This window comes from Rhinatrema bivittatum, chromosome 3 (genome assembly GCF_901001135.1).
Source record: "Rhinatrema bivittatum chromosome 3, aRhiBiv1.1, whole genome shotgun sequence".
In the NCBI taxonomy this organism is placed as follows: Eukaryota; Metazoa; Chordata; class Amphibia; order Gymnophiona; family Rhinatrematidae; genus Rhinatrema; species Rhinatrema bivittatum.
Window position 1 is genome coordinate 181,424,226 of NC_042617.1, and position 1,153,433 is coordinate 182,577,658.

A 1,153,433-nucleotide genomic window follows, 5' to 3' on the forward strand; every position below is an offset into this window, starting at 1 on the left:
ATTTTTTGTTTTTTCTTTACATCAGCCACTGGACACCTGATACTATAACACCTGCCCTTTCTAGTGCCCTCTTCACCTCCTAGACTAGCATTAGGCTGTTGATGGGGTTTAGGTCAATCTGAAAAATATAAAAAAGAAACCACTATTTATTTTACAGCATACTAAATGTCATAACAAAGCAACCCTTATTGTTAATTCTCCCCCTCACAGCTCCCACTGGACTCATCAACAATATGTGACACTCTTCAACCTCGCTCATACACAGAGGTGGTGAAGAAAGGGATACTTACTGAAGCTCGCAGAAGGACAAAATAAGGGCAGTTCTCAGGTTTAAGTGCTGGTCACCAGTGGCATCTCTAGGCAAAAATAATTGATGGGGCTACAGGGAGGCAAGCCAAAGAGACATTTACACACACATCCATCTTCACAGCATGGCCCTCTGCCTTTAAATTGGCGGTAGAAGAAAAAGTCTCAAGAAGCTACTGTGCAACTAAAAATAAATACAGATGGTTACAGCCACCAATAAAATTATTTGATAGTATCATCTATGGATGTAGGCGTAAAGTATGGAATCTATACCTGATGGGACAGAATCTCAATATAAACCCTGCACCTTCAGTTCTGTGCCACTTCACATTCACAGGAATTCCCCCAACAAGGATCTTGGGATGTTTCCCTTACTGCTACAAAATAAAGAGATTCACTGAGTAGAACCAAAAATAAAATTAACAACCAAAATCTATTCACTTGCAAGCCAACACCAACTCACTGTTCTGAAACATTTTTGATGCTCATAAATATTCCATCACAAATTATTCAAATAATTTCACATAAGTGGATGCATGGCTGCATTGAGCATTCAATGCAACTGTACTTCCACTTATGTGAAATTTAATGTCCCCATTTAAGATACAAGTTTCATATTGGTTATGCAACTTATGGGCACTGCATGATGGTCACATTACTTTCATTTTTGGTGTCAGCTAGTAAGTGAATAGATTTTGCTTGCTTATTCCCCTTACTACTCATCATACAAATTCTGGTGTCACCTCAGGAACAGCAACACATACTTTTCACTGCTAGACACTTTATGAAGCAACAGAAACCCTGCAAAAAAAGACACTCAGAACCTTTGTAGCAACATACAAAAACAGCACTAACAGCCAGGATTCAAACAGTAACAACTCTCCTTATGAAGTATTATAGCATGCCCTAAAACACCAATATACCTCCTATTGGGAAAACAGAACAAGCCAGACTGCTACAGTTTCTACATAGATCCTACTTGATGGCAGAATCCCTCACCTCAGTCACACATACAGAACAAGGACAGTCCCTCACTCAATACAACATAAAGGCCCACAAATTAAGAGACAGAAACAGGCAGACCATTTCCTCAGTGTGAGTTACGGGGTGCAAGGACCTAGATGTTGTCAGGAATGACAGATATGAAGGCAGATCCCCTTGTTTGAGAGCATTATTACTGGGAATCTCTTGATTACTGATTAGAGTCCTGCAGGAGAGTTGGAGCCCTCCTCTGAGGAAGGTGAGGCTCTCTTGCCACCAGCCCTAACTTTACTGTCCTATCTAGATGTTTTATGAGCTGTGAGGTCATGAAAGCAGTACAGAGCTTGATTATTACATAGTCTGTGAAAGGGAAAGGTGTGTTTTATCTGGTGAAGTATCAGTTCTGTATCTTAATATGCAAGACAACTGTCACTTGCTGAAGAATAACAATTGCACAGATAGGAATAGGTTTTGACAGGTATTGACCTTCCATGCCAGCAGTTCCTAATGCTCTGTATCTTGCTAAGTGGTGGCAGTTTGGATTTTGGACTGTAACCAGACATTTTCTACACACGTCTGGTTACTGCCTTTTTCCTCATTATTTCCCAAGAAGTCATGTTTCAGAACTGATATAAATAAGGCAGCGTTAAGATTGAAACTTCAGGCAAATGTGTTTGGCTTCTTGCCCTTACACCATGCTGGTATGTTTATGAGCATGGTCAGCAGATTTGCTCTGTCTATTTTGTCTACGGAACCGATGTCATGAGAGTGAACTTTGCCTGTTCAAAAAGGGATAGCGAACGTTGTGCATAGGAAGATGAAAAAACTCCATGCACAGGGAGACTGATGGAACCAATCCTGAATTTATCCTTCTGAATGCAGAGAAATATAGTCCTGCTTTCTGAGAAAACTCAATAGGGAAATCAGACCCACAATGAGATGAAATCAGGATTGGCTTCACTAGTCCCCTTGGACATGGCATCGTTTGGTCATTATTTTTCAGTAACAAGTTGGATAAAACATATATGCATCAGAGACGGCTTTATATACAAATCCTTCATTATGTGTGTCAGTTTTGTGCCTATTAGAGATGTGAATCGGAACCAGTATCGGTTTGGATTCCGGTTCCGATTCACATCGTGAAATTTTTATCTTGCAGTCCGATCGGGATTTTTTTATCGGCTGCGCCTGAGCCGATTACCAAAAAATACAGCCGACTCTTTAAAATGAGTTTGTTAGTATCCCCCCACCCTCCGGACCCCCCCCAAAATTTTTTTTAAATACCTGGTGGTCCAGCGGGGGTCCCGGGAGCATTCTCCCGCGCTCGGGCCGTCGACTGCCAGTAAACGAAATGGCACCGATGGCCCTTTGCCCTTAGCATGTGACAGGGTATCCGTGCCATTGGCCGGTTCCTGTCACATGGTAGGAGCAATGGACGGCCGGCGCCATCTTTAAAAATGGCGCAGAGGAGACCTGTAAAGCTGGTTGTTCTTTTGGAAGGATCTTCTATAGGAGAAGCAGTCTCTAATTTTTCTACACAAATCTGTCCGCTGTTTACTTTCTTTTCTGATGAGTCATTCCTATTTCCCAAGCCTTTAAGTAGATCTGGCTGCATATGCTAATTCAGTGGTTCTCAAACCAGACCTACTGACCCTACAGTTGAGTTTTCAGGTTTCCTTAATGAATATACTTAAAATGAATTTGCATAATTGGAAACTCACTATGCAAAATGTACAAGTAAGTTCACCCTTAGTGATTGTTGTAAATTGCTTCAAGTTGTTTGTAGAGGAGGTGATTCATACATTTATTTTGAAACTTTTTATTCAACAGTCAGAAATAATAATTGTTATAACAATGAGTCAATAAGTAAACTAAGAAACATAAGAACATAAGAAATTGCCATGCTGGGACAGACCAAGGGTCCATCAAGCCCAGCATCCTGTTTCCAACAGAGGCCAAAAACCAGGCCACAAGAACCTGGCAATTACCCAAACACTAAGAAGAACCCATGCTACTGATGCAATTAATAGCAGTGGCTATTCCCTAAGTATAATTGATTAATAGCCATTAATGGACTTCTCCTCCAAGAACTTATCCAAACCTTTTTTGAACCCAGCTACACTAACTGCACTAACTACCTTCTCTGGCAACAAATTCCAGAGCTTTATTGTGCGTTGAGTGAAAAAGAATTTTCTCCAATTAGTCAGTACATCAACAAGGTGAAAACATCATTGAAACCATTCGAAGAACAATGAGTATCCCTTAGAAATCAAGCTACAGACCAATGTACAACCAGTATTGATCTCAGATTTTGTTATACAATGCATACTTATTCCGCAATGCAAATGTAAAAAATTCTATTAAAGCAATTTCATGCGTTTGAGAAGACCAGTGTTTCGTCAATGAAGCAGACTTCTAAATAAGTGGCAACTGTGAATTCTGGCTGCAAAGATTAATTGCCTGCACAATTTACATTAGTGAATATTCAGATTATCTTCCCACAGCCCAAGGAGGCACAAAGCTGGTAAGAGTCTTATTGTCATCACCAGAATATCCCCCAGTCTCTATTTGACCTTAATTTTGGGGCATGTCCACCCCACAAGTATGTATGACCCTCTCCTTTCCACAGTCTCTCCAGCATTGGCTACAGAAGAAAACTATGCAAAGAATAACGGCTTTTTGTATGTCCTAGGTAGCAATTTATACATTAATTTGACCCAGCAACTAAAAATGGAGACTTTGTTCGACACCCTCTAGATTTTCTTCCAGTCCCTCTCTTGAAGGTTGAGTCCCAGATCCGTAGTCCATTGAGTGATCAAGGGTGTGAAATGCTCCCTATCTTCATGAATTTGGGTGGTGGCCTTATACAGGGGAGATACAATTTTTCATCCCTCCTCTGCTAACATTAACACCATTTCCACTTTGGAAGGCATTTTCTATGCCAATTTGTCAGTTCAATTTTTAAGAGGGCCTCTTTCATACGTAACCCATAGCTCCATCTGCAGGCTAAATTCACTCTTTAAAGTATAAAATGAGATTCAGCCCTTTTCATCTCATAATTGCCACAAGAAGAACTTCAAACCAGCATTTCACCAATCATCCATCTGCACATTAAACGTGGAGAGAGAAACCCCAGGGTTGTCTTTTAAGAGCAATAAGGGGGAAAGATAGCCGTATGCTATGTTGATCCCATTTACACAGAGCCCACACTATCTTGATCGTATGAGCGACAGTGGAATCGGAATAAAGTGCTCTATTGATCTGCAGTAAGCAGGGAGATAACATCAAGAGTGAGGGCAGGTCAACTTCTTCAGCCATCCCAGGCACCAGCGACTACCAAGGCAATACATAATCTGTGTTTAATCAATTCTTTAAACACACCAGCCTGGATGCTCAATCATAGCTGAGCGAATGTTGCAAGCACGGGGCTGCGATCGCTTGCTCTAGAGGGATTGTGAGCCCTTGGGCCACAACGCGGCTCAGGAAGGAGCCCCAAGGCACACACCGTGGGAGGCGAGAGTGTTCAAGCACGGGCTGGAGATGGAGCAAGGCTGGACTAAAGGGGTGCACATTTACTCTAAAGGGGTCCCCTTCTAACACAGCAGAAACCATTCTACCTCAATCTCTAGATTCTCACTGATCACCCAGCCCTGTATTTTGGTCCCTTGGGTGGAGATTAAGGTGGGGTCATTGTGATCTTACTGGTCCTTTTTAGATGTCCTGAAAAGGGTGACTCCTTGGGTTGAAAGGTCTGTGGGGCAGAAGCCTGCTTTTCCAGCCTGGCTCCCAGTGAGGAGGGGTGGCTCAAAAAAGCTTCCTCACAAAACAAAAAGGAAAAATACTTCCCTGATCAAAAATCTTCCCAGACTGGTGTTGTGCTGTCACAGGTGCTTGTCACATTCATGGGGTGAATGGGCTCACTGGGCTTCAGTCCTGGAGTGGGAGTCCAACAGGGGTTCTAGCACAAAGAGGTCCTCACTGTAACTAAACCCCGAGAGGCGCTCTGGCAGGATGTGCACAGAGGAGACTCCACTCAAAAGCAAAAAAACCTGATGAGGCAGGGAGGGAAAAACAGACGTCCTTACTGCTTGGTATGTGCACTGAACTAAACCAAGCCACACCTTAACTTACAAAATGGCTGGTAATAAAGCCAAGAGCAACCAATCCTGGCTCTCCTAGGTGGGAGAGCCGAGATTGGTGGAGAGCTCAAGAGTGTTAAAGCTACAGGAATGGAACTAAGGGCTTTTTTTGTAGCAGACTGGGGCGTCCTGCCACATATAGATCAGAAACAATAACACTTTTTTTGGTGTAAAGAGGGATTTTATGTATTTTCCCATTAAATCGAAATCCTAGTATCACAGAATCCAACCTGACCATCTGAGCCAGTACTTTGCTGGCCAGGTCAAATAAAAGTGACAGCAGGCAGCTCTGTCTCGTGCCGTACCAAGCAGGGAAAGGATCAGAGACAAATCCTTAGCCACAGGATGAGAATACAAGGCCCTTATCCAATCAATAAAATTCTTGTCAACACCATAGGAATTTAGCACAGCAAACAGAAAAGACCACTGAAACCTATCAAAGGCTTTTTCTGCATCTAATGCTACTATCAGTCCAGAGAGTTTATGTTGCCTGGCTAAGACTATGATATTGAAAAACTCTACTTGTATTGGCCATAGAAATCCTGCCTGTTATAAAGGCTGCTGCTTAGTCCACTAGTGCACAACCCTAGTAAACGGTCTGGAGTCGAGGCAGGCAGTGGGCAGGCAGGATCCAGTCGGAGGTCCAAGGTCAAGGCCAAGAGAAAATAAGCAGAGAAGAATTCAAGGACAATGAGAAGTAAGCAACAGGAGGACAGGAATCAGGTGTGACACAGGCAAGAAGAGGAGGAGCACAGAGACAGAATCGGACAGGAGAGACCAGAAGCAGAGCAACACACGCTGAGGCAAACAACCCACAAGATCTGTTGCCGAGGCAGGGAATGCTGGCCTGTACCCCGTCATGAAGGGGATGATGAGTGATGTCATCAGGGCGGACCATCCGGGTTTTCCTCTGAAGGGTGCATAACCTGAGTGCACCTGCACACACATCACCAGTTCATGGAGCATGTACAAGGGCGTGTGATGGCTCCCTTTCAGATACTTGAAAAACTTTAACGATCCAAAGACAACGACAAACCTTTTCCGTCGGAAAAAAATCAGCAGAACCAGAGGTCACGAGCTGAGGCTCCAGGGAGGAAGACTAAGAACCAATGTCAGGAAGTATTTCTTCATGGAAAGGGTGGTGGATGCCTGGAATGCCCTTCCGGAGGAAGTGGTGGTCTAAAACTGTGAACGACTTCAAAAGGGCGTGGGATAAAAACTGTGGATCCATCCTGGATAAAGTGCGTAGCTTGCTGGGCAGACTGGATGGGCCGTTTGGTCTTCTTCTGCCATCATTTCTATGTTTCTATGAGTGGCAGGGATCTGATACTGCTAGGTCGGAGGAGCAGGTGGCGGTCTAACACTTTGCCAGCTGTAACCAGATCTATAAATATTCTGGTTCTATTTAAGAAAGCCATGAAATCCTGGTTGTTTAAGTAGGCCTTTGACGACTAAGGAGATTTAGCCAAGATCATGGTAGAAGTGGTATTAGTTGAGAGGGAGGTATTCTTGCTTCCTTTGATAAGTCATCTGAATCATATGGATCATTCTGTTTTGATTTTTGTTTTATTTTAGAGTTATATGTTTGGACCATGATATGGTAATTTTATTTTGGTTGGTATTTTATGATGCAGTTTTATTTTTTGCTAATGATGATTTGTAATTTGATTTTGTTGAATAAGTGCACTGCCCTTTGGGTTCTTTGATTGTCAAATGCATAACAAAACTTGTAAATTTGCATGCCTGTAAAGTACATTCACATTTGTATGGAAATCACCATGTCAACTTTTTGAGTGTCCAGAAAAGAGAATCGTAGGCAGATTAGTACACCTGATAGCATCCCTTTATTGTCTCCATCTTTGGTGGATAGTAGTTTATTTAATATGTACATATAGAAACATAGAAACATAGAAATGACGGCAGAAGAAGACCAAATGGCCCATCCAGTCTGCCCAGTAAGCTTCACACATTTTTTCTCTCATACTTATCTGTTTCTCTTAGCTCTTGGTTCTATTTCCCTTCCACCCCCACCTTTAATGTAGAGAGCAGTGATGGAGCTGCATCCAAGTGAAATATCTAGCTTGATTAGTTGATATAATTTTGATTTTAGTTATAAATATGGCTTCTATCGGCCCTGCTATCCTATGCTGTCACCAAGAGTATAGTGCATGGGTAGGCAATGCCAGTCATGGAGGATATTTGGAGGATTGTTGCTCCACTGGGCACAGAACTAATTTATATCTTCAGGAGCTGCTCCGGCTAACCATTCCATCCCTTGTTGACTCTTAATCCTTGGGGGGAGTCTTTTTATGGAAGCAAGCTCTCACTTATGGCCCAGACAATGAGAAAAAGTCAACAGTGTGTGTCAGAACTGTAGGTGCTTCTCATGGGATGAGAGGCTGAAATGATTTCAGGTGCATTTTAGCAAAATATTAGTAGCTGACAGATATAGTATTGTCAAAATGTACTAATCTGCCTACGATAGTGTTCAGTCATCCAATCAAGAGGGTCTGAGGAATATGGTTGGCTCCTTACTAGAGTGTTATGCTACAGGGACAATGACATGTGGTGGCCAGACGGGAAGGTCTACCACATTGGTTTTCAGGATATCCTCACAAGCAAATTTTCCAACAGCCACATGCGTAAATAACGTAGGTTATGTGTGTGGCTGGGGCTTGCGCGCGCTGCTCGCATATTCGGAAAGGCCCAACCATACGCATAACCCCTGTTATGTGCAGAAGTGCTGGGCCCTGAATAAGGGGCGGGCCAGAGGGCATGCTCTTGAGCGGGATGCGACGGAGGCCAGCCGGGACAGCAGCCATTAGCCGCTGTCCCGGGGAAGTGCACGCCAGCAGCTGGCCGGCGCATGGAAACTACTTGTGCTCTAGAGGAACAGGGAATACTAAAATAAAACAAATTGGCAATAGTTAGCTTAGGTTTAGGGGGTGGGGAGGAGACGAGAGGGGAAGAGGGAGGAAGGTTAGGTAGGGAGTAGGGAAGTTCCCTCCCAGTCCACTGCTTAATGGGAGCAGACTGGGAGGGAACTGGGGGAGGCCCGATTGTGTTGCCTTGCGTATTTAGCGAAAATCCCCCCCCCCCATGCACGTGTGGATTTTAAAATCAGGCATGCATGTGTGTGCGGCCATCAGATTTTATAACATGCGCGCACATGTTATAAAATCAGCGAGTCCATGTGCGCACGCTGGGAACCACACGCACATGGACGGCCGCACGCAGCTTTTAAAATCAACTCCTGAATGAATATGTTTGAGATATTGTTGCATGCACTGCCTCCTTTGTATGCAAATATATTTCATGCATATTCATTGTAGATATCCTGAAAACCAGGCTTGTTTGCGTCACTCCAGGACCAGTGTTGCCTATACCTGGTATAGTGCTGATTCTCAGTGGGAGAAATGTTTTTTTATACTGAGCCATATTTATCAATGGCCTGACTCACACTTTGCCTGTGGCCACATAGCTCCTGCAGCATAGAGAGGAGAGGCATGCCAGAAAAGATTGAATTAGTTAATCAGATTAATAGGTATGGTCTTTTCCAGAATGAATTTCCTTTCTGTGAAGAAGATGTGCTTCCATGACAACAATTAGATTAGGCCCAAAGAGTTTGCTACATCTTGTAGAAAGATAAATGTGATAATGTTGCTTTAAGGCCAGCGGTTGAACTGACATTGAATCTGATTCAAGTGGAATCAAAATTTTTATATCTTGGAAAGAGGAATGACTGAGTGTTTCATGCTCAGATTTGGACCTGTAAGCCATATGGAACAGCCTTCTGGGGGCGAAGGTTGAATCGAAGATAGTAATGGAAATCAAGAAAGTATGGGATAAGGGCAGGAAAGATATGTCCCTTTCCTTCTTTGCTTCCTTGTTTATACAGCAACAAATTAGCTGCAAAATATGCACAACCCAGATTAATGCGATAAAGAAGCTGAGCTATCACTGTCACCTGATGCAATACTGTTTCAGTTCAATGAAAGAGCAAATGAAAAAGGATTTTGCAGAAGCTAGGCCATGATTTATTTATTTACATTTATGTTTCCCTACTACAAAATCGCTCAGAGTGATGTACACCCATCACAGATGGTAATTATATATAATACATATCAAAACAATTACCATATTTATAACTAAAATCAAAATTATATGTACATATTAAATAAACTACTATCCACCAAAGATGGAGACAATAAATAAAATCATTCCATAATATCAAAACAGATTAATGATCCTATCTACTCACAGTCCAAACATCTCAATCTTAGGACTTCACTCCTTGCAGTTCCTAGGAATATAGTCATAACATACCATAAAGCAAATATCAACAATTCAAACCAGGCACCTCCTCGGTCATAATTTCTATACAAATCTTTCAGTAAGTCATGAAATAAAAGCTTGGCTGAAAGATTATGGTTTCACCACTTCTAAAGGGATGATATCAGGTGTGTTTTAGCAAAATATTAGTAGCTGACAGATTTAGTATTGTCAATATGTACTAATTTGCCTGCGATTCTCTTTCTTGGAAACTCAAAAAGCTGACATGGCGCTTTCCATACAAATGTGATTGCAACACACCTCATACCATTTATGTACATTACAGGCATACACATTTAAAAGTTTTGTCCTGCATCTGACAATCAAAGAATTCAAAGTGCAGTGCACTTATTCAACAAAATCAAATTACAAATCATCCTTAGCAAAAAATAAAACTGCATCATAAAATACCAACCAAAATAAAATTACCACATCATGATCCAAACATATAACTCTAAAATAAAACGAAAATCAAAACAGAATGATCCATATGATTCAGATGACTCATTAAATGGAGCAAGAATACCTCCCTCTCAACTAATACTCCAACAAGATCTTGGCTAAATCTCCTGAGTCATCAAAGACCTGCTTAAAGAACCCAGGCCTTATGCTACTCCCTCATCATCCTCATCTTTCTTCTGATGCTATCCCCTAGGGTTGTGCCAGCGTCGGGCCTGGGTTTGGCCGAGGTGTCGGCCTTGAGTTGGCCCACATGAGGTAGGTCACCATGACCTCAGCCTACACAAGGCCGAAGTTTCAGCCTGGGCCTAGGCCTCATCTATGGATCTTCTCCAGACATGGTAAGTGGGGGCCAGGGGATTCTGGCCCTGACATTTTTCCAGGCGGGTGAGCGGGAGCCCCTGTTTTCAATTTTTGGCCATTTTCTGTTTTGTTTTTTTCTCACGAATTAAATGAATCAAGCAATTCATGAACCGAAATTTGTGGGAGAAAAAACTCCCAAAAACAAAACGAAAATGAATATTTTTCCCCTACACATCCCTATCATTTACTGGATTCTCCTTACCTGCCACCTGCCTCGATCTCAGACCATTTACTAGATTCTGCTTGCCTACTGGCTGCCTCGACCCCGGACAGTCTACTGGATTCTGTTTGTGTCCAACCGTGCCTTGGGATCTTCCTAAGTACTGTTGGCCATCTGCACCGAGGGCTCAACCTGAGGAAATGATGGTTGGTATAGGTGAATTCTCCCCAGGTCCGTCACCCGTGGTACAGGCTCATTGGTGAGATCGGCCGGAGGGCTGGCTTCCTAACACAAAGTGTTCCAAAGAGCAGACAGATGATAAGAAAGAGGGCGTACTGTTGTACCCATATCAGGCAGGCCATCTTCAAAGAGGAAACTATTAATTAGGGATGTTCATTCATGAAAAACAAATGTTCATTCTGAAATGAATATGCCCCTTTTGTTTCATTAGAATATTGAAACTAATGAACAAATTTGGGTTCCAAAGAAACGAATGAATGAACCAAAACAATTTTTTTTTTCTTCTGTACATCCCTACTACTTATATTGCCATGTGTGAGGACCTAAGAGGATGTGAAGGAAACCAATTCTACAGATACAAAGATCCATTCATTTAAAGGGCCTTAAATGCTAAAATCAAGTATGTATAAGGAATCCACCAAGAAAGAGGAGCCAGTTTAAATTGGCCAGTATGGAACTAATATGCTCCCTTATACTGATGTCAGACAGAATCTTGGCAGCAAAACTTTGGATGAGCTGAAGATGCTAAATAGATTCAGCAGAGAGGCCAGCTAATAGTTTAATATAATAATCCAGGTAGATTGTAATAGCACCTGGATTACTGAAGCTAACTCATTAGGGCCTAAATAAAGAACTAACTATATATAAATATTAGCTACATATTATCAATTTTGAATCCTGCAATTACAAAAATGCCCAGACCTTGTGTGCATGGGATCACAGGGTAATAATGTAATCCCTCCTAAGGTTATTTACTATTTATTTAATCACAGACAGGCAGATACAGTACAGTGTGCTCCGATGGAGCTCACTGTTAGCCGGCATTTGGATGCGCGTTTTCAACGCGCTAGCTTTACCCCTTATTCAGTAAGGGGTAATAGTGCATCCAAAACGCGCGACCAACCCCCCCGAACCTAATAGTGCCCGCAACATGCAAATGCACGTTGATGGCCCTATTAGGTATTCCCGCGCAGTATTAACTGCTTTTCTGTGCACCCACCGACTTAATATCATGGCGATATTAAGTCGGAGGTCCCGAAAGTTTAAAAAAGTAAAAAAAAAAAAAAAAATTTAAAATAGGCCCGCGGCTCGTGGATTGAAAACCGGATGCTCAATTTTGCTGGCATCCGGTTTCCGAACCCGTGGCTGTCAGCGGGCTCGAGAACCGAAGCTGGCAAAATTGCGCGTCAGCTGTCAAACCCGCTGACAGCCACCACTCCTGTTTTTTTTACCGCCGGGCCTAATTTAAATACATTTATTTACTGATTCGCGTGCACAGGAGAGTGTCCTGTGCGTGCGCTGGGAGAGCGGGCGCTTGCCCACTCTCCCGCGATTTTACTGTATCAGCCCGAGAGTAATAAAGTAATCACCCCTAAGTTTATTATTTATTTATGAACATTTGATATTCTGCCTTTCTTCAAAGTTGGTCTCAAGGCAGATTACAATAAATTTAAATAAACAGAGACATTAGAACAGCTTACAGTCAAATTAGATTTTGCCATTAAGCTAGCATTGGGATCCAGCATAGGAATACTCATTTGTGAATAGTTTCAAGACTCAATTTTGTCTCTGTTGTGTATAACAGAGCCCTTCATTGGGGGTTCAGAAAACTGGGCCGAAACTGTGGATCTTAGGGGAAGGCCTGGCTGAAATAAAGTTTTCAAAGATTCATCATCAGGGGAAATGACCAATCCAAAGTCCTTCCATTTTATTCAAGTTTAAATGTATTTATTTATTTATTTGTTGAGTTTTATATACCATCATTCGGTAGAGCCATCATAACGGTTTACAAAAATATACATTTTTCTTAGCAGTTGTGTAACAGAAAAAACAATGTGAACGTTATACATTTTCTGGAATCGAGTTAACTTGGATACTAGGTGTCACCACTGGGCAATGGCCAAGACTCTCTCCCACCCTCCAGGGGCCGTGAATGCTGCCTCTGCAGCAACCCCAGCCAAGCAAAGCAGCAGGGTCCTGGCCTAGGAAGCAAATCTAAGTCTTCTGCATGGCACTTGTCACCAAGCCAGCCCTCGGTGGTAGTGGTAACTTACAAATTATAGAGCATTTCGAAAATGTAAATCTGATCCACTTCCTAAGGAGCACAATGTTACTCTCTGCACATTCCAGACAGCAGTTGGACCTCCGACCAGCAACAGACAAAACTCTTGTGGAGAGCGGCAAGAAAGGAAAAAATGTTCTCTCTGGAAATCTACATTTAGGAAGACTGGAACAATGTTTGCATATGTCAACTCCTCATCCCCCCCACCACCACCCAAACCAAAACCATTATGGATAGTCCATGGATTGATCCTGGCCAGGACACACAGACAAAAGGGGACTGTTTATGACTACTGACCTAGAGTCCTACGTTGCCTTCACTTTCAACACCACAGATTTCATCTCATTTATTTCTTATATGCTGCCAGATGCCACAGTATCCACGTAAAACGTTTAAACCTGACTGCACAGTCTCAGTGAGACAGATAGGATGGTATTAGTACGTTTAGAAGCCTTGAAAGAGGGACCATTATATGTAGCTCACACCTAATTGTGCAAGGGATTCTTGGGGGGAGGGGTGCATCACGCCTGAGCTGCACGCACGGGCCGATACGGTAAAAGTCGCGGGAGAGCGGGCGATTTAGTATCAGTCCGCATGCAAATGAGGGCCCACAGTAAAAAGAGGCGCTAGGGACACCAGCGCGTCCCTAGCGCCTCTTTTTTGACAGGAGATAATTCCTTGCAATCCAGCCCCAAATTTCATCCAAGTCCTCATTAACAGAAGGAATATTTATTTATTTTATTTATTTCAAAACTCTTCTATACCATCATTAAGTTAGGTAACCATCACAATGGTTTACATGGAGGCACGATAAAGTAAAATATGATTGGTATAGATTTACAAATTAACCATGTGCCATCAAAGTACGGTAACATTTTTATAATAATAAACTATGTGTATAAATTAAACCTATCTGTATTTTAAGAAATATTGGTGATTCAAATTTAATGTAATGATATATTTTAAGGTTAAAAACAAATTATTTGCTTTGTGCGACCTTTTTACTCAGCTGTATTTCTCCTTCTCTTTGTCTTTACAAAAAGCTTGTTTATAGAGCCTCTATGCATGGGATAACCAGCGGGATCTAATGAATGTATCAAAAACAATGAGATCTTATCTCAGCAAAGAAAGCTGTCAATGGGAATACATGTAAATTAAAGGTAATGGTGAAATCACAGCTACAGATATGCAGCTGACTCTGGGGTGAATGGTCTGAAAATGCATTCCTGGTATGTGGACTGTATGGAAGTCTCCAGAAAGGAGAGGAAAGAAGGAACAACATTATTATTACCCAGTTACAGTTGGGTAAATTAACATACAGAGATAATGTGATGTGTTCACCTGATCCAATACTGATATTGCATATTCTAGGCCACAAGGGAATCGGTGGCAGAGGAATGTCTTGACCTGTGAATTTCTACTGGCTCAAAATTAATACTCATTCCAGCAGATCGTATTTCTTCATAAAGTCATGGAAGCTAGCATTTTGGACTAATCACATCAGATCACCCAGCAGCGAAACATGCTGCCACGCAGAAGAGCCAAATTCAGTTCCCACTGAATTCCTTCCTCCTTGGGTAAGCAGGAGCTGCAGAGCTGCAGGGCCAGACAGCACAGCCTCTGGAAAGGGAGTCCCAGAATCTCAGCTATCGCACCACAGTGACAGCTGTTGCTCAGATTTATAGTGTACGTATGTTGGAAGGACCATGATCTGGGGGCCCCTACCAAGGCTTGATGCTGCAGGGTCCAGGGTGAGGAGTGTGTGTGAGTGTGTGTGTGTGTGAATGCACGTAAGGGAAAGAGGGCATTCCTAAAATATGATAGAAAGACCCTGGAAGAAAAACTATAGAAGAAACTATTTTATCATTGTTGTGTGACATGCACAGTAGCAGTGGCTTTGGTCACATTTTATTTTCATACTAGAAATATCACTTAAGCTTGAGTCAGCTGTGCATGAACTCAAAGATCAGGTTGGCTTGGTACTTTGTCTTGTTTCTGCATTACCATGAAAATACCAGGAAGAATAATTGTCACACTCCATTGTGTTCCACAATTATGTAAACAAAGACAAGGCTGCATTATAGTTTGCCATTTTCACAGAATTTTTACCAGAGAAAGGCTGCTTGGGAATTGTGATGAATCTGCCACTAATAATGTCTATCAGCTGCCAGAAATTAAGGTGTGTGTGTGTGTGGGGTGGGGGGGATTTCTAATCAAAATGGACTGTCAGCGTCACTTTAATATCTGACATTTTCTTATTTTCCAGAGCTAGTTAATTTTGTCTTTCAGACTTGTTTACATGCTGCAATAATATCTTAAATTGATTGATTGGTGTTCTGAGTACAGAGTACCATAGTAACAACAACTTTCATCGATGTCCTATTATCTCCTTGACTTGCAATGGTTCTCCTTAGAAAGCCAATCCTCCCTTTTAAACTCCTGGTCAACATGTTCTCGATCATTGCAAATACCACTGAGCATTATCCTCTTTCATATTAGTGCCTAAGGGGCTTCTGAAAGTTGGATGCCTACTGCTTCCAAAAAAAAATACCTAGGCCTGGTCTTTTACTTGCTCAGTGACTGCTTTTGAAGACATTGACAGATAGATATTGCCCAAGGTGATATAAGCAAAGGTCATTGCTTCACAACTGAGGTGGTTTTTGAATTCACAACTGCATATTGACTAAAAAACAGAAGTGTCCATCTGCTTTATTTGCCCACACCCTGATCTCCCTATACCTTGACACCCACCCTGCCAGTCTAATTTTCAGGATATCCAGCATGAAAATGCATGATACAAAGGATATAAACAGGATGGAGTCAATCCAGAGGGTGGCTACTAAAATAGTCAGTGGTCTTCATTCTAAACCATATGGAGATAAACTTAAAGACCTAAACATGTACACTCTAGAGGAAAGGTGAGATAGGGGAGATATGATAGAGACATCCAAATATTTCAAAGGTTTCCATGCACAGGAGGTGAGCTTTTTTTCAATGGAGCAGGCTCTAGAACGAAGAGTCATGAAATGAGGTTGAAAGGAGGTAGACTCAGGAATAATCTTAGGAAATATTTCTTTACAGAGAGGTGGTGGATGTGTGGACTAGCCAATCAGTGGAAGTGGTGGAGACAAAAACTGTATCTGAATTCAAGAAAACATGGGATAAATACAGGGGATCTCTAAGGAAATGTTGAGCATTATAATGCTAAATTAATTGAACAGAAGGGTAGATTGGATGGGCCATACAGTCTTTTTCTGCCATTATGTTTCAATGTCTATATTTTCTTACATTGCAGACCCCATATATGCATATAATCCTTATGCATATTCATTGTGACAGTTTAGATAATAGGTTTTGAGATAAGAACATAAGAAATTGCCATGCTGGGTCAGACCAAGGGTCCATCAAGCCCAGCATCCTGTTTCCAACAGAGGCCAAACCAGGCCACAAGAACCTGGCAAATACTAAAACACTAAGAAGATCCCATGCTACTGATGCTAGTAATAGCAGAGTCCATTTCCTAAGTAATCTTGATTAATAGCAGTTAAAGGATTTCTCCTCCACGAACTTATCCAAATCTTTTTTGAACCCAGCTACACTAACTGCACTAACCACATCCTTTGGCAACAAATTCCAGAGCTTAATTGAGTGAAAAATAATTTTCTCCGATTAGTCTTAGAAAATTCTTTTTCACTTTTTGGGATCTTATGTATTAGTCACTGTTAAGAACTGTGTGTGTTTAGAAATAGAACTTTGAGCTAATTTGTGAGCTTGTATTATTTAGTATATATCTGCCACTGCTAACAATTGTGAGAGTTTAGAGATAAGCATTGAGTTATGTTTTGTAAGCTTATATAAATAGTGATTAAGTGTGAGAATTATGAGTTTGCAAAGGTCACTTCAGGGCTTAATTTGTAGATAAAAAGGACGTGGAACGTGTTGGCGTCAGAACCAGAAGTAACACACACACATACTATCTCAAACACACACTTGAACTTACTCTTCTTCCTCCTTACTCTATTGATCCTCCATCCCCAGCTCCTACCAAGCAGTGCTCAACCCACCAACTGTTCTTTCCCCAAAGAACTGAGTTACACCAGCAGCTCTGCTCCACTTTCTCAGGACCTGGATAAAAGGCAGAAGAATATAATTCTAGATTGTTCTGTCAGAAATCAAATCTTGGGTAACAGATGCAAAAAGGCATCACATTTATTTATTTAAAAGTATTTATTACCTACCCCTCCTAAAAGTTCAGGGTGGGGGGTACAGTAAAACATACAGTAGTTTAAAAAAGAGTTATACACAAAATAAACAACTTTCTAATTACAAATTTTGTATACTGGAGGAACCATAATACAGAGGTAAACAGCAGCATAAATATACAACCAAATCCTTAAGGAGGTAATTTGTCAGGAAATGCTGGCTGAAAGAACTATGTCTTTAATAGCTGTTTAAACAACTTTTCATTTCTAGTTAGTCGTATGTTATTAGAGAGAGAATTCCATAATGCGGGACCATAGATGGAAAAAGAACATGGAAAATGAACGATGGAAATAACACAAGTTTGAAATTTGTAAGCAGTGATGTAGACACCGGGGTTGAAGCCTTGCTAATTGACATTACTGCTCACAAGTTGCAAGCTTTGTTCCTGTTCTTTAGGCTGCAGAATCTGCTGTAGGCTCGCACCCTCCCCTCCTGTTCTCTGCGCAGTAGGAGGGGAAGGGCTGAATTAGGGAGCAGAGTGGCTGTTTCTTTGCTCTGGCTGTTCCAGGCTCCCCTCCCACTTCCCTGCAGCCTGCCTGGAGGGGAGGAGCTGGAACTCTTAAGGAAGTGATGGAACTCGGATCCAGGCAGCTCCCCCGCAAATTAAGCCCTGGGTCACTTACTTGATCCGAAAAGGTGAGAGTACTGTTTTCTGGGCAACTATTCTCTAATTTGATTCCCACCCCATCTCCCACCCATCCTAGGCTCTTTTTCTGTTAAACAGATAATCCCCTTCCAGTTAGGAGGAAAAGCTTTAAAATAGAAGTTAATTAGCGATTTGGCATAACATACAATTAGCTCTGATTTTAGTGACTGATTAATTTTAGTCTTGTTGCTGGTCATTCTCAAACTAAAAGTCACCTAGTTATCAATTTAAAAACCTTAGATTTTAAAAGACACCAAATCATTTAATACCCCTTAAACTGAGAGACATACCTGTTCCGTATTCATCTTTAAAATGTTAGCAGCTTGGGGGGCGGAACCAAGATGGCCGCTCAGTAGCTGAACGCTACGTGTGAGCTCCAAAGGACAAAACTTTAAAAGTATTTCTTGCTAACCATTTCTTCTAAAATGGGACGGAAGTGAAAGCTGCGAGGTGAGCCTTACCCTGCAGCCCCTCCGACTCCTTTTGTCGCCGGTCCAATGGATGCACATGTGGTGCGCAAAGATTTGAAGACGGGATCTCAGCCGCTAGAGAGAGGGGGAGGGGAAGAAGAGCTACCCTCACTCCCAGGCTCTTTGTCACCATTTAGTCCTGTGGAAGGAACTCCCCCCCCCCCGGGAACCCGGCCGCAAGTTGGAATTCTCCCGAGTCGGGAGCCCTGCCGCTAGACTGAGGAGTTTCGCGGCGGAGCTCAGCAGGGCAAGACAAAGGAGGGACAGTGACCCAGGGCCCAAGATTGTCATTGGGGCAGACCGGGGAAGAAGAGGATTCGTTGCTGGAGCAAACTGGAGGGGAAGTAGGAGGAACTCCCGCAAGAACTGTGCCACTAGCGGAACGACCAGCTGTATTTACCTTAGAAACTATATGGGAGACAATAGTGGACATGAAAATCTCTATTCTGGCTCAAATGAAACCTTTAAGTGAATCAGTAAAAGACCTGGAAGGAGAAGTGAAAATAGTGGTTAATTCGAATGCTGACTTGGAGCAGCAGATTATAAACAATAGAGATCAAATGAGGAATATTCAACAATTACAGAATGCCACTATAAAGGAAGAGAAAGAGCATTTCGTTGAAGTTGGAATGCATGGAAAATGCAATTAGGAATAAAAATCTGAGATTTATCAATTTTCCTCAAATATCACTGATCCCCCCCCCCCCCCCCCCCCCGAGATACTTTTAAAAGATATCTCCGGGAAGTATTAAATATAGGAGAGATTGGCAGCATGGCAGGGTCACAGCTGATGTCACAGTAGGCTGGACATTCTCTCCCTACAGAACAGGAGGACTGTCCACCACACTCCTCCCCCACCCCCACACACAATCTAAAAGAAATTAAAAAAAAAAAGTTAAATTCTACACATTCATTTTTATCAGAGAACTAGGAAAAGCACTCACTCATCTTTTCATTCTTGATTATATAAAAAAAATGGATGCAATATTCCTATGCCTAGCCATCCTGTTCTTAACAGATCAAGAGAGCACTGCACAGCAATACCTTTTCACTTTTCTAGCTGTACAGCTTTTAAAGTTCTTTCTTAAATTAAATAAGCGAGCATTCATCTAATCTTTGTTTGGCTTTATTGACTCTTCTCTTTGATGGCCGACTCCTTTTTGTTTTGTATCATATCTGCCATTGATTTGCTTGGCTGGTACTATTTTGACACTCTGGCTTGGTAGGGAATTTAAATTCATGATTGAGATGACTGAGAGTCATTAATTCTGGATTAACTGACCTCATCTAGGAAGGTCGTTTTACTTCAGGACTGGTTAGGAGGGTAAGTAATACTGGACTGAATGTATGTGAATGGAAATTTTGAATTCAAATCCAGTATTATGTGTCAACACATTGAATACTGCAAATAAAAACAAAGGGCAAGTAACCATATTGACTAATCCAGAAGTGAATACTAGAAGAACTAGTTCAGAAGTAGACAGATAAATGTGCTAAAAAAAAAAGACCTCTCTTTTGAGTGCATTATTTCTCCCTGGCCTTTGCCTTGCTCCACACTCGCCCTATACTTCCATCTCGTCTGCCTCTTTTTTTCGGAACCGTTTTTTAATTGTTTGCCCTGTTAGCAACATCTTCTTTTCATATTCCATTACCTTTTCTTTTTCCTGGGCTTCCTTGCTTCCTCTCGTCCTCTTTTCCTTTCCCATTGTCCTGCTCTGCAGCTAGGGTTGCCAACTGGCTCCAGATTTTCAGGACAGGTTGATCCAGTCCTGGTTTTACTCCCCTGCATGCAGGTACTTATAGTCTTGCTTTTCTTAGGAAATGCAATAGGGAAATCAAGTCCCTGCATGCAATGGGGTAAAACCAGGACTGGATCATCCTGTCCTGTAAATCTGGAGCCAGTTGGTAACCCTATCTGCAGCACCTCTTCTTCCTTGATTTTCTTTCCATTTCCACCTTCTTTATCATTCTTCGCTCCGACTCTTTTCCTGTAACATCCGTTCAGCTCCTCTCTTCCATCCCACTTCTCACCTTTGTCTCTATTTCCAGGTACTACCGCCTGCTTATCCCCCACCTCCTCTTCTTGCACACTTCCTCTTTAGTTCCCGCCTTTCCCTCCAGTCCCGATATCACCCAGGTCCCCGCCCTCTCTTCCTTCAGATGTTTCCCTCAGGACCCTCGTCCTCCTTCCCCTTCCTTCAGTTCTTCTTTTCATGCTCTTCCCCTGCTTTTCTCACCCTCCAGGTAGCGATCAGTTCCAGGCTACTTCCCCTCCATCGAGGGGAACTGTAACTCTTTGGGGAGGGGAGGGGGTGGGGGGCGCAGTGGAATGGTAGAGGATGGAGTAGAACGTTTAGAAGACCCGCCCTTCACCAGCCCAAGCAAAATTATTATCACGCCTACCGCATCACCCTCACCAGTCCCTCCCCCAACTGTACCTAAAAATAGCCAGAGGCGGGGGAGCCCAGTCCGCTGATTGACGTCAAAAGAGGATCCTACTACGTCATGAATGCGGTGACGTCAGCTAGATGCAAGGCAGCCCCTCTTCCCCTCAAAAACTGCCGGTCTCTGGTGAGGGGTTGGGGTGGGGGGCAAGGGAGTGGGTCACCAGGGTAGTCCTTTCTGCACGTGGTGGAGGATCCCAGGGCGACATCGTTCGCTTTTCTTTTTATTTGGATTTATTTTGTCCAAGTCCAGGGTCACACATGGATGAACTATTTAAAGAAGGGATGCGCACTCCCCCTTTTAGCGTTGATAGGTTCGAGGAAAACTTAGAATTATTTAAGACTTTTCTTGATAAAATTATAGCTCAGAAGAAGGAAGAAAGGTCCGACTCGGCCGTGAAGCCGCAAGGTAAGCTTTGCTTTAGTCGATCTCTCATTGAAGAAGTGATAGGGTGGGGAAGAAGCTCTCAGATTGCAGCCTCCCACTTATATCCAGCTCTTATTGGCGGGAGAACTGCACAATGGACCTGATTTTATGTTTATGGATGTGCCTTATTCATGTACCTATAGAAACTGAACAAAAACCATGCCCTTATCTGCTTACAGTGGACAATTTGTGATATTTAGTTTTGTGGCATATAACGCACCAGATACTGATTTTTCTAAGCTATTTTCTATCTACATTATTTCGAATGAATGTCCCTCCAATCCTAGCATTATGGAAAATGGCTACGCATAACAATTCAACTACATTTCTTTGTTATATTTACTATAAAATATAAATACACTTATATTTATATAGTATAAATATATTTATATAGTATATATATATGTATGTTTATATTATATATAAACTAAGTATAGTTAAAGCCTTTGGAAGCCTGAAGGGAAGAGGGAAAAGTCTAGAGAATTGATTGACGAGGTAGGTTGAAATGTCATCCATGAGGATACTGTATATCAACACAAGGAGACAGTTTTTTGGTTATTTTTTTTACATTTAAATTGTGATTTCTTTCAGAAATGGAAGCAGCTGTACCTAGCCCCTGCAGAGCCCACCAGGAGGCAGCTGTTCTTTCAAATGCTTCTTTAGAGGCCCAACACAACAATACAAAATAGACATTATTAGAGAAGCTATCGTTTTATTGAGAAGTCTTTTTTTTTTTTTTTTTAACTTGTGCTGGCATATAGTTCTATGTGTAATAGCATTTGGACACCATGGATTTTTTTTTTTTGTCAGTTGATTTGTAATGGCTTTATGGACATGCTTGAATCCCAGCCATGGTCTCAGCAGGAGCATCATTGCTAGGATTACCAGACGACTCCAGATCAGACCTGACAGACGATCCAAGCCTTGTTTTGGCAGAGTCGTATAATTCTTTTCTTTGAGATATCGGAAAAGAACTGCAATTCCCTTTATTTAATTGCACTAAAAATTATATAAACATAACCTGTCCCTTGCATTCTGGAATCAAATAGTAATCCAGGCTGCTGTGGCAGCAGGATAGTGGTTCTCTAATGGGCAGAAAGGGGAAAAGAGGTAGCAAACTCAGGCACACAAACATTTATGATTAAGATTAAAATTTGTAACTGAGTTTGGTATATTTTTTTTCATATATATATATCTATATCTCAAAAGTCAATGAACAAAAATGTAGTTCACGCTTTTGCATTTTTGCTGTACATTTTTGCATGTCAAGTTCAATATTCAAATTTCCATAGGGTGGTGAATTTAGAACTGTGTAGTTGCCAAACTTGTGCTTTGCTGCAGCTGATGTGAGCAGTAGAGCTTATTGATACAGAAACTGGCTGTTCAGTATTTGTCTGGCATTGTACAGTTCTTTCATGTATTGCTTCTTTTTTTATTCCGAAGGGAAAGGAGGTTTGTGGGATCACTGTGAGTGTGTTTTCCCCTACTAACATTTGTGTTGGGTGTGTCCTTGCCACACCAAATTTTCAGGACATGTTGGGGGAGGGGAGAGGGACAGGTGGATTCTGACAGATATTTTTTCCAGATCCACACATATGTGGATCTGGAAAAGGTTCCACTCACATATGAGAGGAACTTGTTGTGAGTGGAACTTTTTGTTCTTTTTTTTTGCTGTCCTGTCTGTTTGACTTAATAAACTGGCTTTCTGTTTTGTGCCCTTGAAACTAATCCATTGACTTAAAAAGACGGTTAATAGGAAACATTACTATGTTCATATGTTTGCTACACAGGCTGCAGATATTTCCAGCAAAAATATACAGTGAGATATTGACGAGCTTAATGAGATATATATAACCAAAAAAACAAATAGCTCCAATGACTGTCCTGAGTCCACATAATTGTGGCTTTAGGAGTTGAGTAGCATACTTGCTAGAGGGGTAAATTTTAGAGATTGGAACATAAGAACCACCTTACTGGATCAGACCAGGTCACAAGTGCCTGGCAGGATCCCAAGGGGTAGATAGATTCCATGCTGCTTTTGGCCAGGGATAAGCAGTGACTTTCTCCAAGTCTTCCTGGAGAATAATGATTTATGAACTTTTCGTCCAGGAACTTGTTCAAACCTTTTTTAAACCCAGCTATGTTAACTGCCTTTACCACATCCTTCAGCAATGAATTCCAGAGTTTAATTGTGTGTTAAATGAAAAATATTTTCTATAGTTTGTTTTAAATGTGCTGCTTAGCAACTTCATTGCATGATCTCTAGTCTTTGTTTTTTTTTTGATAGCATGAACAACTGATTTGCATTTATCCATTCCACTCCACTCCTGATTTTATAGAACTCTATCATATCTCCCCTCAGCTGTCTCGTCTCCAAGCTGAAGAAACTGTTTAGCCTTTCCTCATAGGGGAACCATTCTCGGTATGTTTTCTAGTCCCGCTATATCTTTTTTGCAATGCGATGATCGGAATTGCACAAAGTACTCTGTGTGATCGCACCATGGCGCGATACAGAGGTATTATGACATTCTTTGTTTTATTCTCCATTCCTTTCCTAATAATTACTAACATTTTGTTTTTTGTTTTTTTTTACTCCCGCTGCACACTGAGCTGAGGATTTCAATGTATTGTCCATGGTGATGTCCCTTTCCTGGGTGGTGACTTCTAAAGTGAAACCTAATATCATATAACTACAGTTTGGATTATGTGCATCATTTTGTGCTTGTCCATATTAAATTTCACCTGCCATTTGGAGGCCCAAGAGAATTGTAAGAGGGCACAAGGGGGAGCTTGGTCTTAGTAATTTTATAAATCAAGATAACATATCTCTTTCCAATACATTTTTTTTTAAATGTTTTATTTATCAACTTTTACATATTACAAAATAAAGATCTCTTTGCTTAGAAACATAAGATTTGCATATAGGAAATATCTTAGACTAAATCATACCATTCACAATGCAATTTTACTCTCTCTTTATAAGCAGTAACTCAAGGGGGGGGGGGGGAAGGAAAATACAAAGAGGGAGTTATACAAGGTAAATACTTTCCATTTAAGCTATCCTGATAAACCATATTTATTACTTAATGCGCAAATATTATTTATTTATTTATTTAAAAGTTTTATATACCGCACAATGGGTAGGAAAACTATCCGTCTAGGCGGTGTACATGATTACTTACATACACAATAAGTTAAAACATATTAGCTGGTGGGGGTTTGCTCTTTCGAGCTCAAAAACAGCCTTTGTTGTTATAAAACACAAAAGTATTGTCAGAGTACTTAATGACACATTTTGCAGGGTAACACAACATAAAATTTTCACCCTTTGCAATTGCTTCTGGGCGCATTACAAGAAACACTTTTTATTTATTTATTTATTTATTTATTTGTTTGTTTGTTTGTTTGTTTGTTTGTTTATTTAGTGTACCGGCATTCATGACGGGTGTCACATCATGCCGGTTTACATTTAACAGAGTGTGAAAAACAAAGAGAAATACAAAAAATGCAAAAAACTTTAACAAGTGCATGGTTAGAATATTGCAGTTATAATAAAACAGGGAAGTGTACAACTGGGAACAGAAGAGAAAGTAGCAGAAGGAGTTTAATCAAGAGCAAATTATTTACAATGCTGTAGCATTAATGTAGTGAAGGAGATTGTTGACAGAGTGTTGGTGAGGTATGATAGTAAAATGGCCAGTAAGGTAAGGATCAGTTGAGGTCTGGATAGGCTTTCTTAAAAAGCCATGTTTTCAGCCTTTTCCTGAAGGTCTGTAGGCACGGTTCCTTTCGCAGGTCGGACGGGATGGAATTCCATAATGGAGGTCCTGCTGTTGAGAAGGCTCTGTCTTTGAGGGATTTGTGTTGAAAGGTTTTGGCGTGTGGAACATGAAGTGATTCTTTATAAGACTCTCTGATGGGTCTGGAGGAGGTATGTTTTTTGAAAGGAATTTGTAAGTTGAGCGGAGCGAGGTGATGTATGACTTTGTAAATAGTAGTGATGGACTTGTAAATGATTCTGTGGTGAATTGGCAACCAATGTAGGTCTTTGAGGATTGGGGAGATGTGGTCATTTCTCCTAGACGTGGTCAGAATTCTGGCTGCTGTATTCTGCACCATCTGTAGAGGTTTTGTATGAGATGCAGGGAGACCTAATAAGATAGAGTTACAATAATCTATCTTAGAGAAGATTATTGCTTGTAAAATTGTTCTGAAGTCCTGAACGTGGAAGAGTGGCTTAATTCTTTTGAGGACATGTAATTTGTGAAAGCAATCCTTGGTAGTTTGGTTGATGAATGCTTTTAGGTTAAGACGGTTGTCAATGATAGCTCCTAAGTCTCTTATGTGAGAGATTTGAAGGTTGGCTGGTGGGTTTGAGGTGATGTTATTGTTTTCTGGGTATATAAGCAGGAATTCAGTTTTTGAAGCATTGAGAATTAAATTTAGACTGGAGAGGAGGTGTTTGATCTCTAGCAGGCAGTTTCCCCAATATTCTAATGTTTTATTAATGGATTCTTTTACAGGGATCACGATCTGAACATTGTCTGCATATAGGAAGTGTTTCAGGTTCTGTTATGAAAGTGGACCCTTGTCTCGAGGTAGATGACTACCGTCGAAGGGTGAGGCCTCTTGGACTGCAGAGACTTGCTAGAAGTCTTCACCCTGGAAGCACGCGACCCCCCCAGGAGGAGCCTGTAGGGGTCCAGCCGCTGGGACTTAGGCGACTCCTCTGAAGACTGTAGAAGGTCTGGATGCAGGCGCCTCCTGCAGGTCGTGGGTTCCAGACGGCTGGCGCCTCCAGCAGGTTGAGACAGTCTGAGGACGGAGTCGAAGAAAAGTCCAAAACTGGTCCGAGAATCAATATACCAGCGGGGTCCGAGTCCAGGCCAGGATCAAGGCAGGAGAAAGGTCCAGAGCCGTACTGGGGTCAAGGCGGGAGAAGGGTCCAACGCCGTACCGAGGTCAAGCCAGGAGAAGGGTCCAAATCCGTACCGGGGTCAAGCCAGGAGAAGACACGTCCACCAGTCCAGAGGTCAGAAGCCAAGAATCAATCCACGGAGCAGGGGAGAAGAGCGGGACGAAGAACCAAGAACCAGGAGCCAGGAACACACTCAGACAGGAACCTCAATAGTAGTGTTTCGGTACTTAATGCTTTGCGAAATCCATATTGATTAGGAAACAGAATTTGGTGATCATCAATGTAATTCGATAATTGTGTGTTGACTAATTTTTCCATGACTTTAGCTATGAAAGGGAGGTTGGAGATTGGCCAGAAACTGTTGGGATCATTGGTGTTTAGGTTCGGTTTTTTTAGGAGTGGTTTAATGGAGGCCATTTTAAGGTCATCTGGGTAGATACCCTGGGATAAGGAACAATTTATAATGTCAGCCAGTGCTTGATGTAATTGGGTCACTCTGGACAAATCAGGAAAGATTCGGATTAAACCTCCAAGATATGTAGCATTAATATTTTTAAAGTACTCAGATAAATTATTAAAGTTACCCAAATCACCTATTGGAGATATCTGTATCTGAGACTGTCTTTGCTGGAGTATAGTATTTTCTTCACCGCTGGTATTTACTCTTCCGGGATCTTCAATATTTCCCTTAAATACCTTTTAAAGGTTATCAGCGGAATCTCTCCCACTATTCATAGGAAATTCAAAAGTCTCAAATTTAATTGTCTCAAATAATTTTCAACTGACTCCAGTCTACGCAATACTGATGTTTGTTCTCACATAGTTGCAACATTTTAATCAGTTACAGCCTTTAAATGATCTTTTACCTCTGTTAGGGCTTTATTTGTTCTTCTTGCCTTTTTTTTACATTCTTTCTTTCTTTATTTAGCATGTTTTGTATACCATATATTCGGTTTTGCCATCATAACGGTTTACAGGGCAGGAAATATTAGGAGAGTAACATTAGAGTTTTAACAATGAATTTCAAAGATAAAGTTGAGTAACATTGGGGAGGTAATAGTGTAAGTTTATATAGGTAAAAAGCTCTTAGATGTCTATTGTAGAGTTCGAGGTTTTATTGATCCATCATGGATTGATAAGGTGGTGTTTCTGATTTTTTTGGAGTTGTCTGGTGAGTTTGTTGGTGTTGGTGGTTAAGATCATCTGAGAAGGCTCTGGTAAAAAGCCATGTTTTTAAGTCTTTTTGAAAGTTTTGGTGTCAAACTGAGTTCTTAGATTGAGGGGTAAGGAGTTCCATAGAGATGGGCTGGCAATGGCTATAGCTCTCTCTCGGGTTGATACTAGATGCGTGATTTTTGCGTGAGCAGTTTTGAGGAGGCCTTTATTCATTGAGCGAAGGTTCCTTTTTGGAGCATGTATTTCATTCCATCTGGCATTCTATTTCTAAAGAGTCAGTTTTCTTGGAGGCTAAGTCCATACACTGAGCCTTTTCATTGTGCCCGACTGCAAGCCTCACAATCAAGTCCCAAATGGACTCCAGCGTTATAACAGCCGGTTTTCTAATTTCTAGGGGTTTCAATACCAGGCCTCTGTTTACCTCCGTTCCTTCCACTCTAGATGTTCCCTGCTGTGGTGCAATTTCTCCACTCACTGCACCTTCTCCTACCTCCTCCGAAGGGATGGTGGCTTCTAAAGACCTCTCCCGGTCCACAGCAGCATCGTTCAGCCCAGCTACTGGAGTTTGCTCGGTGGATTCACGTCCCTGCAACTCTGCCTGCTCTTCGCTGTTGGGAGGAAACATTTCCGGCTGCATCTGCGACTCTGGAGGACTAAGCGATATCTCCCCAGGCGGGGTCGGGGCTCCCCCCCCCCCCGTCCCGCCAGCGGGGCTCGGGGTCCTCATTTCAAATATGGGGGACACATATTGCGATATCATTCGCTGTCCAGCGGGGACCTGGGGTTCACCTGGGAATACCCTAATTCTCCCCTTTCTCTTATGAGGCAAAATAAAGATAAGTTAAAAAAACAGAAAATTCAACGAGAATGCTGGAGTGTTGCAACTTAGCGTCCGTTCAGGGAGCCATCTTGTTTTTTCCCCCCTTTCCAATACATTTTAATAATTGAACATTGCCACCATCTGTGGAAGAACATGCCAGACAAACCAGAAACCTTCCAACAGAGTTCTGAGATTTCAGGGTAGATTTCTGAATAGAATGATAGATGCGGTACCATCAATATCTGATCTTAAAACCATGTTCTTTCTTATATCTGGTAAACAACAATATGTATGCCCTCCAAAACCTAGAAAATACTGTCACAAATAATTGGAGGTAATTCAATGAACACTATACCATATCTGAATCGAATTGAATCTAATCCTTTATTATCCAATTATGGTGGACCTATACATATTATAAACATAATCATTAAAAATCACCCCATACATACCCTCAATAGCCCATAAAACCAATGGCTTTTAAATTCTAAGGTTTAGCAAAAATTATATCACCTTTTAACATACACTTGTTCCCATATATTAGGGATGTGAATCGTGTCCTCGATCGTCTTAACGATCGATTTCGGCTGGGAGGGGGAGGGAATCGTATTGTTGCCGTTTGGGGGGGTAAAATATCGTGAAAAATCGTGAAAAATCGTTAAAAATCGAAAAATCGAAAAATCGAAAAACCGGCACATTAAAACCCCCTAAAACCCACCCCCGACCCTTTAAATTAAATCCCCCACCCTCCCGAACCCCCCCCCAAATAACTTAAATAACCTGCGGGTCCAGCGGCGGTCCGGAACGGCAGCGGTCCGGAACGGGCTCCTGCTCCTGAATCTTGTCGTCTTCAGCCGGCGCCATTTTCCAAAATGGCGCCGAAAAATGGCGGCGGCCATAGACGAAAAAGATTGGACGGCAGGAGGTCCTTCCGGACCCCCGCTGGACTTTTGGCAAGTCTCGTGGGGGTCAGGAGGCCCCCCACAAGCTGGCCAAAAGTTCCTGGAGGTCCAGCGGGGGTCAGGGAGCGATTTCCCGCCGCGAATCGTTTTCGTACGGAAAATGGCGCCGGCCATACGCGTATGGCCGGCGCCATTTTCCGTACGGAAAATGGCGCCGGCAGGAGATCGACTGCAGGAGGTCGTTCAGCGAGGGTTCCGGCGCCTCGCTGAACGACCTCCTGCAGTCGATCTCCTGCCGGCGCCATTTTCCGTACGAAAACGATTCGCAGCGGGAAATCGCTCCCTGACCCCCGCTGGACCTCCAGGAACTTTTGGCCAGCTTGTGGGGGGCCTCCTGACCCCCACGAGACTTGCCAAAAGTCCAGCGGGGGTCCGGAAGGACCTCCTGCCGTCCAATCTTTTTCGTCTATGGCCGCCGCCATTTTTCGGCGCCATTTTGGAAAATGGCGCCGGCTGAAGACGACAAGATTCAGGAGCAGGAGCCCGTTCCGGACCGCTGCCGTTCCGGACCGCCGCTGGACCCGCAGGTTATTTAAGTTATTGGGGGGGGGGGGGTTCGGGAGGGTGGGGGATTTAATTTAAAGGGTCGGAGGTGGGTTTTAGGGGGTTTTAGTGTGCCGGCTCATGATTCTAACGATTTATAACGATAAATCGTTAGAATCTGTATTGTATTGTGTTCCATAACGGTTTAAGACGATATTAAAATTATCGGACGATAATTTTAATCGTCCTAAAACGATTCACATCCCTACCATATATATCTCTAAACAAATATAGTGAATCAGTATACTTTCCAAACAAATATTCCCTTATCTTGAGTCCAGTTTTTTCATTATTTTAAATGGATCTTCTAAACCCAATCCAATGCTTCTTTGGAGAAGATTTTTTCTTCATTTAAATACTCTCCAATGCGAAGCATGGAAGTTTATGGTATGGATGTGAGTGGTGTGAGAATTAAAAAAGAGTAGTATGTATGGGGTGATTTTTAATGATTATGTTTATAATATGTATAGGTCCACCATAATTGGATAATAAAGGATTAGATTCAATTCGATTCAGGATAGTATAGTGTTCATTGAATTACCTTTCTTATATCTGGGCATTTATAGAGATCCCCTCTCAATACTCACTCACTCTTAGTGTCTAACTCACAAAGAGATCTATATAACTAAATATATTAAATATGCACATTAATGCAAGATCTGAGTGCACATATTAGCAGCACAGCTAATGCAAGATTCCCTAAAGGGCTCTGCAAAGAGAATAACTAAGGAATAACTAAGGAATAACTGTCTTATTAATTTATAATTATTTTTGTGGGCTTCTGTAAATAATATATTGCTGTCTGTGCTTTCATTATTATCTCTCTCTTTTTCTAGATATTGGCATTGTATTATTAATTTGATGTGGGTTTGGGCTTCTATGAATAATATCTCACTGTCTGTGCTTTCACTATTATCTCTCTCTCTTTCTAGATATTGGCATTGTTTTATTAATCTGCTGTGGGGTTATTTAAGATTCAAGAAAAAAGAAAAAAACTTCTAGATCTCTCCTGTCCCCAAAGAATGATTGGATGGAACTGTCTGTGGAGATGCTAGAACCTCCTCTGAGCTCCTTGCATATCCCATGATGTATCCCATCTGGCCCCTTGCTTTGTTCACATTCAGTTTTGTTAGTTTCATGCAAACCCTGACTTCAGTAAATGGAGTGATTTCTACCCCTGCCAGGACTGGTGCTAACTTTTTTGCTACTCTGTGTGAATGATTCCTGTGCTGCCCCTTCCTAGTTCTCTTTTTTTATAATTCTTATTTGTTTATTGTTTTCCAGTAACCAACACAAAAGAGAAACAATCTCTCTGTCTCTGTCATGCTCTCTCAGTCTCTTTCTCTCTCACATTCACACTGGCTCTGTCTTTCTCACACTCTGTGTCTCAGTCTCTCTCTATCCCACACTCTCAGTTTAGTCTCTGTCCTGGGCTCCCCTTTCTAATCAAAAAGAGCCCAGCTCCCTCCAGCAATTCAAGCTTTAAAACTGATATACACCCCACCTGGACAGCGCCAGTTTTGCATGCTGGCAAGCAGAGCAGGAGTGCCTCAGGATATCTCCTGCCCCATTTAGACATTTTGGACAAGAAGAAGTTGGAATAAAATGGAGGGGGGGGGGGGGGGTGTTCAATATTAAAATTTTGAATCACTGGTGCTGGGTGACATCTTCTGGTTCTCTGACACCAACTACTCTTGCCGACTGTCAATCATGCTATTTATGCCAGTAGTGCCAGCTTGCTCCTTGCCAACTATCAATACTCCTCTAATCCCTTCTTTTATGAACACTAAACAAAACTATTTGCTTTTTTAGCCTCTGCTTTATCCAAAACGAGGCTTCTGTGATCACACCAATGTGTGTTGCAGTTTTATTGGCTGTGTATATCTTCCCCCCCCCCTTATAATTTGGGAATGGCTTCAGGTAGGGGGGGTATGAAACACTGGAATTGCTGAGGAATATAGAAAGGATGGGATCTTTGTGGTTTATAAGGTTGGAGCAAATTACTAACAGGCCGATACAGTACAGTGTGCTCCGGCGGAGCGCATTGTTAACCTGCGATTGGACGCGCATTTTCGATGCGCTACTATTACCCCTTATTCAGTAAGAGGTCGAAAACGCGCGTCCAACCCCCCCGAACCTAATAGCGCCTGCAACATGCAAATGCATGTTGATGGCCCTATTAGGTATTCCCGCACGATTCAGAAAGGAAAATGTGCAGCCAAGCCGCACATTTTACTTTCAGAAATTAGCGCCTACCCAAAGGTAGGCGCTAATTTCTCCGGGCACCGGGAAAGTGCACAGAAAAGCAGTAAAGACTGCTTTTCTGTGCATCCTCCGACTTAATATCATGGCGATATTAAGTCGGAGGTCCCGTAAGTTACAAAAAATTTAAAAAAAAAATAAATTTGAAGTCAGCCCGCGGCTCGCGGGTTGAAAACTGGACACGCAATTTTGCCAGCATCCGGTTTCTGAACCCGTGGCTGTCAGCAGGTTTGAGAACCGACACTGGCAAAATTGAGCGTCGGCTGTCAAACCTGCTGACAGCCACCGCTCCTGTCCAAAAAGAAGCGCTAGGGACCGCTAGTGTCCCTAGCGCCTCTTTTTACCTTTTTTTACCGCCAGCCCTAATTTGAATACTGAATCGTGCACACAGGAGAGTGGCCTGTGTGCGTGCGCCGGGACCCGCTCTCCCATGGACTTTACTGTAAGGGTGGTGTATGGTAAACAAATGCATGCAATGGAGACTGAATGGGACAGAGGCTCTTTAGAATTTGTTAGTTTGTTCTTGGTCATACTCCATACACTGCTCATTTTCACCTCTGTCTTAAGGGCTCACCTCTGTACTTCTTCCTTTAGTGACATATCTGAAAATGTTTCTTGTCACCTTGCTTTATTGCCTGAACTATATTTTTCTCCACTCGTGCTTTTACTCTCACACTACCTTCACTGATTCCCTCAGCTTTTCCAGATATTCTTCCCTATGTACCATTTGAATGCTATTTTTTTGCCCTTATGTTTTCAGCCACCTCTTTTGAAAAGCATACTAGTCTCTTTTACTTTCCCTACATAAAGGTTTATTGACCTTACTGTCACAAGGATCTTCTTCCCTGATGTTGCCTCCCCCATCTTAAATAGCCGGTATTCTTGAAGTCCAGGACCCTGAACTTTGTGTGATTCATCTCTGTCTTTGCTTGTATATTGAATCACACATGTGTCTGGTCACAGAAGCTCAGGCGATCACCTATTTTAGAAACACTTTCTCCATCTGTAATGGCTATTAATCAAGTTTACTTAAGGAATAGCCACTGCTATAAATTGCATCAGTAGCATGGGATCTTCTTAGTGTTTGGGTAATTGCCAGGTCCTTGTGGCCTGGTTTTGGCCTCTGTTGGAAACAGGATGCTGGGCTTGATGGACCCTTGGTCTGACCCAGCATGGCAATTTCTTATGTTCGTATGTTCTTATTGCCCCCTCCCTTGTGGGTTTTATTAGCATTTGCCTGAGGAGAATCCGACCAATGTAGCATCCCTCTGCACATTTTTTGCATTGGATCAAGCATGTTACATTAATCTAGGAGCATTAGTATCCTGCCTGAAGGATACTGCCTGAAGGATACTAATAAAACAGAAGAGTTAGGGCATCCCAATAGAGAGGTTCCAATAAAAGCAAACATAGTCCATGTGCCTATATGTATAAAATCACCTGAGCTAAAGATTTCCAAATTATCCCTATCAACTGAAAAGCAGGTTGTTAATACAAATAAAAAACACACTTTGAAATGTCTGTATGCCAATGCCAGAAGTCTAAGAAGTAAGATGGGAGAGTTAGTGTATAGCAGTAAATGATGAGATTGACATAATTAGCATCACCGAGACTTGGTGGTAGGAGGATAACCAATGGGACTGTGCTGTATCAGGGTACAAATTATATCGCAATGATAGGGAGGATCAACTTGGTGGGGGTGTGGCACTTTATGTCCGGGAGGGTATAGAGTCCAACAGGATAAAGATCATACAAGAGACTAAATGCTGAGTAGAATCTATATGGGAAGAAATCCCATGTGTGTTGAGTAAGAGTATAGTGATAGCAGTATACTACCATCCATCTGGACAAAATGGTCAGACAGATGATGAAATGCTAAGAGAAATCAGGGAAGCTAACCAATTTGACAGTGCTGTAATAATGGGAAATTTCAATTACCACAACAGTACCGAAGCAAAACCTTGCACATCAGCAAATACCCAACAACAATGGTGCAGGAACAAATCTTAAATTCCACAAGTTCTCAAAGCAAATTTTATATAATTTGCTTTGAGAACTTGTGGAATTTAAGATTTGTTCCTGCACCATTGTTGTTGGAAATTTCAATTACCCCAATATTGACTGGGTAAATGTATCATCAGGACTTGCTAGAGACATAAAGTTCCTAGATGTAATAAACAACTGCTTCATTGAGTAATTGGTTCAGGAACCAACGAGAGAGGGAGCTATTTTAGATTTAATTCTTAGTGTTACGCAGGATTTCGTGAGAGAGGTAACGGTGGTAGGGCTACTTGGCAATAGTGATCATAACATGATCAAATTGGAACTAATAACTGGAACAGGGACAATAAGTAAACTTATAGCTCTAACACTACATTTTCAAAAGGGAAACTGATAAAATGAGGAAAATAGTTAGAAAAAAACTGAACGGTGCAGCTACAAAGGTTAAAAGTATTCAACAGGCATGGACATTGTTTAAAAATATAATCCTGGATGTGCAGTTCAGATGTATTCCATGCATTAAGAAAAGTGGAAGGAAGGCAAAACAATTACTGAAATGGTTAAAAGGTTAGGTGAAAGAGGCTATTTTAGCCAAAAAAAATCCTTCAAAAATTGGAAGAAGGATCCATCTGAAGAAAATAGGAAAAAGCATAAGCATTGTCAAGGTTAAACATTGATTAGATAGGTGAAGAGAGAATTTAAAATGAAATTGGCCATAGAGGCAAAAACTCATAATAAAAACTTTTTAAACTATATCCAAAGCAAGAAACTTGAGGGAGTCGGTTGGACCGTTAGATGACGGAGGGGTTAAAGGGGCTCTTAGGGAAGGTAAGGCCATTGCAGAAAGACTAAATTAATTCTTTGCTTCTGTGTTTACTAATGATGATGTTGGGGAGATACCAGTTCTGGAGATGGTTTTCAAGGGTGATGAGTCAGATGAACTGAACCAAATCACTGTGAACCTGGAAGATGAGGTAGGCCAGATTGACAAATTAAAGAGTAGCAAATCACCTGGACCAGATGGTATTCATCCTAGGGTTCTGAAGGAACTAAAAAATGAAATTTCAGATCTATTATTTAAAATTTGTAACCTATCATTAAAATCATCCATTGTACCTGAAGACTGGAGGGTGGCCAATGTAACCCCAATATTTAAAAATGGCTACAGGGGCGATCCGGGAAACAATAGACTAGTGAGCCTGACTTCAGTGCTGGGAAAAATAGTAGAAACTATTCTAAAGATCAAAATCACAGAGCATATAGAAAGACATGGTTTAATGGAACTCAGTCAACATGGATTTACCCAAGGGAAGTTTTGCCTCACAAATCTGTTAATTTTTTTTGAAGGGGTTAATAAACATGTGGATAAAGGTGAACCGGTAGATGTAGTGTATTTGGATTTTCAGAAGGCATTTGACAAAGTCCCTCATGAGTGATTTCTAAGAAAACTAAATAGTCATGGGATAGGAGGCAGTACCCTTTCGTGGATTACAAACTGGTTAAAAGACAGGAAACAGAGAGTAGGATTAAATGGTCAATTTTCTCAGTGGAAAAGGGTAAACAGTGGAGTGCCTCAGGGATCTGAACTTGGACCAGTGCTTTTCAATATATTTATAAATGATCTGGAAAGGAATAGGACGAGTGAGGTTATCAAATTTGCGGATGATACAAAATTATTCAGAGTAGTTAAATCACAAGCAGTTTGTAATACATTGCAGGAAGTCCTTGCAAGACTGGAAGCTTGGGCATCCAAATGACAGATGAAATTTAATGTGGATAAGTGCAAGGTGTTGCATATAGCGAAAAACAACCCTTGCTGTAGTTACACGATGTTAGGTTCTATATTAGGAACTATTACCCAGGAAAAAGATCTAGGCATCATAGTGGATAATACTTTGAAAGCGTCAGCTCAGTGTGCTGCAGCAGTCAAAAAAGCAAACTGAATGTTAGGAATTATTAGGAAGGGAATGGTTAATAAAATGGAAAATGTCATAATGCCTCTGTATTGCTCCATGGTGAGACCACACCTTGAATACTGTGTACAATTCAGGTCGCCACATTTAAAAAAATATATAGGTGTAATGGAGAAGGTACAGAGAAGGGCGACCAAAATGATAAAGGGGATGGAACAGCTCCCTTATGAGGAAAGGCTGAAGAGGTTAGGGCTGTTTAGCTTGGAGAAGAAACGGCCGAGGGGAGATATGATAGAGGTCTTTAAGATCATGAGAGGTCTTGAACGAGTAGATGTGAATCAGTTATTTTCACTTTCGAATAATAGAAGGACTTGGGGTCACTCAATAAAGTTAGCAGATAGCACATTTAAGACTAATTGGAGAAAATTCTTTTTCACTCAGGGGCGGATTTTAAAAGGCGCGCGAATAGCCTACTTTTGTTTGCGCTCCAGGCGCAAACAAAAGTACGCTGGATTTTAGTAGATACGCGCGGAGCCGCGCGTATCCACTAAAATCCTGGATCGGCGCGCGCAAGGCTATGAATTTTGTATAGCCGGCGCGCGCCGAGCCGCGCAGCCTACCCCGTTCCCTCCAAGGCCGCTCCGAAATCGGAGCGGCCTCGGAGGGAACTTTCCTTTGCCCTCCCCTCACCTTCCCCTCCCTTCCCCTACCTAACCCACCCGCCCGGCCCTGTCTAAACCCCCCCCTTACCTCCGGGAGGCGTAAATCCCCGCGCGCCAGCGGGCCTCCTGCGCGCCGGGCCGCGACCTGGGGGCGGGTACGGAGGGCGCGGCCACGCCCCCGGGCCGTAGCCACGCCCCCGTACCCGCCCCCAAAACGCTGCCGCCACGCCCCCGAAACGCCGCGACGACCGGGCCCGCCCCCGACACGCCCCCCTCCGAGAACCCCGGGACTTACGCGAGTCCCGGGGCTCTGCGCGCGCCGGGAGGCCTATGTAAAATAGGCTTCCCGGCGCGCAGGGCCCTGCTCGCGTAAATCCGCCCGGTTTTGGGCGGATTTACGCGAGCAGGGCTCTGAAAATCCGCCCCTCATTGTACAATTAAGCTCTGGAATTTGTTGCCAGGGGATGTGGTTAATGAAGTTAGTATAGCTGGGTTTAAAAAAGGTTTGGATAATTTCTTGGAGGAGAAGTCCATTAACTGCTATTAATCAAGTTGACTTAGGAAAGGTACTTGCCAGGTTCTTGTGGCCTGGTTTGGCCTCTGTTGGAAACAGGATGCTGGGCTTGATGGACCCTTGGTCTGATCCAGCATGGCAATTTCTTATGTTCTTATGAATGTGACGTCTCTATTTTGAAGGTCCTTGGGAAAGCTAGGCACAGATGTATTGAGTTATTTCTGTGAAAAAAAGGTATCACTTTCAACTTGCTTGTTTGATACTATCTTCTTCAGAATGGGGCGGATTTTAAAACGAGCGCGAATAGCCTACTTTTGTTTGCGCTCCAGGCGCAAACAAAAGTACGCTGGATTTTAGTAGATACGCGCGTACCCGCTCGTATCTTCTAAAATCCTGGATCGGCGCGCGCAAGGCTGCCGATTTTGGGCAGTTGGCGCGCGCCAAGCCGCGCAGCCTGTCACCGTTTCTTTCGCCCTCCCCTCACCTTCCCCTTCCTTCCCCGGCCCTATCTAAACCCCCCCCCTACCTTTATCCAAGGATTTACGCCTCCCGGAGGGAGATGTAAATCCACGTGCGCCAGCGGGCTGCTGGCGCGCCGAGACTCGACCCGGGGGCAGTTCCGGAGGGCACGGCCACGCCCCCGGAACGCCCCGGCCCGAAACCACGCCCCCGGGCCCACCCCCGAAACGCCGCATCCCGCCCCCAAAACGCCGCGTCGTTCGGCCATGCCCCCGACACGCCCCTTCCGAAAACCCCGGGACCTACGCACGTCCCGGGGTTCTGCGCGCGCCGGCGGCCTATGGAAAATAGGCGCGCCGGCGCGCAAGGCCCCTGCTCGCGTAAATCCGGGCGGATTTATGCGAGCAGGGCTTTTAAAATCCGCCCGTTTGTGAATGTTTCTTTTCCAATTTGTTTGCCAAACCCCCAAAAAACATTAAACAAGAAAACATCCCAAAGCAAACAAAAAAATAACAAAATGGCCTCTGGCTGGGCCTTCGCTGGCCAAAAATCTGCCAGGGCTGGGGAGCTCCCACACTAGCTCCCTCTTATCCCTGTTCCATATCTGGTTTGTGAAAGGGCAGGAGTGATGCCCAGTCACTCTTCCTTCGATCCAAGCACTTAAAAATGGTGTCAGAGTGATGTCACTTCGATGCCATCCACTGGTGCTGCTGATGCCATTTTGATGTATGGCTGATATATTTTTACAGGTGTACAACACCATGATAATGGCACTGGCTACACTGGAAGAAGGCACCAAAGTAACATCACTTCGGTACCATCCTCCAGGTGGATGATGCAATTTTCAAAGCACTGGGACCTGGGCAGCTTTTGGCCGAGAAGGCCTAGGCAGGGCCTCCAGAGAACCGTATTCATATTCATAGCGTTTACAAAAAAATGCCTCTGAATTTTGTGGTATTGATGTTGGAAGTAATTTTCAATTCGTTCCATTCATAACAAACCAAAAATGGCCGCATGTGTTGCATTTTTGGCATTTGTTAGAAACAAATGCACGTCCATAATGCATGGAATATTTGCCTATATTTTGTCTGGAAACCTGGTTAATTAGCATTTTTTGGTTATCCTGAAAGACAGACCTATTTGGGGAAAAGGAGACCTTGAACGCTGGATTGAGAATTGCTGTTCTGGATACATACAAATTGATTAAAATGCTACTGTATTTCAAGTGTTCAAATCAGGTATATAGTTCCATTCTTCTTTTCCATCTTTGTAAAGGTAAACACCATGATTGCCCATTTCCCTTCTTCTGGGACCTCACCCATCCCCCATGAATTTTTAAAGAGAATTGCTAAGGGCTCTGTAATAACTTCAGCCAATTCTTTAAGTACCCTAAGTACCTTATAGTTGGTATAAGACATAATGCATTTTTTATTGCTACATCTATAGGGGGAAAACACAATTAATAGCAGCTGACCCTTATATAACCTCTTTGTGCATGAAGAAATAGCTGCCTCAGGTTTTGATGAGATCGTGAATGCATAGTTGTGACAAAGCTGAAAGCAGTGTCTTTCCCAAGTGCCATCTACTGTGCCGCTGCTTGTTTCTTACTTTAAACTAGACTTGCCTGGAGGCAATTCATCTGAATCTGCAGTTGTGAAATGATCACTGTGGCTAATTTGTATGCCCTGAAAGTTTTCCATAATTCACTGAATGGAATTTTTTCTTGTAACTTTTAATGGTTTTCTACTTTCCCCTAGAATAAGTTATATTGCAGTAACTATTTGTCATGCATTGTTCTCCTTGGAACATTATAGTAACACGGGTTTCTTAAAGTTACAAAATCTGCATTGTCATTAACTTTCTAGGTAATCATCTTTAGAAATGCATTGAACTTTAGTGCTTGGATTGTGTTATTTTATTATATCCTGTTCCAAATGATTCTAGGTACTAAATACATACAATTAAAGAGCTGATTCTATTGAATTAAAGGTAAAGGGGATATGACTATCCTGCTTCATTATTCTTTTTAATCATGAATTATTTTCTTCTACTTAGATACAATTGATTATGAACACTTCTATAAAGAAGTAGTTTCCTTGTTTGGAGATAACATGAATACCCAGGAGATTAAAACCTTTTTTAGGAAGATCAGCAGCAATCCTGAAGCCCCAATAGATTGGAGTGAAGTAAGTAGTGGTATATGCTCTATAAGATGCAAATGTACAATGTTACACATTTGGAATTGACATCTTGGCCAATTTGATTGACTGATTAGCTTTTTGCCTGGCAAGTTAAGCGGAAATGAGTGGCCATACAAAACGTTTCAATTACCCCCCACTGTCTGACCAAAGGAACATTTCCCATTACAGAGAATAGCTTATGAAGAAAATGCAGCAAGCCCCAGGCTTGTATGTTAAATATAAGCACTCTGTGAAAGCCTTCTTAATTATTAAATTTAACACAACTTAAACCCACAGGGCCCAGTTTAGACCTTTGCGTTTTGATTTTTCATTTTTCAAATTGTCTGTGTAGTATTTGCAAAGCCAAAGATGTCTTAGAACTTCAATAAGGAAAATGCTTACTTTCCTTTAAATAAACAATACTATTTATGTTTGATATGTTTATATGGTTAGCTAAGTATTTTTATATGCATATTTAAAAATTTTTTCTGGACTGGATAGATGATTACAAATCTGTGGCTCTGTCCCTGATGGCATTCACCACTTCTCTGATATCCCCCTTACAAATGTAACACATTTATTTTTCTTTTCTTTTTGTTGCATCGGAAGTGGGCCGAGGTGGGGTTGACCAACCCGTAAGTAAGGATCTACAGGTCACCACCATCAGCAGGTGGAGTGGGCTGAAGCTAGAGGCCGCTAGAGCTTCACCTATACCAGCCCTCGTTCCCCTCGGGTTGAGCCTTTGGGTAACAGGGCTGGCAGGTCTTAGGTGGGCCTCGAGGTTAGTTAGTAACAAGAAGTGGATAAGCCCAGAGAAAGCAGCCAGTAGATGGTGTAGTCCTACCCTGGACTGGATTCGGTACAGGAACTCAGGCGCCAAAGGAACAATAAGTAACTGGAGGCGCTCAAGCAAAGGAAGGCATAAGCCTTGTATGTCCACGTCCAGAGGATAGGCAAGAGGAGGCGTCACTGACAGGCTAGGATCAGAGTCGGCGGCAGGTGGAAGTCGTGGTAAGCGGCGTAGAACTCTGGACACAGAAAGGTCTATAGCAAGGTCGATCAAGGCAATGGTCAGGGCACGGAGAAGGCAGGCGTAGTCAAGCGTAGCTGAGGTCCGGAGTTGGAGATAGGCTGATGAGTAGTCAGGCATAGTGGAGGTCCGGGGTTGGAGTTAGGCTGAAGAGTAGTCAGACGTAGCGGAGGTCTGGGGTTGGAGTTAGGCTGAAGAGTAGTCAGGCGTAGCGGAGGTCCAGGGTTGGAGATAGGCTGAAGAGTAGTCAGGTGTAGTGGAAGTCCGGGGTTGGAGATAGGCTGAAGAGTAGTCGAAATCCAAAGAGTCAGTCCAACACATAGATGAGAAAGGAACGAGGAAGACAGGAACCGGGAACCATAGGAATCAGGAACATGAAATAGAGAGGATTCTCTATCAGCAACGAGTACGAGGAGTACAAGGAGACCTGTTGCAAAGGCAACACTATGGAGCGAGGCCTGAGCTTTTATACGCTGAAAAGTCTGATATCAGCATCCGGGCTTGCGGCCAAGTTCCCACCGTGGGCCCTTTAAAAGAACTAGTGATGCACACGCACATGCCTAGGGAGGGGTGTGGCGCCGATGGCGGTGTCTCTCTGCAGGCTACGTGGAGAGGCCCAACGAGCAAGGACATCTTGGCTGGCAACACTAGAGACCGTGCGGCCAGGTTCCCACCACTGGCCCTTTAAAAGAACTAGTGATGCACACGCATGTGCCTAGGGAGGGCTGCGGCGCTGATGGCGGTAACTCTCTGCGGGTTTTGCGGAGAGGTCCGACTAGCAAGGACATCTTGGCTGGCAACACTGGAGACCATGCCAGAGCTGGAGACACTGGAGGTGACCCAAGGTCAGAGCTGGCAGCCCACCGCCACCAGCGAAGAGGAACTAGGAGCTGGAGTCCGCACGAGAAGGTGATAGGGCTGTGCCATGGGTCTGCTGCGGGTGGAACGAGTAACAGTACCCCGCCTTTACACCCCTCTCTTGGAGGTCGGGGTTTGCCCGGATGGGCACGATGGTAATTTGAGAGGAGGGTCTTATCCAGGATGTTTCGAGCTGGTTCCCACGAATTCTCTTCGGGTCCATATCCCTCCCAGGAGAGGAGGTATTCTCACCGGCGGCCCCCTATGGCGGATGTCTAGGACTTCATGGACCTTGTATGTTGTATCAGTTTCTGTCACCAAAGGAGGTGACTCAGGGGCTTTCTGGGCAGGTCAGGATAAGATGCACAGTCTTTAAGAGTGATACATGGAATGTATTATGTATTCCCAGCGTAGGAGGCAGCTGAAGCTGGTATGTAACAGGACCGATGCGTTGGGTAACAGTGAAAGGACCGATATATCTAGGAGCAAATCTCTGAGACGGAATTCGAAGTCGGATGTATCGAGTACTTAACCAGACTAAAAAGGCAGACTTAAAAGACAGGAAACAGAGAGTAGGATTAAATGGACAATTTTCTCAGTGGAAGGGGATGGGCAGTGGAGTGCCTCAGGGATCTGTATTGGGACCTGTATTTTTCAATAAATTTATAAATGATCTGGAAAGAAATTCGACAAGTGAGGTAATCAAATTTGCAGATGATACAAAATTGTTCAGAGTAGTTAAATCACAAGCAGATTGTGATAAATTACAGGAAGACCTTCTGAGACTGGAAAATTTGGCATCCAAATGGCAGATGAAATTTAATGTGGATAAATGCAAGGTAATGCATATAGGGAAAAATAACCCATGCTATAGTTACAAAATGTTAGGTTCCATATTAGGAGCTACCACCCAAGAAAGAGATCTAGGCGTCAAAGTGGATAACACATTGAAATCATCAGTTCAGTGTGCTGCGGCAGTCAAAAAAGCAAACAGAATGTTGGGAACTATTAGAAAGGGAATGGTGAATAAAACGGAAAATGTCATAATGCCTCTGTATCGCTCTATGGTGAGACCGCACCTTGAATACTGTGTACAATTCTGGTCGCTGCATCTCAAAAAAGATATAGTTGCGATGGAGAAGGTACAGAGAAGGGCGACCAAAATGATAAAGGGAATGGAACAGCTCCCCTATGAGGAAAGACTAAATAGGTTAGGACTTTTCAGCTTGGAGAACAGACGGCTGAGGGGGGATATGATAGCAGTGTTTAAAATCATGAGAGGACTAGAATGGGTTAATGTGAATCAGTTATTTACTCTTTCGGTTAATAGAAAGACTAGGGGGCATGCCATGAAGTTAGCATGTGGCACATTTAAAACTAATCGGAGAAAGTTCTTTTTTCCTCAACACACAATTCTGGAATTTGTTGCCAGAGGATGTGGTTAGTGCAGTTAGTATAGCTGTGTTTAAAAAAGGATTGGATAAGTTCTTGGAGGAGAAGTCCATTACCTGCTATTAATTAAGTTGACTTAGAAAATAGCCACTGCTATTACTAGCAATAGTAGCATGGAATAGACTTAGTTTTTGGGTTCTTGTCAGGTTCTTATGGCTTGGATTGGCCACTGTTGGAAACAGGATGATGGACCCTTGGTCTTATCCAGTATGGCATGTTCTTATGTTCTTTATTTATTTATTTATTTATTTTTAATTTTTATATACCGATGTTCCTGTATAATATACATATCGCACCGGTTTACAAGGAACTGAAACTGTCGCCTCTGGGGCGGAATACATTGGAACAAGTTGAAAATAAAGAACTTACAGAGAGATCAAAAGGACTACATTCAAAGAGACTATTAGCTGAAATAAAGTACAACTCAAAAACATATGTACAGTGAGATAGATGGACCGGGGTCTATAAAGTCATCGACTTCATCGGGCCTTAGCTCTCCGGGAATGCTTGGGCGAAAAGCCAAGTCTTTAGCTTCTTTTTGAATGTCATTTGGGCAGAGTTCTTGGCGGAGATCCGGAGGGAGCGAATTCCAAAGTGGGGGACCTGCAGTGGAAAGGGTGCGTTTCCTCAGTGAGGTTTTTGCCAGCTGGGTGTGTAGCATGTTCTTGTACGCACTTTCTGGCCAGGGAGGAATTCAGGAGCTGAGCGACTTTGACTGTCAGCAGTTCTCTTGGCCCAGGAAGCGGCCTGACGCAAGCGGAGATTTATCTGTTCCCATAGCATTTTAAGGGCATCCGCAGTAGCCTGTGCCATAGGTATGGGTAATGGTGGTCGTGGTTGTTTCCCATAGACGACTGAAAATGGAGATGTTCAGTAGCAGTAGCGATGTGAGAGTTGTGTGAAAACTCTGCCCAGGACAAGAGGTTTGACCAATTATCTTATTGGTCGATATAAGCGCAGGAAGGCATTCAAGGAGCAATTCATCCGCTCAGCTTGCCCGTTGGCTTGGGGATGATAGGCGGTTGTGAGGCTGATGTTTATGCCGAACTTCCGACAGAAGGAGCGCCAGTACCTGGCAACAAACTGAGGACCTTGATCTGAAACAATGTTCATGGGTAAGCCATGTAGTCTGAAGATATGATGGAAAAATAATCGTGCTAATTCTGGAGCAGATGGTAGGCCCAATAGAGGTACAAAATAGGCCATTTTTGAGAAACGGTCTATGGTGACCCATATTACGGTGTGACACTTAGAAGGAGATCCACAATGAAATCCATAGACAAGTGAGTCCACGGTTCTTCGGGTGCTGGAAGAGGTTGTAAAAGACCCCAAGGTCACGTGACCGGTGGTTTTTGTTGTGTCATACGTTACAGGATTCGACAAATGCTTTCACGTCGGAGACCAAAGTAGGCCACCAGAAGAACTGCTGGAGCAGTGCCATGGTTCATGCTCGTCCTGGGTGACCAGAAAATTTAGAATCCTGCGCCCAGCGAAGAACTCTTTCTCGGAGCCATCGGTGCATGACTATCTTTCCAGCAGGAACTGGATGAGTGGCAGACAAACAAATACAAGCTATGTCGATTATATGTGTCGGCTCTTCCAGGGTACCTTCGGGTTTGAAGGATCGTGATAGGGCATCTGCCCGAAGGTTCTTGTCGGCTGGGTGATAGCAAAGTTCGAAATCGAATCTGGAAAAGAACAAGGCCCATTGAGCTTTACGGGCATTGAGACATTGTGCTTGACTCAAATGTTCCAGATTCTTATGGTCGGTGAACACAGTAAATTTGTGTTGTACGCCCTCTAGCCACGGGAGCCACTCTTCGAGAGCCAATTTTATGGCGAGCAGCTAACGATCCTCGATGCTGTAATTTTGCTCTGCAGATGAAAATTTATGGGAGTAAAAGGAACAAGGAACTACGGTAACAGAGGCGGTACGTTGACTCATGACAGCCCCAGCCCCAATGGCGGAGGCGTCAACTTCGACTAAGAATGGGCGAGTCAGGTCAGGATGGTGCAGACAGGACCCTTTCTGGAAGGCTTCCTTCAAACGATGAAAAGCGGCAATGGCCTCAGGCGGCCAATTTCGTGTGTCTTGGCCTTTACGGGTCAAGGCGGTCAGTGGAGCAGCCAGAGTAGAATAGTATGGAATGAAGTGACAATAGTAGTTGAGGAATCCTAAGAAGCGCTGCAGCGCTTTGAGGTCCACTGGCTGTGGCCAATCCAGGATTCCCTTTAATTTGGCTGGATCCATAGAGAAGCCTTGCCGAGAGATTATATAACCAAGGAAAGGTAAACTGGATCTCTTGAATAGGCATTTGTCCAACTTCGCAAACAGATGGTTTTCACGAAGGTGCTGGAGAACGGTTTGGACATCGGTATGATGAGTATCGAGGTCTTTGGAAAAGACGAGAATATCGTCCAGATAGGCTACAACTTTGGTGTACATTGGATCTCTGAAGATTTCGTTCATCATTCATTGGAATACTACGGGTGCGTTACAGAGGCCAAAGGGCATCACCAAATATTCGTGGTGCCCATCTCGGGTGTTAAAGGCAGTTTTCCAAATGTCATCAGGACGGATTCTCACCAAGTTATACACGCCGCGTAAATCCAGCTTCGTAAATTTGGAGGCACCCTGTAGATGATCAAATAATTCGGAAATCAATGGCAAGGGGTATTTATCCTTACGGATGATGGCGTTTAGGTAACAGTAGTCAATACACGGCCTAAGTGACCCGTCCTTCTTGGTCACAAAAAAGAATCCCGCTCCCATGGGAGACGTAGACGGGCGAATGATCCCCTTTGCAAGATTCTCCTGAATGTATTTCGTCATTGCCTTTGTCTCGGGCAACAACAGAGGATAGGTGCGTCCACGAGGAGACATGGTTCCTGGAAGGAGGTCGATTGGACAGTCAAACCTTCTGAGAGGTGGAAGGAGGTCGGCCTTTTGTGTAGAGAACATGTCCTCAAAGGCCGCATACAGTGCAGGTATGCCAGAGGACATAGTAGCCAGAGATACCACAGGAGATGGTATCACTTACTGGAGGCAAGACTGGTGGCAGGCGGGACCCCACTCCACCAGTTGTAAAGAAGCCCAGTTGAATTGAGGAGGGTGCTTCTGTGGCCAAGGAAGTCCAAGCACTACAGGATGGATGGATTTATCCAACACTAGTAGTTCAAGTTCCTTGATGTGTAAGGCCCCAGTGCATAACTGGACAGGTTCCGTAGTCAAGGGAATTTGGTCGGGTAACGGCTCTCCATAAATAGAAGCTATGCATAGTGACATATCAAGTGAGCGGGTCTTTATGCCCAAAAGCTGAACAAGGTCCTTAAGAATAAAATTACCTCCTGCTCCAGAATCTACCAGAGCAAGTACCGGGAAGGACCGGGAGTCCCAGATCAGAGTAAAAGAACAGATAACTGAGGGGCCGGAGAAGTTGCACCCAAGTTCAGGACCCCTACTGAACTCGGGCCAAGGAGTTTCCCGGACGGATAGGGCAAGTCTGTAGATGGTGGCCAGGTGCTCCGCAATACAGACACAGACCAGTTTGTCTCCACCGGAGGTGCTCTTCCAGTGTCAGCCACCCACAACACAACTGCATGGGTTCTTCCATCTTGACCACTCTAACTTCACTGCAGGAAGCAGGGTTGGTAATAGGTGGTGAACGGGAACGAATCCGTGAAGGCTTCTGGGCATCTGATTCTCCCGGTGATGCTCTTGAAGACGATGGTCGATTCGGCCTGCCAAGTCTATAAGGTCCTCCAAAGAGGAAGGGAGCTCCCGTGCAGCCAGATCATCTTTCAGCTGTGGGGAGAGTCCATCCAGGTAGATAGCTCGGAGGCAGTCTTCCTGCCAAGCAAGCTCAGTAGCCAAAGTCTGAAACTCAATGGTATAATGAAAAAGACTTCTTTGTCCTTGACGGAGGTGTAGTAAACTGGTGCTTGCCACGGCATGTCGCACTGGTTTATCAAAGATTTATCTGAATACAGCCACAAACTGAGCCCATTCCTTCAACAAGAAATCCGAGTGTTCCCACAAGGGAGAAGCCCAGGCCAGCGCCTTTCCTTCAAGGCGGGATAGGATGAACGTGACTTTAGTCAACTCGTCCTGGAAGACGGAGGGCCGCAGAGCGAATTGCATGTAGCATTGGTTAATGAACTCTCTGCAGAGTCTGGAGTCGCCGTTGAAGCGTGGGGGCGCTGGAAGTGCCAACAACGCTCGAGGCATCGATGGAGGTGGCTGTGGATAAGGAGGAGCTGGAAGAGGAACCGGATTATTTGTAAGGGCATCAAGCCGGGCATGTAGTCGATCCATGGAGGAGGCCAGTGCCTCAAGGAAATGCTGCTGTTTTTGTACCTTGGAGGCCAGGCCTAGAATGGCCTGGAAGGCACACGGCTCCACCGAGTCCATGGCCTTTGCAACTTTTTGTGTTGGAGGTGGACCCTTGGGCCGAGGTGGGGTTAACGCAACCTGTAGGTAAGGACCTAGGGGTCCCCACCATCAGCAGGTTAAGTGGGCTGAAGCTAGAGGCTGCTGGAGCTTCACCTGTACCAGCCCTCGTTCCTCTCGGGTTGAGCCTTTGGGTGCCGGGGCCGGCAGGACTTAGGTGGGCCTCGAGGTTAGTTATTAACAAGAAGTGGTTCAGCCCAAAGACAGCAGCTGGTAGATGGCGTAGTCCTACTCTGGACTGGATTCAGTACAGGAACTCACGTGCCAAAGGAACAACAAGTAACTGGAGGCGCTCAAGCTGTTGTGTCCGTCACTGTCAGACGTCTCTGCTCCGCCTACCTTACCTCGTTGGCAACTCCCTTTGGGGTTGATGGAAGGCTAGCTGCTGCGGTGTCTCCTGGCCATCCTCCTCCGACGTCCCCGGACCGACTCGACACTGCAATTTATTTATTAATTATTCTTGCTATACCGGCTTTCATGACATGAATCACATCAAACCGGTTTACATTTAACAAAGTGTGCAAGGTAAGAGAGAACTCAAACAACTGGAACAAGAGTATGTTAAGGAGAGTGACAGTTACAATAAAACAGGGAAATAAATAACTGGGAGCTGGAAGCGAGAAGAGGGGAAGTTAACTGACAGCAAATTATTTACAGGGTAGCAAGATTGATTCCAATATAATGAGATTTGTATAGTAAATGGCTTTGATAACAAGGTGATGGTGATGACAGCGAAGTGAGTGGTTTGTTATTTAAATCCATTTTTGATAATGTGATTGAGATGTCGGGTGTAGGTCTCAGTCAAGGACTGGAAAGGCTTTTTTAAAAAGCCAAGTTTTCAGCCTTTTCCTGAATGTTGGTAGGCAGGGTTCCTGTCTCAGGTCCGCTGGGATGGAATTCCATAAAGGTGGACCTGCTGTTGAGAACGCTCTGACACTGAGAGATTTATGTTGGAGGGTTTTTGCGTGTGGAACCTGAAGCGATTCTTTGTAAGATTCCCTGATGGGTCTGGCGGACGTGTGTTTTTTGAAAGGAATTTGTAAGTTGATCCGGGTGTGTTGGTGGATGACTTTGTAGATGGTGGTGATGGATTTGTAGATGATTCTGTAGTGAATCGGTAACCAGTGAAGGTCCTTGAGGATTGGGGAGATTTGATCAATTCTCCTGGAGTTCGTCAGGATTCTGGCTGCTGTATTCTGCACCATTTGTAAAGGTTTGGTATGGGACGCTGGGAGACCCAGTAGTAGGGAGTTACAATAATCTAGCTTGGAGAAGATTATTGCTTGTAGAATTGTTCTGAAGTCCTGGGAGTGGAATAGAGGTTTTATTCTTTTACGGATATGTAATTTGTGAAAGCAATCTTTGGTAGTTTGGTTGATGAATGATTTTAGGTTGAGACGGTTGTCCATGATGGCTCCTAGGTCTCTTACGTGAGAGGTTTGAAGGAGGGCTGGTGGCTTTGAAGAGGTATTGTTGTTTTCCGGGGATATAAGCAGAAATTCCGTTTTCGAGGCATTGAGTATTAGGTTTAGACTGGTGAGGAGGTGTTTGATTTCTATTAGACAGCTATCCCTGAATTCTAATGTTTTTGTAATGGATTCTTTTACAGGGATCACGATCTGGACATCGTCTACAAAAAGGAAGTGTTTCAGGTTTAGTTTCGTTAGCAGTTGGCAGAGTGGGAGCAGGTAAACATTAAAGAGCGTGGGTGAAAGGGAGGACCCCTGCGGAACCCCTAGAGAGGATGGAAAGTAATGGGATTCTTTATTATGAATTTTGACCTTGTATCCTCTGTTCTCCAGGAAAGTTTTGAACCAGGTCAGTGCTGTGCCTTTCACTCCTATGTTTGCCAGCTGTTTTAGAAGGAGGTGGTGGTTGACTGTATCAAAGGCAGCCAAAAGGTCGAGGAGGATTAATAGGTAAGCGTGACCTTTATCGATGCCGGAGAGGAGGAAGTCCGTGAGGGAGAGAAGTAGTGTTTCGGTGCTTGATGCTTTGCGAAATCCATATTGATTAGGGGACAGAATATTGTGATCCTCGATGTAATTTGATAATTGAGTGTTTACTAATTTTTCCATAACTTTAGCTATAAACGGAAGGTTGGAAATGGGGCGGAAATTGTTAGGATCGCTAGCATTTAGGTTCGGTTTTTTAGGAGTGGTTTGATTGAGGCCGTTTTAAGGTCGTCTGGGTAGATACCATGGGACAAGGAACAATTTATGATGTCGGCTAGAGTTTTCGATATAGTATCCGGGATTAATAGAAGCATTTTGGACGGGATTTGATCAAAAGGGTGTGATGACGGTTTCATTTTCTTCAGAACCGATTGTATCTCTGAAATGGTGATGGTTTCGAAGGCATTTAGATAAATGTCTTTGTTTGGGAGAAGATATGTGCTATCGGATGTGCCCATGTTTGGTGACAGCTGATTGAGGAGGTCAGAGATTTTTTTACTGAAATGAAGAGCCAGTTCGTCTCCTTTTGTCTGGGATAAGTCGGTTGGAATATCTGGAGTGATAGCTTTTGTGAGACTGGAAACGTAGGTGAAAAGAGCTTTAGAGTCGAAGATGAGGTGGTGGATCTTGCTGGCATAGTAGTCTCTTTTGGTTTTCAATGTAATGTTCTTGTATAAGTGGAGGGAACGTTTGTAATCAGATAGTGAGGACGGTGAGGGGGCTTTACGCCATTTTCTTTCTTTCTGACGAAGTAGATGTTTGAGTTTTCGCAGTTCGTCATTGAACCAGGGTTGTCTTTTGGACGCATTTTGTTTAAGCTTTTTAGTTGTCAGAGGACATAGTATATTTGCTACTGATTCTGTTATTTTGGACCAGGATTGGAGGGCTGCATTGGGCGTGGAGACGTCAATATGGGAGAGATCCGGGGCTAGGAGCTTGGTGAGGTGCTCCGAAGTGCAAGGTTTCCTGTAGAGAAATGATGGCCTGGAGTAGTGATTGGAGCCCGGTTGTAGCAGAGAGAAGGTAGTGGAGATTATTGAGTGGTCTGACCATGGGACTTGTTTACACACTGGTTGTTTGGATTGTGAAATGCCGGAGTTTGTAAAGAAAAGATCCAGCGTATGGCCCGCTTTGTGAGTAGGTTTATTGATTTGCTGTTTGAAACCCATTGCTGACATTGCCGTGAGGAAAGCTTCGCAGTTTGTTGAGAGGGGGACTTTGTCTACATGTAAGTTAAAGTCTCCCAAGATTATAGCAGGGGAGTCTAGGTTTAGGTGAGAGGCTATAATTTCGAGAATGGGGGAGGCATCAGAATCTAGCAGGCCTGGAGGGGCATAGACTAGGAGGATTTGAAGATGTTCAGATTTAAACAATCCTATTTCTAGTTTGGTAGCGGAGTGGATTGGGTAGTGTGTAAATCTCAGAGAATTTTTGACAGCTAAGAAGATACCCCCGCCTCTTTTTTTTTGCCTTGGGATAGAGAAAAAATCGTGGGTCTGTGTTGGTAATTGGTTTATGAGGGCGATGTCCGAAGATTTGAGCCATGTTTCGGTTATGGCGCAAAAGTCTGGGGTTGTGTCCTGCAGAAGGTCGTTGAGTATTAATGTTTTGTTAGTGAGTGATTGGGCGTTGAATAGAATGATGGTGACTAGAGAGAGTCCTAAAAACTGGGTGGTGGGGGAAATCATTATAGGGATGAGGGATTTGTAGGTGCGTGAGCGGTTAAGCATTTTTGATTTTGAGAGAGTTTGTTGTGGAGGCCGAGTAAAGGGCGGTGAAGAAGGGTAGAACACGCCTCGTGGAAGAACAGGGAGTGAAGGCCTTGCCCTGCAAGGTTTTTGTGGGTGTAGGATTCCAGGCGGGATCTTCTGTCTCTGTGGTGTTGTCCTTATAGGGAGAAGTAAGTTCTGCTGAGGTTGCGTGGTTTTAGAGCGATTTCCTGCTTGCGAAGGGTCGAAGGCTAGATCTTATTAATTTAGATTAGAGATGGCGCAGTAGGAGAGCTTAGGCTTTTTGGCTGCCTGGCGGGGCTGCCCGAAGGGCCCCTTTGTCGCGCGTGACGCCTGGAGGAGAGAAGAGCTTTAAAGCCCCTCAGCGACGCCGGATGATGATGTCACCGCTGCGCCGGTATTTTGGTTGGCTGGCTGCTGCACAGGAGGACGCGATGGTAAGTTGGGCCCGGAGAGGCGGAGGGCCAAAAGGAAAAGCCTCATGGTCGGCGTGGAGCCCGTTGGGGGAAGGGTGAGATCGAAAGGCCTTACCCCGACGGGCTTACAGCGCCGATCGCGCAGGCCCGAGCCACCAGATCCCCTCGATGTCTGCCGGAGAAGACTTACTTCCCTTCCTTGCGGAAGGGCAGTAGAAACTCCAGAAACAGGTTCAAACCCTACAAGAGCAGTGTAACTAGCAGCTGGGAATGTTGAACCAACAGCAGGAGGCACTGACACAGATGGCCCAAGCAATGTAAATGGCTATAACATGGACATCCTCAGTGCCTCCAGTGTTGTTTGAAATGAAGTCAGGGGGAAGACCCAAATGTTTTTATAAAGAACTTTGAAAGAACTGCCCATATAACTGGCTGGCTACAAGCTAGCTGGACCACATACATAGCAAATCTACTTACCGGCAAGAGCCAAGCCACCTTTCAAGTTGCCAATTCAGATAGAAGCGCCAGCTATTCAGATGTTAAAACTGCCATCCTGGAAAGGGCAGGCTACACAACGAAAACATACTGGCAATAGTACCCAGACAAGTCCTGGTGGATTCAGGATGTGGAAAGACGCTCATCCATGAAGACCAAGCCCAGAATGAATATATCAATTGCAGGAAGAAGGTGACACTCACCTGCTTACATAGTGTCCAGCAATAGTACCCAACCGGTCAGGTCTTGGTGGTACAAGCCTATTCAGAAGAGGGGACACTTCCTGAACTTCTATACCCTATGGTCCTGGGAAAAGATTATACCTAGTTTGAGCTAGTCAGGCCAGACCAGACTGCGTAGAAACATCTACTCTGCAAGTCTCTTCCTGGGATGCTGTGGAAGTATACTGTATGAAATCAAAGACATCTAAACCAAAAGATAACAGCCCCAAGGCAGCAGAAGACAATTCTCTTGGCTTCAGGACAGGAAGGCATTGAAGTTCACATGGTCATGCTAACTTCTTAGAGTCCAGATCAAGTTTCTGTGACAGTTCTTTGGGACACTTTGCAACATTTATTTATTTATTTATTTAACAGTTTTTTATACCGACCTTCATAGTAATAACCATATCGGATCGGTTTACATTTAACAGGGAATAACTGGAGTAACAATTCAAGTAAACGAGAGCTAAACAATAGGTGGGAATAAGTCAAAGTTACAATCAACAGGGAAAGAGAACTTGGAAGCTTGTGACAAGCTGGAAGGAAGATAAAGGCAGGAGAAATATAAAGTGTTACCGTAGAGTGTACGGTTATCATCATAAACCAAGAAAGAGCATTGTGGCTTAAAGGTATGAATTCAGTCACTAGAAGCAAGTCAGTGGACATAAGATGTCTGACTTCCTTGTGACTCTGAAAAACCTTTCATGACCTTGCATGCTTGGTGGCATGTTTCAGGAGCCCTTACTGGAGCAGCTAGTAGTGGCAGGGGTTGCAAGTGAAGAGCTAAAGGCAAAATTCTTCACCTGAACCAAAGAACAAAAGAAAATATAGCACATTCTTTTGTTGCTACACAAGCAAACGTGCAAGCATAAGCCCCTGTAAAAAGATCCAGGAAAGATGGGGTATTATATGAGTCCTGGGACTCTCTGGGCCAGAAGTGTGAAAATCTGCCACGATGGCTGATTCTGGGACATGCTGGTGCTATAAAGTCTTTCATCCAGCTGCTAACTGCAGGGCCCAGGAGTTATTGTGCTACCAATGTCACAAAAAAGGTCATGTCAGCAAGGCTTGCACCCAACTCTTGGCTACATCACAGAAGGCCTTGCTTGGAGCAACACCTGTGGTGAGACTTGGATGCTCCCAAATCCACCACTATACCAATGATGGCTCCAATGCTAAGACAGTACTACATACCTGCAAACACTATAGCTTGATTAGCAACTGCTAGAAGTTCATTCTTGCATCCTGGGGACTGGAGCTATGTGACATGAAATGGTTCAATGACGCCCTACTACGCCACACTGCTTCAAGACCGACCAGAAATCAATACCTGGCCACCATACGTAACCCCACTCCAAAACGCATTAACCTTGAAACCACAAAAGCTCATGCCCTATCCTTAGCCGGACCTGCTCTATGGAACACTATGCCAGTTGACCTACACCTAGAACTCTGCCCAAAGAAATTTAAGCAGAAACTAAAGACCTGGCTGTTTAAACAGGCATATACCTAAACTCTTGTTGCGAACGTCGGTCTTCGACGGCTTCGCACCGCCTACCTCTCACTATTTGCGGCTCCTCCTGCTCACCTTGGACTACTGGCTGCCACTGCGTCTGTTTGCCGTCCTCTCCGGCATTCCTGGACTGGCTTTGGTGCTGTCTCCCGCCATGCTCCTCCAAGGTACCTTAGGACGCGCACGCGCATGCCGCCCTCATCTTTATTTCCACGTTGGCGCGAACCTCAGGGGCGTCCCCCTGATATGACGTCATGCTGCCCGGATATTTAAGCCTACAGTATTTGCTAGCTCATCAAGTTAGCAACGGTAACTCTACGGATGGGATTCGCTCTCCGTACCGAAGCTGCTCTGCCACTCCAGCGCTATATGGAACTCTTACACCCTTCGGGGTTGCTAACGGGGGTACCAGCTCCTCGGGGGCCTTTTCTGCTTCTTTCAGGTGCTATCAGGAAACCAGTACTCGCTCCTCGAGGGCCCATGTTCCCTGAGTCGCTGTCTGCATCTTCAAAACTTTCTACTTGGAAGACTTCACTAACAGTTTCCATCTGTGAGTACAACTACCATCTATTCCACTGTACTGCTTCACTGGAACCAGGTACTCGCTCCTCGAGGGCCTGCCCTCTGTTCCGGTGCCAGACCTCTCATCTAGTGGAATCTCTGTTACTGCTACGTGAGTACAATACAACTGAGTCTAAGTCTAAGGGATCAGGTACTCGCTCCTCGAGGGCCTGCTCTCCCTGTCTCGGAGCTTCTCCTAATTCTACCTGGGACTCTGAATGCTTCTTATTGTTACTCATAACTCTCAGTCTCTTCCACTACAGCACTGCCTAGCAGAGGACTTGCTCTTCTAGCGTTCTGTGGGAGACCTGCCCAGCCGGGCTCAACATCCACTACTCACTGCTGCCACCTCTGATGGCTTCAAAAACTGTTTAATAAAAGATTCAAATCTGGGTTTGTGTGTCCAGAGTCTAGCCTGACACCGTGGTCCCTCACGGGACTGCCCCCCCTGGGCGTGGTCAGCTGCCACAGTTTCCAAGGATCCACCCAAACATCAATAACCATAACAGATTGCTAACTCCATGGATCCGGCTCAGCTCAATGCCTTGCAGGCCATACCAGGCCTGGCCCGGCCCTGCGTATTGCTGAACAACAAGACTCATTAGAAAAACTCACTACTGCATTTCATCAGCTGCATGCACAGAAGAATCAAGACTCTACTTCCAGTAATGAAGGTCAATTACCTGAAGTAACTGTAAAGACTACTGTGCCTCTTGCTGCTCCAGTACATTTCTCTGGGGAGATTCAGAGATCTAGAGGCTTCTTAAACCAGTGTTGTATGCATTTTGCATTACAACATTCCCACTTCCCTACAGCCTACGCCAAGACTACTTACATTTTATCTTCTTGATGGAAGGGCCTTGTCTTGGGCTTCCTCGCTGTGGGAACGCAAAGACCCTATACTTCAGGATATTGATGGATTTATGGACTTGTTCAAATCCGTTTTTGATGATCCAGCCCGACACACTGTTGCTGGTTCTGCTTTGGTGGACCTGAAGCAAGGCAACCGACCACTGGCTGATTTCGCTATAGAGTTCAAGACTCTTGCAACTAAGTTACTTTGAGACCCTAGATGTCTGAAAACTCTTCTTCAGAGGTTTGGATTCCCGCTTGAAGGACGAGCTGGCTGCTCGTGAGACACCTGACTCGCTGGATGAGCTAGTGGCCTTAGCCACTAGAATTGATCACCAGCTTCGTGATAAGGTGCAAGAACTCAAGCCTGGTAAAGGACCTGTACAGAAAGATGTTCATGCTAAGCCTGCACTCAGGATGGTTCCTGTAACGCCTGTTGCCAGTGATGAAGAACCGATGTAACTTGGTCGCAGTAACCTGACATCCAAAGAGAGAAGACTTCGGAAGAGGAATGCTTTGTGCATGTACTGTGGACAAGCTGTTCATGCAGTCCAAACATGCCTCATATGTCCGGGAAACGGACGGGCCTAAGTCCTGCGGGAGGACTTTTCTTAGTCCTTACTACCCCTCTCCTCTGCTCTCTCTCCCTGTCTCTGACCTGCGGACCTTTGGAATTCCAGACCCTTGCCTTGGACTCAGGGGCAGGAGGTAATTTTATTCTACGACGATTAGTGGAACATTTGAGGATTCCCCTCACCACTTTGAAGACTCCACTACTCTTATCGTCTATACATGGAGAGCTGTTACCGGATGATGTTACCTGTTGTATCGAACCGGTATTCTTCCGCACCGGAGCCCTCCATACAGAGTCAATTTCCTTCTTTGTGTTAGAGAAGGCCATACACCCTGTCGTTCTGGGGTTACCCTGGTTGCAGCTGCACATGCCACAATTCAACTGGGCTACGTTGGAACTCTCTTGTTGGGGCCCAGAATGTCATGGCAAATGCCTAAAGGAGGTCTCTCCTATTCTCTGCATGCCTACAACTCCAGTGATGCCAGGACTGCCGCCTCAGTATGCATCATTTCAAGATGTTTTCTCCAAAGAAGCTGCTGACATCCTTCCGCCACATAGATCTTATGACTGCGCAAAAAGACTGAAACCTAATGCTGAACCTCCTAAGGGATGTGTCTACCCGCTGTTAGTGGTAGAGAACAAGGCCATGTCCGAGTGCATTGAGAAAAACCTACAAAAAGGTTTCATTAGACCGTCTAAGTCTCCTACGGGCGCAGGCTTCTTCTTTGTGGGGAAGAAGGATGGCACTCTGCATCCTTGTATCGACTATCGAGGTCTGAACGAGATCACGATTAAAGACCGATACCCCTTACCTCTGATCTCAGAGCTGTTTGATCGACTTCAAGGAACCAAGATATTCTCAAAACTTGACCTAAAGGGAGCCTATAACTTGGTTCGCATCCGCGACGGCAATGAATGGAAAACAGCTTTCAACACTCGAGATGGCCATTTCGAATATATGGTAATGCCCTTCGGCCTGTGCAACGCTCCTGCTGTGTTTCAGAACATGATGATCGACATTCTGCGGGACCTTCTGTATAAAAGTGTCGTTGTTTACCTAGATGACATCTTGATATTCTCACAGGATATGTCTACTCATCTAGCAGATGTCAAACAAGTATTACTGAGACTTCGAGAACATTGCCTCTACGCCAAATTGTCAACGTGCGAATTTCACAAAGAGTCTGTGCCTTTTCTTGGCTATATCATCTCGAAACAAGGCTTCTGGATGGATCCCCAAAAATTAGAGAGTATCAAGAACTGGTCTCAACCTACCAGTCTGAAGGCCCTGAGACGATTTTTGGGGTTCAAGAATTACTATAGAAGCTTTATAAAGAAATATTCTTCTTTGACAGTGCCCTTAACTGCAATGACACGGAAAGGGGCCAATGCTTCTAAATGGTCTGCAGAGGGCATTTCCGCGTTCGAGACGTTAAAGACTGCCTTTTCCACTGAGCCATGTCTGCATCACCTGGACCCCAATAGACCCTTCATCGTGGAGGTTGACGCTTCAGATGTTGGAGTAGGCGCCGTGTTAAGCCAAACTGGAGATTCTAAAGCCTTACATCCCTGCTCCTTTTTCTCGCGACGCTTTTCTCCTGCAGAGAAGAACTATGGGATAGGAGATAAAGAGCTCCTGGCTATTAAACTGGCATTCGAGGAATGGTAGCCTTGGCTCGAAGGCGCCGAACATCAAATTACCGTATTCTCGGACCACAAGAATCTAGAGTATCTCTGTCATGCGCAACGTCTTAACCACAGACAAGCCAGATGGTCCTTGTTTTTTAATCGCTTTGACTTCATGCTCAAATATCTTCCCGGAGACAAGAATACCAGAGCTGATGCCCTGTCACACTCTTTCCTCTCTGAGGATTTTCCTGAAGAACCTCAGCACATCATCGACCCGAAGAAAGTCATCTTGGCAGCTGCCGGTAAAACAATTGTGCCTAAGAACCTCAGAAAGAAACTTCTATACGGTGGCCATCCTGGTCAACACCGTACCCTGCTGAAATTACAGAAGTACTATTGGTGGCCTACTATCAAGGAAGACACATACTCCTATGTAGCGTCATGCTCCAATTGTGCCAAACATAAGCCTACTTCTAGCCAGCCTTGGGGATTGCTACAGCCGCTGCCAGTTCCGGAACAGACATGGACTCACATCGCTACTGACTTTGTAGTTGATCTACCTCTTTCTGGAGGAATGAATACTATGTAGGTGACGATTGACCGTTTCAGCAAGATGGCTCATTTCGTGGTGTTGCCTGGCTTACCCTCACTCAGCCTTGGAGCTTGTGAAGCTCTTCATCGCACACATCTTTTGCCTTCATGGCCCACTGAAGCACATAGTCTCAGATAGAGGATCTCAGTTCACGGCAAAATTCTGGAAGGCTTTGTGCAAGCTATTTGACATCTCTCTGGATTATACATCTACCTATCATCCACAATCTAATGGCCAAACTGAAAGGATGAATAGGACCCTAAAACAGTTCATTCGGGCCTATGTGAGTTGCCATCAGAATAACTGGGCCGAGCTGTTACCATGGGCTGAATTTGCCATTAATTCACATCCAGCATCATCCACTGGATCAACACCATTTGAAGTGGTATATGGACGTTTACCTTCACCGCCACTTCCACTGAAGCTCTCAGTGTCGTCCCCAGCAGCTCAATCCACTGCTGATGATATCCATCAATTATGGACTCAGACTAAAGATATGCTAATCAAAGTGGGTGATTGAGCAAAGAAGTCCTACGACGCTCACCATTCTAAAGCACCTGTGTTTCAACCTGGTGACAAAGTCTGGCTATCAACTAAGCATCTGAGACTAAAGTTACCCTCCACTCGATTTGCTCCTCGCTAGGTTGGACCGTTTCCAATCCTCCGACGTCTTGGCAACATTACATACAGTCTGAAGCTACCGCCTGGATTGAAAGTCTACAACGCTTTCCACGTTTCACTTCTGAAACCACTCATTCTCAGTGAGTTCTCATCCAAGTCTCCTGAACCAACTTCTATCAACATAGAAGAAGACCTTGAATATAAGGTTGAAGCTATTCTAGATGTAAGAAGACGTGGCAAAACTTGGGAATTCCTTCTGTCTTGGGAAGGTTACAGCCCCGAAGAAACTTCTTGGGAGCCGATGGGTAATATACTGGATAAAGAGATGCTTCTTCAGTTTCACCAGATGCATCCTCAAAAACCAAGACCTGGTACAAGAGTTGGAGTCCGCCCTTTGAAGGGGGGTACTGTTGCGACCGTCGGTCTTTGACGGCTTCGCCCCACCTACCACTCACTACTTGCGGCTCCTCCCGCTCACCTTGGACTTCTGGCTGCTGCGGCATCTGTTTGCCGACCTCTCCGGAGTCCCCGGACTGGCTTTGGTGCTGCCACCCACCATGCTCCTTCAAGGTACCTTAGGGCGCACGCATGCACGCCACCCTCATCTTTATTTCCATGTTGGCGCGAACCTCAGGGGCGTCCCCCTGATATGACATCTCGCTGCCTGGATATTTAAGCCTACAGTATTTGCTAGCTCATCGACTTAGCAACGGTAGCTCTATGGATGGGATTCGCTCTCCGTACCGAAGCTGCTCTGCCACTCCAGTGCTATCTGGAACTCTTACACCCTTCGGGGTTGCTATCGGGGTACCCGCTCCTCGGGGGCCTCTTCTGCTTTCAGGTGCTATCAGGAAACTGATACTCGCTCTTCGAGGGCCCATGTTCCCTGAGTCACTGCCTGCATCTTCAAACCTTTCTACTTGGAAGACTTCACTAACAGTTTCCATCTGTGAGTACAACTACCATCTATTCCACTGTACTGCTTCACTGGAACCAGGTACTCGCTCCTCGAGGGCCTGCCCTCTGTTCCGGTGCCAGACCTCTCGTCTAGTGGAATCTCTGTTATTGCTACATGAGCAAAATACAACTGAGTCTCTCTGCTCTATGGGATCAGGTACTCGCTCCTCGAGGGCCTGCTCTCCCTGTCTCGGAACTTCTTCTAATTCTATCTGGGACTCTGAATGCTTCATAAGAACATAAGAACATAAGAAATTGCCATGCTGGGTCACCATCAAGCCCAGCATCCTGTTTCCAACAGAGGCCAAACCAGGCCACAAGAACCTGGCAATTATTGTGTACTTATAACTCTCAGTCTCTTCCACTATAGCACTGCCTAGCAGAGGACTCGCTGTTCCAGTGTTCTGTGGGAGACCTGCCCAGCCGGGCTCAACATCCACTACTCACTACTGCCACCTCTGGTGGCTTCCAAAACTGTTTAATAAAAGATTCAAATCTGTGTTTGTGTGTCCAGAGTCTAGCCTGACACTGTGGTCCCTCACGGGACTGCCCCCCGTGGGCGTGGTCAGCTGCCACAGTGCCCAAGGATCCACACAAACATCAATAACCATAACAACCCTGCCCTCCTCCTAGCGAATCTGCCCACCCTTTCCCCTTCCTATGAGCTTCGTGTTTCTCTACACCACCCTACCTACCTTGCATTTAGTGCACAAAGTCCACATTTCTTCCCACCTTTGTATAAGTGTGTGAGCCTTGTAAGATGGTTCAGGCTGCACCCCACCATCCTCATGAAGAACCTTGAATTGGATCCCCACAATTGTCCTTTTGGAAAGGAGCCATAAGGGTTTTGGGGAATGTAAAGGAACAAAATATCTGGTTGTGTGGCATGCATTCTCGTGCTGGCCAGGAATGGCAGTGGTACAGTTCTGACCACAGAAAGGGAATTGATGGTGTTAAAGGACTGATGGGCAGCTTAAGGATTTCCAAAAATGATTGTTTGTGACAATAGCCCTCAATTCCAGCTCACAGTCTGGGCTGAGACTTTGGTGCGACATGGTGTGACACACTGATGTCACTTCCTCCCCCCATCACCCAGCCTTGAATGGGGTATTTGCTGGTATGCACACTCAAAATGACCTTTGAAATGGCTGTCCAAAAGAGGCAGCACCCGTTGTCCATATATAAAAACATGCCACATTCAGCCACTGGCTGTACTCCCACAGAGATTTTGGGGCGAAAACCACATTTGCCATTGGCCCTGCTCACCATCGCAGCACACATAAACAAGAAGAGTTACCTGGTCTCACTGCTGGAAGGGCACTGTTTCTCCACTGGTGGGAATATTTGGGTGGGGTAGGCACCCAACCAGAAAACATGGAAACCAGCCTGGGTGAGGTCAAAGCTGAGAAAAATTGTATACAAAATTGTCTGTAATAGATCAGGCTTAGTTTAAACAGTTTATGTTAACCAAATAAGAGAAAGGAGGTTGTCTGAGGCTGGGGAAGAAATGACTTCATAGCCGGAGAACACATCTGTATTATTGGCACAGGAGCCCACTCATCACCCTCAGGTCCTGCCAAGAATAGAGGAGACTGATGGGCACAGGCTCAGTTCTGAAGGGGAACAGGAGAATTCCATGGGGACCAGGGTGTGCAAGATAGGGACTCTGTAATTGTAAATGGCCAGAATACTAGCAAATTGTTGCAGCGGCTGCCCTAGTCATAATCGGTATGAAAATTTTGAGACTGATCTGTTGAGCCTTAAAGGTAGATGGGGAGGAGTGATGTAATGTCTCTTTAAGAATGGGTGGAACTTGAAGTCCCAGAAAGCTAATGCAGTGAGGTCATCACTACATTACCTGAGAGCTGTGCTGTGTTTCCCAGTTCTTGTTATTAAATAAGTTCTTTATTTGTATTATCTTGACTCTGGACTTTTCTTCGAGCATGGGACAATCCCAAGAGACCTCACCTAAGCACATTAACAAGCATAACAGTGAGGAGCTGGTTAAGTATCAGAGCTCAGAGACTGGTACTTAGTGGACTCTATTTTGGTATAGCTCAGATGACCAGTGGGTACCTCAAGGTGCCTAGGGCCAATTCTTTTCAATATCTTTCTTAGCTATATTGCAGAGGGGCATGAAGAAAAGAATGCCTATTTACAGAAGGCACAAATTCTATAATAGGTTAGACACAGCAGTAGGAGTGGCGCAAATGAAAGAGGACTTGAAAAAACTAGAAGAGTGGTCAAGAATTTGGAAACTATTTCAGAGCAAAACAAAGTGTAAAAATATGTATCTGAGGTGTAAAAATCCATTGGTAAAACTCAATCAGTAAAGAAGATAAGAACTGACAACTTCCTAAGGGGAAAGAAATCTACAAGTTATCTTGGATGATGATAAGTTTGCCAGTTATTGTAAGAAAGCAGGGAAAACTATATGAGAAAATACTTCTTTATTGAGTAGAAGGCTATTCCAGGTATCTATCAGCAGATGTAGCAGTAACCAAAACTGTCAATATTTATTTATAAATATGCTTGGTCCAGATTAGAGTAGGGATGAGCAGGCCAAATCATGTCATTTTGATTCATTTTTTTGTTTTTTGGGGGCTTGTTTTTTGTTCATATAATGTTTTGTTTGGTTCATTTCCCAACCCAAAATAAAGATAACCCCACAAAAAAACAAAAATATTCCTGAAACCAGCCTCTACAAGACCCTCCAACCTACTTTCCACGTCTACCCCCCTCCAAGAAAGCCATGGGCCTCAGGCCTGCCAGCAGAGCTGAATCCAGCCCAGCTGGGGTCTCACCGGGCTCCTCTGTCTCCCCCCCCTTTGGAAAATTTCCCAGGGCCAGAATCCTTCTCGGGTCTCACGTTACCTTCTATGGGGTCAAAGGCAAAGAAAGGGGCAGGATTGCTGCTCACTTGTTACTGCCCAAACCTTTCCTTTTAAAAATGGTGTTGGCCACCCTAAGGCTGACACTGAAATAATGTCACATTGGGGTAAATGGGGGCTAGGGAGGTTCCTAGAGCCAGAATACTTTCTGGAGTGGGATTGGAGGGGTCAGGGAAGGTCTTGGCTGAATTGCCTCATTCCAACTATATGACCAGGCCTTAAGGTTTTCTTGAGGGGGTGGAATGGGGGGGGGGGGGGTGTTGGAGGGCCTCGGAAAGGCCATTTCCTTTTTTAAAACGAAAAGATATCTTTCTTTCATGCATCACAATTTACTACTGCATCTCACACAGACGTGCTCTAGTCATTTCAGAAATGGTGAATAATGCCTACCAAAAAAACTTTCTCCAACTTGTTGTTTGTAAAAGTGCTCCTCTACCTACAGCACAGTAAAAAAAAAAAAATGTTTTTGCTTTAATTGTATGCACTGTTTCATTTAGATTTTCACACTTTTGTGTGGCTTGCAGCAGTAAAGAATTATGATGATTTTATAAGTTCACATCTCCTGATTCTATCACACTAGATTTTGATTCTAATTAAAACTTAGTTCCAAAATGTATATACAGTTTGGGTAACATTTTAAAACAATGAATAACAAACTGTACATACACATGCATGAATTTGGAGTGACTTTTTCAATGTTACCCTCTTGAAAATGACTTCAAACGCATGAGGTTCAGGCAATTTAAAATAGGGTTATTTGCCAGATTATGGGTGACATTTCCCCCAAGTTTGAAGCCAGTCTGTGCAGTTGATGAACGGACGGACAGACAGATGGAATTAATCCACTATACGTTGAAAAATGCTAATCTCCCCTCCCCTCTCCATATTCTGTAAGCCAGCGAGTGGAGAAGTTATCTGGCTAAAGTTAGCTGGATAATTTGTCATAGATATTCAGCAGGATGAGTCTCCTGCTGAATGTACTTGCCTAAAGTTATCCAGGTACATATACCGGGATAACTTTTAAACCTAACTGGCTATGGGCCTGATTTACTAAGGCTTTTCTCCCATTCTGTGTCAATCAGAAAAATACTTAAAGGTGAATTTTAAAAGCCAGACGCATGCATCAATTAGGGGATGTGCGAATATATCGGGTTGGTGCGCACCCAGTGGATTTTAAAAGTTGTCCGGATACGCGTGTATCTCCCACAGCATGCACATCTGGAAACTTCTCAAAAAGGGGTGTGGGCATGGACTGGGCAGGGCATGGACGGTACATGGGCATTTTGGGACTAACCAGAAATTTGTGTGTAAATACTTACATGATCTGACGTGCGCCGAGGTCCACTACTGCATAACTTCACTTCTGCCTCGGTTGGTGTATAAGTTAAAAAAAAAAAAGAGGGATATAAAGGGTCTGGGATAACTGGGGGTGTGCAGGCTATCAAATCAGGGGGGTTTGGAGGATCTAGCTGGTAACTGGGTGAACTGGGAAGGAGCTGGTAAAACTGGCAATGGCATCGGCGCACGTCCCTTTTAAAATTTCCTCATGCGGTAGAAGCGGCTTTTGTGCACACAGGCGTGCGGCCACTTAAAATTGGGTGCATTTGTGCGTGTGGCCAGGCTATTTTATAATATGCACACATTCACGGGTAAGTTATAAAATAGCCACGTCCCTGGGCACGGGCCCACAAATGCAAGCACATGCACGCCTGAGCGCTGGTTTGAAAGTTAACATCCCTGTAAATCAAGCCCTATATTTTGAGTATAATTGGATAGGTTTAACGTATGTTTGGCTGAATAACTTGAATCTTAACCAGTTATATTCAAAACATGGCCAGTTAATCACCAATAAAAAGCACCCCAATCCCCCTACTTCCCAAAATCTGTAAAAATGTCAGGCATAGCACCTGATGACCCCCCCCTAACCTCCCAAGCAAATTAATATGAGTTGTAGGCCATAACGCTTGAGGAGCCTCTCCAATCCCGCCCCCTCCCACCCCGATTTGGGAAAATAACAGGTAGACTCCAGGTCCCATCCTAACCCTTTCCCTCCCCCCCCCCGCTCCTACAACCTCCCAAAACCCCAAGACCGCCAGCAGTTCGGTACATTTGTGGTGAGGTCCATACTCAGTGGCTCAGGGAATGAGAATTTACCAGGTAAGGGTACACAGGTAACTCTAGGCAAGAATTTCAACAGGACTTTATGCAGCTAAGTCTGCCACTGATTATACTTTACGAAAATGACCTGGATAAACGTTGCTGGGTAACTTTAGGGCGGTTTTTTTTTTCCAACCATACATATCCAGGTAAGTTTATCCAGGTAATGCTCAATCTTGGCTCTGCCTGGCTAAACAGAAGAACTCCCTCCAACCCCCCCCCCCCCCCCCCCCAATACCTACAGCCCTCCTTCACTGTGACCTTGATAAATTTAATAAGGTAGAAATTCAGTGCCGGGCCAAATGAGTGGGGACACTACCCAGGTATTCAGTAGTACGTCTCCACTGAATATACCTTGCTAAAATTATCACAGTGACTTTATCACAGGTATTTTTCAGACCAGTCTTAGAAGGGTAGCCCTGAATATCAACACTTACCACCTAAAATATAACCACACTCCCGAAATACCCCCATCACTGCCTCTTTTTATCCGACTGAATTCTGTCCTGGTAAGAGATACCAACCTGGGGTTGGGGGTGGAGGCTTGGAACTGTCAGTTCTCAGATTTTATCCAGGTAACTATTAGAGTTACCCAGACAAAGCCTATGAATATCAATGTCTCAGTAATGCAGTTCATTGTGATCCAGCATCATACTATAGCTTGCTGTATTCTCAGTCTAATCTAATATTTTAGATTAATCTGTTTATAGTGTGACATCTGTCTGGCTTCACTATATTCAGAATAGGGAATATTCTAGTATTGGGAGTTCCCCGAGAAGCAGTGTCTCCTTCATCCCCCAAAGGGTTGGTGTAAAGGAGGGGCCCTAAAACCCTTCCTTAACCTGTGCAAGACCAGGCATGTAACCTGGTCCACCTTAATTGCCAGAGAGAAAGAGAGAGAGCTCTGTAGGCAGGACCTTGCTGAGCAGGAATAAGGGTGTGGGCCCAGCTGGGAAGAGACAGGCCCCGTGTCTCCAGGAGAAGGCAGCTCCTGACATATCTCTGCCTTAATGTAAAGCCTTGAGTTATTTATTTAGTTTTATTTTATGTATATTCTGCTGGAGGTACGCAGATGACATATTGTGACGTTGTGTTCTAATAAAGTAGAACCTTTACAAAAGAAAGCTGGACTCAGTGTGGTACATGTCTCCAGCCTAGGAAGTCACTCTGCTATCCCACATATGTTGTTGCTTTGGGAATTTCTGCACTATGCAACTGCACAGGCAGAAACCCATCTCCAAGGGAGGAAGAGAGATGAGAGAAGAAAAAGAAAAGTTTGTTGTGTGTTGCCTGCCCAAAGAACTAGTTTGGGACAGAAGCAGTACTGCTAGTGGTGCACAGAGCACTGAGAAGTTTAAAAGACTATGACTCAGGGGGAACACAGAAGCCAAACAGCTTAAAAAATTTAGTTTAATACAAAGAGCTGAATTTTGGGGCCTGAAAAAAATAATCTTTAAAAGTATTATTGCAGGTAAGGAGAGAAGCTCTGCCTATCCAGACAGGATCTATAAAGAGAATCAGAGCTGGAGAAGCAGAGGGATTTTTTTTGCCTTTTCCTCAGAGAAAAAGAAAAGGAACCATTTGTGGAGTGTATGTTGGAACAGGGCATGGCCCTTCAGCAGCAAACTAGCTGCTGTGTACTAGAGCACCTGTAAGCCAAACATGGCTGAGCAAGAAATGCAAGATGTGATCCAAAGCCTCCTAGAAGCACAGAGGCAACTACAAGAGTGTGCCAGGTGTTAGGAATCTGATGTTAGTAGACTGTGGAGTTAGCAATCTGTTAGGAATCTGATGCCGGATGAGCGGAGCAATCAGATAGGAGTAGCAATCTGTAATGAATCTATATTGCGGGCTCCTGAAGAGGGAGGAGCTAGCAATCTTGTTAGGAAAGCTCTGTGTATAGCTGGGAGTAGCAATCTGTAATTCTGATATAGTAGTGGGTGGATCCCTGGGCCGGTGGTAGATGACCACTCTCCCGGGAGGATTTCCCGAGAGGGACCACCGGCTAGGCTTGAGTATGGAGACAGACACACAAAGTACTTTTATTAAACAGGTTTTTGAAACCACCAGAGGTGGCAGTAGTGAGCTGATATGTCCGGCAGGGCTGTAGTCCCTTAGGTACTGGAATAACGATCCCAGGATGGCTGAGCTGTTGAGAAACTGTAGAAAGTGAGTAGGCAGAGTAGGCAGAGTTCATGAACAGAACTAGATGACAAAACTCACGTAAGGTCTCAAGGAAGCTCAGGAGCTGGAAAGGTTTAGGCCCTCGAGGAACGAGTACCTGGTTCCAGGGAAAGCTCTGAGAGAGTGATGGTAACTCACAATTGTTTGTAGCAGCCATAGCTTCCAGGCAGTAGAGAATCTTCAGAGTTTCCAGGAACATGGGCCCTCGAGGAGCGAGTACCAGTTCCTATCTGTAATCTGAAAGTAAAGAAAAGAGCGAGGCCCCCGAGGAGCGGGAACCTCTGGTAAGTCTGAGGAGGCAGAGTAGCTTGGATAGCCGAAACGAGTCCTGTTCGTATCCTTGGCAAATCCTTGCTAACTCAGTTTGTTAGCAATATCAGAGACCTTTAAATATTGGAAGCGGATGATGTCATCTCAGGGGGACGCCCCTGAGGTTCGCGCTCTTGCTGGCACTTCAATCAGAGCACGCGCCCTAAGTCTTCAGGCAACATGGAGGATCTGCAACGTCGAGCCGGTCCGGGGGACGCCAGAGGGAGACAGCATGGAGACGCCGCGGCAGCCAGCCGTCCATCAGACCCGGAGGGAGTCGCCACAGAGGTAAAAGAGGACGGAGTGAAGGCGTCGAGCAGCGACGGTCGCAACACTAGGAAAAAAATAGATTGTCCAGGTGTGTGTTCTGAAAGAATGGGAAGTAAACTGTGTGCTCCTAACTGCCATCATGTCAGAAATAAGGCTAGGGAAGGGCTCAGTACACCTGGAAGCAGAGGAAGCACAGCCATATGAACCATCTGACTGGTGCTTTACCCTCCAGAGGGACAAACGTTTAGAAGATAATAGCAACAAATGTTCTAGGGCTAGAGAGGAGCTCTGGACAATGTTGCAGGAAAACCTGGCATGGAGCTCTTGAACACACCATTGGAATAGGTGATGGAAGAAAAGCCAGAGTTGCAAGAAGAGGCACAGCTGACTGCAAGGAAAGTAAATGAAAGCCAGGTGAATGAACCTTCAGTTAATGTGACTTGTATGCAAGAGAGCTCATGGTGGAGCTTTACAGCTTCGCCTGAAGGAGGCAACACATACTGCCCGGAAGGAGGTAATAAAGAGTAGCCCGATGGAAGCAGCACAGTCTGGCCTGAGGAAGGCAGCATGGAGGAGCTAGATGGAGGTGCTGTAGAGTGGCCAGATGAAGGCACTGGAGAATGGCCAGAGGGAGACACTATAGGTGCAGATAGTGCAGAGGAGTCAGAAGATGCTATGGTAAAAATTGGGAAAGAGATGAACCCTGTTATAGAGCATGTGGAAGAGAAACTACAACAGCAGCACCCAAGTGGAGTGAAGAGAGTCCTGATGGAGGAGGATTGGAAATCAGAACTTGAGATAGACTCATATAAAAGATTATGGGTGGACACTGGTTCAAGGGCACAGTGGATGTTTATGGTAATGAAGGATTGGTTAAAAGTATCTCTAATGAGAGGGGGAGAGCAAGACCCTGTAGCCTTACCTGGAGTTTAACTGGCAAGAGGCCATAGGGAGAAAAGTTACTTTCCTAGAAGGGATCCAGGGTAAGTAGGGGCGCTCTCCTCGACAGGTTCGAGTTGAGGGGGGGGGGGGGATATATAAAGGAGTAGACCTAAATCCCTCCTTAACTTGTACAGGACAAGGCATCTAGCCTGGTCCACCTTAATTGCTATAGAGAGAGAGAGCGCTCTGTGAGTGGGACCCTGCTGAACAAGAATAAGAGTGTGGCCAGCTGGGAAGAGACAGGCCCCACGACTCCAGGAGAAGGCAGCTGCTGACACATCTCTGTCCTAAGTTGAAGCTGTGAGTTATACTGCTGGAGGTAAGCAGATAACATATTGTGAAGTTGTTGTTTTAAGAAAGAAGTCTGGAGTCAGTGTAGTACATGTCTCCAGCCTAAGATGTAACTTGGCTGTCCCACAGTTGGTCAGTAGAGGAGTGCTATAAAGGGTAAACCCAGGAGTCACTGGAAAGAGACAAAAAAAAAAAGAGTACTTGAAGTGACATAGCGCTGTACTCTATGTACTCCTACTGATTCTCAAGAGAGGAATTCTTTCCTGTGTGGTCAAAGGACCAACCCAGGAAGATCCAATTGTAGGGGAACGGATGAGGATTTGTTCTGGAGAGATCTGCCATCTGTGAGTAATTGCTTGTACAAGAAGAAGATTGTTTTGATATTCTTTGGACGGTCTGAAGATTCGGGGGCCTTGTTCAGGAGTAATAAGGGAGTCTAATAGTGAAGCATGAAGAGACTCAAGCAGCCTAAGAACTGTCTGCGTAGTTATTTTTTTGGAAAACTTGAACTGTATTCTGTTTTGGATTTCTGCTCTGGAGTTGTTTTTGAATTTTACTTTTTTGTACCTACTGCGTTTGAATTCTAATTAAAATCTGTTTTCATTATGAAATGCAACACTCTGAATGTGGATTGTTTTATATGCTGGAGGGTGATCTCCTAGGCCTACAGATGTATCCTGTCCCTTTTATAGAATCCATGTTTCTCCACGCTACATACAGCGGGTCAGTGTTAGCTCGGCTGGGAAGTCCCCTTCACAGAAGGGGGTTAGGTTTCAATAGCATGCTTTTGATAACAATTATTGTGAAGTAAGATCTCTCGGTGAGAGAATGAGAATTTGTTCACAAGCAATGAAAAATGACATCTATCTGGGTCAAACATTTTCCTGAGGGAAAACTATGAAGGCGATTTTCAAAAGCTATTTACCCACCCTACAATGTACATGCAGAGATCACAACATATGCACTTTTTACCGATAGGAAAAGCAGGTGGGATTAGAGGCAGAGTTAGGTCACTCATAGTTCTTCATTTTCAAAGCTGTTCACTTTTGTTTTTCAGGGACAACGTATCCCTAGGAAAAGCAAGTGCAAATCTCTGAGGGTATCTATCTTTTCTCTCAGGCAATTTTCAAAGGGAAAGTGGACTATGCAAAAATTCACATAGTTTTGTAACTAACTCTCTCCCCCATATTTTCAAATATTATCATTAGCATAAGGATTTCCTCAGAATGTGACCTCTGTGGTAAGTATACGTTGCACTCCATCACAGGAGAACCTGAAACCGAGACACGTCCTCAGTGCTCCAGTTTTCAGTATAATCTACATTGCTCAGGCTGATTTAAGATGTGAAACATGCAACTTGTTTTTTCAAAGTTGATATGCCTAGAAACAGAATTATTTCCGCAGTTTTTATGCTAAACTGTAGTTTGCTGCTGTTAATTATCGTTGTCCATATAAGTAAAAATATATGCGTCTTCATTTAACATAACACTGTTTCTGCTTGGCTTCCCAGAACCTTCTGTTTTGGAAGAGTTTTATCTTGCTTGTGCAGGCAGCAAATTATCATAGTTAAAACTTTAAATTGGAAAAAAGTGAGAATATATGTAAAAACACAGGCAAACGAATTCCTATCAGTTTCCTACATGAAAATAGTTTTATTTTTTCTGAGGGGAGGTGATTGCAAATTGCTCAAGGTGCACCAACAGTTTCTGGAACTAATTTTGAGTTGTTATCACAGTATAAAGAAAACCTCTACAGCTCTTAGAGAAAGTGGCACATTTCCAGACTTGTTTGTTACTTATATTTTTTTTGATTGAAGAGCCTTACTGAAATAAGTTATGACCAGCTTTTGTGATTTTTGAAAACATTTTCTTCCAGTTGCTTGTTTCTGGGCTTCTTCTTGCTCTGGTGTCCCTTTAGAGCACAATGAGTTTTCGTGTTATGCCCGTTGGTCGCAGGCGGCTGCGACCTCTCATGCTCACCTCTTTTTTTTCCCTGCTCCATCAATCGTGGGAAGAATGGTGGCTTCCGCCAGCCAACGCCGACCTCCCTGGCGTCCTCCGGACAGGGTGGGCGCTGCCGACTGCCATCTTGATTCCGGAATCACCTAAGACGCGCGCGCGCAAGGGCCTCCTTTGTACACGTCATGGCAGGAACCTCGGGGGCGTCCCCTCCGGATGATGTCAACTCTCTGCTGTACTTAAGCTGACCGGCCCGTTGCTTCTACGAGTTAGCAAGGAGTTCCCTTGTTGCTGAATCCGCTCCATTCTTGAACTTCAGTTCCAGATTCTCTCTTGGCGTGTGGTCGCTCTGGGTACTCACTCCTCAGGGGCCCTTCCGTGTTCCTGGCTATCCGCTCCTCGGAGGGCCTTCCTGCCTTGAACTTCTTCCTGTCCCGCTTCTCGGGACATTCTCCTGAAACTCTTGTGAGTACATTCTACAGACTTCAATGTTAGCAGAACATAAGAACATAAAAACATAAGAAATTGCCATGCTGGGTCAGACCAAGGGTCCATCAAGCCCAGCATCCTGTTTCCAAAAGAGGCCAAAACCAGGCCACAAGAACCTGGCAATTACCCAAACACTAAGAAGAACCCATGCTACTGATGCAGTTAATAGCAGTGGCTATTGCCTAAGTGTAATTGATTTATAGCCATTAATGGACTTCTCCTCCAAGAACTTATCCAAAGCAGCTTACTGAAGCTTCTCTACGGTGTACTCCGGGCTCCGGGCCACTACCATCCTTCTTCAGTAGAAATTGTTCCTGTATACCCTGTGTTGCAGGGTAGTGCCGTTCCAGCTACGAGATTCACTTCCAGGTTCCTGCACCTTTGTCTACCTCACTAGTACCATCTTCTGTACAGACATCCTCGGCGTACCCCGCTCCGTGGGCCACTACCGGATCTGCACTTCTGAGGTAACCTCTACTCGTCTGAAGGGACTTCCTGGCGTACCCCACACTGCGGGCCACTACTGGACCTTCACTCCAGAGACATCACCCTGGGTGTACCCTGGGTATACCCCATTTACATCTCCTGCTCTGCGGTCTCTGTCTTCCTTCCTTAATAATAAATCTCTGCCTAACAGCTGTGTCCTGCGCCGATGAGACCACGCCTGCTGATGGTGAGGCCCACAGGGCTCCTCCCTGTGGGCGGAGACACCGCTCACCTCAGCCCAGGGTTCACATCCATACATAAACATAGCATTTCGTTTATACGTGGTGGCCTTTTTTAATGGTTGCTATGAAGGCAGGAGTCCTGCTCCATACCAGGGCTTAGTCCTTGCAAAGTCCCACCAAACCCTGGTGAGGATAGACCTCCAGGGTTCAAGGCATAGTGTAAATGTCTCTTTCTGTAGGTGCAAGTCGAAATTCTCAGTCTCTGTACTGAAGTTGGCCAATAATCAGGCTGAACATGTAAGTAAAGTCTTCCAAAATTAAAAGTTTACTGTTCAACTTGTGCAAGGGTAATTAATTGACACCAGGTACATCTTTGGAGACCCCTAGATCTCCACTATCCAATTGGTCCCTATTTTAAGCTCTAGGTGAGGATATCAGAAAGGGAGAGTAGTTTCAGACCCATCCCTTCAGACACCTCCACAGAGACTTATCTGGATTGGTCAGCGGTTTCCCATAAAAGCAGGCACTGCATGTGGAGAGATGTGGTATTTTGAATTGCAGGTTTGAGTAGCAGGAGTGTTCCCTATTTGTTGGGCCCCACAGCCTGCTACAAGGGAAGAGGCATTCTTGATGGAGTGATTTCCCATACTGGGCCCCCCCCTTGGGGAATGAGCATGTTCCTGGCACAGCACCCTATGGTCTGGCAGGAGGTATCTCTGAGAGTGGAAGAGGAATTTTGAGAGGAGCTGTTTTGTTTTTCTAGTGGGATATTCAACAAAATTTTATTGCAAACAAAAATACTTTTAAGTCCAATTCACAACACACATTCTCCATTGATCTCATAAAATTAAACAGTCCAGAGGTACCTCTTTCCTCATGTCTAGCAAATGAGTCAATGTCCTTTAGGATGACAAACATTAGGCAAAATCCCAACACTCCTGAATGATAGAGAGTGGGTTCCTAGTGGGGACTGGACTGAGATTTCCTATCTCCTTCGCTGATGGTAAAAGCTTGGACTTCTGGTGGTAGAAAATCCCAAAAAGTGTTCAAAATCCAAAATCTCTTCTTATCAGTGGGCAGGAACTGGTGGCAAAAGAATTCTTCCCCAAACACAAGAACAAATCTCTCTGCAAACATATTTCTCTTTTCTTTTTTAGGAGACTGCTCCTGCCTAAGGAGGATTTTCATCCCTACCTTGGGAGGTCAGGATAAGGAGCTGTGATTCCTTCCATCTGGCTAAGGAGGGACAGCAGTGACTTAACAAAGAAGAAAAGAAAAGTATTTTTTTTTGCAGAGAATTAATGTGGGGATAGGCTTACTGAAAGAGATGAGCCTTCAATGCTTTTCTGAATTTTAGGTAATCCCATTCAAGTCAGATATTAAGTGGCAGTGAGTTCCAAAAGTAGGGGATAAGAAAGAAAAGCATATTTCTATGCTTATATAGAATTCTTAGTGGAATGCAGGACTTTGTGAGAGAGGTAACTGTGGTGGGGCATTTGGCAATAGTGATCATAACATGATCCAATTTGAATTAATGACTTGAAGGGGGACAATAAGTAAAGCTACAGCTCTAGTACTAAACTTTCAAAGGGGAGTTGAGGATGAGGAAGACAGAAAAAACTGAATGGTGCAGGTACAAAGATTAAGAGTGTACAATAGGTGTGGACATTGTTTAAAAATACCATCTTAGAAGTTCAGTCCAGATGTATTCCACGCATTAAGAAGGGTGGAAGGAAAGCCAAATGCCTGCCAGCTTGGATAAAAGATGAAGTGAAAAAGGCTGTTTTAGCCAAAAAAAACCTCCTTCAAAAACTGGAAGAAGGATCCATCTGAAGAAAACAGGAAAAAATATAAGCATTGGCAAGTTAATGTAAAACACTGATAAGACAGGTGAAGAGAGAATTTGAAAAGAAGTTGGCCATAGAGGCGAAACTCATAAAAACATTTTAAAATGTATCTGAAGCAGGAGGCCTGCGAGGGAGTCAGTTGGACCGTTAGATGATCGAGGGGTTAAAGGGCCACTTAGGGAAGATAAGGTCATCATGGAAAGACTAAATGAATTCTTTGCTTCGGTATTTACTAAAGAAGATGTTGGGGAGATACCCAGTCCTCAAATGGTTTTCTTGGGTGATGATTGAAATGAACTGAACCAAATCAAAGAGAACCTGAAAGATGTATTAGGCCAGATTGACAAATCAGCCATACCAGATTGTATACACTCTAGGATTTTAAAATAACTCAAAAATGAAAATTCAGATCTATTACTAGTAATTTGTAATCTATCATTACAATCATCCATTGTACCTGAAAACTGAAAGTTGGCCAGTGTACTCCAATATTTAGAAAGGGCTCCGGAGGTGATCCAGGAAACTATAGACTGGTGAGCCTGACTTCAGCACCAGGAAAAATCATGGAAACTATTCTAAAAACCAGAATTACAGAACATATAGGTAGACATGCTTTAATGGGACCCAGTCAGCATAAATTTACCCAAGGGAAGTCTTGCCTCACAAATCTGCTACATTTTCTTGAAGGGGTTAATAAATGTGGATAAAGGTGAGCCAGTAGATATGGTATACTTGGATTTTCAGAAGTCATTTGACAAAGTTCCCCCTTGAGAGGCTTCTAAGAAAATTAAAAAGTCATAGGATAGGAGGCAATGTTATTTTGTGGATTGTAAATTGTTTAAATGACAGGAAACAGAGAGTAGGATTACTCAGTCAGTTTTCTCAGTGGAGAGAGGTAAACAGTGGAGTGCCTCAGGGATCTGTACTTGGACCAGTGCTTTTCAATATATATATAAATGATCTGGAAAAGGGAACGACAAGTGAGGTGATCAAATTTGCAGATGACACAAAATTACTCAGAGTAGTTAAATCACAAGTGGCTTGTGATAAATTGCAGGAGGACCTTGTGAGACTGGAAGATTGGGCATCCAAATGGTAGATGAAATTTAATGTGGACAAATGTAAGGTGATGACTATAGGGGGAAAAAAAACATGCTGTAGTTACATGATACTAGGTTTCATGTTAGGAGTTACCACCCAGGAAAAAGATTTAGGCGGCCTAGTGGACAATACAATGAAATTGTCGGCTCAGTGTGCCGATTGATTAAAAAAAAGCAAATAGAATGTTGGGAATTATTAGGAAGGGAATGGTAAATCAAACAGAGAATGTTATAATGCCTCTGCATCACTCCATGGTGAGACTGCACCTTGAGTACTGTGTTCAGTTCTGGTTGCCGGATCTCAAAAAAAGATATTGATGCCCTGGAGAAGATACAGAGAAGGGTGACCAAAATGATAAAGGGGATGAAACAGCTTCCCTATGAGGAAAGGCTAAAAAGCTTAGGGCTGTTCAGCTTGGTGAAGAGATGTCTGAAGGGGGGTAGGATAGAGGTCTATAAAATCATTAGAGGACTAGAACAGGTTAATGTAAATTGGCTGTTTTCTCTTTCAGATAATACAAGGACTAAGGGGCACGCCATGAAATTAGCAAGTAGCACATTTAAAACAAATCAAAGAAATTGTTTTTCACTCAACGCATAATTAAGCTCTGGAATTAATTGCCAGAGGATGTATTTACGGCAGTTAGCTTATCTGGATTTAAAAGAGGCTTGGACAAGTTCCTGGACGAGAAGTTCTTAAACTGCTAATAGTCAAGTTGACTTAGGGGCAGATTTTAAAAGCCCTACGCGCGCCAAGCCTATTTTGCATAGGCCCGGCGACACGCGCAAGCCCCAGGAAGCTCGTATGTCCCGGGGCTTTCTGAAAGGGGCGTGGTGGGGCAGGGGCGGGACCGAGGCCTCTGGCTCAGCGGCCGTGCCAGGGGATCGCGTGCCGGCATTTGGCCGGCGCACGCAACCTATGCCTGCCTGGAGGCAGGCGCAACTTCCAAAATAAAGTTGGGGGGGGGGGGGTTTTAAGTAGGGATGGGGGGGCAGGGAAGGGAGGGGAAGGTGGGGGAGGTGCAGAAGGAAAGTTCCCTCCGAGGCCGCTCCGATTTTGGAGCGGCCTCAGAGGGAACAGGGAAAACCATCGGGGCTCCCCTAGGGCTCGGTGCTCGCAAGGTACACAAGTGTGCACCCCCTTGCGCGCGCGCGCCGACCCCGGATTTTATAACATGCGTGCGGCAGCGCGCATATTATAAAATTGGGCATAGATTTGTGCGCGCTGGGTTGCACACATAAATCTACGCCCGCGTGTAGGTACTAAAATCTGGCCCTTAGAAAATAGCCGCTGCTAATTACTAGCATCAGTAGCATGGGATCTATTTAATGTTTGGGTACTTGCCAGGTACTTGTATCCTGGATTGGTTATTGTTGGAAACAGGATGCTGGGCTTGATGGATCCGTGGTCTGACCCAGTATGGCAACTTCTTATGTTCTTATGTTTAGTGGAAAAATATGGTATATGGAACATATATCTATATGATAAGGCAGTGTTTCTCAACCCCCTCATGTAGGCAAACTTAACTGTTTGCATTTTCAGGGTTCCACAATGAATATGCATGAGACAGAGTTGCATATACTTAGTGTACAATGCAAATCTTTCTCATCCATATTCATTATGGATATCCAGACTGGCTATGTGTGCCCTAGGAGAGGGTTGGGAAACACTATTGTATGGTCACAATTCTTCCATATAAATGGTCAAATGCTTAGAGATTCAGTCTCTGGCATTTTTCTTATGTTGCAGAAATAACTATTCAGGCTGGCTAGAGGGATATTTGCCCTCATCCCATGAAGATGAAGTCCTGAAAATATTTTGCATATTTTAACTTCATACACACAAATATACACACCGAGCTGTTGGTACAGGTAGGCATAATGGGCATCCACCCAGGGCACCAAGCCAGGAGGTGGGGAGGAAGATGGAAGCAAATGGGTCAAGCTGCATACCACCTGTCCACCTTCTATATACGTTCCCGGGCATGTATGCACACTCATAGGGACAATAGTAACCCAGTCTGCCCCAACGTAGGGGGCAATCACAGGAGCCCCCCAGCCAGGACCTCCTGTTTCCCAGTGATGATCCTATTACACACCTTATCATTTTAGAAACTTTTAGTCCCGCTCCAGTATTAGAATACCTGCTCATTACATATAGGTTTTTTTCCTGTTCATCTGGGCTCTCCATAATTTAATCACCACTTTAGGACCCATGAGATATAGAAGCAACTTACCTCTTATTCATGATTAATAAGAATAAAACCTTTTTCCAAAAGGCAACCAATATGTGTGGAAACAAAAATTTTAAAGTTATGTACTCAGTAGGTCAAAGTTTAGCAAGTGCCACGAAAGTCTTTGAACCATTGGAGTTGGCTTCTCTTGAATTTCTCTCATGGAAAGTATTGATCCTTTTTTCTGTCACCTCAACCAGAAGAGTCAGTGAGTTTCAAGCTTTGGTTCGCTATTTGCCTTATATGCAGTTCTTCAACAATAGAGTGGTGTTTCACACCCACTCAACGTTTCTGCCTTTGGTGGGCCTTTGCCACAAGAGAAAAACATTAAAGGCCCTGCATCCTGCAAGGTACCCATTGCATTCTGCAGCCCTCAATGCTTGGTCTTCCCAGATGATCACCCATCCAGAGGCTTTAGCTAGGCCTGACACAGCTTAGATTCCAAAAATGGATGAGTTCAGGCTTAGTCAGGGTGCTGTTGTGGAGAGAAGACAGCGCGCATCATTTATTTATTTATTTATTTGTTTGTTTGTTTGTTTGTTTTTCTATACCGACATTAGATTTGACATATCACATCGGTTTACATATAACATGATGTCTAAGGCCCGCCTTATAATGACATGGTACATTGTAACAGATTAAATGCATAAACTGGCTAGGTACATATAACTGATTTCCAAAATAGTATATAGGTATAAATTTGTTTAACAGAAAATCTATTTAACAGAGATAATTTCTGACTTGAAATTAACTATGCACAAGAAAGGGGGGGGGGGGGGGAGAGGAAGGGGGGGGGTGGAATTGGAAGGGCTAGGGGAAGAGGGTGAGCGTGGTGGAGGGGAGTGTTATTGGGGGAAAGGGTGGCACTGGTGGAATTATGTATCTGTCAGGAATGCTTTCCGGAAGAGCCAGGTTTTGAGGTTCTGGGTGTAGAGGGGTCGGTTCTGAGGGAGGGTGACAGGTTGTTCCAGAGGGGAGGGCCTGCTATGGAGGCGGCGCGTTTTCTTGTGGAGACTCGACATACTTCCTTGATGGAGGGAGTTGGGAGTAGGCCTGTATTGGTTGAGCGGAGATTTCTGGTTTCAGTGATGATGAGATGGAAAGCATACAAACTGAACAGAAGAAATTGTAGAGAGCCCAGGTTTTTAAGTCTAGGAGCAACCATAAACCCAAGTGAGTAGCATTTAATTTTTTATTATCTGTATTTAGCTCACACCTTTTCAGTGGTAGCGTAAGGAGAGTTATATTCAGCCGTGGTAGGTATTTCCCTGTCTCCAGAGGGCTTAAAATCTAAATTACATATTATAAAAGACTCACAGCCTGATTGAAAGGAAAGATGCACAAGATGCTAGCAAGACCAGCACTAGTCTATGGAGCACAGTGTTGGAATGAAACAAAGACAAGCAAAGAGAGCGAAGGAGATGAAGACACTACACCGGAGGCTTGGAGTGACAGAAAGTGACGAGGTCAGGATCAAAGACTTTAAGTAACAGCTGAAGGTGACAGAAACTGCAGAGTAGAAAAGGGAAGGAGGACTGGTGTGCCTTGGACATTCAGCCAGGAGATAAAAGACACATCAGCAGAAATGTACTGCAATGGAGGTGAAGGGGAAAAAGTCAAGAGGAAGACCCAAAAAAAAAAAAAGACGTGAATTGATATCATTCACCAGAATAGAGTCCCGTCCACCTCTTAACCATGAGAACTGCACTTGACCAGGTAGCAAGGCAGAAGATGGCTAGGATTGTGGACCCCAAATGAGTGGAGAAAAATAGGAGGAAAAGATGTATTTATTTATGCTTTTCAGATCTTACAATAAAATCTTCCAAAGTGATGTACAATAAAACAACATTACAAAAATAATAATGTAATAAAACAATTCTAAAATGGCAAAACACAGAATTCTACCACTGGTCTTATAGAAAACAATCGTAGCTTATACTTCACAAATCATCAAACAGGTCTTCAGCTTACGGCGAAACCGCATTAAGTTGGTATCTTCTCTAATTGACAAACGGAGATCGTTCCTCAACGTAAACATAGTCATGGAAAATGACCTGTTTTGCAACTTGACATGCCGAAAAATTCTCGGGGATGGAATTTGGAGTTGATGGCAATATTGTGAATGTGGATCCCTGGTTGATGATTTACAGTGGAGGCTTTTTGACATATGAAGGGCAGCCAGTGCCATGAAGGATCTTAAATGTGAGTTTGAGTAATTTAAATTTACATCACAAACTCACTTGTAACCAGTGCAATTTTGTTAAAAGAGGGATGGCAGATAACATGGGTAGCCAGAACCGACTCGTCTCTCTGCACCCATCCTCTCACAAGCAACAACAAATAAACACTTGAACAGTAAATGGGATCAAACAGGCCACAGCTTTATTTGTACAACAAATCAGGTGCCCGAGCTTAGGTAATCTATATGGGTCTTCTTCTGCACCCACCACCCGCCAGCAAGGTGCACAGATCTAGTTCAACCAGAGATATGTACTCAACCCACGACCCCTGCCTCTGTCCAGCGAGGAGTCGTGACCATGAGCTCCGCTCCCGCCGCTTTCAGCAAGGAGCTTCCCACAGGACAACTGCACCCAATTGTCCTGCCATAATCTGACCCGACACCTGTCGGGTCATTGCACCGTTTCTTATCAGCTCGGGCAACCCGCCACCAGCTACAACAAAGTTATCCAAATAAATCGCAATTATCATGATCAGGGTATATGAGGGTGGGTGGGAGGGAAGAGGTTGAGGCAAAGGAGCAAAAGGCAGGTCTGCCGGTGCTCCGGGGTAGCCAAAGGAGAGGGTCTCTCCTATTGGCTGCCCGGTCCCCCAAGGAACCTATGGGTTCCCGGCCCGCCCCGGAAGTGAGCTAATGGCTCGGGGCCGGCCAGCCAATCCGCGGGCGTGTCGTCGCCGCGTCACTGACGCGCGGCGACTCTCCCCCCTGCCCCCCTCTGCCGGGTGCTGGCGCGGCTCATGCTGGGCACCCACGTTACTCCAGGCAACCTGATACTTTATTGGGGTGTCCTTCTCTTCTCGTCTAGAGCACCCCATTACAGTCTTGCTGCCATATTCTGAACCACCTGGAGCCTTCTGGTCAAGGATTTTAGTTGCTCACTAACCTTAAACATCCACAGGCTGTTTACAAAAATGAGCTTATGTGATTTTCCATTGACCATTTAACCATCATCCTGCCACAAACTGCCATCCCACTGATATTATCCATATAATTTCTGGTATACTGGGAGGGCAGTTTTCCAAGGCATTTCCACAGGTGCTTTTATCCATGAAAATGGGATCCTTGAAAATAGCTCACCCTGGGCCGGATTTTAAAAGCCCTACGTGCGATGGGCCCATTTTATAAAGGCCCGGCAATGCGCGTAAAGCCCCGGGTCGCGTTTAAGTCCGGGGCTGAAGTAAGTTTGGAAATAAAAGAAAGGAAAAGGTAGGGGGAAAGAGTGGGGGAGGTAGGGGAAGGGAAGGGAAGGTGGAGTGGGGGGTAGGGAAGTTCCCTCCGAGGCCGCTCCGATTTCAGAGCGGCCTGGGAGGGAATGGGGGAAGGCAGCACAGCTCAGCGCACACAAGGTGCACTAGTGTGCACCCCTTTGCGCACGCCGACCCCTGATTTTATAAGTTGCGCGCGCCTGTGTACGCAAGTTATAAAATCGGGCATACATGTGTGCATGCCGGGTAGCGCGTGCCCATATACGCCCACACACTGTATTGAAAATCTATCCCCCTATGTGTGGATAAAATTTACAATAGTATTGCCACTATAGGCCTCCCCCCCCCCCCCCCCAATGCGAACTGCAAGATGCAGGCTAATTTTACCCAGGCAAGCATCAGTTTGGTATACTTCAGCTTGTTACTTTTGGTTACGCATGATCAGTTGTTTAAAACCCTGAACCGGAACAAATATGCAGAAGAATACAAACAAGATATCTTTTTTTTTAGCTGAAGGGTTTCATGAAAATATTCGTTTTGTTTGACTTGCAGTACAACCACTTTAAGTTTATTTATTTTTTTCTTAAGCCAATTGATGGATTTGTTTTGTTATCAGAATGCATTCTGACATGTGTCAATGTTGCTGGAAATAGTTATGGAGAAAGCCTACTTTAGTATCATATGATGATATAGAGCTATGCTAACAGAATGATTACTCGGTTGCCTACTAATTGATGGCCAGAGAAGAGACAATGAAGGCACAGTGCTTTTTAAATGCAGTAAGGTAACCAGCTGCAGCCTATTTCCCTAAATGTGCCCTGTCTATGCTTTACACATTGAGCTGTGCGAGCAGAACCCCAGGCATTGTGTTAGTAGCTCATTTACATAATGGTAGACACAGCAAATTCATTCTAAGGTAAACAGATACATCAAGTTATAGTACTTTATTTATATAGGCGTTTTTTTCTAGTCAAAGCACTATGCTGTCTTTCATGCATCAGAAAATGGACAATCGTGTTGGCTTCATTTGCCAAAGTAATTTAAAACTGATTCTAGTTCAAATGCTTATGCTTTTTAAAATTTTTGCTGGAATGGAATGCTTTTTTCTTTTTCTATAAAGGTTTGATTCACCCACAGTCCTTTTGGCATTTGGAAGGTGCATGGTGGGAAATAGCTAGGTTTTTGCCATTTAGCATCTTTCATAAAAGGAGATTATTCACCGAATGCTCTGCAAGAAAAGGAAATATTCATCATGGCCTATAAAATTGGATTTGGAGGTCAAAGGAGGAGTTGCTACAGTTGACACGTGGTTATCGTTCCACTGCTCCATCCACAGACCCACCTAAAAGCGCCAGTTCACCTAAATACATACCGTAAGCATCTCTTTATTCACCTCGGGCAATATTCACATCTGAATACATCCTCTGCTTCTCAAGGCTGTTAGAAGCCTGGGCTGAAGTATTGCTGCAGTCACAGTTCCCATTACTTCCTCTAGAGCAGCTGTAATCTGTTGAAACAATGATTATGCGTATGCAAAATACATGTGCTAACTTGAAGAAAGCCTAATTTTTTAAAGATTTTTTTTTAACAATCTTCATCAGTTCTCAAACAATTGCATACGTTTCTCATGCAAAAAACCCCCAAACCTCCTTTGAAGGACTAGTGACATTTTTCCTACCAGGGGATCATGACGCTCACTATTTAAAACCACTTTGATGTGTCCTAACCCTTACATTAACCTATTTTACATGCATATTACCTCTTGCATTCAGATCTTTATGTCCTTTCACACACACATTCAGTCATAGTGTCCATACACTTATAGTTGCATTGCATATATCTTTTACATGCATGCAAACCCTTTTACATACATTCACCTCTCATCTACTCGGATACCTAGCACACATCCAAAGGATTCTGGATCCCTGGGACTATAGAGATACTAAAAAGTATAGTACTGCTATTTTTCACTACCTCATTGACAAGAAGGACTTACTCATAGCATTAGCAAACATGCCAGGTTCTTGTGGCCTGGATTGGCCACTGTTGGAAATAGGATGCTGGGCTTGATGGACCCTTGGTCTGACCCAGTGTGGCATTTTCTTATGTTCTTATGTACTCTACCCACATTCATTTCTCTGTCATAGGAGTTAATATGTGCATATATAAGGGGAAAAGTTTCAAAACCACATGGGGAGGTGCAAAGGCTGCAGACACTCTTATCTGCAGGTTTTGAACCAGTTCTCAAAGGGAAAGTATGTTCATTCTTTCCCTTTCAAAACTGCCCAGGAAAAAGTACCCACAGATGTTTGCACCTGCTTTTTCTGCAGATAATTTTTTTTTCTGGCCAGAATAATGTGCACAGCTTTTGAAAATGCAAAACGATGAACGGTTTTGCCTCTCCGAGCCTAACCTGGCCCTGGGAACACCTCCATAAAAGTATGCGTATTGTGGAACAAAGGTGCACTTTTACCCTGGTATGGGCTAGACAGTTTTCAAATAGCCCATTTATCCATGCAGGTAGCCTCAGGTGGGTCACAGCTAGTTTGGCCTCCGTAGTTTAAGCTTATAGACGTCAATTTTTCAAAGCATTCTTGCAGGTAAATTTGCCTCCTCTGCCTAAGAATATGCACCATTTTCCATAGAGCGTATCCTTTTATTCAGGTTCAGAAGAGGTGATCCTGGGAACGTGTTTATATCAGGGGAGGAGAACAACATACGTACCTGGAATTTTCAGTTGTATGCCTGGGATTTTGCCCCTGCTTAGCCATCTGAACAAATAGATGCAGGCAGAGCTGGCCCTAAGAGGGTGAGGGGCCTGGGGAAAATATCCCTAAGCAAGTCTAGTCCTGGAGGTTGAAGAGGTGGGGGGCTGCCTTTGATCCTTAAACACTAGGGGGGAGCTGGAAGAGTGCAGTAGCTTCCCCCCTAGTGTGTAAGGATCAGAGGCAGCCCTCAAATTTGGTGGTCAATGCCTTAGACACTGCCACTTGAAGAGGCCTGGATCCACCACTAAACAGTCCGTGTCTTTAGTTTTTACCTGTTTTATTGGCAGTGGTGTCCCTTTAAGAGCCAGCAGCCATGGGAAAACAAAGCTCTGTTGGCCCCAAAGTTTATTTCTATCCAGGAGTGGGGGCGACCATGGAGCTGATAGCGGGCCACCAACCCAGAAATGTTGTTTGGATCGCAGGTACAAAGAACAGCCCTGTGGACGGAGGGGGATAGAAATAGGCAGCAGCACCAAGCAGTAATGGGAGCACGGTAGGCGGCTCCTGTTGTATCAGCTCCATTCCACTGGATCTCCAGATATAATGTTGGTGTGGGGCCCTCTAAAACATGGTGTCTGTAGCAATCACCTTGGTTTACCTTTCCTTTCCTCTCCTCTTCCCACCCCTTCTAAGGATGGCAGCCGCATGTGTTTTTAATGTGCATATTTGACTGCAGTGTACGTAGGCCTGCAGGTTTCCACAGACATTGCAAATAACGTGGGCTATTCAAAACTGCCCCATAGTATCTGAGTCAAATATACACATTGTGGTGAAGTTTCCAAGACTTACTCGAGAGCTACTTGGGTAAGATCGGGGGCTATATGGGGGGAATGGTTGAATCCAGGTAAGTGAGTACATTTGCACTTTTCCACCCATGTACTTTTTGCCATAGTAAAAAACATGTTCCCAGGGAAGTCATCTGATTGCAGGAGAAACCAATGCACACACACTTAGGGGCTAATTTGAAGCCTGTCCAAATAAGTTCAAAGTCTGTTGATAACTTTCACCTGCGGACTATGCACTGATTTTCACAGTGAAAGTAGGTGTATAATTGTACTTTGAAAATTACCCCAGGAAACTACCCACCCACACTTACAACCTAGTAACTTGTGTAGGTAGTTTTGTAGAGAAGAAAAAAATAACATGCATACTTTTGAAAAAGGAAACGTATGCATGAAGTTCTAAACATTTCCTATTCGGGAATCCCTCTGCTCACTGCAGGCTCTGCGCTCTTATGTGTTGCACCTGCACATGGGATGGAAAATTTTCAAAGAATCCATTTCTGTTGGCAAAGCACTGTTTTTTTTCCTGTGGAAATGGCTTTGAAAATTAGCCTCTTAAAAAACAAAAAATACTTTATGCTCCCATTGGAAATGACTTAAAAGAGTGAGTGCACTTTTTACCTGCATAGCTACCCAATCTTTAAACAAACCGAACGGCCATTTTGTGCATGACGATCAGGTTGGTTTGTGCAAGTTGGCAGATGCATGCATCATTTCTCAGCTGGGTAGCTTATTGATAACACACCTCATTATTTCTCAGATGCTTAGCTCTGTTTCTGAACCCTGTTTGCTGAGTCTGTTATTAAAATGTGAAAAAAATCGCAGAATGTGCAATTTAGATTCTTTGTTTGTTTTTAGATTTTTGGGTATTTCCAATCAGAAGAAAGCATCCTTGATTCCCAAATGGATGAAGAGAACTCCGTTTTCATGGTGTCCAAGCGAGAGAGAATTGAAAATGCAACTGGTACTGTTCATGTTTAATAGGAAATGGAAATGTGCAGTTAGTAACAAATCTCTTATCGGAATCTTTTGCAATTGTGTCCCTGCAACAGAAAAACAGCACTATACATCAGTGCCGGAAGTGAACCACAAAGTACCAGTAATGAGGGTAATAGTCAAATAGCCACCTTGATGCAAAATCTGTGGATGCTTTTTACCCATGGGCTTTGCACCAATAATTGAAGCAGAAGCGTTCACATACTTTTGCTTTGATTATTGCCTGGGAATAAGTACCTACAGAGATTACATCTGCTTTCTCTGGGGGTTACTCTGGCACTATGTGCAGTCAGAATGGCCAGAGAATAGATGCAGGATAAGCTCTGGCTGGATATTCATGAACTTTTATTAATTCACAATAAAAACAACTCTGCATATCTTCGCAGTTTTCAAAGAAGCAGTATAACAATTACAGTCTCTTGCCTGGGCCTTTCCTAAGGTTCCTCCTGTTTTCCTGAGGCCTCCTTTTCCCTTCTGGGCCTGGATAGATATCTACCTTCCCAGTGGACTCCTCCCGGACCAGGATTCCTTATTGACTGAGGCTTAAGGTAGACTGCTCCTTTAAGGTGTTCTGGGGTTTTCTTCTCAAATCTTCTCCCTCAGCTCAAACTTCTTAGAATAAGCGCTTGTCCTTACTAAGGGTATACTCCTAAAAAGACCCCTGTTTCTCTCTTCACTCCCCGCCCTTTGCCGGGGCTATTTAATCCATTTAAGTTTCCCTCTCCTCAAGTCATTTGGGAACCTGCTTCAGTGTTTGCGGGGTGCCCGCTGTTCTAGTCTGACTTGATTGCCCATAAGCTGACCCCACAGGGCTTTAAACTGGGGACAATTGCACTCTAAAACCACCGAATAAAGGAGCTCTGGAAGTATTCCCACTTCCATAACAGTTTGTCCTGCTGGTGTCAGCAGGATCTGACTGGTGCGGTACTACTGTCTGTCTCCATGCACACAGGTAAGTATCGCTTTCTTCTCATTGATATCCTCTCTCTTGATCAGGTCTTTATGAACAAGACTATTACTGCACCCTGAGTTTCATCCAGCTCCACCTGGATCACAGATGCTTTAAGTTCCCGATGTAGAATATCCACCAAGTTATAGCTTTGAGGTTTTGCAAGAGTGTATGCCCATTTGTGTTCCCACTTTTCATTCTTGTGCTGGGACCCATCCTCTGCAGCCTGCTCCTTCTTGCACTGTTCCACTACCTTGCACTCCCACTCTATGACTTCAAGCCATAAGCATTCTTTGTCCATGTGCTCTTCTGTCTTACAGTAGAAGCCTGCCCGTGGGGCTGGTTCTTGTTTAAATTTACCTGTTTCTACCAAGGACTCTTCATTTTTCTTCTTTTCCATATTGGCGGCGTTTTTCCTCATGTCCATTTCCTGCACAAAGGGAACAGAAGGAGAAAGTATCTGACCCATGTTACTGGATTTAGCCTTTTTCTTTCGATTTGAGGATCGACTTTGCTTTGGAGACTTTCATTTGGCCATGTGGACTTCAGTCTCTAGTGTCAATTGTATCACCATGTTGATGTCCATCACTTTTCTTCGATCATATCGACAGCCTCTGGCCAAGTGACCTCTCCTACCACAGTTGAAGCAAGCAGGAAAGGCTGTGGCCTGTGTCTACTTTAGAGGGCCATTTTTGAGTCCTCTTCTCTCATCACTGAGCTATGGAGCCTGTGTAGGCTGCCTTTCTAACCTCCGCACCACGTCAGGTATTAATTAGGCCTGATGGAAGGTGCCCACCACTTCTGGTACTTTTTACAAAGTGAGCCTGGGTTTCCAACAGAACCAATTCCTCATGATGCAGTCAAGTCCATCTAGGAACTGTTCCAGAAGCACCTGATTAGCTACCTCAAGGCCGGTTTTTACCTCTGGCTGCAGCCACTTCTATCCAGTGTCTTTCAGTCGGTGGAATAGAGTTCAGGAACTTTCCCCTGGCTGTAGAATGCTCCATCGGAACTGCTGACAGAAGGTTCCTGAAGTTTCTAGGATGGAGGCCTTCTCCCAGGACATTTATCATCCGCTCCATGTTCGCTTATTGTTCTTGATTGCACGGTGAATCTGTGAAAGGCTCTGCGCTGCTTCTGAGCATCTTCACAAGAAGCCTTCCACTTTCTTTTCTTTTTCTTGAAAACCAAATCCTGCCTGTTTGGCCCTGACTTGCTGTTAATTCCCTCTCTGTAGGTGGAGCTATTCTATTTAACCTGTTTAAATGCTGCTGTCTCTGAGCCCCAGGAAGCAGGTAATAGAAAAAAAATGTCTTCTGTTTGGTGTGAATTTCTGGCTGTGCATGTTTAGCTCAGAGATCCACGAACCAACACCATATGTGGCACTGTGTGCAGTCAGAATGGCAAGAAAATAGACAAAGATAGGCTCTGGCTGAATAACTTGTATTAATTCACAACAGAAAAGCAACTATGCATATCTTCACAGCTTACAATCAAAGAAGCGGTATAACATAGTCTCATGGTGTAGGCCTTTCTTAAGGTTCCTTCTGTTTCCTCGGGGCCTCCTGGTCCTTCCTGGGCCTGGCTAGAGATCTCTGGATCTGGTCCTTTAAGGTATTCTGGTTTTTCTTGTGTATACCCCTTTACGGTTATATTTTTTCCCTTGGAAATAATGAGCATAGTTTTGGAAATGTCAGCTGCACACAATATTTCCCTTCCTCAACCTAAACATGTAGAATAACGAGCGCAATTTTACCCTCGTTGAGGGTATGTCATTTTCAAACAGTCCCCTTCTGCTGGTAAAATACTATTTTACCTGTTGGAAATAGTTTTGAATATTGCCCTCCCATGTTTGTTATCTGTCTTATGTAAGATTTACAAACCAAGGGCCAGATTTACTAAGGCCTTTCTTCTATTCTGTGTCTATGGGGGAAAAAAACCTAAGTAAACCAGGCCTTCAGCTATCACAGAGCCGAAAGCAATACTTGTGAAAACGTCCTCATTGATGTCAGACCCCTGCATGGAGTTGATGGAATGACCAGTTCTTGGATACCCTGATCAGCTCTTGAATACCTGCTTCTAAGTCTTTTTAGCAGTTATTTACTCTATCAGGTTTTTGCTTTTCCTTTCTGAGCTTCATTGTTCATATTTCATTTTATACCCAATCTTATATCAGATCTTTCGGTGTCTTTGATTGGATATATGCATATTTTAAAATTGAGGTTAGTGATTGGTAGTGTTTCTGTTCAAGTGAGAAATTCAACTATGGGCTATTTTTATGCCTTAGAGGAGGGCTTTTTTTTTTTCCTTAGTGCTTCTGTGAACAGCATACTGTTAGGAGAATAACCAACTTCCTACCACAAGGTCAATAGTGTACAGCACATCTTGGAATAAAATATATGTTCTCATGTCTTTATAGCTGTTTGTTTGCATTACACAGTTTTCCAAGATATCCAAGATCTGAAACTGCTTGACCAGTTTTTGTTTTTCCAGATGTTTTTGCTATTTCTTAGGCTGGTTCATAGAGTTGTAAAGCTGTCCAGCTATTAGCAGAGTTTGGTCAATGGCTCTGACTGACAATGTCCTCTCCTTGATACTGTCCATGGAGTCACATGATAGTATGACAGTTGAGGAAGCAGGCAGGTCTAGTTTCCAGCAAGGACAGTTAATCCTAAAATAGAAATCTTCTGGTGTTAGTGTGGCTTCTTCTTCACCTAGGAACATAAGAAGAGTTATGGAAGTCTACCAATTTCCACCAACATGGATGTCGTCTCTGTGGGCAGTTTGTTGGGAAAAAGAGAAGAAAAGAGAGTAGAGGAGGAGAAAGAGAGACACACATCTGGGGAGAGCAAGAAAACAATCACATCTATAGATTTTCAGGCCAAGGGCACCCTTCTGGGCCTTCTTGAGACTGAAGTAATCTTGGGGGAACACATGAGCTCAGAGGCCATTATGGACTTGTATAAGGATTTAAAGGATGACCTGATTTTCTGTCAGTCCTACCTGGATTTATCAAGCTCCTGATCTCATTACATTTTCTTGCCTTTGGGTCTTTTCAAAGCAATATAGCTGTAGTGGCAGAATGTGGCAACTCAGTTTCTCCAGATATTTCCTCCAGATACTGCAAGCCATGAAAATCTGAGTTAGGAATTATATGAAATTGCTTTCTCAGTGGCCACAGCAGAGATACCTAATGTGATAGATGCTACTGACTGCACATATGTCATGCTGATCCAATAATATTAAAGGGGAGGTATCTTCTATAACAGGTAGCATATAATTCCCCAAATATGCAGGTGGTCTATGATACACTGCTAAATATTCTGAATATGGTGGTCAGCTACCCAGAGGCCTGCCATGATTTTGTTATCTTGTGTCTCTCAACCCTCTTCCAGCAGTTTTAAAAAAATTACTTGCCCTATATGTGGTAAATTGTGTGTTTGTCAAGTTCATGCATACATTTTCCTGGGCTGAATGGATGTGTTTCTGGGGATGGATCCGGATGGGGTTTGCATTTATGCACATACTTGTGGATTTAAAAAGCATTGCATAAACTTTCAAAAATGTATATAGATATTCTAGCAGATAGAGAAGGTTTGGTAGGAGTACTTTTCAAAGCAGACTTATCTAATGCCCATATTTCTTATTTTTCTGACTAACTGTAGACACGAGTTGAGCAAATTTTATATTGTTGGCAGGTGGAGGAAAAAAGCGAAGAGATACAATTCAGTGTATTGTAAAAGTTCCACAGATGGAAGCAATAATAACAGCTTCTGAGAAAGGAACATTATCATGGTATAACAACAAGGTAACTGACTATAGTTGACTATTCCTTCCTTTATTTGTTGACACTAAGATTCTTGCTGTAACCCTGATTAATATTGAGCATATGTAAAATGGTTCTTAGTGCCATGAATTGAGGGGCTGCAGCTCGCTAATCCAGACTGTCAGCAGCTGACATAAGTTTATAGCCAGGCCAAAGATTCAGGTGTTACAGTTAAGAGTTTAAATTGAGTAAATACTTTGCGGTTGAATCAATGCATATTTGTATTTTGGTTCTTTAATTCAAAGCTGTATTTAGAACTGCTTGGATGTTACTTGTTTTTTTTCCCCAAACATGTAAGCCCAAGCACATTGCACTAATCACTGTGACTGTGATGGAGTGTACCGACAATTCCCTCATTCTACCTTAAGGAGCCCTGTTCAAGATTTTAATCCAGTCCTCCTTAAGACAGAATGCCACAAGGGATTCTGGATGAAGGGAGGTTCTCTTCACCCTACCGTAAGAACCCAGGCCTTGAAAGGCTTGGGGAGGCCACTGAGATGAGGTAGGACCTCACAAATCACCCAGACGGTGGATGTTTACCTGTTGTGCCTGATGCAAGGAGAGCTACTATCTTGATTCTTGTATCTTTGAAGCACTGTAAATAAATATTTGCACCATAACTGAGTTGGTCCAATCTTATATTTCTGAACTATTCCGGCAGCACAGCAGGCCCGAATACGCTATATTGACTCATTTCTGTTGCATGGGTGACAGTAGTAAGGTTATCTCTTGAGAAACATGAACTAAGGTTAGGAACAAGCTGAAATTGGTAGAAAGTGGATCTTACAGAGTTATTAACATATAGAAACATAGAAATGACGGCAGAAGAAGACCAATAGGCCCACCCAGTCTGCCCAGCAAGCTTTCACATTTATTTTCTCATACTTATCTGTTACTCCGACCGCTGAGTTCAGGGCCCTTATTGGTAGCTTTTTTATTCTAATTTCCTTCCACCCCCGCCATTGATGCAGAGAGCAGTGTTGGAGCTGTATCAAAGTGAAGTATAAGGTAGTTTGAGGGTAGTATCCGTCGTATCGAGCAAGTTACCCCGATGTTTGTATACTCATACTGCTTAGATCAATGCCTCCTTGTTAGATGTTGGCTGGATGTAAATCCTATTTCTTCATTCCCCCCCCCCCCTGCTGTTGAAGCAGTGAGATGTGCTGGATATGCATTCAAAGTGAAGTAACAGGCTTAATTGGTTTGGGGTAGTAACCGCTGCAACAAGCAAGCTACTCCCTCGCTTATTTGTTTACCCAGACTGTGCAATTCAGTCCTTGTTGGTTGTTGCCTGAATGTAAATCCTGTTATCTTCATCCCCCCCTGCCATTGAAGCAGAGATAACGTTGAAGCAGAGATTTACACTGGATATGCGTTGAAAGTGAAGTATCAGGCTTAATTGGTTTGGGGTAGTAACCGCCTCAACAAGCAAGCTACTCCCACGCATATTTGTTTACCCAGACTGTGCTACCTTGTTGGTTGTTGCCTGAATGCAAATCCTCTTTTCCATATTTCCTCTTGCCGTTGAAGCATAGAGCAATGTTGGAGTGGAATTAACCGTGTGAACGTTTATTGAATAAGGGTATTAATCACCAGGTAGTAGCAGTCATTCCTGCAAGCCACCCCCATACCTCTTCTCTTCATTCCCATCCTCCAGGCTTTATGGATCCACAGTGTTTATTCCAAGTGCCTTTGAAATCCTTCTCAGTTTTGGTCTTCACCTCTTCCTCCGGAAGGGCGTCCAGGCATCCTCCATCCTCTCTGTGAAGAAATACTTCCTGACATTGGTTCTGAGTCTTCCTCCCTGGAGTTTTAAATTGTGATCCCTGGTTCTGCTGATTTTTTTGCAATGGAAAAGGTTTGTCGTTGACTTTGGATCATTAAAACCTTTCAAGTATCTGAACGTCTGTATCATATCACCCCTGCTCCTCCTTTCCTCTAGGATATACATATTTAAATTCTTCAATCTCTCATAAGTCAGTCGATGAAGACCATCCACCTTTTTGGTCACCCTTCTCTGGACCACCTCCATCCTATCTCTGTCCCTTCGGAGATATGGTTTCCAGAGCTGAGCACAGTACTCCAGGTGAAGCCTCACCAAGGACCTGTACAAGGGGATAATCACTTCCCTTTTCTTACTCGATATTCCTCTCTATGTAGCCAAGCATTCTTCTGGCTTTAACTATCGACTTGTCACATTGTTTCGCCAACTTCAGATCGTTAGACACTATCACCCCAAGGTCTCGCTCCTGCTCCGTGCACATCAGCCCTTCACCCCCATTGAATACATTTCTTTCGGATTTCCACAGCCCATATGGATGACTGCACTTCTTGGCATTGAATTTCAGCTGCCATAACTTCGACCAGTCTTCCAGCCTCCTTAAATCCCATCTCATTCTCTCCACACCTTCTGGCGTGTCCACTCTGTTGCAGATCTTAGTATCATCTGCAAATAGACAAACCTTATCTTCTAGCCCGTCCGCGCTGTTGCTCACAAAGATATTGAACAGGACCGGTCCCAACACTGACGCTTGCGGTACTCCGCTCATCACCGCTCTCTCTTTAGAGTAAGTTCCATTTACCATCACACATTGTCTTCTGTCCTTCAACCAGTTTGCTATCCAGGCCACCAATTTGGCACTCACACCCAAGCTTCTCGTTTTATTCAAAAGCCTCCTGTGCGGGACGTCATCACAGGGGGACGCCAAAGAGAGAATAAGAAGCAGGGCGGCGCGGCACGCACACCCTATGGTACCTGGACAACATGGCGGGATGCTGCACCCAAGCCGGACCAGGGATGCCGGAGAGGACAGCAGGCAGACACCGCGGCAGCCAGACGTCCATCAACCACGGGAGGAGTCGCAAAAAAGGTAAGGTGGGCGGAGTGAAGACGTCGGGCAGCGACAGTCGTAACAGAGACATGCTCTACAGTTGTGTCGTGGTCTATGTGGATGACATCCTGGTTTTTTCACAAGACCTTTAAAGCTACCGCTGGAACGTCCTAAACGTCCTACAACGCTTAAGGGAGAACCAGTTGTATGCCAAGCTGGAAAAATGCTCTTTTCACAAGGAGTCTGTCCCTTTTCTGGGCTTTGTGGTCTCTAGCCAGGAATTTCAAATGGATCCTCAGAAGACTAAAAGCATCCGAGACTGGCCCCAGCTACTGGGTCTCAAGGCACGCCGAAGATTTCTAGGCTTCTCTAATTACTATAGGTCATTTATCAATCACTATTCGAAACTAACCGCTCCACTCACAGCCATGACACGAAAGGGTGCTGACCCATCCCAATGGTCATCCGAAGCTGTATCAGCCTTCCAGAAACTTAAGGAAGCATTCCTGCAGGAGCCATGCCTGCGTCATCTGGATCCCCGATGACCCTTCATCGTTGAGAGACGCTTCAGATGTCGGTGTTGGTGTTGTGCTCAGCCAGCATTCTATTAACCATACCTTACACCCGTGTTCGTTCTTTTCCCGACGCTTCTCTCCAGCTGAGTGCAATTATAGGATCGGGGACAAAGAATTGCTGGCGATCAAATTAGCTTTTGAAGAGTGGTGCCCCTGGCTCGAGGAAGCACAGCATCAAATAACAGTGTACATGGATCACAAGAACCTCGAGTACCTACATATCGAGCAACGCCTGAACCTCAGACAGGCACCTAGGTCTCTTTTTTTCACCTGATTTAATTTCCTTCTTCAGTACCGACCAGCTGACAAGAACGTGCGAGCAGATGCTCTCTCTCGCTCATTTACTACTGATGATGTCCCAGATGTTCTCCGGCACATCATGAACCCTACTAAGGTAGTTCTCTCCGCTTCTCACTCCCTGACCTCTTCATAAGAAGATCCTCTGACGGGTGCATGATTCCCTGCTCTCTGGTCATCCCGGGCAAGCAAGAACGCTCGCTACACTCCAGAGGTTCTATTGGTGGCTGACCATGAAACAGGACGCTCAAGCCTATGTGGAATCGTGCTCCACTTGTGCTCATCAAAAGCCGCCGACAGGCCGTCCCTGGGGCCTCCTACAACCTCTCCCTGCACGTAGCGAGCCATGGACACATATTCACGGATTTTATTGTAGATCTACCTTCTTCCAGTGGCAACAATACCATTTGGGTCACTGTGGACCACTTTTCGAAGATGGCTCACTTCATGGCGTTACCTGGCCTGCCTTCAGCTCCAGAGCTAGCCAAACTATTCATCAGACACATCTTTCATCTCCATGGACTCCAGAGGCACATCCTCTCGGATAGGGGCGTCCAATTCATGGCCAGGTTCTGGAGGTTGCTGTGTAAAAAATTTGACATTGCCCTGGACCTCACATCGGCCTATCATCCACAGGCCCATGGACAGACAGAAAGGGCAAATTGTACCCTGAAGCAGTTCCTTCGAGCGTACGTGAATTCCCAGCAGAACGACTGTCCGATTTATTGCCATGGGCCGAGATCACCTTGAACTCCCATCAATCTACAGCCACAGGATCGTCCCCCTTCCAAGTTGTGTACGGATGTCAGCCTTTGCCTCCTCTTCCGATTCCTCTGTCTGTACCCTCACCAGCTGCACAAGCCTCTGCTCAAGAACTGCATCAACTCTGGGAGCATACTAAGCAATTGCTGCAACAAGCAGCACTAAAATCTAAGAGATTCTACGATGCCCATCATCGGGCAGCTCCTCAATTGAACCCTGGTGACAAGGTGTGGCTCAGAACCTGCTTTATTTGTCTAAAGTTGCCTTCAGCCCGCTTTGCTTCCAGATACATTGGACCCTTTCCTGTACTTCGCCGGCTGGGGCCGGTCACCTACAGCCTTCGTCTACCCACTTCGCTCAAAATCCATAACACTTTTCTCATCTCGCTGTTAAAACTACTCATATTATCTGAATTCTCCAAGAAACCTCCTGAACCTCAACCTCTAACTTCGGAGGATGACATCACCTATCAGGTTGAGGACATCTTGGATGTAAGGAAGCGCGGGAAGCATTGGGAATATCTGATCTCGTGGGAAGGATTGGGCTCCGAAGAGAACAGCTGGGAGCCTGCTACTAACATCCACTACTGCTCACCTCCTTCTTTGCTTATCTGACTCCACGGGGTAGATTGGCAGCCTCCGCTAGCTGCCGATGACCTGCCTACCACTCCCAGGCCTCCCGGGTCAGCACAGACACCGCCAACTGCCATCTTGCCATCAGGTCCCTCTAGGCGCGAGCACACGGGCCAGTCTTATCCACGTCATGGCGGGAACCTCGGGGGCGTCCCCTCCAGATGACGTCAATCCTCTCGGATATATAAACCAGCTGGCCCTGTCTAAGGACGATTTGGCAAAGAGTCTCATCCTTGCTAATTCCACCTCGTTTCCTGAGGATCCTGCATTCCAGTTCCTGTTCCAACGTGGACGTCACAGGTACCTGCTCCTCGGGGTCCTCTCTCTCTTCCTGGCTATCCATTCCTCGGAGGGCCTGATGCCTGGAACTCTGCCTGCCCCGTTTCCTAGGGCTTTCCTGGAACCAACTGTGCTCTTTTGTGAGTACTCCGCCCTGCGGATCACTTTCTGCACTACCAAGTGCTTCTGTGGTGTACCCCGCACTGCGGGCCATTACCATTTCTACAGAGGACTCCTTCAGAGGTACCCGCTCTACGACCCTTACCACTCTATCGAGGACCTCACAGGCACACCCCACCTTGCGGACCGCTACCAGCTCTACCGAGGACCCTTGCGGGCCATTACCATCTCTACAGAAGACCTCTTCGGTGTACCCGCTCCACGGTCCTCTACCAACGCTATGGAGGTATTCCCTCTGGGCAAGTCCTATTCCATTGACCCTGTGTCTCTGGGTTTGTGTGACCTCCTCTCTGGCTCCACGGGTAGTGCTTCTATCTCTTTAATAAAGACTCTGTATTGCTTCCGTGTCTATCCCCAGCTGACACCTAGCCTCCTGACAGTGAGGCTCACGGGGCTCCTCTGCTTCGGCCCAGGATTCACTTACCAACTGATATTTACAGAATCCTAACACATCACAGATCTGTTTTCCCACAATTCAACATCAGTTTATTTGACAATATTCAATTGCTAATCAGAACTAAAAATTCAGATAATTCCCTCAAAACCTTCTCATGGTCTTTGACGAGTTCAATAAAAATCTGAATGTCATAAGCATAGAATAAACAATTAAACCCTGCTGTGTAGCTGTGTTTAAAAAAGGATTGGATAAGTTCTTGGAGGAGAAGTCCATTACCTGCTATTAAGTTCACTTAGAGAATAGCCACTGCCATTAGCAATGGTTACATGGAATAGACTTAGTTTTTGGGTACTTGCCAGGTTCTTATGGCCTGGATTGGCCACTGTTGGAAACAGGATGCTGGGCTTGATGGACCCTTGGTCTGACCCAGTATGGCATTTTCTTATGTTCTTATGTTCTTATTCCTTATCAGCTGTCCCAGAGGTTGAATGTAAAATGTTAAAAAATGGGGAAAAACATCCCTATGACACTCCACATTTAAGAACTTGAGGTCTGAAATCTGAGTGCCATATTTTTAATTTGTTAAAAAGGAGTCAAACCATCACGCCATTGTTTCAGAGAGTCATGAGACATTCCAATAGAATCTCATGGTCTATAGTGTAAGGCAGTGGAGAGGTCCATCAGAATAACAAGTGAATTTTTTTCCCTTGTCCAGACTCCACAGAGAATCTATTAAAATAGTTAAGGCAGTTTCCATGCTATATAAGTCATGGAAAAGCATCTAGGTGTCATTGTGGATAATATGTTAGTCCTCTGCTCAGTGTGCAGTGGCAGCCAAGAAAGCAAATAGAAAGCTAGGGGTTATTAGGAAAGGAATGGAGAATAAAACAAAGAATATCATAATGCTTCTTTTCGCTTCATGGTGTGACCTCATCTTATGCATTGTGTTCAATTCTGGTCACCGTATCTCAAATAAGATATAGAAGAATTAGAAAAGGTATAGAGAAGGATGACCAAAATGATAAAAGGGATGGAACGATTCTCTTATGAGGAAAGGCTAAGGAGGCAAGGGCTGTTCAGCTCGGAGAAGAGACAGCTGAGGAGAGATATGATAGAGTTCTATAAAATAATGAACAGAAATGAATGGGTAAACGGAAATTGGTTGTTTACTTTTTCAAAAAGTACAAAGACTAAGGGACATGCAATGAAGTTACTAAGTAGTATATTTGAAACAAATAGAAGAAAGTATTTTTTACTCAGTGTGTTATTAAGCTTTGGAATTCATTCCCAGAGGATGTGATGAAAGCTGTTAGTGTATCTGGGTTTAAAAATGGTTTGGACAATTTCCTGGAAGAAAAGTCCATAAACCATTATTAAGGTGGACTTGGGGGAAAATCCAATGATTATCCCTGAGATAAGCATGAAATCTATTTACCTTTTCGCATCCTGGATGAGGAGATCACACTTAATATCGTGGTTGAGCCCCTGACTCACTCTTCCAGCACCCAATGTGGATTCTTCACGGGGGAAGGATATACCTTTATGACCCAAAGTGTTGGCTGATTCCTTAATCATCTTTGTGCCAATAAAGAGTCAGTACTCGGTGAATATGTTCCAACAAAACAACTTTACTTAGGTATTTCTTCTACAGAAATAATTTGACACAGTATATATTTCTTTCTTGTGGCATCCATAAAGCATCAATAACATTTTCAATAAATGAATCAGTGTTTCTCTAGATCACTCCCTGAGGTCCCCTCTGTTCCTTCTGGATTTTAGGGAAGCCTCTGGGTATGTTGTAAGGTTTCTTCTGTCTGACAAGGGTTCCACTCTGTACCTGGATTCCACTGCTTGATCTTTGCTGGTTTTCTTCTCTCCTCTCTTGACACTGCCTCTGCTGTCTCTGCTTTGTTAGCAACAGATAGATAGCTCTATTCTATTTTCATCCTAAGTGATACCAAATGGGCAATCACACCTCTAAACGGTTTCTTCCATTTTGATACTGAGTCCCTCAGGCTGAATGCCACAGGGTATTTTCTTACATAAGCAAAACAGGAGGTTTTAGTAGAAGCGGTGTTGTGTTTACGTCAGAGTCTTTCATGGCATCTGAGGGAGGTGTTTAAAACTGTAATGAACTGGTGTACCAGGGGGCATGAGTCTTAGATTTGACACGTACATGTTGTGCGTCCCGGCTGCGCTGGTGCCGCGACCTGGCCTGCTCACCTCGCGCTTCCCTCCACGAGCTCCAGGCACTCCTCTCGCGCTGCTGCAGCCAGCTCATGGCGTCCTCTGCTCCTTCTCCGCACACCTCCGTCGTTTCAGGTCTCACAGCGGAGCTCCTGTCGGGGCTCCATGTCCTCGGCATTCTTGGCCCCGCCCCTAGGCGTGCGCGTGGTCTGCGCTCCCTCCTTTAAAGGGCCCAGGGCGGAAACCTCGGGCCGGTCGCCTCCCGATGACATCACTTGAGCACCACTTAAAAGGTGAGGACTTTCCCACAGTTCCTCGCCTGTGTTCCTGCTTCCTTGTTCCAGTCCTTGTTCCAGTGTTCCTGCGCCCTTGTTCCAGTGTTCCTGCATTCTTGTTCCAGCCCTTGTTCCAGTGTTCCTGCGAACCTGTGTCTTCCAGTGCTCCTGCGTTCCTGTGGTCCTTCCTGTGTTCCAGCATCTACGTTCCGCTACCCAGGTTGTACCTTCTCGGACTGAAACTCTGCACTGACCTCGGCTTGCCTTTGACCACGTTTGGACCGCTGCCTGGATCTGATCTCTGCTTGCTACTGACCACGCTCGGACTGATACCCGGAACTTACCTTGGCTTGCTACTGACCACGCTCGGACTGATACCTGGAACTGACCCCTGCTTGCTACTGACCACGCTCGGACTGATACCTGGAACTGACCCCTGCTTGCTACTGACCACGCTCGGACTGATACCTGGAACTGACCCCTGCTTGCTAATGACCACGCTTGGACTGATACCTGGAACTGACTCTTGCTTGCTACTGGCAACGCTCGGACTGATACCTGGAACTTACCTCGGCTTGCTACTGACCACTCTCAGACTGATATCTGGAACTGACCCCTGCTTGCTACTGACAATGCTCGGACTGTTACCTGGAACTGACCCCTGCTTGCTACTGACCACACTCGGACTGATAACTGAACTGACTCTTGCTTTAGCTGACCACCTTTGGTCGAATACCCTGGCTTTAACCCTTGCGCTCCACTCGGACACTCTTTGCTTCTCCCGTGACCACCAGGCCTTCCTGTTCTGACGTTACCCATGGCCTTCTCCAAGCTGGACCACTAGGCGCTGCCTATCCTGACCGGAGGACCTTCAGTTCCTGTTCCGCTTCAGTGGTCTCCGGCACTCTCGGTTCTTTTCTTGCTTATCTGTTCTCCACTAGCCACGCACCTTTGCTCTTGGTGGGCACACCTCTCTGCTACCTCTCTGGGAGACTCTCTGAGGCCCACCTAAGTCCAGGCAGTCCGGGAATCCAAGGGCTCAACCCATGGAGCCCCTGGACTGTTATTGGTGAAGCTTCAGCTAGCCTCTGTCTCTTCGTGTGCTCCGCCTCCTGGCGGCAGGCACCCTCTGGGAACCCTCAGAGAGCCGTACCTATCCTGCGCCAGACCAAGGGTCCACCTCCAGCGCAACAGGTTGCCAAGGCCATGGACTCGGCGGAGGCCTCCGCCTTATAGGCTATTCCTGGTCTGGCTACATGTGTCCGGGAGCAGCAGCAATTCATCAAGGCATTGGCCACCTCAGTAGAGAGACTACGCTCACAACTCGAAGAGTCCACCATGGCCAACCCAGGAACTCTACCTAACCACGATTCCTCTGCCTCATCGCTCTCACGGGCACTGCTGGCCCTCCCAGCTCCTCCCTGTTTCAGTGGGGAATCTCGTCTTTGCCGGGGTTTTATCAACCAGTGTTACATGCAATTTGCATAACAGCCTTCTTTATTCCCAGAAGAAGTGATGAAGATCACTTTTATCTTATCTTGTTTGGAAGGGAAAGCCCTGGCATGGGCCTCTCCGCTTTAGGAGCGTGCTGACTCTGTACTTCAGCAGCTTCTCCAATTAATTTCCATGTTCTGACACACCTTTGATGACCCAGGCCGACAGGCGGTCACCGACCACCATCTCCTCCACCTCCACCAGGGATCCCATTCCCTTTCAGAATTCACCGTGGAGTTCCGAACCCTGGCTACGGAATTGGGATGGCAGGAAGACTACCTGCAGGCACTCTTATCTCGAGGGCTTGTCACCCGCTCTGAAAGACGAGTTGGCAGCCTGAGAGATTCTAACCTTACTGGAGGACCTCATCTTGTTAGTTGGGCGGATTGACCACCACCTCCGGGAACGGCACCGGGAAGTAAAAAACAGCTGACAACTAACCCTGGAACCACCTCGGTTCATTAGCCCCAGATCATGCATCATCGGCGGCTACTCCTTCAAAAGAAGAACCGATGCAAAATAAACTGCAGTCGTCTTACTCCCGAGGAACGCCTCCGAAGATGGAAGTCCGGTCTCTGCCTCTACTGTGGGGGTCCTGGCCACCTTATCCAGACCTGTCCGGTGCTTCCGGGAAACTCCAAAGCCTAAGCCCGGTGGGGGTCCCGAGCTTGGGCACTACAGTTACCAGCCCTCAACTTTTGCTGCCTGTCTCCCTCCTAAGGGAGGCACTTTCCTTCTCCACCACCGCCCTTGTGGATACTGGGGCCGGTGGGAATTTCAATCTAGAAGAACTAGTTACACTCCTCCAAATTCCTACTCAACCCCTTGAGGTGCCTTTGCGAATCGCCTCCATCCATGGAGAACCTTTACCTGATTGCATTACCCATCGCACCCTAGCCATCCAACTGACTGTAGGGACTCTCCATGAAGAAGAGATAACCCTTCTGATCCTAAAACGGTCAGTCAACCCCATTGTCCTTGGTCTACCATGGCTACAATTGCACTCGCCACATTTTGATTGGGAGTCGCTCCAGCTTACCCATTGGGGTCCTCGGTGCTAAACCCAGTGTCTACGGTGGGTATCCCCGTCCATTCCAGTGTTAATATCCACGCCCCTTCCCGGGCTACCTACACCCTACGCTGACTACCAAGATGTCTTCTCCAAACAACAAGCCGACATTCTACCCCCTCTCCGGAAGTTTAACTGCCCAATCGAACTACTACCTGGCAGCACACCTCCCAAGGGCAGAACTTACCGCTCTCGCTTCCAGAGACCCAGGCTATGTCTGCCTATATCAAAGAAAACCTAGCCAAAGGGTTCATTAGGCCCTCTACATCCCCTGCGGGCGTTGGGTTCTTTTTTGTGAAAAAAAAGGACGGTACCTTAAGGCCGTGTATTGACTACCGAGGTCTGAATGCCATTACCCACAAAGACCAGTACCCATTGCTGCTCATCAGTGAGCTGTTCGATCAGCTCCAGAGGGCTCGAATCTTTACCAAGTTGGACCTATGTGGGACCTATAATTTGGTCTGCATTCAACCCGAGGATATATGGAAAACCGCGTTTAATACGCTGGATGGACACTACGAATTCGTGGTAATGCCCTTTGGGCTATGCAATGCCCCTGCCATCTTCCAGAGTATGATGAATGAGATCTTCCGAGACCTCCTATACTCCTTTGTCGTGGTCTATTTGGATGAAATCTTGATCTTTTCTAAGGATCTGGAATCCCATCGCTCTCATGTTCAGACCGTTCTTCAGCGACTTAGGGACCACCATCTCTACGCCAAACTTGAAAAATGCCTTTTTGAGCAGTCTAGCCTTCCATTCCTGGGTTACATCATTTCCAGCCAAGGATTCACCATGGTCCCAGACAAGCTCCAAGGGATTCGTGATTGGCCTCAGCCAGTAGGCCTGCGGGCCGTGCAAAGATTATTGGGATTCATGAACTATTACCATCACTTTATCGCAGACTACTCCACACTGGCTGCTCCACTCACCACCATGACTAAGAAGGGATGTGATCTCCAGGAGTGGAGTCCTAAAGCCCAGTCCGCATTCCAGGCACTTAAAGGCCTTCTGCACCGGTCCATGTCTCCATCATCCAGACCCGAAACGCCCCTTCATCGTTGAGGTTGACGTGTCCGCCATTGGCGCCGGGGCCGTCCTCAGTCAATACTCCACCAAGGGAGCCCTTGTTCCGTGCTCTTTTTACTCCCACAAGTTTTCACCTGCAGAACATAACTACACAACTGGGGACCGTGAACTCCTGGCCGTGAAGTTGGCTCTCCAGGAGTGGCATCCCTGGCTCGAGGGGGCCCAGCACAAGTTCACCATATACACCGATCATAAGAATTTAGAGCATCTGAAAGAGGCTCAACTGCTGAACGCAAGACAGGCCCTCTGGGCTCTCTTCTTTGAACGATTCAATTTTGAACTACGCTACCACCCGGCAGATAAGAATCTCTGCGCCGATGCACACTCACACTATGTAGAGCCAGAAGATACCCCCGAAACTCCAGCTCATATCATAGATCTCGCTTGCATCTCCATCGCAGTTACCACCACCGTGCCTGCTGGTAAGACGGTGGTGCCTCGCCACCTCAGAGAACAAGTACTTCATTGGGCCCATGACTCCCGTCTCACTGGCCATCCTGGCCAGCCTGAACCCTTGAGATGATCTGCAGACACTACTGGTGGGCTACCATGATAAAGGACTCCCGAAACTACATAGACTCTTGTCCTGTCTGCGCTCAACAAAAACTGCCCACTGGACATCCGTGGGGTCTTCTTCAGCCCCTTCCAGCACCCACAGAACCCTGGGCCAGTCTTTCTACAGACTTCATTGTGGAATTGCCCCCTTCCAAGGGGCACACTGTAATCTGGGTCATAATAGACCGTTTCTCCAAAATGGCCCATTTTGTGCCTTTACCCGGCCTACCATTGGCTCCTGAACTCGCGCAACTCTTCCTGAATCATGTCTTCTGTCTCCATGGATTGCCGCAAGAAATCGTCTCGGACCGTGGCCCTCAGTTCGGGGCAAAGTATTGGAAATCTCTCTGCAAAGAATTTAATATTACTTTGAACCTAACCTCTGCCTACCATCCGCAGGCTAATGGTCAGGCCAAGAGAACCAACCACTCCCTGAAGGCCTTCCTCCGGTCCTATGTGAATGACCAACAAGACAACTGGGCCGATCTCCCATGGGCAGAGTTGTCACACAACACTCACGTCGCATCCGCCACTGGGACCTCTCCGATTGTGGTGGTTTTTGGTCGGCAGCCTGCTTCTTCCAGTTCCACTAAGTGTGCCATCTCCTGAAGCACAGTCCTCGGCCCAGACCATCCGCCGGCTATGGGACCAGGTCAAGGTGCGCCTCTGTCAAGTGGCCGATCATGCCAAATGGGTGACGGACACCCACCGTCGGGCCGCCCCAGTTATTTTGCTGGGACAGAAGGTCTGGCTCAGCACGCGGCACATCCGTCTTCGGCTGCCCTCTCAACGATTAGCCCCATAGTATGTGGTACCATTTCCCATTTTACGCCGTGTGGGGGCTGTAACGTACCAGCTGAAGCTGCCAGCAAACCTTGGAACTCACAATACATTCCATGTATCCCTGCTCAAGCCCCTAGTCTTGTCCTGGCCATCTCTGAGACCGCCACCACCCACTCAGCTCTCGGCTGAACCTGAGGCCACCCTCCAGGTCCAGGAGGTCCTGGATGTTTGCCGCTGAAGAGGCCGTTGGGAATACCTCCTGTCGTGGGAGAGCTTCAGACCAGAGGAGAAACGTGGGAGCCCTCCCACCACATCTTTGACAAGGACCTCCTGTGAGCTTTCCATGAACAGCATCCTGAGAAGCCTAAGCCGGTAAGGGGGAGGCCTAGAAGGAGGGGTACTGTTGCGCATCCCGGCCGCGCTGGTGCAGTGACAGGGCCTGCTCACCTTCTTCTTCCCTCTATGAGCTCCGGGCACTCCTCTCTCGCTGCTGCAGCCAGCTCACGGTGTCCTCTGCGCCTTCCCCGCATATCTTTGTCGTCGCAGGCCTCACAGCCCTGGGCGGGAACTAGGTTCCCGGCCCTAGGTTCCCAGGGCGGGAAGCTAGGGCCGGACGCCTCCCTATGACGTTACTTGAGCACCACTTAAAAGGCGAGGGCCTTCCCACAGTTCCTCGCCTTAGCAAACGGTTCATCATCTTGTGTGAAGCTAGATGCCATCCTGTGTTCCTGCGTTCCTTGTTCCTGTGTTCCTGCACCCTTGTTCCAGCCCTTGTTCCAGTGTTCCTGCGTCCTTGTTCCAGTCCTTGTTCCAGTGTTCCTGCACCCTTGTTCCAGCCCTTGTTCCAGTGTTCCTGCATCCTTGTTCCAGTCCTTGTTCCAGTGTTCCTGCATCCTTGTTCCAGTCCTTGTTCCAGTGTTCCTGCGTCCTTGTTCCAGCCCTTGTTCCAGTGTTCCTGCACCCTTGTTCCAGTCCTTGTTCCAGCCCTCCTGCGTCCTTGTTCCAGCCCTTGTTCCAGTGTTCCTGCACCCTTGTTCCAGTCCTTGTTCCAGTGTTCCTGCATCCTTGTTCCAGTCCTTGTTCCAGTGTTCCTGCATCCTTGTTCCAGCCCTTGTTCCAGTGTTCCTGCATCCTTGTTCCAGCCCTTGTTCCAGTGTTCCTGCACCCTTGTTCCAGTCCTTGTTCCAGTGTTCCTGCATCCTTGTTCCAGTCCTTGTTCCAGTGTTCCTGCATCCTTGTTCCAGCCCTTGTTCCAGTGTTCCTGTGTTCCTGTGTCTTCCAGTGCTCCTGCGTTCCTGTGTTTCTGTGGTCGTTCCTGTGTTCCAGCATCTATGTTCCGCTACCCAGGTTGTATCTTCTTGGACTGATACTCGGTACTGACCTCGGCTTGCCTTTGACCACGTCTGGACCACTGCCTGGAACTGACCCTTGCTTGCTACTGACTGTTTATTTTAACAGACAGAATACTTGAGGCCATACAAATGATTGCATGGTAAGATTAACATGCTTCCTAATTCACAGAATCCAACACTCAGAGATGTAGTGACCAAATCCAAACCCACCCATGCACACAGGGGACATTAAACCACCCCTCAGATTAACATAACCTCCCACCCCTCGACCACTTCTTTAACCATTATACTATTTTTGCAGATAATCCCAAAACTTTTTCCAGATACGTTCATATTATCCAATTTTTCCCTTAATGAATAAGTAATTTTCTCAATGATTCCAATCTTCCCCATTTGAGAATACCAGTGAGATATATTGGGAGCACCCTTCCAGTACAATGCAGTTGTATGCCTGCAACGTGAAGACACTGGTTAATAAGGAGTCTACCTGTGTGAAATATTTTCGGTGGTGTCCAATAATCCAGAAGCTCCACACAAGGAGTTAAAGAAAAGCAATTGTTGCATATTAATCTGCATTCTCTCCCTCCCAAAAAGAAATCACTTGTGGACATGCCACCACATATGAAAATAACTAGTCTTTATTTAAATTACTGTGTTTATTAAAGGGATCAAAAAAGTGCTGGTATCTATGAGTTGTTTATTTTCTCCCATCCCTCCCCACCCCATCTGCTCCTAGGATGTTTTCTTCTTAAATAGGTCTTCCAAAGACTTAAGTTAAGTGAATAATATAAGACTTAAATACCAATCTAACAACTTGTATATTAGTCACTATTAGCACAATGTCTTTTATTCAGTGTAATAATTGTGGTATATATGTCCTAAGGCCTACAATTTGGAGAATTAAGGATTGTCCAATTTGCCTTCAGCTTTCTGTATTGAAAAAGGAGCTGACTCAACTGAAAACAGAATTGTCCAGGTTTCAAAAAACCTTCCCTTCCTTGCAGCATCCGGAATATCTCCCCCAAATCCCACAGAGGATTCAGAAACCTAGGAATAAATAGTATATAGTAAGCTCTGGTAGAACAAGACCTTTGAGTCTGAGACACACAGACTCATAGACACCCCAACTGTGCAACATCCTATATATCTTCCCCCACTCCCACGGAGAAGTCAGACATCCAGAATTCAGAAACCCAGGAATAAATGGATTACTGTGGGCTCTGTCAGAATAAGGTCTGTGGGAGACACCCACTCTCCTGATTTTAGAACATAAGATATGCCATACTGGGTCAGACCAAGCATCCATTAAGCCCAGCATCCTGTTGCCAACAGTAGGCAATCCAAATCTCAAGTACATGCTAAATACCCAAACATTAAATAGATCTCAAGTTACTATTGCTTATTAATGAATAGCAGTTTATGAATTTTTCCTCTAGGAACTTATCCAAACCTTTTTTAAACCAAGTTACACTAACTATGTTTAAAAAAGGTTTGGCAATGAATTCCAGAGCGTAACTATGAGCTGCATGAAAAATAATTTTTGTCAATTTGTTTTAAATGAGCTACTTGCTAACTTCATAGAGTGCCCCTTAGTCTTCTAATATCTGAGAGAGTAAATAACCGATTTCCATTAGCCTGTTCAAATCCTTTCATGATTTTGTAGACCTCTATCATATCCCCCCTGAGTTTTCTTGTCTCCAAACTGAACAGCCCTAATGTCTTTAGCGTTTCCTCATAGGAGAGTCTCCTTTTGTGGATTGCAAACTGATTAAAAGACAGGAAACAGAGAGCAGGATTAAAAGGTCTGTTTTCACAGAGGAAAAAGGTAAACAGTGGAGTGCCTCAGGGATCTGTATTTGGACTGGTGCTTTTTAATTTATTTATAAATGATCTGGAAAGGGGTACCACGAGTGAAGTGATCAGATTTGCAGATGACACAAAATTATGCAGATTAGTTAAATCTCAAGTGGATTGTGATAAATTGCAGGAGGACCTTGTGAGACTGGAAGATTGGGCTTCCAAATTGCAGATGAAATTTAATGTGGACAAGTGCAAGGTGATGCATATAGGGAAAAATAACCCTTACATAATGCCTTTTCTGTTATCCTTGTATAATGCCTTTTCTGTACTGGAAAATGAAGAAGCTCCAACAATAGAAAATGAAATGATGTCTGAAATGGATGTAGTCACCCAATGTATCCAGAAGCCTTTAAACATTATCAAATGACATAAAAGAAAGCTTCTGCTGGGAGACAGAATCATCAGAGTAACCATTTTGGAAACTCATTTTGATGGAGACACAACAGTTAAATGCCTTCCAGGATCCTCAACTAGTAGAAATGCAAACCAGGTAGTCAATGAATTATAGAAGAAGGAAGGAACTCTGATAGCATTGATATCATCCATCTTGGGACCAATGACCTCACTGGAAATTGTATCCATGAAGTACAGAAAAAGTTTCAAAATCTAAGGAAGAAGATTAGACACATGGCAAAGACTATTGCCTTTTTGTAATTATTACCTGTTCCTGGAAAGGAAAAGGAAATACTATGATATATAGATAATTTCAATTCCTGGTTCAAAGCATGGTGCAAAGAATGCGGTTTTGAATACATTGGAAGCTGGGACTGTGTATGGATCAGTAAAAGATTATATGGTAAGGATGGCCTACGATTGTCTGTGGCAGGAAAGAGGATGCTACGCAGCAAATTCAAATCATACATTATCAGGTATTTAAACTAGAAAATAGGGGTGGCAGGAGATAGCCAATGAAATTGGCATGCCACCCCCAAGCAATACAGAAGTGGGAGGAGAAAATAAAATCAATCAGCTCAAAAAAGCAGAAAAGGTGACTAGGAAGAGCAGCAAACCAAGGAAGAAAAGTTGAAAAGCTACGACCACAAATGCCTGTAATCTGCGCAATAACATTCCAGACTTGCAGACCCTAATGGTGGAGGTGGACTTGAACATTTTTACTTTTACAGAGACATGGTTCACTGAGTTTCATGACTGGGATGTTGCCCAAAGAGAAAAAAGAAACCGATCTGGTTCTCAAAGGAGGTGGCTAAAAAATAAAGGCAAAAAGAAATAGTATTCAAGAAATGCAAACCATCCCAAAAAGAGGACCACAGGGAAGAATACCTGGCAAAATTGAAAGAGACAATGAAAGAAATCAGGAAAGCAAAAGGTTAAGCAGAAGAAAGGATTTCTAAAGGTGACAAAACATTTTTCAGACATATTAGAGAAACTAGCTGATGGGGGAAAGCTGACATTCACACTGCCACTGGGTTAGACCAAGGGTCCATCAAGCCCAACATCCTGTTTCCAACAGAGGCCAATCCAGGCTACAAGTGCTGGGCAAGAACCCAAACATTAAATAGAACTTATGCTACTGCTGCCAGTAATAGCAGTGGCTATTCTCTAAAAGCTAGATTATAAAAGGCCTGTGCATGTGGTTCCTTGCACACGCACATGGACGTGGCTACTTTAGAACATACGCGCATTGGCATGCGCATGTTATAAAATGTGATTCTTACGTGCACATGTGCACCAGATTTTAATGTCCTCGTGCATATGGGTGGGCGGCCTCCTCTGCACACGGGGGGGGGGGTTAAAAGAATCGCGTGGCGATGTGATCAGGCCTTTGCCTAGTTCCCTAACCCTAACCATATCCTTCCTCCCTCTTCCCCTCTCCTCCTCGACCCCTAAACTAGGGTTTGGTTTTTTTTTAACAACTTACACGCTCCTCCGAGCAGGAGTATTTTCCGCATGCTAGCCAGCTGTCTGCACACTTTTCCCTCGGACAGGCCCTAATGGCTGCTGTCCCGGCCGGCCCCTGCCCCTCCACACCCAGATCCTACCCTCTGGCCCGCCCCTTTCAGGCCCGGTATTTCAGCGCGTATTGGGAGATATGTGTGTGGTGGGGCATTTTTTTAAATGCGCTCGGTGTGTGCAAGGCCCGGACACAAACATCTCTCCCTGATTTTATGTGCACGGGCCTTTTAAAATCTACTTGAAAGTCAACCTGATTAATAGCAGTTAATGGAGTTCTCCTCCATGTACATATCCGCACCTTTTTTAAACTCAGCTACACTAACTGTACTAACCACATCCTCTGGCAACAAATTCCAGAGCTTAATTATGCATTGAGTGAAAACAAATTTTCTCCGATTAGTTTTAAATGTGCTACTTGCTAACTTCATGGAGTGCCCCCTAGACCTTCTATTATCCGAAAGAGCAAATAACCGATTCACATTTACCCGTTCTAGACATCTCATGATTTTAAAGACCTCTATCATATCCCTCTTCAGCTGTCCCTTCTCTAAGTTGAACAGCCCTAATCTCTTTAGCCTTTCCTCATAGGGGAGCTGTTCCATCCCCTTTATCATTTTGGTCGCCTTTCTCTTTACCTTCTCCATCGCAACTATATCTTTTTTGAGCTGTGGTAACCAGAATTGTACACAGTACTCAAGGTGTGATCTCACCATGGAGCGATACAGAGGCATTATGATATTTTCCATTTTATTCACCATTCCCTTCCTAATAATTCCTAACATTCTGTTTGCTTTTTTGACTGCCGCAGCACACTGAGCCGATGATTTAAATGTATTATCCACTATATCCTCTAGATCTCTTTCCTGGGTGGTAGTTCCTAATATGGAACCTAATATCGTGTAACTACAGCAAGGGTTATTTTTCCCTATATGCAACACCTTGCACTTGTCCACATTAAATTTCATCTGTTATTTGGATGCCCAATCTTCCAGTCTCGCAAGGTCCTCCTGCAATATATCATAATCCACTAGTGATTTAACTACTCTGAATAATTTTGTATCATCTGCAAATATGATTACCTCACTTGTCCTATTTCTTTCCAGATCATTTATAAATATATTGAAAAGCACTGGTCCAAGTACAGATCCCTGAGGCACTCCACTGTTTAACCTTTTCCACTGAGAAAATTGACCATTTAATCCTACCCTCTGTTTCCTGTCTTTTAACCAGTTTGTAATCTACAAATGGACACTGCCATCTATCCCATTACTTTTTACTTTTCTTAGATGCCTCTCATGAGAGACTTTGTCAGATGCCTTCTGAAAATCCAAACATACTACATATACTGGTTCACCTTTATCCACATGTATTTTAACCCCTTCAAAAAAAGAAGCAGATTTGTGAGGCAAGATTTTTAAATCCATGCTTACTGTGTTCCATTAAACCATGTCTTTATATATGCTTTGGGATTTTGATCTTTAGAATAGTTTCCACTATTTTTCCCAGCACTGAAGTCAGACTCACTAGTCTTTAGTTTCCTGGATTGCCGCTGGAGCCCTTTTTAAATATTGGGGTTACATTGGACACCCTCCAGTCTTCAGGTACAATGGATGATTTTAATGATAGGTTACAAATTTTAACTAATAGATCAGAAATTTCATTTTTGAGTTCCTTCAGAACCTTAGGATGAATACCATCCGGTCCAGGTGATTTGCTACTCTTTAGTTTGTCAATTTGGCCTACTATATCTTCCAGGTTCACAGTGATTTGGTTCAGTTCATCTGACTCAATACCCTTGAAAACCATCTCTGGAACCGATATCTCCGCAATATCCTCATTAGTAAACACAGAAGGAAAGAATTCATTTAGTCATTCTACAATGGCCTTATCTTTCCTAAGAGCCCCTTTCACCCCTCAGTCATCTAAAGGTCCAACCGACTCCCTTAGAGGTTTCTTGCTTCGGATATATTTTAAAAAGTTTTTATTATGAGTTTTTGCCTCTATGGCCAATTTTATTTCAAATTCTGTCTTAGCCTGCCTTATCAGTGTTTTACACTTAATAATGCTTATGCTTTTTCCTATTTTCTTCAGATGGATCCTTCTTCCAATTTTTGAAGGATGGTTTTTTTTTGGCTAAAATATCCTCTTTCATCTCACCTTTTAACCATGCTGGTAATTGTTTTGCTTTCCTTCTACCTTTCTTAATACATGGAATACATCTGGACTGTGATTGTAAGATTGCATTTTTAAACAATGTCCACACCTGTTGTACACTTTTAACCTTTGAAGCTGCACCTTTCAATTTGTTTTCTAACTATTTTCCTCATTTTATCAAAGTTTCCCTATTGAAAATTTAGTATTAGAGCTGTAGATTTTCATATTGTACTCCTTCCAGTCATTACTTGACATCTGATCATGTTGTGATCACTATTGCCAAATGGCTCCACCACCATTACCTCTCTCATCAAATCCTGCATTCCACTAAGAATTACATCTAAAATAGTTCCCTCTCTCGTTGATCAATGAAGCAGTCGTTTATTCCATCCAGGAATTTTATGTCTCTAGCATGCCCTGATGTTACATTTACCCAGTCAATATTGGGGTAATTGAAATCTCTCATTATTTCTGCACTGCCAAATTGGATGGTTTCCATCATTTCTCTTAGCATTTAATCATCTATCTGATCATTTGGCCAGGTGGACTGTAGTATACTCCTATCACTATACTCTTACCCAACACACATGGGATTTCTACCTATATAGATTCTACTGAGCATTTAGTCTCTTGTATGATCTTTATCCTGTTGGACTCTAAACCCTTCCGGACATAAAGTGCTACACCCCCACCAAGTTGATCTGCCCATTGGTTATCCTCCTTCCACCAGGTCTCTGAGATGTCAGTTATGTCAATCTCATCATTCACTGCTATACATTCTAACTCTTCTATCTTACTTCTTAGACTTCTGGCATTAGCATACAGACATTTCAAAGTGTGTTTTTTGTTTGTATTAACAACCTGCTTTTCAGTTGATATGGATAATTTGAAATGTTTTAGCTCAGGTGATTCTTTACTTATAGGCACATGGACTACTTTCGCTTTTATTGGAACCTCTCTGTTGGGATGCCCTAAATCTCCTGTTTCATTAGTATTATTAAAGATGCATTTCTCCGAACCGTGCACTGCTGAGTGACTGTCGGCTTTCCCCCTTGTTCTAGTTTAAAAACTGCTCTATCTCCTTTTTAAAAGTTAGCGCCAGCAGCCTGGTTCCATTCTGGTCAAGGTGGAGCCCATCCTTTCAGAAAAGTCTCCCCCTTTCCCAAAAGGTTGTGCAGTTCCTTACAAAACTGAATCTCTCTTCCCTGCACCAACGTCTCATCCTTGCATTGAGACTCCGGAGCTCTGTCTACCTCTGGGGACCTGCACGTGGAACAGGGAGCATTTCAGAGAATGCCACTCTGGAGGTTCTGGATTTGAAGGCATTGAAGCAAAGTGACAAGGTGATAGGTAAGCCAGAAGGATGCTAGACTGCATAGAAAGAGGAATAACCATTAAGATAAAGGAGGTAATGATGCTTTTGTCACAGGTCCTTGGTGAGGCCTCATCTGGAGTACTGTGTTCATTTCTGTAGCCCATCTCTCAAAAAGGATAGAGACAGGGTGGAGACTGTCCAAAGAAGGGAGATCAAAATGGTGTGGGGTTTGTATTGGAAGACTTATGAGGAGTGCTAAAGGATTGAAATATATATACACTGAAAGAGAAGAGATGCAGGAGAGATATGACAGATCCTCAGATATCTCAAAGGTTTTAATGATGCATGAATTTCAAACCTTTTCCAATGAAAAGGAAACTGTACAATACGGAGTCTCAGGCACGTCTGATTAACTAAGTGAGCAGAAAATAAAGTCAAAGAATTTCTCAACTCTCTGAATCCACAAGCAACATTTATCAGTCAGTTAAATTCAGTGCAAAAACTTAGCGAGAGATGATATTGTGAATCTTTAGTAAAGATCATCCAGGCTATTGGATGTCAGTTGGGGAATGGTAGGTGCTTCTCCTTGAAGATTTTCCCTTCAAATTTCCAGATTCAATCATTACTGAAGACTTTGGAACAAAAAAATAAAAAAATGAGGGTCTCTTCTCAAACTATGTCAGCTTGAGAGAACCTCTGTAGCACCTCGGGCCCCTGAACTCCAACTGACAACATCAGAAGGAGAGCCTCCCTAAAGGTTACTGCAAACTTTGCTAACTTCTTAAAGGGACCTCAGCATTTTTATTAATCTCTAAGTGCATGGAAAGCATAATAAGGGTTACATTAGCATGTTAAAATTTGGTGAGCTACTGACCGTTCTTAATTATAATTTGTTTTCCTTTCAAGTTTCTACAAATGAAAATGCAGGCAACAATAAACACAAATGTAAGTTTGTTTTTCTACTTTCAAGTGCAATTCACCTATTACAGTATTTTAACTGGCCTGGAAAGCCTATCATTTTAAGTAGCAATACCTCCTGCAGACACAATCCAAGGAAAAGCTGTTGAAATGTCTTTTTCCACCCACATATTTATCTGCTTTTATTTTTTGTTATAAGAAATTGTTATTTTCCTTGTCAGGCCAACTATGGAATGGCACTGCCATGCTTCTCTCAATGTTTCCACCTAATTCATCTGAAATATTTTCATATACTTCTCATCGTTCTTGCTGTGATGCCAATGCAAACTTGCATTTTTAACATAAAAGGAGAGACATGGGTACAAACTGAAAAAAAAATCTAAGAACTATATTGATAGCCATATTTAAATAACATTGCAAAATTACTTCTTAAGGGAGTAAGTTTGTAATAGCCTGTATAAATTAGATGACAAATATGCACAAGGAGGTCGATATTCAGTACCACTTAGCCAGATGTGCTTGGAATTATCTGGCTAAATGGCAGCTTCTGAATATCTAGCTGTGGTCAACGGCTGCTACTTAGCCAGATAACTAACCAGCTAAATGTTTATGCAGCTAAATAGTGGGCAGGACAAGAGCATAACAGGGAGGAACTACTCATCCAGTTAACTTACTGGGTACTTTATCAAGCCATGTTACGTTTCTAACACACATTATATCGCGTATATTGTGCAATATGGGGCAGATCTTAAAACATACGCGCGGGCATAGATTTGATCGCGCAACCTGGTGCAACCCAGCGTAACCCGGCGCGAACAAATCTACGCCCGATTTTATAAGCGCGCATGTTATAAAATCCGGAGTCGGCGTGCGCAAGGGGGTGCACACGTGCACTTTTCGCACGCTGAGCCCGAGGGGAGCACCGATGGCTTTCCCCGTTCCCTTCAAGGCCGCTCTGAAGGGAACTGTTTTTCCGGTCCCCTCCCTTCCCCTATCTAACCCACCCCCCACCCCTAACTAAATCCCCCCCTACATTTGTCGAAAAAGTTACGCCTGCACGAGGCAGGCGTAACTTCCGCGTGCCAGCTGGCTGCCGGCACGCCATTCCCCGGCCCAGGGGCTGCTTCAGAGGCCTCGGCCACACCCCCGGAATGCCCCCGAATGCCGTGCCCCCCTGACACGCCCCCCCAACACCCCCCCTCCCCGACACGCCCCCCAAGCAAAGCCCCGGAACTTAGCTCGTCCCTGGGCTTTGTGTGCGCCGGCGGCCTATGCAACATAGGCGCGCGTAAATCCGGCTGGATTTATGCGCACAGGGCTTTTAAAATTTACCCCTATATGAGGTACTTTGCATCTCCACGCCCAGATATCCTCCTTTATTACAATGACCTTTTTTGCATCCATGAATAATGCAAATGCATGCAAGGAAGTCCATTACTAGTCAATTTTATGCAAATATTTTATCGCTGCCTACCAAGAAAGTGGTCAGCCATGATAAAATACCTGTTTGAAATTCATTAGATGTGTGGCGTGAGGTCTGGGACCCAAACGCGGATCCAAAGGCTCCTGCCGCACACTTAAAGCAGAAGAACATTTTTTAAAAAGTTGCGGCCAAACGGGGAGTTTGAGTGGGGGGTCAGTGTTGACCCCCGTTTCAACCTGTGGCCACCAGCTGAGGTGGCCCCAACACCCTCAAAATGCGAAAAAGTTAAAAAAAAAAAGAACCACATGGCAACATCCCTGGTGCCCCCTTCCCTTTCCCCAAAGCACAATAAAATGTGGCTCTGGCCCCTGATACCAATACCACTCACCCCCCAAGTCGCAAATTCAAGGCCCATACCCCCAACAACCATAAATCAAACCCATTGCCCACAAAACTGATTACATAGAAAACACGGATTTATTTTTTACATGGGCCCACCCTATCCAGTAGGAGTGAATCCTGCTTAAAGAGTGCAGTATTCAAAGTTCTCTTCATGGGCAGAAGAGCATTGCGCCTGTGTAAATTGGGGCTTTAAAAATTGTCCAGCCTGTCTGCGGGTAAAGACCCGCATATGGTTTGACCACATGCTTACTTTTACCCACAGACTGCAGTTTGGGCACAAACCTACACACTTTGTCCTGGGCCTTGGCAGCGTTGTTGGAGGGGCTGTGAGATATCAAAGGGGTGTCCGAGCAGCCTGGGGAGGTCCTGGGTCTCGGCAACGTTTTGGGGATGTGGGTAATTGGAGAGGCCTGAGCTTTTATGGGGGTGTTGTGGGCTGCAAGAAAATGCTAAATAGCAGCAGCTAAAAGAGAAAACCTTTTTATTCAAAAAAAAGCAAAAATAATAAGATATGGAAAGGATGGCAGCCTACCATGCAGTGAAACAGGAACAGGTCTCTCAAATCGATTACTGAAACAGTGGGTTAAATAGGTCACCACCTCTAACCTACACATCAATGATCTAGCTACTTAGCAAAACATTTCTTTAAGTGGTTGATACAATTCAACAGTTTTCCAAGTGGTTACATGCCAATTCCCTTATCAATAATATGCAAATCTATACATGTAAAATGAGTTTGCAGTTAAATTGGAAGCACTGACATCTAACACTCTTCTATATATCTGAGTACTGTTTTTTCCAGTGTACTCACAGTACCAGTCTCTTCCAGAACATTCCTTTCCATACTGCTTTGATCTTGCAGTTCCTATATTCAATACTAAGCAAAAATTTAATATGATACTTCAGAATTATACTTGCTTCCATACTGCCTCTCTGCCCTTTTACCGATCTGAGGTGTATCCTTCACAGGTGCATTTATCATAATATTACTGCAGAGCACCCTCACAAGGAAGGCCCCAGGAAGCTCTGAGGCTTGGGCTGATGATGGAAGGGATTTTTACTTTTTTTTTTCATTGAGCAGCTTTTATTTTTAATAGGAAATAAAAATTGAGAAAATTCCAATGGTTTTTCTTTTGTTACATTTGAAAATATGTCCTATCTTGTTTCAAGTGAATGTACATCCATAGGGGTAGATTTTAAAAGGGTGCGCGCGGGCATACATGTGCACGCGGTATCCGGCGCGCATAATTGTACGCCTGATTTTATAACTTGCGCGTGTAAGTTATAAAATCGGTGGTCGGTGCATGCAAGGGGGTGCACAATTGTGCATCTTGCGCGTGCTGAGCCCGCACCAAGCTGAGCTGCCTTCCCCCATTCCCTTCCCCCCACCCCACCCCACCTTCCCTTTCCTTCCCCTACCTCCCCTGCCCTTCCCCCCCCCTACCTTTTTCTTGTTTTTATCTTGTTTCACAACTTACTTCAGCCCTGGGGCTGAAGTAAGTTGCGCACGCCGATCTCTGGCACAGCAGCAAATGGCCACTGTGCCTGCAGCCTCTGACCCCAGCCCCGCCCCTTCCTGCCCCTTTAGTAAAACCCTGGGACTTAAACGTGTCCTGGGGCTTTACACGCGTCGCCGGGCCTTTTGAAAATAGGCCCGGCACGCGTAAGCCCTTTGAAAATCCGGCCCATAGCAAACAGAGGACTCTAGACATCCTGAGGAAGATATTCAAAGTTGGCTGTGTAAGTAACTTAGCCAGTTTGAACTTATCCGTCTAAGTTACAATGTATATTCAACAGCATGGTGAAGCCGCTGAATATACGCATATATATATATACACTTAGCTGGATAAGTCTACCCAGCTAAGTTTAGACCTACTTTATGGGGCATCTAAACTTACACATATACTTGTGCCGTTAACTCTGAATATTGGTAGTTAGCCATATAAGTTATATAGCTAACTCATTCTGCCTTCGATCCACCCAGTACACACCTATTTTTTGTGCATGCAACTTTTAGCTTTGTGCATGTAACTTTTAAGGGACTTATACGGCTAAGTGGCGGCTGCTGAACTAGGCACATATTCAGTGGATGCTACTTAGCTGCATAAGTTCCACTTATCTGGCTAAATAGCGCTGAATGCACTTTGAATATCCAGCCCCCTTTGTACAGTCACACCATGGCAAAAAAATATGCCTGCACAGGAACTTCCTTCTGACAACAGAATTAATTAACATCATAGCATGAGGAGATTTAGTGAGCATGACTTGGAGAACTTGCTGCTGGGATTAACATGAGTATTAGTGTGACTGAGCAATTACTTATAGGAGTAGAGAAGGAATAGAGAACCTGGAAGGTCTTAAACTATATCTTCACCCAAGTCAGCAGGTCATGAGCTGCTAAGGGAAAATGGGGAAACTCTATCAGACCTGTGGCCTACGATTGTAGAGAGAGGCAGCCCATGCAACACCTTTTGGCTTGTCTTTTGCTCAAAGATGGCCCCTGCATAGTGCAGGATCTTGCTGAGGCCAACTCACAAGTGCTGAAATGTCCTTGTCAGTGGAAAGAAATCTGACTTTGATGGATGGATAGGAAAGATGAATGATCATGATCAAATATAATCCAAATGTCATATAGCAACCACAGAATAGCAACTGAAAGACTAGAGTAATTCCTATCACTCAAGATTCACTTTAAATTTGGAATCTAAACAACCTTTGTGTGACTAAATACCTAAATTTTGTATTTAACTTTTGTCAATTTTAGTGTAGGAATGCTGTGTGTTTGTGCTGTAAACAAACCATATAGCATATATTTTTATTGAAGAATACAGCATTTAGGCTTATCATAACATGAACAGAAACCATAGTTTAAAGGCACTTTTTTTCTCCTTTTTTAGGAAGGTAGTTGGATGACAGGCTGTGACTTTCTTCATCAACTAAGACGAATAGTTGCTGTAACTGAAAGGAGTATTGTTGTCTGGGACCATAAATGTTTAGGAAAAAATCAGGTACAGTACTATGAGTGCAAAATAACTTTAAAAGAAAATGTATTAAGCATCTTTACCTCTAGTCTTTAGTGGAAAAACGCAAACACTATAGATAGAATTTTCAAAAGGGTTTCATGCGTAAAATTAGCATATACGTACATAAGTAGCATATATGTTATTATATAGTGTAGGTGTATTTTTGGATTCTTGCATATATTTTACAGGGAATAAAGAGCAGTTTAGGAGCGATCCAGGGCGAGGTTCAGAAGAATGCAAAGTAGTTGCTATTTTGTAAGAGATCCACTAATATATAACCAACCTCGTTCCCTTATCTATTATACTTCAACAACCAACACCCATCCAGAAGGGAACTTCTCGTTATGTGGTTTCTTAACTATTCATAAAAAATAGAAATAAAAAAAAGTGATTTCCAAATAAAATAAAGAATAAAAACGCGGACGCTGGCATATAGAGTCAAGCCAAAATAAAGGCTGACGCTACGCTAGCTACCGCACAAAAGAAACCACATAACGAGAAGTTCCCTTCTGGATGGGTGTTGGTTGTTGAAGTATTTTGTAAGAGATAGCAAATGTTGCTTACCTGTAACATATGGGTGACATCATCAGGATGGAGCCCAATCACGGAAAACTTCTATCAAAGTTTCCAGAACTTTGACTGGCCCCTACTGGGCATGCCCAGCATGGCACTAACCTTGCAGCCAGCAGGGGTCCCCCGTCAGTCTTATTTGATAGCTACAGGCAGTGCCGAAAAAAATAAAACAACGAAACGTTACGAACCTAGCAGCGCGGGGCGGTGGGTGGGTTTCGTGAGGACTAACATCCTGCTGTCCTGTGAGAACACCTGTGACAGGTAAGCAACATTTGCTTTTTCACAGGACAAGCAAGATGGTAGTCCTCACATAAGGGTGAGTACCGAGCTGAGGATGTCCGAACATGCACCAAATGTACCCAACGGCGTGCAACAGGCACAACAACTGGGGTGGAATTTGGTCGAGGGCATCCTGAACCCCACCGGGCAGGCGGAAGGGTGTAGGTACGTCACGTTGGAAATAGATTACGCAGGACAGGCTGGCCGAAGATGGAATCTTGTCTTCCGGCTTTGTCCAAGCAATAGTGGGCTGCGAAAGTATGGAGAGAACTCCAGGTGGCAGCCCTGCAAATGTCAGGAAGCGGCATCGATCATAGGTGTGCTACTGAAGTCGCCATGGCCCTCACAGAGTGCGCTTTAACATGGTCTTGAAAAGGAATGCCTGCTTGCTGATAGCAAAAAGATATGCAGTCCGCCAACCAGGAGGAGAGAGTCTGCTTACCCACAGGTTGCCCTAAATGTTTGGGATGGAAAGAGACGAATAACTGAGTGCTCTTCCTGTGGGCAACTGTACGGTCTAGATAGAAAGCTAGAGCCCGTTTACAGTCAAGGGTATGCAGAGCCTGCTCTCCTGGATTGGAATGGGGCCTAGGATAAAAGGTAGGTAGTATGATGGATTGATTAATGTGAAACTCCAAAACTACCTTAGGTAAAAACTTAGGGTGAGTGAGGAGTACCGTGCGGTCCTGCAAGAGTTTAGTGTAAGGCGGATAGGTAACTAGGGCCTGTAACTCACTAACCCTGTGAGCTGAAGTGATAGCCAAAAGGAAAATCACTTTCCATGTGAGATATTTTAGGTCACAAGAATGAAGAGGCTCGAATGGTGGTTTCATGAGCCGACCGACAACCAGATTAAGGTCCCAAGAAGGGGCCGGAGGACGGAAAGGTGGCTTGATATGGAGCAAACCTTTCAAAAAGCGTGTTACAAGGGGTTGTACCGAGATAGGGACATCTCCGACACCTTTATGGAAGGCGGCTACCACACTGACATGCATTCTAATGGAAGATGTCTTAAGACCTGACTCTGACAAATGCCAGATGTAGTCCAAAAACCTTGGAACTGGGCAGGAAAAGGGATCAAGGGACTGAGAGGTGCACTATGATGTGAACCTTTTCATTTATAGGAATAAGATTTTCTCGTGGAAGGCTTCCGTGAAGCAATCAGGACACAAGAAACCAAATCTGAAAAGTTAAGTGGTTGAAGGATTAACCTTTCAACATCCATGCCGTCAGAGACAAGGCCTGTAGATTGGGATGGCGTAGGCATCCATCGTTTTGAGTGATCAGATGCGGGTCCATTCCCAAGAGAATGTGCCTGCGGATGGAAAGATCCTGAAGTATGGGAAACCACACTTGGCGTGACCAGTAAGGTGCTATCAGGATCATGGTTCCCTTGTCCTGATGTAGCTTCACGAGAGTCTTCGAGAGAAGAGGAAGTGGAGGGAATGCATAGAGCAGACCGGTTGCCCACGAGAGGGAGAATGCATCTCTGGGCTGAGAGCACTCGCTCCGAATGAGGGAGCAGTAGTTGTCCACTTTGTGGTTCTGAGGGGACGCACAGAGGTCTGTCTGGGGTATCCCCATTGTCGGAAGATTGAAGTCGCTACCGAGGGTTTGAGAGATCACTCGTGTGGGTGGAAGATGTGACTCAGATTGTCTGCCAAGACATTATCCATTCCCGGCAAGTAGGTGGCCTTGAGGTACATCGAGTGGGAGAGAGCTTCCGCCCAAATCTGTGCAGCTTCCTGACACAGAAGGAAGGAGCCTGTGCCTCCCTACTTGTTGATGTACCACATGGCCACCTGGTTGTCCATCTGAATCAGGATGACTTGGTTTGATAGGTAATCCTGAAAAGCCCTGAGAGCATATCGGATTGCTCGAAGTTCCAGGAAATTTATCTGATGTTTGGCTTCCTCTGGAGACCAAGACCCTTTTGTCTGTAGATTGTCCACATGGGCTCCCCACCCGAGGTTGGAAGCGTCGGTGGTGAGAATGAGTTGAGGATCTGGTACTTGAAAGGGAAGTCCCTGGAGGAGATTGTTCTGATCTTTCCACCTGGCGAGGGACAGATGGAGGGAGTTGGTGATGTGGACAATGGTCGACAGAGGCTGAATAGCTTGAACCCATTGTGACCTCAGAGTCCAATGCATGAGTCTCATGGCCAGGCGGGCCATTGGTGTAACATGGTCTGAGGACGCCATGTGTCCTAGAAGGATGAGGAATTGGCGAGCTGTTGCTGTATGCTGAGTCTGCAACTGGTGAGCGAGAGACACGAGGGTTAGCGCTCGTTGATGAGGTAGAAAGGCTTTTGCCTGCAAGGTGTCCAAGTCTGCCCCAATGAACGACAAGTTTTGAGATGGGATTAAATAGGATTTTTCATAATTGACGAGAAAACCTAGAGAAATTAGAGTGTGTAGGGTCAAATCGAGGGACGACCGAGCAGCTTGCTGGGTTGGAGCCCTGATTAACCAGTCGTCCAGATAGGGGTAGACGTGAACACCTTCTTTCCTGAGGAAAGCTGCGACAACTACGAGACATTTGGTAAAGATTTGTGGAGCCGATGCTAGGCCGAACGGAAGCACTCGGTATTGATAGTGCTTTGGGCCTACCAAAAACCTGAGATACTTGCGATGAGTTGGGGTTATCGCAATGGGTGTGTATGCATCCTGGAGGTCCAGAGAACAGAGTCAGTCTCCTCTTTGTAGAAGAGGTAGAAGCGATCCCAAAGTTACCATCTTGAACTTTTCCCTCTGGAGGTACTTGTTGAGAGCATGTAGGTCCAGAATTGGACGAACACTCCCCGATTTTTTGGGGATCAGAAAGTACTGGGAATAGAACCCTAGGCCTTGCTGCAATAGCGGGACGGGTTCTATTGCTCTGAGCTGGAAAAGTAGAGATACCTCCTGATCCAGAAGAATGGAGTGGTCGGACATTCCCCACGTCGGCAGAGGTGGGGAGTCCGGTGGCAGGACGAGAAAGTTTAGATAGTAACCCTGAGCAATGATTGCCAGTACCCATTGGTCGGTTGTGATTGACTGCCACATGCTGTGAAAGTGGCACAATCGACCTCCCACTGGTATGCTTGGTAGAGGAATCTGGCTGCTGCTCTCCAAGTGGAAGTCAAAAACCTGAAGCAGGCCCTGGCTGGGGAACTGCTTGTGGTTTCTGCTTTCGGGCTTGGCGAGGCTGAGACTTTTGATAAGGTCTTGTAATACAGGACCTTGCTGGTGGTGGATAGGCCTTCCTTGGGCAGTGGAACGACTTCTTAGTGTCCTTCCTGAAGGGCTGTCTTGAGGAGAAGTTGGAAGGCATTGAAGAGAGCTGTTTAAGGGTCTCATGGTGGTCTTTTAATTCAGCCACCATTCGTTGGCTCTGTTCACCAAACAGATTATCTTCTACACATGGTAGGATAGACAGCCAATCTTGTACTTCTGGGCGAGGGTCAGAAGATTTGAGCCAGGCCCATCGTCTTGCCGAAATAGCAGCTGCAGACACTCTGGTAGAGGTGACGAATATATCATAAGATGTTCGAATCTCATGTTTTCCCGCCTCAAATCCTTTGTTGACAAGGGTTTGTAGCTGGTCTTGGAATTGTTCAGGCAGGGACTCAGAAAAGTCCTGTATCTGTTTGAAGATGACCCTATTATATTGGGTCATATAAAGCTGGTAAGCAGCAATTCGGGAGATGAGCATGGCCCCTTGAAACACTCGTCGATCAGTGTTGTCTAGGAACTTTTGTTCCTTAGCAGGTGGGGTAGATGAGTGAGGTTTTGACCTTTTTGCCCTCTTTTGAGCCGACTCTACCACAACTGAGTGGTGGTCGAGCTAGGATTTTTGAAAACCTGGGGCTGATTGCACTAAGTAAGTAGTGTCAGCCTTTCTGTGTACTGGAGCAATTGATCCAGGGTGTTCCCAGTTCTTTTTAAGAAGATCCAGAAAAACTTGATGAATGGGGATAGAGGTGATCACTTTGGGGGCATCCAGGAATTGGAGTAACTCCATCATCTGGTGCCTGTCATCCTGTTCAGTCTGAAGTTGAAAGGGAACCAACTCAGACATTTCCTTCACAAAATTTATGAAAGAGAGGTCCTCTGGATGAGAACGCTTCTTACTTTCAGTGGGAGAAGGTGGTGAAGGCAAGTCATCGGTGTCTGTTGAAGTATCATCACCTCAAGTGTCATAAGGCTCAGCAGACTGACCTGTAGGACAAGAAGGGGGTTGGATACCTGAAGGCCCCGGGCGAGGCTCCAAGAAAATCGAAGGAATCACCAGGGGTACCGATGATGGCATGGAAGGCATCGGTGCTGTCATCGAAGGCATCGATGGCACCGATGGATGTATCAGCACTGATGGCTGAGGCACAACTCCTGATGGAGGAATGCGGAATGGTGTTTCTCCTCCTGATGAAGCTGTCAACAGGGAGGGCATCGGAGCCATCGGAGACCCGGGATCCATCGGTGGAAGGGCGGTCATCAGCGCCTCCATCCGGGATAGCAAAGGTGCCAGCGCTGCCGGAATCAGGTCGATGACTGGTTCCACAATCCGTGCCGGTGTCGGTGCCGGAGGAACCTGGAAACGTTGCATCGCCTTGTCGATGGCCTCCTGAACCAGCCGGTCCAGTTCTTCTCGGAGACCTGGAGCAAGCAGCCCCGGCTCCGGAATAGAAGAGGGAGGCAGAGGCACAGTCGGAGGGACCACCTTTACAGGCGGAATCGCGACTCCCAAACCCCAATCGGGTGAGGGAGGCCTCGATGACCCGGTCGCAGGAATTGTCGGTGCCTTTCCTGGGCGGGGCTTCTTCGACGGTGGCTCGGACAGTGGCTCAGTGATGGTTTCGCTCCCTTGACGTCCTGAGTCTTACGATGTCGATGGCGATGTTTTTCCCTGCGATCCCCTCGATCTTGAGGGGGAGTAGCAGGTGTTGATGACCGTGAAGACATCGATGGCAGATGGTCACCGGACGGTGGTCGATGCTGGCGCGAAGTCGACGGTGCCGGTTCCGATGACGTCGATGCGATGGACGGTGTCGAGGTCTGAGCACGGAAGAGGAGTTCCATCTTCTCCATTCTGGCTTAGCGACCTTTAGGCGTCATGAGGGCACATTTGGTGCAAGTCAGGACATTATGCTCACGGCCTAAACACATTACACAGACTCCGTGGGGGTCTGTGATAGACATGGTGCGAGTACAGTCCGGGCACCGACGGAACCCTGACGCCATGGCCATGGAAAAAAATCAAGCCGCGGTACGGTCGACGGCCAGTAGGCCGCAAGGGCCAAACTCGACAGTAATCGATGGAAAACGGTCAAAAAACTTACCGGAGTACCGCGGCTAGAGAAAAGTTAGAGGAGGGACCCCTGTGGGGCAATTAAAGTGTAGATAATTCCGTGAGGAAAATTTCTGTCAGGAATCTCTTCAGAGCTCCTAAACCGCGAGGCTACTGCTGCGCAGAAAAAAGAAGACTGAAAGGGGACCCCTGCTGGCTGCAGGGTTAGTGCCATGCTGGACATGCCCAGTAGGGGCCAGTCAAAGTTCTGGAAACTTTGATAGAAGTTTTCCGTGATTGGGCTCCATCCTGATGATGTCACCCATATGTGAGGACTACCATCCTGCTTGTCCGATGAGAAATATATATATGTGTTAATTACAAAACTTGCTCATACACATTTACACTTGCTAATTGACTAGCACAAATGAAATTGGACTTTTCGGTTGACTGCAATCTTTGGATGGGAGGTCTGGGAGAACTGGTGGGGCTTCAGAGTAAAGTGCTAGAGGGTCTAAGTCAACTGGAGAAGGACAGGATGAACTGGTGGAGTTAATGATGAACTAGTGATTCTTTGTGCTTACTTTATAAAATACCTGCCTTTGTTTAATTCTGGGTGCTTATTTGTACAGTGTCATAATGATGTTGCATATAAAATATCCACATACATGTTTATTAAATGGGTAGAGAAACTGTTTTCTTGCATTGGAAATATACGCACCTACTGAAATATAGGCACGTATTTTTGGAGCAGAAATACAGAGCTCTGCTGCACAGTTTATAGCAATAAATATCCACACATCCACTTAAATCGCAAATGTACCATAGATAGGCTTGAAAGTAGGGCTCCCTGGCTCCAAGTTAAACAATCATAGTACGTTTATATCTCCTGCACAGAGAAAAGATTGTTTACACAAAGGAACTGATATAAATCACCCATGATTTTTTGAATTGCATTCTAGAGCTGTTAAGATTTTGAGGTGTTTGGTGGATTCTTAGGTGCTGCAGTGATGGCCACTCGCACGGGGAAGAGCCCCGCGGGGAACTGCAGTACCGGGCTAGACTCAGATGCACAAACACAGAGAGAGTTTTTATTGTATAGCTTGTAGAGTTCACCAGAGGTGGCAGTAGGGAGTAGATTCCTGCAGCAGTCTTGGGTCCTTGGCTGAGGAGACCCGCCCCACAATGGTGGTATAGGGAGAGCCGATGCAGGTTTCCAATGAGGAGCTGTAGGTGAGACAGACTGGTAGATGTTAGATTACTCACACTCTTGTAGCTGTAATGATGGAGTTCCCAGCAGGGAGAAGAAATAATAGCAGGCACCACGATAGACAACTCAGGCCCTCGAGGAGCGAGTACCTAGATACTGGATAGGCACCTGGAAAGAAGCATAGGGCCCCCGAGTAGCGGGTACCCAAGTTAGTAGAACCCCGGAGGGTAGAGAGAGCTTCCAGCAGCAGCAAGAAGCAACAGAGCAGCTTAGACCGGACAAATCCAATCCTTGCTAACTCAAAGTCAGTCAGCAAATGGGCAACCTAAATACCCGGATGTGGTGACGTCACTCGAGGGGGACGGCCCCGAGGTTCGCTCCAATGTCGGAATAAAGGTGTGGGTAGCGCGCACATCCTAGGAGACCCTCAGGTGAATCATGGTGAAATGCCTTGCCATAGCCGTTCCGGGGACGCCGGGGAGTGCGGCAAGCACACGCGGCAGTCGCCATTTTCCCGAGGCTGGTGGAGAAAGCGAACATTGAGGTGAGGCATGTGGGACGAAGCCGTCTGAGTCCGACGGACAACACAGAGCAGTTTTCAAAAGCTATTTACCAGGGTAAATACGAACTTTGTGTGGGTAATTTTCGTGGGATAATTTTTGCAGCAAACATCTGCATATGTTAGCTTTGAAAATTGGTGCAACAGAGGCATGGGTGCTCAGTAAACCTGATACGCAGTTACTTTATGATAGGATACACTGTATAAATCGATGACTTAGATCTGCTAAATGTGTCTGGGGAGAGTAGAATGACTGGGAGGCACCCAAGTTTGGGAAGGAAATACATTTGCCAAGGTGTATTCCTTTTGGAAAAAGAAAGGAGGCCCAAATTCATTCTTTGGTGATGCTGTAGGTCCTCTTTTGCAGCCTGAATCCTGTATCGTGGCTTTCTCCAGCTGCAGGCATAAGGGCACACCTAAGTGTTTAAGCAAGATGGACTTGCAGGCACACTAAGTCCCTTGCACCGATGAACTTCTATATGGAGAGGCTGTTTCATGCAAGCACTGGGAGAGACAGACAGGGGGCGCCCTATATTCTTTCTCTTGGGGGTAGATTTTATAAAATTACACGCGCGCGTACTTTTGTTCTTGCACCAGGCGCGAACAAAAGTACGCTGGATTTTATAAGATACGTGCGTAGCAGCGCGTATCTTATAAAATCTGGGGTTGGCGCGCGCAAGGGGGTGCACATTTGTGCAACCTGCGCGCACCGAGCCCGGCGCGCGCTGCCTGTTCCCTCCGAGGCCGCTCCGAAATCGGAGCGACCTCGGAGGGAACTTTCCTTCGGCCTCCCCTCCCCTTCCCCTCCCTTCCCCTACCTAACCCCCCCCCCCCCCCCCCGGCCCTATCTAAACCCCCACCCTACCTTTGTTGGCAGATTTACGCCTGCCAGAAGCAGGCGTAAATCTGCACGCCATCACCCGACCCGGGGGCTGGTCCAGAGGCCTCGGTCACGCCCCCGGGCCGGCGCCACGCCCCCGGACCCGCCCCAAACCGCCCCCTGACCCCGGACCCGCCCCCCGGACACACCTCCTCCCCGCCCCTTTTACAAAGCCCTGGGACTTACGCGCGTCCCGGGGCTGTGCGCGTGCTGGCGGCCTATGCAAAATAGGCGTGCCGGTGTGCGAGTGCCCTGTGCACGTAAATCCGGCCGGATTTACGCGCGCAGGGCTTTTAAAATCCGGCCCTTTGTGTATTGCACAGTTTTATAAAAGGTGGGCTTTTGCCATTCTCTGAGTTAGAAAAAAATCTTATAGGTAAAGCAAATTAGTACATTTAAAGATGTTAGTAAACTATTTTGTTAAATCCCTTGAGTGCAGGTAAGATAAAGGCTATATAAGATTTTTCTGAAGGAATCATTAAATACAAAGAAAATTAAAATCATAGCGAGAAAAGAGAATGGCTTACTGCTTCTGAAGATTTCAGAGCAGGATTACAACAGCTACTGAACCAGTGCCTAGGAGTATATTTTGGTTGGCGGAGGGGGGAGAGAAAATAATATATGTAGATTGTATTTTCAACACTTTGCATGTTATTTTGAGTGAAAAAGATACACACACAAAAATCAGGTACAAATGTCCATAGGTTCTTTGCAAGTTTAAAAGCCAAAATATTGCGTACTTTTGCTTTGAAAGTTGGGGCACAGTTTGTAGCTAGATAGTGCCCAACAACTTTGTTGTAGAATGCACAGTTTGAACATTGCCCCATAATTTTCCACTCCCCAGCTTATTACATGTTGTTCATTGCCAGATCAAATATAACTAGACAAAGGTGAGTGCTTATGGGGGTGAGCAGGGTTTCTTTCCTGAGTCCCTTCTCGGAGTTGATATGTGGCCCCCTGGTGCACCAGCTGCAAGCAGTGAGGCAGCCTGGGCCCCTGGGTCATGAGGTGCAGCATGAGAACCTCATTTGTGATCACAAAGGCAGTACTGTAGAGAAGTTTGAAGAGGCCGCCTTTTTCAGTAGATGATACCAATAGGGGATTTCCATAAAGGGCTGCCAGTATCAGATTGGTAGAACGTGAGAAATGATTTTTTACATATGCACTTCGTATGAGTAACATGAGATTTTGTTGGATGTCTGAGTCAGTTGCCTTCTTGTTTTATAATTATTTTTCTTGCTATTTATTTATTTTTGAAAGTTTCTATACTGCCTTCTCAATCCAATGATGAATGCCCAGAATGATATACAACATTAAAAAAAAATAGTCAAATCAATCAATAATAAAGCAGTCTTTAAATAGAAAATTGTTTGGTGTCATAAGTGCATCAGGATAACTTGACTGAAGACTGTGACTTGTTAGTGGCTCCAATCAAAGGGTGATATATTGCACAATTGATATTAATATATTCCTTTATATCCAGATGTGCCAGCTTCTTTGTGGATGCCAGGGTTACCCACTGCCTACTATCAGTATATTGAGCATAGCTGTACTAAACATGATACACAGAAGCGTCATTGTCACTTCTTCTATGAGATGTAAGCATAAGGATGATTGTGATGTCCTATCCAGATTGTAATATTTTTCCAAGTCTCTTAAATCATCCTTTCCTTCCCCAGCTAGTTTAGTTTGCATTATGTAATATATATGTGCTATCCTACAAGGGCTGGAAGAGTGGTTCAGATTTGCACAGTGCTGTTATGTGGTGTTTGTGATGAGGATGGTGGTCAGTGCTGAGAAGAAAGTGAGGGCAAGGCAAAGAGTGGAATGTGCATGAGACATTTTTTTTCCCAACTTATGCATACACTTGAGCCTTCCCTAACCAGTTTGTATTCTCTGTAACTTCCTTATAAAATATATTTTTTTAACGCAGTGCTGTTATTTCTTTTAATGAAAGAAATAACGCCAGAAGGAGTGGAGAGAATGAGACGGGATTTAAGGAAACTGGAAGAGTGGTCGAAGATATGGCAGCTGAGATTCAATGCCAAGAAGTGCAGAGTCATGCATATGGGGTGTGGAAATCCGAATAACTGTATTCGATGGGGGGAGAAAGGCTGATGTGCACGGGGCAGGAGAGAGACCTTGGGGTGATAGTGTCTAATGATCTGAAGTCGGCGAAACAATGTGACAAAACGATAGCTAAAGCCAGAAGAATGCTGGGCTACATAGAGAGAGGAGTATCGAGTTAGAAAAGGGAAGTGATTATCCACTAGAGATGTGAATCGTGTGATCGATCGTCTTAACGATCGATTTCGGCTGGGGGGGGGAGGGAATCGGATCATCGCGGTTTTGTTTTTGTAAATATCGTGTAAATCGTAAATCGGGGGAGGGCGGGAAAACCGGCACACTAAAACATCCCTAAAACTCACCCCGACCCTTTAAAATAAATCCCCCACCCTCCCGAACCCCCCCAAAATGCCTTAAATTACCTGGGGTCCAGAGCGGGGGTCCCGGTGTGATCTTTTACTCTCGGGCCTGCGGTGCGTTGTAGAAATGGCGCCGGCGCTACCTTTGCCCTGTGACAGGACAAAGGTAGCGCCGGTGCCATTTTGTTTTTTGTCCCCCGACGTCAGGAGCGTAGGAGATCGCTCCCGGACCCCTGCTGGACCCCCAGGGACTTTTGGCCAGCTTGGGGGGGGGCCTCCTGACCCCCACAAGACTTGCCAAAAGTCCAGCGGGGGTCCGGGAGCGACCTCCTGCACTCGAATCGTTTTGCCGTACGGCCGGCGCCATTTTGCACCGCACCGCACCGCACGCCCGAGAGTAAAAGATCACACCGGGACCCCCGCTCTGGACCCCAGGTAATTTAAGGCATTTTGGGGGGGTTCGGGAGGGTGGGGGATTTATTTTAAAGGGTCGGGGTGGGTTTTAGGGTTTTTTTAGTGTGCCGGTTTTTCCGCACTCCCCCTTCCCCCGATTTACGATTTTTGACGATAAATCGGGGGAATTCCTATTGTATCGCGCTTCTAACGATTTTTGACGATTTAAAATATATCGGACGATATTTTAAATCATCAAAAAACGATTCACATCCCTATTATCCACTTGTACAGGTCCTTGGTAAGGCCTCACCTGGAGTACTGTGTTCAGTTCTGGAGACCATATCTCCGAAGGGACAGAGACAGGATGGAGGCGGTCCAGAGAAGGGTGACCAAAAAGGTGGAGGGTCTTCATCAAATGACTTATGAGGAGAGATTCAAGAATCTAAATATGTACACCCTGGAGGAAAGGAGGAGCAGGGGTGATATGATACAGACTTTCTCACAGGACAAGCAGGATGGTTGTCCTCACAAATGGGTGACATCGAGGATGGAGCCCAACCACGGAAAAACTTCTGTCAAAGTTTCTGGAACTTTGACTGGCCCCTACTGGGCATGCCCAGCACGGCACCAACCCTGCAGCCAGCAGGGGTCCCCCTTCAGTCTTCTTTTTTCCGCGCAGCAGCTGCCACACGGTGAAGGAGCTCTTACCACATTCCTGACAGGAAATTCTTCTCGAACTTCTTTGAAGTTAAATACGTCCCACAGGGGTCCCTCTTCTATCTACATTTAGTCCGCGGTGTTTCGGTAAGCTTTTTGCCATTTTTCGCCGGCTACCGTCGAGTTTTGCCTTCACGGCCTGCTGGCCGTCGACTGTCCCGCGGCTAAATTTTTGGTCAATGGCCATGGCGTCGGGGTTCCGTCGGTGCCTGGATTGTACGCGCACCATGTCTATCACAGACCCTCACAGAGTCTGCGTATTATGTTTAGGAAGTGAGCATGATGTCCTGACTTGCACCAAATGTGCCCTTATGACACCAAAAGGTCGCAAAGCCAGAATGGAGAAGATGGGACTCCTTTTCCATGCTCACACTCCGACGCCGTCCATCGCATCGACGTCCTCGGAACCGGCACTGTCAAAGTCCTTCCATCATCGGCAACCTCCCGGTGACCGCCTGCCATCGACGTCTCCACGGCCATCGACCCCCGTCCCTTCCCCCGAGGATCGTGGGGATCGGAGGGAGAAGCATCGTCTTCGACATCGCAAGTCTCGGACCATCGAGGAATCAAAGTCTTCGACCTCGGTACCGTCCAAGCCGCCACCGAAGAAGTCTCGATCAGAAGCGGCACCCTCCACTTCTGTTTCTGAGACATTGAGGCAACCCTCACCCCATCGGGGTTTGGGAGCCGCGATTCCACCGGTGACGGTGGTCCCTCCGGCTCAGCCTCAGCCTCCCTTTTCCGCGGAGCCGGGTATTGTTACCCCAGGTCTCCGGGAAGAACTGGACCGGCTGGTCCAGGAGGTCATCGACAAGGCAATGCAACGGTTCCAGACTCCTTCGCCACCGACTCCGCCACCGAGAGTGGAAACAGTCATTGACCCGATTCTAGCAGCGCTGGCACCGCTGCTCGCACGGATGGAAGCGCTCGTGACCGCCCTTCCACCGGTAATACCCGGGTCACCGACAGCACCGGTGCGCTCCCCGATGCCAACTTCATCGGGTATAGAAACACCGTATCGAATTCCTCCTTCGGGAGTAGTTCCATCGGTGCCATGTCGTCCCTCGCCACCGATACATTCCTCCGGGGCGATACGTACATCAGCTCCATCGATGCCTTCGATGCCGGCACCGATGCCTCCAAGGGTATTTTCGATGCCCCCGGTGATTTCTTCGGGTTTCTCGGAGCCTCAACCGGGTCCTTCAGTTATCCAACCCCCTCGGGGTCCTACAGGTCAACAACCTGATCCTTATGACACCTGGGGTGATAATTCTTCTACGGATACCGATGATTTACCTTCATCACCCTCTCCTGCTGAAAGCAGAAAGCGTTCTCCTCCCGAGGACCTCTCTTTCACAAATTTTGTGAAGGAAATATTGGAATTGGTCCCTTTTCAACTTCAATCGGAGCAAGATGACAGGCACTAAATGATGGAATTACTCCAATTTTTGGATGCCCCAAAAGTCATCACTTCCATTCCAATTCATCAGGTTTTTCTGGACCTTCTCAAAAAGAATTGGGAAACTCCTGGATCTGTTGCTCCAGTAAACAAAAAAGCGGACTCTACTTACCTCGTACAGTCAGCACCTGGCTTTCAAAAACCTCAGCTAGACCACCACTCTGTTGTGGTGGAGTCAGCACAAAAGAAAGCTAAAAGAATGAAGCCATACTCATCCATACCTCCTACTAAGGAGAGTAAGTTCCTAGATAGTATAGGCAGAAAAGTTTACCAAGGGGCCAAGCTTATTTCTAAAATAGCTTCTTATCAGCTATACATGACCCAATATAACAGGGTCATTTTTAAGCAGATACAAGAATTTTCAGATACCTTACCAGAACAATTCCAACAACAGCTTCAAACCCTCGTGCTTAAAGGGTTTGAAGCCGGAAAGCATGAGATACGAACATCTTATGACATCTTCAATGCTTCCACTAGACTGTCTGCTACAGCCATCTCGGCAAGGCGCTGGGCTTGGCTTAAGTCTTCTGACCTTCGCCCAGAGGTTCAGGACAGGCTCTCTGACCTGCCCTGTTTAGGGGATAATTTGTTTGGTGAGCAAATTCAACAAATAGTTGCTGAATTAAAGGATCATCATGAGACCCTTAAACAGCTCTCATTGATTCCTTCTGACGTCCCTCCTAAACAACCATTTAAGAAGGAACCTAAAAAGTCATTCTTCCGTCCACGGAAGTATTATCCCCCACACACCAAGTCCAGGTCAACGAGGCTGTATCAAAAGCCTCAGCCTCGCCAACCTTGAAAGCAAAAACCCACACCAGCTCCGCAACCAGTTCCTGCGTCGGGGTTTTGACTTTCAATTAGAGAGCAGATGCCTAATCCCTCTTCCAAACATACCAGTAGGAGGTCGACTAAGCCACTTTACAGAAAAATGGCATCACATCACCACAGATCATTGGGTGCTAGCGATAATTCCACAGGGTTACCATCTAAACTTTCTAACTCTTCCTGCGGACTCTCCGCCTCTACAAGCGTGGAGGCTTACCGACCACTCTGTTCTTCTAGAGCAGGAAGTATCTCTTCTCCTCCAGTCCAACGCCATAGAACCCGTTCCTCTTTCCCAACAAGGACTGGGGTTCTATTCCAGGTACTTTCTGATCCCAAAAAAGTCAGGAGGACTTCGACCAATCCTGGACTTGCGGGCCCTCAACAAGTACCTTCACAGAGAAAAGTTCAAGATGGTAACCCTGGGCTCGCTTCTCCCTCTGCTGCAAAGAGAGGACTGGCTCTGCTCTCTAGACCTCAAAGACGCTTATACCCACATTGCGATAACTCAGTCTCATCGCAAATACCTCCAATTTCTAGTAGACCAAAACCACTATCAATACCGAGTGCTCCCATTTGGTCTAGCATCCGCACTGCGAGTTTTCACCAAATGTCTCGTAGTGGTTGCAGCGTTCCTCAGGAAGAAAGGCGTCCATGTATACCCCTACTTGGACGACTGGTTGATCAGGGCCCCAACCCAGCAAATCGCTCGGTCCTCCCTGACCCTGACAATTCAAACTCTAATTTCTCTGGGATTTCTTGTCAACTACGAGAAATCCTACTTTCTCCCATCTCAAACCTTATCCTTCATTGGAGCAGACTTGGACACCTTACAGGCAAAAGCCTTCCTTCCTCATCAATGTGTCCAAACCCTTGTGTCCCTAGCTTGCCAATTGCAGTCTCAACCCACAGCAACAGCTCGCCAATTCCTCATTCTGTTGGGACACATGGCCTCTTCAGTTTATGTGACTCCAATGGCCTGTCTAGCCACGAGAGTCATGCAGTGGACTCTGAAATCACAATGGTTACAAGCCAAACAGCCTCTGTCGACCGTTGTTCGCATCACCCATGCACTCCGTCTGTCTCTTGCCTGGTGGACAAATCAATCCAACCTCCTCCAAGGCTTGCCCTTTCATCCACCAGATCCTCAAATAATTCTCACCACCGACGCTTCCAACGTCGGCTGGGGAGCCCATGTAAACAATTTACAAACTCAAGGATTCTGGTGTCTAGAGGAAGCCAAACACCAGATAAATTTCCTGGAGCTTCGGGCAATCCGATATGCTCTCCGGGCCTTTCAAGATTGCCTATCAAACCACATAATCTTGATTCAGACGGACAATCAGGTGGCCATGTGGTACATCAACAAGCAGGGAGGCACAGGCTCCTTCCTTCTCTGTCAGGAAACTGCACAGATTTGGGCAGAAGCCCTCTCCCGTTCGATGTACCTCAGGGCCACCTACTTGCCGGGGGTAGAAAATGTCTTGGCAGACCGGCTGAGCCGTGTCTTCCAACCACACGAGTGGTCACTCAATCCTTGGTAGCGACCTCTCTTTTCCAGCAATGGGGTTATCCACACATAGACCTCTTTGCGTCCCCTCAGAACCACAAAGTGGCCAATTACTGCTCTCTCATTCGGACTCAGCACTCTCGGCCCAGGGATGCATTCTCCCTCCCGTGGTCAACCGGTCTGCTTTATGCATTCCCTCCACTTCCTCTTCTGTCGAAGACTCTTGTGAAGCTACGTCAGGACAAGGGAACCATGATCCTGATCGCACCTCACTGGCCACGCCAAGTGTGGTTTCCCATACCCCAGGATCTCTCCATCCGCAGGCACATTACCTTGGGAAAGGACCCGCATCTGATCACTCAAAACGACGGATGCCTCCTCCATCCCAATCTCCAAGCCTTGTCCCTGACGGCATGGATGTTGAAAGGTTAGTCCTTCAACCACTTAACCTATCGGATTCAGTTTCTCGTGTCCTCATCGCTTCACGAAAGCCTTCCACAAGAAAATCTTACTCCTATAAATGGAAAAGGTACACATCATGGTGCACTTCTCAGTCCCTTGATCCCCTTTCCTGTCCAATTCCTAAATTTTTGGACTATCTTTGGCATTTGTCAGAATCTGGTCTAAAGACCTCTTCCATTAGAATGCATGTCAGTGCGGTAGCCGCCTTCCATAAAGGTATCGGGGGTGTCCCTATTTCAGTACAACCCCTTGTAACACACTTTCTCAAAGGCTTGCTCCATTTGAAGCCACCTTTACGTCCTCCGGCCCCATCGTGGGACCTTAATCTGGTTCTTGGTCGCCTTATGAAACCACCCTTCGAACCTCTTCACTCCTGTGACCTTAAATATCTCACATGGAAAGTGATTTTCCTTTTGGCTATCACTTCAGCTGGCAGGGTTTGTGAGTTACAGGCCCTAGTTACCTACCCGCCTTATTTATTTATTTATTTAGGTTTTTTATATACCGGCATTCATGACCAGGTCACATCATGCTGGTTTACATAGAAACAAGGGGTGCATCGAACAGTAGAACAAAACTGGTGCATGGGGGGAGCAGTTACAAAAAACAGGGGTATAAAAACAGTTACAAAAAACAGGGGTATAAAAACTGGGAGAGGAAGAAAGATGAACGGGGAGGAGTAAAAGAACTGTATGGGGATAAAATAAATAACTTATTTTATAAAATAAATAACTAAATTATTCACAGTACCAAATGGAAGCATTGTTATAGGAATTTGAGGCGGTTATGAGTTACACTAAACTCCTGCAGGACCGGGCGGTACTCCGCACTCACCCTAAATTCTTACCTAAGGTAGTTTCGGAGTTTCATATTAATCAATCCATCATACTACCTATTTTCTTTCCCAGGCCCTACTCCAACTCCAGGGAACAGACTCTGCATACCCTCGACTGTAAACGTGCTCTAGCTTTCTATCTAGACCGTACAGTTGCCCACAGAAAGAGCACTCAATTATTCGTCTCTTTCCATCCTAACAAGTTAGGGCAACCTGTGGGTAAGCAGGCTCTTTCCTCCTGGTTGGCGGACTGCATCTCTTTCTGCTATCAGCAAGCTGGCATTCCCTTTCAAGTCCGTGTTAAGGCACACTCTGTGAGGGCCATGGCGACTTCAGTAGCTCACCTTCGATCGGTGCCGCTTCCTGACATCTGCAGGGCTGCTACCTGGAGTTCTCTCCATACATTTGCAGCCCACTACTGTTTGGACAAAGCTGGAAGACAGGATTCCATCTTCGGCCAATCTGTCTTGCGTAACCTTTTTCTAACATGACGTACCAACACCCTTCTGCCCACCCGGTGGGGTGCGGATGTCCTCTACCAAATTCCACCCCAGTTGTTGTGCCTGTTGCACGCCGTTGGGTACTTTTGGTGCACCTTCGGACATCCTCAGCTCGGTACTCACCCATTTGTGAGGACAACCATCCTGCTTGTCCTGTGAGAAAGCAAATGTTGCTTACCTGATGTAACAGGTGTTCTCACAGGACAGCAGGATGTTAGTCCTCACGAAACCCGCCCGCCGCCCCGTGGTGTTGTGTTCGTTTTCTTATTTTATTTTTTTCGGCACTGCCTGTAGCTTTCAAACAAGACTGAAGGGGGACCCCTGCTGGCTGCAGGGTTGGTGCCGTGCTGGGCATGCCCAGTAGGGGCCAGTCAAAGTTCCAGAAACTTTGACAGAAGTTTTTCCGTGGTTGGGCTCCATCCTCGATGTCACCTATTTGTGAGGACTAACATCCTGCTGTCCTGTGAGAACACTTGTTACATCAGGTAAGCAACATTTGCTTTCAGATACTTGAAAGGTTTTAATGATCCAAAGACAACGACAAACCTTTTCCGTTGCAAAAAAATCAGCAGAACCAGGGGTCAGGATTTAAAACTCCAGGGAGGAAGACTCAGAACCAATGTCAGGAAGTATTTCTTCACAGAGAGGGTGGTGGATGCCTGGAACGCCCTTCTGGAGGAAGTGGTGAAGACCAAAACTGTGAAGGATTTCAAAGGGGCATGGGATAAATACTGTGGATCAATAAAGTCTAGAGGATGTGAATGAAGAGAAGAGGCATGGGGGTGGCTTGTGGGAATGACGGCTACTACCTGGAGATGAATATCCTTATTCAATAAAATACACATGGTTAATGCGACTCCAACATTGCTCTATGCTTCAACAGCAAGTGGAAATGTGGAAAAAAGGATTTGCATCCACATAAAAGCAGGGGTGTAGCTTGCTTGATACGGCGGTTACTACCCCAAACCAAAAATGCCTGATACTTCACTTTCAGTGCATATCCAGCATAGCTCTCTGCTTCAACGGCAGAGGGAATGAAGAAAAGACGTTTTATATTCAGACATCTACCAACAAGGACTGAATTACATAGTCTGGGTAAAACAAATAAGCATGGGTGTAGCTTGCTTGTTATGGCGGTTACTATCCCAAATCAAGCCTGATACTTCATTTAGAATACATATCTAGCGCAGCCCACTGCTTCAACGGCAGGGGGAATGAAAGGAGGATTTATATTCAAACAACCAACAAAAACTGAATTCACAGGCTGGATAAACAAGCGTGGGAGAAGCTGGCTTATTACAGCGGTTACTACCCCAAACCAATTAGCTGGATACTTCACTCAGATGCAGCTCCAGCACTGCTATCTACGATGGCGGGGGTGGAAGGGAAATAGAACCAAAAAAGTTATTTAAAGGGACAAGAGTAACAGAAAAGTATGAAAAAAAAATGTGTGAAAGCTTGCACTCTCCTGTGCGCGCGATACAGTATTTAAATTTATTAAAATTAGGGCCGGCGGTAAAAAGAGGCATTGACAGCCACGGGTTCGGAAACCGGACGCCGGCAAAATTGAGCGTCCGGTTTTCGAGCCGCGGGCCTATTTTAAATTTTTTTTTTCTATTTTTTTTTACTTTTTTTAACTTTCGGGACCTCCGACTTAATATCGCCATGATATTAAGTCGGAGGGTGCACAGAAAAGCAGTTTTTACTGCTTTTCTGTGCACTTTCCTGGTGCCCGGAGAAATTAGCGCCTACCTTTGGGTAGGCGCTAATTTCTGAAAGAAAAATGTGTGGCTTGGCCCTTTGGGAATACCTAATAGGGCCATCAACATGCATTTGCATGTTGCGGGCGCTATTAGGTTCGGGGGGGTTGGACGCGCGTTTTGGACGCGCTATTACCCCTTACTATTAACCTGCGATTGGACGCGCGTTTTGGACGTGCTAGCTTTACCCCTTATTCAGTAAGGGGTAATAGCGCGTCCAAAACGCGCGTCCAATCGCGGGTTAACAGTGTGCTCCGCCGGAGCGCACTGTACTGCATCGGTCTATAAGTTGGTAGCTGTATAGATGGAGATCCCAGCAGCCAGAAGTAGTTGAATACAGGCACCGAGGCAGGGAGAGCAGGCCCTTGAGGAGCGAGTACCTGATCCCTGATAAGCACCTGAAAGAAAGCAAAGGGCCCCCAAGGAGCGGGTACCCAGGTTAGAGAATTACCCCGAAGGGCAGAGAGAGCTTCCAGCGGCAGCAGGGAAGCGGCAGAGTAGCTTAGACCGGACAAGTCCAATCCTTGCTAACTCGATTTGTTAGCAAACGAATGGCAGGCTAAATACCCAGAGGGCGTGAGTCACTCGAGGGGGACGCCCCCAAGGTTCCCGCCATGACGTGGATAAAGACGTGGGTGGCATGCGCGTGCGCACCCTAGGAGGCCCTCAGGAGAAACATGGCGGATTAACTTGCCATGCAGTTCCGGGGACGCCGGAGAGAGTGGCATGCAGACGCGGTGGTAGCCATCTTCCCAAGGCTAGCGGGGAGAGCAGAGAGAACGGTGAGGCACAGTGGTCGAAGCCGTCTGAGACCGACGGACGCACCACTGGGCGACTAACTAATAGGCTCATTAACATGCATTTGCATGGAATGAGCGCTATTAGTTTTCGGGGGGGTTAGCCATGCGTTTGCGATGTGCTGTTACCCCTTACAGTATAAGGGGTAATAGATACACTTCAAAAAAGTGCGGCTAAACGAGTGCTAAATGGTGCGCTCGGCCGAGCACACCATACTATCAGCTCGATACAGTAACATTCAGTTGAAGTTTTCTCGTCTGTAACGAGCTCCCTGCGCACAATTCGGACGCGTAAGGCAAATCAGCGATACAGTTTCCAGTTTCGCGCGTCCGTAGCGCTTCTTAAAACAGACGCGTAACCCTTCCCGCACCCGGCATGTAAATGAACGAATTAGCTGTATAATGAAGGAATTAGCTATTCCCCTCCGATACCGTAACGGGCGCTCAAGTTATCTCATTAGTAACGCACTGTTTTGCCGCGGCCGTAACGTGTTAGTTTACCGCCTCCCCCTAGTAGGAGTTAGGACTGTGAGTCTAGTAACAAATCCATCGACACCGCTTAAGACACTCAAAAACAATAAAACACAATTAAAAAAAAAAGCGATACAGAGATGATCGAGAAAATGTAATGATGTGGGACACATAAAACCTGTCAGAAGAAAAAAAAAATTTTAAATACCTGTCTGAGGGCCGCGTCGGTCCAGGCTGCCGGCGGGATCCGGGGGGCCGGTGGTCGCGTGTTAAATCTAGGCCGCGGGCGGGTGGGCGCCTGTTCCAGGCGGCAGCGGCGGCGGGGGGACACGCGTTAGTTCGAGACGGCCGGCGGGCGGCGGGTGGTCGCGTGTTAAATCTAGGCCGGGTCGCACAGGCGCGCATTCATCCAGGCGGAGGAGCCGGCGGCGAAAAGCCGCCGGCTCCTCCGCCTGGATGAATGAATGCGCGCCTGTGCGACCCCTGCGTTTCGGCGCTCAAGGCAGTCACATGCCGTGACGTCACGCCTTGAGCGCCGAAACGCAGGGGTCGCACAGGCGCGCATTCATTCATTCACTGCCGGTGGGGGCTGCCGGAGAGGCAACCCCCACCGGCAGTGAATGAATTCATTCATCCAGGCGGAGGAGCCGGCTGCTTTCGCCACCGGCTCCTCCGCCTGGATGAATGAATGCGCGCCTGTGCGACCCCTGCGTTTCGGCGCTCAAGGCGTGACGTCACGGCATGTGACTGCCTTGAGCGCCGAAACGCAGGGGTCGCACAGGCGCGCATTCATTCATCCAGGCGGAGGAGCCGGTGGCGAAAGCAGCCGGCTCCTCCGCCTGGATGAATGAATTCATTCACTGCCGGTGGGGGTTGCCTCTCCGGCAGCCCCCACCGGCAGTGAATGAATGAATGTGCGCCTGTGCGGACCCGGCCTAGATTTAACACGCGACCACCCGCCGCCCGCCGGCCATCTCGAACAAACGCGTGTCCCCCCGCCGCCGCTGCCGCCGCGCCCACCCGCCCGCGGCCTAGATTTAACACGCGACCACCGGCCCCCCGGATCCCGCCGGCCGCCTGGACCCACGCGGCCCTCCGACAGGTATTTACAAATTTTGATTTTTACACTTCCTGGTACCTGTCATTTCAAATGTCATTTGAAATGACAGGTACCAGCGCACCCAGGTTACTGTATAGGCGCTGTATTAAGCGCCTATACAGTAAAATGGGTTACGCGGCCATAACCCTTCCCTACCGCTTTAAAGCCGCGGCATGCATTTGCATGCGATTAGAGGAGAGTATCGGGGAGTTAGTGAAGAGAACTGTGCGTGCGGGGAGGAAGGGTGCGCCTGACACTACCGCACTGTTTTTACCGCGGCCTTACTGGATCGAGCCGTATATTGTCCTGTGTGTTAGAGTAATTAGTACCTTGTGCAATTTCTAAGGGGAAGTATATACTGCTCAATCAATTCCCATGAGTCTCTAGGTTAGAAGTCCATCATTCAAACAATTTAAGATCTCTGAATTGGAGACTTTAATATTCCTTTCCAATCCATCCTCTGTATCCTAGCAAGATGTTGAAAGGAAAAACCACAGATAGTGGGAGAGGGTGTCATCCCATCCTGGACACTTCTTCCTGCAAATAAACCTTTAGTGATATAATACTCCCACAAAATAGAATACCATAGATAGAATTAAAGACAAAAGACAGATGTTTGGAATAATTTTTAAAGATTGTATGATTTTTTAATACATTTTATTTAATTTTTTTCATTTTCATATTTATTTTTTTTAACTCTTTATCTTTTTTAAATCTGGTTAACAAGTTAATACAACTTGACAAGAAATGGTACAATAGAGATCAAATTAAGTAAAATGAAGATAAATAACATAATAGGAAATATAGGGTCTTAATTAGTACACTGTCAGACTACAAAGAGGAGGAGATCCAATGAAAATAAGAGGAAAAATTTTTAAAGAAAAAAAATCCCAATGCTAATGGCAAGAATTTTTCAATATCCAAGGCACCATAAATCACAGGAATTACAGGCTGGAAATGAAGGGTGCAATATCCTATCTAATTTTATCATTGAGGAAAACATTTAGCTGGGAAGGATCAAAGAAGACATATTTAGCCCCCTAGAACTTAATGACACATTTGCAAGGACAATAAAGCCAAACAAAAGCCCCCATATACAAAACAGCTGGACACATCAGCAGAAATCATTTCCTCTTAGACTCAGTTGCTTTGGACACAACTGGGAACATGCAAATCTTAAGCCCTAAGAAGAAAATATCTCTCTTACGAAAAAACAGTTTCAAAATAAAGCCCTGGACAGAATCCAAGGCAAAGGTAACAAGTAGAGTAGAAGGCATGACATCTTCATCTATCAAACTTTCAAGAAACGAGGAAAGATGAGAGAATTCAACTAAACCAACCTCAGTAGGAGTATCCCTCGCTTGAGCAACTTTCGGATTCACAGGAAGATGATAGGTTTAAGAAATAGGAGGAAGTAGGCTTTCCTTAATAAATAAAATTTCCATAAAATATCTGTATAACATCTCCACTGGGGTGGTGAGCCTTTTTTGGGGGGAAATTAATAATCCTTATATTCCAGCGGCATACATTTTCCGTATTTTCCAGCTTATTCTGCAAGTGCAGATGACTGACTGAGATCGTTTCAACAGAATTCTGTAAAACGACCTCCTTGGTCTGCCAAGAGTCAGCTTGTGATTTAATTTCAAGCAATTGGGAATGGGAAGCTTGAAATGAATTAGATAACTCATGTTGATGTAAAACAAACTGAGAAACTTGGTTGGAAAGATTTGCTTTGGCTTCCCAGATTATGTTCAGAGTAATGTTGGAAGGCTAGACCATAGGAGTAAAAATATACCTCTTTGAAAACAGTCACAGCCAATGATGAAACAGGAAAGGAAGAAGCAGGCAGGAATTCAGCTCCCCTGAGAAGCCGACGATCAGCTCCATTGCTCATCTCCTCCATGCAGGCACCACCTGAAACCAAAGTAGTAGGCGGTATGATGTCATCCAAGTGAGATGGGAACAGAGCGATCACATCAGCGCTACCCTTGGGGGGACCAGGTTGTGGAGGGATTTGGTGCTGCTCCGAGTTAGAGATGATTCAAAGTCTGGGGTTACTGGCGACAGATCACGTCTCGACGAGCTGCCCAAAGACACTTAAACAGAGACAGAGAGAAGATCTTGGCTCCGGATTACTTGTTTATCCTTCAAGCTGATTGAAGACGGCGCTTCGGATGTATCCGGGTACGCTTTAGCCTTGCCCTTCCTCTTGCCCATATTGAAAAAGGTAAAGTTAAAAAAACAAACAAACAAAGGTATTAAAGGCAAGAGGGGAGTTGACGGAGTTACAACCCTTAGCGTGCGGCCATCTTGATCCCCCTTAAGGTCTCATATTTATTTTATAAACAGAGCATATAATATAAAGAAATAATTGAAATTACTTCACCCACAAATCTTGAATAGATTAATGATAAATTTCTTACTAGGAAAATAATGTCAAAAAGCTTTCAATGCCTATTTTCCCAGGAAGCTTCAAGCTTTCTTGAATGAGCAGGTCATTAGCTTCAGGGATCTGGTTCCAATAAAAGTCCCAAGATCATAAACTATAAGCCCAGACAATCAGTAATCTGGGGACATATTACAAATAACGCAAACAATACCACAATGTCACCCAGTATATGAAAATTTTGTATCATTAAAAATAATGACATTGTGGTATTGTTTGTCCAATAAAGGTCCAACACAATCCAAAGGAATACAATGTAGCATAAACTTTACACCCAGCTAGGTGATTCTTTCAGGATCTGGGAAATAAACACAAACATACTCTCTACAGCTGTTATGTCCATGTAGGCTGGTTGAAGGTAATCCCTAGGTAGGAGCAGTACAGGACTCAATAGCTGGGCAGTGGCAGGGTCTTCTGCTTCACTGGCCACCTCCCCCTTGGGTTGAGCCTGCAGGCTCTGGTAGCCAGCAGGACTTTCCTAGCAGGCCACTTGGAGCAGGAGTTCAGGCTGAGAGAAGTCATGACTGAAATCAGGGCAGACAGAGTTCAGGCAATGACAAAGGCAGGCTGTGGTCAGAACTGGTGGCGTTCAATCAGAATCAAAGGATAGGTTGGGTCAGCAATGGGAAGGCAGGGAAATGGCAGGGCAGGCAGGAACCATGGCAGACAAAGAGAAATAAGCACAAAGCAAGGGCAAAATTGGAACGGGTGCAAGGCAAGGCAGGGACCAGACAGATAAGACACGAAAGGGACAAAGATAGGAACAAGGCAAAGCCGGGGCAAGACAAGCGAGAAATCAAGGACAGGTAGGGACTGCGAGGCAGCCACAGGGCCAGGACAGATCAAGACAGCTGAATGCAGGGCCAGGCAGGAACCAGGACAGACAAGTCAGGAGGGCCACTGGGAGGCCCACACAGGAAGCAAGAACAAGGGATAAGGGGTGAAAGAATCAGATGGAGGAAGTGGAGTAATTATCTTCCACCAGGCCTTGCTGAATACCTTCATGTGGTGATCCTGTTGCATAATACTGAAACTAAGTCTCAGCTAGGCGACTACTGCTACTGAGGTATGATAAGATGCAAAACATAAAATTCATAATGGCCGCACATCGCGCTTAGTTTAAGCACTAGGGCTAATGATATTGGTAGTGATAGTTCTGAATCTTCAGGTGAAAATAAAATTCCTGGTGCAGCTATAGGCCATGGTGATGCTGTTCATGGACTCACTGCAGACGCCGATAAACCACAGAAGTAAATGAAACAATTAAGATGATTAACTACTACTAAGAAGACTCCTGAAGAGAGAAAGGAAATGATGTACTGCTATTTCTATGCCAGAAAAACGAATTTTACATCTGTGGGATATACAAAGAGAGCATGCATAAAAATGGAAGAAAGCGCAATTATATTGAAGGCAAAGTTACATAAAGCAATGGATAAAAATCTTAGATCTTTATTTGGCCAGATTATAATACAGAAATACTTATGTGACAGCATCTTAAAACAATTGAAGGATGAAGCTGAAAAAGAGAGAACAGAAAAAGAAGGAAATGTAGATAGGAACCCCAGGGAAAAAAGAACAGAACTATAAAGGTATCAAAGACCAGTACAAAACAGGCTGGGAAGAAGAAGAAAACATAAACAAAATGAGGAACTCCAACAAAGAAAGACCACCAGAGCAGGGATGCCCGAGCAGCCGGAGGGGGTGGAAAATAGAAGCATAGAAATATAGAAGTGATGGCAGAAAAGGACCTAACGGCCAATTCAGTCTGCCCAGCAAGCTTCCATGGTTATCATTTCCCATTCTTAACAGTCAGACTGCCAAGATCAGGGCTCTTGTTGGTTATTGTTTGAATCCAATTTCCTTTCACTCCCTGCTGTTGAAGCAGAGATGCACGCCTCCGGACTTGCACACCTCCCGGACCTGCACGCCTCGGAAGACCAGCAACGCAATGATGGTCTTATGAACAGTCCTCCGACCGTTCCAAGCCCTTTCGGACCTGCCGCAGGGTACGGCAAGAAGCGGCAGGCCGGATGGAGGCCAGGGCAGCGAAGACCGGAACATGGAGAATCAGACGAAGACTCAGGAACGAGGTACTTGGATGCACAGACGAGATTCAGGAACGAGATACTTGTGAGTGAGGCAGGCTTTTAAGACATTGAGCTGCTAGGATGATTAAAGAATAACACAGTAAAGATACCAAAGTCTAGTGGAAAACAATCCAGGAAGAAGAGCAAGAAGAAGAACAAAGCACCCAAAAAAGTAAGGACCATAGGAATAGGGATGCCCGAGCAGCTAGAGGGTAGATAATTGGGGGATGAGGTGCATTACAGGGGCAGCTGGATGGACCAAGACGGGTCAAGAGGTAGGATGAAGAAAGAACATTGGAAGGCCCTGCAGGAGCTAGGGAAACAGATAAGAAAGGAACTAGACAAGACTGAAGGCCTTTAACAGGCCACATTAAAAACAGGAACAAGGCAGGGCAAGATAAAGTATAGGGGTGGCCACATAAAAGGAGCAAGGAGGCTTGAGAAGGCACTAGGCAGTGAGTGAGGCAGGCTTTTAAGACACTGAGGCAAGTCTGCACAGTTCAGACTGCAGCACACTGAAGGCCCCTGCAGGCAAGAGAGGCACATAGCAGTCAGGATCATTGCATCAATAAAACAGAGAGAAGCAGAGTTGCAACTTGTATGCATTAGAGATGTGAATCGTGTCCTCGATCGTCTTAACGATCGATTTCGGCTGGGAGGGGGAGGGAATCGTATTGTTGCCGTTTGGGGGGGTAAAATATCGTGATATATCGTTAAAATCGTTAAAACCCGCTAAAACCCACCCCCGACCCTTTAAATTAAATCCCCCACCCTCCCGAACCCCCCCCAAATGACTTAAATTACCTGGTGGTCCAGCGGCGGTCCGGAACGGCAGCGGTCCGGAACGGGCTCCTGCTACTGAATCTTGTTGTCTTCGGCCGGCGCCATTTTCCAAAATGGCGCCGAAAAATGGCGGCGGCCATAGACCAACAGGATTCTATGGCAGGAGGTCCTTCCGGACCCCCGCTGGACTTTTGGCAAGTCTTGTGGGGGTCAGGAGGCCCCCCCAAGCTGGCCAAAAGTTCCTGGAGGTCCAGCGGGGGTCAGGGAGTGATTTCCCGCCGCGAATCGTTTTCCGTACGGAAAATGGCGCCGGCAGGAGATCGACTGCAGGAGGTCGTTCAGCGAGGGTTCCGGCGCCTCGCTGAATGACCTCCTGCAGTCGATCTCCTGCCGGCGCCATTTTCCGTACGGAAAACGATTCGCGGCGGGAAATCGTTCCCTGACCCCCGCTGGACCTCCAGGAACTTTTGGCCAGCTTGGGGGGGCCTCCTGACCCCCACAAGACTTGCCAAAAGTCCAGCGGGGGTCCGGAAGGACCTCCTGCCGTAGAATCCTGTTGGTCTATGGCTGCCGCCATTTTTCGGCGCCATTTTGGAAAATGGCGCCGGCCGAAGACAACAAGATTCAGTAGCAGGAGCCCGTTCCGGACCGCTGCCGTTCCGGACCCCCAGGTAATTTAAGTCATTTGGGGGGGGGGGGTTCGGGAGGGTGGGGGATTTAATTTAAAGGGTCGGGGGTGGGTTTTAGCGGGTTTTAGTGTGCCGGCTCACAATTCTAATGATTTATAACGATAAATCGTTAGAATCTCTATTGTATTGTGTTCCATAACGGTTTAAGACGATATTAAAATTATCGGACGATAATTTTAATCGTCCTAAAACGATTCACATCCCTAGTATGCATACTTTCGGGCCGATACAGTAAGGAGCGGTAGGAAGAGCTGCGTTAGTGCCGGGCGCACCCGCGTTTGCCGCACGCACAGTCCTGCTCACCTACCGCTCGATACTGTATTTAAATAGCTTGCAAATGCAAGCCACGTCCAAGAAGCGTCTGTGACGCGTTAGGCCCGCGCAACCCATTTTACTGTATAGGCGCTTAATTCAGCGCCTGGGTGCGCTGGTACCTGTCATTTCAAATGTCATTTCAAATGACATTTGAAATGACAGGCACCAGGAAGTGGATCCCAACTTTAACCCATGAAAACCTAAAAACCTAAAATCCCCTCCTCCCGAAGCGACTCGACATGTTACCAACTTACTTTTTGTTGCTTTCAGCCCCTTCCCTTCTCTGCCATCCTCCGGAGGGGGCAGCCGGCAGCGAAAGCGGCTTGCAGCGGTCCCCTCCCGCGCAAGTCCCGGTTCTCCTGGCTCAGCCTTCATCTGCTTAAGGAAGATTGTGAAATCAGGTAAGAGCCCACTGTTCTGTGCCCTCTCCAGTCACGGCTTTCATTGGCTTGAGCGCCAGTCATTTCAGGCGCTCCAGCCGATGAAAGCACATGGACGGGCAGGCGTGACGTCGTGACGTCACGCCCGCCCGTCCATGTGCTTTCATCGGCTGGAGCGCCCGTCAATTTGGGCGCTCAAGCCGATGAAAGCACATGGATGGGCAGGCATGAAAGTACGCTTCGCTTCGCTCCGCTCGCGCCGTGACTGGAGAGGGCACAGAACAGTGGGCTCTTACCTGACTTCACAATCTTCCTTAAGCAGATGAAGGCTGAGCCAGGAGAACCGGGACTTGCGCGGGGGGGACCGTCGAAGCCATCTGAGACCGACGGACGCAACTATTCCCATGTGTCCACCTCCACGGGTTCATCGCCTTTCTAGCTGCTTTACGGATGCCAGCCTTTGCCACCGCTTCCACTCCCGCTGTCCGTCGCCTCCCCGGCAGTGCAGGCAACTCCCAAGAGCTGCATCAACTGTGGCAAAATACCCAACAGCTGTTCGAAAAAGCTGCTCAAAGATCAAAAAGGGCTTTCGATACCCGTCACCGAGCTGCACCCCAATTTCAACCTGGAGATAAGGTATGGCTCAGCACTAAATTTATTCGCCTTAAGCTGCCCTCTGCCCGTTTTGCTCCAAGATACATTGGACCCTTTCTAATGTTAGTCATCTGGATCCTGTTACCTATCAGCTAAAATTGCCATCGTCACTCAAGTTTCACAATGCCTTTCACATTTCTCTACTCAAGCCTCTGATTCTCTCCGGATTCTCCAAGAGGCCACCAGACCTGTTCCGCTGTCTTCTGAGGCTGATGTCATGTACTGAGTTTGGTAGGTCTTGGACATCTGAAAGCATGGAAGGAAATGGGACTACCTTCTGTCATGGGAGGGTTTTGGTCCTGAGGAGAACAGCTGGGAACCTATGGCTAATATCCTAGTCAAGGATCTTCTTCGGCAATTCTATTCCAACCATCCCCACAAACCCAAACCCCCGGGGAGGGGCCTTAAGGGGGAGGGGGGGGTACTGTTATGCTAGTCGGTCGCAGACGGCTGCGACCTCGAGTACTCACTTCTTGCCCCCCTCTCCTGCCCTCCCCGGGTCTTCTCGCAGCGCGGGCCTGCCTACACCGCCGCATTCATCGGGAATCCTTGGGACTCCTCACGGCGGCATCTGCGCTGCTACTTCCTACTTTGATATCGGGCCTTCCCTGTACGTACCTGGATCAGTCCAGACAGTGGGTTATGTCCCCAATCCAGCAGATGGAGTCAGCACAAGCTTTGAGGGGGCGTATCCATATATACTACTACCCCCTCTGCAGGAGTTCAGTATCTTCTGACTCCAGCAGATGCGAGTAGGGAAATCAGGCTTCCCCTCCTTTTCCTTCACTTTCTTGCTTGATTATGGCTTGTTGCTGTTTATTTCTCGTTGCAGCCAGGGGTAAGTTTGTTTTTCCTTTGTAGTTTTTTTTTTTCCTTTACAGCTCAGCCCCCGGTGCCCGCGAAAGCCGGTGGAGCCGGCCTCTTCGCTCTTTACTCCCTCACCCGCGGCCATTTTACAGCTCCTCATGGGCTGCTGAGCCATTTAGGGAAAGATGTCTGGGGCGGGTCGTGTGGCCAGGAAGGCCCCCCCGCGGCACCCTCCTCTATTTTCAGACAGCGGGCAGTGCGGGCCGACCGGGCCCCCCCGCAGCGGCGCCTTTGTGCGCGTGGCCCCCCCCGTGGCTTTTTCTTTTCTCCTGCAGCGATCCCGATGCCGCGGCCGTCCCGCTGTGCGGCCTGCGGAGACCCGGGGTCCCGGATTTCCCGGGAGGGCATCTGTGCACGATGCCTTCCCGGGAGGGAAGGTACCTCACAGTCCCTGACTGATTTCTCTTTTTTGCCCGGGCGGTGCGGGCCGGCCACTCCGCCATTTTTGGCGGGAACGGCGGCCATTTTACATTCTGAGCGCCCTGAGGCGCAGGCCACGAGGGGGAACGGATCCCTGGAGGCCACGAGGGAGAACGGATCCCTGGAGGACTCTACCAGCGGGGGTGTTCCCCCGATTTTGGTGCAGGAACCAAGCACCCAGAGCCAGGGAGCAGGAACCACGCCGCCCCCGAAGCGCACCCGAGCAGGCCGGGGTTCTCTCCGGAGTTTATCCTGCTCATGCATACCGCTTATCTGCAGGGGCTGGAAGCACCTGTGGGACCCCCCCCCCCTCCTAAGATCCCTCGGATGTCGCCCTCGACGCCGGCCCCCCCCGACCCTCCGGGAGTGGGGGCCTCCCGCCTTCCTACCCGGGTCCGATCCACGCCCGCGGCAGTGGGGGCGGTGCCAGACCCAGCGGGACATGGACTTGACCTCCCGGACGGGGGACAAGGGGACGGCACACAGGAGGGGGATGATCCGCGTACCCTACGCCTCTTCCAGAGGGAAGAGCTGGACGACCTCATCCCGCAGATCATCCAAGAATTAGATTTGGATCCGCCACCAGACCCGCCTGCCCCAGTAGCTCCCGCTGTCATCACTTCTTCAAGGAAGGGAGATCCTGTCCTGGCGGCACTCCGGCCGAGGGCTCGGGCTTTTCCCATTCATGACTCGTTTTTACAACTTCTCACCAGGGAATGGGACACCCCGGAGGCCTCCCTGAAGAGCAGCCGGGCTATGGAAAAGCTGTACCCGCTCCCCGAAGATTTTCTGGACCTCATCAAGGTCCCAAAGGTGGACTCCGCAGTGTCGGCGGTCACGAAGAGGACGACTATCCCAGTGACGGGAGGTGCGGCGTTGCGGGACACACAGGATCGTAAGTTGGAAGTTTTCCTTAAGCGGGTTTTCGAGGTCTCCGCTCTGGGTATGCGGGCGGTGATGTGCAGTTCGCTTGCCCAGCGGGCTAGTCTCCTTTGGGTGCAACAACTCCTCACGTCTCAGAACCTGCCGTCCGATGAGGCTGCCCAGGCAGATCGGCTAGAAGCCGCAGTGGCGTATGGGGAGGACGCCTCGTACGACCTTTTTCGGGTCCTCACAAGATCCATGGTTTCGGTAGTGGCAGCACGACGACTACTGTGGCTACGCAATTGGGCGTCTGATACGTCCTCTAAGTCCAGTCTGGGCTCTCTTCCCTTCAGGGGCAAGTTCCTCTTCGGGGAGGATTTGGACCAGATCATCAAGTCCCTGGGGGAGAACGCTGTTCATCGGCTGCTGGAGGATAGGTTTCGACCATCCAGAGCGTTTTCTTCTTCTCGGACCAGAGCCAGAGCGCAACGGCGCTACAGGGGCTACAGACAGACGGGCTCCCGGCCATCCGCCCCCAGGTCTCAGCCCTGGTTGCGCGCCTTCCGCGGGCATCGGCCCGCACGCACTACTCCCGGAACCGGGAACCCCTATACCAAGTCTTCACAATGATGCCAGTCTCGTCCACTCCCCTGTCCCCAGGATTGGGGACCGACTAACGTATTTCTAAGCGGAGTGGGCACGGATCACCTCGGACCAGTGGGTCCTGGATACCATAAAACACGGCTACGCATTGGAATTTGTCCGCCCCCCGCAGGGAAGGTTCATCTTTTCCCCCTGTGGCTCGGACCTCAAGAGAGGAGCGGTGCAGCTGACTCTGGACAGACTCCGGGAGATAGGCGCTACTGCGCCCGTGCCCTTCGGAGAGGTGGGCTCGGGCCACTATTCCATCTATTTCGTCGTACCAAAGAAGGACGGTTCCTTCCGGCCTATCCTAGTCCTCAAGGAAGTCAACAAATCCCTTCGAGTCGTTCGGTTCCGCATGGAAACGCTCCGGTCAGTGATTGCGGCGGTGCATCGGGGGGAGTTCCTCGCCTCCCTGGACTTAACGGAGGCCTACCTGCACATTCCCATCCGCCCGGACCACCACAGTTTCCTTCGTTTCAAAATTCTGGACCAGCATTTTCAGTTCACGGCTCTCGCGTTTGGATTGGCGCCGGCGCTGCACACCTTCACCAAGATCATGGTAGTTGTGGCGGCAGCTCTCCGGAAGGAGGGCATCCTGGTTCATCCTTATCTGGACGATTGGCTCCTCCGGGCGAAGTCATTCGATCATGGACGCTCAGCGGTGACTCGAGTAGTACGGTTTCTACATTCCCTGGGATGGGTAGTGAACTTCTCCAAGAGCTCCCTCATGCCCTCGCAACGCTTGGGTTTTTTTTGGGGGCAACTTTCGACACCCTACTGGGCAAAGTTTTTCTGCGCCAGGACAAAGCTCAATCCTTGCGGGATCACACACGACGGTTCTCTGCGTTACCAGAGCCCACCTCCTGGGACTACCTGCAACTCCTGGGAGTGATGGGGTCCACCATCGACCTTGTACCTTGGGCTTTCGCGCACCTCAGGACCTTACAGTGGGCGCTCTTCTCCCGTTGGAAACCAGTATTGCAGGACTATCAGATGATTCTCCCGCTCCCACAGAATGCCAGGGACAGTCTGGGCTGGTGGTTGGATCCGCCGAACCTGGCCCGTGGCATGTCCCTCGATCTGCCAAATTGGGTGGTGGTGACCACCTATGCCAGTCTAGCAGGCTGGGGTGCAGTCTGCGATCGAAGCGCCACGCAGGGGACGTGGTCCACGGTGGAGGCGAAGTGGTCAATCAACCGTCTGGAAACCAGAGCGGTCCGGCTAGCTCTGCGACATTTCCTCCCGCTTCTTCGGAACCGAGAAGTCAGAATCCTATCGGACAACGCTACCACCGTGGTCTACATCAACCGACAAGGAGGCACGCGCAGCCCGCAGGTCGCGCTCGAGGCGGCGCTGCTGATGCAATGGGCGGAGCGTCATCTCGTCCGGCTAGCGGCCTCGCACGTCACCGGTGTGGACAACGTCCAGGCGGACTTCCTCAGTCGTCAACTGCTGGACCCGGAGAGTGGTCTCTCTCCGACAAAGCAATGCAACTTCTCGTCCATCGGTGGGGGGCCCCCCACTTGGATCTGATGGCGTCCGCTCTCAACGCCAAGGCTCCACGCTTCTTCAGTCGCCGGAGAGAGCGCGGAGGGAGTGGATGCCCTGGTCCTCCCGTGGCCGCCATATCTTTCTTTTCCACCATGGCCCCTGGTGGGCAGGATGCTCCGCAGAATAGAAAGCCATCAGGGGACCGTGGTTTTCGTCACCCCAGAATGGCCCAGGCGACCCTGGTTTGCGGACCTGCTACAGCTGGTGATCGACAGGCCAATCAGGCTGGGGCACCTCCCCCAGCTCCTACATCAGGGCCCGGTATTTTTCGAGCAGGCAGAATTCTTCTGTCTTGCAGCCTGGCTTTTGAGAGGCGCCGCCTCCGGCGTCGGGGCTACCTGGAGGCGGTAGTATCCACGCTATTGCGGGCACGAAAGACATCGGCCTATGTTCGAGTCTGGAAGGTGTTCAAGCTGTGGTGTACCAGCCAGGCCACGAGACCCGCTAAGGCTTCTGTACCTCAGATCCTTCAGTTTCTACAGGCGGGGGTGGAAAAAGGGCTCACCTATAATTCACTACGGGTTCAGGTGGCCGCCCTTGGTTCGCTGTTGAGCGATGGGGGCTCTCTTCTACAGCATCCTGACATTGCTCGTTTTCTCAAGGGTGTCAAGCATATGCGTCCTCCGTTACGGGACCCTTGTCCCTCCTGGAGTCTTAACCTTGTGCTTTGCTCCCTGTCGGGATGCCTTTGAAGCCTGTTTGGCGGAAACCTGAGAGGCGTCCCAGATTGATGATGTCATCGGACTCCTGTACTTAAGCTCCACCTTCGCCCTCAGCTAGCCGACTTGGCAACAAGTTCCGTACGAGTTCTCAACTCCTGCCTTGTGTTCCTGAGACATCACTACGTGCCTTGCTCCTGGACCCTGCCTGGCACCCACTTCTCGGGGGTCAGTTTGCACTCCTACGGGGACTTGCTCCCCTGGCCTACCCCACTCCTCGGGCTGGCTCTGCGCCTCTTGGGTCCTACTCAGCAATAAGCTCCTGCTACTCGGGTCTCCCTTGGAACACTGCGGCAACCTGTGAGTTCCTTGACTAGCCTTCCCCGCTCCTCAGGGTTGCGCCTGTGTTCTAGCAAGACTGTCTGCGCTCTCCTGCTCCTCGGGTCATGCTCTCTATTCAAGAGACTACCTAGAGCCTCCCCACTCCATGGGGCTTGCTCTGGTTCATTCATCGACTGTCAGCTGTCCTGCTCCTCAGGCCTGCTTCTCTACTAAACTATCAGCACTCCTTCGCTCTCCGGGTTTCTGCCTATGTCAGCAGCTGAGACCGGCCCCGGGCTTCCCTGCCTCATGGGTTGGCCTGTGCCTCCAAGTCTATGCCCACTATGCTGCAGCTCCGCCCCTCGGGGCTGTCCTCCTGGAGAACCTTCTGCTTGGCTAATCCTGCGCCTACCGCTCCGCAGTCTGTCTGGCGCCTCTCTTCAGGGTCTCACTCCAGGTACTACCAATGGTCTATCGCCCTATGGGGGTCACCTCCTGGTCCCTGGGGTTCTCTCCACTATTGTACCCAGAGCTCCCCATTGTGCCTGTACCTCGCCTCCTGATGGTGCGGACCTGTGGGGCTCCTCCCCGCGGGCTGTAACAACTCGCACCTCGGGCCAAGGGTCCACATACCCACAAACCATAACACAAGCTGCAGCAGTGGACCTCATATCCCTCTGCGGCTCTGTAGGGGATCCCCGAGTAAAGGGGAAATTACACATGCAACTGCTAATTCACAATTATTTTGGCATCCAGCTTTCAAAAATGTGTGGAGATTCTACCTGCATAATTTACATGCATTTACATCCCCCTTGAAGTATGTGACAATGAAATTACCAGTTTTACCAATTAGTCTATCAGTTTGCCCAGTCCATCTCCAGGTCAGAGACCCTCCTGGTTCTTCAGCTTGAACTCCCCCCAGTTTACCCACCCCCTCACCCAGGCCGTATTTGACAATAAAGGAGTTTTATTCTCACATCAGATAATTAGCAAGTGTAAATATAAGCATGTAACAGACTTAGGAGCATCACTGTGGGTGGTTCTAAAATAGCAATTTATATATGTAAATGTTAGCCCCACCCAGGACCACCCCTGGACTGCCTATTTTTAACATGCACAATTTTGATGAGGACGCCTACTTACATGTATATGTTTGGGCTTTTAAAATACATTGGGCCTGATTTTTAAAATCATTTACTTGAGTAAATGGGCTTTTGAAAATTGCTACAATAGTATGTTACTTTTTCGCATGCAAATCCTTTGAAAATTATCTCCTATGTGAGCAAGTACACACATTTTTATGCACGCAATGATTTGAAAATTCACCTGGAGCGCGTAAGTTACCCTGCACGAGCTACACCCTGCTAGGATCTGGTGTAATTGTGTGCATGGTAATTTGTGTGCATACTCTGCCAATTACCTGAAGATTTTGAAAGCCTACATGCAAGCTTGTTGTGAAAATAGTTGGTAAAGTCTGCGTGGGCAACGGTTTATAAAATTACCCTCCCTCTCTGCTCCTACTAGGATAAATCTCTGTGCATCCACATATTCTGTATGCACAACTGCTGTACTGAAGATAGGTTTGAAAGTTAGGCTCCCTGTGTAACATTTAGTTTTTGTAAAGAAGAATATGTAAAGCAAATAAAGTAATATTTAACTAATGAATTTTTTTTTTTACTATATTCAATAGGATAATTATTTATCCATCAAACCCATGGAGAACTGCCTGCTTTGTGTTTGTACAGTGGTAACAACAGAGTCACAGGCTAAAGATGATATTCTGATTGGTGATGATTCTGGTTTTGTGCACCTGTTCTCAATAGCAAGTGAAGAGCTCAACATCAAGGTTTCCAAAGTCAAACAGGTATTATGTCCTGCAGTCTTGGATGCCAAGAATTTTAAGAAGTAAGTTATGTCATAGAATTAGAAAAGTGTTGTTTGTTACAATACTGTTAGTTGTTTGCAGTAGCTAGAATAATTTTACACTTGGAAGATAAATCTCTGTTGTTATTTTGGCATGATGCTTAAAGGAGATAAAAATACAGCTGAATTCAAGAAATAAACAAGAATGCACATACATGGTCCAACTACTTGAGGAGCAGGCACATGATGAGACCATGGAATAGATGAGACTCATTGACCTGTCTGGAAAGCCACTGGATTAAGTGGGAGCCCTACAGAACTGGTATGGGTAGTAAGCATGGGAGAGGACAAAAGATAGGTAAGGAAAAATAAATTGGGATTGGGACAAGATTGGAAGAGGAAAGACAAAATGGTTACATAACATAGAAACATAGAAATGACGGCAGAAAAAGACCAAATGATCTATCCAGTCTCTTCAGCAAGCTTATGGTAATATCTGCTGTACCATACAGGTTATCCCTATGCTTATCAGTTTCCCAGACCGTAAATGCCAGGGCTCTCATTGGTTGCTGTTTGAATCCAATACCCCATTACCCCCATGCTTATTTGTTTCCTCAGACCGTAAAAGTTGGGGCCCTAGTTGGTTTCATCAACAGTATGAAGGCTTATTGGTTAATGGCCCAATTTTAAAAGGATCACACACTTAAAAACCGGGGGTTATGCACGTGGCCAGGCTTTGTGTGCGCCGCGCACATTTTAGAATGGGCCCAGCCATGCATGTAACCCCTGTCATACTTCTTATACAGACATAATTCACAAAACTTAAAACAATTTGTCTCAAATGGAGAGAATACCTCACATTTGTTTACCTTATGTTCGGATCAAAAATGGCTGGGCATTCAGGTGCTTAAAGATTTTGATTGAAAAGTTTAAATATTAATAGGGGAAAAGGTTTGTAGGTGGATGTGATTGCCTGGAGGTGAGTGTGGAGAGAGGATGCTGATAGAAAAACACACTGAACAAAGGAAAACAATATTTTAGAGACTTGATGTACCACATTGCAATAACTGATACTTGCTACAACTATGGTGGAGCTGCAGAGATTTGCAAATTCAAGCAACATAGAATTTTCCTCCCCCTGACCTGGCTATCTTTAGTTCTATTCTATGGCATGACCAGGGTTAGCCTGAAAAGTTATCCAGCTAATTCTGAATATCTGCTGTTCCATGCAGGTTACCTCATGCGTTCTGTTAAGGGTAGTAACTACCGTTTCATGCAGATTACCTCCATGCAGAAATCTCAAAGTAATTATGACTCAAGAACAAATTCTTTTGGGCAAGTCTAAAGTTATCCGGCCTTGTATGTCTGAATAACCTGCCGTTTAACCAGATATTCTTTCGGGAAGGAGAAAGAATGGGGGGAAGGGTCGATAGCATTATTACAGGTACTTTCATTTTGGAGGGAATTGGGGGTTTTGGCAGCAGTGATTTTAAGACTGATGATAGTGGGGGGTTGGATATCGGGACAGGAGACCCACATTTTCAAGGGGGGGGGTTATGTTGGAAAAGTGGATCCTTGAGCCGAGACGAGGTTATCGCCACCTCCAGGGGGTGGCTCATTGTCGGGCGGCGGTTCTGGGAGAGAGGGACCTTCACCTGTACCGGCCCTCGTTCCCTGCAGATTGAGCCCTTGGGTACCAGGGCCGGCAGGACTTAGGCGCAGGTCTTCCCAGGCGTGGAATCAGCAGGTGAGGAAGGAGGCAGCGACGGAGGAGTCCAGGGGTAGAGGCAGGCGGTGTTCAAGCAGAGTCGAGTACCAAGCAAGAAGTCAGGGCAGGTGGAGATCAAGCAGAGTCAAGTACCAGGCAAGGAGTCAAGGCAGGTGGAGATCAAGCAGAGTCGAGTACCAGGCAAGGAGTCAGAACTGAGAAACCAATCCAAGGAATGAGGAGCAAGGCGGGGAACCGGAGGCAAGGAACAGGAATGCTGGAACCAGGGATCAGGAGCAAGACAAGGCAGAGTCAGGAATGCTGGGAACAGGAACGCAGACAACTCTCACTCTCTGAAGAGCAGGACCTGTTGCTGAGGCAAAGTGAAAGCAGAGAGGCAGGGTTTAAATACCCGCCTAGCCTGACATCATCAGCCTGGGCCGCGGGGAACTTTCCCTGCTGTTAGCCCTTTAAATCCCGTGACTTGGTGCACGTGCGTACTGTTGATTATGCCCGGGTTCCAATCCCGGCCTTTCCATCATTACTGAACATACTGCTGGTATGGAAAAATACCAGCAAGTCTCTGAACACGAACCAGGGGACCTTGAATTCCAGATGCCAAGGAAGAAAGCCATAAAACTGTTTTTGCAGACACCAGAGAAGCAGTAAATAAGCCACAGGATGGAGCAAGAGAAGAGATAACACCGAGAGTACGAGCACATAGTCTGTGGGAAAGAGACAGAGAGATAAGGGGAGGACAAAATATATTAGACCATAAAACTTGCGGTGTGAAAACATGAAAGCAGACACCAGATGGCTTGCTGACTATGTTGGTTTTTAACCTATATAAGCAAGGGCTGGTTTCTAGTAGAGAGAGAGAAAAAAACAAGAAAGCCAGCGCTGTGCTATGTAGCTACGTATATTATGTAAGTATCTATTGTGCTTCCTTGTATACATTTTATTTGTTTGTACGCAGTATATGATAATGTAGAATGAAGATGAAATTGTAGAATAAAATTCAGAGTTGTTCTCCCAAACATACGTTTTTGTTTGGTCAATTATTTAACAAATTGGTGCCCCGTGTGAGGCATGAATACCAGTGTGAACCAGAGGCCCCTCTGGTTCAAGGGAGGATTTCTGATAGAAGATGAATAGAATCAAAATTAAGTAAACAAGAAACTCTACAATAAACATCAATAACTTCTCATATGCAATAATCCCTATATACACTAGAGAGGAGACCACAAGGAGCTGGAGTCGGCGGCATTTGGGGCGCCGCAAGAGCAGGCCGCCGGTGGAGTAAGCACCCAAGAGTGGCGACGGTGTGGATAGGGCCGGGCCTCCGGCTTGCAAAGGTGAGGGGGCCTGGTTGCAGTCCAGCGCAGCTGGGGTTCCTAATAGTACCCCCCTTTACGCCCCCTCTTAGAAGGTCCGGGTTTCTCAGGATGCAAGGTGTGAAACTGCGAAGAAGAGTCTTATCAAGTATGTTTGAGGCGGGCTCCTAAGTGTTTTCATCGGGCCCAAAACCCTCCCAAGCGATTAGGTACTCCCATCTTCTGTGATGGCTTCGTACGTCCAGTATCTTTTTTACTTGATAGATCTCTTCTTTGGCTGACAGGCCCTGGGGTTCTGGAATCTCCTGGCATGGCCAGGAGGACACCAGGGGTTTAAGGAGTGACACATGAAACATGTTGTTTATTTTCAAAGAGGAAGGCAATCTCAAGCGGTAGGTAACTGGCTCGATTTGTTCTGTGATGGAGAATGGACCGATGTACCGGGGGGCCAGTTTCATCTAGGGTACTCACAGTTGAATGTGTTGGGTACTAAGCCATATCTAGTCTCCTGGCTTGAAGAGAGGCGCAGGTCGCCGGTGCTTATTGGCTGTTCTCTCAGTTTCCTCGGCTGCCTGTTGAAGATGGTCCTGTGTGCTGGGCGGTGAGCTGTGCTGCTGGAGAAGGCACCGAAAGGGGTGTAGGCAGTGGTGGAGCGGGTTGCCTACCATAGACCACCAAGAAGGGCGAAAAGCTGGTTGCCGAATGGACGTGCCAATAGTGTGAAAACTCGGCTCAGGGAAATAGAGTGGACCAGTTGTTCTGTCTGCTGTTCACGAAGGTGCTTAAGAAAGTCTTTAAAGCCTGGTTGGTGCGTTTGGCTTGGCCGTTGCCCTGTGGGTGGTATGCTGTGGTATAATCAAGCTGAATCCAAAATTTCTTACACAAGGAGTGCCAAATGTTGGAGTGAACTGCACTCCGCGGTCCGATGCTGTATGCTGGGGGAGTCCATGTAGGTGGAAAATGTGTTGGGTGAATAGATGGGCCAGCTTCGGGGCTGAGGGCAGTTTGGGAAGGGCGGTGAGATGGACCATCTTAGAAAACCTATCTATGACCACCCAAATAATATGATGGCCATTGGAGGATGGCAGATCCACCACGAAGTCCATGGAAAGATGGGACCATGGCTCCTTGGGGACAGTTAGCAGTTGGAGTAGGCCCCATGGTCTTCCAGCCGAGGGGTTTCTGTCAGGTGCAAGTCGGGCAGGAGTCAACGTAGGCCTTGACATCCCGCTGTACTTGTGGCCATCAGTAATAGCGTTGCAGTAATTCAAGCATGCGGGGTTTTCCAGGATGTCCGGCTGTGAGAGAATTATGGGCCCAGGAAAGAACTTTCTTTTGAAGTTGCAGGGGCACCACTGTCTTCCCTGGAGGTGCGGTCTGAGTGGCAGCGAGAATCACTTTCGCCGGGTCAATGATGTATCATGGAACGGATGGAGAGTCTTCTATCTCAAAGGCTCTGGAGAGAGCATTCACCCGGGTATTCTTGGAGGCCGATCGGTAGCAGATGGAAAAGTTGAATCTGCTGAAGAATAGCGACCAACGGACCTGGCGGGGGTTTAATTGTTGGGCACGGCTGAGGTATTCAAGATTCTTATAGTCTATAAAGACTGTGATGGTGTACTAGGCCCCCTCAAGCCACTGCTGCCACTCCTCGAATACCATCTTGATGGCCAGGAATTCCTTGTCTCCAATGCTGTAATTCTTTTCAGCAGGCGTGAACTTCCAGGAGAAGTAAGAACAGGGCAGGAGGGCTCCTTTCTGAGAGTATTGGCTCAAAACAGCCCCATGGCTATGTCTGAGGCATCCACCTCCACCACAAACGGGCATGCGGGATCCGGGTGCCACAGGCAGGTGTCCTGGAGGAAGACACGCTTTAGATCTTGGAAGGCTGTTATCGCCTCGGGTGGCCATTGCTTAGGGTTGGCCCCCTTCTTAGAGAGGGCAATAAGGGGTGCTAACAATCGGGAGTATTGCGGGATGAAATGCCTCTAGAAGTTCGCAAACCCGAGAAAACGTTTGAGGGCCCGGAGTCCTGTAGGTTGGGGCCAGCTGTAAATGCTAGAAACCTTCTCCGGGTCCTTGAGAAACCCTGTGGATGAGACGATGAAGCCCAAAAAGGGGAGCGCCTCTTGTTCGAACAGGCATTTTTCTAGTTTGGCAAACAACTGGTGGTCCCGTAAGCGTTGGTAACCTGTCTGACCTCTTTGCAATGGGAAGCACGATCCTTGGAGAATATCAGTACATCATCAAGGTACACAATGACACAGGAGTGGAGCATGTCGCAAAGACCTCGTTCATAAGGTGTTGGAACACCGCTGGTGCATTACAGAGGCCAAAAGGCATCACTAAATATTCATAGTGGCTGTCTCTTGTATTAAACGCGGTCTTCCATTCATCGCCTGCCTTTATTTGCACAAGGTTATAGGTCCTTCGAGGGTCCAACTTCATGAATAGTTTGGCCCCTTATAAACGGTCCAGAAGTTCAGGGATGAGCAGTTACTACCATAAGCTCTGAATATCTGAGTTAGCCAGATAACTTAGCTGGCTAACTTAACTCTGCCCTGGAATGCCCTCATGTAATCCAGCTAAATTTTAGATGGATAATAAGTTATCTGACTATAGCCAGATAAGGGGGGAAAATACTGAAAAGTCAGCATTTAGCTGGATGACTTGTGCATTATCCAGCTAAATGCTGCTGAATATTGACCCCCATGTTTATTTATTTATTTTAAAATACTTATAAACCACCTTTTGGATAATGAAAATCAAAGTGGTACACAAATAAAAACTAATACAGTACAATCATATATAATAAAACAAAATTACAAAAACTTATCATACAGAGTAGTCTTTCAAAGGGACACATATTAATACCATCTTAACCTACTGAAACCTGTGTTATTGAGCATAGACTATTTCCCTCAGGAAATGTGGAAAAGAGGATTTACATTCAGGCAATTACCAACAAGGTAGCACAGTCTGGGTAAACAAATAAGCGTAGGAGAAGCTTGCTTGTTGCGGCGGTTACTACCCCAAACCAATTAAGCCTGATACTTCACTTTCAATGCATATCCAGCGTAGATCTCTGCTTCAACGGCAGGGAGAATGAAGAAAAGAGGATTTATATTCAGACAACAACCAACAAGGATTGAATTGCACAGTCTGGGTAAACAAATAAGTGTGGGAATAGCTTGCTTATTGCGGCAGTTACTACCCCTAACTAATTAAGCCTGATACTTCACTTTGAATGCATATCCAGTGCAGCTTACTGCTTCAACGCCAGGGGGGAATGAAGAGATAGGATTTACATCCAGACAACATCTAACAAGGCATTGATCTGAGCAGTATGAGTATACAAACATCGGGTAACTTGCTCGATACGACGGTTACTACCCTCAAACATTAAGCCTTATACTTCACTTTGATGCAGCTCCAACACTGCTCTCTGCATCAATGGCAGGGGTGAAAGGAAATTAGAATCAAAAAGTTACCAATAAAGGCCCTGAACTCAGCAGTCGGAGTACAGATAAGTATGAGAAAATAAGTGTGAAAGCTTGCTGGGCAGACTGGATGGGCCTATTGGTCTTCTTCTGCAGACATTTCTATGTTTCTATTAACAAAAAAAAAGGAAAAAGAAAAGAGACAGTTTGTGAATAACACAGCGGCCTCCTAGGATCTGCCAGACTAGCAAAGCTGTCTTTGTCTTGTTTGACTTTATTTTCAAGATTGCAGAGTCTGAAAAATGTATAAAAATGTGTTCTATTAAATTTTCATTACATTATGTGTAATTCTTAGAACAATGTGTTATTGACTAGGTAGTAAATATAGGGGCCGATATTCAGCCCCTATATCTGGCTGCAAAAGTTAGATAAATTTATCCAGCTAACATGGCTGAAATGTTCTGTGGCACAGCCTCACCACCGAATATACTCAGCTATCTTATATTTATCTGGATAAGTTTTATCTGGCTAACTTTAGGACAGTCAAATAGCAGTCAGACTTATCTGCTGAATATTGGCACAGATCTGAGTAAGGTAACTAGATAAGTGTCACTGCTCCAAACAACCGGCTAATTTTTTAGCCAGATAAATTACCCAGCTAAGTGGCACTGAATATTAGGCCCCTAGTTTTTTTGTCATAGAATGTTTTTATTGCATTTATTTTATATTACTTTTAACTTTATTACTGAATTAAGCAATATTGCAATTATATGCTGCATGTGCCATGTTCTCAACAAATGTTTCTTTAATTTAAGATTACTTAGATAAGATTGTGACTACAGAAGAAAGTCATAAATTTATTGTTAAGATGTATTGTACATTTTTATATTGTGAAACATCTATGCCCCTTCAGTTCGTTTTTGGGAGGTTTTTCCCCCACGAATTTTGGTTTATGGATTGTTTGATTTGTTTCATTCATGAGAAAAAAAGAATCAAACAATAAAAAAAAAGGCTGAAAAATGAAAATGAGGCCTCCCGCCCGTCTGCCCACCTGGAAACATGTCGGAAACAGGATCTTCCCCAGCCCCCACTTACCCAGTCCATTGGGGAAGACTTATGTGGCTGCGACCTTGGCCTACACAAAGCCAACGCCTCGGCCAAACCCAGATCCAAAGCCTGGCCCTCAGCGTCAGGACTTGGCCTCTGGGTCAGGTTGCGGTTTTGGGCCTGGGTCCTGGCTGAGGCCTTGGCGATGGGATCCAGCCTCAGGCTCAGCCTTGCCATTGACTACCTGACGGATCGGCAAGACCATTTATGAGTCTTGGCTGAGGCACCGGTGTCGGGCTAGGCCTGGGCTAAGATCCTGGTTTCGCACTTGGGCCTAGGCTATGGACCCTTATTTGGACCTCAGCCTATGTCCTAAGCGAGGCCCTGGTTTCGGGCCTAGGCTTAGGCTGAGGTGCCTGTGTTGCGCCAGGGCATAGGTTCTGGCCCCTGCTTGGGCCTCAGCCTATGCCTTAAGTGAGACCCTGCCCTCGGGCCTTGGCTTAGTTCTGATGCATTTTGTTTTCAAAGTAATTGAATAAGGTTTGTTTCATTCAGGGGGCTCCTGATTCATTTCGGGGGCCCCAAATGAAATAAATTTGCCTTATTTGTTGCGTTTTTGAAATTTGCTTGAAATGAATACACAACCCTATACTTTATCTCTTTAGGAGGTCAAAATTCAGGGAAACAGAGACTGGCAAATTTATCTGTTATGCATGTAACTTTTCATGGATGTTCTGTGGGGCTTACCCTGAGAAATCTGCCATTGAATATACAGTATGTGGCAAAAGATAGGAAAGTAATTTTTCCAATCAGACTTGTATAACTTTAGCTGGAACACATTGAATATATGCACTCACTGGCTAACATTTAACTCTGCCCTCGGAATGCCTCAATGAATTCTTTTCATGTGGATACATTTAGTGCACATAGAATTTATGCAGCCAATATGGTGAAATATTTAAATATCGGGTTTTGTGTGGATAACTCACCAAGTTACCCATAACATCTTTCAGTATCAACTTCTTTGTGATTGTGCATAAAAAAAAAAAGAGATGAATTGTGCTCTGTCTGATGCAGTTTGTTAGACTCCCCCTTTTACGGTTGGGCTTATTTTCCTTCAGGATCAGAAGAAAATTACACAATGATTGGGTCTTGAAAGTAAAGTTTTTCCCGGAACTGAAATGCTTTGCCTCTTGCTCTCTTGATAGTCAGCATTCATTTGTTCTGGATCATTTAAGGAGGCTGAAGGAGAGTGGGTGAGTAAAGTCATATTCACCTACGGCTTGATTCACACCTGACAGTTTTGGCCTATAGCAGGTGGCTGAATATAGAAGGGTACATATTCAAAAGCTAGCCAGTTATCTAAGTTAGCTGGATAGACATATCCAGCTAACTTAGATGGGATAATCAGCAGCATAGCTATGCTGCTGAATATCCTCATAGAAATCGCTGCTTAGATGGATAAGTCTTATCTGTCTAAGTTTAGACCTGCAGGTCCATCTAAGGCTGAATATCGCTACTTAGCCAGATAACTTATCCTGCTAAGTAGCACCGCCCTGATCCACCCATTGTCTGGCCACAACCTATCTGGCTAACCAAATAACTGGATAAGTGACTTATCCGGATATCTAGCGGCCGCTGAATAAAACTGGACAAGTCTTGCTTATTTGGCTGTCTGGTGGCTGAATATTGGCCTCAGAATTTTCCCATGTATCTACTATTGACTTCTATTTGCTGAAAAAGACATTAGATGTATGTAATAGAGCCTACCTGTATTCTCCACTTCCGCTCCCACCCACAAATGGTAATTCACCCACCTAGATATGTGACTTGTAATTACCTTCCCAAGACTTCTGCCCCCAAATAAATTCACTCCAGCCTCCTATTTGCCCTAAAATCTCCCATTATTTTCTATGGGAGGAAATAATAATTTTTAATTTTCTTTCACTCCTATGGAAAACCATGGGAGCCAGCCTGTGCTATTCTATTTCCTTTCATTTCATCCAATTTCATTACAGTGGAATCAGAAAAAACACTCAGGAAAAAAGTGTAAAAACAATGTCCCATTTGAAGTTTTCCTGTTTCTCTTGAGGACCAATGACCTAGTTAGAAACGGAGTCAGTGTAGTAAAGGGAGAGATCATAGTTCTAGGGGAGGAGTTTGGGTGCCTGGCAGTCCATGGCATTTTCTTAGGTATTACCTGTTCATGGTAAGGGAAAGATTATATTGTATCACTAACTTCTATCCATGGCTCAAAACCTGGTGCAAAGAAGTTTTTAGATATATTGGAGGTTGAGTCCTATAGGGATGACCTATAACTTTCTGTGAAATGATTCAGTAGGGAAAGCATGCAGCGCCATGACTTTGGAAATACTTTCTGACATAGATTTGCAGAAAGGTTGTTTAGGGGTTTGTGGTGAAGGGTTTTTTTGGGGGTATAGTTAGGGTATGTAGGAGAATGTGTGTGGGTGGATGGAGCTGTGTGTGGGGAATGTGTGAATGTAGTTGTGTGCCTGGTAGGTTTAGGAGTATGTGGTTTGTAGGGTTATGTGTGGAATGTGTATATATGTGTGGTGGGTGTGTAGGAATGTGTGTAGCTGTGTGTGGGGAGGATGAGGACAGGTGGGTTGAGGTAGGAGGGTGTGTGTGTGTCTCTGGGAGGCTGATGAGTGGGGTGTAAGGGTAGATATGTGGCTGTGTACGGGAGGGGGTGTGTGGCTGGAAGTGAGTGTAGGAATTTGTGGTTTGTTTGGATGTGGGGTGGTAGGTATTGGAATGTCTGGGAGGATGTGACTGTGTATGTGGTGTGATGTGTGTGTTTGCATGTGATTTTGGATGTCTGAGGGAGGTGGATTTGTAAACATCTTTTGGTATAATCTCTAGCCAGTTGATTCAGTTATTTTTTTCTGTTTCTGTTTGTATTGTTCTCTGCTAAAGTGCTGGAAGGATGAGGGGGGGGGGGGGGGAAGGTTTGGTATAGAGAAGTGGTCAATGTTCTAAAAGTTTCTAAAATTTCTATAGAAAGTTATAGGGAGATTTTTTTTTCCCAGGGAAAGCAATGGGGATGTTTTTTGAATGCTTGGTTCTTCGGAAATACTGACCCGATATTTCTGATTTTCAAATTCCTCTGAGATATTCACATTTTCTTTCTGCACGCCAAATTTCTGTTCCTTTTTGGAGCATTATTGTGCCTATGGATGATCCCTTTTATAAAATTCTTTCCAATATTCCATATGTTAAATAGCATAAAAAGGATCTTAGGTGAGAGAGTCAGAGGGGGTTGGGGGAGGTAAAGTGAAGCCAATTGATTTGGGCTATAACCCCTGACAAACAAATATAACTTGTAGTGAAAAGTAGACAAAGGAAGCAAGTATGAAGCTAATCAGAGAGTAGACAAAGTAAGGAGAAAAACCTGAAAGGCTATCAGCACAAATGCTCAAAGTCTAGGTAATAGAAAGTACAGATCTGAAAGACCTAATGGTAGAGACTGACCTGAATATTATTGCTATTATGGAGACGTGGTTCAATGAGTCCCATGAATGGGATTCGGCCATATGAAGGATAGGAACAGCATAAGAACATAAGAAAGAACATAAGAAAATGCCATACTGGGTCAGACCAAGGGTCCATCAAGCCCAGCATCCTGTTTCCAACAGTGGCCAATCCAGGCCATAAGAACCTGGCAAGTACCAGCAGAGAAGGTGCAGGAGTAGTTCATTATGTAAAAAATAATATGAAAACAACTAAAATGTAGAGAGCACAGGGAGAGGAGGAGACACTGTGGGCTATTTTTGAAAGAGGTGTTATGACTTTGTTGGAAATTGTGAACCCTGGGCCGAGATGAGAGATGTCTTCTCCCTCAGGGAGGAGCCCTGTGGGCCTCACTGTCTGTAGGTGTGGTCTCAGCAATGTAGGACACAGCTGTAGAGAGCTTTTATTAGGGAGAAAAAGGAAAAGCATAACCTGAGGAGTGAAAAGTTATCCGTCTAAATGGCCAAACTGCAATTTTGAAACTCTTACCCAGCTATATTCTAGCTAGATAATGAGTTAGAATATAGCCAGTTAAGTTGGGGGCATTTGGGGGGTGGGCAATAGACATTTCTGGGAGGAGCAGAATTACCCGGTTAGGTTACACTGGTAAACAAATTTCTGGGAACATTTTGTTTCCTCCACAACCTTCGGTGAAACAAGTAGATTTTAACAAGCTGAACACAAATATGCATTTTTTATGTCTGTATCACGTACCGTTTGCCAGAAAAGTGCAATATACATTAAGCATTGTTACGTGTCTGTAGCGGCATAAGCTATAATGGCAATGTTGGCACCAGAAAACAAACTAAAAATGTTTTGCTGCAGATTTTTGTTTGTAATCACTGTCCGATGCTTCGCGGATGAGAGTCCAACAATAGTCACCGAGCATGGCGGGGTTCCACTTGCCTTGATACCGTTTCTCCATTTTGACAATGTCTTGATGAAACCTTTCACCATGTTCGTCACTCACAGCGCCAAGGTTGTCTGGGAAGAAGTCCAAGTGGGAATGAAGAAAATGTATCTTCAATGACATGTTGCACTTCATCAGTTTGTATGCTTGAAGCAGATTTTCAACCTGTTTGAAATAGTCTGCTGCCTTATAGTTGCCTAGAAAGTTACAAACGGTAAATCTTTTATTCCTTCTATGGTTCATTTGGCTTTAATTTTATAATTTTTCTTTACTTGTCCTAATTTTAAGTTCAATTATTTGTGTATTTTTGGACCCCACATGGATTTTGCTGTCCTTCCCTTTTCAGTTTAATTTGACGTCTACCTTAACATAATACCTTCGTGCTTGTTTTCGGTAACGTTCGGTCTATAGCTTCTTTGGTTAATTACTGAATTTTTATGCCCAATTTTTGAAGTTACATGGCTATTATTTTATGCTGAAGTCGCAACACTTTGAACTGCTCATAGATTTGTTTAAAATTGCAATATTGTTTTTTGAATTTGAAGTTGCCATTTCCATCTTGTTTGTTGTCCACCATGTCTCTAAGGATGGTTTTTCCTAACATAGGCCTGAATTTATCAAAATGCGATACGTATTGCATGTGATAGCAAAAGGGGCATGTCTTATGTTAATATACAGTTTATTACAATTTGTGCTAATTACCTATGTGAAGAGCTAAGTTAGCACAAATTGCAATAACATTTTCAGACTTTGCGATAAGTGCCATACCTGTTGTATTTCCTGCATTCAACCAATGGGGGACCATTGTTAATGGTGAGAGAGAGAGAGAGAGAAGCTCCGGGAGCTTCAAACCTACTAAAACAGGCCTTTCAGGAGATATCACAAAATGCGCTAACAGCTTAACGCTACTGAAAAACGTGTAGTTACAATCAGCGTTAAGTCTGTGTGATAACACTTCGCAGACTGGCAAACCCAGCCCGCCCCTAACTCCTCCTCTTTTTCAGATTTGCATCGCACCATACGATATGGGGCTTTTCGCATGCGATAAGCCCTTAACGCATGTGAAAACGCCCTACCGCATTTTGATAAATGACCCCCTTAATTTGTTTTACTTTCTAGAACAACTAAAATTTTGTCTGTCCCTTCTGACGCAGTCTCGCGGCGAAACACGGGTCTGTGTCAGGGGACCCACTTTGCAGCTTTAAATGCTGTAATATATACACTGTGGAGTTGCCGTCTAAAATGAAAGCATTATATTACTGAATTTTGTGTGGACATTGAATCCTTTTCTGCACATTTCCTGTGGTTCGCTGAGATTATTTGCGTGCAGAAGTGCTCCTGTTTGCTGTCTAAATTAGCATCACATCATGTGTTATGGTGCTTTTCGCATGCATTATGTTACGCGTGCTGGCCGCGGCAGACCTGCAGCCCGGCCCCTTCACCTTTCTCAGACGAATCTAATGCCTGGTCCCTCATCCCTGGTGGCGGTGGGCCGCTGGCTCCATCTTCGGGCCACCTTCGGTGCCTCCGGCTCAGCTATAGATCCCTGTGCTCCGCATCGGGCCTCCCCGCATGGCCCACAGAGAGACACTGCTGCTCATCGCCGCGCCCCTCTCTAGGCACACACGCTTTATTCAGTCTTAAGTAGGGCCCGTGGCGGGAACCTAGCCGCGGCCCCGGATGATGACATCAGCAGAGCTCCGGTACTTAAGACCGGGCTCCGTTCCTAAGGATTGCCTTTGCAACATGTCTCCACACTGGTCGTGTACTCGTTGCCTCCTGGTGATTCTCCTTTGTTCCTGGTTCCTGATCCTTGCTGACTCCTATTCCTGGTTTCCTCGTTCCTGTGTTCCTGATTCCTACCTACCCTCGGATTGCTTCCTTGGATTATGACTTCTGCTTTGCCTGACCACGCTGTTGACTCTCTCCAAGCCCAGATCTCTGCTTTGCCTGACCACGCAGTTGACTCTCTCCAAGCCTGGACCTCTGCATTGCCTGACTACTCCATTGCCTCTCTCCACGCCCAGACCTCTGCATTGCCTGACTATGCTTTTGACTCTCTCCTCGCCCAGACCTCAGCCTTGCTTGCCACTGCTTCCAGATTGCCACCAGCCCTGACTCTAGCTTGCCGTATGACGCTTCTTCAGTCTACGTCCTGGACTTTGCCTATTCAGGTTTCGGCCTGATCTTGCTCGGGTGCCCCCTGTCTGACTTTGGTTCTATTGGCGCCCGGGTCTCAGGGACTCCGCCTTGTCCAGTACAGACTTCTTCTCTCCACTGTTGCTGCCTCTGGACTGACCTCTCGATCCTTCCATCGATGACTAATACCGAGGCCCAACTAAGTCCGGCCGGCCCTGGTACCCAAAGGCTCAACCCGCGGGGAACGAGGGCTGGTATTAGTGAAGCGCCAGCCGGCCTCCGTCCTTCAGCCCACTCTGCCTGCTGACGGTAGCGTCAACCTCACCTCGGCCCAAGGGTCTACCTCCAGCGCAACATGTTAAGATTTTTTCACATGCGAAAAGCCCATAATGCGGCTTGGAAAATAACCCCCTTAACTAGCTACTCAGCGGCTTAATATTGACCCTTTAAAGTCCAATTCATAACAAAGGTTCTCCAGATAATTTTTATATAACTTCATCTTTCATCATCCCAACTACTTTAGGTTTCCATGGACAATGCATCCGAATTACACATAAGGCTCATAACTTAGAATAATACTTGATGCAAATCTTTACATGCAAGATCACATATCTGATGTTGTTAAATCATCTTTTTATAAGTTGCATTTATTGAAATGGTTAAAACCATTCCTCGAAATTCAAGACTTTTGTACAGTTCTACAAGCACTAATTGTAACCAATTTAGACTACTGCAATTCTCTGTACCTAGGAATACCAGCATATTCAATTCGACTACTACAACTGATTCAAATTTCTGCAGCATGTATTATAACTGGTGCATGATTAAGAGATTCTATAACTCCTGTATTCTCTGCACTGGTTTCCTTTTGCAGTCTGTATACAGTATAAGATACTCTAATTTTCAATTTGTTACATAATAAGTCATGTTTGTAGTTCAGTACTTCCCTCCATATTTATAGACCTGCTAGGCACTTGCAATCGTCAAAAAGAATTAGCTAGAAATTCCTTCTATAAAAGTAGCCAGACTTGACATTACCAGAAACTGTGCCTTTTTAATTGCTGGTACCAGACTCTGGAAAAAGATTCCTAAGTTCCTGAGAGAAATTGTTACGATTCCTCCCATGGCCGGAGCCACGGGAGGCCTCTCACCTCTTTCTTCTCACGGCAGGAGCCGCCGCGCCGCCGTCATCTCTCTCGCGGCCCAGAGGCTGCAGAAGCTGGGGCCTTTCCCATGGCATGAAAGCCGCTTTGACCCGGTCCTTTTCCTGCGCTCACGAGGCCATCTCGGAGCACCTCTCTTCAGTGGCGGGGACGCCGCTAACGTCGGGGCCTGCCCTGAGGCCCAGCTTCCTTCCTGCTCCATCGGCGTCAGCATGGCTGCTGTCCATGGTCCTGCCCACTTCCCCTAAGGGGCAGGGCCGCGTCTTCTAGCTAGATTTAAAGGGCCTGCGGCCGGTTATGCCCTGGGCCCCACCTGGACTCCTTCCTGGGCATCTTCTGATCTTCAGCCCTATTTAAGGGCCCTGCTTCCACTCTGTCCTTGCCTTCGCAAGGGGTTAGTCCTCTCTAGGACTTCTCGTCTTTACTCCTGCTGGCATTCCTTGTTCTTCGTGGGATCCCTCGTTGTTCCGTTCCTGGTCTCTGCTGAAGTCTTGATGTTCCGTGCTCTGTGATCCAGTCCTGATGTTCCAGATGTTCCGTCATCCAGTCCTGATATCCTGAACCCCTGGTTCCTCATCCACCTTTCCTGGCATGCCACTGTCATGGTCCATGTCCAGCCCATGGGGGGCTGTGTAGGGCACTACGTGGTACAAGGCCTTCTTCTCATCTGCAGCACAAGCCTCCAGAGGGTCATCCTTCCCTGTAGCCGTCCCGTCTTGTTCCCTGAGGCTCGTTCCGGCCCTCGGATTCACTTGTGTCTGCTTCTGTCCATGACCAAGACTCTGCTAGAACCTGCTCCGCTCCAGCATGGTGGTGACCAGCCATGGGTGGCTGTGTAGGGCACGCACTGGTGCAGCCCTCTACGGAATCTTCGACATGTCCCAGTCTAAAGTCCACTTCTGCTCCTGGAGTCTGCTTCGTGTTCAAGTGTAGTCCGTGGGTGGGCTGTGTAGGGTGCGTTGTGTCGCAGGCCCAACCTAGTACTTGATCCTGAATCCTTGTTCCGAGTCCTTCCAAGTTCCAAGTCCTCATCTGAGTCTTCCTAGCACTCAGAGTCCATTCCAAGTTCCTCGTCTGAGTCGTCACGTTCCAGAGTCTTCATCTGCCCTTGCCTCCTGTCTGGCCTGCTGCCTTTGCCATTCCCAGCAGCAGGTCCGAAAGGGCTTGGAGTGGTCGGAGGACCACTCAGAGACCAACCTTGCGTGGTTGACCTCACTGAGGCTGTGCAGGTCGGCGGGGGCCTGGCTTCCTGGTCTCAGCCCAGGCTCGGACATGTCTCACCTGCCTCGGTACCGCCTTGAAGTTCTTTGAGGTCGTGCCGTGACCTAAGGGCACACAATCCCCTTGGAAATGGGATCGCTCTCCTAGCACTCCCTAACAGATTGCGAAGGCCTCCGAGCGTTCCTATGCTCAAGGCCTCTCGTTCCCTAACAGAAATCAGCAATTTAAAGGATTTCAAACATATTCTGAAGGCTCAACTGTTTAAACAAGCCTTTAATGCCCGAAAGAAAAATACTTTTGGTCAGTGTAGTATTTCTTATTCAATGCCTGGCATCATGATTAGCAAACAGTGGCAATGACTGGCTGATCAGCTTCTTTGCATGATTATATTATAAAAATATTGTATGTAACATTGTATGTCCTTTGCTTTTAATTGTGTATATTCCTTTTAATATGTAACCTGCATCGAACAAACCATATATAAAGTGGAGAAAGACCACCAATTCTTGGCAGGGATAATAAGATAGTGGGCTAGATGCCACACTAATTATGGACAAAATGGTCTGTGAGGAACTAGCAAAAAAGCAAGTGCAACTGATGTTAAGGGATCTCAGAGAGGTCCTGGCAGGTCCAGTGAAGGTTCTGTTTAATAGATCTTTGGAAATGGCTATAGTTCTCTGAAACTGGTGAAGGGCAGATGTTGTCCCTCATCATAAAGTGGTGACAGAGAAGCGGTTGAAAAATGTCCTTGATGTTGGGAAAATTAATTGAGACTCTGCTGAGGGAGTAGACAGGATGAGCAGACAGAATGAGAAGTGATCCGAAAAAGTTCAAGGAATGGTTATCACACTCAAGGTTGATACTGCCTGATCAGTGGATACACAGGTCAGGCCCCTGCAGGCAGTAGCAAATATACACCTAGGCAAGGTCAGATAGTCCAAGCTCTTTATCTGTCCTAGCCACTTCCCCTGCAGGTTTTGCCCTTGAGTTCTGGCGGCCGGCAGGATTTGGACAGCCCTGCTAATGGTCAAGATGTGAAGGGCAGAGAAATCAAAGTCCAGGCAGAAGTTTGGGCATGCAGCTAGAAGCAGAGACAAGATCCAGGCAATGGCCAGGGTAGGCGGCAGTCAAGCAGATTTTCAGGGCAATCTGAATTGGCAAAGAAGGAGACAGTCCAAGCAGGAGGTCAGAGAGGCTGGGCAGGAGACATGGGACACAGCAAGGCAAGGCAGGAAACACAGGAACACTATGAGACAAGTCAGGAGACACAGGAAATGGCACGGCAAGGCTAGATGAACAAGAACATGGCTGTGCAGGGCAGGAGACTCAAGGCAATGAGAACTAGTGCTGGAGACCTGTTGCTGAAATGTTGGTGAGAGGCAAGGGCGGCCCTAAAATACCAAGGCCCAATGACATCATCCAGACATATCACTGAATGAATCGTGTGCACCTACCTAGGGAGACAGGGTAGGTCAGGGGGCGGAGCCACAAGCTAGAAGGGTACACCCAGGAACCAGGGACCCCCAGGAGGAGCCCGTAGGGTCCCGGGTCCTAGGAGCTGTTTAGGAATGTCCAGAAGGCTGTGGTGAAGCGTAGGCCGGGACCAGGGCTGGCAGAGTGATAGAAAGTTCAAGGTACCCGGAGGACTGAGGACCGGCTGCACAGAGCCGAGGGCCGGCTGAAGGCAGGGCAGCGGGCGGCAGCGGAGTCTGTAGCAAACCGGAGATGGAGGCAGGCTGTGGGCTGAAGCAGAGTCAGAAGCAGGCTGCAGGCGGAAGCGGAGTCAGGGGCAGGCTGCAGGCTGAAGCGGAATCAGAAGCAAACCGGAGTCAGAGGCAGGCTGCAGGCTGAAGCGGAGTCAGAAGCAACCGAAGTCAGAGTCAGACTGAAGCGGAGTCAGAAGCAAACCGGAGTCAGAGGCAGGCAGCAGGCTGAAGCAGAGTCAGAAGCAAACCGGAGTCAGAGGCAGGCAGCAGGCTAAACCCGGAGTCAGAGGCAGGCAGCAGGCTGAAGCGGAGTCAGAAGCAAACCGGAGTCAGAAGCAGGCAGCGTGGAGATCAACAGGAACGCAACTGAAGCAACTAAGAAGTTGTGAACCTCGTTGCAAGGCGTTGAGAGAGAGTCTGAACGCCGGTTATATCGGGAATCGGCTGTGACGTCAGCCGCAAGGGCGGGGCCGGGCTTCCGGGAGCTGGGCGCTCAAGACGGACGTCCTCGCTTGGCGCGAGACCAGAGTAAAGCAGGCCCGTAATGGCGGCCGCCCACGTGGAGTGAGAGAGGCCTCCCCGGGTCCCGGAGCGGGCAGAATCTGGCGACTACTGAAGCGGAGGTAGGCAGGCCTGAACCCTATCAGGAGGGAAGCGTTTGGGACCGCAACAGTACCCCCCCCCCCCCCCCCCCCCTTTACGGCCCCTCTTGAGAGGACCGGGCTTTCTCCGGTTGGTCACGGTGGAACTGTTGCAACAGAGATTTGTCCAGGATGTTACGGCTGGGCTCCCAAGTGTTGTCCTCGTCGCCGCAACCTTCCCAGGCGAGGAGATATTCCCACCTTCGGTTGTAGAATCGAACATCTAGGACCTCGCGTACCTGATAAGTGGGATCATCATCGATGGACGTGGGTGATGGATCCGGAGGTCTTCGGTGGTAGCGAGGAAGAACCACGGGCTTTAGCAGGGATATGTGGAACACATTGTGGACTCGAAGAGAGGACGGCAATCTTAGCCTATACGAGACCAAGCCCACTCTCTCGGCGATCCGGAACGGCCCACAGAACCTGGATACAAATCTCCGTGAAGGGAGGCGGAGATGAATGTTTTTCGTGCTGAGCCAAACCCGATCTCCTGGCAGATAGGTAGGAGCCGGTCGTCGGTGGCGATCAGCCGTACGTTTGGCGGAAGAGGCTGCGCGAGTCAATTTGTTCTGGGTTTTCCGCCACAATGTCTGTAACTGTTGAGCTGTCAACTGGGCGGCGGGAGAAGCACTGGTCGTGGCGATGGGAAGTGGAGGCCTCAGTTGTTTCCCGTATACTAGCTAGAAAGGTGAGAGTCCGGTAGCGGCATGAGCTTGGTTGTTATAGGCAAACTCGGCCCATGGCAGAAGTTCAGACCAGTTGTCTTGCCTCTCGTTGGTGAAGGCTCGTAGGTAGGTTTTCAGAGACCGATTCATCCTTTCGGACTGCCCATTACTTTGCGGGTGGAAAGCTGTAGAAAAGCTGAGCTGTACCTTGAAGCACTTACAGAGAGCCCTCCAGTAGCACGCGACGAATTGCGGCCCACGGTCGGAAACTATGTCTTGAGGGAGACCGTGCAGCCGGAATATATGTTGGGCGAAGAGGAGAGCCAGTTCGGGTGCAGAGGGTAACTTAGGTAATGGAACAAGGTGCACCATTTTGGAGAAACGATCAACGGTGACCCAGATGAACGTCTGACCGCGGGATGGAGGCAGGTCAACCATAAAGTCCGTAGCGAGATGGGACCAGGGTTCTGTGGGAACTGGCAGAGGCTGTAGAAGACCACACGGGGTCCAGGACTGGGCTTTTGTCGAGCACAGGTGGGGCAAGAGCTTACATAGGCGCGGACATCTTGTCGGATGCTGGGCCACCAGTAATAACAATTGAGGAGCTCCAATGTTCTCTCTCGTCCTGCGTGCCCTCCAGTGAGGGAGTCATGGGCCCAGCGCAATGACTTTAGACGATCTCGTCGGGGAACCATGGTCCTACCCTGGGAGAGGACCGTCAGGGCGGACAGGCGGACTTTGCTAGGGTCTAGGATGTACTGTGGGGGTTCTTGGTCTTCTTCAGATAGAGAGATCCGTGAGAGAGCATCAGCTCGGAGATTCTTGGCCGCCGGTCGGTATTGTAGGGTAAAGTCAAAGCGGCTGAAAAACATGGCCCACCAGGCTTGGCGGGGGTTTAAGCGTTGGGCCTGGGACAGAAACTCTTTGTGGTCCGTGTATACGGTGGTTGTATGTCTTGCCCCCATCGAGCCACTGTCTCCATTCTTCAAACGCAAGCTTGATTGCTAGCAACTCCTTGTCGCCGATGGAGTAATTTGCCTCGGCAGGGGAAAACTTCCTGGAGAAGTAGGAGCAAGGCAATAACTGTCCAGAATCGGAGTGTTGACTGAGAACCGCCCCGACGGCTATGCTGGAGGCATCGACCTCGACGATGAAGGGTCTTGCCGGATCTGGGTGGCGAAGACAGGTGTCCGCCAGGAATGCCTCCTTCAAGTCAGTGAAGGTTGCGACCGCAGCGTCAGACCAGTTCTTGGCGTCAGCTCCCTTGCGAGTCAGGGCAGTAAGGGGAGCGACCCGATGCGAGTATCGTGGAATAAAATGTCTATAAAAATTAGCGAATCCCAGGAATCTTTGGAGCGCCTTGAGACCCCGGGGTTGGGGCCATCTAGTTATGGCTGAGACTTTTTCGGAGTCCATCCGGAAGCCTGTGGAAGAAATGATGTACCCCAGAAAGGGCAGGGCTTCAGCTTCAAAGACACATTTTTCTAGCTTGGCATAGAGATGATGGTCTCGGAGAGCCTGCAGAACTTGTGAGATGTGATTGCGGTGAGTCTCCAGATCCCTGGAAAAGATCAGCACGTCATCAAGATAGACAATAACATGAGTATGGAGCATCTCTCGTAGGACCTCGTTCATGAGATTCTGGAAGACGGCCAGGGCGTTGCAGAGTCCAAAGGGCATTACTAAGTACTCGTAATGCCCGTCCCTGGTATTAAAGGCCGTCTTCCATTCATCCCCTGGGCAAATACGGACGAGGTTATATGCCCCTCGGAGGTCTAGCTTTGTGAAGACGCGTGCCCCCTGAAGGCGATCCAAAAGCTCAGGAATCAGGGGGAGCGGATAACGATCTCGCTTGGTGATGGCATTCAAGCCACGGTAGTCTATACATGGACGGAGGGAGCCGTCCTTCTTGGCCACAAAGAAGAAGCCGGCTCCAGCGGGAGAACGAGAGGGGCGAATGAAGCCTTTGGCAAGGTTCTCAGTCACGTACTGAGACATGGCAGCAGTCCTCTGGCAAGGACAAAGGATACACCCGGCCACGGGGAGGTGTGGTGCCTGGTAGTAAATCAATCGGGCAATCAAAGGCCTGGTGTTGGAGAAGAATCTCAGCCTTCTCCTTGGAGAAGACGTCGGCGAACACCGATAATGGGCTCGGGCAACATGATAGAAGAGCAGAGATGCAAGGATTTCGGTGGACGTGGAAGCTGTAGACAATGCTCAAAACAGAAGGGACTCCATTTGGTTAGTTGAAAGGTGTCCCATTGAATAACGGGCGAATGCCGTTGTAACCACGGACGTCCAAGGACCAGAGGGTGCAACGGCTCGTTCCAAAACTAGTAGGGAGATCTCCTCCGAATAGCCCAGTCTGGAGAGTCAAGGGGGTCATGGAGCAGGTGATGGTTCCAGGGAGCAGCGTATCCCTGATGGAGGAAATTCGTAGTGGAGGAACCTTACGCTGCGTGGGGAGAGACAGCTGGTTCACCAGATCGGCAACAATGAAATTACCCTCAGCACCAGAGTCAATGAAAGCCCGGATCTGGATTTCCCCACCAGGGTATTTAAGAGTCACTGGTAAGGTGCATAGAGGAGCTGATCCTGCAGAGCCTAGGTGTAGCTCCTCGGTATAAACCTAGGCACGGTCGTTTCCCGGACGTTCCGGGCAATTGGCGAGGAAGTGCCCCTTGCCTCCTCAGTAGAGACAGAGGCCCTGCGAGCGGCGCCTCCTCCTTTCCTCGGGAGTTAGTGGAGATCTGCCCAGCTGCATAGGTTCTCCACTGTTGGCAAAGGCAGGAAGTCCCTTGGGTGCCGGGGTTCTGGTGGCAGAAGACGACAGTGGTGGTGTCTTACGATAGGAGCGGTTCTCCTTATCCTGCTGCTGAAGGCGGCGATCCACCCTGCCGGCGATGTCAATTAAGTCATTTAAGTCCTCCGGGAGGTCTCGGCCTGCTAACTCATCCTTGATGCGGCTGGCAAGCCCCTCCAGGAAGATCCCCCTAAGGCAATCATCCCGCCAGCCAACTTCCATGGCTAGTGTGCGAAAGTCTATAGTGTAATCTGCCACCAAGCGTGTCCCTTGCCTGAGATGCAAGAGTTCCGAGGCCGCGGTGCTCTGGCGTGCAGGATCATCAAAAGCAAGGCGAAAGTTGAGAACGAATTCCTGCAGGTTCTGTAATAAGGGATCCTGACGCTCCCACATGGGAGAAGCCCAGTCAAGTGCTTTACCATCCAGTAGCGAAAATATATATGCCACTTTAACTGCGTCCGAGGGGAATTGTGCAGGCAGAAGGGCAAAGCGCATGTAGCATTGATTCAAAAAGCCACGGCATGTCTTGATATCTCCGGCATAGCGGGTCGGCGTGGGTAACTGAGTCACTGATGCCGAACTGGGTACTGGAGCCGGAGGAGGAACCGAAGGCGGGTCCGGAGGAGCGGCCTCTAGACGGGAGACCAACTGTTCCACGGTAGCGGCAAGCATGTCGATACAGTGCTGTTGCTGCTGGAGGCGTTGTGTCATCCCCGGGATGGCCTGCAGGCTTGGGGCCCTCCGCCGAGTCCATGGCCTTGCAAACTGTTGCAGTTTGATGCTGCTGGAGAGAGTAGTGGACCCTTGGGCCGACCTTCCTAGGGAGACAGGGTAGGTTGTGGGGCGGAGCCACAAGCTAGAAGGGTACACCCAGGAACCAGGGGGACCCCCCCAGGAGGAGCCTGTAGGGTCCCGGGTCCTAGGGAGCTGTTTGGGAATGTCCAGAAGGCTGTGGTGAAGCGTAGGCCTGGACCAGGGCTGGCAGAGTGATAGAAAGTTCAAGGTACCCGGAGGACTGAGGACCGGCTGCGCAGAGCCGAGGGCCGGCTGAAGGCAGGGCAGCGGGCGGCAGCGGAGTCTGTAGCAAACCGGAGACGGAGGCAGGCTGTGGGCTGAAGCAGAGTCAGAAGCAGGCTGCAGGCGGAAGCGGAGTCAGGGGCAGGCTGCAGGCTGAAGCGGAGTCAGAAGCAAACTGGAGTCAGAGGCAGGCTGCAGGCTGAAGCGGAATCAGAAGCAAACCGGAGTCAGAGGCAGGCTGCAGGCTGAAGCGGAGTCAGAAGCAAACCGGAGTCAGAGGCAGGCTGCAGGCTGAAGCGGAGTCAGAAGCAAACCGGAGTCAGAGGCAGGCAGCAGGCTGAAGCGGAGTCAGAAGCAAACCGGAGTCAGAGGCAGGCAGCAGGCTGAAGCGGAGTCAGAAGCAAACCGGAGTCAGAGGCAGGCAGCAGGCTGAAGCGGAGTCAGAAGCAAAACCGGAGTCAGAAGCAGGCAGCGTGGAGATAAATAGGAACGCAACTGGAAGCAACTAAGAAGTTGTGAACCTTGTTGCAAGGCGTTGAGAGAGAGTCTGAACGCCGGTTATATCGGGAATCGGCCGTGACGTCAGCCGCAAGGGCAGGGCCGGGCTTCCGGGAGCAGGACGCTCAAGACGGACATCCTCGCACGCGCGAGACCGGAGTAAAGCAGGCCCGTAATGACGGCCGCCACGTGGAGTGAGAGAGGCCCCCGGGTCCCGGAGCGGGCGGAATCTGGCGACTACTGAAGCGGAGGTAGGCGGGCCTGAGCCCTATCAGGAGGGAAGCGGTCGGGACCGCAACACAGATAGTCAGAAAGGCAAGCAAAAACCAGGAGTTGTGTGTTTTGTATTAAATAGTCAGAAGGGAGGCAAAAAATAGAAGTTTGAGTGTTTGTATTAAAAGGTAGCCAGAAGGAAGAATAAGATAGGAGTAGTGTATACCTAAGTAAAAAGGTTGAAAAAGGTCAGTTATTCACCTTGGAAAAGTGCTAGGGTAGTGTGATTGATTTGATTAGGTACCAACATTGTTAATCAGAACAGCCTTGTGTCACTCAGGACAATTAACTGTAGTGTAAATCTCCAAAGGGATTGATTTTTACAAATTTAGCTTAGAAGCACAAGATATATTGCAAGGGAAGCGCTCAGTAACCCACAATCCAGGGGAAGCACTGAGAGGAGAGGATCACCTTGCTGGAGGCTGAAAAAAATCAGTAAGTACTGCTTGTGAAAATGTTTAAAACTTAAAAGTATGGGGAGAAGTAAACTATTGGGGTATATTATTTAGTGTGTTTGTGTGTCTGTATTGAATAGCTAGTCAGAGGGCAGGCAAAAACCAGGAGTTTGTGTGTTCTGTATTAAATAGGTCAGAAAGGCAGGCAAAAACCAGGAGTTTGTTGTGTGTTTTGTATTAAATAGATAAGCAGAAAGGCAGACAAAAAACAGAAGTTTGAGACTAAATGCACAATCAAATCTTTATGGGTAGAAATCCCATGTGTGTTGGGGAAGAGTATAGTGATAGGAGTATACTACCATCCACCTGGCCAAGATGGTGAGATGGAGAGTGAAATGCTAAGAGAAATTAGGGAACCTAACCAAATTGGTAGTGCAGTGATAAGGGGAGATTTCAATTACCCCAATATTGACTGGGTAAGTGAAATATCAGGATATGCTAGAGAGATAAAATTCCTGGATGGAATAAATGACAGTTTTATGGAGCAATTGGTTCAGGAACCAATGAGAGAGGGAGCAATTTTAGATTTAATTCTCAATGTGGCACAGGATTTGGTGAGAGAGGTAATGGTTGTGGGGCCATTTGGTAATAGTGATCATAATATGATCAAATTTGAATTAATAACTGGAATGGGAACAGTAAGTAAATACACGGCTCTAACACTAAAACTTTCAAAAGGAAACTTTGATAAAATGAGAAAAATAGTTTAAAAAAACCCTGAAAGGTGCACCTACAAAGGTGAAAAGTGTGCAACAGGTGTGGACATTGTTAAAAATTACCACCCTAGAAGCATAGTCCAGATGTATTCCATGCATTAAGAAAGGTGGAAGGAAGGTCAAATGATTGCCAGCATGGCTAAAAAGTGAGGTAAAAGAGGCTATTTTAGCAAAACCTCTTCATTCAAAAATTGGAAGAAGGATCTATCAGAAGAAAATAGGACAAAGTATAAGCATTGGCAAGTTAAATATAAGACATTGATAAGATAGGCTAAGAGAGAATTTGAAAAGAAGTTGGCCGTAGAGGCAAAAACTCACAATAAAAACTTTAAAAAATATATCTGAAGCAGAAAGAGTATGAGGAAGTCGGTTGGGGCAGTAGTTGATCGAGGGGTTAAAAGGGCACTTAGGGAAGATAAGACCATCACTGAAAGATTAAACAATTTCTTCGCTTCAGTGTTTACTTAAGAGGATGTTGGGGAGATACCCGTTCCAGAGACACTTTTCAAGGGGTGATGTTTCAGATGAACTGAACCAAATCATGGTGAACCTGGAAGAAATTGAAGAGTAGTAAATCACCTGGACCGGATGGTATACACCCCAGGGTTCTGAAAGAACTAAAAAATGAAATTTCAGACCTATTTCAATTAAATTTTAACCTATCATTAAAATCATCCGTTGTACCTGAAGACTGGAAGATGGCCAATGTAACCCTGACATTTAAAAAGAGCTCCAGGGGTGATCTGGGAAACTATAGACTGGTGAGCCTGACTTCAGTGCCAGGAAAAATCGTGGAAACTGTTATAAAGAATAGAATCACAAAACAATTAGATAGACATAGTTTAATGGGACACAAGCCTCACAGATCTCCTATATTTTTTGAAGGGGTGAATAAACATGTGGACAAAGGTAAACCAGTAGATGTGTGTGTATTTGGATTTTCAGAAGGCGTTCGACAAAGTCCTGCATAACAGGCTTCTAAGAAAACTAAAAAGTCATGGAATAGGAGGCGATGTCCTTTTGTGGATTTCAAGTTGGTTAAAAGACAGGAAACAGAAAGTAGGATTAAATGGTCTGTTTTCACAGTGGAAAAAGGTAAAACAGTGCAGTGTCTCAGGGATCTGTACTTGGACCGGAGCTTTTTAATATATTTATAAATGATCTGGAAAGGGGTACGACGAGTGATGTGATCCAATTTGTGGATGACACAAAATTATGCAGAGTAGTTAAATTTCAAGCGGATTGTGATCAATTGCAGGAGGATCTTAAGAAACTGGAAGATTCGGTTTTCCAAATGGCAGATGAAATTTAACGTGGACAAGTGCAAAGTGATACACTATCACAACGTAATGGAGTCAACAAATTCACCCATATAACCATAAACAAAACCAAAAAAGGGGGAAACCAAAATATCTTTAAAAATGAAGGCTAATCTATCATTGTGCAATTCTTGTTTTTATTTTTGTATTTTTATGTTCGTACCATCAGGATTGGGAAATTGGTCTTAAGTTTTTTTGATCTAGACATCATAATGGATAATGCATTGAAATTGTTGGTTCAGTGTGCTGTAGCAATCAAAAAAGCAAACAGAATTATTAGGAATTATTAGGAAGGGAATGGCAAATAAAATGATGGAGGTCATCATGCCTCTGTATAAGCTCTATGGTGAGACCGCATCTTGAATACTTTGTGCAATTCTGGTCACCGCATCTCAGAAAAGATATAGTTGCACTGGAGAAAGTGCAGAGAAGGGCAACCAAAATGATAAAGGGGATGGAACGACTGCCCTATGAGGAAAGGCTAAGGAAGTAAGGGCTGTTCAGTTTGAAGAAGAGATGACTGAGGGCGGGGGTGGGGGTGGGGGGGGGGATATGATAGAGGTCTACAAAATCATGAAAGGATTTGAACAAGTTAATGTAAATTGGTTATTTACTCTCTCGGATAATAGAAGTACTAGAGGGCACTCCATGAAATTAGCAAGTAGCTCATTTAAAACAAATCAAAGAAAATGTTTTTTCACTCAGTGCATAGTTAGGCTCTGGAATTCATTGCCAGAGGATGTGGTTACAGCAGTTAGTATAACTGGGTTTAAAAAAGGTTTGGATAAGTTCCTGGAGGAAAAATCCATAAACTGCTATTAATCAGTAAGGAATAGTAAATTGAGATTTATTTAATGTTTGGGTATTTGCCAGGTAATTGTTGCTTGGATAGGCCACTGTTGGAAACAGGATGTTGGGCTTCATAGACCCTTGGTCTGACTCAGTATGGCATATCTTATGTTTTTATGGATTGCCTAGTTGCATGGGTTCCTCGTCAGAAGGATTAGGAGGAGTACCCTTAACTGAGGCCAGCAGTTCTCTGGAAGTGGGTTACCAAACTGATGTTTTTGCTTGAGGTGGCTTCTCATATGCCTTTTCCTGAAACTGCACATCTATTCTGATGCATAAAGCGATAAAGTCATCCAGGCCAAAAGGAATTTCTTACCCCACCATCTCATCCTTGATGTGATCAGAGTCCCTGCCAGAAGACTGCAGGACCCACTAAGAGTCAATACAGGCGAAAGGCAGAGAAGTCAAAGTCAGGGCAGAGGTCTGGGCAGGCAGTTAGGAGCAGAGACGAGATCCAGGCAATTGTTAGGGCAGGTGACTAGGAGCAGACATGAGATCCAGGCAATGGTCAGGGCAGGCAACTAGGAGTGGAGACAAGCTCCAGGAAATGGTCAGGGCAGGTGGCAGTCAAGCAGAAGTCCAAGGCAATTTGGGTCAGCAGCAGAAGAGACAGTCCAAGGGGGAAATCAGAGAGGCTGGGCAAGAGACATGGGACACAGCAAGGCAAGTCATCAAGCACAGAAACATGGTGAGGCAAGGCAGGAGACAAAAAATAATGAGAACCGATGGCTAGTGCTGCAGACCTATTGCTGAGGCATTGGTGAGAGTCAAGGCTGGCCTTAAAATACTGAGTCTGGTGACATCATCAAAATGCACCGCTGAAGGTTTCCTGCCATGGGCCCTTTAAGGATAGGAAAGGTGCATGGGCGAAGCCTGGAGACTCCAGCAAGCAGCAGCAGGAGGGAGGGCCGTGCAGCCTGGACGTAAGGGGACATCAACCATGGCATGATTACTGCAGCTGGTGGGATGTTACAGTGATCGAGGCCTTGACAGTTAAGATTCAGTGCAAAAAAGTGTAGTCATACATTTGTGGTGCAGAAATCCAAGGGAGCAGTACAGAAGTGAGAAATTAATGTGCACCGAGGGAGATTGGGGTGGGTGAGTATCTCAAAGAGTTCTGAGACAGCAAAAAAAAAACTAGACACTGAGTTTTAGTTCTCCTCACCCTTAGACACAGGAGAAACAAAAACTAAAATCCACTGTTCTACAATTATCTCTTACTTAAGGGCCGCTGAGGTCAGGCAATGGCTGACCCTTGAAGCCCAGTATTTTATAATGCACTTCTGTGTACATATTGATGCAAAATTCTATTCAGGGTTTAGTGGGTGAAGCCTTTCTGTGGGAGACAGTTTGCAGCTCACCTGTGGGCACAGAGGTGCAGATTCCTTTCTGAGAATAGAAGTTCAGGGAGTATTACACTCCGGTGAAGGCAGATTCAAAGTTACCTCTCTGGGAACAGAAGTTAGGGAGTATTCCTTTTCTATGAATGCAGGTTTAAAGTTAGCTCTATCAGGACAGTCGGGTTCAGTTATTGCAGTAAAAAGCAGCTTTATTCCTTCTGCCAATGATCCAATTTTCCTTTCCTTCCTTGAGACACCAGGATTTCCCTAGGAAAAGCATTTGTGTAAATTGTAGGCCACCTTAAGTCTCCAGGGCTACCTGCTCTCCCACAAAACTTTTTGCAGATGCCATATCCCTAATGGACTGTCAGGGCACCTCTGTTCTTGAGTCTGGGCAAAAGCATTTCCTCTGACTCCCCACCTGGTTCTGCTGGAAGGCAGTATAACTTTCCTTAAAAGGCCACTGACTTCCTGCAGTAGCTTCTTTATTTAGCCTCCAGCTATGCTTCTCAGTCATTGGCACAGCTTTGGGAACAGAAATCAGGGGGTATTTCCCTCTCTGTAGAGGCATAACCAGGCAGCCGAACACCTGGGGTTCCAACCTGCCCCCACCCATCCTGGCTGGTAACCCAACAGTGTACACACACAAAAAATGTTACACATCCAATGCCCATCTCTAATCTAATTCATTGGTCATCCAGTCATCATGCTGCCTTTTAACCTGCTGTTGTTATTTATTCCAAGAATTACAGACTAGACCAGAGTATATATAAGAGACCCCTTACCCCGATCTTCACCGTGCCGCCGTCCAGCTCCCACCACCTCGAGGCTGCCGGAAACCCCGCCTACTCGGCTCGCCGGCCAATTGGAGGCCCCAAACCCCTGGAAGAGGCAGCCCTTTAAATTTAGGGCCTTCACCTCGGCGCCATCCTTCCAGGCCGCTCCCCCCCCCCCCTAACAAAGTGGCTTACTTGTCTTCTACCAGAGAACGGGCCTTCTCTACAGCGGGACCTTCCATCTGGAATGCCATACCACCGGACATCAGACAAGAATCCTGTCTTCTGCTTTCAAAAAAAAGCTTAAGACATGGTTATTCAGGCAGGCTTTCCCCTAATCTAGGCCAGCATCTTGCCATGCCACAGATCAGATGTAGGCTTTAGTACCTGCCATCTCTTTAGTTGTAATTAGTTATTGAGTTTTTCTTTCCCCCTCTGCTTATCACCTCCCAGTTACATACCCCTGTTTTATTGTAACTTTCCGCTCCTTCTGGTTATGGTTAACGTTATAATGCTTCTGTTCCTTGTAAACCGATTTGATTTCATTTGTATCATGAAAGTCGGTATAGAAAAGCTTTAAATAAATAAATAAATATTCCGGTTCATTTTGGATTTATGTAGATAGACATTTTGCACACCTGCAGTCCTGTATTGCAACAATATTTTCAAAATTAATGGAATTTTCATGTTTTTTGTTTTCATTGTACAGACCAGTCAGGGAACTTTCAGTTCCAAGAGGAGTTAATGCATTTGCTTATTGCAGAAAAGCAAATATCATTGCTACTGGAGGTAAGTACATTCTTCATTGTGAAGAAGAAAATCTGGAATGTGCTTAAAAGGGCCTATTTAACAAAGTGGCAGCAAAACGCATTAAATGACGAATTTGACGTTTTACATACGCTAAAAATGTTCATGTGTATTATTGATATGCTTGTGCAAGTATTACTGATAGTGCTATAAAATTCTGGCCAAGGAAACAATTATTTATTTAGTTATTTCCAACTTTTATATGTCGTACTCTCATCAAAAACTGATCGGAACACTGCACAAAACCATAATGTATACAAATCACAAATTCAATAAAATCATCATTAAAAACTAGGAAAAATACAACTGCTGCACTTTACCCAATTTAAAATCAAAGGACAGCCAAGATCTGCCTGCTATCACCTAAATTTTAACAAGCCCCCTCTGGGAATAACCAAGCTTTTACCCTTTTCCAAAAGGCCAAATAGTTCAGCTCCCCCCCCCCCCATTACAGATTGAAATAATGCCCCCAAAAACCAGATTGCCAGAGAAACCTATTTATTAACTAATGCATTAAAAGCTCTAGTTCAGTTCAGTGAATACCATTTTAGCATTAATATAGCCTAATCGAAGATTTTCATACTATAATACAAATAAGCTCATTAATAGGGAAAAGTATGTGAATGGAAAGGGGAAGGCTCATCAGCTGTTACCATTTTGAATTATAGCGCCAGTGGAGCTGGAGACTCCTTACAGTAACCCGGCGCGAACAAATTACGCCCGATTTTATAACATGCGCGCGCTGCAATGCGCATGTTATAAAATCCAGGGTCGACGCGTGCAAAGGGGTGCACAATTGTGCAACTTGCTCGCACCGAGCCGCGCAGCCTTCCTCCATGCCCTCCGAGGCTGCTCCGAAATCGGAGCGGCCTTGGAGGGAACTTTCCTTCTGCCCCCCCCCCCCCCCCCGCACCTTCCCCTATCTAACCCGCCCCCCAGCCCTATCTAAAACCCCCTCCTTACCTTTATCAGGAAAGTTACGCCTGCCTCTGGGCAAGTTACGCCTGCACTCTGGGCACAATTGTGCATCCTCTTGTGCGCGCCGACCCTGGATTTTAAAACATGTGCGCTGCAGCACGTGCATGTTATAAAATCGGGCGTAGATTTGTTTGGGCCAGGTTGTGCGAACAAATCTACGCCCGCGCGCAGGTTTAAAGATCTGCCCCATACTGTCATAAGTCATGGCCCAAACATTGCCCAACCCTGCTGACGGTTTCTGGAACACAAACTCACAGCTACCGGTAGTTCCTTGTGGTAAAAAGCAACTTTATTCCCTCTGCCAATGATCTGCATTTACAACTTTCCACTTCTTTCCCTTGAGACACCAGGATTTCTCTAGTTAAGACATTGGTGTAAACTGTAAGCCATCCTAAGTCTTCAGGGCTACCTACTCTCCCACACAACCTTTTGCAGATGCCTTACCCCTAATGGACAGTCAGGGAACTGCTGTTCTTGAGTCTGCATTTCCTCTGACTCCCCACCTGGTTCTGCTGGAAGGCAGTGTACCTTTCCTCAAAAGCCCACTGGCTTCCTGCAGCAGCTTCTTTAATTAGCCCCTGGCTATGCTTCCCAGGGCTATGCCTGTAACAGCTACCTTTACCCCCGGATTGGTTCCTTGTCAAAGCTTTCTAAACTACCTTTCCCTTCAGGCCTGGGCCTCTTGCTCTCTTCTGCCTTTATGATGCCCTAGGCAATCTGGTTTGCTTTTCTTCCATGCTGCTTCAGTGTGTATGAACCCCCTGGTTCATTACCTGTCCATATGAACTTTAGTACATAGGTTTCAAAGACCATAAGAATCTTTAGAACAGTTTACAGACTTGTATTTCATGGAAAATGGCACTGCAGGTTACCTTAAGTTCTGAAATGACAGGCAAGTCAATAAAAGAATCAAACTCACCCAGTCAAGAAAGCAAAGTTGTCCCCTTTTACTTCATGTACACCATGAGACAGTGAGCCAGCTAGGAAAGCATAAGAAATGGTGTTGTGAAGAGCATCACAATTGTTCAAAAAACAATCATCATTGCAACAGAAAGACGAGAATCATATCCAGACATTTTGAAGTTCTGTCTGCTTCGCAGTCAACAGTTTGTTTACTTGTAAGGGCTTTACAAGGAAACCTGCTAAACACTTTCTCTTATCAGAAGTGAAGAAAATAGTAGTGGTCATACACTACTACTTCACAAATAATATTATGCAGGTTTTAGTACGGTTGTGGCATATTTTTTGGTACACTAGAATTACTGAAGTAATACTGCTTTTAGTTCACAAAAAAGTACGCTAAACCCTGGTGCTGGGAACGTCATTAAGTCAGGGCACTCGCATGCATGAGTCAGCTAACAAACAACAAATAAATCTATAATATAAGGGGTGCTGAGTAAGCAATTTCTGATTACTTCAGTATTTGAGAGAGAAAAGGAAGCCCTTGTCTGGGTGCCTAACATAAATGCTCCACAGAAATAGTATTTGAAAAGGGATATGAAGGTGAGGAAAGAGGTAGGAACTTGGAAAAGGGGATGGAGCAAAGAGTTGCAAAATTTGTAAGGGAAAAGTCATGGAGGCAAGATATCCCAGTTCAAACAAAGGTAAGAAAGAGGCACAGACATAAAGAAGAAACAACAAAATAGGGAAGAAAGTGGAATGCACAGCTTTGAAAGGGTTTATGATGCATTTGCTTCTAACTGAGGATACAGCAAGTCACTGGAAAAAATGGGATAAACTTTTGGAGTTCTTATTGTTATGCTTGAAGGGTATTTTGTTTCAATATATATTAAGTTATTAATTTGGGGCTTTTAAATTTGAGTAAAACTGACCATTATGATCTCCCCAGTTATTCTGAAAGTTCATCACAAAAGCTTTTTGCAGCACTGATGATATTATATTCTGAGAGGCAGAAATACAGTTTAGTTCCATACACTGAGATCTCCTCTTCTTTAAAAAATGGTAAAAAACCTTAAATAAGTCATACAAAAACTGTCGTATAGGTTGCTAAGCATTTTGACCTTTTAGAAGTAAACTTTCTGAAAGTTAAAAAATTGTTATTTTGGCTTGATTTGATACAATAATTTTATTAAGGAGCGTATTTACCAAAATGCGAGAATGCATTAATCTCACTGGGGTCTTTCAAACAATTTATGTTAACGTGTGACAACGTTATAGCAATTTGGTAAATATGCCCCTAAGTTATTGGGCCTTCTTAGCCAATAATCAGTTCTCTTCCTTTGTTCTCTTCCATTTTGCAGGATTTGACAAAGTTATTCGACTATGGCACCCTAACATTTTCTCTAAGCCAGTGGGGAAGCTCGTTGGACACTTATACGCTATCACTGAAATTGTCATTAATGAAAAAGACCAGCATATTATTAGCCTTTCCACAGCAAGGGTAAAAGACCTTTCCTTAAAATGTTCTGAAGGAAACTGTTGTAAGCATTTAAATAATGTACTGTTCCCAAATCAGTCTCTTGGCCAGTTAAATTGTTATGCCGTATATGAATGAATTTACAGTGCACTAGCAATTTTATTGGTCAGTTCGGAGAACTGGAGTACCCTTTCTGATTTTTCCACCCTGGGATCCATTTTATTGGACATCTTATCTTATAGCATGCATTCAAAGAAAGAAAAAGCATTCTGGAGGCAAGAGAGGGCAGTCCCAGATAAAAGATTAATTTCATCTACTTCTGGGCCAGGAATTTATACATTTTGTTATTTGTATCATAGGAGCTTTTAGAGATATTGTGAGTGGCATATATTCTGCCCCCCTACAAAGTATGGACTTTAAAATAAATAGTTGAAACAGGCCTTATGGTATTTGAATGAGCAGAAGAGTGATTTATTGTGCAATGAGGTGTTATGGCTTGCTTTGTGATTGTATAATAAATTATTAACAACACTTTTTTTTTAAAAAAGATACACAACTTAAGTCACATGTATTTTGCATTTAACCTGTATAAAATAGGAAAGGGATATTTTCAAAGGTTTAAATTAATCCCTTTATGTTATATCTAAATCATTAGGAAAGTATTGGCATGTATACGATCAAAGTTATATGCTGTGATTAATTTTTCTAACTACTAAATTTCCACATTGAAGATTACAATTTATAAAAGATATTCTGTTTAATATAAGGGAATGCCCACTTTCTGTGCCTCATGCTACCCAGGGGTTACTGCCCTTGGTGGGAAAGGAGCCCCATCCATCCCACAGTGATAACATCTAATTCTCCAGTCTGCGGGTGCGTATGGATTGGTTTTTGGAGGGATCTGTCAGGGCCACATTTTGGAGTGCGAAGCTACATAGGACACCCTATGGTAGTGGGATCGTAGCCCTCCCTAAGCTCTGCAGTGTCACTGGTCTGTGGACAGTAATGTAGTGCTGCCGGCTGCTTCTTTTGTTTTGTTTTTTTTTTTAATTTATTTTTTATTGAATTTAACAAATTATTTTCAAGAGAATTTTACATCTTGATTTGAAATCAGAGATACAGAGTATCAAAACATTAAAGGATAAATACAAAGGAAATGTAAGACAGAGTCTAAAGCTGTTAGTATCTCATCCAAAGTCCACTATGTTGAATCCAAGAGTTAAGCTTGAGGAAAAAAAAAATTGTATCAAACAATTCACAGTAGGGAAAAGAAACTGTTGTACAGGGTACGATCACTTCACTAGCGAACCTATGCCATACTTATCACTCATTCGGTTGAGATTGGAGAGGAGCTAACAACCGGAAAGCAGATAACTGGTTTGGTTGGAAAAAAATATAAGGGAGACCATGATATTTTATAAGACACTTACAGGGCAACTTTAACAAAAACAGAGCACCTATCTCAATGACCCTAGGTCTTGACAAAAGAAACTGTTTTCTTCTTTTTTGAGTTATTCTGGACATATCTGGAAAAATATTGACTTTGTAACCCATAAAAATTTCTGTGCGGTGACGAAAGAACATTTTTAGAGTCCATTCCTTATCTGCCTCAAGCAGAAACGATACTACCAAAGTAGCAGGAACAATATAGTCCTTCTGAGAAGTTTCCAAAATTTTTGTTAAATGTAACTGTGGAGGAGTAATAGATGTTAAAACTTGATCTCCTTTCTGATCCAAAGACGCCTTATTCTTTAAGGGAGGAATATAGTAGATTCTTGAAGTCACAGGCATTACTTGCTCTGGAACTCTGAGAACTTCCAACATATACTTCTTCCACATTTCCTTTGATGAGGTAAATGGCTGCTTCTTTTGTGACATCCCCCAGACATGATCCTTCTAACCAGGATCTCATAACGATCTCACAAAATCACTGAACAATCATCTCCCCCAAGCAAAACAGTATAAATAGAAACAAAGTAAAAGTGATAATGTCTGGCCACTTCCCAGCTGTCCAGCATTTCAGGCTGTCCAGCATTCCCAGCTGTCCAGTATCTAGGCCAGGGCAAGGGACCAAGCAAAGATATGGCAGTTAAATAAAAAATTCACCTCTCAGCTTAGGGAAGGTGGTTCCACTCCTCTTTCCTAGACTCAGGAAGAATGAATAGATCGAGTTTACTAATGGCCTCTATTTCTTGGCATTCGGATAGGTGGATCCACGACCAGTGGGTTATGGAGACGGAGCAAAGCTGATGTTACGGTATATATACCAAAAAACACAAAAGGTATCGCCACATTTTCTTTACAAAAATGCTCTTCACCTTTAGTCAAATCAATATTGTAAAATAAAAATTTTTTTAGTGGAAAATGGGACTGCATCAGCAAGCCTGTGACGACGTGCTCAGTACCTTACCGAGCCGTCTGGTCTTTTCAATCATTTGCAGCCCGTCAAGGAAAGTTTTACCATGAGTGATACACCATCCGGTGCTTTTTAACAAAATAATGATATGAATATTTATATCAATATGTAAATCTGTACTTTCTGTAGATCACGTAGTATTAATGATGACTCTTAGAGTAATAATACAGAAGACTCAATAATATACCATCCGGTGTTCTTTATATGTATGTCTGCCCTTTAAATCTTATGTTGGTGACTCTTAGGATTTCAAAACAATTGACTCATAAATTCAATATAAAATTATATACCGACATCAGCCCGCCAGTATTCTCCGTCTTCAGTAGATGGTGGATGTGCAACTCTCTGCTGGGGATTGCATTAAAAGTTTTTTATAGAAGGAGAAAAGAAGAAAGAAGTTTATTGTCCCGCTCTCCTGTCGTGATACCTTATGGTCCCTCAGTCGAATTTCCTGAGGTGATTTCTTCAGATCCCTCCCTCAGATGAGTGCCTTGATCCAGTAGCTGGTTTTTGCCAGTGTAGACTTAGCTGTAAAAAAAAAAAAACAGCTGAAAGGCAAGCGGGTGCAGGAAGCTGAGCACGGTGGTGAAGATATATGCCTCTCCCCCTGCAGCCAGAGACCACTCTGTTCTGGCTGGGATGGGCTGAGCTCAGGTAAAGAGTATTTAAAAATATAAAATAAAAAAGAGGGGAGTTGTTTTGGGGGATTCCTCTCCCCTCCAGTCTCCATGCTTGGCGTGCTGATCCGACGTTCGTTCCCGCCTCTGAGGGGAGCTTTGGGGACTCGGGCAGCTTGGGGAGTTGAGCAGCATTCTGTGCTAGTCCCCATTCTCAGCTTAAATTTTTTTGTTACATGGTAGGCTGTGGCGGCGTTCGCGCGCCTTTGCTCATAAGGCTGCCCTCTTCAGGTATGTCTGTTCGTGTTTGCACACCTGGCTGTGTGTCTGGTTGTGCACCTAGCTGGATACTCAATTGGACGCATAGGGGTGCCTACCTGGGCATTCGGTTGTGTGCGTAGGGGCACCTAGTTGGATGCACAGTGGTGTGCTTCTGGGTGCCTAGACTGGCGCTCAACTTGGGCATCTACCTGAATAGTACATTAGGCCCCTAATTTTTGGGCGCCTATTTTTTGAGCGCTTATTTTTTACAAGTGCCTATTGCGAGCATAGCTGGGCACCCACTTCTCAGATTCCTGTTTAAGCGTGCTGTCAAATGACCATGGAGCCGGTAGCAAAGAATCCTAAGTGACTTATCCTTTGTGCTGCTTGCCATATTCACGCATCTCTCTACTACCTCTCCAGGAGACCCTGCGAGGCTCACCTAAGTCCAAGCGGCCCGGGTCCCTAAGGGCTCCACCCAGGGGGACCTCAGGCTTCCAGTGGTGAAGCTCATCCAAGCCTCTGTTTCCTCCTGGGGGCAGGTGCTTCCTGGTCCCTACCACTGCTCCAGGACAAGGGTCCACCTCCAAGCGCAACAATCATATAAGAAGACAGGCTTAATATGGATTAAATCAGCACAATACTAATGCCCTATTAAGTAGAAGATGTTTCAAGTCTTCTGGATTTTAAGAACTCTTTAACATGGTCAGGGAAAAAGAATATGAAATAATCTTCATTTAAATTAAAAACACATGTGCAAGGATAGCGAAGTTTAAAGGAACATCCTATAGCAATAGCTTCTTGCCGAAAGGTAAGAAAACCTCTATGTTGATCTTGTGTTATACAAGCTAAATCAGGGAAAATTCAGACTACCTGACCATAAAATAATTTAGAAATATTTCTAAAATACTTCTGCATTACATTACTTAAATTCTGAGAAGAGGGGAAAAGAAACTAATAATATTCTACATTCAATAACTTTAACAATGGAATTCTCTAGAAAATTAATTAAATCATGAAAGTAATATTAGAAACAGCAGAAATATTTTAGGAAGAAGCAACATTCGAGAAACGGAAAAAGTTTGGTCAGGGGAAAAACCGAAAACTTCCAAGAAATGTCTTCTGAAAGTCACTTCCAAAATTTCCCCCATGGGACCTCCCGTCTATGCGTAGGGATTCGCAACTGGGAGACTAAGTCGTGCAGGATGAAATTACTTCCAGCTCCAGAGTCCAGGAACGCCATCGTCTCAAAGGATCCTCCGGGGTATTCCAGAGTAACAGGAACAGTGCATTGAGGAGCTGTAGCACAGCCTAGGAGGAGCTCCTCCCGACCCTCCTAGGCTTTGGTGTTTTCCGCACGCTCCTGGCAGCGTGCCAAGAAGTGGCCCTTCTGGCCACAATATAAACACAACTTCAACGAACGGCGACATTGTCTTTCTTCAAGAGAAAGCGGGGCCCATCCCAGCTGCATGGGTTTGCTGGTGGGGATGTCTGGACGAAGGCTGTTAAGAGAGGGCGCAGGTCTCGGCCCATGAGCCTGACTATGGCGAGAAGAGCGCTGCTCCTTGGCCCGTTGTTGTAGGCGGCGGTCTATGCGAGCAGCCATCTCGTTCAAGGCATTGAGGTCTTCTGGCAAATCTCAAGCCGCAATCTCATCCTTAATGCGACCGGAAAGGCCTTCCAGGAAGATGGCCTTAAGACTACCGTCCTGCCAACCTACTTCCTGGGCTAAAGTCCAAAACTCCATTGCATAGTCTGCCAAGGAGCGAACCCCCTGACGAAGTTGCAGCAGATCAGAAGTAGCCATGGCTACTCGGGCGGGCTCATCAAAGGCCTGGCAAAAGTTCGTGATGAACAATTGTAAATCCGTTAGTGAAGAATCATTGTTTTTCCAAAGGGGAGAAGCCCATATCAAGGCTTTCCCATCGAGCAAGGACAGGATGTATGCCACTTTCAATGCATCCGAGGGAAACTGCCGAGGCAACAGGGAGAACCATACAAAACTTTGGTTCAGAAAGCCGTGGCAGGTCCTTAAATCGCCAGCGTAGCAGGAGGGTGCTGGTAACTGAGTCACAGAAGGGCCGTGACCCTTGGGGGCCCTGCTAGCTGAAGGCAAGGATTCCAGGCGCAAGGATAGCCATTCCACCGTGGCTGCCAAATTATCAATGCAGCTCTGGTGCTTAGGGAGCGGGTGCATCCGCCGAGTCCATGGCCTTGCAATCTGTTGTGGGAGTCTCAGTTTAGTGGACCCTTGGGCCGACCTGCTGGAGACTAGGAAAAGATGGACAATGTCTCTGATGAACAGCGGGCCGGGAGGCACATGTTCAGGCGGGACGTAGATGCTCTTCACCCTGGAAACTGGTGCTCCCCCAGGAGGAGCCCGTAGGAACCCAACCTCTGGGACTTAGGTGGCTTCACCCTTGGAAGCCGAAGTCCCCCCGGGAGGAGCCCATAGGGACCCAGCCGCTGGGACTTAGGTGGGTTGTGGATCAGGACAGGTAACTGGAACCAGACTAGGACAGTAGTAATACTGTAACTGTGTACGGGTTCTGGAACCAGGCAGGAACTGTAGCAGGACTCGGGTACTGGAACCAGGCAGGAACCAAGCAGGTACTGTAGCAAGCAGGCAGGAACCAAGCAGGTACTGTAGCAGGAACGGAGCGACGTAGCCAAGCAGGTCACTCCGGTGTGCAACGCAACAGGAAACCAGAATGCTAACCCATTGCAAGGCAAAGGTTGGATGGCCGCGGCCGGCTTATCAAGGCCGCGGCGTCTGACGTCAGGAATTGGGCGGAGTCGGCACTGGCGGGAAACTGGCTACAAAGGTGCCCAAGTGGCGCATGCGTGCGTGCCTAGGAACAGGGCGTCCACCGGAATCTTCACGGCGGCGCTGCCCCAGTGGGGACGCCGCCAAACAGGCCGCAGGCCAGGACTCCGGAGACGGGAGCAGGTCCGGGAATCAAGAGGTAAGGGCCTGGCCCCGGTGCTCGCGGCCAGGACCACAACAATTTCTTTTTATCCAACTAATATGGTTTCGCATGTTCAGGTCACTATCAATTATGATCCCAAGATCTCACGCATGGGTAACCATTTCAATTTCTGTTTTTTCTATTGTAAGGATTGAAGGATTATTTACTTGCAACTTTCTATTAGTAGTATAATTTCTGTTTTGTTCAGATTTAGTGATAGTTTCATATGAGACAATAATTGTTTAATAATAGTAATGTAAATGTTGACAAATTTTAATGTATCTTGATTTGAGTCTTTTATTGGAACCAGAAATTGGATATCATCTGCATACAGATAATGGGCCAGATTTTAAAACTTTGTGCGCGCAACCAGCAAGCACAAATCTACGCCTGATTTTATAACATGCGTGCGCAGCCGCACGCATTTTATAAAATCCGGGGTCGGCGCGTGCAAGGGGGTGCACACTTGTGCACCTTGCGCGTGCCAAGTACTAGGGGAGCCCCGATGGCTTTCCCTGTTCCCTCCTGAGGCCGCTCCGAAATCAGAGCGGCCTCAGAGGGAACTTTCTTTCCACCACCCCCTTACCTTTGTTTGCGAAGTTGCGCCTGCCTCTGGGCAGGCGTAGGTTACGCGCGCCGGCAACAGCCGGCCCGCGATCCAGGGCACAGCAGCAAATGGCTGCAAAGTTGGACCTACGGGTCCCTATTGTCGGCAGGCAGAGTGGGCTGATGAACAGAGGCCAGCTGGAGCTTCACCAATACTAGCCCTCGTTCTCCACTGGGTTGAGCCTTTGGGTGCCGGGTCCGTCTGGACTTAGGTGGGCATCTGTATGTCGTCGATGAGGAGATCATGATCAGCCCAGAGACAGCAGAAGGGAGATGGTACAGTCTTATACTGGACAAGGTAGTGTCCTGGAAACTCGGGCGCCAAAGGAACGTAGGCAGACAGGGGGCACCCGAGTAAGAGCAGGCCGAAACCTGAATAGACCAAGTTCAGGTAGTAAGCTGAAGAGGCGTTAAAGAACAGGCATGAGTCAGGGCTGGTGGCAATCTGGAAGCAGTGGCAAGCAAGGCTGAGGTGTGAACATGGAGGTGGTCAAGCGTATTCAAACAATGCTGAGGTCTGGGTCTATAGAGAAGCAACAGCATAGTCAGGCAATGCAGAGGTTTGGGTCTGGAGAGAAGCAATGACGTAGTCAGGCGAAGCGGAGGTATGGGCCTGGAGACAGGCAGTAGTGTAGTCAGGTGAAGCAGAGATCCGGGCTTGGAGAGAGTCTCGACGTGGTCAGGCAAAGAAAAATCAAAGTCCGTGTAGGCAATCCGAGGAAAGGTGAAGAGCAGGAACGTAGAGGCGAGGAATGGGAACACGGGAGTGAGACGAATCTCTGAAGAGGCAAGGAGGAGACCTATTGCAAAGGCAAAGGTAGGGAGCGGAGCCCTGGCTTAAGTACCGGTGCCCCGCTGATGTCATCATCCGGGGCTGCGGCTCGGTTCCCGCTGCGGGCCCTACTTAAGCATTGGTGATGCACGCGTCTAGGGAGGGGCGCGGCGCCGTGTAGCAGCTTCTCTCCGCAGGCCACGCGGAGAGGTCTGACATGAAGCTATGGTAGTGGTGGCTGAACCAGGGACGCCAGGTACTGTAGTTGAGCCGGAGGCACCAGGGGAGGCCTGAGGACGGAGCTGGCAGCCTACTGCCGCCAGAGACAAGGAACCAGGAGCTGGAGTTACTGCAGAGAGGTGAGAGGGCCGTGCCGCGGGTCTGCTGCGGATGGCACGCATAAGAAATGGTTTCAAACAAAGACCTGGTCGAATCAATTTTTGGATTTAAAGAGATTGTTTGGTCTTTAGCTGGTGGGATATTGATAAGTTTCTGGTTCTTTTCCTTAAAGTGAGCTATCTGATTACATTTATCAGTGGGTAGGGTTAAGGCATCTCCTGATGAATGTTTGGTCAAATTTTGAACTGTTGAAAAAAGTACCCTAGATTATGTTTGAAATTAAAATTTTTTTTTGCATAAAACTTTTTTTGTGGTAGCTAGGGAAGCTCTGTAGTTTCCCAAGTTTAATACAGATGGATTTTTCCTCGAAAGTCTTTCTTTTTGTTTGAGCAGTAGTTTGGCATCTCTGATTTTATTCAATACCAAGGTTTATTTCTTTTATTTTTCATTACATTTTTGGTAATAATTGGATTAGTTTTTTCTGCATAAGCGGTAATTTCATCAAACCAGGATGTAGTGGCATTATTTACATTAGAAAAATTAATGTTTTTTAAAATTTCAGGTAAGTTTTCCATTAGATCATCAGATTTGAATGGTTTATGAAATGTAAACATCATATCATTGTTGTAATTAGTTTGTGCATTGGTAGAAAAGGATATTGTCGTCTCAGTATGGTCTGATCATGGAACTGGTATTTAATTAACAGGAGAATAAGTAGTAATTTCTTTATTTATGAACAGTAAATCTAAGGAATGTCCAAGTTTATGGGTGGGTTGATTTACTATGTGTTCCCAGCCCATTGCTGACAAAGTTTCAAGAAAGGTTTCACAGACTGTTGAGCATGGAAAGGTGTCAGTATGCAAATTGAAGTCACCAAGTATTATTGAAGGAACATCTTTGTCTAAATTATTAGCTATTAGCTCTATGATAGGTGAGGCGTTATGGTCTAATAAACCTGGGGGGGGGGCAGTAGCACAGACATGTTTGGAGCTCTTTAGATTTAAATAGAGCAACTTCATAGGTATATCAATTGAAATGGGTATTTGTTTCAAATTCAAAGCTTTTTTTGCCAGCAGCATTAAGCCGCCTCCCCTTTGTTTCTTTCTGGCAATTGAAAAATATCATGATGTGCATTACCAATTTGATTGATTAATACTGTATCACCTTTTTTAAGCCATGTTTCAGTGATGACAAAAATACAAGGATTGAGTTCATATAAAATAACACTAATGACTGGGACTTTTTTTGTCATTGAGCATTAATAAAAAGCAGATATATTTCCAAACATGTAGGCATGAGTGGATCGGTGTTTTTTGAATTGGATAGAATGTTCTATGTCTCTGATTTTTTTTACCTTTTTTGGGAGCAGTTCTTTAGCAGTTAGGTTATGATAGCCATATTGATATTTTCCTCTATTTTGAACAATACTTATAGGGTTTGAAGAAAAACGTTGTCATCTTAACATTGGTTACCTTATTATGTCCATTAATGAGCGGTTTGCCAAAATCGGAGCGGCCTGGGAGGCCTGGAAGGGTACGGGGGAAGCCTGCGGGCGTTGGCGCACGTAAGGTGCACTAGTGTGCACCCCCTTGTTCGCGCCAACCCCTGATTTTATAACATGCGCGTGCATGTTATAAAATCAGGTGTACATGTGTACGCGCCGGGTAGCACGTGCACATGTATGCCCCCGTGCAGGTTTGAAAATCTACCCCTAATTATGCATGAGATAGATTTGCATACAATGGAGGCAATGCATTGTTCTAAACCCTGTGGGGTAGATTTACAAAAAATGCGCGTTTGCGTACTTTTGTTGGCGCACCAGTCGCAAACAAAAGTATGCTGGATTTTAGTAGATACGTGCGTAGCCGCGCGTATCTGCTAAAATCCAGGATCGGCGCGCGCAAGGCTGCCGATTTTGTGCAGCCGGCGTGCGCCGAGCTGCGCAGCCTGCCTCCGTTCCCTCCAAGGCCGCTCCGAAATCTGAGCGGCCTCGGAGGGAACTCGCTTTCGCCCTCCCCTCACCTTCCCCTCCCTTCCTCTATCTAACCCACCCCCCCGGCCCTATCTAAACCCCCCCTACCTTTGTCCGGGGATTTACGCCTCCCGGAGGGAGAAGTAAATCCCCGCGCGCCAGCGGGCCGCTAGCGCGCCGAGACGCAACCTGGGGGCGGTTCCGGAGGTCGTGGCCACGCCCCCGGACCGCCCCGGGCTGAAACCACGCCCCCGGGCCCGCCCCCGAACCGCCGCGTCCTGCCCCCAAAACGCCACGCCGATCGGCCCCGCCCCCGACACGCCCCCCCCCCTCGAAAAACCCCGGGACTTACGCGAGTCCCGGGGCTCTGCGCGTGCCGGCAGGCCTATGGAAAATAGGCGCGCTGGCGCGCAAGGCCCTGCTCACGTAAATCCGGGCGGATATACGCGAGCAGGGCTTTTAAAATCCGCCCCTGTGTATTGTTTTATGTCCCCAAAAGCTCTTACATCTCATGAAAACAGCATTGATGAGCACCCACTTACCAACAGGATTGATGAGCATTTAAATGGTATTAACATAAAAAATTACACTAGATGCCTTGATGATCTCCCACAATTCCTTTACTGAAACATATGTAGTAAATGGAATGTTCTTTGCAGCCTGATTGATCCTTGGTGATGATGTTACCTACATATCTCTCTATAGTATAAAAAATTAGGGGTTCCAAATAATTGATCTTTAGGTGGAACAACGGTATATAAAATGTTTAAATAAATAAATAAATCGCTGCTGTGTGTCTGCGCATGTGCATGCAGCAATGTTAGCTGGGAGTTGCTGGGAACAGGGCTGCAACTGCAGACATCAAGGAGTAAGGCAAAGTAATTTAGCCACACAATGGGCCAGCAAGGGAAGAGGCAAAACGAGAGGCGGCATCTTAGCAGTAGAAAAGTTAAAATGAGCAACAGGACTGAAAGATTTCTCTGTCCTCACTAACAGCAGAAAGCAGCCGAGGGGAGGAAAGAGAGAGGAGCAGAGCGGGATTGGCCGCGGGACAGGGCTGACCTTGGAAGGGCTAGAAGAAAGTGCTCAGAGGTGGAGGAGGGAGAAAGAAGAGAGCAGTTAGATTGGGAGGGAGGAAGGTGAGGGGAGGAACAAGACAGGAATGCTAAGAGAGGGGGAGGGGGGAAAATGCAAACAAAAACCCTTCTTCCATATTACCACACCCCCCCCTCCACTCATACCCATAACAACTGACACCCCCCCACACCACCATCACCACGTCCCACAATGCCCCATTACCACCAACACTCCTACCCTCACGCACACACTCCACACTCCACCATCCACTCAACATAGTGGTTAGAGCAGTGGGCTTTGAACTATGGAGACCTGGGTTCAAATCCCACTGCTGCTCCTTGTGACCTTGGGCAAGTCACTTTACCCACCATCCTCACCAAGACCCCACATTCACTGCCACCAACCCCCCACACGTCACCACCACTGCCAAACCGCTCCACAGGCACAACCTCTCACCACCACTGCCACCCCCTATACACACATTCCCACCACCACCACTGTCAAACTTCCCCACATACACTTCCAACACCAACCCCCCTACACACCACCACCAATCCCCCCCCCCCCCCACACACCACTACTGCCAAACCCTCCTCCCCTCACATACACATATCCTACACACACTGCTACCATGACTTTGTCCGAATCTCCACATGGGGTGAGGAGATAGAGACAAAGATGAGTGTGCAAAGGGAAAAGTGCCCCCAGTATTTCGTAGACACCCCCCCCCCCCACACACACACACCCTTTCCTCCACACCACATACGTATCACTCCTACACTGCATCTGCACACTCACCCACTGGTGGGGTTAGCAAACGAACTGAGCAGGGACACAGTCCCTAGTATTTTAATAAATTTGTGACTTCTTGAAGTCAGTTCGGTTTTACAGATGTTAAAGCCAGTTTCTCGGTCTTCATGTTCTTTATTCTTCCTTTTCCCCATGATTTAGGGCAAGGTTAAGCTTCCCTCCCATGCAGCTGGAATTTAATGACAGGCAATCTAATGTAGATGTGTAAAAAAAAAAAGCAAAAACCAAAAATAGTCACATATCTCATACCTCTCCAGTAGTTTCCTGACAACTCCTGCTTCTCCTCAGACTTCCTGAATGGCAAAAACAAATTCCTCTTCTCCCACTATCTTCTGGAGATGATATGAATACTGGTGGGGTCTTCTTTTCTGTTCTCCCCTGTCTCCCTTATTTGGAAAAACACAAGTCATCTCTCCTTCAGTATGACTTATGGTTCCTTCTAAGGGAAATAAACCTCTCCTTTAGAATTTAGTGAAATCAGAAAGGAAAAACTGAATTCCCATTGATGTGATATCGGTTGAATCAGAAACTCAAAAATAGAAAGGATTGGGAGGGTGAAAGAAACCTCCTATATCCAAAGCCTGAGCTATTAAAAATAAATGAATACACAGAGCACAGCCATGACATGCTCTCCCTAGGAAGGGTAACAAAAATTCCACAAGGTGAAATGCTGGTCAAAGCTTATATGTCAGAGGAACTCACCAGTTACTACTATCTCCCACATGGGAGAGGTAACAACCCACACTCTTATCCTGTGTCCTCCCACGCAGGAATTGATTTAGGCTGAAATGGCAGAGAACCAGGAGGACTCGACAATTGAACTGTGCTGAATATCATAGCAATGTTAATGAATGGACTGTATTTATGTTTATTATGTTGTATTTGGTTTTCTTAGGGTTTCAAAGTTTGGGATATACAGACCCTTACTTTGCTGCAGGTGTTCCTTGATACTGGTGAGGGTCCCGGAGACAGGGCAATTCGTTCAATGATATTTGATGCTAAGCACCTCCGACTAATTACAGGTATGTCAGAGTCTATGACTGCAAACTGTACTCTACTTTGTGTACTATATGTGGAACCTGTACTCTTTATTTTTCTTTGCTAAGTCATCTTTTGTTTGAATTCTTTGCTACTTGGTTTTTAATTTGAGCATTTTCTAGGTGAACCCAGAGTTGGGCATTCAGATAAGAACATAAGAAATTGCCATACTGGGTCAGACCAAGGGTCCATCAAGCCCAGCATCCTGTTTCCAACAGTGGCCAATCCAGGCTACAAGTACCTTTCAAGTACCTAAAAATTAAGTAGATCCCATGCTACTGATGCCAGTAATAGCAGTGGCTATGTCCTATGTCAACTTGATTAATAGCAGTTAATGGACTTCTCCAAGAATTTATCCAAACATTTTTTAAACCCAGTTACACTAATTGCACTAACCATATCCTCTGGCAACAAATTCCAGAGATTAATTGTGCATTGTGTGGAAAAAAATGTTCTCTGATTAATTTTAAATGTGCTACTTGCTAACTTCATAGAGTGCGCCCTAGTCCTTCTATTATATGAAAGAATAAATAACTGATTCAAATCTACCTGTTCCAAACCTCTCATGATTTTAAAGATCTCTATCATATCCCCCCTCAGCCGTCTCTTCTCCAAGCTGAACAGCTCTAACCTCTTAGCCTTTCATAGGGGAGTCGTTCCATCCCCTTTATCAGTTTGGTCGCCCTTCGCTGTACCTTCTCCAGTGCAACTATAACTTTTTTCAGTTGCGGTGACCAGAATTGTACACAGTACTCAAGGTGTGGTCTCACCATGGTGTGATACAAAGGTATTATGACATATTCCGTTTTATTCACCATTCCCTTCCTAATAATTCCTAACATTCTGTTTCCTTTTTTGACTGCCACAGCACACTGTGTCAAATATTTCAATGTATTATCCACTATGATGTCTTTATTTTTTATTTATTTAGATTTATATTCCACTTTTTGCACTTTTTTCAGGCATTTCAAAGTGGATTACATTCAGGTACTGTAGGTATTTCCCTATCCCCAGAGGGCTTACAATCTAAGGAGGTCATTTATTAAAGTGCTATATGGCGTTTTAGCATGCATTAAGCACCTTTTACGCATGCGAAAACGTCTTTAACGCATGCAAAAGCACCATAATGCATGGTGCGATACAAATCAGAAAAAGGGGAGGAGTTTGGGGCAGGATTTGTGGCCAAGTGGGCTGGCTTCACAGTTTTGCAAAACCCTATTGCACAACTGTAATGCTGATTTTAACTACACCTTTTTTATTTGCATTATGCCGTGTGATAGGACTTTAGTGTGCTTTGCGAAGTTTTTGCAAATAGCGTTTTAAGCTGTTGGAGAGCCAGCCTAGCTATCAGGGCCCTTGTAAGAGAGAGAGAGAGAGAGAGAGAGAGAGAGAGAGAGAGAGAGAGCACCTAGCCATAATGCTCTCATACTAGGTGGGTATTATACCTCTATATGAGGCCCACCTAGTCACTCAAGGTGAAGTTAAGGTATTAATGTAGGGGTTAGGGGCCACTTTGACATTCAAAGTGAGACGTATGAACAGAACAGTGCTCTCTTGTGAAGATTTGATGTTAATGGTTTATTAGATTTTATATACCGATACATCAGACAAGCCTTCACATCGGTTTACAAAAGATTAAAACAAAATCAGAAATACAATATTCATAAAATAGTAACAGCTAAAACTACACAAAGTAAAAATAATAAATTAGCTGTTAAGAAAAAGTAAAAAACTCATAAAAACATAAGTCAAATAAATAAGATAGACATTATTATAAAAAACTAAAGTTAAAACATATAGGGGTAGATTTTAAGAGGCGCGCGAACAGCCTACTTTTGCTTGCGCATCAGACTCAAGCAAAAGTACGCTGGATTTTAGTAGATACGCGCGGAGCCGCGCGTATCCACTAAAATCCTGGATCGGCGCGCGCAAGGCTATCGATTTTGTATAGCCTGCGCGCGCCGAGCCGCGCTGCCTCCCCCCGTTCCCTCCAAGGCCGCTCCGAAATCGGAGCGGCCCTCGGAGGGAACTTTCCTTTGCCCTCCCCTCACCTTACCCTCCCTTCCCCTACCTAACCCACCCACCCGGCCCTGTCTACACCCCCCCCTTACCGTTGTCGGGGGATTTACGCCTCCCGGAGGGAGACGTAAATCCCCGCGCGCCAGCGGGCCTGCTGCGCGCCGGGCCGCGACCTGGGGGCGGGTACGGAGGGCGCGGCCACGCCCCCGGGCCATAGCCACGCCCCCGTACCCGCCCCCAAAACGCGGCCGACACGCCCCCGCAACGCCGCGCGCTCCGGCCCCGCCCCCGACACGCCCCCGACACGCCCCCCTCCGAGAACCCCGGGACGTACGCGAGTCCCGGGGCTCTGCGCGCGCCGGGAGGCCTATGTAAAATAGGCTTCCCGGCGCGCAGGGCCCTGCTCGCGTAAATCCGCCCGGTTTTGGGCGGATTTACGCGAGCAGGGCTCTGAAAATCCGCCCCATAATAAGCTAAATGACATAAAATAGATAAAATAAAATAAAAGGTAGCTCATCAGGATGGTTAAAACAAAAGCGTGATTATTCTGTGCTGCTTATTTCTAACATTGCTGATTAATAATTTCATGCTCTGCAAAGGCTGTCAATCTAGCTTGATGGACTGTTACCCAGTCCATCAAGCTAGATTGAGAGAACATTGTACAAATCTCATCTTTGTGTGAGTTTCCTCATTCCGAAGGTCATAAAATCTTCACAAGAGAGCACAGTTCTGTTCGTACGACTCACTTTGAATGTTTAAAGTGGCCCCCTAAGCCCTACACTAATACCTTAACCTCACCTCGAGTGACAAGTTGGGCCTCACATAAAGGTATAAATACCTATCTAGTATAAGGGTATTACAGCTAGGTTCTCTCTCTCTCTCCCTCTCTCTCTCCCTCATATGAGGGCCCTGATAGGTAGGCTGGCTCTCCAGCAGCTTAACATGGTCCCCCCAGTTGTTGTATGTAGGAAATACAACAATTCTGGCACTTACCGCAAAGTGAAAAAAGTTTTCACAGTTTGCAGTACCTACACGAAGCACTAAGATAGCACACTTTGTGATAAACTGCCTGTTACCATAAAACACATCCCTTTTCCTATCGCATGTGGTATTTAGTGCATTTTGATAAATCTAGGCCTAAGTTTGTACCTGAGGCAATGGAGAGTAAAGTGACTTGCCCAAGGTCACAAGGAGCGGCAGTGGGACTCGAACGCTGGTCTCCTGGTTTGTAGCCCACTGCTCTAACCACTAGCTTTGTTTCCTGGGTGGTAACTCCTAATATGGAACCTAACATTGTGTAACTACAGCATGGAATATTTTTCTCTATATGCAACACCTTGCACTTGCCACATTAAATTTCATCTACCAGTTGGATGCCCAATCTTCCAGTCTCGCAAGGTCCTCCTGCAATTTATCGCAATCTGCTTGTGATTTAACTACTCTGAATAATTTTGTGTCATCTGCAAATTTCATTAAGTCTCCTGTTGTATTCCTTTCCAAATCATTTATAAATATATTGAAAAGCACCGGTCCAAGTACTGATCCCTGAAGCACTCCACTATTTACCCTCTTCCACTGAGAAAAATTGACCATTTAATCCTTCTTTCTGTTTCCTGTCTTTTAACCAGGTTTGTAATCCATGAAGGACATCGCATCCTATCCCATGGCTTTTTTTCTTAGGAAGCCTCTTATGAGAGATTTGTCAAACACCTTCTGAAAATCCAATACACTACATCTACTGGTTCAACTTTATCCACATATTTATTTACCCCTTCAAAAAAATGAAGCAGATTTGCGAGGCAAGACTTGCCTTAGGTAAATCCATGCTGACTGTGTTCCATTAAACAATGTCTTTCTATTTGTTCTGTGATTTTGATCTTTAGAACAGTTTCCACTATTTTTCCCGGCACTGAAGGCAGGCTCACTGGTCAATAAGTTTCCCGGATCGCCCCTGGAGCCCTTTTTAAATATGGGGTTACATTGGCTACCCTCCAGTCTTCAGGTTCAATGGATGATTTTAATGATAGGCTACAAATTTTAACTAATACATTTCATTTTTTTTAGTTCCCTCAGAACCCTGGGATGCATGCCATCCGATCCAGGTGATTTGCTACTCTTTAGTTTGTCAATCTGGCCTACTGCATTTTCCAGGTTCACAGTGATTTGGTTTCAGTTTATCTGATACCAGTTCCGGAAATGGTTTTCAAGGGTGATGAGTCAGATAAACTGAACCAAATCACTGTGAACCTGGAAATGCAGTAGGCCAGATCCGGTTTGATTTTCAGTCTTTTTGCTCCTTTGCCCGTTGTCGCTTCCCTTAGAGTCTGTCGCAAGCATGCGTGAATTCTTCTACTATTTTGGTTGCTGCCACTGCTAATCCAGCCTTTCACAGTTCTCTCAATAAAAAATAAAAGAAATAAATTCCTCACGTTTTCCATGAATCCGCCTTCCTTCTAATTTCTTAATGTGTCCCCTGTTCTTGAGCTAAGCTTATGAAAGCTCTTGCCAGTGTACTTGAATGCTTTTATTATACCTCTTTCCCTTCCATCTTCGAGATAGTTATATTTTGAGATTTTTTTTAAGCCTTTCTTGGGCCCTATACACTAACAACATATGAAAAATGTTATTGTAACATGTGCATGTTGAAAATTATTAGTGCTCAAGCTAAAACAGCTCTGCATTATAACGCAAAAAAGTCTCTAGCCACTAGTGTTTCAAATAACATCATGCGACTGTGTCAGATGGTAGATGGAACAACAACCATAACAGGGCAGATGAAAGGCTTTTCATCCATAGGGACCTAGGTCCAGAATGATAGTAATGATAACATCAGGATTCCCCTGCCCAAGATATAAAGAGGTATATTTAGGAGGGGGAAAACCAGCTAAAGAGGCACTAATGGGGTTGAATAAGAAACTAGAAAAGCAACTGGCTACTCCTATCTCCACTGTTCCTATGGTGCAGAAACAGAAGAGGTCAGTGAAATCAGCAGTGGGAGGTCAGTAGAGAAGCCAAAACCAGTACAGCGCTCCCCCCTTTTTCTTCCTGAACACTGTCTACAGGAGATCTTAAGAGAAACTACTAGTTCAGATGAATCATATCCAGGATTTCATAGGTAGAGGATATTGAAGGTCTAGTAGCGCCAGAGGATTTGAAGATTCTGGTTACTAGCATGCTATCCAAAAATGAGCAGATGCAGAAGATACTGCCAAGGCCAAGAGCACTCCCAAGGAAGAACAGGGAATGAGATGAGTGAAAAATGCACTCTACTACAGCCCCAGCAATAAACCCGCGGGTGAGAGAGGGACAGGGAATCCTGCAAGACATCAGAGGTTTAGAACAGGGCTTCCCAACCTTTTTGTTTCATGGCACACCTAACACAGGGTTCACTTTGTTGTTGTGGCACACCAACTACTTCTCTTCTTTCCCTTGCCCCTGTCCCACTGGCATCATCATCACATTCTCCCTCTTTCCCCATCCATCATAATCACCCTCTCTCCTGGCATCATCATCTTATTATTCCTCTCCACCACCCTGGCATCATCATCACTTTCTCTAGCCCTCATTCTCCTCCCCCTCCCCCACCCCCGGCATCATCATTATCACCTTCCCTGTCCCACCATCTCTTCTCCTTCTCTCACATTATCAAAAACAAACATCATCCTCTCCCACCCATCCCCCACTCCCCTTCTCTCGCCACCTTCTCACCCCTGACATCATCATCATCACCATCTTCCCTTTCCTTGTACCTCTCTCTCCCATCCCTTGGCATCATCATCACATTCCCTCTCTCCCTCCATCTCTTCTCCTCACCTCGGCATCATCATTACCACCCTCCCTTTCCCTCCTCCCCTCTTTCTCACTCCCTGGAATCATCACCTTCTCCCTTCCTCCCTATCTTCTGCACCTCCCCTGCTATTATCATGATGCTTTCCCCTCTACTTCTCCACTCCCTGTCATCACATTCCTTCTCCTCCATCTCTCTCCCCCACCCCCAGGAATCATTATCACCTTCACTCTCCCACTTCCTCTTCCCTGCTGACCCTTGCATCACCATCACCTTCCCTCTGCATCCCTCTCCCTCACCTCCTGGTATCAACACCATCTCTCTCCATCTCCTCACCTCCGTAATCATCACCACCTTTCCATTCCTTCTACCCCATCCCCCTCTCTCCTACCTCCTGGCATCATTACTTTCCCTCTCCCTCCATCCCTCCATCCCTCTCCCCCACTCCCAGACATCATCATTACCTTCTACCACCTCTTCCCCCCACCCACTCACATCATCATGACCTTCCCTAACCCTTCACTCCCCAGTATCCTAACCTGTCATCTTCCTCCATCTGGCATCATGTCCTTCCCTCTGCCTCCACCCCTCTCTCTCAACCCCTGGCTTCATCTTCAACTTCCCTCTGCCTCCACCCCCTGTCATCATCACCATCCCTCTCCCTCCACCTATGTTCTTAATCCCTGGCATCATCATTAACTTCCCTCTTTCTTCACCCCCCCCCCCCCATGCCAATCACCTTCTCTTCTCTTTCCCTTCACCTCCTGGAATCACCTGCCCTCTCCCTCACTTCCTGACATCATCATCATCTTTCCTCTTCCTCACCCCCTGGCATCATCGTCTTCCCTCTCTCCCCCACCAACATCATAATCTTCCATCTCCCCCACCCCTTGTCATCACCTTCTCTTCCCTTTCTTTCCACCCCCTGGCATCACCTTCCCTGATCTTCACTCCATGGCATCATCATCTTTCCTTCTCCCGCTTCCTCGCCTCTTTGAAGCATCATCATCTTCCCTTCTCTCTCCCTGTGATACCCTTGGAGCGGTCTAAGACAGGAGAAGGTTGGAGAACAGACCAGGCTGGAGTCTGATCTGCTTTTCAACAGTTTAATTAGAAAACATTCAGCAAGACAAAATCAAAATGGCTGCTTACCTCAGCAGACTGACAATGCAAGAACAGTTTTCAACAAGAGCACAGCACTCCATTACAGCTTCCTTCTTCTCCCTGGGGCCTATCTAACTCTCTCAGGGCCTCACCTTTGTATCCCTTACCTCAGGGAAATGCCCCCACCCGAGGATCCCTTTCCTGTCTGTCTTAAGGTGGATCGGGCCAGATAGCTGGAACCAGTCCGTTAAGGCAGTCTGAGGCTCTCTGTCATATACTCTATCACATTCCCTCCCCCTCAGCTCAATCTTCCTTAGTTGAGCGCCTGCCTGTACAAGGGAGACATCTCTAGAAAGGAAGTCTGCATTTATATTCGCCTTCCCTTCTCTGTGTTGGACTTTAAAGTTAAGTGGTTGGAGTGCCAGAAACCACCTCATTACTCGTCCATTGGACTCTTTATTCTGAGCGACCCAGACAAGGGGTTGGTGATCTGTTACCAGCGTGAACTGGCGGCCCAGTAGGTAATAACGAAAAGCCTCCAAGGCCCATTTGACAGCTAAGGTCTCTTTCTCTATCGTTGAGTAGCGTCTCTCTCGGGGTAGTAGCTTCTTGCTAATGAAGGCTACTGGGTGTACTTCGTCTCCACATGTTATAAGATCGGGGTCAGCGCATGCATGGGGGGTGCACCTTGTGCGCGCCGAGCCCTAGGGGAGCCCTGATGGCTTTCCCCATTCCCTCCCGCTCCCCCCCCACCTTCCCCTCCCTTCCCCTATGTAACCCGCTCCCCAGCCCTACCTAAATCCCCCCCTACCTTTGTTGTCCTTTTTACGCCTGCCTCTGGCAGACGTAACTTGCGCGCGCCAGCCGGCTGCTGGTGAGCGATCCCTCGGCACGGCCACCGTGCCGAAGGCCTCGGTCCCGCCCCCGAACCGGTGCCCCGCCCACGCCCCTGCCCCCATCCTGCCCCTTTTTCAAAGCCCCGGGACATACGCGCATCCCGGGGCTTGCGCGCGTCGCCGAGCCTATGTAAAATAGGCTCGGCACACGCAGGGGCACTTTCTCGGGGTTATGCGCGTAAGTCTTTGAAAATCTGCCCCATAATGTTCAGTGTATAATATTCAATTAAAAGCTTTACTTATAAAGTTGTTAGCAAAGGTCATGGGGCACCAGGGGGTGTACTGAGAAATAAAGACATTACTGTTCTTGTTAAGACTATGGAGGTAATTTTCAAAAGGATTTATGCACATAAAACTGTGTTTTGTGCATGTAAATGGGCTTTTATTATTTATTTATTTACTTATGTGAATATTTACAACATAGCTGTGCTAAATGGAAAACAAAAAACATAAACAATCCAGCATATTAAAATAAAGTAAAAAAATTTACAATAAACAGAAATGGATAAACAAAATAAAACTGTAACAAAAGAAAAAACATAATTAAAATATTAATATAAACAATTAAATTAATTAATTAAAAGCTTCCTGAAAAAGAAAAGTCTTGAGCTGCTTTCTAAATATAACTAAATCATCAATCTCTCCTGGTGGCAGGTATGACATTTCAGCATACAGGCCCAAAAACAAAGAACACCTGATGACAGGTACTGACCAAATGAGAAATTTTAGGGGAGGGAATTTGCAATAGATTTTTCCCACTGAAACAATGAAAGCGACTGGGAATATAGAGAATCAATAAGGACTTTAAATATTCAAGTTCATTATGTTTTAAAACTTTAAAAAGAAAACTAAAACTTTAAATTTGATTCATTGCAGAACTAGCAATCAATGAAGATGTTTCAATACGGGTGTGATATGATTGTTTCTCTGCCTATCTGTAATGAGAGGGGCAGCAGAATTCTGTAAATCTGCAATACTTTTAACCCGAAATATAATGAATTACTATAATCAATTCAAGATAAAATATATGCCTGTAAAATAGTACGAAAGTCTTTTGGATCCAGGATGAGCTTAACGTGTCAATAGCTTCAGTTTAAAATACCCCCCCTCTAGGAAGCTGTTGTAGATGAGATTTAAAAGATAAAGCGCAATCAAAAAGAAGCCCTAAATTTCACATTCTTTAAATGAAATAGGATTACCCAATATGGGAAAAGTGGAGAGATTATGTTCAGTCTTAACTGGAATTCAATTTTAAGTGATTACTTCACATCCAAAAATGAATCTTATTTAAAACCTCTTTGGTAAAGGCAAAGATGGACAAGACATCATCCTTGACATGGAAAAATAGGTTTTTATCAGCAGCATACATTCGAAATTGAACTCACAAAGATCCTAGCAGGAAACGTAATGGGCACATGTAAATGTTAAAAAATACAGCGGATAAAACCGACCCCTGGGATACACCAGAAGGCATTATCAACCAATCAGACATTACCATTAATACAAATAGTATCAAATGACAAAGGTACATCTAGAAAGATGACAAAACAGTGGTCCTGGAATTAAATTGCTGTAACAAGTAATTGGTTACTGAGAGAAGTAATATCCCAGTACTATGCTGAAAATAATGGAAAACATGATTATCATCTAAGAAGTCTGTCAATTGCTAATATACAACCTTTTCCAGTAACTTACCGGGTCATTGATCAAAATGCATTAAGAACACTAGCATGTAAATGCTTAAGGTCAGGAAAATATCACATCAACATTTTGAGAGAGAGAGAAAGACTAAGACTATCTATAAAGACATCATATTAGTCAAGTATTTATATCTCAATAGGAGGGTCGTCTAATAGCTCGAGGTGAGGTGTTGGTGGTGGTATAGGGTTTACGGGCCAGTTTCTCATGTAGAGTGAGACGTACGAACAGCACAGTACACCTTGGTAAAGATTTGACATCATATGGAGTGAAGAAAGTCTCACAAACATGAAATTTTGTACTATGTTATCTCTCCCTAGCTTGATGGTACCCTGTTAAGAGTCCATCAAGCTAGGGTGAAAGAACATAGTAGAAATGGCATTTTTGTGAGACTTTCCTCACTCCAAATGATGTCAGATCTTCACCAAGTTTATATACTGTGCTGTTCGTATGTCTCACTCTACATGAGAAAATGGTCCCTAAACCCTAAACCACCACCAACACCTCACCTCGAGCTATTAGCTGGCTCTCCTATTGAGATATAAATACTTGACCAATATGCAGGCTTTATAGATAGTTTTTCTTTGTCTCTCTCTCTCTCTCTCAGCAGTGTGGTAATTCAAATTTCCCTATTATCAATACATTTTGATGAATCTAGGGTTAAATTTGAAATAGGCCAAAAATTAGCAGGGTTCTGCAAAGACAAGTTAACCTTCTTAAGGACTGGACAAACAACCGTGAACTATGGCTTCTAAAAGGGACACATTAACAAGAGAAGTAATTACATTAAAAAAATCAGCACATAAGAAGTAAAGAAGTTAAAATGAACAAGGATTCAATATTAATGGGAATTTTTTAACTGGCAAAGGAGACTCCCTAACTAAAGTAAACTCAGACCGTAACACAGAAGAGTGGGAGCAAACTATGTCCAATGAAAATTCCTACTTTTATATGCATCAGTGCTTTGAAAATTCACTCCATAGGGCTGAATTGTCAAAAAGTTTTACATGTGGAAATGCATTTTTGAAAATTGCTATAATTTATGTTACTTTTGCATGCGTAACTCCTTTGTAAATTACCTCCTATGTGATCAAGTCTCTCTAGGATGGGGCCTAGCTATATCTAAATAATCAGTACATAACCATCTATAATGTGATACTGTATTATTATGAATGATGTATATTCTGTGAAAGAGGTGAAACATATGGCTACCTGAAAGAGGGTTTACTTCTGTGTGGGCCCTGTCCTATGGAATTCCTTGCCTAAATATTTGTGAGAAACATGTTAGACCTGGTTAGATCCTAAGGGTTAGATGATATTGAGATTCTGAATTCAGGACTCAGAATCTTTTAGTACGTAATTTTATTCTAATGCTGCTTTTATTTTTATTTTCTTTTGCTATTGTTTTTTTTTTATTGTTAGCATATTTTATTAATTTATTGTTGCATGCTATGTAATTTTGGTCTTTAGGGAGTAGTGAATAAGAAATATGAGTAAATAAATAAATTTTCAAAATTTAGAATCTGCCTTTTGAGGAAAGCAAAGCACAACAAAGTAAAACCAACAACAAAATTAATCAATACAAGCAATTCAAAGCAGAGTGAAAAACTAAAATTACAAGCATTAAACAATAATAGAAATTAATCAAATTATAACATTATAAGTTCCAGTCCCTTCAAGCAAATAGTAAAAATAAAAAATTTACAACCTTATTATGGGTACCTAGACCTGTTGTAAAAAAATGAAAAAAAAAAAAAATACAAGGTTCTAACTGCCAACAGAAAATAGTATAATTAGAAATCTCAAGAAGGCATTCCACACTGAGGGGGCAACTCCTGAAAACAACCTTTCCTTAGTTTTCACATGTGCTGAATGAATTACTAGTCTCCTGGTCTTACTAGATTGCAATGATCGAGGGGGCAAATAAAGTTGCATCTTCTTGCTCAGATAACTTGTTTCCATTTGGTTAACAGCATGGACATCATACAGATTAACTTGAATTTAATGCAAAGGTTTAAAGGCAACCAATGTGGTGCAACAAGCTGAGGCCCAGCACTTTCCCGCCACAATATGGGCAGCAAGATTTTCAATGGCTCACAGGCGATAAATGAATTACTTTGCAATGTCCATATAGACTGCCTTGCTGTAGTCAAGGTGGCTTAAAACCACTGCTTGCATCTCCAGTCTGAGATCACTCTCCCTAAACAAGGGTTTCAATTGCTTCATGAGTCTCAGCTACCACAAACTTTTCTGAAGTTACCTGATCTTCAAATGTCAAGGTGGAATCCAAGATAATATCAGACCTTTGAACTTCAGCCTGAAATTTAAACTTACAGGAATCCATATTCAGCCGTGGAGCAGCTAGTTAAGGCCAGGATTCATCATTCCGTGCGGAATGATGAAGCCTGTGCTAAAGGGGGCGGGGGCACGAAGGAGGGGGCGGGCGATAGCCCACAGCCGATCGCACCACGACAGTGCGATTTCGCCAGCCTCGGTGCGGCTGGCTGCAGGCTATTGCGGGCATAGCGCCACCGTAAAAGGTGGTGCTATTCCCTGCGCTACTGCCGACGATAATGTTCGAAACATTATCGCCGGCAGTAGTGCCTCCACCAACTCTTCCCTAACTCCGCCCTGACTCCTCCCCTCCCCCTAATTTTAATGTTAACGCTTCGAAAAGGCCCTTTTCATGTGCGATAAGGGCCTTTTCGCGTGCAATAGGGCCTTATCACGTGCGTTAGGCCCTAATGCATGCGTTAAGTACTTAGAAAATAGCCCCTTAAGTTAGCCAGAGATACCTATCTGGCTAGCTTAACCAGGATATTCAGTGGTGTGGCTGTGCCATTGAATGTACTTGACTGTCTTAAAGTTAGCCAGATAAGTATATCCGGCTAACTTTAGGACAGCCCTACAGCACGACCAGAGTTAGCCACATAGGTTAAGCGGTTAGTGCTAACCGCTGCAGCTAACTCTGGCCTGCCCTGAAACACCTCCTGCTGACTCCTGGACTGCCCCTGAATTATGTGACTAAATTCTAGCTGCAGAACTCGTTATGCAGCTAGAATTTAGCCGTATATGGCTTCAAATATTGCCGCTTTTCCATTTAGATGGATAACTTTACAGTTATCCGTCCAAATGGCTTTTGAATATCGGCCTCACAGTTATCAAATGCAGATCTAAAAAAATCTGGGGAGGATCAGATTTAACAACCCACAATATCTCCATTTATATTCATTTGTTTTAGTCCAAAGTGCTACAGAAGTCAGACATTATCTAAAAAGACACAAAGATAAGGCCAGGTATTTTCCAAATGGTAGCAATATCTGTATATCATCAGCAAAAATATACACCTTCAGATCCAGGTTTCATATAATGGCCCCTAAGGGCTGATAGTATACATTGAACAGCATCAAATATTGATTTTTATTTTTTCCCCCATGGATATAATGGGATATATTTTTGAAGACCACTTTCTTTTAATCTTAGAATGTCTTTTTCTCTTTTCCTGTTCTCTCTGTACAGGCTCATGTGTCATGGATCTGTGGCCTTTAACACGAATGATACAAGATACAAGACAAGCTCCACACACTCATGACAGATCCATAAATGTAATGGTTTATATCAGGGCTTTACACCAGGTACTCACCATTTGCTCTGAGTCCATTGTAAAGGTGAGTATCACATACAGTAAATTGGCACCCTCTCATAATTACTGCAAATATGTTATGAATCAGTTGGGCAAGTGGAAATGCTGTTGATAATATTTCTCACTAATATACCAGCTCTAAAGATACGAAAAGAAGTTGTCAGCAGTCCCCAAAGGTAGGAGATGAGAACTACTGCTTAAAAAAAAAAAGCAGCTTTTTCTTCCTGCTACACTTGGGATTGCCTCTCTCCTCAGCTGATGAAGAGAGAGGGCACATCTCTTTCTTGGCCATAAAGGGGGGAGTGGTCACAGGCACTTTCCGGTAGTCTTTCTCTTGCAGCAGCGGACAAGTTTAGACTGACTGTCTCCCAGAGCCATGGGGTGGTCCTGGCCTCATAGAGCTTTAAAGCTCCTGGAGTAACGGCTTTTCGGGACTGCCTTTCCCTTTGGAGCAACATCCCGGTAGTATCCTGGTCAGAGGCACTTAGGTGTGAATATCTGATCCCTAGGCACTGCGGATCCCCCTAGGAAGACCTCCACTCCTTAGGAAGTGGAGATTCCCAGAGGGCCTGAACCTATCAAGAGCTTTGATTTGTGGGAACTTGAGGTCTCTCTCTCCTTTGATTTCCCCCCTCCTTTCTGCTACCTTGTCTCTCTGTCCTGGCCAATGCTCCTCCCAGGCTCTGTGTGGGAGTACCAAAGTTTTTATTAAAAAAAAAAAAACCACAGAGGAAGCCAGCGAAGCAGTGCCTATGATACCAAAGCAAGGGATCTGTGGAGTAATGTGGGCGTGATCGGATGCTGCAGCGGTGCCTTGAAGGCAGTGAGTAGCTGGTGTGCTGGCTTGCGGCTTTTGGAGAGGAACCATAGTGCTGATGGCGTGCCATGCTTGATGACAAGGCTCTTTGAGCCACTTGAGTGCGGTGGGCTTAATTTGGAAAAAAAAAATGTGGAGAGCAAGCAAAGGACTGCTTCGGGGTCACAGATGCTTGGCGTATGGTTCAAAACGAGTCCCTAGTGTTGCTGGGTTGTTCTGCCTGGCATACAATGGTGGACCCAGCCTGGCTCCCTCAGATAGGTCCAATGAAGAGCGTCTCCGCGTGGGGGATGGGCTGCAGGAGGGGACTGGGTCGGCAGTGAACTTATTCCCCACGACTATGGGGAGGAGCTGGTGCCTCCAGAGCAACCGGGCCTGGTTCCCCAGGCAGAGGGAGAGGCTGGGGATGGATCTGGAGGCAGGCCAGTGTTGCCAGCACAGAACATGGAGTTCTGCAAGGGGCCTAGCGGGAGCTCACTCTATGCGGTTCTCCCTGGATTTTGTGATGGTAATGAAACAGGCTTTCTGTGCTATGCAGGAGCCTGGATTCATTGCTGCATCGAGATCTCCTGATGAATGACTGACAGAGGGCAGGTGCAGGGCCCCCAAACACTTGTAGGACTTCCTCAGTCTCAGAGCATCATTAGTTCTCACAGCCAGATTCCAGGGAGGAGGACTGGGCAATGGATGTGTCAGACCCTAGTGCATCCCCAAGCTCCCAGGAGGAGGGGCAGTGCTCATCAGAAGAGTACACTTCCTCTATAGTTAGGCTGTTTTGGACAAAGGAGTTATTGGCCCTCATTACTAGTGTGCAGGTAGCCTTGAAAATCTCAGGCTTTAGGGAGGAAGTCCCAACTGAAGGTGATCCCATACTTCAGGGGACGAGGAAACCTTCAAGGACTTTTCCTCTGCATGAAGTCCTAAGACAGATGGTGCTGATAGAATGGGACTCCTCACAAGAGAGGCTCAGAGGAACAGGGTGATGGGGAGGCTGTACTCCTCTCCCTGTGGGAGAAAAGAATAAGCTGTTACAGATTCCAAGGGTGGTTGCGCTGGTGTCAGCGATAGCCCTAAAGGAACCTCAGGACAGAAAGATCGAGGTGATCTTAAAACAGGCCTCCTCCACGGGGGGCCATGGCTATTCAGACCTTGATCTGTGGAGGCTTTGTAGCTTGAGCAGCATTATGCTGGTTCAGCAGTAACTCAAGAGCCAGGAAACAGCACACTTGGAGTTGGCAATGGCCTCTTTTGGCAGACTCAATATACATCTTGTTACGCTCCTGCCCACAAGAAGCGTGGGCAGGCTCTTACCTTGTTACAGCCACAGCCAGTCGGGCTGCTTCTTCCTCCCTGAATCAGCTGGGGCCGTTCCCACAGCTGTTGCCATGCGGTCTGCTCCTCGGCTGCTGTCTCTGCCTTTCCCCGATGTGCTGCTGCGATCCTGGGACCTTCAGCGAGCAGGCCGTCTCTCCCAGTGCCTGTTTCAGTCCGGGTCCTTGCCTGACTGGGAAGCCGTCCCTGCCAGTGCCTGCAGCCTGCTTCAGCTCTCTGCTCTGCCTGCTGTCTTCACGGCATGGAGCCGTTCCTGCAGTCAGCCCTTCCCCCGCTTCCTCTGCAGCCAGCCTTACCTCTCTCTGCTTCCTCCTGCTTCTGTCCTTGCAGCTGGGAGCTGCTCCAGTGACCTGCCTTCACCCAGCTCCAGTCCAGGGCTGCTCCGCGGCTTCCTTGGGCCCTCCACGTGGCTGAGGATGCCACCAGCTTCCAGATCTTCTCTCCAGCTTCCTAGGGCGCGGGCGCGCGCCTCTCTGCTCCTCTTAAAGGGCCAGCCAGGTGTGGCCCCCTGCTGACCCCTCCCTGGGCGTTGTCCACCTCAGCCCTACTAAAGGGCTCAGCTTTCAGTCTGTCTTTGCCTTCGCAAGGAGTTGGTCACTCCTGAGATCCTTCGCTCCAGGAAGTCGTCCGTGTTCCAGCACTTCTGCAAGGTCCTGTGTTTCTTGTTTCCTGTCGGAGCTCCTCGTCCAGTCCTGATGTCTGCCTGCCGTTCCAGTCCCAAGGTCTGTCTCTTGATCCAGCCCTGATGTGTTCCTGTTCCAGTATCTGTGTCCTGATGTCATGTTCCAGCCCTGAGGTGTGTCTCCTGTTCCAGTATCTGTGTTCCAGTCCTGATGTTCCTGCTGTTCCAGATATCCTTGTTCCTGATCTGTCTTTAATCCTGTTCCTGATCCTGAGCTTTACCTGCCTTGTGCTGCCAGGAGAGCAGCGTATCCTTGCCTGTGCTGCCAGGAGTGCAGCGAACCTGCTTCCTCTTTCCTGTGCTCTCCCGCTCTCTGCGTGGTCCGCGACCAGCCTTCCAGGGCTGAGTAGGGCGCGCATGGGCAGGGTGGTCCGCGACTCAGTCCCGCGGGTGGTCTGAGTAGGGCGCCCTGAGGGACGGTGCCCATGTCTTCCTTCAGCCCTCGTTCCTGATTCCACCTCTGTGCATCCAGTCCTGAGTCCACGCCTGTGCCTGTCCACGTCTATGCATCCTACACCTCATTCCTGAGTCCACGTCTTTGCCTGAGTCCATGTCTAAGGATCCTGCATCTATGCCTGAGTCCACGTCTATGGATCCTGCACCTCGTTCCTGAGTCTACGTCGTTCCTGAGTCTCGTCTGAATCCATGTTCCAGTCATCGCTGTCCTGGCCTCCATCCGGCCTGCCGCTTCGTGTCGTACCCTGCGGCAGGTCCGAAAGGGCTGGGAACGGTCGGAGGACTATTCACAAGACCAACATTGCGTTGTTGGGTCTTCCGAAGCGTGCAGGTCCGGAGGAGGGCCTGTCTTCCATGTCACTCCAGCCCTGCTCCCGTCCAGCCCATGCTCGGGCATGCCACGCCTCCCGCGGCACCTCTTCAGAGCCCTCTGGGGTCGAGCCGTGGCCCAAGGACACACATCACCCAGGAGTGGGATCGCTCTCCTAGCGCTCCACAACACATCTTGATCCGAATATCCTTTAGATCGGTCACCTCTGGAGTCACGACCAGGAGACTTCTCTGGCTCCTCAACTGGGCAGCAGACTCAGCGTCAAAGTCAGACCTATGCAAGCTCCCCTTCAAAAGGGCAATTATTGGGAAAGGATTTGACAAAATTAGTAAAGGATTTGGGGAACCTCTGCCCCCATAACTCCCAAAGGATAGAAGCTGGCCGAGCATGTGAGGCCTATGGTGACAGCATTTAAATTATCCACATATGGGTAAGAGGTCATGGCTGGCAACCTCGCATATGGTGCAATAGAAATCTCAGTCCTTTTGAGGAGCCAAAAGACTGAAAGGAGATCTGCATTTGCAGGAAGCAGTCACCCTGCACAATGATATCCAGCAGGGTCCCTCAGATGATAATTCTGGTACCTGTCACAATTTTACACGGAGTGCACCCAGATTACCCAGGAGCAGTAGGTCCTGGATATAATTTTAAAAGGTTATGCACCTGAGTGAGTTTCTCTAGTACCAAATGCCATTATAATTTCTACCTGCACATCACAAACCAAAAGAGAAGCAGTAGAATCAACTCTGCAGAGATTACAAGACTTTGGAAGCTATAGCTTGGTCCCTTCCCAGAAAAGGGGACAGGGAACATATTCAATTTATTTTGAGGTCCCAAAGAAGGTTGGGACTTTTCACCCAGTGTTAGATTTAAAAAGGGGTCAACAAAATGTTTAAGGTACCCCACTTCAAAATGGAGATCTTCAGCATAGTTATGGGAGCAATAAGAAAAGGAGAGTTTCTGTCATCATTGGATCTGGCAGAAGCCTATCTCCATATACTCATCAGACCGGGTTCCAAAAGCATCTGCAGTATTGTGTTCTTAGCCAGCAATTTTCAGTTTCAGGCCCTGCGTTTTGGTTTACAAACTGTGCCATTGACCTTTACCAAGGTCATAGTAGTGGAGGCAGCAGCAATGCATAAGCAGGGTATAATGGTGCATCCATATTTGGACGATTGGCTTATCAGAGCAAAAATTACCCAGGAGAGCTAGTGTACATCTGCTATGGTAGAACAGCTCTTAGAGAGTCTTGGATGAGTAGTGAACTATGTGATGAGCAGTTTAGAGCTCTTGCAGTCACTGCAATTTTTAGGCTGGTATCTAGACATGGTAGAAGGACTAGTGACCCTCACTCCCAAGTAGATCACCAAAATAGTAGCCCAAGTAGGTACCTTTCACATCCTAAATTGTCCTAGGGTTTGGGATTGCCTGCAGTTATTGAGGCTAATGATGACCACCATAGATATTAGAGATGTGAATCGTGTCATCGATCGTCTTAACGATCGATTTTGGCTGGGGGGGGGAGGGAATCGGATCGTTGCGTTTTAGGTTTGTAAATATCGTTTAAATCATGTTTAGTGTGCCGGGAAAACCGGCACACTAAAACAAACCCTAAAACCCACCCCGACCCTTTAAAATAAATCCCCCACCCTCCCGAACCCCCCCAAAATGCCTTAAATTACCTGGGGTCCAGAGGGGGGGGGGGCCCCGGTGTGATCTTTTACTCTCGGGCCTCCGGTACGTTGTAGAAATGGCGCCGGCGCTACCTTTGCCCTGTCCGACAGGGCAAAGGTAGATAGGCCTGGGCAACAAAGCTGCCTTTGCCAGTCAGAGGAGCTCAGGCAGTGTGCTTGGCAGGGATCGGCTTGGGTCCTGAGTCTTTGTTGAAAGGCAGGAGTGGGGGGGGGGGGGGGGAAGGCCTGGGGGAGGCCTGTTCCAATTTATATTTTTTGTCTTGGGGGTTTTGAGAAGTATTCATGGGGTGGGGGGGGGGGTTCGGTTTGGGAAATGAATCGAACAAAAAACAAAACAAAACATTAAACAAAATGAAAAATGCACCTCCTGCACCCCCCCTACCCTTCGCCGCTGAAATGAAAAAAATGAACCAAAACAAAATGAATGGTCTTGCACATTCCTAATAATCTCATTCAGGCGACTCCTGTTGTCACACAGCTCTGTATTGTGACATGGGTTCTCTGAGACGGGGCAGGCAGAGGATCAGTGTGCCTCTCAGCTTATGTGCTTAGATTCGGAGGGAAGGAGGATAATTGCTCCCATAGACTCTTAATGGTGAATGACTAGCTTAATAAGGGGAATGGAACAGCTCCCTTATGAGGAAAGACTAAAGAGGTTAGGACTTTTAGGCTTGGAGAAGAGAACGGCTGAGGGGGGATATGATAGAGGTGTTTAAAATCATGAGAGGGTCTAGAACAGGTAATTGTGAATCGGTTATTTACGCTTTCGGGATAGTAGAAAGACTAGGGGGGCACTCCATGAAGTTAGCATGTGGCACATTTAAAACTAATCGGAGAAAGTTCTTCTTCACTCAACGCACAATTAAAACTCTGGAATTTGTTGCCAGAGGGATGTGGGTTAGTGCAGTTAGTATAACTGTGTTTAAAAAAGGATTGGATAAGTTCTTGGAGGAGAAGTCCATTATCTGCTATTAATTAAGTTGACTTAGAAAATAGCCAGTGCTATTACTAGCAACGGTAACATGGAATAGACTTAGATTTTTGGGTACTTGCCAGGATTCTTATGGCCTGGATTGGCCACTATTGGAAACAGGATGCCGGGCTTAATGGACCCTTGGTCTGACCAGTATAGCATGTTCTTAACGTGTTCAGTTTCAGAGAAGGCGTCTCTTCCAGCCGTGACAGGTATAAAAATGTGATGCTAAAACCAACAAAATTACTCCCTTTCATTTTTGTACCCTTCCTTTTGTTTTTACAGAGCAGTCGTCACTGGTAATGGTAATGAAAAGTTGTTTGTTTCAAAAGAAAGCTCAAAACGGTTATTCTGTATTTCTCTCCTTTAATTTTTTTTTCATGGCAAAGTAGGTTTTGAACCATGGTATGGTAGTAAATAGGATGTATTATAACAGTTTGGCATCAGTAATTTAATTAAACAATATTTTTATAGATCATTGGCCCTCAATTCCCTGTCCTGGTAAACCAGCAACAGTTTGGTTTAGGATATTTTACATGTACAAATTAATCGTACATACAAGTGCAAGTTATGCAGATATCTTATTTATTTATTTATTTATGTGTTAATTTCTTTAACCCATTAAACAAGACAAGTCTGGCCAAAGCGGTGTATAAAAATTATAAAAACGAAGCAATAAAACCAAAATGTTATATCTCTTCCATCAACTCCTTACTCACTAATTTCCACTTCGCTCTAAATTCATCAAAAACCGAACTACTCCTCATTCACAACCATCAAACGCACAAGCTCTCACCTACTGACTACCTAGCCAACAGCTCCTTCACCTCTCAGCCCCCAGTAAGAAACTTGGGTGTATTAATTGATCAACACCTAAACCTGAAAAAACACATCAACTCTGTCTTAAAAGAAGGATTCTACAAGCTCCGGCGTAAGTTCCTGTTCATTGTACACCGACGTGATATCTTTGATGAGCGGCGGTATATAAAAAACTTTAAATAAATAAATAAATAAATAAATAAGCTAAATATTATAAAAAAACTGAAACCCTTACTCCACACCCACGATCTCAGAATGGTTATACAAGCCACTCTCTCATCCAAACTAGACTACTGCAACTCCTTGTATTTAGGCCTCCCCTACTCCACAATCAAACCTATACAAATGCTACAAAACGCCACCGCTAGAATCATCATGAAGGCATGTAAATCCGACCATATCACACCTCTACTAAAAGACCTCCATTGGCTCCCATCCCATCACGTATCCTTTTCAAGACCCTCACCATTATCCATAAATCCATATTCAAAAACAACTCCTCCTGGCTCAACGAACCCCTACGACTCACACAGTCATCCTGCCCAACCATAGCAAACCTCAAAGGCACTCTGCACATCCCACCACTCAAAAGCGCCCACCTCACCTCAAGTAGGGACCGCGCCCTATCAATTGCTGGACCCACTCGATGGAATGCCCTACCCACCAACCTCCGCCTAGAACCCTGCCCCTTCAAATTAAAAAAAAATGCTCAAGACCTGGCTCTTCCACCAGGCTTACCCTGACTAGACTCTCGCATGCCCCCCACATGGCCGCCAATTGTTGACCTCCGTATCGACCAGTTACCTATCTGTTATTCATCAGTTACCAGTTATCTTACTAAATTGTTAATTATTTATTTCAGTTATCTATATGTTACCTATCAGTTACCAGTTATATTACTAAATTGTTAATTATCTAGTTTTATTTTCAGGCTTCCTTTATAGCCTACCTGAACTGTAACAATCTCTGTTGCACAAGTTTCCACTAGTTGTCCCTTCTCCCCCGCTCCCTGTTCTTTGTACCTTTCCAATCTAGACTTTCAATGTAAACCGACATGATGTGCCTACTAATGTCGGTATAGAAAAACTGTCAAATAAATAAATAAATAAATAAATAAAACATTACAAATTACTAAAATCCAATTCAAACAGCTTTCCTCGTGATTAGCAAAGATCCTTAATCTTAATAGACATCTGAAAAGAACGATGGCTTATGAATAGTAGAGCTGGAGACCAGTGTTACAGACTGCATATATTCTACCTGCATCAGTTCACTATCTTCAAAAAAAAAATGCAATAACCTACCTACAATATCATATCGCTATCCCCATGACTCCATGAAAGCTTCACCCAATATTGGTCAAGAAATACAGATGCAAATGTAAAAAATATTCTCAACCAAAATAGAAAAGGCATTTCCCGCTGTATTTGGAAACTATATGCATATATAGATTTATCTGTTATTATTTGGATTCATTATTGACCTTTTTATAAAATAAGAAATTCACCTAAGGCGGGGTACAACATATTAGAATAGCAGTGTGTAGTCAGAGGTCAGTTGTAGCTTAACAGTTCCAAGATGCACTGTAAGGAGTAGACTTGAAATAAAAAAAAAAGTAATGGCAAAACTTATTTATTTATTTATTTATTTATTTATTTATTTATTTATTTATTTATTTAACATTTTTCTATACCGACCTTCAAGGATGAATACCATATCAGGTCGGTTTACATCGAACAGGGGATAGATACATATAACAAGAGGAACAACTTTTTATAATCAGAGGAAGCAAAAAAGTAAGGAAGTAGAAAAGTAAAAAAGTAAAAAGTTACATTAAAACAAGGATCATGAACTTGGAAGCTGATTCAGCTGGAAGAAGAAAGGTCTTAAGAGAGTATTAAATTAAATTAAATACAGTGAATCATGTCTGAGTCTGGTCTAGAGTCTGGTCTAGAGCCAGTTAACTTATTAGATTAGATAAATAGTAAAAACTTAAACAATATTTCAACAAAACAGTAGTAACTAAACTTAAAATAAATAAACAACATCTCAGCAAAACAATAAGTTGTAGCAACATGTTCAAGCTACTCAGGATGGTGTCAGTTTATCGTGTCAATTTAATTCTAATGTATGTGTGGGTGCAGGTTTATTATGCAAGATAATTAGCAGGTATAAAATTACACAAGTAAGTTAGCAAATCTATGCTCATGTGTAATTTAAAATAGTAACTTACGTGCATAAATATTTTCCTTGCCACAGAATGCTCCTAGGCTGGTTCCTTTATACACTTGTATACGTGCATGCGAAAGCAAAAATACACACATGTGTTTGATATTTATAAAATAACATGTGTTGCGGTCCCTGTCGCTGGGCTAGCGACCGGGTCCTTACCTTGCCTCCGGTGCCCCCATGCCCGCCGCGATTCGCCGCTCCAGGGCCCTTCCCGACCGCGTGGCAGCGGCTCTCTCCACGTGGAGACGCCGCTGAGACCCGTGCCTGACTCCTCCCCCTGCCGGGGAACGCGCGTGCGCGAGGAGGCGCTATTTGTATATGTATATGTAGACTATTTGTATATGTAGACTATTTGTATATGTATATGTAGACTATTGTAATGCTCTCTTCCTAGGATTGTCAGACTCTTCACTATACCCCCCTTCAACTGATCCAAAACTCTGCAGCCCGGATACTAACCAGAACATCTTACGTCATCATATCACCCCTATTCTACAATCATTACACTGGTTACCCATAAAGTTCAGAATAAAATACAAAATTCTCTCTATTATCCATAGTTTAATTCATAACCATAATCATACTTCTACCTGGCTTTGTTCAATACTGCGCATATACAAACCAACGCGACACTTAAGATCACTTAACCAAAATTTACTAGATATCCCTTCTCCTAAACAAGCCAGATTAGACCTCACTAGAAAAAGAGCCTTTTCAATAGCCGGTCCAACACTTTGGAACACTTTACCAAACCATCTTCGCTCGATATCCAACCCTGCACATTTCAAAAAATCTCTCAAAACATATCTTTTTCAACTTGCATTCAACACGTCTTCTAATTAAACTTAATCATCAATACCGAAATTACCCTCTTAAACATAGTTACACCCATTACAATCCCATTTATACTACACATAACTACAACATACCTGCTCATTCACACGTTTCCAACTATCATACCCTTCTCCCTTCTTCCCTTTATCTCATATAATTTTTACGCTCTATTTCTCCCCCCTTCCCCTTCCTCCTCCCGTTCCCCTTCCCCCCCTTTTTCCCCTTTTCCCCCAAAACAATAAGCCCATGGTTCCAAACTTTTTATATTTTTAATAACCTTATATACTAGCATTCTGTCTAGTTATTACCAATTTTTATGTAAAGTTTAAAAATTCCATTTTATTTTGATTATTTTATTTTTGGTTTTAAATCTGTGAACCGTTTTTGATAAAATTTCTTTTTTAAAAAACGGTATATAAATACTTTTAAATAAATAAATAAAAAAAAAAATTTGAAGGTCCAGCACCCGGAAGTGCTGAACCGCCCCGTTTCTGACGTCAGATGCCGGCTCCCTATTTAAACCGGCGTCTGTCACCCTTACTTTGCCTTTGCAACGAGGTCGCTCTCTGAGTACTTAGTTGCTTCCAGCTCTGGTTCCTGCTTGTTCCAGCCGTGCCTTGCTTCCAGCTCTGGTTCCTGCTTGTTCCAGCATTGCCTTGCTTCCAGCTCTGGTTCCTGCTTGTTCCAGCCGTGCCTTGCTTCCAGCTCTGGTTCCTGCTTGTTCCAGCATTGCCTTGCTTCCAGCTCTGGTTCCTGCTTGTTCCAGCCGTGCCTTGCTTCCAGCTCTGGTTCCTGCTTGTTCCAGCCGTGCCTTGCTTTCAGCTCCGGTTCTTGCTTGTTCCAGCCGTGCCTTGCTACCAGCTCCGGTTCCCGCTTGCTCCAGCTGTGCCTTGCTTCCAGCTCAGGTTCCGGCTTGGTCCAGCCGTGCTCCGCCTCCAGCTTCGGTTCCGGCAAGCTCACCTGCAGCCAGCCACGACCCTCGGACTTCTTCACGAATCTCCTGTCTTCAGCCAGCCACGACCTTCGGACTTCTTAACGATTCTCCTGTCTTCAGCCAGCCATGACTTTTGGACTTCTTCACGCTTCTCCTGTCTTCAGGCAGCCACGACCCTCGGACTTCACCGGATCTCCTAAGTCCCAGCGACCCGGACCCCTACGGGCTTCTCCTGGGGGGGTCTCGGGTTTCTAGGGTGAAGTCTTCGCCAGTTCGCTCCAGCTTAACTCCGCCTCCCGGCTCATTACCATCTACTGGGGCCTGTCCCCAATCAGCCGGCCCAAGGGTCCACTTATTGACTCAGTTCATAACAACATGTTCGCGAATAGGTGCTACTTTTGCACATATAAGCTCATTTTACATGTTTGACTGAAAATTCCCTGCTTTAGTTTTTTATTTTCAAAACTATGGAGGTAATTTTCAAAGGAGTTACATGTGAAAGGTAACATGCTATCATTGCAATTTTCAAAATCCATTTACTTGGGTAAACAATTTTCAAAATCCATTTACGTGGGTAAACTACATTTACTTGAGTAAAACCTAATTTAAATGTGTAAATGCTTTTTAAAATCAGGCCCTAAGTGCATTGTTTTAGTTGTATAAATTACAGAAAAAGCAGATATTGTAGCAATTTCCAAAAGCCCACTTACACGGGTAAGGTGCATACACACGTGAAACACCCAGTTTTAAGCGTGTAAATACGTTTGAAAAACAGTCCCATAGGAGGTAATTTTCGAAGGAGTTACATGTGTAAAATTAGCATATATACTTGTAAGTACATTGTACTTGCGTACATGCTATTTTATAAACATCAAGGGGGTAGATATTCAAACACTACTTAGCTGGATAAATAGTATTTCTCTGTCTAAGTGGCCCCCGGTGAATATCCAGCTATACTACTTAACTAGATAAGGGACTTAACCTGGTTAAATAGTTAGCCATACAGTCAGTGGGTGGTGGGTGTAGCTGGGTGGCGCTACCTAGCCAGGTAACTTAGCCGGATAAATAGTGATATTGAGCCTTATCCAGTTAAGTTAACGAGATAAGTTAGACGTGGCCCATAGCATGGCTAAAGTTATCTGGATAAGTCTTATCCAGCTAACTTACATAGTTGGATATATTTTAATATTGGCCCCCAAAAGTATACACACATTTTTGGTTTCACGCACACATTAATCTATGCAAAAAAGGAGCGGTCTAGGGTTATTCTTGGGTAGGGCCAAAAGGAACACATGTAAGTTCCTATTTTATAAGAGATTTACATGAATACATTAGGCAACTTATTTATGCAATTTTACGCCTGCTAATTAAAGCTATTGATATCTGACTGGTCTGCTGTCTGCTATTGGTTGGGTGGGAAGTCTGGATGAAGAACTAGGAGGGTCTGAATGACCTGGAGAAGAACTGGGTGAGCAGAAGGTATCTGCAAACTGGTGATTGTTGCGCTTGGCGGTCCGTGCCAACTTCACCTTGGTCCAAGGGTCCACGCCCTTAACAGTGATTTCAATTATGTGTACATGTTTTAAAATATACCGACTTTCATGCATAAATCAGGGTTTTACACCAGCAAGTTATATTTTTTTTCACATGGAAAATGTACGCATTATGTTGATAAAATAGGTAGGAAAGTTATGCGTGGATATATCGGGCTGCACGGAGTTGATTGAAAGTTATCCTTATACTTTTGAAAATGCAAAACGTATGTTTGCAAGTGCCGACCCCTCTCCAACCATGACTCTGTGAGTGCCTCTGTTCACTATGGATAAACTTCCACGCTTACAGGCCAAACGCAGATAAGTTTACCCAGCTATCAGGTGGGCGATTTTGTAAAAGGCCATTTCTGCAAGTTAAGCACTGTTTTGTTCACAGGAAAGGCTTTGAAAATTACCCTTTACATCCACATTGTCCCTTTGAAAATTGGTCTGTGTGTGCATAATTGCGTTCAGATTCATGCGAGCTGTTGCAAAATTATCATCGTAAAGTAAATGATGTGCATAAAAGACCAACTGCTATAAGTAATCCAATTGCAAGGCTTTTAAACCTTTTGCCATGGCGTGCCAAAAAAGTCCATTGCTGTACAAAATTCCAAACTTATTTAAATAAATTGCAGAAAAGCTTCTAGTATTGTGCTAAGAAAAGTTTTATATAAAACTGGCTTTATCAAAGTCCATCACAAGATGGCAGCCAGAGACAGTAAAAGAAAAGAGGGTGGCATGGGTAAGCTCCCATGATTTTCTACAAGAGGAAAAGAAAAGAAAAAAAGTGTTTTCTCCTGTAGGAAATCAAGGGAGCTATGCAGACAAAAAAAAAAGGAAGCTGCTCAGAACCTGAATAAATCCATTATAGTATGTTGTGGCTAAGATTCTATCCAACACAAATAATTGCCAACCTAACAGTCTGGTCTTAAAGAATATAAGAAATTGCCATACTGAGTCAGACCAAGGGTCTATAAAGTCCAGCATCCTGTTTCCAACAGTGGCCATACCAGCCCACAAGTACCTGGCAAGTACCCAAACACTAAGTAGATCCCATGCTACTGATGCCAGTAATAGCAGTGGCTATTCCCTAAGTCAACTTGATTAATAGCACTTAATGGACTTCTCCTCCAAGAACTTATCCAAACCTTTTTTAAACCCAGCTACACTAACTGCACTAACCCACATCCTCTGGCAACAAATTCCAGAGCTTAATTGTTTTTGACTGAAAAAGACTTTTCTCTGATTAGTTTTAAATGTGCTACTTGCTAACTTAATGGAGTGCCCCCTAGTCCTTCTATTATCCGAAAGAGTAAATAAACGATTCACATTTACCTGTTCTAGACCTCTCATGATTTTAAAGACATTTATCATATCCCCCCTTGGCCGTCTCTTCTCCAAGCTGAACAGTCCTAACCTCTTTAGTCTTTTCTCATAGGGAAGCTGTTTCATCCCCTTTATCATTTTGTTCGCCTTTCTCTGTACCTTTTCCAGTGCAACTATATCTTTTTTGAGATGCAGCGACCAGAATTGTACACAGTACTCAAGGTGCAGTCTCACCAGGGAGAGTTACAGAGACATTATAACATTTTCTGTTTTATTCATCATTCCTTTCCTAATAATTCCTAACATTCTGTTTACTTCTTTGTTAACATTTTATGTAAACAAAGCCAGAATATAGACATGGCCTCTTTGTCATACACAAGTCTCCATCAGCTGCAAACAAGATACAACACCAAAAGATTGTCCATCTCAAGTTACATAGAATGATAGAATTTCCAGTAGGGGTCCCAAATCTTGTTACATAACAACTCTTTATCGTTCAACATAGATACTAACTTTACAAGTAAGGCAACTAAATGGACCTGAGTCCTCCAGTGTTCCAAAGTAGGCTCAGATTTTATTTCACGCTATGGATAAGTCCACGCATGCAACAACTGCTGTATCAACAGTTTCTGAAATTTGCTAAGTCTTTGGTTACCCCATAGCCCCAGAAAGATACAGCCCAGGGGACAAACCATCGAACCTTCCACTATTTGATCGATTCTACATCCCACTCTCTGCGAAAAGGCAGATATATATGGGCAACCCTATCAAACATGCATATATGAACCATTTTGCCTGCAACCATACCAACACAAAGGTGAGGCTGAGGCATTAAACTTACAAAAGAGCATGGGATATATATAACTGCATTATTAATTTGACCAGCAATTCAGCCCTTTTGGCACACAAAGAAGACTTATGCACTTTATACCAAATAAGCCTTCATGTCTTGGATTTCATCTGGAGCCTCAGATCTTCTGCCCACTGCTCTTCAACCTTCAGAATGGGGTTACGATTCAGATAGGCCTTCATAATTTTCCTATACAGTATGGAGCACACTTTCTGCCTAGCAAGTCCCCCAGCAAAGGCTAACTCTACTGGTGAAGGCATGGTCCACTGCCAACCCTCTCTGTTTTCTGTTCAACGTTTCAAGCAAGTGTGTATAGTAGGAATGAGACTGGGCAGAAATTTCAAACTCTTTTTGAAGCTCCTGAAAGGACCTTACCCTGTCCTCTTCATACAAATCATTTAAACATTGCAGTTCTGCCTCCCACCATTGTTTTGCCTCATGGCTATATATATGGAATGACAATGCTGGATTCTTCCACAGAGGTGAGAATGCCAGAGGGCCCTTTCCACTAATATCCAACTCTCTTCATAGCACTCTCCAAGATTTAGCTGTACAGGCAATGGTAGGGCAAATTCCACAGGCCCTCCTTCCCCCAGAGAACAATGAACTAGACATGAGCAATGAGAGAAGTTCAGTCTCCCCTGTCATATTCCTTTCAATGGCTAACCATGGAGACAGTCTATCTCTATATAACCATGAAAAGATTCCCCAAAAGCGGGTGGCCCAAAAATAGGCTTGTAGATCTGGAAAAGCCTTACCTCCCCATTCCTTAGGCCTACATAAAGGGGTAGATTTTTAAAAATAGCGCGATCGCGTACTTTTGTTGGCGCACCAGGCGCCAACAAAAGTACGCTGGATTTTATAAGATACGCGCGTAGCCGCGCATATCTTATAAAATCCGGGATCGGCGCGCGCAAGGCTGCCGATTTTGGGCAGCCTGCACGCGCCGAGCCGTGCAGCCTGCCTCCGTTCCCTCCGAGGCCGCTCCGAGCCCTCCCCTCACCTTCCCCTCCCTTCCCCTACCTAACCCACCCCCCCGGCCCTATCTAAACCCCCCCTACCTTTATCCATGGATTTACGCCTGCCGGAGGCCCTCTCCAAGACCCGACCCGGGGACTGTTCCGGAGGGCGCGGTCACGCCCCCGGAACGCCCCCGAGCCGAAACCATGCCCCCGGGCCTGCCCCCGAAACGCCACGTCATTTTGCGATGCCCCCGACACGCCCTCTTAAAAAAGTTGCGCGCCGGCGCGAGGGCCCTGCTTGCATAAATCCAGCCGGATTTACGCGAGCAGGGCATTTAAAATCCGCCCGAAAGTGCGCAGCTCAACCCTCATGGGTTTACCATCCCACAAAAGCTCCAGAAGCATGTTATTCACTGTTACAAAAAATTTTTTTGGGAACAAAAGCAAGACACATTGATTCTACCCCCTCCCCCAAGAAATATAATAGCCCCGCCAGTCCTGCAGATCTTGCTGAATCTTAGTAAAAATTGGTATGAATTGAGCCAATAAAGATCCCCCAAATTACTGGGCACAAAAACACCCAAATATTTAATATGAGACAATGCTTTTTTGAAGTGAGCAAAACAATCAGGGATATCTTCCACCTTGCAAACACCAATAGGAAAGATCTCTGATTTATAATAATTAACTTTATATCAAGTAACTTCCCCGAAAGCCGCCAATACTGCTAACAGCCTCTGCCCTGACCTTTTGTGAAGAGACAGAAATAATAACTCATCATCCGCATATAGGGATATAAGGTATGATTTCTCTCCCACTGATATGCCATGCATATCCCTATCAGCTCCCATTGATATACCAGCAAGGGCGCGAACCTCAGGGGCATCCCCCGAGATGACGTCATCCACTTCCAATATAAAATGTATCAGTATTCGCTAACAATTTGAGTTAGCAAGGATTGCGGGGATTCATCTGGACCCGCTTCTCTCTACGCTACTCTGCCTCCTCGGACTTACCAGGGGTACCCGCTCCTCGGGGGGCAAACAGGAACCGGTACTCGCTCCTCGAGGGCCCATGTTCGTAAACACACTGAAGATTCTCTATTGCCTGGAAGCGATCCATCTTTCCCTGGAACCAGGTACTCGCTCCTCGAGGGCCTAACCCTTTCCAGCTATTGAGCTTCCTCAAGACCTTATGTGAGTTATCATCTAAGTATTGGCTATGTATACAGCATACCCTGTCTACTCACTATCTATAGTTTCTCTACAGCTCAGCAACCCTGGGATCATGGTTCCAGCACCTGAGGGACTTCAGCCCTCCCGGGCATATCAGCTCACTACTGCCACCTCTGGTGGTTCTGCTAACTTGTCTAATAAAAGAATTATCTGTCTGTCTCCATACTCAAGCCTAGCCGGTGGTCCCTCTCAGAATATCCTCCTGGGGGCACTGTCATCTGCCATCGGCCCAAGGATCCACCTATCTATATTCCTCCTCAGCTGAGTGCCCTCTCCAAGCACTCCGCTGGTAACAGATTGCTACTCCTTCCCCATCAGGAGTCTTCAGCAGCAGATTCATAACAGATTGCTAACTCCGCAGTCTAAACCCTAACAGATTGTTATCTATTCCCTCTACAGGAGCTGAGCATATCAGATTGCTAACTCCTCCCATCTTGAAGAGTAGATCATAACAGATTGCTAACTCCTCTTTCCACAGGAGCAGATTCATAACAGATTGCTAACTCCTCCTCCAACAGGAGTATCCAGCAACCGATTCCTAACATATGCAAGAATATATGTGGTCATTGAAACCATGTATATTGAATGTGTGTACTTTTCCTACCTATTTTTAAAATATACATGCATGTATTTTATGCACAACAGTAAAGCAGAACGTATTTGCATAAATTTTGATTTGCACGTGTACAGCAGCTCACCCAGTTCTTCTCCAGGTCATCAAGACCTTCTTGGTTCTTCAGCCTAAAGTCCCCCAGTTCACCAAGACCTCTCATCCTGTCAGTACTACACAATAAACACTTTTAATATCACACCAGATTATTAGCAGATGTAAAAATGCATGAGTACGATGGAAAATGTACACATTTTTCTTTTAAAATAGCAAGTTATGCACGGAATTGTTGTCCCCGCCTCAGAACATACCTGGACTGTCTCTTTTTTACCTGTATATAAGTGCACATGAAAATGGAAATACATGTTTACTTTTGACTTTTCTAAAATACAGAATATGCGAGTAGATGCTACTTCCGTGTGTATATGCTCATTTTTATGTGCATAACATTTGAAAATTCACCCCATAGTTTTTATAATCCAAAAAGTATGCTTGTAAGCCCAAATCTCTTTTCAACTCCATCCCTGAGTACACCTCGGTTCTGTCTGGGTAAACTTACACGTTAACTGGATATGATCACATATGTTAACCCACATATCAGGTGGCAATTTTTGAAAAGCCCATATCTGTGAGTAAAGCACTGTTTTGTTCACAGAAATGTTTTTGAAAATTACCCTCCTTGTAAAGGAAAATAGAATAAAAAATTTAGTTTTAGTTTATTTAGTTGAAAAGAAGTTTTAGTTTGTTTATTTTATATTTATGTAATATTGTCAAAGTGTAGGGTTACTACAATTACACTCCCAACACGGCTTCCAAATCCAAGTTAGCTTGACAGGAACAGCTAGAGTCTGACGACTTCTTTGAGTTTAAATGTCTTTCCCCCTGACCCCACTGTAGCAATTCCCGCATGTTTGAAGCAAAATTCTGTGTTGCTGCACAGCCTCTCTTGCAGCTGACCTTCTCCCTCGCTGTAGCAGTTCTAGTAAATTCCCAACACAGTCTTAGATAGCTGCATAGCATCCCCTTTTACTTATTCCCCCTGCCCCCCCCCCCCCCCACTGAAGCAATCCCAGCACATTGAAAGCAAAGTTTTGTGTTGCTGTGCAGCCTTTTTTGCAGCTGTTCTCCCTCGCTGCAGCAGTCCTAGTAACCTTTAAACACAGTCTTAGATAGCTGCACAGCATCCCTATAACTTATTCCCTTTCTCCGCTGTCACAGTGTTTGGCCCTTAAACATTTGCAAAGTTTAGTCACTGTCCATTTTTCAATACAGTTACCTTCAACTCTGTCAACCCGACTTCTAGTATGCTTCTTTGGGAAGTCTTCTTTCTGCTGGTGGGAGAAAGCCCCCCCCCCCCCCGGTCTCTCCCTCATTCATCTAAAAAATGGCCCCTTATGTTTCCACCCACCCTACTCTTGGTTACCCTTCCTCTGCATCCAGTAATTTCCCTGACTTCCTTCGCACTCTGAGATTTGTAGTTTTTTGTTTATAACTTGCTCTGGGATCATCTTGTCTTCATTGTGGGTGTGGACCCTTAGGCCGAGGGGGAATTGGTGCAAACCACAGGGAGGAGCCCTGCAGGTCCCCACCGTTAGCAGGTGGAGCTGGATGAAGCAGAAGCCCAAGTGGATCTTTGCCAATATCAGCCCACGTTCCCCTTAAGTTGAGCCCTTGGGTGCCGCAGCTGGCTGGTCTTAGGTGCGGGCCTCTGTGGAGGTGAAGATCCATAGAAATGAAGTCGTTACAGGCCAGGACGAAAAAGGAAGCAAAGTCAGACAAGCAGCGGTCGGGGCAGGCAGCAATCGCCAGGATCAGGTTTAGGCTGTGGTCAGAGGCAAGCAGTGTTCCAGCAGTGTTGTGGTTCAGGTAATAGTATTGCCAGGCGGAGGTCAAGCATCATCGAGGTCCAAACTGAAGTAAAAGCTAGGAGCCCAATCTGAATGAGACGAAGAAGGGGAGATGAGCAATCGCAGAAGCAGGACGAGACACTGAAGACAGGTAAAGAGGAGACTGAACTCCAAGACAAGAAGACCAAAGACAAACCAGACTGCCAGGTTCCAAAACCAGGAAACAGGAGCACAGGAAGACATATAGCAGAGACAGGAACCAGGAAGCAAGGATCCGGAACCAGGAATCAGGAACGCAGAGGCAAAGCACTACTCCAAATAGAGTCGACCTATTTCTAGGCATTAAGGAGGTGTCCTGGCTGGCTTTAAATAGTGGAGTCCCTGTGATGTCATCAGGCAGTGCCAGCCATGGTTTCCTGCCACTGGCGCTTTATAGGGGACAGGATCAGCACGTGCACATGCCTAGGAGGGTCCGGGACAGAGGAGGCATCGGAGGTTGGCTGAGTGCGGCAGTCTGCTGCACCAACGAGAAGCAACTTCAGAGGTCCCTAGAGCAGGGAAGGCCAGTAGCTCGCAGCAGGCTGTTGGGAGTTGAGAGGTCTCCCCTGATGTCTGCAGAAACTGGCTCGGGTCTGGGGCTGGAGGAAAGAGTGGTGATCCACAGGACGAGCCCATGCACCACCGAAAGCAACAGTCTTTTACCACTCCAGTTTCTCCTATACCAGGGGTCACACTCCCCCCTCCCTCAGCAGACATGATGGGATGTATATCCCATCACAGATAGTTTTAGTCTAAAATTTTTATTTTGTGTTTTGTTATATTTTTTCTATTGTTTTATGTGTATGGTTTTTAATGGTTTATTTTATTGTGATTTATAAGATGTGATATATTATGCATGTGATATGAATTGTTTGCCCTGAGTTACCTAGAAAAGTGAATTAAAATATGTTAAATAAAATAAAATACATAAAAGATGGATGCTTGAGGGAGGGAAATAAAATTCACATTTTCTATCAGAAAATAACCTTTGGAGGCGGGGTTGAACACAGAATAGAGCTTGATAATGGAGAGTTTAGCAGCCTCCCTTTCTCTTGCACTCCCTAAATATTATTTTTTGTGCCCTTCCAAATACCCTTTTGAGTATTTGAAAATAGCATGAATAGTAGCCAAACGTCTCATGTTATGACAGTAGATATATGAAAAAAGCTGATATTCTGTTCCGGTTGGGCTCGGGGGCTGATCGATGGGCTACAACACAACCCCAGGGCAAGGCTCAAGGTTCACATCGTGGATTGGTGAGCGCATCTGGGCATGGGCTGGGCTGAAGCTTAGAAGCACTTGGAGACTCGGAACACTTGGAGACACAGAACACTCAAGCCTCCGCTGAGTCTGCACACTCAGGAATGAGACCCAGCAACTCAATGCTGGTCTCTGGGGTAGCCCTCCAGCCTATCTGAAAGCCCTTTTGGACTTGCCACTTGGGAATGGCTTGAACATCAGTACAAACGGAGGTCGAGGACAGAAGATGACTCTGGAGACATGGACAAGACGAAGCACTGAAGACTTGGAACTAGACTTGAGAGGGATATCCAGGCTTGACAAGGGATCCACACAAACTGAAGACAGGAATCCAGGCAAGGAACAAAGCTAGGAACAAGGAGATCCGTTGACTGGGCAAGCTCCTTGAGACCAGAACTAAGAACAGGACTGGGAACTTGGAACTTAGATTTGAGACCTGGAACTAGGAAAACAAGGATGGACTCTGAGGACTTGAACCAGCGGAAATGACTTGAAGACTTGGATTCATGATTGTGCTGAGATGTGCCCTACACAGCTGCCACGGCTGGTCATGGACCACGAGCTTGCACACAAGGAAACTCAGAGACTTGGCGAGGATGAGGAACAGGAACCCTGGAACAGTGGAGATGAGGACTTGAACTCAGGAACTGAAGATTAGAACTTGAAGTGGAGACAAAGATTTGAGGTTGAACAGAAGACGGAGACCTGGACTGGAACTCAGGAAAAAAAGACACAGACTTTGGAGGTGAGGCATAGAACTCCATAGACTAGAAGACTTCGCCCCAAGACTAGGGTAGTGGCATGACCTACACAGCCCATCGTGGGCTGGTGTAAGTCATGCCAAATGCAGAACTTGGGTCAGGGCTTTGAAGACTTAGAAGGCTCTGGACTCGGGAGTAAGACAAAGACTCAGAAACCAGGAACAAAACATGGAACTTGGATTCAGGAACATGGCGAAGACTTGGACACAGGAACAAGACCCTGAAGACATGAACCTGGAACATGGTACATGGTAGAGCTCCAAACAAAGAACATGAAGACCTTGAAGAAGCGAAAATCAAGAACATGAACTCCAATGACTCTTGGAGCGAAGAGCTGAACCAGGAACTCCAGGGGTGAAGCAACTCCTTTTAAAGGCAACGAGGCACTGGCAGAAAAGCCCTTTTATAGGGCTGCAGGCATGACATCATCAGGGAGGGCCATGGGGATTTTCCCAAGATCCCTTTAAATTACAAGCAGAGGCACTTGCGCGCGCCTAGAGGGTGCCAGCAGGAGTGGGATGGAAGTCAGTGGCCCTCAGGCCACGAGGATCACAGTAGCACTGGCAGCATTCCTCTGCCGCATGGATGGTGGAGGCAGCATACAGCTGGCATCAGGAGCCGGTGGAGGTGACTCAGTGCCACATGGGAATGGCAGCATGGCTCAGCAGCATCGGCGGCTTCTCCAGGCCGTGCCCAGGAGTTGAGTGGAGCAAGCACAACCGTCGCCTAGTGCAGGCACAGGCCTCTGGGGATGAACTGAGCCTAATGGTTTGTTTTTTTTTAATTAGCATTAGTAAAGCAAAATCTGACAAGGCCAAATTGTGCCAGGGTAGAAAAATAACTCTTTTATGGTGGAGGAATAGATGCACCACTTCATTGTAGGTTTCATGGTGAAATGGCTATCATGGTAAAGAAGGGGATGAAGAATAACAAAAATATTTGAGTGGCATAGAAAGAATGAGTATAACCTGAGTTCAGTGAAGTAAGGAATTAATGGATTTCCCTCCCCCCCCCCCTTATTAAAGAATATGTACAAACTAATAAGAATGCATATGAGTAATTTTGAATGTTCTTTCAGGTATGGGAGCTAGAGACAGGTTATCAAATATATGAGATCGCAAATGCCCATGGGCGTAATATTGAAGTGACTGCAGCAGATATTGATGGACATGGATTTCATCTTGTCACTGGGGCAATTAATGGTAAGAAGATTAGATAAGCACAAGAAATACCTATGAGCTGAAATGCTGCAAATGTACATGCATTGCATCTGAATGGCTACTGTTAGCCTTTCCCCCTCTTCTTCCTTTCTTCCCTAATAACATTTTCAAAGAGCAACCATTTTCCATATAGATACATATAAAATAAAAAAGGAAACCTATTAACGTTTAGAATAACAGGACCTCTATATGTTCTACAGGAGGGTTTTAAGCTTGCCACTTGGGAATGGCAAGCTTAAAACCCTCCTGTAGAACATATAGAGGTCCTGTTATTCTAAAAGTTAATAGGTTTCCTTTTTTATTTTATATGTATCTATATGGAAAATGGTTCTCCTCCTGCTTGCAACAGAGAAATGACCACAGATTCTGTTTTGTTCCCCAAAGGAAATAAATCTAAAATAAGGCTAGGAGGCTAGAACAAGGACACTCGAACACCATTTCTTTTTGGACTAGGAATGGATTTTCCCCAGTCTGGTTTATTTACATCTTTTTATTATACCGACGTTCAAGACGAAAATTCTTATCACGCCGGTTTACATCGAACCAAAATTGGAAAAGTTACAAATAACAAGTATCTTCAAATCAATAAATTGATCAAATCTTGCACATTTCTCTCTAAAGGGATTGTAGCTGCAGAGGTAGCAAGTGAAGCTTGTTGGGTTAAGTAATTCCAGAAATAAGATACACAGATAAGGTCCGGATAGTAAAGAAAAGTAACTGCGGCTTGAAAGTAGTTTAAAAACCTAAAGGAAAAGTTCAAAAATCTAAAGGAATGAAAGTTTTGGACAAAACTAAGGCCAGAATATTACAGAACACCGGAAAGTCTTTTGTTTGCATGTTTCAATACAATAATTTAAATTTCTACAACTTTAGAATCGGGGGAGGGGGGGAATCAACAACAAAAATTGTGCAAGTGACAAGGCCTGTGAGTCCCTTGCCCCACAGTGCAGATGTTAAGAATCCAGCAAACTGTTCTTCAGCGCTTTTTACACACATGTTTACTAGCACTTGTTTTTGTCTTTTTCTAAAATTGCAGGAACGTCTATCTTTTGGCAAAAGGTGTACACTCTCAAAATTGTTTTAAAAAATGATTTGCAGGTACTTTTGCACTTGTATTGTCTGAGGCTTAATTCTGGCTGTAAGGATCAAATAATAGGAATGTGCATTTGTTTGAAATGAAATAGCAAATGACAAAGATATTTCCTATTTCGTTTCACTAAGTTTTCAAAACAAAATAATAGAAAATCCAACAAAATTCCATTGATCTTCTCGTTTTGTTTTGAAAAATAAAAAACCCATCAGACCTAGGCTCAGGCCCAAGGCCTTGGCCCCGCTAGGCATAGACTGATGCCTAAAGCAGAATCTGTGTGTCATATGCCTGGGCACAAAACTGGCCTAGGCGTAGGCCCAGGCTCAACATAGGGGCTGCCGTCTGCAGCCTGGGTCCCAATGCTAGGACTTCAGCCTAGGCCCAGGTCTAGAGGCCAGAAACCAGGCCAACGAGCTCCTCTTCATTCTCAAAATGACTACCTTCCTCTTCAGCGGAGAGTGCCATTTTGATGTACGGCTAATCATTTAAATAGCCGTACATCAAAATGGTGCCTTCTGCTGAGGAGGAACATAAGAACATAAGAAAATGCCATACTGGGTCAGACCGAGGGTCCATCAAGCCCAGCATCCTGCTTCCAACAGTGGCCAATCCAGGCCATAAGAACCTGGCAAGTACCCAAAAACTAAGTCCATTCCATGTAGTGGCTATTCTCTAAGGGGTAGATTTTTAAAAAATACGCAAGCGCGTATCTTATAAAATCCAGGGTCGGCACGTGCAAGGGGGTGCACATTTGTGCGACCTGCACGCGCCGAGCCCAGCGCGGCCTGCCTGTTCCCTCAGAGGCCGCTCCGATTTCGGAGCGGCCTCTGAGGGAACTTTTCTTCGTCCTCCCCCCACCTTCCCCTCCCTTCTCCTACCTAACCCACCCCCCCCCCCGGCCCTATCTAAACCCCCCCCCCCCTTACCTTTGTCGGCAAAGTTACGCCTGCTGAAAGCAGGCGTAACTTTGCGCGCGTCGCCGGCAGCCCCGCTCCGTCCTCTGGTCCCAGGGGCGTGGTCCGGAGGCCTCAACCACGCCCCGGGCCGGCGCCACGCCTCCGGGCCCGCCCCCGAAACGCCGCGTCGTTTCGGGGACGCCCCCAGACACGCCCCCTCCCTCCCCTTTTCGAAAGCCCTGGGACTTACGCACGTCCCGGGGCTTTACGCGCGCCGGCGGCCTATTCAAAATAGGCGCGCCGGTGCGCGAGGGCCCTGCGCGCGTAAATCCGGAAGGATTTACGCGGGCGGTCCTTTTAAAATCCGCCCCTAAGTGAACTTAATAGCAGGTAATGGACTTCTCCTCCAAGAACTTATCCAATCCTTTTTTAAACACAGCTATACTAACTGCACTGACCACATCCTCTGGCAACAAATTCCAGAGTTTAATTGTGCGTTGAGTAAAAAAGAACTTTCTCCGATTAGTTTTAAATGTGCCCCATGCTAACTTCATGGAGTGCCCCCTAGTCTTTCTACTATCCGAAAGAGTAAATAACCGATTCACATCTACCCGTTCTAGACCTCTCATGATTTTAAACATCTCTATCATATCCCCCCTCAGTCGTCTCTTCTCCAAGCTGAAAAGTCCTAACCTCTTTAGTCTTTCCTCATAGGGGAGTTGTTCCATTCCCCTTATCATTTTGGTAGCCCTTCTCTGTACCTTCTCCATCGCAATTATATCTTTTTTGAGATGCCTAAGTAAAATCATTCTGGCATATCCTCAAGTGGAGGATGTCAATTTATGAAAACAGAAGAGGAGCTCTGTGGCCTAGTCTCTGGCCTCTGGACCTTGGCCTGGGCCTGGGCCTGGGCCTAGGCATAGGCCGAGGCTCTGGAATCAAAACCCAGCTTCTGGGCTGGGCCCCAGCATCAGTCCTTAGCATGAGGACCAGGCCTCCAAACGAGGTCTCAACATTGGGCCCTGGCCTAGGCCTTGATCGTGGCGTCCTCCCAGGGCCTAGGCTTACGCAAGCCGAGGATTCGGCCTGAGGCTAGGCCTCTTCATCAGATCCCTTCTGTACTGGGTAAGTTGGGTCTGGGGAGGATCCTGGCTCTGGCAGTTTTGGGAGGGTGAGAGGGATGGGCTGCAAGGGGCCTCAAATGGCCCCATTTCTTTTTTTTTAATCTGTTTTTTGGGGGAGTAGAAAAATATTTATTTCATTTTTGTAAACTTTAGAAAATGAAATAAACATTATATAAAACTAAATTAGTGGAAAAAAACACAAAAAACAAAATAAAAAAATGAAACATTTTTTTCCCAACACATCCCTATCAAATAATATATTATGGGCCAGCTTTTTAGATTGTATAAAGGACATTCTAGGAATTTAGAAAAGATTTCACTTGTGCTGATTATGTTTAGTCTGCATGGGAAAAGTAAGCCTTGGGTTAAGAACATAAGAAGAACATAAGAACATAATAAACATGCACAATTTTAAAATAAGAGTAACAAACTGAGGCCTAGATTCATTAAATTGCTATAAAAAGGGCAGAATTAGCACCTGCGATAAAAAAGGGATTGCAAAGGCAGTTTACATGTGGTGAGTTGCGCATTGCGTCAGCGGGTCGTGCATCATTTTACGCGGCGTGCATAGATTAGTGCATGGCATGTTATTTTTATAGTTTATATATACTGGCTTCCTGCAGCTGCCTCTTTGAGTGGGTGTTAGGCGTTTGGAGAGAGGAGAGTAGGTGAGTTGATGGCAGTTAGTAGTTGGTTGGAGGTAGTTAGCAATTTCTGAGTGTGGTATCCTGTGGCTTGTTTCTCATCTGTTTCCGTTTCCCTTGGTATATTGTCTTGATCTGTGTTGTGTTTGTGGCATTGTGGACCCTTGGTCGCAATGGAGATAACTCCTCCCATGGGGAAGGGCCCCGTGGGGAACCACTGCGATAGGCTGAACTCACATAGCAGACACAGTATGGATAGAGGCTTTATTGTACTGCTGTAGTAGATAGATGGTGAAAGCAGGAAGGTAAGGCACTGATCCATGAAGTGCCAGTACATTCAACAGGCTCAGACGTATAGTCTCACCCAGATGTTCACGATAGGCGGGAGCCCACAGTGTAGGTAATGCCACGGCTGGTGGGTGGAGCTGGAGCACCGGATCGTAAAGGTACTGACAGGAATGAAGGCGTCTTCCTGGTGGTGGAATGGTGGGACCGAAGGTCCGTGGTGAGGATATAATGGCAGATAGGCACTCGAGGAGCAAGTACCTGATAGTCCGATATCCTGAAATGTAGAAGAGAAAGAAAGACCCTCGAGGAGCGGTTGTCTTAGTTAGTGAGGACCCCGAAGGATAGTTGGAAGCGAGAGACCCCTGAGGAGCAGGTGTCTAGAGCTTCTACAGGAGCAGAGCCTTGGAATGAAAGCGGCATCTAAGCATGCAGCTTAGAGCGGTCAGAGTAGCTAAACTGAAGTCTTTGCTAACTCAAGGTGGTAGTGGAAGCGGAGGCTAGATATACTGGAGGTACTGACATCATGCAGTGGGGCCGCCCCCGAGGTTCCCGCCATGACGTGTATTTGAGTGTAGGAGATGTGTGCGCTCGCGCCCTAGGAGGCCACGGGAGTGAGCATAGCAGACTGGGACGCCCATGCTAGTTTGGAAACGCCGAAACCCTCGGCACTTGGCACCGGAGGCAGCCATCTTGCCCAAGGAGAGTGAAAAAGGAGAAAAAAAAGGTAAGGCAGAGCGGTTGCAGCTGTCTGCGACCGACGGATGCAACAATCTGTGAGTATGAAAGTTTTTGTTAATTTGTCCTGTTTATCTGTCTTTGTGTTTGGGTAAGGCGGAGGAGAAGTGGTGAGGAGTGGTGGTGAGAAGCAGGAGTGGTGAGGAATGATGGTGAGGAGGAGGAGTGGTGAGCCGTGATAGTGAGGCAGAGGAGGAGTGGTGAGTGGAGGTGAGGCAGACGAGGAGTGGTGAGGCGTGGTGGTATTGAGGAGTGGAGAGGATGGAGTGTGAGAGGCAGGGGAGAGGAGAGGAGATGCATGAGGAGAGGGGGAAGGAAGGAAGAGAGGTGGAGGGAGGACGAGGACAGGCGTGCTAGGAGAAGGAGTAGAAATAGGGACAGGGACAGGTGTAAAAATAGGGAGGGGGCAAAAGATAGGAGGAGGTGGGAGGGGGAAAGGGATAGGCAGGCGAGCCCAGTGGGAGGAAGATGACAGGTTAGGGATAAACAGAGAGGGCAGGGGGGAGGGGAGTTAGTAGGGCAGGTGCTGGGGGGAGGGAGGAAGGGAGGAATGAGAGGAGTGGTAACGAGTGTGAGGAAAGAGAAAACACCTCTCCGGAAGCAGAAGTGGCACCCCCTTCAGGCAGCAGGCACATTCATCTTAGAACGTTGAATTCAGCCCAGAGGACAATGAAATGATCATTGCTGGGATCCTGGAAAATTATGCCATGTTGTTCGGCAACCATGCAGTCAAGAACTCGAGGGCAGCCAAGGGCCAGAATTGGTGCACCATCACCCAGGCAATCTCAAGGTGCAGTGGTGTGAGACATAATGGAGAGCAGGTGGCACAAGATATCAAGTTATCGTAAAGGTATAGTTAAGGACTAAACTGGCGAACCACAAAAGGTACATCTAGTAGACCGGTGGAGGAACCCCTTGTCTGATTGTGCTGATGAGGAGCGCCTCGTGCTACGGCTGGGACTGGATGTGTTCGAGGGCATGGCTGAACAGCTGGTCACCACGCAAGCTAGAGCTGGTAAGTTCACCTCACCTGTAAATGCCAACGCTTCTACAGTTGTGCACATCATTTGGCATAAGATGCTCACATTTATTGACATACAAAGTACACATCTCATGCCAAACGGTCTATGTGTGTACTTCTTGGCTTTGGTACTTATGTTTTCTTTGTTTCTTGCTCAGGACTCTGCCGGTCCCAGCCTTGCAGCCCCAGGGACCAGCAGTGAAGAGCCAGGGACCAGTCGTGCAGCAGCACTTTTCTGTGCCTCCTTGCTTATGGACACTCAGACACAGTTCAGTGAGGAGGAGGAGGAGGAGGAATAGCAGCAGCAGCAGCTTCCTGAGCACAGCCAGATCCTGCAAGCCCACTCAATGTGAACCTAAATCTTTCCAGCTTCATGGAGGAACCCAACCTGTAGTGGCACACAATAGAGGCAGCGCAACCTTGCTCCTGCACACTACATGGCCAGCACAAGGCAGCACACACTGAGACAAAACAGCCCACCAGCCTCTTCATGCCACTTCTAGCAGCTCAAACCTCTACTCCGCCCACGACCAACTTCGGCAGCACCACAGGCACCAAGTGAGGCCTCAATGCATGAGCAGCTGGATCAGCTGGAAAGGAACCATGGTATCCACCTGCACCACATTCGGACAGAGCTAGTATATCACAGGAGGGCTATCAATGGGCAAACCCAAACCATGCGTGACAGCAGCCCACACACAAGCGCTCACCACAGTGGCAACCTCCCCAACATCCTCACCAAGATTCTACAAAGAATGCCAGAGCTTCCACCAGTGCTTTCCTCAGCATCCCAAGACTCTATGCCGCATTGCAGTCCCGAGAGACAACCCAGGGGTAAGCCCCCCAAAAGACATGCCACCCCCAAGTGGCAAGCCACAGCGTGGCAAAGTGCCGTGAATGTTCACAATTGATGCCCTGTAACGCGTAGAAACAAGACTTGTTTAATAGGCCTGGCCGGGCTTCTGGAAAGAGTTTCTGTGCCGCTGTGCTGGGTAGATGGAAGAAGGCTGCTGGGCCCATCCTCACTACAGAGTTCCTGTGCCAGCTAGATGGAAGAAGACTGCTGGGCCCATCCTCAATACAGAGTTCCTGTGCTGGCTTGCTGAAGGGGATAGTCTACGGTCTGCCACTGTTATCCTGCTGCCTAGTTCTAAAGCCCTTCTCGATGCTCCACCTGTACTCTAGCCGCCTTGATGAAGTCTCCAGTCACAATCCAGCTGCTACTTCTTCGCATAATGTCTCATCTCCTACTCCTGATGCTGGTGTCTGTCTTGTCTTATTTCATCTCATCTCAACCTGCTGCTGCCTCCATGTTGGTGTCTCATTTCATCTCAACTCATCATGCTGCTGCCTCCATGCTGGTGTCTCATCTCAGCTCAGCTCATCCTGCTGCCTCCTCCATGTTGCTTTGTCTGATCTCATCTCATGCTGCTGCTACCTCCATGCTGCTGTGTCTGATCTCATCTCATGCTGCTGCTACCTCCATGCTGCTGTGTCTGATCTCATCTCATGCTGCTGCTACCTCCATGTTGCTGTGTTTTCTCCTGGGGCTGCTACCTCCGTGCTGCTGTGTCTCTTTTCATCTCAGCTCATTATGATACTACCTCTATGTTGCTGTGTTTCATCTCATCTCACGCTGCTGCTGCCTCTATGCTGCTGTGTCTTCTCCTGGGGCTGCTACTTCCATGCTGCTGTGTCTCATCTCATCTCATTCTGCTGCTACCTCTATGCTGCGATGTCTTCACCTGAGGCTCCTGCCTCCATGCTGCGATGTCTTCACCTGAGGCTCCTGCCTCCAAGCTGCGGTGTCTTCGCTTGGTCCTTGGCCTCCATGCTGGGCTCTCCAGTCCTGCTCCTGTTGCCTGCTCCTTAACCTTTGCTGCCTTGGCCCTTAGGCTGTCCCCCATTTGAGTGTGCTCTTTTAACATGGACTGTCTGTTGCCTTCACTTGAGCTCTGCTGCCTTGGCCGTTAGCCTGTTTCCCCTTGAGTATGCCCTTTCAACATGAACTGTCTGGGGCCTTCACTTGAACTCTGCTGCCTTGGCCCTTAGGCTGTCCCCCCATTGAGTGTACTCTTTTAACATGGTATGTCTGGAGGCCTTTTGGTTTACATCACATAGTTGTGCTGCTATCAGCTCTAACATTAGAGTTTTACTGTAGCTATTTGGGGGCCACTTTCACTTCCTTTGTTCTTTGGGATAGGTGGCGATTTCCTTTCGTGGATTGCAAACTGGCTAAAAGACAGGAAATAGAGAGTAGGATTAAATGGACAATTTTCTCAGTGGAAGGGAGTGGACAGTGGAGTGCCTCAGGGATCTGTATTGGGACCCTTACTTTTCAATATATTTATAAATGATCTGGAAAGAAATATAACGAGTGAGATAATCAAATTTGCAGATGACACAAAATTGTTCAGAGTGGTTAAATCACAAGCAGATTGTGATAAATTGCAGGAAGACCTTGTGAGACTGGAAAATTGGGCATCCAAATGGCAGATGAAATTTAATGTGGATAAGTGCAAGGTGATGCATATAGGGAAAAATAACCCATGCTATAATTACACAATGTTGGGTTCCATATTAGGTGCTACAACCCAAGAAAGAGATCTAGGTGTCATAGTGGATAACACATTGAAATCGTCGGTACAGTGTGCTGCGGCAGTCAAAAAAGCAAACAGAATGTTGGGAATTATTAGAAAGGGAATGGTGAATAAAACGGAAAATGTCATAATGCCTCTGTATCGCTCCATGGTGAGACCGCACCTTGAATACTGTGTACAGTTCTGGTCGCCGCATCTCAAAAAAGATATAGTTGCGATGGAGAAGGTACAGAGAAGGGTGACCAAAATGATAAAGGGGATGGAACAGCTCCCCTATGAGTTAAGACTAAAGAGGTTGGAGCTTGGAGAAGAGACGGCTGAGGGAGGATATGATAGAGGTGTTTAAAATTATGAGAGGTCTAGAATGGGTAAATGTGAATCAGTTATTTACTCTTTCGGCTAATAGAAGGACTATGGGGCCCTCCATGAAATTAGCATGGGGCACATTTAAAACTAATCGGAGAACATTCTTTTTTACTCAACGCACAATTAAACTCTGGAATTTGTTGCCAGAGGATATTGTTAGTGCAGTTAGTGTAGCTGGGTTTAAAAAAGGTTTGGATAAGTTCTTGGAGGGGAAGTCCATTACATGCTATTAACATAAAAACGTGCCATACTGGATCAGACCAAGGGTCCATCAAGCCCAACATCCTGTTTCCAACAGTGGCCAATCCAGGCCATAAGAAACTGGTAAGTACCAAAAAACTAAATTTATACCATGTTACTGTTGCTAGTAATAGCAGTGGCTATTTTCTAAGTCAACTTAATTAATAGCAGATAATGGACTTCTCCTCCAAGAACTTATCCAATCCTTTTTTAAATGTCCCATATGCTAACTTCTTGGAGTGCCCGCTAGTCCTTTTGTTATCCGAAAGAATAAATAACCGATTCATATTTACCAGTTCTAGACCTCTCATGATTTTAAACACTTCTATCATATCCTCCCTCAGCCGTCTCTTCTCCAAGCTGAAAAGTCCTAACCACTTTAGTCTTTCCTCATAGGGGAGCTGTTCCATCCCTTTATCATTTTGGTTGCCCTTCTCTGTACCTTCTCCATCACAATTATATCTTTTTTGAGATGCGGCGACCACAATTGTACACAGTATTCAAGGTGTGGTCTCACCATGGAGCAATACAGAGGGATTATGACATTTTCCGTTTTATTCACCATTCCTTTTCTAATAATTCCCAACATTCTGTTTGCTTTTTTGACTGCCGCAGCACACTGAACTGACGATTTCAATGTGTTATCCACTATGACGCCTAGATCTCTTTCTTGGGAGGTAGCTCCTAATATGGAACCTAACATTGTGTAACTATAGCATGGGTTATTTTTCCCTATATGCATCACCTTGCACTTATCCATATTAAATTTCATCTGCCATTTGCCAGTCTCACAAGGTCTTCCTGCAATTTATCACAATCTGCTTGTGATTTATCTACTCTGAATAATTTTGTATCATCTGCAAATTTGATTACCTCACTCGTCGTATTTCTTTCCAGATCATTTATAAATATATTGAAAAGTAAGGGTCCCAATACAGATCCCTGAGGCACTCCACTGTCCACTCCCTTCCACTGAGAAAATTGTCCATTTAATCCTACTCTCTGTTTCCTGTCTTTTAGCCAGTTTGTAATCCACAAAAGGGTATCGGCACCTATCCCATGACTTTTTTCTTTTCCTAGAAGCCTCTCATGAGGAACTTTGTCAAATGATTTCTGAAAATCCAAATACACTACATCTACCGGTTCACCTATGTTTATTAACTCCTTCAAAAAAGAGAAGCAGAGTTGTGAGGCAAGACTTGCTTTGGGTAAAGTCATTCCGACTTTGTTCCATTAAACCATGTCTTTCTATATGTTCTGTGATTTTGATATTTAGAACACTTTCCACTATTTTTCCTGGCATTGAAGTCAGGCTAACTGATCTGTAGTTTCTCGGATCACCCCTGGAGCCCTTTTTAAATATTGGAGTTACATTAGCCACCCTCCATTCTTCAGGTACAATGAATGATTTTAATGATAGGTTACAAATTTTTACTAATAGGTCTGAAATTTCATTTTTTAGATCCTTCATAACCCTGCGGTGTATACCATCCAGTCCAGGTGATTTACTACTCTTCAGTTTGTCAATCTGGCCTACCACATCTTCTAGGTTCACCATGATCTGGTTCAGCCAATCTGAATCATTACCCATGAAAATCTTCTCCGGTACGGGTATCTCCCCAACATCCTCTTCAGTAAACACCGAAGCAAAGAAATTGTTTAATCTTTCCATGATGGCCTTATCTTCTCTAAGTGCCCCTTTAATCCCTCAATCATCTAACGGTCCAGCTGACTCCCTCACTGGCTTTCTGCTTCAGATATATTTTTAAAAGTTTTTACTGTGAGTTTTTGCCTCTACGGCCAACTTCTTTTCAAATTATCTCTTCGCCTGTCTTATCAATATCTTTCATTTAATTTGTCAATGCTTATGCATTATCCAATTTTCTTCTGTTGGATCCTTCTTCCAATTTTTGAATGAAGATCTTTTGGCTAAAATAGCTTCTTTCACCTAACCTTTTAACCATGCCCATAATCGTTTTGCCTTCCTTCCACCTTTCTTAATGTGTGGAATTCATCTGGACTGTGTTTCTAGGATGGTATTTTTTTTAACAGTGACTACGCCTCTTGCACACTTTTTACCTTTAGCTGCTCCTTTCAGTTTTTTTCTATTTTTCTCATTTTATCAAAGTTTCGCTTTTGAAAGTTTAGCACAAGAGCCGTTGATTTGTTTACTGTCCCCCTTCTAGTCATTAATTCAAATTTGATCATATTATGATCACCATTGCCAAGGGGCCCTACCACCGTTACCGCTCTCACCAAATCCTGTGCTCCACTGAGAATTAGGTCTAAAATTGCTCCCTCTCTCATCAGTTCCTGAACCAATTGCTCCATAAAACTGTCATTTATTCCATCCAGGAACTTTCTCTGTAGCATGTCCCGATGATACATTTACCCAGTCAATATTGAGGTAATTGAAATCTCCCATTATTACCACACTACCAATTTGGTTAGCTTCTCTAATTTCTCTTAGAATTTCACTGTCTATCTCACCATCTTGGCCAGGTGGACGGTAGTATACTCCTATCACTATGCTCTTCCCCAATACACAAGGGATTTCAACCCATAAAGATTCAATTGTGCATTTAGTCTCATGCAGGATCTTATCCTGTTGGACTCTATGCCATCCTGGACATAAAGTGCTACACCGCCTCCTGGGTGCTCCTCTCTGTCATTGTGATATAATTTGTACCCCTGTATAGCACTGTCCCAGTGGTTATCCTCCTTCCACCATGTCTCTGAGATGCCAATTAACTTTATGTCATCATTCACTGCTATACATTCTAATTCTCCCATCTTACTTCTTAGACTTCTGGCATTAGCATACAAACATTTCAAAGTTTGTTTTTTGTTGGTATTTTTATTCTGCTTTTTAATTGATAGGGATGAGTTAGAATTTTTTAGCTCAGGTGAGTTTTTAGTTACAGGCACTTGGACTACTTTTCTTATTATTGGAACCTCACTGTCGGGAAGTCCTAATTCTGATGCATCATTAGTATCCATTGTAGATAACTCCCTCTGAACCATGAGCTGCTGAGCGACTGTCTGCTTTCCCCTTTGTTCTAGTTTAAAAGCTGCTCTATCTCCTTTTTAAAGGTTAGTGCCAGCAGTCTGGTTCCACCCTGGTTAAGGTGGAGTCCATCCCTTCGGAAGAGACTCCCCCTTCCCCAAAAGGTTCCCCATTTCCTTACAAAACGGAATCCCTCTTCCTTGCACGATCGTCTCATCCATGTATTGAGAGTCTGGAGCTCTGCCTGCCTCTGGGGACCTGCGCGTGGAACAGGGAGCATTTCAGAGAATGCTACCCTGGAAGGTCTGGATTTAAGCTTTCTACCTAAGAGCCTAAATTTGGCTTTCAGAACCTCCCTCCCACATTTTCCTATGTCGTTTTTGCCCACATGTACCATGACAGCCGGCTCCTCCCCAGCACTGTCTAAAATCCTATCTAGGTGATGCGTGAGGTCCGCCACTTTTGCACCAGTTAGGCATGTTACCAGGCGATCCTCATGCCCACCAGCCACCTGGCTGTCTACATTCCTAATAATCAAATCACCAACTATGACGGCTGACCTAACCCTTCCCTTCTGGGCAGTAGGCCTTGGAGACACATCTTCGATGCGAAAGGACAATGCACCACCTGGAGAACAAGTCCTTGCTACAGGATCCTTTCCTGCTGCACCAGGTTGATGCTCTCCGATCATGAGACCTTCTTCCTCCAAGGCAGCACCAGGGCTGCTAGTCTGAAGTTGGGACTTGGCTACTATGTCCCTGAAGGTCTCATCTATATACCTCTCTGTCTGCCTTAGCTCCTCCAGGTCTGCCACTCTAGCTTCCAGAGATTGGACTCGTTCTCTGAGAGACAGGAGCTCTTTGCATCACATGACCATGTACAATTTCTCACCGGCAGGTAAAAAAATCATACATGTGATACTCTATGCAAAAGACTGGGAAGCCCCCCTCTTGCTGCTGGACTGCTGCCTTCATCTCAATTTTAATCAGTACCTAGTTAAGTTTTAGGTTGCTATGGGAGTAGGAATGTGTCTAATTAATGTCCTTTAAATGTATTAGTGAATTCACTATGGTCCAAGAAAACAAAGAGGTAGGCGATCTATGATACCGTCAGGTAAACACAAAAGAATAGATGCCTGGATCTTTTCCAACACTTTATTGATGCAGAGACGTGTCAAATAAAATCGCCCGACTCAGGCCGAGTTTCGCAGCTTTTCAGCTGCTGCCTCAGGGGCTTCACTATTCAAATCAATGAGCTGTTTCATCCAATCAATTCTAATAGTATACCAGCAGTACCAGACCAGCTTGTGCACGATGGTTCAAAACGCTAGCCAGCATAATAGACAGCAGTCTCCGATAGACTGCTGTCTATTATGCTGGCTAGCTTTCGCACCCAATAGTACCATCGAAAATGGTGGTGCTATTGGGCGTGAAACTGGTGGCGAAAAGGGTCCTTACCTTTTCGCTGTCAGCGGTGTCTTCACAACGTCTGCCTCGGTGCCACCCCAACTCCTCCCCTTCCAGTGCAGATGCCACCCAGAACTCGCCCCGATTTAGCTATCACACACGAAAAGGGACTTTTTTCATGCGAAAAGTCCCTTTTCGCTTGCGATCCGTATAGAAAATGACCTCCTTAGTTTTTGGGTACTTGCCAGGTACTTATAGCCTGGATTGGCCACTGTTGGAAACAGGATGCTGGGCTTGATGGACCCTTGGTCTGGTCCAGTATGGCATGTTCTTATGGTAGGGAGTGGGAGCAGTGTATTAGTGTGTAATTTTTTGTATCAGTTTTCTGTCTTTTTGAGAGAAAATACTGTCATTGTTTTTTTTTTTTTTAATTGATTGCATATAGTTTTTTGTCACTGTGAGGCAGTTCTTGCTTTGTGCTGTGAGTCTCCTTTGGCCCCCACTTTTTTCCATCTTGTTGTTACAGAAATACAATTTAGACTCCATTGCTGTTCACCATGCAAGCACATAGCTAGTATGGAGTACTGCATAACGAAAAATAACACATAAGCTTGTGGGCTCTTTTCTTTCTCCCTCCCTTATTTCCCTTTGCTAGAAGTAGCTTGGACACATAATTCCTCCTCCTTATTTACCCACAGATTCTCTACCCTTTCTCTGATCTAGTTAAGATCACCTCTGGCAACTACCCAGGGCAGACAATATGGCAATCAGAAAGGTACATATGCAGTAAAATTTCCTAGCTTGGCAATTTTTCAGAAAAAGGGAACAAAGAGATCCCTTTCGAGCAGGTGTAGTCCCAAGAGGTATAAAACCTCAGCCCATCATACCCCAGGAAGATTCCCTGCTAAGAACCGAGGTTGGGGAGTCTCCAGCTCTAACAGGTCTCTGAAACAAGAACTTGCTTTGCTGATTCACCCATTTGGGGTTAAGGAGAACCCTTCAGGTAAAGGTGACACTTTCCCCTAGGCTTTATATAAATCATACCCTATTAGTTGGGGAAATTACTTTTGTATATTGTGCTGATACATTGTATATATTTGGGTAGATTTTAAAAAGGCGCGCATGGGTGACATGTGCGCGCGCTACCCGGCATGCGCACATGTACACCTGATTTTATAACTTGCACGCGCAAGTTATAAAATCAAGGGTCGGCGCATGCACATTGTGCGCCTTGTGCGCATCGAGCCACGCTGCCTTCCCCCATTCCCTTCCCCCTAACCTGACCTTCCCAACCCTTCCCCTAACCTTTCCTCCCCCTAGCCCTACTCTAACCCCCCCCCCCAAAAATTTTTATTTTACCTTTTGCGCGCTCCAGCAGGCTGCCGGCACGTGATCCCTTGACACAGCGGCAATGGCCGCTGTGTTGCAGACCTCTGGCCCAGCCCCCACCCCAGCCCTTTTGTAAAGTCCCCAGGACTTACATGGTTTTATCATTTTCTTTCAGGTGTTTTCATAAACGTCTGTTGTTTATATATATATATATATGAAATAATTTGTTTGCTGTATTTTCACTAGTCTTCTCATAAGCGCTAGTTTATACAGAAAAATATAGCTTTTTATTTTTCTTAGTCAGTTCAGTAATACAGACTACAGGGCAAATACAAATGATAGCAGATCCTGAACAAACCCACAACAAACAGGAGAGTAGGACCAGCCATAGCTAGCAACCTCGAGTCCCTACAGATGTAGAATTCTCTGTTCTGTGTTCAAACCAAATGGCATAAACATCTGACACATCTCAAATGCATAAGAATATAGATTTATTTTTGGTCTTGGTTATGGATTTTACTTTGTCAGCTATCAATTCAGTTAAATGTCTCCTTTGAGAGTCTGAGAGCAGATGCTTATCTTTCTGTTTAGGGTCTGTGAAAATTTGGGATTTTGGAAAAGGGCAAGAAATGAAAGTTATATCTCCACATGACATACGTAAAATGGGAGAGCGGAAGATATGTCAATTAATTTATCTCATGGCTACCCATCAACAGCACATCATCCTTGCTTTGGAACAGAGTGGAAGGATCAAAATGATTCAGGTTTTTGGCATCATTTATTTTATTTGTTGTATAGATCTTAATCTTGTGAAAAGCAAACAGACATCATCTGCTATGTAAGTTGTTTTTCTGAGTGTTGTGAAAACAGTTTCTCCCTTGAAAAAAAGGCCGAATTAGCCATGACTTGTGGGTGATGTCATCTGATGGTGCTGAAAGGACCATTCTCTGTAACTCAGTAAGAGGATAACTTACAAAACTACTTCTGTGCACCCATATATGTGTGTATATGGGCGCCCAGTAATTTACTATTTATTTTATAACCTGCGTGCAAATGATATATGCAGGTTATATACGCAGATTATATACGCAGGTTATAAAAAAGAAATACATGTGCACATACATGCTCGCCTATGTAAAAACCGCAAGCTGCGCAAGTTCAGATTTATCTGGAAAGTAGTGGCTCTTATCTGAATAAGCTCTAATTTATGCAGGTAAGTAGCGGCACTTAGTCGGAAAAGTCTGAAAAGCACTATTTGTCTGTCTAATTAGTACTTTTCAGACTTATTCAGGTATGTAAGATAACCGTAAAAGTTTTTTTTAAAGTGTTCTTTATCCAGATAAATTGAAATTTGTCTATCCAAGTAGTGGCAAAGGTTCTTTTTAGCCAGATAAGTCAGAATTTAGCCAGATAAGTATGTGCAAATGATATACCCACATATTTCTTCTTCAAATTTTAAAGGGATATGCGAGTAGATTTTATTCGCGTTACTTAGATGCATTTATCCCCGTAAGTCGACTTTTACACATGTAAGTCAAGGGATTTTATAACATGCGTGCAGCAATGAAATAATCTGTTTTACCAGTTAGTCTACCAGTTCTCCCAGTCCATCTGCAGCTCGTTAAGACCCTCTGACTCTTCAGTCTGAAGTCCCTCTATTTCTCCCCCACCCAAACATTTTTTCACCTTCAAGATTTTTATGATCACTTATACCAGATATTGAGCAGGAGTAAATTTACCCAAGTAGAAGACTTACGCGCATCACTTTGACAGGTGGTAAAATAGCAACATACGCATGTAAAAGATGGCCCATCCCTGGAATGCAGCTGGCCCACCCTTTTTTTTCACAATCTTTTTATTAGCATGTAGTCATATACAAGAAGAAAAAGAGACAAATTCAATATCAATGGATCCTTCAGAAAACATTGACCAAATACAAAGGAAAATATCTTAACATTTCAATATAACTCAAGTCCCCATCTACTAGGGGGAATTAAAATAAAGTAAATAAAATCACAAATAGAAGAAATTGTACTATCTAAGCTGAGAATAAGCCAGTTTTAAACTCAGATACCACATCTAAGTTTTATCTAGTCTTATCATTAAGAAATGTTTCCCAGTGTGATGGGTCTAGGAAAATAAACTTACCATGATAAACAATGCATTTACATGGGAATTTTAGAAAAAAAGACAATTCCAGTGAGCGAACACTGTTGTGTTTGTGGCATTGTGGACCCTTGGTCGCTGTGGAGATGACTCCTTCCACGGGGAAAGGCCCTGTGGGGAATCACAGCGATAGGCTAACCTCAGACAGCAGACAATGAAGGAAAGCTTTATTATACTGCAAGTAGAAGATGGTATGATGCAGGAAGGAAAGACACTGAAGCCTATACATTCATACACTCTCAGTTGTAGCAGTCTCACCCAGATGTCCAAGATAGCTAGCAATCCGCAGAGCGGGCAAGGCCGAGCCTGGTGGGTGGAGTTGGAGCACTGGATCATAGAGGCGTAGTGCGGCGTAGTGCGGCGTCTTCCTGGTGATGAAGATGGTGGGACGAAGGTCTGAGAGGCAGGACACACAGACAGGTAGGCCCTCGAGGAGCAAGTACCTAAAGTCCCAAATCCTGAAGAAAGGAAAGAGAGATAGACCCCCGAGGAGCGGTTGTCTAGTTACTAGAAACCCCGAAGGGTGATTGGAAGCGAGAGACCCCTGAGGAGCAAGTGTCTAGAGCTTCGTAAGGATCGAGATCCCCGGAGGGTAGCGAGGCATCTAAGCGGACAGCTTAGAGTGGTCAGAGAAGCTTGAACCGAAGTCCTTGCTAACTCAAAGGTGGTAGCGTAGTGGAGGCTTTAAATACCCAGAGCTATCGACGTCATGCGGTGGGGATGCCCCCGAGGTTCCCACCATGTTGTGTACTTGAGCATAGGCAACGTGCGCACGCGCACCCTAGGAGGCCAGGGGAAGGAGCATGGCTGACTGGAACACCCATGCTGAGTTGGAGACGCCGAGGGTTTCGGCACTTGGCACCAGAGGCAGCCATCTTGCCCAAGGAGGAGGAAAAGGGTAGAAAAGAAGTAAGGCAGAGCGGTCACAGCTGTCTGCGACCGACGGATGCAACAAACACTCTGCTTGAGTTGTAAAAAAGCTCTTTCCCTCAACTGGATTTCCCTGGTAATATCAGGAAATATCAATACCTTTTAACCACATAACATCTGGTGCTTAAATTTAAAATATTGCTTTAAGATTAATTCTGTCTGATTGAAGAGCACAGGTAATAATTAAAGTAGCTTTTGAGGAAATAATCTCCTGTGAATCTTAAAGAAAAACGATAAGGTCAAGAATTTCAGATGGGGCTAAAATATCTAAAGCACCTTCTTCAACAGCAATATTTGTCTTCAATTCAGGCATATAAAAAAATTGCGAAAGCTGTTATTTCCTTTTTAGCATCAAGTTGCAATAACTTGTGGAAGTATTTTTCAAGTACCTCCACAGCACTTATCAATCTCAATCTTGGAAAATTTAACAACCTTAATGTTTTTTTGCTCTTAAGCATTTTTCCATTTGTTCCAATTTGTAATGCAAAGGTAAGCTATCTTTCACATCCACTGTTGCAGCAGTTTGTAGATTTACAACCTTACTGGTGTATTTTAAAAGCTCCATGCGCACCAAAGCCGGGAGATACGTGCGTGTCTCAGCCTGGGGTGCCCCATGCGTATTGTAAGAAGGGCCTCTGTATGCGTGTATCTCCCGGTATGCACACAAATCCAAAACTTCAAAAAAGAGAAGGGGAGTGGGCCTGTGGGCGGGGCTTGGGCATATCAGGGAAAGACCAAGAGATGTGCACGTAAATAATTATGTGCACAAGCATGCACCGGGGGTCCCCACTGGGTAACTTTACTTCTGCTATTGCTGGCGTGTAAGTCAAAAAATTAAAAAATCTGGGCTAGTCAGCGGGGTTTTAAGGATCGGGTCTAACAGGGGGAAAGGAACCTTTAAAACTAGTGGGGTTAGAAAGTCCTATCCCTGCACTGGGCGAACTGGGAATGAACTGGGAAAAGAGTAAGTTGCCTTGGTACGCACCCCTTATTAAATTCCCCCCACTTATGCGATAGATGCGGCATTTGTATACACATGCATGTGACTATATAAACTTGAGAGCACATGTACACGCATACAGCCAGTTTTATAACATATGCGCATATATGCACGTATGTAATAAAATCACCACGTCCATGTGTGCGAGTCGGCATACGTGTGCATGTGCGCGGGTCTTAAAATTCACCTGTTACCCAGTAAAGAGGAAACGAGATTCAACTAACTCTTATCTGTGCTCCAAATCAGTTAACTTCGTCAAAGTTGTAGCAGAAAATTCATGTAGCTGTGTGACCATATTCATTAAGGACGTCTCAGTTCTCATAACAACCCACCAGATATCCCTAAGTGTGACGTCAGTTAGTTCAACATTCTCACCAACTTCCAACACGCCTACATCACATGGAGGAGATACTCCCACCGGGACCAATGTTCTGAATTCCACAGAACCATTCCCTTTATCAGGTTGAGATTGTCTCGCTTGTTGGCCATTCCTTAAGGGAAAAGGGGAAGAGCTAGAAACTGCAGTCCTGCATAGGCACTTGTGGGACCCACACTTGATTCTCCAGGGTCTATACCAGTCAAAACATTCCTCACACTACTCCCATTAGGAAAAGGTATAACTGGGGGGTTATGCTACACAGGGCTGAGAGACCTCCGAAATGTCCCCGCTCAAACTACTCACCGCAGGGATATTCAAATGTTGAAGGTGATTGTCCATAGGCCCTCTAACCAATTATGGGGTAGCCAGGGAAGGAACAACCTTCCCTTTCCTCTTTCTTCCTTTATATCTGATGATTGAATTCAGTACCAAGGGGCATGCTCTTGCCTACCTCTTTTTTACATGTGCAGATTTACTCGCGCTCCCTGATGTACACGTGTATGTTGTGATTTTTAAAATATTTTATATTCATTTATATGTCATTTTACATGTGCATGTGCTTTTTTTTATGAGCACATCTTTTGAAAATTCACCTTTAAGGTTTTTACTACTGAACATGTGCACTGCCTTGTGAACCCTGAAGTCTTTTTGTGTACCCTCTCTCTCTTAAATTTTTGTCTCTGCAGGCATAAAAAGTTATTCTAGTTATTTTTCCATTGTATTATAAACATTTCTAACACTACTTGTTTTATCTCTGTGTCAGCAGTTCTATTGTATTATTTTTTTCCTAATTTATCTTCATGCTTGTATACTCAATTTTCAGAACAATGAAGAAAATAAATCTGTAAAAATGCCAAGAAGCTAAGCATGTTATACAAGCTGGCAAAAAAAAAATAGAGTGTGTTAGACTGAGAGTAATTATAGGAGCAAAGTAACAGCAAGGGAGATGGGAGGAGAGGTTTCAGCACTCACCACAACAGTGCAGACATTTGTATGAGGACAATGTGCACCCTAGTGATAATTTGGTTCAAATACTCAAACCTGGGAACATTTGATGTCCAGTCACAAGGAGATTGTCGTGGATTGATGAGATATGGTATGCACATAAACTTTCTTCGCTCACATGTTTATCTTTACAATTGTTTTCATGCACATACAATACATGCTCATTTTCACACGCATGCTCACCCACATGCCTCTCAATCTCCCACATACACACGCTCTCACACACGTGCTCACTTAGAGGTGAACCTTAAGACCTGTGCATGGGCATACATGTGCACATGGTGATTTTATAACATACACGCATTTTATAAAATCGGTTATACGCGCATACATGTGCGCACGATTTTATATTGATATGCTCATGTGAGCGCAAATAGCACCTTGAGCACGTAAGTGGGGGGAATTTTAGTAGCTACATGCACTGACGCAATAGCCCTTTGTCCCAGTCAGCTCCCAGTTCTCCCCAGTAAAGGAGAGGAGTTACTAATCCCCCTAGCAAACTTGCTTCCCTTTTACCCTATTAGTCCTGACCCTTAAAACCCTGCTGACTAGCCTGTTTTTTTTGTTACATGACTTACACACTGTCCATAGCAGAAGTAAAGTTACACAGTAGGGGACCCTGGCGCATGCTTGTGCGTGTAAATACTTTTGGTAGACTTCATGGTATAGACTCGGCTTGCCCATGTCCCACCCATGCCCCGCCCAGACCCTGCGCACACCATGCCCACTCCCCTCCTCTTTTTGAACTTTATTTTGTGCGCATACCAGGAAATACATGCGTACTCGTGGCTTTTAAAATCCACGCAGCACGCACTAGGCCAAGTCACTTGCATATCTCCCAGTTTTGGCAAGCATAGTGCTTTTAAAATCTTTTTTATTTTTATTTATTTTTATTTTCTATTTATTCTTTTACATAAATTGCAAATAATTACTTGAAAAGAAACATGCATATTTTAACTTTTACACAATCAAATAATTACCTTTACAGGTCAGAAAATAAGTCCTCAATAAACATAACATAATTTATAAATTACAACTATAATGCACATATCAAGCCCACAAATAGGATCCAAAATTACCACATCCTCAACGAAATAAAATTATCTAATATCATGGTTTGCGGAGAACATAATTTTTTATGAAAAGATCTATACTCGCATTTTAAGGAGTTGCTAAGCCAATCAGCAGGTGAGGAACTAACAATCACATTTTTTTATTAGACAGAAAAGCAATCAATTGAGACAGTTGATAGAATAAGTATGAAACACCATGGTGCTTTATCAAGCATTTACATGGATGTTTAAAAAAAAATAAACATCCTATTTCTAACACTTGTGGTTTTAAAATAAGAAATTGTTATCTCCTTCTTATCATTTGCTTCGAAAGATCCGTGAAAATTTGAACTCTGTGTTTGAGAAACAAATCAGACCTATGTGCGAAATACTTTTTAAAAAATCACTATTAAAGTTGATGGTGTTGCTAAGTTTTCCTCCGACTGTTCTGGAATTGTTATGGTTTAAAGGTGTTTGAGTGGATTCTCGGGGTACTGTGGAGATGACCACACCCACAGGGAGGAGCCCTGTGAGGAACCACAGTACCAGGCTAGACTCAGGATGCACAAACACAGAGATTTGTCTTTTATTAAACAGCTGATGAGTTCCACCAGCGGTGGCAGTAGTGAGGCAATCCAGAGATAGCAGTCCAGGGATCCTCGGCAGAGGAGACCCGTCTCACAGAGGTGGTTAGGGTGGTCAGTTGCAGGTTCCCAGTGCAGCAGAGCTGTAGAGAGACAGACTGACAAGTTAGATTACTCACTAACAGGTCGATACAGTAACGTTGAGTTAAAGATTCCCGGTCTGTAACGTGCTGGGAGCGCACAATACAGACGAGTAAGGCCATCCAGCGATACAGTCTCCAGTTTCACGCGTCCTTAGCGCTTCCTAAACCCTTTCCTAAACCCTTTCCGCACCCAGCATGTAAATGAACGAAAAAGCTGTATAATGAATGAATTAGCTATTCCCCTGCGATACTGTAACGGGCGCTGATATTATCTCCTCCATAACCCGCTGTTCTGCCGCGGCCTTAACCAGCTAGTTTACCGCCTCCCCCTAGTAGGAGTTAGTGTAGTGTAGTGTAAAAAAACATTGCTTACCCGCCCTGGTCCCGTCCGGTCTCCTGCAGCCCCGTCCGGTCCCCTCCTCCCGAAGCAAAAAAAAAAACAAACGAAAAAGTAGCAAGGCTCGGGCCTGCTATGGTAAGTGTAAAAAGTGTTAAAAACAAAAAACCTGTGTGTTATATAAAAAAATAAAACAATTTTAAATACCTGTCGGAGGGCCGTGGGTCCAGGCGGCCGGTGGGCGGCGGGCAGCCATCAGCGGCATCCGGTAGTCCCTTCTCCCTTCCTCCCCTGCCTGGATGAGCGCCAAAATCGCACGGGCGGGTCGGCGGGGGGGGGCGGCAGCAGGATTCGGGAGCGGCGGGTAGGCAGCAGCGGGGTCCGGGGGGGGGCAGCGGCAGCAGGATCCAGGGGTGGCAGCGAGATCTGGGGAGCGAGTAGCGGCAGCGTGTTCGATCGGGCAGGCAGGTAGGTGCAAAATAAAGATGGCCGCCTGCACGGGAAAATCGTGCAATTGGCCGCTGAAGACGTGACGTCACGACTTTTGGCGTCACGGGGTGTGACGTCACGTCTTCAGCGGCCAATTGCACGATTTTCCCGTGCAGGCGGCCATCTTTATTTTGCCACCTACCTGCCTGCCCGATCGAACACGCTGCCGCTACTCGCTCCCCGGATCTCGTTGCCACCCCTGGATCCTGCTGCCGCTGCCTCCCCGGACCCCGCTGCCGCTGCCCCCCCGGACCCCGCTGCTGCCTACCCGCCGCTCCCGGATCCTGCTGCCGCCCCCCCACTGCCGACCCGCCCGTGCGATTTTGGCGCTCATCCAGGCAGGGGAGGGAGGGAGGAAGGGAGAAGGGACTACCGGATTTCGCTGATGGCTGCCCGCCGCCCACCGGCCGCCTGGACCCACGGCCCTCCGACAGGTATTTAAAATTGTTTTATTTTTTTATATAACACACAGGTTTTTTGTTTTTTACACTTTTTACACTTCCTGGTGCCTGTCATTTCAAATGTCATTTGAAATGACAGGTACCAGCGCACCCAGGTTACTGTATAGGCGCTGTTACAGCGCCTATACAGTAAAATGGGTTGCGTGGGCATAACCCTTCCCTAACGCTTCACAGCCGCGGCATGCATTTGCATGCGATTAGAGGAGAGTATCGGGGACTTAGTGAAGAGAACTGTGGGTGCGGGGAGGAAGGGTGCGCCTGACACTGCCGCACTGTTTTTACCGCGGCCTTACTGTATCGAGCCATAAGATGGTAGCTATGTGGTAGCGATTCCAGTAGGCAGAAGTATATGGTTACAGGCACTGAGACAGGGAGAGCAGGCCCTCGAGGAGAGAGTACCTGATCCCAGTAAGGCACCTGAAAGAGAGCAAAGGTCCCCCGAGAAGCGGGTACCCAGGTTAGAGAATACCCCAAAGGGCAGAAAGAGCTTCCAGTGGCAACAAGGAAGTGGCAGAGTAGCACAAACCGGAGGCTTTCCATCCAACACAATCATAAGAACATAAGAACATAAGAAAATGCCATACTGGGTCAGACCAAGGGTCCATCAAGCCCAGCATCCTGTTTCCAACAGTGGCCAATCCAGGTCATAAGAACCTGGCAAGTACCCAAAAACTAAGTCTATTCCATGTTACTGTTGCTAATGGCAGTGGCTATTCTCTAAGTGAACTTAATAGCAGGTAATGGACTTCTCCTCCAAGAACTTATCCAATCCTTTTTTAAACACAGCTATACTAACTGCACTGACCACATCCCATGGTAACAAATTCCAGAGTTTAATTGTGCGTTGAGTAAAAAAGAACTTTCTCCGATTAGTTTTAAATGTGCCCCATGCTAACTTCATGGAGTGCCCCCTAGTCTTTCTACTATCCGAAAGAGTAAATAACCGATTCACATCTACCCGTTCTAGACCTCTCATGATTTTAAACACCTCTATCATATCCCCCCTCAGTCGTCTCTTCTCCAAGCTGAAAAGTTCTAACCTGTTTAGTCTTTCCTCGTAGGGAAGCTGTTCCATTCCCCTTATCATTTTGGTAGCCCTTCTCTGTACCTTCTCCATCGCAATTATATCTTTTTTGAGATGCGGTGACCAGAACTGTACACAGTATTCAAGGTGTGGTCTCACCATGGAGCGATACAGAGGCATTATGACATTTTCCGTTTTATTCACCATTCCCTTTCTAATAATTCCCAACATTCTGTTTGCTTTTTTGACTGCCGCAGCACACTGAACCGACGATTTCAATGTGTTATCCACTATGACACCTAGATCTCTTTCTTGGGTTGTAGCACCTAATATGGAACCTAACATTGTGTAATTATAGCATGGGTTATTTTTCCCTATATGCATTACCTTGCACTTATCCACATTAAATTTCATCTGCCATTTGGATGCCCAATTTTCCAGCCTCACAAGGTCTTCCTGCAATTTATCACAATCTGCTTGTGCTTTAACTACTCTGAACAATTTTGTGTCATCTGCAAATTTGATTATCTCACTCGTCGTATTTCTTTCCAGATCATTTATAAATATATTGAAAATTAAGGGTCCCAATACAGATCCCTGAGGCACTCCACTGTCCACTCCCTTCCACTGAGAAAATTGTCCATTTAATCCTACTCTCTGTTTCCTGTCTTTTAGCCAGTTTGCAATCCACGAAAGGACATCGCCACCTATCCCATGACCTTTTACTTTTCCTAGAAGCCTCTCATGAGGAACTTTGTCAAACGCCTTCTGAAAATCCAAGTATACTATATCTACCGGTTCACCTTTATCCACATGTTTATTAACTCCTTCAAAAAAGTGAAGCAGATTTGTGAGGCAAGACTTGCCTTGGGTAAAGCCTTGCTAACTGGATGAGCTAGCAAACAAGGGCAGGCTAAATACCTCCAGGAAGGGGCGGAGACCAGTGGTGATAGGCTGGTCTTCCTGTGCTGATCTTCCTTAAAAGAAGGGCTGACTTTGCCGTGCTCGTCTAGAGGATGTCGGGGGTGGGGCTCCCGCTGCGACGGCGTCCCAAGCGCAGGGGTAGGCCCTTCGATGTTGCGGTAGCACCCGGGGGTCTGGAGCACATCAGACCGAAGCTGGAAGGAATAAGCTTGGTTTGCCTCCTCGGCTGACCGGCATAACAAGAATATCTGAGATATCCAACTTCAAAGGTTCCCTAGGAGTTAAAACTTGAGAGTTCTTAACATCCATTTGTTCTTTCTTGGGTGGAATGAAATAAGCTTTGGAGATAATTGGTAGTGTTTCTTCTGTAATTTTCAGAATTTCTGCCATGTACCTTCTCCATATTTCCTTAGGTGCCGTATATGGTAACTTAGGGAAATTTATGCACCTTAGATTCTTTGCCCGGATTTGATTATCTAGGCTTTGAATCTTTAAATGCAAGAACTGATTTTCTTTTATTAGATCATGCTGAATGTTTAAAGCACTTTCAGTTTTCACGTCCAATGATTGTAATTTTTTCTCATTTTCCACCATAGCCTTTTCAGTTACTTTCAATCGATTGTCCAGTTGTTTAACTTTTTTTAACATTATTTAGCATTTGCTTTTAAATATTTATGTTAATTACTTGGATAGCATCCCATAAAGTTTCAAAGGAAAAGGTTTGAGGTCTTACCAACTTCTGATATTGTCCAGAAAACTCAGAGATTTCCACGGGTAGCTCCAACGTGTTTCTCTCCTGCGTTGGCTGTTCCTCTCCATCTGCTAGTTCTCCTTTGTCCGGGTCAGAGTAGAATTGCAGCAAGACTTCATCTCCCAGCAGCCCGGGCTCCGGAAGAGATTTACTCGGGGCACTCGATTCCAGTGCCTCGGTTTCCCCTCGCAGCTGACTGGCGTGTCTCAAGGCCGGGTTTGTAGGAGGAGATCTTTCCTCCGGGATAAAAGATGTAGCAAGTTCAGGGCTTAACTCAGGCTCCTCTTCCCCCTGAGTTTCAGCCAGCAAACTCTCACCCGGAATAGCTTCTCCACGTTGGATGTGAGTGTTCATAGGGCCCACAATTATTTGGGTCGAGGGTAGCTCCGAAGCTAAGCGTTCCCTCGCCCTTCTCTTGCGGGCTGAATGCAGCATGAGAAATCCAACAACCAAGAATAACGGAGAGATGCTCACACACGTCTCACCATGCCGTCATCTTGGATCCCTCAGTGCTTTTAAAATCTGCCAGTTACAGTCTCACACCTCGCATTCTCATAGACACATACACACTCACACACCCACTCACACTCAATTTTTTCCCTCTTCTATGCACTCATATGCCCCACTCATATGCACTCATATGCTCATATGCCCATTCATACTCACTTCTTTCCTCATATCCATGCTCTCACTTCTCTTGCTTTCGCTATCCCTCTCCCACTCACTCATACACAATATCTCACACATACTCATTCATTATCTCTGGCTAACTCTGAATATCACAGTTAACTGATTAACTTAGCCGGCTAACTTAATTCTTCCCAGTTATGCACTCGAAATACCCCTATCTTAGCCAGCTGAATTCTAGCCCCCTAACTTATTAGCTAGCTAGAATTTAGCTGAATATCTACCCATATATTCACTTAGCTGGCTAACTTCTGAGTTACCTGGCTAAATGCTTTTGAATATGGACCTCTCTTTCTTGAGGCCTATCTTAAAAAAGAATCTCTCTCTTTAGATCGTACTTATTTCTTTCAAAGTAATCAAAGAGGCAGTCATGATTCAACTGGAGGCTTATTTAGAGAAGAACGATTGTCTGGATCTTTATCAATCACAAGTTCTCTAAAGTCTATAGAGAGACTTGGTTGTATTTATTTATTTAAGATTTTGAGAAATTGTGACCAAAAGCACCTAGGTGCAATGGGATGAAACCAGACTAACTCATCTGTTGTGACAAAGCATGGAGCTAGTATCTGGTCACATTGCATTAAATTGTACTTATTTTTGTATTGAATTAAAAACAAAGAAGGCACTCATGTTCTGAGCAGAATTGATTGTAGTTTTATAGATTGCACTCTTATGTACTACCCGGATGTTTTTTCAAGGCCAAAGAAGAGGATCATTATCTTACCGTACTCCTGGAATTCCCTGAGACTGCATATCCAAGACCAATCACATCTTTATTGCAGCCTTCCATGGAAAGGAGCAGAAGTATTATAGAAGACCAACTGCTGCTCGAGAGAAGTAGCTCTGACTTTAGAGCACAGGTAAAAAAAAAATATATAGGAGACCTTTGAAACTCTCTGAGGTCAATATTTAAAACTAAACATTTAAATGGCTAACTTGGAATTAAATGGAAAACTTGCTATTTAGATGGATAACTTGTGAGTTATCCATCTAAATGGCTTTGAATATTTACCTCACTTATTTAATACTATAAATGTATGTTATGTCCTCTTTGATTTTGATAGTTTGTAAATTTCTGAAACTTATTAATATGTTGCGCTCGGGGGTGGACCCTTGTCCTGGGAGAGTGAAGGAACTTCTCCTGAAAGGGAACAGGAGGTAACTGCCCCCAGGGGGTGGAGCACTGGAGGAGACAGAGGCTGTATAGAGCTTCACCACTGAAAGCCCAAGGTCCCCCGGGGAGGAGCCCATAGGGACCCAGGCCGCTTGGACTTAGGTGGGCCTCGCAGGGTCTCCTGAGAGAATGGAAGTCCGGCATGCCCACGGACATAGGGGAAGCGTGATCGGGTTCAAAGTTGGAGGCTGGTTGGAACACGGAGAACCAAAACAGAGTTGGTGATGACAAGGCGAGGAACAGAGCCAGAATCTGGAGACGAGGTCAGGCAGGCAAAGGTCAAGATCCAGAGGTCAGTCCGAGGAATGGTCAGTAAAGCAGGGGTCAGGTACCAGAGATCAGACGAGATCAAAGGCAGGCTGAGGTCTTGAGGCAGGCGGCAGGCAGGTCAGGAACAAGCTGAGGTCTTTGAGGCAGGTGGCAGGCAGGCAGGTCAGGAACAAGCTGAGGTCTTTGAGGCAGGCGGCAGGCAGACAGGCAGGTCAGGAACAAGCTGAGGTCTTTGAGGCAGGCGGCAGGCAGACAGGCAGGTCAGGAATGAGCTGAGGTCAGTGCCGGTAAGAAGTCCAAGGGTGCTACCTGGGTAGACAGACAGATGGACACAGGAACAAGCAGGATGCAGGAAGCAGGATGCAGGAACAAGTCAGGAACAGAACTCGAACAGAAGGATCCTGAAACGAGACTAGGAACAGGCAAGAGCAGGAACAAACACAGAGCCAATCTTAAAACAAACCAACCCGATTGCCAAGGCAAGGAAGCATAGCCAGGAACTTCCTTATATCGAGGGATTAATCAGGGCACGCCGCGGAACCAGGATGCGCCCTCGGCCCTACATGAGTCCGGGCAGTCTGCGCGCGCAGGGGCGTGGCTAACATGACAGAGGACACCGAGCCTCGGCGTGAGGCCTGGTGCGCAGTGGAAGGCCCGGCGACCGCCGCAGCAGGACGCTGGGGCCTTCCACGGGGAGGTCGTCTTGGGACCCGCTGTGGAACCATGAAGGTGAGCAGGCCCATGTGCGGGACAGCCACGGGCGGGGCGTGTAACAAAATATTTACATAATGCCACATATAAGTGTCTGCATGAGTGAATCGTAGGTTAATGCTACAGATGTTAAGATGAGAAACTGATAACAGACATGCCCTGACATTTCTTGATCATCTTACAGCGTGGGAATGAGAGTGTTAACGAGTTGAGGCTCCCAGCAGGATCAGGTGGCATTGCTTTGTGATACCTCAGGATAAGTGGCTGTTCAACTTTTGAACATGCACTGCATTAAGATGAAGGAGATCATCTGGCAGAGGTTTTGGGGTACCATTCCTTCATGAGGAACTCTTCTGCCTCCTGAGGATTGCATTTTAGCCAGCTTACTATTGGCTGTATCAGATGCTTCCCTGTCCTGATTGTCCCAGCCGGAACCAGCCCAAATGGGCCAGGGTATTTCTTCCCTGCCTCTGGCTGTGTTCCCTGCTGGTTCATTGTTTGTGATTTTGTTGTGGACCTCCAAGTTTCTAGTTCCCGATTAGCTGTGTTACTTCTGTTTCCTTGGCGCTGACTCATGTAATGTTTGTGATTTTTTTGGTCGCTATTAATAGTTGCTCTGCTGTGCTACTTGCCTCTCAGGTTCCAGGTTTCCTGTGATTAATTTTGTAACTTTTACTTCTTGGGCTATGTGTTTTCAGACCATTGCCGTTCCTAGCCTGTTTTATTCCTTGAACTCTCTGTTCCCTGTCAGGTACATTGAATAAAATAGCCTTGATCAGCTCCTTGAACTGACTTCCAGCCTCTTTGTGGCAGGCTTGTGCTAGCAGTAAGCCCCAGGATTCCCAATCAATGGTGATCTGCCCACATCTGAGCTCTAGGCCTCTAGCTCTGACAGAAATACAGAATGCTGGAAAAGTGTATCACTTGTTTCATCCATGAGCCTGCAATGACTCTTCAGCCTCAGTCTTGTGGCTCAGCATGCTGGGCCATTCTGTGACAGGGTTATCAGCAGGTATGGCAGAACAGAGATTATGCAGGACTAGGGAAGTGGGAGTAAGGCCAATGTTGTGTGCCAGGAAAGAAACAGATCAAAAAGGAGAAAAGTGACTGTACATCTAACTTCCTATCACTGAATTACCCATCCTAACACTTCTGTTTTTTGTAATAATTTATTTTGCATCCTTTCTTTGTATCCCTGCCTTCTGACACTCCCTTGTACTCTTTTTCTCCTCTTTTAATCTATTCCTTAAAACCACTAATAATCATAGTCGTTTCCTTTTTGTCCCTTTTGCATGTTTCCTCTTAAAACTCCATCTTAAAGTCTAAAATCTCACCAACCTTCTCGACAAGATGTGGTAACATTGTGCCAGCATATGATGCTGCTTTTCAGTTTTTTTCTGATCACATAGTTTCAGGGGCCTATTTACTAAAGTGTGTTCAAAATCGGGCGGATTTTAAAAGCCCTGCTCGCGTAAATCCGCCTGGATTTACGCGAGCAGGGCCTTGCACACCGGCGCGCCTATTTTCCATAGGCCGCCGGCGCGCGCAGAACCCCGGGACTCGCGTAAGTCCCGGGGTTTCTGAAAAGGGGCGTGTCGGGGCGTCGCCGAGTGATGCCGCATTTGGGGGCGTGGCACGGCGTTTGGGGGGCGGGCCTGGGGCGTGGCGCCGGCCCGGGGGCGTTCCGGGGGCGTGGTCGCACCCTCCGGAACCGCCCCGGGTCGGGTCTCGGCGCGCCAGCAGCCCGCTGGCGCATGTGGATTTACGCCTCCCTCTGGGAGGCGTAAATCCATGGATAAAGGTAGGGGGGGGTTTAGATAGGGCCGGGGGGGGGTGGGTTAGGTAGAGGAAGGGAGGGGAAGGTGAGGGGAGGGCGAAAGAGAGTTCCCTCCGAGGCCGCTCCGATTTCGGAGCGGCCTCGGAGGGAATGGAGGCTGGCTGCGCGGCTCGGCGCGCGCCGGCTGCCCAAAATCGGCAGCCTTGCGCGCGCCGATCCAGGATTTTAGAAGATATGCGCAGCTACGCGCATATCTTATAAAATCCAGCGTACTTTTGTTTGCGCCCGCTGCGCAAACAAAAGTACGCGATCGCGCAGTTTTTAAAAATCTACCCCCATGTGTATTAGTAAGCCATGATGAATGGAGAGTTTAGTAAAGGATGTTAAGCCTTTAGTAAATACCCTGTTTGCAGCTCATGCAACATTAATGCACCTACGGTACTAGCGATGGTGAAGTAGGTGCGTTATTGGCTGGTGATCGATGATTGCGCAAGTAGCCTTCGGTGTTCCTCCCAGCAGATCCCCACTCCCTTTTCCAGAAACACTTTCCCAACCCAAATGGTTAAAAAGAAGCCTCCTCTCGCCCCCCCCCCCCCCCCCCCGCAATCTCTACTTTCCCCAAAGTCCGAGAACAGGAAGTGTTCCACAATATCTCCTACCCTCCTAGCATCAAAATTTAAAACGGCACTGATGGGACTCCAGGTTCTTCTTTGCCTCACACGTGTGTAACAGTGTGGAGCCTTCAGTCAGTTGGCATCATTTAACATTTTGGTGTTGGCAGGGCACGGGACACTTCAAATTGCTCCTGGCCTTGGGGCCCTCATTCTTGACCTTTGGCAAGGGGTGGTAGTGCAGGTAGGGCAATCTATAGGTGAAGGAAAGAATGAGGGAGGTTTGGTTTTTTTGCCATTTAAGTGGAGGCAGAGTTTTTGGTAAAGGGGACAGGATTTGCTGTGGTGGTAGTGGTGGTGAGGAAATCTGTTATGGGGGAGGAGGTAATGTTCTTTTTGCTGGAGAGGACTAGAGCTACTTGTCCCTTTGTTAGCTAAGAGATAATGGGCAGGGTGCATGGGCAGGCATGTTAAACTGTCAGTGCTCTTAATGTTAACTACACCTATTAATGTGTAATTAACTTTCTGAGGCATAACAGATTGCATGGTTTAATGTGATCTGCTTAAGCAGATGCCTTTTTAATGCTCATTAAATAATGAATTTGGCATGTAACCCCTCAGTTTCTTGGTACCTACACATTTTAAAATAGTGATTTTTATCAAAACCTTTTTAAAATACTGATGTAAAAAAAGAATTGATATTATTAATAGTGTTATCACTTTAATCTTGAAAACATAATACTTGTTTTACTGATCCAATAGGAATAATAAAAAAAACAGTAATAAATATGCAGACAATCAAGACAATAAACAGGGCCATTGTAAAGGGCAAGCCAGATGGGTGATTGCTCCCCTTCCCTAGCTTTGCACCTCGAGCACAAAAACAAACATACGTGGCATGCTAGGAAGAAGGCAAGAAGGGAGAGCCATGTGCTATCTGGCCTGTGTTAGGATTTGTGGGTTTCGTGGACCCTTGGCCCGAGGTGAAGGTTGATACCACCTGTGGGGAGGAGCCCCACAGGTCTTCACCGTTGGGAGGCGAGGCCAGTTGTAGCAGGAGATCAGTGAGTAGTAGCAGAGAGATGGAACATCCTGCGTCATAGCCATGTGATCCCAGGAGCTAGTAGAAAGGATACTGTGAGGAAGCCTGAGGAGCGGGGTGGAGACACAGTTCAGAGGGAATCCACAGTATTCAGGCTGGGCAGGATATGTGAGTGCCAGAGCAAGAGCCCCCGACAGAGGAGCACTGGGCAGGCCCCGAGGAGCGGGGAGCATGAGGCAGGCACTGTAGGTGAAATGCTGCAGAGACTGTCCCGTGGGGCGGGACAGTGGAGCGAGCAGGGCTCTGGTGTGATGACGTAGGCAAACCCGAGGAGCAGGGAAGCCTGAGTCGAATCTCCGAAGCAGTGATGTAAGCCACCCCGAGGAGCAGGGCTGCACACAAGGTATCGCAGATAGAGAATCAAGGGACCGCCCCGAGGAGCGGAGAAGCCCAGAACACTGTCTCTATGAAGAACGTAGGCACTACCACGAGAAGCGGGGAAGCACGGAGCACAGTCTCTTATAGAATGCAGGTACTGCCCCGAGGAGCAGGGAAGCACAGAGAGTAGTCTTTAAGTAGAATGTAGGCACTACCCCGAGGAGCAGGGACGCATGGAGCACAGTCTCTAGTAGAATGCAGGCACTGCCCTGAGGAGCAGGGGAGCGCAGTGTGCTGATTCCTAGGCAGGAAGGTGGTCCGAGAGGGAACCCTGAGAAGCAGGGAAGCCGGCAGGCAGGAATTCTGAAAGTGCAGGGAAGGGGAAGCCTGGAGACGAAGTCCCCAACTGGACTGTGAGCAGGCCCCCGAGGAGCAGGTACCCAGGTTAGAGTCCAGAGCCAAGGCAGGTCCGAAGCAGGAACCACGTTTCGAGAAGACAGGAGCAAACACCAGCGAAGGAAATCGTTGCCAAGTCAGTTAGCAAGGGGCAAAGGAGGTCCTTAAGAATCCCAACCTCGTGATGTCATCAGTCGGGGATGCCCCCGAGGTTCCCGCCATTGGACCTTTAAAGAGAGGCCTGGTGATGCGTGCGCCTAGGAAGGCCTGGAGTCAGTGTGGGTGGTGGCGTCGTCCCGGCCGCCATGAGGAGCCTTGTACAGTCGGAGATGTGTGGCGGTGGCAGCTAGCCCCGGCCGCGAGCTGCTCCGCAGAGGAGAGCAGACCTACACATGTCGTGAGTTGGATTGGTCACATCCGACGGTCATAAGATTACCCCTCCTCTTAAGGCCCCCCCCCCTCCGGGGTTTGGGTTTTCGAGGGTGTGTGGTGTGGAATTGCTTGATATGGTCTTTATCCAGGATATTGGTGGCAGGTTCCCAACTGTTCTCTTCGGGCCCAAAGCCCTCCCAAGATAGGAGATATTCTAACCTCTTTCCACGTTTCCTTACATCCAGAATATCTTGGACTTGATAGGTGACATCCACTTCAGAAGATAAAGGCTGAGGCTCCGGTGGCTTCTTGGAGAAGTCGGACAGTACCAGGGATTTTAGTAGTGATATGTGGAAAGCATCTTGGCTTTTCAGCAAGGAAGGTAGCTGGAGTCTGTAGGTGGCTGGGCCCAAAGGGCGGACCACAGGAAAGGGACCGATATACCTGGGAGCGAAGCGAGCCGAAGGTAGCTTAAATCATATAAACTGGGTGCTGAGCCACACCTTGTCGCCCGGTTTAAATTGGGGTGCTTCACTGTGGTATGCATCAAAAAACCTTTTAGATCTTTGGGCTGCTTGTTGAAGCAGCTGCTTTGTGCTGTTCCAAAGTTGATGCAATTCCTGGGCGGTAGACTGGGCCGCAGGAGAGGGCACGGATAGTGGAAGTGGGAGTGGAGGCAGCGGCTGATGTCCATAAACCAGCTGGAAGAGCGATGAACCAGTGGATGCAGACTGGTGTGAATTCAGGGCAAACTCTACCCATGGGAGGAGGTCGGCCCAATCATTCTGCCTCAAATTGAATTAGGCCCGCAGAAATTGTTTTAAGGTCCTGTTTGTCCTTTCTGTTTGCCTTTTGGCTTGGGGATGGTAAGCTGAGGTGAAGTCTAATGAGTTGTTGAATTTCTTGCAGGGAGATCTCCAAAAGCAAGCAGTGAATTGGACTCCGCGGTCTGAGAGGTTATGTTTAGATAGACCATGGAGCCGGAATACGTGGTGAATGAATATATTAGCCAGTTCCCTGTACGTACCAGGATCAGTCCAGACACCTGGGTTGTGTCTCCGCACCAGCAGATGGAGACAGAGTAAAACTTGTCGGGCCCCCTACATATAGTAAGGCGCCACCCACAGCCCGTCAGTCTTTCTCTGTCTCCAGCAGATGGGGCAGGTCCACCCACAGTCTCGATTGATCCTGGCTTAGGGAGTTTAGATAGTCAGGGGAATTTGAAAAAAAAAAAAAAAAAAGGGTAAAAGAAGAAGAATTCTTCAAGCAAGAAAAGCAGCGGAAGCCCGAGTCCTGTAAGCCTCCCAGGGGGGTTTGTAAGGTCCTGAGGGGACTATCCCCCCCTGGTTGAGGCCGCTGCTGGGGTTGAGGACCCGGCCTGGGTCCTGGGCAGGCAGCAGCGTCGGGGGTGACACCGGGGAGCCCGGTTCACTCACCCCCGCTGGAAGGGAGCATTCAGGACCTGGGCCAGCGACAAGTAAAGTAAAAAAAAAACAAAAAAACAAAAAGTTGTTTTTGTTTTCGGCTGTGCGGCTTCTCCTCTCGCTCCGGTATTTTGTTCATCGCGGGGGAGGGGGGTCGTTGTCCGTCCGGCCGACTCGCTCAATTTTATTTTTTGTTTTTGCTTCGGCCCTCCCAACCGCGGGCAGATCGCGACATGCCCAGAGGGGCCTCGTGCCGCGCGTGTGGCTCGGCGCGCTCGCGCGTCTCCAGGGAGGGGCTGTGCACAAAGTGCGTTTCGGGCGGCGAGGGGGTCGTTCGAGGTCGGGCGGGGGCCCCGACCGAGGAGCCCGATGATGGGGGCAGGGCTGATCCGTTCCCGCTGAGCGCGGGAACGGCGGCCATCTTGGCTTCAGTCAGAGAAGCCACGAGGAAGGCCGTGGGGGATCCCGGATTGCCCCCAGCGCTTTCCCCGCAGCAGCGACCCTCCGGGGGGCCCCCCGGGGGACGGGGAGTCGCCGGAGGAACGTAGTCTGGAGGAGGCCTCTTCGGATTCGGAGGCCTCCTTTTCCTCGGATTTTGCAAGCTTGCTCCACAAGCTTGTTAAATATAAGAAATTGAAGCGGAAGAGGAGTAAAAGGGGTTCGGGCAGACAGCCAGAGCCCCGGAAGAGAAGGTCGGGGGATGCTCCGCGGCGGCCCGCGGATCCGCCCAAGGGACGCCGGCCCTTACGGGGGGTCCCTCAGGAATCTGAGTCCGAGTCGAGTTCGGCTGCGGAAGACATCGTGGATGTCGAGGCTCCAGGGGACTCAGGAACCCACGCCGGGACGGAGGCGGTGCAGGCCGGGAACGCTAAAGGGCCAGCGGTGGAAGGTGATGACCCGAAGGTCATGCGCTTGTTTCGAAAAGAAGAGCTGGCGCCGCTGATCCCGGCTATCCTTCTGGAAGTTGGAGTGGATGCCCCCCGGTGGGGGCTCGTACAGATGCGAAGATGGATCCGGTGCTGCTGGGTCTTCAGGGGCCAGCGGTGGCATTCCCGTTCCACTTTTCGGCTACGGATATCCTGTTCCGGGAGTGGGATACGCCGGACTTGGGCCTGAAGGTCAGTAAGGCTATAGATAAGATGTATCCATTGCCGGAGGATGCGCTGGAGATGCTGCGTTTTCCCAGAGTGGATGCCGCAGTGTCGGCAGTGACGAAACGCTCCACAATTCCGGTCACCGGAGCCACGGCCCTTAAGGACATTCAGGACCGGAAACTTGAGGGTCAGCTGAAGAAAGTGTTCGAGGCGTCGGCCTTGGGAGTCCGGGCGGCCATTTGCAGTAACTTTGCGCTGCGGGCAGGTTTGCGCTGGGCGCAGGTACTTCAGGCCAATGCAGGTCTCTCGGGAGAAGAGGAGGCACAGGCGAACCAGCTGGAAGCGGTGATAGCGTATAGCGCGGATGCCATGCATGACCTCCTACGGACGTCGGCCAGGGCCATGGTTTCGGCAGTTTCAGTGCGCCGGTTGCTGTGGCTCAGAAATTGGGCTGCGGATGGGTCCTCTAAGGCTCATCTCGGATCTCTTCCGTTCAAAGGGAAGCTGCTGTTCGGTAAGGAGCTGGACGACCTGATGCAGTCGCTAGGAGAGAACAGGGCTTTCAAGCTGCCTGAGGATAGGCACCGGAGCCGGTCATCTTTCTCCGGTAGGGCCCATTTTCGGGGACCACGGAAGTCGCGGCCGCAGAGACCATCCGGGCCCCTCCTACCGGCCGGGGTCTGGATCCTCGAGAACATTGTCGTGGTCTCAGTCCTTTCGTGGCAGAAAGTTTGGGAGGCGTGACGGTCCCGCATCCGGGTCGGGTCCGAAAGCCTCACAATGAAGTTCGGTCGGTCCGTTCCCTGCAGCCGGCTCCTCCGGCCGTGCCAAACGTAGGGGCCAGGTTGGAGCGGTTCTACGGGGAATGGACCAGTATCACGACGGATCAGTGGGTCCTCACGGTGATAAGACACGGTTACGCTTTAGATTTTGCACGGATTCCGGCGGACAAGTTTTTGGTCTCCCCTTGCCAGGGGCGCGGCAAGCAGGCGGCCGTCTGGGATACGCTCTGCCGGCTACGAGACCTGGGCGCAATTATGCCCGTTCCACCGGGGCAGCGCCGTCGGGGGCGGTACTCCATCTACTTCATTGTGCCAAAGAAGGAAGGGACCTTCAGACCCATCTTAGACCTGAAAGGGGTCAACAGATGTCTTCGCGTACCACGCTTCAAGATGGAGACGATTCAGTCAGTGATCGCCTCAGTACGGCCAGGCGAGTTCCTGGCGTCCTTGGACCTCACGGAGGCTTACCTTCATATAGGCATTCAGCCGGAACATCAGCGGTTTCTGCGCTTCTGCATCCTAGGCAGGCATTATCAGTTCAAGGCTCTCCCCTTCGGCCTTGCCACCGCTCCACGGACGTTTACAAAAGTAATGGTGGTGGTGGCAGCCGAGCTTCGCAAGGAGGGATTCCTGGTACATCCCTACTTGGACGACTGGCTCATCCGGGCCAAAACGGAGAGCCAATGCCGACATGCAGTCAAAAGAGTACTACAACTTTTGCGCTCCCTCGGCTGGGTGGTCAATCTCGCCAAAAGTCGTCTCGTCCCCACCCAGACGCTACATTACCTGGGAGCGCTGTTCGACACGAAGCAGGGCAGAGTGTCTCTGTCCCAGGAGCGGGTGTCCAAGCTGCAGGGCCAGGTGCGCAGGTTGATGTCCCTGCGGTGTCCGCTGGTCTGCGATCATCTCATGGTGTTGGGATCGATGGTGTCAACGCTGGCATTGGTTCCCTGGGCTTTTGCTCATCTACGGCCGTTGCAATCCGCATTGCTCTCCCGATGGCGACCGGTGTCGGAGGATTTTCACATGCCACTTCCACTATCGGATCGGGCAAGGTCCAGCCTACAGTGGTGGCTCAGCTCCGACAACTTGACACGTGGAGTGTCCCTGGTTATGCCCGCCTGGACGGTGGTCACCACGGATGCCAGTCTCTCCGGATGGGGGGCGGTGTGCATGGGACACTCGGTGCAAGGACAGTGGTCCAAAGCTCAGTCACAGTGATCCATCAATTGCCTGGAGACCAGAGCGGTCTTGCTGGCGCTGCAGGCTTTTCTACCGTTGATCCGCGGAAAGGCGGTCAGGGTCTTGTCGGACAACGCGACCACAGTGGCGTACATCAATCGCCAAGGAGGGACAAGGAGCCGAGCCGTCGCGGAGCAGACGCGACAATTAATGACCTGGGCGGAAAGGAATCTCGGCAACATCGCGGCGTCACATATAGCCGGAGTAGACAATGTCCAAGCGGATTTTCTCAGCCGACATCGCCTGGACCCGGGGGAATGGGAGCTGCCGGAGGGAGCTTACCACCTCCTCTGCGAGCGGTGGGGAACGCCACACATGGATCTAATGGCCACCGCTCAGAACGCCAAAGCCCCGAGGTTCTTCAGTCGGTGGAGAGAGTGGGGGGCCGAAGGGGTGGACGCCCTGGTCCTCCCCTGGCCCACAGACGTTCTGCTGTATGTGTTCCCTCCTTGGCCCCTGATAGGCAAAGTTCTTCGACGCATAGAGATGCATCCCGCAGAGGTGATCCTGGTGGCGCCCGAGTGGCCCCGGCGTCCTTGGTTCGCGGACCTTCTACACTTGGCACGGGAGCCTCCTCTCCGATTCCGAGGGGAGGCGGCGCTCCTACGTCAAGGACCCATCTGTTTGGAGGACGCGGATCACTTCTGTCTCGCGGCCTGGCTTTTGAGAGGAAACGCTTGAAGAATAAAGGATATTCGGATGCGGTGGTAGCCACATTGCTGAGTTCTAGAAAGCGTTCTACGTCCTTCGCCTACGTTCGGGTTTGGACGGTGTTTGAGGATTGGTGTAGAATGCGTGAGGTAAATCCTGTGCTGCCCTCCGTACCGGATGTCCTTGCTTTTCTTCAGGCGGGCCTTGCGAAGGGGCTGTCTTGCAGTACTCTAAAAGTCCAGGTGGCGGCCCTTGGGTGCCTCAGGGGTAGGGTGCATGGTAGGTCATTAGCGCAACATCCGGATGTGGCGCGTTTTCTTCGGGGAGCCAAGCATTTGCGGCCACCGTTACGTCAGCCTTGTCCGTCTTGGAATCTCAATTGGGTTCTTTCCGCTCTGTGTACGTCCCCTTTTGAGCCTCTTAAGCGTGCAACGCTCAAGGACCTTACTCTCAAGGCGGTGTTTCTTGTGGCAATCGCGTCGGCGAGACGAGTTTCCGAATTGCAGGCGTTATCTTGCAGGGAGCCCTTCTTACGCTTCTCTGACGCAGGGGTCTCGTTACGGACGGTTCCCTCCTTCCTCCCGAAGGTGGTGTCAGCTTTTCATTTGAACCAGTCGGTTGAGCTGCCCGCTTTTCCGGAGGGGGAGCGTTCTGATCCTGATACAAGAATGTTGAAGAAACTTGATGTCCGCAGAGTCCTGCTCCGTTATCTGGAGGTTACGAATCCTTTCCGGGTTTCGGACCATCTCTTTGTTTTGTGCTCGGGGCCCAAACGAGGGGGGGCGGCTTCCCGTACCACGATTGCGTGCTGGCTCAAGGAAGCCATCGCTTCCGCGTATATCCTGAAGGGGAAGCCTGTTCCTGCGGGTCTTCGGGCGCACTCGACGCGAGCACAAGCCGCCTCTTGGGCGGAGTCGTCGCAGGTGTCCCCTCAAGAGATTTGCAGAGCGGCGACTTGGAAGTCCCTGCATACTTTTGCTAGACACTACCGGTTGGATGTTCATGGCCTGGATTCGGGGGGTTTCGGAGGGAGAGTTCTGCGAGCGGGACTCTCTGGCTCCCACCCTCGGTAATTCAGCTCTGGTACATCCCAGGTGTCTGGACTGATCCTGGTACGTACAGGGAAAGGAAAATTAGTTTCTTACCTGATAATTTTCGTTCCTGTAGTACCAAGGATCAGTCCAGGATCCCGCCCGCGTAGTCTGTTTGTTTTGAGTTACGTAGAGGAGAGTCCGCTCGGTTGACACTCTATGTTTTTGTTTACTTGTATGTTGTTGGGGCCTCTGGTTCTGGGAGTTCTGATCCAGCTGGGGGTTCGTTGACTGGGCCCTGATTTCGGGCGGTATAGCTAGTTAGTTGGAGTTTTTTCCATTTGCTTTGACATTACGTAAGACTGACGGGCTGTGGGTGGCGCCTTACTATATGTAGAGGGCCCGACAAGTTTTACTCTGTCTCCATCTGCTGGTGCGGAGACACAACCCAGGTGTCTGGACTGATCCTTGGTACTACAGGAACGAAAATTATCAGGTAAGAAACTAATTTTCCTTTGTGGTGCCGAGGGAAGACCAGATAGGGCCACGAAGTGGGCCATTTTTGAAAACCGGTCAACGGTGACCCAAATGGTATTGTTGCCACTGGAAGGAGAAAGGTCCACGATGAAATCCGTTGCGATGTGGGTTCAAGGCTCGTTTGGAATGGGAAGCGGTTGCAAGAGTCCCCATGGCCTTCCCATAGGAGGCTTATGGCAGGCACAAGTGGGGCAGGACTCCACGTAGGCCTGGGTGTCTTTTTTCATGGTAGGCCACCAATAAAACCACTGGAGCATGGAGAAAGTTTTAGACTGTCCCAGGTGGCCTGGAGTCAAAAGAGTCGTGAGTCCACCGAAGGACCCTCCGGCATATCTGGCGAGGTACCACTGTCTTCCCTGCTGGTACCGGAAACGTGGCGGACAGGATGACCTTAGCAGGGTCAATAATATGCCGTGGGGTGTCGGGGACATCTTCTGCGATGAAGGACCTGGAAAGGGCATTGGCACGGCAATTTTTGTTGGCAGGTCAGTAGCGCAGCAAGAAATTGAAGTGGGTAAAAAAGAGGGCCTATCAGGTCTAACGGTGGTTCAAACGCTGAGCATGATGTAAATACTCAAGGTTTTTAAGGTCAGTATATACCGTGACCAGATGTTGAGCTCCCTCAAGCTAGGGACGCCATTCCTCAAAAGCTAGCTTGATGGCTAGTAGCTCCTTATCAACGATCGCGTAATTCCGATCTGCTGGAGAGAAGTGTTGGGGGGAAAAAAAAGCACAGGTGTAAGGTATTGCACCAAGCCAAACTTTCGTTATTTCCAATTAAACACATCAAACATGCGGCCACTAGAGAACGCTCATTCACGATAGCCGGCATTAACATTTGGAACAAAATGCCCACTGATCTACGCCTAGAACCCTGCCACAGGAAATTTAAGCAGAACCTCAAAACCTGGCTGTTTGAGCAAGCTTACACTCACTGACCATGTCTACTCCTGATTTTCCGATTTATCTATCCTGTATAACCCTTCTCCTACGATCCTCCACTGCTGACCCGTATAGATGTTCCTCGCTGCTATAAATTGACTTTACTGTCTCTGATCACATGGTTAACACTCGACTTACTATTTAACATTGAACTGTTCTTTGCATTCGTTCATTGGTTTATTGTACTTGTTTTAAATACTTGTTAATAATTGAACCATTTTGTACACTGTATTTCCTGTTGAATGTAAAGCTTATTGCTGTGTTATTGTTTATTGTAAACCGAGGTGATGTTTTTAACGTGCCGCGGTATATAAAAAAAAATCACTAAATAAATAAATAAATAAATATTGTTAGGTGAATACTGGCTCAGAACTGCTGCTACTCCCACATTGAATGCGTCGACCTCTACGATGAGTGGACGTCTGGGGGGTCTAGATGGAGGAGACACGGTTCTTGGAGGAAGGCGGTCTTAAGATCCTGGAAATGCCATCATGGATTCAGGTGACCACTAAGAGGCATTGGCTCCCTTGCGAGTCATGGCAGTGAGAGGTGCGGTCAAAGTGGAATAATGGTGAATAAAAGACCAATATTAATTGGCGAAGCCCAGGAACCTTTGTAGAGACTTGAGGTCTCTCGCGAATACTCTTCAGTTTCTGTGGATCCATGCGGAAAACTTGACTGGAAACCACTTAGCCAAGGAAGGGAACCGAATCTTGTTCGAAAGAACATTTTTCGAGCTTGGCATATAGTTGGTTTTCCTGTAGACGCTGAAGAACCCGAGAGACATCCTTATGGTGGCTCTGTAGGTCTTGGGAAAAAAACAAGATGTTGTCAAGGTACACCACCACACATTGGTACAGCATATCTCTAAAGACCTCGTTCATCAGATTCTGAAAGATTGCAGAAGTGTTGCAAAGGCCAAAGGGCATTACAAGGTATTCATTGTGGCTGTCATGTGTATTAAATGCGGTCTTCCATTCGTCATCTTTGCCAAGGTGGACCAGATTGTAAGCTCCCCTGAGGTCCAATTTGGAGAAAAGTTTTGCTCCTTGAAGTCTATCGAAAAGCTCCGAGATTAAAGGCAGTCTTTGACTGTAATCTCGTTTAGCCCTCGGTAATCGATGCAGGGGCGGAGAGAACTGTCCTTCTTCCCTTCGAAGAAGAATCCTGCTCCTGCAGGTGAGTTGGAGGGCCGAATGAAGCCTTTGTCCAGATTCTCATGGATGTATTCCGACATAGCCTGAGTCTCGGTTAGTGATAAAGGGTAAATCCTACCACGAGGAAGCTCTATGTTGGGCAACAAGTTGATTGCACAATCGCAGGAATGATGTGGGGGTAAGGTATCCGTGGTCTTCTTTGAAAACACATCAGTGTAAGAAGAGTATTGCGGAGGAAGGCCGGGAAGAGAGAGAGAAGTGTTCAGGTATGGAAGAGGCGAGATGGACTCCAGACAGTTATCATAGCAGGAGGAGTCCCAGTAGGAGAGTTGTAGCATGGCCCAGTCAAACTGTGGAGTGTGTTGCTGTGGCCATGGCAGTCCCAGGCCCATGGGATGTATGGCCTTATCCAAAATATGGAAGGAAATGGTCTCCATGTGCAGGGACTATGTGCGGAGTTGGATAGGAGCTGTGGTGTGAGTGATTTCTTCAGGTAATGGTTCTCCATGGATGGATGAGAGAAGTAAAGGAACTAGGGAGCGGATGGTGGGGATCCAGAGATGCTCAGTAAATTGACGCAGGATAAAACTGCCTCTGGCCCCGGAGTCAACCAAAGCCAGAGTGTGGAATTCTTGATTGTCCATTTTTATGGAGACGGGTACTGTCAACGGAGGAGAAGGTGACGTCAGGCCTAGGAGCAGTCCTTTTGCTGAACCTAGGCCTAGGAGTTTCCCAGACAGATGGGCACTTGGCAATAGAATGGCCAGGTTGACTGCAGTACAGAGGCCGGATTGTTGACGATGGCGTCGTTCCTTGGGGGAAAGTCTGCTCTGATCCATCTGCAAGGGCTCATCCTCAACTTTGTTAGGAGCTGCGGCCAGTCTTGGAGAGGGCGACCTTGAATGCGAGCCGAGTTTGGCGTAGGTTTCCTGGAGGCTTTGGACTCCAGGGAGTGCTCTTGCAAGCAGCGATCGATACGGCCAGCTAGGTCTATTAATGAGTCCAAGGATGCAGGTAGTTCATGAACCGCCAACTCATCTTTAATACAGGAGCTCAGCCCTTCCAGGAAAATGGACCGTAGGGGTCGAAAGGGTCCTAAATTCAATGCCAAAATCAGTTAACAGCCTGGAGCCTTGTTGAAGATGGAGGAGAGAAGACCCGGATACTGCTCTTCTGCCAGGGTCATCGAAGACTGAGCAAAACAAGGCAAGAAATCCGGGCAGGTCACGAAGAACCGTATAAGCACGCTCCCAGAGAGGTGACACCTAGGCCAGGGCCTTACCATCCAGAAGGGAAAGGATATAGGTAGTCTTGGTGATCACATCTGGGAAGTAAGCCGGTTGCAGACAGAAGTGCATATTGCATTGATTCAGGAAACCCCTGCACATAAGAGGGTTCCCCGAGAAGCGAGGGGGTGCCGGCAAGGGCACAGTAGGCCGTGGAACTGGCATGGTGATGGAAGGATTGAGCTTGGAAGACGTCATGGCAGTAGACACAGTAGACACAGTAGCGTCTAAATGAGAGCTCAAATTATCAATGGCTGCTGCCAGAGTTTCTAAGAATTTTTGCAGTTTACTGATCCTTTGCGCCAGGCCAGGGATAGCCTGGAGGGCTGAAACCTCTGCCGGGTCCATGGACTTGGCAATCTGTTAGGATTCTTGGGTTTCATGGACCCTTGGCTCGAGGTGAAGGTTGATACCACCTGTTCGGAGGAGCCCCACAGGTCTTCACTGTTGAGAGGCGAGGCCAGTTGTAGCAGGAGATCAGTGAGTAGTAGCAGAGAGATGGAACGTCCTGCGTCATAGCCACGTGATCCCAGGAGCTAGTAAAGAGGATACTGTGAGGAGCCCCGAGGAGCAGGGTGGAGACACAGTTCAGAGGGAACCCGCAGTATTCAGGCTGGGCAGGATATGTGAGTGCCAGAGCAAGAGCCCCGGATAGAGGAGCGCTGGGAGGGCCCCGAGGAGCAGGCAGCGCAAGGCAAGCAATGTAGGTGAAATGCTGCAGAGATTGTCCTGAGGAGCGGGATAGCATAGCGAGCGGGGCTATGGTGTGATGATGTAGGCAAACCCGAGGAGCGGGGAATCTCCTAAGCAGTGATATAAGCCACCCCGAGGAGCGGGGCTGCATACAAGGTATTGCAGATTGAGAATCAAGGGATCGCCTTGAGGAGTTGAGAAGCCTATAACACAGTCTCTATGAAGAACGTAGGCACTACCCCGAGGAGCAGGGAAGCACGGAGAGTAGTCTTAAGTAGAATGTAGGCACTACCCCTAGGAGCGGGGAAGCACAAGCTCTAGTAGAATGCAGGCACTGCCCCGAGGAGCAGGGGAGCACGGTGTGCTGACTCCTAGGCAGGAAGGTGGTCCGAGAGGCAACCCTGAGAAGCAGGAACTCTGAAAGTGCAGGGCTAACCCCAGGAGCGGGGAAGCCTGGAGATGGAGTCCCCAACTGGAGCACAAGCAGGCCCCCAAGGAGCGGGTACCCAGGTTAGAGTCCAGAGCCAAGGCAGGTCCAAAGCAGGAACCACAATCCGAGGAGACAGGAGCAAACACCAGCGAAGGAACTCGTTGCCAAGTCAGTTAGCAAGGGGCGAAGGATGTCCTTAAGAATCCCAACCTCGTGATGTCATCAGTCGGGGATGCCCCCGAGGTTCCCACCATTGGGCCTTTAAAGAGAGGACTGATGACGCGCGTGCCTAGGAAGGCCCCGAGTCAGCGTGGGTGGTGGTGGCGTCCCAGCCGCCATGAGGAGCCTTGTACAGTCGGAGATGTGTGACAGTGGCAGCTAGTCCCAACCTCAAGCTGACCTGCAGAGAAGAGCAGACCTACACATGTTGTGAGTTGGATTGGTCGCAGCCGTCTGCGACTGACGGTCATAATAGCCTCTTTTTTATACTCCTCTATCACCTCCCCTTCTCCCTACAAATGTGCCCAGGATCCCCCCAAAAACAGCTCCTCTGATCTGGGAGCTCTGGATCTAAGAACTCTGAACCCAGGACCTGTAAGCCAGATAATCTCTGGTTGAGGCATTCTGGGTCAGAGACTATCTGACCCGAACCCTCAAGTCTAACATTAGTTGTTGTTATGGGATCGCTGGAGGCGATCCCATTTCTGGGAGATTGTGTACCCTTCGGCCACGACACGACCCCAGAGGAGCCCCGGGAAGCACCGAGGCAGGAGAGGAGGGGATAGAAAGGATAGAAGGGATAGAAGGTAAGGGATAGAAGGTAAGGTATGTCTTTTTGCGGATGACACTAAGATCTGCAACAGAGTGGACTCGCCGGAAGGAGTGGAGAGAATGAGACGGGATTTAAGGAAGATGGAAGAGTGGTCGAAGACATGGCAGCTGACATTCAATGCCAAGAAGTGCAAAGTCATGCATATGGGGAATGGAAATCCGAATGAACTGTATTCGATGGGGGGAGAAAGGCTGATGTGCACGGAGCAGGAGAGAGACCTTGGGGTGATGGTGTCTATTGATCTGAAGTCAGCGAAACAATGTGACAAGGCGATAGCTAAAGCCAGAAGAATGCTGGGCTGCATAGAGAGAGGAATATCGAGTAAGAAATGGGAAGTGATTATCCCCTTGTACAGGTCCTTGGTGAGACCTCACCTGGAGTATTGTGTTCAGTTCTGGAGACCGTATCTCCGAAGAGACAGAGACAAGATGGAGGCGGTCCAGAGAAGGGTGACCAAAAAGGTGGAAGGTCTTCATCAAATGACTTATGAGGAGAGATTGAAGAATCTAAATATGTACACCCTGGAGGAAAGGAGGAGCAGAGGTGATATGATACAGACTTTCAGATACTTGAAAGGTTTTAATGATCCAAAGACAACGACAAACCTTTTCCATAGGAAAAAAATCAGCAGAACCAGGGGTCACGATTTGAAGCTCCAGGGAGGAAGATTCAGAACCAATGTCAGGAAGTATTTCTTCACGGAGAGGGTGGTGGATGCCTGGCATGCCCTTCCGGAGGAAGTGGTGAAGACCAGAACTGTGAAGGACTTCAAAGGGGCGTGGGATAAACACTGTGGATCCATAAAATCAAGAGGCCGTCAATAAAGAGTGGGTGGCTAGCCAGAATGACGGCTACTGCCTGGAGACAATACCCTTATTCAATAAACATACACATGGTTACTGTGACTCCAACATCGCTCTAAGCTACAACAGCAAGAGGAAATGTGGAAAAAAGGATTTGCACTCACAAAGTGGGGAGTAGCTGGCTTGTTACGGCGGTTACTACCCCAACCAAATAAGCCTGATACTTCACTTTCAATGCATATCCAGCATAGCTCTCTGCTTCAACGGCAGGGGAGAAGAAAAACTGATACTTCACGCATATCCAGCATAGCTCCCTGCTTCAACGGCAGGGGAGAAGAAAACCTGATACTTCACGCATATCCAGCATAGCTCTCTGCTTCAACGGCAGGGGAGAAGAAAAACTGATACTTCACGCATATCCAGCATAGCTCTCTGCTCAACGGCAGGGGAGAAGAAAAACTGATACTTCACGCATATCCAGCATAGCTCTCTGCTTCAACGGCAGGGGAGAAGAAAAACTGATACTTCACGCATATCCAGCATAGCTCTCTGCTTCAACAGCAGGGAGAAGAAAAAAGGATTCGCACTCACAAAGCGGGGAGTAGCTGGCTTGTTACGGCGGTTACTACCCCAAACCAAATAAGCCTGATACTTCACTTCAATGCATATCCTGCTTCAACGGCAGGGGAGAAGAAAAAACTGATACTTCACGGCATATCCAGCATAGCTCTCTGCTTCAACGGCAGGGGAGAAGAAAACTGATACTACAAGCATATCCAGCATAGCTCCCTGCTTCAAACAGGCAGGGGAGAAGAAAAACAACCAATAAGGGCTATGAACAACACAGTCTGGGTAAAACAAATAAGCATGGGTGTAGCTTGCTTATTGCGGCGGTTACTCCCCTACTACCCATAACTAATCAAGCTTGATATTTCACTTGGTTGCAGCTCCATCACTGCTCTCTACATTAATGGTGGGGGTGGAAGGGAAATAGAACCAAAGAGCTAAGAGAAACAGATAAGTATGAGAAAAAATGTGAAGCTTGCTGGGCAGACTGGATGGGCCGTTTGGTCTTCTTCTGCCGTCATTTCTATAGGAGTGTCCAAGCACAGGCTGAAGATATAGAACCCTGGCCTCTGCCGACCCTGATAGCATTAAAGAGACCCAGCAATGCAATGTTAGTCTCTGGGGTAGCCCTCCGGCCACTCTATAACCCTTTCTGACCTGCCGTACGAAACAACAAATGCGACAGGACGGACAGAGGCTGAAGGGCGAAGACATCAGACGAAGACAAAGACTCAGGATACGTGAGGGCTTCACACGAAGAGTCAGGCAAACGCAAGAGGTTCCGAAGACCCAGACAGGATACAGGAAAAGGAGAAGAACCTCAGGATCCCAGGAACTCGGAGTAAAAGGCTTGGCGCAGAACTCGAGCAAACCCGGAGTGTAGAACCCGAAGCTCAGCGGATTAAAAGCCGGAATCTTCTGGAGGCTTATGCTGCCGAGGCAAAGGACATCTGAATAAAAGAAGAACAGGACATGAAGACATCCAGAGAGTAGGACATCAGGACATCAGGGACTCTGAAGGACGAACATCTGGAACATCAGGATCTGGACGGACAAGACTCAGGATCCGACAAGAGACCTTGATGAGAACGAAGACAAAGATGAAAGCATGGAATTCCAACATGGAACAGAGTGCCAACGAGAAGCAAGATGATGAGAAGTCCTAAGGAGGACTGGCTCCTTGCAAAGGCAACAAAGCAATGAAGCCTTCTCAGATACCCATGACACACAATAGTCGACAGAACTTCCTTCAGGAGCAATGGATCTCCATATTACCCATGTCCAGAATAAGAGCCCCCTGACTCTGCTTTGTTTATACTAATAATTCCTCCGTTATCTCAAGCCTTTCCTTCCTTCCAGCAGCCTATGCTTCCAAGTTTAATTTCCCTGTTAAATGTAACTTTGTTTTTTCATGCTCAACCTATTGTTTTTGGTTACTGTTCTTGGTTCAGTTCCCCAATTCGATGTAAACCGATCTGATATGGTCTCTACCATGAAGGTCGGTATAGAAAAGTGTTAAATAAATAAATAAATAAATAAATAAATAAGACAGGCCCTTTTTATAGGGCTGAAGAAAGACTCTCACGATGACATCAGCTGGAGCACCACTCCCTCGCTGACCCTTTAATTACTGAAGAGAGGTGCGTCCTCGCGCCTAAGGAAGATGTGGGCAGGACGTTGGAGAGCGGCGTCCCTGCTGCTGAGTGCAGGAGCGGCGTCCCTGCCGCTGAGTGCAGGAGCAGAGTTAGGCCGCAGGATGGGCCTCTACATAAGCGGCGGTGTCCAGGCCCAGGAAGGCAAGCGAGGGCGGCTCCATGCCGCAGGCAAGACCAGGGATGGAGGCCCCTCCCACAGAGGGAATAAGGTAAGGTCAGCAACCCCCTGGCCGCGAAGCAATGCACCTGGACGGCTCCCTGCCACCGGGTAGTAGCTGGAATGTCGGTCTCCGGACCGCGTGGGAACGCCGTCGGCGGCCTCCTGGCTGCAGCGCAGCCCTGAAGTGGCTCCAGCTGCTCTGTGAAGGCATCGGCAGCCTCTGGCCGCGGGAGAAAAGAGGAAAAAAAGAGGTGAGAGTCTGCCATGGCAGAATCATAACCGTTGTGACCTTAACTGCAGTGACATGGCTATCTCAGGTTTCCAAGAAGCAAAGGATAATCTGCATGGAATGACTTTTATTAAAACCCAAAATCCAGTGAGCATGGGGAGACTGAGTGTTTTAGCGTACTTATGATGAATGGGAAATACCATACTTTTGTTGAAAAAGCAGGCTATAAAATATTTTAAATAAATACATTTTTTGTATGCTAAAACACGATATTAAATCCAAAAGTATTTAGCACTCAAAAAAGTGCACTGAACTGTCACCAAACTGTCTATGATATAGATTGTATAATTTAAATCATTGGCACATCTGTACAGAAGATTTGGGGCTCTATCCTACTGTTGCCATGGCAACAGATGGAACTGTTCATCACAGATTGTGAACATGTTTATCTGCCAGAGAGGGAGCAAGCAACCTTCCACAGCATCTGAGGAGATCGTTACAACTCATCATACTACTACAGTTCTAACATAGAGAAAACTATTTGTGTGAATTTTTAAAATAATCTATCATATGCAAATAAAAAAAACATACAATGACACACAAGAATGCAAAAAAATATAGAGGTAGATATTAAAAACATACGCGCGCGTGTACTTTTGTTCGCGCCACCGGCGCAAACAAAAGTACACCGGATTTTATAAGAATCGTGCGTAGTCACGCGTATCTTATAAAATCTGGGGTCGGCGCTCGCAAGGCTGCGCAAAATCGGCAGCCTGTGCGCCGAGCCGCGCAGCCTGCCTCCATTCCCTCCCGCATCCCCCCACCTTCCCCTCCCCTTCCCCTATCTACCCCAACCCCCAGCCCTACCTAAATACCCCCCTCTACCTTTGTTGGGCAAGTTACGCCTGCTTGAAGCAGGCGTAACTTGTGCGATCCGCCTCGCCATCCCCTGGCACAGGCCGCAGTGCCGGGGGACTTGGGACCGCCCTCCCGGCCCGCCCCCCGAACCCGTCGCCACGCCCCCGGACCCGCCCCAGACTGCCCCCTGACCCCAGACACGCCCCCAGACACGCCTCCTCCTGCCCCTTTTATGAAGCCCCGGGACTTATGCGCGTCCCGGGGCTTTGCGTGCGCCAGCGGCCTATGCAAAATAGGTGCACCAGCGCGCGAGTGCCCTGTGCGCGTAAATCCGGCAGGATTTACGCACACAGGGCTTTTAAAATCTAGCCCATATTGTAGGCTTTATCTCCATAAGGATATTCAGCAGAAGCAGTTCAGAGGAGGGCTGCTAAAATAGTGGAGGGGTTGCACCATAAAATTTATGAGAAGTGCTTTAATAACATAAATATTAGGGATGATCAAATCTTTTTTTAAAAAAGTGGTTTGACAGAAATTGGATGGATTGAGTTTTTTATTAGTTCATTTAATTTGATAGTGGAATTGGTCCTTGCTGAAGGTATGAAATGTGAAGTTAGCAGATAATTTGCAGGAAAATTTTTAATAGACTACCTGTAAAAGAGTTATGTTCAGTGGCCCTCATAGGGCTGAAGTCTGCAGATAACAATTATATGCAGAATTTAGAGAGAATATTCAAAGACAAATTAACACCCATAAGTCTGCCTGAGGACACATGTGCGGAAGTTACATCCTGCTTGGGAGCAGGGTGTAACTCACCCTGCATACGTTTTACATACATAAGTTCAAAAATCGAAATCCTACCCCAAAATCTGGATTCCTGAAACGGCTTCCCAAACCTGATCCTGCCCCAGTTGTTTGATATGTACATAACAATACACATGAAATCATGTTCCATGTGCATGTTTATGCACATATCTTCTGAGGCTATGTTCAAAGATCCACTTGTATGCATAAAACTAGGGTTTACACACTTACAGGTGAATTTTACAAGCCCTACATGTGCTAAAGCTGAGGGATATGCGCAGAAGAGAGGCCAGTACCTGCCATGCGGATTTTTAAAGGCACCCACACGTACACGCGTATTTCCTGGTATGCACACACAAAACTTTTTGGGAAGAAAGGATGGGGTGTGAGCCTGGTCTGGGCAGGGCATGGGCATTCCTGGATTTACGAATGACACCAGGGCGCAAATACTTATGCGCACAAGCACGCCCTGTGGTACCTACCGCACAACTTTACTTCTGCTATGGATAGCGTATAAGTCTTAAAACAAAAAAAAAGTAAAGATGTGAGCGTAGTTTCAAGGGTTGGGGCTAACGGGGTAAAAAGGGAGCTATTCAACGAGGGGGGTTAGGAAGTCCTATCCCTTACCTGGGCAAACTGGGAATGAACTAGGAAAATGGCCTATTGCATTGGCGCATGTGGCTTTTAAAATGCCCCCACTTACACGGTAGAGGCGGCATTTGGGCACACATGTATGCATCCATATGAAATTGTGTGCATATGTACGTGCGTACAGCCTGTTTTATACCATGAGTGCATATACGTGCGTATGTTATAAAATGGACACATCTCTGGGCGCAAGCCGGCATATGTGTATGCCTGTGCACCCGCGCAGTTGTTTCAAAGTTACCTTCCATAGAAACATAGAAACATAGAAATGACGGCAGAAGAAGACCAAACGGCCCATCCAGTCTGCCCAGCAAGCTTCACACATATTTTTCTCATACTTATCTGTTTCTCTTAGCTCTTTGGTTCTATTTCCCTTCCACCCCCACCATTAATGTAGAGAGCAGTGATGGAGCTGCATCCAAGTGAAATATCAAGCTTGATTAGTTTGGGGTAGTATGGGTAGTAACCGCCGCAATAAGCAAGCTACACCCATGCTTATTTGTTTTACCCAGACTATGTTATTCAGCCCTTATTGGTTGTTTTTCTTCTCCCCTGCCGTTGAAGCAGAGAGCTATGCTGGATATGCGTGAAGTATCGGTTTTTCTTCTCCCCTGCCGTTGAAGCAGAGAGCTATGCTGGATATGCGTGAAGTATCGGTTTTTCTTCTCCCCTGCCGTTGAAGCAGAGAGCTATGCTGGATATGCGTGAAGTATCGGTTTTTCTTCACCCCTGCCGTTGAAGCAGAGAGCTATGCTGGATATGTATTGAAAGTGAAGTATCAGGCTTATTTGGTTTGGGGTAGTAATCGCCGTTACAAGCCAGCTACTCCCCGCTTTGTGAGTGCAAATGCTTTTTTCCACATTTCCTCTTGCTGTTGAAGCTTAGAGCGATGTTGGAGTCACAGGAACCATGTGTATGTTTATTGAATAAGGGTATTATCTCCAGGCAGTAGCCGTCATTCTGGCGAGCCACCCACTCTTCATTGACGGCCTCTTGACTTTATGGATCCACAGTGTTTATCCCACGCCCCTTTGAAGTCCTTCACAGTTCTGGTCTTCACCACTTCCTCCGGAAGGGCATTCCAGGCATCCACCACCCTCTCCGTGAAGAAATACTTCCTGACATTGGTTCTGAATCTTCCTCCCTGGAGCTTCAAATCGTGACCCCTGGTTCTGCTGATTTTTTTCCTACGGAAAAGGTTTGTCATTGTCTTTGGATCATTAAAACCTTTCAAGTATCTGAAAGTCTGTATCACATCACCTCTGCTCCTCCTTTCCTCCAGGGTGTACATATTTAGATTCTTCAATCTCTCCTCATAAGTCATTTGATGAAGACCTTCCACCTTTTTGGTGGCCCTTCTCTGGACCACCTCCATCTTGTCTCTGTCTCTTCGGAGATACGGTCTCCAGAACTGAACACAATACTCCAGGTGAGGTCTCACCAAGGACCTGTACAAGAGGATAATCACTTCCCTTTTCTTACTCGATATTCCTCTCTCTATACAGCCCAGCATTCTTCTGGCTTTAGCTATCGCCTTGTCACATTGTTTCGCCGACTTCAGATCATTAGACACCATCATCCCAAGGTCTCTCTCCTGCTCCGTGCACATCAGCCTTTCTCCCCCCATCGAATACAGTTCATTCGGATTTCCACTCCCCATATGCATGACTCTGCACTTCTTGGCATTGAATCTCAGCTGCCATATCTTCGACCACTCTTCCATCTTCCTTAAATCCCGTCTCATTCTCTCCACTCCTTCCGGCGTGTCCACTCTGTTGCAGATCTTAGTGTCATCCGCAAAAAGACATACCTTCTATCCCTTCCGCAATGTCGCTCACAAAGATATTGAAAAGGACCGGTCCCAACACCGATCCCTGCGGTACACCGCTTAAAACCGCTCTCTCTTCAGAGAGTTCCATTTACCATCACACATTGTCTTCTGTCCGTCAACCAGTTTGCAATCCAGGCCACCACCTCGGTACTCACTGCTAACCTCATTTTATTCACCAGTCTCCTGTGCGGGACAGTGTCAAAAGCTTTGCTGAAATCCAAGTAGATGACATCGAGTGCTCTTCCTCGATCCAATTCCTTGGTTACCCAGTCAAAAAAGTCAATCAGGTTTGTCTGACAGGATCTTCCAATGGTGAATCCATGCTGCCTCTGGTCCAGCAATTCTCCCGACTGTAGATAGTTCACTATTCTCTCTTTCAACAGTGACTCCATTACTTTTCCCACCACCGAAGTGAGGCTAACCGGTCTGTAGTTACCAGCCTCTTCTCTGTTCCCACTCTTGTGAAGCAGGACCACCACCGCTCTCCTCCAATCATTCGGCACCACTCCCGTTTCTAGGAATCTATTGAACAGGTCACACAGTGGACCCGCCAGCACATCTCTGAGCTCCCTCAGTATTCTGGGATGAACTTCATCAGGCCCCATGGCTTTGTCCACTTTCAGTTTCACCAGCTCTTCCCATACATTTTCTACTGTAAATTGAGTTACATCTACTCCATTCCCCTCCAGTTTCTTGTTAACTAGCGATGGTCCTTCTCCAGGGTCCTCTTTAGTGAACACAGAACTGAAGTATTCATTTAATGTTTCTGCCATTTCTTCGTCTCTCTCCACACATTGATCCTTTCCACCTTTCAATTTCAATATACCACCTTGAACTTTTCTCTTTTCACTGATGTATCTGAAAAATGTTTTGTTACCACTCTTTACCTCTTTGGCAGTCCTCTCTTCCGCTTGACTTTTTGCCATCTTGATTAATTTCTTTGTCTCCCTCAGTTCTACCAGATATTCTTCTTTGTGCTCCTCCTTTTGGGATCTTTTATATTTCTTGAACGCTGTTCTTTTAGCCTTTATTTTGTCAGCCACCTCCTTTGAGAACCAGATAGGTTTCATTTTTCTTTTGCTTTTCTTTACTTTTCTAACATATAGATTAGTTGCCTTGGTAATTGCTCCTTTTAGATTGGTCCACTGTTGATCCACATCTCTCTCGTTCTCCCAGCCTTTTAGTTCTTCCTCCAGGTACTTCCCCATTTGATCAAAGTCTGTGTTTTTGAACATCAAAACTTGGGTTTTTGTGCTTCTTTGCCGTGTCCTTTTTGTGATATTAAACCATACCGTTTGATGATCACTGGTGCTGAGGTGGGCACCCACCTGGATGTCTGAGACATTATCTCCATTAGTGAGCACTAAGTCGAGTATAGCCCCTTCTCTCGTGGGTTCCATTACCATTTGTTTGAACAAAGCTACTTGCAGGGCATCTACTATTTCTCTACTATTATTAGATTCTGCAGATGGGATTCTCCAGTCTACATCTGGCATATTAAAGTCTCCAACGATCACCACTTCTCCTTTCTTTGCTATCCTGTGGATGTCATCAACCAGATCTCTGTCCAGCTCTTCCTTTTGGTTTGGAGGCCTGTAAACCATTCCAATAAAAATGGATGCCCCATCTTTTTTTAAGTCCCTGGTGCTTATGGAAATTACCCCCTAATTGTTTGTAAATTATACATATATATATATATATATTGTTTGTAAATTATATATATTCCATTGCCTCCCCTAAATTTTGGAACTCCCTACCTAAAGATCTGAGAACCCAACCCAACCTCAAAACGTTCAAAAAAGACCTAAAAACATTGCTGTTTCGCAAATTCTACACTGACCTTCATACTTCTGAACATCCTAACTCCCAATCGAACTTTCATCCAAAAACCTCAAAATAACTTCTCTCCAACCGGAACAAACAATCCCTCCTCCTCCCACATAATGATACTTTCTGGACTTGAAATGTTTAACCTCTGTTTAATATGCACATTGTTATACTTTTTCCACAATTGTTAAGAGAGTTACAATTTAAATTTTGTAAACCGTTATGATGGCTTTACCGAATGACGGTATATAAAACTCAACAAATAAATAAATAAATAAATTGAAAAGTAAACTCTTGTCATCGGTAAATGACCCAGAAGTCACCCAGAAATAGTTGCTCTTGCCTGTTGAAAGAGAGACAGTAGCTTGGTAAAGTTAATCAAAATACTTGTTTTAGGCCAATCCAATAGCACGTATGATATGAAGCTGTTTGTATGCTATGTTTTCTTCTTTTTAAGTTTATATACCCAATCATGTGTATTTTCTCATTAAAAAGTAAAATCTGTCATAAAAATGTCATGTTTAGGTTGTTTTCTTATTTAGGTTGTATGAATTATTAGCTATGAAACTAGAGGGGAGCGGTCCAGTGGTTAGAGTATTAGCCTGCAATCAGGTGGACTCAAGTTCTAGATTCATCTCTGCTGTTGACTGAGTGTGACCTGGGGCAAGTTGCTTCAGTTCTCTGTGCCTCTGGCATTCAGTTGAAAACAAAGCATCTGGCTTTCCCAGTTATACGAATATCTTGGTGAAACATAAGAAAACTTGTAATTTCATTTCCTGCTTCATTTCCTGTAGAATTCTAAACTAGGACGATATGTGATCTGCTTTGACATGCTAAATCAGGAAGGCTATTACTTGTTAGCTACTGGCAGTACCAATGGTTTGCTTACCCTATGGAATCTTCATTCAACCACAGTCCAGCATGAGTAAGTACTGAATCTGGGAAAATACTGTTTTACTAACTAGGGGTGCGCACTGTTTTTGTTTCATGTCCTTTTCGTTTCGGATCATTATCTGTTAGATTTTGTTTTTTAAATGGTTCAGGAGGTATTTATTTTGTGTTTTCCTACTTTCGGAGTTAGTGCTCTCTAACTGAAAATGTTACTAATCAGTTAAAAAGCGTCAATTTGGGAGGAATTCATTAGTTGGAGGTTTGATTCCGCATTCCATTGGCTGCCTCCTTAGTTACCAGTACTTGTTTGTGTTGCTATGATTGCAAGGTTGTATTTGTAGGGGTAACAAGTGTAAACAAACAAGTGATGTAATTCAATAGCATCGAGTTCTAGTCAAGTTCATGTAACACAAATGCTTATTTGAATTCACCAATAATTTTGTATTTTAGGAAAGGGGCTCTGTCATTTTGGGATATGCATACTTTGAATTCGCCTGGTGAGAGTCTGTGTGTGTGAGTGTTTGGGGGGGAGTGGTGACTGGTGAGGGGAAGTGACTTGGGTGAATGTATGGGGTGAGAGGTAGGAGACAGTCTGGTTGGGGTGGTGAATGGAGAGAGAGAGGCAGCCTGGTGTGTATGGGGGTAACCTGTTACCCCATACAATTACCCCAGTTACCCCCCCCCCCACACACACACACACACAAACACACACACACACACACCCACTAGGCTACCTCTTTCCCACGTCACCCCATACAGTCACCCCAGTCACTTCTCCTCTCACTAGTCCCACTCCATACACAGATATTGAACAGGACCGGTGTTGGGACCGGTCCTGTTCAATATCTTTGTGAGCGACGTTGCGGATGGGATAGAAGGTAAGGTTTGTCTTTTTGCGGATTACACTAAGATTTGCAACAGAGTGGACACGCCGGAAGGAGTGGAGAGAATGAGACGGGATTTAAGGAAGCTGGAAGAATGGTCGAAGATATGGCAGCTGAGATTCAATGCCAAGAAGTGCAGAGTCATGCACATGGGGTGTGGAAATCCGAAAGAACTGTATTCGATGGGGGGAGTAGGGCTGATATGTATGGAGCAGGAGAGAGACCTCGGGGTGATAGTCTCTAATGATCTGAAGTCTGCGAAACAATGTGACAAGGCAATAGCTAAAGCCAGAAGAATGCTGGGCTGCATAGAGAGAGGAATATCGAGTAAGAAAAGGGAAGTGATAATCCCCTTGTACAGGTCCTTGGTGAGGCCTCACCTGGAGTACTGTGTTCAGTTCTGGAGACCGTATCTCCGAAGGGACAGAGACAGGATGGAGGCGGTCCAGAGAAGGGCGACCAAAAAGGTGGAAGGTCTTCATAGAATGACTTATGAGGAGAGATTGAAGAATCTAAATATGTACACCCTGGAGGAAAGGAGGAGCAGGGGTGATATTATTCAAACTTTCAGATACTTGAAAGGTTTTAATGATCCAAAGACAATGACAAACCTTTTCCGTTGCAAAAAAATCAGCAGAACCAGGGGTCACGATTTAAAACTCCAGGGAGGAAGACTCAGAACCAATGTCAGGAAGTATTTCTTCACGGAGAGGGTGGTGGATGCCTGGAATGCCCTTCCGAAGGAAGTGGTGAAGACCAAAACTGTGAAGGATTTCAAAGGCGCGTGGGATAAACACTTTGGATCCATAAAGTCTAGAGGATGTGAATGAAGAGAAGAGGCAAGGGGTGGCTTGCTTGCGGGAATGACGGCTACTACCTGGAGATTAATATCCTTATTCAATAAACATACCCACAGTTAATGCAACTCCAATATTGCTCTATGCTTCAATGGCAAGAGGAAATGTGGAACAAAGGATTTGCATCCACAAAAAAGCAGGGGAGTAGCTTGCTTGTTATAGCGGTTACTACCCCAAATCAAATAAGCCTGATACTTCACTTTCAATGCACATCCAATATAGCTCTCTCCTTCAACGGCAGGGAAAATGAAGAAAAGATGATTTATGTTCAGCATCAACCAACAAGGAATGAATTACATAGTCTGGGTAAACAAATAAGCATGGGAGTAGCTGGCTTGTTACGGCGGTTACTACCCCAAATCAAATAAGCCTGATAATTCACTTTCAATGCACATCCAGCATAGCTCTCTCCTTCAACAGCAGGGAAAATGAAGAAAAGATGATTTATATTCAGCATTAACCAACATGGAATGAATTACATAGTCTGGGTAAACAGATAAGCATAGGAGTAGCTAGTTTGTTACGGCGCTTACTACCCCCAAATCAATTAAGCCTGATACTTCACTTGCAATGCACATCCAACATAGCTCTGTGCTTCAACAGCAGAGAGAATGAAGAAAAGATGATTTATATCAGCATCAACCAACAAGGAATGAATTACATACAGGTCGATACAGTAACGTGCAGTTAAAGATTGCCCGTCTGTAACGTGCTGGGAGCGCACAATACAGACGAGTAAGGCGATCCAGCGATACAGTCTCCAGTTTCACGCGTCCTTAGCGCTTCCTAAAATAGACTCATAACCCTTTCCGCACCCAGCATGTAAATGAACGAAAAAGCTGTATAATGAAGGAATTAGCTATTCCCCTCCGATACTGTAACGGGCGCTGATACTATCTCCTCAGTAACCCGCTGTTTTGCCGCGGCCTTAATGTGTTAGTTTACCGCCTCCCCCTAGTAGGAGTTAGTGTAGTGTAGTGTAAAAAACATTGCTTACCCGCCCTGGTCCCGTCTGGTCTCCGGTCCAGCCCGTCCGGTCTCCGGTGTAGCCCCAGTCCGGTCTCCTGCAGCCCGTCCGGTCCCCTCCTCCCGAAGCAAAAAAAAACAAAAAATGAAAAAGTAGCAAGGCTCGGGCCTGCTACGGCAGTCCCTTCTCCCTTCCTCCTGATTTCGCACGGCCATTCATCCAGGCAGAGGGAACCGGTGGCGAAAACGGCCCACGGTTCCCTCTGCCTGGATGAATGCACGGCCACCGGCAGTGAAGGAATGGCCGTGCGATTTCAGCGCTGAAGGCAGTCACATGCCGTGACCACGGCATGTGACTGCCTTCAGCGCTGAAATCGCACGGCCATTCATCCAGGCAGAGGGAACCGGTGGCGAAAACGGCCCACGGTTCCCTCTGCCTGGATGAATGCACGACCACCCGGCTCCCTCCGCCTGAATTAATGCGCGCCTGTGAGACCCGGCCGGGTCGCACAGGCGCGCATTAATTCAGGCGGAGGGAGCCGGCGCCGAAAGCGGCCTCCGGCAACCCCCACCGGCAGTGAATGCGCACCTGCCGGTGGGGGTTGCCGGAGGCCGCTTTCGCCACCGGCTCCCTCCGCCTGAATTAATGCGCGCCTGTGCGACCCGGCCTCGTTTGAACACGCGCCCACCCGCCCCCCGGATCCCGCTGCCGCGCCCGCCCAATCGAACACGCGCCTACCCTCCCGCGGCCTCGATCGAACACCCGGCTCCCGCCGCCGCCCACCGGCTGCCTGGACCCACGCCGCTGCCTGGATGACCGCATGAAAGTGACAGGTATTTAAAAAAATTTTTTTTTAACACTCGGGTTTTTACATATTTTTGGTTTGTTTTTTTTTACACTTCCTGGTGCCTGTCATTTCAAATGTAATTTGAAATGACATTTGAAATGACAGGTACCAGCGCACCCAGGTTACTGTATAGGCGCTGTATTAAGCGCCTATACAGTAAAATGGGTTACGTGGGCATAACCCTTCCCTAAAGCTTTAAAGCCGCGGCATGCATTTGCATGCACTTAGAAGAGAGTGTCGGGGACTAAGTGAAGAGAACTGTGCGTGCGGGGAGGAAGGGTGCGCCTGACACTGCCGCACTGTTTCTACCGCGGCCTTACTGTATCGACCTGATAGTCTGGGTAAACAAATAAGCATGGATGTAGCTTGCTTATTACGGTGGCTACTACCCCGAATCAATTAAGCATGATACTTGACTTGGAATAAGTATCCAGCGCAGCTCACTGCTTCAGCAACAGAGGGAATTAAGTAAAGAGGATTTTATTCAGACAACCAACAATGGCTGAATTGCACATGCAGGGTAAACAAACGGGAGTAGCTTGCTTATTACGGCGGTTACTACCCCAAACCAATTAGCTAGATACTTCACTTAGATGCAGCTCCAGCACTGCTGTCTACATCGATGGTGGGGGTGGAAGGGAATTGGAACAAAAAGTTACCAATAAGGGCCCTGACCTCAGCGGTCAGAGTAACAGATTATGAAAACAAATAGGTGTGAAAGCTTGCTGGGCAGACTGGATGGGCCGTTTGGTCTTCTTCTGCCGTCACTTCTATGTTTCTATAACAGGCTATATTTCTTTCACCAGTCACTTCCCCAAGAAGTCTATCACCTGTCACCCCATATAGTCACCCCAGTTACTCCCTCTCTTCCTAGTCACCCCCCACATACCAGGCTGAATCTCTCTCAACAGTCACCATCTCAACTAGTTTCTCTCCCTCACCCATCACCCCAAACAGTCACGCCAGTCACTCCCCCTCTCAAAAGTCACCCCCACATACCAGGCTGCCTCTCTTTCACCAGTCACTACCTCAACCAGTCTCTCTCCCCCACCTGACACACCATACAGTCATCCCAGTCACTCTCCCTCTCACCAGTCACCCCATTCACTCCCTCTCACCATTCACCACTCCAATCAGTCTCTCTCCCACCTATCACCCCATATAGCCATCCCAGTCACTCCCTCTCTCACCAGTCATCTCCACAAACACCAGGCTGCCTGTCTCACCAGTCTCCACCCCAACCATTCTCTCTCATATCTTTCACCCCATAGACACCATATTCACCCCCACTCACCACTCCAATCAGTCTCTCTCCCACGTATCACCCCATATAGCCACCCTGTGACGGGGTCACTATGCCAGTTCGGGTAGGTAGAAGAAAGCCAGGAATAAAAACTCCCTGGAACCAAAGTTCTAGAAGGAGGGGGAAGAAAACCGAGGTGACACAGAGTCAAGGATATACACTGGTGGCTTCCCTGGTAACCATAGAGACAAACACACAGGTGTGGGAGGTTAAGGGTGGGACCTCCCCAAAGCCAATCAGCTGGCAGAGGAGGAGGAGTTTGCAGAGTATAAAATGGACTCCCTAACCCAGCAGTTTCAGTCTCCTGCTGGGGATTGAAGAAGAAGGACCATGCTACCTGCAAGACTGGAATGTTGGTGCTCATGCTTAGATGGATGACTGGTGTGACTTCCAGGAGGGTGAGCTGAGAGATACAGGCTGTGTGACTATCTGGATGTACCCACTTAAGGATATTGTTTGAGAGACTACCAGTGGGTGGTTGTACCTTTGGGGAAGAGTTGATATCCCAGAGGTACGGAGGGAGGTGGCATTTAGGCCCATGGGGCCAGACTTTGGACTTTGTGAGATGAACTTCTGAAGCCAGCCTTTGGAAATGGAGTTGCTGGCTCAGTGGGGAGGGCTTCTGCCTTCCATCCAGGCTGGGAGGGTTCAAACCCTGCCTGGGGAGTTGTGAGGATAAACTACAAAGAACTTCTATTTGAGTTTTCAAGGGATCAGGAAAGCTTGTTCAGTGATTGGACCCTGGAACTGATGCAATTGACGGTGTATGGACCAGTGAAAGTGTCACACACCCCAATCACTCCCCCTTTCACCAGTCACCCCCACATACTAGGCTGCCTCTCTCTCACCAGTCACCACCCCAACCATACTCTCTCCCTCTCACCTCCCCATATATTCATCCAGTCACTTCCCCTCTTACCAGTCATTCCCCCACACACCAGGCTGCCTCTCATTTTCCAGTCACCACCACAACCAATCTTGCTCCTATCTGTCACCCCATTCACTCCTTCTCACCACTCCAATCAGTCTCTCTCCCACCTGTCACCCCAGTCACCCCCACACACACCAGGCTGCCTCTCTCACCAGTCTCCACCCAACCATTCTCTCTTATATCTGTTGCCTCATAGTTGCCAAATTCACCCCCTTTCACCTCTCACCACTCCAATCAGTCTCTCTTCTACCTGTCACCCCATATTGCCACCCCAGTCACTTCCCCTCTCACCAGGCTGCCTCTCATCAGTCACCACCCCAACCAGACTCTCTCCTACCCACCACCCTAGACATTCACCCCAGTCATTTCCCCCCTTACCAGTTACCCCCCCCCCCCCAACCCAAATACACAGAGACACCAGGGGAATTAAAAGCATGAATGTACCAAATGCCAGGGCCCCTTTCCTAAAATACAAAGGGATTGGCAAATTCAAAATATGCATTTGCAATACATGCTTTTGCATTTGCTGACTAGAAACTTGATGGTATTAAATATGTATTATATCAATTGTTTGCTTATGTTTGTTACTAGGCACTGGCCATCCCCCAACCAATATCACCTTGCAACCTTGGCAACACAACAAGTAACTATGGGATAGATATTAGTTTGTAAAATCACAGCAAAATAAATTCTTAACAAAAAAATACTGTTTAGTATTTTTAATGATACTGTCTCTTCCAGTAAAAGGTGGTGTCAGTCTCAAAGATGGCCATGCCCAGTTGTGGCAACTATGGCCCATCACATTCATATCAGGAATTGCCAAGGCACCAGTAGAGAACCATTATGATAAAAATGGTGAAATCTGAAACAAAACCAGAAAGGGCTTGATTTTATCCTAAATCATTTCCACCTCTGGAAGCAGAGCAGGAGAAAATATATGGAGTCCTGTTGAATAGCATAAAAAGAGACATTCACCACATATTTGGCATAAAAAAGATGATCCTTTTGTTCTGAAAAAAGATAATTGGAGTATGTAGAAAGGGTCACCACTATTGCGACCATATACTTGCTCACAAACACTGATTTACCCAAATACGTATTCACCTCTGGCAACCCTCAGACTGGAAAATATTTACTCCTGCTTAAGGTATGCATAGTTCCTTCAGTCACGCATGTCCCATCACTTCCAGTGGGAGCAATTTTGACAATTGTTAAAACTTTTTTTATACTTGGGAGAAAAAGGGGGAAAGTAGCTGCAGCAAACCACTAATTTTTGATGTATTGCATAACACAAACACTTTTTGTAGCAAAAAGTGAGGAATCTCCCATTGGTACTGCAGAGTGCCTAGTCAATCATCTCCCCTTCCCCTCATCTCTCTCACCTTGCTTCTGCAGCCACCCCTCTTTCTTTAGCATTGTTTTTATAAGGTAAAATATTTTATTTTTCTTTTCCATATTTGCTTGAGCTGATTAATATTTTGTAGCTGTACATTTTTTCAATGATGGAATTTGGATGAATTGAGTATGAAATTCAGATATCAGTAGAATCTCATACTACCATCTATTACCTAGAAGACATCATTGTAATCCCTAATGTCTAACATTTGGAGAAGCCATGTGAAAATATGTTCATTATATACAGATTTCAAGTTGAGAAATCAGAGGATCAAGGAGAACAGCCGACATTTGGATCAGTTCTGAAATTGCGTAGAGTCAATGCTGTGAAGTTCCTTTTCCCTCTACCTAAATTGAAGGCTGTCATTGATAAAAGGTAGATTTGTGAGATTCTTATGTTAAAACATCTATAGATAGATAGACAGATAGAACTGGTGCTCTTTGATTAATCCCTTTGATTTTAAAGAACCCTTTATGCATGAAATGTTTTCCAAATAAAATATTCCATTTGTACTTAAGGAACAGCATAACGCTCAACAAACATTGGCTATTTAAATCTTCTTTCCATGTCTTAAATGGCAAATTTGGTCCATATATACTAAACATTTTCCCCATTGGCATGCAATAGGCGAAAACCCCTTAGTGGATTTTGTCCCTTAATGTTCTTGTGAAGTAACTCACATTGTCCTCTACTTCATTTATAGAAATCCATAAAGTGAAAAGCAAATAAGAATGTGGCATGGCCCAGTAGGTGCATGGTAGTGCTGTGTACTGCTATGTGGAGGTCCTAAGTTGAATTCCCAGGCCTGGGAATTCAACTTAGACAGTACATCAAGCAAGGTAGAATGAAAATGGTAGAAATCTACTCTTCTTTCACCTTTCATCACAGTAAATCTTCACTGATGGTAACTGTGCTGTTTGTATGTATGACTGTGCATGTAAAACTGCCCCAAAGCATAACTCACTCCCCAAACCTCACCCCAAGTTCATAATGCCCCCTCTTACATTTTCTACCATAACACACAGCTAATGCAGGCACAAGAAAAAGGTGTAGTTATTTCCAGCGTTAAAACCTGCGTTATTCTATTGCACGCCACACTAACTGACCCTCCTTTCCATTTACTCCTTCCAAACCCTCCCACTTCAATACAAATAAACTTTGCATACACAATTTGCGATGCAGTAGTTATCGTGGGTGTTAGGGCCCTAATGCATTTTGATAAATAACTCCCTAAGTGAGCTGGGAAGTGAAATAAAATAAGGGGAATCCCCCTCCCTCCAGGTAGTTGCAAATAAAGGCTTGTGGCCCTAGATCCCAACTCTGGTTCTGATGGAACTGCAGGGCGCAAAGAAACTGGAGGAAGCTGCTGGTTGTTCCCACCTCCCAAAATGAATAAATCTATTAATTACATAAAAGTACTTTTAGCAAGTGTCAGCTATACATAGATATGTGGTTCGAAAATTGTAGTATCCCAAGCTGAGCATGCAGTAAAACCAATAGAACAATCTCACTTTCTAATAAAAAAATGTAGGGATATAAATAATTTTTAAAAGCAATAAAGGGTTAGTGGACAATTTGAAAAAAAGGGGTGAAAAAAATAAAAAAAATTGAGGTCCATATTCAGTCTGTGTGGCTTGGCTAGTTGTATAAACTTATTCAGCTAACTTAGCCTATATAGTGTGCCGCTGAATATATCTGACTAATTTTAAGTTCGCCGCATACATTTATCGGGCTAACTTTAGAGCAGGTGTATGGGCCGACCACAGTTATTCAGGTAACTCAGCTCCTCCCAGTTATTCCACTGGAACATTCTTGGCTTATCTGGCCAAATTTTAGCCAGATAAAAAATTATCCAGCTAGAATTTAGCCAGATAAATTTCCAAATATTCATTTAGCCACATAACTTCTGAGTGAACCAGGTAAATCACCCACTAGATTCAATCCCAATAGTAGTGTTGAAACCAATAATGAATATTATTGCTCCCACCATTACATCTATAATTAATAAATCCCTACTCGAAGGCATTTTACCTGATTCATTGAAACAGGCCATTATCAAGTCGATTCTCAAAAAAAAGAACTTTGACCCTAACGTTTTAAATTAACTATAGACCAATTTCTAATCTATCATTTCTCGCTAACTTAATCAAAAAAGTGGTTAAGAAACAAATCACTGTTGCGACCGTCGCTGCCCGACATCTCCACTACGCCCATCATACCTCTTTGGCGACTCCCTCTTTGCTTGATGGAAGTTTGGCTGCCGTGGCGTCATCTTGCTGACCTCCGGCATCCCCAGACCGGCTAGACGCTGCACTCCGCCATGTTTCCCAGAAGCCTAAGGGTGTGTGCGGCCCCGACTGAAGTACCAACAGTGGTGTGAACCTCAGGTGCGTCCCCCTGAGATGTCATTCTCACCGGATAATTAAGGTCTCTGAATTTGCTAACTAATTGAGTTAGGAAAGGTTACCTAGCTTCCTCCAGGTATCACTGCGGATGGGATTCGCTCTCCACATACCTTGCTACTCTGCCTCCTCGGACTTTACCAGAGGTACCCACTCCTCGGGGCCTCGCTCTCTCTTGTTTTTCAGATCGCAGTCTGGAACCGGTACTCGCTCCTCGAGGGCCCATGTTCCCGGACTTGGTACTGAATACCACTTCTGCCAGGAGGTCTTCGCTGCCTACCACACCAGTGAGTTACCATCTCTCTCTCAGAGCCTTCCCTGGAACCAGGTACTCGCTCTCAAGGGCCTAATTCATTTCCAGCTCCTGGGCTGCTTCTAAGAGACTATTGTGTGAGTGTTACCATCAAGGTTCTGTTCCTGAACTCTGCATACCCTGCCTACTCACTATATTCAGTTTCTCTACAGCTCAGTTATCCAGGATCGCTGTTCCAGTGCCTGAGGGACTACAGCCCAGCCGGGCACTTCCAGCTCACCACTGCCACCTCTGGTGGTACAATATACTGTTTAATAAAAGAATTAGTGTGTGTCTGTCTCCAAACTCTGAGCCTGACCGGTGGTCCCTCTCGGGATCTTCCCCCGGGGCTGTGGTCATCTGCCACCAGCCCAAGCATCCACCCACAACTATCTCAAACATTAATACTCACTGAACATCTAGAAACCAATGATATTTTATATCCAACACAATGCGGGTTTAGAAGACACTTTAGTATCGAAACACTACTTCTATCCCTGTCCAATACTGTAATGATTGGATTTGATAGTGGACATAAATATCTCCTGATACTGTTAGATCTTTCAGTGGCATTCGACACTGTAAACCACACAAGTCTTCTGCAAAGACTTTCCAAGATAAAACTTTACAATGGTTTACATCTTACTTGAGCAACAGGTCATATAAAGTTAACATAAAAGCAGACTACACTGCCCTTGATGACATCATACATATCCACTGTTCTCTTCGCACAATAAGAACAACTAGTGATTCCTTCACTTCCACATGCCAAACTCTCTTCCACCAGAAACAGAGCCATCTCCATCATCGGCCTAAAGTTATGGAATTCATTACCTCAGTACCTAACTGTTCAAGAAAACCTAAAATCTTTTAAAAAAGAATTAAAAGCCTGGCTACTCAGCCAATCTCTTAATGACAGCACGCACAATGATCTTAAAACATAATACCATAGCCTTCTAACATTCAATCTCCCCCTATGACAATCTCTCCTGCTTCCAAACTACAAATGTCTCTTTTATGTTTTGAACTCAGATATTTCAGTGTACCTATCCTTTGGTATATCTTGTTTTGTTTATACCAATATTATATGCCAGTTCTCAGTTTGTTAAAATTTAAATTTTTAATATAACAGGTTGTTATAAATGTAAACCGGAGTGAAGGCAACTCTGCTATACCTCGGTATATAAAAAATAAATAAATAAACATGAACAACAATTACTCCCATACAATTACTCTTGAAACAGGAGTACATCAGGGCTTCTCTCTTTCAGCCATTCTTTTTAACATATACATGCTGCCACTCTGCCATCTTCTCTCTGGACTAGGCCTAAACTATTGTTTACACAGACGATATTCAAATTATCATTCCTGTTAATGATACACTGGAAAAATGAAATCACTGCTATGTACTTGAACATTATTAAACAGCTAATAACACAAATGAAACTTAGTTTAAATATTGACAAATCAGAAATTATTCTTCTAGAAAGGAAAGTTTCAATTTTAGATCAGAAACTAATAGTGCCACATGACAATCTCTCGATTGTCCTTGGAGATAAAGTACAAGACCTAGGAGTCTTGATTGACCCAGAGCTCAATTTTAAAAAACACATTTCTAATAAAATCAAGGAGGGATATAGCAAATTTTTAATGCTTAGAAGTTTAAAGCCATTATTAAATCCAAATGATTTCAGAACAGTTTTGCAATCCTTAATATTTACCTGTACAGACTATTGCAACTCATTATTTCTTGGCCTGCCACAATCCACTATTTGCCCTCTCCAGTTTCTGCAAAATGCAGCTGCTAGAGTGCTCACAGGTTGTAGAAAAAAATACCATATCACCCCTATCTTAAAATCTCTGTATTGGCTGCCCATTAAATACCATATGCATAAAGTAATCTGTGGCAAGCGAGTAGATTGGATGAATGCTGTTATTCGTTTACACACTACGCAGTGCAACTTAAGATCTGCTAATAAATGTTTACTTTCAATCCCTTCAGTTACCACAACACGACTCACCCAGGTTAGAGAGAGAGTGATTTCAATTGCGGGACCTAAATTATGGAATGCTTTACTAGTGGATTTAAGACTGCAAGCAGAATTCAAGTCATTTAAAAAAGCACTAAAGACTTGGCTATTTGAGCAGGCTTACAAGACAGGCATTGGTTAATTTTTAGCTTCCAAACATATTTTATCTTACTTCAGTTTTTTTTTACAGAGTACTTTTATATTTTTACAATTTTTATATTTTTGTTGATTTATTAACTGTATTTATGTGTTGTGGAGCGCCAGGAGAGCGGTCCCACTTACCAAGAGGTGTGTGTTCTTGGGCCATGGCTCGACCCCAGAGGAACTCCGAAGAGGAGCCGCGGTAGGCGAGGCATGCCCAAGCATGGGCTGGACAGGAGTGAGGCTGGACTGGAGACACTGACCCTCCTCCGGACCTGCACACTTCGGAAGACCAACAACGCAATGATGGTCTTATGAACAGTCCTCCGACCGTTCCAAGCCCTTTCGGACCTGCTGCAGGGTACGGCAAGAAGTGGCAGGCCATATGGAATTCAGGGCAGCGGAGACTGGAACATGGAGATTCAGACGAGACTCAGGGATGAGGTACTTGGATGCACAGACGAAGACTCAGGAACGAGGTTCTGGGATGCACAGAGGAAGACTCAGGAACGAGGTACTAGACTTTCAGAAGACTCAGGAACAAGGTACAAGGCTTGCATCATGAAGCGCCCTACTCAGCCCGCCCCTGGGGCTGGTTGCGGACCACGACATGGCTTGCCACGAGGTACCAAGCGTACAGAAGACTCAGGAACAAGGTACTTGGCTTTCACAAGACTCAGGAACAAGGTACTTGGCTTTCAGAGATTCAAGAACGAGGTACTTGGCTTTCAGAAGACTCAGGAACAAGGTACAAGGCTTGCATCATGAAGCGCCCTACTCAGCCCGCCCGTGGGGCTGGTCACGGACCACGACATGGCTTGCCGCGAGGTACCAAGCGTACAGAAGACTCGGGGACGAGGAACCAGGGTTCAGAAGAGCAAGACAGACTCACGGACTTCAGGATCAGGAGAAGCAACATCAGGCTGGATCACGGATATAAGGAACAAACATCTGGACTGGGGTGTGGTTTGTCTCTCCCAGTCCATCCAGGGAACCTGGTCGCTGACTCAGTCTCGCTGGCACATCAATCGGTTGGAGACCCTGGCAGTGCGCCTGGCCCTTAAGGAGTTCCTCCCCCTGCTCCGAGGCAAGGCGGTAAGAGTCCTGTCCAACAACTCTATCACAGTGGCTTACATCAATCGCCAAGGGGGCACTCGCAGTCCCCTGGTGGCCCTGGAAGCCAGCCATCTCTTCACGTGGGTGGAACGGCATCTGCAGTGCCTGGCAGCCTCCCACATCACGGGCAAGGAAAATGTCCAAGCCGATTTCCTCAGCCGTCAATCGCTCGATCCGGGGGAGTGGGAACTCTCGGATGCGGCCATGGCTCTGATAGTGGACAGGTGGGGTTTCCCCCACCTAGACCTCATGGCGACCCTGCGCAACTCCAAGGCCAATCGGTTCTTCAGCCGCTGGAGGGAGCATGGCTCAGAGGGCGTGGATGCTCTGGCTCTTCCTTGGCCAGTGGACATCCTCCTGTACGTATTCCTCCCTTGGCCGCAGGTGGGAAAAGTTCTCAGAAGAATCAAACTCCACCGGGGACCTGTGGTTCTGGTAGCACCCGAGTGGCCGCGAAGACCGTGGTTCGCAGATCTCATCAACCTGGCGACGGACGGACCTCTCCGACTCTGTCATTTACCTCGTCTACTTCGACAGGGGCCTGTATTTTTTGACCAGGCCAATCGCTTCTGTCTAGCGGCTTGGCTTTTGAGCGGTGACGCCTGAGGCATAAAGGCTATAAGGAGGAGGTCCTCTCCACCTTGCTACGGGCCCGGTAACAGTCGACTTCCCTGGTCTACATGCATATCTGGAAGGTTTTTGAGTCTGTTTGCGCGGAATCGGGTATCCCAGCGCGCTCCGCCTCAGTCTCTGTGGTTCTTTCTTTTCTTCAGAAGGGTCTCTCCAAGGGCCTCTCCTTCAGTTCTCTGCGCATACAAGTCTCCGCGCTCGGCTCTTCTGGGTCGGGTGGAAGGTCATTCCCTAGCGGGGCCACCCGGATGTGATTCGGTTTCTGAAGGGCGTTAAGCATCTCCACTTCCCCCTTCTCGTGCCACTTGCCCGTCATGGAGTCTCAATCTGGTCCTTCGGGCTCTCTGTGCGGCTTCGTTCGAACCTCTCCGCCATGCTACGCTAAAAGACCTTACGCTAAAAGACTGTCTTTCTGGTCACTATCTCCTCTGCTCGGCGGATCTCCGAGATTCAAATATTGTCCTGTTGGGAGCCCTTCTAGCGTTTTTCCGATTCAGGGGTTTCTCTCAATACGGTCCCTTCTTTCTTGCCAAAAGTTGTTTCCGCCTTTCATGTCAACCAGTCGGTAGAACTCCCTGCGTTTTTTCCCCAGAGGAGAGTGCGACTGGGGGCGATCTCCGTCAACTAGATGTCAAACGGGTCCTGCTTCGCTATCTCCAGGTTACCAACGACTTTCGGGTTTCGGACCATCTTTGGCCTTTGGAGTGGTCCCAACCGGGGTAAGCCGGCTTCTAAGACCACTATTGCGCGGTGGTTGAAAGAAGCGATCTCCTCGGCCTACCTTTGCCAAGGTCGACCGGTCCCCGAGGGCCTGAAGGCTCATTCACTGCGCTCTCAAGCTACTTCTTGGGCGGAGCGTCAATCTGTTTCTCCGCAGGAGATTTGCAGGACCGCCACTTGGACGTCCTTGCATACTTTTGCTCGTCACTACCATCTGGATGTGCACGCTCTGGTTTTTGGTTCCTTTGGGCGGCAAGTGCTTCGAGCGGGACTGTCTCAGTCCCACCCGGTTTAGGAAAGCTTTGGTACATCCCACAGTCTGGACTGATCCAGGTACGTACAGGGAAAGGAAAATTTAGTTCTTACCTGTTAATTTTCGTTCCTGTAGTACCACGGATCAGTCCAGACGCCCTTCCCTGTCTGTCTTTATTATGTCCTCTCGAAGCTTGTTTCTTGCAGGTTTGCAGATTCTAATACTTCTTTTTTGTGCAGGAATACTGAGCAATTACACCAGAAGCCTTGGTCGTTTAAACACCAAGTATATGCAAGAGCGTATAGCTATAACATGTTTATTACACTGTTCTACAGTTGCTCCTTTGAGCTTTATGGTTACTTGCTTGATCCTGTTCTGGTTTTATTGTTTTCTGCTTTGACATGTTTAAAATTATGAGAGGTCTAGAACGGGTAGATGTGAATCGGTTATTTACTCTTTCCAATAGTAGAAAGACTAGGGGGCACTCCAAGAAGTTAGCATGGGGCACATTTAAAACTAATCGGAGAAAGTTCTTTTTTACTCAACGCACAATTAAACTCTGGAATTTGTTGCCAGAGGATGTGGTTAGTGCAGTTAGTATAGCGGTGTTTAAAAAAGGATTGGATAAGTTCTTGGAGAAGTCCATTACCTGCTATTAAGTTCACTTAGAGAATAGCCACTGCCATTAGCAATGGTAACATGGAATAGACTTAGTTTTTGGGTACTTGCCAGGTTCTTATGGCCTGGATTGGCCACTGTTGGAAACAGGATGCTGGGCTTGATGGACCCTTGGTCTGACCCAGTATGGCATTTTCTTATGTTCTTATGTTCTTAACACAGGTACTGGATCAGGAGACAGACCTTAGGGCTGGCACACAGACATCTGGAACAGCAGGTGAACATCAGGACTGGAACGTAGACAAAAAGACAAGACGAGTAGCTCCAACGAAGAACAGGAAACACGGGACCTTGAAGAAGTGCTGGAACAAGGACGACTCCTGGAGCGAAGGACAGCAGGATCCCAGGAGTGACCAACTCCTTGTGAAGGCAAAGCTGGAATGGACGCTGAGCCCTTTTGTAGGGCTGAAGAGGACAACGCCCAGGGAGGGGTCAGCAGAGGGCCACACCTGGCTGGCCCTTGCAAAACAGATGAGAGGCACGCGCCCGCACCTAAGGAAGCTGGAGAGAGAAGCAGGATCCGCAGGTAGCACCCTCAGCCACGTGGAAGGCCTGAGGAAGCCAGGCAGGCAGCGGAGCAGCCCTGCCCTGAGGCTGAAGAGGTGGCAGGCTGCAGGAGCAGCTCCCAGCCACGAAGACAGAAGCAGGAAGGCAGGAAGAGAAGAAGGGCTGGCTGCAGGCAGAGCAGAGAGCTGCAGGGACGGCCTCCCTGCCGGCTGAAGAACCCGGCATCGGCTGCAGCACGTTGGAGAGAAGCAGGAGCAGCAACACAGGACCCGGCCGCATGGAGGAGCTCTCGGCGGCCCGACTCTGCCCTGCAGGGCTAGAGGCAGCCGGGGAGGAGCCCGGCAATGGCGGCACTCCTGCAGCGAAGGAAAACATGTCAGCGGCCCGACTGGCCGCGGAGGTAAGAGCCTGCCTGCGTTCCTCGCGGGCAGGATCGCAACATTTATGACTATTAATTTTGTATTATTCTATTTTATGTTTCGTTAGCTTGTTTTATGATTACATTTCATTTTATTGTTTGATATATTTTACTGGATGATATTTATTTTTGAAATGTTGTAAATCGTTGTGATGGCTAGTCCAAACGACGGTATATAAAAATCAATAAAATTAAATAAATGCTTCTGAATATGGATCTCACAATACCCAGAAAGGTATCATCATGAGTTTTCTAGAACACATCTACTTCCAGCTCCCAAATGTAACTATTTACCCTTCTAATAAAGTGTTTTAGAAAAATTTGAAAATGTATAGTTATTAATAAATCCAACAAAGCACTGGAGTAGTACTTGCACTTCAATATATTCACATCCACACAAGTGCAAGAAACAATGTAAGTTCCTGGTGAGGTTTAAAGATTCATGTATATTATTTTATTGCGGCAACTCCTGAGTTCAGAACATAGACTTTAAATACGATACCCCCAACACGGTCCCGTGTTTCGCCACCCGGCTGCTTCGGGGGGGAGTTATTTTTAACAATGATCTGTATCAATCTGACAGCGTATTTGACAGGAGCCCTGTCAAATACGCTGTCAGATTGATACTGTCAAATACGCTGTCAGATTGATACAGATCATTGTTAAAAATAACTCCCCCCCCCCGAAGCAGCCGGGTGGCGAAACACGGGACCGTGTTGTGGGTATCGTATTTAAAGTCCATGTTCTGAACTCAGGAGTTGCCGCAATAAAATGATATACATGAATCTTTAAACCTCACCAGGAACTTACATTGTTTCTTGCACTTGTGTGGATGTAGTTATTAATAAATACATTTTAATATTCAAATCCTATAACAACTACTCTTATCTGAATGTCCAAAGCCCAGCCACAGTCATTTCAGGATTTTTTTATATCCTTGACCAGTTGGTCTCAAATAATTAAAGAATCAGAACCATCGGGTTCACCTGGGGGCTCAGTAACAGTATTGTGCATTAGCATGTAGAGAGACCCGAATTCAATTCCTGGCTAAGGGGCCGATGCAATAAAGGCGCTTAGAAAGCGGACGCTGAACAGTCAGCGACCCTTAGCATATCCTTGGTAACGCGAACCCAGACGGTTTTCATTACCGCTGTACGGCAGCCAGGGAAACCGATGCCGATAAACCCAGAAACAATTCAAACAGAAGAATCGGAGAAAGAGCAAACGCTGACACGCCAAGGGGGAGCCAGGAGATAGGACCGGGAGCCGAAGTAAGTGAGCCTGGCCGGGAGCGGCTGCAGGTTGCGGTGGCCGCTCCCGAGCAGTGTCGCTGATTCTGGCCGTTTTACTTCAATGTGTAATGAGTGGCTCTCGCCCTCACCCAGTGGAGGTTTTGGACATGTCAGCAGTAGGTGGGTGAAGGGGTCATGCGGTTTATATTTAGGAGGGGGCAGGGGTTTTGTACCTTTTAAAAATAGGTTGCGGATATTTGCAGCTCTGTTTTTTGTCGGGGGAGGGTGTAATCCTGGTGTCTGCTGGGCAGGGAAGGGAAGAGAGAGTGAGCAAGGAAGGAGGAGATTGGACCCATCACAAAAACCAACGCCAAGTTTATCAGCATCGTTTTTTGTGGCTGTCCGCCGCTAAGGAAAATCGACATCGATAAACTCTGCATTAGATTTTAGTAGTCACGAAAACCAACCCCGGGTTTATCAGTGTCGGTTTTCCTTAGCTGCGGACAGCCACGAAAACCAACGCTGATAAACTCGGCGTCGGCTTTTGTGATGGGCCCGATCGTTAATTTTTTATTGTATTTCATTTATTTGTATTCTTTTTTTCGATGTGCACATCTATTAATGCCTGCTCCTGGTAGGCATTAATAGATGACAGTTAAATGTGCATCGGAGGCACATATTTTTCTTTATGCATTGGGAGTGAATGCCTAATAGCCTCATTCACATGCATTTGCATGTGAAGAGCGCTATTACATTCACTCCGCGTTAGACGCGCGTTAAATAGGTACTAATCCCCTTATTGTATTAGGGGATTGATTAGCGCCTATTTTACTCGTGTCTAACTGCATGTTAACAACGCACTGGGCATATTGCATTGGCCCCTAAGATCTTTCCCTCACTGGGTCAACTGGGGATGCTGCAGAAGCAATGCTCGAGGTCCATGGGGGGAGAAACTCATAACCATTGTGTAATTGTCTCACCTAGTGACCAGAGTTAGGGTCTCCTGAAAGAGGAGCTCTGTTGTATGGTCCTTGGCTGTGGACCGTCTATGCAATAACTGGATGAAAGGAAGTTGGGGAGGTATATAACATGACACCAAATTCCAGCCCTGTTTCTGATTAAGCTGGAAATATAAAGGTGTAAGAGGAAGCTGACAGATCACAAAAATAAATTTAAAGACATATGAGCTTTATCATAATTTGAATGTATTTATATAGTTTTATATACCAATGTTTGGTTGGAGTACCATCACCTCGGTTCACAACGTATACAAATTAAAATTCATTCTACATACATCAATAAAATCATATTTCATTACAAATTAACTACACACAAACTTATATCAACTCAAAATTCTGCATTATAGCTTCTAGGATATATCTCTTAACTTGGACTGATATTAAATGCCTGGGTGAAAAGCCACGTTTTCAAAGCTTTTTTAAATTGGATTCAAGTCTTAGTTGTTCAGGCATGGAATTCCAGAACTTAGACCCAGCTAATGAAAGGGCTCGGTCTCTAACGGATGTTAATTTGGCTGAGGTAAAAGACGGAATGGATAAGAGCCCCTTATTAGCATAGAAACCGTTGTCCCAACAAAGGAATTCACAAACAGTAGTTGGTAATAGAATATTATGAGATTTGCCTGACAGGTTCTGAAGGTCTGAGGGGGTAAGAGAGAATATTATAACCATAACCCATTTAAGGGCGAATTTTAAAAGCCGTATGCGTGACAAAGCCGGGAGATATGCACATGACTGAGACGCCTGCGGACTGCATGGATTTTAAGAGGCCCACTGCCATATCTCCTGGTACGCACATTGGAAAGGATTTTGCAAAATAGGATGGGGTCTGGGAGTGGGCAGGGCATGAGTGGACTGGGACAGTGCCATTTAGTCGAGACATGCACAAGTGCGTGCCAGAATCCGATGACCGATTAAGTTGCTGTTGCTATGGACTGTGGGTAAGTAGTAAAATTAAAACATTTAGGGTAGTCGGTGGGGTTTTAGGGGTTGGGGCTAGTAGGGTAAAAGGGGGGCAGGTTAGGTAGGGGGTTTAGGAAGTCCGCTCCTTTTCAGCAGTGAACTGGGAAGGAACAGAGAAATAGGCCCTAATGCGTCACCATGCGCATTTACTAAAATTCTGCCACTTACATGTGCAAGATGGCATTCGAGTCAATATAAAATAGTGTGTGCAGGTAGCGGATTTTATAACATGCGCACATATACGCGCGCATGCTATAAAATCAACGCGTCCATGTGTGTGCGCCGGCAAACGCCCGCATGTGACTTTTAAAATCTACCTTTTAGAGAAGAGTAAGTGGTTGAAAGCGGAGGTCAATTTCAAAATTCTTGAATCCAAACTTTTAGTTTCTACTGTGATCAAAAAATGGAAGAATTTTGGTAACTGTTCAGTAATAAGGAGTTTGCAGATTTCCACTTAATTTGATTTCCTGGAAATTCTATGAATTTGCTGAAGATCATGACAAAAAAAAACCACAATGTAAAGGTTTTTTGTTTTTTTTTTTAAATGGCAGAGCTCACAGCTAAATCTGTAGTGAATCAGCAGATTTGTGATACAGATCTGTTGTGGAAGTGGGCCCTTGAGCTGAGGTGGGGTTGACTCAACCTGCAGGGAAGAGCCCTGCAAGTCCCCACCATCGGCAGGCGGAGCTGGCTGATGCAGAGGCCCAGCAGAAGTTTCACCAATACCAACCCTCGTTCCCCTTAAGTTGAGCCCTTAGTTGCCAGGGCCAATTGGATTTAGACGCAGGTTTCTGTGGAGGTGAAGATCCATCCCTTGGAAGACATGGCAGGCCAGCACAGTGAATGAACACGAAGTCAGGTTGTGCAACAGTCAGGACAGACAGCAGGCAATGAAATCTGGTCAGAGGAAAGCAGAGTCAGAGGCAAGAAGAGTTCAGTCAGTGTCATGGTTCAGGCCATTGTTGGGGTAGACAGAGTTCAATCAGAGGTGATAAGCAGGTAGTGGTCAGCGGCAGGCAGAGGTCAAGCAGCGTTTTGGTTCAATCTGAAGTCAAGCCAGAAGTCCAATCCAAAGTCAAGCCAAAGGTCTGATTCGAGGTAAGCCAGAAGTCCAATCCAAGGAGGAGGAAATGAAGAGGAGGATAAAGGACTACAGGGGCAAGACGAGTTGCTGAAAGCAGATGAAAGGAAGACTGGCCATGAAGACAAGAGCTTGGGAAACAATCAGACTGCCAAGGAACCAGGAACAGGACACAAACTCAGGAAAAACACACAGCGGAACCAGGAGTCAAGGAGCAGGAATCAGGAACACAGTGGAAAATACACCTCTCGAATGAGACGACCTATGCCGAGGCACTGGAGGGGCATGTGGAGGAGCTCTGTATATGGTCCAAGCAGTGACGTCATCAAGAGACACCCTCAGGCTGTTCCCACCATTGGCCCTTTAAATATGAAGAGAGCAGGCACATGTGCAACTTAGGAGCACTCGGGAAGGCAGTGTTGCACAGACAGGCTCTGCTCAGCGTCTTGCCATGGCAGCATTGGGTTGCAGGGCATGGCGGATGGCTACATAGCGGAGAGAGAAACCAGGCCTGGTGTCAAGAGCACAGGTGAGTGTGTCAAGAGCACAGGTGAGTGTGGCAGTCTGCAGCGTAACAAGATCTGTATGGATTTTGCTGCATTGGTATATTTTCTACTGACTCGTGTCAGGTTTTGTCATGGAAACCGGCTCCTATTTTTGTTTCAGTAAATCAACTATCCAAATTTATTTGCAACCAAAAATTTAAAAATTCTTTTAATGGCTAGTTTGGACAGGACATGAACTCATAGGAGAAGCCCAATGAATCTTGCTCGCCATGCAATGGTTTAATTATAAGTTTGATTTTTCTTTAATTATTTAAAAGAATGGTCATTACAATTTTTTTTTGTAATCACACATTTTATAGTGATTCCAGGTTGAGCGACTAACTCCAAATATCAGAGTTATCCGCATAACTTATGTGGCTAACTCTGCTGTGCTTGGAAATACCTCCCGCCTGCCCCCAGAATGCTCCCAACGTATGTGGCTAAATTCTAGCCGCATAACTCATTATGCAACTAGAATTTAGCCTCATCTGGCAATGAATATCTTTGAGGTCACCATTTAGATGGATAACGTTTCAGTTATCCTTCTAAATGGCTTTTAAATATTGACCTCATTATTAATATTATTATCCCAGGACAAGCAGGATGCTAGTCCTCACATATGGGTGATGTCACTGGACGGAGCTCTATCACGGAAAACTTTCTGTCAAAGTTTCTAGAAACTTTTGACTGGCACACTGAGCATGCCCAGCATGCCATGATTCCTCAAGCCACAGGGGTCTCCCTTCAGTCTTCGTTTTTCCGCGCTGCAGTTAGCATCGCGGTGAAGGAGCCCTGTGTGTTTTCTCACACAAAATACTTAGAGAAAAAAAGTTTAAAATTTGTCTTTTCATCTCCTTCATAGGGGTCTCCCTGATATCACCGGCCAGTGAGTACTTGGGTTTCTCTGGTCAATTCCGGTTAAACAAAAGGCCGTCGACGGCTATCCAGCCTTCATAATGGCAATGGGTTTTAAAAAGTGCCTAAACTGCCCTCGCACTATATCCATCACCAACCCACATGTCGAGTGTGCGCTGTGCTTGGGTGAATCCCATAACTTTTCTACCTGTCCACAATGTGCCAAAATGATGGCCAAGGGCAGGCGAGCTCATCAGGAGAAGATGGAACATCTTTTCCATATTCAATTAATACCATCAAAGTTGACATAGACTCAGTTGTCTCCGGCTGGAGCGGCTACAAAGTTAGTAGTTCGAAAGCGTCACCCTGACGGCTCTGGTGACTGCTTATCACTGACTCCAACCTGGTCATCGGTAAAATCTACATCGGTGCTTGAAAAGAAAAGCACCGAGCATCGGGAAAAGCACCGCCATCATCATCGAAGGATGCCGACACCCGATGTCGCATCGATTCCATGAACCCCATCAATGCCAAAGGAACCATTACCTAAAAGAGCTCGAGTGGAATAGCCATCAATGCCTCTCACTCCAAGGTGTTCCCCACCGGTAATGGTGCCGGGTACCGAGCCACCACAGGGACCTGTGGAAGTGCCAGTTCCGCCTTCTCTGCCACCCCCTATAGCTGCTCTGTCCTCACCAGCTATATGGGAGGAACTGGATGGATTTATCCGCCAGGCAGTTAAAGATGCTCTCCGAGACCGTCAGTGCCGATGCCTGTGCCGTCGATGCCGACGCCGGACCTTTTGCTCTTCGCACCAATTCTTGCTCTACCGGTACAACCTCCAGCACCGCAAATATCGATCCCCGTGAGTGAAGACGATGCCTCCGAGGTTTCTCCCATGCCTGAACCCGTTCCAGGGCCATCTGAGATTTCTCGGCCAAAAATTCCGGTGACACCATTGATGCCTTTTTCTCCCCCATCGATGCCACCGCAAAAACCATCGATGCCATCAATGTCTTTCTTCAAACCTCACTCTACTCCCCCAAGACACCCTTCATCAGACACCTGGGAGGAAGGAGACACAGATTCTTCATCAGAAGATATGCTGTCTGAGCCATCCCCACCTGAAGAAAGGAGGAAGTCACCTCCAGAGGATCTTTCATTTTCAAATTTTGTCATGGAGATGGCTGATACTATACTTTTTCAACTAGTGACAGAAGAGGACACCACGCAGAAGACTCTGGAGGTTTTGCAGTTTGTGGACCGTCCTAAAGAAGTATTAGCAATTCCAGTCCATGAAGTCTTAGTCGACCTGCAACACAGACTGTGGGAGCACCCATGTTCAATCCCATTTGTGAACAAGAGGATGGATGCTACCTACCTAGTTCAGCACATTCCAGGTTACCAAAAGGCCCAACTCCCACACCAATCTGTGGTGGGTGAATCCGCCCAGAAGAAATCAAAGAGGATACGTCCTCACTCATCAACACCTCCTGGAAAAGAACAAAATTTATTTATTTTATTTAGCATTTTTATATACCGACTTTCCAATAACAGAATTACTGATCAATTCAGTTTACATTCTAAACAATAACAATGACAAGTACATGTCTTACAATGAACAGGTCGATAGAACTTGGATACAGATATATGGGGTTAACAACAAAAGTAACTGAAACGGTAACTGAAAAGTTCTTAGATACTCTCAGCAGAAAAGTCTTTCAAGGCTCAATGCTAGTTTCCAGGATAGCATCATATCAACTATATATGATGCAGTATTAGCGCAATCTCTGGAAACAGATGCAACAACTATCTGAGACTTTGCCTCAACAGTATCAGGACTTGATAAATGATCTCATACATAAGGGCCTAGAGGCATGCAAACACGAAGTCCATGCAGCCTATGATAGTTTTGAAACCACATCCAGGATGGCTGGAACTGGAATCAGTGCACGTTGGTGGGCCTGGCTAAAGGCCTCTGACCTTAGGCCTGAAGTTCAAGAAAAGCTGACAGATTTACCCTGTACTGGTGACAACCTTTTTGGAGGCAAGGTTCAGGATGCAGTGGCACAATTAAAAGAACACTCTGAAACTCTGCGTCAGCTCTCTGCTGTTCCAACAGAACCACCATCTTCTGCACATAGAACAGTACACAGACACCAAGAAACCCTATTACCGACCACGGAGGTATTATCCACCGGCACCCCGTGGTAGGGCATCTAGACCAGCACAGAGAAGTTAGCCTAGACAACCAAGGGCACCTAGGCCTCAACCTCTGCCTTAGACAGGCCCTGCATCAGGATTTTGAGAACCTGCCAGAGGACAGCAGCCACTCCACCAACCCGATCCCAAATCTACCTGTGGGAGGTCGGGTCTCTTTCTTTCAACCCAAGTGGTCAAATATCACAACAGATCAATGGGAACTATCTATTATAACACACAGTTACCAACTGGATTTTCTCACAGTACCAAAAGACTTGCCACCAAAGTCTCTTTGCGTACACAAGGATCATATCACTCTCCTGAACACAGAATTATCTATTCTTTTGAGAGCCAAGGCTGTGGAACCTGTTCCCCGACTTCAGCAGAGCAGAGGATTCTACTCCCGTTATTTCCTCATTCCAAAGAAAACAGGAGGCCTACATCCCATCTTAGACCTCCACAATCTCAACAGATGTTTACGGAGAGAAAAATTCAGGATGGTCTCCTCAGACACTATGCTTCCCCTTCTTCAGGCAGAAGACTGGATCTGCAAGACGCTTACGCTCACATTCCAATATTCCCTCCTCATCACAAGTTTCTGCGTTTCCTGGTGGGTCATGAGCACTTCCAATACCGGGTTTTGCCATTCGGACTTGCCTCAGCACCCCACGTATTCACAAAATGCCTAGCAGTAGCAGCAGCTCACTTACACAAGAAAAGTGTACACGTTTTTCCTTACCTAGACGACTGGCTCATCAAAAGCCAATCAAAGCAAGGAGTTCTCACATCTCTCAGGCTTACAATCAATTTGCTCCACTTGTTGGGATTCCTCATCAATTATCAGAAATCCCACCTAACTCCATCTCGCCTACTGTAATTCATTGGAGCAGAGTTGAACACCTTAATATCAAGAGCCTTCCTCCCAGAAGACCGGGCAGAGACACTCTCCTCCTTATCAAACTCTCTGCGCACAAGGAAACATGTGTCAGCCCATCAGTTTCTAATTCTACTCAGACACATGGCCTCCACAGTTCATGTCTCTCCTATGACCAGACTAGCCATGAGAATAACCCAATGGACATTTAAGATCACAGTGGATACAAGCCATTCAACCATTGTCATTTCCAATCCCACCAACTACGTTCATCTCTCCTCTGGTGGACAAACAAGAACAACTTGCGCACAGGCCTACCTTTCCAACAACCAGTTCCACAAGTAACTTTAACTACAGATGCATCCACCTTAGGGTGGGGAGCACACATAGGCAATCTCCAAACTCAAGGGACTTGGACAAAACTCAAAGCAACTTTTCAGATCAATTTTTTTGAACTTTGAGTTATACATTATGCTCTACATGCGTTCAAGAACTGCCTTTCACACAAGGCTGTTCTTATACAGACAGACAACACAGTAGCCATGTGGTACCTGAACAAGCAGGGAGGTACAGGCTCGTATCTCCTTTGTCAAGAAGCCGTACAAATTTGGGGCTGTGCCCTGACACATTCCATGTTTCTCCGGGCCACCTATCTAGCAGGCATACACAACGTAGTTGCAGATTGCCTCAGTCATCAGTTCCATCCCCACGAGTGGTCCCTGGATCCTTTGGGAGCGACCAGAATATTCCAACGCTGGGGCCAACCAACCATAGACCTCTTTGCATTCAAACTGAACCGCAAAATGGACAAATTCTGCTCCCTATACCAGCAGAAGAACAAGTTAGCCAGGGATACCTTTGCTCACCCCTGGAATTCAGGCCTTCTGTACGCGTATCCCCTGATACCGCTAATAACCAAAACTCTAGTAAAGCTACAACAGGACAAAGGGTTAATGATACTCATAGCCCCATAATGGCCTCGATAAGTGTGGTTTCCCATACTTCTCAACCTCTCGATCAGAGAGCCAATTCGCCTGGGTACAGCTTCCACTCTCATAACTCGGGATCAGGACAGGTTGCGCCATCCCAACTTTCAATCCCTATCTCTAACAGCCTGGATGTTGAAAGCTTGATCTTGCAACCACTCAATCTTTCAACTAATGTCTCTCAAGTGCTTGTGGCTTCACGTAAACCTTCCACATGAAAAACCTATTGTTCTAAGTGGAAAAGATTCACCATGTGGTGTGCACAGAAAGGTATTGACTCCTTTTCCTGTCCCACTGTTATGGATCTCCCCGCCAAGGGGACGGAGTTAGCAATCTGTTATAGATCTGGCCGCCAGGGAGGTGGAGTTAGCAATCTGTTGGTGTTTGCTCCCCCAGAGGGGAGAGGAGTTAGCAATCTGTTAAGGATCACTCCTCGAGATGGGAAGAGTTAGCAATCTGTTCAGTGCTGATCCCCCAAGGGGAGGAGCTAGCGATTTGTAATACTCCGTAGGTGGAGTTAATGATCTGTTGTGGGTTGGCTCCCACAGAGTGGCAGTATGTTATGATATCGCTCTAGTAGTGTAAGTGTTACAAGCACGAGGAGTGCAGTCGCCTCTAAAGCAAGTGTTGTGAGCCCTTGGGCCATGGCGCAACCCAGGAAGGAGCCCCAAGCCACACTGAGGGAGGTAAGCTGGTGCGAGTATGGGTAGCCAGGAGCAGGACAAGATAAAAGACAAGAACTGAAGGTCCGACCCTCAACCGAACCTGCCCGCCTCAGGATGACCAGCAACATAGTGTTGGTCAATGAACAGTCCTCTGACTGTTCCAAGCGCTTTCAGACCTGCCGCTGGGTAACGGCAATAGGCTGCAGGCCGGACAGAAGATGAGATCAGATGAAGGTTTTAAAACAAAGGAGGCTAGGGTCAGGACAAGGACTTGGGAGGATTAGACATTGGCACTGTCCCTCAGGGCGCCCTACACAGCCAGTACCACTGGTCTGGTCATGGACCATCCTGTCCTACACCTGCAGGAGCGGGACCAGCGCAGGAAGGAACCCAGCCTGACGAGAATCCAACGACAGGAACAGGAACCGACCTCGCGGATTTACCCTCAGGAAGTCATCTGGCAGACTCGCAGCGCTGGAGAATCAGAGGACTCGGAAAACTCAGGAGCAGGAACAACTGAAGCAGGATTGGAATCTTGAAACACCAGGAACAAGCAGACACAGGACATGGAGCCATCAATAAAAGAAACCAGTGGAAACCTGGATCAGCACAAGAGAACCTGGACGAGCATGACATTCGATCCGAAGGCAAAAAGGAACTGAAGTGAAGATCCTTTTATACTGCTGTATGCAGACAACTCCCTGGGAGGAGTCCAGATGGACTGCCCCTCACTAGCCCTATAAGACTGGAGAGAAGCCGTGGGCCCGCCCCTAGGGAGAAGGGCATGGCCCAAACCAGAATATCCAGGCTGCAGTGGAGCAGGCCTCGAGTAGGTCCCGAACACCACCGAAGGTTTCGGAGCGGCCTCCGGGGAAAGTTGAGAGGCCTCCTGTGGCACAGCTACAGGAGGAATCGTAACAGTAAGTAATAAACACTTAATGGAAATTGGTGAATCCTTGGGCCGATGGCAGATGACAGCACCCCCAGGAGGATATCCTGAGAGGGACCACCGGCTAGGCTGGAGTATGGAGACAAACACAGATAGTTCTTTATTAGACAGGAAGTAGAACCACCAGAGGTGGCAGTAGTGAGCTCATGTGCCCGGCAGGGCTGGAGTCCCTCCGATACTGTAATTGCGATCTCTGAGTTGCTGAGCTGTAGAGAGAGACTATAGATAGTGAGTAGACAGGGCATGCTGGATACATAACCAGTAGTAGATGATACACTCACAATTGTAGATATCTGTAATGGCTTCTATGCAACAGAGTGTTTTCAGTATATTCAGGAATAGGAGTCGTGGGCAAGTACTGGTTCCTGTATGCAATCTGGAATAAGAACTCATAGTATCTGTGTATGAGATGGCTTCTGGAATAGAAGAAAGTCTTTGGAGGGATTTAGGAACATAGGCCCTCGTGGAGCGAGTACCGGTTCCTATCTGTAATTCACAAGATATAGGTATGTGATAGCTTCTGAGATAGAAGACAGTCTGTGAAGGGTTTTAGGAACATGGGCCCTCTGCTGTCTGCAATAATAACTCACGATCTCCGTACCTGCGATAACATCTTAGACAGAAGGGAGTCTTCAGAGATTAGGAACATAGGCCCTCTTGGAGCAAGTACTGGTTCCTGTCTGTAATAGCACTCACAGTGTTCACATCTGCGATCGCTTCCAGGCAGTAAGGAGTCTTCTGAGCATTCAGGGACGTAGGCCCTCGAGGAGCGAGTACTGGATCCCGTCTTAGCAATCTGAAATCAAGAAGAGAGAGCAGGGCCCCCAAGGAGCATGTATCCCTTGGTAAGTTTGTGGAGACAAAGCAGCAGAGAGAGAATTCCCCTTGCTAACTCGATTCGTAGTTGCAAACGAAGTCCTTTTAAATTGGAAGTGGATGATGTCACTATGGGGGGACGCCCCCGAGGTTCGCGCCCTTAAGGGTACAAACTATGGAGCGCTGCCCTTACGTCATCAGAAACATAGTGGATCCGCAGCGTCAGGCCAGCCCAGGGATTCCAGGGAGAAGTGGCGAGGAGAAGCCGCAGCAGCATCTGTCCATCAGACTCGAAGGGAGTTGCCACAAAGGTAGAGAGGGTGGAGCGACGGTGAGAATAGGTACGAATGCAACAGTACCCCCCTTCAAAGGGTGGTCTCCTCTTCGGGTACCAGGTTAAGTACCAAAGATGCGCAAGGTGGAACTGATGAAGCATCTCTTTATCCAATAGATCTGAGGCTCCCAAAGATGATTTTGGGGCCGAAGCCCTTTCAGGCATACAAAACTCAGCCTCTTGTACAAACATCCAGGATCTCTAAATTCTTGAGTTCAAGTTCGTAATTCACGATGACAGATGGATGTTGAGATTTGAAGAAACTAACAGAGTATAATGAAGTCAGCAGCAATGAGAGGGCTGCCGTGGACATTACTGAGGTTTCAGTGGAAGTGGTGATGTAGAAACTGGACCAAAGTCCACTTCTGAGTAGCTCTTCCGCATGATGCTGGAAGAGAGATGATGGCAATACCAGCAAAATGAACAGGCTGATGAATGGAGATATCTTCTCCTTCGGAATCAACAGTGCCATAGGCTATTGGGCACGACTTCTGAATGAACAAAACGTAGGGTTGGTAGATAGAAATATCTTCTTCCTTGGCATCAACAGTGCCATAGGCTTCTGGGCACGATTTCCAAGTGAACCAATTGCGAAAGTTGGTAGCTAGAAATGTCTTCTTCTTCGGAACTGATGGTAGCACCAGCAGACAACCAGGCTGGTAATTAGAGATATCTTCTTCTTCGGAATCAACAGTGCTGTAATCCTTCAGCATGACTTTTGAGTGGATAGATCGTAGCAGATATCTTAAATTTGTAGTCCAGGAAGACATAAAAAATGTAGAGCGCCACCTAGCTATGGTACGCATTGCAACCGCTATGAATAACATCAGGTAATAGAAAAACTGCTGGTGATGTTGATAAGATTCTCAAGAGAAGTGGTTATGAAAAGAATCGTCCAAGGCCCACTTCAAATTGTGATACAATAGTGGATCTTCAAATTTTCTGAATGGACTCCTCTGGTTTTCCACAAAACATCTGAGATTAGAGTTGCCTCCTGCCCCTGAGTCCCTCAGGGCAGAGGTTCGAACCTTCACTGGTTCAGGGATCACAGCAATTGGACGAGAGAGTGGAGGAGATATTGCTGTGTAGCCCAAGAACAGTCCTCCCGCGGGACTCAGGCTTGTCTGTTTCCCGGACGAATAGGGCAAGCAGAAACATCATGGCCCGGCTGATCACAGAACATGCACAGGCCGTTCTTCCTCCTAAATCTTCTCTCTTTAGAGGTCAAGTGATCGTGACCAGGTTCCTTCGGTTCCTTCTTCTCAACAGCAGGAGGTGCTGTACCAACTCGTAGTGCAGGAGCACTGGTTGGCTTCAACCCAGGTAACACCTTAGGCCGGAGTTCCTTCACCTTGTCTTGGAGCCACCAGTTAATCCGAGTAGTTAAGGCTATTAATTCCTCCAGCAAGTCATGTGTCAGACGAGCAGCAAGCTCGTCCTTTAAGCGGGTGTCCAGGCCTCTGCAAAAGAGTGTCTTCAGACATCTGGGGTTCCAGCGAAGTTCCACTGCAAGAGTTTTAAATTCAATGGCAAATTCCGCCAGAGATCTGTTGCCTTGCTTCAGGTCCACCAAAGCAAATCCAGCAACAGACATACGAGCAGGGTCATCAAAAACGGGCTTAAACAAGTCCAAAAAACCTTCTATGTCCTGCAAGACAGGGACTTTGCGTTCCCACAAGGTAGATGCCCACGATAAGGCTCTCCCATCCAAGTAAGACAGAATGTAGCTGGTCTTCGAGAGTCCTGTAGGAAACAATGAAGGTTGTAAGGTGAAATGTAAGCTGCACTGGTTCAAGAAGCCCCGAGTCTTTTGTAGTTTTCTGGAGAATCGAATAGGCGCCGCCAGTGGAACAGCTGACTTTAAAGTTACCTCTGGTAACTGACCTTCTTGTATAGAGGCTGTGCCTTGTGCCTTCTGTGTGTGAAGCTGGTAAAAAGCTGCAGTAAATTACTCCAAGGTTTCTTGCTGTTCTGAGAGGCGATGAGCTAAGCCCGGAATGGCCTGCAAGGCAGAAAGATGAGCCGGGTCCATGGGCTACAGACATCAAATACCTTTAGCTGAATGCCCAGGAGTACTGCTTCTCCAAATGCTTTTTCTTGAAAGCTGAATTCAATGAAGTTAATTTCTCCAATTCTTCTCCAATACTTTTAGCCAGATTCACTGGAGTTAGTAATCTGTTATAGATCTGGCCGCCAGGGAGGCGGAGTTAGCAATCTGTTGGTGTTTACTCCCCCAGAGGGGAGAGGAGTTAGCAATCTGTTAAGGATCACTCCTCGAGATGGGAGGAGTTAGCAATCTGTTCAGTGCTGATCCCCCAAGGGGAGGAGCTAGCAATTTGTAATACTCCGTAGGTGGAGTTAATGATCTGATGTGGGTTGGCTCCCACAGAGTGGCAGTCTGTTATGATACCGCTCCCAAGGTATTTTTGATATTCCAATATCCATTGAAAGGAGAATTTTTACCATTGTTTATCGTTATGTCAGAGAGCTTCATAGCCAGTAAATCCAACTTATCCATGTTCATATTGTATCCCAATAAAAGTGCAAATGTAGTTATGAACTTCATTAAAACTGCTAATTACTTCATTGGGTTTTGAATATATAATAAAATAATGTCAGTGAAAAAAATCAATTTTGTACCATCACCTCACTTCTAATCCCTGTAATCAGAAGATAGGAACGTATCATGTTAGTGAGCAAGTCTAAGGAAAATGTAACTTTTCCTTATATAGAGCTCCTGAATTATATTTTCTAAGTTTAGGTTGTGGTCATTTTTATTCACTGAAGTTAACAAATATTTGGGAGATGAAATTTAATGTAGAAAAGTGCAAAGTGATGGACATGGGGAAAAATAATCCCAATTACAAGTGCATAATGCTGGGATCTGTGTTGGGATTCACCACCCAGGAAAGGATCTTAAGAGTCCTTATGGACACATTGAAATCCTTGGCTCAAGAGTGTGGCGCTGGTCAAAAAGCAAATAGAATGTTAAGAAAGATCTGAAAAGAATAAAATGCAAAATATCATATTGCCTTTTTATTGAGCCATGGTGCAACTGCACCTTGAGTACTGTGTGCAGTTCTGGTCACCCCATACAAAAGATGTAGCGGAACTAGAAAAAGTATAGAAGAGGGTGTCAAAAATGATAAATGGGATGGAACATCTCTTCTATGATGGGGGTCTATGAGACTAGGGCTCTTCAGCTTGGAAAAGAAATGGCTAAGAGGGGACATGATAGTAGTTTATAAAATCATGAGTAGGGTGGAATGGGTAAGTAAAGGATGGTCAGTTATACTTTCAAAAAATACTGTAACAACCAGCAGAGTTAAAAGAAATCATAGAAAGTTCTTTTTCGCTCAGTACACTATCAAGCTGTGGAATCTGTTGCCAGAGGATGTGGTCAAGGCAACTAGCATAGTGGGGTCTAAAAGAGTTTTAGACAAATTCCTGGAGGAATTGGCCCTAATGTTGTGAATGAAGTGTTTAGTGGACCCTTAGGCCGACCTGTGAGAGACTGGGGAGAGGTGTACTATAGTCTCTTGAGAGAAACAGGTCGGGAGGCAGATACCAGGCAGGAGCTGGAGGCGAGCTTCACCCTGGAAGCCGGTACTCCCCCGGGAGGAGACCGTAGGAGCCCAGCCGCTGGGACTTAGGTGATTCACCCTGGAAGCCGGTACTCCCCCCGGGAGGAGCCCGTAGGAGCCCGGCCGCTGGGACTTAGGAGATCACGGAAGCTGAGGCTGGAGCAGGCAATCAGGAGTCAGAAGACAGGTGGGAACTGAAGCAGGCTAGAACTGCAGCAAGCAGGGACTGGAGCAGAGCTGGCTACTGGAACCAGACAGGAGCTGAAGCAGGACTGGCTTCTGGAACCAGACAGGAGCTGAAGCGGAACTGGCTTCTGGAACCAGACAGGAGCTGAAGCGGAACTGGCTTCTGGAACCAGACAGGAGCTGAAGCGGAACTGGCTACTGGAACCAGACAGGAGCTGAAGCAGAACTGGCTACTGGAAGCAAGCTGGAACTGAAGCAGAACAGGTTAGCGCAAGTAGACCAGACAAATGCAGACTTGAGCACGGAAGAACACAAGTCTCAGGCAGGAACGGAGTCACTAATGCAATAGCGCACTCCGGAGCACGGAGCAATGGAGAACCGCAAGGAACCCCGTTGCAAGGCAAAGTCCTGGGCTCCGCGGCAGCCTTACATAGGCCGGGGCGTCTGACGTCACGGGTACGGCGGAGCCTTCGGTGGCGGGAAACGGCCTTCATAAGTGTGGCTTGTGCGCGCGCGCGCGCCTAGGGAGAAGGCGTCCAGGCAGGGCTTCAAGGCAGCGTCCCCCCCCACGGGGACACCGCGAAACAGGCCGCAGACCTTCGGAGAAGAGCCGGGACCAAGGAGGTAAGGGTCTAGTCGCAACTACCGCGACTGGGACCGCAACAGCACCCCCCCCTCTTACGCCCCTTCTTAGCAGGCCCGGGTTTACCTGGGTGGTCCTGATGGAAGGCTTTCAATAAGTCCTTATCAAGGATGTTGTGGGCTGGCTCCCAAGTGTTATCCTCGGCTCCACAACCTTCCCAGGCGATGAGGTACTCCCAGCGACGTTGATGGAATCTGACGTCTAGAACTTCCCGAACTTGGTAGGTTGTGTCTCCTGCCACTGAAGGATCTGCAGATTCAGGAGCTCGGGGATGGTACCTGGAAAGGATGAGAGGCTTCAAAAGCAACACATGGAAGACATTGTGACTATGCATCGAGGAGGGTAAGCGCAGGCGATAGGAGACGGCTCCTACGCGCTCAGCAATGCGGAATGGTCCACAGAACCTGGGGGCGAGTCTGCGGGAAGGAATCCGCAGTTGTAGATTCTTTGTACTCAGCCAAACACGGGCCCCTGGAAGGTAGACTGGTGCTGGCTGATGGTGGCGGTCTGCCCATCTTTTGGCAGCAAGGGCGGCTTTGTGCATCTTCTTTTGGATAGACGTCCAGAGGGCAAGTAGCTGCCGGGCAGAGAGTTGCACTGCTGGCAGTGTGCTGGGTTCAGGCGAGGGCAAAGGCGGCCGAAGTTGCTTCCCATAGACGGCTAAGAAGGGGGAACTCCTGTAGCAGAATGTGTATGATTGTTGTATGAGAATTCTGCCCATGGGAGAAGCTTGGCCCAATCATCTTGTCTTTCGTTTACAAATGAGCACAAGAAGGTCTTCAGAATCCGGTTCGTAAGTTCAGTCTGTATATTACTCTGAGGGTGGAAGGCGGATGAGAGACTCAACTGGACCTTGAAGCGTTTACATAGCGCCTTCCAGTAGTGGGCGGTGAACTGTGGTCCTCGGTATGATATGATGTCCTGGGGAAAACCATGAAGTTGGAACACATGTTGAACGAATAAGTTAGCCAGTTTGGGGGCTGAAGGTAACTTTGACAGGGGAACAAAATGTGCCATTTTAGAGAACCGGTCCACAACAACCCAGATGACCGTGTTCCCATCAGATGCTGGGAGATCCACCACAAAGTCTGTGGAGAGGTGCGTCCAGGGCTCCACCGGCTTAGGCAAGGGCTGTAACAAGCCTCTAGGTTTTCCGCCGAGCGGTGTTTGCAAGGCACAGGTGGGGCAGGAATCAACAAAGAGGCGGACATCTTGTTTTACTGTTGGCCAGCAATAGAACCGGTTGAGGAGGTCCAGGGTACCGGTCCGACCCGCATGTCCTCCAGTGAGGGACTCATGGGCCCATGCTAACATGGCCCTACGAGAGCGGCATGGGACTACCGTCGCTTCTACAGATGACACGGAGGTGGTGGCAGACATACTTTCTTGGGATCTAGAATGTACTGGGGCGTCTCGGGGGGTCTCCTTAACCTGGGTGGAGCGTGACAGCGTCAGCCTGCACACTTTTTGAGCCAGGGCGGGATCGTAGCGTGAAGTCGAATCTGTCAAAAAACAAAGACCACCGGGCCTGTCTCGGGTTCAGGCACTGGGCTTGGCGGAGAAACGAAAGGTTTTTATGGTCTGTGTAGATGGTGATGGGGTGATTGGAGGCAGTGGTTGGAGGGAGCCATTCTTCTAAGGCGAGTTTCACGGCGAGCAGTTCTTTGTCGCCGACTCCATAATTATTCTCAGCCGGGGAGAACCTTCTAGAGAAAAAGGAGCATGGGAGAAGCTGTCCGTTGTCGGAATGCTGGCTCAGCACCGCTCCCACTGCTACAATCAAGGCATCGACCTCGACCACAAAGGGTCGACTGGGATCAGAATGGCGGAGGCATGTGTCTCGCAAGAAGGCCTTTTTCAACTCCTCGAAGGCTTGGCAGGCTTGAATGGGCCAATCTACTGCATTGGCTCCCTTCCGGGTGAGTGCGGTCAGAGGAGCTACTATGCGAGAGTACCCGGGAATAAAATGCCGATAGAAATTAGCAAAGCCAAGAAATCGTTGCGGTGCCTTGAGACCCCTCGGCCGCGGCCAGTTCCTGATTGCGGCGACCTTCTCCGGATCAATCTGGAAGCCGTCAGCCGAAACGATATAGCCCAGGAATGGCAAGGAAGTCCTTTCAAAGCTGCATTTCTCAAGCTTAGCGTATAGGTTGTTTTCTCTGAGAATTTGGAGCACCTGGCTAACATGCTGGCGGTGCGTAGGCAAGTCGCGGGAGTAAATCAGGACATCGAGGTAGACGATCACACAGACGTTGAGCAAATCCCGTAGCACCTCGTTCATCAGGTGTTGGAAGACCGCTGGGGCATTACAAAGGCTGAAGGGCATTACAAGGTATTCGTAATGCCCATCTCTGGTTTTGAACGTGGTCTTCCATTCGTCCCCAGGGCGGATTCTAACTAAGTTGTAGACCCCGCGTAGATCAAACTTAGTAAAGATCCTTGCTCCTTGGAGGCGGTCAAGTAGTTCTGGAATCAACGGGAGAGGGTAGCGATCCCGTTTGGTAATCGCATTGAGCCCTCGGTAGTCGATACAGAGCCTCAAGGAGCCATCTTTTTTTGCTGACTAAAAAGAATCCCGCCCCGGCAGGTGACTTTGTCGGGCGAATGAATCCTTTCGCCAAATTCTCGACGATGTACTCAGACATGGCCCGTGTCTCGGGCAGGGACAAGGGGTACACCCTACCCCTAGGTGGCATAGTTCCGGGCAATAGGTCAATAGCGCAGTCATATGGACGATGCTGCGGAAGAATCTCTGCTTTAGTCTTCGAGAAGACATCCGTGAAGTCCTCGTATGGTGCTGGAGGTCCAAGGGCGGAATGCGAAAGCAGAAGTGCTGGAGGTTTGGGAACCTTCATGCAATGGGAGAGGCAATAGGGACTCCACTTAATGATTTGCAGAGTGTCCCACTGGATCACAGGCGAGTGCTTTTGAAGCCACGGCAGGCCTAGCACCACGGGACAGCCTTTTCGAGAATCAGGAAGGCTATCTCCTCCGAGTGGATCGCCCCGGTGCGGACTGTGACGGGAGCCGTGGCGGTCAATATGCAACCTGGAAGGAGTGTTCCCTGAATGGAGGTAATCCGGAGTGGAACTTCTCGTCTCTGCGTAGGGAGCTGTAGTTGAAAGACCAGGTCTTGCTGGATAAAATTACCTCTGGCACCAGAATCCAGGAAGGTGAGGGTTTCCAAGGACCCTCCGGGAAATTCCAAGATAATGGGTATCATAATCTGATGAGCTGTAGCACAACCTAGGAGGAGCTCCTCCCGACCTCCTAGGTTCTGGAGTTTTCCGCACGCTGTTGGCAGCATGCCAAGAAATGGCCCTTCTGACCACAATAAAGACATAAGCCCAATGAGTGGCGGCGTTGTCTCTCCTCCTGTGAGAGCGGGGCACGACCCAACTGCATGGGTTCAGAAGCAGAAGGATCAGGATGGGCTGGTCTGGATGCAGGCAGCGGGCGTGAGGAACTGTAAGCAGAGCTGTGCCTAGTGGTGCGTAACTCTCGTGCTCGCTATTGCAGGCGGCGATCGATGTGGGCAGCCATGGCAATAGGAGCATTGAGATCTTCTGGGAGATCCCGGGCAGCAATCTCGTCCTTAATGCGCCCTGACAACCCTTCCAAGAAGATGGCTTTGCGGCTATTGTCCTGCCAACCTACTTCCTGAGCGAGAGTTCTGAAATCCATTGCATAGTCCGCCAGGGAACGGGATCCTTGGCGAAGCTGTAGCAATTCTGACATGACTGAGGCCTGGCGGGCGGGTTCATCAAAGGCTTGGCGAAAGTTAGTGACGAACTGTTGTAAGTCGCCCAAGGAGGAGTCGTTACGTTCCCACAGAGGGGAGGCCCACACGAGGGCTTTCCCATCGAGCAGGGAGAGAATGTATGCTACTTTGACGGAGTCCGTGGGGGAACTGCCGGGGCAAGAGCGAGAAACGCACGAAACACTGATTCAAAAACCCATGGCAGATCTTTGCATCTCCAGCGTAGTGAGCAGGCGGCGGCAGCTGAGTCATGGGTGAGACTGCATCTTTGGGTCTCGAACCCACAGCAGGCACCGAACGGGTATCGTGGGCATCCATTCGGGCAGCCAGTTGCCCAACGGATCCGGCCAGGACATCCAGGTGGTGGTGGTGTTGTTGTTGTTGTTGTTGTAGCTGCAGAGCCAACCCAGGAAGATCCTGGGAACCTGGTACCTCAGCCGAGTCCATGGCCTTGCAATCTGTGAATGAAGTGTTTAGTGGACCCTTAGGCCGACCTGTGAGCGACTGGGGAGAGGTGTACTAAAGTCTCTTGAGAGAAACAGGTCTGGAGGCGCATACCAGGCAGGAGTTGGAGGCGAGCTTCACCTTGGAAGCCGGTACTCCCTCGGGAGGAGCCCGTAGGAGCCCGGCCGCTGGGACTTAGGAGATCATGGAAGCTGAGGCTGGAGCAGGCAAGCAGGAGTCAGAAGACAGGCGGGAACTGAAGCAGGCTAGAACTGCAGCAAGCAGGGACTGGAGCAGAGCTGGCTACTGGAACTGGATGCAGAACTGGCTACTGGAACCAGACAGGAGCTGAAGCAGGACTGGCTACTGGAACCAGCCAGGAGCTGAAGCGGAACTGGCTACTGGAACCAGCCAGGAGCTGAAGCGGAACTGGCTACTGGAACCTGGAAGCAAGCTGGGACTGAAGCAGAACAGGTTAGCGCAAGTAGACCAGACAATCGCAGACTTGAGCACGGAAGAACACAAGTCTCAGGCAGGAACGGAGTCGCTAACATAATAGCGCACTCCGAGGCATGGAGTAACTGAGAACCGCAAGGAACCCCGTTGCAAGGCAAAGTCCTGGGCTCCTCAGCGCCTTACATAGGCCGGGGCGTCTGACGTCACGGGTAGGGCAGAGCCTTCGGTGGCGGGAAACGGCCTTCATAAGCGCGGCTTGTGTGCGCGCTCACTTAGGGAGAAGGCGTCCAGGCAGGGCTTCACGGCGGCGTCCCCCCCGCGGGGACATAGCGAAAGAGGCCGCAGACCCTTGGAGACGAGCCGGGACCAAGGAGGTAAGGGCCTAGTCGCGACTACCGCAACACCTAACACATTATTAGCTAGGTAGACTAAGGAAAGCTCTTGCTATCCCTACTTCATGTGACTTGCAGATACTTGCAAACTGAATTGGCCACTGTCAGAGCAGGATGCTGGGCTTAATGGTACTTGGTCTGACCAGCATGACAATTCTTATGTTTTTATTCAGAAAATGTTTCTGACTTGAAAATTTGGATGAAAGCCTTCCAAGTGAAATAGCCAACTTTAAAACTGAAACTGACTTCTGCTTTTATGGTTTATAAACTCAGTGTCAAAGAGGCAGAGGCAGGCTTGAAAACAGTAATATTTTTTTACCTGAACATTTGTTTCTAACACCGCACTTTGTAAAGGACACCAGCTTTCAGAGGCCAAAAAAATACAAGTTGCTTTCTATGGTGCTTTAGATGCAACATAGAAGGAACCAGAAAAAAATGGGGAATGACTTGAGAGATCAGAACTAAAAATGATAGCAAGAAAGGATGTAAACATATATAAAGGTTGCAGTTCAAAATAATGTTCAAAAGTTTTTACAGGGTATTCTGTTAATTTTTTAAAACTTTATGATTGTGTGAATTTTAGTTCAATGTGTAAGTGATGATGGTAATGATGATTGATGCAAAGCATTAAAGATGACTGTTCTCCAAAAGCCTCCAGTATTTTTTAGTTTCATTTGTTTTCTCTGTGTTTTTGTTTTCTTCCCTGTTCAGGGCCTCTTCAGCCATGTCCTCATCCCTTCAACAAACGGAAAGTGAACACACAAACAAGGTATGCCTTTAATAGTGAATGATTTGGATTGTATTGAATCATTTAAAACGGAAATTGTCAAACTTAGAGAAAATGAGAGGTTGGAAATGTGTAAAAAAAAAATAATATAGAGTTTGCCTTTGAGGCCAGGTTCTTGTCCATGGGTACAATTTCTTGGGGATGGGGATCCAACTAAAAAGATAAAAGTATTTACAGCTCTGATGGACTGCATCTGTCTTAAAGGGTCCTATTGAACAGGTCAGATTGGACATTGACAGTTACACTAGATGAGGGGGTGGCAGAAGCAAACTGGTTTTGATCGTGTTGTCTCCCCTACCAAAACAAATGAGGTAAATTTTATTTATTTATTTAACATATTTCTATACCGGTCTTCATGAAGGGATTCATATCAGGCCGGTTTACATGGAACTTAGGGGATTAACTAATTAACCAAACAAGAGAGCCGAAGCAAAGTTACATAAAACAAGGGAATTGAACTTGGGGGCTAGAGTAGCCAGGAAGTAGAAAGACAAAAATTAACTAGAGGTAAAATACATATGAATAGTACTGAGACTCATGCGAACGTCCCATCAGTTGGGCTGAGTCTGGTTTGAACACTTTGGGGCGGATTTTAAAAGGAGCGCGAATAGCCTACTTTTGTTTGCGCTCCAGGCGCAAACAAAAGTACGCTGGATTTTAGTAGATACGCGCGGAGCCGCGCGTATCTGCTAAAAACCTGGATCGGCGCGCGCAAGGCTATGGATTTTGTATAGCCGGCGCGCGCCGAGCCGCGCAGCCTACCCCCGTTCCCTCCAAGGCCGCTCCGAAATCGGAGCGGCCTCGGAGGGAACTTTCCTTTGCCCTCCCCTCACCTTCCCCTCCCTTCCCCTACCTAACCCACCCGCCCGGCCCTGTCTAAACCCCCCCTTACCTTTGTCGGGGGATTTACGCCTCCCGGAGGGAGGCGTAAATCCCCGCGCGTCAGCGGGCCTCCTGCGCGCCGGGACGCGACCTGGGGGCGGGTCCGGAGGGCGCAGCCACGCCCCCGGGCCCGCCCCCGGAATGCTCCCGACACGCCCCGAAAACGCCGCGCGGTTCGGGCCCGCCCCCAACACGCCCCCGACACGCCCCCTCCGAAAACCCCGGGACTTACGCGAGTCCCGGGGCTCTGCGCGCGCCGGTAGGCCTATGTAAAATAGGCTTACCGGCGCGCAGGGCCCTGCTCGCGTAAATCCACCCGGTTTTGGGCGGATTTACGCGAGCAGGGCTCTGAAAATCCGCCCCTTTATAAATTAGGGGAAGGCTTGGAGGAAAAGCCAAGTCTTAAGTTTTGTCGGAAGGTAAGAAGGCAGGGTTCCAGTCTTAGGTCAGTCGGCAATTTGTTCCAAAGGACTGGGCCCGCTGTGGAGAATGCACGCTCTTTGGTGGAAGTTAGGCGGGCGGATTTATTTGGTGGGACTAGTAGAGTTCCTTTATATGCTTCTCTGATGGGTCTTGCGGATGAGTAGAGTTTGAAAGGGATTTGAAGGTCTAGTGTCAGGTGATTGTGGATAGTTTTGTGGATTATAGTGAGTGCTTTATGTAGGATTCTGTACTTTATTGGCAGCCAGTGCAGGTTTCGGAGAATAGGGGAGATATGAGCTCGCCGGTTGGTGTTGGTTAAGATTCTGGCTGCTGCATTCTGGAGCATCTGTAATGGTTTGGTGGCGGAGATGGGGAGCCCCAGGAGTAAAGCATTACAGTAGTCCGTTTTGGAGAATAATGTTGACTGAAGGACTGTTCTGTAGTCCTGGAAGTGAAGAAGGGGTTTGAGTCTTTTCAGAACTTGAAGCTTATAGAAACAGTCCTTTGTGATATTGTTGATCGATTTCTTTAAATTCAGATGGTTATCTAGGATAACTCCTAAATCTCTTGCTTGAGATATCTGTGTGTCAGGGACCGTTTGATCGGTGTTGGCAGAGTGGTCAGGGGAGATAAGGATTTCTGTCTTGGCTGCATTGAGAACCAGGTTCAGGCTGGTGAGGAGGCTGTTGATGGACTTAAGGCAATTTTCCCAGTAGGTAAGTGTTTTTGGAAGAGATTCTTTTATGGGGATCAAGATCTGCACGTCATCTGCATAGAGGTAGTGTATTAAATTTAGGTTTGTGAGTAGTTGACAGAGGGGCAGTAAGTAGATATTGAAGAGGGTGGGAGATAAAGAAGAGCCTTGGGGGACGCCTAGCGTTGACTTGAAACTTGGGGATTCTTTGTTATTAATTCTGACCTTGCAGCTTCTGTTGTTGAGGAAGGAGTCGAACCATCTATTGGTTCGAACCATATAAATGGACAAACATGTAAAAGTGTGTATCTCACAAAGCTCCCTGTCAACAGCATGGAGGATAATGAGAAATGCAGAGGGCAGGGGAAAAGGGCAGCAGAATTATCTGAAAAGCTATGAACACAAATGCATAGAGTCAAGGTAATAAAATCCCAGTCTTGCAAACCCTAACGACAGAAGCAGACTGAAGTATTAAAGCTCATATTCAAAAGGTTTATGCGGGTAACTTCGGGAGTTACCTAGAGAAATCTTTGGTTTAAAAACTTTCCCTCTGCTTTCAGTTTAAATTTTGGTCCTGATAATTCATTACCTGCCCAAAATTTAGGCCTAGATTTATCAAATTGCTGTAAATATCGCATGCGGTAGAAAAAGGGGTGTGTTTTTAAGGTAATTTCCTAATTATTGCAATTTGTGCTTTACAATGGTATTACTGCAAAGTGCATTAACTTTTCATACTTTGCAGTAATACCTCCATAATTATATTTTCTGAGTTACAAAGTGCTCATGTCACAGAGAGAGAGTGAGCCTATCTACAAGGCCTGTGTAGTAGTTAGCTATTCATATCTCTATAGGAAGCCCACCTAGTAACTCGAGGTAAGGTTTAGGTAGTAGTGTAGGGGTTAGGGGCCACTTTTACATGCAGAGTGAGATGTATGACAGAGCAGTACACTCTTGTGAAGATTTGATGTCCTTCAGAGTGAGGAAACTCATACAAAGATGAGATTTGTACCATGTTCTCTCAACCTAGCTTGATGGACGCTCTACCTGGGTAACTAGGCGATATTCTTTTCAGGAACAACACGGGTGGCAGAAAATGGGGAGCAATAGCACTTATTATTAAAATAATAGTAAAGCAACTGAAACACAGAGGATATGGGGAAAGGAGATGATGCTGTGGGATCTTTTGGAAAGGGGAGATGGAGATTCCATTTGCAGCACTGTAATCTTCAGACCTCCGAAATCAACAGAAGGGTCAGGTAGATATGTAAGGGGTCATACTCATGGGCAGAAATAATATTCTGCCAGATGTAGATAGTGGTATCCTATCTGCAGATAGTTAGAAAACAAAAGATCCAACTCCCTTCTAGGGGTACTCCTGAGGCAAATGATATCAGAACCAACAAGGGAGAGGGTAATCCTGCACCAGATTCAAATGGAATAAGTGTTTCTAATGTTCAAACAGGTGGTCACCTAAGCTCCAGTAATCATCAGACTGACATTTGATGTAATATAATAGCAGAGGAAGAAATGGTCACACAAATGTCAGGGTCCTTAATTTCAAGATAGGGAAGTACCATGAGGAGGCACTGGCGAATGGAAAGATTGTGGTAAAATAGAAGAGCAGAGGGTCAAACTAAAAAAGGAGCCATTGTAAGAGCAACAAATCTTTATGGCACAAAAGTAATAGGAAAAAAAAAAGAGAGACCAGTATAGTTTTCAAAATTAGATGGCTGAAAAGGTAAAGGCAAAAAGATTATCATTAACAAGATGCAAGGGATCTCAGAAAGAGGAGAGGGAAGCATATCTGGAAAAGCTCTGGGAAATAGGAAGGGAAGTCAGATAACCCACTTTGAGGTTTCTTTGGAAAGGATTAGCAGGTAATCAAGTATACATAAGTAAACTCCAAATTGAGCCTGACACAACTCCTAATCTAAACCATATGATTTTAACCTAAAAAATCAGTCTCTAGCTATGCCCAGCCACTCCTGTTGCTCCCCAAGGAGAATCACCTGTAGGTCACTCCTTTGGAGGATGCCTGCCAGAGATGCCCCCACCCCTGCCGGAGGGCTACATTTTCCGTCTGCTTGTGATAATATCTGCAGGAAAGGGTGGAGTCAGGCAATTCTGAGGCCGGACAGGGTAGCAGCTAATGGAAAAGGCTGGGGCATCACTTCAGCGTTGGGGAGAGAATGTCACAGAAGCCCCCCAAGTGGCTCCTGCCCTTGTCTGCTCCCTGGGTGTCTTCTCCCCTCCCATTGTGGGCTACCTTTCAGGTTGGCTCGCAGTGATATGAACCGGGGGGGGGCAGGCACAGGCAATCCTGAGGCTTGGCAGGGTAATGGCCAATGGAGAAGAACAAGACATCATTTCAGTGCTGGGAGAGAATGACACAGAATTCCTCTCAGTGGCTCCCTGGCTCCTGTCTTCTTCCTGTTGGGCATTTTCTCCTGTCGTGAGGCCTCACTATAGATGAGATATCTCTAATGGCCTGGAGAACAGCATAATCACCTCCTCGTTTCTACCAGTTACTTATTCCCTTCTTTATGCACCTTAGCATCCCTACAGTTCTGGGAAGCACGTAAAAATGTGTATCACACACCAACCATGGAATCAGCAGATATAATCACCTCACAGTTTCTTTCCTGCTTCGTGGATATCAGCGACTTACCCCTTATTGTATACCACACCCTTAGATTTCTGTACCCAAAATGCATGACTGCATTTTTCTGTATTGAAACATAGCAGCCCGCTCTTCTTGCTTCCTTAAATCACTTCTCATTCTATCTTCTCCCCCAGGTGAGCACACTGCATTTCAGATCTTAGCATCATCTGCAAAAAAAAAAAAGCTATTTTTTCTACCTAATCCTCTGAAATATTGCTCAGCAAGATACTGAAACAGGACCAGCCCCAAAACCAATCCTTGATGCATGCCACTAATCACCTTTCTTTCATCAGAGTGAATTCCAGTTACCACTATCTGTTAGAGATGTGAATCGGAACTGAAATCCGAACCGATTCTGGTTCCGATTCACATCTCTACTATCTGTCATCAGCCTCTCAGCTAGTTTCTAAGCCAGCTCAGCAACAACTCACTGTTTATTTATGAAACTCCTATGCAGGATATCAGACACATCCAGAACATACCCTTGATCTAATATTCTAGACAACCAATTAAAGAAATTGTTATGCTCAGGCTTGTGAACCCTTGGCCGACAGGAGGATGGTATACCTTTTTGGAGGATCCGTAGGTTCTCTCGTCGGGTGGCGAGGCAGCGCAGAAGACGGGACCAGCTGACCCTTGGCACTGGAGACTGAGGCGACTGCGGAGGCAGATGAAGAGACGAGAAGAGTTGCTGTGTCTTCACCACTGGAAGTCTGTGGTCCCTCCAGGAGGAACCCGTAGGGACCCAGACCGCTGGGGCTTAGGCGGACCTTTGAGAGGTCAGGGTGTCGGTGCAAGGGCTGACTGGAGCTTCGCCCTGGAAGCCCGCGGTCCCCCCGGGAGGAGCCCGTAGGGACCCGGGCCGCTGGGACTTAGGCGGGCCCTTGGAGACGGTAGTCTAGAAGGAGTCCTAGGTCGAGTGCCAGAGGGTCGTCGCTCACCAGTCCGAGGCCACACACCGAAGGATCACCACTTGCCAGTCCGAAGTCACACACCAGAGAATCACCGCTTGCCAATCTGAAGTCGTACACCAGAGAATCAGCGTAAGCCAATCCGAAGTCAGGAACCGGGAACACCAAGATGAAACAGGAACAGGATCCAAAGCTCAAGGAACTCACCGAAGCAAGCAGACTATACAGCGCTGGAGGACGTTGCCAAGTCACTGGATGAGCAGAGGAAGCTTCCTTTTATACTTCCCCTGCCTAGGCTAATCAGGAACAGGTGAAGCCAGTTAAAGGGATTAGGTCCCTTTAAACCTATAGAGGAGGCGCGGCCTCACGCCTAAGGATGGCGGTGGCCATCTTGGATTTTCCCCCGCAGAGGAGAGATGCCGCTGGACGCCACGTAGAGGGAGCAAGCGGCTCCCCCTGCAGCGAGCAGCACCAGAGGCTGCGCGGGAGCAACGGCCTGATTCAGAGTCCTCCCCCGGGGCTCCCGCGCTGAGGGAACGCCGCGGTCGTGGGGTGCCACGGTCGCGGAACACAACAGTATCCCCCTCTTTAGGGCATCTCCCCAGAGGCCTGGGTTTAGCTGAATGGTCCTTGTGGAACTGCTCCAGCAAATTCTGGTCCAGGATATTAGCCAGTGGTTCCCAGGAATTTTCCTCGGGGCCGAAGCCTTCCCACGCTATCAGGTACTCCCATTTCTTCCTGGGTTTCCTCACATCTAGGACCTCTCAGACTTGATAGGTGAGGTCATCCTCAGAGGCAACAGGTTGCGGGGTCGGAGGCGTGCTGGAAGGCCATGATAATACCAGAGGCTTCAGTAGGGAGACGTGGAACGTGTTGTGAATCTTGAGAGACGGAGGGAGACGAAGTTGATACGAGACAGCACCTACCCGCCGGATGATGGAAAACGGTCTGATGAATCGCGGGGCCAGTCGCGATGATGGCAGCTACAAGCGGATGAACTGCCTGCTCAACCAAACCTTCTGGCCCGGCTTGAGAGGCGGGTACAGCCTTCTGTGCTGGTCAGCATATCTCTTAGCTGCCTGGCCGGCCCTGATCAGGGCGCATTGCGTGGATATCCACAGACGATGCAACTTATCGGCAGAGAGTTGAGCTGTCGGAGACGCAACCGTGATGGGAACAGGCAGTGGCGGGCTTGGCTGTTTCCCATACACTATCTGAAACGGGGAGGATCCCATAGCTGAGGAGATATGGGAATTTAGCACAAATTTGGCCCAGGGTAGCAGGCTAGCCCAGTCATCTTGTTTCTCATTAACATACAGATGAAGGAATTGCTTCCAGCTCTGGTTTGTTCTCTCTGCGAGACCGTTGGTTTGTGGATGGTAAGCGGACGTGTAATCTAGGGTGACGTCGAACTTCTGGCAAAGAGCCCTCCAGAATTTGGTGGTAAATTGAGGGCCCTGATCAGACAGGATGCCTTTAGGTAGGCCATGAAGCCTGAAGATGTGCTGGACGAACAGCTGGGCCAGCTGAGGTGCAGACAGCAATCCTGGCAAAGGCACGAAGTGCGCCATCTTGCTAAAGCGATCAACTACCACCCATATTACCGTGTTGCCATTGGATAGTGGCAGGTCCACCACAAAGTCAGTTGCCACATAGGTCCACGGTTCAGAGGGCGCAGGTAATGGTTGAAGTAACCCTGGGATCGAACCGGCGATCTTCTTGTGGTGAGCACAGGTCTGGCAGGACTCCACATATGCCCGGACATCCTTATGTACCTTTCGCCACCAGTAGTACCGGCACAGGGTCTGCAACGTGCGGGATTGCCCTGGGTGGCCGGAACAGCGGGAATCGTGAGCCCATGCTAGTACTTGTTTCTGCAAGCGTGGCGGGACCAGAGTTTTCCCAGGCGGAATGGTTGTGGTAGCCAACAGAAGGATACGGGATGGCTCAATGATGTACTGTGGTTCCTCAGAATCTTCCATTGAATCAAATACCCGTGAGAGGGCGTCGGCCTTAATATTCTTCCCAGCCGGTCTGTATTGGAGAATAAAATTGAAACGGGTGAAGAACAGAGCCCACCGGGCTTGTCGTGGGTTGAGCCGTTGTGCCCGATGCAAGTATTCTAAATTCTTATGGTCTGTGAAGACCGTAAACTGGTGTTGTGCCCCTTCCAGCCATGGGTGCCACTCTTCTAAGGCCACCTTGATGGCCAAGAGCTCCTTGTTGCCGATGGCATAGTTCCGCCCTGCAGGCGAGAACTGGCGGGAGAGGAAAGCACACGGACGTAGCTTATGGCCCTCGGAGGCCTGGCTCAGGACGGCCCCTACTCCCTCTGAAGATGCGTCCACCTCGATAAAGAAGGGACGTTGCGGATCCGGATGCCGAAGGCATGGTTGCTGCATGAATGCTTCCTTGAGGCGACGAAAGGCGGCCTCTGCTGCCGGAGGCCATTTTTTGGGATCCGCACCTTTCCGGGTCAGGGCTGTCATCGGGGCAACAATGGACACAAAGTGAGGGATAAAAGAGAGGTAATAGTTTGCAAAGCCCAGAAACCTTTGGAGTGCCTTGAGCCCAGATGACTGTAGCCATTCCCTAATGGCACTTAGCTTTTGTGGATCCATGCGGAATCCCTGACTGGAGACTATATATCCCAGGAAGGGAAGAGACTCCTGCTCAAACAGGCACTTTTCGAGCTTCGCATACAGCTTATGTTCCTTGAGGCGTTGTAAGACTTGGACGACGTGCCGCCGGTGAGCGGCCAAGGTATCAGAGAAAATAAAGATGTCGTCCAGATTTACCACCACACATTGGTACAGAAGATTGCGGAGTATCTCATTCATAGTATTATGGAATTCTGCTGGGGCATTACAAAGCCCGAACGGCATCACTAAGTACTCATAGTGGCCGTCACGGGTATTGAAGGCCATCTATCCATTCATCTCCTTCCTTAATTCGAATGAGATTGTAAGCCCCTCGGAGGTCCAACTAAGAAAAGATCCTCGCACCCTGTAGCCGGTCAAAGAGTTCAGAGATGAGAGGCAAGGGATAACGGTCATTGATCGTTATAGCATTCAAGCCCCGGTGGTCAATGCAGGGGAGAAGTGTTCCATCCTTCTTCCCGACGAAGAAGAATCCAGCCCCTGCGGGGGATTTTGACTTCTGAATGAAGCCCCTCTCCAGGTTTTCTCTGATATACTCATTCATAGTCTGCGTCTCTGCAGGAGAGAGGGCATAGGTGCATCCTCGAGGAGGCTCAGTGCCAGGGAGAAGATTGATTCCCGAAATAGATAAGAGGTGGGTAGTTCATCGGGGCCTCATATATTAAATGCCCAGTCGCTAGGCTAATGAAAGCTTATTGTAGCGCAAGCTTTACTTTATTTATAATCATAGGTCCCGATGAGCTAATTTTATAAAGGACACTATAAATATAGCTGTCCCGATGCACCTGAAATCTCAAGTTGTATTGTAAAGTTGTACTTAACTTGCAACTTTCAATTCAATGTCCGGCATCAGAATCGCAGTGCTGATGGTATGAGTGGTAAAAGTGGTGAAGTCCGACTTTGTTCCGACACGTCGTGTTTCGGAGGAAACCTCCTTCCTCAGGGGGTCGGGTGCCGCTGTTACCTTCTTCTATTGCTGCCTGAAGATGCTTGACTTTATGTATGTAACATACTGACTTGAATAGCTGCGCTGAAAAGCGTCTCTGTGTGATCCTTCTTGAAGCATAGTCTATCGCTGGCCGTGAGTAAACTATCGGCAGTTTACTCACGGCCAGCGATAGACTATGCTTCAAGAAGGATCACACAGAGACGCTTTTCAGCGCAGCTATTCAAGTCAGTATGTTACATACATAAAGTCAAGCATCTTCAGGCAGCAATAGAAGAAGGTAACAGCGGCACCCGACCCCCTGAGGAAGGAGGTTTCCTCCGAAACACGACGTGTCGGAACAAAGTCGGACTTCACCACTTTTACCACTCATACCATCAGCACTGCGATTCTGATGCCGGACATTGAATTGAAAGTTGCAAGTTAAGTACAACTTTACAATACAACTTGAGATTTCAGGTGCATCGGGACAGCTATATTTATAGTGTCCTTTATAAAATTAGCTCATCGGGACCTATGATTATAAATAAAGTAAAGCTTGCGCTACAATAAGCTTTCATTAGCCTAGCGACTGGGCATTTAATATATGAGGCCCCGATGAACTACCCACCTCTTATCTATTTCGGGAATGATTTATTAATAGTTGATTTCATTTTTTCCTGATTATTGAGGATTCATTTGTTTGTGTATTGAGGGAGAAGATTGAGGCAGGAGAATCTCGGCCTTTTGTTTTGAGAACACATACACGTATAAGGCATAAGGGGCCGGCAGGCCTGGAAGACTGGTGGATGCCACGGAGCAGGAGACTGGGCCTACGGATTGAAGACATTTATCATGACAGCTTGGGCCCCAACGGGTCAGCTGTAAAGTCTTCCAGTCAAACTGGGGACCGTGTTCTTGGAGCCACGGAAGGCCCAGGACTACCGGGTGTATCGAGTGCTCCAGGACGTGGAACGTCATCTCTTCGTGATGGAGGAGCCCGACCCTTAACGGGGTGGATTCTGTAATGTGGGTCACATGACCCGGGAGGGGTCTCCCTTGAATGGAAGAGATGACCAGAGGAGCTGGGATATGGCCAGTGGAATTTTCAGCTGCTCCACCAATTTCTGCATTATAAAATTGCCGCCGGCGCCTGAGTCGACCAGGGCTAACGTATGAAACTCACCCACGGGTGACGTTAGCGCCACTGGAACAGTTAATGGAGGTGCCGATGAAGTTGAGCCTAGGAAGAGGCCCCCTCCTGGTCCTAGGCACGGAAGTTTTCCGATCGCGCAGGGCATGCGGTTATCCGGTGGCCCGCTGTGCCGCAGTAAAAACAGAGGTCCTTCTTTATTTGCCGATGGCGTTCATGGGAGGACAACTTCCCATGTCCCACTTCCATGGGTTCATCGGGTAGCAACCGGGGGGTTGGTGACCAACCCTTGGGTGAAGGCGAATGTCGAGGACGTCTGGACGGAGAGTAGCAGCTTTAGACGTCGTTTGGGCCTCTTGGCAGCGCTCCTGATGGTGCCGATCTATGCGGCCTGCCAAGTCGATCAAGGCATTTAAGGACCTTGGTATCTCTCGTCCCGTGAGCTCGTCCTTAATTCGGGGACTCAGCCCCTGATAGAAAATGGTGTGGAGGCATTCGGAGCCCCAGCCGAGTTCCGAGGAGAGGGCCCGAAAATCGATGGCGTATTCCGCCAATGTCCTCGAGCCTTGACGTAACTGCAGTAGTCTCAGGCTTGCCGAAACTTCTTGAGTCGGATCCCCGAAGTTTATCCGGAACAACTCCCAAAACTCCCTAAGGTTCCTTAGGACGGGATCGTCCCGTTCCCACAGAGGGGAAGCCCATTCTAGGGCCTTCCCCTCAAGAAGAGCCAGGATAGAGGTGGTCTTGGTGGCATCATCTGGAAAGACAGCGGCCTGCAGGCGGAAGTGCATGTTGCACTGGTTCATCAAACCCCTGCAGGCCCGAGGTTCCCCAGAGAACCGTGGTGGTGTGGGCAGGCGGATTACCGGCCGACCCCCAGAAGCCATAGGCGGGGAAGGCAGCGTAGGATTCATGGGACCCAACGCTTCAAAACGCTGGTTTAAGCTCTGCACGGAGGAAACCAGGGCGTCCAGGGTTTTCTGCTGGTCCACCAGGCACCGGGCCATTCCCGGAATGGCCTGGTGGGTGGATGCCTCTGCCGGGTCCATGGACTTGGCAATCTGTTATGCTCAGGCTTGTGAACCCTTGGCCGACGGGAGGATGGTATCCCTTTCGGAGGATCCGTAGGTTCTCTCGTCGGGTGGCGAGACAGCGCAGAAGACGGGACTAGCTGACCCTTGGCACTGGAGACTGAGGCAACTGCGGAGGCGGATAAAGAGATGAGAAGCGATGCTGTGTCTTCACCACTGGAAGTCCGTGGTCCCCCCAGGAGGAGCCCGTAGGGACGCAGACCTCTGGGGCTTAGGCGGACCTTTGAGAGGTCAGGGTGTCGGTGCAAGGGCTGACTGGAGCTTCGCCCTGGAAGCCCGCGGTCCCCCCGGGAGTAGCCCGTAGGGACCCGGGCCGCTGGGACTTAGGCGGGCTGTTGGAGACGGTAGTCTAGAAGGAGTCCTAGGTCGAGTGCCAGAGGGTCGTCACTCACCAGTCCGAGGCCACACACCGAAGGATCACCGCTTGCCAATCTGAAGTCGTACACCAGAGAATCACCGTAAGCCAATCCGAAGTCAGGAACCGGGAACACCAAGACGAAACAAGAACAGGATCCAAAGCTCAAGGAACTCACCGAAGCAAGCAGACTAGACAGCGCTGGAGGATGTTGCCAAGTCACTGGATGAGCAGAGGAAGCTTCCTTTTATACTTCCCCTGCCTAGGCTGATCAGGAACAGGTGAAGCCAGTTAAAGGGATTAGGTCCCTTTAAAACTGTAGAGGAGGCGCGGCCTCGCGCCTAAGGATGGCGGTGGCCATCTTGGATTTTCCCCTGCGGAGGAGAGATCCCGCTGGATGCCGCGAGGGGGGAGCAGGACGGCTCCCCCTGCAGCAAGCAGCACCGGAGGCCTCGCGGGAGCGAAGGCCCGAATCAGAGCCCTCCCCCGGGGCTCCCGTGGTGAGGGAACGCCGCGGACAAGGTAGGGGGCCGCGGACGTGGGGCGCCACGGCCGCGGAACACAACAGAAATCAGTCTGATTTGTCAGATATGATCTCCCTTTAGTAAATCCATGCTGCCTCACATCCTGCAACCCACCAGATTCAAGATGCTTCACTATTCTTTCTGTCAAAAGTCTCTCTATTCATTTCCCCCCCATCAAATAAAGATTAATGAGCTTGTAATTTCCAACGTTCTTCCTATTACCATTTTTATATAGAGGTCTGTGGATGGCCAGAGAATAGACTCATGCTAGACTCTGGTGGGTCTTTTATAATCTTTTATTAATTAGAAAACAAACAAAAAGCAGCTAGCATTTCTCAAAACAAAAAACAGCAATGCAGGTCATAGGTCATCAGTATTGGCCTTCCCTAGGCTCCTTTTCTTTCCTAGGGTACTCTCTTCCTTTCTGGGTCTGGCTAGTTATTCCCTTCCCTAGGGAAATGTCCCAGGACCAGGATTGTTGGGGAGCGCTAGGGAGCAGTCCCGATTCAGGAGAGAGAGTGTGCCCTTGGACCACTGCACGGCCCCAGAGGAGGACTCCGGGAAGGCGCCAAGGCAGGCGAGATGCATCCACGCACGGGCGGACAGGCTGAAGACTCGGGGCCCTGACCTCTGCTGAACCCGAATGCACCAGAAGAGACCCAGTAATGCAATGCTGGTCTCTCGGGTAGCCCTCCGTTCACTCGATAGCCCTTTTGGACCCACCGTCTGGGAATGGCAGGTGCGACAGGATGGACAGCGGTCGAGGAAAGGTGATGACTTTGGAACAAGGATAAGACAGAGACACTAGGAAACTTGGACAAGCGAGGCACTTGGAGACTTGGATGAGATGAGGCACTTGGGGACTTAGGCAGGCACTGCACCTCAGGGCTCCCTACACAGCCCCCCATGGGCTGGTCACGGACCACCCTGTCCCACTGCACGCCCTACACAACCTAAAGAGGCTGCTTGTGGACCATGAGGAGAGCAGGACAAGTGCAGTACTGAAGATCAGATGAAGAAGGAATCTGGGCAGCACTTGAAGAAGGATCCAACTGGAACAGGGCTCCAATGACCGGGTACAGGACACTGGATCAGATATGGATTTACTCACAGTATGGTCATTTGGAGGTGGAATCTGACAGGCGAGACTAGGCTGGGAAACCCGGAGCCAGGAACTAGTGGATCAGGGACAACTGGAGACAGGAACATCTGGAGAAAGGAATGTCAAGGCACAGGACCGACAAGGATGCAGGATCCGACGAGAGACCAGGAACCATAGACGAAGACAAGGGAGCTCCCACGATGAACATAGGACCTTGAAGGAGAGATGATGGACTTAGGAGCCTCCTGGATAAAGAAACAGGAACAGGGCATCCAGGAGCAAGCAAGCTCCTTGCGAAGGCAACGAGGGACTGGTGAGGAGCCCTTTTATAGGGCTGAAGATAAGACGCCGGGATGACATCATCAGGCAGGGCCACAGGACTTTTCCCGCCGCAGGCTCTTTAAATACAGAGAAGAGGCGCAGCCATGCACCTAGGGGAAGCAAGACTGGGGACAGCAGTGGTGGTGTTCATGGCATGAGGCAAGGCCAAAGGCGGCGCCTGGGCCACGGGAACAGCAGTGTCGGCGGCCTCTGGGCCGCAAGGGAAAGAGCTCGGCAGCGCTCCCGCCGCATGGAGAATGGTGGCAATGGCGGAGGCACTTAGGCCGCGGGAAGCAATGTCATCGGGGCTGGGGCCCGCGAGCAGCATCATAACAAAGATTCCCTTCAGTAGGGACCACATCTGCTTTCCTCGCGTCCAATGGAAGCATGCTGATTTCCAAAGATTTATCGAACAGGTCCACTTTCAGTTTTTCTAATTCCATGTAAACGCTCTCTTCCATGAACGGTGTGGCCACTACCCCACTACCGTGCATACTCTTTCCAATCAACAGCAGTCCTGTTCCAAAATTTCTTCAGCAGAAGTACTTGTTTAGCATTTCTGCTTTTGGCTTGAGTCCCTCTACACGTTTCTCCTTTTAATATTACAATCCCATTTGTGATTTTCCTCCTGTCGCTGACGCGCACAAAAAAAAGTTGTCGCCTTGCTTAACCTCTTTAGCCATCTTTTCTTCCACTCATGCCTTTGCCTTGGTGAATATTCTCTCTACTTCTTTCAGTGTGACTGAAACCGGTCTCTTTATTTATTTTTTTAATGTACTTTCTAAGCATAGACACTTGTTCCTTTTTCTATATCTACATATAGCATATCCCATTATTCTTCCATTTCACTTATTTCCTCCCACTGTGCCAGTGCCTCCTTTTAGGTGTTTTCCCATTTTATTAACATCAATATTTTTGAAATCCAGCTCTTTGATTTTTGAGTGAACTCTTGCCACTTTGTCTGCTATATCATACCAGGCCACCTGGTGATCAATGGTGCTCAAGTTAGCACCTACCTGGGCATTAAAAATTCTTTCTCCAATCGTATGAATCGGGCAGGGCTGGCGGAAGCACTAGGAGAACTAGGCGATGGCCTAGGGTGCCAGGCTCCCAGGGGCAGCAGCCATGGCAGCAAGAGCCACACAGACCTGCTGCTGTGCTGCCTTTCCGCTTACCCCGTGCCACCTCCGACACAACCTGGCTCCTGCCTCCCCTGTTTCGGTGCCTCCCTCGCGCCTTTTACGATGCCTGAACCCTGTCCAAATCGCACCTGCCTGCAATCGCCGCTCTCCCTTCGGCTGGTTCAGATGACTGAGCCTTATCCGCTGCTCTCCATCCCACCTGTGACTGAGGCCCCTCTGCTCTTCTCCCTCTCCTTTCACTACCTGGGGTCATTCTCGTTCTCCCTCCTGCCGGCTCCAATGCCTGAATCTTACCTGCTTCCCTCCCTCTCCCTCCCACCGATGACTGAGGCTGTTCTGCTCTTTTTCCATCCCGGGGGAGGCAACAAGCCGGCGGCAACCAGAGAGGCCACAAGGCCGCCGGCAACCGAAGGAAAGAGGTGCAAGCTGCTGTTTGCATGTGCATGTGTGCCCAGCTTCTTCTCTTCCCCCCCCCCCTCCAATAAGGAAGGCTCACGAGAGAAAGACGGGAGGAGGAGAAGGATAAGGGCGCTCGGCACGATGGCTTGCCTAGGGGCGGCTGAGACCCTCGCACCGGCCCTGGAATCGGGTCCAATATCACCTCTTTCTAATGGATTCCATTATCATTTGTCTGAGGGGAATACCTTGAAGATGCCTTTTGGATGTCCTCGATTAAATCCAGTTCATTCACTCATGTTGGGGATTTGTGAACCACACTGGGGTAGATGGAAGTAACATCACCTTTTTGTAGGAATAATTTTCAAAGTGCACTTATGCACATTAGTACACTTTGAAACTGGTGTAAAGTATGCATGTAGGCAATGCATAACTTATGCAAATTGTTATAATATTAACCTTCCTATATATAATGGACTAGTGGGAAGCCCTGCTGCGTTGCAGCAGGTATAATTCCCCCACCCTCGTTCCCTCTAACTCATCTATCCCTTACCTCTCTTCTCTTTCCCTCTTTCCATCTCTCCCTCACCCATCTCACCCTTCCCCATCTTCTCTGTCTTCCTCTCCTCTCCAAAGCTCATCCTCCTTCCCTAGCCTTCTCCTTCACTTTGCTCCTCATTCTGAGCCCAGCTCTTTCTCCCTCTCTCCTCTCCAGCTATAGCCTTCTCTCCCTTCTCCACAACCTATCCCCCGCACTCCTTTCTGCCTCAGACCAGCCATTCTACTATCCTTCTTTCCCCCATCCTACCTGTCAGGGTGCTATCTAGATCCTGTCACAATCTGTGTGAGAAGCTTCACCCATCTCAACAGTCTCCTCCATCACCTGGAGGTTCACATGAGCTAGTGTGAATGTGTCTTTCTGGCCTAGAGGACTGCATTGCAGGGCCTCCAACATCATGCGTTCTAATGATGTGGTTCAACTGATGGGTCATGATCCCATATCTTTGCTGGGCATGAATAATGGAGCAGACTAGATGTGCATCATTATTTTTATACTGTATATAGAAGATGCAGACCTTTTGGTTATGTTTCATTGGGATTACAGATTCCACAGTGATAGAAAATGGGCAATTTACAGTCCATTAAGATAGTTTTACTAAAATGTGTGGAAAGGTTTTAGATGAGTTATCAAACAGTTATTAAATAATGCTAATCCTCACTGCAACTGATATCAGCAGGGAAGAGCCTGCTGATCTTCACCTTGGTTTAGTAATTCATAAAGCATGTTCCTACTGGAAAATATCAGTACTTCCTTCTGCTACTGTAGATAAGATTGTTTTATTTGACCTTACTGATTAATCGGAAGGAATAAACTAGCTCATTTCTTCCTCTCTACCACAAGCAAAGATAAAAATAATTTTCCAAAACTTGTGAATATAGGTATCTTAAGTTTTCTGGTCATCTTTCACATTATTTTCTCTGTTTTTAGAGTGATGAAAGTATTGACAGGCACCTTTCAGGTGGGTATAGCTTATCTTATATTTCTGGTGAATTATTTTTCATAAAGTCTAGAGAATAAAATTTCTTCATCAGAATGGTACCTTAGTTTTAAGAGTAATGCAGTAGATCTGTGTAGAATGCTTAAAGTTGCTTCCTTGCTAGTACTCATTTATTAACCAAATCAAATGTGTCAATCAATCAGATTGTTAATCGCAGAGACTTATTTACTGCTAAAAGTAAAACAATTGTAGCCCTAGAACAAGCTGAAAAGGCAAGGAGCTAAGCCCTCACACAGTCCTTCATAGCCTCAGGGGGAGGTCGGTAGGATAGACCTCCAGGGTGCAGGGTGTAAACCTTTCAGAGGGTTGATATCTCAATAGGAGGAAGCTGGGTAGATACAGGTACCAAAAAAACAGACTAGACACTCTGGATGGTGTTCCAAACTTGCTATGATATTTCCCTGGAGGGGAAAATACCATGTTTTTCACCAAGCTTCAGTATTTGGTACCACAGCTTATTTTCCCTAATGGTAAAACACCATGGAGAAAAATACCACAGCTTAGGTGCCCCAAGCATAGATCACATGACAGCGGTTCCATAGCCTAGAGTCACTGACGTTTAAAGGGCTAGATTAGCCTATTTATAATGCCCACCCCTTGATATCTGTTATGCTCAGGCTTGTGGACCCTTGGGCCGACGAGGGGTGTACACCTTGCGGAGGGATCCGTAGGTTCTCTCGTCGGGTCGCGAGGCAGGACAGAGGATGAGAGCAGCTGACCCTTGGCACTGAAGACAGAAGCTACTGTGGAGACGGACAAGGAGATGAGCGGATGAGCAATCTTCACCACTGGTGGTCTGCGGTCCCCCCTGGAGGAGCCCGTAGGGACCCGACCGCTGGGACTTAGGTGGACCTAGAGAGGTCAGGGTATCGGTGCAAAGGCCAACTGGAGCTTCGCCCTGGAAGCCCGCGGTCCCCCCAGGAGGAGCCCATAGGGACCCGGGCCGCTGGGACTTAGGTGGGCCCTTGGAGACGGTGGTCTTGAAGGAGTCCTAGGTCAAGTGCCAGAGGGTCGACGCTCACCAGTCCGAAGTCAGGAACCAGAGAATCACCGTAAGCCAATCCGAAGTCAGGAACCAGGAACACCAAGACGAAACAGGAACCAGAGTCTGAGCACAAGGAACTCACCAAAGCAAGCAAACTAGACAGCGTGGGAGGATGTTGCCAAGTCGAGGAATGAGCAGAGGAAGCCTCCTTAAATACTTCCTCTGCTCTGGATCATTGGAAGCAGGTGAGTATCATTAAAGGGATCAGGTCCCTTTAAATCCAGCAGGGGGGCGCGGCCTCGTGCCTAAAGATGGTGGCGGCCATCTTGGATTTCCTCCGAGGAGGAAAGCCAGCAGAACTCCGCGAGGGACGAGCAGGGATGGCTCCCCAGCGGGCGGCCAGACCGCGGACCATCCCCGGGATGATGGGCACCGGCCCCGGGGAGCATTTCAGGAGTTGCCACGGCAGGTCGCCGCCATGGTGGAGGTAGGTGGCCGCGCCCTTGGACGGCCACGGGCGCGGAACACAACAATATCAGTAAAACCCTGGTGGTCTCGAGAGACCCCCCTCTCCCACCTGCCTGCCACACCTTCAGATGGCCTCAGGAGTAGAAAAATGAAAAAATAGTGTGTTGAATCCTGACCCCTCCCCCACCCCGATCCATTTTAACAAAAAAAATTATTTCACACTCCCCCAGACCTCCTGCCACCTCACCCATCCCCCACCCTAACCCATTCCACAAACACCTCTGGGCCACTACCTTTGTTTCTATGGTGGTCAAGTGGAGCCCGGAGTGCGCCCTACTTCTCCGGGCTCTTGTCAGCCATTTGTAAAATGCTGGGGTTGAATGCCTAGGGACTTTTGTCCCTATTGCATAAATGCTGGAAGAGATCTAGTTAGATTTCAGTAAATTCTTGGACACTGGTCCACATGGGAGATTCATATATGAACTGAACAGATTAAGAGTTGGTTCTAGGATAGTAAATAGGGATATGCTATTTTTCTGAAATTAGTCTGGATTTGAATTGACAAAATACATGTTTTTTTCTGAATTCTACTGGGAAAATCCATCTGTTTTTCTGTTCTCAACTCCCCTCCCCAGTTCTCATGGAAATCTATACAGGTCAAGGTAAATCCATACTAGCCTTATTCAGATTCAGGTCAGATTTCTGTGCATCTGCATGTGTTTTACTTGCAGTTGATGCATGCAGATCAGCTCATTACCATACTCAGGGTAAGGCTCATGATTAATCAAACAAAATATGTACCCAAAAACAATATATTTTATTCACACAAAACATAAAATACACTCACGTAATACAAATATTTTCATATTATCCCAATAAAATTCTACACAATTGTTCCCTAAAATTCACAGATATTCCAAGATATTTCCTATTCCAAAGAATATTTATATTATGAGAGTGTATTTGATGTTTTAATTGTGTGAATAAAATATATTGTTATTGGGTACATTTTTTCTTTGTATAATTGTATTTGGTATCTGGTTTATACCTTCTGTGTTTGTATGACCGCCAAGGCTCATGATTTACAGCTTGGGTGGGGCTGTAATTCGGTCACTAGGCCCACAAGATTTTTTTTTTTAGCTCAATAGCGCCACTGAAATGACTATATTCTTTAGAATACAGTTAGTTAAAGCTAAAGTTATGCAGTTACACAAGGCCAGATAACTTTAAATCTAACCAGCAATATTAAAAAGATAGAGAGGTTTAAAGTTATTGGGCCAGCTAGATAACTTTAATCGGAGATATTCAGCAGGATGCTTATCTCGCTGAATAACTAGGATAATGTATCTGGAAAAGCTATCCATTCTACTTCCTTTAAATAACGGCTTCACAGTGGACAGTTTTGAAACCACCTGCATGGATGCAAAGTCTTGCACAACTTTTAACCTATGATCTTTGCACCAATTTTCAAATGGTAAGCATGCAATGGATTTCACTTTGAAAACTGTCACGTGTACAAAATATGTGCTAACTGTACCTGCTGTATGTGCAGGTAGAGCAGTGCATGCTAGATGTTAAAATGTAATCTACATGTGTGCTTTTCCTCCCCTGACCTAAACGCCCACCTAATAATGCCTCTTCCACCTCCATGTGGCTGAACATCCTCAATGCATAGACATATTGAGGGAAGGCAATTTTCAGACAGTCGATTTATGCAAGGAAAATGGGTTTTTTTACTCGCAGAAATTGCTTCGAAAATTACCCTATTAGTGGAAATATGAGCCTGGTAATAAATATCTGCAATCATTGGGAAGAACTCATTTAAACTATTGCCTAAATCTGGAGACTATAGGCCAGATTTTCAAAGACCTACACGCGTAAATGTGTTACGCGCGCCGGACCTATTTTCAAAAGGCCCGGCAGCGTGTGTAAAGCCCCGGGACGCGTGTAAGTTCTTGGGCTTGAAAAGGGCGGGGCGGAGAGGGGGTGGGGTCAGCGGCTCCTGGCACAGCGGCCATTTGCCTGGAGGCAGGCGCAAAAGGTAAAATAAAGATTGGGGGGGGGGGGTTAGAGTAGGGTTAGGGTGGAAAGGTCGGGCTAGGGGGAAGGGAACGGAGGAAGCCAGTGCGGCTCGGCGCACGCAAGGTGCAGAATTGTGCACTCCCTTGTGCGTGCCGACCCCAGATTTTATAACATGTGCGTGCATGTTATAAAATCGGGCGTATAGGTGTGTGCGCCGGTTTGCATGCGCACATATAGGCCGCGCGCGCTTCTTTTAAAATCTACCCCTATGTTTTCAGAAGTTAATAGACAAAGTAGAGGCAATTCAAAGGAGCGCTAATAAAATGGCAACATTTGCACCATAAACTTTATAAAATGAAACCCAGGAATTTTCTTATGTGTGCCTTGGAGAACAGGAGGGAAAGAAGGATATGACAGAGACATCTAAATATTTAAAAAATGTAAACAGAGAGCTCTTTTTCATGGAAAGAACAAGAAGGCATGGGAAGAGGTGGACTCAGGAATGAATGAAGAAGTATTTCTTTTATCATCTCAAAAATTTTAATTGACCATCATTATTTCCAATATTCAAAGACTGAACAAACCAACACTCATTCAATTCACAATGGGCCGGATTTTAAAAGGGTTACGCATGCCGGGCCTATTTTAAAAAGGCCCAGCGATGCGCATAAAGCCCCGGGATGCATTTAAATCCTGGGGCTTGCAAAAAGGGGCGGGGTGGTCCGAGGGCGGGGTCAGGCTCCCGGCACAGCGGCCATATTTGCCGCTGTGACAGGAATCGCGCGCCAGCAGTCGGCCAGCTGAAGTAAATTTTGAAACAACAATGAAAAAAAGGAAAAGGTAGGGGGGAAAGGGCGGGAGAGGTAAGGGAAGGTGGGGTGGGAGGGTAGGGAACAGGGGAAGGCAGCGCGGCTCAGAGTGGGCTCGGCGCTCGCAAGTTATAAAATCGGGTGTACACGTGTGCGCACCGGGTAGCGTGCGCACATGTACCCCAATATATATACATAAAGAAAATCTCATCAAAACTAGGACAAAAATGTATTATACCTAGGAAAGGGTTAGAGGTTAGGGAGGAGAGGGGAAAAGGTAAGAAGATTAGGTAAGGTTATAGGGAATTTCCCTCCCAGTCTGCTCCTTAATTGAAGTGGACTGGGAGGGAACTGGGGAAGCCCTACTTGTGGTGCCGCATGTATTTTTCTAAAATTCCCCCCCCCCCACATGGAGCAGGCCACCTCTCGCACATGTGGATATGAAAATCCGGCATGCGTGTGCGCGCGGAACCCATATTTTATAACATGTGTGCACTGATGCGCTTGTTATAAAATAGGTACGTCCATGTGCACATGCAGATGGACGCGTGTGCGCAGGTCTTAAAAGCGACCCCATATTGTCCAAAAGGAACCCATGAATCTCAGATGAAATTTAATGTGGATAAGTGCAAGGTGATGCCTATAGGGAAAAATAACCCATGCTATAGTTACGCAATGTTAGGTTCCATATTAGGTGCTACCACCCAAGAAAGAGATCTAGGCGTCATAGTGGATAACACATTGAAATCGTCGGTTCAGTGTGCTGCGGCGGTCAAAAAAGCAAACAGAATATTGGGAATTATTAGGAAGGGAATGGTTAATAAAACGGAAAATGTCATAATGCCTCTGTATCGCTCCATGGTGAGACCCCACCTTGAAAGCTGTGTACAATTCTGGTCGCCCCATCTCAAAAAAGATATAATTGCGATGGAGAAGGTACAGAGAAGGGCGACCAAAATGATAAGGGGAATGGAACAGCTCCCCTGTGAGGAAAGACTAAAGAGGTTAGGACTTTTCAGCTTGGAGAAGAGACAGCTGAGGGGGGATATGATAGAGGTGTTAAAATCATGAGAGGTCTAGAACGGGTAGATGTGAATCGGTTATTTAGTCTTTCAGATAATAGAAAGACTAGGGGGCACTCCATGAAGTTAGGATGTGGCAGATTTAAAACTAATCGGAGAAAGTTCTTCTTCACTCAACGCACAATTAAACTCTGGAATTTGTTGCCAGAAGATGTAGTTAGTTTAGTTAGTATAACTGTGTTTAAAAAAGGATTGGATAAGTTCTTGCAGGAGAAGCCCATTACCTGCTATTAATTAAGTTGACTTAGAAAATAGCCACTGCTATTACTAGCAACGGTAACATGAAATAGACTTAGTTTTTTGGTACTTGCCAGGTTCTTATGGCCTGGATTGGCCACTGTTGGAAACAGGATGATGGGCTTGATGGACCCTTGGTCTGACCCAGTATGGCATGTTCTAATGTTCTTATCAGTAAAGAATCATTTTATAAATCATAATTTAGGAAGGGAACCTGTATATCCAGAAACTTGCCTGGTTTGTCTTTCATTTATTTATGTAATTAAAATCTTGTTTTCTGCATCATGGTAACAATCATAAAAATATTCACAGTAAAACAGAAATATTAAAATATTAATATCTAAAGCCTATAGATATACAATAAAAAAATAAAGTCAGAACTGTCATCCAAATGCCTCCTGAAATAAAATGGTTTAGTCAAACTTTATAACCAGTGTTAAATCAGTTGCATCCCTGAGATGCATTGGTAGGGTGTTCCATAGTGTTGGGGCAGCATCTGAAAACATCTTATCTCAAGTTAGTTGATTACTGTATTCTTGACTTGAAGGTATCTGAAGTAAACATTGACCAGTGGAACACAATGTATGGGCCAAAGTGTACCAAATAAGTTTATTTTTAATGCACAAGGATATTCTGCATTTAGCATCTTATGTGCCACAACCAGTAATTTAAATTTTGATCAATATTTAACTGGGCGCCAATGTAGACCTTGCAGTGCAGGCATAATGTGATCACTTTTTGAAAGGCCAAAGAGCAAATGAGCAGCAGCATGTTGAACTACCTGTAATATATATATAATAACTAGCTGTGCCCGGCCACGCGTTGCAGTGGCAGTCAGGTTCTTTTCTCCCCCTCCCCCTTCCCCTTGCTCATATACCTCAGTCACACATCGTCCTCCCCCTTGGTCACTCACCCCCCCCCCTTTCCTCCCCTGTCCCCACTCCAGCTCTCTCCCCACACACTCACCCCTCCCCCTTCGGTCACTAACCCCCCCTTCACTCCCCTGTCCCCACTCCAACTCTCACCCCTCACACTCGCCTCTCCCCTCTGTGTCTCTCTACTGACACTCACTGCCCCCTTCATTCACCCTCCCCTCACTGTCACCTCTCCTCGCCTTCTCCCTACCCTTTTGTCAGTGACACCGCACCCTCTCTCAATCTCCTTCCCTGATTCTGATCCTCTCCGGCTCGCAATGCCCTCCCAGCTGCCCACCCCCCCCCCCCCCCGTCCCTCTCCCTCTTGTACGGTTCTGCGCGGCCCGCTCCCGAAGGCGCGAGGTCAGCGAGGATCCCTCCCTGTTGTGCACGTGAGCCGTACCAGATCGCCGCCGCAGCTCCTCCCAGGTGTCGAATTTCGGCCGGCCGACACCACCACGCCCGATATTGCCGCCGGTCCGCCGCTGCTGCTCCTCCCAGCGCCATGTTGGTCCCGCTGTGCGCGTCGTGCACCGCTGCTGCCCCTCCCAGCACCATGTTGGTTCCACTGTGCCCGACGTGCGCTCCCACCCGCGCATGCGCAGTACAGCAGCTTCATTTCCCAAGGTAGATAGCGTGTGTTGCATGTCTATCCAACAGATGTCGCTGTTTTCTCCACAGACATGTAAAAACATTTTTTTTCTGTAACCGTGATAGAGAAGAACCTTGCCGAAAGTGAAAGCAAGGTTGTGTCCAAATTTGAAAGCAATTGATGCAGTAGCTGAGCCTGGTTAAGTTGAAAAAACAGAACAGAGCAGTAAAGGTTACAGTTTGTGTTTTTGTTTTTTTTTTTACCCCAAATGAACAGCACCAGCAAAGAATAGTTTAAATATGCAAGCACGCCTTCCTGGCCCCCCCCCCCCGCCCAACCCGGCGAAATAGAGCAACCCACGCTACAGGCCCCCTCTCGGGAGATGTGGAGAATCATTGCCCCCCCCCCCCCCCCGTGAAAAACATGCGGCGGAAAATAAGAACGGTCCTCCACCGTGCTCCTCCCCGGCTACATGTGTAAACTGCCAGCCGGTGGCGAGAGTGTGTACTAGGGTTTGTTCCGCCGGCTGCCATGTCTCAAAACTTCACCGGTGAAAGTGGTGCGTCATGATTCCTGACCTAGTAAGGGCAAATGTCCGCTGAGGATATGGCGCCGACGGGCTGTTGCCCTTACTATGTCACATGGGTACCGACGTCATTGTTGTCTCCGTGTAGCATAGTAAGGGCAAGGTCCGCCTGCGCCATTTTGGTTGCTGGCATCCGATGGCCCTACTGAATGCGATGTGTCCCGGACCGTTCCTGTGGTGCCGGCGGAGAAGCACGGACTTGTATCAGGTGTAGTGTGTGATCGGAGTGCAGTGCGTGGGTGGGTGGAAGAGGGTACTTTAATTTAAATTCGGAGGGTGTGTGAAATGTGTGGCTTCCCAATGTAGCAGCCAGGAATTCGTGTTTTGGTGTGTTTTGGGAGGGTGGGTGAAGTAAGTGGCATTGGCAGGCGTGTGGGGGGGGGGGGGGGGTGGGGTGTGATGAGTGTGGATTTCTGTGTGTTATGAGGGAGTGTGAATGAAAGACAATAGCCCTGTGTGGGGGTGGGGTGTGGTGTGTGTGTGAAAGGTGTAAGAGGTTGCGCTTGTGCTGACAGCCACCAGATGTCGCTGTTTTGTGTAAGCAATTTTTAAACTTGTATTACCTGTCACAGGTGTGACCTATATGTAATGTAAGTGTATAAGATCCTTCCCATATGGGAAGTGAATGTTGTGTGCAAATTTGAACGCATTCGGTTAAGCGGTTGGCGAGATTAGCGACGACGTACAAACTATTTAACATTTTTATTTATATAGATGTATCCACTAGTCCTATCCACAGGCTGCTACAATAATCAAAATGATCTAAAACAAATGACACAGCCCTAAACTCATCTATCAGTAAAAAGAACTTTAATGCCTTCAACATTTCAATTTAGAAAAAGCTACTAGCCATAAAATCAATTGTGTATCCAATAACACACCTAAACGTCTTACTTCAGCCAATATAGGCAATGATATACTTTCAAAGCTGATGGGCCCTGAATTACTGGAGGGAGCATTCTTTCCCATCCCAAGTAATTTAATTTTAGAAATGTTCAAAAGCTGAAGGCCTTTCCGGGCAGAGCAGAGTTAGCTGTATAAGTTATGTGGCTAACTCTGGTCGGGCCATAGACCTGTCCTATAGTTAGCCAGTTAGAAATAACCTTGCTAGCAGGATAGGTATATTCGGCTAACTTAACTAGCCACTCTGCAGCGGAATATGAAGGCCTTCAAGTTTCTCCTCCCCTCCCATTACTTTCATTGTTTTACATCTTGCTGCCCAGGCCTGTCTAGACCTTTGTGCTGTTTGCGATTCATTGCACTTCTCACCATGGTGGTTTGGACACCTTTGTGCTGTTTGCAATCCATCGCACTTCTCCCCTTGCATAAAGAATGTCTGGTATTGGAGATGTACACCAGCTCTCTAGATTAAATGCATTTCTAAGATTTTGCTCTCATATTATACCCATGCAAAAACATTATTAAAAAGGCTCGGGATCAGAAATTACCTCAAATAAACTTAGAAGTCCCTAAGAAGGCTACCTTTTCTCCTGCAGAGGTATTTTCCAAATGCTACTTGAAACTGACTCAGCTACAGAGCTTTGTAGCCATTTATCGGCACTTATAAAGCAATGCTTGGTAAAGCCAGCTGTACTAAGGAAAGCTGGCGTGACAATATGTGTTCTGTTCAATGGAGCAGTGTGCAGAATATCTTACCATGTCTCTGTTTCCAATTTTAATAATCACCAAAGCCACTGCTGTCACTGCCACTCCAAGCCAGTTTTGGTAACTTAGAATACTTCCTCCTCTGCTCCAGCTGTCTATGAGGTTTCTTTCAAATTCCTTTTCCCCACAGTACGTGGAAACTCTTGCTTTTACCCTGGTCATCCATTGCGTGGCATACTTGCTGCACCACTCCTCAGGCTTTGGATGCCATGCTTCCTCCTCTTGCTGCAGTCTTGAGGTACACCTTAGAGCTTTTACGGCACACTTCTCGCTATGTTGCTCTACTCCTACTCCTACCCCAGTAGCCAGTATTGGTACCTTAGGGAGCTTCCTCCACTACTCTGGCTGTCTTCAAGGTTGTTTCCAACGCCAACATGGTCTCATTTTTTGTCAATAAACAGTTTGGGCTTAATTTACCAATTAGAGGTCACAAAGGAGGCCATGACAAATAGCTAATTGGAAAAGTTGGGCAAATAATTTAAATGCTGTTATCAGATTTTTAAGAATATGCTTTGGGAGGCCAAACAACAGTGGCTAAACCAATAATAACTGTATAATGATACTTTCTTCGAACCACAGAATGCATTATCAGTCTCAGTAAAATATGAATAAGGCTCATTGAGGCTTATATTCAGAAGCCGTTTAGATGGAAAAGCAGTGATATTATAAGCCATATGTGGCTAAATTCTAGAGAATTTAGCAGCATAAGTCAGGGGCATTCCAAGGGTGGTTGGGAGGTGTTTCTGGGTGGGGCAGAGTTAGCCACGTAAGTTATACAGCTATATCCGGCTTTATCCAGCTAACTTAACTAGCCGTTCCGCGACTGAATATCAACTCCAACATGCCTTTTTGGATATGCTAATTCAGGGCTGGATTTACTAAGGCCTTTGTCTATGGGAAAAATGCTTAGTAAATCAGGACCTCAGTCTGATTTTGTTCCTGTATCTAAAAATTTGGAGGAAATGAACGGATCAGGCTTAGGCTGTGACATTAGCATAAACTAAGGGCAAGAAGGCAAAAATGCTCATTGGCACTGAATTACAAGCTGACATCACTTGCATACTCCATTGAACATTTATTTAGCCCAATTCTGTTGGGCATAACAGGGAATATGACATTGATCAGATACACACATAAAATATCATTTTTACAGTAAGAAAACCAGCAGTGCAATATCAAAGTACAAGGCATCAGCAATAGGAAGTGTGCAAGATCAGCATGTGCGAAAATGAAAAAATAATTGTTTCTAATCGCAGCAATTTTTTCTCTTTTTGACTGAATGAAAAATGTTCTTCCTATGAGTATACAATATTTCTATACCCTGGTAAAACACAGCTTTCCTTTCCACACACCTTTCAATATTCAACCTATGCATTGCTATCATGGCCCCACACTTCACTACAAAAGTCATCAACAGGGATGGATTTCTGCTTTGGCTGCCTCTAGGAACTGTTGTTGCCTTCAACTCCTCCAACAATTACCTCTGATTCCCCCCTCTTTGGCCTCAATTTCCCCTCCCAGCAACTGTCCACATGCTTTTTGCCTCAGTTACCCCTCCCCATCCCAGCCCAGCAACTGCTACCACCTATGACCTCAATCTTTCTCATGCCATATCTTATACCACCACCACCACAGCCACCTCCCCACAAACCAGCAACCCCCTCCCCTTCGGCTTCATTCTGTATCTGATCTCTTTTTTCCTCACTCCCTTTCTTTGGCCTCAGTTTTTTCTTCCCTCCCTTCAGTCTTTGTCCTCCATTTCCAACATCTACCCGTCAGTTTCCAGCTCTGGTCCTGGCCCCTTCCTCTCTCCTTCCACTAGCAGGGTCTGGGAAACCCTGCTGGCTTTAGAGCTCCAGTCCCAGTTTCTCCAACCTTCTTCCACCAGTGGGGCCTGGAAAGCCCCACCAAACTCGCAGCTCCAGTCATAACCCCCTGGTGGGGCCAGGGGATCTCCAGTGAGTTTGCAACTCTGGCTCCAGCCTCTTCCTGTCTTATTCTACTGACAAGAGACTGAGAATCCTAGCCATCCTCCCACCTCTGATCCTGGCTCCTTTCTCTCTTCTTCCCTGGTGGCCTCACAGCTCTGTTCCCTGTCTACTTCTGTGTTGTGTTCGTGCCTATTCTCACCCTCGCTCCACCCTCTCTACCTTTGTGGCGACTCCCTTCGGCTCTGACGGACAGATGCTGCCGCGGCTTCTCTCTGCATCTGTCTCCCAGAGTCCCCAGGCTGGCTTGACGATACAGATCCGCCATGTTCCTGATGATGTAAGGGCATGCACGTGCGCTCCAGACTTGTACCAGCAAGGGAGCGAACCTCGGGGGCATCCCCCCATAGTGACGTCATCTGCTTCCAACATAAAAGGTCTTTGCTTGCAACTACGAATCGAGTTAGCAAGGAGGAATCTTTCTCCGCTGCTCTGCCTCTACAAACTTACCTAGGAGTACCCGCTCCTCGGGGGCCCCATTCTCTCTATTCTTGATTTCAGATACAGGACAGAATCCGGTACTTGCTCCACGAGAGCCTACGTTCCTGAAGACTCCTATTGCCTGGAAGCGATCGCAGATGTGAACACTGTGAGTTTATTCAGATAGGAACCGGTACTCGCTTCACGAGGGCCTACGCTCCTAATCCCAACGACTCCTTTCTGTCTAAGACGTTATCGCAGGTACAGAGATCGTGAGTTATTGCAGATAGGAACCGGTACTCGCTCCATGAGAGCCCATGTTCCTAAAACCCTTCACAAACTCTCTTCTTTCTCAGAAGATATCGCATACCTATATCTTATGGATTGCTATTACAGATTGCAGATAGGAACCGGTACTCACTCCACGAGGGCCTATGTTCCTCAACTCTCCTAAACTCTCTTCTATTCCAGAAGCCATCTCATACACAGTTATTGTGAGTTCCTATTTCAGACTGTTTACAGGAACCAGTACTCGCCTGTGGCTCCTGTTCCTGAATACTGAAGACTCTCTGTTGCATAAGAGGCCCTCACAAACATCTACCATTGTGAGTGTATCATCTACTGCTGGTTATGTATTCAGCATACCCTGTCTACTCATTACCTATAGTCTCTCTCTACAGCTCAGCAACTCAGAGATCGCTATTCCAGTATCTGAAGGACTTCAGCCCTGCCGAGCACATCAGCTAACTACTGCCACCTCTGGTGGTTCTACTTCCAGTCTAATAAAGAACTATCTGTGTTTGTCTCAATACTCCAGCCTAGCCGGTGGTTCCTTTCAGGATCTCCTCTTGGGAGCACTGTCATCTGCCATTGGCACAGTTATTTAAATAGGAAATCCTACAGAAGTTGATATTCAGCACTACTTACAGGCCGATTCAGTAAAAGTAGCGGGAGAGCCGGCAAGCACCCGCTCTCCCTATGCACGCACAGGCCACTCTCCTGTGTGCACGATTCAGGAGGGAACAACATGCAAATGAGGGCCCGTGGTAAAGGAGGCACTAGGGACACTAGCGCGTCCCTAGCGCCTCCTTTTTTACAGAAGCGGCGGCTGTCAGTGGGTTTGACAGCCGATGGTCAATTTTACCGGCAAAATTGAGCATCCGTCTTCCGATCCGCGGACTGCGGGCAGATTTAACAATTTTTTTTTAATTTTTACTTTTTTTTTTAACTTTTGGGGCCTCTGACTTAATATTGCTATGATATTAAGTTGGAGAGTGTACAGAAAAGCAGTTTTTACTGCTTTTCTGTACACTTTCCCGGTGCAGGCCAAAATTAACGCCAGCCTTTGGGCAGGCATTAATTTCTGAAAGTAAAATGTGCGGCTAACTTTTGGACTAATCTGCAGTACAACCAAAGTTAAATGGATAAGTTATCCATCTAAATCTGAATACCTGGCTAACGTAATTTTGCTCTGGAATGCCCTTTGTTATCCAGCTGGCAGTGAGTATATAGAACTAATTGAAACAGAAAAGTAATTAGAATAGGTTGAGGTAAGGGATGCTGTTCTAGAATTATAGTGACAAAATAAATAAATCCTACCTGGCTAACAGATGCTTCTCCGTGAAACTAGGCAACTCAGAGTCTTCTAAGCTCTCTCTCACACAAGGAGTACCCGAAGGCTCCTCCCTTTCCTCCACCCTCTTTAACATCTATCTCCTACCTCTCTGTCAGCTCCTCTCAGACCTTGGGCTTAAATTCTACATCTATGCTGATGACGTCCAGATTATCATTCCCCTCCATGAAACTATCTCCGCCACCCTTAGCTTCTGGGAGGAATGCCTATCATCCATCAACTCTCTACTCACCTCCCTTCAACTCGCACTCAATGCCTCAAAAACTGAGCTCCTCTTCATCCACAACCATCAAACCTTCAAGCTCCTCCCCCCCAACGACCCCAAGACCCTCTCCTTAACTTCACAGCCCGCTGTCCGAAACCTCGGTGTCCTCATCGACCCTCTCTTGAACCTAAAAAATCACATCAGCTCTGTCCTTAAAGGCGGTTTCTACAAACTTAACATCATCAGAAAACTCAAGCCCCTACTTCACACACACGATCTCAAAACAGTCATCCAAGCCACCCTCTCATCGAAGCTGGATTACTGCAACTCCCTCTATCTTGGACTCCCCTACTCCACTATCAAACCCCTCCAGATACTTCAAAACACCACGGCAAGACTCCTTAGCAACACACGTAAAACAGACCATATAACCCCAGTACTTAAGGAACTGCATTGGCTACCTATCTCTTTCCGTATCCTCTTCAAATCCCTCACCATTATACACAAATCTATTTACAAGAACAATTCCTCATGGCTCAGCGAACCTCTCCAACTCTCTCAATCCGCCCGCCCTACCAGAGCAAACCTTGCTTGCACCCTTCAGGTTCCACCCCTCAAGAGGGCCCGCCTCTCGGCAACCAGGGAACGTGCCCTATCTATTGCCGGTCCAACACAATGGAACACCATGCCATCCCACCTCCGACTGGAGCCCTGCCCCCTGAAATTCAGAAAGATACTCAAAACATGGCTCTTCCACCAGGCCTTCCCAGACTAGCTGTTCCCCCCACCCGCCCCTTGCCCACCCACCCCCTTGCCCCCCCCCCTTTTTGTAATTATGTAATTATGTTCACTCTCTTGACTACGAGCAATGTTTGTAAATATGTTCATCCCCTTATCCCCCTTCCTCTTGCTTGACCTTTCAGGCTTTCTAGAGCCCCTTCTCTCTTACGCATATCTCCTCCCAGTTCTCCCCTCCCCTGTTCCATGTAATTTCAACCTTTCGTTACAATGTAAACCGATATGATGTGTATTTTAATGTCGGTATAAAAAAGATGTTAAATAAATAAATAAATAAACTCCTGGGATAAAATCATCAATGAAATAGTGTATACCCTATGCCCAATCCAGAAAAAAGCAATCCAAAATGAAGGCAACACAACTAAACAAAAGAAACCTTGGTACAATGAAGAGCTAAGATATAATAAAAAAAACCCTGAGAAAATCTGAAAAACAATGGCGGTAATGTCAATTTACAGTTTCCTTAGAAAAATACATATCCCTATTAACAAAATACCTTGAACAAATCAATAAAGCAAAAAAAGAATGCTACACAAATCAAATTCACGGAGTAATATTTAACTCCAAATTACTCCTTGAAACAGTTAAAAACCTAATCAAGGACCCATCCTCCTCATGCAATGAATATGCTAAACAGTGATTTAGCATATTCATTGCATGAGGAGGATGGGTCCTTGATTAGGTTTTTAACTGTTTCAAGGAGTAATTTGGAGTTAAATATTACTCCGTGATTTACAATTAAATTTTCCCCCATCTCAGCAACAACAGAGCCTGAAAAATATCTGGTCAAGTGAAATGGAAATCATTTGACCTAGTATCGAAATTTGAAATAAACCAAATCATCACAACAATGAAGCCTGCTACCCATCCATTGGACCCTGTCTCTGCAAGTGCCCTGAAAACAGTAAACAGTGTAATAACTCCGATATTCGCAATCATAATTAACCACTCCCTAGCAGAAAGCATGGTCCCCGATAAAGCAAAACAAACTGTAATCAAACCAATACTAAAAAATAAAACTGGCAGAATAGACAATTACTGACCGATATCCAACCTGCCTTTCTTCACTAAAGTCCTAGAAAAAACAGTGTTAACACAATTAGAGAATCACCTAGAAGACAATAATATACCATACCCGAACCAGTTCAGATTCAGAAAAAATCACTCAACTGAAACTCTACTCATTTCCTTAGCCGACCCTGTACTACAGGGGTTTCACAACAATGAATCATATATCTTGGTACTAATTGATCTTACAGCAGTATTCAACACAGTTGACCACATCCTGCTATGCCACCAATGAGAGAAATTGGAATTGACGGAACATCCTAAAAGATAGGACATTTCAAGTCAAAGTGAACAAACAAATATCTGACACCTTCCCAAATGATACAGGTATTCACCAAGGTTCAGCACTCTCGGCCACATTATTCAACATTTATTTGCTGCCAATATGTGCATTACTAGCAAACCTAAGAATCAAATTCTTCCTATATGCAGATGACATTCAATTCTGTATCTCTTTCAACAAAACATTTGAAAAAACGGCTTCGTCTCTGTCAACATACATGAAGGAAATACAACAAAAACTATCACAACTGAGACTAACTCTAAACCCCAAAAACCTGAATTATGTGATTAAAAAGAGATACAATGAAAATCAAACCGCCAACACTAGTCCTAGAAATTATTAACATCGCTCCCTCAGATCAAGTATAAGACCTAGGAATACAGATTGATGTGACCTTCACTATGAAAAAGCATATAAGCAAATTAATAAAAACAGGATACACCAAGCTGAGAATACTACACCGGCTGAAACCTCTACCAACAATACAGCACTAATTTTTTCAAACTTAGATTACTGCAACTCCCTATTACTAGGCCTACCACTACAGTTACTCTAAAATGCCTCTACTAAACTATTACTAGGGACAAGAAAATTTGACCACATCACCCCCTTGCTGATGGCACTGCACTGGCTTCCTGTATAATCCAGAATTCATTATAAAATATTAATCCTAATTTTCAGTATTGTCAACAATACTGGCCAGTGCTTAAAAGGAGTATCACTTCAACACTACTCAAGACAGAGAACCCTGAAATCACAAAACAAAGGACATCTAATGGTACCTTCTACCTGGAACACACACCTAATGCAAAAAAGGGACCAAATATTTTCCATAGCAGGCCCCAAGTTGTAGAACTCACTGCCAGAGTCATTACACCAGATAACAGATAGAAAGAATTTCAAATGTGAACGGAAAACATGGCTCTTTAAAACATAAAACACCAATATACTGATAACTTCAATATCAGTACAAGAGACAAAGGTAGTGAAATAAGCAATAAATAATGAATGATGTAAAGTGTATAGGTAATAGAACTAGAATCTGCATTTGCTGTAATGCCGACTTTAAAAATGTACAGATATGAAGTGTATAAATCTGCTGCCATGTTGACCAAGAATATGTATGAATATGAACAAGAACATATAACTATTGTGATGTTGATCAAAATTATTAATGCTAGCATAGAATGTGATTGTCAACCAAGAATATGAACGCTGATTTTGTAAACCGTTGTGATCTTATTCTGGAATGACGATATATAAAACACCTAAATAAATAAATAAAATAAATGCCTGGCTTCATTCATATTGGGGCGGATTTTAAGAGCCCTGCTCGCCTAAATCCGCCTAAATCCGGGCGGATTTAGGCGAGCAGGGCCCTGCGCGCCTGTGCGCCTATTTTACATAGGCCTACCGGCGCGCGCAGAGCCCCGGGACTCGCGTAAGTCCCGGGGTTTTCTGAGGGGGGCGTGTCGGGGGCGGGCCTGGTCAGCGTGGCGTTTTGGGGGCGTGTCGGCAGCGTTTTGGGGGCGGGCCCGGGGGCGTGGTTACGGCCCGGGGCGGTCCGGGGGCGTGGCCGCGCCCTCCGTACCCGCCCCCAGGTCGCGTCCCGGTGCGCAAGCGGCCCGCTGGCGCGCGGGGATTTACATCTCCCTCCGGGAGGTGTAAATCCCCTGACAAAGGTAAGGGGGGGGTTTAGACAGGGCCGGGCGGGTGGGTTAGGGAGGGGAAGGGAGGGGAAGGTGAGGGGAGGGGAAAAGAAAGTTCCCTCCGAGGCCGCTCCGATTTCGGAGCGGCCTCGGAGCGGCCTCGGAGGGAACGGGGGTAGGCTGCGCGGCTCGGCGCGCACCAGCTATACGGAATCGATAGCCTTGTGCGCGCCGATCCAGGATTTTAGTGGATACGCGTGGCTACGCGCGTATCTACTAAAATCCCGCGTACTTTTGCTGGCGCCTGATGCGCCAGCAAAAGTACGCCAAATCGCGCGGTTTGAAAATCTACCCCATTGTTTAATAGTTATTCTTATTAGTTAGTTATTTGTATGTTTTTTTACTTTGTGTGTTCTTAATGTACCCTGCCCTGATTGTAAAAAAGGCGGACAATAAATGTTTTTAAATAAATAAATAAATAAATAGCTAGCACCCTGGAATTTAACTATACACTTTCATGGAAATTTCAGTAAAAAAAGAAGCGCTCAAATCCAAAACTTGCTTCTTTTTCTTCAAGAAAGATTTATGTTGAATTTGGGTCTCTCTGACAACATCAGTAAAAATTGTAGTTCTCTGACCCTGAAATTGAGTCTCCCTAGGGTGAAAAAAAAGATCTTTAAAGTCATAGAAACATAGAAATGACGGCAGAAGAAGACCAAACAGCCAATCCAGTCTGCCCAGCAAGCTTGGCAAATTTTTTTTCTCATACTTATCTGTTACTCTTGGCTCTTAGTAACCTTTTGGTTCTGTTTCCCTTCCACCCCCACCATTAATGCAGAGAGCAGTGTTGGAGCTGCATCTATGTGAAATATTTAGCTTAATTGGTTAGGGGTAGTAACCGCCGCAATAAGCAAGCTACACCCATGCTTATTTGTTTTCCCAGACTATGTAATTCAGTCCTTTTTGGTTGTTGTCTGTATATAGATCCTCTTTTCTTCATTCCCCCTGCCGTTGAAGCAGAGAGTTATGCGTAAAGTATCAGTCTTTCTCCCCTGCCGTTGATGCAGAGGGCTATGCTGGATGTGTGTGAAGTATCAGTCTTTCTCCCTTGCCTTTGAAGCAGAGAGCTATGCTGGATACGCGTAAAGTATCAGTCTTTCTCCCCTGCCATTGAAGCAGAGAGCTATGCTGGATATGCGTAAAGTATCAGTCTTTCTCCCCTGCCGTTGAAGCAGAGAGCTATGCTGGATGTGTGTGAAGTATCAGCCTTTCTCCCTTGCCGTTGAAGCAGAGAGCTATGCTGGATATGCATTGAACGTGAAGTATCAGGCTTATTTGGTTTGGGGTGGTAACCGCCATAACAAGCAAGCTACTCCCTGCTTTTTTGTGAATACAAATCCTTTTTTCCACATTCATTCACGTCCTCTAGACTTTATGGATCCACAGTGTTTATCCCACGCCCCTTTAAAGTCCTTCACAGTTCTGGTCTTCACTACTTCCTCCGGAAGGGCATTCCAAGCATCCATCACCCTCTCCGTGAAGAAATACTTCCTGACATTGGTTCTGAGTCTTCCTCCCTGGAGCTTCAAATCGTAACCTGATTTTTTTCCGACGGAAAAGGTTTGTCGTTGTCTTTGGATCATTAAAACTTTCAAGTATCTGAAAGTCTGTATCATATCACCTCTGCTCCTCCTTTCCTCCAGGGTGTACATGTTTAGATTCTTCAATCTCTCCTCATAAGTCATTTGATGAAGACCTTCTACCTTTTTGGTCGCCCTTCTCTGGACCGCCTCCATCTTGTCTCTGTCTTCGGAGATACGGTCTCCAGAACTGAACACAGTACTCCAGGTGAGGCCTTACCAAGGACCTGTACAAGGGGATAATCACTTCCCTTTTCCTACTCGATATTCCTCTCTCTATACAGCCCAGCATTCTTCTGGCTTTAGCTATCGCCTTGTCACATTGTTTTGCCGACTTCAGATCGTTAGACATTATCACCCCAAGGTCTCTCTCCTGCTCAGTACACATCAGCCTTTCTCCCCCCATCGAATGCAGTTCATTCGGATTTCCACTCCCCATATGCATGACTCTGCACTTCTTGGCATTGAATCTCAGCTGCCATATCTTCGACCACTTTTCCAGCTTCCTTAAATCCCGTCTCATTCTCTCCACTCCTTCCGGCGTGTCCACTCTGTTGCAGATCTTAGTGTCGTCCGTAAAAAGACAAACCTTACCTTCTATCCCGTCCGCAATGTCGCTCACAAAGATATTGAACAGGACCGGTCCCAATACCGATCCTTGTGGTACCCCGCTTAACACCGCTCTCTCTTCAGAGAGAGTTCCATTTACCAACACACATTGTTTTCTGTCCTTCAACCAGTTTGCAATCCAGGCCACCACCTCGACACTCACTCCTAAGCTTCTCATTTTATTCACCAGTCTCCTGTGTGGGACTGTATCAAAAGCTTTGCTGAAATCCAAGTAGATGACATCGAGTGCCCTTCCTTGATGCAATTCCTTGGTTACCCAGTCAAAAAAGTCAATCAGATTTGTCTGACAGGATCTTCCCCTGGTGAATCCATGCTGCCTCTGGTCCAGCAATTCTCCTGACTGTAGATAGTTCACTATTCTCTCTTTCAACAGTGATTCCATTACTTTTCCCACCACCGAAGTGAGGCTAACCGGTCTGTAGTTACCAACCTCTTCTCTGTTCCCACTCTTGTGAAGCGGGACCACCACCGCTCTTCTCCAATCACTCGGCACCACTCCCGTTTCCAGGTATCTGTTGAACAGGTCACACAGCGGACCCGCCAGCACATCTCTGAGCTCCCTCAGTATCTTGGGATGAACCTCATCAGGCCCCATGGCTTTGTCCACTTTCAGTTTCTCCAGCTCTTCCCATACATTTTGTACTGTAAATGGAGTTACATCTACTCCACTCCCCTCCAGTTTCTTGTTAACTAGTGACGGTCCTTCTCCAGGGTCCTCTTTAGTGAACACAGAACTGAAGTATTCATTTAATATTTCTGCCATTTCTTCATCTCTCTCCACACATTGATCCTTTCCACCTTTCAATTTCACTATACCACTATGAACTTTTCTCTTTTCACTGATATATCTGAAAAATGTTTTGTCACCTCTCTTTACCTCCTTGGCAATCCTCTCTTCCGCTTGACTTTTTGCCGTCTTGATTAATTTCTTCATCTCCCTCAGTTCTACCAGATATTCTTCTTTGTGCTCTTCCCTTTGGGATCTTTTATATTTCTTGAATGCTGTTCTTTTAGCCTTTATTTTGTCAGCCACCTCCTTTGAGAACAGATAGGTTTCATTTTTCTTTTGCTTTTCTTTACTTTTCTAACATATAGATTAGTTGCCTTGGTAATTGCTCCTTTTAGATTGGTCCACTATTGATCCACATCTCTCTCGTTCTCCCAGCCTTTTAGTTCTTCCTCCAGGTAATTCCCCATTTCATCAAAGTCCGTGTTTTTGAACTGCAAAACTTGGGTCTTTGTGCTTCTTTTCTGTATCTTTTTTTGTGATATTAAACCATATCGTTTGATGATCACTGGTGCTGAGGTGGTCGCCCACCTGGACATCAGATACATTATCTCCATTAGTGAGCACTAAGTCCAGTATAGCTCCTTCTCAAGTGGTTTACATAAACATTTGTTTGAACAAAGCTACTTGCAGGGCATCCACTATTTCTTTACTATTATTAGATTCTGCAGATGGGATTCTCCAGTCTACATCTGGCATATTAAAGTCTCCAACAATCACCACTTCTCCCTTCTTTCCTATCTTTTGGATGTCTTCAACCAGATCTCTATCCATCTCTTCCTTTTGGTTTGGAGGCCTGTAAACCACTCCAATAAAAATGGATGTCCCATCTTTTTTTAGGTTGGCCCATAGTGCTTCTTCATTGCCCCATCTTCCTTGCAGCTCACATGCTTGGATATTATTTCTGACATAAAGAGCCACTCCTCCCCCTTTCCTATCCTCTCTATCCTTCCTTATCCTTTCTTAACAAGTTATAGCCCGGTATTGCCGTATCCCAGTCATGAGATTCCGTAAACCACGTTTCCGTGACAGCAAGAACGTCCAAGTTCGCCTCCACCGTTAGGGCTTGCAGATCTGGGATTTTATTGCCCAAACTACAAGCATTTGTGCTCATAGCTTTCCAGCTTTCTTTGTACAGGTTACTGCTGTTCCTGGACTCCTTTTGTGACCTCTTTAGTTGAGTTTTGTTATCCACTTTTCCTTTTGTATTAGTGCCTTTGATTGTAGAGTCATCTTTCACAGTGAGCTTTTTTCTTTGGTTTCTGATCTGGAAATTCTGTATACAATGGGTTTCTTCTCTCTTTTCAGATAACACTTCAATCTTTTTCTCAAGAACTTCTTCAGTATTTAATACAGAGAAGGCATTTTGTACTTGTTGCACTTGATACACTGTGGGCCGGATTTTAAATGCCCTGCGCACGCCAGCGTGCCTATTTTGCACAGGCTGCCGGCGCGCGCACGTCCCGGGGCTTCGTAAAAGGGGCGGGGGAGGGGGCATGTCCGGGGCGTGTCAAGGGGCGGTTCGGGGCAGGACCGGGGGTGTGGTGCCAGCCTGGAGGCGTGGTCGAGGCCTCCGGACCAGCCCCCGGGTCGGGTGATAGCGCGTTAGCAGCCCACTGGCGCGTGCAGATTTACGTCTGCTTTCAGCAGGCGTAAATCTGCCAACAAAAGGTAGGGGGGGTTTAGATAGGGCCGGGGGGTGGGTTAGGTAGGGGAAGGGAGGGGAAGGTGCGGGGGGGGGGGGGGTGTGTGGAAAGAAAGTGCCCTCCGAGGCCGCTCCGATTTCGGAGCGACTTTGGAGGGAACAGGCAGTGCGCGCCGGGCTCGGCGCGTGCAAGTTGCACAAATGTGTACCCCCTTGCGCGCGCCAACCCCGGATTTTATAAGATACGCGCAAAATTATAAAATCTACCCCTGTGTGTCTCCGGATCACAGGTCTAATTCTACCAGAGCCCACTGTAATACTGTTTTTTATGTTCCTTAATGCCCTGTGTGAGTGGGGGGGGGGGGGGGGGGGGGTAGAGTTGTGGGGTACACAGCTGTCAATAATGGGTGTCTGTGGGGCACAGGACTTATCCTACCTGAGCCCACAGTAAATCTCTTTTTCCTTGACTGTTGGTTATTCTGTGGTAATGGGAAATTAATTCTTGAATAATGTAAAGTGGCTGAGACTTTCTTTATTGAAGCTAATTCAGATTTAACTTCAGGCAGATCCTTTTCCAAGGTAGAGAGTTCTGAACAAATGGGGCAAGCCTTAAGTTTCCATATGATTACCCTCAATATAAAGGCTCCACAACAGTTGCATTGGATAGTCCTCATTTTGGTAATTTGTTTAATGGATAGAAATTTGGGAAATACTAATTTACCTTGCTGCCAATTATGAATTTAGGTAGACTATATTAGAACACAAACCTAGGGGTGGGTGGGTAGAGGGGTAGGGTGGGAGGGTGCTAAACAGTTAAACCTTGGTCAAGCTAGTTACAACTGGACCTGTCTGGAATTTAGTTGGTCCTTTGTTTTATATTGATATAGCCAGCTCTTATTGCTCCAATGTTCTTATCTAACCAGAGATTATATGTGACACTAAATCTAACTAAGAGATAGATTCTAACAGAGAAAAAAAAGCTGTATGTTTTCTTTTGTTTAAATCTTAAACACAGCAGAGATACCCAAAAAACAGCTTAATATATACTTTTACTTAACTTATATGACTAACATATACCACAAGAAAAGAAGCTCTCTCCTTGATAACAGAGTTTTAATTTTCTAGGTCACATGCAATTAGTTGAGAAGAAACATTTAATTAGTTGAGAAGAAACATCTCTGGAACTAGGAAAATAATATATTTTTGAAACAGATGGAATTTCTTCTTTGGAAACCCTCAGCAAGTCTACTTAAAACCTCCTGAGCATTTCCAATACATAAATCTTAGAGCATTTTGGAAAATTCAAAAACCTTAAATTACATCTTTTAAAATAATTACCAATATTTTCCAATTTTCTGCGCAGAATCTGATTATCCTTTATAAAAGCAAAATTATTCTCAGACAGACCTGATCATTTATCTCTAGTTACAATCAACTGATCAGCTTGTTCCTTTATTTTTTGGGAGTGTTCATTAACTTGGATGGACAAATTTTGTACAGAACTCAGCATAGAATCTATCCTAGAGGAAAAAGCAAGTTCCAATTTGGTGACAGCTATCCATAGATATTCCAAAGTTATTACATTACAACAGATTTCTACAGATGGCTAAGTGTAGTAGTTGACACAACTTCCTCAGATCTGAGGGACCTCCACATCTTGATCTGGGGAGGAGGAATATACAGTTCCAAAATCCCCAGCCTACGGTTGCCAACTGCCCAGTTTTGAATGGGACAGCCAGGTTTTCAGACCTGCAGTTCAGCATCCAGTCAGAAGTACTGACCAGATGCTAAACGTCCGGTTTTGCAGGTGGCTCCTCCTCCCACACATAATCCTAGTTACAGGGAGAGAAAGGCAGGGCTGGAGCATCTCAGAGGAGAGTTGCATTGTATTCCTGCCCCCACCTCATTTTATATGCTGTGATTGGACAGCATAGGGAGAGGAGGTGGGGCTCAACAGAGCCCTCAGCAACCAGTGGCTCCACAGATTTCTGTAGCAATGACCCTCTTGGTGCCATCCACTCCTCCTCTTTCACAGCATGCAGGGCCAAGACTTGAGAACGGGAATGCAGTGAGCCAGCCAAGACAGATACAGGCACAGAGGAGAAGATGGAGAAATAGACAGGTGGAGATACAGGGTGAGGAGAAGGAGGAGACAGATACATGGGGAACATGGTAGGGTTGAGAAATAGACGGGGGGGGGGGGGGTGGTTATTGAGGGAGGGAATGAGTCACAGAGTCTCTTTCTCAGTCCAGCTGACAGATGCAGCTGTCTGGGAAATTGCTCTATAGGCTGTACCTTCCTCCCTCAGGTCTCATTCTGGACCCATGCCTTGACTCTTAGCAACTTGGAATTTACCTGATGTTAAACAAAAATATATAGTGTACAAGCAGTGACCCCCCCCCCTTCCCCTCTCTACCCATGCCTGTACCCTTTTTCTGACCCTTTCCCTGCCCAGTATCCCCTGTCCTGAACCCCCTGCTTATTATCTCATGGCTCCCCTCAGAATTATTGCTGGTCTATCCAGTGCCCGGGCAATGTAGGTAATATGGCTGGTGACTGGAGGGGGGCAGGCAATGCCTCCTTGGATGACATAACTGGCCAGCTGAGCCAGAAGCCAGATAGGGGTAAAGGAATGCTTGATCCATTACAATGGTGGCATGCAGTACTACTGGCCAGCCCCCTGATGAGGTGCCTGGCACCCTGAGCAGTTGCTTGCCTCTTCTGACAGCCCTGGTTCTCCTCGCTTTCCCCCTTCCCTGCCCAGCATGCTTCTGACCTTCTGAGATCATGTGTGAAAGAGAGAAGAAGCATGTATGAGTGAGTATGTTTGTGTGTGACAGAATGAATGTGTGTGTTATAAGAGAGGGACACGGGAAAAGGTTTGTGCCATCTACCTCCACCCACTAATAATCCATGAGATAAGAAATGGGGAGCAGCTGAGTGGCAGGGGGCCCCCTTCATTGTTCTGAGAGGCTGGAAGAGAAATTTCTGCCTGTCTACAGCCAGTCAGTTTATTATTACCCTTTAATGCATACATAGATACAGTGTTTAGGCAGTTCATTGGCAGGATCTGAAATTTATACAAATGAGGGAAAACATTTCTCTTCTCCCCTCCTCCCCAGTCCCCAAGTGTCCAATTCTGGTCTGTGGAAATGATGGCAACCCTACCCCAGCCAGAAATTCCATCGATGTCTGATTCACAACCTGTGGAGGTATCAATCTGTCAGGACTTAGGGAGATCGAAATCTCCTGTTGAATGGAGCATGTGGCACCTGGTTCACCAGAGCCCAATGCAACTTGTCTGAGAAGGAAGAAAGGCAACAGTTGATCCAGATAGGAAAGTCCTAATACTGCCTTTTCTCTTCTTCTTCTCCAGAAATTTATAAGGCTTACCAGAATCGTGTAGTTGCCTCACTTCACAGTGCTATCCGGTCAAAAATTGCTCCGTGTCCAACTAAATCTGATAGCTGCATAAGCAGAAGCTGTTAGACTTATCTTATTATTTGACTTCGGGCCCAATTACTAAGGCTTTTCTCCCATTTTGTGTCTATAAAAAAATGCTTAGTAAATGAGGCCCACGGCTGGATGGAGTCGTGTTTTAAGACTTATCCAGCTAAGTAGCATTTTTTAAAACATATATCCAGCTTTCTTACATACCCAGATAAATCCGAAAAGTGCTACTTGGACAAGTAGCGCTTTACAGACTTATCAGGCTAAGTAGCGTCTTCTGCTACTTAACTGGTTAAATCAAAATATAGCCGGATAATATCTTCTACTTATCCGGATAAGTCTATCTAAGTAACAGCAAAAGTGCTACTTAGCCGGGTAAGTTGGAATTTAGCCAGATAAGTATGCACAAACTATATACCCGTGTATTTGTATGTCAAACTTTAAAGGGAGACCAATAATCCTACTGTTGGGGCTTTATTTCCTCACAATGTATACCTATACTCAATATTCAAAACAAATGAAGACTATCAAATTTCTCACTCAATTTTTCAAAATTTCTCCATAACTCAGGAAATTAGTATCAGAATATTTGTGCTCAATCGTTTAGGCTCTTGCCCTTACAGGGCTGCACCATATTCATGGCAACAACAGCACTTGATTGTTAACCTCATTTACCAATTCCCATTAAGACACAATTTTTATTTATTATTATTTTAAAACTGCACATTAATTTACTATTATCACTTATCTTTTTTAAAATTGCTCCGTGAAACCTCCGATTACTTCCATCACCTCCTCTTGTGGCTCAAAACCTGATGTGCTCACTACCACCCATTCAGTGTATCTATTTTTGTGGCTGTTAAAAACTTTTCAACCTCCCAAGGGGGTGTTGAAAAGTTTTTAACAGCCACGGGAGGTTGAAGTTCTTAAACGTATCTTTGAGGTATCCGCCTTAGGAGTACGGGCGGCGGTGTGCAATAGTCTAATGCAGAGGGCCACCCTTCGGTGGGTCCAACAGTTACTTACCTCTCAGGACTTACCATTGGCAGAACTTGAGCAAGCCAATCATTTGGAATCAGCGGTAGCATATACGGCTGATGCTTTATATGACCTATTACGTACATCTTCTCGTACAATGGCTTCTGCAGTTTCGGCTAGAAGACTTCTTTGGCTCCGACATTGGGCGGCTGATGCAACTTCCAAATCTCGCTTGGGTTCTTTTCCTTTTAAATGATCCTTGCTCTTCGGGAAAGAGTTGGAGCAGCTCATTAAGGATTTGGGAGATAATAACGTTTATAATTTACCAGAGGATAAACCTCGTTCCTATCATTCTTTCAGTACCTTTAGAGGACGTTTTCGAGGCCAGAGACGATCCCGAACTGGTAGGACTCCATCTTTTTCAACACGCCAACAGCCTTCCAGGGCACAGGTATGGGCCCATTCCTTTCGTGGGAGACGGCCTCTCCGTACTAACAGCTCCCAATCTTTTTCATCCTCCAAATCTCTGCAATGAAGGTGCACCGGCCCATTCCATGGTGCCAGAGATAGGAGGAAGTCTCTCTCGTTTTTACAAGGAATGGGTCAAAATTACCTCAGACCATTGGGTCCTCAATATTGTAAAACAAGGCTACGTTTTGGATTTTGCCCGCCCGTTACAGGATCTTTTCCTAGTATCTCCGAGCAGTTCTCTTCTAAAGCAGCAAATTGTTTGTCAAACCTTACATCGTTTGCTGGATCTAGGAGCTATTGTTCCGGTCCCTCATTCCCAATATCAGACCGGTCGTTACGCCATTTATTTCATTGTTCCCAAAAAGGAAGGAACATTTCATCCAATCTTGGACTTGAAGGCAGTAAACAAGTCACTTCGGGTTCCTCGTTTCCGTATGGAGACCTTGAGATCAGTCATTGCGGCCGTCCACAAGAAAGAATTTTTGGCCTCTTTAGATCTGTCTGAAGCTTATCTTCATATTCCGATTCAGGAATCCCACTAGAGATATCTCCGTTTCATGGTGTTGGGCGAACACTATCAGTTTCAAGCCCTCCCTTTCGGTCTAGCAACTGCACCTCGAGTATTTACCAAGGTGATGGTGGTAGTTGCAGCAGCACTCAGACGGGAAGGGATTTTAATTCATCCCTATCTCGACGATTGGCTCATCCGAGCGAAGTCACAAACTCTTTGCAGACTAGCGATCCAGAAGGTTCTGCATCTTCTTCATATCCTTGGTTGGATAGTCAACTTCAAGAAAAGTCATCTAATCCCGACACAAGTCTTACAGTTTCTGGGAGCTCGATTCGATACGGCTGTGGGAAAGGTTTTTCTTCCACAGGACTGGATGCTCAAATTGATGCCGCAAGTTCGTTGCCTTTTGGATCTAAATTTACCCACGGTATGGGATTATTTACAGGTTCTTGGTTCTATGGCATCTACTCTGGATATGGTCTCCCTGGGCTTTTGCACATCTAAGACCTTTGCAAAGGGCGTTGCTTTCCAGGTGGGACCCCAAGTCAGAGGAGTTTCATCTTCCTCTACCACTTCTGGAGCCGGCTCGGTCCAGTCTAAATTGGTGGTTGGTACCACGTCATCTGCAGGAGGGGATGGACCTGGAGCCTCCTCAGTGGATATTAGTGGCAACGGACGCCAGTCTTTTCGGTTGGGGAGCTGTATGCCAGTCGCAATCGACACAAGGTCAGTGGACGGCTTTGCAAGCCAAGTGGTTCATCAATCGTTTGGAAACCAGAGGGGTACGACTAGCACTCCACAGATTTCTACCACTTATTAAACATCAGTCAGTGAGGGTTCTCTCCGACAATGCCACGACGGTAGCGTACATCAACAGGCAAGGCGGCACGAAAAGTCACTCAATCGCCATAGAAGCAGACATGCTAATGACCTGGGCAGAATCTCATCTACGCTGTCTAGCGGCATCGCACATAGCAGGTGTAGACAATGTTCAGGCGGACTTTCTCAGTCGCCAGTATCTAGATCCCGGAGAGTGGGAACTTTCCTGGGAGCAATGAGCATACTCACCCGAAGGTGGGGGACACCCAGGCTAGATCTGATGGCTACCCGTGTCAATGCGAAAGCGGCTCGGTTCTACAGTCGAAGGAGAGAGCATGGAGCGGAAGGGGTGGATGCCCTGGTTCTCCCTTGGCCAAAAGACATCCTTCTCTGTGTTTCCACCATGGCCACTAATAGGGAAAGTGGTGAGACGCTTAGAATCTCACGAAGGTCCGGTGATTCTTGTCGCTCCGGAATGGCCTCGCAGGCCATGGTATGCGGATCTCATCAATTTAGCGGTCGACGGTCCCGTCCACTAGGTCACCTTCGCACCCTCCTTCGACAGGGTCCGGTATATTTCGACCAGGCGGTTCACTTTTGTCTAGCAGCCTGGCTTATGAAAGGAGGCAATTAAAAAAGAGAGGCTACCCAGACTCCGTCATCACCACCAGTTTTGGAAAACCTTCTACTTCTCTTACCTATGTTAGAGTATGGAAGGTATTTGATACTTGGTGTAATAGGTCAGGCTTGTCTCCACGCAAAGCTACAGTCGTGGACATTTAGCTTTCTTACAAGACAGTTTAAAAAAGGGTCTGGCTTATAATTCGCTCCACGTCCAAGTTGCTGCAATAGGCTGTTTACGAGGTAAGAAAAATGGTGTGTCTGTCGCTTTGCATCCAGATGTTGTCCGTTTTCTCAAAGGAGCCAAACATTTAAAACTACCAATCTGGGCCCTCTGTCCATCGTGGAATCTGAATTTGGTTCTTCGTAGTCTTTGTGCTCCTCCTTTTGAACCCCTTAAGCGAATAACTTTGAAGGACTTAACGCTCAAGACAGTGTTTCTCGTATCAATTTGTTCTACTAGACGCATTTCAGAGATTCAGGCGTTGTCTTGCCGTGAGCCTTTCTTGAGAATTTCAGATACAGGTATATCATTGTGTACAGTACCGTCCTTTTTACCCAAAGTGGTTTCCTCTTTTCATCTCAATCAGTCTGTTGAATTTCCAGCCTTTCCAGATTTGGATAAATCTTCTCCTCAATCACGAGACTTAAAAGGCTTGATGTCCACCGAGTGCTCTTACGTTACTTAGAAATCACTAATGTTTTTTGTCTTTCGGACCATCTTTTTGTTCTATGGAGCGGCCCTAAGAAGGGCTGTCAGGCTTCAAAAGCTACCATTGCACGGTGGTTGAAGGAAGCCATTGCTTCGGCATACATTTGTAACGGTCACCCAGTTCCTGATGGTCTTAAGGCGCATTCGATATGCTCTCAGGCGGCTTCTTGGGCCGAGAGTCATTGTGTTTCACCTCAGGAAATTTGTAGAGCGGGCACTTGGAAATCTTTGCACACTTTTGCCAAACATTATCGTTTGGACATTCGCGCTCCAGACGTCGACTCTTTCGGAAGTAGTGTGCTGAGGGCAGGACTCTCCGGATCCCACCCCATTTAGGGCAGCTTTGGTACATCCCTACAGTCTGGACTGATCCTGATACGTACAGGGAAAGGAAAATTAGTTCTTACCTGATAATTTTCATTCCTGTAGTACCAAGGATCAGTCCAGACGCCCGCCCAGTATTTTTCCGGAGAGTCCGCTATTGACTACTATTTATTTCTTATCTTGATTTCCTTTTTAACTTTTTCCTATGCAATGATTTAAGAAGCTCTGAAGATTGTTACGTATTATTGTTATTGTTATGTATTTGTTCTATTTATATATATAGTTGATCTAGTCATTGATTATCCTTCTTCATGAGTCTCTGCTTTGTTATTCAAAATACTGGAGGATCGCAGGAGGCACCCTGGGATAGGGGAGGTGCTTAGAACTTTGACCTCTGACTCCACCTGCTGGAAGGGAGACATAACCCTACAGTCTGGACTGATCCTTGGTACTACAGGAACGAAAATTATCAGGTAAGAACTAATTTTCCTATACTAATTCCCTGAGTTATGGAGAAATTTTGAAAAATTGAGTGAGAAATTTGGTAGTCCTCATTTGTTTTAAACTTTAAAGGGATACATGAGTAGATTTTACTTGCGTTATTTAGACACAAGAAATTTTCTGACAATGAAATAACCAGTTTTACCATTTAGTCTACCAATTCATCCAGTTCATCTGCAGCTCACGAAGACCCTCCTGGCTCTTAAGCTTGAAGTCCTTCCACTTCACCCAGACCAACACTTAGGCCTGGATTTTCTAAGGTCACAGACCTTAGAAAATCTGGTGATAACGGGGGGGGGGGGGGGGGGTGCAAAAGCCGGTAGCGATCACACCTCCGCAGTGCTATCGCTGCCGGCTTTCGCACCCAATAGTGCCATCATAAAAGGTGGTGTTACTGGGTGCGAAACTGGCGGTGAAAAGAGCCCTTACCTTTTCGCCGTCAGCGATATCTTCACAGCGTCCGCCCCGGTGCTGCCCCGACTCCTCCCCTTCCAGTGTGGACACTGCCCAGAACCTGCCCCGATCTCTTTTGAAAATGACCCCCTTAGTCATTTTTTCACGTTTAAGATGTTTGAACACAGCTATTAATGTAGCTGTGTTTAAAAAAGGATTGGACAAGTTCCTGGAGGAAAAGTCCATTAATCATTATTAAGGTAGCGTTGCAAAAATTCACTGCTTATTCTTGGGATAAGCAGCTTGGAATTTATCTACCCCTTGAGATCTTGCCAAGTACTTGTGACCTGGCTTGGCCACTGTTGGAAACGGGATACTGAGCTTGATGGACCTTTGGTCTGACCCAGTATGGCAAGTCTTATGTTCTTATGTTCTTATATTAAATGGACTTTTTAGAATATTGTCCTAGGAATTGTGTACGTGAAAGTATGTGAGGAAGTTATTTCATGTGCACTTTTAAAAAGAGGGTTTATCAGGGCCGGAACTAGGCAGGGAAACCATTCATGCACCTGTGTATAAATGTACGCATATACATGTATACCTGCTTCCAAACTGGCGTAAATGTGTATGCATATGCCACACAGGGTTTCATGTACACTGTTAATTTTCAATGTAGTCCTATGTGCATAACCCCACTTTGAACTTTGAGGTGAAATCTGCATGTTCTTTCTGTATGCGGACTTCAGCCTGATGCTGGTTGTAAAATTAACCTCAAAAGATATATTCTAATTTACATTCTGCTGTATTTTTGTTAGAAAACTGCCTATTTTTATGTGACAAATCTTGTCAATGATTGATTCACCCCTAATAAATATTTACCAGCTTAATCCTAGTTACTTTTCCTAATCTGTTAAATATTAAGGACTTAGAAAGGAACACTCAGACATGAAAAAACTCTGAAACTTAGTGACAGAGAAAACAATCAATTTAATCATAGTCCCATTAAATTTTTAGACATTTTTCTTTGCTAATTTGGCTTAAAATACAGTTTTGCATTGATTTAAAAAATCCTTAAAACCACTTCCCTTATACTGAAAATCCAACAGGTCAGCACCTAACGCTGTCCCATGTTTTGTATGTCTGCTTCAGGGGTGCAATCAATATTTTTCAACACTGTTCCTCTTTCATCAGTGTGCATTTTCTCTAACACTTCCAGTGACAAATGAAGGGGGACTACACAGGTTTTAAAAATGGAAATTCTGCATTGCAAGGGGAGCCTATCAGTTCCCCGATTTCTTGGTCAACCGATCCCTATGCATATCCACTTTTTCAGTCTTTTTAAGTGCGGTTCTGAGAAAGTGACAGAACAGCCAATGTCCAACTGGAGTCTATGGCACTGCAGTAGGAATAGAGTTGGGTAGACTTTAGATGGACCTTGAAGTCCTTATGTGCTGCATTTTCCACATTTTCCACATCAATCTTTTCATTGTGTTTCTTCTGCCCCTATATCAAATGCATGCGATTGCACTAAAATGAGCAGTAAAACTAAAGGCGGACTGATGTTTAATGGCTTTTGTTGCTATTCTTTGCATCTGTAGGCCCTTTTTGAGGTCTTGATTATTTTGTGTACTACTGCAAATGAGATTTTTCACATTTTGTGCCAAGATTATGCATGAAAATTAAGTTTGTGATGAGCAGAATAAGATATCGCGAATATGATGTATCCCTAAACAGAATCACAAGTTAAAGATGAAGGTGAAAAGGAACAATGGGAGTTACAAACAGCTTTTTCAAATACATCAGAACTGGTGATTAGACATGAAAATGTACCAGTTCTGGCTTCTGGTCATGAAGATGGAAACATTTACTTATGGAATATTCAGGTAATGTCTCTTTATATTACAACTTCATAAAATACAAAATTGAATGCATAAGATACCCAAGTTTGTAGGCATCCCTGCACATCCTGAATTTTGGGATCTAGAGAGAAAATATCTGGAGACATAAACCATTGCCAGGGAAAACAGTGTCCATGAATCTCTAGCCCCCATTGATGGCTGCATGGGATGGGGGAAGGATACAGAAGGGAACCGAGTAGTGTGCAGCTTTCCTCTTTGGCCTCTGTCCCTAAGCTTGATGTCCAGGTAATGCCCAGCTTGCTCAGTCCTATAAATGGCTGTGTCTGGAGGTATTCAGATCATTTCAAATAGCAGGTCTCTCTAATGGACTCCCTGCAGATTAATCTGGAAAGGGAAGGGTTTTTTTGTGATTTGTTTGACTATTTCATAAGCATTTGATATACTAAACCCTTCTATAATGTTGGATTGCTTAAGGGCCCTTGGGTTGGGATCTCAAATTGTGCAAAGGTTTCAGTTGTTTTCCTCTGATCCCTCTGAAGAAGCTCTAATGGGGAAATTGTGTTTTCATGGAAAGACATTAATATGGGGGTTCCTCAGAGTTTAGCCCTTTTGACTGTTCTGTATAATTTTTTTTTTTTTTTTTTGCAGCCTACTGGTGATTTGTTAACATCTTTATGGTTGGGATACAGAATATCTGCTGATCACATCCAGCTTTTCTCTGTGTAAAGCATGAGGATCTGCATACACCAACTATAGCTACTGACTGTCTTGCAGCAGTACATAGGAAGATGGCATGGAACAGTTTAGCTTTAAATCTTAGAAAGTGGGGGAATTTCAAGAAGGCGCCATGATCGGTTGCATTTTCTGCTGCTCTGCCTCGATTTCCTTACAGCTGTTTTTCTTCTAAGAATATGCTGCATAATTAGAACATAAGAACATAAGAAATTGCCATGCTGGGACAGACCAAAGGTCCATCAAGCCCAGCATCCTGTTTCCAACAGATGCCAAAAACCAGGCCACAAGAACCTGGCAATTACCCAAACACTAAGAAGAACCCATGCTACTGATGCAATTAATAGCAGTTGTATATCTGCTAAGGAGTTAGCAATCTGTTAATGCTCACCCCGCCAAGGGGGGCAGAATTAGTAATCTATTATTGATCAGCTCCCCCAGATGGGAGGAGCTGGCAATCTGCTGTAGATCACCCTGCCGGGGAGGCGGAGTTAGCAGTCTGATATGGATCTGCTTCCCCAGAGGGGAGTAGTCAGCAGAGTGATGTACTCCTTAGATAGAGTTAATGATCTGTTGTGGGTTGGCTCCCACAGAGTGGCAGTCTGTATGATAACACTCTAGTAGTGTAAGAAATAAACACTGAATGGAAATTGGTGAATCCTTGGGCCGATGGCAGATGACAGCGCCCCCAGGAGGATATCCTGAGAGGGACCACCGGCTAGGCTGGAGTATGGAGACAAAGACAGATAGTTCTTTATTAGACATAAAGTAGAACCACCAGAGGTGGCAGTAGTGAGTTGATGTGCCCAGCAGGGCTGAAGTCCTTCAGATACTGGAACTGTGATCTCTGGGTTGCTGAGCTGTAGAGAGAGACTATAGACAGTGAGTAGACAGGGTATGCTGGATACATAACCAGTAGTAGATGATACACTCACAATTGTAGATATCTTGTAATGGCTTCAGTGCAACAGAGAGTCTTCAGTATATTCAGGAACAGGAGCCGAGGCAAGTACTGATTCCTATATGCAGTCTGGAATAAGAACTCACAATATCTGTGTATGAGGTGGCTTCTGTAATAGAAGAGAGTGTTTGGAAGGTTTCAGGAACATAGGCCCTCATGGAGCGAGTGCCGGTTCTTATCTGCAATCTGTAATAGTACTTCACAAGATATAGGTATGTGATAGCTTCTGAGATAGAAGAGAGTCTGTGAAGGGTTTCAGGAACATGGGCCCTCGTGGAGTGAGTACCGGTTCCTATCTGCAAGCTGCAATGACAACTCACGATCTCCGTACCTGCGATTATGTCTTAGACAGAAGGGAGTCTTCAGAGATTAGGAACATAGACCTCGTGGAGCGATTACCAATTCCTATCTGTAATAGAACTCACAGTGTTCATGTCTGCGATTGCTTCCAGGCATTAAGGAGTCTTCTGAGCATTCAGGGACGTAGGCCTTCGAGGAGCGAGTACTGGATCCCTGCGAGCTGAGAGACTCATTGGCAAAGTACTCACACAGCAGTTCCACGTAGGAGATGGCACTGGTGCTAGAATGGAGGCAGGCCCTTGAGGAGCGAGTACCTAGTTCCAGGGAGACAGCTCTGAGGAATGGATGATAGTATTACTCACTGATGGTGTCTGTAGCGAATTCTTCCAAGTAGAAGAGGAGATGGATGGAGGCAGCGGGTCAGGGAACATGGCCCCTTGAGGAGCGAGGACCAGTTACCTGATAGTGACCTGAAAGAAGCAAAAGAAGCCCCTGAGGAGCAGGTACCCCGTTAGCCGAAAGAGTCCAATGAAAGTTGGAAAGGTAGAGTAGCTGGGTACGGAGAGCGAATCCCATCCATAAGAATCCCCTTGCTAACTCAACGGCTAGCAATAAACTGTAGGCTTAAATATCCGGGCAGTGTGACGTCATCACACAGGGAAGCCCTTGAGGAACCCGCCAATGAGGAAATAAGAATGAAGGCTGCGCGGCGCGCGCGCCCTAAGGTACCTATAGAACAAGGCAGGAGGCAGCACCCAAGCCGGTCTGGGGACGCCAGAGAGGGCGGCAGGTGGATGCCATGGCAGCCAGGCATCCGTGAAGAGCAGGAGGAGCCACAAAAAAGGAAAGGTAGGCAGAATGAAGCCGTCGGGAAGTGACGATCGCAACATTACCCCCCTTCAAAGGGCGGTCTCCTCTGTGGGTAACAGGTCTTGGTTTCCAAGAATACGAGAGATGAAACTGATTGAGCATTTCTTTGTCAAGGATATTAGCCAGAGGCTCCCAAGAATTTTCTTCAGGGCCAAAACCTTCCCATGAAAGAAGGTATTCCCAAGTCTTGCCTTGTCTTCGGACGTTCCTTTTTATGCCAGCAATCCCCTCCTTCTGTCATTCGTCCTGTCTCGCAGAAACCTTTTTCTCATTAACGGTTTCAACCGTCAACTTCAAGTGTTGCATACACTCATATCTATTGTTCAATGTATTTATTGACTTTTATTAAGTTAATGTTCTGATTCAATCTCTGTCACACTGTTATGAATTTAAATGTAACTGGTTTGTTATAATGTAAACCGGAGTGAGGGCTATGTCAGCTGTACCTCGGTATATAAACAAATGCTAAATAAATAAAAATAAATAAATCAAGAATGGCTTTGACCTTGTATTCTAGGTCATCTTCTGCATTGATGGGAGATGGTTCCCAAGACTTGGAAGAGAACTCACTGAGAATGAATGGTTTCAAAAGTGAAACATGGAAAACGTTGTGGATGTTTAATCCAAGTGGTAGCTTCAGACTGTAACTGATGTTGCCAAGACGTCAGAGGATTGGAAATGGTCCAACGTAGCGAGGAGCAAATCGAGTGGAGGGTAACTTCAGTGTAAGGTGCTTAGTGGATAGCCAGACTTCGTCACCAGGTTGAAAGACAGGCGCTTTGGAATGGTGAGCGTCATAAAACCTTTTGGCTCGATCACTCGCATTGAGTAGCATTTCTTTCGTCTGAGTCCATAATTGATGGATATTATCAGCAGTGGATTGAGCTGCTGGGGATGTCACTGAGAGCTTCAGTGGAAGTGGTGGTGATGGTGAACGTCCATATACCACTTCAAAAGGTGATCCAGTGGATGATGCTGGATGAGAATTAATGGCGAATTCAGCCCATGGTAACAGTTCGGCCCAGTTATTCTGATGGCAACTCACATAGGCCCGAATGAACTGTTTCAGGGTCCTATTCATCCGTTCTGTTTGTCCATTTGATTAAGGATGATAGGCTGATGTGTAATCTAGAGAAATGTCGAAAAATTTGCACAAAGCCTTCCGGAATCTTGCCGTGAACTGTGATCCTCGATCCGAGACTATGTGCTTCGGTAGGCCGTGAAGGCGAAAGATGTGGGTTATGAAGAGCTTCGCAAGCTCCAAGGCTGAAGGTAAGCCAGGCAGCGCCACGATTTGGGCCATCTTGCTGAAACAGTCGACTGTGACCCAAATGGTATTCATACCTCCAGAGAGGGGTAGATCGACCACAAAGTCAGTAGCCATATGCATCCAGGGCTGTTTCGGAGCTGGAAGCGATTGCAGCAATCCCCACGGTAGGCCAGAAGTAGATTTGTGCTTGGCACAGTTGGCACAAGATGCTACGTAGGAGAGTGTGTCTTCCTTGATAGTTGACCACCAATAATACTTCTGTAGCTTCAGCAGGGTACAGCGTTGACCAGGATGGCCAGCCAGCTTGGAATCATGCGCCCAATAGAGCACTTTCTTCCTGAGGTGTTTAGGCACGATGGTTTTACCAGCGGGCACAGTATGAATAGCTTCCAAGATGACTTTCTTCGGGTCGATAATATGCTGAGGTTCTTCTGGAATATCCTCCAAGAGAAAGGAGCGTGATAGGGCATCAGCTCTGGTATTCTTGTCTCCGGGGCGATATTTGAGCATGAAGTCAAAACGGTTAAAAAATAAGGACCATCTGGCTTGTCTATGGTTAAGACGTTGCGCATGGCAGAGATACTCTAGATTCTTATGGTCTGTGAACACGGTAATTTGATGTTGAGCGCCTTCGAGCCAAGGCTGCCATTCCTCAAATGCCAACTTAATAGCCAGGAGCTCTTTATCTCCGATCCCATAGTTCTTCTCTGCTGGAGAGAAATGTTGCGAGAAGAAGGAGCAGGGACGTAAGGATTTGGAGTCTCCAATTTGGCTCAATACAGCCCCCACACCGACATCAGAAGCTTCGACCGCCACGATGAATGGCTTGTCGGGGTCTGGATGACACAGGCATGGTTCAGTGGAAAAGGCAGTCTTTAAATCCTTGAATGCGGAAATGGCCTCCGCAGACCATTTAGAAGTGTTGGTCCCTTTCTGGGTCATTGCAGTTAAGGGCACAGTTAAAGAAGAATAATTCTTTATAAAGCTTCTATAGTAATTAGTAAACCCCAAAAATTGTCTCAGGGCCTTCAGGCTGGTAGGTTGGGACCAATTTTTAATACTCTCTAATTTTTGGGGATCCATCTGGAAGCCATCTTTAGACACAATATAGCCAAGAAAAGGCACAGAGTCCTTATGGAATTCGCACTTGGATAGCTTGGCCTAGAGCCGATGTTCTCGAAGTCAGAACTCCTTACTTCTAGGCCTTCCCTACTCTACTATTAGACCCCTGCAAATGTTACAGAATGCTATGGCAAGAATCCTTACAAATACACGTAAAGCAGACCACATTACCCCTATTCTCAAGGAACTCCATTGGCTTCCCATCTCCTCCGGCATCAGATACAAAACCCTCACCATTATTCACAATTCCCTGCACAACCACAATCACTCCTGGCTTGAGGATGCTCTTTGATTCCACTCCTCCAATCATCCTACTAGAACTGCACTCTCAGGAACCCTCCATACCCCTTCCCTTAAATGTACTCACCACACTTCCACCAGAGAAAGAGCCCTATCACTATGCCACTTGAGCTCTAACTAGAACCATGCATTCGGAAATTCAAAACAGGGGTTAAAACATGGCTCTTTAAAATGGCCTACCCTGATCTTAATCCCACGTAGTCCCCCTGCTCCCTCTACTCCTTCAGAGAAAGAGCCCTTGTCATTAACATACTTATAGCCTTCTCCTTTATTCCTTTTAATTATCCTCTGTTTTGTCTCCCATTTGCTGCACCTCCTTATATATCCTTATTTCCCTTACCCCTTTCCCCTGTCCTCAAACCCTTCTTTTTTTCCTATAGCAACCATTTATACCCCTTTTTATTTACCCTCATCCGCTTTCCTTTTAACCCTTACTTTTCCCTTTAGCAATCCTGCTAGTCTATACATAGTTGCCTTCTGAACGTATAATTTATAATGTCATATATAGTGTCTCCTGTATGTACTAGTTAAAGATAATGTATATCAGGGCCACCTTGTATACATATATACAATAGTATATAGTACTTTTTGTTATTATTGTATATAATACTGTTTGGAGTGTATAATTTATTTAAGGTTATCCACAGTGGATAAGTTTACAATTGAGTATATAATTTGCAGTGCTTCTTATTATGTTTCCTCTGTTGTTTTCCATTAGGTACTGTTCCTTTTCTCTTCTTCCTGTTTTCCCTCTCTTCTCTCGTCCCTTCTCTCTTCCTATCTGCTACCTCTTCCCCCCCACCCTGGTTTTTTTGTAATTTCCTCCTTCAGTTATATTGTAAACCGGCATGATGTACCCACGAATGTCGAAATATAAAAGCTAATAAATAAATAAAATAAATAAGTCTTCGTAGTATTTGTTTGATGTCCTCTAGATGAGTAGACAAATCCTAAGAAAATATCAGGATGTAATGTACGTACACTACGACATTCTTGTACAACAGGTCCCGCAAGATGTCGTTCATCATGTCCTGCAACATGGCGGGTGCGTTGCACAGGCCGAAGGGCATTACTAAGTACTCAAAATGACCATCTCGAGTGTTGAAGGCTGTTTTCCATTTGTCGCCATTGTGAATGCGAACTAAGTTGTAGGCTCCCTTCAGGTCAAGTTTCGAGAATATCTTGGCACCTTGGAGACGATCGAACAGCTCTGAGATTAAAGGCAGGGGATATCGGTCTTTGATTGTGATCTCGTTCAGACCTCGATAGTCGATACAAGTACGTAAGGTACCGTCCTTCTTCCCCACAAAGAAGAAGCCTGCGCCAGCTGGAGACTTTGATGGTCTAATGAATCCTTTCTGTAAATTCTCCTCGATGTACTCATACATAGCCTTATTCTCTATTACAGAGGTTCATTGTTTTGACACGTCCCTTAGGAGGTTCAGCCTTATGGCACAGTCATAAGATCTATATGGAGGAAGGATGTCAGCAGTTTCTTTGGAGAACACATCACAGAATGATGCGTATTGAGGCGGCAGTCCTGATATCACTGGAGTTGTAGGCATGCAGAGGACAGGAGAAACCTCCTTAAGGCAATTGCTATGACAACCTGGGCCCCAGCGGGAGAGTTCCAATGTGGTCCAGTTGAATTGAGGCTGATGCAATGGCAACCAGGGTAACCCCAGAATGATAGGGTGCCTAGCCTTCTCTAACACAAAGAAGGGAATTGACTCAGTATGGAGGGCTCCGGTGCGGAGGGTTACTGGTTCAGTGCGACAGGTCATGTCACCCAGCAAAGGCTCTCCATGGATAGATGATAGGAGCAGTGGAACCTTCAAAGTGACGAAGAGGATCCTCAAATGTTCCACTAGGCATTGAAGTATAAAGTTGCCTCCTGCTCCTGAATCCACCAGGGCAAGAGTTTGAAATTCGGACGGTTCGCAGTTCAGGGAGACTGGGAGAGACAGCAGAGGAGAGGTCGTAGTGAGGCCTAAGAACAGTCCTCCTGCAGGACTTAGGCCCATCCGTTTTCCAGACGAATTGGGCATGTTGGGACATCGTGACCAGCTTGTCTACAGTACATACACAGGCCATGCCTCTTCCGAAGTCTTCTCTCTTTTGAAGTCAGGTGACTGCGACCAAGTTGCATCAGTTCCTCTCCACTGGCGACAGGTATTGCTGGAACCATCCGAATTGCAGGTTTAGCACGAACCTCCTTCTGAACCGGTCCTTTACTAGGCTTGAGTTCTTTCACCTTATCACGAAGCCAGTGGTCAATTCTAGTAGCCAAAGCCACTAGTTCATCCAGCGAGTCAGGTGTCTCTCAAGCGGCCAGCTTCTCTTTCAAGTGAGTATCCATACTTCTGAAGAAGAGAGTTTTCAGACATTTGGGATCCCAGCATAATTCTGTAGCAAGAGTCTTGAACTCTATTGCAAAATCAGCCAGTGGTCGGTTGCCTTGCTTCAGATCCACCAGAGCAGAACCAGCAACAGTCACTCGAGCAGGATCATCAAAAACGGATTTAAACAAATCCAAAAATCCGTCAATATCCTGCAGAATTGGATCCTTCCGTTCCCACAGCGTTGAGGCCCAAGACAAGGCCCTTCCATCAAGATAAGATAGAATATAAGTAGTTTTGCCGTAGGCTGTGGGGAAGTGAGAAGGCTGTAATGCAAAATGCATGCAGCACTGATTTAGGAAACCTCTAGTTCTTTGAATCTCTCCAGAGAAACGAATTGGAGCAGCCAGAGGTACCGTAGTCTTTAAAGTTACTTAAGGTAACTGACCTTCATTACTGGAAGCAGCACTTTGATTCTTCTGTGCGTGCAGCTGATGGAACGCAGAAGTGAGTTTCTCCAATGCGTCTTGTTGTTCAGCTATGCGCAGGGCCAGGCCCGGAATGGTCTGCAGGGCATTGAGCTTTGCCGGATCCATGGAGTTAGCAATTTGTTATAATTAGTGAAGTTTGGGTGGACCCTTGGACACTGTGGCAGCTGACCACGCCCAAGGGGGGAAGTCCCATGAGGGGCCACAGGTCAGGCTCAGCTCTGGACACACAAACACAGATATTTCTTTATTTAGACAGTTTGAGAAGCCACCAGAGGTGGCAGTAGTGAGTAGAAGATGTAGCCCGGCTGGGCTAGTATTCCCCAGGGCGCTGGAACAGCGGTTCCTCTGGTAGGAGTGTTGTAGTGGAGACAACTGGTGCTAGAACGGAGGCAGGCCCTCGAGGAGCGAATATCTGGTTCCAGGGAGACAGCTCTGAGGAGTAGATGATAGTATTACTCGCTGATGGTGTCTGTAGTGAATTCTTCCAAGTAGAAGAGGAGATGGATGCAGGCAGCGGGTCAGGGAACATGGGCCTCGAGGAGGGAGTACCGGTTACCTGATAGCGACCTGAAAGAAGCAAAAGAGGCCCCTGAGGAGCGGGTACCCCGTTAGCAGAAAGAGTCCAATGGAAGTTGGAACGCGCCAATGAGGAAATAAGAATGAGGGCTGTGTGGCGCGCGTACCCTAAGGTACCTGTAGAACATGGCGGGAGGCAGCACCCAAGCCGGTCTGGGGACGCCAGAGAGGGCATCAGGCGTACGCCACGGCAGCCAGGCATCCGTGAAGAGCAGGAGGAGCCGCAAAAAAGGAAAGGTAGGCAGAGTGAAGCAGTCGGGAAGTGAAGGTCGCAACACTGGAGATCCATGGCCTGGCTGAATTACCATCGAGCACTGCATCAGGTCATGATTGTATTGTGTGCTAGATTGTCACTGCGTTCTAATCCTCATTCCAGCCTTGTTCCAGGATCCTACTGTTCCAGCCTTGTTCCTGCATCCTATGGGTCCAGCGTCCCTCTGTTCCTGCGTCTGTCTATTCGTTTTTCAGGTAGTACCCTCGAACTGTCTGTCTGGTACTCACCTTGGCCTGTTTCTTGACCTTCCTGCCTGCTGCCTGCTTTGTGACCTCGTCTGACCTTCGGAATCTGACCTGTGCCTTGTTGACTACTCCTTGGATTCTGACCTCTGCTTGATTGACCACGTCTCCTGTTTCTGGCTCTGTCCCTTGCCTTGTCATCGCCTACTCGGTTCTGGTCCTCCTTGCTCCATCTGACCTACAGCCTCGAGTCCGACTGCACTCCCTTGCTATCCGTGGGCACTCCTGTCTACTACCTCTCCAGGAGACCCTGCGAGGCCCACAGAAATCCAAGCGGCCCAGGTCCCTATGGGCTCCACCTGGGGGACCGTGGGCTTCCAGTGGTGAAGCTCCTTCAAGCTTCTGTCTCCTCCAGTGCTTCCTGGTCCCTACCAGGGAGCCGTTCTCCACGGCTCCAGGACAAGGGTCCACCCCCGAGTACAACAGGTTGCCAAGACCATGGACTTGGCGAAGTCTCCCGCCTCCAGGGCCCTACTGGGTTTGGCCGCCACAGTCCAAGAATATCGCAGGGTTTTGGAATCGCTAGCCTTTTCAGTGGAAGAACTTCGTTCACAGCTGCGAGATACAGCTCTGGCCAATCCAGTGGCCCTATCAGCCTCTATGCTACCCAAAGCATCGTTGGCACTCCCTGCACCTCCTTGATACAACAGGACCCACGCTCCCACCGTGGCTTCCTCAATCAGTGCTTCATGCAATTTGCACAGCAACCCTCCTTGTTCTTGAAGGAAATCACTAAAGTGACCTTCATCCTCTCCCGTCTGGAAGGGAAGGCTCTTGCATGGGCTTCTCCGTTATGGGAAAGTTTTGATCCCATACTTTCCAAGTTATTCAAGTTTATTGCTCTCTTCAAGCAGACCTTCAGAATCCCAGGCTGCCAAGCTGTAGCCAGCCATAATCTACTCCACCTCCGTCAAGGGTCGCGGACCTTCTCTGAGTATACGATGGAGTTCAGGACTCTGGCTACTGAACTCGATGCTGCGTTTGTGCCTCTTCTCGCCCCTCGCTCCACCCTCTCTCTACCTTGGGAGCGACTCCCTTCGGCTCTGACGGACTGATGCAGTCGCGGCTTCTCCCTGCTTCTTGGTCCCGGCGTCCCCGGACTGGCTTGACGCTACGGATCCTCCATGTTCTTGATGACGTAAGGGCGCGCGCGCTCCAGACTTTGTACCAGCAAGGGCGCGAACCTCGGGGGCATGCCCCCCATAGTGACATCATCCATTTCCACTTTAAAAGGTCTTTGTTTGCTATCCTCTAACGAGTTAGCAAGGAACTCCAACAGGACTTGCTTCGGCAGTCCACAGTACTTGCAAAAATGATCCGAGTCAGCTAGGGGAATCCTTCTCCACTGCTCAGCCTTTTCAAACTTACCAGGAGTACCGCTCCACGGGGGCTCCACTCTCTCTTCTTGATTTCAGATTTCCAAGACGGGATCCAGTACTCGCTCCTCGAGGGCCTACGTCCCTGAATACTTGGAAGACTCTCATTGCCTGGAAGCGATCGCAGACGTGAACACAGTGAGTTCTATTGTAGATAGGAATCAGTACTCACTCCACAAGGGCCTACATTCCTATAGCTCTGAAGACTCCCTTCCGTCCAAGACGTTATCGTAGGTTTGGAGATCGAGAGTTATATTGGCAAGATTGCAGATAGGAACTGATACTCGCTCCACGAGGGCCCATGTTCCTAGAATCCTTTAAGACTCTCTTCTACTCTAGAAGCCATTTCATATACAGCTATTGCGAGTTCTTATTACAGACTGTTGATAGGAACCAGTGCTCACCTATGGCTCCTGTTCCTGAATATACTGAAGACTATCTGTGGCATAGAGACCATTGCAGACATCTACTATTGTGAATGTACCATCTTGTATCCAGTATACCCTGTCTACTCACTACTTCTAGTCTCTCTCTACAGCTCAGCGACCCAGAGATTATATTCCAATATTAGAAGGACTTCAGTCTTGCTGGACACATCGACTCACTACTGCCACCACTGGTGGACCAGCTTCCAGTCTAATAAAGAACTATTTGTGTTTATTTCATATTCTAGCCTAGCCGGTGGTTCCTCTCAGGATCTCCTCCTGGGGGTGCTGTCATCTGCCATCGGCCCAGGGATTCACCATTTCCTCCAAGTGGTCATTCCTTACACTACTATCACTCTGTGGGAACCAACCACTACCGACCACTAACACCGCTTACGAAAGTATTATATTGATAGCTACCATCTCATTCTATGGGACTTGCCAGCAGCCTATATATAACAGATTGCTACTCCGTAGCGGAGGCATGATAGATTGCTATCTCAGTAGCGTAGTACAATATACCTATTGTTAGCTCCTCTCCTCAGAAGAGTATCATTGAACAGTTTTCCAACTCCTCTTCCCTGGAGAGTTGCTACCTCCTTCCTTACAGGAGCATCTAACAGTTCGCTAACAGATTACTAACTCCGCCCTCCTGGCGGGTAAGCACTACAGATAGCTAACTCCTCCCCTCTGGAGGAGCAGATCGTGACAGATTGCTATCTCCTCCCCCCTTTCAGGAGAAAAGCAGAACAGATTGCTAACTCCGCCCTCCTGGCGGGGTGAGCGATAACAGATTGCTAACTCCTCCCCTCTTGAGGAGTAGAGCGTAACACTCAGGTGGCAAGAAGATTGTCTGCAAGCCATCTTCCTAGATGGACTCTCCAGCGCTCTCAAAGATGAACTCTCCGTCCGTGAGACTCCCACATCTCTAGAGGACGGACTCTCCAGCGCTCTCAAAGATGAACTCTCCGTCCGTGAGACTCCCACGTCTCTAGAGGACCTGATTTCCCTCACCGAGAAGATCGACCATCATCTCCGGCAAAGGTGCCTAGAAGTAAAGGCTTCCCGCTCTCCTACACCGCATCCCACACGTGTCCAGAGTCCTCCAGCCAAGACTCCCTCACCACTGCCCTCTTCCGTGGTGGAACCTATGGAGGTGAACCGTGGGCAACTATCTCCGACCGAACATCTCCATCGGAGGAAGGAGGGTCTTTGCCTTTACTTTGGCACTTCCAGACATCTTCGGCAGTCTTGTCTGGTCCATCCGGAAAACTGCAATGCCTGAGCCTGGCGGGGGTCCCAAGCTTAGGCGCTACTGTCACCGGCCCCCAACTCCTGCTTCCCGTCTTTCTTGGCATCGAGGCCTACTCCTTTACCACCACTGCTCTTGTCAATACCGGAGCAAGTGGCAGCTTCATTATGGATGACATTGTCAAGCTTCTGAACATTCCTCTTCAGCCATTAGATGTGAGTCTCCATATCGCCTCCATTCAAGGAGAACCTCTTCCAGGACTCATCACCCATTGAACAGTGACTGTCCGTCTTACCATGGGCACTCTCCATGAAGAGGAGATATCCTTCTATGTGTTAAAATGTTTAACACATCCAGTTATCCTGGGGCTGCCCTGGCTCCAGGTCCACGAACCCTAGTTCGATTGGCATTCCCTGCAGTTGGTGCAGTGGGGCTCCAAATGCCAGAAGACAAGTCTACGTCAAGAATCTCCAGTAGTCCTTGTTCTGAAGTCTACCACTCTATCTGGCTTGCCTACTCAGTATGTTGACTTCAAAGATGTCTTCTCGAAGCAGAAGGTGAATATCTTCCCTCCGTTACGCAAGTTCAATTGTCCCATAAAACCTCTGCTGGGCACTACGCCTCCCAAGGGCAGAACATATCCACTGTCTCGCCCAGAGACCCTAGCCATGTCTGAGTATATCAAAGAGAACCTAGAAAAGGGGTTCATTTGTCCCTCTGATTCTCCTGTTGGAGTGGGATTTTTCTTCGTTAAGAAAAAGGATGGTGGTTTACTCCCTTGTATTGACTACAGAGGGCTCAACGCCATAAACCGCAAAGATACCTCCTGCCCCTTATCAGCGAGCTGTTTGACCGCCTTCAAGGGGCATGGATCTTCACCAAGTTGGATCTAAGGGATGCGTACAATCTGGTATGCATCTGACCTGAAGATATCTGGAAATCTGCATTCAACACGAGGGATGGTCACTATGAATACACCGTGATGCCCTTTGGGCTATGCAATACGCCTTATGAACGAAATACTCCGAGACCTCCTGTACTCATTTGTAGTCGTGTATCTTGACGACATCCTGATTTTTTCCAAAGACCTTGAATCCCATCAAGATCATGTTCAGATTGTCCTCCAATATCTAAGAGAAAACCATCTTTATGCCAAGTTAGAAAAATACCTCTTCGAGCACAATCGCTTACCCTTCTTAGGGTACATTATATCTGATCGAGGTTTCTCCATGGATACAGATAAAGTCCAGGGGATCTGAGACTGGCCCCAGCCAGTAGGCCTATAGGCCTTACAACGTTTCCTTGGCTTTACTAATTATTATCGGAGCTTCATTGCCAATTATTCTACCCTAGCTGCTCCGCTCACCGCCATGACCAAGAAAGGGGCTAACACTTGTCTGTGGACTCCCAAAGCACAAGCCGCCTTTCAGATGCTCAAAGAAGCTTTCTGTTCCAGTCCTTGTCTTCAGCATCCAGACCCAAGATGTCCATTCATCGTCGAAGTCGACGTCTCTGCAATTGGAGCAGGGAGCCGTCTTAAGCCAGTTTTCTCCCAAGGGTAAATTGATACCTTGTTCATTTGACGGTTACTACCCCTACTACCCCTAACTAATCAAGCTAGATATTTCACTTGGATGCAGCTCCATCACTGCTTTCTACATTAACGGTGGGGGTGGAAGGGAAATAGAACCAAGAGCTAAGAGAAACAGATAAGTATGAGAGAAAAAAATGTGTGAAGCTTGCTGGGCAGACTGGATGGGCCGTTTGGTCTTCTTCTGCCGTCATTTCTATGTTTCTATGTTTCTATTCTACTCACACAAGTTCTCTCCTACAGAGTAATGCTACACTGTTGGTGACCGAGAACTTCTGACCGTCAAGTTGGCTCTCCAGGAATGGCCCCCTGGTTGGAAGGGGCAGAACACAAGTTTACCATTTTCACCGCCCATAAGAATCTTGAGCACCTTAAAGAAGCTCAACTCTTGAATCCTCGACAAGCCTGATGGACGCTCTTCTTTGAACGGTTCAACTTCGTTCTATGTTATCGCTCAGCTTCCAAGAACCTATGTGCTGTTGCACTATCAAGATCCTTTGAACCTGAGGATGTCTCTGACTTTCCTAGATACATCATAGACCCTGCCTGCGTATCCCTTGCCGACTACAGTTCCAGCTGGGAAAACTTGTTTCATATAGATTACATGACTGAGTTCTGAAATGGGCTCATGATTCCAAGCTGGCAGGACAGCCAGGTCGTGCCAGGACCCTGGAAATGTTACAAAGATATTATTATTGGTCCAATATGGTGCAAGACTCTCGTAACTATGTGGACTCATGCCCCGTCTGTGCCCAACAGAAGCCACCTACCAGATGACCTTGGGGCCTACTCCAACCACTTCCAGTACCTACTGAGCCATGGTCCAGCATTTCATTGGACTTTATTACAGACCTGCCTCTGTCCCAGAACAATACCGTAATCTGGGTCATCATCAACCGTTTTTCAAAAATGGGTCACTTTATTCCCTTGTCAGGCCTCCCAATGGCCCCAGAATTAGCCAAGTTGTTTCTGAAACACATTTTCCGTCTCCATGGACTCCCAAAGGAAATTATATCCAACTGAGGACCACAGTTTGCTGCCAGGTACTGGCGCTCTCTATGTAAGAAGTTTAATATTGCCTTGAGTTTCATGTTGGCCTATCACCCACAGGCCAATGGTCAAGCTGAAAGGACCAACTGAACCTTAAAAACATTCCTCCATTCCTACGTGAATGATCAGCAGGACAATTGGTCTGATCTCCTACCCTGAGCCGACTGTCGCACAATACCCACGTCGCTGCTGCCAACAATATATCTCCATTCTCCGTGGTATTCGGACGACAACCTCGGCTGATACTTCCAGTTCCTCTGACTGTTCCTTCTCCAGCTGGGCAATCCATGGCCCACACCATTCGGCAGGTGTGGGGTCAAGTCAAAGAACGCCTTACCCAGGCCGCTGAACATTCCAAGCGTACTTCTGATGCCCATAGACATCCCGCTCCACTCTTTCATCCTGGCCAGAAGGTGTGGCTTAGTGTCCGACACATCAGATTGAGACTTCCCTCTCATTGCTTGGCTCCCAAATATATTGGCCCGTTTCCGGTGATTCGAAGAGTGGGAGCAGTATCGTATCAGCTCCAGCTGCTGTGTGCTATGGGCATCCATAACACGCTTCATGTTCTGCTGCTGAAGCCCTTGTTCCTCTCCTGGCCCTCATGTAGACTTCCCTCTCCTCCACGGGTCTCTACCGAACCAGACACATCTCTTCAGGTAAGAGAGCTCCTTGATGTCCGTCGGCGTCGAGGGAAATGGGAGGATCTCCTAGCCTGGGAGGGTTATGGGGCTGAGGAGAATTTGTGGGAACCTTCCCACAACATCCTTGACAAAGATCTCCTGAAGACCTTCCATAGGACTTACCCTGACAAGCCACGGCCGCGTAGAGGGAGGCCTAGAAGGAGAGGTACAGTTGCGCACACAGTCCTGCTCACCTCTCTGGCTCCTCCGCAGGTCCCGGTTCGGCATCCCCAGTGGCAGCTGCGAGCTCCTCCAGGCCTCGACATCCCATGGTGGTAGTCGCCGGGCCTTCCACTGCGCACCAGGCCTCATGTCTGAGTTTGGCGTCTCCCGTGGCATTGGCCACGCCCCTACGCGTACGCGGACCGCCCAGCCTCTTGTAGGGCATGGGGTAGGTCCTAGTCCCGCGGTGCGCCCTGATTGAAGGAACTACTTAAGGAAGTCCCTGCCCACACTTCCTCGCCTTGGCATGTGGCGCAGTGCCTATGGTGAAGAGATTTCGGTCCTAAGGTCGTGGCTTCAAGCCCCCAAGCTTCCAAGAATTGATTGTAAGTCATGGGTTCAAGCCCCCACATCCATGAAACCAAGAACACTTGATTCCAAGTCTGTGGGTTCAAGGTCCCACTTCAAGAATTCCAAGAACATCCACGCTAATTGGAACAGCACTGTCCTTTTCAGTCACTCACCCCGGACCTCGCTCCTGTTGACCAACTCCGAGTGTACTGCTCCGTCCAGTTTCCAAGTTCCACGGTGACTGGAGATCCATGGCCTGGCTGGATTACCATCGAGCACTGCATCGGGTCGACATTATATTGTGTGCTAGATTGTCACTGTGTTCTAAGCCTTGTTCCAGGAATTTACTGTTCCAGCATCTGTCTGTTCATCTCTCAGGTAGTACCTTCTTACTGTCTCTCTGGTACTGACCTTGGCCTGTTCCTTGACCTTCCTGACTGCTGCTTGCCTTGTGACCTCGTCTGACCTCTGGAACCTAACCTCTGCCTTGTTGACTACTTCTTGGACTGACCGGATTCTGACCTCTGCCCGATTGACCATGTCTCCTGTTTCTGGCTCTATCCTTTGCCTTGTCATTGCCTATGCTGTTCTGGTCCTCCTTGCTCCATCTGACCTACAGTCTCGAGACCGACCACACTCCCCTGCTGTCCATGGGCAAGCCTGTCTACTATCACTCCAGGAGACCCTGCGAGGTCCACATAAGTCCAAGCGGCCCGGGTCCCAATGGGCTGCACCCGGGGGGACCGCGGGCTTCCAGTAGTGAAGTTCATCCAAGCCTCTGTCTCCTCCAGTGCTCCACCCCCCTGGGAGCAGGTGCTTCCTGGTCCCTACCAGGGAGCCGTTCTCCACTTCTCCAGGACAAGGGTCCACCCCTGAGCGCAACACAGTCCAGATGTATTCCACACATTAAGAAAGGTGGAAGTTAGAGAAACTGTTGCGACCATCGCTGCCCGACGTCTCCACTCCGCCCACCTTACCACATTGGCGACTCCCTCCAGAGTTGATGGAAGGCTGGCTGCCGCGGAGTCATTCGGCCATCCTCGTCCGTCGTCCCCGGACCAGCCCGATGCTGCAAACCGCCATTTTGACCTGATGCCTAGGGGCGCGCGCGGCACAACCCCGCCTCATTTGACGTGGGCTATGGACGTTCCCCAACACCGCCACTTCCACAGAAGCTCAGTGACGTCCCAGCAGCTCAATCCATTGCTGCTGATGTTCATTAAGCTTTCCACGTTTCACTTCTGAAACCACTCATACTCAGCAAATTTTCTTCCAAACCTCAAGATCCACCTGTCATCAATGCAGAAGATGACTTAGAATTCAAAGTTGAAGAGGTCCTGGATGTTCGTAAAAGAGGCAATACTTTTCGGTCCCCGAAGAAAACTCTTGGGAGCCTCAGACCAATATTCTGGACAGAGATGCTTCGTCAGTTCCACCTCGCGCATCCTTCAAAACCCAAGCCTGGTACCCGAAGAGGAAATCGCTCTTTGAAGGGGGGCACTGTTGCGACTGTCGCTGCCCAACGTCTCCACTACGCCCACCTTACCTCTTTGGCGACTCCCTCTTTGCCTGTTGGAAGTTTGGCTGACGCGGCATCATCTTGCCGTTCCCCTCCGGCGTCCCCGGACCGACTAGATGCTGCAATCCGCTATGCTTCCCAGCAGCCTAAGGGTGCGCATGTGGCGCGGCCCCGACTCAAGTACCAGCAGTGGCGCAAACCTCAGGGGCATCCCCCTGAGGTGACGTCATCTTCACCGGATATTTAAGGTCTCTGAAATCGCTAATGAATCCAGTTAGCAAGGGCTTTCCTCCAGATATTGGCAGATGGGATTCGCTCTCCACATACCTTATTACTCTGCCTCCTCGGACTTACCAGGGGTACCCGCTCCTCGGGAGCCTCGCTTTCTCTTTTGCTTTTCAGATCGCAATCTGGAACCAGTACTTGCTCCTCGAGGGCCCACGTTCCCTGACATGCTACTGAATACCACTTCTGCCAGGAAGTCATCGCTGCCTATAACACCGGTGAGTTGCCATCTCTATCTCAGAGTGTTTCCTGGAACCAGGTACTCGCTCCTCGAGGGCCTACTTCATTCCAGCTCCTTGGCTGCTTCTAAGAGACTATTGTGTGAGTGTTTCCATCAAGGTTCTGTTCCTGAACTCTGCATACCCTGCCTACTCACTATATTCAGTTTTTCTACAGCTCAGTTATCCAGGATCGCTGTTCCAGTATCTGAGGGACTACAGCCCAGCCAGGCACCTCCAGCTTACTACTGCCACCTCTGGTAGTTCAATATACTGTTTAATAAAAGAACTAGTGTGTATCTGTCTCCATACTCTGAGCCTGACCGGTGGTCCCTCTCGGGATCTTCCCCCAGAGGCATGGTCAACTGCCACCGGACCAAGGATCCACCCACAACTACCATGAACACTAACAGAGTGTTCTTGTAAAATTCTCTGATGATCTTGAGCAACTTTCCATTCTCTGGGAAACAACCTCTTAACATTGAGAGTAATCGCCAAAAGATTGGGAAAAGTTCACAATCAAATCCCAGAGCGAATCTATTATGACCACTGCCAGTTTGACAAACGGGGGAACACAAGAAACAGTATGTTCACCATCTGGAGCGACAACCTCTGCCAGCAAATTCCCCTCTGATGGCAATTCTGGGTCAAAGTCGCCTTCATCATTTTTCACCTCCAAAGTAGAATCCCACTGTGGTGATGGCACGACATTCATTTCCCCATCAGACAAAAAGTCGGTAACTCCCTGCTCTTGGGTAGCAGCTGTGAGATCATCAACATGTGCCTAGGCAAAGTTGGCATTCCTCTGAACACTGGCGGGCAGCCGTGGCTGAATATCTGGTGGGCTGAAGAAAACCTCCCCAGGCAGAGACAAGACTCCTCTCCCCATCCCGCCAACAGGGCTCAATGCCCAAGCTTCTGGAGTACAGGAGGCATATTCTAGGATGGATCATTATCCAGTGGGAACAAAGACTCAGAAGAGAAAACCCTTATAAAAAATTGCCATACTGGATCAGAACAAGGGTCCATCAAGCCCAGCATCCTGTTTCCAAGAGTGGCCAATCCAGGCTACAAGTACCTGGCAAGTATCAAAAACTAAGTATATTCCATGCACCTGATGCTAGTAATAGCAGTGACTATTTTCTAAGTCATCTTGATTAAAAGCAGGTAATGGACTTCTCCTCCAAAACTTATCCAAACCTTTTTTAAACACAGCTATACTAACTGCACTAACCACATCCTCTGGCAACAAATTCCAGAGTTTAATTGTGCGCTGAGTGAAAAAGAACTTTCTCCGATTAGTTTTAAATGTGCCACATGCTAACTTTATGGAGTGCCCCTAGTCTGTCTTTTATCCGAAAGAGTAAAAAACCGATTCACATCTACCCATTCTAGACCTCTCATAATTTTAAACACTTCTATCATATCACCACTCAGCCAACTCTTCTCAAAGCTGAAAAGCCCTAACCTTTTTAGTCTTTCCTCATGGGGGAGCTGTTCCATCTCCTTTATCATTTTGGTTGCCCTTCTCTGTACCTTCTCCATCGCAAATATATCTTTTTTTAGATGCAGCAACTAGAATTGTATACAGTATTCAAGGTGTGGTCTCACCATGGAGCGATACAAAGGCATTATGACATTTTCCGTTTTATTCACCATTCCCTTTCTAATAATTCCCAACATTCTGTTTGCTTTTTTGACTGCCGCAGCACACTGAACCGACGATTTCAATGTGTTATCCACTATGATGCCTAGATCTCTTTCTTGGGTTGTAGCACCTAACATGGAACCTAACATTGTGTAACTATAGCATGGGTTATTTTTCCCTATATGCATCACCTTGCACTTATCCACATTAAATTTCATCTGCCATTTTGATGCCCAATTTTCCAGTCTCACAAGGTCTTCCTGCAATTTATCACAATCTGCATGTGATTTAACTACTCTGAACAATTTTGTATCATCTGCAAATTTGATTATCTCACTCGTCATATTTCTTTCCAGATCATTTATAAATATATTGAAAAGTAAGGGTCCTAATACAGATCCCTGAGGCACTCCACTGTCCACTCCCTTCCACTGAGAAAATTGCCCATTTAATCCTACTCTCTGTTTCCTGTCTTTTAGCCAGTTTGCAATCCACGAAAGGACATCTCCACCTATCCCATGACTTTTTACTTTTCCTAGAAGTCTCTCATGAGGAACTTTGTCAAACGCCTTCTGAAAATCCAAGTATACTACATCTACATTAATGGCGGGGGTGGAAGGGAAATAGAATAAAAAAGGTCACTAAGAGCCAAGAGAAACATAAGTATGTGAGAGAAAAAAAAAGTGCGAAAGTTTGCTGGGCAGACTGGATTGGCCGTTTGGTCTTCTTCTGCCGTCATTTCTATGTTTCTATGTTTAAAGCAACAGTAAAAGCCAGAAAGATGCTTGGCTGCATACGGAGAGGAATGGTAAGCAAAAAAAGGGAGGTAATGTTGCCACTGTTAGGGCCCTAGTGAGACCTCACTTGGAATACTGTGTATCATTCTGGAGATCGCACCTTCAAAGGATATAAACAGGATAGGGTTAGTCCAAAGAGTACCTACTAAAATGGTCAGTGGTTTTCATTCTAAAGCATATGAAGATAGACTTAAAGATCTAAACTTGTATAATCTATGTTGCGGGAGCGCTTGGGAGCGAACCCGATTCCGGGGAGAGTTGTGTGCCCTTGGACCACGACTTGACTGCAGAAAGCTCCATAGAAGGACCGAGGCAGGTGAGATGTGTCCAAGTACAGGCGGACAGGCTGAAGACCAAGGATTGTGACCTCCGCCAAACCTGACGCATCAGAAGAGACCCAACAACGCAATGCTGGTCTCTGGGGTTGCTCTTTGGCCACTCGATAGCCCTTTCGGACTTGCCGTACGGAATGGCAAATGTGTCAGGACAGACAGAGGTTGAGGACAGGCGATGGTACTGGAACTAAATGAAGACTCAAGACATGATCAGACGAGAACACTTGAAGACATGGTCAGATGAGAATGCTCGAAGACATGATCAGATGATACTTGAAGACATGGTTGGGCAAGGTACTTGGAAACATGGGCGAAATATGAGACAAGAAGGCAAGGCTGGGGCACGGTTACATCAAGGTTCAGGCATGGCTATATCAAGGTTCAGGCATGGTTACATCAAGGTTCAGGCATGGTTAAGGCGAGACGAGGACTCTTGATGGATGGATAGACGACAGCAAGGTAAAACTCAGGATGGAGTGGAATCCGGATAGCACGCTAACTCACACAGCCAGAAAGGAGGCTTCAGTGGCCAGGATGGCACTCAGGCTATCCACTGACAGCACTATCCGCTGTCTTGGGCTAGGCGAAGCTGGAGCCCAAGACATCAGAGGACAAGGCTTCAAAGAGAGGAGCTGGAAATAATGGATGCCGAAAGGTGGAACATCTGGAGACTAGACGGCAAGGTCATCTGGAGATAAGGACAAAGGAGACATCAGAGACAGAACATCTGAAGGCAGATTCATCTGGGGCATCCAAGACAGGATATCAGGACTTCAGACCCCCAAGGCACTCAATCAAGAGCAACAAGGAGGCACTGGAAGACAGAACATCTGATCGCCAGGCCTTCCAGAGAACGGACCTGCCGGGCACTCACTCAAGAGTATCACGGAGACCTTCCGGACTTCAAACCTGCCGAGCACTCAATCAAGAGCATCACGGAAACACCAAAGGACAGGACAACTGGATGTCTACTGATGAGGACTACTTCAGAGGAAAACATCTACGAACAGGGGCATCTGAGACAGATTTGTCAGGGGAGACAGGACATCCAGAAGCAAGGTTATCTGAAGGCGGAGACATCTGTGGACAAAGACATCAGACGGAGACATCGGTGGACAGGAACACGAGATCCGACGAGAGACCAGGACATGGAATGAAGATGAAGATGAAGGATCAGGAAGCACAAATGAAGACAAGGGAATTCCCACGAAGAACAGAGTGCCTTGAAGAAGCGGAGGAGGAAATCAGAGACTCAGGACCGAAGAGCTGGAACGGAGGATCCAAGAGCAGTCCAGCTCCATGATTGACTCCTTGCGAAGGCAACGAAGAACTGAAAGCAGGGCCCTTTTGTAGGGCTGAAGAGGAAACACCCAAGATGACATCACTAGGAGGAGCCAGGAGGACTGCCTACAGCTGGCCCTTTAAATCCAGGGAAGAGGCACGGCCTCTCGCCTAAGGAGATAGAAGGCAGGACCCTGGAGAACGGTGTCCCTGACACAAGTCAGAGCAGGAGTGGTACCAGGCCGCAAAACCAGGCTCAGCATCGGAGGTGGTTTCCTGCCACAGGAGGAAGGCTGGGGACGGATACAGCCGCATGGAAACAATGTCAGCGGCGTCCTAGCAGCAAGGTAGAAAGCAGGACGTTGGCGGCTCCTGCCGCGATAGAAGGACAATGGCGGTGGCTCCAGGCTGCGAAGAAACAGTGTCGGCGGCCTCCTGGCCACACGGGAGAAAGAAGGACGTCGGCAGCTCCTGCCGCAAAGGCAGGACGATGGCGGCTGCTCCCCGACTGCTTGGAAGGAAGTTGAGGGGCGACTCCATGCCACACAGACACCGACCAGATAGCGGGGAAGCAGGTAGCAGGAAGTGAGAGGCTGCTCATGGCCTAGCCATGAGCAGAAGCATAACAATCTAGAGGAAAGGGGAGATATAATTAGAGACATTCAAATATCTCAAAGGTTTCCATGCACAGTAGGTAAGCTGTTTTCAATGGAAAGGAGGCTCTAGAACGAGGGGTCATGAGATGAGGTTGAAAGGGAGTAGACTCAGGAGTAATCTTTGGAAATATTTCTTTACAGAGAGGGTGGTAGATGTGTGGAACAGTCTCCCAGGGGAAGTGGTAAACAAAAACAGTATCTGCATTCAAGAAAGCATGGGATAAATACAGGGGATCTCTAAGGAAGTGTTAAGAATTATAATAGTAAATAAATTGGATGGAAGGGCAGGCTGGATGGGCCATATGGTCTTTTTCTGCTGACATATTTCTTTGTTTCTAAGCAAGGTCATGAAGTTAAAGATTTTACTTAATTTTTACTTTATCTTGTTGTATCTTATTTTATACCTTGCTTTGTGAATTGTTTCTTGTATTGTTGCTATGTTTATCTATTTAGGGCTTTTTTTCTGATGGTACTTTGTACGAGCTCCTTTTTTCCCCCTCTGCATCAGCCCTTGAGAAATGGCAGGAGGGGAGAGGCTTGATTAGGAAGTAGAGTAGTTCATTTCTGCTCTATGCTGTCTGCTCCAGTCTCACGTTATCTACTCCTAATCTCTGCAAACTGCTCTCTGTAAGGGCTGAGCCTGGACATATGAGGAGGCAGAAGACTGTTCTTTTCAGGGCACTGGCCAAGAGTTGGGGCAGTGCCATTGTATATCATGGCCTAGCATGGCACAAGAACCTGTAATTGTGCATACTATTAATTATTCCATACCCTGTAATTTTAAATACTGTTCTTTAAAGTATTGTGTAATTTTTCTTTTTTCTTATTGAGGTCAATACTGAAAGCCATTTGTCTGGCTAAATGGCGAGTTTTCAATATCTCCCATATTTATCCAGTTAACTTTAGACTAGATAAGTTGTTATCTTGCAAAGATTTAGCCAAATAAGAAAGGGGCGTGAAGGAGGATTCTGGGGTGAGGATGAGTTAGCTGAATAACTTATCCAGCTAATTCTGATATTTGGAGTTAGCTGAATAAGTTATTTGGCTATTTCCAGAAGTGCCTGAGGGCAACATTACCCTGGTAAACTTCATCTTAACAATTATTTTCAAAAGAATACAGCTAGTTAACAATGGCCTGATTAAAAAAAAGATTGGTGCATGGGCCTGTTAGTCTGAATCCATGCCTCATACTCAGTGGTGCAAAGTGCCTGCCAACCTGAGTCCCCCTCCCTCACCCCCACCCTCAAACCACTCCAGGTATTTAAAAAAAATGATAGTTTTAGCTATAGAGCCACCTTCCCCCTCTCCTTCCTTCCACCCCCTTCCCACTTCCAATTTGTCTCTAAAAGTGGCCCCTACCCCATCCCCAACCCTAACCCACCCTGCTAGTACCTTAAAAGTGTAAGATCTTCAGTCCAGATCATGGTAGCAGCCTACCAAACCCATGCCTGATACTGCCAGATGCACCAAGTGTGCAAAGAATGGATTTTCTCATAGCTCCCATCTTCTGCTACTTGTTTCATGTTAGCGCCACTGTCTATAGCAAAAACAAAACAAAACAGGAACAATAGTCCTGCCACTCTGGCCTAGCTGCCAACTCTCCTTCACTAATATATGAACCAATGTATAACTGTCATTCATCATCTGGATATGCGGCAGAGCCCACTTATGCCTTGCTGGCTGCCCCCTCTAGAGCAGCTACCTACCCCATCCAGCTGTCACCAGTGTGCATTCAAGAGAGAGGCTGATCCAGATGTCACTGATGAAATGAATCCTACTGCCCTCCACTTTGGCCAGCTGAGCCTACATGTATCATGTACAGCGTGGGTATAACCTGCCTTCTGAATGTTATTCTGAGGACTAAGGGGTGTAGAAGCCTCTTAAATCACGTTTTTTATAGACTGTATGGGCTATCATCCAGGTCAATCCAGGTTGCTGTTGGCCCTAGCAGTATCACTTTCTGCCTCCTGTGGCTGCTCACTGGATAGCACACTAGTAACTAGATTCATCAAGCCTTCATCATCTACAAGCCGTTGAATATTCTCTTATTTAAAAATTCCATGACATGATTCATCTGACTCATCAGTTTCTGCATTAAAGATAACCTGCAGACACTGCTCAGCAGGAAGCATGAGAGAACACTACTTTTTTTTTTATGCAGCTCCACTAGTGACCCTAGGCCTCCACTGTGTTGGAGGGGAGCGCTGGGGAGTGCTCCCGATTCTGGGGAGATGTGTGCCTATGCACCATGACGCGACTGCAGAGAGGAGCTCCGTGGAAGTGCCGCGGCAGGCAAGATGTGTCCAAGCATGGTAGGAGCAGACTGGCCACCAAGCCCTAACCTCTGCCATTATGCACCATTAGAGACCCAACAATGCAACGCTGGTCTCTGTAGTAGCCCTCCGGCCACTCGATAGCCCTTTTGGACCTGCCACTGGAGAGTGGCAGATGCGGACAGAGGTCGAGGACAGGCGATGGTACTGGAACTTGGAACAAGATAGGACCTTGACCTTGGACTAGGCTGATGACTCAAACAAGGCGAGGAAGCTCGGGGCTCAGATGAGATGAAGACGTGGAGCTTGGGACTCAGACGAGACAAGGACACTTGAAGACTCAGACGAGACGAAGACGCTTGGTACTTGGGAGCGAGGACAAGGCGAGGACAAGAGGTAGCTTGGAACTCAGATGAGACGAGGACAAGAGGTAGCTTGGAACTCAGACGCGAGATGCTCAGACGAGGATGAAGATCAGAGGTGGATTCTGGAGAGTCAGGTGAGGCTTCCAGATACTCTGACAAGGACTGGAACTGGGGAAGACTCATTCGAGGATAATTACTCAGACGAAGACAAGGCTCAGGATCTGGGTTGAGGATAGAAGCAAGCATCTGGGGAGTGCTCGAAGAAGGATCCAACTGAAAGAGGGCTCCAGCCACCGAAAATAGACACCAGATAGAAACAGATTTACTCCCAGGGAAGGTCAGCTGGAGACGAGGACAGGGTTGCGGCAATGCTGGATCCAGAGCAAGGAACAGACGGTACTTCAGGATCTGGATGTTATGAATCGTCTCCTGAGGAAGGGAGGAGTTAGCAATCTGTTATGCTTTGGCTCCTGTGGAAGGGAGGAGTTATTAATCTAATATGCTCACCTCCTGTAGAGGGAGTAGTAAACAATCTTTTAGGGTTTAGACTGCGGAGTAGCAATCTGTTATGAATCTGTTGCTGAAGACTCCTGATGGAGGAGTAGCAATCTGTTACCAGTGGAGTGCTTGGAGAGGGCACTCAGCTGTAGAGGAATGTAGATAGGTGGATCCTTGGGTTGATGGCAGATGACTGCGCCCCCAGGAGTATATCTGAGAGGGACCACCAGCTAGGCTTGAGTACGGAGACAGATACAGATAATTATTTTATTAGACAGGTTAGTAGAACCACCAGAGGTGGCAGTAGTGAGCTGATATGCCGGGCAGGGCTGAAGTCCCTCAGGTACTGGAACAGCGATCCCAGGGTTGCTGAGCTGTAGAGAAAATATAGATAGTGAGTAGATAGGGTCTGCTGTGTTCATAGCCAGAACTAGATGACAAAACTCACATAAGGTCTTTAGGAAGCTCAGTAGCTGGAAAGGGTTAGGCCCTCGAGCAGCGAGTACCTGGTTCCAGGGAAAGCTCTGAGAGAGCGATGGTAACTCACAAATGTCTGTATCTGCGATAGCTTCCAGGCAGTAGAGAATCTTCAGAGTGTTCAGGAACATGGGCCCTCAAGGAGCGAGTACCGGTTCCTATCTGCAATCTGAAATAAAGAAAAGACAGCGAGGCTCCCGAGGAGCGGGTACCCTTGGTAAGTCCGAGGAGGCAGAGTAGCTTGGGAGTAAAGCCGAAGCAATCCCCGGATGCTAACTCGATTCGTTAGCAAATACTAGGACCTTTTATATTGGAAGCGGATGACGTCATCTCAGGGGGATGCCCCCATGGTTCGCGCCCTTGCTGGTACATCAATCGGAGTGCACACGCCCTATGTCATCAGCAACATGGCGGATCCGCAGCATTGTGCCAGTCCGGGGATACTGGAGGGAGACGGCAAGAAGACGCCATGGCAGCTAACCATCCATCAGACCCGGAGGGAGTCGCCACAGAGGTAAAGAGGGCGGAGTGAGGGCGTCGAGCAGCGACGGACGCAACACTGGATAGGACGAAGGACATCAGGATCGAGGCTTGGAACATTGGGGTTGGAACGTAGGACATTGGATACAAAAGGACACCGGTACCTCGGGACATCAGGACATCTAGGCGTCGGGACATCTATAGCATCTGGACATCAGGAACCTCTAGAGTGGAGGACCTCAATGGCATCTGGAACATAACGGACGAAGGCATTTGAAGACAGAGACGTCTGGAAATCTGAAGACAAGGGAACATCAGGACATCCAGAGATAAGGAGACGTCAGAACATCTGAAGATGGGAAGACATCTGGACATCTGGAGACATGAAAACATTGGAACATCTGAAGACACAAAGACATCAGGACATCTGAAGACACGGAGACATCGGGATCAGTCGAGAGATCAGGACATGGAACAAAGACAACAACGAAGGTTCAGGAACCATGGATGAAGTCAAGGAGGACCAATGAAGAACAGAGTGCCTTGAAGAAGTGAAGAAGGATCACAGAGGACTCCTGGAAGGAAGAGCTGGAACTGAAGATCCAGAAGAGGTCCGACTCCATGACCAACTCCTTGCGAAGGCGAAGAGGAACTGAAGGCTGAGCCCTTTTGTAGGGCTGAAGAGGAACATCCCCGATGACATCATTAGGAGGAGCCAAGAGGACTGGCCCTTTAAATCCTGAGAAGTGGTGCAGCCCCGCGCCTAAGGAGGCAGGACCAGGGACAGCAGCCATGCTGAGAAGAGGAAAGAGCAGGCCTGAGACGTTGGGGGCAGCTCCTGTTGCGAAGAGAAGCTGATGACTGCTCCAGACTGCATGAAGGGAGAACTGAAGACTGAGACTCCCCGCGCAGAGGAGGAGAAGGCATTGGCAGCCTCCAGGCCGCGAAGAGGAGCTCCAGGGCAGCCTCCCGGTCGCAGAAGAGGAAGCTGAGGGCAGCTCCATGCTGCACAAGAAGACGAAGAATGTCGGCGGCCTCCAGGCCACGTGGCAGCACAGCAGCAAGGCCTGCCATGCAGGAGCGGAATGAGGGTGGTCTCCGTACCGCGGGAAGCACCAGCAGCAGCCTCCTGGCCACGAAGGCTGAAGGGCAGCAGCTTCGGCCGCACAGGGATGGCATCTGCGGCTCCAGCTGCAAGAAAAGTAAGATTAGCAGCCTCCAGGCCATGAGGGAACGGCATCAGGATGGCTGGCAATAAAGGTAAGAGGCTGCTCATGGCTAAGTCCGCGGGCAGCATCGCTGCACACTGCTGATGCTACCCTCCACTGACACTGCCTTAATCTGCCCCTCCACCGTAAGAACAGTGCAGATGGAAGCAGGCACGGGAAGATGCTGTTCCAGCTACTTACTGGACCTTGCCTTTGTAACTGTTTCCCCCCATTCTATAAAATCTCTCGTTATCTTGGGCACAGGACTCCTGATGAAATCACTGTCAGTGCTGCTCATTCTGGCCTAGATGCCTGAAGAGGAACAGACTTTCCTCTTCCTCTCATAATCTTTCCCTATCTGCCTTTCATTTGATGCCAATGACATGATAGAATTTTAAAGAGATCACTAGTGGCACTGGCTAAGGCTAGAGGGGTTTTAGTGTAATAATACACCTTGCACATAGATGAAACTACAGCCATAGTCACTTTAGAAGAAAGCATACACACAGTGCTATGTGCTTCATCACTAACGGAGTCAAAATGATACATACTAATATGCAAAGGTTGGGACAACTAGTGTGGACACACACTGATGATAGTGAGGGTACTTTTAAAAGAAAGCACACAGACAATGCTGTCTGCTTCTTCACTGAGTCAAGTGACATACAGTACACAAAGGCTGAGACAGAATAGATTGCTGCTGTGTTTCTATCAGAATGGAGTCATGATGAAGCACAGAATCTCAAGTATGCTGCAGTGCAGACAGAAACACACTGTATCTAGTTTGCAACACTCTAAGCCCTATTACTGTAACCCTGACACACAGTAACAAGAAGAGGCAACAGTCAGCCTACCTTTTTTCTCCTATCTAAATGTATCCATAAACTTTTTCTTTCACTCTCAGTAAGAGCTTAAAAAAAGATCTCCTCTTTCTCTGAAATACAAGAGAGAAATGACTAGAAAATGGTGATTGCTCTCTTAAGTCCAGCTTACCTTTCAATTTAAGGAAAGTGGGATAGGCTGGTTCAAAAAAGTGGTTTTCTTTGATTGGTCATGTTCCTTGTTATGGCCGTCGGCCGCAGTGGGCTGCGACCAGGGACAACTGTCATGGCCACTGGCCGCAGCGGTCCGCGGCCGGGACCAAGTACTCACCCGCGGCGACGGGTTTGCTCCGAGGCTCCTGCTGGAGCAGGTAGCCTTCTCGGGCGCTCTCCTCATGGCCATAGCCGCTGCTAGGCCGGCCGCATGGCCCTACATGGCCTGGCTGTCTCCTCCCCCTTCTGGCTGTCTTAGAGCCGCACGTGTGGCTGAAGATAAGATTTAAAGGAGTCACGATAGGAAGTTGTCGTGGCTCCTTCCTGGGACTCCTCCCTTACTTTGGGTATTTAAGGTAAGGTCTGCTCCTCAGACCTTGCCTTGGTATTGAGGCTCTTGAGGGAATTGCCTGTGCTCCGTGTTCCTGGTTCCGTTCCTCATCCTGTTCCTGCTTCCTGTTGGACTGTTTCCTTGGCTTTTGACCTTTGGACCAGCTGCAGTGTTTCATTGGCTTGACTCTGTACTGGCTTCAGACCTTTCTCCTGATTCGCTCCTGGACTGGCTTCGGACCTTTCTCCTGATTCGCTCCTGGACTGGCTTCAGACCACTCTCCTGACTTGCTTCTGGACCGGCTTACGACCCTTCTCTGGACTTCAACCCTTGGACCAGCTCTTGACTATTCTTTGACTCCCACTCCGGGACTGTCTACGACCTGCTGGAGGTGCCAGCCGTCTGGAATCCATGACCTGCAGGAGGCGCCTGTATCCAGACCTACATTCAGTCTTCGGTGAATCTCCTAAATCCCAGTGGCCGGGTTCCTATGGGCTCTTCCTGGGGGAATCATGAGCTTCCAGGGTGAAGTCTTCATTTCAACATCTGCATCTTCAGGCCTTGCCCTCCGACGGTAGAGACCTAAAAGGGTCAAACCCCTTTTGGGGTAGCGCTAACTCTACCTCGAAACAGGGGTCCACCTTCTGAATCAGAACAGAATACCAAGGCCATGGACTCGGAAGAGGCTTCAGCGCACCAGGCCATTCCTGGACTGGCCCAGAAAGTCAAGGTGCAGTAGCAGATATTAGAATCCATGGCATCTTCTTTGGAGCAACTCAATGCCCGTCTCGATTCTATGGCGGCGGCTCAGGCAGCCCCTCCACCAGTACCATTATCGTCCATGATGCCGGGAAATCACCGCTCCACAATTCCATTACCTATTCCTCCACGTTACTCGGGCGACCCTCACTTGTGTCAGGGCTTCCTGGACCAGTGCAGCATGAACTTCCATCTGCAAGCCTCCCTCCTTCCAGATGATCTTACGAAAACTACTTATATCCTGTCTCTGTTAGAGGGTAAGGCCCTGGCCTGGGCCTCTCACTTCTGGCGAAGGTCTGATCCAATCCTGTAAAACCTTCCTAAATTCTTGGAACTGTTTCAAACTGTATTCGATGACCCAGGGAAACAAGTAGTCGCAGGTTCTAAGCTTTTACAACTTCGACAAGGAAGTCAGCTACTGGCTGATTACGCAATTGAATTTACAACTCTTGCTTCTGAACTCCATTGGGAGGAGAGCTGTCTACGGTCCATATTTTTGGAGGGCCTGTCTCCCAGAATTAAGGATGAAATGGCAGCCTGGGAGTTACCTCACTCTTTGGACTCTATTATTAACTTAGTACCAGGATTGACCATAGTCTCCAGGAGAGAGCTCGCAAGGGATCGAGAACAAGAAGGCACTTGGTGATGACCAATCCTTCTCATTCTTTGGCTTCCATCTCTAGATCTGCATCTACCACAGAAGGGACAGTCAATGCAATTAAGCCATGGTCCTCTCTCTCCTGAAGATCGGCAAAGATGCCGTAAGGCATGTCTTTGCCTATATTGTGGAGGATCAGGCCATCTCATTGCCCGCTGTCCAACCCATCCGGGAAACTCCCAAGCCTAGGCTCCATCCTAGGAATAACCTAGGCATCACATCACCAGCTCCCCCACTAACATTGCAAGTCACCTAGTGTCTGGGAGACCATCAGTTCTCCACTCTGGCTTCAGTAGATTCTCGAGCCGGAGGAAATTTCATTTTACAAGATGTTGTAGAACAACTACACATTTCTACTCATCTATGTCTGAAGCCGTTAATTGTATCTTCCATTCACTGCCAGGGAGGATAACTCATCACATGGTTCCGATGGAGTGCCACATTGCACCAAATCACACTGAAAAGATTTCTTTTTATGTCATCCAGAAAGCTATTCATTCAATAGTTCTTGGCATTCCATGATTGCAACAGCATAATCCACAGTTTGACTGGACATCTTTAACCCTTTCCCAATGGGGTCAAGCATGCCATAAGACCTGCATTAAAAGAACTAACGCTTCATGCAGTATTATTTGCACCTCCCATCTTGAAGGATTACCGCCACAATACAGTCAGTTTTAGGACTTTTTTCCAAAAAGGCCGCTGACACTTTGCCTCCACACCGAGAATTTGATTGCAGTATAAATTTGATTCCTGGAGCTACTCTGCCTCGCGGTAGGGTCTATCCATTATCCGCCTTGGAGACCCATGCCATGACGGAATATATTCAAGAAAATTTACAGAAGGGATTTATTAGATGTTCTAAATCCCCAGCCGGAGCTGGCTTCTTTTTTGTTGGAAAGAAAGATGGGACTCTGCGTCCATGTATTGACTTCTGTGGGCTAAATGCCATTACTATCAAAGATCAGTATCCATTGCCACTCATAGCTGAACTATTTGATCATTTACAGGGGGCCAAGGTGTTCTCTAAATTGGACCTTCGAGGAGCATACAGTCTCATCAGGATACGAGAGGGAGACGAGTGGAAAACGGCTTTAACACCAGAGGTGGACATTACGAATATCTTGTCATGCCATTTGGATTAACTAATGCTCCGGCAGTATTTCAGAATCTCATCAATGAGATATTTCGAGACCTGCTTTATGTCTGCGTTGTCATCCATTTAGATGACATTTTGATTTTCTCTTCCGATTTACAGTCTCATCGTGAACACGTTAAGATGGTTCTTCAACAGTTAAGAGAAAATCATCTCTATGCTAAAATCGAAAAATGCATTTTCGAACAAGAGTCACTACCATTTCTGGGGTATATCATCTCCAAACAAGGCTTTCAGATGGATCCTTCTAAATTGAAATGTATTCAAGAATGGCTTCAACCTAACGGGTTATGGGCACTCCAGTGTTTCCTTGGTTTCGCTAACTATTATCATAGTTTTATTCAGAATTTCTCCAAGTTGACTACACCTCTTTCAGCCCTTACTCTCAAAGGGGCTAGCATTAAGTCCTGGCCTGAAGAGGCTGAAGAAGCGTTCTTTGCACTCAAGAATTATTTTCTCAAAAAACCCTGTTTCGACACCCTAACCCCAGACGTCCATTTGTGGTAGAAGTGGATGCCTCAGCTGAAGGGGTTGGAGCTGTCTTAAACCAGAATGACTCTACAGGAGTTTCTCATCCTTGCTCCTATTTTTCTAAGAAATTTTCATCTGCCAAACGTAATTATTCCATTGGCGATAGAACTCCTTGCCATTAAACTGGTATTTGAAAAATGGCAGCAGTGGCTGGAGGGAGCTCAACATCGTATAACAGTTTTCACTGACCATAAGAACTGGTATATCTCCAACAAGCACAACTTTTGAACCCACGTCAAGCATGGTGGGCACTCTTTTTCACTCGGTTCGACTTTGAATTGTGATATCAACCGGCGATCAAGAATATTAAGGCAGATGCCTTATCCTGATCCTTTTCTGCAGAAGACATCGATGAGCCTATTCAACATTTTATAGATCCGGCTTGCATTACCCTCTCAGCGACTTTTACTGTTCCTCCTGGTAAAACAGTGGTGCCTAAGAGACTGCGTAACAAAGTACTAGCCTGGGGGCACGATTCGCAGTTAGCTGGTCATCCAGGACGAGCTCGGATGCAAACGTTCCTTCAGCAATATTATTGGTGGCCGGAGATGCGCAAGGACATTTGAGCATATGTGGATTCTTGCCCGACCTGTGCGCAACACAAAATTCCCACGGGAAAAACTTGGGGACTTTTACAGCCGTTACCTACCCCCAGGAAGCCTTGGACACACATTTCTACAGACTTTATTATGGATCTTCTGCCTTCAGAAGGCAACACAGTAATTTGGGTACTAGTGGATCGATTTTCTAAAATGACCCACTTTATCCTACTACCCTCCCTCCCATCCGCTCCTCGCTTGGCCCAACTATTCATGCTCCTTATCTTCCGCCTCCATGGTCTGCCACAACAAATTGCATCTGATCGTGGACCTCAGTTCACGGCCTGCTTTTGGCTCAATTTCTGTAAGAAGTTTCACATTTCTCTCGACTATACCACGGCGTTCCATCCACAAGCTAACGGTCAGGCAGAACGTACTAATCATAAGAACATAAGAAATTGCCATGCTGGGTCAGACCAAGGGTCCATTGAGCCTAGCATCCTATTTCCAACAGAGGCCAAAACCAGGCCACAAGAACCTGGCAATTAACCAAACACTAAGAAGATTCCATGCTACTGATGCAATTAATAGCAGTGGCTATTCCCTAAGTAAAATTGATTAATAGCCATTAATGGACTTCTCCTCCAAGAATTTATCCAAACCTTTTTTGAACCCAGCTACACTAACTGCACTAACCACCTCCTCTGGCAACAAATTCCAGAGCTTTATTGTGCGTTGAGTGAAAAAGAATTTTCTCCGATTAGTCTTAAATGTATTACTTGCTACTTCATGGAATGCCCCCTAGTCCTTCTATTATTCGAAAGTGTAAATAACCGAGTCATATCTACTCGTTCAAGACCTCTCATGATCTTAAAGACCTCTATCATATCGCCCCTCAGCCGTCTCTTCTCCAAGCTGAACAGCCCTAACCTCTTCAGCCTTTCCTCATAGGGGAGCTGTTCCATCCCCTTTTATCATTTTGGTTGCCCTTCTCTGTACCTTCTCCATCGCAACTATATCTTTTTTGAAATGCAGTGACCAGAATTGTACACAGTATTCAAGGTGCGGTCTCACCATAGAGCGATACAGAGGCATTATGACATTTTCCGTTCTATTAACCATTCCCTTCCTAATAATTCTTAACATTCTATTTGCTTTTTTGACTGCTGCAGCACACTGAGCCGATGATTTTAAAGTATTATCCACTATGATGCCTAGATCTTTTTCCTGGGTAGTAGCTCCGAATATGGAACCTAACATCGTGTAACTACAGCAAGGGTTATTTTTTCCTATATGCAACACCTTGCACTTGTCCACATTAAATTTCATCTGCAATTTGGATGCCCAATCTTCCAGTCTTGCAAGGTCCTCCTGTAATCTATCACAGTCTGCTTGTGATTTAACTACTCTGAATAATTTTGTATCATCCGCAAATTTGATAACCTCACTCGTCGTATTCCTTTCCAGATCATTTATATATATATTGAAAAGCACCGGTCCAAGTACAGATCCCTCAGGCACTCCATTGTTTACCCTTTTCCACTGAGAAAATTGACCATTTAATCCTACTTTCCGTTTCCTGTCTTTTAACCAGTTTGTAATCCACGAAAGGACATCGCCTCCTATCCCATGACTTTTTAGTTTTTGTATAAGCCTCTCATGAGGGACTTTGTCAAACGCCTTCTGAAAATCCAAATACACTTCATCTACCGGTTCACCTTTATCCACATGTTTATTAACCCCTTCAAAAAAATGAAGCAGATTTGTTAGGCAAGACTTCCCTTGGGTAAATCCATGTTGACTGCATCCCATTAAATCATGTCTTTCTATATGCTCTACGATTTTCATCTTGAGAATAGTTTCCACTATTTTTCCCGGCACTGAAGTCAGGCTCACTGGTCTATAGTTACCTGGATCGCCCCTGGATCCTTTTTTAAATATTGGGGTTACATTGGCCACCCTCCAGTCTTCAGGTACAATGGATGATTTTAATGATAGGTTACAAATTTTAACTAATAGATCAGAAATTTCATTTTTGAGTTCCTTCAGAACCCTAGAATGCATACCATCTGGTCCAAGTGATTTGCTACTCTTTAGTTTGTCAATCTGGCCTACTACATCTTCCAGGTTCACAGTGATTTCGTTCAGTTCATCTGACTCATCACCCCTGAAAACCATCTCATCACCATCGTACTTTAAAGCAATTTCTTCGGATGTATGTCAACTCCCATCAGGATGATTGGGCGACACTTTTCTCATGGGCCGCGTTTTCGCACAACCCACATGCTTGTATCTCTATGGGGGCCTCCCCGTTCCAGATTGTATTCGGCAGACAACCCAGGCCGCCATTGCCTTTGCCCTTACTGGTACCATCACCCGCAGCCCAACTTACTGCTGTACAGTTGCGGCAGCTCTGGATTCATACTCAACACATGCTCCGTAAAGCAGCTCAAACCGCCAAAAGGTTTGCTGACAAACATCTGTGGCCAGCACCACAATTTCGTCCAGGAGAAAAAGTTAGAGATGTGAATCGTGTGCCGGATCGTCTTAACAATCAGATTCGGCGGGGGGGGGGGGGGGGGGGGAAATCTGATCGTTAAGATATGTGAATTGGAATCGTTTCCGATTCCAATTCACATCGCTAATTTTTTTTTTTAGGGAGGCCCGCGCCGCTAAAAAAAAAAAAAACCACCCGACCCTTTAAATCGATCCCCCCCCTCCTGACCCCTCCAAAACCTTTTAAAATTACCTGGTGGTCCAGGGGGGCCTCGGGGGGGCTCGGGGCGAGATCCAGGGGGGCCTCGGGGAGAGGAGAGATCCAGGGGGGCCTCCGGGAAAGATTTCTCATTTCCAGGCATCAGCTGTTCTAAAAACAAATGGCGCCGATGCCCCTTTGCCCTTACCATGTGACAGGGTATCTGTGCCATTGGCCGGCCCCTGTCACATGGTAGGAGCACTGGATGGCTGGCGCCATCTTTAAAGATGGTGCCAGCCAATGTTACTCATCAGCCCCTATTATAGAGTATAGTATAATAGGGGCTGATGAGTAAAGATGGCCGGCACCATCTTTAAAGATGGCGCCGGCCATCCAGTGCTCCTACCATGTGACAGGGGCCGGCCAATGGCACGGATACCCTGTCACATGGTAAGGGCAAAGGGGCATCGGCGCCATTTTTTTTTTAGAACAGCTGATGCCTGAAACGAGAAATCTTTCCCCGAGGCCCCCCTGGATCTCTCCTCTCCCCGAGGCACCCCTGGATCTCTCCCCGAGGCCCCCCTGGACCACCAGGTAATTTTAAAAGGTTTTGGGGGGGTCGGGAGGGGGGGTCAATTTAAAGGGTCGGGTGGGTTGTTTTTTTTTAGCGGCGCGGGCCTCCCTAAAAAAAAAGGGTCGGGAGGGTGGGGGAGGCTAAGGGGGGTCGATTTAAAGGGTCAGGTGGGTTTTTTTTTATCGGGCCATCGGCGCCATTTTAATTAGTGGCAGCCAAAATGGCGCCGATGGCCCGAGAGTGGGAGATCGCGCCGGGACACCCCCCCCCCTCCCCCACTGGACCACCAGGTAACTTAACATTTTGGGGAGGTTCAGGAGGGTGGGGGAGGGTAAGGAATTGGTTTTAAAGGGTCGGGGTGGGTTTAGGGGTTGTTTTGGTGTGCAGGTTTTCCCTCCCTCCCCCAAATAATTCCCGTGCCCTATTTAACGATACAATACAAATGCCCCTGACGATAAATTGGGGGCATTTGTATTGTATCGTGCACTCTAACGATTTAGAACGATTTTAAAATTATTTTATTTATTTATTTTATTTATTTCTTTTGTATACCGACATTCGATCGAGATATCACATCGGTTTCCAGAAAACAGGTTGAATAGAGCCGGAACTGCCCTATTTTACATTGTAACAAGAGAACAGTTGATTAAACAATAAATATAAGGAACATTGTAACATATGAATAAAATTAAAATTAAATATTAGATGTGGGTATATAGAAATGGCATATAGCCTATATACAATATGTACAATATGACTTGGTTATGAGTAGGGTGGGGGACAGGGAAGAGGGAGGTTACGAGAAGGGTGGGGGACAGGGAAAAGGGAGGATAGAGAAGGGGGGAGGGGTTATGCGTTCATGCAGAGTAGAAGTTATGCGGTAAGGCTTTCAAGAGCGTTTATTATAGGATGTTGGGGTTCAGGAGGGAATGCTTTCAAGAACAGCCATGTTTTGAGCTGTTTTTAAAGACTTGCGGTGGGGGTTCGTTTCTGAGCTGTGGGGGGAGGGAGTTCCAGAGGGTAGGGCCAGCTATTGTAATGGCTCGTTTGCGTGTTGTATTGAGGTGAGCATTTTTAAGAGTTGGGATGGAGAGGAGACCTGAGTTGGTGGATCTGAGATTTCTTTGTGTGAAATATGGTTGGATGTTGTTGTTTAGCCAGACCATTCTGTTGTTGTTTATTTTTTTGTGAAGAAGGGTGAGGGTTTTATACTGGATTCTTTGTGTGATGGGCAGCCAGTGGAGGTCTTTGAGAGTGGGTGTGATGTGGGAGGATTTTCTGTGATTGGTGATAATTCTGGCGGCGGCGTTTTGTAGAACTTGGAGGGGCTTGATGTGGATTTCAGGAAGTCCAAGGAGGAGGGAGTTGCAGTAGTCGAGTTTTGAGAAAATAATTGATTGTAGTACTGTTCGGAAATCATGCGGTTGGAGGAGAGGTTTGAGTTTTTTAAGTGTTTGAAGTTTGAAAAATCCATCTTTGATTATATTGGAGATGTGTCGTTTAAAGTTGAGTTGGCTGTCGATGGTTACTCCTAGGTTTTTTGTGGATGGTGTGAGTGAGGTTCTTGATAAGTTTGGCATCCCAGTGTTGTTTGCGCTTCCTGTGTTGTTTGAGGGGGTGCTCTCGAGGGGGGAAGCGGGACGGTCGTCCTGGATGTGAATGATTTCTGTTTTGGCTTGGTTGAGGCAGAGAGATAGTTGTGATAGCAGTTGAGATAAATTTGAACTGAGTTTGTTCCATCTTTCCATGGTGAGTTCAATGGATTTGGTGATGGGGAGGAGAATTTGAATGTCGTCTGCATAAACGAAGTAGGTGAGGTTGGCATCAGAGAGGTATTTGCATAGTGGGAGGAGGTAGATGTTGAAGAGGGTCGAGGATAGTGAAGAACCTTGAGGGACGCCATGGGTGAGGGGCACTTGGGAGGATTCAGAAGAGTTTGTCTTGACAATGAAGGATCTGTTAGAGAGGTATGATTTGAACCAGTTGAGTGTAGTGTCTTGCAGACCGATCTCTTTAAGTCTGGTGAGGAGAGTTCTGTGGTTGATGGTGTCAAATGCGGCTGATATATCGAGGAGGATCAGTAGAAATGTCTTGCCACTGTCTCGGCCTCTGAGGATGGTGTTGGTGAGGGAGAGGAGGAGAGTTTCTGTGCTGTAGAGTTTTCTGAAGCCGTGCTGTGTTGGATGGAGAAGATTGTGGGCGTCGAGGTGGTCTGTGAGTTGATTGTTGACAGTTTTCTCGATGATTTTTGCTAGGAATGGGAGGTTGGAGACTGGTCTGTAGTTTGCAGGATCAGATTTGTCGAGTTGCGGTTTTTTTTATGATTGGTTTGATGATGGCGTTTTTGAGTTTGTCTGGGAAGATTCCTTGTTCGAGGGATAGGTTGATGATTTGGGTTATAGGTTTGGCAATAATCTCTCTGATGAGTTTTAGGGTTTTGATGGGGATGGAGTCTACGGGGTGGGATGCTGGTTTGGTTTTTTTGATGAAGGGTTCAATTTCTGTAGATGCAACAGGAGTGAATTGGGTCCAAATGTGGATGGGAGGAGGGATATTTGTTGAGTCGTTGTGGGAATGGGGAATCTTGGCAATGATGTTGTCGACTTTGTCCTTGAAGAATTGAGCTAGTTTGTCACTGGAGATGTTGTTGGAGTTTGGCATTGTGTCATTCTGGATTGGGTTGGTGAGTTCTTTGACGTATGAGAAGAGGGTCCTCGGGTTGAATTGGTATTCATGAATTCTGGATGTGTAGAAATTGCGCTTTGCTGTGTTGAGGTCAGCTGTATATTTGTGTAGAAGTGTTCTATATTTGTCTTTCAGGTTTGGTGTAGGTGTTCGTCTCCATTGTTTTTCGGTTTGTCTGAGCGTTCGTTTGGATGTTTTCAGTTCGGGGGTGTACCAAGGAGCATTTTGTTTAGTAGATGATCTGATTTCCTTTTTTATTGTGGGGCATAATGTGTTGGCTATGTCAGCGTTGATGGAGATCCAGGAGTCTGTAGCTGAGTTGGCATCATGTAGGTTGATTGTTTTTAGTGCTTCCGGGAGTAGCTCTGCTAGGTCTTCACTGGAGCAAGGTTTGGTGTATTCAATGAAGCAGGAGTCTGTTTTTGCTGTGTTCGATTGATGTTGGAGCTTGGCTTGAATGAGGTAGTGGTCGGACCATGGAGTTGGAGTAGTAGTGGGTGATTCAGTTGCAGATATTTTATTGTTAATGAAAATTAAATCAAGGGTGTGCCCAGATTTCTGAGTGGGGGTGGTAATGATTTGGGAGAATCCGAGAGCTGTCATGGAAGATAGGAGGAGTTCGCAGGTGGGAGTTGTTGGTTGGGTGTCAATATGGAGATTGAAGTCTCCTAGTATGATGGCTGGTTCTTGTAGGTTGATGTGTGATGTGATGGCTTCGATCAGGGGGGAGAGGTTGTGTTGTAGGCAGCCGGGAGGAGCATAGAGGAGGAGTATTTGTAGATGTTTTGATTTAAATAGGTTAGTCTCGAAAGGAGGGGGTAGGTTTAGGGGGAAAGAGGAGAATTTAAGTTTTTTGTGGGCTAGGAATAGTAGTCCACCTCCCTTTCTTTTGCTCCTAGGTATGGAGAATATGTTGTATGTGTTTCTGGGCAGTTGATTGAGTAGGACTGTGTCAGTGTGTTTGAGCCATGATTCAGTTATGCAGAATATGTCTGGGTGGTAGTCTGAGAGCAGGTCATGAATGATTGGGATTTTTTTGGTGATAGACTGTGCATTGATGAGTAGTAGAGTGATGAGTGTGAGGGTATTAAAGTATATTTTAGGGTTAGTTTGGATTTTGGTGAGACGTCTAGTGGATGGAGTGAATTTGGGAGGGTGGTATTGGTTGTAGTGGTGAGGAAGTTTGGGAATGCATTGTGTTAGATCCATAATTGTGACGATAATTTTAATCGTTCAAAAACGATTCACATCCCTAGAAAAAGTATGGCTTAGCACCAGGCACATCCAGTTGAGAGTTCTTCCATGCGCTTGTCCCTCGTTATATTGGGCCCTTTCTGGTGCTGCTCAGCTTGGTCCTGTGACTTACCAGCTTCGTTTGCCGGCCACATTGCGTATCCATAACTCCTTCCACACGTCACTCCTGAAGTAGTTGATCCGCTCTTGGCCTTCTCGGAAGATCCCCAACGTTCCCCAACCCAGGGCAGAACAGGAGACTATATATCAAGTGCTTGAAGTACTAGATGTCCGGAAACGAGGCAACATATGGGAATATCTCCTAGCGTGGGAAGGATTCGGACCTGAGGAGAATTCTTGGGAGCCTGCTAAGAACATCCTGGATAACACCCTTCTCAAGAACTTTCACAATGAACATCCAGGTAAACCCAAGCCTTCTAGAGGGAGGCCTAAAGGAGGGGGTACTGTTATGGCCGTCGGCCACGGCGGGCCGGGACCGGGGCCGACTGTCATGGCCGCCGGCTGCGGCGGTCAGCAGCCGGGACCAAGCACTCACCCGCGGTGAGGGGTTTGCTCCGAGGCTCCTGCTGGAGCAGGTAGCCTTCTCCGGCGCTCTCCTCGTGGCCATGGCCACTGCTAGGCCGGCCGCAGGGCCCTGCATGGCCGGGATGACTCCTCCCCCTTCTGGCTGTCTTAGAGCCGCGCGCATGACTGAAGATAAGATTTAAAGGAGCCACGACAGGAAGTTGTCGTGGCTCCTTCCTGGGACTCCTCCCTCACTTTGGGTATTTAAGGTAAGGTCTGCTCTTCAGACCTTGCCTTGGTATTCAGGCTCTCGAGGGAGTTGCCTGTGCTCCGTGTTCCTGGTTCCGTTCCTCATCCTGTTCCTGCTTCCTGTTGGACTGTTTCCTTGGCTTTTGACCTTCGGACCGGCTGCGGTGTTTCCTTGGCTTGACCCTGGACTAGCTTCGGACCTTTCTCCTGATTCGCTCCTAGACTGGCTTCGGACCACTCTCCTGACTTGCTTCTGGATCGGCTTACGATCCTTCTCTGGACTTCAACCCTTGGACCGGCTCTTGACTATTCTTCGACTCCCACTCCGGGACTGTCTACGACCTGCTGGAGGCGCCAGCTATCTGGAATCCACGATCTGCAGGATCCAGACCTACATTCAGTCTTAGGTGAGTCTCCTAAGTCCCAGCGGCCGGGTTCCTTCGGGCTTCTCCTGGGGGAATCATGAGCTTCCAGGGTGAAGTCTTCATTTCAACATCTGCATCTTCAGGCCTTGCCCTCCGACGGTAGAGACCTAAAAGGGTCAAACCCCTTTTGGGGTAGCGCTAACTCTACCTCGGAACAGGGTCCACCTTCCGAATCAGAACACCTTCCTTGTCCCTTCCCATCCTGGCTCCACTCTGATTAGCTTCAAGAAAAACAAGTTTTACTTGGCCCATAGACTTTAATGTATCCCAAAACAAATGCAAACAAAACTTTTTCTTATTTTCAGAGGTTCCTTCCGTTTGTTTCATTTGAAATGAACCAAACCATATTTTACTTGTTCATTTTAAATGAATGTACATACCTATGCACTACTTCTTCTGGATCTTGGATTAGGAGGGAATATGTTAATACACAAACAGGTTTAATTAATAAATCTGGAAGGAAAACAGCCAAAACAGACCAGGCATACATACTTGAAGTAACATTAGACACAAAAGGCATATTACAAGCATTGATTACATATAATAATAAATATAATGGAAATATCTTTTAAACATGGTCACTTTCCTTCTGGTACAAGGGAAATGCATTTTGGCCTGCTGTAGTTGGAACCTTTCCTTTGACCTACTGCTGAACTGCTGCCTGGGGACTTGGGGGGGCCTAGCTTTTTTCTCCAACTCTTCCTCTTCCTTTAGCAGGCACAGGAGGGTGTTTATGTTACTGAATTAGAAGACACTGCTCTGAAAAGTACAATCCTTTGTCAAAATATCAATCGTACCACACAAACACAAGGAAAATCTAATATTCAAGGGAATCACCCATACAGCACAGACACATACCAGGGCTCTTAAAGCTCTTATGACGGATCACAATTTATTAGACTCCTGGAGATCTACCTTTCCACACTCAAGGTCCTATTCGTTCTATTCTAAACCACATGATTCATATACCCGTATTGATTATTTATTGGTAGACAAAAATTTATTCCATATGGTTCGTGGACCCGAGGTGGGCATTGTGACGTGGTCCGATCATGCTCCTGTCTCACTGCACCTCTGCATACCTCATGGGGATCACGGCCATAGGTTCTGGCGCCTTAATGATTCCTTATTACAGGACCAGCAGTTTGTACAGTCCTCTACTGAGGTGATTCGCGATTACTTTACTATTAATGTGGGTTCCGTTTCCTCTCCAGTTATGATCTGGGACTGCTTTAAATCCTATATCAGAGGGCATTTTATCTCCTTTGCCTCACATACCAAGAAAAAGAGGGAGGCAGCCTGCTCTAGGCTACGGGAACGCATAGCGGATCTTACCAACCAACATTGTCATTCACGCTCTAAGAACACTCTGTCTCAGCTTACCAAATGTAGAGAGGAGTTGCGTAGACTGGAATTAAACCACGTTGCGCATGCCCTGAACCTTACTAGACAAACTCATTTCGAGGGAGGAAATAAGGCTGGAAAGATATTGGCACACCAGCTGAAAAAACAGTCTTTTCAAAACCACATACTTAAGATAAAAAATGAAAAGGGACAGATTGAGACAGCCAATTCGGCCATCACACAGCAATTCCTTAAGTTTTACAGAGATCTCTACTCAGCAGAAACTCATATATTACCCGCAGATATACTCCATTATCTTCACAAACTTCCCTTGCCTCGTCTCACCCAAGAAATGCGAGACAGTCTAAATGCGACTATCACGACCCCGGAGATTTTAGAGGTTATAAAGACTCTTAAGGTGGGAAAGGCCCCTGGTCCCGATGGCTTAACAGCCAAGTTCTATAAATCTTTTAAGCATGTATTAGTCCCACATCTCCAGAGTCATTTCAATTACCTTCAGGAGGGTAATACTGCCGGCATAACCCCGGAGATTTTAGAGGTTATAAAGACTCTTAAGGTGGGAAAGGCCCCTGGTCCCGATGGCTTAACAGCCAAGTTCTATAAATCTTTTAAGCATGTATTAGTCCCACATCTCCAGAGTCATTTCAATTACCTTCGGGAGGGTAATACTGCCGGCATAACCATTATAGCTAAGCCTGGGAGGGATCCGGCTTTATGTGCCTCCTATCGGCCGATCTCCCTGATCAACTTGGACCTTAAAATTTTAGCCAAAATACTGGCCGATAGATTAAATTGCTTTGTAGCACGTATTATCCATCCTGACCAGGCTGGCTTTATACCCGGCCGCATGGCCAGCGATAATGTACGTAAAATTATTAACATTATCTGGGGTGCCTCTCAAAGCCAAGTGGATCATCTACTCCTGGCCATCGATGCGGAGAAGGCATTTGACATGGTCCACTGGCCTTTTTTGTTTCAGGCTTTGCAGGTAATGGAGTTTGGCCCTTCCTTCCATAACTGGATCCATGCCCTATATTCCAATCCTTTAGCTTGTATCAAAATTAATGGCAAGTACACTGATACATTCCCGGTGCAAAGAGGGACGAGGCAGGGTTGCCCCCTGTCCCCCCTATTATTCGCCATATTCCTTGAACCCCTGGCGATCTCTATTAGAATTAATAGAGAGGTACACGGATTTACTACTCCCACATGTGAATCTAAACTGTCGTTGTTTGCTGATGATATCATCTTTACGGTGGGTAGCCCCCTCCTGACTCTTCCAATTCTGGAGGCGGAGCTGGCGCGGTTCAGCGCTGTCTCTGGCTTTAAGATAAATTGGGACAAGTCAGAAATTTTGAACATCACCTGTTCCCCTGCTACGGTGGGTATATTGACAGAAAGACATGCTTTTCGGTGGGCCAAACATAAGCTTAAGTATCTTGGGGTATATCTTAGTAATAATATATCAGAGTTGTTTCAACTTAATTATGTACCCTTACTTAAAAAAATGGATATGGATCTCGAACAATGGTCTACACTCCCTCTCTCTTGGATAGGACGTATGGCTACTATCAAGATGAACGTCCTCCCGAGGTTTCTTTATCTTTTCCAGACATTACCAATCCTGGTGGGACGCTCCATTTTGCTTCAATGGCAACGTAAGCTTCTGCGCTTCCTCTGGAGACACCGTCCGCCCCGTGTGGCACAAAAAATCCTTTATCAACCCAAGTCAATGGGTGGTATGGGCCTTCCTAATCTGTCTCGCTACTACGCGGCGGCACAGCTTCGCCCTATAATTGACTGGCACAGCTCGACCTCAGCTAAACCGTGGGTCACGTTAGAGCAAGCATGGATATCTCCGGTACCACTAGCCTCTCTTCTTTGGCAGCCGGCTTCCACATGGCGCGCAAATCTTAAGCTCTCGCCGTGCACACGACAGACCTACAATGTGTGGAAACAGTGGAAATCTAAGCTTGTGGGCGATTATGCCTATCATTCTCTCACTTCCTTGTTCCACAACAACTTATTTCCTGCAGGCCTTCCTACCAAAGGATATGCGCTGTGGAAGGCTAAGGGCATCTCCTGTGTTCACCATGTTCTCCAAAGGAATACTCTTCTATCTTTCTCAACGCTACAGGAGACCTATCAGCTTACCTCTGTGGAGTTTTTGCCTTACATGCAGCTACGTCACTTCTTATTCAAGGCGCAGCAAAAGGGATTGCTGGCTCCCACACGTTCTATGTTTGAAGGATATTGTGAAAACCACAAAAATACTGGGGGCCTCATCTCCAAAATCTATCAATTATTGGCTGTGCAACCGTTCAGTAAACATACTCATATGGCTGCTTGGGAGGCTGACCTCCAGACTTCTTTTTCCGAGGAGGACTGGACAACTATATTCTCCACTATTTCCAGGGGGAATATCTCTGCCGGGATTATAGAAGCTAATTACAAGATATTGTATAGGTGGCACCTGACACCCGCCAGGCTTCATCGATATTACCCCAGAGTGGATCCTCTTTGCTGGCGTAATTGCCGTCAAGTTGGGACCTATTTACATGCATGGTGGGACTGTGAACTTATTAAACCCTTATGGTCCTTTGTCTCCCAGTTATTGTCCGAACTACTTCAATTACCTTGCCTTCTATCTGCGGCAAAGGCGCTCTTATTCCTCCCGGACCCTTCCCTTACCACGGCGGCCCAAACATTGCTGCATCAAGTTTGCACGGCCACCAAAATGGAGATTGCTTATCACTGGAAGCGAGCTCATCCGCCCACGTCGGCCGAACTTTTACAACGCTTGGATAAGGCCTGTACTCTGTATCGATTAACGGCTTTGAAATATCATCGTCTTGCCAAATTTAATCAAGTTTGGGAACCATATATCTGCTGGAGACCATTGACTTTTACAGTATAGTTCTTGGAAGATACCTATTAGTTCATTCTGGATATTAACATCCTGACTGAGATAGTTGGAGCTTCGCTCAGAAACGTGTTGATAGTACATACATAGCATGCGGGAGGGGGGGGGGAGGGGGGTACTAAAGAAGCTTATTCATCTGATGTTGTATTGCATTTTATTGTTTATCAGATAACTTGCTGTTGTGTTTGAAATTGCTTTGCTGCTTGTACTATTTCTTACAGCAATAAAAGCGTTAATAAAAAAAAAAAAAATCTAATATTCATAAATCCTGCACTAATATTAGCATATAATTTGGTTTATCAGCAAGCTGATAAAGACGAATAGTCCTCAATGAATACCACTGGCCTTTTCTATTATTTACCTCCATAGCTGTTATATGACATCTTATGTCATATTTTTATAGTGTAATTTAATGCAATTAAAACATTGAATCAGTCACAAATAATATGTCCATGAGAATCAAACCAATGCCCGACATCAGCCAATGTTTCGTACCCAAAACTGCATCAGGGGATAACATAAGAGTTCACTTGTTTGAACATGGTGCTTTAATGCAAACGATGGCATCTCATTTTCATATATATCAACCAGCTCAATCAATTATCATTTAACCAACGAGTCCAATATGAAATAAATCTAGATATGTTAGGTTATTAAGATTTTTTCAATATATGTGAATAGTACCGATTCTTAAATATATTTACGGGTAAGTGACTCTCATACCATCCCGCTAGCTTTTTGGCATGTGTGCTCTCAAGCCGCATTAGGGATCATCTTTAATCATTGGTCACTATTTTACCCATATATTTTCAATTTATATTTCCCTTTTTTTTTGCTTTTTTTTGTTCTTTTTGTCTTTTAAATAAAAGAGATACTTCCCTTATGAAGCTCAATGTCCATGGAGGGTGATACCCTTCCACTTATTTTAAATGCAGTCCAGAGTACAGTTCGACGTGCACGTTTCGCGTCCTGTGCTGCTTTAGGAACCTGTCTGGCTGTATTCGCGTGTGCCTAGTTTCTTTCGGTTACACTTCAATATCTGAAAGAATAAACATTTGTTACCAAGAATCAGCTGAATACAAACGAAGCGCATGCGTTTAAAAGCAGCACTTCTAGAGCCGCCGCTTTACAGGAGAACTTTCTCCCGGACCGTGACGAAGTAATGCTCACGTTTGCGAGGCAGTAAGTGCGGATGGAAACTCAAGAAAGGAAAGTATATTCTCAACAGAATGGTTGGTAACAAATGTTTATTCTTTCAGATATTGAAGTGTAACCGAAAGAAACTAGGCACACGCGAATACAGCCAGACAGGTTCCTGAAGCAGCACAGGACGCGAAACGTGCACGTCGAACTGTACTCTGGACTGCATTTAAAATAAGAACTGTACTCTGGACTGCATTTAAAATAAGTGGAAGGGTATCACCCTCCATGGACATTGAGCTTCATAAGGGAAGTATCTCTTTTATTTAAAAGACAAAAAGAACAAAAAAAAGCAAAAAAAAAGGGAAATATAAATTGAAAATATATGGGTAAAATAGTGACCAATGATTAAAGATGATCCCTAATGTGGCTTGAGAGCACACATGCCAAAAAGCTAGCGGGATGGTATGAGAGTCACTTACCCGTAAATATATTTAAGAATCGGTACTATTCACATATATTGAAAAAATCTTAATAACCTAACGTATCTAGATTTATCTCATTTTCATGCCATTGTCTGAATTAGAACACCATGTTCAGACAAGTGAACTCTTATGTTATCTGCTGATGCTGTTTTGGGTACGAAACATCGGCTGATGTCAGGTCTGAGGCTGCAGCAATTGAACTGTAAGTTCCTCACAGAAGGTACTGAATATGAACTAGGAGAGATGGTCAGAAGGCAGCCTTTTCCCAACCAGGGTTGGATGACTTTGTTCGGCCTTTCACCTTTGGTCTGTAGCCCTATGAAACATGCTGTGGATGGAATGGATACTGAAGAAAGCATAGAAGTAGCTTCAGAGGATGCTGCACACAGTGGTGGTCTCAGTATGGACTTGTTTTGCTGATATATTATGATGACCATTGTTGTCATTGATGTGGTTAGTTTGTCCAAAGATCACTACAAGCATTCTGAGTCTTTTGCTTGAACAGCTGTATTGTGCTGTTGCTGCCCAACAATACAAGGTGCTCATAGAAGGGGGAATTGTTATATTCCAGCATTCTTTTGATGCCGGGCTTGCATATATCCTTCCTTGCGTCAGTGGGATAGATGGATTGGGACATGATGAGGCTTCTTCTGATGCCAGCCCTTCTCCTAGGCAGACATCTGGGGCACATGCTTTTGGTCTGGTTCTCATGTCCTGGATGTCTCTTCTCTACTTTTACCTCCTTTCCTGGGATCCAGATGCACTCCCACCTCTGCTTTCAGCACTGACAAGCAGAACAATGTGCCAAGCTTACTTTTAGACAGATTTACAGCAAGGGAAAAGAGGACTGCATGTTCACATTAGTGTATGCATGCTATTTTTGCTGTGGTTTCACACTGTTTCGTGCACAGATGCTATTCACAAATAGATGCTACAACTGTATAAGTTAGCATAGACACTAATAATATAATCTTCACACACTATTAAGACTATTTTTATTGCAAGTGCTAAAATGTTTTGTGTATTATACACTAAAAGGTAGATTTTAAAAACCTTGCGTGTGCAAAAATGGCCATTTTTGTGCGTAAGTGGCGCAAGTGGGAGCTACACAAATTTTAAGTAGCCAGGAAGGGCATGCGTACATCAATGTAAGCATGCCCATAAAACGTGGGCAGAAAAGGCATGAACGTAGAGCCAGCACTGACACACGTAGCTTCTAATTTTCCTCAGCCGGTGCACGTAACATACCCATGCCACTTTGTTACTGCTTCTTGTTAGGCCCAGGGGGGTGAGAGAGAGACTCTTTATAGGGCTCAGTCTGATGCTGTATATATGGACCATTGGAAGAGAATGACTGCATTGTACAAATCAACTCCTTTTCATCACTTATAAGGTCAAAAATTCTTTAATGAGGTCAGTTTTACAATGAATAACTCTGAATGTGTCTGTGTCTGTGACAACAACCCCCGTAACCTCAACCCACCTCCCGTAAACTCACCCCGAATCAAAGTACCCCTTTACAATGGTCCATAGAGTATCAGGCTGAGCCCAATAAAGAGGTGCACGCTCTTTGGGGCGGATTTTAAGAGCCCTGCGCGCCGGTGCGCCTATGTTCAATAGGCCTACTGGCGCGCGCAGAGCCCCGGGACTTGCATAAGTCCCGGGGTTTTCCGAGGGGGGCTTGTCGGGGGCGGGGCCGAGCGGCACGCCGTTTTCGGGGCGGGACGCGGCGTTTCGGGGGCGGGCCCGGGGGCGTGGCCGTGCACCTCCGGAACCGCCCCCGGGTTGCGTCTAGGCGCGCGGGGATTTACTTCTCCCTCTGGGAGGCGTAAATCCCCCAACAAAGGTAGGGGGGAGGTTTAGACAGGGCCGGGGGGTGGGTTAGGTAGAGGAAGGGAGGGGAAGGTGAGGGGAGGGCGTTAGCGAATTCCCTCCGAGGCCGCTCCGATTTCGGAGCGGCCTCGGAGGGAACGGAGGCAGGCTGCGCGGCTTGGCGCACGCCGGCTACATGAAATCGGTAGCCTTGTGCGCGCCGATCCAGGATTTTAGCGGATACGTGCGTCTACACGCGTATCTACTAAAATCCCGCGTACTTTTGTTGGTGCCTGGAGCGCCAACAAAAGTACGCCAACGCGCCGTTTTTGAAAATCTACCCCTGTGGGGCGGATTTTAAGAGCCCTGCTCGCGTAAATCCGGGCGGATTTACGCGAGCAGGGCCTTGCGAGCCGGTGCGCCTAAGATCCATAGGCCTACCGGCGCGCGCAGAGCCCCGGGACTCGCGTAAGTCCTGGGGTTTTTCGAGGGGGGCGTGTCGGGGGCGGGGCCGATCGGCACGGCGTTTTCGGGGCGGGACGCAGCGTTTTGGGGGCGGGCCCGGGGCGTGGTTTCGGCACGGGGCGGTCCGGGGGCGTGGCCGCGCCCTCCGGAACCGCCCCCAGGTCCCGTCTCGGCGCTGGGATTTACTTCTCCCTCCGGGAGGCGTAAATCCCCCAACAAAGGTAAGGGGGGGGTCTAGATAGGGCCGGGGGGGGTGGGTTAGATAGAGGAAGGGAGGGGAAGGTGAGGGGAGGGCGAAAGCAAGTTCCCTCCGAGGCCGCTCCGATTTCGGAGCGGCCTCGGAGGGAACAGCGGCAGGCTGCGCGGCTCGGCGCGCACCGGCTACACGAAATCGGCAGCTTTGCGCGCGCCGATCCAGGATTTTAGCGGATACTCGCGGCTACGCGCGTATCTACTGAAATCCAGCGTACTTTTGTTTGCGCCTGATGCGCCAACAAAAGTACGCTAAGGCGCGCTTTGTGAAAATCTACCCCTTTCTTTCTCTCTCTCTCTCCTTCCCTCCCCCCTGCAATGTTCTCCTGACTCCTGTACCTAACAAGGAGGAGTAGCAAAGTGGCACATGTGCATACAGCTCCAGACATGCATGCATGGAGAGTATTTTATAACCTACACACATAGGGGTAGATTTTCAAAAACGGCGCGTTGGCGTACTTTTGTTGGCGCTCCAGGCGCCAACAAAAGTACGTGGGATTTTAGTAGATACGTGCGTAGCCGCGTGTATCCGCTAAAATCCTGGATCGGCGCGCGCAAGGCTACTGATTTCGTGTAGCCGGCGCGAGCTGAACCGCGCAGCCTACCTCCATTCCCTGCAAGGCCGCTCCATTTCGGAGCGGCCTCGGAGGGAATTCGCTAACGCTCTCCCCTCACCTTCCCCTCCCTTCCTCTACCTAACCCACCCCCCCCGGCCCTGTCTAAACCCCCCCCCTACCTTTGTTGGGGGATTTACGCCTCCCAGAGGGAGAAGTAAATCCCCGCGCGCCAGCAGGCCGCTGGCGCGCCTAGACGCAACCCAGGGGCGGTTCCGGAGGGCGCGGCCACGCCCCCGAACCGCCCCGGGCCGAAACCACGCCCCCGGGCCCGCCCCTGAAATGCTGCGTCCCGCCCCGAAAACGGCGCGCCGCTCAGCCCCGCCCCCAACACGCCCCCCCCCCTCTCGGAAAACCCCGGGACTTACGCGAGTCCCGGGGCTCTGCGCGCGCCGGTAGGCCTATTGAACATAGGCGCACTGGCGCACAGGGCCCTGCTCGCGTAAATCCGGGTGGATTTACGTGAGCAGGGCTCTTAAAATCCGCCCCATAGGTTATAAAATAGCATGTATTTTTGTGAGCAGCGAGATACGCACGGCCCTTTTAAAATTTACCTGTAAGTTTAGCATACGCGTAAAATATTTTAGTATATACCTGCTAAACATTTTAGTGGAAATGTAGTGCACAGACCCCTTTATTAACAATATACATTTATTTTTGCGATTAGTGCATCATGGATGGATGTGACCCAGCCTGGATTCTCTGGTCACATCAAGATGAAAGTTCAGTTCTTCGTGAAACTGGCTTAATTGTTTGATCTGTTTCTTCAGAGTAAAATGTCCAAACATGAGCTGGATAACTATGGATTTATGATGTGGGAAGTCCACAAAAGTCATTGTAAAATATAGCTCAGTAGGCTGAAGAGAATACTGTTCATGTCCATCTTGATCCACCAGGAATCCCATAAAGGGGAAAATAATGGCTGCCAGAAAGTCAAGCTCAAATGAGTCATGCTTGCAGCCACTACAACCCTTAAGTGCTATAGCACTGACAGGATGTCACATCCCATGTGGCAGCCCATTACAATGCCCTACAGCTGCATTGCAGTTTCGGCAGTGGTATCGCTGAGAATGGACATTCTGTATATTGCATGAACTATGATGCCATATCAAATAGTATGAAGCTGATTTTCCTGAGATTTCTTGTTTTCTTGTGTTTGTTCAGGGGGAATTATTGAAAACTGTTTTTCCTGCCATAAAATACCATTCCGTTCCCCTGACAGCGCTTTGTACTGATACACGTGCTAGGGTGCTTTTGGCTGGTAACAAAGGTAGGAAGACTTTTTTTTTGTTTATTGATCATGAATAGCATAATGCCACACTCGTACCTGCTTGCAGAACATATTTTTAAAGTTGAATTCATACATTAGAAGTCAATGTATTAAAATCAATCAATAATGCCTTTTATTGGATGATTTTCGCACGCACTTTATCTTCTGCAGAAACCCTCATTATACACCTAAAGGTGAATTTTAAAAGCCTGCCGCTTGCCAGAATCGGGAGATACACACGCACGTAGGGCTTACACGTGCCTGCCATATTTTTAAAGCTGCCTGCGTGCGTGTGCATCTTCCGCAGCATGCACATCTCATTGGGTTTAAAAAAGGGGCATGGTTTGGGCCTGGTCTGGGTGTTCTGGGGCGGGGTCAAGAGACGTGTGCATAAATACTTGTGCGCCTGGACATGCGCCCAGGTCCAGTGTCACATAAGTTTACTTCTGCTATGGAGGAGTAACTTTAAAAAAAAAAAAAAAAAAAGCTGTTTCTGACGGGTTTAAAGGGTCTGGAGGAGTGCAGACTATTAAACCAGGGGGGTTTCGAGAATCTAACTCTAGACTGGGTAAACTGATGGATGAACTGGTGAAACTGGTCATGGTACGCGCGCCAGTTATAAAATACCCTGACTAACGTGGTAGAAACCAAATTTATACGGCTAGGCACATGCACATTTAAAATTGTGCATACGTGTGCATAGCCAGGCTATTTTATAACATGCGCACAGGTATGCGCAAGTTATAAAATGGTTGCGTCCTTGGCACTGATATATTTTGAAAGTTTCTGTCCCTGTGTCCTAAGGAGCATTAAATCTGGAGTTTTTCAAGAGCAAGAATGAGAAGCCCTGCACCCTATGAAATCCCCCTATTTGGTTCATCCCATCTGAAGTCATGCTACAGTGGATGAAAACAGGAAGGATTCCTCTGTGCTCCTGCCCTGACCAGTTCCAAAATCCAAATGGCACTGACTGACCTTCTACAATCTTTTTAACACACATACACAGGTAAAGGGAAAAAGATCACTTATGGTCAACTAGGAACGTGTTAGATTTTGGAGCTGGTGTTGCCAGAGTGTGGATGATTCCCTCCTGCACCATTCTTCTTGACATGACTTCAGGTAGGGTAAGCCAGGCAGGGGGACCTGATAGGGGTGGTGAGAGCACAGAGGAGACTGCTGATTTATGGTGGAGGGGGCAATGAGTACATGAAAGGGGAAACATCATGGTCCAAATTAGATCCTTCATTAGCCCCCACAAAACTTAACTACACATTGCAAAAGCATAGTTAAGTTTTTATCTTACTAGTGGAGTAACGGAAACTGCATTACCTATGTGCAATTTGTATTAACCTATTTTATATGTTAATAAACTGCTTTTTATTCATTGGCTTGTGACAGAATGCATTAATATTGTGTTAGTTCATGTTAAGGTTAAGTTAGACTAACACACAATGCAGAAAGGATAATGCGGTGTTAACCTGTACCACATTGGGTCTCTTTATGGTTCCTATCTGCCAGGAATTATAAAAAGTCCTAAGCATCATCTAGCTTTTGTGTTTATAGCTTAGTTTAGTGATGAAACTATTAAATAGGGAATAATTTCTCATTGGGTTTCATAGCTTTGCAAGGATATACTAATTACAAAGTAATTGTACTAAATGTTTTCCTCCTTTTTGATTACTTTTAGATCTACACTAGGGATGGGCAAACTGGTTTGAAATAAATCAGATTCACATCTGAACTGGATAATCAAAATCAAATCAGAGCATGCTGTGAATCAGTGCAGATAAATCTGGGCCATTCGTAATTTGACTCTTATTCTTGTGCACTGGCTTATCTATATTTTTGAGACATTTGTCCATATTCTTGAAACATGTGCAATAATCCCTGTTTCCTAACTTTTCTTACCTAATCTCTAAGCTCTACTTTGTACCATACCACCCCCTTTTCTGTAACTCTTAACTTCAATATAGATTCTCTTCTGTAACTAATAGGTAACTTTCCCCTTAGTATTTTGTAAGCAACCTTGTAAGTAATTTTAGTACTGTGTATATAGGTCCCTGTATATTTACTCTCCTAGTTGATATCCTCATATATATACATATATATTGTTCATGGCATTGTATGTATTTGTTTTCATGTTACCTGTCAAGCGCCACTTAAGCGTAGTTTCTCGTTTATTGTAAACCTATGTGATATCCCTGATGAATGTCAGTATATAAAACCATTAAATAAATAAATATACCTTGGATCTTTAGGCTCAGTTCAGATGCAGATAAGTGCACATTTGTAGGCAGCATAAATATCTTGAGCATACATATTCAATTGTTTACGGTATTTATTTTTTACTCTCTCTTTATTGATTAATATTCAGCTATATGTATGAACATACACAAGAAGTTCTTCCCCTCCAAAAAGGAGCCCATGTTCCAGGATGTATGTGTATTTGGTCCACGGATATATAGTAACATAGTACTGACAGCAGAAAAAGACCAAATGGTCCATCCAGTCTGCCCACCAAGTTTCTTATGGTAGTAACTGCCACTCTGTGCAGGTTACCCTCATGTTTCTATTAAGGGCAATAACTGCTGCTCCGTACAGATTACCCCCCATGCCTTTTATATTAACATATAGAAACATAGAAACATAGAAATGATGGCAGAAGAAGACCAATAGGCCCATCCAGTCTGCCCAGCAAGTTTTCACACTTATTTTCTCATACTTATCTGTTACTCCAACCACTGAGTTCAGGGTCCTTATGGATAACTTTTTTATTCTAATTTCCTTTCAGCCCTGCCATTGTGCAGAGAGCAGTGTTGGAGCTGCATCAAAGTGAAGTATAAGGCTTAATCTTTGAAGGTAGTAACTGTCGTATCGAACAAGTTACCCCGATGTTTGTATACTCATGCTGCTCAGATCAATGCCTTGTTAGATGTTGCCTGGATATAAATCATATTTCTTCATTCCCCCTGCCGTTGAAGCAGTGAACTGCGCTGAATATGCATTCAAAGTGAAGTATCAGGCTTAATTTGTTAGGAGTAGTAACTGCCATAATAAGCAAGCTACTCCCACACTTATTTGTTTACCTAGACTGTGCAATTCAGTCCTTGTTGGTTGTTGTCTGAATGTAAATCCTCTTTTCTTCATCCCCCTGCCATTGAAGCAGAGATCTGTGCTGGATATGCATTGAAAGTGAAGTATCAGGCTTAATTGGTTTGGGGCAGTAACCACCGCAACAAGCAAGCTACTCCCACGCTTATTTGTTTACCCAGACTGTGCTACTTTGTTGGTTGTTGCCTGTATGCAAATCCTCTTTTCCACATTTCATCTTGCCGTTGAAGCATAGAGCAATGTTGGAGTCGCATTAACTGTATCAACATACATTGAATAAGGGTATTAATCACAAGGTAGTAGCTGTCATTCCTGCAAGCCACCCCCATACCTCTTCTCTTCATTCCCATCCTCCAGGCTTTATGGATCAACAGTGTTTATCCCACGCCCCTTTGAAATCCTTCACAGTTTTTGGTCTTCACCACTTCCTCCGGAAGGGCGTTCCAGGCATCCACCACCCTCTCCGTGAAGAAATACTTCCTGACATTGGTTCTGAGTCTTCCTCCCTGGAGTTTTAAATCGTGACCCCTGGTTCTGATGATTTTTTTCCAACGGAAAAGGTTTGTCGTTGACTTTGGATCATTAAAACCTTTCAAGTATCTGAACGTCTGTATCATATCACCCCTGCTCCTCCTTTCCTCCAGGGTATACATATTTAGATTCTTTAATCTTTCCTCATAAGTCATTCGATGAAGACCATCCACCTTTTTGGTCGCCCTTCTCTGGACCACCTCCATCCTGTCTGCCCCTTCGGAGATATGGTCTCCAGAACTGAGCACAGTACTCCAGGTGAGACCTCACCAAGGACCTGTATAAGGGGATAATTACTTCCCTTTTCTTACTCGATATTCCTCTCTCTATGCAGCCCAGCATTCTTCTGGCTTTAGCTATCGCCTTGTTACATTGTTTCACTGACTTCGGATCGTTAGACACTATCACCCCAAGGTCTCTCTCCTGCTCTGTGCACATCAGCCCTTCACCCCCCCATCAAATACAATTCTTTCGGATTTCCACAGCCCATATTTATTTATTTAAGGGTTTTTTTATATACCGAGGCACGTTTGCAAAACATCACCTCGGTTCACAATGTAACATAACTTAGCAACAAGCTTTACAATGATATCATTTTTAACAGGAAGTGGGATTAACAAAATTGGAGGAGATAATACGAAACTTATATACATATGTACATATATATTTAACAAGGGAGTTAATCATAGACAGTCATGTTATTAGCAAGGGGAAGGCAATAAGAGTAGTGGGGAAGGAGGGGAATGAAACCCACAAAGGGTGGGGAGTAGAGAGAATAAAATATATTGTGCGTGAGTCGGTAGGATGGTCATGTCATAGCTTTGGGGGGGAGTCTGTTCGTTAGTCAGGGTATGCTAGTTTGAATAGCCAAGTTTTTAGATTGTGCTTGAATTTTTTGTGGCAGGGTTCCTGGCATAATTGGGAGGGCATTTTATTCCAGTGGGAGGTTCCTGCAATAATGAATGACCGCTCTCTAAATGAGGTGTGCTTCATGAGTTTAGGAGAGGGAGTCTGGAATTTAGCCTGGTGTTGCATTCTTGTTGGTCTAGTCGGATTGTGAAGCAAGAGATGTTCTGTGAACCATTGCATGTTTTGGTTGTGAATGGCTTTGTGTATAAGAGTGAGTGTTTTATATATTATCCTGGAGGTTACGGGGAGCCAATGAAGAGACTGAAGGACAGGAGTAATATGGTCATGACGGTGAGTATTGGTAAGGATGCGGGCAGCAGCGTTTTGTAATAACTGTAGTGGTTGTAAAGTACTTTTTGGTAAGCCTAGAAGGATAGCATTGCAGTAATCGAGTTTGGACAAAATCATGGCTTGCAGAACAGTGCGGAAGTCAGAGGTGTGAAGAAGAGGTTTGATTCTCTTCAGCGTGTGGAGCTTAAAGAATCCGCTTTTTATAGTGGCAGAAATGAATTTTTTGAGGTTAAATTGGTTATCTATCATAATGCCAAGGTTGCGGACTAGTTGGGTATGAGGGCAGCCGGATAGTGAGGGGGTGGGGGAGAGGGTACGCAAGGGGTTGTTAGGAGGAGAGAGAATGAGTAGCTCTGTTTTGTTGGTATTGAGTGCTAGGAAATTTTCAGAGAGTAATTTATTTATCTCAGATAGAGCAGAGTTCCAGATCTTTATTGCATTTGTAATGGAGTCAGTTATAGGGATGAGTATCTGCACGTCGTCAGCATATATAAAGTGCTGGATACCCAGTTTAGAGAGAAGTTGGCAGAGGGGGAAGAGGTATATATTAAAGAGTGTTGAAGAGAGGGATGAACCTTGTGGTACTCCTTGAGCTAGTTTGACAGGTTTGGATTTGTTACAACCAATTTTTACACTGTAGCTTCTGTCACTAAGGTATGATTGGAACCATAGAAGAGCTGTGCCAGCAATGCCAATATCCATGAGGCGTTTGATAAGTGTGAGGTGGTTGACAGTGTCGAATGCCGCAGAGATATCTAGTAGTGCAAGTATGTGGGATTGTCCGTTGTCCATAGCTTTTAGTATAGTTTCTGAGAGGGTGATGAGTAGCGTTTCTGTGCTGTGGTGTTTGCGAAAACCATATTGGGATGAGGAGAGTATATTGTGTTCATCAATGTATTCAGTGAGTTGTTTGTTGATAATCTTTTGCAGTATTTTGGAGAGGAATGGGAGGTTTGATACTGGGCGATAGTTGGCTAGTTCATTGGGATCTAAATTCGGTTTTTTTATGGTAGGTTTGATAATGGCTTGTTTGAGTTGTTGTGGGACTTGGCCTAGAGTAATAGATTTGTTCAGGATGTTTGAGATGTGTTTGGCTATAGTGGCGGGGCTTGTGAGTAGTATTTTGGTGGGCAGGTTGTCTGAGGGATGAAAGGCGGGTTTGATTTTTTTGAGTGTGGTTTCAATTTCTAGTGCAGATGTGTTTTCGAAGTTCAAGAGAGAGGCGTTTGAGCTTTGTGTAGGTGGGTATATTTGTGTGCTCTGGGTGGTGTAGTCTATTGGGGTGTTTTTGGGTGCTGATAGGTTTGATGAGCCAGTATGAGCTGAGAAGCATGCCATAATGGTTTCCACTTTAGAGAGGAAGTAAGATGCTAGTTTCTCACATTTTGATTCGTCATCGTTGTCGGGGTTGCCTCTGTCTGGTGATGTGATAAGGCTGGTTACATATTGGAAGAGCACTTGTGGGTTGAACTGGAACTGATGGATTCTTATGGCATAGAAATCTTTCTTTGCTTTCTCTGTGGCCTTTCGGTAGGTGTGTAATTGGGTGCAAAACTGGGACAGGGTGGCTGGGAGACGGTTCCTTCGCCAGGCTTTTTCTAGTTTACAAAGTTTCAATTTCATGGTTTTAAGTTCATTTATATACCATGGTTTTTTGTTATTCTTGTCTAAGTTGATTTTTTTGGTTTGGGAGGGGCAGAGTCTATCTGCAATTTTGGTAGTGATTAGAACCATGATGAGGTGGCTGAGTTAGCATCAGTAAGGTCTAGGTTAGGTAATTCCTCTGAAAGGGCCTCTATGATATCTTCGGTTTTAGCCTGTTTGCGAAATCGAATTGTTTTTGAAGGTTGTGAGGATGGGGGGGTGTCTTTTATAGTGCATCGCGTATCAATACGGTAGTGATCTGACCAGGGAATGGGTGTGCAACAGGGATGGTCAGCTTGGACTAAGGTATTGGTAAAAATGAGGTCAAGTGTATGCCCAGCCTTGTGTGTAGGGTTAGTGACAATCTGTTTGAATCCAAGGGCATTCATAGCTGTCATTATGGCGTCGCATGATGGGGAGGGTGGGTCACAGTCTACATGGAGATTGAGGTCTCCGAGAATGATGGCTGGGTTGGCAATGTTTATGTGTTTAGTGATGTATTCTATGAGAGGGGAGGGGTTCTTTTCTAGAATGCCTGGTGGGGCGTAAATTAAGCAGATTTGGAGAGAGCTAGATGTAAAGATGCTGATCTCCAATTTGGGTGGGAGAGAGTAGCTTGGAATGTGAAGTTGAATCTCTTTTTGGCGGCAAGGAGTAGACCACCACCTTTCTTTTTGGGTCTAGGAATGGAGAAGATGCTATATAGGTCTGTGGGGAGTTGGTTAATTAATGCAGTGTCGGTATCCTTTAGCCAGGATTCTGTATTGGCACATATGTCAGGAGATTCGTCAATGAGTATGTCATATAGTAGAGTGGTTTTCTTAAAGATGGATTGAGCATTTAGAAGTAGGATAGAAAAGGTCAATATGCCTAGAAGTTGTGTAAGGGGAGAGGCCATGATGGGTATAAGTGATATGTATTGTAAGGTTCGGTAGGTGTCTCGGAGCGCTTTGTATGGGGTGTAGAAGTGTGTAATGGTGGGAATGTGTTGAATGTGTTAAGAGCCCATTTTGCTAGTTAATGTAAGGGGTTACAGAATGGTAGATAGATGGTAGGTGTGAACAGGGAAGGTTGTTCACTGCTGGGAGCCGAAATGTGAGGAAAACATTGACATGGGAAACTTTAACAATGAAACATTAATATGGAAACATTAGTATGGGTGAATGTGGTAGGAGGTCGTACTGGGGTAGAGGAGTAGTGAAATAGGGGGAAGTATGATATTATGTTTCAAGTGGTATTATTGTCCAGAAACACATTCATTAGACAGTCCAATGTCCAGGTACACATTCATTAGATAGTCCAATGGGTAGCGATCCTAGTGAAACAGGTGCATGAGTCAAATAGCTAGTTGTGAACCAGTTGAGGGAGGTGATAGTGTGCAAAAAAGGACTCACCATTGGTCTCGGTGTTTTTTGGAGCAGTCAGTGGGTCCTCCTGGAGCCTAGGCGTCAGTGAAGAGGTTGTAGGATAGATGAGTCTCAGGTGGCTGTAGTTGTCCCCAAGTAGATGGTGCCGCCCATATGAACCGCAATGGAGGGTGATGAGATGTGGGTTGGGATTAGGACAGGCGGAGAGTAGCAAACACAGCTGCGAAAACCTTTGAGTTGTAAAACCTTTTGCTGTTTGGTATTGTGCTTATGTAGTGGTTTATCTGTGTGCACTCAAAGGGTGGTGGTCGGAGCTCCTCGAGGCTGCAACAAAGGGGCGAGACAAAGGGGCAGGCCCCTTTGTTGCGCGACGCTCGGCGTGCGGCGCCTGGAGAGACTAAGAATTTAAAGATATTGCTGGATTACGAGTGATTGGCTGCCTTGCAGCGGTCGGCTGATTGGCCGGTTCTCGGTGGGGGGCGGGCTTCGGCCGCGAGAGTAGCGGGCCTGGAGCACTGCTCGGTGTGGTCGCGCTGTCAGCGGTGGCCCCATCCGGGTAAGAGGTGTTAAAGAAGGCCTTACCCCGATGGGTTGCCGGCGCCGATTGCGCAGGCCTTGGAGCTGGAGCAGCCGCGTCTCTTAGCAGGTAAGCCGGATAAAGAGGGCGATTCGCGGGCTTCGTTAAAGATTTAAAGGACCGTCCGATCCAGGCTGATTGGCTGCCTTGCAGCCGTCGGCTGATTGGCCGGTTCTCGGTGGGGGGCGGGCTTCGGCCGCGAGAGTAGCGGGCCTGGAGCACTGCTCGGTCTGGTCGCGCTGTCGGCGGTGGCCCCCTCCGGGTAAGAGGTGTTAAAGAAGGCCTTACCCTGATGGGTCGCTGGCGCCGATTGCGCAGGCGACCCATATGCATGACTCTGCACTTTTTGGCATTGAATCTCAGCTGCCATAACTTCGACCAGTCTTCAAGCTTCCTTAAATCCCATCTCATTCTCTCCATTCCTTCTGGCATATCCACTCTGTTGCAGATGTTAGTATCATCCGTAAATAGATAAGCCTTACCTTCTATCCGGTCCGTGATGTCGCTCACAAAGATATTGAACAGGACTGGTCCCAACACCTACCCTTGTGGCACTCTGCTCATCACCGCTCTCTTTAGAGTAAGTTCCATTTACCATCACACATTGTGTTCTGTCCTTCAACCAGTTTGCTATCCAGGCCACCACCTTGGCACTCACACCCAAGCTTCTCGTTTTATTCACAAGCCTCCTGTGCAGGACCGTATCAAAAGCTTTGCTAAAATCCAAGTAGATGACATCGAGCGCTCTTCCTCGATCCAATTCCTTAGTCACCCAATCAAAAAAGTCAATCAGATTTGTCTGACATTATCTTCTCTTGGTGAAACCATGCTGCCTCTGGTCCATCAATTCTGCTGTTTGTAGATAGTTCACTATTCTTTCCTTCAGCAGGACTCCAATACTTTTCCCACCACCAAGGTGAGGCTAACCGGCCTGTAGTTTCCAACCTCCTCTCTGCTTCCACTCTTGTGAAGCGGGACCACCGTCGCTCTTCTCCATCACTTGGCACCACTCCCATTTCCAGGGATCTATTGAACAGGTCACACAGCGGAGCTGCCAGCACATCTCTCAGTTCCCTCAGTATCCTGGGATGAACCTCATCAGGGCCCATGGCTTTGTCCACCTTCAGTTTTCCTAGCTCCTTAACAAAGCAACATTTTAATTGGGTGAGGAGCCTTCTTAGTTTACAATATCTTTATTCAAAAAACAGGCAACACTGCATTTGTCAGTGTGCTCTGCTTTTGAACTTGGTGGGAGAAGCAGTCCTGTGCTTTTTCCCTTATGTCTGCATATCTGTACCCAAAATCATAAAAGTCGGGGCACTTATTGGTTGTCCTCTGAATCCAATTCCCCTTTTCCCCCCACGCTGTCAAAGCAGAAAGTGATGTCAAAAAAGGACTCACTAGTACTGACTTTTTATTTTTCATTAATCTCTCAAATGGTTAATAAGACCAATGCTCTCAGGATTCAAACCAGAAACCACAAATCTCAGAAGTAGCAATTTTACCACAATGCATGGATCTAAACCAGTGGTCCCCAAACCTGTCCTGGAGAGCCACTAGCCAGTCGGGTTTTTGGGATATCCACAATGAATATGCATGAGAGAAAATTTGCATGTTATGGAGGCAGTGCATGCAAATTTTCTCTCATGCATATTCATTGAGGATATCCCAAACACCCGACTGGCTGGTGGCCCTCCAGGACAGGTTTGGGGACCCCTGATCTAAACAAACCCCACTCTTATTAGAGTTCTCATGTCTGCCCTGATGTGTCCTGAAAATTTGGTATGCAGAGGACACCAAATACAAAAATTATTAAGAAAACACACTTATATATATATATATCTATATATAGATATAGATATATATAGATAGATAGATATATAACCATACTCACTTTGTTCACCACCCCGGTTGTGGGGGAATTGTACAGAAAGAGTGTGGGGATAGTGTATATTGGTGTAGGAGATAAGTGGGAGGTATGTGTGTGTGTATATGATTATGCAGCTGCCGCTGCGAAGCTCCTGGGGAGAAAGGCCTGCGCGATCGGCGCCCAGACCCATCGGGGTAAGGCCTTCATATTCCCCTTGCCCCCGGCGAGCCCAGCCTCCGATCGCACTGCCTGCCTGCCAGCCGTGCCGCCCATCAGCGCGACTCCGTCTCCTGGACCCTCCCACCAACAGCTAGCAGCCAATTAAAAGCAGAGAGGGAGATTTAAATTTCTGAATCTTACTTAAATTGCCTGAACTGCTGGCGCCGTGTCCCTTTAAACTCCTGGCTGCCAAAAAGAAATTTAACCTTACAGTTCAAACTACTTCCCCTTCCTCCAAAATGGAGACTGGCCTTTTCAAATCTAAGGATCTTCAAATTTGCCTAATCTACTCCCCCCCCCAGCATACTTGAGAACAACCCATCTCTTCTAACAGAATTTATTATCAAAAACCTTGATATTCACCTCCCAACAATTATTCTGGGGGATTTGAACCTACACTTTGATCGCATCCCTCTAACCCTAGCCTGTGAAACTTTACTGACCTCTCTTAATGCTCTAGGCCAGAGCTTTCCAAAGTGTGTGTCGCGACACTTTACTGTGTCGCCTGAGGTGTGCCGGTGTGTCGCGCAAGCCCGGTGCACATGACACACCGGCAAGTGGGAACCAATGCAGCCGCCGGTGGACCTCATCCCACTGGCGACTGAGCAGTGAAGTTTCGCTGGGCTGTGTGCCGGAGACACACAGCATGAAGATCGGTGAGCAGTGGTGGAACTTACCGTATTTTTCGCTCCATAAGACGCACTTTTTTCCCCCAAAAGTGGGGGGAAAATGTATGTGCGTCTTATGGAGCGAATATAAAAAAAAACCAAACAAAAATCTAACAACCCCCCCCCCCCTGCTGACTCCCCCAAGACCTGCCGACTTAATTTACTGCAACCCCCCCCCCCCCCCAAGACCTGCCGACTTAATTTACTGCAACCCCCCACCCTCCTGACCCCCCAAGACCTGCCAAACGTCCCTGGTGGTCCAGCGGGGGTCCGGGAACGATCTCCTGGGCTTCGGCCGTCGGCTGCCAGTAAACAAAATGGCGCCGACGGCCCTTTGCCCTCACTATGTCACTGAGACCGACCAATAGCAGCGGTCGGTCCCAGTGACATAGTGAGGGCAAAGGGCCGTTGGCGCCATTTTGATTACAGGCAGCCGACGGCCCACGCCCAGGAGATCGTTCCCGGACCGCTCCTGGACCCCCGCTGGACCACCAGGGACGTTTGGCAGGTCTTGGGGGGTCAGGAGGGTGGGGGGTTGCAGTAAATTAAGTCGGCAGGTCTTGGGGGGGTCAGGAGGGTGGGGGGTTGCAGTAAATTAAGTCGGCAGGTCTTGGGGGAGTCAGGAGGGTGGGGGGTTGTAGTAAATTAAGTCGGCAGGTCTTGGGGGGGTCAGGAGGGTGGGGGGTTGTTAATTTAAAGGGTTGGGATGGGGGGTTTTTTTTTGGGGGGGAGGGGTTCCCAGAGAAAGATAAGTTTTCTGATCTGGGGAGTGGACCAAAATGGCCCTCCCCAGACCCGAAAACAAAATGGGGAGAAAAAAAAAAAGCTATACACTCCCCTAATTTGCTCCATAAGACGCCCAGACGCAGAGCCGGTTTAGAACAATTTTTTTTTTTTTTATTTTCCCCCTCTGAATCCTAGGTGCGTCTTATGGTCAGGTGAATTTCAGTGGATGCACAGAGTTACAGAACTGGAGGTGCAGGATTTATATTGACATTCTGTCCCTTCCTATAAATTCCAGTCTTGAAACTGGCCAGCTTTTTAAAATTACGCAGAAGACCCTTTGGACTTTCTTATTAACACCAAATATTCAAAATCTGTGTTCATCCCATCAAGCTCATATATCTCATTAAAGAGGTAAATTGAATAACACAATAACTTTGTTTTATTATTGTTATTCATAAATTAGAACAATAACATTAAGCTTGGAATATTATATATTTTTAATATAAATGCTAGGTTTTCACAAGATAGGTTGTGTCGTGAAACATTTTATTATGTATATATTTAAGGAAACATACATAAATTGTCGAAATAGATTTAGTTCGTTTAACCTTTAACCTCTGGTTTGCTAGTAAATTGAATTACTGTGTCCCGAAATTATGTTTGTCTAAAAAGTGTGTCACCAACATGAAAAGTTTGGAAAGCTCTGCTCTAGGCTTTCAACAAGCTGTGACTAACCCGACTCATAAAGCTGGTCATACCCTTGATGTCATTTTTACTAACTCCCATATTGATACAAAACCTCCCCTCTGCACTCCTATTCCTTGGTCGGACCACTTTCGGATTGACACCTGCTGTACAATAAAACAATTACCATCTAATGTTCACAGCAAAAAAACCATCTACTTCCGAAAACAAGGTCAAACAGATGAAATTAATAATATGATATCAGAAGATCTAAAAAATTTAGATCTCACAGATGCTGAAACAGCTACCTCTTCTTGGTTTAAAATTACTAGTAACATAGCAGAGAAACTCTGTCCTATTCAATCCAAGGAAATCAATTCCAAAAAAATAATAAGGAAAAAACCTTGGTATACTCCCGAGCTTAAAGCTATGAAAATGGAGCTACGTAAGACAGAAAAAGAATGGCGCAGAAACCAAAATTCTACGACTTTATTAAAATTCAAATCATTACTACACAAATATCGCCAAGCCACCGACAAAACAAAAAAAGATTTCTATGCTTCCAGAATTCACCAATATCAATTCAACCCTCAAGCACTTTTCCAATATGTCAAAAGCCTTGTTACTGCTCCAACTCACAACAATCTAAACAATGATGATTCAAAATGTGAGGAACTAGCTACGTTCTTTTATAACAAAATACATTCTATTTTAACGCGATTTAATTCATTTCCTGCTCCTTTACACACCAACCAAGCTACATCAGCCGCTCAAGATAAATTTGAAACAAAGCTATCTAATCTTGAGATTACTACTGGTATTGAAGTTGAGTCAATTCTAAAGAAAATGAAACCAGCTTTCCACCCCACAGACATCTTACCTACTAAGACTCTTCTTACAATAAGTTCTACAATAGCAAAACCTATTGCAAAGATTCTTAACAAATCCATCACCACAGGCATAGTTCCTTCTATACTTAAACATGCTATCATTACTCCAATGATAAAAAAAAATCTAACCTAGATTCATCTGATCCAGCAAACTTTCGACCAGTATCAAACCTACCCTTCCTTTCAAAGATTATGGAAAGAGTCATCAACAAACAACTAACTGATTATTTAGATGATCATCAAATACTCTTCCCATCCCAATATGGGTTCAGAAAGTACCACAGCACGGAAACGCTTTTGATATCACTTTCTGAGGTGCTACTAAAAGCTTTAGATGCTGGCAAATCATACCTCATCGCCCTTCTTGATATATCAGCTGCTTTCAACACGGTAAACCACAACACCCTTATTACCCGTCTATCTGAAATAGGTATCTCGGGATCGGCTTTACTATGGTTTCAGTCATTCCTGAGCAATAGAACATACAGCGTTAGATGTGGACGAAGTGAATCCAAGCCAAGAAACCTCTCTCAAGGAGTCCCCCAAGGATCTTCTCTCTCCTCCACATTGTTCAATGTTTACCTTACATCGCTATGCCGGTTACTCTCTAAATTGGGTCTTCAACACTTCATCTACGCAGATGATGTTCAAATACTCATACCTATAACCAGCACAATCACAAATGCACTGAGTACCTGGAAGGTAGCTTTATTAGAAATTAAAACAATCCTCACAGACAACCAATTGGCTATAAATACCAATAAAACTGAACTTATCATAATTTCACCTCCAAAAAATACAATACTGATCAACTCTGATATTTCTCAAAACAACTCCACTATTTCACAACAAGTACGCAGCCTTGGTATCATCATTGACAGCAATCTCACGTTTAAAAAATTCATCGCGGATACGGTAAAAAACGGTTTCTTTAAGCTATACACGCTTAAACGTATTAAATCTCTATTATACCAATATGATTTCCGCACAGTCTTACAAGCAACTATTTTATCAAAGATTGATTTCTGCAATGCTCTGTTACTGGGTCTACCTAAAGCCACCATTCAACCTTTGCAAATGCTGCAAAATGCAGCGGCCTGCATTATCACCGACACAAGCCGCCATGATCACATCACTCCAGCTCTTCAGTCTTTGCACTGGCTACCCGTGGCTTACAGGATAATTTATAAATCTATGTCGCTGATACACAAAGCCATTCAAAACAGAGAAATGCACTGGTTCACAGATCAACTACAATTCAAAACGTCTTCCCGCCCAACGAGATTCCAGAATTTAGCCAAACTAAATATCCCAGCACCCAATCTGACTAAACTCTCTAGTACAAAAGAACGATCTTTCATCAATGCTGGATCAACAATATGGAACACCATGCCCTCTGAATTATGCCAGGAACTCTGTCACAAAAAATTTAAACAAAACCTTAAAACCTGACTATTTAAAAAAGCCTACTATCAATGATCTGAATCCTCAACTACTCTTCCTAACTGCCACAATCTCTCATATATTGCTTATATTCTATTAATACAAAGTTATATACTGTATTGTATTCGTTCAGTTACCATGTTATATTGTAAAGCGCAATGCTGAATTACTGTTTGAATGTAAACCGAGGTGATGTTATTTACGTACCCCGGTATAGAAAAATCTATAAATAAATAAATAATAAATAAATAAATGTATGGCTAGAAGCACTCTTCTTCTCTTGCAATCTCTACTTTGTCTCCATCTCCTCACCTCTGTATGTATGTACATAGGGGGAGTGGAGGTGATAATGATGCAGGTGAGTGTGTATGTGTGATAAAGGCAGTAGTGGTGGTGGGTGTATGTGAGGGTGTGGCAGGGATAGTGTGTGGTGGTATGTGGGTAACAGGGGTGGGTTGTATATGGGGATTGGTGGCAGTGGCGTGGTGGGGAAGGGTGGTGGTGTGTGGGACCGTTGGGGTTGTGTGTAGGTTTTTTGTATGTGGTGGTAGTGGTGATGGTGGGTTTGTATGTGTGGAATGATGGTGTGTGGGATTGTGTGTTGATATAGTGCAGTATGGGATGCATGGAATGTGTGTGGAGGGGTGCTGGTATGAATGAGATGTGTGTGTGTGGGAGTAGTGGTGGTGGCTGTGTATGTGTGGGTTTGGGCTTGGGGCACGTTTTTGCTCTTGTACTCTTCACTTTGTCCCACTGTCCTTCTCCAGTCCACCCTCCCATCGGGTTTGGGAAGTGAGTGGTGTGGGTTGGGGACCAGTCATTTGCCCTTCCATGTATTTGCCCTTCCACTCTCCATTTTCTTCCCTTCCCTATGTTCCCTCTGTCTCACTCACCCTCCTCTTCCACTTTCCTCATTCACCTCCTCCCTCATCCCATTCCCTGTGTTGCCTTCCATCTCCCTCTGTTCATCCCCCCATCCTCCTCTCCCCCGACTTCTGCACTTTCTTCCCCTCTCTCTCTTCTCCCCCATGCTGTATGTGGGTGGGAATGAGTGAGTACGTGTGTATTGGGGGCATTCTTTCCTCCTCACACTATTCATTAGTGTGTGTGGAAGGTTAGGTGCAAGTGTGTGTTTATGTGGAAGGGGAGGTAAGAGTGAAGGAAAAGAGGGTGAGTAGAATGAGAGAAACCTCTCACAGTTCTCTCCTTCCACGCATTAATGGATTTTAATTGTATAAAAAATTCTACTAAAAAGTTAATTGAAGAATTCTAATCACTATAGAACTTACATTGGTACATGTGCCAGCTGGGAGCATGGACTGGGTTTAAATACCCAGCCGGGAGTGATGTCAGCGCTGTGTGCCACTGCTGGTTTCATATCGTGGGCTTTTAAATGCTGTCAAGGTGTTCGCATAAGTGCCTAAGGCAGCCCGGGGTGGAGCTGATGGCAGCGTCAAGGAGGGAGCATCGGTGGTGTGCAACAGACTTGGTGGCATTGGGGTGAGTGATGCTGGCTGTGGGGCATCCCATGAATGGCCAAACGTTACAATTTGTTTCACTTCCTCTGAATTATCACCTTTAAATATCATTTCTAGCATGGGTATCTGCCTTACATCTTCCTCGGTAAAGTCTGAAGCAAAGATTCATTTAATCTCTCTATTATTTTATTTATTTATTTATTAACTTTTATTTACCGACATTCGTGAAGCACATCATGCCGGTTTACAAAGAACTCAGGCGGGAAATACAATGAAACAATGTAACAATATAACAATATAACAATATAACATTAATAACAGAACCAAAAATCAGAATACAAAAAGAACCAAAAGGGGCAAGGATGGCGGGGGGAGGAAGGGGGAGGGAGCGGTGGGGGAGGGGGTATGGGAAAGAGGGGATGGGGAGCGGGTGGAAAGGCGTATCTAGATGAAGTATATGACAACAGAAACAAAAATGAAATAAAAAATAGAAGAGGGAGACTATGTACAGTTGAAATATGTACAGGTACATACTAGCTATATTAATTAGGCGACAGTATTCACTAGGATATAGTTTATTTAAAGGGAATCTGGAGGTGTAAAGGCGAGAGAGGTGTACTCGGGGAGGTGGTAGCGGCCTGGAGGCCCAAGGATCAAGGGATGGCTAAGAGGAGGGAGAGGGGGTGGGGATGGGTCGGGCTAAGGATCGGGCCAAGGATCGGGCCAAGGATCAAGGGATGGCTAAGAGGAGGGAGAGGGGGTGGGGATGGGTCGGGCTAAGGGGGGATAGGGTAAGTGACAGGGCAGGGGGGGGCTGGGAGGTGTGGGAGCGGGTGGAGAAAAGGTCGGGCAGGTGGATCTAGGGGAGAAATTAAGTTTGGTTAGATTCGGGGTAGGCCTGTCGGAAAAGCCACGTCTTGACTCCTTTCTTGAAAATGTGGAGGGATGTCTCTTGGCGTAGGAAGGTGGGGAGGGAGTTCCAGAGGGTGGGGCCGGCGACGGAGAAAGCTCTTCCTCTGGTATAAGTTGAATGTGCTGATTTGATTTGAGGGACGGGATGTAGAGAGTGCCTGTCTGGGATGTTCTTGTAGGGCGGTCAGAAGTGCGGAAACGTGGCCTTGTCCTCCCTTAAAAGTGAATTTTAAAAACCCAACGTGCGCTGAAATTAGGGGATGCATAAATTTGTTGGGCTGGCGCACACTGAGCGGATTTTAAAAGCCTCCTGGATACATGCGAACTTGCTGCTACATGCACAAATGAAAAGTTCTAAAAAGGGGCGAAGCATGGGCATGGTATGGGTGGGGCATGGGTGTTCCTAGATTTAAACTTGAAATTTGAACGTAAATATTTACGCGCACTGACGTGCACCAGAATTCCCTGCCACATAACTTTACTTCTGCTATAGATGACATGTAAGTTATAAAACCAAAAAAATCTAGACCGAACAGTGGGATTTTAATGGTAGGGTCTAACGGGGGGAAGGAAAGGTATTAAACTAGGGGGGTTTGGAAGTCTTTAAAATCAAGAGAGATCTAGAACGGGTAAATGTGAATTGGTTATTTACTCTTTCAGATAATAGACTAAGGGGCACTCCATGAAGTTAGCAAGTAGCACATTTAAAACTAATTGGAGAAAATTCTTTTTCACTTAACGCACAATTAAACTCTAGAATTTGTTGCCTGGGGATGTGGTTAGTGCAGGTAGTGTAGCTGGGTTTAAAAAAGGTATCAGTAGGAGGAGGAGAGGGAGACATTACCTGGACTTTGCGGAGGCGAGGAAGGGTGAGGACAACCCACCCTCTTTGAGATCTGCCGCTGATTTCCTCTGCTGTTTCCCGCGCCGACGTCATCCAGGGGCGACTGGCTCCAGCATAAAAGCCAGCCCCCTGCGGCATATACCCCGAGGAGGAGAGGGAGACATTACCTGGGCTTTGCTGAGGCGAGGAAGGGTGAGGACAACCTACCCTCTTTGAGATCTGCTGCCGATTTCCTCTGCTGTTTCCCGCGCCGACGTCATCTAGGGGCGACTGGCTCCAGCATAAAAGCCAGCCCCCTGCGGCACATCGACGCCGCCGGCGCGTCGCCGAAGCCGCGCGCGCCAAGGGGCGTGCGGCTTTGACCGATTTTAAGGGAAGACCGTTGATTTCATCTTAAAACTCGTGTTTGAAGATTCAGAAACATGAGTAAAAAACTTTTACTTGTTGGATCTCCCTCTCCAAACCTCCAGTTTACTTACCAAGGAGAAATTAATCGGCTGTTTAAGGTTAGAAGAGATTTGAAGGAATTTGGGTCGTGAATATAAACCTAATCGTAGAACTATGCCTCATACTAAAAGGAAGGCTAGGATTAGGGAGGTAACGGCCTCATCTCCCACTCCTGTGCCTTCCCAATCACAGATCCCTGCCTTCTTCTCTCCAGCACCTGAGAAAAATCCGGAGGATAAGGCCGCTGAGGAATCAGCTATAGAGTGGATAGTAGATCCTTTGGCCGAGACATCTCTGACCCCCGGAGCCCCTAAGACCCCTCCTCCTCCACAGACATTGACCTTTGATCATTTATTGAACAACTCTCTAAATGAGATGGAAGAAGGGGACCAAGCTAAAGGGGCACAAAGTGAATCTCTAAATCTTGAAATAAATGTTCTTCCAACAATAAAACCAGGAGAAATCACAATGGATTCTATTTGGACAGCGATAAAATCATTGGAAGCTGCAATTGTTAATTTAACAAAAATTACTGTATCATCCAATCACCGTTTTAATAGATCAATCTCAAAGATGGATGAAAAACAACATTTTATGGATCAGAGAATAGATAATCTTCAAGCAAGCTATCAAAAGTTTACAAAAATGGAAATATTCTATGATAAAAGGCTGTAGAATATAGAGAACTCATTGAAATATCTGAATTTAAGGATCTTAAATTTCCCTAAACATGAACTTGTTGCACCAATTGATATGTTTAAAGAATATCTAAGTGTGGTTTTACAAATGCCTCAAAAATCCATCCCCCCTATTTCAAAATTTTATTACGTAATAACAAAGGGGAATGGAGTAAATTTAGAGGAGAAAACACTAGAACCACAGTTAAATTTATCTGAAATTATAGAAGCCTCCGTAGAAACTAATATTTCATCTAGGGCTATATTACATGTATCATTCATATTTGCAACAGATAGGGATGCAGTATTCCGTATTTATATGAGGAAAAGAACGGAAAAATTCCATGGGGCACCAATATGGATGTACCCAGATTTATCACGACAGACACAGATAAGGAGGAAGAAATTTCTCCTACTTAAAACCGAAGTGGAAAAGATTGGAGGGAAAATGTTGATAAGGTTTCCCTGTAAATGTGATAGTTTTGCAAAATCAGAAATATGTTTTCTATGATACATCACAATTAAAAAATTTTTTAGATTCACAGGCCCATAATCCTTAGTCTTGGGTAAGGAGGCAAAATAGTTGGAAAGATGCTACCTGTTATTTCAATGGTACAATGAGTAATTCTCAGATTTCCTTTCAACTGCTTGTATTCTCTTAAAAATCTCCTTGTTGATTACTAATCCATTTTTCAATGAATACAGAAAAGTATATATATTCATCAATGGATATTGATTGTGATATGATATTTTCTTTCTGATTTCTGTATTTAAAGAATTTCTTTTCCTATGTATATTGAAATGCGTAAATAAAAAATTTTAAAAAAAAAGGTATCAGCATGGGATATACTTAGTTTTTGGGTACTTGCCAGGTACTTATAGCCTAGATTGGCCACTGTTGGAAACAGGATGCTGGGCTTGATGGACCTTTGGTCTGACCCAGTATGGTAATTTCTTATGTTCTTATCCCTTACCTGGGTGAACTGGGAATGAACTGGGAAAGTGGCAATGGCATTGGCTCAAGTCTTTTAAAATCCTCCCTCTTACATGGAAGAAGCGACGTTTACATGCACAGGTGTGCGTCCACTTAAAATTATGTGCACATATGCACGCAGTCAGGCTGTTTTATAACATGCGTGCATATACACGTGTATGTTATAAAATGGGTTTGTCCCTGGGCACGGGCTGATGAATGTGTGCACATATGCACCCACATGCCACTATAAAAGTTAACTTTCCTGTGCCTCTTTTACCCCACAATCATCTAATGGTCCAACTGAATCCTTTGCAGGCATTTTGCTATGAATGTACTTGAAAAAGTTTTTATTATGAGCTTTTGCTTCCATAAAAAGCATCTTTTCAAATTCTGTCTTTGCCTTCCTTATCAATGCTTTGATCTAACTTGCTAGTGCTTATGCTGTTTCCTGTTTTCTTCATTCAGAACCCTTTTTCGTTCTTTGAAAGTTTTTTTTTTCTTTTAGGTAGGATAGCCTTGTTCACCTCACCTTTTAACCATACCGGCCATCATTTGGCCTTCCTTCCACCTTTTTTAATGTATGGAATACATCTGGTCTGGGCTTCTAGACTCAACCTTTGCAGTTACTTCTTTCAGTTTTTTCCTATTTTCTTCATTTTATCATAGTTTCCCTTTTGAAAGTTAAATGCTATTGTAATAGATTTCCTTAGTGTCCTCCCTCTAGTTATCAAGTAAAATTTGATCATTTGCGCGCGCCGATCCAGGATTTTAGAGGATACGTGCGGCTATGCGCGTATCTTATAAAATCCGGCGTACTTTTGTTTGCGCCTGCTGCGATCGCGTACTTTTGTTTGCGCAGCAAACAAAAGTACGCGATCGCGCAGTTTTTAAAAATCTACCCCATTATGATCATTATTGTCAAGTGGCCCCCAACACTGTTACCTCTCACACTAAATCTTGTATTCCACTAAGGACTAGGTCTAAAATAGCTCCCCCTGTTGTTGGCTATAGTACCAGCTGTTCCATGAAGCAGTCATTTATTTCATCTAGAAACTTTACCTCTTTAGCATGTCCTGATGTGACATTTACCCAGTCAGTACTGGAGAAATTGAAATCACTCATTACTGTGTTGCAAATTTTTTTAGCTATCTTAATTTCTGTCAGCATTTTGTCTGTCTGTTCATTCTGGCCAGGTGGATGGTAGTATGCCCCCACTGCTATTCTATTTCCTTCTCGCAAGGAATTTCTATCTGTAAAGATTCTACAGTGCATTTTGTCTCCTGTAAGGACTCATGAAAGGACTTGAACATGTCAATGTAAATCAGTTATTTACGCTCTCAGATAATAGAAGGACTAGGGGACACTCTATGAAGTCGGTAAGTAGCTCATTTTAAAAAATTTAAGAAAATTATTTTTCACTCAGCTCATAATTAAGCTCTGGAATTCATTGCCTGAGGGTGTGGTTACAGCAGTTAGTGTAACTGGGTTTAAAAACACTTTGGCTAAGTTCTTAGAGGATAAATACATAAACTGCTATGACAGTAATTAATAAGCAAGATTAGCTTGTGATCTATCTAATGTTTGGGTACTTGCCAAGTACTTGTGACTTGGATTGGCCACTGTTGGAAACAGGATACTGGGCTTGATGGACCCTTGGTCTGACCCAGTATGGCATATCTTATGTTCTTATGTAGAACTTTATCCTGATTGACTCTATGCCCTCTTTAACATATAGTGTAACCCCTCCACCAATTTGATCCATCCTATTATTGCAATATAATTTGTATCCTGTTATCACATAGTCCGATTGGTTAACCTCCTTTCACCAGGACTCTGTGATACCAATTATATCTTACCTCTTAATTCAGTGATACATATTTCAACTTTCTCATCTTATTTTTTAGACCTAGCATTTGTATACAGACATTTAAAACTCTGCTTTTTGTATTGAAAATCTGCTTAACTGTTGACAGGAGTAATTTGGAATCTTTCTGCTCTATCCACTCTTTACTTAAAGGCACCTGAGCTAGTTTGGCATTTATTGCAACTTATCTATTCAGATACCCTGACTTCCCTGTTTTGTTCATATCTTTCAAAGATTTATTTATTTAAAAGGCTTGCACAACATAAGTCAGTACAATAAAAGCAGTTTACAGTAGTTTGCATACGTAATTAAAATAAAATGAAAATACAAATCTATAAAACAATACATAAATCAACATAAAAAATACCATAAAAATAAAAGAAAAAAGTAGAGAAACAAACTAAAACAAAAAACATCAGAGAGCAAAAATTAAAAAGAAGAAAAAGCCTGCTGCACGTATCCCCCTCATCAATTCTCCCAACAATCACTTCTTTTTTTTTTTTAATTCTTTATTTATAAATTATTACAGATTATAATAGAGAATATATCATACTGAAATATTTATCATTGTATCCTGTTAAGTAATAGTACATTTACTCTAATTACTTTTCCAATCAGTATATAGAAAACAACTTCATAAGAAATTATAAGACTTTGAATTCATTGTTGAACGAGTTTTAAAAAAGAAAGTAGAATTTCATACTCTTAAAGAAATACATGCAACAGTTTATACTAGTAAATCTCCCACATTAACTGCCTTTTACAGGATGTGATTTCAGGAATGCCTGCAACGCTGTGACTTCATAGAAAAGAAATTTTTTGTCTTCATACCATATTTCACATTTACATGGATATCGAAGATAATACTTTGTCCCCCTTAACAAACACTCACTTTTTAAGGCAAGAAATTCTTTCCACCTCAATTGTGTTGCTCTTGATAAATCGGGGTAAACCCAAATTTGTTGACCATGAAATTTCTGATCTCTATTGCGTAAAAATAATCGTAATATTGTATCCCTTTCTGGAGGAAATATAAAAGAGACAAATAAAGTTTCCCTCTCTAATATCTCTGTCTCAGATGACATTTCTATAATACCCTACAAATTCACGGATTGTTCTGGCTGCCTATCCCTCTTAGATGTTTTACTGGGGATATAATAAATTTTCCCAATGGCAGGCATAGCCTGTTCTGGTATAAGAACATAAGAACATAAGAAAATGCCATACTGGGTCAGACCAAGGGTCCATCAAGCCCAGCATCCTGTTTCCAACAGTGGCCAATCCAGGCCATAAGAACCTGGCAAGTACCCAAAAACTAAGTCTATTCCATGTAACCATTGCTAATGGCAGTGGCTATTCTCTAAGTGAACTTAATAGCAGGTAATGGACTTCTCCTCCAAGAACTTATCCAATCCTTTTTTAAACACAGCTATACTAACTGCACGAACCACATTCTCTGGCAACAAATTCCAGAGTTTAATTGTGCGTTGAGTAAAAAAGAACTTTCTCCGATTAGTTTTAAATGTGCCCCATGCTAACTTCATGGAGTGTCCCCTAGTCCTTCTACTATCCGAAAGAGTAAATAACCGATTCACATCTACCCGTTCTAGACCTCTCATGATTTTAAACACCTCTATCATATCCCCCCTCAGTCGTCTCTTCTCCAAGCTGAAAAGTCCTAACCTCTTTAGTCTTTCCTCATAGGGGAGTTGTTCCATTCCCCTTATCATTTTGGTAGCCCTTCTCTGTACCTTCTCCATCGCAATTATATCTTTTTTGAGATGTGGCGACCAGAATTGTACACAGTATTCAAGGTGCGGTCTCACCATGGAGCGATACAGAGGCATTATGACATTTTCCGTTTTATTCATCATTCCTTTTCTAATAATTCCCAACATTCTGTTTGCTTTTTTGACTGCCGCAGCACACTGAACCGACGATTTCAATGTGTTATCCACTATGACACCTAGATCTCTTTCTTGGGTTGTAGCACCTAGTATGGAACCCAACATCGTGTAATTATAGCATGGGTTATTTTTCCCTATATGCATCACCTTGCACTTATCCACATTAAATTTCATCTGCCATTTGGATGCCCAATTTTCCAGTCTCACAAGGTCTTCCTGCAATTTATCACAATCTGCTTGTGATTTAACTACTCTGCACAATTTTGTGTCATCTGCAAATTTGATTATCTTGCTTTAAATATTCCTTAAACATTTCTTTAGGGGCTATAACACTTTGAAAAGGAAAATTTAGTATTCTCAAATTTGAATACCTTAAGTTATTTTCCATATATTCATACCTTTTTTCGTTCAAACTCTCAGATTTAACTAAATTTTTTTTTAACTTCTTCAATCTTAGATATTCTTCCTTCTTGTTTTTCAACTTTTTCTTTATTAATATTCACTAATTTTCCCATCTCCAGAGCTTTTTGCTGACTATCCTCATATGTTGCTGTTAATTTTATTATCGCTTTCTCTAAAGATTTAATAGCAGACCAGATAACATCCATTGTTACTTCAGAGACAGAGGAAGATATATTCACATCTGTTTTTGGTTTAACCTCCTCACCACCCTTTGCAGTTATGTTTTTTATCTCCACTCCCGGGTTGATAATGTCACTTGGCTCAAAGGCCAACAAGACATCCTTCCCTTTAGATGATACAGGTGGAGTGGGTATACTGGGAGCCCCGGGGCTCAACGAGATGGCTTCGGCCAGAGAGACTGACTCTCGCTCCAAGTCTGTCTCTCCAATGGCCCGGTCCTCCAGGTTCAGTCCTGTTGCTGACATAAAAAACGTGGATATTTGAGGTTGGGATTGACCCTGCATGGGAGACGAGGCTATCGCCTCCCTTATGCGGGCTTTCCGCTTTGTATGGGGCATAAAGTCACAAGATGCTTGCCAGTTCTTTATGTCACAGTTAGTGAATTCAATGCCTTAATTGGAGGTTGAAAGAGAAAAGTTACATTTTTACTTACAATTAAATTTACTAGGAGTCACAGGGAAAAATCACAGGAATTCAAAACTTCTTTTTCTGACAAAGCCGCGCGCCCCTTTGGCACGCGCGGCTTCGGCAGCGCGCAGATGTCAGCTACGCGCCGTAGGGGGTTCCGGTTTTTACCCTTACCGGCCCCTCCTCCAATGACGTCAGCGGCAGGTAGGAAAAAATCACTGGTAAAGTTTTCACAGTGAGGCTCCAGGAGGTAAATTCACAAAGGAAATGTTCGCAGGGCAAATAATTCTCACCCGTGTCTCTTTCTCTTTCAAAACCTCCACAACAACCACTTCTACTATCTCTCATGAAATATCACAAGCCTCCTCCAAATCTATATCTTCTCACTCACCACCAACTATTAATAAAAAGGGAACAAAGTATAAGACTTGACCAATTTCTGAAATTTCAAGTAGTTACACTTGTTTCTTATCATCACAGGCAAATTATTCCATACTGGAGAAGCAATAGCAGTAAAAACCCATTTTTTAGCCTTGACTAGAGCTAAATTTAAATCCATTTGACCGTTCTAACTGCATAGTCTATGAGGCACGAATAGGCTGGCTAGAATTGCTATGATAGTATGTTACATATACATGTGCAACACCTTTGAAAATTATTTCCTAGCAGGTAAATTTTCAATTTTCAATTTTCAAAGGAGTTATGCATGTAAATCTAACATACTGTTGTAGCAATTTTCAAAAGCCATTTACTCCCATTTAGTGCACTTAATGTGGGTAAATCCTATGAACAATTCAATGGCATGTATTGTAGCAATATTCATAAGCCTCAAAAACCATCAATCCTGCCCACATCAACAAAAAACCTTGGTACTCCCCGGAACTCAAGTCACAGAAAAATCTCCTCAGAAATCTAGAAAGACAATGGCAAAAGCATCCCACACCAGCCACGAGAGCATCCTACTACCTCTCTATGCACAACTACAGACTAATATGCCCAAAAAATACATAACCTCCAATATAACGCCAAGGCGTTATTCACCATTGTCACCAACCTCACCAAATCCCCCTCCACACACACTCCGAACTCCGGATCCATAAATCAATGCAATGACCTAGCCCTCTTCTTCCAAAATAAAATCACTGCCCTTACTGCCCACTTTCCCCATGTCACCAACATCATCAACTTTCATCTCTCAAAACCGACCACATCACTCTCATCACTCAAAGCCACTTCCTCCTTGGAAATTGAAAACATCCTAAAGAAGATGAAACCCTCCTCGCACCCAGCAGAAACTATTCCACCCAAACTCCTCCTCTCCATCCCCAATGTAATCGCCAAACCACTATCAGACATAATCAACTGCTCCCTAGAACAAGGCACCGTCCCAACTATTCTAAAACAGGCAATAGTCAAACCTATTCTCAAAAAACCTAACCTTGACCCCTCAATTCTATCCAACTTTAGACCCATCTCAAACCTTCCGTTCCTCTCTAAGGTCCTAGAAAGAATAGTCAACACCTGCCTAACTGAATACCTCGACCAACAGAAAATCCTCTCCCCTTCCCAATTTGGTTTCCGCAAACACCTTAGCACAGAAACCCTCCTCTTATCACTCTCTGACAACCTGCTCAAAGGGCTCGATAGCAGCAGCTCCTATCTTATAGCCATGCTAGATATTTCAGCTGCTTTCGATACTGTCAACCATGACATCTTACTCAATCTCCTCAGAAACATCGGTATCACTGGAACTGCACTACTTTGGATACAATCTTATTTACAAAACAGGCACTACACGGTCACCCTAGGTCAGTGATGGCCAACCTTTTGCGCTCAGTGTGTCAAAATTCATAAAAAAAACGAGAATAACTCGGGTGGTGTGTCACTTCGAGAAAAATCCATAATTTTGTGATATTTGTAGCTCTAATATTAATAACAAAAAGTTGTAATTTTAATATATGTTCTGTATTTATTAATAAAGCAAAAACAAATAATTCTTTACCTTACCTGCTTAGTGACTTTTTTGTTGCTGAATTTCATTGGCTAAATCTTCAATTAAAACACTCTCTCCCCCTCCACCTCCCCCACCCCCCCCCACAAACTCTTACTCCCCTGGATTTTCTCATACACACTCATGCTCTCACACTCACTGGCTCCCTCACATATACACATACACACACACACACACACACACTGAACCCCAGGCAGGCTCCCATTCATTTTCACACCACTCCCGCTCCATCCTCCAGGCAGGCACCAATTCATTCTCACGCAGGCACCCATGCATTCACACACATACACCCCCATGCAGAGTCCCATTCATTCACATGCACACACTAAAGGCAGACCCCTCTCTCTTTTGCCAGCAACCTCAGAACCTCTCATTCCTCTGCTGCCACTGTCATTGCTGCCGCATGGCTATTGGGGAGATGCCGATTGCTGCTACTGACACTGAAGCCCATTCTGCTGCCTCCTCTGTGCAGGCCCCGTGGGCTTCCATTTTCTCCATGCTGATCTCGTACATTGTGAGATCCGCATAGAGAAAGTGCTATTCTTGCACATTCCCAAAGATTACATGTGCCAGTCACTAAAAAGTAATTTATTTTGTTTTTTACCTTTGCTGTCTGATCTTCATTTTCTAATTGGTCGGTCACAGGCTTTTTTTCCCACCTTCCCTTTCTTATTTTTTTTGCTAATTCCTTTTATATTGTCTTTTTTTCTGTTTCATTTCTCTCCATCTTCTTCCCTCAAACACACAGATTCTCATTCTCACATGCATTTCTCTCTCTCTCACACATACAGGCTCTCACTGTCACATGCTCTCTCTCATACAATCATTCATACACACAGTCTCTCACTGGCACATGCTGTCTGACTCTCACACACACAGGCTCTCTCTCACTCTCACATGCTGTCTTGCTCAAGCACAGGCTCTCACTCCCACATGCTGTCTTGCTCAAGCACATGCTGTCTCTGCAAACATTCAGATCCTCACTCTCACACAGAATCTCTCAACTCATCTCATACACGCACACACACACACACACACCCTCTACAGACCCTCAGCCTCTTTCTCACCTCTGGGCCTCCTCTTCGCGGGTCGTCGCAGGATGGGCTCTGCGGCAGCCCTGCTACCAGGCCTCTTCCTCTTCTCGGGCCGCTGCGACTTGGGATTCGCGGCTGCCCGTAAACGCAAGCGCTGCTCCTCTTCTGCACGCGCCGATGCTTCACCTCCTTCCAGCCCACGTGGCTCTGGCAACGTTTACTTCCAGGGCCGCACAGGCAGGAAGGAGGAGGAGCATCAGCGCGTTTAAACGTGATCTTTTTCTTCAGGCCGCGGCCCTGCCTATCTGCCTGTCGCTGCGCCCGGGGGCATTGGGGGGGTGGAGGGGTCCGGAGGGTGGGGGGATACTAAAAAACTAGTTTTAAAGGGTCGGCGCAGCCGATAAAAAAAAATTCCCGATAGTCCACGAAACACTGCACGTGTCAGCAAAAAGTCTCGGCGTGTCACCTCTGACACGCGTGTCATAGGTTAGCCATCACTGCCCTAGGTAATCACGAACCTGACCCCATCAGTCTCAACCGTGGTGTCCTCCAAGGCTCCTCTTTATCCTCCACCCTGTTCAACATCTATATGCTTGCCCTAGCCAAACTCCTCACAAACCTTAGAATCACCCACTATATTTATGCGGATGATGTTCAAATTCTCATCCCCTTCACAGACTCCATACCGAAAGCTCTTCAATCTTGGGATTCCTGCCTTTCCTCCATCAATCATCTCCTCACTAATATGAACCTCGCCCTTAGCCCTCACAAAACTGAACTACTCATTATTTCAACCAACCCCACCCTCCTCGCTAACCCATCACTCCCCATCCCATTCTCCGCACACACCAGAAACCTCGGAATCACCATAGACGACCAACTCTCTCTAAAACCATTCATCAAAGCCACCCTAAAAGAATGCTACTATAAATTACACACGATTAAGAAACTAAGACCTTTACTACACTTCTCTGATTTCCACACAGTGCTTCAATCCATTATCTTCTCCAAAATCGATTACTGTAATTCACTGCTCCTCAGCCTCCCCTCCACCACCATCAAGCCCCTACAACTCCTGCAGAACCCTACAGCCCAAGTCTTAACCAATACCTGTAAAAGAGACCACATTACACCTATACTGAAAGACTTACACTGGCTACCCATCAACTCAAGAATACAATACAAATCCTTATCCATCATACACAAATCTATAATTAATGAAAACACGCACTGGCTTACACAGCCTCTCCTAATCCACACCTCCAACAGATCAACACGCACCATCCACCAAGGTACCTTACACCTCCCCCCTCATAGACTCACAAAACTTGCCTCCACAATGAAAAGGGCCTTTTCCCTAGCTGGTCCAATCTTATGGAACTCCGTGCCCCACGACCTACGTACAGAAACTTTCACACCTAAATTTAAAAAAAACTAAAAACATGGTTGTTTCAACAGGCCTTTACCTAGACAGTCCCCCTCTGTACAATCCACTCACTATATTATTTCTGCCCCCCCTGCTGATCTCCACCAAACTTCCCTAAGACTTAACTAAGCCCAGTAGTCCGCCCTAGTCTGTACAGAAGTTTATTTTCCCTCACCCTCCTCCCCTCCCCCTACTTCTCATAATACCCTCTCTAAATATCTTTCCTCTTCCCATCCTTAGGTCTATATGATTCTTATAGAATCTGTCCCCCATAATTGAAATCTTATCGCTTATTTCGTAGTACCACAAGACCAAGTTAACTACATTGTTTTAATTTACCAATGTTTTGCTCATTTGTTGTCAGTTATCTTCCTATATACCTCTAAATGCGTTCAAATATTATTCATATGCGTTCTACTAAATGCGTTCTACTAAATGCCTACTATACGCCTCTACTAAATGCGTTCAAATGTTATTCTCATGCGTTCTATGTAACGGTCGTACCTTGTTTCTGGCTTTCCTCCTGTTCCTTGTAAACCGGTACGATGTGCATACGGCTATCGGTATATAAAAATGCTAAAATAAACAAATAAATAAATAAAAAGCTCACTTGGGGCTTTATTTTTCCAAACGTATCGCACGCGGTAAGGGACATTTCGCACGCGATACCAAAATGGGGGCGGAGTCGGCCCCGGAAGAGGAGGAGTCGGGGCATCACCGGGGCCGACTCCACGACGACGGTGTGCACAGCGAAAAGGTAAGTGCCTTTTCGCTGCCTATTTCGCTCCCAATAGCTACACCTCCTATGGTAGCGCTATTGGGTGCGAAGCCGGCAGCGATCGCACCGCGACGGTGCGATCGCTGCCGGCTAGCGCAGGCCTGATCCCGTTTCAGCCCCCCGCCCCTCATATTCTAAAGTATAGCAGGCCTGCGATACTTTAGAAAATGAGGCCCTTATACATGTAAAGTACATTTACATGTGTAAAACCCAGTTTTAAACTTTTAAATGCTTTTGAAAATTGGACCCTATGTTTTTTAAATTGATAACAAACAGGGTCATTTATCAAAATGCATTAGGGCCCTAACATGCATTAAATGGGGTCTAACGCAAGTTGTGCATGCGCTAAATATTGCAACAGAAGCTAGCAAGCAAAATTTAATTTGAATATCCAAGTGGGAGGAATTAATGCAAATTAAGGCCTCCTACCGCACAATAATATGGGATTTAATGTCAGAAATAACTACACCTTTTTTTTGTGTGTTAGAAGGGAAAAAATGTTATTGTGCAACTACAGCTGTTATCATGGATTGTGGCTATTATTGCAGCTTTTATTGCACGTGATAAAATGAGGCCTTCTATTGGGATAGATTTTAAATACTTGCGCGATCACGTACTTTTGTTCGCGCACCAGGCGCGAACAAAAGTACGCTGGATTTTATAAGATACGTGCGTAGCCGCACGTATCTTATAAAATCCGGGGTCGGCGCGCGCAAGGGGGTGCACATTTGTGCAACCTGTGTGCGCCGAGCCCAGCGCGCGCTGCATGTTCCCTCCAAGGCCGCTCCGATTTCGGAGCGGCCTCGGAGGGAACTTTTCTTCGCCCTCCCCCCCACCTTCCCCTCCCTTCTCCTACCTAACTCCCCCCCCCCCCCCGGCCCTAACTAAACCCCCCCTTACCTTTGCGCGCGTCGCCGGCAGCCCCGCTCCGTCCTCCGGTCCCGGGGGCTGGTCCGGAGGCCTCGACCACACCCCCGGACACGCCCCCTCCCTCCCCTTTTCGAAAGCCCCGGGACTTACGTGCGCTGGCGGCCTATGCAAAATAGGTGCGTCGGCGCACGCGGGCCTTTTAAAATCCGCCCCCTTTGCTTTTGTCATGCAGATGTGACAAATGGCTTGTACAGTTAGGTCTATACGGCATTGTGCCAGGGCCTGGATTTCTCTCCCCATGCTCAAGAGGTCTGCTAATATTGTGAGACCAAACAATGCATTTGCCATAAAGTGCCAAAAAGAGCAGCCACTACACACTTTCTACAGGTTCACTTTAAACATTAACTATTTCTGATCAGGTGTTCCTTGTTAGTGATGGGTCTGTCCAGATGTCAAGCACAGGTCAAGCCATGGTGTGGTTTGCCACTTGGAGGAGGCATGTCTTTGGGAGATCTACCCCTGGGTTATCTGTCAGGCCAGGGACTGCTGCAGGACGTGGAGTCCTGGGATGCTGGGGAAGGCATGGGTGGAGGCTGAGGCATGTGTTGTAAGATTTGAGTCAACATGATGGTCATGTTGTTGAATGATGTTGCCACCATTGTTAGAGCTTGTGAGTGTGCTGCCATCTGATCATGCAGGGCCTGGGTTTGATTGTTGACAGCACTCCTCAGGCGCATTAGCTCTGCCCGTATGTAGTGGAGGCGTATGTGTCCTTTCCAGCCGGTCCAGCTGCTCATGCATTAAAGTCTCTGTTGGTGCTGGGGCCAATGCTGGTAGTGGCACGAACTGATGTTTCAGCCTCCAAAAGTGGCATGAGGGGGCTAGTGGGCTGTTCCTGATGAGTGCTTGCTGCCTCATGCTGGCAAAATGGTGTGCTCGAGAGAGGTTGCACTGGCTCAACTGGCTCCCATTGCAGGCTGGGTTCCTCCATGAAGACTGATATATTTAATCTCACATTGAATGGGTTTGCTGAGCCGAGGAGTTCCAGCATCTGCCTGTGCTCAGGAGGCTGGTGCTGCTGCTGATCCTCTTCCTCCTCCTCGCCAAACTGTGTCTATGTGTCCATCATCAAGGGTGCCCAGAAACGTGCTGCTGCACTGCTAATCCCTGGGGCTTGATTTCTGTCCCTGGGGCTTGACAGCCGGGACTGGTAGAGTCCTGGGCGAGACCTTTGGAAACAAAGAAGAAGACATAAGTATCAAAGCCAAGAAGTACACATGTACCATTTAGCATGAGATGCACACTTTACATCTCAGTCAATGTGAGCATCTTATGCCAAATAATGTGGACAACTGTGAGGTGAACTTACCGGCTCCAGCTCGTGTGGTGTCCAGCCACTCACCCATATCCTCAAACACATCCGGTCCCAGCCATTGGACAAGGCACTCCTCCATCAGTGTTAGCACTATTAGACAAGGGGCTCCTTCTCCAGTCTGCTGTATATACTTGTTGCTGTTCAACATCTTTGTTTTCAATTGGGCCTTTGTATCATGGTATCTGCCAGCCACTTGCTCCCACTCCGCTTCATGTCACTGCACCTGGATATAGCCTGAGCAATAGTATTTCAGATCTGGTGCTTGATGCCCTCGATGTCCTGGCCACATGGTTAGCGAAGAGCATTGCTTAATGTTTAAGGACCCCTACAATAATCATTTCATTGCCTTCCATGCTGAACTTCAAAGCCCTCAGAAGAGACGGCTGAAGGGAAATATGTTAGAGGTCTTTAAAATATTGAGAGGAATGGAACAAGTAAACATTAATCAATAGTTTACTCTTTCAAAAGGTACAAAGACTAGGGGACACACAATGAAGTTACTAGGTAATGCATTTAAAACTAATAAGAGAAAATATTTTTTTACTCAACATATAATTAAGCTCTGGATTTCGTTGCCAGGGAATGTGGTGAAAGCTATTAGTATAGCTGCATTTCAGTATGGTTTGGACAAGTTCCTGGAGGAAAAGTCCATAAACCATTATTAAGGTGGAGTTGCAGATATCCACTGCTTATTCTTGGGATAAGCAGTGTATGGATAATGAAGCAATGAGAAACGTCAGAACAAGGAAAACGAAACTTAAACAAAGAAGAGAAACCAGCTTCCGCATATATCACAGGCAGCACGAAGAACAGTGCGAACACCCCTAGTCGCAGGACAAGTACATACAAAAATGTAATAATTGGACATGGGATCAGGGGCGGGAAAACACAGACACCTGGTGATTGGCTGAAGGTAAACCCTTAAAAAGCTGTGCACGAACGATAAATCACTGAGTAGGTTTGAGCTTACACTGCTTGCTTGTAATGCTTGCTACTCCTAAAGAAACCACGCCTTTCTTTATATTAAACTTCTCTGTTTGACTTTTAGAGCTGGTCTTTATTGGTCTTTCTTGTCTGAGGTTTCAAACATTCTGGTGCCGTGACTCGGATCCCCGGGAAGGCCCTGCGCAAGCCTCCACGGGAATTCCGTCTCCGGTATCTGGCATGTGGCAGCTGCCTACTGCTACCGACTAGTACCAGGTGCTTCGAGCGCGACTGGCGTTGGTAAACAGCATGCATGTGCGGTGCTTTGTCCGGGACCGTGATCCCTTCCGGTGCCTGATCCAGTTTTTGTTGGCCTCGTCCAAGATGTCGGATCAGGTAATGCCCCAGGTCCCTTTCTCATAAAAGGATCCCTGTTGTCATTGTTGTTATATATGTATATATATGAGTAGATTTCTCCGTACCTTAGCCCGCGCTTTTTCTGTCTCGTTTGGTGTTTTCTAAGATCATTATGTTTTCTAGATTTCGCTCGCATAAGGCTCCCACCCTTTCGGATGCAGGTCCCTGTGAAGCGCCGCTTGCTCGAGTGATTGCATTTTTCCGTCCGAATGAGAAACTGATTAGGTCTTGTCACCTTAAACAGGTCATGTGGGCAGCGGGAGATGATTTTCTTAATTGGCCCGTGCACGGCTCATTCGACACTGTTTTGCTGTCTTGCTTGAAAGAATTTATTGAGAATAAGTATGCTTCCAATGCTGATAAGCTGCGGGAACACCGACATGTTCATAGCTGGTTTGTTTTGATTAAATCAGTTATTGAAAATGGGACACCCCTCTTTGCCGAAGGATGAAGATGGCGGAGCCCGTCCACTTCCTACTCCTCTTCCGGTTCTTCCTGCTCCTTTTCTGGCGCCTGAAATGATGTCACCTGCCCCTCCCACCGTTGCTGCCGCTTCACTTGGTGCCCCACCCCCTTATGATATGTCATCAAGTTCACACCTATACGCTGACCTCCAAGCCCGCCTACAACAAATGGCGTTCCCTGCTGTTGCGACCGCCTCGGCCATGACCACACCTCTTAAGTGTTCCGCCCCTATGACGGCCATTGGTTACACCCCCTTGGTCCCAGACCGCATCCCGCCACCGTCTTCATCTGTACTGCAGCATGCGATTACCGTCAACACTAATGCTGCTACAGTGCCCGCCCCCATCCCCATAACATCGCCACTTTCAGACGATGAATGAGGCCTCATTTCCATTCATGGTACCCTGCATTGTACTCCGGTTTCCACAGACTACGGAGACCCCTTAGCCGCTCGCCCCAGTGGCTCCACCCCTTTTGATGACTCGCTTGATCAGCTGACGTTTGGGGATCCACCCACCTTGACACCTATACCACCCACTACAGCACAGGCTCGTATGGCCTCAGCCCTGCAGCAATACATCGCTGAGCATGCCGCCTTAAGGAAACTGATTTATGACATCCCCTCGGCATTCGTTGCTGCCTCTGACAAAGGACCAAACGTTACCCCTTTATCGTCTCCATTGATACTGACTCCCGGCAACTTCGTAGCTCGACAAGAGCGATCTTACTTTTTCGTTTCTACCTGGCTTGACTACTTGGCTGGCTGGACAGAGGCCCTGAGTCCACAAATGAGGCTCTATCCGCATGTCGGATCCCTTTCCACTGCAGACATGAATACAGCCCGTAGCGCCAATGGGGACAACCCAAACCCCTCCTGGTCCTCCAAAATACATGGAAAAAGGATTGAAAGTGTGGGAAAAATACGAAGGCCAGTACCCCGCTACCACGGAAGTCATGAAAGGAGCTCCTTCTCCGACCCCTGCTGCAGTTCTCCCCATTTTAACCAAGGCATGTACTGCGAGAGGCACCCCCATCCAGTCATACTTACCTTTGTCTTTTACCGATCTACACGCCATCCTTTCTAACCTTCCCTCTATTTCCCGAGGTGCCAATGCCTGGATTCTCAAATTTGAAAATCTGACCATGGGTATGCAGCTCGCTGTTGGTGATATGAAGGCCCTTTTTGCCCAAACCGCTGGCTTAGATCAATCTGCTATCTGGACCACGGCCCAGTGTTTGTCCATACTGTTAACCCACTGCTCTGCTACGTGGGACGCTCTTCATCATTTATTCCCACAACAATGGGACTTCTCTAAACTGACCTCTGCCCGATGGGACCCCAAGCTCACCCCGTTCGACGCCTACTTGCATAATTATCAAGACCTGTACAACCAGGAAATGGGTGGATCATACTGTGATGCCAACTCTCTACCCATGGTTTGTCACATGTTTGTCCAAACTTTACCTGATAAGGTTCGCCAAGCTTTGGGAAATGTCGTAGGTTTGCAAAACATGCTATGGGGGTCTTATGCATAGTAATATCCTGCATCATGTTCAGAAATTCCTAGACGCTAGAGATAAGTTCTAAGAGGATTTTGTTAAAATCCAAAGGCAAGGGCGCTCATTATTAAAGAACACAAAACCCCAAGCAAAGTTCAGCTGATACCACCGCTACCCCCACCCCTGATGAGGACTCCTGTTTCTTTCAAGCTTCTGTTTCTTGTGGTTCTTTTCATGAAACTAGGAGCAGATCAGTACAACGCCGTCCGACACAGACTTGGAATCTTGATCAAAGGCCTCGTGATTGGAAACATCAGGATTATGCCCCTGATTGGCCCACACCTCAGCGGAGGGGGCCTAGACAGCAATGTTATCAATGTGGACAGTTCGGCCATTACGCCAGAGATTGTCACTCCGCTCCGAATCTCGAGAGCCAATATCCTGACGATCGCCCTCGAGGACAATCCCAATACCCGACTTTCAACCCCTGCACATGGACAGGCCCGAGAAGCCAATATCCCCCCCAATGACGCCGAACAACTACCCTCCTTATTGCACCGATCACCATTCCTGCTGACTTCCACGAGCCTACCCTTGAGCTCACATTGAACGGTAGACATTCCGTGCGGTTCCTAGTAGACACGGGAGCTTCCGTTTCTGTTCTTCGCTGTTTACCCCCTTCCATTTCCCTATCACTCAATTCACAGCCTGTTACGGGTCTCTCCGGCACCCCTACCCTTTTGCAATATACCCAGATTTGTACCCTGCAGTGCGGAGACGAACAACATGATGGTTGTTTCATCTACGCCCCAAACTGCCCTGTCAATCTTTTAGTAAGAGACCTTCTTATGAAATTCCAGGTTCAGTTAAACTTCTCCCATGCTAACCCATCCTTAATCATGGCTATCATCGATCATTTTACTGACCATCATACTTCTGCGCTAGCTTCAATTCCCAAAGGCTTGTGGTCCATAGATGGTGAAAACGAATTTGGTTTCTCTCACTCAGCACGGCCCCACCATATTTGTCTCAAGGACAACAATATTGGCCCGCAACAAGACCAATACCCCCTGCCCTCTGAAGCTCTCCTCTCTATCGAAAAAGAGATCCAAGGTCTGTTCGCCGCAGGTGTCCTAGAACCCAGCGATTCCCCCTTTAATACCCCTCTGTTCCCAGTGAAGAAAAAGAACGGGAGATGGAGACTCGTCCAAGATTTGCGACTGCTGAATGATCTCACCATACCTATCTATCCTAATGTCCCCAATCTGATAACCCTTCTACATTGTACACTGGTCCATCAATTTAAGACATGCATTGACCTCTCTAATGCCTTCTTTTGCATCCCTCTTGATCCCTCTTGCCATCCGTTGACGTCCTTCCAGTTTGGACCCCTTAGCTTCCAATGGACACGTCTTCTGCAGGGCTTTTGGGACAGCCCAACAATTTTTAGCACCCAACTCCGTAAAGAATTGGAACTGTTTGAGGCAACCTTACCTGCCAATGCTAGCCTCTGCCAATACGTCGAGGACCTACTACTTATGGCTATGGACGAGGATCTCTGCATACAGCTTTCTGTTCAACTTTTGACAACTTTGTATCATCTGGGATATAAGGTCAACCGCCACAAATTTCTCTTGGCCCAAACTTCCATTTCTTTCTTAGGTATCCATCTGGGGAGCGGAGTGCGCTCCATCAATGATGACCTCGTGCGGTCCTTAGTGTCCCTTCCAGTTCCACCCCTCATGGTTACCCAGACCAGAGCAGTACTGGGTTTGCTCAATTTCTGTCGTTTATGGATTCCAGCCTTTAGTGAAAAGGCCCTTTTCCTGTATACTTACAAACAGGGACAAGGGAAAGGTTCCCAGCCCGTACATTTTACTGCCTGAGACACGTCCCACCTGAAAGCCCTTATCACTGAAGCTATGCAAGCCAGTACTTTACTCGCCTACCAGCATACCCAGTCCTTGCATCTCTGGGTTATCGCTGGCCACCACACTTGGTCTGCTGCTGGTACACAGGACCAAATGGAAGCTGTTATTTTCCTTTCTGGCAAATTCTCCCCCGTTGAACTAGGCATGACTACCTAAGAAAGGGGTGTAGTTGCTTGCGCCGCCACGTGAGAAAAATTGGATCACTATATCCCTTATGCCACGGTGATTCTCCATACTCGCCATGATGTCAGTTTCCTACTTACCCCTTCCCAAATGACTTTGATGGCTTCTCGCACTGGAAAATACAAAGCCATCTTGACCTCCTCTGCTACCTCTCTACAACCATGGGGCAAGATAGTCCCTGCTACCGCTGCTTCCCTGGATAAAATACTAATGGCTATGAGGAAAGGCTGAAGAGGTTAGGGCTGTTCAGCTTGGAGAAGAGACGGCTGAGGGGGGATATGATAGAGGTCTTTAAGATCATGAGAGGTCTTGAACGAGTAGATGTGACTCGGTTATTTACACGTTCGAATAATAGAAGGACTAGGGGGCATTCCATGAAGTTAGCAAGTAACACATTTAAGACTAATCGGAGAAAATTCTTTTTCATTCAACGCACAATAAAGCTCTGGAATTTGTTGCCAGAGAAGGTAGTTAGTGCAGTTAGTGTAGCTGGGTTCAAAAAAGGTTTGGATAAGTTCTTGGAGGAGAAGTCCATTAATGGCTATTAATCAATTATACTTAGGGAATAGCCACTGCTATTAATTGCATCAGTAGCATGGGTTCTTCTTAGTGTTTGGGTAATTGCCAGGTTCTTGTGGCCTGGTTTTTGGCCTCTGTTGGAAACAGGATGCTGGGCTTGATGGACCCTTGGTCTGTTCCAGCATGGCAATTTCTTATGTTCTTATGATCCTTTTGCTGCTCAGCCACATACTTGTACACAGCAAATCCCCAAGCCGGATGACCTTCACTTGTTTGCCACCCCCTTAGAAACCGGTGAATATTGGCTTACAAACACTGGAGGGACCCTCCTGACTTCTACTGGTTTTGCTGCTCTCCATCTTTTGCCACAATCTGACACGGTAGTGGAGAAACACGTGTTTTCCTTGCCCCCAGTCACAAGGGTACAAGAAGGAGAGTTAATTTCTGTAACTTGGGTCTTGGCCCATCTATTGGAACATCATTCTCCGTTAGTCCCTGTGACTATCTACACAGACTCACATTACGTCTTTTCCTCACTACACCAGCACCGCCACAAATGGAAAAAGAGAGGGATGTTAACGAGTACAGGCGCCTCCCTCAACAGTGGAAAATATAGCAAAAACTATTTACATCCTTAGAAGAATATAGCGACAGAGGAGAACACGTTGCTATAACCTGGGTCAAGGGTCACCAGAAGCCGACATTATCCTGGGAGGCCCTCGGTAATCATTTAGTTGACAGAGAACTCCAAGACCTCAGACAACAACAAAGAGAGAGTACGCCTAGCCCATACTGTATCATGGTCACCACCCGTTCCAGAGCAAAGGCAATAGCACAAGAAACCCACCCTCATGCCCCATTCCGATAAGATGAGGAAACGCCCTTGTGGTACCCAGAAGACGATGTTCCCTCCCCCATACGAACCGCTTATCAGTTGCAGCAAGAAGCAACTGGTGCTGAAATTGAAGAATGGTTACGTGCTGGGGCCACACCTATCACCCACCCCAGTGAGGACTGTTTTCTGTATACCCATCCATCAGGAAAGCCATGCTTACACCTGACAGCAATTAAGCATATCGCCTCCAGCTTACACCTACCTGCCCATAGGCCCACCACACAGCTTATAGAAGAACTACTGTCCGCATGGTGGAACCCGAAAATTCACACCATATGCCATGAAACTGTACAAATGTGCCACATTTGTACCTGTAACATCCCTCGAAGAGGGCCCCTTGTCAACCCTGGTCATATTCCACGACCACAAGGTCCAGGTATAGAATGGCACTGTGATTTCACCAATATGGGAACCAGAGAACAACGTCGTCGATACCTTTTGGTTTGTGTTGACAGATACTCGCACTGGATAGAAAACTTTCCTTGCAGAAATGAGACCAGTGATGCTATGGCAAAAGCGTTACGTCAAGAAATCATTCCACAGCATGGATTTCCACATTGCATCGTTACCGACAACGGCATCCACTTTGTCAACAAATTGGTGGACGCTATTACACAATTACTGGGATGCCACGAACGCAGAGTGGCGGTTTACAGGCCCCAGAGCAATGGTCTCGTAGAGAGATATAATGGGTTATTAAAAACTCCATTGCGGCTACTTATGGAACAGACCAAAAAGTACTTGGTTAGACTGTTTGCCTTGGGCATTACTATACTTGCGAAACACGCCCATTTCCAATTTGCATTTGTCACCATTCCAGTTACAAACAGGTAGGTTTAGGCCTTGGGTAACCCCCAGTATGGCTATGATGGATCGTCTACCCGCATATTGGAAGAATCTATGTGCTGCTCTAACCTACATCCATTCCTTTGCAGGTACTCCGGATGAGAAACGGTCCGACTCAGAACACCTCCCATCTATAAAGGTCGGAGATCTAGTGTGGAGAAAGAACTACACGCACAAGAGTTGGAAAGACTCCGTGTACGTGGGACCCTTTCCCATTTCTGCTGTTACCCCAACAACCGTTAAATTAGGACAAGACACAGTGTGGACTCATCTTAAAGGCTTCCACCCACAACCACAGCTAACAGATCCAGATTACGACGTGGACTCTCAAGGACAATTGCTCCCATTTGACAACCCGGACAGAAAGACTGAAATGTTTCACCAACCTCTGTTCCTTTCTTTAGATACCTAGATGAGTGTTATATTGATCCTTTTTGTTATTTTCACCACCCTTGGTCTACTCCTGTATTTCCAGTTTGGTATACGAGTTTTGCAATCAAGAATGATGTTCAATTGCTCTGCTTGGTTATCCCTCCTGGTGGGTATACTTGTGTCACCCATATGCATAAGCGCCGGTCCGACCTCATGTAATGCTTGTATCACAATAACCATAGATGGTTTGACTAAAACTTCCACATTGCTATATAAGACAAGGTACGAATGTCAAGGGACCGTCACACATTATACATATAATTCCACCCAGTACAGTGTGTGCACACATAAAGGAGAGACCACTTGTTTTGATCCCACTGAAAATCCCGCCCAACAATGGCTGCAAGTTCACAAAGGAGGCTCGTCCCAGGGACAGCTTTTAGCATCTGTCTTACTGCCCCCTATTGATAAGCCTGCTTCACTTATCTTTGAGGTATGTTCCCTGATCCCAGACTAGGATTTTATTCAGACCTGTGGTAGTTCCCTAGAATGTCACCACACTTACATGCATAACCATAAATACATATGTCCACAACAGTGGCCCCATACATAGAGAACCAAGAGACATTGTGCCTCCACAATAGCGCATTCCAATTGTGGATATTGGGATTGCATTGCCTTCGCCACTTGGCATACTACACATAAGTCAGCTTCCCTAACATTAGTACCAGGCCTGTCAAGCTGCACCCTGAACACTTGTAATAAGGTTAACTTTACCCTTTTTAAACCATCCGAATTCCTCCGCACATGGGGCAACATTTTTGGTATCCGAATCTATGCCACGGGAACCTACCCAGGAGGGCTCTTTTACATTCATAAGGTTACCACCCGTAAGAGTCCGTTGGATCATTCTGCCATTTTCAAGGAATTCTACCAGCATATCCAAGAACCTTTCCCCGTATCCCAGACCGCCCGAAACCTGTTTATTGATCTTGACAATGCTATAACGGCATCCCTAAATGTCTCTAATTGTTATGTTTGCGGAGGTACCAACACTGGAGATAATTGGCCTTGGGAAGCGAAAGAATGGGATTGGAAGACACCTTATAACGCCTCTAGTATTCAATTACCACACAGATACGGGAAAGCACAGTAGATATTGGCCCACTCCATTGTTGCAACATGGTGTATCCATAGGCTTTACACAACATTGCATACTATAGCTGTAGGTAATTCCTCTTGTTTGTCGCAATCCTTTCTCAACTATACCATGAAAGCTCAAATAGTAATTTCCCATTGGCCCAATTCTTCCATAACCCCGAACTTTACCGATTGGGAAAGCGAGCCCTTCCTTTCCCTGAAAGATGGATCACCTCCTACGAGCTGGCTCGCCCCACACGGATTATATTGGATATGTGGCGCCTATGCACACTCTTCCTTACCAATGGGATGGTTTGGAACCTGTCTTCAGAGGCAGAGACAACAATTCGTCCCTCATTTTTCCTAATCCCCCTACAGATGGGTCAACAGTCAGGAATGCCCCTGTACAGCACCTACTCTGGTTCAAGAAGGAAACGAGACCTTAAGATAGGCAATTGGAAGGATTATGAATGGCCTCCAGAACGCATCGTGGCCTATTACGATCCTGCCTCCTGGGCTCAGGATGGCTCCTGGGGTTACAGAACCCCAATATATATGCTAAACCGCATTATAAGATTACAAGCTGCTGTTGAGATAATTACTAATGAAACTGTAAAAACACTGCGAATACTAGCTACACAGGAAAAGGGTTTCCGGAATGCCATCTACCAGAACCGTCTAGCGTTAGATTACACACTAGCTTCCGAAGGAGGACTATGTGGAAAACTTAACCTCAGTAACTGTTGCCTGCAAATAGACGACAAAGGTGAAGTAATTGAAGAGATCACCCGAAACATGATGTCTGTTGCTCATGTGCCGGTGCAGATATGGAAAGGATTTGAAGTCAGCGATCCTTTTGGATCATGGTTCTCTGGATTAGGCTCAGGTTTGAAAATTCTGATTGGCTCCGTATGTACAATTGCTTTACTAGGACTTGGTGTCTGTCTATGTGTACCATGTTTCTGTAGCTGCCTACAAAGATGTCAAGATCAAGTGTCTGAAATGTTGGTAACCCAGACCAGTGCACGGATCATGTTAAATTAAGCGGAAACCCTGAACCTGATGCTCTTGGACTCTAATGATATCAACACACTGTTCCCTACCCCAAGAAATAGCCATCTGTGAAAAAAGAGCACATTGGTACGAAGATAGGTAAGTCTCTAGCCACTAAGGAATAGCCTTGGTCAGGTGGAACAACCTAAGACAGGCGAGGTGCGACGCAGATAGGTGTGAAGGGTTCCTAGGCGAAACCCTTCAAGGGGGGGATGTATGAATGATGAAGCAATGAGAAACGTCAGAACAAGGAAAATGAAACTTAAACAGACAAAGAAGAGAAACCTTCCGTGTACGTCACAGGCAGCACGAGGAGCAGTGCAAACACCCCTAGTCGCAGGACAAGTACATACAAAAATTTAATAATTGGACATGGGATAAGGGGCGGGGAAACCCAGACACCTGGTGATTGGCTGAAGGTAAATCCTTATAAAGCTGTGCCGAAAGATAAATCACTGAGTAGGTTTGAGCTTACACCGCTTGCTTGTAATGCTTGCTACTCCTAAAGAAACCACACCTTTCTTTATATTAAACTTCTTTGTTTGACTTTTAGAGCTGGTCTTTATTGGTCTTTCTTGTCCGAGGTTTCAAACAGCAGCTTGAACTCTATCTACTCCTTGAGATCCTGCCAGGTACTTGTGTCCTGGATTGGCCACTGTTGGAAACAGGATATTGGGCTTGATGAACCCTTGGTCTGGCCCAGTATGGCAAGACTCAGGTTCTTATGTGATGTTCTAACAATGTTGAAAGCTGCCAGGATCACGCTAGAAGCACCGCGATCCTGGTACAAGGAAGGGATATATGAAGGTACTCGGTGAGTAGAAAGTTTAAGGTTGTGGGAGGATGGAAAAGGAGAAGCAGGGAAAAGAAGAGCCTTCACTGATAATTTTTGCTGAACTGGGAAGGAGGGTGGGAAAACTGCCCAGTGAACCTCACCACATTTCTTGATTAAGGGCTTTTGAAAGTTGGGAAGTGTTTTTTTGTGGAATGACTTCATTTTAAACGATGCATAGAAATTTTGACATCTGTAGATATTATGATTGATGTTTGCCATCTGTTAGTGTATAATGTTGGGCATAAGTTTGTTAATGAAACATTTTGTATATTTTATTGCAGAAGGGTACATTATATTTTGGACGATTGGTTTATTTCTGGAAAATCCACCACTAGGAACTAAGGTGAGGATGCTTTTTCTTGTTTCTTAATTTGCTTATAATTCACAGTTCCTGAAAGAAGTTTGGTATCATCTTTTTTCCTTTAGTCATCATTTTCTTACCATCAAAGTACTTTCTGAGTAGGAGTTTAAAAACTTTTATCTCCTTCCTATCAAAACCTGAACATGTCACCATTATGATGTAGTTAATCTCTACTGATCCACTTGATTCGGAGGTATATGTGCCATCATATAGCTAAGGGGGTCATTTTCTATTGCTTATCGCGTGCGATAAGTGGCTATCGCATGCGAAAAGTCCCTTTTCACGTGCTCTAGCTTGCTAGGAGCAGAGTCGGGGCGGCGAGGGGAGAAGTTGGGGGGGCATCGGGGTGGACTCCGCGAGGTCTTCGCTAGCAGCGATAAGGTAAGACACGTTATTGCCGCCAGTAGTGCACCGAATAACTACACCTTTTATGGTGTCGCTATTCGGTGCGAAAGCTGGGAGCCGGCGCACCGCAGTTGTGCGATGGCTGCTGGCCTTCGCAGGCCCACCTCCCCCCTTCGCCCCGCGCCCCCGTTTTCGCTGGATTCACCATTCTGTGGTAGAATGGTGAATCCAGGCCTAAGTTAGATGGAATACAATTTTTAGAAATGTTTTACAGTTTTTACATTTGGCCTATGATTATTTTTGTAGTATATCTGGAAGAAAGAAACCAGGAAATGCCATTGTAATTTTTTTCTTTTAATTTCATTCATTCTTTATGTTTTGCTGACAGTCGATACAGCAGCAGATCTGTTGGAAGGCCCATTCATTAAAAGTGGTCAGCTTATTCTATGCAGAAGAGAGAAATATTGTTGTCTCTGCCTCTGAAGATAGTTCTGTAAGGTACTATGTAACTTTCCATGTTTGTATAACTGTAGCATAATGGTACTCAATAGTTGCACTTAAAGATTAATTGTAAAAGGCAAAAAAATGGTAGGAAATTTGTTACAAATAAAGCTATAAGAGCTTCATTCATCAAGGATATTTCCATAGGCACAGAAACAGATTTGGAAAAGTAGTCTATTGTGTTTGAGGCATTGTGGACCCTTGGTCGCAATGGAGATGACTCCGCCCATGGGGAGGAGCCCCGTGGGGAACCACTGTGATAGGCTGACACAGTTAGCGGATACAGAATGGATAGAGTCTTTATTGTACTGCTGTAAATAGATGGTAAAGCAGGAAGGTAAGGCACTGATTCACAAGGTGCCAATACACTCAACAGGCTCAGAAGTGTAATCTCACCCAGATGTTCATGATAGGCAGGAGCCCACAATGCGGGTAAATCCGTGGTTGGTGGGTGGAGTTGGAGCGCTGGTTCGTAGAGGTACTCACAGAGTGAAGGCATCTTCCTGATGGTAGAATGGTGGGACCGAAAGTCCATGGTGCAGGATATGAAGTAGATAGGCCCTCGAGGAATGAGTACCCAATGGTCCAATATCCTGGAAATGAATAAGAGAAAAGACCCCTGAGGATCGGTTGTCTAGGTTAGTGAGGACCCCGAAGGGAAGTTGGAAGCGAGAGACCTCGAGGAGCGGATGTCTAGAGCTTCTGCTGGAGCGAGGCCCTTAGCAAAAGGAGGCATCTAAGCTAGCAGCTTAGAGCAGGCAGAGTAGCGAAGCGAAGTCTTTGCTAACTCAAATTGGTAGCGAAAGCGGAGGCTAGTTATACCCAGAGGTACTGACGTCATGCGGTGGGGCGGCCCCCAAGGTTCCCACCATGACGTGTATATGAGCGTCAGAGATGTGCGTGCTCGCGCCTATGAGACCACGGGAGTGAGCATGGCGGATGGGGACGCCCATGCTGGTCTGAAAACACCGCAGCACTCGGCACCAGAGACAGCCATCTTGCCCAAAGAGAGGGAAAGGGGAGAAAAAGAGGTAAGGCAGAGCAGTCGCAGCCGACTGCGACCGATGGACGCAACAGAACCCCCCTTCAAAGGCCCCCCTCCAAGACCTCTTCCAGGTGGTCTGGGCTTGCGGGGGGTGTGCAAGGTGGAATTGGCGTAGCATCTCCTTGTCTGTAATATTGGCCAGTGGTTCCCAGGAGTTTTCCTCTGGGTCATAGTTCTCCCAAGAGATGAGGTACTCCCTTGTCTTGCCTCTTTTACGTACATCAAGGATGTCATCTTTGGCATATTCAATGTCATCTTCTGTGTCCAGGCTGGTGGGCTCTGGTTCTTTTCTGGAGAACTCGGAGAGTATCACTGGTTTTAGTAGAGATACATGAAATGCATTGTGTATCTTCATTGATGGATGCAGTTTGAGACTCTATGTTAAATTTCCTAATCACCGAAGGATGGCGAAAGGTCCCACAAAGCGAGGAGCAAATCTTGCCAGAAGGGAGCTTGAGTCGGAGGTATTTTGTGCTTAACCAGACCTTGTCACCTGGCTGGAACTGGGGTGCCTTTTGATAATGGGCATCATAGGTCCTCTTTGCCTTTTGTCCTGCTTTAAAAAGGAGCTCCTTCGTCTGTCTCCAAAGCTGGGATAATTCTACTGCGGTAGCCTGAGCAGCAGGAGAGGCTACTGTCAATGGAATAGGCAGCAGAGGTAAAGGTTGTCTCCCGTAGACAAGTTGGAAAGGGGAAGACCCCGTTGAAGAAGCAGGATGTGAATTGATGGCAAATTCTGCCCAAGGCAGTAGTTCAGCCCAGTCGTTCTGTCTAGAGTTGACATAGGATCGCAGAAATTGTTTCAGCGTCCTATTCATCCTCTCAGTCTGACCGATAGACTGAGGATGGTAGGCAGAGGTTAGATCTAAAGCGATGTCAAACTTCTGACATAATGCTCTCCAAAACTTTGCACTAAATTGCACTCCTCTGTCAGATAGGATATATTTGGGCATCCCATGAAGACAGAAGATGTGTTTAATAAAGAGTTTAGCTAATTGAGTAGCAGAGGGTAATCCTGGTAATGCTAAAAAGTGTCGACACACCACAAAGAGTGCTAGATAAAGGGTTACACAGTCCAAGATTCCAAGAATGTTCAAATCCAAGAGTGTTCTTTATTTTAATTCGGCAACTCCACTGTATAGAGCAAACATATTTCCAAGAAGAAGGGTCCCCCGACACGGACCCGTGTTTCGCGGAGGCCGCGTTGGGAGGGACACACAGTAAAACTCAACAAATCTATAAACAAAGACATTAAGAAAGGACCGTGTTAGGGGTGGCGGGCGGGTTTCGTGAAGACTAACATCCTGCTGTCCTGTGAGAATTCCTGTTACAGGTAAGCAACATTTGCTTTCCTCTCTATAAGTAATACTTTCCAAGACCATTTTATTTGCTGAGCAAGTAACCGGTTAATTTGCTTTCTCACAGGACAAGCAGGATGGTAGTCCTCACATATGGGTGAGTACCGAGCTGAGGATGTCCGAGAAATGCACCAAATGTACCCGAGATGTGCAATAGGCACAAGGACTGGGGTGGAATTTGGTAGAGGGCATCCACAACCCTAACGGGCAGGCAGAAGGGTGTTGGTAGGCCAAGTTGTAAAAAGGTTGCGCAAGACAGACTGGCCAAAGATGGAATCTTGTCTTCCTGCCGTGTCTAAGCAATAATGGGCTGTAAAGGTATGGAGAGAACTCCAGGTAGCAGCCCTGCAAATGTCAGGAAGCGGCACCGAGCGTAGGTGTGCTACTGAAGTCGCCATGGCCCTCACAGAGTGTGCTTTAACATGGTCTTGAAGTGGAATGCCTGCTTGCTGATAGCAAAAGGATATGCAGTCCGCTAACCAGGAGGAGAGAGTCTGCTTACCCACAGGCTGCCCCAATTTGATGGAATGGAAAGAGACAAATAATTGAGTGCTTTTCCTGTGGGCAGCTGTACGGTCTAGATAGAATGCTAGAGCCCGTTTACAGTCAAGTGTTTGCAGAGCCTGTTCTCCTGGGAAAGAAGGCCTGGGAAAGAAGGTAGGTAGTATAATGGATTGATTAATGTGAAACTCCGATACTACCTTAGGTAAGAACTTAGGGTGAGTGCGGAGTACTGCCCGGTCCTGCAGAAGTTTAGTGTAAGGCGGATAGGTAACTAGGGCCTGTAACTCACTAACTCTGTGAGCAGATGTGATTGCCAAAAGAAAAATCACTTTCCATGTGAGATAGCGAAGATCACAGGATTGGAGAGGCTCGAATGGTGGCTTCAAGAGCCAACCCAAAACCAAACTGATGTCCCAAGAAGGGGCTGGAGGGCGAGGTGGAGGCTTGAGGTGAATCAAGCCCTTCAGAAAACGTGTTACGAGGGGTTGTACTGAAATAGGAATATCCCCGACACCTCTATGGAAGGTGGCTACCGCACTGACATGCATTCTGATGGAGGAGGTTGTTAGACCTGATTCTAACAAGTGCCAGAGATAGTCTAGAAACTTCATGGTGGAACAGGTAAAGAGATCAAGGGATTGAGAAGAGCACCATGATTTAAACTGGTTCCATTTGTAAAGATAAGATTTTCTCGTGAAAGGCTTCCATGAAGCTATCAGGACATGGGAAACTGGCTCCCAAAGGTTAAGTGGCTTTAGAATTAACCTTTCAACATCCAGGCTGTCAGAGACAAGACCTGAAGATTGGGGTGGCGTAGACACCCGTCGTTCTGAGTGATCAGAAGCGGGTCCTTTCCCAAAGGAATGCGCCTGCGAATGGAGAGATCCTGAAGTATTGGAAACCACACTTGGCAAGGCCAGTGAGGCGCTATCAGGATCATGCATCCCTTGTCCTGATGTAACTTCACGAGAGCCTTCGAGAGAAGTGGAAGTGGAGGGAATGCTTATAGGAGACCTGTTGCCCATGAGAGGGAAAATGCATCTCTTGGCTGAGAGTGTTGGCTGCGAGTAAGAGAGCAAAAGTTCTCTACTTTGCAGTTCTGAGGTGACGCAAAGAGGTCTATGTGGGGGTAACCCCAACGTTGGAATATTGAGTCCGCTACAGTGGGGTTGAGGGACCACTCGTGTGGTGGAAAGGCGCAACTCAGCTTGTCTGCCAACACATTGTCCACTCCCGGCAAGTTGGTGGCCCTGAGGTACATCAAATGGGAGAGGGCCTCCGCCCATATCTGCGCAGCCTCCTGACACAGTAGGTAGGAGTCCGTCCTTCCATGTTTGTTGATGTACCACATGGATGACCTGGTTGGAAAGGTGATCCTGAAATACCTTGAGAGCATATCTGATTGCTCGCAGCTCCAGGAAATTGATTTGGTGTTTGGCTTCCTCTGGAGACCAAGTTCCTTGTGTCTGCAAATCAGTGACATGGGCTCCCCAGCCGAGGTTGGAAGCATCGGTGGTGAGAATTATTTGAGGGTCTGGAGCCTGGAAGGGCAGGCCTTGGAGGAGATTGATCTGATTTTGCCACCAGGCTAGAGACTGACGAAGTGAGTCGGTGATGTGGACAATGGTTGATAGAGGTTGGACGGACTGAGTCCATTGTGACCTTAGAGTACACTGCATGACTCTCATGGCCAAGCGGGCCATTGGGGTAATCTGTACTGAGGACGCCATGTGTCCTAGCAGGATGAGGAAGTAGCGTGCAGTCGTGCGGTGCTGAGACTGTAGCTGGTGCGCGAGAGAGATGAGAGTGAGAGCTCGCTGTTGAGGCAGAAATGTCTTTGCCTGCAAGGTGTCCAAGTCTGCCCCTATGAATGATAAAGTTTGAGATGGGACTAAGCAGGATTTCACGTAATTGACGAGAAATCCTAGCGAAATCAGAATGTGTAAAGTAAGACGTAGGGACGACAGAGCAGCTTGCTGAGTGGGAGCCCTGATCAACCAATTGTCTAGATAGGGGTAGACGTGAACACCTTGAGTCCTGAGGAAGGCTGCTACCATTACGAGGCACTTGGTGAAGGCTCGTGGTGCAGATGCCAGGCCGAACGGTAGCACTCGGTACTGATAGTGCTTGGGGCCTACCAGAAATCTCAGGAACCTGCGATGAGATGGAGTTATCGCAATGTGTGTGTACGCGTCTTGGAGATCAAGAGAGCAGAGCCAGTCTCCTTTTTGCAGAAGAGGAAGGAAGGAACCCAAGGTTACCATCTTGAACTTTTCTCGGTGGAGGGTACTTGTTGAGGGCACGTAGGTCCAGAATTGGATGAACGCCGCCTGATGTTTTGGGGATTAGAAAGTACCGGGAATAGAATCCTAGGCCTTGTTGGGAGTGGGGCACTGGCTCTATTGCTCTGGACTGGAGGAGGAGGGAGACCTCCTGCTCCAGGAGAAGTGAGTGGTCAGATGTTCTCCATGTCGGTAGAGGTGGGGAGTCCAGTGGGATGGAGAGAAAGTTCAGGTGATAACCTGGAGAGATTATGGCAAGAACCCACTGGTCTGAGGTGATTGTGTGCCACCTGTTGTTGTAATGGCACAATCGACCTCCCACTGGTATCTGAGGCAGTGGAAACTGGCTGCTGCTCTCTATGCAGGAGTCAAAAGCCGGAAGCAGGGCCCAGCTGAGGAGCTACCTGCGGCTTTTGTTTCCGCGGTTGACGAGACTGGGCCTTTTGGAAAGGTCTCGTGGAACGAGTTCTAGACAGTGGTGGATAGGACTTCTTTAGACAGAAGAATGACTTTTTAGTATACTTCCTGAAAGGCTGTTTGGAGGAATACTCAGAGGGCATCAGAGAGAGCTGGCGGTCTCATGATGGTCCTTGAGTTCTGGCACCGTCCGCTGAATCTGTTCGCCAAACAGATTGTCTCCTATGCAGGGCAGATCAGATAATCTGTCTTGTACTTCAGGGCGTAAGTCCGAAGACTTAAGCCAGGCCCATCTTCTTGCCGAAATAGCAGTTGCAGATACCCTGGAAGCGGTGTCGAAGATATCATAAGAGGATCTTATTTCATGCTTCCCTGCCTCGAAGCCCTTGTGTACCAGGGTTTGAAGCTGTTCCTGGAATTGCTGAGGCAGGGACTCTGCAAAGTCCTGTATCTGCTTGAATAAGACCCTGTTGTACTGGGTCATATACAGCTGGTAAGAGGCGATCCGAGAGATCATTGATCCCTGGAAGACATGCCGGCCAATGGCATCCAGGAATTTCTGTTCCTTACCTGGGGGAAAGGAAGAGTGGGGTTTTGATCTTTTTGCCGTCTTTTGGGCCGATTCTGCAACCACAGATTGGTGATCCAGCTGAGGTTTCTGGAATCCTGGGGCTGACTGCACCAAATAAGTGGTATCAGCTTTTCTGTTGACTGGAGCAACAGAACCAGGGTGTTCCCAGTTCTTTTTGAGGAGATCCAAAAGAACCTGGTGAATAGGGATCGAGGTTATTTCCTTGGGAGCATCCAGGAATTGTTACAGCTCCATCATTTGGTGCCGATTATCTTGCTCAGTCTGTAATTGGAAAGGAACCAATTCAGACATTTCCTTCACAAAATTTATGAAAGACAGGTCCTCTGGAGGAGAATGCTTCCTACTTTCAGTAGGAGAAGGTGGCGATGGTAAATCATCAGTGTCTTGAGAGGAATTGTCAGTCCAGGTGTCATAGGGATTAGCACCTGTCCCTGTGGGAGCCTGAGAAGAACAAGACAATGGTATTCCTGAAGGTCCTGGTCTAGGATCTGAAGGCATTGAGGGAAGTACTGGACGCACCGGTGCAGGCATCGAGGGCATCGATGGATGGATCGGTGGCGCTGATGGGCACATTAACATTGATGGTTGAGGCATCGGAAGGACTACCGATGGAGGAATGCGGAACAGTGTTTCCCCTCCCGATGACAGGGTAAGCGGGGAAGGCACCGGAGCCATTGGTGACCCAGGATCCATCGGTGGAAAAGCAGCTATGAGTGCTTCCTTCTTCGAGAGCAGCAGTGCCAATGCTGCCGGAATGGGATCGATGGTCGGTTCCGAGACCGGCACCAATTTCGGCGCCGGGGGACCTTGAAGTCTGTGCATCGCTGTTGCGACCGTTGCTGCTCGACGTCTCCACTCCGCCCTCCTTACCTCTTTGGCGACTCCCTCTTGCTCAAGTGGAAGGTTGGCTGCCGCAGCGTCCTTCGGCCGTCTTCCTCCGGTGTCCCCGGAGCGGCTCGACGCTGCAATCTGCCATGATTTACAGGAGCCTAGGTGCGCGCGCACAGCGCGGCTCAGACTGATGTACCAGCAGTGGCGCGAACCTCAGGGGCGTCCCCCTGAGATGACATCATCCATTCCGGATATATAAGGTCTCTGTAATCGCTAACTAATCGAGTTAGCAAGGAAAGGAGTTGGATACGTTCAAGGGTTCTCACCAAGCTACTCTGCCTCCTCGGACTTACCAGGGGTACCCGCTCCTTGGGGGACTCGCTCTCTCTTTGTTTTTCAGGTCAGTCAGGAACCGGTACTAGCTCCTTGAGGGCCCATGTTCCCTCGAGGAGCATGGTTACTGAATACCTATTCTGCCTGGAAGTCATCACTGCCTACTACACCAGTGAGTTACTCTCTCTCTCTCTCTAGAGCTTTCCCTGGAACAAGATACTCGCTCCTCAAGGGCCTAACTCATTCCAACACCTGGACTATTTCTAGAGACTATTGTGTGAGTGTTACCATCAAGGTTCTGTTCCTGAACTCTGCATACCCTGCCTGCTCACTATATTCAGTTTCTCTACAGCTCAGTTATCCAGTATCGCTGTTCTAGTACCTGAGGGACTACAGCCCTGCCGGGCACTTCCAGCTCACTACTGCCACCTCTGGTGGTTCAATATACAGTTTAATTAAAGAACTAGTGTGTGTCTGTCTCCATAATCTGAGCCTGACCAGTGGTCCCTCTCGGGATCTTCCCCTGGGGGCGTGGTCATCTGCCACCGGCCCAAGGATCCACCCACAACTACCTCATACACCAACAATCGCCTTATCGATGGCCTCCTGAACCATCCAGTCCAGTTCTTCACGGAGACCTGGAGCAAGCAGCCCCGTCTCCGGAAGGGAAGAAGGAGGCAGAGGCATAGCTGGAGGGACCACCGTTAAAGGCAGAGTCGTGGCTCCTGATACCCGTCCGGGTGAGGGTTGCCTCAGTGATCCAGTCACAGAAAGGGTCGGTGCCTTTTCTGGATGGGGTTTCTTCGATGGCGGCTCGGACAATGGCGAGGTTGATGATTTTCCTTCCTCGAAGGTCCGAGACTTCCGGTGTCGATGCTGATGTTTCTCTCTACGATCCCCTCAGTCCTGAGGGGGAGTAGAGGTAGTCAAAGGCCGAGAAGTCGATGCCGGACGGTCACCGGCTGGTGGCTGATACTGGCGTGAAGTGGCCGGTGCCGGTTCAGACGATGTCGATGCAATGGTCGGCGTCGGAGTTTGAGAACGGAAGAGAAGTTCCATTTTCTCCATTCTGGCCTTGCGATCTTTTGGTGAAATTAAGGCACATTTGGTGCAAGTCAGGACATCATGCTCACACCTGAGACATATTACACAGACTTTATGCGGGTCTGTAATGGACATGGTGCGAATACAGTCCGGGCACCGATGGAACCCCAACGCCATGGCTTTTGAAAAATTTAGCCGCGGTATGGTCGACAGCCAGTAGGCCGCGAGGGCCAAACTCAATGGGTAAAAACTTACCGGAGTACCGCAGAGTCAAAAATTCTAAGGAGGGACCCCTGTGAGGTATGAAAGTTTTTAGTAATTCCATGAGGAAAATTCCTGTCAGGAATCTCTGTGGAGCTCCTTAACCCGCGTGACTACTGCTGCACGGAAAAAAGAAGACTGAAGGGAGACCCCTGCTGGCTGCAGGTTTAGTGCCATGCTGGGCATGCCCAGTAGGTGCCAGTCAAACTTCTAGAAACTTTGACAAAAGTGTTCCGTGATTGGGCTCCCTCCTGTGATGTCACCCATATGTGAGGACTACCATCCTGCTTGTCCTGTGAGAAAGAAAAAAACATTTCTTCCATTTCCACTTTCTAAATAAGAAAAACCCAGCAGTGCATAAATGCATTTCTGGATTTTTCTACATTGCAGCAATCACTAGGGTTACTGAATCAGACAAAAGAAAGAAAATGAATTTGATATTATTCTTAATACCCAAGATATCTTTGAATTATTTTTTGTTGCGTCTGTCGGCCGCAGACGGCTGCAACCGCTCTGCCTTACCTCTTTTCTTCCCTTTTCCTCCTCCTCGGGCAGAATGGCAGCCTCCGGTGCTGAGTGCCGAGGGCCTCAGCGTTTCCAGCTTGGCATGGGAGTTCCAGTCCGCCATGCTCACTCCTGTGGCCTCCTAGGGCGCACGTGCGCGCACATCTCCTACGCTCAAATACACGTCATGGCAGGAACCTCGGTGGGTCCCCACTGCATGACGTCAATACCTCCGGGTATTTAAAGCCTCTGCTTCGCTACCACCTTTGAGTTAGCAAGGACTTCGGTTTAAGCTACTCTGACCGCTCTAAGCTGCTCGCTTAGACGCCTCTCTACACTCCAAAGGCCTCGCTCCTTCAGAAGCTCAAGACACCCGCTCCTCGGGGGTCTCTGTCTCTTATTCTTTTCAGGATCTCCGGACTATCAGGTACTCGCTCCTCGAGGGCCTACCAGTCTATGTATCCTGTACCATGGACCTTCGATCCCACCATCTCACTACCAGGAAGACGCCTACACTCCTGTGAGTACCTCTACGATCCGGTGCTCCAACTGCACCCACCAGGCTCGGCGTTGCCCGCACCGCAGGTTCCCACCTCTCTTGGACATCTGGGTGAGATTATACATCTGAGACTGTTGAACGTATTGGCACCTCGCAGTCCTCAATGCCCTACCTTCCTGCTTCATACCATCTATCTACAGCAGTATAATAAAGCCTTCCATTCATTCCGTGTCTGCTATCTGAGTTTAGCCTATCGCTGTGGTTCCCAATGGGGCCCCTCCCCGTGGGCCCCTCCCTGTGGGCCCCTCCCCATGGGCGGAGTCATCTCCACAGCAACCAAGGGTCCACAATGCCACAAGCACAACATTCTTATATTGATTAAATACAAAATATCACAATCTGCCAAAAATATTTATTTTTCTAGGAACAATCGGACTACTAGAACCCTGTGGTTGTCAGGAGTTTTAAGACACACTTGTACAGAGTATTAGCTTGCAAATTGTTGGTCATACTGCGAAATGGCACCACTACTTCTGTGAATTTATTAGCATTTTTTTCAACTGTGTAAATATACATTCCTGATAGGCCCTATTGTCTCTCTCCCTGTTGATATATGTAGGCTGTGGTATGCATCTACTGGACATTATATTGGATATTTTGGACAACGAAGAGTTTTCCAGCTCTCAGAACTTGGCGAGTTTGCTTTACCTTGTGATATAAATGAAATGCCAATAAAAGCAAAACCAGACGGAGATCCCAGGAGTATCCTGGATAAGAAACAGAAGTATGAATACCCTCTGATATTTGACAAGGATAGGTAAGATAAATAGTGAATCATTTACCACCCTGAAAAGTTGTTTTTATCATGCAGTCAATTTGAGTGTTACAGGAACGTACTGTTTCAGTAATGAGAAAAAAGTAGGACTCAGTGGGAGCTGGAACACAAAGTACTCAAGACATATAACAAATGAGCATAACCAGCAAAGGTTTGTTGTATAGTGACCTTGTGAACACAAGTGACTACATTTTATCTAAGATAACATAAAGGAAACAACTTTGAAAAGGCTGACCAATCATGAAAGGCAGAATATAAATCAGAAATTACATTATATTAAATATATTGTTTATTAAATACACAATTACATCCTTTAATTATAGCTTGAGGAAAGACAATCAAGTTAGTGTTTATCCAGATAAATGCCACTACTTTGCCAGATAAGTCTGAATTTATACAGCTCGCAATTTGTACTTATGCGTGCATATGTATTCCTACAGTATTTTATAATCTGTGCATATCATTTATACACAGATTGTAAAATACAGTAGTAAATTACCGTGCGCCCATATACATATGTAAATGGGCGCATACGAGAAGTTTTGAAAGTTACCCTTAGTTACCATTATGCGGCTAGGTAGTGACTCTTAGCCGGATAAATCTGAAAAGTGCTACTTGTCTGTCTAATTAGCACTTTACTGATTTATTTGTGTATGTAAGATAGGCAAATAAGTCCACATCTGTCCATCTAAATAGCAGCAAAGGTGCTATTTAGCTGAATAAGTATTAAAAAATGATAAATATTTGTACTTTGAATTTTAAGGGGCTGTGCAAACAGGTTTTATTCACATTACTTAGATGCGCAAGTCAGGCTTTTACAAGCGTAAAGCAGGAGATTTTATAACATGCACAGGGCAATGAAATTACCAGTTTTACCAATTAGTCTACCAGTTCACCCAGTCCAATTGCAGTTCGTGAAGACCCTCGTGGCTCTTCAGCCTGAAGTTCCTCCATTTCACCCATATCCCCACCCAGTCATTTTTTTTACTTTGCAGGTGTTTATGATCACTTACATCAAAAATCGAGCAAGAATAAATATACGCAAATAAAAGACTTATGCATATTAATTTGGCAGATTTTAAAATAGCTTATGTGCATAACTGTTGGCCCCCCTCCAGAACACTTCTAGCCCACCCCTTTTTAACATGTGTAAATTTACTTGTGGTCCTTGATATACGTGCGTAAATTGCAGTTTTTAAAATACCATGTACTATGCCATTTTATGCAAGCACATACCATTTTTTACGTGTGCATCTTTTGAAAATTTATCTCTTAAGATTTGAGAGCTTTGCTGGAGAATTTTTAATGTTTTAGCCGAAGATTTACATATATTAAATTTATTAATTCAAAAGTTGAAAATGCTGACAACTTGAAATGAAAAAGTGACCACAAAGGTAAAATATCTGAAATCCCAACAAAACTCTGAGAACTGCAGGTCATGCACATTGGAGTCAATTTTCATAGTATTCACATAGCTGCAAAGTCATAAGAACATAAGAAATGCCATATTGGTTCAGATAATAGGTCCATCAAGCCAACCATCTTGTCTCCGACAGGGGCCAATTCACGTCACAGGTTCCTGCCAGGATCCCAAAGAATAGATTTAGTCCTTCTTGCTCATAATCAAGGTGCGATGAAGTCACCCTATTTTCCCTCCATAACCTATGCGGGACCAGGCTAGATGCCTGGTCCACCTTCAGTCCTATAGAAAGAGAGAGAGAGAGTCCTGTGGGCGGGACCCAGCTAGGGAGGTTACGAGGCAGAGCCCAGCTGAAATCAGTAGATTAGGCCTAGGGCTCCAGGAGAAGACTGCTCCTGTGCAATATTGCTGTCCTAAAGGTAAAGACTGTATCTGAATGGTGATTGTATATGTGTTTACTGCTGAAGGTAAGCAGTTAAGCTGTATTTTGTTGTGCACTGTTAATAAAACCACTGAAAGAAGCCGTGACCACTCATTTACTATATAGCAGTAAAGATAGCGAAGATCGGTATATGAAAAAAGCCCTTTATTAAAATTTGCCCGACTCTGGCCAAGTTTCGCTCTTTGGTCCAGAGCTGCCTCAGGGGCAATAAATGTGAGTAGGACTTATTGCATGCCTGCTGGGCAGAGGCCACACAATGTGTACATACACTATTGTATACAATCTTGGTTCCTTGTCAAGCACAAATCTCTGCCTAGAACCGTGTAGTTATGCCATGTAGCACCAGATGTGAAGATTGCTTCATTCAATTTGTATCCTCAAAACACTGATAAGATATATAAGACTGCGATGTGTATCATTGAGGTTCAGCCTCTGCCCAGCAGGCATGCAATATGTCCTGCTCACATTTATTGCCCCTGAGGCAGCTCTCAACCAAAGAGCGAAACTCGGCCTGAATCGAGCAAATTTTAATAAAGGGCTTTTTTCATATACCGATCTTCACTATCTTTACTACTATACAGCTAACTGGATCGGCTTCCGATTTGTTTTCTGGGTCCACTCATTTACTACATTTGATAGTGCGCACAAATGTAGGCCGTGCGCGTACGTTTTAAAATCTGCCGCAATATGCAAATATCTTTGATGGTGTAAAAAGGTTGCAGATTTGGACTGGATCAGGGGCATTGCCAACATATACACACATAGGTTGCAATTTTATATCCTCGAACCCAGTGCACATATGGCTTGTACCTGCGCATATTTACTTCTGCTATTTATCAGTATAAGTTTCTATAAAACTATAGCGAAATGCGGACTGCATGAGGGGTATAGGTTTACTGGGAGGAGTGCATGCTAAAGAACCAGGGGGATTTAAGTTATCCATGTATTGGGCAAACTGGTGGACTAACTGGTAAAACTGGTCATTTCCTCATGCACATATGTTATAAAATGAACTCACTTTTGCATGTAAAAGCTGACAAGTCCTAAGGAAAATGTACGAATAGCAATTGCTTATGTAAATACTTAAAATTAGGAGCACACATATACATGCTAGGCATATTTTGAATAATATGCGCACACTAGCACGGATGATATAAGATTCATGCATATGTGTCATTGGGTACTCGGCTGGACTCAAGGTACACCACTCCAGGAGTAGTACAGGATTGCATGGCAAGACATTTATTTATTTAAAAACTTTTCTATACCGTCGTTTTGCCTAGCCTAGCCAGCTGTCTCCCCTGCAGGTTGAACCCTTGGTTTCTGAGGGCCAGTAGATATTAATCTGCAGCAGCAGTACATCATGGTAAGTGAGGCAAGGCTTGGATGAGCTGGACGAGACAGGGCTTGGACTATGGACAGGGGCAGGATGGAGCAGGGTTGGGCTGGATACTGGAGCTGGACATAGATCAAGGACTGGGACGGGGGTACAGACAGAGACAAAGCAAGGAGCTGAGCATGGACTGGGGGAGACACAGGCAAGGTAGGGATACTGGACAGGAACTGAAACTAAATATAGGCTGGAGCGCAAGGCAAGATACTGACAAGGGAGGAAGTGAATAGCAGGAACAGGACTTGAGTGGGCACGGCAAGACCAAACAGAGACAGGACTCGATATGATTGACTAAGACAGGACTGAACAAGAATTAGACAAGACAACACAGAACAAAGAACATAGAAGCCCAAAGACAGCAAGGCTGAAGGCCCATAGGCCACTAGGCTACAGACCAGAAGGCCCTAGATATAGAGAGGCCTGGAAAGGCAGGCCATAAGGCAGTTACAAGAGTAGAGCAGCCCCGGAGCCCACAAGGTAAGGTATGGCCTAAGGTAGACCACAGAATAAGAAGCAAAAGGTTTTCAAGGTTCGCATAGAAAGCATGCTTTTTTCACACATTTTTCAAACATTTTCACACATTTCTGTTTATATCTTTCGTTCATAAAACCTATGTGATAATCCCTTTGCTTGCTCTTTAAATACCTCTATGGTTGAACATACCCGGCGAAGTCTCAAACATTGACTGATAGGAATTGAGGTAGTATTGTGAAATTTGTAGGGTTAAATATTAATTAGGTTGTGAAAAATATTTTTTTGAAATAGATAATAATATTATGTGTAATTTAAATATATGTAAGTACAATATTAAATATGTAATATATAGATATTATTGAATTTGTTATATTTATAACATTTGTTTTTTACAGACATTATGAAGTAGTTTGTCATATAAAATATTTTGGTTATATATGTTTTTTATACTTTGTAAATGTAATGTGGGGGTTGATATGTATTGGGATGTTTTAATTGGGTGGGTGTCCCCTGAAGAAGACGATTTGTTTCGTCAAAACTAGGTTGGGTTTTGGTATTATTGTGGGGTTTTTTTTTAAAAGTATGTCATATATTTGTATGGATTTACAGTGGGATTTGTAAAGGAATATTAAAATTCTTAAATAAACACCATTTTCTGTTATTGTGGATATTGACATGTAAATGGTGTGATATTGATTATCCTTGTTGTTTGCTACCGTGAAAGTCACTTTACACTCCATTGTCTTAAGATACAAACTTACAGCCTCATTCACTAAGCTGTGGAATACTGCGGGATTCACCAAGCCACAGTAAATGATCCAGAAGGGAAAAATACCATGGCAGCAAAAGGCCTTCCCCTAAAAATAGCACGATGGCAGCCTTGAGAAGACCCCCACCCCATGAGCTGGAAAAAGCCCTGGGGGTCTGCTTGGACCACCTGTCCCACCCCTCCCTGCCCTTGCAGGTGGCCTGTAGTTGAGGAAAGTTTTTTTTAAAAAAAGCATTTTTAATGGAGGGCAGAAGCCCCGCCCCTCACCCCTAACTTCGCTCCTTTGCAGAAAAATTCCAGCTCCTGGAGACCAAGAGGCGGGACCCCCACCCTAGCTCACCCTCCCAGATCCTCCTTTTGTAGAAAACACAAGACCCGTGGTGCAATGGACTACCCATCCCCCCAAATCATCCCTTATAGAAAATAGCCTCCAGACCCCAGACCACCACTCCCCACCCTAACCCACTCTCAGACCCCTTATTTGATAAATGGTTGTCAGTGGTGCAGTGGGGGCCTGGAGTGCCTTCTAGGCTCTGGGCCCAGGTGGCGGCTATTTTCTAAAATGGCACTGCCTGGCCTTGGCCCCTATCACGTGAGTTATATTAATTAGTAGTTAATTTCTATTCAAATAACTCAGCTTGCAAATTTTTCAGCAATACAGCAGAAGGCGGCTTGAGCGGAATTGTATACCTCGATTAATATAAAAATAAAGAAAGTAAAGTGTCCTAGCAAGTCATTTCACTGTGAAAGTCTTATAAAGAAATCTATTTCTTATCTTTGGACCCAGAGGTATCATAGATGACCTGAATGAAGAAAATATCCAAACAGGTTTCTAGGATAAAAATCCCGACCCGAGCCATGTTTTGCCATAGGGCTGTCTCAAGGAAGGAGATCAAGCAATCATCTATCAATCAAAATAAAATAGAAAAACTGTGAAAATGAGGAAAAAAAGGATCCCATATGTAATATATAAATAATAGTAAAATGTAACAGGGCACTCAAATACATGTTAATCCATAGATTAAGATATTGAAAAGAGAATTACGTCATCTGAAAAGCAAAAAAGAATGATACATTGACAGAACATTAAGAAGAAGCAAAGCATATTTATTTATTTATTTGTTTGTTTGTTTTTATATACCGCCGTTCATCCTAGGATATCGCGTCAGTTTACAGGAAAACATAAACAAAACGTCAGAGCGTTGTACATAGAACAAGGTAGTAATAATTATGAACTAGGATATAAATAACTAAGGGAAGAAGTAATGTTGTACATATAACAAATTAATAGTTAAGAACTAATACATAAATAACTAACAGTGAGAATAGCTAAGTAATTTAAACGTCAAAAACATAGAGGGAAAGGAGGAATATGGAAATGCTCTGGTAAACATTAAATAGATCGCTGCATAGAAAAACTTAAAGCAGCACAGCTATAATAAACCACCTGAAAAACAAACCAAAAGGGGGCAAAAGCATAAGAACAAAGGTAGCAGAATCATTAGAAAACAAATAAAAGTGATCATAGAAATGCAGTAAAGCGGTTTGCAAAGACAGGAATATTAAAGTAGGTGCACCAGGAAAAGCCAGTTAAACAAGTCGTTATTCGAAAGAAACAGTAACAAAAATACCGTGAAAACTTAAATTTAAAAATAATGAATTATTATTAGAATATGACAGTCCCTCAGTTTCATGTTTGAAGCTGAATGGGTATGTGAACATGAAAAACGGGCAGAGTTCACAGGAAACAAGAAAAAACTATAATATGACATAATCGCCACAGCAGTGGCAAGGAAAACAAAATTTAAAGAAAATTATTAATCTGTGGAGAAAAGTTGTACAAAGAAACAGTGAGACAAAAATATAAAAACTTACATGAAAAAGAGCACCGAGCTTCAGCAAGATGGCTTACAAAAGCAGGAAAATAAGAGTGACAAGATGATTTAAAGGAATGTGCCAGGGAGTCATGTGAGCCTTAAGAACCAATTGCACGGTTCCATATAGTAGCCAATGAAAAATGAAGGGTAAAAAGGAGAGACCAATCAAAAAAAATTGCCAGGATAACAAAAGTATGCTGAACAATTAGTTCAAGAAATTTAAACACATGACAGCCACGCGATCTCATGATTGAGACCGGATGGGTGTACGGTGTTTAAGGAGAAAATATAGTGTTGTTCATGGGAAAGAAGTAATGCATTGTGAACACTTCTGCGATGGTGGGGAGGGTAAAGTGTTATGCTTTCCTCCTCCAGAGGGGAGGAGCTAGCTATCTGTTATCACTCACCCCGCCAGGAGGGCGGAGTTAGCAATCTATTCGGCTTTTCTCCTGAAAGGGGGAGGAGTTAGCAATGTGACATGATCTGCTCCTCCAGAGGTGAGGAGTTAGCTATCTGTAGTGCTTACCTCGCCAGGAGGGCAGAGTTAATAATCTGTTAGCGAACTGCTGTAGATGCTCCTGTAAGGAAGGAGGTAGTAATCTGTTATGGATCAACTCCCCAGGGAAGAGGAGTTGGCCGTCTGTTCAATGATACTCTTCTGAGAAGAGGAGCTAACAATAGGTATATTGTACTTCGCTACTGAGATAGCAATCTATCATGCCTCCGCCTCGGTGTAGCAATCTGTTATATATAGGCTGCTGGCAAGTCCCATAGAAAGAGATAGGGATGTGAATCGTTTTTTGACGATTTAAAATATCGTCCGATATATTTTAAATCGTCAAAAATCATTAGAGCCACGATACAATAACAATTCCCCCGATTTATCGTCAAAAAATCGTAAATCGGGGGAAGGGGGAGGGGAAGGGGGAGGGCGGGAAAACCGGCACACTAAAACAACCCTAAAACCCACCCCGACCCTTTAAAATAAATCCCCCACCCTCCCGAACCCCCCCAAAATGCCTTAAATTACCTGGGGTCCAGAGGAAGGGTCCCAGTGTGATCTTTTACTCTCGGACCTCTGGTGCTTGTAGAAATGGCGCCGGCGCTACCTTTGGTTTTTCCGTACAGAAAAACGATTCGCGGCAGGAGATCGCTCCCGGACCCCCAGGGACTTTTGGCCAGCTTGGGGGGCCTCCTGACCCCCATAAGACTTGCCAAAAGTCCAGCAGGGGTCCGGAACGACCTCCTGCAGTCAAATCGTGTTGTCTACGGCCGGCGCCATTTTGCGCAAAATGGCGGCGCAAAATGGCGCCGGCCGTAGACAACACGATTCGACTGCAGGAGGTCGTTCCGGACCCCCGCTGGACTTTTGGCAAGTCTTGTGGGGTCAGGAGGCCCCCCCAAGCTGGCCAAAAGTCCCTGGGGGTCCAGCGGGGGTCCGGGAGCGATCTCCTACGCTCCTGACCTCGGGGGACAAAAAACAAAATGGCGCCGGCGCTACTTCTACAAGCACCGGAGGTCCGAGAGTAAAAGATCACACCGGGACCCTTCCTCTGGACCCCAGGTAATTTAAGGCATTTTGGGGGGGTTCGGGAGGGTGGGGGATTTATTTTAAAGGGTCGGGGTGGGTTTTAGGGATGTTTTAGTGTGCCGGTTTTCGATTTTCACGATTTTCACGATATTTAAAAAACCCAAACGGCGACGATCCAATTCCCTCCCCCTCCCAGCCGAAATCGATCGTTAAGATGATCGATCACATGATTCACATCTCTAGTAGCTATCTATATAATACTTCCGTAAGCAGTGTTAGTAGTCTGTTGTGGTTGGCTCCCACAGAGTGACAGTAGTGTAAGGAATGACCACGGGGAGGAAATGGTGAATCCCTGGGCCAATGGCAGATGACAGCGCCCCCAGAAGGAGATCTTGAGAGGAACCACCAGCTAGGCTAGAATAAGAAATAAACACAAATAATTCTTTATTAGGCTGGAAGCTAGACCACCAGTGGTGGCAGTAGTGAGTCAAGGTGTTCTGCAGGGCTGAAGTCCTTCTGATACTGGAATATAATCTCTGGGTCGCTGAGCTGTAGAGAGAGACTAAAAGTAGTGAGTAGACAGGGTATACTGGATACAAGATGGTACACTCACAATAGTAGATATCTGCAATTGTCTCTATGCCACAGAGAGTCTTCAGTATATTCAGGAACTGGAGCCATAGGCGAGCACTGGTTCCTATAAACAGTCTGTAATAAGAACTCACAATAGCTGTATATGAAATGGCTTCTAGAGAGGAAGAGAGTCTGTAAAGGATTCTAGGAACATGGGCCCTCGTGGAGCAAGTACCGGTTCCTATCTGTACTCTTGCCAATATAACTCTTGATCTCCATACCTGCGATAACGTCTGGGACGGAAGGGAGTCTTCAGAGCTATAGGAATGTAGGCCCTCATGGAGCGAGTACCGATTCCTAGCTACAATAGAACTCACTGTGTTCACGTCTGCAATCACTTCCAGGCAATGAGCAGTCTTCTGAGTATTCATGGACGTAGGCCCTCGAGGAGCGAGTACCAGATCCTGTCTTGGCAATCTGAAATCAAGAAGAGAGAGCGGAGCCCCCGTGGAGCGGGTACTCCTGGTAAGTTTGAAAAGGCCGAGCAGTGGAGAAGGATTCCCCGCGCTGACTCGGATCGTTGTTGCAAGTATCGTGGACTGCCGAAGCAAGTCCTGTTGGAGTTCCTTGCTAACTCGTTAGAGGTTAGCAAACAAAGACCTTTTAAAGTGGAAATGGATGACGTCACTACGGGGGGACACCCCCAAGGTTCGCGCCCTTGCTGGTACAAAGTCTGGAGTGTGCGCGCACGCCCTTACGTCATCAGGAACATGGCGGATCCGTAGCGTCAAGCCAGCCCAGGGACGCCGGGACCAAGAGGCAAGGAGAAGCCACGGCTGCATCTGTCCGTCAGAGCCGAAGGGAGTCGCTCCCAAGGTAGAGAGGGTGGAGCGAGGGGCGAGAAGAGGCACGAACGCAACATAAAGCTATAGGCAAAAAAAATTTAGATCTGTAATGAAATGATTACAAGAAGCCAGTGAGACACCAGAGGTGCAGCAATGAGAGCTGAAAATGTTGCTTCAATGTTTGAAAATGCGTATTTTAATCTTACATGAGGTTTGGCTGACACAAAGGAGAGAACATGGGCAGGAAATGACATAGACTACCCCAGAGGAATTGCAATTAGTATTGTGCTTAAGATGATAGACATGACCTGAGGATGGATAAGAAAATTCGGAGATGGTCAAAGAATAGGTACAAGCGGCGCACGAGCCACATGATTTGTGACCAGTAACAGGAAAAGAATCACAAGGTAATAGAGGAGGCAGATCCAAGGAAACTAGAGAATCATAGAGATTATTTCCATGTTTGAAGGTGCAGTGATGGGAATTGTTGAAAAGCTACAAGGGAGATAATATTGACCAGTAACAGCGGTTAATATCGCAGACAGCACGAGAATTCAGAGAGAAAGGATTAACACAGGTGAGTCTATCTGTGGTAGTATTTTGGCGTGGTAAAAAGAGAAGATCACAATTAATAAACAGAGCTTGTTTAAAAGCTTTCTTAATAACACAAGGAGGATAATCACGTGAGAGGAAGTTGACAGATATCACTTGAGCTTTGGATATAAAATCGACATGGGAAGAACATAATTGGCGGAGTTGAAAAAACTGACTGACAGGGATGTTTTGTCTGAGGGAATGTGGATGATAGCTTTTGTAACGAAGAAGAGTGTTTTTGTCGGTGGGTTTCCTATGGATGGACATACGGAAACTATTATCAATGATAGAGATGGTAATATCTAAGAAAGAAATAGAGGACAAATGAAAATGATATGAAAAACTGAGTTTGTGGTTGCATATATTAAGCCAGTCAATGAAGAGGAAAAATTAAATAATTGATCTGGTCCAAATCAGAAAAAACATCATCTATATAGTAATACCAGGCCAGAATAAAGACCCAAAAGGAGAAACCATAAAGAAATCAAGATTCAAATGCTGAGACATATAAACAACAAGGTCGGGGGCCATAGTGGCCCCCATCGTGGTACCATGTATTTGTAGATATGATTGATCCTGAGACTAAAAAAGAGGTAGCCACATTAGGCTATTTAATGTGCAAAATAATGTGGGGATTTTTTTGTGCATTAAATAACCTAATGGGAATTATGGGCCAGATTTTAGTAGCTACGTGCGAGCGTAGATTTGTGCACGCTACCTGGCGCGCACAAATCTACGCCCGATTTTATAACATGTGCGCGCAGCCGCGCACATGTTATAAAATCCGGAGTCGGCGCGCAAGGGGGTGCATACTTGTGCACCTTGTGCGCTGAGCCTCCACTCCTGCCACCCCTAAGCCAAGCAGATCCTCCCCAATGCAGTTAGTAAGCCCTACCCCCATCTTTAATCCTGCACCCCACTTGATTTATTTAAAAAATCCCTTCCACTTTATGGGAAACCTTTGCACCTCTTTATCCAAGGGCTTCAGGTACACATGAGCAGGAATGTTATCCAGTCACTCCTATCTCACTAGTGCCAAAATGGTGCTGGCTGACTCAAAGCTCCCCTTTGTCCCTCAGGTGTGGGGCAAAGGACAGTCACAGGCCAGCTGGTGCCATTTTGGATTTTGGTGCTGGCTGGACAGGAGCAATTGAGTGTTTCTTTTGCCTATGGGGATCTGAGGCTGATCTCAGGTAAGAAGAGGTGATTGGGAGAGTGTTCATTTTGGAAACTGAGTGGAGGTCAGGTTTAAAGACATGAGACAGGGCTTTCCATCTGGGATGATTAGTTTTATTTTGGGGGGGGGGGGGGGGTGGTAGGATATGTACCAGAGGGGAGTGACTAGATGCCTCACTGGGGGATACCACCCTGCAGTGGGGGGGGGGGGAGGGCAGAGAGCATCAGCAGGTGCATTAATGCCTTATGATTCTCTTGGGGAACAGTAACTACTCTTCTTGAGGTATAGTTAACTTTTGCAAGTTTTACGTGGACCGCAAGATTTATCATGGCCCACATTAATAAGGAGCTGTTTTACATGCATTTGCATGTTGTCACCCATTGCCCCAAATGTTTCCGAGTTACTGGTAATGCAGAATTGGTCATTACCAATAACACATGTTAATATGCATTTAATGCATGTTGAGTGCCAAATTTGGCACTTAATAAGCATTAACACACCGAACTGGCCCCAAGATACAAAGCTTGCATTTGAGAAGACAATGGTCAGTTTGCTGTTTTTTCTCTCATGGGAGATGATGTATGAAAATGCTGGAAACAAATTGGACTGAAAGGCTAGTGTAAAGATTTATTGTTAAAAGTGACAAGGTGGTAGAGGAAAAAAATGGCAGAAAAATGAAGAGCAGGGAATAGAAAAAAGAGAAGATGGAAAGAAGAAAGGCTGAGATGAAGGCAGAGAGTAGTATAGACAAAGAAACAGGGTATGGCATGGAGCAATATGGAAAAGAGATGTAGAAGATATAGAAGACAAACCAAGAAATGCAAAAAGAGGAAAAATAGAACAGCTAGATGTTGATCAAAATTTGAGACCTTACAACTAAAGATTTCATGACATATATATAATTTTTTACTTAAAAGTCTTCCAAAGACTTGACTAAAATAAAATTAAGAGGGGATATAATGTTGCTCTTTAGGGTCCAAGAGGAAGGTGACCAGGCGAGTGAGGAAAGAGAAAGCCAGGCCGCACAGTTTTACCGCCATAGCGCCACGGGAAAAGGTGTTTATTTATTTATTTTATTTTAAATCTTTTCTATACCGTCATTAGTTATTTCCCGTTGTGCTGCCAGCCATAATGTAGAAAACATTATACTGGCATATCGCAGTTTGATGAATGACCCAGAAAGCTAGGAATAATTATATTGTCTAATAAAATATACATTCCTCCTGGCTATTGTTATTGTTATTTGTTTTGATTTTTTAATATGTTTATATCCTTTGTGTGTAGATGGGAGACAGTGGAAGAGACAAGCATTACTTTAAAAGAGGAGGAGGATCACAAGTATTTCAGATCTTTAGCTTCTCCCAAGGTATCCTATCCTATTTTCTGGTTATTTTCCCATTTAGACTTCAGCACTAAAATCTAGATTTAGTATCTCAAGAAACTGGCTAAAATTAGAACCCTTTAGAACAGTATGGGGCGGATTTTAAAAGGGTTACGCGCGTAATATACTCCCATAACCCTTTTAAAAGCCTCCTGCACATGCCAAGCCTATTTTGCATAGGCTCGGCGACGTGCGCAAGCCCCGGGACGCGCGTATGTCCTGGGGCTTGAAAAAATGGGTGAGAAGTGGGCGGGGCGGGGGCAGGGCCGGAGCCTCCAGGCACAGCGGCCATTTGCCGCTGTGCCCGGGATCGCGGGCCAGTCGTCACCGGCGCACGCAACCTACGCCTGCCCAGAGGCAGGTGCAACTTAAAAATTAAAGGTAAGGGGGGGTTTTTAGGTAGGGCTGGGGGGGGCGGGTTAGGTAGGGGAAGGTGGTGGGAGGGAACGGAGGAAGGCTGCGTGGCTCAGCGCGCGCAAGTTGCACAATTGTGCACCCCCCCTTGCGCACGCCAACCCTGGATTTTATAACATGCGGCTGCGCGCGCATGTTATAAAATCAGGCATAGATTTTAAAATCTGGCCCTATGCATTTGAGATTCCTAACAGAGCTAGATTTGGATTTTTAGGAACAGAGGGTTTTATGGAGGAAGATAAATCAGAGAGAGGTTAACTTTTGATATTGACTTGTGTTACAGGTAAAGAGAATCCATTTGGAAAGTTTCACGTCTGGAGATAGAGAGAGTGGTGCTGTTTTCAGGGCTCTTCCAATATACAAGGTAAATATAACTGTATCTGGGTTAATATCATTTCATATGCCAGGAAAATACAGCAAGTATTGAAGCTAAAACTGTAGGAACTGAAAGACGAAAAGATGGAGAGGCCAAAGCTGCTAAATTCATTGTTCTTTAAATCTTAATGTTACTAAGTCACTGAGGAGGGATAGCAAAGATTAGCACCCCCATGTCCACAGCGACATGGGCACATACATACAGAGCTCCAGTCAGTGGATGCACATGTACCCATCACCCCTGCTCAGTCAGCACAGCAGCAATGTGTGATCCATGTCCCTCACACAGCAGCATGCATTGTCTGCACCCCTATACTAGGGGTGTGCAACCCAAAATTTCTTTTTGGGTTTTTTTTTATTTAATGTTGTTTTGTTTTAGTGCACATTAAAAAAAAATTGTGCTCAGTAATCAAAATGAAACAAATAAAAGCACATCTCTGCCCTATGCTAGTAACACCTAACATAACACTACATCTAGACACACTCCTACTGGCAATACAACAAACCCAACCCCTCCTATACCAGCAACACCTCCTAGTGTCCCCAGCACATCCATTTACCCATTCCTTGCCTGCAGTCTTTTACCCTCACCAGTGCAAAAGAAAATTGGTTCTTACCTGATAATTTTCGTTCCTGTAGTACCACGAATCAGTCCAGACTCCTGGGTTTTGCCCCCCATCTAGCAGATAGAGACAGAAGTTTATCAAACAAAACTCCGCCTTATATAGGATGGTGCCACCTACAGTCTGGCAGTATTACTTAATGTCAAAGCAGCCCAAAATAGATAAACACCCCCCTGAACTATATAGAGTACTCTAACAACCGCAGACTGGCTCATCAATCCCCATACAGAACCTGTGCTCAATCAAGAAACAAACAAATCAACAGAGCTGACTAGAAAGAACACTAGCAGTGCGGACTCTCCTTTCCCTTCAAGGACAAATGGGTGGGACTCTGGACTGATCTGTGGTACTACAGGAACGAAAATTATCAGGTAAGAACCAATTTTCTTTTCCCTGTACGTACCCAGATCAGTCCAGACTCCTGGGATGTACCAGAGCTAACCTTACTTGGGATGGGATCCGGAGAGGCCCGCTCTGAGCACCCCTTCTCCAAATCCACCAGGCCCCGGAATCCTAATATCCAACCGATAATGCCTGGCGAAAGTATGCAAGGACTTCCACGTAGCCGCCCTGCAAATTTCTTCTGGGAAAATCTGCTGACATTCAGCCCAGGATGCGGCCTGTGAACGAGTCGAATGCGCCCGAATACCCAAAGGAAGGGACTTCCCTGTCAACAAATAGGCAGAATTTATGGTCTCCTTTAGCTACCGAGCTATAGTAGTCTTTGAAGCTAATTACCCTTCCTGGGACTATTCCAGAGAACAAACAAGTGATCGGAAACTCGGAATCCATTGGTAACCTCTAGGTATCGCAACAATGCCCTACGAACATCCAGCTTTTTCAATTCCTTATGAAAAGGGTCCGACCTATCCAGGTCTGAAAAAGCCAGCAATTCTACTGATTGATTCAAGTGGAAAGACGATACCACCTTAGGTAGGAAGGAGGGCACCGTGCGCAGAGACACCCCTGAATCCGAGATTCTTAGAAACGGCTCTCTACACGATAGAGCCTGAAGTTCCGATAGGTGGCTCGCTGACGCAATAGCCACCAAAAACACCACCTTCAAGGTAAGATCCTTCAACGTCGCTCTGTGTAATGGTTCAAAAGGTGCCCCGCACAAAACCTTCAGAACCAAATTCAGATTCCAGGAGGGACAAGGCTGTCTCACTGGCGGACGCAAATGCTTTGCCCCTCACAGAAAATGAGAGACATGAGGATGATTTGCCAAGGACACACCTTGAATGGTGCCATGTAAAGAATCGAGCGCTGCCATCTGCACACACAAAGAACTACACGATAAGCCCTTTGACAAACCATCCTGAAGAAAACTCAAGATTTCCAGTACGGATACCCGAGTGGGAACAACCTCCCTGTCGAGACACCAGGCCTCAAAGACCTTCCAAACGCACACGTACGAAATGGAAGTAGAAACCTTACGAGATTGCAAAAGGGTAGTTACCACAGCATCGGAGTAGACCTGGGAACTCAGCCATTTCCTCTCAAAAGCCATGGCGCTAGACAAAAGGGCTCAACCTGGTCGAAAAAGACGGGCGCCTGATGAAGCAGATTCGGCATGTCTGGGAACCGTAAAGGAGTCGCTATGGCTAGGTTCACCAGATCTGCAAACCAAGGACGTCACGGCCACTCGGGAGCTATCAGAACTACCTCCGACAGATGCAGCTCTATTCTGCGAAGAATTCGGCCGATGAGAGGCCAAGGCGGAAACACATAAAGCAGAACATCTGTCGGCCATGGAAGAACCAGCGCGTCCAAGCCCTCTGCTCCTGTGTTCCTGCGACGAGCAAAGAAGAGAGGAGCCTTCACATTCTGGAACGTTGCCATGAGATACATCGTGGGCGTGTCCCACTGGGCGCAAATGATCTGAAAGGCTTCGTCTGCTAACACCCATTTGCCCGGGTCTAGATGATGGCGACTGAGGAAGTCCGCCTGGACATTCTCTACTCCGGCAATGTGAGAAGCCGCTATGCAGGCCAACTGCTGTTCCGCCCATGAAATCAAGAGACGAGCTTCCATTGCCACTGGTTGACTCTTGGTTCCACCCTGACGATTGATATAGACCACCGTGGTTGCATTGTCGGATAACACTCTGACTGATTTGCCCCGGAGAAGCGGAAGGAACGCCTGCAAAGCCAATCTCACTGCTCTGGTCTCCAGATGATTGATGGACCAGCAAGCTTCCTCCTGGGACCACTGCCCCTGCACCGACTTCTGCAGACATACCGTCTCCCCAATCGGATAAGCTGGCATCCGTAGTGACTACCGTCCAGGTCGGGACCACCAAAGGAACTCCTGGTCACAGGTTGACCGGGGATAACCACCAATCCAGACTGCACCGAGCCGACTCCGGAAGGGGCAAAGGGAGATAAAACTGCTCCGAGACCGGATTCCATCGGGAAAGCAATGCGGACTGTAAGGGCCGCATATGAGCGAAAGCCCAGGGAACCAATTCCAACGTCGAAGTCATGGAACCTAGCACCTGCAGATAATCCCAAACCGTCGGGACTGGCTTGGATAACAAGGCTCGAACCTGACCTTGAAGCTTTAACATATGTTCCTCTGTGAGGGACACTGTCCTCTCTCAGGTATCGAACAAAGCTCCCAAAAACCTGGGAAGGTACCAGTCGGCTCTTGGATTCATTGACTATCCAACCCAGTGATCTAAACAACTGGAGAACTCGCTGTATCGCCTCCTGGCAGAGCAATGCCGGCTTTGTGCGAATCAGCCAATCGTCCAGGTACGGATGGACCAAAAATCCTTCCCAGTGTAACTGAGCTGCCACCACCACCATGATCTTGGTGAACGTCCTGGGAGTGGTGGCAAGCCCAAAGGGTAGAGCCTGAAACTGATAATGCCGACCCAGCACCACGAATCTGAGAAACTGCTGGTGATCGGGACGTATCCCGATGTGTAGATATGCTTCCATGAGATCCAGAGATGCCAGAAATTCCCCCTGATGCACCGACGCAATAACGGACCACAACATCTCCATGTGGAACCGAGGGATCCAGAGACATCTGTTGACTCTTTTCAAATCGAGAATGGGTCGGAAGGTTCCTTCTTTCTTTGGTACCACGAAATAAATGGATTACTGACCCCTCCGAAGCTCCCATTGAGGAACCGGAACAATGGCGCCGAGGTTGAGTAGCCGTTGCACTGTGTCCTTTATTGCTCGGCGTTTGGTCACAATACCGCAGGGCAAGACCAGAAACTGCTGGCGAAGTTGGTGTGCAAAATCTAACGCGTAGCCGTGTCTTATCACAGTAAGGACCCACTGATCCGAATTGATCTTGGCCCATTCTTCGTAAAATAGGGATAGCCTGCCTCCCACCATTGGCACCGAGGAATGGACCGGCTGTACATCATTGTGAGGAGTTTCCACCTGCGTAGTCTGGGTGACACCAGGTCTACCAAAACGTCGCCCACGAAAGGACTACGCTTGCTGCCTGCTGGCGTTATGCCGGAAGGAAGAGGCGGATCCTCTGGAAGTCTGAGGCCTCCGACCTCTACGGAAACGAGATCGAGAAGCAAAGGACCCCCTGGACCGCGGCCTATCCTCTGGTAAGCGATGCATCTTATTCTCGCCTAAAGACTGAATCAGGTCCTCCAGCTCTTTGCCAAAAAGCAGCTTGCCTTTAAAAGGTAAAGAACCCAGCTGAGATTTTGAAGAAACATCTGCTGCCCAGTGACGGAGCCACAACAAACGCCGTGCTGACACCATAGATCTGGTCGAGGTGCGAAGCAGATCATGAAAGCATCCACACTGTAGGCAATCACAGCCTCAAGCCTGCCCGCCTGAAGCGCTTCTTCCTGCAAAAGCGACTCGTTGGCTAGCAGTTGTTGCACTCAACGGAGACCCGCACCTAAGGAAAAATTACTGCAGATAGCCGCACGGACTCACAGTGCAGATACTTAAAAAATCTTCTTAAGTTGGACCTCCAATATGTGATCCTGCAAATCCTTAAGGGCTGTTCCCCCCGTAACCGGGATAGTAGTCTTTTTCGTGACTGCCGCTACTGCTGCATCCACCTTAGGAACTCTTAATAATTCCAAGGCGTCCTCCGGCAGGGGGTAAAGCTTGTCCATTGCATTCGCTACCTTAAGACCTAATTCCGGAGTATCCCATTCCTTGAAAACTAAGTCTGTAGCAGAAAAATGGAAAGGAAAAGCTGTAGGGGGACCCCTCAGGCCTAGGACTACCGGATCTGTAGCCCCTAACCTGGATTCTTCCTGGGGGAGCTGGATCCCCAGTTCCCCCAGGATAGCAGGAATCAGCGGACCCAGCTCGTCTTTCCTGAAAAAACAAACAACCTTCGGGTCATCGCCGTCCGCCCCATGGGATCCCTGGAGACCCCCCTGCTGGGGGTTTGACTCCCTCTCAACCCCCCTCGGAGGCTGAGAGTGCAAGTCTAGGTCGTCCTGGCCATCTGTGTCCAAAGAAGTAGATTCCGGATCCCTGATCAGAGGACGTAAGCCCAAAGGACGTGGTCCCCCCGGTGGACCCGGCTCCTGAGCTGGCTTGGCGCGCTTGCGGACCCCTGAGAGGGAGTCCTGAGTATGACCCCTCTTTTTACCAGCCCTCTGGGCTTTCAAGGCCTTCTGCATAAGCACACGAAGTCAGAAGAAAAAGAGGAATCTGAGGATAAATCATCCCCATCCACATTGGGGTCCTCATCAATAGGGAATTCAGACTCGGCAGGTTTGTCCCCCTCGGGGACCTTGCGCTGCGGTGACAAGTGAGGGGGGAGGGTCTTCCTTCCCCCTCGCAGGTTGCTCTGCTGAGACCGTCGGAACAATCGGCGGCAAAATGGTGCCCGCCGTCTGAGGCGCCGAGTCGAGTGTACCCAAAATGGCGCCCGTTCCCACACATCGAGGGAATGGGATGGAGGACGGAGGCTGTAGGTCCCCGAACGCACCGTCACCGTTTGGACCCAAAGGAAGACCCAACCTCGGGTCATGGAGGCTCCCTCTCCCCCCGGGAGGCAATCCGCGCAGACCCCGTCGTGCGGCGCCGCAGGCCCTACATGCGGCTCAGCGCGGCATGCTGCCACTCACTAACAGCCTGAGCCCTATGAAAACAGCGAAACACCACGAAAATGGAGTGCTGCGAGCCCCCCCAACCCAAACGAAGAGAAGGGAGAGTCAAGCCCCGCCAAGAAAAGGAATTTGAAATCAGAGTTGTTGGTTTTGTTTTTTGGTTTGTTTTTTTTTTTAAATACCTGAACAAACCTCCGGGTCCTGGATCAAACTGGGGGAGTGAGCCGGGCTCCCCGGTATCACCCCCAGTGACCTCCACAAGCTGGCAAACCGGTGTAATAACCCCCAGTACCTCAGCTGACTCTGAAACCAGGGGGGGAAATGGTCCCCTCAGAACCTCACCACCCCCTGGGAGGTGTAAATCGTGACCTGCAGGCACACTCTGCGGTCTGAAGAACTCCCTAAGTCTCTTATCTTCTTTTTTTTTTTTAAGTAACCTAACTACCCTGTCACCAAACAACCAGCTAGGCCCTAGCACAGACTGTAGGTTTTGCACCTCCTCCACCTACTGGAGACAGAAGAATACTGCCAGACTGTAGGTGGCACCATCTTATATAAGGCGGAGTTTTGTTTGATAAACTTCTGTCTCGATCTGCTAGAGGAGGGGGGGGGCAAAACCCAGGAGTCTGGACTGATCAGGGTACGTACAGGGAACATAACTTACTGCCCTCCAAGACCATTAAATCTTTCTCTGTCTCTCCTCTGAGCTGAACACCACTCTTCCCTTCCCCTAAGCACAATAACCCTTGTATTCTGACAGAAGCAACTCCTTTTTCATGCTCACCTTCTGACTTTTGTGGGACGGAAGCCCTGGAAGCAAGCTGATAGGGCAGGGAGTGTGGGGAGTCAGAACTCTTCCCTCCCACCTTCCATAGTATAGGAGGGGTATACTGCAACCTGGGAAGGAATCTGCCCAGCCCAACATAGTCAATTCTCTATGAGGAAAGAAGGCTTCCGCTGGGTCACGTTAGAGCTCTCTTCTACCAAGGCAAGAGCCCAGCCCAAGGGATTTTCTCCTTTTTTTCCTGGAGGGAGGGTGCACGTATTCCCTTTGAGAATCCTTCACTAGGCCAATGCATACATCTGTTCCTTAAAAGAGGTGGTGAAAAGAGTGCATTTGAGCTGAAAAATCCCTTCCTCACCAGACTTGATAAAGAAGTATTCCTTCCTGGCTAAGAGAAGAAAGGGATTTATTTTTATCAATCTGAAGAGATGCGATCCAGTCTACCAGAGTGATTTGCATTTCACATGCTTTGTGATCTTGAAGATCTTCATCACATTGGATCACAAACATCTGATCTCCCTCATCTTAAAGAGGTTTAGATGTTTTTTTAATCCTCATGCCAGTCTGTACTGCTTAACATCAACTATTAACATAAGAACATAAGATATGCCATACTGGGTCAGACCAAAAGTCCATCAAGCCCAATATCCTGTTTCCAACAGTGGCCAATCCAGGATGTACCTTGCAGTATGTCAAAAGGTTGATAGATTTAATGTTGCTTATCCCAGGGATAAGCAGTAGATTTCCCAAAGTCCACCTTAATTATGGGGCAAAGTACACCAGATTTCAGCATGCACTGTCTACCACCACACATCTCAATTATGCACATCCTACAATTCACACTATATCCCCTTCCTTGGACAGGTTTTTACTACTAGTAATAATAATATTTCCAATTTTAGATCACGGACGTTTACAACATGTTTTCAGTTAAATAAGTCCCTGCTTAAAGAGCTTACAACTAAAGTCTGCCATCATTACTACTTTCCTTTACTTTTAATTGAACTTACAGGCTGCTGCAAGGTTTCTAGGAGGCTTCACATTTTGCCAGCAAACCCTTCCTTCTCCCATGAGTCTCAGCCTCTTCGACTAGCATCACTTTCTTGCAGACAAGATTTCCACTTCCCATCAGTTTTCACATTCCCCTATCCCCCTTTTACTGGTAACTCCTCCTGCATGTGGTCATCTTCTCTGCCACATTTTACAGCCCTACATCAGTTTGTGTTTGGGTCTAACTGCGAGGACCGAGTGCCACCATGCTCACAGTCCTATTGGATCTATAGCCTCACCTCTTCTACCTCCTGAGTGAGCTTCCAAAAAAGAGTAATAGGAGATGAGGGCCATGATGCTTCAGGGAGTTAGTGTGGACAGTGGTGGCTTACAGTCTCCACAATTACACCCTTATACAGCCTGATGCAAAGGTCGCCCGCCACAGCTGGGAAAGACTGGGAGAGGGAATGCCAGCAAGGAGAGGGGAGCACAAAGCAGATAGCTCTGAAATTGGTGCTATTTTTCTGTGTGCATTTTTGTGAGCGCACATGACAAAACCGAGCGGCCTCACAGGATATAATAAAAGGAAGGGTATGCAAATGAGATATGCACAGAAAATTCATGCAAAGCAAATACATGTGCTCAAGGGCCTATATAGAGACCTGCGCAGAAACCCACCTTAAAATTATCGGAGTGCGGAGACCTGCAAGTGATTCTCGGGGCAAACGCCTTCCCCTTTCATAAAACAGTGAAGAAATTAGTGGTCTGGGGATAGGGATTGAAGGTGGATATAGCAATGTCTAACCCCTTCATGATCTTACTCCGACAACGTGGGAGCTATAAAGTCTGATGCTGGTGAGCACAGGAAATGCAGCTGAGATTCTTGGCTGCTTAAGTGACATGTGCTAAATGGCCAGGCTCCAAGAAGCTTGACCAGGCCCAGAATGGCACGTCTATGTTGCGCCCGTCGGTCGCAGATGGCTGTAACCTTTGCTGCTCAGCTCATTTTGCCCAGTAGCCTCGATTCTGGCTAGGATGGCCGTCTCTGCCTCTGCACGCCGGTTGCCATCTTGGACCCTGCCTCCTTGTGCATGTCATGGCGGGAACTTCAGGAGCATTCCCCCCATATGACATCACTGCCTACGTTACTTAAGCTAACCGGACTTTCCTACCTACGAGTTAGCAAGGATTCCATCTTGCTAATCCTTACTTGTGACGCTTCGCTTCGCTGTAACGGCATTCCTGGCTGAGTGACGCAGGTACCCACTCCTCGGGGCCTTGCTGCACTCAGAGCTATCCACACCTCGAAGAGCCTCTCCTATCTGTCTCTCCTCCAGCTAAATGAGTTTTTCTGCACCGGACCTCCACTGCTGCTACTACGTATTCTCTTCTGCATTGTGAGAACAAGAGCTACTCTTCGTTACCATGTCTATTCAGCTTTGTGGGATCCTCGGGTTACCCCGCTCTGCAGACCACTACTGGATCCATGCTGTCTTGTGCCAGTTGCCAACACCTACCTCTGGCCTACCCCACGCTGCGAACCACTACCGGAGTTACATCGCACAAGCTATCAGAAACAAATACTTTCCATATTACCCCGCTCTGCGGACCACTACCGGATTTACACTGACCTGAACCAGTTACTCACATCTGCCTCCGGCCTACCCCGCACTGCGGACCACTACCAGAGCTACCACGCACAAGGTTTCAAGAAGCACGGTTTCCCTGGGTTACCCCACTGTTATAATTAGTGAGGTTCGGGTGGACCCTTGGACACTGTGACAGCTGACCACGCCCACGGGGGGACGACAGTGAGGGGCCATAGGTCAGGCTCAGCTTAGGACACACAAACACAGAGATTGATCTTTTATTAGACAATGTGGTGAAGCCAGAGGTGGCAGTGGTGAGCAGTAGAATTAGCCTGGCTGGGCTAATATCTCTCAGGCGTTGGAACAGCGACTCCTCCGGTAGCAGTGCTGTAGTGGAGAGAACTGAGAATAACGAGTACAGTGGAATATGCACAAGCCTCAGTTTGGAGAACCTCAGGAGAGGGAGAGCAGGCCCTCGAGGAGCGAGTACCTGATCCCTGAGAGGTTGAAGGTAATGTACTCACAAAGCGGTTCCACGTAGGAGATGGCACCAGGGCTGGAACAGAGGCTGGCCCTCGAGGAGCAAGTACCTGGTTTCAGGGATCAGCTCTGAGGTAAAGATAGTAGTACTGACTGGTGTTGAAGATAGCGAATCCTTCCAGGCAGAAGAGAAGGTAGGAGCAGGCAGGGAGTCAGGGAACATGGGCCCTCGAGGAGTGAGTACCGGTTTCCTGATAGCGACCTGAAAAGCAAGTAAGGCCCCCGAGGAGAGGGTACCCCGTTAGCATTAAGAGTCCAAAAGAATATTGGAGGCAGAGTAGCTGGGTACGGAGAGCAAATCCCATCCGTAAGGAATTCCCTTGCTAACCCAAAGGTTAGCAAACATTGCAGGCTTTAAATATCCGGGCAGCGTGATGTCATCACAGGGGGACGCCCCTGAAGTTCGCGCCAAGTAGGAAAGAAGAGTGAGGGCCACGCAGCGCATGGCGGGAGGCAGCGCCCAAGCCGGTCCGGGGATGCCGGAGAGGACGGCATGCAGATGCCACGGCAGCCAGGCGTCCATCCACAGCAAGGGCAGGTGCAAAGAAAGAAAGGTAGGCGGAGTGAAGCTGTCGGGAAGGGACGGTTGCAACACCCGCCCTGCGGACCACTACCAGAGAATCCATCTCAGGTCTTCTAATTCTCGGGTTTCTCTTTGCTGTATAATAAATATTCTCTGACTCTGAGTCCATCACTGCTGAGACCCCGCCTGTCATGGAGAGTCCCCACTGGGCTCCTCCCAGTGGGTGGAGTCAGCTCTCTTCACGACCCAAGGGCCCAGAAACCAAGTTAAAACATAACAGATTGCTAACTCCATGGACCCGGCTCAGCTCTCAACCTTACAGGCCATTCCTGGCCTGGCCCAATGGATTTCGGAGCAACAGAGAACTTTGGAATCGTTGACTACTGCCTTTAATCAGCTGAATACCAGACTTGAATGCTTCTTCTACTCCTGATTTGAGTGCATCACCCCCGGTGGTTACCAGGCATACTACAGTTCCTTTACCTGCCCCTACTCGTTTCTCAGGAGATAACCTGTTGTGTAGGGGCTTTCTAAACCAGTGCTGTATGCACTTCTCCTTACAACCGCTGTACTTCCCTACAGCTATTACCAAGACAATGTATATCTTGTTCTTGTTGGATGGGAAAGCCCTGGCTTGGGCTTCACCATTATGGGAGCGCAATGATCCAGTCCTGAATGACTTGCCTGGCTTTCTGACTCTCTTCAAATCTGTATTTGATGATCCTGCACGCCAGTCTGTAGCTGGTTCAGCACCCCTACACATCCAACAAGGGACTAGACCACTCCCGGACTATGTAATCAAATTTAAAACCCTGTCTTCTGAATTCCTATGGGATTTGGGTTGTTTAACAGCTATCTTCTTAGAAGGCCTCAACTCTCGTATAAAAGATGAACTTGCCGCACAAGAGTTGCCTGAAACTCTTAAGGTCTCTTATGGACCTCGCTGGAAGGATTGACTATCGTATCCGAGAGCGATCCTCTGAGGTAAAGCCTCCCAAGAAACACCCTTCCAGAGGTAATCGCCCTCGCTCCTTCCTTCAGCTCCAGTTCAGACACTACCCAATCCTGAAGAAGCGGACGAGCCCATGCAATTAGGCCAGAGCCACTTAACCACCAAGGAGAGGCGCTTTCGCAAAAAGATGGGCCTCTGCATGTATTGCAGGAAGACTGGCCTTGCAGTCCAAACTTGTCCCATCTGTCCGGGAAACATGCAGACCTAGGATCTGCCAGAGGACTCTTCCTAGGTCTGACTGCACCATCTCCTCCATTGACTTTCCTGGTTTCTATTATCTCGAGTTTGCCACACAAGCACTAGTCTATTCTGGTGCAGGTGGGAATTTTATTCTGAAAAGATTGGTAGAACAGCTACGAATTCCTACCGAACCAGTACCCACAGCGCTGCTTCTATCATCCATACACTGTGGGCCGTTGGCAGGAGACACGTCGCTTACCACACAACCCGTTTACCTACTCGCTGGGTCCCTGCATACCGAGACCATCACGTTCCTGATCCTCGAGAAAGCTATCCAACCTATAGTACTGGGTATCCCATGGTTGCAAGACCATTCTCCCCAGTTCAACTGGTCTTCTATGGAGCTATCTCAATGGGGTCTGGCTTGCCATGACAGATGCTTAAAAAAGGTAACACCATTGCCATGCTTGGCTACTTCTACTGCTCTCCCTGGTCTACCACCGCAGTATGCATCATTCCAAGATGTATTTTCTAAACAAGCAGCTGATGTGCTTCCACCACACAGACCATTCAACTGTGCAATTAACCTGAAACCGGACCCAGAGCCACCCAGAGGAAGAGTTTATCCACTCTCACTATCTGAGACTAAGGCCATGTCGGCCTACATTCAAGAAAATCTACAGAAAGGGTTCATTAGACCATCTAAGTTGCCGGCAGGCCAGATTCTATTTTATCGGCAAGAAGGATGGATCCCTTCGCCCTTGCATTGACTATAGAGATCTGAACGAAATTATCATCAAGGATCGATATCCTCTACCACTAATTTCTGAGTTGTTTGATCGGCTCCAAGGAGCAAAGATCTTCATGAAGTTAGATTTAAAGGGCGCTTACAACCTGGTTCGCATTCATCAAGGGGACGAGTGGAAAACGGCCTTTAATATTCGCAATGGTCACTTTGAGTATTTAGTGATGCCATTTGGCCTGTGTGACGCCCCAGCCATTTTTCAAAATATGATGAACGACATCCTGCGAGACTTGCTATACCAGTGTGTGGTCGTATACTTGGACGACATCCTCATCTTTTCCAGTAATGTCCAGAGCCATCAAGCTGATGTTATCAAAGTCCTGCAGAGGGTGTGAGATCATTGTCTATACGCCAAGCTCGAGAAGTATGCATTTCATCAAGAGTCTGTTCCTTTCCTGGGATACATTGTGTCCAACAAAGGCTTTCAAATGGACCCCCAGAAGATCAAAGGCATACAAGACTGGCCTCAGCTTACCAGTATTAAAGCACTCTGCCATTTCCTAGGCTTCACTAACTATTATCGCACATTCATCAAGAATTACTCGACCTTAACGGCGCCACTTACAGCCATGACAAGAAAAGGAGCCAACCCATCACAGTGGTCTCCGGAAGCCATCTCTGCCTTCCAAGCTCTTAAAGAGGCATTCCTCAAGAAACCCTGCCTACATCATCCTGACCCTCATCGGCCATTCATCATGGAGGTCGATGCCTCTGATGTCGACGTAGGGGCCATGCTCAGTCAGCACAGTGATATGCATACGCTTCATCCCTATTCATTTTTTTCAAGACGCTTTTCGCCAGCCGAGAGAAATTATGGCATCGGCGACAAAGAGTTGCTCGCCATCAAGCTTGCATTCGAGGAATGGCATCCCTGGTTAGAAGGTGCTCAACACCAGATAACAGTGTTCACTGATCACAAGAACTTGGAATATTTACATCATGCACAGAGAATTAACCATCACCAAGCTTGGTGGTCTTTATTCTTCAACCGATTCGATTTCCTGCTGATAAAAACGTCCGGGCAGATGCCCTCTCACACTCCTTCACACCTGAAGATGTCCCTGACGCACCCTGTCACATCATCAACCTGGAGAAGATAGTTCTGGCTGCTACCCATTCTGTTCCAGCGGGTAAAACAGTGGTTCCTCAAAATCTTCGGAATTAGCCGGTCATCCTGGACAGGCCCGTACGCTTGCCACCCTTCAACGCTTTTTTTGGTGGCCATCAATAAAAAAGAACGTCCAAGCATACGTTGAATCCTGCGCTACTTGCGCCAGACAAAATCCTCCTGCTGGTCGCCCTTGGGGGTCTACTACAGCCGTTACCAGTTCCAGATGAACCATGGAAGCACATCGCGACTGACTTCATTGTAGATTTGCCACCTTCAAGCGGGAACAATACTATATGGGTCATAGTGGACTGCTTCTCAAAAATGGCGCACTTTGTGGCTTTACCCAGACTACCATCTGCTCCAGAACTCGCCAAACTGTACATTCGGCATATATTCCGCCTGCATGGGATGCCTAAGCACATCGTCTCCGACAGAGGTGTTCAATTCACTGCCAAGTTCTGGAGGGCACTGTGTCATAAATTTGACATTGCATTAGACCTGACTTCAGCGTATCACCCCCAGTCTAATTGGCAAACAGAAAGAATGAATCGCACTCTCAAACAGTTTATTCATGCCTATGTCAACACTAGGCAGAGTGATTGGGCAGAACTTTTACCTTGGGCTGAATTCGGCCTGAACTGTCATCCTGCTTCTGCCACTGAATCCACTCCATTCCAGATAGTATATGGTCGTTAACCATTACCACCACTTCCTATATCTCTGACAGGTACATCACCAGCGGCTCAGGCTACAGCTGAAGAGATTCACCAACTCTGGACTCAAACTAAGAAACTTCTACACAAAGCAGGACAACGGGCTAAAAAGCAATACGATGCTCATCACAGAGCAGCACCTCAGTTTGAGCCATGAGACAAGGTTTGGCTCAGTACCAAGTACCTTCGCCTCAAATTACCTTCTGTTAGATTCGCTCCACACTACATTGGACCCTTATCTGTCCTTCGCCGCCTAGGTCCTCTGACCTATAGTCTGAAGTTACCATCATCCATGAAGATACACAGTGCTTTCCATGTTTCACTGCTGAAGCCTCTCATCCTCTTTGGATTCTCTCGCAAGACTCCATATCCACAGCCTCTGGATGCTGAAGAGGACATCGCATACAAAGTAGATGACATCTTGGATGTATGTAAGAGAGGAAAACATTGGGAGTACTAAATTTCATGGGAAGGATACGGCCCTAAAGAAAACAGCTGGGAACCTGCTGTCAGCATCCTTAACAAGGACATGTTACATCGGTTCCATTTAACTCACCCAAGGAGGCCGAAACCCCCTGGGAGGGGCCCTAAGAAGGGGGGTCCTGTTGCGCCCATTGGTCACAGATGGCTGTGACCTTTGCTGCTCACCTCATTTTGCCCTGTAGCCTCAATTCTGGCTAGGATGGCTGTCTCTGCCTCTGCACGCCGACCTCCTTGGCATTCCCGGGACAGCGAGGGCGATCTCGGTCGCCATCTTGAACCCAGAGTGACCTAGGGCACACGCACGTGCCTGCCTCCTTCTTGTGCCCGTCATGGCGGGAACCTCAGGGGCTTCCCCTCCGCATGACGTCACTGCCTACGTGTACTTAAACTAACTGGACTTTCCTACCTATGAGTTAGCAAGGATTCCATCTTGCTATTCCTTACTCGAGACACTTCGCATTGCTGTACCCGCGTTCCTGGCTGAGTGACTCAGGTACCTGGCTGAGTGACTCAGGTACCAGCTCCTCGGGGGCCTTGCTGCACTCAGGGCTATCCGCACCTCGGAGAGCCTCTCCTGTCTGTCTCTCCTTCTCCAGCTAAGTGAGTTCTTCTGCACCGGACCTCCGCAGCTGCTACTACGTATTCCCTTCTGCTTTGTGAATACAAGACCTACTCTTCGTTACCACGTCTAGTCAGCTGGGTGGGATCCCAATGTGCGGACCACTACCGGATCCACGCTGTCTTGTGCCAATTGCCAACACCTATCTCTGGCCTACACCACGTTGTGGACCACTACCAGATTTACAACGCACAAGCTATCAGAAGCAAGTACTTTCCGGGTTACCCCGCTCTGTGGACCACTACCGAATTTATGCTGTCTTGTACAGTTACTCACATCTGCCTTTGGCCTACCCTGCACTGCGGACCACTAAGCTACCACGTACAAGGTTTCAAGAAGCAAGGATTCCCTGGGTTACCCCGCCCTGCGGACCACTACCAGAGAATCCATCTCAGGTCTTCTAATTCCAGAACTAAACCCGCTCCTCGGGTTTCTCTTTGCTGTATAATAAATATTCTCTGACTCTGAGTCCATCACTGCTGAGATCCCGCCTGACATGGAGAGTCCCCACTGGGCTCCTCCCAGTGGGTGGAGTCAGCTCTCTCCATGACCCAAGGGCCCACAAACCAAGTTAAAACATATCAGTCTTCAGTCTGTTAGAGGATTTCTTAGACTGAGAATAGCCCTGGAACTCAGTCTATAGGTACGTACCATTAGTCTCCGGCGTCCCTAGTAGCGTTGTCCTCAGGCGCAATATCCGCTACCTGCAAGCCCTTCTGCAAGTAGCTTGAGTCAGAACAGCCTACTTCTCTCGGGCCCTCCACTCTTCCTCAGTAAGAAACTGCCTTCTCTCAGCCTGTACCTTCTCCAACCTCTCTCTTCTGCCACACTATAAGGCTTCTGCTGCTGTTATTCTTTGTCCTGACCCAGGCACTAAAAAGCCCACATAAAAAACCCACATTATCCATTCTCCCTGCTAGCGTGGCTTCCTGTATTGCCCATTGATAGATAATTGCCTCCTTTACATTCCATTTGCATGCACTCATGCTAAACCTGCTGCGGGTTTCTGTGCGTTTTTCTGCGCTAAACGCGTTACATACACGTGTTAGATTAGCGCAGAAAATCTCACACAAATACGTGCACAAAAACCCACGGCAGGTTTACTGCGGCTTATTACATTGGCCCAGTGGTAGCAATGGAGACCAAGGCAGCTGAAGGTGGCAGCAGAGACTTGCTGGAGCATATTTGCTATCTTTTGCAGCTTATGCTGCCTCATGGGTCATGCTGGCTTTCATAATTAAATCTATTTTTCATAAGGTGTGGCTTATAGCATACACCAAAAGTATGAGACTTACTCTTCTTACTCCTAATTTCCGCCCATAAACCTTCCAACCTCTCATTTGAGTTTGCTTCAATGTCTTCCCTGGGAAGGTGCTATAGTTCAGACCTAATACAGAGGCAGACTACTACTTTTTGATTCAATTGATCTTCTGAATAGCATGTAACCAAAATTTACTGACTAGCATGTACCAATATTTACCAAAAGCATAACTGTATTTAATATCCAATCATTGGACTGCTCCCACCAAGCCTCAGGAATTTCAATAATGTCATAATGTTATTAATTCTGACTTTGGTTTATCTGTCATGCTTCTGGTGTTTGCATACAAAATGTTTATCATTTTATTAGAAATACACATTATTCATGTGTATTTAAGTCACAAATCAGCTGTAGGTGTTGCAACCGTCGCCCTCACTCCGCCCTCTTTACCTCTGTGGTGACTCCCTCCGGGTCTGATGGACTGCTGGCTGCCGCGGCGTCTCCATGCCGTCTCCATGCCATCTCCCTCCGGCATCCCCGGACCGGCTCGACGGTGCAGATCCGCCATGTTGCTTGATGACCTAGGGCACGTGCACGCTCTGATTGAAGTATCAGCAAGGGCGCGAACCTCAGGGGCGTCCCCCTGAGATGACATCATCCGCTTCCAATATTTAAAGGTCTCTAATTCATTTTCTAACTGAGTTAGCAAGGAGAGGATTCGGATCCGGTTAGGATTCCTCCAAGCTACTCTGCCTCCTTGGACTTACCAGAGGTACCTGCTCCTCGGGGGCCTCGCTCTTTTCTTTACTTTCAGATTACAGATAGGAACTGGTACTCGCTCCTCGAGGGCCCATGTTCCTGGACACTCTGAAGATTCTCTTCTGCCTGGAAGTTATCACTACTACAATCAATTGTGAGTTACCATCGTTCTCTCAGAGCTTTCCCTGGAACCAGGTACTCGCTCCTCGAAGGCCTAAACCTTTCCAGCTCCTGAGCTCCCTTGAGACCTTACGTGAGTTTTGTCATCTAGTTCTGTTCATGAACTCTGCCTACTCACTTTCTACAGTTTCTCAACAGCTCAGCTATTCTGAATCACGGTTCCAGTACCTGAGGGACTACAGCCCTGCCGGGCATATCAGCTCACTACTGCCACCTCTGGTGGTTTCAAAAACCTGTTTAATAAAAGAACTAATGTGTGTCTGTCTCCATACTCAAGCCTAGCCAGTGATCCCTCTCGGGATATCCTCCCGGGAGAATGGTCATCTGCCACCGGCCCAGGGATCCACCCACAACTATCTCAGATTCATTACAGATTCCTACTCCTTAGCAAGACGATATCTGAGACTCTACATGATTGCTACTTCCAGCTTTCTTATCAGATTACTAACAGATTGCTAACTCCTCCTTCTTTAGGAGTCATCGATAACAGATTGCTAACTCCTCCTTCTTAGGAGCCATTATCTGATTGCTCCTCCCATCAGGCATCAGATCTATAACAGTAGGTAATAGCAATTAGCCGATATCTAGCACAGGAAAAACTATGCCAAACCAATAAAGAGAAAAAAAGAAAACGTATAAAGCACAGGCAGTGTGGGACTGCAATAAACAAAACTTAGCAAAGTATGCAAACAACATTTGTGGCCTTTCTAGGTTTAGATTAAAGTAAAACAAACTGCACAGACAGATATATTTGCAAATAAGTGCAAAAAAAAGAAGAGCCAGGGAAAACAAAAGATGGGGAAGGTGAAAACAGGTAAAGGTAAACAGTAGTAATTACAGCATATGGTAGGCTAAAGGAGCTGTTGCATTCTCCACTGTGCCTCAGTCTCTATATTGACCTCCCATTCAGTGCAAAGTGTGCCACATTTCTATCTATTTGACAATAAAGAAAAAGGAACCTATTTATTAAAGCATATTAACATTCATTAAACAGCTGTGGTTAATATGCAGGAAATATTTTCATGAGTTTCATCACATGCAAAGCAGCTCGTTACTATGAATATGGTTTAATACATATCATATTAAGCCAGAAAATTATCAGTAGCCTGAGTTAACTACATCTCAAGATGTTTAGATAACTTTTGCCAAGATCATCAGCAGGCTAATGCACCTGCCAATATCCTGGGTTAGGGCCCCTCCCGAGTGCCCTATAAGGACCCTTGAAGCCAGAAGTCATTCCCCGTACCTGTCCATTCCCATAAAGTACTCTTCATGGCTTTATTCCCGCCTTCTTCCAGTGAATAAAGGGCCCACTGAGGGCAAGCAAACTCCCATCCCCCCAAGAGTTTCTAAGAGCCTTGCTGCCCTGAGGACTATCCTCCTCCCTCCAGATATGAAGTAAGGCGCTGGCTTGCACAAGATCCCCCATATCCCTTTCCCTTGCCCCCACCAAGTTTCTTCTCCTGTCTACCCTATCTGATGATGGCAAAAGTCAGTTGGGGGTCAGGAAATCTGCTCACTCCATCCTGCCCCGTTTGTTTTGCTGAGGAAAACTATGCTGGCCGACAAAGCTTTCCTTTACTGCTGCTTTAATGGTATAAATGGAACTAGATAATAATGCTCAACTTTTAAGTGTTCCTAGACTAACACAAAAATCATTGCATGGTAAGCAAATCAGGTAAATTGTTAACTCTCCCTTTTCTTTGTTCTTTATTAAGTTTCCAAATCTACAGATAAGCTACATACCACCATCTTGTGTAGATGCATATAAAGAGCACGAACCTAGTCCCTCGGCGTCTAAAACTAAGATGCATGGTTCAAGAAGGGTAAGTTCCATCTTATAGTATCTTGTGTAAATACCCCCTTAAGGAAACATCATCTTTGCTACCTTCCCCTTGTGAGGCTGCTTTCACTTTTGGATGCATACACACATTGCATTTATAAAATTATTTTTAAAAAATTGTTTTGTACATTTTGAGCATGGGGTAAATGATGGTTACTTGCTGGCTCAGCATTTTTTATGCTGTTGAGCATTTATGCATGTGGTATTTCATTGCTATTTTGCGTGACATTGCATTAGTAAGCAGGTCAGTTTCTTGGCTCTATTAACCGTTTAAAACTCAAGTTAGCCATAAACTACTGCAATCAAGGAGGACCATTTTGTTGGCTACTTGCCAGCCTTTAGCTGACATTTTCTTCAATTAGCAGATTATTGCTGTTTTAGAGCCACCTTTGTTTTAGTACTGGTTTTGGTATGCTGGTGTTCTCCCCCTTTTTCAATGATTTCATTATTGACAGTAGAACTGCTTATGCCTTTTCTTCTGTTTTCTCCAATATAACTTATTACAAAAATTGCAAAGAATTAAAAAAAATGTCTGTTATCCCCCTTTCATCTCAGACTGCTCCATTTTCTCCTAATTGCCCTGTTCCAACACACTTCTCTATATCCATTTTGTCAGATAATATATCATGTGACAATGGACTAAATATCTTTCCAAAGCAGTCCAACAATTTTAAGGATACTAAGCTAAGGCAGGGCAGCTGTAACATAGGGTGATCAGGAAGTAGGGAGGTGTATTCATATGAAACAAAATAGGATATGTCAACATTTCCTATGGCATTTCATGTCATTTTGAAAATGGAATGAAAGAAAAACCAACAAGATTTTGCTGGTTTTACATTTCTTTCATTTTGAGAGAAAAAATAAGGAAAAATCCAAGGTCTTGGCCGAATGCTGCCAACACCTAGGCCCGAAGATGACCTGAGCCCACTTCTGAAACCATGGCCTAGATCTAAGCTCAATGCCAGGGCCTGGTCTGAACCTCAGTCCCACTGCCAAGGCCCAGGCCTGATGTCAAAGGCCAGACCGAGATCTGGTCCTGGCAGCAAGGCCTAGGCCTAGATCTGACGCCAGTGCCCAGCCTGAGACCTGATTACAGTGCCGAGGCCTTGGCCCAAACTGAGGCCCTATCCCTAGACAGATCTCCGACGGCTTCTCACTCCTTCAATTCTACAAAAAATGATGTGTCTGCTTTAAGGATGTGCTGCAGTGACATCATTACAACAAGTCCTTAAAGTGAACACATTATATTTTGCAGAATCTAAGAAAAAGAAGACATCAGAGGCCTAGTCTAGGCCTCAGCGGTTGGAACAGGTCTTGGACCAGGCCCCCAACATTGGACCTAGGCCTTGGTGACAGAATTAGGCCTCAGCATTGGGCCTAGGTGTAGGCCTTAGTGCTGGGACCAGGTCTTGAGCCAGGTTCCAGCATTGGACTGAGACCTCAAGGATGGGACTAGGCCGTGGCAAATTCCCAAAGATCTTGTAAGTGGGGCCCAGGAGGTTCCTACTCCGGCACTTCGACAGTGGGTTGGATGAGGTTTAGGGGGACCTAGGGAGACCTCGTTTCATTTTTTTTCTTTTTTTTTTTTTGTGTTTATTTCATTTCTACAAACTGCAGAAACAAAATAAATGTTAAATAAAATGTTACCTGGGGGGTGGGGGGCTCCCAAAACTGAAAGAAACTGAACCAAAATTTTTTCCCTACATATTCCTACTGTGTCATAAAAGAGACCGCCAAGTCAGTCCTGGTTTTACCCCAGTTTCATAGAGAAAATGGAAATACAAGTGCCTGGATGCAATGAAATAAAACCAGCATTGGCTTCAGCTCATCCCTTATTGCTTAGAGCTCTGTGGTTACCTTGCATCAAAAATACCTAATGACATCACAATGTGCAGTGAGATTTCACTTATAACAGTTGAGCAAATGCTAAAATAAGGATTAAAGATGATATTTTATTTTAAATTATTTTGAAAGCAAAAGCTCTTTTTAACTCCCAGAACATTCATAAGACCAATAATAAACACAGTAGAATGTATTTTCATTGGGTTTGACACTCTTCTTGGGTACTTAAAGCACTTGACTCCATACCACACAAGATACCTAGTAGAAGTGTGTAAAATGTTATTTGGGCCATTTCATTCATTACATTACTTTATTTATTTATTTATTTTTTAGAAAATTTGTTTTCGTTTGTTTCATTACTTTATGTGCGTAACTTCGGTTTTACATGGAAAAAGGTTCCGTTTGTGTGTCTGGGTAGGGGCGCGCCTGAACACCAGTGATCATCAGACAGTATGGTTTGATATTGCAAATAAGATATAGAGAAGTTGCACAAAGATTGGGAGAAAATGGGTGAGGTGCAACAACAGTGGGCCAAATTAAAAGGAGCTATTACAAAAGCAACAAATCTATATGTTAGAAAAGTAAACAAAAGTAAAAGGAAAAAGAAACTGATCTGGTCTCAAAGGAGGTGGCTAAAAATTTCAAGGCAAAAAGAACAAGAAGTATAAAGAATCCCAAAAAGAGGAACACAGGGAAGAATACCTGGTGTAAGTGAGGGAGACTAAGAAAGAAATCAGGAAAGTGAAAGGTCAAGCAGAAGAAAGGATTGCCAAAGAGGTGAAGCAAGGTGACAAAACATTTTCAGATATATCAAAAAAAGAAGAAAGGCACAAAAGGATATAATAAAATTGAAAGGTGACAAGGAGCAATGTGTAGAGAGAGACAAAAAAATGGTAGAAATATTAAACAAATACTTCCGTTTTCACTAAAGAAGGCCATAGAAAAGGACTGTTCCTGGTTGCCAAGACAATAGATGGGGGTGGGGTAGACTCAACTCTGTTTGCAGAAGAGAATATATAGGAAGAGCTAAGAAAACTGAAAGTGGACAATGCCATGGGGCCGGATGAGGTACATCCCAGAAAACTAAGGGAGCTTAGAGATGTGCTGGCGATCTGCTGATAGACCTGTTCAATAGATCCCTAGAAACAGGAGTAGTACCGCAAGATTGAAGAAGAGTGTTTGTGGGCCCACTTCACAAAAGTGGAGCAGAGAGAAGGCTGGTTAGCCTCACTTTGATGGTGAGAAACTTAATGGAGACACTGCTGAAGGAAAGGATAGTGAACTATCTGCATTCCGGTGGGTTGCTGGACCCAAGATAGCATGGACTCACCAGGGGAAGGTCCTGTTAAGCAAATCTGATTTTTTTGATTGGGTAACTAGAAAACTGGATCAAGGAAGAGCACTAGATGTGATTTACTTGGATTTCAGCAAAGCTTTTGATACAGTCCTGCATAGGAGGTTTGTGAATAAAACTAGATGCTTGAGAGTAGGCGCCAAAGTGATGGAGTGGATTACAAACTGATTGTCTGATAGGAAACAAAGTGTAATTGTAAATGGAATCTACTCTGAAGAGAGAATAGTGTTAAGTGGAGTGCCACAGGTATCACTTTTGGAACCACTGCTATTCAATATCTTTGTGAGCAACATTGTGGAAAGAACAGAAGGTAAAGTTTGTCTTTGTGGATGATACTAAGATCTGCAACAGAGTGGACATGCCTGAAGGAGTAGAGAGAATGAAAGTGACTTAAGAAAGCTTGAAGAGAAGTAGAAAATTTGGCAGTTGGGATTCAGTGCTAAGAAGTGCAAAGTCAAACATCTGAGGTATGGTAATCCAAAAGAGCTGTATGTGATGGGGGGTGAAAGACTGATGTGCACAGACTGGGAACGGGATCTTGGGGTGATAGTGTCTGGCAATCTGAAGGTGGCAAAGCATTGTGAACGTGATAGCTAAAGCCAGACAAATGCTGGGCTGCACAGAGAGGAATAACCAGTAAGAAAAAGGAGGTGATAATGCCCTTGTACAGGTCCTTGGTGAGGCCTCACCTGGATTACTGTGGTCAATTCTGGAGCCCATATCTCAAAAAGGATATAGACAGGATGGAGATGGTCCAGAGAAGGGTGAAAAAAACAGTCTGGGCTCTGTATTGGAAGACTTATGAGGAGAAGGATCTGAATATGTATATCCTGGAAGAGAGGAGGTGCAGGAGAGATTATGATACAGACCTTCAGATACCTGAAAGGTTTTAATGATGCATGAACTTTGAACCTTTTCCATTGGAAACGAACCTATAGAACTAGGGGTCACTAAATGAAACTCCAGGGGGATGACTCACAACCAGCATCAGGAAATATTTCTTCTCGGAGAAGATGGTGTATGCATGCAATCCCTTCCCAAAGAGGAGGTGGGGACAAATACAGTAAACAAAACCAAAAGTCATGAGGTAAACACTGTGGATTCCTAAAGGCTAGAGGTTGGAAAAGAAGAAAAGAGTGCATGGGGGTTACCTGCACAGAGCAATAGTTACTACCCTTAACAGAAGGCATGGGGATTATTACTCTTAACCAATTAGCCTTGATGTTTTTGATGCAATTGCAACATTGCTTTCTGCTTCGGCAGGGGGTAAAAATGAAAATTGGATTCAGATGACAGCCAACGCTGGGCCCTGACTTTTACAGACCAGGGTACTGATATGCTGACATTAGGGAAGAAGCACAGACTGCATCTATGGCCAAATCCAAAAGCAAAGCACATTCAAGCAGCATTGTCTGAATTATCAAGAAGACTTCTCACCCCATAAAAATGTTGCTAGCAGTAATTTTATCATCAGATTTGACAGTTGCTTGGTTTTGATTGTAAATATTACTACCCTTAACAGAAACATAGGGGTAACCTACATGGAGCAGCTGTAACTACCATAACAGATTGCTAACTCCATGGATTCGGCTCACCACTTCAAGGCTTCAGATTTCCAGCCTGGTGACAAAGTCTGGCTAACCACTAAGCATTTAAGACTTAAAATACCTTCAGCTCGCTTCACTCCACGCTTCATTGGACCATTCCTTATTCTCCGACGATTAGGCAATCTCACCTATAGTCTGAAGCTACCACCTACATTGAAGATTCACAATGCGTTCCACGACTCACTATTGAAGCCATTGATACTTAATGAGTTCTCCAACAAGACACCTGAACCTAAACCTATAGATGCAGAAGATGACATCGAGTACAAGGTAGATGCTGTCCTTGACGTAAGAAAAAGAGGCAGAGTATGGGAATACCTCCTGTCATGGGAAGATTATGGACCTGAAGATCTCGTGAACACCTTTGGCTAATATACTGGATAAAGAGATGCTACAAGATTTCCATAAGATGCATCCTCAAAAACCAAGACCAGGTAAGAAGTCCGGAGGACGCCCTTTGAAGAGGGGTACTGTTGCGTCCGTTGGTGCTAGACAGCTTCGCCCCATGTGCCTCACCTTGTTCGCGGCTCCTCCCGCATCCCTGGGGAAGATGGCTGCCGCCGCATCTGCAGGCCGACTTCTCCGGCATCCCCGGAGTGGCTGTGGTGCTGCCTCCCGCCATGCTCCTCCCAAGGGCCCTTTACCAACGGGGTGAGAGGGGTCCCCTCTGCCAAGGGTCCTGAGACTGCTACACCCAGACTACCTCACTATTGTCACCTCTGGTGGCACACTACAAGCTATTTAATAAAAGAACTAAACTCGGTGTTTGTACGTCTGCGATGACCACGCCCACGGGCTCCTCCCCGTGGGCATGGTCATCAGCCTCAGTACACAGGAATCCACCCAAATACTACTTAACCATAACAGACTTGGGTTTATACTGCAAGCAACCTAAAGTGGCTAAGCCACGAAGGTACCTGTGATGGAAGAACTAAAACAAGCTGTCGTGTTTTGCCGCTCCCTTCGGCTACTCATGATGCTGGGCCAAAAGCATGGCAGGCCCCTGCGCTTAGCCTGCCTCCGACACCACTGTCTCCGTGTGGTCCCCTAAGCCGTCTGTATTCAGTCTGTTCTGAACCCTGGCCTGTGACTGAAGTACCTCCTTGGATCATCACCTCATCAAAAGAGGCCCATACCTAAGTCCTGCCAGCCTCGGCACTTGAGGGCTCAACCTAAGGGGAACAAGGGCTGGTATAGGTGAAGCTCCAGTTGGTCCTCTACCACAGCCATCTCAGTCAGCCGACAGTGGGGTCTTGCAGGGCTCCTCCCTTCAGGTTGCATCAACCCCATCTTGGTCGACGGGTCCACGCCTGCAACAGTTCTTTCTTTTGTCCCCCATGATTCTTCAGAGGGGGCTCTTCCAAAAAGTAGTTTTGTTAATATTCCCACCATGGAAAAAGGTTGCCTCCACTGGTTTCTGTATCAGGGAAAACAAAAAAAACCAGAACAGGGCAGAGGAAAGAACAGACCAAAAGACTGAGGGGCTGATGCAATAAGATGTGCATGGGTTTACTTGTGGTTGGGTGCTCAAGAAGAGTGTCCAGTGCAGTATGGAGATTAGCATGTCCAAAATGCATGCCCTAATAAATGCATATCCAATCGCACCCAACACATGTAAATTCCATGTTGGTGAAGACATTACCTATTACCATTTGATGCAGGAAAACATACCCAAAGTAAGGAGATCTGATGCACGTTTATTTAATGCGGGTAATTTAACTCCAGCTCCAGAGGTGGAGTAAAGTTAACTCACAGTCAAAGGTTCATGAGAAGCATTAAAAAATATGATCCTCTGTGTTGCGACAATTGTGTCTTTCTTAGTATCATCCTCACTCTTAAATTGACCACACAATTTAGACATCTGTAGCAATGAGCACCTTACATAATAAACTTCAGCACTGAAATCAGCACATCAGCAAAATAATATAAAAGAAGCGTGATCAAAATGGATGTTTGCATTACACGCCCATTGCAGATGTGGGCACCTTATGCAATAAACTTTTGAGCACCAGAGACCAAAATTCTGCCATAGCATACCCTTTTTACACTGCCCTGATTTTGCTCTCATTTAAATATTGCATCAGACGGGACGCACAGGGGATGGGCGTGCACGCTCATTAGGGCAATGGGTTCCCATTTTGATTGCTCTTCTCATTGCATCAACCCCAGAGAAAAAGGCTCATGCTCATTATAGGTCTTACTCTTTATTTCCACAAGATGTCACTGCTGACATCAAGCCTAATGCACAAATATATACACTCTCTGCTGCTGAAACAAATATAGGCTATTGTTGGACAGGATTGGACAGAACAGGCAAGAATAAACAGGGAAGCCCAACAGAGCATAAGGCCGGCTAAGAGAACATAGTAGGCCTGGAGGCTGTTAGGTAAGACAGAAAGGCCCAGGAGGCCACAAAGCAAGGCAAGAGGCCAAGAGAGGCCACAAGGCAAGGCAAGAGGCTAAGAGAAGCCATAAGGCAAGGCAGGAGGACCGGATAGGCCACAAGGCAAGGCAGAAGGCCCAGATAGGCCATAAGGCAAGACAGGATAACCAAGTAAGAGTGGCCAGGTCAGAGAGCCGAGGTGACTCAATGAAGAGGCACTGAGGCATTGAGCCGGCTGAGTTAAGTAGGACTGAGGCTTAGGCATAGGAGGATCAATGAGGAGGTAACTGGGAAGGTAGTGAGAAAGGCTCATTGAGGACCTCTGGTGGAAGGAATGCTGCACAGCAGGCAGAACCAGTATGACACGGGGAGATTGCATAGCAGGTGAAACTGTGACATAGACTACTTAAAAAGGACCTTTATTCTGCCAAGAAATCCAGCTGAAAAATTTAATGTAAAGCTTCTGTACATGAGTGATGCATCTCCCTAAAGAGGTTTTTAATCAGACCATCCTTTAAGAGCAACACACCTGAGGAAGTGACATCACGCTAGAGAATGAAGGCTTAAACCGATGCTCTGAGCCCGATCTGAAACATTCCTCCCATATCACAAGCATTTCAGCAGCACAGCTGATTTCAAGCATACCTTTTGCTGGCAGAAGACTCCAGGATGTCAATCCGGAAGAAAGTGCCCGATTTAAAGCACTTTTCTTTCAAGCATGCCGCGCTGAAAACTTCCAGCAGTCCCGATGAGAGCCCCCTAGCAGAAAATGGCACCGGGGCGGCAGGTACAACATTGGGAGAGGAGGAGGGAGCCGGCAGATTACAACATCCAGAACAGCCTCCCTCCCGGGAAGATTTTAAGCTTATTTGGGGAGATAAGAGCTGACATGGGGCTGCTGAAGCAAGAAATGCATTCCATAGTAGCTGAACTGCAAAATGATTGTTCTGAGATGGGTCATCGCTTAGAAGCAATGGAGCAGAAACAGGAAGAGCGGGAAACAGCAGCAGAGGATGTTCAGCAAGCTCTACAGGATCTATGGGACAAAAATGGCAAATTGAGAGATTGGATAGAAGATATGGAAAATCGTTCCAAGAGGAGCAACCTCAGATTTAGAGAAATTCCTGAGGAACCAGCTTATTTGGATTGCCAAAAAGTGATCATGGACAGAGGCAGCTCCATATTAAACCCCATGGAGGGAGAGGCTGAGTTGGTGAACATCAAACTGGCACAAGCACATAGGGCTTTGGCTAAGGCCCAGAATAATCGTCCACGAGATATAGTAGTCTGTTTTCATGAGTTCACGATCAAAGAACAAGGGATGGTGAAAGTGAGACAAATGAAAGATATCCAGTGGCACGGCCATAAAATAGAAGTTTTTCAAGACCTCTCCCCTCTGACAATAAAGAAAAGGAGAGACTTTAGGTTGTTTAGGTTCTTCGGGCAGGAGGTCATCGTTATAAATGGTTATTTCCATTTGGTCTGCAATTTACTATAAATGGAGTGTCATCGAAAGTCCATACAGTGGAAGAAGCTCTGCAGATCATGCAGGCAGCTGGGCTTCTAGCTGGTACGGTACCAGATCGTGACATATGGCAGCAACACCGGGGAAAGACTTCACTGCAAGATGGTAGAGTGCAGAATGGAGGGAAGAGGCTGCGGCGGCACTCTGGAGGTTTTATCTTAACACAGGACCCTACTACTTGATCAGCATATCTCTGAGGGATTTATTATTACTTCATACTACAGAGGCGCGATTCAACAATTGGGTTCTTTTTGGATCCTCTAAGATTTTGTTATTAACACAGAATTAACCATATGGAAGTGAATGGTGCTCAGACAGAGTGCTTATTATCATTCTCTCTTTTTGTTGTTCATGTTGTTCATGTTCTTAATCTATTACAGGGCGCGGGGGGCTTGGTGTGCTGCCATGAAGTTGTTGTGGTATCATTCCTCACTGCGGGAGGTATTACAGTTTTGAGGGGTGCAAGTGGGAAGGTATGGGAGCAGAGGGTGGAGGGAGGGAGGTAGGGGGGATGATAGGGGTATACTACCGTCCACCTGGTCAAGATGGTGAGATGGACAGTGAAATGCTAAGAGAAATTAGGGAAGCTAACCAAATTGGTAGTGCAGTAATAATGGGAGACTTCACTTACCCCAATATAGACTGGGTAAATGTATCATCGGGTCACACTAGAGAGATAACGTTCCTGGATGGAATAAATGATAGCTTTATGGAGCAATTGGTTCAGGAACCGACGAGAGAGGGAGCAATTTTAGATCTAATTCTCAGTGGAGCACAGGACTTGGTGAGAGAGGTAACGGTGGTGGGGCCGCTTGGTAATAGTGATCATAATATGATCAAATTTGATTTAATGACTGGAAAAGGAACAGTGTGCAAATCCAAGGCTCTCGTGCTAAACTTTCAAAAGGGAAACTTTGATAAAATGAGAAAAATTGTTAGAAAAAAACTGAAAGGAGCAGCTACAAAAGTAAAAAATGTCCAAGAGGCGTGGTCATTGTTAAAAAATACCATTCTAGAAGCACAGTCCAGATGTATTCCACACATTAAGAAAGGTGGAAAGAAGGCAAAACGATTACCGGCATGGTTAAAAGGGGAGGCGAAAGAAGCTATTTTAGCCAAAAGATCTTCATTCAAAAATTGGAAGAAGGATCCAACAGAAGAAAATAGGATAAAGCATAAACATTGGCAAGTTAAATGTAAGACATTGATAAGACAGGCTAAGAGAGAATTTGAAAAGAAGTTGGCTGTAGAGGCAAAAACTCACAGTAAAAACTTTTTTAAATATATCCAAAGCAGAAAGCCTGTGAGGGAGTCAGTTGGACCGTTAGATGATCGAGGGGTTAAAGGGGCACTTAGAGAAGATAAGGCCATCGCGGAAAGATTAAATGATTTCTTTGCTTCGGTGTTTACTGAAGAGGATGTTGGGGAGGGTACCCGTAATGGAGAAGGTTTTCATGGGTAATGATTCAGATGGACTGAATCAAATCACGGTGAACCTAGAAGATGTGGTAGGCCTGATTGACAAACTGAAGAGTAGTAAATCACCTGGACCAGATGGTATATACCCCAGAGTTCTGAAGGAACTAAAAAATGAAATTTCAGACCTATTAGTAAAATGTGTAACTTATCATTAAAATCATCCATTGTACCTGAAGACTGGAGGATAGCAAATGTAACCCCAATATTTAAAAAGGGCTCCAGGGGCGATCCGGGAAACTACAGACCAGTTAGCCTGACTTCAGTGCCAGGAAAAATAGTGGAAAGTGTTCTAAACATCAAAATCACAGAACATATAGAAAGACATGGTTTAATGGAACAAAGTCAGCATGGCTTTACCCAGGGCAAGTCTTGCCTCACAAATCTGCTTCACTTTTTTGAAGGAGTTAATAAACATGTGGATAAAGGTGAACCGGTAGATATAGTATACTTGGATTTTCAGAAGGCGTTTGACAAAGTTCCTCATGAGAGGCTTCTAGGAAAAGTAAAAAGTCATGGGATAGGTGGTGATGTCCTTTCGTGGATTGCAAACTGGCTAAAAGACAGGAAACAGAGAGTAGGATTAAATGGGCAATTTTCTCAGTGGAAGGGAGTGGACAGTGGAGTGCCTCAGGGATCTGTATTGGGACCCTTACTGTTCAATATATTTATAAATGAACTGGAAAGAAATACGACGAGTGAGATAATCAAATTTGCAGATGACACAAAATTGTTCAGAGTAGTTAAATCACAAGCAGATTGTGATAAATTGCAGGAAGACCTTGTGAGACTGGAAAATTGGGCATCCAAATGGCAGATGAAATTTAATGTGGATAAGTGCAAGGTGATGCATATAGGGAAAAATAACCCATGCTATAATTACACAATGTTGGGTTCCATATTAGGTGCTACAACCCAAGAAAGAGATCTAGGTGTCATAGTGGATAACACATTGAAATCTTCGGTGCAGTGTGCTGCGGCAGTCAAAAAAGCAAACAGAATGTTGGGAATTATTAGAAAAGGAATGATGAATAAAACGGAAAATGTCATAATGCCTCTGTATCGCTCCATGGTGAGACCGCACCTTGAATACTGTGTACAATTCTGGTTGCCGCATCTCAAAAAAAGATATAATTGCGATGGAGAAGGTACAGAGAAGGGCTACCAAAATGATAAGGGGAATGGAACAACTCCCGTATGAGGAAAGACTAAAGAAGTTAGGACTTTTCAGCTTGGAGAAGAGACGGCTGAGGGGGGATATGATAGAGGTGTTTAAAATCATGAGAGGTCTAGAACGGGTAGATGTGAATCGGTTATTTACTCTTTCGGATAGTAGAAAGACTAGGGGGCACTCCATGAAGTTAGCATGGGGCACATTTAAAACTAATCGGAGTTACCATCTCTATCTCTCAGAGCTCAACGCACAATTAAACTCTGGAATTTGTTGCCAGAGAATGTGGTTCGTGCAGTTAGTATAGCTGTGTTTAAAAAAGGATTGGATAAGTTCTTGGAGGAGAAGTCCATTACCTGCTATTAAGTTCACTTAGAGAATAGCCACTGCCATTAGCAATGGTTACATGGAATAGACTTAGTTTTTGGGTACTTGCCAGGTTCTTATGGCCTGGATTGGCCACTGTTGGAAACAGGATGCTGGGCTTGATGGACCCTTGGTCTGACCCAGTATGGCATTTTCTTATGTTCTTAAAATGGGGAAGGACAGGGAGACCTTTAAACCTGGATACTTTGGATAGGTATATGCAATGGAAGCCAAGAAAGGCCATAAGTGTAAATCTGTCATTGATTAGGGGAGTTTTATACAGCCCATGTGGGGGGATCTATAGTGTAGAGGGAGATTTGCTATTGTTGTGAACATGGGGGTCTTAAAATTTCTTTCTTGGAATGTGAAAGGCCTTAATACTTTTGCTAAGTGGAAAAAGCTACTACTAGATGCAGTACGTATGAAAGTTGACATTCTCTTGTGTCAAGAAACCCATTTACGTAAAAGACATGAATGTTTGTGCTCTGCAAGCACTTCCTACTGCAATTCTTTGCTTCAGCCACTTAACTTCTAAATATAGCAGGGTAAGCATTCTAATTTCACATAATGTGGTGGTAGATGTAATATCGGTATTGAATGAGGAAGTGAGATAATTATAAAATTCAAATTGGGAATGGATATATAAATACTGTTGCTAATATTTATGGTCCTAATGTAGGACAGGGGAGGTTTCTTTGGGACTTTTCAAAGATTTTGCAGCAATGGGCAGAGGGCCATTTAGTGAAGAGGGTGTTGCGGTCCCGGGCCATGCCCCAGTCCCTCCTCCTACCTCGGGGACGGTCTGGGCCGCTGCGGCGTTCCTCCGGCCTGTACAGGCCTCCCTGGCTCCTCTCCACGGCGCTCCCTGCTCGAGGGAGATGCCGCCGATGCTCCGGGGCTGGCCCCGCCCCTTAGGCGCACTCAGGGGCTCTACTTTTAAAGGGGCCAGTGCAGGAAAGTGTAGCACCGCCCCAGGATGACTCAGACATTTTCAGGGTATTTAAACCCTGCATCTAGCTCCACTCCTTGCCTTGCAATAAGGTTCACTCGCCTTAGTGAGTCTCTAAGTTGCAGTTCTGACTTTGGCTTGTTCCTGGCTTGTTCCTGGCTTCTGACTTCAGCTTGATCCTTGGTTCGGCTTGTTCCTGGCTTCTGACTTCAGCTTGATCCTTGGCTTCTGACTTTGGCCCGACCCTCTGTATCCTGCGCTTCCATCCAGGAGACCTCGCCTAAGTCCAAGCGGCTCGGGTCTTCACGGGCTCCTCCCGGGGGGGATCTCGGGCTTCCAGTGGTGAAGCTCCAGTCAGCCTCCTGGCACCAGCTTCTTCATCTTCACTCCAGGACATCTCTCAAGTTACTGCTCACAGGAGACCATTAGTAAGTCTTTACTTACTAATGATTTAAGAGATCCTCATGGGCTCCTCCTGGGGGGATCTCGAGCTTTCAGTGGAGAAGATCCATCAGGTCTCCTGCCTCGGGCCACCTCCCAGTTGCAACCTCCACTGTGGGCCTTCCCACAGTGCGTCACCATCTGTTTTGGCCGGCTCAAGGGGGAGGGATTTCAATATTACCTGATATCCATTTTTAGATAATATTGGGGGATCTGGAGGAGCTAATAAATCTGATAGGTGGGGTCTAATGGCTCTAATGGCAAAATGGGACTTAGTGGATGTATGGAGACTTTTCCATCCCTCTGAATGTAATTATACCTTTTTTTCTAAAGCACACAATGTATACTCTAGAATAAATTTTTTTTTAGTTGACAAAGCATTAGTGAACAAGGTGGGGGATTCTGGGATTTATTCCATTACGTGTTCAGATCATGCTGTGGTCTGGATTACCTTCACGGGACTGGGATGGTAGCCCAGGAAAAAGAATATGCATGCGGTTAAGGAAGGAAATGGGTGAATACTTGGTTGAAAATGAAAATAGGGAGGTTTCTGTAGGTAGTGTTTGGAATGTTTTAAAGTGGTGGCCCAGGGCAAACTTATAGCCAGAGCATCCTACTTAAAGAAGACACGAGCAGAGAAATGCTTGTGGCTATTGGAGAATTTAGCTAAATTAGAAATCAAACACAAGAGACAAGTCTACACAAAATTGGGGGCACAAATGGAAAAGTTAAGGGAGGAACTGAAAGTCCTAGATATGGCAGATATAGCATATCAGATGGATAGTGTCAAACAGAAAACCTTTGAAGGAGGAAATAAAGTTAGTAAATTATTAGCTAGGAAACTGAGGACCAAAATTTTGCAGAACCAAATTCTTAAAATTAAAAGTAAAGATGGGGAAATGCTAGCTACTATCTAGGTTCTCACAGTTCTATAGGGAGCTTTATGCCACCAGGGTAGACATTCAACAACAGGATATTCTCGATTATCTTAATAATCTCCATTTTCCCTCTTTAGACCCTAATCAACGGGACAAATTAAGTAAAGAAATTTCAGAATTTGAGGTGACCCAGGCAATTAAAGAATTGAAGTATGGCAAAGCACCGGGGCTCGATGGATTCTCGGCAGGTTTTATAAACATCTCAGTGACGTGATTGTCAGGCCATTGACACTAGCCTTTAACAGCCTGCTTTCCTTGAATCAGATTGCCAGTGACACTAACACGACGGGTATTATGGTTCTCCCAAAACCGGGGAGGGATGCCACCCTGTGTGGATCCTACAGACCTATCTCCTTAATAAGCATAGATTTAAAAATCTTGGCAAAAATGTTAGCTAATAGATTACAGGGTATGGTAGATGTATTAATCCATCCAGATCAAGCTGGGTTTATTCTAGGAAAGCTGGCTGCGGACAACATTCGCAGAGTTATTGATTTGATCTGCAGAGTCCAAACTACCTAAGTCCCAATGGCTCCGCTTACAGTAGCTGCCGAAAAGACATTTGATATGGTCCACTGGGAATATTTATTCACTCTGTTAGAGAAATTGGGGATGGGAGGAAACTTCTCCACCTGGATAAGCAAACTGTATAGCAATCCAAGTGCTTGTATAAAGGTTAATGGTGGTAGACTTCCGGCGATGATGTCAGACTGAGCGGAGGTCCCACTCCGGGCTCCTTTAGAGTCCGTGATGAAATTCATATTTTGCTGCTATTCTCACCTCTGGAAACGGCGTCTTTCCCGGATAAGTCAAGGCGCTATAGTCTGCTGATCGATTTGAACTTAAGTCGCGGTTGAAAAAATCCCCGGGATGACGAGTTGGCTACGAAAACCTCTGCCGGACAAGAACGCTGGGACTGAGGACAAGATGGCGGTGGAAACCATGTTTTCCCCTGAGGGGGTGTTGGACACACTGATTAGGGAAATCACCTGTGCGGTCTCTGCCACGCTGAACGACCAGCTGCAGAAATTACAGTCATCTTTAGATGAACTACATGATAAGTGGGCCAATGATCAGACTCGACTGGCAGCCATGGAAGCCCGGGTTACACATCAAGAAGAACGGCAAGAGGAGACCGAGAATAAGGTGGCGGCCCTGCATGCAAAAAATCAAGATCTGGAGGACAAAGTAGATGAACTCAAAAATCGAGCTCGGAGGAATAATGGTGGTGGGCCTTCCAGAGTCCTTACAGTTGGATGCCCTGCACCACTGGTTCGAAAGCTGGTTACCCACTGCGCTTCATGTCGAGGTGATGGGCAGGCCTATTCTGGTGGAAAGGGCAGAGCCAAATCGGAGAACACGCCAAGCCATAGCACGCTATCTACATTACATGGATAAACATAACATACTCCAAGCCTATAGGAAAAAGAAAGAGCTGCAATATGAAGGACATAAAATTTTGATCTTCCCAGATTTCTCCGCTAGGGTATTAGCGGCACGTAGGGAAATGACCCCCTACTCCATGCAATTGTTCCAGAAGGGGATTCGCTTTGCCCTACAGTTCCCTGCAAAACTGTGGGTGTTCCATCGGGGAGAAGCCAGGGTTTTCAACACTAAGGAGGAGGCACGCATTTTCGTGGACGGCCTGTAACTGGAGCAGCGGGATAAAAGTTTTCAGAGACATCAAAGGCCAGAATTTTCTAAGAGGTCATTGACTAGGAAAAGGCCTGCAGCAAGCTTTTCAATCAAGGGGAAACCATTTCTAGGTGACAGCCGCAGACTCTCTGGAGCCCCAGAGTTCTTGGTTCATCCCGATACCCGTGGTATTGTATTATGGGTGGCAGAAACTGTATAAGTGGGGTAGACCTGGGACTTTGGGTGTAGAGGTTGATCTGAATATGGGAAATGGGGTTTGTATGTTGGGGTGTGAGTGTGTGAGTGTATGTGTGTGTGTCTAACTTGTGGGAAGGATAGAGAGCTCTTGGACCCTTGACCTGCAGCATGATTGTTCTTTTTTGAATTTTTTTTTCATACGCAGTTGGTACAGCACTATGGGAGAGCCTCTGCTGGAGCCCTTCCTGCTGTAAGGGGAGATCAGAGCAGCATCGTTAACTGGTGGTCCTTTTTTTATGGCTAATATTGTCATGGGTACTTTAAATATAGCGGGGCTTAATTCCCCCATAAAGGGAAAAAAATGCTCCAAGAACTTAAATGAAAAGGGGTAAATGTTGCTTTTCTACAAGAGACTCATTTAACTGATGCCGAACATCAAAAGCTGAGAAGGGAATGGGTGGGCCAGGTCTTTTATTCGTCTTTTTCCACTAGCCAATGAGGGGTGGCGGTGTTAATTGCCAAATCCCTGTCCTTCCAAGTGGAGGGTACTCTGGCCGATCCAGAGGGCAGATATCTTATAGTGCGGGGAATGTTGAAGGATCTGAAGGTCTTATTGGTCAGTGTTTATGCCCCGAACCAATATTCTCATCGCTTCTTTACTTGTCTGGTCTCTAAGCTGATGGAGTGGGAGGAGTATAGTATCCTTATGGTGGGGAGACTTCTACATCACAGATAACCCCAGTATCGATTGTAAACCAGCAAAAACCCCTCGTAAAAACCAGGGTATTAGGGTATTAGTTTTCTATGTAAAGATTTGCAACTAATTAATCTGGAGGGCGATGCATTTAGATGAGGTGGGATTTACGCATTTCTCTCACCCTCACAATTTGTACACCCGCCTGGACTATTTGCTCCTCACAGAATTGCTTTATGCCAGGGCAGAGAAGAGTTCTATAGGACCCACCCCCTCTCCGACCATGATTTGGTGGTATGTCATCTGGGCCTGAGTTCAGAAGGTAGAATTCCCCAGATATGGAAAATGCCTCCCTGGCTGTATGAAGACCCTAAATTTTCCCCCTTTTTAAAAGCTAAGTTGGAAGAATATAGTACCCTAAATGGGGAGGGGGGGGGGGAATGTGAGGTGGAGGATATTGTCTTCTGGAATGCAGCCAAGGCAGTTTTGCGGGAGCATATTTTAGCATACCAGGTTAGTCAAAGGAAAAAGCTCAATTCCAAATTGCTGGCGCTAAACAAGAAGTTGATTGCCCTGAAGTTTTCCCATGCCCAAACCTTGGATGATATTACAAAAACAGAACTAATGTTAACCCGCAAGGCATTGAATGCTTTACTTACCCTTAAGGCCCAGCGTAATCTTTTATTTTATAAATTTAGACTCTACCAGTGGGGGAAAAAAACAGGGAAATTATTGGCCAAGCTGATCAAGGGTAATAGAAGCCCTCGGGCAGTCATTAAGCAGATATTTTACAGGCTTTCACCCAATACTATCGCCAAATGTACATGGCCCAACCTTTTTCTTTTGAGCGTAGAGAGGCTTTTTTTCAGGACATGGTAATCCCCCAAATTTCTGACAGCGCAAAACAAAAACTATAAGCGCCTATTCAACCTGAGGAGGTGATGCTGGTCATCAAAAAACTGACCCTCGCCATAACTCCCGGTCCGGATGGCTCCGAATTTTATCGTATCCTGGGACCACAAGTGGCGGCCCCAATGGTGGCAATGTATTGGGCCGCACGGAATAGGGGTTAGTTAGATAAGGACCAGAATATCGCCACTATAGTACTGCTCCCCAAGCCTGGCAAGGCTCATGTCAGCCCAGAAGGGTACAGGCCTATTTCTCTACTCAACCAAGACAATAAAATTTTAGCCACCATCTTGGCTGCCCGCTTGAACGGGGTGCTCCGTGATCTTGTGCATAGAGATCAGACAGGCTTTGTTAAGGGGCGCCTCCCTACCTCAAATCTCTTAAAGGCCATAATGGCGTTGCAATCCCCCCTCAGCTGGAATCCGGATGGGATGGATGCAGCCTGGATGCAGCCAAGACTTTTGACTGTGTGGAGTGGCCGAATTTACTGTGGTCCCTGGGGAAGTTCGGGTTGGGTGGGGACTTAGCCCAAGTAATGGTTAATGGGGTTCTTTCTCAGCCATTTTCCCTGGGGAGGGGGACCCGTCAGGGCTGCTCCTTGACCCCCTTACTTTTTGTACTGTCTATAGAACCATTGGCAATCAAGCTCCGCATGTTACCCAGGTACGAAGGTATACAAATCGGCAGTCAACAGGTTAAATTGGGTTTATATGCAGATGATATGATGCTATTTGTACGGAACCCGGGAGAGATTTTGGAAAGTATCCTGCAGTCCATAGACCATTTTGGCTCCTTTGCGGGCCTCCGTCTTAATTTGGAAAATTTGAGGTTTTACTGCTGGACACGGCTCTGCCACAGCGCTGGGTCAGTTCGTTCCTGCTACGTTGGGCGAATGTATCCATAATATATCTAGGGATTCATCTTGATGCGCGGAATAATAAAGTGTATGAAGCTAACCTCCTCCCAATCCTGGAAAAAACTAAACGTCAATTGGACCGGTGGCATGACCTTCCATTGTCTCTCCTGGGAAGGTGTGTCGCCGTTAAAATGGAAATTCTACCCAAACTTTTATATTGTCTTCAAATATTGCCTCTGTGGGTAAGAGAAAAATATCTATGTAGCTTTAAATCTATGATAGGGAGTTTTGTTTGGGGTGGGAGGCATGCCCGTATTAAATATGACACTGCATCTGGACAAGGGACAAGGGACTGGGAGGCACTGCCTTACCGGACCTGCGCCTCTACAATGTTTGTTTGTTTATTTATTTATTTAAAATCTTTTCTATACCGTCGCTAAGATATATACCATCGCAACGGTTTACATGTAGGCACATATTTAATGTAGGTAAAAGTGTACTATAGTACATTCTAACAGGTGCCGTCAAAGGTTCGGTTGCCTGCCTACTAAGCCATATACAGGATTGGGCTTCGTGCCATACAAAGTTCGACCCAGAGGAGTTGCTAGCAGAATGGACTGCGCCTCTTTCCCCGCTTAATCTTCTACATATGCCGAGCCTCAAAGTTGACACTTGGATCTCGTCCTCCTTCTGGATGAAGGCACACCGCAAAGCATGGAAGTGCTTTGCCTCGTAACTGTCATGTTTCCCCCTTTTATCTCTGGTGGGAAACAGCAACTTTCTCCCGGGCCAAGGAGGGAGTGTTTTTAAACAGTGGGCCTCCAGGGGCTTTCGTTTGCTTCAGCAATGGGTAGATGAGGACAGCTCCACTATTTAATCGTTTCAACAGTTGCAAACACGGTGGCGATCCCCTCAACACAATTTTTTGCCTTCTTCAAGCTCACCATTATTGTTTTCAAATATACAAGGGAGACTCGAGCCAACTAATATTATGTAATGAGGAAGATTCTTTCTTTGATACCTCTCTGCATTTCAACAAAATCAAGGTGTGGATGTTTCAGCTGAAAGCCGCTCTACCTAGCACCCACCTACCCCACTTGGCGTCTAAATGGCAGGAGGATCTGGGGGAGTCCATAACAGTGGACATTCTGAAAAGAGCCTTCTCCGGCGTAGGGAGGCAACTGCCCTCTGTGGCCCTCCGTGAGACTCAGTTCAAGCTCCTATACCACACATTTCTTTCAACAGCAAGGGGAGCCTCCAGACATCTATGGTCTTCTGATCTATGTCTGAAATGTGGCACACAGGTGGGAAATATTTGCCATATGTTCTCTGGATGTACAAAACTGGAACATTTCTGGTCACAAGTCAAGGGATTGATGGAGAGAGTCCTAGGGTGTGCGATTCCTTGGTCAGGGACATTGTTCTATCTACACCTGTTGAAGGAAAAAGAAATACTCCCCAGAGGGGGATTAAAATATGTAAGCATTGCCCTGGTACTGGCAAAAAAAACAAGTTTTATTGACATGGAATTCTGACCTGTCAACCATCCCACAAGCGTGGAAGAGTTCAATGCAACAAACGGCACAAATGGAACTCGTGCGGAAAAACTCTATTAAAAACATAAGAACATGCCATACTGGGTCAGACCAAGGGTCCATCAAGCCCAGCATCCTGTTTCCAACAGTGGCCAATCCAGGCCATAAGAATCTGGCAAGTACCCAAAAACCATGTCTATTTCATGTTACCGTTGCTAGTAATAGCAGTGGCTATTTTCTAAGTCAACTTAATTAATAGCAGGTAATGGACTTCTCCTCCAAGAACTTATCCAATCCTTTTTTAAACACAGCTATACTAACTGAACTAACCACATCCTCTGGCAACAAATTCCAGAGTTTAATTGTGCGTTGAGTGAAGAAGAAGTTTTTCCCGATTAGTTTTAAATGTGCCACATGCTAACTTCATGGAGTGCCCCCTAGTCTTTCTATTATCTGAAAGACTAAATAACCGATTCACATCTAACCATTCTAGACCTCTCATGATTTTAAACACCTCTATCTTATCCCCCCTCAACTGTCTCTTCTCCAAGCTGAAAAGTCCTAACCTCTTTAGTCTTTCCTCATAGGGGAGCTGTTCCATTCCCCTTATCATTTTGGTCACCCTTCTCTGAACCTTCTCCATCGCAATTATATCTTTTTTGAGATGCGGCAACCAGAATTGTAAACAGTATTCAAGGTGGGGTCTCACCATGGAGTGATACAGAGGTATTATGACATTTTCCATTTTATTTACCATTCCCTTTCTAATAATTCCCAACATTCTGTTTGCTTTTTTGACTGCCGCAGCAGTCAGTAGGCCTTCCTCTCGCCCTACCGACGCTGAGCCCCCGCGCCGACCACGTGGGAGCCCCAGCTCACCCGTCGATCCGCCCACCGCCTACCTGAGACCAATCCCAGTCGCCCAGCAGTAGTTTAAATCACAGGCGCGTTCCTTGGCGTCTCGCGCCGAGCGTCTCATGCCGAAGGAGCGTGACAAATGGGCCCGCCCCTTTGTGCGCCCCTTCGTGCAGACCCGAAGAGCAGAGCAAAACCTACAATCCAGGATCATTAAACGTCTCCATCTCTCACCCGTAACTTCTCCTGTGAATCCCGCTACCGGACACCGAACAACGCGCAGACGTCCAACCACCCCAGACATCAGATAATCTCGCACAGTGAGTAAAACGGCACCCATTACCTCTTCAGCAACTCACATACACAACGGACAGCCACTCCAGGACTCATAACGCTACACATAGTCTGAACCTCACCTCCCCCTCCCTATAACTCTTATTCCAGATCTCTACAGACAATTAATCCAACCACACTCCTTTAAACCAGCTGATCCTCCTCTTACCTACCCAGACAATCTAGCCAATCCCCATTTCTCTGCATTCCTAAGCTTGTCCATATACCTCCACTGTGATCAACAGCCATCCTCACAGCACTCATACAGTGTGATCATCAGCCATCCTCACAGCACTCATACAGTGTGATCAACAACCATCCTCACAGCACTCATACAGTGTGATCAACAACCATCCTCACAACACTCATATAGTGTGATCAACTATCATCCGCACAATATTCACACTGCGTGATCCAGCAGTAGTCAGCAGTAATCAGCAGTAGCCAGCATCCACCAAACTTCCATACTCAACCATCCAACGCACTCAAATTCTCAACTGAGCTTCTCACTCGAGCATCACTAACACCACAGTCAGTATGACACCAAGATTTCAGATTCCGATTCTTCAACATAACCTACTCACCACAGGAAAAACCACCTTGCTACAAAGATCTCGCAACTACACAGCCCTTATCCCTATTATGATTTCTCCTCTTACCCAATTACTAGGACTAACACTATTTTCCCTTTCGCTATTCAATGCTCAATCGCTCACCAAAAAATCTCTGATCCTCAATGACTATCTTTTAGACTCCAACCCAGACATCTGTGCCATAACAGAAACCTGGCTTAAACCAACAGATATTGCTATAATAAATCAACTCCCCACCGACCTCTACGACTTCTTCTCCCTCCCTCGTTTCAAAAAAAGGGGAGGGGGCATTCTTTTGGCAGCCAAAAAGATTTGAAATTTTCCCAACTTTTCAAAACAGCTCAACTCCAAGTCCTACTCGTGTACGCCCCACCGAGCGTTCTGGATTCAGATGCCTCCCCCATTGTAGAAATAATTACAACACACTTAAATCTGGAATCCCCGGCTATAATTTTAGGAGATTTCAACTTACATGTTGATAACCCTACACCTACCATCAATTGCGAAGCTCTACTTACTGCCCTCTCAGCTATGGGATTTAAACAGATCGTTAACAAACCCACCCATAAAGCTGGACACACCTTGGACCTTATCTTCGTAAATACAGGGATCAAATACACCTCACCTCCTTCCTGCACCCCCGTCCCATGGTCAGATCATTCACTAATCACCGCCACGTTTTCTCTGACACAATTCAAAAAACATCTCCCTTCGAAATCCTCATTTCTCTACAGAAGACCCTGCTCGTCAGACGACCTTAACAGCCAGCTCACCTCAGAGCTTCCTCACATTAACCTCTCTGACCCTAACTCAGCCATCCTCTCCTGGAACAACATCACCGAGGCAGTAGCAAACAAACTATGTCCACTTTCAGCAAAAAAACTAAACCCAAACCCAGCAAAAAGACAACCATGGTTCTCAAACAACCTCCATAAACTTAAACAAAGCCTAAGACACAAAGAAAGCAATTGGCGTAAGGCACCCTGCCCCAGCACCTTAGCCGACTACAAACTAGCTCTACATCACTACAAGAACTCTACCCAAAAATCAAAAAGGGATTACTATGCTAGCAAGATACATGACCTTGTATTTGACGCCAAAGCTCTTTTTGCTTACGTATGTAACCTGACACACATCAACACACCAGATATTCCCATAGACCTAGCTCAATCTAAAGCCGAGGAATTGGCTACTTTCTTCCAAGACAAAATATCTAACCTGCTAAAGCGACTGACCCCCAGCAACAATTCTCGCACTAATGCTCCACAGATACAAAACAAAGGAACCTCCTTTGAATCATTCCAACCCATCACAGCCTATGAGATCCTTCTGTTACTTAAAAAAATGAAACCTTCCTCCCACCCCTTCGACCAAATACCTACAAAGCTCCTCCTTCTAATACCGGAAACAATATCCAAAACTCTGGCAGATATCATAAACTGCTCATTATCCCAGGGTCTATTTCCAGAAGACCTTAAACTAGCTTCACTAAAACCACTCTTAAAGAAACCTAATCTAGACCCCAAGGACCCCAATAACTTTCGTCCGATTTCCAATCTTCCATTTATTGCCAAGATAATGGAAAAGCTGGTCAACACTCAACTCTCCAACTACATTGAAGATCACAAAATACTTTACCCCTCACAACATGGTTTCCGTAAAGCGTTAAGCACAGAGACTCTACTCATATCCCTGACAGACCACATCATCATGGGGCTAGACAAAGGCCAATCCTTTCTACTTATCCTTTTGGACCTTTCGGCCGCATTTGATACCGTCAACCACTCCATCCTCATCAACCAACTTGCGAACATAGGAATCTCAGGAACTGCCCTATCATGGTTCAATACTTTCCTCAGCAACAGAGGCTATAAGGTCAAGATACATAATAAGGAATCCTCCCGCTTTTCTTCATCTTTTGGAGTTCCTCAAGGCTCCTCCCTATCCCCTACACTCTTTAATATTTACCTTCTACCGCTCTGTCAACTGCTAACCCACTTGAAACTAACACATTTCCTATACGCAGACGATGTGCAGATCTTGATCCCCATCAAAGAAACCATCACCAAAACTCTTGAATTTTGGGAAATTTGCCTTAAAGAAATCAATCACCTCCTCTCGAGTCTAAACCTGATATTAAATACAGCCAAGACGGAACTTCTTATCTCACCAGAAAATAGCAACCCACTTCCATGTCCTCTAACCCACCCTCTTACCACCCAAACAAGGGACTTAGGCACAATTATCGACAACCGTCTTAATTTAAAAACCTTCAAACAAACTACTAAAGATGGATTCTATAAACTTCAGGTACTTAAAAGAATCAAACCGCTCCTTCATATGCGAGACTTCAGAACGGTCCTTCAAGCAGTTATCTTTTCTAAGATAGACTACTGCAATTCTATCTTATTAGGTCTCCCTTCTGCTTCCATTAAACCCCTTCAGATGCTTCAGAATTCAGCTGCGAGAATTCTGACTAACACCAGGAGAAGAGACTACATCTCTCCTATTCTCAAGAACTTGCACTGGCTGCCAATACACTTTAGAATTATCCACAAATCCCTCACTATCATCTACAAGGCTATCCATCACCAAGCATCCCTCGATCTACAAATTCCACTCAGAAGGCACACATCCACCAGACCCATCAGAGAAGCCTACAGAGGATCACTCCTCGTTCCACAAACCAAAACCACTCACCACCTAACCTACAGAGACCGAGCCTTTTCCACAGCCGGACCTTCACTATGGAACTCTATTCCTCCCGATCTAAGACAAGAACCATGCCTTCCTACTTTCAGAAAAAGGCTTAAGACATGGCTATTTAAGCAAGCCTTCCCAGATCCCAATTGAAAGACAGTAACATCTTATAAGAGACTACACAATATTATGTACATAATTAATGTAAATAATTAATCTTTACTACTCAATTATCTTTCTCTAATTCTCTCCCCAGTTATATGACCCTGTTGTAATGTAACTTTATCTCTTAGCACTTGTTGATGTTCTGTTTTTTGTGCACACCCTCTTGTTATTTGTAAACCGGCATGATGGGGTTTCTAATCTCGAATGCCGGTATAGAAAAACTATAAATAAATAAATAAATAAATACTGAACCGAAAATTTCAATGTGTTATCCACTATGACGCCTAGATCTCTTTCTTGGATGTAGCACCTAATATGGAACCTAACATTGTGTAACTATAGCATGGGTTATTTTTCCCTATATGCATCACCTTGCACTTATCCACATTAAATTTCATCTGCACCCAAAAACACGCATTGCTTTACATAGGTACTTTCGGTTGTGAGAACGTACGCTTCATTTTCTATAGAATATGCAGGTCTTGCTCCTGTGTGTTGGGCACCTGGGTGTGTGATGTATGAATATGTGCGCAAGTGTTATGTGTTAGATGGAAGGGAGGGTAAGGGGGGTAGGAGGGAGTTTCTTCAAAAATGTGAAAATTGTCTGCTGTAATCCATATGTCAGCTGGTTGGCTATATATGTTGCCCATATTTGTTATTCCTTTGATCCCAATAAAAGATATCATTAAAAAAAAAAAAAAAAGGTTAATGGTGGATACTCAGAGGTATTTCTGATAGGCCGTGGCACACGCCAGGACTGTCCCTTATCACCATTGCCTTTGCGTTATATCTAGAGCCACTGGTGATTAAAATTCGAGCAAATTTAGAGGTTCAAGGGCTAACAGTGGATAAGCAGGAATATAAATTATCCATGTTCATGGACGATATACTCTTTACTGTTGCCTATCCGGAGAGGTCTCTCCCATTGCTGATGAAGAAAATCAATGGTTTTAGTAAAGTTTCGGGGTATCAATTAAATGTGTCCAAGTCAGAATTTCTGAATGTATCCATGGCCGAGGAGGCAGTATTAGAAATTCAGAGAATTTCTCTTTCAGGATTCAGAAGACAAAAGTAAAATACTTGGGAATTAAAATAGGTGAAAATCTGGAAAAGCTTTGGGGTAGATTTTAAGAAAGTGGGCCTTCGCGTACTTTTGTTGGCGCACCAGGCGCAAACAAAAGTACGCTTGATTTTAGTAGATACGTGCGTAGCCGCGCGTATCAGCTAAAATCCAGGATCGGCGCGCGCAAGGCTGCCGATGTCGTGTAGCCGGCGCGCACCGAGCCGCGCAGCCTGCCGCCGTTCCCTCCAAGGCCGCTCCGAAATCGGAGCGGCCTCGGAGGGAACTCGCTTTCGCCCTCCCCTCACCTTCCCCTCCCTTCCTCTATCTAACCCACCCCCCCGGCCCTATCTAGACCCCCCCCCCTACCTTTGTCAGGGGATTTACGCCTCCCGGAGGGAGAAGTAAATCCCCGCGCGCCAGCGGGCCGCTAGCGCGCCGAGACGCGACCTGGGGGCGGTTCCGGAGGGCGCGGCCACGCCCCCGGACTGCCCCGGGCCGAAACCACGCCCCCGGGCCCGCCCCCGAAACGCCGCGCCGATCCGACACGCCCCCGACACGCCCCCCTCGAAAAACCCCGGGACTTACGCGAGTCCCGGGGCTCTGCGCGCGCCGGTAGGCCTATGGAACATAGGCGCACCGGCGTGCAAGGCCCTGCTCGCGTAAATCCGGGCGGATTTACGCGAGCAGGGCTTTTAAAATCCGCCCCTTTATGAACTAAATTATGTAGGTCTCTGGGATAAAATAATGGAGGATTTAAATAAGGGGGAGAGACTTGATTTATCCTGGCTAGGTAGTATAGCAAAACAAAGGGATTCAATCTATTAATCAATAACACACATAGAGAAAATATTACTTTTACAAATGCAATATATACATTTATTCAAACCAAATGTACAAAAACATCCTGTTGTGATCCTGCAGGAGGCTGCGCCGGGGCTCTCTCCCGCGGCCAGAGGCCGCCAACATGTTTCTCATGCGGCAGGAGCCGCAGCTGAGCGTTCCATGTGCTCAGGGGATTGCTGCCATCTCCCTGTGCTACCCGGCAGCAAGGAGCCGACCGGGTGTAGCTCAAGCAGCCAGGAGGCTGCCAACAATGCCCTCATGCGAACCGGAGGCCGCTATCCTTACCGCGGGCCCTCCGTGGAAGAGGGCCATCATCCCCAGTCTTGCCTGCATCCTGAAACCGCCTGTGGTGCTCTCACTGCGGCTTGGGAGCAGCTGACAGCCCTAGGCCTGGGTTGAGGCCTACCTCTTCAGCTCTGCAGTCTCCCGTGCAGCAGGGCTGCTGACCAGGGTCCTGTACTGCTTCATGTTTCCTCCTAGGGGGCGAGACCGGCTCTCTCTTCAGTATTTAAAGGTACAGTGAGGGAGTGGTGCTTCACTGATGTCATCATTGGATCCACCTCTTCTCCAGTATAAAAAGCTTCAATCTTCATTCCAGCTTTGCCTTCGCAAGGAGTAAGTCTTCCTTAGGACTCCACATCTGCTTCTCCTCCTAGGCACTCTGTTCTGTGTGGGATCCCATGTCTTCGTCTTCGTTTCTTGTTCCGGTCTCTGCATTTCCTTGATTTTCCATAATGTCCAGTTGTCCATCCTTTCCTGATGTCTAGATATCCGTCTGTTCCAGATGTCTTCAGCTCCGCCTGACCCATCCCTCTTGGTCCGTGACCAGCTTGGCTCAGCTGGTAGGGCGCATAGTGACCCAGTGGTCCGTGACCACCCCGGCTGGGGTATGTAGGGCGCTGGTGGGCCTTTCCATCAGACGGCGCAGAGGATTCATCTCTTCCCTCGTCAGTCTGCCTGATGTCCGTAACCTTGATGTCTGCCTTGCCTTGATGTTCTTGCCTGGTGTGTCTTTCCCTGGACAGGTCTGTCCTGCAGCGTGGTCCACGACCAGTCCAACTGGACTGTGTAGGGCGCCTGAGGGATCAGGTTGCCTGCCCGTTCCTGTCCTTGGATTTCCGTGGCTCTGATGTCTTCTCGTGTGGTCCGCGACTCTGCCCGGCTGGGCTGAGTAGGGCGCCAGAATGGACATTGTCTGCCTGGAGGTTCTGGACTTTTAACCATTGATTTTAGTCTTGCCATGCCTTGCCTTGTCTTGCCATGCCTTGCCTGTCAGTACCTTGCCATGCCTTGAGTCTTCGTCTGCCCTGCAAGGTCTTGTGTCTTCGTCTGCCTTGTCCTCTGTGTGGCCTGCTGCTTCCCGCCGCTGCCTAGTGGCAGTCTGAAAGGGCTTGGAACGGTCGGAGGACCATTCAGAGACCACCTTTGCATTGGTGGTCTCAAAGAAGCATGCAGATCTGGTCAAGGTTCAGGGTAAGGACATTTCACCGCAAGGGCACACATCTTGTCCCGCACTGGAGAGCGCCCCTGGTGCTCTCTTCCATCTGCAGCACAACACATCTATCTAGACAATTAAAATTTAGCTAGCTCATACATCTCTCACACATACTTCATTCATACCAATTAAAAAACAGATAACAATTATCAAGGCTTATAAATATTGTGACACCAAAACTTTTACATTCAGTTTCTATAACACATTTATTAATTTATCCTCTTTCTTACTGCTTGCTTCTCACGCTTTTATATTTTCCACATCTTATATTTATATCATATATCTGGTCCCCTTTTTCTTGCTTGCTACTTCTCACATTTCTATATTTTTCACATCTTATATTTCTATACAAGCCGTTAAGCCCGTCACAACGGGCTACATTACATTTTTGTTTTCGGTCCATTTTCGAAAACAGCACCCTCCTACACTTTTTCTCCTCATTCCCCCTTCCCCTCAGTCACTCACCCCCTTCCCACCCATCAGTCTTTCTCACTCTCTGTCTCCCACTGCCTCCTTTCACCTCACTCTCACCTCCCTCCCCTTCTCTCAGTCACTCCCAACCCTGTCTCAATCCCATCCCCTCTCCCTCAGCCCTCCTCCACTCCCTTTTTCTCTGCTCCACAACTTCTTACCCTTCCACTTACTCACATCCCTGTCTCTCACCTCTCCCTCATTCTCCCTCTCCCCTCACTCTTCCCCAACCCCTCCCTCCTCCCCTCTCAGTCCCCTCCCTCCCTCTCTCAGTCCCTCCCCCCCTCACTCAGTCCCTCCCTCCCTCCCTCACTTAGTCCCTCCCCCTCCCCTCCCTCAGTCCCTCTCCCTCCCTCCCTCACTCACTCAGTCCCTCCCCCTCCCTCAGTCCCTCCCTCCCACTCAGTCCCTCCCCCTCCTCACTCAATCCCTCCCACTCCCTCCCTCCCTCTCTCTCTCTCCTCCCTCCCTCGCTACAGGCCGCCGCTGCTCCTTGTCGTCGTTCGCTGCCGCCGCTGCCACCCAACGCCGCCACTGCCCACCCGCTGCCGCCGCCACCCGACGCCACCATGTTTTTTTTTTTTTACGTTGGCTAAGACCGACGTCCTTGCCCGCACGGGCCGTCGGTCATGGCCCATTTATAAGGTAGATCACATATCTAGTCCGACAAAGATATCTTTGTTTCACCCTTTCACAAGGGCTTACTCAGGGACTAACCCAAAATATAATATCGGTAATCTTTCTTCAACGTTTATCCTATAATTTAAATAATTTATTAAATTACTCTCAAAATCGAAAAAAACTTTACTCTATTTTAGCAATCTCCCTTAAAGAACTTCCCAGGCTCACCTCAGATAGAAACCATAACCTTACAAACTTCAATCCTTCACTTCAAGACTGATTCTTAACTACAGCAATCCGCAAATTTTCAAAACATCCATTTCTTCAAAGAATTAAATCCATTGCCTATGAACAAATGAAAATACTCCATTAGAAAACAGAGAAACTCTTACCTCCATCTCACACCCGACCTGCGCTAGCATACTTCCTACTCACTTTTACCGGAACTGACGTCCTCATCGTCATTCACCAAACGTCACTGCGTCCAAGTTCTTTAAGGAGGGAGAAAGTTACAGTAATTCATATGATTCTGAACAACATTCCAATTTTTTAGATCAACGTTCTCGCGGCAACAAAAATGTGCAAAAACCCAGATTCCAAAAAGGCAAAACTATGAATATGGGATATAACTTGCGCCGGTAGCATATGAACAAAACACATCAGTGAACAAGACACAGGTTAGTTCTGACGAACCACATGCTGTATTTAATTTGTCTTCTAAGGTACTGACTGAACCAATGTTGAAGGTTTTGAATAAAGGATTTTCCTTTGTACCTTCTTGTAAATATGATCTGTTCAATACACGGATAGAAGTGCAAAAGTATTTTAGAAGATTGCACATTAAGGAATATTTTTCAAATGAGGTAGCGAACTATAATAAAAAGGAGTTATACAGACCTTCTAAATGGGTCCCCCCAATTGCACCCAGTTCTCTATTACAAGCTTTTCAAACTTTGGTATTGACTGATTTAGAGAAAATAGAGAATAAGACAGAATATTTGGCATATAATCTTTCTAAGGATGAGTGGGAAGCTATTGACCAGTTGCGAGATGACAAATCAATAAAGATTGTTTCTGCTTATAAAGGAGGTGGAATTGTGATAATGAATGTTGTTGATTATAGTAAAGAGGTTTTGAGACATTTAAGTGATCACCAGTTTTATGAAGAGTTGGGTGATAATTTTATCTCATCTATACATCAGAGAGTTAATGACATTTTGGAAATTGCAGTTAAAGAAAAAGTCATTTCAGAGAAAGAATTCCATTTTTTGCAAGTACCATATCCTATACGGCATACTTCTATATTTTACCGAAAGTGCATAAATCTATGTTGAATCCCCCGGGTAGACCAATTGTTGCGGGTATAGGTACAGTTCTGGTGCCATTAGCAAAATTAATAGATCATCACCTCCAACCTAAAGTATCCGCTATTTTATCATACGTGAAGGATTCCACAGATTTCATCAACCAATTATCTGAATTACCAAGGGTAAAGAAAATTTGTGTATAAATCCAGGGGGTTTTCACAGGTTATAAGCTGAAAAGATATATTGATTTAATTTTTTATCTGGCAGTGTAATGATAATGAGTTGGATGTATATTTGGAGGAGATGAATGTAAGTGATCCAAATTTAAGGTTTACCACATTTAAAGATACATGGTCAGTCACTTTTTGTTGTGGAGCGCTAGGAGAGCGATCCCACTCCTGGGTGATGTGTGTCCTTGGCCACGGCTCGACCCCAGAGGAACTCTGAAGAGGTGCCGCGGGGAGGCGTGGCATGCCCGAGCATGGCTGAACGGGAGCAGGGCTGGAGTGAAGACTGGCTGACAGGCCCTCCTCTGGACCTGCCGCGCTTCGGAAGACCCAACAACGCAATGTGTTCTTGTGAACAGTCCTCCGACCGTTCCCCAGCCCTTTCGGACCTGCCGCAGGGTACGGCACGAAGCGGCAGGCCAGATGGAGGCCAGGACAGTGAAGACTGGAAACATGGATTCAGACGAGACTCAGGAATGACGTAGACTCAGGCGTAGACGTGGACTCAGGACGAGGTGCAGGATCCATAGACGTGACTCAGGCATAGATGCAGGATCCTTAGACGTGGACTCAGGCATAAGACGTGGACTTCAGGAACGGGGTGCAGTATGCATAGACATGGACGCAGGCAAGACGAGGACTCAGGTCGAGGGTACTGGATGCACAGAGGTGGAATCAGGAACGAGGGCTGAAGGAAGACATGGGCACTGACCCTCAGGGCGCCCTACTCAGGCCACCCGCGGGACTGAGTTGCGGACCACCCTGTCCCATGCGCGCCCTACACAGCCCTGGAAGGCTGGTCGCGGACCACGCAGAGAGCGGGAGAGCAAGCAGGAAAGAGGAAGCAGGTACGCTGCTCTCCTGGCAGCACAAGGCAAGGATAACGCTGCTCTCCTGGCAGCACAAGGCAGGTTAGGCATCAGGATCAGGAGACAAGGATATCTGGAAGCATCAGGACTGGAACTACATAGACTGGAATAGGAGACACACCTCTGGGCTGGAACATGGACATCAGGAATCAGGACTGGAACAAGAGACAGACCCTTGAGACTGGAACGGCAGGCAGACATCAGGACTGGAACACTGAAGACATCAGACTGGAATGGCAGGCAGACTCAGGACTGGAACAACTTGACAAGAAGCTTCAACAGGAAACATGGAACACTGGACCTTGCAGAAGGCTGGAATACAAGGCATCTCCTGGTGAATGAGGAACTCAGGAGTGACCAACTCCTTTGCGAAGGCAAGATACACTGAAAGCTGAGCCCTTTAGTAGGGCTGAAGTGGACAACGCCCAGGGAGGGGTCAGCAGGGGGCCACACCTGGCTGGCCCTTGAAGAGCAGTAGAGAAGCGCGCGCTCGCGCCCTAGGAGGCTGGAGAGAAGAGCTGGCAGCTGGTGGCGTCCTCAGCCCACGTGGAGGGCCCAAGGAAGCCGCGGAGCAGCCCTGGACTGGAGCTGGGTGAAGGCAGGTCAGTGAGCAGCTCCCAGCTGCAAGGACAGAAACAAGAGAGGCAAGGCTGGCTGCGGGGGAAGGGCTGACTGCAGGAAACGGCTTCATGCCGTGAGGACAGCCCCAGGAGGAGAGGTAAGACTGCAGGGAGAGTAGAGGCTGTAGGCAACCGCAGAGAGAAGTGCTGGCTGCAGGGAACTGGGAGAGACTGCAGGCAACCCGGCAGGGACGGCTTCCTGCTGGGCAAGGACCCGGGCTAAAGCAGGCACTGGGGAGAGACGACCTGCTCGCTAAAGGTCCCGGATCGCAGCAGCACGTCGGGGAAAGGCAGAGACAGCAGCCGAGGACCGGACCACATGGCAGCAGCTGTGGAAACGGCCCCAGCTGATTCAGGGAGAAAGAAGCAGCATCAGCAGCCCGGCTGGCTGTGGCTGTGAGAGGTAAGAACCTGCACACGCTTCTTGTGGGCAGGAGCATAACACTTTTTTGGATACTCGGGTATACATTCATAATGAGAGGTTGGTTACAACTGTGTACAGAAAAACTACGGACAGGAACACATTATCAGAGCTTTCACCCTAGACAATTGAGGGAGAACATACCCATAGACCAATTTTTACGTTATAGATGTTTGTGCACTTCTACGACTGAATTCAAGATCCAGGCTCAACAATTGAGCAATAGATGTAGAGCTAGAGGAAACAGGATGCTGGCTTGATGGACTCTTGGTCTGACCCAGTATGGCATTTTCTTATGTTCTTATGTTCTTACCAAGAAAGCCTATAAGCGAGCATTATATGCCAACAGAGATAATCTTTTATTAAAAAATGAGAGGGAAACTCCCTCGAGGATGATTTGTACCATTCCTCATTCCTCTAAAGTAGCAGAAGTGAAAGAGTCTGTATTGAAATACTGGCACATTCTGTCTTCATTAAAGGGCTTTTCAGAAAATCCTATTTTCGCCATTAAAAAATGTCAGTCCTTAAAGGACAAGTTAAAACATCAGAGATTTTTGATGAAAATCAGGACCATGGACAGATCTCTTGTGGATCTTGTTCTGTGTGCCAACATGTTTTGAAATGCAAGGAGTTTAAACATCTGAATTTAGGTTAACCATATCGATTGCCAGGTTTGTTTATGTATAAGACAAATGGGGTGATATATGCTATCATATGCCCTTGGGTTTGATTTATGTGGGACAGACAGTTAGAATGGTTCGGTTGCATATTATTGAACATAGGAGTCGGATAAATTCTGCAAGAGAACATGCCCCCCTGGTAGTTCACTGGGTAGAATTTAAACATACTGTGGATGATATAAAATTCTTTGTTATTAAAAAATTGTGTCTCAAGAATGGTAGGGATTTGTTCTCTTTGTTAAGGAGAATAGAGCAACGTTTTATTTTTAATTGTAGTACTGTTGCACCGAATGGCCTTAATGGACCTATTGAATGGAATGCTTTCTTTTGAGGTTAATGGAGATGGTGGATAAACATATTGTTGGATCATCATAAGAGCTAACAGGGCATAGGATGTGGATTAGATTGGTATGTTTCATTAAACTAAGATAATGCGGTTCAGATGTAAGTGATTAATGGAGGTTGTTTGATTAGGTTGGCTTTATAAAGAGGGGGTAAGAACTTGGATGCAGTGATGTTTGGTGAACGACGATGAGGACATCAGTTCCGGTAAAAGTGAGTAGGAAGTATGGTAGCATGGGTCGGGTGTGAGATGGAGGTAAGAATTTCTCTGGTTTCTGATGGAGTATTTTCATTTGTTCATAGGCAATGGATTTAATTCTTTGAAAAAATGGATATTTTGAAAATTTGCAGACTGCTGAGTTAAGAATCATATATGAGAGTCTTGAAGCGAAGGAATGAAGTTTGTAAGGTTATGGTTTCTATCTGAGGTGAGCCTGGGAAGTTCTTACATAAGAACATAAGAAATTGCCAAGCTGGGTCAGACCAAGGGTCCATCAAGCCCAGCATCCTGTTTCCAGCAGAGGCCAAACCAGGCCACAAGAACCTGGCAATTACCCAAACACCAAGAAGATCCCATGCTACTGAAGCAATTAATAGCAGTGGCTATTCCCTAAGTAAACTTGATTAATAGCAGTTAATGGACTTTTCCTCCAAGAACTTATCCAAACCTTTTTTGAACCCAGCTACACTAACCGCACTAACCACATCCTCTGGCAACAAATTCCAGAACTTAATTGTGGTTGAGAGAAAAATAATTTTCTCCGATTAGTCTTAAATGTGCTACTTGCTAACTTCATGGAATGCCCCCCATCTCTTTAAGGGAGATTGCTAAAATAGAGTAAAGGTTTTTTGGATTTTGAGAGTAATTTAATAAATTATTTCAATTATAGGATAAACATTGATGATAGATTACCGATATTATATTTTGGGTTAGTCTCTGAGGAAGCCCTTGTGAAAGGGTGAAACGAAGATATCTTTATCGGACTAGATATATGATATACAAATATAAGATGCGAAAAATATAGAAACTTGAGAAGTAAGAAGCAAGAAAGAGGGGACCAGATATATGATATAAAATATAAGATGTGGAAAATATAAAAGCATAAGAAGCAAGCAGCAAGAAAGAGGATAAATTAATAAATGCGTTACAGAAATTGAATGTAAAAGTTATGGAGTCACAATATTTATAAGTCTTGATAATTGTTATCTGGCTTTTAATTGGTATGAATGAAGTAAGTGTGAGAGATGTATGAGCTAGCTAGATTTTAATTGTCTAGATCAGAGCTTTCCAAAGTGTGTGTCGCGACACTTTACTGTGTCGCCTGAGGTGTGCCGGTGTGTCGTGCAAGCCCGGTGCACGTGACACACCGGCAAGTGGGAACCAATGCGGCCGCCGGTGGAGCTCATCCCACTGGCGGCTGAGCAGCGAAGAACAGCCGGAAGATCGGTAAGGCCGTGGTGAGTTCACGTCACCACGGCCCGAAGAAAAAGGGCACGTCTGAACGTGCAGGTGCTCCGCCTCCTTCCTGCCCACGCGGCCCCGGAAAAAAAATGTTGCCGGAGCCGCACGGGCAGGAAGGAGATGAAGCAGCCGCGTGCAGAAGAGGAGCCGTGTTGTTGCAGCGGGCGAGAAGAGGCCCGGTAGCAGGGCCCCCACCGCGGATCGGATCAGCCCGAGAAGATCAGGGCCGCTGCAGAGCCGATCCTGCAGCGACCCGTGAAGAGGAGGCCCAGAGGTAAGAGAGAGGCTGAGGGCCCGTAGAGTGCGTGTATTAGCTGAGTTGAGAGATTGGGTGCCTGTATGAGCTGAGCTGAGTTGAGAGATTGGGTGCCTGTGTGAGTTGAGAGATTGGGTGTGGGAGTGAGGATCTCAATGTTTGCAGAGACAGCATGTGAGAGCCTGTGTGTGTGTGTGTGTGTGTGTGAGAGAGAGACAGCATGTGACAGTGAGAGCCTGTGCATGAGCAAGACAGCATGTGGGAGTGAGAGAGAGCCTGGGTGTGTGAGAGTCAGACAGCATGTGCAAGAGAGAGACTGTGTATGAATGATTGTATGAGAGAGAGAGCATGTGAGAGTGAGAGCCTGTGTGTGTGTGAGAGAGAGAGAAGCATGTGAGAATGAGAACCTGACTGTATGTTTGAGGGAAGAAGATAGATGGAGAGAAAAGAAATAGAAAAAAAGACAATATGAAATGAATTGGCAAAAAAATAAGAAAGGGGAGGTGTAACAAAAAAGCCTGGGACCAACCAATTAGAAAACTAAGATCAGACAGCAAAGGTAAAAAAAAAAAAAAAGAAATAAATTACTTTTTACTGATTGGCACATGTAATCTTTGTTAATGTCAAGAGTAGCACTTTCTCTATGCGGATCTCACAATGTACGAGATCAACATGGAGGAACTGGAAACCCACAGGGCCTGCACAGAGGAGGCAGCAGAATGGGCTTCAGTGCCAATAGCAGCAATCAGCGCCTCCCCAATAGCCATGCGGCATCAGTGGCAGCAGAGGAATGAGAGAGGCTCCGAGGTTGCTGGCAAAAGAAAGAGAGGGGGTCTGCCTTTAGTGTGTGCATGTGTATGAATGGGTGCCTGCCTGGGGGTGTATGTGTGTGAATGGATGGGTGCCTGCCTGGGGGATGGTGAGGGAGTGGTGTGAAAATGAATGGGAGCCTGCCTGGGGGTCAGTTTTAGTGTGTGAGAATGACTGGGAGCTTGCCTGGGTGTGTGTGTTTGTGTGTATGTGAGGGAGCCAGAGAGAGTGTGTATGAGAAAATCCAGGGGAGTAAGAGTTTGTGTGTGGGGTGTATGTGGAGGGGGAGAGAGTGTCTTAGAGTCTGAGAGTGTGTCAGTGTCTGTGAGAGCGAGAGGTTATGGTGGGTATAAGAGCATGAATGTGTATGTATGTGACAGTGTATGTGTGAGAGAGAATGGACATGTGAGTCTGTGTGAGAGAGGATAACCTCTGGGAAATTGTAAAAAATGTATATGATTTTAATTAATAGAAATTCTATTTATCAGTAGTTTTAAAATATTCTTTTATTAGTATGGTTTTACTATTATAACTGATGCTTTATGTTTCTTGATTTTGTTTGTTTTATGAGGAATGGTGGTTCTGTTTTTCCATTGTTAATACACAGAGTCTGGCTTCTTGGAGTTTCCATTTCAGTTTTTGTCTAATTTGTGCTCCTTTATTTTGTATTCTGTATTTGGTGAGGGTCTGTCTCTGCTCTGTGTGTGTGACCATGATGAGAGATTCTGCTAGCATAGGGATCTATAGCAATCGGGTTTGTTTTGTTTCCTTAGTAGGTGGTGTATTGGTATTCTAGGACCCAGTGTAATATTTACCTTTGCTTTTTCACAGGTAGGGTTATTGTTGTTTGAGTCCTTGGTGTTATTACTGTTGTGTTACGATGGGATTGCAGTATAGATTTTGAGTGTCTTTTTTGCAGGGTTTTGTGTTAGTTCACAATGTGCCTGGCAGTGGAAGGTGTTTGTGCTGCTGTTACTGTCAGGTGACACCAGAATTTGAAAATATCTTTTAGTATGATGAGCTGTAAGGCAAACATCCAAGCTCCATTGTTTGGGGGAATTTCAGTGGATGCACAGAGTTACAGAACTGGAGGTGCAGGATATATATTTTTAATATAAATGAAAGGTTTTCACAAGATAGGTTGTGTCGTGAAACATTTTATTATGTATATATTTAAGGAAACATACATAAATTGTCGAAATACATTTCGTTCATTTAACCTTTAACCTCTGGTTTGCTAGTAGACTGAATTACTGTGTCCCAAAATTATGTTTGTCTAAAAAGTGTGTCACCAACATGAAAAGTTTGGAAAGCTCTGGTCTAGATAGATGTTTTTGTACATTTGGTTTGAATAAATATATATATTGCATTTGTAAAAGTAATATTTTTTCTATGTGTGTTATTGATAGGTAGTATAACAGCTATAAAAATGAATGCACTCCCCAAGTTAAGCTATCTCTTCCAGTCCTTGCCTGTTGAGATCTCCGATGCCCAGATATCCTTATGGCAATGCAAATTTTTTCATTTTATCTGGAGAAGACGTTCACCAAGGGTGGGACGGCATGTATTATATCTATCCAAAGTATCTAGCAAATGCCGGGGCCTTCAAATGCCAATCCCTCCTCCAGTGGCCCTAACTTTGAAGATCTGGGACAAGTGGAAAGCTGAGCTAGTGGGAGATAGATCCTCCTTCTACAGATCCCCTATATTTATGAATAGTGAGTTTCTTCCTGGCTGCTCTCTGAGAGCAGCAAGAAGATGGGGGGGGGGGGGGGGGGGTGCGGAGGCTGCAGTTTGGAACATTTATGGAATGGGGCGAAGATAAGAAGTTTTCAAGAACTTCAAGAAGTATTCCATTTAGATAAGGCAGACTATTACTTTTATAAACAACTGGTGCATTTCATGTCTCAGGCAAAGGTGCAACAGGGGCTGCAGAAGGGAAAATCCTTGTTTGAAGGGCTTTGTGACAAACCTAATTTACTTAAGAACGGTATATCTAGAATTTATTGCATGTTAAACAAAGATCCCAATTCTCCACCCCCCACATATTCAAAGCTGGGAGAAAGATTTGGATCGAGCGCTGGAGGATATGCAGTGGGACTTATGTTTCATTTCCATTAAAAAGTGTTCAATCTCAGCAACCATTGTGGAAAATGGCTACAACTTACTGAAACATATAGAAACATAGAAATGACGGCAGAAGAAGACCAACCGGTCCATCCAGTCTGCCCAGCAAGCCCCACACACCTGTTCTCATACCTAACTGTTTCTCCTGGCTCTTAGTAACCTTATGTTCTAATTCCCCTTTCACCCCCACCATTAATGCAGAGAGCAGTGCTGGAGCTGCTTCCAAGTGAAATATCAAGCTTGATCAGTTGGGTAAGCGGCAGCATAGCTCTCTGCCATGAAGCAGAGGGCAATGCTGGAAACGCGTGAAGCATCAGTTTTTCTCCTCCCCTGTCATTGAAGCAAGGAGTCATGCCGGACATGCACCGAAAGTGAAGAATGCCTTGAAAGTCACATTAACTATCATCAAATATTGAAAAGCCTAATAATTGGTAATACCTATAAGCCCATGAACCCATCCCTGTTTTTTTTTTCTTTTTTTCTTTTCTTTTTTTAATTGGGAGATGGATGCCCTTCATCCTTCTACTCTGTGAAGGTGGACACCTACCACCGGCCACTGGCATCCCGCTCCGTTAATGCCTCTGTGGCTACTGCCGCTCCATGCAGTGTTTTACTACCTGCTCTTTATATGCGTCCTCTAGAACTGATGGATCCCATCCCTGGGTTTTTTTATTATTTATTTAATTGGGAGATGACAGCCCTCCATCCTTCCGCTCCGTGAAGGTGGACACCTACCACTGGCCACTGGCATCCCGCTCCGTGAATGCCTCTGTGGCTACTGCCGCTCTGTGCAGTATTTTACTACCTGCTCTTTATATGGACACCTACCACTGTACTGCTGATCTCTTACTCCTGCTCACCTACACACGTTATTCCCCAAGTTGAATGCGGGTTGTTGGAGATGTGGTAATGTAGGCAATTTCATGCATATATGATGGGAATGTCCCATTATTGCAGTATTTTGGGATGACATAAAGGGGTTAATACATGAGATAGTAGTGGCCAACGTTCCTAAAGACCTGTGGGTTTTTTTTCTTTTAAGTATACCAAAAGAGGACCAAACACCAGAGGTGTAATTCTTATCTCTACAAATAATTTTAGCAGCCCGTGGGGAGGTAGCGTGTTTTTGGAAAAATCCAGTGGCCCCCACCTGTATGCATAGTGCACCTGAGATTAGCTCGAATTTATCAGTTAAACAGACTTACTGCCATTAGGCGTAAACAATTATCTAAATTCAAGAAACAATGGCAACCGTATATAGAATCGCAGCAGAAAAATGTTAATGATTCATGATCTCCAGGGATATAAAATTGTTTTCAGAGATAAGTCTTTTTGGTGGGAGGGTGGGTGTTTAGTGAGGATGGAGAACAATTGTTCTGGGAGTGAATTTAGACTCAGATGATACAGATTTGTACGAAGATTACTTGACCTTAGTTGGGAGAGGGAGGGGGGTAGGAATGGGGAAAAATAACAATAAAATAATGATTGACACTTAAATAAGCCAGAGGAGACAGTTCCATTGTTTGTCTAACAGTTTATTGAGGTTTCATGATGACAAGCTATTGTATGCAATGCAAATGTATTGTTTACATCAGATGGCATGGGACATATAATATGTACTTTATGGTTTTTGTCGAATAGACAATAAATTACAAAAAATAAGAGCAACACACCTGTTCCCCACTCCCATTTTTCTATCTTGAACCATGTATTTCAAGACACCTTTTATCAAGCTCAATCCTCACATATTCCTTGTTGTTCTAATATAATATATGTCAACTAAATACATTTGTTATTCTCTTTGAAGTACTATTGGTTGTCAAAGAATATCAAGCTCTACATCATCAACTTTCACCTTCACTGATTCCCTTGCTTTAAACAAGGTTTACTATAATGCCTAAACATGTACACCTATTTGTAAATCCTTTGTACGTTTATTTCCCATGTAAACAACAGTAATAATTGATTGTATCATAACAATGTTTTAAATGTTATTAGCATTAAGGCTGCTAGCATGCAGACTGAATAACTATGTGTACTTTTTTTTTTTTTTTTTTACAGGGATCAAAGCTATCAGCTGGAAAACCTCTGAAAGCTATAAATAACCGATCTCTCACTCTACCTCCTCTTGCATCTCCTGACCCTCCTTAAGTGCTGCTTCCCTGTCCTACAATGGAATAGTGACATGATGATTGTATAATGAACGTATAATAAAATGAAGGTCAAGTAGAGGTTCATGCCATTGCAAACATTGTGTCACTCCTTTCAGGAAGCTAAGAAAGCCTTTCTTCATCTAGTTTAATTCAGCTAATACGTTTGGGTTAAACTGAGTTTCTGAAGAGATGGGAAAGCAGAAAATGAAAGAGGGAACACAAAATGGATTACAGTAAAGCACACAAGACAGCATGAAAATTAACTAGTAAATATATCAACCAGTGCAAATTGATAGACGCTATCACTCAGTTTAATATCAGTATAAATAATGTATGCTCAAAAAGGATGGCCAGTTATGAAAACAATATAAGCTAAAAATAAAACATCTGCTTACAATTATGAAAAACCATTACATAGTAACATAGTAATGACACGAGATAAAGACCAAATAGTCCATCCAGTCTGCCCAATAATTTGCTTATAGTAATAACTGCTGTTCTGTACAGGTTACCCCCATGCATTCTGTTAAGGGTAGTAACTGCCGTTCCGTGCAGGTTATCCCCATGCAGAAATGTTACACCACTCCTTCTTTCTTTTTCAATTCAAGATTTTAGGGATCCGCAGTGTTTGTCCCATGGTCTTTTGAATTAATTTACTGCTTTTGTCTTCACCACCTCTTCTGGGAAAGCATGCCAGGCATCCATAGACCCTTTCTGTAAAGTATTTCCTGATATTAGTTCTGAGTCATCCCATCTGAAGTTTCATATTGTGACCCCTAATTCTACTGTTTCCTTTCCAAAAGAAAAGGTTTGAAGTTTGTTCATCATTAATACCTTTCAGGTATCTGAAGGTCTGTATTTCTCCCCTGCACCTCCTCTCCTCCAGGGTATACATACGTATTTAGATCCTTCAGCCTCTTCTCGTAGGTCTTCTGAAACAGACTTCACACCATTTTGGTCACCTTCCTTTGGACCAATTCCATTCTGACTCTATCATTTATGAGATATGGTCTCCAGAATTGAACCCAGGAGTCCAGGTGAGGCCTCACCAACAACCTGTACAAGAGCATTATTAACTAGATATGTGAATCGTGTGATCGATCGTCTTAACGATCGATTTCGGCTGGGGGGGGAGGGAATCGGATCGTCGCGGTTTTGTTTTTTTAAATATCGTGTAAATCGGGGGAAGGCGGGAAAACCGGCACACTAAAACTTCCCTAAAACCCACCCCAACCCTTTAAAATAAATCCCCCACCCTCCCGAACCCCCCCAAAAGGTCTTAAATTACCTGGGGTCCCGTTGTGATCTTCCACTCTCGGACAATGGGTGCGTTGATAGAAATGGCGCCGGCGCTACCTTTGCCCTGTCATATGACAGGGCAAAGGTAGCGCTGGCGCCATTTTGCTTCCTGTCCCCCGACGTCACGAGCGTAGATCGCTCCCGGACCCCTGCTGGACCCCCAGGGACTTTTGGCCAGCTTGGGGAGGCCTCCTGACCCCCACAAGACTTGCCAAAAGTCCAGCGGGGGTCCGGGAACGACCTCCTGCACTCGAATCGTGTTGCCGTACGGCCGGTGGGGGATTTATTTTAAAGGGTCGGGGTGGGTTTTAGGGATGTTTTAGTGTGCCGGTTTTCCCGCCCTCCCCCTTCCCCTTCCCCCGATTTACGATTTTTGACGATAAATCGGGGGAATTCCTATTAAATATCGCCTCTAACGATTTTTGACGATTTAAAATATATCGGACGATATTTTAAATCGTCAAAAAACGATTCACATCCCTATTATTAACTCCTTTTTCCTGCTGGTTATTCTTCTATTTATACAGCCCAGCATCTTTCTGGCTCTCGCTACCACTTTGGCACATTGCTTTGAGGCCTTCAGTTCACCAGACACACACTTCAAGGTCCATCTCCTGGTCCTTGCATGATAGCCTTTGTCCCCCCCACCCTCCCACATCACATTCAGCACTTTTGGATTACTGCACCCCAGGTGCATGACTCTACACGTTTTGGCATTGAATTGCAGCTGCCAAATCTTCAACCACTCTTCAAGCTTTCTTAAATCACTTATTTTATTTTCTTTATTCCTTTAGATATGTCCATTCTATTGCAGATCTTAGTATCATACACAAAAAGGCAAACTTGTCCTTCTAATCCCTCCACAATGTCACTCATGAAGATATTGTTATGCACCCCATCTGCGCCCGGCCCGCACACAGACCTGCTCACCTCTCTGGTTCCACGGCAGGTCCCGGGTTGGCCTCCCTAGCGGCAGCTGCGAGCTCTTCCAGGCCTTGGCGTCCCACGCCAGCGGTCGCAGGGCCTTCCATTACGTTCCAGGCCTCACGCCGGAGCTCGGCGTCCTCGGTGGCGTTGGCTGCACGCGTGGACTGCCCGGTCTCTTATAGGGCCAAGGACGGGTCCTAGCTCCGCGGCATGTCCCGACTGATTCCCTGAAATAAGGAAGTCCCTGCTTGTACTTCCTTGCCTTGGCAATCAGGTCGGCTTGTATGCTACATTGTCACTTCGTTTGAACCTTGTTCCAGTCTTGTCCCAAGTCTCGTTCCAGGATCCTTCTGTTCCAGTTCTGTTCCTGCTTCCTAGTTCTCCAGCGTCCTCCTGTTCCTGTTTGTCTCCTCAGGTAGTACCTCCGGACTGTCTCACTGGTACTGACTTCTGACTCCAGTCCATTCTTCGACCTGCCTGTCTGCTGCCTCCCTTCTGACTTTAGCCTGTTCCTAGACTTGTCTGCCTGCTGCCTGCCTTCTGACCTTGGCCTGCCTGTGACCTCATCTGACCTCTGGAACCTGACACCTGCTTTGCTGACCATCGGACTTTGACCTTTGCCTGCTTGACCACATGTCTAGATTCTGGCTCTGTTCCTAGTCTTGTCATCACCTATGTTACTCTGGTCCTCCTTGCTCCATCTGACCTCCAGTCTCGAACCTGACCGCGCTCCCCTTCTGTCTGTGGGCACGCTGGACTTCCATCCTTCCAGGAGACCTTGCGAGGCCCACCTAAGTCCAAGTGGCCCGGGTCCCTATGGGCTCCTCCCGGGGGGACCTCGGGCTTCCAGTGGTGAAGCTCATCCTAGCCTCTGTCTCCTCCAGTGCTCTGCCCCCTGGGGACAGGTGCTTAATGGTCCCTACAAGGGAGCCGTTCTCCACTGCTCCAGGACAAGGGTCCACCCCCGAGCGCAACATGTTGCCAAGGCCATGGACTCGGCAGAGTCTCCCGCCTCCAGGGCCCTACTGGGTTTAGCCGCCACAGTTAAACATCATCATCAAGCTTTGGAATCGCTGGCTTCTTCAGTGGAAGAACTTCGTTCCCAGCTACAAGATACAGCTTTGGCCAATCCTGTGGGCCTCTCAGCCTCCATGCTTCCCAAAGCATCGTTGGCACTTCCTGCACCTCCTCGATACAGTGGGGATCCACGCTCCTGCCATGGCTTCCTTAATCAGTGCTTCATGCAGTTTGCATTGCAACCCTCGTTGTTCCTGAAGGAAATCACCAAGGTGACTTTCATCCTGTCTCGCCTGGAAGGGAAGGCCCTTGCTTGGGCCTCTCCCTTATGGGAACGCTCTGATTCCATCCTTTCCAAGTTACCTGAATTCATCACTCTCTTCAAGCAGACCTTCGGAGACCCAGGCCGCCAAGCTGTTGCCCACCATAACCATAATAAACATGTGGATAAAGGTGAACCGGTAGATGTAGTATACTTGGATTTTCAGAAGGCATTTGACAAAGTTCCTCATGAGAGGCTTCTAGGAAAAGTAAAAAGTCCACCTCCGTCAAGGGTCAAGGACCCTCTCCGAGCTCACGGTGGAGTTTAGGACTCTGGCCACAGAGCTTAGGTGGCAAGAAGATTGTCTGCAAGCTATCTTCCTAGATGGACTCTCCTATGCTCTCAAAGATGAGCTCTCCGTCCGTGAGACTCCCACATCTCTAGAGGGCCTGATTTCCCTTGCCGGGAAGATTGATCATCACCTCCGGCAAAGATGCCTAGAAGTAAAGGCTCCCCGCTCTCCTACAGTACGTCCCACGTGTGTTTCCAGTCCTCCAGTGAAGACTTCAGCACGCCACCTTCTTCCTTGGTGGAACCTATGGAGGTGAATCATGGGCGATTGTCTCCAACCGAACATCTCCGTCGGTGGAAGGAGGGTCTTTGACTTTACTGTGGCACTTCTGGACATCATCTGCAGTCCTGCCCGGTTCGTCCGGGAAACTGCAATGCCTGAGCCGGTGGGGGTCCTGAGCTTAGGCGCAACTTTTATTGGCCCTCAACTCTTGCTTCCCGTGTCTGTGTGTATCAAGGCCCACACCTTCGCCACCAATGCTCTTGTTGATACCGGAGCAAGTAGCAGCTTCATTATAGATGACGTTGTCAAGCTTCTGAACATTCCTCTCCAGCCATTAGAGGTGAGCCTCCACATCGCCTCCATCCAGGAAGAACATCTTCCAGGACTCATCACCCACCAGATAGTGGCTGTTTGTCTTACCGTGGGCACTCTCCACGAGGAAGAAATGTCCTTCTACGTGTTGAATGATCAACACATCCAGTTATCTTGGGGCTGCCCTGCCTCCAGGCCCACGAACCCCAGTTTGATTGGCATTCCCTGCAGTTGGTGCAGTGGGGCTCCAAATACCAGAAAATCTGATTACGTTCTGTATCTCCAGTAGTTCCTGTTCTGAAGTCTGTTAGCTTACCTGGTTTGCTTCTGCAGTACTCTAACTTTAAAGATGTCTTCTCGAAGCAGAAAGCGGATACCTTGCCTCTGTTACACAAGTTCAATTGCCCTATTGAACTCCTGCCGAACACTACACCTCCCAAAGGCAGATCTTACCCGTTGTCTCAATCCGAGACTCAAGCTATGTCTGAGTATTGTTACGACCATGGCTGCTACGCAGCTACCTCACCACCAGAGGTCCCCCATGAGCATGCTCTCCTGGCTGGCCCAGTCCTCCCTCCCTGTCTACTCTATATCCCAGACTTCCCTTTATAACCCTGCCTAGCAGTTCCCTCGGTGCTTCGGCATCGGGCTCATCTGTGCTCCCTGCTCTAGCCTCCTTGCTTGTGTGTGGCCTTCGGGCCTTCTGCCTGCTTGTGTGTGGCCTTCGGGCCTTCTGCCTGTCTGTGTGTGGCCTCCGGGCTCCCTGCCTTGCCCTGCTGCCTTCGGGCTCCCTGTCTTGCCCTGCTGCCTTCGGGCTCCCTGTCTTGCTCTGTTGCCTTTGGGCTTATGTGTTTCATGTTCAGTGTTAGTGCTGTCCTGGTTTGTCTGGCTAGTTCTTTGTCAGTCCTGTCTCCCCGAGTTCCCTCAGTCCAGTCACTTATACCTCCAGTCAGTATCACTCTTACCTGCACACTTTCAGAATTCATCCTTACCAACACCCAGTTCCAGTTTTCTGTTCACCTTTACCTACATTCACTTTCATACATACCTCCATGCTGTTCCAGTTGTTCAAGTTCACCCTTACCTCCATGCACCTGGTATCAGATTTCTCCAGCCTGTATTAGACTCCCTCTAGCCAGTTCTCACTTTCAGTTCCCGTTAGTATCCACTTCCTGCCTGCAGCAGCCAACTACTAGACACTACTGCATTTCTGTCTCTCTTCACCATGAGACACCCCTGATAGTGGTGTTCATGACACCTGACCAGTACCCATTCGTAACAAGTATATTAAAGAGAATCTAGAAAAAGGATTCATTCATCCATCTGATTCCCCTGCTAGTATGGGGTTCTTCTTCATCAAGAAAAAGGACGGCGGTCTATGCCCTTGTATTGATTACAGGGGGCTCAACACCATAACCCGCAAAGACCGATATCTGCTGCCCCTTACTACTGAACTGTTCGATCGCCTTGAAGGGGCACAGATCTTTACCAAGTTGGATCTGAGAGGTGCATACAACTTAGTATGCATCCAACCCAAAGATATTTGGAAAACTGCATTTAATACGAGGGACAGTCACTACGAATACACTGTAATGCCCTTTGGCCTGTGCAATGCCCCAGTGGTCTTTCAACGCCTTATGAACGAAATCTTCCGAGACTTCCTGTATTCCTTCGTTATCTTGACGATATCCTGATCTTTTCTAAACATGAGGATATGCATTACTGGGCCAGACCAAGGGTTCATCAAGCCCAGCATCCTGTTTCCAACAGTGGCCAAACCAGGCCATAAGAACCTGGCAAGTACCCAAAAACTAAGTCTATTATTCCATGTTACCGTTGCTAATGATAGCGGTGGTTATTATATGTCGACTTAATTAATAGCAGGTAATGGACTTCTCGTCCAAGAACTTATCCAATCCTTTTTTAAACACAGCTGTACTAACTGCACTAACCACATCTGGCAACAAATTCCAGAGTTTAATTGTGCGTTGAGTGAAAAAGAACTTTCTCTGATTAGTTTTAAATGTGCCACAGGCTAACTTCATGGAGTGCCCCCTAGTCTTTCTATTATCCGAAAGAGTAAATAGCCGATTCACATCTACCTGTTCCAGACCTCTCATGATTTTAAACAGCTCTATCATATCCCCCTCAGCCGTCTCTTCTCCAAGCTGAAAAGTCTTAGCCTCTTTAGTCTTTCCTCATAGGGGAGCTGTTCCATTCCCTTTATCATTTTGGTAGCCCTTCTTTGTACCTTCTCCATCGCAATTATATCTTTTTTGAGATGCGGCGACCAGAATTGCACACAATATTCAAGGTGCGGTCTCACCATGGAGCGAATCAGAGGCATTATGACATTTTCCATTTTATTCACCATTCCCTTTCTAATAATTCCCAACATTCTGTTTGCTTTTTTGACTGCCGCAGCACACTGAACAGACTATTTCAATGTGTTATCCACTATGACGCCTAGATCTCTTTCTTAGGTAGTAGCACCTAATATGGAACCTAACATTGTGTAACTATAGCATGGGTTATTTTTCCCTATATGCATCATCTTGCACTTGTCCACATTAAATTTCATCTGCCATTTTGATGCCCAATTTTCCAGCCTCATAAGGTCTTCCTGCAATTTATCACAATCTGCTTGTGATTTAACTATTCTGAACAATTTTGTATCATCTGCAAATTTTATTACCTCACTCGTCGTATTTCTTTCCAGATCATTTATAAATATATTAAAAAGTAAGGGTCCCAGTACAGATCCCTGAGGCACTCCACTGCCCACTCCCTTCCACTGAGAAAATTATCAATTTAATCCTACTCTCTGTTTCCTGTCTTTTAGCCAGTTTGTAATCCACGAAAGGACATCGCCACCTATCCCATGACTTTTTACTTTTCCTAGAAGCCTCTCATGAGGAACTTTGTCAAATGCCTTCTGAAAATCCAAGTATACTACATCTACCGGTTCACCTTTATCCACATGTTTATTAACTCCTTCAAAAAAGTGAAGCAGATTTGTGAGGCAAGACTTGCTTTGGGTAAAGCCATGCTGACTTTGTTTCATTAAACCATGTCTTTCTATATGTTCTGTGATTTTGATGTTTAGAACACTTTCCACTATTTTTCCTGGCACTGAAGTCAGGCTAACTGGTCTGTAATTTCCCGGATCTCCCCTGGAGCCCTTTTTAAATATGGGGGTTACATTAGCTATCCTCCAGTGTTCAGGTACAATGGATGATTTTAATGACAGCTTACAAATTTTTACTAATAGGTCTGAAATTTCATTTTTTAGTTCCTTCAGAACTCTGGGGTATATACCATCCGGTCCAGGTGATTTACTACTCTTCAGTTTATCAATCAGGTCTACCACATCTTCTAGGTTCACCGTGATTTGGTTCAGTCCATCTGAATCATTACCCATGAAAACCTTCTCCATTACGGGTACCTCCCCAACATCCTCTTCAGTAAACACTGAAGAAAAGAAATCATTTAATCTTTCCGCAATGGCCTTATCTTCTCTAAGTGCCCCTTTAACCCCTCAATCATCTAACGGTCCAACTGACTCCCTCACAGGCTTTCTGCTTCGGATATATTTTTTAAAGTTTTTACTGTGAGTTTTTGCCTCTACGGCCAACTTCTTTTCAAATTCTCTCTTAGCCTGTCTTATCAATGTCTTACATTTAACTTGCCAACGTTTATGCATTATCCTATTTTCTTCTGTTGGATCCTTCTTCCAATTTTTGAATGAAGATCTTTTGGCTAAAATAGCTTCTTTTACCTCCCCTTTTAACCATGCCGGTAATCGTTTTGCCTTCTTTCCACCTTTCTTAATGTGTGGAATACATCTGGATTGAGCTTCTAGGATGGTATTTTTTAACAATGACCACGCCTCTTGCACACTTTTTATTCTTGTAGCTGCTCCTTTCAGCTTTTTTCTAACTATTTTCTCATTTTATCAAAGTTTCCCTTTTGAAAGTTTAGTACGAGAGCCGTGGATTTGCTTACTGTCCCCCTTCCAGTCATTAATTCAAATTTGATCATATTATGATCACTATTGCTAAGCGGCCCCACCACCGTTACCTCTCTCACCAAATCCTGTGCTCCACTGAGAATTAGGTCTAAAATTGCTCCCTCTCTTGTCGGTTCCTGAACCAATTGCTCCATAAAGCTATCATTTATTCCATCCAGGAACTTTATCTCTGTAGCGTGTCCCGATGATACATTTACCCAGTCAATATTGGGGTAATTGAAGTCTCCCATTATTACCACACTACCAATTTGGTTAGCTTCTCTAAATTCTCTTAGCATTTCACTGTCAGTCTCACCATCTTGACCAGGTGGACGGTAGTATACTCCTATCACTATAGTCTTCCCCGACACACAAGGGATTTCTACCCATAAAGATTCAGTTGTGCATTTAGTCTCATGCAGGATGTTTATCCTGTTGGACTCTATGCCATCCTGGACATAAAGCGCCACACCGCCTCCCGGGTGCTCCTCTCTATCATTGCGATATAATTTGTACCCCGGTACAGCACTGTCCCATTGGTTGTCCTCCTTCCACCATGTCTCTGAGATGCCAATTAAGTCTATGTCATCATTCACTGCTATAGATTCTAATTCTCCCATCTTACTTCTTAGACTTCTGGCATTAGCATACAAACATTTCAAAGTTTGTTTTTTGTTTGTATTTTCATTCTGCTTTTTAATTGATAGGGATAAGTTAGAATTTTTTAGCTCAGGTGAGTTTTTAGGCACTTGGACTACTTTTCTTATTATTGGAACCTCACTGTCAGGATGCCCTAATTTATTTATTTATTTATTTATTTAACATTTTACTATACCGACCTTCAAGGTTGAATACCATATCAGGTCGGTTTACATCGAACAGGGGTAGATCAGTATAACATAACGTAACATAAGGAACAACTTTTTATAATTAGCGGAGACAAAGCAGAGAAGTAAAAAGTTACATAATAACATGAACTAGGAAGCTGATTCAGCTGGAAAAAGAGAAGCCTTAAGAGGGAATTAAATTAAATAAATTCTAATGCATCATTAGTATCCTTTAAAGATACCTCTTTCTGAACCATGCACTGTTGAGCGACTGTCGGCTTTCCCCTTTGTTCTAGTTTAAAAGCTGCTCTTTCTCCTTTTTAAATGTTAGCGCCAGCAGTCTGGTTCCACCCTGGTTAAGGTGGAGCCCATCCCTTCGGAAGAGACTCCCCCCTTCCCTAAAAGGTTCCCCAGTTGCTAACAAAACTGAATCCCTCTTCCTTGCACCATCGTCTCATCCATGCATTGAGACTCCAGAGCTCTGCCTGCCTCTGGTGACCTGCCTCTGGTGACCTGCGTGTGAAACTTACTGATTCCTTTCAGCAACCAGCAAGGTAATCCTCTCCTCTCAGTGTTCCCACTGAGACCTTGAATCTCACTGAGATCATGTTCGGATCATCCTTCAACACCTGAGAGAGAACCATTTGTATGCCAAGCTAGAAAAATGCCTGTGTGAGCATAATCGCTTACCCTTCCTGGGGTATATCATATCCGACCGAGGATGTTCTATGGATCCAGAGAAAGTCCAAGGGATCCACGACTGGCCCCAGCCAGTAGGCCTACGGGCCTTACAACATTTCCTTGGCTTTACCAGTTATTATCGGAGCTTCATTGCTAACTACTCTACCTTAGTTGCCCCGCTCACTGCCTTGACTAGGAAAGGGGTCAACTCTCGGGTGTGGACACCTAAAGCACTAGCCGCCTTTCAGACGATCAAGGAGGCTTTTTTTCTGGTCCTTGCCTTCAGCATCCAGATCCTAGACGTCCGATAGTCGTAGAAGTTGACGTCTCCGCAATTGGCGCAGGAGCCGTTTTGAGCTAGTTTTCTCCCAAGGGTAAACTGATACCCTGTTCAATCTACTCTCATAAATTTTCTCCTATGGAACAACGTTTTACCGTTGGTGACCGTGAACTCCTCGCAGTCAAGTTTGCACTCCAAGAATGGCGCCCCTGGTTAGAAGGGGTGCAACACAAGTTTACCATCTTCACTGACCATAAGAACCTGGAGCACCTTAAAGAGGTTCAACTCCTGAACCCCTGACAAGCCCGATGGGCACGTTTCTTTGAACGATTCAACTTCGTTCTCTGTTTCCACTCAGGTTCCAAGAACCTCTGTGCTGATGCACTATCCCGATTATTTGAACCTGAAGATGTCCCTGAAGTTCCTGGCTTCATTATTGTTCACGCCTGCATATCCCTTGCTGTGACCACTACAGTCCCTACTGGGAAATCCGTCGTTCCATGTAGGTTACGTGAAATGGGCTCATGATTCCAAGTTGGCAGGACATCCAGGTCGTGCCAGAACCTTAGAGATGTTGCGAAGACACTATTTCTCCTAGGTTAACCAATTACTCATACCATTAAAACAGATTCTAAATACCAATAAAACAGAAATATTATTGGAACGTAAATCTATAGAAAGAAATTTACAACCCATTCATCTTAACAATAATACAAAAATACAACCATGCACCTTTGTCAGAGACCTAGGGATAACTATAGACACAGAACTGGGAATGAAGAAACATATTGCATTAAAAATAAAAGAGGGTTATTTTAAATTACTTACCCTCAGAAAGATTAAACCTTTACTAGCCCCAAGAGAATTTAGAACCGTATTACAATCCTTAATACTATCAAATGTTGATTACTGTAACGCACTATTGCTCGGCCTCCCTAACAGCACCATTAGACCTTTACAGGTTTTGCAAAATGCGGCGGCATGTGTACTGACTGGAACAAAGAGGTGTGTACATATTACCCCTGTACTGATTTCCTTACATTGGCTTACAGTATCACTTCGTGTACAATACAAGGTAGCATGTATTTTGCACAAATAATACATGGAGACAATATAGAATGGCTTAACTATTCTATACATTTACACGTCCCACAAAGGGACCTTAGATCCAGTAACAAGGGGCTCCTGTTAACCCTCCATTCCTCCCTCGCACCTCCACAAGACCAACTCGTTCCTCCCTCCGTGGAACCCTAGTTTCTCCCTCTATAAAAACTACTAGACTTATATCCACAACCAACAGAGCCCTTTCCCTCGCCGGCCCCACCCTCTGGAACTCCATGCCTCTTGACCTGCGCACTGAAACCTCCATACCCAATTTCAAAAAGAAACTCAAAACCTGGCTCTTCCTCCAAGCCTACCCCCCCCCCCCCCATCCTCACCTACTAATCCTCCCTCTCCTTCACCCACCTCTAATATTTGTCTTCTAACAGCTGCCCCCTCTAACCCCCCTTCTCCCATTTTCTTCCCCCCAAACATGAGCCAGCTTTATATACGAATGTATCTTTGAATTTTGTACATAACCTTATCCTGTTTTACTCTTTCCCCACTCCCAATTACGTCACTCCCAGTTATATATCCCAGTTATATATCCCCCCCTTAACATATCTAGTTTTTGCTTTGTTACTGCGTTTTTTTCGTTCTTTGTTCCATGTAAAGGCAATGCCTACTTATACCTTGGTTATTAAGTTACATGTAAACCGACACGATGTGCAAACGGTTGTCGGTATATAAAACTGTTTAAATAAAATAAAAACAACAAGGGGCTCCTGTCTGTTCCGACAAGCAAATCAGCAAGACTCAGTGAAGTTCGAGATGGAACACATTACCAACTAACTTAAGATTGCAAGTAGATATTAAAAAATTTAAAGCAGACTTAAAGACATGTCTTTTTACGTGTGCATATACAGAGGCATGAAAATATACCAGCAAGTTCTATCCTGTTCTAGTTTTTTATTTTATTATTTTATGAATTTTATGTATACTATTTTGAGGATGTACTAACAATTTTATTATTTTTTGATAATTTAATGGTTTTCAATATTAATTGTATGTCTGATTATTGTATTTTATGTTGATTGTACACTATTGAGATGGTCTTTTAGACTGATGTAACGGTATAGAAAACCCAAATAAACTATAAATGATCCGTCCAGTTTGCCAGCAAGTTTCTTATGTTAGTAACTGCTGTTCCATGCTGGTTGGTTACCCCCCCCCAGCCTTTTTTTAAGGATAGTAATATTTACAATCAAAATCAAGAAACTCAAACCCATAACAAAATTACTGCTGGCAACATTTGTACAGGTGAGCCTTCATTCAGGCGCTCAAGGCAGCGGGAAGGTGCATAAACGCACGCCGTAACCTCCGACGTCCAGCCGGGCGCTCAGGTCGCAGCATGCACCTTCCTGCTGCCTGCAGGGCCGCTTCTGCCCAGATCCACAGTCCAACTCGGCAGGAGCGTCCCTTTTGCCTCCACATTAGGTAAGCTGCAAATTCCTGACTTGCTCCCACCAGCCCGATCTCCAGTAGGGTTCGTGCTAACGTGGCAGCTGCACATGGCATCCGGCCCAGGACGGCTCCCGATCCCAGCTTTCTTTCCCTCGGCTGAGCGGGACAATCCAGGCTGGGGCTTGCGGATTCGACGCTTCCAGCTTCGAGGACTCCGTCTCAGTTTCTAGCGCTGGGGTGCGCCTTTCTGTACGGGCTTGCTGCCGCTGTCGTAGCCAATCAGGGCGTGGCATGCGTTCATGCATCTTTCCGCTGCCTTAAGCACCCGCCTGGACGTTCCAAGTTGGGCGCTCAAGGCAGCGGGTAGGTGCATGAACGCACGCCGCGACCTGAGCACCCGACTGGATGTCAGAGATCACGGCATAGGGTGTGTAGGGGTAGGGCCTGATACAGGAGCTCGTGCTCACTGCAAGTCAGCGGCGACGAGGAGCCCAGACCCACGAGAAGGCCAGAGGAGCCCCCGGAAACGGTGTCCGTTCTTCCCTACGGCAGCACTTCTCAACTGGTATGTCGCATCTCCCGGTGCACCACTGCCCAGTGTTGCCAAGTTTTCATGAAAGAACAAGCACTTTTTTCCAAAAAAACAAGCCCAAAACACGTGAGATTGAAACTTTTTTATTTTTTATAGCATTTAATGCCCTCACATTCTCATTCCCCTCTCCTCACCCCCCTCCAAGCACATCTCTGGCCCCTCACACACTGATTCCCCTCTCCCCATCCCCCTCCAAGCACATCTCTGGCCCCCCACACTCTCATTCCCCCCTCCCTAACTCCTCCGAGCACTTCTCTGGCCCCCTCCCCCAACTGATTCCCCCCTCCGAGCACATCTCTAGCCCTCACATACTCATTCCCCCCTCCGAGCACATCTCTGGCCCCCCACACTGATTCCCCCCTCCGAGCACATCTCTGTTGTCCCCCCCCCACACTGATTCCCCACTCCGAGCACATCTCTGGCCCCCACATTCTCATTCTCCCCTCCTGATACCTGGCTGTAGCTGCACAGTCTGAAGCTTTGCTGTTGCTTGCTGCTGCTTGACTTCCCGTTCCAGGTCTGCCCACGTGCGGTGCTGGATCTGCCCACAAGATGTGTTGTGTGCATTAACAAGGCTTGCAGCTCACTATTTGAATCCTCTGATTGGTTTACTGCTGCAATATAGGGCTAGGGTGCGCCTGCTATGGACAGGCTTCATCGCAGCAGCAGCCAATCACTGTAACATGACTCTGAGCACAAGTCCCGTCCAGCAAGCCCCCAAAAACGCGACTGGCAGAAAAAAATAGCGTAATTAAAAGCAACCCGCGAATCGGAAAAAAAAACAACCCACGAATGACTACAAAAGAAGCCCAAAAGTGTTGTGGTCCTTGAAGAAACCGGTGGTGAGAAGAAGATGAATACTAGGGGACTTGGATCGCAGTTGAAGGACAGTATTCCAATAGGTGAACTTTCCTCTCCTACTGGAGTATATGGAATACAGGATACTCTGTGCACAGGTTTTACCAGTGTGAAAAATGAACTTTTGCCCTGTCACCCTTTGGAGCTGTCAGAAAAACTTTTTCAGATAAATGAAGACAAAATGAATTTTTCTACATTGAGAAATATTCAGGGAATTCATGCACCTTTGAAACTGCAGATGGGACACACTGAGGGGGAATGACGAATGCATTGGATTTGAAGATATTCTAAATGATCCATCACAAAGTGAAGTCATGGGGGAACCACACAGGATGCTGGAATACAGTCTTGGCTCATGGTAGAAAAAAAGTCCAGTTTGTCTTATTATTTGAAGAAAAAGTGGGGGAGATTATTATGATGATATAATCAGCCTTTCCTTGTTCTGCAACATGAGATAATACAATTTGCAAATTTACAGTTTAAAGTTTTGACATTCTCAGATGTTTTTTCTTGATTAAAAGTTACTAAAAGCTTAAAAAAAAAAAAAAAAAAAAGCCCAATCTCGCGATAAATAAGCGAGGTTGGCAACACCCCCGTTGTACTTTCCTTCTCCCTTTTTCCAGCCCCCGCGGGCCAATTGAAAGCCTGCTTTCTTCCTACCCTCACTGTCCAATGGGAAGCCTCCTTCATTCTGTCTTCCCCCGAGCAGGCCAATCGGAAGCCTCCTCCCTTCTATCTGTCAGTGGGAGTAGGAAGAAGGGAGGAAGCCTTTGATTGGCCGGTGAGGCAGGCACGGCGTAGCCCGGGAGTCGGGTGGGAGGAATAGAAGTTTTTGAACTCGGACGAAGCAAGGCTGAGCGGTGAAGAGGAAACCGACCTCCAACGAAGCAAAGCCGCCACAGCCCGTGGCGGCGAAGAGGAAAGGCCTGCCGGAGTAAAGTCGCGGCGGAACTGGAGCCCATCCCTGCAGTGAAGGAAGAAGTTTTTGGTGAGAGCTGGTGCGCCTGGGTGTGAATGGATGCATGGGTGACAGCTGGTGTGAATGGGTGCGGGAGCATTTGTGTGTGTTTGAGAGAGAGAGACTGGTCGTGGGGTCTAAATGGGGGGGGGGGGTGAGAGTGACTGGTTGCGGGCGCTAAGGAAGAGCACAGAGCTTCTGCAGCCCTTGCTGCTTCTGGTGAGTGCTATTGGCCTGGAAGGGAAAGGAGTAGGAGAGTTGCTGGAGAAGGTAAGTAAAGTTGGCTTTTTAATGTTATTTTTCTTGATTGTAGAACCCCGACGAAGCAAGGCGCCGCTCCGGGAGCCCATCCCCGTAGCGGTGAAGGAGAAAACCCGACCCCGATGGTGCAAGGCCGCTACGGAAGCCCTTGATTGGCCAGTGAGGTAGGCACGGCATAGCCCGGGAGTGGGGTGGGAGGAATGGCAGTGTAGGACCCCGACGAAGCAAGGCCGCTACGGGAGACCATCCCCGTAGCGGCGAAGAGGAAACACGACCCCCGACTGAGGCGCCCATTCCTGTGGTGCCGAAAAAAGAAGGTCCGCTGGATTAAAGCCCTGCAGTGAAGGAAGAAGTTGTTTTTGGTGAGAGCTGGTGTGTCTGTGGGAATGGATGCATGGGTGAGAGCTTTTGTCTGTGGGTGTGAATAGATGCATGGGTGAGAGCTGGTGTCTGTGGGTGTGAATGAATGGATGCATGGGTGAGAGCTGGTGTCTGTGGGTGTGAATGAATGGGTGCATGGGTGAGAGCTGGTGTCTGTGGGTGGGAATGGGTGCCTGGGTGCGAGCTTTTGTGTGTAATTGAGAACTTGTATATAAGAGAGCATGAGTGTGATTGAGAGAGCGAGACTGGTCAGGAAGGTGATGTGTTTCTGTGTGAGAAAGAGAGACTGGTCAGGAAGATGACTGGTGTGAAAGAGACCGAGACTGGTCTCTTTCACACCAGTGAATTGGGAGTATGTGTGTTGTGAGTGACTGGTTGTGGGCGCTAAGGAAGAAGATTGAGGACAGAGCTTCAGCAGCCCTTGCTGCTTCTGGTGAGTGCTATTGGCCTGGAAGGGAAAGGAGAGGGTAAGTAAAGGTGGCTTTTTAAATTTATTTTTCTTGCTATTTTAATTATTGGGTATTATGCGATGTCTGCTGTTTTGAAATTTTATTGATATTTGGACATGTTTTAATAATTTTTATGAGTGTTTAATTGAATAATATTCTGTTCAGCAGCTGTTTTGTAACATTTTTTGTATAACTTTACAGTTATTTCTGTGTGGGACTCTGTAGCAGCTTGGCTTATTCTGTTTTCCCAATAGGAAATGCATTAGTGTTTAGGGCCTGGTTTAATAGTTGTATTTCTTAGATAGGATTGTTACTGTTTGCGTGTGTTCCATAATACAGCTGTAACTTTGTGCGGGTTAGTTTGTGTGCATTATTGCAGATCCTGGGATTATGTTAGGTGCTATATTTCTCTTTCCATTTCTCCAGGTTCGCACTGCATGCAGAGTGGCTTTTTTTGTTTTCCATTCCAGTTTCTGTCTCCATATTTATAACTTGTGTTTTTTCTGTACATGGTGAAGGTCAGTTCTGGGTGTGTGACCGAGGTGAGGTATTTTACTAGCATGTAGGCATTTGTATCAATCTTATTTGTTGTGTTTTCTCAATAGGATATGCATTAGTGGTAAATTACTGTCTTTTCATAAGGAAGGCTATTGTGCCTGGTAGTAAAGGGAGTTTGCTTTGCTTTTACTGAGATGTCATCAGAACCATAATATCTTTTTTATATGGTGAGTTGTACGGGTAATGCCCTAGATCTGCTCTGCACTCATTGCTGGGGTAGAGGGGACTCCTGTGGATGCAGAGTGCATGTTTACATTTAGCCCCGTGATGGTCACATGTTCAGTGTGTCACGCATGTGAGAACCATTTGTCAGGTGTGTCCCGGCCAAAAAAAGGTTGAGAACCACTGCCCTACGGAACCGAAGTACTCTGATGTTAAGCGCGGTGGTGCCAGGTTGGGTTACTTTTTTCCCCTTTGTGCGAGAAGCATTTTTTTCTGTGGATTGGGTTGGTTTGGGACTGGGAGGCTAAGTTCACCACACTAACGCCAGGGTCAGGGTAGGCGGTAAATTTGCAGGTTAAAGACGCAGCAAAATAGCTGGTTTAAAAAGGCAATAATCTGGGCGCACGTTACTGTATCGGAGGGAATAGCTAATCCGATCATTAACATAACATATATACATGCGGTGGGCGAAAAGGGATACGCGTCAATTTCAGTAAGCTGTAAGGACGCGTAAAACCAGATACTGAATCACGGGTTAGACATACGCGTCCAAAATGTGTGTACAAAGCGGGTTAAAAACGGTAACCGCGGCCACGCTTTACTGTGTCGGCCTGTCAGTGATATATTCTTAAAAAAGAATGTGATCTTTATTTGACATGAGGAAAGTATATAATTGATCAAGTAATAAAATACAGGAAAATTAAAATTTCCTAGTGTGTAGCAGATGGACTCAGGAACAATGGGTATAGTGTGCTCCTGATAGCAGTTAGAGACAGAGTCAGATTTCAATTTGACGTCAGCACTACATATACCCGTGCACGGGGCTCTTTCCTCAGTTTTTTCCGTCTCCATAGCAGTTCGGGACTTCACACATGCTTGCAGTGTTAGAAAACCAAACTCCTAATTCAAAGAAGAGAGAATCTTACCTACAGACGAGCCCCACTCTCCTGCAGTGATACCTAAGGGTCCCTCCCCCAGTTGAGAATTCCTGAGGTGATTTCCGAGATCCCTTAGACGTAAGCCTCGGTTCCGTCGTGGACTTAGCCCCCCCGTGAAGGGAGCGGCTGAGAGGCAGCCTTGGTCCGGTCGCCGACCCGGCGTGGACCTAGCCCCCTGAAAAGGGAGCGGCTGAGAGGCAGCGGGTGCAAGACCGAGCACGGCAGTGAAGGTATTCCCCTCTCCCCCCACAGCCGGAGACCGCTCGGCAAGAGACCGGGAAGCGCCGAGACGAGGTAAGGTAGAAAACTTTTCTCTAAGTCTCTGGTCTCCGAGGCTCGGATAACCACACAGATCATCCCTCCGGCGTCTGTCTAATCTGGTTGAGCAGCCCCGTCCGGGCTAGACCCCGATCCGGCTCGAGGGTCCTCCCACGTGGAGACCCTCCAGGGAAGCCGCCATCTTGCCCGCGTGGTCGCCGGCCCATTCCCCCCCCCCCCCCCCCCCCCCTTAGTCGCCGCTTTGTACGCACAACTGTCCCGGGCGCATAAAATACTTGTGTGCACAGCGTCGCGCACAAAGGATGCCAAGTGCACAACTAGGCTCGTGCGCACAGCCACAGGCGCATCTTCGTTCCTAGGCGCACAACGTAGGCACACCCGGAACGCATAACCAGGCCTCCCAGCACGCGCATCTGTACAGGATACACGCGCAAATCATGGCATCGCCGTCCAAGACAGCTAAAGGCCCAGTCCTCTGCCCGGCATGCCACCTGAGCGCGGCACAGACCGAGGTGACCTCCGCCTTGTGCCTGTTGTGCGAAGAAGCTCAGGGGGGGGAGCCAAGACAAGGTTCTCCTCAGTCTATAGAGGACTCCGGATCTACCAGTGAGATTATCCCGGACCTCTCTATTCCCGACTCGGCCCTTCCACAGTGGGGGCCCTCAGGGAGCGCTGCCGGACCCAATGCGGTCCCAGGCAACTTCACCTGGGCAGGATTCTTCATGGAACTACAATCCTACATCCACACACAGACAAGACCACCAGCGGCACAACCCCAACCCCCTGCCAGTGGCCCAGAACCTCCCAGGGCCCTCCCGGCCTCCACCCGATGGGCTGCCCCTGGGCATATACCTCCCCTTAGGAGACACAGATGATTTGGAGGAGGAACTAGAACCCCTGGAAGAAGGGGGAACTCCCTCCAGGAATGGAACCGCATTGCACCATGACGTACTTCTTCCCAAAAGACGAATTATCAGATCTCGTAGCCACGAGTCTGAAGGCATTGGCCATCCCGGACACATACTACACAGCAGAGCCCAAGGCAAGCCCCTTCCTGGCCGGGCTCCGCCAAACCTCACGCCATTTCCCTACGCTGCAGGCCGTACAACAACTGATCGACCTGGAATGGGATGCCCCAGAGGCCACCTTCAAGGGGGGTCGAGACCTAGAAGCTCTCTACCCCTTGGACCCCGCGACGAAGGAACTCCTGAGGTTTCCCAAGGTCGATGCCTTGGTCTGCGCCACCACAAAGTGCACCACCATACCAGTTGAGGGTGTAGCTTCCCTCAAGGATGCCAGTGACAGACGGCAGGAATCTATCCTCAAGCAGTCTTATGATGTATCAGCTATGACCCTACAGATCACTGCTTGCTGCGCCGTGGTATCACGCGCCTGCCTGGCGATGGCCAGGGACGCAACCACGCCAATCAGGGCATTAGACCCGGCAATATCATTCCTCACGGATGCAACCTCAGACCTGGTGCGCACCTCAGCCAGGATCCTCTCGTCCATAGTTGCAGCCAGAAGACAGCTCTGGCTCCGAAGCTGGTCAGCTGACGCGTCCTTTTAGTCGAGGCTCACGAGAATGCCCTTTAGACGATCACTCCTCTTTGGAAGCGACCTGGACAAACTAGCCGACAAATGGGGCGAGTCCCCAGTACCCCATCTCCTAGAGGACAGGAGCAAGAGGAACCAACGCCCCCCGCCCCGCCGGCAAGGGGCAGTCCTTTCGGAACAGACACAACAAAAGAGGAGCCGGCTCAGGACCAGGCTCCAGCCGCAACACGAGATTCAGCAGGCCCATCTACAGAAAGAGATCATAGGGGGCAGGCTTGCCCTTTACTACCAAAGATGGGTTGAGATAACATCGGAAAATTGGGTCCTATCCATCATCTGAGAGGGATACTACCTGGACTTCCACAGCATCCCTCCGGAGAAGTTTGTGATTTCTCCATGCCACGACCCCTCCAAGAGGAAGGCAGTGGAAACCACACTATCAAAACCACTCGCCCTAAAGGCAATAACACCGGTGCCTCCACACCAACAAAATTCTGGGCACTATTCTATCTACTTCATCGTGCCCAAGAAAGAGGGAACATTCCGGCCCATACTGGACCTCAATACTATCAATCGTTACCTGAAGGTAGCCCCCTTCCGCATGGAAACCCTGCGGGCGGTCATAAGGGCAGTACAACCGGGAGAATTCCTGACCTCCCTGGATCTGTCAGAAGCCTATCTCCACATACCGATCCATCGCATCTACCAGCGTTTCCTACGCTTCGCGAGATTGGGCCATCACTACCAGTTCCAGGCCCTACCGTTTGGGCTGGCTACGGCTCCCCGAACATTCACCAAGATCATGGTGGTAGTAGCGGCAGCACTGAGGAAAGAGGGAATATTCATGCATCCATACCTGGACGATTGGCTGATCAGAGCGAAATCGCCAGAGGAAAGCCAGCAAGCAACCACCAGAGTCAAGGAACTACTTCAGAACCTCGGGTGGGTCGTCAACACACCCAAGAGCCACCTGCAGCCCTCCCAATGCCTGGAATACCCGGGAGTCCGGTTCGACACCAAAGGGAACAGTCACCCTTCCCCCTATAAGGAGAAGGAGATTGATGGAACAACTACGAGCATTGTTGAATTCCACTCTCCCCAGGGCATTGGACTATCTCTAAGTCCTCAGACTCATGGCATTAACCATAGAAGTCGTCCCGAGGGCAAGGGCCCACATGCGGCCCCTACAACATTCCCTACTGTCTCGATGGAACCTGATGTCTCAAAACTATTCCGCTCCCCTCCGGCTACCGGCGAAGGTTCGGAACCAACTACAATGGTGGCTACAAGAGGACCACCTGAGCGAGGGAACAAGCCTATCCCCACCGGAATGGACCTTGCTCACCACGGACGCAAGCCTGCAGGGATGGGGAGCCCACTGCTAGGAGCTAATGGGACGAAGAAGAGTCTGTATGGAACATAAACAGACTGGAAGCCCGAGCAGTCAGACTAGCCTGCCTACGGTTCAGCCACAGACTCCGGGGCAAATCAGTCAGTCATGTCTGACAACGCCACAACAGTGGCTTACATCAACCGCCAGGGGGGAACTAGGAGCCAGCAGGTGTCACTGGAAATAGAACCCCTAATGATGTGGGCAGAATCAAACCTACAAGGGATATCAGCCGCCCACATTACGGGAAAAGACAACGTCACTGCAGACTACCTCAGCAGAGAGAGTCTGGATCCAGGGGAATGGACACTGTCGACAACAGCCTTCCAGCGGATAGTAAACCACTGGGGAACACCAGCCATGGATCTTCTGGCAACCGGGTCCAACACCCGGGTTTCCAAGTTCTTCAGCCGAAGACGGGAACCACTGTCCCAGGGAATAGACGCCCTCGTCCAGACCTGGCCTCAGGAGGACCTACTGTATGCCTTCCCTCCATGGCCACTACTGGGCAGAATCATCCGCAAGATAGAACACCACAGAGGGCTGGTACTTCTAGTGGCCGTGGTATGCGGACATGCGAAGACTTCTGGCGGGAAACCCTCTATGCCTACCTCCACACAGGGATCTACTCCAGCAAGGAACAATCCTCCACGAAGACCCAACGAGATTCTCGCTTAACGGTCTGGCCATTGAGAGATCTTGCCTGAAAAAGAGTGGATACTCAGGACCAGTGATAGACACACTGCTCCAAGCGTGCAAGTTCTCCACCTCCTTAACATATATACAAGTATGGAGAATATTCGATGCCTGGTGCGAGGACCGTGACATCCTTCCACGGACAGTCAAAATCCCCATGATCCTGGAATTTCTGCAGGACTGCGTGAGCAAAGGGTTGTCTCTCAACTCCATCAAGGTACAACTGGCCGCCCTGGCCAGCTTCAGACCCAGAGTGGACGGCAGCAGCCTAGTGGTCCACCCAGATGTCTCCCGCTTCTTGAAAGGGGTCAAGCACATTCGGCCACCCCTAAAGTGGCCGATACCTCTATGGAATCTCAATCTAGTGTTAGACTTCCTAGCGGGAGCCTCGTTCAGACCAACTCGCGGTCTGTCCCTATGGCTCCTGACCTTGAAGACGGCGTTCCTCGTGGCAATCTGCTCAGCCCATCGAATCTCCGAACTTCAAGCACTATCATGCTGGAAGCCGTTCCTCAGATTCACGCCGGGATCCATACAGCTGCGCACTGTACCCTCCTTCCTGCCAAAGGTGGTTTCTCACTTCTATCTAAACCAACCCATCTCGCTGCCATCTCCAGACCAGCATAAGGACTCTGAAGACTCACGCCTTCTTCGCCACTTGAATGTCTGCAGACTCCTAGTCCGATACCTGGAAAGATTGGAACCTGTACGAAAGACAGACTATCTGTTCGTTCTTCACAGTGGGAAGAAGCAAAGGGAAGCAGCCTCGTGGGCAACCATTGCCTGCTGGATCAAAGAAACGACGGCACGCTGGCAGGTCACTTCAACATAGTGCACCGCATAAGTATTCGTCACTTTTGAGCTAAGTACTGACCAGACATCATGGAATTTATGTAGATGGCTCGTTTTCACCTAGAGATCCCTGAGGAAGGAGTATAAGACTCCGAAACACTACAGTGTCGGAGGCAAACTTCAGGACCGTGCAAGCCAGCTCTCTCTACGTGGCATCTAAGATAAGTGCACACACTAGTGACTTAAAGCATACAGTGATTGTGCCTCAGCCTTATCGCACCGGTTGGTGCATAAACAAATCTATTTGCTACCTATGATTATACTAGCCTTAAGTATCATAGGCTTTATCAATAAGCCACAAATGCATTGAGGCCATTTATGACGGTTGCTAGATATATCTATTTATGAGCTCTTTTCCAGCTGAATATTGATAATTTGATGGATCAAAGAAGTAATCAAGGTGGCCTACGTAGAGGCAGGGAAGCCCCCACCTCTACAAGTCAAGGCCCATTCCACAAGGGCCCAGGCAGTGTCCTGGGCAGAAACCAAGATGCTGTCACCCGTAGATATGTCGGGCGGCAACGTGGTTCTCCATCCACACCTTCTCGAGATTCTATCGCCTGGATGTTCAGATCAAGGAGGACACAGAATTCGCAAAGGCAGTACTAAATGGGCCATGGGCAGCCTCCCGCCCAGTTTGGGAGAAGCTTTTGTACATCCCACTGGTCCTGAGTCCATCTGCTACACGCTAGGAAATGGAGAAATTACTTACCTGATAATTTCATTTTCCTTAGTGTAGACAGATGGACTCAGCACCCCTCCATGGCTGCCTCGCAATCAAGAAGCCCTGGGGGAACCTCCCCTCCCCCCCCCCCCCCCCCCCCTCCGAGTGCAACACAAGCACGGGTAAGCCAACCCTTATTTCTAGTTCAGACACCCATATTACCAGGTGTCAGCGCTTCTCCGTTGAATGCCCTACCGGTCTCCAGCTAGAAACCTCGTCATCCAATCCGAGTAATCAAGTTTCAAGTTAATCAAGTTAACCAAATTAATCAAAATTATCCAAACACACATATATCCATAATTGCTTTTCAAGGAGAAAACTGAGGAACTGAGCCTCGTACACGGGTATATGTAGTGCTGACGTCAGATTGAAATCTGACTCCGTCTCCAACTGCTATCAGGAGCGCACTATACCCATTGGTCCTGAGTCCATCTGTCTACTACACTAAGAAAAATTAAATTATCAGGTAAGTAATTTTTCCAATCAAAATTGTTGCTTTCCAAATATGAGTTAAATGTGTCGGGGTCTCAAGCATGCCATACTCTGGATAGAATAGCAGTCCTAAGTGACTGGACTTCACTGTATATGTACCCTTTCTCTTGCTGATCTTTTATGGCTTATACGAATTCTTTTTCTATATGTCAAGTTCAACCAACTCAGCGACATCTGACCTCATGTGTTATAATTACTAAACAATACATATGTCAAGTTACATGTCCAGGAAAATCTAGCTATAAAAAAATTCTTTGATCTTTACATCAGATGCGCTTCGTTGAGACACCTGTGTGCTTTGATCTGTATCATCAATCTGTTTAATTGACAGAAGAGCACCTGATTTAATCTCTAACTTTATAAGCAGAATAACAGGCATCAAGCATCTAAAACTCGTAATGATTAAATATATGCAATACTAAATGTAGTAGGCATATGTCTATTTAATTGCAGAAAGTCAAAAGACATCATTTATCTAGAGTTCAGTGCTAATTAAGGCACAAGCTCTGAGAACTTTGCCATGCTAGAATACATCAATCATGAAGGTCATTCTCTGTTTCTTATCTTAACAAGGCATTGGCTAGTTTCCCAGTTTTAAAAGCTGCACATCATGTATTAAGAGAGAGAAGGACAGAGTAGAGAAAAAAAAAGTTAAACTAGGAACTTGCAACATAGCACTGGTCATTTCAGAGGTGAAGAATGGTTCAGGGGTTACTGATTTTCATACTTTTGTGTTTTAGAGGTACAGGGGACCCAGATACCAAGTCAGCTTGAAATTCTTTGCTTCTGGACTTGGCTGTAGAAGCAGTTCTGTGCTTTTTTTTCCCTTAATATCTGTATATCAGAATCCCCTACTGTAAAAGTTGGGGCCCAGAATTGGCTCTTGTCTAAATCCAATCCCCCCCCCCCCCCCCCCCCCCAGTTATCCAAGTGGAGAGTGATGTTGCATTTGTGTCCAAAAGCATCAAGGCTAATTGGTTAAGGGCCCCTGTTAAGGATAGTAATGTCTGCTCTATGCAGGTTACTCCCATGGCTACTTTTCTTCATTTCCAACCTCTGGCCTTTAGGGATTCACAGTATTTATCCCACACCCTACTGAATTAGTTTACTATTTTTTGTCCTTACCACCTCTTTTTACGGACATTCCAGGCATCTATAGCCATCTCTGTGATAATGTTTCCAGATTTTTTCAAAATCAGACCACATCCCTGTATTGCAATGGAAAGCTGCTTTTTCAGTTTTGGACAAAATCTTGATTTTGATGCTTTGCCTTGCCAACACAAGGCGGTGAATTTTTTTCCCCCCATTTGCTGCTATGGAATTGAATACCACCTTGATAATTGGGATACTGTCTTAAAGCAGCAGAGATGAAAACAGAATGGCAAAGAACAGAATTCTGTTTCTTGTATTTGAAGGTGGTAAAATATGCAGACCAGGTGTAACATGTTCTCCCTTTCTTTTCTGCCCGAAGCCCATGAAGTTAAGCTATGGGAATACAAGGTTTACTGCAGTTCATCAAAGAGGCATCTGAGCCCATTCACGTGAAGAAGTTTAAAGGACAAACTGTAGCTGTGGACACCTACTGCTGGCTTCACAAGGGAGCCTTTGCTTGTGCAGAGAAGCTAGCCAAGGGAGAACATACGGATCAGTAAGTGTGTGTGTTTTTGTTTTGGGTTTTTTTTTTCCTTATTTTAGTGCAGGTATCAGTTTCATAGCAGCTGTACTAGTAAATTTATTTTCCTAGCGTGTAGCAGATGGACTCAGGACCAATGGGTATAGTGTACTCCTGATAGCAGTTGGAGACAGATCAGATTTCAGTCTGACGTCAGCCCTAGTACATATACCCCTGCAGGAAGTGCAGATCTTCAGTATTTTCCGTCTCCATAGCAGTTAGGGACTACCTGCATGCTCTCACAGCGTTAGAACAAATTCAACGGAGAAAACCCAAATTTAGAAGAAAACTTACCTCTACAGACGAGCCCCGCTCTCCTGCGGTGACACCTTCGGGTCCCTCCCCCAGTTGAGAATTCCTGAGGTGATTTCCGTGGTCCCTCTGAGATGAGCCTCGGTCCGGCAGCCGATCCTCGGCGGGGACATAGCCCCCCTGAATTCGGGTGCGGCTGAGAGGCAGCGGGTGCATCCTCGAGCACGGCGGTGAAGGTATTTGTCCTCTCCCCCCGCAGCCGAAGACCGCCCAGAACGAAACCAGGAAGCGCCGAAGACAAGGTAAGGTAGAAATCTTCTTTAAAGACTCCAGTCTCCGAGGTTCAAGGAGTCTCACAGGTCGCCGGCCGGGACCAGTGCCACCAGGTTGATCCGCCCTAGCAGGGCTAGGCCCCGGTTAGATCCAAGGATCCTCCCACATGGAGACCCTCCGAGGTGGTCACCATATTGCCCGCGTGGTCCCTGTCGCCATTTTTGCCCTATTCGCAGCTCTGTCCGCCGTCTCGATCCGGGCGCACAAGGCTAGCCAGGCGCACAAAATACATGTGCACATAATGTTACACGCACAAGTACGGTGCGCACAAGATATGCGCGTATCACGCGCTTACTGGGCCGGGCTCATAACTGCGACACACACAACCCGCACGCAGATCTTCGACGCACCAGAGCGCATAAAGATTTACACGCCTATATCCATGGCACCACCGGAAACGGAGCTCAAGGCCTCTGCCCAGCATGCCACATCAGAGCTGCACAACACGAAGAGGCCAACACCCTGTGTGTCCAGTGCAAGGAGGCCCTGAGAGATCCAGCCCAGGACCAGTCCCACCCAGGGCAGAGTACTAGCTACTCAATGAGTACCCTGGACCTAGCAAATTCCAGCGGGACACCCCCTCAAACGGGGATCCCCAGGGATACAGCGCCCCCTAGCTTGGACCCAGCGTCTATCTCATGGGTGGAATTCTTCAAAGGCCTACACACCTTCGTTCACATGCAGACGGAGCCTCCGGCAAAACAGCCACAGCCTCCACCAGAAGACCTTTACGCTCCAGGCCCCTCTAGGCCCAGACAAATGAATCCACCGCCCAGAGGTCCCACCTACAGGGACACAGACGACTCGGAGGAGGCATCAGAACCCCTGGAAGAGGGGGAACTCCCCCGGGGACAGAGCCTCACCGGACCATGAGACGCTTCTTTACAAAGGACGAGCTCCCAGACCTGGTCACCTACAGCCTGAAGGAGCTTGCTATCCCGGGCACAAGTGCTTCGGGGGAGCCTAAGACGAATCCCCTGCTAGAGGGACTCCGCCAGACCTTCCGCCATTTCCCTCTGGTACAAGCCGTCCAGCAGCTAATTGACCTGGAATAGAGTGTTCAGAGTCTACATTCAAAGGGGGATGGGCTATGGCAGCCATGTACCCTCTGGACCCGGCGGCCAAAGACCTTCTGACATGCCCAAAAGTGGATACCATAGTCTGAGCGGTCTCGAAGCGCACTACTATCCCAGTGGAGGGAGGTGCAGCCCTCAAAGATGCTCACGACAGACTTAAGCAGTCTTTTGACGTCGCCACTATGTCCCTACAAATAGCGGCCTGCTACACTGTGGTGTCACATGTCTGCCTATCACAGACCAGGAGCAACACCCCTGGGGAAGCTATGGAACCAGCAGTATCATTCCTTGTGGATGCTGCTTCTGATCTGGTGTGCACAGCGGCCAGAAGAGTGTCATCAGCTGTGGCAGCCAGGAGGCAACTCTGGCTCCGAAGCTGATCGGCCGACGCATCTTCCAAAACGAGACTCACAAGGATGTCCTTCAAAGGCTCCCTTCTGTTCGGCAGCGAACTAGAGAAGCTGGCTAACAAATGGGGCGAGTCCCCATTGCTGTGACTACCGGAGGACAGGAATAAGAAAAACCAGCGATCCTTCCCCCGATCTTCCAGGGACAGAAGTTCACAGCGCTTCAATCCATACAGAAACACTTATCAAGTGCCTCGTCCTACAGGCAGGAACCAGTCCTTTCAGAACAAGCACAACAAAAGGGGAACCAGCTCAGGCCCCGGCCCCAACCGCACCCCACAATGAGATTCGGCCGACCCGTCCAAAGGAAGAAACCATAGGGGGCAGACTTGCCCTATTCTACCAAAGATGGGTCGAGAGAACTTCGGACAAGTGGGTCCTAACAATCATTCGAGAGGGATACTACCTGGACTTCCTCTGAACCCCTCGGAGGGCCCAGCAGAGCCTTATTCCCTGCCGGAGGACCTCACATATCCAAAATTTTTGGAGAAGATAGGGAAAGTCCTCAACCTTCCCATTCAAAAAGTTCCAGACCTCAGATCGGACACTCTGGATCTACTAAAAATCTTCGACCTCCCGGCCGAACCCACAGCTCTGCCACCGCATGCTGTTTTGGATTCGGTCCTCGAAAAATCTTGGGATACCCCATTCACGCTCCCAGCAGTGTCCCGGAAGATTGATTTAAAATATAAAATGCAAAAATCTCCATACTACACAAACCCTCAACTGCCACATGCGTCCTTGGTTGTGGAGTCTGCGATGGGGAAAGCGAAGAAAACTAAACTACATTCCGCTTCGCGCTCTGAATGTTTGCTAAGTGAGCCTATCAGTCGTCCATGCTTGGCGCCTGGATTAACCACCACCAATTCTATTTGGTACAATACCTGTTCGAATGCGTACAACGCCTCAAGGACGATCCACAGTCTCTTCACGACTCACATCCACTACAAGACATCGAGGAGGCCATCAGACATTTACTACTTACCATCTACGAAGGATTTGAAACTTCTTCAAGAGTCTCAGCAAGTGCAATTGTGGCACGCAGACTGGCATGGCTCAGAGCCAGTTCCATAAGGGATGATGTCCATGATAAATTGGCCAACCTGCCCTGCCGGGGAGACAATTTGTTCAGCTCCAAGGTACAGGAAACGGTGGCTCAGCTCAAGGAGCAATCGGTGGCGGTGCAGTCACTCACCACGCCACATTCTTATGCTTCTTCGCATAGGTTCTATGCTCCGTATAAGCGACAACCTTTTCAACGAAGTACATTCTGTCCTTATGCGTCCTACTGTCCACCACTATACCAGCCTCCACCACGCCAACAACCAATGCAAAATCAGAACCGGCGTGGCCGACCATGCCCACAGCATCCTCAAAACCAACAACAATTCTCTAACAAACAAGAGTCAGTCTTTTTAGAGCTGCCTATGCCACCATCACCAAAGGTATTTGCAGGGGGAATCACATCCCACCTCCAACAATGGGAATCCATCACATCAGACCAATGGATCCTGGAAGTGGAACGCCGGGGGTACCGAATTCCATTCTAAAGCCCCCCACCCCTCTCTCACTTACCAATCAGGGGAACCCGATCCAATCCTGCCTGACTGGAAGAGGAAGTGACCGCCTTATTACATCAGAAAGCGATCCGCCACTTCCATCGTCCTCACAGAACACTGGCTTTTATTCCCCATATTTCCTAATTCCCAAGAAATCCGGGGACCTCCGGGACCTCAACAAATTTATAATCAAGGAAAAGTTCAAGATGGTATCCCTCAAATCCATCTTGCCCCTAATCCAACACAAAGCATGGATGTGCTCCATCAATCTCAAGGATGCATACACTCATTCCGATGCATACTTCCTCCTGGCAATACCTCTTTTCAAGTCAACAGCCGGCACTTTCAATACAAAGTACTTCCCTTTGGACTCTCGACTGCACCCAGGGTATTCACCAAGTGCATGGCAGTGGTGGTGGCATTCCTCCGGCAGTGGGGGATCATCCTCTTTCCTTACCTGGACGACTGACTGCTGGTAGCATCCAATCCTAACATCCTCCAACATCTCCACGACACAATCCAGTGTCTCAATCGCTTGGGTCTGATAGTCAACTACCAAAAATCCCAACTGCAACCCATGCAAGTAATTCAATTCATAGGAGCCTTGCTTGTCACTACAAAACACAGTCTTCCTTCCACAGGACAGAAGGCAAACCATGCACCAAGTCTTCTGCAGCTTACAGGCGACCCGTGCTCCCTCCGCCCACCAAGTCTTGATTGCTCTGGGGCACATGGAGGCCTCCATCCATGCAGTCTCACACACGCGCCTACACATGCGAACTCTGCAGTGGAACCTAAAATGCCAATGGAAACAGCATACGCAACCACTCAGCTGGAAGGTCTCGCTAACAAAAGCCATGACCTCGGAACTCGACTGGTGGCTAAGAGGATGTACCTTGACGAGAGGGGCAACTTTCACACTCCTACCACACAATGCAGTCCTCACCACGGACGCCTCCCGCAAAGGATGGGGGGCTCACCTTGATCGCTTTCAGACCCAAGGTCTATGGACTCAGCAGGAACAATGCTTCCAAATCAATCTCCTAGAGTTACAGGCGATACGTTATGCACTACGCACCTTTCTACCCCATCTTCAAGGTCACAGGGTCATGGTCTACATCGACAACCAAGTGGCCATGTTCTACATCAACAAACAAGGGGGCTCGGGATCCTGGGCCCTATGCCGAGAAGTCTCATCATCTGGACGTGGGCATGCAGCCACTCCATTCACTTGCATCCCAGTGATTGCCAACACTCGAGCAGACAGGTTGAGTCGCGTCTTTCACCCACACGAGTGGGCTCTTCAGCCAGAAGTGGCAGAAACCATATTCCTCAAATGGGGTCGACAGAAAATCGACCTGTTCGCCACCGAATACAGCAGGAAGGTGACTTGTTTTTGCTCAGTGTGGCCCAGCCCACTAAGCCACGCCCAGGATGCATTCCTCATACCATGGACGGAACCGTTAATGTACGCCTTCCCTCCCATTCCACTGATCACAACTACGTTACAAAAATGCATGTTAGACACAACGCAGCTCATATTGATAGTGCTGGCATGGCCCCGTCAACCGTGGTATACCTATCTCCTCCAGTTGTACACAGAACCACTGTTTCGCTTGCCACCTCGTGCAGATCTTCTCTCACAAGAACACGGCACCCTACTTCATCCACTCCATGCTTCCCTACACCTAACAGCTTGGAGGTTGAACGGCTCCTTCTCTCAGAGCAGGGGCTCTCCCTCACAGTTCAGGAAGTGATCCTTGCATCACGAAAACAGTCTACACGTTGTAACTATCAATTCAAATGGAAACGTTACGTGACCTGGTGTGCATCCGAACGGCTTGACCCATTGTCGTGTCCTCAGACACATCTCCTTGATTATCTTCATACTTTATACCAGGCAGGGCTGGCCATGGCTTCTGTTCGCTTCCACCTGAGTGCGATTGCTGCCTTCCACAGACTACAGACTACAGGACAGACAGCCTATTTCCCTACACCCAATGGTTTCCCATTTCCTCTGGGGTCTGTCACATCTTCGTCCTCCAATTTCTAAACCTCCATTTCCTTGGAACTTAAACTTGGTTCTAGAGCAACAGATGAAGTAACCGTTTGAACCACTAGTCGGCTCACATCTAGTACCTCACATGGAAGGTAGTCTTCTTGACTGTCATCATGTCAGCTTGTCGAGTCAGTGAACTACAGGCGCTGGTGCACTACAGCCCATACCTCCAATTTTACCACCACAAAGTGCTGTTGTGAACGCATCCTTCCTTTCTTCCAAAGGTGGTCTCTCTGTTCCACCTGAATCAATCCATCGAACTACCAACGTTCTGCCCAAAACCTCATGCCACAGAAAGAAACTCCTTCACACGTTGTACTGCAAACGAGCATTAGAGTATTACAAACGGCGAACTCAGTCGCCTACAAGACCGTCTCAACTCTGTTTCCTTTAACCCGAATGCGCCGGGTCTTCCAGTGGCAAAAAGAACTATATCTAGTTGGATCACTGAATGCATCCAATTTTGCTACGAAAAGCAACAAGAAAAGTTGCCTACACGCCCCACAGCGCATCAAACACGAGCGGTGGCTGCCTCTCTAGCTCACCTCAGGCAAGTTCCACCATTGGACATTTGTAAAGCGGCCACCTGGGCTTCCCTTCATACATTTACAGCCCATTACTGCTTAGATCAGCAGACAACGAACTATGCCAAACTGGGACGTTCCCTTCTACAGGCATTTTTTTACAGCTGCTTCTAAGTCGACTGACACTTAAATTCATCATGCTTCACTCACTCCTAAGACATATTTCATAATACAGCGTGATGGGGAGCTTAGGACTCCCATGACAGCATGGCTAATTCAGCTCTGCTGTCGACGGGAAAAAGCAAGTTTGCTTACCGTAAACGGTGTTTCCGTAGATAGGATGAATTAGCCATGCTGACCCACCCACCTCCCTGTCCAGTCGACTTTCTGTCTTCACGACCACACTTGTTTTAATACAGACTGAGGAGAGTCGTTTTCCAGTGCAGGACACCACGCACAGCCTCAGAGCAAAGCTCTGACATCACTAGTGAAGCTCTGACTCCCGGGCCTGATGGACAGTTCCCATGACAGCATGGCTAATTCATCCTGCTATCTACGGAAACACCGTTTACGGTAAGCAAACTTGTTTTTTCTGAACCTTTTCGAAAGATGGATCGACTTTTTTTATTCTCCATGGCGTGAATACTCATAGTGCTCCAGCTTTGCGGGCTATCACAGGTCATTGGATTAAGGAGGTAGTCGCTGCTACGTATGTGGATGCTGAAAAGCCATTGCCTACTCCTGTGATTGTCACTTTTTTACTTCCACGTTTGGTCCTAAATCTGATAGGTGGATCGTTATTGAGAAATGATTTTGCATATAGTTCAAGTTGCACATGTCTGAGAGGCAAGTTTGGTATTCTAACATTGTTCTCTGCCTAAAATGTGTGTGTGTTTTCCTTTCAGATATGTTGTGTTTTGCATGAAATTTGTTGATATGTTGATATCCTTTGGGATCAAACCTATACTAGTGTTCGATGGATGTACCTTATCTTCCAAAAAAGAGGTGGAAAAGGCTCGAAGAGAGTAAGTTCTGCATCTGCAGAAAAATAATTTCGGTTTTTATTTATGTTGTAAAGCATGCAAAAACTATTCTGACAGTTTCTCATGAGATTATACGCAAAGGTGGAAAAATAGTTAGAAATTGAGTTACCTGTCAAATTAAGAACTTGGGAAGTTTTTTGTCTTGCTTGCTGCTTGTTTTTGCTCTTATTTTGCTTTTTACTTTTGTCTATATTTTACAGTGCCTTGAAAGTTTTCACATCTCTTGAGCATCTTTCACATTCTACTGTCTAAACAAAATACAAATCTGAATGCATTAAAGAAGGAATTTGTTTCAGTGATCTGCGTGTGATTGTGGCTTCGCACCCTCCCTAAAATTTTCCCTGGTAATGCCCTTTTGGGGACTTTAGCATGTTTGGGATACTTCACTATCTTTTGGCTGTCCCTCTTTTGGGATGGGTCTTGCCCCTTTTCCATACTGGGTGAGCTTGCTGAAAGCAAGCTCTTGGAGGAGAAGCTCTTAAGAAAGCCCATCTTGACTGAGGAGCTTTTTGGAGGTGTTCCTGGTAGGCCTTATGGCCCACTGAAGTGGAGGTGTGTGTGTTTGTTTTTTGTAGGCATCACATCTTACCAAGTGAGGTGAATTGAAGGAAGCTGGGAGTTTTGTAGATTTTTGTGATATTTAACCAGTTTCCTAACAGTCAGGTCCCTTGCTGGGAAGGCTGGATTCAGTTACTTTGCCTTTGCCCCTGTGATCAGGAAACAATGGGATCAGATGGCTGGTTCTGGAAGAAGTTTGAGACTAATTTGAAGCAAAGGAGGTGTGGTATATCCAGATTTAGCTGTGTTACAGGCCTACTAGAGGGCTTGCATAGGGTGAGCTGTCTGGTAAGCCCGGACCTGGGTATTTGTATTAATTCAAATGGGGTTGTTTACAAAGGCTAGACTTGTCAGGGTTCTTTGAATAAAGCTGTGGCCTTAAGTCCACTCTAATAACTGTCTCTGTGTATTCATAGAGTATTTGGTTTAAAGGGGAGGTCATATTGGACATGTATTCAGAGCAGAGTAGAAGCCTTAAGAGGAGATGCACTATGGACACAGAAACTGCAACCCTTGGAATTGTTTTACATTTTTTTTATTTTTTAAATTTACTCTTTATTAATTTTTAAATTAAACAAAGCATTAATACACGCCTTGAATTAGGCAGGACTTACAAATTTTTCCAAGATATAATAAATCAAACTATTATATACTCTATCCATAATTCACCAGATTATTCATATTTCATTTAAGGTAACATCTATTTTCAATTTTCCTTGCCTATTTTACTATGCAATTGGGGGGGGGGGGGAAACAAAACATAAAATAGGAGCTAATCTCTATACTCTTAAATTTTCACAAAAGAAAAAAGAGGGTAGCAGAATATTTAAACTAAGCCAGTATTGTTAAGCGGAGCACTTTCATCTTGATTTTGAGTTCTTGAATTCAGGAAAGATAAAAATTGATCAGGCTCAGTAAATACAAACCTATCATTACCAATATTTAAGATACATTTACATGGGTACTTTATCACAACTTTCGCTCCTAACTGGCGAGCTCTAGCACATAAAGAGAGAAATTTTTTTCTACGCAATTGAGTTGTTCTAACAATATCTGGATAAATCCAAATTTTTCCCCCTAAGTATAGCTTAATCCTATTTCGAAAAAAGCTCTTCAACACCATATCTCTTTCAGCAGATATCAAAAATTTAACCAGCAGGACACCTCTCTTTTCAACTTGCTCCTCTTGAGTAGTCTCAAGAAATCCAGTCAGGTTTTCAAGTGGGGATAATGATTCTGGGTTCTCCCTCTGATTTTCAGTAGCCTCCATCTCACCTCCACTTCTCCTTTCTGACCCAGATAGAAAATAAGCATGCTGAATTGTAGGCAGTTCACCACTGGAAAAGTTCAATATCTCTTGGAAATATTTTTTAAGCTGCTCCTTGGGGGATATCAATTTGCATTTAGGGAAATTAATTATTCTCAGATTGTTATATCTGAGATTATTTTCCAGATTTTCCACTCTCTTTTCCAATCTGGAATCCCCTTGAATCAAACCCGTTTGTATTTCTTTAATTTGATGTATTTGAGTGTCCATTTCCTGAATTTTAACGGTATTTGCAAGAACTACCGGATTAACCAAAGCAAATTGTTCTTGAGAAACCTTTATAGCAGTTGTCAAGGTAATAATTGCATTTTCTAAAGTGGATAAACCACTCCATAAGGTTTCTAAAGTTACCCTTTCAGGCATTTTTAAAAGCTTTGAATCAGGTAGTTTTACCGGTGTGCTCTTCGATGTGCTGTCAAAGACTCTTTGCTCCATTTGGCTCCTTTCACGAGTGGTTACCACCGGCAGCAAACTGCCCTCACTGCTCATTCTCCCGATGTTCATTTCCCTCAAGGCGGCTAAAGACCCCTCGCCTTGGGTTTGCCCTGTCGCGCCTGCAACGAGATCCACCTCGATTGTTTCCTCCTCACAGAGCAGCATCGGCCCTGGGGGTTCCACCGGCTCGTGCATTCTGACAGGGGCAGGAGGAGAAGGAGTCGCCGGCACCCCAGGGCTCAGAGATGTTTCGTCGAAGAACACAGAGGTTTGCTCCCCCTCTTGTGCTACAGCCGACCCTCCTGGGGAATCATCTGCTGCGGAGAAGAACTCCCGGATCTTCGTTTGCACTGGGGTAGGTTTGAGTGGGGTCGAGGTTCCCTCCCTCAACCTCCCCTTTCTTTTAGTATGAGGCATTCAGGCAATTTTACGATAAGAACAAAGATTTAATCAGGAGCTCAACTATCCGCGTCCTCTCTTATCGACGCCATTTTGTTTCCCCTTGTTTTACATTTTATGTTGACAATTTTTACCATATTGGTATGGATCCATTTTTTTTTTTTTAAAGTAAACCTGTTTTTGTTGAACTGGACTCTGGGCTGTATGTTTTTATTTTGTTTTTTTTTTTCCAATTGATTCGACTAGTTGATCTTCTCCCTATGTGAGTACTCCATTGAACTGAGATTTGGGTGAGCGTATCTGCCAGTATTGTGCATCCCACCACTGCATCTAGGGCTCCAGAGGTTATACCTCCTCACCCATGGAACCTCAACCCCCAGGACTGGAAGACTGATGTGCGAGAGAAAGATGAGAGGTCCGGGTCGATGAACCTAAGCCCTGGGTCTTTTCTGTAGCTTCTGCATTAGGGACCAGGAACCCAAGAGAGGGTTACGTACACAACATACCATATACATTGATCGAGAAAAAACAATGATAGAAATATTCCAAAAGTAATTAAAGAATAAAAAAAAATCTAGACTGCAAATGTCTTCATGCCCCTTGATTCAGTACTTGGTAGAAGTCCCTTTTTCAGCAACAATAGCCACAAATCATTTAGGATAAGCATATACCAAACTTGCAAAGTGGAATGGTGCAGTTTTTGTACATTATTCTTGGAAGAAGAGCTCAAGCTCTTTCAAGTTGGCCAGGGATGGTCTATGGACTGCAGTTTTGCCACAGATTTTCTACTAAATTGATATCTGGGCTTTAACTGTGCCACTCAAGGATGTTCACTTTCTTCTTGCTGAGCCACTCCATTGCTTTTGCTTTGTGCTTAGGATCATTGTCTTGCTGAAAGGTGAATCTTCTCCCCAGTCCCAGGCCTGTGTCAGACTGGAACAGGTTTTCCTCTATGATCTCCCTATATTTTGCACCATCCATTTTCCCCTCACACTTTATAAGCTTCCTTGTCCTTCTGCTGAAAAGCATCACCACAATATAATGCTGCCACTAGCATACTTTTCTGTAGGCATGGTTTTAGGGACATATGCTGTGTCTTATTTACACATCGCTTATCATTGAGATGAGAGCAGTACCAAGCAGCAAGCATGGGCACCACATGTAACGGGGTGTCCATGCCAATTTGGCCCACAGGGTTACTTTAAGGTGATCAATGTAATTTTGGTGTTGGGCATGCATAGGCCATATTGCAGGGAGAGGAGAATTTTGTTCATCTATGAGAACTGTTTGCTCCTATTCCAGTGCCCTTGCACCACTCTGCAGCTCGCATTACTACTTCCAGGCCAGCTCCTCCTGACTAGAGCTGCAATCCCACTGGGTAAAGAATGAATGGGTTGAAGAATAAGAGGTGTGGGAATTGAATTGCCCAGCCTCTTACTCTCTCCCACCCAGATCGAGTTGGGTAGGTTGAGCTTTGCACACCCTCAAACCTACTTTAGATGCATTTATATGGGCTTGCTTAGTCACAGTGATATTAATTAGACTTTGTGTCTTGTTCTTTATTACATTTATGTACAGGTCTTGGCCTTTTATATTGCTAATTTTGTAGGGTGTACAATTGAGAGGTGTCATCTGCAACAAAGCTTATACTAGAATGGCTGGGGTCATTTAACTTCTGGGCTGTAGGCTCCAGTGTTGTTCCAGGCTGGTATCTCCAGATTTAGCTGTGTTACAGGCCTAGAGGGCTTGCACAGGGTGGAGCTGTCTGGTAAGCCCGGACCTGGGTATTTGTATTAATTCAAATGGGGTTGTTTACAAAGGCTAGACTTGTCAGGGCTCTTTGAATAAAGCTGTGGCCTTCATTAAGTCCACTCTAATCACTGTCTCTGTGTATTCATAGAGTATTTGGTTTAAATGTGTTGGGCCTGGATGTGTGACAGATGCCATGGTTTCAGTAAATTTCACTTTGGTCTCAACAGATTAAAAAATCTTTTCCCACTTGTGCACAATATCCCCCAAGTGTTTCTTTGCAGATAATATGTGGCACATCAGAAGATTTTTCTTCATCAGTGCCTTCCTTCTTGCCACCCTCCTATACAGGCCATGTGTGTGGCGTAATCTTGAAATTGAGCTGCCAACATTTTCCCAATTCTCATCCAGGTAGCCCTGTAGTTCTTTTAAAGTAATCGTACTTCTCACAGTGACCTTCAGCAGCTGTTTTCTTAATCCACAGCGTCTAACATTGGAGAGAATCCTGAGCGTGGCAGTGTCTTGGTGGTGCTTAACTGTTTACACTTTACAATGATGAATCTGACAGTGCCACAAGGGGTGTTCAAAACACATTGAAATTTTCTTATAGCCTCCCCCCCAATCTATACTTCTAAATAGCATTATCCCAGGGTTCTCTTGTCAGCTTCTTGTTTGGCATGTTTTGGTCTTTGCTTCAGATTCACTTCATACAACAGAAACAGCTTGATTCTTTATCCAGGCATATTTGAATCAGCCTAGCTACTGTGACTGGATACAGGTGGGCTCTATTTATGGGCTTAAGGCAATAACTGGAGCTAATCTGGGTTTGCTGTGAAAGAGTGAAGATTTATGCAGTCAAAACTTGTGGTGGATGTGGTTTTTTTCCCAGTATTTTTAATTTTTGGAATATTTCTATAATTTATTGTTCCATGATAAGTGTAGAGCAGGGGTGCACCGCCTCACTTGTATGGAAATCTATATTTTTTTCCCCTTTTCCTTTTCTCTGCTCTCCTCTCCTCCTTCCAAGCGCTGTTACCATCTTTTTTCCCCACTGCTTTCATTCCCTCCCTCTTCCCCTGGTTTCCTTCCTGGTAAACTAGTACAGGGCCTAGTGATGGTGAAGGAGATATGGCGGGGTGGGTTAGGGGGTAGTTCTGGGCTCTGCCAGCAGCAGATTCTGACCTAGGCCAAGTATCTGACCTTGGTAACTGTGGCTTCTTGGGCCAGGTCCCCGGCATCAGTGTCTGCTTGGGTCTGGACTCTGACAGGCACCGAATTGTAGGCAGGAGATCTAGGTTTTGTCCACCTCTGGTTAAATGTGTAATTTAACAAGCTGACTACTTTCTCATCTGACAAAGTTCTTTATGTAGCTCTGTCTGAAAATATATATTTTCCTGTGAGTTTTACAAGTCATGTGCAGCTGGAGGATATAAAGGCTGAGAAATCATTGCAGGGCAGTGTGGTTTTTATGGGGTTTTTTTTTTGTTGTTGTTTTTGTTCATGTCTTGTAGGAGACGGCAAGCAAATTTGCAAAAGGGGAAACAGCTGCTTCGTGAGGGGAAAGTGTCTGAAGCTAGAGAATGCTTTACCCGCTGTATCAACATAACATCTGCTATGGCCCATAATGTCATTAAAGTAAGTTGTTTAACTACATTAAATCTGATGTTTGAACCTGAAGGAAAAAAATCTAAGAAAAAAAAAAGAGCAATTAGTGCCCTGCTGTAGAACTTGTAATGTAAAATTTAGGAGCTTATTCACTGAGAGGATTACTTTCAAACAATTGCATGTGGAGGCAAATAAGCGCATATATGGAGCGTGTAGTTTTACCATAGTATTTTATAACTCTTGCATATCTGATATGCATTTATAATAAAATACGTGTATCTTTATCCTGCAACATACGCGCATATGGATGCTTACGTGGGAATACATGCAATGCATTGGTGTTTTTTTTCTTGTCATTTAAAATGATATGCATATATATTTACGTTTGAAAATATCGTGGGACTTGCTCGCAAAAATCAGGATTCCTCTTTATCCAGACAAGCCAGTCCACACCAGTGGGTTGTGCACGCCGACCAGCAGGTGAAGACAGAGATCAATGACTTGCTGACGTCCCTCTCACATAGCTCACCATAGACATCAGCCAGCCAGTATTTCTTCGTTTCCAGCAAGTGGTGGACATGCATCCTTGCTTGTGGATAATGGCCTGCCAGGATTGAACAGGCTGTCCTGACGACCTGTGATGATAGCATTTGCTCTCTTCCTCAGTTAAGTGTCTGATTATGACAGAACAGGAGTGAGGTGAAGGCTGATGCCCTAGCCCTCCTGACAAAGGGGGAGAGTTCCTGTAGGGAGAGTACAATAGGGGTAAGGGAGCCTTGGGCTCAGCCCTGTTAATTTGTGTCTCTGCCTGTCCTGTCTGTTTTGTCCTCCTCTTCTCTGCCTGATCCTTGCTCCAGTATTTCTCTGCTGTTCTGACTTACCAGTCTTCATTGCAGCGAATAAAATTTACAAAAAAAAAGAAAAACCTTGGCTCCAGCAGGGTTTGCTGCTATGATCGTGCACAGAGCAGAGACCAGGATGGAGGACCGCGTTGGGTGCCAGGGCCGAGGTGCTGCTATTTTTAAGCTGGCAGGAAAACCACGAGGCAGGCACCATTTTGCAGGTTTAGTAGTACTGCTGAGGCGTATGCAGGGGAGAGATGGCGTTAGGAGAGCAGCACAAGAAAAAGCTGTGCGTCTGCTTGTCATATGATGGTGATTAGCCCCAGGAATTGCTAAGCATTTGCCAAAAATGCATGGAGGCTTAAGGGGGATGTCTCTGTAGGGGGATTTATCCCTGCAGGGACTTCAGGAGCTCCAGATTTGTCTCAGGAGGGAAGTGTGGCCCCAGCTCCTCCTGGGGCAGGTGAGGAGTCTTCCCCGTCGCCTCTCCTGCCAATTGCCATGCGGAGTGAGCTTGGAAGGGGTTTTTCTTTCTAAAGCAATTGATTTTTCCACCATGTCATGGGTGGAATTTTTTAAAGATTAGTGTGGCTGGGTTCAAAAAAGTTTTGGATAAGTTCTTGGAGGAGAAGTCCATTAACGGCTATTAATCAAGTTACTTACAGGCCGATACAGTACAGTGCACTCCAATGGAGCACACTGTTAACCGGCATTTGGACGCGCTAGCTTTACCCCTTATTCAGTAAAGGGTAATAGCGCGTCAAAAACGCGCGTCCAACCCTCCCGAGACTAATAGCGCCCGCAACATTCAAATGCATGATGATGGCCCTATTAGTCATTCCCGCGCGATTCAGTAAGTAAAATGTGCAGCCAAGCCGCACATTTTACTTTAAGAAATTAGCGCCTACCCAAAGGTAGGCGTTAATTTCTGCCGGCGCCAGGGAAGTGCACAGAAAAGCAGTAAAAACTGCTTTTCTGTGCACCCTCCGACTTAATATCATGGCGATATTAAGTCAGAGGTCCCAAAAGTTTAAAAAAAAAAATTAAAAGCAGCTCGCAGGTTGAAAACCGGACGCTCAATTTTGCCGGGGTCCAGTTTCCGAACCCGTGGCTGTCAGCGGGCTCTAGAACCGACGCGCTAGTGTCCCTAGCGCCTCTTTTTACCGCTGGCCCTAATTTAAATATTTTGGTTTACTGAATCGCGAGTGCAGGACACTGGCCTGTGCGCGAGCTCTCCCGCGAACTTTACTGTATCGGCCTGTTAGGGAATAGCTTCTGGGAAGAGTCAGGATCCTCTATGGGGGATCCCAACAAGGCATTTTTTGGGGGGAGTGGGAGATTCCTCCAGATGCAGAGCCACACAGGACCTTGCTTCGGCTTTTTCACGAAGACGAGATGTCAGGCTCAATTTTACAGACCCTAATTGCCCTTGGATGTGAGGAGGCCTTGCCTGCAGCAGCTCAGGATCCGAAGAAGAATTCTGTGATGGTTAGTTTGCAGAAGGCTTCCTGGCTTTTTCCTCTGTTTGAGGCTGTTCATGAATTGACTTGCAATGGAGATCTCCTGTGGCTAATTTTTAAAGGGGGTTGCTCATTAGCTGGTTTGTAGCATATAGATCTTAAAGCTAGGCAGCACTTCCATTTTTCCAAGGTGAACGCCCTGGTCTGCGCAGTGACAAAACGGAAGGAGGTGCAGCCTTAAAAGATACCCAAGATTGAGGTGATTTTGAAACACACCTTTGAGTTAGTGGCCATGAATCTTCAAATCTCTACATGCTGTTGTATGGTGGTCAGGGACATATTACAGTTGGCTCAGGAGGCATTGGATGAGAATGGAGCCAGGAGCTGTGTTCTTGGCACATGCAGGATATGATTTGGCGTTCGGCTGCTCAGGGGTGGCTTTGGTGATTACAGCCCAAGACTCCTCTGGCTGCGGAACTGGTCCGCGGATAATATTTCAAAGTCCTGTTTCAACAAGTTGCCTTTTAAAGATTGCTTATTGTTTGGGGAGGAGTTAGAGAAGATGGTGGTTCATTGGGGACACTCCAAGTTTCCTCAGTAACCCGTGGATAGGAAATCTACTCCCCGATTTTCAACAGTGAAGGGGCGATTTCAGAGCACCTGGCGTTTCCACTATTTCAGAGGTTTGGTTCATTGGGAGGATCCAGCACTGGAGCTGCTTGATCCTCCCAATGAACTTTGGGGGTCCATCCTCCGGTTCCAGAGAAAGGCAACTGCTTGTCTCAGTTTTTTCAGAGGTGGGCCCACATCACTTCCAACCAGTGGCTTTTAGAAGTGGTACACAACAACTAGGCCTTGGAATGTATCTGTTCTCTCTCACGCTTATATGGTTTCCCCTTGCCATTCCACTGTGAGAGGGAGCATTTCGGCAAACTGGAGAGGGAAGGAGGATTGGCTGGGCCAGTCTGTGGGAAGTTTGTCTGCCTCTGATAGGTGTCAGATTTCTTGTGGTAAAGAGAGACGAGCTAGGCAGCCTTCCTACTAGCTCACCTCCTTGCATTGCAGGATAATAGCTAATAATAGCAGGCTATTATGTCTCTCGGGAGGTTTATTCTTCGCGGACCAAGGGTTCGGTGTGTTCTCGCTAATTCGATCAATCTTGGAGCAGTCTCTTCATTGGTCTCTCCTCCCTGGGTCAGGAAGAAGTGGCTCAGCGATCGTACCACCTCGTGGCAGTCACCATAGGCCTCCGTTTCAGGGACTCCCCAAAATTGCAGATTGCTCCTGTTCCAGCTGGATATCGCAATCATCCACTCTGTGCCCAATATCTCCAGTCTCATCTTTTAATTGTCTCATCTTTTAATCCGCTCTAACAGCTCTCTTCTCTTCTCTTTCTCCTTTCTGAGATCGCCAAACCATTGTCTGAATTCAGCTCGAGTAGGGACATCTGGTGCATGGTGGCTCTGTTCTTCATTTTGGGATTCTGAATCTTCTTCAGATAGTTCCACCATTTCTGCATCTGCTTCGCTGCCGGGGCCTTCCGGATTTCCTCCTGCTTTTAAATAGGAGAATTTACAGAGATCGGTCCCTTTTTTCTTTTGAGACATTCTGTAAGTTATCGAGATCACAGAACGATGCTTAATTCTACGTTAGTGGCAGGATGGATGGCGATTTTAGCTTTGTAGGGCTCGTGGTGTGGAGGAGCTCTCTTTTTAAGCTGCCATTCCTCTCACCGACATCACAGCCCCCTCTGTTTCCTGTCTTTTTAACCAGTTTGTAATCCACGAAAGGACACCGCTTCCTCTCTCGTGACTTTTCAGTTTTCTTAGAAGCCTCTCATGAGGGACTTTGTCGAACGCCTTCTGAAAATCCAAATACACATCATCTACCGGTTCCCCTTTATTCACATGTTTATTAACCCCTTCAAAAAAATGAAGCAGATTTGTTAGGCAAGACTTACCTTGGGTAAATCCATGTTGACTGTGTCCCATTAAATCATGTCTTTCTATATGCTCTACGATTTGATCTTGAGAATAGTTTCCGCTATTTTTCCCTGCACTGAAGTCGGGCTCGCTAGTCTATAGTTATCTGGATTGCCCCTGGAGCCTTTTTTAAATATTGGGGTTACATTGGCCACCCTCCAGTCTTCAGGTACAATGGATGATTTTAATGATAAGTTACAAATTTTATCTAATAGATCAGAAATTTCATTTTTGAGTTCCTTCAGTACCCTAGGATGCATACCATCCAGTCCAGGTACCCTAGGATGCAAGGCTACTTAGAGATCAGGATGGAAGTTGAGCAAAAGATATACTTTGATGCTACAAAAAAGACACTATAGGAAACACATAGGCAGATCATATACATTGTATAAAGGTTATTCTCTTTTTTTTTTTCCTACAGGTTGCACGAGCCCAGGGAATTGACTGTATTGTTGCTCCCTATGAAGCAGATTCTCAGCTGGCATACCTTAACAAGACTGGCATAGCACAAGCCATAATAACAGAAGACTCTGACCTTTTAGCTTTTGGATGTAAAAAGGTATGTTACTAAAAGTCTCAGGCTATGTTAATTCTGTGACTGGGAATGAAGCATTATAGTAGTTGCATAAGAACAACGTAATAAAAATGGCTGGTTTAAGATTTCCATTTAGAAGAGCCCTATCAAGTCTATTTTAACTGGAATAAAACCTAAAATATTGTTCACAACTTGGTTGTACCTAGTCAATGAAATCGATGTTACTATATTTTGTATTCATTTTCTTTGCAATATTTACCAGGACCTTGTAGTTATCTTCTCAAGAAGCACTATTTCCTAGCGTGTAGCAGATGGACTCAGGACCAATGGGTATAGTGTACTCCTGATAGCAGTTGGAGACAGATCAGATTTCAATCTGACATCAGCCCTAGTACATATACCCCTGCAGGAAGTGCAGCTCTTCAGTATTTTCAGTCTCCATAGCAGTTAGGGACTACCTGCACGCTTTCACAGCGTTAGAGTAAATTCACCGGAGAAAACCCAAAATAAGAAGAAATACTACCTCTATAGACGAGCCCCACTCTCCTGTGGTGACACCCTCTGGTCCCTCCCCCAGTTGAGAATTCCCGAGGTGATTTCTGCAATCCCTCGGAGGTAAGCCTCGGACCTGCAGCCGACCCTCGGCGGGGACCTAGCCCCCTATTTCGGGTGCGGCTGAGAGGCAGCGGGTGCAACCTCGAGTGCGGCACTGAAGGTATTTGCCCTCTCCCCCCGCAGCCAGAGACCGCTGAGAACGAAACCGGGAAGCACCGAGACAAAGTAAGGTAGAAATCTTCTTTAAAGACTCCGGTCTCCGAAGCTCGAGGAGTTGCACAGGTCGCCAGCCGGGACCAGTGCCACCGGGTTGATCCGCCCTAGCAGGGCTAGACCCCGGTTAGATCCAAGGGTCCTCCCACGTGGAGACCCCTGTGGTGGTCGCCATATTGTCCGCGTGGTCGCCGACACCATTTTGATCTGCTCTCCGCCCGGTTCGCCGCTTCAATCCGTGCGCACACATTCCTTGTGTACACAACGTCGCACGCTCAAGTATCGTGCGCACAAGATGCGCATGTAACATGCGCTCACTGCCGGGTGCATAACTGCGATTTGTGCGCACACCAATCTTCGCACACATCTTCGACGCACCGGAGTGCATAACAGATTTTATGTGCCTATACCCATGGCACCAGCGGAAAAAAGGAGCTCAAGGCTCCGGCCCTCTGCCTAGCATGCCACATCAGAGCCGCACAACACGAAGAGGCCAACGCCCTGTGCATCCAGTGCGAGGAGGCCTGGGGGATCCAGCCCAGGGCCCCCCCCCCAGCCGGGACCGGGTTCTAGCTCCTCAATAAGTACCACGGACCTAGCGAACCCCAGCGGGACACCCCCTCAAACAGGATCCCCCCAGGGACACAGCGCATCCTAGCTTAGACCCAGCGTCCATCTCCTGGGTGGAATTCTTCAAAGGCCTGCACACCTTCGTTCACATGCAGATGGAGCCTCCGATAACACGGCCACAGCCTCCACCAGAGGACTCTTACGCCCGATGACCCTCTAGGCCCAGAGAAGTGAATCCTCCGCCCAGAAGCCCCACCTACAGGGACACGGACACCTCTGAGGAGGAATCAGAGCCCCTGGAGGAGGGGGAACTCCCTCCGGGGACAGAACCTCACCGCACCATGAGGCGCTTCTTCACCAAGGACGAGCTTCCAGACCTGGTCACCCACAGCCTGAAGGAGCTTGCTATCCCGGGCACAAGTACCTTGGGAGAACCTAAGTTCCCTGTACGTACCAGGATCAGTCCAGACTCCTGGGTTTTGCCCCCCCTCTAGCAGATGGAGACAGAAGTTTACAAACCAAACTCCGCCTATATCTAGGCTGGTGCCACCTACAGTCTGGCAGTATTCTTCTGTCTCCTAGCAGGTGGAGAGGGTGCAAAACCTATAGTCTGTGCTTAGCCTAAGTTTTAGGTGGTAGATTTAAAAAAAAAAAAAAAAAGAAAGGTAGGAGTTAGGTGTTCTTTTCAGAGGAGAAGGACCACAGAGGCTTGCCTGCTGGTCCCAGTCCCCGCCTCCCAGGGGAGGGTGAGGTCCTGAGGGGACCGTTCCTCCTGGTTGAGGCTGCCAAAGAGTGGGGGAGCCCCATATTCCGGCACTTCAGGTCTGGGGGTGACACCGGGGATCCCGGCTTACTCCCCCCAGCTGGCTCCGGACCCGAGGTTTAGGTAAAAAAAAAAAAAAAAGGTTGTGGCTGCTTGTTTTTTGTCTGTTCCCTGCCGGGGCCCTCATCTCTCTCTCTCTCTCCTCCCCCCTCCCCCCCCCCCCCCGTCGGGGTTGCTGGTTTGCGCGGCGAGCGGGGAAGGGCTTGTTTGTATTTTTCCTTCGCGGGCTTCCCGCTCCGCGGCAGACCATGCCCCGGCAAGCGGCTTGCCGGGCCTGCGGGTCCGCGGTGGCGTGGCTGTCTAGGGACAGCCTCTGTTCAGGGTGTGTGGGAGGAGAAGAGGGAGTGCCGGCGTCGGGGACCCGGGGGGGTAGGCAGCCTCGGGTCGGGTCCACCGCGGCCGCAGCAGTGATATCGGGGGGGGGGGGGGGGGGTCGTCTTCGGGGTTCCCGGGGACGGCCGCCATTTTGGGCGCGGGAACGGCGGCCATTTTCCCGTCTCGGGGAGCAGGGGCAAAGGGCGGGCGGGGAGGATATTCCCTCGCCATGTTTGTCACCCCAGCACAGGGCTACTGTGGGGGAAGGCCAGTGAGGCCCAGTGCCCCCAGCGACCCCAGCGAGATTCCCCCGCGGGATGAAGAAGTGGGGTCCTCAGATTCATCCTTTAATTCTCAATTTGTGCTCCTCATGCACAAGGCCTTTAAGGCCCGCCGCATGGCCAGGAAGAGAGCCCAAGGGAACCCGCCTTCGGAGGTAGGTTCTACGGCGGGAAAAAGGCCGAAGCCCGGCCTGGGGGCAGAGGGTCGGCCCAAAGAGCGGCCCCTTCGGTCCCGGGGGGCCAGAGGTCAGCAGGACTCCTCTACGGAGTCAGAGGAGCTGGAGGAGTCAACGGAGGATCAGGACCTGCCGTCCCAGCCCCCGAGGGGGGTTGAGGGAGATGGAGAGCCAGGGACCAAGGGTTCCGGAGCGACTCATGGGGCTGAGGGAGACGATCCAAAGGTGGTCAGATTATTTCGGAAGGACGAGCTAGGGCCCCTCATTCCGGAGATCCTGGGTGAGCTGGGGATCCCGCTTCCGCAGGTGGAGTCTCGTCTCGGGGAGATGGATCCGGTCGTGTTGGGGCTCCGGGGTCCTCCTTCAGCTTTTCCTTTGCATTTCTCGGCCTCGGATTTGCTTTTTAAGGAGTGGGATACTCCAGAATTGGGGCTGAAAGTGGCAAAGGCCATGGATAAATTGTATCCCCTGCCGGAGGATGTTTTGGAGCTGTTGCGCTTGCCGAGGATAGATTCGGCGGTAACAGCGGTGACTAAGAAGACCACTATCCCGGTGACCGGCGGTACCGCGCTTAAGGATTTGCAGGATAGGAAGTTCAGCTTAAGCGAATCTTTGAGGTCTCGGCATTGGGAATTTGTGCGGCGATTTGCAGTAATTTTTCTCTGAGGGCAGGTCTTCGCTGGGCGCAGCAGCTCTTAGCCAATGCTTCCCTGTCCTCTGAGGTGCGCCAGGCAAGTCGCTTAGAAGCGGTCATTGCCTATAGTGCGGATGCTTTTTATGATCTTTTGCGCACATCTGCCAGAACTATGGTGTCCGCGGTGGCGGAGCGGCGGTTGCTATGGCTCCGTCATTGGTCGGCGGATGTGACCTCCAAGGCACGGTTGGGCTCCTTACCCTTTAAGGGGAAATTGTTGTTTGGCAAGGAATGGAGGATCTGATTGAATCCTTAGGCGAGAATAAGGTGCATCGGCTGCCGGAGGATAGGCCAAGATACCGTGGGGCTCCAGCCTCTCGTCCTCGTTTTCGCGGCGGTCGCCGGCCACGGACGTCTCGGGGCTCGAATTTGTCGTTTCGTCACAGTGCTACCCGACAGCAATCTTATTCTCAGTCCTTTCGTGGGCGCCGTTTCGGTCGTCCGGGAACTGGTCAGGGTGTGCAGGGAGGTAAGCCTGCACAATGATGTGAGGCCGGTCCATTCCTTCGTTCCCAAGATTGGCAGCAGGTTGAGCCGGTTTTACGAGGAATGGACCAGAATCACGTCAGATCAGTGGGTCCTAGAGGTGATAAAACACGGCTACGCGTTAGATTTTTCACACCGGCCGTCCCAGTGTTTCCTAGTGTCGCCTTGCGGTTTTTCAGAAAAACGCCGGGCGGTACGGTCGACGCTAACTCGGCTTCGCGATCTCGGGGCAATTGTTCCGGTCCCTCCCGCCGAGCTCAGAGAGGGCCGATATTCCATTTACTTCGTAGTCCCCAAGAAAGAAGGAACGTTTCGTCCCATTCTCGATCTGAAAAGTGTCAACAGGTGCCTGAGAATTCCTCTGTTTTGGATGGAAAGTTGCATTCAGTAATCGCGTCTGTGAGGAAGGGGGAGTTTCTGGCCTCCCTGGATCTCACGGAGGCGTACCTTCACATTGGCATTCGACCGGACCACCAGCGGTTTCTCCGTTTTGCAGTAATGGGGCAGCATTTCCAGTTTCAGGCGCTGCTATTTGGCCTGGCAATGGCTCTTCGCACGTTCACCAAGATTATGGTGGTAGTGGCATCGTGGCTCCGCAAAGAGGGTCTTTTGGTGCATCCGTATTTGGACGATTGGCTGATCCGAGCCAAGTCGAAGGCGCTTTGTCACGCGGCGGTACAGCGGGTGCTCCAGCTGTTGCGTTCGCTTGGCTGGGTGGTCAATGTGGCCAAGAGCCATCTGGTGCCGTCTCAGACCCTGGAGTATTTGGGAGCTTTGTTCGACACGTGTCAAGCACAGTGTCGCTCACGCAGGGACGAATGGTGAAGTTGCAAGCTCAGATCCGGCGCTTGTTAATCAAGCCGGTACCGATCGTATGGGACTACTTACAGGTATTGGGGGTCTATGAACTCTACGCTGGAATTGGTTCCATGGGCATTCGCTCATATGCGTCCTTTGCAGTCAGCGTTGCTATCCCGTTGGCGCCCAATATCGGAAGATTTCCACCTCCCCTTGCCACTGACCCAGGACGCCAGGGACAGCTTGCCCTGGTGGCTGTGTCCGACCAAGTTGAGTCGAGGGGTCTCTCTGGAGATTCCATTGTGGACAGTGGTTACCACGGATGCCAGTCTGTACGGTTGGGGAGCAGTCTGCCTCGGGCAGTCAGTTCAAGGTCAATGGTCGCCTCAGGAGGCGTCGTGGTCAATCAATCGGTTGGAAACTCGAGCGGTGCGGCTGGCTCTTTTGCGGTTCCTTCCTCTTCTCCGCGGTCGGTCTGTCAGAATCCTGTCGGACAATGCGACCACGGTGGCTTACATCAATCATCAAGGGGGGACCAAGAATCAGGCGGTGGCATCCGAAGCCCGGTCATTGATGATATGGGCGGAGTCCCACCTGAGCAGTATTGCGGCATCTCACATAGCCGGGGTAGAAAACGTCCAGGCAGATTTTCTCAGTCGCCACTGGCTGGATCCCGGAGAGTGGGAGCTGGCGGAGGAAGCATTCCAGCTCATCTGTGCCCGCTGGGGCACGCCAGCGATCGACCTGATAGCAACTTTCAAGAATGCAAAAGCTTCCCGGTTCTTTGCTCGTCGTCGGGAGACGGCGGCGGAAGGTGGTGACGCTCTTGTAGTGCCGTGACCAACAGATGTGTTACTCTATGTGTTTCCTCCGTGGCCTCTCATAGGCAGGGTGCTTCGTCGAATCGAGAGGCACCCGCGGACGTGATAGTCGTCGCCCCCGAATGGCCAAGGAGGCCGTGGTTCGCAGATCTACTGAACCTAGCGATCAAGGATCCACTTTGTTTTCCATATCTTCCGGATCTCCTACATCAGGGGCCTGTTTGTTTCGACCTGGTAGATCGCTTTTGTCTAGCGGCATGGCTTTTGAGGCAAAGGTTGAGATCCAAGGGGTACGCGGAGACGGTGGTATCTACTCTGCTGCGTTCGCGTAAGAAGTCTACGTCGTTGTCTTATGTGCGAGTATGGAGGGTTTTTGAATCCTGGTGTCTTGAGCACGACGTGGTACCTACCCGAGCGGCTATTTCGGACATACTTCTGTTTCTACAGGAGGGATTGTCCAAGAGTCTTTCCTGTAGTTCCTTGAGGGTGCAAGTGGCAGCTCTGGGTTCCTTGAGAGGACAGATTCATGGAGCATCGTTGGCAGCGCATCTGGATGTAGTGAGTTTTCTTCAGGGGGTGAGGCAATTGCGTCCTCCGTTTCGGCAGCCTTGCCCGTCCTGGAATTTAAATGTCGTCCTTAAGGCATTGTGCGCGGCACCTTTCGAGCCTATTCGCAAGATCACCCTTAAGGATTTAACTCTGAAGGTGGTGTTCTTGGTGGCCATGGTATCGGCGCGGCGGATTTCTGAGCTTCAGGCTCTGTCGTGTCGGGAGCCCTTTTTGCGGATTTCAGAGTCGGGAATCTCGTTGGTTTCATCGTTCCATGTGAATCAGACTGTCGAGTTACCATCATTTTTGCAGGTGCAGGCTTCGGATCCTATGGCTAAGGATCTTCATAAGTTGGATGTCCGACGCGCGCTGCTGCAGTATTTGCAGATCACAAATGCATTCAGAGTGTCTGACCACCTATTCGTTCTCTATGGTGGTCCGCGGCGGGGTAAGGCGGCCTCCAATATTACGATTGCTCGTTGGTTGAAAGAAACCATTCGATCAGCGTACCTTTTGCAGGGTAGAGCCCACTCTGCGCGCGCCCAGGCCACTTCCTGGGCGGAATGTCGTCATATCCCTGCAGAGGAGATCTGTAGGGCAGCCACCTGAAAATCGGTCCACACGTTTGCCCGGCACTATCGTTTGGATGTTAAAGCTCCAGGGTCGACGGGGTTTGGAGAAGGAGTGCTTAGAGCAGGCCTCTCCAGCTTCCACCCCAAGTAAGGTAAGCTCTGGTACATCCCAGGAGTCTGGACTGATCCTGGTACGTACAGGGAAAAGAAAATTAGGTCCTTACCTTTTGCTAATTTTCGTTCCTCTAGTACCAAGGATCAGTCCAGAGTCCCACCCAGTCTTTGGACTGATGCCGGGAGAGGCTGTGTAGTCTGTATGTTAGTCTGTTTATCAGTCAGGATGAGATACTGTTTTGATACCTCGAGTTCGGTCCCCAGTTGGGGGGGTTGTACACCCGGTGTCGAGGTGATGGTTATCGAGTTAGTTGTTATTGTTTGGTGGTGTTCTGCTTTGACATTAAGTAATACTGCCAGACTGTAGGTGGCACCAGCCTAGATATAGGCGGAGTTTGGTTTGTAAACTTCTGTCTCCATCTGCTAGAGGGGGGGCAAAACCCAGGAGTCTGGACTGATCCTTGGTACTACAGGAACAAAAATTAGCAAAAGGTAAGGACCTAATTTTCTTATGAATCCTCTGCTAGAGGGACTCCATCAGACCTCCCACCATTTCCCTCTGTTACAAGCCGTCCAACAGCTAATTGACCTGGAACGGGTTGCCCCAGAGTCTACATTCAAAGGGGGACGGGCTCTGGCAGCCATGTACCCTCTGGACCCAGCGGACAAAGATCTTCTGACATGCCCAAAAGTGGATGCCATGGCGGCGCGGTCTCGAAGCGCACTGCTATCCCAGTGGAGGGAGGTGCAGCACTCAAAGATGCTCAAGACAGACGTTTGGAATCCATCCTCAAACAGTCCTTTGACGTCGCTGCTATGTCGCTACAGATAGCGGCCTGCTGCGCAATGGTGACCCGTGCCTGCCTATCACAGACAAGGGGCAACACTCCTGGGGAAGCCATGGAACCAGCAGTATCATTCCTCGTGGATGCTGCCTCCAATCTGGTGCGCACCGCAGCTAGAGGAGTGTCATCAGCCGTGGCAGCCAGGAAACAACTCTGGCTCCGAAGCTGGTCGGCCGACGCGTCTTCCAAAACGAGACTCACAAGATTGCCCTTCAAAGGATCCCTCCTGTTCGGAAGCGAACTAGAGAAACTGACTAACAAATGGGGTGAGTCCCCACTGCCGCGGCTACCGGAGGACAGGAATAAGAGAAACCAGTGACCCTTCCCCCGATCTTCCAGGGGCAGAGGTTCACAGCACTTCAACCCGTACAGAAACACTTATCAAGCGCCTTGTCCTACAGGCAGGAGCCAGTCCTTTTGGAACAAGCACAACAAAAAGGGAACCAGCTCGGGACCAGGCCCCAGCTGCACCCCAGAATGAGAATCAGCCGACCCGTCCAAAGGAAGAAGCCATAGGGGGCAGACTTGCCCTAGTCTACCGCAGATGGGTCGAGAGAACTTTGGACAAGTGGGTCCTAACCATCATTCGAGAGGGGTACTTACCTGGATTTCTTCCGAACCCCTCCGGACAAGTTCGTGGAATCCTCCTGCCATGACCCCTCCAAGAGGGTGGCAGTGGAAGCTACACTAACCAGATTACCAGCCCTAGAGGCCATAAACCCAGTGCCTCCACAACAAATACTGGGCATTATTCCATTTATTTTATCGTCCACAAGAAAGAGGGAACGTTAAGACCCATCCTGGACCTAAAGTCGGTTAACCGTCACCCTACGCTCTATAATAAGGGCGATACAACCGGGAGAGTTTCTCACATCCCTGGATCTGTCGGAAGCCTACCTACACATTCCGATCCATCAAGAACATCAGCGCTTCCTACGCTTCAAGTTATCTGTTCTATCTCCACTCTCTTGATTTTGTTCTGTAGGCTTTTATCTACGAGGAGATAGTCAATACGTGTGTAGGTGGAGTAGACGTGCGAATAAAAAGTATGTTGTCGGGAGCTCGGGAATCGTCTCCAAACATCCACAATGCTCCCAGTATCCAAAAGGTGAAGGAGCGAGTACCAGGCTGCACCAGCTGAGGGCGTTCCCACTCGAGAGTTATCAAGGTGAGGCTTCAGCGTCAAGTTGAAGTCGCCACCCACGATCAGATGTTGGTCTGCTTGCATAGTCAGTTGTTCCTCTAGGTGTCACAGGAAAGTCACCTGTTCTGTATTGGGAGCGTAAATATCGACAATAGTGAATATCTCTTTCCCTATCCGGATTGTTACCATCAGTATGCTTGAGACCTTTTTTTTTAATTTTTTATTATTTATTGCTTTATCGGAAACATTTTAAGGAGTAGGGAGGCTGAGAAGTGCATTTGTTGATCCACACAGTTTATTGGAGCAACTGTAGAAATAAGTACTGTGTTTTGTTTTTTTTGTTGTTATTTTAGAGATGTGCATTCATTGGTCTGTTTGTTTCATTCGTTTTGGCAGTGTGCGCATATCTCATGAACGGAAGGTAGGTGCGCAAAACTGGTCTGCGCGCATGCAGATGGCCGACTACATGTGTTTTTGTTTGAGAGAACCTTCAATTTGAGGAGCATTACAAGGAATTGTTTGAGACTATCAGTAATTTAAGGAGCATTTGAAAGCTTGAAGAATGAAAGCTGGGTGTTTACACTGGAATACTTCAATAAGAGACCTTTTTTAAGGAGGCATTTTTTTTCCAGTTTTGAGTTGAGAATATTGTTTCTTCATTGAATTGCAAGAATATATCATTTTTATTGATTCATGTTCAAGGCTTATCCCATTGGAATGATTTTATAAATGATTAGCTATGTTGAAAATCTACTGTACTGGTTTTTGAACAGTTTTAATCAAATTATTGATTTATTCCAATTATATATTTTTACCTATTTACAAAAATTTAGATACAGTGGAGTTTTTTTTATGACTAACAATTATAGTCTTAGCTATTTTAAATTTATAGTTTACTTGTTTCTGATGTCTCTTCCTCTTGTATGAAAAAGTCTGCAATTTTCTAATATAATAATTATAAATATATTTGAAGACTCCTGCATGTTATTTCCTCTTTATATTTTTTTCAATTGAACCTAGGCTTTCTGCATAGAACTTATACAGTCCTAGGGCCAGGCTTTTGCTCTCTGGGCTGACTGGTGCTGGGGTTGCTCTGGAGGTTTTGCTCACAATTCCTGGGGATGGGAGGGGGTGAGTCTCAGCCATCACTCAATAGCAAACCCCCAGTGACCAGAAAGTTAATATGAATCCTATGTTCCAGGGTGGCCCCTGGCTGAGGATTGTTGCTGCTGTGGCTGGGTTGAGTTGGGAAGGGAATATAAAATAAAAGAACTCCCCTTCCACCAGGGACTTTGTGAATGAAATGTCGTGGTGCCATAAACCAGGCCCAATGAAGCATGACACCCAAAAGAGTAGGAGGAAACTGCACAGGGTACTGTTCTCTGAAACAGAACTGGTAGCAAGGTTACAGTGAGTGCAGAACTATGAGCTGATGTGTGCCCCGTCCCTACAACTGCTGCACAACTTTCTCCCACTGGTTTTCATTTTGAAAAGGAAAGCACTGCTAAGGTGGCTTGGTATTATTTTCCTGTACCTAGATATATGTATTATGGACATGAGGCATGTTTACAGTCCTATGAATAAAATAGGGTTTATCAACACATTTGACTGTTACTACTTTTAGATTGAGAGCTATCCCTGTGTACTGTTTGACTGCTGTAGCATATCTCTGGAGCATCTTATTCTGGATAACAAACTTGTTATAAAGGAAATACATTTTTGGCATTGTGTATCAAGCTTTTTATTTAACTGCAACTTTTTTTTTTTTATTTGAAGGTGGTTTTAAAGATGGACAAATATGGAAATGGACTGGAAGTTGACCAGGCCCGATTTGGAATGTGTAAACAGCTTGGTGGTGTATTTACAGAAGAGAAATTTCGCTACATGTGCATTCTCTCAGGTTGTGACTATCTTCCCTCAATCCATGGAATTGGATTGGCTAAGGCATGCAAATTACTCAGAATGGCAACCAATCCTGACATTATAAAGGTAATTTAATTTGGAGCTTAATTGTACTTCAAGAGCCAGACTTTATTTTTTAACTTGAGGTTTTTGTAGACCTCGGGCAAACTGCTGTCAAAATCCTTCGCTTTGTTTGCATCAATGAATTCCACTACATGTAGCAGGTGTCTTTTTTTTTTTTCTGCCGATAAGCAGGGCTGAATTATCCATTACATGTGAGTGACATCACCCAGATGCGCACACTCACAGCTATTAGAGCTTTTGCTTCATTGAGCGTGTGCAGAAATTCCTGCTATGGTGTTGACTCATGAGCCACCTCAGTCTCTCTCTCACGCTCTCCCGCGCTCTCTCTCTCTCCATAATTGCCATTTCTTCACGGGAAATGGCAAAGGAAACCCTAGCATGCCATGAATGGATTGTGTGTAAAGGAAAGGCCCCGGTGCCGCGGGTTGTGTGCTGTTCGCTGCGAAAATGAAGGCTCCCGTGTGTGCTCCACTTGTGGAAAAGATGAAGGTCCCGGTGGGTGCCAAAGAGAGGGAGCCAATATGAGGAGATTGTGAAGGAGTGTGTATGTGTGAGAGAGAGCTTGCATGAAGGGGTGCATGAGAAGAGACACAGGTAGCTTGTGTGGGTGTGAATGCGTGAGAGAGGGGCCCTGTATGAGGGGCAGTACTGAGAATGAGGTCAAACACTGGGACTGGCGATAGTGTAAGGCAGGGGTCGGGAACCCATGGCTCGCGAGCCAGATATGGCTCTTTTGAGGGCTGCATCTGGCTCGCAGACAAGTGTCGCCACACTTCGCGGTTCCCCGCTGACCCAGCTGCTCCCTGGAACGCGGCGGGACAGCTGGAGTCAGCGGCACCGGCGTGCTCTCTTCTCCTCCTCCCCCCGCGGCCCGGAAGAGGAAGTGGTGAGCATCGGGTGCCTGCGCAGAAGAAGAGACCACGCTAGTGTGGTCTCTTCTTCCCGCGCAGGCACCCGATGCTCTCCACTTCCTCTTCCGGGCCGCAGGGGGGGGGGGGGAGGAGGAGAAGAGAGCACGCCGGCAGCGGCACGACTGGAGTCAGCCGGGTGCCTGCGCGGGAGTCATCGGGTGTCAGCCGGGTGCCAGCGCTGGAGTCATCGGGTGCCTGCGCGGGAGTCTTCCCGCGCAGGCACCCGATGCTCACCACTTCCTCTTCCGGGCCGCGGGAAGAAGAGAGCACGCCGGTGTCGCTCAGCACCGGCGTGCTCTCTTAGCACCGGCGTGCTCTCTTCTTCCCACGGCCCGGAAGAGGAAGTGGTGAGCATCGGGTGCCTGCGCGGGAAGAAGAGGCCACGCTTGTGTCCGACGGGAAGAAGACTGCAGCGCGGCTCGGAGGAAAATGAAGAGTTTCAACCGCGGCCGATGGGACTCCGCCTCCGCGAGGGCTGAAAATGAAGGAGGTTAGTGTTGGGAGGAGGCTGCTGCTGCCGCGAGTTCCTGGGGTGGGGGTGGGGGAGAGAGAGAGTGAATGAGCGAGCAAGCATGTGTGTTTGAGATCCTGTGTGTGTGAGTGAGATTGCATGTATGTGAATGATTGAGAGCCTGTGTATGTGAAAGAGAGTATGTCTGTGATTGAGAGCCTGCCTGTGAGAGAGAGAGCATGAATGTAAGTTTACCATTGGGAACCTGTATGTGTAAGTTTGTGATTGAAAACCTGTTTGTGTGAAAGAGTATGTGTGTATGTATGATTAAGAGCCTGTGTGTATAAGTAAGAGAGAGATCATGTGTGTCTGTGTCTGACAGCTGGTTTAGGTGATGGAGCATGTGAGTATGTGATTGAGAGCCTGTGTTTAAATGAGAGAGAGAAACCATGTGTGTCTGTGTGTGATTGAGAGCTGATTTAGGTGAGGGAGCATGTGAGTATGTGATTGAGAGCCTGTGTGTAAATGAGAGAAAGAGAGGACATGTTTGTAAGCATGTGAATGAGAGTCTGTGTGTGAGAGAAAAAGACAGCATGTATTTGTGATTGAAAGCCTGTGTGTGTAAGCGTGAAAAGATAGACAGCATGTGTGTAAATGTGTAATTAAGAGCCTATATGAGAGAGAAAAAACATGTGTATATGTGAGTACTGAGAGCATGTGTGTATAGGTGTGTCATTGAGAGCCAGTGTGAGAGAGAGCGCTGGTATGTGACTGAGAGAGGAGAAAGTTCCAAGCAAACCACCCCACCTCCTGCTAATTCAGAACAATCTCAGGACACCTGGATATCAAACGTTCCCAGGTATGCAGAGCAAAAAAATGTTTGTATCCTTATTATTTTTCATTACTGGATCTTTGTGTCTGCTATTTTGAAATATTTTGTTGGTATCTGGAAATGTTTTATATGAGTTTTTAATTATTGGATATTCCACTCATCAGCTGTTTCGAAATATGTTCTTTTTGTTAGTACAGTTTTACTGCTGATGATTTTATATTTCTTGATTTGTTTTATAAGGATGGGTGATGTTTCTTTTTTCCTTTGTTACACTGCATACAGAGACTCTGGCTTGTTGCAGTTTCCAATTCAGTTTTTTCTGCATGCTTCTTGTTATGCGTTTTGGTCTCTTTATTCTATGTTAGGTGAGGGACAGCACGTGATTCAGGTGAGGTTTTCTGCTGGCGTGTTGTTTCTGTGTAGGACTCTATAGCAGCCTGACTTGGTCCGTTTTCCTAATAGGAGATGTATTGGTGTCTTAAGGCCTGGTGTAATATTTTCAGAGACTTATTGTACATTAAAAGTGTGATCTTACATAAAATGCACACATTTACTTGTATTTAGTTTTAAACATATTGTATGGCTCTCATGGAATTACATTTTAAAATATGTGGCGTTTATGGCTCTCTCAGCCAAAAAGGTTCCTGACCCCTGGTGTAAGGGGTTGAGCCTAGTGGTGGCAGGGAGAGATATTGGCAAATGGAAGAGTTGGGGCCTGAGAGGGCAAAGTGGCCAGGGGAGAGCGAGTGGAAGGGACACTCTTACAGTGAATTTTTAGGGAAATTCTGCTCAAAATATTTAAAATTCTGCATCTCTAAGTAATAACTTTTTTCTGTATTAATTTAAAATGTAATTAAGACTATCATGTAAATTGTGTTTTTCCTAGCGTGTAGCAGATGGACTCAGGACCATTGGGTATAGTGTACTCCTGCTAGCAGTTGGAGACGGATCAGATTTCAATCTGACGTCAGCCCCTAGTACATATTCCCCCTGCAGGAAGTGCAGCTCTTTAGTATTTTCTGTCTCCATAGCAGTTGGGGACTATATGCATGCTCTCACAGCGTTAGAACCAAATTTAAAGAAGAAAACCGAAATTTAAAGGCGAAACCTACCTGAAGACGAGCCCCGCTCTCCTGCAGTGATACCCTCTGGTCCCTCCCCCAGTTGAGATTCCCGAGGAGATTTCAGTGGTCCCTCGGAGGTGAGCCTCGGTCCGGCGGCCACAGCAAGGACCTAGCCCCCGATCCTCGGGTGCGGCTGAGAGGCAGCGGGTGCACCCTCGAGCGCGGTGGTGAAGGTATTTGCCCTCTCCCCCCCCCCCCCCCCCGCAGCCGGAGACCGCCTGGGACGAAACCGAGAAGCGCCGAAGACAAGGTAAGGGAGAAATCTTCTGTTTGTATCCGGTCTGCGAGGATCGAGGAGGAGCACAGGTCACCGGCTGGGACCAGTTCCACCGGGTTGATCCGCCCTAGCAGGGCCAGGCCCCGGCTATTTCCAAGGGTCTACCCACGTGGAGACCCTCCGAGGGGGTCGCGATATTGCCCGCGTGCTCGCCGTCGCCATCTTGGCCCTATTCGCCGCTCTGTTCGCCGTTCGGCCCGAGCGCACAAAACCGAGCTAGGTGCACAAAGCACATGTGCGCATAGACTTACATGCACATCATTCCTTGTGTGCAGAAGTTGCACGCACAAGGGCCGGGCACACAAGAATACGCGCGCCCTGCACGCCTACCGAGCTGTGCGCAAATCTGCGGCCTGGATGCACAACTACGCGCACAACTCACACGCGCACCGGAGCGCATAAGAAGTTACGCACAGACAGCCATGGCACCACCAGAAACAGGGATAAAAGCTCAAGGCCTCTGCCCAGCATGCCACATCAGAGCCGCACAAAGCGAGGAGGCTGACGCCCTGTGCACTTAGTGTGAGGAGGCCCTGGGAGATCCAGTTCAGGGCCAGTCCCACTCAGGGCCGAGTACTAGCTCCTCAGGGGATACCTCGGACCTAGCAAATCCACAGACAGGGACACCCAGGGACCCAGCTTCCCTCAGCTTGGATCCAGTGTCTATCTCATGGGTGGACTTCTTCAAAGGGATTCACGCCTTTGTTCAAATGCAAACTGAACCTCTGGTTGATCAGCCACATGCTCCACCGGAGGACCCTTATGCCCCAGGCCCTTCAAGGCCTAGGCAAGGCTTCCACTACCCAGAAGCCCCACCTATGGGGACTCGGACATCTCTGAAGAGGAAGCCGAGCCCCTAGAAGAGGGGGAGCTCCCCCTGGAGACAGAGCCTCACCGAACCATGAGACGCTTCTTCACAAAGGACGAACTCCCGGACCTGGTCACCCAATGCCTGACGGAGCTCACTATCCCGGGCCCAGGTACTTTGGGGAAACCTAAGCCGAACCCCCCTGCTGGAGGGCCTTCGCCAGACTTCCCGCCATTTCCCTCTGTTACAAGCTGCACAACAGCTAATTGACCTGGAATGGAATGTGCCGGAGGCCACATTCAAAGGGGGACGAGCTTTGGCAGCCATGTACCCCCTGGACCCGGCAACCAAAGATCTTCTTGCATGCCCAAGAGTTGATGCCATGGTCTGTGCGGTCTCTAAGCGCACCACTATCCCAGTAGAGGGAGGGGCAGCACTCAAGGATGCACATGACTGGCGTCTGGAATCCATCCTTAAACAGTCATTTGATGTAGCTGCTATGTCTCTACAAATTGCGGCCTGCTGCACCGTGGTGACACATGCCTGCTTAACCCAGACCAGGAACAACACCCTGGGAGAAGTCATGGAACCTGCAGTATCATTCCTTGCGGACGCTGCCTCCGACCTAGTACGCACAGCGGCCAGAGGTGTGTCATCTGCGGTGGCGGCCAGGAGGCAACTCTGGCTCTGAAGCTGGTCGGCCGACGCCTCACAAGGATGCCCTTCAAAGGATCCCTCCTGTTCGGCAGTGAACTAGAGAAACTGGCCAACAAATGGGGCGAGTCCCCATTGCCGCACCTGCCGGAGGATAAGACGAAGATAAATCAGCGACCCTTCCCCAGGTCCTCCAGGGGCAGAAGTTCAGTGCTTTAACCCTTACAGAAGCAACTACCAAGCGCCCCGCCCTACGGGCAGGAACCAGTCCTTTCGGAACAAGCTCAACAAGAAGGGAACCAGCTCGGGTACCAGCCCCAGCCGCACCCCACAATAAGATTCAGCCGACCCGTCCAAGGGAAGAAGCCATAGGGGGCAGACTAGCCCTAGTCTACCGCAGATGGGCCGAGAGAACTTCAAATAAGTGGGTCCTAGCCATCATTCGGGAGGGGTACTACCTGGATTTTCTACGAACTCTTCCGGACAAGTTCGTGGAGTCTCCCTGCCACGACCTCTTCTTCAAGAGGGCGGCAGTGGAAGCCACACTGTCCAGACTACTGACCCTCGAGGCCATAACGCCCAGTGCCTCCACAAGAAATAAATACTGGACATTATTCCATTTATTTTATCGTCCCCAAGAAAGAGGGAACATTCAGACCCATCCTGGACCTCAAGTCGGTCAACCGCCACCTGAGGGTTCCCTGCTTCCGCATGGAAACCTTGTGATCTGTAATAAGGGCGAGACAACCGGGAGGGTTCCTCACATCCCTGGATCTTTCGGAGGCCTACCTACACATCCCAATTCATCAGGAACACTAGCACTATCTATGCTTCAAAGTCCTGGACCGTCACTACCAGCTCCGGGCACTACCCTTCGGGTTAGCCATGGCGCCCCGGACGTTCACCAAGGTAATCGTGGTGGTGGTGGCGGCAACACTGAGGAAGGAAGGAGTCCTCGTACATCCTTATCTAGACGATTGGCTGATCAGGGCAAAGTCTCAAAAGGAAAGCTATCAAGCAACCAGCAGAGTCATCACTCTGCTGGAGAGCCTAGGATATTGTGGTCAACACAAACAAAAGTTCCTTACTGCCCTCACAGTCGTTGGAATACCTAGGAGTCCGATTCGACACCAAGGAAGACAAGGTCAGCCTGACCCCCACAAGGAGATCAAAACTGTGGAACCGGTTGCAAACCTTGCTGAACGACCCTCGTCCCACAGCATGAAATTACCTGCAAGTCCTCGGGCTGATGGCATCCACACTGGAAGTTGTGCCATGGGCGCAAGCCCACACGAGGCCCCTACAGCGCTCACTTCTATCTCGGTGGAAACCAAGGTCCCAGAACTACACCGTACGTCTATCTCTTCCGGGCAGAGTCCGGACCCAGCTACGGTGGTGTCTACAGGCCAGCCACATGAGTCGGGGATCAAGACTATCCTCCCCAACCTGGACCCTACTCACCACAGATGCCAGTCTACGAGGATGGAGAGCGCACTGCAAGGAGTTAACCGCCCAAGGGCAGTGGAACGCAGAAGAGGCGGGATGGAACATCAATCGCCTAGAAGCGCGGGCAGTCAGATTAGCCTGTCTGCGGTTCGCTCACAGACTTCGAGACAAAGCAGTCAGAGTAATGTCGGACAACGCCACAACAGTGGCCTACATTAACCAACAGGGGGGAACCAGAAGCCAACAGGTGTCCCTAGAAATAGACCCCCTGATGGCGTGGGTGGAAGCAAATCTCCAGGAGATCTCCGCTGTCCACATCGCCGGGAAAGACAACATAACGGCGAACTACCTCAGCAGGGAAAGTCTAGACCCAGGAGAATGGAGGCTGTCGTCCGCAGCCTTCCAAATGATAGTGAAACGGTGGGGGACCCCGGACATGGACCTTCTGGCAAACAGATCCAACGCCCTACCACCCAGATACTTCAGTCCGCAGGCGGGAACCGCAGTCCCAAGGGATCGATGCCCTGGTACAGACCTGGCCACCCGGGACCCTGTTATACGCTTTCCTGCCGTGGCCCCTATTGGGCGCAATCATTCACAAGATACAGCTACACAGGGGACTAATTCTTCTGGTGGCTCCAGATTGGCCAAGAAGACCGTGGTACGCAGACATGAGAAGACTACTGGCAGGGAACCACCTACCACTGCCTCCACACAGGGACCTGCTACAACAAGGTCCGATCCTCCACGAGGACCCAGCTCAATTCTCTCTTACGGTCTGGCCATTGAGAGAGCCCGCCTAAGAGAGAGCGGATACTCGGGGGCTGTAATCGACACCCTCCTTCGAGCACGCAAGTTCTCCACATCGTTAACGTACATAAGGCTTTGGAGAATATTTGAAGCCTGTTGCGAAGATCTCAACATCAAACCACGCTCATTTAAAGTTCTCGTGATCCTGGAATTCTTACAGAACGGTCTACAGAAGGGTCTGTCCCTCAACTCCATCAAGGTACAGGTGGCCGCATTGTTATGCTACGGCTCCAAGAGCGAGGGCGACAGCATAGCTTGTCACGCTTCCTGAAAGGAGTCAAACACATTCACCCACCTCTAAAGTGGCTGGTACCTCTGTGGGATCTTAATCTCGTTTTGCTGGACAAATTCTTTCATCAAACAAGTTTTTAAATTGTCTTAAATTTTAACAGATCGCATTCTTCTCTGAAACTGGGAGGTGAATTATTCCATAGTTGGGGAATCATCCCTGAGAAAAATTTTACCTTTAGGCGAGAATGTCGAAAACATTTTACCTCTTGAACTCTGAAGTAATGACCTTTCACAGATCTCAAGCTTCTACTAGGCTTGTACCAACTGAGATGATTTTTCAATTGCTGTGAACTACGGTAACTTCTTTTTAGAGTTTTAAAGGCCAGAACCCCAAACTAAGGAACCAATCCTTATTTCAGTCCTTATTGAAATAAGGATTGTGTCTTGAAACTCCAGATCCTATTTTGTTCTCTAGTTCCTCTAATATCAAATTGGCTCCAGCCCAGATCCTGCAAATTCCCGAGGATGTGCAAGATTCGATTCTGATATCAGAAGATGCCCCATAACCCACACCAAGTCAAAGATCATGACAGCCTCTCAACTAAATAGTAGAGTTGGTGAAAGATTTCTTTACCTCATGGGAGGCAAAAGAAGAGAACATCTTTATTTCCCAGAATATCTGATTTATTCTCTCAAGAAGGAATTCAGTATCTCTAGTTCACACGAATTCTCCATCAGATCTCCCGTGAGGTAGTTCTAGCCCACAGCATTAATTTGCAGCAGATTTCAGCCAGAGAATGTACATATAGGGTTCCACCCATCCGAGGTGACCAAAGACCCCTCCTTGGTCACAATCTTCATCACTGGGGTCCTGGATTAGTAGTGTAATGGCTAATTCATCCTGCCATGTATGGAATACATTGTTTTCAGTAAGCAAACTTGCTTTATCATTGCAGTGCTTTAGAAGGACCAATCTGTTTATCTCTACTTGTAAACCTGTTCAGAATTCACTTTGACTTGTTCTGCTGTCACTGTTCTTCAAACTGGTGCATCTGGGAATCTGTAATATGTTAGATTTTTTGTTGAAAGAGTAGAATTTCATTTTTACTGATGCTGAATGTGGCTGCCAGATTTCTTAATGTATCTCTTACAAAGACCCATTCAAAACAGAATGTTGAGTTTAGCCACTTTACTAGTGTCTAATGCACATATTTGAGTTTTACTACCTTAAATGAAGCTTTGCAGCTGTGGGATAGCATCACAAATAAGTAAGCAGTGAGTAAAAATACTAGCTGACCAGACAGATGTGTGAAACCGCATTCAAATTTATCACTGAGCAAGGAATCCAGCAAAGGGTTCTACAAGGAGAAAAAACTGATAGATAAATGTAGGGTGTTGTGTTTTGGGTTTTTTTGTGTTTTTTTTTTTTTGTGGGGGGTTCTCCCTCCCTCTAGTTTTCATCTGAGTGTGTGTGTGGGTTGTGTTTTTTTGTTTTTGTTTTTTTTTTTTTTAATAACGTCTCACACTGCAAACTGATTTTTCTTAATTTTTCTTGTCATTACAAAATGTTTTAAGCATAAAATGTGTGTTTTTAGAAGTGTGGTGTCTGTTTCAGATGAAACTGAGATCAAACTTTTACAGCACCATGTTGAGGTGATCAGTTAAATCTGAATACTTGGGCATTTTTCTCTAGCGCTTATTTAACTTCTACCAGAAAGCATTTTGTGATTAAAATGCTTATGAATAAATGTGTGTCCCACAGAGATACTGTCTAAATTTATTTAAAATGAAATACAGAAAAGTGATTACTCCAGATGCCAATTTCCCCCAGGAATATTGTAAAAGTACATCATAAGGTCCAACTCACCTGCCCCTTCCCCCATAGCTGCTTGCTCTGTAGCTGGGCTGTAGCAGATCTTCTGATAGACCCTTAATTTACTCTAGTGTCAGAATTTCTCTCTTGCTATTCATCTACTGCAGTCAGCCTGATGGAAGTTGGTGGTTTTTCCTGTGATCTAGGCGATGTGCTTGTGAATACAGGCCACCATCCTCTTCCCAGGCTCACCTTCCTCCTCTCCAGGCTCTCTTCCACCCTGTCCTGTCCCCTTGCAAGTTCAACCCACAGCCTTCTTCCCAGCTCGCTCGCTCCTTCTCTGCCCATGGGAGTCTGGGGAATAGCTGTGAAAGCACCTGCAACAGCTTATCAGTATTAGAGCCTGAGGTGATGAGTGTCAGGCCAGAGGAGAGACAGTGGCAACATCTGGGTGCTGTCATGCTCGGCAGGGCATGCTCTATAGTTCTGGTCTAACTGTGTATTTGTCACCCAGGAGCCAAGCATTGCACATGCATGCACTCACAATACAGGTCCCCTCTGCAGATTTGATGCCAGCTTTTTTGATTGGCTGCCTTCCCATTGATGCATTGCCCAGGTGAATTCCCTTCCCCTCGATGACATGAGCTTTTCATGCGACATTAACTTTTTTCTTCGGGTACCTTCCAATGACGAGCAGGCCTAGGCAAGTTCCCCTCTAACACAGGCTTTTTATTATTGTTAAAGTCAAAACAAAAATAGGTAAGAGTTGTGTGAATCATAAAAAATGAATGAATAAGAGAATTATGCTCCTAAATTAATCTTAATTCATATACTTAATGCTGAAAAATGATTTATAAATTTTATGTCAAGGAGGAAAAGACCTCAAAATCCAGCAAGAAAGATTTTACAAAATCTGCAAAACTTGCTTCGGGTATTATAATCACAGGTCTAAAAACCTCCCAAACCAACCTATTCTTTATTATTGCAAATTCATTTTTAATATTTTTTTTTTTGTTCAAATTCATCAGACTTATCTTTAAATATCTTGAACAGTTAGTGCCATGCCACCGACAATGGCCAGCATTTCACAGTGCTGCTGCTTCAGGGTGATCATTAAATGAGGCAGACTCTGCAATAAATGAAATACAAGCATTGGAGATTGATTATATTTTATATATTCCAAACAAAAAATGCAGAGTACTCCCTTTTTAATCATTCCAGCACTTGTCTTGCTTGGAGCTAAATACCCTCCCAAAAATTTTGTTTGAAAAAAAAGGGCCAACACATGTGCATCGGGTATATATAGCTCACTTCTCACACATGCACGATTGTTGTGTGCATCTGGTTACATGGAGCCGAATGAATTAATTTAGTTTTTTATTTATATGCTTCTTTTATCTATAAAAAACAAATACAAAAAAACTGTTACAAGATTCTTTCCTTTTCAAAATAGTTTCCAAATTGTGTTTTTACTAACATTTTAAATAATTTAAAATGTTTCTACTAGAATGGAATAGTAGAATTCAAACCGGCACTCATAAAATCAAAAAGTAGTCAGGGCACACAACTTAACCATTACACCAATCAATATTGTAATAGGTGGGCTCTCTGTAAATATAATAAACTTCTCATGTTGCTTATGTTCAGTACCATATTCAATATGTTTAACTCTTATATTAAACTTGTGACATCGTTCATAGAGATTGTGAAGATATAATGCTTTTGTTGACTTTCTTAATGTTGTATATATTAATCAGTGTTCTTAGTTTCCTTGTTGAATTCACATATAATGAAATTTTTGTCTCAATCTCCCTGTCATCTTTCTACTCAAAAATTGAATGTTACTATGAAAGCATAATTGATAAATGTTGGAAATGTACTCTGGATATTTTCTTCTGATATTGTCTGAATAAAATATTCTGTTAATCCTGCCAACATGAGATTAAACACTGTGCATATTCTGTAATTTTGATCGAGCTCAAAAAAATGAGGCCCACTCAATAGAGCTATTAAGGCCACACAGTTCAATGCTCTTCAAACGACTGAACTAAAATTCTATCATAGTCACCAACCCTGATCTGTTTATTTAAATGATCCACTATGCAGTATTTGAGAGTGGAAAGTTGTTTGTGTTCTGCACAGTGTTTAACCATAGGTGCTTCAGTTCATGCATTTGAGACAGCTTTTATGTTCAAGTATGCATGTTCTAAAAGATTTTTGTTTTTCCAACATACACTTTAGAGCATGGGCACAGTACAACATTTATCACATAATCTGAACTGCAAGTAGTGAAGTGTTTCATTGAATACTTCTTCCTATCCACTGGGTTGACAGATTCTCTAATCTGTAGTGTAGTGTATTAGCACAAATCATGCAACTCCTACATTTAAAATGACCACAAAGTATGGATCCAGTTAATGTTACAGTAGATAAGAGTCCTGAATAGGCAAAAGAGCAGGATTAACATGTTCTTTCAAATTCTTGGATATAGTGTAAGACACTTAAATAGTCACGAAAACGTTCATGTAGGTCCAAAATTGTCTGTTTTCTCAAACCTTGACAATTTCTGGCATAACTGTTGAATACTGTGTAAGAAAATTAAGATTAGTTCACAAGGCTGCGTGGAGCGTTTAATTGACAGCATTTTGAATATTTGGAGTGATTTTTTCACCGTTTTCGATAACGTAAAATGTTTTAGAGCAATAGATAAAAAATCATCTAAAAAAAGTTTTTTGATTGTAGCACTGTTTGCACATGAACTGTACACATTGGTCGGAGGAGGGATGTTTATGATTACAATTGACATTCATATTACCCCTGGTGGGGATTTATGATTATGCATATGAAACGTTCCTCTCCTTCCATAAAAAATTTTTTCTTGTTAATAGTTTAATTTTTTCACTCTTTTTATGAGGATTTAGGAGTTCAAATATAAGAAGTTATAATTATTATGAGGGATTTGCTTTGAGGTTTCAATCAGGAAATTAAGAGTAACATCTTTGGAGAATTCTTGATTATTTTTTGCAGATTGTATAGAGAAACTAATTCAAAACAAGAGTCAATAAATAGGGTAACTAGGAAGATATAAGTAGATTAATTGTAGTGTTTTGAAAATCATTGCCAAACACACACAAAATAACCTAAAGTATTTTAGTCTATGGATTTATCTTTACATCCTTGCTTCCTTAGAAATTCTAAATTGATATCAGCAAAATTATGATACAGGAAGTCCAGCAGCGAGAGGGAGGCTTTCCAGTCTTTTGCACTGACTGCCACATGTATGATTATCTCCCAGCTGGGATCATATTTGTGCACTAAGTGCAAAGAGCTCCAAGCCCTCTGAGAACAAGTCTGATCTCTGGAGGCTAGAGTAGCAGACCTTAGAGGAGCTAAGAGACAGAAGTATATAGAGGAGACGAGACCTTCAGAAACATAGTAGAGAAGTCCCACCTCCAGTCTGGTAGCCCCTTTGCTGCTTTGGAGGAGAAAGATCACCTGGTAGGAGAGCATCACCTTGAGTCAGGAAGCAATCCTGTAGCTAAGACCTGCCCTCAAGTTGATGTAGTATCCTCTCGCACAGAGGATAGGTCTCCAGGGGCATGTGCCCAGGAGGGAAGGGTTAGGATGGCAGTTATAGTTGGTGATTCAATTATTAGGAAGGATAATAGCTGGGTGGCTGGTGGATGTGAGGAACACTTGGTAACTTGCCTGTCTGATGCGAAGGTGGCGGACCTCAAGCATCACACAGGATTCTAGATAGTGCTTAGGAGGAGCCAGCTGTCTTGGTACATGTGGATACCAATGACATAGGAAAGTGCAGGAGGGAGGTTCTGGAAGTCAAATTTAGGGTTTTAGGTAGAAAGCTGAATTTTAGAACCTCCATTCTCAGAAATGCTCCTCATTCCACATGCAGGCAGAGCTCCAAAGTCTCAAGGCGTGGATGAGATGATGTGCAAGAAAAGAGGGTTTTAGATTTGTTAGGAACTGGACTTCATTTTGGGGAAGGAGGGGCCTTTTCTGAAAGTATGGGCTGATTGTTGCTCAGAAGCATATAGTTTGGAATGATGTATCTTTGAAAGATATTACGAGAACAGGGAAAATAGGGCATCCTAGTAGAGAGGTTGCAATAAATGCCAAAGGGGACCAGGTGCCTTTAAGTAAAGTGCAGAAAGATTCCAAATTATATCGAAATGATAGGATAGCTTAAATTGGTGGATGGTTTTGAGAGGTAACAATGTTGGAGCCACTTGGCAATAGTGATCACAACATTATCAAATTTGACTTAACTGGAGGGAGCACAAAAAAAAAATCTACATTGACAGCATTTAATTTTCAAAAAGGTGCCTATGATAAAATGAGGAAAATGGCTAGGAAAAAAATGAAAGGAGCAACTGCAATGACTGAGTTTAGATCAGGCATGATGGTTGTTTTTAAAATAGCATCTTGGAAGCTCAGAACAGATGTGATCCATACATTAGAAAAGTTGGAAAAAAGGCTAAATGATTTCTGGCATGGTTGAAAGATGAGGGGCGAGAGGCTATAATATCTAAAAGGACATCTTTCAAGATCCGGAAAAGGGATCCGAATGAAGAAAACAGGAAACAGCATAAATGCAAGAGAAGTTGAAAAGAATCTTGCAATGGATGCAAAAACTCATAAAAACATTCAGGTACATTTGAGGTAAAAAGCCTGTGAAGGGAGTCAGTTGGACCATTAAATAATCAAGGGGTAAAAGGAGCACTTAGGGATGACAATGCCATAGCAAAGAAACTAAATTAATTATTTGCTTCAGTATTCACTGAGGAAGATGTAAGATATTCCCATATCACAAACTAAACAGCAAAAAAAACCCTTGTGTACAAAATCAAAAAACTGTTACCAACGAGGAAACACAAATCTAATATTAACATTTAAAAATGGGAATTAGTATCAGAAAAAGGATATATGCTCTTATTTTGCTGTTCTCAATTTTATGTAAGGGCCCTGCCCAAAAGTTAACCTGTTTGCAATGTTATATGTAAGGGTTCTGCCCAATGGTTCCTGTTTAACTGTAAACCGATACGATGTGTGAACGGTTATCGGTATAAAAAAGACATTAAATAAATAAAAAAAAATAAATACCAAATAATCCACAGGATCTTGCCCACAATAGGCTTCAGGTAGCATCATACAGAAGAGCACCCAGTTAACGTCACATACTTTTTCCCATATTCTAACTTATCAAATAATTTTATTATAATCTCTTACTTAACGCTCTTAATTTTATAGTCTTTAAAATTCCTTTTCCAAAAAATTAAATTATTTATCTTTTGTTGAAAAATTCCTTTGTTTAAACTTGGTAACTACGGTGCTTAAATCTCAGTACCAAAACACTCCCAACATTGACAGTGTTTCAGTACTTTGTGCCTTCTTCAGGGGAAACAAAGTTATCCTCTAATTTGGCCATGCCAGCTCATAGAACGAACTGAAAAAAAATGGCAGAAACGATGATATTCAAAGGTGATGATTCAGAGGAACTGAAACAAATCTCAGTGAACCTGGAAGATATACTACTAGGGCAAATTGACAAACTAAAGAGTAGCAAATCACCTGGATCAGATGATATCTATCCCAGAGTGCTGAAAGAAATGAGAAATGAAATTGCAGACTTCCTATTGGAAATTTGTAAACTATCAACATCATCTATGGGAAGGCTGGAGGGTTGCCAATGTAATGACAGTTTTTAAAAAGGAATCAAGTGGTGATCCAGGAAATTAGACACCAGGTTGTCTGACTTCTATGCAATGCAAAATTGTAGAAATAATATAAAGAACAAGATTGCTGAACATATAGATAAGCATAATTTAATGGGACAAAGCCAACATAGATTTAGCAAAGGGAAATCTTGCCTCACAAATTTGCTACAATTTTGAGGGCGTAAATAAACATGTGGATAAAGGTGAGCCAGTAGTTATTGTGAATCTGGATTTCCAGAAACCATTTAACAAAGTCCCTCATGAGAGACTTAGAAAATTAGAAAGACATTGGATAGATTGCAGTGTCTTATTGTGGATTGCTAACTGGTTAAAAGAAAGATAACAGAGTAGGGCTAAATGGTAAATTTTCCCATTGGAAAAAGGTGAATAGTGGAGTGCCCCAGGGAGATCTGTTCTGGGACCACTGCTTTTTAATATATTTATAAATGTCCTGGAAATGGAAACAAGTGAGGTGATCAAATTTGCTGCTGACTCAAAATTATTCAAAGTTGTTAAATCGCAAGAGGATTGTGAGAAATTGCAAGAGGACACTGCAAAACTGTTAGACTGGGCATGGAAATGACATTTATGTTTAAACAATTTTATTGCTTTTTCAAGTTAGCATCAAACACACAATACATCATGTTGAACACAGTGGTTTTGCAGCATTCAACATCTCAAAGCAATATCTAATAAATCGAATAGCAAGCACTCCAACTGAGCACCCACCCCTTACCCCCCTCCCCCCCTCCCAACTAATATCGACCAGTGCATACTGCGATACAGGTACTAGGACACAACAGTCAGGGATCCCAGTACAGACCAGTGGATAAGGAATTTCAGTCATTCAAAATCCAGCTGCGTGCTCTATGTGGCAAAGTCTGTAAATACGGGTCCCAGATCTGAAGGAACGTGCGTCGTAACTTAGGTGATGTCCGAGCCGTCATCTGTTCCATCTGCATCAAACGATGAAAATGATTCCTCCAAGCCCAGGAGGATGGACCCGCCGCTTCCTTCCACTGAAAGAGTATCAGTTTCTTCCCTACATTCCAAACTTTCATAAACAGCCGACGGGGTCCCACATCTCGGATACGTAACAGAGGAATACATTCAAAAAGTATCAAAAAGGGAGGCACTGGCAAAGCAGGCTAGCTAGATAAGATACAATGCGCCTCCAAAATTTTTGAATAATCAAACAGCCCCAAAACAGGTGTGAAAGGGTACCGATTGCCTGATTGCACTTCCCACAAGTTGCCACCAGTACCAAAGTAGAGTGGAAGGCCACCTGTGTAGAGACGTACGCCCGCCAAAGAAATTTATATTGCATTTCTCTATAATAGGAGTTTGGAGAGACCTGCGCAATACGCTGAAAGCAGGCGTGTAATTGAACATCATTTACTCGGAATATGCCTTCTCCATTCCAGCGTTCAGCTAGGGCCAAACACGGAGTCTTATAAGTTGCAGTCCTTAACTTTTGATAATAATGCGAGAGCAACAGTATTTTTACTCTCTCCAGCAGAAAAAAATCGGCTACAACCTGGAAGCCACTGGGCATAAGGCTGGCTTTCGGCAAGGACTTGACATAATGGGAGAGCAGCAGATAAGCAAACACAGAGAGATGTCACAGGTCATAAAGTTGAGACGTCTGTTGGGGTGTGATGAGTTGTCCTGTAGCATCTAAAACATGACCTATTTCAGTAATTCCCAGAGTTGCCCAGACTTTAAAAACTATGGAAGAGGAACCTGGTGAAAAATCTAAATTGCCTTGCAAGGGCAAAAGATAAGCACATTCTTGTGGCAACTGCAACAATTTCACGAACTGGGACCAGGCATTTCGCACTGGAGACATGGAAATGGCATTTAATGTAGTCAAGTGCTAAGTGATGCACTTTAGGGAAGAGAAGCCCAAATTATAGCTATAAAATGCAAGATTTCACATTAGGAGTCACCACTCAGGAAAAGCATCTAGGTGTCATAGCTGAAAATATGTTAATCTTAGGCTCGATGTACAGCAGCAGCCAAGAAAGCAAATAGAATGCTAGGAATTATTAGGAAAGGAATGGAGAATAAAACATAGAATATCATAATGCCTCTGTATTGCTATGCTTTGATTCAAGAAATCTGCAAAGCAGCCAGTTAGTGTGGATAGAGGACCTTTGTAAAATGCTATTGAAAACGCTCCTGCTGTCAACCTGATTTTATTCATAAATTGAAACAATAAAACAACTGACCTTAACTCAATCTCAAATGACATCTTTGTAAATACCAACTCAAGAGCAGTACTAAAGAGCTTACTTAAGTGCTTCAACTCTCCCTCCATCCTCTTCTTCTGGGTTCCAATTCCACCATTACTGGACAAAAAGAAATTATGTTGCTACGCATCTTGGGAATCTCCACATGTGTGCCTGAATTGAGTCCTTGTGCATAGACAAAGCAATGTTGCTTACCTATAATGTCTATTCTCCATAGACAGCAAGGCAATTCAGCCAACAATCCCATCTTTCTCCGTGTAGAACTGAAACTTAGCTTGTGAAATGACTGTGGGGACTTGCACTGCAGTGGCTGCGCAGAAACTATGCGTGCTCAAAGACTTCTAGGTATTTCTGCGTTCTGAGAGAGCACTTTCCATATTGATGCCATCCCATGGCATTGCCAGTTTGTAAAGCTGAATTGTCCTGTCTACGGAGAATACCTGTTACAGTTAAGTAACTTTGATTTACAAAGCTTTTATGACTAGGCATGGGAAGGGACGCATTCTGTGTATGAGTTTTTGGAATTTTGTATGCTCATCAACCCAAGATGGTAGAGTATAAATGAGAGAGAAGATTAAAACTGTCTGGATAAAGAGAGGTCTTGCAAGCGATTGTTTTGTATGACTGACAGCTGAGATTATATGCGCGGTATATTCTTAGTGTGGACAGGAATTATTGGGTCAACTAGATGAACTGGTTCTTCTGTACGTCATCTGTTTTATTATAGCTACCAATTGCACTCCTATTATTAATCAGATTCTGAAAAGGCCTTCTTTTGATATGTTAGATTGCGCTAGTTATTGCTTAGTGTCGAATATACCTTTTTGTGGCCAAGCTCTTGGAAAAGCAGTGACTTTGCAGTTAACATAATTTTTTGGAAGAGATGGGTAGGTTATACTCTTCAGTCAGGGTTCCAGTTATGACATAGTACAGTGATGGTTTTGAGTTCACTCAGCGATGTTACATTATATTGGTAAAGGTAAGGAAGTGATGGTGCTATTATTAGATCTGTCCTGCATTTGACCTGAGCATCATTGTGTGGAGTTTGGGTATTGTTGGGAGGGTGTTGCAGTAGATTCTTTCTGTTTTGTCAAATAGGTCAGCACAGGTTTCTGTTAATGGAAAATTGTCTTGTGCTATCACATTTGAATATGCGGTCCTTCAATATTCACCTCTTTTTCTCCTTTTTTTAAAAATCTTTTTGTGTCCATTGGAGAGGTTATTGGATTAGTTGGGTATGAGGGGATATTTATATGCAAAAAAAAATGTGCACCCAACACGCACATTTTTACTCTCCAAAATTAACGCCTGCCCTGGAGCAGGCATTAGTTTTTGAGGATCCCAAGAATTGTACAGAAAAGTATTTTCTGCTTTTCTGTGCTTCCTTCAACTTAATATCGTGGTGATATTAAGTCAGTCACTGAAAAATTAGAACTGTTCAAAGAAAAAAAAAAGTGTGCCAGCAGTCAGGTAAGGAAAGGGGATGCTCAATTAACGAGTGTCCATTTTCCTAACCTGTGGCTGTGCACATGTCCTGGGTGCAGTCTGCCGAGGCGGTGCTAGGGTCACACAATTTCTCCATGCGACTCCTTTTTACCGCGGCTGCTGATTTAAATATTGAATCGGGCACCCTGGAGGGGTTGATTAGTGCACATTAGGAGAGCGGGCGCTCAATCATGAGTGCCTGTTTTCTGCAGCCAGTGTTTCATCGGCCTGTGTGTGTGTATAGCATGAAGATGCTGTGTCCTTATTTGAACAATTAAGCTTTTAAGTTGGTTATTCATGCACTGGTTACATCTCATCTGGACTATTGTAACAATCTGGGTGGGCCTTCCGGAAAGGCTCACTAACAGACCGCAGATGGCCCAGAATGTGATGGCGAGGGTGGTGTCAGAATGTGCGCTGGTGCTTTGGAAGCTACACTGGTTACCAGTGAGGACCCAGATTGAATTTTTAAGGTTTTGATAACTTTTTGGGTGGTGAGAGGATCAGGACTTATGTATTTAAAGGGTAAGCTGAGTTGGTATGTACAAGGATGTCATTTGAGATTGAGTTAAAGGTCAGTTGTTGTTATATCACTTCAATTTATGAGTAAAATCAGGTTGAGAGCAAAAGCGTTTTCAGTAATAGCCTCCACACTATGGAACTTATTACCAACGGAAATTAGAGCTGAGAGGAATAATTTGGCATTTTGCAAAAAGATCAAGATTTGGTTGTTACCAGAGCTGGTTGAGAATTGTGTTGGTGGGAGGTGATGCGTGGGGAGTGGATGGCTGGTCAGATTTTAGTACGAGTACGGGGTTGGAAGATGCAGTTGAAATGGTTTAAAACTTTTTAAAAAACATTTTGTGTGGTTGTAAATTTTTTTCTTTGATGCCTTTGTTTATGATTTTATTGTGTATGTTGTGTCTGTAAATCACTTTGGGCAACTCTGGTTTTTGGGTTGCTGGATGTGATTAATAGATTTAAATAAAAATAAATATTTAGAGAAACGGTATTTTCATGGAAAAGTATATTTAATATCCTTATATTTGAAGAAACTATTAATGGACAACTCATGGGATTTCATTTTCTTTGTATTGACAGATCATTAAGAAGATTGGACAGTACTTAAATATGAATATAATTGTACCTGAGGAGTACGTAGAGGGATTTGTTCGAGCCAATAACACATTCCTCTATCAGTTAGTCTTTGATCCATTAAAAAGAGAACTTATTCCTCTGAACCCTTATCCCAACGATATTGATCCACAAGCTGTACATTATGCTGGACGGTATCCTTTTCGTATTGCAAAGTTTTAGCATGCAAAGTGGGATTTTAAGGAGAAGTTTGCTTTTGATCTGTGCTAGTATGCTATTTAAAACAAGCTGTATACTCATAATATTCAAATTTGCCGCACAGCAAAAGAAATACCATCTCCTCCTGATGCCCCCAACCAATACTTGGCTGCTGCTTCAGAAATGCCAACTAGTGGTCAGGGACAAGATATGAAAAAAAGAGGTGGAGTTTGCTGACTGATTTTGTGGTTTCTTGCTAACTGAAGGCTTAAAGGTGAATTTTAAAAGTCAAACGCGTGCCAAAACCGGGAGATGGGTGCGCATATCTACCCGATTTTATAAGCCGCCCACATATGTGCACAAATAAAGAGGCACAAATATCTTCCATCAAGAAAAATGGGTGTAATGTGGGTGAGACATGGACATTTTGGGGCAGAGCCAAGAGATATGCGCACATGTAGCTACACACCTGGGCAGAAGGCGCAAAGTTACTTCTGCTATAGATGAGGTGTAAATCTTAACTATTTCCAGACATCTATGAAGTGTTTGAAGGGGGTCTGGGTTAACTGGGGGGGGGGAGTTCAGGCTAATGCCAGTGGGGGGGGGTGGGGGGCAGTTAGCTGGGTGGATGAACTGGTGAAACAACATGTCCTGGACATGTGCCTGTTAAAAAAAAAAAAAAAAAAAAAAAAATGTCCTCACTTGCACTTCTCTAAGCTGACATTTCCCTGCTGTGTGTGTTCACAAGCTTAAAATTGAGCGCTCATACATGTGCGAGGGCTATTTTATAAAGTGCATGTACTTGCAAACAATGTAAAATTTCACTGCATCTGGCTGTGTGCTTTTTTAAAGTTACAGTCTTAATGTTTTAAAAAAAAAGTGGGTTTTTTGTTTAATTAGAATGTTCGGATAGTTGTTTTTTTTTTTCCCCCCTCATTACATTTAGACTTGGCCTGCTTACTGTATATTTCAGTTTCTACCAAAGTGGATGCCACTACTATTTTCAGTGCTGTCAGCTAACCTAATTTCCTCTGCTCTTCCTTACCAGCTCACTGACTTTTAATTCCATATCTCATCTGCTTTATTTTATTAGAAGCATATATTGAGAGATTTGCTGTCCAACTAACTTGCTCTTTTAATTATTCTATCTGTTTTGAAACGTATTTTAAGTGTCTTAGAATACGTCGATCCAAATGCGAAAAGATCTCAGTAGACTATTTAAAAAAAAAAAAAAATCCAAGTTACCAGAGAAAGAGAGTGAAAACACTATTGTTCATAGACACCAAGTTCTATAAAGGCTCAAAATGTTAGAAGGGTGTCAGCAAGCCAATTTTAAGTCCAAACGTTTTAGACAACCCAGCCCCTTGATCATTCACCTAATTGCAAATATCAATCCAAAATGTCAACTGTCAAATTTTCATATGCAAATAAAAAACCCTGACACTAGCTAGTGTTTAGATATTCCTGCATTGGAGGCAATATGAGTAAGTGAATACACTGCTTAATGAAATGCTCATATCCAGACACATCAGTCTCGCTGAATTCCCAGGATTCTGCTTGAATGTCTGTCTGAAAAATTCTTTTTTTTTTTTTTTTAAATTCCCAAAAATGGCATACCACATGAAGTCAGACAATCAAGTGCAAGGAGTCTCTCAAGATTCCTCTCGTCAAGTTGTGTGTTGCCCTTCTCACCATGTATCCAAGAAGTTTGTGCTTTGCTCTTGTGTCATTGGCATGTTTTGCAACTGCACACAGTGTCAAGATGTTCCTCAGTTTCTTAGAGCTGAACTGGTAGAATCTGATTTTTCTAAACTTGTCATGACATCTAGTGGGAGACTTAGGTATATCAATCTTGTGGTAGCTATTCAGTTTGCACTGTGTCTGTGCGTATGGATACTGTGAGTTTCTTCCACTAGATTTAAAATTAAACTTTGATACAGTAGTCAGATTTCCCAAATTATATCATTAAACATCCCTGTGAGAAATTTTACAAGGGCCTTAAGCAGGCACATATGACAGCACTGTTTAGAACAGCAGCATGTGTTAAATAATCTGAGGTTTTGATTTATTACTTCAGGACTGGCATGGTGGAGACATCTCTTGGAAGCTTCTTCAAAGATAACAGTTGGATCTGTTGTTTAAATACCCTTGTACCACATAGTCTTAATTTAGATCAAGATCTGTCAGTGTTCTATAAGTATGTCTGTTCAAGCTTGCCATTTTTAGGAGTTTTAAAACTGGAGCGTTTTTTCAGGCCAGGGTTCAAACAGACTTCTGAGAGCACCCTGAGGCTGTTCTGTGTCTGGATATGAGCATGTCATTAAGCTAAGTGTATTCACTTATTCCTATTGCCCTGATGCAGGAATATGTAAACACTAGCTAGAGTTGGGATTTTTATTTGCATAGAAAAATTTGACCAAAAGTTGACATTTTGGACTGGTATTTACAGTTGGGTGAACGATAGAGAAAACCAGGTTGTCTTTTTAATGTCTTTTGGATGGTCTCGGTAACACTTAAAATTGTTCTGGCTTGCTGATTCCCTTCTAACATTTTGAACCTTTATAGAACTTGATGCCTATGATCAGTAGTGTTTTTACTCTCTTTTTTGGTAACGTAGAATAAATCAAGCCAGCTTTGCTTCCTCTTCAGACAGTCCAGACAAATGAGTTATGCATATCAACAGGCTCACTGATGTCACTCCTTATCTACATCGGTACTAACACTAGCTTGCCAGTGTTCTCTGTCTCCAGATGGTAGACAAGCTTCCCGTGCTATGGCCTTGGGCATGGTAAGCTGAACAGGGCATCTGCTAGCAGTTCCTCCCTCCCTCCCTCCCTCAGTTGAGTGGGGCCTCTAACTCTTAGCTAAATCTTAGCTAAAGTATAAACGAAAATGGAATAGAGGCACTTTTGAGATGATAGCTGTGGCTCACTCCTTCAGTTAAGCCAGGGAGCTTCCAGGGGCCAGGGAGCTTCCAGGGGGGTTGGAGCTCAGGCTATCCCCCACCCTCTCTCCCTACCCTCCTCTTCTCCTTTTGGTGCTTTCCTCCTCTCTTTGCCTTCATAATAAAAAATACTGGAGGTATTTAACTGCTCTTTCTAACAATTAAGTGTAAAAAAAACCCCAGAAAACAAAAAACCCAGGCCAAAACAGCAGACAAGCTGAGGAAACCAGAGGATCTGCTCGCCAAGGGTGAATCACAGCAGCATAGGAGTGTACAGTGTTGGTTTTTTGGGGACATTTATCGTCTGATTCTGGTTGAGTGTGACCGATATTTTTTTTTTTTTTCCCCCTGCAGATTGGGGCCTGGACCATGTTTAATTGTAGCAGCACACAAAAATAAGATCGTGCCAGCTGAGAAGCATGGCAGAGAGTCTGTGCTCTGCATGGCCCTCCATATTAGAGAAGTGTTGACTGGCAGCGACTTAGAGGTGTTTAGGGAGTGTGTTTTGCTCCCCTTCCCACCCCCGCCAGGGACTGAAAAACTGATTTTTTTTATTTTTTTATTTTTTTTTGTGGGGAGTGGCTGATTTTGGGAGAGACGGCTCTTATTGAGACTGCAGTGATTTCTTTCCTTGATGCTCTGGCGGCCATGTTATAGCCGCAGAACTCTGAAATGGAAGCTGCCTTCTCACTATCTCCTCTCAGCCCTAAACACAGGCTTGAATTTGCTGCGGACTCAAGGGGAATTGCTGCTTCTGGTGCAGCTCAGGCTCTAGGTATCTTCTTCCTGCCATGGGCAGGAAATTTTGAAAAGTTTGCAAGCTTTCTGCAGGGGCAAAAAACTGTCCCAGGGACCATCTTGGCCCTCCTAGCAACCCCGATGGCCATCTTTCTGGGCCTCTAGTCCGAAGACCTAGGGTGGTGGTAGAAGTTCCAAGCAGAGAATTTTCCCACTTGGATAATTCCCTGGAAGAGTTTGAGATTCCCACAGGCGGATAGTGAGGCACAATTGGGTGAGGTTTCCTCCTGAGGGAGAGGACCATACTTCTTTGCTGCGTCTTCCATAGGAATGAATTGACGTCCCTCATATCTGTCACTGTGTATAGTGCATATTTTGGATGGAAAAAGATACCCCTTGCTCCCAAAGAGGGACTGGACCGCATGGTGACCAATCTGAGAAAATCTTGGTGCTGCTCCTCTTTTCCCCAGGTGGTGCAAGATTTGATTGATTTAGAATAGGTGAGACTGGAGGCAAATTTTAAGAGGCTGTATCCATTGGATCCACAGGTGAAGAAGAAATTCAGTTTTTCCAAGGTTGATATTTTGATGTGTTCCATGACAGAGAACCACCATCCCAATGGAAGATGGAGCTGTTTTTAAAGATGCATAGGACTATAAGATTGAATGTGTATTTAAACATACCTTTGAGACTGTGAGCATCACTCTTCAGATCTTGGCGTGTTGCTGTATTGTGGCAAGATCTGGGCTGCGTTTGGTGCAGGATGCCCAGGAAGAAAAGGGAGAGGATTCCCCGCCATTAGAACTGGGAGTGGTGTATTTGGTGGATGCCTTGTTAGATTTGGTGTGTGCTTTGGCCAGAGGAGTGGCATCCATAATAGCAGTGCAGTGGCTTCTGTGGATGTGCAGCTGGTTGGTGGATTTGATCTCTGACTAATTTGCCTGTTTTCTTTTAAGGGTGGGCTTTAATTTGGGGAAGATCTGGAAAAGACGGTAAAAGCATGGGGTGACTCAAAAGTCCTGAGGCTCCTGGAGGACAGATTGAAAGCCCTGTCTTGAAGCTACTTGTCTTGCAGTTGATAGCAAGACTCTAGGATATTAGTCTGATCAGAGTTCTTAGGGCAGAAATCTAAACCATCTTCTAGGTTCCAGTCCTTTCATTTCAAGAAAAGAAGTAAGACTGCTCTGGATGCTCGACCTCTTCTAGGATGGCGCAATGAGTGTTTGTGGGCCCGATCTCTGGTACCAGCCATCTGTATGTTTTATTAGAGATGGACCCAAATTGCAATGGATTAGTGGTTCCTGGAAATCATTCAGAATGGTTGTGCTCTGGAATTTACATGAACCATTTGTGATGCTTTTATAGTTTCTCCTTGTTACTTGGTGGAAAACAATTAGTACAGGCTTCTCGCTAGTACATCTTGGTACTGAATGACCAGGAAGATCTGGGTCACTATTCCATTTACTTTGTTGAAGGAAGGGTCCTTTTGCCCCTTTCTAGACCTGAAGCAGGTCAATGAATTTTTGAAGGTGGTCACTTCAGAATGGAAATCTAAAGATCAGTGATCATAGTGGTTCAGAAAGGAAAATTTCTGACATCCTTGGATATCATGGAAGCTTATCTTTACATGCCAACCTGGAAGGATCATTAGCATTTCCTGCAGTTTGTAGTGCTGGGTTGCCATTTTCAGTTTCAAGCTTTGCCTTTTGATTAGTCACAGCCTTTTCGATGGTGATGGTAAGGTGACACTGCGCAAGGAAGGCATTTTGGTACACCCTTATCTGGACAATTGGCTAAGAGCAAAGTCCTTTCACGAGAGCATTTCAGCTTCTCAGTTAGTGGGCCAGTTGTTACAAGAGTTGGGATGAGTTGTCAATTTCTTGAAGAGCAATCTTCAGCCATCTCAGATATTGGATGCTCAGTTTGATACAAAGATAAGTCAAATATAGCTAATGGAGCAAAGAATTCAGAAGCTGTGTGGCCAGATGAAAGCATTAGGAATGGTCAAAAATTTAACTGTGGTCCTTCTTCCATGCACTAGGCTCCATGATGTCGGCCTTGGAGCTAAACCATGGAGAAGGTTGCATATGCATCCTTTTCAAAAGGCTTTGCTTTTCAGGTGGAATCCCCAGTCCCAAGACTATTCTATAAGACTGCTTCTGCTGGAGTTGACAAAACAGAACCTGCACTAGTGGCTAGACATCAGGCACTTGGAAGAAGTGGATTTGGTGGTACCAATGAGGATCATAGATGCTAGTCTGTGAGCCGGGAGATGACTTGTCAGGAACTGTTTGCTCAAGGACAATGGATTCTCAAGGAAGCAAAGTTCATCAACTGCCTGGAAGCCAGAGTAGTTTGGTTAGCTTTCCTGTGATTTGTGCCTTGGTTAGTGGAGCAGGCAGTCAATGATGTCCAACAATGCCATGGTGGTAGCACACATCAAGGGGGAACTCTGTCCTCAATTATCAGTGGTGATAGACTTGTTTCTGTCTTAGGCAGAAAGGAATTTTACCAAGCTTTGTCAACATCTCACATAAGTGCGGACAGTGTTCGGACAGAATACCTCATTCGCAATGTCTTAGACTCAGGAGAGTGGTCCATCTCTTGAAGGGCCTTTGATCTCATTGTAGCTGGATAAGGGTGTACTAGAATTAGATCCGATGGTGACAAGCCAGAATACGAAGCTGCATGGATTTTTCAGCCAAAAGAAAGAAGCTCGTTCGTCCAGAATTGATACCCTAGAGAAGGAGTGGCTAAAGGAGGGAGTCTTGTATGTTTTTCCTCCTTGGTCCATAATAGGCAGAATGCTTCAGAGGATTGTCAGGCATCATGGGATGGTGATCCTGGTGGTTCCAGACTTGTCTTGTTGGGCATGATATGTAGATCTTCGGCATCCGCTGTGTGCCAAGGTTTGATGTTTCACGAGGATCCGGATCAATTTTTGTCTTACAGTTTTGCCCTTGAGAGGGTACGATTAATCAATAGTTTTTTTGCTGGCTGTGGTGGCTACACTCCTGAAGGCCAGAAAATGTTCCACTTCCTTGGTTTATTTGTGGACTTGGAGAGTGAGGATTGGTGAACTGGTTATCAGTGTGTTCCTGGGAATGCTCTGGCCTAACAAATCAGCTTTTTTTTTTTTTTTGGAGGCAGATCTCTTTAAGGTCTTGGCTCTTAATACATTGAAAGTGCTAATAGCTGCTCTCTTTTGTTATAGGGGTCATATTCAAGATAGTGGTCTAACTTCTTATCCCGATGAGGGGTGTGAATCATATTAGACCTCCACTCTGGGTTCTACCTTGGGATCTGAAATCATGTGTTATTCTTCTTGGCAGTTTGCTCCTCATAAGGCGATTTTCATGCGCCTGCTCACTTTGAAAAGTCTTTCTAGTTGTTTGTTCAGCTTACAGGATATCGGAGTTGCTTTCTTTTCGGGAACCTTTCTTTTTGATTACTAAAAAAAAAAAAAAAGGTTCAGATTCATGCAGTTCCTCCTTTTTGCTGAAAATAGTTTCTGGCTTTCATTTTAAATCTGTCCGTTTCCTTGCTTTCAAGTAGCAGACACATCCTATGGACTATGTGCTTCTTCAACCTTTAGACATGAAACATCTCTTAAGATATTTCAAGGCCACTAGCACTTTCAGGCATTCTGATTATCTCTTCAATATGTTGGAATGCGGAAAGGTAAAGCAGCCTCTAAACAGGTGATTACTGCAGCTCATGTGAATTCCAGCACTCCATTGTTGAAGCAGGTTCAGGCTCATTCATAAGGACTCAAGCTACTTTGTGCGCAGAATTGTAGTTAGTCTTTTCTCTAGAGATCTGTAAAGCAGCAATGTGCTCGTCCTCGTATACATTTTTTAAATTTTGTTTATTTCATCAATTCAAGCAAGACAATACCTTACTTCAGAAAACAAAATGACTTATCAAAAATAAATTTAAAAAAATGTTTATACAAAGTAAATTTTATTAACAAGTCATTTTCCCAAAAGGAAATTCTATGATTTTTTTTTGGGGGGGGAGGGGGGGGGGCGTAATATTGGGAGAAATATAGGAATCAAACATTCAAAGAAATAGGCTTAACGTGAAATAAGCTACCTTATCTCATGGATCCAAGTAGACCTGGTTTATCCAGGAGAATAATTCAATATACTCCTGGAGTTAATAAAGGATTTAAGCTGTTCTGGGGAAAAAAATACAAAGCATTCGTTCGATGAATGAATTATACATTTGCAAGAATACCTTAATACAAAGGAGAATCCTAATGATATAATCTGAGAGTGGAGAATAAGGAAACTATGTCTTCGTTCTTGGGTAACACGAGCAAAGTCTGGGAAGATACAAATTATCTGCCCATAAAAGGGTACAGAAATGTTCTTAAAGTATCTCTTCATAACTTCACTCATTTCATATTCTGAAATAAAGGAAACAAGCGTAGAGCGATCATAAACTTCTGCGGTAGTCCTCCAGAAATTGAGTTAAATCAACGACGGCATCAGGATTTTGAGAGATTTTTCCTTTATTCATAGCTGGTAGGAAGAATGACTTTTTTATAGAGGGAGTTTCCCCCTCCTCAAACTGCAATATTTCCAAAAAATATTTAAGAGTTTGATAGTAATTTTCACCTATAACCTTAGAGAAATTCTGAAATTGAAGATTTAAATGCCGAGTGTAGTTTTCTAAATATTCCAACCTTCTAGAGCAGTTACCAAAATCTTTAATCAATTTTACATTACGAGATTGGGACTCGGAAGCCGTAGCCTCCAGGGTCCTCATCTGAGACTGTAGCTCCCTATATTTCTCATCCCATTTCACCTCAAAAGTATCCACTTTTGTAGTAAGGTTCTTGATCTTCACCTGACAATCCACCCAGACCCCTCAAACCCTTCATAGATGTCTGGAAATAGTTAAGATTTACACCTCATCCATAGCAGAAGTAACTTTGCGCCTTCTGCCCAGGTGCTGATTTGCTTGCATAACCCGCTCATCTAGACTGGTCTGATTTGGATTCAAAGAGGAAATAAGGTAAGAAGTAATTTCACATTTGCATCTGCCTATTTAATATTTCTAAGTATGTTTCCCATTAACTTTGAGTTGTAGAAATATGGGCCATAATATTGCTTTACAAATTGCACTTGGAAATATAGACATCAACACAATGGAGCAAATTGATAACTTCAACCCAGATATTGCACAGGTGAGCTTATTTATATTTGCTTTCATAAGTTTTTTACAAGTGGGAAGAATTCTGAATGGTTATAGATTCTATAACATACTTAGGGATGTGAATCGGGTCCGGAATCTGATCTGCAATCGGAATCGTGGGATCAGGATCGGAATCGTAGCCATTTTTATCGGCTGTGACCGATCCCAAAAACGATAAACTCACCCCGACCCCTAAAATCAAATTCTGTAGAATACCCCCACCCTCCCGAGTCCCCCAAAACTTTTTTAAAGTACCTGGTGGTCTAGTGGGGATCCCGGGAGCGATCTCCCACTCTCGGGCCGTTCGGCGCCATTTTGTTTACTGGCAGCCGACGGCCCGAGAGCGGAGATCGCTCCCGGGATCCCCGCTAGACCACCAGGTACTTTAAAAAAAAAAAAAAAAAAAAAAAAAGTTTTTTGGGGGGGGGTCAGGAGGGTGGGGTATGCTAAACAATTAAATGTAGTCATTGGAAATTTGTAGGGTTTTCTATCTGTTTTGGGGGGGGGGGCCTCCAATATCTGACAAATTTTGAAATATCGTACTGATATTTCAAATCGTCAGAAAAACGATTCACATCCCTATTTATAGGCACTGACTGTTTGATACTTCCAAAAGTAGAAAGGTAATTATTAGTCTGCCAAAAATAAAAATACTTTTGAAAAAAAAAAAAATGAAAATAGCTGGGTAGAAGTGATACCAACTAGGCTAACACATATGGAAACTTTCCAGGATAGTAAGGTTTCCTTCCTTACAGTGGGGCAATGTAATAAAGAGCGCTATACTGAGTGCTTGCTTTTGTGCACATAACTTTATTGTAATATCCCATTTTAATAAAGGTACTACTACTACTAGTACTACTTGGGGAATTTCATTTATTAAGAAATTGGTTAAAATCAATAAACTGTGAACAAGATAAGATGTAGTCATTGGAAATTTGTTTTGTAGGGCCTGATTTTGAAAGCCATTAATGCACATTAAAACCATGTTTTATATGTGTAAATGACTGTTTATAAAAAACCTCAAAGCTTAGTTCACGTAAAAGTAGGTGCATAAGCCAGTTTCACAAGTACTTTTGTGCGAACTGGCAAGATTTATTCCGGGTGGCAGAGTTGGCGTGGAATTGGTACCTGGATGCATACTGCTTGATTGTGGAAGATATGCTTGTACGTTTTACTCACCCAGGGTATGCCTTTGATAGAGCAGATGTACCTAACTTATGTACATGTGTTTTCTTACAAAAATGAGGGTAAAATATGGGCATGAAAGGTACATGCAGATGTTACCACTCTGCGCACAGTTATAAAATGACCTTCCCTGTGACTCATTTTTAGTATCTACCATATGGGCTTTCTGTAGCAGGGAGTTTAGATATCTTGCTTTACAGTTTGAAGATCAGACACAGCAACACGCAATGAAATAACTCTCCACTAAGATTTTTATTTATTTTTTATTTTTTTGCTCCTGTGGTAACAATTCTTATGCATACAACTCTGGGCTGTGATGTGCATGAAAACCTTGCCATAGATAAAATGCTACAGAAGAATAGACATGCTTGTCTTTACCTCATTGTTTTAAAGTTTTTGAAAGCAGACTGTTTTTAATTTCTTTTTTTTCCCTATGCCATAAAAACAATTGTTTGCTTAATTTTCAGCCCCTTTGGTCAAGAAGTCGTAGTTGGAATGACAGCAAGGTTAATCAGAGGATGTCTAATTCCAGCAGCATTTGGAATAAAAATTACAGACCTACCACTGCTCTGTACACTGCCATTAATTCTACAGAATCTGTAAGAAAACCTTGTACCAAAGGCATAGAAAAAGTAATCAGCACTAAAGTACTAAAACTTCCACGCAAGGAACCAGTCATCAAAAGGCCTAGGGATGGTAAATACCCTCATTTTAGACAAATATATGCCTTGTGTGTTCTAAAAGCCATGAGATGAGATTTAACGACCTACATATACATGTCTTAGGGGAGAGAGAGGGTGGGGAGGGGTCAGTATACCTCCAAGATATAAATAATGCTCAAGTAGTATTTTTCAGATCAGAGAATACTATTGAACCATGGTTCCCAATCTTTTTGCCTTCAAGGACCCCTTTTCAACATCCAAGAGTTTTTGGGCCCCCATGCCCAGTTCACTACCCAGCCTCTCTCTCTCCCCTCAGCTGCCAAACTACTAGTCTGTCTCCAACCTCTCCCCACCATTTTCTCTTTCCACCCTCTCTAATAATCTTTCTTCCTTTTAGCCTCCTCCCCCAACTGTCAACTTGGTACTGATGGGCCTGGAAGCTAATTTTCAAAGGGAAACTTCATGGAATTCCCCTTTTAAAACGTTTGGGCTGGTGGCACTGCAAGTACTTTAGTAACCTCCAGGCTTTATGAGCATATATTCCAGAAAGTTTCTTGGCACTTGTCTGTCCCTACTTTTATTGTGATCCCTGGTTGTCATCACTCCCTCCTATCCTACTTCACCTGCACCTTTGACCCCTCCTGGCCTCTCCCAATGATCCCTTAAATGCCATCCCTCAAAGTCCCTTCTCAAGTGTTTTCCCTCCTTGCTCCTTCCTGCCTCCTACTCTCTATCCCCTGTTATTCCCTTTTGAGTGTGTGGTTTTTTTTTTCCATCCCCATCTTCAACCCTCATGGCCATACAACTCATTGTAGCTTTTCTCCCTCGGTCAGTCCAGCAGGACAGCTAGAGCAATACAGCAGTGCCTGGAAATGCTCCTCAAGGTAATCACCTACTTGATGCCAAAGGTTGTGTGGAGCAGTGGCTAATGAAGTTGCTGGCAGCAGCACAATTGCTCCTCCCCCCCCCCCCCCCCCCCCCCTCATCACAGCTTCAGATTTCTCTCAGTGGCAGCCAGCCCAGTTCTTTCCTGCTTCCTTTCCATGCTGGTTTAGGTTACCTCATGGGAACTATTAGTTGCACTCATTCCCCCCCCCCCCCCCCTGCCGTCCATATGGGGTTGGACTCCTTGAGGCTGTGATCTTCCAAGTGGGATCAGCCAGTAGCAGCCTTGGAACAGAGCTCCTCAAAGGTGAAGCTGTCTGTTGCTGCTTCCCTTCTGGCAGATCTCCTATGATGGTCTCTCAGACCCCAAGTTGGAAACTACTGCTCTAGAATAAGAGGTCACAATATGAGACTCCAAAGGATATATTTGGTAACAACAGGAAAAGTTTTCATGAAAAGGATAGTGGATGCATGGAAATATTTCCTTGTGAATGTGAGGGAGACAAAACATAACAGAATTCAGTAAAGCATAGGATAAGCACAAGAGGATTCTTAGCTTTGAAGATGTGAGGGGAAAGCAAAAGTATGGTCTGACATTGCATTTTGTGGTCTTTATCTGCTGTTATATTATATGTTTCTGCTTAGGATTATTTGCCTAAATTTGTGACTTTTTCTATCAAATCCCATCTTTGGTTAGAAAACCAGCAACCAATTTGGTTGTAAATAATTGTTTCCTCCTCATCCAGTCAGACCAGCCCAGATGAATGGGTTATGTGCCTTGACCAGCAGACAGAGACAGAGAAAAACAGGTTCGCTGTTGTCATCCTTTTATGCACCCTTGCTGACCTTAGCCTGCCAGTATTCTGTCTCCAGCAGATGGCTCTGTTATGGTTTTGAGGTGTTTGAGTGGATTCTTGGGTACTGTGGAGATGGCCACTCACACGGGGAGGAGCCCCGTGAGGAACCGCAGTACTAGGCTAGACTCTATACACGCAGACACAGAGAATTCTTGTTTATTATACAGCTTGGTGGTACTGCCCAGGAGAGGGCAGTAGTGAGGTAATCCAGTAGAGTAGTCCAGGGGTCCTCGGCAGAGGAGACCCGTCCCACACTTCAGTGATGGTAGGCAGTGCTGGGTAGAGGAGAGAGTCCTGGATGTAGACTTGTAGCGCTGAAGGTGAAGCAAGCTGACAAGGTTAGTTTACTCACTGAGTAGATAGCTGTATTAGATGATGTTCCTGGCAGGCAGAAGTAGTTGGAGTTGCAGGCACCAAGGCAAGGAGAGCAGGCCCTCGAGGAACAAGTACCTGGTATTCCAGATAGGCACCTGAAAGAAAGCATAGGGCCCCCAAGGAGCGGGTACCCAGATTAGAGGTGAATGGCTCCGGAAGGCAGAGAGAACTTCCAGCGGCAGCGCAGCTTAGAATGGAGGCAAATCCAATCCTTGCTAACTCAGTTTGTTAGCAAACGAAGGGCAGGCTAAATACCCGGATGGCATGACGTCACTCGGAGGGGGACGCCTCTGAGGTTCCCGTCATGACGTGGATAAAGACCTAGGTGGCGTGCGCACGTGCACCCTAGGAGGCCCTCAGGAAATATATGACTGTAGCCGTAGCCGTTCCGGGGGACGCCGGAGAGAGCGGCAAGATGACGCAGCAGCAGCCATCTTTCCAAGGCTTGTGGAGAGAGAAGGAAGAAAGGTGAGGCACAGAGGTCGAAGCCGTCTGAGACCGACAGATGCAACATGCATGTATCCCATGCTGAGGACTAAGACCTGGTTAGGCCTCTAAGCAATTCCTAAAGTGAAAGATGCATTCTCCCTTCCTCCAACTGAGCAAGACCCTGGGGTAGGGGGTGGGGGGGGGGTTATTCAAATTTAAAAAGAAAACAAAACTTCTGAGGTGAAAGCTAGGTGCTTCCTCCCTCGATTGAGCAGGTCCTAAGTCAAAGTGGGGCTTCTGGACTTGGGCTCCTTTTTCTCAGACTTCCCCCTTCCCACCCCTCATTGCCATTTTTTGTTGCTCCTGCTGTCCTGAGTAGATCTGGATCTTAAAGTTTAAAAAGAAAAAATAGAAGTTCAGTTGAGCCATGGAATAGCACAGACTGAGAATCTCTATATCAAGGCAACGGCATCTGAAATGGGGGAAGTAGCTGATTTGTAATTTGGGGCCCTAGCCATGGTGGCACTGTTTGCAAAACAGAAGAAGCAGTGGTGCTAATGGTGACAACAGTTAAGCATGGGGAAAAAAGTCTGCAATTTGCCCAGGATGTGGAATTTGCAAGTTGCACTCTGGGAGAACAGCAAAGATGTTCCTTGTGTTTCTGTGTGAAGAAGAGGAACTGTGGGGAGGTGATTTGGTCGTCTTGGGGGATTCTGCAGCGATGGAGCAGGTCAGGCTGAAGTTGGACCACATGGCAATGGAGGGGGCCCTCCTTCTAGCCCTGAGGAGCAAGTGGCTTGGGGTGGGGGGGTTGCGGAAATCTACTAGAGCAGAAAACCTTATGGGTGTTCCTGATCTTTCTGCAGTAGAAGCTTCTTCTCCAGCTTGGTCTTCTCTGTTGAGAGAGTTCTTTAGATCTTTGTGCAGGCATTTATGCTGACACAAAATCCTGTACTGGGATCTGCTCCAGGTTTTCCAGCCTCCTCTACTTCAGAGACTGGGGGTAGATTTTTAAAGTTATGCGCGGGCGTAGATTTGTTCACGCAACCCAGCGCAAACAAATCTACGCCCAATTTTATAACATGCACGCACTTCCGCGTGCATGTTATAAAATCCAGGGTCGGCGCGCGCAGGGGGGTGCACAACTGTGCAACCTGCGCACGCGCCGAGCAGCCTGCCTCCGTTCCCTCCGAGGGAACTTTTTATCTGCCCTCCCCCCCCACCTTTGTTGAGAAAGTTATGCCCTGCCATCAATGGAAAGTAGGAGGGGAGACTGTCATCCAGAAAACAGCTGCAGTATCCAGTAATACTCTTAGTGGAGTATTCTTGGATTTCTTCCCTGGGGAATTCGCTCTCAGTTCAGCTGTTCCAAGCAGACTGAGGGCTCTGTCTCAGTGGGTATCTCCCTGCTGGAATCAGCAGTGAGTGATTTGCTTGGGTTTGGGATATACCACCTAGCGACTAGTGCTTACCCCGGCAATCCAGCAGTCTACCTCCTTGTGTTCTCACTCCCTCTGACTTCCAGCTGGAATGTTGGGAGGAGGGGAGGAAAAGCTAAGGCATTCGTGGTATACCTGCAGGGAAAGATACACCACGTTTCCCCTATATTTTCGCCAGGCTCTGGCCAATACTGCCTTTAGCTTTCTCACTTCACTAGGTTGTCCAAAGTGCCTTCCTGCTCACCTGACCGATCCTGTAGGCAGGATGGTTGGTCCAGCCCTTGACAGGGTGCAGTATGGGTGAGCTTCAGGCCTAACTTTTCTCCCTGCTCGGGAGTTGTACTAGTGATCCATTCAGGAGTTGCTGTTCATCCTCTGAAACTCTTGTTGCTGTCCTGCTTGGGCTTTTCTGCTCATTGTGCCTATCAGTCACATGGGCACAATTCTGCAGAGACATTTTGTCCTTCGGATGTCAGACCACAGTTTCTTTCTGGGAAGTTCTCAGGCCCCAATTGGGTTTTCAGTTGTCTTCTTACACAGCTGAAAACTGTGCAGTCTTCGTCCAAGAGCCCTTCTGTTTACATCTCTAGGCTTTTTCCTGTACCCAGGAGATTCATTGTCAAGTTTACTATTCTGAACCCTGCTTGTAATGTTTTCCGTGATGCGGAGTATGCTTCTGCTCAGACTCGCATAACTCCTCTGCCTTAGGCACCCCTGCTATGCAAGAGGGTTTTGTCTCAGTCATTTCTATGGCTTTACTTTGTAGAACCCAACTCTTCTCCAGCCTGGACCCCTTGTGGGTTGGCTGCCTCACAGGCAAAAGGGAGACTGATAGTGCTTCAGCACTTTCTGGTTTCCTGCTTTGTCCTGCTCGGACATCCTGTAGCTAGGGATTCAGCCATGTGTGAGAACTGCCATCCTACTTGTCCTTAGAGAAAGCAGAGTTGCTTACCTGTAACAGATGTTCTCTGAGGACAACAGGATGTTAGTCCTTACAGAACCCGCCCGCCTCCCCTGGGAGTTGGTTTCTACATGTATTAGCTATATCATGGACTGAGGGCCTCTGCCTAGGGGGTAGGGTGATGACTATAGCTGCTCATGCTCAGTAGGGCATGTTGAAAGCTCTAGAGCAGGGGTTGGGAACCAATGGCTCGCGAGCCAGATGTGGCTCTTTTGATGGTTGCATCTGGCTCGCAGACAAATATTTAATAAAAAAGTAAAAATCTAATATAACCCCCCACCTTCCTGACACCCCCAAGACCTCCAAAATTAATTTACTACAAACCCCCCCCCCCCCAAAGACCTGCCAAAAGTCCCTGGTGGTCCAGCGGGGGTCCAAGAGCGGTGCAGGAGCGATCTCCTGGACTTGGGCTGTCGGCTGCCAGTAGTCAAAATGGCGCTGACGGCCCTTTGCCCTCACTATGTCACTGGGGTCGACCAATGGCGGAGGTAGCCCCTGTGACATAGTAAGGGCAAAGGGCTGTCGGCTGCCAGTAATCAAAATGGCGTCGACGGTCCTTTGCCCTTACTATGTCACAGGGGCTACCGCTGCCATTGGTTGACCCCAGTGACATAGTGAGGGCAAAGGGCCATCGGCGCCATTTTGACTATTGGCAGCCGACAGCCCAAGTCTGGTAGATCGCTCCCGGACCGCTCCTGGACCACCAGGGACTTTTGGCAGGTCTTGGGGGGGTCAGGAGGGTGGGGGATTGTAGTAAATTAATTTTGGAGGTATTGGGGGGGCATCAGGAGGGTGGGGGGTTTTGTTAGATTTTTACTTTTTTATTAAAGATTTGTCTGCGAGCCCTGGACCCCCGCTGGACCACCAGGGACTTTTGGCAGGTCTTGGGGGGGTCAGGAGGGTGGGGGTTTGTAGTAAATTAATTTGGTAGGTCTTGTATGGCTCTCACGGAATTACATTTTAAAATATGTGGCGTTCATGGCTCTCTCAGCCAAAAAGGTTCCCGACCCCTGCTCTAGAGTCTTTGAGATCAAAGTTCCATGCCAGGCTCCATCTGATGGTGTCACCCATGTGTGAGGACTAACATCCTGCTGGCCTTGGAGAACACTTATTACAAGTAAGCAACTCTGCTATACACATGCTCTCTCTTTCACTTGCATGGGCTTCAATCACATAGTTAGACACATGCTCTCTTTCTCTTATACATACAGGCTCTCAATCACGCACACATGCTCTTTCACACACAGGTTCTCAATCACACAAATTTATTCACTCTCTCCCCCCACTGAACAACTAGCGGCAGCAACAGCCTCCTTCTCTTCCAGCCCTTGCAGCATCGAGAAAGGAGTCCCATTGGCCATGGGGGCCGACGTTGCTTTAGGCCGCGCTGCTCTTTTGCTTTGGCCCGATGCTGCAGCACTTGTACCTAGCATGGTCTCTTCTTCCCACGTGTGCAGTTGTTGCTCACCACTTTCTCTTCTGGACCGTTGGGGGTGGGAAAAAGAGACTATGCTGCGAGTGCCATTGTCTTCAGCTCTTCTGCCATGTTCCACCCAGGCTATCAGCATTTCAAGCCCATGCAGAGGAAGAGTTGGGGCAGGGGAGCAGCTGGGCCAGCAGGGTTCTGGGAAACATGATGACACACTGGTTGAGAACCGCTGTCCTATAGATCCTAAAGCTAGGGAGCAGCTCCAGTTTCTCAAAGACACTTTGGTCTGCGTGGTGACGAAGTGGACCACTATTCAAGTAGAAGGCGGTGCAGCTTTAAAGGATGCTAAAGAATGGAAGATTGAGGAAATTTTGAAGCAGGCCTTTGAAGCGATGGCCATGAATCTCCAGATCTTCTTGCTGTTGTATGGGAGCAAGGGCTGGATTACAATTGGCCCAGAAAGCTCTAGGAGAGAATGGCCCATACCTGGAACCGGGAGCTTCCTTCCAAGTGGATGCGGTTATGATTTGGCATGTATGGCGGCTCATGGGGTGTCTTAATTGCAGTCCAAAGATGTCTTTGGCTTTGAAACTGGTCTGCTGATACTATTTCGAAGTCGAACCTTACCAAGTTGCCTTTTATGAGGTGTTAGTTGTTTGGGGAGTAGTTAGAGAAGATGGCGGATCAGTGGGGAAAATCAAAATTTCCTCGGTTACTAGAGGAAAGGAAGTCAGTTTCCCAGTTTTCTCAGGCAAAAGGGTGATTTTGGAGCTCTCAACGATTTTGCTCTATCAGAGGTTTGAGCAGCCTCAATCTTTTCAGGCAAAGAAGCCAGGTAAGGATGGCACCTCCAGATCTGGAACTCTTCAATCCTTCCAATGAAGTTTTGGGGGTCCATCCTCTGTTCCTGGAGGATAGGCAGGCACCTGTCTGTTTTATCGGAGGTGGACCTGCATCACGTCTGACCAGTGGGTACCTGGTAAAGTACCTGAATGTAATCCACTTTGAAGTGCTGAAAAGCAGAATATAAATAAATATCTTATGTTATGATCTTGAATTATATTATGTTATGAATAGCTGCATAACTCAGAAATTGCTTCCTTGCATAATCAAGAAATGTACAATAGTTTGCTTTTTAAATGTGTTTAGAAGAGCTTTCAGAAGTTGACTTACTGAGCCAATACTCCTTTTCAAGAGCTAAGAAGGAAAAGCAAGAGAACAGTAAAGATGATGGAATATCAGAAATGTCGTCTGCAATCTCTGCATTGGATTCTTCAGAGGACTCATTTAGCAAAGAAAGTTTCAACTCCCAGCCAATAATCAGAAATAAATTTGCTATCTTCCTTCAAAGGAAAAATGAAGAAAATAGTTCTATTATTGTCCCAGGTACCAGAAGTAGGTATGTACTTAAACTGTTAATTTAATCCTCTCTTAACAGCAACAATTGTTTGCAAAACATTTTTTTTCTACTTACCCCAGTTTCTGTAGAACAACAGTTACTATTTTTATCACCAGATTCTCTTCTTGTCCCTAACTCACGCTTCCATGATCACTCTGGTTGCATATTGATGTGGGTGGTTCTGCAGTTGGTTTTATACAGGAAAACAATCTAATATCAGTTCATTTGCACATTGTTCTTTTATGATAGCATGGTAATTTACCATTTTTAATGTTATGCTTTACCAAGCCTCTTTTGAAGAACACTATTATAATTCTTTACTTTGGAATTGATTCTTGATACACACAACTGATTGCAAGCAGCATAGCAATTTGCTTTTCAGTTCTATCAGTCAAATTTTAGTTTGTTTATAATTAGATAATACATAAACTTGATATTTGAGTAGTGGGATGTTTTGGCATGAGCAGAAAGGTGTAATGCAGTGCTATTAAGCATATGTTAATCATAAGGTTGTATGTATGTAGTATATCGGGGGTGGCCAACTCCTGTCCTCAAGATCCACAAACAGACCTGGTTTTCAGGATATACACAATGAATATGCATGAGATTTGTATACACTACCATTACTGTATGCAAATGTATCTCATGCATATTCATTGTGCATATCCTGAAAACCTGGTCTGTTTGTGGCTCTCTGACTGGAGTTGGTCACCCCTATAGTACAAGCACGTCCTTGCCATCTCCCCCTATAGCCGGAGACCGATCTTGTACTTGGCCAGGATGGGCTAAGCTCAGGTAAAGGGTAACTTAACTCTCCTCTCTTTTTCTTTTTTTTTTTTTAAGTAGGGATTCCCCCCCCAGGTTTCCATGCTCAGCTTGCCAATCTGATGGTCATTCCTGCCTACAGGGGAGCTTAGGAGACATGGGTAGCTTGGTGGGTTGAGCAACCCTTTTTGGGCTAGGCCCCGCTCTCAGGCTGCGTTGAAGGCTACGATGCCATTTTTGCATGATTGTTTCACACACACCTGCCGCCTTCAGTTCCGTCGGTTTGTGCTTGTGCATCCGGCTGTAGATCCCGTTGTGTCCAAGTTGTGCGCCTAGTTGGATGTCCACTTCGGCACCTAGTTAGGTGCATAGGAGCGCCTACCAAGGCACTTAGTTATGCGCTCACTCGCACCCACACTTATTTGCGTGCACTATCTGAGCTTCCTGGTAGGAGCTCAGTTTGTATGCATACCAAGGCCCAGTGTTATGCTCCTAAATTTTGAGTGCGCTATCATAAGACGCCTGTTAGGGTGTATTGACAGACTAATGGCACCCATAGCAAAGAAGCCTAAGTGCCTTGCCCTATGTGTTGCTTCTCATATTTGGGCATTCCAGCCTGGCATTCCCTCTAACTTGTATCAGCACTGTTTGAAGGCTCAGGGAGATTTGCCTCCGTCTGCTTTTGCTAAGTCCGGTTCTTCCCAGTCTGGTGCAGGAATGGAAATAGAGCTGACAGCGGTGTTGCCTGATTTTGGGACTCCCCTAAATAGTTCGTCAGTGGGGGAGGGTAATTCAGTGGGTGCAGGTCTGATGCCCCCCTGGTTTTGGCATGGATCCCTCTGCCTTTTCTTGAGTAGAAATTCTTTCAAAGTCTGCAGTCTTTTTTCTTCAAGCGCAGTCCCCAGCCAATCTTGACAGGTCAGGATCACAGGCAGCGGATCCCGCACTCCTGGTGCTGCGGGTAATTGTCATAGTAAGCCTAGATCTGCCATAGATCTCTCTGATAGAAACCCAGATAGCACGGATGATGAGGCCAATCCTTCCTCCCTGGAAGATGGGGAAATTCCTCTGGGATTGGAGCCCTATAGAACTATGTTGTGTTTCTTTCATAGTGATAAGTTACCGGCTCTGATTTCCCTGACATTGATGATGCTGGGAGTTCTGGGGGCAGAATCTGTTTCTGAGCCAAAGAAAGATCCCATTTTGATCTCTTTTTATAAAGCCTCTTGTTTCTTTCATATTATGGAGGCCATTCAGGAATTGATTGATTTTGAATGGGGCACCCCAGAAGTTAATTTTAAAGGGGGGCGAGTCTTGTAAGGACTGTACTCCCTGGATCTAGCTGCGAGAGAGCAATTGCTCTTTCCATAGGTGAATGCACTTGTGTGTGCCTTTACCAAGCGGATGACTATCCCCATGGAAGGGAGAGCAGCTTTGAAGGATGCTCAGGATAGGAGAATTGAGGCTTTCCTTAAGCAGGCTTTTGAAGCAATGACAATTTGCAGATAGCTTCCTGTTGTTCCCTGGTGGCTTGCTCTTGTTTACTTCTCTCTTAGGAGGTCGATAAATCTGGTGTGAATTCCAGGGCAGTGACGGAACCAGCAACTGCCTTTTTGGCAGATGCGGGCTACAATTTTGATCTGCACTTCGACCAGAGGGGGGTGGCTTTGATAATAGCGACTAGGCTTCAGCTATGGCTGAGAAATTGGTCAGATTGATGGCGGCAATCCTAGAGGTGGTACAGTGGGTGAGGGCGCATATTCGTCCTCTTCAGTGTAATCTGCTGTCTCGTAGGAACCCACAGTCTCGGGACTATTCAATTCGGCTTCACCTGGCAATGGAGATCTGCATACACCTGCAGTGATGGTTGCAAGTGGATCATCTAAGGAAGTGGGTGGTCCCTTAGATCACCAAACTGGCTAGTACTCATGACAGATGCAAGCCTCCAGGGTTGGGGGAGCTCACTGTCAGGAGCCTTCCGTTTCTGGACCTGCTGGCGTCTTCGTGCAATGCGAAGGTTCCTTCTTCAGTTGCAGGAGAGACCAAACATTCTTGTGCATTGATGCACTCATGCAGGAGTGGCTGGAGTGCAAGCTACTGTATGCCTTTTCCACGTGGCCCAGGTTGGACAGAATGATTCAGGGAATAGAGAGTCGCATGAGGATGGTGCTTCTGGTGGCACCTGCTTGACTCAGAAGACCATGGTATGCAAACTTGCGAAGGCTCCTGGAGGACTCTTTTCCAGTTTCTGGCTCACAGGAATCTGCTTTGGTAGGGGCCAGTTCTTCATGAAGATCTGACTCTATTTTATCTTACAGTATCGCTCTTGAGAGGGCTCAGTTGCTGAAGCATGGGTATATTGCCACCTTGCCCCGAGCAAGAAAGTTCTCTACTTCCTTAGCCTATGTGTGGGTTTGGCGAGTGTTTGAGGCTTAATGTGAAGATCAAGGGGTTCCGCCTTATTTGGTTAAGATCCCACTCATTTTGGAATTTTTGCAGGATGATTGAGTAAAGGGTTGGCCCTTAATTCATTGGAGGTACAGGTGGTGGTTCTTGCCTGTTTTCAAGGTCAAATGAATGGTGGACCTTGTCGGCTCAGCCAGATGTGACCCGTTTATTAAAAGGAGTGAAGCACCTTCGTCCCCCGTCCCCCCCCCCTTGCGGTTGCCGGTGCTTTTGTGGAGTCTTAATCTAGTTTTGGATTTTTTGGCGGGTGCTGTTTTTCAATTGAAGCGTAACCTTTCCTTGAGATTACTAACCTTGAAAATAGTGGGGGGTTTTGTGGCAATTTGTTTGGTGCGTAGGGTAGACCTTGTTAGAGCTCTTTCTACGTGTGATTCCAGGGGCGATACAGCTGAGTACTGTTCCTTCATTTTGCCAAAAGTGGTCTTGGATTTTCACTTGAATCAGTCAATTTCCCTGCGGTCCCTGGTCAGGGAAAGAGATACAGAGAACTATCACCTGTTACAGCCCTTGGATGATGGGCATATCTTGAGGTATTTTGGAGGTTTCTAAACCTCTCAGGATGACGGGATGGCCTGTTTGTCCTCCATGGTGGAAGTAGACAGGGCAAGCTGGCGTCGTGGGCTACAATAACCTGCTAGACTAAGGAGTTAGTCATGGCTGCATATGTGGAAACTGAGCAGCCGTTATCTATTCAGGTTAAAGCTCATTCCACTAGGGGCTCAGGCAGTGTCATAGAGGGAGACAATCTAACCTCTGGTTGACAATTGCCGAGCTGTGACGTGGTCCTTCTTACACACCTTTTCCAGGCATTACCGCCTAGATTTGCAGGCCTGGGAGGACACAACCTTTGTGCGTGCGGTGTTGATTGGACCGCGTACAGCCTCCTGCTTCTGGATTTACCTGTCTGAACACTAAGAAATTACTACTTACCTGATAATTTCCTTTTCTTTATTAAAGGCAGGTGAATCTACCTTCCCACCCTTAGATGTTGAATGGTTGTTCCATGGTCCTCCTGCATGGCTATGCGATAGAGGGAGTACTGATGTGTCAATCCAGTCCCTAGACTTGTGTTATTACACTCTTTGTTTGAGCTCAGTTATTTCCTGTTAGCTGAGTACTGGAATGATATTCTGTTAATAATCAAGTTGTTAGTTTGTCCACAATTGGCTTTGCAGAGAATACTGGTAATCCGATGTCACTGCAGGGGTATATATACGGTGATGTCAGCTTTGCTCAGTCTCCATTTGCTGGTAGAGGTGCATGATACACTGGTTTTGGATTCACCTGTCTGTACTAAAATAAAAAAGGAAATCAGTTAAGTAGTAATTTCTCCTTAGTGGGGGAGTTGAAGGGGAGAAGAAAACAGGACCTTTGCAGTAGGTGAGGGGGCAGCAGCAGCTAAGGGAGGTTGAGGCTCTGGAAGAGCAATTTACTCAAGGCACCCTGGTACGCCGAGACATCCAAGTTCAGTGGTCTGGTGCCCTCAAGGCTCCTTGATGTTGTCCCGATGGGGCACTGAGTGACATTATGCTGACCCATCACTTGCCTATGGCTATATTGCACCATGGATGCCAATGATCTCGGGGGTCCTGAGCTTCTGGGATCAGGGGGCATTGGAGGTCCTACCTGGATTTGTGCACCATCGCTGTTAATGAGCACTAGAGAGGCTATCGTCGGCCATAGTGCTGGTGAGTGACGCCATTGAGCTAGCAGCATCAATGTCCTTGGATGGATAGGTGAGCTTGGAGAACAGTTGATGGCACTGGCAATCATTGGTCCCTTTGGGCATCGATGAGACGTATCGGGGCTGCAGAGCCTCTGCCTGCAGGCACCCCAGGCATCCTTCGTCCGCTAGTCCATCGATGCCGTCAGGCACCAGAGTCTCTCAGTGCCGCCGGGCTGTTGAGGTCTGCGGCTGCCTGTGGCACCAGGGATGGTGCTATATGCCATCGAACTGATCAAGATTCGGTCAACCGCTATCGAAGCACTGGGTGCAGCGTCATTTGGTGCCCTTGGTGTGATCCATTGTTGGTGAGTGTGAAAATGCTATGAGCCCTACGGGCACTGTCAACAGTGTGAGCACCAGTGGACACAGTCAAATGCTGCAGGACAAAACCGCAGAACAACATGGGCACAGTCTGTCGCCATGGATTTCACTACTGTCATTTCATGAAGGAAACCGCAGTGAACCATTCCCGATGCAGTTTCAAGGGCTGTGTCCTGCCTCTTGGAGCATTATCAGGTACTTGAGGGGGCGATGCCATAGAACGCTACCCATCACCATGCCATACCCAGAGCCCCAATGGTACTGGGGATGCTGTCGTTACACTGTTCCTATGCACTCCACTGGGAGTTGCTGTAATAGTGGAGCACAGCATGAACGGTTGAATACAGTAAGGCATCTAATCAAAGTGCCTCGTGTGATGGCGGGCGGCATTCTCCCTGTCTGTGCAGTTCTCAGTCATGCCAGGCTTCTGCCATTGTTGCATTAGCGTCTCAGCCTCATCAGTTCTGCACCACAAAATGCCGGGGAGCACTGGCAAGGAAGGCATCGTCATACATTCTAAGATTTGCCTTTGGCAGCACGCAGCCACAGATTCTAGCACATGGTGCTCGGTCCTTGCTGTTCCTTGGGATTCTACCCACAAGCACGGCAAGTGGGGGTCATAGGTGTGCCACCATCCATATAATGGGATACCATTGTATGGGTACTGATCATCGTACTTTTAAGGTGGAGGGCTCTATACTCCATTTGCCTTCTACTGTGTGTGTGTGTGTGTGTGTGTGTGTTTCTGTCATGGTGAGCATAACAGGTTGTGCACCTCGGCCACTGGACTGACCCAGGACAACATTCCTGGTCAAACCCTAAGGGGAGTAGACACCAGGAGGGTAGTGTCTGGAGTCATCTCCTTTCTCAGAAAAAGAATGTCTTTCGATCCCTTCCGTGTCACCAATTCCATTTGTGAGGAAGCCCTTGGGATTCCATCCCTGGCAGGTTTACCACTGACCCCGAGCCTTGATTCTTTGTATTGGTGCATCTCTTTGTAGGCCGGGGGACAGCAGCGGCAGTCATCTGACCGTTTTTGCGAGGACCCGTTCGTTGATTACAGTAGTGGCCTTCCCCATCTGAGGGTGGCTGCCAGTAGCAGATTGATTGCTTCTGAACCTTAGTGATTGTGTGTCAACGCTCAACTGGAGAGTCGACAGTTTTTTCAGGATTGGGAAGCCCCGATTCCCGTTGCTTTCCTGTCCTTGCAGGAAGGGGGGTTTCAACTGGGTTCCAGGGCAACTCTTATAGGTTCCCCTCTAGATGCCTGGTTGTCCATCCCTGCAAGGGTTGTCCCTCGTACTCCGTTTCCTGGAGAAGACATGTCACTGCTTCTGACTGCGATCGCTCTCTGTTCCTCGTGTTATCTGAAAGCCGGTCGAGCGGTAGTGCTTTCCTTAGGTTGCCTAAGGCAGCCCAGTTCTGTTTTGTAATGGAGCCTTTCCAGATTAGCTCCCTGGTGAAGATTAGGGGTTTCTCCTGTCCAGGAGTCACCTTTGATACCTGATTAGCTCAATGGGTATTTTTATCATAGGGACCACTATTACCAGTCATTCTTTTCTGTGGGACCCTACCTCAGTGACGAGGGTTCTAATCCATCTAATTGGCGAATATGGCTGAGGGAGTTGGGGGACGAAGGACTCTACCACAGAGGCATGTTCTTTGGTTGCAGTGGCTTGCAAGCTATATTTCCCCATTTTAGGGATAACCCTGACTGTGGAAAAAGGGAGTCCTGGTTCATAGAAACATAGAAATGACGGCAGAAGAAGACCAAATGGCCCATCTAGTCTGCCCAGCAAGCTTCACACATTTTTTCTCTCATACTTATCTGTTTCTCTTAGCTCTTGGTTCTATTTCCCTTCCACCCCCACCTTTAATGTAGAGAGCAGTGATGGAGCTGTATCCAAGTGAAATATCTAGCTTGATTAGTTAGGGGTAGAAGCCGCCGCAATAAGCAAGCTGCACCCATGCTTATTTGTTTTACCCAGACTATGTTATACAGCCCTTATTGGTTGTTTTTCCTTCTCCCCTGCCGTTGAAGCAGGGAGCTATGCTGGATATGCGTGAAGTATAAGTCTTCTCCCATGCCGTTGAAGCAGAGAGCCATGCTGGATGTGCATCGAAAGTGAAGTATCAGGCACATTTGGTTTGGGTAGTAACCGCCGTAACAAGCCAGCTACTCCCCGCTTTGTGAGTGCGAACCCTCTTTTCTTCTCCCCTGCCGTTGAAGCAGAGAGCTCTGCTGGATGTGTGAAGTATCAGTTTTTCTTCTCCCCTGCCGTTGAATCAGAGAACTATGCTGTATATGCATTGAAAGTGAAGTATCAGGCTTAATTGATTTGGGGTAGTAACCGCCGTAACAAGCCAGCTACTCCCCTCTTTGTGAGTGTGAATCCTTTTTTCCACATTTCCTCTTGCTGTTGAAGCTTAGAGCGATGTTGGAGTCACAGTAAGCCTGTGTATGTTTATTTAATAAGGGTATTGACTCCAGGCAGTAGCCATCATTCTGGCGAGTCACCCACTCTTCATTGGCAGCCTCTTGACTTTATGGATCCACAGTGTTTATCCCACGCCCCTTTGAAGTCCTTCACAGTTCTGGTCTTCACCACATCCTCCGGAAGGGCATTCCAGGCATCCACCACCCTCTCCGTGAAGAAATACTTCCTGACATTGGTTCTGAATCTTCCTCCCTGGAGCTTCAAATCGTGACCCCTGGTTCTGCTGATTTTTTTCCTTCGGAAAAGGTTTGACGTTGTCTTTTGATCATTAACACCTTTCAAGTATCTGAAAGTCTGTATCATATCACCTCTGCTTCTCCTTTCCTCCAGGGTGTACATATTTAGATTCTTCAATCTCTCCTCGTACGTCATCCGATGAAGATCCTCCACCTTCCTGGTCGCCCTTCTCTGTACCGCCTCCATCTTGTCTTTGTCTTTTTGAAGGTACGGTCTCCAGAACTGAACACAGTACTCCAGGTGAGGCCTCACCAAGGACCTGTACAAGGGAATAATCACTTCCCTTTTCTTACTCGATATTCCTCTCTCTATGCAGCCCAGCATTCTTCTGGCTTTAGCTATCGCCTTGTCGCATTGTTTCGCCGACTTCAGATCATTAGACACCATCACCCCAGGTCCCTCTCCTGCTCCGTGCACATCAGCCTTTCCCCCCCCATCGAATACAGTTCATTCGGATTTCCACTCCCCATATGCATGACTTTGCACTTCTTGGCATTGAATCTCAGCTGCCATATCTTCGACCACTCTTCCAGTTTCCTTAGATCCCGTCTCATTCTCTCCACTCCTTCCGGCGTGTCCACTCTGTTGCAGATCTTAGTGTCATCCGCAAAAAGACAAACCTTACCTTCTATCTCGTCCGCAATGTCGCTCACAAAGATATTGAACAGGACCAGTCCCAACACCGATCCTTGCGGTACACCACTTAAAACCGCTCTCTCTTCAGAGAAGGTTCCATTTACCATCACACATTGTCTTCTGTCCGTCAACCAATTTGCAATCCAGGTCACCACCTCGGCACTCACTCCCAAGCTTCTCGTTTTATTCACCAGTCTCCTGTGCGGAACCGTATCAAAAGCTTTGCTGAAATCCAAGTATATGATATCGAGTGCTTTTCCTCTATCCAATTCCTTGGTTACCCAGTCAAAAAAGTCAATCAGATTTGTCTGACAGGATCTTCCTCTGGTGAATCCATGCTGCCTCTGGTCCATCAATTCTCCCGACTGTAGATAGTTCACTATTCTCTCTTTCAACAGTGACTCCATTACTTTTCCCACCACCGAAGTGAGGCTAACCGGTCTGTAGTTACCAGCCTCCTCTCTGTTCCCACTCTTGTGAAGCGGGACCACCACCGCTCTTCTCCAATCGCTCGGCACCACTCCCATTTCTAGGGATCTATTGAACAGGTCGCACAGCGGTCCCGCCAGCACATCTCTGAGCTCCCTCAGTATCCTTGGATGAATCCCATCAGGCCCCTTGGCTTTGTCCACTTTCAGATTCTTTAGCTCTTCCCATACATTATCTACTGTAAATGGATTTTCCTCTGTTCCGCTTCCCTCCAGTTTCTTGTTGTGTAGAGATGGTCCTTCTCCAGGGTCTTCTTTAGTGAACACAGAGCTGAAGTATTCGTTTAATATTTCTGCCATTTCTTCGTCTCCCTCCACACATTAATCATTTCCACCTTTCAATTTCACTATACCACTTTGGACTTTTCTCTTTTCGCTGATGTATCTGAAAAATGTTTTGTCACCATATTTTATCTCCTTGGCAATCCTCTCTTCTGCTTGACTTTTTGCCAACTTGATTAATTTCTTAGTGTCCCTCAGTTGAATCAGATATTCTTCTTTGTGCTCCTCCCTTTGGGATCTTTTGTATTTCTTGTATGCAGTTCTTTTAGCTTTAATTTTGTCAGCCACCTCCTTTGAGAACCAGATAGGTTTCATTTTTCTTTTGCTTTTCTTTACATTTCTAACATATAGAGCAGTTGCCTTGGCGATTGCTACTTTTAGATTGGTCCACTGTTGATCCACATCTCTCTCATTTTCCCATCCATTTAGTTCTTCCTCTAGGTACTTCCCCATTTCCTCAAAGTCTGTGTTTTTGAACTGTAAAACTCTGGTCTTTGTGCTTCTTTTCCATATTCTTTTAGTGATATTAAACCATACCGTTTGATGATCACTGGTGCTGAGGTGGGCACCCACCTTGACATCAGAGACGATATCTCCATTATTGAGGCACTAAGTCGAGAATAGTTCCTTCTCTCCTCGTGGGTTCCAATACCATTTGTTTGAACAAAGATACTTGCATGGCATCCACTATTGCTCTGCTGTTTTTAGATTCTGCAGATGGGATTTTCCGGTCTACATCTGGCATATTAAAGTCACCAACGATCACCACTTCCCCTTTCTTACCTATCTTATGGATGTCTTCAACCAGATCTCTGTCCAGCTCTTCCTTTTGGTTTGGAGGCCTATAAACCATGCAACAATTGTTCCATTTACTGGACTGCGTGCTTCCTTGGGGGAAGTATATGGTAACATGGCTTAGGTATTAATACCTAAGCCAGGTTTGGGCAGTTTGTTCTGAGATCGTCCTTGCCCTGCCTTGGTACTCTTTGACTTTCCAGGCTGGTGAAGAAATCCTATTGGACAGAGGTTTGCACTTGCGGCACCCTGACTTCCTGTCTCTTAGTGGGATGTTTCTGGATTTCTTCCTTGTGGAATTCGCTCTCTTTCAGCTGTTCCAAGCAGGCTGAAGGCTCTATTTCATTGGGAAATTCCCTATTGGAATCGGCAGTGAGTTATTCGCTTGGGGGTTTTTATACAACCTAGCCCCTTGTGCTTACCCCGGCAGTCCAGCGGTTTGTCTCCTTGTGTTTCTTCTCTCCGTCTGACTTCCAGTTGGAATCTGGGGGGAGGGAAGAAAAGCTAAGGTATTCGTGCAATGACTTAGTTATACCTGCAGGGAAAGATACACTACTTTTTCCCTATATTTTCGTCAAACTCTGGCTAGTACTGCCTTTAGCTTTTCTCACATCATTAGACTGCTCAGTGTCTTCCTGCTCACCTGAACTATTCTGTGGACAGGATGGATAGCGCTGTCCTTGCCAGGGTGCAGTGTGGGTGAGCTTCAGGCCTAAAGGATCTCCCTGCTCGGAGGTTTGGGCTAGCGATCCCATTCAGGGATTACCTTTCATCCCCTGAAATTTTTGATACTGTCCTGCTGTTCAGCAGGATGTTAGTCCTCATGAAACCCACCTGCCTCCCCTGGGAGTTGGTTTCTCCAGGTATTAGCTATATTATGGACTGAGGGACTCTGCCTAGGGGTCATGGTGATGTCTACAGTTGCACATGCTCAGTAGAGCATGTTTGAAAGTTCTAGATTCTTTGATATCAAAGTTCCATGCCAGGCTCCATCTAATGATGTCACCCATGTGTGAGGACTAACATCCTGCTGTCCTCAGAGAATACCTTTTACAGGTAAACAACTGTGCTATGTTACAGTTGCATCAAAAGCATCAAGGCTTATTGGTTAAGGGAAGTAATCTTAATGCCTTCTGTTAAAGGTAGTAACTGCTGCTTAGGTCAGGTTACCCCCATGCTTATCAGTTCCCCAAACTGTAAAAGTTGGGGCCCTCGTTGCTTTTTGTCTAAATCCAATTGCTCTTTTCCCCTGCCGTAGCAGCAAAGAGCAATGTTGGAGTTGCATCAAAAGTATCAAGGCTTAATGTTTTAAGGGTAGTAACCGCCGCAATAGAAATTACCCCCATGCATGCTTTCTTCGTTTCCTTTAGGACTTTGCTGTAGAAGCTGTCCTGTGCTTTTTCCCTTATGTCTACGTAACAGTATCCCAGACCATGGAAGTTGGGGCTCTCTGTTTTCGTCTGAATCCAATTTCTCTTGTCCCCCTGCTGTCTAAGTTACCCCCCTGCACACTTAGCTCATTTCCTCCCTCTAATTACAGGTCCTCTGTGTTTATCCCATGTACCTTTGAATTCTTTGACTGTTTTCTTCTTTACCACCAAGCCTGGAAGGGCGTTCCAGGCCTCCACCACCCTCTCTGTGAAGAAATATTTCCTGGCATTGGTTCTGAGTCGTCTTCCCCGCCCCCCAGAGTTTCATTTTGCGATCCCCGAGTTCTATTGTTTTTTCTTTCCAATGGAAAAGGTTTGAAGTCCATGCATCATTGAAACCTTTTAGATATTGGAGGGTCCATTTCATATCTTCCCTGCACCTCCTCTCTTCAGATCCTTCAGCCTCTCCTCATAGGTCTTCTGATACAGACCTCACACCATTTTCGTCACCCTTCTTTGGACCGCCTCCATCCTGTCTCTATCCTTTTTGAGATATGGGCTCCATGTCTCAAAAACTGTACAAGGGCATTATCACCTCCTTTTTCTTACTGGTTATTTATTTTTCTATGCAGCCCACCATTCCTCTGGCTTTAGCTTTTGCCTTGCTTCACCATCTTCAGATCCCCAGACACTATCACCGCAAGATCTCTCTGTCTTGGTCCGTGCACATCTGTCTTTCATCCCTCATCACCTACAGCTCTTTTGGATTACCGCATCCCAGATGCATGATTCTGCACTTCTTGGCATTGAATCCCAGCTGCCAAATCTTTGACTACTCTTCAAGCTTTCTTAAATCACTTTGCTCTCTATTCATTCAGGTGTGTCCACTCTGTTGCAGATCTTAGTATCATCTGCAAATAGACAAACTTTACTTTCTGTCCTTTCCACAATGTCGCGCACAAAGATATTGAACAGAACTGGTCCCAACGCCGATCCCTGTGGTACTCTGCTTAACACGGCTCTTTCTTCAGAATAGACTTCATTTACCATAACACGCTGTCTCCTATCCGTCAACCAGTTTGTAATCCTCGCCACTGCCTTGGTGCTCACTCCCAAGCTTCTCATTTTATTCACAAGCCTCCTATAAGGGACTGTATCAAAAGCTTTGCTGAAATCCAAGTAGATAACATCGAGTGCACTTCAATATAATTCTCTAATCACCCAATCAAAAAAATCAATCAGATTTGTCTGACAGGACCTTCCCCTGGTGAATCCATGCTGCCTCGGGACCAGCAACCCACCAGATTGTAGATAGTTCATTATCCTTTCCTTCAGCAGCATCTCCGTTAATTTTGCCATCACTGAAGTGATGCTAACCGGCCTGTATTTTCCAGTCTCATCTCTGCTACCATTCTTGTGAAGCGGGACCACTATTGCTCTTCTCCAGTCTCATGGCACCACTTCTGTTTCCAGGGATTTATTGAAAGGGTCTTTTAGTGGACCTGCCAGCACATCTCTGAGCTCCTTAAGTATCCTGGGATGTATCTCATCCAGCCCCATGGCCTTGTCCACCTTGTTTGTCTAACTCTTCCCATATATTCTGTTCCTTAAATAGTTTTATCTACTCCATCCCTATCTATGATCTTGTCGACCAGCATCTGTCCTTCTCCAGGGTCTTTTTTAGTGAACACCAAACTGAAGTATTTGTTTAATATTTCTATCATTTCTTCATCTCTCTCCACACATTGTTCCTGGTCACCTTTCAGTTTTACTATACCACTTTGGACCTTCCTTCTTTCTCTTTATATATCTGAAAAATGTTTTGTCAATTCACTTTACCTCTTTGGCAGTCCTTTCTTCATCAACCTTTTGCTTTCCTGATTTATTTTTTCATCTCCCTCTGTTTCACCAGATATTCTTCCCTGTGTTCCTCTTTTTGGGATCCTTTTTACCTCTTGAATGCTGTTCTTTTTGCCCTTATTTTTCCAGCCACTTGTTTTGAGAACCAGATCGGTTTCTTTTTCCTCTTACTTTTGTTTACTTTTCTAAGATATAGATTTGTTGCCTTTGTTACAGCTCCTTTCAGTTTGGCCCACTGTTGTTCCACCACACCCATTTCTCCCAGTCTTCCACTTCTTCCTCTAAGATCAATCCCATTTTTACAAAGTCTGTATTTGTGAAATGCAAAACTTGAGTCTTTTTGTGTGTCTTCTCTCTATTCTGTTTGCGATATCAAACCATACCGTCTAATGATCACTGGTGCTTAGGTGGGCACCTTCTCGGACATTTGTGACATCCCCATTTCTGAGCCCCAGGTCAAATATCACACCCTCCCTCATGGGTTCCATTACCATTTGTTGGAACAGAGTGCCTTGAAAAAGTATCCACTATCTCTACTTCTCGTAGATTCCATAGTTGGGATACTCCAAAACACATCCAGCAGATTAAAATCTCCAGCTGGCAACACATCTCCCTTCTTTCCCACCTTTTGGATGTCGTCGACCAGATCTTTGTCCAGTTCTGTTTGAGTTGGATGCCTGTAGACCACACAGATATAAATGGAAGCACCATGTTTGTTTGTTTGTTGTTTGTTTGGGGTTTTTTTAGGACAACCCATTATGCTTCTTCCCTACCCAATATCCCTTGCATTTCAGTTGCTTACACATTGTTTCTAACATAAAGAGCTGCTTCTCCACCTTTTCTGTACCATGTCCTTCTTAAACAAGTTATAGCCAGGGATGGCTGTATCCCAATCATGAGACTCTGTGAACCATGTCTCTGTAACAGTAACAATGTTCAGATCCGCTTCCACCATTAGAGCCCACAGGTCTGGGATTTTATTGCCCAGACTGCAAGCATTTGTGCTCATAGCTTTCCAGCTTTTCTCCTTGGACATCTTTTCTGCCCTTTTCAGCTGATTTTTGTTAATGTCTTCACCCACTTTTTGGAGATGTTGGTGGAGACATTCTAATTTCCTTTTGCCAGCCCCATCCTTTAGTTTAAATGCTTTATGGTATATGATTTGAATTTTTTACTTAGGATTCTTTCTTGCCACAGACAGATGTAAGCCGTCTTTGATATAGAGCCTCTTACTGTTCAGTACATAGTCCCAGCCCCCAATATATCCAAACCTTTCTTCCTTACACCAGGCTTTGAACCATGCATTGAAATTATTTATATCGCTTAGCCTTCCTTCCCCTTTCCATGAACAGGAATACTTCTGAAAAGGCAATGGGGCGGATTTTAAGAGCCCTGCTCGCCTAAATCCGCCCGGATTTGGGCGGATTTAGGCGAGCAGGGCCCTGCGCGCCGGTGAGCCTATTTTACATAGGCCTACCGGCGCGCGCAGAGCCCCAGGACTCGCGTAAGTCCTGGGGTTTTCGGAGGGGGCGTGTCGGGGGCGGGACCGAGCGCAGCGGCGTTTTCGGGGCGTGTCAGGAGCGTTCCGGGGGCGGGCTCGGGGGCGTGGCTATGGCCTGGGGCGGTCCGGGGGCGTGGCCGCACCCTCCGGACCCGCCCCCAGGTCGCGTCCCGGCGCGCTAGCGGCCCGCTGGCGCGCAGGGATTTACTTCTCCCTCCGGGAGGCGTAAATCCCCCGACAAAGGTAAGTGAGGGGTTTAGACAGGGCCGGGTGGGTTAGGTAGGGGAAGGGAGGGGAAGGTGAGGGGAGGGCAAAGGAAAGTTCCCTTCGAGGCCGCTCCGATTTCGGAGCGGCCTCAGAGGGAACGGAGGTAGGCTGCGCAGCTCGGCGCTCGCCGGCTATACGGAATCGATAGCCTTGCGCGCGCCGATCCCGGATTTAGCGGATACGCGCGGCTACGCGCGTATCTACTAAAATCCAGCGTACTTTTGTTTGCGCCTGGAGCGCCAACAAAAGTACGCCTATTCGCGGTATTTGAAAATCTACCCCAATAGTCTTCACCATGTGCCTAATCTGCTTTCCCGGATTCTGGAAATCTCTCTGTGTATGGTTTGGATATGGTTTCTAGCAAGGTCATTGGTTCCAAGATAGATGGATGATAAGGTCAATTTCAGAGTCCTTACTTTCTTCATTGATTGCATTGACTATCTGATTAGCATTTCTATCAGCTGAGGATCCTGGAAGGCATTTAATTATAGTGTTCCCAAATTAGTGCCTCTGAGCCTCCCAGCACAATGAGCTTCTTCAAATGGTTTTTGGTTGTTTATGGAATTTCTGTGAATGTTGGTTTTCTTCTTTCCTTTCCAAACCCATATCAGTCTCCATTGCTAGAGTTTCTTCATTTTCCAATACAGAGAAGGCATTTTGTACTAGTCACAAGAGAGTGGGTGTCTCTGCATCACAGGTCTTATCCTACCAGAACCCACTGTAATTCATTTATTTTTGGGTTTCTGGATGCTCTATGCAAGTAGAGGAGGGCATCTGGGCCGCACTGTTGTGAAGAATGGGTGTCTTTGGGTCACAGGTCTTATCCTACCTGAGCCAACTGTAAACCCTTTGTTTTGGGTTTTTGAATCTTCTGTGGTAGGGGGTAAAAATTCCTGAATGCTGTAAAGTGGGTGAGGTTTCCTTGGAGGCTACTTATTCATTATTTTTTTTTTTTTGTTATTGTAGCTAATTCAGCTTTAAGGTGAGCGAACTCCCATTTTCATTGAGAAAAGTTGTGAAGAAATGGGGCAAGCCCAAAGCTTCCAGATAGTTTGCTTCAAGATAAAGGCACCACAGTTGTTACATTGAATGATAGTCATCTTGTTCATTTGATTTGATAGAAAGCTCCTTTTAATCTGGTAAAATATTAGCAAATTATCTTGTTACCAATTATGTACTCTAGCAAGACTATATTAGAAGAGCAACCTCTGGGGTGGGTTGGTAGAGGGGTAGGGTGGAAGGGTGGAAGGGCTTTTAACAGTTGAGATTATCAGTGACCAAAATATTGCTTGACATGCACTTACTATGAGTTTATGTAATCCACTGAAAGTTAGGTTTTTTTCTTGTCTCAAACCCAGAAAAGCAACCTAGATTCCACACTTCTTGGTTTTAGTTAAATCTGCCCCCTCCAAAAACCAAGGCCCACAATTATGCAATTACACATAACTTTTATACTTGACTCTAATATCTTTTAAACAGTAAAAGTTCGTGATCAAATTTGCAAATAATACAAATATTCAAAATTGTATAAAACACAAACAGACTGAGGATCTGCAGAAGAACTTGCATGACTGGGGAATTGGCCATATAAATGATAAAAGAAATTTGATGTGGCAAGTGAAAATGATACACATAGAGAAAAATAATCCTAGCTATAGGTACACAATGCTGGGTTCCATATTGGGAATAACTACCCAGTAAAAGGATCTTGCAATCCTTGCAGATAATATGTTGAAATCTTCATCTCTGTGTATGGAAAAGTCAAGATAGCAAATAGAATGTTAGGAATTGAGAATAAAACTGTGCATATAAGAATGTCTTTAGTGTGCGATCACAGTTTTGAGTATTGTGTGCAGTTCAGTCACTCTATCTCAAAAAAGATAATGGAATTAGAAAAGGTATAGAGAAGAGCAACAAAAATAAGGCAGCTATTCCATCCCCTTTATGAAGAGAAGCATAGTAGGTTAAGCTCTTCAGTTTGGAGAAGAGACATGATAGAGGTTTATAAAATCATGAATGCAGGGAAACAGGTAAATAAGGAATGGTCATTACCCTTTCAAATAGTATTAGGACTAGGGGACAAGCCATGAAACTAGCAGATTCAAAACAAATTTGAGTGCGTTAATTGAAAAAAAAAATTAATGTGGAATTTGTCAGGACATCTAACATCTGTGGGGTCAATACTCAAAACTGGGACTTATATGGCTATGCGGCTCCTGCTGAATGTGGGTGCATTTTCAGCGGCTGCTACTCAGCTGCATAAGTCCCACTTATATGGCTAAATACTGGTGAACGCACTCTGAATATTCAGGCCCACTGAATTAAAAGGGATTTGGAGAAGTTCTGGAGGAAAAATCCATAGCCAGGTGGTTCTTCAGGAAACCCGCCACCTATCCCTGAAAGTGAGCAACACCAAATTGGATATACTGTCTGGGATTTTCCAGGTGCTTTCTAATGACCAGTATTGGCTACTCAGACGGGATACTGGATTCGATATGCTTGTGGTGTAACCCAACATGGCCTATCTGATGTTCTTAGGTAGATAAAGGGTGGCACCATTGAAAACGAGCCCATCTAAAACAGAGCAAATTGTGTAGTTCTTATCTCTGCCTCCCCTCAATATGCTGATGCAATGTGGTTGTCCTAAGTTAACTGTAGGCACACTCCCTTCCAAATATTTGAAAGTGAATATGAATTTGACAGTCTTAAAATGTCATATTCAAACTTTTACAGTAGATAGTCCTGTTTAATACACCTCTGTCACTAAGCTGTTTTTGTTATATTTCATTTTCTTTTTTTCTTTCAGGTTCTTTTGTAATTCTTCAGATACATCTGACTGTAGTGCAACAAATGTATTAAAACGAACACCAGAAAAGCTTGAGTTCAATACCAGTAGTATTTCAATCGATAGTGGTGATACAAAAGACCTCTTGAAATTGGCAGATGATGATGATGATGGTCAAGTTTTTTCATCACCTGAGGAAGAGAACTTGAGGAAAACCATCTCGCCTTCCCCTCTGGGAGCTAATAAAAGTGTTTTCAGTTGGTCTGGAAGTTTTGGAGGCGAGAACTTACGAACTCCTAATCAGTCTTCTGCACTCTTGTCCTTGCAGCAGTTTCACAGAAGGAAAAGTGACTTAACACCAGCCTCCCAGACACAAAGTTTCTGTGAATATAATGGAAGCCATGGAGATAATGAAGATGACAAGTCAGTGAATGAAGCTTCATCTTTATCTGGAATAGAACATTCTTCATTATCTCAGGGGGATACAGGGTTTTCACAGAGCAGCTCTGACAACTCAAAGACTTCAGTGGCATCCAATAAGGACTCCATCTCAGAAGTAAGGATATTATAATTGGGGCCTCTGATCACTGTGGTTCCACTGTTGCAGGAAGGGCCACAAACTTGATCCTTCATGTCGAATTGCTTGTCCAGTGGTATCACTATAGAAGACCAGGGATTTAAGCCTGGTTAGGCAGAGGTGCATTTCAACTCCTATCTCCTCTCCCATGAAACGGTGGCAGGTGAAGGAGGAGAGTAGCGGCATGTAGATCCATATCCTCTTTCTCTCAGATGCCTTGGACTTGACTGTTTTGAACTGTGTAACTGTATATTGTCCTGCGCAGTTGAAAACAGAAGTTGGGTACAGGGCAAGAAAAGGGTAGAAGACCATTCAATGCAGCACTGACCAGTTAGCACAGGCAGGGGAATGAATTACTGGGACGGGGATGGGGTGGGCAGGATTGTGTGACTAAAGGGGCTGGAATTAGGGGGATTTGGGAGATGAGGGATCAGAGGGTGTGAGAAGAGTAAGGGGAAAGTTGGGTGTGTATTTGGCACCTGGTATGGGGAAGGGGGAGAGGATCCATGCAAGTGGGGGGAGAGAGAGAGATGAGGGGAAAACTCAGGGAGGGACAGCTCCATCTCTTCGGAATTTCCAAGTCCTACCCACAATCCTAGAACCCATCCTTGTTTCTTTCCCATCCCCCATCCTGATCTTTCTCCTTTGCCTCTGCAGCCTCTCTCTCTCTATCTCTCTCTTCTCCCATCCATGAGCTCTTAGAATTCCCCAAACAACAAAATAAATTCAGGCAGAAAGCAAGACCGGGAAAGCTACTTATTTTTATTGAGCTAAATAAATTAACATGTAATATACAAAATCATTTACATTTATGCATAATTGTTGCAGGATTTCAGAATTGTTGCCACAATTTTCTATTCTTGTGGCAAAATCTTAACTGTTGAGCTACCGCAGGAAATTGGAGGTTATGGTTATCGTTAGGCTTGATTGTGACAGTGGAAAGAGATTATCCCAGGACAAGCAGGATGATTAGTCCTCACATATGGGTGACATCATCAGATGGAGCCCCTGACACAAGGAAAAGCGTCTTCAAAGTTTCTAGAAACGTTTGGCTGGCACACTGAGCATGCCATGATATTCTCAGCCACAGGGGTTTCCCTTCAGTCTCTTTTTTTCCCGCTGTACTGTAAGCATAGCGTAATAGGAGCTCTGTGAAATTTTCCCTCACTTTTTTTTCCTCACAGAAAAGATAACTTTTCAGTCACAAACTTTATTCTTCGGGTCTCCCTTCGACATAGTAATCGGTGAGTACTTTTTTGAATCAATTTTTCGGTCGATTCCTGTCACCTTCATTCGATACCCGCAGGCCATCGACCGTTATCCGTCCTATTTTTCACATGGCCTCCGGATTCAAAAAATGCCCAAATTGTAACCAAGCTATGTTGATCAACGACCCACCACATGTTGTGTTTTATGCCTGGGATCAGGTCACGATGTCCGGGCTTGTACAACTTGCGCCCAGATGACACCGAAGGGCAGGCATGCCCGGTTGGACAAAATGGAGGAGCTGTTTAAAAAAAACTCACTCCATCGACATAGTCTCCGAAGAACTTATCACCCTCTGTTGAAAAACATCGAGGTAAAAAGAGGGCCGATGACCGTCCATCACTGACCCCATCCGGATCTTCCATAGCGTCTTCGACATCTAAAGAACATCGAGATAAAAGACGCCATCGACACTGTTCAGTTTCCGATCCATCGGAGGGAACATCATCCGCATCGGCACCGAAGGAACCGAAGCAAGTCCGGGTACTAGAACAAACACGTCCCTCTGTACCCGAGATACCGAGGCGCTCTCCACCGGGATCAGTGTTAAAGACTGTGCCACCACATTTACTCGTGGAAGAGCCAGTAGCGCCAGTCTTACTTTCTCCTGTGACAGTGGACTCAGTCCCAGTCTCCAGGGAAGAAGTGACTTCCATGGTCCAGCAAGCGATCGTCGAGGCATTCAAAAATTTCAGCCTCCTTCCATGCCGGTACAGATACCGGCATCGACACCAGATCCGTCGATTTTTCAACCATTGCTGAATAGAATCGATGCATTAATTGGGAGTTTTTCCTGCACTGACATCGATGACACAGACAGCTCCCCCGGTGCGACCATCGATGTCAAAACATCCACCGATGATTCCTTCAATTCCAATCCCAGGAATACGGAGGATGATGGGAGAGGCTCGGATTCTGTCCCGGGACCATCGGCCTTCCAACACCTTTGGATACCGACCTTACCGTCGATGCCATTCTTGGACCCATCGATGCCATTGCGACCCGGTCCATCAGGCGACGCCAGCCATCGATTGCCATCGATGCTTTTACTGCCTCCTATGATAGCAAATTTACACAAAGGGTATATAAATACAACTCTCTATAGTCTTGTCATAAAGTACACAAATCTTAGAGAGCCAAAATATATATATGAAACATACAAAGTTTATTGAAAATCCCACCCATATATACCTACATAGACATTAAAACTAAGCTAGCACACTCACTCATTCATATCATGTCCAGGATACATTGAACAAATGACTCCATTTAATTGTGGCAATATATAATATAGGCAATTGATCAACTATGATAAATCATGGGCATTTGTAAAATCAATATGTAATAACAATGTACATTTGTACTTTTTTGTATCTCAAAAAGACATATTTTTTAATTTGTGGATATGAATGGTGAGTGTGCTAGCTTAGTTTTAATGTCTATGTAGGTATATATGGGTGGGATTTTCAATAAACTTTGTATGTTTTCATATATATATTTTGGCATCTCTAAGATTTGTGTACTTTATATCCTATGATAGCAAAGCAGATTCCATCTCAACCATCCAAGTCTGCTTCTAAACAAAACATCTTCAAAAACACAAACAGATCATTCTGAATACCTTATCAACCTCACTACAGTCCTTGGGAGGGTGTAGACACTGACACTGATACAGAAGATTTGCAGACAGAGCCATCTCCACCAGAAGAGAGGAGGAAGTCCCCTCCTGAGGATTTGTCATTTGCAAATTTTATAAAGGAAATGGCAGATACAATTCCTTTCAAATTGCTTACTGAAGAGGATACAAGACACAAGACTCTAGAAGTGCTGCAGTTCATTTATGCACTAAAGGAGGTAATGGGCAATACCCATTCATGAAGTGCTTCTGGAAAGTCAGCATCGGTTAAGGGAACATCCTTGCTCTGTACCGGCTGTAAACAGAAGATCAGATGCAACATACCTGGTTCAACATACCCCAGGTTTCCAAAAGCTGCAATTGCCACACCACTCTGTGGTTGTTGAATCGGCCCAGAAAAAAGCCAGGAAACAAAACCACACTCTTCTGCCCACCAGGAAAGAACAGAAGTTCTTAGATACATTAGGAAGAAAGGTTATCAGGGATCCATGCTGGTATCTCAAATTGCGGCATACCAGCTTTATATGACGCAAGTACCAAAGAAACCTTGTGGAAACAAGTTCAAAAATATTGCCGATAATCTCCCTCAGCAGCAACTGGCATTAAATACTCTAATTGCCAAAGGCCTTGAATCTGGCAAACATGAGGTATGGGCAGCTTACGACTCATTTGAGACATCCGCCCGCCTATCAGCAGCTGGAATCAACGCACGAAGGTGGGCTTGGCTCAAGGCCTCTGACCTCAGACTAGAAGTCCGAGAGACTGGCAGATCTCCCATGTACTGGAGACAATCTCTTTGGAGAAAAAATTCAAGACACTGTCTCCCAATTAAAAGACCATCACGAGACAGTCCGACAGCTCTCTAGACTACTATCGGATCAGCCATCCTCAGTAAGAAAGACGACCAGAAGGGACACCAGGAGGCCCTTCTATAGGCCTAGAAAATATTACCCACCTGCTTCTTCAGCGCGTTCCTACCGTCCACCACAAAGGGAACATGCACGCCAACCAAAGCAGACAAAAACCCAGCCACCTCCACAAACTGATCCAGCAGATAGTTTTTGAAATACATCAAGAGAACAGAAGCCTCTCCATAAATCCCATGCCCCCTCTTACCTGTAGGAGGTCGACTCCATCATTTCAAACACCAATGGAGTCTCATCACCAAAGATCAATGGGTAGTAGCCATACTGAATCGGGGATACCATCTTAAATTCAAAACAATACCCCTGCATTCACCACCCATCCCACTTTGGACAAGCACTGTCATCACATCTCAACTTCAAGTAGAACTCTCAACTCTGCTGACTACCAGGGCCATCGAACCAGTTCCCTGGTCTCAACAAGGCAAAGGCTTCTATTCCCGCTATTTCCTAATTCCAAAGAAAACAGGCAACCTTCGCCCTATCTTAGACCTCCGCAATCTCAACAAATTTCTTCAAAAAGAAAAGTTTCAGATGGTATCCTTAGGAACCATCCTTCCTCTGCTTCAATGTGGAGATTAGCTCTGTTCTCTAGATCTTCAAGACGCTTATGCACACATATCCATTTCCACACAAGTACTTTCGATTTGTTGTGGGAAAACATCATTACCAGTATCGAGTCCTACCATTCGGACTCACCTCTTCTCCTTGAGTATTCACAAAATGTCTGGCAGTGACTGCTGCACATCCAAGAAAAAACAGCATTCATGTTTTTCCCTACCTAGATGATTGGCTAATCAGGAGTCCATCCAGGCAGGGAGTTCTATCTGACTTAAAAAGCACAATAAGACTCTTACACTCCCTGGGATTTCTAATCAGCTATCAAAAATCCCACATCGAGCTGTCTCAGCTCCTCACGTTCATCAGAGCAGACCTCGACACCACAGTGGCAAAATCTTTTCTTCCAAACGACAGTGCCAACAATCTAGCATGCTTGGCGAACTTAATAACCCACTGCCAGTTCACCTCTGCCCACCAAGTTCTAGTGCTGCTAGGACACATGGCCTCTACAGTACATGTTACCCCTATGGCGAAGTTAGCCATGCGAAGAACTCAATGGACTTTGAAATCTCAATGGTTCCAAGCTTTCCAACCACTGTCGTACACAGTTCAAATCACCCACCAGTTACGCCTTTCGCTCCACTGGTGGATAAATCAAGCTGGCCTCCCATTCCAGCAATCAACTCCGCGAGTCATCTTGACCATGGATGCCTCCAACTTGGGATGGGGAGCTCAAGTCAACAACCTTCTTCAAACACAAGGGACGTGGACTACGCTCGAAATGAAATGTCAAACTTCTTAGAACTTCGAACGATGCGATATGCCCTTTATGCCTTCAAAGACTGCCTCTCAAACAAGACTGTGCTAATAGAGATGGACAACACAGTAGCAATGTGATACATAAACAAACAGGGAGGCACAGGCTCTTATCTGCTTTGTCAAGAAGCAGTGCAGATTTGGGCTTGGGCTCTAGAGCACTCTATGCATGTCCGAGCAACTTATCTGGCAGGCATACAAAACGTCCTAGCAGATGATCTCAGTCAGCGTTTCCATCCCCACGAATGGTCTCTGGATCCCGGTGTAGCGAGCAAAATCTTTCAACACTGGGGTCGCCCAACCATAGACCTCTTTGCGTCCAAACTGAATCACAAGTGGAAAGATTCTGCTCACTCCATGGCGTCGACAAACGTTCCCCAGGGACGCCTTTGCTTGCCCCTGGAACACAGGACTTCTATATGCGTATCCTCAGATTCCGCTCATATCCAAAACTCTAGTGAAGCTACATCAGGACAGAGGAACAATGATCCTCATAGCCCCGTACTGGCCTCAACAAGTATGGTTTCACATTCTCCTCAACCTTTCGATCAGAGAACCAATTCGCCTGGGCCCAGCACCCAATCTCATAACTCAGAATGAGGGCAAGTTGCGTCATCCAAACCTGCCAACTCTGGCCCTAACGGCTTGGATGTTGAAAGCTTAATACTACAGCCATTTAACCTTTCAACTCAAGTCTCGAAAGTTCTAGTAGCTTCACGAAAGCCTTCCACGTGTAAATCTTACCACTCTAAGTGGACCAAATTTACCAAGTGGTGCACACACAACAGTTTTGACCCTTTTTCTTGCCTCACTCCTGCTTTATTGGATTACCTGTGCCACCTTTTAGATTCTGGTCTTCAGACATCTTCTGTATGGGTACACGTAAGTGCCATAGCAGCATACCACAAGGGACTAGGGGATGCCCCGATAACAGCGCAACCCCTAGTGAGTCGATTTATGAGAGACTTACTCCACCGTAAGCCTCCCATTCGACCACCGGTCACTGAATGGGACCTAAATTTAGTGCTAGCGAGGCTCATGCGTTCCTCGTTTGAGCCTCTGCACTCCTGTGATGAAAAATTTCTCACATGGAAAGTACTTTTCCTCATAGCCATTACATCTGCTAGGAGGATCAGTGAGTTACAGGCTCTTGTCACATACTCACCCTACACAAGGTTCTTACATAACCAGGTGGTCCTTCACACTCACCCCAAATTCCTATCAAAAGTAGTCTTGCCTACTTTCTTTCCAAAACCACACTATCACCAGGAAGAGAGAGTTTTACACAGCTTAGATTATAAACGTGCACTAGCTTTTTACTTGAACCGCATGGCAGTCCATAGAAATTCCACCCAACTCTGTTTCTTTTGACAAAAATAAACCAGAGCTGCAGTGGGAAAACAAACTCTCTCCAACTGGCTAGCAGACTGTATCGAATTCTGCTATAAAAAAGCAGACATTCCTCTCCAGGGGCGAGTAAAAGCGCACTCAATAAGGGCTATGTCTACATCGGTAGCACACTATCATTCAGTGCCTATTGCTGATAACTAACTGTAAAGCTGCAACTTGGAGTTCACACCTTTGGACAATCTGTCTTAAAGAACTTATTTCCAGTATAGTACCAACTCCTTCTAAATCCATCCTACTGTGATTTCAGGCTGCCTCATTCTTTCCAACAGTACTCCAGTTGTTGTGCTTGTTGCACAGGTTGTATGCTGTTGGTCCAATGCAAGAATGACTCAGCCTGTAGCTTGCTAATTACCCGTATGTGAGGACTATCATCCTGCTTGTCCTGGGATAAAGCAAAATTGCTTACCTTGTAATAAGTGTTATCCCAGGACAGCAGGATGTAGTCCTCACAGAACCCACCCGCCACCCTGTGGAGTTGGGTTCGATACGTTTTATTTTATTTTTTTGCTCACGATTACTGCTACAAACGAGACTGAAGGGAGACCCCTGTGGCTGAGAATATCATGGCATGCTCAGTGGGCTCAGTGTGCCAGCCAAAAGTTTCTAGAAACTTTGACAGAAGTTTTCCGAGTCAGGGCTCCATCTGATGATGTCACCCATATGTGAAGACTACATCCTGCTGTCCTGGGATAACACCTATTACAAGGTAAGCAATTTTGCTTTCTTTCATAATGGGATATGGTATTTATTGAATAGGATTGCAGTTAATGTGTCAGGATGGGTAGGGTCAGCAGAAGGTAGAGGTCACCATAGAAAGCAAAGCTGCTCCTCTTACTTAAGAGTGGATTCTAAATCAGCTAGACTAGCCTGCATTAATATTTTTCTCTGAAAACAAAGTTCAGAATCCTGCAAGTCATGTGACCATGCTTGCCACAGAGCAAACATGAATTTTCCAGCGCTTTCCAGATGGCAAATAACTTTCGCCACGTGTCTCTTCCCTCAGATTCTTTTTTTTTTTGTCCACCAAGGCCTTTCGGTGCATTCTTTTTTTTTTTCTACAATCCTGCAGAACTGCTCCATATGCTTGATGCTGGTCATCAATGCCTTACTTAAATCCCATCTAAAAATCCACCTTTTTGAGGCTGGTTTAAATCTTAACCCCTGATTGTCCTGCTTACAGCTTCATTAATTTTTTACCATTTTCTTAATAAATGAAATTCTTCTGCAGTAGGCAGGCCAGTCCTCACAAGTTGGTTACCAGCAGATGGAGACAGAGTAAAAGTTGACGTAATGAATATATAGCCCTGCCCTGACATAAGCCCGCCAGTATTCGTCTTCTCCTTCTCCAGCAGATGGTGGACATGCATTTCCCTATCGGGGAAGAGCATACTGAGCTCGGGTAAAAAAAAAAAAAAAAAAGAGGGTGAAGATGAAGCAGAAAATAGGGTGAAGCAGAAAATAGGGAGGTTTTATTCCCCTAGTCCTTTCTTACCAGGTTCTCCTCATTTGGTGTGAGTGGTCAACGTCTTTCTTCCTCACTCTCACTTCTCTGGAGAATTTAGTGAGGTGCGATGGTGGTGCAGGTGTGTCAAGTGAGCAACCTCTGGCTAGACCTCATTCCCAGACTTGATTTTTCGAGCTGTGTGGTAGGGCGGAGCAGCACTTTCACGAGCTTGTTTGTGTGCTGTGGTGATGTAGACGTGCACGTGCGCTCCTACTGGTGCACCCAAGATCATGGCATATTTCTCAAAGGACAGGCAAGATGGTAGTCCTCACGCATGGGTGACATCGTCAGATGGAGCCCCGACATGAAAAACCTATTTCAACTTTGACTTGGCACATTGAAAATGCCCAGCATGCTCTAAACCACACATCCACATGAAGTCCCTCTCCAGTCTTTTTTTCCAACTGTCTCCTCCAGGCCGAGGACATCTGCTTCCCTCATTGGCCTTGGCAGTGGGAGGGACCTGTCTGAGCATCCAGGGAAGTTGAATAAGCATCGGCGCCGGTCCCCGTTGATGCTTGGGGCCAGGTATGAGGACCCACCAGCTGATGCCACGATGCCCCCAAAGTGACCCCACGGCAAAGAGCATCAGTCCTCCATCCATTTCAGGGGGTCCACAATGGTCTCCATTGGTCCTGATGCCAGTCACAGAGCAGTCAAAACCCACTAAAATTGTCCTAAGTAGATTTTTTGGTGCTCATTAATGGCTTGATTTTAAAAAGCATTTACACATGTAAAATTTGGCTTTACTCTAGTAAATGCACTTTACTCAAGTAAGTGGGCTTTTGGAAATTGCTACAATAGTAGTTACATTTATGCTTGCAACTCCTTTTGAAAATAACACCCTAAAGACCTGATTTTTAATCCTTTGCCCATGAGGAAAACGGGGGTTGCGCGAGCGGCCGGGCTTTGTGCTCGCCGCGTATTTTAGAAGGGGCCCAGCCGCACCTAACCCCCGTTACGCACACAAGAGCCAGGCCTCTTCCAAGGGGCAATCCGGGGGGGCAGGAGCGGCAGGCCGGGACAGCACCATTCATCGCTGTCCCAGACCCTCGCCCTGGCCAGCTACAGGCATGCGCAATTTCAGGTTGGACCCTGAAGTAAATTATTAGAACAAAAAAAAAAAGGAATTAGTAGGATTTAGGGGTTGGGAAGGGAGGTTAGGGTAGGGGGTAGGGAAGTTCCATCCCAGTCCACTCCTTAATTGGAGAGGCAATGCTTGTTGCCCCTTAATATACCTGTTAAAAAAAAAAAAAAATTCCCTGTACGTACCCGGATCAGTCCAGACGTCTGGGTTTTGCCTCCCCTCCAACAGATGGAGATAGAAGTTTTTGACTGCCAGTGCCACCTGCTGTCCATCAGTATTTTTCTGTCTTCAGCAGATAGAGGAGGTGCAAACTCCTGCAGTCTGAACAGAAAAAAAAAAAAAAAAAGACAGTCAGATTTGAGACACAGACTCTACAGCCTGGTAACAGAGGCATCTGAGCCGAGGGGCCAGAGACCTTGGAGCTCACGCCTTCCAGATGCCAGGGTTGATATCGGGGAGACCGATTCACTCACCCTAAGGGGGGTGGAGTCAAGAGTCTGCAGCCGCGAAAAGAAGGGAGATCCCTTCCATGCTGCCAAGTGTTTTAAGGGCCTACAGAAGGTGGGGACTGTGGCCCCCATAAGGTCCAGGACCCCTGATAATGGAGGGACCTCACAGATTTGGACACCCCTTGAGGTCCCTGTCGTCTCCACCTGCTTTGTCCCAAGGTAACGCACAAGCTTCAGACCCTTCTGGGGCAGTTGCCGATGGAGTGGGCCAGGATAGCGGACAGTTGCAGGCTGATGCCCCAGTGGTCGATGGGGATGACCTCAGGGTGGTACATTTATTCCGAAGAGAGGAGCTGGCCCCTCTGATTCCCTCAGATCTTGAGGAACTGGGCATTGAGGCCCCCCAGGAAAATGAGGCCTTGGCTGCCGTGGATCCAGTGATGTTGAGCCTCAGTAGTCCGACTATGGCTTTTCCTTTTCACGTGTCAGCGCCCTGCTCTTCAGAGAGTGGGATACTCCAGATGCCAGATTGAAGATCAGCAGGGCCATGGACAAACTTTATCCAATCCCCGAGAATGTGCTTGACCGCAGGATTCCGAAGGTAGATGCTGCTGTGTCGCAGTCACCAAGAAGACAACCATTCCTATGACGTGCACTGCGGCGCTCAAGGATCTTCAGGATAGAAAGCTGGAAATTCGCCTCAAGAAAATCTTTGAGGTCTCTGCCCTTGGGGCTCGGGCTGCTATGTGCAGCAGTTTTATGCTACGAGCAGGCCTTTGCTGAGTACAGCAGCTCCAAATGGATAAGTCCATGTCGGATGTGGAGGCCCTTCAGGCGGAGCAGCTGGATGCCGTGGTCTCCTACAGTGCCGATGTTAAGGACCTTGGCGAGAGCCATGATTTCTGCTGTTTCCGCTCACAGACTCTTCTGGCTGAGTAATTGGGTGGCGGATATTTCCTCCAAGGCGCAGCTGGGTTCTTTGCCCTTTAAGAGCACTTTGCTGTTTGGTAAGGAGTTAGAGGACATGACCATTCCTTGGGGGAGAATAAAGTTCACAGATTGCCCGAGGATAAGCCGAAAGAGAGATCTGCTCTTCCTCCTCTGTTGTGATTTCGGGGGAAATCGTAGGTTTCAAGCATCCAGGTCTTTGGGTTCTTCCTCCAGACAACTGTCGAGCAAGCAGCAGTCATGAAGAATCTAACAATAAGAACATAAGAAAATGCCATACTGGGTCAGACCAAGGGTCCATCAAGCCCAGCATCCTGTTTCCAACAGAGGCCAATCCAGGCCATAAGAACCTGGCAAGTACCCAAAAACTAAGTCTATTCCATGTTACCATTGCTAATGGCAGTGGCTATTCTCTAAGTGAACTTAATAGCAGGTAATGGACTTCTCCTTCAAGAACTTATCCAATCCTTTTTTAAACACAGCTATACTAACTGCACTAACCACATCCTCTGGCAACAAATTCCAGAGTTTAATTGTGCGTTGAGTAAAAAAGAACTTTCTCCGATTAGTTTTAAATGTGCCCCATGCTAACTTCATGGAGTGCCCCCTAGTCTTTCTACTATCCGAAAGAGTAAATAACCGATTCACATCTACCCGTTCTAGACCTCTCATGATTTTAAACATCTCTATCATATCCCCCCTCAGTCGTCTCTTCTCTAAGCTGAAAAGTCCTACCCTCTTTAGTCTTTCCTCATAGGGGAGTTGTTCCATTCCCCTTATCATTTTGGTAGCCCTTCTCTGTACCTTCTCCATTGCAATTATATCTTTTTTGAGATGCGGCGACCAGAATTGTACACAGTATTCAAGGTGTGGTCTCACCATGGAGCGATACAGAGGCATTATGACATTTTCCGTTTTATTCACCATTCCCTTTCTAATAATTCCCAACATTCTGTTTGCTTTTTTGACAGCCGCAGCACACTGAACCGACGACTTCAATGTGTTATCCACTATGACAGCTAGATCTCTTTCTTGGGTTGTAGCACCTAATATGGAACCCAACATTGTGTAATTATAGCATGGGTTACTTTTCCCTATATGCATCACCTTGCACTTATCCACATTAAATTTCATCTGCCATTTGGATGCCCAATTTTCCAGTCTCACAAGGTCTTCCTGCAATTTATCACAATCTACTTGTGATTTAACTTCTCTGAACAATTTTGTGTCATCTGCAAATTGAGATGGCTCATGATACAAACATTTTAATAGCTGAAAGATATTAATGATGCACAAGAATCGAACCTTCAAAGGATTGAACCTTCAAAACAAACTGTAGAACTAGGAATCATGAGGGAAGCTGTAGTAGCAATATGTATTTTGTAAGAAGAGGAGTAGCTAGCAATATTTGTTTAATGTGTTGTATTCTTTATTGCTGTTGGTTTTGTTGTGTGTTGGTTTGTGAACCACTTTTATTGTCCTGGATTATTCGTGGTTATATAAACTTTATAAATAAAATGTATGAATAATTGAAGTATTGCTACTGATCATTTTTATAGCGCTACTAGATATATTCAGCGCTGTACAGATATACATAAGATATAATTCCTGCTCTGTGGCATTTATAATATAGATAAGACACATGGAAAAGATAAATAATTGGCTTCAGAAATTTTATTAAACCTGAATCAAATCAATAAAGCTATGATCAAGGAAGAGCAAGATTTAAGAGTTAAAAATCTGAAAAAGTGGGTTTATAGGCAGGTCTTCATGCACCAACTTGGGAAGGATTTTTGGGCATTTGACATAGCAAGATGGAAAGTGTATAGTGTGCAGTTGATCATGAAGAAGGACACTGATTAAAAGCCACTTGCCTGAGGAATGGAGGTTGTAAGGACAAGAGGCATAGAGGAAGCTAGTATATTTGTAGCTATTTAGATTATTACGGGGCTGTGTGGTTAAACATGTGAAAGGGAGGGTTGCTGGATTTGAATTAGGTGGGGGAGTTTGCAAGCTCATCTACCCAAAATGATAGAGTTCAAACAAGGAAGATTGGACAGAAACTGTCCTGGGTAAAGAGAGAAATCTTACAAGCAGTCATACTCTGACTGGCAGCTAGGATATATCTTTGCATGTGAACAGAAAAAACTGGGCAGATTGGAGAATGAACTGTAAAATGAATGTTTTTGTAGGTCAGGGGGAGAAATATAGGAACATAGTAAATGACAGCAAAGACCCAAATGGTCCATCCAGTTTGCCCAGCAAAATATTTAGGGTTGTAACTGCTGCTCCATGCAAGTTACCCTCATGCAGAAATGTTTATACCTAAAGTTACCACAACTTACCCCATTTCTTCATTTCTATCCTCTAGCCACTAGGGATTCTGTGTATTTATCCCATGCCCCTTTTGAATTCCACTACTATTCTCATCTTCACCACCTTTCTGGAAGAACATTGCATGCATCCACCACTCTCTTCTTGAAGAAATACTCCCTGACTTTGTTCCGGAGCAGACCTCATGATTCCTAGTTCTACAGTTTACTTTGAAGGTTCAGTCCTTTTGAAGGTTTAATTCTTGTGCATCATTAATATCTTTCAGCTATTAAAATGTTTGTATCATGAGCCATCTCAATTACGTGCATTGTTAGATTCTCCATAGGAATGGAACTGGTAAAAAGATAGTAACTGGTGGTTCTCAATTTTTCTTTTTTCTGTATTTCTTGATTGTCTGCTTGATATTTTTCCTATCCTCTCTGTTTCTTATTAATATATGGGGTTGATTGAATATTTCAATATTGTACCTTTACTATTTTCTTTATCTCTTATGTATAACCTATTTTAAATCAAGGTGTTCCTTGTAATAGTTATTGAAATTGCATAAAAGGTTTGTATCATATCTCCTGTTTCTCCTCTCCTTCAGGGTTTGCGTATTTAGGTCCTTCAGTCTCATCTCATAAGTCTTTTAGTGCAGACCCACACCATTTTGGTGGCTTTTTTCTATACCGCTTCCATCCTGTCTTTATCCTTTTTGAGATGCACTTTCCAGGACTGAACACAGTACTCCAGCTGAGGCCTCACAAACAAACTGCTCAGGGGCATTATTGCCCCCTTTTTCCTGCTGGTTTTTTTTGTGTCTCTATGTAGTCCATCATCCCTCTGACCTTCGTTTCTGCCTTGTTACATTGCTTTGCTACTTTCCGATCATCGGACACTATTGTACCTTGGTATCTCTCGCAGTCCATGCACATCAATCTCTCACCCTTCCAATCATATACAGCTCCTTTTGGATTACTGCACCCCAAATGAAAGAGGTATAGCAAGTCAATAAACTAATCTAAAGACATGAATCCCAACTGCCAAAACTTTATTCCTCGAGCTTTCTTAGATCCAGTCTCATTCTTTCTGTTCTTTCAGGTGTGATTGCTCTTTTGCAAATCTTGCTGTCATTCACAAAAAGACACACCTTTTCCTTCAGATCCCTCGCAATGATATTGAACCAGACTGGCCCCAGAACAGATCCTTGAGGCACTCCAATTACTACCCTTCTCTCCTCATAGGTTCCATTTACCACTACTCTGCATAGTATTGCATAATCTAGTAGTGTGTTAGAAATGATGAGTAATAGGATTGGGATTAATATCTCTGCTGAGAGGAGGAAGAGAGTGTAAAAGAGAATAGAGGTGTGATAATTATGGTGAGATACTCAAGAACAGTGATGACTGGATGAGAAAGAGAAACTGTTCATCCTCAAGCAGTGGTCAAGACAGAAAAGAGAATGGGCAAGGAGGTGGAGAATGTAGTGAGAGGGGAAAGTAGACTCAATGTTTGGAATGGTTACAGAGGGGGGAATAAGATTGGTAAGGGTTAGAATCCAGAAGAGAAAAAGTAGTGGAGCCACAAGAAGCCATGAACTGACCTAAGGTAGCAGAAATGTCTTGTGGCAAGTCAAGTTGATGTTATGAGACACTTCTGAACTGCTAAATCAAAGACGTGAGAAGTTGTAAAAAATGAAGCCCAGGTGGTTAACAACATATCGAGGTGTCCACAGTTGAGAGAAGCATGCAGATGAGTTTTAACCTTCCCAGCAACAACTGTACAAGAAGTGTAAGTTGTACAAGAGCTGCCAAGACATCTTTATATTTGTTTTTTAGGTCAGTTTAGTAAAAGTATCACAATCTGGAAATCTAGATGCATCAGACACAGATTCTTAAATTATAAATAGTATATTTAAAAAACCAACAATGAATTGTCACAAAATGGAGGACAAAAAAAATGCAGTGATTATAATTCCTCCAATTAGGAAAATATGGTTTAAGCCTTAAAGACCATCTTAATAGACATTACTGGCTCTGTCACCCTTCAGATTACCTTCTGTGTAATCATATGGTCATAGCAAGTCAAGTTTCTATATTTTTCTTAAGTTTATTTGTAATATAATTAAAACAGTGCACTTATCTCTTCCAGTAGTATATTCAATTCAAATTCCCTGACACAGGTTTGTGTTTTGCTCAAGGATCTGCATCAGGGGGACGTTTCTTCTGTTCAAAAACTTCAGAAGTCATATAAAGCAACGACCATTTATTAAATGTGTCCTCTTATTGATTCCGGTAATCTTCACCTTCTGGCGCCATAAGATGTTTGTCGAGTGAGACTTCATAAAAATTAACTACTGTGGCTGATGAATCCAGCTAAAAATTGACTTGCTATGACCCTATGATTACACAGAAGGCAATCTGAAGGATGACTGAGCCAGTAATGCCTATTATGATGGTCTTTAAGGGTTAAACCACATCACTGGGGGAATTTAATCACAGATAGTAAATTTAAACCATTGTTAACCTGGAGTTGGTTTATATAACAGTTGCCTTTGTTTACATTAAAGGAATCTGACAGCATCCCAGCATCATCTGATAATGGAAGCCCACCAAGTTCTCCTCTGTTTTGCACTGTCCTTCCTGAAAGGAGTACTGTCCTAAGAACCAAGGTAAATACAGAATGCTTTATACAGGCGGATGCAAAAATTGATGCTCAAATAACTTTGCATCAGTGTGTGTATGTGTGTGCTGTATTTATATATACTGTGTGTGTACTGAATATGTAATTCTCCCTTAAGGAAGAGGCCTCATTTCCCACTCCTTCAGAGCCCTGACCTGCTCAAGCAGGGTGAGGAAAAGAAATAAACAATTGGGTCCCATGGAATAGGGTCAGGAGTACTCCTGCAAGGCCCACCAGGAGAGTTCACAAAAATAAGTCCACATCAAAAGTATGCTCCAAACCAAAAAAGGTTTACTGAAAATAGTTGGCAAAGTCTCAAGCAATATATAAGAAATCCAAAGTCCAGAAAAAAAAATGCAATATTTGTAAAATAGCTTACAGTTCTTGCACAACAGGGAAAAAACACACTGGTGTAGGTATAGTTCTTAAACATTTTAAGCAAAGACGGGATCAGCTTTTTCTGCACACGGGGCAGATATACAGAATTACACCCCACCCCCCCACCCCCCTCCCTTTCACTTGCTAGTGTTTGCTTTGACACGGCACTTAAGAATATAAGAAATTGCCATGCTGGGTCAGACCAAGGGTCCATCAAGCCCAGCATCCTGTTTCCAACAGAGACCAAACCAGGCCACAAGAACCTGGCATTTACCCAAACACTAAGAAGATCCCATGCCACTGATGCAATTTATAGCAGTGGCTATTCCCTACGTAAATTTAATTAATAGCCGTTAATGGACTTCTCTTCCAAAAACTTATCCAAACCTTTTTTGAACCCAGCTATACTAACTGTACTAACCACATCCTCTGGCAACAAATTCCAGAGTTTTATTATGTGTTGAATGAAAAAGAATTTTCTCTGATTAGTCTTAAATGTGCTACTTGCTAACTTCATGGAATGCCCCCTAGTCCTTCTATTATTTGAAAGTGTAAATAACAGATTCACATCTACTCGTTCAAGACCTCTATCATATCCCCCCTCAGTCGTCTCTCTCCAAGCTGAACAGCCCTAACCTCTTCAGCCTTTCCTCATAGGGGAGCTGTTCCATCCCCTTTGTCATTTTGGTTGCCCTTCTCTGTACCTTTTCCATCGCAACTATATCTTTTTTTGAGATGCGGCGACCAGAATTGTACATAGTATTCCAGGTGTGGTCTCACCATGGAGCGATTATAGAGGCATTATGACATTTTCCGTTTTATTAACCATTCCCTTCCTAATAATTCCTAACATTCTGTTTGCTTTTTTGACTGCTGCTGCACACTGAGCTGACGATTTTAAAGTATTATCCACTATGATGCCTAGATCCTTTTCCTGGGTGGTAGCTCCTAATATTTATTTATTTATTTATTTATTTAACTTCTTTTACTATACCGACACTCAAGACCAGGTCTTATCGTACCGGTTTACATTAGAACAAGGGGAAAAAACCAATTAACGTATAAGTGGAAATGAGAAGTTACATTAAAACAGGGAGAGTAAAAACATGGATGTCGGAAGATAGGACAGAATTAAGTAATCAAACAATAAGTTAACAAAAATTCCAAACTATAAATTAACATAAAACAATAAATTAGTAGTTTAATATGGAACCTAACATTGTGTAACTACAGCAAGGGTTATTTTTCCCTATATGCAACACCTTGCACTTGTCCACATTAAATTTCATCTGCCATTTGGATGCCCAGTCTTCCAGTCTTGCAAGGTCCTCCTGTAATGTATCACAGTCTGTTTGTGATTTAACTACTCTGAATAATTTTGTATCATCTGCAAATTTGATAACGTCACTCGTCGTATTCCTTTCCAGATCATTTATATATATATATATATATATTGAAAAGCATTGGTCCAAGTACAGATCCCTGAGGCACTCCACTGTTTACCCTTTTCCACTGAGAAAATTGACCATTTAGTCCTACTCTCTGTTTCTTGTCTTTTAACCAGTTTGTAATCCACAAAAGGACATCGCCTCCTATCCCATGACTTTTTAGTATTCATAGAAGCCTCTCATGAGGGACTTTGTCAAAAGCCTTCTGAAAATCCAAATACATTACATCTACCGGTTCACCTTTATCCACATGTTTATTAACCCCTTCAAAAAAATGAAGCAGATTTGTTAGGCAAGACTTCCCTTGGGTAAATCCGTGTTGACTGTGTTCCATTAAATCATGTCTTTCTATATGCTCTACGATTTTCATCTTGAGAATAGTTTCCACTATTTTTCCCGGCACTGAAGTTATGCTCACTGGTCTATAGTTACCCGGATCGCCCTTGGAGCCTTTTTCAGGTACAATGGATGATTTTAATGATAGGTTACAAATTTTAACTAATAGATCAGAAATTTCATTTTTTAGTTCCTTCAGTACCCTAGGATGCATACCCATCCGGTCCAGGTGATTTGCTACGCTTTAGTTTGTCAATCTGGCCTACTACATCTTCCAGGTTCACAGTGATTTCATTCAGTTCGTCTGTTTCATCACCCCTGAAAACCTTCTCCGGAACTGGTATCTCCCCAACATCCTCATTAGTAAACATGGAAGCAAAGAATTAATTTAGTCTTTCTGCAATAGCCTTATCTTCCCTGAGAGCCCCTTTAACCCCTCATCTAATGGTCCAACCGACTCCCTCACAGGTTTCTTGCTTCGGATATATTTTAAAAGTTTTTATTATGAGTTTTTGCCTCTATGGTCAACTTCAATTCAAATTCTCTCTTCGCCTGTCTTATCAATGTTTTACACTTAACTTGACAATGCTTATGTTTTATCCTATTTTCTTCAGATGGATCCTTTTTCCAATTTTTGAAGAATGTTTTTTTGGCTAAAATAGCCTCTTTCACCTCACCTTTTAACCATGACGGTAATCATTTTGCCTTCCTTCACCTTTCTTAATGTGTGGAATACATATGGACTGCCCCTCTAGGATTGTATTTTTTAACAATGTCCATGCCTGTTGAACACTTTTAACCTTTGCAGCTGCACCTTTCGGTTTTTTTTCTAACTATTTTCCTCATTTTATCAAAGTTTCCCTTTTGAAAGTTTAGTGTTAGAGCTGCAGATTTACTTATTGTCCCCCTTCCAGTTATTAGTTTAAATTTGATCATGTTATGATTACTGTTGCCAAGTGGCCCCACCACAGTTAAATCTCACCAAATCCTGCGTTCCACTAAGAATTAAATCTAAAATAACTCCCTCTCTTGTTGGTTCCTGAACCAATTGCTCCATGAAGCAGTCATCTATTACATCCAGGAACTTCGTCTCTAGCAAGTCCTGATGTTACATTTACCCAGTCAATAGTGGGGTAATTGAAATCTCCCATTATTATTGCACTGCCAAATTGGTTAGCTTCCCTGATTTCTCTAAGCATTTCATCATCTATCTGACCATTTTGTCCAGGTGGTTTGTAGTATACTCCTATCACTATACTCTTACCCAACACACATGGGATTTCTACCCATATAGATTCTACTGAGCATTTAGTCTCTTGTATGATCTTTATCCTGTTGGACTCTATACCCTCCTGGACATAAAGTGCCACACCCCCACCAAGCTGATCCTCCCTATCATTGCGATATAATTTGTACCCTGATATAGCACTGTCCCATTGGTTATCCTCCTTCCACAAGTCTCTGTGATGCCAATTATGTCAATCTCATTTTCTGCTATACATTCTCTCTCCCATCTTATTTCTTAGACTTCTGGCATTGGCATACAGACATTTCAAAGTGCGTTTTTTCTTTGTATTAACATCCTGCTTTTCAGTTGTTAGGGATAATTTGGAAATCATTAGCTTCGGTGATTTTTTACTTATAGGCATATGGACTATGTTTGCTTTTAATGGAACCTCTCTGTTGGGATGCCCTAACTCTCCTGTTTCATTAGTATCCTTCAAGGATACATTTCTCCGAACCATGCACTGCTGAGTGACTGTCGACTTTCCCCCTTGTTCTAGTTTAAAAGCTGCTCTATCTCCTTTTTGAAAGTTAGTGCCAGCAGCTTGGTTCCACTTTCCCCTTTAGCAGCAAAGCAACAGCTGTCCTTATAGTGGCGACAGCTAAAGCAAAACACTCCTCTCTCTCTCTCTCCCCTCCTAGCTAGCATTCCCCTCTTTCTCTTCCTTACCCCTTGTTCAGCAATCTTTTCTTTTCTTCTCCTTCCCCTGTATTCCCCTTTCTCTTCCCATTCCACTCTATAGCCCGAGTCCCCTCTTTCTCCTCCCACTCCTTGCCCTGCATCCACCCCTAAGGCTTGCTCTAGGTCTTCCTTTTTCTCCCCCACCTACTTGTCTTGCATCCCCCTTTCACCCTCACCCACCCCTGCCCAGTAGCAGGAGTCCCATCTCCACCACTCTGCCCTGTAGCAGCAGCCCCCTCCTCTCTCCCTTCTAAGCTCCTTAGGCTGCAATGCTGTTTACCTTTCTGCAATGGCAGCAGCAATAGCAAAAGAAACATAAAATCAACACAGGGCCAGTGAACCATGAGGCCCTAGCTTTCTCCTACACAAGCTTATTCATTGCAGTATCCTGAAAACATGAGTGGCTGGGGTCGCCCAGAACAGATTTGGGAACCACTTCCCTAGGTCCTTCAGTCTTGGTCACCCGCCTCAATTAATTTTCAGGCTCATAGGTTCCCCCTGTGTGTTTATAATTAAATATCTTTATGTCCTCACTACAACCCGTCCCAGACCAATCTTGTAAAATCATATAATTGGACATCATACTTGTAAATAAAAAATTTTGTTTGCAAAATACATGTTTCAAAAATCATATCACAGTGTCTGATGAATGCGTTCTGTGATTTTTGGTAACCAATTGTAAAAAAAAATAATAATAATTCCAAGGAATATCTAAATTTATCAAATAAGAGGTCCATATTCAGCTGCTGTGCAACTCTGGTTAACTCAGCTCCTCCCCAGAATGCCTTTGGAACACACGCCCCCTCCCTCTTATCCAGCCAAATGTTTGCTAAGTAGTTTTCCAGCTAGAATTCAGCTGGATAAGTGGCCAAATTTTTATTTAGCTAGATAACTTCTAATGCATTTGAATGTGGACCTCTAAAAGATACCCATACTACATTGGTTGAAGGTAATCTTTGAAATGGCTGGCTAAACTCTTAGGTAGAAAAGACAGAACCATCCTCAATGAGACCCCTGAATCTGAGATCTGTAAGAGAAGCTCCCTGCAGGACAGGGCTTGAAGTTCAGAGACCCTTCTGGTGGAACAAATAGCCACCAAGAAAACCACCTTCAAAGTGAGATCCTTTTAAGAGGCTCAAATGGCGCCACACATATGTCTTTGAGAACCAAAAAAGACACCAAGAGGGAGTCACTGACCTAGAAGAAGCAAATGCTTTGCTTCTTCCCCCACCCCTGAGAAAACGCACCACATCTGGATACAATGCCAGAGTCTTCCCATGAATATGGCCTTGAAAACAGCCCAGAGCCACAACCTGAACTCTTAGGGAGTTGAAAGATAAACCTTTTGTCAATCCTTTCTGCAGAAAAGCCAGGGTCTGCGCCACTAACACTCGCCTCAGATCGATCTTTTTATCAATACACCAAGACTCAAAAATCCTCCACACCCTGACATATGCCAGAGAAGTGGAAGTCTTTTGAGCCTGCAGCAGAGTAGGGAAAGAAGGGATATCCTCAGGATATCCCTTCTTTCTTAATCGCCACCTCTCAAAAGCAAAGCTGCTAGAAAAAAAGCCATCTGCCTGATCTAAAAATATGGATCCCTGACTAAGCAGGTTCGGAAGATGACCCAGCCTCAAAGGGCCATCCAGCGCCAGATTGACCAAATCCGCGAACCAAGGTCTCCGAGGCCACTCTGGAGCCACCTGGATTACTTTTCCTGGATGTACCTCTCTTCTCCTGACTATCTTGCCCAGCAGAGGCTACAGTGGAAACACGTAGATCAGAATGTCGCTTGGCCTAGGAAGAACCTAGGCATCGACCCCCTTCTGCTCTTCGCTCTCTCCTGTGACTGAAGAATCGAGGAGCCTCGGCATTACACTGAGTTGCATTAGATCCAGTTGAGGAACACCCCATCTGCAGGTAATGAGACGTATCGCTTCTTCCGAGAGTTCCCATTCTCTGGGATCCACCTGCCGCCAGCTGAGAAAGTCGGCCTGCACATTGTTGGACTCCACAATGTAGGAGGCTGCTATCAAATACAGATGCTGCTCCACCCAATACTTTTTTATTTATTTTTATTTATTTAAAATGCATATTTGTGTTCAGCTAGTTAAAATCTACTTGTTTCATCGAAGGTTGTGGAGGAAACAAAATGTTCCCAGAAATTTGTTTACCAGTGTTATTAAATGCTTAAAACATTAAACATCAGGCCTTCTGTCTCTCTTGCTGAGTTTGTCAGCTTCAGGGATTTGATTCCACTTAGTTCCATTGCAGTCTCAACAAAATTCCAAGTGCCACCGTTATAATTCAGATGTTGGATCATGTTTCCCCATCTGAAAAATAAGCAAACACACAAGCAATACAAAGAAAATGTCGTCTTTGTGGTCAACTTTTACTTTAACATGCCCTCTTCCAACAGACAAGTCCTTGAAAACCATGTATCTGCACAACGGCCAGTACTCTTCATGGTGAAAACCACACAGGATTGGGACTTTGTATACTGTTTCCCCGACCCCCTCCTCCCCATATCACTGGAAGAATCTTGGTCTGATTGTCACCAGGGTCTTCCATCAGTATCTGTAATCACTGCAACATGCTTCCTCACACTGGATCCCACTAACCAGTTGACATACTGTTTGTTGACTGTGGCTTTTACCAGCCAGCGATCCCAAAAAAACATTTTATAGGTCAAATCATTCTTGATACAATTGTAAACTTTGTGCTTAACCCACTCCTTTTTCTCTTCATCCCTGCAACTCATATCAGACAAAAGCACATATGGATATGGTATTCCCACAATTCAGACAAGCCTTCTCACAAAATATTCCTCCCTTGACCAAGCAGGAAGCTTTTTCCTGCCCAGACAACCTGGCTCAATCCATGGTTCTTTAAGTTGTTAACAGGGTGACCAACTGCCCGGTTTTGGACCGGAAAGTTCAGTTTTCTCCTCAGTTGTACAGTGTCAGATTACACTGTGTAACCGGACACTGTAGAATCCGGTTGTTGTAGTTAGAAAATGGTGGCCAGGCTAGGGAATAATCAGATTACATTTTCCTTCTGGCTGCTGCACCAATTGGCTGCCTGGGCACATGCAGGAAACAAAAAAGGCTTCTTCACTGGAACGGGTATTGTTGCGTGCCCCGTCCATACTCAGCTTGCGCACAGGCCTGCTCACCTTTCAAACTCCACTGCAGGTCCTGGGTCAGCCTTCCCGCCAACGGCTGCTAGCTCCTCCAGGCCTTGGTGTCCCGCAGCAGTGGTCGCCGGGCCTTCTTCAGCGCACCAGGCCTCACGGCGGGGCTCGGCTTCCTCCGTGGTGTTGGCCTCGGCGTGCGCGCGGGGTCCGCCCAGTCCCTTATAGGGCCCGGGGCAGGTCCTAGCTCCGCGGTGCGCCCTGATTGAACGTCCCACTAAAAAGTGCCTGCCTGCACTTCCTTGCCTTGGCAATTGGTTAGACATCGTGTGTGTACTGAGTTTGCCTCCGTGTCTCATATCCTGTTCCAGTCTTGTTCCAGCTTTGTTCCAGCATCCTTGTGTACCAGTGTCCTCGTGTTCCAGCATCTGTCTGTTCCTGCGTTCCCCCAGGTGTAGTACCTCTTGGACTGACGCTCTGGTACTGACCTTTGCCTGCCTCCTTGACCACGTCTGACCTCTGGAACCTGACCCCTGCTTTGGCTGACCGCTCTCGGACTGATCCTTGGAACTCCACCTCGGCTATCCTTGACCACGCCTCCTTGATTCTGGCCCTGCTCCTAGCCTCGTCATCGCAGACACTGTACTGGCCTCCAGTCAAGACATCGACCGCGCACCCTTGATCCTGGTGGGCACACCTCTATACTTCTGATCAGGGAGACCCTGCGAGGCCCACCTAAGTCCAAGTGGCCCGGGTCCCGAAGGGCTCCAGCCGGGGGGATCGAGGGCTTCCAGTGGTGAAGCTCCAGCTAACCTCTGTCTCCTGCTGTGCTCCACCACCTGGTGGCCGGTGCTTCCTGGGTCCGACCAGGGAGCCTTTCTCCACTGCTCCAGGACAAGGGTCCACCTCCAAGTGCAACAGGTATTTCCCCAACGTCCTCTTCAGTAAACACCGAAGCAAAGAAATTGTTTAATATTTCCGCAATGGCCTTATCTTCTCTAAGTGCCCCTTTAAGCACTTGATCATCTAACGGTCCAACTGACTCCCTCGCAGGCTTTCTGTTTCGGATATATTTTTTAAAGTTTTTACTGTGAGTTTTTCCCTCTACGGCCAACTTCTTTTCAAATTCTCTTAGCCTGTCTTATCAATATCTTACATTTAACTTGCCAACACTTATGCTTTATCCTATTTTCTTCTGTTGGATCCTTCTTCCAATTTTTGAATGAAGATCTTTTGGCTAAAATAGCCTCTTTCCTAGCGTGTAGCCAGATGGACTCAGGACCTGTGGGTATAGTGTACTCCTGATAGCAGATGGGAGATGGAGTCAGATTTCAAAGCTGACGTCAGCCTACATATACCCATGCAGGAAGCTCAGCTCTTCAGTATTTCTCAGTCTCCTAAACAGATAGGGACACTTCACACACTAGAATAGTGTTAGCAATTTTAAACCAAAGAAGGAAGAAAACTTACCTCTAAAAGACGAGCCCCGCTCTCCTGTGGTGATACCTAAGGGTCCCTCCCCCAGTCGAGAATTCCTGAGGTGATTTCCGAAATCCCTCAGAGGCAAGCTTCGGTCCAGTAGCCAGCTCCTGGTGTGGACTTAGCCCCCAGGGTGGCTGAGAGGCAGCGGGTGCAGAATCGAGCGCGGTGATGAAGGTAACTCCCTCTCCCCCCGCAGCCGGAGACTGCTTGGCACGAGACCGGGAAACGCCGAGACCAGGTAAGGTAGAAACCTCTCTTAAGTCTCCGGTCTCAGAGGCTCAAATAGCTGCACAGATCGTCCCTTCCGGTGTCTTAAATCTTGTCGAGCGGTCCCGTCTGGGCTAGACCCCGATCCACTGCGAGGGTCCACACACGTGGAGACCCTCGGGGGGGGGTCGCCATCTTGTCTGTGTGGTCATCAGTGCCATCTCTCCCCTTGACCGCCATATTGTCCGCTCAACTGAGCCGTGTACACAGCGGCGCGCATAACCGACTTGTGCGCACAGCGGCGTACAGCGACACGCAAACTGTACCGGACACATAGCGGCTCACATGAATGGCCCAAGCGCACAAATATTAACATGCGCACAGTGGCGTACACATCTCAGCCAGGCACACAAAGTAGTAGTCTGCGTGCACATCTTTACGTATTCCGTACGCACATCTTCGCACAACTGAGCCTCCCGGAGCGCATACCTATGCACACAGACGAGTTTTGGAAGCTCCCCACAAGCACAAACCATGGCACCGCCTGCCAAGAAGGCCAAGGGACAAGCCCTCTGCCCAGCCTGCCACCTGAGAGCTGCGCAACCTGAAGTGGCCTTCTCCCTGTGCCAGCAGTGCGAAGAGGCTCAGGGTGAACCAAAGCAAGGTCCCTCACAGCCAGTACAGGGATCCGGATCCACTAATGATAGTACCCCGGACTTCTGTATCTCCAATTCGGCATCTACACAGGAAGACATCTCCGGGGCCCCCACTATAACACCACCTGGAATCAACATGGACCCATGGACGTTTTCCTGGGTGGAATTCTTCAAAGGGCTGCAAACCTTTGTCGAAGCGCACTCCGTACCAGCTGCGACTCAGTCCCAGTTGCCACCAGAAGTGCAAGACCTTACAAGCACCTCTCGGTCCCTTCGAGACGTGCCCTTCCTAAACAAGAGCCTCCCTACCGGGAATACAGATACTTCGGAGGACGAGACTGACTCCCTGGAGGAAGGAGAAATCCCCCCCCAGGGATGGAACCATACCGAACCATGCTGCGATTCTTCTCCAAAGATTCTCTCGTGTCCCAGACCCTGAAGACGCTGGACATTCCAGGCCCGGACACCACAGTGGAACCAAAGATAAAACCCCATCTTGGTCTTCCTCCATCAGGCCTCATGCTATTTTCCAATGTTGCAAGCCGTACGGCAACTGATTGATTTGGAATGGAATGCCCCAGAGGCCAGCTTCAAAGAAGGAAGGGCCCTAGAAGCCCTATATCAATTGGAACCCGCGGCTAAGGAACTCCTGCGGTTCCCAAAGGTGGACACCATGGTCTGCGCAGCCTCCAAGCGCACGACCATTCCAGTCGAGGGAGGAGCGGCATTAAAGGATGCCCAGGACAGACGACTGGAATCCATCCTTAAACAGTGCATTGACATAGCAGCAATGACTCTTCAGATCACTTCCTGCTGCGCCCTGGTTGCACTTTCTTGCTTGTTCCTCTCCAGAGACGCAACCACGCCCGGTGAGACTATGGAACCTGTGGTATCCTTCCTCACGGATGCAACCTCAGACCTTGTGCACACCTCAGCCAGGAATGTTGCCTCGGCAGTGGCAGCCAGAAGACATCTGTGGCTCCGAAATTGGTCAGCCGACGCGACATCCAAAGCGAACCTCACGAGGATGCCCTTTAAAGGATCTCTCTTGTTCGGAAGCGAATTGGAGAAGCTAGCCAACAAATGGGGCGAATCTCCATTACCTCGTCTACCGGAGGACAGGAATAAAAGAAATCAGCGCTTCTCCCCTAGAAGAACCAAGGGCAGAGGAGCTCAGCACTTTAGACCGTACAAGAACACACACTACCAAGCACCTTGCCCTGCAGGCAGGGCTCAGTCCTTTTGGAACAGACACAACAAGAGGGGAGCAGGCTCAGGTACAGGCCCCAGCCGCACCCCACAATGAGAATCAGCAGACCCATCCACAGGAAGAAGTCATACGGAGCAGACTTACCCTCTTCTACTAAAGATGGGTCGAGATAATGTTGGACAAGTGGGTCCCAACCATCATTCAAGAAGGATACTATCTGGACTTCCAAGGCATCCCTCCAGACAAATTTGTAAGATCACCATGCCACTCCCACTCCAAGAGGACGGCAGTGGAAACCACACTGGCAAGAGTACTCAGCCTAAAGTCGATAACCCCGGTGCCCACGCACCAACAAAATACTGGTCACTATTCCATCTATTTTATCATTCCCAAGAAGGAAGGAACGTCCCGACCCATCCTGGACCTCAAGACAGTCAATCGTTACTTGAGGGTACTACACTTCTGCATGGAAACCCAAGGTCAGTCATAAGGGCAGTACAGCTGGGATAATTCCTGACCTCACTGGATCTATCCGAAGCCTATCTCCACATCCCGGTCCATCACGACCATCAATTGTGATACTGAACCATCATTACCAGTTCCGGTTGCCACCCTTCGGACTAGCTACCGCCTCTTGGACCTTCACCAAAATCATGGTGGTAGTGGCGGCAACACTGAGGAAAGAAGGAATCCTCATACATCCTTACCTGGACGATTGGCTGATCAGGGCAAAATCTCCAGAGAGTCACCAAGCGACCACCAGAGTCAAGAAGCTGCTGCAGAATCTCGGGTGGGTCGTCAACACAGCCAAGAGCTGCCTGCATCCCTCCCAATCGCTAGAGTACCTGTTGAACTATGCTCACCCCAAGGTATGGGACTACCTCCAAGTCCTCGGCCTCATGACATCAACCCTGGAAGTCGTTCCATGGGCAAGGGCCCACAAGCGCCCACTATAACATTCCCTACTGTCACGATGGTACCTGACATCCCAGAACTACTCCATTCACTTCCAGCTACCATCAGAGGTTCGGACCCAGTTCCAATGGTGGCTACAGGAAGACCATCTGAGCAGAGGAGTAAAACTATCCCCACCGAACTGGATCTTTCTCACCACAGAAGCGAGCCCACTGTCAGGAACTGACGGACCAGGGACAATTGGACAAGGAAGAAGCGAGATGGAACATAAACCCGACTGGAAGCCCGAGCAGTCAGACTAGCCTGTCTACGATTCAGCCACAGATTCCAGGGCGAGTCTGTCTGTCATGTCAGACAACACCACAACTGTTGCCTACCTCAACCGCCAGGGAGGAACCAGAAGCCAGCAGGTGTTCCTGGAGATAGACCCCCCTCATGGCAAGGGATCTCGGCCTCCCACATCTTGGGAAAAGACAGTCTCTGCGGACTACCTCAGCAGAGAGCCTAGACCCAGGGGAATGGATGTTGTCGACCTCAGCCTTCCAGTTGATAGTAAACCGCTGGGGAACCCCAGCCATGGATCCACTGGCAACCCGGTCCAACGCCCAAGCTCCCAAGTTCTTCAGCCGCAGACGAGAAACACAATCCTGGGGAATCAACGCACTCGTCCAGACCTGGCCACAGGAAGACCTGCTAAACACCTTTCTCCCATGGCCACTACTGGGCAGGATCATCCACAAGATAGAACACCATAGGGGGCTAGTACTATTGGTGGCCCCGGACTGGCCAAAAAGGCCATGGTACGCAGACATGCGAAGACTTCTTGCTGGGATTCCTCTGTGCCTACCTCCACACAGGTACCTTTTCCGGCAAGCACCGATCCTCCACGAAGACCCGACTCTATTCTCTCTTATGGTCTGGCCCTTGAGAGGATTCGCCTGAAGAAGAGCGGATACTCTAAGGCAGTAATCAACACCTTGCTTTGAGCATGCAAGTTCTCCACATCACTAGCTTACATACGAATATGGAGAGTATTCGAAGCCTGGTGTGAAGACCACGAGATCCCGCGAACAATCAAAATCCCCATGATCCTGGAATTTCTACAGGACGGCTTGAAGGAAGGGGTTGTCTCTCAACTCCCTCAAGTTTCAGGTGGCCGCGCTGGCCTGCTTCAGAGCCAAAGTGGACGGCATCAGTCTATCAACCCATCCAGATGTTTCCCGCTTCCTGAGAGGGGTCAAACAAATCCGACCACCATTAAAGTGGACAGTGCCCCTATGGAATCTCAATCTAGTGCAAGACTTCCTAGCAGGAGCTTCCTTCAGACCTACATGTGGTCTGTCACTACGGCTCCTGACCTTGAAGACTGCATTCCTAGTAGCAATATGTTCAGCCCGTCGCATCTCCGAGCTTCAAGCGCTATCCTGTCGGGAACAGTTCCTCAGGTTCACGTCGGGAACCATACAGCTACGCACTGTCCCCTCCTTCCTACTGAAAGTGGTTTCTCAATTTCATCTAAACCAAACCATCTCGCTGCCTTCTGCAGACTAACATAAGGACTCGAAAGACTCATGCCTTCTTCGCCATCTAAACGTCGGCAGACTCCTAGTCAATACCTGGAAAGATCGGAATCTGTGCGAAAGACGAACCACCTATTCGTCCTAAACAGGGGGAAGTGGCCTCACAGGCAACCATAGCCCGCTGGATCAAAGAAGTAATCAAGGCGGCCTATATAAAGACAGGGAAGCCCCCACCTCTGCAAGTCAAGGCCCATTCAACAAGGGCCCAGGCAGTGTCCTGGGCGGAAACCAAGATGCTCTCGCCCGCCGAGATCTGTCAGGCGGCGATGTGGTCCTCCATACACACCTTCTCAAAGTTCTACCACCTGGATGTCCAGGCCCAGGAGGACACAATCTTTGCAAGGGCAGTACTAAGTGGGCCATGGGCAGCCTCCTGCCCTGTTCGGGAGTAGCTTTTGTACATCCCATTGGTCCTGAGTCCATCTGGCTACATGCTAGGAAATGGAGAAATTACTTACCTGATAATTTTGTTTTCCTTAGTGTAGACAGATGGACTCAGCACCCCGCCCACGGCTGCCCCAGAATCCGGGAACCTCTGGTGACAAACCCTGAGAACAAGACAAGCATGGGCAAGCCAGGTATTATCCCTAGTTCAAGACACCCATAGTTGCCAGGGTCGGCATTATCCGGTTGAGTGCACTGGCGTTCTCCAATTTGGAAATCAGCTGAACCAGTCCCAGTTCATCAAGTTAACCAAGTTAATCAAGTTATTAAAGCACACATATATCCACAATTGCTTTTTGAGGAGAATACTGAAGAGCTGAGCTTCCTGCATGGGTATATGTAGGCTGACGTCAGTTTTGAAATCTGACTGTCTCCCATCTGCTATCAGGAGTACACTATACCTATTGGTCCTGAGTCCTTCTGTCTACACTAAGGAAAATGAAATTATCAGGTAAGTAATTTCTCCATTTCACCTCACCTTTTAACAATGCCGGTAATCGTTTTGCCTTCCTTCCACCTTTCTTAATATGTGGAGTACATCTGGACTGTGTTTCTAGGATGGTATGGTTTTTTTTAATGCCTCTTGCACACTTTTTACCTTGTAGCTGCTCCTTTGTTTTTATCAAACTATTTTTCTCATTTTATCAAAATTTCCCTTTTGAAAGTTTAGCACTAGAGCCATGGATTTGCTTACTGTCCCCCTTCCAGTCATTAATTCAAATTTGGTCATATTATGATCACTATTGCCAAGTGGCCCCACCACCATTACCTCTTAACAAATCCTGTGCTGCAGTGAGAATTAGATCTAAAATTGCTCCCTCTCTCCCCTTCCCCAAAAGGTTCCCCAGTTCCTTACAAAACTGAATCTCTCTTCCTTGCATCATCGTCTCAACCACACATTGAGACTTCAGAGCTCTGCCTGCCTCTGGGGACCTGCACGTGGAACAGGGAGCATTTCAGAGAATGCTACCCTGGAGGTTCTGGATTTCAGCTTTCTATCTAAGAGCCTAAATTTGGCTTCCAGAACCTCCCTCCCACATTTTCCTATGTTGTTGGTGCCCACATGTACCATGACAGCCGGCTCCTCCCCAGCACTGTCTAAAATCCTATCTAGGTGACGCGTGAGGTCCGCCACCTTCACACCAGGTAGGTATGTTACCAGGTGATCCTCACGCCCACCAGCCAACCGGCTGTCTATATTCCTAATAATCGAATCACCAACTATGATGGCTGACCTCCCTCCTGGGCAGTAGACCTGGGAGAAACATCCTTGGTGCGAAATGACAATGCACCACCTGGAGAGCAGGTCTTGCTACAGGATCCTTTCCTGCTGTATATGCTAATTCACTGAGTTACAATTTTTTCTTCTACTGTAACATTATTCTATGGGATCTTGCACCTTTTTTATGTAAGTTCATGTACTCTCAAAACTTAAAATGTAGATTATGTAATATCTTGCAATATTCATGCTGAATTATTATAGTCTCTATTGATTTTTAGATTGTATCTTATTAACTTAAGCATCAAAATAATGGTTTGTTTATAAATATACAGGTATCTGGCCTACATAGATCAAGATCGGTGGGATCTGGATTGACGACAAAGCTTAAGTCGATGCCAGCAAAAGTCAGTGGATTAAGCAAGAAATCGAGGAGTATGCAGAAGAACAATCAGAATAATGAAAACAAACCAGGGTTGCAGGTCACAATTGGCGAGCTCTGGAAAAATTTTGTTTTTAAAAGGTATGTTGGTTTATTTTTCACATAAAAGAAATATAGGTTATGAGATGGACCTGTGGTTCAGATGCTGGCAAAGTGTGTGATGGTGTAAGCAATCGAATCATGATCAATTTTGCTGTCCCCTGGGGCCAGCAAGTCTTGGAGACAACATGGAGGTAATATGCTCTGGCCTGCAGAGGAATGGAAGACTCTGTAGTACTGCAACAAACCCTGCTGTCCATCAAGTGATACTGAAGGGGATGGTCTTTGTATTCTCTCGGGTCAGCAAAGGCTTTCTGAGAGTTGTCTCATCATGCTGGCTGATGGGATAAATTGGGTTGGAAATTGAATTTATTTTGTTTTCTGTAGCATAGATTCTTTTAAGCAGTATATTTTTCCCGTCGATAGCAGGGCTGAATTAGCCATGCTGTCGTGGGATCTGTCAATCAGGTCCGGGAGGCGGAGCTTGTCAAAGCAGAGATCAGAGCTTTGCTCTCTGCGGCTGCGCGTGTGTTCCCGCGCAGGAAAGTAACGGAATCTCCTCAGTCTGTTCTTTCCGCGTGCAGGATCGCACGTGGAGCTGTCCTTCTCCTCAGCAATAGTATAATATGTCAAAATCGGGGTTTAAACCCTGTAACTGCGGCAAGGTAATGTCGGTCACGGATGGACACAACCGATGCTTAGGACCAGATCACAGTCGGGAAGCTTGTGAATTTTGCTCACGGATGTCACCCAGAGCTTTGAAGCAAAGGGCCTATAGACTTCAAGAACTTTTTGCTTCACCGGAGCCTTTGGAGGCTCATTCGTCGCCTGGCCCTCAAATTTTACTGACTCCCTCACAAAAGAAGGCATCTTCGTGGGATCCTCAATCCTCTACTCTTGGAGGTAAGGAGGTGGTGAACCAACAAAGGCCATCAGATTTTCAAAAATCCAAAGAGCCTGAATCGTCAGCGCAGGACACATTGGCGCCAAAAATCTCGGCGCCTAAAACTTATGCGCCTAAAGCGCCTTATGCGCATACAAAAGAGTCGGCGCAGAACACTTCAGCACCTGAAGGAGGATCGGCGCACAATATTTCTATGCGCACGACGCCGAAGGACCCGGCGCACAAGATCTCGGCGCGCAGGGCACCGACGACATCGGCGCGCACAACCAAAAGAAACTCTATGTGCACGGAGCCGACACCACCTGGGCGCCCGGCACCAATCACTCTTGCACGCATGGAAGCAGAAAAATATGCGCACAAGTGTAGATCCGCGCATAAATCCAGATCTGTGCATAAGACACATGGGCACCCATCTCATGTAGTACAAAATGATTTGAAACGACGTATTCCTTCACAAAGGTCTTCTTCACTGTCTCCATCAATAACCTCACCTCATTCGGTTACTTCTCTCTCTTCGAGACCTAATTCAACAGAGTTCACCATAAAACGTAGAAAACGATCACCGTCTTCACGTAGAAGTCATACAGACTCGTCACATTATCATCATCAGAACCCACAACACTCCCACCACAAAAGGTCGGCAAAGAGGAGTGCAACATGGGAAATAAGCCCTTCAACTTCTAAATCATCTCGTATACCAACTTCAAATACCTTGTCCCACAGAGAGGTCATACAAGTTGCTTCCTCTAATGCTTCCACAGCTTCAGAGGATTCGAGGGACATAATATACGACGAACTACAAAAAGACCATAAAGTATCCAGTACTTTACCTCAGAACACTCCAAGGCAACCTAAACCATGTGAGACACAAAAACCAGATGTTCATGCGATAATGCCTCCTCATACAAAAGAGGCATTTTATCAATTGTCCCAATCCTTAGCAGGTTTTTATGAATCTCTTCAATCATCATTTAAAATGACAAATATTGCTGCTGACAGTTCTCCGGAACATAAGACGCAACCTATTAGGGAACCGTCTGTCGAACCTCCGACATCTCCCATAGCAAACCGACCAGCCTCGCCAAATTATAAACAGGATACATCTTTTGATTCTTCTTCACCGCAAACATCCCTATCATCATCTACGGGATTCCCATCGGATCCGCAGGAACAACCTCAGGAGCTATACTCCCCTCCGGAAGACCTTATATACCCAAAATTTCTAGAGAAATTGGGTACCATATTACAACTAGAGGTCCAAAAAGAGACAGACCCTAGATCTGAAACCCTTGGTATCCTAAAGATTTTTGATACTCCAGTGGAACCAACATCTCTTCCACCACAAGAGCTCCTGCATTCAGTCTTACAGAAATCCTGGGAAACACCTTATGCAATTGCAGCAGTTTCCAGGAAAACAGACATAAAATTCTGTATGAGGAAAATATCACCGTACTCTGTACCACAATTACCTCATGCTTCAATTGTAGTAGAGTCGGCGATGTAAAGATTTAAGAAAACAAAGTCCCATTCCTCATACCCACCAGGGAAAGACAACAAATATTTAGATGAGTTTGGCAGGAAAATATACCATAACTCAATGTTGAATGCGCGAATTATGCACCATCAATTCTACATGGAACAATACCTATATGAGTGCATACAAGCTATAAAAGGTATGCTTTCCTAGACTTCGGATCAGATACCTCCGCCTCTTCATGACATGGAAGAGTGTTCTCGACACCTTTTGAAATCCATCTATGAAGCATATGAAACATCTTCTAGGGCATCTGCAACAGCCATTGCAGCCCGCAGGCTAGCTTGGTTGCGCTCAAGTTCGATACGGGAGGATTTGCACAAGAAACTAACAAACCTTCCATGTACAGGAGATAACCTGTTCGGAGAACGGTTTCAAGACACAGTAGGTAAACTGAAGGAAGAGGCTCTAGCAGTACAATCATTAACTTCACATCCTCATTATTCGACCACACGTCAATATCTGGGATCTACTCATCGGCAATCATATGCCAGGAGACCCTACAGATCTTACCAGTCCTTTCGTGCACAGCCTTACCCTGCTTATCAGCGTACTACTCCACAACAGAATACCTCGACCCAACATAGAGGTAAACCATGCAACTAAAGACAGCAGGCACAACAGCCGGCTACGGCAGTAAAATCGACTCCATCTTTTTAGTTATCCAGCCACCACCACAAATTCAAGCTCCACCCGGCAGGATTCATTCTTGCCTGGCAGCCTGGGAGAAGATAACATCCGATCAATGGGTTTTGGAGATAGTAAGTCACGGCTACCAACTCCAATTTGTCACAAAACCCATATTACCTCACCTTTTGACTCTCAAGATTCAAAGTTTTCAGCCACAATTGGGGAAGGAAATTGCTTTGCTTCGCAAACAACAAGCAATTCAACAGATTTTACCAGAGACCCAATCAAAAGGATTTTATTCCCCATACTTCCTCATTCCCAAAAAATCGGGGGGACTTCTTTCCATCCTAGACCTGAGGGAATTGAACAAGTTCCTCGTCAAGGAGAAATTCAAAATGGTATCATTGAAATCAATCCTTCCTCTGATTTCAACCCAACGATTGGATGTGTTCCATCGATCTGAAGGATGCTTACACACACATTCCAATCCATCCATCCTCGTGGCGTTACCTATGCTTTCGCTATGGACATCAACACTACCAGTACAAAGTTCTCCCCTTTGGACTATCTGCTGCACCCAGGGTTTTCACCAAATGCATGGTAGTGGTGGTGGCTCATCTCAGACAACAAGGTATAACCATCTTTCCGTATCTGGACGATTGGCTCATAATCGGCCCAACTCCAAATATCTTACTCGATCACCTCCATCGAGTGATACAATGCTTACAGGAATTAGGATTAGTGATCAATTTTCAGAAATCACACCTACAACCAATACAACAGTTACAGTTCATAGGAGCATGCCTGGACACTACTGGCAACAGGGCATACCTACTCTCCAACAGAATATCACTATTCCGTCACCTTCTACATACCTTAAACCATACCCAGAGACCTTCGGCAAGACAGGTCTTGGTAGTCCTGGGCCACATGGCGGCGGCGATTTTCACGGTTCCAAACACCAGGCTACATATGAGACGCCTGCAATGGGGACTAAAACGCCAATGGAAACAACACTCACAACCATTGACACAGAAGGTATCGTTGACCGCCGACATGAAGAGATATACCATGGTGGCTCCTAGACTCCTCCCTATCCAAGGGAGCTTTGTTCATTTCCCCTCCTCACAACGTAGTCTTAACCACAGACACGTTTCACAAGGGATGGGGGGCACATCTCGAGATTTACGAAACACAAGGGTTATGGACAATCTTGGAGCAGCACCTGCAAATAAGTTTACTGGAACTCAGAGCGATTCGGAATGCATTACAAGTGTTCCAAGACCACCTGAAAGGCCGCAGGGTCATGATCTACACGGACAATCAAGTAGCGATGTTTTACATCAACAAACAAGGAGGGTCCTGTTCATGGTCCCTCTGCAGAGAGACCCTGATAATCTTCGAACACGCTCACAGGAATTGCATACATCTGCAAGAAACTTACAGATGGCAGGTCAGATGGCAAACCAGCCTCGGATGCCCTGGCCCGTCATTCGGGCAAGGGTCTTCTATATGCATATCTGCCAATTCCCTTAGTAGTGAAGACTCTCTTGAAGCTTCAAGAGGACAGAGGGACTATGATCCTCAAAGCCCCTCATTGGCCAAGACAGGTTTGGTTTCCACTCCTGCGGAAGTTGTCCATCCGGAAACCTATCAGATAGTCCTCATGAAACCTTCCCATCCCACAGAGTTGGGTTTCTCCAGTTTTTACTTTTGTTGTAATTCTATGTTAAGAGACTGAAGAGAGACCCTGCATGGACGCATGGTATAAGGCATGCTCAGTGTGCCTAGTAAAAGTTTCTAGAAACTTTGACATACCGTAAGTTTTCTGCATCAGAGCTCTATCTGATGTCACCCATGTGTGAAAACTAATATCCTGCTGTCCTCAGAGAACACCTGTTACAGGTAAGCAACTCTGCTTTGTAGTATTAATTGGAGTTGTTTATCTTATGAGTTATGAATAAATTTAATCAATGTCTTCCCTGATAAATTGAATCCCTATTACTAATAACATTGTGGTGGCAAACAGGCGTTCACATAAGAGGATATCACTATATTTTCACATTTTATACCTCTTGAGCATAGTCTTTTGATACCAGTAGTTATAATTTTCATTTGGGAAAAATTCACCAAAGTGGTTGAAATTTTAGATAATTTGTTCCAAAATGTTAACCAATTAAAATCACTGAATAAAATTGGAATAAAGCAACATGGCAGAAATATTTAAAAATACCAGCATTGGTTGTTTCATAAATGAGAAAAGGATATAATTACTGACTGTTGATAGTTCAAAGCAGTAAAGGTTTTTCTCACAGGACAAGCAGGATGGTAGTCCTAACATAGAAACATAGAATTGACGGCAGAAGAAGACCAGTCGGTCCATCCAGTCTGCCCAGCAAGCTTCACACTTATTTTTTCTCATACTTATCTGTTTCTCTTGGCTCTTAGTAACCTTATGTTCTAATTCCCTTTCACCCCCACTATTAATGTAGAGAGCAGTGATGGAGCTGCTTCCAAGTGAAATATTAAGTTTGATTAGTTGGGTAAGCGGCAGTATAGCTCTCTGCCATGAAGCAGAGGGCAATGCTGGATGTGTGTGAAGTATTAGTTTTTCTTCTCCCCTGTCGTTGAAGCAGGGAGCTATGCTGGATATGCATTGAAAGTGAAGTATGCCTTGAAAGTCACATTAACTATCATCAAATATTGAAAAGCCTAATAATTGGTAATACCTATAGCCCATGAACCCATCCCTGTTATTTTCTTTTTCTTTTTTTTTTTTTTTTTAATTGGGAGATGGCTGCCCTTCATCCTTCCGCTCTGTGAAGGTGGACACCTACCACTGGCCACTGGCATCCCGCTCCGTGAATGCCTCTGTGGCTACTGCCGCTCCGTGCAGTGTTTTACTACCTGCTATTTATATGCGTCCTCTAGACCTGATGGATCCCATCCCTGTTTTTTTTTAATTTAATTGGAAGATGACAGCCCTCCATCCTTCTGCTCCATGAAGGTGGAACACCTACCACTGGCCACTGGCATCCCGCTCCGTGAATGCCTCTGTGGCTACTGCCGCTCCGTGCAGTGTTTTGCTACCTGCTATTTTATACGTGTCCTCTGGACCTGATGGATCCACAATGTTTATCCCATGCCCCTTTGAAGTGCTTCACAGTTTTGGACTTCACCACTTCCTCCGGAAGGGCATTCCAGGCATCCACCACTCTCTCCGTGAAGAAATACTTCCTGACATTGGTTCTTAGTCTTCCTCCTTGGAGCCTCAGCTCGTGACCTCTGGTTCTGCTGATTTTTTTCTGTCGGAAAAGGTTTGTCGTTGTCTTTGGATCGTTAAAGTTTTTTAAGTATCTGAAAGTCTGAATCATATCACCCCTGCTCCTCCTTTCCTCCAGGGTGTACATATTTAGATTCTTCAATCTCTCCTCGTACGTCAACCGATGAAGACCCTCCACCTTCCTGGTCGCCCTTCTCTGTACAGCTTCCAACTTGTCCTTGTCTTTGTAGATACGGTCTCCAGAATTGAACACAGTACTCCAGGTGAGACCTCACCAAGGACCTGTACAAGGGGATAATCACTTCCCTTTTCTTACTCGATATTCCTCTCTCTATGCATCCCAGCATTCTTCTGGCTTTTGCTATCGCCTTGTCGCATTGTTTCGCAGACTTCATATCATTAGACACAATCACCCCAAGGTCTCTCTCCTGCTCCGTGCACATCAGCCTTTCCCCCCCCCCCCCCCCCATCGAATACAGTTCATTCGGATTTCCACTCCCCATATGCATGACTTTGCACTTCTTGGCATTGAATCTCAGCTGCCATATCTTCGACCACTCTTCCAGCTTCCTTAAATCCCGTCTCATTCTCTCCACTCCTTCCGGCATGTCCACTCTGTTGCAGATCTTAGTGTCATCCGCAAAAAGACAAACCTTACCTTCTATCCCTTCCGCAATGTCGCTCACAAAGATATTGAACAGGACTGGTCCCAACACCGATCCTTGCGGTACACCACTTAAAACCGCTCTCTCTTCAGAGAAAGTTCCATTTACCATCACGCATTGTCTTCTGTCCGTCAACCAGTTTGCAATCCAGGTCACCACCTCGGCACTCACTCCTAAGCTTCTCGTTTTATTCACCAGTCTCCTGTGCGGAACCGTATCAAAAGCTTTGCTGAAATCCAAGTAGATGACATCTAGTGCTCTTCCTTGATCCAATTCCTTGGTTACCCAGTTGAAAAAGTCAATCAGATTTGTCTGACAGGATCTTCCCCTGGTGAATCCATGCTGCCTCTGGTCCATCAATTCTCCGGACTGTAGATAGTTCACTATTCTCTCTTTCAACAGTGACTCCATTACTTTTCCCACCACCGAAGTGAGGCTAACCGGTCTGTAGTTACCAGCCTCTTCTCTGTTCCCACTCTTGTGAAGCGGGACCACCACCGCTCTTCTCCAATCACTCGGCACCACTCCCGTTTCTAGGGATCTATTGAACAGGTCACACAGCGGACCCGCCAGCACATCTCTGAGCTCCCTCAGAATCCTTGGATGAATCCCATCAGGCCCCATGGCTTTATCCACTTTCAGATTCTTTAGCTCTTCCCATACATTTTCTACTGTAAAATGATTTTCATCTATTCCACTTCCCTCCAGCTTCTTGTGTAGAAATGGTCCTTCTCCAGGGTCTTCTTTAGTGAACACAGAGCTGAAGTATTCATTTAATATTTCTGCCATTTCTTCATCTCTTTCCACACATTGATCATTTCCATCTTTCAATTTCACTATACCACTATGGACTTTTTGCTGATGTATCTGAAAAATGTTTTGTCACCATTTTTTATCTCCTTGGCAATCCTCTCTTCCGCTTGGCTTTTTGCCAACTTGATTAATTTCTTTGTCTCCCTCAGTTGAATCAAATATTCTTCTTTGTGCTCCTCCCTTTGGGATCTTTTATATTTCTTAAATGCTGTTCTTTTAGCTTTAATTTTGTCAGCCACCTCCTTTGAGAACCAGATAGGTTTCATTTTTCTTTTGCTTTTCTTTACATTTCTAACATAAAGAGTAGTTGCCTTGGTGATTGCTCCTTTTAGATTGGTCCACTGCTGATCCACATCTCTCTCATTCTCCCATCCATTTAGTTCTTCCTCTAGGTACTTCCCCATTTCCTCAAAGTCTGTGTTTTTGAACTGTAAAACTCTGGTCTTTATGCTTCTTTTCCATATTTTTTAGTGATATGAAACCATACCATTTGATGATCACTGGTGCTGAGGTGGGCGCCCACCTGGACATCAGAGACATTATCTCCATTAGTGAGCACTAAGTCGAGTATATTTCCTTCTCTCGTGGGTTCCATTACCCTTTGTTTGAACAAAGTTACTTGCAAGGCATCCACTATCTCTCTCTACTATTTTTAGATTCTGCAGATGGGATTCTCCAGTCTACATCTGGCATATTAAAGTCACCAACGATCACCACTTCTCCCTTCTTACCTATCTTATGGATGTCTTCAACCAGGTCTCTGTCCAGCTCTTCCTTTTGGTTCGGGGGCCTGTAAACCACTCCAATATAAATGGACGCTCCGTCATCATTTTTTAGGTCGACCTCAAACCACGACTCCGTCCTCACACCACGACTCCGTCCTCACATATGGGTGACATCAGGATGGAGCCCAATCACAGAAAACGTCTGTTAAAGTTTCCAGAACTTTGACTGGCCCCTACTGGGCATGCCCAGCATGGCACTAACCCTGCAGCCAGCAGGGGTCTCCCTTCAGTCTTCTTTTTTCCGCGCAGCAGTAGCCTTGCGGTTTAGGAGCTCTGAAGCGATTCCTGACTGGTTAATTCCGTGAGGAAAATTCCTAAGTTAAATTGCCCCACATGGGTCCCCCTTCTAACTTTTTGCTGACCGCGGTACTTCGGTAAGTTTTTCTTCCATTTTCTGTCTATTACCGTCGAGTTTGGCCTTCACGGCCTACTGGCCGTCGACCATACTGCGGCTCAATTTTTGTCAATGGCCATGGCATCGGGGTTCCGTCGGTGCCCAGACTGTTCTCGCACCATGTCTATCACAAACCCCCATGGAGTCTGTGTAATGTGTTTAGGCCGTGAGCATGATGTCCTGACTTGCACCAAATGTGCCCTCATGACACCTAAAGGTCGCAAAGCCAGAATGGAGAAGATGGAACTTCTCTTCCGTGCTCAAACCACGACTCCGTCCATAGCATCAACATTGTCAGAACAGACACCGTCGACTTCGCGTCAACATTGACCACCGTCCGGTGACCGACCGCCATCGATGTCTTCGCGGCCATAGACACCCTCCACTCCCCCTCAGGATCGAGGGGATCATTGGGAAAAGCATCGCCATCGGCATCGTAAGACTCGGACCATCGAGGGAGCAAAGCCATCGACCTCGCTATTGTCTGAGCCGCCACAGAAGCCCCGTCCAGGAAAGGCACCGACCATTCCTGTGACCGGGTCACCGAGGCAACTCTCACCCGATTGGGTCTGGGAGCCGCGATTCCACCTGTAAAGGTGGTCCCTTCGGCTATGCCTCTGCCTCCCTCTTCCGTTTCGGAGCCGGGGCTGCTTGCTCCAGGTCTCCGGGAAAACTGGACCGGCTGGTTCAGGAGGCCAACGACAAGGCGATGCAACGTCAGCAGGTTCCTCCGGCACTGACACCGGTGCTGCCAGTGCAACCTGCCATCGACCCGATTCCAGCAGCGCTGGCACAGCTGCTGGACAGGATGGAGGCACTAATGACTGCCCTTCCACCGATGATTCCCGGGTCTCTGATGGCTCCAATACCCTCCCCTATGACAGGGTCTTCTGGAGGATAAACACCGTTCCGTATTCCTCCATCGGGGGTGTTACCTCAGCCATCGATACCGACACGTCCCTCGCCATCGATTCCACCATCGATGCTGATATGTTTTTCGGCGCCACCGAGTCATCCATCGAGGCTCTCGATGCCTGCACCGGTGCCTTCGATGCCATCATCTGTGCCTCCGGTGGTTCCTCCGATTTTCTCGGAGCCCAGACCAGGGCCTTCCGGTATCCACACCCCTTCACATCCTAAAGGTAAGGATGCTGATCCTTATGACACTTGGGGTGATGATACTTCAACAGACACCGATGATTTACCTTCGCCACCCTCTCCTACAGAGAGCAGAAAGTGTTATCCTCCTGAGGACCTTTCATTTATAAATTTTGTTAAGGAAATGTCTGAGTTGGTTCCTTTTCAACTGCAGACGGAACAGGATGATAGGCACCAGCTGATGGAATTACTCCAATTTCTGGATGCCCCCAAGGTAATAATCTCTATACCCATTCATCAAGTCCTTCTTCATCTCCTCAAGAAGAATTGGGAGAATCCTGGATCATTGCTCCAGTACATAGAAAGGCTGATACTACTTATTTAGTTCAGTCAGCTCCAAGCTTTCAAAAATCCCAGCTTGATCACCACTCAGTTGTGCTGGAATCTGCACAAAAAAGGGCAAAAAGGTCAAAACCTCACTCATCTACTCCTCCTCTTAAGGAACAGAAGTTCCTAGACAACATTGGTCGACGAGTGTTCCAAGGGGCCATACTCATCTCCCACAATGCTGCCTATCAGCTATATATGACCCAATATAATAGGGCCATCTTGAAACAAATACAGGACTTCTCAGAGTCCCTGCCTGAGCAATTCCAAGACCAGCTGCAAACACTTGTAAATAAAGGTTTTGAAGCAGGCAAACATGAGATCCGCACATCTTATGATATTTTTGACACTTCTACCAGAGTGTCTGCAGCGGCTATCTCAGCAAGACGGTGGACCTGGCTCAAGTCTTCTGACCTTCGCCCAGAAGTGCAGGATCGATTGTCCAATCTACCATGCATGGGAGATAATCTGTTCGGGGAACAGATACAACGGATGGTAGCTGAATTAAAAGATCATCATGAGACCCTTAAACAGCTCTCTTCAATACCTTCCGACTTCTCTTCAAAGCAGCCCTTCAGGAAGGACTCTGAGAAGTCGTTCTACCATCCAAGGAAGGCCTACCCGCCACCACCAAGATCTCGGGCTACCAGACCTTACCAAAAACCTCAGCCTCGTCAGGCTAGAAAGCAAAAACCTCAAGCAGCAAAAACCTCAAGCAGCCTGGTTCAGGTTTTTGACTCCCACTTGGGGAGCAGCAGCCAGATTCCTCTGCCACATATTCCAGTGGGAGGTTGATTGTGCCACTTTCACAACCTGTGGCATTCAATCACATCTGACCAATGGGTATTGGCAATCATTGCCCACGGTTACCATCTAAACTTCCTAGCCTTACTTCCGGACTCCCCACCTCTGCAGATCTGGAGAACGTCCAACCACTCTTCTCTACTGGATCAGGAGGTTTCCCTCCTTCTCCAGACAGGAGCAGTAGAACCCGTTCCGCATTCACAGCAAGGCCTAGGGTTCTATTCCCGGTACTTTCTGATCCCCAAAAAATCGGGGGGCGTCCGTCCAATCCTGGACCTACGTGCTCTCAACAAGTACCTGCAGCGGGAAAAGTTCAAGATGGTAACCTTGGGATCACTGCTACCTCTTCTTCAAAGAGGAGACTGGCTCTGCTCTCTGGGCCTCCAGGACGCATACACCCATATTGCGACAACTCCAGCTCATCGCAAGTACCTCAGGTTCTTAGTAGGCCCCAAGCACTATCAATACAAAGTGCTTCCGTTCGGCCTGACGTCTGTGCCACGAGAATTTACCAAATGCCTCGTAGTTGTAGCAGCTTTTCTCAGAACCCAAGGTGTTCACGTCTACCCCTATCTGGACAACTGGTTAATCAGGGCCCCAACTCAGCAAGTTGCTCAGTCGTCCCTGGATTTAACTCTTCACACTCTAATTTCACTAGGATTTCTCGTCAACTACGAAAAATCCTCTTTAGTCCCATCTCAAACCTTGTCCTTCATTGGAGCAGACTTGGACACCTTGCGAGCAAAAGCTTTCCTACCGCAACAACGAGCACTAACTCTCATGGCTCTTTCTTGCCAGTTGCAATCTCAGCAGACTGCGACAGTTCGCCAATTTCTTGTCCTGCTGGGACACATGGCATCCTCAGTCCATGTCACACCAATGGCCTGCTTAGCCATGAGGCTCATGCACTGGACTCTCAGAAGACAGTGGATTCAGGCTTCTCAGCCTCTGTCAACCATTGTCCACATCACTGACTCACTCCGACTGTTCTGAGTTGTCCACCAGGCGAGAGACAATCTCCTCCAGGGCTTGCCCTTTCAAATTCCAAATCCTCAAGTCATTCTTACCACCGATGCTTCCCACCTCGGGTGGGGAGCTCATGTACTAAACCTGCAGACACAAGGATCTTGGTCTCCAGAGGAAGCCAAACACAAAATAAATTTCCTAGAGCTTCGGGCAATGAGATATGCCCTCAGGGCTTTCCAGTATCACCTGTCAAACCGAGTTATTCTGATTCAGACTGACAACCAGGTGGCCATGTGGTACATCAACAAACAGGGAGGCACAGGCTCCTTCCTTCTGTGTCAGGAGGCTGCGCAGATATGGGCGGAAGCTCTCTCCCACTCGATGTACCTCAGGGCCACCTACTTACCGGGAGTGGACAATGTACTGGCAGACAAGCTGAGTCGTGTCTTCCAGCCACACGAGTGGTCTCTCAACCCCTCAGTAGCGAACTCCATCTTCCTGCAATGGGGATACCCTCACATAGACCTCTTTGCGTCCCCTCAGAACCACAAAGTAGGCAATTACTGCTCCCTCATTCGCAGCAATGAGGGAGCAGTAATTGCCCAGGGATGCTTTCTCCCTCTCATGGGCGACCGGTCTGTTTTATGCATTCCCTCCACTTCCTCTTCTCTCGAAGACTCTCGTGAAGTTACTTCAGGACAAGGGAACCATGATCCTGATAGCACCTCATTGGCCACGCCAAGTGTGGTTTCCAATACTCCAGGATCTCTCCATCCGCAGGCGCATCCCTTTGGGCAAGGACCCGCTCCTGCTCACTCAAAACGACGGGTGCCTACGCCATCCCAATCTTCAGGCCTTGTCGCTGACGGCATGGATGTTGAAAGGTTAATCCTTCAACCACTTAACCTTTCCGATCCAGTTTCCCGTGTCTTGATTGCTTCACGGAAGCCTTCCACGAGAAAATCTTACTCTTATAAATGGAAAAGGTACGCATCATGGTGTACTTCTCAGTCCCTTGATCCCTTTTCCTGTCCAGTCCCAAAGTTTTTGGACTATCTCTGGCATCTGTCAGTCAGGCCTCAAGACATCTTCCATCAGAATGCATGTCAGTGCGGTAGCCGCCTTCCATAAAGGTGTAGATCCCCTATATCAGTACAGTCCCTCGTAACACGCTTTTTGAAGGGTTTGCTCCACATCAAGCCACCTTTACGTCCTCTGGCCCCTTTTTGGGACCTTAATTTGGTTCTCGGTCGGCCCATGAAACCACCATTTGAGCCTCTTCACTCCTGTGACCTGAAATTTCTCACATGGAAAGTGATTTTCCTTTTGGCTATCACCTCAGCTCGCAGGGTTAGTGAGTTACAGGCCCTAGTTAACTATCCACCTTACACTAAACTCCTGCAGGACCGGGCGGTACTCCGCACACACCCTAAGTTTTTACCCAAGGTAGTTTCAAAGTTTCACATTAATCAATCCATCATTCTACCTACCTTCTTTCCCAGGTCCCATTCAAATCCAAGGGAACAGGCTCTGCATACCCTTGACTGTAAACGGGCTCTAGCTTTCTAACTAGACCGTACAGTTGCCCACAGGAAGAGCACTCAGTTATTCATCTCTTTCCATCCCAACAAATTAGGGCAGCCAGTGGGTAAGCAGACTCTTTCCTCCTGGTTGGTGGACTGCATATCTTTTTGCTATCAGCAAGCAGGCATTCCCTTTCAAGACTGTGTTAAAGCACACTCTGTGAGGGCCATGGCGACTTCAGTAGCACACCTACGATCCGTGCCGCTTCCTGACATCTGCAGGGCTGCCACCTGGAGTTCTCTCCATACCTTCGCAGCCCACTATTGCTTGGACAAAGCCGGAAGACAAGATTCCATCTTCGGCCAGTCTGTCCTGCGTAATTTATTCACAACGTGACGTACCAACACCCTTCCGCCTGCCCGGTGGGGTTCAGGATGCCCTCTACCAAATTCCACCCCAGTTGTTGTGCCTGTTGCACGCCGTTGGGTACATTTGGTGCATGTTCGGACATCCTCAGCTCGGTACTCACCCATATGTGAGGACTACCATCCTGCTTGTCCTGTGAGAAAGCAAATGTTGCTTACCTGTAACAAGTGTTCTCACAGGACAGCAGGATGTTAGTCCTCACGAAACCCGCCCGCCACTCCGCGGATTTGGGTTCGTAACGTTTTGTTTTATTTTTCGGCACTGCCTGTAGCTTTTAAATAAGACTGAAGGGAGACCCCTGCTGGCTGCAGGGTTAGTGCCATGTCGGGCATGCCCAGTAGGGGCCAGTCAAAGTTCTGGAAACTTTGACAGACGTTTTCCGTGATTGGGCTCCATTCTGATGATATCACCCATATGTGAAGGCTAACATCCTGCTGTCCTGTGAGAACACCTGTTTACAGGTAAGCAACATTTGCTAGATGTCACCAGGGCTTAATTGAAGAGAAAAAAGAAGTGGAACAGGGAGAAGGAGGCAGCAGAGAAGGGTCTGACCTGTGTGAGGAGGCGGAGCCAGAAGCAGTAAGAACTTTTTCTGTCTCAAACGCACACTTTCTCTCTCCTACATACTCTTCATCTACCTTCTTATCTCAATAATCTCCCAGTCCTAGCCCCAACATTTGCTCAAATCCCAGCCCTTCTTCACTTGATGAGAAATGGTGGACAGAGGATAACTGAGGGTTCAGTACTGCTAAGGACTGGAGATGGAGGATCACTGGGGTACGGAGGAGGAGGAAGAGGGTACAGAGGCCCTTTCTATCTTCTTCTTCCTCCCTACCCTGGAGACCTGGTCCTCCATTTCTGCCCCCATCCGTGAATCCACCACTAGTTCTATGGCCCCCAATTGCCTGGTAGTCCTTGAGTTACCCCCGCCCTCCTCCCGCTTCACTGGAAAATTTCCCTTTCCTGCAACTCTCTTCCACTCCCTCCTTAGTGTTATGCCCGTCAGTCGCAGATGGCTGAGACCGCTGTTGCTCACCTCTTGCCTCACTGCACTGACTTCGTTGGATAGACATGCAGCCCCCGCCAGCTATCGCCAGCCTGCCTGCCCCTGTTCCTGGGCCTCCCTTGACGGCATGGACGCTGCCAACTGCCATCTTGCCCTCGGATTTCCTTAGGCACGTGTGTGCGCTCTCAGGCCAGTCTTATGCACATAATGGCGGGAATCTCTGGGGCGTCCCCCCGGATGACGTCATTCATTGTGGACTCTTAAGCCGCTGGCCTTGTCTGCCTACGACTTGGCAACGAGTTCCCTCATTGCTGAATCCGCTTCGCTCACTACGGTCTTCCCGTTCCAACTCCTGCTTCAGCGGCGTGAGATGTTCTGGGTACCCGCTCCTCGGGGACCCTTTCCTTGTCTCTGGCTATCCGCTTCTCAGAGGGCCTTGCGCCTAGGACCACTGCCTGCCCCATTCCCGGGGGCTTCCTCTGGAACCATTGCTACTTCTACAGTGAGTACTCCGCTTGCGGACTATTACTGTATCATCTCTACTGAGGAACCCTCATCGGTGTACCCCACTCTGTGGACCAGTGCCTTACCATCTCTACAGAGGAATCCTCTTTGGGTACACCCCACTTCACAGACCCCATGGCACCTCTGTGTCTGTGTGACTTTCCTGATACACTCCACGCTCTGCGGGCAGTGTCGCTCTACTTCTCTATAGAGACTCAAGGGCTTCCAAGCTGTATCCTGACGTCAGTGCCTGGCGCTGACGCCCTGTGGCTCCACCCCCTGGGGCCATCCTCTCTAGCTCCTTCTGTAATTCCAGCTCGCTCGCTCTCTCCAGTACCTGCTGTTCTACGCACCCAGCAGCTGAGACCTTACTTTCCGACGGTGAGGCTCACAGGGCTCCTCCCCGTGGGCGGTACCATCTCTCACCTCGGCCCAGGGCCCACATACCCACAAACCCTAACAGATTGCCAAGTCCATGGACCTGGCACAGGTCTCGGCGCTTCAGGCCATCCCTGGCCTGGCCCAGCGAATTACAGAACAGCAAAATGTTCTGGAGACTTTGGCTAGTGCCATAAATCAATTGAGCAATCAGCTGGACTCTGCCTCGATGCCTGCCAAGCCCGGCTTCACATGTGTCACCATTCCGGCCTACAGTGCCCTTGCCGGCACCCCCTTGTTTCGCAGGTGACCTCTTGTTGTGTAGGGGCTTCTTTAACCAGTGCAACATGCACTTTTCCTTACAACCTGCATATTTCCCTGATGTAGTTTCCAAGACAAACATACATCTTGTCCCTTCTGGATGGAAAAGCGTTGGCCTGGGCGTCACCCCTTTGGGAGCGAATGGATCTGATCCTCCACGACCTGCCGGGCTTCCTCACCCTATTTTGCTCTGTATTCGATGACCCAGGCCGAAAGGCCATCTCCGGGTCTACGCTCCTGCATCTGTAACAAGGTTCCAGATCTCTGACCAATTATGTCATCGAGTTTAGGACACTCTATTCTGAATTGGACTGGGACCTGAGCTACCTGCATGCTATATTCCTCGAAGGTCTGAGCCTGCGTAACAAGGATGAATTAGTAGCACGAGAACTCCCTGAGGCGTTGGATTCTCTTATAGACCATGCTGGTTGCATTGACCGCAGTCTTCGTGAGCATTCGCACGAGGCCAAAGGATCGAAGAAGATGGCTTCAGGTGCTTCACGCATTCGCTCAACGTCGTCCACTCAGACCGAGGAAGAGGAACTGATGCAAATGGGCCGTAGTCATCTATCCTCAAAGGAAAAGCGTCTTCGTCAAAGACTTGGTCTTTGTATGTATTGTGGTCAACCGGGTCATGCGGTACCCTCCTGTCCACTCTGTCCGGGAAACTCCCAGGCCTAGGTTCCCTCCGTTAACTCCTCCGTTAACTCTGCCTGTCTCAATTAGTTTGGATGCTTGGGAATTTCATACCCTGGCATTGGTGGACTCCATTGCTGGTGGAAATTTTATCCTAAGACAACTTATGGAATACTTTCGGATTCTCACCGTCTGTACACCATTACTACTCTCCTCCATTCATGGTGAACCGTTACCAGGCAAAGTTACTTTCTCCACGGTCCCCATCCAACTCCACACTGGATCTCTGCACACTGAGACCATTTTCTTTCTGGTACTGGACAAGGCTATACACCCTTGTGTATAGCCTTGTCCAGTACCAGAAAGAAAATGGTTTTAACTATGGCAGTCTTTGGACTGCCATAGTTAAAACTACACACCCTGCAATTCGATTGGAGCACTCTACAATTGTCCCAATGGGGCAACTTCTGCCATAAAAAGTGCTTGGAAGTCGTGTCCCCACTACCTTGCCTAGCTACTACGACGTCCCTTCCGGTTCTCCCGCTGCAGTACTCCTCCTTTGCGGATGTGTATTCAAAGAAAGCTGCGGACACCCTACCTCCTCACCGCTCATTTGATTGTGCTATAAACTTATTGCCTAACACTGAGCCTCCCCGAGGAAGGGTCTACCCACTTTCACTAACAGAGACAAAGACCATGTCTGAATATATACAAGAAAATTTGGCAAAAGGCTTCATTCGGCCTTCCAAATCTCCCGCTGGAGTAGGATTCTTTTTTGTGGAGAAAAAGGACGGCTCCCTCCGGTCGTGCATAGATTACCACGGCTTAAAGAGATTACCCAGAAGGACAGTTACCCCTTGCCATTAATCTCTGAACTTTTTGACAGACTCCAGGGGGCCAAGATATTTATCAAATTGGACCTCAAGGGAGCTCACAATTTGGTCAGGATACGCCAGGGTGACGAATGGAAAACCGCATTTAACACCCGCGATGGCCATTTTGAATACCTGGTAATGCCAATTGGCCTCTGCAACACTCCAGTGGTCTTTAGAATATGATGAATAAGATCTTCAGAGATATGCTCTACAGTTGCGTTGTGGTCTAAGCTTCAGCGGCAATGAGGAAATGTGGAAAAAAGGATTTGCATTCACAAAAAAGCGGGGAGTAGTTTGCTTGTTACGGCGGTTACTACCCCAAACCAAATAAGCCTGATACTTCATTTTCAATGCATATCCAGCATAGCCCTCTGCTTCAGAGGCAGGGGGGAAGGAAGAAACGTGGATCTATATTCAGGCAACAACCAACAAGGACTGAATTACATAGTTTGGATAAACAGATAAGCATGGGTATAGCTTGCTTATTGCGGTGGTTAATACCCCTAACTAATTAAGCTATTTCCTTAGATGCAGTTCAAACACTGCACTCTACATTAATGGCGGGGGTGGAAGGGAAATAGAATAAAAAAAGGTTACTAAGAGCCAAGAGTAACAGATAAGTATGAGAGAAAAAAAAAGTGTGAAAGCTTGCTGGGCAGACTGGATGGGCCATTTGGTAGTCTTCTGCCGTCATTTCTATGTTTCTATGTCTACCTGGACGACATCCTAGTATTTTCACAAGACCTTCAGAGCCATCACCAGGACGTCGCCAACATCCTGCAAAGCCTAAGGGACAACCAGTTATATGCCAAGTTGGAGAAATGTTCTTTCGACCAGGAGTCTGTCCCTTTTCTAGGCTATGCGATCTGGAGCCAGGGTTTCTAGATGAATCCACAGAAGACCAAGAGTATTCGCGATTGGTCTCAACCAACAGGCCTTAAAGCGCTCTGAAGATTTCTTGGTTTTACGAACTACTACAGGTCGTTCATCCATCATTGTTCAACTCTGACTGCCCCACTCACAGCCATGACTCGTAAGGGAGCCAATCCCTCTCAGTGGTCACCCAAGGCCGTGACCGCCTTCCAGGAGCTCAAGGAGGCGCCCGACCCCTGACGACCCTTTATCATCGAAGTAGACGCTTTGGTTATCGGTGTTGGTTCGGTATTCAGCCAAGCACACCTTGCACCCGTGCTCTTTCTTCTCCTGACGCTTCTCCCCGGTTGAGCGTAATTATGGAATTGGGGACAAGGAATTACTGGTGACTAAACTGGCCTTCGAGGAGTGATGTCCCTGGCTCGAGGGAGCGCAGCACCAGATCACGGTATATACTGACCACAAGAACCTCTAGTACCTGCACCATGCTCAACGCCTTAATCACAGGCAGGCCCGTTGGTCTCTCTTTTTTACTCTGTTCAATTTCCTACTACGATACTGGCCAGCCAATAAGAATGCTCGAGCCGATGCACACTCTCGTTCTTTCACCACAGAAGACATTCTGAATATTCCACAGTACATCATTGATCCAAGTAAAGTTCTCCTCTGCACCACACTCACAGTGCCATCTGGGAAGTCGGTGGTTCCCCGACCATTTTGAAGGAAAATCCTCCACTGGCACATGATTCCTTGCTGGCAGGCCACCCCCGGACAAGCTAGAACTCTTTCCACTTTCCAGAGATTCTATTGGTGGCCAACCATGAAGAACGACGCTCAAGCTTATGTGGAATCACGTCCCACTTGCACTCGCCAGAAGCCACCGGCGGGCCGTCCTTGGGGTCTCCTACAACCTCTTTTTGCACCTAGTGAGCCGTGGACACACACGGCCACAGATTTCATTGTGGACCTACTTCCTTCCAGTGGCAACAACACCATTTGGGTTACCGTGGACCGATTTTCAAAGATGGCCCACTTTGTGGCATTACCTGGTCTTCCTTCAGCCCCGGAATTGTTCATTTGACACATCTTTCGCCTCCACGGACTCCCGAGACACATACTTTCTGATCAAGGTGTTCAATTTATGGCCAGGTTTTAGAGGTCACTATGTAAAAAATTCGATATTGCCTTGGACTTCACATCGGCCTATCACCTGCAGGCCAATGGTCAGACAGAGGATGAACCGAACCCTGAAACAATTTCTTCGGGTGTATGTGAACTCTCGACAGAATGACTGGTCCGACTTACTACCCTGGTCCGAGTTCACCTTAAACTCCCACCAGTCTGCATCTACCGGGTCATCACCCTTTCAAGTAGTATACGGATGCCAGTGTCTGCCTCTTCTTCCACTACCTCTCTGTGTCTTCTCTGGTGACGCAGGCTTCTGCACAAGAGTTACATCAACTTTGGGAACACACCAAACAACTTCTCCAGCATGCCGCCCAGAAGTCAAAAGTTCTACGATGCCCATCATCTGGCAGCTCCACAGTTTAACCCTGGAGACAAGGTGTGGCTCAACACTCGCTTTATTCGCTTGAAACTGCCTTCAGCCCGCTTCACTCCCAGATACATCGGGCCTTTTTCTGTACTTCACCGGCTGGGTCCTGTCACTTAAGTCTCCGCCTACCCACATCACTCAAGATTCATAACGCCTTCCACATCTCACTATTAAAGCCTCTCATCTTGACAGAGTTCTCCAAGAAACCACCTGAACCCCAACCTCTGGTGTCAGAGGAGGACTTTATGTATCAGGTACAGGACATCCTGGATGTGAGGAAGCGATGGGAATATTTGATCTCTTGGGAAGGATTTGGTCCTGAAGAGAACAGCTGGGAGCCTGCAGTCAATATCCTTGACAAAAAACTGATCAAGCAGTTACATGCTTCTCACCCAAGAAAGCCCAACCGCCGCCCCCCCCACCCCCGGGAACGGGCCCTAAGAAGGGGGGGTACTATTACACCCGTCTGTCGCAGACAGCTGCGACCACTGTTGCTCACCTGTTGCCTCACTGCACTGATTTCATTGGGTAGACTTGCGGCCCATGCCAGCTATCGCCGGCCTGCCTGCCCTTGTTCCCAGGCCTCCCTGGATGGCGTGGACGCTGCCGACCGTCATCTTGCCCTTGGAGTTCCTTAGGCACGTGAGCTCTCGGGCCAGTCTTATGCACGTCATGGCGGGAAGCTCTGGGGCGTCCCCCCGGATGACGTCATTCATCGTGGACTCTTAAGCCGGCTGGCCCTGTCTGCCTACGACTTGGCAACGAGTTCCCTCATTGCTAAATCCGCTTCGCTCACTACGGACTTCCCGTTCCAGCTCCTGCTTCCGCGCCATGAGACTGTCCGGGTACCCGCTTCTCAGGGGCCCTTTCCTCATCTCTGGCTATCTGCTCCTCGGAGGGCCTTATGCCTAGGACCACTGCCTGCCCCATTCCCCGGGGCTTCCTCTGGAACCATCACTACTTCTACAGTGAGTACTCCACTTGCGGACCATTACCATATCATCTCTACTGAGGAACCCTCATCGGTGAACCCCGCTCTGCAGACCATTGCCGAACCATCTCTACAGAGGAATCCTCTTTAGGTATACCCCACTTCACAGACCCCCTGGCACCTCTGTGTCTGTGACTTTCCTGATACGCTCCGCGGGCAGTGTCGCTCTACTTCTCTATAAAGACTCAAGGACTTCTGAGCTGTATCTGATGTGAGCGCCTGGCGCTGATGCTCCATGGCTCCACCCCGTGGGGCCATTCTCTCTAGCTCCTTCTGTCCTTCCAGCTCGCTCTCTCTCTCCAGTACCTGCTGTTCTACGCACCCAGCAGCTAAGACCTCACCTCCTGATGGTGAGGCTCACGGTGCTCCTCCCCGTGGGTGGTAAAATCTCTCACCTTGGCCCAGGGCCCACATACCCACAAACTGTAACACTTAGCCAGTAAGTCACAGGCCTAGTCTTTGAGCTAGAATCAGGTGGTTCTCCTTACCTTGGGGGAGAACAGGAAAGGAGGGTAGGAACCACGTTGTTGGGATGGGACATTGTTTGGTTTAAGGAACAAAGACTGTTTTCTGTTCTCTGTACCAGGTTCATCTCTTCTCCCCCTCTTTCCTGCATGTTGCCTGGATGGGAGGGGCTGGAGCAGAGCACCTCTGCTACTTTGCTCTTAAGTCTATAATAAAGTGCCAAAAATCCATTCTATGTTGTTTCCCCACATAAATTAAGTCCTGAGTGTCAAGTAGTCCATAAGTTAAAGTAACTTGTTTATTAAGGTCCATCTGAATTTCTGGTCTGCTTTGAATCATAATACATTATTAATATCAGCTAATAATCCTTAGGGTCTCAGACTTTAAGATGTTACAGATTTTGTTTGAATCAAATCCATGAGCAGAAATTAATTTATTAGCACACATTACAAATATTTTATCTGTTTTAGACATATATGGGCAATTATATAATTACCCTCCCTAATTTAGTTCAAATTTTTCAAAACTGATGTATGTGTATCAGTCCACTTTGAAAATTCACAGGTTCACTGGGTATGTGTTTGGACATATGCTCAGTTACACTTGATGAAAAGCAGGTGTAATTTTGTTCAATCAGATGCATGCGCATATTTTCAAAAATCGAAAGTATACACATGACTTGTTTCCCCGCACCAATCTCAAGCCCCCTCCCTTCTCCCCCATCTCCAGCATGCCTACTTCAACTGCGGGTAAAAATACTTGCAAAATCCGGGTTCACTTTTACACACAAAACCCCGGGTTGATTTCAAGATGCAATTTATGTGCATACACCAGTTTTTAAAATTAGTCCCTTCATTTAGGAAATTTCTCCTTGTTTTTCTTGCAGACAATCTGAAGTACTCCACTCTTGCAAAAAGACAGAGCCATTGTCTCCTGTGAAAGATAATTTTGTACTCACTCCAGAAGCAGAGGAGGACGTTTGCAACAAATCAGAATGTGGTCATGTTCAGAGATGGCTGTTCCCATGACCACTTATATTTACCCATCAATTGTGATTTACTATCTGCCTACTAAAAACTGCCATGATTCCCCTTTACTTTTCCTCCATGGCCTGGCTAACCAGAACTTATGACCATTTTCAGGTAAAAAAAACATCTTTAAAGTAGAAGGGAAATTAGATGCTAGAATTTAGCAATCTTATATAAACTGCATATTTTTCTGTCAATTTTTTAAGTAATTTTTTTAGTTTATATATAAAAGTACAGTTGGATACTATATGAACTGAATAAAATATTTTGAAAGCTTTTTCTTAATTTTATTGGTTAGTTTGTACTACTACCATTTAAAGAGGAAAGTATCTGAAAGGAACTAGCAAAACAAAGCTTACAAGTCAGTGGTCAAGTGGGATATATCCTAGGATAATTAGGAATCTTAGAAATGTTCTGATAGCACAATTGCCCATTTTAGTGAACAATTTATTGGAGATAGTATTGGCTGCAGAGGATTAGATACAGGCAGACATTTCTCTTCATTAAAGTGGAAAGGAGAAGGAAGCTTCTGCCTACTGGCCAATTAGTCTGAATTCACTGATGGGTAAATTTAATGGAGTCACTAATAAAAAGGTAGTCCACTATCCTGTAGCCAGGGCACTACCTGTGCCCTGGCTACAGGATCCAGGGCAGCATGGCTTCATTAGGGAAAGATCATAAGATGTGCTGTTCTAAAATGACAAAATATAATTTGTTTTTGTTGGTTTCCAATTTGAAATGACACAAAAACCTAACAGTTAATAAATTCCATGCTACTAATGCTGGTAATTAGTAGCTATTCCCTACGTCAACTTGATTAATAGTAATTTATGGACTTCTCCAGGAACTTGTCCAGACTGTTTTCTTTAAACCCAGCTACGCTATCTGCCTTAACTACATTCTCTAGCAATGAAGTCCACAGGTTTATTGTGCAGCAAATCAAAGAATTTTCTATGATTTGTTTTAAATGTGCTACTTTCTCACATCATGGAGTGCCCCTAGTCCTTGTATTATCTGAAAAAATAAATAACCGATTCTTATTTACATTTTCTAATCCTCATGATTTTATAGACCTCTATCATATCTCCCCTCAGCAGTGTTTTCTCCAAGCTTAACAGCCTTAACATCTTTAGCCTTCCCTAATAGGGCAGCCATTCTACCCTCTTTATCATTTTGGTCAGCCTTCTCTGTACCTTTTCCAGTCCAACTATATCTTTTTTGAGATGTGGCGACCAGAATAGCACACAGTGCTCAAGGTGCAGTATCACCACTGAGCGATACACAGGCATTATGACATTCTCTATTTTATTCACCTCTTCTTTCCTAATAATTCCTAATATTTTGCTTGCTTTTTTGACTGCTGCAGCACACTGAGCCGACTATTTCAATGTATTGTCCACTGTAACTCCTAGACAACCTAGGGCTACTAGTAAACTATGAAAAGTCAAATCTGCAACCCACTCAAGTCTTACAGTTCATTGGAGCCCATATCAACACCATTCAGGACAGAGCCTTCCTCCTGGAAACCCGAGCTCTTGCCCTGACATCGCTTGCCAGACGTCTCCACCACTGCTTCTGCTTGTCAAATCCTCACAATTCTCGGCCACATGGCATCCGCTATCTATGTCATTCCCCACACTCACCTCCACATACAGCGTCTGCAATGGGATATGAAGACCCAATGGAACCAGTTTTCCAACAGACTCTCCACTCCTGTCACCCTCATGCCCAGCATGAAGTGGAATTTGGAGAGGTGGCGGCTTACACCAACAGCTCTCATGGAGAGAGCCCCTCTGCGGACTCCAACTCATCACAACATCCTTACCACAGACGCTTCCACCAAGGGTTGAGGCGCTCACCTAGTCCACTGCCTGTGGTCAGCCTGGGAATGATCTCAACAGATCAACCTACTAGAGCTACGAGCCATTTGAAACTCTCTTCGAGCCTTCGAACCAGCATTCTGAGGGAAGACAGTCATGGTCCTCACAGACAACCCAGGTAGCCATGTTCAACATCAACAAGGAAGGAGGATACGGTTCCTGGAACCTCTGCAGAGAGGCGGTGAGGATCCTGGAATGGGCACATAGCAAATATATTACCCTGCAGGCAACGTATCTACCCGGCATCAACAATGCTAAGGCGGCAGATTGAGCAGAAACTTTCACCCTCACGAGTGGGAACTCCCATCAGGATGTGGCAGACACTCTTTCAGACCTGGGGCCTGCCACGCATCAATCTCTTTGCTACAGAACTCAATCGCAAGGTGCAGACCACCTGCTCGGTGTACCCCAGCTCCCAGAGACTAGTGCAGGGCGCGTTCCTCATCGACTGGAAGGAAGGTCTACTGTACGCCTTCCCCCATATATCTCTGATCTCTCACAAAGTCCAGAAATGCATCACAGACAATGCAGACCTCATTCTCATTGCTCCAGTGTGGCCCAGACAACCGTGGTAAGTGTGTCTAGTTCGACTATCGGTGGACCAACCCATCCCCCTGGGCAACAGTTAACACCTCCTAACCCAAGAAGGGGGCTCCCTGCTCCATCCACTCCACTAATCTCTCAATCTCACTGCATGGAGATTGAAAGGCTGGTACTCCACTACCTGAACCTTTCACCCCAGCTTCAGGATATCTTAGTTTCCTCTAGGAAACCCTCCACAAGAACGAATTATCAGAGGAAATGGACATGTTATGCCTCCTGATGCTTGGAAAGTGGGACCGACCTGCTTACCTGTCTACCTGAGCGATTAATAGATTACCTCCATCTTCTATACTGGAAAGGGCTGGCTACGGCCTCAGAGTTCACCCCAGTGCCATAGTAGCTTATCACTCTCTGCACAAAGAAACCCCAATCTCTTGTCACCCGCTCATCTCCAGATTCATGAGAGGGATTCTACGTCTCCAGCCTCCGATCCAGAAGCCTCCAGTCCCATTGGATTTGAATGTAGAGCTGGAGCAACTGTTGCTACCACCTTTTGAACCACTGGATATTTGCTATTCAAGTTCCTCTCCTGGAAGGTGCTGTTTCTAGTCGCACTCACATCCGCAAGACGTGTCAGCGAGCTGCAAGCCTTAGTGCACTACTCGCCATATCTTGAATTCTATCACGACAAGGTTACGCTCGTACACATCCCGTCTTCCTTCCTAAAGTAGTATGTTTTCCACCTCAACCAATCCATCACCCTTCCAACCTTTTACCCAAAGCCACATAGTAATGAGGCAGAGCGCAATTTACACACGTCGGATTGCAAGTGGGCACTCGCTTACTACAAGTACTGTACACATGCTGAACACAGAGCCTCCCAGCTCTTAGTATCATTCAACCCCAGTGCTCCGGGACTTCCGGTTTCCAAAAGGACACTTTCGTCCTGGATCTCAAATTGCATACAATTCTGCTATCAGAAACGTTCAGAGACCTTGCCTGCCTCCCCTAAGGCGCACCAGGTCCGGGCTATGGCTGCTTCTATAGCTCATCCACATAAGGTGCCCATTCCAGACATTTGCAGAGCTACCTACCTGGTCCTCACTGCACACTTTCACGGCTCACTACTGTTTGGGCAAACACACTGCAGCTGACGCAGACATGGGCAAGAGAATCCTCGAAGCGGGCACATCTTAATGCTGCAAAGTCAACAGAAGTGAACTGTCTGCCTATCTTCTTTACTGTCTTGAGCGCACTACCTCAACTCTTCATTGGGACATGCTCAGTAACTTGCACTCAATACATCAGCTGGGGACTCCCAGACAGCATGGATAATTCATGCTACTTGTCTACGGGAAAAGAGCAAGTATGCTTACCGTAAACGGTGTTTTCTGTAGATAACAGATGAATTAGCCATGCTGAGCCTCCCACCTCCCAGGACTGTTGGTTAATACTTTCAGTGCTTGGATACGGTGGGGGAGGATCCAAGCAGGCATACTACACTAAAAGACTGTGTTTTAAGAGAGCTCCACCACCTAGCCGCCCGAAGGACGTCCCCAGACAGCATGGCTAATTCATCTGCTATCTACGGAAAACACAGTTTCTCCCAGGACAAGCAGGATGGTAGTCACCAGACGGAGCTCTGTCACAGAATACTTTTGTCAAAGTTTCTAGAACTTTGACTGGCACACTGAGCATGCCATAATCCCTGTAGCCCCAGGGGTCTCCATTCAGTCTCTTTTTTTTCCGCGCTGCAGTTTAACTCGCAGTTTAGGAGCTCTGTGAGATTTCTCTCACGGAAAAGTTTGAAGTTTACTTCATTAAAAGTTCCCTAACAGGGGTCTCCCATCGCGCTCCGTTCCCTCCAACGCTCGGTGAGTACTTTCCCGTGTCTCCGGTCTGTTCCTGCTGCCTTACCATCCAGTTCCCGCAGGTCACCGACCATTTTGTGCCCTTTTTTTAGGCATGGTGACCGGGTTCTGAAAGTGCCCAGAGTGTCCGCGAATAATGTCCATCACAAACCCTCACACTGCCTGGACCCATCGCACGATGTCCGCCGGTGTCCCGAATTCACCCAAATGACTCCAAAGGGCAGGCATGCCCGTCTTGATAAGATGGAGACTCTCTCTTTAAATCAAAGTTAACTCCATCGACTTCTGTCCAGTCATCACCAGCGAGTAAACGTCCTTCCATCGATAAACCTCGCCGGGAGCAGCAGGAAGACTGCAACCGTCCGTCACAGATGCCATCCATGACATCAGTAGCGTCATCCTCTGTGCCGGGGAAAGACCGGACTGAGCACCGGGGGAAACATCACCACCAGCACCGACGCAATTCCACACCTGGTGCCGGCACCAGCATCTATGGCCATCGAGCCACATTTGAAGAAGGCCTGGGGAGAGGAGCCCCCATCCTCCTCTGCACCCGAGGCCCAAGGCGTTCCCCACAGACATCGGTAGCAGGTACTGAGCCTCCACAAATTCCTGTGGAAGGGCCAGTAATGCCTAGCATGCCTCCCTCTGTAGCTGCGCTGTCTACACCAGCTTTCAGGGAGGAACTGGACATCCTTGTCTGCCAGGCAGTCCTCGATGCCTTCTGAAACCTGCAACCTCCATCGATGCCGGCCCCCATACCGGCACCGACCCCAGAACCATCTATGTTTGCACCATTGTTGGACCGACTCAACACCCTCATCGGTGCTTTCCCGACTCAGCCCGTTCCATCGGCACTGAGTCGGCCATCGAAACCTCTGCAGCTCCCGATACCTATTCCAGACTCCTTGGAGGAAGACGATACTACTTCTAGTCCGACTCCAGCTCCAGGTCCATCGATGCCAGAGCCACTTCCAGGTCCATCGGGGCTCTCGGGACATAAACGTCCACCGTTCCCCTCTATTCTATCGATGCCAGTACACCCTCCATCGAGGCCCATGCGCCCTGGAATGCTGGACATTCTCCCTCCTTCAGGATCTCGACCACAAATGCATGAAACTCCCTATGACCCATGTGAGGATGTGGATACAGATACCTCTACGTCAGAGGACTTGCTCTCAGAGCCTTCTCCTCCAGAGGAAAGATGGCGGTCTCCTCCTGAGGACCTTTCCTTCGCCAACTTTATTAAGGAAATGTCCGAATCCATCCCCTTCAACCTAGTGACTGAAGAGGACACCCATCACAAGACCTTGGAGGATCTGCAGTTTGTTGATGTCCCCAAGGAAATTATGGCCATTCCAGTCCATGAAGTCCTGTTAGATCTCCTATACCGCCTATGGGAGCATCCTGGCACTGTTCCACCAGTCAACAGGAAAACAGATGCAGCATACTTAGTACATCATGCCCCAGGTTTTCAGAAACCACAACTGCCTTATCAGTTTGTTATGGTGGAATCCGCACAGAAGAAAGCGAGATGTTTACGTCCGCAATCCTCAGCTCCCCCTGGTAAAGACCAGAAGTTCATGGATGGACTAGGTCGAAAAATCTTCCAAGGCTCCATGTTGGTATCCTGTATAGCCGCATACCAACTGTATATGACACAGTACCAAAGAAACGTTTGGAAGCAAGTCCAAGATTTAGCGGACTCCTTGCCTCAACAGAAGCAAGAAAGCCTGATTGCCATTGTCCACAAGACCTTCGAAGCAGGGAAGCATGAGGTAAGAGCGGCATATGACTCCTTCGAGACTGCTTCCTGGTTGTCAGCAACAGGAATCAGTGCTAGAAGATGGCCCTGGCTGAAAGCTTTGGATTTAAGACCTGAAGTCCAAGACAAGCTTGCTGATATCCCGTGCACTGGAAACAATCTCTTCAGAGATAAAATACAGAAAGCAGTGGCTCAGTTGAAGGACCACCATGAGACCCTACGTCAATTGTCTACAGTCACTACGGATGCTCCCTTCTCATCCCGCAAAAGCATGAGAAGGGACCCCAGAAGACCATTCTACCACTCACGCAAATTCTATCCTCCTGCATCTCGAGCGAGACCAGCCAGAGTCCCTCAGAGAAGACACACACCAGCCCAAAGCACCCAGAGCACAACCAGCTTCACAACCTGGTCCAGCCTCCGGATTTTGATGCGTTTCCAAAAAACAGCAGCCAATTGTCAACGAACCCAAACCCAGAAATATCCGTAGGAGGATGATTTGCGCTTCTTCCAACACAACTGGCACCTCATAACAGATCAATGGGTAATATCCATCATAGCCCAGGGATACCACTTAAACTTCCTCACAGTACCCCTGGACTCTCCACTCAATCCACTGTGGGCCCGAAAAGACCACACATTGGATCTAGAGTTAGAACTTTCCACTCTTCTGTGAACCAGGGCTGTGGAAGCCGCCCCCTGATACAGAGGGGCAGAGGGTTCTACTCTCGCTATTTTCTGATTCCAAAAATATCCCCATCCTAGACCTCCGAAATCGGAACAAATTTCTTTAAAAAAAAAAAAAGTGTTATCCCTTCCACAACAAGGGGATTTGCTCTGTTCTCTGGACCTTCAGGATGCCTATGCTCATATCGCCATATTCCCACATCACCGCAAATACCTGTGCTTCATAGTGGGTCGCAAACCTTTTCAATACCAAGTTCTACCATTTGGTCTAGCCTCAGCGCCTCGAGTGTTTATAAAATGCCTAGCAGTGGCTGCCGCAAATCTACGCCTGCCCAACGACCGTACAGTCATACTCTTCAAACTGGCTTCATCTCTGCGCACATACAAAACAGCCTCAGCCCATCAATTTCTCACGTTGCTGGGCTACATGGCTTCCACGGTCCACGTCACGCCTATGGCCAGGCTAGCCATGAGAATAACTCAGTGGACTTTGAAATCTCAGTGGCTCCAAGCCACTCAACCTCTTTCATCCCAGTTCCAGGTAACCGACCAGCTCAGTCTGTCACTTCTCTGGTGGTCAAACAGAGCCAACTTATTGACAGGTCTACACTTCCAGCAACCAGTTCCTCAAGTAACCTTAACTATGGACGCATCCAACTTGGGTTGGGGAGCTCATGTGAGCAACTTTCAAACTCAAGGTACTTGGACACAACTCGAAGCAAAGTTTCAAATCAACTTCTGGAGCTTCAAGCCGTACAATATGCGCTGTATGCATTCAAGGACTGCCTTTCACACAAGACTGTTCTCATATAGACAGACAATACAATTGCAATGTGGTATTTAAACAAGCAGGGAGGAACAGGCTTTTAACTGCTCTGCCAAGAAGCTGCGCAGATTTGGGCCTGGGCCCTTGCACACTCCATGCATTTCCGGGCCACTTATCTGACAGGCATACAGAATGTAGTAGCAGATTGCCTCAGTCGGTTTCCATCCCCACGAGTGGACTCTGGATCCCTGTGTAGCAAGCAAAATCTTCCAACGCTGGGGTCAACCAGCCATTGACCTCTTTGTATCCGAACTGAATCACAAAGTGAACAAATTCTGCTCCCTGCTCAGGCTACAAAACAGGTTAGCCATGGACGCATTTGTTCTCCCCTGGAACACAGGCCTACTATATTCGTATCCTCCGATACCACTAATAGCCAAAACTCTCATGAAGCTACAACAGGACAAGGGATCAATGTACTCATAGCCCCGTATTGGCCTCGCCAAGTATGGTTTCCCATGCTTCTAGACCTCTCTATCCGAGAGTCCATTCGCCTAGGCACAGCGCCCAATCTCATAACTCAAAACCACTGCATGTTACACCACCCGAACCTTCAGACCCTAACCCTCACAGCCTGGATGTTGACAGCCTGATCCTACAACCGCTCAATCTTTCAACTAAGGTTTCTCAAGTGCATGTAACTTCACGAAAGCCTTCCACATGAAAATCTTATCTTTCTAAGTGGAATAGATATACCATGTGGTGCACCCAAAAAGGTATCGACCCCCTTTTCCTGCCCCACTCCATCTCTATTAGACTATCTCTGGCACCTTTCAGACTCTGGTCTCCAGACTTCCTTGGTACGGGTACACGTCAGTGCCATCTCAGCATACCATAAGGGAGTAGTGGCTGCCCGATAACAGCGCAACTCCTTGTGAGTCGGTTTATGAGGGGCCTACTACAACTTAAGCCCCCTCTATGGCCACCAGTTACTGAATGGGACCTAAACGTAGTACTTACAAGACTCATGCATTCCCTGTTTGAGCCTTTGCACTCCTGTGATGTTAAATTTCTTACAAGAAAGTTCTTTTCCTAGTAGCCATTACATCCGCTAGAAGGGTCAGTGAGTTACAAGCCCTTGTCACATACCCTATACACGGTTCCTCCATGACCCAGTGGTCCTCCGTACTCACCCTAAATTCCTACCCAAGGTGGTAACCGACTTTCACCTGAATCAGTCTATAGTCTTGCCCACCTTTTTCCCAAGGCCTCACTCTCAGCCGAGCGGGAGAGTTTTACACATCTTGGACTGTAAACATGCACTTGCATTTTACCTAGATCACACTGCAGTCCATAGGAAATCCACCCAACTCTTTTTGTTTCTTTCAATAAAAACAAACCGGGAGTTGCTGTGGGCAAACAAACTCTCTCCAATTGGCTAGCAGACTGCATCGATTTCTGCTATGAGAAAGCAGGCCTTCCCCTTCAGGGACGAGTGAAGGCACTCTCAGTAAGAGCGATGGGCAACGTCAGTAGCACACCATCATTCAGTACTGACCTCTGAGATCTGTAAAGCTGCAACATGGAGCTCTCTTGACACATTTGCAGCACATTACTGCCTGGACAAGGAAAGACATCAAGACTCTGCCTTTGGCCAATCTGTCTTAAAAAATTTAGTTCCAGTATAATCCCAACTCCTTCCACATCCGCCTGCTGTGATTTTCAGGCTGCCTCATTTTTCCCAACAGTACACCAGTTGTGCCTGTTGCACAAGTTGTATGCTGTTGGCTCAAATAAATCTGAGTCAGCCTGATAGCTTGGTAATCACCCACATGTGAGGACTACCATCCTGCTTGTCCTGGGAGAAAGCAGAATTGCTTACCTGTAGCAGGTGTTCTCCCAGGACAGCAGGATGTAGTCCTCATGAAACCCACCCGCGGAGTTGGGTCCGAAACCGTTTTATTATTTTATTATTGCTCTCACCTTTTGCTACAAACGAGACTGAAGGGAGACCCCTGTGGCTACAGGGATTATGTCATGCTGGGCATGCTCAGTGTGCCAGTCAAAGTTCTAGAAACTTTGACAAAAGTATTCCGTGTCAGGGCTCCATCTGGTGATGTCACCCCCATATGTGTGGACTTCATCCTGCTGTCCTGGGAGAACACCTGATACAGGTAAGCATCTCTGCTTTACGGTAAGCAAACTTGCTCTTTTCCTGTTTTCTTCAAATGTATCCGCCTTCGAATTTTTTAAGGAAGCTCTTTTGGCTAAAATAGCCTCTTTCACTTTGCCTTTTAACCATGCTGGCAGTTGTTTGGCTTTCCTTCCACATTGTTTAATGCATGGGATACATCAGGGCTGGGATTCTAAGATGGTTTTTTTTAACAATGTCCACACCTGTTGTACACTCTTTACCTTTGTAGCTGCATCTTTCAGTATTTTACTATTTTCCTCTCTTTATCAAAATCTCCTTTTTGAAAGATTAGTGCTAGAGCTGTAGATTTACTTAATGTCCCATTCCAATCATTAAGTCAAATTTGATCATGTTATGATCGTTAATGCCTAGTGGCCCCACCACCATTATCTCTTGCTCCAAATCCTGGGTGCCACTAAGAATTAGATCTAAAATGGTCTGTCCGTCCCCCCTCTTCTGTTCATGAACCAATTGCTCCATGAAGCAGTTATTTATTCCAGCCAGGAAATGTTACCATCCTCCCATATCCTGATATTACATTTACTCAGTCAATATTGGGGTAATTGAAATCTCGCAGAACACACAAAGTGCAGTTACGTGTTCAATCCTGACAGAACACTCACAAAGTGTGTAAAAGTTAAAGTTTTTTTATTTCTTCAATATGGCAACTCCACTGATTTATACAGGAAATAGCTTAATGGCGTCCCCCGACACGGTCCCGTGTTTCGCCGCGGGCTGCATCGGGAGGGCTCGCCACCAGGAATTCACAAGAAAGCTGTAAAACATAAGTAAACATCAGGACAACAAAACAGGACTTACAACCGACCATGTTATAAAAGAATACAGAAAGTCATAACATACCTGACAGCAAAAGTACTTGAAAGGTGACAGGGAGCGCACTACCCTTAACCACTGACAGGTATTTAAAGCTAAGCAGACGGCGCCAAAAACCTACAGGAGAACCAACCACGTGGGTCGGAGGACCCCGTTCATTGGTTCCCGTTCCTGTAGTGCACAAGTGTTCTGCACTTTGTGTGTTCTGCGATATTGCTCTAAGTGCAGTTTCTGCTCGTTGTGTACTTTTGGTAATTGAAATCTCCCTTTATTACTACGCTGCCAAATTTGTTAGCTTCCCTAATTTCTCTTAGCATGTCGTCATCTGTCTGATCTTTTTGGCCAGAAGGATAGTAGTATACTCCTCTTACTATACTCTTATGTAACACACATGGGATTTCTACCCATAAAGATTCTACTGTGCATTTAGTTTCCTGCAGGATCTTTATCTGGTTGGACTATATGCCATAAGAACATAAAAAAAATTGCCATGCTGGGTCAGACCAAGGGTCCATCAAGCCCAGCATCCAACAGAGGCCAAACCAGGCCACAAGAACCTGGCAATTACCCAAACACCATTCCAAACATAAAGCACCACTCCCCACCAAGTTGATCCAGCCTGTCATTGTGATATAATTTGTATCCTGGTATAGCACTGTACTTTTGGTTATCCACCTTCCACTAAGTCTCTGAGATGCCAGTTATGTCAACCTCTTCATTCAGTGCCATACACTCAATTCCCGATCTTACTTCTTAGACTTCTGGCATTGGCATACAGACATTTTAAAATATGTTTATTTGTATTAACAACCTGCTTATTAGTTGACAGGGATAATTTGGAATTTTTTTAACTCAGGTGGCTCTTTACTTTCAGGCACAATGACTAGTTTTGCTTTTATTGGATCCTCTGGGATGTCCTAACTCTCCTGTTTCTTTTGTATCTTTTGAAGATACCTTCCTCCAAACCATGTGCTGCTGAGCAACTGTCTGCTTCCCCTTTTGTTCTAGTTTAAAACTGCTCTATCTCCTTTTCAAAGGTTCCAGCAGCCAGGTTCCACCCTGGTTAAGATGGAGCCTGTTCTTTTGGAAAAGTCTCCCCTGTCTCTAAAAGGTTTCTTACAGAACTGAATCTCTCTTCCCTGCACCATTGTTTTATTTGCTCATTGAGATTCTGAAACTCTGCCAGCCTTGGGGGTCCTGCACATGGAGCATTTCAGAGCATGCTACCCTGGAGGTTCTGGATTTCACCTTTTTACCTAAAACTCTAAATTTAGCTTCCAGAACCTCCCTCCCACACCGTCCTATGTTGCTGGTATCCACATATACCCCAGTTAGCTTCTCCCCAGCACTAGCTAAAATCCTATCTAGATGACGTGATGACTGCCACCTTTGCATCAGTCAGGCAAGTTACATAGTGATCCTCCAGTCCATCAGTTGGCCAGCTAGCTACATTCCTAATAATTGAATCACCAACTATCGGGCCGATACAGTAAAAGTTGCGGGAGAGCGGGCGAGCGCACAGGCCATTCTCCTGGGCACGCGATTCAGGAGGGTGGCCTATGTAAATTAGGGCCCGTGGTAAAAAGAGGCGCTAGGGACGTTCCCTAGCACGTCCCTAGCGCCTCTTTTTTGACAGGAGCAGCGGTTGTCAGCAAGTTTGACAGCCGACGCTGAATTTTGCCGGCGTCTGTTCTCAAACCCACTGACAGCCACGGGTTTGGAAACCGGACGCCGGCAAAATTGAGCATCTGGTTTTCAACCTGCGAGCCGATTTTACATTTATTTTTTTTTTATTTTTAATTATTTTTAACTTTTGGGACCTCCGACTTAATATCGCTATGATATTAAGCCAGAGGGTGTACAGAAAAGCAGTTTTTACTGCTTGGCTGCACATTTTACTTACTGAATCGCGCGGGAATAACTAATAGGGCCATCAACATGCATTTGCATGTTGCGGGTGCTATTAGTTTCAGGGGGTTGGACGTGCGTTTTTGATGCGCTATTACTCCTTACTGAATAAGAGGTAAAGCTAGCGCGTCAAACGCACGTCTAAACGGGGGTTAAGTGTGCTCCACCAGAGCGCACTGTACTGTATCAGCCCTTATGACGGCTGACTTAACCCTTCCCTCCTGGGCAGTAGCCCTTAGAAACTCATCCTTGGTGTGAGAGGATAATACAACATCTAGAGAGCAGATCCTTGCTACACTTTCTGCTACTCCAGTGTAATGTTCTCTGATTAAATGACCTACCTTCCTCCTCCAAGGCAGCACTGGGGCTGCCAAACTGGAGTTGGAACTTGGCTACTATATCCTGAAGGTCTCTTCTATGTACTTCTGTCTGCCTCAGCTCCTTCAGGTCTGCCACTCTAGCCTCCAGAGATTTGACTCATTTTCTGAGAGCCAGGAGCTCTTTACATTCTGTACACACATACTATTTTTCATCAACTGGTAAAAAAAAAAAAAAAATTGTACATGTGCCGTGGTGCAAAAGAATGAAAGCCCTCATCTTGCTGCTGGACTGCTGCTTTTCTTAATATTGCTGAGTTCTTGCCTAAGTTTAGGTTACTAAGCGATTAAGGATATGCAAATTATAGTCCTTTAAATTTGTGGTGCATTCCCTTAATCTGGTAGTGACCTGCAAGGGGATAATTAAACTCTTGATAAAGGCTGGGGTAATTTTGTGTTTCAAATAAAAGCCTAACTGGTTTTTACTGTGAATGTGTCTTTTGCCTAAAAAAAAAAAAAAAGAGCTTACGGGTGGTTGGGAGGGAAAGACAGACACTAGAATTACCTACCTTATGCTTGCTTTTTATTCAGGCACGCACACACACACACACTAAAGAATATACCTCACTATTTCACCTCTCCCCCAAATGTTTGTTCTAAGATTTCCAAAGCAATACTTGCCGATCCTCTTCAGCTACAAGCAAAATCAGTACTCCCATAGGCATGAATTACTCATAGCTTGGGGATAAGATCATCCAGCACTAATGCTGGCTCAGTTCTCAGAGCTTAGTAAAGACTTTACTGAGCTTGCATCTCCATCTGTGACAGCATGGATTTACCGTGTGCATGCATACTGCTTCATGAGTCCCTCAATTTTTATTCATCCAAACTACTGCAAGGACATGTCCCAGTCTTCCTTAAAAGTTTGGGGGGTTTGGCCGTAGTTCTGTTTTACTGCCTCATTTGATTTTTCTTCTGCTGTGCTGCTTCAGCAGTCCCTCAAGCACACAATGAAGTTACTAGGTAATACATTTAAAACTAATAAGAGAAAATTATTTTTTTACTCAATGCATAATTAAGCTCTGGAGTTCATTGCCAGGGGATGTGGTGAAAGCTGTTAGTGTAGCTGAACTTAAAAAAAATATTTGGACAAGATCCTGAAGTAAAAGTCCATTGCTTATTCTTGGGATAAGCAGCTTGGAATCTACCCCTTGGGATCCTGCCATTCACTTGTGACATGGCTTGGTCACTGTTGGAAACAGGATACTGGACTTGATGGACCTTTGATCTGACCCAGTATGGCAAGTCTTGGCAGCTCCAAGGATGTTAATAAAATTAAGTAGTGGCAGCACAGCTGCTTCAGTAGGTAGTCTGTGTGTTCCCATACATGGACAATTGTTTAATGAGTCCCTCTCTAGTAGGACCGCTGGAGTCCCTTGATTAGACTATACAGCTCCCTCTAGTCCCTGAGTTTACTGGTCATCTTTGCCAAGTCAAATCTGATTCTCTCTCAAAGAATTAAGTACATAGGAGCTTTGATAGACTTGCTTTAGGGAAAAAAACAATCCTTCCCATGGGAAAGAGCCACATTGCTGATGGGCCTATAAGGTCTCAACTTCACCAAAACCAAATATCAGCAAGATCAGTCCTGTTCCTTTGTGGACACATGGCTTCTGCACTGTGTGGTTCCTCTGACTCATCTGTACATGTGGGGCCTCTGAAGCCAATAGGATCAGCTCAATTAGGTATTTGTGCCTATTTGTAAACCGTTGCGATGGTACATAACTTAGCGACGGTATAGAAAAGGTTTTAAATAAATAAATAAATAAATACTCTCCAACTCCATTTGTAACAAGTCAATTTCTCATCACCTAGGAGGAAGAAGTCCATCCAAACCTACCATCCCTGGCCCTCATGGCATGGGTATTGAACATACAATCTCCTCCTTGCTCCTTCCCAAAAAGATAGAGGATGTTCTGATTTCTGCCAGGAAATCCTCAAATGGAAGAAGTTCTTGACTTTGTATAGGACCAGTAAGCTGGATCATTTCTCCTGTGGCCTAAGGGATTTGCTTAAGTATCTACTGTGCCATTGTAGCATTTCATCAGTGGATGGCACCTGAAGGAGAGAGATTTCACACACACACACCCACACCCAGAAAGAACTCAAAAATTAAATCACAGATCTATTACTGGTAACTTTTAACTCATCAATGAAACCATCTATTATAGCTGAAGATTGGAGGATGGCCAACGTAACACAGATTTCTAAAAAGGGCTCTGGGATGATCTGGTAAACTGTAGAGTGGTGAGCCTGACTTCTGTTTTGGGAAAAATTGTAGAAACAGAATATATAAAAAGGCATGGTTTGATGCAGTGATTCTCAAACTTTTTTACAGTGTACCATACCTGACATCTGATGCTTACATATGTGACACTGAACACACAACCATCACAGGGCTAAAAATAAACATATACTCTGCATCCACAGAAAGCCCCTGACCCCCAACAATGGGTGCAGGGTAGAATTAAGACATTTCCCTTATAGCTCACCATACAAAAAAGATATTCTGATTCTGGTGTCATCTCAGTAACACAACACAAACTCTACTACCATGTACATTGTAAAATATAAAACCTGAAAAATAAACCACTCTGCCTGTGGGAAGCAAAGCTGCCATACCAAGGCTACACTGGCTCTCAGGACTCAAATAGCAATATCCTTAAATATGAAAAAGCAGCAGTGCATATCCTATTGAGAAAACACAATAAACAAGACTGATACAAATGCCTACATACTATTAAAATACCTAAGTTTGGTTACACACAGAGAAACCTTACTTTAAGCTCAGGCTGAAAGCTGCATGACTTTACAAAACACCCGCGCGTGAACTGAATACTAGGAAGAGACGGGGAGCTATATAACCAATATGGGGCTGGAAACTTGAAAAAGAAAAAGGTGGGGTTGTTCTCTAACATCTGTGTGGCAGTTGGCAGGCCTTAGAACTGAATTGAAGAGCTAGCTCCCCAAGTGCTGTAAGAGAGGATAAGGAGCCACATTTTGGGAGCAGATAAAGGCGAGAGGGTCATGTGGAGTTGAGTCATGATAGAAAGAAGGGTTGTTTGGATAAAATTGAGAGGGAGAGTTAGAGGAACCAGAGACAACTTGATCAACATGAGCAGCCAGCACCAGAATTCAGAAGTTGGAAGCTAATGTGAACCCTGTGACAAGTTTCAGTTTGGATCCTGTGATATGTACCAACAGTGTGGAACGAGCTGTTATACAGGGAGCAGCTAAGTCTGGGATGTTGTGCATTTTTCACCCTTCCCACTATAAAAGGAGACTGCTATAACAAAATTAATATTTTCCTAGCGTGTAGCCAGATGGACTCAGAACAAGTGGGTATAGTGTGCTCGTGCTAGCAGTTGGAGACAGATCTGACGTCAGCACGGGTACATATACCCCCACAGGAAGTGAAGCAACTCAGTAACTTCCGTCTCCAAAGCAGTTTGGAGTGCCTGCACGCTCGCTGAGCGTGTTTTCCAATACTACTTTCTACTTTCCAAATTTCTCAGAAGACGAGCCCCGCACTCCTGCGGTGATACCCTCGGGTCCCTCCCCCAGTCGAGTTTCCAGAGGTGATTTCCGTGGTCCCTCGGAGGTAAGAGCCTCGGTCCGGTGGCCGATTCGCGGCAGGGATCTAGCCCCCGAGCGAGAAGGGCTCGGGCCTGGCTGAGAGGCGCCTCAGTCCCGGCGTGGACTTAGCCCCGAGCGAGACGAGTTCGGCGGCTTAGAGGCAGCGGGTGCACTTCCTCGAGCGCGGCGGTGAAGGTATTTCCCTTCTCCCCCCGCAGTTACAGCCGGGAAACGCCGAGGATCAGGTAAGGCGTACATCTCTTACTTTTGGTCTCCGAGGTACGAGGATCGGCGGCGTTGCCTGCATACGGCACGCCGTGGAGGTCGCCATTTTGTCTGTCTTGTTCAGGTATTGAGCGCCTGTGGATAGGCGCAAACGCAGCGCATATTGCTGAACGCATCTTATTGAGCGCATATTGTTTATTATTGAGCGCATATTGCTGTACGCATATTATTGAGCACATATTGTTTATTATTGACCGCATGCTGCTGTACGCATATAACTGAGCGCATATTGCTGAGCGCATATTGTTTATTATTGAGCGCATATTACTGAATGCATATTGTTTATTATTGAGCACATATTATTATCGAGCGCATATCGCTGACAGCATAAGCGCCGGCGCCCTGCATTCGCAAGACGCGATGGAACGCTTAAACGCCCCGGCGTCTCCAGAGGCGGCACCTCCTGATTCCGGCGTGAAAGCTCTTGGCCTGTGCTCAGCGTGCCAGCTTAGGGCCACGCAGAGCAAGGAGCCAGACTCCCTTTGTGCCCAATGTGAGGAGGCCGTGGGAGCCTTGGGCCAGGACCAGTCTCACCGAGGTTTACCGACAGTTCCCCAGGGGCCACCCCGGACCTAGCGGGCCGTCTCAAACAGCCAGGAATCCCGGGGACCTGGTACCCCGACAGCTGGAGACCGCTTCCATTTCCTGGGTGGACTTATTTAAGGGGATCCACGCCTTTGTACAGATACAGTCGGCTTCCCGTCCTGGACCTGCTGCTGCTCCGGCTGACCCTGCCCTCGGACCTTCTCGCCCTTATCGCGGGCACCAGCCTCCGGGCAGTCCGACTCATGCGGACCCTGATGTCTCTGAGGACGAGTCCGAACCCCCCGAGGAGGGGGACCTTCCCCCGGGGATAGAGCCATATCGAACTATGAGGCGGTTCTTTCCCAAGGAAGATCTCTCCGACCTAGTCTCTCAGTGCCTGATGGAGTTGGCTATTCCAGGCCCCAGCACCATGGAGTCATCTACGCAGAACCCCCTGCTGGAGGGTCTTCGTCCCACAGCCCGCCATTTCCCCTTCCTGCAAGCGGCGCAACAGCTGATAGATTTGGAGAGGAATACGCTGGAGGCCTCGTTCAAAGGGGGTCGGGCCCTGTCTGGCATGTACCCCCTGGACCCGGCAATCAAGGATATGCTGGCGTGCCCTAAGGTGGACGCCTTGGTTAGCGCTGTGGTCAAGCGCACTACCATCCCAGTGGAGGGGGGGGCGGCCCTCAAGGAGGCTCATGACCGACACCTGGACGCCATCCTGAAACAAACCTTTGAGGTGGCAGCTCTGTCTTTGCGAATTGCAACCTGCTGCACAGTGGTAACGCGTTCCTGTTTGTCACAGGTCAGGAACAATGCTCCGGCAGCAGACATGGAGTCAGCTCTCTCGTTCCTTACGGATGCCGCCTCCGACCTAGTCCGTACGACAGCCAAGGGGGTCTCATCCTCAGTAGCAGCCAGGAGGCAGCTCTGGATACGGAATTGGTCAGCCGATGCTCCTTCTAAGACACGTCTCACTAGAATGCCGTTCAAGGGCTCTCTCCTATTCGGCAGCGACCTAGATAAACTGGCCAGCACATGGGGCGCCTCTCCAATACCTCAACTGCTGGAAGACAGGTCCAAGAGGAATCAGCGCATCTTTCCGAGGCCCTCCAGAGGTAGAAGCTCCCAACGCTTCACTCCCTATAGGAGTCGCTACCAGGCACCTCGTCCTCAGGCCAGGAACCAGTCCTTTCGGACCAAGCAGCGCAAGAGGGGAGCTGGCTCGGGTTCAGGTCCCGGCCGCGCCTCACAATGAGAATCAGCCGATCCATCCGGGGGACGGAGCCATAGGGGGCAGGTTAACCCTCTTCTACCCCAGATGGGTCGAGATTACGTCGGACCAGTGGGTCCTCGCCATCATCCGAGAGGGCTATTATATGGACTTCCATCACACCCCTCAGGACAGGTTTGTGGAGTCTTCGTGTCCAATCCACAAGAAGGCGGCATTAGAAGTTACCCTAGCGAGGCTCCTGTCCTTGAAAGCCATAATCCCAGTACCTGCATGGGAAATTGATTCTGGGCACTATTCCATTTATTTCATGGTACCCAAGAAAGAAGGCACTTTCCGGCTCTTATTAGACCTCAAGTCAGTCAACCGATACTTAAGGGTCCCGAGGTTTCGCATGGAAACTCTGCGCTCAGTCAAGACCGCAGTACAGCTAGGAGAGTTCCTCACGGCCTTAGACTTGTCAGAAGCCTACCTGTATATCCCGATCCATTAGGATCATCAGCGTTACCTCCGCTTCAAGGTTCTGGGATGACAATTCCAATTCCGGGCTTTGCCCTTTGGGTTAGCCACAGCGCCGCGGACCTTCACCAAGGTGATCGTAGTGGTAGCAGCGGCGCTCAGACGGGAAGGAATCCTTGTCCATCCCTACCTAGACGATTGGCTGATCAGGGCGAAATCCCGAGAGGAGAGCCATCGGGCAACCAACAGAGTGATCTCCCTGCTGGAAAGCCTGGGATGGGTAGTCAACCTAAACAAGAGCTGCCTACAGCCTTCCCAATCACTGGAATACCTGGGAGTCCAGTTCGACACCCAGGCAGACAGTCAGCCTCACCACCAAGAGAAGGTTAAAACTCCAGACGCGTCTACGGTCCTTGATGGGAGCCAGCCGGCCCATAGCTTGGGATTATCTGCAGGTTCTCGGTCTCATGGCATCCACCTTGGAAGTGGTACCCTGGGCGCGGGCCCATATGAGACCACTACAACGCTCCCTTCTCTCTCGATGGAGCCCACGCTTCCAGAATTACTCGTGCATCTACCTCTACCAGCCAGAGTGCGGACCCAGCTACGGTGGTGGTTGCAGTCCGACCACACGAGCAGGGTGTCGAAGATGTCCTCCCCCACGTGGACTCTGCTCACGACAGATGCCAGCCTGAGCGGATGGGGAGCACACTGCGAAGAGCTCACCGCCCAAGGGCGGTGGAACAGAGAAGAGTCGGAGTGGAACAGAGAAGAGTCGGAGTGGAACATCAACCGTCTAGAGGCACGGGCAGTCCGGTTAGCCTGCCTGCGATTTGCTCACAGACTGCGGAACAGAGCAGTCAGAGTGATGTCCAACAACACCACCACGGTGGCATACATCAATCGACAGGGCGGAACCAGAAGCCAACAGGTGTCCCTAGAGATAGCCCCGCTGATAGCTTGGGCAGAGGCGAATCTCCAGGACATCTCCACCGTCCACATTGCCGGAAGGGACAACACCGCGGCAGACTTCCTCAGCAGGGAAAGCCTTCCAGATGATTGTGGATCAGTGGGGGACTCGGACATGGACCTACTAGCGGACAGGTCCAATGCTCAAGTACCCAGATACTTCAGCCGCAAGCGAGATCCGTTCTCTCACGGGATCGACGCCCTGGTTCAGCCATGGCCTCCAGGGACCCTGCTATACGCCTTTCCTCCGTGGCCCCTGCTGGGCGCCCTTATACACAAGATTCAGAGGCACAGAAGCCTAGTTCTTCTAGTGGCACCAGACTGGCCAAGAAGACCCTGGTACGCAGACATGAGAAGACTGCTGACAGGGGAGCCCCTTCCACTGCCTCCTCTCAGGGACCTGCTTCATCAAGGTCCCATCCTCCACGAGGAACCAGCTCAATTCTCTTACGGTCTGGCCATTGAGAGGGCTAGGCTGAAGAAAAGAGGTTACTCGGAGCCAGTGATAGACACACTCCTCCGAGCTCGCAAGTTTTCCACATCCCTCACCTACATAAGGATCTGGAGAGTATTTGAAGCCTGGTGCGACACTCATGGCACCAATCCACATGCGACTACTATCCCTATTGTTCTGGATTTCCTGCAGGATGGGCTTCAGAAGGGTCTCTCCCTAAGCTCCATCAAGGTTCAGGTGGCTGCGCTGTCTTGCTACGGTCCCAGGAGGGATGGCAAGACAATTGCCACGCACCCAGATGTTTCCCACTTCCTGAAAGGAGTCAAGCACATTCGTCCGCCACTGAAGTGGCCAGTGCCCCTGTGGAACCTCAATCTTGTTTTGGATTTCCTCGCGGGATCCACCTTCAGACCCCTTCGGGGCCTGTCTCTCCGTTCGCTAACTTTGAAGATATGGTGTTCCTGCTGGCAGTGTGTTCAGCACGCCGCATCTCGGAGCTACAAGCGCTGTCCTGCCGTGATCCCTTTCTCAGAATCACTCCTGAGGCTATCCATCTTCGCACGGTTCCCTCCTTTTTACCTAAAGTAGTCTCACAATTTCACCTCAACCAAGCCATATCCTTGCCAACCACGGCGGGTTTGAAGAAATCTGAAGAAGGGTGTTTGCTACGCCATCTCGACATCGGCAGGTTGCTGCCCAAATACCTGGAAATGACAGAAGCACTTCGAAAGACGGACCATCTGTTCGTCCTTCACAGCGGGAAGAAACAAGGAGAGAAGTGGCCTCACGGCCCACCATCGCCCGCTGGATCAAGGAAGTTATCAGAGCAGCCTACGTAGAGGCCGGGAAGTCACCGCCTCTGCAGGTCAATGCTCATTCTACCAGAGCGCAGGCAGCCTCCTGGGCAGAATCTAGGATGCTGCGCCCGCGGAGATATGTAAGGCGGCAACATGGTCCTCCCTCCATACCTTTTCCAGATTTTACCGTCTGGATGTCCAGGCCAGGGAGGACACAGCATTTGCGAGGGCGGTCCTACGCGGTCCTCAGGCAGCCTCCTGCCCAGTTCGGGAGTAGCTTTTGTACATCCCACTTGTTCTGAGTCCATCTGGCTACACGCTAGGAAATGTTCAGATTACTTACCTGATAATCTCCTTTTCCTTAGTGTAGACAGATGGACTCAGCATCCCGCCTGGCTGCCGGTATACAGGGGTTTCACCGATTCAAGGTAAGCCTTATCACTTCTTACATGAGTGCGTCCACTCTACCAGGTGTCAACGTCTTCCGGTTGGGAACGCTGGCGGTCTCCAGCTACTATCCATCGGTCAGGGGAATCCTGTTTCACTAATTCATTGATCGGTCAGTACACATATATCCATAACAGCTTTTGCAAGGAAGATTACTGAGTTGCTTCACTTCCTGTGGGGGTATATGTACCCGTGCTGACGTCAGATCCATCTCCAACTGCTAGCACGAGCACACTATACCCACTTGTTCTGAGTCCATCTGTCTACACTAAGGAAAAGGAGATTATCAGGTAAGTTATCTCAACAATATATATAGTCAAAGACAGCAAATCCAGGATAGCCATCTATTTTGGAAGGGCTTGGATGTTGGTTTGTGTGAGAGTGATCAGTCTAAGGTAAAACAGAACTTTTGTCTGACCAGAGGGATTCTTTAAATTCTGCATTTCCATCTCACTACTTCAGTTTGGACTCCAGCCATTGTTTTAAATTTATGTATGTATGTATATTTGTGCACAAAAACTGATTTTGTTAGGTTTTTTTTTCTTGTTTGTACTCAGAATAGCAGTATAGTGTCTATTGGAAAACTGTAGAGGGTAAAAATACATATCAGAGTCCTTTACATTGCAAACTACATTGATACCTATGTAAGTTGTGCTGATTGCATTGTGGTTTATAGTGTAGTATTCTACCTGACTTCCTTCCTAACCACTCCCTTTTCCACTCTGCTAATTTTTCATGTTTGATGCTACAAGTAAAAGGTATCAAAAGTATTTATAGTGATATGATTTTGCTTACTGTACCCCATTCCCCTGAGTGGGATAAGAACAGAGACCCTGGTGAAGTACGAGAGAAGACTTAGAGAAAAGAGGATCAATGGGGCATTTGGATTATCTCTCCTAAAGGTGCTAGCATAACCTGCAACCCCCCACTGTCCACTCATACCCAATGGGTTTATTCTTCTTGTGCAGCCCCCTCTCCTTTGACAGCAGAGTATTTGAATAACTTGATGGGGGTGTTACACATGTATGGTCCCAGCCATTAATATATTTAAAACCTAGGGATGTGCAGAAGGAAAAAATTAATTTCGTTTCGTTGGGACCCCAATTCGTTTCACTAGTTTCATAGGGAAAAAACACAATTCGTTTATTAGTTTCGTTCGTTTTTGTTTGCCATTAAAGTCAATGGGGGAAGTATTTGCAGCCTATTTTTGGCTGCAGAATTGAGGTTTCCTTATCAATTTGAATGAAACGTCTGTGAAGCAATCATCAGAACGAGAAAAGAGCTCCAAGGTACTTGGACTGTGGCAAAGGAGCACCAAAGTGGCATGAATAGCCTAAGGCGCACTGTAAAGGGGCAAAGGGGTACCAGGAGTGTCAAGAGGGCTTTAACAGAGGTGCAAAGCAGCAGCGAGTGTGTCAAAAACACACCACAGCTTCAAAAGAGAGCACCGATAACAGTTGCATGTACCCTCAAAGGCAGCAAGAGAGGCAAAGTGGCAAGACAAGTGGTATCAACATCCTACAGCACAATGAAGGGGGAACATAGCAAGCAGAAAGGGTGTCAGAAAAAAACACAATGACATATCAAAACGAAAAACCATATCCTCTCTTAAAGAATTTTTTTTTTAAAACGTATAAACTTGATTTTACCGAGAATTCAAATCCCACCAGGGATACCTTCAATATTTAAATATTTTTAACAAATAATTTCCCCAAAAACATAAATGAAAAAAAAATAAATGAAAAAGAATTTTTTTAAGGATAGTAGGAACATTTCATATATTGTATTATACAACACCATCCAGGTGTTATTCGATTCGTTTAATCATTAACGTCCCCCCATCCATCCATATTGGTTTTTTGTGTGAAAAGTGCAGACAACTGTGCAAAATAATTAATAAACTTCTCGCTTGTTGTAAAGTCAATGGGTTTTTTGTAAATGTTAAGTACGTCCTGATTCACTAAATGTATAGTAAACAATGTCCCAACTTATCTTGTCCGATGTAAAATAGCCCAATGAGGCCCCGTTTCAAACCCAGAAAGGATTCTTTCTCAAGGGATGTTTGTAGATTATCAATGGTTAGGTATGTTTACTAGATTCAAATCATTTGACTCTGTGCCACACGGGATAATCGATGATGTTTGCCAAAATGGAATCTGTGCGGAATCAAACATATAGGGGGTAATTTTCAAAAGGAGTTACATGCGTAAATGTAGCTACTATTGTAGCAATTTTCAAAAGCCATTTACTCAAGTAAAGTACACTTATGTGAGTAAATCCTATAGACAAGTCAATGGCATATATTGTAGCAATTTTCAAAAACCCATTTACTCAAGTAAAGTGAATTTACCCCAGTAAACCTGGTTTTTACTCGAGTAAATGCTTTTTAAAATCAGGCCCTTAACATATTCACTGATTATGTCTTTATCTAAATTTTCTATCCGACTTCCACTACATACTTTCAACCAGCTGTAGAATCTCGTGTTGCCCTGTTTATGTAACTCGTACAACCTTTCTTGCGAGTGACTCCCAAAATCAAAATAAGCTGTATTTGAATCAAACGTTTTATAAATAATTTTCTATATACCTGTATGCTCCACGAAGTTGTCACGATTTATCTTTGAAACAGACCTTAAAGTCTTATACTGCACTGCAAAAAGAAATCTTCAGCTTTCCTGGCGAGTGGCTCTCTGCTGTAGCCTTCCAAAACGCGGATCCCTGTCCTGCTGCTGAACGCTCCGAATCAACTGTCGATTTAAAAGTGTTTACTTGAATGATGAAACCTCCAATGAATGATCACGTAATGACGTGTATCAAAGTAATGTTCCCCAATCTACTCTTCATTCAAGCCATCCGGTGCTTGTGTTCTCAATGTAAAAATCCAATATGCTTCTCTGCGGTTTAGCAAATTCAAGTGATTCCCTCCACTTAATGATGGTAAAACTTGGTCTATAATCATCCATTTGAGATCTGTAAAAAGATGATTGTGCTGCATACAATGTGAAACCATCAGAGCTGAAATTGTTGAAGTGTTTAATTTAGATCTATGCTCATTTAATCTGATTTTCAATTTCCCTGTTGTCCTTCCTACATATATTTTTGGACAAGTGCAACTTATCACATAAACCACATGATCTGAATTACATGTAGTATAATGCTTATGTATGATTTTATAGCCCGTGTCAGGGTCTCTTCATATCTTTCCCTCTATAGTATTGTCACAATGACTACCCTGGTCGCATCGGAAATGTCCTACATTTGAAACTTGTGATGGTAAAACTGTATGGGCATGGATCAATTTATCTCCAATATTAGAGCCTCTGGTGGTCACAATCAGCGGAGGTTCTTGAAATATATCATGTAATGCTAACACTTTCCAATGTTGACGTATGGACTTTAAGGTCTGTTTCAAAGATAAATCGTGACAACTTCGTGGAGCATACAGGTATATAGAAAATTATTTATAAAACGGTTGATTCAAATACAGCTTATTTTGATGTTGGGAGTCACTCTCAAGAAAGGTTGTACGAGTTACATAAACAGGGCGACACGAGATTCTACAGCTGGTTGAAAGTATGTAGTGGAAGTCAGATAGAACATTTAGATAAAGACATAATCAGTGAATATGTTATATGTTTGATTCCGCACAGATTCCATTTTGGAAAACATCATCGATTGTCCCGTGTGGCACAGAGTCAAATGATTTGAATCTAGTAAACATACCTAACCATTGATAATTTACAAACATCCCTTAAGAGAGAATCCTTTCTGGGTTTGAAACGGGGCCTCGTTGGGCTATTTTACATCGGACAAGATAAGTTGGGACATTGTTTACTATACATTTAGTGAATCAGGACGTACTTAACACCATTTACAAAAAACCCATTGACTTTACGAGAAGTTTATTAATTATTTTGCACAGTTGTCTGCACTTTTCACGCAAAAAAACAATATGGATGGAAGGGGGTACGTTAATGATTAAACGAATTGAATAACACCTGGATGGTGTTGTATAATACAATATATGAAACGTTCCTACCATCCTTAAACAATTTTTCTTTTTTTTTTTTTTTTTCATTTATTTTTTTTGGGGAAATTTGTTAAAAATATTTAAATATTGAAGGTAAACCTGGTGGGATTTGAATTCTCAGTAAAATCGTTTATAAGTTTAAAAAAAAAAAAATTCCTTGAGAAGATATGGTTTTTCGTTTTGATATGTCATTGTAGCAAAATCCCTCAAAGTATTACACGGTGCTATTTATTTTTGGTTTATACAGAAAAAACCACAAGGCACCGATAAAGGGACAAGCAGCAAAGAAAGACTAGCATCAACACACTGAGGAACCATGATAGTGGCAAGAACATCACAAGGAGTAGAGTCGTCTTGTGTATGGCAAGAAGGCAGAGTGGCAGAAAGTTGATAGGGGCAAGACAGGCTGGCAGAGCTGAGGTAGTCAGGTCGCTGTGGTTTTGATAGGGGGAAGACAGGCTGGCAGAGCGGAGGTAGTCAGGTCGCTGTGGTGTTGATAGGGGCAAAATAGACTGGAAGAGCGGAGGTAGTCTAGTCCCTGTGGTTTTCATAGGGGCAAGACAGGCTGGCAGAGCTGAGGTAATCAGGTCGCTGTGGGGTTGATATGTGCAAGACAGTCTGGTAGAGTAGTGGCCCCTTGCGCGCCAGGACCAGGTCTTCTCGGAGTCGGGTTGTTTGTAAATGCAGCCGAAAGTGGGTGGTAAACTCCATCTAAGGCTAAAGACCGGCACAAGACCAATAGTCAACAAGTAGTTCAATTAAAAAAAAAAAAAAGTGCAGTAAAAAAAAAATGGCTGCCTGGCAGGCACAGCAGCAAAAAAGAGCAAATATCTTTTTCAGCAATAGAAAATGAATTGTAGGAAGCTAGCAATAGCAATTGAATAAAGATTTGAGACACTCTGAGAGAACTCAAACAGCAAACAACCTTCTCAGATAGAACCCAAGAAAAAAGTGCACTGTGGTATACTTGCTTAAGGTAGAAATACAGCAGGAAAAGTATCACAGAGCACTGAGAGCAGCATTGGCTGAATTAGAAAAATGATTTGAGTTCAATAGGGCGTGAAACTGCTAAGAGTTTGGTCTGACCGTGACGGCGGATCTCCCTTGGGCGGGGAACACCTTCCACATGGCCCCAGCTCCCGCAGGGCACATTTCCTCCACGGCGGTGCGCCGCAACCGGCTCTGGCTCGGCTAGGAAGGCCTCAGGTGCGGGCAGGGGGCTCACTCCAGCGGGAGCGTGTTTTAGCCCCCCCTGGCAGAAGCTTTGCCATTTCCCCCGGGGCCAATGGAGATGACCGCCACTGTGCCCTCCTCCGGAACCCCCCTCCCCCTTGTGAGGGGAGCGGGGTGAAAGGGGATGAGGCCCCCTGCATGCGCCGTGACTGTCAACCGGGGCGCCTTGTCCACCCGACCCATCTTGAAACACAGACCAAGGACTCTAACAAGCGTCCTAGGTCCTGAAAGATGATGAACTATGCCTGGGTGGAGTGGAGCCGCTGCGGGTGCAGATCTTGGTGGTATTAGCAAATATTCAAACAAGAGCCCTGGGGGGTTCTCTTTTTTTGTGCAGGAAAGGGCTCCCTGGAATGGGTTGGCCCCAGAGTGGGGCCCGAGTCTCGGAAATTGTGGCGAAGTAGAGAAGGTTTCCATATGAACATCGGTTCAACATGGGTCAGCGGGTACTAAGAGATAGGCGACACCCGGGGAGAGTTCCCTTTTCTTTGTGCAGAAAAGGGCTCCCTTGAATGGGTTTGCCCCAAAAGTGTAGTGGTTCTGTTGGCATCTAGTGAGCTCTTGCAGGTCTTTGACAATCCGGTGGTCGTAGCAGATATACAAATGAGAACTTTGAAGGCCGAGGTGGAGGAGGGTTCAATGTGAACAGCGGTTAAACATGGGTCAGCGGGTACTAAGAGGTAGGCGAGCCCCAGACAGAACGCGGAAAGCGAGCCAGCTCCACCTCCTTTTCCTCTCCCACCACGACCTCAGATCAGATGTGGCAACCCGCTGAATGGATGGAAGGGCACCACGAGGAAGATGAACTTGTTCCAACTCTTAGTCATTCAGTTGATTACTTCTGCCAAACCCCACAAGGCGGGGCGAGAAACGGATGGACTTTCGACTCTTAGCAGTGGATCACTCTGCTCGTCCATCGATGAAGAACGCAGCTTTCAAGGCCTCAACGCCCTCCCCATACAGAACGTGGAAAGGGAGCAGGCGCCTCCTCCTTTTCCTCGCCCACTACGACCTCAGATTTGGGGACCCGCTGAATTTTAGCATATTACTAAGCGGAGGAAATTAAACTAACCAGGGTTCCCTCAGTAAATGAAGGAAGAACCCAGGGCCAATTCCCTGCCTGTCCGGATGTGGGAAATGTGGCATACAGAAGACCGCCACCCCGGCACCACTCAGGGGCCCGAGGCCGCCTGATTGAGGCTGGGGATGACCGTTCTGCTAACTGTGGTTCTTGAGGGGACTTTGTAATTTGGAGCTAAGACCTCAGCAAACACTTGAAACCCACATTCTCCACTACCTGCAGGGGCTGGTCATCAAGGGCAATCATTTCCCCGATGCACAGCGGTTGAGGTCAGGCCCTTGTAGTGACGTTAGGGCTGGACAGTGGACAGTCAGGCACAACACTTGGGGTCAGGCCCTTGTAGTGACGTAAGGGCTGGACAGTCAAGCATAGTGTTTGGGGTCAAGCCCTTCTGATGATGAAAGGGCTGGACATTGAAGAGACAGTCACAGCGTTTGGGGTCAGGCCCTTGTAGTGACTTAAGGGCTGGAGAGACAGGCACAGTGATTGAGTTCAGGCCCTTGTAGTGATGTAAGGGCTGGACAGTGGTAGGACATGCACAGCAGTTGAGGTCAGGCCCATGTGATATCAGGGGTGGACAGTGGACAGACAGATACAACATTTGGGGTCATGCCCTTGTAGTGACGTAAGGGCTAGACAGTGGACAGACAGGCACAGCGTTTGGGGTGAGGCTGTTGTAGTGACTTAGGGGCTGGACAGACAGGCACAGCGTTTGGGGTCAGGCCCTTGTAAGGGATGGACAGTGGACAGACAGGCACAGCGGTTGAGGTCAGGCCCTTCTACTGATGTAAGTGCTGGACAGTGGACAGAGACACACAGCGTTTCGGGTCACGCCCTTGTAGTGACTTACAGGCTGGACAGACAGGCACAGCATTTGGGTTCAGGCCCAAGTAGTGACTTAAGGGCTGGAGAGACAGGCACAGCGGTTGAGGTCAGGCCCTTGTGACATCAGGGGTGGACAGTGGACAGACAGGCATAGTGTTTGGGGTCAGGCCCTTGTAGTGACTTAATGGCTGGACAGACAAGCACAGCATTTGGGGTCAGGTCCTTGTAGTGATGTATGGGCTAGACAGACAGGCACAGCGGTTGAGGTCCGGCCCTTGTAGTGACGTAAGGGCTGGACAGACAGGCACAGCATTTGAGATCAGGCCCTTATAGTGACTTAAGGGCTGGACAGACAGGCACAGCGGTTGAGGTCAGGCCCTTGTAGTGACTTACAGGCTGGACAGACAGGCACAGCGCTTGAGGTGAGGCCCTGATACAGACTTACGGGTTGGACAGACAGGCACAGCGTTTGGGGTCAGGCCCTTATAGTGACTTAAGGGCTGGACAGACAGGCACAGCATTTGGGGTCAGGCCCTTATAATGACGTCAGGGCTGGACAGTGGACAGACAGGCACAGCGTTTGGGGTCAGGCCCTTGTAGTGACGTAAGGGATGGACAGTGGACAGACAGGTACAGTGGATGAGGTCAAGCCCTTGTAGTGATGTAAGTGCTGGACAGTGGACAGACAGGCACAGCGTTTCGGGTCACGCCCTTGTTGTGACTTAAGGGCTGGACAGACAGGCACTGCGGTTGAGGTCAGGCCCTTGCAGTGACGTAAGGGCTGGCCAGTGCACAGAAAGGCACAGCGTTTGGGGTGAGGCCCTTGTAGTGATTTAGGGGCTGTACAGTGGACAGACAGGCACAACGTTTGGGCTCAGGCCCTTGTAGTGACGTAAGGGATGGACAGATGGCCTGAGCCCAAACGCTGTGCCTCTTGTAGTGACATAAGGGATGGACAGATAGGCACAGCGTTTGGGGTCAGGCCCTTATAGTGACTTAAGGGCTGGACAGACAGGCATAGCGTTTGGGGTGAGGCTCTTGTAGTGAGGTAAGGGCTGGACAGTGTACAGACAGGTACAGCGGTTGAGGTCAGACCCTTGTGACATCAGGGGTGGACAGTGGACAGACAGGTACAGCTTTTGGGGTCACTCCCTTGTAGTGACGTCAGGGGTGGACAGTGGACAGAGAGCTACAGCGTTTGGGGTCACGCCCTTGTAGTGACTTAAGGGATGCACAGTGTACAGACAGGCACAGCAGTTGAGGTCAAGCCCTTCTAGTGACTTAAGGGCTGGACAAACAGACACAGCGTTTGGGGTCAGGCTCTTATAGTGACTTAAGGGCTGGACAGACAGGCACAGCGTTTGAGGTGAGGCCCTTGTAGTGATTTAGGGGCTGGACAGTGGACAGACAGGCACAGTGTTTGGGCTGAGGCCCTTGTAGTGACGTAAGGAATGGACAGACAGGCACAGCGTTTGGGCTCAGGCCCTTGTAGTGACGAAAGGGATGGACAGATGGCCTGAGCCCAAACGCTGTGCCTCTTGTAGTGACGTAAGGGATGGACAGACAGGCACAGCGTTGGGGTCAGGCCCTTGTAGTGATGTAAGGGCAGGACAGACAGGCACAGCGTTTGGGGTCACGCCCTTGCAATGAAGTAAGGGATGGACGATGGAAAGACAGGTACACTGGATGAGGTCAGGCCCTTGTACTGATGTAAGTGCTGGACAGTGGACAGAGAGGCACAGCGTTTGGGGTCACGCCCTTGTAGTGACTTAAGGGCTGGACAGACAGGCACAGCATTTGGGGTCAGGCCCTTATACTGAATTAAGGGCTGGACAGACAGGCACAGCATTTGGATTCAGGCCCAAGTAGTGACTTAAGGGCTAGAGAGACAGGCACAGCGGTTGAGGTCAGGCCCTTGTAGTGATGTAAGGGCTGGACAGTGGACAGACAGGCACCGTGGTTGAGGGTCAGGCCCTTGTAGTGACTTAATGGCTGGACAAACAGGCACAGCGTTTGGGGTCAGGCCCTTATAGTGACTTAAAGGATGGACAGTGGAAAGACAGGCACAGCGTTTGGGGTCAGGCCCTTATAGTGACTTAAAGGATGGACAGTGGAAAGACAGGCACAGCGTTTGGGGTCACGCCTTTCTAGTGACGTAAGAGATGGACAGTGTACAGACATGTACAGCGGTTGAGGTCACGCCCTTGTAGTGACCTAAGGGCTGGACAGTGTACAGACAAGCACAGCAGTTGAGGCCAAGATCTTCTAGTGATATAAGGGCTGGACAGTGGACAGATAGGCACAGCGTTTGGCGTGAGGCCCTTACAGTGACTTAGGAGCTGGACAGACAGGCACAGCATTTGCGGTCAGGCCCTCATGACATAAGGGATGGACAGTGGACAGACAGGCACAGCGTTTGGGGTCAGGCCCTTATAGTGACTTAAGGGCTGGACAGACAGGCACAGCATTTGGGGTCAGGCCCTTATAGTGACTTAAGGGCTGGACAGACAGGCACAGCATTTGAGTTCAGGCCCTTGTAGTGACGTAAGGGCTGGACAGACAGGCACAGCATTTGGGGTCAGGCCCTTATAGTGACTTAAGGGCTGGACAGACAGGCACAGCATTTGAGTTCAGGCCCTTGTAGTGACGTAAGGGCTGGACAGTAGACACAGGCAAAGCATTTGGGGTCAGGCCCTTGTAATGATGTAAGGGATGGACAAACAGGCACAGCGTTGGGGTCAGGCCCTTGTAGTGACATAAGGGCTGGAGAGTCAGGCAAAGTGGTTGAGGTCAGGCCCTTGTAGTGATGTAAGGACTGGACAGTGGTACGACAGGCACAGTGGTTGAGGTCAGGCCCTTGTAGTGATGTAAGGGCTGCACAGCGGTTGAGGTCAGGCCCTTGTGACGTCAGGGGTGGACAGTGGAAAGACAGGCATAGATTTTGAGGTCAGTCCCTTGTAGTAGCTTAAGGGCTGGGCAGACAGGCACAGCATTTGGGGTCAGGTTCTTGTAGTGTCTTATGGGCTAGACGGACAGGCACAGCGGTTGAGGTCCAGCCCTTGTAGTGACGTAAGGGCTGGCTAGTGGACAGACAGGCACAGCATTAAGGGACAGGCCTTTGTAGTGACTTACGGGCTGGACAGACAGGCACAGCGTTTGGGCTCAGGCCCTTATAGTGACTTAAGGGATGGACAGACAGGCGCAACATATGGTGTGAGGCTCTTGTAGTGACGAAAGTGCTGGACAGTGGACAGACAAGCACAGCGTTTGGGGTCACACCCTTCTAGTGACTTAAGGGCTGGACAGACAGGCACAAAGTTTGGGGTGAGGCTGTTGTAGTGACTTAGGGGCTGGACAGACAGGCACAGCATTTGGGGTTAGGCCCTTGTAATGACGTAAGGGATGGACAGACAGGCACAGCGTTGGGGTCAGGCCCTTGTAGTGACTTAAGGGCTGGACTGACAGGCACAGCGGGTCAGGTCAGGCCCTTGTAGTGACATTAGAGCTGGACAGTGGACAGACAGGCACAACAGTTGAGGTCAGGCCTTTGTAATGATGTAAGGGCTGGACAGTGGACAGACAGGCATAGCATTTGGGTTCAGGCCCTTGTAGTGACTTGATGGCTGGACAGACAGGCACAGCATTTGGGGTCAGGTCCTTGTAGTGAAGTATGGGCTAGACAGACAGGCACAGCATTTGGGGTAAGGCCTCTGTAGTGACGTAAGTGGTAGACAGTCAGGCACAGCATTTGGGGTCAAGCCCTTCTGATGACGAAAGGTCTGGACAGTGAAGAGACAGGCACAGCATTTGGGATCAGGCCCTTGTAGTGACGTACGGGCTGGACAGACAGGAACAGTGGTTGAGGTCAGGCCCTTGAAATGACAAGGGCTAGACAGACAGACACAGCACTTGGGGTCAGGCCCTTGTAGTGATGTAAGGGCTGGACAGTGGACAGACAGGCATAGCATTTGGGTTCAGGCCTTTGTAGTGACTTGATGGCTGGACAGACAGGCACAGCATTTGGGGTCAGGTCCTTGTAGTGACGTATGGGCTAGACAGACAGGCACAGCATTTGGGGTCAGGCCTCTGTAGTGACGTAAGTGGTAGACAGTCAGGCACAGCATTTGGGGTCAAGCCCTTCTGATGACGAAAGGTCTGCACAGTGAAGAGACAGGCACAGCATTTGGGATCAGGCCCTTGTAGTGACGTACGGGCTGGACAGACAGGAACAGTGGTTGAGGTCAGGCCCTTGAAATGACAAGGGCTAGACAGACAGACACAGCACTTGGGGTCAGGCCCTTATAGTGATGTAAGGGCTGGACAGTGGACAGACAGGCATAGCATTTGGGTTCAGGCCTTTGTAGTGACTTGATGGCTGGACAGACAGGCACAGCATTTGGGGTCAGGTCCTTGTAGTGACGTATGGGCTAGACAGACAGGCACAGCATTTGGGGTCAGGCCTCTGTAGTGACGTAAGTGGTAGACAGTCAGGCACAGCATTTGGGGTCAAGCCCTTCTGATGACGAAAGGTCTGCACAGTGAAGAGACAGGCACAGCATTTAGGATCAGGTCCTTGTAGTGACGTATGGGCTAGACAGACAGGCACAGCATTTGGGGTCAGGCCTCTGTAGTGACGTAAGTGGTAGACAGTCAGGCACAGCATTTGGGGTCAAGCCCTTCTGATGACGAAAGGTCTGCACAGTGAAGAGACAGACACAGCACTTGGGGTCAGGCCCTTATAGTGATGTAAGGGCTGGACAGTGGACAGACAGGCATAGCATTTGGTTTCAGGCCTTTGTAGTGACTTGATGGCTGGACAGACAGGCACAGCATTTGGGGTCAGGTCCTTGTAGTGACGTATGGGCTAGACAGACAGGCACAGCATTTGGGGTCAGGCCTCTGTAGTGACGTAAGTGGTAGACAGTCAGGCACAGCATTTGGGGTCAAGCCCTTCTGATGACGAAAGGTCTGCACAGTGAAGAGACAGGCACAGCATTTGGGATCAGGTCCTTGTAGTGACGTATGGGCTAGACAGACAGGCACAGCATTTGGGGTCAGGCCTCTGTAGTGACGTAAGTGGTAGACAGTCAGGCACAGCATTTGGGGTCAAGCCCTTCTGATGACGAAAGGTCTGCACAGTGAAGAGACAGGCACAGCACTTGGGGTCAGGCCCTTGTAGTGATGTAAGGGTTGGACAGTGGACAGACAGGCACAGCGGTTGAGGTCCGGCCCTTGTAGTGATGTAAGGGCTAGACAGTGGACAGACAGGCATAGCATTTGAGTTCAGGCCCTTGTAGTGACTTAATGGCTGGACAGACAGGCACAGCATTTGGAATCAGGTCCTTGTGGTGATGTATGGGCTAGACAGACAGGCACAGCGGTTGAGGTCCGGCCCTTGTAGTGACGTAAGGGCTGGCCAGTGGACAGACAGGCACTGCATTTAGGGTCTGGTCCTTGTAGTGACATAAAGGCTGAACAGCGGACAGATAGGCACAGCGTTTGGGGTCAGGCCCTTGTAGTGACTTAAGGGCTGGACAGACAGGCACAGTGTTTGGGGTGAGGCTGCTGTAGTGACTTAGGGGCTGGACAGACAGGCACAGCGTTTGGGGTCAGGCCCTTGTAGTGACTTAAGGGCTGGACAGTAGACACAGGCACAGCATTGGGGTCACGCCCTTGAGGTGACTTATTGGCTGGACAGACAGGCACAGCGTTTGGGGTGAGGCTTTTTTAATGTACAGACAGGTACAGCGGTTGAGGTCAGGCCCTTGTAAAAGTGTTGTACATTCTCCTCCAACTATCGGTACAAGGGGCAATTATCTAAATGCCCTCAGGACTTGGCAGACCTACAAGTACATTGTACCCGTGGAACTCCATGCTAATTTCCAAAGGGAAGCATGCTTTTAAAAATGTGGAGGGCTTCTCTCCCATTATCTATCATGGGTAGAATAGGATTGTTAAAGATGATGGAGCTTCCACGTTGGCTTTATGTATTGCAACAGATTCCATTTTGGCTGACTAGGGGGGAGATGAAAAAGATAAATCGCATTATCCGTAGTTATCTATGGGGAGGACGGAGGGCCCGAGTATCATTACGTTCTTTGATGCGCCCATATGACCAAGGTGGTCTGGCCTGTCCCAACTGGAGAGATTATAACTTGGCCTGTCTATTAAGACATGTGCAGGATTGGCTACAGGCCACAAGCTTTTATACTCCCTATGCCTTTATCAAGGAGTGGACATATCCATATAGTCCAGCAAACTTGCTACCTCTTGGGACGGTGGAAGTTCCGTCATCTTACAAACATAGTATGTTAATCCTGGAGTGTAGAAGGGCGTGGAAGTTCCTATGCAAGGACAAATTAAGATGCCCGGAAATGCACTTTCCTTACTTGACTTTTAGGGGTAACCCGCTCTTTGAAGCAGGCCTATCTAGTCCAATCTTCCAGGCTTGGGAACGTAAGGGACTCACACGGGTGTCTCAGTTGTGGGATGACAATCTTGGAACAGTGAAGAGCTTCAGTGATATACGGAACACCTATGGCATAGATTCGAAGGACTTTTTTGCATACCTCCAAGCTAGACATTATATCTTTTCCATGCGCAAGAAACGGGGCAGAAACCAAAATACTGAGTCTTTAAATAATTTTTTCTCGTCACTGGGAAAGCCCTTGAAGTCCTGCTCGAGCTTTACGCGAGCCTTGCGAGATTTGAAGGAGGAAGAGACACTGTATGAAATACAACAAAAATGGGAACATCACGCTGGTATATGTTTACCCACGAAAGCCATTGCACAGATATGGCGGGAGTGTTTGAAAGCTACAGAGAACGTTTCGCTGCGAGAAACGGGATATAAGGTCCTACGCTGTATGTTCTTGTCCAGAACCCGGCTGTATGTCGCTAAGATCAGCTCTTCGGATCAATGTCTGAAATGTAAGCGCTTGCCTGGATCCTTAATGCACATGCTTTGGAGTTGTGACATAATTACGCAGTACTGGACGAGAGTGACCAATGTTTTAAGTCAAATACTACAGATTACAGTGCCATTGCAACCAGAGATCTGTCTCTTGCGTTACTTTCAGGACTCGCTGGCTTCTATCACGGAGTGGGACTCCTTATTCCTTAGGAAAGCGCTATTAGCAGCCCTACAACCTATCTTGGTGGAATGGATTACGGCGGAGCAGCCGAAAGTAGAACAGTGGACGAACCGGCTTTACAAGCTTTTACAGTTTGACTACATGACAGCGAACAATAAAACGCCAGAGGAAAAACTAAAATGTCAAGGGATTTGGAACAAATATTGGAATACCTTATCTTTACCCATGCAGGAATGTGCTAAGCACTGCACTATACCTTGAATCTGAAGGACAGGTTTTGGTTACCTGACTGATGACCGAAAAGCTTTGAGAGTTAGGTGGGAGGGGGGGGGGTTACTGGGAGGGGGTATATAAAAGAAAATACTGGGAAAGATGTCTCATCAAATAATTGTTGAAAATACGGGCTGTATGTTGGCTATATGTACCTGTTGTTATTTCAATTTTCAATATGTTATTGTTGTTTTACATGTGCGTTGTTCCCCACCTGCAATAAACATATGTTTAAAAAAAAAAAAATGTGGACAGACACGGCAAAGTGGATACTTGGAAGCAGATACAAAGGTTCCTGTAGAAAAGTGTGGATGGGCTCTCAAAATGAACTTCCCATATGTACTCCCCCCTCCCCTGAGCTGTCCCCACCCCTTTTTCACCACAGGTAAAAGTGCCCTTGCTGTAACCAGCATGGGTTCTTTTACCTGTATGGATGGGAGGGGTGAGACAGGATTCAAACCCCTCCAACCACCATTTCCTCAGGTTTACCCACAGAAAGGGTTTTAAACTGTCCTCTCCGAAGATAATTTTCAAAGGATTTACCCAGATAGATTCTTGGGAATTAAATTTACCTTCCCCGTAGTGCCTAAATCTAACCACTGAGTTTATGAGGTGGCTAGATTTAGCTACAGGAAAAGGGGGTGTTCTTGTGGGAAGAGAAGGGGGAACGTTTGGGGAAGAAAAGAATGTGCAGGTGTAGCAAATATAAAAATAATATGAGAAATATTTCTCCTCGTGACTGTATTCTGCTAGAATTGTTCCTTATTTCTTATTGCAAGTGGATTTTCCTTGGGTGCATTTGTGAGCTATGCTGGACTCTTCCAATGTGACTTTTTATTTCTATGAGCAACCAATAGTTCTTGGTTCTTTTATATTTCACAATATGAAGGTTATAATAATGGAAGGACCATGGGGGTCCATTTTTAGCCGCTATGCTTCTCAGCTAGTTAACTGATTAACTTTGGGGCCGATGCAATAAAGATGCATAGAAAGCGGGCACTGAACAGTCAGCGTCCGCTCTCTTAACGCGTGCATGGCGCCGCAAGGGGGGGGGGGGGGGGGGCGGCAGCCATGCAATATTAGAATTAGGGGGTTGCATCCTTGCTATAGCGAACCCAGACGGTTTTCGTGACTGCCGGTCACGAAAACAGACGCTGTTAAACCTGGCGTCTGTTTTCGTGACCGCTGTAGGTTAGTAAGGGAAACAGACGCCGATAAACCTGGCGTTGGAAAATAGCTGCTTCATTTTTTTATTTTATTTTTTTTAATGTAATGAACTCTGACAGCCAATCGAAGAGACTCTGGGTGGGACGCGTTGACACTTTGATATAATTGGCGAAAGGCGACCCTGGATTTGGGAAAACCTGCCGCCTTAAATTATAGACAGAGTCCTTATTAATTTTCTTTTTATTTTGCAAAAGGTTTTGCAGGGCTTGTTGCCTCTAGTTTTAACTCTATCTGACCCCTGTGAAATAGTTCGACTTAAGCGGTTATTTTCTAAGGACTTATCGCATGCCACGGTAAAAGGGCTTATCGCGGTATACGAATGCAGATTTTAAATTAAGTTTTCAGGGGGTGGAGTTGGTGTGAGACAAATGTAATGTAGGGAGGATTTACCGCAAACAGCGAAACGGCTGCGCTCTTATCGCAGCTCCTAATGCGGCCAATAACTACAACTTTTTCAAAAGCGATAGGCAGTATCGCTGCGCGAAGCGCACCTTGCGATATCGCAGTGAGGGAAATTTTTTTGACCAATCCCCCACACACCTACCAAGCCATTCTGGACCAATAAAAAGGCTTGTTCTTAGTAGGTCAATGTTCCCAACAACATCTACACATTCCCAAGTGTACTTGGCAAGCTCACTTCATGGCTGAGCAGGCCCGCCCCAGATGCCAGGATGTGGGTTGACATCGCCGCAGGTACAGGCAGTGGATCTATCTCCCACGAACTTCATTGCTGGGTAGGCTAGAGGACATTCTGCTCACCAGGTATTGTCTCAGCTCTCATGCTATCCTGAAATTATATGAAGACAGATGAGGTGGTCTTGACCCTCGAAGCAGAAAGGGCCGTGCTGTCCCCGGCCTCACCAAACTCTTGGCCGCCCTGCATTTCACAGCAAGTGGCTCCTTCCAACCCACAGTAGCTGTTGGGTATGGGATGCCCCAAAGCACCTTTTTCCAGAGGTCTGGACCAGGTCATTGAAGTAGTTATAGACCACATGCCTCGATACATATGCTTTCCTCGCAACAGGCAGGACTTGATGGACTTGAAGCATGGTTTCTATGCTTTTGCCCACTTTCCTAATGTCATTGGATCTATTGGCTGCACTCTTGTGGCCTCCCGTCGGAGGGAGGAGACCTACCGTAACAGAAAGCAGTTCCACTCCCTCAATGTGCAAGTGGTCCTCTCAGTGATGTACAGGTTCCCGGGATCAGCACCCGATTCCTTTATACTCAGGCAATCATCTCTGTTTCGCAAATTTGAGGCTGGCCTGTACGGTGATGGTTGGCTTGTAGGTAAGAGAAACTTTTCCAGATATGTTCCATGTCTGTTATGTATATTTCTGTAATGGCATACAAATGGGATGTGTTCCCATCACACCAGGCCTCAATGCTTCATACTGTAAACTTTAATGGTGGAATGGCTGTTGCACCCAACCTATTGCTATGGGCTGCCAACGTCCAGGTTCACACCAGAAACAGAATGGATAATATGATGGACCTGTATATTGCATGAATTGCTTACTTCACTTTACTCATGGACAATCTCCATGTATCAACTATAGCAAGGGTTAATGGCATTGTCAAAGGTGAATATACAACTGTGATGTAAGGTCAGTTCACTTCCAGAGGTGTACCTGAGGTCTTGAAGTTCATGATACTTCTCATACCTTTGGCTCACTAACATTCAACTGTGCACATTTGCTGGTAACCAGATTACCCCATGTATGTTATTGGGAATAGGTAAGAACATAAGAATATGCCATACTGGGTCAGACCAAGGGTCCATCAAGCTCAGCATCCTGTTTCCAACAGTGGCCAATCCAGACCATAAGAATTTGGCAAGTACCCAAAAACTAAGTCTATTCCATGTTACCATTGCTAGTAGTAGCAGTGGCTATTTTCTAAGTCAACTTAATTAATAGCAGGTAATGGACTTCTCTTCCAAGAACTTATCCAATCCTTTTTTAAACACAGCTATACTAACTGCACTAACCACATCCTCTGGCAACAAATTCCAGAGTCTAAATGTGCGTTGAGTAAAAAAGTACTTACATAAAACGTCAGGTTGCGCAGATATGTCCGTGAATAGTGACTCAAGTAATTGATGCATACGATCTTAACACAGGTATTGAATCTTTAAAGACTGTGATGTTACCTAGCTGCCACATACACACTGCTGACATTAATGTGGCTGTTAAGAGGCCTTGTCCTGCTATACATCCTAATAGCAGCACACCTGCTGTATCCAAAAGCAAACATGTAGCACCCTGAGTCAGGTGTTAAGAATCAAGAATGGACTGGCTCATCCTATCTAGTTCTACAGCATGTATTGGTCACATACACCCATCAGATGCAAACATTGTTGTTTGTATTGGCTTGGCTATGTCATTGTTACAGGAGACTCAGGGTACAGATGCAGGCCCTGGCTTATGACTCCTATACTCTGGCCTGCCACGGCGCAACAGATGAGCTATAATGATGCCGTATGTTCCACACGCTCAGTCATCGAACGTACCTTCGGCCTTCTGAAAAGCTGCTTCTGATGTTTGGACAAGACTGGGGGAGCGTTACTGTATGCTCCCCCCAAAGCTGCTAGGATAATCTTGCTTTGCTGTGTTTTCCATAATGTGGCTCTTCAGCATGGAATACCTATGGCTATAGATCTTGATCTCAGACCAGATCCTCCATGTGTGCATGCACGACATCAGGAGAACACAGTTAGTGGCAGCCAGCTTTGCCAGCACCTTATACAAACTCACTTTTAAGGGATGCATGGGACAAAGCCGTGCCCCAGCAGGGCAGTTTGGGCACACACGGCTTAAGGGATAATTTACTGTGCAGACCTATTTTTGGGTCTGCTACTTGCATGACTTGCTAAGTTTGTCCACCCAACAACTGTGTGGGGGTGGTGCTCTAAATTTGAGGGTATAGCCCATAAGAGGGTGCATAAGGGCTGGCTGTAGGCACTGCTGAGCTGCTCTATGTGTGTTGCTCATTCAGTGCAATGTGATTAAGCCCTTGCTACATAGTGAAGTCCCACCAATGATGGACGTACTGTACACCCTTAATCTCATGAGTCATACCATACTCACAGCTCTCACCTATTTGGTACCAGTTGAAAACATTTGTACCTGTAATGGCCCTTATCTCTGTCTGTCCCTAATGGCACCATTGTCATATGCATATAAGTGCTTAATATAAGGCCTAATGAAACATACATACTCATGTGCACTTCACTCATTCCTTATTTGCATACCCTCAATATAATCATCAGGTGTGGCTTGCAGCAATACTAACAACCCTTCAGTCTGCAAGTGGTATGTGTGAGGGCCTAGGCAGCACAGGCTCAACACACAGCAGGGAACCACATAGCCCTACAACATCCTGATGCCTCATTAATGGGTGCGTGAGAATAAAAGCTGCTGCTGCTGCAGATACTTTTCTGAAGTCCCTTATCACAGTAGCAACCTACATCCACACAACTCTTGTGTCATTGCAGCTGGCTGAAAGGTCAGCCATCTATGGTGTCGCATGCACATGGTTATGTAGAGTGTATGCTGTTAAACTTAATATTTGTGGAGGAAGGAGATGCATTGACAGCTCTCCCACACTGCTATGGCAGTATGTAGCCAACAGTGCTAGCATGTGGCCAATAATACTGTTTCTCGGCCTTCATACCCACATGTAGTACAGACATGAAACATCTGTGACAGTTGGTACTGTCAAATGTACAGTGCCTGCTCATCACTCTGTGGTTGTGTTTCACACTCTCACTGGCCTCCATCTGATGGAATATCCATGTACATGTAGTCAGGCCTACATGTTCATGGGTTCCCACTGTAGAATACTTGCCTCTTATATCATGTATTTGGCTCTGCCTGTGAATGTTACACCAGTGATGTGGAGGTCAATGGACAGCCTGTCAGAGCTGTCAAAACTGGCCAGTCGGGCCTTCGAAGGGTGCAGACACCATTTATCCTATTTATTTTCGCCAATCCTGAGATGCTCATGTGCACATTGTGACATAGTACATGTATATGGTATGTGAATATAAGTACAGTATCCTACGCCTTGCCCATCATGTCCCCACTAACAGTACTGTTTTGTGAAAGTAGTACTATTGATGGAACAGCACCAGCGGTCAACCTTGGTGTCAACTTCACACCTTGCAGCAAAGGTTTACAGAAAACCTGGTTCAGGCCAGATATGGGACACACAATCAGATGGAGTAATTGAAAGCCACAGTGCACATGTGAAGCAAGAGAATAGCCACCTGGCCATGCATGGACATGTTAAAATTACACACACAAACCTTCAGACTCTGAATGATTATAGGTGACCTCTGTCGGGACACCCAGCTTTCATTTAATGGAGGGCTTACATGCAGCTGTCGTACCATGTCAATTGATATCAGCTGTGCTGTCAGCACTGAGCAGCCACATGGGAGTCCACACCCACATGTCACCTTTCCATGCCAAAAGGTGATGGGCTGACTCTTGCCAGCAACACTCTCTGAATCATTTAACCAGCAGCACAACTGATCTGCCTGGGCGCGAAAGGCAGGTTGCATGCATGTGTACAGTGCTCTATAGAGTGATTGATGGCCGTTACTAAGGAGTGAACAGTGACAAGTGGATTGACAGGTGCATGGGACAGTGATGGTGTCCACATAAATGTGGTGTCACCTGCCCCTCAAATGAGTATAAAGGGCAGAATGTCGCACCATGGAATATAGACAAAAATGGAGATGTGTGCACATTGACAATGAGGCTGCCATGACTGTAACAGAGTGCCTGTTCACCGATCCTCTCACCAGATGGGCTGGCCAACCGCCCACAAAGGAGTCACAGTGCAACAAGCCACAGATCAGGGTGTGGCTGGCGCCGGGTAACCCACTTCAGTTGGTTCAATAGGGCAGACAGCATGCTGTGTAATGTGGAAGCACCACTGACCAGGCAGTTTGACGCCTACAGCACGCTTCCAATTATTCAAGCTTGCACAAATGGACTCCCTTAGAAGCTTGTTGGCTGTACAAATGCCATCATCATAGCCGCAGTACTGCACAGTATGATTGCTAACCCATTTCCAGGGGGAAGCCACCTAGAATTACTGAAGGTCACACAAGTGTCCAGCACAGGTACTGACGTCCAAAAAAAGGACTTACATACTCATATGTGAATGTGTCCCTGGAGCATATGGCGTTCCATGATCTTGCATTAACCATTTGTCCACCATATGGAGGTGGCAGACCACAACAGGAGGCTACACAGGGTGAAATGTATGTATGAAGGTGTCCTGCAATACGGCTATGCAGGTCAAGAGGAACATGGTTTACAGCCCACTCCCAGTTCTTAAAAATGTATAGTACTCCTGTGCGGCAGCAAACAAGTGGTGTTATAGGCTGAATAGGTGATCAATGAGTGACAACTATAAATGTGTGCTAAGTGTCTGGATAGAGGGTACCAGCCTCTCAGCACACACCATGTGGACAACATCGACCTCATCAATTTAGGATACCTGCAGGTGGATGGCTGTCAGCGACGAACCACTACCTGACACACATAACAGTACACCAACAGCTGGTTCCACGCTTGCTAGTTGCAGTAATGACGACGACAGGAGTTCAGACAGGGGGCCAAACTAATGTCTTCCACTATCATAATGGTGGACACGTTTGTGGATGGAATTGGATGTTGGATGTACTGGACAGTCACCCTCATACTGTGCAGTACAATGGTAGGCTGGCCTGGAAGGTGCACAGTTGGGAAGATGTTGGCTCTGCATTGTGACCAGACCCCAATCTCCACAGAGTCCTCCCACAATATTTAGGAGCCCATTCCACCCAGCTTCTTTAAATGTCACATAACTGTGTACTTGTCAGCTATTATGACAACTGTCTTGCTGGCAACATCACCAGCCAACACCTAGAGAGCATATCTTGACTACAAGCTGTCACAAGGGGTACATAGGCTCTGCTTACCACACACTTCCTCTGCACATACAGCTATCAAGTTAGCTCTTCAACCATGATACCAGGCAGAATAACACAAATAGCCTTTATGTACTGTACCATAGAAGGGGGTTCCCTTCTGCCACCAGACCACATGCACCAGGAGATGGCCTCCATAAGGGCATATTAGACATCCAAAGATAGGCAAGAATCCCTGGCACTCTAGGCTACAGTGTGAGAGTACTTGCCACTTGGCCCATGCACATGTACATCCTTAACAATTGTGCACCATGCAGCCACACAGTTATGTGGTCCAGGAGGCCCATTAGCTGGATGTGCATACGTTAAACAGGCAGAACAATGCATGCTGTCTTCATGGATATGGCAACCTGTCCTTCCTGAGGTGGAAAGTGTCAGGGTACACAGCCAACAAACAGCACTGCAGTGGTCAGTGTTGCACCTTGACTGTGAAGTACAGCATACACAGGCCACCCCGTGGCCTGGAAAGCTAGGCAACACTTTAGTCCATGTATGCAAACAGGTAGAAGCCTCTGAGATGCAGGATATCAGATTACACTGGCAGACTATCTGTTAAGAGGTGTGGGCTCCACGGCTGCACAAAGCTACTCATAAATTTGTACAGAAGTGTGGGGCTCACTGTGATACATCTAGGTTCAGAGGTTGGGAATATGGCAATGCGTGGGAGGCTATATGTGGCCATGGCCCATTTACTTGGCGAGCAAGTATGTATTACCCAAGAGCTGCAGGACAGTGTGCATAAGTGGTGTCATGAATAAGGGTAACAATTGAGGAAATATGGACAGGATGTGGGCCTAGACCTCCTTCCAATACTGATAGATGCACCTATATCTTTTAGCTGGGAGTGTATACTACCCATTCACATAATGTCCAACAAGAACGTCTTGCAGGAACACAAGCTTTAAGATGGAGTATGTAGAACAATATGTGTGAAGTGGCTTTCCCTGTACGTACCAGGATCAGTCCAGACGGTGAGTTATGTCCCCCGTCCAGCAGATGGAGTCAGAACAGACTTCGAGGAACGTCACCCTATAGGCGAGCACACCCTCTGCAGGAGCTCAGTATCTTTCTGACTCCAGCAGATGAGAGTAGGGGAACCAGTGGCTTCCCCAGGATGGCAGGGATTTAGTTCTTTCTGCTCTTTTCTCCTTTTCTTTCTTCTTCTTAACAATTTGGATCAAGTTTTTGATATAAAAAAAAAAAGTTCAATTTTTGGGGAGGCGTGGCTTCTGCTAGTCTGGCTCTCTCTCTCTCGTTCCCTCCTTCTTCCCTGGCCGGGGGTAAGTTACGGTGTCTATTTTTGGTTTTGCTGTCTGTATTTTTGATTTTAGGTTTTTTTCTGTAGCGCTGGTGCCTCGTGGAAGCCGGTGGTGCCGGCCTCTCCACGCTTCTTTCTCCGCCCCGCAGCCCCGAGACAAGCCTTCCCTGGGGCCGCTGCTGCAGGGAGGGACGATTCCCCTGCGCCTTCGGGGGCGTTCGTTGGGTAGCGCAGGCCGATCGGGCCCTCCCACGGCACCTTCTATCTCTCTGGGCCCCCCCCCCCCCCCCGCGGCGTTTTCTGTTGCTCCCCCGGCGATCTCGATGCCGCGGCCGTCCCGCTGTTCGGCCTGCGGCGAGCCGGGGTCGCGAATCTCGCGGGAGGGGATCTGCGCTCGATGCCTCCCCGGAGGGGAAGGCACCTCGCAGCCCCTCAGTTCTTTTTCTTTCCTTCCTTCTCCGCGGCCCGAGCGGCGTGGGCCGGCCACTTCGCCGCCTATGGCGGGAACGGCGGCCATTTTGAGTTTGCAGCGCGCTGACAGTACACACGCAGCGCAGGAGGCCAGGGATTTCAGGGAGGCTTCGCCACCGAATTTATCGCCGGACCCGGGCTTGCCGGACCCGGGGCTCGCTGAGGGCTCCTCCTCAGGGCCCCCCCCCCCCCCCCGGCATGCCGAGATTTTCACCAGAATTTATTCTCCTAATGCATAGTGCATACCTGCAGGGCCTGGCAGCTCCTGGGGGGCTGCCCCCGGGCCCCCCTCCGGCCAAAACTCCTAGGCTACCGCCTACTCCGCAGGGCCCCCCTGATCTGGTGGGATCAGTGTCGGGGGCCTCCCAAGTACCCACTCGGGTACGTCCTGCCCTGGGAGGAACGGGTGCAGCTTCATCCTTGGGGGGAGACCCTCTGGGCTCCCCGGATCTTGCGCTGCCGGACGCTCAGTCGGAGGGAGACGACCCGCGAGCGCTCCGCATTTTCCAGAGAGAGGAGTTGGATGATCTCATACCTCAGATACTCCTGGAGCTAGATCTCGACCCGCCGCCGGACCCACCAGCGCCCGTTGCCCCTGCGGTCGCCACGTCTTCCAAGAAAGGGGACCCGGTGCTAGCCGCCCTCCGGCCGAGGTCTAGAGCCTTCCCAACACACGACTCCTTTTTGCAGCTCCTAACCAGGGAGTGAGACACCCCTGAGGCATCTTTAAAGGTCAGTCGAGCCATGGAGGAGTTGTATCCACTTCCGGAGGATTTCCTTGAGCTCATTAAGGTCCCAAAGGTGGACTCGGAGGTGTCGGCGGTCACTAAGAGGACGACGATTCCGGTCACGGGCGGAGCGGCATTGCTCGACACTCAGGATCGCAAGCTGGAAATTTTTCTCAAACGGGTCTTTGAGGTCTCCGCCCTGGGGATGCAAACGGTCATGTGCAGCTCGCTCGCGCAACGGGCCAGTCTTCGCTGGGTGCAGCAACTTCTCACTTCTCAGGATCTGCCGCCTGAAGAAACCGCCCAGGCGGATCGTCTGGAGTCCACCATAGTGTACGGGGCGGATGCCCTGTACGATCTCTTCCGAGTCCTGGCAAGATCCATGGTTTCCGTGGTAGCGGCCCGGCATCTCTTGTGGCTCCATAACTGGGCGGCAGATGCCTCCTCCAAGTCAAGCCTAGGCTCTCTGCCCTTCCAGGGCAAGTTCCTCTTCGGAGAGGATCTGGATCAGATCATCAAGTCCCTGGGGGAGAACGTGGTCCACCGCCTGCCTGAGGATAGACAACGTCCATCACGGTCCTTTGCCTCTGCTCGGACCAGGGCCAGAGCGCAGCGGCGTTACAGGCAGGCAGGGCCACGGACACCTTCCGCCAGATCCCAGTCCTGGCCGCGGTCCTTTCGTGGGTGTAGGCCAACGCGCGATGGTTCGGGACAGGGGAATCCCCCACCCAAGCCCTCCCAATGATGCCAGGTTCGCCCATTCCTCAATCCCCAGGATTGGGAGTCGCCTTACGGATTTTTACGAGGAGTGGGTGCGTATCACTGCAGACCAGTGGGTCTTAGACACCATAAGGAACGGCTATGCTTTGGAGTTTGTCCGCCTTCCGAGGGATAGGTTCCTCTTTTTCCCCTTTGGGTCGGACCTCAAGAGGGCAGCGGTGCAGCAAACTCTGGACCGGTTGCAGAAGTTAGGAGCCATTTCTCCCGTCCCCTTTGGCGAGGTGGGCTTGGGCCATTATTCCATCTATTTCGTCGTGCCCAAAAAGGACGGTTCCTTTCGGCCCATCCTGGATCTAAAGGAGGTCAACAAGTCCCTACGAGTTCTCAGATTCCGCTTGGAGACGCTACGCTCTGTGATCGCAGCAGTGCATCAGGGGGAGTTCCTTGCCTCTCTAGATCTGTCGGAGGCTTACCTACACATTCCCATCCTCCCAGCTCACCGGCGCTTCCTCCGCTTCAAGATCCTGGACCAACACTTTCAGTTCAAGGCACTCCCCTTCGGGCTGGCGACCGCTCCTCGCACCTTTACCAAGATCATGGTAGTAGTGGCGGCGACACTAAGGAAGGAGGGCATCCTTGTTCATCCCTATCTGGATGATTGGTTGATTCGCGCGAAGTCCTTCACTCACGGACAGTCCTCAGTAGCCAGGGTCGTCCAGGTTCTTCGTTCCCTGGGCTGGGTGGTGAACTTCTCCAAGAGCTCCCTCGTGCCCTCGCAATGCTTGGACTTCTTGGGGGCGAGTTTAGACACACGTCAGGGCAAAGTCTTCTTATGTCCGGACAAGGCTCAATCCTTGCGAGATCACATACGACGGTTTTCTGCGTTGCCAGAACCCACCTCCTGGGACTATCTTCAGTTGTTGGGGGTGATGGCCTCCACCATCGATCTTGTGCCCTGGGCGTTTGCACACCTGCGCCCCCTACAGGCAGCACTTCTTTCCCGTTGGAAACCAGTCTCACAGGATTATCAGTTGATACTCCCCCTGCCGCAGGCTGCCAGGGACAGTCTGAGTTGGTGGTTAAATCCATTGCACCTGGCTCACGGCGTCTCCCTAGAGGTGCCCAATTGGATGGTAGTGACCACCGATGCCAGTCTCGTCGGATGGGGAGCCGTCTGCGACCGAAGTGCCACGCAGGGGACGTGGTCGACAGTAGAAGCAACGTGGCCGATCAACCGCCTGGAAACCAGAGCGGTACGTCTGGCGCTCCAACATTTCCTTCCGCTGGTGCAGAACCGAGAAGTCAGGATTCTCTCGGACAACGCCACCACCATGACCTACATCAACCGGCAAGGAGGTATGAGGAGCCGGCACGTATCGATCGAGTCGGCAATCCTGATGGAGTGGGCAGAAATTCACCTTGCCCGCCTCGCAGCGTCACACATCGCCGGGGTGGACAACATTCAGGCGAACTACTTGAGTCGCCAACAGCTGGATCCCGGAGAATGGTCCCTCTCGGACAAAGCGATGCAACTTCTTGTCCACTGGTGGGGTGTGCCGCATGTGGACCTGATGGCGACCTCCCTCAACGCCAAGGCCCCCCGCTTCTTTAGTCGCAGAAGAGAGCGCAGCGCGGAAGGGGTGGATGCCCTAGTCCACCCGTGGCCTCCACATCTGCTTCTCTATGCCTTTCCACCCTGGCCCCTGGTGGGCAGAATACTCCGCAGAATAGAAAGCCACCAGGGACCCGTGATCTTCGTCGCCCCAGAGTGACCCCGTCGACCCTGGTTTGCAGATCTTCTTCAACTGGCGAAAGACGGGCCGATTCGACTGGGACATCTTCCTTGTCTACTACACCAGGGCCCGGTATTTTTCGAGCAGGCAGAACTCTTCTGTCTTGCGGCATGGCTTTTGAATGGCGTCGCCTCCGGCGCAGAGGCTACCCGGAGGCGATAATTTCGACTCTGCTGCGGGCCCGGAAGACATCCATGTCGGTAGCTTACGTCCATGTCTGGAGGGTCTTCGAGATATGGTGTTCTAGTCACGGCGCTCGGCCATAAGGGCTACGGTACCACAGATCCTACAGTTTCTTCAGGACGGCTTGGACAAGGGGCTCTCCTATAACTCGCTTCAGGTCCAGGTGGCTGCCCTGCACTCACTAGTACAGAAGGGCGGCACCCTCCTGCACCAACCGGACATAGCACGATTCCTCAAGGGTGTCAAGCACTTGCGACCCCCGGTAAGGGATCCATGTCCCTCCTGGAGTCTCAACTTAGTGCTTCGTTCCTTGGCAGGGTCGCCCTTTGAACCGCTCCGCGGAGGGACCATTAAGGATCTCACTCTCAAGGCTGTGTTTCTTGTGGCCATCTGTTCCGCACGACGAATTTCGGAACTTCAAGCATTGTCCTGCAGAGAGCCTTATCTTCGATTCACGGACTCAGGGGTTTACCTCCGCACCGTCCCTTCGTTTCTCCCGAAGGTGGTATCGTCTTTCCACTTGAACCAGACAGTAGAACTTCCATCTTTTGCCATCGACAAACCAAGGTCCCTTCGTCTTTTGGATGTCAAGCGCACGTTGCTTCGCTACCTGGAGACTACTAATGACTTCAGGGTCTCCGATCATCTGTTCGTGCTCTGGTCAGATCCGAAGAAAGGTTCACAGGCCTTAAAGACTACGATTGCACGATGGCTAAAGGACGCCATTTCTGCAGCTTACATTGGAGCGGGATGGGCTCCTCCTCGCGGAGTTATAGCTCACTCTACCCGCTCACAGGCAGCTTCCTGGGCGGAGGTGCGGTCTGTCTCCTCTCAGGAAATTTGTCGAGCGGCAACATGGAAATCGCTGCACACTTTCTCGAGACATTATCGGCTGCACCTGGCGTCGTCAGCCTCGGGACACTTTGGTGACCAGGTTCTCCGAGCAAGACTCTCAGGGTCCCACCCGATTTAGGGAAGCTTGGGTACATCCCACCGTCTGGACTGATCCTGGTATGTACAGGGAAAAGAAAATTATTCCTTACCTGCTAATTTTCGTTCCTGTAGTACCATGGATCAGTCCAGACGCCCACCACTCGGGGATTCTTGCTCCTGCTCGGGTTCTTTCTTTAGCTGCCTACTGTATTCTTCAGTCTTCATTGCTACGTTCACAGCTCCCTACAAGTTGGCTGTTTTGCCGAGAGTTAGCTGTTCATGTTACATCGTTAGTTGTGTTCATGGTTAAATAAACTTGATCCAGAATGTACTCTGTTTTAATCGAGCTTTGATATACTTTATACTGAGTTCCTGCAGAGGGTGTGCTCGCCTATAGGGTGACATTCCTCGAAGTCTGTTCTGACTCCATCTGCTGGACGGGGGACATAACCCACCGTCTGGACTGATCCATGGTACTACAGGAACGAAAATTAGCAGGTAAGGAATAATTTTCTTTTATTATAGAGATGTGAATCGGAACCGGAATCGGTTCAGATTCCGGTTCCGATTCACATGTGGGTTTTTTTCCATCGGGCCCGATCGCGGTTTTGTTTATCGGCTGCACCCCAGCAGATAAACAAAAAAACCCACACCGACCCTTTAAAAGTAACCCCTTAGGAGATCACGTGATGTGGTGAGTCGGACGGAGGGTTCTCTTCGGGCTCCTGGTGTCCACCCTGGTAATCTGCCTCCATCTGCCCCACACCCGCGAAAACCGACTTATTGCGCCCTGCCTGGGGAAGAGCATATGTCCATCGTGCGATATATGAACAAATCGCCGCTGGGAATGGCTGCAAAAACCGCTAAAAAGGACAAGGAGAAGCCGAAGGGCGGAGAGACCAAAATGGCGGCCGGGGGCGACTCCGTGGGGGAGGGAGCAGCAGCAAATATCACCTTGGCTGACATTAAAGACACGGTACGAGCGGCTTTGGATGAGAAATTCGGCGAAAAGCTAGCAGGGGTAGAGGAGAGGCTTACCGAGGTGTGCTCCGCAATCACGGATCTTACGCCACGCATTGAACAGGCCGAATCTCGGATCTCCACGCTAGAGGATGAGAGACTCACTATACCCACCTCCATAGCGGAGCACAGCACCCAGATACAAGCCTTAGAACAAAAGTTGGACGATTTGGAAAACCGTAATCGCCGAAGCAATCTGCGTTTCTTGGGCTTCCCCGAAAGTGTGGCTGAGGGTGAGCTGTGTGCATTACTCGAAAAATGGCTGCCGGTGGAACTGGGCCTCTCTACCCTGCAAGGCTGCCTCGTGGTCGAGCGGGCGCACAGGCTCGGTGCCCGAAAGGAGGGGGCGGCCAGACCGCGAATCGTGATAGCGAAACTTATGAACTACCGCCATAAGCAGGACATCTGGCAAGCATATCGGCAGAAGAAAGAGCTGAACTACAACGGCTCCAAGATCCGAGTTTTTCAGGATTTCTCATTGCGGGTCTCTGAGCTCAGGAAATCCTTCGCTCCTATCTGTACAGAGCTTTACAATCGCCAAATTCGCTTCTCCCTGCTGTACCCAGCGAAATTGAAAGTGTGGAACGCGGATAAACAACTGACTTTTGACTCTCGCGAAGCGGCCCAGGCCTTTCTGAAACAGCTGGACTGAGAGGACGTGCGGGGGCCCGGCTCTATTTTCCGATCTTGGGACCTTTATCGCCGGAACTAGGGCCGATGGCAGCCCATAGGAGCTGCGGAACCAGGTATATGGCTCTTCCTTGTATTGTATGCCATATAGACGTTTCACGCTGCCGCTTTTGCGACGTCTGAGTTGGCGATAAAGCCTGCGCACCTCCCACGGACCGTACCGGCCTGGTTCTTCTGACGGCTGTCTGTACTGAGGCTACCAGCTTTGATTCACGTATGGTACTCTAGTTATCCGGCTGTTACACCTTGTTGTTTTATGTTTGGTTTCTTACCTGCTGGCGCCATCGGGAAGGAGTCCGGCTGGACTTTCTACGTATTACCCTGTGCACCTTGGCACCGGCATTGGATTTCGCCGGAGATCCCACCTTACCGCGATGACGGTGGAAGAAGATCGTCCTTTCACGAACTGCTCTGTGGACTTTAAGGACTGATTGCTTGCCTTTTTTGTATGGTTTGTTCAGCTATCCTATTGAACCCTAATATATGCGGCCTCAGCCCTCTGCTGGGTACCTTGCTTGCAGGAGATAACAGGACTTGGGGTCTGCAAAGCATCGAGGGAGTTTGTATAGTTTTGGGATATACCAGGGGTAGGATGTTATACTTTCTCTGAAGCGATTACTGCGCACAGCCTAATTTTTGTTTTCAAACCTTTTTTTATGACAGGGGTGGACACCAGGGCACATACCAACACGTGATCCCCATGCCACGGCTGCGGTGGCTTTACTTAGTTTTTGGGAAGGGGCACGGGGGTGGGGTGGGGGGAGGGGGGGCGGCTAGGGTGGGTAGCTACCGAGGTTGGGGGCCGGAACGGTCTGAGCACCGTGCTTCCTTTGTTCACGGGACTAGGGCCAACAAGGGGATCAGGCTGGGGATCCCTTTGTATCTTTACTTGCTACAGCATCAAGGGCCTGTATCCCAGGCTTATCGGGCATTGTATGACAATGGATAAAGTAATATCGTGGAATGTCAATGGTTTAGGCACTCCCATTAAAAGAAAAAAAATTCTTAATCACCTGAAGCATCTAAGAGCGGATATTGCTTGTATTCAGGAGACACACCTATCCCCTGTGGAAAGTGCCAAACTCCGTAGAGAATGGGTGGGGACGTGTATTGCTTCGGCGGCCTTTGGCCGGAAGGGGGGCGTGGCAATCTTACTACGTATTTTACTATCACTGGACAGGTTATAGACCCGGAGGGACGGTATGCAGTGGTCATAGGCACGTGGGAGGGAACTCCAGTCACCATTTGCAATGTCTACGCCCCCAATGAGTATAGACATAGCTTCTTTGACCACCTGGGGAATCTTCTCTTAGCCCACACACAGGGAATGCTTTTCTTGATGGGAGACTTTAATTGTGTGCATGATGCTAGCATAGATCGGAGTCCTCCGATGTTTCCGACCCCGAGCCAGAAGCTGAAAGGTATAGCTTATCTCTGCTCGCAATTAGGGCTTTTGGATATCTGGAGGGTGCTGCATCCCGCAGAGAAAGACTACACACATGTATCCCGGGCACACTCTTCTTTGTCAAGCATTGATTATATTCTAATCCCCCATGCTTATTTTGCTAAGGTCACGTCCGCTTCCATCGAAACGCAGGCCATCTCTGACCACTCACCAGTAGCCCTCCAAATTTCTTTGGCGTCTCCTGGGGATGGTCCGAAGCGGTGGCGCTTCCCTGCTCACTTGAAGCAAGATCCCCAATTTCACAAATTCTTATAAGCTAAATGGGAGGACTATTTACAACATAACCAACAACACAAAAACACCCCACAGGTCTTTTGGGAGGCAGCAAAGACTGTCATACGCGGTGAAATCATATCATACACTCATTTCTTGTGTAAGAGGGTTGGCTCGGCTATTTTGGCCTTGGAACAACAGCTGCAAAGCCATAAAAAAGTACTGCTCTCTCACCCACATCATCCTAAGACAGAATATTACAATACTCTTTCCCAACTAAACACTCTACTGCATACGCGGGCACAAAGACAGCTACACAAAGGAGAACAAACACTGTTCCAATTTGGAAATAAGGCTGGACGACTTCTGGCCAATGTGGCAAAAGCTGCACGGTCTACCACTTTCATATCCCATATGAAAGATGGTCAGGGCAAAGTTGTTACGCAGAAACCAGACATCTGTGAGGTGTTTAGGGAGTTTTATGCACAACTATATACGGCAGAACAGAATGAGAATCGAGCTGCGGAAGTAGAATTTTTCCAAGACGTAGAGCTCCCCCGGCTAACACAGACGCAGTTGGGATTCCTTAATCGCCCCATAGCAACTTTAGAAGTTTCGCATGCTATAGCGGCTGTCCAATCTGGGAAGTCACCGGGACCTGATGGATTTTCCTATGATTTCTACAAAATCTTGAGGCCTCAGTTAGTAGATCACCTTGCCGCTTTCTATCAGGACGGGCTAGATACAAATACTTTCCCCAATGACTTTAATCTTGCACACATTACAGTTTTACCGAAACCTGGTAAAGATCCCCTGCTACCTGGGTCGTACCGCCCAATATCTTTGCTAAATTGCGACCTCAAACTCTTAGCCAAAATCTTGGCGGACTGTCTTAATGTGCTTCTCCCTCAATTAATTTCTCCTCATCAAGTGGGTTTTGTGAAAGGCCGTAAAGGGAATGCCAATATCCTCAAATTGATCACAGCTATGAAAATATGCCGCACTAACCATACTCCGGCCTTAGCTGTGGGATTTGATTCGGAGAAAGCATTCGATCGAGTCTCATGGAATTATATGTTTTTTTGTTGGAAAAATTGGGGATGGAAGGGCCTTTCCTCAACTATATTTCTTTACTTTATCGCTCCCCAATATCTAGAATTATTGCTAATGGCTATGTCTCGGGGAATGTACCTATATGTCGGGGAGTCCGCCAGGGGTGCCCCCTATCGCCCCTCCTGTATATTTTGGTTATTGATCCGTTGCTGCGGAAAATTGCTGCGAATCCTAAGATAACAGGGTTTGGGAGTCCGGCACAGTCATTCACCGTTGCTGCCTTCGCGGATGATGTCCTGATATTTGTGCTGAATCCTGAAATTTCTTTACCAGAGGTTTTAAGGCTTCAACAAAATTTCGGCACATTCGCTGGTTTAAAAATTAACCAAGAAAAATCTGAAGCTGTTGATGTCACAGGGGTAGTGCGGGACCAATGGACAGGTCCGTTCCCACCACGATGGGTTGAATCGGAGTTAAAATATTTAGGTATCCGAATCCCCATCGATATTGATGAGCTATATACGGCTAATGTCAAACCATTATTACAGCATACATCTCGCATATTAGAGACGTGGCGGAATCTACCGCTCTCCTTACGAGGCCGCATACAACTCTTTAAGATGATCGTACTCCCTAAGTGGTTGTACATACTCCAAATGGTTCCCTTATGGGTGACTCAACAAGATATGCGATGTTTTAACAAATCACTTCGTCTTTTTCTATGGAGGCAGAAAAAGCCAAGGATATCTATGGCGATTTTGTGTAGACCGGTTGGAGAAGGGGGATTGGGCTGCCCTAGTCTTCTTTGGTACAATATGGCATGTAACCTACGATTGGTACGAGACTGGCTGCTGGCTACGCAAGCCCTTGTTCCTTACCGAACTTTAACGGCTTGGTATCAAGTTTCGGGATTAAACCCCCTGTTACAGCTGGCTGCCAGTCGAGTCCCACAGCATTTACAATCCCATATTCTAGTATCTTCCTGTCGTAAGACTTGGCAGCACCTTTTAAAACTCTTTGATATAGGTTCCCGATTAACCCCATTTATTACTCTGGTACATAACCCCGAGTTTCCACCGGGGAACCATAACTCTACTTTTCACAAATGGTACAATCAGGGCTTGAGATATGTGTATCAACTATTTGATACTGCACAACCACAGACATTCCTGACTTTACAAGGCAGATATATGTTGTCACCGCACGATTCATATGCCTTTCTTCAAATCCAACATTTTCTGGCTGGTCAATGGCCTCTGTTAACTCCTACCCCTACTTTTAACAAACTTAAGGAATTATTTCCTGAGTATCCGACACAGAAAATGAATATTACGTGGTATTACACGGCCCTGTCCAAACGGGGCCCACCCGACCCTATCCAAAAACTCTATAAGAAGTGGGCGGTTTGGCCGGAGTTTAAACTGTCTTATGAGGAGTTCACACGGTTGTTTGAGGTAACCAGATATGTAACAGATAATGTCTTATTACAGGAAACTTTTTATAAATTCATATGGAGATTCTATATTACCCCTGCTAAAGCGTACCAGATCCGCCTAGGGGCCACAGACCGCTGCCCTAAATGTAAGACGCAGTTGGGAACCTATGTCCATTGTTTTTGGAACTGTCCAGGTATCACTCATTTTTGGGAAGGTGTGGCTCGGTTGTGCTCCCAAATTTTGGGTCATCCTTTACCTGTGGACCCAAATTTATGGTTTTTTGGTTCTACGGCACGACTCTCGTGGGATCCCCTGCCATACACAGTACTCTTTTTACACAGAGCAGGTTTAATAGGCAAGAAATTGTTGCTACTGCATTGGCTGACAGAGAATCTGCCTACGGTGGATGCTTGGTTCACTAGAATGATATGGTTGTGTAGCCTTGAATATGCTATAGCTAGCAATACCTCATTTAAGAAACTTCGCACGATTCAACAAATTTGGGAAGCCTTTTTCGTTTATTTAAAGCCCACCGCCGGGGCATGCCCTACTGGTCAATAGTAGGTTATGAACCTGGCAATGTCGCACTATCTACCCTTTTCCTTTGTTGTAGATACTGTCCTAGCCCGCCACCATATTGGCCTGGTGTTCTAGATGGCCTTTCGGGGAGTTGCCATTATTTGTATTTGTATTTGTACATGTACTCTTCTCTTACTTTATATAGGGTCCCATATGCACTGACATAGAATATGAATGTACACTACGATGGGCCTGCTCAAGGGTATGGCGGTCCCTATCTCGGTAGCGGGGGTGGTTTGGGAGGGGGGGGGAAGGGAGGGATGGGGGGGATGGGGGGGGATAGGAGGGGGGTAATAACACCAAGACGGCATGACTTACTCATCTTATCCACATGTATTGGATCGTTTGCTGAATGGATAATGCCCATCCCTGCGTGGATTCACACTTTTACTAAACCGGTATACATTCTGGTCTTAAATTCATGGTTATGCTATGATGCCTGATGGTCAATGCATCTTCAGACTGATACTTATAGTATTCAGGTTACCTACTCTTGGATTATTTCATTGATTCTTCGTTTACTTGTTACTCATATACATGTACATGCAATTGTTGGTGTTTTCAATTCCATAAAAAGATTTTTCAAAAACAAAAAAAAAAAAGTAACCCCTTAGCTTCCCCCACCCTCCCGACCCCCCCCCAAAAACTTTTTACATGTACCTGGTGGTCCAGTGGGGGCCCCGAGAGTGATCTCCCGCTCTGGGCCATCCTCCCGCTCCCGGGCCGTCGGCTGCCACTAATCAAAATGGCGCCGATGGCCCTTTGCCCTTACCATGTGACAGGGTATCCGTGCCATTGGCCGGATCCTGTCACATGGTAGGAGCACTGGATGGCCAGCGCCATCTTGTGCTCCTACCATGTGACAGGGGCTGACCAATGGCACCAGTAGCCCCTGTGACATAGTAAGAGCAAAGGTTATCGGCACCATTTTGAATACTGGCAGCCGACGGTCCGAGTGTAGGAGGTCGCTCCCGGACCCCCGCTGGACTTTTGGCAAGTCTTGTGGGGGTTAGGAGGGTCCCCCAAGTCTTGCCAAAAGCCCCTGGTGGTCCAGAGGGAGTCCGGGAACGATCTCCTGCACTCGGGCCATCGGCTGCCAGTAATCAAAATGGCGTCGATAGCCTTTGCCCTTACTATGACACAGGGGCTACAGGTGCCATTGGTCAGCCCCTGCCACATGGTAGGAGCACAAGATGGCGCCGGCCATCCAGTGCTCCTACCATGTGACAGGATCCGGCCAATTGCACGGATACCCTGTCACATGGTAAGGGCAAAGGGCCATTGGCGCCATTTTGATCAGTGGCAGCCGACGGCCCGGAGCGGGAGATCGCTCCCGGGACCCCCTGTGGACCACCAGGGGCTTTTGGCAAGACTTGGGGGACCCTCCTAACCCCCACAAGACTTGCCAAAAGTCCAGCGGGGGTCCGGGAGCGACCTCCTACACTCGGACCGTCGGTTGCCAGTATTCAAAATGGCGCCGATAACCTTTGCTCTTACTATGTCACAGGGGCTACCGGTGCCATTGGTCAGCCCCTGTCACATGGTAGGAGCACAAGATGGCGCTGGCCATCCAGTGCTCCTACCGGGAGAGTGGGGGGTTACTTTTAAAGGGTCGGGGTGGGTTTAGGGGTTATTTTTGTGTGCCGTTTTTCCCGCCCTCCCCCCAAAACGATAAGGGAACCCCCACGATCAATATCGTGGGGTTTTCCTATCGTTTTGGGGGAGCCCCAGATTTCTGACGATTTTGAAAATATTGACGATATTTTCAATCATCCGAAGCCCGATTCACATCCCTACTATATTATGTGATGGTGTCACAGGTCATACTGTGTGTGCAAGCAATAATATTCTGCAGACATTTATGTCTGACCAACATTCCTTACCTGCTACATTTTCAACAGCAGACCTTTAGGGAGGAAAGTCCACTGGAGTTCACCAACATTTCACTGTATCTTGTTGTGTTACTTGTCATTTGTAAAATTATACCAAATAAATTACAACACAGACAGATAAGTGTCAGTGGACTCTACTGGATTTCCCAACAACATGGACCCTTTCAACAATGTCATAAACCATGGGTAGTGGCTCCCACATCAATGTCTGCAGAAGAAAAGTATTTCCACAGAATGTATGACTGTGTACTATACCTTGTTCCCCTTCAGACTGTGTTTTCATGTTGGAAGTGGCCCACCATATAAGGGGTGCATGCACACACCACATCTGGTACATGACACTGGAGGGTTGGCTGTCACAACAGATGGTGACAGAATCTAGGCCCATCTGGCCTTTGCTGGTGGAATGCCTGTGTGTCAGAAAACATAACATTATGTGCAGACTGCCCGTCAGATTAATGTACTGCTATTTTATACAGAGTGCACACCAGCAGTCACCACTTCATTGTGAACATGGCTACCAAATAGACACTCTTAAGGTCTCTTCAACATACCTTACACAGGTAGCACCATGGAAATGGGGTTGACACATTATCATTTTAAGAGTTACCTCTCCTTACAAGTAGCAACAGCCTTGTTACTTGTCAGCTGACAGTCTGTGCCCTTGTGTTGATATACTGTATGCAGATAGCTACAGAACCATTCTCATGCATTACTTTTCAGTGGTCCCCAATTGTAAGGGTAAGACAGTAACTATAGGAATCTTTCCCTGCCACACAAGGAATATATGTGCAAGCTGGCATGTGGTGTATGTACAGTCATGTCACTAGCTAGAGGGTACGTGCTTAGCTTGTGCAGATGAGAATGGCTACACACTATTGTATGCCTATAGCAGCAGGACATGGAGTGTATGCATTAGCTACCACTATAATAGATGTCCTGCATGGCACAATTAGTTGTTAATCTGCATGTCGGTCACCCTGAGTTGGTGGAAGTCGTCATCCCTTTCCCAGCGCATGTGAAAAACCAATATAGGAAAATAGTTTGTCAGGCTGAAATAGCTGTATTTCCTAGCGTGTAGCAGATGGACTCAGGAGCAATGGGTATAGTGTACTCCTGTTAGCAGTTGGAGACGGATCAGATTTCAATCTGACGTCAGCTCCTAGTACATATATCCCTGCAGGAAGTGCAGCTCCTCAGTATTTTCCGTCTCCGAAGCAGTTAGGAGCTATCTGCACGCTCTCAGAGCGTTAGACCAAATCTAAAAGAAAAATTGAAGAAAAAAATCCTACTTGAAGACGAGCCCCGCACTCCTGCGGTGATACCCTCGGGTCCCTCCCCCAGTTGAGTTTCCCAAGGTGATTTCCGTGGTCCCTCGGAGGTGCGAGCCTCGGTCCCGTGGCCGAATCGCAGCAGGGACCTAGCCCCCGAGCGAGAGGAGTTCGGTTGCGGCGTAGAGGCAGCAGGTGCACCCCCTCAAGCGTGGCGGTGAAGGTACTTACCCTCTCCCCCCGCAGCCGGAGACCGCCCGGGACGAAACCGGGAAGCGCCAAAGACAAGGTAAGGTGGAAATCTTCTACTTTAAGCCGGTCTCCGAAGATCGAGGAGGAGCACAGGTTGGCAATCGGAAGTCTGTGCCGCCGGGTTGATCCACCCTTGAAGGGCTAGGCCCCGGCCATCCAAGGGTCTGCCCACGTGGAGACCCTCCGAGGAGGTCGCCATATTGCCCGCACACTTGCCATCGCCATCTTGGCCTTGTTCACCTCGCCGACCGCCGCCCGATTCGAGCGCGCAAATTAAGCTAAGCGCACAAAATCCCTTGTGCGCATAATCTTAGGCGCACATAAACCTTACGCGCATATCTTACGCACACAGTACAAGGCGCACATCTACGGCTAGGCGCACATCTGCGCGCACATATCAGACGCAATGAAGCGCATAAGAGCTTACGCATCCACAGAAATGGCACCTTCAGAAACAAGAATAAAAGCTCAAGGCCTCTGCCCAGCATGCCACATCAGAGCCGCACAGAGCGAGGAAGCAGATGCCCTATGCACACACTGTGAGGAGACTCTGGGAGATCCAGGTCAGGGCCAGTCTCGCACAGGGCTAGCTCCTCAAGGGGCAGCCCGGACCTAGCAGGCCCCAGCGAGTCCATACCACAGACGGGGACCCCCAAGGATCCGGCGCCCCTCAACCTAGACCCAGCGTCAATCTCCTGGGTAGAGTTATTCAAGGGGATTCACGCCTTTGTCAAGATGCAGACTGAATCCCGGGCGGACCAGCCATATGCGATACCGGAAGACCCTCGAGGCCTAGGCACAGGCTCCCACCACCCAGAAGCCCCACCTACGGGGACACGGATTTCTCCGAGGAAGAAGTCGAGCCCCTTGAGGAGGGAGAACTTCCTTCGGGGACAGAGCCACACCGAACCATGAGACGCTTCTTCTCAAAGGATGAGCTTCCGGACCTTGTATCCCAATGCCTTTCGGAACTCGCTATCCCGAGCCAAGGCACCCAGGGGGAACCGAGAATGAACACCCTGCTGGAGGGCCTTCGACAGACGTCTCGCCATTTTCCTCTCTTACAGGCGGCACAACAGCTAATTGACCTGGAGTGGAATGCGCCGGAGTCCTCTTTCAAAGGGGGTCGAGCCCTAGCGGCCATGTACCCCCTGGACCCAGCAACCAAGGAGCTTCTGGCATGCCCCAGAGTGGACGCCATGGTTTGCGCAATCACTAAGCGTACTACCATCCCGGTGGAGGGAGGAGTGGCGCTCAAGGACGCACACGACCGGTGCCTGGAAGCCATACTAAAACAAGCTTTTGAGGTGGCAGCCATGTCCCTGCAAATTGCGACCTGCTGCACCGTGGTGACACGTTCCTGTTTATCCCAAGCCAGGAACAACACCCCGGGAGAAGACATGGAATCAGCTCTATCATTCCTCACTGACGCCGCTTCCGATCTAGTGCGCACAGCTGCCAGAGGAGTCTCATTCACAGTGGCAGCCAGGACACAACTCTGGCTTCGAAATTGGTCGGCCGACGCTTCCTCCAAGACGCGCCTCATGAGGATGCCCTTCAAAGGATCCCTCCTGTTCGGCAGCGAACTAGAGAAACTGGCTAACAAATGGGGTGACTCCCCGTTACCTCGCCTGCCGGAAGACAAGACGAAGAGAAACCAGCGCCCCTTTCCCAGGTCCACCAGGGGCAGAAGCTCACAGCGCTTCAACCCGTACAAGAATAACTTTCAAGCGCCCCACCCTACGGGCAGGATCCAGTCCTTTCGGAACAAACACAGCAAGAGGGGAACCAGCTCGGCCCCAGCCGCACCCCACAATGAGATCCAGCCGACCCATCCAAGGAAAGAAGCCATAGGGGGCAGGCTCACCCTATTCTACCGCAGATGGGTAGCGATAACTTCGGACAAGTGGGTCCTAGCCATCATCCGAGAAGGGTACTACCTGGACTTCCTTCGAACTCCTCCGGACAAGTTCGTGGAATCTCCCTGCCATGACCCCCGCAAGAGGGCGGCAGTGGAAGCTACACTGACCAGACTTCTGGACCTCGAGGCCATAACCCCGGTACCTACTCGGGAAACAAATACTGGACATTACTCCATTTACTTTATCATACCCAAGAAAGAGGGTACATTCAGGCCCATCCTGGACCTCAAGTTGGTCAACCGGCACCTAAGGATCCCACACTTCCGCATGGAAACCTTACGATCGGTCATACGTTCAGTATAGCCAGGAGAGTTCCTCTCCTCCCTAGACCTGTCGGAGGCCTACTTACACATCCCAATTAATCAGGAACACCAGCGCTACCTACGCTTCAAGGTCCTGAATCGTCACTACCAGTTCCGGGCACTACCCTTCGGGCTAGCCACCGCACCCCAAACGTTCACCAAGGTAATAGTAGTGGTAGCGGCAACACTCAGGAAGGAAGGAATCCTCGTTCATCCTTACCTGGACGATTGGCTGATCAGAGCAAATTCACCGGAAGAAAGCCACCAAGCAACCAACAGAGTCATAGCTCTACTGGAAAGCCTGGGATGGGTAGTCAACACAAACAAGAGTTCCCTACAGCCCTCACAGTCGCTGGAATACCTAGGAGTCCGATTCGACACCAAGGAAGACAAGGTCAGCCTGACCCCCACGAGGAGATCAAAGCTGTGGGACCGGCTCCAGACCTTGCTGAGCGCCCCTCGTCCCACAGCATGGGATTACCTGCAAGTCCTCGGACTAATGGCATCCACACTGGAAGTGGTGCTATGGGCGCGGGCCCACAGGAGGCCCCTGCAACGCTCACTCCTATCACGGTGGAGTCCACAATCCCAGAACTACTCCGTACGTCTACCACTACCGGGCAGAGTCTGGACCAAACTAAGGTGGTGGCTACAGACCAGCCACAGGAGCCGGGGATCAAGACTATCCTCCCCAACCTGGACCCTGCTCACCACAGATGCCAGCCTACACGGGTGGGGAGCACACTGCGAAGAGTTAACCGCTCAAGGGCGGTGGAACGAAGACGAGACGGGGTGGAACATCAACCGCCTAGAAGCACGGGCGGTCAGATTAGCCTGCCTGCGGTTCGCCCACAGACTTTGAGACAAGGCGGTCAGAGTGATGTCGGACAACGCCACGACAGTAGCCTACATCAACCGGCAGGGCGGAACCAGAAGCCAACAGGTGTCCTTAGAAATAGACCCGCTGATGGCTTGGGCGGAAACAAATCTCCAGGACATCTCCGCCGTCCACATTGCCGGGAAAGCAACACCACGGCAGACTTCCTCAGCAGGGAAAGTCTAAACCCAGGAGAATGGAAGCTGTCACCCACAGTCTTCAAGATGATAGTGCAGCGGTGGGGGACTCCAGACATGGATCTTCTAGCAAACAGATCCAACACTCAAGTACCCAGATACTTCAGCCGCAGGCGGGATCCGCAGTCCCAGGGGATCGACGCCCTGGTACAGACCTGGCCACCGGGGACCCTGCTATACGCCTTTCCGCCGTGGCCCTTACTGGGCGCAATCATTCACAAGATTCAGCGGCACAGGGGACTAGTTCTTCTGATGGCCCCGGACTGGCCAAGAAGACCCTGGTACGCAGACATGAGAAGGCTACTAGCAGGGAGTCCACTACTCCTGCCTCCACACAGGGATCTGCCACAACAAGTTCCCAATCTCCACGAGGACCCAGCTCAATTCTCTCTTATGGTCTGGCCATTGAGAAGGCCCACCTGAGAAAGAGGGGATACTCAGGGGCAGTAATAGATACTCTCCTCCGAGCATGCAAATTCTCCACATCTCTAACATACATAAGGATCTGGAGAGTCTTCGAGGCCTGGTGCGAAGACCACAATGTCAAACCACATTCCTCTAAAGTTCCCGTGATCCTGGAATTCTTACAGAACGGACTACAGAAGGGTCAGTCCCTCAACTCCATCAAGGTACAGGTGGCCGCATTGTCATGCTACGGCCCCAGGATCGAGGACGACAGCTTTGCCTCGCACCCAGATGTATCACGCTTCCTGAAAGGAGTCAAGCACATTCGCCCACCACTAAAGTGGCCAGTGCCCCTGTGGAACCTTAACCTTGTCCTGGAATTCCTAGCGGGATCCGCATTCAGACCCCTCCGAGGCCTGTCCCTCTGTCTGCTAACCTTAAAGACGGTGCTCTTGCTAGCCGTGTGCTCGGCCTGCCGTATTTCAGAGCTACAGGCCCTATCCTGCCGTGAGCCATTTCTCAGACCCACCCCGGGGACCATTCAGCTACGCACGGTTCCCTCCTTCCTCCCCAAAGTGGTCTCACACTTCCACCTTAACCAAACCATCTCACTACCTGCGATGGACGGCTTGACGAAGCCGGAAGAAGCACGTGGTCTGCGCCATCTCGACATCGGCAGACTCCTATCAAGATATCTGGAAATGTCGGAACTAGTACGAAAGACAGACCACCTTTTCGTCCTCCACAGCGGAAAGAGACAAGGGGAAGCGGCCTCGCGGGCAACCATTGCCCGCTGGATCAAGGAAGTCATCAAGGCGGCCTACGTAGAAGCGGGAAAACCACCACCTCTACAGGTCAAGGCCCATTCCACCAGGGCCCAGGCGGTTTCCTGGGCAGAAACTAGAATGCTGTCACCTGCCGAGATCTGCAGGGCGGCAACGTGGTCCTCCATCCATACCTTCTCCAGATTCTACCGTCTGGATGTTCAAGCTTGGGAGGACACAGCATTTGCAAGAGCAATCCTTAATGGACCACGGGCAGCCTCCCACCCAGTTCGGGAGTAGCTTTTATACATCCCATTGGTCCTGAGTCCATCTGCTACACGCTAGGACATGGAGAAATTACTTACCTAATAATTTCATTTTCCTTAGTGTAGACAGATGGACTTAGCAGCCCACCCGCGGCTGCCACTATACATGGTCCTTCAATGATGTAAAGGTAAGCCATGCTTTCTTTTCCCTAGGACATCCACCCTGCCGGGTGTCGACGCTTTCCAGTTGAGCACACTGGCGGTCTCCAGCTATAGTCAACCAACCTGTTCAAGTTAATCAAGTTAATCAAGTTTTAACATTCTAACAAAAGTTATCTAAGTTAATCATATTAAGTTAATCAGTCAGTCACACATATATCCACAATGCTTTGCAAGGAAGAATACTGAGGAGCTGCACTTCCTGCAGGGGTATATGTACTAGGGGCTGACATCAGATTGAAATCTGATCCGTCTCCAACTGCTAACAGGAGTACACTATACCCATTGGTCCTGAGTCCATCTGTCTACACTAAGGAAAACGAAATTATCAGGTAAGTAATTTCTCCATTTCTGAACACAGCTAAGAAAAAATGTTTATAGTCCTTACCACCAACAGTGGCTGAAATGAGCACTGCAATTAGGATAGACTGCTGCCCACCCCTTCCCCTTTCTTCACAGATCTTAACATCATGCATAAATAAGGCCACTCTCTGACTGTACATTGTATGTACTGAGAGACACTAGCTTTCCTACTGTGATGAAGATGTCATGTACTCCCATAACGTTTATACTGCAGGTTCCTCCTTAGCACCCTCCTTGTACATGAACCTAACTGTTTGGTATGTCAATGGCAGCTGCAGAGCCTGCTGTACAGATTCTCAGCCAGGGGGTGTTTAGGAAACTGCATTGGTCCAACGTGCTACCTAAGGGGTGAGATGCAGCATGCTAGGTGTGGTGGGTGTAAACCAAGTGCACAATCAGAACATAAAGAGGGCACACACAAAGTGGTAGGTATAACAGGATATTTATTCCTGAAACCATTGCGCAGTGTATTGTGAATAATTTGATCAGCAGTTTAACCATAGATTAGAAATTCGTAGGTAGTCATAATCTGCAAGTACTAGATAACAAATAGCTACCAAATGGGCTATTTCTGTGCAACATCACCTATCGTTGGATATCGCTCCCACATAAATAGTATACTTCAGAAACATATGCAGGTAGTGGGGTGTTTTCTGTACTGGCAAAGCATGATTAGCTAGGAACAGAGAAACAGGAAGTGGCACCCCAATAGCTCAAGTACTGCAATACAAAGAGAACTGCAGTACAGTATACAATGTGTAAACTGGCAGAGGACCCAGGCGGTCCATGTTGAAAGAGTGCACTGAAAGGGGACAGCCTGAGAGCCACGGCAGCAGAGTGAGAGTCCAGACAAAGTAGCAGACAGTTCAGCATGTAGGCAGCAGAAGAACCAGCAAAGATATGGCAACAGCAGTGAAGGAGCAGGACGAGACAGCAGCAGCATGGCGGCAGAAGGAGGCCCAGGAAGAGGCAGCAGCGGCATGGCGGCAGAAGGAGGCCCAGGATGAGACAGCCCAAGTGGCATTTGCAGCCCTTGAGAACAGAAGGCAGCACACAGCAGGTGGCGCAGCGGATGCAGATGGCACAGCTGACCAGGAGTGGGACGTGGCAGCTCATCTGCTTTGGCTCATGCATCTTCTTCCATCTCGACGGCACAGCAACTCTGCGGGGAGCAGATGATGATCCAGTTATTTATTTTGATTTTATTTATTTAAAATCTTTTCTAGACCGTCGCTAAGTTATATGCCATCGCAACGGTTTACATGTTGGCACATAAATTAATGTAGGGAAAAGTGTACTACAGTATATTCTAACAGGTGCCGTCAAAGGTTCAGTTACAATATATCATTAAAGACAATCAATTGTTTAGTGAAGTAAGTCATGACCAAGTGTACCAGTAAAGTACTGTTTACGGGTAAAATTCATTATTCATAGTGTTACAATTATGTTTATAGTGATGTAGAGTTCATAGACCCCTCTACTGCACATTTCTAAGTGCTGTGCGTCGGTGCTCTTCTGCCTATTCCTGAATGTTTTCTATTTTCCCATCTCTTTATAAAATGCTTGTTTAAAAAGCCATGTTTTCAAACTTTTCTTAAATGTTTTGAGATCTCTTTGTAATCTGATCTCTGTAGGCATTGTGTTCCAAAGTGTGGGGCCTGCTAATGATAAGGCTCTTTCTCTCACTTGGGTTAGTCTTGCCGTTTTTACTGAAGGAATGGTTAAGAGTGCTTTATTTGCTGATCGAAGGTTTCTTTGTGGGACGTGTACTCGTAATGCTGTGTTTAGCCAGTCCGATTTTTCATCATGTATTAGTTTATATATGGTACATAGGGTTTTGTATTTAATCCTGTATTCAATAGGTAACCAATGCAATTCCACCAGGGTTTCAGTTATATGGTCCCTCTTCTTTTTTCCGGTTAGTATTCTAGCAGCTGTGTTTTGAAGTATTTGAAGTGGTCTTAATATTGTATTCGAGAGTCCTAGTAGAAGGGCATTACAGTAGTCCCTGCTGGAGAAAACTAGAGCCTGTAGAACTGTTCGGAAATCAGTTAGTGTTAGTAGAGGTTTTAGTTTTCTGAGTATCATGAGTTTTGCATAGCCTTCCTTTACTTTTAGTGATATGTGCTGTTTTAGATTTATTTCAGGGTCCATTATTATTCCAAGGTTACGTACTTTTTCAGCTAGTTCAATTTTCTGGTTGTCTTTGAGGATTATTGAAGTTTGGCTGATTTTAGTATTTTTCTTTTCTAAGGGGCAGATTTTTTAAAAATACGTGAGTGCGTACTTTTGTTCGCGCACCAGACGCGAACAAAAGTACGCTGGATTTTATAAGATACGCGCGTAGCCTATAAAATCCAGGGTCGGCGCGCGCAAGGGGGTGCACATTTGTGCAACCTGCGTGCGCCGAGCCCAGCACGGCCTGCCTGTTCCCTCCGAGGCCGCTCCGATTTCAGAGCGGCCTCGGAGGGAACTTTTTTTTGCCCTCCCTTCCCCTACCTAACCAACCCCCCCGGCCCTATCTAAACCCCCCCTTAACTTTGCGCGCGTCGCCGGCAGCCCCGCTCTGTTCTCCGGTCCCGGGGGCTGGTCCGGAGGCCTCGACCATGCCCCTGGGCCAGCGCCACGCCCATGGCCCGCCCCCAAAATGCCGGGGCACGCCCCCAAAACGCCGCATCGTTTTGGGAACGCCCCCAGACACGCCCCCTCCCTCCTCTTTTCGAAAGTCCCGGGACTTACGCGTGTCCCAGGGCTTTATGCGCGCCGGCGGCCTATGCAAAATAGGCGCGCCAGCGCGCGCGGGCCTTTTAAAATCCGCCCCTAAGTGTAGAAATTCTGTTTTATCAATATTAATCACAAGTTCCATTTGGTTTAGTAGTTGTCTTATAATGTCTAGGTACATGTTAGCTAGGTTTAAGGTTTTCTCTAATGTGTCTTCTATGGGTAGAATTAGTTGAATATCGTCTGCATAAATATAATGTATGATTCCTAGTCCTGCAAGCAGATGGCATAAGGGCAGCATGTATATGTTAAAGAGGGTTGCAGACAGGGCTGATCCCTGCGGTACTCCTGTTTTGAGATTATTTTTTCTGATAATGTGTTGTTGATCTGAACTTGGAAAAACCTATTATTTAGATATGAACTGAACCAGTTTATTGTTTTGCCGTGTAATCCCATTTCTTCTATTTTTTATTTATTTTTTTATTTATTTACTTTTATATAGCGGTGTTCGATTTTACATATCACATCGGTTTACATTTAAACAAAATTTGCAGGAACTTATGCGTTACCTTTGTCAAATACATTAAACATTTAAATATGGGGATTGTTAACAAGGGATATAAAAGAACATGGGGAATGGCTAACACTACGGGATGCACGAAGGGATGCACAAAGGGGAGTGCCCCTTTGTTGCGCCCCTTCAGCGCGCGACGCCTGGTGTTCTGGCGCCGTTTAACGTCCGTCACAGTCCTCAGTGACATCAGAGAGGGTGGGTCTCCCAATCAAGGATCACACACCACTCCTCCTCTCTCAGTTCCAGATGGATTCTTTCACCTTTTTTTCTTTCTTTCTGTCTTTATCATCACTGTTAGTTATTTCAGGGAGCCCGGTGGTGATGGTGTGTGGCATCCCTGTGCGCAGGCACCCGGTGTTCTGGCGCCGTTTAATGTCCGTCACAGTCCTCAGTGACATCAGAGGGGGGCGGGTCTCTCAATCGAGGATCACACACCGCCCCTCCCCTCTCAGTTCCAGATGGATTCTTTCACCTTTTTTTCTTTCTTTCTATCATCACTGTTAGTTATTTCAGGGAGCCCGGTGGTGATGGTGTGTGGCATCCCTGTGCGCAGGCACACAGTGTTCTGGCGCCGTTTAATGTCCGTCACAGTCCTCAGTGACATCAGAGGGGGGCGGGTCTCTCAATCAAGGATCACACACCGCCCCTCCCCTCTCAGTTCCAGATGGATTCTTTCACCTTTTTTTCTTTGTTTCTGTCTTTCTCATCACTGTTAGTTATTTCAGGGAGCCGGTGGTGATGGTGTGTGGCATCCCTGTGCGCAGGCACCCGGTGTTCTGGCGCCGTTTAATGTCCGTCACAGTCCTCAGTGACATCAGAGGGGGCGGGTCTCCCAATCAAGGATCACACACCGCTCCTCCCCTCTCAGTTCCAGATGGATTCTTTCACCTTTTTTTCTTTCTTTCTGTCTTTCTCATCACTGTTAGTTAGTTCAGGGAGCCCGGTGGTGATGGTGTGTGGCATCCCTAGACTAGACTAGAACACCGGGTGCGCAGGCACCCGGTGTTCTAGTCTGTTTAGTAGTATTTTTTGGTTCACTGTGTCGAAGGCTGCAGATAAGTCTAGCATTATTAGAATATAGTATTTACCGCTATCAAAACCTCTTAGAATGTTATCTGTTAGCGAGAGAAGTAGTGTCTCAGTGCTGTAGTGCTTTCGAAATCCATGTTGAGATGGGTATAGTATGTTATTGTCATCTAGGTGTTCAGCCAGCTGTTTTTGTATTGTTTTTTCTATTAGTTTAGCTATTAAGGGAAGATTTGATACTGGGCGGTAGTTGTTCAGGATCAGGGGGTCACTTTTTTTTCTTTAAGATTGGTTTTATAATTGCTCCTTTCAGTATATCTGGCATAGATCCTTCTTCTAGGGATAGGTTTATGATCTTAGCTAATGTATGGGAGACTGTGTTAGCTGATTTCTTAAGTTCAAATGTTGGTATTGAGTCAATTTTGTGTGGGGCTGTGTTAATGTTTTTTAGCATGTGTTCCACCTCCAACTCGGATATCTCAGTAAATAATGACCATTGTTTGACATCTCTTTTTTGCATTTTAATTTCTTGGTTTCTTAAGTTAGTAATTTCGTCACTGAAAAATTTAGCGATTTCGTTACATTTTGATTCTGGTAGATTTTGAGGTGATTCTTGTTTGTCATTGGTTAGGTTTGATACTATTGAGAATAGGGTTCTTGGATTGTTAGCAAACTTTTCTATTTTATTGCTAAAGTATTCTTTCTTAACATTGAGAATTAGTTATTTGTAAAAAGCTAGATGTTTTCTGTATTTGGTTAGGGTATCGGTTGTTTTGTGTTTTCTCCATCTTTTTTCCATTGATCTGAGAGTCCTTTTTGCATCTTTTACTTTTTCATTATGCCAGGGTTTGTTTTGTATTGCTTCTCTTTTCCGTATTGATTTGATAGGGTTTATTTCGTCAGCTATTTTTTTGGTTGTGTCTAACCATGTTTCCGTGGCAGAACTGCAGTTACTGTAGTCAATATTAGTTAGTTTTTCCTCTAGTTTGTCGTTTCGTTTTTCCATATTAAAAGGTGGTCGATATTTAAATTCTATGGGTTTATGATTTTGTTTGATTTGCAGTTTAAGGAATTTTACGTTGGAATGAATAAGGAAGTGGTCTGACCAGGGAATTTGTGTGTAGTCAGTTTTATAGTGTTCTAAACAGTTGTGGTTGATGAAGGTGAGATCCAGTGAGTGTCCAGCTTTATGTGTTGATTTGTTTGTTATTAGTGAGAAACCTAATGCTGTCAGAGCGTCTATTAGTGTTTGGCATGCGTTTGATAATGGGTGGGCGTTCATGTGAAAATTAAAATCTCCTAGCACTATGGTTGGTATAGAGATGTTTAAGTGTGTAGTAAGGAACTCAATTAGTGGTGAGATATTTAATTGTAGGAGGCTTGGTGGGCAGTAGATAAGACATATTTGTATATTGTTAGTATCAAAAATGGCAATTTCATGATTTGGGGGGGGGGGGGTGTTATTTGGAAAGGTTTACATTTAAAAGTTTTTTCAATAATTAGTAAGAGACCTCCTCCATGCTTATTTATTCTGGGGACTGAAAACACCTCATAATTTTTGTGTGCTATTTGATTTTTTAGAACTACGTCAGCTTTTTTTAACCATGATTCAGTTATTGCAACAAAGTTTTGTTTATTGTCATACAGTAAATCCATGATGATTGGGAATTTTTTTGCGACTGATTGTGCATTTACTAAGATGAATGTTAGCATAAGTAGTTACTTCCATCTCAACGGCACAGCAACTCTGCGGGATGGACATCCCCGTGGTGCTTGTGACCTTATTACCTTGCCATTTTATGCTCGGCTTCTTTTCCCGTCAGGGCCCTTTGCCAAGTCGTGCATGACCTGTGGGGGTGGCATGGTCTTGGGGGGACAGCCCCTGCGGCCTCAGGACCCTGAGGGACTGCCTCGGGTGTTGATGTTGCTGAGGATGCTGACTGCTGGTCCGGCAGCCACTGCAGGATCTTTAGCATGATGGTGTTGAGAGTGCCAATTGCTGCTGTGATGCTGGTGAATGACTGTGTGGATGATGCTGTGTGTAGCTCTAGGAGCTGGTTGTGCTGTGTGAGGGCTATCCTTCGGCCGTGCATTTCCATCCTCAATTGCTCTACCTGTGTGCCTGTAATTGGATCCTGAGAAGGCAGGAAAAGTGGTGCTGGTGTTGGTGGTTCTGATGCTGGTGCTGGTGGTAGTATTGGTGGTCAGGTGCTGGGGTGGGTGGTGCTATAAAAGGTGGTGTTTGCTGGGTAAGCGGCTGTAATGCAGGCATGGACGGACTGATATCAATGCAGAGTGGGCTGCTTGTCTGCGGATGTTGCAGGGAGCCCTCCCAATCTAGACAGTCCAAGGCACCGGACAGTTTGAGTGAGCTGCTTTGTGCTGCTGTCATGAGGCCCACCTCTTCCTCCTCCTCCTCCTCCGACCACTGTGTCATAGCATCCACGTAGAATGGCCGTGACAGCATAGGTGGCCGCCTTGTCCCGGGTGGATCACGGCTGGGCCCTGGGCCTTCCCACCTGTCTACTGGAGGCTCCTGACTGGGACCAGAATGTTCTGTGGAAACAGAGAGAAAATAGGAGAGACATGAGTACCAGTGCATTTCTTTGCATGAGAGTAACATTACTTAATTCAGCATTTTCATACTATTACATATCTTGCTGCTTATTAACTTATGTGGTTTCTCTGTACCTGAAGGGCTGTGCCCTGGGGGGAGGGAGGAAAGACAGCTAAGGAGAGCACATGGTGCACAGAATACATAAAGGAAAATTAGTTCTTACCAGCTAATTTTTGTTCCTGTAGTACCACGGATCAGTCCAGACAGTGAGTTGAGCCTCCTGTCCAGCAGAGGGAGGCAGAGAAAAATTGAAAAGGTATCCTGTATCAGGACAGTGCTCACCCTGCGTCCTTTCAGTATAATCGATATCAAAACAGCCAAAAAACATAGAGAACCAGGATAAGATCAAGCAAGTAAACTGTAACTATCAAAATGAAACAAGAAATTCAAACATGTATGAAAAACGCTCTTACACAGCTATCAATATATATATATATAGCAGATACATCCGGTGCCTTACAATTCGTATGAACTTCCAGTGTCTTAAAGCTCAAATAGGAAGTAGAGAATCCCAAAAAGAACCTGTGAAAGAAAAACTTCGAGCGGACGTAGCAATGTAGATGTATTCAGGACGGGAGTCTGGGCTGATCCGTGGTACTGCAGGAACAAAAATTAGCAGGTAAGAACCAATTTTCCTTTCCCTGTACGTACCCGAATCAGTCCAGACAGTGGAATTTACCAAAGCTTCCCTAAACAGGTTGGGACCGAAAAGGTCCCGCTCGAAGTACCTATCTGCCGAAAGAGCCAAAGACTGGCGCCTGAACATCGAGGCAATAATGACACGCAAAGGTATTTAGGGATTTCCAAGTAGCTGCTCTGCAGATTTCTTGTGGCGAGACTGACCGATTCTCCACCCAAGAGGTAGCCTGAGAACGTAAAGAGTGAGCCTTAAAGCTCTCCGGAACCGACCGGCCCCGACAAATATACGCCGATGCAATCGCCTCTTTTAGCCAGCGAGCGATAGTAGCTTTAGAAGCCTTATTCCCCTTACTTGGCGCGCTCTATAAGACAAAGAGATGATCAGACTCGAAAATCATTCATCACCTGCAAATATTGCAGTAGGACCCTCTTCACATCAAGGCGCCGTATATCCGCGCCAGGCGTGTTCGCAATGTCCTCTTGAGAAAAAGCAGAGAGCTCCACTGACTGATTTACATGAAAGGAGGACACAAACTTTGGCAGGGAGGATGGGACTGTTTGGAGGGAAACACCTGAATCAGAAAAGCGAAGGAAAGACTCCCTACAAGACAAGGCTTGGAGCTCCTCCTGGCTGAGGAAATAGAGACCAGAAAGACAGTCTTAAGGGTCAGATCCTTAAGTATGACTCGCCGAAGGGGTTTGAAGGGCGCCTCGCAAAGAACGTGGAGAACAAAGTTAAGGCTTCACGACCAGGGGCGGATTGGCCTATCGGGGGATCGGGCATCCCCCGGTGGGCCGGTCGCTCCAGTCACGTGGTCTTCTGTGCACAGCTATGACGGAGCCGTGCTCGGCAGACCACGTGATGTGTCCTGGGCCAGCTTGTGCAGCGAATCCCCGGGCCGGTCTTCCTCAGGAATCCGCCGCTGTTCACGACGGACAAGTAGCCCGGGCAGGTGGGTTCAAGTGCTTAGCCCCCCTGAGGAACCAAATGACATCCGGATGGGTCGCCAACGCATAACCATCGACCCGCCCAAGGAGGGAACCGTCAGTTCTTCTTCAGGTCGGTGGGGGACCGCGGCAAGTGTCCGTTGCTGGGTCGGCGCTCATTTTAGGCATGAGCCACCTGTAGAGCCTCCCTCCCCCCTCTCTCTCTCCCTGCGGCGATGCAGTCCGCGGCGCCTTGTGAGGGCTCCGACAGGGCCGGATTATTTTCTGAAGAAGGTCTGTGCTCAGGCTGTTTCCCCGAGGGGGAATGTGCGCCAGCTACTAACAAGGACTTTCGAGCTGCAGACCGCGTGGGAAGGAAGCACCAGGCCCCGTTCCCTCTCAATGCGGGAACGGCGGCCATTTTGTTGCAAGATTCTGATGCCGCGCTTTCTGAGGAAGACACGGATAATCCGTTTCCCACTTCTAGGCCCGTTTTGGACCCTTACTCCGAGTCTAATCCTGGTAGGCAGAGGGGGGATCCCCCGGGGGGGGGGTGACCCCCTCAGGATGCCAGGCCTTTTCCCCTGAACTCATAGTCCTGATGCACAGGGCTTTTCTTCAGAGCAGAGACACAACCTTCGGGACCTGGGAACCCTCTCCCCCCAAGATACCATGTCCTACCCCCCTCCTGGGTGGGACCCTCCCTCAGGCTCGCCCCCCTTTAGTAGGCGGGGGAGCGGGGACACCATTGATAATACAGACTTCGGGGGAAGGACAATCCCAGGACCCTGACGTGGACGACCCCACTTTGGCGGCCCAGGTGGAGGGGGACGACCCTAGGGTCCTCCGCATCTTCCAAGCGGCGGAGTTAGATGACCTAATTCCCTACATCCTCCAGGAAATGGATATTGATCCCCCTCCGGAACCAGTGGGGCCTGACCCGGCTCTCAAGAAGGGGGACCCCCTCCTAGCAGGACTGCAGCCTCTAGCCAAGTCTTTTCCCACTCATCACAAGATCTTGCAGTTGATCACTCGGGAATGGGATTCCCCGGAGGCCAACCTTAGGGTCGGTAGAGCCATGGAAAAATTGTATCCTCTGCCGGCAGATTTTTTGGAAATTCTCAAAGTTCCCGCTGTAGATTCTGCGGTATCAGTGGTCACAAAGCATACCACTATTCCTGTCACTGGAGGGACGGCGTTGAAGGATATGCAGGATCGGAAGCTGGAGGTTTACCTCAACCGTATCTTTGAGGTCTCGGCATTAGGGATGCGGGCGGCTATCTGCAGTTCCCTCGCACAGCGAGCGGGGTCTTCGGTGGGTGCAGCATCTTCTCACCTCCCAGTCCTTACCAGACGCTGAGGCTCACCAGGCGGACAGACTGGAAGCCGTGGTTGCCTATGGAGCGGATGCTTTATATGATCTTTTAAGGGTCCTAGCCCAAACCATGGGGGCGGCGGTCTCAGCGCGTCGGCTCCTATGGCTTCACAATTGGTCGGCTGATGCCTCTTCCAAGACACGTTTGGGGTCCCTTCCTTTTAAGGGTAGGTATCTTTTTGGTGAAGACTTGGATCAGATCATCAAGTCCCTTAATGAGAACGCGGTGCACAAGTTGCCCGAAGATCGACCCCGTTCGTCAAGATCATATAATTACTCCAGAAACCGTTATCGTAACCAGTGGAGAGCACGTCCTCAGAGGCAACAGCCACCTCGGGCTCCCTCTTCTCGTTCGCACTCCTGGAACCGGCCCTTTCGTGGGCGCCGCCAGGGTAAGGAAGCGCAGGGTGCTGGTACATCCGCTAAATCTACCCATTGATGCCAGACGGACCCGCGAGGTGGTCCCTCGACTGGGGGGGTCGCCTTGCTCTCTTCTACGAAGAGTGGGTCCAAATCACGTCGGATCAATGGGTTCTGGATATTCTAAGACACGGTTACGCTTTGGATTTTGTTTGCGCTCCTCGGGACCGGTTCTTGTTTTCCCCTTGCGGGTCCTTAATCAAACAGGGAGCCGTGCGGCAGACCCTCGATCGTCTCCTTCAATTGGGGGCCATAGTGCCGGTGCCAGCCGCCGAACTGGGCCGGGGGCATTATTCAATCTACTTTGTGGTTCCCAAGAAGGAAGGTACTTTTCGTCCTATCCTGGACCTCAAGCAGGTCAACCGGTCCCTCAGAGTCCCTCGTTTCCGCATGGAGACACTCCGTTCAGTGTTAGCGGCAGTTCATCCGGGAGAATTCTTGGCTTCGTTGGATCTCACGGAGGCGTATCTCCACATACCAATTTGTCAAGCTCATCAGCGTTACCTATGCTTCAAAATTTTGGGTCAACACTTGGTTGTAGAACAAATAAAAAAAAAAAAAAGATTACAAGTTTCCATGTCACATTATTTTTTACCTGTAGTCAGCAGGTATGGACAAGCTTTATTTTTGTCAAAATAAGGATTTCTTACAAAGGTGATTTGCTGCAGGGAGAAGAAATGAAGAAAAAATAAAATAGATGAAATCAAGTGGTGTAGAACAGATTAAAAAAACACCAGCCCCATACACTGATTCCCCCCCTCCCCACCACATCTCTGGACCCCACACACTGATTCCCCCCTCCCTACCCCCTCCAAGCACATCTCTGGCCCCCACACTCATTTCCCCCCTCCCTAAGCCCTCCGAGCACATCTCTGGTCCCCCACACACTGATTCCCCCCTCCCTACCCCCTCCGAGCACATCTCTGGCCCCCCACACTCTCATTCCCCCCTCCCTACCCCCTCCGAGCACATCTCTGGCCCCCCACACTCTCATTCCCCCCTCCCTACTCTCTCCGAGCACATCTCTGGCCCTCACACTCTCATTCCTCACACTCACCCACTCACCCTGCAACATACCACATCACCCAAACTCCCGGAATGTAAGACCATACAGGTTCACAAACCATGCTCTAAAGATGACCTTACTAATGCTCTCAATAAGGAACTGCACAACCTTGACCTATCAGATACTAACACTGCAATTGCATCATGGAATTCACTTACCAATAACATTGCCAATGAAATATGCCCATTACGCACAAAGAAAATCAGCAACCTCAATACAACAAAAAAGCTTGGTATACACCTGAACTAAAAATGATGAAATGCACCCTCAGAAAACTAGAGAGAAACTGGCGTAATGACCCCTCACTCGTACGACTCAATTCTTACAGAGCATCCCTACGCAAATACTGTGAGAAAACCCACAACACGAAAAAGGACTACCATGCAAAAAGAATACATGATTTGCAATTTAACTCAAATGCTCTCTTTGCATATGTAGCTGAAATGACTAAAATCAATACTACACCCAATTCTGACAAGGATGCCGGAAATAGAAGTGATGAATTAGCCAAATTCTTTCATGAGAAAATAGCTAAAATCATGACACGTTTCCCAAGCAACAACCTCCCAACCAAAACTATTTCTCAAATCCCACATGCCACCTTCAATTCCTTTCAACCCACCGCCTCCTTAGAAATTGAAAATACCATAAAAAAAATGAAACCTGCCACACACCCCAGTGACACCATACCAACGAAACTTCTACTGTCTATCCCAGAAATTATAGTACCTCCCATTGCTGACATTATCAATTGCTCCCTTGCTTTTGGTGAAGTCCCTACCGTGCTTAAACAAGCCATCATCAAAACTATACTGAAAAAGACCAAAGCCGATGCCAACAACCTAACCAACTACCAACCCATTTCCAACCTACCTTTCTTGGCGAAAATTATTGAAAAAATTGTAAACATGCAGCTCACGGATCACTTAGAAAAACATGAATTCCTCTCACCCGCACAATTTGGTTTTCGTAAGCATCTCAGCACCGAAACCCTACTTATCTCCCTCACTAACCCATCCTCACTGGGCTAGACAAAGGGCAATCTTATCTTCTAGCCATACTCGACATATCGGCAGCATTTGACACCATTAATCACAATATTCTCATCACCAGGCTTAAGGAAATAGGCATAGCTGATACCCCACTACGTTGGTTTGAATCCTACCTGCATGGAAGACAATACAAAGTCAACTTTGGAAACAAAGAATCACAAATATATAATATAAGCCATGGAGTACCGCAAGGATCCGCCTTTCTTCTACCCTTTTTAATATATACATCCTCCCCCTCTGTCACCTTCTGTCAGAACTTGGCCTCATGTACTTCATTTATGCTGATGATGTACAAATCGTCATCCCCATCAATGACTCCCTTAACAATGCCCTCAAAGCATGGGACACAGCCCTTACAACTATTAGCACACTCCTTACAAGCATTAACCTTGCCATCAACCCTGATAAAATGGAAATCATGATCATCTCCCCTCAGAAAGGCAATAACCCTGATTCCTCTGCACACATGTTATTCCCCTCAGTCGCCTTTACACAAAACGTAAAAAACCTTGGAGTCACAATAGACAACCATCTTAACTTTAAAAAACGCATTAATAACACTATAAAAGATGGTTACTTTAAATTACATACCCTAAAAAAACTAAAACCCCTACTATACCAATGTGATTTCCGCACCGTACTGCAATCCCTTATATTTGCAAAAGTTGACTACTGTAACGCCCCTCCTCCTAGGCCTACCCAAAACCACTATCCTGCCATTGCAAATGCTGCAAAATGGAGCAGCACGCATACTCACCAACACACGAAGGTCAGAACATATCACACCCATTCTCAAAGATTTGCACTGGCTGCCCATTGCGCAAAGGATTATGTACAAAACACTATCGTTAATATATAAGACCCTACACACTGAAAATATGATCTGGCTCAATAATATCCTACACTTCTGCAAGCATTCCAGACCCTGCAGAACGCAACATGCTGCCATACTACACACACCCTCCCACAAAGCAACTCTACTCCACGCAACTAGAAAGCGTGCCATTGCCATAGCCGGGCCTTTAAGCTGGAACAACATGCCACCTGATCTCCGGCAAGAATTATGCCCAAAGAAATTTAAACAAAAACTCAAAACATGGCTTTTCTTACAAGTTTTTACATAATGTAGTCGCAATCATATATCAGCAATTCTTTCCCCCATTAGCCTTATAACTCCACTCTCGTGAAACTCTTATATCTGCACTCTTATACCCAGATATGCTGCCCTCCTCTTACTTTTCGACTCTCCCCTTCCAGTGCATGACATGCCTTGTCTCCGCGCTTCTAATAGGTTCCTCTATAGAGATTTTCCCCTTCTACAGAGATGTTATTTCTGCAAGCTATTATTCATACTAGTTTAATTTTTCCATGCGCCTTAATACGCAGTTAATAATTTTTCAAGATCTGTTATATATGTCTTTCTCTGCTGCTTATTATAACGTGCAATAAATAATGACCCTAGAGATATTATACCATTAGCATAGTTTCATTAAATAGAGATCCGTGAGATTTGTTCCTCAAGTTACAATAATCGTATATCACATTGTCTTTTTAATTATGTAGTTTTCTCGTATGAAGTTAATTTCTTCTATGTTAAACCTTTCATTTATATGGCTTTGTTATTACTTTCTAAAGTTGGAATGTTATCTGTAAAACACTGCTGCTAATCCGTATGTTTATTTAGCGCTGTTACAAAATATTGTTGAATGTGAACCGATATGATGTTACTGAATGAATGTCGGTATATAAAAGCCATAAATAAATAAATAAATTCCCTCCTCCCTTCCCCCTCCGAGCACATCTCTGGCCCTCACACTCTCCTCCCAACATACTCATTCCGCCCCTCCTGATACCTAGCTGTAGCCAGCTGAGTGCTACACTCCCTTCAGCATTCAGGTCTGCAGCTGCACAGGAGATTCCTTCTCTGTTGCTTGCTGCAATGCCTTGCTGGCCTGCCAGGTCTGCGACGCTGTTGATGCTGCAATGCCGTGCTGGTGCTGGGTCTGCCCACACACTGTTGGTGTGAAGGTTTGCAGCTCTGATTGGTTTACTGCTGCAATAATTTAGGGTGTGCCTGCTATGGGCAGGCCTCGTCGCAGTAGCAGCCAATCACTGCAACATCAGAGCACAAATCCCACCCAACAAACCCAAAAAAAGTGATTGGCAGGAAAAATAGCCCAATTAAAAGCAACCCGCGAATTGGAAAAAAAACCCGCGAATGACTAGGAAAAGAAGCCCAATCTCACGGGAAATAAGTGAGGTTGGCAACACTGGGCCTACCTGAAGGGCTGTGCTCTGGGGGGAGGGGGGAAAGACAGCTAAGGAGAGCACATGGTGCACAGAATACATAACTGCACATTTTTTGTTAACTTTGAGCAGGAAAGCTGAAGACAAGGGTGTGGGGGGGGGGGGGGGGGGGGGGAGAGCCCAAATTACCATCTTCGAGGTGGAATGTTTCAAGGCGGGATCCAACCCCTCAAACACATCCGGTCCAGGGCGCCACATTAAGCTTGTTTCCATCTCTGTAAAATCGTATTGGGCAAGGGGCCCCTCCACCCGTCTAGCGCTGTACTGATTCCTCTCTGCTATCTTAAGCTTCAGTTGGACCTTGATGTCCCTGTACTGGTGGGACACTTGCTCCCAGCTGCGCTGTATCCTACTTTCCCGGCTGATATCCTGTGCAATGTTGGCCCATAGCTGCACCTTTGCTGCCTTTGATGTCTTCATTGACAAGTTGCCAAAAAGGTGTGCATAGTGGCGAAGCACACCTTCGATGAGCCGGTCGTTGCCTCCGTGCTGAACCGGATAGCACGCTGCCTCACCCTTGCCTGGCTACCTGACTGGGGTGCCACTTCCAGAGGGGTCTCTTCCCTGCCCTCACTCTGTGACCCACCTGATTCCCCACTCCCCCCCCCCCCCCCCCCCCATCTGACCCTGCGCTTCCAGCTCCCTTCCCCTCTGGCCTGTCTGTCTTAACCCTTCCTCCTTCCACCATTCTTTCTTGCCTCACCCTTTCCCCCATCACCACCCTCCTATCACTTCCCTCCTGCCTATCTCTCCCACTACCCCTGTCCCTGCTCCTACTCCTCATTCCCCTACCACTAGGCCCCCCCTCCTCCTCCCTCAACTCTCAACACCCCTCTTCTCTCCTCCCACTCCTATCACGCTCCATCCCCCACACTTCATACCACAACACTCCTCCTCCACGCCTCAGCACTCCTCCTCCTCCACACCACAACACTCCTCCACCTCCACGCCTCACTCCTCCTCCTCACCACTCCTTCATGCCTCACCTCCTCCACACAGAAAAAGACAAACAAGTGACAAATAGGCTTTCACTCCAACAGATATGACAAAAGACACTGGTTAAGGGAAACAGATGAAAACACAGATGAAAACAAGACTCTGCAATCAATAATCAATATATCTATCTCCAACCAACTCCTACTCAACCACCTACCTCCACTACAAAATCCTTCCACACCCTCAAAGGAGGAGGGGCAGGAAGTTACATTATCGCATCACGCGATAAAACAAATTTTTCCTCGAATTGAGAATTGATCGCAAACCACGATGACCTGTTTTCACAAATCGCAATGAGATCGCATACTGCGAACCCAGGTTCGCAATTCGCGAAAACATCGCAGATAGCAAAATGTTTGCAGCTATGCGGCAACTTACTTCATTAGCATGGAAACACCCCTTTTACTAATGCTAGCATTAGCCCTGCGTTACCCATGTGAGATTAGTGAATCTAGGCCTTAGTTTCCAGCGTCAATGTTTGTAGCATTTTGGCTTTGGCCAATTTCAGCTGGCGTTCCAGGTCTAGGGGTTTTATTTATTCTGTTATTTCTAGCTTTGTCATATGCAATGATGTCTCTCCTAAGGACTGCCTTACTGGTTTCCCAAAATAGGGAGGGATTGAATGTGTGCTCTTTATTGTGTTGTACATATGAGTTCCATTTGTCAATTAAAAATCATTTGAGAGCTTTGTCATTGTATAGTGAGGCTGGGAACCTCCATTGTCTAAAAGTTTTAGCCGAGTCAATAATAGCAAGGTCTATCCAAATGAGAGAATGACTGGAGATTGCCATGGGACCAATTTCAGTTCTGATATGTGAAAAGAAATGCCTAGATCCCAATATATAATCAATTCATGACATTCATTTGTGAGCTTTGGATATGTGCGTGAAATCTTTGGATGTAGGGTGTAAACTCCTCCAATAATCTAAAACTTGTAACTGATCACACAAAAACTGGACCCCTCTAGGGTGGTTTCCTGAATGCTGCGGAGACTGTGGAGGGAGTTGGTCCAGTTGCTGGTCTGCTACATAGTTAAAATCACCCATAAGAAATAACCATCCCTGCTGAGTAGTAAGGAGAGTTTGTACCAACTTATTAAAAAATTTGTGATGATAAGTGTTAGGGCCATACAAATTACATAATGTTAAGAGACGTCCATTAATGGAGCCTACCAGTATTATAATGCGCCCCAACGGGTCTTTGATCTCCTGAATCAGCTTAAACGTTAATGATTTGTGGATGAGAATGGCTACTTCTGCTTTTCTCCCTTGGGCATTGGAAAAATAGCAGGTCCCCACACAATCTCATTTTCATTTTTTGTGCTCTACTTCCGAGAGATGTGTTTCTTGAAGGCATGCTATGTGGGTTTTCTGTCTTTTCAGGAACTGTAAAATTTTTGCCCTTTTAATCAGGGAGCCTAACCCATTAACGTTTAAAGATGCCAGCTGAATAGGATCAGCCATTATCATCCACTATAGTCCCATCAACAGCCCAAATATGACACTTCAAGGGGTCCTGAGTCTCTCAGCTAGAACTCAGGATTAAATATCTGATAGGAATGTGACTTAGGTATGGTTGGAGATCCCAAATCAGATAGCAATTAACATTTGGGTAAAGAGACAACTTTTACGCTAAACGACCATGTAGGAAAAAAGCGACATGACCCTGTTTCCCTCCCCTGCCCCCCCCCCTCCCATTCTCCCCACCTTAATTATCCCTTCCTTCATTTTCCCGGGAAGCCCAAGGACTCAGAGTGAATGGGGGTACGTTTTGGGTGCGTGAGCACCCGCATCTCTAATCAAATTAACCTTTCGCCTATTAAGGATTCGAAACAAGAACTATTTCCCAACAACTTTGAAGAAGCTTCCACTAGCTCCCCCTTTTTTTTTTTTCAGCTGCGTTGCCTTGTAATCAATGGCCAAATTTCGGCCCCCCCCCCCTGCACCCCCGAACAGATCTCCTCCCTTATACTGTTCTGTTTGATCTACAGTTTCGTGATAGGGGGCCCCCCTCCGCTGACAAAAGGTTGATGAGGGTGGCCGACTCCAAACCCTCATGGCCCGAAGGAGGTCCTCTCGATGTTTTTTTCCGGATTTCCCCACACATGAGAAGGCTTGCTTAGGGGACTGAGTTCCATAGTTCGCAATTTGGGAACGGGAGTTTGCCGCGGGAGTCAAACTGTCCACTTTCGGTCTCTGAAGCTGTCCCTGCGGTTTCGGCTTACCCTCTGTCTGTGTAGTTTGTCCCTTCTCTGCCCTATCATGGAGCGGTAATTGAAGGCCTCATCACATCAAATCGCCGTCTTCGTTGACTGCTGTAAGTATCCCGGTCGGGCCGGTTTAAGCATGAAGACCCGGAAGAGATTTGGGAGTAGCCATCTCGCGTGGATCTCAGCATGCTGATGTCATAGGAATATGGGGCCCATCAGAGTAGGAGAGGACTGCAACGCTGGAAAAAAAAAACTTTATTGAGCCCTTGAGGCTCACACAAATGACAGCGACAAAGATTCTTAAATTAACCAGGAATACCCTAAGGAATTTGAGAGTGCCGCTGCGAAAGTCAGGTGAGTATTAGATAATTTGAATTTTAGTTATATATATATACATAGGCTTGTTGCTCCTTTTTTCCGTTTTAGGGTTTTTTAAAATTTTTTAAATTATGCCAGACCGTCTATGAAAGTTTGTGCAGTTTTTGGATCTTCAAAAATATGCATTGTGTTCTCATGCCAAATCTTCAGTTTGGTGAGAAATTGCAAAGCAAATTTAATTTGTTTAGCGACAAGGCTTGAGCAGACCAGAGTAAAGAGCTTGCGGCTCTGGGTGACTGCTGCTGAGTAGTCTTGAAACAGCCTTACCGTCACTCCCTGAAACTGGAAGTTGCGCCGCTGACGATATAGTCTTAATATTTCCTGCTTGTGGGCACCATTAAGGAATTTAGCAATGATAATGTGGGGTCTGGACTCCCTAGGCTTCCAAATACCCAGTCGATGAGCCCTCTCAATCTGCAGGGGTACAGCCCACGAGGGCAGCTTCAGGGAGCCATTTTTCCAGCATGGTAGAAAAGGTGCTTTCAGGGATAGACTCTGGGAGACCAGTAAATCTTACATTGTTTCGTCTGGATCTGTTCTCAAGATGTTCAAGTTTGTCACAGCAATTTTTAAGTTGTGTTTCTAGAGTTGTTATTTGACTCACGGCCGTGGCGGAGTCATCCTCCAGTGCCGATACTCTTCCTTCTATGGCCTCTATTCGTGGTTGGAGTTCTTCAAGCGAGGACTGGAGACATGAGATCTGGGATGATAGATTATCAGATCTTGGATTTAAGGCCAGTACTACTGCTTCTGAAATTTTGGTGGTCCACTCTTCTAGGCTGGCCTGTGAGGGGCCTGGATCTCCTGCTTCTCCCCCTTCTGCAGTTTGTTTTTCCAGTGCAGGCCTAATTTTTTCCTTGTCTTTTTTTCTGCTTTTTAAAGCCATATTACCTGGCGATCCGTGCATATATTTGTTGATGGACATATGCCTTATAAATTTCTGTGGTTATCCACTGTCAGATTCAATGGATGACTTTAATTGAGGTGGCTTTTGGGATGCAGGTGCTCGGAGCTCAAAACAATAGAACTGACCTGAACTGGGGTCTATTAATTCCCTATAAAGGCAGTCAGAAGAGATGTGCATACTGTGTTGTCTGGGCAAATTAAGCAGTAGGATGCGCTGATTCCCCTTAACGGGGAGTTCTGGAGAGATGTGCAGGGACAGTTTCAATATTTTACGCACCGTAATCCAAGTCTTCCTCGTTGTCTTTACCAGTCCTGAGCATAACCCGGCTTCATGCATTTCTCACGGAGAAGCATGAAGAGCAAATTTAGGTCTGGATTTTCTTTTTTCTTTTTTTTTTTTTTAATTTTCTTTTTATTCATTTTCATTAAATTTCATCACCAACAGGTTTAACATATCATTTATATACATCCTAATGGACAAAGAAATACATTATACATACAATTCTCTTTTCCATATATTCTCAACTTATTGAATACATTATTTAGGTATCATAGTAATTGGGGCTTGTAAAAAGCGGTTTCAAAGAAAAAGAACAATCACTTCAATCTCACGATATTAGCTCGTCAGTTAAAAGGCTGTGAACATTACTTATATATGCATCAAACCTTAATCAGTTACAACCTGTGGATGTCCATCCAAAAACGTATTCAAATCTGACGGTTCAAAAAACACATACTTATTATCTTCATAAGTTAATATACATTTGCATGGATATATATATTTTTTTATCATGATGTAAGAATTGATACAAAAGAAAAATACCTTTGCATAGAAATTTAGGATAAACATTGGCAAGATTACATAATTACATTTTGCATTACATATTCCAAGCAAATCAAAGTATATGATTCTTAATCTTATCTCTGTATCCTTCTTACGTAGGAAAAATGGAGAGGACAGAAATTAAGGAGAACTTTAAAGAAATATTCTAAGCAATTAACATACGGCTGTCCGATAATCTCAGTTAAACATATATTTTAGACCCTCACTTATATCATGCAGGTTCCTGCACTCGTGCCTCGAGAAATGCCTGTAGCTGTTCTGGGCTGAAAAATATATATGTATTCCCAGAAGGTTTAATGACACATTTACAGGGGTATCTTAAAACATAGGTACCCCCTAGTTCCAAAACGTCATAATTATTCCTAAGTCATTTTCAGAGAAAAAAGTAATAAACAAAGCAGACCTCTCAATTACTTCAACCTCTGAGGCTTCAAGAAAATTGGAAAGATTAGACATATCTAACCCTAAACTAGGCAATATAGGATTGCTTTTTTGAGGCAAGAAGAATATTTTCTTTAAAGAAGGAAACTTTATCTGGTGGTAATTTAAGGATTTCTATCACATATTTTTTTAAAGTCTGAAATACTAGTTCTCCCATTACTTTGGGGAAATTGAGGATTCTCAAATTTAAGTATCTTAAATAATTTTCAACAGACTCAAGCCTTCTCATTGACGATAGTCTTTCATTCACGGTAGCCACACTTAAATCTTGCAATTTTTTTACTTCTTGAGTTATCTTCTTCATAGTGTTCTTTTGATCCAACTTCTCTTGGGTATGGTCTGATTCAAATTTATCCATTCGTTTTGTAACTGACTCCAGCCTAAAGGCATGTTCATCGAGTTTCGTCGCATTCCCTGCATATTAGCTCGTCAGTGAAAAGGCTGTGAACATTACTTATATATGCATCAAACCTTAATCAGTTACACCCTGTGGATGTCCATCCAAAAACTTATTCAAATCTGATGGTTCAAAAAACACATACTTATTATCTTCATAAGTTAATATACATTTGCATGGATATTTAACTATAAAATTTCCACCCCTTTTTTCTACTTCAGTTTTCATTGAAATAAATTTCTTCCTTCTCTCCTGTGTGGTTCTTGAGAGATCAGGATAAATCCAAACTTTTGCTCCGTGAAACTCTTTTAGCCTGTTATGCATGAAATACTTAAATACCAAATCTCTGTCCATTGACAAAGTAAAAGAGATAAATAACATTCTTCTATCTATTATCAGAGTCTTGGAAGATATTTCCAAAAATTGAGACAGATTCAGCTCATCCCGTGTCTGGGTAACTTGTTGATTTTCAATATTCCTTTCCACTCTTTCTGGTAAATAATATATCCGGTTAAAGACAGGGGGGTAGATTTTATAAAACTGCGCCTGCTCGTACTTTTCTTCGCGCACCAGGTGCAAACAAAAGTACACAGGATTTAAATAGATACGCGCGTATCTGTTAAAATCCGGGGTCGGCTCATGCAAGGCTACCCAAAATCGGCAGCCTGCGTGCGCAGAGCCGCACAGCCGGCCTCCGTTCCCTCCGAGGCCACTCCGAAATCGAAGTGGCCTCAGAGGAAACTTTACCTTCCATCCCCCCCCCCGCACCTTCCCCTCTCTTCCCCTACCTAACCCACCCCCCCTACCTTTAATCCAAAAGTAACACCTGCCCAAGGCAGGCGTAACTTGCGCGCGCCAGGCCGGCTGCCGGTGCACCGTATTCTGGTCCGGGGGCTGATCCGGAGGCCGTGGCCATGCCCCCGGGCCAGAACCATGCCACGGCCCTGCCCCTGGAATGCCTCTGACTCGCTGCCCGCAACACTCACCCGACACGCCCCCGATGAGTGCGCCAGCCGCGACAACCCCCCCCCCGACATTGCCCCCCCCCCGGAAAGCCCCGGGGCTTACCGCGTGTCCTGGGGCTTTGCGCGTGCCGGCGAAGTATGCAAGATAGGCTCAGCATGCGCAGGGGGTGTTTGGGGTAGGTTTTCGGGGGTTACGCGCATAAGGGTAGATTTTCAAACTATGCGAATAGGCCTACTTTTGCTGGCGCATCAGGCGCAAGCAAAAGTACGTTGGATTTTAGTAGATACGCGCGGAGCCGCGCGTATCCACTAAAATCCTGGATCGGCGCGCGCAAGGCTATCAATTCTGTATAGCCGGCGCGCGCCGAGCCGCACAGCCTACCCCCGTTCCCTCCAAGGCCGCTCCGAAATCGGAGCGGCCTCGGAGGGAACTTCCTTTTGCCCTCCCCTCACCTTCCCCTCCCTTCCCTCCTACCTAACCCACCCACCCGGCCCTGTCTAAGCCCCACCCTTACCTTTGTCGGGGGATTTACGCCTCCCTCTGGGAGGCGTAAATCCCCGCGCGTCAGCGGGCCTCCTGCGCGCCGGGACGCGACCTGGGGACGGGTCCGGAGGGCGCGGCCACGCCCCCCGGGCCGCCCGGACGTAACCACGCCTCCGGGTCCACCCCCGAAACGCTCCCGGCACGCCCCCTAAACCCCCCGCGGTTCGGGCCCGCCCCCGACACGCCCCCCTCGGAGAACCCCGGGACTTACGCGAGTCCCGGGCTCTGCGCGCGCCGGTGAGCCTATGTTAAAATAGGCTCACCGGCGCGCAGGGCCCTGCTCGCCTAAATCCGCCCGGTTTTGGGCGGATTTAGGCGAGCAGGGCTCTGAAAATTCGCCCCATAACCCTTTGAAAATCTACCCCAGGGAGTATTTCTTTAGGTAATCCCAGAACTTGAGTAAGGCATTTTTTAAACATCTCCAAAGGAGATATCATCTCTGAATAAGGACATTTCAAAATCCGTAAATTTGAATATTTCCCCATATTCTCCAGATTTTCAATTTTCTTCAAATTTATATTCTCCACTCTAATTATTTAATTCTGATTCATCTCAAGTTTTTCCACTCTAGAAGTTAATTACTCTACTTTTACATCTTGTTCTTTAAGGGAAACATCCATTTTCTGAAAATGTTGATTCGTTTCAAGGGTTATTTTAGTTAAATTTATTTTTACTGCTTCAAGATCCTTCAAGCCCCCCCACAGTGATTCGAGAGTTATTACTTTGGGCTTCTTAATTTGAGGAAAAGATTTCATAAGTTGTTTGGAAGGACCTTCTCGCATGTCTGAAAAGTCCCCGATCTCCACTCGAAGTTTTTCTTCATCCTCTGCAGCTTCTACGGAATTCCGAGGAGGATCCTTCATCCAGCCTGGTAAAATCTTTCACCTGTAGATTTTATTTTCCTTCTCGCTCCACCAATGTCTGCAGTATTCAACTGCTGCTCCTGGTCTTTCACTATCACCCACTCTGCTTCCTCCGAGGGTCGAAGGCGGGGTGTTTGGTGCGCCGGGGCTCCGTGAGATGTCCACAGCCAGCTGAATTGGCGCCCGCTCAATGCCTTCCTCAGCAGCAGCTCCCTCCACCGGTTTTGTTCACTGCTTGGGCAAAGAAAGAATCTATTCGAGGCCTGGATCGATTCTGGTAAGAGAGATGAAGATGGTTACCTCCTTACCCTAGCCTTCCATTTCATGTGAGGCCATCATTTTGAGGTAAAGTTTTTCAAGGCACTCCTCCGATTTAGAGCGTTCCTGCTCTGCTTCTCACCTTGCGACCATTTTGCCCGGGCCTGGTTTTTCTATTGTCGCAAAGCTTACTGATATTCCATGTGACCGTGGGCGGGGGGTGAAGCTGGAGGGGGCCCTGCGAAACCTGGCGGGTGATCACACCACCGTGGTGTTATCGCTGCCTTCTTTCGCACCCAATAGCGCCACCGTGGAAAGGTGGTGGCTATTGGACGCGCTACTGGCGGCGATAACGGGTCTTTCCTTATTGCTGCCAGCGAAGTTACCTCCACGTCCGTCCTGATGCCATCCTGACTCCTCCACTTCCGGTCCCGATTCCGCTCCTATCAAGCTGTCGTGTGCGAAAGCCCCTTTCGCATGCGATACGGATAGAAAATAACCCCCTTAGGTTGTAGGAATAATATGCCAATTTTGCAAATCATAGCTCGGGGGCACCGTTTGATCTTGCTTCTGTTGTGGTCCCAGCCTTTGTGCTCTCTCAAAAATCATTTCTCATTTCAAATCTTGTAGGCCAAGATTGACCAGTAACCAGTTTTCCAAAAAGATACTTACATCCGAGGTTTTATTTATTTTATTTATTTATTTATTTAAAATTTTTGTATACCGACGTTCGTTATGCAAACATCACATCGGTTTCCATGTAACATAAAACTGGCCAACAGGGCTTTACATTGAAACTGATTATAGAACTGGGGAGTGGTAAGGGGGGGGGGAAACATGAGGGAAAGCATGTTTATATATAGGCAGTAAAATTATATACAAATATTATATACAAGTAAGTTTTTTCACCATGAGGATAAATTGGGAAAGGGGAGAGGGTCAGGGGCGGCGGGGGGGGGGTTTGGGGGGGAGGAAGTGTAGGTGTTAAGGGCAGGGGGTTCAGGTGTAGGCTCATGTGAAAAGCCATGTCTTGAGGTCTTGTCTGAATTTTTTTGGGGAGGTTTCGTGGCGGAGAGATGTGGGGATAGAGTTCCATAAGGAGGGTCCAGCTAGGGAGAGCGCACGTTGTTTGGTGGTTGTTAGGTGGTAGAGTTTTGGGGGAGGGGGTGTGGATCTTTGCGTGTGTAGTGTGTTCTGGTGGGTCTGGCGTACTTTTTGTTTGCGCCTGGTGCGCAAAAAAAAGTACGCGAAACGCGCTTTTTAAAAAAATCTACCCCAAGACATACTACAAAAATATCAAAATTAAAAATTATAAATACAAAAATAAATACAAAAATTGTATTAGTAGAGTAATGATAGAGTAAATGATAGAGTAATGATAAAATACTAAAAAAAATACAAAAATAAAATTATAGAAAAAAATTAACTTTAGAATACCACTAGAAAAATAAAACAAAAAAGAATTTACAAAAATGAATATTAGAAAAAATGTACAAAATGTTTAAAATAATAAAAGAAAAAGTTCCCTCTGAGGCCGCTCCGAAATCGGAGCGGCCTCAGAGGGAACTCTCTTTTGCCTCCCCTCACCTTCCCCTCCCTTCCTCTACCTAACCCACCCCCCCGGCACTATCTAAACCCCCCCCTTACCTTTGTCCGTAGATTTACGCCTGCGAGAAGCAGACGTAAATCTACGCGCGCCAGCGGACTGCTGGCGCGCCGTGCTCCGACCCGGGGGCTGGTCCGAAGGCCTGGACCACGCCCCCGGGCCGGCGCCACGCCCCCGGTCCCGCCCCTGAAACGCCGCGCCCCGCCCCCGAAACGCCGCGTCATCAGGTCCCGCCCCCCCGACATGCCCCCTTCCAAAAACCCCGGGACCTACACGCGTCCTGGGGCTCTGCGCGCGCGCCGGCGGCCTATGGAAAATAGGTGCGCCGGCGCGCAAGGCCCTGCTCGCGTAAATCCGCCCGGATTTACGCGAGCAGGGCTTTTAAAAATCCGCCCGTTAATTTTTAATTTTTTAATTTTATTACTTTTTTGTTTTATAATTTTTAGGGGGTCATTTTCTATCCATATTGCACACGAAAAGGGACTTTTTGCATGCGAAAAGTCCCTTTTCGTGTGCGATAGCTTAATAGGGGCGTAGTCGGGAACGGAAGAGGTGGAGTCGGGGCAGTGTCAGGGCAGACGTGGCCGTAAGTTCACTGGCGGTGATAAGGTAAGACTCGTTATTGCTGCCAGTAGCGCGCACAATAGCATCGCCTTTCACGATGGCGCTATTGGGTGCGAAAGCCGGCAGCGATAACACTGCGGTGGTGCGATCGCCGCCAGCTTTCGCAGGCCCACCTCCAGCTTCGCCCCCCCCCCCCCCGCCCCCGTTACCATAGGATTTCACAAAGCTGTGTGACAATAGAAAATGCAGGCCTTAATTTTGTATTTTTTCTAGTATTATTCAATTTTTTCATTTTTTAAAATTGATTTTCAGTACCACTGTTCATTGTCATATTCTTCACTCAATTCTGTGGGTGATTGTGGTCCATCCACCTCCTCCTGCAAGCACAATATACTTTAATGGGCATCTTAAATTCTATCACCAAAGAGCAAAACAAAATACAGACAGAAGATTGAAGTCATCGAGGCAGAAAACAGTATTTTACTACAATGGCCCTGAAGTATTAACAGTTGACTCTTTTTCTTGTGCACATGTGCGCCCGATTTTGTATCGGTGTGTGCTTGTGCGTGGTTGCCTACTTGTGTACAGGTGGGGAAATTTTTAACATGCGCAGCGATGAGATCGGGCCTTTGCCCAGTTCCCTCCCAGTCCACTCCAATAAAGGAGCAGACAATCAGGGAACTTACCTATCCCCCTAACTAACTTTTTCCCCTTTTCCCCTCTTCATCTCAACCGCTAAGCCCACCCTAATTAATCTATTTCTTTGTCGTGGAACTTACTTCATCTGAAGAGGTGAAGTTAAGTTCCACGAGACAGCCAGCTGCTGGCACGCATTTCACCAGGACAGCGCAAAGCAGTGCTGTCCCAGCCCACCCAGCCCTCCACCACCCCTCCCAAACCCCCCCTGGCCCTCCTCTTTTCAAGAACCCAGTACTTCCACGCATGGCCAGGCCGCTATGAAAATGAGCTTGGCGCACGCGCAACCCGGCCACACATGTATCTCCCAGGATTTGTGCGCTTTTAAAATCGGCCCCTACGGGCAGTAATCTCATGTATTCTGTTAAGGGAAGTAATTGCTGCTCTGTGTTGGTTACACCCATGGTCATCAGTTCTGCAGACCATAAAAGTCAGGGCCCTCTTTGGTTGCTGTCTAAACTCAATTCCCATTTTCCCCTGCCGTTGAAGCAGAGAGCAATGTTGGAATTGTATCAAAAGTATCAAGACATATTGGTTAAGGGTAGTAACCGCCACATCATCAATTTACCCCATGCATTCTTTCTTCAGTTCCTTTAGGACTTGGCCTTAGAAGTGGTCCTAAGGGGTAGATATTCAAAGGGTTACACGCGTAACCCCTGAAAACCTACCCCAAACCCCTCCTGTGCGTGCCGAGTCTATTCTGCTTAGGCTCAGCGGCGCGCGCAAATCCCGGGGCTTTCCTTGGGGTCGTGTCGGGGGCATGTCATGGTGGTGCGTCATCCGGGGGAGGGACCGTGGGTGTGGTTTCGGCCCGGGGTCTTTTTGGGGGCGTGGCCTCCGAAATGGCTCCCGGGCCGGGGAATCGCGCTCCGGCAGCTGGCCCGACCCGGGCCAACAAAGGTAGGGGGGGTGTAGATAGGGCTGGGGGGGGTGGGTTAGATAGGGGAAGAGAGGGGAAGGTGCAGGGGGTGGAAGGAAAGTTCCTTCCAAGGCCGCTCCGATTTCGGAGCGGCCTCGGAGGGAATGGAGGCAGGCTGTGCGGCTCGGCGCGCGCAGAATCCGGATTTTTTGTGCCGCCTTGCGAGTGCCGACCCTGGATTTAAAATTTAAAATCCGGTGTACTTTTGTTTGCGCCGGTCGCGCGAACAAAAGTACACGCGGGCGCAGTTTTAAAAAAATCTACTCCTGAGCTTTTTCCCTTATGTCCGTGTAACAGTATCATAGACTAAGGAAATCGGGGCACTCGGTTATCATCCAAATCCAATTCTACTTATCCCCCTACAGTCAAAGGCCGAATTTTCAAAGGCCTATGTGCACCTATACTTCAAGATACGAGCATGGCGGGACGTGTGCGTACTGTGCGGATTTTCAAACGCCCGCGTCCATGCACGTGTCTCCCGGTATTCATAGAAAAAAGGGTTTCCAAAAAAGGGGAGTGGATGGACTGGGACAGTGCTGAAGCACTTGCCAGGAGCCGACTGGCCTGCACAACTTGCTGCTGTTCTGGAGAGCGAGTAAGTTATAAATCATCAAAAATGTAGGGTAGTCAGCAGAGTTATAGGGGTCAGAGTTGGTAGGGCTAAAGGCAGGTGGACTGGGAGGGAACTGGGGAAAAGGCCTATTCCATCGCTGTGCGCATCTACTAAATTCTCCCCCCCCCCACTCACGCGCACGAGACGGCACTTAGGTGCACATGTGCACGCCGATATAAAACCATGCAGACAGGTAGCGGATTTTATAACATGCGCATGTTAATACACACATGTTATAAAATCGGCACATCCATGAGTGTGCGCTGGCAACTGCCCGCACATGGACACCCACGCACAGAACTGAAAATATACCTTTAAGTAGAGAGCAATGTTGCAGTTGCATTAAAACTCAATGAAATTTCTTGTTTTGTTTTGTGTCATTTCCAATCTGAAATGATAAAAATTCAATGAAATTTAGTTGAGATTTTGCTTCTGTTTCATTCCTGGCTCTGGTCCATGAGCTCAAAATTAAACATTGCCCCACAGATTAAAATGTTCCTCTTGCCCTCAGATGATAATCCTGCCCCAGTGCAGGCCTCTAGGCCCCCTTCTCGCTTCTGGATCCCCTTTATCCCACTGATAGGAGAATTCCTTAGTCATACTTGCCCCACTGGCATCGTCATCAAAGTGAACATTTTGGGCTACAGATGATGTTTCAATCTTGTTTTCCCTTTTCTCTCATACCCCAGAACCTTATTGCTTCCCCCAAACCAGACTGGGTGAAAGGTTTGCCCACCCCTGCATTATGTACAGTAGCTGGCTGACTCTCAGCACTCTACAGTACTGTAGCAGCAGTATTCCCAACTGCTGTGACTAATTATTTATTTTGCGATGGTATAATAAACAGTTGTGAATTTAATTTTGAAGTATATAGTATTTACCTTCACTTAGTCATCATCAGAGGACTTTGCACAGCAACACTGAAAAATGGTCAATACACTGAAAGAAAGTATAGAAGTGTTAGTCCTTCAGGTCCTGTATACCTCACAGATACAGTGCTTTCAGTCTTCCTGTTTTCTAGTTTGGTTTGGATATGGTAATGCTGTCTATGTTGTACGTGCTACTAAACATTCTGTTGAGATGCAAAGCTGAGATCAAAGGATCCTGGTGGCCTGCCATAAACCACTCATCTTTTGCCCTTCCAATCTCATAAGAAAGATTCCCATTGTCCTAAATTTTGGCACTAGGGTCAAGCAAAGTTGCTATAGTTGTAGCTGTGCTAAAGCACGGCTGGCTTCGACTCAAGAAGAACCTCAACCTGGGCCCAAGCAGAGGAGCCACCTCCTAGATCAGCCCAGGAATGATGAAATTAAGGTCCAGGCCTGGTCCTATGGAAGGGATCTTCTAAGGCAGGGGTCGGGAACCTTTTTGGCTGAGAGAGCCATGAACGCCACATATTTTAAAATGTAATTCCGTGAGAGCCATACTACTAACTACAACCCCCCACCCTCCTGACTCCCCCAAGACCTACCAAATTAATTTACTACAACCCCCTACTCTCCTGACGCCCCCAAGACCTGCCAAATAATTTACTACAACCCCCCATCCTCTTAACCACCCCCCCCCCAAGACCTGCCAAAAGTCCCTGATGATCCAGCGGGGGTCCAGGGCTCGCAGACAAATCTTTAATAAAAAAGTAAAAATCTAACAAACCCCCCACCCTCCTGATGCCCCCAAGACCTCCAAAATTAATTTACTACAACCCCCCACCCTCCTGACGTCCCCCAAGACCTGCCAAAGTCCCTGTGTTCCAGCGGGGGTCCGGGAGCGATCTACTGGACTTGGGCTGTTGGCTGCCAGTAGTCAAAATGGCGCCCACGGCCCGTTGCCATCACTATGTCACTGGGGTCGACCAAATGGCGGCGGGGGTAGCCCCTTGGACATAGTAAGGGCAAAGGGCCGTCGGCTGCCAGTAATCAAAATGGCGTCGACGGCCCTTTGCCTTACTATGTCACAGGGGGCTACCGCCGCCATTGGTCGACCCCAGTGACATAGTGAGGGCAAAGGGCCGTCGGCGCCATTTTGACTACTGGCAAGCCGACAGCCCAAGTCCAGGAAGATCGTTCCCAGACCGCTCTGGACCCCCGCTGAACTACCAGGGACTTTTGGCAGGTCTTGGGGGGGTCAGGGAGGGTGGGGGATTTTGTTAGAATTTTACTTTTTTATTAAAGATTTGTCTGCGAGCCAGATGCAGCCATCAAAAGAGCCATATCTGGCTCCCGAGCCATAGGTTCCTGACCCCTGTTCTAAGGCCCACACAAAGCATCCTAGCCCAAGAAGGACAACTAACATATAAGCCAGTCCTAGCCAAGGAGGTGTGCGAGCGTGGCCTTTGATTCCTATTGAGGGAAACAGAGGCGCGGTTGCCTGCTCCTGGAGATATTGAGCCCTTGGGCGACGGGGAAGCTCAGGGAGGAGCCCCAAGGTGCACATTGTGGGAAGTTAGGAGTACAGGCTCAGGGCAGAACAGGAACAAGGCTGGACTGGACCAGGCAAGGAAAAATAGGAACTGGAACAAGGCAGGCTCAGCCCTCCGCTGGACCTACATGCACCAGTGAGACCCAGCAACTCAATGCTGGTCTCAGAAGTAGGCCTCCGGCCTCTTGATAGCCCTTCCGGACCCTCCGCTGGACCTACATGCACCAGTGAGACCCAGCAACTCAATGCTGGTCTCAGAAGTAGGCCTCCGGCCTCTTGATAGCCCTTCCGGACCCACCATTTGGGAACAACGAGTGTGTGAGGCCAGACAGAGGCTGAGGACAGGAACTAGACGACACATGGATACTTGGAACTTGGACGAGATGAGGATACTTGGAACTTGGACAAGACGAGGATACTTGGAAGGCACTGCCCCTCAGGGTGCCCTACACAGCCCACCGTGGGCTGGTCACGGACCACCCTGCCCCACTGCACGCCCTATACACCTGAAAAGGCTGGTTGCAGACCACGCGGGAGCGGGACATGTGCAGGACTGAGGCTCAGGACAAAGGAGGAATCCAGGCAGCGCTCAAAGAAAGATCCAGCTGGAAGCGGATCCAATGACGGGAAACAGACACCGAATCAATACGGATTTTACTCCCAGGATGGTCTTCTGGAGGCTAGGTTCGGCGGGCGAGACAAGGCTTGAACCCAGAGCTAGGACTAGCGGACACAACAGGATCAGGACTGGAACATAGGATGTCAGAATTCAGACTTGGAACTCGGAATTCAGAGGGTCCGGACCGGAACATAGAACATCAGGAATCTGACATGGAACATGAAATACTTCTGGACTAGGAACGACTCTACTCGGAACATCTAGTCTTTCTGGACATCAGGACATCTGAACGAGGAACATCAGGACTTAGAACATCCGGACTTGGAACATGAAGAAGAAGAGGAATCTGGGCAGCGTTCAAAGAAGGGTCCAGCCGGAAGAGGACTCAATGACCGGAAACGGACACCAGATCAATAAGAATTTACACCCAGGGTGGTCATCTGGAGGTGAGGTCCAGTGGGCAAGACTGGCTTGAACCCAGAGCTAGGAACTAACAGATACATCAGGATCGAGAAGAACATGGAACAACAAAAGCCATCAAGACAAGAGCTGACCACGGAAGACCTTGACCGGAGGAAACATGGATGACCATGGAATCCAATTCGAAGGCCCCTGTGGGGCTGAAGCAGCGCCCTATTATAGGGCTGGACCAGGGAACACAGTGACGATGTCATCAGGTGGGGCTGCAGGCTTTTCCTGCCTCTGGCCCTTTAAATAACTGAAGAGGTGCGCGCCCGCACCTTGAGGGAGTCCGGGAAAGTAGAGACCTGTGGTGGCATCCTGCTGCAATGGAGAAAGGCCAGGTGGAGGCAGCTTCCATGCCGCGAATATGAAGAGGTCAGCGGTGGCGGTTCCCTACTGTTTAAGAGGATGACGGCAGCGGCGGCAGCCACGAAGAGAGAATCCTGGTGGCGGCGTCCCCCCGTGGAGGTGCAGTCAGCGGGAGCGGCTTCCCAGCTGCAAAAAGGAGGTCCCGGGTGCAGCTCAGGGCCACAAAGGAGCAGTGTCTGGGCGGCTGCACTAACGCCACGAAGATAGCGGCGGTGGCTACCTGCCGCATACGACGGAGATCTGGGGCAATGAAGGACGCATCAACATAGGACCGCAGCGTCAGAGTGGTGAGTGGAGGGCCTGCTCGTGGGATGGGGTCTGCGGGCTGGATTGTAACAGGAGGAGAACTACTGACGCATAAAACAGCCTGAGATAGAGAGAAGTGTCACTGTGACCACCTTTGCAGGAGCTGAAACTGAAACCAGCTTCGCTATCCTTGGTATAGGAGACGTGTGGGAGTTGTGGTTCGGGGATCAGTAGAGTCCAGAAGTTTCAGGCTTCCTCACAAATCTCCTACAATTTTTTGAAAGGGTGAATAAACACGTGGACAAAGGGTGAACCAGTAGATGTGGTGTATTTGGATTTTCAGAAGCTGTTTTGACAAAGTCCCATATGAGAGGCTTCTAAAAAAACTAAAAAGTCACGGGATAGGAGGTGTTGTCCTATTGTTGGAATGCAAGCTGGTTAAAAGACCGGAAACAGAGAGTAGGACTAAATGGTCTGTTTTCACAGTGGGATAAAGGTAAACAATGGAGTGTCTCAGGGATCTGTACTTGGACCGGTGCATTTTAATATATTTATAAATGATCTGGAAAGGAGTACGATGAGTGAGGTGATCAAATTTGCAGATGACAAAAGTTTTGCAGAGTAGTTATATCTCAAGCAGATTTTATAATTTGCAGGGAGGACCTGTGAGTCTGGTAGATGAAATTAATGAAAGAAATGCAAAATGATGCATATAAAAGTGATGCATATAAAACACTTCAACATGAAACAAATCCCCACTCACATCCCCCAACAATTTGAGTTAGCCCTCTTCGACTCGGACAACCTCCAGATTATGCCTAGTCTACTGCCCCCCCAAACTTCTAGACAAAGACATATCACCTCTCATTGAAATTTATCATTTCAAATATCAACAAACAAAAAACCCACGATCATATTAGGAGACTTTAACCTCCATGCTGATGTCAACCGTGCTCCATTCCGCTTCCTCAAACCCTGCCAAATCCTGATGAACGTCCTAACACCCTCCAATTCACTCAACTAGTTAACAATCCAACACACAAAGCTGGGCACACCCTGGACTTGATTTTCACAAATGAAAACTTCTTTTCATCCATATCCTATTCTCAAGTCCCATGGTCGGACCATATTCTCCTACAGTGCAAGACCCACATCAATGCTACTATCAAGAAAGAGGCCAATAATTCTCGATCATTCAAGTACAGACCACCTTTTATACCAAACACTACTCCAACATGAACTCGAAAGACACTGAACACATAGACCTCTCCAATATAAACAATGCTACCCAATCTTGGCACCAAATCACAACTGAAACCGCCAACACCATAAACCTGGAAAGAATGAAACTAATCAATTCAAAAAGACAAAACTGCAACCCGTGGTTCAATTCACTTCTACAAGAGACCAAAACCACCCCTAGATGAAAAGAAAAGAATGGAGAAAAAACAAATGCCCACTAACCCTCGAAAGATATTGTACTCACCTCGCCCACTACAAAATCTGATTAACAAATCAAAGAAAGAATACTACAGTAAAAAAATCCTAAAATCTACTAACAAACCAAAATCCCTCTTCAACATTGTAAACAACCTAATTGCAGCGAACAACAACACTCTCCCAAACAAAAACCTGAGCCAAGACCTCGCAATCTTCTTCAAAAACAAAGTCATCAAAATATCCAAAAAAATAAACAAGACCACAAACTACAACCTGCACCTGAATCGCAAAGACATCACACCATGGGCCAACTTCGAACCAATATCAACCACTGAAATGGAGAAACTAATCAAATCATTAAAACAGCCAGAATGAGCTTGATACCATACCAACACGCTCACTAAAAGAAATATCCCAAACCATCACACCAACCATCATGGCAATAATAAACAAATGTTAGAAGAAGGAGAACTACCGGATAAACTAAAAACCACCACCATAAAACCCATCTTAAAAAAAGGAATCTGGACCCGAATGACCTAAGCAATTACCGCCCTATATCAAACCTTTTGTTCCTCGTCAAACTAACAGAAGAAGCCGCCCTTCAACAATTGAACGATCATCTAGATACAAACAACAACTTATACCCCACCCAGCACGGCTTCAGAAAAAAGCACAGCACCGAAACCCTACTCATCAATCTATCAAACACCATCCTAAGAGGATTTGACAACGGTCAGCGATTTATTCTCATCCTACTCGATCTTTCAGCCACATTCGACACAGTCGAACACAAAAGCCTAATCTCCAGGTTATCTGAAATCGGTCTAACAGGGAAAACACTAGACTGGTTCACATCTTTCCTCCAAAACAGAATTTACAAAGTAAATTTCAACAATCACACCTCTAAAGCCATCTCGCTCCAAACCGGCATCCCTCAAGGCTCCTCGCTATCAGCAATCCTCTTCAACATCTACTTATTACCACTCTGCCAACTTCTTTCAAGTCTCAGCGTCATTTACTTTCTGAACGCCGATGACATTCAGCTAATCTTCCCAGTAACAAACAGCATTGATAACACTCTGAAAGTCACAGCCATGACCATCAACAAAATCAAACTTCTATTAAATCAACTGAAATTATGCATCAACACAGACAAAACTGAATGCATGCTAATAGAAAGAATCAACTCTGGAGATTACCAGAATCACTCCATCGTCATTGACAACAACCCCATCAAGTTAAAGGAATACGCTAAAGATCTAGGAATCTGGATTGACCCACAGCTCAACCTTAAAAAACACATCAACATGAAAATAAAAGAAGGTTTCCACAAGCTAGCAATCCTCAAACACTTCAAACCATTACTAAACCAAACAGACTTCCGAACCATTCTCCAATCCTTAATTTTCTCAAGCATCGACTACTGCAACTCTCTCATGATAGGTCTCCCCAAATCAACATTACATCCCCTACAAATTCTACAAAACACCACTGCACGAATCCTCACTGGTCACAAAAGAACAGACCACATCTCTCCTGTTTTAAAAGATCTACACTGGCTTCCCGTAGAAAAAAGAATAGAGTACAAAACTCTATCAATCATCCACACCTCCATTCACCACAACGAACACAACTGCCTCAGCACTCTCATTCAAATTCAAACTCTCAACATAACACCAGATCAACTAACAAAGCACGTCTAGAGATCCCTTCAGTCAATACAGCCAAACTTACCACAACAGAAAAGAACATTCTCAATTGCTGGACCGCATCTCTGGAATACTCTGCCAATCACTCTAGGTCTTCAAAGTGATACCAAAATTTTCAAAAAACTACTCAAAACATAGCTTTTCAAACAAACATACAAAGAGGGGATAGGATAACTGACCAAAGGCCAACACCTACCAGTCCAACTCTTCCCATCTCCTCCCCGCTCCCAGCACCCTAACCCTCCCTCTTCCCTCCCCAACCCCCTCCACCTCTCCATCGACCAACACTAAACCTTACCTAAACCCATCCAACGATACCCACCAATTATCCTTCATCCAAGGTTTTTATCTAACTACTTCCAGTGTCACTATTTATTAACCGATTTTCCCACTGTTATCCTGAAGTACTAATGTTAATCACTGTGATTGTTGTTCTTCTGATTTAACTGTAGATAGCTGTTGTAAATGTTATCTTGAAGTTACCAATGTTAATCATTGTTATTACTGTTCATCTGATTCAAATGTAGTTCGTTGTTGTAAATGTAAACCGGAGTGAAGGCCAACACCAATATTTCGGTATATAAAAAACTTACAAATAAATAAAATATAGGGAAAAGTAACCCATGCTGTAGTTACACACTGTTAAGTTCTATTTTAGGAGTTGCCACCCAGGATAGAGATCTAGGTGTCATAGTGGATAATACATTGAAATTGTCAGCTCAGTGTGCTGTGGCGATCAAAAAAGCAAACAGAATGTTAGGAATTATTAGGACGGGAATGGCAAATAAAACAATGGCTGTCATAACGCCTTTGTATCGCTCCATGGTCAGACCACATCTTGTATATTGTGTGCAATTCTGGTCACTGCATTTGAAAAAAGATATAGTTGCACTGGAGAAAGTGCAGAGAAGGGTGACCAAAATGATAAGGGGCACGAAAAGGCTGCCCTATGAGGAAAGGCTAAAGAGGTTAGGGCTGTTCAGTCTGGAATAAAGATGATTGAGGTGGAATGTGATAGAGGTCTACAGAATCATGAAAGGACTTGAACAAGTTAATGTAAATTGGTTATTTAGTCTCTCAGATAAAAGAAGGACTAGGGGGCACTCCATGAAGTTAGCAAGTAGCTCATTTAAAACAAATCAAAGATAATTCATTTTCACTCAGCGCATAGTTAAGCTCTGGAATTCATTGCCAGAGGATGTGGTTACAGAGTTTAAAGGAAAATTAGGTTCTTACCTTTGCTAATTTTCGTTCCAGTAGTACCATGGATCAGTCCAGACAGCTGGGTTATGCCTCCCCTCCAGCAGATGGAGTCAGAGAGAAAACTGAAAGCACCCCCTATATACACTGGTGTGCCACCTGCGATCCTTCAGTATATGTGATATCAAAGCAGAAGTATGAATTAAGCACTTTCAACACTGCCCCAAGAATCCCCTTTTTTTTTTTTTTTTTTAACAAGTGACCAGATCAAGTAGAAACATCCTTGAGAACAGATAAAACCAGACACAACAAATAGAACACCAAGAGTGTACAGCAACACACGATACACTGGTAGAACTATCAAGGGAACCTAAAACGTGTGGTAACCGACATAAGACCACTGAAATGGAAAAAATCAGAGAATACGAGCGGACTCCCAGAACCCTGTGGGCGGGCGTCTGGACTGATCCATGGTACTACTGGAACGAAAATTAGCAAAGGTAAGAACCTAATTTTCCTTTCCCAGTACGTACCAGGATCAGTCCAGACAGCTGGGATGTACCCGAGCCGCCTTAACTGGGGTGGGACCCTGAGAGTCCCGCTCGAATCACACTGCTCCCAAAGGACTCTGCAGGAGGCCCCGGACATCCAGGCGATAATGCCTGGAAAAAGTATGCCAGGATTTCCATGTGGCCGCCCTGCATATCTCTTGGCAAGAAACCAAGTGATTCTCTGCCCATGAAGTCGCTTGAGAACGCAGAGAATGAGCCTTAAGCCCAGCAGGAACAGGCTTACCACATCCAACATACGTGGCGCAATAGCACCCTTTAACCAGCGTGCAATCGTAGCTTTGGACGCTGAAGACCCTTCTGGGTCCATTCCACAACACGAAAAGGTGATCTGACTTTCTAAAGTCATTGGTAACCTCCAAATAGCGTAAGAATCCGACGGACATCCACGCCTCAAGTCCCGCCCTGAGAAGACTGTAGGTCCTCGTCCGAAAAGGAAGGTAATTCCACCGTTTGGTTGACATGAAACGCGGAGACCACCTTAGGTAGGAAGGAAGGAACAGTTCGTAGGGAAACTCCGACGCCGAAATGCGCAAAAAAACGGTTCCCTGCAAGAGAGAGCCTGAAGCTCCGACACCCGACGAGCCGCGGAAATGGCCACAAGGAAAACAGTCCTTGAGGGTCAGATCCTTCAAAGAAGCCGCCTTAAGGTTCAAACGGAGCCGCACACAAGCCACGGAGTACCAAGTTCAAGTTCCAAGACGGACAGGGAAGCCTGACGGGAGGACGCAAGTTTCTAACCCCTCGCAAAAAACGAGCCACATCTGGATGACTCGCAAGGGAAGAGCCTTCGACCTTACCCCTCAAGCAGCCCAAAGCCGCCACCGAGAACTCGAAGCGAATTATACGCCAACCCCTTCTTCAATCCATCCTGTAAGAACATAAGGATATCCGCCACGGACGAACGTCTGGCCGAAGTACCTGCCGTGTCACACCAATCAGGGAAAACCTTCCAAAACCCTCGCGTAGGCGAGCATAGTGGAGACGACGCGGCCCGAAGGAGAGTAGACACCCCCGCGTCCGAATAACCTCTCTTCTTCACTGCTTCCTTCATAAGCCAAGCCGCCAGACAAAAACGATCCACCAGATCGAAAAAATACTGGAACCCTGACGAAGAAGAGTGGGAAGATGACCGAGACGCAGTGGGCCGTCGACTGCCAAGTTGACCAGATCCGCGAACCACGGACGCCGCGGCCATTCCGGAGCCACGAGAATCACCGGACTGTGATGGGACTCTATGTATCTTAGCACTTTCCCTACCAGAGGCCACGGAGGGAACACATAAAGAAGAATGTGACGAGGCCACGGAAGGGCTAGCGCGTCCACCCCTTCTGACGCGTGCTCTCTCCTCCGACTGAAGAAGCGCACCGCCTTTGCATTTCGACGGGTCGCCATGAGGTCCAAGCGCGGAGTCCCCCAACGCCGCGTGATGAGAGCCATCGCCTCCGACGAGATCTCCCATTCTCCTGGATCTATATGCTGCCGGCTGAGGTAATTCGCCTGAACGTTGTCCACGCCGGCAATGTGGGTGGCCGCGAGACGCTTCTATGTGCTTTTCCGCCCAGGACATCAACAGCGCCGCCTCGGTCGCTACCGCTCGGCTTTTTGTGCCTCCTTGTCGATTTATGTACGCCACTGTTGTCGCATTGTCCGACAGAACTCTTACTGCTCGTCCGCGTACCAGTGGAAGGAGACAACGCAAGGCCAGGCGGACCGCTCTGGTCTCCAATCGGTTGATGGACCAAGTCGCTTGGAGTGCTGACCAGGTGCCCTGGACTGCACGGGACTGGCAGACCTCTCCCCAGCCCGACAGGCTGGCATCCGTCGTCACCACCAACCAAGACTGGGGTTCGAGGTCCATCCCCTGTAGGAGATTGTCTGGAGTCAACCACCAAGAGAGACTGGAGCGAGCCGGCTCCAGCAAAGGCAATTCCATCCCGTACTCCTCCGAGAGGGGATCCCAGCGAGATAGAAGTGCTCTTTGTAACGGACGCATATGCGCAAAAGCCCATTGTACCATTTCCATAGTAGACACCATATGACCAATGACTCGTAAATAATCCCAGACCGTGGGAATCTCGAGCTCCAACAGGCGCCGTACCTGAGTCATGAGATTGAGCATGCGTTGCTGCGGAAGAAAAACCTTGCCCACCAAGGTGTCGAACCGAGCTCCCAGGAACTCCAGCTGTTGGGTCGGCTCGAGTCTGCTCTTCGCGAAGTTGACTACCCAACCCAACTTCTGCAGCTGGCGCACCACTAAGGAGACCGCCCGGGTGCATTCCGCGTGCGACTTTGCTCGAATGAGCCAATCATCGAGATAGGGATGCACAAGGATGCCTTGTCGGCGGAGGGAAGCCGCTACCACAACGAGAACTTTGGTGAACACCCTCGGCGCGGTGGCCAACCTGAAGGGGAGGGCGCAAAACTGGTAGTGGTCTCCCATCACCATGAACCTCAAGTACCTTTGATGCCGTTCTCTTATTCCGATGTGTAGATAGGCCTCTGTCAGGTCCAAAGAAGCCAAGAATTCTCCCTTGTGGACGGCCGCAATAACAGACCGGAGGGTCTCCATCCTGAGCGGGGCACACGCAACGCCTTGTTTACTCCTTTGAGATCCAGAATGGGTCGGAAGGGTGCCCTCTTTCTTGGGAACCAGGAAGTATATGGAATACCGACCCGTCCGGAGCTGGTCCTGCGGAACCGGAACCACCGCCCCCAGAGCCTGTAGATGGGCGACCGTTTGGGCTATAGCTACCTGTTTTCTACTGGGCCGCACGGCGATATCAGAAAGAGATCCCGGGGGGGGGGGGGGGATGTACAAAATCCAACTCGTAGCCGTACCGAACCACGTCGAGGACCCATTGATCCGAAGTAATTTGGACCCACTCCTCCCAGAATCGGATAGCCGACCTCCGATAACGGGAACGGAGGAGTGGGCCCGCGCACCTTCATTGTGCAGGCTTGATGGCAGGAAAGCCTTGGAAGAGCCCCCGTGTAGAGGCCTCCTGCCGCGAAAGGAAGAAGAAGACCAGGCCTGGATCTTGTCGCCTGCTGCCGCTGGGGAAGGGAACCCCTCTTCCCCCACGGAAACGCCTTTGCCCCCGAAAGCGAGCCCTAGCGTTACCAAACGACCGAAGTTGCCGAGGCTTATCCTCAGGCAACTTGTAAACCTTGTTGTCACCCAGGTCCTTAATGAGCTGGTCCAGCTCCTCGCCAAACAGCAACTTGCCCTTAAAGGGGAAGGAACCTAACCTCGCCTTGGAGTTGGCATCCGCCGACCAACGACGGAGCCACAGCAACCTCCTGGCTGAGACCGCCGAGGACATAATGCAAGCCGATGTGCGCAACAAATCATACAGGGCATCCGCTGTATAAGCGGACCGCCGCCTCAACACAATTTGCCTGCTCAGCCTCTCCCGGAGGGAGCTCCTGAATGGTCAGCAGCTGCTGAACCCAGCGGAGGTTGGCCCTCTGCACAAGGCTGCTGCAAGCCGCCGCTCGGACCCCCAGAGCCGCCACGATCAAAAATGCGCTTTAATAAGACCTCAAGCTTGCGGTCTTGGAGGTCCTTCAATGCTATGCCCCCCCGTCACGGGATAGTCGTATGCTTCACCACAGCCGTGACAGCCGAATCTACCACGGGTGTCTTCAAAAGCTCCAATGAATCCTTGGGTAAGGGATATAGCCTTTCCATGGCCCGATTCACCCGCAGGGAAGCCTCTGGGAGCTCCCATTCCTTTGAAACGATCTGTAAGACCTTGTGGTGGAAGGGAAAGGTCTGCGGGGGAGCTCTAATCCCTGCCATTGCGATATCCCCTGTAGACGTGTCCGCCTCCTGAGGCAGAGTCGTCAACTCTAGCTCCTGCAACACGTGGAGAATAAGGGAGCTTAATTCCTCTTTTCCAAACAAGCGTAGTACCTGGGGGTCATCTCCTGCTACGACCCCCGGATCGTCGGGCGTCAGCAAGTCCGGAGCCCCCGGGGATTCCGGAGCGGCTCCTGGGTCTCCCAGGCCCTCAGCCCCACCCCCCCTCTGGCGGGGACCCTTGATCCTGGAGGACCCCACACCCGGTGGGCTCCCCCGGGGTACGGGGGTGGTCTTGGGAACCTTCGGGGGAGCGGGAGCCTCCGCCTCCCAGCCGGATTCTGCCTGCAAAAAGGCTTTGTGCATTAAAAGCACAAAGTCCGAAGAAAATGGCACTGACCGTTTTAAATTTTTCTTCGGGCCATCCGATGAAGAGGAGCCGCGAGGAGACCCCAAATCGGGCTGGGAGCGCGGGCTCTGTGCCTCAGGAGAGGGAGGAGGGGAGATTTCCTCCTCCGATGCTGAACATGCGGCCTGCCGCGTGTTCAAAATGGCCGCCGCACTCCTCCCCGGTGGAGGAGGGGCTGGAGGACGGCTGCCGGAGGCGCTGCTGTACCGCGCCGAAGAGGGGAGAGGAGATCGGCTGCGGGCAGCGCTCGGCCCCCGCGAGGGTCCCTCGCCCCCGGGAACACATCGGGGGCAGAGACCCCCGCGGGAGAGTCGCGCCCCCGCCTCTCCACAGGTCAGGCAGACCGAAGATCGCGGCATCAGCACCGCGAACAGAGCAGCGAAGCAGAAATAGCGCCAAAAACCCTCGGGGATGAGAGCCCCACAGCAAACGCGCGCCGGGTGAGCTAGCCACCCCCTCCGGGGTCCGAGCAGGCACGGGCAGGCCGGGGTCAGGAGAAATGAGCGCACTGCCTGTCCCCAACAGGACTTAAATGGCTCTGGAACTAAAACTTTAAACTTTTTAAACTTTTTTTTTTTTTTTTTTTTAATCCCCCTTCAGGGCTAAAGCCTGGAATTGGGGGGGGGAGGGTGACCGGCCCACCGGTAAGCTCTCCCCCAGCCTGCGGACACTCTAACCCGGGAATATCAGGAGGGTACTACCCTCCGAGCCTGCCTCACACTAAACTCTAGCTGCGCAGCGCAAGACACTCACACAGACATTCACACAGACCGACAGGCAGACAGAGGAGAGAAAGGAAGCATCAACTGATCTTGTCCCCTGTCCTACCTCACTCTTTTTCTTTTCTTTTTTTTTTTTTTTAATTTTGCCCAGTACCGAGAAAAAAAACCGACCGGAGCAGGACCGCAGGTTATGCCTCTCAATCTGCTGGAGTCAGAGAATATACTGAAGGATCACAGGTGGCACACCAGTGTATATAGGGGGTGCTTTCAGTTTTCTCTCTGACTCCATCTGCTGGAGGGGAGGCATAACCCAGCTGTCTGGACTGATCCTGGTACGTACTGGGAATGTAACTTGTTTTAAAAAAGTTTTGCATAAGTTCCTAGAGAAAAAATCAATAACTGCTATTAATTTTAAGCAATAGTAGCTTGAGATTTATTTAATATTTGGGTACTTTCCAGGTACTTGTGACTTGGATTGGCCACTGTTGGAAACAGGATTCTGGGCTTGATGGACCCTTGGTCTGACCCAGTATGGCATTTCTTATGTTCACAGTTGATATTAGTGAATAAGCTGGAGTTGCCAGACTCAAGGAAATGCTACAGGAAGGTCAAAGCTACTGCTGCGATGCCTCCTGAGATCATTACCACCAGGAAGAGAATTCCAACTTTTCTACTCCCGCTGCAGGATACCGGAAGATGACATCAACATTAGTGTCCTTGGTATGAGAAACATCTGGGAGTTGTGATCAGGGCTCAGGACAATACAGGAGGTGAAGCAACTAGCAGCTGATGCTAGGAAACAAGGCTGGAAGTAGCAGACTTTCATAGCTCATCTTTCCACAATACTTTTTAAGCCAAAGATAGCACATTGGGCCACACAGATTAACAGGAATTCTTTCTGGAACTGTGTTTAATTCAATGGGCCAGATATTTGTAGTGCTGCTTTTTTACAGGTAGGGTTGTTACTGTTTGAATGCTTGGTGTTACTGCTCGTTTGCTATATAGAATTTGAGTGTCTTTTTTTTTTTTTTTTTTTTTCAGGGTTTTGTCTTACTCCACAATAGGGTAGATTTCAAAAGGGTTTACGCACGTGGCCAAGCCTTGTGTGCGCTGGGCGAATTTTCAAAGGGGCCGAGCCACGCATGTAAACACCTATACGCGCATAATTGCCTGGCTTCTTCACCTCCCTGCCTATTCTGGACAGGGAGGTGAAGAGCTGAAGTAAGTTATAAAACAAAGAAAAACCCCCCAAAATGGTAGGGTTTAGGGGGTGGGGAGGAAAGGGGAATTTAGGTAGGGGGGAGGGAACTGGGGGTGGCCCGAATGCGTCACTGTGCGAAAATTGCAAAAGTCCCCCCCTTGCGCACTGCCCGCTCATACGCACATGTATTATAAAATCTGGCATGCATGTGCGCACAGCCCATGGATTTTCTAACATACGTATGCCAGCGCGCACATGTTAGAAAATCGGCGTGTCCATGTGTGCGGGCTGGGAAGCGCACGCACATGGACGAGCACGCACATGTTTGAAAATCTACCCCAATGTGTCTGGCACTGGCAGTGAAAGGTGTGTATGTTGCTGTTAATGAAGTGACACTAGAATTTGACTTTCTTTTTTTATGGTGAGTTTTAAGGGAAAACATTCAAGGTCCATTGTTGGGGGAATTTCTATGGAGGTGGAGTGTGTTACAGAACTGGAGGTGCAGAATTTATATTGGGATTCTGTCCCTTCCTGTAATAGATTCCAGACTTCACTCTCATGTCTCTAGAAGAAAGGAAAATTAGTTTCTTACCTGATAATTTTCGTTCCTGTAGTACCAAGGATCAGTCCAGGACACCTGGGTTGTGACTCCGCACCAGTAGATGGAGACAGACTAAAACTTGTGGGCGGAGCCATATATGCCCCTGTGCCAGTCACAGCCCCTCAGTCTTACGGAATGTCAAAGTAGAACACAACCAGAGAAGTAAACAAAACTAGATACCGCTAACTAACGGGGAAAGAAACACCCCCTCTGGAAACGGACTCTCCAACCGAGAGAGCGAACAAGCGGAACAGAGCAAATCAAAACACAGAGCGGACTCTCCATTACTTCAGCGCAGCACTGCGGGCGGGATCCTGGACTGATCTTTGGTACTACAGGAACGAAAATTATCAGGTAAGAAACTAATTTTCCTTTCCCTGTACGTACCAGGATCAGTCCAGGACACCTGGGATGTACCAGAGCAACCTACTGAGGGTGGGAAGCAGAGAGTCCCGCTCGGAGAACCCTCTCTCCAAAACCCCCGGAATCGGTAGCCCGGACATCCAGCCGGTAATGCCGGATAAAAGTATGCAACGACTTCCAGGTGGCCGCCCTACAAATCTCTTGAGGCGACACCTGAGAAGCTTCCGCCCAAGACGCTGCTTGAGATCGAGTCGAGTGAGCCCGCAGCCCCACGGGAAGAGGTTTTCCCCGCACCAAGTACGCCGAACCAATGGCCTCCTTGAGCCAACGAGCGATCGTTGTGCGGGACGCTGCAGCTCCTTTCTTTGGTCCAGAGAACAGGACAAACAGATGATCTGTGACCCGAAACGGATTAGTGACCTCCAGATATCGGAGAAGGGATCTCCGCACGTCAAGCTTCCGTAACTCCCTCTCTTCTGTAACAGAGGAGTCTCCGCACGCAAAGCGGGCAACTCCACCGATTGATTCACGTGAAACGACGAGACCACTTTCGGAAGAAAGGAAGGAACCGTCCGTAAGGAAACCCCCGAATTGGAGATACGCAAGAAAGGTTCCCTACAGGACAGGGCCTGTAACTCGGAAACACGCCGTGCCGAGGCAATCGCCACCAAGAATGCCGTTTTTAAAGTGAGATCCTTAAGAGTTGCGCGTTTCAAGGGCTCAAACGGCGCCGTGCATAGAGCGGAGAGAACCCAATTGAGGTTCCAAGCCGGACAAGGAAGACGTAACGGGGGGCAAAGGTGCTTAGCACCCCGAAGGAAACGAGCAATATCCGGGTGAAGCGCCAGAGACTTACCTCGCAAACACCCAAGCGCCGCCACTTGGACCCGTAGGGAACTGCACGCCAGACCTTTGGCCAGACCCGCCTGGAGGAACGCCAGAACATCAGAGACGGAAGCCGAAGTGGGGTTCACCCCTCGCTGCACGCACCAGTCCTCAAAGACCACCCAGACACGGACGTAAGCCAAAGACGTCGACTGCTTTCTGGAACGCAGTAGCGTGGCCACCACCGCATCTGAATAACCTTTTCTCTTCAGTCGATTCCTCTCAAAAGCCATGCCGCGAGACAGAAGTGATCCGCATCCTCCAAACAGACGGGGCCCTGATGGAGTAGGGCCGCCATTCCCTGGAACTGAAGGGGTGCCGCTACTGCCAGTTGTACGAGGTCTGCGAACCACGGCCGGCGAGGCCACTCCGGTGCCACCAAGATCACGTTGGCCGGATGCAACTCTATGCGCCGTAGAATCTTGCCGATCATCGGCCACGGGGGAAACACGTAGAGCAGCACATCCGTCGGCCAGGGAAGCACCAACGCATCGACGCCTTCTGCCCCCCGCTCTCGACGTCGACTGTAAAATCGCGGGGCCTTCGCGTTGTGCCACGTGGCCATCAGATCCATGTGGGGCACCCCCCACGTTTCGCAAATGAGAAGAAACGCTTCGTCCCCCAGCTCCCACTCTCCGGGATCCAGACGATGACGGCTGAGATAGTCCGCCTGCACGTTGTCGACTCCCGCAATGTGAGACGCTGCGAGGTTGCTGAGATGTAGCTCCGACCAGGCCATCAAGCGCTGAGCTTCTTCCGCCACCTGGGGGCTCCGTGTCCCCCCCTGGCCGGTTGATGTATGCCACGGTGGTCGCATTGTCCGACAACACTCGGACTGCCTTTCCCCGCAGCAATGGTAGAAAAGCCTGCAGGGCCAGACGGACCGCTCTGGTCTCTAGGCGATTGATAGACCACTGGGCTTGCGACACTGACCATAGGCCTTGAACTGAGCTCCCTAGGCAGACCGCTCCCCAACCAGAGAGGCTGGCATCCGTGGTCACCACTGTCCAACTGGGCACCAGGAGAGAGACTCCGGCGGAAAGATGACTGGGGTCCAGCCACCAACGCAGGCTGGACCTCGCGTGTCCCGCTAGAGGAAGCGGTAAATGGAAGTCCTCCGAGACCGGCTTCCAGCGGGAAAGCAAGGATGACTGTAAGGGTCGCAGATGAGCGAACGCCCAGGGAACCAGCGCCAGCGTGGAAGTCATAGACCCTAGGACCGTAAGGTAGTCGCAGACCCGCGGCTGGCGAAGAGACAACAAGCGTTGCACCTGAGTTTGCAGTTTGCCCATCCGTTCGAGCGACAGAAACACCTTGCCCTGCTTCGTGTCGAAAAGAGCTCCCAGATATTCCAAGGTCTGCGTGGGTGTCAGATGACTCTTGCTGAAGTTGACCACCCATCCCAGGGACTGCAACAGATGGAGGACCCTGGCCACCGCCATCCGACACTGATCCTCGGACTTCGCCCGAATCAACCAATCGTCCAGGTAAGGATGGACCAGGAGACCTTCTCGGCGCAGTTGCGCCGCCACCACGACCATCACCTTCGTGAATGTACGAGGGGCCGTTGCGAGCCCAAACGGGAGCGCCCGAAACTGGTAATGCCGTCCCAGAATGCAGAATCTGAGGAAGCGTTGGAACGACGGCTGAATGTCTATGTGAAGATACGCCTCCGTGAGGTCCAGGGAGGCCAGGAACTCGCCTGGCCGGACCGCGGCGATGACTGACCGGATCGTCTCCATTTTGAAGCGAGGAACGCGAAGGCATCGGTTCACCCCTTTGAGATCCAGAATTGGTCGGGACGTGCCGTCCTTCTTTGGTACGATGAAGTAAATGGAGTAACGGCCTTTGCCGTGTTGGCTGACCGGAACGGGGGAGATAGCTCCCAAGTCCTCTAAGCGGCGGATGGTGTCTAGCACCGCCGCCTTCTTCTCGGGAGCCTTGCAGGGTGACACAAGGAACTTCCCCACTGGAATGCGAGCAAAATCTAACGCGTAGCCGTGTCTTATCACGGTGAGGACCCACTGGTCCGACGTTATTCCGGCCCATCTCTCGTAAAACGACAGCAACCGCGCCCCGACGTTGGGAACGGCGTGCTGAGGCTGCGGCGGGAGAAGGGCCGACCCCCTTTCATTGTGAAGATTTGGGCGCCGTGATGGCCAGGGCACCCCCTGGTCTACCAAAGCGCCTCCCATGAAAGGACTGCTGCTGCTGCCACTGTGGGGTACGGGAGGAGGAAGACCTGTACGATTGCCCCGACGACCTTTGAGGTCGCGCCTTCCTGGGCCCACGAAAGCGGGACCTGGCTGCAAAGGAAGACCGCGACCTGGATCTATCTTCGGGCAACCTGAAAACCCTATTTTCCCCCAGGGAAGCCATCAAATCATCCAATTCCTTGCCAAACAGTAACTTACCCTTTAATGGCAGCGCCCCGAGGTGAGCCTTAGAAGAGCCATCTGCCGCCCAGTTGCGTAGCCACAGGAGGCGGCGCGCCGAGACAGCCGCCACCATGGATCTAGACGAAGTGCGCAGCAGATCGTGGAGTGCATCTGCGCCATATGCTATTACCGCTTCCAACTTATCCGCTTGCGCTGCCTCGTCTGCCGAAAGATCCGCATTGGCTTGGAGGACCTGAGCCCAGCGTAAGCCAGCTCTCAAAGCAAAATTCGTACACATGGCGGCCCGAATTCCTAGCGCTGACACCTCAAAAATCTTCTTGAGCTGTACTTCCAGCTTCCTGTCCTGAAGGTCCCGAAGGGCTGTCGCACCCGTAACCGGGATAGTAGATCTCTTCGTTACCGCCGAAACCACCGAATCCACCTTGGGAAACTTGAGAAGGTCCAGCGCATCCTCCGGGAGCGGGTAAAGCTTATCCATGGCCTTGCTGACCTTCAAACCTAACTCCGGAGTGTCCCATTCCCGGAACATGATGTCCGTTGAAGAAAAATGGAACGGAAAAGCAACTGCCGGACCCGTGAGGCCTAACAGGACCGGATCCATGTTCGCTTCCTGACGAACCACCGCCGGAGGGGGGTCTATTCCCAGTTCCTGGAGAATGGCTGGAATTAGAGGTGGCAATTCATCCCTACGGAATAGCCGGACCACTTTGGGATCGTCTCCCTCCACTGCCTGTGAACCTTTTCCTACGCCGGACGTAGCGGAGCCGTCCGCTCCCACATCATCGGGTCCCTTCTGGGTCTCCTCAGGGGAATCAGCGTCCGCCTCAGGGGAGGAATCGGTGTCCGCCTCCTGTGGGACGCCACGTGGAGGCCGCTTCCCCCGCAAGGCGCCCTGGGGCCCCTCCGCGACCCCCGAAGGCTTCCTGGACCTCTTCTGCGGTGGAGCCCTGCGAGCTTCACTCCAGCCGTGCTTACTTTTTTTGTATTTCAGGACTTTGCGCAACAAAAGCGCAAGGTCCTCCGAAAGCGAGCTCGAATCTGAAGAAAAATCAGCGGGACTCCCCGGGGACCCTGTGTCCCCCGAGGGACCCCCTCCGACCGCGATCCGCTGCGGGGAAAGCGCGGGAGGCAAGGCCGAAGGCCCTGTCATTTCCCGCGCCATTTTGCGGCCCGTGGCCAAAATGGCCGCCACTCCCGCGCTAAGCGGGAAAAGCTCTTGGGGCTTTTCTACGGCGCCCCCCCCGCGCGGAGGCGATCGCACGGGTCGCGAACGAGGTCCCCGAGGCGCCCCGGACGACCCCTCTCCGCCTGGGATGCAAGCGGCGCACAGACTCTCGCGCGAAAGACGCGCGCGCGCCGAGCCACAGGCCCGGCAGACCGAGCCGCGAGGCATGGCGGCGAAGAGGCGCGAACACGGGACGACAGGAGACACGAAAATTAAAAAATTTGAGCGAACGGCCTCCCCCCGACAGCGGCGCCCCCACCACGAGCGGCGACGCGAAGCAAGAGAGAGCCGGCACAGAAATAAAAGCAAACCTTTTTTTTTTTTTTTTTTTTTTAACAAAACGCCTGTCGCTGTCCACGGTCCTGGAGCCCTAATCCAGCAGGGGTGAGTGAACCGGGCTCCCCGGTGTCACCCCTAACGCTGCTACTAGGCCAGCTGGGTCCTCGACCCTAGCAGCGGCCTCAACCAGGGGGGGGTGGTCCCCTCAGAACCTCACAACCCCCCTGGGAGGCAGGGCGAAAGGGACCTAGGGACAATTTAGCAAAAATATTCCCAAATAGAAACCCGTAGCCTAACTGGCCTAACAAATCAAAAAAAGGGAACCAACCCTGACGGAATACCAGAACCAGGGCAGGCAGGGCTGTGACCGGACCTGCACCATCTACTGGAGACAGAGTAAGACTGAGGGGCTGTGACTGGCACAGGGGCATATATGGCTCCGCCCACAAGTTTTAGTCTGTCTCCATCTACTGGTGCGGAGTCACAACCCAGGTGTCCTGGACTGATCCTGGTACGTACAGGGAATTAGTTGTTTGAAACTATCAAATAATTTTTATTAATAGTTTTACTTGAAGGTTGAAATTGGCCACCTTTTAAAAAATTGCACAGAAGGCCCTTGGGACTTTTATAGCCAATTTAAAGGCAGGAAGCCATGCTATGTAGGTGGGCATGATGTGAGGAAATGCCTCTTTAGCTTACCCCAGTTGCATCCAAATACTTCTGTCAAGAGACCCCACCTTCTGTATTGTTTGTACTTAGTGAGGGGGTGTACGTGTATGGTTGTGATCTGTCACTACTAAAAATAGTATATGAAATTCTTATTAAATACCAGCAGTGCTTTCTGCGGCCATGTTTCTCCTTCTCAGTTCTGTTTACTCTGTAAATCAGATAGAAAAAACAGTTTCACTAACTGAAAGATGAATTTTCAAACAATGCATGTATCAAAATTAACTCTTGTGTGTGTATAAAATAGCACATATGCAGTTACATATTTTCAAAACTGCAACATACACTCATTAATTGGGGTCTATACATGTAAAAAAAGGGGTTTAAGGGCATTCCAGGGTGGCACCAACATTTACGTGAATAAGTTGCTGTTTTAAAACCTTCCAAAGTCACAAGTGTAAGTCTTTTACTTGTGTGCATTTAGTCCTGCTCAATATCTTATTTAAGTGACTGAAAACATTTTAAAAGTGAAAAAATGACTAGGTAATGTGTATGGGTGAAATGGGGGGACTTCAGGCTGAAGAACCAGGAGGGTCTTTATGAGCTGCAGATATTCTGGCTGAACTGGTAGACTAATTGATACAACTGGATATTTAATTGCCAAGCGCATATTATAAAATCCCCTGATGTATGTGTAAAAGCTGACTTATGGGGGGGACATCTAATTAACATAAGTAAAATCTACTTGCATATCCTTTTAAAATCTGAAGTACAAATGTAGGGGTATATCATTTCCTCATGCTTATTCGCCTAATTTCGAACTTATCCGGCTAAGTATTTATTTTATTTATTTTTAGATTTTTATATACCGGTGTTCCTATATGAAATAAAGATCACATCGGTTTACATTGAAACAGAACATGAAAATTGCCAAAAGGCATTACATAGAACAAGGTTATGAAACTTGGAACAGTGTACATAAGTTCAAAATTTAACAATAACGTTGTAACATTGATGACCAAAAGATAAAGGAGAAAAAAAAAAAGTAGTGCATTTGATGCTTCTTAGACGCATGAATTTGAACGTATCCGGTATAACGAGCTCAGTATTAGTGGGCCCTTAGTGGGCACGTCAGGCAGCAGACAAGAGAAACTGGAGGCAGGCCAGAGGTTGAGGCAGGCAGCAGACAAGATGAAGTCAGATCCAAGAAGGGACGTCAGGTCCTTGCGGCAATCAAGGAGGGTCAAGGTCAGATGCTGAAGTCAGAATCTGGGAGAGCAAGCCAAGAGATAGAAAATTTGTAACTTATCATTAAAATCATCCATTGTACCTGAAGACTGGAGGATAGCAAATGTAACCCCAATATTTAAAAAGGGCTCCAGGGGCGATCCGGGAAACTGCAAACCGGTTAGCCTGACTTAGGTGCCAGGAAAAATAGTGGAAAGTGTTCTAAACATCAAAATCACAGAACATATAGAAAGACATGGTTTAATGGAACAAAGTCAGCATGGCTTTACCCAGGGCAAGTCTTGCCTCACAAATCTGCTTCACTTTTTTGAAGGAGTTAATAAACATGTGGATAAAGGTGAACCGGTAGATATAGTATACTTGGATTTTCAGAAGGCATTTGACAAAGTTCCTCATGAGAGGCTTCTAGGAAAAGTAAAAAGTCATGAGATAGGTGGCGATGTCCTTTCGTGGATTGCAAACTGGCTAAAAGACAGGAAACAGAGAGTAGGATTAAATGGGCAATTTTCTCAGTGGAAGGGAGTGGACAGTGGAGTGCCTCAGGGATCTGTATTGGGACCCTTACTTTTCAATATATTTATAAATGATCTGGAAAGAAATACGACGAGTGAGATAATCAAATTTGCAGATGACACAAAATTGTTCAGAGTAGTTAAATCACAAGCAGATTGTGATAAATTGCAGGAAGACCTTGTGAGACTGGAAAATTGGGCATCCAAATGGCAGATGAAATTTAATGTGGATAAGTGCAAGGTGATGCATATAGGGAAAAATAACCCATGCTATAATTACACAATGTTGGGTTCCATATTAGGTGCTACAACCCAAGAAAGAGATCTAGGTGTCAGAGTGGATAACACATTGAAATTGTCGGTGCAGTGTGCTGCGGCAGTCAAAAAAGCAAACAGAATGTTGGGAATTATTAGAAAGGGAATGGTGAATAAAACGGAAAATGTCATAATGCCTCTGTATCGCTCCATGGTGAGACCGCACCTTGAATACTGTGTACAATTCTGGTCGCCGCATCTCAAAAAAGGTATAATTGCGATGGAGAAGATACAGAGAAGGGCTACCAAAATGATAAAGGAGATGGAATGGCTCCCCTATGAGGAAAGGCTAAAGAGGTTAGGGCTGTTCAGTTTGGAGAACAGATGGGTTTTAGCCCTTTATAGGAGGAAGCCATTAATGTCATTGAAGTGCTCCTGGGCTATCCTCCCACCTTGGGCCCTTTAAAAGGCTGGATTTTGGGTGCCCACGTCCTATTCTGTGGTAGGCTATGTTGGATACTGGCATCATTCCTGCCATGAAAAAGTGCTGGCGGCATTGGGGGTGAGTGAGGTAGCTTGCGGGGCCTTCCCAAAGTCTCTTCCCCCATCTTCTGGGTTTAGGGTTCTTGGAGAATCTCTTGTGGAACTCACGTACAAGCTGGGGAGCTTGGAGGTTGGCTTCCAGTATTTTTCTTCAGGCCCATAGCTTTTCCAGATGATGAGATACTGGAGTTTGTTCCTGACTCTTCTAGAGTACGGAATCTCTTTAACCTCATATCGGGTGTCATCTTCGGCTTCCATGTCTTTGGATTTAAGGAGAGGTCTCAAGGGCTAAGATTATACAGTAGGTTTTATCAAAGAAACGTGGAACACATCATATATGTAGAAGCTTGGAGGTAGTTTAATTTGTAAGCCACCATTCCCACTTGTGTTCAACAGGGAATGGTCCCACAAACCTTGGGGTGAACTTCATCATCAGGGCCTTGAGGCGTAAGTTTCTGATGCTCACCCAAACCAACTGCCCTGGCTGAAGCAGGGGTGCAGGACGGTGGTTTGTATCAGTTTTTTCTTAGAACATTTTTCCATTAGCTAATGGGTTCTCTGCCAGAGTTCTTGCAATTCATGGCCCATTATTTTGGCTGCTGGATAATTCACCAAGACTGGAATGAGCAATGGTGTATGGAGATGGTGGCTGAATACCACATAGAAGGATGAGGACCAAGTCGTTGGTTCACGTAAGTAAAGGGAATTGTTCTGCTCAGTTTGCCTGTGTGAGGCCTGGTAGTCAGTTAGTAGTGGAACCACAGTTTAGACCGCTTACCTTGGAATGAAGAAGTCGCGACTCAGAGGAAGAGCGTGGGTACCGGAAGGTAGTCCAGAGTCGGGGCAGGCAGCGATCAATCAGGAACCAAGTGCAGGTAATCCGAGTAGGCAGGCAGCAGGCAGAGTAATCCAGAGGCAGTCCAAAGTCGGGGCAGGCAGCGAGCAATCAGGAACCAAGTGCAGGTAATCCGAGTAGGCAGGCAGCAGGCAGAGTAATCCAGAGGCAGTCCAAGGTCGGGGCAGGCAGCAGGCAGAGTAATCCAGAGGCAGTCCAAGGTCGGGGCAGGCAGCGAGCAATCAGGAACCAAGTGCAGGTAATCCGAGTAGGCAGGCAGCAGGCAGAGTAATCCAGAGGCAGTCCAAGGTCGGGGCAGGCAGCGAGCAATCAGGAACCAAATGCAGGTAATCCGAGTCAGGTCAGAGACAGTCAGACAGCAAACCGAAAGACAGCGATGCTCCCAGGAACAATCGTGGCCGAAGCAGTTACTCAGGGAGCCAGTCTCCCTTAAATAGTCAAGTTTCCCGCGCTGAATCGCCTGTGCCGGCGTCTGACGTCAGGGGGGCGTGGCCAGGGCCCTAATCGCGCGAGAATTAGCTCCCCTCGATGCGCGGAGGTGCTGGCTGGTGCGTCGGAGGGAAACGCCCCGATCCCTGCCTGATAGCGCTGCTAAGGCTGCCGAGTCGGCCCCGCTGTTCCCCGGAGCCCGGGCGGTCCCTCCCGCATGCTGGCGCGCTGAGACCCGCGCGGCAAAGGTAACAGTACCCCCTCCGCAAGGGCCCCGCCCCCCTCCACGAGGTCCCGGCTTGGAGGGAAAACGAAGATGAAAAGCCTGCAGCAAACGGGGAGCCTGGATATGAGAAGAAGGCTCCCAGGTATTGTCCTCGGGACCAAAGTGCTTCCACGAAATAAGATATTGAAGTCACCCCCTCACGCGTCTGGAATCGAGAATCTCCTGTACCTCGTACTGACCATCATCAGGAAGAATGGGTACGGTGGTCCACCGCCTCCGCTGAGGCCAAGACAGGATAGCAGGCTTCAGCAAGGAGACATGAAATGCGTTATGAACACGCAGCGAGGGCGGCAGGCACAGCCCATAGGTAACCGGGTTGATCCGTCGCTGAATCGGAAACGGCCCAATGAAACGGGGCGCAAACTTAGCCGAGGGGAGACGTAAGCGAAGGTGACGAGTACTCAACCAAACGAGGTCCCCACAACGGAGATCAGGAGCAGGAATCCGCGTCTTATCCGCCCGGCGCTTCATGGCCGCAGTGTGTTTGGCTAACAAGGCATGAGTGGTGGACCACAGTCGAGACATAGAAGCGGCCGTGGCGTTGACCGCCGGGCAATTGGAGACAGTACGAATGGGCAGAGGAAAGTGCGGATGCCTGCCATATACCAAGAAAAACGGAGAGCTGCCGGTAGCCTGGCGAACGTGATTATTATGGGATATCTCAGCCCAGACCAACAGGGAAGCCCAATCATCCTGGCGTTGGTTAACATACGCTCGAAGAAACGTCTTCACCGATTGATTGGTACGTTCAGTGAGACCGTTGGACTGGGGGTGATAGGCAGACGAAAAATCAAGTTTCACCCGTAGAAGTTTACAGAGATTGGTCCAAAACTGGGCGGTAAACTGCACACCCCTATCGGACACAATACTAAGAGGAAGGCCATGGAGGCGAAATACGTGGTGCAAAAAAAGTCGCGCCAATTCCGGGGCCGAGGGCAAACCCGGAAGAGGAATGAAATGCGCCATCCGGGAAAAACGATCCACCACCACCCAGATTACAGTGTTGCCACCGGAGGGAGGAAGATCAGTCATAAAGTCGGTGGCAATATGTGTCCATGGGGATGTGGGAAGAGGAAGCGGGTGTAGCAAACCAAAAGGTCTCCGGCGCGGCGTCTTCTGAGCCGCACAGACAGAGCAGGAGTCCACAAAATGCTTGACGTCTGTCTGCCAGTTGGGCCACCAATAATGGCGCGAGAGCAGTTCCTTGGTGCGAGCGACCCCCGGATGACCAGCTATTTGATCAGTGTGGGACCACCGAAGAACCTTGAGGCGCAACCGTTTGGGAACAACGGTTTTCCCCAACGGGACAGGGAAGGTGGCAGCCAACTGAAGTTGAGCAGGATCAATGAGGAAGCGGGGAGGATCCGGAGCATCAACGATGTCGAAGCTACGTGAGAGTGCGTCGGCTCGGACATTCTTTGGGGCCGGACGGAAACGGACAAAAAAATGAAACCTGCTGAAGAAGAGCGCCCACCGGGCTTGACGTGGATTCAGACGCTGGGCGGTTGCCAAATATTCAAGGTTTTTATGATCGGTATATACTGTGATGACATGGCGGGCCCCCTCCAAAAGGTGTCGCCACTCCTCAAAGGCCAGTTTTATGGCCAAAAGTTCCCGGTCACCAATGGTATAATTCCGCTCCGCTGGTGTAAACTTTTTTGAAAAAAAGGCACATGTTACCCACTGATCCTCTACAGATCTTTGGAGAAGCACCGCCCCGACGCCCACCGCTGAGGCGTCAACTTCGAGCGTAAACGGCTTGGTGGGATCTGGGTGGCGGAGACACAAATCGTTGGTGAATTCAGTCTTTAAACGTTGAAAGGCTAATACCGCCTCCTCCGGCCAGTGCTGTATAGAAGCACCCTTCTTCGTGAGAGCGGTGAGCGGAGCCACTAAGGAGGAAAAATGAGGAATAAACTGTCTATAATAGTTAGAGAACCCCAAAAATCGTTGTAAGGCGCGTAACCCCACCGGCTGAGGCCAGGTGAGTATGGCATTGAGTTTATCAGGGTCCATGGATAAACCGGTGTTGGAAACAATATAACCGAGGAACGGTAGGCGTTGCTGGTGAAAAACACACTTCTCCAGCTTGGCAAATAACTTGTGCTCCCGGAGGCGTTGCAAAACTTGTCGAACATGAAGCACATGCTGGGATAAGGAGGGAGAAAAAATCAAAATATCGTCCAAATAGACAATGACGTGGGAATAAAGGATATCACGGAAGATGTCATTTATCATGTCCTGAAACACCGCCGGAGCATTGCACAGCCCGAAGGGCATTACCTGATATTCATAATGACCGTCGTGTGTATTGAACGCGGTTTTCCACTCATCCCCCTCCCGGATTCTGATCAAATTGTAAGCCCCCCGCAAGTCCAACTTGGTGAAGATTTGAGCCCCTTTTATCCGGTCAAATAATTCAGAAATGAGCGGAATAGGATACCTGTTCTTCCTGGTGATAGAATTAAGACCCCGATAGTCAATACAAGGTCGTAGGGACCCATCCTTCTTCTTGACAAAAAAAAATCCGGCTCCTGCCGGGGAAGAAGAGGGTCGGATAAATCCACGCTCTAAATTCTCAGAGATGTATTGACGCAATGCGGTGGACTCCGGTTCCGATAGAGTGTAGAGTCTTCCCTTAGGTGGGGTCTGCCCAGGCAGAATGTCAATGGCACAGTCATACTTTCGATGGGGTGGCAAGGTCTCTGCATATTGTTTATTGAAAACATCCTGAAAGTCTTTATAGGGAATCGGAATGGTACTGGAGAGGTGCATGGTAAATACAGGGAGAACTGGAAGTTTCTCAAGGCAATGTTGAAAGCAGAAGGGACTCCATGCTGTGAGCTCTAGAGAAGCCCAATCTAGGTGCGGCTGATGAATCCGTAACCAAGGTAGACCCAGTATTATCTGATTCACGGACGCTGGGAGTACAAATAGTTGAATGTTTTCTCGATGAAGAACACCGGTTTGGAGCAACACGGGCTTGGTTATGTAGGCTATATGCATTCCCACCGGTTGCCCAGAAACAGAGGTTACCGACAGCGGAGTGGGTAATGGTTCCACCGGAATCCGGAATTTCTGTACTAATTGTTCCTGAATGAAGTTTCCCGCTGCTCCTGAGTCTATGAAGGCTTGGAAATGCAATGATTCGCCATTGAGGCGAATGGTCGTGGGTAGTAATAATTGAGGAGAGGGAATGGTGGAACCCAGGGAGGCCTCTCCCACCCGACCTAGGTCCGAGCGTTTCCCGACTTGTTGGGACATTTGTTGAGGAAATGACCTGCTCCAGCGCAATACAAACAGAGATTCCTTGCCCGTCTGCGATTCCGCTCCTCAGGAGTCAGGCGAAATCTATCAATTTGCATGGGTTCCTCTGAGTCCCCCGCAGCCGGAGCCGTCGGAGGTACGACCATTGGTTGCTGGAACGTGGGGGCCAAACGGAAATTTCTGCGAGTGGCAGCTCGCTCCCGGTTTCGTTCTTGAACACGTAAATCCAAACGGATAGCCAACCGGATCAAGCCCTCTAGAGTCTCCGGAGGATCCCGACCAGCCAATTGATCCTTGATATGTTCTGCTAGGCCTTGTCGAAAAATAGCCGTGAGACTCTCCTCCCCCCAGGCCAGTTCAGCTGCTAAAGTACGAAATTGAATGGCATATTCACCCACAGTTCTGGAGCCCTGTCGTATCTGAAGCAATTCATTAGCTGCGGAAGAAGAGCGTCCGGGTTCGTCGAAAATCAGCCGGAATTCTTTGAGGAACCGGTCTAGTGAATGGAGGATAGGATCATCTCGCTCCCATAGGGGAGACGCCCACGCTAGTGCAGGACCCTCTAGTAAGGACAGAAGGAAGGTAGTTTTAGTCTTATCATTGGGAAAAGAAGCAGGTTGTAAAGAGAAATGCATCCGGCACTGGTTGATGAAACCCCGACATAGGGCGGCATTCCCATTGAATCGAGGTGGGGGGGGCACCCGGATGGGGACAGGGGTAACCGCCGGGCTAGGAGGAGGTCCTGTGGGCAAGTGGGCTAAGGCATCCATCCGCGCCACCAATCGATCTAGGACCCCCGTAACTTGATCCAGAACACCTTGCTGTTGTTGGATCTTATTGGCCATCCCGGGAATGGCCTGTAGAGCGGTCAAATCCACTGGCTCCATGGCTTCGGCCAACTGTGAGGCCTGGTAGTCAGTTAGTAGTGGAACCACAGTTTAGACCGCTTACCTTGGAATGAAGAAGTCGCGACTCAGAGGAAGAGCGTGGGTACCGGAAGGTAGTCCAGAGTCGGGGCAGGCAGCGATCAATCAGGAACCAAGTGCAGGTAATCCGAGTAGGCAGGCAGCAGGCAGAGTAATCCAGAGGCAGTCCAAAGTCGGGGCAGGCAGCGAGCAATCAGGAACCAAGTGCAGGTAATCCGAGTAGGCAGGCAGCAGGCAGAGTAATCCAGAGGCAGTCCAAGGTCGGGGCAGGCAGCAGGCAGAGTAATCCAGAGGCAGTCCAAGGTCGGGGCAGGCAGCGAGCAATCAGGAACCAAGTGCAGGTAATCCGAGTAGGCAGGCAGCAGGCAGAGTAATCCAGAGGCAGTCCAAGGTCGGGGCAGGCAGCGAGCAATCAGGAACCAAATGCAGGTAATCCGAGTCAGGTCAGAGACAGTCAGACAGCAAACCGAAAGACAGCGATGCTCCCAGGAACAATCGTGGCCGAAGCAGTTACTCAGGGAGCCAGTCTCCCTTAAATAGTCAAGTTTCCCGCGCTGAATCGCCTGTGCCGGCGTCTGACGTCAGGGGGGCGTGGCCAGGGCCCTAATCGCGCGAGAATTAGCTCCCCTCGATGCGCGGAGGTGCTGGCTGGTGCGTCGGAGGGAAACGCCCCGATCCCTGCCTGATCGCGCTGCTAAGGCTGCCGAGTCGGCCCCGCTGTTCCCCGGAGCCCGGGCGGTCCCTCCCGCATGCTGGCGCGCTGAGACCCGCGCGGCAAAGGTAACAGCCTGTTACTCTGGGGTGGTACATCAACGTAAAATTGAGGGTGATGTCAAATTTCTTGCACAAACTTTTTCAGAATTTGGCCGTGAATTGTACACCCCAGTCAAAGAGGATGTAGTCAAGAAGGCTGTGCAATCTGTAAATGTGTTAAACATAGAGATTAGCCAACTTTTTCACAGAAAGGAGCCCAGAAAGGGTTACAAAATGAGCCATTTTCGAGGAACTATCCACCACCACCCAGATTGTGGTATTGCCACTAGCAAGGGGAAGGTCTATCACAAAGTCAGTGGCCAAATGGGTCCAGCTGTTACGATCCTGCTCATGGTCAGGCCCGTGAGCAGCCTCTCACCATTTCTTGCTGCCAGCTTGCTTGCTCTCCCGCGCTCTGCGGCGGTCAGAGCCGCCTTCATCCAGCCTGCGCGGCCTGGAGGCCGCTGACTATGTCATTCTGCCTTCATGGCCCGGAGGCCACCTGCGTCCTTCTTCTGCATGGCAGGCCTTGCCGCCGTGCTTCCATGTGGCTCGGAGGCCACCGATATCTTCCCTATGCTGCAGGGCCGCCATGGAGCCGCAATTGCCGGGACCTGCTACGTGGTGCGGCCACCGATACTGCCACCTACCATATGGCCTGAGAGCCGCCGTTGTGGGACCTTCCCTCGGCAGGGAATGCTGCTATCGTTGTTCCTCTTCCGCGGCCTAGAGGCCGCTATGGAGCTCCTCATCCTGTGGCAGGAAGCTGCCATTTTCTTCCCTTCTCATGGTAAGGAGCCACTGATGCTAGGGCCTGCTCCATCTCTCTCTGCATGGACGCCGCTCTCCAGGGTCCTTCCTCCTTAGGTGTGCGGGCGCGCCTCCTTCAGCCTCTTAAGGGGCCATCGGTGGGAGTGGCCCTATGGCCCCATCTGATGACCTCATTCGGGTGTTTCCTTTGCAGCTCTACAAAAGGGCTTTGCCTTCAGTTCTTCATTGCCTTCGCAAGGAGCTAGTCCTCTCTAGGACTCTTCGTCATGTCAGCTTCTCCTAGGCACTCTGTTCTTCATGGATATTCCCTTGTCTTCATCTGTGTTTCCTTATCCTTTGTCTTCATCTTTGTTCAATGTCCTGGTCTCTCATTGGATCCCATGTCCTTGTCTTTTGATATCTTCGTCATCCGACCTTCCTGATGTCCTCACCTTCACATCTTCCTGAAGTCCTGCCTTTTGATGTTCTGTCTCTCCTGAAGCCCATCATCCAGTTGTTCTGCCTCTCGGTGCCTTCTCAATGCTCTAGGTTGAGTGACCTGGGGGTCCGAAGTCCAGATGTTCCAGAAATCTTGTTCTTCAGTTCTCTCGACACCTCCGTAATGCTCTTGACTGAGTGTCTTGGGGGTTGAAGTCCTGATGTCCTGAAATTCCAGACGTCTTCGTGTCTGATGTTCTCGTCTTCAGATTCTCCTGATGTCCTCGTCTTCAGACCCGTCGCTTTCAAGCGTTCAGACCTTTTGGCTCCTTTTCAGGGAAGCCTTCTTCTCGGATGACCTGGTTCCGGATCTTACCTCCTAGTGGGCTGCCGTCCTCTGTTCAGCTTTGAGATGACCTTCGGATGCTCCTTCCTCGCTGGGTCTGAAGTTTCGTCATCTTCTGGTTGGCCTGTCAGGTGCGTTGATCACGCCGCGTCATCGAAGCTCTGTCCAGGTTGGTTGCTGCTATGAGTCATGGCCGGATTCCTATTCATACTGAGTTTTAACTCTTCTGATGTCGTTCCACTCATCAAGTGTCTTCATCAATGTTCCTGATGTTCTTTTCTTCAGCCTTGCCTCAGCCTTGTCAAGTGCCTTCGTCTGACCTTGTCTCCAAGTATCGTCTGATCATCTCTTCAAGTATTGTCGTCTGACCTTGTCTTGAGTTTTTAAGTCTTGTCCAAGTCTTCGAGTTCCTGTCTTGATCCAAGTTCCAGTACCATAGCCTGTCCTCGACCTCTGTCAATCCTGACGCATTTGTCGTTCCCGTACAGCAGGTCCTAAAGGGCTATCGAGTGGCCAGAGGGCTACCCCAGAGACCAGCATTGTGTTGTTGGGTCTCTTCTGATGCGTCAGGTTCAGCAGAGATCAAAGCACCTGGTCTTCAGCCTGTCCTCCTGTCCACCTGTGCTTGGACTCGTCTCACCTGCCTCGGCGCTTCTACGGAGCTCTCTGCAGTCATGCCGTGGTCCAAGGGCACACAACTCTCCCCGGAATTGGGACCTCTCCCTAGCACTCCCACAACACCAGTGTTCTTTGGGGACTGTAACAACCCCCACATTCAAGCTCGGGAGCTCTTGTTCATGGCAAAGACAGGGCAAGAGTCTGCGTACTGTTTTATATCATATGTCATCCTGAGTCACCAATAATAGTGGTGGAAGATTAGCTCCAGGATGCTGGTGATGCCAGGATGGCCTGCCAACCGAGAGCCCTGAACCCAGCCCAGTACTTTCTCGCGGAGCTCTTGAGCGACAACTGTCTTCCCTGGGGGGACTAGTACTGCAGCCATTACTATGAGCCTCACTGAGTCAATTATGTGCTGGGGTGGCTTTAGAAAATTTCAGTGTCAAAGAAATGGGACAGGGCATCGGTCCGCTAGTTTTTCTCTGCTGTGCGGTAACGTAACTCAAAATTGAATCTGTTGAAAATCAAGGACCAGCAGACTTGCCATGGATTCAAATGTTGAGCTTGTGACAAGTATTCCAGATTTTTGTGGTCTGTTTAGATGGTCACATAGAGATGATGCTCTCAAAGTCATCAAAGTACTCGCTTAATATGTTCTCGATGTTGGTCCAAAGTTTTGGAGAAGATAAGGTTGTCAAAAAGATACAGATCACATGGAAGTAGAGAAGGTCACATAAAATTTCATTAACCATGAACTGGAAGACAATGTGGGCTCTTCACAACCTGAATGACATCACTAAATACTGGTAGTGCCCATCTCTGATATTAAAATCTATCTTCCACTCATCACCTTTTCTGATTCTGATTAAATTATATGCCCCACAAAGGTCAAGCTTGGTGAATGTCTGCGCCCTCCTAAGGCAGTCGAAAAGTTCTGTGATGAGCAGCAAGGGATAACAATTCTCTTTGATTATGACCTTGAGTCCTCAATAGTCGATACAAGGGGGAGTGATCCATCTTTCTTTCCCACAAAGAAAAGCTCTGCTCAACAGGGGAGGAAGACAGGTGAATGAAACCCCTCTCAAGAGATTTTTGGATATACTTTCACATCGCCTTAGTCTTCAGGGTGGAGAGAGGGTAAACCCTTCCCTTGGGAGGCCTCTTCCATGGAAGGAGATCAATGAGGCAGTCAAAGTAGTGCTGTGGCGGGAGAGTTTCAGCTTGCCACTTTCTGAAGAAATCCATATAGGCAGAGTATGGCTACAGTAGGCCAGGAAATTTCAGATTTACCACTCTGGCAAGAGAATTAGGTGGCTGAACCTTAGATAGGCACTGCGTATGGTAGGACGTGCTCCAATTGGAGATCTGCAGGTTCCTCCATTGATGTGAGGCTGGTGCTGTATCAGCCAGGGCAGGCCCAGGATAACCTCATTGATGGCTTTAGGCAGGAAATATAAGCTGATCTGCTGCTGATGGAGCAGGCCCGTCTACATCAGGAGAGCTGCGGTGGTAACTCTTCAGGCAAAATGTCCCCAAAGACAGAAGATATTGTATGTGTGAACTTCAGCTTAACAGTAGAGATACCATGTTTGTGAACTTGGGCCTCATCGATGAAATTACCATAGGCACAATGGAGAGATGAATTTGGACTAGGATTTGAGGAGAAGAGCAGAGTCAACCTAGGGTGGCCTCTCCCATCAGCCTTAAGTCCTGTGTTTTCCTGACTTAGCCAGGCACCCACTGCAAAGTACCCTTGTGCAGCGCAGTATAAGCGGAGGTTGAGGTGCCTCTGCCTCTGCTTTTCCTCCGGTGATGTTTTGAGACAGTCCACCTGCAAAGGCTCCCTCTGGCAGAACTAATGGCTCTTGAGCTCCAGCAGGGGTCACGGGACACTGAAAGCTGGGGCCCAATCAGATCAGGTGTTGGGACAAGCCCCTTTCCCATGCCCTTTCTTGGAACCAAAGATCCAATCGGATTGCCAGACTAATGAGCCCTTCTAAGATGGCTGGCAGGTCTCAGCCAGCCAGCTCATCTTTAATACGCTCTGATAGGCCTTATTTAAAATTGTATTTATTTAGAAACATTTATATTCCATCAAACCACGGATCGTGGTGGATTACAATAGTTTTAAAATCGCATCACACAAATACCAACTTACAATTTAAAAATGATAATCTTAAAACAGTAATTTAATCTTCTTTCCCTCCTCCCAACATTTACTCTTTCCCATACATCTTAAGCATATTTCTTACAAATTACCCACCTAAACAAAGTACCTCACTCTGCCCCAAATAACTCACTCTGCTAATTCAATAGAAAAAGCTAGTGAAAAGTGGGCTCAAAGAATTTTCCTAAAGCGAAGGAGGTCCTTCTCAGTCCTTATTTCATCGGGGAGATCATGCTACAAAGTAAGACCTGCCACCTAAACATTCAATTATGAGATTCTGATAATCAAACTTCTGTAGAAGATGGAATATCTAGCAAAAACTGGGCCGAGGAGCGCAATAAACGTTTAAGCTGATAAAGCTGTATTACTGATGATATACTCAGTGGTATCTGTCTCTGACATGGTTGATATGATGGTTAAGCTGTCATCACCCATGGGAGCTGGAAAGCCAGGGTGCAGAGGTGGACCGCATATTCTCCAACTGACATGGCACCCTGCCGTATCTGAAGGAGTTCCATTGCTGCAGGGGAGGTAAGGCCTGGCTCACTGAAGATGAAATGGAACTCTCGCAAGAAATGATCTAATTCTGTCAGCACTGGGTCATTTCTTTCTCAAAGGGGGGAGGCCCAGGTGAGGGTGGAACCCTCTAACAGAGACAGGATGTTGGTAACCTTGGCCTTATCTGTGGAAAATAGGGCTGCCTGGAGCTCAAAATGCATAAGGCATTGATTCCAGAAGCCCCTGCATTTTTTAGCCTCCCCATGGTAGCGTGGTGGTGGTATTAGTAGTGGAATGGGTCTTTGAGACCTGGCTAGCTCAAGCGGCTGAAGAACAGTGGGCAAGACTGGTGCAACTGCTGTGGATGGCAAGGTGTCCATTTGGACCACTAGTTTCCCAACGACCTCAGTCATCTGGACAAGGATATTCTGTTGTTATTGGATGCACAGAGCCATACCTGAGATCATCTGTAGAGCAGCTAGATATTCCAGGTCAATGGCTTCAGCAACCTGTAACGAGCTTGGTATCAGTGGATCCTTAATGTTGCAGCGTGGTTGATACAACCTAGCAGGCAAGCCTGCTAGGACCAGGTCGATGACTGGCAGACTGTTGGGACAGGCTGGAGCTTCACCTATACCAGCTGCCTCCCCCACAGGTTGAGCCTTTGGATTCAGGCTACCAGCAAGACTTAGGTGGGCCACTTGGATGCTCAGGTAGACAAGACTCCAAAGACAGACCGTGATCATGGCTGGTGGCAGACAGGAGACACTGGGAACAGGCCAGATGTCGGGGAAATCAGCAGACGAGAGCAGAGATTCTCAACTGGTGTGTCGCGACACATTAGTGTGTCGCCAAGCACCGGCAGGTGTGTCGCGCGCTCCCGGTCTCTCCCGCTGCTGTTGCCGCCGGGCTGTCAGCACGTTCAAGCCCAGTGGGAACGGCAGTGGTGGTAGAAGAAGCAGTGGTACCCGCGACTGGGCCTTTTCTTCCCGCGGCCCCCCCCCCTCGTGACCCGGAACAGGAAGTGATACGCGGTGTGCGGGAAGGAGAAAGACCATGCCGCGTGATAAAGTAGCAGCGGCGGCTGCTGCATCTGCCCCTGAGCAATTGAAGCAGCCGGTAATCGAGAAGGGAGAGAGCAGCTTGAGCCTCCCGCGGCCAATGGGATTCTTCTTACTTGGCTTGCGGAGGCTGGAGGAGGAGGCTGCAGCAGCTACCATTTGTGCTCGGAGAGAGGGGAAGAGAGGAAGTGAGTGAGAGAAAGAGAGAGAAGCAGCCAGCCAGCCAGTGTGTAAGTGAGAGAATGTGTGTGTGATTGAGAGCCTGTGTGTAAGTGAGAGAATGTATTTGATTGAGAGCATGTGTGTGATTGAGAGAAACTGATCTGAGAGCTGATGTGTGTGTATATGTGAGAGACAATGAAAGTGACTGCTCAGGGAGATGACTGATGTGTATGTGAGAGTGTGAGACAGTCAGAGATGTGACTGATGTGTGTGTGTGTGTGTGTGTGTGTGTGAGAGAAAAAGCATGGAAGTGAGAAATCTGGGTATGTGACAAAGCATGGGAGTAAGAAGCCTGGTGTTATGGGTGTGTGTGTGTGAAAAAGCATGGGAGTGAGAAGCCTGATTATGTGAGAGAGAGCATGGGAGTGGGAAGCCTGTGTGTGTGTGCATGCATGAGCGAGAGACTGGTTGGTAAGGTGACAGTGTGTGTGAGAAAAAGAGACTGGTGTGTGTGAATGTGAGAGAAAGAATGTGATTCAGGGAATGAGAAGCCTGTGCAGTGGAGAGCGAGCATGGAAATGAGAGAGAGAGACTGGTGTGTGTGTGTGTGTGTGTGTGTAACAGAGAGAAAGTGATTATGGGAATGAGAAACCTGTGCATATGAAGAGAGTGAGCATGGGAGTGAGAAACCTGGGTGTGTGTGAGGCACAGCATGGGAGGGAGAAGCCTGTAAATGTAAGACAGAACATGGAAGTGGGAAGCCTGTGTGTGTGCATGCATGAGAGAGATCAGGTGACTGGTGTGTGTGTGTGTGTGTGTGTGTAACAGAGAGAAAGTGATTATGAGAATGAGAAGCCTGTGCATGTGAAGAGAGTGAGCATGGGAGTGAGAAACCTGGGTGTGTGTGAGACACAGCATGGGCGTGAGAAGCCTGTATATCTGAAAGAGAACATGTGAGTGGGAAGCCTGTGTGTGTGTATGCATGAGAGAGATCAGGTGACTGGTGTGTGTTTGTGTGTGTCTGTGAGAGAAAGAAAGTGATTATGGGAATGAGAAGCCTGTGCATGTGGAGAGAACAAGCATGGGAGTGAGAGACTGGTGAGTGTGTGTGTGTGAGACAGAGAAAGTGATTATGAGAGTGAGAAGCCCGTATATGTAAGTAGAACACAGGAGTGGGAAGCCTGTGTGTGTGTATGGCTTGAGAGAAACTGTTCAGGAAGGTGACTGGTGTGTGTGTGTCAAAGACTGTTTGGGAGATGATTGGTGTGTGAGAGACAGAAACTGGTCATGGGGGCATGACTGGTATGGTGTGTGTGTGAGAGACATGGGCCCTAAGGAAGAGAACCATGAGTATAGAGCTTAGCCTCTACTGCTGCTTCTGCTATGTGCTATAGCCTGCATGGAAGAGGAGTAGGAGAGCTGCTGGAGGGGATAAGTAAAGGTGGCTTTTTAAGTTTATTTTTCTTAATTGACTGCCATTTTAATTATTTAATATTATGTGATATGTCTGCTTTTTTTTAAATATTTTATTGGTGTTTGGAGAATTTTTAATAGTTTTTATGAGTTTTTAATTGTTGGATGTTATTCTGTTCATAGCTGTTTTGAAACATTTATTCTGCTTATTAGTATAGTTTTACAATTATTTCTGTGAGGGGATCTATAGCTGCTTGCTAGTTCTGTTTTCCTAATAAGAGGTGTATTGGTTTTTAGGGCCTGATTTAATATCTATAGTGTTGCCTTTTCATTGATCGGGTTGCTCCTGTTTGAGTGTGTTCCATAATACAGGTGTAACTGTGTGCGGATTAGTTTATGTGCATTACTACAGATCCTGTGAGTATGTTAGGTCGGTTCTGTGTCTGTTACGGAGATGAGATATTTTACTAGCATGTAAGCATTTGCATCGGTCTTATTTGTTGTGTTTTCTCAAGAGGACACGCATTGGTGGTAAACTGCTGTCTTTTCATAAGTAGGGCTATTGAGCCTGGAAGTAGAAGGAGTTTGAGTTGCTGTTACTGAGATGACACCAGAACCAGAATATCTTTTTTGTAGGGTGAGTTGTATGGGGAATGTCGTAATTCTGCTTTACATCCATTATTGTGGGTCAGGGGGGTTCCCGTGGATGCAAATTGTGCTTTTACATCTAGCCCCGTGATGATCATGGGTTCAGTGTGTCATGCATGTGAGAACCATCTGTCAGGTGTGTCCCGACAGAAAAAAGGTTGAGAACCACTGGACTAGAGAATACGGAGGCAGGACAAAGGTCGAGGCAGGCAACAGACAAGGCGAACTCAGATCCAAGGGAGAAGGGCAGATCCAAGCAACAACCAAGGAGCATCAAGGTTTGGAGCTGAGATCAGAATCCAGGATAACAAGCCAAGAGTCAGACAAGAAGAGATGGGACAAGACATGGGCACATATGAGGCAAGGCAAGGGTATGCAGGAACACAGAGGAAGGCATGAAGGAAGGGAATCCAGGAAACTGGAACACAGAAACAAGGCAGCATGGACTGAAGGTTCAAGGCATGGCAGGAGACCTGATGCTGAAGCATCAGTAGCTCCTCCAAAGGAGCTCTTTATAGGAGGAAGTCAATGCTGTCATCCAAGAGTTCCCAAGCTATTCTCCGGCCAGGAAGAGAAGTTCAAGTGGCATCTTATGTTGGGTTCTGGTGGTATTCCTGCCACGGACAAGCGCAGGTAGCATCAGGAGTGAGTGAGGCAGCTCTTGGGGCCATCCTGCGAGCCACCGAATATAACATCCAGATAAGTAGTGGCATTTGTCCGGCTATATTGCAATTTATCCGGTTAAGTAGCAATAGGTTTACGTAGCTGGAAACATCTGAATAAGACAGACAAACATCTGTCTTATTCAGAAACATCTGAATAAGACAGACAAAACATTTGTCTGTCTTATCTGGCTATGTGCTGTTACCTATTTATTTATTTTTATTTAGCTCGAACTTGCACGGTTCATGGTTTTTACTTTTGCGAGCATTTCTATGCACATATGTACTCGTATTTTATAATCTGCACATTAATGAACTTTAGAAAATACTGCAATATTTTACAGTAATTTACATTAAACTCATAATCCCCAGAATTCAGACTAGACAGACTCCTTGTAGCTTACCGCCTCCTCCTTTTGTACATATTCTTGAATTGCAGTGGAGTCTCTATGTTACTGCTTTCTCCTGAGATTTAATAGAAGTGTTCACCAGAATTGCCAGCACTGATAATTTGCTAATTCATTACTTTTACTCACCTTGCTGTTCACCTCTGTTGAAGATAATTTCTCAGAATGTTAAAACCTCTTTGTACAGGCTTGGGAGAATGGGAATTTGCAGTTGTAGGGCAGTCAATGTCTGATTTAGATTGGTCTATCTGTGTACTCTCTAAAGTGGGGAAATAATATACATAAGGATTGCAAGTAGGTTTACGTGGATATGTTTAACAGGTGGTGTTCGTACAGGCATGGAAGAATGGAACTGGATGCCTGGAAGATATCTGATTTAGGTTGGTCTATCTGTGTAATCTCTAAAGCGGGGAAATATACACAGGGATGAACAACTGCAGGAAAGGAATCTATATAGAAATTACTAGTTGGTTCTAGTGGGGTAGCTGTAGGAGAGGAAACTGTATAGCAGTTGTCGAATGATACATTTGTAGGAGAGGAATCTACATCGCAATTGTCCACTATGCAATTGGGGCAGATCTAATAGCCCGGGAAATGTCTGTAGAAGGAGTTTGATATGCAGTGGCCTGGGTAGATAATGCACATGGTATTGGCCATATAAATGATGGACAAGTAGAAAAATTGAGAAGGGGCTGGGAGAATATCTTGAACCTGTCATCAAAAAAGGTAACAAAAATTGGGCATACGAGGCAGGAGAAGGTATTAGCATTCAATGCAGTTCTTGGAGGAGATATTTGGAGGGAAATGAAGGAAGGAATATAGAGGTGAACTAGGGAGGTAGTACAATTTATAGGTAGGGGTAAGGCTAGTTGATTCAGCCTACAAAAAAGAAACAGAAAGTTAACGCAGTGTAGTGTACTCTGAAAATACATTGAATAGTTCAGAAAGGACATTTCAGTTCTACATTAATCTTGTTTAAAATGCAACATTTTACCTCGATTTACTGAATGATTCTCTTATCATTATTTAGCTGAAGGAGCACTTAAAAATGATAGGCAAAAAAGGCTCTTCCTGCAATACCCTTGACTTAGGGGGGTAATATTCAGCCACTGGCAAACTTATCTGGCTAATTTTGGAAGGATATTCAGTGGTGCAGTCGCACCATTAAGTTTACCTGATTACCTTAAAAGACAGTGGGATAACTTTATCCATCTAACTTTAAAACTACTATATATTATGAACAGAGTTAGCCAGTTAACTTATCTAGTTAATTTAATTCCTCCTAAAATTGCCCCAAGAATGCCCCATGTTATCTGCAAACATTTAGCCAGATAATGAGTTTTCAGGCTAGATTTTTTCCGATAAGTGGCTGAAATATTCAAAAGTTGGCACATAGTCAGATGATTCACAAGTTATTCAAATAAATGCCACTGAATATAGACTCCTTAGTGTCCATCCTATGAAAGAGTGTGAGAGACACTGTGGGGTCAATTTTAAAACCCCCGCTTGCGCATCCATGTGTGCTCAGTTAATGGCACGCACACATGGACGCGCAAATTTTATAACAAGCGCGTTCCGGGAACTGCGTTTCCCTAGGACAGCATCGAATGGCACTGTCCTGGCCTGCCCCCCGCCCCTCCTCTCCCAGACCACGCCAGCCGCATGAGAGTGTGAGAAAATGTGAATGACACTGAGCATATTTGTGTGTGAGAATGAGTGCATATGTGACAAAATGTATGACAGTAACTTTTAAACAGCCACACGTGTATACAGGCTGGCACCAATGGACTTTGCCATTTTATAACATAAGCACATATATGTGCATACAATTTTATACGGACCTGCGCATGTGCGCGCAACTCCCTTATCTACCGTGTAAGTTGGGGAAATCTTACAAGGGATGTGAGCTGATGCCGTACCCTGTGTTCCCAGTTTGTTCCTAGGTTTGCACGGTTTAGGGATAGGACTTGCAAACCCCCCTAATTTTAGAGACACATTTCCCCCCTGTTAACCCCACCTTTAAAAGCCAGCTGACTGGGCTCAATTTTTTAATTTTACTACTTGCATGTCCTCCATAGCAGAAGTAAATTTGTGTGGTAAAAGACCCCAGCGTATGTCTGTGCACGCAAGTATTTGTGTGCACGTTTTTTGGCCAGACCCTGACATGCCCACCCCCCTTCTAGACAATGCCTATGCTTTGCTTCTTTTTAGAAAGTTTGCACTTGTGCAGGCAGTGGGTGATACGCGCATCTGAGGGTGGATTATAAAACCTACTCGGTGTATACTGACCAAAGTTGTGTGCATTTCTTCTGCTTTTGGCACACATGTCTTTTAAAATCTACCTATATATGTGTAACACAGAGAGAGTGTTTGAGAGAGACAGTTCATGCGGGTGAATGTATGAGAGCCTATGCAAAAGAAAGATGGAGAGAATTGATATGAAAAAGGGCAGAGAACGTTTTTGCATCCCATTTACATCCTGTAGCCCTCCCACCACCAAATGAGGCATCCCAGCTCAGGAAGGAGAGCTGACATATAAGCCAGTCATGCCCAGTGAGGAAAGTTATCACCAGGTAAGGTAGCCTGAGACAATGAGGAGTGTCACATCCACCATGCGTGAACTGAAGCTGACATGAGCATTGTCATCCTTTGTATGGGAGATGTGTGGGAGTTGTGGTTTGGGGATCAGAAGAGTTCAGAAGGTAGAAGCTATGTACGGTTGATACAAGAGTACGTGCTGGAGATGGCGGAATGAAGGTGAAGGTCTAGGAAGGTCACTGCTGCTACTGCAGTGCCTTCTGAGTCCACTACCACCAGGAAGAGAATGCAGACTTTTTTTCCCTCACTGAAGGACACCAGAAGATGACATGAGCATCAATGTCCTTGGTATGGGAAACTTCTAGGAGATGAGGTCCAGGGGTCAGAAGGGTCTGGTGCAGCTGTTTCTGGGGAATAAGGCTGGAAGCAGCAGACTTTTTATAGCTCATTATTCCACAATACTTTTCAAGCCAAAGATAGCATATTGGGCCTCCCAGATTGGCAGGAATATTTCTGGAGCTTTGTCTAATTCAGTCAGCCAGGTATTTGCAGTGCTGCTTACTCACAGGTAAGGTTGTTACTGTTTGAGTTCTTGGTGTTACTCCTGGTTTGCTATATAAAGTTTGACTGTCTTTCTTGCAGGGTTTTGTCTTACTGCACAATGTGTCTGGCACTGGCAGTAGAATGTGTGTATGTTACTGATAATGAGTTGACACCAGAATTTGAATTTCTTTTTTTGATAGTGAGTTTTAAGAGGAAACATCCAAAATCAATTGTTGGGGGAATTTCTGTGGAGGTAGAGTGTGTTACAGAACTGGAGGTGCAGAATTTATTTTGATATTCTGTCCCTTCCTGTAATAGATTGTAGACTTCACTCTCATTTCTCTATAGAAGAATTAGTTGAATGAAGATATCAAATAATTTTAAGAATAGTTTTACTAGATGGTTGAAACTGGCCAGCTTTTTAAAACTTGTGCAGAAGGCACTTGGATCTTTTTCTTATTGTACTTTTATTAGGGGTGTGCATTTGTTTGCAATGCATTGGCAATCCGCAACGTATAGGTCCATATTCGTTGTATTCGTGGGTTTGTGAAACGTATCGCGATCCCCCATGAATATAAACATATCATTAGTTTTATTCTTTTGGCTCGCTCGCAGTGATTTCATAGCGGCCGTTTGAAGTAGGTGAATGCCATGTGGGTGTATCCATAGCAAAAAACCAGCCCTTTCCTGGGATTCATAGGTGACCTCACAGCCCTGTCATAGAGTGGGTCAGGCAGGTTGGCAAGGAGACCAGAATGCAACCTATCAGCGTTAAGCATTTTTCTAATGCAACGAATTGCCGCTCTCATTCAGTGCTCTGTGACGCTGTTCCTGATGACCCAGCACTACATATATGTTTAGGACGCGGCGTACCACACACTTTCTTTGCAGGGGTGGTCTGGCAAGGTGGTCTGTGGAAGGTGGCTTCACTCAGAGCTAGTCTGAGTGTCTCAAATCTGTATTCAATTACTAGCTACATCGATAGAAAAAGATATTTGTTCGATTTGGCTGTAGTGCCAGCTACTAGCCCTGGTTTTCTTTTTTACTGCAAATTCTTTTTATTGATCTGAGACGGTCTGTCTGTACAACTGAGAGAAGCTGCTAGCACTAGTAGTGGCATTTTGCTGCTTATTTTACCCCCTGGAGTCAGTTGCAAGCAGCATTTGGGTGTCATGGGTGAGAGATATATTCAGTTTGTAGCTAGTTTGATAGAATTGCCATTGAAACAGATATTTCATTGATTTTGCTGCTGTTCCAAGCCAGGCTTTTTTGTTAACTGGCATAACTGCAGGGTTTTTTTTATTGAACTCATTGACTCTGTGTGCTCTTTTATTCCAAGAAAGCATTGCACTTGGCATCAGTAACAGTGGGCACTGGGTAGTTTTGCAGAATCATGTATATTGGGACAGCGCAGCTCTCTGAAGCCAAATCCCCAGTGGTCCTCTTTTGTAGTTACCACTTTGTTGTGTGCACATACATTACAATAGTGCACATCAAGGCACTGTGCCTGTGGGCAGCCAGGTCCCCAGTGGGCCTCCTTTGTAGTTACAAGCTTGGTATGTGCACATACATTTCATTAGTGCACATCAAGGTACTGTGCCTGTGGGCAGCCAGTTTTGCAGACTTACGTATATTGGAACAGCGGTGGTCTGTGAAGCCAAATCCCCTGTGGGCCTCTTTTGGAAATAATTATTTTCTCCCAGGACAAGCAGGATGCTAGTCCTCACATATGGGTGACATCGGTATTGGAGCCCTATCACAGAAAACTTTCTGTCAAAGTTTCTAAAAAGCTTTGACTGACACTGGCACACTGAGTGCACTGAGCATGCTCAGCATGCTATGATCCCTGCGTCCACAGGGGTCTCCTTTCAGTCTTCTTTTTTCCGCTCTGCTGTAAGCATAGCGATTAGGAGCTCTGTGAGAAATTCTAACACTTTTTTCCTCATGAAAAGATTTACATTTTTACTTCACAAACACTTTTCCCTGCATGGGTCTCCCTCCGCGTTGGTTTAATCGACGTTCGGTGAGTACTATGCCATATTTTTTCGGTCGGTTCCTGTCACCTTTCTGGCTGCCAACCGACTGCGGCCTTCCCTCTCCCTATTTTTCAGTTAGTCACACATAGCCTGCAAGTGTCCCTCTGTGACACTCTGCTTGGCAATTAGCGCTAGTGGGACAGGGACTTCCACGGTTACGGGTGCCGCCACTGCCCCGGTAGATTCAGGTCCTTATTTTCCTCAGTACCTTCGCGTAGTAGATACCCCATCGCTACCGTCGGTACCCCCTTCAGGCCACCCTGCGTTTTTAGATGCCACAGGTACCCCTCCCCCTGCGGTACCCTGATGCCATCATCCCTACATAGTTTCTATCAGTGCCATCTATGTTTTATCCATGGCACTGATTTATTTCCTTAACTTTTATCGGTGCTATCGTTACCCAGGTGGATGACATCGACGGACACCTTGTCTCGTCGCTGACATCCATAATCGGGTCGATGCCACCGCTACCCGAGACACTTCCATCGCTGTTGGGGTCATTTCCATCAATGCCATCCTTTTATTATGGATGCCATCGATGCCAGGCTGTTTTCCGTCGATGGCCATCGATGCCAGGCTGTTTTCCTTTGATGCCAGGCTGTTTTCCATGCATGGCATCCATGCCAGGCTGTTTCCATCGATGCCAGGCTGGTTTCCATGCATGGCATCCATGCCAGGCTGTTTCCATCGATGCCAGGCTGTTTTCCATCGATGGGCATCCATGCCAATGCCATTTCCATGCATGGCATCGATGCCAATGCCAATTCCATCGATGAAATCCATGTCAACATCGATTCCATCGCTGCCCATGTCCGTGGCATAAATGCCATGGACGTCATTGTTGCCTGAGTCAATCCACTCGATACTGTCGATGCCCGTGGCCATACCGCAGATATTGTCGGCGCCCGCCTCCATACATCGATGATCTCGACACCCACGTTGTTCCCATCGGCATCTTCTACGTTTTTATGGATGCGGTCATTGACTCCGTCAATGCCCATATCATTTTTTCTGAAACCAGCGATGTTTTCAATTACCGTCAATGCCGACATAACACCGCCACATAATGCCCTCGTCTGAACACAGTGCTCCATGCTTTGGGTGCTTATTAAAGCCCCGTATCAGGAGCAGAGCAGGCATGCTGACAGTCCATCATCGATCGCCATCCAGGACAGCGAGGGCTTCCATCTCAGCGCTGGGGTATGACCAGGTCGAGCACTGTGGCATTCATTGTCACTGACATGATGACCGTCTGCCACCGACGCCATCCAACACATTCCTGCTATCCTTCTTGATGCTGGATGATGCTCGGGCCGAGCAACATCACCACTGCCATCGGCACTGTTCCACACAGTTTTGGCAGTCCTTCCTGCTCCAGAAACACCGGATCGAGATCCGCAGAATTCTGCACTGGCGTCAAGAGACATCAAGCCGCTGCGTCAATGGTTGGGTTCATGAGTTCGTTAATCGGCTCCCCTGTTCCCAGGCGTGCCCCACCGACATCGGTGCGGAATTCTGGTCCTCCGCTCATTCCGGTCTAAGCACCAGCCACGCCCAGCCTTGCCTCCTCTATACCTGTGCCACCATACCAGGTATCAGAGTTGAGGCGGACGTTGACGTCCACAGGCTATCCCTCGAGGACTCTGGAAATCCACGGAGCCAGCAATCTTCACCGGCTCATCCTTCGGCGGTTCACGTCGGATGGTTAGTACCCGCTTCTGCGGAATTCCCATTGAGATGTGTTCTCTAATTCTGGCCACATGGTTAGAAAAGTTCTAGGTCATGTACTTTCCAAGAACGGTATTAGTGTCACATATCGCTATGCCAGCTATGTCAGCCACAATACCAGGAGAACCTCTCTTTCTTTTCTTTGGGATTGCTTCAGGGCTTCCTCACTTTTCAGCAACGTGGCTCTGTACTGATTAATGCTCTAGCATTTGGTTCCTGTTTCAGTACCAAAGTTCCAGGTGCATTCGCTGTTCTGCTAAACACGAGATCCAGCACATACTGCCTCAACTACAAGTCCACCTCGAAGCTTGATACAGGTCTCGATGTCTCCTTGTACAGCACTCAGAAATGCGGGTAAGACTTTACCGCTCTCACTCCCGTGGGAGGTTACCTGATATCCAAATTATATCAACCCCTCCAGTGGACACCTCCCGATTTTCCAACTGGCCGGATATCAGAGCAGCCACCCCCACCTTGTACCAAGGTTCCCCGTACACTCCCCTACACGCTTCAAAGCGCACAGGGGGGAAGAGGGGGGTTGGGGAGTTTTAATTACATTATTCTTTCTTTCAACAGAAAGTAGTTACTCTCCGCCCATCCTGGATCTCAGAAATACCAACTTTCTTCAGAAGGCACAGGTAAAATGGTATCTCTCGTTACCATGTTTCCAAAATGCAGTAAGTACATTACCTCTATTCTTTCTATGTGGCTCATGGTGAGTCAACAATATTACAATTCCAAGCTCTGCCGGTGGCACCAGCTTTGACAACTGCGGTATTTCATTGAATCAATATCGGTGACTGCTGTTTCTCTATGGAGTCCAACATCATTCACGCTTTCCTTGCATGGACAGCTGCATAACCACAGGCAGTCCACTATCTGGGATTACTGTCACTGCTATAATTCCCTTATACACTTCTGGACACCATAGTCACAATGACCTTCCTGTCCAGCATCTGCGCAGACATTTTAATACATTCCTACATGTCCCTGTGTGCATATTCCATAACCTTAGCCCCCCAAAAATTTTACATTATTGGGCTCTGAGGTTTTTTCACTATGCACTTTCCTCATAGACCAAAACTGCTATGAGTTAGATTCAGTGAAATTCCATTATCAGTGGGTCTAAGCTATTCAACCGCTTTCGTCCCTCTCTATATTACGGATTTAGAACCAAAATCCTAGTCTGATCCTGCTCATGCTCGCATTTACTTCAGGTTGTAAGTTTGACCACAAATCTTCTCAACCCAATATACGTCTATTCTGCTCCAAGCAGTTCCACATAAACTTCCTGGATCTTGTACCATGAGTTATACCCTTATGCCTTCTAATACTGCCTTTGCAACAATTCCTTGTGCATACACTGCAATGAAGCTGCACAGCTTTATCCTTAGCCCTTGCTCACTTTATGCATCCTCGGGCCACTGATCTCAGACACTTACTGAATGCACTAGCAGACCATCTCCAGATAGGTCCATCCTTTCGAATGGTCTTGGACATGTGTAGTGAGAGAAATCTTCTAGCGCGGAGGTCAACCAAATGCTCAACCGGGACGGAGTTCACTGTTCCTCAGGCCCACATCTTGCCCGAGACCAGTATGCTTCCCATACTTCATACCCAAAACTCTCGTGAACCTACAACAGGACAGAGAACAATAGTCCTCTTAGCCGTATACTGGCCTCGACAAGTATGGTTTTCCATATTCTTCGACCTCTCGATCCGAGACCAATTCGCCTGGGCACAGCACCCACTCTCGTAGCTCGGAATCAGGACAAGTTGCGTCATCCCAACCTAACAACTCTTGCCCTGACAACTTGAATGTTGAAATTCTGCAACCATTTAATCTTTCAACACAAGTCTCTAAAGTTCCCGTAGCTTCATGAAAGCCTTCCGCACGTAAACCTTACCACTTTTAGTGGACTAGATTTACCAAGTGGTGCACACAAACAGGTTTTCATCTTTTTTCTTGCCCCACTCCTTCGGTACTAGATTGCCTATATCACCTTTCGAATTCTGGTCTCCAGTCATCCTCTGTAAGGGTACACCTAAATGCCATAGCGGCATACTACAAGGAAAAAGGGTATACGCCAATAACAGCGTAACCCCTAGTATGTCGGGTTATCACAGGCTTACTTCACCTTAAGCCTCCCATCGATCATTGATCATTAAATGAGACCTAATTGTAATACATTCCTGCGACAAGAAATTTCTTACATAAAACGTATTTTTCTTAGTAGCCATTACATCAGCTAGGAGGGTCAGTGAGTTGCAACCTCTCATCACATACTCACCCTACATAAAGTTCCTGCATGACAGAGTAGTCCTTTGCACTCACCCCAAATTCCTGCCAAAAGTAGTAACAGATTTTCACTTAATCATCAATACTTTTGCTTACTTTCTTTTCAAGACCTCTCTCTAGCCAAGGAGAGAGAGGTCTTGAAAAGAAAGTAAGCAAAAGTATTGATGATTAAGTGAAAATCTGTTACTACTTTTGGCAGGAATTTGGGGTGAGTGCAAAGGACTACTCTGTCATGCAGGAACTTTATGTAGGGTGAGTATGTGATGAGAGGTTGCAACTCACTGACCCTCCTAGCTGATGTAATGGCTACTAAGAAAAATACGTTTTATGTAAGAAATTTCTTGTCGCAGGAATGTATTACAATTAGGTCTCATTTAATGATCAATGATCGATGGGAGGCTTAAGGTGAAGTAAGCCTGTGATAACCCGACATACTAGGGGTTACGCTGGTGTATAAGACTCTCTCTCCTTGGCTCTAGCCAAGGAGAGAGAGTCTTATACACCTGAGACTGGGAGCATGCAGTAGCTTTTTACCTGAACCGCACGGCGGTCCATAGGACATCCAACCAACTCTTTGTTTCTTTTCACAAAAAATGAACCAAGAGTTGTGGTATTAAAACGGACTCTCTCCAACTGCCTAACAGACTGTATAGAAATCTGTTGTGAAAAAGCAAACGTTCCTCTCCAGGGGCAAGTAACAGCACATGTAGTAACGGCTATGTCTACATCAGTAGTACACTATCGTTCAGTGCCCATTATTACCATATGTAAAGCTGCAACATGGAGTTCCCTTCACATCTTTGCAGCTCATTATTGCTTGGGCAAATAAGAACGACAAGATTCGGCCTTTAGACAATCTGTCTTACAGAACTTGTTTCCAATATATTCCCAACTCCTTCTACATCCAACCTGCTGTGATTTTGGCTTCCTCATTTTTACCAACAATACTGCAATGTTGATTCACTACAAAATGGCTCAGCCTCTAGCTTGCTAATCACCCATATGTGAGGACTAGCATCCTGCTTGTCCTGGGATAAAGCAAAATTGCTTACCTTGTAATAGGTGTTATCCCAGGATAGCGAGAGAGGACTACGGGCTTAAGCAAGGATACGAGGAAAACATTGTGGACTCGAAGAGAGGACGGCAACCTCAGCCGATACGAAACTGACCCCACTCTTTCGGCGACCTGGAATGGCCCACAGAATCTGGGCGCAAATCTTCGTGAGGGGAGACGGAGACGGTGTTTTTGGTGCTAAGCCAGACCCGGTCTCCTGGCTGGTAGGTAGGAGCCGGTCGTCGGTGGCGGTCAGCCGCCTGTTTGACGGAAGAGGCTGAGCGGAGCAGTTTGTTCTGGGTCTTCTGCCACAAGGTCTGTAGCTGGCGCGCCGTCAACTGGGCGGCTGGAGAGGCGCTGGGAATAGCGAGGGGAAGTGGAGGTCTCAGCTGTTTCCCGTAGACTAGCTGGAATGGTGAGAGCCCGGTGGCTGCATGAGCTTGATTGTTATAGGCAAACTCGGCCCAGGGCAGTAGTTCCGACCAGTTGTCTTGCTTTTCATTGGTGAAGGCTCGAAGGTAGGTTTTCAGAGACCGATTCATCCTTTCGGACTGTCCGTTCTTCTGCTGGTGGAAAGCTGTAGAGAAGCTGAGCTTTACCTTGAAGTACTTTGCAGAGAGCCCTCCAGTAGCGTGCAACAAACTGGGGTCCCCGGTCGGAAACGATGTCCTGCGGGAGGCCGTGTAGCCTGAAAATATGCTAGGCAAAGAGGAGTGCTAGTTCGGGCGCAGAGGGTAACTTGGTCAATGGAACAAGGTGCACCATCTTAGAAAAGCGGTCGATGGTAACCCAGATAACCATTTGACCGCGAGACGGGGGCAAGTCCACCATGAAGTCTGTAGCTAGATGGGTCCAGGGCTCTGTGGGGACCAGCAGAGGCTGTAGGAGACCGCACGGGGGTCCAGGACTGGGCTTTTGAAGGGCACAGGTGGGACAGGAACCAACGTAGGTGCGCACATCTTGTCGGATGTTGGGCCACCAGTAGAAGCGGTTAAGGAGTTCCAGGGTTCTCTCGCGTCCTGCGTGCCCTCCAGTGAGGGAGTCATGAGCCCAGTGTAGCGTCTTTAAACGGTCTCGTCAGGGAACCACGGTCCTATCTTGGGAGAGGACCGTCAGGGCGGACAGGCGAACCTTACTAGGGTCGAGGATATACTGTGGAGGTTCTTGGTCTTCTTCGGAAAAGGAGGTCCGAGAGAGAGCATCAGCTCGGAGATTCTTGGCCGCCGGCCGGTATTGTAAAACGAAATCAAAGCAACTGAAGAACAGGGCGCAGCGGGCTTGGCGAGGGTTTATTCGTTGAGCCTGGGACAAAAACTCTAAGTTTTTGTGATCTGTATATACGGTGGTCGTGTGTCGGGCCCCCTCGAGCCATTGCCTCCATTCTTCAAAGGCGAGTTTGATCGCCAGCAGCTCCTTGACGCCGATGGAGTAATTAATCTCGGCGGGGGAAAACTTCCTGGAGAAGTAAGAACATGGCACGAGCTGTCCGGAGTCAGAGTGTTGACTGAGGACCCCTCCGACGGCAATGCTGGAGGCGTCAACCTCGACGATGAAAGGTCTGGCGGGATCGGGATAACGGAGACAGGTGTCCGTGAGGAATGCCTCTTTCAAGTCGGTGAAAGCTGCGACTGCAGCGTCAGGCCAGTTCTTGGCGTCGGCTCCCTTGCGGGTCAGGGCAGTAAGGGGAGCGACCTGATGCAAGTACTGTGGAATAAAATGTCTATAAAAGTTAGCGAAGCCTAAGAATCTCTGGAGGGCCTTGAGACCCTTGGGTTGAGGCCACCTAGTTATGGCAGCTACTTTTTCGGGGTCCATTCGGAATCCTGTGGAGGAGATGATATACCCGAGGAAGGGCAGGGCTTCAGCCTCGAAAACGCATTTTTCAAGCTTGGCGTACAGGTAGCGAGAATATATATGCTACTTTAACTGCGTCTGAGGAGAACTGTGCAGGCAGGAGGGCAAAACGCACGTAGCACTGATTTAAAAAGCCACGGCATGTCTTGATATCCCCGGCATACCGGGTCGGCGTGGGTGACTGAGTCACTGAAGCTGAACTGGGTGCTGGTGCCGGAAGAGGAGCTGGAGGCGGTTCAGGAGGAGAGGCCTCCAGGCGGGAGACCAGCTGTTCCACGGTAGCAGCAAGTGTGTCGATACAGTGCTGTTGCTGCTGGAGGCGTTGTGCCATCCCCGGAATGGCCTGCAGGCTTGGGGCCTCCGCCGAGTCCATGGCCTTGCAAACTGTTGCAGTTGGACACTGCTGGCGAGATAGTGGACCCTTGGGCCGGCCTACCTAGGGTGACAGGGTAGGCCGGGGGGTGGAGCCACAGGCAGGAGGTGTTCACCCGGGAACCAGGAACCCCCCGGGAGGAGCCCGTAGGGCACTGGGACCTCGGGGCTTGGAATAGAGGCAGAAAGTCCAGGGACTGAGATAGGCACTGTCACCATCTGGGGATGGTGACAGTGCTAGTCAGGGGACCCCTTTTTCCAGGCAGTGTAAAGTGGTTGAAAAGGAGCAGAGTCACCCCATACCCTCAGCCCCTTCTAGCAGTCAGGTGGCAGGCCAGCAGCCCCCTGCCATATGGCAGAAGTGACAAGACGCGTTAAGAACCAAATTAAGACTGTTGAGAAGATTGGTGATCAATTTTAGGCAGTTGTTCCAGTGTGTGAGTGATTTTGCGATGGATTCTGTTATCGGAATCAGAATTTGCACGTCATCTGCGAATAGGTAATGTGTTAGGTTAAGGTCTGTTAGAAGCTGACAGAGGGGGAGGAGGTAGACGTTGAAGAGAGTGGGTAATAAAGAGGATCCTTGAGGTACGCCAAGTGAGGAACTTGTTGAGGGTGATTCTTTATTATTAATTTTAACTTTGAAACTTCTATTACTGAGGAAAGATGTGAACCAGCTGAGGGCTGATCCAGATATACCTATGTCTGCTAGGCGAGTCAGGAGAATGGAGTGGTTGACGGTGTCGAATGCCGCCGAGATGTCTAGGAGTACTAGAAGGAAGGAGTAGCCCTTGTCTAATCCCATAATGATGTGGTCTGTTAATGATATGAGAAGCGTTTCTGTACTGCGAGATTTTCGAAATCCATATTGGGATGGGTATAAGATATTGTGATCTTCTAGATATTCTGAAAAGCTGTGTATTAACCAATTTCTCTGTTAGTTTGGCTAGGAAAGGGAGATTTGAGATGGGGTGGAAGTTAGCAAGTTCTTTAGTGTCTAAGTTGTGTTTCTTGAGGAGTGGTTTAAGAGAAGCGGTTTTTAAGCTGTCTGGGTACCTCCCTTGGGTTAGCAAACAGTTTATAATGTTCGCTAGAGGACCAGAAATCCTGTTTGGAATTAGTAGCAGAAGTTTGGATGGAATGTTGTCCGCTGGATGGCTAGAGGGTTTCTGTCTCTTGAGGAGGGATTCGATCTCACCGGGGGACGTTGGTTCAAAATTGTTGAGCTTGATTCCAGTGTGGGTGTGAGTGTTGGTGAATGTAAAGCAGGGGGTAGTCTTGGTAGGTAGGAGTGCCAGGGTTTTAGCAGTCTTCTGCTGAAAGAATGAAGCAAGCTCATTGGCCTTGGATTGTGCCTGATCATCAGGTATCGTTGGTGGGGATGACTTTGTGATTTGAGACACATAAGAGAAAAGCAGCTTTGCGTCATATTGGAGATCATGGATTTTGTTTGCAAAGTATTCTCTTTTTGCCTTTAGAATTGAGGTTCTGTAATGATGTAAGGTTCCTTTGTATGTCGATAGTGTTGAACGGTTTGGAGCTTTGTGCCATCTGTTTTCTTTGTGACGTAGGACTTGTTTCATCCGTTTGAGCTCATTAGAGAACCAGGGTTGATTTCCTTTTTTTTCTAGATTTATTGTTTTGGAGACTGCAGGGCATAAATTGTTTGCCACTGCTTCCGTAATGTTGTGCCATGAGAGTACGGCTGAATCGGGGTTGGATAGATCCAGGTTTGCGAGTTCTTTCGCAAGATGGTCGCTGAGGGTCTCGGATGCACATGCTTTTCTGAAATGGATGGTAGAAGGGTGCTGCGGGCTGTGAGTCTGTTGTTTTGCGGAGATCTTGGTGGTTATCAGAAAGTGATCTGACCATGGGACTGGAGTACAAGAAGGTGCCGAAGAGAAGGCGAACTTCGAGTTAATAAAGATAAGGTCCAGCGTGTGTCCTGCTTTGTGTGTTGGGTTGTTGACGATCTGCGTGAATCCCATTGCGTTGAGGGAATTGAGGATGGTTTTGCAATCGGGGGAGCGGGGTGAGGCGTCGGTGTGCAAATTAAAATCTCCCATGATCATGGTAGGGAGGTCTGAATCAATATGCTTCACTATGGATTCAATGAGGGGAGAGGCGTCAGCTTCAAGTGATCCAGGCGGGGCATAGACTAGTAGTATTTGGAGTTGTTGCGGTTTGACTAAGCCCAGTTCCAGATTGGATTCTGACCTTTGCCTGTCACTTGGATTCTGAATCCAGATTGGATTCTGCCACTTTGCCTGTCGTACTGCCTTCGAGGGTTCATGCATCTGTTATCAGTGCTCTCTTTTGAAGCTGTGGTGTGTTTTTGACATTGTTGCTGCTGCTTTGCACCTCTGTTAAAGCACTCTTGCCCCTCCTGGTACCCCTTTGCCCCTTTAAAGTGCCTTAGGCTATTCATGCCACTTTGGTGCCATTTTGCCACAGTCTAGGTACCTTGGAGCTCTTTTCTCGTTCTAATGATAGCTCCCCAGAAGTTTTATCAGAATTGATAAGAAAACTCCAATTCTGCAGCCAAAAATAGACTGCAAATACTTCCCCCATTGACTTTAATGGGAAATCGGAAAACGAATAAAACATATCAACGAATTGGTTCCCCCATGAAACGAATGCAATGAATTTGGGACCCAATGAAACGAATACTGAATAGCAACAAATTTTTTCCTTCTGCACATCCCTAACTTTTATAGCCAATTTAAAGGCAGCAACCATGCTATGGAGATGGGCATGATGTGAGGAAATGCCTCTTTAGCTTGACCCCCCTTTACACTTAGCTTCACCCCATGTTGCCCCCAAATACTTCTCTCTAGAGACCCTACTGTCTGAATTGTTTGTACTTGGTGAGGGTGTGTACATGTATGGCTGCAATCTGTCCACTAATAAAAATAGTTTATGAGATTGATATTAATTACCAGCTGCACTTTCTGCGGGCATATTTCTCCTCCTCAGTTCTGTTTAGTCTGTAAACCAGATAGAAAACACAGTTTTACTCACTGAAAGTTGATTTTTCAAACGATGCATGCATCAAAATTAGCAGATGCGCATATAAAATAGCAGATACACAAATATATGCTATTTTCAAAACTACAACATAACATACACCCATAAATCATGGTCTGTAAATTTAAAAAATAGGGTACGCCAAGGTTGTTCTAAGGTGGGGGCCAACATTTATGCAAAGAAATTGCTATTTTAAAATCTGCCAAAGTGACGTTTGTGCGGCTTTTACTCGCAAATATATACTCCAGCTTAGTAACTAGTGTAAGTAATCGTAAACATCTTAAAAGTGAAAAAGTGACTGGGTGGAAGAATTAGTGTGAAATGTGGGTACTCTTCAGGCACTTTAGTAAATATGTCTCTTATTCCTTGTCTCAGTATGCAACATTTTACAGTGATCCAAAATATACCATGAGCCCCAGAACTTAGTTTAGAATAGAAGGTCCATATTCAGCCACTGTGTGGCTCTGCTAGTAAGCTGAATAAACTTATTTGGCTAACTAATGCTGTATATTCAGTGGTCACCCACACCTATGATTCCAGCCAGCTATCTTAAAGTTAGCCAGATAAGTTTATCTGGCTAACTTTAGTACAGCTTTACAGGCTGACCCCAGTTGGCCTGGTTAAGTTATCTGGCTCATTCTATATATTGGAATTAGCCAGATAACTTATCCAACAAACTCAGCTCTTTTCCAGATTGCCTCTTCCCCTGCCCCTGGAATGACCCTGGCTTATATGGCTAAATTCTAGCCAGACAAATAGTTATTCAGCTAGTATTTAGTAGGGATGTACATTTATTAAAAATAAATGTTAATTCTGAAATGAATATGCCCCTTTTGTTGCATTCGTGGTCCCAAAAATAAACGGGGTACTTCTCATGAATGAAACATATGTCATTCATTTCATTCCTATAGACAATAATGTGTTATGACTCCACAGAGTTCCTCTGCCTGTTTTTTACCCCTCACCACTGCAGGATCATGACTCCACAGAGTGCTTGCTTTGCTCCACTGTAGGGGGATGACTCCACTGAGTTCCTCTGTCTCCATTTCTCCCATAACCACCACACGGTCTTGACTGCACTGAGTTTCTCTGCCTCATTTTCCACGAACACCACTGCTGACGCATGACTCCACTGATTTCCCTGTTCTACTTTACCCCAATAACTATTTGGGGCAAAGCAGGGGAAGTCAGAGGAGTCGTGCCTCAGTGGTGGTGTTTGTAAAAACTCTATGACTGGGGTAGGAGTTCCTCTGACTGATTTGCCACAATCACTACCACTGGGCATGACTCCACTGAGTTCCTCTGCTGGCTTTGCCATAATAAAAAACTTTGGGCATAACTCCACTGAGTTCCTCTGTCTCCTTTGCTCCAAACAACACACCAGGTCTGACATATGATGCTTAAGCCTTGCTTACTCCATTCACACTCCCTGGGTCCTGACACTTCCAGCTTCAGCATGCCATGCTGTAACCATAACTGTAATGGCCTGACATTTCTTGCATCAACCTGTCTTCCTCCAACCACAACCACCGGAGACTGACACAGTTTCAGCCTGCCATATTCCAATCACAAATCCTGGGGCCTCCCACATCCGCTTTCTGTTTGTCATATTCCATCCAGTAACACTTGATTCTGCCACTTCTACTTACAGTCTGCCATGTTCCAATGACAGCCCATGGGCTTGAAACTTCCAGTTATAGCATGTGATGCTCCAAGCATAACCACTGAGTCCTGACTTAACCAGCTTCAGCATGCAATGCTCCAACCACAATCCCTGGGCTCTGATACTTCCTGCTTCAGGATATCATGCTCCAATCATAACCAATGAGATCTACACTTCCAGCTTCAGCTTGCCATACTCCAACCATAACCATTATGACCCTACACTTTCAGTTTCAACATGCCATGCTCCAAACATAACCACTGTGTATTGACATTTCTTGTTTCAGCATGCCATGCTGCAACCATAACCATTGTGGCTTGACACTTCCAGCTTCTGCATGCTATGTTCCAACCATAACCACCATTGCCTGACACTTCCATCTACAGTGTGCCTTCCTCCAACCATAAACACTATGGCTTGATGTATCCTACATCAGCCTGTATTCTTCCAACCACAACCACTGGGGCTTGACATTTCCCGTTTCAGCATTCCATGCTCGAGCCATAACCACTCTGGCCCTTCAGCTTCAGCATGCTATGGTTCAACAATAGCCATTGTGATCTGACAGTTCCAGGTTTAGGATGCCATGCTTCAACCAGAATACTTGGGGGGCGTATGAGCCTGTCTTCCTCCAACCTCAAACCCTGGGGTCTAACACTTCCAGTTTCAGCATTCCATAGTTCAACCATGGCCATTGTGACCTGACACTTCCAGCTTCAGGATGCCATACTCCAGCCATAATTCATGGGGTCTAATGGTTCCACTTTCAGCATACCATACTCCAACCATAAAAACTGTGGCCTTCCAGTTTCAGCATGCTATGCTCCAATCACAATCTCTGTGGCCTGACACTTCCAGCTTCAGCATGCTATGCTTCGACCATAGCCATTCTGGTCTGATATATCCAGCATCAGCTGGCTTAGCTGTAAACACAACCCGTGGGGCCTGATACTTCCACCTTCAGCATGCAATGCTCCAACCATAACAACTGTAGTCTGTCACTTCCAGCATCAGTATGCCATGCTCCAACCAGAATTCCTGGGACCTGCATGAGCCTGTCTTGTTTCAACCACAATCACATTTCCAGTTTCAGCATGACATGCCATGCTCCAACCATAACCACTGTGGCCTGACTTATCCTGCATCAGCCTGTCTTTCTTCAACAACAAACCCTGTGGCCTGATACTTCCAGCTTCAGCAAGCCATGCTCCAACTATAATCACTGTTGCCTGACATATCTTGCATCACACTGTCTTGCTTCAATCACAACCCCTGGGGTCTGCCACTTCAAGCTTCATCATGCCATGTCCAACCATAACCATTTTGGCCTGACGTATCCTGAATCAGCCTGTATTCTTCCAATCATAACCAATGTGTCCTGACACTTCCAGCTTCAGGCTACCATGTCCCGAAGTGCACCACTGGCGCCAATTCTGCATCTTCAACCCCTGGTTCTGAGTCTTCCCTCCTGAAAAGGTTTTAAATTGGTCCATCTTTCATACCTCTCCGGGTGTGCATTTTTGAATCATATCTCCTTTGCATCTCATCTCCTCCAGGATATACATTTAGATCCTTCATTCTCTATTCATATGCCCTCCAATACACATCCCACAGCATTTTGGTCTTCTTTTTATCGACCATTACCATCTCTATTCTTTTTTTTAGATACAGTCTTCAGAACTGAACACAGCATAGTACTCCTGTCCCAGAGAGGTTTTAGCAAGGTCCTGTATAAGGGCATTCTCACCTCCTTTTTCTTAGTTATCCCTCTTTCTATGCAGCCCAGCATCCTTCTGGCTTTACCTAATACCTTGTCTCATTGCTTTTACACCTTCAGATCACCAGACGCTATTACCTCCATGATGTTTCTCTTTGTCAGTACACATAATTGTTTCTCCCTACCATCACATACAGCTATTTTGGATTATTGCAGCCCAGATGCATATCTCTGCACTTCTTGGCATCGAATTCTACCTGCCAAATCTTCAACCACTCTTCAGACTTTCTTCATTGACTTTTCATTCTACTTCTTCAGGCCTGTCCATTCTGTTACAGATCTTAGTATCCTCCACAAAAAGAAAAATGTAACCTTCAATCCCCTCTGGAATGTCGCTTAGAATGTTGAATACAATGTAGAATTTAATGTCTGCTTCTGGAGAAGCACACCAGCTCTCAAGTATAAAGTCAATTTTACGACCATGCTCACACATCTTGCCCATCTCAAAACAAAAAGACTCAGGATCCTTATTAATTTAAAATAAACTTTGCAGTCCCTAGGAATGCTACATTTGCTGCCTGCAGAGGTATTTTACAAATGAGGAGATTGTGAAGCAGTGTGTATGTATGTGAGAGATTGAGAGCTAGTATAAGTGAAAAATGGATTTTGTGTATTGACGGTGCTTGTTTGTGAGAGAGGGAGCCTATGTGAGGGCGCTTGTTTGTTTGTGAGAGAGGGAGCCTGAGTGAAGGGATGTGTTTGTGTGTGTGTGTGTGGGTGTGTGTGTGAGAGAGAGGGGGGGGGGAGCCTAGATGTGTATGTGTGGTTGAGTGAGTGAGGGAGCCAGTGTGCAGAACTGTGTGAGAGAGAGACATAGGTAATCTGTGTGAGGGTTTATGTGTGAGAGAAAAAGGGAGCCTGTGTGGCTGTGTCTGCAAAAGAGAGAATGAGCCTCTATGAGGGTGTGTGTGTTTGTGCGAGAGAGCGGGACTCTGTATTAGGGTGTGTGTGTGTGGGTGTGTGTGTGTGCATGAGAGAGACTGTATCAGAGGGTGTATATGTGCACCAGACTGAGAGAGCCTGTGTGTGTTAGAGAGAGGGTGAGAGAGGGGTCAAACTCTGGAAGAGGAGATAGTGTGGAAGGGATTTAGCTTTCAGGGGGAGAGGAGAGATAGTGCCAGGGGGAGGAGTCAGGGCCTGAGAGGGCAAAGTAAAAGGAGACTGGTCAGGGGAGCAGGGAGAGAGATTGGAAGAGACACTCTTACAGTGAACTTCTAGGGAAATTCTGCTCAAAATATTTAAAACCCTGCATCTTTAAGAAATAACTTTTTTATCTGTATTACATTTTAAATTACTTAAAGACTGTCATGTATATTATGTTATTTTGTCCAATATAAAGTATGCAGAATTTTGCAAGTTTTTGTACACAGAATTTTAAATTTTTGTGTGCAGAATTCCCCCAGGATCATAAGAACAGAAGAAATTGCCATGCTGAGTCAGACCAAGGGTCCATCAAGCCCAGCATCCTGTTTCCAACAGAGGCCAAACCAGGCCACAAGATCCTGGCAATTACCCAAAAGGAATGATGTTACTACTTTCTCCTGATTATTAATGGAAGTGTTCACCATAATTAATTACCCGAACCAATCATTTGCTACCTCACTCAGTGCTGCAGGTGGGACAGATATAATATCCAGCGGAATGTCTGCAGAAGGATCAAGATATCCAATGGTTGTGCAGATGATAGTGTTGGAAATGTATAAGATGCAAAAATAGAAGAATTGAAAGGGAGTAGGACAAGGCAGGATGAGTTATTGAGAAAAATGGCAAATGAGGCAGAAGGTGGAATTAGCACTCGGTGCAGTCCTGGCAGGAAAGAGGGCTAGGATATTGAGGTGAGCAAGGCAGATAATAAAATTTATAAGATGAGGTAAGGATAGCTGATTCATCCTATAAAACAGAAACAGAAAGCTAAAGCAATATAGTGAACATTGTAAATAGACTGAATAGTTTAGAAAGGACATTTTAATCACGAAGTAATCTTGTTTTAATTGCAACAATATTTTACCTCTATGTGCTGGATCATACTATACAAGTATTTTCTTATCATTAATTAGTAAGCATGTGCATTTGTTGGAAACAAAATAGGAAATGACAACGATATTTCCTATTTAATTTCATGTGATTTTTGAAATGAAATGATAAAAATGCGATGAAATTTTGTTGGTTTTCATGTTTCATTTTGGAAAAAATAAAAAGTTACCCGTTGGGCCTAGACTTAGACCCATGGACAGGGCTTCGCCTACACATAGGCCCAGGCCTGATGCTGGGGTCTTGACTGGGACCTGAACCAAAATTTAGGCCTGGAAAAGTTTGCCAGGGTTGAGAAATTTCTTGGCTCTCATTTACTGAATCCGTCGTGGTTCTGACGACATGGCCCAGCCCCGATGCCTAGTCCCAGACTAAGCCAGTGCCAGGCCTGGCCCACAGGCCCGGTTCCAACACTGGGACCTAGGCCCAGGCCTGATGCCAGGACCTGGCCCAGAGTCTGGATCCCAATGCTAGGGCATCAGCCTAGGCCTAGGTCCAGGCTAAGGCTCAGACCCGGAGGCTGGAGACCAGGCCATGGAGCTCATCAGTTTAAATGAACTGCCATACATCAAAATGGCACCCTTTGATGAGGAGGAAAGTACTGAAATTAAGTTGCTCCAGGACGTTCTCAAGCCAACAATGTCATTTTTTTTTTTTAAATTTTTTATTTATTGAAGTTTCAGCAATTTACATTGAAAATAGATAAAGGAAAAAAAGAAAGAAAATCATTACAATAGTACATTTACAGTCCTTAAACTTAAGGAAGAAATAATATTTTCTTATTAATTATAGAAACACTGGGGGATCCAAATATTAAGCGGTTGCAAGGAAAATGTGATTTCATCATTCATCTAGATGAAAAATTCTGTGTTGTGGACCATAACTTCCATCGTCCAACTCTCCTAGTTCTTAAGAGTGGGAGTCCAGGTATTGACGTAGCTGTGCAGGCTCAGTGAAGATATATCTATTATTCTGGTATAGCAGTATGCATCTACAGGGGAACCTCAAAAGATATTTAGCTCCACGTGAGATCACTTCTCGTTTCATCATTAGGAAATCTTTTCTCTTTTCTTGCATTTTCCTGGTAATATCCGGAAAAATTCTTATTTGATATCCGTAAAACAAAAGATTCTGATTTCGAAAAAACTTCCTTAGAATATTATCTCTATCAGTAGTTTGGACAAACGTTACTAATAAGGTTGCTCTAGTCTCAATTTTAATCTCAAATGATTTCTCCAAAATTTCAGATAAATTATCTGGCTCTTCATCATCTCTCTTCTCTTCCTTCTTTTCTGGCAGATAAATCATTTTTGAAAACACAGGGATAGAGGTATCAGTATAACCAAGAATATTCTTAAAATAGCTTTTAAAGAAATCTGTAGCCGTCATCCATTTTGATTTAGGAAAATTCAAGAGTCTCAGATTATTTCGACGAATTTCATTCTCTAAAGAATCCATCCGTTTTATCAAGATGCTTTCAGATTTAATAAAGTTACACTGAACTTCTTTCACTCCTATTATCTCAGTTTCTACTTTTTGTACTGTCTTTTCCACTAACTGGATTCTATTTTCAAAACCATCTGATTTATCCATATTTTGCTTTACCACGGTAGTCAAGTCACATATTGCCTTATTCATATTTATGAGCACTTTCCATATTTCTTCCAAGGTAAGTTTTTCAGCAATCTCCATCGGCCTCCCCACAATCACCTCAATCCTGGGTTCCTTACCTCTCCCTGCTAGGAGACCAGCTGCGCCATTTTTCTTCTGGCTTGCTTCCTCTTTTTCTCCCCCGGAGCCCTCAACAGGGCTCACCGAAGCAGACGGTTGTTCTCCGTCACTTCTCGGGGAGTTAAAGGTCCTTGGAGCTAGAAGTTTCAATGCCAGATTCAGTTGTTCCTGCCCCATTCCTTCTGGGGGTCGAAATGGCATTGCTGGAACTGTGAGACTGGAAAATTGGGCATCCAAATGGCAGATGAAATTTAATTTAATTTATTTTTGTCCCAGTTCCTCGTTTTCCTTGTTCTCTGTAAGACAAACATGTTAAGTCTTTTCAATGTTATATGTAAACCGAAGTGATTAGTAACATTGTTACCAGAACCTCGGTATATAAAAACGTTAAATAAATAAATAAATAAATAAATAAATGTGGATAAGTGCAAGGTGATGCATATAGGGAAAAATAACCCATGTTATAATTACACAATGTTGGGTTCCATATTAGGTGCTACAACCCAAGAAAGAGATCTAGGTGTCATAGTGGATAACACATTGAAATCGTCGGTTCAGTGTGCTGCGGCAGTTAAAAAAGCAAACAGAATGTTGGGAATTATTAGAAAGGGAATGGTGAATAAAACGGAAAATGTCATAATGCCTCTGTATCACTCCATGGTGAGACCGCACCTTGAATACTGTGTACAATTCTGGTCGCCGCATCTCAAAAAAGATATAATTGTGATGGAGAAGGTACAGAGAAGGGCTACCATAATGATAAGGGGAATGGAACAGCTCCCCTATGAGGAAAGACTAAAGAGGTTAGGACTTTTCAGCTTGGAGAAGAGACGACTGAGGGGGGATATGATAGAGGTGTTTAAAATCATGAGAGGTCTAGAACGGATAGATGTGAATCGGTTATTTACTCTTTCGGATAGTAGAAAGACTAGGGGGCACTCCATGAAGTTAGCATGGGGCACATTTAAAACTAATCGGAGAAAGTTCTTTTTTACTCAACGCACAATTAAACTCTGGAATTTGTTGCCAGAGGATGTGGTTAGTGCAGTTAGTATAGCTGTGTTTAAAAAAGGATTGGATAAGTTCTTGGAGGAGAAGTCCATTACCTGCTATTAAGTTCACCTAGAGAATAGCCACTTCCATTAGCAATGGTAACATGGAATAGACTTAGTTTTTGGGTACTTGCCAGGTTCTTGTGGCCTGGATTGGCCACTGTTGGAAGCAGGATGCTGGGCTTGATGGACCCTTGGTCTGACCCAGTATGGCATTTTCTTATGTTCTTATGTTGGAGCCCCGGGGCTCAGCGATGTTTCGTCGGCCAAGGCGTCTGGTGACCGCTCTCTACTACAGACGCCAGCGGCCCCACCTTCCGGGCTCTGGTGCACAAGTCCAAACGCATCCTCGATCCGCGGCTGTCGCGTTGATATCATTGGGGTAGAGGTAATATTTTCACGAATCTTTGCTTTTTTTTTAGTGTGGGGCATGCTATGGAGGAAATTAAAAAAACAGCAAAGAAATCAGAATTTCTACAAAAATGCCACAGAGCCGAGCTGGGTTCGTGTCACAGAGTGGCGGCCATCTTGGTTCCCCCTTGCTCCAACGATGTCATTTTAAGAAGACAGAAGAAAGAAGAGGAGCTCCAAGGCCTGGTCTCTAGTCTCCAGGTCTGGGCCTGTGCCTGGGTTTGTGTCTTGGCCAAGGCTGAGGCCCCAGTGTCAGGACCAGGCCTCTTGGGCTGGGATCCAAGTTTCTGACTGGGCCTGGACCTAGGGCTAGGAATTGGGACTGGGCCTCCGGGCTGAATCCTAAGAACATAAGAAAATGCCATACTGGGTCAGACCAAGGGTCCATCAAGCCCAGCATCCCGCTTCCAACAGTGGCCAATCCAGGCCATAAGAACCTGGCAAGTACCCAAAAACTAAGTCTATTCCATGTAACCATTGCTAATGGCAGTGGCTATTCTCTAAGTGAACCTAATAGCAGGTAATGGACTTCTCCTCCAAGAACTTATCCAATCCTTTTTTAAACACAGCTATACTACCTGCACGAACCACATTCTCTGGCAACAAATTCCAGAGTTTAATTGTGCGTTGAGTAAAAAAGAACTTTCTCCGATTAGTTTTAAATGTGCCCCATGCTAACTTCATGGAGTGTCCCCTAGTCCTTCTACTATCTGAAAGAGTAAATAACCGATTCACATCTACCCTTTCTAGACCTCTCATGATTTTAAACACCTCTATCATATCCCCCCTCAGTCGTCTCTTCTCCAAGCTGAAAAGTCCTAATCTCTTTAGTCTTTCCTCATAGGGGAGTTGTTCCATTCCCCTTATCATTTTGGTAGCCCTTCTCTGTACCTTCTCCATCGCAATTATATCTTTTTTGAGATGCGGCGACCAGAATTGTACACAGTATTCAAGGTGCGGTCTCACCATGGAGCGATACAAAGGCATTATGACATTTTCCGTTTTATTCATCATTCCTTTTCTAATAATTCCCAACATTCTGTTTGCTTTTTTGACTGCCGCAGCACACTGAACCGACGATTTCAATGTGTTATCCACTATGACACCTAGATCTCTTTCTTGGGTTGTAGCACCTAATATGGAACCCAACATCGTGTAATTATAGCATGGGTTATTTTTCCCTATATGCATCACCTTGCACTTTTCCACATTAAATTTCATCTGCCATTTGGATGCCCAATTTTCCAGTCTCACAAGGTCTTCCTGCAATTTATCACAATCTGCTTGTGATTTAACTACTCTGCACAATTTTGTGTCATCTGCAAATTTGATTATCTCACTCGTCGTATTTCTTTCCAGATCATTTATAAATATATTGAACAGTAAGGGTCCCAATACAGATCCCTGAGGCACTCCACTGTCCACTCCCTTCCACTGAGAAAATTGCCCATTTAATCCTACTCTCTGTTTCCTGTCTTTTAGCCAGTTTGCAATCCACGAAAGGACATCGCCACCTATCCCATGACTTTTTACTTTTCCTAGAAGCCTCTCATGAGGAACTTTGTCAAACGCCTTCTGAAAATCCAAGTATACTATATCTACCGGTTCACCTTTATCCACATGTTTATTAACTCCTTCAAAAAAGTGAAGCAGATTTGTGAGGCAAGACTTGCCCTGGGTAAAGCCATGCTGACTTTGTTCCATTAAACCATGTCTTTCTATATGTTCTGTGATTTTGATGTTTAGAACACTTTCCACTATTTTTCCTGGCACTGAAGTCAGGCTAACCGGTCTGTAGTTTCCCGGATCGCCCCTGGAGCCCTTTTTAAATATTGGGGTTACATTTGCTATCCTCCAGTCTTCAGGTACAATGGATGATTTTAATGATAAGTTACAAATTTTTACTAATAGGTCTGAAATTTCATTTTTTAGTTCCTTCAGAACTCTGGGGTGTATACCATCCGGTCCAGGTGATTTACTACTCTTCAGTTTGTCAATCAGGCCTACCACATCTTCTAGGTTCACCGTGATTTGATTCAGTCCATCTGAATCATTACCCATGAAAACCTTCTCCATTACGGGTACCTCCCCAACATCCTCTTCAGTAAACACCGAAGCAAAGAAATCATTTAATCTTTCCGCGATGGCCTTATCTTCTCTAAGTGCCCCTTTAACCCCTCGATCATCTAAAGGTCCAACTGACTCCCTCACAGGCTTTCTGCTTCGGATATATTTAAAAAAGTTTTTACTGTGAGTTTTTGCCTCTACAGCCAACTTCTTTTCAAATTCTCTCTTAGCCTGTCTTATCAATGTCTTACATTTAACTTGCCAATGTTTATGCTTTATCCTATTTTCTTCTGTTGGATCCTTCTTCCAATTTTTGAATGAAGATCTTTTGGCTAAAATAGCTTCTTTCACCTCCCCTTTTAACCATGCCGGTAATCGTTTTGCCTTCTTTCCACCTTTCTTAATGTGTGGAATACATCTGGACTGTGCTTCTAGAATGGTATTTTTTAACAATGACCACGCCTCTTGGACATTTTTTACTTTTGTAGCTGCTCCTTTCAGTTTTTTTCTAACAATTTTTCTCATTTTATCAAAGTTTCCCTTTTGAAAGTTTAGCACGAGAGCTTTGGATTTGCACACTGTTCCTTTTCCAGTCATTAAATCAAATCTGATCATATTATGATCACTATTGCCAAGCGGCCCCACCACCGTTACCTCTCTCACCAAGTCCTGTGCTCCACTGAGAATTAGATCTAAAATTGCTCCCTCTCTTGTCGGTTCCTGAACCATTTGCTCCATAAAGCTATCATTTATTCCATCCAGGAACGTTATCTCTCTAGCGTGACCCGATGATACATTTACCCAGTCTATATTGGGGTAATTGAAGTCTCCCATTATTACTGCACTACCAATTTGGTTGGCTTCCCTAATTTCTCTTAGCATTTCACTGTCCATCTCACCATCTTGACCAGGTGGACGGTAGTATACCCCTATCACTGTAGTCTTCCCTGATACACAAGGGATTTCTACCCATAAAGATTCAATTTTGTATTTAGTCTCATGCAGGATGTTTATCCTGTTGGACTCTATGCCATCCCGGACATAAAGCGCCACACCTCCTCCCGACTGCTCCTCTCTGTCATTGCGATATAATTTGTACCCCGGTATAGCACTGTCCCATTGGTTATCCTCTTTCCACCATGTCTCTGAGATGCCAATTAAGTCTATGTCATCATTTACTGCTATACATTCTAATTCTCCCATCTTACTTCTTAGACTTCTGGCATTAGCATACAAACATTTCAAAGTTTGTTTTTTGATTGTATTTTTATTCTGCTTTTTAATTGATAGGGATAAGTTAGAATTTTTTAGCTCAGGTGAGTTTTTAGTTACAGGCATTTGGACTACTTTTCTAATTATTGGAACCTCACTGTCGGGATGCCCTAATTCTAGTGCATCATTAGTATCCTTTAAAGATACATCTCTCCGAACCATGCGCTGCTGAGCGACTGTCGGCTTTCCCCTTTGTTCTAGTTTAAAAGCTGCTCTATCTCCTTTTTAAGGGTTAGCGCCAGCAGTCTGGTTCCATCCTGGTTAAGGTGGAGCCCATCCCTTCGGAAGAGACTCCCCCTTCCCCAAAAGGTTCCCCAGTTCCTAACAAAACTGAATCCCTCTTCCTTGCACCATCGTCTCATCCACGCATTGAGACTCCGGAGCTCTGCCTGCCTCTGGTGACCTGCGCGTGGAACAGGGAGCATTTCAGAGAATGCTACCCTGGAGGTTCTGGATTTAATCTTTCTACCTAAGAGCCTAAATTTGGCTTCCAGAACCTCCCTCCCACATTTTCCTATGTCGTTGGTGCCCACGTGTACCACGACAGCCGGCTCCTCCCCAGCACTGTCTAAAATCCTATCTAGGTGACGCGTGAGGTCCGCCACCTTCGCACCAGGTAGGCATGTTACCAGGCGATCCTCACGCCCACCAGCCACCCAGCTATCTACATTCCTAATAATCGAATCACCAACTATGACGGCCGACCTAACCCTTCCCTCCTGGGCAGTAGGCCTTGGGGAGATATCCTCAGTGCGAAAGGACAATGCATCACCTAGAGAGCAGGTCCTTGCTACAGGATCCTTTCCTGCTACATCTGGTTGGTGCTCTCCCATTATGAGACCTTCTTCCTCCAAGGCAGCACCAGGGCTGCCAGTCTGAAGTTGGGACTGGACTACTATGTCCCTGAAGGTCTCATCTATATACCTCTCTGTCTCCCTCAGCTCCTCCAGGTCTGCCACTCTAGCCTCCAGAGATCGGACTCGTTCTCTGAGAGCCAGGAGCTCTTTGCATCGCGTGCACATGTACAACTTCTCACCGGTGGGTAAAAAATCATACATGTGACACTCGATGCAAAAGACTGGGAAGCCCCCCTCTTGCTGCTGGACTGCTGCCTTCATCTCAATTTTGATCAGTTCCTAGTTAAGTTTTAGGTTGCTATGGGATTAGGAATGTGTCTAAGTTCCTTTAAATGTATTAGTGAATTCACTATATGTCTGGTAGTGGCCTACTGGGGTCTGATCGAATTCTCAATAAAGTTTTTGTTGATGGGGTTTTTTTTTTTTTTTTTTTTTTTTTTGGGTTTTTTTTTGTGCAAGTGGCACCTGCCTATAAATTAAGGGATGAGCTTGGGGTGGGTGGGTTGGGAATTACAAACAGTCTAACTTTAGTTAGTCAGCCTGAGTGACTCACAGCTCCCTTGATTAACAAATGTTGTTCCCTATTCAAACCTAATCACACTACCTCAACACCTTTCCAAGGTGAGTAACTGAGTTAGGCCTGATCTTAGGCTGAGATCTTTCATCCAGTCTAGGCCTCAGCATTGCGACCAAGTCGGGCCTTAGCGTGGAGCTTAGGCCATGATAGCATTGTCCTCCCAGGTCTATTGCCAAGCAAGGTCAAGGCTTTGGCCTGGGCCTAGGCCTCATCATCAGATCTCCCTGGACTGCATAAGTGGGACCTAGGTGGATCCTGGCCCTGGCATTTTTTGTGGGTGTGAGGGATGGATTGTAGGGAGGCCTCATTTCTTTTATTAACGCCGTTTTTGGGGATTTAAAAAAACCAACAAAAAATGTTTATTTCATTTTTGTAAACTTAAGGAAATGAAATAAACATTAAATAAAAGTAAATTTGTGCCCCCCCCCCAGTAATGAAATTTAAAAAGGGAAAACAATATGTCTGTCACTGTATGAAAGTGAGTGTGAGACAGTGTGTATGACCAGGGGCAGATTGGCCTATCAGGTCTTTAGACCGGTATGCCCAATCATAAGGTTGGTGTTGGTTGCAGCGGCCCTTGCCTGCAGGGGCTTCTCCATCCAAGATCAGGTACCCACCCATGCTTCTCTAGCCTTCCCCGAGGCTCTCGCTCACTGATTATTTGCTCACTTAATTTTCCTGCAGCAGCAGGTTCCTAACCCTGCTCCTGCAGCTCTCTTGGACCCCTTCGCTACCTTCAACTGTAGAGGTGGGAAATAATTTAGCCACCTCCCCTTCCCAGCACTTTCTCTTCTTCTCCCAGTGGGAAGTGGCCTATAGGCTTCCTGTGATTGTCTCACTGCCAGCTCCATTTCTCATGCTATCCTTTGCATCAGGCCCCTTCATCCTTGGGCTGCAGCAATAAAAAAAAATTCTAAGTGAAGAGTATCGGTGCCTTGTAGCCCACCCCTTCCCATGACAAGAGATGCCTCCTACCACAAGAAACAGGCAGCCCACCGAGAAGGTATTACCTTGAGTAACTAATTACATAAGGACAGAGGATCTTTAGTTATAAACAGTGCAGAGAACAACTATGGTCTATGTTACTGTAAAAGAAAGTAGATGGGCTGTATGGTCCTTGTCTGCCATCACATACTGTCGCCTAAATTTTAAAAAGCCTGCGTGCATAAAGATTGGAGGTTATGCGCATGGCCCGGCCTTGTGCACACAGTGCGCATTTTAGAACAGGCCCAGCCACACACGTAACCCCCGATATGTGCACAAGTGCAGGCCTGCTGAAAGGGGCGGGCCAAGATGCGGGGAGGGGCGGGGCGAGAGGTGGGCCGAGACAGCGCCATTAGATGCTGTCCTGGGGAAGCACGCGCCTGTAGCCAGTTAGCACACGGAGTTTACATCTGCTCTGGAGGAGCAGTAAGTACAAAAATAAAAAAATGGGGATAGGTAGGATTAGTTTAGGGTTGGAGAAGAGAGGGGAAGAGGCAGGAAGGATACGATTATAGGTAAGGAAGTTCCCTCCCAGGCCGCTTCTTTATTGAAGTGGACTAGAAGGGAACTGGGGAAGCCCTACCCGTATCGCTGTGCATGTTATTCTAAAATCCCCCCCCCCCCCCCCCCCCCGCGCGCAGAGCAGGCCACCTGCCTGCACATCCATGCGTGGACATGAAAATCTGGCACGCATGTGTTCGCAGGAAATGTATTTTATAAAATGCATGTGCCGCATTGCACATGTTATAAAATTGATGCTTCCATGTGCATGTGCCGTGAACCTCGCGCGTCTTTTAAAATCAACACCTAAGTGTCTATGTAGGAGTCAAACCACTGTTCTCAAATTATTTAACTCCTTCTTGTCAAACCACCCTCAGCAGGTTAACATTTGCCCCTACTCTTCTGAATGATATACTCTTCCCTCTGGTGTCCATCAAGGATCCTCGCTTTCAGCTATATTGTTTAACATCTATTTACTGCCTCTCTGCCATCTCTTAGCCGGCTTAGGTATAGAATTCAAAATTTATGCAGATGATATTCAATTTTTCATCTTATACAGTATCTCTTGGTCTAACACTCTGTCCATCCTTAGTCTTTACATCAGGTCTATTAATATCTGGTTATGTCACAACCATCTGAAACTCAATACATCTATAGCAGAAATTTTGCATTTATCTACAATCCCCCAGCCTTCGGGTCGTCCCCCTTCGCATTTAACTCTTGATAGTCCCTCCATTCCCATAATAATGAAAGCTCAGAATCTGGAAGTTAGCTTGACTCTGAATTATCTATGTCTCATAACATCTCGTCAGTAATAAAAAAACAAAACAAAACCTCTTTCTACAAGATTCATCTTTTGAAATTCCTAAAACCTCTGTAATATCCCACAGATTTTTGCACAGTGCTGCAAGCTCTGATCTTCACTGGGTTGGATTACTGCAACGCGCTATCATTAGGGCTCCCAGACTATACCCGCCGACGCCCTTTACAACTGGTTCAAAATGCCGCTGCTCATAACTTTACCTGCACAAATCTTAGAGACCACATTACTCCTGTTCTTTGCTCCCTACACTGGCTTCCTATCTCACTACGGATATAATAAAAAAGTTTATCGATCATTCACAATCTTATCCACAAGAAATCTACTATTTGGTTATATAGTACCCTTTGTCTGTATCAACCCTGTAGATGAAATGTACTCGAGGTCCCCTCTATTACAATGGCTAGGTTTGACCTCACAAGAAAATGCACTTTTTCAGTTGCAGGCCTGACTATCTGGAACTCTATTCCGTTCTCCCTCGGGCATCTAGCAAACACAAAGAATTTCAAGAAACATCTAAAAACTTTTCTATGTTCCATTCCCTACAGATAATCAACTGCGAATTGAGTTCCTCCCAGTTTTCTCCCAAGGCATGCTACTCTTTATCTTTCTGACATCTGGTTATGATTTTATTGTTTTCTGACTTGTTTTAATAATTATTTTATGTGCAATTTTATGTTTTATTATTAAGAGTGTGTTTTTGTAAACTGCTTTGATCTAACGCCATTGTTTAAGGGGTATATAAACACTTTTAAATACATAAATAAATAGATGTTTAAAAATTCTGTGATGGGCCTTCGATGTAAATATGTATACCCGGAAAAAGTGGGATATGATAAAGACATTCAAATATTTCATTTCATTTATTACTTTTGTTAGTCGACCTTCTCCTGAAGCTCTCAAAACAATTTACAGAATAATCACATAAGTACAATTACAAAAATATATGTAAAATAGGTACAAAAATGCACAAGAAGTAAACTTTTCTCAGAGGAATTTCTAGAATAGAGAGGTTATGATATGAGGCTCCAAAAGCGTAGACTTAGGAATAACATGAGACTTAGGAATAACATGAGGAATAACATGAGGAAGCAAGACGGCCGCTCGCTGCTCCAATTCCCCCTACCCCTTGTACAAAAAAAACACTTACAACCTTGTGGCTTAAAAACGAGGCCGCAGTTTATTAACAACATAACCCAAGCCCTCAACTTGTTAATACAATAATCCAAAAACATTGCCCCCCCTTTTCGTTGTGCTCCTCTTCACTTACCACCGCGTCCCAATGGTAAGTCTGCTCGATCCCCCCCCCCCAAACTTACCCCACCACAGCACCAGCGAGGGTAAGCATGCGGCCTGAGCATCGGCCCCCCCCCCCCCTTGCTCTTTAGGCCTTCCCGTGTATCAGCCCCAAAACTACACGGGCATTTCACCCCCCCCCTCCAATATCCTTCACAATTGAAATACCATACATTCTAACTTATGGCTCAGGTTCTCCGCCACAAACAAAGGCAAACTCTTTGCCTTTGTTCCCCCACTGCGGCCTTCCTAAATCGAGTGCTGCTCTAATCCTTCCTCCAGGGCATTATTGAATAAATCCATTCCAATTTCTGAAAGGTGCACCCCATCGCCCAAAAAGAACCCTCCCAACACCTCCCAGAACCAAACGTGACGAATCCAAAAACCACCCTGCTGAACCAAACATTTTCCAATTTGTCGGTTCAACTTCCTAACCCCGTTGCACCATAACAGTTCTGTACAATACTTAATGCAGATTATAATATCTGACCACCCGACTTTTGTCCTGGGCATGCACTGCAGGATTTGCGCCAGGTCTTTTCTCATGATGGCAACTAACTTACGGCAAGACATTTTGCCAATATCATTTCCCCCCAGATGTATTATCAAAATTCGCGGTGCACCCCACCTTCGCACCTTTCCCTGGAGGAAAGAAAGCAGCTCCCCCCACGCCATTCCCCCTTTTCCAAACCATTGCACCCTCCATAGGTCTGTATTCAAATTGTCGCCGTATGGCCTTTTAGCTGCTCTCCGTTGAGCGTGATGTACGTATGAATGGCCCATGACCCAGGCACATTCACGGATATCGTCCACCCCTTCAGTGTCTGCAAAGCAAAGCACTGTGTTAGTGTACAGAATTTCTCCCACGCCCCTTACTATCCTATTTGCGTACGTATGACCTGAAAACTGTAGACTTCCACCGGCCAAGCCGTTGAATCCTGCTCGCCAACCATCCCAACTCCGCCACCGAAGTTGCTGCCCCAATTCTAAACGAGTGCGTCGAGTACCGTCTCGCGTCCCACCCTAGTCTTTCAACCGCCCATTGTAACACGCGCGCAAACTGGAAGATGGTTAACGGCAAACCATTCTCGTGCACCAAGAAGAAACCCCCTACTTTAGCCCAGACCCTTATGAACTCTTGTGCACTCCTCACCGGGCACACCACCTCATCTCGCGCTCTCACCAAAGAAATCCAACAGCCTCTGCCATATTGATCAGTTTTGGATTTCTGAATCCTCAACTGAACTAACCTCTCGTACACCCAAACCCAGGGGTCGGGAACCAATGGCTCGCGAGCCAGATGTGGCTCTTTTGATGGCTGCATCTGGCTCGCAGACAAATCTTTAATAAAAACCCCCACCCTCCTGACGCCCCCCAAGACCTCCAAAATTAATTTACTACAACCCCCCACCCTCCTGTCCCCCCCCCCAAGACCTTCCAAAAGTCCCTGGTGGTCCAGGAGCGGTCCGGGAGCGATCTCCTGGACTTGGGCTGTCAGCTGCCAGCAGTCAAAATGGCGCCGACGGCCCTTTGCCCTCACTATGTCACTGGGGTCGACCAATGGCGGCGGTAGCTCCTGTGACATAGGAAGGGCAAAGGGCCGTCGGCTGCCAGTAATCAAAATGGCGTCGACTGCCCTTTGCCCTTACTATGTCACAGGGGCTACTGCTGCCATTGGTCGACCCCAGTGACATAGTGAGGGCAAAGGGCCGTCGGCGCCATTTTGACTGCTGGCAGCCGACAGCCCAAGTCCAGGAGATTGCTCCTGGACCCCCGCTGGACCACCAGGGACTTTTGGCAGGTCTTTGGGGGGGGGGGTCAGGAGGGTGGGGGATTGTAGTAAATTAATTTTGGAGGTATTGGGGGGCATCAGGAGGGTGGGGGGTTTTGTTAGATTTTTACTTTTTTTATTAAAGATTTGTCTGCGAGCCCTGGACCCCCGCTGGACCACCGGGGACTTTTGGCAGGTCTTGGGGGGCTGAGGAGGGTGGGGGGTTGTAGTAAATTAATTTGGTAGGTCTTGTATGGCTCTCACGGAATTACATTTTAAAATATGTGGCGTTCATGGCTCTCTCAGCCAAAAAGGTTCCCGACCTCTGCCCAAACCTCTTGCGCCCTCAAACCATGCCCCTCGCACTGCGCCTTGGACTTTGCTGCTAATTTGCTGACCCGCAATGCCCCAAAGAATGCAAAAGCGAACGCCACCCGAAACAGCAAAACCTCATACCGCGACATACAGACCGCCGCAGCTGTTCCGCTAATTTAACTAATTCGACGTATCATAAAGGTTTTCGCTGGTCACCCAGATGAGCGTATCCTCTACCCCCACCCCTTAATACTCGTTTGACCGGAAAACTATGCAGTGGATCACTACCGCCCCCTAGTTTCTGAAAGAAGGCAAAATCCGCCAATTGGCAATGGACCGACCCTAAAGAGTAACCTGCCCTTTTTGCCCACACAATAAACTGTACCACATCTTCTTCTCTTACTGCCCCACCATTCCACCCCAAAGCCATCAAAAACCGAGCAACCGCTCCTCTGCCTGACAGATAAGATTTCCACGTAGCCGGCGCCAATGATTGTCATATCAAGTCCCAGGTGTCGTCCTGCCGAGCTGCCAAAGGAGCACTGGGAAGACCTTTCCTTGTGAACTCACTTGCGGAGCCTCGGCCCTGAAGACGTCCCACTTAAAACGAGAAAGAGCATCAGCGATCAAGTTCAAGTTACCCGGCACGTGCTTTGCTCGTATCGTCACATTCCAGTGCATGCAAAGAAAACCATTTCCCTTAGCAGTCTGGATACCCACAAGCATTTTGCAGCCTGTCTGTTCACCACCTGAACCACTCCTAAGTTATCACACCACTATACCATTCTTTTATTCTGTAAGTCCTTCCCCCATATCGTCAATGCGACTATAATAGGAAAAAGTTCCAAGAATGTAATATTTTTTGTCAATCCTTCAGCTACCCAGTTGCCTGGCCAGGCTTCCGCACACCACCGCCCATGAAAATATAAACCGAAACCGCAAGATCCCGCTGCGTCCGAATATAACTCCAGGTCCTCATTAGCTACTTCTGCCTCTTGCATCATACAAACCCCATTAAATGAATCTAAAAATCTGTCCCAAATTGCCAATTCCTCTTTCATCGCCCTAGTAACCCGTATGAAATGGTGCCCCGCCTTCACACCCACCGTCCGGGCAGACAGCCGACGAATGAAAGCGCGACCCATCGGTATGACTCTGCAGGCAAAGTTCAAGGATCCTATCAGCAATTGCAATTGCATCAAGGTCACTTTCCTCGCACCGTGGACTGATCTCACGGCTTCGTGCAAGTGAATAACCTTATTGGCTGGCAGGCGCGACACCATGTCCACCGAATCCAGTTCAATACCCAGAAAGGTAAGTCTGGTGACCGGTCCTTCAGTCTTATCCTGGGCTATCGGCACTCCCAAGGATTTCGCTATTTCCAAGAAACCTGTCAGCTGGCTCTGACATTCGTTGGACTCACTCGACCCGATGAACAAAAAGTCATCTAAATAATGCAACATGTTGGAGCACTTATTGAATTGAATAGTAACCCATTGTAGGAAAATGCTAAATGCCTCAAAAAACACACACGAGACCGCACAACCCATAGGCAAACAATGATCCACAAAATATCCCCCTTCGAAATAAAATCCTAACAAGGGACAACACCGCAGATGAATTGGTAACAGCCGGAAAGTGGACTCGATGTCTGCCTTGGCTAGCAACGCCCCTACCCCCGCTATGCGCACCAATGTTATCGCCTCTTCAAACGACGCGTATTGAACCTTGCAGTCCTGCCTCGGGATAAAGTCATTCACTGAAGACCCGTCCGGGTGAGATAAGTTCAAAATCAACCGAAACTTGCCTGGCACTTTCTTCGGGATTACTGCTAATGGTGACAAATGCATCCTGTCGAAAGGCCGGGCCTCAAAAGGCCCCCACTATCCTACCTAAGAATATTTCAGCCCTCAATTTTTGTCTCGCAATGTCCGCTAATCTGTAAGCCGACCTTGCATTCCTTGCCCTCCCCCCTTCCCCCGGGCCCACATAAGGGATGATGAACCCTTCACTAAACCCGCTCCTTAACAATGCCACTGCTGCCAAATTAGGGTAACCCCGTAAACTTTCAACCAACGCGGAGAGCTCAATCGGGGAGTCGGCCTTCTGATGCAATACCTCACGGTTTGTTACCTTTTACAAGGGTAGGCTTCTGCCCCTGGGAGTATTTGGAGACCGGATGTGCTCCCCCGCATGAAGAGCATGCATGCCTGAATTTGCATTCAGGGAACAAGCAAGTGAGCTTCTTGTATCTCCAGCACACGTCTGAAATGCCTCCTGTGACCTGTCCTCCCTGTTCGGGCCTTCGAGTGGTATCGTAACCTCGAGAGGAATTACCCTTAGCTCCTCCACCCTCAGACCCCCTAAACTCTCACTTCCTGTTCCACCTGCTGCCCCACTTTTGGTGTTTGCACTGCCTTTATTTGTCATTTATGTTAGCCACAAATGAATGTCCTGCGATCCCCAGGACATAAACCTGTTCCCTGCCATTTTATCCCTAAATTTTTCGTCATAGTTGAGCCAAGCCCAACCATCATAGTCCCTAAAAGCCCCTAAAATGCTGTCCGCATAGGACAACAGCGCTCCATATTGTGTAGCATCAAAATGACTTACTACACTAGCAAGGCGAAGAAAACCCCTGACCCAATTAACAATATTCTTGGAAATTTTTGGACCTGACCCTTCCCTTCTATTCTTCTTTTTGTCCCTCCTTTTGTCTTTTTTCCCACCTCTCCTCCCTTCCAGCAACTTAAATATGTCTACGAACTTGCGCTTGCGAATTCTTTTAACCAAATGTTTGGGAACTTCCTCCTACAATTCAGTTAAGTGAAGCAAGTGCTGGATGTCACATGTCTCCCTAGAGCAGAACTTCTACCCCGATCTTCGCTACTTGAACTAGTCGATGATGATGAGGAACTCGAGAAACTGGGCCTACGGGACTTTTCTTTTTCTTTGCCTGCCCACCACTACTCTCACCATCCCGAACTCCCTGCCTACCTGCTCTCACGCTGTGCACTTCACGGTCCTGGACTCCTGCTGCTCCTACGCTCCGTCGCTCATCTCCAGGCCACTGCGCTTCCAACGATCCCATCCTGGATAGTTCCCGCCGCGCCTCAGGTTCACGCTCTCGCCAAGCCTTTTGCCTTGACGGCCCTGGGACAGCATCACCTACTGCACCTGAAAAAGATCCTCCTGCCCCGCACTCCCTCTGGCTCCCAGCTGTTCCCCTCCCATCCTGATTAGCACCCTTCAATCTTCTGGGGATGCTCTGCTCTCTGCTTGGAGCTCTTGAGGGAGCAAGCACCCAATCCTCCCCACAGAACCTGGTCTCTCCCGGGTGGTCTCCACCGTGCAGTGGCCACCCCCTAAAACTCCCGGCCCTTCCGCTTAATTCTCCCAGTGGCAACCTGGACCCCCCTGACTCTTGGTTCAAATAGTGCCTGATGATGTCGGCTACAACCGCCACAGGGACGCTGCGCTCCTTCCTGCCTGTGTCCTCATGGGGACCCCCCGTGGGGGTAGTAGGCCTAGGGCTGAGTGGACCCGGTCCTACATGTGGATCCCTGTGCGGTGACATTATGTCATGGCCCCTTATCCTAGGACTGTCTCTTGCTGCTTGCCTCCCTTTATTCCTACCCTGTCTGTGCCTGTCTCCCTTTTCCCTGCTGGCTGAACCTACTATCTTTGCCTGCTGCGAACCACCCGGGGGGCTGGGCCCGGGCCCCCAGAACCCTTCGCCCCCTGCTCGTCCTGGGGGGTGGCCGCCCCCGCTGGCACATTACGTATCGGGGCTGTTCTACGCCGCGGGTGAGCTCTTTTTGGGCTTTGGCTGCCCCTGCTGGGAGGCCTCATCAACTCCCTTCGAGGAGGGCTCCGTCGAGCAGCGAACATAATCGCCGGCCTCGGGGAGGCGGGCCGGTCTGGCGCGGGCACGCGGCCCCCCACCCCCCCCGGCAGGGCTCCAGAGGTAAAGGCAAAAATGCGAGGTCCGGCGAGGCGGAAAGGGGGCGCACCGGCTGGAAAGGAAGGGGGGGCTAAGGGCGCCTCCAGTTCAGCACCGCTCTCACCAGAAACCGACAAAGGGGGGAAGGGCCTACTGAGGGGGGGGCTGCGTGCTGGGGGAGAGAGAGCCGTGGAAACCACGGCGACTGCAGGGGAGGTAGGAGGGGGAAATAAGTGGCGACTTACCACATCCCCAGCGGGGAATCACGTGACGTCGGCGCCACGTCGGAGTGACGCGGCGTCACGTGATTTCCCGCGGGTTCCCTCCGGCACCCTCGTTCGGCCCAAAAGGAACTTTTGGCCAGCTTGGGGGGGCCCCCCCAAGCTGGCCAAAAGTTCCTTTTGGGCCGAACGAGGGTGCCAGAGGGAACCCGCGGGGAATCACGTGACGCCGCGTCACTCCGACGTGGCGCCGACGTCACGTGCTCCTCGCAAAGGAGTTCAGAAATGGCGTCCTGACTCCTCGCTGGATCACCAGGGAGTTGTGGTAAGTCTTTGGGGGGGGGGATTAAGGAAGGTGAGGGGTTTAAATTTTTATTTTGGATCAACAATCGCGATTTCCAACGTATTCACATAGCTATGTTGAATAAGCTGGAAATCCGATCGTTTACGCCTCATCACTTTTTTAAGTTAAAAAAAAAATAAGTAGCGTTTTACATTTCAGTTCAAAACGAATGCACACCCCTATAGGATATTATATCACCTCGGATAACAGCAAAAAGGGAAACAGCACCTGTTCTGCTTTGGAAACAAAGCTGGGAAACTTATGGCAAATTTAGTTCGATCAGCCCTTCCCGTCTGTTTTTTAAAGCCTTGGTTGTTTCAAATCTGTGGTGTGTGTAAGGCACATTGTTGGCGTGTGCTGTTCTGTTGTTTGTGAGGAATTATACATATAGTCAAATACTTCGTAATCAAATCAAATAACAAGTGAATTGGAATAGAAGAGATTAGCTTTCCCTCCCCAGTGCCCTCCCCCCAACAGTTAACTTTTAATAACCCTTTCCCCTCAGTTCTACCAAAAAACCTCATCAAATGAGGTGTGAGGTTGTGATCTTTGTGCCCGAGTGCTGTGTCTTCATCTTAAAAGTGTGCTGCAAAACCTCACGGACAATGATAAGAGACCATTGTCATAATCCTCAGGTCTTCTGCCAGAATGACAAAAATAGATTCATTTGTTCTCCTTGCCTCTGTGGATCACTGTGGTAAGTACTGATATATCGGGGTGTATACCCATTCTTAACCATAACCAGTGCCTTAAGGTATATCTTTTGACACTCTCTGTTTCATGTTTTAGTGAGTACTCAGCATAAGCCCATGTGGCTATTCCAGGTTGCCAGGCTGCTCAGTTAATCATTTATTTTCTCGGTGCTGGTGTGAGGCAGTCCAGCTTATAAATATATCTGTCCCCCTTCTCCTGGAGTAGTTAGGCCCCAGTAAGCCATTTCTTTCTTGTCTTTTAACCTTCCCCAAATACAGCTATGAGTAATTGTTAATTTGTCAGGGTTTGGTCTCATGTTTATGCATTCTCTCCTTGGTGGAGGAACTTTCTGTGAGTATGCAGCAGGGTGAATCCATGTAGCTATTCCGGTTGCTTAGGTAACTCAGGTGGATTAGTTACTTCTGCTGTGCTGGTGTGGGGGTAGGCCAGCGTGTATATAACTGACCCCTTCTCCTGGTGTATTTAGGCCATACTAATACAGTTTTGACTTGTTTTTTTACCATCCCCATATGTAGCTGTGAGTGATTTTTAGTTTGTCAAGGTTGAGCCCCATGGTTATGCATTCCCTCTCTCAAAGTGGAAGCAACGTATAATTTTCCAGTTTTAGTTTTTACAAGCCTCTATAAGCTTAAAGTCTAATACATGTTGTCTTTTGTTAAGTTCACAGCAAGCAAAGTTCCTTTATTTGCTATCCTCCTCTCCCAGTAGCTGCAATTTTTTGTATTTATTCAGTTCTCCAGACCCTTCAGGAATTCTGTTGCTTTTTTTGGTGACTCAAACTGCAGCTGCTTGTCTCCTTGCCAGACTTTCAGCTTGGCTGAATATTGTAAGGAGAATTTAATTTTTTTTGTGATATAATGCAGTGCAGATTTTAGAGAATGCCCTGCGCTGCTCTGATACTTTCATAGAATAGTCCTGAAACATGCGGACATTGCTGCCTTCATATTGTATGTCTGATGTTTTCCTATATGCCCCCCAGATCTCACTTTTGTGGGCATAGTTTAATATTTTCGCTATCACCAATCTGGGTTTATTCGTAGCGGCCTTTTTTATTCCTAGACGATGTACTCTTTCTATTTTTAAGCTGCCCTGAAGCTCTGGTAAATTAAGTGCTGCTGGCAGCCATGCTTCCAGGACACCAGCAAGCTCTTTGTCCAAAATAGTTTCTGGGAATCCCATAAACCTTAAGTTTGAGCGCCGTGCCCTGTTTTCAAGCTCATCTATTTTTTCTGTCAATTCTGCAATTTTTTTTCCTGTGTTGCATTGATAGTGATAGCAGCTGTGAGGTCCTCCTCCAAAGCTGTAATACTAATCGGGGAGAGAGCTCTGCGAGAGCGTTTTTAACCTCTGCCAGCTGGCTAACCACCCCAGCTAGCTTTTCATCTAAAGCTGCCTTGATTACTTCTTTTATGGCTGCTAAAGTTAATCCTACCTTGGGTTCGTCCTGCAGTGTTTCCATCACGACTGCCATCTTGGATTCGAATCCTCTGCTTTTTTCTTTTTCTTTCTTCCCTGTTTTGGATGCCATCGTCGTGGGAGATCTCTGCATATAGTGCACGATGGACATCCAAGCTATCAGACAGGGGATTTAAGGTCCTTGAGAACCGTTTTATTGAGGAGGATGCAGGTGGATAGAAGGCAGGCACCGGGAGCCTCAGGAAAGTGGGCTTCCCCGGCTCACCACATCACGTGACCTCCCAATGTCTTACATTTAACTTGCCAACGTTTATGCATTATCCTATTTTCTTCTGTTGGATCCTTCTTCCAATTTTTGAATGAAGATCTTTTGGCTAAAATAGCTTCTTTCACCTCCCCTTTTAACCATGCCGGTAATCGTTTTGCCCTCTTTCCACCTTTCTTTATGCGTGGAATACATCTGGACTGTGCTTCTAGAATGATATTTTTTAACAATGACCACGCGTCTTACAGATTTTTTACTTTTTTAGCTGCTCCTTTCAGTTTTTTTCTAACAATTTTTCTCATTTTATCAAAGTTTCCCTTTTGAAAGTTTAGCACGAGAGCCGTGGATTTGCATACTGTTCCTCTTCCAGTCATTAATTCAAATTTGATCATATTATGATCACTATTGCCAAGCGACCCCACCACCGTTACCTGTCTCACCAAGTCCTGTGCTCCACTGAGAATTAGATCTAAAATTGCTCCCTCTCATCGGTTCCTGAACCAATTGCTCCAAAAAGCTATCATTTATTTCATCCAGTAACATTGTCTCTCTAGCGTGTCCTGATGATACATTTACTCAGTCAATATTGGGGTAATTGAAGTCTAACACCAAATCCAAAATCTCTCTTACTATATAGCCCCACGACTAAAACAATCTGTGAATGGAACACGTGGTGCAGGAAAATTTATCAATTTATAATGCTGTATATGACAATACTTATGTATGCTTAAAATATGAATTTAGGGACCATCATACCACCCACTGTGCTCACAAGTTAAAACTTGTATCTCATGCACTTCATTGGGTCACTTTTAATCATTGGTCCAAATGCGCTAGCATCCAAGAATTCAATTTCAATTTTTTATATAATTTTTTTTTTAAACATTGTATATTAAAAGTATTAATTGACGATTAAGTATTAATTAAAAGTATTAATCGACGATTAACCCCGACAGCTACAAAAAGGGAAGTTTATACTTTTAATATACAACGTTTAAAAAAACAAAAAAATTATATAAGAAATTGAAATTGAATTCTTGGATGCTAGCGCATTTGGACCAATGATTAAAAGTGACCCAATGAAGTGCATGAGATACAAGTTTTAACTTGTGAGCACAGTGGGTGGTATGATGGTCCCTAAATTCATATTTTAAGCATACATAAGTATTGTCATATACAGCATTATAAATTGATAAATTTTCCTGCACCACGTGTTCCATTCACAGGTAATTGAAGTCTCCCATTATTACCGCACTACCAATTTAGTTAGCTTCCCTAATTTCTCTTAGCATTTCACTGTCCTTCTCAACATCTTGACCAGGTGGACGGTAGTATACTCCTATCACTATAGTCTTCCCTGACACACAAGGGATTTCTACCCATAAAGATTCAATTTTGCATTTAGTCTCATTCAAGATGTTTATCCTGTTGGACTCTATGCCATCCCGGACATAAAGTGCCACACCGCCTCCCGGGTGCTCCTCTCTGTCATTGCGATATAATTTGTACCCCAGTATAGCACTGTCCCATTGGTTATCCTCCTTCCACCATGTCTCTGAGATGCCAATTAAGTCTATGTTTGTTTGGCCAAGCTTTCCCATAACCACTCCTTTCCGCCATGGTTTCAGTCCGTATCCTCAGGTTACTGTCTCCCTAAGGAGGTTAGCATAGTCCTTCCCAATATAAGTTCCCAGCTTTCGCCCAAGTTATGTCTACCCATGTTTCTATACCTGCTTTCACCCTAGTTATGTTATCCAGGTTTCTCTACCTTGTTCAATGTAAGACAAGACTGTGTCACTGTTGTTTTTTGCTGGTTGTAATGTAAACCGAAGTGATAATTAATCCTGTTAATTGAACCTCGGTATATAAAAGCTATAAATAAATAAATAAATAAATAAATAAATATGTCATCATTCACTGCTATACATTCTAATTCTGCCATCTTACTTCTTAGACTTCTGGCATTAGCATACAAACATTTCAAAGTTTGTTTTTTGTTTGTATTTTCCTCCTGCTTTTTAATTGATAGGGATAAGTTAGAATTTTTTAGCTCAGGTGAGTTTTTAGTTACAGGCACTTGGACTACTTTTCTTATTATTGGAACCTTACTGTCGGGATGCCCTAATTCTAACGCATCATTAGTATCCTTTGAAGATACCTCTCTCCGAACCATGCACTGCTGAGCGACTGTCGGCTTTCCCCTTTGTTCTAGTTTAAAAGCTGCTCTATCTCCTTTTTAAAGGTTAGCGCCAGCAGTCTGGTTCCACCCTGGTTAAGATGGAGCCCATCCCTTTGGAAGAGACTCCCCCTTCCCCAAAAGGTTCCCCAGTTCCTAACAAAACTGAATCCCTCTTCCTTGCACCATTGTCTCATCCACGCATTGAGACTCCAGAGCTCTGCCTGCCTCTGGTGACCTGCTCGTGGAACAGGGAGCATTTCAGAGAATGCTACCCTGGAGGTTCTGGATTTAAGCTTTCTACCTAAGAGCCTAAATTTGGCTTCCAGAACCTCCCTCCCACATTTTCCTATGTCTTTGATGCCCACATGTAGCACAACAGCCAACTCCTCCCCAGCACTGTCTAAAATCCTTATATCCTTTCTTTCTTAATCTCCGCCGTTCAAGAGCCGCTAGATAGAAGCGATCCGCTTGGTCGAAAAATACGGGTCCCTGCCGGAGGAGGCGAGAGATGGCCGAGATGAAGAGGATCGTCCGTCGCCAATCAGTCACTGGTATGTGAGTTACTGAGCTCTTCGCTTCTGATATATAATGTGCTTCTAACTTGTATATTCACTGCCTTACTGACTATTAAAAGCACAAACACACTAAATAATATTCCCAAATAGTTAACTTTGCCCCAATACGTTTAAAAAAGACAATGTCCCAAGCAAAAAACTTACTGATTCCTTTCAGCCACCAGCAAGGTGATCCTCTCCTCTCAGTGCTCCCACTGGAATGTGAATTACTGAGCTCTTCGCTTCTAATATATAATGTGCTTCTAAGGTAAATTAGTGCAAAACAATCCCTTTGGAGATTTACACTTCAGTTAGTTGTCCTGAGTGACTCACTGCTGTTCTGATTAACAAAGAATGGTACCTAATCAAATAAAACACACAACCGTAACACTTCCCTTGTAATATATAATGTGCTTCTAAGGTAAATTAGTGCAAAACAATCCCTTTGGAGATTTACACTTCAGTTAGTTGTCCTGAGTGACTCACTGCTGTTCTGATTAACAAAGAATGGTACCTAATCAAATAAAACACACAACCGTAACACTTCCCTTGTAATATATAATGTGCTTCTAAGGTAAATTTGTGCAAAACAATCCCTTTGGAGATTAACACTTCAGTTAGTTTTCCTGAGTTACTCCCTGCTGTTCTGATTAACAAAGAATGGTACCTATTCAAATCAAACTCACAACCTTAACACTTAGTCAGCCAGAGTGACTCACTGCTCTTTTGATTAACAAATGTTGGTACCTATTCAAACCAAATCACACTACCTCAACACCTTTCCAAGGTGAGTAACTGAGCTGAATTTTTCAACCTTTTTACTTAGGTATACACTGCTCCTAGCTTATTTCTAGCTTCTGGCTACTTTTTTTTTTTGGGGGGGGGGGGTGTGTTTTGTGTTTTTATTTTTTAAATACAAGCACTCAGTTTGTATTAAATACAAACACTCAGTTCTTAAAAGTCTGCAGAACACTCAGTTCTGCAGACTTTTAAAAATAAACACACTACCTACTGCTTACTAGCTGCCTTATTGACTGACTATTTAAAAATACAAAGTCTAACTTGTTTTTTTCACTGCCTTACTGACTATTAAAAGCACAAACACACTAAATAATATTCCCAAATAGTTAACTTTGCCCCAATACTTTTAAAAAAGACAATGTCCCAAACAAAATACTTACTGATTCCTTTCAGCCACCAGCAAGGTGATCCTCTCCTCTCAGTGCTCCCACTGAATTAGTGTGCATAAAAGTGTTTTGGTTTCACTGAATTCATGATATTCAACTGTGGATCTTGAACATATTAGAAATCAGAATGCTATTGGGATGAAGTGTTTCTGAAAATAAGTTCTTTTCACTCATGTATGTTTATATTTTCACAATTTGAGCTTGAATCTGATACACAGGAAATTTGTTTTGCATCAATTGTACATGCAAGAAAATATTATAACTGATGAACCACAAGAACAAATACCCCTCAATAATCAAAAAACACGATTCATGAGGTGAACAATGTTCTGTAAAAAGAGATTTTTAAAAAAAGCTTTTATTTAACAAACAGTATCCATTAAACTCTAATCTAAAAGGAGAGTAGTATCAGAGTGTAAAGGTGCTGAATGCCTAATTTTAAAAGGCCTACGCACGCCTTTACAAGGAAATAAGTGTGGCCAGGCTGCACGCGTACTGCACGCATTTTCAAATGCGCACATCCATGCGCGTATCTCCCGCTATGTGAAGAAGAAAGGCCTGCTAAAAAAAGGGCGGGCTGGAGGTGAGGTCTGGGCAGACCATGTGCCATTAAGGCGCTGTCCTGTTGCCGCATGTGCCGGGAATGCCGGGCCCGCTCAACTTGCTGCTGGTCTGGAGAACAGGTAAGTATTAAAACAAAAAAAAAAGTTAGCAGGGTTTTACAGGTTGGGGAGGAAAAGGGAAAGGGAGGCAGGTTAGCTAGGGGTTTTAGGAAGTTCCTTCCCGGTCTGCTTCTTTATTGGAATGGACTGGGAGTGAACTGGGAAAAGGGCCTATCATGTCACCATGCACATCTTATAACATTTCACCCCCTTAGACGTGTGAGTTGACATTCGTTCCACATGCACATGCCGATATAAAATCGGGTGCGCACAGGTAGCGGATTTTATAACATGCGTGCGTTGGCGCCCACACATGGGTGTTAAAATTTACCTTTAAATTGTTAACCTGTCTCTTGCCCACAGTGGACTTGAAACTGTCTCAGACAGAAGCACACAAACATGGACCATGTTTTGACACAATTACTGTCTTCATCACAGGTTAGACACGGTTATAGAATATTGTTGTTCACCACATTTATCGTATTTTTTGAGAAAAGATTATAAAACAGAATAATTGTGCAAGTGAACATGCAAGTGTTTTTTGCATTTGAAGCTCTATTTTTTAAAGTATGCACACGTCAGAGTACGTTCATCTGCATATAAAAGAACCTAAAGAGACATTGAATAAGTGAGACAGGAAGCAATCCTGTAGGTAGTACCTGCCCTCACAGTGATGTAGTATCTTCTTGCACCAAGGATATGTCTCCAGGGGTACGTGTTGAGAAGGGAAGCGTTAGGATGGCCGTTGTAAGAAAAGGATCTAGGTGTCATATGTTGAAATCTTCTGCTCAGTGCAGAGCAGCAGCCAAGAAAGCAAATAGAATCCTAGGAATTATTAGGAAAGGAATGGAGAATAAAACAGAATATCATAATGCCTCTGTGGTGAGACCGCACCTTAATGCCTCTGTTTCTAGAAATTACATCTTTAAAGATATAGCACAATTAGAAAAGTATATGTAATCTGCTATGCTGATGGGAGGAGCAATCAGATAGGGGAGTTATTTCTGGTGTTAGTTGTGGGTGGATCCTTGGGCCGGTGGCAGATGACCACGCCCACGGGGGAAGATCCCGAGAGGGACCACTGGTCAGGCTCAGAGTATGGAGACAGACACACACTAGTTCTTTTATTAAACAGGTTTTTGAAACCACCAGAGGTGGCAGTAGTGAGCTGAAGTGCCCGGCAGGGCTGAGGTCCCTCAGATACTGGAACAGCGATCCCAGGATGGCTGAACTGTTGAGAAACTGTAGACAGTGAGTAGGCAGGGTATGCAGAGTTCATGAACAGAACTAGATGACAACACTCATAATAATAGTCTCAGCAGCTGGAAAGGGTAGACCCTCGAGGAGCGAGTACCTAGTTCCAGGGAAACCTCTGAGAGAGCAATGGCAACTCACAATGATGTAGGCAGTGATAGCTTCCAGGCAGAAGAGAATCAGCAGAGAGTCAGGAATGAGGGCCCTTGAGGAGCGAGTACTGGTTCCTGTCTGTAAACCTGAAAGGCAAAGAGAGAGCGAGGCCCCCGAGGAACGGGTACCTCTGGTAAGTCCGAGGAGGCAGAGTAGCTAGAAAGAATCCTTGCTAACTCAGTTTGTTAGCGATATCAGAGACCTTTAAATATTGGAAGCGGATGACATCATCTCAGGGGGATGCCCCTGAGGTTAGCGCCCTTGCTGGTACTTAAATCGAAGTGCATGCCCTAGGCTTCAGGCAACATGGCGGATTTGCAGCGTCGGGCCGGTCTGGGGACGCCAGAGGAATTTGGCAGGGAGACATTGCGGCAGCCAGCCGTCCTTCAACCCCGGAGGGAGTCGCCACAGAGGTAAAGAGGGCGGAGTGAAGATGTCGGGCAGCGACGGTCACAACAGTATAGAGAAGAGCACCAAAATGATAAAGGGAGTGAAACAATTTATCTATGAAGCTAGGACTCTTCGGCCTGATGAAAAGATGTCTGAGAGGGGATATGATAGAGGTTTATAAAATAATGCAGGGAAATAAATGAGTAAAATGAATCAATTGTTTACTGTTTCAAAAAGTACTGACTAGAAGACACATAAGGAAGTTACTGGGTATTATTTTTAAAACTAATAAGAGAATACATATTTTTTTACTAAATGCATAATTAAGCTCTGGAATCAATTGCCAGAGGATCTGGTGAAATCTCTAAGGGCCGGATTTTAATTCACCAATTTTCAAAGGCCCAGCCACACATGTAAACCCCTGGGACACATTTAAGTTCAGGGGTTAGTAAAAGAGGCAGTCCGGGGGCAGGGCAGTGCTAGAGGCGCCCGGCACAGTGGTGCTGGAGCGTGCAACTTGCTCCTGTTCAGAAGCAGGCGCAAAAAGTGACTTAATGATTTTGGGGGGGGGGGGGGGGGGGGGGGGGTAGGATAGGGATAGTGGGAGGGCAGGATAGGGGAAGGGGAAGGGAGGTCAGGAAGTTCCCTTTCAGTCCGCTCCTTAATTGGAGTGGACTAGGAGGGAACTGGGGAAGGCCCTGATGCGTCGCTGCGCGTAAGTGCAAAAATCTTCTCCCACTTGCGTGCGCTGACCTGGCCTTTTATAAAATCGCGCGTCTATATGTGCACGCCAGGTAGCGCTCGCACATGGACGTGCGCGCGTAATGTTTTGAAATCTACCCCTTAGTGTAGCTATGTTTAATAAAGGTTTAGACAAGATCCTGGAGGAAAAGTCCATAAAGCATTATTAAGGTAGAATTGCAGAAATCTGTCTACCTCTTGGTATCCTGCCAGGTACTTGTGACCTGGATTGCCCACTATTGGAAATAAGATACTGGCATCATGTACTTTTTTGAGTGACCTAGTATGGCAAATCTTATGTTCTTAAGTACATCTGAAAAAAAATTGTAATAAATAATTAAACTTAAATCTTCACTTTAAACACATAAAAAACACACAAATTTTGAAAAATTTTGAAAATTTTTAATTTTTTCTTGTATTACCATTTTTTTCAAATTGTTTTTATTGAGTTTTATAGAGCTTTAAAAATATAACATTTATTTATTTTATTTATTTTGGGTTTTTATATACCGGCATTCGAGAACGCAGTCCCATCATGCTGGTTCACATAAAACAGGGGTGCATCGTAAACATAACTAAAAACAATGGTGCGGAAAATGCAGTTACATATAACAGGGAGATTGGAACTTGGCAGAGAAAGAAGAGAAAGGACAGGTTATTAATTCAAACATGTAAACAATAATGGAGATGGTTAATCATGGTGTAGTTGGAGATAAGGATTGGTGAGGATGAGATATGGATCCCATCTTCAGATGTGACTCTAGTGCTTCAAGATGGAAGCTTTTGTATCTAAAGAATGTTGTGGAGTAGAAATTCTGAAAATAAAAATCATCAAAAGGTGTGGCGGAGGGACTGGATTAGCATCAATTAAACAGAATTAGCATAGGTTCAGTTGCTAGAAGTGATGGAACTTTTCAAGGGTTATCATCAGAAAAAGGTTAACATCAGAAAAAGTTACAAATACATTGATCATATGTCACAAAACGCTCTATCCCCTGTCCCCTGATCCCCACCCCTATCTCCTTCAATCCTCTAGAATAATATAAAGCCCATATGTGTAAAGCCCAGGTATGTAGGTCTAATAATAGTGATCCACATAAGAAGATGAATGTTGAACAGAAAAGACATACATCTTATGATCAATAACTGCAAGAGGTACAGCCCCCCATACAACAGGCAACTAAGTACTTCCTATCTGCTGCACTTTTGGAGATATATAATCCATAAAGGCAGATCAGGTATTGTACATAGTGGATCTATGTTTGGGAGAGCGCACTTCGCTAAGTGGTACTCATGTTAGTATAAAGTGATCATCTTCTTGAACCTGTGTTCCTTATCTGGCCCTTTTGACTCCATCCACCCCACTATTACTTTTTTCCCCACCGAATAGCCAAGTGATTGGATCATTCGGTAAGTTTACCCGTAGGATGAGTGTATACTGACTATGAAGTTTCTTCCAAAAGGCCAAAATTAATGGGTAGTCCCAAAAGCAATGGTAGTATATTCCCTCCGCTCCTTGGCATTTTAAACAGGCCGGGATTGCACTTAGTTTAAGCTGAAAAGCTCTCATGGGATAATATATGTTTGCCACAAATACTTATACTGAGTCTCGCGCAATAGAACATTTTCGGTTAGATCCCTTATGTGAAGAAAGCCATCCTTAAACTCTGCAAAGGAAAGTTGGAAGGGATCCTGTGCTTTCCATTTCACATATAAACTACATAATGAATCTGTGCCTGTAATAGATCCCAGCCCTTTAAAGAACTTAGCTATTGAGGGGCCATTTTTGTCCCATAAAGTTAATAAATCCCGCAGCCCATTAGGGGCATATATGTTGCATGTGATGACCTCCCTTCCTTGCCATTTTCCTAATAAAACTACATACCTTCCCTCTGGATTTGAAAAGAGATTAGAAATCCTAAAGTCCGCTGACTTATTAATCAAAATAGCGACACCTGCTTTTTTCCATTTCGCTGCCGAATAAACACAAGTCCCCACCCAATCACATTTTAGCTTCCCATTCTCTATCTCTAATAGGTGGGTCTCTTGTAAGCATATTTCCACATGAATCTTTTTCAGGTTCTGTAGCACCTTTTCTCTTTTTATAGGGGAACCGAGGCCGTTAACATTCCAGGAGATTACCTTGCTCATGTTACCCCACACTTAAGAGTTAACTTCTGGTTTTTTGTTTTGATTTTTAAACATTGTTTATTAGGAATACTGCAACATGACCTTGATCAAACAATAAACAATTGTACAAACAATGTGGCAGCACTCCTTTAATTTATAGGCAGGTGCCACTTTCACAAAAAAAAAACTTTATTGAGAGTTTGATCAGTCCCTTGTAGGCCACTACCAGACATATAGGGGTAGATTTTATAATTCTACGGGCGCGTATCTTATAAAATCCAGGGTCAGTGCGCGCAAGGGGGGTGCACATTTGCGCAACTTGCGCGTGCCGAGCCCTGCGCGCGCTGCCCGTTCCCTCCAAGGCCGCTCCGAAATCGGAGCGACCTTGGAGGGAACTTTCCTTCCACCCCCTGCACCTTCCCCTCCCTTCCCCTATCTAACCCACCCCCCGGCCCTATCTAGACCCCCCCTACCTTTATCTGAAAAGTTACTACTGCCTCCAGGCAGTAGTAACTTATGAGTGTCGGGGCGCTCCGCCAAGCCCCCGGACTGCCCACACGCCCCCGATCCCAAACCACACCCCCTGTCCACGCCCTTGACTGCCCCTTTTTGCAAACCCCAGGACTTACGCGCGTCCCGGGGCTTGTGTGCGCCGCCGAGCCTATGCAAAATAGGCTCGGCGCGCGCAGGGGGGGTTTGGGGTAGGTTTTCGGGGGGTACGCGCGTATCTTACGCGCATACCCCTTTGAAAATCTACCCCATAGTAAATTCACTAATACATTTAAAAGACGTTAATTAGACACATTCCTACTCCCATAGCAACCTAAAACTTAACTAGGAACTGAACAAAATTGAGATGAAGGCAGCAGCCCAGCAGCAAGAGGGGGGCTTCCCAGTCTTTTGAATCGAGTGTCACATGTATGATTTTTTTACCCGCCGGTGAGATGTTGTACATGTGCATGCGATGCAAAGAGCTTCTGGCTCTCAGAGAACGAATCCGATCTCTGGAGGCTAGAGTGGCAGACCTGGAGGAGCTGAGGCAGACAGAGAGGTATATAGATGAGATCTTCAGAGACATAGTAGCCAAGTTCCAACTTCAGACTGGCAGCCCTGGTGCTATCTTGGAGGAAGAAGGTCTCATGATTGGAGAGCATCAACCGGGTGCAGCAGGAAAGGATCCTGTAGCAAGGACCTGCTCTCCAGGTGATGCATTGTCCTTTACTAAAAAATGTAGAAGTTATACAAAATACCACCTTATTAGTGACAATGGATATACAATCATTGTATATCCAGATACCCCAACAATCAGCTTTGGAGGTGGTTACACAGGAGATAACAAGATATGATGGTTTTGGAAGGATACCTAAACATTTCCTTATCACTTTAACTGAATTAGTGTTATTTAATAACTACTTTGTGTTCAAGGACATTATATATCATCAAGAACATGGTATCCCAATGGGATTGTCGTTGGCCCCGGCGGTGGCCAATCGTTAAGTGGCAAACTTTGAGGCTAAATGTGTATATTCATCGGAATGGTGGTGTCATATTAATCACTGGTACAGGTTTATTGATGACATTTTTTTCATATGGCGAGGAACAGAGGAACAGCTTGTGAAATTCATTACATGGATTAATACTGTTGATGAAAACTTGAAATTCACTTATGTTAGCAGCAACAAGAGGATAGCGTATTTGGATGTTCTTATAGAAATCAAGGAAGATGCCATATACACTACGGTGAATAGAAAATCAACGGATCGAAATAATCTACTCCGTTACGAAAGTCATCATCCTGTGAGTTTCAAACGGGGACTGCCAGTCTCCCAATTTTTTCGGATACGTCAAATTTGTGCCACACTAGCAGAGTTTAAAATTCAAGCTGAGATCCTCAGTAAAAGATTTATTGAGAGAGGATATCCAAAAGGTGTTGTACGGAAAGCCTATAAAAGGGCTAGGTATAGTGATAGAGAATCCTTACTTCAATATAGACCTGCTAAAGAAGAGAAACAGTTAGTGTGCATTTTGCCCCAAAGTACATTCACAACAGCTATTAGGATGTCCATCAAAAAACATTGGCACATAGTGGCGCTTCATAACACGTTGGCAGAAGAACCCCTTATAGTGACCAGAAGAGGGAGGAACGTCAAAGATCAAGTGGTTCATGCCCAACAAACAAATAAAAAAAGAGAAATTAACAACTTGGGTTCAGAGATAATAAGTGTGGGAAATGTTCAGTGTGTCATAATACGATTGAAGGGAACATTTGGACAGACCCAGTAACAGGATATAAAATATACAGAAAGAAGATTACGGATTGTACATCTAAATCAGTTATATACGTTATTGTTTGTCCTTGTCCGAAGGTATATGTCGGGCGTACAAAGAGGGCAATTAAGATACGAATAACAGAACATCGGTCCCGCATAAATAACGCTACGATATCTGCGCCCATCGTACAAAACTGCATGGAAAAAAGTCATACATTTGCACAATTGCAATGGACAGTAATTGACAGTCTAGAGGACAAACAAGATAATCAGTCCTTGTTAAATTATCGCGAGCAAGCATGGATTTTTAGACTTGGCTCAGAACAACCTGCGGGACTAAACGATCAGCTTGATTGGTTCTCTTTAATTTAAGATCTAATGGTAAAATTAGCTGGTATCCAGGAAGATGTTTAAATCTAAACCGGAAGTGGAGTAACGCAGAATGCCGTCAGGAAGAGCGTTAGACGGAGGCTTGTTAGAGCACCGGGAAACTTAAAAAATAAATGAACATTCAGTTGGATTCTTGGCAAAAAGAAAAAGCATACGAATGAACCCTGATGAAGACATTCTATGTCGAAACTTGCGCAAGTCGGGACTAATTCAAGACTTTCTAAAGCTAAGTACAGCACATCTATTTCTGACAGTTTGCATGAATAACCAGTAGTGCGTTTGCACAGAGAGAAGAGGATTGATTTAAATTAACAATAATTAAAGGAATAAAAAGTGATATTTACTGAAACCTAACTTTAAAAGTTTTTTAAACATAATTTGTTAAAATAAAAAAAATGGAGGTTGGAGGATGTGTTTATGATTAAAACGGTAAAGGCACCAAGGGGGTTGCCGTATATACATTATATGAAACCATCCCCATCTCCTAAAAAACTTTTTATGATTAATTGAAAAACATAAAAATAAAAATCATGTTGGTTTTCAGTGAATATCTCAGTTAAAATATTATTACCAAGTAGTGATTGTGGAAAAGAAGTTTTATACTTGGTGTATAATCTCTGTTGTGGAATATGAGTTCCATTTGTCAATTAAAAATTGTTTGAAAGCTTTGTCATTGGTATAGTGAGGCTGGGAACCTCCATTGTCTAAAAGTTTTAGCCGAGTCAAAAATAGCAAGGTCTTTTCAAATGAGAGAATGAGAGAGGTCACGTGATGTGGTGAGCCGGGGTGGACGCTTTTTCCACGGCTCTGTCGCCTGCTAACAATCCGCTTACAACTACCCCCGCTTAACTGACCTCCGCACTTTTCAGACAGGGAGAGACTTTGCCTATGTCCATTGTGAAATATATGCAGCAATCTTCGCCGACCATGGCTGCCAAGGGAAGCAAAAAGGACAAAGAAAAAACTAAGGGGCCAGACCCCAAGATGGCGACCGGAAACGACAACAGCGCTGACTCCGGGGCAACGGGGCTCACAATTGTGGCAATTGAAGAAGTGATTCGCTCAGCACTCGATGAAAAGTTAGCCGGGGTTGTGACACAGTTGACGGAGGTCTGGGAAATCCTCAATGAAATAACGCCGCGCCTAGACCATGCGGAGGGCTGAATAAGCATGGTGGAGGATGACCTTTCCACACTTACCCGCACCACAGAAACCTACGCCAAAACGATTCGAGACCTCACTGATAAGGTAGATGACCTGGAGAATCAGGCGAGAAGGTCCAATTTGAGATTTCTGGGTTTCCCGGAGTCAGTGGGGGAAGGGGAACTGGCCTCTCTAATAGAAACATGGCTGCCTGAGGCCCTGGAGCTCGCGGATCTGCAGGGGAAAATCATAGTGGAAAGAGCTCAAAGGATGGGAGCCCGGTGCGATTCGGAGAACAGACCACGTTTAGTCATAGCGAAGTTTTTGAACTATGCCCAGAAAAATGAAATTTGGAAAACCTATCGGAGGAAAAGGAATATCACCTACCAAACTCATAAAATCCGCATTTTTCAGGATTATTCGGTGAGAGTATCAGAACAACGCAAAGGATTTGCCAAGATCTGTACCCAACTTTACAATGCACAGATAAAATTTGCTTTGCAATACCCGGCCACGCTGAAACTCTGGCATAAAAATACACAATATACCTTTACCACATCAGAAGCGGCGCAGGCATACTGGGACAGTATAAAAGATTAAAAAAAAAAAAGAAGAGAGAGAAACAAAACCGGCCTGTACCCCCAGAGTGCAGGATCCCGTAGAAGGAACGACGGCATAAAATTGGGGTTTTATTTCTTTTTGGGATCCCTCTGGGGTGTTACACACTCGGACATCAACCGCACAAAGAGTGCGAAGTTTTGGAGGATCTATCATATATTGTGTCTCTGAGGGCTGATTGATGGACTGTTCGCGCGACGCCCCGGAGAGAGGGACAGGTCCCGGACCCCTACCGGAGGAGTCCCTTCCGCGGTGCTGTGAACACTAGTACACCTCTACTTTGCACCCCAACACAAACTGCTTTTTAAGTTTGTTTTTTCGCTGTGGCAGCCCTTCGGATGGATGAGTATAGCAACCTTTCTTTATCTATATAGATATCATGCTTCTCACACAGTATAACGGGGTGCCACTCAGTACCATTGGAAGCATGGCGCCCGGGCACTGGACACGTGACCTCTTAACCCATATGGGGATTATATTGCGAGACTTTGGGGGACCAGGGATAGTATACAGAGTGTGGGTGGGGGGAAGGAGGGGAGGGGGGGGGGTGGGGACGAGGGATATGTTCCACATATATGTTCTATGATCTCAGTTGAGAGAGATCTGCATTGTTGTTTGTACAGTTCCATGTTTGGTAATCAGCTCATATTGACCGATGAATGGGGGATATCTGTTTTAAGAAGATGTGAACCAGAGAGAGGCCAGGCTGGGGGCCTTTCTCTTCATAGGAGTTATTATCTGCTATATGCATCCTTTACCGCCATGTCATGTCTAAAATAGTATCCTGGAATGTTAATGGTCTAGAAACCCCGATCAAAAGGAAAAAAGTATTGTCACATCTTAAACACTTAAAAGCTGAGGTAGCATGTATTCAAGAAACTCACCTTACAGATACAGAGAGTAAAAAACTTCATAGGGAATGGGTGGACACCTGTGTATATGCAGCAGTGGTGCAACGGAAAGCAGGAGTCGCAATCTTAATTAGTAAATCCGCTAACTTTCAGGTGTTACACAGCATACCAGACCCTGGTGGGCGTTACATATTATTAGTGGGAGTATGGAATAATAAACCCGTAACCATTGGTAATATCTATGCACCCAACGAATACTCCCATGAGTTTTTTGTTCAATTGAGTAATTTGATACATATACATGGGCAAGGCACCATCTACTTATCAGGTGTACATGACCCATCACTTGACAAAAATCCTCCTCCTGAACAATTCCTTGGGAAGCAAAAGAAAGGAATAGTATATCTATGCCATCAATTGGGCTTATTGGATGTCTGGTGCACCTTACATCCCAGTGAAAGGGACTACACGCATCTGTCAAGGTCCCACAGTACACTGTCACGGATTGACTATATTTTAGTTTCGCAAGATAAATTCTTTGGAATAGCTGAGGCGACTATTGAAACCCAAGCCATCTCAGATCATGCCCCGATTTCTCTGACTTTAGCCCCTACCAACCATACACAAAAAGCAAGAATTTGGAGATTTCCAATCTTTCTCAAGGACGACACCCACTTTCAGGCATTCCTTCGTGAGAAATGGAATGACTTCGCTAAGAATAATCATCAACACATTATGACACCCCAGCTATTTTGGGAATCTGGAAAGGCAGTGCTCAGGGGAGAGATTATAGCCTATGTCCACTTCCGTAATAAGCAACTAAATAAGCATATTCTCGACCTAGAGCAAGTACTTCATCAAGCAAAAGCTACCTTGATCCGGAATAACTCGGAACGCAATTGAAAGGAGTTTTACACTGTGTTAGGGCGCTTGAATACCCTCCTTGACACTAGAGCCCAACGGTATCTAAGCAAGGGGGAACAGCAATTATTCAAATTTGGTAACAAACCGGGCAGATTACTGGCTAACTTTACCAGAATCCGCAGACGAAAATCCTTTACACCGTCCCTTAAGTCCCAATCAGGGGGGTTGGTTACTACAGAAAAGGAAATTTGTGAAATTTTCCGAGGTTTCTATAATACCTTATATACACCAGATATCCCGGGGGGGCAGGTAGAAGAAGATAACTTTTTCCAAGATTTGCCCATGCCTACCTTAACTGCTTCTCAACTTGATTTTTTAAATCGTCCCATTCAGATTTACGAAGTATTGCAGACCATTACTGCCACACAAGCGGGAAAGTCTCCCGGTCCCGATGGGCTGTCTTATGATTTTTATAAAAAACTCCAATACAATGTCGGGCCACACTGACGGCGTATTATACAGAGGGGTTAAAACAACAACATTTCCCCGCTTCCTTTAATGAAGCATTTATAACAGTCCTTCCCAAACCCGGCAAAGACCCACAATATCCGTCTTCATACAGGCCAATTTCTTTGCTCAACTGTGATTTAAAGATCCTAACTAAGATACTAGCAGAACGCTTGAATATTTTCCTTCCTCGCTTGATATCTCACCATCAGACAGGCTTCGTTAGAGGCCGATATCCGAATGCTAATATAATTAAGCTTCTTACAGCTCTTAATATATGCCAACACCAAGATATACCGGCCCTGGCCATTGGCTTTGATTCGGAGAAAGCCTTCGACCAAGTAGCATGGCCGTACTTATCCTCCGTATTTCAGAGATATGGTCTCCGAGGGGATTTTTTCAACTATATTTCCCTACTGTACGACAACCCGAAGGCACGTATTCTAGCAAATGGTAGTCTGTCAGAGGTGGTTCATATTCAAAGGGGGGTTAGACAAGGGTGCCCATTATCGCCATTATTATACTTATTATACATAGACCCGCTGTTACGGAAAATCAAGGCATGCAGAGCAGTGAAAGGCTTTGGAGGTCCGAATCATATTTTTAAAATCGCTGCGTTTGCAGACGACCTTTTAGTATTGCTCACACAATCCCTAAATTCTCTTCCAGCGGTCTTAGACCTACTGGGACAATTTGGACAATTCGCTGGCCTACAGATTAATCCAGACAAGTCGGAGGCCATAGATGTCACAGGGAATATCCACTCTACATGGCAGGGCACCTTTCCTCTGTGCTGGGTGACAGACCACCTCAAATATCTTGGTATTAAAGTCCCTGTAAAAATGGAGGATTTGTATGCAGCCAATATTCAACCTTTGCTTACCTACTCCCTGACAGCATTGAACAGGTGGACACCTTTACCATTATCTTTAGTTGGCCGAATACAACTTTTTAAAATGATTTTACTTCCTAAATGGCTGTATACGTTACAGCTGATGCCTGTCTGGCTCCACAAACACGATCTCTATAAGCTCCACCAAGCTTTACGTGCATTTTTGTGGCGGGGGAAAAAGGCTAGACTACCTATGGACCTTATTTCTACACCCATAGAAAAGGGCGGGTTGGGCTGCCCCGACTTAGCTGCGTATAACTTAGCATGTAACCTTCGACATGTGAGGGACTGGCTTTATTCTAAGGCAACATTTACTCCGTGTGAGTACCTACTCGAATGGTATGGAGTCCCCTCTCTTAACCCCCTATTACATTTGGATGCAAACTTACTCCCACAATATGTCAGAAAGCAGGATTTTGTACATACATGTCGCAGGGCATGGTTAATGATTTGTAAGTTGGGAGGGATTCCCCACCGACTAACCTCATTTATTACCATTAAGGGACACGACCTATTCCCCCCTGGTAAGGGGAAGGGGGTTTTCAACCGATGGGATGCTCAAGGTCTCACCTTTGTATATGATCTTTACGATCAAATTTCTGGGACCGTCCTTTCATTTCAGACACTTCAACAACGCTTTGCCTTACCAAACACAGATTATTTTGCATACCTTATTAGAGCCCTGCAACCTCAGCTAGCCCTGCAACCTCAGCTAGCGGAGACCCCGGAGAGTCAGAAACTTAGAGATGTGTTACAGGTGGGGAAAAAGAAACCCACCATATCCTATTTTTATAAAGAAGTCATGGGTATGGGGGACCTTGAATATTTAGAGCGTAGCTATTCTAGATGGACGGAGTGGCCCCTTTTTGCTCTTACCTTTAATGACTTAAAAAATGCTTTAAAGAATTACCAACACTTGCAGAGAATGTTTTATTGCGTGAGACTCATTACAAATTTCTTTGGCAAGTTTACATTACTCCCCTCTGGGCTTTTAAACTGTGGATCACTACCTCTAAGCAATGTCCCAAATGCACCAGCGAAGAGAGTAATTACACGCACTGCTTTTGGGACTGTGTGGTACTTGGTCGGTTTTGGGGTCAAGTATGTAATGCTTGTTCTTATTTTTTAAGGAGGACCTTCCCACTAGACCCTAATTTATGGTTATTCGGCCAGGATATTGTGGACCAATTGCATTTAACACCTTCAGAGGGGTTATTCTTAAAAAGGGCTGGTTTAGTGGGGAAGCAAATCATTTTGACACATTGGCTGAACTCAGGATCCCTCAGTTATGAACACTGGTTCCTGAAGATGCTCCGCTTATGTTCCATGGAACATGCGATTGTATCTCATAATATGCCAAGGAGATTGGTAAATGTCTCATTAATTTGGTCCGGTTTCACTGCTCACTTAACACCGACTACAGGCTTCGTCAGCGATCTGTGGCTCCCGGGATGAGAGGCTTCAGCGAGATCCCCGCACCAGGAGGCAACCATCTGGAGCTGAGAGTTTCCATTTCCTTTTTCTCCTTTTTGGACACTACATGGACTCTGTTACTCCTCTGACCTTTATAACTGGGAATCATAACTGACTATGTATATTGAGCCTCTAAGAGTAGGATGGAATGGGCGGGTGGGGAGGGGGAGGGAAGGGAAGGGTTTTGTAAGTCATGTGTTAAGACTGGCATTTATTGTTTGGTTGTATACATTTAAATCTAATAAAAACAATTTCCAAAAAAAAAAAAAAGAGAGAATGATTGGAGATTGCCATGGGACCAATTTCAGCTCTGATATGTGAAAAGAAATGCCTAGATCCCAATATATAATCAATTCATTACATTGATTTGTGAGATCTGGATATGTGCGTGAAATCTTTGGATGTAGGGTGTAAACTCCTCCAATAATCTAAAACTTGTAACTGATCATACAAAAACTGAGTGATCAGTTACACTGACTGGACCCCTCTAGGGTGGTTTCTTGAGTGCTGCGGAGAATGTGGAGGGAGTCGGTCCAGTTGCTGGTCTGCTACACAGTTAAAATCACCTGTAAGAAATAACCATCCCTGCTGAGTAGTAAGGAGAGTTTGTACCAACTTATTAAAAAATTTGTGATGATAAGTGTTAGGGCCATACAAATTACATAACGTTAAGAGGCATCCATTAATGGAGCCTACCAGTATTATAATGCGCCCCAAAGGGTCTTTGATCTCCTGCATCAACTTAAACGTTAATAATTTGTGGATGAGAATGGCTACTTCCGCTTTTCTCCCTTGGGCATTGGAAAAATAGCAGGTCCCCACCCAATCTCTTTTTCATTTTTTGTGCTCTACTTCCGAGAGATGTGTTTCTTGAAGGCATGCTATGTGGGTTTTCTGTCTTTTCAGGAACTGTAAAATTTTTGCCCTTTTAATCAGGGAGCCTAACCCATTAACGTTTAAAGATGCCAGCTGAATAGGATCAGCCATTATCATCCACTATAGTCCCATCAACAGCCCAAATATGACACTTCAAGAGATCCCGAGTCTCTCAGCTAGAACTCAGGATTAAATATCTGATAGGAATGTGACTTAGGTATGGTTGGAGATCCCAAATCAGATAGCAATTAACATTTGGGTAAAGAGACAACTTTTACGCTAAACGACCATGTAGGAAAAAAGCGACATGACCCTGTTTCCCTCCCCTGCCCCCCCCCCCCTCCCATTCTCCCCATCTTAATTATCCCTTCCTTCATTTTCCCAGGAAGCCCAAGGACTCATAGGGAATGGAGGTACGTTTTGGGTGCGTGAGCACCCGCATCTAATCAAATTAACCTTTCGCCTATTAAGGTTTCAAAACATGAACTATTTCCCAACAACTTCGAAGAAGCTTCCACTAGCTCCCCCTTTTTTTTTTCAGCTGTGTTGCCTTGTAATCAATGGCCAAATTGCAGCCCCCCCCCCCCTGCACCCCCGAACAGATCTCCTCCCTTATACTGTTCTGTTTGATCTACAGTTTCGTGATAGGGGGCCCCCCTCCGCTGACAAAAAGTTGATGAGGGTGGCTGACTCCAAACCCTCATGGCCCAAAGGAGGTCCTCTCGATGTTTTTTTCCGGATTTCCCCGCACATGAGAAGGCTTGTTTAGGGGACTGAGTTCCATAGTTCGCAATTTGGGAGCGGGAGTTTGCCGCGGGAGTCAAACTGTCCACTTTCGGTCTCTGAAGCTGTCCCTGCGGTTTCAGCTTACCCTCTGTCTGTGTAGTTTGTCCCTTCTCTGCCCTATCATGGAGCGATAATTGAAGGCCTCATCACGTCAAATCGCGGACTTTGTTGACTGCTGTAAGTATCCAGGTCGGGCCGGTTGAAGCATGAAGACCTGGAAGAGATTTGGGAGAAGCCATCTCGCGTGGATCTCAGCGTGCTGATGTCATAGGAATATGGGACCATCAGAGTAGGAGAGGACTGCAACACGGGAAAAAAAAACTTTATTGAGCCCTTGAGGCTCACACAAAGGACAGCAACAACGATTCTTAAATTAACCACGAATACCCTAAGGAATTTGAGAGTGCCGCTGCGAAAGTCAGGTGAGTATTAGATAATTTGAATTTTAGTTATATATATACGTAGGCTTGTTGCTCTTTTTTTCCGTTTTAGGTATTTTTTTAATTATGCCAGACCGACTATGAAAGTTTGTGCGGTTTTTGGATCTTCAAAAGTATGCATTGTATTCTCATGCCAAATCTTCAGTTTGGCGGGAAATTGCAAAGCGAATTTAATTTGTTTAGTGACAAGGATTGAGCAGACCGGAGTAAAGAACTTGCGGCTCTGGGTGACTGCTGCTGAGTAGTCTTGAAACAGCCTTATCGTCGCTCCCTGACACTGGAAGTTGCATCACTGACAATATAGTCTTAATATTTCCTGCTTGTGGGCACCGTTAAGGAATTTAGTAATGATAATGTGGGGTCTGGACTCCCCAGGCTTCCGAATGCCCAGTCGGTGAGCCCTCTCAATCTGCAGGGGTACAGCCCATGAGGGCAGCTCCAGGGCTTCAGGGAGCCATTTTTCCAGCATGGTAGAAAGGGTGCTTTCAGGGATAGACTCTGGGAGACCAGTAAATCTTACATTGTTTCGTCTGGATCTGTTCTCAAGATGTTCAAGTTTGTCACAGCAATTTTTAAGTTGTGTTTCACGGCTGTGGCGGAGTCATCCTCCAGTGCCGATACTCTTCCTTCTATGGCCTCTATTCGTGGTTGGAGTTCTTCAAGCGAGGACTGGAGACATGAGATCTGGGATGATAGATTATCAGATCTTGGATTTAAGGCCGGTACTACTGCTTCTGAAACTTTGGCGGTCCACTCTTCTAGGCTGGCCTGTGAGGGGCCTGGATCTCCTGCTTCTCCCCCTTCTGCAGTTTGTTTTTCCATTGCAGGCCTAATTTTTTCCTTGTCTTTTTTTCTGCTTTTTAAAGCCATATTACTTGGCGATCTGTGCATATATTTGTTGATGGACATATGCTTTATAAATTTCTGTGGTTATCCACTGTCAGATTCAATGGATGACTTTAATTGAGGTGGATTTTGGGATGCAGATGCTCAGAGCTCAAGACAATGGAACTGACCTGAACTGGGGTCTATTAATTCCCTAAAAAGGCAGTCAGAAGAGATGTGCATACTATGTTGTCTGGGCAAATTAAGCAGTAGGATGCGCTGATTCCCCTTAACGGAGAGTTCTGGAGAGATGTGCAGGGACAGTTTCAATATTTTACACACCGTAATCCAAGTCTTCCTCATTGTCTTTACTAGTCCTGAGCATAACCCGGCTTCGTGCATTTCTCACGGAGAAGTAAGAACAGTAAATTTAGGGCTGGATTTTCTTTTTCTGTTTTTTTTTAATTTTCTTTTAATTTATTTTCATTAAATTACATCACCAACAGGTTTAACATATAATTTATATACATCCTAATGGACAAAGAAATACATTATACAGAAATTTCTCTTTTCCATATATTCTCAACTTAATGAATATATTATTTAGGTATAATAGTAATTGGGGCTTGTAAAAAGCGGTTTCAAAGAAAAAGAACAATCACTTCAATCTCACAATATTAGCTCGCCAGTGAAAAGGCTGTGAACATTACTTTCCCGTTGATAGCAGGGCTGAATTAGCCATGCTGTCATGGGATCTGTCAGTCAAGTCCGGGAGGCGGAGCTCGTCAAAGCAGAGATCAGAGCTTTGCTATCTGCGGCTGCGCTAGTGTTCCCGCGCAGGAAAGTAACGGAATCTCCTCAGTCTGTTCCTTCCGTGCGGGATCACACGCGAAGCTGTTCTTCTCCTCAGCGTTAATAAAATAAACATGTCAAAATCGGGGTTTAAACTCTGTAATTGTGACAAGGTAATGTCGGTCATGGATGGCCATGACCGATGTTACCGATGCCTAGGACCAGATCACAATCGGGAAGATTGTGAATTTTGTTCGAGGATGTCTCACAGAGCCCTGAAGCAACGGGCCTACAGGCTTCAGGAACCTTTTGCCTCACCGGAGCCATCGGAGGCTCATTTGTCACCTGGCCCTGTGATTTTACCGGCTCCCTCAAAAAAGAGGACATCATCGTGGGATCCTCAATCCTCCAATCTTGGAGGTAAGGATGTGGAAAGCCGGCAAAGGCCATCGGATTTTAAACAATCCATAGAGCCAGAATCGCCGGCGCAAGAGACACTGGCACCAAAAATCTCAGCGCCGAAAACTTCTGCGCCTAAGCCGCCTTATGCGCATAAAACAGTGTCGGTGCATAACACTTCTGCGCCTGAAGAAGTATTGGCGCACAACACTTCTACGTGCATGGTGCCGAAGACACTTGTGCGCATGGCGCCGAAGGACCCTGCGCACACGGTGCAGAAGATTTCTGCACGCAGGGTGCCGAAGACATCGGCGCACAAGGTGCCAAAGACGTCTGTGCGCACGGCGCCGAAGTCACTTACTCGCATGGCACCGTTGACATCGGTGCGCATGCGCTGACACTATCTGTGCACACGGCGCCAACACTACCTGCGCGCCTGACACCAAACATATCTGTCCACACGGCGCCGGAGATATCGGCGCCGATAACTGTTGCATGCACGGAAATGAAAAGATACACGCGCCAGTCTAGATCCGCCCATAAGACACATGAGCACCCATCTCATGTACTACAACATGAGTTGAAACGACGACGTGGACCCTCACAAATGTCTTCTTCCACCTCTCCATCAATAACCCCACCTCGTTCGGGTACTTCCCTTTCTTCGAGAGCTAATTCAACAGAATTTACAATAAAACATAGAAAGCATTCACCGTCTTCACGTAGATGTCATACAGACTCGTCATCACACTATTTTCATAAGCACTCACGGCACTCCCACCACAAAAAGTCGGCAAAGAGGAGTGCAACATGGGAAGTAAGCCCTTCGACTTCTAAATCATCTCAGGTACCAACTTCAAATTCCTTCTCCCACAGAGAGGTAATACAAGTTGTTTCCTCTAACGCTTCTACAGTTTCAGAGGATTCGATGGACATAATATGCAAAAAGAAACAGAAAGACCATAAAGTATCCAGTACTTTACCTCAAAACACTCCAATGCAACCTAAAGCATATGAGTCACATGAACCAGATGATTGTACAATAATGCCCCCTCATACAAAAGAGGCATTTTATCAATTGTCTCAATCCTTAGCAGGATTTTATGAAACTCTTCAGTCATCTTTCAAAATGACTAATATTGCGTCTGTCAGTTCTCGGGAACATAAGACACAGACTAATAGAGAACCGTCAGTGGAGCCTCCAACATCTTGTTGGATTCGTGGACCCTTGGGCCGATCGGAACCGAAGGATGAGTTGCTGAAGGAGGTTGCAGCAGTGGTCCCGACCGGGAGGCGGCAAGGACAGACTCGTGGATGGCCGAAGGAGTGACTCTGGAAGCCCTATGCGACCAAGGGCCTTGGCGAGGAAGGATGAGACGATGGAGCTGGCGCAGTGGTGGGAAGATCTTCGCCCTGGAAGCTGATCCTCCCCCGAGAGGAGCTCGTAGGAGTTCGGCCGCTGGGACTTAGGAGATTCACCCTGGAAGCCGGAGTCCCCCCAGGAGGAGCCCGTAGGAACCCGGCCGCTGGGACTTAGGAGGGCCCGCGGGGGCCGAGTCAGATGGAGTCCAAGGTTAAGTGCCGGAGGGTCATCGCTCGCCAGTCCAGAGTCAGGAACCAAGGGATCACCGTAGGCCAGTCCGAGGTCAGGAGCCAAAGAGTCAACGTAAGCCGGTCCGGGGTCAGAAGCCAGGGAATCAACGTAAGCCGGTCCGGAGTCAGAAGCCAGGGAATCAACGTAAGCCGGTCCGGGGTCAGAAGCCAAACGATACAGGAACGCAGCAACTGGAGACAGGAATACCTGGGAACCTCGTTGCAAGGCAAGGAGCAGATCTTGATGCAGGGTTTAAATACCCTGAGGGCGTCTGACGTCATCCTGAGGCTGTGCTGGAATTTCCCGCGCTGGCCCCTTTAAATTGAAGGGAGGGACGCGCGCGTCTAGGGGGCGGAGCCAGCAGTTGCTGGACGCCGGCTGCTCCGACGCAGCGAAGACGCGGTGGCAGAAGGAGCTGCAGGCCCAGGCGAGGTGGACAGGCGCCGGGCCTGCGGCGGCAGAGGTCCCCGGAGGCCCGACGGGGTAGGTGGCGATTCCGGGACCGGCCCGGAATCGCAACACATCTCCCATAGCAAACCGACCAACTTCACCGAATTATAAACAGGATACATCTTTTGATTCTCTTTCACTGCAAACATCCCCATCATCATCTACGGGATTCCTATCGGATCCGCAGGAACAACCTCAGGAGCCGTATTCCCCTCCAGAAGACCTTACATACCCAAAATGTCTAGAAAAATTGGGTACAATACTGCATCTAGAGGTTCAAAAAGAGACAGACCCTAGATCATAAACCCTTGGTCTCCTAAAGATTTTCAATACTCCAGGAGAAACAACATCTCTTCCACCACAAGAACTCCTGCATTCAGTCTTACAGAAATCCTGGGAAACACCTTATGCAATCTCAGTGGTTTCCAGAAAGACGGACATAAAATTCCGTATGAGGAAAACATCACTGTACGCTATACCACAATTACCTCATGCTTCAATTGTAGTAGAGTCGGCGATGCAAAGATTTAAAAAAACGAAGTCGCATTCCTCATACCCACCAGGCAAAGACAACAAATCTTTAGATGAGTTTGGCAGGAAAATATACCATAACTCAATGTTGAATGCCCGAATTATGCAACATCAATTCTACATGGTACAATACCTATATGAGTGCATACAAGCTATAAAAGGTATGCTTTCCTCGACTGTGGATCAAATACCTCCACCTCTTCATGACATGGAAGAGTGTTCTCGACACCTTTTGAGGTCAGTCTATGAAGCATATGAAACATCTTCCAGGGCATCTGCAACAGCCATTGCAGCCTGCAGACTAGCATGGTTATGCTCAAGTTCGATTATGAAGATTTGCACGAGAAACTAACAAACCTTCCATGTACAGGGGATAACCTGTTCGGAGAACGATTCCAGGACACAGTGGGCAAACTGAAGGAGGAGGCTTTAGCAGTACAATCATTAACATCACATTCTCGCTATTCGACCACATGTCGTTATAGTGGATCTACTCTCAGGCAATCATATGCCAGGATATCCTGCAGATCTTACCAGTCCTTTCATACACAGGCGTACCCTGCTTACCAGCGTCCTCCTCCACTACAGAATACCTCAAACCAACGTAGAGGTAAACCACGCAACCAGAGACAGCAGGCACAATAGCCAGCTACTGCAGTAAAATCGACTCCATCTTTTTAGTTACCCAGCCACCACCACAATATCAAGCACCACTCGGCAGGATTCATTCTTGCCTGGCAGCCTGGGAGAGAATAACATCCGATCAATGGGTTTTGGAGATAGTACGTCACGGCTACCAACTCCAATTTGTCACAAAACCCATATTACCTCATCTTTCCACTCTCAAGCTTCAAAGCTTTCAACCACAACTGGGGGAGGAAATTGCTTTGCTTCGCAAACAACAAGCGATTCGACAAATTTCCCCGGGGACCCAATCAGAAGGATTTTATGCCCCATACTTCCTCATACCCAAGAAATCAGTGGCCTTTGTCCCATCCTAGACCTAAGGGAATTGAACAAATTTCTCACCAAAGAGAAATTCAAAATGGTGTCGTTGAAATCAATCCTTCCTCTGATTCAAACCAACGATTGGATGTGTTCCATCGACCTGAAGGATGCTTACACACACATTCCAATCCATCCATCCTCTTGGCATTACCTATGCTTTTGCTACAGACATCAACACTACCAGTACAAAGTTCTCCCCTTTGGACTATCGGCTGTACCCAGGGTTTTCACCAAATGCATGGTAGTGGTGGTGGCTCATATCAGACAACAAGGTATAACCATTAGAGATATGAATCGGAACCGGAATCGGATCGGTTCCGGTTCCGATTCAAATCTTTTAAATTTTATCGTCCCGCCCGATTGGGTCTTTGTTTATTGGCTGCGCTTGATCCGATAAACAAAAAACCCACCCCAACCCTTAAAAACCGACCCCTTAGCTTCCCCCACCCTCCCAACCCCCCCAAAAACGTTTTAAAATTACCTGGTGGTCCAGTGGGGGCACGGGGAGCAATCTCCCGCTCTCGGGCCGGGCTGCGCTAATAAAAATGGCACCGATGGCTCTTTGCCCTTACCATGTGACAGGGTATCCGTGCCATTGGCCAGCCCCTGTCACATGGTAGGAACACTGGATGGCCGGCACCATCTTTAAAAATGGCGCGGGCCATGGCCGGCCATCCAGTGCTCCTACCATGTGACAGGGGCCGGCCAATGGCACGGATACCCTGTCACATGGTAAGGACAAAGGGCCATTGACGCCATTTTTATTAGTGGCAGCCCAGCCTGAGAGCGGGAGATTGCTCCCCGCGCCCCCACTGGACCACCAGGTAATTTTAAAATGTTTTGGGGGGTGGGGGAAGCTAAGGGGTCGGTTTTTAAGGGTCGGGGTGAGGTTTTTTTTATCGGGCCATGGGCGCCATTTTTATTAGTGGCAACCGACGGCCCGCGAGTGGGAGATCGCTCCCAGAACCCCCACTGGACCACCAGGTGATTTTAAAATGTTTTGGGGGGGTTTGGGAGGGTGGGGGAAGGTAAGGAATTAGTTTTAAAGGGTCAGGGTGGGTTTAGGGGTTGTTTTGGTGTGCCGGTTTTCCTGCCCTCCCCTCAAATAACTCCCATTAGTGGACACTAACCCGATTAACGATTTTTCACGATAAATCGTGGGAATTTCTATTGTATCGAACTCTTTAACGATTTTTGACGATTTAAAATATATCGGATGATATTTTAAATCATCAAAAAACGATTCACATCCCTAATAACCATCTTTCCATATCTGGACGATTGGCTAATAATTGCCCCAACTCCAAATATCTTACTCGATCACCTCCATCGGGTGATACAATGCTTACAGGAATTAGGATTGGTGATCAATTTTCAGAAATCACACCTACAACCAACACAACAGTTACAGTTCATAGGAACATGCCTGGACACTACTTGCAACAGGGCATACCTACCAAGCAACAGAATATCACAATTCCGTCACCTTCTACATACCTTGAACCATACTCGGAGACCTTCAGTGAAACAGGTTTTAGTAGTCCTCTGCCACATGGCGGCAGCGATTTTCATGGTTCCCAACACCAGGCTGCACATGAGACGCCTGCAATGGGGACTAAAACGCCAATGGAAACAACAATCACAACCATGACACAGAAGTTATCGTTGACCGCCGAAATGAAAAAAGATATAACATGGTGGCTCCTAGACTCCACTCTGTCCAAGGGAGCATTGTTCAGTTCCCCTCCTCACAACGCAGTCTTAACCACAGATGCGTCTCGCAAAGGATGGGGAGCACATCTCGAGATTTACGAAATACAAGGTTTATGGACAATCTCAGAACAAAATCTACAAATAAATTTATTGGAACTCAGAGCGATTCGGAATGCATTACAAGTGTTGCAAGACCACCTGAAAGGACGCAGGGTCATGATCTACACGGACAATCAAGTGGCGATGTTTTACATCAACAAACAAGGAGGGTCCGGTTCATGGTCCCTCTGCAAAGAGACCCTGATAATCTTCGAACACGCTCACCGGAATTGCATACATCTGCAAGCAACTTACCTACCAGGAGTGGCAAATACAAGAGCGGACAGGTTAAGCCATATCTTTCATCCTCACGAGTGGTCACTCAATTCAGAAATTGCCCAAGACATATTCATGCAGTGGGGGACACCTTCGATAGATCTCTTTGCAACGGAGATAAATGCTCAAGTTCCCAAGTTCTGCTAGATAAAACCAAGCCAATTCAGGATCGCTCAAGATGCCTTCCTTATCCCGTAGACAACAGGCCTCTTGTACGCCTTTCCTCCCATAACACTCATAACAAGGACAATTCAAAAGTGCATAGCAGACAAAGCTCAAATGATACTCATCGCCCTGGCCTGGTCAAGGCAACCACGGTACAGTTTCCTTCTCCGATTATCCATCATGGATCCAATTCAGTTACCGAATTGCCAAAATGTTCTCTGCCAAGATCAAGGGATGCTTCTACACCCGCTACACTCATCTCTCCACTTGACAGCATGGAGATTGAGAGGCTCCTTTTAACAGAACAAGGAGTTTCCACTTCGGCACAATTCATTTTGGGGCGGATTTTAAAACGAGCGCGAATAGCCTACTTTTGTTTGCGCTCCAGGCGCAAACAAAAGTACGCTGGATTTTAGTAGATACGCGCGGAGCCGCGCGTATCCGCTAAAATCCTGGATCAGCGCGCGCAAGGCTATCGATTTCGTATAGCCGGCGCCCGCCGAGCCGCGCAGCCTACCCCCGTTCCCTCCAAGGCCGCTCCGAAATCGGAGTGGCCTCGGAGGGAACTTTCCTTTGCCCTCCCCTCACCTTCCCCTCCCTTCCCCTACCTAACCCACCCGCCCGGCCCTGTCTAAACCCCCCCCTTACCTTTGTCGGGGGATTTACGCCTCCCAGAGGGAGGCGTAAATCCCCGAGCGTCAGCGGGCCTGCTGCGCGCCGGGACACGACCTGGGGCGGGTCCGGAGGGCGCGGCCACACCCACGGGCCCGCCCCTGGAACGCTCCCGACACGCCCCGAAAACGCCGCACGGTTCGGGCCCGCCCCCCGACACGCCCCCTCCGAAAACCCCGGGACTTACGCGAGTCCCGGGGCTCTGCGCGCGCCGGTAGGCCTATGTAAAATAGGCCTACTGGCGCGCAGGGCCCTGCTCGCGTAAATCCGCCCGGTTTTGGGCGGATTTACGCGAGCAGGGCTCTGAAAATCCGCCCCTTTGTTAGAATCCAGGAAACTTTCAAAGAGGAAAAATTATAGTTAAAAATGGAAACGTTACTCTACCTGGTGCACTTCCAAAGGTGTACCACCATTGGACTGCTCACCTGAGTTGCTCATTGATTATCTTCATACACTATGGGGTAGATTTTCAAACTATGGGGTAGATTTTCAAAAAGCGCGAATAGGCCTACTTTTGCTTGCGCATCAGACTCAAGCAAAAGTACGCCTGATTTTAGTAGATAGGCACGGAGCCGGGCGTATCCACTAAAATCCCTGGATCGGCGCGCGCAAGGCTATTGATTTTGTATAGCCGGCGCGCGCCGAGCCGCGCTGCCTACCCCGTTCCCTCCAAGGCCGCTCCGAAATCGGAGCGGCCTCGGAGGGAACTTTCCTTTGCCCTCCCCTCACCTTCCCCTCCCTTCCCCTACCTAACCCACCCGCCCGGCCCTGTCTAAACCCCCCCCCTTACCTTTGTCGGGGGATTTACGCCTCCCGGTGGGAGACGTAAATCCCCGCGCGCCAGCGGGCCTCCTGCGCGCCGGGCCGCGACCTGGGGGCGGGTACGGAGGGCGCGGCCACGCCCCCGGACCGCCCCGGGCCGTAGCCACGCCCCCGTACCCGCCCCCAAAACGCTGCCGACACGCCCCCGAAACGCCGCGACGACCGGGCCCGCCCCCCGACACGCCCCCGACACGCCCCCCTCGGAGAACCCCGGGACTTACGCGAGTCCCGGGGTTTTCGGAGGGGGCATGTCGGGGGGCGTGTCGGGGGGCGGGCCCGAACCGCGCAGCGTTTTCGGGGCGTGTCGGGAGCGTTCCGGGGGCGTGGCTACGGCCCGGGGCGGCCCGGGGGCGTGGCCGCGCCCTCCGGACCCGCCCCTAGGTCGCGTCCCGGCGCGCAGGAGGCCCGCTGATGCGCGGGGATTTACGCCTCCCAGAGGGAGGCGTAAATCCCCCGACAAAGGTAAGGGGGGGGTTTAGACAGGGCCGGGCGGGTGGGTTAGGTAGGGGAAGGGAGGGGAAGGTGAGGGGAGGGCAAAGGAAAGTTCCCTCCGAGGCCGCTCCGATTTCGGAGCGGCCTTGGAGGGAACGGGGGTAGGCTGCGCGGCTCGACGCGCGCTGGCTATACGAAATCGATAGCCTTGCGCGCGCCGATCCAAGATTTTAGCGGATACGCGTGGCTCCGCGCGTATCTACTAAAATCCAGCGTACTTTTGTTTGCGCCTGGAGCGCAAACAAAAGTAGGCTATTCGCGCTCGTTTTAAAATCCGCCCCTATGCGAATAGGCCTACTTTTGCTGGCGCATCAGGCGCAAGCAAAAGTACGCTGGATTTTAGTAGATACGCGCGGAGCCGCGCGTATCCACTAAAATCCTGGATCGGCGCGCGCAAGGCTATCAATTCTGTATAGCCGGCGCGCGCCAAGCCGCGCAGCCTACCCCCGTTCCCTCCAAGGGAACTTCCTTTTGCCCTCCCCTCCCCTCACCTTCCCCTCCCTTCCCCTACCTAACCCACCCACCCGGCCCTGTCTAAGCCCCCCCTTACCTTTGTCGGGGGATTTACGCCTCCCTCCGGGAGGCGTAAATCCCCGCGCGTCAGCGGGCCTCCTGTGCGCCGGGACGCGACCTGGGGGCGGGTCCGGAGGGCGCGGCCACACCCCCGGGCCGCCCCGGGCCGTAACCACGCCTCCGGGTCCGCCCCCGAAACGCTCCCGGCACGCCCCCTAAACGCTGCGAGGTTCGGGCCCGCCCCCGACATGCCCCCGACACGCCCCCTCGGAGAACCCCGGGACTTACGCGAGTCCCGGGGTCTGCGCGCGCCGGTGAGCCTATGTAAAATAGGCTCACCGGTGCGCAGGGCCCTGCTCCCCTAAATCCGCCCGGATTTGGGCGGATTTAGGCGAGCAGGGCTCTTAAAATCCGCCCCTATATGCAGCTGGTCTAGCAACATCATCCATCAGAGTTCATCTCAGTGCTATAGGGGCATATCATAGACCAGTCAACAATATTCCTATATCTAATCACCCCTTACTATCTCATTTCATTAAGGGGTTAACTCACCTTCGTCCTCCGATCTCTAAGCCTCTGTTTCCATAGAACCTCAACATAGTTCTGGAACAGCTCATGCTTTCCCCCTTTGAACCCATGGACTCGGCACATATTAAATACCTCACATGGAAGGTTGTATTCCTGGTTGCAGTAACATCAGCATGAAGAGTCAGTGAATTGCAGGCCTTGGTCCATTATTCTCCATACTTGCAATTTCATCACCAAAAGGTAGTTCTCCGAACTCACCCATCCTTCCTACCAAAAATGGTTTCTCAATTCCATCTCAATCAGACCATGGAATTACCCACCTTTTTCCCTAAACCTCATGCAAATGATAGGGAAAACTACTGCACACACTAGATTGTAAAAGAGCTTTAGCATACTACAAAGAAAGGACAAACTTGGACTCCCGTGTTTCTCAACTCTTTGTCTCCTTTGACCCAAAGGCACCTGGATTACCAGTGGCTAAATGCACCATCTCCAGTTGGATAGCACAGTGCATCAAATTCTGTTATGATAAACAGAAACCACAACTGCATTCAGAGCCTAACGCTCACCAAGTCAGAGCAGTAGCAGCCTCATTGGCACACCTGAAGAATGTGTAGCCCATAGACATTTGTAAGGCAGGTACATGGTCATCGCTCCATACCTTCATATCTCACTACTGCCTTGATCAAAAAGCAGCCACTGATGCAAAGATAGGGCACGCAATACTGCAATCTCTATCCTCCTGTCCACGGTGACTGCCACACTGTCAAAGATCACGTACAAGCATATATATAATAAACAACGTGATCGGGAGCTTGGGACTCCCATGACAGCATGGCTAATTCAGCCCTGCTATCGACGGGAAAAAGCAAGTTTGCTTACCGTAAACAGTGTTTCCGTAGATAGCAGGATGAATTAGCCATGCTGACCCACCCTCCTCCCTGGCAGTCACCAAGTCTTCGACTACACTACAGCTTAATCACAGACTGAGGAGATTCCGTTACTTTCCTGCGCAGGAACACATGTGCAGCCGCAGAGAGCAAATCTCTGATCTCTGCTTTGACAAGCTCCCCCTCCCAGACCTGATTGACAGATCCCATGACAGCATGGCTAATTCATCCTGCTATCTACGGAAACACTGTTTACGGTAAGCAAACTTGCTTTTATATATGCATCAAACCTTAATCAGTTACACCCTGTGGATGTCCATCCAAAAACTTATTCAAATCTGACGGTTCAAAAAACACATACTTATTAGCTTCATAAGTTAATGTACATTTGCATGGATATTTAACTATACATTTTCCACCACTTTTTTCTACTTCAGTTTTCATTGAAATACATTTCCTCCTTCTCTCCTGTGTGGTTCTTGACAGATAAGGATAAATCCAAACTTTTGCTCCGTGAAACTCTTTTAGCCTGTTACGCATGAAATACTTAAATACCAAATCTCTGTCCATTGACAAAGTGAAAGAGGTAAATAACATTCTTCTATTTATTATCACAGTCTCGGAAGATAGTTCCAAAACTTGAGACAAATTCAGCTCATCCCGTGTCTGGGTAACTTGTTGATTTTCAATATTCCTTTCCACTCTTTCTGGTAAATAATATATCCGGTTAAACATTTTGGGGTAGATTTTAAATATTTGCGCGATCGTGTACTTTTGTTCGCACACCAGGCGCGAACAAAAGTATGCTGGATTTTATAAGATACGCGCGAAGCCGCATGTATCTTATAAAATCCGGGGTCGGCGCGCGCAAGGGGGTGCACATTTGTGCAACCTGCGCGCGCCAAGCCCAGCACGCGCTGCCTGTTCCCTCTGCCCTCCCCCCACCTTCCCCTCCCTTCCCCTACCTAACCCACCCCCCCCGGCCCTATCTAAACCCCCCCTACCTTTGCGCGTGCCGGCCGGCAGCCCCGCTTGTGTTCCGGTCCCGGGGGCTGGTCCGGAGGTCTCGACCACGCCCCCGGGCCGGGGGTGATACGGATAGAAAATGACCCCCTTAGATTTTAGGAATAATATGCCAATTTTGCAATTATAGCTCGGGGCCACAGTTGATCTTGCTTCTGTGGTCCCAGCCTTTCTGCTCTCTCAAAAATAATTTCTCCTTTCAAATCTTGTAGGCCAAAATCGACCAGTAACCAGTTTTCCAAAAAGATACTAACATCCGAGGTTTCTACGTCCTCTGCTATGCCCACAAAACATAGATTGGACCTATGTTTCTGGTTTTCCACATTATCAATTTATAGGGGTTTTTTTCTTGCATTTCTTGCTTTCTTTTCTTGCATTGCACTTTATTTTTTAATAATTTTTTTGTTTTATCATTTTTTTATTTTTGTATATTTTTCTAGTAGTATTCTTCATTTTTTTAATTTTTGTACATTTTTTCTAGTATTCATTTTTTAAATTCCTTTTTTGCTTTATCATTTTTTTTATTTTGCATATTTTGCTAGTGGTATTCTAAATATAATTTTTTTTCTATAATTTTATTTTTGTATTTTTTTTAGTATTCATTTTTTTAATTTTTTCTTTTGTTTTATAATTTTTTTCTCTTTGTATATTTTTCTAGTATTCTTAATTTTTTCATCATTTTTTGTTTTATTATTTTTTAGTTTTGTACATTTTTTCTAATATTCTTAATTTTGTTATTTTTTTTGTTTCATCATTTTTTTATTTTTATATATTTTTCTAGTAGTATTCATTTTTTCTTTTTGTGTTATTTTTTTCTTTTTATAATTTTTTAGCATTAATTTTTTTGTTTTATATTTTTTAAATTTTATATTTTTTCTAGTATTCATTTTTTTTTAATAATTTTTAAATTTTTGTATTTTATTTTTGTAATTTTGTATTTTTTTGTAGTATGTCTTCATTTTTATTTTATAATTTTTTTATTTTTGTATTTATTACTTTTTTGTTTTATAATTTTTATGGGGTTATTTTCTAACCGTATCGCACGCAAAAAGGGACTTGTTGCATGCGAAAAGTCCCTTTTCGTGTGCGATAGCTTGATAGGGGCATAGTCGGGACCGGAAGAGGAGGAGTCGGGGCAGACGCGGCGGTAACTTCGCTGGCGGTGATAAGGTAAGCCCCGTTATCGCTGCCAGTAGCACGCACAATAGCACCGCCTTTCACGATGGCGCTATTGGGTGCGAAAGCCGGCAGCGATAACACCACGGTGGTGCGATCGCCGCCAGCTTTCACAGGCACGCTTCCAGCTTCGCCCCCCCCGTTACCGCAGGATTCACTATGCTGTGCGACAATAGAAAATCCAGGCCTTAATTTTGTATTTTTTCTAGTATTATTCAATTTTTTCATTTTTTAAAATTGATTTTCAATGCCACTGTTCATTGTCTGTCATATTCTTCACTCAATTCTGTAGGTGATTGTGGTCCATCCACCTCCTCCTGCAAGTACGATTTACTTTAATAGGCATCTTAAATTCTATCACCAAAGAGCAAAACAAAATAAAGACAGAAGATTGAAGTCATCGAGGCAGAAAACAGTATTTTACTACAATGGCCCCGAAGTATTCACAGTTGACTCTTTCTCTTGTGCACATGTGTGCCCGATTTTGTATCGGTGCATGCTTGTGCATGGTTGCCTACTTGCGTGCAGGTGGGGAAATTTTTAACATGCGCAGCGATGAGATCGGTCCTTTGCCCAGTTCCCTCCCAGTCCACTCCAATAAAGGAGCAGACAATCAGGGAACTTACCTATTCCCCTAACTAACTTTTTCCCCTTTTCCCCTCTTCACCTCAACCGCTAAGCCCACCCTAATTAATCTATTTCTTTGTCGTGGAACTTACTTCATCTGAAGAGGTGAAGTAAGTTCCACATGACAGCCAGCTGCTGGCACGCATTTCACCAGGACTGCGCAAAACAGTGCTTTCCCGGCCCGCCCGACCCTCCACCACCCCGCCAAACCCCACCCTGGCCCAGCTCTTTTCAAGAACCCTGTACTTCCACGCATACTGGCGAATTCACGCTATGAAAATGAGCTTGGCGCATGCGCAACCCGGCCACAAAATCCAGCGTACTTTTGTTCGCGCCTGGTGCATGAACAAAAGTACGCGCGCGCGTAAATTTATAAAATCTACCCCTAGGGTTTTAGCCCTTTATAGGAGGAAGCCATTAATGTCAATGAAGTGCTTCTGGGCTATCCTCCCACCTTGGGCCCTTTAAAAGGCTGGATTTTGGGTGCCCACGTCCTATTCTGTGGTTGGCTATGTTGGATGCTGGCATCGTTCCTACCATGAAAAAGTGCTGGCGGCATTGGGGGTGAGTTAGGTAGCTTGCGGGGCCTTCCCAAAGTCACTTCCCCCATCTTCTGGGTTTAGGGTTCTTGGAGAATCTCTTGGGGAACTCACGTACAAGCTGGGGAGCTTGGAGGTTGGCTTCCAGTATTTTTCTTCAGGCCCATAGCTTTTCCAGATGATGAGATACTGGAGTTTGTTCCTGACTCTTCTAGAGTACGGAATCTCTTTATCCTCATATCGGGTGTCATCTTCGGCTTCCATGTCTTTGGATTTAAAGAGAGGTCTCAAGGGCTAGGATTATACAGTAGGTTTTATCAAAGAAACGTGGAACATATCATATATGTAGAAGCTTGGAGGTAGTTTAATTTGTAAGTCACCATTCCCACTTGTGTTCAACGGGGAATGGTCCCACAAACCTTGGGGTGAACTTCATCATCAGGGCCTTGAGGCGTAAGTTTCTAATGCTCAGCCAAACCAACTGCCCTGGCTAAAACTGGGGTGCAGGACGGTGGTTTTTATCAGTTTTTTCTTGGAACATTTTTCCATTAGCTAATGGGTTCTCTGCCAGAGTTCTTGCAATTTGTGGCCCATTATTTTGGCTGCTGGATAATTCACCCGGCATATTCAGCCACTTATCTGGCTAAATTCTAGCCAGATAAGCAGACATTCCAGCTATCTATGGTCAGGCCACAGACTTGTACTGAAGATAGCCAGAAAAACTTATCCAGATATCTTTAAAATAGCCAGGAACATTCAGCAGCATGACCACACGACTGAACATACCCTGCTAATTAGCAGTATAAAGGGGCCGATGCAATATAGTGTGCTGAGCCGAGCGCACTCTTAGGGGTGGATTTTAAGAGCCCTGCTCGCCTAAATCCGCCCAAATCCGGGCGGATTTAGGCCATTATTTCATTATAAAATAATAAGAAGCAGCTATTTTTTCCAATGCCGGGTTTATCGGCGTCAGTTTCCTTTACTACCAGCAGTCACAAAAACCCTTTCGGGTGCCATGCGCGTGTTATGAGAGCGGGCGCTGACTGTTCAGCGCCCGCTTTCTACATGCCTTTATTGCATCGGCCCCAAAGTTAATCAGTTAACTAGCCGAGATGCATAGGGTTCTTTCCTCACACTTCAGGAACCGTATCATAACAGATTGCTAATTCCTAGAAGATCTCTAACTGTTTGCTAACTCTTAGCAGAGTCCATAACAGACTGCTCCCTCCGCCTACGGAGTACAACAGACTGCCAGCTCCTCCCCTCTGGGGAGCAGCATTGATCAGATTACTAACTTCTCTCTGGAGGAGCTGATCCATAACAGGTTGCTAGCTCCTCCCCTCTGGCTGAGTACATTATAGACTTCCGGACCCTGGCCATGGAGGTCGGTTGGCAAGACGATTGCCTTAAAGGGATCTTCCTCGAGGGTCTGGCAGGCCGCATCAAGGATGAGCTAGCAGGTCGGGATCTTCCAGAGGACTTAAATGATCTCATGGACATTGCTGGTAGGGTGGATCGCCGTCTCCAACAACGGGATAGAGAAACCCGCTCGAGTCACCGAGCCCCACCACAGCTGTCTACCTCCTCCAGAACTCCTGCTCCTAAGGCTCCTCCTCCCACTGTGCCTAGTGGGGAACCCATGCAATTGGGCAGATCCCCACTAACCCCTGAAGAAAGGAAGAGACGTCGCTCCCTAGGCCTCTGCCTCTATTGTGGAGGCAAGGGGCACTTTCTTGCTTCTGGCCCGGAGCGTCCGGGAAACGCTCATGCGCTGATCCAGTAGCGCCTAGGTGTAGCTCCTACACTGAGGAGCTACACCTAGGCGCTACTGGATCAGCTCCTCTTTGCACGCTACCAGTAACTCTGAAATACCCCGGTGGGGAACTCCAGATCTGTGCCTTCATTGACTCCGGCGCTGAGGGGCATTTTATTGTGGCCGATCTGGTGACTCAGCTTTCCCTTCCGACTCTACAGAAGGTTCCTCCTCTGCAGATCTCCTCAATCCGAGGCACTCTGCTTCCTGGGGTCATTACCTGCTCCATGGCCCCATTGACACTGCAAACAGGCCTGTTTCACTCGGAGGAGATCTCCCTGCTCGTCTTGGAGCAAGCGGTGCACCCGTTGGTTTTGGGACTTCCTTGGTTACGTCAGCATTCCCCCGTGATACAATGGGATAAATTCCAACTGGTCCGTTGGAGTCCTGCCTGCTTTGAACACTGTCTACAGCTCCCACGTCCACCCAAACCTCTGCACATCTGCTCCTCGCACCTCCTACCTGAGCCATACCAAAGCTTTGAGGACGTTTTCTCCAAGGAGATGGCGGAGATTCTTCCCCAGCACCGGCCTTTTGATTGCCCTATTGATCTATTGCCGGGCACCACGCCCCCTCGTGGCCGAGTGTACCCACTGTCGTTACCCAAAACGAAGGCCATGTCCCAGTATGTGACGGAGAACCTAGCCAAGGGTTTCAACCGCCCTTCTCGCTCGCCTGCTGGTGCCGGATTCTTCTTTGTGGCCAAAAAGGATGGCTCTCTCCGGCCATGTATCGACTATCATGGCCTGAATCCCATCACCAAACGAGACTGGTACCCTCTCCCGTTGATCCCGGAGCTTCTGGATCGTCTTCAGGATGCCCGCATCTTCACGAAGTTGGATCTCAGAGGGGCCTACAACCTCGTCCATATACGCCCAGGGGACGAATGGAAGACGGCGTTTAATACCAGGGATGGGCATTACGAGTATCTGGTAATGCCCTTTGGACTCTGCAATGCCCCCGCCGTCTTCCAGCACCTCATGAATGAGGTACTGCGCGACATGCTCCACTCACATGTCATAGTCTACCTGGACGACGTGCTTATCTTTTCCCAAAGATGTGGACTCCCATCGTCGCCATGTTACACAGGTTCTTCAGGTCCTCCGAGACAACCATTTGTATGCCAAGCTGGAGAAGTGCACTTTCGAGGCTGAATCTTTGCCCTTCTTGGGATACATCATTTCCTCCACCGGCTTCCGCATGGACCCAGAGAAAGTAGCGGCCATCACCAAGTGGCCTCAGCCCACGGGTCTCAAAGCCCTCCAGCGATTCCTGGGCTTCGCTAACTTTTATAGACATTTTATCCCACGTTACTCGCATCGAGTTGCTCCGCTTACGGCCCTGACCCGCAAGGGAGCTGACGCCAAGAACTGGCCTGATGCTGCGGTAGCAGCCTTCTCTGACCTCAAAGAAGCATTTCTTTCGGACGTTTGCCTCCAGCATCCAGAACCCTCCAGACCGTTCATTGTGGAAGTCGACGCCTCCAGTATAGCGGTTGGGGCGGTTCTCAGCCAACACTCCGACTCTGGTCAACTCCTCCCCTGCTCCTACTTCTCCAGGAAGTTTTCTCCAGCTGAGAGCAATTACTCCATCGGGGACAAGGAGCTGTTGGCGATTAAGCTCGCCTTTGAAGAGTGGAGACAATGGCTCGAGGGGTCCCTACATACTACCACCGTATACACAGACCACAAGAGCCTGGAGTTCCTGTCACAGGCTCAACGACTGAATCCCCGCCAAGCCCGCTGGGCCTTGTTTTTCAGTCGTTTCGACTTTGTTCTGCAATACCGGCCGGCGACCAAGAACCTCCGAGCTGATGCTCTCTCCCGTACTTCATGCGTCGAGGAGGATCAAGACCCTCCTCAATTTATCCTGGACCCGAGTAAGGTTCGCCTGTCTGCCTTGACGGTCATCTCTCAGGATAGGACTGTAGTTCCTCGCAGGGATCGCCTAACGGCATTACGCTGGGCTCATGACTCCCTCATTGGAGGGCACGCAGGGCGCGAAAAAACTCTAGAACTTATCAACCGCTTCTATTGGTGGCCCAACATCCGGCGGGATGTCTACACCTATGTAAGTTCCTGCCCCACCTGCGCCCGGCAAAAGCCCAGTCCTAGATCCCCTTGTGGCCTTCTGCAACCACTACCAGTCCCCACCGAACCCTGGACCCACATAGCTACGGACTTCATGGTGGTCTTACCCTCGTCTTGCGGGCATACAGTCATCTGGGTCACCGTTGACTGCTTCTCAAAGATGGTGCACCTAGTTCCCTTGCCTAAACTTCCTTCAGCACCCGAACTGGCCCTTCTCTTTGCTCAGCATGTCTTCAGGCTACATGGTCTCCCACAAGATATAGTCTCCGACCGGGGACCCCAGTTTGTAGCACGCTATTGGAGAGCTCTCTGCAAGTGCTTCAAGGTAAAGCTCAGCTTCTCCACAGCCTTTCACCCACAGAGCAATGGGCAGACCGAAAGAATGAATCGGACCCTGAAGGCCTACCTCCGAGCTTTTGTTAATGAAAAAAAGATAACTGGTCGGAACTATTGCCCTGGGCCGAGTTCGCCTATAATAACCAAGCTCACGCCGCCACCGGCAAATCCCCGTTTCAGCTTGTCTACAGGAAACCACTAAGGCCTCCGCTCCCGCTGGCTGTCCCCAGCGCCTCGCCTGCCGTTCAAGTAACAGCGCAGCAACTACAGACATTGTGGCACAGGACCCAGAACCAGCTACGCCGCTCAGCCGCGTCCGCCAAACGAGCGGCCGACCGCCACCGACGACCAGCTCCCACCTACCAGCCAGGAGACCGAGTCTGGCTCAGCACAAGGAACATCCATCTCCGCCTCCCATCACGGAGATTTGCACCCAGGTTCTGTGGTCCATTCCAGGTTGCTGAGAGAGTGGGTCTGGTTTCGTATCGGTTGAGACTGCCTTCAACTCTCCGAATCCACAATGTCTTCCATGTGTCCCTGCTTAAACCCGTGGTCCTCTCTCGCTATCACCATACGCCCCCGGATCCTACTTCAACAGCCATTGACGACGACCCCACTTACCAGGTGCGTGAGGTCTTGGACGTCCGCTTCCACAACCGTAGGTGGGAGTACCTACTGGCGTGGGAGGGCTGCGGTGATGAAGATAACACCTGCGAACCCAGCCGCAATATCCTTGACAAAAACTTATTGCAGCAGTTCCATCAGGACCACCCAGGAAAACCGGGGCCTCTCAAGAGGGGCCGTAAAGGGGGGGGTACTGTTGCGGTCTCTGCCGCTTCCCCTGCGCTAGGTCTGAACAGTGCCTACCTCCGCTGCTGGAAACGCCGTGTTCCGCGTGGCTGGGACCCCGGCGGCGCCGTCTGCTCCACGTGGCGGCCGCCATTGCTTGCCCGTCTCTCCGCTGCCTCGCGCGCGTGCGAGGACGCCCACTTTGTGCGCACAGCTCCCGGAAGTCTGGCCCTGCCTGTGCTGATGACGTCACGCCCTAAGCCCGATATAACCGGCGTCCGGACTCCTTCTCCTTGCCTTGCAACGAGGTTCACTACTGCCTAGTAGTTCTGAGTTGCGCTTCGTCTGTTCTTCGTTCCTGCCTTGACCTTTGGACTGCCTTGACTCGCTTCAGCCTGCCGCCTGCCTCTGACCTTGGTTCGTTCCCGACTCCGCTTCTGTCTGCTGCCTGCCTCCGACCCCGGCTTGTTCTCGACCTTGCTTCAGTGCACAGCCTGCTACAGACTCCATTCCAGTCTACAGCCTGCTTCAGTCCACAGCCTGCTACAGACTCCGTTCCACTCTTCAGCCTGCTTCAGTTCCAGCTTACTACAGACTCTGCTTCAGTATCCGGTTAGCTACAGTTCCCGCTGCCGCCCGCTGTCCTGTCATCAGCTGGCCCTCGGCCTGTACAGCCGGTCCTTGGACTATCTAATACTTTTGGACTTCCTATACTACAGTTCCGGCCTAGGCCATTCCTGCCACTGGACTTTGAACCTATTCCCCAAGTCCCAAGGTTCCAGGACCCTACGGGCTCCTCCTGGGGGGCTCCTGGTTCCCGGGTGAACACCGCCAGCCTGTGGCTCCGCCTCCCGGCCTACCCTGTCATCCTAGGTGGGCCGGCCCAAGGGTCCACTACCTCGCCTGCAGTATCAGACTGCAACATAGGAGACTTGATTTGATTAGACCTGTGTTACTGGCGTGGAGGTTCATGTGCAAATGGTAGGGCATCAACCCTTAAGCTACAGAAAGGATTGAATTGGTGGGCAATCCAGAATTTCTTCCAGGTTTGCACAACACAACCTTTAAAATACAGAAATGACAAGGCTTGGTAACTATTAATAATTTTTATTGTACATCACAGAGCAGCATTTTCTCTTTTGAACAATTCAATTATCTTTTCACTATAACCCATGGACAATTTTACATGTATTCACAAGCCAGACCTTATTTGTCAAATGTAATTTCACAGGCTCCTAAAATGTTTACGCAGGAGTCATTTATTGTAATAATCAAAAAGTTAAAACAGTACAATAATACTTTGTCTTTTTGGTACAATATACATTTCCATGCAGAGGTTTTACCCTTGGTTACTCCTCTTGCACAAACATGGACAGCAGCACTAAGAACCATTATAACAGAAAAAAAAAGATAAATTACTTTGATTTAATATATAAAACAACTATAGATGCAAGACTTCAAGAAATGCATTTCAAATTGTTATATAGGACATGTATATGGTAGATATGGTCAAAGCATAGTAAATGAAAGTTACAGAATAGGATGTGTGTTTTAAATGTCATATACAAAGATGTACATTTATGCATAATTTTTTTGCTTGTCCAAAACTATTCCCTTTTTATGGGGATACAGTTTTGAAAATGATCGAACAAGTTAGTTATTCACCATAAATTACCTTTCTGTGAAGAATTTGTTACGTGCAGTGCATTGGGTCTCTAATGTTTCCAAACATCAAGCAAAATATATTCCAACAATAGTCTTATTAGCAAAAGCTTCTATTCTTTATAACTGGATCAAACCTCATGGGGCGGCATCTTTAATGTGGTATCAAAAATTAGCTGATTGGATGCAAATTGAGAAATTGCACGTAAAATATGTTCAGAATTGGGTGGATATATATGGGGCAGATTTTCAAAGGCTACGTGCGTAACATACGTGCCTAACCTGAGAAAATCTGCCCCTTCGCACGCCGAGCCTATTTTGCATAGGCTCGGCGGCGCGCGCATGTCCCAGGGCTTGCAAAAAGGGGTTTTCCGTGGGCTGGGCTCTGGCCCGGGGGCGTGCCGGGGGTGGGACAGAGGCCTCCGGCACAGCTGCCATGCCGAGGGATGGCGTGCCGGCAGCTGGCCGGTGCGCGCAAGTTACGCCTGCCCAGAGGCAGGCGTAACTTTTGAGATAAAGGTCAGGAGGGGGTTTTAGTTAGGGCAGGGGGCAGGTTAGATAGGGAAAGGGAAGGGAAGGTGGGGGGGCAGAAGGAAAGTCCCCTCGGTGGGACCGGGGAAAGCCATTGGGGCTCCCTTAGGGCTTGGCGTGAGCAAGGTGCAATAGTGTACACCCCCTTGCGCGTGCCGACCCCGGATTTTATAACATGCACGCGACTCCGCGCGCATGTTATAAAATCGGGCGTAGTTTTGTTCGCGCCAGGTTGCGCGAACAAATCTACGCCCTTGCGCTGTTTTTAAAATCTGGCCCATAATTTCTTACCTTCCACAATTCAACACGCTTTTGACAGTGAGTGTGTTCTCTGAGAAGATGAATAACTCTGAGGATTACGTTTTTTTCTTTTTATCTCTTTTTTTTTCTCTTATTTTCTTTCTTTTTTCCCCGAACTACCAGTGGAGGCATAGTTCCACGAATGTGCTTGTGTGTTATTTGATTATGAATGTGATGCCTTATCTCTTTAGATATTTACAATATAGGGGTGTTTATTGTACAGTGGAGCTAATCTGATTGGTTTATTGAATTATGTATGCAAGCTATTGTCGCTACCTTCAGTGATGTAGACCTATTTTTACTATGTATTTTTGCTAAATGCTTTATTGTTATATTGTTTAATCCCTATTTGAATAAATAAAAGTTTAAAAAAATGCAGAATTTCTAAACAGGCATTCCAGAGCAGTTTGTTTCCTACAGAACTCTTATCCTCCTTGATACTTGATTCTATACCATCATTAACACATTGCCAACCCACCATGCCACCAGTTCAATCTTACCTATCATTTCAATATATTTTGCATCATGTTATCAGTGTCTCATTAGTTACCCTCTTTCCACTAGATCTTAAAGATAATTAGTATGTATATATCTTCATTAAGTGCCATGCACTCTCTCTGCTCTTAGCATCAGGTTGGTTAATCTGCAGATGATCCAAGCTAGAGCTGAGCCACAGGAGGGCCAATCACAGCAGCCAGCAGGTAGAGGCACTGATTTGACTGGGTGGGAAGCTGGGCCCACCCATATGCAGAAAACAGGATTAACTGAGGGAGGAGATGGCTAATCTTCAGGTAAGGTATTCTGGTGTGGCTAGCCTTGAAGTAAAACCCTAAATTAATCTTTTTTATTTCTATCTATTCACAACTGACATTACTAGCAGTCGATTCAGATAATGTGGAATCATTCATATTTGTCTGCTCTTTATTTAAATCCATCTGAATTACCTCGTTTTTCTCCATAAGCCATGAGGATATTCTAATTTAATAGTGTCCTTTGAAGATACCTCACTGTAAACCAGTGGTTCTCAACAATTGTGTTGTGAGGTCCTGGGCGGGTATCACAGGACCATAAGGAGGCTGCTCTCTCCTCAAGTGTCTGAGTGGGAATTGGTGGACTGCTCCTTTATCAAGCTTGACAGGAGGCTATTCTTGCTTACTTTCCCTCTTTCTGGCCCAGTGGGAGGCTGTTTCCTTCTTCACCCAAACATAGGGAGACATCCCATGCCCTTTTGAAGTCGTTCACAGTTTTAGACTTCACCACTTCCTCCGGAAGGGCATTCTAGGCCCATCTAGTCTGCCCAGCAAGCTACGCACTTTATCCATTTTTTTTCCCCTTGTTTTCTCTCCCACCTGTTACTATTGGCTTCCAGTACCCTCCAGCCCTAATTCCCCTCCACCCCACCACCAATTTAGAGAGCAGCGCCGTAACTGCATCCAAGTGAACGTCCAGTTCAATTAGGGGTAGCAACCGCTGTAACAAGCAGGCCACACCCTTACCCCATACTCTTACCCACCCCTGTTTTTATTTTTTTATGTTTTGAGATAGCAGCCCTCCATCCTTCCGCTCTGTGAAGGTGGAACACCAACTACTGGCCACTGGCATCCCACTCCGTGAATGCCTCTGTGGCTACTGCCGCTCCATGCAGTGTTTGAATGCCTCTGTGGCTACTGCCGCTCCGTGCAGTGTTTGAATGCCTCCTCTTTATTCACGCCCTCTAGACTTGATGGATCCACAGTTTTTATCCCATGCCCCTTTGAAGTCGTTCACAGTTTTAGACTTCACCACTTCCTCCGGAAGGGCATTCCAGGCATCCACCACCCTTTCCGTGAAGAAATACTTCCTGACATTGGTTCTTAGTCTTCCTCCCTGGAGCCTCAGCTCGTGACCTCTGGTTCTGCTGATTTTTTTCCGATGGAAAAGGTTTGTCGTTGTCTTTGGATCATTAAAGTTTTTCAAGTATCTGAAAGTCTGAATCATATCACCCCTGCTCCTCCTTTCCTCCAGGGAGTACATATTTAGATTGTTCAATCTCTCCTCGTATGTCATCTGATGAAGACCCTCCACCTTCCTGGTCGCTCTTCTCTGTACCGCTTCCATCTTGTCCTTGTCTCTTTGTAGATATGGTCTCCAGAACTGAACACAGTACTCCAGGTGAGGCCTCACCAAGGACCTGTACAAGGGGATAATCACTTCCCTTTTCTTACTCGATATTCCTCTCTCTATGCAGCACAGCATTCTTCTGGCTTTTGCTATCGCCTTGTCGCATTGTTTCGCAGACTTCATATCATTAGACACTATCACCCCAAGGTCTCTCTCCTGCTCCGTGCACAGATGTGGGTGGGAGGATGCTGGAAAGGGATGAGTGTTAGGGAATGATCGAAAAGAAGTAATTGGGAGACGTGAAGGATGATGGGAGCATGACGGGGTATAAGAGCCATAATATGTCATTTTTGGGAATGTGCATTTCCCTTATTTTTGTACTTTGCTTAATGTAGGAGGAAATGTACTTCTGTTTTAGTTCTTCAGATTTGCACTGCACGCAGAGTGGCTTTTTATTTTATTATTTATTTATTTATTTATTTATTTATTTATTTATTTAAATCTTTTCTATACCGTGGTTAGGAAGGATCCGTCACAACGATTTACAATAGGGCACATAAAATAAGGATGTTGAGATACATTAATTTACACGCGTGCCGTAATGATTGGGTACATAGTTTTCTCAATGATATAATTGGGGTGTGATACAATACTGTCCAGGAACTATCAGTTTAAAAACAAATCTAATTTTATAAGTGTCAACTTCTCATCTTGTGAAGAATGAGAAGGTAGAGTAAAAAACAAATCGAAATATTGCTACACACTTTATTTGTTCATATCTCATACTTCGCCTGCCTCACTGTTTCTCCTTCTCTGTTTGGTAGGCTAGCTTGAATAGCCAAGTTTTTAAGCCTTTTCTGAAGGTTTTGTTGTCTTTTTGCAACCTTAACTCTAGTGGCATGGTGTTCCACAGTGTGGGTCCTGCCAAGGATAGTGCTCTCTCTCTTACTTGAGTTAGTCTTGCTGTCTTAATTGATGGGATAGTAAGGAGTGCTTTATTTGCTGACCTTAGGTTTCTGTTTGGTACGTGTACACGGAGGGCTGTGTTAAGCCATTCCGCTTTTTCATTATGTATTAATTTATGTAAGATGCAAAGTGTTTTGTATTGTATTCCCTGCTCCACAGGTAACCAGTGTAACTCTGCTAGGGTTTCGGTGATGTGGTCTCTTTTACTTTTACCGGTCAAAATTCTTGCAGCAGTGTTTTGTAAGATTTGTAGTGGTCTGAGTGAGGTGTATGGTAAGCCTAGTAATAGTGCATTACAGTAGTCGGTGCTTGCAAAAATCAATGATTGTAGGACTGAATGAAAGTTCTTTGGTGTTAGCAGTGGTTTGAGTCTTCTGAGTACCATGAGTTTAGCATATCCTTCTCTAACTTTTAACGATATATGTTGTTTTAAGCTTAGTTCGGTGTCAATTATAATTCCTAGGTTCCGTACTTTCTCCGCTAGTTCAATCTTTTGGTTGTTTTTGAGTGTGATAGTGTTTTGAATGATCTCTGTCTTTTTGCGTTCTAGGTGTAGGTTTCCATTCCAATTTTTGTTTTCACTTTTGTAATTTGTGATCTTTTGGTGAAGGTCGGTTCTGTGTGCTTGACCAAGGTGAGGTATTTTACTAGCATGTAGGTATTTGTATCTGCCTTAGTTGTTGTGTTTTCTCAACAGGACATGCATTAGTAGTGCAGTGCTGCCTTTTTATGAAAAGATAGGAAAATTGGTTCTTACCTGCTAATTTTCGTTCCTGTAGTACCACGGATCAGTCCAGACCATGGGTTGAGCCTCCTGTCCAGTAGATGGAGACAGACCAAAACTGAAAGGGTATCCTATATCAGGACAGAGCCTACCCTGCATCCCTTCAGTATAACCATTATCAAAGCAGAAAAGTATAAAGACAATGAGTATAAGGTCAAGCAAGTAACAAGATAACTTAAGAAATCAGTGAAATAATGGAACAATTGAATGAACTCTGTAAAGAATCGCTCTTGTGTAAATATCCATGGTCATCTTAAGAGATGCTTCCGGTGCCTTCAATGAGAATCCAGGAAAAGATATCCAGAAAACACCTGTAAGGACAAGAAGAATACTTCAAGCGGACAGACCGATAAGAAACACGGGAGGGCGTCTGGACTGATCAGTGGTACTACAGGAACGAAAATAAGCAGGTAAGAACCAATTTTCCTTTCCCTTTACATACCCGGATCAGTCCAGACCGTGGGATGTACCAAAGCTTCCCTAAATAGGGTGGGACCGAGACAGTCCCACTCGAAGAACCTGCTGTCCGAAGGACCCGAACATTGGCGCCCGAACATCCAGACGGTAATGCCGAGCAAAAGTATGCAGAGATTTCCATGTAGCTGCCCTGCATATCTCCTGAGGAGAGACGGCCTGACTCTCTGCCCACGATGTGGCCTGAGAACGCAAAGAATGAGCCTTAAGGCTATCTGAGACTGCTCGGCCATGACAGATATAGGCTGATGCAATCGCCTCCTTCAACCAACGAGCAATTGTAGCCTTAGAAGCCTTGTTGCCCTTATTTGGATCACTCCAGAGTACAAAAAGATGATCTGAAACTCGGAACTGATTAGTGACCTGAATATAGCACAATAACACCCGCTTCACATCAAGACGTCTAAGATCACCCCCCTGACTTACCTGCTATATCGTCAGGAGAAAAAGCAGGGAGTTCCACGAATTGATTGATATGAAAGGAAGAAACAACCTTTGGCAAGACGGAAGGTACTGTCTTGAGGGAAACCCGTGAATCTGTGAAATGAAGGAAAGGTTCCCTTCAAGGCAACGCTTGAATCTCCGACACTCTTCTGGCGGAGGAAATGGCAACCAGAAAAACAGTCTTGAGCGTCAAATTTTTTAGGGTAGCCCTACGGAGAGGTTCAAAGGGTGCCTCACAGGACCAAATTAAGACTCCACGAGGGACAATTAGCCCGAACAGGCGGCTTCAAGTGCTTAGCACCCTTGAGAAAACAAATGATATCCAGATGAGTCGCCACCGAATATCCATCAATGCTGCCTAAGAGGGAGCCGAGGGCTGACACCTGGACCCACAAAGAGCTGAAAGACAAACCCTTGGAGAGGCCCTTCTGAAGAAAAGAAAGAACCTGGGGAATCTGAACTTTACGAGCCGGAACGCTGGATTCCGCACATTCATTCTCAAAGATTTTCCAGACCCGGACATAAGCAAGGGAAGTAGATGGCTTCTGAGACTGCAGTAGGGTGGAAATAACTTCCTCCTTATATCCTTTCTTTCGTAATCTCTGCCGTTCAAAAGCCAGGGCGCTAGACAGAAGCGATCCGCCTCATCAAAAAATACGGGACCCTGCCGGAGGAGGCGCGAGAAATGGCCGAGGCGAAGAGTACCGTCCGTCACTAGGTTTACCAGATCCGCGAACCACGGTCTGTGGGGCCACTTGGATGACCGGCCCCTTGTGGAGTTCTATTCTTATGAGAACCTTTCCCATTAGGGGCCACAGAGGAAACACATAGAGGAGAACGTCATGGGGCCAGGGAAGGACCAGGGCATCCACTCCTTCTGAACAATGCTCCCTCCAGCGGCTGAAGAATCTGGGAGCTTTGGCATTGCTCAAGGTAGCCATCAGGCCCAGGTGAGGAGGACCCCACCTGTGAACAATCAGATCCATCGCTCCGTCTGATAATTCCCACTCGCCAGGATCTAGAAGTTGACGGCTGAGGAAATTGGCTTGGACATTCTCTTTGCCTACTGTGTGAGAGGCCGCTAGGCGCTCCAGGTGCTGTTCCACCCAGGCGAGGAGCTTGCTGGCTTCGAGAGCCACCAAGCGGCTCTTGGTGCCCCCCTATCGATTGATTATAGGCCACCGTGGTGGATTTGTCGGAGAGTACACACACCACTCTGCGGCGGATCAGCGGAAGAAAAACTTTGAGAGCCAGGCGCACCGCTCGTGCCTCCAGATGATTGATGTGCCAGCGGGACTGGACTAGGGACCAGGACCTCTGCGTGGCCTGGGATTGACAGACCACTCCCCACCCGGAGAGGCTGGCATCCGTCGTCACTACAATCCACTGAGGTGTCCGCAAGGGCATTCTCTTCGAGAGGTGTGCTAGCGACAGCCACCACTGTATGTCGGCGATGGTAGAACCGGTGAGAGGTAGGGGCATCTGGAACTGCTCGGACACCGGCTTCCAGCGGGATAGCCAAGCTTTCTGTAATGGTCGCATATGCGCAAAAGCCCAGGGGACCAGATCGATAGTGGAAGCCATGGTCCCCAGTACCTGAAGTTAGTCCCACGCCATGGGAAGTGGGAGCGAGAGATGTTTGTGCACTTGGTCCATCAGTTTGAGTGCCCGAGCATCCGGGAGGAATTCCTTGCCGATTTGGGTATCGAAGCGCGCCCCCAGAAATTCCAGGACCTGGGAGGGCTGAAGGTTGCTCTTGGAGAAGTTGACTATCTATCCGAGAGAAGTGAGGAGAGCAAGAAACCGATCGACCACTATTCTGCAGAGAGTCACCGACTTGGCCTGCACGAGCCGGTCGTCCATGTAAGGATGGACTAGGATTCCTTCTCGGCGAAGAGCTGCCACCACCACCATGACCTTGGTAAAGGTGCAGGGAGCGGTGGTGAGGCCGAAAGGCAGAGCTCGGAACTGGAAGCGTTGGCCCCGGATGTTGAAACGGAGATACTTCTGATGCTCGCGACGAATAGGTATATGGAGATAGGCCTCCGTCAAATTGAGGGAGGCCAGATATTCACCTGGACGAACTGCCGCTATCACTGCCCTCAGGGTTTTCCATTCGGAAATGGGGTACCCTGAGGGCCCGATTGACCCTCTTGAGATCCAAGATGGGGCGGAAAGAATTGCCCCACTGACTTGCGTGTGTAAAAGCCGACAAACGCTAAGGAAAATACACAAATAACATTTCCTCCTGCAAATGCTTAAAATTAGCACACACATGCATGACTAGGTGTATTTTATATAATGTATGTATGTATGTGTAATTGCTTGCCTATAAAATTCATGCACGTGTGCTTCCACCCACACATGCGTGTATATGAGTGCACGTGTGCTTGTTTTAAAAGGTACTGTCCTTGATTATATATGTCTTAAGTACATCCCAAAAGGGGGAAGGGTAGAACAAGGAGGGAGGAACCCAAAATAAAAAAAAAATCCAAAACCCTTTAGAAGTGTGACCCTCTTTTGGGGTAGCTTCCAACTACCAATGGGGCCATGAAAAAATGTAACATTCTTGGGGCTGGATCTCAATGCATTACCTCCCACTCAAGTCTCTTTCCCCATGGCCTGAATCCTTTGTTGGTGGGGGGGGGGGGGGAAGGAATTCCTCCTTCGGGGCCTGGAGAGACAGGGTTGACCTTGATTTCCTTTTCCTTGGGAGAGGTATAAATCCCTTACCGCTGTGAGTGCTGCACGTGCCAATAAAACGCAGGAGACGCAATCTGAGTGTCCAAAGGAAATATTTTACTGAAGGGGCATTAGATGAATAAATGGCACAGGTCAAAAAAAACAGTTCTTAGCACCACAGTCTGATCTTTGCTATTCATAATCCTTCCTCTAACCGGAAACACTCAGGGCATGGATAAATGAAATTCCCAAGTGAATGTGTGGGCAGCAAAAAAAAACAAACCCAAAAACCCTCCAAAGCTGGCAAAACAGTATAAGTTAAGCACAGAGTTCCAATTTCTTCTCTCCCAGGGTGAAGACTCCAAGTGGGAGTCCTCAGCTCAATATTGGTTTGACTCACAGTTCTCCCAATGACTTTCTCTCTCAGGTAGACCCGAAGTCATAAAAAGTTTAGGACAATTGAGTAAATGTCTTACACTGCTTTTTCTGCAGCTCTACTTTTTGCGCAAGTTTTGGAATAGAGCTTGATATGCAACTTGCACTGTATTAAAATACACATACAAAATGAATTGTGCTTTCTCTGTGCATGTTTTTTCAGTCTTAACATTTTTTAAAGCTGGGTAATTGTAGCAGAATAATATGAAAAGGCACTTCCGTGTGTTATTTTTGAAACTGCCAGGCACTTGGCTTTGTCCTTTTTAATTCATTTTAATTAAAATGGTGTAAGCAGTGCCAACCAGTGGAAAAGCTGCATACCGCTATGAAGAGAATCTGGGTCTGATTTCTAGGTCTGGTCTTTTGCTCCCCTGGCCAGCCAAGGCAGCATAAGCGGTGTTCACAACCCCTGGGAGACAGGAATCCCGGTCATTGTGCAGATTTAGATTCCATTAATTGCAGGGTTTCAGAAGACCCCCTGCTTCATGGCTTCTAAGGACTGTCACAGTGATAATGGGGCCAAGTGAGTTAGGAGGGGATATAAAATAGGAGAAAAAGCCCCCAGGCAGTAGAAGATTCAAGGTGCCAGACACTAGTTCTGGTTCCAAGAAAACCGAAAGCTCAAAGAACAGAATGAAAAGGCCAGGCCCAAAATAAAAATGGTATAAGCTATGTAATATTGCTGTGCTGGCATATATGATGTCAGCAGCAGGAATAAGCATCAACCTAGAGTTTTTTAAACCCAAGTTGGCAGATCACTTGTTCAGTCAACTTACTGTAGATTCTAACTGAGCATGGAAATCTAATTTGGAACTTTATTCAAAACAAGAGTGGAGCTGAGATCCCTTACCTTCCCATCAATTAATCAGACTACATACCTGTGGTCTTTGCTTCCTAACTGCTCTGTAGCAGACTAAAATAATCTCAGAATTATGGTTTCATGGCAAAGACACCAGACAGAACTTGCATTATGACACAATGACAGTCTATACAAGGCTTTGTAACTAGAAAGTAGCAGGATTTCACAGCAGGACACCAGACAATAAACATCTGCTGAATGTGGGACTAAGCATCAGAAGACTACAAAATGTGAAACTTCTCATGAGGAGCCAGGGTGCCAACTCATGGAAAGATTTTTTTACTGAAGGTCTTTCAGATTCTTACGGACAACCTAACATTTTTACTGATACATTTTATCATTGCTATTTCAGGCATAACTGGGCTTACTATGTCAAGATCTACCCATTTATGCACCAAGATATAGTCCCCACCGCTGGAGTATTGCAGTGTCTTAGATCCCAGGTCTATAACACCCATGCGGAGGTCCAGCACTCATGACATTCTTACGGACATGTTGTTTGCTTGCCTATTTTTTTTGGCAGTAAATTTACTGTCAGTCTGCAATCCTGTATGGAGCAACAATACAGGTCAGAAAAGAGAGGAGAGAGAAAAGGGGGTAAGAAAAAAGGATCTATGAAATCCAGATTAAAAGCTCTGCCCATTCCTAACTTCCTGAATTCTAGTTCTCAACTGTAGTTCATGCTCATCTGCTCTTCCATCTTTCTCACTGGTACCCCTTGAGTACATTTCTCAAACACCACATCCCTCACAAACTTTGAGTTTTCTGCATTTTCCATTTCTTAATTTCTTTTGTGATAACTATCACATATGGACTTTTTTGATGTATTCTATTGTGTATTGGGTATTTAATACTAATTAGCTGACTGGGATCATTCAGCAGCTCCCCGGGAACTTGTCTTGGAAGTGCCGGAACCCAGCCAAAGCATCAGCTGGAAGAAGGAACAACGGCGCAGAGAGAAAGGTAAGCAGGAAACAAGATGTAGTAGCACCATACAGCCACCACTATCATTTTTTTAATGAAATACTTTTTTTTTTTTTTAGGAGAGGGTTAACCCAGCTAGTCAGTTTTCAAAACATCTATATATCCTCTCACAGGCCTCAATTACTTTGAAAGGTTGCAGGCCCCCAGGCTACAAAGAGCCATTTTTTTTTTGTTTTTGACCAAAATATTTTGAGAGCCACATCACCACAGTTGAATATTAATACATTACCCCTATACCCATACAAAATGCATGCAATCATATAAGGGGCCAATTTCAAAGCCATTTATATGTACAAAAGGCTCCTTAGAAAATTTGCCGGTCTTTGTGTGCAAAATGTATGCACATAATTTCATGCGTGATTTTGTACACACAAAACAGAAGCATTCTGGGACAGGTGTGGAAGCACAGAATTTGAGAGGAGTTTGGATTTACACGCATGCTTTCAAATTTTAAAAAGCATGTGCGAAACTCCACATACAAAAGTTACGGTATGTCCGGAGCAAGTACAGGGCATTCGTGTGCACACTGGGCTTTGAAAATTTGTGCAAAGTTTGCGGATACTTTGTTCTCATCTTTGAAAATGTTTTTCCCTGAAGGCAATTTTCAAAGCCATTTCTGTTTTACCTACGGAAATGAGCTTTATGAAAATTGCAGGCAAAAGTACACATGTAGTCCCACAATGCACATTCTTTTATCCACATAATGCAGAGATGCTCTTGGAGGTAGGATTTGCTCGAGGAGACAATATCAAATGTAATTTGGCCTGGAAAAAGTACCCACTAAGGGGCTGTTGCAATAAAGTGCGCTCAACCTAGTGCCCAGGTTAACCCACAATGGACGTGCTAGACTACCACCTGATGCAATACGGGGATTAGTGCATCCAAACCAACGTGTATCTAATAGCGTTCATCACATGTAAATGCCATGTAGACGAGGCTATTGGCTATTACCCCTGATGCAAAAAATTGACGTGCACCCAACATGCACTTTTTAACACGGCAAACTTAATGCCCGCCCCGGAGTTGGCTTTAAGTATTGCTGCATGTTAAAGTCTTAACAAAAAATACTGCTTTTCTGTTGGGAGGATGGCCCTGCCGAGCACTGATGTGAGAAGCGACGCTCTCTTTTCTCAGCATCTTGACCCTTTGGGCTGGATATTTTTATTTTATGTTTTTGTTTGCACCAATGTAGATGTATTTTCTTCCTACTAAGCATTCAAGCGAAGCATCACTCCTCCCACTGCAATAAAGCCACCCTGTCCACCCCAATCGTTCTCTCTCGTATTCCTGCAGGCAAGAAACACCCATTTCTAACGGGTGCAGAGCCACAACTCCCCTGGGCTCCCGATGCTTAATGCGGCAGCCCACTTAAACATAGCATTGGGAGCCCAGGAGAGATGGCTGTGCGCATGTTAAAAACATAGGCGTCTAGTTTTGACTCACGTTTTCACCTGCGTCTTATTGCATCGGCCTCAGAATAAGCAGGCTCAAATCTCTGCGAGTACCTTATCTCCCAGCAATAATCAAACCAAATGTACATCCTTAGTTTTGTTTTACTGGTGCAAACCCTGAGGGGCCAAAAAACTACCTGCAGTATTTACACCATTATGTGGATTTTAATTAATACCCCTATAACATAGATACAAAAAATACATATACAACATATGACAAATTGAGTGAGATGAGAAAGAAAATAAATTGGTGGGGCAATAAAATTCTTTTCACAATAACAATCTTTTATTCTATTTTTTCATACAGCCCCAGAACTCCTCCAACACAGCCCCTGCCTTTACAGCCCCATTCCAAGCCCAGAGCCCTCGCCATCTTTTCCTCATAGCCTCTGCTCCTACACCCACCTCCAACTAAGATCTGCAATTTCCGCTGCCACCCCTCCCCAGATGACAGCGTGCAATTTTTGGTGCTGTGATCAACTGCTCTTCAAGGTGGCAGCAGAAAGTCTTTTCGCAGGCAGATCGCTGTAAGCTCTGACGCAAGTGTAGCTCGATTTAACAGAATAGATACCTTGTGGTTCCCCATTAAACTGGATAATTGTGTGGGACTCAACTGCAGGCATATGTTTTACAGTAAATTGGTACCAGGGAAGGACTAAGGAGTTTGGGAGGGTTGGTGTTCACCCTTGCCTCTCCCCCACTCGGGAACAATTCTTCCCCGATCACTCCTGCTATAAAACTCTTCTCATCATTATGTTTCGGTGGCAGCCCCACAGCAAAGGCAGCCACATCAGGTGCAGCCAGCAGGGCCTCCCTTCCTTTGCCCTCACATGCAGAACGGCCGTGCGGCACCTCACTCGCTCAGATTTCCTGTTACCATGCAAACCCAGGCGAGGAGATGGGCGCCGCAGGCCAGTCAGTGTGCACGGGCTGAGGGCTGCCCCGCGCTGCACGTCCTGCTTGTTATGGGGCCAACACCAAGACGGGGCGGGGATTCGGTAAGGACCGGATTTAGAACCACAGCCGGGGCAATTCTAAAAATTTGGCACTGGCAGCAGTTGCTTACATCTAAATCCAGGCCCGATCAGTATCGGAGATGGGGGTTAAGATAATCGTCTCCTCTTATGCCAGGGCTGGGAATGGTAATTGAGCGATATGACATATCCGTTCTCAAAGAACGGCATGAGGCTCAGGTTACAGACCCCCGATATAGCCGGACGTAACCTCTATCGCCATATTAGACAGGATTTTAGTTCCAACCAGAAGGTTAAGAAGCTGTCAGTCCAATCTTCCAAAACTCATTCTTTCCACAGCTCCGCCCTTCGCTTTTTTAATTTTTCTGCAGGCTACCGAACGTTTTTCAGTCATTTTTTTTTCTGATTCAAAGTTATAAAGCAAGCAGGACTTTCCAAAATCTTGCTCATCCTCAGCAGGGCCGCAGAACGACCCACAGCGAAAAGCCACTCCTAAATCACAGAAGGAACTTGGTCGCCGTTAAGAGAGAAAGCAGCACAACCATCACACTCTCTACATCTCCCCAGCACCCTCCCGCATCCTAACCCCCAATGCCTTACATCACTTCCACTTTCAATGCCACGCGTCACACCCTCTCTCCGCCCCTTACCCCTTTCCCTGCTCCCGATAGGCTGTTCACGCGCGGGCACCGCCTCCTCTCCTGTGTCTCCGCCCCCCCCCCCCCTTTTCCACCTTTCAACACCCTGCCGCCATGCTCCTCCTCTTCCCCAGCCCCTCCCCGCAGCGCACTCGTCCGCCGCCTTTTTCTGTCCTCCCCGCCTCTGCCTTCACCATGATTCGTGCCCTGCGTTCCCTCCAGCGGCTCAGCGCCCGCTCGGGCTGTCTCCTAACTGCGGCTGCCGCTCGCCCGGCGCAGTCTCTCCGAATGGTGAGCAGTGCCCGGCTGCGCGTGCTCGATCGCCGGGGTGACCGCCGGTGACCTTTTCCCTCTCCTTCCTCTTGTGCCTGCCCCGGGTGATGGAAGGCAGGGATGCGGGGTTCGCAGCTGTTGGAGCGCCGTGTATGTGGTTTTAACCTCCCGAGGGTGGGACGGGAAGACGTTTCTGGGCTGATTTATTGAACGGGGCTTGGGATGGTGAACACATACAACTACTGGGTAACGTCTTGCTGACGGATCGATTGTAAGCTCCATGGAACAGGGACTGCCTCTTGTATGTAGCTGTGCGGCGCTGCATATGTGTAGTACCACTTTAGAAAGTATGGTGATGATAGTGGTAATAGATCATCCGATGGCACACTGTGAATAAACTTCTGACTATGCAGTGGCTCTGATTAGTTGGGAACCTTTCTGCAGCATTTTCAGACAAGTTCATGCTGAGCCTTGCTATTTATTTTTTCTCATAGTATTATTTTAGTGTAGCTTCCATCCCATTCTGGTCCTTGGCATCGGTGCACAAGGGAAGGGCCATGGACCACACAAGGCCACATGACCTTCCGGGGTTCCCGCAGGTTAAAATGTTCACTCCTTTCAAGGCCCTTAGCGTTTTTTCTGATAACCAGTATAGTCACTCCACTGTCCACACCACAAATTCCAGAAAGTACTGGCACACCACAGCACAATGCACCAGTTCTGTAATTCAGTTCCAAAAGTGGCCAACAGATTAAGCACACTCTCTTCTGCATGCTTCTCCCACTCCTTTCTAACACAGGTTAGCTGTTTGGAATGGGTACACCTTCCACCCCTGGGCCTTCTCAGTACCAGTTGGGGAGCTGAAATCTTTTTTTCTCAGTGGTTCCTTTTCTTTTCCTCTGTCTTGAGTCATTTGCTGATTTAGTAGAATTAGGCTTTGCCTCTCCTTTGGTTCCTCCCAGTAAACGTGTCCCAGGGCTCCTAGGATCTGATACTTCTCAGAAACACTTCTTATTGTTACTCCTTCGAGACTACTAGGAACATCACTCCAGGAATCCTCCTCTGTCTCATCTGAACCTTCTCTTGTGAAGAGAGAGGACTACAGATTCCACTCTGAAGAGATAGTCCTAAAACACCCAGACTCTACATCTTGGAATCCTGAACGCTCGGCCTCTCCCATGCACCAGTGGGTAGAGGGGTTTTTATAACCTCAAATCATCTCTTCTATTGGGTACATTAACACTACACTGACATCATGTGAAGGCAATCTAGTGAGACCTCTGTCACTTTGAGGGCACTCAGACCATCTGAAGCCTCAAGATGTATGTTTGTGAAGGGCAAGGCCCCATTTTGAAGAGAAAAAATGGGCATCTTTTTCCCTGTGTAAGGTAGACAAGCATGATTATTTAAAATTTAGATGATATTGATAGTAGTGGTATAGAAAGCAAATATTAGGTTTCTTATTGCTGAAAGCTTAGATTTTAACTACAGTCATTGCATGCAGATTACCCTAGTCTTCTTTGAATCCTGATACTGTCTTACCACTGCTGTTTAAGTGGCTGATGTACCAAGCTGCATACGTTTTTGCAGACGGGGACCTACATGTGTAATGATGTGCAAAATACTGGCATTTCGGCTTTTTGCACATTTTTATTCATATAGGACCTATTTGTGGAAACATTCGCAAATTGACCCCCTCACATGCAGTAAACGTATTTTTGTAATCCGCTGCATGCACAAGTTTACCAAATCTTCTGAATTGAGTTGCTGACATGCAGTATCATGCAAATCAGCTCTTCTTAGAATACTGCGTAAACCAGTGTGCGAAGACATCTTCGTAAGCAAGTTTTCACAAAAAAGATAACCACCTCACTTAAGTGCAGTTATCTTTTTTTTGTGAAGTTGCCTATTAAAAAAAAAAAAAAAGTATACATGTAAGTTTTCTACTGAGCATATGAATCCTGCTAGAAAAGGTTATGCATGTAAAATTGTGACTTTTACACTGCACATCTTGGTATATCGGCCTCTAGGGTAATTTTTCTCTACCAGTGTTGAGAGTTCTTTCTATGCCGTGCTGGAAGTCCCAGTATGATCCTCCTCCGACTCCATTGGACAGTACCCCCATCCTTCAGCTTGCATCACTAGCCCCACCCTCTTGTCTCCGAGGCATTTCAGGCAGGCCTCTGGAAGAGGGGAGGGGGCAGGGGCAAGGAACCCACCCAGCAGCAGTGATTGCCAGAGAAGACTCTCTGCTCCCTTATCCAGCCCCGCCCTGCCACGCCACATCCCTACCTGTCTGTCTGAAGTGCAGGGCTCTTTTCTGCTGTTCTCTGTTTGCTTGTAGAGTTACTGCTTCAGACCTTAGATAAATCTCAGCTGTCAGAGGGGAAGAAGAGGGACTTGACCAACGCACCAGTCAGGTGAGAATGGTTTGTGGGGAGGGAAGAGGGTTGAATGCTAGAAGGGTGCACATTCTTGGGATGACTGTGTGAAAGATAATGAATGTTGGGAGAAGTGAGGAGGGGTTTGAACTCTTGGTAGGAGGGAGGGGGCATAGAATGCTGACACGAGATAAACCCCTCCCCCTGCTAGCCAAGGGTCAGGTGGATAAGCCCAGGCTATATCGGTGGGAGGGAGATGCAGAGGAATATTGTATGGGATAAAGCATACTAGGGTAGGGTGGGATGTGGAGAAAAGAAGACCAAAATTAGGGTAGTGGGTCGGGGTGGTGGAGAGGAGCTGGGGGGGGGGGGGGCCTCAGATATGAGTGAGAATGGGGAAGGAATCAGGAAGCAGCAGTAGAAGGGGGAAGAAGAGGTATAAAGGACTCTGAATAAGGGGCAGGGTAATATAGTGGGGGAAGAGGGATATGGAAAGAATGACTCTGGAATAGAGGAAGAGAGAGGGGAATGGGAACTAGATTGAGAAATCCAGGGATGGTGGGAGGCATGGAGAAGGAGAGAGTGGAGGCTGAAGGGTAGAGGACTGTGTGGGGTGGATGGAGAGGGTGAGAAGACCTGTGATTGGGGGAGAGAGAGAGAGAGAAGACTGGAAAAGGGGAGAGCTGGGGATGGGAGGTGAAAGAGAGAGGACTCTGAATATTTGTTTTGGGGGGAGAGAAATATGGGAGATTAAGTTAAAAAAAAAAAGATGAGAAAATGAAGGAATGGAGAAAGGAGAGACTCAAGGGAAGGGAGCAGAAATATTGAAGGAAGATAAAGTATTAAAGTATCCACTCTGAAGGAGAGAGTCAAAGAAGAAGGAAGAAGAAGAGAAAGAGAAAGAGAAGGAGAAGGAGAAGGAGAAAGAGAAAGAGAGTGGGAAAACAAAAAGAAAAGAGAGAAGAGCAGAGATTGAGAAAAGGAGAGAGGTGCAGAGCCTAAAAAGCAGGCCAGACACACCAAAGGTTGGAAATTTTTATTGTTTGATAAGATAACTCATCAATGTAAAATCTCCTGGTACACAATTCAAAGCCTCTGACCCAACCATGTCTCCCACATAAAATGTACATGTTGGGAATTGTTTAGTTTTGTTGGCTAATTTGACTTTTTTCTCTTATATAATTACTTCTCTTGTAAGATGGACATGCCCATTGGTGATGAGGCTTTTGTATTGGGCCCAAAATATTATGTGGTACCAGAACTTACAGAATGTACTTTTTAAGTATTTATTTATTTATTTATTTATTTATTTATTTAAGATTTTTTTTATATACCGGCATTCATGATACAATCACATCATGCCGGTTTACATATAACAGGGGTGTACAATGAACAACAGAGTAACCTATTAGTGAGGAAGTAGGCAGTTACAAATAACAAGGGAGATAGAACTGGGAGAGGAGAAGAAAAAAGGAGAGGATAACATTAGATAAAGATATTTACATTAGCAATAACATTAGCTATAGATATTTACATGGAGAAGGGTTAGAACTGGCTGGAAAACGTATGGTTGATGGTGTGAGAGTTAGTTGGTGTCCGGGAATGCTTGTTTAAACAGCCAGGTCTTAAGTCTTTTCCTGAAGGTTTGGAGGCTAGGTTCTTGTCTGAGGTCAGGAGGGATGGAGTTCCATCAAGTGGGGTCGGCTGTTGAGAGGGCCCGATCTCTTAAGGTGATGTGTCTGGTGGTTTTGGCAGGGGGTACTTGAAGAGATCCTCTGAGTGCGTCTCTAGTTGGTCTGGAGGAGTTATATATTTGGAAAGGGACTTGTAAGTAGAGTGGGATATGTTGATGGATGGTTTTGTATATTATGGAAAGAGATTTGTAGAGGATTCTGAAGTGAATTGGCAACCAGTGGAGATCTTTTAGGATTGGAGTTATGTGGTCCCTTCTCCTGGAGTTTGTCAGTAATCGTGCAGCAGCATTTTGTATCATCTGAAGAGGTTTAGTGTAGGAGGAAGGGAGGCCCAGAAGGATAGAGTTACAGTAATCGATCTTGGAAAAAATGATAGCTTGTAGAATAGTTCTGAAGTCCTGAAAGTGGAAGAGCGGTCTAATTCTTTTCAGTACTTGGAGTTTATGGAAGCAATCTTTAAAAAATTTAAAATTTAATTTAAAAAATTTAAAAAAGTATAATTTTCCATGGGGTCAATCTACCAAACTTCCCTCTTCCCACAAAAATGAACTGCTCACCTGTTACAGGGAGCAAGTGTCCCAGGTTCATCCACCCACCAGAGCTCTGATAATCTTACCCTCCTACCCATGGTAGGAGGAGGGCAGCACTTCATACTTGAGTGCACTTCCTCTGCCAGCTTAAATCTGATATCTGAATGTTGAGGGGGGGGGCTGTAATTTCTCAGAACAAGTCTGTTCCCCACATTAAGGTATTTAGACTGAAGTCAGTAGAAAGAGGCACACACACAGGTCAAAGGGCAACTCTCCTGCTGGCAGGAGGGACTGGGGTTGAGAATAACAGTTTGGTTTGGTGTCTCATGAACATAGGCATCAGAATGGGGTGGGCCACAGGAGCAATGGTCTGACCAAAATCTAGCCTATCCATGGGAAATCTGGGACTGGGTGAGTCAGGCAGCAGGAGGAGGAGAGCAGTAGTGTGTCAACTGAGTTCTCCATTTTTACAGCTCTGGGCCCAATTGCGGTTTTGAAGCGCCTGGGATTCTGTACAGCTGTGTGAGTCGACCTAGGCAACAGCTCCCCTCTTCTTGCTACTGATCAGTGTGGGGGAGGGGAGAAGAGCTAATGGGAAGGGTGTAGGGGAGAGAGAGACTGATGGGTAATAAAGGGGGTGGGTGTAGTTTGGTTGGCTTGTGGCGAGGCCCAACTGAAAAAGCGCTCTGGTGCCCCGGCCATGAATATTGAGCAAACTGAAATATTTCGTCTTGAAACAAAAAATAAAGGTTGAGAAACACTTCACTAAGGGGCCTATTTACTAATGTGTTAATGCCTATTTTGGTGTCTAATGCACACTATAATGGCATTAACATGCATGTGCTTACATTACCTTTAATACAAAAAAAAAATAAATCTAGTTAATGCTTCAGCAGGGACCTGAGCCCCATGATTTCCCTTCACCCCACCTCTTCATTTGCTTCAAGCCACGGCTTGGGTCAACCACAGTTTTCCTATACACGTGAGGGAAAAGCTCTGTGGTGCTTTACTTCCCCCTCAGCAAATTTCTGCCTTTGAGCAGCAGTTACAGTGCCTTGAAAAAGTCTTCATTTTTCACATGCTGCTGTCTAAACAAAATACAAAGCAAAATGCTTTAAAGCAGGAATTAGTTTTAACTGATCTACACAAAACACTCTACCCCTTCATCATGCAAGAACAATTGTGGAAATATTCCAAAAGTAATTACTGTAAGAATAAAAAGACTTCAAAAGTTTTGACTTCTCAAGTCTACCTACCCTTTGTGATAGGAAACCCAAATGAGCTCCAGTTCAAGTAATTGTGTTAATAATGCCCATAATAAGTTAGAGCCCACCTGTGTCTAGTCACAGTAGTTGAGCTGATTCAAATGCTTCTGGATGAAGAATCAAGCTGCGTTCTGTTGCATGAAGCAAATTTGAAGGAAAGGTCAAAACATGCCAAACAAGCTGTGGAAAGAACCTTGGGATTATGTTATTCAAAAGTACGAATTGGGGTAGGCCTATAAGAAAATTTAATGTTTTAATATCACTTGGGATATTGTCAAGTCCTCCATTCTAAAGTAAAAACTGGCGCCACCAAGACTGTCGTAATTAGGTCATCCTTTCAAAATCAGTAGCCGTGGGATAAAGGAACTGCTGCAGAAGATCACTCAGGCCTAAGATTACTTTAAAAGAGCTACATTTATTTGCCAGAGGGAGAGGTAATTTGGCTGAGATTGGGGGAAAATGTTGACGGTTCAACATTTTGAGATTATGCCATCTACATAGCCTATATGGAATGGTAGCAAGAAAGAAGCCACCGCTGAAGAAAAACCATACAATGTGTCAGATAGCGGTCCAGATTCAGACAGAGCCGGCTAATAAGTTAGCCGGAAAAGACTGATTTGGCTAACTTAGCTGGGATATTCAGTGTTGTGGCTGTGCTGCTGGGTATACCCAAATAATTTTAGTTAGCTGGATAATTTAGACCTGCTGAATAGTTAGATTTAAGCTAGATTTTATCTGGCTAATGACTGATCTGGCTAAAATTTAGCCTTATAGACTGAATATACCAAAACATTCCATTTAGATGGATAACTTCTTTGTTATCCATCTAAATGGCTTTTGAATATCTACCTCATGGTGTTTACGAAGAAACACTTAGGGGACACTGCACACATGTGGGAGAAGGTTTTGTGGTCTTATCAGATCAAAGTGGACCTTCTGATCTCAATGCCAAGTGATATTTATGGCACGTTTGTTCTTGTTGATTTTGGTTTTATGTTGTTTAATTGTCATTTTATGTTTTATGGTATTATGTATGGTCTGTTGTTCTCCATGCTGAACTTGTTGGATTTGTGGATTAGAAGCTGTATATATAAATAAAACAAATACAGCACATCACTCTGCTAACATCATCCCTACATGGTGGTGGCAGCATTGTGTTGTAGGGATGCTTTGAAGCAGCAGGTACAGGGAGGCTTTTGAAAATCAGGGGAAAGATGGATAGTGCAAATTACAGGCAGATCTTGTAGGAAAATCTATTGCAATCGACCATAGACCTGAGACTGGGGAGAAGATTCACTTTTTAGGAGGACGCTGATCCTAACCACAGAGCAAACACAACAATGGAGGAGCTGGGCAAGAAGACAAAGAATGTCTTTGCGTGGCCCAGACTGCAGTCCACAGGCAATCCCTGGCCACCTTGAAAGACCTTGCACTCTCCAGCCAAGAAGAATTGACAAAATTTGCATCCTGTTGTGCAAAGTTGATAAGTGCTTATCCTAAATGATTCATGACTGTTTTGCTGCAAAAGCGGCTTCCATCAAATATTCTTAATTACTTTTGAAATATTTCTATAATTGTACTTTTGCGATGAAAATGCAGAGTATGTTGTGTAGATCTGGAAATACATTCCTACTTTTATGCATTTTGACTTGTATTGTTTTAGATAGTAGAACCTGAAAAATATACAAGGCAGTGGAAACTTTTCCAAGACACTGGAGCTGCTCTTGATGCAGACTCTGACCCATTTTTGCCACTCTCCCACTGGTTGGTTTTGCTTTATCTCAAACCTTTGCCACCATTCTTATACTCCCTATTTACTTGGCTATAAAAAAGGATGCAAGTGTCTTGTGCCTGGGTGCATTCCCATATTTATATTTTGGCAGTGTGGTACTTATGAAGGAATTGTGCTGTTGAGCTATGTGTAAAGCCTGGTGGGTTTTTTTTTTTTTTTTTTTTGTTTTTTAAGGGACGGTATCCTTTTATTTTATTTATATTCCGCCTTTTGGCACTTCAAGTACTGTAGGTACTTCCTTCCCCAGTCTTTAGCTTTTGCTGCTCTTTCAGAGATAAGTCATACATGATTATCGTGGGGGCTCACTTGTTCTGCACATCATGGCTCTTCTGACAGTTTCTAAACTAACAGCCAATAGGACTGAAGAATATAAAAAAGGTTTGAGTTTTGTTTTGTTTTTTTAAATACTAGGTCTGGGTACATTTTGGGATCCCTCTGCATTATCTTAGCTAGTGAAAGAGGGGCTGTCTAAGGACAACCCTAAACCCGACGCACAGAGATCTGATCAGACCTCCCAGAATTAGAGAAAAAAAGGTCCTACTTATTGGGGAAATGTGATGCAAGCCTTTTTCAAAGCCCTGGTGTCTGAAGAGTTTATCGTTTCCCAGAAATTGCTGCCTCACAGGCCCCATTTTGTTACTGTGGTCCATTACTCTGGCTTTTCTTTTTTGACCCTGCAGTTTCCTCCTCCTCCTCTTCCTCCTTTCTGACTTCCATTCTCAATTGGAATCAGGGCTGGGATCTGACTCTATGAGCCTTTCTTCCTATAAACACAGGGATTTCTTTTTCTCTGCTTTATATCCCCTCCTAACTTGCTTGAGTCCGGTCATTGTATTGACAGTCATGGGCCCTAAATCTGCTCACTAGTTGTCACCATTACATTTGACTAGAGCCCTCCCCTGCAGGTGTTGTGAATGCCTGCATCCCTTTGCATGGCAGAAGACTCGGAGGCAGTGCAGTAAGCAGGTTGGTCCTACTGTCTGACTTCCGAAGAAGGAATCCTTTTGTCCCTCTAAAAAGGAGAAACTTTCATGAGGCTGATGCTTGGGTGGTCAAGGCTCTAACTTTTTATTTCTAGCTAGACGATAATTCCTGAGGTGCAAAAGAGGTAGCAAAGTAGTGTCCTTAGCTCTGTGATAGTGGCTGAATAGTGTAAACCACAGAATAAATCCTAATGCAAGCAGTAATCTTTACTACCCCAAACAAATTATATAAACTGCACCAAAAATATATAGAGAGAACTAGTTCCCTGTACGTACCCGGATCAGCCCAGACTCCTGGGTTTTACCTCCCCTCCAGCAGGCGGAGACAGAGAAATTTTTTTATGGACTTTGTCGTGTATCCCTGAGGTGCCACCTACAGTCTGTCAGCATTCTTCTGTCTCCAGCAGGTGAAAGAGGTGCTATCCTTGAGTCTGGTAGTTTTTGTCAGGATTTAGGAATTTGGTTTGTGCCTTTAATAGTTTTTATGGTTAGGCAAAGGTCAGGTTTTGGTTAGGCTAGTTTCCCCTTTTCTAACCTCCCAGGGGGTTGCCAGGTCCTGGTGGGGCCACCCCTCCCCCACCGGTAATAGAGGGTTGAGGATCCTGTAACTGCCCACTGAAGGTGGTCTCGGGGTCTCGGGCTCTCACCTTCAGTCAGACCTTGTACAGGTTTAAAAAAAAAAAAGGGGTACTGTCTGTTTAAATTCTCCTGCTCTGCTGGCCTAGCCTTCTCTCCGCGGTCGTGTAGCATGCGACTGGGTACTTGTTTTGTTTTCGCCGCTCCTCTCTCCTGCCGGGCTAAATTTAGGCCGCTGCTCATGCTGCGTGGTGCGGCCTGTGCTGCGTGCGGCAGCACTCGCTCGCACGACTCTCCCGTGCCGGCATTTGCATGGAGTGTTCGGGGGGAGAGGGGTCCTCGGGGTTGCTGCACCGGCGAAATTGAAGGGCAGTGACCCGCGATTGTGTCGGGGGGGGGGGGGGCTGGGGTCCCGGTTTTGTCGTGGCAGACCCCGGATCTGTTCCTGCTCGGCGCGGGAACGGAGGCCATTTTAAGGACTTAGAGAGCAGGCGAGAGTGGCTATGGGGGAAAGGCTTCCTCCTCCCCCATTGTCTCCGCGGTCTAGTGCGCCTGGGGGGGGCCGGCTTGGATGGGGCTGTGGAGGATTCTGTAGGAGACGACGAGGAGGTAGACTCTGAAGGGTCTTCTTCGCCGTTCACCTCGGATTTTGTGCTTTTAATGCACAGGGCGTTCAAGGCTCGCAAGGCTGTGAAGTCTCAGGGGTCCAAGGCGGCTCGCAAGGCTCCTGCATCTGCAGGGCCCGGGGATGGGTCCTCCTCGGCCTGTAAGCGGGTTCAGGTGCCGAAGTCCAGTGGAGCGCCGAAGGAGAAGCGTCCCCTTCAGTCCGTGGTCTATCCGGTGGATAGCAACTCTTCAGATAAGTTGGATGAGGGGGAGTCTCTGCCACAGGCTTCTGATGCCCAGCCCCATCCGACCAAACACATGGGCTCGCCTCCGGTGGAAGGTGATGACCCCAAGGTGGTCCGCTTGTTACGGAAAGATGAATTGGGACCCCTTATCCCGGTCATTCTGAAGGAGCTGGGAATTGAGGTCCCTCAGGATGATTCCCGGTTTGGCGCTACTATGGATCCGGTGATGCTGGGTCTCCAAGGTCCGGCTTGGTCTTTCCCATTCCACTTATCAGTGTCTGACCTTTTGTTTAAGGAGTGGGTCATTCCTGATCTGGGTTTGAAGGTAAATCGGGCTATGGATAAATTGTACCCAGTCCCAGAGGACACGCTGGATCTTCTGAGGGTGCCGAAGGTGGATGCTGCCTTCTCAGCAGTGACGAAGAAGTCGACTATCTGAGTGATGGGAGCCACAGCCTTGAAGGACTTGCAGGACCACAAGTTGGAGGTCCAGCTCAAGAAGATTTTCGAGATGTCAGCTCTCGGGGTCTGGGCCGCCATATGCAGCAGTTTCGCACAGCGGGCCAGCCTCCGTTGGGTCCAGGATTTGCAGGCCTCCGTGGTCCTTTCGGACGCCCAGGCACAGCAGGCCAGACGATTGGAGGCCGCGGTGGCCTTTGGTGCGGATGCGCTTTATGATCTTTTGCAGACCTCTAGGAGGACGATGGTCTCCGCGGTCTCTGCACGATGCCTCCTATGGTTGCGGAACTGGTCAGCGGATGTTTCTTGTTATGGTTAAGTGGTGTTTGGGTGGATTCTTGGGTACTGTAGCAGATGACCATGCCCATGGGGAGGGGCCCCATGGGGAGCCACAGTACTGGGCTAGACTCAGGATGCACAAAAACAGAATTAGATCTTTTATTGTACATCTTGATGTATACCACCAGAAGTGGCAGTAGTGAGGTAGTCTGGATGTAGCAGTCTCCGGACCCTCGGCAGAGGGGACCCTTCTCAACCCTTTGGTATAGGGGAATTCTGGTGTAAGTTTCCCAGTAAGGCAATGCTGTGGATGAGACAGACTGAGAGGTAGATTACTCCCTAGATGGTAGCTGTAGGTATGCGATTCCACCAGGCTGAAGTAGATGGTACTGGCACAAAGGCAGGGAGAGCAGGCCCTCGAGGAGTAAGTACCTGATTCCTGTAAGGCACCTGAAATAAAGCAGAGGGCCCCTGAGGAGCGGGTACCCAGGTTAGTCAATACCCTGAAGGGTAGAGAGAGAGCTTCCAGCGGCAGCATGGAAGCGGCAGAGTAGCTTAGACCGGACAAATCCAATCTTTTGCTAATTCGGTGAGCTAGCAATCAAGTACAGGCTATGTACCTGGATGGCATGACGTCACTTGAGGGGGTCGCCCCCTAGGTTTGTGCCAATCCAGGAATAAAGACGGTAGTGCGCGCACCCTAGTAGGCCCTTGGGAGGAGCATGGCGGGAGGCAGCACCATAGCCGTTCCGGGGACGCCGGAGAGGGCGGCTTGCAGACGCGGTGGTAGCCATTTTTCCAAGGTAAGCGGGAGGAGCCGTAAGTAAGGTGAGGCATACAGGGCGAAGCTGTCTAGGACTAATGGACGCAACAGTTCTCTACCCTTCAAGGGGAGACTGCTGTTCGGACAGCAGTTGGAGGATATGATAAAGTCGCTGGGGGAGAACAAGGTCCATAAGCTACCGGAGGACAGGCCAAGGACGAGAGGCTCTTTTCCTCAGCGGGCGAGATTTCGGGGGAATCGACGTTTTCGCTCCTCCCGGTCCACCGGTTCCTCTCTTCGTCAGGGGCAAAGCTGACAAAATACGTGGAACCAGTCCTTTCGGGGCCAGCGGTCCTCCAGGGAAGGAGTCCCCCAGTCTCATGGGGGTCCCAAGTCCTCTCAATGAAGTGTGGCTGGTTCACTCCTCAGTTCCAAGAATTGGGGGCAGGCTGTCCTTATTCCTGGAGGAGTGGACCACTGTAACATCGGATCAATGGGTCCTAAGCATAATCGAACATGGCTACGCTTTCGATCTTGTACGTCTGATCCACGACCGCTTCATGGTTTCCCCATGCGCATATCATCAAAAGTGGCAAGCGGTACAAGACACCCTGCAGCGCTTACAGGATCTCGGCGCCATAGTTCCGGTTTCTGCCAGAGAACTCAGGTGCGGGTGTTACTCAATCTATTTCATTGTGCCGAAAAAGGAAGGCACGTTTCGCTCCATTCTCAATTTGAAAAAGGTCAATCGGATGCTGAAGGTGCCTCGTTTTCGGATGGAAACTCTGCACTCGGTGATAGCATCTGTACACAAGGGAGAGTTTCTAGCATCATTGGACCTGACGGAGGCTTATCTGCACATACCCATCCGTCCGGATCACCAGAAATACCTACGGTTTGCGATCCTCTGACAACGTTTCCAATTTTGTGCTCTTCCGTTCAGTCTAGCGACGGCACCCAGGGTGTTCACCAAGGTGATGGTGGAAGTGGCAGCGGCACGAAGGCATTCTGGTGTATCCTTACCTAGATGATTAGCTGATTCGGTCAAAGTCGGAAGCCCTATGCAAGGCTGCGGTCTAGTGAGTGCTATAGAGATTGACTTCCTTAGGCTGGGTGGTTAATCCCGACGAGCCATCTGATTCCTTCCCAGTCCTTGGAGTTTCTGGGGGCCAGGTTCGATACAGTCTTGGAAAGCCTCTCTTCTGTAAGAAAAACCTTGCCCAAGTTGGTTACCCAGGTGGAATTCTTCAGGTCCATGCTTTGGCCCAGGGCCTGAGATTACTTGCAGGTTCTGGGGTCGATGGCTTCCACCCTCAAACCAGTCCCGTGGGCTTTTGCTCATATGTGTCCTCTTCAATCGGCGTTACTCTCCCGCTAGAGTCCACTTTCTCAGCAGTTTCAACTTCGATTACTGCTGACGGACTCGGCGCGTTCCAGTCTGCATTGGTGGCTTTGTCCAGACCACTTGCGTCGGGGGGGGGGGTGGACTTGGAAATTCCCACATGGGTCATGGTCACTACCGATGCCAGTCTCTCTGGATGGGGAGCAATGTGCCTAGGATCGGCGGGGCAAGGGCAATGGACGAGGATGGAGTCCTCCTGGTCGATCAATCGTTTGGAAACCAGGGAGTTTCGGTTGGCGTTACAGGCCCTTCTTCCCTTAGTGGAGGGCCGGTCGGTGAGGATACTGTCCGACAATGCCACAGCAGTGGCTTACATCAATCGTCAGAGAGGAACCAGGAGCCATTCAGTGGCAATAGAGGCACGGCTGTTGATTACCTGGGCGGAGCAACACCTTTACAAGATAGCGGCCTCCCACATCGCCGGGTGGACAATGTGCAGGCCGATTTTCTCAGTCGACACCAAGGGAGTGGGAACTCTCCAAAGCTTTTCATCTTCTGTGCAAGCGTTGGACCATGCCTTCCATGGATCTCATGGCGACATACCGCAATGCCAAGACTCCTTGGTTTTTCAGTCGCCAACAAGAACTGGGAGCAGAGGGAGTAGATGCTCTGGTCCTACCCTAGCCAAGGGACATTCTGATGTACGTCTTTCCGCCATGGCCGGGCAAGGTGATTCTAGTGGCATCCGTGGTTTACAGATCTCCTGACTCTAGCAATCGACGGTCCGCTGAAGTTTCGTCTGTCCCAGACTATCCTGTGTCAGAGTCCCATCTGTTTTGGCGAGGTAGATCACTTCTGTCTAGCGGCATGGCTCTCATAGGCAGAGGTTAAGGACAAGGGATTACTCCCCCGCGGTTATTGCCATGCTCTTACACTCCCGTAAAACCTCTACCTCTAGAGCATACATTTAGAGTCTGGGGAGTGTTTGAATCCTGGTGTTTGGATTGGAACGTTAGTCCTTCCAGGGCCTCAATCCCGGAGGTTCTGGAATTTCTCAGGCTGGATTGTCCAAGGGGTTGGCTTTTAATTCCCTGCGAGTTCAGGTGGTGGCGTTAGATTGTTTTCGAGGTAAGGTGCAGGGGATTGTGCTGGCCTTGCATCCCGATGTGGCTAGGTTTCTGAGAGGGGTTAAACACTTGCGCCCTCCGGTTCGAAATCTCTGGCCTTCCTGGAAACTTCATTTAGTTCTCCGCGCCCTTTGTAAGGCTCCTTTTGAGCCCTTGAAATGGGCAACTCTGAAGGATCTCACCTTAAAAGATCGTATTTCTAGTGGCTATTACCTCGGCGAGACGGGTTTAAGAGTTCCAGGCGTTATCTTGCAGAGAGCCTTTTTTGAGGATTTCGAAAGCTCTTTTCTCCCGAAGGTGGTCTCTACTTTTCATTTGAATCAGTCTGTGGAGCTTCTGTCCTTCGCGGGTCTGGACTCCTTTTTGCCAGAGGCCCGGTATTTTGCGGAAGCTGGATGTAAAGAGAGTGTTGCGTTACCTGGAGGTTATGCACAGTTTTCGTCTCTCGGACCATCTGTTCGTCTTATGGAACGGACCCAGAAGGGGTCATAAAGCTTCCAAGGCCACTATCGCACGTTGGCTCAAGGAGGCTATTGTTTCGGCATACCTTGTACAGGGCCGTCCGATTCCGGTGGGGCTTAAGGCTCATTCAACATCGCTCACAATCCACTTCGGGGGCTGAATGCCAATAGGTTGCGCCGCAAGAAATTTGTAGAGCGGCTACTTGGAAATCTACACATACTTTCGTGAGACATTATCGACTTGATGTCCGGGCACCAGAGCCCGGTTCATTCGGAGCTAGTGTCCTCCGAGCGGGACTCTCGCAGTCGCACCCTGGTTAGGGAAGCTTGGGTACATCCCAGGAGTCTGGGCTGATCCGGGTACGTACAGGGAAAGGAAAATTGGTTCTTAACTGCTAATTTTTCGTTCCTGTAGTACCACGGATCAGCCCAGAGTCCCACCCAGGGAGAGTCCGCTCGGCCGGTTAACCAATTGTTTGCTGTGAGATACATAATGCCCCCTTTTCACGGTAAGGATTCTAGGGCATAGTTTTGGTTTTTGTCAGTTACATGTTTTTTCATTACCTCTGCTCTTTTGGGGGTGGGGGGGAGGTTATTCAGGAAAAGTTTTGACAGTTTATTATTGTTCTGCGTGGGTACAGTGGAATACTGACACTCTAGGTGGCACCTCAGGGATAAACGACAGAGTCCGCAAAAATTTTCTCTGTCTCCGCCTGCTGGAGGGGAGGTAAAACCCAAGAGTCTGGGCTGATCCGTGGTACTACAGGAATGAAAATTAGCAGGTAAGAACCAATTTTCCTTTTCTTTAGAGGCTGTCATAACCTTGTTTATTGAGCCACCATAAGAATTAATCCAAAGATGTTAGATTGCACAAGCTTTTGAAACCAATTAGGTCCCCTCTTAGAAGTATGTGGTAGATGGTAGCAGATAAGGACCATTTAGCCCACTCAGTCAGCCATCCAAGTTTCCCAGTTATAATCTCCTGTAGATGATCAAACTTGTATAGCTGACTTTTTTTTTTTTTTCCTTTTTGTCTTTAGTTGGGAAGTGTAACCAAGTGGACTTGCAGCCCATACCGGGAAACTTGCCCCCATATTATGGGGCCCATGCAATAAAAATAAATGGCTTATGAGTCAGTAAAAATGTAATGTGCATGCAACGAAAATAATAATCTAGGAAACCATGGCAGACAAAGACCAGTTGACTCATCTAGTTTTCCCAGTTGAGATTCTTCCTCTGGGGCTCTACCACGCTGAAAAACATACAAGTTCCCCTATGCAAACCAACACCAGCTTTCCCTTCCTTCCAGGTCTTTTGACTGGGATCCCTGCAGCTACTTGGAATAGCCTTAGGCTTGTTATTCATATAAGCCTGCCATCAGTCCCTGGGAACTAGGTTAGTTAAAATGCAAGCAGACTGAGGAGCTGCAGAAGGATCTTACTAGACTTAGGGACTGGGCATCTAAATGGCAGGTGAAAGTTCATGTGAACAAGTGTGAAGTGATGCATACAGAGAGAGAATCCTAACTATAGGTATACAATGCTGGCTTCTACATTGGTAGTTGCCACCTAGGAAAAGGATCTTGAGTCATTGTGGACAGTACACTGAAATTCTCAGCTAAGTGTGTGGCAGTGGTCAAAAAAGTAAACAGATTATTTGACCATATAATTATTTGCTAAGAATTATTCAGAAAGGAATGGAGAATAAAATATATTGTATAATCATTAGTGGGGTTGAACAGGTAAATAGGGAAATGTAATTTATCCTTTCAAATAGTGCTAGGGCCAGGGGATTTAAAACAAATTGGAGAAACGTTTTTCACTTTGTGCACAATCAAGTTGTGTAACTTGTTGCTGGTAGATGTGGTCAAGACAACTAGCGTAGCTGAATTTAAAAGGTTTGGACAAATTCCTGGTGGAAAAGTCCATAAACTATTATTATTAATCAGGTGATTTTGAGAAACCAACTCTTTATTCCTGGGAGTGAGCAACAAGCAACTGGGTCTACTTTATGGGGTTGTCTACCGTTGGGGACTCTTGGACTGACCTAGTGTGGCACTTAGTTCTTATGCTTATAGAACTGTACAAGGCTAGTTTATTCTTCACTATACCTTCCAACAAGCGAATAGTGCATGGAAAACAAAAGGCAGGCAAAAGTAAAAATTCACAAGGTCCAGAAAATTAAGTGAAATGGACACGAGGTAGAGAAGGACTAGAGCGGAGATTTAAGAATATGGAACCAGGAACAATAGTAATGGAAACACAGGCACAGGCATGACATTAACATGACCCATCTGAGAAGAAATACTGAGCCAAACGGGAAACAGCATAATGCAGACAGACTATATAGCTGGCTAGAAGATAATTCCCAGGTGACAAAATAGCTCCTCTGAATGAGTGGTGATCCAAAACTCCCAGGGCACCAATTCAAGGTTGAGCCATGCCTGACAGTTTTGTTTCTGCTATCTCAATTCCTCCTGCCGCACCAGTTCTCCACATCTGTCCCAAGCATGATTTTATGTCCTTCATATTCTACACTTTGCTTCTTCCGGAATTCACGAAATAGCTTCACTTTGCCAAATTTAAATTCTTGCGATAACAGGCTTTGCTCATGTGGCATTGTCTCTCATGGCCCCTACTCTGTGACCCTTTATACTTCACCAACACAGGATGTATGTTCCTCAAGGCCCAAAGTTTCTGGGAGCCATTTTTCAAAGTTTTGAGGATTCAGGCAGGCCAGTCACCCAAAGATTATTATGATGGCTTCTGTTTTCCTAGTATTCAAGGCAATCAGCCTGCTTTCTTTTCCTGAATTGGCAATTAACTGATCCATGTGGTCAACTCATTCCTCCTGCTTGACTATCCTCTGCTCATTCGACAATATTCTTTGTGTCTGCAGTTAAAAATTTCTCTTAGCTTCAGTCAGCTATGGATGTAATCAATCTTAAACAGTCTTCCAAAGCTGCCAATACACTTTGAGTTATTTGTAATCTTGCCTGAAACCATGGCAAAATTTTCTCAGAGTTGTGTGTGTGTGTGTGTGTTCCATTTTCAGTGCCATCTTGCTCTCCATTGCCTTTCCCTTCTCCCAAGGCATACACAGTGGTTTATTATTCTTATCTCCATCCTTCATGAATACAAACTTGCCCTTATAGTGAGGGATTCTTTCCCACACAAGATATCACCTCTTTAGTAAATTATAAAAATGAAAGTGGTCAGATCATTGGGAATTCTCTGAGCTGTCTCCTGTGCACAGCATTACCAGAAGTCTTGATTTCATTTTTCAAATTAAAATTGAAATGCAAATATTAAGATATAACATAATTGGGTAATTTATGAAGATTATTAGCACAAAATAGAAAAATATATCCTAGAACATGCATTAAAGGTAATGTTTAATAGCTACATTTTGTTCATTTCAGTGAAGCTACTTCCAAATGAAAATCCAGATCTTGTATTTCAACCATAAGGTTGGATTTACAAACTTTTATAAAGAATAGGAAGCTACTATATAAGCAAGTTTATTTATCGTAAACTGTGTTTTCCGTAAGTAGCAGGATAAATTAGCCATGTTCTGTGGTAGTGTGCCTTTGGCGACACTGGATGAAACTGTCTGTCTAAGCTAATGGAGCTTTCATCACTACTGGGCATATGCAGGAGTTATCAGCATGGCTCCTCAATCCATTCCAAAGCAACGTGATGAAGCAAGAGTCTTCTCTCAAGGAGGAGGGCAGGCATCTCATGGCTAATTCATCCTGCTCTCTATGCAAAACACTGTTTATGGTAAGCAAACTTGCTTTTTTTCTGTCAGTAAGCAGGGCTGAATGAGCCTTGATCTGTGGGGAGTCCCATAGCTGAGGGTTGCATTAACTTGTACTACTAAACTCTAGTTCAATTTTTTTTTTTTTTTTTTGAAACCTGGACTCCAGGTGTGTCCCACTATACTGTCCAGGGAAGCCAGGGTATTCAAACAGTAGTGAGAGGTGAAGGTATGCACAGATGACCAGGTGACAACTTTGCAGATGTCCTCAATGGGCACTGCTTTCAGGTGTGCTATGGATTCGGCAGTCGCACGCATCTGGTGAGCTCTAACTGGCAATGGGAGAGCAAGGGCAGCTTCCATATAGAAGTGTTGAATGCAGCAAGTGATCCAATTTGTTAGGCTTGGGAAGATAGTATCCAAAAAGACTATTTGGGTCGTAGGAGATGAAAAATTCAATGTTTTGTGTATATGTGTTTATAGTGCACTAAGACTTGCTTACAATCAAGTTTGTGCAGAAGCCTTTTGCCCTCATGCATGAGGCTTGGGGTAGAAGGTGGGAAGCGAAATAGACTGATTTAAGTGGAAAGCAGAAATCACCTTTGGGAGAAACTTAAGATGCAATTGTAACCCAACTTTGTCGTGGAAGAACTGTAGGTAGGGTGGGAGGTGAAGAAACGTCTGACGTTCACTCATGTGGCATGCAGAAGTGACCGCGATCAGGATGAGTTCTTTCCAGGTCATGTGTCTGAGAAAGGCCGACTAAAAGGGGTTTCATAAAAGCAGTAAGTACCAAATTGATGTCCCAAGGCACCAGGGGCTTTTTGACCAGTGGGTGAAGTCGTAAAAGTCCCTTCATGAATTCTGATACCAGAGGGTGAAGAGAGATGGGGGGGGAGTCCATTGTTTTGCATATGAGAGGAAGTCACCAGACTGGATTGATATAAATGGAGCAAGTAATTGAGTAGCATTGTAAGAACATAAGAAATTGCCATGCTGGGTCAGACCAAGGGTCCATCAAGCCCAGCATCCTGTTTCCAACAGAGGCCAAACCAGGCCACAAGAACCTGGCAATTATCCAAACATTAAGAAGATCCCATGTTACTGATGCAATTAATAGCAGTGGCTATTCCCTAAGTAAACTTGATTAATAGCCGTTAATGGACTTCTCCAAGAACTTATCCAAACCTTTTTTGAACCCAGCTACACTAACTGCACTAACCACATCCTCTGGCAACAAATTCCAGAGCTTTATTGTGCGTTGCTAACTTCATGGAATGCCCCCTAGTCCTTCTATTATTCAAAAATGTAAATAACCGAGTCACATCTACTCGTTCAAGACCTCTCATGATCTTAAAGACCTCTATCATATCCCCCCTCAGCCGTCTCTTCTCCAAGCTGAACAGCCCTAACCTTCAGCCTTTCCTCATAGGGGAGCTGTTCCATTCCCTTTATCATTTTGGTTGCCCTTCTCTGTACCTTCTCCATCACAACTATCTTTTTTGAGATGCAGCGACCAGAATTGAACACAGTATTCAAGGTGTGGTTTCACCATGGAGCGATATAGAGGCATTATGACATTTTCCGTTTTATTAACCATTCCCTTCCTAATAATTCCTAACATTCTGTTTGCTTTTTTGACTGCCGCAGCACACTGAGCCGACGATTTTAAAGTATTATCCACTATTATGCCTAGATCCTTTTTCCTGGGTAGTAGCTCCTAATATCGAACCTAACATTGTGTAACTACAGCAAGGGTTATTTTTCCCTATAAGCAACACCTTGCACTTGTCCACATTAAATTTCATCTGCCATTTGGATGCCCAATCTTCCAGTCTTGCAAGGTCCCCCATGCTGCAGTCACTTCACCTCGCAGCATGGATGTTTCATGTTCAGTCCTTAGCCAACTCTTCCTGCCAGAGCTAATTCCTTCCGAAATTCCTGTTCTCGGAATGGAAACCTTCCACATGTCGTAATTACTCCTTCAAATGGAAATATTACATGCAATGCTGTACCACGTGCTGTGGACCTAATGTAAAACATTGATAAGACAGGCGAAGAGAGAATTTGAAATGAAGTTGGCCATAGAGGCAAAAACTCATAATAAAAACTTTTAAAAATATATCCAAAGCAAGAAACCTATGAGGGAGTTGGTTGGGCCAGTAGATGACCGAGGGGTTAAAGGGGCTCTTAAGGAAGATAAGGCCATTGCAGAAAGACTAAATGAATTCTTTGCTTCCGTGTTTACTAATGAGGATGTTGGGGAGATAACAGTTCTGGAGATGGTTTTCAGGGGTGATGAGTCAGACAAACGAAATCACTGTGAACCTGGAAGATGTAGTAGACCAGATTGACAAACTAAAGAATAGCAAATCACCTGGACCGGATGGTGTGCATCCTAGGGTACTGAAGGAACTCAAAAATGAAATTTCTGATCTATTAGTTACAATTTGTAAACTATCATTAAAATCATCCATTGTACCTGAAGACTGGAGGGTGGCCAATGTAACCCCAATATTTAAAAAAGGCTCCAGGGGCGATCCGGGTAACTATAGACCAGTGAGCCTAACTTCAGTGCCGGGAAAAATAGTGGAAACTGTTCTCCAGATCAAAATCATAGAGCATATAGAAAGACATGATTTAATGGAACACAGTCAACACGGATTTACCCAAGGGAAGTCTTGCCTAACAAATCTGCTTCATTTTTTTGAAGGGGTTAATAAACATGTGGATAAAGGTGAACCGATAGATGTAGTGTATTTGGATTTTCAGAAGGCGTTTGACAAAGTCCCTCATGAGAGGCTTCTATGAAAACTAAAAACTCATGTGATAGGAGGTGATGTCCTTTTGTGGATTACAAACTGGTTAAATGACAGGAAACAGAGAGTAGGATTAAATAGTCAATTTTCTCAGTGGAAAAAGGGTAAACAGTGGAGCGCCTCAAGGATCTGTACTTGGACCGGTGCTTATATATATATATATATATATATATATATATATATATATATATATATATATAAAAGCACCGGTACTGGACTGCACTGGTCCAGTACCGGTGCAGTACCGGTGCTTTTATATATATATATATATATATATATATATATATATATATATATATATATATAAAAGCACCGGTCCAAGTACAGATCCTTGAGGCGCTCCACTGTTTACCCTTTTTCCACTGAGAAAATTGACTATTTAATCCTACTCTCTGTTTCCTGTCATTTAACCAGTTTGTAATCCACGAAAGGACATCACCTCCTATCACATGAGTTTTTAGTTTTCATAGAAGCCTCTCATGAGGGACTTTGTCAAACGCCTTCTGAAAATCCAAATACACTACATCTATCGGTTCACCTTTATCCACATGTTTATTAACCCCTTCAAAAAAATGAAGCAGATTTGTTAGGCAAGACTTCCCTTGGGTAAATCCGTGTTGACTGTGTTCCATTAAATCATGTCTTTCTATATGCTCTATGATTTTGATCTGGAGAACAGTTTCCACTATTTTTCCCGGCACTGAAGTTAGGCTCACTGGTCTATAGTTACCCGGCTCGCCCCTGGAGCCTTTTTTAAATATTGGGGTTACATTGGCCACCCTCCAGTCTTCAGGTACAATGGATGATTTTAATGATAGTTTACAAATTGTAACTAATAGATCAGAAATTTCATTTTTGAGTTCCTTCAGTACCCTAGGATGCACACCATCCGGTCCAGGTGATTTGCTATTCTTTAGTTTGTCAATCTGGTCTACTACATCTTCCAGGTTCACAGTGATTTCGTTTGTCTGACTCATCACCCCTGAAAACCATCTCCAGAACTGTTATCTCCCCAACACCCTCATTAGTAAACACGGAAGCAAAGAATTCATTTAGTCTTTCTGCAATGGCCTTATCTTCCTTAAGAGCCCCTTTAACCCCTCGGTCATCTACTGGCCCAACCAACTCCCTCATAGGTTTCTTGCTTTGGATATATTTTAAAAAGTTTTTTTTATGAGTTTTTGCCTCTATGGCCAACTTCATTTCAAATTCTCTCTTCGCCTGTCTTATCAATGTTTTACATTAGGTCCACAGCACGTGGTACAGCATTGCATGTAATATTTCCATTTGAAGGAGTAATTACGACATGTGGAAGGTTTCCATTCCGAGAACAGGAATTTCGGAAGGAATTAGCTCTGGCAGGAAGAGTTGGCTAAGGACTGAACATGAAACATCCATGCTGCGAGGTGAAGTGACTGCAGCATGGGGTGTAACAGGTTTCCCCCCTCCTGAATTAACAGGGTAGAGCTCACTAAGTGTGATAGAAGGTTTGACAGATAAGTGAACTAGATATATGAACCATGGCTGTCTGGGCCAAGCCGGGGCATTCAGTATCAGCCTGGCTCTGTCTTGGATGAGTTTTTAGATGTGTGAGCGATGAGTGGGAGTGAAGGAAAAGCGTGCACCCCGCCCTCTCTCTAGGGTAGAAAGAAGATGTCCAGGGCTTCCCTCCAATGGCTGAAAAGGACGGAGCAGAAGCGATCCAGTTTCTTGTTGGTTTCGGTAGTGAATAGGTCTGTTCAGTGTTCCACAGTGTTTGAATAAAAGGTTGTCTATGGCCTGGTCTATTGACCATTCATGGGGGCAGAACACCGTGCTGAGTCTGTCTGCCTCAGTTTTGATGATGGGAATGTACATTGCTTGCCGGGAGGCCTGGGGTGTCACCACCCCTTGACAGATCTGAAAGGTTTATGCTTTGTTTTGTTTATTTCTCTGCTGTCATTCTGTGGGACAATCATGGCAGTTCACAAGCATTTGCATTCATAAATTAAAAATTGTGGTAAAAAAACATAATCAAAGAACATTGTCTTTTTTTTTTTCTTTTTTCCTTCAATAAAATATGACCCTCTTACAGTCCATTTTCCTCATTTAATTGATGTACCTAATCTATCTCAAAAGCCATTTTAAATAGCCAGGTTTTTAATCCTTTTTTTAAAAGCATTAAAATCTTTTTGTGTTCTTATATCTTCTGGTAAAGTGTTCCAAAACTTTGGTCCAGCAATTAACAATGCTCTGTCTCTCACCTCAGTTAGATGGGCACTTTGAATCGATGGAACGCTCAATAGGCCCTAGTTGGCTGATCTTTCTTTGTGGGGTATGAAAAAGTAATGCTGCTCCAAGCCTGTCTGAGTCTTTATTTATGATAGTATGAACAAGCTATTGTCAAGCCCCTCCTAAAAAAACCAACACTAGACCCTAAAGACCCCCGCTAAATTCCGCCCTATCTCTAACCTGCCCTTCCTATCCAAAATTATGGAAAAGATTGTAAACATCCAACTTACAGAATATCTAGAAAGCAACAACATTCTGCATCCAGCCCAATACGGCTTCCGTAAATACCTCAATACAGAAACCCTCCTGCTCTCCCTTACGGACCACTTGCTCATAGGCATGGACCGAGGCAACTGTTACCTCCTCGCCCTACTCGACATCTCAGCTGCCTTTGATACCATCAACCACAACCTCCTCATCAACTGGCTATCCGAAATAGGCATCTCAGGCCTAGCCCTACTATGGTTTAAATCCTATTTATCTAACAGAAAGTTCTCCGTCAAGATAGGAAACGCCAACTCCACACTCTACCCCTTGTCTCAAGGTGTCCCACAAGGCTCCTCCCTCTCCTCCACCCTTTTCAACATTTATCTCACACCTCTATGTCAGCTCCTCACAGACCTCGGCCTCAAATTCTACCTCTATGCAGATGACGTTCAAATCGTCATTCCCATTCACAACTCTCTCTCAGATGCCCTTGCCTTCTGGAACACATGTCTTGCCAACATAAATGACTTCCTCACCAACATCCACCTCGCTCTAAACTCCTCCAAAACAGAGCTGCTCCTTATCTCTCCTCACCTCCCTCCCAAACCACCGATCTCCAACGATCCAGCTTTCAACGTCATAACACCCCAACCCACAGTAAGAGACCTTGGGGTTATCATAGATCAACAACTTAATCTCAAAAAACAGATCAACTCCATCCTCAAAGAAGGTTTCTTCAAGCTTCACATCCTGAAGAAACTCAGACCCCTCCTCCACTATCATGATTTCCGCACCGTCTTCCAAGCCACCCTTTCCTCAAAGCTGGACTACTGTAATGCCCTCTTCCTCGGCCTACCCTCCTCCACCACCAAGCCCTTACAAATGCTCCAGAATGCCATCGCCAGGGTCATCACCAACTCAAGGAAAGCTGATCACATTACCCCTATACTCAAAGAACTCCACTGGCTCCCCATCGCATCCCGAATTCTCTTCAAAATTCTAACCATAGTGCACAAGTCCATCCACTCGCACAATTCCAATTGGTTTGATGAACCCTTTCGTCCTATACGCACTGAACGACCCACTCGCACTGTCAACAAAGGCACCCTCTCCATTCCCCCTTTGAAAAAAGCCCACCTCTCCTCTACTAGGGACCGTGCACTATCCATTGCAGGCCCTAAACAATGGAACGCCCTCCCTACCACTCTCAGGCTAGAGCCATGTTACGCCAAGTTCAGAAAAAAACTTAAAACATGGCTCTTCCGACAAGCCTACCCTGATTAAGTACACTGACTTCCGCAAGTATCTTGCCTACGCTTTGTATATTCCTGTAAATTAGTCCGTTGCAGTTTTATTTATTGCTTTAATTCCTCCACCTCCTGCTCTTTGTATACTCCTCCTTGTTCGCCCTCCCTGTTCATTGTAATTTCTGCCTTTTAAGTTACATTGTAAACCGGTATGATGTATGCATACTAATACCGGTATATAAAAGTTTTTAAATAAATAAAATAAAGGTAGTCAGAACTTTATATTGCATGTGATATTTTATTGAAAGCCAATGTAACAATTTGAAAACTAGAGTGACGTGGTCATATTTCTCTCCCCCCCCCCCCCCCCCCCCCCGTCATCACTTGTGCAGCAGTGTTCTGTAGGAGTTGTAAAGGTCTTAAACTTGTAGCTGGTAATCCTGATAGGGCATTACAGTAATCAAAACCAGAAAATATGATGTTCTATAAAACTATACAGAAATCATTCATATCTAGCCATGATTTTATTCACTTCAACAAGCAGTTTATTGCACCCAGATTTGATCGTCATATTATTTTCTCAGTCAGATTTTCTCAATTATGACACCCAAATCCCAAGTATGTTCAGCAAACTCTATCATATGTGTTCCTACTGTAGCATGTAAAGGAGTGTTTACAGACATTTTTCTATTTAACCAGATAATTTCTTTTAATGTTTAATACTAATTTAAGGTATGATAATTCTAATTAGCAGATAGATAAATGCTTATTGTCTTGAGGGCACGATCGATGCAGTTGTCTACAGGAATGATAAATTTATATCAGCGTACATGTAGAAACTAAGGCCTAATCCAGATAACAATCTACATAAGGTTAGGAGGTATATGTTAAACAAGGCAGCTGACAAAGATAAACTCTGAGGGACTGTTGTAGACATCTTCATTATGTCAGATAGTGTATCAGTGATTCGTTAAGGATGTAAACCATTGTAAGACTTTGCCGGTTACTTCAATTTATATCAGTTTTGCTTCAAGTTAGTGTGATCTACAGTATCAAATGCTGTGGTTAAATCAAGTAATATTAGCAAATAAGACTGACCTGAATCAAATTCTGTAAAAGTACTGTATCGGATAAAGAGCAATAAAGATTGGGTTACGGTTTTGACTGAAGCCTTATTGATTTGGATAAAGAATGTTTTCAATATATTCTGAAATTGTTTAATACTGTTTTTTTCAATGAGCTTAGTAAAAAAAAAAAAAAAAATTGGTAAGGTGGATATGGGTCTAAAATTATTCATATTATTTATATCTGCTAGCAAAGGCTTCAAGATCCTGTGCTGCCTTGTTCACATAGAACATTGCTACCTGATTGTGTGTCTGTCTGAAATATTATGCTCATCTTGCAGAGAAAATGGCTGAAGGCATGAAGGGTGTGGCAAGTTGATCTGCAGCTACTCTTTTTGGTCCTGACCAAAGACCTTGTGTTTTTAAGGGTCCTATGTGAGTTCCCCAACCAGTAGTCAAGGTGTATATGCTCAGGAGTGTCTGATGAGGGATTGGGTGTAGTGGAACACCAGTCTCGTAACTGTGCAAATAGAGCCACCAGTGAATTTCCTGTGCCATCTTGCTGGTCACCGTAATTCTGGCATGGATAAGTTGAAGACATTGATTTTCATTGTGTCCAGAGTCCCTATTGGAGCTGACTCGTGTGCAGTCATGTGAACGGCACCACGTAAATTACCACCGCTAAATGTCCCAGTAATGTGAGAACGCGGTGAACCGTCATGCAAGAAGTGGAGCAGCGAGGCTGCCACCCTCTGAAGGTTCGCTATCCTCTCTGGGGGAACCAGGAATGTTCTCATTAGAGTTGTATCTATGAGAGCCCCTATGAATTGTAGTCTCTCTGCTTGGGGACCAGCACCAACTTCTTGAAGTTGACTAGGAATCCTAGAGACTGAAGGAGGCCAATAATGGTGTGGTTGTGCAGGATGTCCTGTGATGGAGCCACTATTAGCCAGTCATCCAAGTATGGAAATTCCTGGATCCCCTGATGTCCTGAAGTGTGTTACAACCACTGCCAAACACTTTGTGAAGACTCATGGCTGAGGAGAGGCCAAATGGTAGCACTTTGTATTGGTAGTAGTGATCGGCCATTTTGAAGCAGAGGAAGCACCAGTAAGATGGGTGGATAGGAATGTGAGCGAAAGCATCTTTCAGGTCCATTGAATACATCCTGTCGTTGGCTGAAGGAAAGGGAGGATGGTCCCCAGGGAGAGCATCCAGAATTTTTCCAGCGATATGTTGATTGAGATTGTGGAGATCCAATATGGATCACAGACCCCCATTGTCTTGGGGATGAGGACGTACTGCAAGAAGGATACTAATGATGCATTAGAATTAGGGCATCCTGACAGTGAGGTTCCAATAATAAGAAAAGTAGTCCAAGTGCCTGTAACTAAAATCTCACCTGAGCTATCCCTATCAATTAAAAAGCAGAATGAAAATACAAACTTTGAAATGTTTGTTTGCTAATGCCAGAAGTCTAAGAAGTAAGATGGAAGAATTAGAATTTATAGCAGTGAATGATGACATACTTAATTGGCATCTCAGACATGATGGAAGGAAGACAACCAATGAGACAGTGCTACATCGGGGTGCAAATTATATTGCAATGACAGAGAGGAGCACCCTTGAGGCAGTGTGGCGCTTTATGTCCAGGATGGCATAGAGTCCAACAGGATAAACATCCTGCATGAGACTAAATGCACAATTGAATCTTTATGGGTAGAAATCCCTTGTGTGTCGGGGAAGACTATAGTGCTAGGAGTATACTACCATACACCTGGTCAAGATGGTGAGACGGACAGTGAAATGCTAAGAGAATTTAGGGAAGCTAACCAAATTGGTAGTGCGTTAATAATGGGAGATTTCAATTACTGGAAACAATGAGGGAAACAAAAAGAAAATAGCCTAAGTGACGGTTCAGCAAGCCTGACGTGATTTCTAAAAAGGAACCCAACCGGTCGTCTAATCATTCACCATCACTTTCAAAAGGAAAAACTTTTATTATCTCAAAAATATTTTTTATCGTATATTTTTTAGTCTGTTCATAAAAATCAACTCTAATCCATAAGAGAAGTATAGCCAGCAGTCTCTTTGTAAGATGATAACCGCAGCCCTACACGGCCGGTGTTTCGCAATACACGCTTCCTCAGGGGCATTTGAAATTGCTATAATGAGTCCTTGCCTAAAAACATCAGACAAAAGTGCATTTAATAAAATGTTGTAGACAGAAAAAAGGAAAAATCACTTATCTTAAACACCGGAGGCTACCGTTTCAAAATGGACACAGCGTCTCTACTGTTTTCTTCATCAGGAAACAAGGCTGACGTGAACGTCTCATTAGATGCCCAAAGGTATGATGTCATTAAAATGCAAATTATGTATCAGCTGGTATAATCAAAATCAATAGGAAAACACAGTATTACTAGAAATTCTTCATCCTAAAAAAACATGTAAGTCAAGATCTGTGTTGAGACTCTTAGGACTGACAGTGCCAAGTCTGTAGATCCAACGTTGTTCAGATTTTAAAAGCTGTAGCTCGCGATCACCACCACACCAGTGTTCAGGTATGTGGTCAATCGCACCGAAGGATAGGTCCTCAAACCAGTGTTCACAGGAAATGCAATGTGCTACCAGCAGTTCATCAACTCGGGAGTTCTTAATATTGGATCGATGTTCGATTATCAACAGGCATTTGGTCTTTCTAATATATAATAGATCACAAGGGCAACGAATCAAGTAAATGACCATCGTAGACAGACAAAATGTTATATTTCAGAAAGATTGTATAACCTGTGTTCAGAACAATTTTGTCATTTATTGACATCGAAACTGCACATACGGAACAGTTATTACAGGGTTGATGAGACCCCCTTATGTCACTGTCCTCAATTGAAGTGTTAGAGAAATCGGAGTGGACCAACAATTTCTTTAAATTGGACGCTTGGGAAAAGGTAATTCGTGGAGGAGACTGGAACACCTCTTGCATTTGCAACACATGCCAATTGTTGAAAATGGATTGACGGATCAAGTAAGTTTCCGATGAAAATGGAAGAATGCATGAGTAAGCCAGAGAATCTTCAACAGAACGCAGATGGAAAAGCCACTCCTGATGGGCAAATTTTGCTCCTAGGTAGGCTTTTTGAATGCAAGAGTGAGGATATCCTCGCTGTAAGAAACGTTCAGGGAGATTTTTTGCTTGCATTTCAAAATCAGCAAGGGTGGTGCAGAGACGACTTAGGGCCTCGTTTTCTAAAGTATCGCAGGCCTGCGATACTTTAGAAGATGAGGGGCGGGGGGCCGAAACAGGGGGCGGGCCTGCGCTAGCCGGCAGCGATCGCACCGTTGCAGTGCGATCGCTGCCGGTTTCGCACCCAATAGCGCCCACCATAGGAGGTGTAGCTATTGGGAGTGAAATAGGCAGCGAAAAGGCACCTACCTTTTCGCTGTCCGCAGCGTCGGCGCAGAGTCGGCCCCGGTGATGCCCCGACTCCTCCTCTTCCGGGGCCGACTCCTCCCCCATCCTGATATCGCACGTGATAAGGGACTTTTCGCGTGCGAAAGCTCCCTTATAATGTGCGAGCGGCTTGGAAAATGAGGCCCTTAGACTGATAAATTGACTCACAGGAAGGTTAGACTTTAAAACTCCATGGATGAGCACTTTCAAAATGCAGGTATGTATTTGAGCAAACCAATTTCTGGAAAATGAAGGTAATAAAACCTTCATCTGTCATGGTGATCTGAATATCCAGGAAAGAAATCGAAGTTCATTGAATCTCTGCAAACTGGCTAAAAGACAGGAAACAGAGAGTTAGGATTAAATGGACAATTTTCTCAGTGGAAGGGAGAGGGCAGTGGAGTGCGTCAGGGATCTGTATTGGGACCTTTACTTTTCAATATATTTATAAATGATCTGGAAAGAAATAAGAGTGATGTAATCAAATTTGCAGATGATACAAAATTGTTCAGAGATGTTTTAAATCACAAGCAGATTGTGATAAATTGCAGGAAGACATTGTGAAGATCAAGAGAGTTGACTGGAATAGGTTGGCTGGAGGGATGGCGAGGTGTGGAGCTAGTGGTTGCATGATAAAACATAGGCAATATCTGTGCTCCACTATGCTCAACACCCATTGGTCACTCATGATCACTTGCCAGGCCACAAAGAAGTAGTAGATCGGAGCCAAGAGCAAGGGGGTCAAAATTGGGCGCTGATTTGGCAGGCTGTTGTTGCTGCTTTTGTTGGCGTTTTCTGGGTGAGGGACAGGAGTTAGGTCCCTGAGAATTTTGTCTGGCTTGTAGCAGCAGGGGAAGTCGGTATTGCTGATAGTCTGTATGACGTCCTGGGGTAGTAAGGCCTTCTGTATGCAAAATATGGCTGCCTGGGGTTAGTTGGAGCATCCCTCGAGGCTGAGAGGAACTGCATAACTACATTTGCTCTTTAATTTAACTCTGTTTCTCTGAGTTTCTCTCTGAGGAGGTTGTCCCCGAAGAAAGGAAGATCAGCCTGTAGCCGGGCTATGCAGTTAGCACTTATGGAAGCCACTAATGTGTGAGTAATAGTGTCGAAAGTCTCATATACAGCATGTAGCAAGTGACGTACAGCTTCTTCCAGGTCATGCAAAAGGCATGGGAGTGACTGGCGCTCTTGTCTGTACCTGAATGAATGGTTTCAGACTCTGGATGCACTCATAAATATATGTAGAATTGATGTTGGGTTATCTGGGCCATGAGCATGGATCCCTGAAAAACACTTTTACTAAATTCATCCAACAGTCTGTTATCCTTCCTGGTGGCATGTTCGAGTGGAGACGGGCCTTTTTCGCTGTCTTCATAGTTGATTTATGGGGTAGTTTAGACGACCCCCATATCCGGGGGCTTTCCTCATGTGGATCTTTAGCCCGGAAACTGGATTTGCAGTTGGACCTGAAAATGGCATCTCCCACATCTTCAGCAGCACAATGTCCAGCACCTTGTGTGTGGGCAGTACAGTAGGTTATCCAAGCTCTTAAGGATACCCAAGAATTCTGGTCTAGATCTTTCCCAACCTCCATTTTTAGTGCAGCTCCTAAATTCTCCACAAAACAGGAGTATGTTTGGTCCTCCAGTGAAGAAGCGTGGTCAGGCGACTCTGGGGCTAAGTCCAAAGGAATGACTGTCGAGCTGTTTGGCAACCACCCCCTAAGCTAAACCTGTGCTGACCAAGTGGGTAAAGGTGACTTCTGCGGGCTTTGCAGAGACAGAAGAGGTGAAGTTGGTTTCTGTCCCCCCTGGATGCTGAGGAGCGAGAATCTGAGTAGGGGGAGGGAGTCCAAAGCACTCCTTGTCTGACATTTTCCAAAGAAGCTGGTATGTTTGGGTAGGCTGGAGGAGAAGATTGGCAGTTCCAATAATGGAAACAGCGAGGAAAAGAAGATACAAACTATGTCCTTAATTTGATCCATTGCCTGCTGAGAATGTTGTCCTGGGGTCAACAGAAGGGCATCCTCTCCTAATGCAAGTATGGAATTTCCTTCATGAGGAAGGAATGTAGGCAATGGGAAGCTAGATCAAAGGATCCAGAGCCTGAAGATGGAGGCCTTGAGATAAAAGTCGCAGCATTGGGAAGGCTCTGTTAATAGGTGGTGGCAGATGTAGTGACAAGTTACCCTGTGGAACTGATGGAGTTGTGTACCTCTTTGTGGGCAAAGTGGCCCAGAGAATTTCCCTGGCAGCTTCTTCACCTGGGTCCCCTTGTCATTATCCTTTCAACGTTGTAGAGAATGGCAATGAAGGGAAAAGATCCATTTCATTGTCCGAGCTGGTTGATATCAACAGTGGAGGTTCAGAGAGATGTAGCTGAGAGGTCAGTTCACTGTAGTGCTGGAGACTGGTGTGCCACTTCTGGTGTGGGTAGAGCAGATGATTTTTGCAGCTGGCTTGAGATGCGCTGTATGCTTATTGGATGGGTGCTTCAAGTGCTTCTGCGTTGACTTAAGGTGGCGGATGGACAACTTCGAGGCACGTGACTTTGCTTCAGGGTGCGCTGGCTCCTGTTGCTTTCAACATGTCATTTATCGATTTTTATCTGGTTGCTTCGACGTCAAGTGTATCGGGTAGCTCTATGCTGAGTGTGTTGGGATCCTTGGATCAATGCGGAGTCAAAGATTTGGCCTTCTTTGCGGGCACAGACAACAAACATGTCTAGTGTGTCAAGACTTCCCTGTGTTTCAACTTACCATTTCCACCAATGCACCTTGATAAGTTGAGGTAGTGTGGCTGTGTCGTTCCCGCTCTTGGCTCAGAGTACGCTGACATCGTAAGACTCACTTTTCCCACTTCCTGATGTCTATGAAGAGTGGTGCCGGAGTTGGAGTTGAAGCAATTCAATCTTTAATACTGTGCCCGCAGGACATCTGTCTGCAGGTGGGCAGTTTGCCTGATCATGCTCTGGGCCCAGGCAAAGGTAGCAGTGATCATGTCCATCCATCAGCGACCTGCTTTGGCCTAAGGAACAGGCCTTAAAGCCACTAGCAGCTATTTTTGCCATCTTTTCACTCTTTTTTTTTTTTTTTTTTCCCCTTATTCTCTGGAGTGGGAGAGTAGCACTGAAATGTGCTGTTTTGGGGCTTGCTAAGTGAGGGGAAAATGGTAACACCGGGAAAAATGAGAGGAAAAAAAAACACACTGTCCGTGCAGATCATGGACATAAAGAAACTGAGGAGCTACACTGAACCCTGTGCAGGAACTTCTGTGCATGATCAGTAGAGCTGAAAGCTCTATTAGCTTGGAGAAGACAGTTCCGTTCAATCCCATCATGGCGCGCACTAGCACAGTTCATGACTAAGTCAGCCCCGCTTATCGATGGAAAACCCTAGTAATTGCAACATCACAGAAGAATAGGCCTTGGCATATTGTTTGTTTCAATGCTTCTGATTTCTTTTCATGCCTTAATTTTTGGTGGTGATTTTTCTTTTGTGTGTATATGTGCTTTTGTCACATCTTACATTATTTAACAACTATTGTGCCGCTGCTATATTGTATGCTGACTGCAGTTCACTGTTAACCCGCGATTGGATGCGGTTTTGGACATGTGTCCATATCTCCCGATGCAAAACAGGGGCTAGCGCATCTAAAACACGCCTCCTATCGTGCGTGTAGGTAATAGCGCTCATCACGTGCCAATGCAAGCTGATGAGGCTATTGTCGATGTCCCTCTCCATGTAAAAAAAAAACAAAACGCCTTTGGCGCACATTTTTACTCTAAAAAAAATTAACACCAATTCTGGAGCTTGTGTTAAGTCTTGAGGAACCCAAAATGTGTACAGAAATGCAGAAAATACTGCTTTTTTTGTACTTCCTCTGACTTAATATTGGGGCGGTATTTCAGAGGAAAATAAAACAAAAAGAAAACTAGAAATGGCCCCCCCCCCCCCCAAAAAAAGAAAAAGTGTGCCGGTGGTCAGGTTAGGAAAACAGATGCTCTAAAATTGAGTGTCCGTTTTTCCTAAGTGGCTGAAAGCCACCTCTCCTGTATGCCCACTTCCGAGGAGGCACTGAGGTGGGCAGTTTACCCTAGCGCCTCCTTTTTACCACAGCAGCTCATTTCCATGTAGCGTTGAGCGTCCCTTTAACGAGACCAATATTGCATCTGCCGGTATGAATTTCAGTTTACCAAAAGTAGAAATTGTTGGTGTGACAAAAGGTACTTGAGACATTGTAACTTTGAGATGGCATCTGTGAGGTCTTTGCTGCCTCTTTCATATCAATGGTTCAGCTTCGTTCTTGTTGGTCAGACAGAAATGTTCATAATTGGTCAACATCTTAATGGTTCCTGATTGGTTTGTGTCCTCATGGCTTCTCCATTCTAGTATCTTCTCTGCCTCTGTACCAGAAGGACTCTCCTCCTAATCAACATTCAAAACAGCATTCCTGTAGTTCCAGAATGCTAAAAGAATGTGAAGAAAAACGAGTGACAACAAATCTAAGAATGACTTGTCTATTTCTGTGGCAAAGGCCCCTCAAATGAGCTATTTGTTCCCTGCAGTTGTATAGGACTATAAGTGGGTCAGTAGTGGCACACGTGGGAAAAAAAATAATTGAAAACCTAGGAAAATCCTGAAAAGTGGACCTAAAGAGGATATTACATATTGTAACACACTTTGAGCTCAGATTTGAAAAGACAAGTAATTAAAATCCAAATCTACATATTTTCATTTGCTCATATTTTCACCTCACATGCCTTTACTGTGGTATATTTCAACTTGGGAGAACTGATGGGTTTGCATGTAGCATGCATATACACAGTACACTGTTGAAATTTGTGCAACAGTCTGTAGTTCAAAGAATGCATGCAGTTCTGCAACATGGAGAGAAGCCTTATTGCAATAATGACAGCTGTGACTGGTTCCTCATAGAAAGCACTAACTCCTGGCCCAAACTTATTGTCTCCAGGCCACCTCCAACCTTTTCAGAATCGAATATGATACCCTTGGGGAACTCAGGGTGCCAAATGACAAGTACTATGGTGCCCAGACTGTTCGGTCTACATTGAACTTTAAGATTGGAGGTGAAACAGAGAGGATGCCGGTGAGTACCTTTGGGATATTTTAGGGTATGTATGTGGTGTTCAGGAGGGGGTGTGTGTGTATGGTGGGGATATTATCTCTCAGCATCCTCTTTTTTTTTTTTTTTTTTTTCTTTTCACCAAGTTGAGGGGAGAGGGGGAGAAAAGTATCATTGGATCCCATCATTTCTGGATAATCAGGTGTTCACCCTTATCGCTCTTCCTCTCCCTAGGGGTAGCAAACCAGTGCCATCCTCATTTTTCATTGTCTTGCATGTGTGTTTACATGGATTTAATTTGTTTGACTGCTTAGTTAATTGCTGCTTTAAACTTTGAAATTTTACTTGCCTTCGCTCCCTTCCCTTTCCCATAAATTGTTTGTCTGTCTTGAAAGTACATTTCTGCTAGGATAAGCAGGATGGTAGTCCTCACCTATGGGTGACATCATCAGATGGAGCCCAGCATGGAACTTTGATTTCAAAGAATCTAGAGCTTTCAGCATGCCCTACTGAGCATGTGCAGCTGAAGTCATCACCCTGTCCTCTAGGAAGAGTCCCTCAGTCTGTTTTTTTTTGGGGGGGGGGGGGGGGTTTCTGCGGAGCTGTCATCTCACAGATTTTGAGCTCGTGCTCCTTTTTTTTTTTTCTTATTCAGCTTTGCTCTCTTCTCACAGTTTTTGTAAGTGACTTTTTTTTTTCTACAGCTGCAGCTGTTTTTTTTCCTTTTCTCTTCAGGTAATTTAGTTTTTCTTTCCAACTTCTGCTGGCCATGTGGTGGGTTTTCCCCTGTGCAGCCTGGCGGAGTCTGTTACTTTAAAAAAAAAAAAAAAAATCGCTCCTACAGTTTTTGTACCTGTGTCCTCTCCATGCTCTGTTTTTTTTTTCTCTGGTGCTGACAGGACTGACTTATGCAGTCCTTCAGTGCTCCATGTAGGCCCTTGAGCTTGGGGACTTGCCTGAGTTCTACCCGGGCTGGAGTTCCATGGCAGTTCACTGATCGATAGGCATCAATGGATTCGGATGGTGGAAGGATCGAGGACCCTGCCATTCCTGTGGGGGGAAGAGCTCATCCTCCCCAAATCTTAAGGAACTAGTCTCCACGGGCAAGAATCCTAAATGATGTTGCCTCCCTACCTGCTTGCTAGCCTTGGCAATGCAATCACCCTGGGAGAGAGGGTGAGTGGAGAATGGGCTAGCAGCTTGCTGCCACACCTCGGGGCCTTGCCCATGAATGGTTGCCTGTGCACAGCTGTGACCAGCTTTACTGTTCGTCCAATGCATCGATATCAGGAACTGGGCCCACCCTTGGGCACCATGCTCACTCTTGATGCCATCGAGGTCCAGGGTCACTCTTGTTGCCATAGAGGTTCGTGACTGCCCACGATGCAGTGGTAGCTTTCTCTGCCGTCAGTATCAGTGGAACTGGAGTCTCACTGCACTGGCTTGGGCATCGATGGGGTGGTGTATGGCACAGGTAGACACCCTCGAGGCCACGGTGCCCGCAATGCAGCGCACTCAATGCCACGGTAACATCGATGCTACTGGGACCTTGATGCCCATGGGGCCCTCGATCCATCAAGGTACATGAATGATCACCCTCGGGAGTGTCTAGGTTGAAGCAGTGGCAGGCCCTCAATGCTGTCGAGGTGGATATCATCGATGCTGCAGCAGTTCGAGATGCGTACTCTTGATGCCGCAGCCCCCTCTGGGTCGTCGAGGTGCCAGCATGACCCCAGTGCCTTTACGTTGCGGTGCTGCCCCAATACTATTGATGCCCTTGAGGCCCTCAAGGTGTGGGGCCACTGTAGAGGCCTTCAGACAACCGATCCCTCTCATTATTGCCTTCACTATGTCGAGCTCCACCAACTAGGCACCGGGGTTGCCATTGAGCGCCCGTATTGTCCTGAGGCCATTGACCACCGGGCCTTTTTGAAACCCCCATGAGACCCTGCAGCCCTCGCATGGCAAGGGTTTTTTTTGGCCTCTTACGGATTGAGCGCAGGGGCAACCATCTACTCTAGGCACCCTGGTGTCCTGGTGCATCCATATGGAGTAGTCCGATGCCTTCAAGGCTCCTGGGTGGTGTCCACTACAGAGCACTGAGAAGCTCAAGGTTGTCCCTTCAACCGACTATCCCAGCATTGGAGGTCGCGCCGGGATGCACATACCAGCAATGTTAATGGACGCAAACGAGGCTCTCATCAGCCGTAATGCTTGCGAGGCCGAGCTCGCAACATCAACACCCTCAGACGAGTAAGTGAGCTGAGGGGAACTGCCGATTGGCACTGGCGGTCATCGGTTATTTTTGGCATCAGTGACCTGTGGGTAGGATGCGGGGCCTCTCCCTGCAGATACCCATGGCTTCCTTGGTTGATGCCTTTGGGCATCAGGTCCCCATCAGGGCCCTCAGGTGATCGATGTCCACTGACAGCCGTGGTACCGGGATGGTGCTACATACTGTAGAATTGATTGTAGTACAGTTTAGCACAGTCAGGGCCTGAGTGCAGAGTCGTTGGTTGCTCTGTGGTGGCTTTGCATTGGTGAGCAGCAAAGCGCTGTGGGTCCTACGGGCACTGTCACCACTCTGGGCACTAGTGGCTGCAGTCAGAGATCATGGGACATGTCCGCAGTACTCGAGAAGTGCCTTCGATTGCCAGGGACTTTGCTGCTGCTGTTCCCTGGGACTTGCAGGTGAGCCGGTTCTGATGCAGTTTCAAGGGCCCGCCTCGTGAAGCATTATCAGGTACTGGAGGGAGCGACGACTTAGACTGCCGCTCTCCACCATGCCTTGCCCAGAGCACCAGTGTTGCTGGGGATGCCGTCATCACACTGTTCTCTCTACTCCGCTGGAGTTACTGTGATGTTGATGCGCAGCTTTCGCGGTTGGAAAATTAAGGCATTTGTTCCAAGAGCTTCGGATGCTGATAGGCGGCATTCTCCCTGCCTGTGCAGTTCTCAGCCATAATAGAGTTCTGCCATCCTTTGGCCTGGTCTCAGCCTCCGCGTCAGTCTGCAACGCATAGTGCTGAGGAGCACTGGATGGGGAGACGACATTGCACTCTCTTTGGACGTGAGGCGGCATGTAGCCATCAACTCTAGCACGTGGTTCTCGGTGCTCGCTGGGGTATGGGATTTCTCCCGCAAGCACAGCGTTTAGGATCATAGGAGTGCCGCCATCCATGGATGGGTTAACGCTGCATGAGTGCCGCCCAGTGTGACTTCTCAGCAGAGGGCTTCCAGTTGCCCTCTGCCGCCTGGGCCTGTGTGTGGGGGGAAGTTTGCCCTCCGGGCGGTCACAACAGGTTGTGTTCTGCAGCCACAGGACTTTCCTTGGACTGCATTCCTGGTTGGATCCTGAGGAGAGTGGACATCAAGAGAGTGGCTTGGGAATCCTCCCCTTTTTCAGCAGAGGGATGTGTCTTTTGACCTCTACCATGTCAGACTCCCCTTTCTTGTGGAATAGTCCCTGGGGCTCTGTCCCTAGAACTTTTTTTTTTCCCCCTCTGATCCGGGGTGCAGATCCTCTGAATCAGTGTGTCTCCTTGGAAGCCAGGGCCAGGGAGCGGCAGCAGCGGTCATTGGACTGTCTTCAGCTGGGGCTGCTCTGGGGGTTGTAGTGGCGACCCTCCCTATCCATAGCTGGCTGCCTAAGGTTGGTTAATCACTTCAGTACTTCTGCGATCAGTGATTGTGCCTCAACTCTCCTTTGGGGAGTGGCTAGGCCTTTCGGGATCGGGAGGCCCTGGTCCCATTGTTTTCTCTCTCCCCTCTGGAAGGAGAGATTCAACTGAGTTCCCCTCTGGACGCCAGATTGTGCATCCCTTCGAGGGGTGTCCCTCATTTTCCACTCCTGGACAAGGGATGGCTCTGCTCTGACTTGCGCCAGCCCCAAAAACCACTCGAGAATAGCACTCTCCCTTGGGGGCTCTAAAACGCAGCAGTTTTATCCACGAGGGAGCCTGTTCGGTGACCCTCCAGGTTCCCCTGTTCAGGAGTCACTTTGGTATCTGCTGGATTCTGTGGGTGTTTTCCTTAAGGATCACTATAGTCATTCTTGCTTGCTGGACCCTCCTCTGTGAGGAGAGTTTCAGTCCATCAGCTGGGCGACCTTGCCCTTCACCCTTTTTGCCATGTCCATGGCTGAGGGAGTTGGGGGCCGAGTACCCTGTAACAGGGGCACTGCCCTTTGCTCGCGGTAGCATGTAACCTGTTCCTCCCCCTTTTTCAGGATCACCTGCAAACAGAGGAGACCAGGGTCATGCAACATTATCCATTACTTCCCTTAGGAGGTAAAGTGTATGCACTCATGCTGGGGTAGTGATACCTCAGCCGGGTGCTTGGTACTCTGTTCCGAGGTCGCCCTGGGCCTGCCCTGATGTCCTTTGGGTTTCCAGGCTGGTAATGAAATCCTGTTCTATTGGGGTTTGCATGTGTGGCTCCCCAGCTTCCCGTCTCAGTGGGGCCTCTGGGATTTCTCCCCTGGAGCAATCGGTCTCAGTTTCCACTGTGTCAAGAAGACTGAGGGCTCCGTCTCAGTGGGTTACTCCCTGCTGGTTTGGGCAGTGAGTTGTTCGCTTGGGGTTGATAGACAACCGGGTGACTTGTGCTTGCCCCGGCAGTCCACTGGTTTGCCTCCTTGTGATCTTTGCTCCTACCGACATCTGACTGGATTGTTGAGGGGAGGGAGCTAAAGCTAAGGCGCCCGTGGTATATTTCTGTATACCTGCAGGGAAGGATACACCATGTTTTTCCACTTATTTTTTATATTCTCTGGCCATTACTGCCTTAGTTTGTCTTATTCTCTAGGTTGCCCAAGGGCCTTCCTGCTCCCCTTACTATCCTGTGACAGGATGGATGAACCGGTTTTGACAGCCTGAAGCTCACTCAAGAGCACCTATTTCATCTCCCTGCCAGGTGCTTTGGACGACAGGTCAGGTCTGTTTCGGGGATTGTCTCTCATCCTCTGAAACCCTTGACGCTGTCCTGCCCGGTCAGCTAGGTCTGATGCTTTGGCATGCAGTGTCTGTCCCAGGCCCTGATGTGGTTTACTGCTCTTTCTTCCAAGTGTTTCTTGGGTTTCTTCTGCCCATTCGGCCTACCATCCGAACCTGGGCACTCCTCTCCAGATACATTCGATCCTTTGGATGTCAGTGGACGTCAGTTTCTTTCTGGAGGGCTCTCTGGTCCCAATTTGTTTTTCAGTTGTTTTTTCACACCGAAGGAAACTGTGGTTTTCATCCAAGAGTCTCTGTTGTTTACATCTCTAGGTCCTTCCTGTATCCAGAAAGATGCAGATCCACTGTTTTTGTCAGGGTTTACTTTTCAGGAACCCTGCTGGTACTATTTTCTATGATGCTGAATTGCTTCTGCTTGCACTCGCATCACTTTCCTGCCTCAGGCATCCCTGCTGCGCATGAGTGTTTTTCAGTCTCTTCTTGGTTTTCTTTGTAAAACTCAACTCTTCTACAGCCTGCACCCCTGGTGGGTCGGCTGCCTCTCAGGCAAATGAGGGAAGTAGTGCTCCAGCACTGTGCGGTTTACTGTTCTGTCCTGCTCGTACAGCCTGTAGCTTGGTATTCACCCTTGTGAACCTGTAACAGGTGTTCTCCTAAGACACCCACCTCCCCTGGGAGTTGGTTTCTCCATGTATTAGCAATATCATGGACTGAGGGACTCTGCCTAGGGGGCAGGGTGATAACTACAGCTGCACATGCTCAGTAGGGCATGCTGAAAGCTCTAGAATTCTTTGAGATCAAAGTTCCGCGCTGGGCTCTATCCAGTGATGTCACCCATATGTGAGGACTAACATCCTGCTGTCCTAGGAGAACACCTGCTACAGGTAAGCAACTCTTCTTTCTACATAATAATGATGTACAGGTCAAACAAATGTGTAGACATTGCTAGTGAAGTCACTATGCCAACGAGGCATGTTTTCCCCTTTTCTTCAATGCAGAGTAGCTTTAGATAGCCTAGGTATTCTCTTGGAATGTTTGGGGCTCTTCTGCCCAAGCCTTCCATATGGTTTGGAGCCCAAGAAATCCTGAGATGTGCAGTCTGCTTTTCCTTTGTATTTAATATAGAATACCTTGGGGAAAACAGGAAAACAAACATGTATGGGTATAAATTTCCACTAGTGGTCTGTGCTTCTTCGGAAGGCATGTCTGAGTGATTTTATTATTATTTTAATTTCATTTGTCTGTTTCAAGGATGGCCAATTCTGGTCATCAACAGCCACAAACATGCACTGCCTTCATTGGATGCAAATTCATCTCATGCATATTTATTGTGGATATTCTGAAAACCCTATCTGTTTATAGCTTTTGAAGACTGGAGTTGGCGATGCTTGGTGTATTTACTTCCTTATTTGTTGTATTAATTCCTTTTGTTTTCTTTGTATTATTATCTGTTTATATATTCATACTGTTGTGCTGTTTGTATTTTTTTTTTCTGTGCTTCACCTTGGGCCTAATTAGGGTATGGTGGATTATAAATCACAGTAAATGAAACTATGTGCCTTCTTTCTTATACTTTTGTGCCTGTTGCAAGCCCTACACCATATGGTAGTTATTCTTCACCTAGTTTTGAGGCTACCTTAGCTGGTCTGGTTGTCAGGCTATACATAATGAATATGCATTGGCCATATTTGCATACATTGGGGCTAAGGGCCACCTTGATGTATATAAATGTCAAGCATATTATTGAGCCTTGAAAAATCTTTGCTTCTGCTGATAAGTGACAAATAAGCCTTTAGGGACCACAAGAAGGGTTCAAGTTTTCCATATCACATTGTAAACGAGAGAAACCTAGCTTTTATTCAGTGCAATATTAAATATGCCTAGCTGTATTTTTGAAGCAAGCTTCTTCCTGTTTTGGAACCATCTGTGTGTAGTCTTCCTGCTAGTGGACTGCCTGGGAGAGGATGAACTGCACATGTTCTTCCAGTCTAAAGACTTTCTCTCTCCTTTTTCCAGTGATCTGATCCCTCTTTCAATCCCTTTTGGGGTCCTTCTCACATGGAACGAGACAAGAAGGACAACTGTCAGAGTGCCAAGATGAGGGAGGGCACCATGCTGCCCTTTTGGGTTAATGTGAGAGTCTGAGTACACAAGCCCAAAAGAGACGTGGGGTGCCAAAGGCAATCCTTGCCCCAGGTTACTGTTTTGTCCAGTGACTGTCCTGATATCAGCTGCTCGCTTCCCTCAGAACAGTGGAAATCCATTTCAACTCTTACCGGCTCTCCTGGTTTAAGATCCTATGACTCACAGCTACCACTTTTGAAACATAAGCACTGGCAGTGCCTCTTGAGTGAGAACATCTGTCATGCAAGTTTCACCAGTAGCTGGTGTAGCTCTCTGGAGCATCAAGAACGGGATGCCACTGGGAGAAGTGAGAAAATGTGCTGTTGGGAAGGGGTGGAGAGAAATGGGAGGAAGAGAGATAGGGATCTAGAGAGGTCGAGTAGGGGAAGGGAGAAAATCTATGAAAGGAGAGGCTGACAAAAGAGGCTACAGGGGAGACAATCTGAGCATGGCTTCCAGTATATCTTATTAAGCCGTATTATGGATAGACTGAGGAGGATACACTGGAGGACTGGGTTGAGAACCCCTGATGTAGGGGCTGAATCCGAAGCATAACTTGCTAATGCTGTACTGTTGAATTCCTTCAAGTATTGTAGCTGGTTAACTGCTGCCTGCTTTATCTAAGGAAGGAAAATGGTTAAATGTATTTGTTCGACCTAATTTTGATGTGTGTGTGTATGCGTGGAGGTGGGGGTGGGGGTGGGGGGGAACTATATATTTCTAAACACATTCTGTTCATCATTTCAGCTCCAAGTTATCCGAGCTTTTGGCATCTTGAAGCGAGCAGCTGCTGAAGTAAATAAGGATTATGGTCTTGAGACTGTGATTGCTGATGCTATTATCAAAGCAGCAGATGAGGTAGGAAGAAGTTGCTTTAAAAAAAAAAAAAAAAAAGACATCAGGACTCTTATTATTTCTAACACTTAGAACTTTTCATGGCAGAAACAGATTGTTTGATAAAAGGCAATTTGGAGTGCCTGAGATACAGAGGCAACTTGGCATAAAACATTGCATTTTCCCCCCAATTACTAGGAAAATTGCTGCCAAAAAGCAATTTACTTATTGAAGCTTCTGATTTTATATTTAAAAGAACACACTTTTGGTAAAACGTGAATCTCCAAAAAAAAACACAACCCACCCTCTTGTTCTAGTGTTTGTTGCCACTTATTTAGATAAGTCTTGCTTTCTTTACCTTCATTTGGAGGCTTAGTGTACTTCACACCACAATGGCTATGATGCTTGCACAAAAGGTGATGCCAAATTTAGCACCAGCAGCTCAGCAACAGCTGAACAGGATTTGACTCAGCAGATTGGGCACTTCCTGTTGCTCCTGTTAGCATGCGCTTGCTGCTGCAACCAAACCCTACATCTGTGGCCTGTAAGGCTTTCTCCATGTCTATTCTCAAAGTCTTTACTGTGTCTCCTAGTACTGGATTCAGCTCTTGGGTAAAAGATTTTTACCCAACAAAACCAAGTTCTTGCCACTCATTTGCAGTCTTGTTTTTTTCCCTTTTATGTTGAAGGCAACCCTTAGCTAGGAATTCCCACCTGTGTCTAGTCAAGCTTGCCCTTGAAGGGGATAATTTTGTAACAGCATTCCTAAACTGGATGGTAAATACGCAAAGTTATCTTGCCAAAAGTACTTGCACACAATTCTGTCTGCTATAAATTGTGCACAAAACGTTTGGGGAAAAGCTTTGCACGCACATGAATATGCAAAAGTAATAATGAGTTCCGGAAAAGTTTTATTTGGAGGAAAAGACCTCCTAGGGTAAGCGGGGAAAGTGTTGACTTGGCCTGGAGGAATGGGAAGGTTGGGGCTTCCTAACATGGATAAAGATTATAAAAGTGGTGCAACTTGGAGCAGTTGTGGAATTGCAGGTGAGGAACAGGGCCAAACAATGGATTAGGATAGAGCAATATTTCCTTTGTGAGACTTCCCCTTTATCACTAGCTGTGGATCCCAAAGGAGATGCAAATTAAGATATCCTGAGAATCCATTTACAGGGCATAACATAAAATTTGGGATAGAAGTTTTAAGGCTTTGGTATCATGGGGAAACATATCCCCCAATGACTCTGGTTAGATAAAATGAGGGCTTTCTACCAGGAAGAGAATTGGGGACCTTCAAAAGATGGGAATTGCAAGGTCTTACTAATTTGGGGCATTTATGCAGGAAAGATAGGTTGCTGTGGTTCACTGTTTTGCATAAGTATTATCTACAGAATGTAGAGTTACTTGCTTTTTTGCAAGTTCAACATTATTTGGAGTCAAATGAATTTTGAAATATTATGCACCAAAGCTGGTGGTCCAAAGGCTGTTATATCTAGTATTTATAAAATAATTTTCCCCAGAGAATAAGATGTAAATATTGCCTTTATAAGAGACTTAAACTGTTATTTTAGAGGCAGATAACTGAGATGACATAAGGTTGAGAATGGCTAAAACCTCTGTGTTGGCAAATCTGGCAGAGAACTCTTTATAATGTCTATTACAGATGGTTTCTTACCCTTTTTTGGATGCATAATGTATACAGTTGTGTTCATAAGTTTGCAGACCCCTGGTAGAATTTGCAAGATGCGTAGCATTTTAAGAAAACATGAGTAATCAGACAAAACAAGTCTATTATTTTTAATGTGTTTCAAATTAAACTAGTATGCTTCACAGAATAGCGCAATCATTGAACCATAACAATAAAGGAAATAATAAAATGGTCCTGTTCAAAAGATTGCATACCCTTAGTTCTTAATATTGTGTATTGCCTCCTTCTTTGCATCAATGACTGCTTCCAATCTTTTGTGATAGATTTGAATGAGATTCTTTATTTTCTCATTTGGTAAAGCTGCCCATTCCTCTTGGCAAAAAGCCTCCAAATCCAGTAAATTCTTCGGTTGTCTAGCATGAACTGCATGTTTTGAGTTCTCTCCAGAGTGGCTCAATGATATTCAGGTCAGGAGACTGTGTTGACCACTCCAGAGCCTTCACTATCTTCTGCTGCAGCCACTGAAGGGTTGACTTGGCCTTATGTTTCCAGTCATTGTCATGTTGGATACTCCAAGTGCACCCCATGCACAGCTTCCTGGCTGATGAATGCAAATTCTCCTCCAGTATTTTCTGGTAAGATGCTGCACTCATCCTGCCATCAATTTTGATTTAAATTCCCTGTGTCGCTGTAGCTCCACAGTAGGGATGGTGTGCTTCTCTTCATAGGCCTTGTTGACTCCTCTCCAAACATAGGGGCAGATATTTAAAGCTACACGCGGGCATAGATTTGTGCGCGCAACCAAGCGCGCACAAACCTATGCCCGATTTTATAACATGTGTGCGCAGCCGCGCGCATGTTATAAAATCCGGGGTCAGCGTGTGCAAGGGGGTGCACACTTGTGCGCCCCCTTACCTTTAACTTAGAAGTTGACCCTGCCTCCGGGCAGGCGTAGGTTGCGCGCGCTGGTCGATGGCCGGCCCGCGATCCTGGGCATAGCGGAAAATGGCCACTGTGCCTGAAGGCTTTGGCCCTGCCCACGCCCTGCCCCCTTTTTCAAGCCCCAGGACATACGCACATCCCAGGGCTTGCGCGCATCGCCTGGCCTATGCATTGTTACATTTTGCTTTTTGATCTGGGACTCTGTCCTTCAGCTTGTCGCCAAACAGGTACTCACCTGAGCATGGCAGATTTGCTAACCGATCATGGAAGTTTTCCCTAATGGAGCTAGAATGGAGCTAAGCTATCCAGCAAGCAGCGATGGTAGTAGCGGAGGTTTGGGAAGAGCTTTTGAAGGACTTGTAAACCACTCTCAGTAAATGCTGTAACCCCTCTTCCATATCGTAAAAAGTTTGAGGGGTAGGGAGCGAAATATGTTTAAGTTTTCCTTGCAAATGTGTTTTGACTTATCAAAACACGCGATATGTATTTAACTATCCGGACCAGCTGCGAACATACCTTGATTCCTAAATCCATCAAACCTTAGCAGTAAGGAGAGAAGTAGTAATATAGTAGTCCAACACAGTTTTCTTTTAATTGTTAATTTCTGCTAATGCGCTGCTTTCCTTTGTTTTTCTTTTAGACAGGTTCCGTAATTTCTTTCTGTACTAGTCTTAGGATTCACAGATAAGTTTCAAGTACAAATTATTTTTCTTATGGTATATTTTTTTTCCTTAGTTTTGATAATTGTGTATTTATCTGTGTCTATCTTCTGGAAAATAATATAATGTGGAATAAAAATAAAATTAAAAAAAAAAAAAAAGTTTGAGGGGTGAGTTTGTTGGTTCATTTCTGAATGCAAGAAGGGCTTCAATAATTGCAGGCATTCATAGAGGTACTGGACCATATAAAACGGGTGCTGTTGGATCCAGGAGATTAACATGGCACTCTGAAAAGTTTTCTTGGCAAAGTCATCAAGTAGTCTGTGTTCTCAGTGGAAGAGCAGACTCATGTAGCCTTTGTTTGTGTGGGTGTTTTTTTTTTTTATTTGTTTGTTTTTTTAGCACGCTTCATTGCCAATTCCACGACCACTGATGCAGTCTATAGGTCATGGACTTCTGTAATCTAAACTTCAAATCCAGTTTTCTGGAGACTGGTAGGTTGGAGTGAGGGGACCCCCACATTTTAGACAGCACCGCATCAAGTACAGTGGACCCTCGAGTTACAACCGGCTTGACATACGAACAACTTGGGTTACAACCAAAATTTTAGTTTTGAGTTACAACCTGAATGCCGGCCAAGGCCATGGGTATCCGTTCATGCGTGCGGTTGCTTCTAATTGGGCATTTTTCCTGTCAATCATGTTTTTTTGGGCTTGGTGGGTGGGACTTCTGCTCTGCTGTTGCAGCGATTGGCTGCTGCTGCTGCCGATGAGGCCTGTCCATCTCAGGCACTCCCAGAGCTGCAAATGTTCACAGGAGCACATAGGCAGACCCGGCATGGCATTGCAGCAAGCAACAGCATTACTGGTGACCAAGGAAGCTTCTGGCTACAGCAAGGTATCAGGAGGGGAGGAATGAGTATGCTGGGAGGGGGAAATGAGTTTTTGAGGGCCAGAGATGTGCTCTGAGGGGGTGGGGAGGGGGGAATTCTCTCCCTCCTTCCTTCCTGCAAGCCAAAGATGTCAACTTAAATGGTGAGTACAGTATGAAATTGTTTCTGGTAGGCTAGGCACATTTTATAACTTCTTGGTGAGTACACTAGGAAAATTATAGGTGTTTCTGATAATTACGCACATTATACAATCCTTTTTTATTACAAAAATGTTAGGTAAGGGGTGCTTTGGGAGGTTTGGAACGCATTATGGGTATTTCCATTATTTCTGATGGAAAAAATAGTCTTGACTTAAACCAACTTGAGTTACAACCAGCCCTCTGGAACGAACTGAGTTCGTAAGTCAAGGGTCCACTGTACCTTATATGAAGAATTCCGAAACCTCTTACCGAGGGTCAGGGAGTTTACGGAATTCCACCTCCAGCATATTGCCGAGCTTCTCCACTTCTCCTTTTGGAGGAGAAGAGTGGTCCGGAGGTTCTTCTGGGGGATCAGATGAAATACCCATCAAACAGCTAGGGGAAAGGTCCTGCGGAGAGTCTGGGTGGATTGACTGAGGTGACGGCAGCCAACTCATCTGGAGCCAGGGATAGTGCTGCCACCGGAGAGGAAGGGATATGGTCTCGAATCCCTTCCCCACTCAAACCCTGAAGATGCAGGAGCGATATCTCTGGATGTAAAGAGGAGAGCAGGTTCCTTATAATGGAAGAAATTTGATCCATGGCCTGTTGGGATCAGCTTGCAGGTGAATCCACAGAAGACCTCTGTTTCTGCACAACTACAGGAGTCTGAGAACATTTTAAGAACATAAGAAAATGCCATACTGGGTCAGACCAAGGGTCCATCAAGCCCAGCATCCTGTTTCCAACAGTGGCCAATCCAGGCCATAAGAACCTGGCAAGTACCCATGAGGGTGTATAGCTGCAGATAAAATATCCGAAGAAGGTTGAGTAAAGTCCCAGGAACCTTTCTCCAGTGCAGGATGTTTGTCTCTTGGAGAAAGTTCTTTCTGAAGAATGAAGTGCTGAAGATGCAATCAGGTTGACAAATCTGAATAAACAGTATGGTTTTACTGGGAGGAAGAAGGCCTAGAGCTGATGGAAACAGGCTTGGGATGGGAAGCCCAAGGTAATCGGGACAATATGTCTAGGATAGGGTCCACACCCTGTCTAGCACGAGATGGGAATGTAGGCTCCAGTCTCTTCTTTCTTCGATGTGGGCTCTGGGCGCTTTGCGGTTCGACCCTCCTCCCCGCTTCAGAGAAAGCAGATCTACATCTGTCATCTTTGGATGACTCATGCGCTGAAAAATCTGGACGGTGCATCATGGAGGCATTATGCATGGATGGACGATGTGTCTGCGTTGATGTGCTGTGCATCTTGGCACACGTAGCAACTTGCGTCAATAACCTCCTGAGTTGTTATCCATTTTGAAGTCTGCGCGGATGCATCATGTGCTGAGGTCAGAGCGATGCGGCCGCTCATCCGAAGATTTCCTGGACGTCTGCATGGATGCATCTTGGAGGTGTTTGGAGCTCGACGCAGCCGCCTGATCGGTTGGTGCGACGTCTTCAGCACCGACGACGCACTTGCACTGGAATCCTGTCAGATAACCTGTGGGCCCCGGCATGGGTTTTTTCGGTCCCAAAGCAACCTTGTCACCCATAGGTACTGAATGCTTCCCTTTGGACTTCACCTACAGCTCTGTTGATGAAGACCACCTGAAGACATTGTGGAGCATGGTCTTAGGGCCCAGGGAAGTGTGAATTGAGCGCTTCAGGGAGGGCGCATAACTCCCCAAATGGGAAGAAGCTCCTTCCTTGTCCCGGAGCATGGCTATCTTAGCTGCCTCTGTGCCCGTGGAGGCATGCGGCCACAATCTCGACACAACACCTGGCCATGATCCGGGCTGGGGCAGAGGTAGAGGTAGCAGTAGGTATGGTTGTCAATGACTGACATGATATGTCCGCACTGACAATATTTGAACCCTGGCTTCTTCAGCATATTTGGAGAGCACTGAATAGTGCTGTTTGTGGCATCGCTAGCACGAAAAAGGAGAAAAGAACCCTCAACAAGGAGACACGATGGAGAGAGAGAGGAAAAAGAAAGTCCGTGCATGAGCACAGAAAATGAAGAACTGAGGAGACTGATGACACGCTGTGCGTGGGAAGTGCCACACAGGTGCAACAGGCTCTATCTTGGAGAGAGAATGTCTGCAAGAGCATCGTCGATGACGTCGTCCAAGTAGCATGGCTAATTCAGCCTAGTTATCGATGAAAAAATGTATATATACTTGTATACGTGTGCGCACACACACTTTGTGTAACGTTTTCTTGATCTCCTGTAGCTTTTGTGATGCTGATTTGGTTTCCTTGTGTTATAAGAGTCTTGTTTTGTCTGTGGGCAAGATTGTTTCCTTAGCCATCTAAGCTGTTTCAATGTGGTGATAACGACCCAGCATATGAGTTACCAGTTTAATTATAATGGTGATGAATGTGGGCTTTGTTAGGAACAATCTTATTTAAAAAATGCCTCCCATTCAATGGCTTTATTTAAAACTTTAGGGTGAATTGTGTCCCATTGGTAGATGTATCTTTGTTCTCTTTGTAACTGAAGAGAAATATCGCCCCCTGTTGTCAAATTGAGTTGCTATATAACACATTTTAAATCTTGGACAGAATGATTATGTTCGGTCCAATGCTGGACAATTGGGGCCTCCATTTTCTTGGTACGAATGCAACTTGCATGTCGGATCATTCTGATTTTTATAGCCATCTTTGTGTAGTCAATGTAGATTTTATGGTAGGGGCGTACTATAGCATAGATTACGGGTTCGGAGTTGCATGTATAATGTCTATGAAGGTAATGAGTTTTGGTGCTATTGGGTAAAGAAAATTGTTGGATTTGCATAGCGTGTCTGCATATGACACATTTGTCACATGTGAACTGAAAGTGTGTCTCTTTGGATGTGTTTATGAGCATATCCCGTAGATTCCAGACTCTTTGATTCGCAAAAATAGGGATCTCCTGAAAAAGAGTCTGGTCAGATAATAAATTCCAATATTTTTTAATGATCTTTTGGACTTCACTTGTGTGGGTGGAGTAAGGTAATACATGTCATTCTATGTGCTGGTCCTTTCTGTGATGGTTGTAGTAGCCACTTTCTATTGGCATGGAATGCTCATTTGAATGCTCTGTGGGGGGTAACCTCTCTGTAAAAATCTGTTCTTCATTTTATCTGCTTCAGTGATGTGTTCTTCCTTTGAGGAGCATATCCATTGGAGCCAAAGAAATTGGTCCATTGGGATGTTTTCTTTCAAATGTGTAGGGTGGTGGCTTTGAAATGATAAAAGTGAATTTCTGTCTGTTTTTTTTGGTGAATAGTAGTTTGTAATTTGTCTTTCTGTTTTGTACACAATCATATCAAAAAAAGAAATCTTTTGATTTCTGCTAAAAGAAAACTGCAAGTTTACATCCTGCTGATTCAGCCATCCTTCAAACTCCAGAAGATGTTAGAATGAAGAGATCCAGATGAAAAAAATGTCACCGATGAATCTAACCCACAATCTGACATGTTGCCAAAAAAAAGAGAGGTATAGACATGTGTTTCCTCAAATTTTGATACATAAAGGCATGTCACCGACTGGGCCTGGTGACTCCCCTTGCTGTACAATTCAATGCAAATACAGGATGTATAAAGTTGTGTAACAAATCCAAAAAGAAATTCTTTACACTGAAACAGTTTATTTCGCCAATAATTAATCTGATTACCACTATATGGAGGAAAAAGACCTCAGAACCCAAGGGCAAGTCCTGTCAGAACTTATACACATATTACAGGTGAGTCAATCATTGGTCTTAAAAAAAAAACCAAACCTCCCATGTATTTCTTTATTAATGTAACAGCTAATGAAAAGTGGAGACGATGAGCATTATACGATTAGGTGTAAACCATAATGGGGCGGATTTTAAAAGGAGCGCGAATAGGCCTACTTTTGTTTGCGCTCAGGCGCAAACAAAAGTACGCTGGATTTTAGTAGATACGCGCGGAGCCGCGCTTATCTACTAAAAAACCTGGATCGGCGCGCGCAAGGCTGGATTTTGTATAGCCGGCGCGCGCCGAGCCGCGCAGCCTACCCCCGTTCCCTCCGAGGCCGCTCCGAAATCGGAGCGGCCTCGGAGGGAATCCTCTAACACCCTCCCCTCACCTTCCCCTCCCTTCCTCTACCTAACCCACCCGCCCGGCCCTGTCTATACCCCCCCCTTACCTTTGTTGGGGGATTTACGCCTCCCAGAGGGAGGCGTAAATCCCCGCACGCCAGCGGGCCTCCTGCGCGCCGGGCTGCGACCTGGGGGCGGGTACAGAGGGCGCGGCCACGCCCCCGGACCGCCCCGGGCCGTAGCCACGCCCCCGTAACTGCCCCCAAAACGCTGCCGACACGCCCCGAAAACGCCGCGACGACTGGGACCGCCCCCGACACGCCCCCTCCGAAAACCCCAGGACTTACGCGAGTCCCGGGGCTCTGCGCGCGCCGGTAGGCCTATGTAAAATAGGCTTACCGGCGCGCAGGGCCCTGCTCGCGTAAATCCGCCCGGTTTTGGGCGGATTTACGCGAGCAGGGCTCTGAAAATCCGCCCCAAAGAGTGGTATAGCGCTATGTGAGTTCATGGAACCTTGTCTTAGATTTTTCAATGATTGAAGCTTAAGAATTAATTAGATCAACATATCCTTCTTTATTAAACATTGTGGAGTTTTTATCTTGTGCAAAGACAATAATTACTAGGAAGGTATCTCTCTCTCCTCTCTTCTCTCTTCCAGAAAGGCAATTAGATCCAAGCTATCTGGATAGTTCTCCCTCAGCCTGGCTTCCTCCTTGTTCCTCTTTCTTTTCATAGGCAGATAAAGTTTATTGAGGAGAGGAATAGCATTTTTGGATAACTTCAAGATGTCGGCCAAATATCTCTTGTAAAGCTCCAACAGAGCCATAGTAGCCCTTCTAGAAATGATTCTGTTGCATCTATTTATTGTCTTATTGACTCTGCACTGCCTAGTCAGTTTTATCCTCTCTCCCTGTTTTAGCCTCTCTCTTTTCAGTTACTTGTAAGGGCTCTGCCCAAAAGTTAATTTGTAATTTGTATTTTTTTTCTGTTATATGTAAGGGCTCCACCCAACAGTTCCTGTTTTTTGTAAACCGATGCGATGTGCGAACGGATATCGGTATAAAAGAGACTTTAAATAAATAAATAAATAAATAATAAACCTCAGATTGAGGTGCTGTATAAAATTCTCTAGATTTTCCAACTTCTTATTAACTACATTTTTATCTTGAATTAAAGACTTCTGCATAAGTAAAATCTTTTCAACTTGACCCCCAGTTCTTGCAAACTCTTGAGGGGAATACAACCTCTTTCCGCGCAGCCTATCCTTGATCTAAAATGGCACTTGCAAGGTTAACCAGTATTCTTTCCCTCTCTGCCTCTCGTGGCTCTCCTTGATCCAAATATACTTGCTTCTCTGCTTTCACAAACCTTAGGAACCCAAATCCCCCAATTGTCACAGCACTCATGGCCATAGCAGCATCAACTGTTAAGTCCTGGGTCGGAAATATCCTCTCTACAAGACAGTTGCAGAGGCCCGGACTTAGTGAGACATCTGTACTGGAGCTGGCGGTAACACCCTCTACCTCCCACACTCTCTCGGATCCCGTCGAAGGAAATGGTTGCATGAAGCTGCTGATAGGGGATTGCTGTGAGACCGGTAGGCTTGGGGATCATAGAAGGGAGCCCCTCAAACGTTCCCCTTTCTTTTTTTGATCATAGCAATACTAGGAAAATGTTTAAGTGAGCAAACAAAAGACCACTCACTAGATCCTTAATTCAGTGTGGCATCAACGATCAGCCATCTTGGATCCTCTGAATCTAGTCTGGGTCTGGAGAGGTTGCACCTATGCAAGAAAGGGTGCTTTTTCTCTGTAATCTCTACTCTTTCAAAGCCCATTTAAAATTCTACGTCTCTGGCTTACATTTCGGTCTGCATTTGTTGAGGCATGCTGCAGGCAGTGAGCCCTTTTTTCCATGGCATGTAGATATCTCTAGCATTTTGTTCTTCCAAGGAAGACGGCAAGAATTAGCCTTAAACTGTGTACAAGTTCAAGTGGTTGCTGTCTTTTTTTTTTTTTTTTTGATCCAGGGGTCTCTGTCCTTTCACATCTGGATGTTGCTCGGTTAATTCAAGGAGTGAAGAGACTACATCTCCCCTTTAGGCCAGTGGTTCTACCCCGGGACCTCAATCTAGTTTTAAAGCTCTTGTGGACTCTACTTTCAAACTTTTGAAGCATTATATTTATTTATTTATTTTTGTGTGTATTTTGAAGGATCTGTCTTGAAGGCTTCCCCCCCCCCCCCAACAGCTGTTTGTTCAGTTAGGGCTTCCAGTTCGGAAATACATCTATCTTGTAGGGATCCCTTCAGGGTTCTTTCTTCAGATTTTGTTTCTCTTTAGCCAGTTCTCTTTTATTGCTAAAAGTGATCTCTTTAAATCTGGGCATTTTTGCTGTTCTTTTTCCTTCCTAAAGACTATTCGGTTACATGCAGCCTGATAACTTGAGGCCTGCCTTAGAGAAGTCCTAAAGTTATCTGGCTAACTGAAAATCGACTAAGTTAGCCAGATAACTTTTAATCCTCAGTGAGACGTTTATCCTGCTGAATGTCCCGGACGTCTTATCAGGCTAACTTTAGCTGGAGAAGTTATCTGTTTTACCATTTTGTGAAACTTGATCTCTGTGTGCATGTTTTGTCTGCCCTCAGCTGTCTAGATTCTGAACAGTGATGGGGAAGCTCAGTCACTCTCATGCTTGTTTCCATTTCATCTTCCTTTCACCTATTTCTGGAAAACTTGTATACCAAGATCTCCAAGAACAAAGGAGATGCATAGGGAGGAAAGAAATGCACTGCGAACACTGAGTTCTTAAAGTGATTTCAACTAATAATGCTAGCAAGGGGAATTGTTCAGTGTCTCTCTGCCCTTGTAAGCTTTCTCCCTCCTTTTGCTTTAGAAACAATACTTAATGAAAAAGCCCAAAAATATTCCCGCTGGATTCAGAAAAAGCTGCTTTCAAAAAACTTTGAAACAAAACATCTCTGGAACGAAATTAACATCCCAATAGCTAAATGTGAGTTGTAATGATTTTTGTTTCAGCTGGCCTCAAATGTATTTAAAGATCTCTCTCTTTCACTTTTTTTCAGTTATGTACACTGGTTCTCATCCTGCTGGTGTTTCTTTTTTTTTTTTTTTTTCCTCAGCCCACTGGCCTCCATTGACATTGGGAGCTAGTAGCTCTTTATTTGTTTGCTTATGCTTGACTGACGGCATTGGCAGCTTTTCGTTAGAACTCTGTCGCAATGCTGTCTGTCGTACGGATGAGGGAGAATGGTGGCAGAGTGACATTGCGTGCATAACTCTGCAGTGGCCTTCTCTTTGTGGACTTTGGAATTACTGGGTTTTGTGCGAGGTCTTTATTTTAGGTTTTTTTTTTGGAATTTTAATTTGTTGTCAGATTGCCACCTGGGGCTCTCTGCATCTGCTTTCGCCATCAGTAACCATAATACTTAAATATAGACATTGCATAAGGTAAAATTCATGATCGCATCTTGAGAAAACAGACCTTAAGCCATCCTGCAAACTCAGAATTTTTCTGTGGTTTAGCAGTATGCTCACTTGCAGATGGACATCATATCTACTTTGTCCTAAGACATCATGAACTTGGCTTTTTTTTTGGAGAGGTGTTAGAATAGCCTGCTGTATGCTACTGTTCTCCTTGACTTTTTTTTTTTTAAAGATCAAATTAAAAATGAAGGTGAGATCACATTCCATTGTCTATTATAATTAGTTTCTATTAATAGTTCATCCTAAAAGTCAGTTAGCAGCAAGATGACAAATTAATGAACAATATCTTGCGTACCTCTTTTTAGCAGTGGAAGGTGCTTGCTGTCTGTAGTTTTTGTCGGAGCTGTTTCATGGATGTTATGTCTTCTGAAACTTTTTTTTTTTTTCCACTTTATCTAAAATGGTATGAGACAATGTAACAACACTGTGATCTGAGAGCCAGCCTTCTAATTCTCTGTACAACAAGCATTTTGTGCAGTGCTGAGAGTTAGTTGGCGAGCAAGAGCTGAGGATTCAAATATTTGTTCTCACCAGGGAGGATGGGAGAGAACTCATTAAAAACACATTTAGATAACAACATTTATTTTTCCTTTCTGCAGAAACACCTACAAGGAATATTTCAGCCTAAGAAATGTTTAGCATTATTCTAGTTGGAGGGCTCCCTTAAGCAAAGAAAAACGAAAATGTATTTGATTTTTCTGATGCTGGGTATCCTTGCATCTGCAGTACTCCTGCCTATCCTAACCCTATACCAGGCCCTTCAGGTAGCAGCTGTGGCAGCAGCTGACTCTGAGATGCACTGAAAAGAGTTAGATCTCCTCCTCTAGGGTAGCAATATATGAGCCGTTAGCATTTTTGCAGATGGAATGCCTTGGTAGTCCTTGGATAGCAGTGCAGATGTTCGTTTTGAGCATTTCAGCCTGACTGACTTTCTGAGATCACTAGGTTGTAGCACTCGTTTAATTCTCAGGACTTTTAAGGAGCATGGAGGATTCAGTAAGAAAACCTTTTTCCTCTTGCCCACACACAGGCCGATACATTAAAGCGCGGCCGCGGTTACCCTGTTTCTAACCCGCTTTCTACCCACAATTTGGCCGCGTAAGTCTAACCTGCGATTCACTATCCGTTTTTACCAATCTTTACCGCTTCTTTAAATCGACACGTATCCCTTTCCTGCCCGCGGCATGTATATGATATGTAAACGATCGGATTAGCTATTCCCTCCCATACAGTAACGTGTGGCCCGATTATCGCCTTTTTAACCAACTGTTTTGCCGCGTGTTTAACCCGCTAATTTACCGCCTACCCTGACCCTGGCGTTAGAGGGATGTGACAGCAATAGGCAGGCTCTGGTCAAATAAGTGGGTGGGTTGGAGCAAGCGAGTAACATGGTGTGGCCTGGTTCTCCTACACTCGGGCATCGGGGATTGCCAGTCCTCTTCCCCCCCTCATGCGCCTTCGCTGCTTGAGCGCCCAAATTGGACGTGCGTTCATGCACCTTCGCCGGCGGGGCTGCTGGAAGCCGCTTTCGCCGCCGGCTGTCCCCGGGAGGCAGGGGAGCCGCGGTGGGCGCCTCGGGAGGAGGGGAGAGAGGACTGGGGCTCCTGGAAGCATGCAGTAAGTTTACTTTTGTTACAACTTCTATTTGCTTTAATAACATGTTGAGTCTATTTTCGCCCTGCGCCTTGCTTCGGGAGGGGGGGGAAGAGAGGACTGGCAATCCCCGATGCCCGAGTGTAGGAGAACCATCCACTTCCTGGTACATGACATTTGAAATGACAGGTACCAATGCACCCAGGATACTGTATAGGCGCTGTATAGCGCTCTATACAGTAAAATGGATTGTGCTTCATGGACGTGCTTTGGACACAGCTTGCATTTGCATGCCATTTAAATACTGTATCGAGCGGTATGTGATCCGAACTGTGCGCATGGCAAACGAGCGGGCGCCCGGCACCGCACTTTTTCTTACGCGCCCTTACTGTATCGGCCTGTTAAGAAGTTGGAGGGAAGATCTCACTTACCTGAGAAAGATCTTGTAAAAGAGTTCTTGTGATTGGGATGGCACGCCACGGTTACACAGCAGTAAAATAGTTTTTGCATAGCAGAAGGGGGAGCAAAGAAAATGAAGTATACAATTTTACACCTTCCTTCGTAGCCCATACCAGCTGATCAGAAAAGGATCATGGCCAGCCTCTTGCTGGAGGTCATAGTTGCTGTAATGATTTTTCTGCTTTGCTTATTGTTTTACTTGTCCTAAAATAAAAGGGTTATTTTGCATGCCGTTAGGTGTGGTCTGAAGAACTAGTTATTTAGGGGATTATTTTATAACCACCCCCATTGGATCAAAGTTTGTGTGTGCTTTTTACTCAAACTTTGCACGCATTTTCAAAGGGAAAATATGCGTGCCCTTCCCCTTTGCCATTTACCCCAGGAAAACTGCCTGTACATGTGCTAATTTATTTTTCCAAAAAATTTCTTTACGTACTTCTGAAAATTCTAAGGTATGCGCATAAGTGCTGCCGCCTCCTCTCACTGTGGTTAATGTTGCCTGTCTAGGGGCAATTACACGCCTTTGATTACCCACACACAGACAGCAATTTTTAAAAGTCCGTTTCTGTAGGTAAAGCATGGTTTTGCCTGTGAAAATGACTTTTAAAATTACCTTCTCTAAGCCTAAACTGGCATTTGCTATGAATCATTCTTGTACATTTTCAGCATTCTTAACTACACTGTGAAAAAAAAAAAATGTAGTCTTACATGCTATTTTCCTTTCTTTGACTCCAGCCAGACTGGTCCAGGTGCATAGGTTTATGCTCGCCTACCAGTTGGAAACAGAGAGCAACAGGTTTGCTGACATCATCCAGTATAGGATCCTGAGCTACCCTCAGCCTGCCAGTATTCTTGTAGCAAGCTAAAATAATACAACTTTCCCTCTACCCCCACTAATCAGGGAGCTTCCAAGGAACCAGAAAACTAATTAGGCCACCTGAATAGGTGTGAAACAGACTCATGAAATTAGGGCAGATACCACCTCACAGGTTCTCATGTACCAATTCCTAAGAATCAGTCTTGAACACATACCTCAGAAAGGAATACATGAGGTTCTGGCAGTCTGCAAGGGTCCTGGACTGGTCTGGCTGAACTCAAGAAAAGGAAATTAGCAGGTAAGACTAAATTTCTCTCTTCTCTTCATCCAGCCAGACCAATCCAGATGCAGGGGATATGCTCAAGCTATCAGTTATACTGGGTGGGACACTGTCAGTCCCGCTGTCAAGGAGTTCAAGCTGAAGGCAGCATCCTCCATGGCTCAAAAACCTACATGGTAGAACTTTGCAAAGAATGCAAGGAGACCCAGTTCGCCATTCTACCAATCTCCACTAGAGACTCAAAACAGAACCTTTCCTCCAATGAGGTCTTCGCCTTGGTAGAATATGCTTGAAGAACCTGGGCAGTGACAACCTCTTGGCAATATATATAGAGCTGATGGCCTCCTTGTTGCACCTTCAAAGCTTCTTTACCCTTCCCTCAAAAAGAACAATAGATATGTAAAGGAACAGGACCCTGTGTCCAACTGGTGAAGCCTCTCCTAAGCCTCAGAGAATCATTTCCTTTTGAAGGAGAGAATAAAAACTATCATTACTATTATTTACGTTTTGCTTTTTGTGATACTTCAAAGTGGTTTACATTCAGGTACTTTAGGTATCTCCATATTCCCAGAGGACTTAGCCTCTAATGTGTCCCAGAAACAATGAAGGGTGATGTGACCTGCCCAAGTCACAAGGAGTGAAACCAAAATATCACCTTAAATAGAGTCCTCCGAGAATTTCAAGAAGAGTTCCCACAGGATGTAACTCATAAATTTGCCTAGCTGAACTGCTCATAATCAAAATACTTAAGAAAGAATCCTTAATTGATGTTGTCTTGAGCGGTTCAAACAGGCCAACACCCTGTGATCTTAAGACCAAATTTAAGATTCCCAAGAAGTAACTATCTCCCTCTTGGGCAGACATGTATGTGTCTCCCACTTTAGATGACATGGCACATTTTGACAAACTGCCAGCGATCTGCCCATAAAGTGACCTCTAAAACAGGCTATTGCCACCATCTGGAACTTGAGGGAATGGAACGCTAGAGCCCTCTGTAAATCATTTTGCAAAAAATACAAAGATCAAAACCAGTTAAACTTTTAGCAGATAATCAAACCTTTCAGGAGATCATCCTTCAAAAATTCTCCATACCATCATATAGGCTGGAGAAGAGAGAACTTTCTTGGACTGTAAGAGTAGATATCCTATCCAAATGGTCTTCCCTAGTCAAATGGGCCCTCTCAAAGGCCATGCTGGAAGACAAAATGAGACTGATCCACAAGAGCCAGTCGACTTTGAAATAATTGTCCCTTGGCCTGGGTAACCTAAAAGGCATCCCATCCGTGAATCTTATCAGTCTGTCTACCATGGGTGCCTGGCCCAAGTAGGATTTACCAAACTTTCTAGCTCCTGATATCCAGTTATCCTCTGGAGAACGCAACTCACCAGAGGCCATGGGGGAAAACATACAGACCTGAACCTGGGCAAGACTGAGTCATGAGATCTGACCCTGACTAATCTATCTTTTTCCTGGGGCTGAAAAAGATTTTCCAACATGCCTCTCCTGCTGGTGGCATAGAGTCCATAACTGGCTTTCCCCATCTATTTATGATGAGGAAGAAAGCTGCATCTGACCGCTCCCATTCTCCTGCATCTAGAATAGTCAGCTTAAGATTGAATATTTTTCACCCTCATTATATGTGCTGCCTAAAGTCCACGTATATTGATTTCTGCCCACATTAAGAGCTGGCTTACCTCTCCAGTCATCTGTACCTCATTAATGATTTACCTGCACAATCGCCTTTGTGTTGTCCAAGAGAATACAGGTTGTCTGACCCAGAAGAAGAGGAACAAATTCCTGGAGAGCATTCTTAATGGTTCTTGTTTCCCAAGGATTGATGAACCATTTTGACTCTTCCAAGTAACTTTAAGTTCTCTGAACCATGTGCCTCCCAGGAGAGAAATCCTCAAATGAAGAGACTACATTGGTCATCATTACAGATCCATTCCTCTCTCCAGATTCTCTTCAGTCAGCTGTCAGTGCAGATTGGACCTGACCTCACCTGGGAGGAGAAACATCACCATATAGTCCTGAGACTGAGAACATCACGAGAGGCAATATCTCTGCAATGGATATACATGAGTACTTGCCCAAAGTACTAATTCCAACACCGACCCATGGATCCCAGAACTTGCAGACAGACTCATGCCCTACAGTTCTCATGGCAAACAGCTTACCAATCTGCCCCCAAAGTTTCTGAATTCCTTCTGAGTTTCTAGGTGCTCTAGAATACTATTTGCAAAATCCACTACCTAGCCTAATTTGTACTGTAAGCATATCATTCTGGTGGTGGAATGGTGGTTCTGCACAGCTGATTTCACCCTGGTCAGCCTGTCAACCAGGTACAGATGCACCAAAAACCCCTCCTGGTACAACGCTGCTGCTGTCATTACCATCCCTTTGGAAAAGGTTCTTTATGCCATAGTCGGGCCAAACAGAGGTTCCCAGAAACAAACATGAACTCTCTAGACTGCAAAAAAACAAAGAAACCTTAGATGATTCTTCTTCATGGGGGTAGGAAAGTAGGCTTCCATCAAATTCAGGAAGTTAGAAACACTCCCTGACTTATGGCCACTATGTCCAACATTAAGGTCTTCATATGCAAATGGGGTCATTTTTTGGGAGCAATAAAATAAGTAAAATATGTCTTGTGTGGACCCAACTTCAGCAGTGAAGGGCAATAAAGCTAGAATGGATTGAAACACTGCTCTTTTCTGTAGGGAGTAGCAGGGAGACATTATAAAGGCATCTGAGATAGGACAGGAAGCTTCCAAGGTGAAACAGACTCTTAACGATGTCTAAGACCACTGGTGTGAAGTAGTTTGGATCCACCTCTGGTAAGAAGCAGCTATCTGAATTTTTGGAGGATGGGCTCTCCCAAAGCTTCCGTGAGAAGAATGGAAAGCGGTGGTTTCCCTGCCACCCCCATTTCCCTGCCACCTCAAAAGGACTGATTCCTTCAGAAAGCTTTCCCATCGCCTTACCAACCTTAAGGTGTATATCTGGGGAATCCCACTCTGTCTGGACCAATTCCCCTATATATTGAAGGATATGAAAGACTCTTTCCAGCTTCTTCATGCCCACCATAATGGAGTCCCCGCAATGTTAGTTTTTCCCCTGCTCCTCTGTGATGTCAATGAGGGCTATTCTTTCTGTCTGAACAGTCAGATCAGTGAGGAATCATCTTCCTCCCTAGGAGAATCCTCTCCTTCCACTAGATCCTCCCTGTCTTTCTTTCCCCTCCCACATCATAACCCTTTTGGTTTAAGGGATCTCTTGGAGGCACCAGATTAGGAGTATCTTATAAAAATGTTGCAGTTGGCTTTGAAAGTGGGTCTGCTTGGTTCAGGCTGGTAATGCTGAGTGTAGAGTCACAGAATGATTCCTCTCCAGATCAAAAAGTTTCTCACCTGATGCATTTCTTTGATCCTGGAAAAGCCTTCACCATGAGGAGAAGGGAAGACCTCTATTTACACCTTGGTTCATCAACAGAACCAACTCCAGGGTAAAAGCAGGGGATGCAGAAGTAAGGGAACCAAAGGCAGCCAGGAGTTCCCCTGTCACGACTGAAACTCCCATGTTGGTTTGTCCTTCCATGGCCCTCATAGGGAGGCAATACTGGAGGCCCATTTTCTGCTCCCCTCCACTCATACTGATTCATGGCTTCAAAATGGCCACTGTTCCCTTGTGGTACAAAGTGTGCCAGCAGAAAACTGCTAACCTCCAATGCTATTGCTGCCTGATCTAGTGTGGCACCCCCTCCTCCTTTGAACACATGTGACATATTGTTTCTGGCTGCTCAGCGGAGAGGCATACGCCACAAGATCCTGGACCCTTACAGCCTTTCTCGTGCCTCAGTATCACTCTTCCTTGTCATAATTCCTCCCTGTAAGGAGTACTTGCCACAACTTTGCTGGTGGCTCATGGGTTCAAACAAGAGACCCATGCCAGGCCTGGTCTCTGCTCCCCTGCAAGTCTTGTTTTCTGTTTTTGTTTTTGTGGGATTTTTTTTTTTTTTTACTTTATTGCCATTTCTACAAATAGGAGGTGCAGAGGAAAAGGGGAAGGAGGGGAAGAGCAAAGATGAAATAGCAGAGAAGGAAGGGAAGGCTCAGAAACCTGGCCATCTTGGTCCAGGGCACCGTCAGAGTTTTCCTGAAAGCACCCACCTTGAACTATACTCAACCAGGAATGGATTAGACCCTAAGTCCTGCTTCTCAGGAGCCAGTCAATCCTTGCTAAATTTCGCTTTGTCTAGCTTAAACTAGACTCTCAGTTCTGCATGGCTATTCTGTATTACCATCAGCTGGGAACTGAGAACACTGGCATTCTGAGGTCAGCACAAGACCATATTTAAGGTTACATCAGCAAACCTGCTGTCTGTCTCCATCTACTGATAGGGGAGTATAAACCCATATGTCAGGACTGATAATGACTGGATGAAGAGGCAACAGAATACAGAAAATAAAGATTTGTCTTAAGGACTGAAATATGTATATGTTTAGAGGAGAGACAGGGGAGGCAATATGATAAGGCATTCAAATGAAGGTATAATTTTCCTGAGCAATACCCACACACTTTTGAAAATTTGAGAGTATGCATATAAGTATAAGCCACTCCACAACCCTGTGCCCAGGAACACCTCTTCACATTGCAGGAAAGCTGCTGATGTAGTTACTCTATATGCTTAAGTTTACCCACACACAATAGAACAATTTGAAAAGTAGGGCTGAATTATCCATGACATGTAGGTGATGTTATCCGACAATAGCTCAGTAAAAGCTCATGCACTCCCTGATGAGCCCTTTAGTTTGATCCTGTCTGAGCCGCTGTATGGACAGGTGACCTTCTCTTGAGGCCTTTCTGTATTTTTACATAATACTTGTCTTGTTTAAATTGTTTTCTGTTACCTCGGCAACTCCTCAAAGACACTTTTAAATGCTGTCCTAAAAAAAAATAAATTATTTTCAATTGATAAGAGACGAGTTGCTTTTCCAAGATGTTTGGAGATGGACCAAAAAAGAAGCCTGGCATCAGCAACTTCAGGTCTTGCATTTGTGAGTTCCAGATGTCGATCACTGATGTTTTATTTTATTGTGCTTTTATGTTATTTGGTATTTTATCCTTTATTAACACTACATTTTAAATTTTACTAATGTGCTTTATGCTTGAGTTGTGTACCTTTTTATCCTCTTATTATTAAGACTGACTTCTTAATTTTATGTAATCCTGTATTTTACTTTTAATTTGTAAACCGTTGTGATAGCATGTCTGAATGACGGTATAGAAAAGTTGATAAAATAAATAAATGTTCATAGAAGGGTCTGTTAAAAGTTTTTGAGCCCAGACTTACAACATGGCAAACCACTACATTTTTAGTAGGATGCTACCCAGCGCCCAAAAACTGCAGACCTAGAAAATACAGAATCTCCAAAAGGCACTCAAGGAATTCACCCTTGAATCCAGTCATAGGAGCTACTACTTCTCTTGGAGAGGGGCCTTCTCAAGCTCTCGCTGCACAGAGTTGAGCAAGGGTTTCTTCTATCACTGATCTGTGGTGAAAGCTTCCCTTTCTGCTATGTCCGCATGCTTGGGGTTGAGAGAGGCACAGAAGCATTTGGTGCTAGAAGAGGCATGGTCGATGCCTAAGTGGGACTCGTCCCCGAAATGGAGTTCATTGGAACTGGAAGAAGAAACAGCATGGCACCATGATTGGGGGTCCTTTGTTGCTGATATCGGTTGGCACTGCATTGCAAGTCTCATCTTCTTTCATGGAGCAGAAGGTCCCCATGGTGCCAAAACAGCTATTCTTCCTGGATCCCCATGCATCTTTGGTGCAGAGCACACATTCCACAGCACTGTCAGCAAAGAAGCTTGAAATGCTAGTGCCAGTTCCATCCATTATACCTGTAGTTTCGAGGAGCAAGGAGCCGGATATTATTCTGCTGGTGCGGATACCCAAGTCTTAGCAGAGCCCATTTTAAACTGGTATGGAGTGTCTTGGAGCCCTCCCTTTCATTAGAGCCAAGCATTTCAGCTCTTGTACAGCAGATGAAGAGGATCCTATTTGCATCTCTGAAGATGTCTGTTCAACTTCGGCCCAAAGATCACATCAGTCAGTGAACCAGATCACTTGGTGAAGATAGTTGCGTCCCTGGCTCCTGAAGACAGGAGAGGTATGCTGCAACATTTGCATAGGGCCTTCCACCACGGCATAGGCCTATGCAAGTGCTGCTGGCCATAGGAGTTACATCTTAAGATGACATTAGCAGGGTCAGCCTTCGAGCTACAGGATGGCAGGCTGGTCAAGTTATTTACTATTTAAAAATTACTTATCACGTTACTGATTAAAAAAAAAATCTTTCAAAGGGATGTACAACATGAAATATATAACTTCAATAAAACAACAATACCATGTCTTAATAACAAATTAACAGATCAGCATTCTCAGATTTATTTAATCATTCCCAATTAAAAACTAAAGGCTGATGACATTATCAAGTCTTTAATTTTTTTTTTTTCTAATTGTTAACATTCTTTTCCTCCAACTCTTGGGGCAGACTATTCCACAGTCCTGGAGCAGAGGCAGAAAAAGATCTAGTTTGTAGTAGTTTCTGATAAAAAGCCCTTTCTCCATGAAGCTGCAAAAGATGGTTTGTGGTTGAATGTAGGTTTCTTCCTGCTTCATACCATATTAGTCTGCCTTTCAAATTGGGTGGACAGGTACCTTGTATCATTTTAAAAGTCAGCAGCAATATTTTGAAATTATTGCACACATGCACTGGCAACCACTATAGTTGTAACTGTAAAGAATAGGCTAAAGTTCTTCTAGAATTCCCTGTGACAATATGGGAAGTTGTTCTGAATGAACTGTAGCCCATGTACCAGTTTTGCAGGTAATCCCAAGCATAGCGCATTGCAGAAGTCAATGTGTGAAAATATCAGAGCATAGGCAACAGTTTTTAACATTAGTTCTAAATACGTTCTGAGCTGCTTTATCATCTTTACCTTTTGAGTAAACATTACGTACTGCTCATGCAACATGATTCTCCATGCTTAGGTGGGGTCCAACAATATCCCCAAGGATCTAACTTCCTACTTTTAGAAAAACATCAATCCCGTTTTAATGTATCTCCCCCCCCCCCCCCCCCCCCCCCCCCCCTGAAATTTCACCCACTCCCATTGCATTACAACATTTTCAAAGATGAGTGGACCAGATCATATTATCGCTTTTCATTGTCACTAACAGAATTACCTGTTTGCATGGTGAAAGATTTTGTTTTCTTTCAAAAAAAAAAAAGTTAAATGTTTTGTATTTTAAGTATGTTAAGAAAAAGTAGATTTCAACTTTGGAACAGGCCACATAACATTTGTGTGTGTTTGTGTTCTTTGCATGTTTCTGTGTGAATTTATTCATGTTTGTGTATGTGTGTGTTGTATATTGATGTGGATGAATGCGTTTTATATGTGTGTAAACTTTGTGTTTTTATTTCTGTATGCATGTTGGTGTCTGTTTGCACTAATGGGAGCTGAGGGACAGAGCTAAAGGGTCTGCATGATGAGTATTTAGTTAGCAACCCTACCCGCATCACTGGTGTTTCACTGACCAATAGGCGTGAGCAGCCTTCCAGTGCCAGCACTGATTAGTTAGTAAAACGTTGACATTAGATGCTTCAACCATATACTCAGTCAGTCACGTTAACTCCTCTGCCTCTAAACTTAGGCTGCTAAGTGCCAATTTTAACTGTAATCCCATTTGTATTCACCTCTTCTTTTTTCTTTAAGAAAACATAGGAATTTGCATAGTAAAGGAATGTAGGTGACTTAATAAAAACATCCTGTATACTTGGTAATATTTTCAGCTTTTTATTTTTTTGTAGATATTTGCATTGGGTGGGGGGGGTGAAGTTTGGGGGTGATTAAATGAAAGATTTGATCGACCCATATGTTTAGCTCCCCAACTTAGATGACAAAGTTTAAATTAGTGCTGGTCAATTTGAAAAGCTCCATTATAAAAGTGCTGCCCTCTGCCGTGTTCTTTAATATCTGCAAATGCCTTAGGATCCCATGCTGAAATGGATGATGAATCTGCGCCCTCAGACCATCTTGGCTCTGAGAGTGAGGAGTGTAAAATAAAGTTGGCAGCTTTAGCCAGTGCTTAAGATAGTGTCTTGGTCTTTTGGATTTTAAAGGTTACATGAGGGAATTTAAAGGGGTTTGTCTGGCTAAGTCAGTGATGGCGAACTCCAGTCCTCGCGTGTCACAAACAGGCCAGGTTTTTCAGATTTGCATACAATGGGAGGCAGTGCTATGAGTTTGAAATTATTGTAGGGGAGGGGATGCTCAGATGCTGCCAGGCAGTAGTAATTTTTTTAAAAGAATTTCCGTAACGGCCGGATTTTAAAAGGGTTACGCGCATAAGTTATGCGCGTAACCCTTTTAAAACCCCCCTGCGCGCGCCGAGCCTATTTTGCATAGGCTCAGCGGCGCACGTAAGACATGGGGCTTCGCAAGAGGGGCGTGTCGGGGGGCGTGGTGCCAGCCCGGGGGCGTGGTTGAGGCCTCCGGACCAGCCTCCGGGTCGGGTGATGGCGCGCGCAGAGTTACGCCAGCCTTCGGCCGGCGTAACTTTAGCAACAAAGGTAGGGGGAAGGTTTAGATAGGGCCGGGGGGTGGGTTAGGTAGGAGAACGGAGGGGAAGGTGCGGGGGGGGGGGGGGGGGTAGAAGGAAAGTTCCCTCCGAGGCCGCTCCGATTTCGGCCTCGGAGGGAATGGGCAGTGCGCGCAAGTTGCACAAATGTGCACCCCCTTGTGCGCGCCGACCCCGGATTTTATAAGATACGTGAGGCTACATGCGTATCTTATAAAATCCGGCGTACTTTTGTTCGCGCGCACATAGATTTATAAAATCTACCCCATAGTCTGTGAGCAGCAAAGTTTCCCAGGTAACTTTGACGCTCACCAGCTTACTGAATATTGACCCATAGATGTTCGTGGGGAAAAGGAATTTGCTGGGATGGTGATAGTCCAGGATAATGGCAAATGAATTATATTCTTTTGGTACAACCAATTGTTTCCAGCGATTTATTTTAGATTTATAATAGGAAGCTGACTTTGGGAAAGGAGTAAAACACAAAAAGATATGTAGTCAATAACTACCACCACTTTAACTTAGAAACACGATGATAAAAAAAGATCATCCAGTATCTAGTCTACCCATCCACACTAACTATTCAGCTTTACAATTCTTACCATTCCTCAGAAATCCTCTGCACTTATCCCATGCTTTCTTTAATTCAGATACTGCCCTTCACCACCTCTATGAGGAGGCTGTTCCAAGCAACTACTACTCTCTCTGGGGTAGATTTTCAAAAAGCGCGATTTGGCGTACTTTTGTTGGTGCTGGATTTTAGTAGATACGCGCGTAGCCGCTAAAATCCTGGATCGGCGCGCGCAAGGCTACCGATTCCGTTTAGCCGGCGCGCACCGAGCCGCGCGGCCTCAGAGGGAACTTTCTTTTGCCCTCCCCTCACCTTCCCCCCCCCCCTTACCTTTGTCGGGGGATTTACGCCTCCCGGAGGGAGACGTAAATCCCCGTGCGCCAGCGGGCCGCTAGCGCGCCGGGACGCAACCTGGGGGCGGGTCCGGAGGGCGCGGCCACGCCCCGGACCGCCCTGGGCCGTAACCACGCCCCCGGACCCGCCCCTGAAACGCTACGTCCCGCCCCGAAAACGCCGCGCGGATCGGGCCCGCCCCCCCGACACGCCCCCCTCGGAAAACCCCGGGACTTCCGCGAGTCCCGGGGCTCTGCGCGTGCTGGTAGGCCTATGTAAAATAGGCGCACCGGCGCGCAGGGCCCTGCTCGCGTAAATCCGCCCGGATTTACGCGAGCAGGGCTCTTAAAATCCACCCCTCTGTGTTTAAAAAAAAAAAAAATCTTAATTACTTCCTTTCACCTTCATCCCATGACCCCTTGTTGTAGAGCCTCTCTTCTGTTGAAAGGGGCCTGCCTCCTGGGCTTGGAAACCTTTGAGATATTTGAATGTCTCTGTCATATCTCCCTTATCTGACCTTTTCTCTAGGGAATACATATTTAGATCTTTTAAGTCTGTCATATGCTTTAGAATGAAGATCACTGACCATTTTAGTAGCCACTCTCTGGACCAACTCCACCAGCAATATCACCTCCCTTTTTCTGCTGACCATTCCTCTCCCTATGCAGCCAAGCATCCTTCTAGCTTTTGCTGCCACCTTATCCACCTGTTTGGCCACCTTAAGATCTTCAGGCATGATTCTTCTAAACATGAAAGAAGAATGGAATTGCATCCCATAGACTGTACCTCTCCCATGAGTTTCTGCACCTTACATTTGTAGATAACTGATGGCTAAGAAATAAAAAATCAAAAGCACAATAAAAGTTAGTTGAATCCTGCTTTGTGGTAAGGTCAGAAGACCCATTGTAATGGATTAGAACTGCAGAGTTTTAATTCTTTGCTACCCCTGAGTAGTTAGAGCCTTTTCAAAGTTAATTTTGGCCTTCATTAGCCATGCCTGACAGATTTTTCTTTATTTGCCAAGGCATAGCTTATGGTATCTCGCCTATCAAAAGTAGGAGGAAGGCTCTGCTGGGCTCTGGAGCAGTGGTTTGCTAACTTTAGCTTGAAAGGGGGATGGAAGAAGTGCTGCATGTTAAATAAAGCCTGGCAGTTGAAATGGGGTCAGAAAGAGTACTAAAGCTCGAATTGCATCCAGCAGGGAGACGAAAGATGGAGGGAAGTAAGAAGAGCTGCTTCCTCCTGCCCAACTGCCTGGGCCTGGGTCTTGAATGAGTAGATGTGACTCGGTTATTTACACTTTCGAATAATAGAAGGACTAGGGGGCACTCCATGAAGTTAGCAAGTAGCACATTTAAGACTAATCGGAGAAAATTCTTTTTCACTCAACGCACAATAAAGCTCTGGAATTTGTTGCCAGAGGATGTGGTTAGTGCAGTTAGTGTAACCGGGTTCAAAAAAGGTTTGGATAAGTTCTTGGAGGAGAAGTCCATTAACTGCTATTAATTAAGTTTACTTAGGGAATAGCCACTGCTATTACTGGCATCAGTAGCATAGGAACTTCTTAGTGTTTGGGTAATTGCCAGGTTCTTGTGGCCTGGTTTGGCCTCTGTTGGAAACAGGATGTTGGGCTTGATGGACCCTCGGTCTGATCCAGTATGGCAATTTCTTATATTCTTATTACCCTCTCCTCCTGTGGCAGAGCAGCAAGCAGCTGAGAGCGCTCCAAGCTTTACCGTGTTAGTGCATACTGGAGACAGCTTCTCCGCTACAGGTGATGCCAGTGATTCCTTCAGTGGGGGTCTCTGAAGCCATCTTGCTCCCACCAATCTTTCCTGGAATCCCAAGGTTCAGAACTGCGGCGATAATATGATATCTTCTCTTTTGTGGACGAGCTAGAACTCCTAAATGTGGTGTTTTTTTTTTCCTTTTTATTCGCTGTAGGTAACTTCAGGCAAACTGAATAAACATTTCCCCTTGGTGGTGTGGCAGACTGGATCGGGAACTCAGACTAACATGAATGTCAATGAAGTCATCAGCAACAGGGCCATTGAGATCCTGGGAGGCAAACTGGGAAGCAAAACTCCAGTGCATCCTAATGATCATGTTAACAAAAGCCAGGTCGGTACAGGACAGACCTCCTCATGTGGCCCTTGGTGGTCCTTTAAATGAATGTAGCATGTTTTTACTGGTTATATTAGTTGCAACGCTAATTTCAAAAAGGGTGACCATTTTCAAACAATCTTGCCACCTACCTTTATTTAGGAGCTTCACAGCTTGATTGGTCTCAGTAAAAACGGTTAAAAGTTGAGTAGTTAAATTGAGCTCCCTAGCTATGGTAGCCGCTATAAAGTGGGTAGTCCTGGAAGCCATAGCCCTCCCCCCAATTTCAGCCAGCAAGCACTAGTGTTTCACCCTCTCCTTCTTGCTCGCCTCGGGAAAAAGAAGGCGTTGATTGCAGTGGACAGTGCAATCCTCACTCACCGGCTGATATCACTTTGAAACAGAAAAGAGCTCCTCCGTGGCATCCTGCCCTGCTGGGGCCTGAATGGTGCACTTTGAACCACGTGGTTCAAAGCCCAGCACTCAGGCCCTGCCCCAAGCAGGGAAGGACACCATGGAAGAGCTCTTCTTTTGTTTCAGAATTATATGAGCTGGTGAGTGAGGAGATCCAGATGGGGCAGGGAGGGGAGTGAACTGGGGATCCCTGTAGGGTGGGAGGGAATTAACCAGGGTGAGTGAAGGGGTTTGTAGGGGGGGAGGAATGAACTGGAGAAAGTGAGGAGCTGGGGGTGGGGTAGGGAAGGAACCAGGGTTTGTTGAGAGAAGGAGGGGAAAATAGGGTGAGTGGGGGAGCAGGCCTCTCCATTCCCTCCCACCAGCATCCCAACTATTTCCCCCAGCCATCTCTTCTCCCTTCTTCTCCTCTCAGCCCCAGTCTCTCTCTACCCTTACTCTCTTCAGCCTCCCTTATTTATCCCTCCTCTTTCTTTGGCCTCCCTTCTCCACCTCCTCTCAGCCTCCTTCCTTCTCCCACAACCCTCCTCTTGCTCTTTCTTCTCCCTCCTGCCTCCACTCCCTCTTCCCTCATACTCCATACGAGAAAAACAGCAAAGGCACAGCAGGACCAAAGGTGTAGTGTCTGACTTCCACTTAAATCAATCCATAATACTACCCGCATTATTTCCAAAACCTCACTCACACCCAGGTGAGCGGGCCCTGCATTCCTTTTATTTGGACCGCACTGCAGCCCATAGGAAGTCCACCCAACTGTTTGTCTCCTTCGATAAAACCAAACTGGGAGTTCCGGTGGGCAAGCAGGCCCTGTCCGCCTGGCTGGCGGACTGTATTACCTTCCGCTACAAGGATGCGTGAAAGCACATTCGGTAAGAGCCTTGGCAACGTCAATAGCGCACCTCCATTCTGTACCTCTTGCTGACATCTGCAGAGCTGCCACATGGAGCTCTCTCCACACCTTTGCAGCTCATTATTGTCTCGACAAGGCTGGAAGACAGGATTCCATCTTTGGCCAGTCCTGTGTAATTTGTTTACAGTCTAATAACCCAGCTTCCTTCCTGCGACCCACTGTGAAACTCAGGCTGCCCTCCTACCCAAAACCACCCCTGTTGGGTGCTTTTGGTTCACTCTACTTGGGCATCCTGTAGCTGGCTATTCACCCATATGTGAGGACTACCATTCTGCTTGTCCTGGGAGAAAGCAGAGTTGCTTACCTGTAGCAGGTGTTCTCCCAGGGCAGCAGGATGTTAGTCCTCAAGAAACCCGCCCGCCATCCCGCGGTGTTGGGTTCGCTTTTGTTTTCTTATTTTATTTTTTCGCTCGTACTTTTTGCTACAAATGAGACTGAAGGGGGACCCCTGCTGGCTGCAGGGTTAGTGCCATGCTGGGCATGCTCAGCATGCCAGTCAAAGTTCTAGAAACTTTGACAAAAGTGTTCCGTGATTAGGGCTCCATCCGGTGATGTCACCCATATGTGAGGACTAACATCCTGCTGTCCTGGGAGAACACCTGTTACAGGTAAGCAATTTTGCTTTGCACTGAAAGTGGGGCAAGGATTTCATTTCGAACATCTCCTTCCTGCCCCCAATTAAATTAGAAGTGTAGGGCCTACTATCCTGCCTCTCCCATGCCGAATTCTCCCCCTCTCTCCTACTCAAAGCAAAAACCTCAGCAGGGGGAACTGCCAGCCCTCCATGACTTCCTGTTCTGCCTGATAGAAAATCTTCAGCATCAGCTCTCCTGTGATCGCCTACCCTCCCTCCCATCTGCAAATTTAAAACCCCCTTACGCGTTGCTATCATTATGACAAATGTTGGTTAAGCCTTAAAACACTTGGAACTTTTGTTAGTTACAGCAAGCCCCCCTGTCTGAGGCACTGGCACAGAGCCAGACAAACACAGCCTACACCGTCTTAGTCCTGCTGTGTCAGCATCGATTTGTGTTTATTCTTTTGGATTACATTTTATTTTAAAGCTTTGTCATGTCAGATTTAGTGCTTCTGCAATATATGGTATTGTGCCAGAAAGATAAAGCTGCCACGCAATCGGACTTCACCTTCTGGCAGCTTGTTTGAATCCATAGTAATGAGATTGGGTTTTCACAATTTTGATTTGTGGGTTTGTGTGATTTGACTTTTTTTTTTTTTTCTTTGTGTTTTCTTTCTCAAAAGAGCTCAAACGACACTTTCCCCACAGCCATGCATATCGCTGCTGCGCAGGAAGTCCATGAAGTGCTGCTACCTGGGCTGCAGAAGCTCCACATTGCCCTGGCTTTGAAATCACAAGAGTTTTCTAACATTATTAAAGTTGGTCGCACTCATACGCAGGATGCCGTTCCCCTTACTCTTGGCCAGGTACGAAACCAGGTTGATGCACAGAATCTTAGCAAATGTATTTGTTTTATGAGCAATGTTAACTTGATACGAATTGTCAACCAGTTCATCCACCTTCCTTAGCTGATGTTTTGTCACAGTAAAGTAACCTTGCTTACACAAAATGTGCTTTTCTTCCTTAGGAGCTTCCTCCTCTGGAATTCTCAATCTAAAACCCCCAAACCTGCTAATGGTATCTTTAATACATGCAGTGGGTGCAGTCTGTCCTATAAGAATTTATCAGGCAATCAAATTTCCTTCTTGCCCTTGGCTTGGGATCCTTGTAATACTAGATGCCGATTGTCCAAAGGGTTCAGGTGCCTAACTTTGGGAGTTAGGCTCCTAAATTCGCCCTTTTGAAAATTTAAGGCAGATCCAAGATGGTGTCTGAGTGAAGAACCGTGGGTTCGGGCATGCCTCAGAGGTTATTACTTAGTCTGATATTGCTTCGTTATTTGTAATGTCTCATAAGTGGAAAGGCAAGTGACGGACCTTCCCTCTGTTTCTTCAACCTATGCTACTCTGACAGCCCACCATGATCGAGCAACTTACCTGTGATCCCATATATAGCTCCCCCCCAATGTCTCTGTTGCTGGGTCGGGCTTGGCTTGGAAGCCGCAGGCCCACTGGATCCTGAGGTATCACTCAGCCCGGTTGTTTAAGCCATCCCTCCTTTTTGCCTGGCCAAGGCATCAAAGTACAGTCGGGAACACCAATAAACCCACGGTGCAGTCTGTGTTCACTGGGTGAAATGGAGCAGCGGCAATGTGCTAGTAAGATAGGAAAAGCTCCAGGAAGCTTTGCCAGCTTTTCTGGGGCTGAAACTAGAGGTATGGTAACTGGCTCGATGTTTCATCCCTTGAGCCTGACCTTTGCTCTGAGGCAGGACTGTGCTTCTCCCCTGGGTCCTGTCAGTGATGGCTCTTCATGAAAGGCTGATGTGGTAACCTTGGATTGCCGTAGAACAGTCTATTTCCTCTGTGACAGAAATGTTCTCTGAAACGTTATGCAGAGAACAACTTAAAATTCAAACAAGTAGCTCAATTTGCACGTGCTCACCTTCGCCAAAGTGCCCCTGATATCCTCCTTATACCTTTTTTAAAAATATCTGCAAAAGGTCTTTAAAATTCCAGGAGAGTCTAATCCTCCAATCAGCAAGAATTATTTCTTGCCTACTGGGAGAAGGTCAGGGTGGAGGAGAGGACGCTCGCTCTTTGTGACTGTGGATAGCTTGGGCTTACCTGTGTCTTTCAGGGATGAAGGAAACAGTTAACCTGTTGATCGCTTTTACCTGTATACAAGATTGGGACAGTATAATATGCCTCCACTTTTGGTAAAAGACACGCATTGCTCTATGGAAAAAGATTTAGATTTTACCAGATTTCCTGACAGGAAAGGCGGAAAAAATTCATTGCAATGCACCAGGAGGCTGTCTCTCTTGGTGTGATGTTTTTGTTATGCTGTCCTTGTAAATGTTGGCTTAGAATAGGCGATGAAGCTTCTGTCTTTTTTTGAGCCTTCTCAGTTAATATATTTCCTGGATAATAAATGTAGATGAAGCTAACCTAGAGCAACAGCATGTTAAGTGTCAAGCACATGATGTGATGGCGTATGGGAATAAGGTCTAGTGTCCACACTAAGTTTCTTTTTTATTTTTATTTTTTTTATTTTAGTGTTTGATTAGGTCAGCTTCTGAGACCTTTTCTTGTGGATCTGTTTGTGGGCTGTGAGATTTTTTTTTTTTCTTCTGTTTGTTGTTGATGTGTTTATGGCTCTTTCTTTTATATTTAATTGCTAGATTGCTTTGTCAAGTGATATGCTTTATGTAATATGATAGTTTAAAAAAAAAGTATTAAGGCTTTGCACCTAAATGTAGGCTCCTAGTTTCTCTAAGCTGATAAATTTCAGAGTCTAAAGAGTTGTTGACCTTGGGATCTGGGGAAAAATGTTACGTGATTTTGCACTGATTTGGCACTAAGCTACTAACTTAAGATCCTAAATCTAGGCAAATTAATAGGATCCCAAGTTTTATGGGTCTCTAAATTTAAATGAATTTTTTCAGCTGAAAATAGGTACCTAACTTGGGTACCCTAGGAGTCTGTGTCTAGCAGCTAAGTTAGCTGGATAACCTTTCCTGGTTAACTGTCTCAGGATATTCAGCATCGCATCTGTGCTGCTGAATTATACCCGTCTGTTTCAGTTAGCTGAATAAAGTTTATCCAGCTAGCTTCAGGACTGGCAGTCCTAGAGTTATGGGCTATGTTAGCTAGGTAATGCTGACAATCGGCATTTATCTGGCTTAGCAGGATAACCGGCTCCATCCTAAGAAACTACCCCCCCCCCCCCCCCCCACGCTAGCTGGATAGCATTTTAGCCAAAATAAAAAGTTAGCAGACTATTTGGGGGCCAGACAGCATGGTAGGGTTTTCACCTTCCGGTGTTTGCCCAGCTAAGTCTTAGCTGGATAGATGTTGCTGAATGTAGACCTCCCAGTTTTTATTTACTTTTTTTAATCCTTTTGGGTCCATGGTTAGAGTTTTAGACTGATAAAGTGGTGCCTGGATAGAATTTGGCATTCTACTGATTGCCTCCTTCAGCCAATGAGATTTACCCTGTCGGCTTCTGCTCTGTGCTCGATTAACAAAATCAGGACTTAAAAAAAATTTTGGCCTGTGGATTTTCAGCAGCTTTAGTGAATACAAATAATCACATGCTGTGTTTGAAAACACAGCTCAGAAATCCTGCTGATCTCTGAATTAATGAATAAACTCTGTTTACAGTGCTATCTTAGACAGTCCCCACTTGGAATCGCAGTATGTACAAACCTAATGATCTCTTCTCTGATATGCATGGTCTCTTTCCCTATATTGCCTTGCTCCCGCATTGATGTCATTTCAGACAAACAGCATAAAACCAGAAATGCTTGTTTAGCAGCAGCAGGGAAAGTATAGCATTCTCAAACCCTGGCCTTTGCAAATGCCTGGCAGAGCCACAGTCAGGCCTGTTATCTACAGACTTAAAGGGAAATATAAACCTAACAAGAGAAAAAGCAAAACACGTGGTTAAAAAAAAAAAGTTGTTGCCAGAGCCTTGGAAAATCTCTCAAGGACCAATCAATAAGAGCATTACATAGAGAGGAATAAACAGCACACTGGAACATGTCAGTCCTGGCGGACTTAAACCAGCCTAGGGTGGGAGCAAATATACAGGGTCATTTATCAAATTGAGCTATGGCATTTTCACATGCATTGAGGTGTTTTCGCATTTGAAAAGCGCCTTAACACATGCGATAAGCACCATAACACATGGTGCTATGCAAATTTTTAAAAGGTGAGGGATTTCCGCAAAAGTAGGCTGGCTTCACATTTTGCGAAGAAACATCGCATGGTATTGCACAATTTTAACGCCGAAAATAACTAATTGCGTTAATCTGTGCAATTTCATGCATTATACTGTAGCGCAATTTGCGATTTTTGCAAATTCCCTTGGGAATTTTGTAGGCTGGGGAAGGGCCTGAGATGTGGGAGGAAAGTGGATAGAGGGATAGGGAGAGGAGAGAGAGAGAGTGCCTCTGGGGGTGGTACCATAGTAAGCAGCTATTTATGCTACTATAGAAGGCCCACCTAGTAATTCGAGGTGAGGTTTAGGTAGTACTGCAGGGGTTAGGGGCCACCTTTACATGCAGAGTGAGACATACGAACAGAACATTACACTCTTGTGAAGATTTGATGTCATTTGTACAATGTTCTCTCACCCTAGCTTGATGTTACCCAGGTTAGAGAGTCCATCAAGCTACGTTGAGAGAACACTGTACAAATCTCATTTTTGTGTGAGTTTCCTCACTCCGAAGGTCATCAAATCTTCACAAGTGTACTGTTATTTATTTATTTATTTTTTTTGGTTTTTATATACCGGAAGTTCCTGTATAAAATACATATCACTCCGGTTCACAGGTAACTGAAATAACTACCGCCGTGTGGCGGTTTACATGGAACATATCAAACGATTTACATAGAACATTTCAAACGATTGCTATATAATAAGTCGAAAAAACAAACTAAGTTCACCTATGAAACATATAAATAAGGCCAATAATAAATAGTGTAAAATAAACATTGCATTAATGCTATAGGACAGTAGGTTGATTATATCTTGTTCTTAGCTCTCTGGGAATGCTTGAAGGAAGAGCCAAGTCTTGAGTTTCACCTTAAAAGTGTTATGGCATGGCTCGAGGCGGAGGTCTGGAGGTAGTGAGTTCCAGAGTGACGGGCCCGCTGTGGATAAAGCGCGTTTTTCTCAGGGAGGATTTTGCGGGTTGGGTGATCAATCTGTTTTGATATGCCCTTCTCGTCGGCTTTTTAGAAGTGTGTAGTTGGAGCTGGAATGTTAGGTTGAGTGGGGAGATGTTATGTAGGGCCTTATGAATCATCATGCTGGTTTTAAACTGTATCCTGTATTTGATGGGAAGCCAATGGAGGTGTTGGAGGATCGGGGGTGATGTGGTCTTTTTTTTTGGCATTGGTGAGAATTCTTGCTGTGGCATTTAAGACCATCTGTAGGGGTTTTGTGGAGCAGGCGGGAAGTCCCAGCAGGAGTGAATTGCAGTAGTCCAACTTCGGGAGAATGATGGCTTGGAGTACTGTGCGGAAATCTCTGTAGCGTAGAAGTGGCTTTAGTTTCTTTAAAACTTGTAATTTAAAGAAGCATTCTTTTGTGGTGTTGTTTACGAATTTACTGAGGCTGAGTCTGTTGTCTAGGAGTACACCCAGATCTCTGACTTGAGGTGAGGTGGTGTATCCTGATGTGTCTGGAGAGTTGCTGGAGCTAGGTGTAAATAGTTCCGGTGCTATTATTAGGATTTCCGTTTTGTTAGTATTTAGGACCAGGTTGAGGCTGGTTAGAAGCTCGTTGATGGTTGAGAGGCATTTATTCCAGTAGTTCATGGTCTTGTGTAGGGTGTCTGTTATGGGGATGAGAATTTGTATATCATCCGCGTATAGGAAGTGGGTAAGCTTGAGGTTGGTAAGAAGTTGACAGAGTGGGAGAAGATAAATGTTGAAGAGGGTGGGGGAGAGTGAGGAGCCCTGTGGTACCCCCATTTTGGCTTGAATGGGATGAGACTCTTCGTTGTTTATCTTGACTTTAAATGTTCTGTTCTCCAGGAAGGATTTAAACCAGTTGAAGGCTGCTCCTGTGATGCCGATGTCTGTTAGACGTTGTAGTAGGCTAGAGTGATTCACGGTGTCGAACGCTGCGGAAAGATCCAGAAGTGCGAGGAGGCAAGGTTGGCCTTTTTCAAGATTGAAGATAATGGTGTCCGCTAGTGTGGCTAATAGCGATTCGGTGTTCTTTTTCTTCCGGAATCCAAATTGGTTATTGGAGATGATATTGTTGTCTTCTAGGAATTCAGATAGTTGTCGGTTGACGACTTTCTCCATAATTTTAGCTAACATTGGAAGGTTTGCTATAGGTCTGTAGTTAGCGGGATCTGTGGTGGGAAGGTTGGGTTTTTTGAGGAGCGGTTTGAGTATTGCCAACTTGAGTTGGTTGGGAACTTGGCCTTGGGCGAGTGAACGGTTAATGATATCTGCCATTGGCTTGGCTATGGTGTCAGGGATGGAACTCAGCAGGTTTGATGGGATATGATCTAGAGGGTGAGAAGATGGTTTTAGCTTCTTAAGGATGTTTGCTATTTCTAAGGTGGATGTGGGTTCCAGAGATTCGAGTTCTGCTGTATGTGTGTTGGGTTGAAGAACGGGTGCTATATATGTTTGCGAATTGTGGTTGCTTGTGAGGCTTGTGTGTGGAGATGTCCCTTTGAGAGGGGCTACGAGTGTGGTGATTTTGTTGTCAAAGAAGTTGGCTAGTTCATTGGCTTTTTTGAGAGCTTGGTCATCAGGGATGCTCTGTCCAGGAGGTTTAGTAAGGGCTGAGACATAGGCGAAGAGGGCTCTTGAGTCGAATGAGAAGTGGTGAATTTTTTTGGAGAAGAATTCTTTCTTGGTTTTGTTGATTTCGTTTCTGTATGTGTTAAGGCATGATTTGTAGTTGAGGAGTGTTGTTGTAGTTGGGTTTTTTCGCCATTGGTTTTCCTTGCATCTAAGCTCCTGTTTGCGAGACTTCAGCTCTGTGGTGAACCAGGGTTTTCTGTTGTCTTTGTCCGGGTTGATGGATTTTGTTTTTTTTTGGACACACTTGATCGGCGACCTTGTTAGAGATATTGATCCATGAGGATGTTGCTGAGTTGGTGTCCGTAAGGTCCAGGTTCCTTAGTTCCTTAGTCAGGTGTTTGCTGAGAAGATCTCCTGAGCATTGTTTTCTAACCGAAATGGTGATAGATTGATTTGTTTGGTGAGGCGGCTCATAGATCTCTATCATAGAAGAGATGATTCTGTGGTCGGACCAAGGTACCGCAGTGCAGGTAGGGGTGGAGTGAGATGACAAACCTTCGTTTATAAAGATAAGGTCTAAAGTATGACCCGCTTTGTGGGTGGGTTCTTTTACAATTTGTCTGAAGCCCATATGGTTGAGGGAGGAGAGAAGAGTATTGCAGTTGGGGGAAAGAGGTTGGACATCTACATGGAGGTTGAAGTCTCCCATCAGGATGGCTGGTTTTCCAGAGTTTAGGTGTTTTGCTGTTAGTTCTATGATAGGGGAGGGGTCTGATTCAAGAAGTCCGGGGGGAGCGTAGATTAGTGCAATGATCAAATGTTTAGAGTTGAAAAGTGCAAATTCAATATTTGCTATGGAGTTGGATGTCTGCAGTGTCAGACCTAGCAATTTCTTGGCTGCTAGAAGAAGGCCTCCTCCTCGTTTTTTATGTCTGGGTATGGACAGTATGTCGTAAGTCTGGATAGGCAGCTGGTTAATTAGGGCTATGTCGGTGGGTTTTAACCATGTTTCTGTGATGGCACAGATATCAGGTTTTGAGTCAGATAGGAAGTCATTGAGTAAGGTAGTTTTCTTAGATATGGATTGAGCGTTGAACAGTGTGATTGAGAAAAGTGCCAGGCCTAGACATTGGGTTATGGGTGTCAGCATGATGGGCCTGATTCTCTGTTGTCGGTTATGGTGGGGTGTGGGGAGCTTAGGTGCTCTCCACCTTTGGTTGTGAATGATGGGGATATTAAGTGGGAGCATTGTGGTGGAAGGATAAGCGGGCGTGTAGTCAGTGGACAGGGGGCCCTCAAGGCTAGAAGTATCAGGATAAGGGTGGAAGTATCAGCGAGGATCTGTGGCAGCTCACGTCAGGCAGCAAGAGGGATGAATCCGTTGATAGGGCGAGGTCTTCTCAGACTGAGGAGGCTGTGTTGGTCTTACCCAGGTTAGAGAGTCCATCAAGCTACGTTGAGAGAACACTGTACAAATCTCATTTTTGTGTGAGTTTCCTCACTCCGAAGGTCATCAAATCTTCACAAGTGTACTGTTCTGTTTGTACGTCTCACTCTGCATGTAAAAGTGGCCCTTAACCCCTGCACTACTACCTAAACCTCACCTCGAGTTACTAGGTGGGCCTCCTATAGAGATATAAATAGCTAACTACTACAAGGGCCTTGTAGGTAGGCTCTCACTCTCCCCAGTGGTGAAATGAGCACTTTGCAGGTAGGATGTAGGTATTACCACAAAGTGCGTTTTTGCACTTTGCGGTAATACCTATGCGAAGCCATAATTAGGCTATTACCATAAAACACGCCCCTTTTCCTATCACATGCAATATTTACAACAGATTGATACATCTAGGCCATAGTTGTCTTTTTAGATAACAGGGATGTACTTGCGTGAATAGATGTTTGTTGGCAATGTTTTGACAGCATAAACAGAGTGCCCATGGAGGTTCCTCCCATTTCAGGCTACAACAAATTTGTGTGTATTATGTGTGCCAAATACCTCCAAAATACCAGCTGCTAAACGGGATTTTTTTTTTTTTTACTCTTCACCTTGGAGAAATAGAAAACAATTTGGGTGAATCAAGTAAATTATGCATATGAAATTTTTCTTTTTAAATATAAACCCTGTTAGATAGAAAATTCAGTTGCATGAATGTCCTACCTCTGCAGTAATTCATTAGCCTAAATTTTTTTGTCCTTTCCCTATTGCATAGTATAAGTATTCGTTATTGTCTAACTGGTCTGTGTATTGACCTTTTAAAAATTTTTTATAAACCAAGGTAGGCAACTTTTTTTTGTGTTGGAGCCACATTACAAATTTTCGACCGCAACGATGAACTGGGGCGGTCCCCCCTCCCCCTTCAAGCTCCTCATTGCGACAACCAAACCGCCAACACTTGCTGCAGGCATTTCAGTATCCAGCAGGCTTAAACACCATCATTTTAGCACCCAACAAGCTCCCTCAATCATAGATCCCAGCCTCTTAACAAAATCAGCAAGACCGTCAACCCAAGAGGTACAAGGCGTTTTCCCAGCTAGTAGACTACCTCACTTCTGTCACAAATGTAGAACACAGACAAACTCTCTCACCAAGTAAGAATAAAAAAGGCCATCTACCTTATAAATGGGCCATGACCGACGGCCCGCAAATACGCAGTAGAGCACAGCTCTACTGCGCATGTGCGGGCAAGGACGTCGGTCTTAGCCAGCGTAAAAAAAAAAAAAACATGGCGGTGTCGGGTGGCAGCGGCGGCGATGGCGGCGTCGGGTGGCAGCGGCGGCGGCAGCGGCGGCAGCGAACGAAGACGAGGAGCAGCGGCGGCCAGTAGCGAGGGAGGGAGGAGAGGGAGGGAGGAGAGAGAGAGAGGGAGGGAGTGGGAGGGAGGGACTGAGTGAGAGGGAGGGAGGGACTGAGGGGGAGGGAGGACTGAGTGAGAGGGAGGGACTGAGTGGGAGGAAGGGAGGGACTGAGTGAGAGGGAGGGAGGGATTGAGTGAGGGGGAGGGACTGAGTGAGGAGGGAGGGAGGGAGGGACTGAGTGAGGGGGGGAGGGCAGGGAATCTGAGGTGAGGGGGGAGCAGGGAATGAGGGGGAGGGAGGGACTGAGGGAGGGGAGGGGGAGGGACTGAGGGCTGAGGGAGGGAGGATTGAGTGAGGGGGGGACTGAGTGGAGGAGGAGGACTGGGAGGGAGGAGGGAGGGGGGAGGGACTGAGAGGGGGGGAAGAGTGAGGGGAGAGGGAGAATGAGGGAGAGGTGAGACAGGGATGTGAGTAAGTGGAAGGGTAAGAAGTTGTGGAGCAGAGAAAAGGAGTGGAGAGGGGATGGGATTGAGACAGGGTGGGGAGTGACTGAGGGAAGGGGAGAGAGGTGGGAGTGACTGAGGGAAGGGGAGGGAGGTGAGAGTGAGGGGAAGGAGGCAGTGGGAGACAGAGTGAGTAAGACTGAGGGGTGGGAAACGGGGTGAGTGACTGAGGGGAAGGGGGAATGAGGGAGAAAAAGTGTAGGAGGGTGCTGTTTTCGAAAATGGACCGAAAACAAAAATGTAATGTAGCCCGTTGTGACGGGCTTAACGGCTTGTAAAGTATAAAACAGAAAGGTGCAGACAAAACTGGAAACCAATGAGGTGAGGTTTAGGTATTAGTGTAGGGGTTAGGGACCAATTAGACATTCAAAGTGAGACGTACGAACAGAACAGTGCTCTCTAGTGAAGATTTGATGACCCTCGGAGTGAGGACACTCACCCAAAGATGAGATTTGTGCAATGTTCTCTCAACCTAGCTTGATGGACTCTTGATGAACATGTGATAAGCCCTTAACGCATTTTGATAAATGAGGGGGTTAGATTGCAAGCCCTCTGGGGATAGGGAAATACCTAAAAGCACCTGAATGTAATCTGCTTTGAAGGGGCGGGAGTGGGCTGGGTTTACCATTTTGCGAAGCTGTATCGCACGGCATCTGCACTCTCTTCCCTTCCTTCCCCCTTTAGCTCCTTTCCCTTCTGTCTTATGTCACTCCCACTCTTACCCCCTTCCCTTCCCACAATGTGACTCATAAGAACATAAGAAATGCCATACTGGGTCAGACTAAGGGTCCATGAAGCCCAGCATCCTGTTTCCAACAGAGGCCAAACCAGGCCATAAGTACTTGGCAAGTACCCAAACATTAAATAGATCTCAAGCTACTATTGCTTATTAATTAATAGCAGTTTATGGATTTTTCCTCTAGGAACTTATCCAAACCTTTCTTAAACCCAGTTACCCTAACTGCCATTACCACATCATCTGGCAATGAATTCCAGAGCTTAACTCTGCATTGAGTGAAAGAATTTTCTTCGATTTTGTTCTGGGGCAAAGAAAATTATATCAAATACTACCATACTTAATTATCCATTTACATGGATAGTGTAATCTAAATCCTGTCGCATTCCCAGAAATATTTTCTTACATTCTTGTCTGACTCGCTCCAAATCAGGGTACATTCAAGTCCTTTGCCCTAAAAATAACTCAAGCATAAACATATTATCATGCTCAAATCTCATTCCAAAATCCAGAGAAAAGTATTCCATACTTGCCTTAATCTTTCCTCCCGTGCCAAAGGCTCCATTTCTCATAGGCAGGGCTATTGCAAGGGATAGGCCAGCCAGGCGACCACCTAGGATGCCAGGCCCATAGTGTGTCAGAAAGACATGCAGTGCCCCTCTGTTGGTTTTAGCTCTCCTCTCATGTCGCTCACTCGTCACCTGTTTGAACCACACAGTGCTCTGTACTTCTGGTTCAAACAGCTGATCATTGAATCGCATGGGCCACAGCAAACAGAGAAGAGGTGCAGACACTACAACAAGAGGAGCAATCCGCTGGGGCATGAAGAGGAGAGCTGCCCTGAAACTAAGGAATGTGGGGAGAGAGCAGGGACCTCCAGGAATGTCAGAAGTAAGTTTCAGTGCTCCCACATGGCTGTACTGACTTGCCATGGGGGCATTGTATAGTTTGGTGATGGTCCTGCTCACAGGACTGTCATATTGGGGATTCAAAGCCGCTAGGCACTTAATTGTATTTGATGGCAGTCACTTTATTTCCATGTTCCAGTTTGGAAAAGCAGAGACGGCCTAGGGAAGATTAACCACTGCTAGGTTAAATAAACTGAAAGTTTCTTTACTATGTATACAAAGTCCCCTTCTGACTGTTTTTGACCCAGATCATCCCTGCATTTCTGGTTGTTATGGAGTAATAGGTTTCAAAACAGGGTGAAAGTCTAATGTGCTGATAGGTATCTCGTGCCTTTCTAGTAACCCTTCCCCTTTCCCTCCTCTCACACACACGCACATTCTGCCCTCTGTGCTATTTTGACCCAGCAGTTTCCTCTTGCTTTATGGGCTTTATCTGAAACAGTCTTTACTGGACTATGGCACTGTAAACCTTCATTTGCAACTACCCATGATAGATTCCCTCTGCTGCATTTCATTTTGCCTAGCTAGGCTTGTCAGCTGGCTTCCGTTTTTTGTTCTTTTTTTTTTTTCCAGGGCATGTTAATCCGGTTCTGGTTTTACCCCACTGCATGCATTAAGGTGTGATTCTGATTTCTTTAGGGCAATAATAACTGCAAGTCTGTGCATGCAAGGAAGTAAAACCAGGACCTGGCACAGCCTGTACTGAAAAGGTGGAGTCAGTTGGACAGCGCTAAGCCCAGCAATTGCAGCAACAGGCCCTAGCCCCAGGCTCACAGACCTCAGCGCCTTCCAGAGCTCCAGGATCGTGTGCCCTGAGTCTGAACACTGGATATTTCCGTTGTTCATTAGCGGAGATCTCTCTCCGGCTCCAGGGCTGTGAATGTAGCTTCCTCATGTTTTTTTGTCTTTAGAATTTTGCTGTCGCTTCTCTCTCTGGGAACCAAAAGGTATTGAAAAGGTTTGTCTGGCTAAGTTTATCTGGTTAGCTGAATAAAATGTATCTGAATAACTCTGAGATGTTCCGGGGTGGAGTCAATTTATCTGGCTAAGTTAGCCGGATAATGCGGATATTCAACATTACCTGACCAACTTACTGCCAGAGAGCCGTCTTTAGCTGTACAACTTACAAAAAAAAATGTAACTAGTGGTGGAGAGTCAGCCAGAACCTTTCCCCCACTCCCAAGTAGACTTTAAAATGTGCCGCTGGAAAAACCTTCCCCATCCTGTCCCCCGTCCCTGTAAAATTAAAAAAAAAAATCATGTCTCAGCAAGTGCACATATTCCTCCCCCCCAGCCCAAACCTTTACAAAACATTTTGCAACAGATCAGCACCCCTCAGCCCCCTCTCGCCCACACTGTGCCAAAAGCAGAGCAGAGCCGGCGATCTGCTCCTGAATATCTTGATAGCTTTGACTGCTACTGGCATCTAGATATTCATTTATTCACGGCACTCTGGAGATTGGTCAGTTCAGTTATAGCTGACCAATCCCCCTTCAGGACTGAGATCTGAATGACTCTGTGAACGGACCAATCCCCATTGAGAGGGGGAGGGGTCAGCCCTACTTGGCTGCTTTTTTTTCTAGAATGTTCAGTAAACCAGTGAGCAGCAGACTTATCCAGGTAGCTTTTAAATGGCTATATTCAATGGGAGACTTCTCCAGCTGATTATTCAGCTAAAGTTATCTAGATGACATTACCCGAAATAACGTTTGCCATTCGCCAGCTTATTGAATATGGAGCTCCAATTTTATTAAATGTGGTAATAAAAACAGAATTTTGCCAAAGGGGGGGAAAAAACAGCAGTGTTGGAAACTGTGAGACTGTTCCACAGCCATAACATTTCCTGGCCCAAACCAGGGCAACGTGCAGTCACAAGGTGCCATCAGCACTGCTTGATACTTTTACAAAGATTTTCTAGATTTGACATGAATAAATTAAGACAGCTGGCTATGGAACATTTTGGAGCATAAACTGTTTCTAAACTAAAAATGCTTGCATGCTACAATATTTTTTTTTTAAAAATTGGGTCTGTTATGTTCTAAAGACAGCTTTGCAATCTAAAGAGACTATGAATGAATTAGTTTTAAATCTCCACTTTATTCTTCTTCCTCTGTGTCCCTACCAGACCAGTCCAGGCCAGTGGGTTGTTCTCCCTGCCAGCAAATGGAGACAGAAAAACTTTCTAAGCTGCCTCTGTATTCCCTTAAAAGCGGAAGCAACAGAGCAAATAACCAGTAATCCTCTATCTCTCTCAGATGGTGCAGGAGAGAAGATAGGTCCTGGGGACAGGGGATTCGTGGTTCCGCTTACCCCTGGAAGAGGCTTGATAGACACCTTAGGGGCTTTCAGGCGACAGCCGCGCCAGCTGCTTCTCCTCTCACTTTGAGAGGACCAGATAGAGGGGTTAGATCCTCCTAGCATTTCTCCAGGGTCCTGAGGAGCAAAGAAGGGTACTGGTTCAGGAGGGCAGCAGTTACTCGGTGCAGGCTGCAAGTTTAAGGAAAAAAAGGGAGAGTAAACAAGTGGCTGTAGCACATGTACATAAGAGGACCCATCAAGTCTAGTATTCTGTTTTCAACAGTGATCAGCCCAGGTTGCAAATACCTGGCAGGGTCCTAAATAGTAGATAGATTCCTCTTGCTAAGGATGCTGTAGCTAACTCCAGAGCCACTGCAGGGAGGTTTGGGGAGAAAAGCCCTTCCATTCAGATATGTCCAGTGAGAAGGGAGCGAGCAGCACACTGTCAGACAAGGGACGTTTTGGCAGTAGTTCTCCCCTTTTTGTGCCGTGTGCGGTTGGAGAAGTGGCATCCTGGGACTGGTGCAGAGAAGTCGTGGACACAGCACCCTTGAAAGAGAATCACATGCAGGAACTTCCCATGGGCGAACGTGGTGGTGATGCTTCGGTGAAGGCTGCGGAAGCGCTTTTGACAATGGCAGGAAAAGGTGCCATTTTGTTGCAGCCCAGTGTGGGCCAGGGAAATCACGGGGTATATTTAAAGTCAGAGCAGTGTGCTGATCCTGGGCCAGGAGACCTTGCTGCCTTGGGAAGGCCCATCTCTTTAGATTTTGTGCTAAAGCATGAGGCTGTTTGCTCTCTGCAGCAGACTGCAGGGCCTTCTATGATGGCTGTAGAGGCTTCTTGGACTTCCGTGGAGGGGTCCTCAAATCAGGGCCTGACTCCTAAGATGCCCAGGTTGTTAAGAGAGGTCTCCTCAGATATTTCCCAGTAGTCTGTGTTCTCTGGGTGGGATTCCCATGAGGAAAGCCTGAGGGAACTCAGTGAGACTGACTCTGTGGATTTGGAGAATGGGAAATCTATCCATTCATTGAAGAGGAGATAGCTGTGGTAAGATTGCTCCTCAGGGAACAGTGGGCTGTGCTGGGCATTGCTGAGAGTCAGCCAGAGGGTAAGGCTACAGAGGACCCTATTTTGTCAGAGGTCAGGAAGCCGACCATTTCCCCAGACCGTTAAAGACATAGTAACATCGATGTGGGAAACCCTAGATTTATATTTGAAGTGAGCAAGGTCCATGGCTAAGATCTATTTTTTTCCTAAGGAAGTGGTAGAGGGAATTTTTCAATTTTCTAAGATGGATGCATTGGTCATAGCGGCTACCTGGAAAACCACATCCCACGTGGAAGGGACCCGCAGGATTGGAAGCTGTAGGCACTGCTAAAACAATCTTTTCGAGGCTTCAAGTTCGGTCTTACAGGTGGCAGTCTGGAAAACTGGTAGCAAGAGCTGAGCGTGTCCACACCAGGCAGAAGAGAGAGGTTCTCACGTGACACAAGAGGAGCTGAAGCTTGTGGAGCTGAGGGGGTCGCCTTCATGGCAGACTCGCTCTATGATTTTTCCTTTGAAAATTGGTACAAAGACCACAGGTAAAAAGTACCCACGGAATCTGCAACAATGCTGGCAGTTTCAAAAATTGCCCCCATACGTATTTGCTTTTTTTTTTTTTGACAGAAACCAGCAAATAAAGATAATTACATTCTATGAATTCACTTTTACAAGCATTTTTTTTTTTTTTGTAAAATACCAGAATGTACAAATATAGCGTATGTTATTAGTTAAATGCCCACCATGGTCTGTATGTTTTTTTCCAAATTCTGTATATCAAGTAATAAGCATCCTGGACCAATTAAGACTTTTTTTTCTTCTGAAATTGGTACTTTGAATTTAAGTATCTCCACCACAACTATCCCGAGTCCTTGGCAAGCAGCCCTGTTGAGTGCAGTGTTACATATGGCACCTCACCCAGGCTGGCATTTGATTTGCCTCACCATGTCTGACATCACTGTGACACAGGTGGTAAGAACCAATCCGAGCCAATGTGTCTTGAGGCTCCTTGCAGGAACATTGGAGGATTTCACAGGCCCCAGCACCAAGAAAGGAAAATGAATATTTTAATTGAGATATTTTGAAAATGTATAAAAGCAAGTACAAACACGTATTCCAGAGCACATGTAGATTCAGTTGTGTTTTAAATAAAGAATAAGGTTTAGATTTGAGTTGGGCTCCTTACAGTTTGCAACATATCTGTACTGCACTTTGACCAGCCATGACAAAGCTGAAAAGTGGTCAGTGACTTTGTCTCCTATGTCTGTCTTCCCTTTTTTAAAAAATAAGGAATTTAGTGCTTATGTGCAACAAGTGGCGTATGGAATAGCTAGAATTAAAGCAGCCCTGCCCCGAGTCTACGAGCTGGCAGCTGGTGGCACAGCGGTTGGCACAGGATTAAATACCAGAGTTGGATTTGCTGAGAAGGTTGCTGTTAAAGTGGCAGAGCTCACAGGTAAGCAAAGTTCATCACAGAGACGTCCTTGGCATTTGCCCTTGAAAATGTTTTGATATTAAATTTTAACAAGAAATGTCTGTTTTGCAATGCAAGCTTTTTTTTTTTTTTTTAATCTTTTCTTTATAGGTAGTTGGACTTGCAGTTCAGTAAGAGAACTCTTGTTTTTTTTAAATACTTTTAAAACTTTGTTTTGCTGTCATTCTCTTTAAATTTTGGGGAAATATATAAAATTCCAAATGCCAAGAACTGGATTCTAAGTGTGCCCAAATGTTTGGCAGTATCCCTAAATGGAGATGAAATACAGGAACACTGCCCACCTCTTCCAAACATGAAAGTGCTTGCTTGCCAGAGGACACAGCAAGTGGTTAGAATGCATGCCCAGGCCTGTGCTGCATTATTATCCTCCATTGTATTGTAGTTGAAATCCTATCCATAGGTAATTGGGAGATACTGTAGGAAGTGTCCTCATGGTTTTAGCCAAAGCTGATTCACTGATGCTGAAATATTGGCTTCCTGCAGCCATTTTCTTATGTGTTATCTGCTAAATGCCAACTTTTGAATATTTTGGGCACTTATCAAGCTAAATTTTAGCTGGATAACACAAGGATATTTTAGGGGCAGTATTAAGTTAGCTAGCTAACTCTAGTCATGCTATAGGGTAATCCCAAAGTTAGATAAAGCTACTGGCTATCTTTAAGATAGTTGGGTATATTCGGTGGTGTGCCTACACCATCAATTATCCTATTGAAGTTAACCAAATAAGTTTTTTTTTCTGGCTAACTTTGCAAGCCACCAAGTAGATAAAGATTGCCCCCCACATCTCATTTCACATAGGCCACCTGAGCCGAGATTTGAACTGGTGGCCTAGAGGTGAAAGGTTCTGTAATGCTGTGATCATGCCCCTGAGTCCAATTATAAAATGTAATAGTATTATCAAGAATTAGGATTTTGGATTTCATAACTTGCCTTCCCAAACCTATGCTCAAGGCCTGTTACAATTTCAGGTATAGTAAGTATACCTGAAATTGCCCAGAGGACTTAAAATCAGGGACAGTAACTCTTAAACCGTATTTTATAACGTATGCACGTAAATGCTTGCATGTTGTAAAATAGCCTGACCATGCCCACATGTGTCTGCAGTTTTAAGTGGATGCACGCTTATGCTCGCTAATGCTGCTTCTACCACGTAAGTGGGGGGGGATTTTAAGACAACTGTACCATCGCCATTACCAGATTTCACAGTTCGCCCAGGTGTAAGGGATAGGACTTCCAAACCCCCTTAGTTTAATAGCCTGTCTTCTCCCCTGTTAGCCCCAACCTTTAAAACCCTGCTGATCTGCCTAGAATTTTTTATTTTATAACTTACATGTCATCTTTAGCAGAAGTAAAGTTACACTGCAGGGGACCCAGGTGTACACCTGTGCGCATAAGCATTTGTGTACTAATTTAAAGTTAAAATCCAGGAATGCCCATGCCCTGCCCACGCCCTGCCCATTTTTTTGATCTTTTCATTTGGGCGCATAGCGGCAAATACACACTTATCCAGGCAGCTTTTAAAATCTGCTCTGCCTGCGCCGGCCCAACATATTTGCACATCCCATGATTTTGGAGCATATCTGGCTTTTAAAATTCACCTTTTAAATTGATGGTTTGCTGTTTGGTGTTCTGGATTTTCCCTGTTGACTTTATAGTCCTGTATTGTAATTTAAATCATACATTTTACAGACTGATACACTTTAGAATCTTTCAGTGCCAGGAAAAATAGTGGAAAGTGTTCTAAAGATCAAAATCACAGAACATATAGAACGACATGTTTAAGGGAACAAACGGGCCGATACAGTAAAGTCTGCGGGAGAACGAGCAAACGCCCGCTCTCCCGGCGCGCGCACAGGCCACTCTCCTGAGTACGCGATTCTCTATTCAATGAGGCCCAGCGGTAAAAACAGGCAAAAGGAGGCGCTAGGGACAATAGCGCGTCCCTAGCGCTTACTTTTGGACCGGAGCGGCGGCTGTCAGCCGACGGTCAATTTTGCCAGCGTCTGTTCTCGAGCCCGCTGACAGCCACGGGTTCGGAAACCGGACGCTGGCAAAATTGAGCGTCCGGTTTTCAACCCAACAGCCGCGGGCCGACTTACAATTTTTTTTTTTTTTTTTTTACTTTTGGAAACTTTCGGGACCTCCGACTTAATATCACCATGATATTAAGTTGGAGGGTGCACAGAAAAGCAGTTTTAATGCTTTTCTGTGCACTTTCCCGGTGCCCGAAGAAATTAGCGCCTACCTTTGGGTAGGCGCTAATTTCTGAAACCAAAATGTACGGCTTGGCTGCACATTTTGTTTTCTGAATCGCGTGGGAATGCCTAATAGGGCCTTCAACATGCATTTGCATGTTGCAGGTGCTATTAGGTTCGGGGGGGTTGGACACGCGTTTTCGGCCCCTTACTGAATAAGGGGTAACGCTAGCGTGTCAAACGCGCGTCCAATGGCGGGTTAACAGTGCGCTCCATCGGCCCGAAAGTCAGCATTGCTTTACCCAAGGCAAGTCTTGCCTCACAAATCTGCTACACTTTTTTGAAGGGGTTAATAAACATGTGGATGTAGGGAATTTGGATTTTCAGAAGGCATTTGACAAAGTTTCTCATGAGAGGCTTCTAAGAAAAGTAAAAAGTCATGGGATAACTGGCAATGTCCTTTCATGGATTACAAACTGGTTCAAAAGGAAACAGGATTAAATGGGCAGTTTTCTCAGTGGAATAGGGTTATACAGTGGAGTGCCTCAAGGATCTGTACTAGAACCCGTGCTTTTCAATATATTTATAAATGATCTGGAAAGGAATACGATGAGTAAGATAATCAAGTTTGCAGATGATACAAAATTATTCAGAGTAGTTAAATCACAAGCGGATTGTGATAAATCGCAGGAGGACCTTGTGAGACTGGAAAATTGATCATCCAAATGGCAGATGAAATTTAATGTGGATAAGTGCAAGGTGATGCATATAGGGAAAAATAACCCATGCTGAAGTTCAACGATGTTAGGTTCCATATTAGGAGCTACCGCCCAGGAAAGAGATCTAGGTATCATAGTGGATGATACTTTGAAATCGTCGGCTCAGTGTGCTGCAGCAGTCAAAAAAATAAAGAGAATGTTAGGAATTATTAGGATGGGAATGGTGAATAAAACGGAAAATGTCGTAATGTCTCTATTGCTCTATGGTGAGACTGCAACTTGAATAGTGTGTACAGTTCTGGTTGCCGCATCTCAAGAAAGATATAGTTGTGATAGAGAAGGTATAGAGAAGGGCGACCAAAATGATAAAGGGGATGGAACTGCTCCCTTATGAGGTAAGACTAAAGAGGTTAAGGCTGTTCAGCTTGGAGAAGAGATGGCTGAGGGGGAATATGATAGAGGTCTTTAAAATCATGAGAGATCTAGAACAGGTAAATGTGAATCAATTATTTACTTTTTTGGATACTAGAAGGACCAGGGGGCACTCCATGAAGTTACCATGTAGCATATTTAAAACTAATTGGAGAAAATTCTTTTTCACTCAACGCACAATAAAGCTCTGGAATTTGTTGCCAGAGGATGTGATTAGTGCAGTTAGTGTAGCCTGGTTTAAAAAAGGTTTGGATAAGTTCTTGGAGGAGAAGTCCATTACCTGCTATTAATCAAGTTGACTTAGAAAATAGCCACTGCTGAAGAGAGGATGCGTTTGATTGAGCTCCCGGTTTGGTGTCATTTTTGTGTTCTATATTGCCTCAAAAACTACACTGCCTCACAAAACAGAAAGGAGAAAGTAAGGGAGGGAACCTCGACACCCTCCCCCCCCCCCCCTTAAGCCTACCCCTGTTCAAACGAGAATCCGGGAATTCTTCACCGCGGTGGGTGAATCTCCAGGAGAGTCGGCTTTGACACGTGAGGAGGAGCAGACCCCCATGTCTCTCGACAAGATATCCTGGAGCACCGGACACACCTCATCCTGCCAGAGTCGGAGCCAGTGGAATCCTTGTTGCCGATGATGCAACATTTGGAAGAAACGATCGATGAGGGCCCAGCTGCAGGCGCGACGGGGCAAACCCAAGGCAATGGGACCTTAATCTCCCTGAGGGAGCTGAACATCTGTGTGTTGAGCGGAGGGGGCAGTTCTCTGCCAGACACCACTGCCTTGGGAAGGAGTCGGTCGGATCAGGCTGAACTGGAGAATGTAAGGCGAGCTACAACGGTAAATATATCTGAGATTAAGCTCTTAAATAAGCCAGAAACTGTTACTTTAGACCAGAGCTTTCCAAACTTTTCATGTTGGTGACACACTTTTTAGACAAACATAATTTCGGGACACAGTAATTCAGTTTACTAGCAAACCAGAGGTTAAAGGTTAAACGAACGAAATGTATTTCGACAATTTATGTATGTTTCCTTAAATATATACATAATAAAATGTTTCATGACACAACCTATCTTGTGAAAACCTCTCATTTATATTAAAAATATATAATATTCCAAGATTAATGTTGTTGTTATTTATGAATAACAATAATAAAACAAAGTTATTGTGTTATTCAATTTACCTCTTTAATGAGATATATGAGCTTGATGAGATGAACACAGCTTTTGAATATTTGGTGTTAATAAGAAAGTCCAAAGGGTCTTCTGCGTAATTTTAAAAAGCTGGCCAGTTTCACACTATATAATTATTTGATAGCCTCATTCAACTAATTCTATATGGCTATGAGAGTGAAGTCTGGAATTTATAGGAAGGGACAGAATGTCAATATAAATCCTGTACCTCCAGATCTGTAACTCTGTGCATCCACTGAAATTCCCCCAAACAATGGAGCTTGGATGTTTCCCTTACAGCTCATCATACTAAAAGATATTTTCAAATTCTGGTGTCACCTCACAGTAACAGCAGCACAAACACCTTCCACTGCCAGGCACATTGTGAACTAACTCAAAACCTCGCAAAAAAGACACTCAAAATCTATACTGCAATCCCATTGTAACACAACAGTAATGACACCAAGGACTCAAACAACAATAACCCTACCTGTGAAAAAGCAAGGGTAAATATTACACTGGGTCTTAGAATACCAATACACCACCTACTGAGGAAACAAAACAAATCAGATTGCTATAGATCCCTATGCTAGCAGAATCTCTCATCATGGTCACACACACAGAGCAGAGACAGACCCTCACCAAATACAGAATACAAAATAAAGGAGCACAAATTAGACAAAAACTGAAATGGAAACCCCAAGAAGCCAGACTCTGTGTATTAACAATGGAAAAACAGAACCACCATTCCTCATAAAACAAATAAAATCAAGAAACATAAAGCATCAGTTATAATAGTAAAACCATACTAATAAAATAATTTTTTAAAACTACTGATAAATAGAATTTCTATTAATAAAAATCATATACATTTTTTACAATTTCCCAAACACCAATAAAATATTTCAAAACAGCACATATATCAAATAACACCCAATAATTAAAACTAATAAGGATTTTAAAAAGCCCCTGCTGTCTATACGTGGGAGCTCTTGATTTCCAGTCATCCTGATATTGTCAAGGATTAGGAGGTTATCCTCTCTCACACATGTCCATTCTCTCTCACACATACACTGTCACATACATACACATTCATGCTCTTATACCCACCATAATCTCTTGCTTTCACAGACACTGACACACTCTCAGGCTCTAAGACACACTCTCCCCCTCCACACACACCCCCCCACACAAACTTACTCCCCTGGATTTTCTCATACACATTCATGCTCTCACTCTCTCTGGCTCCCTCACATACACACAAACACACACACCCAGGCAAGTTCCCAATCATTCTCACACAAACACACACACCCAGGCAGGCTCCCAATCATTCTCACACAAACACACACACCCAGGCAGGCTCCCATTCATTTTCACACCACTCCCTCACCATCCCCCAGGCATGCATACATTCATTCTCACACACACACACCCCCAGGCAGGCACCAAACCATTCTCACACACACACATACACCACACACAGGCAGGCACCTATTCTCACACATACAAACCCCAGGAAGACACCCATACATTCTCATACACAGACACACCCTCAGGCAGGCACACATGCATTCACACACATACACCCACAGGCAGACTCCCATTCATACACATGCACACTAAAGGCAGACCCCCTCTCTTTCTTTTGCCAGCAACCTCGGAGCCTCTCTCATTCCTCTGCTGCCACTGTCACTGATGCCGCATGGCTATTTGGGAGGCGCTGATTGCTGCTATTGGCACTGAAGCCCATCTGCTGCCTCCTCTGTGCAGGCCCTGTGGGTTTCCACTTCCTCCATGTTGATCTCGTACATTGTGAGATCCACATAGAGAAAGTGCTACTCTTGCACATTACCAAAGATTACATGTGCCAATCAGTAAAAAGTAATTTTTTTTTTTTTTTACCTTTGCTGTCTGATCTTAGTTTTCTAATCGGTTGGTCATAAGCTTTTTTGTTCCACCTCCCCTTTCTTATTTTTTTGCCAATTCCTTTCATACTGTCTTTTTTTCTATTTCTTTTCTCTCCATCTATCTTCTTCCCTCAAACATAGTCAGGTTCTCATTCTCACATGCTTTCTCTCTCATACAATCATTCATACACAGTCTCTCTCTTGCACATGCTGTCTGACTCTCACACACCCAGGCTCTCTCTGACTCCCACATGCTGTCTTGCTCAAGCACAGGCTCTCACTGTCACATGCTCTCTCTCATACAATCATTCATACACACAGGCTCTCACTGTCACATGCTGTCTCTCTCTCACACACACACACACACACAGGCTCTCACATGCTGTCTCTGCAAACATTCAGGTCCTCACTCCCACACACAATCTCTCAACTCATCTCATACACGTGCACAATCTCTCAACTCATCTCATACACACACTCTACGGGCCCTCAGCCTCTCTCTTACCTCTGGGCCTCCTCTTCACGGGTCGCTGCAGGATGGGCTCTGCAGCGGCCCTGATCTTTGCAGGCCGATCTGCGGCAGCAGCGGCCCTGATCTTCTCTGGCCAATCCGCGGTGGGGACCCTGCTACTGGGCCTCCTCCTCTTCTCAGCCCGCTGCTCCTCTTCTGCACGCGGCTGATGCTCCTCCTCCTTCCTGCCCATGCGGCTCCGGCAACATTTTTCTTCCGGGGCCGCGTGGGCAGGAAGGAGGAGGAGCACCTGCACATTTACACGCGACCTTTTTTTTCGGGCCGTGGTGACGTGCACTCCACCACGGCCCTGCCGATCTTCCTGCTGTGCGTCTTCGGCCCAGCCCAGCGAAACTTCACTGCTCAGCCGCCAGTGGGATGAGGTCCACCGGTGGCCGCATTGGCTCCCACTTGCCGGTGTGTCACGTGTACCGGGCTTGCGCGACACACCGGCACACTGCAGGCGACACACTAAAGTGTCGAGACACACACTTTGGAAAGCTCTGCTTTAGACTCTCTCTAGAATGGTATATCAACTCTTGAAAAAGCAATAATTTCCTTGACGGTAATGGTTAAAGGTTTTCAAGATCAATTTAATATGGTGAATCCTGTTGTCCTTGCGAATTCTACAAAAATTCAAGAGATGGATGCACAAATTAATCAGATCAAGCAAATTCAAACTGGCTTGATTCAAGGAGACTCTAGGATAGAGAAAAGGATGGAAATTCTGGAAAATATTCTTAAATATAACTATCTAAGAATTATCAATTTTCCTAAACGCAAACTAATATCTCCTATGGAACAGCTTAAGAAGTTTTTTCAAGAATCATTATCTATTGTGATTGGTGAAATGCCTAAGATCCTGAAAGCTTATTATATACCTGGGTTAGACCAGAGAGGTGGTGGAGAGACGGGACAGTGAAGAATGAGGTCTGCTTCCGGAGTCGTCATCCCCACTTGAAGATCTTTCAGGATTTCTTGAAACAACTCAAGAAGAGCAAATAGAAAAGAGAGGTGTACTGCTACTGAAATTTGCAACATCTCCTGAGAGGGACATGGTATTAAAGAGTTTCTGTCGAAATAGAAATAAGCTTTACCGTGGTGGGAAAATAGGGATTTTTCCAGATATAATTAGACCAACCCAATTACGAAGAAGGACGTTTCTCACTCTTTATCCTAGAGCACGACAAATTGGTGCAAAAATAATGATAAAATTTCTGTGTAAATGTGTCTTAAATCTAAAAAACACCAGATATGTTTTTATGGAGCCAGATCAACTGGAAATTTTCTTGAATTCAAAAAGTCAGTCTAGACCTGATCTGCCTACTAGTACCGGCATAATTAAGTAACTCTCACTACTCTCTTCTTACTATTGTTTATGTGTTAGGACTAGTTCATTTGCTCCTAAATTTCCTTATTGTTCTCTCCTGATTGCATAGTAAAATCAGGCAGAGTTTACTGAGTTAATTTAGTATTAAAATATCAAATAATTTAATTTGCCTTTTATTTGAAATATCAAATGATCTATAAATGTATATAATGTTGCTTTTGGTAGAAATTTATATAATCTGCTTGGAATTTATGGCATGTATTAAATGCTTATGTTTAATTTTGAAAATTTTAATCAAGGAAAAATTAAAAAAGAAAAGAGCCACTGCTATTACTGGCATCAGTAGCATGGAATATACTTAGTTTTTGGGTACTTGCCAGGTTCTTGTAGCCTGGATTGGCCACTGTTGGAAACAGGATGCTGGGCTTGATGGGATCCTTGGTCTGACCCAGTATGGCAATTTCTTATGTTCTTATTCTTTGTCATTCTTTTTTTAACTCATTTTCTTGGTATTTGAAATGATCTAATTTTTTTTTTTTTTAATGTTCTTAATTTCTTGTGAGTGAGTCGAAATGGTATCATTTCTCATGGCAGCTTTTCCCTCCCTTTCCCCTATTTCTGCCCCTCTCTTTAGGATTGCCATTTATTACTGCACCAAACAAATTTGAAGCCCTAGCAGCTCACGATGCTCTAGCCGAGCTAAGTGGTGCCATGAACACGGTGGCGTGCAGCCTGATGAAGATAGCCAATGATATCCGTTTCCTGGGATCAGGGCCCCGCTCGGGTCTGGGAGAGCTCATCCTGCCTGAAAATGAACCAGGAAGTAGCATCATGCCAGGTAGTGCACTGTCCTTGTTGATCAAAGGCTGATTTAGGAAAATGTGTTTAGAGAAATAGGATTAGGGGTAGATGGTAAAAGATGGGGTTAGGAGGGAGAAACTCCAGAGTTAAATGCAGACTGTCTTTTTTTACTCTGTGTGACCTTTGGTGACTTGTTGTGCTATACCTGCGCATAGGTTTTCCCAACTGTAATAGGCTACCTAAGTGGTAAGGCCAGAAAGGTGATGAAGTTACTGTAGATTCTTTAGCCATCCCATGACAAAGCTAGCAGAGAGCGCTCTGTAAGGAGGGAATTAACTGTACCTTCTGAAATGACATTAAGGGGGTAATTTTATAACAGCTCACACAAATTACACCACTTTTCTAAGCAAACTTTTAAATGCACAGTTCACTTCTGAAAATTGCCTGCACACAATTACTCTTGCTGTTCAGTGCGGATAGATTGCCATGAACATTCTTTTTCAAATCAAAATGTAGGCACATAACTTAAAAACCCTACCCAAGATCCTGTGTCCTGGAATGTCTCTTCTGAATTCAGGTAAAAGTGTGCATGTAGAGGATAACTTTCAAACAACTCCCCGCAGCCTCATATCCATGCGTGATTATGGCCGCCCACTTTTATATCCTGCGCATATCAGGTATGCAGAGATGATTAAATACACATAATTTGGTTACATATGAATACCTGCAATGCATTGAAAACATGTTCTTTTCCAACTATTATAGATGTACATGTATATTTTACATGCAGAAAAATAGAACTTGTGTAAAACTCTGATTTATACGCAGTTGATATATTTAAAAATTGTGCTTAATTGAAATCGCCAGTTTGCCGATACTTTCCGCCAGTTCACTCAGTCCATTTCAAGACCCTCCCAGTTCACAGACCTCCCACCCAACAATAGCCGACAACAGACAAGTCTGATATCCGTTGTGCTAGATAATTAGCAGGTGTAAAATTGTGCAGTAGGTTACCTAATGTATTCATGTAAATCTCTTATAAAATAGCAACTCACATGCGTCCAATAACTCTATTACTATTGAACTGGTAGATAAGGGAGGGGGGTATTGTTCTTTTGGACAAATCGACTTATATCACTGAAGTCTATAGATAACTTGCCTTTACCAAGTAATCCCACACCTATGCTGTCTGCAGCAGTTTCTTCTCTAATTCAAGAAGGTTTGGATCATCACTATCTTGCCTCTTCGAGGCTGACTTTTACTTGAAAATTTTCCTATCACGCCAATTATTTATGTATTGCCTAAGATTCATAGATCTTTACATAATCCTCCTGGGTGTCCTATAGTCTAGGGTTTGGGTTGCCTGTTAGTACCTCTTTCCAGGTTTGACAAATTTCTTTAGCCATTTGTCCCCCTGATTCCATCTTATGTTTTCCATTGATAAGCAGTCTGAATTAGCCATGATCTCTGGGCTGATGTCACCTGTTGGCAATGAACAGACTTCTCTCATAAGTAGAGCTTTTTGCTCCCCTGAGTATGTGAAGGAGTTCCAACACAGTCAGTGCCTGCAGTCTCATCAATTTTCATCCGCGCAGGAACACTGACAGATTTCTCTCTCTCTTCTCAACTTTTTCACTTCAATGTTTTCCTCAGTTTCTTATGTTTTTATGCTTATCCACTGCTTCTGCAGTCCCCAAATAGTACCTTTCAGTACCATTACAAAAAACCCCCCAATAAAACAGTTAATTAATGGCCTCCAAGAAACTAATTGACTTTAAGGCCTGTGCCTGTGGTCAAGTACTAGCACTGACTGGGGCCTGATTACGACCAACCTTGCTGCTCAGCCTGTGGCAGAATATCCCCATGAGCTCAGAGAAAAGAGCATGGAAAACAGAAGAGTTGCGTCAGGCCCAAGAAGGCCTCAGTCGCTTTACTTCCGTTCCTCGAGCAGTACGATGAGCCCATCGGCTCGTCATCTTCGACACCATCTGTACACCCCAAGTCTCCACACAAGCAAAAGTGAGAAAGGGGAGACACACTAGCTAAGAAAAAACTCAAAGGGCACCCCCGATCAAAGGGTACCAGAGAGTCGGCACACTCAAATCCGTGCCAAGGAAGCATCAGAGGAGCATCAAGGGTCAGATAAGATGGGGCATGCCTCAAAAAAAAAAAAAAGTGTAGGACATTCATAAAATTGAAATACGTAACAATACAGATATAACATTATACAAAATTAAAATCAATAAAAGGCTAAAAAGCATTAGCCATTATACAAGTTTGAAACATATCTGAAGCAGTATCTGTATGAATGTGTGCATAAGGAAAAGCATTTGACAGACCCAGAACAGACTGACTACAAATGAGTGTAAGATGTGGAGGAATGTAAGAAACACTTTATCAATTCTTGGGTTTTTTTAAGCTTTTGATTTTGCAATTAGGACTTCGAATATTTCTATAGGAGCCAATCGGCTTATGTTGCAAGCGAGTGGCCTGCAGGGGATTCTGCAGGATTATCTTCTGGATATGCACTGTATAGGAGGCAGTTTTTTCAGTGATAGAGTTCAAAAGATGGTGGCTCTGATTAAAGTTCATCAGTCTTACTTGTAATCATTATTAGCTGCGGAGGGGGACCAGCTGGCTCCCACCCATCACCAGTAGTTAAGACTTCCTTTCCTCTCTTTTCAGCATCATTGAGCTCCTCTCACTCTTTACCAACAGCAGGTCAACAGAAGGAAAGATGCAAACCTAAGGCTCGGCAGCAGATGCAACTTAAGCATTAGTTTTTGACAGCCTGGAGTTCCACCTCTTCCAGTGGGAGAAGGCTTCAGGCCTTTCCTCCTAGAATGGCTCCATGTTACTAAGGATTGATGAGTCCTGAAAATTGTGGTGTATGTTGCTGCTTATGCTGCTTTCACCTTCCTTTGACCCAATGGATTTTCAAGATTTCTCAATCCACCCAACTTCAGTTGGAAGTGAAGTCATTCCTTCAGCAGAAGGCAGTTAAGCCTATTCCTCCTCAGGAGTGAGGTCAGGAATTCTATTCAGTTATTTCCTAATCCCCAAGACGTTGGGGACATGTGGAGAGTGAACAGATTTTGAGAGTGGGAGATAGTCAAGATAAATTTCTTCCAGACGATTCTTCCTTTCATTCAACCATGGGATTAGATGTTGTGCTCTGAATCTGAAAAATGCTTATACATGCATTCCCATTCACCCCACCCATTGGAGGTTTGTGGTGAAGGGCAAGCACTTATCATTATAAGGTGTTCCCCTTTGGCCTCTCAGTAGCCCTGAGGGTATTCACAAAATGTCTTAAAGTAGTGGCAGCACAGCTTCATCAGCAGGGAGTCTGCATGTTCCCATATCTGGGCAATTAGTTGATAGCTCCATCTCTGTCAGAAGTTCTAGAGACCCTTGAGAAGACCATACAGCTCCTTCTGTGCCTGAGATTCTTGGTCAACTTTGCCAAACCTAGTTCCCTCTCAAAGGATTCAGTTTATAGGAGCCTGTATAGACTTGTATCAGGAAATAGTGTTTCTCCCTGTTGAAAGAGCAGTATTATTAATGGGCCTAGTAAGGTCTCTTCTTCAAACCAACTAAGCATAAGCAAGGTTGGCCTAGTCTTTCTCGAACACATAGCTGCTGCGCTGTATATGGTTCCTCTGATTCATTTGCACATACAAGGCCTTCAGTGGGGCCTCCGAAGCCAATTGGATCAGCTCTATCAACAATTATCCCACCAAATCTCTGTGACCCTTTGGAATGAGAGCATCCCTTTAGTAGAAGACAAATCTTGAAGTTCTAAATGTGGGCCTCTAACTGCATGTGCACATCAAGTGAATCTGTGTACTAACATCTCCATCAAAGGGTGGGAGTTGTATACCAGGGTAGCTTGAACCCAAGGATTGTAGTCCCCAGCAGAGAGTTGTCTACAAATCAGCCACTTGGAGCTGTGAGCAATCTGCTGTGCTCACCTTCTTTTGGGAAAGAAAATCTTGATCCATATGGACAACCAAGTGGTCATCTTCTACATAAACAGGGATGTGCAAACTCTTACACTCTTTGCAAGGAGGGCCTCTGAATCTGGTCATAGATAGGATATCACAGCGCCCATCTGCAAGTGACCTATCTTCCAGGAATTCAGAATATGTTGGTGAACTGCTTCAGTAGTGTTATAGCTCCACAAGTGGTACTTGGATCAAGAAATTGCAGGCAACTAGTTTAGTCACTGGGGAAGGCCATGATCGATCTATTTGCCTCCGAGTACAACTGAAAAGTTGGAGCTCTGCTCCATGCATGTGAACAGTTACACATCAGCTGCTGATGTTTTTGTGCTAGACTAGGGCATCGGTCTACTCTGGGCATGTTTCATTTCCTCTAATTGGGATTGTCCATAAGGTCCTTCAAGACAAGGTGAGGATAATAACTCATAGCATCAGCTTGGTCACGGCGACTGAGATATCCATATCTTACCTGTCTACTAAGTCTCTGGTTCCACGGACAATATCTCTCTCTTATAACTCAGAAAGAAGGCATGCTCTGCCATCTGAATCTGCCACTGTTGGTCTTAACAGTATGACTGTTGAAAGCACAGTAGCATCCTTACTCCTTGCCAAAGTTGTGTAGGGTATTCTGATTTCCACAAAGAAATCTTCAACCAGAAGATCTTAGTTTCAAATGGAAGAGGGTTCTCTATTTGGTGTAGAACCAGCCAGCTGGATCCCTTTGCCTGTGGCCCAAGGCATTTGCTTCAGTATCTCTTCTGCCTCTTGTCCTCCGGCCTTAATGCCTCTTCAGTTAGTTCCTCTCCATGCTATTATGGTATATCGCCAGCAGATGGAAGGGGCTCCAATCTCTCTCCATTCCTTGATATCAAAATTCATGAAAGGACTGTGGCATTCCAAACCTTCAGTTAGTAAAACTCCAGTGTCTTGGGACCTCCATGTACTTCTAACTCAACTCATGAAACCTCCTCACAAACCTCTAGTCAGTTGTCTTGAAATTTCTCATTTGGAAAATGGTGTTTCTCATGCTGTCACTTTGTGACAAAGAGTAACTAAGTGAGCTACAGGCTCTGGTTTTTCATAATGGGATGGTGCTTTGAACTCATCCCAAGCTTTTTCCAAAAGTAGTATCTTTGTTTTCATATTAATGAAGCCATTTGTGTTCTTTACAAAACTGCACATGCACAGAGATCAGACATTTTACTCTTTTGAAGAGAGCCCTGCCGCATTACCTAAAGAAGCCTTAATCTCACTGTTAAAACGTCTCAATTGTTCATATGCTTTGATACCAATAAATTGAGACAGGCAGTTGCCAAATGAACTCTAATTGTCTAGCAGACTGTATGGAGATTGTTATAGATTTAGCCTGTCAAGGCTCATCAAGTCAAAGCCTTGGTGATTTCAGTGACTCATCTCTGGGCCACTGCTTTTGAAGACATTTGTAAAGCTGCTATTTGGACATTTGTTCATGCTTTCGTATCCCACTACTATCAGCACACATGACCTGAGGAGACGACAACTTTGGATAAGCAGTTCTAAGTAGACTGTTTATCCAGTTGTCCACTCTCCACCTGGTAGGGTTGGGTTGTCTTTAAGTAGGTGCTCTGTTGTACAACACATAACTTGTGATTTCTCATGTGTAATGGCTGATTCATGCCTGTTTGTAGATGGAGAAAGCAAGTTTGCTTTCGTGTAAACAGGGTTTCCCATAAACAGAATAAATTAGTCATACTTAATATTTGCCCACCTCCCTGGAGAATTGACTACCTTGCTAAAGCTTAAACTCTGGAAGAGAGAGTGAGGGACTTTTACAAGAGCTGGGAACATGTTGGTGCTGTTGGATGACATTATAGCTAATTCATCCTGCTTTTTACAGAGAACTCTCTTTACAGATAAGCACACTTGCTTTCTCTTATCTACATTTGCCACAGGAATGTTTACTGCAGTTGTGACTCTCTATGGAAACATACTGATTCAGAAGGCCTTTGCTCAGTACAGCCAGTAAAAATAGAATATCACTGATATCTCTTCTTTTTCTTTCCCATTCTCGAAGGAAAGGTGAACCCTACACAATGTGAGGCTCTAACCATGGTGGCAGCTCAAGTAATGGGAAACCATGTTGCAGTAACAATAGGAGCCAGCAATGGACACTTTGAACTGAACGTTTTCAAGCCAATGATTGTAAGCCCCAAATCTTTTTAGGTTGAAAATGTTTTGACTTCAAATTTGTTGCTTTGCTTGTATATTTCTTGACGATGTATTGCTGGAGTAATACTTTTTTGTAAATATTACATAATGATAAAATTCATATCTACAAACACAATACTTAAAAAAAAAAAAAAAAAAAAGCAATGTTGCCGTGGAGTCACAAAAAAACCACAGGAAAAACACAGATACAGACCACTTACTTCTATGTATGGATCAATCAAGCCCCCAAAAAGAAAGGGAGAATGCATGGCACAATTAGTAACAGATCTTTAGAAAATACAAATATAAGAAAAGTCCATTGATGGAATATGTTTAGGATATCACAAACAATATCAAATCAATACAGCAAGATATGATCACTAACTTTTAAAACCCTTCAAAGCAAGGAGACAGGAAATTCAAGAGGGAGAGTTAGCAACAGTTTCAACAGTTTCAGGCACGTGCTGTCTTCCTCCCTCAATTCTATATAATCTCCATTGCCACCCTCCCCATCTACTCACTTCCCTCTCTAATTTGTGTTAAGTCTTGAATGAAACTCTGGCACAAACACAAACACAAACTCTGGCAAATGAAGATCTTGATTGGATGGATATGGCCGCAGTATGGCTCAAGCTACATAATTAACTTCAACCATTAATCAAACCATTAAACACATTATGTAATCCCAAAAGGGTGACCATACCCTCTCCTGAGTTGCAGTTCGAAAAGCTCACCATTTATCATGCTAATGCAATTTTCTGACTTTGGGGACGTAGAACCATCAAAGCCTTGCCCTCCAACATCCTGGTCTGTAGCAAGAACAGGACTCACTTATTCAGGATGCAGCACAAATATTAGGGTGAGCAAGAAATAACTTACAGACCAGAAGGATAAGAATCAGTTTCCTAAGTTTGGGAAGCATAAGAACCTAGACATGTACCTACTAATTTTCGGCCTCTGTCAGAAGGAAGCTGAGCCAGGTAACAGATAACTGAAAAGACAGAAAGATGTGCAGTAAAAACTGGCTGAACAAAAACATATGATCAAACAGAAGGATGTGCCGTAAAGGCTAGTCTAGCAAAAGAAGGTAGCCATGCAAAGAAATCCTGACTCATAAAATGGTTGCACAGGCACAGTGACACAAGCAGTGCCCTCACAGGCAATCTACAGAACGTGTATCTGTATACAAGGGACTTGTCACATGAAGTAGATGCGAGGCTTTAAAAGGTATGGCACAGCATACATGCCCAAATGTGCATGAGCTCACCAGAATGTAATAGAGTTGGCTATACCTGTAACTACCTAATAGCCAATAAATAAAGAAAAACCTCTTAGGTACGAAATTTAAATGTCCACAAATGTATGTAGTGATTGATGCTAAAAGCACACCAACATATTATGTGCATTTATAAAATAAGAAGGAAAAGACTTCGGATGCCAGATTTCAAGCCAGAAAGTCTTTCAAGATAGATATAGGATGCACCATCAAAAAACGTTTTTGAATTATATATATATTTTTAAAATTATTTTCTTGTTATGTATGAGTGACTACCAAACTGTCTAAAAGTCCCAAAAGAAACTTAACAGTGCACACATATATTGATTTGTTCCCATCATAGTAAAGTGCACTTAACTTAATAGAAAAAAATTTCAAACATATATCCATCACTGTCAGCGTTTTGCCTGTATAGGCTGCGTCAGGGAAATCGCATTCTTATGGACAGTGGAACAATCACTAGATTTTCAAAGATAAATGTGTAGTTTCCATCTTAATCTGTGTTTCTGAAATTAAAAAGACAGCATTAAATCATTTTTTCTTTTGATTCATTGTTTTGAATTTTGGGGTATTTTACAAAACAGCACAACAAAGTAAGCCTTTGACATTGCTTCAAACGACACCACCTAATAGCCTCCAAAAAAAAAATGGTCTTCCTAGGGAAACCCAGCAAGATAGTCCAGGAAGCAGTATAGCTGCCAAGGCAGGAATTGCACACACCACCATTCTTGAGACCTCAATGGAGGGCACAGAACGTGCCCATGCATAACAGGGTCACCTGGGCTCATTCCATGCTGCATCCACTAACCCCTCTCAGTAAAAGAATAGTTCTTATTATTCTTGTTGAGTCCAACTCATGCTTTGCCCCATGACCTATTGTTCTAGCATCTTCCTTTTGCTGAAAGAAGTTCGCCTCTCATGCGTGAAAACCTTTGAGGCATTAAATGTCTCTCTCATGTTTCCTCTATCTCGCCTTCCCTCTAGGGTATATATCCAGTTCTGCTTTAGAATGAAGGCCATTAACCATATTAGTAACTTTCTCTTCAGAGGCAAGATGACTACCGTAGTTCGTCAACTCGCTTCAATGTAGCCAATAGAATTGGGTTCTGGGTAGCAGATGCGCACATAAAACATCACTTAAAGAGCATAGCCTGGAGCTTAATATGTGCTTCTCATTTGGAAGGACCTGCAGAAAGAACGAAGGAAAGGCGACCTGAAGCAAAGACTTGCTGAACCAAAACATTAAAATGCCATGGAGTCCCAATATCCTGCTGTGAAGAAGTGGAGAATAGGGATGCCTGCTGTCTGCCAAGACACTGGGTGTGTGCTGTCAGCCATTAAAAATACATGGGCTGATGCAGTGTGGCAGCTGCAATATATAAATATGCACATAGCCAATAATTGATCTATATTTTCTATCCTTCTCCCAGGGATAAATGTGACCATCACAAGATGGCTGCCACTGGTACAAGTCATAGGCTTACTGTAATGTGGCTAAATGTGTAATCCAATGAGAAAATCCACAAAATGGCTATTTTGCTCATGGGGGCAGGGAGGCCTCAGCAAACCCCACCAGCACTTCCTAGTGAAATTGCACCAGAATGGCCAGCCATAACCATGCCTCCACAGCCATGATTCAAACTAGTGTCTACCTAGTGGGTTCCAGGGGAGTGGTGAGGACAGAGGGACACAGTTCACCCGACACAGTCTGGATGTATATGCTTCAAACACAGGACTGCACTACTTCACCAGTGTGTAACTCAGGGATCATTATGCTCTGAAGGACCATCCCACTCTGCAAATACCTCCCACATATGAGGGGGGGATGGGTTGGCCTGCAGATACTTGGTTGGGGTGGGGGGAGCAGACTGACCATGATCCTCTCCACTGGAAGGTCATGCCCCTAGGGTGCTGGCCTTCGAAGCAGCCACATGAATAGGGCAAGGCACCTGTGGTAACTCGAGTAGTAGCGACTTGGAAGCAGCCAGCGAAAAAAGGAGGCAGAATCTGGCTGCTTGTTAAGTGAAGTTTATTTACAACGAAAACAATGGGGCAGTGCAAAGCAAAAGAAACAAATTAGGCAACTTGCCTTGAAGTTCAGGTAGCTCGCAATTACTGTTACACATAGCAGGTCTTAGCTCCCTGAAGCCTCTCTAACCTTTCCAGGCCCTGAGTCTTAAACTCTAAGCGGGACTCCTCCCTTCACCCAGGATTCCCTGTGTGTCTGAATTTTGAGGACTGAGCAAAATAGCTGTGCCCAGTCCTGTAAGGTAGTTTTCTATAGACTCCCTCAACTCAGCTTTGCCGGGATGAACATCTGTCTGTACAAGGGACACCTATATGACAGGAAACTGCATTGGCATTCTTCCTTCCTGCATTATGTCAGATCTTATAGTTGAAAGGCTGTAGGACTAGGAACCATCTCATCATTCTTGCATTGGAATCCTTGTTCCTTTTCATCCATAGGATGCTCCATTATGAGTGTGAATAGCTTTCCCATCAGTTAATAACATAAGGCCTCTAAGGCCTGCTTGTCTGACAAGGCCTCTTTCCCACTGAGTATCGTTTTTCTCGTGGTATCAACTTCTAGCTAATGTATGCCACTGGATGTAGTTTACTATCCCTTTCTTGCACCAAGACTGTTCCCAGGCCGACTTCTGAGGCATTAGTCTGCATGTAAAGAGTTCGATGAAGACAGGGATTATCAAGACTGGTTCAGAGCATATCAGAGTCCTGAAGGCCTTTTCTGCTTTATCTGACCACTGAATCTTCTCTGGTGCTTTCTTTACCTACAGCCTTGTGAGAGGCTCCATCTTTTTTGAGGAATTGGGACTAAACCACCTATAGTATCCTATAAGGCCTAGGAATGCTCTCATTTTCGCTTTTGTTTGTAGGACTAGAACCTGGGTGATTGCCTCAGTCTTCCAGGACTGTAGATGGACATTGCCCTTCCCCAGGGTATAGCCAAGATATTGGACGACTTGTCCCCCAGCAAACACTTCTTCGGGTTAGCTGTAAGTCCCGCTTTCTTCAGACTAGTTAGGACAACCTGAAGTTGGCTGACATGTGTCTTCCAATCTTGACGATGTCATCCAAGTAGGCAGCTGTGGAGCAGGCAGATGACCAATTGTTGAAACGTTGCAGGGGCATCATGAATTTCAAAAGGGAGTTTGGTGAACTGGAAAAGTTCACCTGGCATCAAGAAAGCAGTCTTCTCTTTGGCTGTCAGCATGAGGTGCCTGCCAATACCCAGGGTAGAGATGAACTGGGCTGATCCCAGTTACTCAATCAACTCATCCACTTATGGCATCAGATAGGCGTTGACATTTGAGTCTTTGTTGACCTTTTTAAAGTCGATACAGAACCTTATATTCCCATCTGGCTGTGGCACAAATACTATGGGTGAGGAGCAATCACTGTTAGACCCCAAGCTAGAGCATCTCCTTCATTTCGGTCTCGATGATGCAGCATTTGGCCTCGGGAATTAGACAGGATCGTTGCTGTACTACAACTCCAGGAGGCATAATGATGTCATGTTGCATCAGGTGGGTACGACTGGGCAGGTTCAAGAAGATGATCTTGTTTTTCTTTAGCAGCTGCTTTAAATCAGCTATCTGTGTTCTCTGAAAGGAACATGAGCTTGGTCCATTTCAGTTCTGACCTCTGGGCCAAACTCTCCTCTTTGCACCATTCTGCACTCCTGTGCAACCCACTTCTTCAGGAGGTTTATATGACAGATTTTAGTTTTTTCGTTTATCTGGCTGAGCTATTTTGTAATACACGGACCTTGTTTTCTCCAAAACTTCATAGGATCCTTGTCAATGGGCTAACAGCTTGCTTTTCAAAGATGGGAGGAGGACAAGGACGCAATCTCTGGCTGGTATACTTCTTGGATCATCGGCCAATTGTAAGCTCGGGCTTGGGAACTCTGAGCCTTTTCCAGACATAGGCAGGCTGCTTTCCTAGCCTTTTTAGGCGGTCTTGCACTCTGAGCATGCAGTTATCAAGGTTATGCCTGGGGTTCGCTTTGTCTTCCTAAGTGTCAAGAGCTATGTCCAGGATTCCTCTCTGTCTCCTCCCATATAGTCACTCAAAAGGGGAAAATCCCATCGAGTTCTGTGGTACTTCACGGATTGTGAACAGTACATAGGGTAGTAACACATTATAGTTTTTCCCGTCTTCATCCACAAATTTCCTCAACATTTGTTGAGTGTCTGATTGAAGCACTCGCCCAGGCCATTGGTCTATGGATGATTCACCAAGATATGCAGAATTATTTCATTACCTTGGAGATGAAACGGGTACCGGGATCCATCAGGATCTTTGTGCAGCCCAAGTTGTGAAAAAAACCTCCATTAGGGTGGTCGCCACCATCAGGATCTTCATATTCCATAGTGGTACTGCCTCTGGATATCTTGAGGCATCGTCCAGCATGATGAGACTGAGCTTATTTCCTCAAGTTGATCTCTCTAGTTTCCCCAAAAGATCCATGCCCACCCTTTCAAAAGGGGTCTCTATTATGGGCATTGGTATGAGATGTGCCGCCTGTACACGGGAGACTTTGTGAGCTAGCAGATAGAGCGGGAGCCACAATACAACTGAACCTGTTTATGTAGGCTCAGCCAATAGAATTGTGCCAATATTTTTTCCTGGGTGATTTCCTCCCGCAGGTGAAACCCTGGAAGGTGGCTGTGTGCTAATTGCATGACCTTTTGATGATAGGATTTGGGAACTATCATTTCCCCTTCCACACTTCCTTTTGTGATTCAGTAAAGTAAATCCCCTTTCATCACAAATAGGGAGGAACAGTGTCTGTAAGCTGCACTCCAGGGATTACTTTGAGCAGCTGGGCGAGGCATGACTTGGGTAGAGGGAGCCTGCACTCACTGGAGCACAGGTCGCCTGCACTCACTGGAGCACAGGTCGCCTGCATGCTTCATGAGCCTTTTAAAGAAAAAAATAAATAAAATAAATTTAATTAAATATTCACCATAACTGATGCAGCAGGGGGGGTCCTTCGATCCTGGCAGCCTGCATATTACAAAGGCCCCACTGCATGCTGTCTTCAGCTGGAAACATGAGTTCCGTGGCTCAGTGGCAGGGCAAAAACACTGTCACTGCACTGCGACAGGAAAACATGAAGATCCCCAACCATGACATGTGTCCCCATGGCTCACCTCTTTTCCTGCCACCAGTGGGCCACATACCAGGCATAACCCAGGTGCCGTAGACTCCCTTGGAGGCCCCAGTCGCTGTTTCCCAATTTGGCCACAAGCTTTCCACCTACTTGCGCCCCCAGATGGTCCAGTATTCTCTTGATTTCCCCCATTAAAAAAAAATTAAAAAATTGCCAAATGAGCCGATACAGTTGATCAGGTGGCAGAGGAACTCCAATGCAGCTCCACACCAATGCCCCTAACCCACTGCATGTGCTTCCTGCCCCCCCCCCACCCAACAACTAGCCGCTCCCACCGTCCACCACTGTCCAACCCTGGGATCTCGCTGCCACCGCAGACCAACCAGAACACAGCCTCCGGGACAGAACAACTGAGAGCAGGGCAAGAAAGGCAGCTGCACAGGGCACCAACTCAGAGTGAGTGCACATGACAGTAGCCCAGAAAAAAGAGAGAGGCCAGCCTGACCTGCAAGTGAAAAAGCTGCTGAAAGGCTGGTGGGTAGACCAGCCCTGGCCTAAACTGAGCTCACTGGCCCTCCCACCAGCCTTTGCACCTCCCCTATCCTGGAGCAGAGTGCCTCCACAGATTTGGCCTCCCCCCTTTATCTGGGTTGAGGCCTGCCTCTTTAATGTCCTTCAAAAACAATTTCAAATGGCCAGGGCCAAAGAATTTAAGTTGCTTTCCCCGATTGGAAGGCTAAAAGTTGCCGGGAAATTTTAAGATGAAAGGTTGCTCCTGTAGCAAAACTTCTTGATGAAGCTCCAAGAATTTCCTTCCTTTAAACCGAGTAATTATACCCATATCTTGGAAAGCCCTGACGTTTTCCCATAAATAGAACACTTTTGGACAAAAACAGTATGAGAACCCACGTTTGGTCTGTTTTCAAACACATGAAACTTTTAGAGTGGCTCTGGAGACCGCTTCCTCTCGGGAGGTTGCGAGACACTGAGAGGTCCGTAGTGTCCATGGCCATTCTCCTTACGTCAAGTTGAGGTGAGAGAGCACACCTGATTAGTAGATGAATAGCTTCCATACCATAAGATTTAAACATTTCCAATACATAAGTCTTGAAAAACAAATAGACCTCTGCATGTTCCTCCTAGAGGCATGCACCTGATTTCCACTTTCCCATTGAGGGCAGTGTTATGCTTTAATCAACAAGATGATTAGTACCTGGACTGCACATATTTGACCTTCATAGACTGCAGTTTTATTTCTATTGACCTTCAGCACAAGTTGCACAGGCACATGATATTGTATTTCCCCTAAAGCTCTTAAAAAAAAAAATACAACCTGAAATTGCCATTCCTATCATTATAATTGCCTGTTAAATAAAAGTTACAACTTTTGGAGTACTAGGGACACTTGTACTTAGTTATCTGTAGCTGCACTGCAGTTGCCTGAGTAAGGGTTCTCCAAACCCCGGCACCTAATGCTCTAACCAGGCAGCTCACATCCTCCACAACCCCCAGTCCCAGAAGTAGTCCCCAGCTGGGGGATTCCCTCTGAGAGGGGGTAGCTGTTTCCCCTGCTTCCTTCTGCTGAAAACTTTAGCGTCCTCTTAGGACCACAGAGCCAGTGGCTTCATCCAAGCCATGAGGGTTGCCAGCAAAAGTGGTGCCCAGCAGTGCAGCGAGAGGTAAACTGCTGCCCGGATGAGGGGAAACTTCAGCCCTTGGGCAGGACACACAGTGGCTTTAGCATTCACCACCCCTGCCAGTGGAACCACAGGCATTAGTGCTGTGTTGAGGGGACTGTAAATTCATCCTTGGGGGGGCCAACCCAAGGAGGAGCGAGATCAGAGGGGTGAGAACGCATCCTCATGTTTGCCCGAGATCTCAGGTGAATAGAAAAGAGTATTTTTTGGCTGTCCAGCTAAGCCACATCTGCCAGCCCATACTAGGCAGTCACTATTTTGAAACCATCCATCGTGATTAGACTGCACACATTCTAATAGGACCTGTGTCTAACCTCTTCTGGCAGCTTCTGAAATGCTGCCAGAGGAGGTCAGACAAAGCAGATCTGGCAGCTAGGGCTACAGTGTGAATTCCAACAAATTGAAAAGAACATGCTGTGAAGAAAAATATTAAATCACCATAACCACTCAGATGACCAAATGTACTCTTACTTTCATTCTGTATTCAAACCTGTTTAAATATTGATCATGCAGGCAAGTATGAAGCACTAGGGATTATTAGAATCAGGTTTGATTTGCCTAACTAATGTACTTGCCAGACTCTTGTGGCCTGGTTTGGCCTCTGTTGGAAACAGGATGCTGGGCTTGATGGACCCTTGGTCTGACCCAGCATGGCAATTTCTTAAGTTCTTATGACTGTTTTCTGCCAGAGATTCAGCAGTACTAGTTCTAACTTAAAAATAATTCAGCTTGCATATTGAATGGTGATGTTCTTCGACACACTTGGCTTTTTCTTGTCATGTTTGGGTTCTTCTGTGTATAATTCTTATTACCAAATACAAAACTGTTTTTATTATTAGTTATGTAAGCAGGAATCGCTCATTAACTTCACCGGCAGGAAAACACCTTTAGTTTTCACCCTTTGTTGTATTCAAACTTTTAATGTACTAGGCTAATATTTATGATGACAAAGCAGCATTGAAGCACCCTAATATACAATACTATACATTAATCCTGAAGATAGAGACGAGCATGATTTTCAGACATGTATTAACAACCAAGTGAAAGCAGAAATGATTTTTTTTTTATTTCATTTGTTCTACCCATGTCTACATCAGTACGTTTTAAATCTGCAAAAGTTATGAGGCAAACTGGTAGTGAAAACTAGTTACGAGATTCATTTGCATAATTCTCATCAGGCCCAGAGCAGGATGGAGTTATGCTGATTGTTTATCAACCTCTTTATCACGTGTTTGATAGATTGGGTCACTTTGAAACCCCCCCGAAAAAAAGCTGTTGAGACCCTGTAAGTTTGCAAGCTCCCATTATCTATCTATTTCAGGAGTTTACTTGGAGCCATCTGCAAACTCCCTAAGAGTCTCACAAAAATCTATTATTTGAACAGAGTTAATGTTTAAGGAACAGTTGAGTTAATTTAATTCTTGCCTGTAGCATGAAACATAAAATAGCCCTCTGAACAGTTTCTGTATGTTCAGACAGCACCTGTCTGAAGGTTTTATGTATATTTAAAATGATGGGCTTGTTTGGCAGCTGCAGCATTTAAAAACCCGTGCACGGCAGGTAGGGCTCAGAGACAGGTTTTCTTGCCACCTCTGAAGGGCAAGCTGTTTAATTGCTCTTCCTGGCTCTGTTTAGCTTGGGATGCCAGTCTCTTGGCAGATTGAATTGAGAAAAGTTCAGTCTGGAAACACCAATTACTGTCTATGGCATCTGTGTGCCGACTTATGAAACCCCGCAGTCAGAACGAACTGCTTCCAGATTAAAATGCATGCCATAATGAGAAGATACGTACTCTTCCTCACATTTGCTTGCATATTTTCAATGCTGCATAAATCTGGTTGACAGTGATAAGATGTTTAACATGCACAACTGATCTCTGGGTGTAGAAATGACAATTGAATTTCTTTACCCAGTTTAAGGCAGCGAAGTAGCTGTTCCTCATAAGAATTCTGTTTCCGTGCTTGTTAAAGGCTCGTTTTCCTTTGATGCAATGGCTTGCTGATTTAAAGCTGCAGTGGTCTGTCATGTTGAAGCCCCTGCTGTCCTTTCAAAGACACTAAGCTAGATTTAACGGTAATGTAAATGCAGAGGGACAAAAGTGCAAAAAGTCCGCAAGTCAGTTTTACTGCACATTTATAGACTAGCACTTCATGCAGCCAGGGAAGGTGAAAAAATTTCATCTGAACAAATGTGCAGATGTACAGTATTTGTGCAAAAAACACTGTGGGACCTTTGCTTCTCAGGGCTAAATCTAAAGATCAGGCAGAAAGTCCCACAGTGTATTTTACACCCACACTTTTGCTTGCATGATTTTTCATCTAATCTCCTACAGCAAACTGGCCTCCTAAGATCAGCATGCTTGTCTTGCCTATGGGAGTAATGCTTAAACCAGCGTTTTGCACACAAAAGTGGCCTTGTACAAAATCGCCTGCTTGATGTGAGGGTAAACTTAAGCATGGATGTCATGTTTGTGTGCAAGCTTACCTGGGGAGAGTGGCAGTGTTCCTAGGGAGCAAAGGAGGGGTTTTGGATTTACACACACACATCTTTCTAGAATCCAACTGTAGGCATGTACATTTTCAGGTCCAAGAAAACAAAGAGGTAGGCGATCTATGATACCGTCAGGAAAAACACAAAAAATAGATGCCTGGATCTTTTTCAATGTTAATTAAGACAGAGACGAGTTCACAATTTGCCCGACTCAGGCCGAGTTTCGCGGCTCAAAAGCCGCTGCCTCAGGGGCTTGAACACCTCACAGTCGTGATTGAGACTCAGTGGTGTGATTTCATCCAATGTACAATCATTGATTGTCAGCAATGCATAAGACAACTTTCACAACAGTGTGCAGCTTAAAGTTGTCTTATGCATTGCTGACAATCAATGATTGTACATTGGATGATAGAAGCAGAGACCTTAAGCTGCACACTGTTGTGAAAGTTGTCTTATGCATTGCTGACAATCAATGATTGTACATTGGATGAAATCACACCACTGAGTCTCAATCACGACTGTGAGGTGTTCAAGCCCCTGAGGCAGCGGCTTTTGAGCCGTGAAACTCGGCCTGAGTCGGGCAAATTGTGAACACGTCTCTGTCTTAATAAACATTGAAAAAGATCCAGGCATCTTTTTTGTGTTTTTTCATGTACATTTTCAGGGAAATTTTGTGTTCCTCAAATAGGTATAACTTGTGCGAGGAAGTTGAAGGGTAATTTTCGAAGCGGACTTAAGTCGGCTTTGAAAATTGGTGTAACTTATGCATGTATTTGTGGCATAAACTATGCAGGATGCTCAAAAAATTTCACTCCCTACATGTCTCCCTTCCCCCACCCCATTCAAATTTTTTGCTTCGGATACGAGAGCACACATTGACCTCCAACTCACACTTTGAAACCCTACTACACTTAGAATTGCTATTTGGGTTTTGTTATTTTGGCCTAATTTGATTTATAGGGAAACAGGCCAATCCAGTGCAGTCCAGTTGAAACCTCAGATAGGTTAGAGCATGGGGGAGAGGATACCTAGACAAGCAGGAGAGAGATGCTCAAGCTCGGAGATTGCAAGGAGAATATGACCACTGCAGAGAAGGTGAGAGTCTGCAGAATGCAGAAGCAATATATGCACAGTCGCAGAAAAAGAGAAATACGGAGAAAGGTAGCTCCTATGCAAGTCCATGCTCTAAAGAAGCAAAAGAGAATTTGAAAACTCAGTGAGATCAGAGCCCATTGCAAGAATTTTGAACTGTTTATCCAGTATCATTCACATTTCTGCCACAGATTAAAAAAAAAAAAAAAAAAAAGCTCACACTTTTCCTGTGTCCCTGATCCTCCTAGATTTATAATTGCCATTTTTTTGGTTGCAAACTTTTTTTTTTTCAACAATAACAAATACAACATATAAATAACAGCAGAAACAAATACACATTTACAAAAAGTATGATTATAAAAACTAAATTACCGCAAAAAAAAAAAAAATTAGATATGCAAAAAGTAGTTACAACACAAATCTTTCGAATGGGCCCACATCTTAGTACAATAAAACATAGCCATTCTTTTTTCAGCAGCCTTCTCATGTTTGTGCATATTTGAAATTGTATTCCACCACATATTTATCTAAAACAGAATTATTTTTCCAATAATTTAAGATCATCTTCCCTGCAACAGAAAGTAAAAAAAATCTACTAATTTTCTCTCAAATAACGTTAACACAGGAGTAAACTTAAAAAGCTCAGCCAAAGCCAGGAGATATGTGCGTCTCACGGGCCAGCGCATGCCGCGCTGATTTTAAAAAGCGTGCGAGTACGCACATATCTCCTGGTACTCGCACAAACTTTAAGGGGAAAAAGGGGCGGGCGTGGGCGCTCCCAGATTTTAGCATTCAAGCAGTGTTGTAACTATTTGTGTGCACAAGCGCGTGCCAGAGTCCCTATCCCTGCCACGGATGGCGTGTAACTAGTATAATTTAAAAAAAAAAAAAAAATGAGGCTAGTTAGCGAGGTTTGAAGAGTTGGGGGTGAAAGGGAGGCAGGTTATAAAATGGACACGTTTCTGGACACGAGCCATCATACTCACTCAGGCCTTCGTTGTGTTTGGCGATTTAGAAGTTTAATAAATGAAAATCCTCACATACATATACACCCGCATGGCTGTTTCAATGTTACCTTCATAGATTCTAAAGCCATACTTTTTCCAAATGACATTTCTGTAGGAAAGATTCTTTTTAATGTTAAGAATAGTACAGATCCTATTCCCCTCAGAGTCCTAGTAACTTTGTAAATTCAAACAATAAAATAGCACAAGAGAGAAATGTTCCTATCTCTGCATCACAGGAACAACATTTGTCCTCTCTGTTCTTCGATACCATAACCACCTGAACTGGTATCCAAACTGCTCTGTGTATGATGAAGAAAAGGAGTTTGACGTGGAAGCAAAAAGAGAAATTCTAAGCAATTTTTTCCCCAAAATCTTTAGCCCAACCAGATTCATCTAACACCATCTCTACCTTTTCAGTAACAGAACATCTTTTATGTGAGTTTGTTTTTATTCATTTATTACATGAAGACAAGATGCTATCACATGTTATAATTTCAACTTCTCAGTTAATTCCTCAATTACATTACATTTAATAAGTGACTTAACTGTAACCATCAAAATTATTGCTGATTAAATATACAGAATCAAAATCTTTTTGTAAATCAAAAACTCCCCTTCAATCACACCAAACATTCAGGCCGATACAGTAAAAACGCGGGAGAGCGGGCAAGCGATTCAATATTTAAATTTATTAAAATTAGGCCCGGCGGTAAAAAGAGGCGCTAGGGACACTACTGCGTCCCTAGTGCCTCTTTTTTAACAGAAGCGGTGGCTGTCAGCGGTTTTGGCAGCCGATGTCATTTCTCAAGCCTGCTGACAGCCACGGGTTCGGAAACCGGACGCCAGCAAAATTGAGTGACCGGTTTTCAACCTGCCAGCCGCGGGCCTATTTTAAATTTTTTTTTTTTTTTTACTTTTTTAAACTTTCGGGACCTCCGGTGCCCGGAGAAATTAGTGCCTACCTTTGGCTGCACATTTTGCTTTCTGAATTGCGCGGGAATACCTAATAGGGCCATCAACATGCATTTGCACGTTGCGGGTGCTATTAGGTTCGGAGGAGTTGGACGCGTGTTTTGGACGCGCTATTACCCCTTACTGAATAAGGGGTAAAGCTAGCGCGTCCAAATGCCGGCTAGCAGTGCGCTCCAGAGCTCCGTCGGAGCTCTGGAGCGCAGTGGATTCATACTTTAGGAGCAATTATCTTAATTGCTTCCAATCTATCCCATCAGGATAAATACAAGGCAAACCATTTTGCTCAATAGGAGTCAATTTCCTATTATTCCTGTCTTTGATATCATCCAAATTATTTTCCTGCAGATAAGCAGGCTGAATTAGCCATGCTGTCTGGGAGCGCCCCCTTGTTCATAGAACGTTCAGAACTTCACTCCTGCACGCCTGTGCGGTGCCTTCCCATGCGACTGACTCTCTCTCCTCGGTTTTTCGTTTTCCCATGCAGCAGCAGTCATAGGTTCTTCCCTCTTGTTTTTTTTCTTTCCTTTTTCTCTCTTCCAGCTTACTTCGTAAGCCCCAAAATAGCACTTTTCAGTGCTCCCATGGCCCTGAAGGCACCTGGGTTCAAATTCTGCCAATGCATAAAAATTGTCCGTTATAATTATTTATTATTATTTATACTCAGGGCATTACCAAGACTAGGCATCTTGCCAGGACTGTGGCAGGATGTCACCCAGGGCTTAGCCGGCAGTGTGCTGTGAAGATTGCGAGACTCTGGGAACTGGAAGAGGTCCCAACAGGCTCTTATGCCCCCACTCAGTGCTCAACCCATTCTTCCCCGGGCTGGGAGCCCAGGCGGCTGGACAGAAAGAAGAGGTCATCTTCCCTGGAGCCTTCAATAAGTAAGGCTAAAGAGCCGAGGTCCCCGAAGCAGCCGGTAGAGCGAACAGATCCTAGGGAGCCCAGTGCCCTAGCGTCATCAAGTGAGTCGGCAAACGTGAAACGGGATGGCCCAGCACCATGTGTCATCTGCACCATCATCAAAAGATAGCCAACACAGTGTCGGAGTGTCGAACACAACGCAGGAACACGATTGCAGGGACCATACCCACAGAGAGCATTGATCACGCACTCTGTGCAGGACAGAACTCTGACACATGCTGCACCAGTCACCGCTCCAACGGCGTCAACACAGCCAGAGCTGACGCATGCATCGATGCATGCAAAGATGAAGACTCATAACGTGCCATCGATGCATCCACTGCGTGTGCTTCGCGGGATTCAATAACGGGACCTTTCCACCATCCCCAGAGTAGGTCGGCAACCCTTACTCCCTCTGATATGGAGGGTTCTGAAGCTTCTGACACAGATGCTCCAAGAATCTCTGCACACTCTTCCTCCTCTGCCTTGGAAAGACTTCTGAGCAAGCAAAAGAGAGAACTGCAACAGTATTCTCGGGAACAGACCTCAGTAGCTGATTCCTCCAGCATGGGGCAAGAAGCACCTTCACCGGCAAAAAGGAAGAGAACATCATCCTCTACTTCTCAATCCTTGCAAGGTGCAGCTTCAGAAACGATGACCCAGATAACTGGGATCCTTCAGTCTTTTTTTTTGACATGTTAGTGACTACTCAACACCCTGAACTGCCTTCGAGCCCTTCAGAAGTGGATTCAGACTCCACAGCGTCTTCTCCGGTGTGGATAGCATCTGAGGAGGAGGAACCTGGAGTAGAGTTACATTCGCTGGCCTCTAGACCATGCTGGGAACCGGTTTATTCTCCACCATCCTCGCTAGAGTCTTCCACGGGCATACCTTCAGATCCACCGGAAGATTCCCCAAAAGATCCCCTGGAACCCTCATCACCCCCGGGGGAATCTGTCTTACTCGAAGTTCATAGAAAAGATAGGAGCCGTGTGAACCTTGAAACCAAAAAATTACCAGACCCTAGATCTGAAGTCCATGGGCTATTAAAAATCTCCGATGGCCCTACCTTCCCACTCTGTACTTGATGGGCTTATGGATCGAATGTGGGAGTCACCATTTTCTACATCTGGCATCTCTAGGAAAATGGACTTGAAATTCAGGATGCAGAAGTCAGTCCACTTTAGTCCAGTTCAATTGCCACATGCATCAGTAGTGGTCAAATCCACGATGAAGCAGGGCAGGAAGGCCCAAATATATTCCAACAGCCCTCTGGATAGGATGGCCACTGTTTAGAAGCTTTGTGGAAAAGGTATTTCAGAGGTTATGCTTAATGCCAAGATTCAACACCACGAATTTTACATAACCCAATATCTGTACGAGTGCCTGCAGTCCCTAAAGGCTGATGGTGACCAAGCAGAAAGACCACAGCACCAAACTATCGCTGATATGGAAGAAGGCCTAAGGCATTTGCTTCAGACGATCTGAGGGCTTTGAAACATCTGCTCGGACTTCGGCGACTATCGCTGCCAGAAGAATGGCCTGGCTTAGGGCAAGCTCAGTTCGGGAGGTTGTCCATGAAAAGCTCACTGACCTTCCATGCCAAGGAGATAACTTGTTTGGCGACAAACTCAGAGAAGCGGTGTCCTCCCTTATGTCTCCTTCGGAACAAATGACTGGGAAGTGTTTTTACACTACCTACCGGAAGCCCTGCAAGATCGCCATGGATAAACAGATCATCTTCATACCAATCACAAAGGCCAAAATTACAGCAAACTCAAACTTGCAGTTGTGGACAGACCCAACGAGCACCGAAACCGGCACTGGCTCCACCTCAGAAGTCCCAACAGTTACAAAAGACGGTGGGAGTCCATCTTGCTTCCTTTTTCCAGGAGTGGAGTCCCATTACTTCTGATCGCTGGGTACTCAGCATCATCCGCGAAGGCTACTACCTAAATTTCCATACATTTCTGACATTGCCACACTCTTCTCCACCTGTAAAAGGGGAGAGGAACCTTCCTCTCCTCCATCAGGAAATCCAATTGCCACTTCATCGGCAAGCGATTCAAGAGGTGCCTCGATATCAGCAACTTCGCGGATTTTATTCCCAATACTTCCTCATTCCCAAGAAAGCAGAGGATTGAGGCCAATTTTGGACCTCAGAAGCCTGTATCATTTTCTTCAACAGGAAACGTTCAAGTTGACTTCCCTGAATACCATTTTGCTGTTTTTGCAACCTAACGAGTGAATGTGCTCACTAGTCCTAAAAGATGCCTAGGCTCACATTCCGATGCACCCCTCTTCCTGGTGCTACATTTGTTTTCAGGTCAACACTACCAATACAAAGTCCTACTGTTTGGCCTATCGTCGGCACCACAAGTTTTCACCAAGGGGTAGATTTTTAAAAACTACGCCCACGCGTACTTTTGTTCATGCAACTGGCGCAAACAAAAGTACGCCGGATAAAATCCGGGGTCAGCACACGCAAGGCTGCCCAAAATCGGCAGTCTGAGTGCATCGAGCTGCGCAGCCTGCCTCCATTCCCTCCGAGGCCGCTCCGAAATCGGAGTGGCCTCGGAGGGAACTTTCCTTCCACACCCCCGCACCTTCCCCTCCCTTCCCCTACCTAACCCACCCCCAAGCCCTATCTAAACCCCCCCCTACCTTTGTTCGAAAAGTTACACCAGCCAGCCAGCGTGCAATTCCCCGGCCCAGGAGAGATTTCGGAGGGCACAGCCCCGCCCCCGGATGACGCACCGGCGCGACACGCCCTCCCAGGAAAGCCCCAGGATTTATGCTCATTCCGGGACTTGTGCGCGCCGCCGAGCCTATTCAAGATAGGCTCGGCGCGCGCTGGGGGAGCTTGGGGCAGGTTTTCAGGGGGTACGCACGTATCTTACACTCATACCCCTTTGAAAATCTGCCCCTAAATGTCTAGCAGTATCATCTTCGAAGATGGAATAAAACTATTCCCCTACCTGGATGACTGGCTTCTTGTGGGGCAGAGTCCAGTATTACTCCATACCCACCAGATTCAAATGATTACTTGCCTGGAAAGCCTAGGCTTCATTATAAATTACAAAAAATCCCTCCTTGTCCCATCTCAAACTCTGCAGTTCATAGGGGCAATCAAAAATGCATGCCTTTGCATGGCTTTTCTCCAGAAGATGGGATTAGAATCTTTCAAGATCTCGCCTTACAGTTACAGCGCAACCAGCACCCCACGGCTCAACAGATACTTACTATCCTGGGTCACATGGCGGCGGCGATGTATGTTGTCCCTCATGCACGTCTTCACATCACCTCATGCAATGGGGTCTGAAATCCCAGTGGTTTCCATGCTTTCTTCCTATGTCGTCAACACTGAGGCTGACCCAATCAATGTTATGGGAAGTTCACTGGTGATTACAACCCGGTGTGCTGCAGTCAGGTGCACCTTTCCTTCTCCTGATGCACCAGATAGTGCTGACATCTGTCGCCTCCACAAAGGGGTGGGGCACGCACATCTTGCATTTCAAGACTCAAGGTATTTGGTCTCCTGGTGAGAGAACATTTCAAATCAACCTACTAGAACTACGGGCCATACATTATGCCATTTGTGTCTTTTCACACCTCCTTCAGCTCAAAACTGTCATGGTATACATGGACAATCAAGTTCTACGTAAATAAGGAAGGCGGGTCCGGTTCAAAGATACTGTGCAAGGAGGCGGTACTCACTCTGGAATGGGCTAGCCAACTCCATACAAGTCCAGGCTACCTACCTGCCAGGAATAAGGAACACAGAAGCCGACTGGCTCAGCAGAATATTTCACCCCCAAGAATGGGAGCTCCATCAGGATATAAGAACATAAGAACATAAGAAAATGCCATACTGGGTCAGACCAAGGGTCCATCAAGCCCAGCATCCTGTTTCCAACAGTGGCCAATCCAGGCCATAAGAACCTGGCAAGTACCCAAAAACTAAGTCCATTCCATGTAACCATTGCTAATGGCAGTGGCTATTCTCTAAGTGAACTTAATAGCAGGTAATGGACTTCTCCTCCAAGAACTTATCCAATCCTTTTTTAAACACAGCTATACTAACTGCACTAACCACATTCGCTGGCAACAAATTCCAGAGTTTAATTGTGCGTTGAGTAAAAAAGAACTTTCTCCGATTAGTTTTAAATGTGCCCCATGCTAACTTCATGGAGTGCCCCCTAGTCTTTCTACTATCCGAAAGAGTAAATAACCGATTCACATCTACCCACCTCCCTGTTCCAAACATGTCCTCCCCGCATAGATCTCTTCACCACTGAATGCAACATAACACTTCCACGGTTTTGCTCTCTGTACCCCAGCAATTGCAGGCTTGCTCAGGACTCCTTTCTGCTGAACTGGGCAGGGAGCTTGTTATACGTGTTCCTCCCCCATTCCACTGATAGCTCAGGTGATCCAAAAATGCATGGCAGACAAGTCTGATCTCATACTCATAGCACCAGCATGGCCCAGGCAACCATGGTAAGCCTACCTCATACACCTCTCAGTTCAACAACCGATCCTTCTCCCAAACAGAGTAGACCTTCTGACGCAGAAAACAGGGTCGCTACTACACCCCATGCACGATTCCTTCCATCTAACAGCATGGAGATTGAAAGGGAAGTACTAAGCTACCTCCCTATCACAATGGAGATTCAGGATATACTTATCTCTTCAGGAAGACCGGCTGTGAGAAAAAAAACTATGCAGCTAAGTGGCACAGATACCATCATTGGTGTGACTCTGTCATTAGACCCTTTTCATTCCTCGCCAGAGCAACAATTGGAATACTTACACTTGTACATCTCTGGGCTGGCAGTGTCATCCATCCGGGTACACCTCAGCGCTATATCAGCCTATCACCTGACTATTCAGGGTACTTCCATATCCATACACCCACTAATATCTTATTTCATGAAAGGTGCTCTGAGACTACAACCTCCGATCTCTCGCCCAGCTGTACCTTGGAACTTGAACGTCGTTCTAGAGAAATTGATGCTTCCGCCTTTTGAGCCGATGCAAACTTCATCCTTGAAATTTCTCACCTAGAAAGTTCTATTTCTAGTAGCAAGACGAGTTGGTGAGCTTCAAGTGCTGGTTCATTATTCACCTTAGCTGCAATTCTTCCATGACAGAGTTACTCTAGGAGTTGCCCATCCTTTCTTCCGAAGGTACTGTCGGCTTTTCACCTTAATCAAACCATAACGTTGCTGACTTTCTTTCCTAAACCCACCCACATCCAGCCAAGGGGCCCTACTACACACGCTGGATTGCAAGAGAGCATTGGCTTATTATAAACCAAGAACTAGTGCATCAAATAGGCATTCGCAACTTTTTCTTTCCTTCAATCCAAATGCACCAGGATTGCCAGTCACAAAACGGACACTTGCAAACTGGCTGACTCAATGCATCAATTTCTCTTGTTCTACCAAGCCACAACGCTTGACATAGAATTAAAGCACATCAGCTGAGAGCAGTAGCTACCTTGATCGCCCACCTTTGACACGTGTCAATTCAAGACATATGTAAGGCTGCGACCTGGTCATTGCTGTATACTTTCACTTCTCACTACTGCCTCCATCAGCATGCCACTTCTGATGCTTCCAAAGGGCAGGAGATTCTACATTATGCTCCGAATTCCTAAGAGTACTCACGAGATTGTCCACATCTCACAGGGACGCGAAGCACAGATAAGCCTACTCATGCCCGAATGTACAGAACACTTCGAATACAACATCCGCCTGTGCTTCAGAGTTCCTTAGCTGGGGACTCACAGACAGCATGGTTAATTCAGCCTGCCTATCTGTGGGGGGGAAAAAAGAAAGTTTTCTTACAATAAACAGTGTGTTCTGTAGATAGGATGAATTAGCCATGCTTCCCCACCCATCTCCCTAGTCAGTCTCTATCCTTCTACCTGCTCTGTTTACCTTCCTATATGCTTCTGTTCCTTTATCTAATCAACTGAGGAGAGACTGTCGTGTGGGAAGGCACCGCACAGGCGTGCAGGAGCGAAGTATTGAATGTTCTATGAGAAGTTCCCACACCAGGCCACCAGGGAGCACTCCCAGACAACATGGCTAAGTCATCCTGCTATTTAAGGAAAACACCTTTTACGGTAAGCAAACTTGCTTTTACCAAACCAGATCTCTAAGCATTTTAATATATTAGCAGACCATTTTAAAGAAAGATCAGTGTGCTTGATAATCCAAAATACCTGCAAAGTCACCAATTACATATAATGATCTTGGAGTAGATACTACTGACAAATAGACCATAAATATCATCATCAGCATATGCTGATAATTTACACTCCATTTGATTAATCTTTACTCCTTCTGTACCCTCATCTTGATGTAAGCCTATCAAAGTTTCTAAAATCACAGCTGTGCTCATAGGTTTACATAGCCCTGGCAGAATTTTTAAGATGTGTAGCATTTTAAGAAAACACGAATGATCAGATAAATCACATCTGTTATTTTTAATGTGTTTCAAATTAAACTATTATGGATCACAGAATAGCACAATCATTAAACCATAGCATTAAAGGAAATAATAAAATGATTCTGTTAAAATTTTTGCATATCCTTAGTTCTTAATATCATGTATTGCCCCTTTTTTTGCATCAATGCAGCTTGTAGTCTTTTGTGATAGTTGTAAATTAGCTCTTTATTTTCTCATGTGGTAAAGCTGCCCATTCCTTTTGGTAAAAAGCCTCCAGATCTGGTAAATTCTTTGGTCGTCTAGCATGAACTGCATGTTTTCCCCAAAGTAGCTCAATAATGTTGAGATCAGGAGACTATGATGACTACACCAGAACCTTCACTTTCTTCTGCTGCAGCCACTGAAAGGGTCAATTTGGCTTTGTTTCATATCATTGTCAAGTTGAAAAGTCCAAGTGCGCCCCATGTGCAGCTTCCTCGCTGATGAATGCAAATTCTCCTTCAATATTTTCTGATAAGAAGCTGCCATGCTGGGTCAGATCAAGGGTCCATCAAGCCCAGCATCCTGTTTCCAACAGAGGCCAAACCAGGCCACAAGAACCTGGCAAGTACCCAAACACCAAGAAGATCCCATGCTACTGATGAGATTAAAAGCAGTGGCTGGCTATTCCCTTAGTCAACTTGATTAATAGCAGTTAATGGACTTCTCCTCCAAGAACTTATCCAAACCTTTTTGAACCCAGCTACACTAACTGCCCCTAACCACATTCTCTGACAACAAATTCCAGAGCTTAATTGTGCATTGAGTGAAAAAGAATTTTCTCCGATTAGTCTTAAATGTGCTACTTGCTAACTTCTATTATCTGAAAGTGTAAATAACCGATTCACATCTACTCGTTCAAGATCTCTCATGATCTAAAAGACCTTTAACATATCCCCCCTCAGCCGTCTCTTCTCCAAGCTGAACAGCCCTAACCTCTTCAGCCTTTCCTCATAGGGGAGCTGTTCCATCCCCTTTATCATTTTGGTTGCCCTTTTCTGTACCTTCGCCATCGCAACTATATCAATTTTGATTAAATTTTCTATGCCACTGTAGCATTCACATCCCCAAAACAGAGATCCACCTCCTTGCTTCATGATAAGGATGGTGTGCTGCTCTTCATAACATTTATGGTTGTAACCATAAAGTTCAGTTTTGGCCTCATCACTCCAAATTTAGTTCCAGAAGTTTTGAGGCTTCTCTAGGTGCTGTTTGGCATATTGTAAGCTGGCTATTTTGTGGTTTGGTGCAGCAATTTCTTTCTGGCAACTCTACCATGCAGCCCATTTTTGTTCAAGTATCTCCTTATTGTGCATGCTGAAACACTTACACCACTTTATTTCAGAGAAGCCTGTGTTTCAGTAGAAGTTGCTTTTGGGTTTTTCTTTGCATCCCAACAAATGTTCCTGGCAGTTGTCTGAAATCTTTCTTGGTCTACTTTGGTATTAACAGAACCCATAATTTTCCATTTCTTGATCAGAGTTTGAACAGCACTGATTGGCATTTTCAAATCTTTTGATATCTTATTTTAATTTCCTTTTCCTGATATATAAAGTTGAACCTCTTTTGCTTTCAGATCCTTTGACAGTTCTTTTGCTTTCGCCATGCAGCCATCAAATTCTGTGCAGCCCTGAATGAAATGCACAAGGGTTTCTTAAGAGCTAAGAAACTCAGACTATTTATATATAGACACTAATTACAATCAAACAAGGCACAGGTGTGAATACCTACCCTTCATTGCCATCTCAACCTGTGTGTGTCAACTTGAGTGTATATTATCAGCCCAAACAATCAAGGGTTTGTAAACTTTTGAACAGGACCATTTTATTGTTTAATGATTGTGCTATTCTGTGATGCATAATAGTTTTAATTTGAAACACATTAAAAATAACAGACCTGTTTTGTCTGATCACTCATGTTTTCTTAAAATGCTATACTTATTACAAATTCTGTCAGGGGTATTTAATTTGGGGTAGATTTTAAAAAGGGGCTGAAGTAAGTTGCAGTCCCCGGCACAGCAGCAAATATGGCCGCTGTGCCGGAAGCCTGACCCCGCCCCAAACCTTTTTGCAAGCCCCAGGACTTACATGCGTCCAGGGGCTTTATGCGCGTCACCGGGCCTTTTTAAAATCCGGCCCTTTATGAGCACAACTGTATATTAAATAAAAGAGGGGAAAGAGGAGACCACTGTCTAGCACTTTTTTGCAGTGTGAAAACGTAAGAAATTAAACCAATAGCATACAATCTACTGTTGGGTTCTGAACATAAACATTTGATGATTCTGATAAATATTGGTGCAAACCACTCCAATATCCAAAATTAAAACCATTCTATCCAATTAATGGCTTTTTCCGCATCAACTGACAAAGCCACTAAATGTGCTTCTTTAGAATGGTTACCGACAAAATAGTCTGGCATTCATATATCTGCTGGTTTATGAATACAGTCCAACTCCTTATGCAATCTTAGTACCAATACCTTTGTATATATCTTACAATCAACACTGATAAGTAATATAAGCCTATAATTAAGACACCAAAACAAGATCTTAATCAGGTTTTTCCAATACAATAATTTTAGCCTCACCAAAACAGCCTTTACATTCTACAGAGTTTAAACTTTTATTACTTCAACTGCATAAGTTACAGCATAGGTATACATCTATTTTGAGTAAATAAGCAGGTGCAATGATTTCTCACAAAAGGCTAAATAATAGGATAATACTTGAATAAAATATCAAGGCAAAGAATACAGGTATTAAGAAATAATAATGATACAAACAATGTACAGATCTTGATATCTTACAACAATTTAAAGGGGCTGCTACAAGCATTCATAGAAGTATTGCAGCATCCCTTGATTTCAGACAAGGTCAGAACAAATTGGATGAGATTAATCTTGAGGAGATTCCAAAGGCAATTAAAACTACATTGCTCTTCAAAAGTCCTAATAGATTTTTCATAGAGGTGTATCTGGCTTTTTTGATGCTTTTGGTCCCCAAACTTAAGTTCTCATTTCAAAGTCTGTATTAGCCTTCTATTGAATGTACTATGAGTCCAACTGCTTTATATCATGATCCAATTGTGCAAGAATCTCCCATCTTTATTTTTACTAGCAGCATAATATATAATTACTTCCCATATGGTAACCTTAAAAGCATCCCACCACTTTGTTAAAAAGAAAATATTCCTCACAGGCATTTTGAATTACTCCCACAAAATTAGGTTGTCAGTAATCCTGAATTAAATTGCCACTGAGATTTAAGAGATTGACCACCTATGTAATTTAATAGAAATTGCAACAGCTGCACGATCTGAGATTGTTAATATTGGAATAAAACAAAGCCAATAATAGACTATTGGAAAAAAAAATATATAAAATAAAATATAGTGGAACTGAATAAAATGTATAATCCATATCCTTCAGAAGCTGTAATCTCCAAGCATCTACCAATGCTAATTTTTTTAAAAATTGAACATAACACCTTCCCAGATTTGTTTTAATTTGACAGTAGACAGACAATTAAAAATTAGATCAAGGGGTAAATTTAAATCTCCTCTCAATAATTGGGGCATTACCAACTATAAACACTCAAGCTATATTTCTGAAGAATTTAGGAGTATCCACAGTACGGACATATATATTTAGAAACTCCATTGCTGACCTGTTAATTTCCACATAATCTTGACCCATTTATCTTCATTATCTGATTCTTGTGAGACTAGATTTATTGCAGAACACAAAATTATTCCATTCTTTTTACCCATAGTAGGAGAAAATGCATTAAACACAAAACCATATCATATTAACTTCAAGGATTCCTTATTTGTGAGTCTCCCAGAGAAAAACATCTGGATTCTCTTTTCATAAGAAGCATTAGTATCTTCTTCACTTTATTGCAGTTATTAATTCTTTTAACATTTAAAATAGGAAAGTCCCCATTTAACCAAATAACATAAGTGTACCAAAAGGAGGGACCCCATTTTATGGTGACATTTTCCATAGACTGGCTGTGTCCACAACTGAACATCTTGCCATACATATCCTCATTTCAGATTGTAACTGCGTATGTGGAAAAAATACATAAACCATAACGTAACACTCTGCAACAAGCAGAACAAATGTACCCAAAAAAATACATAAACCATAACATAACACTCTGCAACAAGCAGAACAAATGTACCCAAGAACTAGCAAACATTCAATCTCTATTCACATATGTATTACAATTTCCCTTTCATTTTTTCTTTACCAAGCTTATAAAATAGCCCCCTCAATCATATCAAATCTAAGTACTCTCCAGTGCTACATTTTTAAGAAAAAGTAGAAACTGCTACATCAGTATTCATACTACCGACCGTCCATGTATTTAAAGCAGTTACTCTTAAAGCCAGTGTAAAAAGGAAATTATATTATTGTCCCCATCAACCATGATATTAGCCTTTCTTTTTCTTCTTGCAATCCACAGAACGGATCCTATCTCTTACTCATCAGAATGATCCTCTAGTAACACAACCATATTCATACATATACTCTTTCAGCTGTACTCTAAATTCCAGTGTGGGATTCACAAAGTAGTGGAAAAACCACTGCCTCCGTATTCATACAATTATCCCATCCATATAATTTGAAACAATTACTTTTTTAAACCAATTTAATGAAAGTATAATATCTGCATGACAAGTACAACACCATTTGTTCTCTTTATCCTGCAGCCAACACATCCGGCCACCTTCCTTACTTACCAATATGACTCATCAAAGCACAATCGTACTCATGCTTTCAATAAACTTTATACCAAATACTATCATACCATGAACAAACAGTACAGACTCTGCAGTGGTTGTTTAAATGGTTCAAAGCATAGGAGAAGCAATGGAAAAACAAACAAAAATTATCCTTTGCAAAGCAGTCTCAGATATAACAACCGTGTACAGTCCAAAGTCCAAAAATAACTATTGAGGTTTCAGAAAAATTAGTCACTTTATTTCCATCTCAAATCCTGATAACTCCTTTAAGAGCAGCTGAATCGTCAATGTTTTTTGTCATATTATTGATTGTAGTCCTCATCTTTTCCAGATAGAAAAGTCCATATTTTGAATTCATAACTCAGTTGGCCACACATTACTAGAACTTGCTTGCAACATTGTACAGTCATTTTTGTTAAGATCCAGTACAATAATAACCTTGTGATCTTCATACTGGAGTGGTGACTTCAGTCTAGCCTTCTGTAAAATTTCCAATGCTTCTGGATAGTATAAAATCTTTACAAAAGGCCAGGGAAATCTTGGCATTGAACTCCTAAATGATGGAACTCTGTGTGCTCATTCAACTTTCAAACAGCTGATCAGATTCTAAATCCAGCAATTTCGTCAAAAGCAATTGCATATAAACTATAGGATCTGCTCCTTCCATATTTTCAGGAACTCCCAGGACAAGATGTTTCGACTCCTTCTATTTAAGTGCTCCACATTTTATTTCTTTTTTTCTTTAAAAGGATTATTAATGCTTTACAGATCAAATCTTCCAAAGCGATTTCCAACAAAATAAAACTATCAAATAATCACATAAAATACATGTCATAAAATAATAAAATACTGAATCTTGCTAACTTTCCACTGAAGTTCAAGTAAGCTGTACCCTGCTGAAAACAAAGGTTTCTAATTTGCAAGTTGTACATATTTTTACATAAATAAGTATCCTTCCAGCATTCAAGGTATTGTCGTTTTCCCAACACTTCTATCTTCTGTATCCCTTCAAATTGACTTTTCAACTCAGAAACATCAGTTCCTGTTTCATATACTTTTGCCGAATTCTCCTTCAGTAGCTTTTTGACTTGTAAGGAGTTCTGTCGTCATGGCATGTAGTGAAATCTCAGAATCTTTGCCTGCTGCCATTTTTATGCAGGAGTTGAGGGATCTTGTTTAACGCGTCCTCTGTATAGCATCGCTTTTCATTGACTTATTAAAGAAAGGAAAGTCCCCATTTAACCAAATAACATGTGTACCAAAAGGAGGACTCCATTTAATGGTGGCATTCTCTTTATAAAAATCGTCTTTAGATTGGGAGAAGTAAAACCAACCCAAGGATAGCAAGAGATGGAAAATAAGTTTCAGCAGCTTATCTTGGGCACCAGATTCTCATGCTGCTCGCTAGTGCCCTCCTCATCACCTAGTTACCTTTAGGGAAACAGACCGATTCAGTTCGTTTGTAATCTCAGAGGTCAAAGCTCATTGTAGTGTCATTGAGGTTTGGGGTATGCCTTTAGGTTCTTGATCACCTCATTTGCCACAAAAATCAGCTCTTCAGAGATTAAAAAAAAAAAAAAAAAAAAAAGTTGAAATCTCAGGCAGGTCAGAGCGCATTGTGATACTGAATGATGTTTAAAGCTGCCGTGGCATGCAAATTTCTGAACCAAAGAAGGAAACTACCCTTCATGAAATGTTTACACATCTATTCTTGATGTTTCTGAGAAATTGTTTTCTGCTCTCCAAAAACTGTAGGAAATGTTAAATCTTTAGACAAAAAAATATGCAGGTCAATGTTCAGTAAGTCCGAGAGAGCCGCAAAGTTATCCAGGTGAGCTTACCCAGATGGCTTTAGTTGAATGTTCAGCAGGACAAGTCTCTTGTTGGATACGCTTGGCTAAAGTTTACCTGGGTAACTTTGCTGATCACCGGTTACCTGAATATTGATTTAAAAAAACAAAACAAAAAAAACCACCAACCCTCCCCTCTCCCTTGCTTTTCTCTCTGTCTCCACCATTCGACTTGAAAAACAGCCAAAAGGCCCTGAAGCCACCTGCCTGGGTTCCCCCATCCTACCTTACGCCCGATGTCCCCTCAGTAAAAGATTCCTAAAAATCCATGCGGGTCCCCTGCCCATCTCTCTTGCTATCCAACAATAAAAGATTTTTAAAATGTCCCTGTTGCCCCCTACTTGATGTCTCTTCAACAAAAGATTTCTAAAAGGTCCCTACGGGTCCCTCACTTTCCCTCCCAATGTCTCAGCAGTAAAAGAGTTCTAAGTCTTCCAGCTCCTCTTCCCTCTAGATGTGCCAGCACCCAAAAAGTCAAAGGAAAACATCCCCCAAGCAATCCTCTCCCCTCCCCCCCCACTTCCATCTTCCTGCTCTATCAGCTGTGCCTTCCCTGTCCTGCTTCTCTCACTGCTCAAAATGTCTTTAAAAAGCAAAAAAAAGGATAGTGGAGGCTTTTATGGGCAGGAGGAAGGAGAAGGCATCCATGGGGACTTCTAGGAATTTGTAGTGAGGGGACAACAGAAAGAAGAGCAGACACAGTAAAAGAGTTTTATTTTGTTTTGTTTTGCTTTTTTTTAATCTCTGTTTGAAACCAGGAGACCAGAGGGTGGCGGGGAGGTGGCAGCTAATGGATAGGTAACTTTATGGCAGGTATTTGCCCGTCCTCCGTTATCCGATTAACTTTAGCCGAGGAAACACGGAGTATCACTGCTATCCAGCTACAGTTAAACCCCTGCACCACCTTTTTTTTTTTTTTTAATTGGGTTAAGTTTTAGGCAGGTAATGACTTACCAGGCTAAAACTGAGCCATTCAGCAGGAGCCAATATTTAAAACTTGGAGCTTGTCTGATTTTTAGTTCCACTCTTAGCCGGACAAGCTCTTGGGAATAGTGACCTCATGGCATTTTAAAACTGACTTTCAGGCTATTTGCACTTTTTATCTTTATTTTTTGCCCATTGCTAAATAAGACCCTTTTGGATATAAATCCTGTAGCGTCACTTGCTTACTGCAAAAAAAAAGTTTTTAAAAGTCACAGTTTTCCACATCATTCTTTGTTTACCGCAAATTCTTAAAGTTGGACTTTAACATGTAATAGCATGGTGCTGCAGCTCAGAAGTCAGTATCATACAGCATACTTAAGTGTTATAATTGTTGCACAAATATAGCAAACTTTGACTTTTTGTTCCTACTTACCGTGGTGTTCTATCTTCTTCTGCCGTGAAAGCATTGAGATCCCAGCAGGGCTCTGATCTGAGCTGACCCAGTTATTTTTTTAGTTTTTTATTTTATGTATTTATTTTTTTAATTTGTAGTCCAGAAGAAGGAGCAGGAAGTTTGCAGAGTAACCAGTAAGATAGCGTGTGTTCCGAAAAGTTGTTTCGTGTATATTTGTGTGAATTTGCTGATAAGGCTCGAGCACTACTCACCAAGTCCATACTATATCTGTCTCTTTTTGAAGTACTACATTTAGGAAGTGAAATTCCATATGAAGGCATTATACAAAATTAATTTCTTGTAGTTATTCTAAACACAGAGAAGCAGCAATCTGCTCAGCAAGAGACTTGGCAGAACTGAACTGTTCTACTCTAGAGCAATGTTCCCTCCAAGGAGTGACTAGGTATGAGCAATTATTTTTGTGTGTGTAAGCAACAATTTTTTCTAAACCCATGATTTTTGAGCACCAGTATTACCACTGCATTTCTGTATACAGCACAAAGGAAATGAGCATGTGAGCGACCATGTAAATTGTGAGCGATGCTCTGAAATGTATGAGCGATTGCTCATGCGCTCAGCTAAGAGGGAACTATGCTCTATAGAGTATCATAAAATGTCACACCCGCCAAACGCCTAAGCTTGATGGTGATGTTTGAGACTGCTTGTGTTCTGCAGCCCCAGTCATCACAACTGTTTCTGCAGTCCCTGCCCACCATCCAAAAGTAAACGAGGCAGCAGCATCCGTTAACATCCTGGGTTTTCTTTCCAGATTAAGAACGTATTACACTCTGCGACACTGTTAGGAGATGCCTCCGTTTCCTTCACCGACAACTGTGTGAATGGAATCGAAGCAAACGAAGAACGGATCAACAAGCTAATGAGCGAGTCTTTGATGCTGGTGACAGCGCTCAACCCACACATAGGTAAAAACTGAAGCTATTGCATCTTGTTTGAAAAAGACATTTCTATTAAGATGATAAACAATATGTTAAAGGTCGCCGAGATGATCCGTGGTGTACTGTTAAACACTTGGCTCATCTCTGAAGTCATCCTTCTGTTTCTTCTTAACAACACCATCAGCTTGGGAGAGAGCATGAACTTGCTTTTTAGTTTTGGAGAATAGTCCCAGAGAGAGAGCTAGAGCTTCCTTGCTAAGCTCGGTAAATTTGTTTTTTATTTATTGGTTGTTATAATATATTTTCCACAATTCAGTGCTATCTCCCCCCCACCATGGTATTCTCCTAAAGTTTTCATATGCCACCCAAAGTATTTTGTTTGGGGTGAACACGCACCGGATGTATGCGCAAAGTCTCCTAAACAATGATGCGTAGTGTCTGCTGTGCACTAGAGCTTTTAAAAGGTAAACGTGTCTACCATTATGATCACGAGGCATTGATTTAAAAAAAAAAAAAATATTGATATAAAATGTCTCATATTAAAATCCCTATGAAGGAGAGACACTGGAGGAATATCGTTGAAATATTCTGTCATGTATGTCCTGGAGGTTTGCCGAAACATAGTACAATTCCTGAAAACACGATCAAATTTCAGTATCTTAAGAAAAGAAAAAAAAAACAAATGCCGTTGAGAAAGCATTGAACCAAATGTCTCCTTGACTTTTCAACTGTGGATTTACAAGATGTGGTGCTTTCACAGCGGGGGATGTATCACCGGCCTTGATTACCCTTTATCAGAAGTGGTTGCTAAGAGACCATAAAATTTCTCCCTGACAGTCGTCAACACAACAGTTTTTGCATGCATGGGAGAGGAGAGTGGGAAAAGGAGAAGTAGAGGTGAGGAGAAACAGAGAGGCAGAAGAGGGGAGGATGCAGCTTTGGCAGGGTGCACATAGTTTAATTCTGTTAGCTTGTTGCTTATAAATGTAAATTTATCTTCAGCTCTGTTCATGCTGGGCCATCAAGTAAAATTAAAATAAGCAATTACAAGATTTCCATGGCTTGATCAAGTGTACATGTATGATGATGACTAAACACAAACAGGCTATGAATTTAGGAAGCTCATGCATTGTTTACAGAATTGCAGAGGTAGTCTGTGCATATGAAAAGAGTTTAACATTTTTTTAATCAGTTTTATTCATTCAAGATTTAGATGTGTTATACTATATGGGCTGAATTTTCAAAGCCATTTATGTGCATAAAACCAGATAAGCGCACTGGGAGGCAGAATTAGGGTGGAGTTGAATTTAGGCACATACTTTCTGATGTGAAAAGTATGTGTAAATAAATCTGCCCAAGCTATGCCCTCTAAAGGGGAGATGCAACTTTGTGTGAGTTATTCTGTATGTGAACTGGGCCAATTACCTGGTTAAGTTTGAAAATTGAGGTAAAGTTAGCACACAAAAGGTACGCACACAGTTATAAAATTGCCCTCCCTATGGCCGTGCTCACCTGTATGATCAATCATTCAGTGCATCATGGTCAGTTGCAATTTTTATTACCGAACCTAGGGAACATAAGACATTGAGTGACGTAAAATACTTTATCTGGATTGTACAGGCTAAATCATTTCTAAAGCAACAGCAGTCTGTGCTGAATCCTACCAGTAGGTGGCAGCAAATCTATAACCAACAGTGACCCCATTTTTATCAGGAACAGTTTGAAAAATCCACAAAACAGCAATCCCAATAGGGCACACATCATCATCGTCCTTGCGTAGGACAGGACATGTATAATTTGCTTGTAATAATACAATGAAAACAAGTGCTCTTTTAAATCCATGGCATTTGGTAATCACTAGTGTTAACCAAAAGCAATGCCAGAAAAGTAGCAATTTTTAAATTAATTTTAAATGTTTGTATTTATATTCCACTTTTTGTGACTTTTCAAAGCGAATTAGTAGTAGTTTTCAATTGTGCATTAAAATTAGAAATTAACAGCATTTAGATTACTCACCACATTAAGGACCATATTTAATTTTCAGGCAAGAAAGTGCAAAAAGCCTGCAAGTCAGTTCATTTGAACTTTTTGAAATTAAATCCTGGGTCAAAAGATGCATAATGTCTTGTGAATGTTGGAAGGGAAAACGTTCTTCAGAAAACGCTCATCCAAGCAGAAACATGTGCAAAAAGCTCAGTGACACTATTGCCTCAGTGTTAAAATTAAGAATAAGTGCTTTTTGCAGTAGTTTTTGATTCCAGTAATCAGTTTTGTGGACTGTTTTCTCTTTGAGAATCTGTAGGAAATCCAGGCTTTGGGCAACAGGGGCTATATTTCAAAACCGTGTAAGTAAACTGACTGGCAGGCTTCTTTGTACTTTCCTTGCCCTGCTATTGTGTGAAACTTAAAATGTGGCCTGCAGAGAGTCTATGTAGTTTTGTTTTTATGTCAATTTGTCTTTTAAAGCAACCATTTATATCTGCTGCAAACGCAGTGCCCCATGGAAAACGGGCATTTACATTCTCAGCTCCTTGCAACCTGGCACAGTACAGAGAGAATGAGTAAATAAATGCAAGGAGTGACCGTATTTCCATTAGAATCTTCCAGAACCTTTTTTTTTTTACAGTGTGTATTTTCTTGAGTAGCTTGTTATAAAATTCCATAGGGAATTTGTACATGAGAATGTGCACGTAACCCCATTTCACATGTACTTTTATGTGCTCGGGGCAGAGTTGGGATTTATGGACATACTTTTTCATTTTAAAGTATGAACAGACCAAAAAAAGCAAAGAGCAGAAAATTAAGAGTCCAATACTTTGTGGAGTAATAAACAAGTTTCTTCTTTTTATTATTATAATCCTTTTTAAGCGGCTACTCCCAGAGCTCAAGTGAAATAAATCAGTTTTCAACCAGGTCCCCCGACACGGACCGTGTTTCGCTTAGAGCTGCGTCGGGAGGGACTGAGTACAGTGTATTATTTCAACCACTACAAACAAACAGAATCATTTATATTAATAAATAAACTACAGGACTCATACACAGGCAAAACATATTTGTTAAAGCCGGGACACATACTTTCACTCAGGTCCTGTTTAGTATAAAGGGAGAGTGAGCACGGCTTACAGAAACGCTCATTTAAAGAACTGTAAAATTGGCGCAAAGCAAACAACCAATCAGAGGATGACAACATGAGTGACTCCAACCAATCAGGGAATACTAACACAAAGAATACAGTCAAAGGAAGCGGAACCATTCAATTTCATTATTCAACCCATTCGGGGCTAAACAATCCAACTGAAAGATCCATTTCTGTTCCCTGTGTGTAAGAATTTCAGCAAAGTTCCCACAGCGTGATGGGGGAACCATAATGTCTATAACCAGAAATGTAAGATCCATTTCCGAGTGTCCAAATGCCGTCCAATGGGGGACCAAAGGGGCCATATCTCGATTAGTGTGTATGTTAGATCGATGTTCAATTATTCTGGTGCAGATCGATCTTATAGTTTTGCCTACATATAACTTTGGGCATGGACATATAATCACGTAGATAACCCCCCGCAAAGAACATGTGGCAGAAAATTTTAAATCGTATGTATGCTGGGTAACAGGATGTTGAAAAGTATTACCAGAAATTGCATGGGAATGACCGCAAGAGTTAAAACCAGAAGTTTAAAGGGTGAGCCAGAGTAATATTGGTGAAGTGTGTGTGTACCAATCGATCCCTCAGGTTTCAGCCACGTCGGAAAGAAAATGTCAATGGAAAATTCAAACAAGTATGTAATGACAATATATACCAATGGCGTCTAATGATGGTAGTTAGGTCACGCGTATGGATAGAAAAGGGCAAAATACAGTTAATGCAACCATCCAAAGAGCATAAGCAGTGCTCGCTCTCCCTTTATACTAAACAGGACCTGAGTGAAGGTATGTGTCCCGGCTTTAACAAATATGTTTTGCCTGTGTATGAGTCCTGTAGTTTATTTATTAATATAAATTATTCTGTTTTTTGAAGTGGTTGAAATAATACACTGTACTCAGTCCCTCCCGACGCAGCTCTAAGCGAAACACGGTCCGTGTCGGGGGACCTGGTTGAAAACTGATTTATTGCACTTGAGCTCTGGGAGTAGCCGCTTAAAAAGGATTATAATAATAAAAAGAAGAAACTTGTTTATTACTCCACGAAGTATTGGACTCTTTCAATTTTCTGCTCTTTGCTTTTTTTGGTGTGTTTATTCACGATTTGGAGAGCAGATTTTCTTCCATTGTGTGTTGGATTTCTCATTTTAAAGTTATGTACATAAATTAACCAGCACAAGAGGAGGTCTAATCTTATACGGATTAGTTTGTGTGGGTTCTTTAGGGATAATTTTCAAAGCAAACTTCTGCGCACAAGTTCGCTTTGAAAATAAATCTACTTTATCAGCTTTTTAGCAATGCATTAGTTACACGGGTTGTTGGAAAAACCCCTCCCAATGACTAACCGAATGTTGCCTCTTTCGAAACTCGATGCTGCTGATATATAGTTAGGCCCTATTCATCCTCTGGGGTTAAAAATACTTTGTAGATATTAAAAAAAAAAAAAAAAAAAAGTAAATTTCCTTTGTTTACGTGGTGCATCCATTTTAGCACAGCCAACTTTCAGGGTAACTGTTTCATCCTGCTCCAAACAGTTTTTCCTTTTATACTTGCTAAAAAGGTTAAAACTGGGAAGGATTGGGGGAAGGCAGGGCAAATAGGAAGAAGCCCATGCCCTTTTTGCTTTGTCCACATTCATGATTTGACATTGAATCAATACGGAAGTGATTGGAAGCGCCGTGGAATGTAACGTGGCTTTTCAGAGAGCAGAGCAGTAATCCTCTTTCCAGCTGGTAGCTTTCAAATAAAGCCCTTATACTTCAGTCTTCAAACTGAGCTTTTCAGGCAGAGTAATCCTCGTGCCTCAAGCAAGAGAGAGACATCTCTAGGAAAGTGGTCTTCTTGCTGTCAACTGGCTCCCCTTTGTCCATGTGCTTATTTAAAAACCTCTGATTGCTTTGGTAGGTTAATAAGATAGAACTTCACTTTTCAGAAGCCATTCATTCACATGTTTACTTATTTACCTAATAGGTTTTTGTTTTTTAATTTTAGACTGTCAGTTTGCCAGGAACATAGGTTAGATTTATTTCTTTGTCACCTCTGGAGCCTTTTTTTTTTTTTTTTCCAGATTGCTATTACATTATCAGTCCTCTGGCATCAAGACTTTCTAGTGATAGGTTATGCACTACTGTTAGTAGCTGTGAAATTTCATATTTAAGTTTTTTTGGAGTTCACAGGGGAATGCCATGTGGTCCTGGTGACTTGCTACTATTCAGTTTTAACAGTTTTGTTCTAAAACTGTCTGTACTATAACCGAAGTTTAAGCTAGTTCTTCATCTACGCCTCCTGAAAAGAAGACTGTGGTTAGGAATCTTTTCTACATGGGCAGTTAGAGTCATTTCCACATGACTATTCACAAAGACAACTGGAATAAATTAAAGTGGTAATAGACATTTAAGTTCATCTGCAACCTGGGAGATTAATTGTGTCAGTGGGGATGTGACTTTGTGCTAATGACATTCACAGGTAGCAGTGTAAATTTACAATTTGGTTGTATGCTTCCCCTTTTAAGTAAAGCAGACATAAAAGTAGGATGAGACTGCAGTTTACACAGGAAAGACAATTCACAGATGAGAGGGCAGGCTGTTAAGTTGCAGGGAGGAAACATGAGAAAATAGTGAGGAGGGGAGGGGAGGAGGTAGATGCCTGGAATATCCTACCTGCAGAGGCAATAGCAGCCAGAAGAGCAAGGGAATCTAAACGTGGTTGGAACAGATGTGCAAAGCAAAATGGTCTGTTTACAGATGAAGGTGAAATGTAGAAGAAATAAAGGAGGGGACTTGAGTTTACTCAAGTCATATGGAACTCTAAGAGAGCCAAAGATGGGAAAATACAAGCCAGAGGGCGGTAAGGCTGAGGTAACCTGCGCAGAGCAGCCATAGTTAGAAACCTAACATTTAACGAGCAGGGGGCAACTGGCTGTTCAGAGAACAGCATCACTGTCCTTGGCAGAACATAACATCAGTAATCAACTGGTCCTTATCTGCAGTCATCTTCATCTGTTAGAGCAGGGTGGCCAGCTCCAAGCCCCAAGAGTCACAAACAGGCCATGTTTTCAGGAATTTTTTTTTTTTTTTATAAAAAGCTTTCTATGTATTTAAATAGAACTATAGGTTAACATGAAATTTTTAGGTTTAAGCATGTTTGCTTTTTTTTTGTTTGTTTTTTTATCCAGCTGAATTTTAAGTTTTTTTTATCAGAGGTATTTGTTTATGAATTTTCAAATGAATGTCTTTTTTTTTTTTTATTTCCTTAACCACATTTTCATTATTTCAGTCCAGTTTTATCTTGAGTTTTATCTGTTTTGGTCTTACCTTTTATGACATGCTTTGCATTCTGTTATGTATGTGTAACTCTTTCAGGGGAGGTTTAAGTCCCAAGGGGCACGCATGCTTATTTTTACTCTTCAAGGCATGCATCTGGCTAGCACTCATCCCATAAGTGGATCCTTTCTGTGGGGGGAAGCTCTCGCTTATGGCCCAGGCGATGGTGTTGTTGCTCCCTGTGTGGTGTTAGATGCTGCATCTGAAAGGGTGAGATGCTGGGACATACCAGGCAGGTCAAGGCCAGTGGGTGTAAGTTCATTTATCCATAAAAGTGACACTACAGCTGATTGATGTACAGCGGTAATTTTCTTCTTCTGGGTAGGCGTCCTTTACCTCAGGTATCTGGGTAAAGCTGCCCATGGTGATTTTACAGCTTTCCTAGCGAGCCAAACAGGAATCCTATTGGAGGGGATCCCCTCAAACAAGAAAAGTCCCACCTGAATCCAGTTCATTCACAGCCACCCAGCCTGGGGTCCTATAGGGTGGAGATCTGGTCTGAAATCTCCAGAGATCTTGGTCCTTACTTATCAGTATTAATGCCTGTACCTTCTCGTGCAGGAAAAGTCTTTAGAGCCCAGGAACCTGGCTATCCCAGTCCTGGATCCCCATGGGGAGGGGTGAGTCAAAAACCTCCCCACAAAACAATTTAGGAATACTTGCTTAATGCAAATATCACGCACTGACTGCTGCTTTACTGTCACTGGTCTTGCTCCATCCAGGGAGTGGATTAGAGTTCACAGGTCTTCAGATCTTGTCCTTTGTGTTAAGGGGGACCCTTCTCCAAAGGGTACAAGGTTTATGCAACCATCCCTTCTAAAAACAGGCTACATCTTCAGCCATCAAAATCTCATGCAGGGAAGAGGGATTCAGTTTTGTAAGGAACTGGGGAAATTTTGGGGGAAGGGGGAGACTTTTCCAAAAGGATGGGCTCTACCTTAACCAGAGTGGCACCAAACTGCTGGCACTAACTTTTAAAAAGGAGACAGAGCAGCTTTTAAACTAGAACAAGGGGGAAAGCAGACAGTCACTCAGCAGTGCATGGTTCGGAAGAATGTATCTTTGAAGGATACTAATGAAACAGGAGAGTTGGGGCATCCCAACAGAGAGGTTCCATTAAATGCAAACATAGATCATATACCTATATGTAAAAAATCACCAAAGATAATGATTTCCAAATCATCCCTCTCAAATGAAAAACAGGTTGTTAATAAAAACAAAAATCACACTTTGAAATGTCTGTATGCCAATGCCAGAAGTCTAAGAAGTAAGATGGGAGAGTTTAGAGTGTATAGCAGTAAATGATGACATTGACATAATTGGCATCATAGAGACCTGCTGGAAGGAAGATAACCAATGGGACAGTGCTATATCAAGGTATAAAAATTATATCTCAATGATAGGGAGGATCAAATTGGTGGTGGTGTGGCACTTTATGTCCAGGAGGGTATAGAGTCCAACAGGATAAAGATCGTACAAGAGACTAAATGCTCAGTAGAATCTATATGGGTAGAAATCCCATGTGTGTTGGATAAGAGTATAGTGATAGGAGTATACTACTGTCCACCTGGACAAAATGGTCAGACAGATGATGAAATGCTTAGAGAAATCAGGGAAGCTAACCAATTTGGCAGTGCAGTAATAATGGGAGATTTCAATTACCCCAATCTTGACTGAGTAAATGTAACATCAGGACATATTAGAGACATAAAGTTCTTGGATGTAATAAATGACTGCTTCATGGAGCAATTGTTTCAGGAACCAACAAGAGGGAGCTATTTTAGATTTAATTCTTAATAGAACACAGGACTTGGTGAGAGAGATAACGGTGGTGGGGTCACTTGGCAATAGTGATCATAACATGATCAAATTCGAACTAATAACTGGAAGGGGAACAATAAGTAAATCTACAGCTCTAACTCTAAATTTTCAAAAGGGAAACTTTGATAAAATGAGGAAAATTAGAAAAAAAACCTGAAAGGTGCAGCTGTAAAGGTTAAGTGTTCAACAGGTGTGGACATTGTTTAAAAATACAATCCTAGAGGCACAGTCCAGATGTATTCCGCGCATTAAGGGGCGGATTTTCAGAGCCCTGCTCGCGTAAATCCGCCCAAAACCGGGCGGATTTACGCGAGCAGGGCCCTGCGCGCCGGGAAGCCTATTTTACATAGGCCTCCCGGCGCGCGCAGAGCCCCGGGACTCGCGTAAGTCCCGGGGTTCTCGGAGGGGGGCGTGTCGGGGGCGTGTCGGGGGGGCGGGCCCGGTCGTCGCGGCGTTCCGGGGGCGTGTCGGCAGCGTTTTGGGGGCGGGTACGGGGGCATGGCTACGGCCCGGGGGCGTGGCCGCGCCCTCCGTACCCGCCCCCAGGTCGCGGCCCGGCGCGCAGCAGGCCCGCTGGCGCGCGGGGATTTACGTCTTCCTCCGGGAGGCGTAAATCCCCCGACAAAGGTAAGGGGGGGGTGTAGACAGGGCCGGGTGGGTGGGTTAGGTAGGGGAAGGGAGGGTAAGGTGAGGGGAGGGCAAAGGAAAGTTCCCTCCGAGGCCGCTCCGATTTCGGAGCGGCCTTGGAGGGAACGGGGGGAGGCAGCGCGGCTCGGCGCGCGCAGGCTATACAAAATCGATAGCCTTGCGCGCACCGATCCAGGATTTTAGTGGATACGCGCGGCTCCGCGCGTATCTACTAAAATCCAGCGTACTTTTGCTTGAGTCTGATGCGCAAGCAAAAGTAGGCTGATCGCGCTTCTTTTAAAATCTACCCCTAAGAAAGGTGGAAGGGAGGCAAAACAATTACCAGAATGCTTAAACGATGAGGTGAAAGAGGCTATTTTAGCCAAAATAACATCCTTCAAAAATTGGAAGAAGGATCCATCTGAGGAAAATAGGAAAAAGCATAAGCATTATCTAGTTAAGTGTAAAACATTGATGAGACAGGCGAAGAGAGAATTTGAAATGAAGTTGGCCATAGAGGCAAAAACTCATGATACAATTTTTTAAAAATATATCCAAAGCAAGAAACCTGTGAGGGAATCTGTTGGACAATTAGAAGACCGAGGATTTAAAGGGGCTCTTAGGGAAGATAAGGCCATTGTAGAAAGACTAAATTAATTCTTTGCTTCTGTGTTTACTAATGAGGATGTTGGGGAAATACTAGTTCCGGAGATGGTTTTCAAGGGTGATGAGTCAGATGAACTAAACCAAATTACTGTGAACCTGGAAGATGTAGTAGGCCAGGTTGACAAACTAAAGAGTAGCAAATCACGTGGACTGGATGGTATGCATCCTAGGGTTCTGAAGGAACTAAAAAATAAAATTTCAGATCTATTACTTAAAATTTGTAACCTATCATTAAAATCATCCATTGTAAAGACTGGAGGGTGGCCAATGTAACCCCAATATTTAAAAAGGGCTCCAGGGACGATCCGGGAAACTAAAGACCAGTGAGCCTGACGTCAGCGCTGGGAAAAATAGTGGAAACTATTCTAAAGATCAAAATCACAGAGCATATAGAAAGATGGTTTAATGGAACACAGTCAACATGGATTTACCCAAGGCAAGTCTTGCCTAACAAACCTGCTTCATTTTTTTGAAGGGATTAATAAACATGTGGGTAAATGTGAACCAGTAGATGTAGAGATTTGGATTTTCAGAAGGCGTTTCACAAAGTCCCTCATGAGAGGCTTCTAAGAAAACTAAAATGTCATGGGCTAGAAGGCGATGTCCTTTCGTGGATTACAAACTGGTTAAAAGACAGGAAACAGGATTAAATGGTCAATTTTCTCAGTGGAAAAGGATAAACAGTGGAGTGCCTCAGGGATCTGTACTTGGACCGGGGCTTTACAATATATTTATAAATGATCTGGAAAGGAATCCGACGAGTGAGGTTATCCAATTTGCGGATGATACAAAATTATTCAGAGTAGTTAAATCACAAGCGGAATGTGATAAATTGCAGGAGGATCTTGTGAGAATGGAAGATTGGGCACCAAATGGCAGATGAAATTTAATGTAGACAAGCACAAGGTGTTGCATATAGGGAAGAATAATACCTGCTATAATTACACGTTAGATTCCATATTAGGAGCTACCACCCAGAAAAATGATCTAGGCATCATAGTGGATAATACATTGAAATCTTCGGCTCAGTGTGCTGCAGCAGTCAAAAAAGCAAACAATGTTAGGAATTATTAGGAAGGGAAAGGTTAATAAAACAGAAAATGTCATAATGCCTCTGTATTGCTCCATGGTGAGACTGCACCTTGAGTATTGTGTACAGTTTTGGTCACCGCATCTCAAAAAAGATATAGTTGCACTGGAAAAGGTACAGAGATGGGTGACCAAAATGATAAAGGGGATGGAACAGCTCCTCTATGAGGAAAGGCTGAAGAGGTCAGGGCTGTTAAGCTTGGAGAAGAGATGGCTGAGGGGGGATATGATAGAGGTCTTTAAAACCATGAGAGGTCTTGAACGAGTAGTTGTGAATTGGTTATTTACACTTTTGGATAATAGAAGGACTAGGGGGCATTCCATGAAGTTAGCAAGTAGCACATTTAAGACTAATCTGAGAAAATTCTTTTTCACTCAACGCACAATTAAGCTCTGGAATTTGTAGCCAGGGGATATGGTTAGTGCAGTTAGTGTAGATGGGTTCAAAAAAGGTTTGGATAAGTTCTTGGAGGAGAAGTCCATTACCTGCTATTGAGTTGACTTAGAAAATAACCACTGCTCTTAGTAGCAACTGTAACATAGAATAGACTTAGTTTTTGGGACCTTGCCAGGTTCTTACGGCCTGGATTGGCCACTGATAGAGAAAGAATGCTGAGCTTGATGGACCTTTGGTCTGACCCAGCATGGCACCTTCTTATGTTCTGTGCATTCTGTATGAGTACATTTTTACATGCACAGGTGAGAGATATTCAGGGCCTGGAGTCTGGGCAGAGGTAGGACTTCCATGCTTACTTTTCATTTAAAAAAAAATACCACACACATTTTCTTGGCAAAACTACACACACCAAATAGATGTAATTGTCTGTGCCAGGATAATTTTCAAACGAAATTACATGCATCGTTTCCCTTTGAAAATTGGTGTAACTTGGGTGCATAACAGGCTGCTGTAAAAGACCCCCTTAAGGCCATGCTTAGAACTGGAGCTTATTTAGTTTAGTTCAATTATTTTGATTAATCACCTTATTCCCCCCCCTACCCCCCACCCCTCTTTTTCTGCCAGTGGTAGAAAAAACATTTTTAAAAACTTGAATAAAAGAAATGCTTAATCGAAATATCTGCTCATGTTGCTTTGTGAAACATCAGAATTTATTCTTCACTCCAGTTCCTGCCCCTGAGGAAGATGCTGGGATATCTGCAGCTTCAGTGGGGGAGAGAAAGTGTAGTTCATTCAGTGGGGACAGCCAGTGGGCATTGCTGTCGAGTAAATTCTTAGCTTCTGTCTGTCACAAGAAACTATTGCGCTGTCATCTCGTGTGGGTAAAACAGAAAGAGGGATAGCCAGCGGTTTATGTGACCGATCTTGCAGATTTGTATTGGGGGAATGGGTCACTGTTTCAGCTATTGTCCTTCAGACATGTTGTTAATATACGACTCTGTCTACACAGTAGCCATTAATATCACCTGTCACTTTTCATGCAAACATATGTCACCATGCTGCTGACCCATCTATAGTAAATCTTTTCTTCCTCCACCCTTGCTCAGTGCTCTAGCAGAAAGCTAATGGATGCATTATTCCATCTCACTGCACTGCACTACTGATGTTTGTGTAGCTCTTTGAGGTCCTTTATGGATGAAAAGTACTACACAGATCCATGTTATGCTTACACAAATGTAAGTACAGCATGTCTTTGTTGGGAAGTATAGAAACGAATATTTGATTGGGTAATGCAGGTAAAGCGCTTGGAATTTCAATATACTTGAGCATGTTTAATGAGAGTGAGTAGAGAGACTTTCTTTCTGCATGTGATAGATAAACAGCAGTTTTCCTTGTCACGGTTTTTCTTATTGTACCTAATGCAAGTTAGCCATGTTCGTGTTTCAATTGTTTTGAACAAAATTTGCTCAGGAGTGATATTGCTTAACTGTTTAACTAATCTGAAAAGCTTGCCCGTATCCTCATTTTATATTTGTTCAAAGACTTGATGTGATTTTTTTTATTGCACGAAAGCCCAAATTCATATCTGCTTACTCCTGAAGACTTGCAGACAAAATGGGAACGAACAATTCATAACATTTTATCTTAAAAGTAAAATGCAGAGAAGTTATTTAAATATTGATCACAGGATATGTTATGCATACCCTGGATGTTTGGAGTTTGTGTGTATGTACACAGGATATAGGTAACACATGTTTGTATTTTATGAGATTGATGTTACATGTATATGCATGTTTACATTTTTTCAAAGTCGAGGATGTGCAAACTAGAGAAAAGGTCATTTATCCTCTACCTACTCCTTGACCCAAAGTAGTGTTTTGAATGTTGTAGTTCAACTGCATTTTTTTTTGTTCTGTTTTCACCACAGGATATGATAAAGCAGCCATTATTGCCAAGACAGCTCACAAAGAAGGCTTAACACTTAAAGAAACTGCTATTAAACTTGGATTTGTAACAGCAGAAGAGTTTAACCAGTGGGTAAAGCCCGAAGACATGCTTGGCCCTAAGTGATATAATTAAGTATAATTAGCCAAAATAAGAAAGAAATGGTGTAAAAATAAAATATTTTGCTGTGCACATACTGATGTTCATTCTTCGTGTTTCCTTGGAAAATGATATCCTGCTGTTGTGTTTATGGCATTTTATTTTGGGAGAAAAATGGGTTGCTTGCATAAAATTTCTTTAGAAAGAACAATACATGAGCCACCTTGGAAAGGTCATAAGGTTGATTTGCTTGCTGCATGCATTTTATGCAAAAAAAAAATGTACTAGATGACCAGTAGGCTAAGGCTAAGGACCCAATCCATGTTCTTAGGTTATAGAGATTTTACATGCTGCAAACAAAAATAAACACATTGGCTAATTAGAGAAAAAAACACCAGTGGATTTGATGGTTTGAATTGGGCCCTATAAGTCCATACAGAGTAGCTATAAGCTACAGTACTAAAGATCAGCTTGTTACTTTGAATGCTCCTCAGTTTGCTTGTTTTCCTGTTTATGGATTAATTTTTTTTTAATGTGCTATCTTTTATATATGATTTTGTTTTTTATTCCCTTTCTCCTAGGACAAGCAGGAGGATGGTAGTCCTCACACATGGGTGACACCATCAGATGGAGGCCCGTCACGGAAAACTTTGTCAAAGTTTCTAAAAACTTTGATTGGCACACTGAGCATGCCCAGTGAGCACACGTGCCCATGCAGTGTTCCCCTTCAGTCTCTTCTTTTCCGAGCAGCTTTCACCTTGTGGTTGTGGAGCTTTGTTCTCTTCAGATTTTTTCCTGGTTCTTTTTGCGACCTATCTGCACCAGGTCCCCCTTCTTCCCCATCAGTGCTTCTATAGGGTGGTGTGGTAAGTTTTTTTTCATTCTTTGTGGTAGATTCCCATCAGTATTGCTCTTTGGTTGACACTGGTCATTGACCGCTCGCTAGCTCTTTTTCATGGCATCGTTGGGATTTTGCCGATGCCCCTAGTGCCCACGGACCATGCCCATTATGGATTCTCACAAGGTCTGTATCCTCTGCCTGGGGGCATCACACGACATCCGGGGGTGTCATTTTTTGTATTCAAATGACCTCCAAGATTATTCGGGCCCATTTAGACAAGATAGAACAGCTCTTTGGATCTAGAAAGTCTGATCCTTCGCCTCTGGCATCACGTGCTTCGATGCCCAAGGGCCGGGGGGAACTGATGGATGTGGATCCATTGTTGTCTATTTCCCTACCGGGGCCCTCGCGAGAAAGAGGGGCCGGAGATCAACCCTCATCGGTGTCGTGCTCCAGGACATCGGGATTGTCTCCATCCTCTGCGCTGGGGAAAGACCAGGCTGAGCATCGTGGGAAACCTCGGAAGTATCACCGGTCACAGTCATTGCATGGTACCGGGCTCGGGTTGGCACCAGCGATCACCAAGATGCCCCCGAAGCGATTTTGTGGAGAGGAGGCAATGACCTCTATCGAGCCTGGGAGTCCCAGGTGTTCCCCCACCAATACTGGTGCCAGGCACCAAGCTTCTATGGGGCTCCAGGAAAGTTGACGCCTCTTCCTCCTCCGTCCATCCATCCTGTCTTTGGTGGATTTTCAGGAGGAGCTGGACTGCAGGGTGCAATAGGCAGTGCTCCAAGCCCTTCAGGGCATCGAACCGCCGGCTCAATCGGTGCCTCCTCCCCGGAGGAGGATGATGTATTGCAACCGGGGGCACCATTGGGAGCTCTGGTACTGCTCCCAGTTTTTCCTGGTCCGATCCCTGGTTCCTCGGGGACCTCGGTGCCACTGGTCCCTTTAATGCCAAAACCGATGGGCTTGTGCAGAGGTCCTCCACAAGGGTCCTCAGGAAACTTCAGTGAGGAGGAAGTCCCGTATGATCCCGGTGGGATGATACCTTGGAGTCTTCTTCGGATGACTCAGGATCTTCCCTGGGACCCATCTCCTCCAGATGAGAGATGTCTGACCCCACAGGAGGATCTAACCTTTGTGGGCTTTGTGCAGGCTATGGCAGAGGCCATTCCTTTCCAGCTCCTTACGGAGGAGGATGATGCCTGTCACAAAATGCTGGAAGTTCTCCAGTTCGTGATTGCCCCAAAGGAAGTAGTGGCTGTTCCCATCCATGATATCTTTAAGGAATTACTCCTTCGGATTTGGGAACACACCAGCTCTGTGCCTCCAGTGAACCAGAAGGTGGATGTGGTCTACTTGGTACAGCAGGTCTTTGGGTTTGAGAGGCATCAGCTTCTGCATCAGTCAGTGGTGGTGGAGCCTGCCCTCAAAAAAGCCAAGCGTTTCCGCACCCACGCTTCTGCGCCTCCATGTTGGGAACATCGAACATTGGATGCCTTAGGTAGGAAGGTGTACCAGGGTGCAATGCTGATCGACTGGATTGCCTTCTACCAGCTATACATGACCCAGTGCACCTGCAACCTCTGGAAATAGGTTCAAGAGTTGTCAGATCGACTCCCCCAGCAACAGCAGGAAGCCGCCTTCTTAGTAGTCACCTAGCAAGGCTTGGAGTGTGGCAAACATGAGGTGCGCTCCATCTATGATGTGTTTGAAACAGCAGCTAGTGTTTTGGTGGCGGGCATTGGTGCCCATAGAATGGCGTGGCGCCAAGCATCGGAAGTCTGACCAGAGGTCCAAGAGAAGCTTGCGGACCTGCCTTGCAATGGCGAGAACCTGTTTGGGGACAAGGTGAAAGATACTGTGGCTCAGTTGAAGGATCACCATGAGATCCTCCAGCATGTCTCAGCCAGTACATCGGACCCTCCTTTCTCCACCAGGAAGTCCTCACGTTAGGGCAGCAAGAGGTCTTTCTATCACCAGAGGAAATATTACCCTCCGACCTCTTGTGCCTGTATGCCACGAGTGAGTTCTAAGGATTGATCTATTCTAGACAGCAGCGGATCCCCAGACCTCAGCTGGCACCCCAGAAAAGCTCCACTAAGGGGGTTTTGACTGGCTGCGAGGGCACATAAGCTCTGAGACCATACCTTCGACATTAGGGCCCCTGGTCGTGGGTCAGTTATGGTCCTTTCAGGACTTCTAGCCACAGGTCATCTCAGACCAGTGGGTCCTGTCCATCATTCATCAAGTGTATCAGTTGAACTTCCTGGGTTTCCCCGCAGACTCTTTCCCCCTGCCTGTTGTGGGGGCCAGTCCCTGCATCAGGAAATTCTCTGGATGGAGCTCTCTGCCCTTGTAATGGCCAAAGCAGTAGAACTAGTACCGCAGTGTCAGCAAGAGCAGGGATTCTACTCCCTATTTCCTGATTTCAAAGAGATCAGGGTGGCTCCACCCAATTTTGGATCTGAGGGCCTTAAACAAATATCTGCGAAGAAAAAAGTTCAAGATGGTTTCGGTGGGTACTCTGATTCACCTCATGCAAAGAGGGGACTGGCTTTGCTCCCTTGACCTCAGACATGCCCACATCGAGATCTTCCCTGGTCACAGGAAGTATCTACAGTTCCTCGTGGGCGACCGCCACTTCTAGTACAGGGAGTTGCCGCTCAGCCTAGCTTCGGCCCCACAGGTCTTCACCAAATACCTGGCAGTAGTGGGTGCGCACCTCTGCTGACTGGGAGTGCATGTGTTCAGTTTCTTGGATGGTTGGCTGGTGAAGAACTCCCTACACTTGACCATTTGGGTGCTGGAGTCCCTCTGGTTTGTCATCAACTACCCAAAGTCCCATCTCACCCCATCACCTCAACTGGACTTTATCGGTGCCTGCCTAGACATGTCCCAGGCCCAGGCCTTTCTTCCTCGCAATCGAGCGCTTGCTCTGGTGCCTCTGGCGAGTCTAGTCCACAGAAGCTGATAGGTGTCGACCTGACTTCTGCTTCACTTGCTAGGTCATATGGCCGCATCTGTCTGTTATTCCTTTGACCCACTTACATATGCAGAGGGCTCAGTGGACCCTTTGGTCGCATGGCAGCAGGCCACCCAGGACCTCAGTGTACGCATTCACGTAACACTACCTCTCCGGACCTCTCGTGGTGGGAGATTCTGCCCAATCTGGGCCAGGGGGTTACCTTTCAGCTCCTCCCGATCCAGGTTGTGCTTACCATGGATGCTTCTATCTTGGGTTGGGGTGTACATGTGGACAGCCACAACACGTAAGTATGGTGGTCTGTTCAGGAAACTCAATGCCAGATCAATTTCCTGGAGCTTTGGGCATTAGGTACGTGCTCTGGGTGTTCCAGGATAGCTTGTCCAACCAGGTAGTCCTGGTACAGACCGACAACCAAGTGGCAATGTGGTACATCAACAAGCAGGGAGATACAGGATCGTTCCTCCTATGTCAGGAGGCTGTCCAGATTTGGTCCTGGGCTTAGTCCCAGGGCATATTGCTCCGGATCATATTCCTGGCCGGGATGGAGAATGTCATGGCAGATCGGCTGAGTCGAGCGTTCCAGCCCCATGAGTGGTCCCTGGATCAAACAGTGGTGGATCGCATCTTCTTCCTCAGGGGAATCCCAGATGTGGATCTCTTTGCCTCCCCCTGCAACAAAAGGTAAGCCATTTCTGCTCCCTGAGCAGGAGGGACGGAAAGCAAGCCTCTGAAACCATTGCCTGCCATTGGGGCAAGGGCCTTCTGAATGCGTATCTTCCACTTCCTCTGGTGATGAAGACTTTCCTGAAGCTCCAGCAGGACAGGGGGACCATGATTTTCATTGCCCCTCATTGGCAAGGACAGGTCTGGTTCCTGCTCCTGCAGGATCTCTCTCAGGGAACTGATTGGACTGGGGACCTCCCCTGACCTGATTTTGCAGGATCAGGCAGGCTGCACCATCCCACCCTCAGGGCGTTGTCTCTGATGGCCTGGATGTTGAAAGGCTAGACTTGCAGACCCTTGACCTCTCTGATGGCGTGTCTCGGATCCTTGTAGTTTCCAGGAAACCTTTCACCAGAAAGTCTTATAGCCTGAAGAGGAAGAGAGTCATGACTTAGATCCATTCTCTTGTCCCACTCCAAGATTGCTTGACTGCACCTTTCGGATGCTGGTCTGAAGACCAACTCTGTCAGAGTTACAGCTGCGTGCCATCGGGACCTACCACCAAGGTGTTGACGGTTCGCCTGTCTCTGTAGAGCCCATAGTGGGCCGGTTCATGCAGGGCTTGCTTCAGCTGAAGCCTCCCCTGCAGCCTCCTGTTGTGTCCTGGGACCTCAACGTGGTGTTGTCTTGGCTCATGCACAACCCTATGATCTGAAGTACCTAACCTGGAAGGTCATCTTCTTAGTTGCGATTACTTTGACGCGGAGGGTAAGCGAGCTTCAGGCGTTAGTGACTTTATTATCCCTACACGAAGTTTTCATGATATGGTGGTCCTCCATACTCACACTAAGTTCCTGCCTAAAGTGGTGACTGATTTTCATCTTAACCAGTCAAATCTCCTGCCCACCTTTTTTTACCAGGCCTCATTTGTACCAGGGCGAACAGGCCCTGCACAACTTGGATTACAAGAGGGCCTTAGCTTTCTACCTCGAGCGGACAGCAGGCCACAGGCAGTCCACACAGCTCTTCATTTCTTTCAAGAAGAATAGATAGGGAGTTGCAGTTTTCAAGCAAACCCTGTCAAACTGGCTGGCGGATTGTATTTCCTTCTGCTATGCGCAGGTGGGCCTTCAGCTTGGAGGCCACATCAAGGCTCTGTCAGAGCCATGGTAGCTTCGGTGGCCCACTAGCGAGCGGTCCCTGTGGCCAAGATCTGCAAAGCTGCGATGTGGAGTTCTCTCCATACATTTGCTGCCCAGTACTGTTTGGACAGAGATGGCCAACATGACTTCAGCTTCGGCCAATCTGTTCTGTGAAATCTCTTCCAGCTGTAAAACGCAACTCTTCCTGCCTAGGGCCCTTTTTTCGGGTTCAGGCTGTCTCCCTCTGTTCTCCACAGCACTGCAGTTGTGCTCGTTAGCACCAAGGTAGGTGCCTGTGGGTTTAATAAAATTCGGGAGCAGCCTGTAGCTACATATTCACCCATGTGTGAGAACTACTATCCTGCTTGTCCTAGGAGAAAGAAGAGTTGCTTACCTGTAACAGGAATTCTGCTAGGACAGCAGGATGTTAGTCCTCATGAAACCCACCCACCACCTGGTGGAGTTGGGTTTCTCCTAGGTTTGTTTTATTTTTTCGTAATTCTATGTTGCGAGACTGAAGGGGGACTCCACGTGGATAGTGGCATGCTGGGCAGTCAAAGTTTCCCATGCCGGGCTCCATCTGATGATGTCACCTATGTGTGAAGACTAACATCCTGCTGTCCTAGGAGAACACCTGTTACATGTAAGCAACTCTGCTATCTCTACTTAAACTTTGCTAGTGCCACTCTCTCTTCTGCCTCCTAAAGGCTCCACGCTTTTTTCCTCTCAGGCCACTACTCATCTTGTGCTTCTTGTTAAATCTGGGAGAACACTGCTGGACGTTCTCACAGGGGTAGTGTCTCCAAATGTGTTTGATTTGCGCTTATCTGGACAGGCATGGTCCTCATAAGTCAGGATATATTAGACATGATCTCAGTCTCTCAACTTTACTGTTAATGCCCTTCTTAACACTCTCATTTGCCAAAGAGTGCATCTCTTGTAATTCATAGGGTATAATATTTCTAGGCAACATATCAAAGTGTACTTGGAAATTCTTACTCAGGCCAGTGGCACCCAATATAATTGGGACTATTTCTGTATCTTTTGTCATTTCCATTTTCACTGATTGCATCTCTTGGCACTTAAGTATCTTCGCATTCTCATCCACAGAATACTCGCTGGGTATTTACACCTCTATCAGCAATGCCATTCTTGTATTTTTCTCCTTTATCCAGTTATCCATTTTTCTAGCATCAGTCTTAGTTGGAATAGAAATGTCCCAGATGATCGCAACTATTTTTTCTCTCTTATTTTGTTAGGGTTGTGCTCCCATTATAATATTGGTGTTATAGTATTTACATAGTTTCCAATGAATAAGCCATGCCACCTTATAACTGAACCATCTTGTCCATAGTCTGTCTTGTGCTGCAGTTATCAGTCGCTCATCTATAGGTTGGCGTTCACCTCTCCTTAAGCATTGCTGTGTCAAATCTTGATCTACATGGGGTTTCTGAAGTAGCTCTTTGTACTTCCTACTGTATTTATGCTTCTGCCAGTCATCCTTACTTATTTGGTTTAATTTGCTTAGCATATTCTGTTGCTTCTTTCCCCTTGTGTGCTGGTAGATTTAGTCATTCTTTATATTTGCTGAACAATTGTCCAAGCTTGCCTGAGACTGATGCTGCGTGTTCTCTTTCATACTTCAGCACTTTTTGAGTATTTGGGTCTGTTGATACCATTAAGTATACCTAAAATTCTATGATGGCATCTCTGTGTAATCTATTTCTATAGACCCATACCACCTTCAACTCTAGGGATATACAGTCTCAGCATACATTGGTTCTTATAGATTACCCAATGGGCATGGAGGAGCTTTCTTGTTTTTACATCAATGTTCAACATCTTTATAAAGTCATTCTACAATTCTGAAGCTGTATGAGAGTGCAAGGCAGAGCAAGCTGATTACCACTTGTATTTTATTCCATACCATTAAAGCAGTTTTCAATATTAGTTTGTCTCCTATAGTACTCTTTACTGATCTATTCTCTCGATACTTTATGCTGAATATTTCCACCTTCCAATTCTAGATATTTATATACACCTTCCTGCTCCAATTTATATTGCAATTTTCCGTCAGGGTAATAATTTGTTTTACTTAATTTTCCTCCAAAAACAAAATCACACTAGCACATTTGTCCAAATCAAATGTCATGCTAATATCAACTGAGAAATTCTTCACTACCCAGCGTTCTTCTGCTAAATGACCATCACAAGAGCTGTACAGTTCCACCTCATCTACAAATAGGTGAGACGTCATCAATTGAGGTTGATATCTCTAGAGTTAAAGCTTATTTGATATCACAAGATGTTCGAGTACTCTGTAGATTTAATGCCAGACAAAAGAGTAGTAACAGGGAATCTCCCTAGAATCTCCAGGGTGGCATTCTCTGAAATGCTTTCTGTTCCATGTGCAGGTCCCCAGAGGCAGGCAGAGTTCCAGAGTTTCAATGTGTGGATGAGACGATGGTGCAGGGAAGAGGGATTCAGTTTTGTAAGGAACTGGGGAAACTTTTGGGGAAGGGGGAGACTTTTCTGAAAGGATGGGCTCCACCTTAATCAGAGTGCAACCAAGCTGCTGGCACTAACTTTCAAAAAGGAGATAGAGCAGCTTTTAAACTAGAACAAGGGGGAAAGCAGACAGTCACTCAGCACTGCATGGTTCGAAGCAATGTATCCTTGAAGGATTCTAATGAAACAGGAGAGTTAGGGCATCCCAACAGAGAGGTTCCAATAAAAGCAAACGTAGTCCATGTGCCTATATGTAAAGTGCTAATGATTTCCAAATTATCCCTAACAACTGAATAGCCGGTTGTTAATATAAACAAAAAAACACACTTTGAAATGTCTGTATGCCAATGCCAGAAGTCTAAGAAGTAAGATGGGAGAGTTAGAGTGTATAGCAGTAAATGATGAGATTGACATAATTGGCATCACAGAGACTTGGGGGAAGGAGGATAACTAATGGGACAGTGCCATATATGGGTACAAATTATATTGTAATGATAGGGAGGATCAACTTGGTGGGGGGGTGGCACTTTATGTCCAGGAGGGTATAGAGTCCAACAGGAAAAAGATCATACAAGAGACTAAATGCTCAGTAGAATCTATATGGATAGAAATCCCATGTGTGTTGGGTAAGAGTATAGTGATAGGAATATACTACTGTTCACCTGGACAAAATGGACAGACACATGAAATGCTAAGATAAATCAGGGAAGCTAACCAGTTTGGCAGTGCAATAATAATGGGAGATTTCAATTACTCAAACACAATGTGCAAGGAGAGAGTTTCAGTTCCACCACAATATAATATATAAATATTCAGTTTTTATTCTCACAGTCAGTAGAAAACGGCAACTCCACGTTCGTATATATAACCAGGTATCAGTCCCCCGACACGGTCCCGTGTTTCGCTGGTGGCTGCATCGGGAGGGACCACAATGATTATCATTTCTAAAATACAAACACATTTAGTCAAGGTGGAACATAGCATAAGAGGCTAGTAAAACAGCAAAAATATATAATGTATACTCACACCCTTTGATTGAGTCATGGAGCGCAAACACCCTCACTCTGTCAACTCATTTTAAAGAAGAAGCCTTGGCGCCAAAACAGATGTCATCGCGAGAACGTCAAAGTTAGTCCCGTCCCCATTTACCCAAATAAGTGCCATTCAATATCCTTATTAAGTCCGTGGGGGTGAATAGTCTTTAAAGTAAAAATCCATCTCTGTTCTCTTTTGCCTAACAGCTCAGCATAGTCTCCACCCCTCACAGAGGGGAGAACAATCTCTAAGACTGAAAAGGTGAGATCAGAGATAGAGTGGCCCGAATTGATCCAGTGGGAGACCAGGGGTTCATCAGATCTGAGGAGTCTAATATTGGAGCAGTGCTCAATGATCCGTGTTTTCACCATTCTCTTGGTTTTACCAACGTATAAACTAGGACATGGGCACTGGACCACATAGACTACCCCTTTTGTTGTACAATCAGACACCCCGCGTAAATGAAAAATCTGTCCGGAGACCGGGTGTTGAAAGGAGGAGGTTACTGAAGTGTGGCTGCACATCGTGCAGTGGCCACAAGGACTATGACATCCTACCCCTCGGGGGTCTACCTTATTCCTGCCAAAAGACGTATGTACTAATTGGTCGCGGAGGTTACTACCACGGCGGAATGAAAAACGTAGATTACCCCGTAGTAAGGAGGATAACGCTAAATTTTGCCAGTGTCTGCGAATCATTGAAGATATTGATTTACTTGCAACAGAGAAGGGTAATACACAATTGAAAGATGTATCAACATCGTCAGAGGAGGGGAGAAAAAGCCACTCCTGGTGGGTATATAATGCCCTTTTGAAAGCTTTTTTCACAACCCGAGATGGATATCCCCTCTCTAGAAATCTTAAGGACATCACCCTAGCTTGTTGTATCTTTTGGCTTATTCAGATTTCAATTACTCCAATATTGACTGGGTAAATGTAACATCAGGACTTGCTAGAGACATAAAGTTCCTGGATGTAATAAATGACTGCTTCATGGAGCAATTGGTTCAGGAACCAACAAAAGAGGGAGCTATTTTAGATTTAATTCTTAGTGGAACGCAGGATTTGGTGAGAGAGGTAACGGTGGTGGTGCCACTTGGCAATAGTGATCATAACATGATCAAATTTAAACTAATAACTGGAAGGGGGACAATAAGTAAATCTACAGCTCTAACACTAAACTTTCAAAAGGGAAACTGATAAAATGAGGAAAATAATTAGAAAAAAACTGAAAGGTGCAGCTGCAAAGGTTAAGTGTTCAACAGGCAATGCTGACCAACTGTAAGCTGTTATTCTCGGCGTGGTTGTTGACGATTTATTCATGTTTGATCAAGCCATCAGCCAACATGAGACGCTGACTCATTTGTGGTGCATATTTACAAAGCTCACCAGACACATGGAGACTAACTATCAGCAATAGAATGAATAGCCCCTGAAGCAGCTCAACAAGCGAAACTTGGCCTGAGTTGGGCTTTAAATCCGTTCTGTGCTCAATAAAGATTTCCTGGTGTCTATTGATCCTTTTTCTTCTTTGGTTGCTACTGCAATATTGGATCAATTTCCGATCTGTTTCTTTGGACCTTCCCATTGTTTAAAAGTACAATCCTAGAGGCGCAGTCCAGATGTATTCCACGCATTAAGAAAGGTGGAAGGAAGGCAAAACGATTACCGTCATGGTTAAAAGGTGAGGTGAAAGAGGCTATTTTAGCCCAAAAAAATCCTTCAAAAATTGGAAGAAGGATCCATCTGAAGAAAATAGGATAAAACATAAGCAATGTCAAGTTAAGTGTAAATCATTGATAATGCAGGCGAAGAGAGAATTTGAAATGAAGTTCGCCATAGAGGCAAAAACTCATAATAAAAACTTTAAAAAATATATCCAAAGCAAGAAACCTGTGAGGGAGTTGGTTGGACCAATAGATGACCGAGGGGTTAAAGGGGCTCTTAGGGAAGATAAGGCCATTGCAGAAAGACTAAATGAATTCTTTGCTTCCTTGTTTACTAATGAGGATGTTGGGGGAGATAGCAGTTCCGGAGATGGTTTTCAAGGGTGATGAGTCAGACGAACTGAACAAAATCACTGTGAACCGGGAAGATGTAGTAGGCCAGATTGACAAACTAAAGAGTAGCAAATCACCTGGACCAGATGGTATGCATCCTAGGGTACTAAAGGAGCTCAAAAATGAAATTTCTGATCTATTAGTTAAAATTTGTAACCTATCATTAAAATCATCCATTGTACCTGAAGGCTGGAGGGTGGCCAATGTAACCCCAATATTTTAAAAGGGCTCCAGGTAACTATAGACCAGTGAGCCTGACTTCAGTGCTGGGAAAAATAGTGGAAACTATTCTAAAGATCAAAATCATAGAGTATATAGAAAGACATGCTTTAATGGAACACAGTCAACATGGATTTACTGAAGGGAAGTCTTGCCTAACAAATCTGCTTCATTTTTTTGAAGGGGTCAATTTATTTATTTATTTATTTAGCATTTTTCTACACCGGCATTCAAGATTAGAATCACATCATGCTGGTTTACATTAAACAAGGGGGTGTAAATTAAAAAATAAATAACTGAACAGAACTGTAACAAGTGAAATGAAAAACTCTGAAGTTACAATAAAACAGGGTGCTAAAACTGGGGGGAGGAAAGTTTAAAGGAACTTAACAGTAAGAACCATTATTTACAGTATTATAAGAATGATTGTGGTTGTCGTTCGTATACGATTCAAATAGGGTCTGGAAATTCTTGTTTGAACCACGTCTTAAGCCTTTTTCTGAATGTTCGAAGGCACGGTTCTTGACGAAGTTCTGGTGGAATGGAGTTCCATAGAGATGGTCCTGCTGTAGAGAAAGCTCGGTCTCTAAATGATATATGTTGAGAGGTTTTGGCATGGGGGACATGTAGTGAGTCTCTGTAAGCTTCTCTAGTAGGTCTGGAGGAGGTATGTTTTCTGAATGTAATTTGTAGGTTTAGTGGAGCTTGGTGATGGATGGCTTTAAATATTGTGGTAATAGCCTTATGCATGATTCTGTAGTGGATTGACAGCCAGTGGAGGTCTTTAAGGATGGGAGAAATGTGGTCTCTTTTCCTCATGTTTGTCAGTATTCTGGCTACCGCATTTTGTACCATCTGAAGAGGTTTGGTGTGAGAAGAGGGGAGACCTAGTAAGACAGAGTTACAGTAGTCTATCTTAGAAAATATTATAGCTAGCAGAACCATTCTGTAATCTTGAAAGTGAAGGAGTGGTTTTATTCTTTTCAAAACATGTAGTTTATGGAAACAGTCCTTAGTTGTTTGGTTGATGAAGGGTTTAAGGTTTAGCTGATTATCAATGATAACCCCCTAAGTCTCTTGCTTGGGTGATGTGAAGGTTTGATGGTGTGTTCGAGGTGATAGTACTGTTTTCCGGGGAGATGAGAAGGAGTTCGGTCTTAGAGAATTTAGAATTAAGTTTAAGTTGGTGAGGAGGCCGTTGAATTCTGGGAAAACTGCCTTCAGGAAATTAAGTGTTTTAGTAATAGATTCTTTTAGGGGGATCACGATCTGGACATCGGCGTATAAGAAGTGTTTTAGGTTCATTTTGGTTAACAGCTTGCATAGTGGAAGGAGGTAAATATTGAAGAGGGTGGGGGACAAGGAAGAACCCTGGGGAACTCCTAGGGAGGAATGGTGACGGAGTGATTCTTTATTGTGTATTTTAACCTTATAGCCTCTGTTATCAAGGAAAGTTTTGAACCAGGCCAGAGCAGTTCCTGTTACTCCGATGTTTGACAACTGGTTTAGGAGGATGGAATGGTTAACAGTGACAAAAGCTGCTGAAAGGTTCAGGAGAATCAGTAAGGAGGAGTGACCCTTGTCTAGGCCCATGATGAAATAGTCTGTCAGGGATATGAGTAGGGATTCTGTGCTAACTGCTTTTCGGAATACAAATTGGGAGGGGAACAGAATTTTGTGGTCTTCGATATAATCCGATAATTGTGTATTGACTAATTTTTCCATGACCTTGGCTATAAATGGGAGGTTGGAGATTGGGCGGAAGCTATTGGGATCTTTAGGGTCCAGATTAGGTTTCTTTAGGAATGGTTTGATGGAGGCCAGTTTAAGATCGTCTGGATAGATTCCCTGGGATTGAGAACAGTTAATGATATCCGCCAATGCTTTGGAGATGGAGTCTGGGATTAGTAGTAGCAGTTTAGAGGGGTTTTGGTCAAAGGGATGAGAGGAGGGTTTCGTTTTCTTCAAAACTGCTTGGATCTCTGAGGTTGTTATAGGATCAAAAGATTTAAGAGAGATGTCTTTATTGGGGTGGTGATACGAACTAGAAGGCGAGATGGTGTTGGAAGGAAGCTGTGATAGGAGGTTAGTGATTTTATTTTGAAAGAAGAGGGCCAACTCTTCTGCTTTTGATTGAGCTTGGTTGAGTGGAATGTCAGGAGCATTGATTTGTGTTAGATTGGAAACATATGCAAAAAGGGCTTTAGCGTCAAAGATGAGGTCATGTATTTTATGAGCAGAGAAGTCCCTTTTTGCTTTTAGGGTGGAGCTCTTGTAGTAGTGCAGAGCAAGCTTGTAGGCTGAGAGGTTGTTGTGGCCAGGTGCTTTACTGTCGTAAGCTCTGTTTGAGTTTTCGAAGGTCACTAGTGAACCATGGTTGTCATTTGGAAGAGTTGGGGTTAAATTTTGTTGTTGTTAATAAACATGTGGATAAAGGTGAACCGGTAGATATAGTGTATTTAGATTTTCAGAAGGCATTTGACAAAGTCCCTCATGAGAGGCTTCTAAGAAAACTAAAAAGTCATGGGATAGGAGGTGATGTCCTTTCATGGAACTGTTCCATTCCTCAATGCTCATTTAGCCCCTGACGAAGAAAAAACCTCGAAACACCAGCGGTGTCGGGCATGCTAGCAGAGTGGATATACTCTGCTTCACCAAAAAAAGATAAGTGTATTTATAAGCAGATAAGCTTTTGGGACTTTTGCTTTATTTAAGAGATAAATATAATGATTGTCTCTAAGAAAATATTTTGAGAAAATAAGTAAAAGAAAGAAAAAAAGAAGAAAAGAAAATAAAAAAATTACTTTAAGCAGCGGTGGAATTTAAAAAGTGAAACTTAAGAACCTGCTTAAAAAATAGCGGCAGTGTTTTCCATGTTTTTTTTAAAAAAAAAAGGGTTACCCTATGATTGCATTGTAAAAAGGGCAGCCAAACTGGCATTTGTACATAAAAGTTAAAATCGCCGCTAGGCGGAAGTGTGCATTAGCCCAGGTATGAGGGTATACCTTATTGAAATAACCATGAGGTTTATGTGACTTTCTTTTTGAATATGCTGATAAAGTGGAGCACATGTTCACGAACAGTTGATCAATTACCGTGATATTTTGCATGCAATATGTATCTCTAGAAGCACTGTCAAAGTGCATCTGGCAGTGTTGGCATTCCTTATCAGTATGGGTTTCAAGATTGTATTGCCAGCTGTAATGAGTGTCTTAAAACTCCGGTGAAAGGAGGAAGGTTTTAGATATATTGGGAGCTGGGGCTGTATATGGAACAATAAAAGGCTTTACTGTAATGATGTCCTACATCTTTGTTAGAAGAAAAAAGATCCTAAGTGAAAAATACAGATCATATGTTGCCAGGTGGTAAATGGAAGTCAAATGGATTTGGGCTGTCATATTCCATAAACAAATAGATTGTAGGGAAAATCACTAGTGGGAAACTTTCTAATCTACTCTTAAGCAACAGGGATGGTGAGGAATGCAAATGAGAGGCTATACAATGTGTAGACAAACCAAGGAAAAATAAATGGAAGGTCATGTGCACAAATGTTCTTAGTCTAAGCAATAGAATTCCTGATCTTCAAATCCTTATGGTAGTAGAGGCCCTGGACATCACAGAGACAGGGTTCAATGAGTTCTGTGAATTGGATACAGTTATACTGGATTATAATCTATTTTGGAAAAGTTGGCAGAAAAGGGGGAAGGATAGCTCTTTATGTAAAAAATAATATCAAAGTGACGGAAATGCAGAGAGCTTGAGATAAAGCTTGTGGATTGTATTGGAGAGAGATGATACCACTTCTATTTATATCGGGATGGCCTAAAAGCCTCCAAATCAAGGGAAGTAATGGCAGGTCTGGCTGAAGAAATCCAAAAGGTGGGTAAGAAAGGGGAGCTGATGGTGTTAAATTTTAACCTGCCAAATAATTGGAGTATCCCGTAGGTGGACTCATTTTAGTAGAAAAAGTCTGGACTCCCTGTTGGGCCGATTCAGTAAAAGTCCACCTACGGGATACTCCAATTATCCAATTATCACTATGATATTAAGTCAGAGGGTGTACAGAAAAGCAGTTTTTTCTGCTTTTCTGTACACTTTCCCGGTGCCGGCAGAAATTAACGCCAGCCTTTGGGCAGGCGTTAATTTCTGAAAGTAAAATGTGCAGCTTGGCTATTAGTTTTGGGGGGTTGGGCGTGCGTTTTTGACGCGCGTTTTTGACGCGCTATTACCCCTTACTGTATAAGGGGTAAAGCTACCGCGTCAAAAATGTGCATCCAAACCCAGGCTAACAGTGCGCTCCACCGAAGCGCACTGTACTGTATAGGCCCGTGTAAAGGGCTAGACTCAAACAAATGGTGATGGAGCCTATGAGGGAAGAGACTATACTAGACTTGGTACTTATGAATGGTGACAGTGTCTCAAATCTCCAAGTAGGTACACACCTTACCACTGGTGACTGTCTTACAGTATGGTTTGATATTACCACTAATCTCCACTAAGGTGGAGAGGAATCATACAAAGCTAAAATTTCTCAATTTTAAAAATACTGACTTTTGTACCATGAGGAAATGCCTAAATGAGATTGGCAAGGTGGGGAGAAGTAGGCGTACAGTGGGCTAAACTAAAAAGATGCTATAACGATGGCTACTGATCTTTGTCATGAAGGTTGTTAAAAGCAGAAAAGAAAACAAATATGGTTTACCAAAGAGTTGTCTGAAAATGTAAGGGCCAAATATTAGTATTCAAAAAATACAAAGGATCACCAAAGGAAAAACACAGGAAAAAATGATCTGGTTAATCTGAAAGAAGCTGGGAAAAAAGTCCGGATGGCCAAAACACAAATGGAAAAAGAAACAGCAAAAGAAGTAAAATGTGGCGACAAAGCTTTCTTCAGATACGGCAGTGAATGAAGGAAGGCAAGAGGTGGAATTATAAGACTGAGAGGAGTTGAAGAGCAACGTGTGAAGAGAGATGAGGAAAAAGCAAACATATTAAATAAGTACTGGTTGGAGAAGGACCGCTAATAGTTGCCAAGAGTACACGTGAGAGCAGGGTAGATATCACCATTTAAGAAGAAGAGATTATGTGTATCTGGCAAAACTGAAAGCGGACAAAGCCATGAGGCTGGATGGAATGCATCCTAGAATACTAAGGATAAGGCGGGCTATAAATGTTTTAAAATAAGAGCTCAGATGTCTTGGTGCATCTGTTTTGAAGGCTTAGTTCAATAGAATTTTGTAGTCAGTTATGGTCCTGCAGGACTGGAGAAGGGTGAATGTGGTCCCTTTTTATAAGAAGTTGGAAACTCTGGACTTAGCCTTACTTCAGTGGTGGAAAAATTGATGAAGGCTCCAGAAGGAACAGATAGTGGACTCTCTACAACCCAGTGGAATGCAGTATGGTTTTACAGTGTTAGATCATCTCAGACAAATTCGTTGATTTCTTTGATTGGGCGACTAGAGAATTAGATCGAGGACATGAGTTGGATGTGGTTTATTTGGACTTCAGCAAACCTGTTGATACTGTCCTGCATGGGAGGCTCATTAATAAATTGAATAGCCTGGAAGTGGGTCCCTATGTAGTAGCCTGGATTATAAACTGGTTGAGTAATAGAAGACAGGGTAATGGTAAATGGAATTCACTCTGAGATGAGTGATAAGTGGAGTACTTCAGGGCTTGGTCCTAAGGCTGGTTCTCTTCAATATCTTTATTGTGGAGGAGTTAGAGCAGGGCTTCTCAAACGTGTCCTGGGGTCCCCACAGCCAGTCAGGTTTTCAGGATATCTACAATGAATATGCATAAGATACATTTGCATATCATGGAGACTTGCATATGCAAATGCAGCTCATGTATATTCATTGTGGATATCCTGGAATCCAGACTGGCTATGGGGACCCCAGGACAGGTTTGGGAAGCCCTGAGTTTGAGAGAAATGTTTGCCTTTTTGCAGATGGTGCTAAAACCTACTCAGAATGGACACTCATGAAGGTGTAGACAGAATGAAAAGTGCTCTAAGAGAACCCAAGGCATGGTCTAATATTTGGCAGTTAAAATTTAATGGTTGAAACATGTAGAGAAGCAGACGACAAAGTTCCCTGATGCAGGAAATGGAATATTGCTGAAATATTACAATGTTGGGTACTTGCATTAACCAGTGAGTATACATATAATCGCCAGAACGTTGTGAATTAAAATGTACCACACTGGTGAGTGAGCATCTTTAACAACTTGAACATTGAAAAATGTAAAAATTATTTACAATATGGATGATATCAAGCATAAGAGAAAAGTAAAGTCATGTCTGCCCCATTTAAAAGAATAATTCATTGGTTAATTAGATGTAAGCCCTGGGCTGTAGGCCCCAGATAGATGAGGTATGGGCCTATACTGAACAAATACTTTCCTTTATGGTCCATTATATTAATCTCCAAGATTCCCTGAGCAGGGGGAAAATAACTCTTCTAGGCCCTGTGATTGGTAATGAATTGTATAATCAGGTGGCAATACGATACATAGCAGTGGTAAGTGATTTATCTATATATATCCCTTCCTTGGGGTGTATTAAGTTTCAAGGACACACAATCTTATTTATATCTTTTGGGACTGCTCGGGCTAAATATTTACTCCCACTCTGATTCTTAATCCCTAGTGGGAGGCTGTCGCTAATGGTCCAGAAGAAGAAAGAAAATCACCAATGTGTATTTTGTACCTTAAGTACTTCTCATGGGGTGAGAGGCTGTAAGAACTCAGATAGGACCAGATCTTGGTGTTAAAATAAAGTTTGTTTCATAAAGTTAAAATCCATTTTGTCCAAAATGATGTGTACATCTGACTGTAGTTACGGAGTTCTTTTTGTGTAGGTAGGTGTCCTTAGTACAGACCTCTGGGTAGAGCCCTTGATGATTTTAAATGCGCTTCCTCTCCCAGCGACTGTGTGAGAATCCTAGTGAAGGGATCCCCTTTCCTTTACAAAAATCCCACCTTTCTTTAGGCATCTTCTTTCCCATGGACACCCAACCTGTCCTGCTTTCTTGTGAAAATCTGGATGGGACTTCCTCTTGTCCTTTCTTCCCTTGGTTATGCTGCTCCTTTATTCTTAGCTGTTACTGCAAGTGATTTCTTTTGTGGAAAAATCTGAGGACCAGGCTATTCACAGCACTACAATTCCAGTGGGGAAGGGGGATCCAGAAAACCTCCCCACTACTCCTTAGTTCCAAAAAAAAAATGTTAATCTTAATCTGAATAGCTTCTATACTGTCACAGTCTCTAGCAGCAGGATCCATCACTGGTGCTTGCCTACCTAGTGAGTAGAGTAGGATAACAGGTCTTTGGTCGCCTGAAAATAGCCCTTTTGCCTCTAAAAGGGTATCAGGCTTAAAAGTCTATCTCACTGTAAATTAAAGAAGGACCCTCTAGCAAGGATCACATGGTGAGGTATCTCTTCTAAAAGAAAACTTTGGGCAAGGGTGGGAGGCCCTAGCAGAGTGTGGGGAAAAAATACGTTTCCTCTGCAGCTGCTCTCTCTAACTGAATCAGCCCGAGCCTTAGAATGGCCACAGGTTAAATAGCACCGAGTCATCCAATCAGAACCTGCAGGTGGGAGGGACTGAAGGGTGTGGATGGCTCCTATCTTAGTGTGTTCTAAGGACACGGATACAGGGATGGTGGCATTCAGTGGCCAGACCGCGAGGGTCTGCCACATATGAATTAGGTAACACACTGGAAGCTGCTTTAGTTTCCGACAGTACTTTTACTGAATTGATGAAATGATCTTTACAGCTGTACTTCTCATGTCTGGATGTTACAATCAAGGTTCTTAACAAATTTGTGACCTTCCTTGTTCTTTAATTTATTAATAGTTTAAAAGCCAATTATTCATTTAGCTTGCCTCTCCTTTCCTATGGTAAGGAACAGTTGTAAACTTCTCTCATTGAAATTGATGGTTTAAGTGTCCAATCAATCATATGAATCTTCTACCACTCCAGTAGTTTTCTCTTACTTCGTTTTCTCTTCTTAGTATCAGATATACTACTTGTACTACTCTTCTCCCAAGGTCTTCAGCAGATGTATGTGAGCCCTTGTCAGGGTTCACTAGAAAGCCTTTCTTCCTTCTTTCCTCTGGATTGGCCACTGTTGGAGACAGGATGCTGGGCTTGATGGACCCTTAGTCTGACCCAGTATGGCATGTTCTTATGATAGCTGTAAGCCATCGCTCATCGGGATACTGATGATCCCAGATTCCCTCATAGTGAAGAGAACCTCCCCTCTTTGTGATATCAAAATAAAAGACTGAGCTCCTAGTTGATGGGAACCCAGAAAAGGTAAAATAGTCCTTTTACAAAAGAGAGAAAAACAAAACAAAACACATGGGTTCAGGAAGGTGGAAAAAAACACTCCCAACTCTGCAAAGAAAAAATTCTTTAAAATAAAGGAAGACTCTGACTCCACATTCTTCCCAGGTCTCACTTTTGAGAGACTCCAGTGGTCTTATCCTGAAACAATCAAAATAGAGGACAGCTAGAAACGTGATTCTCCTGCAAGGGAAACTAAATAAAATAGTGTTTTATATACCAGAGGAGGTCACCATTTATCTTCGCCCACAGGGGAAACTAACCACCCACACTATTATGTTTCCTCCCCACGTGAGAATTAGTTTAAACCTGGGCACAGTAACATTTAAACAGCCGCGCAGGCATACATGTACGCACTATGCTGGCTGCCGCGAATGGACGTGGCCATTTTACAGCATACGTTTGTATATGTGTGCATGCAATAAAACTGTCTTTATGTGCACACAAATGCCGGCTCTATCGCGGAAGTGTGGAGGATTTTAAAAACAGGCGCGGATACAATAACCCTTTTTCCCAGTTCGCCCAGTTAATGGCTTGGACTTCCTAATCCCCCACCCCCCTGTTATTTAGCCTCCCTGTTACCCTTTTGAACCTGAGCCTTAAAACCTTGCTGACTCGCCTTTTTTTTTTTTTTTTTTGGTTTTAATACTTACACGCCATCTATAGCAGAAGTAAAGTTGCACTGTAGTGGGGACCCCAGCGCACGCTTTGTGCACGTAAATGCGTGCACATTTCAAGGTGACTTCTCGGAATGCCCATGCCTTGCCCAGTTCACTTCTATTCCCCGTCCCTTTTTTTAAACGTTTTGATTTTTGCACGTACTCGCATGCTTTTTAAAATCCGCACTGCGCACGCCAGTCCAAGACACTTGCATATCTCCTGGCTTTGGTGTGTGAAGGTCTTTTAAAATTGACCTTTAACCCGGTAGAGAACCAAAGGGGCTCTATAGAGAAGAGAAACAATGCATTTAATGGTTTGAGTTAGGCCCTATTAGTCTATCCAGTGTGTGTTTAAGCCGGAGCACCAAAAATGAACACTACTTCAGAGATTTATTGTTTATAGGTTGGGGTTGGGTTTTTTTTTTTTTTTTTTTTATATATATATCATGATTTCCTATTATTCCCTCTCTCTACTTAAGCTTTGGCCCATTCATACTTCACACACCTCTCTCTAACCACATTTGGGTTAGCAACCAAAAGGAGAAACATGTGACAGGCCAGTAGTTTGCAAAAAGAAATGGACAACTTAAGTCATCAGCAGTAAAAAGTTAAACTTGGAGTTATTCTTTAAAAACTGACTTTGATCAATAAGGATATCGGACATAGAGATTACAAAAGATGTTTTATTAACATAACTCATACATACTATCTTATATGTCAAGCGTCATGTTTCCTATAATAGCTCTAGTTATGTCATGCTGGACATTATGTTCTCTGTAAGAAATTACAGTGAGGACTGCATTTTTATTTTTAACTGAATGCATTCGAGATCCATATGAGTAACTGTACTTAAGGTTCAGACTAAAGGCAAGGCTGGGCAATTGACACCCACATTTGTCACGTGTGACCTTGAGGAAGTTAAGGCCTCTTGTGAAGGAAGTAATCTTATAACCATAGGCTTGATTTATTCAAAACTGAGACTTAGAAAATGTGTGGCAGAAAGACATTCAGTGAGTTTTTCAAGTAAAAATAGTCACATTTTTCTAATGTTCATCTTCCCTGAATGGCATACAGAGCAGAGAAACCACTGTAAGCACGTTCCCACTGAGAGGTTTGCAAGTAAATCAAGAAAAAAAAAAATCTTGAACAGAACAAATAGAGATAAATTGACATATCACATAAAGGGGAAAAAAGTATAATAATAATCCACTACTTCTACCAACAATCTCTGTTCCTTAAAGTCTAGAATATGGAGAGGAAATGTCAAGTCACAAGCTGAGAAGAATATACAATATATTCCAACTCTTACAGGTAAATTTTAAAAGGAGCACATGTGTGCCCATAAACACGCATGTTGGGCACATGCGCAAAGATACGCTTAATCTTATATCATGCGTGTAAGTACACACGGTGGGTGAAGAGAAGAGAATCTGACACACTAATAGGTAGATTTTAAAACCCCTGCTTGCATAAATCCTGGGCTTTACGTGGGCCAGGCAAATTTTCAAACAGGCCGGCCACACGTGTAAACCTCGAAACGCAAATAAGTGCCAGGCCCTGAAAAGGGGCAGGACGGAGGGGGGGTGGGGGGGGTGTTCTGGGCGGGACAGAGGCTGGCCGGGGCAGCAGCCATTAGCAGCTGTCCCGGGGAAGCGTACGCTGGCCGTGGCTGGCGTGTATAAATTACTTCTGCTCATTAATAAAATAAAAAAAATTCTGGCCACGTAGGTTAGGTTTAGGGAGAGGGGAAGGAAAGGAAGGTTAGGCAGGGGGTTTAAGGACGTTCCCTCCCAGTCCGCGGACTGGGAAGGAACTGGGGAAGTCCGGATTGTGTCGCCGCATGCAGTTTGTAAAAGTCCCCCCCTCCCCCGCACGCGTTGCACGCATATGCACACGCAGATTATAAAATCTGGCGTGCAGGTGCGCATGGCCATGATTTTATAACATACCTGAGCACTAGCGCACACATGTTATAAAATTGGTGCATCCATGTGTGTGTGCCGGGAAGCATGTGAACGATTTAAAATCTGCCCCACTGTAAGAGGGGCACTTTCAACTCAGGGTGAGTGTTAGAAGGGTCTACAGACCCTTGAGTCCTATGCAGACCAATGTAACACTCCCACCCTGAGTTGGAAGTGCCCCTCTTACAGTGGGTGATATATAGTGTTATTATCTCTCTCTCTGTCTCTCTCCCCCCGCTCAAAATCTCAGGTATGACTTCCTGGCTTCTTAAAATTTGCATTGCTCACACGCAGCCCACATAAGCATGCATTTTTGCGCAAGCAACACTTTTAAAATCCACCTGTAAGAACGCAGAAAATAGAATGTGTTGAAGGACTAAGAATTACAATTAGATATGTTTGTGTATTTTAGAATTGATTTGTACGTACAATAAGAGGCTAATTTTGTAACGGCCCATATTACACCAAGTTTCAAAGTAAACCTTATGTGTGAAAATTCGCTTTGAAAATGATCCTTGCACAACTCCCTGCAGAAGTCACGCCTGCTAAATTTGTGTGGGGAGTTTTTCTGAGAAAATGTGTGCATACTTTTCAAAATCAATGTGAGTGTAAATCAAGACTCTACCTCCCAGGATCTTCTCCATTGTACATGTAAAATTATGCACATACAGGCTGTGTATGGATACTTTCATGTGCATATCAGGCGGGCAGTTTTCAAATGAGCATTTCTATGGGTAAAGCATTATGGGGTAGATTTTTTTTAAAAAGCGCGTTCGCGTACTTTTGTTTGCGCACCAGGCACAAACAAAAGTACGCTGGATTTTATAAGATACGTGCGTAGCAGCGCGTATCTTCTAAAATACTGGATCGGCGCGCGCAAGGCTGCCGATTTTGGGCAGCTGGCGTGCGCCGAGCCGCGCAGCATGTCACTGTTCCCTCCCCTCACCTTCCCCTCCCTTCCTCTACCTAACCCACCCCCCCTGCCCTATCTAAACCCCCCCTTACCTTTGTCCGTCCGTCTGCAAGAAGCAGACGTAAATCTACGCGCGCCAGCGGATTGCTGGCGCACCGTGCTCCAACCCGGGGGCTGGTCCAAAGGCCTGGACCACGCCCCCGGGCCGGCGCCATGCCCCCGGTCCCACCCCCGAAACGCAGAGTCATTGGGTCCTGCCCCCGACACGCCCCCTTCCAAAAACCCCAGGACCTACGCGCGTCCCGGGGCTCTGCGCGTGCCGGCGGCCTATGGAAAATAGGCGCGCAGGGCTTTGAAAATCCGCCCGTATATGTTTTACCTGCTGAAATCTCTTTGAAAATTTCCATGTGTGTTGAGTAGTTTGATTGCCATGTTAGTCCAATTGAATGCACAGAAATAAAGGTTAAAAACAAAATAATAATATATATTAGGGATGTGAATCGTTTTCCATATCGTCTTAACGATAGAAATCGTGTGGCAGGGCAAGAAAATCGTCTTAGGCACGATTTTTTAGTTAAAAAATCGTTAAAAATCGTTTTTTCCGATTAGTGCGCACTAACTCGAGTTAGTGCGCACTAACGGGAGTTAGTGCGCACTAACTGGGAGTTAGTGCGCACTAACTGAAAATGATACAATTTGACACTTTTCAGGTCAGTTAAGGTCAGTTTAGGAATGAATATGTATTCCTATTGGCTGCCCTCTTATTTATTCATGTTACCAAGTTTCCTACTGACAGTATATGGGGGATGGGAAATGGAAACAGTTGGTAGCTTGACAAAACAAGTAATGTGATCAGTCAATGTGACTAGAACTTGTGCCCTAACCCTGATACCAGGGGTATTGTGATCTTCCTGCACACAGTGCCCTATCCCTATTAATACCAGGAGTGTTGTGATCTTCCTGCACACAGTGCCCTATCCCTAATACCAGGGGTGTTGTGATCTTCCTGCACACAGTGCCCTATTCCTGATACTGGGGGTGTTGTGATCTTCCTGCACACAGTGCCCTATTCCTGATACCGGGGGTGTTGTGATCTTCTTGCACACATCCCGATATCAGGGATAGGGCACTGCATGCAGGAAGATCACAACACTCCTGGTATTAATAGGGATAGGGCACTGCATGCAGGAAGATCACAACACCCCTGGTATCAGGGATAGGGCACTGTGTGCAGGAAGATCACAATACCCCGGAGGAGTGAGGGTCAGGCAGCTCCCCCCTGTCTGTGAAGCCAGCCTCTCACTAGTAATGCAGGGAGGGAGCTGTCTCAGACTTCACCATCCACCCCCCCCCCTCACCCACACACCATTCACTAGCTGGGACATGGGGGAAGTCAGGAGTGAGGGACAGGCAGCTCCCCCCTGTCTGTGAAGCCAGCCTCTCACTAGTAATGCAGGGAGGGAGCTGTCTCAGACTTCACCATCCTCCCCCCCCCCCTCACCCACACACCATTCACTAGCTGGGACATGGGGGAAGTCAGGAGTGAGGGTCAGGCAGCTCCCCCCTGTCTGTGAAGCCAGCCTCTCACTAGTAATGCAGGGAGGGAGCTGTCTCAGACTTCACCATCCTCCCCCCCCCCCTCACCCACACACCATTCACTAGCTGGGACATGGAAGTCAGGAGTGAGGGTCAGGCAGCTCCCCCCTGTCTGTGAAGCCAGCCTCTCACTAGTAATGCAGGGAGGGAGCTGTCTCAGACTTCACCATCCTCCCCCCCCCCCCTCACCCACACACCATTCACTAGCTGGGACATGGGGGAAGTCAGGAGTGAGGGTCAGGCAGCTCCCCCCTGTCTGTGAAGCCAGCCTCTCACTAGTAATGCAGGGAGGGAGCTGTCTCAGACTTCACCATCCTCCCCCCCCCCCCTTACCCACACACCATTCACTAGCTGGGACATGGGGGAAGTCAGGAGTGAGGGTCAGGCAGCTCCCCCCTGTCTGTGAAGCCAGCCTCTCACTAGTAATGCAGGGAGGGAGCTGTCTCAGACTTCACCATCCTCCCCCCCCCCTCACCCACACACCATTCACTAGCTGGGACATGGGGGAAGTCAGGAGTGAGGGTCAGGCAGCTCCCCCCTGTCTGCGAAGCCAGCCTCTCACTAGTAATGCAGGGAGGGAGCTGTCTCAGACTTCACCATCCTCCCCCCCCCCCTCACCCACACACCATTCACTAGCTGGGACATGGGGGAAGTCAGGAGTGAGGGTCAGGCAGCTCCCCCCTGTCTGTGAAGCCAGCCTCTCACTAGTAATGCAGGGAGGGAGCTGTCTCAGACTTCACCATCCTCCCCCCCCCCCCTCACCCACACACCATTCACTAGCTGGGACATGGGGGAAGTCAGGAGTGAGGGTCAGGCAGCTCCCCCCTGTCTGTGAAGCCAGCCTCTCACTAGTAATGCAGGGAGGGAGCTGTCTCAGACTGGTATCAGGGTTAGGGCACTGTGTGCAGGAAGATCACAACACTCCTGGTATTAATAGGGATAGGGCACTGTAAGAGATGACTGTAGTAGATTGAATAAAGATCTGATGTTTCTGCTCTCCTCACACCAAACAAAAACAACACACAAGCAGAGAAGCCCTTCTTACAAAGCTGAGCTAGTGAGTTAAGTAGGAGGAAAAGTAAACATACTGGTGCCAGTGTGGCTACTTAAAAAATACACTTACCAACAATCAATTACATATATTTGAACTGTGTACAGTTCCAGCCAGGACCACCTTTCTAAAATGCACAGTGATTGGCAAATTCAACATGCACTAGCATTTCAGGTGCCTGCTAACAAAAATAATAAACAAACAAGTTCTAGTCACGTGAGTGCTGATCATTACATTACTTTTTTTGTCAAGCTTCCAACTGTTTCCATTTCACATCCCCCCAACCATATTGGTAACATCAATAGATAAGAGCACAGCCAGCCAATAGGAATACATACATACATATTCATTCCTAAGTGACCTTTACTGACCTGGGAAGTGTGAACACTTTGTTTCATTTTCTGTTGGTGTTCGTTAGTTTCCAGTTCCATTTCCCATCCCCCCAACCATCACCTCAGTGGTAACCTTGGTAATATCAATAGATAAGAGGGCAGCCAGCCAATAGGAACACATATTCATTCCTAACTGACCTTCAGTGACCTGGAAAGTGTTTATTTGTATCATTTTCAGTTAGTGCGCACTAAATCGAGTTAGTGCGCACTAACTCCCCGTTAGTGCGCACTAACTCGAGTTAGTGCGCACTAACACGATTTAACGATTTTTAACGATAAATCGTTAGAATTTCTATTGTATCGTGTTCTATAACGATTTAAGACGATATAAACATTATCGGACGATAATTTTAATCGTTGAAAAACGATTCACATCCCTAATATATATGTGATTATCTTTTTATTAGATTAACACTACATCTCTAAACTAGCTTTCTAGAGCTAGTCGTGGGGGAGCACTTTTCTGAACAGGCCCACAGGATCCATGTATGACCTTATGATCAGGATCAGGATCATTCCACAGAAACACTTCTATCCTCTTTTGATACTTTTTTCCGTGCATTCGACTCATATACAGACTACATTATAGTTTTCTTAGATATATCAGCAGCATTTGATACCATTAATCATCAGATACTCATTTCAGGTCTTCAAAATATAGGCATTACAGGTACAGTTTTGAACTGGTTTACATCCTTCCTCTCCAACCGACCTCAACAAGTCAATTATAGTCAGCACTGCTCTTCCCCATATATCATTAATTCCAGCGTTCCCCAGGGCTCATCTCTTTCTCCTATTCTGTTCAACATATATCTACTTCCTTTATGCTACATTCTATCCTCTCTTAATCTTCAGTTCAAAATTTATGCAGACGACATCCAATTTTTTGTCCCATATAAATCATCCTGGTCAGACACTCTATCGTTAGTTTCTCTATACTTATCTACAATCAACTCTTGGCTCTCCCACAATCGATTGAAACTGAACCCAGCAAAAACTGAGCTCGTATACTTAACTTCCATCTCTGATTCTTCATTAGGTCCACCATCACATCTTATAATCAATAATGTCACTATCCCCATAACACGCTCAGCTATAAGCCTAGGTGTTAACATTAACTCAGATCTTTCTCTAAAACAACACATATCCTCACTTACAAAAAAATCATTTTTCAAACTACGTCTGTTAAAACATCTTCGTCCTCTACTATTTTACCGAGATTACAGAACCATTCTTCAATCATTATTCTTCTCTGGCTTAGACTATTGTAAAGCTCTTTTACTAGGATTGTCAGACTCTTCACTATACCCCCTTCAACTGATCCAAAACTCTGCAGCCCGGATACTAACCAGAACCTCCTTACGTCATCATATCACCCCTATTCTACAATCATTACATTGGTTACCCGTAAAGTTCAGAATAAAATACAAAATTCTCTCTCTTATCCACAGTTTAATTCATAACCATAATCATACTTCCACCTGGCTTTGTTCACTACTGCGCTTATACAAACCGACGCGACACTTAAGATCACTTAACCAAAATTTACTAGATATCCCTTCTCCTAAACAAGCCAGATTAGACCTCACTAGAAAAAGAGCCTTTTCAATAGCCGGTCCAACACTTTGGAACAATTTACCAAACCATCTTCGCTCGATATCCAACCCTGCACATTTCAAAAAATCTCTCAAAACATATCTTTTTCAACTTGCATTCAACACGTCTTCTAATTAAACTTAATCATCAATACCGAACTTACCCTCTTAAACTTAGTTACACCCATTACAATCCCATTTATACTACACATAACTACAACATACCTGCTCATTCACACGTTTCCAATTATCATACCCTTCTCCCTTTTTCCCTTTATCTCATATAATTTTTACGCTCTATTTCTCCCATTTCCCCTTCCTCCTCCCGTTCCCCTCCCCCCCTCTTACCCCTTTTCCCCCAAAACAATAAGCCCACGGTTCCAAACTTTTTATAATTTTAATAACCTTATATACTAGCATTCTGTCTAGTTATTACCAATTTTTATGTAAAGTTTAAAATTCCATTTTATTTTGATTATTTTTATTTTTGGTTTTAAATCTGTGAACCGTTTTTGATAAAATTTCTTTTTTAAAAAAACGGTATATAAATACTTTTAAAAATAAATAAATAAATAATCAAAAGAAAATTTAAAACAATACAGGGACACAAGGCTTTTGAAGTTAAAATGATCATACACTCTAGAACTAACTAAAATGGACTCTATAGAGATCTAGGCTTCCTAACATTCTGAACCATAAAATTATATTTTCTGTCACCTGATCACCCATCAGACTGCCTCTCCTCCCTTTCACCTTATCATTGTAATGCCTTTTCTGATACACTTATTGCAACCACACTGCTTTATATTTGCTGGTAAATGTCATCTTTTGCTCATTTGAATTCTAACCCGAAGAAGAGAATATTCATTCTCAAAAGAATTGTATTGTTAGTCCACTAAAAAGGTATCATTTTACATATATTTTGCAGTTTTTTGTTAACCTTTATTCCTGTGTGTTGAATGAAGGAAAAAGAGGAGGGTGGGGATTATATATTGTTTTAAGAAGGAAATTATGTTCATGGTGTTCTATTTGTGTAATCTGCTTTGAGGTTTTGTAATTAAAAGTGGACCAGCAAATGTAAATAAAATTAAACAAAAACTTCTACTATTGCACACAACTCACAGGAGCTAACTATATAGATGGAGGCCATATCTAAGTTGGCTTATCCTTCAAAAATAGTAACAGCTGATCATCAGACCCATTTGAAAAAAACAACATATAGAAAATCCTAATTAGTTATAAGAATGTTCCTATGAGTAATTAGGATTCTTTGTCATGTGATACACATACTTGAGAAGAAATGTGGGACGGCTGCAGAGAGAGTGATACTATGCATGGTCTGATCTGGTGAGTTCCTCCTGATAGCAGTGTTAGTTTCATCTTGCTGTGGTGCTGCAGGTGAGCATGTGATGTCATCAACTCAGGACAAAAGCGGGTGCATAAATTGAAGGAGTGGAGGAGTAGCCTAGCAGTTAGAGTAGCCTACTGGTTAGAGCAGTGGGCTTCAAACTAGGAGACCAGAGTTCAAGTCCCACTTTTACTCCTTGTGACCTGGGCAAGTCACTTTACACATTGCCTCAAGTACAGACTTAGGCCTGGATTTATCAAAATGCACTAAATATCGCATGCGATACGAAAAGGGGTGTGTTTTATGGTAATAGTGCACTTTGTGATAAACTGCCTATCTTAGCGCTTCACATAGGTATTAGTGCAAACTGTGATAACGTTTTTGCATTTTGCGATAAGTGCCAGAATTGTTGTTTCCTATGTACAACCATTGGGGAACCATTTTTAGTATTTTAAGCAGCTGGAGAGCCAGCCTAGCTATTGGGGCCCTCATGAGAGAGAGAGACTAGCCATAATGCCCTCATACTAGGTAGGTATTTATACCTCTACATGAGGCCCATCTAGTCACTCGAGGTGAGGTTAAGGTATTAGTGTAGGGCTTAGGGGCCACTTTGACATTCAAAGTGAGATGTTCGAACAGAACAGTGCACTCTTGTGAAGACTTGATGACCTTTGGAGTGAGGAAACTCACACAAAGATGAGATTTGTGCAGTGGTCTCTCAACCTAGCTTGATGTTATCCAGGTAGAGAGTCCATCAAGCTAGGTTGAGAGAACATTGCACAAATTCTTTCTCTTTCTCTGTGAAATTTCCAGGTTGTATTAATCTCTGCAATTTCTTTGGCTTTCCTTTTTATAGCTGTATGGGGAAGAAGAGAAAAGGGTCTCTGAGGCTGCCCCCATCTAAACCCAAGCACCCTTCTCATATGCCCCAGCCATCTATTGAAGGCTTTATACAACCTTTGACACAGGACTATCCCATGCTGCTGCTTCTGGAAATTCCATCTCCCTCAGTCCTGATATTCACCTGCCACCAAATATGTTTCTAGAAACTGGTGCAACTTCTCAGGAGGATTTGTCCCACTCCCAAAGTGTATTAGTTTCCCTTCCTGAACATGGGGGAGTTGCTTCAAATGAGAACGTTGTTGCTGTGAGAATCATTAAAGATTATTTGGTTACTCCTATCTCAGCAATTGATTTGAGTATTCTTAATTTTTGGAGATCTACTCAAATGGCTTTAGAGACACTTAGGACAGCTATTAATGGTTTGGAACAGTCCCTGACTTCAAGGGTTGATAGCCTTATGTCTGTAGTTGGTGTTATTCAAAACCAGATTGCTATTCATGATAAATTAATTCAATGTAACACTGAAAAAAGTTGTTTTTTGAGAAAATTGTGTTTTATTTCAGAAATGTGAGTGTATTAATTAGGTGGCAAGAAAGCCATTCATCGTAGATTGGAATTAGTATAAAACCATTCTTGAAGACTACATTTACGTCTCCTTAATTTTCCTAAATCTTCAGCACTTTCCTCTTTAGAATTGCTTAAAAATTTCATGTGGATGTGCTGAAGTTCTGTTCCTCCAATTACTAAAGCTCTTTATTTACCTTCAGCATGAGCTATGGAGCCCATTAGTAGTACTCCTGTACAATCTGAGGTATTAGAGAATTTGTCAGCCTTTTTACAAAATTCACAAATAGAAGTCCAGGGCACAGCTACAATGTTTTTCTTTTGCCTTGGAACCAGATTGAAAATATTTTTTCGTGCAAACGGGGAAAAAAAAACTTCTCTCAGCCCTTTTTCCTGAAGTTTCTAAGGCAACAGAGTTGAGACAAAGTGGGTTTTTTTTAAAGCAAAAAAGCAGTGAATGCTTGCCCTTGGAGCTTTTTTTTTTTGCTTCAGTGTTCTTGCAAATGTTTAATAAATTTAGGAGTTAATAGATATCTTTTCTTTGAACCAGTGCAATTAGGGGGATTTCTTCAGAACCGAGAAGTGTCTGTTGCTGTTTCTTCCTAAATTAGCTGACCAATGTGATAATATTCTGTGAGCAAAGTATTTTGCAACTAAGTTTGATTTCTCTGTGCCAGATTTATTATCATGTTTTCTTTGATTGCCCCCCCCCCCCCCCCCCCAATTTGAGGCATTATAGAATGATTATAATTATTAAAGGAGAGGAAACTTTCCTGTAGTACTTTTTTTTTCCCCATCTTTTTTATCATTTATCCAGTGTAATGTGCTGTCAATTTTCTTGGCTTATTGTATTGTAAACATATTAAAATAAAGAGTTAATACAAATAAGAAGAAATGTCTCTCTTCTTCAAATTGATTTCTCATCGTATCCATTGCACTCTAGGCAAGTTACAATAAAAAAAAACCCAAAAACAAAACATTGCATTAAACACAACCTATAGTAGGTTTCCATTCTTGCAGAAGAAAAAGAGAGGAGGTAAAGGCGGAGGCTCTGGAAGTGCCACGGATGCTCAAAGTTCTCAATGAAGGTTTGGGGACCTGGTCTTCAAAGTGGGGGGTAGGTGGATGGTTGTCAGCCTTTTACCAGGGATAGGTCCCAGTTACTTCAATCAATGGGTTCTAGAGGTAGTCGAGGAAGTCTGCTCCCTGGAGCTTTCCCGATCTATTTGAGACGCTTGGCATTCTGCTCAAAAGGGGAAGGCCATACAAGTAATGCTCAAACACCTTCACCTAGGGTCTGCATCCCAGTTCCAGTATCTAAGAGGGGCCGGGGAAGAAAGAAAGAGAGCTCTATCTTGAACCTGAAGTAGGTCAACAAAGCTCCGAAAAGTGACTCCTTTCAGAATGGAAACCTTAAAGTCAGCTATAGTAGTGGTACAAGGGGAGTTCCTATTGTCCTTTCATCTGACTGAAGTGTATCTTCATATCCCAATAAGAGAATCCACCACTCGGTTTTGTGGTACTGGGGGTCACTTCCAGTTTTAGGCTTTGCCTTTTGGGTTGCCCTCTGCCTCCAGAATGGTTTCCAAGGTGACATTGATCATTGCAGTGGCTCTTCATCAAGAGGGGATTCTAGTTCATCCTTATCCTGATGATGATTGATTGATCTGGACAATGCTCCAAAGAGCAAGATAGCTACAGTCTGACTTGTGCAGTTCTTGCAGGAGCTGGGCTGGGATGTCAGTTTCACAAAGAACAAGTTGTTATCTTCCCAGACTTTGGAATATTGAAGGGGGGGTGGGGGAGGTATTGTGACATGTCACTCATAATTAACATAGGAAAGGATCCAGAAGCTGCAGCATCAAGTGAGAGCCTTATTAAGGTTTTGGAGTTTCATGGCCTAGAATTATCTACAGATGTTGGGATCCATAGCAGCAATATTGGATTTGGTTCCTTAGGCAAGGGCTCACATGAGACCCTTGCAAGGAGCTTTGATGTTGATGGTCCCTTCAGTCTCAGGTTTATTCCAAACAGCTCCCGTTTATTTAAAAATAATTTCTTAACTGCGGTTTACAACAAAACATACATAATTAAAAGGCCTAAAAGTCCCCAACATCACATAGAAAAATACATAATGATGTTAATTTTAAAACAAGTGTGCATACACCCATATGTGCACATATTGGCATGCAAACAAAGATATGCTGAAGCCCAAAGTTTAAAGGCCTGGTGTGTGCAAAAACCAAGGATACGCGCAAGGCTGGGCTGTGAGTGTGCTCAGTGCATTTAAAAAAATGGCCCAACCGTGCGCACAGCTCCTGTTATGTGCCAAAGTGCCTGGCTTCTTGAAAGGGGCCAGGGCCGACCGGGACAGCAGCCATTAGGCCCTGTCCTGGGGAAGCACGCACCAGCAGCCGGCCGGTGCACAGAACTTACTCCTGCTCAGAGGAGCAGGTAAGCTCTTAAAAAAAAAAAAATTACGATAGGGAAGGTTTAGGGTTCAGGGAAGAGGGAGGAAGGCTAGGTAGGGGGATAAGAAAGATCCCTCCCAGTCCGCTCCTTAATTGGAAAGGACTGGGAGGGAACTAGTGTAGGCTCGATCTTGTCGCTGCGGGATTTTTTTATTTTTTTTTTTAAATCCTCCCTTGCACGCACAAGACGCCACCCACCCATGCGCGCGGGAATTGTACTTTATAACTTGAAAGCGGCGATGCACGCATGTTATAAAATCACCGCGTCCACCACACACACAAGGATGCACATGCGGGCCTTTGAAAATCTACCCCTGTAATTCTAAATTGTGCGCCAGTTACGTGCATATGTTTTAAAATACACCAACTGCGTGCAAGTATGCTCCTAATTTTAAGAGGTTACTCGATCAAAGCTAGTACAAGTGCCTTGCCTTGCTTTTATGAGCATATGTACGTGGATTTTAAAACATGCTCACACGAGGGACAGACCCAGCTTTTCCAATTAGTCCTCCAGTTTGTCCAGTTAATATTGAGGTCTTTCAGACCCCTCTGGCTTTTCATCCTCCATGCTGTCATTTGATCCAGATCTCTCACCTTGTCCTATAAGTCCTAAAACTCGAGATGTACAGACTTGCTCCTCATTAGGAACAGCAGTAAAGTTATGCAGATGCGATTTTTGGTTTTAAATTAGGGAATTGTGGGGCGGATTTTAAAAGCCCTGCTCGCGTAAATCCGCCCGGATTTCTGCGAGCAGGGCCTTGCGCGCCGGCGCGCCTATTTTCCATAGGCCTGCCGGCGCGCGCAGAGCTCCGGGACTCTCGTAAGTCCCGGGGTTTTTTGTCGGGTCGGGGGCGGGGCCGATTGACGCAGCGTTTTGGGGGCGGGACTGGGGGCGTGGTTTCGGCCTGGGGTGGTCCGGGGGCGTGGCCGCGCCCTCCGGAACCGCCCCCGGGTTGCGTCTCGGCGCACGTGGATTTACATTCGGGCCGAATGTTAGATTCCATATTAGGGAACACTAACATGTCCCTAGCGCCTCCTTTTGACCCAGAACAGCGGCTGTCAGCGGGTTTGACAGCCGATGCTCAATTTTGCTGGCGTCGGTTCTCGAGCCCGCTGACAGCCACGGGCTTGGAAACCGGACACCGGCAAAATTGAGCATCCGGTTTTCGGCCCGACAGCCACCGGCTCATTTAAAAAATTTTTTTTTTGTTTACTTTTTTTACTCTTCGGGACCTCTGACTTAATATCACCATGATATTAAGTCAGAGGGTGCACAGAAAAACAGTTTTTTCTGCTTTTCTGTGCACTTTCCCGGTGCCGGCAGAAACTAGCGCCTACCTTTTTCCGCCCCTTACTGAATAAGGGGTAAGGGAAAAAGCGCGCCAAGGGCAGGTTAACAGTGCGCTCCGTTGGAGCGCACTGTACTGTATCAGCCTGATTGTGTAACTATAGTATGGGTTATTTTTCCCTATATGCATCACCTTGCAGTTATCCACATTAAATTTCATCTGCCATTTTGATGCCCAATTTTCCAGTCTCATAAGGTCTTCCTGTAATTTATCACAATCTGCTTGTGATTTAACGACTCTGAACAATTTTGTATCATCTGCACATTTGATTATCTCACTCATCATATTTCTTTCCAGATCATTTATAAATATATTGAAAAGTAAGGGTTCCAATACAGATCCCTGAGTAATCCACTGCACATTCCCTTCCACTGAGAAAATTGTCCATTTAATCCTACTCTGTTTCCTGTCTTTTAGTCAGTTTGCAATCCACGAAAGGACATCGCCACCTATCCCATGACGTTTTACTTTTCCTAGAAGCCTCTCATGAAGAACTTTGTCAAACGCCTTCTGAAAATCCAAGAATACTAAATCTACCGGTTCACCTTTATCCACATGTTTATTAACTCCTTCAAAAAAGTGAAGCAGATTTGTGAGGCAAGACTTGCCTTGGGTAAAGCCATGCTGACTTTGTTCCATTAAACCATGTCTTTCTATATGTTCTGTGATTTTGATGTTTAGAACACTTTCCACTATTTTTCCTGGCACTGAAGTCAGGCTAACCTGTCTGTAGTTTCCCGGTTTGCCCCTGGAGCCCTTTTTAAATATTGGGGTTATTGAAAATAATTTACGTTATAACAATCTAAGGATTTTAAATTTTCCTTCTGTTAATTTAATATCACCGTTGGAACAATTCAAAAGATTTTTAATTGAAAATTTGTTGATTTCCCCTGAAAAGATTCCCTCAATAGAAAAAATCTTTTTTATTGTTCTAAAAAAGAAGGAGGATGGTAATCCTGTAAATCAATCCCAACAATTAGAAAATCTTACAAGTTATTTAGAAGAATCTATGGAAGATCAGGTTATTGCAAGAGGTACTTTGTGTGAGGTTCTCAAAAATGGAGGATAGGGATAATGTTTTAAAACTGTTCTTAAGGAACCGAGAAAAATTATATCTTTCTGAAAAAATTTGGATATACCCTGACATTACAAAGAACACCCAAATGAGAAGGAAACATTTTATTCAGATGGGCCCTGAAGTTAAACAACTAGGAGCCCAGATGACAGTATACTTTCCCTGTAAATGCGCTATAAAACATCTAAGTGAACGATTTGTATTTTTAGAACCATCTGAGCTTAGAAAATTCTTAGATTCTAGATTGGTTAAATAAGATATATATATCCAGGTTGATCTTAGGCAATTAGAAAGTGACATTTAACTCACCTTTTTCATGAACTTATTCCTTATTTTGCTCCCTTAGAAATTATATCTAGGATTTTCAGATTCCTTATAACAGGGTTAAGTAGAGATTTCTTTAATTAGGTTGAAGATTAGTATTATTTACTTATTGTCTTTGAATGCCCTAATATTGACATGTATGTTTACTGTCAAATAATGGTTGTAAAATTTGCATAAACAAATAATAAAAAAAAAATATTGGGGTTACATTAGCTATCCTCCAGCCTTCAGGTACAATGGATGATTTTAATGATAGGTTACAAATTTTTACTAATAAGTCTAAAATTTCATTTTTTAGTTCCTTCAGAACTCTGGGGTATATACCATCTGGTCCAGGTGATTTACTACTCTTTAGTTTGTCAATCAGGTCTCCCACATCTTCTAGGTTCACCATGATTTGATTCAGTCCATCTGAATTCCATAGAGATGGGCTGGCGATGGAACTAGCTCTGTCTCGGGTTGATGCTAAATGCGTGATTTTTGCGTGAGGAATTTTGAGGAGGCCTTTATTCATTGAGTGAAGGTTCCTTTTTGGAGCATGTAATTCAGGGTGTTCAGTTAACCAGTAGTTTTGTTGTCCTGTGATTATTTTGTGAAGGATTGATAAAACTGTGTATTCTATTCTGTATTTAATTGGGAGCCAGTGCAAGGATATGAGAGTAGGTGTAATGTGTTCTTGTTTCCTAGTTCCTGTAAGAATCCTGGCGGCTGCGTTTTGCAGTATTTGGAGTGGACGGATGGTGGTAAAAGGGAGGCCAAGGAGTAGAGCATTGCAGTAGTCTAGGTTTGTAAATAATAGTAGTTGCAGGACTGTTAAAATCATTTTGTGTGAGGAAGGTTTTGAGACGTCTGAGTGTCAGTAGTTTGTGATAACCTTCTTTGATTTTATTTGTTATATGGGTTTTGAAGGATAATTCTTTGTCAATTGTAATTCCAAGGTTTCTAGCATGGTCAACAGGAGAGATTATTGTTTCTGGGTTTTCTGTTTTGAGTTGTCTGGGTGAGTCATTGATTTTTTTGTCGAGGATGATTAATTCAGTTTTCTCGATGTTAACTATGAGTTTTAGGTTGGAAAGACATTGCTTGATTTTGAGAGAAGGTTATTTTCTCGTAGGTTTCTTCAAGCGTATTTTGAATTGGAACTAATATCTGAATATCATCAACGTAAAAGGAAATGGGTCAAACCAAGGCGATCCATCGTGTGACAGATAGGTAGAAGATAGATGTTAAAATGTGTTGCTGACAGTGCAGATCCTTGTGGGACTCCTGTATTTAGGTTCACTTTATTTGATAGGTTGTTGTTGAATATTACTTGGAAACTTCTTTGAGATAAATAGGAAGTGAACCATTTTAGCATAGTGCCTGATATTCCTATTTCAAAAAGTCTGTCGAATAGAATGGAATGGTTGACTGTGTCAAAGGTGGCTGACAAATCTAGGAGTAATAAAATGTAATTTAGTTCTTTGTCTAATTAAGCGTTGAGTGTGGGAATTATAAGCTTTGCCAGCAAGCCATTTCATCAGGGTTTAACACTAACTTCCCTTCTCCCTGACCTTTGCATTGAACAAAGCATCACTTGTGCTTAAGCCTCTCTGCCTAGGAGAGGATACCTGACTATCATGTATTTCTCTGGCTTATAATTAACCCTGATTGCCTGTAAGAAGGGCTGGGTGTTCCCTAGTCAGAGGCAGGACAAAGACAGGAGGTATAGAATTCAGCAGCCAATGAAATGATCCGTACACCCCCCCTGAGCCAAGCCAATAGTGTGGTGATACGTCTGTTGCTATGTGGAAAGGAACCAATCATGTGATGACACATCATCTGCCTTTGTATGAATGTACAATAAAAAGAGGACCCTTGGGACTGCTCAGCCCTTTTTCCTCTTTTCCTGCCTGCCATGAAACCTGCCTGATGTGTCTTCTTTTCCTCCATATTCAATAGTTGAGTGAAAAAGAACTTTCTCCAATTAGTTTTAAATGTGCATATGCTAACTTCATAGAGTGCCCCCTAGTCTTTCTATTATCCGAAAGATAATTAGCCGATTCACATCTACCTGTTCTAGACCTCTCATGATTTTAAACAGCTCTATCATATCCTCCCTCAGCCGTCTCTTCTCCAAGCTGAAAAGTCTTAGCCTCTTTAGTCTTTCCTCATAGGGGAGCTGTTCCATTCCCTTTATCATTTTGGTAGCCCTTCTTTGTACCTTCTCCATCGCAATTATATCTTTTTTGAGATGCGGCGACCAGAATTGCACACAATATTCAAGGTGCAGTCTCACCATGGAGCGATACAGAGGCATTATGACATTTTCTGTTTTATTCACCATTCCCTTTCTAATAATTCCCAACATTCTGTTTGCTTTTTTGACTGCCACAGCACACTGAACCAATGATTTCAATGTGTTATCCACTATGACGCCTAGATCTTTCTTGGGTGGTAGCACCTAATATGGAACCTAACATTGTGTATCTATAGCATGGGTTATTTTTCCCTATATGCATCACCTTGCACTTATCCACATTACATTTCATCTGCCATTTTGATGCCCAATTTTCCAGTCTCAGAAGGTCTTCCTGCAATTTATCACAATCTGCTTGTGATTTAACTACTTTGAAGAATTTTGTATCATCTGCAAATTTGATTACCTCACTCGTCATATTTCTTTCCAGATCATTTATAAATATATTGAAAAGTAAGGGTCCCAATACAGATCCCTGAGGCATTCCACTGTCCACTCCCTTCCACTGAGAAAATTGTCCATTTAATCGTACTCTCTGTTCCCTGTCTTTTAGCCAGTTTGTAATTCACGAAAGGACATTGCCACCTATCCCATGACTTTTACTTTTCCTAGAAGCCTCTCATGAGGAACTTTGTCAAATGCCTTCTGAAAATCCAAGTACACTATATCTGCTGGTTTACCTTTATCCACATGTTTATTAATTCCTTCAAAAAAGTGAAGCAATTTGTGAGGCAAGACTTGCCTTGGGTAAAGCCATGCTGACTTTGTTCCATTAAACCATGTCTTTCTATATGTTCTGTGATTTTGATATTTAGAACACTTTCCACTATTTTTCCTGGCACTGAAGTCAGGTTAACCGGTCTGTAGTTTCCGGGATCATCCCTAGAGCCCTTTTTAAATATTGGAGTAACATTAGTTATCCTCCAGTCTTCAGGTACAATGGATGATTTTAATGATAGGTTACAAATTTTTACTAATAGGTCTGAAATTTCATTTTTGAGTTCCTTCAGAACCCTGGGGTATATACCATCTGGTCCAGGTGATTTACTACTCTTCAGTTTGTCAATCAGGCCTACCACATCTTCTAGGTTCACCATGATTTGGTTCAGTCCATCTGAATCATTACCCATGAAAACCTTCTCCGATACGGGTACCTCCCCAACATCCTCTTCAGTAAACACCGAAGCAAAGAAATCATTTAATCTTTATTACTCATTTTATCTGCTAGTAGTAAATTGTTGCCTGGAATGAGAAGATCAGTGTTTCAAGATTTGGCCCAGAAGGGTTTGGATACTGTAAGTAAGTGGGTAGATGAAGAATCTCTATTTTTCTATTCTTTTGAGGATCTAAGAGAAATATGGGATATTCCAAGATCTCATTTCTTTGCTTACGTGCAGGGGCGTCATTATTGCATTCAGGTGTGAAAGTAAGATCTAGGGTTGATTGTTACTACAGAACAAGAAGAAAGTTTTCTTGACACATTTCCAGAATGTAATAAAATTGCCATTTAGTCTGCCCATCTAAAGTCCTTGCTGCCTTCTCCGCATTTAGCTAAATTGGGACCACAGTGGAGTAAAGATCTGGGAGAGGAGATTACTGATGATATTCTCTTACAAGCAATTGCATGTTTATACAAAGATTTCATGGCTGCTAACATGAGAGAGATTCAATTTAAACTGCTTCATAGAGAGGGTACTTTAGGTTACATGTTCACGGGCTGCCACAAATGACTATTTTTCTGGGGATTGATTTATACTTCCCTGGATCGTATCCTGGGACTAACATCTCGTGGTCAGGCCCTTTGGTATATTTTAATATTACTGACGTGAGGTGGAATTTACTACGGGGGGGGGGGGAACATTTATTACTGTAGCGATTCTATTAGCCAAAAAGGAGATTTTGATATGTTGGAAAGACTACAAACTCCCCTTCTTTAGAGACTAGAGAGGGTCTTTGTTACAAAATGCCTAATTTGAGGACTTACAAAGTTGGAACAGTGTTAAAGCTAAGGTAAATCAAAGAGAAAACTTTCCTTTATGGAAACTGGTTTCCGAGTCGCTATAGGAGTGCATTTAGTATATTTCCATTATTTTAAGGTGCGTTGTTTATGTTTATGCAGGTATGGGTGGAGTAGAAGGGGGTCTGTGTATGGCGTGTGAATGTATGTGTGTGTGTGAATGGGGGGGGGGGGGGATTCAGGGAAGGATCTCAATATTAAAACTTTTATAAAAACTGGTTAAATCACTGTGGCTTAGGAGCACACTGCTAGAGTTAAAGTCATCTGTTCAGTCTTCTTTATCTCTGTTCTGCTTATCACAGTATTATTTGCCTGATGCCTTCAATAAAAAGAGGTTATAAAAAAAAACCACTTGCAGGTGGATTTTGGCAGCCAGAATTGTACAGAGCCAAGAGAGTGAACTTTGTTGAACAGATGGTGAGAGCCAGTGAAGGACTTGATGGCTTCCAATAGGAACACCAAGTTAAAATCTTTTTCAATTGAAGGAAGGAAGAATGGGTTCATCAGGATTGGATGCCCTGATTCAGAAATGGCCAGCAAGGGGGTCTTTTTTTTTGTGTGTGTTTTCTTCTTGGCCCTTACTAGGCAGGATTTTACAGAGGATTTCTGAATATTGAGGCCTCTTGATTCTGGTGGCTCTCGATTGTCCAAGGTACCTGAATGGCCAATCGAAGCGTGACCGGGGGTGTGTTTCCGGCTCGGGGGCATTTTGGGGGCGTGGCCTAGTGGCCCGACACAGCGGCGCGCGTAAGTTACTACTGCCCAGAGGCAGTAGTAACTTTTAAGATAAAGGTAGGGAGGGGGTTTAGATAGGGCGGGGGGGGGGGGGGGGGTGTTAGGTAGGGGAAGGGAGGGGATGGTGCGGGGGGGTGAATGGAAAGTTCCCTCCGACGCCGCTCTGATTTTGGAGCGGCCTCGGAGGGAACGGTGCACAAAGGTGCACAAATCTTATAAAATCCCGCGTACTTTTGTTCACGTGCGCGTAGATTTGTAAAATCTACCCCTATGTCTCAAACTCCTTTCCTTAACTTCCTCATTTGATCTCCAGTTCTGCTCATAAGAGCATAAGAACATAATAAATTGCCATACTGGGTCAGACCAGGGGTCCATCATGCTCAGAATCTTGTTTCCAACAGTGTACAATCCAGGCTACAAGTACCTGGCAAGAAACCAAACACTAAGTAGATCCCATGCTACTGATGCCAGTAATAGCAGAGGCTATTCCCTAAGGGTCAGATTTTAAAAGCCATACTTGTGTAAATCCAGCCGGATTTCCGCGCATAGGGGATTTGCGCGCCGGTGCGCCTATGATGCATAGGCCGCCAGCACACGCAAAGCCCCGGACGCGTGTCGGGGGCGTGTTGGGGGGGTGGCGCGGCATTCGGGGGTGTTCCGGGGGTGTGGCCGTGGGCATGGTGCTGGCCCTGGGGGATTCTGGGGCGTGGCCGAGGCCTCCAAACCAGCCCCTGGGCTGGGGAATGGTGCGCCAGCAGCCCACCGGTGCGCGCAAGTTACGCTTGCCTTGGAAAGGCGTAGCTTTCTTAACAAAGGTGGGGGAGGGGATTTAGTTAGGGCTGGGGGTGGATTAGGTAGGGGAAGGGAGGAGAAGGTGGGGGGGGGGGCCAGAAAAAAGTTTCCTCCGAGGCCGCTCTGATTTCGGAGCGGCCTCGGAGGGAACGGAGGCAGGCTGCTCAGCTCAGCGCGCACAGGTTGCACAATTGTGCACCCCCCTGCGTGCGCCGACCCTGAATTTTATAACATGTGTACTGCAGCGCGCGCATGTTATAAAATTGGGCGTAGATTTGTTCACGCTGGGTTGCGCGAACAAATCTACGCCTGCACATAACTTTAAAAATCTACCCCTAAGTCAACTTGATTAATAGCAGTTAATGGACTTCTTCTCCCCCCAAGAACTTATCCAAACATATTTTAAACCCAGCTACACTAATTGCACTAACCACAACCTTTGGCAACAAATTCCAGAGCTTAATAGTGTGTCGAGTGAAGACATTTTCTCCGATTAGATTTAAATGTGCTTCTTGCTAACTTCATGGATTGCCCCCTAGTCCTATTATCCACAAGAGTAAATAACCAATTCACATCTACCCATTCTAGACCTCTATCATATCCCCCCTCAGCCATCTCTTCTCCAAGCTGAACAGCCCTAACCTCTTTAGCCTTTCCTCATAGGGGAGCTGTTCCATCCCCTTTATCATTTTGCTCAGCCTTCTCTGTACATTCTCCAGTGCAACTATATCTTTTTTGAAATGCGGTGACCAGAATTTGTACACAGTACTCAAGGTGCATTCTCACCATGGAGCGATAGAGGCATTATGATGTTTTCTGTTTTATTCACTATTTCCTTCCTAATAATTCCTAACGTTTGCTTTTTTAACTGCCGCAGCACACACAGAGTGCTTGCCAGTGTATGAGTAAATGTGTGTGTCAGAGAGAGTGTTTATGTGAGAGGGAGGATAAGCTTTATGTTCCCCCCCGTCAATCCACAACAATTTCAGGGTGAATAGAAATATAAAATTTCCAGGTATGGAGCACGAGGGATTAAAAAAAAAATCCTTATTTGTTTTAATTATTGGGTGTTTTATTTATCTGGGTCATTCCATATCAAGTGAACCAGGGGTCCAGGCTCAGCCTCCTCCAAATCAAACTAAATTTTGCACGGATTTTCCCTAGAGTCTCAAACACTGTACTAAATTTTTCACCTGGATCTCCATTGGTTGGAGAGCTAGAGGCAGTTGAATGGAGGTCACCTCTGAGTACCATACTCTGCGCAACCTAAAATGGCCATTTTGTCCAGGTGCTGCAGCCCAACACCTCTCAGAGGCCTGAAATTTTGTGGATTAGTACAACCCCTGGTGATAAGTCCCAGTGCAAAGTTTGGAACCTAACGTGAGCTTGCCTCCCTTATTATGGGCCAGAAAAGTATGTGAACAATTTTACAAAAGAAATATAGGGCCTACTTTGACTCCTCGTGGCTCCTGACCTATACTTTGATTCAGGCCCTGACTGGACCAGTTGTCATGGTCCATGGCATATATGTATAAGATTTGCACTGAGGCTTTACAGGCAATTGAAAGCAAAGATATAATTGCATAAAGACACAATCACTTTTTTATGCAAATTTTTGCCAATTTTCAGGTGCAAATATCTGACGTTTTTTTAATTCTTTTCTTTTTATGTCATTTGAAAGAGCATCTTTTTTTCTACAAAAGTCACCCCTGTTTCATTTTGGACTCGATCTTACTTTGGTCAGAATTAAGACCCCAACGATATGCATCATTTGTATGCGTGGGCACGCTATATTAAAAAGAGGCACCTTTGGCGCCCTACTGTGTAACATGCAAATGAGCTAGAGAAGTGAAATTTTACAGTGCGGCGAAGCTTGTTGTGCTTACCATGCTTGTAGCTGATAATACATCTTGCTTTGACATACTTTAAGTGACCCCTCAAAATAGACATTTTATTGTGCTGCGTTCTTTACTGCGTGCAAGCCTGAACTTGCAAAAGTATCACCTTCACAAGGAACTATGGTAATGTCATGGTAGCAGTGAGTTGAGGCAGAGATTTTGGGAACATGCCCTGACCTGTGACACCATTGTGTTCTTTGTGTCCCTGATATCAAATTTTTCTTTGTGCCAAAGGAGGCCATTGAAGCAATTAGACCTGTTCAGGATGAGAGGTCTAGCCAAGGTCATACAGTTGCTGGCACAAGGGAAAATCATCACTTCAAGCCCATTGATGCAACTAAAAACTTGCATTAGCAAAATTTTGAATGATGTCACCTCATTCATTGCAATTATTCTAGAACCTGAATGTGAATATTTTCCTGCCCTTCAAGTATCCAGCTTCCAACCTGGTCAGCCTTTAGCTTGCATCTATGATAAATCCTGGTGGATTGGCCATATATGTGAAGACTCAATTGAGGACCGTGATGTTTTGGTCACTTTCTTGCACCCCCAAGGTCCTGCCAGGTCATTTTACTGGCCGCCCCATAGAGACACCTGTTGGATTCCAGAAGAGCACATTATTGCTACCCTTGATGCAGTGCTGAAAATGCCATTGGCCCTCATGCCCCCTCCCCAGGCCTGCAGGTTTGACGGGCTACTGTCGCTGAGGCTGAATGGTGCTTGGGGGGTAGAGTACCCCTGGGACAGAGCAGAGGAGGTGCCCCTATCACTGTGGCGCACCTAGGCAGCTGCCTACTCTTATTTGGTGGGAAGTCTGAATCTGCCTGTACACTGAAAGGGATAAGAAGGTGGCACTGTTTGTCCAATAGAAGAAACTGCGCAAATGCTATAATGTTGCAGAGACAGAGAGAGGCTGAGATCATGATGGCCCTGGCAGAATTGCAGAGATTGAAGATGGTGTGGCCACATGGAACAGTCACATACTAATTTATTAAACACTTTGGTACCAGTTCGAACCACATACAGTGGTAAAGGAGAAAAACATAGGAACAGCATTGCTAATAGAAGCGTCAGTACTATCTATGGAAAGGCAGGAGATAAATGGATATTACGAGATACAATTGGAGGCCAGGAAAATATGACAAAAGATACATAAATAGTTCCAAATGATCCCTTTAAAAGAACTAAGTGCACCTCAATATGTTTCCCATGTGTATTTTATGAGTTTCAGAAGGAAGCTTGTTTTGGTGACAATGCAGGTATTAAAAAGAGAGAGACTGATTGTACCCAACACATCTTGATTTACAAACGAGGTTCTTTCCTGTCATGGCATGCTGAAAACAAACCACAATTGGAGCTGCTAACCCAAAGGGAAACTGCCCAATATAAATTATATCTAAATTTAATGAATGATGCTTTCTTTACAATAGAAGGATATGGAATAATGAACAAGTAACAGTTCAACTATAGTGGTGTATAAACTTGTGAGACCTCAAGATGTGACTCATGGCTGAGCTCTGTACAGTTTGTTCTCTAGTACTGCTACCATTAGTACTGATAAGGTATTTCTCCTGTTCAGTCTTCCAGTCCTCAATGCCTTTTTCTTAAGTAAATATCAAAATAAAAAGCAGATTAGTGCAACTTGAGGCGAGAGAAGTTCAATGTACCCTGGTGATACATAGCAGGGATGCAGGAGAAGATACATATTTCTGATCTGATTGCTAATGCGAGACATGTCGCTGAGAGTTGACTTTGCTCAGGCTTTAATGCAGTACCTTAGCAACCAGTTATCTTTGTTGATTTGCTGTTGAGGCTATTTTAGCCTTTAAAGTAAGATTTAACTCTTTCCATCATGATATCTTTGCAAACAGTACCTTCTCTATCCTTTGCTTCTCCGTAACCTGCCCTTCCCCCCCCACCAGCTCTGCAAAGGATTCTGCAAATAAATCTTGTAAAGAAAGAACTTTCATATTTCCCAGCATATGTATGTGTTTACTGAAAACGGCTGTGTGGGATTAAGAATCGTAATATAAATTAAATTAAAGAAGGCTAACTATCATTGTGTTGCTTCTTTCATATGCAAAATAATACTAAATCTTTCTAGATTTATAGGACAGACCCTCATCACCAGAAAAATTTCACTGTTTGCCTTTCAGTCTTGGTTATTAGGACATTATGGGGCAGATTTGTTCGCGCAACCCGGCTCGAACAAATCTATGCCCGATTTTATAACATGCGCATGCAGCCTTGGAGGGAACTTTCCTTCCGCCCCCCCCCCCCCCCCACACACACACCTTCCCCTCCCTATCCCACCCCCCAGCCCTACCTAGAACCCCCCTTACCTTTGTTGAAGAAGTTACACCTGCCTCCCGGCAGGCGTAACTTACACGCACCGGCCAATGGCCGCTGTGCCTGGGGGCTCAGGCCACGCCCCGCCCCCAGACCGCCCACGCCCCGCCCCTTTTTCCAAGCCCCAGCATGTACGCACGTCCCGGGGCTTGCACGCGCCGCCGAGCCTATGCAAGATAGGCTCGGCGATGCGCAGGGGGAGGCAGGGGTAGGTTTTCGGGGGTTGCGCGCGTATCTTACACTCACAACCCTTTGAAAATCTACCCCTAAATGTCACTCTTTTTTGGATGAAGGTGTGGGGGATGATGGGGACAGGGAAAGTTAGATTAGCCAGTCTATGGGGAGAAGGAGAGGAAAAAGAATGTGATAATGCTGGAGGGAGGGAGGCAGGCAGGCAGGAGAGAAGGGAATGTTGTACATTTACTGAATCCTCTGCTCAGAATGTCACTGCACGCCACCGGGAGAGAGGGTTTCTCTGCTTTACAGTAGAGGTGACCTAAGGAGTAGATCTTTGGGATTGGAGGATTTTTCCAGTTTTTTTTTTAGGTTTGGATTTGAACCAGTTCCTGACAGATGTGGAAAACCCCAGTATCTGGGAGGGCTAGGTTCAACAGCGAGGGTGATGAGGGTAATGGGTCTTTGAATTTTTTGGACATTCCAGCAAGAGTGGTCAGATCCATTTGATTCTAAAGACTAGTTGGTTTTTTTTTTAAACAAGGGTTGTGTCACCTTTCTCTAGCTGGTTGTATGCTGGAATTTCAACAAGACTAGCCTACCCTCCAAGGTGAAGGAGTAGTGGAAGCTGATTCAGGTGCAGGGGAGAAGTATGATGGACAAGGAGACCATGGTTTTTCTGACTTTGATTTTCCTATTGTTTCTCATTTTTTTCAATTCTTGCCTAGATTTTGATTTATAAACTCAAGTAAATTTTTGTTGAACACCATATGCTGGACTCTGTGACTCTTCCTTTAAACTGAGAAGTAGGACAGAAAGCATAGGATGTTTGTGGTTTTGTATTTCATTGTATTTGGTCTTTTTTTATTCTGACTCCTATGGAAGATCCTCCTGCACAGCATCTGAGACCAGGGATTGTGGCAACCATGACCATGCCAAGGGCCCAAGAGATTGAGCCTCCCCTTGCTGGATGGCCCCTGGCATTGTAATTCCCTGGATGCAGCACATCAGGCAAACGGGGGACCCCTTACAATTGTAAGGGATTTCTGCTACTATGGAAACTGCATACTTTCATTCACACCTACCCTGGGTTCCCCATCATCACCATTTTTAACCCAGACATTGCAGTAGCATTGCTTGGCAGAGGCCACAGATCATGCCTCCCTCTGGAATCGGATATGCCCATGCCCTGAATCCGGCTAATATGATTCACCACTGAGTAAAAACAGGGATTCTCTTCTTCCCCAGAAATTGGGAATGCTATCTCCACAGCATCCCCAGCCCTGGTTTGCTCAAGGCTGGGGATGAAATCTGAATCTCCTACAGGGAGTGCTTGGTTCTGCCTCTGAGCCATTGGGCAGTCCATGTCGGCTTCTTATTGATCATTGGTTAATTATTAGGATTTTGATAATTAATGAACTGTTAATTAGGACAAAAATCAATTTCTTTGCAGATTTCAGCTCTGCTTTCTGGGGTTTAAAGCCGCTGCAGGAACACTTGCCTCTTTTAAAGATTAGAAGGTACCACCAGCCTGGAAACAATTCTTTTTTTTTTTTTTTTTTTTTTTTGCACACCAAGTCCTGAATCACATGGAAAATCATGGTTTTATTGTCTACAGCAGGGCTTTCCAAGCCTGCCTCAGTGACCCCATAACTACTTCTGCCAGTCAGGTTTCAGGATATTCACAATGAATATGTATATGAGTTAATTTGCATATTTGAGGCTTCAATGTATGCAACTTTATCACATGCATATTCATAGTAGATAGCCTGAAAACCCATCTTGCTGTGGAATCACTGGGATAGGTTTAGGAAGTGGCTCTATAGGATGCACACTGCTGAGATTTGGTGCAAGGCAATCATGAGAAGTATTTCAAGCTAGAAGACTTGTTCAGTTGGCAAGACTGAAATGCCTCTTTAACAAGTCTATCTTGAGCAGGTTTCATGGCTCAGGCCATAGATCTGTATGCTGCAGTGAGAGGAAGCTGATTTGGATTCCCTGTCTGTCATGGATGTGGAGTGCTTAGGCCTGGAGATGGAGGGAAGAGGTCTATTGTGGTCTAGAGAGGGTGAGCCTTCAGCCCACAGGCCAGAGAGGGCCCACCAGTCTCACAGCCCATTGAAGGATAAAAAAAAGGGGGAAAGACATTAAAAACCTCCAAACTCTCGGCTATATTTAGGTAGTGCCCTAAACTCTACCCTAGAGAAGCCAAGGTTTACCCTGGCCCATTGCTGCTGACAATGGTATGAGTCAATCCAACTATCTTTAAGCATCTGAGAGACTCTTGACTTGTCTCCCGCCTGCTAGACTTCCTCCTTTTCTCCTGTGATGTAAGCTTAAAAGCTAAGGTTACCATATTTTTGGCAGATAAATCTTGGACACTTGTTCCCATGGTACTATTAGCTAGCAAAATGAGTGACTAGTTTATAAGACATCTGAGGAAATCTCCTGCAGAAAAGGTTTTACTAGCCTAGTGTCAAAATATTTAATGTTCTGATAGCTAAACATTTAGGATTTATTGTTTCTAAAAAAAATGCATATATTAGCAACCCAGTTTAACTCATTTGGGATATACTCTAAACAGAAGAGAAAAAGACGCCAGACAAATCAGCCAATCAAATTCAGCCTTTTCCAGAACACAATGTGAGACATTCAGAACATGATTAATGCTTTGAGATGGGGGCCAGAATTCTTTATATTGATTAGTTTCTTTATTTAATAATTTTTATATACCGACTTTTCATGCAAGCATATCAAATCGGTTTACAGTAGTTAACAATTAGTTAATTGATATTCCTTATCAGAAGATAAGGATTACATTCTGGATTAATTTTCTGCTCTGCTTTTTCCTTTTTTCATCCTCTGTTCCATTTCTATCTATATGTTTTTTCTCTCTTTTTCTCTCAATGTAATATTTTCCGTTTTATTCTTCATTTCTTTTTGGATCATTCCTAATATTCTAGAGATGTGAATCGGAACCGGAATCGGTTCGGTTCCGGTTCCGATTCAAATCGTGCATTTTTTTTCGTCCGGCCTGATCCGATAAACAAAAAACCCACCCGACCCTTTAAAACGGCTCCCTTAGCCTCCACCACCCTCCCGACCCCCTCAAAAAAACGTTTTAAAATTACCTGGTGGGTCCAGTGGGCCCCGGGAGCGATCTCCCGCTGTCGGGCCGTCTGCTGCCACTAATATAAATGGCACTGATGGCCCTTTGCCCTTACCATGTGACAGGGTAACCGTGCCATTGGCCGGCCCCTGTCACATGGTAGGAGCACTGGAAGGCCGGCGCAATCTTTAAAAATGGCGCGGGCCATCGGCGCCATTTTTATTAGTGGCAGCCGACGGCCCAAGAGCTGGAGATCGCTCCCGGGGCCCACTGGACCACCAGGTAATTTTAAAACGTTTTTTGGGGGGGGTCGGGAGGGTGGTGGAGGCTAAGGGAGCTGTTTTAAAGGGTCGGGGTGGGTTTTTTGTTTATCGGCCGACAGCCCGAGCACGAGAGAACGCTCCCGGGACCCCCGCTGGACCACCAGGTAATTTTAAAACGATTTTGGGTGGGGGGGGGTCGGGAGGGTGGTGGAGGCTAAGGAAGCGGTTTTAAAGGGTGGGTGGGTTTTTTGTTTATTGGCGACAGCCCGAGTAAGAGAGAACGCTCCCGGGACCCCCGCTGGACCACCAGGTAATTTTAAAATGTTTTGGGGGGGGGTCGGGAGGGTGGTGGAGGCTAAGGGAGCGGTTTTAAAGGGTCGGGTGGGTTTTTTGTTTATTGGCGACAGCCCAAGCGCGAGAGAATGCTCCTGGGATCCCCGCTGGACCACCAGGTAATTTTAAAATGTTTTTGGGGGGGTCGGGAGGGTGGTGGAGGCTAAGGGAGCGGTTTTAAAGGGTCGGGGTGGGTTTTTAGGTTGCGTCCTAACTCCCGTTAGTGTGCACTAACCCGCTTAACGATTTTTTCACGATAAATCGGTGGAATTTCTATTGTATCGCACTCTTTAACGATTAATGACGATTTAAAAAATATCGGACGATATTTTAAATCGTCAAAAAATGATTCACATCCCTAGAACATTCTATTTGCTTTTATGACCATTGCCACATCCTGAGCCAAGGATATGAATGTATTGTCCTCAAGGACTCCAAGGTGTTTTTTCCTGAGTAGCAACTCCCAGTGCAGAATCCAACATTGTGTACCTGTAATTGGGATTATTTGATCCTATGTGCAACACTTTGCACATCTCTACATTAGATTTCACCTGCCATTCAGTTGCCCAAGCTTGCATGGTCCCTCTGCAGCACAACCTTGCAATACACTGCTGTTTTAACAACTTAATAATTGTGTCATTTGCAAATTTGATCACCTCACTTGTTCACTTTTTCAGATTTATGAATATGTTAAACAGCACGGGTCCCAGTACAGACTCTTGGGGGACTTCACTAATGAAGTTTCTCCATTTGGAAAATTAACCAACCTCTGTTTCCTGTCTTTTAACCAGTTACAATCCACAATAGGACATTGCCTCCAATTCCACAGTTTTTTAATTTCTTGAGGAGTCTCTCCTGAGGGACCTTTGCCAAATGACTTCTGACAATGCAAATACACTTTAGCAACTAGCTCAACTTTATCTACATGCTCATTTATACCTTCAAAAGAATCTAAAAGATTGATAAGGCAAGATTTCCCCTTGCTAAAATCATGTTATCTCTTCCCATTAAGTCATGTTTATCTATATGGCCAGTGATTTTGTTTTTATGAATGGATTTTACTGTTTTGT

General features: G+C 46.0%; 3 protein-coding genes, 1 long non-coding RNA gene and 1 pseudogene across 7 annotated transcripts; 4 read left to right on the forward strand and 1 right to left on the reverse strand.

Moving 5' to 3' along the window:
- The first annotated feature begins 21,023 nt into the window (after positions 1-21,023).
- Positions 21,024-561,220, forward strand: WDR64 (WD repeat domain 64). The gene is made up of 28 exons (XM_029594015.1): positions 21,024-21,274; positions 39,578-39,708; positions 84,801-84,906; positions 89,586-89,695; positions 112,620-112,658; positions 117,354-117,464; positions 153,877-154,091; positions 162,700-162,834; positions 184,313-184,392; positions 187,650-187,789; positions 200,500-200,626; positions 213,666-213,814; positions 236,397-236,520; positions 251,876-252,048; positions 263,915-264,076; positions 292,225-292,355; positions 299,753-299,881; positions 331,391-331,448; positions 348,197-348,227; positions 380,888-381,036; positions 433,034-433,139; positions 477,080-477,141; positions 477,893-478,002; positions 488,295-488,492; positions 500,890-500,971; positions 501,684-501,764; positions 520,722-520,829; positions 561,047-561,220. The coding sequence occupies exons 1-28, from the start codon at positions 21,127-21,129 to the stop codon at positions 561,134-561,136; spliced, it is 3,285 nt and encodes a 1,094-aa protein (XP_029449875.1). The 5' UTR covers positions 21,024-21,126; the 3' UTR covers positions 561,137-561,220.
- A 13,880-nt stretch (positions 561,221-575,100) lies between these two features.
- LOC115087172 lies at positions 575,101-575,817 on the forward strand (annotated as a pseudogene).
- Positions 575,818-575,923: 106 nt separating this feature from the next.
- EXO1 (exonuclease 1) lies at positions 575,924-727,112 on the forward strand. 2 transcript variants are annotated; one of them, XM_029594016.1, is made up of 15 exons: positions 575,924-576,269; positions 576,553-576,664; positions 586,450-586,626; positions 593,766-593,885; positions 599,883-600,006; positions 604,682-604,819; positions 615,528-615,740; positions 635,668-635,855; positions 644,639-644,735; positions 646,396-646,624; positions 654,115-654,364; positions 672,383-672,917; positions 688,421-688,522; positions 703,843-704,030; positions 726,692-727,112. In XM_029594016.1, exons 3-15 carry the CDS (start codon positions 586,466-586,468, stop codon positions 726,831-726,833), a joined length of 2,487 nt encoding a protein of 828 aa, XP_029449876.1. In that variant the 5' UTR covers positions 575,924-576,269; positions 576,553-576,664; positions 586,450-586,465; the 3' UTR covers positions 726,834-727,112. The 2 variants fall into 2 exon arrangements, with proteins under 2 accessions (XP_029449876.1, XP_029449877.1); XM_029594017.1 differs by lacking the exons at positions 575,924-576,269; positions 576,553-576,664; positions 586,450-586,626 and adding an exon at positions 596,381-596,578.
- Positions 727,113-817,367: 90,255 nt separating this feature from the next.
- Positions 817,368-900,647, reverse strand: LOC115088715. 2 transcript variants are annotated; one of them, XR_003855834.1, is made up of 6 exons: positions 900,410-900,647; positions 874,544-874,591; positions 859,310-859,439; positions 841,099-841,146; positions 820,227-820,284; positions 817,368-817,494 (listed from the first exon to the last, which is right to left on the reverse strand). It is a non-coding gene; the product is annotated as an uncharacterized LOC115088715 (long non-coding RNA). The 2 variants fall into 2 exon arrangements; XR_003855833.1 differs by having other exon boundaries at positions 859,310-860,059.
- Positions 900,648-956,567: 55,920 nt separating this feature from the next.
- FH (fumarate hydratase) lies at positions 956,568-1,102,597 on the forward strand. Of its 2 annotated transcripts, none has more exons than XM_029594019.1 (10): positions 956,568-956,755; positions 991,038-991,172; positions 998,975-999,085; positions 1,025,576-1,025,752; positions 1,028,319-1,028,501; positions 1,043,986-1,044,151; positions 1,053,101-1,053,304; positions 1,059,325-1,059,452; positions 1,089,273-1,089,426; positions 1,102,385-1,102,597. In XM_029594019.1, exons 1-10 carry the CDS (start codon positions 956,579-956,581, stop codon positions 1,102,525-1,102,527), a joined length of 1,578 nt encoding a protein of 525 aa, XP_029449879.1. In that variant the 5' UTR covers positions 956,568-956,578; the 3' UTR covers positions 1,102,528-1,102,597. The 2 variants fall into 2 exon arrangements, with proteins under 2 accessions (XP_029449879.1, XP_029449880.1); XM_029594020.1 differs by lacking the exon at positions 956,568-956,755 and adding an exon at positions 956,843-956,887.
- The last annotated feature ends 50,836 nt before the right edge of the window (positions 1,102,598-1,153,433 follow it).

Coding starts and splice junctions, on each gene's coding strand:
- EXO1 (XM_029594016.1), top strand. CDS start 586,466: ATGGGAATACAAGGTTTACTGCAGTTCATCAAAGAGGCATCTGAGCCC. Junction 672,918..688,420: donor ATAAGGACTCCATCTCAGAA/GTAAGGATATTA, acceptor TTTACATTAAAG/GAATCTGACAGCATCCCAGC. Junction 704,031..726,691: donor AAAAATTTTGTTTTTAAAAG/GTATGTTGGTTT, acceptor TTTTTCTTGCAG/ACAATCTGAAGTACTCCACT.
- FH (XM_029594019.1), top strand. CDS start 956,579: ATGCTCCTCCTCTTCCCCAGCCCCTCCCCGCAGCGCACTCGTCCGCCG. Junction 1,053,305..1,059,324: donor AGGAAGTAGCATCATGCCAG/GTAGTGCACTGT, acceptor CCATTCTCGAAG/GAAAGGTGAACCCTACACAA. Junction 1,059,453..1,089,272: donor ACGTTTTCAAGCCAATGATT/GTAAGCCCCAAA, acceptor TTTTCTTTCCAG/ATTAAGAACGTATTACACTC.
- WDR64 (XM_029594015.1), top strand. CDS start 21,127: ATGGATGAACTATTTAAAGAAGGGATGCGCACTCCCCCTTTTAGCGTT. Junction 162,835..184,312: donor AGGAGGCTGAAGGAGAGTGG/GTGAGTAAAGTC, acceptor TTCATTGTACAG/ACCAGTCAGGGAACTTTCAG. Junction 200,627..213,665: donor GCACCTCCGACTAATTACAG/GTATGTCAGAGT, acceptor CTCTCTGTACAG/GCTCATGTGTCATGGATCTG.